The 1,153,433-nt window shown below is 46.8% G+C and overlaps 3 protein-coding genes and 1 non-coding gene across 10 annotated transcripts; 2 read left to right on the top strand and 2 right to left on the bottom strand.

Annotated features, from left to right (window-relative positions):
• Positions 1-179,276: 179,276 nt before the first annotated feature.
• Positions 179,277-266,018, top strand: ARPC5L (actin related protein 2/3 complex subunit 5 like). The gene is made up of 4 exons (XM_086920946.1): positions 179,277-179,536; positions 233,848-233,920; positions 241,027-241,203; positions 265,826-266,018. The coding sequence occupies exons 1-4, from the start codon at positions 179,382-179,384 to the stop codon at positions 265,886-265,888; spliced, it is 468 nt and encodes a 155-aa protein (XP_086777072.1). The 5' UTR covers positions 179,277-179,381; the 3' UTR covers positions 265,889-266,018.
• Positions 266,019-297,192: 31,174 nt separating this feature from the next.
• GOLGA1 (golgin A1) lies at positions 297,193-788,423 on the bottom strand. 2 transcript variants are annotated; one of them, XM_086920926.1, is made up of 24 exons: positions 788,302-788,423; positions 755,866-756,209; positions 695,933-696,023; positions 661,912-661,986; positions 641,988-642,085; positions 628,887-628,919; positions 619,316-619,444; positions 611,413-611,582; positions 583,039-583,150; positions 576,211-576,306; positions 533,655-533,780; positions 532,969-533,064; positions 529,720-529,815; positions 524,607-524,702; positions 491,279-491,431; positions 485,370-485,465; positions 447,622-447,711; positions 422,919-423,021; positions 380,233-380,393; positions 376,063-376,221; positions 371,520-371,579; positions 348,555-348,728; positions 305,785-305,871; positions 297,193-302,514 (listed from the first exon to the last, which is right to left on the bottom strand). In XM_086920926.1, the coding sequence occupies exons 2-24, from the start codon at positions 755,998-756,000 to the stop codon at positions 302,434-302,436; spliced, it is 2,517 nt and encodes an 838-aa protein (XP_086777052.1). In that variant the 5' UTR covers positions 756,001-756,209; positions 788,302-788,423; the 3' UTR covers positions 297,193-302,433. The 2 variants fall into 2 exon arrangements, with proteins under 2 accessions (XP_086777052.1, XP_086777053.1); XM_086920927.1 differs by lacking the exon at positions 661,912-661,986.
• On the bottom strand, positions 784,309-784,404 carry LOC147710256 (Z30 small nucleolar RNA). The gene has a single exon (XR_015296157.1). It is a non-coding gene; the product is annotated as a Z30 small nucleolar RNA (small nucleolar RNA).
• Positions 788,424-942,608: 154,185 nt separating the features above from the next.
• Positions 942,609-1,105,198, top strand: LOC147710254 (butyrophilin subfamily 2 member A1-like). 6 transcript variants are annotated; one of them, XM_086920939.1, is made up of 13 exons: positions 942,609-942,713; positions 971,743-971,819; positions 985,120-985,479; positions 1,006,267-1,006,299; positions 1,036,244-1,036,264; positions 1,051,430-1,051,450; positions 1,058,975-1,058,995; positions 1,059,083-1,059,103; positions 1,086,066-1,086,092; positions 1,086,181-1,086,207; positions 1,094,184-1,094,207; positions 1,094,295-1,094,315; positions 1,104,273-1,105,198. In XM_086920939.1, exons 2-13 carry the CDS (start codon positions 971,744-971,746, stop codon positions 1,104,785-1,104,787), a joined length of 1,167 nt encoding a protein of 388 aa, XP_086777065.1. In that variant the 5' UTR covers positions 942,609-942,713; position 971,743; the 3' UTR covers positions 1,104,788-1,105,198. The 6 variants fall into 6 exon arrangements, with proteins under 6 accessions (XP_086777065.1, XP_086777069.1, XP_086777066.1 ...); XM_086920943.1 differs by lacking the exon at positions 1,006,267-1,006,299; XM_086920940.1 differs by lacking the exon at positions 1,036,244-1,036,264.
• The last annotated feature ends 48,235 nt before the right edge of the window (positions 1,105,199-1,153,433 follow it).

Below are 1,153,433 nucleotides of genomic sequence, written 5' to 3'. Positions count from 1 at the left end.
GCCCGTCGTCAACTCACCGGCAGCAGCTCACGGAGGAGGCACTGGCAGCTCACGACGCGGAAGCACTTGGAGACAGGCACACCGCCACTACCGACACTCATACGGAGGTGTCTGGCTCAGTGGACAGCTTGCCGCTGTTCCCGAAAATTACAGCCCAAATGGCAGAGGAGTTCTGATCTGCTGAGAATATGATCCCCTCCGGGTGGTAATGTATAACTGAACTCCCACCCCCCCTCCTTTCGTATGTGGTGGGTTGCATGGGGGACCCACTTTGTTGAGGACTAACTAGCCCATGCAGACCGTTCAGTGACAGTCGACAGAGGCCTGTCACCCCCCGGTATGCAGACGGACTCCATTGACTTGTGCCCACGTTGGGCACCACGGTTTGGATCCCGGGCACGTTGGCTTGGGGACCTTTTTGTTCAGGGGTTATTTGTTTTCACGACACTCTCACCTTATCGCAACGCAGAACTGACATGGGGGCCCGAGCGTTTCACTGGGTCGCACCACACAGATGGATATGGGGCCACTTAATAATTACCAACTGTGCACCTGGAACGTGCGTGGCATGGGAGCAGTGCAGAAACGTCATAGAATATTGGCCCAGCTTAATCGCAGGGGGACTCAGATTGCATGCCTGCAAGAGACACATTTGAACGCTGCTGAAGCTGTAAAACTGCGCAAGAAATGGAGGGGACAACTATTTGCTACCTCCTATTCTGCGTTTTCGAGGGGAGCAGCGATTTGGTTCCGCGGCTCTGTCCCCTTCCAGATGTTAGAGCAAAGAATCGATAAGGAGGGCCGATATGTATTTGTGCGGGGGCTGTTAGACGGGGATGCTGTTGTATTTGGATGTGTTTACTCGCCGAACTCAAATCAATCGGAGTTCTTGTTAACAGTGAACGGGGTGCTGGCGGAATGGGCTGATCATCGTTGGTTTATTGGGGGTGATTTCAATGCTGTGCTTGATGTTACGTTGGATAGGTCACATCCCCCTTTACAGGCGACTGAGAGTAGGAAACAAGCGGATGCTCTTACTGGGTGGGCTGAGGGCTGGGACCTGACTGATGCATGGCGCAACACACATTCACAAGAGAGGGAATATACTTTTTTCTCCCCACCACACCAGCTTCATACCAGAATTGACCACATTTTCTGTTCCCGCTCCGTAGCAGATGCAATTGTCCAGGCCCAACACATGGGGAAAACTCTGTCCGATCATAGCTCCGTAGAACTCACCTGGCAATGGGGCAGGCGACTAGCCCCCATCCCCACTTGGAGACTGTCTCCAGATCTCCTTGAGGACTCGGTATTCCGGGCCTCTCTGTCCGATGCTATAGTAGCCTACTTCTCCACAAACATGGACATGGCCAGCACCCGTCAAGTGGAATGGGATGCATTTAAAGTCTGTCTGAGGGGGGCAGCAATGACCGCTGGAATGGGCAGGAAACGGGAGATAATTAATCAACTGAAGGAGGTGGAGGGCTCCCTAGCGTCCCTAGAGAATGAGGCTGCCGGCACCCGTGCACCCTTCACACCACTTCAGGAAGCTCACATTCGACACGCAGAGCTACTGGAAGACCTGAGGCTCCTAGACTATAGAGAATACACGAACAGGCAGCATACACAGGCGGATAGAGCTGGCCCCCTTCTGGCCCGCCTCTTGCGGGACTCCCCAGTGAACCACCACATTTTGAAAATCTTGGACCAAGCAGGCAGCCCAACTACCACCCAGGTCGGGATCAACACTGCGTTCAAGGAATACTACACAACGCTGTACAGCCCCCCACAGCCCCTTCCCGAGGTTGCATTCGAGGCCTTCACGAGGGACTTAGCCCTGCCTCAACTTACTGACGGGCAAATCAAAGACCTTAAGCGCACCATCACTATAACTGAAATCAGACAGGCAATACGCGCCCTTCCAAAGGGCAAGACCCCTGGAACAGATGGCCTACCGGCCGACTTTTACGCAACATACATAGACCTGCTGGCCCCACGGTTACACCCTATTTATTTAGAAGCTCTACGGACAACTACCCTACCGCAATCGTCTATGCAGGCGTTAATCACGTCCCTTTTGAAACCTGCTAAAGAAGGGCTTCAGATGGCTGACTATAGACCCCTGTCCCTTCTCAATACTGACTCCAAGATATTGAGCAAGGTGCTGGCATCGAGGCTCGTGCAATACGTACCTCAGCTGGTCCACTCGGACCAATGTGGTTTTGTCGCCGGCCGCAACACGGCCATGAACCTCAGGCGATTAGCCCAGCTCATGCTCGGTGACCGTGAGGACACGAGCTCCGAAGGCTGCATATCCCTAGATTTGAAACAAGCATTTGATTCCCTTAGATGGGACTATATGTTTGACACGCTGGCTAAATTTGGGATTCCACCCGAATTCCTCGCTTGGGTCAGATTGCTGTACACCGCCCCCACAGCTAGAGTGCGCACCTCAGGCCATATATCAGCCCCTATAGCTATAGCACGGGGCACCAGACAGGGCTGCCCACTTTCCCCCCTCCTCTTCGTCCTTGCCCTTGAGCCGATGCTCTGTAGGCTCCGCCAGATGGCCCGAAGATATGGCATTCTAAGACATGGGACGGCACATATAGTGTCCGCTTACGCGGATGATATTATCTTATATCTCCGGGACTTGAGGGGCGACTTGAGCCCTATTGCCCAGGTCTTTGAGGACTTTAGGTCGATCTCAGGCCTGACCACAAGCGAATCCAAATCCTATGGATTCACATTTGCTGCCGCAGGCCTGGCCACTCCCCTACCCTTCGCCCCCCACGAGTTCCAGATGGCTGAAACCACCTTCAGATACCTGGGGATGCAGATCTACAGGGAAGCCGACAAAATGCTTGACAGTAACCTTGGGAGGGCCATCAGAGCACTGAAATCGCAGATACAATTTTGGCTCACACTACCACTCTCTATACCCGGCAGGGTGGCGATATCCAAGATGGTGATGCTCCCCCGCCTTCTCTACCACTTCACTAACTTGCCATACCTGATCCCAGCAGCAACCTTTAAGACCCTAGACACTCTACTCACCGAACTTGTGTGGGGGCACGGCCGCAGGCGTATAGGTCTGTCCAAGCTGCAGCTCCCCTCTGACGCCGGTGGCATGGGCTTGCCTGACTTCTGGCCCTGTTGCTGGCGAAGCGTGCCATCACGATGAGGTGGAAGTCACCCAAACCTCCCAGCCCTGAACTGTGGAGGGCAGAAGTGGTGCGATGGGGTAAGGCAGAGGGAGATGCGCTGCAGCGGGAGGAATACAGAGGACTGAGGAAAACGCCAATCTCACTGGACTGGTTTACCACATTAGGTATGTTTGAAACTGGGGACGACGGAGAGGACGAGGATGCAGGTGCCTCTCCGAATGAAAGATAAATGTGTCCGTAGCCGGACTGACATGCACTGTCACTGACTGTGGTGCGCTATGGAGAGGTGCGAAGGGCCCCCCAATCACAATCACAATCACTGTACTTGTCTCGTTCCATCTATGTGTACAGACGGATGGAGCCATATGTTGTATTACCGTAAGTGCCCCAGTCTACTGATTGTTCAATCATATGTTTTCGTGAGAGTGTCGGGTGGGTTTGTTGAGGGTGGGGGGAGGGATAGCATTGACCGGGGTTTGTCTATAGTGTGACGGTTCTTGTCACCAACAAAATGAAAACTCAAGACAACTATGCAATTATATGTTCTAAGCAATCTTATGTATGTATTACCCTGTTTCCCTCCAGGACTGGAAATTTCTGTGACTGCTTTACCTACTATGCTAATAAACAGATTTTCAAAAAAAATAAAAAATACCAATAACTTTTATTAACCAATTCATTTTTATTTCATGGACAATTATTAATTAATTAAAAATTTTAATTAATTTACTTAATTAATTAATTATTTATTAAATTACTTCCCACCCTATCCCCCTAGAAATTCACAACCCACTACTGAAAATAATTCACTAAATATTAATTATTTATCAATTAATCAATTTTTATTAATTCCCATGTATAATTTATTTAATTACCAATTATTAATTATTTTACAATTATTATTAATTTACATAATTAATTATTTTTAATTAAATTACTTCCCACCCTATTCCCCTATAAACCCACAACCCGCTACTGAAACTAATTTACTATAAATTAATTATTTATCAATTAATCAATTATTATTAATTACCAATTATATTTTATTTAATTAGCAATTATTATTTATTTTACAATTATTATTAATTTACATAATTAATTAATTATATTTAAATTACTTCCCACCCTATTCCCCTATAAACCCACTACCCGCTACAGATTTATATTACACAATTATTACAAATTAGTAAAAACGTACCTTATTTTCGATTTTTTTTTGTCTATATTCTATCTAGTCGATATTATGCCTAGTCTATATTTTTGATTCGATATTTTGGCTATTAATATCGATATAACTCGATATTTTTGTAGTCTATATTATGTCTGGTCGATATTTTGTCTAGTCTATATTTTTTCCTCGATATTATGTCCTGTCTATATTTTGGATTCGATATTATGTCTGTTTACCACGCAAGTCGTTACAATGACTTGCGTTGTTGGGCGCGGATAGTAAATAGTATAATTTACTATTCTAACACCAGTCCCCGTGGATAGTAGGGAAGGTGTTGGAATAGTAAATATACTATTCTTTATCCTTTAGCGCCCTCCAGCGCAAGTCGTAGTTACAACTTGCGTTGTAAAGGACGCGTCGTAAAAGCACTGCGGGGTAACATCCGCATTGAAAAGGATGTTCCACTGCTGGGCATTCACCTGGCATGCTGGGATATATCGGATGTAAGATTTGAGGTGTAAGGTAAGCCCAATGTAATATGTTAAACTGGGTAAAGCGAAATCTGACATTACTAGATATTTTCTTGTGGAAAACCTGTATTTTTTTTTGTTGCTCTAATCCACTTAAGTGAACTGCGAACTGCTCTCATTCTCCTATCTTTCATAATCATCATAGAGACTTTTGGTTTATCTCGGAGGAGTGCTCCATGGAGGTGGGTGAGCCAGAAAATTACCAGGGAGAGCCAGGCCATAGCCTTGGCTCGGCTCTGGCTTGGCTCCAAGAGTCCTTGCACGAGCCAAGCCCTGCAAATATTTGCAGTGTTAAGCTTGCAACAAACATCCTTTAAAATTAAAGAATTTAAAACAGCACATTTCATCAAGACGAAGCAGCTTTGACGTGAAGAAGTCACACTCTAGGTTCATTCAGAGGTAATGAAGCAAAAGGTGTAATGGAGAAATGAAATATTTGCCTAAGATTACGCAGTTGGTTAAGCAGGGAAGCTGAGATAAATCACAGGTTTTCAGGTTCCACTTTGTACAAATCAGCCACTAAATGGATATCTATTTATCTGTTTTTATTAAATTACATGTTAATGCTTTGTTTTTAATACTGTGCAGGAGGGTAGAGCGAGGTGGCCGGCTGAAAGAAGCTCAGCTCGTTTTGGGCTCGAGATTCCAAGAGAACCTCGAGCTGAACTAGAGTCTGGCCTAGCTTGAGCTTTAAGTGGCTCGCCGCTCTCCCCCTTCTAGTGCTCATAGATGTTAGAGACGGGGCGACTCCTCCGTTAAGGTGGAGGAGCGTCACCCCACAAAATAATTGCTCCCAGAGATGGAAAAATAACAAGCATTGGAAATGCAATAGGGCTCGCATTAGGAAAGTTTGAGCTATTGGTCTTATAAAGTTATTTTTTTTATTTATGTTTTTTTTTTAAATAGCTAAATTAATAGCTTTGTCATTTACAATGCCAATAGTTATAACTTTCGCAAATGTGACACCTATAGCATTTTTAATGCAACATGTTTTGTATTTACGTGACTTAGATGTATTGATATTACAAATAACAATGGCTTTTAATTTTTTTAAATAATTAATACTTAAATAATTCATTTAATTTGTAATGGCAATAGCTTAAACTTTTGTAAATAACTTTTGTGAAGATTATGTTCAGTGTTTTTTATTGTGACAAAAATCCAAGAACAGAAGTGAAATATTAACATCTTTTTGTGATTTGTAATAAAGCATGAAAGCTTGAAAACTGCTTGAAACATTGAAAGAACATATTTGAACCAGTGATGCTGTGGTTGCGCTGAGTGATGCTGTGGTTGCGCTGAGTGATGCTGTGGTTGCGCTGAGTGATGCTGTGGTTGCGCTGAGTGATGCTGTGGTTGCGCTGAGTGATGCTGTGGTTGCGCTGAGTGATGTGTGCATCGGTGGAGCTTAGTGGGTGCATTGGTGGAGCTGTTTGGTGGGTGCATTGGTGGAGCTTAGTTGGAGCATCGGTGGAGCTGTGTGGTGGGTGCATCGGTGGAGCTGTGTGGTGGGTGCCTTGGCGGAGCTGTGTGGTGGGTGCATCGGCGGAGCTGTGTGGTGGGTGCATCTGTGGAGCTGTGTGGTGGGTGCCTCGGTGGAGCTGTGTGGTGGGTGCCTCTATGGAGCTGGGTGGTGGGTGCATCAGTGGAGCTGGGTGGTGGGTGCATCGGTGGAGCTGGGTGGTGGGTGCATCAGTGGAGCTGTGTGGTGGGTGCATCGGTGGAGCTGTGTGGTGGGTGCATTGGTGGAGCTGTGTGGTGGGTGCATCGGTGGAGCTTAGTTGGTGCATCTGTGGAGCTGTGTGGTGGGTGCATCGGTGGAGCTGTGTGGTGGGTGCCTCGGCGGAGCTGTGTGGTGGGTGCCTCGGCGGAGCTGTGTGGTGGGTGCCTCGGCGGAGCTGTGTGGTGGGTGCCTCGGCGGAGCTGTGTGGTGGGTGCTTCGGCGGAGCTGTGTGGTGGCTGCATCGGCGGAGCTGTGTGGTGGGTGCATCGGTGGAGCTGTGTGGTGGGTGCTTCTGTGGAGCTGTGTGGTGGGTGCATCTGTGGAGCTGTGTGGTGGGTGCATCTGTGGAGCTGTGTGGTGGGTGCCTCGGTGGAGCTGTGTGGTGGGTGCCTCGGTGGAGCTGTGTGGTGGGTGCATCGGTGGAGCTGTGTGGTGGGTGCATCGGTGGAGCTGTGTGGTGGGTGCATCGGTGGAGCTGTGTGGTGGGTGCATCGGTGGAGCTGTGTGGTGGGTGCCTCATTGGAGCTGTGTGGTGGGTGCATCGGTGGAGCTGTGTGGTGGGTGCATCGGTGGAGCTGGGTGGTGGGTGCATCGGTGGAGCTGTGTGGTGGGTGCATCGGTGGAGCTTAGTGGGTGCATTGGTGGAGCTGTGTGGTGGGTGCATTGGTGGAGCTGTGTGGTGGGTGCATCGGTGGAGCTTAGTTGGTGCATTGGTGGAGCTGTGTGGTGGGTGCATCGGTGGAGCTGTGTGGTGGGTGCCTCGGCGGAGCTGTGTGGTGGGTGCCTCGGCGGAGCTGTGTGGTGGGTGCATCGGTGGAGCTGTGTAGTGGGTGCATCGGTGGAGCTGTGTGGTGGGTGCTTCTGTGGAGCTGTGTGGTGGGTGCATCTGTGGAGCTGTGTGGTGGGTGCATCTGTGGAGCTGTGTGGTGGGTGCATCTGTGGAGCTGTGTGGTGGGTGCATCTGTGGAGCTGTGTGGTGGGTGCCTCGGCGGAGCTGTGTGGTGGGTGCTTCTGTGGAGCTGTGTGGTGGGTGCTTCTGTGGAGCTGTGTGGTGGGTGCATCTGTGGAGCTGCGTGGTGGGTGCATCTGTGGAGCTGCGTGGTGGGTGCATCTGTGGAGCTGTGTGGTGGGTGCATCTGTGGAGCTGTGTGGTGGGTGCATCTGTGGAGCTGTGTGGTGGGTGCCTCGGTGGAGCTGTGTGGTGGGTGCATCGGTGGAGCTGTGTGGTGGGTGCATCGGTGGAGCTGTGTGGTGGGTGCATCGGTGGAGCTGTGTGGTGGGTGCCTCGGTGGAGCTGTGTGGTGGGTGCCTCGGTGGAGCTGTGTGGTGGGTGCATCGGTACCCAGAGGTGGGCTGCGCCACTGCCTTGGTATATTGGTGCGAAAGCAAAAATGTTACTGACGACACATGCCAATTGATGAGGAGGTCCGAGTCAAAGCCTTTCTATGTGTGCATGCATTTTTTATAAGACTAGAATGATTGTCTAGGCCAATCCTAACAAATGCTCTGGACCCCGAGAACATGGAAACAACACTATGCACTCTGTTCAACTCACCCAATTTACCTTTCAGCAATAGGGACATGATTTTGATACCCTAGATATTACTTTTGAACCGATATAGCACTTTGCCAGCGGTAGTATAATGCCCTGCTCTAGGTTTCAATATGAAAACCAGACGAGGTAAGCTGCCTGGCAGACCTCCAACAATGTTTTTTAATTATTCACCGACTAACTTAAAAACACCTCTGTGGACCCAGATATTTGAAAATAACTATGATCAAAGGCAGCAGCACCGAGAGGAACTTTACTGTAAAAATGCAACCCGTTACCATCAAACATGGCCCTGCACGGCTATGCTGCTCATGCTTTCCTGAGCGGCCACGGGATGGCTATTCTATATGCGCTCTACCTCAGCATAGTCTGCAGCTCCAAGCCCCGCCCACTTCTAGGAAAGACAGGCCATCCCGCCTGCCGTAACCATGATAAGAATGTTAATTAATACCCCGCTCATGGACCCAGCAGAAGGGGAGGGGGGCCGAAGGGGGCGCATTCCTGAATCTAGCCAACTAACAGACATAAGGAAAATAAATGACTTTCACATGCGAACGCTAGTCATCAAATATTGTATCGCTTTCTAACTATGAATTAGGCAAACTAAGTAGTTGAGTTTTAAAAACGAATAAGTTATCTTAACATTTAAAAGTGCGGGAACATTTCTACACCATGCATAGGACATGTTTGAGTGAATATTGTGCTATTTCCACTGCCAGCTTCGCCGGTCTGCAAACAATACCAAGAAAAGAAAATTCGAGAGAGCAGTCCGAAACTGGTAAAACTGAAAACACACTCCTCCCGGCCCGTGCTCCCATTAAATGTATTACAAACAATAGCCGATTCATGTAAAGACTCAAATCTAGATAGAAAATGCTCAATGTTTTCCAATTGAGGGGCACAGCAAGCATCCATGGTAAAATTGCAAGCCGAAAATAAACCCTAAAAGCTTATTAGTGATCCAAATGTCAACGCTTCAGAGTGAGTTTTTTTAACCACTGTTGTGACCTCACTGCAAGCACTCGTAAGCATACCATGTCAGAAGTCCCAATGCAGACAGGCTGACTTCGCATTTCATCCTTTCAACGTCGAAAACGGAATTGTTTATAGCAGTACTGGTCGCCTTCAGTACATCGAATGTGACGTGCAGCGTCCCAGGTGATCAGTTCACACTTTGTATTCGTGTTAAATCCCTTCAGATGTAGCTACACCCGAGCTGTATATCGTGCACTAATAAGATACGGGTTTGAGATGGTGGAAGAGCTGCTTATCTCTTATGGAGATAGATTATCTGGGGGGAGGAAGGGCTCCTAATGGGAAGTGTAGACGGGGAGAAATTGAGAAAAAAAAGCTGAGCAGGGAGGGTGTTATTGCGGCTATCTGTTTGCCCGAGGGGAGGAGAAATGCCGGCCTGAGGCAGAGCACACGCTGAGAAGCTTGTGGGAGGGGGGCTGGGCTGCCTTTGATCTGGTAATGCGAGGCAGGCAGGCAGGCGGCTGGTGGCATTGTGCACGCGCTTTTTAGGGCTTGCGCTTGCGCAATGACCTAAAAAGCACATGCACTTGAAGGAATCGCCAGTGGAATCGCCAGTGGTGGTTAAACACTGGATAAGCCGTAATAGAGCTTCGCCAGCGATGCGCAGAAGCGCATCAGCAGGCGAGCCCTAAAAAGGTAATAAAGTTCATTTATCCAGAGCCGAAGGTCAGGCAGCAGCAGAAAGAAGTGATGGAGAGGGCACTTTAAAGTGCGCATGTCTTTTTGTTCGGCCGTTTTGCGATGGCCAGCCAGACATACGAATTTTAAATTACTTTAACAGCTGGGATAAAAACAGCACAGGGCTTCAGTGTCCTCGGGAGACATGAGAGCAGCGCCAGGATTGGCTACTGTAGTTTCCTGGGTCCTGCTGGAGCCTGCCTGTCTAGAGAAGATTAAAGAAAAGAGGACATTGCACCAGCAAGGTAAGTGGAATCATTAATTTTTTAGGTTTCGACCTGGCTGTAGCACCATAGGTGCTACGCCCAGGGCGAAAGCTTTTGTTTACACTATGGGGGACTTGAACACTCCCCTTCTTCCATTGGCTAGCTCCATAAATGGAGGCTAGCCATTGGAAGACGCGGTTCTCCATCACTCTTTCCCGGTCAGAACGCGAATCGTGGGCGTTTCTGACTCTTTTTTTAAGCCCCGCCCCTTTTTGCCGTGTGTCCCGGGCCGCGCTGTGATTGGCTGCCGGCCCGGGACACCCCCGTGACGTCATTCCCCGGGCCACGCTGTGATTGGCTGCCGGCTCGGGACCTGACTTGTTCTTCTGGTTTTTATAGTGACACTAAAGCCACCCAACGGAAATCAATGCAGACAGTAAGCAGACTGCACGATTTGGTAAACCCACAAAAGCCCTTTCTCACTTATACACTTTAGTGTTGCCTAGTAGGTGAGATATAAATATACAGAGTAGCTTTAATTTTCACTTTGTATTTACTTTCAGGTGTTAAAAGAGAAAACACGCACATAACATAGCGTCAGAGCAAGATCAAGTTTGCGCTATAATACAACTTTATAAATAAATAAACTGAATTGCAAAGAGACTACCAACGAGATAGCACGGATTCATACAAAACCACTTTTCAAAAACCTGCTAGAGGGAACAGTGTTAACCTAATCACAGCCGAAAGGAAAGGCGTTCACGGCCAAGCAAGTTTGCTTTTTTTCCTGTCCTTTATTTCCTTTCCTGGAATGCATCTCCCTTAAGTGATGGTAAAGGAAGTAAGGCTGATTTATTAGTTGAACTTGAAGGCCGTGGTAATTGGTGGTGATGGATCACCGTTTGGGTGAAATAGCTGTCCGGAAGTAGTGAGGACATTACGGTAAAACCTCGAGGCGCATGCAGTTTCACGAGAAAGGGGTGTTAGCGTCCAGTGGGACTAAAAGCAGCGCTGTGCCTGATATTTAATTGCGCGAGGGCTGTGAATGCCACATTCAGCACTTCTCAAGAGGAACCTTGCAGGTATTATATTTGTTATCTTTGCTTCTTTATATTTCATGTCAGGCATTTCGCAAAGACCTTCTGCAAATGAAATGAATTTAGAACTATTAGCTTGGCTTCTATTTTTTTGTTGTTGGTTGATTGCTTTATTTCGATATGCATATATCATAAAAGCGATACAAAAGATTAAAACAGCATGTCGAAAAGAATATGACTGTACAATAAGTAAAAAACATTAAGACACATTAGATCATCATAAATTAATTAAAAGGAGATTAAATTGATATGGACAGTCTTCTAAGTCTAATCAACCAGGCCCATTTTAAAAACTTGGCAACGGCACAAACAATCGGGGGGGCTGTGTCAGTTAAAAGAATCCGAAGGGCGACAGAGTGCTGGCGAGTACCCAGTTCTCTACAGATAGGTCCGAGCCAGCGTGTTCTTGGTCGGCCGTAATCAGGGCATTCAAAAAGAAAATGTGGCACAGTCTCTGGTTTATCGGGACAGAAAGCACAGTATCGTGAAGAGGGCTGGGATTTGTTCCACCTGGAACAAAGGTCAGCCAAGGGTAACAACCCCAGCCGAAATTTGATATACAGGGACCGGTCCATGGCAATTGTTATTAGGTCCATGTATGGCTCGTAGGCAACAACATCTTTTATCAGCAGAAAAGCTGCGGTGGCTTTGCAGTGGTGCTGATTACTGCTGCGCTTCACGCGGACCCACTCCCAAAACAGTTTTTTTAGGTTCTCCTTCGGGGGAGCGGAGTGACTATGCCAACAAGAGTCCAAGCCTAGATCCCCTAAAAGGTGTTTGATGTTCTTCAGCCATTTGATTCTGTGCCAGCCGTCAGAGTGCATCACCTCAGCAAGGCCGTCAGCGTAGGGTTTTAGCTCCGGTGCCCTCCACAGGCGGGCCCAGAGCAAGAGGGGTCGAAGGCGAGCCTGATCCCCTATTGCTTTGCAGCCAGCATCCATGAGCACTGGGATAGTCGGACTACTCGATGGTATGGCAAGGAGGTCTTTGATGAATTTATTTTCCGCCTTGCACAGTAGATCCACTTTACCCAGACCCCATAATTCGGCTCCATATAGTGACCCAGGGACCGCACGAGCTTTGTATATATCAAGTAGAGGGGCTACACAGTGTTTAGTTGAGTTGTTAAACTCTTTGAGGAGAGCCCCCCCCACCCTTTTATGGGTCAATACCATTTTGTTGATATGGGCGGTCCAGTTCATCACGTCGTTGAGTCGAATTCCCAAGTAATCGAATTCTGCCACTCTTTCTAGGGGTATAGAATTCAAAATAGGGGGGCGGCCAAGCTTGCGGGGCGGGTGCAAAACTAAATACTTGGTCTTTTCCACATTGATGACAAGGCCCCTGGAGGTACAAAAGTCCTGGAAGCGATTTAGTAATGTCTGGAGACCTTGGGGGGTTTTAGAGATGAGGAGGGTGTCGTCGGCGAACAGCAAGGTTGGAATTTTTACGCCTCCCAAAGTGGGAGCGTCTGCTGGTTCGCCGAGTAGATGATCTACCACCCCGTTGATATAGAGGGAAAATAAGGTAGGGGCCAGGACACAGCCCTGCCTTACTCCCCTCTCGACCCTGATCTTATCGGTCTTTTCCCCGTTCAACCCCCATCTAACCTGAGCATAGGTGTTATTGTGCAGTTTGATAAGGAGGTTTAATAGATACCGGGGCATCCCTAGATTGTGTAGCACCCTCCAAAGTTCCTCCCTGGGAACCAGGTCAAAGGCAGTCTTTAGGTCAATAAAGGCCAAATAGAGACTGCCTTTGCCTAGCTCCACCACCTTCCAGTGTAGTAGCAGGAGCCTAAATACCTGTTCAATGGTTCCGGTACCTGAGCGGAACCCGGCTTGCATGTCGGACAGGATGTGGTTTTCATCCACCCATTGCGAGATCCTCCCCAAAATCACTTTCCCCGCCAATTTCTGGGACGAGTCTATTAGGCTTATAGGCCTATAGTTCCCAGGTAGGTCCCTACTGCCCTTCTTATATATGGGGACCACCTCAGCACCTCTCCAGGAATCTGGCACCGGGCCTCCCGCGACAATTGCGTTGAGGAGTGCAGAAATTATTACCCCCCACTCTTCCGGGTATGCTCGAAGGATATCGCCTGGGAGGCCATCTGGGCCAGCTGCTTTAAGTGGGACCAGGGTTTTGATCTGTTTTGTAACCTCCAAAACTGAAAAGGGTTCCAGGTCTTGGGCCAGACTGGAGGGCGGGGGGACAAAGGGGTCATTTAGTGAGCCTTCGATGGCAGAATAGAGTTTTTGGAAGTGGGAGAACCAAGTTTGGGCGTTGATGGTACAGGGCCTCAAAGTATCGTCAGGACGGTTCCTAATGCCCACCAAATCCCAAAAGCGTTTTGCGTCTTTCCCTCGACTGGCGGTCAGAAGATCCTGCCAGAAGTTATCCTCCCACTCCATCTTGGCATTTTTTTGGCAGAGTGCGTAATGCCTCCTGGCCACCCTAGTCCTAGATGGTAATTTGGACTTGACTGCTTCAATGAGAAGTGACTTCGCCTCCCTGCACTTCTGATTGAACCAGCCCAATCTGCCTCGTGGGCTAGGTTTCCTTCTATTTGTGTTAACTGGCACTACGAAAAGATCGCCAATAGCCTGGGTTATAGTGCAGAACCTCAAGGCCACCTCCGACAACCCGTCCACCTGGTGGTCCAAGTTGGTTAGGGCTGAAGCAAGAAGCTGCCTGATGGCACAGGTTTTCTCCTCAGAGAGTGCTAGCTTTGCCCACTTTAGCCGCCGTCCACAGTTGGCGACTACTGACAGGTCCGGGGGGGGGTTACAGGGAGTTCTAGTCACAGGGCAAGATATCCACCTGTGAGACATGGTGAGAGAGAGAAGATTGTGATCACTCTCGACAGATGGTATAATCGCCATGTCCTCCACCATGCTCCACAGGTGAATGTCAAGGAGAAAGTAGTCAATCCGTGACGTGTGCCCTGGCCTATTGTAAGTGTGGGCCCCAGCTTTGTCAGACCTGGTCCTGCCATTGGCGGCCCTCAGGCCAAACTCCAAAGCTATCGAATTGATCTGGAGGGCCACTTCTGACCACCTCTTAATGGGATTCAGTTCAAGGGATGGGATCCCCCACCTGGCATCGAGTTCATCTTGATCAGATAAAATTTCAAGGTCCAGGGGCTCAAAAGTGCAGTTAAGATCGCCCCCCACCAGGGTGCAGGACCTATGAGGTGATAAGCGGAGCTGGGCTTCTAAGCAAGATATTATTGGAGATTCTCTGCCCCCCTTAGTGCCTCGGGCGTAAATGTTAAAAATATTTAAGATAACTCGGCCTTGGGAGTTTTTCAACACTATGTTCAGGAGATCAGGGCATTTAGTGTCCCGCTCCACCACCCTGCAGTTGAGTTCTGAAGCCACCCAAATTAGGAGGCCGCCCAAAGGGCGGCCCCTGCCGGTTGCACTAGGGGCTGCTGGCAGAAAGTGGGTGGAGTAACCTGCCTTATGCAGAGGCACCCCGCTCCAGGTTTCCTGGAACAGGCATATGGAGTATTGCTCCACCAGCGAGTTCCAGTCTGGGAGCGCTAACTTCCTCTCGAGGCCCGCCACATTCCAGCTGAAAACCCTAAACGAGGGGTCCGTCACAGCTGCAATGCTACGGTTCTCGACGGGGGGCAGCGTCTCCGCAGCCCCCACAACAGGAAGGCCAACCAGTAAGCCGGGAACTTCCCCAATTTCCCCTTGCTCTGAGACATACTTGGCGGTAACCTGGCTTTGTAGTGCAGTCGAGGGGCAGCAGGTTTTAGGGGAGGCGATGGGCTCAACAGCAGGATTTGGGACCTCAAGGTCATCCCCGGGAACGTCAAGGAGTCAGCAGCCCCAGAAGCCCCAGTTCTGCATCACTGGCGAAAGCTTTTGTTTACACTATGGGGGACTTGAACACTCCCCTTCTTCCATTGGCTAGCTCCATAAATGGAGGCTAGCCATTGGAAGACGCGGTTCTCCATCACTCTTTCCCGGTCAGAACGCGAATCGTGGGCGTTTCTGACTCTTTTTTTAAGCCCCCGCCCCTTTTTGCCGTGTGTCCCGGGCCGCGCTGTGATTGGCTGCCGGCCCGGGACACCCCCGTGACGTCATTCCCCGGGCCACGCTGTGATTGGCTGCCGGCTCGGGACCTGACTTGTTCTTCTGGTTTTTATAGTGACACTAAAGCCACCCAACGGAAATCAATGCAGACAGTAAGCAGACTGCACGATTTGGTAAACCCACAAAAGCCCTTTCTCACTTATACACTTTAGTGTTGCCTAGTAGGTGAGATATAAATATACAGAGTAGCTTTAATTTTCACTTTGTATTTACTTTCAGGTGTTAAAAGAGAAAACACGCACATAACATAGCGTCAGAGCAAGATCAAGTTTGCGCTATAATACAACTTTATAAATAAATAAACTGAATTGCAAAGAGACTACCAACGAGATAGCACGGATTCATACAAAACCACTTTTCAAAAACCTGCTAGAGGGAACAGTGTTAACCTAATCACAGCCGAAAGGAAAGGCGTTCACGGCCAAGCAAGTTTGCTTTTTTTCCTGTCCTTTATTTCCTTTCCTGGAATGCATCTCCCTTAAGTGATGGTAAAGGAAGTAAGGCTGATTTATTAGTTGAACTTGAAGGCCGTGGTAATTGGTGGTGATGGATCACCGTTTGGGTGAAATAGCTGTCCGGAAGTAGTGAGGACATTACGGTAAAACCTCGAGGCGCATGCAGTTTCACGAGAAAGGGGTGTTAGCGTCCAGTGGGACTAAAAGCAGCGCTGTGCCTGAGATTTAATTGCGCGAGGGCTGTGAATGCCACATTCAGCACTTCTCAAGAGGAACCTTGCAGGTATTATATTTGTTATCTTTGCTTCTTTATATTTCATGTCAGGCATTTCGCAAAGACCTTCTGCAAATGAAATGAATTTAGAACTATTAGCTTGGCTTCTATTTGGAAGCACGCTTTTGCTCATTGGAGCGTTTTTGAACTGAATATCAAATGTTTGTTGCTCTGTTTAAGGACACGCATTTTATCGACTTAGGAAGGAAGAAAGGCTAGGCGGAGCCTTTGGGATTCTCAGCACAGATTTCTGAGTAGATTCATTAGTCTAAGACGCAGCTGACAACAGAAGAAAAAGTTACACACCTGATGCGTGTAAATGTGCATACTTACGGTATGGTATGTATTATATTTACCAAACAAATTAACTAACAGTACATTCTTACGTTATGTTTTACAGTTACCCAAATCATTTTAAAGAACTAACAGTATAATTTACGGGGCACTAATGCAACATTAAATTGAGTTTCTAAAGAAGTAAATAAAGAGGAAGTCTGCGAATCGATGCCTTGTCGAATTGCAGGTGATCCAATCTAAGGATTACTAATTTGGCGGGAACGCATTTTTACTGTAGTGATGATTACATGTAGCTGAATGTTACTGATGTTTGATAAGTTTTCCACTTAGAGCTTCGAAGTCATATAAGCGTCCAGCGCCAAGAAGTCCCTCTGATCACATTATGTAAAAAGAACACATGTCCACCTCCTTCGACGTTCTGGCGCGCATATATAGCTATGTGGAAAGTATTCACATTTAAAAAAAAAAACCTCTGAGCCCAAACCCGCTTTCTTGAAAGGATAATGCATTATTGAGAGGGTACGGACGGGCTGCAGCAGCAAAGCCTCGGCACACAGATGCACTTAGCATGGTGTCACTTTACTGGAGACGTCCAATCTGGCACGCGGCACCCACCCTCGAGCTGCGGGAAACTAACATGGCACCCACAGAGGACGCGTTGTTTGTGTGAGCCACGTTTGTTCACATCCTGTTGAACTGGTACCAGCCCTGTCCTCGCCCGCAGCGTGCACCTCAGCCAGCTGAGGGCCTTACAGTCTTAATCATTTTATAATGTCGAGCCATGTTCTCAGGATGTCGTGATACAGCTGTTGTGTTCCACCAGCAAGCACGCCGTGTGCTCTGTGTCAGCGTGTGTTCGTGACGAAGAACAGCCCTGCGTATCCCACATGTATCCCCCCTCTCTCTACTCACGTGCGGGCAGTCCCCAAGGTAAGTGTTGCATAAATGAACATTTTCATTTTGTTTTCTCTGTATGTAAGATATTATTCCTTTCATTCAGAGATATTCATCCCCAGTAATTATGGGGGTTTTAGAGGACGCTCCCACCATTTCCTCCAATCCATTTTAGGAGCGAATTTAAGTGAGCAAACAAGGTCGAAAAGGCCGCGGCGAATGCCTGTGAATACCTCCTGTGTTGCAAACGTGTTGATGGTCGTCGCAGCCCAAGAAGGCTCTCCTCTGCCCTTCCGTGGACAGCATCCATTCCCCAGGGTCCCACCCTGCCTTAAAATAAAGACTGCAGGAACCCTGCCCCTCTTGTGGGTTTTCCGCATTTCTATATTGTAGAATGTAAAGCCTAATGATTAGTTATTCTCAATAACTCGAAGTATGTAAACATCGACTACAGCGTGCGTCGTTCAGCCGTGTCGAGGTGTAGCTGCACCACCCTCTCTCACACACCGAGGCTACTCTAATTATGTCTCCTCTGGACCCCTCACCCACACCGCTGTCAGTAGCACAACGTTTGAGCTGCTTCTGTTATAATATTACATCTTCTCTGCAACAGCCCACAAGGGCGCAGGCTTAGCATTAGTTATGTTGTGATTTTCTAGACATCACTATGAATTCTTTAAACATTATTAAGCTTCATTTGTTTTCCTGGGCTCAGACGGTCTTGGTTTTGGACATAGGCCTGCTTATGCAGAGCCAGGTAATGTTGGACCCGACTCCATAGCAGCTGCGTTCTTCAGTCTGCAGTTTTGCAACACACACGCTGAACATTTTCATGGGCTGAGTTGGTTGGGGATCCAGCCAGCCCGGCTCTTTCACATTTGAAGCATCTGTGCAGGTGCTGGCGTTGGTTGGATCTGTGAGGAGGCTGGGTGGGTGCTCAGCCCCTTCCTCCACAGTGTTTTCATCCTCATGAGTATTCAGAAGCCGGACGAACTAATAGACTATTAGTATTTCCAGGGGACCGTCCAGAACCTTAGCAGATGCAACAGCTGAACTGATGGTGGGATGTGAGTTGGCAGTCAGTGATATCTAGGGGGGAGTGTCTGCTGTGTGAGTGGTGCATGCCAGAGTAGCCTCGCGAGGAGGTGAATGTGTGCTTCCAGAGTCCCGAGTATCTTAACAGGAGCCAGTTGGACTGATCACCAGGAGGAGGATTGACCTGCATTATAACATCCGATGGGGCTCATAGAACTTACTGACGATTGTACTGGAACTTGTATGTGGTTAAACACAAGAATTGAGCTGGGCCTGCCTGTATGACAGTGAATACTGCACAGTTCTCAACATTTTCTGCACCGCGTTGAGATATTACTTCATGTCCATGTCTTCAGAAGTTAAGTAGCCGTACCTGTAACGTATTGGAGGATACTTTGAAGCACACAAGAGACCACGTCCAACTTTCTATACTATGCACTTTCACGAGTGCAAAGATAATACATATCCTCTTTCACAAGGTATGTGCTGCTATTAGGGTGTGCCACACTGATATTCCAGGCCCATTTTACCCAATGTGCCTGTTGGAGAGTAGGAACACAGCAACACTGTTTTGAAAAACAATGAACATTTTTACAGGTCGCCTTTATATTATATGTATATCCAAATGATGCATTGTGGGCTTGTGAGTCTCCCTAGAGAGTTAGAAAGTTCAGTCAGTGCGCAGCGCGGCGCGAAAATAGCGTTTTGAGCACCAATGAGGGCAGAGCAGGTCACATGAACATTATTTAAACGTAAAGAAAAAAATATGTGGCAAAGATATTGTTTCGAAAACGTGAGAATGTAGCGCTGAAAACTTTCTGAGCAGGTATGATAGCTAACAGTGATTCTAGTTTTGTCTTTTACTAAAATGAGACATTCATAACAGGTTTTGAGAACGCATTTGATAACACGGAAGGGAAAGGTCATGGAGGGTCAAGTGCGCGTTGCACTTTGAAAAGAGATCGGAGGTTTATGAAATGTTTGGGTGAATGTTGGGAGATAAATGGCTATCAGGGGTGAGTAGGTTAGAGGCTTTATGCCCAAAAAATATGCAGAGAGACGAGGAGTTGGAAACCGTGGGTTTTACATAGGTGGTTTGGTGTATTGTTCGTTATATTTACAACATGAGATCTTGTAATTACCAGTAGATAACATCGGTTACAATGCAAGGATATGGTTTTAAAGTATTTATGGCTTGTTAAGCAGTAAGGGAACATAGATGTATTGTATACACCAAGTTCTTGCTGAAATAATTTAAAGCATAAATATAGATAATTATGCTTACATGGATAAAAATGTTTCTTTAAAAATGCAAATTGTACTTTTTGAATGCGATCTTAATAGAAAGCAATGCAAGACAGTAATGGCTTTATTGTTACTTTACAGTGACCCCTGACGAAGGGCGTATTCCGCCCGAAATGCATTGGGCTATTAATAAACACTGCTTGGAACGAACCATGGCATCAGTCGTGTTTTTACAAGAGGCTCGGATGGGCACAGTTTTAACATGTGAAACTTGGAAAAAAGCCGTTTGAACTCCGCATGTAGAGCGCAAAACTAGTCACAAAGGATGATGTAAATGAAAAAGTTTTGGAGTAAATTGATAATAATGATTAATTGATGGTCGAACAGATGAATGAATTAGCCAAGGAGGCGGTTCGAAGCTGTGCAATTGGTTTGGGGCGAAAATTCGCCTCATTTCGTTACATGTTGGAGAGTAGGCACATGTCTCATGCGCTTAGTAAGGTGAGCTCTTTGCACACAGATATTTGACCACTTGTGCAGCTGCATAGATTTGCATGCTCATATATATATTGTAAAGTGACTCCAGCCTAGCGGTGCATTTTATTTAACTGAACTCCCAGTCATAAGGTTTCTCGGCACAAGAGTTGTAATTTTCTTCAGACACATGTTGTACCCCAGCAGCCAGATTCAACAGCTGTCATGTCATGTTAAAGGTTCTTATATAGCGCCGTATCACCGCAAGGTCTCAAGACGCTTGCTTTGGGAACCCGTCCTGGCTTTTCCCTGTGAGATAACCCGTACTGGGCATCCCCAAGGTGAAAGCCAGGCATCCCGCCGCAGGGGGGGGGGGGCCCGTAGTGGAGATTAAGGAAGCTATTGCCCAGAGTTGCAGAGTGTGAACCCGTGATTCGAGTAGGCACCGAAGCAAGAATTATCGAGTCCGTGGACATTTGGGCTCAAGACCCTGCTGCGTCGGGAATTGAACCCTGGTCCCGGGTCTGACCTCTGCTTCAGGGTCTGCCTCCTCTAACCAGTGAGCCACACTTCTCTACATACTTTGGAACTGGTAAGTCATCAAATGTTGCTATTCTTAAAGGAAACTGACTGCGATGTACTGATGAACTAGAAAATGAAGAAATTCATACTAAATATTGTGTCTTAGTCAAATTTCATAGAGGCACTTGCATTTAGTACCTTATTGGTATCAAATGCCCAGGCCCTGCTACCCACTTACCTGAAATGGTCCTCCGACCAGTCCAGTCCCTTTCTGGCCGAGTTCCACGCTACTGCTGCTGACCTCCTCACTCTCTCTCTGTGCTCTTCACCTCTCACTCATGCTTCATCACTCTTTTTTATTTTTTGCCCTTGTTTGCCTTTCACTTGTGCCTTTTTTTGCCCTTGTTTGCCTTTCACTTGTGCCTTTTTACTTCATTGCCCTTTCCCAGGTTTTGCATCTTTTTGCCTTCAGCCATGCCTCTTTGCTCCTCTCTGCTTTGCCACCTTTTGCAATCTTTTCTGTACCCCTTCCTTTACCCCTTCTGCTGCTACCAGCAGCCTTCACCCACTCCTCCCTCCCATCGGTCATTATCTGTACTCCTGCGCGTCTTCCCACCTTCACGAGCCCTTGACCACCACACACCTCCCAGGACCTACTTAATGGTGCCCGCACAGCAACCGTGCCATATGAGCGCCAAACGGCAAGTCCGTCTGCATCTAGCACACCCAGGACCACACCCATTGACCCCACCCCTCCTCCTCAGAGCTACACCTCTGTCACAGTTTGCTCCCTCAAGACCAGTTGATTACAGCAAACATTGCTGCTGTGCTGCCCCACTTACCACGGTAGGACATTTCACCTGCAGCACCTAACGTTTCATCTGCTGCTCTACTGCCACTCCTACACCCCCAAATCCCCTTCAAACCACTCCTTGCACCACACCTGCAACACAACATCGGATCATATACTCACTACTTAACAAGTCCTCTCTTAGCAAATACTCCACCGAGGTCTGGGACCTCAACTCACTTGCACCGGACATCCTTTTTAGGTTTCGCCTGGCGTCCGCTGCGCAGCAGCGTTCGCGCAGGCGAAATCTAATGTTAGAACAGTACTGGCTTTGGTCCCGCCTTCTCTTCCATTGGCTATCTCCATAAATGGAGGCTAGCCATTGGAAGAGCGATCTGTCCGTCATTACCGGAGCAGATTCGTGGGCGTTCCCGCGATTTTTACTCATCCCGCCCCATTGCGATCGTCATGCGGCGGTGGGCGGGTTTTCTTTCTTTCTTTATTTTTTTAGGTCATGTTTTTGTCTTTTTCGAAATGTCTTCTGTTGGAGTGGGCTGCGAGATTTAAGTTGCCGGGAAGTACTGTGTATTTGCGATCTGGTAAGCAGCATTTTGTTTCTAATATCTATTAACTTTGTACGTCTATCTCGCCTCATGTTGTCTCCCTGTCTGTGTCTCCGTGGGGTTGTCTCTGTTGCCCCCGTTTCATGTCCTTTCCAATGAAATGCTTTCGTCGGCATGTTTACGTTGTTTCTGTGCTACGTCTATCTCGCCTCATGTTGTCTCCGTGGTGTTGTCTTTGTTGCCCCGGAAGAAGTCCAGGTGAGTGCTCCCCTCCCCTCCTGCTGTCCGTGTGACCGTTCCCGCCCCCTCCCCCTCCCGCTGTCCGTGTGCCATTCCCGCCCCCCTCCCGCTGTCCGTGTGCGGTATGTTCGTGTTTGGTGCATCCAACCCCTATGGCTCTCCTGTTGGTAAGAAGCTCCATGCAGCTAGTAAACAGAGTCTACATGTGGCTGAGTTTGAGAGGGAATTCGGTGTTTTTCTGTCGTCGAGATAGTAATGGTCTGAATTTGGTGATTGCGATCAAGGGAAGGTTTGTGGTACAGCTAGTGCTATTGTGTAGTTGTCATGTGAAATGATTAGTCAAGCTAGTGTATTTCGTGCAGTTTTTGACAATGTACATACAAAAGTGCTTTTGATATCCACTGATACGACTACCTTTTTAAGAGTTAAGAATGCTTTCGTCAGCATGTTTACGTTGTTTCTGTGCTACGTCTATCTCGCCTCATGTTGTCTCCGTGGTGTTGTCTTTGTTGCCCCCGGAAGAAGTCCAGGTGAGTGCTCCCCTCCCCTCCCGCTGTCCGTGTGCCCGTTCTCGCCCCCCTCCCCTCCCGCTGTGGGTGTGCCCGTTTCCGCCCCCCTCCCTCCCACTGTCCGTGTGCCATTCCCGCCCCCCTCCCGCTTTCCGTGTGCGGTATGTTCGTGTTTGGTGCATACAACCAGATGGCTCTCCTGTTGGTAAGAAGCTCCATGCAGCTAGTAAACAGAGTCTACATGTGGCTGAGTTTGTTTGAGAGGGAATTCAGTGTTTTTCTGTCGTCGAGATAGTAATGGTCTGAATTTGGTGATTGCGATCAAGGGAAGGTTTGTGGTACAGCTAGTGCTATTGTGTAGTTGTCATGTGAAATGATTAGTCAAGCTAGTGTATTTCGTGCAGTTTTTGACAATATACATACAAAAGTGCTTTTGATATCCACTGATACGACTACCTTTTTAAGAAACAGCTAAAAACATGCCTTTTTACGAGTTAAGTCGTCCTTGGCTGCCGTCATTTGTGAACCTCTAGCGCCGGAACACTCCGGTTGGAGTAGCTGTTTACAAGGTTCGATCTAGAGATTAAACTATTGGCATTGTAAATGACAATGCCATTTATTTATCTGTTTTCAAAACCAACACATAAATACAAATTTTGTCATTTACAATGCCCATAGCTCAAACTTTTCAAAAGGCGAAACCATTGCATTGTAAATGCTTGTTTACTTATGTTTTACACCACCCTCCTTACATGCCAGCCACCGCTGCATCCCGGCGGTGAGGCTCACAGCGCTGCACAGGCACGGCTGCATTATATCCAGCTCTTGCAGGCTTACACCGCTTCCTGCTGCAGGTGACACGGTCCCCTATCAAGGAGGCTCAAATTACAGCTGAGCTTCCCATTGCTCTAGCACAGGTAAGTCTGTAAGGAACATATAAGCGAGGCCTTTTGTATTCATGACGTGTGCAGCGATTCTCTTACCGACTGCAAGCAGCATCTGTGACCCTAAGGAGAGCAGAATCTAAATAAATCTATGTGTACAAGTTTAGATCAATGGAGGAAATTCCAGTTGATGGCTTCCAAATGGTTTTAACTGGATACAGTTGTGGCATGTGACCTTTGAATAGTGAACTAAAATGTCCTGTGAAAAAACCGGGAATGGCAGTCTGACAAGCTAAGGAAATATCCTCACTGCAGCCAATAGGTATCTACAGCCCTTTCCAAGAGGCAAATAGATCCTGTAATCATATTTCTTCAGCCACTGAATGAGACGTACCGTGCCTTGTAGGGTGCTCTACTGCCTTTAATGTTTATTACTTGCTGTCTCATTGTGCCCAGTCCACAAAATCACAATAACTTGTATTTCCGCAGTAGATTTCATTTGGAAAGGTATAGCAACAAATAAAGAAATATGTGAGGTACTCAGCATTGTTATCTCAAAGTCTGCCATGAAGTTCTGTGGGTATACCGAATAAGCAGCTACCTACGTAATTATATGAAATCTGTTTATTGACGCCATAACTACGCTTTCCCAACTGCCTTATTAACCTTCTTGCTCTCCCAAATGAGCTCGAAAATGCACCATTTGCCCCCCCCACCCCCGCCCCCCGAACCCACACATGATGGTTGTGCTCACTCACTTTGCTTGCTCGCCAGAGAGCACACGTCCCAAACGATTCGTCCAACCACTTTCAAATGTCAGCAGGTGCCACTATTCTCACCTTCAAAAAACAAAACAAAATGCCAGTACAGCACTATTCTTTGACCATTGGTTTGATAGGCAGTGAATCAAACTGCTGCCCTGACAAAACCACTTTTTACGTTTGAGTTTAATCAAAAAACTTTATTTATATCTGTTTCATAACACTGTTTTCAATATTTTCACAATTTTTGTTCTGTAACTGCTCTAGATTGGAAACACTAACTATTAAGGTCAATGTCAATTACCGAATCGGTAAATACTGATTCTGTAAAATTACCGAATTGTCAAGGGGAACAGGGTGTCACTTTGACAACCTGTTGCACCCCTGATTTTGGCTTGTGTGCCATGTGGCACACATACATGCCCTAAGCGCATGTATGTGTGGACAGGTGTACATGCACAGATGTGCATGTACACAGGAATTCGTTATTTACCGGTCCATGCATTAGTATTACATGGTAAATAACGAATCGGTAATGGCCTGTGGCACTGTTTGAAGTGCCACCTACATCTGGATTTACCGATTCGGTAAATTTACCGATTCGGTATTTTACAGAATTGGTAAATTTACCGAATCGGTAAATATACCGATTCTGTAAATATAAGGCCCCCTACATGTCAAACACCAAATACCGGTCGGTAACGGCCGAAATCGTCCGTTACCGACCGGTATTTGGTGTCCTACATCTGGCCCTAGAGTGTGTGACGTGGAATATTGACATTGATTCCTATGGGCCTCAAGGCCCATAGGAATCAATGGCAATTACCGAATCCTACGGATTCAGTAAAAAATACCGAATTTTTTGCTACATCTCATTTACTGAATCTAGAATACCGAATCGGTAAAATTCGGTATTTTAGAGTCGGTAAATGAGGATTACCTACATCGGGCCCAAAGTTCCGGATATGAAATAATTCCGTAAGGAGAAGTTTGGCTTTATTCAAATTGAATCTGACTCCCTTGGGAGTGTAAATAATTCTACCTGTTAAATCTATGCCATCGGCACTCTCCTATAGGACACCTTGCATAGCAACATTTCTATTCTCCCAACAGGTCCTTCCTGCTCAGATACTTTTTCTGAGGCCAAGAAAGCAGAAATTCAACATTGTATTCACATCCCCCCAGTTTAGCATCAAGGACACTGTTGACCGGCCTCGTGGCATGGCCCGACCCCTCCCCGCATGGTTGGTCCCGGACTACTGCGACCCCTGTTCCCTGGACAAGAGCCGCACCTTCAGCCCTCCAGGTCACCCCCAGCTCTTCCCCGACGGACCTCAGGCTCGCATCCACAACCTTCTCGGCTGGCCCGGGCCCTTTCCCGAACCACCGTCCCCGGCCCAGCCGCCATTTTGGACCCTCTACGACCAGGCCTCGTGGCCTCGGGTCGACCTCCGCCTCCGCCTCAGGCCCAGCCAAGCCCCGACATCGAGGCACCACCATCCACCCAGGGGGTAAAGAGACCACTCGGCGAGTCAATGGGAGAAAGAGTGTCGATGGCTCCCCTCCGCCTGGTTTCGATCGCCCCCCAGCCTCCCTGGGCGCTGGCTCCACCCCCCTGCTGGGTGTCTGGACTCCCTCCTCCCGGACCCCCCGACCTCCAAGTGCGAGGGTCCGGACATCAAAGGGCGCCAGACCTATAACTGGGGCAGCTCCAGAGCAGGAAGGCAGTTGTATCCTGGAGTCGAGAGACACCGAGACAAACTCATCCTTTGAGGCCTGCTGGCGCTGCCGCGGCTCATCCTCTTCGTGAACCATCCTTGAAGGCCTGCTGGCGCTGCCGCAGCTCATCCTCTTCGTGAACCATCCTTGAAGGCCTGCTGGCGCTGCCGCGGCTCATCCTCTCGTAAACCATCCTAGAAGGCCTGCTGGCGCTGCCGCGGCTCATCCTCGTGAACTATCCTTGAAGGGCTGCTGGCGCTGCCGCGGCTCATCTTCGTGCACCATCCTTGAAGGCCTGCTGGCGCTGCCGCGGCTCATCTTCGTGAACCATCCTTGAAGGCCTGCTGGCGCTGCCGCGGCTCATCTTCATGAACCATCTTCGAAGGCCTGCTGGCGCTGCCGCGGCCCATACTTGAGAACCCTCCAGCCCGAGAATTAAGAGCTATACGCCAGATACCCCCTGTACCGGACCGGTACCAAGACTGTCCCGCTACCCCTTTTCCCCCCAGAGACTAGAATTGAAGGAATCACCGTATCCTGGTCCTACTGTATCGTCCAGTATAACCTGCTTAAGAATACCGATAAAAGTGTGCAGAACCTATCTTTGTGTGGCGTCTATCTGTGGGGGGGTAGTTGCTCGTTCGTACGATCTAAGGAGAGGGCCCTCGCAGGAGGCCTCTCCCCCTTGCTCGGCCGACCCTCAGGGTCCCTGTCTAACATTGGTGGCCAGCGGCGCGATCCGAGCCGACGCATAATCGTACGGAGAGTAACTCACCCCACGACACACAGCAACAATGTCGACAAAAGAGACCGGAACAACCGCAAAATTCCAGATGGAACGACTGGAAGAATACAGCCACAAGGAATTGAAACAATTCTGCATAGACTTGGGCATCGCTACCACGGGACTGAGCACCAAAGACGACCTCAAACACGCCTTGGAGTCTTGGGTGGAGACAGGAACGTTCCCACCCCAAAACGAAAGCATTGAGACCACAGAAACAATTGCAACCCCCGAAGAAGAAAGAAGAGCGGGCCTCTCTTCCGAAGAGGCCCGAGAACGGGAGAGGAGCCGGCTCCACGAGTTGGAACTGGCTCGACTCCGCTTAGATGGGGAACTGAAACTAGCGGAAAAAAAGATAGCCCTCGAACACTTACGGCTACGGGAAGAACGAGAAGAAAAAAAAAGCCAGAGGGAGCTAGAAGAGAAGAAGCTAGCTTACGAACACGAGCGCAGTTTAAAAGAACTAGAGATTCGAAGACAGAACAAGGACCTCGGCGTCCCCGAGAACCAGAGCTCCGCTCCCCCTGCGGACACCAAGGTCCACATTCCCAAAGACGTCGTCCGAGAATACTACCGGAACGACGACATCCAGCAGTTGTTCAAGGCCTACGAGGTAGCCATGATCTCCCACCGTATTCCGCGGAAAGACTGGGGAGCCGGGTTGTGGGGGAGATTCGTCAACGAAGGAAGAGATGCCCTGCTACAACTCCCCGACGCAGAGATGACCTCCTACGAGCACATGAAAGCCGCCCTTCTCACTCGCTATGGGCTCACCCCCGAGATGTACCGGCAGCGATTCCGAGACTGTAAAAGAATCCCCGGTACCACCTGGGTGGAATATGTGAACTTTTTTAGCCGAGCCTTAGAGGGGTGGATCAAGGGCAGCCAGGTCACCACCTACGAGCAATTGGTCGATCTCATCGTGTGGGAGCACCTCTCCAATAATTGTTTCGTTGAACTAAGGCAGCATCTCCTCGACAGCAAGCTGACCGAACCCCGGAAACTCGCCATCGAAGCGGATCGATGGAAGAGCACCCGGGTCCCCCGGAATTGGCCGGGCGAACAAAACAGAGCCTCCCAGGGGTCCCACCGTCCGCGAGGAGAAGGAGGAGGCCAGGGTCGGGGCAGGGACACCGCCACGGTGCCCCCCACTAGTAACCCCCCGTCTCCGTCGGGAAGAGGGAGTCCTCCGATGCGACCGGGGTTCCGCTCCAACATTGTCTGCCACAAATGCCAGCGGCCCGGCCATTACGCCAATGACCCCAACTGTCCGAGAAACCAGTCCAACAATACCCCGGGTCCAATGAACCGCCAGATCGCCGCCGTCGCCCTCGGAGAAGAGCAAGACGAAGAAGAAGCCGAAGATTGCGAACAATACCAGACAGGGTGGGAACCTGCAGCCATGTCCCTGGTATGTCTAGGAGAAAGGGACATGGTCCCGCGGGCCCCCATCCCAGCCAACACGCAGAAGTACAGCCAGTGGATCACCATTAATGGACACCGGGCCGAAGCCCTCCGCGACACGGGGGCCAGTGTGACCGCAGTCCGTTGCCATCTGGTCACCCCCGATCAAATCTTGCCCAACGTACTTTGTCCAGTACGGTCTGCGGACAACTCCGAAAGCCTGTGCCAGATAGCCCGCGTCCCCTTCGAGTGGGGGGAGTGTCGGGCATGCTGAAAGTAACCGTCCGAGACGATGCCCCCGTGGACTGCCTCCTGGGGAACGATCTCGAGAGCTCCCCCTGGGCCGCCGTTGAATTAAGAGAGCGCCTGGGGATGCTTGGTCTCCCTGAATGGGTCTGTGCGACGACCCGATCCATGGCCGCCCGCGCCATCCCATCCACTTAAGAACCCGAGTGGCCCGACCCTCCACCGCCGGTCATCACTGAGGAGACCACCCCTGAACCCGGTCCACCGGGGCCCGACAACAAAGAGCCTGACCCACTCCGAGACCTCCCGGAGCTGGCCCAGTGGCGCCAAGAAGGTGGCCCCACTCAGGAACAGTTTCCTTCAAGAACAAAGAACGTGTCCCTCCATCGAGGGGCTCCGACAGCAAGTCATAGCCCAGAGCGCAGGGGACGCCTCGGGGGCCCACTGGATCTACTGGGACAATGAGCTCCTCTACGGTGAGCAAAAGATTGCCGAACTGGGAGCCAGCCGGGTGCTGGTGGTCCCCCTCCGATTCAGAGACTTCCTCTTGAACCTGGCAAACGATGTGCCTCTCGCTGGGCACCTGGGGCAGGACAAGACTTACAGCCGCCTGGTGACCCATTTCTACTGGCCTAAGATGCGGAATGATGTGATAAACCACTGCCGGGCCTGCCCCGCCTGTCAGGCCAGCGGGAAGAGCGGCCGTAAACTAAAAGTCCCCCTGCAACCCTTTCCAATCGTCACCACTCCCTTTGAGCGGGTGGGGATCGACATCGTGGGGCCCCTGGAGCCCCGGACAGCACAAGGTCACCAGTTCATACTCGTCCTGGTGGACCAAGCCACCCGCTATCCCGAGGCCATACCTCTCCGGACCGTGACGGCGCCCGTAGTGGGCCGAGCCCTGATGGGGTTCTTCTCGCGGGTGGGCTTCCCCCGAGAGGTCGTCAGTGATCGGGGCACGAACTTCATCTCCAGATACATGAAGTCCCTATGGCAACAGTGTGGGGTCACCTACAAATTTACGACCCCCTACCACCCGCAAGGAAACGGACTAGTGGAACGATTCAATCGCACCCTCAAGGGTATGATCATGGGCCTGGCAGAGCCCCTACGCCGCCAATGGGACGTGCTGCTACCCTGCCTCCTGTTTGCCTATCGGGAGGTCCCACAGAAGTCCCTGGGATTCAGCCCCTTCGAGCTCCTGTATGGGCACCCCGTCCGGGGACCCCTCAGCCTGGTCAAGGAAGGGTGGGAGGTGACCCCCCAAAAGGCTCCCCCCGATGTCTACAGGTACCTCTTGACCCTCCGGAATCAGACTCAGAGGTTCCGAGAACTCGCCAAGACCAACCTCGAAGCCAGCCAAGAGGACATGAAACGCTGGTATGATCAAAACGCCTCGTCCATTGAATTCGAGCCGGGACAACAGGTCTGGGTCATGTCCCCGGTCGAACCTTGCGCCCTCCAGGACAAATGAACCGGACCCTTCAAAGTGGTGGAGCGCAAGGGCCCCGTCACATACCTGGTGGACCTGGAGTCCCCCAGGAACCCCCTCCGGGTCCTCCATGCCAACAGACTTAAGCCGCACTTTGTGCGATCAGAACTTAGCCTCCTGATGGCTACCGACAGTGGGGCTGAAGAGGACTCCGAGCCCCTCCCCGACCTCCTGAAGACTCTAGCACAAGACGGCTCCGTGGAAGGAGTCAACCTCTCTTCCACCCTGACCCCAGCACAACGCCACAGCTGCCAAGACTTGTTGCAACAATTCGCCGATCTATTCTCCCTCACACCCGGGGTCACCCCCTGGTGCCTCCACGATGTCGACACCGGGGATAGTCCCCCTATCCGGCACAGGGCCTACAGAGTTCGTGATCGGGTACGCGCCTGCATCCAATCGGAGGTCTCCAAGATGCTGGCTCTAGGAGTAATCGAGCCCTCCGACAGTCCCTGGGCCAGCCCGGTCGTGCTGGTCCCCAAGGCCGCTGCCCCTGGCATCGCCCCAGAACTCAGATTTTGTGTGGACTACCGGGGCCTGAACGCCGTCACCCGAACTGACGCTCACCCCATCCCCCGAGCTGATGAGTTGATCGACCGTCTGGGGGCCGCCCGCTACCTGAGCATCTTTGACCTGACCGCGGGCTATTGGCAGATCGGCCTCACCCCAGGCGCCCAGGAGCGATCCGCCTTCTCCACCCCGGATGGCCACTACCACTTCAAAGTGATGCCCTTCAGAATGAAAAACGCCCCCGCCACCTTCCAGAGACTCGTGAACAAGGTATTGGCGGGGCTCGAGGAGTTCAGCACCGCCTATCTGGACAATATTGCCGTGTACAGTCTCCACTGGGCGGAACACCTCCAACACCTCCGGGAGGTCTTGACCGCCCTCCGACGGGCAGGACTAACAATCAAGGCCAGCAAGTGCCAAATCGGCCAAGGGTCCGTGACCTACCTGGGGCACCAGGTGGGAAGTGGGCAGGTGGCCCCTCTCCAACCCAAGATCGCCGCCATCCGGGCCTGGGAGCCCCCGATCACCCAAACAGAAGTCTGAGCCTTCCTGGGGCTCACCGGGTACTACCGGCGCTTCGTGAAGGACTATGGCAGCATTGTGGGGCCCCTCACAGAACTCACGTCCAAGAAGAACCCACCGAAGGTCCACTGGACCCCTGAGTGTCAGGCCGCCTTTGAGACCCTCAAGACAGCAATGTGCACCGCCCCAGTGCTCCAAGCCCCCGACTACAGCCGGGAATTTATAGTACAAACCGATTCCTCCGATCACGGCGTTGGGGCCGTTCTCTCCCAAATCAATGCAGAGGGAGTTGACCAGCCAGTGGCCTTCATCAGCCGACGCCTGCTGGCCCGAGAACAGCGCTGGAGCACCATAGAGCGCGAGGCCTTCGCCGTGGTGTGGGCCCTCAAGAAGCTCCGGCCCTATCTCTTCGGTACCCACTTCCGGGTGCAAACAGACCACCGACCTCTGCAATGGCTGATGCAGATGCGGGGAGAGAATCCGAAGCTGTTGCGTTGGTCCATCTCCCTGCAAGGGATGGACTTCACTGTGGAGCATCGCCCAGGCCACGACCATGCCAACGCAGACGGCCTGTCCCGCTTCTTCCGCCTCGGCGAGGAGATTACCCAAGAGGATGGGTGACTCTCCCTGCCTTCAGCTGGGAGGACGCATGTTGGACCGGCCTCGTGGCATGGCCGGACCCCTCCCCGCATGGCGGGTCCCGGACTACTGTGACCCCTGTTCCCCGGACAAGAGCCACACCTTCAGCCCTCCGGGTCACCCCCAGCTCTTCCCCGACGGACCTCAGGCTCGCATCCACAACCTTCTCGGCTGGCCCGGGCCCTTTCCCGAACCACCGTCCCCGGCCCAGCCGCCATTTTGGACCCTCTACGACCAGGCCTCGTGGCCTCGGGTCGACCTCCGCCTCAGGCCCAGCCAAGCCCCGACATCGAGGCACCACCATCCACCCAGGGGGTAAAGAGACCACTCGGCGAGTCAATGGGAGAAAGAGTGTCGATGGCTCCCCTCCGCCTGGTTTCGATCGCCCCCAGCCTCCCTGGGCGCTGGCTCCACCCCCCTGCTGGGTGTCTGGACTCCCTCATCCCGGATCCCCCGACCTCCAAGTGCGAGGGTCCGGACATCAAAGGGCGCCAGACCTATAACTGGGGCAGCTCCAGAGCAGGAAGGCAGTTGTATCCTGGAGTCGAGAGACACCGAGACAAACTCATCCTTGGAGGCCTGCTGGCGCTGCCGCGGCTCATCCTCTTCGTGAACCATCCTTGAAGGCCTGCTGGTGCTGCCGCGGCTCATCCTCTTCATGAACCATCCTTGAAGGCCTGCTGGCGCTGCCGCGGCTCATCCTCTCGTGAACCATCCTAGAAGGCCTGCTGGCGCTGCCGCGGCTCATCCTCGTGAACTATCCTTGAAGGCCTGCTGGCGCTGCCGCGGCTCATCTTCGTGCACCATCCTTGAAGGCCTGCTGGCGCTGCCGCGGCTCATCTTCGTGAACCATCCTTGAAGGCCTGCTGGCGCTGCCGCGGCTCATCTTCGTGAACCATCCTCGAAGGCCTGCTGGCGCTGCCGCGGCCCCTACTTGAGAACCCTCCAGCCCGAGGATTAAGAGCTATACGCCTGATACCCCCTGTACCGGACCGGTACCAAGACTGTCCCGCTACCCCTTTTCCCCCCAGAGACTAGAATTGAAGGAATCACCGTATCCTGGTCCTACTGTATCGTCCAGTATAACCTGCTTAAGAATACCGATAAAAGTGTGCAGAACCTATCTTTGTGTGGCGTCTATCTGTGGGGGGGTAGTTGCTCGTCCGTACGATCTAAGGAGAGGGCCCTCGCAGGAGGCCTCTCCCCCTTGCTCGGCCGACCCTCAGGGTCCCCGTCTAACAGACACGGAGACGGATACTAATGGATTTTTCGCTTCATATGTACCACCCACCTGTGAACCATTTATACGAAGGTGAACTACTAATATTGCCAGTCGAAAAATGTTTACTCACTTTTAAGCAAGACCTTGTGAAGCCAGTTACTGCAAGAAATTAGTAGGTGAACCAATTCGGACCACACAGAATCCAGGTGTCTTCGCAGACACAAGCCAAGCCATCTTTTACAAGCTGATCTATAGCTCTCTAGACAGCGTTTTTCAGCTTTTCCTTCTGGACGAGTTCTACAAAAGCACAACAAATGATTCTGAAAGTAGCTACTTGTTCAATTCAATGAGTCAAAATACAGTTTAACTTACATTTTTCTTTACAAAAATAATTTGTTAGATAGAATAAAAAAAATGTACGCAGTTGGTCTGACTACATAATTTCAAAGCGAGAATTGGCCCCTAGGCACTTTGGCTCTTTGTGGTCCTTCATCAGGGGTAACGTCAACACACACCACAATCAAACAGTAAATTGTACATTAGAACAAAATAACTCTAAATTACTACACCACTTTAGAAGCACCATCATATACAGCATTAATAAGGAAGTCAGTTATTTCAAAGACATGCAAATTACCCAATGAAGGGTTGTTTCACATGAAAGTAAAAAATATTTTGCTTGTAGTTATGAGTATAACTGGGTTCTATGTTATATAGATGATTGTGGAGTTGTAAACTGTTTGAGGCCAGCTGTCTCATAAAGATGATCAAATGAGTATAAAAACTGAAGAAATTGTGAATAAAGCCATTTTGCTAAGCCTAATAACATCGACTGTACATGCAGTGGCGGCTGGCACGTATCGGAGGTGGAGGAGTGTAAGGGGGTTTAAAAAAGAGTTTTAAAAACATACCTGATGCAGCGTCTCTACTCCGTGTCTCCGTCTCTCCCCTGGGGTCAGAAAAAGAAGCACCTAGGCTCCCCTGAGCCAATTACAACGCTGCAAAAGAGTGTTAAGATTGGTCTGAGCACCATGGTTCGGCGCCCAGCCAGGTAATGGGAGCCTAGGCATGTTCGCCACGCAGGCTTCAGAACATGCAAAGTGTGCATGAATGCTTGGCTGGCTGAGAGGGCCGGCCAAACATTCATGCGCACTCAGAGTCGGCAAACCACTCCTCCTCCAGCTCTTCTGTCATTGTAGCAGCCCAGCCCGGCCTGCAAACCTGCTGCAGCAGAAAAACATAAAATGATAATAACCTCAAGTTATTATCATAGTAAGCTTCCTTTCTTTCAGTGCTTCAAAGCAGTGGGGCAATGCTCCTCCACCTCAGTGGAGGAGCCGGCGCTGTGTACATGAGTCATTTTGAAACAAGCTTGGGTCAGTTTAGACAATGCTTGCTTTTGTTAACCCCTCCCCTGCTGATGACGGAACCGCTCCGTCATCAGCTGCGGTGGCGCTGTGCTGATGACGGAGTGGTTCTGTCATGGCCCGCCCAACGCTCCTGCGCGGCGCGAATTCCGCGCCTGCGCAGAGCGTTCTATTGAGTGGGCGGGGCCATGACGGAATCGCTCCGTCAGAAGCACAGCGCAACCGAAGCTGGTGACGGAGCGGTTCCGTCACCAGCATGCGCCCGCCACATTTCCGCCCCGCCCCCTTAGCACTGCGGCGGAATAGCCGCCGCAGTGAAGGGGTTAAGAAAAGGGCTCAAGATACTTGCTGTGATGTAGTTCATCAGTAAGTGCTGTGCAGTGGGATCTTCACAAGACATCTCTTTGTATAAATAAAGTACTCGTTATGTTTTCACATCGGTATAAGGAGCCGGACACTGGCCGGATGCGTCACTGTACCTAGGTGCAAATCAACTAGATGCATGAAGTGTTATCGCTGGAGGTGGAAAAACAACCATTATGCCGAAAAATGTTAACTCTAACATCAATTGGTAATTTGTATGAGTGTGTGTTTGCTGTGCAACAACATGACTTAATGTGTACTGCACCAGGCTGATTCCCCTTCAAAGTGCCCATGTTCATGCAGCAGTAAATCGTGTTGACTCTAACACACTGCTTGCGAAATGAGGTGAGGTCAGTGAAGACAATGATTAATAAGAAAAGTGCCTGTGATTCCTGCTGTGATGTAGTTGATTGGTTTGTGCTGTGTGACGCAATTTTGACTAGGATTCCTTCCACATAAGCAGAATACCAGTTATGTTTTCAAATTGGTGTAAAAAGCCAGAGGAGGCACGTATGTGTTTGCGTCGTTGCATCTTAGGCATCTGTACAGTAGACCGCGTGATGAGTTATCGCTGAAGGTCTAAAACAGTCACCATGCTGAATAATGCTCATTTTAGCATCAATTCCAAATTGATTGCCAAAAGATCAAAAATAGTATTTTGCTAATGTGTAGCAGTGTGCGCTGTGTTACAATGTGAGTTAAAATGTATGCTGTACCAGATTGATTATACTTAACGGCGTACCTATGTTTACACAATTTCAGATCTGCTGTTTTACCATATGGAAGTGGTTCCCAAACTTTTTCGACCTGCGGTTCCCTTGACCTATTGCCTGTTGTCTGCGGCACTCCATCATGGTACTTATTTTCAGGAAGAAGCTCAAGACCTGGCTATTCGAGCAGTAGTAGCACTCCCCCCCCTAGCGCCTTGAGACCCTCCGGGTAAGTAGTGCGCTATATAAATGCCTGTGATTGATTGATTGATTATTTTGGCAGGTGAGGGTATGTAAGCCCGGCCTCAGGAGTACTTCCATTTTTATCCCTGAAAATAATTGGGATGAAGTTGATGAAGGTATTACAATCATAGATGTAATCCTTTCCTATCCACTGCAGAGCCCCATGAAGTGATTGGAGGGACACAGGGTTCTCAGAAAAGTGAACTGTGACTGCATTGTGATGTAGTGCTCTTTAGAGAGGTTTGTATAAAACATGCTGGAAAGCTTGGACACGGAGAAGACTTTTTCAAAATTGGTCAGTATAAAAGCACCAAATTGTTCAGTTCTGCTTATGGGAGGATCCCTTGCGGTGCCTCCCATCACATGTATTTGACTTGAACCGAGGAAGCGGAGACCTTGCTGTGGGTCTACACAAATATCCCATGATAAAAAATTGGTCTAACTAAGCATACCTGTCCTTTCAGTTGATCTTTTTGCTTACGAGAGAGGTGAGAGGACATTTCCATTGAGTGTTGACAAAAGGTCACTTGTTGGAACAAGAACATAATGGGCTATAATTATGTCTATCTGGAAAATCTGCACACTCATGCTAAAAGTGCACATCCTGAGGTGTGTTTTTGAATCTATCTGGTACATCTTTAACATGAAAAATATAGAATGAGATGCCACTTCGATTCCTTCTCTCACCATATTACTTAGAATTTATTTTTTCTTCATATTTTATTCTTATCTCACAAATATGCAAGAGTGACTTTTGTCAATTATTTAACTTTAAGCAGTGATGAATATTTCAATTTCGTTTCCATCTCCCTTCAAATATTTGAAAAGCAGGAAGTGTATAATCTTCCATTTCCTAGAAAAACAGCCCGCGTGCACCCAGGGAGACCCCCACGCAAGCCGAAGTCTTGTCACTGTGTATGCCTGCAACACTTACAGAAGAGATGGAGGCTGCAGAATGAATCAAGGCTCATGCGCTGTCTCCCCGGAATCCATGCTGGTGCTCTGATCGTGACTTCACCAAAATTCAGTTTGAAATAAGAACTGGCTCCTTTTCATCAGACTCCTCTGCATGGACTCCCTTGTGAGCGCGCCTGCCAAGGGTCACCATTAGAAAGCTACCTTCAAAAGACTCGACCTTCCTGTGGCACAGGGCTCTCTCTCTCTCCATTTGTTACTTTTAAAAATCATTATGTAAAAAATGCATGCATTTATTTGTTCAGATGTGAGGAGGCCTGAGCATAATAATGTAAAAGTGATATCAGGAAAAAATACAATCACATATCAATGACCCATAAAGGAAATATTCTGATTAGTTTTGGGGAAACAATATTCCTGTCGCAGATGACAAAAACATTGTAGGGATACTTTTACGAGCAAAAAAAATGTTACTTGTCAAAACTATACTGGTAACAAACAGGCGACAGTAAACCGGCAATTTTTTTTTCTTTCTGGACCAGGTTGGATGAATGCAGTCTGTTAAAAAACATGAGCAAGTCAGCTATTTGGCCACCAAATACCCAAGTGGCATGCTTATTCCACCCTTCCAAGTTATTACCATTACAAAGCAATCCCAGAAATATCTCCCCAAAGCCACCTTCCTCTTTCATCTCTTTATCTGCTCATTCCAAGGTTCAACCAGAGGTGCGTGTGTTGTGACCGATTCAAACGCTCCTTGCGTCTCTTTTTTGACATTGGAGAAAGAGGAGTTTATTAGCGACTTATACCTTTGTTTATGTGTCTTACAGAGGTTTGACGGCACACGTGGGTGCTGCGGCTCACAAATTGGGAACCACTGCTATATGGAAATGAGAATCTCACCCTGGGCATAGAAATGGGGAAAATGCATCTATTTATGCATTTTTATGCATTGCAATGTCATGATGGCATGCAAATGTACTGAAAGCGTGTAATAACTAGAGAGGCAGAAGAACAAGTACACTGAGGTCACTGTCATGTCGCCCTGCCTGACCCTGATGTTGGTACAGGGCAGGCGGAGGCAGAAGGGGAGGGGCAGGAAGTGACGGAGGAAAAGTTAGTATGGCGATTGCACCGTGATAATAAAGAAGGTGCCATCCAGAGCTCCAGAGTGTGAGTCTTCATTGGGGGGCCGGAGAACATTTCACTGGCGACGAGGGTGGGATGCTGGTAACTGACCGCTTCTGCCCCTCGCTGAGAACGAGCAGCCGAAGCCAAGCTTGTTTAGAGCGCCGATACAAAAGTGCGCGAAACGCGATCGAAATCGCGTGGAGGGTCGCGCGCTGCTCGAGCGCCGTGCCACAAAGACTGGAGCTTCACAAAAGGGTGAGTCTAAAGCAGCGACTACCCTTGTGAGAGGCAGTAAGGAAGACTGAAGCAGACACCAAAGATAAAGACCCACGTCCTCCCCGGTGGCCATTTTTGAGCCAGGCACCATGCACAGGATAACACTGTCTCTCACCACGGCGGCCATCTTGAAGTCAGGCAATTCCATAAAAACTTTTTAAAAACCTGTGAATTCCGGCGAATAAAGCCTCGCCCGGCCAGGGGAGCCTGCACCTCTGCTCAGGATGTCAGTAGAAGCTGACACTTCACGTCCAGCTGCCATGGGATCTGCCCAGCAAGCCCTGCAACCGCATCCAATGTTGCTAGGGGTGGCATATCTGCGCCCGTCAGAGCCTCTAGAGCTGAAGTCCGGGAACAGCAGGGGGCCCAAATGGAAGAGCTGGGCTGACAATTTCGACGACTTCATGATGGGGTCTCAGCTGCAAGACTCCAAACAGAAACTGATAGCACTGCAAAATTTGATAGGGAAAGACATTGCACAGATCATCAAAGAATTGACTGCTGCCAGCGCCGCCTCATACGAAGATGTGCAGGGAGCTCTAGATCAGAGGTTTCTACACAAACGAAACTTAGACTATAAGCATAATACGTTCAACCTTGCGTCGCAAGAAAAGAACAAATCAATGTGTGACTTCATTGCTCGCATTCAATGTCTAGCCTGGTATTGCAAATTCGACACGTTCAACACCGAAGACGCGCTGCGACTGCGCATTATCGAAGGGTGCCAGTCAGAATCACTATGCCGCCGATTGTTAAAGAAATACTACACGCTTGAAGAAATAGAGGAACTCACTCGCATCAATGATCAAGCGGAAGACCATGCCAAGAAGATGGAAGCCAGTAAGTCTGAAAAAAAGGAGCAAGCTTTCCGAATGCAGTCTCACACAGACTCGAAGCACCGTTCCGACCGCCGCAAGTCGGGAAGACCGACACAGACCTTCCGTGCGACGGAACCTGAAGCAGTCGGACAAGCAGACCAGCCTCAAAATGCTACAGATGCGGACAGGACTACCCACACTCAGGACAGTGTCCTGCCATAGCACAGCAGTCTCACCGCTGTGGAAGAGAAAACCATTTCGAAGTGGCCTGTCAAATGCGACGGTCGGAAATGAAGACAGCCAAGTCAAGCTCAGAAACCCGCCACCATGCAAGAGCAGTGAGGGGAAGGAAAATCCGCTCATCCAGTTCATCAAGGTCGAGCGCCCAGTCAGTTAACTCATACAGATCCCAGAGGTCGACGTCTCGGGAGTCGTTGTCTCCCACACCTGTCTCGCAGGACAACGATGAATACGTGTGCATGGTGTCAGACCCCGACAGACTGAAGAAATACCCAAGATTGAACATTCAAATAGGGAGTCACCTCTCCAAGTTTGTACTAGACTCAGGAGCGTCCTTGAACTACATATGTGCCATGGAATACCAAAGCATGAAACCCCAGCCAAAACTGGAACCAGCCGCTGTTCGAGTCTACACCTGGATGTCCAGGAAACCCCTACCATGCCTGGGACAGTTCAGCACGACTCTGACCTATACGGACCGACAGATCAAAGGTCACATCCATGTGATCGAGGGTCCTGACGCAGCGGATTGCCTTCTCAGTCTGCCGATAGCAGAACGACTAAAACTTGTCGAACTTTTATACACGGTGGATGACATTGTCAACAAGTTCCCAAACCTCTTCAAAGGCCTTGGGAAGCTCAACCAGTTCAAAGTCAAACTGCACATCAACGAGCAAATATCACCGATAGCGCAACATCACAGGAAGGTGCCGTTTCATCTGCAACAGGCAGTAGATGACGAGCAGGTCGGTGACATGCTTCATCATCGGGGTCCACCCGAGTGACCGAGTTCCACTCAGGTGTGCTTCGACGCCTGCAACTGCAGCGGAGCTGGATTTTTTGTGAGTTTGTGAAGAAGTTGTGAAGTTTAAAAGGTGTACTACGTGTACTCCTTGTAGACTTTATTCTGGAGTTAGTATGACACTAATAAAAACAAGTGGGATCCTTCTATTGGTGTAATTTGACCAGAGAGTATCAAATTGTGCGTATAAGTGTCATACTAACTCCAGAATAAAGTCTACAAGGAGTACACATAGTACACTTTTTAAACTTCACAACTTCTTCACAAACTCACAAAAAATCCAGCTCCGCTGCAGTTGCAGGCGTCGAAGCACACCTGAGTGGCACTCGGTCACTCGGGTGGACCCCGATGATGAAGCATGTCACCGACCAGGTCGGTGAGTGAGGGGTTTCCTAAGAAAGAAAGAATTCTTTCTTTCCATATTTCTCTTTCTCCACGCTAGATCACTAGGACTTTGGGTCCTGGGGATACTCCTTTCTTTTGTTTTGTTAAATTGGATTCTAGGGGACGAAGGAGTTGGAACCCATTAGAATACCCTCACTCTCTCTTTGTTGATTACGTAGTAGATGACGAGCTACAGGACTTGCTGAGGACAGATATCATTGAACGATCCACAGGACCCACTCCCTGGAGATCACCAGTGGTGGTAGTGCCCAAGAAAGGACAAGACAACAAGTACGCTTGTGTGTGGACATGCATGCCCCGAATACGGCTATTGAGAGGGAACGACATCCCGGACCTCAAATTAGTGATATGATTACTCGCCTCAATGGGGCATCTGTTTTCTCGAAGCTGGATCTCAACAAGGGATACCACCAGCTGGAACTGTATGAGAAATCCCGCTACATTACCACCTTTACCACCCATCAAGGCCCCACTGAGGACCCCGCCCAGCAGACCCGGCAGCAAGAAGGCCCCATGGTTCACCGACAAACTCAAGAGCTCCAAGAAGAACTGCCGAGCCCTCGAGAAAGCCTGGAGAAGGGAACCAACACCGGACAACATGACCACCCTCAAGCTTGCCACCCGGAAGCACCACCAACTGATCCGCGCCACCAAGAAAACTGCATTCAAGGACCGGCTGGACAACAACGCACACAACTGCAAGGAACTCTTCAACATCGTGAAAGAGCTCTCCAACCCCAACGCCGGAAACAACGACATCACTCCATCGCAAGACCTCGGCAACTCCCTCGCCTCCTAATTCCACAACAAGATCGCGGACATACACAACAGCTTCAGCACTCAACCGACGCACGCCACGACCGAACCACCGCCCCCCACCACCACCCTCCGCGCCTGGACTCCGATCAGCACCGAAGACACCGTCCGCATGATGAACTCCATCCACTCCGGATCTCCGACCGACCCCTGCCCTCACCACGTCTTCAACAAGGCCGGCGCTGTCATCGCACCCCACCTGCGGGACATCATCAACACCTCCTTCGACACCGCCACCTTCCCGGAGAGCTGGAAGCACGCCGAACTCAGCGCCCTACTAAAGAAACCTACAGCGGACCCCACCGAACTCAAGAATTACCGCCCCATCTCGCTCCTCCCGTTTCCAGCCAAAGTCATCGAGAAGACCGTCAACAAACAGCTGGCCTCCTTCCTCGAGACGAATGGATCCCTCGACCCCTCACAGTCTGGCTTCCGAGCCAACCACAGCACCGAGACCGCCCTCATCGCTGCCACCGATGACATCCGAGCCCTGATGGACAACGGAGAAACAGCGGCCCTCATCCTCCTAGACCTCTCCGCGGCATTCGACACTGTCTGCCACCGTACCCTAGTGCAGCGCCTCAGCAACGTCGGAATCCAGGAGAAGGCACTGGAATGGATCATCTCCTTCCTCGACGGAAGAACACAGAGAGTCCGTCTACCACCGTACAAGTCAGAGGCCACCGAAGTCATCTGTGGCGTCCCTCAAGGATCCTCGCTGAGCCCCACCCTCTTCAACGTCTACATGAGCCCCCTCGCGGCCATCGCACGCCAACACAACCTCAACATCATCTCCTACGCTGACGACACCCAGCTGATCCTCTCCCTGACCAACGACCCCGCCGCCGCCAGAGCCAACCTTCACGAAGGGATGAAAGACGTAGCCGAGTGGATGACGACCAGCCGCCTGAAACTGAACTCAGACAGACGGAAGTCCTCATCCTGGGCTCCTCGCCCTCCGCCTGGGACGACTCCTGGTGGCCCCTCGCCCTGGGCACCGCACCCAAACCGACAGACCACGCACGCAACCTGGGCTTCATCCTGGACTCCTCCCTCTCCATGACCAGACAAGTCAACGCCGTCTCCTCGTCGTGCTTCAACATCCTGCGCATGCTACGGAAGATCTTCCGTTGGATCCCCACCGAGACTAGGAAGACGGTCACCCAGGCCCTCGTCACCAGCCGACTGGACTACGGCAACGCCCTCTACGCCGGTACCACCGCCAAGCTCCAGAAGAGACTCCAGCGGATCCAGAACACCTCAGCCAGACTCATCCTCGACATCCCACGACACAGCCACATCTCCGGACATCTTAGAGACCTGCATTGGCTCCCCGTCAACAAAAGAATCACCTTCCGTCTCCTCACCCACGCACACAAAGCCCTACACGATCAAGGCCCGAGCTACCTCAACAACCGCATCAACTTCTACGCTCCCAAACGCCATCTCCGATCAGCCAGTCACGCCCTCGCCGCCGTCCCCCGCATCCGAAGAACGGCAACAGGAGGAAGGTCCTTCTCCTACCTGGCCGCCAAGACCTGGAACTCCCTCCCGACCGACCTGCGCCTGACCCAAGACCACCTCTCCTTCAGGAAGAAGCTCAAGACCTGGCTGTTCAAGCAGTAGCAGCACCCCCCCCCCCCCCCCCCAAGCGCCTTGAGACCCTCCGGGTAAGTAGTGCGCTCTATAAATGTATTTGATTGAATGTTCCGATATAAAAGCTTAAACTTTGGAATATCCTCAGCTGCTGAGATATTTCAGGAAGCCATCCGGCGGGTAATCCAAGGCATCCCAAATGCCTTTAACTACAGTGACGATATCCTGGTCTTTGGGGAAAATCAAGCGGAACATGACAAAGCCTTAGACCGAGTGTGTCACGCCTTACTCAATGCTAACCTCACACTCAACCCGGATAAATGTGAATTCCACAAGTCCACACTAAAATTCTATGGACATATCTTTTCCAAAGATGCCATGAAACCAGACCCTGAGAAAGTGTCTGCCCTTGCGGACACTCCACAGCCACAGGACATTAGTGACCTCCGCTCGTTCCTGGGGATGGCAAGCTATTGTGCCCGCTACATTAAGGACTGTGCTACCATCAGCTACCCGCTCAGAGAACTCACCCGCCAAGGTCAGCAATTCCTGTGGTCGTCTACGTGTGAACACGCGTTCAATAAAATCAAGAAGGCTGTGAGCACTGCTATCAATTTAGCATACTTAGACACCAAAAGAAAGACTGAAATCACTGTGGACACCAAGCCTGTCGGTTTGGGCGCATCCTGGCACAGTATAACAATGAAGCAGACCAACGTCATGTTGTTGCCTATGCCAGTAGCAGTCTCACTGACAGGGAGAAGGCTTACTCACAGCCCGAGAAAGAGAGCCTCGCAGTTGTGTGGGCCTGTGAACACTTTCACCTGTTTGTATATGGGAAACATTTCACGCTCATCACAGACCACCAAGCGCTTATCACCATCTTTGGCAACCCACGGGCGAAGATTCCCCCATGAATAGAAAGATCGGGTCTAAGCTTGCAAGACTACATTTACACCATCGTCCATAAACCTGGAAAGGCGGAAAACCCAGCGGACTACATGTCACGGCACCCACAGTCTCACACCCTAGAACGATGCTCTGTAGCAGAAGAGTACATTCACTTCATCATTGACAATACATGCCCACCGGCGGTGCCACTAGTAGCTATTTGTGAAGTATCTACTAAAGATACCACAATTCAGGCCATCATGGTCCGGATACACACCAACTCATGGACACATCTAGACAACAGTCACCAAGATGCAGCTGCTGATACTCAAGAACTCGTGGCGTTCAAAGACGTCCAATAAGATCTATCAATAAGCATGGATGGTTTATTGCTGAGAAGAGGGAGGATAGTCATTCCTCAGCGACTGCGACAAGGGGTCATCAACTTAGCTCACGAAGGGCACAGAGGAGTAGTAGCCACCAAGAAAGCACTCCGGGAACGCGTCTGGTTCCCCTTACTTGATCAAATGGTGGAGGCCACACTTAAGGACTGCGCCTCATGTCAGTTAGTGGGTCGAGACAAACCATCAGCCCCTTTACAGATGTCCGAACTACCAGATGGGGTGTGGCAACAAGTGGCTATTGACTTCTTTGGTCCGTTGAAATCAGGCAGATATATCATCGTCATTATGGATGAATACTCTCGCTTTCCCATTGCGCATCAAGTGTCCTCCACCAAAGCGACGGCTGTCATCCCCGCCATCGATGAAACATTTGCGGCATGGGGAATCCCCATAGGAGTAAAAACAGATAACGAACCACCGTTTAACGGTCATGAATTCGATGAGTTTGCAAAACATCTCAACTTTAAACATCTGAAGATTACTCCCCTATGGCCTTAAGCCAACGGTATGGTTGAACAATTCATGGGGACCCTCAAGAAGACGGTTCAGCAAGCAGAACTCGCTCATCGCGACATCCAGCAAGCGTTGAATGAAGTGCTGTGAGCATACCGGACCAAGCCGCACAGTACCACGAACCAATGCCCTGCCACCCTGATGCTTGGGCGAGTTCCCCGCACGCGGCTGCCCGCTTCAAACACCGTCATGCAATCTCAAACTGTGACCACTGATCATGATACCCTGGTGAAACTGGACCAGGAAAAGAAATCAAAGATGAAGGACTATGCTGATCAATGCAGGCATGCGAGACCGACGGACATTCTGGAAGGAGACTGGGTGCTGGTGAAACGCGACCGTAGACCAAAGGCAGACAGCCGATGCCTCGCACACCCGTTGCGAGTCTCCAATCGGAAAGGGACTATGATCACAGCTGAGTCTGAAGGCAAACGGATAACCCGAAACATATCCCATTTCAAAAGATGCAATCCCTCTGCTCACACTCGAGTCCAGGACTGTGGCTCCAGCATGGACTCGTCGAGCCAAGGAGGAAACAGTGATGGAGCGCGTCCCAGATCAGTAAGGCTTGAAGATGCCAGGGATTGCCATATTTCTGAACAGGCGTGAATCAGCCATCCAAGACGAACAGCCAAGCGACCTGTTCGACTCATTGAAGAACTCTGAGAGACAGTAAGCATTATTGTACAAAAGGGGGAGGTGTCATGTCGCCCTGCCTGACCCTGATGTTGGTACAGGGCAGGCGGAGGCGGAAGTGGAGGGGCCGGAAGTGACGGAGGAAAAGTTAGTATGGCGATTGCACCGTGATAATAAAGAAGGTGCCATCCAGAGCTCCAGAGTGTGAGTCTTCCTTGGGGGGGCCGCAAAACATTTCAGTCACCAACAACAGGGAGAATAGAGTCTAATGTGTCAAAAGTTTGCAAAGATAAAACTGAGCCCTCCTCTCGCACCTGCAGAGGCTCTGAAGGTTTGTGGAGGGAACCCCAAGACAGCCACCTCCATCTAGTAACCCCAGCCTCTCTGTGCCCTAAATAGCCGAGTGAGCAAAAGACAGAGAAGGTGGTAAGAACACAGACTTGTGTTATGTATTCTTGAAACTTTAAAACTGCTGTTTTTTTCTACCCATGACTGTTTAAATTGAACTCTTGGTTTTTGTGCAATTTGTACTTTTAAAACTGCTATTATTGTCTCCCCTAGACTGTCTGCATGTCTCTCCTTCGTTTACATGTGCTGTGCTAAGACCTGTAGGGGCAATCCCATTTTGTGTTGTTTTTAAAAGGTAAAAAGGCAAACTACAACTCAGAGGCTAAGCAGAGTGTGTTTAAGAGACTGCTTAATCTGCTTTATGGTTTAAACTGTGACTGGAAAGGGTATGTAGCACTCGTTTTTGGCTAGAAAAGGTGATTTGTTTAAGTGTGTGACAAGCAGTATGTTAAGTGGCTTCAGATTTGGGTCTTACCAGCAGGGTTAAACAAGCATTTACAATGCAATGGTCTCGGCATTATTAAAGGGAGAGCTATTGGCATTGCTAATTTTTTTTTTTTTTAAATCATAAATAAATGGCATTGTCATTTACATTGCCAATAGCTTAATCGCTCCCAAATGTATGAGCTATTGCATTTACACCCACACAGAGCCACACACACAAAGCCACCCACACAGAGCCACCCACACAGAGCGATTCACACAGTCATTCACACAGTCATTCACACAGAGCCACCCTCACACAGACAGAGCCACCCACACATAGAGCCACCTACAAAAAAAGTTAATCACACATAGAGCCACCTACATAAAAAGCTATCCACACCGAGCCCCACACAGAGCCACACACATATTAATAGTGTAAATAGTTATATTCACCCACGGCTATGCATTACGACATACATCATGGGAAATGTTTCATAAAATCCCCATCCAAACCAATTACATACGACTTAAACCATTAAGATGTCTTGGCAGCCAATTTAGCCTATTATGTAGAAACTGGATAAGAAAACCTGCATTGGCGATGTCGAATGGTCTGGCCTTGGCAAGCAAGCAACATTTTATTTTGTTTATGCATTTAACTGTATAGCAAACATTGGCACTTTATTTTGCATATTGCATAACATAAAAAAAAAGGAGTGACCTGAAGTGCACTACTTTAAGGGAGCTCTGCCATGTGATCAAGCAAAATGCTGTCACTCGCAGTGCAAGAGAGCAAATGGGTGAAATGTACTGACCCACTGCAACATGGGTACGATGAGGCGGGCAAAGTGAAATATGAAAGACACCTGAACAGACCAATGATTGAGAGCGCTGAAACACCTGTATTCATTCATATTAGTAGGTAATGGCAAAAAAGCTTTCAGGTTAAAAGGTTGAACACTGCATGCAAGGCAAATCTTGCACTAATATAACAGGAAAGCCATACTGCACCTTTTAAATGCCTCTGATGCATTCCTCTCACATTCCCCAGGTTGCAGGAGACTTTGAACGGCTGGGTCTTTTAGCTTCTCATCATAACCAGACATGAGCCCGCTTTTGCTGATCTGAGCTACCAGTCCTCGAATGAAGCCTCCAAGGCACAGTGTATCAGAGTCTTGGGCCCTGCAGAAATGGAAGCCAGCTGGTGAGCTAGGCCACAACAACTCCGTGATGAGCGCAGTCTTACCACTCCCAGGTCACCTAACCACAAGCACCCTCCAACCCGTCCCTTTCCCAGAAGGGGCGGTAGTAGCATTGTTCCCAGAAAGAGACCCAGGAGATGGATCCACACCCGAGCTGCTACAGCAGATGTTTTTTTCCTGGAGGCAGTGCTGAAGTTTGTGGAACATCCACTGTACAGTAAAAATGTTTTCCATGCAGCAAACGTGTTTGAGCCATTTTACCGAAATTCCTGAGCTTCTTCATCAGTAGCTGAAAGCACGGTCAGCACCTTTGATCAAAGCAGCTCCAACTGCAGGTCTCAAGGCCAGCCTCGATTTATCTCAGCGTGGAATCCGCCAAGTAAGCATCACTTTCGAGCAATCTGACACACATGTCAATTTTCCAGCTCCTTCCATGACTGGATCTGTGTTTCCACTCACAGGCAGGCTGCTGGCTCATCTGGTTAACCAGTTTGCCAAGGCGGGCTCAACTGACTCCTCTGGCAAGGACAATACGGCTACCATGTGATGCAGACTGCTACACAAGAAGTTAGGAACAGTTGAAACATATTCTAGATTACATCATCGGTAACTTCCACAATCTGATTGTTCCACATGTATAGTTATACATATGACCACGTTTAAAACAATGACTAGAGAATGTTCTTTTAATTTACGGGATGCATTGTAAATGTAACATGCCCATATATATTTTCAAAGTAGCCCTTGGCTGGTGTCTGTAGTGTTACACCTGGTCTGTAATATTTCACTGGCGCACAGGCAACATAAACAATATGATTTAAATGCATGTGGTCCAGGTTTCAGGACATGCAACGTATCAGAACAAAGCTGAGCACCAGATGAAACAAGTCCTGACCACCCCCTTTAACACTTGCTTCCCATACTGGCCCCGGCTTGCATTTCGTTTTAAGAACAAACAATGACGTATGGATTTACTATGGTTGCCCATTTAAGACAGATCAAACTCAGTACATTATGTTTAAATAACATTATAGAAAACCCTAACGCTAAACGGACCCGCTGTCCACTCTCACTTCATTATTCCTCCGCCCTCCCTGAGGCCCCCGTCGCCCCCGTACCTTCCAGCATGCTGACGTACATGAAGACACAAATATTCACACACAAACAGACGTGCACACTCAGACGTGCATGCGCAGGCACACAGCTACAGGAGTGTTCGCACAGCAGACAGGCACGGAGGCATGGGCACAGATACTGGCACACCACGCCGCAGGCACGCGCACACTGGCACACTTATGGATGGACTGGCGCAGCTGCACACACACGTGCACACGCAGATGCACTGTTACACGCACGTATGGGCACAGATACTGGCAAACATGCAGAGACTGGTACAACCACGCGCACACATTCAGCATACCTGTGTAGCACAGGTACATGTAAATACAGACGCACACATGCGGTGGGACATCTCAGGACCTAACAGTGTTGATACTCACGGCCCCCCCCCCCCCCCGCCCCCCCCCCTCCTCACATCTCACAGCACAGCTGCCCGCGGGGTCCCTCTGAGGTTGAAGGACGCGCAGGTCCGGGGCAGCGAGGATCGGAGTCAATGGAGATCCAGAATCGGACCGAGCATCCAGGGCTGTGTGCTACGGTCAGGCTTCTAAACGCCTGTCTGCCCACAGAAATCGAGACGGCGCGATGTGTACTGTTGGGCACACAGAGACTGCTAGGTGGAGGAGGCTAGGTGCCAGGGTGCCCTACGCTGCCCAACGAGACTGCTGCAGAGCGATGTTCTGAGCGTCATATATTGTTTGGATGCACATGGCAGAAGGTTGCGCATTTCATCTGCTGCACTTTTAGCACTAGACTACGGAGTGGAGAAAAGTGCAACGGCGCTGCTAATACCGAAGAGACCCCGCCAGCGTGCCTCAAATAAAATTTATTTCAACAAGGCAGAGGTTCAAGACAGCACATTTTACAAATAAAGAAGAACACAACTTCAGTTTGTCAGTAGAGCAGCAGAAGAGAGCTCGTTTAACACGACGAACAGCAGAGTTACCTGAAGCAACACAGTATACAAGTCACTTCACCTCTGCAGCGTTCAACTGCTTACATGAACCAAGGGCGTCAGCTTCATCAACACAGCAGCAGAAAGAGCTGATAACACCAAAATAGAAATACAATTCATTCCAAGAATCCTCCAATGAAAAGAAAGCTCGTTCGGCTAATGCACCAGTAGAGAATTGTCCCTCAAAGCAGCAGTAAAAAGAAACAATTTCAGCATAACGCTATAGTGTAAAGCTGTAAAGAAAACCCGATACATGTACGATATGAAGACCAGAGACAGTACCACCTACAGAAATTACAAGGGGCGAACCCTCAAAAGGCTGTTACTAGTAAGATTGAGCAGGACGTACTTGGATTTCACCCGCAACTCATGCAAGAAACCCAAGATGAAAGATACGATAAAAGATGAGCAGGAAGCGGGCGGCATCATGCCCTTATTGTGCCTACAACATGCCTCGACGATACAGCACTAGTGCTGCCTGGGAGAGACCTAAAGCCTATATCTTGCATGTATAAAACTAAGTATAACCAACTGATATAATATGCAGGAAACAAAACCTCAGTTTCGGTAATCACAAGAAAGAAATGATTAGTAATATGCGTAATCAAAACTATATTGGCAGTGATCCAACACAACGAATAACAAGTTTGGTAAACACACACCAAATGCAAGCAAACAATGCAGCTTTGAGTAACTAACTGGCTGGATCCGAGCACGGTAGGAGTGACTAAAGTAAGATTTTAATGCCGACAGGCCACCTAATCACTATAGTTCGCTTTTATCCATAATTGGGTCGTGGGATATATCCGATTTGGACCTCTGTGAACTCTGGCACCAAGGGGTCTTATGCCGGGAGCACCAATACCAGGGGGGCAGTTAGCTCACGCCACGGAATACTCCCTGTGCATCTTTTGCTAGCAAAACCTGGCATCCCAGTTCTTATTATCTAAGTTACATAAGACAATCAGGAAACAAGGTGTGATAATGCAATGCCTCCATAGCAGAGACAGTATATTATAAGCGTGTTAATGGGAAGCACAAACTCCAGACTTTGTAGATACAACAATGGTTGCGGTTGGCATTACTAATAGTGCATTTCTAACCCGACAAACCTTTTTTTTTTTTTTTTTTTTTTTTTTTTTTGGAACATTATGATAATGAGACTGGTGGGAACCTAAAATTCCGATCCTATAACTTGCAGTTCGCAGGCAACTATGTGATGACAGGTAATAACTCACAATACTACATTAGGATTGTAACTTATAAACGAAGTAACAAAATTATCTGTTACAAAAGCGGAAACTACTGACTTATCCAAATAGCCAGAAGAAATTATTTTTGCGGCATTTATGGCCCGAGCGAGGCGTGGAATAGACAACGCGGCGCAATACATAGATCCAGTATGTATTACTTGCCGCGTACATTTTGGCACGGAAGAAGTAGTTCCAACATGTATTACCTGCCGCTTACATTTTGGCACTGAAGAAATGCCGTGGCTCAAATCCGGGACCTAAAATCCACTCACGGGCACAGGATGGAAGCTACCCCGAGCCGAGCCCGCCCCCGCCGAGGCACACACCCGAGTCCCTGAAGTCCCCTCGCGGGCCCAGATTTAATGCATCCCCGAGCAGCAACCGACCCGGGCCGCAACCCCCCCATCGACCCGCAATGTTACAAACTTTATCTCTTGCAGATTGTCAGCCGGCCAGGGCCAAGCTAGCGAAAGACACCATGCTGCAGAAGGCATTCTTTCTAACCATAAAATAATATTCTGGCCTTGCGGAGCGTGCTGGCATTACTTCACTTCGCCGCACCTTAATCTGGGCATACTACACAGACTGCTGGGTGCTAAAATGGAGTACCACTGAACGAACCAGCAAGCAGTGCTAATAGAGGTCTGCTTCAAAACGGCCCGTACCTGCAACTGCGCATCCCTCAGATAGCTACACTGTACAGATCGCTAGAATGATATCCCGCTGTGCGAACTAGCAGGCAGTGCATATACAGGCTACTACATGAATAGCACGTACATTAGACTGCGCATATCTCAGATACTTTCACTATCATGGGCACTTTGCACGAAAGGCAACATAATTTGGTAAAGACCCGTACATTGTATCCCCCTTAAAACAATACTTTCCAAGGAAATGCCCATCAATGCCCGAACTTACCCACATGTGCAGTTATTTAAGGATCGTGCTCCCAAATTGCGGCAGATAAATGAAACAAGCCGCCCCCGAAAATGGCCGCACTGGACGCCATTACCCTGAGCGCCGAACACACCATGGTGTCCCCAAAATGGCCGCACCCGGCCACTATTAGACACGTGCACAAAAAGTCGAACACAACTGCCAGCGACCAGCATCATCTGCTCGCTTGCCCATCAATATATGCGTGCACTTAACAAACACTGCGTAAACGAAATCGCGCCGTCCTTGAATGTTGTGAGACTGACCAAAGTGTGTCAGCACAACAACCTACAACAATGATAACGGCTCAGGGATGTCGCCGAGTTTGAATGTAGGACCCGTCGCAGAAGAGAATTAGCGCCGCGGACAGAAACACACCAAAAGGGACCACCGCAGGCACCGCCGCATTACAACGCGAATAGCCCAGGGCTAGAGCAGTGGAGATGACCTCATGCCTCTAACATCCACCCCTACACGCCAAGTCCGGCACAGCAGCAAAACACACCACGGGACGGAGGGCAGCATAGAATTGGCGACGCTGCGCTCAGCACCATACCACCACCCCCGGGCTCCAGCCGAACACCCGACAACTTGCCCCAAAATCAAAAGGGCCGTAACCCACAAGCGCAACACTTACTGCCACCGGAAGGGCGAAACGGCCCGATGCACCCACTGCCCTACATAGGCTGCGCTTAAATCCGCTGAACCACGACGGAACAATGACGGAACAGTGACACCGGCAGCCGAGGCCTCAACGCCCGCCGGACGGGGCCCAGCATATTCCTCCCGAAAACTACCGCACCGCATATGCCCCCTGCTGCCATCATCCAACGCACACCCCGATACTCGTGGACAACACAGTCACTTAAGGAAGGGCCACAACTCCACAGAGTCCGGCTGAGCAGGAGAGGAGGGGGGGGGGAGCAGGAGAGGGGGGGCAGAAGGGACACGGTACGGCTGCGCCTGCAATGGCAGAAAACTGTCTCACGCACCCGGGTGCTGCTCCGTTCGCGCCGCCCTCGCAGGCTTTAAATTACGGGACCCGCCGCTGCACCGCTGCAGGTAATATCATATCTCACGACACACAACGTATGGCAAAACTCACCGCACACGGAAGAAACGGACCTCAGAGGGTACTCCACGTGGCCCATTCTTGCAAGGCTTTAGGACACATAGTACCCCACAGTGCCATGTCGCAGTTACCATATTACAATCATGAAGCAGGCGCCAATTTGAGAATTATCCCTGCCACGCCGCTACTTAAAGTCCGGACCGGGCCATTCTCTGTTTCGAAAACCGCAGCGCAAACCAGAGTACCATACTTCTCTGCAACCGCCGGGGGCACATGTCCCGAACAAATTCCTCCGTTCCCACTGCCACACACTCACTATGCTCCCCAGCATACGAGAAACCGGACGGGCCCCAAATGCCCCCAAGCTAAGTGAAGCACGACACGGCCGACATGAAAACAAAGAGCTCAAAACACCGACCCCCGCCACTCACCACGTGCACGAGACAAACCAGGGACCCGACGTCCTAGTCTCACAGCGACTCCTCGGCACGACCATCTAACCAGAGTGACGAGTCCGAAAAGAGTGTCCCAACATGGAACTGCGACGTCCGGGGCGGCAAAGAGGCCTCCCCAGCAGGGCAGAGGTCTGATGTACTCCAGACGGCTCCTCCCCACCGCCCCGGACGTGCATCACTACCAGTCTCCACCAACCAGGGGAGACTGCCTCAGGAGAGGAACTACTGCGTCATGCGGGGGCGGGACAGCCCTCCGTGACTAGGAGCCCGCCCTCCTGATGGCCACTGCGTGGCCTCGGGCAGGCGCATAGTCACATCAGGGCCACATGAACCCCCGCCCCACATGCCCAAACCCGCAAATAACACAAGGACACAAATGTTAGGTTTGGGTAAAAAATTGCTGCAGGTTTATTACATACAACATATGTAATGACGGTGGGTTAGCTTACGGGCGATCCTAGGGCAGGCCGCATTCTCGCCACCTGCCCGCCTGTTGAGCCAAACAACACAGTGGCGAACCACCCAACTGTTGTACAAATACCATAATTATACTGACACGCCCATTTGCTGGGCGTGACTAGGCAAACCCCCGGTTGCTCAGGCCCACAACCGCCCGAAGGACTACTGGGGCGCCGACACGGATTCCTGCACCTCCCATGAGGTTACAGGTTAGGCTCTGAGGTTATGCTCTGGCACCCCTATGTGCCCGCTGACGTCCAGCGTTTGCACCTCTCTTCTTCCGGATCGCCCAGTAACTCCGCCACAGCCCGTGAGGTGGTTCCCGCTGCCGCACGGGCCCCCCACCATTATTACTGCTCTTTACCTGCAACCTACACCTAGAATTGCTACCTCCAGTCAGAGGAGGAACAGGGCAACGCCCATAGGCGTGGGGTGCTACCATCAGGCACCAATAAAACCTCTCCTACAACCCCTCAGGGAAACCAAAGGGATAGGAAGGGGCCCCTACCACAGAGGCCCTCAGTAACATGAAATAGGCTGTCCAGCGCAAGCCGCTGGGACACCACCATATCCCTTCCCACAGGGCGTCAGAAAACTGCGCCATGGAGTCACTGATACATCTGACTTACTGTCTTCATAATCCAGCAGGGAGAGTAATTGTGCTCACTGACACGAGGGAATAGGAGGGCACCAGACATACTATAGAACTTGGACGAGTCCCAGTTCAGCAATAATCCGGGTTCCCAGGCCAAACAGCCGGCATCCCCTGCCTACTAGGTTATAGGCTGGAAGCGGCTTCAGACATACCGTTAAGTTAGCTCGACTGAAGGCCGACTTGGGTTTTGGGCTGGTAAGCAGCATCGGCCATGATACCATAAGTTAACTAGTCTGTAAGCCACCTTACAACCACCTCCCGGGGAGAACTGCGCCTTCAACGGAGAGCCCCCTAAGCTCCTGACCTGCGCAGGGATATGCCAGGCGAAATAAAAGCCACTCAGGCACCCATTGGCATAACCCCTACAGAATACAGAAGTCTATTGCAGTATGCAAATGCATGTATTGGAATAACTAGCGACGTGGTCTTATAAGTGAAAAACAGAAAACCACGGGGACAGCCGATAACACATGCCCCCCAGTCCGGCCTGCCGGCTGCCAGTCTATCCTACCCCAGTGACAGCATGTCCTAAGTTAACTAGGACCCCCCCCCCCATAGGGATAGGGAACCGACACCGGGGGGGGGCACCGGGTAAGATACCAGATAGAACATTCTCTAAGGACTTCTAGGGACCCACCTCAACGATTATTGACAGTCCGGGCTCGGGCTGTGGTAGCCACAGATGTTCTCCTTATACCTGAATTGATTGTTACACTGAGGCTGCAGACCGCGGGTGGGCTGCCAACAGGTACCCGAGCCTAAGATGAAAGATAGACAGCAGGACCAATGGAAGGAGGGAAATGACCATTGACATACGACCTACCCTATTCATGGAAGAGCAACACATGTGCTGTTATCGGGAGTGTACAGGTGGTATTTCTCTAATTTACGTGTTTGCCATTGTTGCAGTGCTCCCTATGTACCTGTGTGTGGTACTCTTTGTTGCCTGCCACGCCACTTCTCTGACCGAACTGTTTGCTATTTCTCACGTGTTTCTTTGCACTTACACTTTCTCACGTGTTTAGCTTGCACTTACACCAGCGCTATCATTGCCAACGTCCCGTATGTTCTTATGCCCTAGTGTCTATTGCGTGCTATACCTATTGCCTCCACACTGGGTGGCAAGTTTGCCGACCAGCATGGCGCAAGCGCTTGTGCTGCACCCCCTTCATCTGCCCAAAATACCAGGAGGGGTACTATCAACTCCCGGAGTTTTCAGCATTTATGATTACCCTAGTCAGAATACAACTCAGAAAATCGCTTTCAGGTTCTGGCCAGAATAAGCCCAAGAATGGCCACACCACTAAAATTGCCTGGCATAAGAGAAACATGTCTAACAGGGACGATTTAGTTGGGAGAAGGTTTATTCTGAATGAGATATCATAGCGGGGAGAGTCCAAAATGTAGAACCATTCAGAATTCTCCGGTGTGCCACAGCACTAAGCCTGGTGATGGCTACAGCAGATTTGAAAGTGTGAGGCGCACAATTCATACCCACCCACCCACTCACAAAGTACAGTCTGGGTAGCTGGGACATGCCAGGAGGAGGTGTCTGCCCACAATTTAGTGTATTATCGTAGCAAGAAATTGTTGGTTAGCATGTAAACAAAACATTTGGGAACAGTACACCTTTACTGGCGCAAACAGACTACAGGGCACGCCAAGGCAGTCCCATATGGCATTGGCTTGTTTAACATGAACGCTCACTCGTGTAACATGAAACTTAACTGACGCAGGGGAGTTAACGCCAATCCGCATCCTACCAAGTGCAGGCTGCTATGTGCGACATTTTATAATTTGAGTGTAATTATGAGTGACAATTCAATAGCTCACAGTGATGCTTTCTCGTGAGAACGAGGGGAAAAAACAGTTGCTCCACAGGGGCTCGAAATTATCGGCTCAAATGACTTGTGCCCTAGCGCATACACTGCTTGTAGGCTTGTATATTCACACCACATTCACACCCATACATAATATTTATCGTACCTGTAAAACAATTGAACCCCTAGTATTAAAATAATAGCAAGCCTCCTGTATAACTTCCTGGAGTAAATACGGGGACCTATACATAGCTGACAGTTAGAGACTAAGTATGTGTGGTATATCCATTCATTTTACGTGTGACATATAATGTCTAATATCTAGCACTTTGCCGCATGTTAGAAAAGGACTGAAAGGAGATCAGCCGTAGAGCCTATCAGTATGATGACCACCTCTTGTGTAGTGAATGGGACCAAGTTATAACGAAAGTGCTTCGAAAATAATAATAACATAAAACTATACTGGATTTCCTTTAAGATTACCTGCGGGTCAGATTCAAGGCAGAACTATCGAATTAAAGTAGTCGTGCCTTGCCAAAGCGTCAGGTTACTTTCCGAAACATGGCCCGGCGTGCAGCATTATCTATAACCGCAAATGCCTTGTTTTCTTTGAGCAGGCATCGCAAGGTGTGGGTGCGGGGAGCAAGCCTAATAGAGTAGTTGGTGTGTCATAGGCACTGTTACCGGAACGATATGGGTCCCAGGATAGAGATAGAATGAAAATTACAGCCATGATCAAATACAACAATAAGGAGGAGACAGGCGTCCTCGGTGCCACTGCACCCGCAGCAGCTACGCTCTTGTTTGCCTGTCTCAGTGAGGGAGTCTCTTCATATAAAAAACAGGAGTGGGATTATTCTCAAATCCTGTCCAGCGTCCAGTTATAATATTATCAAACCAGTTCTATCACATGCTATGCTGATGACATATTCCCACCCACACCAATGTAGATAACTACCTGCGAAGCTGATCTATAGCTTGATAAGGGGGTACCAAGCTACATAAGAGTAGAGTTATACGCTATAGTGTAAAGCTGTAAAGAAAACCCGATACATGTACGATATGAAGACCAGAGTCAGTACCACCTACAGAAATTACAAGGGGCGAACCCTCAAAAGGCTGTTACTAGTAAGCAGGACGTACTTGGATTTCACCCGCAACTCATGCAAGAAACCCAAGATGAAGATACGATGAAAGATGAGCAGGAAGCGGGCGGCATCATGCCCTTATTGTGCCTACAACATGCCTCGACGATACAGCACTAGTGCTGCCTGGGAGAGACCTAAAGCCTATATCTTGCATGTATAAAACTAAGTATAACCAACTGATATAATATGCAGGAAACAAAACTTCAGTTTCGGTAATCACAAGAAAGAAATGATTATTAATATGCGTAATCAAAACTATATTGGCAGTGATCCAACACAACGAATAACAAGTTTGGTAAACACACACCAAATGCAAGCAAACAATGCAGCTTTGAGTAACTAACTGGCTGGATCCGAGCACGGTAGGAGTGACTAAAGTAAGATTTTAATGCCGACAGGCCACCTAATCACTATAGTTCGCTTTTATCCATAATTGGGTCGAGGGATATATCCGATTTGGACCTCTGTGAACTCTGGCACCAAGGGGTCTTATGCCGGGAGCAACAATACCAGGGGGGCAGTTAGCTCACGCCACGGAATACTCCCTGTGCATCTTTTGCTAGCAAAACCTGGCATCCCAGTTCTTATTATCTAAGTTACATAAGACAATCAGGAAACAAGGTGTGATAATGCAATGCAGAGACAGTATATTATAAGCGTGTTAATGGGAAGCACAAACTCCAGACTTTGTAGATACAACAATGGTTGCGGTTGGCATTACTAATAGTGCATTTCTAACCCGACAAACCTTTTATTTTTTTTTTTTTTTTTTTTTTTTTTTTTTGGAACATTATGATAATGAGATTGGTGGAAACATAAAATTCCGATCCTATAACTTGCAGTTCGCAGGCACTATGTGATGACAGGTAATAACTCACAATACTACAGTAGGATTGTAACTTATAAACAAAGTAACAAAATTATCTGTTACAAAAGCGGAAACTACTGACTTATCCCAAATAGCCAGAAGAAATTATTTTTGCGGCATTTATGGCCCGAGCGAGGCGTGGAATAGACAACGCGGCGCAATACATAGATCCAGTATGTATTACTTGCCGCGTACATTTTGGCACGGAAGAAGTAGTTCCAACATGTATTACCTGCCGCTTACATTTTGGCACTGAAGAAATGCCGTGGCTCGAATCCGGGACCTAAAATCCACTCACGGGCACAGGATGGAAGCTACCCCGAGCCGAGCCTGCCCCCGCCGAGGCACACACCCGAGTCCCTGAAGTCCCCTCGCGGGCCCAGATTTAATGCATCCCCGAGCTGAAACCGACCTGGGCCGCAACCCCCCCATCGACCCGCAATGTTACAAACTTTATCTCCTGCAGACTGTCAGCCGGCCAGGGCCAAGCTAGCGAAAGACACCATGCTGCAGAAGGCATTCTTTCTATCCATAAAATAATATTCTGGCCTTGCGGAGCGTGCTGGCATTACTTCACTTCGCCGCACCTTAATCTGGGCATACTACACAGACTGCTGGGTGCTAAAATGGAGTACCACTGAACGAACCAGCAAGCAGTGCTAATAGAGGTCTGCTTCAAAAACGGCCCGTACCTGCAACTGCGCATCCCTCAGATAGCTACACTGTACAGATCGCTAGAATGATATCCCATTGTGCGAACTAGCAGGCAGTGCATATACAGGCTACTACATGAATAGCACGTACATTAGACTGCGCATATCTCAGATACTTTCACTATCATGGGCACTTTGCACGAAAGGCAACATAATTTGGTAAAGACCCGTACATTGAATCCCCCTTAAAACAATACATTCCAAGGAAATGCCCATCAATGCCCGAACTTACCCACATGTGCAGTTATTTAAGGATTGTGCTCCCAAATTGCGGCAGATAAATGAAACAAGCCGCCCCCGAAAATGGCCGCACTGGACGCCATTACCCTGAGCGCCGAACACACCATGGTGTCCCCAAAATGGCCGCACCCGGCCACTATTACACACGTGCACAAAAAAGTCGAACACAACTGCCAGCGACCAGCATCATCTGCACGCTTGCCCATCAATATATGTGTGCACTTAACAAACACTGCGTAAACGAAATCGCGCCGTCCTTGAATGTTGTGAGACTGACCAAAGTGTGTCAGCACAACAACCTACAACAATGATAACGGCTCAGGGATGTCGCCGAGTTTGAATGTAGGACCCGTCGCAGAAGAGAATTAGCGCCGCGGACAGAAACACACCAAAAGGGACCACCGCAGGCACCGCCGCATTACAACGCGAATAGCCCAGGGCTAGAGCAGGGAGATGACCTCATGCCTCTAACCTCCACCCCTACACGCCAAGTCCGGCACAGCAGCAAAACACACCACGGGACGGAGGGCAGCACAGAATTGGCGACGCTGCGCTCAGCACCATACCACCACCCCCGGGCTCCAGTCGAACACCCGACAACTTGCCCCAAAATCAAAAGGGCCGTAACCCACAAGCGCAACACTTACTGCCACCGGAAGGGCGAAACGGCCCGATGCACCCACTGCCCTACATAGGCTGCGCTTAAATCCGCTGAACCACGACGGAACAATGACGGAACAGTGACACCGGCAGCTGAGGCCTCAACGCCCGCCGGACGGGGCCCAGCATATTCCTCCCGAAAACTACCGCACCGCATATGCCCCCTGCTGCCATCATCCAACACACACCCCGATACTCGCGGGCAACACAGTCAATCAATCAATCAGTGACACTTATAAAGCGCGCTACATACCCGTGGGGTCTCAAGGCGCTGGGGGGGGGGGGGAGCCGCTACTGCTCGAACAGCCAGGTCTTCAGCTTCTTCCTGAAGGAGAGGTGGTCTTGGGTCAGGCGCAGGTCGGTCGGGAGGGAGTTCCAGGTCTTGGCGGCCAGGTGGGAGAAGGACCTTCCTCCTGTAGTCGCTCTTCGGATGCGGGGGACGGCGGCGAGGGCGTGGTTGGCTGATCGGAGGTGGCGTTTGGGAGCGTAGAAGTTGACTCGGCTGTTGAGGTAGCTCGGGCCTTGGTCGTGTAGGGCTTTGTGTGCGTGGGTGAGGAGGCGGAAGGTGATTCTTTTGTTGACGGGGAGCCAGTGAAGGTCTCGCAGATGTCCGGAGATGTGGCTGGTTCGTGGGATGTCGAGGATGAGTCTGGCTGAGGCGTTCTGGATCCGCTGGAGTCTCTTCTGGAGCTTGGCGGTGGTCCCGGCGTAGAGGGCGTTGCCGTAGTCCAGTCGGCTGGTGACGAGGGCCTGGGTGACGGTCTTCCTGGTCTCGGTGGGGATCCACCAGAAGATCTTCCGTAGCATGCGTAGGATGTTGAAGCATGCCGAGGAGACGTTGTTGACTTGCCTGGTCATGGAGAGGGAGGAGTCCAGGATGAAGCCCAGGTTGCGTGCATGGTCTGTCGGTTTGGGTGCGGTGCCCAGGGCGGGAGGCCACCAGGAGTCGTCCCAGGCGGAGGGAGAGGAGCCCAGGATGAGGACCTCCGTCTTGTCCGAGTTCAGTTTCAGGCGGCTGGTCGTCATCCACTCGGCTACCTCTTTCATCCCTTCGTGCAGGTTGGCTCTGGCGGCGGCGGGGTCGTTGGTCAGGGAGAGGATCAGCTGGGTGTCGTCGGCGTAGGAGATTATGCTGAGGTTGTGTTTGCGTACGATGGCCGCGAGGGGGCTCATGTAGATGTTGAAGAGGGTGGGGCTCAGAGATGATCCTTGGGGGACGCCGCAGATGACTTCGGTGGCCTCTGACTTGTACGGTGGTAGGCGGACTCTCTGTGTTCTCCCGTCGAGGAAGGAGGTGATCCACTCCAGCGCCTTGTCCTGGATTCCGACGTTGCTGAGGCGCCGTACTAGGGTGCGGTGGCAGACCGTGTCGAATGCCGCGGAGAGGTCTAGGAGGATGAGGGCCGCTGTTTCTCCATTGTCCATCAGGGCTCGGATGTCGTCGGTGGCGGCGATGAGGGCGGTCTCGGTGCTGTGGTTGGCTCGGAAGCCGGACTGTGAGGGGTCGAGGGATCCGTTCGTCTCGAGGAAAGCGGCCATCTGCTTGTTGACGGTCTTCTCGATGACTTTGGCTGGAAACGGGAGGAGCGAGATGGGGCGGTAATTCTTGAGGTCGGTGGGGTCCGCTGTTGGTTTCTTGAGTAGGGCGCTGAGTTCGGCGTGTTTCCAGCTCTCGGGGAAGATGGTGGTGTCGAGGGATGTGTTGATGATGTCTCGCAGGTGGGGTGCGATGACAGCGTCGGCTTTGTTGAAGACGTGGTGAGGGCAGGGGTCGGTCGGTGATCCGGAGTGGATGGAGTTCATCGTGCGGATGGTGTCTTCGGTGCTGATCGGGGTCCAGGCGCGGAGGGTGGTGGTGGGGGGTGGTTGTTCGGTCATGGTGTGCGTTGGTTGGTTGTTGAAGCTGTTGTGTATGTCCGCGATCTTGTTGTGGAAGTATGAAGCCAGGGAGTTGCAGAGGTCTTGCGATGGGGTGATGTCGTTGTTTCCTGCGCTGGGGTTGGAAAGCTCTTTGACGATGTTGAAGAGTTCCTTGCAGTTGTGTGCGTTGTTGTCCAACCGGTCCTTGAATGCTGTTTTCTTGGCGGCGCGGATCAGCTGGTGGTGTTTCCGGGTGGCAAGTTTGAAGGAGGTCCTGTTGTCCGGTGTCGGTTCCCTTCTCCAGACTTTCTCGAGGGCTCGGCAGTTCTTCTTGGAGCTCTTGAGTTCGTCGGTGAACCATGGGGCTTTCTTGCTGCCGGGTCTGCTGGGCGGGGTCCTCAGTGGGGCGAGTTCGTCCGCGCAGTTGCTGATCCACTTCGTGAGGTTGTCGGCGGCCTGGCTGGGGTTCGCTGAGCTGGCAGGAGGGTGCTGGCTCAGGGAGGTGGCGAGCTGGTCTGCTGTGATCTTGTTCCAGCTTCTGCGGGCGGTCTGTTGCTGGTGGTGGTGGGTCGTTGTTTTCTTGAAGGTGAAGTGGACGCAGCTGTGGTCCGTCCATTGAAGCTCTGTGGTGTGGCTGAAGTTGATGTCCTTGCTGGATGAGAAGACAGCGTCGAGTGTGTGTCCGGCGAGGTGGGTGGGGGTGGACACCAGTTGCTTGAGTCCCAGGTTGGTGAGGTTGTCGAGCAGGGTGCTGGTGTTGCGGTCGTTGTTGTTCTCCAGATGGAAGTTGAGGTCTCCCAGGAGGATGTAGTCAGCGGAGGGGAGGGCATGTGGGCTGACGAAGTCGGCGATGTCCTCGCTGAATTGTGTGCGTGGTCCAGGGGGTCGGTAGATCAGGGTGCCTCTGAGGGTGGTGTTCGGGTTGGTGTGGATCTGGAAATGCAGGTGTTCGGCGGTGGTCAGGGAGTTGTCGGTGCTGGTCGTGAGACGGATGGTGCTCCTGTGGATGATGGCGATGCCTCCTCCCATCTGGTTGGCGTTTCGGTCCCTCCGGACGATCTTGTAGCCCTCTGGGATGGCGATGGCGATGTCGGGAGCTGAAGAGGCGTTCATCCAGGTCTCCGTGAGGAAGGCAACGTCTGGAGCTGTGGTGTCGAGGAGGTTCCAGAGTTCGATGGCATGTCTGTGGATGGAGCGGGTGTTGAGCAGGATGCACTTGAGGTGGGTACTGCTGGTGTTCGGCTTGGTGGGTGCTGGTGCGAGGCAGGTCCGGATGCAGGTGAACTTGCAGGCGTGGCAGCTGAAGGGTCCGTGGGTACGTCGTGGAGAGGCTTGATGGCATTCTGGGAGTCGGCCGGTGTTGAGAGCGGTGAGGGTGGCGGCGGAGTACGTCAGGCGGGTCGGTCGGGGTCTTCGTGGGCCAGGGGTCCTGGCGCTGGTCGCGATCCGGTCGCGGACGGGCGTAGACGGGCTTACCTTTGGCGCGCCTTCGGCGCACAATCGGCGCGCCCGCTGCGCGTGACCGCTGCGCGTCCGCACGGTCGCCATTTAAGGCGAAGTGCGCGGGTGGGCGGAGCAGCTGGGAGGCGGGAGCGGGGAGGGAACAGAAGAGAAAAAGGGGCGGGGCCAATGTCGGTGGCGGGAAGCGAGAGCGGAGGGCGGCGAGGTAGGCGGCCAATCAGGAAGGAAACTGGACACGGCACAGGGGATACAAAGAAATTAACAGGCACAAATTTAGGGCAAAACAAATAAAAACGGCAAAATACGCGAGCAGACGGCAGAAACAGACAAGCACAAATTACGGGCAAAACGAGGAAAAACAGCAAAATACGCGAGCAGACGGCAGAAACAGACAAGCACAAATTACGGGCAAAACAAGGAAAAACAGCAAAATACGCGAGCAGACGGCAGAAACAGACAAGCACAAATTTAGGGCAAAACAACTGGGAAACCAGAGGGGAGCGACCACGGCGTCAGCGAGGCAGAAGGCAGGCAGAGGGGAACACACGCAGCAGCTGGTGGCCGTGCGTCACTTAAGGAAGGGCCACGACTCCACAGAGTCCGGCTGAGCAGGAGAGGAGGGGGGGGGGGGAGCAGGAGAGGGGGGCAGAAGGGACACGGTACGGCTGCGCCTGCAATGGCAGAAAACTGTCTCACGCACCCGGGTGCTGCTCCGTTCGCGCCGCCCTCGCAGGCTTTAAATTACGGGACCCGCCGCTGCACCGCTGCAGGTAATATCATATCTCACGACACACAACGCATGGCAAAACTCACCGCACACGGAAGAAACGGACCTCAGAGGGTACTCCACGTGGCCCATTCTTACAAGGCTTTAGGACACATAGTACCCCACAGTGCCATATCGCAGTTACCATATTACAATCATGAAGCAGGCGCCAATTTGAGAATTATCCCTGCCACGCCGCTACTTAAAGCCCGGACCGGGCCATTCTCTGTTTCGAAAACCGCCGCGCAAACCAGAGTACCATACTTCTCTGCAACCGCCGGGGGCACATGTCCCGAACAAATTCCTCCGTTCCCACTGCCACACACTCACTATGCTCCCCAGCATGCGAGAAACCGGACGGGCCCCAAATGCCCCCAAGCTAAGTGAAGCACGACACGGCCGACATGAAAACAAAGAGCTTAAAACACCGACCCCCGCCACTCACCACGTGCACGAGACAAACCAGGGACCCGACGTCCTAGTCTCACAGCGACTCCTCGGCACGACCATCTAACCAGAGTGACGAGTACGAAAAGAGTGTCCCAACATGGAACTGCGACGTCCGGGGCGGCAAAGAGGCCTCCCCAGCAGGGCAGAGGTCTGATGTACTCCAGACGGCTCCTCCCCACCGCCCCGGACGTGCATCACTACCAGTCTCCACCAACCAGGGGAGACTGCCTCAGGAGAGGAACTACTGCGTCATGCGGGGGCGGGACAGCCCTCCGTGACTAGGAGCCCGCCCTCCTGATGGCCACTGCGTGGCCTCGGGCAGGCGCAAGGCCAGCCTCGATTTATCTCAGCGTGGAATCCGCCAAGTAAGCATCACTTTCGAGCAATCTGACACACATGTCAATTTTCCAGCTCCTTCCATGACTGGATCTGTGTTTCCACTCACAGGCAGGCTGCTGGCTCATCTGGTTAACCAGTTTGCCAAGGCGGGCTCAACTGACTCCTCTGGCAAGGACAATACGGCTACCATGTGATGCAGACTGCTACACAAGAAGTTAGGAACAGTTGAAACATATTCTAGATTACATCATCGGTAACTTCCACAATCTGATTGTTCCACATGTATAGTTATACATATGACCACGTTTAAAACAATGACTAGAGAATGTTCTTTTAATTTACGGGATGCATTGTAAATGTAACATGCCCATATATATTTTCAAAGTAGCCCTTGGCTGGTGTCTGTAGTGTTACACCTGGTCTGTAATATTTCACTGGCGCACAGGCAACATAAACAATATGATTTAAATGCATGTGGTCCAGGTTTCAGGACATGCAACGTATCAGAACAAAGCTGAGCACCGGATGAAACAAGTCCTGACCACCCCCTTTAACACTTGCTTCCCATACTGGCCCCGGCTTGCATTTCGTTTTAAGAACAAACAATGACGTATGGATTTACTATGGTTGCCCATTTAAGACAGATCAAACTCAGTACATTATGTTTAAATAACATTATAGAAAACCCTAACGCTAAACGGACCCGCTGTCCACTCTCACTTCATTATTCCTCCGCCCTCCCTGAGGCCCCCGTCGCCCCCGTACCTTCCAGCATGCTGACGTACATGAAGACACAAATATTCACACACAAACAGACGTGCACACTCAGACGTGCATGCGCAGGCACACAGCTACAGGAGTGTTCGCACAGCAGACAGGCACGGAGGCATGGGCACAGATACTGGCACACCACGCCGCAGGCACGCGCACACTGGCACACTTATGGATGGACTGGCGCAGCTGCACACACACGTGCACACGCAGATGCACTGTTACACGCACGTATGGGCACAGATACTGGCATACATGCAGAGACTGGTACAACCACGCGCACACATTCAGCATACCTGTGTAGCACAGGTACATGTAAATACAGACGCACACATGCGGTGGGACATCTCAGGACCTAACAGTGTTGATACTCACGCCCCCCCCCCCCCGCCCCCCCCCCTCCTCACATCTCACAGCACAGCTGCCCGCGGGGTCCCTCTGAGGCTGAAGGACGCGCAGGTCCGGGGCAGCGAGGATCGGAGTCAATGGAGATCCAGAATCGGACCGAGCATCCAGGGCTGTGTGCTACGGTCAGGCTTCTAAACGCCTGTCTGCCCACAGAAATCGAGACGGCGCGATGTGTACTGTTGGGCACACAGAGACTGCTAGGTGGAGGAGGCTAGGTGCCAGGGTGCCCTACGCTGCCCAACGAGACTGCTGCAGAGCGATGTTCTGAGCGTCATATATTGTTTGGATGCACATGGCAGAAGGTTGCGCATTTCATCTGCTGCACTTTTAGCACTAGACTACGGAGTGGAGAAAAGTGCAACGGCGCTGCTAATACCGAAGAGACCCCCGCCAGCGTGCCTCAAATAAAATTTATTTCAACAAGGCAGAGGTTCAAGACAGCACATTTTACAAATAAAGAAGAACACAACTTCAGTTTGTCAGTAGAGCAGCAGAAGAGAGCTCGTTTAACACGACGAACAGCAGAGTTACCTGAAGCAACACAGTATACAAGTCACTTCACCTCTGCAGCGTTCAACTGCTTACATGAACCAAGGGCGTCAGCTTCATCAACACAGCAGCAGAAAGAGCTGATAACACCAAAATAGAAATACAATTCATTCCAAGAATCCTCCAATGAAAAGAAAGCTCGTTCGGCTAATGCACCAGTAGAGAATTGTCCCTCAAAGCAGCAGTAAAAAGAAACAATTTCAGCAACCCAGCAAAAAGACATTTACATTTTACCAATGCAACAGTAGAAACCGAATTTTATCAAATTAAATCGTGTCACCCCTGCCAAAGTGAAAATATTCTCCCCATCAATGCTGCCGCACCAGAATAAATATGTTTCGCCAAAGCATGCGTAAAAGGAGTCAGACGCGAGAGTGCAACTGGTTTAATACCACCAGTGCAGCCGTTTATCGTGAGCACAGAGGCATGCATCGGTAGAAAGATGCTGCAGGCCCTGGAGCCCCCGGCGCACTTGTGAGCTGCAGGGGCGCCCTCGTTCCCCGCCTGAGCCTGATGCGATGTGTCACCAGCCCTGACCCCGGGCCGGACCTAACGAGGGTTGCTTAGCATCCTGCGCCGCACCGGCCCGTTTGAACTCAGTGATCTAATTGAGTGTTCATGTCATAACATATCAGAGATTGTCTAGTCTCCCGTAACGAGGCGGCGCGGCCGAGGGGACACACATCCCGAGCACTTCCTCCCTCTGAAGTGCCAGCTTTTCACTGCCCGTCGCCCTGCGGGACCGGCGGCGAGGTAATTGCGGGCCTGGCGTGGTGCTGCTCCGGGAGGGAGCTGTCAGTTCCTTCGCATACAGTGCGGTCCCCGGCCCCTCCCCTGCCCGCCAAAAATGACCTAATTACACGGAGCCCCCTCCGGCCCCTCCCCTGCCCGCCAAAAATGACCTAATTACACGGAGCCCTCTCTGGCGGCAGCAGGGGCGAGGACTCTGCAACTTCTTGAGGAGGTCGTTGTAAAATGGCCTAAAGAAAAGCGCCGCCATTTTCAGATTCGGGGGCGTGTTTTTTGCGCTCTGAGTGACAGACGACGTCACAGGGCTAAAGAATGCAAAAAATCACGCCCCCGAATCCGAAAAAGACGGAGCTTCTTTGGAGGGACGGCTCTCTCCTCCAATGGTTGGCCTCCATTTAGGAAGCCAGCCAATGAAGGAGAGATAAAAAGAGAGGCGGGCTAAAGCAGCCACTCTAAGAAACATTAATTCTCGGACATCCGGTCTGCGACCGGATATTACCGAGACCTAAAAAGGACCTGCAAAGTGTGGATTGAGCCTGTCTATTTCCAAGGAGATTCTATCAATGTGCAGTAGTGATTATTGTTCAGGTTTTATATTTTTGGGACTAGTGAATTACTAGGCTCTCTCTTAGGTTTAGAAAGACGAGAGCACTATGTGCTTTTTAAAATACCCCTCACACACTAAAAAGTCCTTTAGTGTCATGCTTCATCATAGGGGTCTTCCCGTCCCTATAACGGGGCGGGGCGTGCTGCGACCAACGAACTACGCGGGAGCACTTATTTCGTGACAGAGGCTATGTGTTGGTGTAGGGGTGTCAGTGAAGTGTAGGGACCTAACCAGTGAGTGCAAAATTAAGAAAGTTTAAAAATTCCCTGGCTAGTAGAAAAAATACATTTTATTCACTTCTCTAGCTGGGAACGTTAAGAAGGGGATTTTGAGGTAGAGCAATAGCTTGCTACCAAGTCGACATGTTTCGTAAGCAGTCCCCTACTGCTTACTCATCAGGACCATATAGTGATCCCTACTACAGATAGCTCAGTCCTAAAGTAGTAAGCCTACTGTCCTACAAACAACCAGCAAAAATAAGCTGACTATTTGAGCTTCAGGGCATGAGCTGGCCCATGTGAAGCGTGGTAAATTTCAATGAATACCAAAAATATTGACCTATTGCGGTCTCTGTAAAGGAAAACGAGAAAAAGAGAGAGGGAGAAAAACACAACATAAATATGTATGTTTCACATCATATTGTGTAATGGAACAAACTATAAATTATAGTTAGAGAGCACAATAGTAGAGACTCGCCTCGTACTGATGAAGCGATTGTTATACCTTTCATAATAAAACAGGCAGGACTAATATACCTCTCGTGAATGGTTCATTTTACCAAACATGTCTTGTAAAGCCCTTCTGCTGTTGGGGCATAGGTTTTGTCTCATCAAACATACAATTGCGGCTCAACACATACAAACAAACAGTCCATCATAGGAGAAGTTAAAGAAACCCTTTTTTTTGCGTTTAAAAACAGTGATAGTTGACTTTGACCATAGTGATGGCGTTATACGTACTCTTTTTACAAGTGTTCAATGCCCCATGAGCTTGCAGGCGAAGGGTGTTCAACACGGTAGACTGTAAAATAAAACCGCACCCTTGTGTCATTTACGGCTTTTTTTTCGTAGTTTGTAGTTGCCCCCGTGACCAAGTTATTAAAGACTCGAGGTCAGAGTCTATTACTTACATCACCGGTACCAGAACATTGCCTTAATCCTACCCCCGTGCTGCTCCGAGGACTACTGGTGTCTTGAGCTAGGCATCGATTAAAAGACCCTTTCGGTATCGCGTTGTCATTTCCGTATGCCGAAGACAGCACAAAAGCTAGTGCGCTAACCTAAGATTGCCGCCGCTTGTGGCACGCTCGTGCTAAAAAACGGAAGTCTTTCTACTCTTTCTTTAAAAAGGTTTGGAAAAAAGGTTTATAATTAGCACGCGAATCGCTGCAGAAATACCAAAATTATCTCTAATTCACAAAAGGAAATCCTGCGAGGTTTTTTGCAAAATACTGGCCACATATCTGAATTTGTAGTTATGGATATTGGTAATTCATGTGGTTGGAGCATACTCAGGGGGCAGAACATATATACAGTTTTTACTGTTCAGTGTCAATATTAATGGTGGATTTTCTGGAAAAAGGGTAATGCACTGGTGATATTTTTAGGAGATATGCGACTGGACTCAGACAGGATTGTCAAGGGTCAGGAGTTCTTTATAACTGGCCCCAGGGTATTTCATCGTTCAGTCCAATTTTGTGGGATTGGATACGAAACACCCATCTTTGTTCTTTCTCCAGGAGATAAATCTTGTTGCCAACCTGTTCTATTACAGTCCAGGTAATGTCATCGGGTTTGTGATTCTTTTCCAGAAAATGATTTGTAAGTTTGGTACTTGATTTTTTACATTTTATCGTACTTTTATGTTCGCCTATCCTGATCTTTATCGCCCTGCTTGTCATGCCCACATACTCTAGTTTGCAGGGGCAGGTGATGAGATACACAACATTTGCACTATTGCAATTGCTGAAGCTTCTCTGCCCCCAAACAGTACCGTTGTTGAAGGTCAGTTTCTTACTCTTTTGTGTTAGACAGCAGACTTTGCATCCTCCACATGGATGGTGGCCCTGTACAAAGTTGGGGTTTCTCTGCATGTTGGTATTGTTAGATTTGGGTCTTGTGTGCACCAAAACGTCTCTTATGCTTTGAGCTTTTTTGTATGAAAAGATAGGTTTAGGTATCTGCAGACCACCACTGTTCAGAATCTTCCAATTTCTGTTGATGATTTTTATCACTTGGTTCGAACTAGTGTTGTAAGTGGTCACACAGATAGGTCTTTTCTCTTCCTCTTTTGGTACCTTCTCTTCAAGCAGACTCTCCCGACAGTTATTTTTGGCCCGCTTGTATGCTTGATCAATGATTTTGTTAGGATACATCCGGGCTTCCAATTTCCTTTTCAAGTCTTTGGACTGGAGTTTAAAATTCCCAATCTCTGTGCAGTTCCTGCGTAGACGCAGGAACTGACCATACGGGAGGTTGTCCCGTAGGTGTTTGGGATGGAAGCTATTGTACATTAATAGGCAACTTTTGGAGGTGCTAGTGTGTGGTGGTCATTAATCTTCCGTCTTTTGGAAAGATATTGAGGTCCAAAAAGACCAGGTTGCTGTTTGATGTGGTACTTGTAAATTTCAAGAAATCATCTTGTAGGTTCAACCAAGTCAGAAATTGTTCAGAGTTTCTTTCATCTCCATCCCAGATGATAAGGATATCATCGATGTATCTTTTCCACATCTTGATATTATTTCTGAAGGGATTGCACGGATTCAGTATCTTGGTCACCTCTAGGTGATGCACATAGAGACCAGCTATGCTGGGAGCAAATGTGCTCCCCATGCTGGTCCCATGTTTTTGCAGGTATGAGGTGCCATTATATTCAAAAAAGCTCTCTTTTAATGCTAGAGAACAACATTCCATGACCACATTGCATGGGGTCTGGTATTCCCAGTAATCCTCAAAGAGTACGTCCTCGATGATTTCCAGAGTTGCGTGTTGTGGCAAGCTGGTATAAAGACTCTCCACGTCACAGCTGATTAAGAGTTGAGTGTTGGGGTCGAAGGTTACTTCTTCGAGCAGATTCAACACATCTTTGGTGTCTCTCAGATATGTTGATGTCCTTTGAACCATGGGTCTGAGAAAGGCATCTGAAAATCTCGAGACCGGTTCCAGGATACTAAAGGACTTTTTAGTGTGTGAGGGGTATTTTAAAAAGCACATAGTGCTCTCGTCTTTCTAAACCTAAGAGAGAGCCTAGTAATTCACTAGTCCCAAAAATATAAAACCTGAAAAATAATCACTACTGCACATTGATAGAATCTTATTGTTTATATAATACTGTCAGGAGGGTGATTCTATCAACACCTCTATGCTTCCTCTTTTGTTTTGGTATTTCCAAGGAGATTCTGACTTCAGGAGCAGCTCCCTGCCCCCTGGCCATCAGCCTGTGCTTAGGGTCACATTATTGCAGGGATTCTGTTCAGGAACAGAACTATCCTTGGGACCATAGAACATCAGATTCAGGTCAACTTCGCGCTATATAAAACTCTGTAAAAATAAAATAAAATAAAAATAAATCAGTAGTTAGGGACTGAGTCACCATACCACCGAGTACCATGAGCCAGAGTCCGACTAGCTATAGAGTCTCCCTTGCCCTCGTACTCATAACCAGAGGAACAAGTGATTTGACACCCCAGAACAGAAAACTCCAGACCCTTTCAGGAATCGCGGTGACAGGACACTCCCTTTCGGTCACACACTCGTACTCATCCTCAATAAAATATGAAAGCGACACAAAAGAAGTTTGAAAAGTTTATTAAAACTATTGTGCTCTGAAATGCAGTATATGTGCCACAGCCAGAAAACAACTTCCTAGCAAAAATACCACCAGCATTGTCAACAAACCATATATTACGAAAAGCCCTGTCATATTCTAAGACAGAATAGCATAACCCCCTCCTCTTCTACAGAAGCAAACTGATTATACAGCAAAAATCTCTGGGATTAGTAGCGGACCCCATACCTTAGCATTCACAGATGAACGTTCTACATCTCAGATACAGCCGTGATCTTCTCAAAGGAAATATTCAAGCTAGCCTGGCTGATGAAAGGTGTTACTCCATAACCGGTCCCTGGATGCTTGTTTCTGGTTCAGGGAAGACCTGGCTTGGCAGTTCGGGCAGGACTGTTCCCATGAGGCACAGGGTCAAGGCTGATTTGCATATAGCTGGGTCTGAACTGAGGTGGCGAAGTGAGCTAAAGAACGATGATGGGTTCAACCCAGATCTGTGACTGGGGGTGAGTGTCTGAAAAGTTTCAGCGCTCCGTCCATCATCTCCTTGTGTTTGCTCTGATTAGTTCCTAGGACTAAGGTTTCAATTGGATTTACGGCTTAAGGGTAGAGTTCTGATTGGCTGATATATCTGGGGTTCTGATTGGTTCCGAGGGCTAGAGTACTGCTTGGCTGATAGATCTGGGGTTCTGATGGGTTCCAAGGGTTAGAGATCTGATTGTCTGATAAATCTGGGGTTCTGATTGATTGCTGGAGTTAGAGTTCTGATTGGCTGATAGATCAGGGGTTCTGATTTGTTACTAGGGTTAGAGTCCTGATTGGCTGATAGATCAGGGGATCTGATTGGTTCCTATATTTAGAGTTCTGATTTGCAAATAGATCTGGGGTTCTAATTGTTCCTATGACTAGGGTTTCTACTGGACTTAGGGCTTAGGGTTAGAATTCTGATTGGCTAATAGGGCTAGGGCCGTGATTGGTCAATAGGGCCAGGTCTCCCATTGCCTCTAGGGCTTAGGGCTAGGGTTCTCATTAGTGAGGGTTAGGCTATTGTTCTAATTGGTGAGGGTTAGGACTACGGTTATGATTGGCTAAAGGTCACCTGATCTACGGTACTTGACCTTAGGGCCCAGGAAGTTGAGGCTAGGAGCGGAGAGGACAAGGTCAGTTGCCTGTTTAGGCCTGTTCTGGATAGGTCGGGCCTAAGACCAGAGATGCTGCCCTTTTTGTAGTTTGTCAGCAAACACCTTAACTCATCGACAATTAATAACATAAAAAAACACTCTCAGCAAATGCACTCTACTCATTTACTACAAACAAACCCTAGCCACATTTCAGTGTCTCAACAACCATTACAAAACCCCTCAAGTCACATCCATACACCCTCCTATCCCAACTACCACACAATGGCAAAATTCACTCTCACACAAAACAGCCCTCTACACCACTTACAAATCCGCACATCACAAACACAACACAAAGCCACATTATACAAAACTTTAGTCCATCCAGACACACACTCCCTCTTCATACAAAACACCAGCTCTACACTCTACTTGCTCCCAACAGACCCCTTTCTGTCACCAATACACCCATACTCAGCCCTACATCATTTCATCCACTAACACTCTCCTCCACTTTTTACTAAAAACATACAACCAGACATTCCTTACACTCCAATACAACACATATTACCTATTCCAGCTATCAATTCTAACACACTAATAACTCTAGTCCATCCCATCTCACACACCCCATACACTATTTTCCTAAACAAGTTACCACCCCCTTTTACCATTCAGCTTCCACTCACTAAATCAACTTCTCCTCTCATTACCCCACAGAAACAAAACATAACACACACGCAAACACATCAAAAAGTCACACACACACTATTTCATAATACATGCTATCACAAATTAGAAACAAACGCCCACTCCTACCCTCCTGACTACCCAAATAATACACATCCTAAGCCCACATTTTCTCTCTTCATCCATACCTAACTCAAATACACCAGCACATCTCTCATCCATTGCACAATCACAATTCAGAACCTTACAACATGACTCACATGCCCCACCACCACCCCAACTCATCCACCTTCCACCCTAAACAGATGCAAACAAAATAAACAACATGCCACTCTTCACAACTTTGCATGTCCCTGTCTATTACACAACAGGACTACTCTATAAAAACAACACAACTGACTAACTCACTCTCAACCACCATCTTCACCACCTAAACACACAGGCCCATCAAAATGCCTTCTAAACCTGCTTGACGAGGAATACGACATAGAAAAACACTATTGCTATCCTCATACAGCTAGTAACAGCACTAATGACACACCTGCTACATGTTAATAAAATCCTGCTCACTTTTCTACAAAACAAAGTCACATCACCACCAAAACACAAGCTCTTAACTGCCTACTGATAAATACTCCCACCACATCTATGACCTACTCACCAACACACAACCTGCCGTACTCTTCATAACTGAATCATGGTTGGGAGATGACATGAATACTCGCCGAAAGTGCGTTGATGCCTTGTCAGGAGTAGTAAGCTCTACATAAATACAATTACAATTACAATATGTAGTTGCCCGACTTCGTCTGACTAGAGAATTACTCCTGCCTAAAATTGCCTCTGTTCCAAAATAGATGATGAAAATATAGTCCCCTGATTTTCCTTTTTTAATTCTCACACTTACCTGTACTAAAATGTTGGCATGTATGCATGAGGCTTCTGATATCCATTGTTATAAGTTTTCTTCAATAGCCTGCATTAGAGTGGTGGTGGCATTATAATGAATTGCCAGCTTTCTCAAAGAAAAATACCAGACATGAAATCATGTTTTCCATTCTGGAAGGGCTAGGAACTTGTCCCGGAGTAGCATGCTATGGAAAATCCTGTGTGTTCATTTTTTGAAAAGGCAATTTTATCTATTTGCTTTTGTTGTATTGTAGCATTTATAAACGCTTGCTACCCCTTTATTGGATACTGAAGCACAATTTATGAATACTTTGGCTAGCTCTAAAGTTTTGAAGGGATTTCATTTTCTATTTAGTATTTTAAGTTCATATTTTAAAGAAGGAATATACCATTGTTTAAACTTTTCCTAATATAAGACAGCCTGGCAGGTAAAATCCTGCCCAGGTGATTACCCTAGGTGTCAATCCTCCATGAACTTAGCTGCCTAGTTTCCCCGGTCCATGTGTGATTAGCTAGGCAGGGGACTTGTAATTCTATCTTTATACTGGGTTAATTATGACTTGAGTATTAGAATTTTAAGGGAAATTGGGTCTGGTCTAACAAGCTGCACGTGGACTTTGCCAGTTATGCATTAAGCATCTCAGTCATTTCACCTTTGCAAAGTCCATGGTCATGCTTGTTCTTAATTAATCCTCTAGGGAAGGAAACTCTGTTAGTTGAATGTTTGATGTTTATGTCAAAGCCTCCCAGACAGCCCAGCTGTCTGTTTTTCTAACAACATCTTGGGAACATTCAGAAAGCTTCCGTGGGAATGCATCCCACCCATTGCTTACCATTGGCTTTGTGGTTTGTAATTCACATTTGCTTGCTTTCTATTTGCCTGCTCTGTTTGTTTTAGGCTATCCAACTTAAGTTTGTCCCTTCCGTTGCCCAATCCTTATTTACTGTATTCTTGCACCAATGCTCGATTAATGTAAACGTGCTTTTAAATCTGGTTCTTATCTTTTCACATTTGCTGTGTATTCAACGACAGGGATCAAATGTCAGACTCTGTCTTCCCAGTAGCTTGGTGTTTACTTTTTTCTCTCTGACTTCAAAGTGAGAGGATTTATGTGATATCATGCAGGTTACTGAGGGTGTGCTTGAGGGAGGCTGTACAATGTTATTTTTTTTCCTAGCAGACAACAAAATGTTAACGTCTGTAAATGAACTATGCATATATTTCAGAATATGTCAGCATTAGAAAAAAACAAATGAAGCAATTTTTTGATAATACTGAAGTGTGGAGGAAACAGATATTTTAATAGGATCAAAGCCAATCAATTGACTAGTTAATGACATTTTCACACACAATTTTTGTGTGCTGTATACTTTTATCAGTAAAACTGTTTGTCTGTGCAAATGTAATGGTCATTTCAACTGAAGATGTGTTGTCTGTAATGGCAGTGCGCTACTACACCATGCATACTCCACTTCACCCCACTCCACTCTACTCTGCACCACTCCACGCCACTGTACTCTAGTCTGCACCACTCACACTACACCACTACACTCTCTACCACTCCTCACCACTCCACTCTCCGCCGATGCATATTGCATCACTGCACTCTACTTTCTGCCACTTCAGTCTACGCCGCTCTAACCTGCATCACTTTACGCCAAAGCACTCTATCCCACTCTACTCTAGTATGCACCACTGCACTCTTCACCTTAGCACTCTACACTACTCCACGCCACTCCACTCAATGCCACTGTACTCTGCAACCCTGCACTCTATGTCAATCCACTCTACGCCACTCTGATCTACTCTGCACTCTACACCACTCTACTCTATTCCACTGTACTCTACTGTGCACCACTCCACTCTACTCTGAAACAATCTACTCTACGCCACTCTACTCGGCGTCACTGTACTCAGCGCCCCTCCATTCTGTGCAAATCTACTCTGCATCGCTCCACTTTACTCTGCACCAATGCAGTCTACTTTGCACCCTGCACTCTACGCCAATGCGCTCTACTCCACTTTCCAAAAAACAGTGCACACTACACCAATCTACTCTGCACCACTGAACTCTATGTCACTATACTTTACAACACTTAATGCCACTGCACTATACACCTCTGCACTCTATGCTATTGTCCTCAACGTCACTGCACTCTACACCACTCTGTTCTACTCTGTACCACTGTACTCCACGCCACTGCTCTCCATGCCAATGCACTTGAAGACACTCTAATATGCACCACTGCATGCAATGACAGGCTATGCTGCAACACTGCACTCTCTGTCACTGATCTATACATTAGTCTATTCTATGCCACTGCACTCTACTCCAATGCACTCATTGCCATTGCACTCTACACCACTTTACTCAAAACCAATAATATTCTATTCCACTGCACTCTGCACCACTGCACTGCACACCACTACGCTCTACTCTGCAACACTCTACTCAACGCCACTGCACTGTAGCCACTCTACGCTACACCATTGCATTCTATATCACTTTATTCTGCACTACTCTATGCCACTACACTCTACCAATGCCCTCCACACCACTCTACTCTACACCACTGCACTCGACAACACTCTACTCTGCAACACTGCACTCTCCGCCACTGAACTCTATGCCACTCTACACTGCACCACTGTACTCTATGCCATTGCACTCTACGCCACTCAACTGCACTCTATGCCAATTTATGTTATGCCAATGTACTCTACGCCAATGCACTCTTCACCACTACATTCAATGCCACTCTAATCTACTGTGCACCACTGCAGTTTGACACTGCACTCTATGCCTCTTCACTCTATGCCAGTGCACTCTACCCCACTCTACTATGCACCACTGCCAGTCTCCACCCCTACACTCTACCCCACTCCACTCTATGCACTCTACTCTGCAACATTGCACTCTACTCCAGCGCACTCCACGCCACTACTCTATGCAACTCTACGCCACTGCACTCTATGCCACTCTACTACACTCTGCGCCAGTCCGCTCTACGTCACTGCACTCTATACAACTCTATGCCACTGTACCCTACCATGCACCACTCCACTCTACTCTGAAACAATCTACTCTATGTCACTGCACTCAGCAAAACTGCACTCAGCACCACTCCACTCAGAACCCCTCCATTCCGCGCCACTCCACTCTATTCTGCACCACTGCACTCTACACCACTTTACTAAAAACCAGTACACATTATGCTAATCTATTCTGTTTCACTGCACTATATGCCCCTATACTCTACTCTGCAACACTTAACACCACTGCACTATACACCACTGGACTCTACGCCATTGTACTCTACGTCATTGCACTTTACGCCACTCAATTCTTCTCTGCACCACTGTACTCTACTCCACTGATCTCTACGCCAGTCTACTCTACACCCCTCTATGCCTATGCACTCCACACTAATTCATTTGATGCCACTCTACTACACACCACTGCACGCTATGACATTCTACCCTGCAACACTGAACTCTCTGCCACTGAACTCTACACCAGTCTATTTTATGACGCTGCTCTCTACGCCACTGCACTCAATGCCATTGTACTCTACATCACTTTACTATAAACCAATACCCTCTAAGCCACTGCACTCTATGTCAATCTACTCTGAACGACTGCACTATACACCACTATAATCCACTCTGCAACAATCTACTTTATGCCACTGCACCCTAAGCTACTTTACTTTACACCAATATACTCTATGCCACTACACTTTTTGCCACTGCATTCAATGCCACTCTAATATACTTTGCACCACTGCAGTCTGACACTCCACTCTTTGCTACTTCACTCTATGCCTCTCTACTTAACACCACTCTACACTATGTCAGGGCTCTCTATCCCACTCTACTATGCACCGCTGCACTCTACGTCACTCCAGTCTAGGCAACTCCATTCTAGTCTGCTCTGCTCCACTCTATGCCACTTTCCTCTGCAACACTGCACTCTATGCCACTCCCCTCTATGCCTCTTTCCTCTGCAACACTGCACGCTGTGCCACTGCACTCTACCCTGCACCACTCCACTAGACCCTGCAACACCCCACTCTTTGCCACTGCACTCCACGCCATTCTACTCCACTGTGCACCAGTCCACTCTACGCCACTGCACTTTATTCCACTCTACTGTACGCCACTATTCTATGCCATTGCACTCTGCCATACACCACTCCACTCTACTCTGCACCACTTAATTCTATGCCACTTCACTCCCCTCTGAAACAATCTACTCTATGCCACTGCACTCTATGCCAATCTACTCCACTCTGTGCCACTCCATTCAATCAATCAGGATTTGTCAATCATGATTTGTATAGTGCAGCTAATCACCCAAGAGGCTATCCAGGGATTCGGAGTGTTGCTCCAGGGGGCTCAGTTGAACATCCAGGTCTTGAGTCCTATTCTGAATTCCAGCAGAGAGGGTGAAGTCTGTAGGTCTAACATTGCACTCTATGCTGCACCTCTCTATGCCACTCTACTCTACTAGGAACCACTTTACGCCACTGTGCTCTACACCACGTTACTCTAAACGACTGCACTCTACACCAATGCACACAGCACCACTTTACTCAAATCCAATGCACTCTATGCCAGTTACTCTGCACCACTACACTCTATGCCACTATAGTCTACTTTACCACATTCAACGCTACTGCACTCTATGCCACTGCACGCTATACCACTGCGCTCTGTCACTGCACTCTACGCCACTCTATTCTACTTTACACCGCTGTACTCTATGCCAATGCACACTACGCCACTCTACACCAGTGCTCTCACGTCAATGCACTCTACCCCACTCTATTCTACTCTGCACCACTGTACTCTATGGTACTGCCATATGCACCACTCTACTCTACCCCAATGCTAAGCAACTGCAATCTACGGCCCTGCACTCTACTGCATTATACGCCACTAAACTCTACACCACTACACTCTGCATCCCTCCACGTCACTCTAATCTATTCTGCACCACTGCAATCCACACCACTGCAAGCTCCACCATTCTACTCTACGCCACTGTACTCTACACCACTCTACTCTACACCTCTACACTCTATCCTGAACCACTACACTCTACCCTGCACCCCTCCACTCTACACCACTTCACTCTACTCTGAAACAATTTAATTTACGCAACTACACTCTATTCCACTGCAGTCTACTCTGCACCACTCTACTCTATGTTACTGCACTCTACGACAATGCACTCTACACCATTTTACTCAAAACCAATGCACTCTACGCCACTGAACTCGATGCCAATCTGCTCTGCACCACTTTACTTTATGCCACCTCACTTTAGGAAACTCTACTCCACTCTACTACACTACACAATATTCCACTCTCTGACGCTCTACTCCATTAAACTCTACTTCAATCTATGACACTCTACTCCGTTCTATGCCACTCCACTCTAATATAACGTGTTTTTGTAAATACAACACTCTATTCCACTCTACAACACTACTCCACACTATGTCGCTCTACGCAACTCCATCTATGCCACGTCATGACACTTTACTCCACTCTATTCTATGACCGACTACTCCACTAAATGCCACTATGTCACTTCACTCTACTCTACGCCACTCAACTCTATCACACTCTACTCCACTCCATGCCATTCCACTCACCTATACTACTCCACTTAATGCCACTAGGCCACTCCACACTACTTTACACCATCCAACTCTATAACACTCTACTCCACTCCATGCCATTCCACTTACCTACACTACTCCACTCTATGTCATTCCACTCTACGAGAATCTGCTTCACTCTACGCCCCCACTCTACAACACTCTACGCAACACCCTTAATGCCACTCTGCTCTACACCACTCCCCAACACTCTTTGCCACTCCCCTATGACACTCTACTCCACTCTAACACTCTACTCCACTCAACTTTACTCCACCTATGCCCTTCCACTCTGCTCCCTCCATGACACTCCACAAAACTCTATAGCACTCCATGGCACTCCCCTCTACGGCACTCCATCCTATTCAACACTACTCTGCGCTAAGTATGGGTGAAATTTGCGAATTCGCGGCCCGCAAATTCGTGCGAAATGGCAAAAAAAATCCGCAAGTTCACAAATTTTCACGCGAACTCGCAGATTTTTGTGCCATTTGCACAAATATGTGACAACGTGTGCCAGTAACTTTGCCAGCGCGCCAAAAGGCGCCGAGGTCCCTTGAGTGAGCTGCCCATTATAGTGGGGACGGGCGGGAAGACGTTTCATACCGCTAGTGTGTGGTGGACGGGGCCAAACGGCTTCTATGCGAGTTCACATGCATCTTGTTTATAAAGGGTCAGAGACCGAGCACAGCAGCAGATGAGGAGAAAGCAGCCTCCTGGTCACAGGAGCTACACGGGGGTGGCGCTCGGGAAACTCATGGATGCAAAAATACGTTTGGCACAGGACCCCAGAATCCTTCAGATGTCCAAGATAGCTCTGCTGCGCGTGTTGGTACAAAGCCATTCTGATCCTGCTCAGTGGGTTCAGGCGCAAGCAGCTGCTGCTTCTGGACAATGTCCCATCTCATGCTTTACTGCCCCGTACAGGCATATGCTGGCGCTGGGCAGTAGGGTGCAGTGGCATGCGGGTGCTCCACGTCTGGTACATGCGCATACGGGTGCCAGGGGGGACACGTGTTTATTGGTGCTGTGTAGCAAGTTATGACTTTACATTTTGACTGCACCAGACGGTGGTACCACCTACACGGGTCAGGAGCATCCAGGCACCAGACTTCATGGTGCAAGAGCATAATGGTGCTGTGCGGTACGGGTATATATGTACTCACACCCAGAGGGCTGCCAGGCAATTGAGCACAAATGATTTTCACACTGAGAGGGCTCCGGGGCAGTTCAGCAGCACGGGGGCTCAGACCCACTGGGCCCCGGGGCAGTTCAGTAGCGCATGGGCTCACAACCCCATGGCAGCTCAGCAGCGCGGGGGCTCACACCCACAGGACTCCCGGGCAGTTTAGCAGCGCCACCGTCTGGTTCATCACTGCCACCCTCTGGTTCATCACTGCCACCCTCTGGTACACCACTGCCGCCCTCTGGTTCATCACTGCCACCCTCTGGTTCACCACTGCCACCCTCTGGTTCACCACTGCCACCCTCTGGTTTATCACTGCCACCCTCTGGTTTATCACAGCACCCTCTGGTTCACCACTGCCACCCTCTGGTTCATCACTGCCACCCTCTAGTTCATCACTGCCACCCTCTGGTTCACCACTGCCACCCTCTGGTTCATCACTGTCACCCTCTGGTTCATCACTGCCACCCTCTGGTTCAGCACTGCCACCCTCTGGTTTATCACTGCCACCCTCTGGTTAATCACAGCACCCTCTGGTTCACCCCTGCCACCCTCTGGTTCATAATTGCCACTGTCTGCTTCATCACAGCACCCTCTGGTTCACCACTGCCACCCTCTGGTTCACCACTGTCACCCTCTGGTTCATCACTGTCACCCTCTGGTTCATCACTGCCACTCTCTGGTTCATCAGAGCACCCTAAGGTTCACCACTGCCACCCTCTGGTTCATCATAGCTCCCTCTGGTTCACCACTGCAACCCTCTGGTTCATCAGTGCCACCCTCTAGTTCATCACTGCCACCCTCTGGTTCACCACTGCCACCCTCTGGATCATCACTGTCACTCTCTCGTTCATCACTGCCACCCTCTGGTTCACCACTGCCACCCTCTGGTTCATCACTGCCACCCTCTGGTTCATCACAGCACCCTCTGGTTCACCACTGCCACACTCTGGTTCATCACTGCCACCCTCTGGTTCATCTCTGCCACCCTCTGGTTCACCACTGCCACCCTCTAGTTCATCACAGCACCCTCTGGTTCACCCAGGGGGGACACGTGTTTATTGGTGCTGTGTAGCAAGTTATGACTTTACATTTTGACTGCAGCAGACGGTGGTACCACCTACACGGGTCAGGAGCATCCAGGCACCAGACTTCATGGTGCAAGAGCATAATGGTGCTGTGCGTTACAGGTATATATGTACTGGGGGCAGGGGGGCACTTATCACAATCTGTGCTCACACCCAGAGGGCTGCCAGGCAATTGAGCACAAATGATTTTCACACTGAGAGGGCTCCGGGGCAGTTCAGCAGCACGGGGGCTCAGACCCACTGGGCCCCGGGGCAGTTCAGTAGCGCATGGGCTCACAACCCCATGGCAGCTCAGCAGCGCGGGGGCTCACACCCACAGGACTCCCGGGCAGTTTAGCAGCGCCACCGTCTGGTTCATCACTGCCACCCTCTGGTTCATCACTGCCACCCTCTGGTACACCACTGCCACCCTCTGGTTCATCACTGCCACCCTCTGGTTCACCACTGCCACCCTCTGGTTCACCACTGCCACCCTCTGGTTCATCACTGCCACCCTCTGGTTCATCACAGCACCCTCTGGTTCACCACTGCCACCCTCTGATTCATCACTGCCACCCTCTAGTTCATCACTGCCACCCTCTGGTTCACCACTGCCACCCTCTGGTTCACCACTGTCACCCTCTGGTTCATCACTGTCACCCTCTGGTTCATCACTGCCACTCTCTGGTTCATCAGAGCACCCTAAGGTTCACCACTGCCACCCTCTGGTTCATCACAGCTCCCTCTGGTTCACCACTGCCACCCTCTGGTTCATCACTGCCACCCTCTAGTTCATCACTGCCACCCTCTGGTTCACCACTGCCACCCTCTGGATCATCACTGTCACTCTCTCGTTCATCACTGCCACCCTCTGGTTCACCACTGCCACCCTCTGGTTCATCACTGCCACCCTCTGGTTCATCACAGCACCCTCTGGTTCACCACTGCCACACTCTGGTTCATCACTGCCACCCTCTGGTTCATCTCTGCCACCCTCTGGTTCACCACTGCCACCCTCTAGTTCATCACAGCACCCTCTGGTTCACCCAGGGGGGACATGTGTTTATTGGTGCTGTGTAGCAAGTTATGACTTTACATTTTGACTGCAGCAGACGGTGGTACCACCTACACGGGTCAGGAGCATCCAGGCACCAGACTTCATGGTGCAAGAGCATAATGGTGCTGTGCGTTACGGGTATATATGTACTGGGGGCAGGGGGGCACTTATCACAATCTGTGCTCACACCCAGAGGGCTGCCAGGCAATTGAGCACAAATGATTTTCACACTGAGAGGGCTCCGGGGCAGTTCAGCAGCACGGGGGCTCAGACCCACTGGGCCCCGGGGCAGTTCAGTAGCGCATGGGCTCACAACCCCATGGCAGCTCAGCAGCGCGGGGGCTCACACCCACAGGACTCCCGGGCAGTTTAGCAGCGCCACCGTCTGGTTCATCACTGCCTCCCTCTGGTTCATCACTGCCACCCTCTGGTACACCACTGCCACCCTCTGGTTCATCACTGCCACCCTCTGGTTCACCACTGCCACCCTCTGGTTCACCACTGCCACCCTCTGGTTCATCACTGCCACCCTCTGGTTCATCACAGCACCCTCTGGTTCACCACTGCCACCCTCTGGTTCATCACTGCCACCCTCTAGTTCATCACTGCCACCCTCTGGTTCACCACTGCCACCCTCATCACTGCCACCCTCTGGTTCACCACTGCCACCCTCTGGTTCATCACTGCCACCCTCTGGTTCAGCACTGCCACCCTCTGGTTCATCACTGCCACCCTCTGGTTCATCACAGCACCCTCTGGTTTACCCCTGCCACCCTCTGGTTCATCACTGCCACTGTCTGCTTCATCACAGCACCCTCTGGTTCACCACTGCCACCCTCTGGTTCACCACTGTCACCCTCTGGTTCATCACTGCCACCCTCTGGTTCATCACTGCCACTCTCTGGTTCATCACAGCACCCTAAGGTTCACCACTGCCACCCTCTGGTTCATCACAGCTCCCTCTGGTTCACCACTGCCACCCTCTGGTTCATCACTGCCACCCTCTAGTTCATCACTGCCACCCTCTGGTTCACCACTGCCACCCTCTGGATCATCACTGTCACTCTCTCGTTCATCACTGCCACCATCTGGTTCACCACTGCCACCCTCTGGTTCATCACTGCCACCCTCTGGTTCATCACAGCACCCTCTGGTTCACCACTGCCACACTCTGGCTCATCAATGCCACCCTCTGGTTCATCTCTGCCACCCTCTGGTTCACCACTGCCACCCTCTAGTTCATCACAGCACCCTCTGGTTCACCACTGCCACCCTCTGGTTCACCACTGCCACCCTCTGGTTCACCCCTGCCACCATCTGGTTCATCTCATTACCCTCTGGTTCACCACTGTCACCCTCTGATTCACCACTGTCACCCTCTGGTTCATCACTGCCACCCTCTGGGTCATCACTGCCACCCTCTGGTTCACCCCTGCCACCCTCTGGTTCATCACTGCCATCCTCTGGTTCATCACTGACACCCTCTGGTTCACCACTGCCGCCCTCTGGTTCACCACTGCCACCCTCTGGTTCACCACTGCCACCCTCTGGTTCATCACAGCACCCTTTGGTTCACCACTGCCACCCCCTGGATCACCCCTGCCACCATCTGGTTCACCCCTGCCACCATCTGGTTCATCACTGCCACCCTATGGTTCATCACTGCCACCCTCTGGTTCACCACTGTCACCCTCTGGTTCATCACTGTCACCCTCTGGTTCACCACTGCCACCCTCTGGTTCATCACTGCCACCCTCTGGTTCATCACTGCCACCCTCTGCTTCATCACTGCCACCCTCTGGTTCATCACTGTCACCCTCTGGGTCATCACTGCCAACCACTGGTTCATCACAGTACCCTCTGGTTCACCACTGACACCCTCTGGTTCACCACTGCCACCCTCTGGTTCATCACTGCCACCCTCTGGTTCACCACTGCCACCCTCTGGTTCACCACTGCCACCCTCTGGTTCATCACAGCACCCGCTGGTTCACCACTGCCACCCTCTGGTTCACCACTGCCACCCTCTGGTTCATCACAGCACCCTCTGGTTCACAGCTGCACCTTCTGGTTCATCACAGCACCCTCTGGTTCACCACTGTAGATTATGGGGAGAAAGCACACCTGCCCAGCCTCAACCGGGGGCTGGTTAATGTGTTACTGAATTTGAGCTTCAAGTCCGGCACCTGCTTCCTTATCTGTAAGTGCTTCCTGTTGTGGTTCAATTTTTGTGACAGCCTGGAGCATTGTGCCATACTTGTAACTATTCTCTGACCCTGCTTCGAGGGTCAGAGCAGGGTCAGAGAATAGTTGCAAGTAGGCAACAACTCTGGAGGCGCTGCTCAGGAAGCACTTACAGGGTTACAGCAGGTGTCCAAGTTGAAGTTAATTTCTTTGTAACCATTTTGTAAATGGTTACAAAGAAATTAGCTTCAACTTGGGCATTGCTCTAACCCTGTAAGTGCTTCATGTACTTCAGTTTTTGAAAATCCACCCGCACGCGATTTCGCTGGTTTTTCTGCAATTTCGCGAGATTCACGGACCGCGAAATTGCAGAAAATTCGCACATTCCGCGAACGGAACGGATTTTACGCCCATGCTTACTCTGCGCTACTACATGCCACTCCATAGCACTCCACTATACTCCACTTTACGACACTCCACTCTACACCATTCTACTTTACCCCACTAACCTTTAGCCATGATAAACAGCGGCTAGACTGGTGTACAACATGGCTAAAACATATTTGCAAAACTAGTATCTCTTGCATAGACGAGACCTATTGGCTTTGCCAGTGCTTGTTACATTAATAAGAGTAGTACAGACGACACACTGCTTTTGGATACATTTGGTAAATAGTTGTTGACAAGTGGCAGAGTGTTGAAGTTTATGGGTCCATACATTTTTTTTTGTGCAGATTTCTATTGCCGAACTTCACCCAAAGATTTTGGAGTGCTTTACATGAGCACCAGTTACATTACACATTGATGACTAGTTCATTCAGTCCGTGCTTTTCTTTGCATTCTTGGACTTCTAGTCCTAATTTTAGAATATGAGTGTTGGGTTGTCTTTCTATTCTCTGGATGCCTAGAATGTTTGCATGTGATGGAGCAAGGTGAAGAACAAAATTTTGTTCAGACTTGCAAAGTTAATCTCCCATAATGATTATTTAAGCTAATAAGCATGTGGTGAAATTATTAATCAACTTAGTTTAAAATTGCAAACATTACACGCTGGATTAACTAATGTGCTTTATGTTGCAAACGCAAAGAAGAAAATAATAAACCTTGTCTATTGTCTTTGTCAGTATAAAATGCGGCTGTTTTACTAATGGCATGTGCTTATTATATGTGCTTATTTATGTCTTTCTGTGACAAAAGCCTTTGGAGTTCGTGCAGTTCCTGAAGGAAAAGTAAATATAAAAAGCTGCCTGTATGTGCTTCTGCTAGGTAACATAATTAACCCTGTTAATTAGTAAAGGGGGAGGGTAACAGAGTGGGTCTCAATTCTTTAATTAATTGATGTCTTGTGTTTGTTTAATAATAGTTTCCAAAGTGAGGGCTGAAAAGTGGCTCGAGAAAATTATGGCTGACAGAGACACAGACGTGAAACCTTGTCCAGAGTGGAGCCTTGCATTTACGTTATGGAGATTTTTGTTGCACAAACATTATTATTTGAAAAGAACTGTCTTTTGCTTGAATAAAACGTGCTCATGGAGAGAAGGCCCAAGGACAGAAAGAGAAAGTCTCTGCCAAGATTAGGAAGTAATGTTCTGAGCTCGAAGAAAGTAACATTTCCGAGGAAACGGAGAAACGTGAAATTGTATGAACAATAGGGTTTGTATAAAGCCTGGTCTTGGTCAAAATATGAAGATGACCTAACGGTAGACTGACATGGCTCAGCCAATGAGAGGCTTGGATTTTGTTGAAAGAATGCAGAATGTAGAGAGTTTTAGTTAGAGAAAAGGTATAAAACCTGACATCATGAGCAGGGCAAAAACTCTTGCTTCCCGATTCCTGATTGACGTGCTGTTGGACTTTTGGCGCACGTAAGGACAGCAGACTTTAAATGATATTTTTCCTTTTCAGGTGGAATGAGAAATAGACAGGGAAATAGATTTAGGGAATGGAAACTGTTATTTGCTAATATTTCATGTTTCCGAATTTGCTTTAAATAAAGTCAGTTTATTAATACATTTCCTAAATAAAATGCTGCTTCCTTATTTGCTAATAAAATAAAGATTCTAAAACGTAAATGTTTTTTCCTTATGAACAATAAAGTTAATAAAAATTAGATTTGAAAAGACAAGCAGGTCTTGTTTATTCATGGTCTAGTTACTATCAGTTGATCCAATCGCCTAAAGTGGTTTGATTTAAATGGTAAGAGATTGATAAACTACAGTTGTATATAGAATTGTAAATATCATGTAAATAGTTTCATAAATCACACCACTAAATTCAGTTGCTCAAAAATTGTCTCATTGGTGTTATGGGCCTGCGTAAGTGTTTTATGATTAATGGTAAGTATTGAGGTGATAGGTAGCGTTTGTGAGACAGTTTTTCTACAGAAGCGGTGGATCAATAACTTGGTAGCAGAGTTCGGTTACTATGGTAACTGACATGTTACATGGTAATTATATAGGATTCATGTCTAAAACATGTTAGGTTTGTTCAGTTGTTACATGTAGTCGAAAGGTTTTATCCAGCAGTGTGAAAATTCCTAGTTGTACTGGCCAGAGTAGTGTGACAGGTGAAGTTACACAGTGCATTTGTTCTGTTTCAAAAAAGTGGTATCGCCGTATATCACAAGTGTTGTGGACGTACAGCACATGTTTAGGGATTTTAGGTGTGTAAGGTAGTATGTATAGTGAGGATTGTCTATGAAATTGTAGCTTTTGAATATAGGGACATCTGTCCTGTTCTAAAACTCACTGTGAAAAGAGTAGTAGAATTTATCTAAGCTTGAGTGAAGGGTAAGGAAGCGTCGTCTATCTTACTGGCAAATGAAGATTTCTGTCAGTAGGTTAAAGTCCTACTAAAGATTTATGTATGCATGGTTAGGGATTTTTTCCGTATGAATGTGCGTAAATGAATGGGTAGAGTAGCCTTACTTTATCGACGAATTTGAGTATTCTGTGAAAATAGCGTTGTCTATTTCACGCGAAAGAATATCTGAATGTTTGAGAAAGTTATCACTTTATTTTAGCGAAACAGACAAATGGTTTGTTTTTTGTGGTGTTACTAATTGAATTTAATTGAAAGGTTTTGTAAATATGGCGTTGTGAAAATTTTTTGTAAAGGAGGGGTCAGTTGCAGCTTCTCTGCAGCGGCAGTATACGTCACAAGAGTCGCGCTGTGATTGGCTAACATACGTCACAGTATTCGCGCACAGATTGGTTCACGTGACAAGACGAGCTTACAGCTGATTGGCTCATCCTGAAAAGCAGTAATTCTATTGGTTGAGCAGAACAATGACGTAGCTTAACCTGATTGGTTAGTTAGTGAGTTTCGCACACGGATTGGTTGGTGTTGCGGAATAACAATTTCCTTGTTATAAGTTATTACGATCTTTACCGAAGCAAAGAAAATTTGTTTAAAAGACATGGATTAATATTACAGGAAAGGGAAAAAGAAACTTACATGGTTTCAGAAGTTGAAAAACTAAATTAAACCTGACAAGAAAATTTCAACGCGAAATGGAAGACTAATTCATAAGTACAAAACACCTGCAGCTTATATGTTAGGTGAATATGGTTATCATACTTGTCTTTGGATTGAGAATTGGATGAAATATACTGAAAATGAGGGTATATTAGCATGGCCGGAAGATGGATCATTTAACATAGCGGTTTTGAGAAACTTAAGAGAAAGAATGATGAAACTTGTACCAAAGCATAGACCTACTCAATTTGAAGCTTTAGTTGAATGGGAGGATGAAATGTTTGAATTAGAAAGAGAGAGTAGAGGATTACCAAAGAGAATAGGATTAGGTCTGGATAGGGAAACACATGAAGATAGAATGCGTCGATGGAGAAAAGCAGACATGTGTGATGGCTTGTACCCAGTGAGACTAATTGATGAGGTAACTGGTAAAAAATGTTCCCAAAAGAAAAAACATGTTAGAGAAGAAAGTGATTCAGAAGATGCGGTGTTAGAAGAAATTTATACTAGAAAAACGTCACCATATCAACCAGTCTGGACTTCTCCAAGTGCCCCTCCAAGGGAAATAATTAATGAGACATCCCCTGAAACAAATTTGAATTATAAAAGAATACCTGAAAGAGTAGAAACATCTCCTGAGACAAACCAGAGCAATAGGAAAACACCCGAGAGAATAGAAACAAGATGTAATTCAAATACATCTGGAGAAAATAGTAATTATACTGAAACTCCAGTTCAAAGAAATGAAACCCCGAGATATGGAATTAGAACAGAAAGGTGTGAGGGATTGCCAGATACATCAGAATACATTCGTTCTGCGAATGAATTAATACAGCAGTTAACTAAAAGCATGGAAGCAGTAACAGTACCTGTAACGATTGGACCTGTTCTTCCAGTTTTTGATCAAAAAGAAATTAGACATTCAGCTTTAACTGTCCCATTAAATACAGAAATACAGAAAGTGACTGAAAATTTTTATTCAGATTTAACAGAAATACATCGAGAAAAAATGATGATGCCTGATTTAACTTTTAATCAAAGTTTGTCATGTAAAACCCCAACTGGTGCAGATTCTGATTCTGGATCTCCGGTAAAGAGTCTGAGTAAAATAGATTTACCGCAAACCCCAGAATGTAAATTACTTGATGTTGCAAAATTGAAAGCAGCCATAGAGGAATTAATAATTGGAACAATTGGAACTGACAGATTGAAAGCATATCAGGATGATGAATTATTATTCATTTGCAAAAGCATAACATGGAAAACGAAAAATCAATATGACCAAATAGAGGATATGGCTTTTGAATTAGAAGTAGATTTGAGCAAGCAGAAGGGTTTGCAGAAAAATTATACAGCGACACATAGTGAATCAGCAAAGTCAGATACCACAACCGCCACTTCCAAACTGTGTAAAGGTGCAGAGATACAATACAGAAACAGGATTCTGCGGAGGTGAACAGGTAAACAGATCACCAAGAGTGAATGTGTCAAATGTGTCTCAACAATTTTGGATGAAAGAAGATGGTGGGAGTGAATCAGAGGATTACTTCTGACGGTGCCTGAGAGAGGAGGAAGAGTGTGTGCTTGGAGCCACTCTTGAGGTAGATCAATCTGGTCCATTTTATAAATGGTAAAGTGAATGATGTAGAAATTACTTTCCTAGTGGATACAGGTGCTACCCGTTCTACTATTAGATCAGTGGAAATAGAAAACCTGCCTCTCTCTGGTGAGAAAATCCAAGTAGTAGGTGAAGCTAATCAGCAAATTAAAACAGATCTAACTGAACCAGTTGAAGTTGAAATAGGTAAATTTAAGGACATGCATAGACTTGTAGTTTGTGACAGCAGTCCTGTAAATCTTTTAGGTAGGGACATACTCTGTAAGATGAATTGCGCAATATATTGCTCACCGGATGGTATAGAGCTGATAACTCCAGAAGAAGATGGGCTCTACAAATTAACAATGTCAATGGTTGAGGCAGAGGAAAGCACATTATTTCCTGTGTTTGATAAAAATAATTTGCCTGAAGAATTAAAAGACACAGTGAATGTAAAAATCTGGGATTTCACTGGAGATGAAATGGGCCTGATGAAAAACGTAGATTCAGTACAAATAACAGTAAAACAAGGAGCAGATTATCCAAACATTCCTCAGTATAAAATGAAAGCAGAAGTGATTGAAGGAGTTACTCCTGTAATAGACAAATTCATAAAACAAGGAGTTCTAAGAGAAATCGAGAGTAGCCCATGTAATTCACCGATTATGGGAATTAAAAAACCAAACGGAACTTTCAGAATTGTTCAGGACCTGAGAAAAGTAAATAAAATTGTTGTTCCATGTTGCCCAGTCGTTCCAAACCCTGCGGTGATATTATATCAGATTCCGCATGAGGCAGAATGGTATACAGTTATTGATTTATGCAATGCATTCTTTACTGTTCCATTGCATCCAGAAAGTCAACAAAATTTTTTTGTGTTCCGGTTCAAAGAGCGAATATTAGCATGGTGTAGAATCCCTCAAGGGTACACTGAGAGTCCGTCCATTTTTAATCAGTTGCTAAAGAAATCCTTGAAAGATTTAGAGTTACCTGGAAGATCTACATTAGTGCAGTATATTGATGATCTTCTTGTAGCTGCAAAGACAAAAGATAACTGCATAACAGATTCCATTACTCTTTTAAATCATCTGGCAGATGAGGGACATAAAGTGTCACCTGCGAAATTACAGTTTTGCAAACAAGAAGTAAAATATCTTGGTCACAGAATTGCAAAGGGAATCAGACAAGTGACAACAGAGAGAATTAAAATGATTCAAGCAATGCAACCTCTAAAAACACAGAGACAAGTTAGAATGTTTCTAGGAATGGTAGGTTATTATCGCCAATGGATCAGTGGATTTTCGGTAATTGCAAAACCACTCCAGAGACTGACAAAAGCAGACATAAAAGACCCAATTAGATTAACAAAAACTTAATTTGAAGCTTTTGAGCAGTTAAAGAAAAGTTTATGTGAAGCTCCCGCATTGGGAATGCCTGATTATGAAAAAGAGTTTGAGCTGTATTGCAGTGAAAGAGAAGGTTGTGCATTATCAGTTCTGATTCAAAGACATGGAAGACTGAGAAAGCTAATAGCATATTTCTCAGCTGTTCTTGACCCTTTTGCAAAAGCATTACCAGGTTGCTTAAAAGCAGTAGCTGCAACAAGTGTGAGTTTGGAACAAAGTGAAGTAATAATAATGGGATTTCCAGTTAAGGTATGCGTGCCACATTCGGTTAAGATTCTTCTCACCAGAAGCAAAACACAGCATTTGACGAGCAACAGGTTGACAAAATATGAAAAGGTTATTCTGGGATCAGATAATGTTTCGATTTCGAGATGTGTGAATTTAAATCCTTCCACATTATTACCTGACACTACTGAAACAAAAGTCAGAGATGAGGTTGATCATGAATGCCTAGATGTATTGGAGTATTGTACAAAACCAAGGCAGGATATTAAAGATGTCCCGTTGCCTGAATCAGATTTTGTTTTGTTTGTTGATGGTTCATGCTTAAGAACAGATGATGGTGTTCTGAGTGCAGCATATTCTGTGTGCACTGTTGCGGATGTAATTGAAGCCTCCAGTCTCAAAGGAATTTGTTCAGCTCAAGTGGCAGAATTAATTGCTTTGATTCGTGCATGTGAATTGGGAAAAGATCAGAAAATTACCATAGTGACTGATAGTCAGTATGGATATGGCGTAGTCCATGACTATGGCCAGCTTTGGTCTCAAAGAGGTTATTTAACTTCTGCGGGATCACCAATAAGAAATGCTCAGTTAATTAAAAGACTGATCGATGGGATACAGCTACCTGAAAAAATTGCTGTACTATAATGCACAGCTCACAAGAAAGGCGAGGACTATATAACTTTGGGAAATGCATATGCTGATGCAATAGCGAAATTTTGCGCAAAACAAAATGTGTCCATAAATCGGGAGAAAAATAATGAACATGTTTTGAACTCACTTATGCTAATATCCGTAGTTGAAACTTGGCAAGGAGTAAAACAGTTACAAGATGAGGCAAGTGAAGAGGAGAAAGATACATGGCTAAAAGCAGGATTCAGGCAAAGAGAGGAAGATGAGATCTGGGTTTACAAAGATGACAGACCAGTAATGCCAGACAGCATGATTTCTGACATGGCACGCATGTACCATGGTCCGGGACATATTGGAAGAGACTCCATGATCAGATTGTTTAGGCAGATATGGTACAATCCAAAATTCAGAATAATTGCAGAGTCTTTTTGTCAGTTATGCCTCATATGCCAGCAGATTAACCCAAACAGAAAAACTGTTGTAAGCATGGGAACCAAAGGACGGGAGGGTGGTCAATTTACCAGAATACAGCTTGATTTCATTGACATGCCACCTCGAAACAGACTGAGATATGTTTTGGTGATAGTCTGTTTGTTTTCAAGATGGGTGGAAGCATTTCCAACATGTCACAATGATTCAATTACTGTGGCAAAATTACTTTTGAGAGAACTCATGCCAAGGTATGGTATTCCAGTGTCGATCGAAACAGATCGCAGCACACATTTTGAAAACAGACTGCTAAAACTGATTTGTGAAGCTCTAGGAATAAAGCAAAAATTGCATTGTGTCTACAGACCAGAAGCATCAGGTGTTGTTGAGCAAGTCAATGGTACAATTAAAAACAGGCTAGCTAAGATGTGTTTAGCAACAGGAATGAAGTGGACAGATGCCCTTCCACTTGTTTTGATGACTTTGAGAAACATTCCAGATAGAAAAACAGATTTGAGTCCCCACGAAATCTTAACGGGAAGGGTCATGAGACAAGCATTTGTTCCAGTTGATAAACTACTGAGCATAAATGATAGCGTCGTTATGGATTACTGCAAAAATCTATCTGACGTGGTGACTTCTGTGTTCCATCAGGTGGGAACTGAAGTACTTTCAAAAGTAAAAGAACAAGCTCATGATCTGTTACCAGGAGACTGGGTAAGGACAAAGGTTCATCGAAGAAGAAATTGCCTAGTACCCAGGTGGCAGAAGGCAAGACAGGTGATACTGGTCACAACAAATGCAGTAAAGTGTAGGGGTTTGAAAAGGTGGATTCATGCAAGTCATACCATATGTGTTACCCCACCTGAGAATCCTGACGAAGAAGGTGATACAACAACTGATTCAGATTCAGAAGAAGAACCTGAAAGAAATCCAGATGATTCGGAAGATCGACAAAGAAGTCGAGATCTGGAAGATTCAAATGCGAATGAGGCATTGAATGAAGAAGTTGTAATACAAGATTCTGAAGAAGAAAATGATAATGAACTGCTAAATCAAGTATCAGAATAGCAAACTGAACAAGAAGTGATTCAAGATCAAGATCAGGAGAGTATTGAAAAGCAGATTGGAAACTTTGGAAGAAGGAACGAAAGTTCTGAAACTGGTGGACTGGAAGTAATTGAAGAAGAAGAAGAAGAAATTCCAAGTACCAGCTATAAGGATGCTGTTCCTAACAAAGTGAAACTGCTGAGTAAAGAAGTACCTGAATCTGAAGAAGAATCTGATACAGAAAAATTGATAATAAATGAATCAGCTGATAACACAGAAAATGAAACAGATGACAGTGGAGATGGGTCAAAAGTGAAAAGATCAAGGAAAAGAGCTTAGAGAGTGGAATATAATTTTACAGAGCCAAAGAGAAGGTTAACAATAACAGGAGACAATTGGCCAAGTGAAAATGAAGGCCTAAAATTCAAATTAGTGAATAAAGCAAAAGAGCAGGTTAATGAGATTTCAAGTTAAAAAGAGGAAGACTTGAATAAGAAAAAGCAAACAGGAAAAAGAATAGAAGTGATCAGTAATAGGTCAAAGAGAACAATAACACCAAACCAGAAGTATAAGTCACCTGAGTGGTCCTACATAGTGATCCCATCAGTAATAGAAATTAGTAGTAGTGAGATTAATTTAGATGATGATAGTGAAAATGATTGATTTTATTGTTTAAAGTGACACAAGGTCGAAAAAATTGTGTTAGGAGACACAAGGTCGAAGAAATTGTGTTAGCTGGAGAACACATTTGATGTATGACATAAGGTCGAAGAAAAGCTGTTAGAAAACAAAGTTATCTGTTAAAAAAAAGGAGAGGGGAGTATATTTAGTAATTTTTCAATTTTTCAATTTTTATTTTTATTTTAAAGAAAAGATGCCTTCTTACAATAATAATTTGAGATGCTCAATTCTCAAAAGATGTTGCAAATTGTCTTTAATATGTGTAATTTTAATAATTGTAGTTTGGTTATGTTAGACCGGGACCCGGAGGGTCGGCCGAGCAAGGGGGAGAGGTCTCCTGGCGAGGGCCCTCTCCTGTAATCGTACGGACGAGCAACTCCCCCCCCCCCACAGATGGACACCACACCAAGATAGGTTACGTACACGTTTATAGGTATTCTTAAGCAGGTTAACTTGACAATACAGTGGGGACCAGGATACGAGGATCCCGTCAATTCTAGTCTCTTTGCGGAAAGGGGTAGCGGGACAGTCTTAGTACCGGTTCGGTACGGGGGTAGCAGGTGTGGAGCTCACAATCCTCGAGCTGAAGGGTTCGCAAGGAGGGGCCGCGGCAGCGCCAGCAGGCCTTCAAGATGGTTCACAACGAGGGTGAGCCGCGGCAGCGCCAGCAGGCCTTCAAGATGGGTTACGACGAGGATGAGCCGCGGCAGCGCCAGCAGGCCTTCAAGATGGTTCACGACGAGGATGAGCCGCGGCAGCGCCAGCAGGCCTTCAAGATGGTTTACGACGAGGATGAGCCGCGGCAGCGCCAGCAGGCCTTCAAGATGGTTCACGACGAGGATGAGCCGCGGCAGCGCCAGCAGGCCTTCAAGATGGTTTACGACGAGGATGAGCCGCGGCAGCGCCAGCAGGCCTTCAAGATGGTTCACGACGAGGATGAGCCGCGGCAGCGCCAGCAGGCCTTCAAGATGGTTTACGACGAGGATGAGCCGCGGCAGCGCCAGCAGGCCTTCAAGATGGTTCATGACGAGGATGAGCCACGGCAGCGCCAGCAGGCCTTCAAAGATAGTTCACGAAGAGGAGCCGCGGCAGCGCCAGCAGGCCTCCAAGGATGAGTTCGTCTCTGTGTCTCTCGACTCCAGGATACAACTGCCTTCCTGCTCTGGAGCTCCCCCAGTTATAGGTCTGGCGCCCTTTGATGTCCGGACCCTCGCACTTGAAGGTCGGGAGGTCCGGGATGAGGGAGTCCAGACACCCAGCAGGGGGGTGGAGCCAGCACCCGGGGAGGCTGGGGGCAATCGAAACCTGGCGGAGGGGAGCCATTGACACTGGTCTCTCTACCCCCTGGGTGGATGGTGGTGCCTCGATGTCGGGGCCTAGCTGGGCCTAAGGCTGAGGTCGACCCGAGGCCACGAGGCCTGGTCGTGGAGGGTCCAAGATGGCGGCTGGGCCGGAGACAGTGGTTCGGGAAGGGACCCGGGCCAGCCGAGACTGTTATGATCGTGAGCCAAGGTTCCATCGGGGAAGACCTGGGTGTTGACCCGGCGGGCTGCCGGTGTGGTTCTGGTCCGGGGAACAGGGGTAGCAGGGGTCCGTGACCCGCCATGCGGGGAGGGGTCGGGCATGCCATGAGGCCTGTCCAACATGCGTCCCCCCCAGCTGAAGGCAGGGAGAGTCACCCATCCTCTTGGGTAATCTCCTCGCCGAGGCGGAAGAAGCGGGACAGGCCATCTGCGTTGGCGTGATCTTGGCCTGGGCGATGCTCCACAGTGAAGTCCATCCCTTGCAGGGAGATTGACCAGCATAACAGCTTCGGATTCTCTCCCCGCATCTGCATCAGCCATTGCAGTGGCCGGTGGTCTGTTTGCACCCGGAAGTGGGTACCGAAGAGATAGGGCCGGAGCTTCTTGAGGGCCCACACCACGGCGAAGGCCTCTCGCTCTATGGTGCTCCAGCGCTGTTCTCGGGCCAACTGGCGTCGGCTGATGAAGGCCACTGGCTGGTCAACTCCCTCGGTGTTGAGTTGGGAGAGGACAGCCCCAACGCCATGATCGGAGGCGTCCGTCTGTACTATGAATTCTCGGCTGTAGTCGGGGGCTTGGAGCACGGGGGCGGTGCACATGGCAGATTTGAGTTTCTCAAAGGCAGCCTGACACTCAGGAGTCCAGTGTACTTTCTGGGGGTTCTTTTTGGACGTGAGTTCTGTGAGGGGCCCCACAATGCTGCCATAGTCTTTTACGAAGCGCCGGTAGTACCCGGTGAGCCCCAGGAAGGCTCGGACCTCTGTTTGTGTTACCGGGGGCTCCCACGCCTGAATGGCGGCGATCTTGAGTTGGAGGGGGGCCACCAGGCCACTTCCCACCTGGTGCCCCAGGTAGGTCACGAACCCTGGGCCGATTTGGCACTTGCTGGCCTTGATGGTTAGCCCTGCCTGCCGGAGGGCGTTCAGGACCTCCCGGAGGTGTTGGAGGTGTTCTGTCCATTGGCGGCTGTACACAGCAATATCGTCCAGATAGGCGGCGCTGAACTCTTCCAGTCCCACCAAGACTTTGTTTACGAGCCTCTGGAAGGTGGCGGGTGCGTTTTTCATTCCGAAGGGCATCACTCTGAAGTGGTAGTGGCCATCCGGGGTGGAGAAGGCGGATCGCTCCTGGGCACCGGGAGTGAGGCCGATCTGCCAATAGCCCGCTGTCAAATCGAAGATGCTCAGGTAGCGGGCGGCCCCCATGCGGTCGATCAGTTCATCTGCTCGGGGAATGGGGTGAGCGTCTGTCCTGGTGACGGCGTTCAGACCCCGATAGTCTACACAAAACCTGAGCTCTGGGGCGACGCCAGGAGCGGCGGCCTTGGGGACCAGCACGACTGGGCTGGCCCAGGGGCTGTCGGAGGGCTCGATCACTCCTAGAGCCAGCATCTTGGATACCTCCGACTGGATGCAGGCGCGTACTCGATCAGGTACCCTGTACGCCCTGTGCCGGATAGGGGGGCTATCCCCGGTGTCAACATCGTGGAGGCACCAGGGGGTGACCCCAGGGATGAGGGAGAATAGGTCGGCAAATTGTTGTAGCAAGTCTTGGCAGTCTTGGCGTTGCGCTGGGGACAAGGCATCGGAGAGGTGGACTCCTTCCACGGAGCCGTCTTTGTCGAGGTTCCTCAGGAGATCGGGGAGGGGCTCGGAGTCATCTTCAGCCCCACTGTCGGTAGCCATCAGGAGGCTAAGTTCAGAGCGTACAAAGTGTGGCTTAAGTCTGTTGGCGTGGAGGACACGGAGAGGGTTCCGGGGTGACTCCAGGTCCACCAAGTAGGTGACGGGGCCCTTGCGCTCCACCACCTTGAAGGGTCCCGTCCATTTGTCCTGGAGGGCGCAGGGTTCGACCGGGGACATCACCCATACCTGTTGTCCTGGCTCGAACTCGATGGACGAGGCATTTTGATTATACCAGCGCTTCATGTCTTCTTGGCTGGCTTCGAGGTTGGCCTTGGCGAGTTCCCTGAACCGCCGGGTCTGGTTCCGGAGGGTCAAGAGGTACTTGTACACATCAGGGGGAGTCTTCTGAGGGGTCACCTCCCACCCTTCTTTGACCAGGCTGAGGGGGCCCCGGACGGGGTGCCCATACAAGAGTTCGAACGGGCTGAAACCTAGGGATTTCTGGGGGACCTCCCGGTAGGCGAACAGGCGGCACGGGAGCAGCACGTCCCATTGGCGACGTAGGGGCTCTTCCAGGCCCATGATCATCCCCTTGAGGGTGCGGTTGAATCGTTCTACTAGTCCGTTCCCTTGCGGGTGATAGGGGGTCGTAAATTTGTAGGTGACCCTGCACTGTTGCCATAGGGACTTCATGTATCTGGAGATAAAGTTTGTGCCCCGATCACTGACGACTTCTCGGGGGAAGCCCACCCGCGAGAAGATCCCCATCAAGGCTCGGCCCACCACGGGTGCTGTCACGGTCCGGAGAGGTATTGCTTCGGGATAGCGGGTGGCATGGTCCACCAGGACAAGTATGAACCGGTGACCTTGCGCTGTCCGGGGCTCCAGGGGCCCCACAATGTCGATTCCCACCCGCTCAAAGGGAGTGGTGACGATGGGAAAGGGTTGCAGAGGGATTTTTAGTTTCCGGCCGCTCTTCCCACTGGCCTGGCTGGTGGGACAGGCCCGGCAGTGGTTCATTACGTTGTTTCGCATTTTCGGCCAGTAGAAATGGGTCACCAGGCGGCTGTACGTCTTGTCCTGCCCCAGGTGTCCGGCAAGAGGCACATCGTGTGCCAAGTTCAAGAGGAAGTCTCTGAATCGGAGGGGGACCACCAGCACCCGGCTGGCTCCCAGCTCGGCAATCTTTTGCTCACTGTAGAGCAGCTCATTGTCCCAATAGATCCAATGGGCCCCCGAGGCATCCCCTGCGCTCTGGGCTATGGCTTGTTGTCGGAGCCCCTCGAGGGAGGGACACGCTCTTTGTTCTTGGCTGAACTGTTCCTGAGTGGGGCCACCCTCTTGGCGCCACTGGGCCAGCTCCGGGAGGTCTTGGAGTTGGTCGGGTTCTTCGTTGTTGAGCCCCGGAGGACCAGGCTCAGGGGTGGTTTCTTCTGCGACGATCGGCGGAGGAGGTTCGGGCCACTCTGGTTCCTCCGTGCTGGGGATGGCGCGGGCGGCCATGGATCGGGTCGTTGCACAGACCCATTCAGGGAGACCAAGCATCCCCAGGTGCTCTCTCCGCTCAACTGTTGCCCAGGGGGAGCTCTCGAGATCGTTCCGCAGAAGGCAGTCCACAGGGGCATCGTCGCGGACGGTCACTTTCAGCATGCCTGACACCCCCCCCCACTCGAAGGGGACGCGGGCCATCTGGCACAGGCTTTCGGATTTGTCTGCCGACCGTACTGGACAAAGTACATTGGGTAGGATTTGGTCGGGGGTTACCAGATGGCAGCGGACTGCGGTCACACTGGCCCCTTTGTCACGGAGGGCTTCAGCCCGGCGTCCATTGATGGTGACCCACTGGCTGTATTTCTGCGTGTTGGCGGGGATGGGAGCCCGCGGGACCATGTCACTTTCCCCTAGACAGACCAGGGACATGGCGGCCGGTTCCCACTCGGGCTGGTATTGTTCGCACTCTTCGGCTTCTTCGTGGCCCTGCTCCTCTCCTAGGGCGACGGCGGTGATCTGGCAGTTCACGGGACTCTGGTTTTTCGGGCAGTTTGGATCATTGGAGTAGTGGCCGGGTCGCTGGCATTTGTGGCAGACAATGTTGGAGCGGAATCCTGGTCGCGTCGGAGGGCTTCCTCTTCCGGCCGGGGGCGGGGGGTTGCTAGTGGGGGGCACTGTGACGGTGTCCCGGCCCCGACCCTGGCCTCCTCCTCCCCCCCGTGGGCGGTGGGGCCCTTGGGAGGCTCTGTTCTGTTCGTTTGGCCAGCTCCGAGGGACCCGTGTGCTCTCCCATCGGTCTGCTTCGATGGCGAGTTTCCTAGGTTCGGTCAGCTTGCTATCGAGAAGGTGCTGCCTTAGTTCTACGAAACAATTATTGGAGAGGTGCTCCCACACAATAAGGTTGAATAATTGCTCGTAGGTGGTGACCTGGCTGCCTTTGATCCATCCCTCGAAGGCTCGGCTAAAAAAGTTCTCGTACTCTACCCAGGTGGTACCAGGGATTCTTTTACAGTCTCGAAATCGCTGCCGGTACATCTCGGGTGTGAGCTCATAGCGAGTGAGGAGGGCGGCTTTCATGTGGTCGTAGGATGTCATCTCGTGGTTGGGGAGTTGCAGCAGGGCATCTCTGCCTTCGTTGACGAACCTTCCCCATAACCCGGCTCCCCAGTCTCTTCGCGGGATTCGGTGGGAGGTCATGGCTACCTCGTAGGCCTTAAACCATTGCTGGATATCGTCGTTCCGGTAGTATTCTCGGACGACGTCCTTGGGGATGTGGACCTTGGGGTCCGTAGGGGGAGTGGAGCTCTGGTTCTCGGGGACGCCGAGGTCTTTGTTTTGTCGTCGAATTTCTAGCTCTTTTAAATTGCGCTCATGTTCGTATGCTAGTCTCTTTTCTTCCAGCTCCCTCTGGCTCTTTTTCTCTTCCCGTTCTTCCCGGAGCCGTAAGTGTTCGAGGGTTATCTTTTGTTCTGCCAGTTTTAGTTCTCCGTCTAAGCGGAGTCGAGCCAGCTCCAACTTGTGCAGCCGGCTTTTCTCCCGTTCTCGGGCCTCTTCGGACGAGAGGCCCGCTCTTCTTTCTTCTACGGGGGTGGTACTTGTTTCTGCGGTCTCAATGTTTTGATTTTGGGGTGGGGACGCTTCCGTCTCCACCCAAGATTCCAAGGCGTGCTTGAGGTCATCCTTCGTGCTCAGTCCCGTGGTAGCGATGCCCAAATCTATGCAGAATTGCTGTAGTGGCTGTATTCTTCCAGCCGTTCCATCTGAAATTTTTCGGTTGTTCCACTCTCTTTTGTCGTCATTGCTGCTGTGTGTCGTGGGGCGAGTTACTTTCTGTACGATTATGTGTCGGTTCGGATCGCGCCGCTGGCCACCAATGTTAGACCGGGACCCGGAGGGTCAGCCGAGCAAGGGGGAGAGGTCTCCTGGCGAGGGCCCTCTCCTGTAATCGTACGGACGAGCAACTTCCCCCCCCACAGATGGACACCACACCAAGATAGGTTACGTACACGTTTATAGGTATTCTTAAGCAGGTTAACTTGACGATGCAGTGGGGACCAGGATACGAGGATCCCGTCAATTCTAGTCTCTTTGGGGAAAGGGGTAGCGGGACAGTCTTAGTACCGGTTCGGTACGGGGGTAGCAGGTGTGGAGCTCACAATCCTCGAGCTGGAGGGTTCGCAAGGAGGGGCCGCGGCAGCACCAGCAGGCCTTCAAGATGGTTCACGACGAGGTTGAGCCGCGGCAGCGCCAGCAGGCCTTCAAGATGGTTCACGACGATGATGAGCCGCGGCAGTGCCAGCATGCCTTCAAGATGGTTTACGACGAGGATGAGCCGCGGCAGCGCCAGCAGGCCTTCAAGATGGTTCACGACGAGGATGAGCCGCGGCAGCGCCAGCAGGCCTTCAAAATGGTTCACGACGAGGATGAGCCGCGGCAGCGCCAGCAGGCCTTCAAAGATAGTTCACGAAGAGGAGCCGCGGCAGCGCCAGCAGGCCTCCAAGGATGAGTTTGTCTCGGTGTCTCTCTAATCCAGGATACAACTGCCTTCCTGCTCTGGAGCTCCCCCAGTTATAGGTCTGGCGCCCTTTGATGTCCGGACCCTCGCACTTGGAGGTCGGGAGGTCCGGGATGAGGGAGTCCAGACACCCAGCAGGGGGGTGGAGCCAGCGCCCGGGGAGGCTGGGGGCGATCGAAACCTGGCGGAGGGGAGCCATCGACACTCCTTCTCCCATTGACCCGCCAAGTGGTCTCTCTACCCCCTGGGTGGATGGTGGTGCCTCGATGTCGGGGCCTGGCTGGGCCTAAGGCTGAGGTCGACCCGAGGCCACGAGGCCTGGTCGTGGAGGGTCCAAGATGGCGGCTGGGCCAGAGACAGTGGTTCGGGAAGGGACCCGGGCCAGCCGAGACTGTTATTATCGTGAGCCAAGGTTCCATCGGGGAAGAGCTGGGTGTTGACCCGGCGGGCTGCCGGTGTGGTTCTGGTCCGGGGAACAGGGGTAGCAGGGGTCCGTGACCCGCCATGCGGGGAGGGGTCCGGCATACCATGAGGCCTGTCCAACAGGTTAATTCTAGCTGTCATTTTTCCTTTTGGAATAGATAAAGAGATGTATAAAGTTAACATGACTAGTAAAGTTGTGGTCAATCATGACAAAATGAATGACCCTGATAACGTTATTGTACATAAACCAGAGATTCATCAAGACAGATCTGTGGGAGATTTTTTTAGAAATACCTTTTCAAGAGTTTTCATCTGAATATGTTAAGGTGATGAACGCAAAAGATTGCTATGTTTGTGTGAAATTAGCAACTTCTGTGTCAGAGGACGTTACTTATAATATGCTTCCTCTTACTCACGGTGTGACATGTAGTGTAATAGCTAGTTTGTTTTATAAAACTGGACATCTGGAATACTATTATTGAGACTTTGATGAGATTTTTGCAAATTTAAAAATTGTAGAAAGCTTGAATAAAGTGAAATATGCTAGACAGATGAGGGAATTTTTCTTAGTGACTAGCGAACTTACATATAAGCATGCTTTTATAAATAACTTAACATGTAAATTAAGAACAGAAGAGAAAAAGTTTTTAAACATGGTGGAAGAGAGAAGGGCAATTTACAAGAGGAATGAGATGTCGAAGCAGACTAAGTCTAAATTCTGGCAGATGGAAGTTGAAAAGCTAAATGGTAGAAATGAAAATGTTGCAATACATATAGATAAACCTGTTAGTGGAAAATTTTATATAAGAAGAGATAATTCTTTGTTTGATAACTATTTTGTAGGTGCAAGTCAATGTGAAGACACGTATCGTATTACAGGGGGTTGGGGATTTAAAGGAGGCAAAGATCCAATTTTTCCTGGAATTTATTTTATTTGTGGGGATAAAGCCTATTACAGTCTCCCAGACCACTGGTATGGGACATGTTTCGTAGGTTTAGTTGTTCCAAAAAATTTTCATGCGGATAGAAATGCGAAGGGTTAATTTGAAATTGATAATCACTTGAGTAGATTTAGAAGGGAAAGCCTTTCAGAAATATTGGGAGATATATTTGGTGCGTTAATACCTATGGTAGGAATAACCTTGAATGCAAACAAAATCAGAAAAATGTCCACAATTGTTGATAGATTTTCAACAGACACTGCAAGTGGATTTCAATTAGTTGACACAGAACTTGTTGCCATGAGAAGCATGGTAATGCAGAATCGTCTTGCATTAGACATTCTGCTAGCAAAAGAGGGTGGAGTCTGTGGGATATTACATGTTCAACACTGCTGCACGTACATTCCTGATAAGAGCAGAGATATAGAAATGTATATAAAAAACATAACCGAATAACATGCTGAGGTTGAACCCTTAGAAGATGAAAGTGTTTCAGAATGTTTAAGTAAAAGATTTGCAACAATTAGACGCTGGTTTTAAGAGATTGGTAGTTCAATTATAGGTAAAATAGTTTTTCCTTTAATAATTATAGCTATAATAATACTTTTGTTGAAAATTAGTTGCATGATACACCAGAGAAGAAAACACTTAATAGAAAAGAAAAGAATTTACAAGATCAGAAAAGAAAAAGAAAAAGAAATAGAATTAGACGAGTTTCGGAGAACACAATATGAGAAATGCAGAAAAACAGATGAATCCAAAGTGTAGAAAAACTAATATTAAGTAAGTCCAAAACATGTTCAAGGGATAAAAATTTATAAAATTTTGGGTATTGTTTGGTGATTTTGAAATCACCAGATGAGGGAGTTGATGGAGCAAGGTGAAGAACAAAATTTTGTTCAGACTTGCAAAGTTAATCTCACATAATGATTAATTAAACTAATAAGCAGGTGGTGAAATTATTAATCAACTTAGTTTAAAATTGCAAACATTACACGCGGGATTAACTAATGTGCTTTATGTTGCAAACACAAAGAAGAAAGTAATAAACTAACCTTGTCTATTGTCTTTGTCAGTATTAAATGCGGCTGTTTTACTAGGGTGAATGTGTGACATTGATCCACATTCTGTCCATCACCTGTTTTGTTTGCAATACCGCCATAAGTGCGCTGGGGATGCTCAGACGTGGGTCCCAGGCACTCGACACCACTGGAGTCAAGCTAGCCGGGCTGATGAGAGGTGTTACCTCGAAACTGGTCCGGTCCTCGGATGCTTGATTCCGTTCTGGGAAGGACATGGCTTTTGTAGTTCGGACTGGACTGTTCCCATGGGACACAGGGTCAGAGCTGATTTGCATATCGCCATTGTCTAACCCAGGGTGGTGTGAAGTGCAAAAAAACCGATGGATTTGGGCCCAGATCTTTGGACTGGGGTGAATGTGTGACATTGATCCACATTCTGTCCATCACCTGTTTTGTTTGCAATACCGCCATAAGTGCGCTGGGGATGCTCAGACGTGGGTCCCAGGCACTCCACACCACTGGAGTCAAGCTAGCCGGGCTGATGAGAGGTGTTACCTCGAAACCGGTCCGGTCCTCGGATGCTTGATTCCGTTCTGGGAAGGACATGGCTTTTGTAGTTCAGACTGGACTGTTCCCATGGGGCACAGGGTCAGAGCTGATTTGCATATCGCCATTGTCTAACCCAGGGTGGTGTGGAGTGCAAAAAAAACGATGGATTTGGGCCCAGATCTTTGGACTGGGGTGAATGTGTGACATTGATCCACATTCTGTCCATCACCTGTTTTGTTTGCAATACCGCCATAAGTGCGCTGGGGATGCTCAGACGTGGGTCCCAGGCACTCCACACCACTGGAGTCAAGCTAGCCGGGCTGATGAGAGGTGTTACCTCGAAACCGGTCCGGTCCTCGGAAGCTTGATTCCGTTCTGGGAAGGACATGGCTTTTGTAGTTCGGACTGGACTGTTCCCATGGGGCACAGGGTCAGAGCTGATTTGCATATCGCCATTGTCTAACCCAGGGTGGTGTGGAGTGCAAAGAAAACGATGGATTTGGGCCCAGATCTTTGGACTGGGGTGAATGTGTGACATTGATCCACATTCTGTCCATCACCTGTTTTGTTTGCAATACCGCCATAAGTGCGCTGGGGATGCTCAGACGTGGGTCCCAGGCACTCCACACCACTGGAGTCAAGCTAGCCGGGCTGATGAGAGGTGTTACCTCGAAACCGGTCCGGTCCTCGGATGCTTGATTCCGTTCTGGGAAGGACATGGCTTTTGTAGTTCGGACTGGACTGTTCCCATGGGGCACAGGGTCAGAGCTGATTTGCATATCGCCATTGTCTAACCCAGGGTGGTGTGGAGTGCAAAAAAAACGATGGATTTGGGCCCAGATCTTTGGACTGGGATGAATGTGTGACATTGATCCACATTCTGTCCATCACCTGTTTTGTTTGCAATACCGCCATAAGTGCGCTGGGGATGCTCAGACGTGGGTCCCAGGCACTCCACACCACTGGAGTCAAGCTAGCCGGGCTGATGAGAGGTGTTACCTCAAAACCGGTCCGGTCCTCGGATGCTTGATTCCGTTCTGGGAAGGACATGGCTTTTGTAGTTCGGACTGGACTGTTCCCATGGGGCACAGGGTCAGAGCTGATTTGCATATCGCCATTGTCTAACCCAGGGTGGTGTGGAGTGCAAAAAAAATGATGGATTTGGGTCCAGATCTTTGGACTGGGATGAATGTGTGACATTGATCCACATTCAGTCCATCACCTGTTTTGTTTGCAATACCGCCATAAGTGCGCTGGGGATGCTCAGACGTGGGTCCCAGGCACTCCACACCACTGGAGTCAAGCTAGCCGGGCTGATGAGAGGTGTTACCTCGAAACCGGTCCGGTCCTCGGATGCTTGATTCCGTTCTGGGAAGGACATGGCTTTTGTAGTTCGGACTGGACTGTTCCCATGGTGCACAGGGTCAGAGCTGATTTGCATATCGCCATTGTCTAACCCAGGGTGGTGTGGAGTGCAAAAAAAACGATGGATTTGGGCCCAGATCTTTGGACTGGGGTGAATGTGTGACATTGATCCACATTCTGTCCATCACCTGTTTTGTTTGCAATACCGCTATAAGTGCGCTGGGGATGCTCAGACGTGGGTCCCAGGCACTCCACACCACTGGAGTCAAGCTAGCCGGGCTGATGAGAGGTGTTACCTCGAAACCGGTCCGGTCCTCGGATGCTTGATTCCGTTCTGGGAAGAACATGGCTTTTGTAGTTCGGACTGGACTGTTCCCATGGGGCACAGGGTCAGAGCTGATTTGCATATCGCCATTGTCTAACCCAGGGTGGTGTGGAGTGCAAAAAAAACGATGGATTTGGGCCCAGATCTTTGGACTGGGGTGAATGTGTGACATTGATCCACATTCTGTCCATCACCTGTTTTGTTTGCAATACCACCATAAGTGCGCTGGGGATGCTCAGACGTGGGTCCCAGGCACTCCACACCACTGGAGTCAAGCTAGCCGGGCTGATGAGAGGTGTTACCTCGAAATCGGTCCGGTCCTCGGATGCTTGATTCCGTTCTGGGAAGGACATGGCTTTTGTAGTTCGGACTGGACTGTTCCCATGGGGCACAGGGTCAGAGCTGATTTGCATATCGCCATTGTCTAACCCAGGGTGGTGTGGAGTGCAAAAAAAACGATGGATTTGGGCCCAGATCTTTGGACTGGGATGAATGTGTGACATTGATCCACATTCTGTCCATCACCTGTTTTGTTTGCAATACCGCCATAAGTGCGCTGGGGATGCTCAGACGTGGGTCCCAGGCACTCCACACCACTGGAGTCAAGCTAGCCGGGCTGATGAGAGGTGTTACCTCGAAACCGGTCCGGTCCTCGGATGCTTGATTCCGTTCTGGGAAGGACATGGCTTTTGTAGTTCGGACTGGACTGTTCCCATGGGGCACAGGGTCAGAGCTGATTTGCATATCGCCATTGTCTAACCCAGGGTGGTGTGGAGTGCAAAAAAAACGATGGATTTGGGCCCAGATCTTTGGACTGGGATGAATGTGTGACATTGATCCACATTCTGTCCATCACCTGTTTTGTTTGCAATACCGCCATAAGTGCGCTGGGGATGCTCAGACGTGGGTCCCAGGCACTCCACACCACTGGAGTCAAGCTAGCCGGGCTGATGAGAGGTGTTACCTCGAAACCGGTCCGGTCCTCGGATGCTTGATTCCGTTCTGGGAAGGACATGGCTTTTGTAGTTCGGACTGGACTGTTCCCATGGGGCACAGGGTCAGAGCTGATTTGCATATCGCCATTGTCTAACCCAGGGTGGTGTGGAGTGCAAAAAAAACGATGGATTTGGGCCCAGATCTTTGGACTGGGGTGAATGTGTGACATTGATCCACATTCTGTCCATCACCTGTTTTGTTTGCAATACCGCCATAAGTGCGCTGGGGATGCTCAGACGTGGGTCCCAGGCACTCCACACCACTGGAGTCAAGCTAGCCGGGCTGATGAGAGGTGTTACCTCGAAACCGGTCCGGTCCTCGGATGCTTGATTCCGTTCTGGGAAGGACATGGCTTTTGTAGTTCGGACTGGACTGTTCCCATGGGGCACAGGGTCAGAGCTGATTTGCATATCGCCATTGTCTAACCCAGGGTGGTGTGGAGTGCAAAAAAAACGATGGATTTGGGCCCAGATCTTTGGACTGGGATGAATGTGTGACATTGATCCACATTCTGTCCATCACCTGTTTTGTTTGCAATACCGCCATAAGTGCGCTGGGGATGCTCAGACGTGGGTCCCAGGCACTCCACACCACTGGAGTCAAGCTAGCCGGGCTGATGAGAGGTGTTACCTCAAAACCGGTCCGGTCCTCGGATGCTTGATTCCGTTCTGGGAAGGACATGGCTTTTGTAGTTCGGACTGGACTGTTCCCATGGGGCACAGGGTCAGAGCTGATTTGCATATCGCCATTGTCTAACCCAGGGTGGTGTGGAGTGCAAAAAAAATGATGGATTTGGGCCCAGATCTTTGGACTGGGATGAATGTGTGACATTGATCCACATTCTGTCCATCACCTGTTTTGTTTGCAATACCGCCATAAGTGCGCTGGGGATGCTCAGACGTGGGTCCCAGGCACTCCACACCAGTGGAGTCAAGCTAGCCGGGCTGATGAGAGGTGTTACCTCGAAACCGGTCCGGTCCTCGGATGCTTGATTCCGTTCTGGGAAGGACATGGCTTTTGTAGTTCGGACTGGACTGTTCCCATGGGGCACAGGGTCAGAGCTGATTTGCATATCGCCATTGTCTAACCCAGGGTGGTGTGGAGTGCAAAAAAAACGATGGATTTGGGCCCAGATCTTTGGACTGGGATGAATGTGTGACATTGATCCACATTCTGTCCATCACATGTTTTGTTTGCAATACCGCCATAAGTGCGCTGGGGATGCTCAGACGTGGGTCCCAGGCACTCCACACCACTGGAGTCAAGCTAGCCGGGCTGATGAGAGGTGTTACCTCGAAACCGGTCCGGTCCTCGGATGCTTGATTCCGTTCTGGGAAGGACATGGCTTTTGTAGTTCGGACTGGACTGTTCCCATGGGGCACAGGGTCAGAGCTGATTTGCATATCGCCATTGTCTAACCCAGGGTGGTGTGGAGTGCAAAAAAAACGATGGATTTGGGCCCAGATCTTTGGACTGGGGTGAATGTGTGACATTGATCCACATTCTGTCCATCACCTGTTTTGTTTGCAATACCGCCATAAGTGCGCTGGGGATGCTCAGACGTGGGTCCCAGGCACTCCACACCACTGGAGTCAAGCTAGCCGGGCTGATGAGAGGTGTTACCTCGAAACCGGTCCGGTCCTCGGATGCTTGATTCCGTTCTGGGAAGGACATGGCTTTTGTAGTTCGGACTGGACTGTTCCCATGGTGCACAGGGTCAGAGCTGATTTGCATATCGCCATTGTCTAACCCAGGGTGGTGTGGAGTGCAAAAAAACGATGGATTTGGGCCCAGATCTTTGGACTGGGGTGAATGTGTGACATTGATCCACATTCTGTCCATCACCTGTTTTGTTTGCAATACCGCTATAAGTGCGCTGGGGATGCTCAGACGTGGGTCCCAGGCACTCCACACCACTGGAGTCAAGCTAGCCGGGCTGATGAGAGGTGTTACCTCGAAACCGGTCCGGTCCTCGGATGCTTGATTCCGTTCTGGGAAGAACATGGCTTTTGTAGTTCGGACTGGACTGTTCCCATGGGGCACAGGGTCAGAGCTGATTTGCATATCGCCATTGTCTAACCCAGGGTGGTGTGGAGTGCAAAAAAAACGATGGATTTGGGCCCAGATCTTTGGACTGGGGTGAATGTGTGACATTGATCCACATTCTGTCCATCACCTGTTTTGTTTGCAATACCACCATAAGTGCGCTGGGGATGCTCAGACGTGGGTCCCAGGCACTCCACACCACTGGAGTCAAGCTAGCCGGGCTGATGAGAGGTGTTACCTCGAAATCGGTCCGGTCCTCGGATGCTTGATTCCGTTCTGGGAAGGACATGGCTTTTGTAGTTCGGACTGGACTGTTCCCATGGGGCACAGGGTCAGAGCTGATTTGCATATCGCCATTGTCTAACCCAGGGTGTTGTGGAGTGCAAAAAAAACGATGGATTTGGGCCCAGATCTTTGGACTGGGATGAATGTGTGACATTGATCCACATTCTGTCCATCACCTGTTTTGTTTGCAATACCGCCATAAGTGCGCTGGGGATGCTCAGACGTGGGTCCCAGGCACTCCACACCACTGGAGTCAAGCTAGCCGGGCTGATGAGAGGTGTTACCTCGAAACCGGTCCGGTCCTCGGATGCTTGATTCCGTTCTGGGAAGGACATGGCTTTTGTAGTTCGGACTGGACTGTTCCCATGGGGCACAGGGTCAGAGCTGATTTGCATATCGCCATTGTCTAACCCAGGGTGGTGTGGAGTGCAAAAAAAACGATGGATTTGGGCCCAGATCTTTGGACTGGGATGAATGTGTGACATTGATCCACATTCTGTCCATCACCTGTTTTGTTTGCAATACCGCCATAAGTGCGCTGGGGATGCTCAGACGTGGGTCCCAGGCACTCCACACCACTGGAGTCAAGCTAGCCGGGCTGATGAGAGGTGTTACCTCGAAACCGGTCCGGTCCTCGGATGCTTGATTCCGTTCTGGGAAGGACATGGCTTTTGTAGTTCGGACTGGACTGTTCCCATGGGGCACAGGGTCAGAGCTGATTTGCATATCGCCATTGTCTAACCCAGGGTGGTGTGGAGTGCAAAAAAAAACGATGGATTTGGGCCCAGATCTTTGGACTGGGGTGAATGTGTGACATTGATCCACATTCTGTCCATCACCTGTTTTGTTTGCAATACCGCCATAAGTGCGCTGGGGATGCTCAGACGTGGGTCCCAGGCACTCCACACCACTGGAGTCAAGCTAGCCGGGCTGATGAGAGGTGTTACCTCGAAACCGGTCCGGTCCTCGGATGCTTGATTCCGTTCTGGGAAGGACATGGCTTTTGTAGTTCGGACTGGACTGTTCCCATGGGGCACAGGGTCAGAGCTGATTTGCATATCGCCATTGTCTAACCCAGGGTGGTGTGGAGTGCAAAAAAAACGATGGATTTGGGCCCAGATCTTTGGACTGGGATGAATGTGTGACATTGATCCACATTCTGTCCATCACCTGTTTTGTTTGCAATACCGCCATAAGTGCGCTGGGGATGCTCAGACGTGGGTCCCAGGCACTCCACACCACTGGAGTCAAGCTAGCCGGGCTGATGAGAGGTGTTACCTCGAAACCGGTCCGGTCCTCGGATGCTTGATTCCGTTCTGGGAAGGACATGGCTTTTGTAGTTCGGACTGGACTGTTCCCATGGGGCACAGGGTCAGAGCTGATTTGCATATCGCCATTGTCTAACCCAGGGTGGTGTGGAGTGCAAAAAAAACGATGGATTTGGGCCCAGATCTTTGGACTGGGGTGAATGTGTGACATTGATCCACATTCTGTCCATCACCTGTTTTGTTTGCAATACCGCCATAAGTGCGCTGGGGATGCTCAGACGTGGGTCCCAGGCACTCCACGCCACTGGAGTCAAGCTAGCCGGGCTGATGAGAGGTGTTACCTCGAAACCGGTCCGGTCCTCGGATGCTTGATTCCGTTCTGGCAAGGACATGGCTTTTGTAGTTCGGACTGGACTGTTCCCATGGGGCACAGGGTCAGAGCTGATTTGCATATCGCCATTGTCTAACCCAGGGTGGTGTGGAGTGCAAAAAAAACGATGGATTTGGGCCCAGATCTTTGGACTGGGGTGAATGTGTGACATTGATCCACATTCTGTCCATCACCTGTTTTGTTTGCAATACCGCCATAAGTGCGCTGGGGATGCTCAGACGTGGGTTCCAGGCACTCCACACCACTGGAGTCAAGCTAGCCGGGCTGATGAGAGGTGTTACCTCGAAACCGGTCCGGTCCTCGGATGCTTGATTCCGTTCTGGGAAGGACATGGCTTTTGTAGTTCGGACTGGACTGTTCCCATGGGGCACAGGGTCAGAGCTGATTTGCATATCGCCATTGTCTAACCCAGGGTGGTGTGGAGTGCAAAAAAAACGATGGATTTGGGCCCAGATCTTTGGACTGGGGTGAATGTGTGACATTGATCCACATTCTGTCCATCACCTGTTTTGTTTGCAATACAGCCATAAGTGCGCTGGGGATGCTCAGACGTGGGTCCCAGGCACTCCACACCACTGGAGTCAAGCTAGCCGGGCTGATGAGAGGTGTTACCTCGAAACCGGTCCGGTCCTCGGATGCTTGATTCCGTTCTGGGAAGGACATGGCTTTTGTAGTTCGGACTGGACTGTTCCCATGGGGCACAGGGTCAGAGCTGATTTGCATATCGCCATTGTCTAACCCAGGGTGGTGTGGAGTGCAAAAAAAACGATGGATTTGGGCCCAGATCTTTGGACTGGGGTGAATGTGTGACATTGATCCACATTCTGTCCATCACCTGTTTTGTTTGCAATACCGCCATAAGTGCGCTGGGGATGCTCAGACGTGGGTCCCAGGCACTCCACACCACTGGAGTCAAGCTAGCCGGGCTGATGAGAGGTGTTACCTCGAAACCGGTCCGGTCCTCGGATGCTTGATTCCGTTCTGGGAAGGACATGGCTTTTGTAGTTCGGACTGGACTGTTCCCATGGGGCACAGGGTCAGAGCTGATTTGCATATCGCCATTGTCTAACCCAGGGTGGTGTGGAGTGCAAAAAAAACGATGGATTTGGGCCCAGATCTTTGGACTGGGGTGAATGTGTGACATTGATCCACATTCTGTCCATCACCTGTTTTGTTTGCAATACCGCCATAAGTGCGTTGGGGATGCTCAGACGTGGGTCCCAGGCACTCCACACCACTGGAGTCAAGCTAGCCGGGCTGATGAGAGGTGTTACCTCGAAACTGGTCCGGTCCTCGGATGCTTGATTCCGTTCTGGGAAGGACATGGCTTTTGTAGTTCGGACTGGACTGTTCCCATGGGGCACAGGGTCAGAGCTGATTTGCATATAGCCATTGTCTAACCCAGGGTGGTGTGGAGTGCAAAAAAACCGATGGATTTGGGCCCAGATCTTTGGACTGGGGTGAATGTGTGACATTGATCCACATTCTGTCCATCACCTGTTTTGTTTGCAATACCGCCATAAGTGCGCTGGGGATGCTCAGACGTGGGTCCCAGGCACTCCACACCACTGGAGTCAAGATAGCCGGGCTGATGAGAGGTGTTACCTCGAAACCGGTCCGGTCCTCGGATGCTTGATTCCGTTCTGGGAAGGACATGGCTTTTGTAGTTCGGACTGGACTGTTCCCATGGGGCACAGGGTCAGAGCTGATTTGCATATCGCCATTGTTTAACCCAGGGTGGTGTGGAGTGCAAAAAAAACGATGGATTTGGGCCCAGATCTTTGGACTGGGGTGAATGTGTGACATTGATCCACATTCTGTCCATCACCTGTTTTGTTTGCAATACCGCCATAAGTGCGCTGGGGATGCTCAGACGTGGGTCCCAGGCACTCCACACCACTGGAGTCAAGCTAGCCGGGCTGATGAGAGGTGTTACCTCCAAACCGGTCCGGTCCTCGGATGCTTGATTCCGTTCTGGGAAGGACATGGCTTTTGTAGTTTGGACTGGACTGTTCCCATGGGGCACAGGGTCAGAGCTGATTTGCATATCGCCATTGTCTAACCCAGGGTGGTGTGGAGTGCTAAAAAAAACCGATGGATTTGAGCCCAGATCTTTGGACTGGGGTGAATGTGTGACATTGATCCACATTCTGTCCATCACCTGTTTTGTTTGCAATACCGCCATAAGTGCGCTGGGGATGCTCAGACGTGGGTCCCAGGCACTCCACACCACTGGAGTCAAGCTAGCCGGGCTGATGAGAGGTGTTACCTCGAAACCGGTCCGGTCCTCGGATGCTTGATTCCGTTCTGGGAAGGACATGGCTTTTGTAGTTCAGACTGGACTGTTCCCATGGGGCACAGGGTCAGAGCTGATTTGCATATCGCCATTGTCTAACCCAGGGTGGTGTGGAGTGCAAAAAAAAACGATGGATTTGGGCCCAGATCTTTGGACTGGGGTGAATGTGTGACATTGATCCACATTCTGTCCATCACCTGTTTTGTTTGCAATACCGCCATAAGTGCGCTGGGGATGCTCAGACGTGGGTCCCAGGCACTCCACACCACTGGAGTCAAGCTAGCCGGGCTGATGAGAGGTGTTACCTCGAAACCGGTCCGGTCCTCGGATGCTTGATTCCGTTCTGGGAAGGACATGGCTTTTGTAGTTCGGACTGGACTGTTCCCATGGGGCACAGGGTCAGAGCTGATTTGCATATCGCCATTGTCTAACCCAGGGTGGTGTGGAGTGCAAAAAAAACGATGGATTTGGGCCCAGATCTTTGGACTGGGGTGAATGTGTGACATTGATCCACATTCTGTCCATCACCTGTTTTGTTTGCAATACCGCCATAAGTGCGCTGGGGATGCTCAGACGTGGGTCCCAGGCACTCCACACCACTGGAGTCAAGCTAGCCGGGCTGATGAGAGGTGTTACCTCGAAACTGGTCCGGTCCTCGGATGCTTGATTCCGTTCTGGGAAGGACATGGCTTTTGTAGTTCGGACTGGACTGTTCCCATGGGGCACAGGGTCAGAGCTGATTTGCATATAGCCATTGTCTAACCCAGGGTGGTGTGGAGTGCAAAAAAACCGATGGATTTGGGCCCAGATCTTTGGACTGGGGTGAATGTGTGACATTGATCCACATTCTGTCCATCACCTGTTTTGTTTGCAATACCGCCATAAGTGCGCTGGGGATGCTCAGACGTGGGTCCCAGGCACTCCACACCACTGGAGTCAAGATAGCCGGGCTGATGAGAGGTGTTACCTCGAAACCGGTCCGGTCCTCGGATGCTTGATTCCGTTCTGGGAAGGACATGGCTTTTGTAGTTCGGACTGGACTGTTCCCATGGGGCACAGGGTCAGAGCTGATTTGCATATCGCCATTGTTTAACCCAGGGTGGTGTGGAGTGCAAAAAAAACGATGGATTTGGGCCCAGATCTTTGGACTGGGGTGAATGTGTGACATTGATCCACATTCTGTCCATCACCTGTTTTGTTTGCAATACCGCCATAAGTGCGCTGGGGATGCTCAGACGTGGGTCCCAGGCACTCCACACCACTGGAGTCAAGCTAGCCGGGCTGATGAGAGGTGTTACCTCCAAACCGGTCCGGTCCTCGGATGCTTGATTCCGTTCTGGGAAGGACATGGCTTTTGTAGTTTGGACTGGACTGTTCCCATGGGGCACAGGGTCAGAGCTGATTTGCATATCGCCATTGTCTAACCCAGGGTGGTGTGGAGTGCTAAAAAAAACCGATGGATTTGGGCCCAGATCTTTGGACTGGGGTGAATGTGTGACATTGATCCACATTCTGTCCATCACCTGTTTTGTTTGCAATACCGCCATAAGTGCGCTGGGGATGCTCAGACGTGGGTCCCAGGCACTCCACACCACTGGAGTCAAGCTAGCCGGGCTGATGAGAGGTGTTACCTCGAAACCGGTCCGGTCCTCGGATGCTTGATTCCGTTCTGGGAAGGACATGGCTTTTGTAGTTCAGACTGGACTGTTCCCATGGGGCACAGGGTCAGAGCTGATTTGCATATCGCCATTGTCTAACCCAGGGTGGTGTGGAGTGCAAAAAAAAACGATGGATTTGGGCCCAGATCTTTGGACTGGGGTGAATGTGTGACATTGATCCACATTCTGTCCATCACCTGTTTTGTTTGCAATACCGCCATAAGTGCGCTGAGGATGCTCAGACGTGGGTCCCAGGCACTCCACACCACTGGAGTCAAGCTAGCCGGGCTGATGAGAGGTGTTACCTCGAAACCGGTCCGGTCCTCAGATGCTTGATTCCGTTCTGGGAAGGACATGGCTTTTGTAGTTCGGACTGGACTGTTCCCATGGGGCACAGGGTCAGAGCTGATTTGCATATCGCCATTGTCTAACCAGGGTGGTGTGGAGTGCAAAATAAACGATGGATTTGGGCCCAGATCTTTGGACTGGGGTGAATGTGTGACATTGATCCACATTCTGTCCATCACCTGTTTTGTTTGCAATACCGCCATAAGTGCGCTGGGGATGCTCAGACGTGGGTCCCAGGCACTCCACACCACTGGAGTCAAGCTAGCCGGGCTGATGAGAGGTGTTACCTCGAAACCGGTCCGGTCCTCGGATGCTTGATTCCGTTCTGGGAAGGACATGGCTTTTGTAGTTCGGACTGGACTGTTCCCATGGGGCACAGGGTCAGAGCTGATTTGCATATCGCCATTGTCTAACCCAGGGTGGTGTGGAGTGCAAAAAAAACGATGGATTTGGGCCCAGATCTTTGGACTGGGGTGAATGTGTGACATTGATCCACATTCTGTCCATCACCTGTTTTGTTTGCAATACCGCCATAAGTGCGCTGGGGATGCTCAGACGTGGGTCCCAGGCACTCCACACCACTGGAGTCAAGCTAGCCGGGCTGATGAGAGGTGTTACCTCGAAACTGGTCCGGTCCTCGGATGCTTGATTCCGTTATGGGAAGGACATGGCTTTTGTAGTTCGGACTGGACTGTTCCCATGGGGCACAGGGTCAGAGCTGATTTGCATATAGCCATTGTCTAACCCAGGGTGGTGTGGAGTGCAAAAAAAACGATGGATTTGGGCCCAGATCTTTGGACTGGGGTGAATGTGTGACATTGATCCACATTCTGTCCATCACCTGTTTTGTTTGCAATACCGCCATAAGTGCGCTGGGGATGCTCAGATGTGGGTCCCAGGCACTCCACACCACTGGAGTCAAGATAGCCGGGCTGATGAGAGGTGTTACCTCGAAACCGGTCCGGTCCTCGGATGCTTGATTCCGTTCTGGGAAGGACCTGGCTTTTGTTGTTCGGACTATACTGTTCCCATGGGGCACAGGGTCAGAGCTGATTTGCATATCGCCATTGTTTAACCCAGGGTGGTGTGGAGTGCAAAAAAAACGATGGATTTGGGCCCAGATCTTTGGACTGGGGTGAATGTGTGACATTGATCCACATTCTGTCCATCACCTGTTTTGTTTGCAATACCGCCATAAGTGCGCTGGGGATGCTCAGACGTGGGTCCCAGGCACTCCACACCACTGGAGTCAAGCTAGCCGGGCTGATGAGAGGTGTTACCTCGAAACCGGTCCGGTCCTCGGATGCTTGATTCCGTTCTGGGAAGGACATGGCTTTTGTAGTTTGGACTGGACTGTTCCCATGGGGCACAGGGTCAGAGCTGATTTGCATATCGCCATTGTCTAACCCAGGGTGGTGTGGAGTGCTAAAAAAAAACGATGGATTTGGGCCCAGATCTTTGGACTGGGGTGAATGTGTGACATTGATCCACATTCTGTCCATCACCTGTTTTGTTTGCAATACCGCCATAAGTGCGCTGGGGATGCTCAGACGTGGGTCCCAGGCACTCCACACCACTGGAGTCAAGCTAGCCGGGCTGATGAGAGGTGTTACCTCGAAACCGGTCCGGTCCTCGGATGCTTGATTCCGTTCTGGGAAGGACATGGCTTTTGTAGTTCAGACTGGACTGTTCCCATGGGGCACAGGGTCAGAGCTGATTTGCATATCGCCATTGTCTAACCTAGGGTGGTGTGGAGTGCAAAAAAAAACGATGGATTTGGGCCCAGATCTTTGGACTGGGGTGAATGTGTGACATTGATCCACATTCTGTCCATCACCTGTTTTGTTTGCAATACCGCCATAAGTGCGCTGAGGATGCTCAGACGTGGGTCCCAGGCACTCCACACCACTGGAGTCAAGCTAGCCGGGCTGATGAGAGGTGTTACCTCGAAACCGGTCCGGTCCTCAGATGCTTGATTCCGTTCTGGGAAGGACATGGCTTTTGTAGTTCGGACTGGACTGTTCCCATGGGGCACAGGGTCAGAGCTGATTTGCATATCGCCATTGTCTAACCCAGGGTGGTGTGGAGTGCAAAAAAAACGATGGATTTGGGCCCAGATCTTTGGACTGGGGTGAATGTGTGACATTGATCCACATTCTGTCCATCACCTGTTTTGTTTGCAATACCGCCATAAGTGCGCTGGGGATGCTCAGACGTGGGTCCCAGGCACTCCACACCACTGGAGTCAAGATAGCCGGGCTGATGAGAGGTGTTACCTCAAAACCGGTCCGGTCCTCGGATGCTTGATTCCGTTCTGGGAAGGACATGGCTTTTGTAGTTCGGACTGGACTGTTCCCATGGGGCACAGGGTCAGAGCTGATTTGCATATCGCCATTGTTTAACCCAGGGTGGTGTGGAGTGCAAAAAAAACGATGGATTTGGGCCCAGATCTTTGGACTGGGGTGAATGTGTGACATTGATCCACATTCTGTCCATCACCTGTTTTGTTTGCAATACCGCCATAAGTGCGCTGGGGATGCTCAGACGTGGGTCCCAGGCACTCCACACCACTGGAGTCAAGCTAGCCGGGCTGATGAGAGGTGTTACCTCGAAACCGGTGCGGTCCTCAGATGCTTGATTCCGTTCTGGGAAGGACATGGCTTTTGTAGTTTGGACTGGACTGTTCCCATGGGGCACAGGGTCAGAGCTGATTTGCATATCGCCATTGTCTAACCCAGGGTGGTGTGGAGTGCTAAAAAAAAACGATGGATTTGGGCCCAGATCTTTGGACTGGGGTGAATGTGTGACATTGATCCACATTCTGTCCATCACCTGTTTTGTTTGCAATACCGCCATAAGTGCGCTGGGGATGCTCAGACGTGGGTCCCAGGCACTCCACACCACTGGAGTCAAGCTAGCCGGGCTGATGAGAGGTGTTACCTCGAAACTGGTCCGGTCCTCGGATGCTTGATTCCGTTCTGGGAAGGACATGGCTTTTGTAGTTCGGACTGGACTGTTCCCATGGGGCACAGGGTCAGAGCTGATTTGCATATCGCCATTGTCTAACCCAGGGTGGTGTGGAGTGCAAAAAAAACGATGGATTTGGGCCCAGATCTTTGGACTGGGGTGAATGTGTGACATTGATCCACATTCTGTCCATCACCTGTTTTGTTTGCAATACCGCCATAAGTGCGCTGGGGATGCTCAGACGTGGGTCCCAGGCACTCCACACCACTGGAGTCGTGCTAGCCGGGCTGATGAGAGGTGTTACCTCGAAACCGGTCCGGTCCTCGGATGCTTGATTCCGTTCTGGCAAGGACATGGCTTTTGTAGTTCGGACTGGACTGTTCCCATGGGGCACAGGGTCAGAGCTGATTTGCATATCGCCATTGTCTAACCCAGGGTGGTGTGGAGTGCAAAAAAAACGATGGATTTGGGCCCAGTTCTTTGGACTGGGGTGAATGTGTGACATTGATCCACATTCTGTCCATCACCTGTTTTGTTTGCAATACCGCCATAAGTGCGCTAGGGATGCTCAGACGTGGGTCCCAGGCACTCCACACCACTGGAGTCAAGCTAGCCGGGCTGATGAGAGGTGTTACGTCGAAACCGGTCCGGTCCTCGGATGCTTGATTCCGTTCTGGGAAGGACATGGCTTTTGTAGTTTGGACTGGACTGTTCCCATGGGGCACAGGGTCAGAGCTGATTTGCATATCGCCATTGTCTAACCCAGGGTGGTGTGGAATGCTAAAAAAAAAACGATGGATTTGGGCCCAGATCTTTGGACTGGGGTGAATGTGTGACATTGATCCACATTCTGCCCATCACCTGTTTTGTTTGCAATACCGCCATAAGTGCGCTGGGGATGCTCAGACGTGGGTCCCAGGCACTCCACACCACTGGAGTCAAGCTAGCCGGGCTGATGAGAGGTGTTACCTCGAAACCGGTCCGGTCCTCGGATGCTTGATTCCGTTCTGGGAAGGACATGGCTTTTGTAGTTCGGACTGGACTGTTCCCCTGGGGCACAGGGTCAGAGCTGATTTGCATATCGCCATTGTCTAACCCAGGGTGGTGTGGAGTGCAAAAAAACCCGATGGATTTGGGCCCAGATCTTTGGACTGGGGTGAATGTGTGACATTGATCCACATTCTGTCCATCACCTGTTTTGTTTGCAATACCGCCATAAGTGCGCTGGGGATGCTCAGACGTGGGTCCCAGGCACTCCACACCACTGGAGTCAAGCTAGCCGGGCTGATGAGAGGTGTTACCTCAAAACCGGTCCGGTCCTCAGATGCTTGATTCCGTTCTGGGAAGGACATGGCTTTTGTAGTTCGGACTGGACTGTTCCCATGGGGCACAGGGTCAGAGCTGATTTGCATATCGCCATTGTCTAACCCAGGGTGGTGTGGAGTGCAAAAAAAACGATGGATTTGGGCCCAGATCTTTGGACTGGGGTGAATGTGTGACATTGATCCACATTCTGTCCATCACCTGTTTTGTTTGCAATACCGCCATAAGTGCGCTGGGGATGCTCAGACGTGGGTCCCAGGCACTCCACACCACTGGAGTCAAGCTAGCCGGGCTGATGAGAGGTGTTACCTCGAAACTGGTCCGGTCCTCGGATGCTTGATTCCGTTCTGGGAAGGACATGGCTTTTGTAGTTCGGACTGGACTGTTCCCATGGGGCACAGGGTCAGAGCTGATTTGCATATAGCCATTGTCTAACCCAGGGTGGTGTGGAGTGCAAAAAAAACGATGGATTTGGGCCCAGATCTTTGGACTGGGGTGAATGTGTGACATTGATCCACATTCTGTCCATCACCTGTTTTGTTTGCAATACCGCCATAAGTGCGCTGGGGATGCTCAGACGTGGGTCCCAGGCACTCCACACCACTGGAGTCAAGATAGCCGGGCTGATGAGAGGTGTTACCTCGAAACCGGTCCGGTCCTCGGATGCTTGATTCCGTTCTGGGAAGGACCTGGCTTTTGTTGTTCGGACTGGACTGTTCCCATGTAGCACAGGGTCAGAGCTGATTTGCATATCGCCATTGTTTAACCCAGGGTGGTGTGGAGTGCAAAAAAAACGATGGATTTGGGCCCAGATCTTTGGACTGGGGTGAATGTGTGACATTGATCCACATTCTGTCCATCACCTGTTTTGTTTGCAATACCGCCATAAGTGCGCTGGGGATGCTCAGACGTGGGTCCCAGGCACTCCACACCACTGGAGTCAAGCTAGCCGGGCTGATGAGAGGTGTTACCTCGAAACCGGTCCGGTCCTCGGATGCTTGATTCCGTTCTGGGAAGGACATGGCTTTTGTAGTTTGGACTGGACTGTTCCCATGGGGCACAGGGTCAGAGCTGATTTGCATATCGCCATTGTCTAACCCAGGGTGGTGTGGAGTGCTAAAAAAAAACGATGGATTTGGGCCCAGATCTTTGGACTGGGGTGAATGTGTGACATTGATCCACATTCTGTCCATCACCTGTTTTGTTTGCAATACCGCCATAAGTGCGCTGGGGATGCTCAGACGTGGGTCCCAGGCACTCCACACCACTGGAGTCAAGCTAGCCGGGCTGATGAGAGGTGTTACCTCGAAACTGGTCCGGTCCTCGGATGCTTGATTCCGTTCTGGGAAGGACATGGCTTTTGTAGTTCGGACTGGACTGTTCCCATGGGGCACAGGGTCAGAGCTGATTTGCATATAGCCATTGTCTAACCCAGGGTGGTGTGGAGTGCAAAAAAAACGATGGATTTGGGCCCAGATCTTTGGACTGGGGTGAATGTGTGACATTGATCCACATTCTGTCCATCACCTGTTTTGTTTGCAATACCGCCATAAGTGCGCTGGGGATGCTCAGACGTGGGTCCCAGGCACTCCACACCACTGGAGTCAAGCTAGCCGGGCTGATGAGAGGTGTTACCTCGAAACTGGTCCGGTCCTCGGATGCTTGATTCCGTTCTGGGAAGGACATGGCTTTTGTAGTTCGGACTGGACTGTTCCCATGGGGCACAGGGTCAGAGCTGATTTGCATATAGCCATTGTCTAACCCAGGGTGGTGTGGAGTGCAAAAAAAACGATGGATTTGGGCCCAGATCTTTGGACTGGGGTGAATGTGTGACATTGATCCACATTCTGTCCATCACCTGTTTTGTTTGCAATACCGCCATAAGTGCGCTGAGGATGCTCAGACGTGGGTCCCAGGCACTCCACACCACTGGAGTCAAGCTAGCCGGGCTGATGAGAGGTGTTACCTCGAAACCGGTCCGGTCCTCAGATGCTTGATTCCGTTCTGGGAAGGACATGGCTTTTGTAGTTCGGACTGGACTGTTCCCATGGGGCACAGGGTCAGAGCTGATTTGCATATCGCCATTGTCTAACCCAGGGTGGTGTGGAGTGCAAAAAAAACGATGGATTTGGGCCCAGATCTTTGGACTGGGGTGAATGTGTGACATTGATCCACATTCTGTCCATCACCTGTTTTGTTTGCAATACCGCCATAAGTGCGCTGGGGATGCTCAGACGTGGGTCCCAGGCACTCCACACCACTGGAGTCAAGCTAGCCGGGCTGATGAGAGGTGTTACCTCGAAACCGGTCCGGTCCTCGGATGCTTGATTCCGTTCTGGGAAGGACATGGCTTTTGTAGTTCGGACTGGACTGTTCCCATGGGGCACAGGGTCAGAGCTGATTTGCATATCGCCATTGTCTAACCCAGGGTGGTGTGGAGTGCAAAAAAAACGATGGATTTGGGCCCAGATCTTTGGACTGGGGTGAATGTGTGACATTGATCCACATTCTGTCCATCACCTGTTTTGTTTGCAATACCGCCATAAGTGCGCTGGGGATGCTCAGACGTGGGTCCCAGGCACTCCACACCACTGGAGTCAAGCTAGCCGGGCTGATGAGAGGTGTTACCTCAAAACCGGTCCGGTCCTCGGATGCTTGATTCCGTTCTGGGAAGGACATGGCTTTTGTAGTTCGGACTGGACTGTTCCCATGGGGCACAGGGTCAGAGCTGATTTGCATATCGCCATTGTCTAACCCAGGGTGGTGTGGAGTGCAAAAAAAACGATGGATTTGGGCCCAGATCTTTGGACTGGGGTGAATGTGTGACATTGATCCACATTCTGTCCATCACCTGTTTTGTTTGCAATACCGCCATAAGTGCGCTGGGGATGCTCAGACGTGGGTCCCAGGCACTCCACACCACTGGAGTCAAGCTAGCCGGGCTGATGAGAGGTGTTACCTCGAAACTGGTCCGGTCCTCGGATGCTTGATTCCGTTCTGGGAAGGACATGGCTTTTGTAGTTCGGACTGGACTGTTCCCATGGGGCACAGGGTCAGAGCTGATTTGCATATCGCCATTGTCTAACCCAGGGTGGTGTGGAGTGCAAAAAAAACGATGGATTTGGGCCCAGATCTTTGGACTGGGGTGAATGTGTGACATTGATCCACATTCTGTCCATCACCTGTTTTGTTTGCAATACCGCCATAAGTGCGCTGGGGATGCTCAGACGTGGGTCCCAGGCACTCCACACCACTGGAGTCTTGCTAGCCGGGCTGATGAGAGGTGTTACCTCGAAACCGGTCCGGTCCTCGGATGCTTGATTCCGTTCTGGCAAGGACATGGCTTTTGTAGTTCGGACTGGACTGTTCCCATGGGGCACAGGGTCAGAGCTGATTTGCATATCGCCATTGTCTAACCCAGGGTGGTGTGGAGTGCAAAAAAAACGATGGATTTGGGCCCAGTTCTTTGGACTGGGGTGAATGTGTGACATTGATCCACATTCTGTCCATCACCTGTTTTGTTTGCAATACCGCCATAAGTGCGCTGGGGATGCTCAGACGTGGGTCCCAGGCACTCCACACCACTGGAGTCAAGCTAGCCGGGCTGATGAGAGGTGTTACGTCGAAACCGGTCCGGTCCTCGGATGCTTGATTCCGTTCTGGGAAGGACATGGCTTTTGTAGTTTGGACTGGACTGTTCCCATGGGGCACAGGGTCAGAGCTGATTTGCATATCGCCATTGTCTAACCCAGGGTGGTGTGGAATGCTAAAAAAAAACCGATGGATTTGGGCCCAGATCTTTGGACTGGGGTGAATGTGTGACATTGATCCACATTCTGCCCATCACCTGTTTTGTTTGCAATACCGCCATAAGTGCGCTGGGGATGCTCAGACGTGGGTCCCAGGCACTCCACACCACTGGAGTCAAGCTAGCCGGGCTGATGAGAGGTGTTACCTCGAAACCGGTCCGGTCCTCGGATGCTTGATTCCGTTCTGGGAAGGACATGGCTTTTGTAGTTCGGACTGGACTGTTCCCCTGGGGCACAGGGTCAGAGCTGATTTGCATATCGCCATTGTCTAACCCAGGGTGGTGTGGAGTGCAAAAAAAAACGATGGATTTGGGCCCAGATCTTTGGACTGGGGTGAATGTGTGACATTGATCCACATTCTGTCCATCACCTGTTTTGTTTGCAATACCGCCATAAGTGCGCTGGGGATGCTCAGACGTGGGTCCCAGGCACTCCACACCACTGGAGTCAAGCTAGCCGGGCTGATGAGAGGTGTTACCTCAAAACCGGTCCGGTCCTCAGATGCTTGATTCCGTTCTGGGAAGGACATGGCTTTTGTAGTTCGGACTGGACTGTTCCCATGGGGCACAGGGTCAGAGTTGATTTGCATATCGCCATTGTCTAACCCAGGGTGGTGTGGAGTGCAAAAAAACCGATGGATTTGGGCCCAGATCTTTGGACTGGGGTGAATGTGTGACATTGATCCACATTCTGTCCATCACCTGTTTTGTTTGCAATACCGCCATAAGTGCGCTGGGGATGCTCAGACGTGGGTCCCAGGCACTCCACACCACTGGAGTCAAGATAGCCGGGCTGATGAGAGGTGTTACCTCAAAACCGGTCCGGTCCTCGGATGCTTGATTCCGTTCTGGGAAGGACATGGCTTTTGTAGTTCGGACTGGACTGTTCCCATGGGGCACAGGGTCAGAGCTGATTTGCATATCGCCATTGTTTAACCCAGGGTGGTGTGGAGTGCAAAAAAAACGATGGATTTGGGCCCAGATCTTTGGACTGGGGTGAATGTGTGACATTGATCCACATTCTGTCCATCACCTGTTTTGTTTGCAATACCGCCATAAGTGCGCTGGGGATGCTCAGACGTGGGTCCCAGGCACTCCACACCACTGGAGTCAAGCTAGCCGGGCTGATGAGAGGTGTTACCTCGAAACCGGTGCGGTCCTCGGATGCTTGATTCCGTTCTGGGAAGGACATGGCTTTTGTAGTTTGGACTGGACTGTTCCCATGGGGCACAGGGTCAGAGCTGATTTGCATATCGCCATTGTCTAACCCAGGGTGGTGTGGAGTGCTAAAAAAAAACGATGGATTTGGGCCCCGATCTTTGGACTGGGGTGAATGTGTGACATTGATCCACATTCTGTCCATCACCTGTTTTGTTTGCAATACCGCCATAAGTGCGCTGGGGATGCTCAGACGTGGGTCCCAGGCACTCCACACCACTGGAGTCAAGCTAGCCGGGCTGATGAGAGGTGTTACCTCGAAACTGGTCCGGTCCTCGGATGCTTGATTCCGTTCTGGGAAGGACATGGCTTTTGTAGTTCGGACTGGACTGTTCCCATGGGGCACAGGGTCAGAGCTGATTTGCATATCGCCATTGTCTAACCCAGGGTGGTGTGGAGTGCAAAAAAAACGATGGATTTGGGCCCAGATCTTTGGACTGGGGTGAATGTGTGACATTGATCCACATTCTGTCCATCACCTGTTTTGTTTGCAATACCGCCATAAGTGCGCTGGGGATGCTCAGACGTGGGTCCCAGGCACTCCACACCACTGGAGTCGTGCTAGCCGGGCCGATGAGAGGTGTTACCTCGAAACCGGTCCGGTCCTCGGATGCTTGATTCCGTTCTGGCAAGGACATGGCTTTTGTAGTTCGGACTGGACTGTTCCCATGGGGCACAGGGTCAGAGCTGATTTGCATATCGCCATTGTCTAACCCAGGGTGGTGTGGAGTGCAAAAAAAACGATGGATTTGGGCCCAGTTCTTTGGACTGGGGTGAATGTGTGCCATTGATCCACATTCTGTCCATCACCTGTTTTGTTTGCAATACCGCCATAAGTGCGCTGGGGATGCTCAGACGTGGGTCCCAGGCACTCCACACCACTGGAGTCAAGCTAGCCGGGCTGATGAGAGGTGTTACGTCGAAACCGGTCCGGTCCTCGGATGCTTGATTCCGTTCTGGGAAGGACATGGCTTTTGTAGTTTGGACTGGACTGTTCCCATGGGGCACAGGGTCAGAGCTGATTTGCATATCTCCATTGTCTAACCCAGGGTGGTGTGGAATGCTAAAAAAAAACCGATGGATTTGGGCCCAGATCTTTGGACTGGGGTGAATGTGTGACATTGATCCACATTCTGCCCATCACCTGTTTTGTTTGCAATACCGCCATAAGTGCGCTGGGGATGCTCAGACGTGGGTCCCAGGCACTCCACACCACTGGAGTCAAGCTAGCCGGGCTGATGAGAGGTGTTACCTCGAAACCGGTCCGGTCCTCGGATGCTTGATTCCGTTCTGGGAAGGACATGGCTTTTGTAGTTCAGACTGGACTGTTCCCATGGGGCACAGGGTCAGAGCTGATTTGCATATCGCCATTGTCTAACCCAGGGTGGTGTGGAGTGCAAAAAAAACGATGGATTTGGGCCCAGATCTTTGGACTGGGGTGAATGTGTGACATTGATCCACATTCTGTCCATCACCTGTTTTGTTTGCAATACCGCCATAAGTGCGCTGGGGATGCTCAGACGTGGGTCCCAGGCACTCCACACCACTGGAGTCAAGCTAGCCGGGCTGATGAGAGGTGTTACCTCGAAACCGGTCCGGTCCTCGGAAGCTTGATTCCGTTCTGGGAAGGACATGGCTTTTGTAGTTCGGACTGGACTGTTCCCATGGGGCACAGGGTCAGAGCTGATTTGCATATCGCCATTGTCTAACCCAGGGTGGTGTGGAGTGCAAAGAAAACGATGGATTTGGGCCCAGATCTTTGGACTGGGGTGAATGTGTGACATTGATCCACATTCTGTCCATCACCTGTTTTGTTTGCAATACCGCCATAAGTGCGCTGGGGATGCTCAGACGTGGGTCCCAGGCACTCCACACCACTGGAGTCAAGCTAGCCGGGCTGATGAGAGGTGTTACCTCGAAACCGGTCCGGTCCTCGGATGCTTGATTCCGTTCTGGGAAGGACATGGCTTTTGTAGTTCGGACTGGACTGTTCCCATGGGGCACAGGGTCAGAGCTGATTTGCATATCGCCATTGTCTAACCCAGGGTGGTGTGGAGTGCAAAAAAAACGATGGATTTGGGCCCAGATCTTTGGACTGGGATGAATGTGTGACATTGATCCACATTCTGTCCATCACCTGTTTTGTTTGCAATACCGCCATAAGTGCGCTGGGGATGCTCAGACGTGGGTCCCAGGCACTCCACACCACTGGAGTCAAGCTAGCCGGGCTGATGAGAGGTGTTACCTCAAAACCGGTCCGGTCCTCGGATGCTTGATTCCGTTCTGGGAAGGACATGGCTTTTGTAGTTCGGACTGGACTGTTCCCATGGGGCACAGGGTCAGAGCTGATTTGCATATCGCCATTGTCTAACCCAGGGTGGTGTGGAGTGCAAAAAAAATGATGGATTTGGGTCCAGATCTTTGGACTGGGATGAATGTGTGACATTGATCCACATTCAGTCCATCACCTGTTTTGTTTGCAATACCGCCATAAGTGCGCTGGGGATGCTCAGACGTGGGTCCCAGGCACTCCACACCACTGGAGTCAAGCTAGCCGGGCTGATGAGAGGTGTTACCTCGAAACCGGTCCGGTCCTCGGATGCTTGATTCCGTTCTGGGAAGGACATGGCTTTTGTAGTTCGGACTGGACTGTTCCCATGGTGCACAGGGTCAGAGCTGATTTGCATATCGCCATTGTCTAACCCAGGGTGGTGTGGAGTGCAAAAAAAACGATGGATTTGGGCCCAGATCTTTGGACTGGGGTGAATGTGTGACATTGATCCACATTCTGTCCATCACCTGTTTTGTTTGCAATACCGCTATAAGTGCGCTGGGGATGCTCAGACGTGGGTCCCAGGCACTCCACACCACTGGAGTCAAGCTAGCCGGGCTGATGAGAGGTGTTACCTCGAAACCGGTCCGGTCCTCGGATGCTTGATTCCGTTCTGGGAAGAACATGGCTTTTGTAGTTCGGACTGGACTGTTCCCATGGGGCACAGGGTCAGAGCTGATTTGCATATCGCCATTGTCTAACCCAGGGTGGTGTGGAGTGCAAAAAAAAACGATGGATTTGGGCCCAGATCTTTGGACTGGGGTGAATGTGTGACATTGATCCACATTCTGTCCATCACCTGTTTTGTTTGCAATACCACCATAAGTGAGCTGGGGATGCTCAGACGTGGGTCCCAGGCACTCCACACCACTGGAGTCAAGCTAGCCGGGCTGATGAGAGGTGTTACCTCGAAATCGGTCCGGTCCTCGGATGCTTGATTCCGTTCTGGGAAGGACATGGCTTTTGTAGTTCGGACTGGACTGTTCCCATGGGGCACAGGGTCAGAGCTGATTTGCATATCGCCATTGTCTAACCCAGGGTGGTGTGGAGTGCAAAAAAAACGATGGATTTGGGCCCAGATCTTTGGACTGGGATGAATGTGTGACATTGATCCACATTCTGTCCATCACCTGTTTTGTTTGCAATACCGCCATAAGTGCGCTGGGGATGCTCAGACGTGGGTCCCAGGCACTCCACACCACTGGAGTCAAGCTAGCCGGGCTGATGAGAGGTGTTACCTCGAAACCGGTCCGGTCCTCGGATGCTTGATTCCGTTCTGGGAAGGACATGGCTTTTGTAGTTCGGACTGGACTGTTCCCATGGGGCACAGGGTCAGAGCTGATTTGCATATCGCCATTGTCTAACCCAGGGTGGTGTGGAGTGCAAAAAAAACGATGGATTTGGGCCCAGATCTTTGGACTGGGATGAATGTGTGACATTGATCCACATTCTGTCCATCACCTGTTTTGTTTGCAATACCGCCATAAGTGCGCTGGGGATGCTCAGACGTGGGTCCCAGGCACTCCACACCACTGGAGTCAAGCTAGCCGGGCTGATGAGAGGTGTTACCTCGAAACCGGTCCGGTCCTCGGATGCTTGATTCCGTTCTGGGAAGGACATGGCTTTTGTAGTTCGGACTGGACTGTTCCCATGGGGCACAGGGTCAGAGCTGATTTGCATATCGCCATTGTCTAACCCAGGGTGGTGTGGAGTGCAAAAAAAACGATGGATTTGGGCCCAGATCTTTGGACTGGGGTGAATGTGTGACATTGATCCACATTCTGTCCATCACCTGTTTTGTTTGCAATACCGCCATAAGTGCGCTGGGGATGCTCAGACGTGGGTCCCAGGCACTCCACACCACTGGAGTCAAGCTAGCCGGGCTGATGAGAGGTGTTACCTCGAAACCGGTCCGGTCCTCGGATGCTTGATTCCGTTCTGGGAAGGACATGGCTTTTGTAGTTCGGACTGGACTGTTCCCATGGGGCACAGGGTCAGAGCTGATTTGCATATCGCCATTGTCTAACCCAGGGTGGTGTGGAGTGCAAAAAAAACGATGGATTTGGGCCCAGATCTTTGGACTGGGATGAATGTGTGACATTGATCCACATTCTGTCCATCACCTGTTTTGTTTGCAATACCGCCATAAGTGCGCTGGGGATGCTCAGACGTGGGTCCCAGGCACTCCACACCACTGGAGTCAAGCTAGCCGGGCTGATGAGAGGTGTTACCTCAAAACCGGTCCGGTCCTCGGATGCTTGATTCCGTTCTGGGAAGGACATGGCTTTTGTAGTTCGGACTGGACTGTTCCCATGGGGCACAGGGTCAGAGCTGATTTGCATATCGCCATTGTCTAACCCAGGGTGGTGTGGAGTGCAAAAAAAATGATGGATTTGGGCCCAGATCTTTGGACTGGGATGAATGTGTGACATTGATCCACATTCTGTCCATCACCTGTTTTGTTTGCAATACCGCCATAAGTGCGCTGGGGATGCTCAGACGTGGGTCCCAGGCACTCCACACCAGTGGAGTCAAGCTAGCCGGGCTGATGAGAGGTGTTACCTCGAAACCGGTCCGGTCCTCGGATGCTTGATTCCGTTCTGGGAAGGACATGGCTTTTGTAGTTCGGACTGGACTGTTCCCATGGGGCACAGGGTCAGAGCTGATTTGCATATCGCCATTGTCTAACCCAGGGTGGTGTGGAGTGCAAAAAAAACGATGGATTTGGGCCCAGATCTTTGGACTGGGGTGAATGTGTGACATTGATCCACATTCTGTCCATCACCTGTTTTGTTTGCAATACCGCTATAAGTGCGCTGGGGATGCTCAGACGTGGGTCCCAGGCACTCCACACCACTGGAGTCAAGCTAGCCGGGCTGATGAGAGGTGTTACCTCGAAACCGGTCCGGTCCTCGGATGCTTGATTCCGTTCTGGGAAGGACATGGCTTTTGTAGTTCGGACTGGACTGTTCCCATGGGGCACAGGGTCAGAGCTGATTTGCATATCGCCATTGTCTAACCCAGGGTGGTGTGGAGTGCAAAAAAAACGATGGATTTGGGCCCAGATCTTTGGACTGGGATGAATGTGTGACATTGATCCACATTCTGTCCATCACCTGTTTTGTTTGCAATACCGCCATAAGTGCGCTGGGGATGCTCAGACGTGGGTCCCAGGCACTCCACACCACTGGAGTCAAGCTAGCCGGGCTGATGAGAGGTGTTACCTCGAAACCGGTCCGGTCCTCGGATGCTTGATTCCGTTCTGGGAAGGACATGGCTTTTGTAGTTCGGACTGGACTGTTCCCATGGGGCACAGGGTCAGAGCTGATTTGCATATCGCCATTGTCTAACCCAGGGTGGTGTGGAGTGCAAAAAAAACGATGGATTTGGGCCCAGATCTTTGGACTGGGATGAATGTGTGACATTGATCCACATTCTGTCCATCACATGTTTTGTTTGCAATACCGCCATAAGTGCGCTGGGGATGCTCAGACGTGGGTCCCAGGCACTCCACACCACTGGAGTCAAGCTAGCCAGGCTGATGAGAGGTGTTACCTCGAAACCGGTCCGGTCCTCGGATGCTTGATTCCGTTCTGGGAAGGACATGGCTTTTGTAGTTCGGACTGGACTGTTCCCATGGGGCACAGGGTCAGAGCTGATTTGCATATCGCCATTGTCTAACCCAGGGTGGTGTGGAGTGCAAAAAAAACGATGGATTTGGGCCCAGATCTTTGGACTGGGGTGAATGTGTGACATTGATCCACATTCTGTCCATCACCTGTTTTGTTTGCAATACCGCCATAAGTGCGCTGGGGATGCTCAGACGTGGGTCCCAGGCACTCCACACCACTGGAGTCAAGCTAGCCGGGCTGATGAGAGGTGTTACCTCGAAACCGGTCCGGTCCTCGGATGCTTGATTCCGTTCTGGGAAGGACATGGCTTTTGTAGTTCGGACTGGACTGTTCCCATGGTGCACAGGGTCAGAGCTGATTTGCATATCGCCATTGTCTAACCCAGGGTGGTGTGGAGTGCAAAAAAACGATGGATTTGGGCCCAGATCTTTGGACTGGGGTGAATGTGTGACATTGATCCACATTCTGTCCATCACCTGTTTTGTTTGCAATACCGCTATAAGTGCGCTGGGGATGCTCAGACGTGGGTCCCAGGCACTCCACACCACTGGAGTCAAGCTAGCCGGGCTGATGAGAGGTGTTACCTCGAAACCGGTCCGGTCCTCGGATGCTTGATTCCGTTCTGGGAAGAACATGGCTTTTGTAGTTCGGACTGGACTGTTCCCATGGGGCACAGGGTCAGAGCTGATTTGCATATCGCCATTGTCTAACCCAGGGTGGTGTGGAGTGCAAAAAAAACGATGGATTTGGGCCCAGATCTTTGGACTGGGGTGAATGTGTGACATTGATCCACATTCTGTCCATCACCTGTTTTGTTTGCAATACCACCATAAGTGCGCTGGGGATGCTCAGACGTGGGTCCCAGGCACTCCACACCACTGGAGTCAAGCTAGCCGGGCTGATGAGAGGTGTTACCTCGAAATCGGTCCGGTCCTCGGATGCTTGATTCCGTTCTGGGAAGGACATGGCTTTTGTAGTTCGGACTGGACTGTTCCCATGGGGCACAGGGTCAGAGCTGATTTGCATATCGCCATTGTCTAACCCAGGGTGTTGTGGAGTGCAAAAAAAACGATGGATTTGGGCCCAGATCTTTGGACTGGGATGAATGTGTGACATTGATCCACATTCTGTCCATCACCTGTTTTGTTTGCAATACCGCCATAAGTGCGCTGGGGATGCTCAGACGTGGGTCCCAGGCACTCCACACCACTGGAGTCAAGCTAGCCGGGCTGATGAGAGGTGTTACCTCGAAACCGGTCCGGTCCTCGGATGCTTGATTCCGTTCTGGGAAGGACATGGCTTTTGTAGTTCGGACTGGACTGTTCCCATGGGGCACAGGGTCAGAGCTGATTTGCATATCGCCATTGTCTAACCCAGGGTGGTGTGGAGTGCAAAAAAAACGATGGATTTGGGCCCAGATCTTTGGACTGGGATGAATGTGTGACATTGATCCACATTCTGTCCATCACCTGTTTTGTTTGCAATACCGCCATAAGTGCGCTGGGGATGCTCAGACGTGGGTCCCAGGCACTCCACACCACTGGAGTCAAGCTAGCCGGGCTGATGAGAGGTGTTACCTCGAAACCGGTCCGGTCCTCGGATGCTTGATTCCGTTCTGGGAAGGACATGGCTTTTGTAGTTCGGACTGGACTGTTCCCATGGGGCACAGGGTCAGAGCTGATTTGCATATCGCCATTGTCTAACCCAGGGTGGTGTGGAGTGCAAAAAAAAACGATGGATTTGGGCCCAGATCTTTGGACTGGGGTGAATGTGTGACATTGATCCACATTCTGTCCATCACCTGTTTTGTTTGCAATACCGCCATAAGTGCGCTGGGGATGCTCAGACGTGGGTCCCAGGCACTCCACACCACTGGAGTCAAGCTAGCCGGGCTGATGAGAGGTGTTACCTCGAAACCGGTCCGGTCCTCGGATGCTTGATTCCGTTCTGGGAAGGACATGGCTTTTGTAGTTCGGACTGGACTGTTCCCATGGGGCACAGGGTCAGAGCTGATTTGCATATCGCCATTGTCTAACCCAGGGTGGTGTGGAGTGCAAAAAAAACGATGGATTTGGGCCCAGATCTTTGGACTGGGATGAATGTGTGACATTGATCCACATTCTGTCCATCACCTGTTTTGTTTGCAATACCGCCATAAGTGCGCTGGGGATGCTCAGACGTGGGTCCCAGGCACTCCACACCACTGGAGTCAAGCTAGCCGGGCTGATGAGAGGTGTTACCTCGAAACCGGTCCGGTCCTCGGATGCTTGATTCCGTTCTGGGAAGGACATGGCTTTTGTAGTTCGGACTGGACTGTTCCCATGGGGCACAGGGTCAGAGCTGATTTGCATATCGCCATTGTCTAACCCAGGGTGGTGTGGAGTGCAAAAAAAACGATGGATTTGGGCCCAGATCTTTGGACTGGGGTGAATGTGTGACATTGATCCACATTCTGTCCATCACCTGTTTTGTTTGCAATACCGCCATAAGTGCGCTGGGGATGCTCAGACGTGGGTCCCAGGCACTCCACGCCACTGGAGTCAAGCTAGCCGGGCTGATGAGAGGTGTTACCTCGAAACCGGTCCGGTCCTCGGATGCTTGATTCCGTTCTGGCAAGGACATGGCTTTTGTAGTTCGGACTGGACTGTTCCCATGGGGCACAGGGTCAGAGCTGATTTGCATATCGCCATTGTCTAACCCAGGGTGGTGTGGAGTGCAAAAAAAACGATGGATTTGGGCCCAGATCTTTGGACTGGGGTGAATGTGTGACATTGATCCACATTCTGTCCATCACCTGTTTTGTTTGCAATACCGCCATAAGTGCGCTGGGGATGCTCAGACGTGGGTTCCAGGCACTCCACACCACTGGAGTCAAGCTAGCCGGGCTGATGAGAGGTGTTACCTCGAAACCGGTCCGGTCCTCGGATGCTTGATTCCGTTCTGGGAAGGACATGGCTTTTGTAGTTCGGACTGGACTGTTCCCATGGGGCACAGGGTCAGAGCTGATTTGCATATCGCCATTGTCTAACCCAGGGTGGTGTGGAGTGCAAAAAAAACGATGGATTTGGGCCCAGATCTTTGGACTGGGGTGAATGTGTGACATTGATCCACATTCTGTCCATCACCTGTTTTGTTTGCAATACAGCCATAAGTGCGCTGGGGATGCTCAGACGTGGGTCCCAGGCACTCCACACCACTGGAGTCAAGCTAGCCGGGCTGATGAGAGGTGTTACCTCGAAACCGGTCCGGTCCTCGGATGCTTGATTCCGTTCTGGGAAGGACATGGCTTTTGTAGTTCGGACTGGACTGTTCCCATGGGGCACAGGGTCAGAGCTGATTTGCATATCGCCATTGTCTAACCCAGGGTGGTGTGGAGTGCAAAAAAAATGATGGATTTGGGCCCAGATCTTTGGACTGGGGTGAATGTGTGACATTGATCCACATTCTGTCCATCACCTGTTTTGTTTGCAATACCGCCATAAGTGCGCTGGGGATGCTCAGACGTGGGTCCCAGGCACTCCACACCACTGGAGTCAAGCTAGCCGGGCTGATGAGAGGTGTTACCTCGAAACCGGTCCGGTCCTCGGATGCTTGATTCCGTTCTGGGAAGGACATGGCTTTTGTAGTTCGGACTGGACTGTTCCCATGGGGCACAGGGTCAGAGCTGATTTGCATATCGCCATTGTCTAACCCAGGGTGGTGTGGAGTGCAAAAAAAACGATGGATTTGGGCCCAGATCTTTGGACTGGGGTGAATGTGTGACATTGATCCACATTCTGTCCATCACCTGTTTTGTTTGCAATACCGCCATAAGTGCATTGGGGATGCTCAGACGTGGGTCCCAGGCACTCCACACCACTGGAGTCAAGCTAGCCGGGCTGATGAGAGGTGTTACCTCGAAACTGGTCCGGTCCTCGGATGCTTGATTCCGTTCTGGGAAGGACATGGCTTTTGTAGTTCGGACTGGACTGTTCCCATGGGGCACAGGGTCAGAGCTGATTTGCATATAGCCATTGTCTAACCCAGGGTGGTGTGGAGTGCAAAAAAACCGATGGATTTGGGCCCAGATCTTTGGACTGGGGTGAATGTGTGACATTGATCCACATTCTGTCCATCACCTGTTTTGTTTGCAATACCGCCATAAGTGCGCTGGGGATGCTCAGACGTGGGTCCCAGGCACTCCACACCACTGGAGTCAAGATAGCCGGGCTGATGAGAGGTGTTACCTCGAAACCGGTCCGGTCCTCGGATGCTTGATTCCGTTCTGGGAAGGACATGGCTTTTGTAGTTCGGACTGGACTGTTCCCATGGGGCACAGGGTCAGAGCTGATTTGCATATCGCCATTGTTTAACCCAGGGTGGTGTGGAGTGCAAAAAAAACGATGGATTTGGGCCCAGATCTTTGGACTGGGGTGAATGTGTGACATTGATCCACATTCTGTCCATCACCTGTTTTGTTTGCAATACCGCCATAAGTGCGCTGGGGATGCTCAGACGTGGGTCCCAGGCACTCCACACCACTGGAGTCAAGCTAGCCGGGCTGATGAGAGGTGTTACCTCCAAACCGGTCCGGTCCTCGGATGCTTGATTCCGTTCTGGGAAGGACATGGCTTTTGTAGTTTGGACTGGACTGTTCCCATGGGGCACAGGGTCAGAGCTGATTTGCATATCGCCATTGTCTAACCCAGGGTGGTGTGGAGTGCTAAAAAAAAACGATGGATTTGAGCCCAGATCTTTGGACTGGGGTGAATGTGTGACATTGATCCACATTCTGTCCATCACCTGTTTTGTTTGCAATACCGCCATAAGTGCGCTGGGGATGCTCAGACGTGGGTCCCAGGCACTCCACACCACTGGAGTCAAGCTAGCCGGGCTGATGAGAGGTGTTACCTCGAAACCGGTCCGGTCCTCGGATGCTTGATTCCGTTCTGGGAAGGACATGGCTTTTGTAGTTCAGACTGGACTGTTCCCATGGGGCACAGGGTCAGAGCTGATTTGCATATCGCCATTGTCTAACCCAGGGTGGTGTGGAGTGCAAAAAAAAACGATGGATTTGGGCCCAGATCTTTGGACTGGGGTGAATGTGTGACATTGATCCACATTCTGTCCATCACCTGTTTTGTTTGCAATACCGCCATAAGTGCGCTGGGGATGCTCAGACGTGGGTCCCAGGCACTCCACACCACTGGAGTCAAGCTAGCCGGGCTGATGAGAGGTGTTACCTCGAAACCGGTCCGGTCCTCGGATGCTTGATTCCGTTCTGGGAAGGACATGGCTTTTGTAGTTCTGACTGGACTGTTCCCATGGGGCACAGGGTCAGAGCTGATTTGCATATCGCCATTGTCTAACCCAGGGTGGTGTGGAGTGCAAAAAAAACAATGGATTTGGGCCCAGATCTTTGGACTGGGGTGAATGTGTGACATTGATCCACATTCTGTCCATCACCTGTTTTGTTTGCAATACCGCCATAAGTGCGCTGGGGATGCTCAGACGTGGGTCCCAGGCACTCCACACCACTGGAGTCAAGCTAGCCGGGCTGATGAGAGGTGTTACCTCGAAACTGGTCCGGTCCTCGGATGCTTGATTCCGTTCTGGGAAGGACATGGCTTTTGTAGTTCGGACTGGACTGTTCCCATGGGGCACAGGGTCAGAGCTGATTTGCATATAGCCATTGTCTAACCCAGGGTGGTGTGGAGTGCAAAAAAACCGATGGATTTGGGCCCAGATCTTTGGACTGGGGTGAATGTGTGACATTGATCCACATTCTGTCCATCACCTGTTTTGTTTGCAATACCGCCATAAGTGCGCTGGGGATGCTCAGACGTGGGTCCCAGGCACTCCACACCACTGGAGTCAAGATAGCCGGGCTGATGAGAGGTGTTACCTCGAAACCGGTCCGGTCCTCGGATGCTTGATTCCGTTCTGGGAAGGACATGGCTTTTGTAGTTCGGACTGGACTGTTCCCATGGGGCACAGGGTCAGAGCTGATTTGCATATCGCCATTGTTTAACCCAGGGTGGTGTGGAGTGCAAAAAAAACGATGGATTTGGGCCCAGATCTTTGGACTGGGGTGAATGTGTGACATTGATCCACATTCTGTCCATCACCTGTTTTGTTTGCAATACCGCCATAAGTGCGCTGGGGATGCTCAGACGTGGGTCCCAGGCACTCCACACCACTGGAGTCAAGCTAGCCGGGCTGATGAGAGGTGTTACCTCCAAACCGGTCCGGTCCTCGGATGCTTGATTCCGTTCTGGGAAGGACATGGCTTTTGTAGTTTGGACTGGACTGTTCCCATGGGGCACAGGGTCAGAGCTGATTTGCATATCGCCATTGTCTAACCCAGGGTGGTGTGGAGTGCTAAAAAAAACCGATGGATTTGGGCCCAGATCTTTGGACTGGGGTGAATGTGTGACATTGATCCACATTCTGTCCATCACCTGTTTTGTTTGCAATACCGCCATAAGTGCGCTGGGGATGCTCAGACGTGGGTCCCAGGCACTCCACACCACTGGAGTCAAGCTAGCCGGGCTGATGAGAGGTGTTACCTCGAAACCGGTCCGGTCCTCGGATGCTTGATTCCGTTCTGGGAAGGACATGGCTTTTGTAGTTCAGACTGGACTGTTCCCATGGGGCACAGGGTCAGAGCTGATTTGCATATCGCCATTGTCTAACCCAGGGTGGTGTGGAGTGCAAAAAAAAACGATGGATTTGGGCCCAGATCTTTGGACTGGGGTGAATGTGTGACATTGATCCACATTCTGTCCATCACCTGTTTTGTTTGCAATACCGCCATAAGTGCGCTGAGGATGCTCAGACGTGGGTCCCAGGCACTCCACACCACTGGAGTCAAGCTAGCCGGGCTGATGAGAGGTGTTACCTCGAAACCGGTCCGGTCCTCAGATGCTTGATTCCGTTCTGGGAAGGACATGGCTTTTGTAGTTCGGACTGGACTGTTCCCATGGGGCACAGGGTCAGAGCTGATTTGCATATCGCCATTGTCTAACCAGGGTGGTGTGGAGTGCAAAATAAACGATGGATTTGGGCCCAGATCTTTGGACTGGGGTGAATGTGTGACATTGATCCACATTCTGTCCATCACCTGTTTTGTTTGCAATACCGCCATAAGTGCGCTGGGGATGCTCAGACGTGGGTCCCAGGCACTCCACACCACTGGAGTCAAGCTAGCCGGGCTGATGAGAGGTGTTACCTCGAAACCGGTCCGGTCCTCGGATGCTTGATTCCGTTCTGGGAAGGACATGGCTTTTGTAGTTCGGACTGGACTGTTCCCATGGGGCACAGGGTCAGAGCTGATTTGCATATCGCCATTGTCTAACCCAGGGTGGTGTGGAGTGCAAAAAAAACGATGGATTTGGGCCCAGATCTTTGGACTGGGGTGAATGTGTGACATTGATCCACATTCTGTCCATCACCTGTTTTGTTTGCAATACCGCCATAAGTGCGCTGGGGATGCTCAGACGTGGGTCCCAGGCACTCCACACCACTGGAGTCAAGCTAGCCGGGCTGATGAGAGGTGTTACCTCGAAACTGGTCCGGTCCTCGGATGCTTGATTCCGTTCTGGGAAGGACATGGCTTTTGTAGTTCGGACTGGACTGTTCCCATGGGGCACAGGGTCAGAGCTGATTTGCATATAGCCATTGTCTAACCCAGGGTGGTGTGGAGTGCAAAAAAAACGATGGATTTGGGCCCAGATCTTTGGACTGGGGTGAATGTGTGACATTGATCCACATTCTGTCCATCACCTGTTTTGTTTGCAATACCGCCATAAGTGCGCTGGGGATGCTCAGACGTGGGTCCCAGGCACTCCACACCACTGGAGTCAAGATAGCCGGGCTGATGAGAGGTGTTACCTCGAAACCGGTCCGGTCCTCGGATGCTTGATTCCGTTCTGGGAAGGACCTGGCTTTTGTTGTTCGGACTATACTGTTCCCATGGGGCACAGGGTCAGAGCTGATTTGCATATCGCCATTGTTTAACCCAGGGTGGTGTGGAGTGCAAAAAAAACGATGGATTTGGGCCCAGATCTTTGGACTGGGGTGAATGTGTGACATTGATCCACATTCTGTCCATCACCTGTTTTGTTTGCAATACCGCCATAAGTGCGCTGGGGATGCTCAGACGTGGGTCCCAGGCACTCCACACCACTGGAGTCAAGCTAGCCGGGCTGATGAGAGGTGTTACCTCGAAACCGGTCCGGTCCTCGGATGCTTGATTCCGTTCTGGGAAGGACATGGCTTTTGTAGTTTGGACCGGACTGTTCCCATGGGGCACAGGGTCAGAGCTGATTTGCATATCGCCATTGTCTAACCCAGGGTGGTGTGGAGTGCTAAAAAAAAACGATGGATTTGGGCCCAGATCTTTGGACTGGGGTGAATGTGTGACATTGATCCACATTCTGTCCATCACCTGTTTTGTTTGCAATACCGCCATAAGTGCGCTGGGGATGCTCAGACGTGGGTCCCAGGCACTCCACACCACTGGAGTCAAGCTAGCCGGGCTGATGAGAGGTGTTACCTCGAAACCGGTCCGGTCCTCGGATGCTTGATTCCGTTCTGGGAAGGACATGGCTTTTGTAGTTCAGACTGGACTGTTCCCATGGGGCACAGGGTCAGAGCTGATTTGCATATCGCCATTGTCTAACCTAGGGTGGTGTGGAGTGCAAAAAAAAACGATGGATTTGGGCCCAGATCTTTGGACTGGGGTGAATGTGTGACATTGATCCACATTCTGTCCATCACCTGTTTTGTTTGCAATACCGCCATAAGTGCGCTGAGGATGCTCAGACGTGGGTCCCAGGCACTCCACACCACTGGAGTCAAGCTAGCCGGGCTGATGAGAGGTGTTACCTCGAAACCGGTCCGGTCCTCAGATGCTTGATTCCGTTCTGGGAAGGACATGGCTTTTGTAGTTCGGACTGGACTGTTCCCATGGGGCACAGGGTCAGAGCTGATTTGCATATCGCCATTGTCTAACCCAGGGTGGTGTGGAGTGCAAAAAAAACGATGGATTTGGGCCCAGATCTTTGGACTGGGGTGAATGTGTGACATTGATCCACATTCTGTCCATCACCTGTTTTGTTTGCAATACCGCCATAAGTGCGCTGGGGATGCTCAGACGTGGGTCCCAGGCACTCCACACCACTGGAGTCAAGATAGCCGGGCTGATGAGAGGTGTTACCTCAAAACCGGTCCGGTCCTCGGATGCTTGATTCCGTTCTGGGAAGGACATGGCTTTTGTAGTTCGGACTGGACTGTTCCCATGGGGCACAGGGTCAGAGCTGATTTGCATATCGCCATTGTTTAACCCAGGGTGGTGTGGAGTGCAAAAAAAACGATGGATTTGGGCCCAGATCTTTGGACTGGGGTGAATGTGTGACATTGATCCACATTCTGTCCATCACCTGTTTTGTTTGCAATACCGCCATAAGTGCGCTGGGGATGCTCAGACGTGGGTCCCAGGCACTCCACACCACTGGAGTCAAGCTAGCCGGGCTGATGAGAGGTGTTACCTCGAAACCGGTGCGGTCCTCGGATGCTTGATTCCGTTCTGGGAAGGACATGGCTTTTGTAGTTTGGACTGGACTGTTCCCATGGGGCACAGGGTCAGAGCTGATTTGCATATCGCCATTGTCTAACCCAGGGTGGTGTGGAGTGCTAAAAAAAAACGATGGATTTGGGCCCAGATCTTTGGACTGGGGTGAATGTGTGACATTGATCCACATTCTGTCCATCACCTGTTTTGTTTGCAATACCGCCATAAGTGCGCTGGGGATGCTCAGACGTGGGTCCCAGGCACTCCACACCACTGGAGTCAAGCTAGCCGGGCTGATGAGAGGTGTTACCTCGAAACTGGTCCGGTCCTCGGATGCTTGATTCCGTTCTGGGAAGGACATGGCTTTTGTAGTTCGGACTGGACTGTTCCCATGGGGCACAGGGTCAGAGCTGATTTGCATATCGCCATTGTCTAACCCAGGGTGGTGTGGAGTGCAAAAAAAACGATGGATTTGGGCCCAGATCTTTGGACTGGGGTGAATGTGTGACATTGATCCACATTCTGTCCATCACCTGTTTTGTTTGCAATACCGCCATAAGTGCGCTGGGGATGCTCAGACGTGGGTCCCAGGCACTCCACACCACTGGAGTCGTGCTAGCCGGGCTGATGAGAGGTGTTACCTCGAAACCGGTCCGGTCCTCGGATGCTTGATTCCGTTCTGGCAAGGACATGGCTTTTGTAGTTCGGACTGGACTGTTCCCATGGGGCACAGGGTCAGAGCTGATTTGCATATCGCCATTGTCTAACCCAGGGTGGTGTGGAGTGCAAAAAAAACGATGGATTTGGGCCCAGTTCTTTGGACTGGGGTGAATGTGTGACATTGATCCACATTCTGTCCATCACCTGTTTTGTTTGCAATACCGCCATAAGTGCGCTAGGGATGCTCAGACGTGGGTCCCAGGCACTCCACACCACTGGAGTCAAGCTAGCCGGGCTGATGAGAGGTGTTACGTCGAAACCGGTCCGGTCCTCGGATGCTTGATTCCGTTCTGGGAAGGACATGGCTTTTGTAGTTTGGACTGGACTGTTCCCATGGGGCACAGGGTCAGAGCTGATTTGCATATCGCCATTGTCTAACCCAGGGTGGTGTGGAATGCTAAAAAAAAACCGATGGATTTGGGCCCAGATCTTTGGACTGGGGTGAATGTGTGACATTGATCCACATTCTGCCCATCACCTGTTTTGTTTGCAATACCGCCATAAGTGCGCTGGGGATGCTCAGACGTGGGTCCCAGGCACTCCACACCACTGGAGTCAAGCTAGCCGGGCTGATGAGAGGTGTTACCTCGAAACCGGTCCGGTCCTCGGATGCTTGATTCCGTTCTGGGAAGGACATGGCTTTTGTAGTTCGGACTGGACTGTTCCCCTGGGGCACAGGGTCAGAGCTGATTTGCATATCGCCATTGTCTAACCCAGGGTGGTGTGGAGTGCAAAAAAACCCGATGGATTTGGGCCCAGATCTTTGGACTGGGGTGAATGTGTGACATTGATCCACATTCTGTCCATCACCTGTTTTGTTTGCAATACCGCCATAAGTGCGCTGGGGATGCTCAGACGTGGGTCCCAGGCACTCCACACCACTGGAGTCAAGCTAGCCGGGCTGATGAGAGGTGTTACCTCAAAACCGGTCCGGTCCTCAGATGCTTGATTCCGTTCTGGGAAGGACATGGCTTTTGTAGTTCGGACTGGACTGTTCCCATGGGGCACAGGGTCAGAGCTGATTTGCATATCGCCATTGTCTAACCCAGGGTGGTGTGGAGTGCAAAAAAAACGATGGATTTGGGCCCAGATCTTTGGACTGGGGTGAATGTGTGACATTGATCCACATTCTGTCCATCACCTGTTTTGTTTGCAATACCGCCATAAGTGCGCTGGGGATGCTCAGACGTGGGTCCCAGGCACTCCACACCACTGGAGTCAAGCTAGCCGGGCTGATGAGAGGTGTTACCTCGAAACTGGTCCGGTCCTCGGATGCTTGATTCCGTTCTGGGAAGGACATGGCTTTTGTAGTTCGGACTGGACTGTTCCCATGGGGCACAGGGTCAGAGCTGATTTGCATATAGCCATTGTCTAACCCAGGGTGGTGTGGAGTGCAAAAAAAACGATGGATTTGGGCCCAGATCTTTGGACTGGGGTGAATGTGTGACATTGATCCACATTCTGTCCATCACCTGTTTTGTTTGCAATACCGCCATAAGTGCGCTGGGGATGCTCAGACGTGGGTCCCAGGCACTCCACACCACTGGAGTCAAGATAGCCGGGCTGATGAGAGGTGTTACCTCGAAACCGGTCCGGTCCTCGGATGCTTGATTCCGTTCTGGGAAGGACCTGGCTTTTGTTGTTCGGACTGGACTGTTCCCATGTAGCACAGGGTCAGAGCTGATTTGCATATCGCCATTGTTTAACCCAGGGTGGTGTGGAGTGCAAAAAAAACGATGGATTTGGGCCCAGATCTTTGGACTGGGGTGAATGTGTGACATTGATCCACATTCTGTCCATCACCTGTTTTGTTTGCAATACCGCCATAAGTGCGCTGGGGATGCTCAGACGTGGGTCCCAGGCACTCCACACCACTGGAGTCAAGCTAGCCGGGCTGATGAGAGGTGTTACCTCGAAACCGGTCCGGTCCTCGGATGCTTGATTCCGTTCTGGGAAGGACATGGCTTTTGTAGTTTGGACTGGACTGTTCCCATGGGGCACAGGGTCAGAGCTGATTTGCATATCGCCATTGTCTAACCCAGGGTGGTGTGGAGTGCTAAAAAAAAACGATGGATTTGGGCCCAGATCTTTGGACTGGGGTGAATGTGTGACATTGATCCACATTCTGTCCATCACCTGTTTTGTTTGCAATACCGCCATAAGTGCGCTGGGGATGCTCAGACGTGGGTCCCAGGCACTCCACACCACTGGAGTCAAGCTAGCCGGGCTGATGAGAGGTGTTACCTCGAAACTGGTCCGGTCCTCGGATGCTTGATTCCGTTCTGGGAAGGACATGGCTTTTGTAGTTCGGACTGGACTGTTCCCATGGGGCACAGGGTCAGAGCTGATTTGCATATAGCCATTGTCTAACCCAGGGTGGTGTGGAGTGCAAAAAAAACGATGGATTTGGGCCCAGATCTTTGGACTGGGGTGAATGTGTGACATTGATCCACATTCTGTCCATCACCTGTTTTGTTTGCAATACCGCCATAAGTGCGCTGGGGATGCTCAGACGTGGGTCCCAGGCACTCCACACCACTGGAGTCAAGCTAGCCGGGCTGATGAGAGGTGTTACCTCGAAACTGGTCCGGTCCTCGGATGCTTGATTCCGTTCTGGGAAGGACATGGCTTTTGTAGTTCGGACTGGACTGTTCCCATGGGGCACAGGGTCAGAGCTGATTTGCATATAGCCATTGTCTAACCCAGGGTGGTGTGGAGTGCAAAAAAAACGATGGATTTGGGCCCAGATCTTTGGACTGGGGTGAATGTGTGACATTGATCCACATTCTGTCCATCACCTGTTTTGTTTGCAATACCGCCATAAGTGCGCTGGGGATGCTCAGACGTGGGTCTCAGGCACTCCACACCACTGGAGTCAAGCTAGCCGGGCTGATGAGAGGTGTTACCTCGAAACCGGTCTGGTCCTCGGATGCTTGATTCCGTTCTGGGAAGGACATGGCTTTTGTAGTTCAGACTGGACTGTTCCCATGGGGCACAGGGTCAGAGCTGATTTGCATATCGCCATTGTCTAACCCAGGGTGGTGTGGAGTGCAAAAAAAAACGATGGATTTGGGCCCAGATCTTTGGACTGGGGTGAATGTGTGACATTGATCCACATTCTGTCCATCACCTGTTTTGTTTGCAATACCGCCATAAGTGCGCTGAGGATGCTCAGACGTGGGTCCCAGGCACTCCACACCACTGGAGTCAAGCTAGCCGGGCTGATGAGAGGTGTTACCTCGAAACCGGTCCGGTCCTCAGATGCTTGATTCCGTTCTGGGAAGGACATGGCTTTTGTAGTTCGGACTGGACTGTTCCCATGGGGCACAGGGTCAGAGCTGATTTGCATATCGCCATTGTCTAACCCAGGGTGGTGTGGAGTGCAAAAAAAACGATGGATTTGGGCCCAGATCTTTGGACTGGGGTGAATGTGTGACATTGATCCACATTCTGTCCATCACCTGTTTTGTTTGCAATACCGCCATAAGTGCGCTGGGGATGCTCAGACGTGGGTCCCAGGCACTCCACACCACTGGAGTCAAGCTAGCCGGGCTGATGAGAGGTGTTACCTCGAAACCGGTCCGGTCCTCGGATGCTTGATTCCGTTCTGGGAAGGACATGGCTTTTGTAGTTCGGACTGGACTGTTCCCATGGGGCACAGGGTCAGAGCTGATTTGCATATCGCCATTGTCTAACCCAGGGTGGTGTGGAGTGCAAAAAAAACGATGGATTTGGGCCCAGATCTTTGGACTGGGGTGAATGTGTGACATTGATCCACATTCTGTCCATCACCTGTTTTGTTTGCAATACCGCCATAAGTGCGCTGGGGATGCTCAGACGTGGGTCCCAGGCACTCCACACCACTGGAGTCAAGCTAGCCGGGCTGATGAGAGGTGTTACCTCAAAACCGGTCCGGTCCTCGGATGCTTGATTCCGTTCTGGGAAGGACATGGCTTTTGTAGTTCGGACTGGACTGTTCCCATGGGGCACAGGGTCAGAGCTGATTTGCATATCGCCATTGTCTAACCCAGGGTGGTGTGGAGTGCAAAAAAAACGATGGATTTGGGCCCAGATCTTTGGACTGGGGTGAATGTGTGACATTGATCCACATTCTGTCCATCACCTGTTTTGTTTGCAATACCGCCATAAGTGCGCTGGGGATGCTCAGACGTGGGTCCCAGGCACTCCACACCACTGGAGTCAAGCTAGCCGGGCTGATGAGAGGTGTTACCTCGAAACTGGTCCGGTCCTCGGATGCTTGATTCCGTTCTGGGAAGGACATGGCTTTTGTAGTTCGGACTGGACTGTTCCCATGGGGCACAGGGTCAGAGCTGATTTGCATATCGCCATTGTCTAACCCAGGGTGGTGTGGAGTGCAAAAAAAACGATGGATTTGGGCCCAGATCTTTGGACTGGGGTGAATGTGTGACATTGATCCACATTCTGTCCATCACCTGTTTTGTTTGCAATACCGCCATAAGTGCGCTGGGGATGCTCAGACGTGGGTCCCAGGCACTCCACACCACTGGAGTCGTGCTAGCCGGGCTGATGAGAGGTGTTACCTCGAAACCGGTCCGGTCCTCGGATGCTTGATTCCGTTCTGGCAAGGACATGGCTTTTGTAGTTCGGACTGGACTGTTCCCATGGGGCACAGGGTCAGAGCTGATTTGCATATCGCCATTGTCTAACCCAGGGTGGTGTGGAGTGCAAAAAAAACGATGGATTTGGGCCCAGTTCTTTGGACTGGGGTGAATGTGTGACATTGATCCACATTCTGTCCATCACCTGTTTTGTTTGCAATACCGCCATAAGTGCGCTGGGGATGCTCAGACGTGGGTCCCAGGCACTCCACACCACTGGAGTCAAGCTAGCCGGGCTGATGAGAGGTGTTACGTCGAAACCGGTCCGGTCCTCGGATGCTTGATTCCGTTCTGGGAAGGACATGGCTTTTGTAGTTTGGACTGGACTGTTCCCATGGGGCACAGGGTCAGAGCTGATTTGCATATCGCCATTGTCTAACCCAGGGTGGTGTGGAATGCTAAAAAAAAACCGATGGATTTGGGCCCAGATCTTTGGACTGGGGTGAATGTGTGACATTGATCCACATTCTGCCCATCACCTGTTTTGTTTGCAATACCGCCATAAGTGCGCTGGGGATGCTCAGACGTGGGTCCCAGGCACTCCACACCACTGGAGTCAAGCTAGCCGGGCTGATGAGAGGTGTTACCTCGAAACCGGTCCGGTCCTCGGATGCTTGATTCCGTTCTGGGAAGGACATGGCTTTTGTAGTTCGGACTGGACTGTTCCCCTGGGGCACAGGGTCAGAGCTGATTTGCATATCGCCATTGTCTAACCCAGGGTGGTGTGGAGTGCAAAAAAAAACGATGGATTTGGGCCCAGATCTTTGGACTGGGGTGAATGTGTGACATTGATCCACATTCTGTCCATCACCTGTTTTGTTTGCAATACCGCCATAAGTGCGCTGGGGATGCTCAGACGTGGGTCCCAGGCACTCCACACCACTGGAGTCAAGCTAGCCGGGCTGATGAGAGGTGTTACCTCAAAACCGGTCCGGTCCTCAGATGCTTGATTCCGTTCTGGGAAGGACATGGCTTTTGTAGTTCGGACTGAACTGTTCCCATGGGGCACAGGGTCAGAGCTGATTTGCATATCGCCATTGTCTAACCCAGGGTGGTGTGGAGTGCAAAAAAAACGATGGATTTGGGCCCAGATCTTTGGACTGGGGTGAATGTGTGACATTGATCCACATTCTGTCCATCACCTGTTTTGTTTGCAATACCGCCATAAGTGCGCTGGGGATGCTCAGACGTGGGTCCCAGGCACTCCACACCACTGGAGTCAAGATAGCCGGGCTGATGAGAGGTGTTACCTCAAAACCGGTCCGGTCCTCGGATGCTTGATTCCGTTCTGGGAAGGACATGGCTTTTGTAGTTCGGACTGGACTGTTCCCATGGGGCACAGGGTCAGAGCTGATTTGCATATCGCCATTGTTTAACCCAGGGTGGTGTGGAGTGCAAAAAAAACGATGGATTTGGGCCCAGATCTTTGGACTGGGGTGAATGTGTGACATTGATCCACATTCTGTCCATCACCTGTTTTGTTTGCAATACCGCCATAAGTGCGCTGGGGATGCTCAGACGTGGGTCCCAGGCACTCCACACCACTGGAGTCAAGCTAGCCGGGCTGATGAGAGGTGTTACCTCGAAACCGGTGCGGTCCTCGGATGCTTGATTCCGTTCTGGGAAGGACATGGCTTTTGTAGTTTGGACTGGACTGTTCCCATGGGGCACAGGGTCAGAGCTGATTTGCATATCGCCATTGTCTAACCCAGGGTGGTGTGGAGTGCTAAAAAAAAACGATGGATTTGGGCCCCGATCTTTGGACTGGGGTGAATGTGTGACATTGATCCACATTCTGTCCATCACCTGTTTTGTTTGCAATACCGCCATAAGTGCGCTGGGGATGCTCAGACGTGGGTCCCAGGCACTCCACACCACTGGAGTCAAGCTAGCCGGGCTGATGAGAGGTGTTACCTCGAAACTGGTCCGGTCCTCGGATGCTTGATTCCGTTCTGGGAAGGACATGGCTTTTGTAGTTCGGACTGGACTGTTCCCATGGGGCACAGGGTCAGAGCTGATTTGCATATCGCCATTGTCTAACCCAGGGTGGTGTGGAGTGCAAAAAAAACGATGGATTTGGGCCCAGATCTTTGGACTGGGGTGAATGTGTGACATTGATCCACATTCTGTCCATCACCTGTTTTGTTTGCAATACCGCCATAAGTGCGCTGGGGATGCTCAGACGTGGGTCCCAGGCACTCCACACCACTGGAGTCGTGCTAGCCGGGCCGATGAGAGGTGTTACCTCGAAACCGGTCCGGTCCTCGGATGCTTGATTCCGTTCTGGCAAGGACATGGCTTTTGTAGTTCGGACTGGACTGTTCCCATGGGGCACAGGGTCAGAGCTGATTTGCATATCGCCATTGTCTAACCCAGGGTGGTGTGGAGTGCAAAAAAAACGATGGATTTGGGCCCAGTTCTTTGGACTGGGGTGAATGTGTGCCATTGATCCACATTCTGTCCATCACCTGTTTTGTTTGCAATACCGCCATAAGTGCGCTGGGGATGCTCAGACGTGGGTCCCAGGCACTCCACACCACTGGAGTCAAGCTAGCCGGGCTGATGAGAGGTGTTACGTCGAAACCGGTCCGGTCCTCGGATGCTTGATTCCGTTCTGGGAAGGACATGGCTTTTGTAGTTTGGACTGGACTGTTCCCATGGGGCACAGGGTCAGAGCTGATTTGCATATCTCCATTGTCTAACCCAGGGTGGTGTGGAATGCTAAAAAAAAACCGATGGATTTGGGCCCAGATCTTTGGACTGGGGTGAATGTGTGACATTGATCCACATTCTGCCCATCACCTGTTTTGTTTGCAATACCGCCATAAGTGCGCTGGGGATGCTCAGACGTGGGTCCCAGGCACTCCACACCACTGGAGTCAAGCTAGCCGGGCTGATGAGAGGTGTTACCTCGAAACCGGTCCGGTCCTCGGATGCTTGATTCCGTTCTGGGAAGGACATGGCTTTTGTAGTTCGGACTGGACTGTTCCCCTGGGGCACAGGGTCAGAGCTGATTTGCATATCGCCATTGTCTAACCCAGGGTGGTGTGGAGTGCAAAAAAAACCGATGGATTTGGGCCCAGATCTTTGGACTGGGGTGAATGTGTGACATTGATCCACATTCTGTCCATCACCTGTTTTGTTTGCAATACCGCCATAAGTGCGCTGGGGATGCTCAGACGTGGGTCCCAGGCACTCCACACCACTGGAGTCAAGCTAGCCGGGCTGATGAGAGGTGTTACCTCAAAACCGGTCCGGTCCTCAGATGCTTGATTCCGTTCTGGGAAGGACATGGCTTTTGTAGTTTGGACTGGACTGTTCCCATGGGGCACAGGGTCAGAGCTGATTTGCATATCGCCATTGTCTAACCCAGGGTGGTGTGGAGTGCAAAAAAAACGATGGATTTGGGCCCAGATCTTTGGACTGGGGTGAATGTGTGACATTGATCCACATTCTGTCCATCACCTGTTTTGTTTGCAATACCGCCATAAGTGCGCTGGGGATGCTCAGACGTGGGTCCCAGGCACTCCACACCACTGGAGTCAAGCTAGCCGGGCTGATGAGAGGTGTTACCTCGAAACTGGTCCGGTCCTCGGATGCTTGATTCCGTTCTGGGAAGGACATGGCTTTTGTAGTTCGGACTGGACTGTTCCCATGGGGCACAGGGTCAGAGCTGATTTGCATATAGCCATTGTCTAACCCAGGGTGGTGTGGAGTGCAAAAAAAACGATGGATTTGGGCCCAGATCTTTGGACTGGGGTGAATGTGTGACATTGATCCACATTCTGTCCATCACCTGTTTTGTTTGCAATACCGCCATAAGTGCGCTGGGGATGCTCAGACGTGGGTCCCAGGCACTCCACACCACTGGAGTCAAGATAGCCGGGCTGATGAGAGGTGTTACCTCGAAACCGGTCCGGTCCTCGGATGCTTGATTCCGTTCTGGGAAGGACCTGGCTTTTGTTGTTCGGACTGGACTGTTCCCATGGGGCACAGGGTCAGAGCTGATTTGCATATCGCCATTGTTTAACCCAGGGTGGTGTGGAGTGCAAAAAAAACGATGGATTTGGGCCCAGATCTTTGGACTGGGGTGAATGTGTGACATTGATCCACATTCTGTCCATCACCTGTTTTGTTTGCAATACCGCCATAAGTGCGCTGGGGATGCTCAGACGTGGGTCCCAGGCACTCCACACCACTGGAGTCAAGCTAGCCGGGCTGATGAGAGGTGTTACCTCGAAACCGGTCCGGTCCTCGGATGCTTGATTCCGTTCTGGGAAGGACATGGCTTTTGTAGTTTGGACTGGACTGTTCCCATGGGGCACAGGGTCAGAGCTGATTTGCATATCGCCATTGTCTAACCCAGGGTGGTGTGGAGTGCTAAAAAAAACCGATGGATTTGGGCCCAGATCTTTGGACTGGGGTGAATGTGTGACATTGATCCACATTCTGTCCATCACCTGTTTTGTTTGCAATACCGCCATAAGTGCGCTGGGGATGCTCAGACGTGGGTCCCAGGCACTCCACACCACTGGAGTCAAGCTAGCCGGGCTGATGAGAGGTGTTACCTCGAAACCGGTCCGGTCCTCAGATGCTTGATTCCGTTCTGGGAAGGACATGGCTTTTGTAGTTCGGACTGGACTGTTCCCATGGGGCACAGGGTCAGAGCTGATTTGCATATCGCCATTGTCTAACCCAGGGTGGTGTGGAGTGCAAAAAAAACGATGGATTTGGGCCCAGATCTTTGGACTGGGGTGAATGTGTGACATTGATCCACATTCTGTCCATCACCTGTTTTGTTTGCAATACCGCCATAAGTGCGCTGGGGATGCTCAGACGTGGGTCCCAGGCACTCCACACCACTGGAGTCAAGCTAGCCGGGCTGATGAGAGGTGTTACCTCGAAACCGGTCCGGTCCTCGGATGCTTGATTCCGTTCTGGGAAGGACATGGCTTTTGTAGTTCGGACTGGACTGTTCCCATGGGGCACAGGGTCAGAGCTGATTTGCATATCGCCATTGTCTAACCCAGGGTGGTGTGGAGTGCAAAAAAAAACGATGGATTTGGGCCCAGATCTTTGGACTGGGGTGAATGTGTGACATTGATCCACATTCTGTCCATCACCTGTTTTGTTTGCAATACCGCCATAAGTGCGCTGGGGATGCTCAGACGTGGGTCCCAGGCACTCCACACCACTGGAGTCAAGCTAGCCGGGCTGATGAGAGGTGTTACCTCGAAACCGGTCCGGTCCTCAGATGCTTGATTCCGTTCTGGGAAGGACATGGCTTTTGTAGTTCGGACTGGACTGTTCCCATGGGGCACAGGGTCAGAGCTGATTTGCATATCGCCATTGTCTAACCCAGGGTGGTGTGGAGTGCAAAAAAAACGATGGATTTGGGCCCAGATCTTTGGACTGGGGTGAATGTGTGACATTGATCCACATTCTGTCCATCACCTGTTTTGTTTTCAATACCGCCATAAGTGCGCTGGGGATGCTCAGACGTGGGTCCCAGGCACTCCACACCACTGGAGTCAAGCTAGCCGGGCTGATGAGAGGTGTTACCTCGAAACCGGTCCGGTCCTCGGATGCTTGATTCCGTTCTGGGAAGGACATGGCTTTTGTAGTTCGGACTGGACTGTTCCCATGGGGCACAGGGTCAGAGCTGATTTGCATATCGCCATTGTCTAACCCAGGGTGGTGTGGAGTGCAAAAAAAACGATGGATTTGGGCCCAGATCTTTGGACTGGGGTGAATGTGTGACATTGATCCACATTCTGTCCATCACCTGTTTTGTTTGCAATACCACCATAAGTGCGCTGGGGATGCTCAGACGTGGGTCCCAGGCACTCCACCCCACTGGAGTCAAGCTAGCCGGGCTGATGAGAGGTGTTACCTCAAAACCGGTCCGGTCCTCAGATGCTTGATTCCGTTCTGGGAAGGACATGGCTTTTGTAGTTCGGACTGGACTGTTCCCATGGGGCACAGGGTCAGAGCTGATTTGCATATCGCCATTGTCTAACCCAGGGTGGTGTGGAGTGCAAAAAAAACGATGGATTTGGGCCCAGATCTTTGGACTGGGGTGAATGTGTGACATTGATCCACATTCTGTCCATCACCTGTTTTGTTTGCAATACCGCCATAAGTGCGCTGGGGATGCTCAGACGTGGGTCCCAGGCACTCCACACCACTGGAGTCAAGCTAGCCGGGCTGATGAGAGGTGTTACCTCGAAACTGGTCCGGTCCTCGGATGCTTGATTCCGTTCTGGGAAGGACATGGCTTTTGTAGTTCGGACTGGACTGTTCCCATGGGGCACAGGGTCAGAGCTGATTTGCATATAGCCATTGTCTAACCCAGGGTGGTGTGGAGTGCAAAAAAAACGATGGATTTGGGCCCAGATCTTTGGACTGGGGTGAATGTGTGACATTGATCCACATTCTGTCCATCACCTGTTTTGTTTGCAATACCGCCATAAGTGCGCTGGGGATGCTCAGACGTGGGTCCCAGGCACTCCACACCACTGGAGTCAAGATAGCCGGGCTGATGAGAGGTGTTACCTCGAAACCGGTCCGGTCCTCGGATGCTTGATTCCGTTCTGGGAAGGACCTGGCTTTTGTTGTTCGGACTGGACTGTTCCCATGGGGCACAGGGTCAGAGCTGATTTGCATATCGCCATTGTTTAACCCAGGGTGGTGTGGAGTGCAAAAAAAACGATGGATTTGGGCCCAGATCTTTGGACTGGGGTGAATGTGTGACATTGATCCACATTCTGTCCATCACCTGTTTTGTTTGCAATACCGCCATAAGTGCGCTGGGGATGCTCAGACGTGGGTCCCAGGCACTCCACACCACTGGAGTCAAGCTAGCCGGGCTGATGAGAGGTGTTACCTCGAAACCGGTCTGGTCCTCGGATGCTTGATTCCGTTCTGGGAAGGACATGGCTTTTGTAGTTCAGACTGGACTGTTCCCATGGGGCACAGGGTCAGAGCTGATTTGCATATCGCCATTGTCTAACCCAGGGTGGTGTGGAGTGCAAAAAAAAACGATGGATTTGGGCCCAGATCTTTGGACTGGGGTGAATGTTTGACATTGATCCACATTCTGTCCATCACCTGTTTTGTTTGCAATACCGCCATAAGTGCGCTGAGGATGCTCAGACGTGGGTCCCAGGCACTCCACACCACTGGAGTCAAGCTAGCCGGGCTGATGAGAGGTGTTACCTCGAAACCGGTCCGGTCCTCAGATGCTTGATTCCGTTCTGGGAAGGACATGGCTTTTGTAGTTCGGACTGGACTGTTCCCATGGGGCACAGGGTCAGAGCTGATTTGCATATCGCCATTGTCTAACCCAGGGTGGTGTGGAGTGCAAAAAAAACGATGGATTTGGGCCCAGATCTTTGGACTGGGGTGAATGTGTGACATTGATCCACATTCTGTCCATCACCTGTTTTGTTTGCAATACCGCCATAAGTGCGCTGGGGATGCTCAGACGTGGGTCCCAGGCACTCCACACCACTGGAGTCAAGCTAGCCGGGCTGATGAGAGGTGTTACCTCGAAACCGGTCCGGTCCTCGGATGCTTGATTCCGTTCTGGGAAGGACATGGCTTTTGTAGTTCGGACTGGACTGTTCCCATGGGGCACAGGGTCAGAGCTGATTTGCATATCGCCATTGTCTAACCCAGGGTGGTGTGGAGTGCAAAAAAAACGATGGATTTGGGCCCAGATCTTTGGACTGGGGTGAATGTGTGACATTGATCCACATTCTGTCCATCACCTGTTTTGTTTGCAATACCGCCATAAGTGCGCTGGGGATGCTCAGACGTGGGTCCCAGGCACTCCACACCACTGGAGTCAAGCTAGCCGGGCTGATGAGAGGTGTTACCTCAAAACCGGTCCGGTCCTCGGATGCTTGATTCCGTTCTGGGAAGGACATGGCTTTTGTAGTTCGGACTGGACTGTTCCCATGGGGCACAGGGTCAGAGCTGATTTGCATATCGCCATTGTCTAACCCAGGGTGGTGTGGAGTGCAAAAAAAACGATGGATTTGGGCCCAGATCTTTGGACTGGGGTGAATGTGTGACATTGATCCACATTCTGTCCATCACCTGTTTTGTTTGCAATACCGCCATAAGTGCGCTGGGGATGCTCAGACGTGGGTCCCAGGCACTCCACACCACTGGAGTCAAGCTAGCCGGGCTGATGAGAGGTGTTACCTCGAAACTGGTCCGGTCCTCGGATGCTTGATTCCGTTCTGGGAAGGACATGGCTTTTGTAGTTCGGACTGGACTGTTCCCATGGGGCACAGGGTCAGAGCTGATTTGCATATCGCCATTGTCTAACCCAGGGTGGTGTGGAGTGCAAAAAAAACGATGGATTTGGGCCCAGATCTTTGGACTGGGGTGAATGTGTGACATTGATCCACATTCTGTCCATCACCTGTTTTGTTTGCAATACCGCCATAAGTGCGCTGGGGATGCTCAGACGTGGGTCCCAGGCACTCCACACCACTGGAGTCGTGCTAGCCGGGCTGATGAGAGGTGTTACCTCGAAACCGGTCCGGTCCTCGGATGCTTGATTCCGTTCTGGCAAGGACATGGCTTTTGTAGTTCGGACTGGACTGTTCCCATGGGGCACAGGGTCAGAGCTGATTTGCATATCGCCATTGTCTAACCCAGGGTGGTGTGGAGTGCAAAAAAAACGATGGATTTGGGCCCAGTTCTTTGGACTGGGGTGAATGTGTGACATTGATCCACATTCTGTCCATCACCTGTTTTGTTTGCAATACCGCCATAAGTGCGCTGGGGATGCTCAGACGTGGGTCCCAGGCACTCCACACCACTGGAGTCAAGCTAGCCGGGCTGATGAGAGGTGTTACGTCGAAACCGGTCCGGTCCTCGGATGCTTGATTCCGTTCTGGGAAGGACATGGCTTTTGTAGTTTGGACTGGACTGTTCCCATGGGGCACAGGGTCAGAGCTGATTTGCATATCGCCATTGTCTAACCCAGGGTGGTGTGGAATGCTAAAAAAAAACCGATGGATTTGGGCCCAGATCTTTGGACTGGGGTGAATGTGTGACATTGATCCACATTCTGCCCATCACCTGTTTTGTTTGCAATACCGCCATAAGTGCGCTGGGGATGCTCAGACGTGGGTCCCAGGCACTCCACACCACTGGAGTCAAGCTAGCCGGGCTGATGAGAGGTGTTACCTCGAAACCGGTCCGGTCCTCGGATGCTTGATTCCGTTCTGGGAAGGACATGGCTTTTGTAGTTCGGACTGGACTGTTCCCCTGGGGCACAGGGTCAGAGCTGATTTGCATATCGCCATTGTCTAACCCAGGGTGGTGTGGAGTGCAAAAAAAAACGATGGATTTGGGCCCAGATCTTTGGACTGGGGTGAATGTGTGACATTGATCCACATTCTGTCCATCACCTGTTTTGTTTGCAATACCGCCATAAGTGCGCTGGGGATGCTCAGACGTGGGTCCCAGGCACTCCACACCACTGGAGTCAAGCTAGCCGGGCTGATGAGAGGTGTTACCTCAAAACCGGTCCGGTCCTCAGATGCTTGATTCCGTTCTGGGAAGGACATGGCTTTTGTAGTTCGGACTGGACTGTTCCCATGGGGCACAGGGTCAGAGCTGATTTGCATATCGCCATTGTCTAACCCAGGGTGGTGTGGAGTGCAAAAAAAACGATGGAGTTGGGCCCAGATCTTTGGACTGGGGTGAATGTGTGACATTGATCCACATTCTGTCCATCACCTGTTTTGTTTGCAATACCGCCATAAGTGCGCTGGGGATGCTCAGACGTGGGTCCCAGGCACTCCACACCACTGGAGTCAAGATAGCCGGGCTGATGAGAGGTGTTACCTCAAAACCGGTCCGGTCCTCGGATGCTTGATTCCGTTCTGGGAAGGACATGGCTTTTGTAGTTCGGACTGGACTGTTCCCATGGGGCACAGGGTCAGAGCTGATTTGCATATCGCCATTGTTTAACCCAGGGTGGTGTGGAGTGCAAAAAAAACGATGGATTTGGGCCCAGATCTTTGGACTGGGGTGAATGTGTGACATTGATCCACATTCTGTCCATCACCTGTTTTGTTTGCAATACCGCCATAAGTGCGCTGGGGATGCTCAGACGTGGGTCCCAGGCACTCCACACCACTGGAGTCAAGCTAGCCGGGCTGATGAGAGGTGTTACCTCGAAACCGGTGCGGTCCTCGGATGCTTGATTCCGTTCTGGGAAGGACATGGCTTTTGTAGTTTGGACTGGACTGTTCCCATGGGGCACAGGGTCAGAGCTGATTTGCATATCGCCATTGTCTAACCCAGGGTGGTGTGGAGTGCTAAAAAAAAACGATGGATTTGGGCCCCGATCTTTGGACTGGGGTGAATGTGTGACATTGATCCACATTCTGTCCATCACCTGTTTTGTTTGCAATACCGCCATAAGTGCGCTGGGGATGCTCAGACGTGGGTCCCAGGCACTCCACACCACTGGAGTCAAGCTAGCCGGGCTGATGAGAGGTGTTACCTCGAAACTGGTCCGGTCCTCGGATGCTTGATTCCGTTCTGGGAAGGACATGGCTTTTGTAGTTCGGACTGGACTGTTCCCATGGGGCACAGGGTCAGAGCTGATTTGCATATCGCCATTGTCTAACCCAGGGTGGTGTGGAGTGCAAAAAAAACGATGGATTTGGGCCCAGATCTTTGGACTGGGGTGAATGTGTGACATTGATCCACATTCTGTCCATCACCTGTTTTGTTTGCAATACCGCCATAAGTGCGCTGGGGATGCTCAGACGTGGGTCCCAGGCACTCCACACCACTGGAGTCGTGCTAGCCGGGCTGATGAGAGGTGTTACCTCGAAACCGGTCCGGTCCTCGGATGCTTGATTCCGTTCTGGCAAGGACATGGCTTTTGTAGTTCGGACTGGACTGTTCCCATGGGGCACAGGGTCAGAGCTGATTTGCATATCGCCATTGTCTAACCCAGGGTGGTGTGGAGTGCAAAAAAAACGATGGATTTGGGCCCAGTTCTTTGGACTGGGGTGAATGTGTGCCATTGATCCACATTCTGTCCATCACCTGTTTTGTTTGCAATACCGCCATAAGTGCGCTGGGGATGCTCAGACGTGGGTCCCAGGCACTCCACACCACTGGAGTCAAGCTAGCCGGGCTGATGAGAGGTGTTACGTCGAAACCGGTCCGGTCCTCGGATGCTTGATTCCGTTCTGGGAAGGACATGGCTTTTGTAGTTTGGACTGGACTGTTCCCATGGGGCACAGGGTCAGAGCTGATTTGCATATCGCCATTGTCTAACCCAGGGTGGTGTGGAATGCTAAAAAAAAACCGATGGATTTGGGCCCAGATCTTTGGACTGGGGTGAATGTGTGACATTGATCCACATTCTGCCCATCACCTGTTTTGTTTGCAATACCGCCATAAGTGCGCTGGGGATGCTCAGACGTGGGTCCCAGGCACTCCACACCACTGGAGTCAAGCTAGCCGGGCTGATGAGAGGTGTTACCTCGAAACCGGTCCGGTCCTCGGATGCTTGATTCCGTTCTGGGAAGGACATGGCTTTTGTAGTTCGGACTGGACTGTTCCCCTGGGGCACAGGGTCAGAGCTGATTTGCATATCGCCATTGTCTAACCCAGGGTGGTGTGGAGTGCAAAAAAAACCGATGGATTTGGGCCCAGATCTTTGGACTGGGGTGAATGTGTGACATTGATCCACATTCTGTCCATCACCTGTTTTGTTTGCAATACCGCCATAAGTGCGCTGGGGATGCTCAGACGTGGGTCCCAGGCACTCCACACCACTGGAGTCAAGCTAGCCGGGCTGATGAGAGGTGTTACCTCAAAACCGGTCCGGTCCTCAGATGCTTGATTCCGTTCTGGGAAGGACATGGCTTTTGTAGTTCGGACTGGACTGTTCCCATGGGGCACAGGGTCAGAGCTGATTTGCATATCGCCATTGTCTAACCCAGGGTGGTGTGGAGTGCAAAAAAAACGATGGATTTGGGCCCAGATCTTTGGACTGGGGTGAATGTGTGACATTGATCCACATTCTGTCCATCACCTGTTTTGTTTGCAATACCGCCATAAGTGCGCTGGGGATGCTCAGACGTGGGTCCCAGGCACTCCACACCACTGGAGTCAAGCTAGCCGGGCTGATGAGAGGTGTTACCTCGAAACTGGTCCGGTCCTCGGATGCTTGATTCCGTTCTGGGAAGGACATGGCTTTTGTAGTTCGGACTGGACTGTTCCCATGGGGCACAGGGTCAGAGCTGATTTGCATATAGCCATTGTCTAACCCAGGGTGGTGTGGAGTGCAAAAAAAACGATGGATTTGGGCCCAGATCTTTGGACTGGGGTGAATGTGTGACATTGATCCACATTCTGTCCATCACCTGTTTTGTTTGCAATACCGCCATAAGTGCGCTGGGGATGCTCAGACGTGGGTCCCAGGCACTCCACACCACTGGAGTCAAGATAGCCGGGCTGATGAGAGGTGTTACCTCGAAACCGGTCCGGTCCTCGGATGCTTGATTCCGTTCTGGGAAGGACCTGGCTTTTGTTGTTCGGACTGGACTGTTCCCATGGGGCACAGGGTCAGAGCTGATTTGCATATCGCCATTGTTTAACCCAGGGTGGTGTGGAGTGCAAAAAAAACGATGGATTTGGGCCCAGATCTTTGGACTGGGGTGAATGTGTGACATTGATCCACATTCTGTCCATCACCTGTTTTGTTTGCAATACCGCCATAAGTGCGCTGGGGATGCTCAGACGTGGGTCCCAGGCACTCCACACCACTGGAGTCAAGCTGGGCCGGGCTGATGAGAGGTGTTACCTCGAAACCGGTCCGGTCCTCGGATGCTTGATTCCGTTCTGGGAAGGACATGGCTTTTGTAGTTTGGACTGGACTGTTCCCATGGGGCACAGGGTCAGAGCTGATTTGCATATCGCCATTGTCTAACCCAGGGTGGTGTGGAGTGCTAAAAAAAACCGATGGATTTGGGCCCAGATCTTTGGACTGGGGTGAATGTGTGACATTGATCCACATTCTGTCCATCACCTGTTTTGTTTGCAATACCGCCATAAGTGCGCTGGGGATGCTCAGACGTGGGTCCCAGGCACTCCACACCACTGGAGTCAAGCTAGCCGGGCTGATGAGAGGTGTTACCTCGAAACCGGTCCGGTCCTCAGATGCTTGATTCCGTTCTGGGAAGGACATGGCTTTTGTAGTTCGGACTGGACTGTTCCCATGGGGCACAGGGTCAGAGCTGATTTGCATATCGCCATTGTCTAACCCAGGGTGGTGTGGAGTGCAAAAAAAACGATGGATTTGGGCCCAGATCTTTGGACTGGGGTGAATGTGTGACATTGATCCACATTCTGTCCATCACCTGTTTTGTTTGCAATACCGCCATAAGTGCGCTGGGGATGCTCAGACGTGGGTCCCAGGCACTCCACACCACTGGAGTCAAGCTAGCCGGGCTGATGAGAGGTGTTACCTCGAAACCGGTCCGGTCCTCGGATGCTTGATTCCGTTCTGGGAAGGACATGGCTTTTGTAGTTCGGACTGGACTGTTCCCATGGGGCACAGGGTCAGAGCTGATTTGCATATCGCCATTGTCTAACCCAGGGTGGTGTGGAGTGCAAAAAAAAACGATGGATTTGGGCCCAGATCTTTGGACTGGGGTGAATGTGTGACATTGATCCACATTCTGTCCATCACCTGTTTTGTTTGCAATACCGCCATAAGTGCGCTGGGGATGCTCAGACATGGGTCCCAGGCACTCCACACCACTGGAGTCAAGCTAGCCGGGCTGATGAGAGGTGTTACCTCGAAACCGGTCCGGTCCTCAGATGCTTGATTCCGTTCTGGGAAGGACATGGCTTTTGTAGTTCGGACTGGACTGTTCCCATGGGGCACAGGGTCAGAGCTGATTTGCATATCGCCATTGTCTAACCCAGGGTGGTGTGGAGTGCAAAAAAAACGATGGATTTGGGCCCAGATCTTTGGACTGGGGTGAATGTGTGACATTGATCCACATTCTGTCCATCACCTGTTTTGTTTTCAATACCGCCATAAGTGCGCTGGGGATGCTCAGACGTGGGTCCCAGGCACTCCACACCACTGGAGTCAAGCTAGCCGGGCTGATGAGAGGTGTTACCTCGAAACCGGTCCGGTCCTCGGATGCTTGATTCCGTTCTGGGAAGGACATGGCTTTTGTAGTTCGGACTGGACTGTTCCCATGGGGCACAGGGTCAGAGCTGATTTGCATATCGCCATTGTCTAACCCAGGGTGGTGTGGAGTGCAAAAAAAACGATGGATTTGGGCCCAGATCTTTGGACTGGGGTGAATGTGTGACATTGATCCACATTCTGTCCATCACCTGTTTTGTTTGCAATACCACCATAAGTGCGCTGGGGATGCTCAGACGTGGGTCCCAGGCACTCCACACCACTGGAGTCAAGCTAGCCGGGCTGATGAGAGGTGTTACCTCAAAACCGGTCCGGTCCTCAGATGCTTGATTCCGTTCTGGGAAGGACATGGCTTTTGTAGTTCGGACTGGACTGTTCCCATGGGGCACAGGGTCAGAGCTGATTTGCATATCGCCATTGTCTAACCCAGGGTGGTGTGGAGTGCAAAAAAAACGATGGATTTGGGCCCAGATCTTTGGACTGGGGTGAATGTGTGACATTGATCCACATTCTGTCCATCACCTGTTTTGTTTGCAATACCGCCATAAGTGCGCTGGGGATGCTCAGACGTGGGTCCCAGGCACTCCACACCACTGGAGTCAAGCTAGCCGGGCTGATGAGAGGTGTTACCTCGAAACTGGTCCGGTCCTCGGATGCTTGATTCCGTTCTGGGAAGGACATGGCTTTTGTAGTTCGGACTGGACTGTTCCCATGGGGCACAGGGTCAGAGCTGATTTGCATATAGCCATTGTCTAACCCAGGGTGGTGTGGAGTGCAAAAAAAACGATGGATTTGGGCCCAGATCTTTGGACTGGGGTGAATGTGTGACATTGATCCACATTCTGTCCATCACCTGTTTTGTTTGCAATACCGCCATAAGTGCGCTGGGGATGCTCAGACGTGGGTCCCAGGCACTCCACACCACTGGAGTCAAGATAGCCGGGCTGATGAGAGGTGTTACCTCGAAACCGGTCCGGTCCTCGGATGCTTGATTCCGTTCTGGGAAGGACCTGGCTTTTGTTGTTCGGACTGGACTGTTCCCATGGGGCACAGGGTCAGAGCTGATTTGCATATCGCCATTGTTTAACCCAGGGTGGTGTGGAGTGCAAAAAAAACGATGGATTTGGGCCCAGATCTTTGGACTGGGGTGAATGTGTGACATTGATCCACATTCTGTCCATCACCTGTTTTGTTTGCAATACCGCCATAAGTGCGCTGGGGATGCTCAGACGTGGGTCCCAGGCACTCCACACCACTGGAGTCAAGCTAGCCGGGCTGATGAGAGGTGTTACCTCGAAACCGGTCCGGTCCTCGGATGCTTGATTCCGTTCTGGGAAGGACATGGCTTTTGTAGTTTGGACTGGACTGTTCCCATGGGGCACAGGGTCAGAGCTGATTTGCATATCGCCATTGTCTAACCCAGGGTGGTGTGGAGTGCTAAAAAAAACCGATGGATTTGGGCCCAGATCTTTGGACTGGGGTGAATGTGTGACATTGATCCACATTCTGTCCATCACCTGTTTTGTTTGCAATACCGCCATAAGTGCGCTGGGGATGCTCAGACGTGGGTCCCAGGCACTCCACACCACTGGAGTCAAGCTAGCCGGGCTGATGAGAGGTGTTACCTCGAAACTGGTCCGGTCCTCGGATGCTTGATTCCGTTCTGGGAAGGACATGGCTTTTGTAGTTCGGACTGGACTGTTCCCATGGGGCACAGGGTCAGAGCTGATTTGCATATAGCCATTGTCTAACCCAGGGTGGTGTGGAGTGCAAAAAAAACGATGGATTTGGGCCCAGATCTTTGGACTGGGGTGAATGTGTGACATTGATCCACATTCTGTCCATCACCTGTTTTGTTTGCAATACCGCCATAAGTGCGCTGGGGATGCTCAGACGTGGGTCCCAGGCACTCCACACCACTGGAGTCAAGCTAGCCGGGCTGATGAGAGGTGTTACCTCGAAACTGGTCCGGTCCTCGGATGCTTGATTCCGTTCTGGGAAGGACATGGCTTTTGTAGTTCGGACTGGACTGTTCCCATGGGGCACAGGGTCAGAGCTGATTTGCATATAGCCATTGTCTAACCCAGGGTGGTGTGGAGTGCAAAAAAAACGATGGATTTGGGCCCAGATCTTTGGACTGGGGTGAATGTGTGACATTGATCCACATTCTGTCCATCACCTGTTTTGTTTGCAATACCGCCATAAGTGCGCTGGGGATGCTCAGACGTGGGTCTCAGGCACTCCACACCACTGGAGTCAAGCTAGCCGGGCTGATGAGAGGTGTTACCTCGAAACCGGTCTGGTCCTCGGATGCTTGATTCCGTTCTGGGAAGGACATGGCTTTTGTAGTTCAGACTGGACTGTTCCCATGGGGCACAGGGTCAGAGCTGATTTGCATATCGCCATTGTCTAACCCAGGGTGGTGTGGAGTGCAAAAAAAAACGATGGATTTGGGCCCAGATCTTTGGACTGGGGTGAATGTGTGACATTGATCCACATTCTGTCCATCACCTGTTTTGTTTGCAATACCGCCATAAGTGCGCTGAGGATGCTCAGACGTGGGTCCCAGGCACTCCACACCACTGGAGTCAAGCTAGCCGGGCTGATGAGAGGTGTTACCTCGAAACCGGTCCGGTCCTCAGATGCTTGATTCCGTTCTGGGAAGGACATGGCTTTTGTAGTTCGGACTGGACTGTTCCCATGGGGCACAGGGTCAGAGCTGATTTGCATATCGCCATTGTCTAACCCAGGGTGGTGTGGAGTGCAAAAAAAACGATGGATTTGGGCCCAGATCTTTGGACTGGGGTGAATGTGTGACATTGATCCACATTCTGTCCATCACCTGTTTTGTTTGCAATACCGCCATAAGTGCGCTGGGGATGCTCAGACGTGGGTCCCAGGCACTCCACACCACTGGAGTCAAGCTAGCCGGGCTGATGAGAGGTGTTACCTCGAAACCGGTCCGGTCCTCGGATGCTTGATTCCGTTCTGGGAAGGACATGGCTTTTGTAGTTCGGACTGGACTGTTCCCATGGGGCACAGGGTCAGAGCTGATTTGCATATCGCCATTGTCTAACCCAGGGTGGTGTGGAGTGCAAAAAAAACGATGGATTTGGGCCCAGATCTTTGGACTGGGGTGAATGTGTGACATTGATCCACATTCTGTCCATCACCTGTTTTGTTTGCAATACCACCATAAGTGCGCTGGGGATGCTCAGACGTGGGTCCCAGGCACTCCACACCACTGGAGTCAAGCTAGCCGGGCTGATGAGAGGTGTTACCTCAAAACCGGTCCGGTCCTCGGATGCTTGATTCCGTTCTGGGAAGGACATGGCTTTTGTAGTTCGGACTGGACTGTTCCCATGGGGCACAGGGTCAGAGCTGATTTGCATATCGCCATTGTCTAACCCAGGGTGGTGTGGAGTGCAAAAAAAACGATGGATTTGGGCCCAGATCTTTGGACTGGGGTGAATGTGTGACATTGATCCACATTCTGTCCATCACCTGTTTTGTTTGCAATACCGCCATAAGTGCGCTGGGGATGCTCAGACGTGGGTCCCAGGCACTCCACACCACTGGAGTCAAGCTAGCCGGGCTGATGAGAGGTGTTACCTCGAAACTGGTCCGGTCCTCGGATGCTTGATTCCGTTCTGGGAAGGACATGGCTTTTGTAGTTCGGACTGGACTGTTCCCATGGGGCACAGGGTCAGAGCTGATTTGCATATCGCCATTGTCTAACCCAGGGTGGTGTGGAGTGCAAAAAAAACGATGGATTTGGGCCCAGATCTTTGGACTGGGGTGAATGTGTGACATTGATCCACATTCTGTCCATCACCTGTTTTGTTTGCAATACCGCCATAAGTGCGCTGGGGATGCTCAGACGTGGGTCCCAGGCACTCCACACCACTGGAGTCGTGCTAGCCGGGCTGATGAGAGGTGTTACCTCGAAACCGGTCCGGTCCTCGGATGCTTGATTCCGTTCTGGCAAGGACATGGCTTTTGTAGTTCGGACTGGACTGTTCCCATGGGGCACAGGGTCAGAGCTGATTTGCATATCGCCATTGTCTAACCCAGGGTGGTGTGGAGTGCAAAAAAAACGATGGATTTGGGCCCAGTTCTTTGGACTGGGGTGAATGTGTGACATTGATCCACATTCTGTCCATCACCTGTTTTGTTTGCAATACCGCCATAAGTGCGCTGGGGATGCTCAGACGTGGGTCCCAGGCACTCCACACCACTGGAGTCAAGCTAGCCGGGCTGATGAGAGGTGTTACGTCGAAACCGGTCCGGTCCTCGGATGCTTGATTCCGTTCTGGGAAGGACATGGCTTTTGTAGTTTGGACTGGACTGTTCCCATGGGGCACAGGGTCAGAGCTGATTTGCATATCGCCATTGTCTAACCCAGGGTGGTGTGGAATGCTAAAAAAAAAACGATGGATTTGGGCCCAGATCTTTGGACTGGGGTGAATGTGTGACATTGATCCACATTCTGCCCATCACCTGTTTTGTTTGCAATACCGCCATAAGTGCGCTGGGGATGCTCAGACGTGGGTCCCAGGCACTCCACACCACTGGAGTCAAGCTAGCCGGGCTGATGAGAGGTGTTACCTCGAAACCGGTCCGGTCCTCGGATGCTTGATTCCGTTCTGGGAAGGACATGGCTTTTGTAGTTCGGACTGGACTGTTCCCCTGGGGCACAGGGTCAGAGCTGATTTGCATATCGCCATTGTCTAACCCAGGGTGGTGTGGAGTGCAAAAAAAAACGATGGATTTGGGCCCAGATCTTTGGACTGGGGTGAATGTGTGACATTGATCCACATTCTGTCCATCACCTGTTTTGTTTGCAATACCGCCATAAGTGCGCTGGGGATGCTCAGACGTGGGTCCCAGGCACTCCACACCACTGGAGTCAAGCTAGCCGGGCTGATGAGAGGTGTTACCTCAAAACCGGTCCGGTCCTCAGATGCTTGATTCCGTTCTGGGAAGGACATGGCTTTTGTAGTTCGGACTGGACTGTTCCCATGGGGCACAGGGTCAGAGCTGATTTGCATATCGCCATTGTCTAACCCAGGGTGGTGTGGAGTGCAAAAAAAACGATGGATTTGGGCCCAGATCTTTGGACTGGGGTGAATGTGTGACATTGATCCACATTCTGTCCATCACCTGTTTTGTTTGCAATACCGCCATAAGTGCGCTGGGGATGCTCAGACGTGGGTCCCAGGCACTCCACACCACTGGAGTCAAGCTAGCCGGGCTGATGAGAGGTGTTACCTCGAAACTGGTCCGGTCCTCGGATGCTTGATTCCGTTCTGGAAAGGACATGGCTTTTGTAGTTCGGACTGGACTGTTCCCATGGGGCACAGGGTCAGAGCTGATTTGCATATAGCCATTGTCTAACCCAGGGTGGTGTGGAGTGCAAAAAAAACGATGGATTTGGGCCCAGATCTTTGGACTGGGGTGAATGTGTGACATTGATCCACATTCTGTCCATCACCTGTTTTGTTTGCAATACCGCCATAAGTGCGCTGGGGATGCTCAGACGTGGGTCCCAGGCACTCCACACCACTGGAGTCAAGCTAGCCGGGCTGATGAGAGGTGTTACCTCGAAACTGGTCCGGTCCTCGGATGCTTGATTCCGTTCTGGGAAGGACATGGCTTTTGTAGTTCGGACTGGACTGTTCCCATGGGGCACAGGGTCAGAGCTGATTTGCATATAGCCATTGTCTAACCCAGGGTGGTGTGGAGTGCAAAAAAACCGATGGATTTGGGCCCAGATCTTTGGACTGGGGTGAATGTGTGACATTGATCCACATTCTGTCCATCACCTGTTTTGTTTGCAATACCGCCATAAGTGCGCTGGGGATGCTCAGACGTGGGTCTCAGGCACTCCACACCACTGGAGTCAAGCTAGCCGGGCTGATGAGAGGTGTTACCTCGAAACCGGTCTGGTCCTCGGATGCTTGATTCCGTTCTGGGAAGGACATGGCTTTTGTAGTTCAGACTGGACTGTTCCCATGGGGCACAGGGTCAGAGCTGATTTGCATATCGCCATTGTCTAACCCAGGGTGGTGTGGAGTGCAAAAAAAACGATGGATTTGGGCCCAGATCTTTGGACTCGGGTGAATGTGTGACATTGATCCACATTCTGTCCATCACCTGTTTTGTTTGCAATACCGCCATAAGTGCGCTGAGGATGCTCAGACGTGGGTCCCAGGCACTCCACACCACTGGAGTCAAGCTAGCCGGGCTGATGAGAGGTGTTACCTCGAAACCGGTCCGGTCCTCAGATGCTTGATTCCGTTCTGGGAAGGACATGGCTTTTGTAGTTCGGACTGGACTGTTCCCATGGGGCACAGGGTCAGAGCTGATTTGCATATCGCCATTGTCTAACCCAGGGTGGTGTGGAGTGCAAAAAAAACGATGGATTTGGGCCCAGATCTTTGGACTGGGGTGAATGTGTGACATTGATCCACATTCTGTCCATCACCTGTTTTGTTTGCAATACCGCCATAAGTGCGCTGGGGATGCTCAGACGTGGGTCCCAGGCACTCCACACCACTGGAGTCAAGCTAGCCGGGCTGATGAGAGGTGTTACCTCGAAACCGGTCCGGTCCTCGGATGCTTGATTCCGTTCTGGGAAGGACATGGCTTTTGTAGTTCGGACTGGACTGTTCCCATGGGGCACAGGGTCAGAGCTGATTTGCATATCGCCATTGTCTAACCCAGGGTGGTGTGGAGTGCAAAAAAAACGATGGATTTGGGCCCAGATCTTTGGACTGGGGTGAATGTGTGACATTGATCCACATTCTGTCCATCACCTGTTTTGTTTGCAATACCGCCATAAGTGCGCTGGGGATGCTCAGACGTGGGTCCCAGGCACTCCACACCACTGGAGTCAAGCTAGCCGGGCTGATGAGAGGTGTTACCTCAAAACCGGTCCGGTCCTCGGATGCTTGATTCCGTTCTGGGAAGGACATGGCTTTTGTAGTTCGGACTGGACTGTTCCCATGGGGCACAGGGTCAGAGCTGATTTGCATATCGCCATTGTCTAACCCAGGGTGGTGTGGAGTGCAAAAAAAACGATGGATTTGGGCCCAGATCTTTGGACTGGGGTGAATGTGTGACATTGATCCACATTCTGTCCATCACCTGTTTTGTTTGCAATACCGCCATAAGTGCGCTGGGGATGCTCAGACGTGGGTCCCAGGCACTCCACACCACTGGAGTCAAGCTAGCCGGGCTGATGAGAGGTGTTACCTCGAAACTGGTCCGGTCCTCGGATGCTTGATTCCGTTCTGGGAAGGACATGGCTTTTGTAGTTCGGACTGGACTGTTCCCATGGGGCACAGGGTCAGAGCTGATTTGCATATCGCCATTGTCTAACCCAGGGTGGTGTGGAGTGCAAAAAAAACGATGGATTTGGGCCCAGATCTTTGGACTGGGGTGAATGTGTGACATTGATCCACATTCTGTCCATCACCTGTTTTGTTTGCAATACCGCCATAAGTGCGCAGGGGATGCTCAGACGTGGGTCCCAGGCACTCCACACCACTGGAGTCGTGCTAGCCGGGCTGATGAGAGGTGTTACCTCGAAACCGGTCCGGTCCTCGGATGCTTGATTCCGTTCTGGCAAGGACATGGCTTTTGTAGTTCGGACTGGACTGTTCCCATGGGGCACAGGGTCAGAGCTGATTTGCATATCGCCATTGTCTAACCCAGGGTGGTGTGGAGTGCAAAAAAAACGATGGATTTGGGCCCAGTTCTTTGGACTGGGGTGAATGTGTGACATTGATCCACATTCTGTCCATCACCTGTTTTGTTTGCAATACCGCCATAAGTGCGCTGGGGATGCTCAGACGTGGGTCCCAGGCACTCCACACCACTGGAGTCAAGCTAGCCGGGCTGATGAGAGGTGTTACGTCGAAACCGGTCCGGTCCTCGGATGCTTGATTCCGTTCTGGGAAGGACATGGCTTTTGTAGTTTGGACTGGACTGTTCCCATGGGGCACAGGGTCAGAGCTGATTTGCATATCGCCATTGTCTAACCCAGGGTGGTGTGGAATGCTAAAAAAAAAACGATGGATTTGGGCCCAGATCTTTGGACTGGGGTGAATGTGTGACATTGATCCACATTCTGCCCATCACCTGTTTTGTTTGCAATACCGCCATAAGTGCGCTGGGGATGCTCAGACGTGGGTCCCAGGCACTCCACACCACTGGAGTCAAGCTAGCCGGGCTGATGAGAGGTGTTACCTCGAAACCGGTCCGGTCCTCGGATGCTTGATTCCGTTCTGGGAAGGACATGGCTTTTGTAGTTCGGACTGGACTGTTCCCCTGGGGCACAGGGTCAGAGCTGATTTGCATATCGCCATTGTCTAACCCAGGGTGGTGTGGAGTGCAAAAAAAAACGATGGATTTGGGCCCAGATCTTTGGACTGGGGTGAATGTGTGACATTGATCCACATTCTGTCCATCACCTGTTTTGTTTGCAATACCGCCATAAGTGCGCTGGGGATGCTCAGACGTGGGTCCCAGGCACTCCACACCACTGGAGTCAAGCTAGCCGGGCTGATGAGAGGTGTTACCTCAAAACCGGTCCGGTCCTCAGATGCTTGATTCCGTTCTGGGAAGGACATGGCTTTTGTAGTTCGGACTGGACTGTTCCCATGGGGCACAGGGTCAGAGCTGATTTGCATATCGCCATTGTCTAACCCAGGGTGGTGTGGAGTGCAAAAAAAACGATGGATTTGGGCCCAGATCTTTGGACTGGGGTGAATGTGTGACATTGATCCACATTCTGTCCATCACCTGTTTTGTTTGCAATACCGCCATAAGTGCGCTGGGGATGCTTAGACGTTGGTCCCAGGCACTCCACACCACTGGAGTCAAGCTAGCCGGGCTGATGAGAGGTGTTACCTCGAAACCGGTCCGGTCCTCGGATGCTTGATTCCGTTCTGGGAAGGACATGGCTTTTGTAGTTCGGACTGGACTGTTTCCATGGGGCACAGGGTCAGAACTGATTTGCATATCGCCATTGTCTAACCCAGGGTGGTGTGGAGTGCAAAAAAAACGATGGATTTGGGCCCAGATCTTTGGACTGGGGTGAATGTGTGACATTGATCCACATTCTGTCCATCACCTGTTTTGTTTGTTTTACTAATGGCATGTGCTTATTATATGTGCTTATGTTATGTCTTTCTGTGACAAAAGCCTTTGGAGTTCGTGCAGTTCCTGAAGGAAAAGTAAATATAAAAAGCTCCCTGTATGTGCTTGAGCTTCTGCTAGGTAACATAATTAACCCTGTTAATTAGTAAAGGGGGAGGATAACAGAATGGGTCTCAATTCTTTAATTAATTGATGTCTTGTGTTTGTTTAATAATAGTTTCCAAAGTGAGGCCTGAAAAGTGGCTCGAGAAAAATATGGCTGACAGAAACACAGACGTGAAACCTTGTCCAGAGTGGAGCCTTGCATTTACGTTATGGAGATTTTTGTTGCACAAACATTATTATTTGAAAAGAACTGTCTTTTGCTTGAATAAAACGTGCTCATGGAGAGAAGGCCCAAGGGCAGGAAGAGAAAGTCTCTGCCAAGATTAGGAAGTAATGTTCTGAGCTCGAAGAAAGTAACATTTCCGAGGAAACGGAGAAACGTGAAATTGTATGAACAATAGGGTTTGTATAAAGCCTGGTATTGGTCAAAATATGAAGATGACCTAACGGTGGACTGACATGGCTCAGCCAATGAGAGGCTTGGATTTTGTTGAAAGAATGCAGAATGTAGAGAGTTTTAGTTAGAGAAAAGGTATAAAACCTGACATCATGAGCAGGGCAAAAACTCTTGCTTCCCGATTCCTGATAGACATGCTGTTGGTCTTTTGGCGCACGTAAGCACAGCAGACTGTAAATGATATTTTTCCTTTTCAGGTGGAATGAGAAATAGACAGGGAAATAGATTTAGGGAATGGAAACTGTTATTTTCTAATATTTCATGTTTCCGAATTTGTTTTAAATAAAGTCCGTTTATTAATACATTTCCTAAATAAAATGCTGCTTCCTTATTTGCTAATAAAATAAAGATTCTAAAACGTAAATGCTTTTTCCTTATGAACAATAAAGTTAATAAAAATTAGATTTGAAAAGACAAGCTGGTCTTGTTTATTCATGGTCTAGTTACTATCAGTTGATCCAATCGCCTAAAGTGGTTTGATTTAAATGGTAAGAGATTGATAAACTGCAGTTGTATATAGAATTGTAAATATCATGTAAATAGTTTTATAAATCACACCACTAGATTCAGTTGCTCAAAAATTGTCTCATTGGTGTTATGGGCCTGTGTAAGTGTTTTATGATTAATGGTGAGTATTGAGGTGATAGGTAGCGTTTGTGAGACAGTTTTTCCCCAGGAGCGCTGGATCACACGTTATAAGAATGGAAAAAACATCGGAGAGCTGGGATTCTGGGACAGTTGATCGCTGCCTAGAAGATTATCTGTCATGCTTTTCTGTGTCCTGTTGACACAGATAGCTGTGTCCAAAACAGGTTTGAGTATTCAACCTGACAGAAATAGTAACAGAGACACAAATTCCACTTTCCGTTCTCCGTCTTCCAGGACCATCAAATTACCTTCTAAGCTTCATGATTATATTCTGCATTAAGTCTTATACAAATTCCTGCAGTGTATCTATATCATGTTCAATTTCCAATGTTATTTTTTTACTGGTGTTAATTTCCTTACTGCCTGTAATTGTTTTGTTTTATTGTTTTACATTTAATTGTAAGGAAAAAGATGTGTTGGGTTGTCTTTCCATTCTCTGGACGCCTAGAATGTTTGTTCGTCAAGAGAATGGAAAGAACATTGGAGAGCTGGGATTCTGGGACAGTTGATCGCTGCTTAGAAAATTATCTGTTGTGCTTTTCTGTGTCCTGTTGATCTTTACAATGAGCAATAAGACAACAAATCTCAGAAATGCAAAGAAAAAAGCTGATCTGGAAGAGCTACTCAGCCCTGCCAAGTTTCCTGTGTCCATGGCATGACCTGCTGCTCCAGTCCAGGTTTTTTCTCTGAATTCTATTACAGGACCGGAGACTTCGGATTATGCTTCTCTTTCTTTTATTTGCTACTCACAGCAGCCAATGAAAACGTTTTGTATGCAAATAAAATTACATTTCCCATGATGCTTGTCCATACATCACATCCGGTATAACCCTATAAGAGCCACTGTATCATGTTTCTCCTCCTTTTTCTTTGCTGCTCATGCAGAAAGTTAAGTGCTCACGAACTATACCATGCTGATTGTCTCATATTGCCTGTTTAATTGATTCATAACCCTTATTGTGGGTAGTGCTTATGCGTTTATCGCGCTGGGATATTGTTTAATGTTTTACTGTTTTTAATGTTTAACTGCTTTGGCGCGATATCGCGCTGTGTTCCGTCAGTGCTTGGCGCTGGGTTACGGAGTACTCTGACACCAGCGCTCGTATCTCGCTGTGTCTACAGAGGCTCCGGCTGTGTTGAAAGGCTCCTGCTAGGAGCGGTCTAAAAGGTATGGTGCGCTCCCCGCCAGGAGCAGATGGGCGCGATATCGCGCGGTGTACTGCACGTGATTGATGCTGGTTGCGGAGTGCTCTCACACCAGCGCGGTGTTTACCGAGCCTCCGGCAATGTTGGAACGCTCCCGCTGGGAGAGGTATAGAAATTTTTGCGCTCCCCGCTGGGAGCAGCGAATCTCTCTGACGCGGGCGGCCTGATCGGGCTTTAATTAAATCCCGCTGACCTCTCAGAGTGCGTGCTGAATTCAGCAGCATTTTCTATACGCCTTCACAGGCCAGGGTTCGAATCCCGCCAATACTGTAAAAGTATCCCCAGGTGGTAAATTTCGATAACATGCTGTCTAGGTTATGATGATTAATGTAGTATAGTGGTTAAGGTCTCTGCCCCTGTTCCAAAGGTTCAGGGTTCGAATATGGATTTTTCCTGTTTGTATTTCAAAGTTACATTATCCTTACATTTACCTTAATATTTAAATGTGAAATTATGTCGAATTTAAGGCCTGATTTTTCTAGGAGGAAGGTTGCCACTATTCAATGCTACACTTTCTGGTGTTGGCGCGTTAGCGCTAATTACTTTGGCCCACTCGGGCCTAGAATAAGGTCACTCCTGAGGAAACGGAGATGACGCGCTGCCACTTGCTTGCTGCGTAACTACTTGGGCATGCGCGCGATCAGCATAATTGACTTGGCCCGGGCGAGCACAGAATCAAAACGCTCCCTCAGGAGCGGAGATGCTGCGCTGTTGTTTGCAGCATTAATAGAGTCACTGTGGGACAGTGGTTAAGGTCTAGATTATTACTCAAAGGTTAGGTGTTCAAATAATGGTGTTTCAATGATTATGTTTTTTTCTGCATTACTCCTGTCACTTCCATAGGGTTGTTCTGTAACTGCGCAGTCTCGCGCTTCCACCGCCCCTGGCTTTCCCTAGTAGCCGAGTGCGGTTATGGTGTCATAAAGCTTCAGTGTGCGTAGCCCAATTGGGCTACATTTTGGTAGTTTTGGCCTACGCACGTCGCACGCGTCTCCTGTTTGCTTCGAGATTCATGGTGCCTCATGCTTTAAGTGGAGCAGTTTTTTTCCTGGTATGCCTTCCCGGCTGTAATAATAGGCTGACCTTTGGAGTGCGCACATGGTCCTGGTATTTCACTATGACTCTGACGCCCTTGGGGCTGGAATAATTTGACTTCAGCTTTGCTGAGGAGCCGATACATTATTAATTTTCAATTTTAGTGTGCACAGGGTTGGCTCCCCCTCTACTCCTCCATTACCCTGTGCTTTGCACTACAATATTGAATACGGATATCCCTTGACATGCATGGTTGGGATATATAAGGAGGATGTCACCTATTCGAAAGGAGCGCACAAGTCTCCTAAAATAACTATTGAGGCTCGAGTTCTCCATGTCTTTGAGTAGGTCAACCGGGCCCCAGATTTGACAGTCCCTATCTCAGGGTAGCAAGCCTTGATCGACGCCCATCATTCTTAAGTCACAAATCCTTGGGCATGATTTTTTCCCTATCTCACCAACACGACGGACATTGGGGCATCCGCGCGCTTTCGACGGGGCTTAGACAAGGGCACAGTAGTTTACAGTTAGAGGCGCTGCGGCCTGATATTCTTGCAACGGTTGAAGAATTGCCCAACGTCGACGCCAGTCTCCTTCTTTTCTACTGTCACAGAAACGTTTTACCCGGACCTGACAGGATGCCAAGACAAAATCATTGTCATAGTCGGCCACAAACAGTGATAGGCGTCTGTATGACGCCATATGCGCCAGCTCTTCCGAGAGTCGCAACTCCTTTCATAAGGACGGACAACTTTGACATCCTGACTGCGCTGGCCCTTTCCGACGGATCCCCTCTGGGACAGCTTCGTTATTGGTCGCATCTATATTATGCAGACATATTTTGCTTGTGGTCACAACCTCTGGAATTAGGAGGGTCTTTCACAATGTCGGTCCTTTACGGACTGTTTAGGGGTTCCTACTAGTTTTATCAATTCCTTTCCCATCATATTCCACATATAGCGTTCAGGAGGGCGTCTAGTTGTCGCCATTTTCCCTTCCCTTCATTCGCAGCTCTTCGGATGATGGACCTGATGGTTGATGATTTATTTTTCTTCCACGTCCCTTCCTCTCTCTAGTGCTCACCAAGTTCCTAAATAGGTGATTACTCCCCCAAGCGAACAAGGCATCTTCCCATTCGTGTTTAGCGGGATATATGTAGGTTTATCTAACACAGACATAGGGCTTGGTCTCACACCTTTCCTGACGGCAGCTTCCCTCTCCGGCTTCCAATTGCCCTCGGGGTTACAATATATACTGGCCTATTCCGGTTATAACTTAAATACACCTGTGTCTCTTGGATTAGATTTTCCAGGGTTATCTCGTTCCTACACAGCTCAGCTATATATTTCACATTCCAAATTAGGGAGCTACAAGCAGCCTTTTCCAATGTTATCTATGCAGAGGGTTCCATTTCGGGTGGTTGCCAAAGTAGTGGTGCGCTTAGCATCATCAATCAAACAGTTTTTCCTACCTTTCAGTCATTCTGGTCTTTTCCTGCACAGGCCTATTGACAGATACTACTCACAATGCGCAATATCTCAGCTGTGAGAGCTATAAACAAATATAAGAGTACAAGGTCATCTTCCTAGTGGAGTTGGTCAAGGACCTTGGGCATTCTGCCGGAATTCTCAGATTTAGGTCATTGCAGAATACAACCCATAGCAAAAGAGGACAGTGATGGACTGGTACTTCTGGTATCTCCAGATGGCAATGGGTGGCAACTTCACCCGAAAGACATTTAGTAGTTGTAAGCCTTTTCGGGTTCTTTTTTCACAGACCCTTTTAGTAGCAGTACTGAGTCGTCAGTTACAGACGTTCCAGTTGGAGGTCAGATCCATTGGGAAAAGGATGTAGGCCTTGTATCACGACAGTCGGTGGGACTGAATAATATTTCCATCCATTCCATCTATTTTCGGAGAATGGGGACGCACATTTCGCGCTGAATAAGCAGAAGCGATCTATGCAATTCTCGCATGGAAGTCTCCATTTTGTATTTCCAGTACTCCTTGAGATGGTGGCGTCCTGCTCAGAGTCCTCCGTGACCCTTTACAATATTCCAGGTTCCTCATGCAGAAGCGCTCATGTAAATTGGGGCAGCTGTTCTTTAAAATATACCAAGGAGCTACAGCTCGCAGGTTAGTCGTGTGCCTTTAGGTAGCACAGGGTCAGGGTTCGAAACATGTCAATGTGGTAAATACAGTTTTCCCCAGGTGGTATATTTCAAACATTGTTTTTTTGTTTACGATTTAAGTTTTTTCTGGCATCAATGGCAAATTGCCGGGTTTTTGGACACGCTGCTGGCGTTCATTTAGCAACCCTGAGTCCTTCCACTCACGCACAATACGCTTCGACATCAGAAGGTCGCAGTTGTTGGTATGTACACCACGCGTCAGCTCTGTGAGGACTGATTTTTCCTACTTTGTGAAGGTTTTATCAGATAATGTACTTGGATTTCAGTAGCGTTCACTTCACAGCGGCCATTTCGGGCGTTTCTGCGACTCATTCTCAGATTGAGGCAAGTTGTTGAACTTGCGCCAGTTTTTTCGGGTACTTTTTGGTAGCATAAAACCCCAGACCAGAATAATCCTCTCTGTGGGAGGTTCTCTCACTCTCCTTATTTGAAAAGTGGCTAAATAATAATATGTCGACAAGAAATCAAGTATTGTCAGGCTGTGTTACGAGGCCTTTCCACCTCTCGGTGTTCCTACGGCGTGACAAGCCCTCGATTTACAGGTATAGTATCTACTCCAGGAAGTTTGCACTAGAAAATTCTTGGCGCGTATGCTAGGTAATTTTTTATTCTGGACCATGTGTTCTTATTCAATTCTTAAACAGAGAATTGAAATCTCTGCTGAAAGCATCCACCTAAACCCCCCCGAGCACCCCCTCATAAGTACAATATCCCGATCACCCTTCAGAGCCCTAGTGCCCCCGTCACCAAAACAGTCCTGACAGAGCTGCGCTGCATGCTTCACAACTGCAGATCTGCAGTAAAACACAAACTTGAAATCTCCGATACCATCACCCTTCATAATATTGACATGCTCTTCCTCACAGAGACCTGGTTCAAAGATACATCTCACTCTATATTTGATCTCCTATTACCCACAGGCTACTCTTTACTTAGGAATGACAGAACTGGCAACACGGGGGGAGGTGTTGCAGTCATCTTTAGAAACACCCTCCAACTCAAGGCCTCTCCTAACAGCTCCTCCAAAACCTTTGAATGCCTTTCTCTTGAGCTTCAATTGCAACACCGTTCACCCCTCAGATTCCATGTCATTTACCGCCCGCCTCGTAGTGGCCCTTCGTTTATGGATGAACTCACCGACTTTATCAGCGACCAATACTCGCGAAGTGACAATCAGACCTTCGTGGGTGACTTCAATCTCCACTGGGGAGTACCGCAAGACTCCTCTGCGAACTCACTGGCCACTTTCCTATCTACTAACGATCTTATCCAACACTGCACGGAATCAACCCATTCTAAGGGCGCAATCCTGGACCTTGTTATATCTAAAGCAGGCATGCTTTCTACCACTACCCCAATTCATGTAGATTGGTCTGACCACCTCCTCATCCCATTCTCTCTTCAACTTTCACACTCTATAACTCTTGGCCAACCCAAGAGGGCCATCTCATGGTTCCGGGATGCTAAAAATATTGACGTCGGTCCCCTCTGTGAATCAGCTTTGCTATCCCTTCCAAGGCTCGACCCGAACCTAGATGTTGACGAACTCACCTCTCAAAGCCTCACAGTTCTTGCAGCTGAAATTAATAAAGTCGCTCCACTCAAAAGCAAAAGGTTAAGGCCCACTCCCTCAGCACCTTGGTTCAACAAATCCCTTTATGAGGAAAGGAAGCAGCTAAGATCCCTGGAGAAACAATGGAGGCAAGTGCCCTCCTCCGACAATCTGGCCAAGCTTCGCTCAGCAAGATCCAAGTACCACAAGCACATCTTCCATGGGAAAGCGACACACTTCAAAACCCTCCTTGATTCCGCCAAAAATAGACCCAAAAAACTATTTGATCTCATCAAAATGCCTAACTGCTCTCCCCCAACCTCCAAGGTGGATGATTCTACAAAGAGAGCTGCGGATTTTGCTATTTTCTTTGATGAAAAAGTGAAATCACTTGTGGATCAGGTCGCTCATCCTACCCCTCCAGAGGAGCGCAAATCCTTAGCCATTTGGCAGAGCTTTGACCCCATATCTGAAGATGCCCTTCTCAAGTGCATACGAGAAACGAAGCCATCCAACCATTCTCTTGACCCTATCCCCAGTGCCATTGCCATTGACTTCTATACCCATTCCCTCTCCTATTGGACCACTCTGATCAACCTCTCCCTCTGGCAAGGCTCCCTTCCTGCCTCCTTCAAAACTGGGCAGGTCACCCCTCTTCTGAAAAAACCCACTGCAGATGCGAATGACCTCAACAACTTCCGCCCCATCACTAACCTTCCCTTTCTGGCGAAGATCACAGAAAGATGTGTAGCAAAACAACTCTCCTGTCATATCAAGGACAATGACCTTCTAGACCACTGTCAGTCCGGCTTCATCCAAAACTGCAGCACTGAAACAGCCCTACTGCAAGTGGTTGATGACGCGTTGAGGATACTCGATTCTGGGGGGTCCTGTCTGCTAATTCTCCTTGACCTTTCCGCAGCCTTTGACACTGTCAATCATAACACCCTCCTCAATATTCTTCAACAGAGAATGGGCATGGAGGGCACTGTGCTTAAATGGTTTGCATCCTTCCTTTCTGGCAGATCCCAAATGATCAAAATAGCGAACAGTCTTTCACCTCCTGTGGCGGTAGGTCAAGGTGTTCCCCAAGGCTCGATACTTGCTCCCACACTGTTCAATCTCTATTTAGAACCACTGGGAAATCTCCTAAGTAAATCCGGGATTCACTATCATCTTTATGCTGACGACACTCAACTCTACCTCAAGATTGCCTCTACTCACGATCTTTCCATCCTAAGCTCCACTCTCGACTCCATTCAAAACTGGATGTCAACTCATCAACTGATTCTGAATCCCTCCAAAACTGAATTCCTCCTCTTCTCCTCCTCACTCTCTCCTCCCCCGGTTCAATCATGGATGGATCAGATGAATCTACTAAACAATAAACCCATCATTGTCGACAGCGCCAAATCCCTTGGTGTCATACTAGACAAAAAACTTAATCTAATTCCCCACATCAATTCCATTGCGAAATCAGCTCGATACCAACTGCGCCTTCTTTGGGGAATCCGTCGCTTCTTCGCGGAGCGGGACCTTATAACCCTGGTGCAAGCACTGGTCCTCTCCAGACTCGACTACTGCAATTCTCTTCTTACTGGCCTCCCCAAATCCCACGTGTCCCCACTTAAGTCTGTTTTCCACTCAGCAACTCGTTTCATTTATGGGGCCAAAAGAAGCGATCACATCACACCGATGTTATCTACCCTCCGCTGGCTTCCCTTGGAGGCTAGAGCTATCTACAAGACCGCTTGTATCACCCACAAAGCCCTGCACTCCTCTTCTCCTCTCTACCTGGCGAATAAACTGAAACTCTCTGGAGGTTCTAGACCTTCACGCAATGCGGAGAATCTACTGCTTGAACCTCCCACTTTCAAGAAGGAAAGAACGATGGCCCAATCATTTTCAGGCAACGCAGTGAGAATCTGGAACTCATTGCCGCCTCAGCTCCGGACCACAGCCTCCTCCCAGGCCTTTAAAAGGGACCTCAAAGCTCTCCTCCTCCAGAGACACCTCCAAAAGTAACTCTCTTCTGTCTGTAGGAAGATCTCCCACTACTGATAATTTCTACTTCTCATGTCCATGGAAGTGCCTTCCCAGTGTGTTCTTGCGGTTAGAGTGTTTGCCTTTTATTGCAGTATTATCCATGTACTTGTGTTTGGTACCCTCTTGCAACTTGCACTCACCACTTTGCCCCTGTAACACACGGTTTGCTTCCTCTCACAGGTTTTTTTGATACTTGCACAAGTGCTACTTTTGCCTACGTAATCGTTTGTTCTTGTGCTTGAGTGTGTAACATATACTGCAGTATTATACCACAAATTATACTCTATTATCTCTTGTAGCCTGCACACTTGTCACTTTTCCCTCCTGAGCACTTTTTACTACCTCATGTATTTTTGGTAGCCCACATTTTTACTACCTCATGTATTTTGTTTGCTCACAAGTGTCACAATTACCTTGTCTACCTCATGTATTTTTGGTTTCTCACAATTTTTACTACCTCATGTATTCTTGGTTGCTCACAATTATCACTTTACCGTATGTAACATAACGAATGCCTCTGCAATCTGTTGCTCGTGTAACGTTCTCAGTTTGTATCTTTTCTGTTCCTATTGTGAAGCGCTCTGACACCTTCGGGTAAAGTCCGCGCTATATAAAATTGCATAAATAAATAAATAAATAAATAAATAAAGACGGTGAAATTTACCTGTTCGACAAGTTGTATTAGAGTATCATTTTAACAGCAGACAAATAAAAGAATGAAAAAAAAACCTTTAACATTCGCTATGACGCACACAGTCGTCGTCAGGGATAGTAAGCGCTATATAAATAAAATAAAATACTTCAGAAAATTACATTTGTAGCCTCCACCTGTTGTTGAGGGATCGAGACATCGTTTGGACCTCTTTTCATAGGTGGTGGTTCGTGCTTTGCATCTGACAGTCTGGCGAGCGCATCGCCTCATCCCCTTGTTGTATGGACGGGGCTTGTTTCAGACCTCTTTCTGCGGCCGATGTGGCTCGCATGTCAGCCAGGCCTGCTGCTGACGCTGTGGTCCCGGACGCTGCCTCTCGCCCCATCGTTGTGTGGGCGTGGCTTGTTTCCAGCCTCTTCCCGCGGCCGGTGGCGCTGGCTCCGCAGGGCTGGCTTGACAGTGCGAGCCCCGGCGCAGGCTCCTTTCCCTCCGCCCGCCGCGGTGCCCCGCTCCCGGCTCGGCATGGCCAAGAACACGCTGTCCTCGCGCTTCCGCAAGCTGGACATTGACCAGTTCGACGAGAACAAGTTTGTGGAGGAGCCGCAGGAAGAGGCATCGGAGCAGCACCACCAGCAGCCGGGCCCGGACGAGGGGGCGGCGGAGAGCCTGCTGAGGGGATATCCTTCACTGACTGAGGGGAGTGAGCATGGGGGTGGGGGCTGCTGAGCGGTACCGCCAGTGCCTGGGCTGAATCTGGGGCGTGACCGGGTGGGAGACACGGGTGCGACCCATCATTGCCCAAGGTGGGCACTGGGCGGTGAGAGGTGCCCTCTGGGAGGGGCGGGGTGTGGAGGGGGCCACTCGGGGTAGAACGGGGTTCATGGGGAGAACTGCTGTTGGGAGGAGGCATGAGGAGGTGCAGTGAAAGATTGTGATCCCCGAGTGGGCGTGTGTGGCATTTTGGGGGTGGATATTGCCTCACAGATGGGCTGTGGGCAGTAGGCCCCTGCCGTGGGTTTATTTATCCTGCAGGAGCACTGAGGGAGGCTGGGTGCTTTGGGGGTTGTCTGCCTAGGGGATAGAAGGGGAAGTGCCATTAGGGGTGTGGTGGCAGGAGTGGGGTCATTAGTGGTTTTAATGGACTATAGAAGTGCTGGCACTCGCTATCCAGAGCACCTCTTGAGAAGTTCCGGTGCTCTCCCATTAAATGTATGGCAGCAGTCCTGAGAAGTGCATGTATGGTCCCATTAAATGTATTGCAGCAGTCCTGAGAAGTGCTCTCCCATTAAATGTATTGCAGCAGTCCTGAGAAGTGCAGGTATGGTCCCATTAAATGTATTGCAGCAGTCCTGCAAAGTGCAGGTATGGTCCCATTAAATGTATTGCAGCAGTCCTGCAAAGTGCAGGTATGCTCCTATTAAATGTTTTGCAGCAGTCCTGAGAAGTGCTCTCCCATTAAATGTTTTGCAGCAGTCCTGAGAAGTGCTCTCCCATTAAATGTATTGCAGTAGTCCTGAGAAGTGCAGGTATGCTCCCATTAAATGTTTTGCAGCAGTCCCTAGAAGTGCTCTCCATTAAATGTATTGCAGTAGTCCTGAGAAGTGCTCTCCCATTAACCCCTTAGCTGCGGTGGCTATGCCGCCGCAGTGCTAAGGGGGGGGCCCGCGCGGTGCTCCCGTGCTCGTGACTGAACTGCTCCGTCACGAGCCTCAGGTGGGCTGTGCTTGTGACGGAACGGTTCAGTCACGGCCCCGCCCGCTCAATAGAGTGCTCAGCGCAGGTGCGGCAAACTGGCCGTGACGGAACCGTTCCGTCACCAGCACAGCCCACCCGAGGCTCGTGACGGAACGGTTCCGTCACAAGCACGCAAGGGGTTACATATATTGCAGCAGTCCTGAGAAGTGCAGGTATGCTCTCATTAAATGAATTGCAGCAGTCCTGAGAAGAGCTCTCCCATTAAATGTATTGCAGCATTCCTGAGAAGTGCACTCCCATTAAATGTATTGCAGCAGTCCTGAGAAGAGCTCTCCCATTAAATGTATTGCAGCATTCCTGAGAAGTGCACTCCCATTAAATGTATTGCAGCAGTCCTGAGAAGTGCAGGTGCGCTCTCATTAAATGTATTGCAGCAGTCTTGAGAAGTGCAGGTGCGCTCTCATTAAATGTATTAAAGTAGTCCTGAGAAGTGCAGGGTGCTCCTATTAAATGTATTGCAGCAGTCTTGAGAAGTGCAGGTGCGCTCTCATTAAATGTATTGCAGCAGTCTTGAGAAGTGCAGGTGCGCTCTCATTAAATGTATTGCAGCAGTCTTGAGAAGTGCAGGTGCGCTCTCATTAAATGTATTGCAGCAGTCTTGAGAAGTGCAGGTATGCTCCCATTAAATGACTTGCAGCAGTGCTGAAGTGTTGATACACTCCCATTAAATGTATTGCAGCAGTCCTGAGAAGTGCAGGTATGCTCCTATTAAATGAATTGCAGCAGTGCTGAAAATTGTCGATACACTCCCATTAAATGTATTGCAGCAGTCCTGAGAAGTGCAGGTATGCTCCCATTAAATGAATTGCAGCAGTGCCGAGAAGTGTCGATACACTCCTAATAAATGTAGTGCAGCAGTGCTGAGAATTACAGCTACTCTACTTTTCAAAATAAAGAAGTGCAGGTATTCAGTACCAGACAGTACTTGCCCATTGGAAGCATTGGGCATCATTGACAAGATCATGATGGTTTGCTTATAGGAAACCTATTAGTATGGAAGGCACACTATAGAGTTTGGTGCATTTGAGCGGGGCTCTATCTTCACTAATGGTTGTGGCTTTACTGAAGGGGGCATGGGAGCCTGCTGAGAGGACATCATTCATTGAGTGTGGTGAGCTTGGTGATGGTGGATAGCGAATCCCGCTGAGGGCAGTATCTTTAATTGAACAAGGGACCACTGACATAGAGGGTGTAAGTGAGTCTGGTGAGGGGATATCATTTAGTGACCAAGGGCACATGTTGAGGGAATAATCTTTACCTTGATGGCAGGGTATACTGAAGGGGATTTGGCTGGAGTGTCCTGAGAGAATATACATTTGGTGGCCGGGCCTCTAAGAGGTGTGATGGTGTTTGGGGGGGTTAGGGCTTTGGTAAGGGAACCACTGAGGAGGAACATTGCACGTCCCCATAGGAGACATCCATTGTTGACACAGGGCGGTGGACTGATTTGTTGTGAGTGAGGCTGCGGAGGGTGTATATTTCACTGATTTTGGCACAGAGAGGAAAGGCTGGTGAGGGGAGAACCTTTGTCGACCGTGTAGCTTTATTAATATGAGCAGTATCTACGTGGAAATTAAATGTGTAGAACATGCTAAGGTTATTTAGCTTTATGAGCAGGACTGTGCATTCCCTGATAAGGGGATGTCCTTTGTTGATGTGTGGTACTGCGTGGAGTAGGCTGGAGCATAAAGGGTTTTTGGAGGACCTCTAGGGGATTTTCTGACATGACATTACTTTAAAAGAATGGGGTGGGTGGACTTTGAAGATGGCAATGGAGATGAATAAGTGTCATGTTAACTGTCTTTTATAGCGTGTTAACACGTTGAAGGGTTTCTTGGTGCTAGTAGACGGCCTACCAGCGTCTGATGACTTAGTGGATCCACTCCAGGAATCTTCTGTTTTACATCACAGTTTCAAATCCGGGTGGGTCAACTCGGCACTTCAATGTTGAGATGTTGATTAAAAAGGTACAGTTGAGCTGGAGAAACAGACACTGTACAAATCCAGGTTTGTTTTATATTTTTCAGTTTCTAGGGATGTGGGCATGAAAGCAAAGGTTGAGACTAGTATGGGTAAGGGAAGCTGGTTTAGAGACTCCTGAAAATATTTCCTATCCCTGTTGGGGAATGGCTTGTGGACACAGAAGGAGAGGGGTGGGACTGGAGAAAGCGCTCGTAGGTTATTCTTCACTGACCAGGGCAAGAATTAGTTTGGCAGTGGAAAGCTTTTTTTTAGGTGTAATGTGTTATGCTTTTCTGAAAATGGGATGGGGAATAACTATGGTCTCAGTTTTACTGACCAGAATTCCCCATGGAATGTACAATTCCATGTGATTTCATGTATACATTTACCATATACTATGAGCAGATGGTAGCTGTGGGCAAGAAAACAGGTGTAGATTGAGTTGAGCGTGGCAGAGGCAATAGGAGAATATTGCCTGACACAGGAGAGCATTTTAGGCTCCGTCCTCCCCTTGGTTGGGCGGGGATCGTGGCTCGGCTGACCTGCAGTCCATCTCTAAGGCAATTTTACTGACTGGATTTTCCAACTGGAAAAATCTGGTCTGGTGCTTCCAGGGATTCAAGGTGTGGAAACTCTAGGACACTTTTTTAATTTATTGTAATCCCAGCCTGGTAATCGACTTGACTCGTGGTCTGGCCTTGGGCATATGAGCAATGACTGTTGTAGCCATGCATTGTTTAAAATTGAGACTGTCAGTTACATTTTTTGAATGCTAGCAGTAACTTCAGTGGGCCTGCATTTTACGTTCACAAAGCGCAGAGCATAAAAGTAAAGCAAACATGCACTGTGTGTGCAGGGTGGTCAATTAACAGCTGTTAATGCTATGAGCAGACAGTAATAACATTTGAACTAAGCCTTTCTAGCTAAGTGAAAGTGGAGAGCACGGTGATGATGCAGACTGCGACAGTGGTGCAGGAGATGCCAATGTGAATGGATGTGATTAGTCCTCAGGCTGCTGGGCATTAACAGCTCTTTACTCCCGCACTCTTCAGCTTAGGCACATAATTGCAGGATACACAGCTAAATGCTGTTTACACCCACAGGAGGGTAATAACGCTTAATCTTATCAAAACACTTGAGTCATGCAAATCATGAAAATGTCAATCCTTCTAATTAGTTTTCTAAATTCGGTCTAGCCTCATTAGACTTGCCAAAAGCTTATGAAAACGTGCCTATAATAAATACATGGAGCTTGGGAATCAGTCGCCAACCGCGATGGTGTCTGAAAAGTTGTGTGGTTTTAGATTGCTTTTTCCATTGTAGCATGAGGTCAGAATTTTAAAAATGTTGCCACTATATGGCTGCTATGAAATGCACTGACCTATGTTCCATCTCCTTGACATGCTTGAAATAATTGTCTGCTGTGGCACCTTCCACGTGCCTCCGTGTCAGCGTTTCATCTCAACAGTTTCATATGACCTGTTGAGTGCATTGGTATTAGATTGATCTATCAGAAATAAGACATAGTGGCATGTCGATTTGCAGCAAGAGTAAGTCTTTTGTTTCTAAATATAGTTCTTATTGTAAAATGTGAAGTAATATTTCCTTCCGAACATAGTATTGTGATAGCAACTTTAGATGATCTGGAAGAAGTATGGCTAGTTAGCTATATATAAACTGATAAAAATGATTCTTTTGTGCTGTTAAGGGAGGTGCATCGTTGTGAGAAACCATGACAGAAATTTGGTGCATATAATCATGGCAGCATTTACTGTGTAAGTGTTTACAAGAATATCGGTGTATGATTCAGTAAATGCTTGGAATGACAAAGCAGAACTGTATGCTGGTCATAGTATACGATTGTAACTTTACTTTATGCAGCTTTTTTAGGGCTTTTAGAGGTGTTAGAGACTGAAGTGTTTAGTGCACCAAACCTAAAGTGCTGATCACCGTATGTCACATGTGGTATGCTGTCTTTATGTTCAACACATATGGCAACGTTTGGTGATGAACAATAATGGTTTATCTCATTGTGGTGTTCATTCGATTTCAGCTTGTTTAAAAATGATCATGTTAGATTTTATCTTACAAACTTTTTGGCAGAATTGGGTACCTTGTCTTGGCTGTAATTGACAGATTTTATAAAGACCATTATTTCAGAGCTGCATGTTACTTTAGCTCCCGAGTGTTGCTAAAGACACAGGAAACTGTCTTCGAGAGCAACTATTACCTGTTTCCGCTTTGATCTCACATTGGCTTGTGGTCTGTTGAACCAAGAAGGTTTGGTGGGAATTTCTTTCAAGCAATAGTGACATAAAGCTAACACACTAGTATGTATTTGTAACCAAGGACACGCTGCCCAAGTTCTCAACCATGCCAATAGCACATGGAGGGTCCAGGGTGGTGTTTGTGAGAGCCACTCATGAGACTGTATTGGTTCAACAAAATGATCACAAGTGTCACTTCTCTTTCCACTCTCGAATAGCAATGTTTAATAGCTATCTGAGAGTTGAATTGATTTGTTGAAGGGTTGCCCTTCATTCTCAGTACCTTAATTGAGCACCATGTTTTAAGCTTATACAGAGTAAATCCTGTAAACGCATGCTCTTGTTTTTACTATGCATTATTTTTTTGTGCATATAAGAAATATTTCTCTGTTATAGCAGTCTAAAAGTAGACACTTCCAAGTTTTTATCCCTGGGCTGAACGAATGCTGCAACTTGAAAGGGTACATTGCTTACAATTTAAAAGTCACCCAGTCTGCCTCCGATGACAATGACCGTCTCCTGGATGAAAAACTGCATTGGGACAGCACAGTATGTTTTTCATAATTCGATCCAATTCTATTGGTCCTGTTCAGCACATCCACCTGCAGAAGGTTGCATGACTTTGAAAAGTTATGCATCATACCACCGTATTATATTCTGTCCGTTCTCATGAACGTTTTGAGCCATTGCATATTTTTACACACACACACCTAAGTGACTGAATTTGTAAGTCTCAATGTGACAATAAGAACAGAAAACCTTGGTAATAGCATTATGAAACTAATGGGTATATTTCACCTTTAAGCCTGGAATTCTGTGTGCAGTAAGGGCCTTTCCATGCAGATTTATTTCAAGGCATGAACCCTTCTCCTTTTTTTTAATTTTATTTATTTTATTTTTTAATTGGAGCTGGGAATCCTGTGCATCACCGAATGGCTCACTGTAAGTTTCACTCAGGAACTCAGCCTTCTGTTATAGCTAAATTGATGGACGCCCTTCAGAGGCTGAACTCTAGCAGTATACCTGTTCGCATCCTGAGGAAGCAATATCAGTTGTAAGTGTTAAAAGTCTAAGCAAGATCACTTAGTGGTGTTGTCTGTGTGATAGTAGGCACTTGTGAATGTTGCGGTGTCATATTGAGTATGGTGTAGTATTTACAGTTACTCCAGAGTTAGTTTAAAGGGCCTGACGTGAAATAGTCGGGCACCATCTTCCCTATTCATAGCAACTCTGAATTCTTTCCTCTTGATTTATCACTATTATAAAAGAGGCATTCTCCTATGATAATATTACTGTCATTAAAACGAGATTTGAATATTGAAGTTGAATTCATATTAATTTGGTAGAATGTTATTTTGATGGTACTGTGCAAGGTAAAATGTGTCACAAATGGTATCTGGTGCATTGTTTTGGGGTTAGGCCACCACTGTCCTTTAGTTTGGTTTCAAACTTAAAGGTGACAGTAAAAAAACTCGTACTGCATGAACTTTTTGACATGCATTACTATTTTTGAGGGCCCCCTAACAAAGTATGAGCGTGTAAAAATGTGATACTTGTATTTGCAATACTACATTGATATTGTCCTGCTTTATTGGGTTTGACACTGGGTATTTGAAAAATATAATTTTTTTTCATTATTATTTTTTTTTTACCTGAATTATGGTTAGCTGTACATAAAGTTGCAGTGAGTGTACATTTTCTATTAAATCACAGAGCTCATCTGGTTTAGAAAAAGTCTTTAGTGTTGAGTAGAAGATATTAATCGCACCAGCACTTAATATTCAGCTTTCTCAAAAAGGTGTCAAGCTGGCCTTCCCAGTAATCTGCAAATAATTTCTACTGATTTATTTGTGAGAAAATCCCTCAAAACCTGTATTTTTTTCCCCATAATCGTTGCTTTCTACTTTTGCTTTTCGCTTTGTCACTGACAACGCCAGGAGACCGTGGGGGCGATAGAGCTGTCTTCCAAATCCTAAAACTAAAGTTAGCAAATTATGCTGATTGGTGAGCTTCATACACAGTTATGTTTCTGATTCACCTTGGCAGATACTGACTGGCCATAACCCTGTTGCATTACAGAAGTATGGTATTGCACAGCTAATTTACAACTTGTCTTCAGTGTATGACACATACTTTCTATTGAATAACAATACATTTTCCACTGATGCTGTTAGACATTTTAGTTAACCTCATAGATGCTCGGAAACATCCCTCCCCAGTGCTGCGCTGTCCATTGGAACTAGTGCTGAATGGACGTCCAATGGTCGTGCGCAGCACTGGGGAGGTAGTGCTGCCGTCGGCCAATGCACCGAGGCAGCACTTAAGGGGTTAAGGAGGGAGCCCGGTTGAACAGTAGCTGTGTACTTGTTTACATTTTTCAGTAGATTTTGATGAAGAGGGGGTGTTGGGTATTTAGCAAATATATAGTAGAATGTAGTTTCTTCATCGAAAAACTGGAAGCTAAAGATAGCGTTTGGATTACAGTGGATTTGGGTTCCGAATGCTAGTGGCACCATCACTTTAAATGTTACTGGGGTTTTCAGCTCTGAAATATGAGAATGTTTCTCTTTTAAATGGCACATTGTTTTGCTTCGTACAGTGAATTATGAAATACACTTGGACTTGCAAATGTATATTGGTGAGAATGTTTGTGCACCCTGAATTGCTAATGGGGATACTGTCATAGAAGTAATGTGTGCTTTCTGGTTTGTTGTTAAGGTTGTGCATGTGTGTGCTTGCCTGTGTAAGGCTTGTGTGGACAGTAACCAGCGGATTCAGTCTCTCAATCTGCCGAAGATTGAAGTTTGGGATACCCTCTCCTCTCAAATAGAATCTGTTATGGGCCAGCAGATAACAGAAAGAGTTGAAGTGTGGGTCCAGTTCATTCTTCATGCGTGACTCAATGTTCTTTTTCAGCCGTATGGCATTGATATGCTTTCCATGGTCCACCCACTTGATCAGTGGTCACAAAAAAATCTTGTATTAGCTCTGCCATTTAGAATAAGAAAACATTCAACATGAAAATCATTGTTTTCGAATGAATCTTGAATAATGTGTGGTGTTTATTTCAGCAAGGAGATAGTATTGGTTGGATTCAGGCTTGTACAGAAACCATCCATGGCAGTATCTGAGTTGACTTGAGTGGAGTTGGTGGGTGGTGGTAAAGGGTAGACTTTATTTGTAAGTTGATTTCCTTCAGTGTCGGGGCTGAGGGCAGCATGCTGTTCACAAAGATTTTCATCTGGGAGCCTGTATCTGATTCTTGGCCTATCACACAGGCTCCACAGAACCTCTGATCAAACTAGTTGTGGCCTGTTTATTGCAGGGAAGTGTTTCAAAGCTCATTAAACACATGGAATAATGAAGATGTTATTTTCTGTGGGCAACAGAGAACTAATCAGCATTCAGTTTTAACAAGTTGCAAGCACTGGGAGAGGATGTGAAACCGGCCTTCTTCTAGTGCAGGTTCGAGGAGACCAGGTAACACTGGTGGATGCCGATTTAGATATCATCTTCTAAAAGGGTGAAGGCCTTACAAATGTGCAGGTAGATCTTTGCAAATCATAGTTGCATTTCTGGGGTATGATTGTTTGAGAGAAAAGAACTATCTGAATCTGGCCTTTCCAGCTTGACCAGTGTGACTACTTTGTTACTCCTGGGGTTGCGGATCACACTTGATCGGAGGTTGACCACTTTGGATTCGTTACTCTTGGAGTGCTGAAACTTTGTGTTAAGTATTCTCCTTTTTTCATAGGATTCATCTTGTAGGTGTTGCTCGAAGTCTCAAAAGTAGAGTGGCATTCTTTGAGAACCCAGTGTAGTCGTGTAAGGACCAGTATGATGCACTGTAAACGTTTTGTATCGAAATATTTGTTTTATGTCGTACCAACGTTCCACCTTTCGGTTGATATCTTGGTGCACAACTTGACTTTATCTTTAAGAATACTAATTTGGATATTGAGAGAGTCTCAATTTTCCAAGAAGAAGGGATAATCCTGTCTCATTTTCGTTTGTTTTAGAAAGTGCAGTCTCTATGGCACGACCAGGGAAGTTTTTAGAAAGCAGAATCCATGAAAAGACGTATATTTGACCCTGTACATCTCTTTCAACTAGGTTTGCGCTATGCAATTCCCACTGTACAGCCATACATAGCTAGGTGCTGCCCGTTTAAGTGCATCAAAGAGAGTTCTGATAATTTGGTGAATTTCACTTTGGCTTTTCAGTATGGGAAGTGGACCTATTTTTGATACTCTTCTCAGCATCTTACTTTTGGAACCACATTGTTTGGCCTTTTCTAATTTTATTAATGCATATTTATTTAAATGATATTGTGTACTGAAGAGTGGCAGCCGGTCATTTCAATTATAGGTTCAGGCATTCAACTGCCCATATATTGCGTCGCCCGAAACTGCATTTAGGCATGGCTTTGGGTTTTAAAACGAGCCGTAGATTTTAAGGTTTGATTATTAGTTTAGAGTAACCACATTTTTTTATGTGGTGTAAAATGCTTGCACCAGTATGGTGGTACAAAAGGGGGTGGTGATGGACGGAGCATCTGAATCAATCAAACACTCACACCCAGTCAAAAGATCTGGGTTTAATCCATCACCGTTCTTTAGCCCACTCTGCCACCCCAGTTCAGACATGGCAATATGCAAATCAGTCTGACCCTGTGCCTCATGGGAACAGTCCAACCCGAACTGCCAAGCCATGCCTTCCCTGGATTGTTCCCATGAGGCACAGGGTCAGACTGATTTGCATATGGCCATGTCTGAACTGGGGTGGCAGAGTGGGCTAAAGAACGGTGATGGATTAAACCCCGATCTTTTGACTGGGTGTGAGTGTTTGATTCAGATGCTCCGTCCGTCACCACCCCCTTTTGTACCGCTTTTGGCCGCCATAAGTGTGGCAGGGTATGCTCAGACGTGAGTCCCTTGCTCACTTTGCAACTGGATTCAAGCAAGCCGGGCTGAAGACGGCTGGAATGCCAGAAACCGGTCCTCGGAAGCTTGTTTCCGTTCCAGGGAAGACATGGCTTGGCAGTTCGGGCTGGACTGTTCCCATGAGGCACAGGGTCAGACTGATTTGCATATAGCCATGTCTGAACTGGGGTGGCAGAGTGGGCTAAAGAACGGTGATGGATTCAACCCAGATCTTTTGACTGGGTGTGAGTGTTTGATTGATTCAGATGCTCCGTCCGTCACCGCCCCCTTTTGTGCACCAGTATGGTAACAACAAAGTAGGTACATTTAAAGAAAGGGCATATTTTAAAATCTTAGTGCTGATTTTATACAAATGATTGTCGTTAGGAAAAAAAATGCATTGAGTAAACATATGCAAATTGCAGGGCGTCACAGGCAGTTGCAAAAATTGGGAGCATTTTTTGAAGTTTGCAATATCGGAAACTCGGCCATCTAAATGTATAAATTCACTGGCATGTTTACTTGGCGCTCACACCCACTTTCATTATTCCCAAGCTAGTGCAATGTTCATAAGCTCAAAAGAAAACATGGTTACAGGAACTGTCTTGCAACACAAGTAAATTAAGAGGATGACATAATGCCGACAATAAGATGGGACAATTTTTTCCCGCATGACTTGAAGTTCTTCACATGTATGTAATTTGATATCCACTGTAGAAGAAATGCTGAAAAATCATCGGGTGCACTTTGTTTCCACGTGCTTTGGTGGCACCTGCCATATTATAGTGTTTCTGCCCCTGCCTTATAACGAAGTTCAGGTAATTAACTGTTGTTGGTGCCTATTGGTGTAGCAGAGAGATCATGGATGGCGAAAGCGATTGTCTTTTTTTCCCCACATTGTTTTTGCTTCTGTGCCTGTAGTCCTGTCTGTGGGTGTGCTTGCAGCCACCAGAGGTAGTTAACTTGTCAGCCAGATAGGCAGGGCAGTTGCTCGTGCTGGCTTTGTAAGTGGTGCAGGTGGTTTTGAAGAGCTAGCAAATGCAGACATAAGACGAGTAAACTAAACCGTGTATGTAGGCAGAACCAATCCCCATTCATCATTCTAACTTGTACCCACTGTAGAGATCAGTAAAGCACAGCATGTCCACTAGGAGGCATTTTTAATAAAATAGTTCCTCCGGACCTCTATTCAGACAGACCCACACACTACCAATATAGCATCCCCTCCTTGGCAACTCCCCACTTTGATGGGTAGTAGATTTCCCTGTCTTACCACGACGGATGCATGATGAAGTGCCTTATGGTGAAGCATGCCACCAGTGGGGTAGGTAAAGGACTCGCATCACTAGTACAAGACAGTGATCCGCCCATGGTGCCTTTTTCCTTTCCTCACATCCCCCTTTCTTCCCCTCCCATAAAATCAGCTGATCTTAATTACCAGTAGCATTTTATTGTGTCTTTGGATTATTGAGGCTGTGTTTCTGGGAGTGCCCCTTCTCTCCCTCTAGTGAAAGCATAAGACATGTGTAGCCCTGCCAGATCGCTGAATGTTAACAAGTACTTATGACCTTGCCACCTAGTTCTTTGGTGTATAAAAGCATGCACGGTTTCTATTACTGTACACTGTAATTGATCTTCAGTAGGCAATGTAGGTGAGACCTAAATTGAGTATCTTCATTTCAGTCCACCATCTGTGGCCCTCCTGCTTAGCTCCCTTGTTCTACAATGGTGTTTGGTTTATGTTAGAACCATTTTCAGAGGGCCGCATTGCATGCCCAGCAGGAGCTACTGGGCCCACCAGTCCTTTTACTTCTGATGTCCTGGGATCCGACCTGCTATTGCTCCTGAGTTAGCTGGGCCAAGTAGTAGCCCCTTTAGCACTTGACGCTACCAGTAGTAGCACAGCATGAGAGGTCCAGTATGCTTTGTCTCTTAACTCAAAAAAACCACTGTGACCCCGATAAGTTGATTGTCGTGTCCAATACTTATCTTCAGTGTGAAAAGAAGTATTTATTACGCACACTAAGCACAGCATACTAAATAATCTACAGAAGTAGTCTCTCAAGACAAACGCACTCGCCCTTGTTAGTGTTGTGAGGTTACACTAGAGCTGGACCTTTTCAGGAGAGTAAGGTAACGATTGTATAATTTTAAGAGACTGAAGTTGTTAATATTGACTAAGCCTTTTTATTGTTATTGAATATGTTGCCAATCTGCATGACTTCCAAATTTGTGAGAAGATACGAGTATTGAACTCCTTTTCTCTAGGCGTTTTAAGTGATCACCCTAGGACCCAGGAGTTCCTCATTGATTGACTCCTCCCCCTGACGATGCACTCGTGCCCTCCAAACGCGGAGAGAGGACCAGGAGGGGTGGCCTTGAACGGAATCAATGATCAGGAACTCGGTGGACTGAGACTCTCTGTAAGCCCTTTAGCTGCACTCTGTGGAACACGCTGGTGGTATTCAGTTTCCTTCTTTAACCATGATCTTGCCGTAAAGCTGTGAGTTGAGCCCCTTACCACAGCAACTGCTGATGCCATGGCTGCTACTGTTTCCGACCACCATCACTGTACCCTGCCTGCTCGAGGAGGCGGGCAGTGGCTGGTGTACAGCAGGGTGGTTTTGGGTGGTGAGCAGTGGGTGTAGGTGTGTGGCGTTGGTGTAGGTGCGACTCCATATTCTTGGGCTTATCATGGCAGCTTCTTGTTGCGTGGGGGCCCCGTAGTTCATGTGGTATCCGCTGCTGATAACTGAGTTGGCAACCTCAAAACAGGAGCCCAATTAAAGCAGCAGGTTGCCGCGAGCAAGCTAATAGTGTGGAGGTCAGTGACCTTTAGATTCCAGCTACGACTGCTGCCTCTAGTTCTACTGTCTATGTTCCTGGTGTGTGTGTGGTGGAGGTGGCAGCCTGCAAGACTAGGGGGAGGAGGTAAGTGGATAACCGTGGCTGGTGGTTGCTGTTCTACACTGATGGTTGTGCCGCCCTTCTACATGGCCCAATTGCCTCTATACTGTTTGTGGTTTAACTCTTGTCCTAACTCTTAAAGTACCAGCGCATCAGGACTTCGTGTCCCAGCCTGCCAAGAGGCTGGAGACAACTTCTTCCCACTTTATATGGAAGCCCGAGCAGAGGGGGAAAAAAAGCTACGGGCTGTTATTTCTACATCCCATACCAATACCACTATGGACGCATTCCAGCAATGTGCAGTCGGCGTCATTAATAAAGTGAACTGGCTGAACACCACTCGTCTCTCTCGTCTGGCATTTCACCATCTTTGGAGATTTTTGCCACCTAGGCCCTGGGGCACAGGGATGCATTGCCCCCTCTAAATGTTAAGTACATGGAGGGACATTCATCGATTTCACATCTTGCTTTTATGGTTGAACCTTCCTCGCTACCTAGGCCCCAAAAGACGTCCATTCCCCTAGAGTCCAAAGTCCTGGTGGGTACAATTTAAGGGCTGTGGGTAGCAGGAAAAAGGAAGAGACTTGAGATGGGTAGCAAATCTAAACCTAAACGCTCCAGGGTAATTACCATCCACTCCATAAGATTCAACAATATCATGCCTAGGACAAGGACAAGTTGGAGAGTTTAATGGACTCCTTGTACAATAACTTTTAGTAGTGTTTTGGAGGCTAAATTGGAATCAGTTTGTGTTCGTTTAGCTGCAATAGAATTAGCATTGACAAGCTGTAACAAGCTGACCCTTACTAAAGAAGTAGAAGGGTTGACTCCGGCCCCAGCACCTTCCTTCAACACCGTCACCTCACAGGTTGTTTGTGACAAGCTATTTGGGAGAGCCAGAGAGATATTAAGTGACCAGGTTAATAATCCTCCTACTATACCCCACACTCGACAGGCCTCTCATGAGAGGGCTTTTAACACTCGCTGATCTGAAATTATACCAGCCACTGGCATCTTAACTGGGGCAGGGGTGACCATTGGGGTTTGCAATCAGTCATCCTCTCCCACAGTGGTCTGAAGTGGCTCTAAATATTAGAACTGCTAGACGGGTGACACATTTTCACCCGTCAAACACGATCATACCTAACCTGCCACACCTTAAGTTATAGTGAGGGGAAATGTCCCTCCTCTTAAGGCCACTTCTACTGAAAGCTCCATCTGACTAAAGAACAAGGCTATCTACTGGTTAGATTCTAATTCCAAGCTGGGGGTCCATGTTGGAGGTTGGAGAAATATGGTACAAAGAGTAAACTGGATAGACAAAGAAGAGAAATCCCTGGATGGAGACTGTTGTTGTTCTAAATTTCAATAGGCCATCTGTGGCAGGGAGAATTCTTGCACCCTGATAAGTTTTCCCCATCTCATTCGGGCTCTCCCCTTTAGCTTCTTATACAGAGCTCCGCCCATGGTTCAGGCCCCCCAGCTAAATCAGTGGCGTCTACCTAGGTGCCCAGTCCCGGCTGGAAGTGGCCTGCACCCTGTCAAGTGAGCTGGATCTTTTTTTACCGATATGCCGTTTTGACTTTCCTTGATGATTGTGACTGACTGGATGGTTGCGATGAAAGGGACACAAGGGCATCAAAAGCTCAGCACCAACATGGTTCTTTTGACTCCATCGGGAAAGAGCTTAAACTCCCTAAACGGCAGGAGGGACCTTTTTGACTTTTTTTTGGAAAGGAGTTGAACTATATTAACCAAAACACCGCTGGCATTACTTTAACTGAAGGAATCGGCTGAGCCCACCGATGTGAGCGGGGATCCCCTAACCTGTACAGTTTGAGCACCAAAGTAAGAACTTGGGACATGGAATATTGCAGGTATAAAAAAAAACGAATTGGTAAATGAGGACTGGGTAAACTCAATTAAGTCATCCCAACTGATCTGCCTGCAAGAAACCTGGCAGATGGGGTATTTCCATCTAGATGGATAAAAGACCTTTAGTACCCAAGCCATCCCCGCCAATCATGGACGAGCCAAGGGGGGCTTAGCCTTACTAATTTCTACCATCTCTCCATTAACGGTAAAAAAATATTTTCCCAGCCACCCTTTTCCAGATATTTCACCCCCAGACCATCAAGAAATTACATTTTATTCTGATTAATTTTTATAATCACTTTTTTGAGAACATGAGGAATTGGGTTATTGATGACCTATGGAGAGATCAGAATCTTTTGAAACACGTGTTTCAGACAGCTGTACTTATGTATGGGTTGGGGACTTTAGCATTAAAATCTGTGATAAGCCCTATAGTAAGATGTGTGGTTCTACAAATATTCATGGGGGTAACCAAACACAATTTCCACAAACCCATATGGTGAGGCTCTTAATGAACTGGGTTTTAGATGTAATCTAGAGTTCATGGAACATACTCCGGATAGCGAGAGAAAATTAACTCCCTCCTTCCAGGGGAGCTGTTTTGGTTCTACCATTGTCCATATGTTGATCACTGAAGCCGTATTGGGATGGGTGGATTCCTTTAAATTTGACCAAAGTAATTTTAGCGTTTATCACCCTTTGTCGATGTCCCTCACTCAGTGGACTAAGATACCACAACATGTTGAACATATAGAAACCCAGGGCACAAATGGTATTGGCCTTAGGCGGACAGCTATCAATGGAACTGCCCTACTAAAAAAAGGTATTAAGGACAACCCCATTGAATTTTCTACCTGCATCAACCAAAATTCTCTGTCCCACCAAATTAGAAGCTTTTAGTAAAATATTAACAGCTATTGCGAGTAACCGCCCAGAAAAAGACTCGATAATGAAACTATTTCCTGGTTTAACCAGGATTACCCGAACCGGAACTTAAAGGAGACCCTCCAGACCCTTCCCAGAAATAGGGAGGAGATTTCAATCCAGAGACTCACTTATAAGCAAGCTTTAAGGAAAAGAAGGGAGAATTGGCAGGATGAAGCGTGGACAAATTTACAACAGGCAGCTGAAATAAGGGATGTTACTCTTTTTTGGAAAGCTATAAAAGTCTTCTTTTTTTAAAGATTCATCAACACCCAGGGTAGAGGCGCTAGTCCAACACGCTGATTGGAGAGGCCACTATGAAGGAGTTTTTGACCCAGAAAATCAACGTCTGGACCTTTACCCTGGGTCTATGCTATGTATCACACCTAAAACTCTTTAGTTTCGAAGAGGTTACTACCTCCCTGGAAAGGTTTGTTGCTGTGAAGGCACCAGCACCTCATTGACCCATTTAAATCATGAATTCACTTATGGGCCCCATACTGACAAAGGTGTGCAACACCACAGCCAGATGATATCTGCCCTTATTCTCGACAGAAAACATCATAGTTCCGATTTTCAAAAAAAGTGATGTGGGCTCCATGGAATAGTAAATCAATCTCCATCGCCTCATCAGTAAATACACCCTGGCTAAAGAGGGTCATATCTACCTATGTTTTGCTGATTTGAGCGGCACGTTTGATCTGGTTAATCACCCCAAGTTGTGCCAGTCACTGGTTAAGATGGGTGCCCTTTTTGAGATTGTGGCAATATTGTCACTGCTATATGCACAGCTAACATCAAGGATACGTTATGGGTCAAGGGGAGGAGTCCAGTCATACTTAAAATCACCTGAGAGACTGTCTAACCTTGGAATATTGAGCAAGAATACCATGGCTGGCTTATGTGAACAGCCTGCTAAAGGAAGCGGGTGGGAATTTGAAAATTGATAATCCCTTTGGAGTGTTACAATTTAGCAAGAAAGATTTAAAAACAATTCTGATTGGGAAAAGGATGGTGGCTGATAAGGAAAATAGAGTGTTTTAAATAGACTGTGACAATGTACCTCTCAGGTCCCATACATCCAAGTGCCCAGCGCTACCTTATTCTAGTATCGAACATCCAACATAGATTCTTCTTAACTAGACTTTGAATAGGCAAACTGCACTTTATAGTGGCTTTTCCTAAGATGGTATTTTATTCCCAAAAGTTACCTAAATGCCCATGCCCATGCGAGGGCAAGTCCAACCAGTCCACAATGCATTTTATTTAATTTGCAACTTTTATAGGGATCTGATAAAACCATCTAAAACCATCATTGCGGGCATTGTGTTTAAAAGATTTTATTTTTGTTATAAAGACGATTGAACTTTATCTGTAACCTTGACAATGTGAATTTATGCTATAGAGTTTCTGTTTTACATTTTTATGCCATCCATAGAAGAAAACAGCTTCTATACCTGGCTGTGTTAAGATATCAAAATGAGGAGCCAAGGATATTATACTATTATTAATTGGCAGATAGCTGTTACAATCCTAGATTTTTCTCTTTTCCTCTGTTGGACATTGATATGTCAATTATTTCTCCCTTATCCGATGCTTCTGATTACGTGTTGGCCATTGAGTTTTATTCCTTGCTCAGTGTTCTGTTTTCTATCTTTAATTTATGTCCCGAGATTATTTTCTATGAATTATAGTCCTCTATTTTTAAATAGGAATGTTTAATGAAGATATTTCTATGATTTGTATCTGTGTGACTCTTTTATGGATATTTATAGCCGAATGAAGATTTGTTGAGAATATATTGTCTGCATTTGATATTCTGTTGGGAGTTTAAGCTCCAAAGCTTAATCAAAAGCAGATTATCCCATTCGCCCATGTGAACATTCTGGAAGTGTAAGAAGTTGTAACCCAACAGCTATAGACCTGATAGGAGTGTTAGAGACATTGGTCAGCAGAGTCTGGAGAGCAAGGCAGATACAGCTGGTTATCTAAGTCCTTAAAAGAGTGTTAGCCACAAAATCAATATTGTCATCTTATGAAAAATCATATCCTTGTATTTTCCTTTAACCTGCTCACTCCTTTTTAAATTGCAAATAGTTTTCCCTCATATGCTCAAGCCTTTTGTAAAAGTTCTGCTTTACCACAACATAAAATATAGGTGTCCAACGTAGGTCCAGATACAAAGCATTTTTTCGTGACATCCATCTAAGATGAGTTTACATGGTGAAAATCAATAGAACATACTTAACATTAAATTACATTGTGATTATCTTAAATACCGCACAAATCCAGCCCACCTGGAATCAAGTTGGATGTGCCTGATTTAAAACCACATCATGTTGATGGTAAACAAGTTGCACCCTACCTCGTCGTGTGCATCCAAAAGTGGATGTAAATGAGCTAATTGCTTAAACGCCTTCAAGGTAGCGTGCCAGTGTTTAGTCCCGTCTTCCCCCAGCTATCTCTCCTACGGTTGCCCCCCAAAAATGAGTCTTCCTCCCATTTCACTAAAAAAGTGTACACCCTTAAGATGCTGTTTAACTCCAAACTTGCCTTTACCCATCGATCCCTCCCGTTCTGTAGGAGCATCACCTCCGAGTATGACAAGTACAGCGGTGGGGTCTCTGATCTTTCTATGCCCCCTCTACTCCCTGGTTGCAACATTTTGTATGGACGACTGCAGGATCATAAGCACAAGTCTTTCTGTGGGCTGTCAATCAAACTACATTACTGCAATCCTGAAATGTTTGTCCTGCATAACTATCACACTTGATCAAAATATGATCCCACTTAGACACTGTCTAATTCACACCTTGACATGCACCTGAGTACCTTACCTAGGCCCTTCGTCCGTACTGGCCCACTGGATACTTATGATCTACCTGCCTGAACTGGCCAGACATCACCCCCGCTATAGACAGTGTTTATCACTTGGAGTTCTACCTTTGGATGGAATGTGATTTCCTGAAATTCTTTCAATACTTAAAGACTGCTTATTCTCTGCCACGTACAACTTACCAAAGTAGAACTGGTCTAAGCAACCAGCAACTCAAACTTGAAAGTGCTTCGAAACTAGCCACACAATCCCTAAAATACACACAGAAAATATTATGTCCACCTATTTCATGTGCACCATTGCCAAATACCCTATTTCTGGAATTTTCACATTTTCGTTCACTCGGACACTTGTGCAGGTTGCATATCTTTCTCAACCTCTGAATTTCTCCATATAATGATCTGAGACCTAGTGTTTGGCATCCGTCAGGGAAAGTTTGGCAAGGAAGTATTGGTGCAAGGTGCAATAATGTGATGGAAGGGATTCTTAAATTAATTTTATCCACTGGCAGTCCCTCTCGCACGCCAGACCATTGTTTTTCACCCAATGTGCCACTCTAGACAAATACCTGCCCTACTCAAAGCAGGCTCGACCCTGCTCCAATAGGAATAGTCCAGCCTGAACTGCCGAGCCAGGTCCCCTCCAGATAGAAAAACAAACAACCTCAGACCGGTTTCTACCTACTTGGGTCTAGTCCGCGAGGTATACCTGAAGTGTTGTTGTACATTGAGCATGGAACCCATGTCTGGGTATACCTGTCACACTTTGGGCATCTGCTGTAACAAACAACAAGGTGATAGTAGTAATGCCTGAATTAATGTCAGCCGCTGGTGAAGACTTCAAGCTGCGCCAGAGGCTGAGAACTAACTATTCAAGCATTCCTCTCGTACTCGCTGTGCGGGAGGATTCAAGCTTACCTCCCTGACAAGGCGTACATATGCTGAAACCCGGCTCAGGTTGCCTATGTTATCGCCTGGAGACTACAAGCTAAATGGAAGCTGCAGGAGTTCCAGTTTCTTTTCCCTCTTGGACACTTATGTGCCAACGTGTGTAGAGCTGCTCGTCTCCTAGCTCATGTCTTAAGCTACAAACACCTTCCTCAAAGAAGCAGTTGCACTTCAATATTGGACGGTAAACACACCTCTCGCCCACCTGGTGAGCAGAGGTGCTTTAAAGAACCTTCTTTGAAATCCGAATTCTGGCAATTCGCAGTATGTTGTATTGTACAATTTATATAGTGCTTCATACCCCTATGTGGGGGATTGAAGCACATTTTTGGACCAGTTGTACGAAACACAGCAGGGGAGTGTGTGGTTGGCGGTTTTTGCATTTATTGTGATCCTATGTGGCGAGTCTTTTGGTGTCTTGAATTAGTTATTAGAGGTGCTTTTATCTTCCTTTGCTGGGGGACAGTGCCTACTGGTACTATGGTGGTGGTGTGAGCCGTAGGCATTTGAAAATGTGATTTATACTTGGGATTAAAACATACAGGCAGCTACACTCCCGTCACATCTCTTCTGCAGGACGAGTATCACGCTAGGAAGCTGTTCTAGCAGGTTCTTCACAGTTGAGCTCCTGACCTACTTGCTACAAGAGGTGTTTTTACCACTTAGTATCCATCAACTGATTTATAGTCTGCAGGACTGGGCACCCAAACAAGCCAGTCAAAATCCCTTTCCAAAATGCCTGTCCTAGAAGTGTGTGTGTGTGTGTGTGTGTGTGTGTGTGTGTGTGTGTGTGTGTGTGTGTGTGTGTGTGTGTGCGAAGCACACTTCCACTTTGCAACCAACTACGGGTCGGATCGACCTATAGAGCAATCAAGCAGTGACCATTGGGCTGGTCTGACACGTCTGTGTTCTCCAGTTTTTCATAGCTACCAATGTTTCAGGTTGCTTGTGTGTGACATTTCCATAATTTCAGTGTACTTATGAGTGACACTTTCTCGCAAGCAAAATCAAGCAATGAAGGCGAGGGAACATATCAATAACATTAATTATACCCATTTGAGCAACCAGAAACTCTAAGATCATCTTAAAAAGGCTGCAAAACACCAGAAATGGAAGGGCACTAACTTCACAGGAGTCCTCGTAGTGATAAATGAATGCCAAATTGCCAGTTTATTTAAGTTAAAGAGCTTGTGAAGAGTTGCACCACAACTGCATTCCCTAGACCCCCAACGCTCCTCATCAGCTGTGTGTTACAAAAACACTGTTGTGTGCTTGGCTAGGAGAGGAAAGCGAAACACCTGTAACACCCACCACACGGGCCACATATTTGCTGAGACGAGTAAAATGTTGTTGATGTTGGTGTCCACTAATTAATCTGGACGGTGTAATCTAGGGAGAGGCTGGGGACCGGGTGCATGTGGAAAGAGCAATGTGATTGGTCTCTCCAATGCTGGTAAATATCCTGGTTTAGTCTGGGCCTGCCAGTGTCTGATCTAATCAGGGAGTCTGTGTCCGGCCTGTGGCCTCTTTACTCCAGGCTGGCCAGCTGGCCTCACTGAGTCGGCCTGTCCAGTGAATGTCCAGTGACTGTCTGTGCTGGTGCCTGCGCCCACCCAGGTGAGTTGCACACCCAGGTGAGTCACTGACTCTTGACGTCCGCTCTCCCAGGCTCGCCATAATTGAATATGCGGCGGGCGGCAGCCATAAGTAAAGGCACTGAACGGGTGGGCCGAACTGGCCAGTGTGAGCATTAGGCAGCGCTGCGAGGCAGGTGCCACGATTGCGGCTGGCACTGCCACAAAGAAACCAGTAGCCAGCGCAGCCGCCTACCTTACAAACTACCCGCTGTGGCAGCAGGACCGGACATGACATCCCCCGTAGCGCCATTGCCAGACTTTGTATTACAACCTGACTCGGAACCGCGCACGCTGCGAGAATCACTAGATACATTGTAGCAGCACACACAGTGAGCCTGCCAACATCCTCTAGCCCAGCTGCGAGAACCCTAAGCCTGTGTGAGCAGTGCAAGCAGGCCACGGGCAGCGCGCTCCCAGATGCCACTCACTCCATAACAGTTTTAGCAGTTTCAGCTGAGAGACTATGCTGAATGCATCATATCCGTGGCAGTGCATTTCAGTGCGGTGATGATGAGCACCACCCTGAAATGCATTACTCTAACGCCTGATGCACGGTACTTGGCAGGACTGATTTTCTTTTTTTTTTTTTTTTTTTTTGTGGCAGTTTTGGGACGCTTTGGTGGTCAAGTGGGCTGGTTCTTACTCTTGATTTTCCTGATACTACCACTTTTTGTTAACTTTATGCTTTGCTAATGGGGGCCACTCTTTTTTTGGTGTTGGGGCCTTTTTTTTGTCCAACTTCGAGCCTGTCCCCCACTCATCACTCAAAAATGAGCATTGGCAAAGACAAAGGGTCTCGCCTTTTGGACCAATGTCTTTTAGGCGTGCTGTATAGCTTCCACGATGTATTACAGTTTGGTTAAAGAGTGAACCGACAAAAAAAATCCGTAGTTGCATTCAGCTACGCCATTTTAGATGTGCACCGTGCCATTTTAGATCTGCAAAATAGTACAGGTGCTTTCTTTTTTCTTTATATTTAGTGAACTTCTACTGTACCGAGTTGCATTAGTACGCTTTTCTTTTCAGTAGCAATATGGTGGGCAGGGCAGAAGCAACAATGTTTGCAAGAAAACAACACAGGCAAGAGAACGTGGAGCATGGGAGAAGTGAAGCACATGGGCTAGAGAGGAACATGGAGCTGTTGCGCAAAGCACACAAGAGAGAATGTGGGGGGGGGCACACAAGGGCAAGCACAACACAGGTGGGCGGACGAGAAGCACATGATTAAGAGAGCACATTACAAAGGGCTGCAGTTTGGGTAAGAGCAGTGCACGAAGGAGATAGTGGAGAAGTGTGGCTCACTGGTTAGAGGAGGCATACCCTGAAGCAGAGGTCAGACCAGGGACCAGAGTTCAATTCCCGACGCGGCAGGGTCTTGAGCCCAATTGTCCACGGACTCGATAATTCTCGCTTCGGTGCCCACTCTAATCACGGGTTCACACTCTGCAACTCTGGGCATTAGCTTGCTTAATCTCCACAATGCCCCCCTGCGGCGGGATGCCTGGCTTTCACCTTGGGGATGCCCAGTATGGGTTATCTTGCAGGGAAAAGCCAGGACGGGTTCCCAAGGCAAGCGCCGAGATGCCCTAGGGTAAGTCGAGCGCTATATAAGAACACACATACATACATACATACATACAGCAAAATATCATATACACTTTTGGGAATGCTTAACCAAAAAGAAGAAAATAGCGCTTTAAAAGTGAGCAGTGGAAGGACAGAAGTAATGCGTCCATTCTCCTGGAGAGTGATACGCCCAAGAAGAGGAAGCAAAGCCCACAACATCTGACAAAAAGCAAACACACGAGTGATCGTACAGGGTACCAATGGAATGCAGAGGGTGGACTCTAAGCTCACTCTAACCTCACAGTAGAGGTTTTCGCCAGCACACTGCACACTTTGCCTGGTAGGCAAGACCTAATTAGCTGTGCCTGCTGTCATTCCATGCAGTTACGGCAAGTTGGAAGGGAATATTTAAACCATCTTCAACAATAGAAAAAAAGACGTGCCGAAGCATCTGAATTAAAGACTCCTGCAATAGCAACATCTTGGCACATGATGAAAGGGCCTTATTCTTAAAATCTTTGCAACCGAAAGCCACTACCTGATATCCTTAGCAAATGTACAAAGCACTACACTGGAAAATCATCGCAGTGCAAAAGTACAATGGATGTTAATTATAGTTGCCACGTGAAATATTAAATTAATTTATTGCAGATCTATAGTAGAGCCACCTGCAATTTACTCTCTTCGAATCTCCTCCTTCTAAACTTTACAGTTCAGCATCTAAACATGCAAGAGTCAAAATGTCGCAGGACCGGCAGACAAACAAACACACACTGGAGTCTGCACTGAAAAGTAGTCTGCTAGCCATCACCTGTGGTTGAATTCTACATTTTAAATTCAATTTGTAGTATAAAGTTAACTCAAAGGGGTGATTTGCTGATCAGCGCATGGGTAGCAACACTGTTAAAATGTATATTATTGACGACATTGCAGTATGTCAGAGGTTCAAAGCATGATAGCCGTTTTTGATTGCAAAAGTCAAGGTTGTTACTTAAGTATCACAAATACGTCAAGGGAGGATTGTCTTCACTTTCTTTCTCACTGAACTTGTGTTAATAGTTCCACTGGATTCTTGAAAGCATGTAACGGAAGCGTCATCCCTGCAGTCCTTGTAAGTTAAGCTTTCTTTATCATTTACCCTTTACATATTAGTGATATCCCTGTCTTAGCTCATCTACTGTCCTCCTCCGCTGCTTCTCTAATCTTTTTGTCTGTTCACCAGTAATGCTGTATGAAACGAGTTCAAATTCCTCATCCTGTAACATTTCAAGTCAAAATATTGTAACACAGGCATCATGTTGTGCTTTGCATCGTCTTTTTGTCGAGACTGTTCTCCTTAAATAAAAAACTATACAAATATTTGAAAACCAAATAAGTTCCGTAGGATTAAAACACAGAAAACATGAAGTAGAGTGCATAGTTTACAGCTAGGTGTGCTTTGTACGTGCTGGAAAGCTGTCCAAGAAGCAGACCTGTAAAACACACTGTGTACAGGAAGTCGCTGCCAAAGCAAACAGCGAGTTTCTTGGACGGTGTCTGTAACAGACTGCTACGCCTCTCAAAGCACAAGGAAGTCTTCACCGATTGGCTTGTAGTCACCTTGAAATGGATCTGGTCATAGTCCATTCTGAGTACAGGTACAGCCAGGTCATCGTAAAATGCAAACAATGAATCAAAATGAGTTGTGTTCCGCGACTGATGCAAATGTGTGAGTTGGGCACCAACCCCTCCTTAAACGAACAACAAGGAGGTGGAAGGAATGGATTAATTAATCTCCGCAATTAGCGATCACCTAGTGCCGCCCTCCAGTTCCCTTCTGACTGAATCAGTCTCTTGTTACCAATCTTTATAGAAAGATCTTTCTCTTATTTGGCCTCAGAACTGTGGACTACCTTTTCATTATCACTTAGAGCCAAGACAACCTCTGGAGGTTTTGTAGGAATCTGAAGGCCTGGCTCTTTCAACAACTTTGAGTTTTTGTTTCAGTTATATAGTTGAGAATGAGAAGTACATTTCATCTTGGGGATCTCCTGCCTGGCTGAACTACCATCCTACGGTTGTTTTTGGGTCGAGGACCGTCGCACTGCGTAGTAGTGGGCGGAGCCCGAGATTTAATGTTTCTTAGAGGGGGCTTGAAACCCGCCCCTCTTCTCCATTGGCTGGCTTCCTAAACAGAGGCCAGCCATTGGAGGAGAGGGGCGTCACTCTGTTCAAGCCCCGTCTTTTTCGGATTCAGGGGCGTTTTTTTGAGCTTCTTTCTATTTACTTTCTCTCCTTCCCATTGGCTGGAATTTTACCTTCCAGCCAATGGGAAGAGGAGAAAAAGAAAACACGCCCCGAATGCGAAAATGAGGCTGCGTTTCGTGTGGAGCGCTCCTCTCTTGTGCCGCGATTAAGTGACACAAGGCTTTATTCATGCGTTATATTTGTATGCATTCATATATACACGGGCATATTAATACTTATCTCATAATGTATAGTACTGCAACGCTATAGATTTAACAGCTGCGAGAGGCTCGTTGAGGCTTTCATTGGGGTGTCACAGAAATGGCCGCTACCTGTCTGAGCGTATATGCATGACAATGCCCATACATTACCCCCGTGACGTTCATCATAAAAAAGCAATAAAGACTGACGGAGACTGCCAGCTTGAAAGATGGCAAACCGCCACTCCATCTATCAGTCCGCGGGGGGGGGGGGGGAGGGGGGGGGGGCGCTGTGTTTTCTTTTATCTCCCGGCCCCCCTCGCCGTCGTCATCCGTGCCCCAACCCGGTCATTAGCGGGTGTCAGAACCGCAGGTGCATACGGCGGGTATTAAACTGTCAAAGACTCTGAATGATGCTTCTGTCACGACTGTGCCACTCCATGACGCGCATGACAAGAGCTGTATGGCGCCCATATTCTTCGCCTTAGCGCGTTGTGGCCGAGGCGCCGCTGCGTGCGAAACCAGCAGATTTTACATGGCGGCCTTCGGAGAAATGTAACCCGGGAGTAGCCGGGAGGCTGAATGAGAGCGGTAATGTGGCAGAAGACTGCAGAGTAAAATGTTTATTGGTAACAGACTGGCCCGGAAAAATTGTCCGAAATTGGGGCATCACATCCGGTTAAGCACGTGTATAGGTGGCCGCCTTATGAGAAACCTCTAGGGGCCAAAAGAGAGATGCGTCACCTGACCCACATCTGGATTGCACCCCTACAAAGACTGGAGTGCTTGGTATACTTATAGCTTCAGTCAGGCCTTGCTTCTGTATAGGTATGCCCAGAGGTGCCATTTAATTTTTTCCCTCCAATTTTAAATAGCGCGAACTCGACCTGAAGGTATCAGGGCGCTTTACATGAGCACAGGTTGAAGTACAGACTGGCGAGATTAAGTGATTTGCCCAGGATCATGGGATCTTTGAGCCTCCTCCTGCCATAACCTTGGTTCCCCAGCTTCAAAGTCGGCCGCTCTAGCCGTTAAGCCACAGTCCATCTCGCAGTAGGGACGTAGTTTCATGGTAGTAAGCACACACCTGACATATCCGACCGCAGGGCCGCAAACCCAGCAAAGCTCTCCTGGAATTCCTACTTTGTCTCTGCATCTCCCTCTCCGCATGACGTCTTTACCCAGGTCGGCGGTGTGGTGATACTCTTGTCTGCCCCGAGCGCTCAGAAGCCTGTGTAGCGTTTCTACACACATGGTGTGATTCAACTACAAAAACGCTTGACAGTAAAGCATGGTTATGAAACTAGTGAAAATGGCTTTTTACCAAGGCACTTTGGAGGCAATCATGCACACTACACTCACATGACTATAATTATTATTACTCTCTAAAAAGATTATCGTGTGTTTCCTTTCCTAAGTTTGCACAATTCAATTGCCTTGTTGTGCTCGCTTTTCGGCCCCCCACCCCTTGTTCCTCGTTGTGCTTGCTTTTCTGCCCCCCACCCCCTGTTCCTCTTTGTGCTCGCTTTTCTACCGCCACCCCATGTTTCCTCGTTGTGCTCACTTTTCTGCCCCCACCCCCGGTTTCCTCGTTGGGCTCGCTTTTTTGCCCCCCCCCCGCCCCCCTCCCCCCCTGTTGCCTCATTGTGCTTGCTTTTCTGCCCCCCATCCCCTGTTCCTCGTTGTGCTCGCTTTTCTGCACCCCACTCCCCTGTTCCTCGTTGTGCTCGCTTTCCTGGCCCCCCACCACCTTGTTGCCTCGCTGTGCTCGCTTTTCTGCCCCCTCTGTTCCTCGTGTGTGGCTCTGTGTGTGTGTGGTGGGCTCTCTGTGTGTGTGGTGGGCTCTGTGTGTGTGGTGGGGGCTGTGTGTGTGTGTGTGTGGCTCAATGTGTGTGTGTGTCTGGGGGGGGGCTCTGTGTGTGTGTGTGTGGGGCTCCGTGTGTGTGTGGCTCTGCGTCCTACTCTGTACTACTCTCTAATGCTCACCTATTGCCATTGTAAATGACAATACCATTTATTTATGTTTTGAAAAAAAAAAAGTCATGAGCAATGCCAATATCTCTACCTTTAATAATGCCGAGACCATTGCATTGTAAATGCTTGTTTTTAAGATGAGCTTCCAGAAACTGGGATATAATGACACTTGTGAAAAGCATACAGATCACCGATAAATAAGTGAGTTACACCACTACTGAGTGAAGAGCACATGCAGTGTTTGTTACCCTCGCAGGATCCAGTGAAATGAGGGACCCAGGGTTCAAGGCGTTGATCCTTGTCCCATGATGGGACATAAGATGGTGCAGCAAATTTCACCCAATAGGGTCCATTCCCTGTTCCTGGACGGTGAAAGATCATGTGCTGTTGGCTTTGCTGCTATCACTATAGTTCCTTCACCTTGGGCGTCCAGTGCACTGCTCGCTCTCTCTTTAGTAATGAGTACAGACAGTGTTGTGTAGTAGAAAGCTACTTTATGGGTGAATATTCATAGTAAATGTATGTTCGAGAAGGTAAAGCTGTTCCTCTTGTTGAGTGGACACCTACGGCTGGCTTAAGGACCTTTCATCTGGGTAGATGGTATTTAGTCACTTCAAACAACCCCCTTCCCCCAACCAGGGTGCCTGACGGTCAATTACCCATATCCTAGGCCCTATCGGCTACCTCAGCCATTGGGCTGAGTTTTCTGGTGGGGGGAGCAGCGGCAATGTGTCCAACAAGGATGTCCGTCCTTTCTCACCTCTAAGTAGAATGAAATAATACAAGGACTTAAGTGCCAGGACACCGGGTCTAAGATATAACTTGACCTTGACTCTGCTGGACTGCACCGATGCCAGACAGAGGGTCTATGTGGCCAGAGCTTCTGTTCAATGTCTACATGTTGTAGAGAAGTGTGGCTCAATCGTTAGAGCGGCAGACCCTGATGCAGTAGTCTGGACGGGACCAGGGTCAATTCCCGCCTCAGCGGGTCTCTGGCTCAATTTCCTCGGACCTGATAATTCTCGCCTTGGTGCCTATTCTAATCATGAGTCCCACTCTGCACCTCTGGGCAATAGCTTGCTTAATCTCTACAACGGGCCCAACAACGCTGAGGATGCCTGACTTCACCTTGGGGGTGTCCAGGAGTGGGTTCCTCACAGGGAAAGGCCAGGAAGGGTTCCTCTGCGGTATTCGTACAAGCGCCGAGATGCCTACGGGTAGTCGTGCGCTATACAAGTGCGTAATCATTTCATCATTTCATTTCACAGTGTCGAATTATTTGATATGGGGCTTCAGGGCAGTGCCTGTAGCAAAGAGCCGATGATGGACAGGTGGTTTGGGGAGGGACTGTGTGGTGGGTAGGTGGTCACCAATGATGAATCACTTGTTAAAGTACCTTTAAAAATGGTATGTAGAATTTGAAGGTATGTGTGTTTGTGTTAAGTGTGCAAAGGCCACTTGTAGGTGGGGTGTTCAGGATGCAGGTGTCTAACGACTAAACCACACTGGCACTCGGCTTCCTCCCAGCCCTCCCCCCACATACCTTTAAATAGGCTATATTTTTGCGATTTAAGGCTTATGTTGCTAAGCAACGCTATTCAAACGGAGAGCAGTGGGAGTGAGAAGTGTTGTTGCGAGATGGGGTGAAAATGGACAGCTTGATCAGAGAATCATATGGATTTCTGTCAGTGGTTTCAGAATGGCTCCCGTGCGCGTGCAGGCTTTTACTTTAAAATAATGCCGCAAGCGAAGGGCACGCTTGGCTCTGCCATCTCCTTGAATGCTATTAAAAGCCTATTTTTTTCTAACTTGCTTTTAATGTCCTGCCTCTACACAAACCAACCACCATACAGATTACAGTCCTTCTCTGCAATGTGACTTAAAAACAATCCAGCCTACAGAGCCCCACAAACAACAATTAAAAACAAAACAAATTTCTGTCTCCCTGACGTGGTACATTTCCATCCGCCCTTTGCAAGGACCGTAACCTCCGTCACCCTCAAACATCACGACCCGAGATGAGATCTGAAAGTGTGATGGTTTCTGCAGATTTCACTGTATACTAAACAAAAGTTAAAACTTTTTAGTCAGTTGCACTACATTGACACTGGCCAAATAAGAGCAGTTAAATGCTATGTTTTTTCACCGAGGATTTCCTAAATCTTTTTGGTCTGATCTGAAGGCTGGCATCACGTCTTTGCCATAACTTGCCCGGGTGGAAAGGTTTTTGGGTTTTTCAGTGATCTGCTACAGTTTTACCTTTTTAATACTTATGTACAAGACCTTATTGTTTCCTGCTTTACACTTTTGTCTAATTGCATGCATTACGACTGTCTTTTTGTCAAGTACCCTGGTTTAGTTTCCAACCTTGTATGTAATCTTTGTTTTTTGTTTCACTGCATTGAACCACTATCCATACAACCGTATGGTTTTATTTAATCGCTGTACGATTTAGTAACAATTTGAACCGACAGGTGTGAACTGTTTAGAAGATGAACGTTTAATTTGTGTTCAGTGCCTAGAAGCAGAACCAAGACCATAATCATGCACACAGTAGGCTTGGATCAAATTGCCAACAGAGCTGAGTCTTTCTGCAGACTGCACTCTAACTATGCTGTTTGAGCAAGCAGTTGCGTTAGGGAGCTAGAACCCAGGAATACATATTTACCTGTTCCGTTTCTGTCTTTGATGGCACTGCCAACAAGTCCCTCTAAGGTCTACTCCTCCCTGCTACATTCAAAACCATGTCTGTTTATCCATAATTTTGTGCAGAACTGGCCCTTTTATCTCTTGGAGCGTTGAAGTTGCCTACCTGACATTTAACTCCCAGGAGAATACTGTTAACGAGCAGAATAATCTTCATGCAACTAACCTTTTTCATATCCAAACATTTCAGCTGGTCACGATTCACTTACACTAATCCAATTCGTAATCACCAGTCCGAAATGAAATGTGAAGTGACTTACTCTGTCTGTAACATTCTGATATTTTCATTTGGTAAGATGGAGTGTGTGTGCAGCTAACTGCTGAGAATTGTTTAAAAGCTTAGACATTGCTTGTCTCTTTCAAAATGTTGGGCTGATCGTGTTCAGATTTTGTCTGAGCATTTGTTCTGTATTTGTAAAATTGGATATCTACAATACTGTTAAGGAATATGTTACTCGGAAAATGTGACTATTTCCGTTATCTTTACGTACAAAGATCATTTTTAATTTCATAGTGCTTTGTGCTTCACCAAACGTTCCAAATCAGAGATCGAAAACAGCAGTGATATAATGAATAAAGCTCGCAGAAAAGTGAAGTCGAGGGTTCAGAAGTTTTTACTTTGGCTGTTGAAGGAGGATAGGCTGCTGCATGGTCTGAGACTGACCTGATCAGTGTTGCTTTAAATGGCAGATGCACTATACGTTTCTTGAAAAATCTGCCACATTTTGAATAAAGCCCAGCTGCTGCACAGGGTATGAATGTGTTCTTAGGGACTAAGTGGCACATGCATCAAAGGCTTTTGCAAGCACAAACAGTGCGATTTGCAAAAATCAGCAGTCTACGGTTGCAAAATGTCCTTTTGCGATGCATGCTAGTTGGGGACATTTTAGGTATTCGCAATTTTTTGTGATTTTCTAAATTGCAATTGGATTTAAGTAATCGCAATTCCTTAAATGCAATGCAAGAAGCACTTTGAAATAGTGATTTTGCTATTTGGAGCCTCAAATTACCGAGCAATTAAACTGGTCGGTAATTTGCAAAAACTTAGAAAAATGCACTAAAGTGCATTTTTCAACATTTCTTGTTGCGCACACACATATACCCTTGGGGCATATGTGCGCAACATGGGTGCACATCACATTGCAAATTTCACGCGCAGTCTGCGAGTACCTTTTGGTACAATTGGTGCAACTTCCCATTCATTCCTATGGGCCTACAGGCCCATAGGAATGAATGGGGAAAATGGGAAGCCATTCCTTAATTGCGACTCGTAATCTGTGGGTCGCAATTAAGGAATGTTTAGGAATCACTATTTTTATAGCGATTCCTACATGCATAGGCTTTTGCAATTAAGGACTCGCAAAATTCTACCCTGATGCATGTGCCCCTAAACTTGTGTTTATTATTGGACTTTCATTGGCAAGGAGTTTCGGTCCGGTCTGTGCCTTTAATTGCTGCATAGGTTTTGCTCATGTTAACCACTAGATCCATTGTTCCTCCTGTTGTACGTTGCAAATGTATGGTGCTCCGTTGGTGTTGTGGTTAGATCTTCACTACATCAATGCCAAAACACTGTATAAGGTTTAAAAACTTACATTCAAATACAAGATCACCTTTATAGTTAAACACATTTCCAAACACAATGTTTAATCATTACTTTGACACCGCAAATCATTGCTTTGACACGGCATATGATGTGGAGTACCTGGTTGTCCCACCTTTGAAATCTTATGATTTTCAGTAAAACAGCAATTCCTATTTTGAAGGAATGAAATGCAGTGGCAGTAACCACTGACGCAATTTGCCTTTTCAAACTAAAACTGCAAGTGAAACCAGACCAAAACGGATGGGTTGGTTAAAACCTTGAAACAAATGTTCCCCTCCCCACTACAACTGCACCTTCCCTAACAGCCCCTCTTACATTTGTGAAAAGGAAGGTAGCACCCATCTTTGGTCTACAGCTCGGTCATCCCTATAAACCCTTGGCCTCCACAGCATGTTGTGACGTACTATAGTATACCATTGCACACTTAGCCTGTTCATCAGCTGAAATGTTTTGGGCATTTTGTGTCGTTCTTGTTTCCGATTTTCATAGACATGTTCTTTGTGTTTAGTTTTTTTTCCAACACATCCCCTTAACATGGCAGCTGTTGTGAATTTCCCGGGGCATGAGTTGAGCTTAGCACTAAAGCAAATACCATGCCTGTATCTTACAGTGATATGTTACAGCCACTAGTGACTCCACGAAGAAGGAAGAGTTCCTATAGAGGCCCAGAAAGCAAGATATTTTATTTTTATTTAACATTACTTTAATAAGGCTTCTGTTCATTCTCAAGTGCAGCGTCTTTATTCATATGTGGATTGTAAGAACTTAATGTAGTTGTATTAACACATTAAGAAGAAGAGGGGAAATTGATGCATATACAATGCACACCTTTCCACCTGAAACGGGAATCCTTTCCAATAGGTTGAGTTAGGCCACGTGGTTATCTTTGCACTTTGTCCCACTTTTCCATTGCCTCTTCTGAGGTCAAGCATGACAAATGATGTTTACATTTATTTACATAACCCTAACGCCATATGAGAGCCAGTGCATGACTTTAGTTCAAGTGCTTGACTTTAAGAAGAATCCGCATAGCCCAATGGTAATACATGAGGCTTCAGCCCAGTTCTCGTTAGAATAACTTCCTGTTTTGATGGCTAATTTTCATCTTGCCGTTGTCTTCGTCCCATGGTCATTGGAAATCTTGGCATGACCACTGTGGTCCCGCTAACAGGTGTAGTTTTTCAGTTTGTTTGGCCTTGTGACACTAGTAGTGCATCCTAATGTGCAGTGGTACCACAGGTTGACATTTCTGTAGCATGGATTCCAAGGCACTAGTAGCGTTTGAAAAAAGCTTGAGTGCTCAATACTCTATCTGAAAGTTCATGAGACGTTTCAAAGTAATTTGCTAAGCAAGTGCCACAGACAAGAAATTCGTACTAAATGATTGTGTGCTTCAGGGCCGATTGAAAACGAACATAAGCCTTCGAAAAAACGATCAAACCAGCCCTAAACAGAAGGGGGCTGCAACTAGACGCGGGCCGTAGGGGCTTTTTTAATTGGTTCATGGCAACCCATTCAGGTCTGAAAGTAGACCCCTACCCTACAGCACATAGAGAAAAAGCATGAGTGGCAGAATGGCAAGACAGGCCCTGTGGTGCCGCCTTGGAGACGTGCAGGATTGTATGAGAGAAGGCATGAACTCCAATGTCCCCTCCATAAGAAAATCCAATAAAGAATAACTGAGAATAGATACCATGCGACAAATTCTAGCCGAAATTGTTTGCACATTAACTGGTGATTCAGAAAACCTTGGATCTATAAATAAAAATCGCAAAGGAGTCTTTTTTTATTATAGACTTTGTTTGTATGGTTAATATATCCTGTGTGGGAGCAGCACAATATTGTTGAAGTTTGCTATTAATTCACCTGGTCATTTCTGTGTAGCTTGGTATTAGTTCTAGCCCAGCATGTGTGTGAAAGTGTAGACACCGTCCCCAGGAGTTACTAGACCAAGAGTTTCCACATCGAGTTGCAGAACCATGACGGAGATGCAGAGCGGCTGGGGTGAAACGGATGTTCGCTTTTTGTCTTCACAAGCAAGCCAGCATACTCCTAGAGGTAGAAACTGCCCCGCAGGTCTTGCAGGTTCTTCCTGTTCTAGTTAGGGGACTGTTGCCCGTTTCACAACTTCTTTAAACAAATCCTTGGAGAGCTGGGGGCTGGTGAACTTCCTTATTTTGTTATGAGATCCGCGCATGCAAGACAATGCGCCTGTATGATGGTTGGAATACTTTGTGAAAGGTCACAGGAGAGCCCGCCCATCTTCCTCATCTTGAAGAACTTCCTTGAATGTAGGGGGGATAGGTAGGTGAGCGTTGTAGATCTCCTTCTCCATAGTGTCTGAAAATACAAATTTCAGTATCGCACATCTTGCAAATCAGTTTGCTGACATCATATTGGTGCTTTTTAATATCGCATTATTTGAGACCTTACAGTTTTAGTTGCAGCTTGCTCTCTGCTGAGGATCAAGGTAATCAAACCTATTTTGCAGAGACATGCTACCATTATTGTCTCTCCAATTCCTACGTGACAGGGAAACTGCTGTATGCCTCCTGGCACAGCATTGCAAAGTAGTGAGTGGCCGGTTGTTGATTTGGGTAACCTCTATTTGCCAATGGTAACAAAAATATGGGTTTTAATCAATCCAGAATTTGTAATGGGCGGCAAATCAACCAAGAGGGTCTCAAGGTTCTGGAGTTGCTGCTTCTTTCATGGTGAGCCGTTCATTCGAACAGCCAAGTCTTGAGTTCTTTCCTAAATTGCTGGAGCGATGAGGTGGTTCTGAGATGCAGAGGAAGGGCGATTCAAGCTTTGGCTGCCAGGTTGCCAGGTATTTGAGAGCACGTTCTCCGCTGTTGCTTCTGCAGATGCGGGTGGTTTCTGCAAGGAACAGGGATGAAGAAATGAAATGAAAAAACAGTTATATAGCGCAATAGCTACCCTGAGGCATCCCAGTGCTGCAAGGGATGCAGATCGTAGGTGTCTGGTTGGTGGAAGGTCAAGCGTTTGTTGATGTAGGCTGGTCCTTTGTTGTGCATGGCTTTGTAAATGTGGGTCAACATCTTAAACTGGCATCTCTTCTGGATCAGGAGCCAGTGTGGCTTCCTGAAATGGGGTGTAATGTTGGTATGTTGGGGGAGGTTGAGGATGAGTGTGGTCGCTGGGTTTTTTATTAGCTGTAGTCTCTTTAGGAGGAGTTTGGTGATTCCTACATAAAGTACGTTTCTGTAGTCCTGTGGTTTAACCACGTTCCTAATTTACACATGGGATGTGCTCCTTTGGGGGGTTGCTCATTTTGAAAGAGCAAAGATGAAGGAAAAAGAGTAAGTGGGGACCTAATATCTCAACCTGTTTTCTTTTGTCATCCACCCCAGCCCAAACATTTTATTCCTAAAATGCATGAATATGTTTAATGCTGTTCGTGTGAAAGAGCACTCTAGGCCAAAGGCTGTGTTGGTTACGTTCTCTCAAAATGTCCGCTAATGACAGGAAGGCTGAGGTTGTGGTATCTGGCTTAGGTGGAAAACTGCTTAAGATGTTTTCTTTCTCAGGCGGTTGTTCATCTGTTGCTTTTGTGACATCAGAAAGGGCTAGAATCAACTACTAAGGTATTAATGAAAATTAGTGACTGCCCAGGAAGTGTGCCTAAGAAATCTAAGCCTTATTCATGGTGTTAACTGTACTAAGGTTTAGCTTGTGCCATTAACATGACTTTTTCGGTTAGTCCTGAGAGGTTGACTTTATGCAACCTTGAAACCGCCTTGATGCTGACACTGTGAAGAGCACCGTATAGGAGCTGTGAAGGGCATATCCATGTACTGCATTCATGGATGATTCCACCTCAAAATAATGTATTGCCATTTGTTCTATCGAAAACACGCTCTGGTACACCAGGGAAATAAAGATTGTTTTCAAGATAGTAACAATGCTGAAGTGAATCATACCTTGATGAGCTGGTGTCCTTCTGCTGTTTCATTGGCAGCAGATTAGTATTTCAGTGTTGATAGCCATTGTGAGGAGCCTCCAAGGACAAGCAACCGCCTGTGGATTGAGTCATACCCATTTCTTCTGCTTAGTCCTTGCAGCTTTTAGTGGAGGGTAGTTTATTGGGAGATCTTTGAGACAGTGACTTTGTAGCACCTCAGTTTTTTAAAAAAAATACCACCCCCAAAATGTGTTAGAAGGGCTGCATGAACTCTGAAGGAGAAACAGTGGCTGAATTTGGACTTTTTGGGCTATTCTTGTGCTACCTCCAACCTGGCCTTCTTGACCAAAACTTTGTTAAAGGCAAGTGTCTTCAATTGGGTGCATGACCCTTCAACTCTGCCCTGTCCAGATCCAGACCGACCTAGTTTGCTTAGCAGATTTTCTTTAATGGTCGCTGTTACAGGGCGCATTCACTTTCCTTGTTATGTTGGACCTTTTAGCTACCTATGGCACAATTGGAATGGAGTTTTTCTCTAATGTCTGCAGGGTCTGGCAGCGAGCCAGCGTGAATGCATCCAGTTTCTTGAGCTCTGCAGGACAGTGCTTGTTGGCTGGTTTCCTTTTGTGTTTTCTATTTTTGGTACGGTGCCGGACTGTTCTCTCGCCCCTTTTGTTTGATGTGTATGTTTGGCCCGTTAGCGATGTTCTGTATTGTAATTTAAACTGCGACCAATAGCCACATGAGAGAAAATATGTGTTACCTAGTTGATTTTCTGTGTTAATGCAACTCGTTGAATCAAAAGTCCTGACAAAACGCGAATACATTTGATTTTTGAGGCACTCTGGATTGGACCACTGAGTTTCTGTGAATCAACACAATTCATTTTCTCTTTGTGGGCCAGGGTTCTTATGGCTCAAAGCCTTGAGGTGCTGTTTGATTAAAGACCAAATAGATCCTCCCAGATCACTCTTGATTGTCAAATCATGGTATCGTCTTTATGGACTATTAGTTGTAATTAATGTCTCAGAAAATATAGTGGAACCATGAACAGTGTGAGGTGATTGCAAAACCGCTACATAAACTGATGTTCCCCTCGGACTATACGAAGGGTGATGGTGTAGAAGGCAGCTGCCCAGGTATTGTCATGGATCTCTTCTTGAGTACATTACTTGGATTGACTTCTGTTGGCACCACCTGGCAGTGCTCTTCTTCCTCGAGTTGGTCATATTGAGCAATGTAGAGTATTTTGTGGACTGGACATATTAGGATAAGCACACTTGTGATTGGTTGAATGTTGGGGAGAAGCTATAAGCGCAGTAGTATTCAACTCAACAGTGGTCTGTCTTTATCCCCACTCTACTAGCACATCAAGCGACTGCCCCTGGTAGTTTGACACATGCTTGAGTCTTGTTTTCATTTAAGGGAGTTGCACTTGAAGCTTAGACACATCCTTTTATAAATATAAGACACACCCTGCTGATATTATGGCTAGCAACGACTGTGGACAGTGTGTGTTGACACATCAAACTAGATATTGTTACTATACAGCAGATTGGTTTCACATCCCCGCCTTCTGTCCAGACCTGTACTATATAATATGTATGTTCTGCATTGAACCATTTGCTTGGGTTTGCTATTAGGTGCGTTCAAAGTGCCTGTGTTAGTTATGTTTGTAGTGGTGAGATGATTATGCGTAAGTAGTTTCGTCTCCCAGAATGTTTAGAGGACACTTTTAAAAGAAAAGTCTGGGGTGGAGTTAAATGCACCCTGCAACGGAAAAAGGGTGATTAAGACTTCATCCAGTTTTATGCAGGATTCAAAGCACTGATCGCTTTTCACTTATGGAGAACAAATCCAACACATTCCCTCCTTATTGGAGATGGTTGTGTCTTCGGATTGATATCATCCAATGTTGAAACCTAGAGGAGCAAAGGATGACGCAGCAAATGGCAGCAACATTTTAGCGATGTTTAGTCAATTTCTGGTATTAGTTTATATCATTCTTACAGTGTTAATATTTGGTAAAGAGAAATTTGGACACTAAGGAAGCATTGTAGGCATTTATGATTTGTTTTCGCGACGTTTTTTTCCTGATGTTCCATTTAATTCTATTTGTTACTCTTTGCTTTTTTGTTTTTTAAAGGTATCTATTTCTCATTTTTTGTGCTTCTTGCCTTTAAGATACTTTTCCCCTTGTAATTTGTAAACTGCAGTTGTATGCTTTTTGGGTTACAGCCTCAATTCACCTCTCCAAGAGTATTGCCTGCTAACCTCCCCATCACTACTGCTTAGAAACTTCCCACTGTAACATCTCGTGTTCTGATAGCCCATGTTTTTGTATGTCCACTTCATTCATGCAGCATGGACTCGTCGTATCCCTGATAGTTACCATACTGTCCTTTTCCTTCTGCAACACTCTTTTTCTGACCAGTCTACTCTCATGCATATGAAAGTAAGGGTCCGTGCCTTTCACCTCGGTTACCGGTCCTCTTCCCTTCACACACAAACTAACTACGTAGGGCAAGCAAGCAATTCCCCTACATTCTACAACAAGCATTTACAATGCAACGGTCTCGCCTTTGCAAAAGTTAGCGCTTTTGGCATTGTAAATGACAAATGTTTTATTTATGTGTTGGTTTTGGAAACAGATAAATAAATGGCATTGTCATGAGCAGTAGAGAGTGAGTAGTAGAGAGTGAGTAGTAGAGAGTGAGTAGTAGAGAGTGAGTAGTAGAGAGTGAGTAGTAGAGAGTGAGTAGTAGAGAGTGAGTAGTAGAGAGTGAGTAGTAGAGAGAGTAGTAGAGAGAGTAGTAGTGAGTAGTAGAGAGAGTAGTAGTGAGTAGTAGAGAGTGAGTAGAGAGTAGTAAGTGAGTAGTAGAGTGTGTAGTAGAGAGTAGTGAGTGTGTAGTAGAGAGTAGTGTGTGTAGTAGAGAGTAGTGAGTGTGTAGTAGAGAGTAGTGAGTGTGTAGTAGAGAGTGTGTAGTAGAGAGTGTGTAGTAGAGAGTGTGTAGTAGAGAGTGTGTAGTAGAGAGTGTGTAGTAGAGAGTGTGTAGTAGAGAGTGTGTAGTAGAGAGTGAGCAGTAGAGACTAGTGAGTGTGTAGTAGAGTGGTGAGTGTGTAGTAGAGTGTGTAGGAGAATGTGTAGTAGGGAGTGTAGTAGAGTGTGTAGTAGAGAGTGTGTAGTAGAGAGTGTGTAGTAGAGAGTGTGTAGTAGAGAGTGTGTAGTAGAGAGTGTGTAGTAGAGAGTAGTGAGTGTGTAGTAGAGAGTGTGTAGTAGAGAGTAGTGAGTGTGTAGTAGAGAGTAGTGAGTGTGTAGTAGAGAGTGTGTAATACAGAATGTGAAGTAGAGAGATTGAAGTAGAGAGATTGAAGTAGAGAGATTGAAGTAGAGAGATTGAAGTAGAGAGATTGAGGTAGAGAGATTGAGGTAGAGAGATTGAAGTAGAGAGATTGAAGTAGAGAGTGTGGAGTAGAGAGTGGAGAGTCTGTAGTAGAGTGTAGTAGAAAGTAGTGAGTGTGTAGTAGAGTAGTAGAGAATGTGTAGTAGAGTAGTAGAGAGTAGTAGAGGGTGTGTAGTAGAGTGTGTAGTAGAGCGTGTGTGTAGCAGAGTGTGTAGTAGAGTGTGTAGTGTAGAGTGTGTAGTGTAGAGTGTGTAGTGTAGAGTGTGTAGTGTAGAGTGTGTAGTGTAGAGTGTGTAGTGTAGAGTGTGTAGTGTAGAGTGTGTAGTGTAGAGTGTGTAGTGTAGAGTGTGTAGTGTAGAGTGTGTAGTGTAGAGTGTGTAGTGTAGAGTGTGTAGTGTAGAGTGTGTAGTGTAGAGTGTGTAGTGTAGAGTGTGTAGTAGAGTGTGTAGTAAGTAGTGACTGTAGTAGATAGTGTGTAGTAGAAAGTGTCTAGTATAGAGTGTGTCGAAGAGAGTAGTGGCTGTAGTAGTGAGTGTGTAGTAGAGTGTGTAGTAGAGAGTAGTGACTGTAGTAGAGAGTGTGTAGTAGTGTGTAGTAGAGAGTAGTGACTGTAGTAGAGTGTGTAGCACAGTGTGTAGTAGAGAGTAGTGACTGTAGTAGATAGTGTGTAGTAGAGAGTGTCTAGTATAGAGTGTGTCGAAGAGAGTAGTGGCTGTAGTAGTGAGTGTGTAGTGAGTGTGTAGTAGAGAGTAGTGACTGTAGTAGAGAGTGTGTAGTAGTGTGTAGTAGAGAGTAGTGACTGTAGTAGAGTGTGTAGTACAGTGTGTAGTAGAGAGTAGCGACTGTAGTAGAGTGTGTAGTACAGTGTGTAGTAGAGAGTAGCGACTGTAGTAGAGAGTGTGTAGTAGAGTGTGTAGTAGAGTGTGTAGTAGAGAGTAGAGTGCGTAGCAGAGTAGTGACTGTAGTAGAGAGTGTAGTAGAGTGTGTGTAGTAGAGTGTAGTAGAGAGTAGAGTGCGTAGCAGAGAGTAGTGACTGTAGTAGAGAGTGTGTAGCAGAATGTGTAGTAGAGAGTAGTGACTGTAGTAGGGAGTGTGTAGTAGAGAGTAGTGACTGTAGTAGAGAGTGTGTAGTAGAGAGTGTGTAGTAGAGAGTGTGCAGTGATTTGAGTTTTACATCAAATTAAAAACGGGAACGGAACAAACTCATCCTATACATTATTGTGGTAGGTGCCCACGCATATAGGGTTAAATGATGCGTTAGATGCCACAGGTCCCACCAACACGCTTCCTTTATGATAGGAGAATGCCCAACATCGCGGAGATTTGCTCTCTGCTCTTCCCGGATATTTGTATTTTCAAATGTATAATGTTATCCTGCTAAACGAAGACGATGCTGAAACTATAAAAGAAGAGGGTTTCACAGATATGTTAGTCCTTCCGGGCAAACGAAATGACCCAAAGAAAGATCAAGTGACAGTTTAGAGCTCCAAGTGAGTCTTAATAAAATCAGTGTCTGGAACGCATAGCATCAAAAAACGAGCGGGGGCATCAAACTGCAGTGTCATTCAATCAAAGCTTCAAGGCTTCTGAGCGCTAGCCGAGAATTATTTTTTGTGAAGCACTAATCACTGTGGAAGGTGCCCCTGCTATCCCAGATGTGAGAAGTCAGTCTGATATGAAAATAAGCAGTATTTGGAATGAATGTATTTGGCAGGGGGAAGGTGGGGCGGCGCAAGACCGTACTGACGAGTGAACAGGAGCCATTTTGTACCGAGTGATTCTGCCTGTGTGCATGTAGACAAACCAGGCAGCAGCATGAGCATGTGATTCGGTAAAATAACAAGCATTTACAATGCAATGGTTTTGCCTTTGTTAAAGTTAGAGCTATTGGCATTGCTCTTGACACTCTGAAGCTCCACTCTGCACTCTGAAGCTCCACTCTGCACTCTGAAGCTCCACTCTGCACTCTGAAGCTCCACTCTGCACTCTGAAGCTCCACTCTGCACTCTGAAGCTCCACTCTGCACTCTGAAGCTCCACTCTGAAGCTCCACTCTGAAGCTCCACTCTGAAGCTCTAAAGCTCCACTCTGAATCTGCACTCTGAAGCTCCACTCTGCACTCTGAAGCTCCACTTTGAATCTGCACTCTGAAGCTCCACTCTGAAGCTCCACTCTGAAGCTCCACTCTGAAGCTCCACTCTGAAGCTCCACTCTGAATCTGCACTCTGAAGCTCCACTCTGAAGCTCCACTCTGCACTCTGAAGCTCCACTCTGCACTCTGAAGCTCCACTCTGAAGCTCCACTCTGAAGCTCTAAAGCTCCACTCTGAATCTGCACTCTGAAGCTCCACTCTGCACTCTGAAGCTCCACTCTGAATCTGCACTCTGAAGCTCCACTCTGCACTCTGAAGCTCCACTTTGAATCTGCACTCTGAAGCTCCACTCTGCACTCTGAAGCTCCACTCTGAATCTGCACTCTGAAGCTCCACTCTGCACTCTGAAGCTCCACTCTGAATCTGCACTCTGAAGCTCCACTCTGCACTCTGAAGCTCCACTCTGAATCTGCACTCTGAAGCTCCACTCTGCACTCTGAAGCTCCACTCTGAAGCTCCACTCTGAAGCTCCACTCTGAAGCTCCACTCTGCACTCTGAAGCTCCACTCTGAAGCTCCACTCTGCAGCTCCACTCTGCAGCTCCACTCTGCAGCTCCACTCTGCAGCTCCACTCTGCAGCTCCACTCTGCAGCTCCACTCTGCAGCTCCACTCTGCAGCTCCACTCTGCAGCTCCACTCTGCAGCTCCACTCTGCAGCTCCACTCTGCAGCTCCACTCTGCAGCTCCACTCTGCAGCTCCACTCTGCAGCTCCACTCTGAAGCTCCACTCTGAAGCTCCACTCTGAAGCTCCACTCTGCACTCTGAAGCTCCACTCTGCACTCTGAAGCTCCACTCTGCACTCTGAAGCTCCACTCTGCACTCTGAAGCTCCACTCTGAAGCTCCACTCTGCACTCTGAAGCTCCACTCTGAAGCTCCACTCTGAAGCTCCACTCTGAAGCTCTAAAGCTCCACTCTGAATCTGCACTCTGAAGCTCTAAAGCTCCACTCTGAATCTGCACTCTGAAGCTCCACTCTGCACTCTGAAGCTCCACTTTGAATCTGCACTCTGAAGCTCCACTCTGCACTCTGAAGCTCCACTTTGAATCTGCACTCTGAAGCTCCACTCTGCACTCTGAAGCTCCACTCTGCACTCTGAAGCTCCACTCTGCACTCTGAAGCTCCACTCTGCACTCTGAAGCTCCACTCTGCACTCTGAAGCTCCACTCTGAAGCTCCACTCTGCACTCTGAAGCTCCACTCTGCACTCTGAAGCTCCACTCTGAAGCTCCACTCTGCACTCTGAAGCTCCACTCTGCACTCTGAAGCTCCACTCTGCACTCTGAAGCTCCACTCTGCACTCTGAAGCTCCACTCTGCACTCTGAAGCTCCACTCTGAAGCTCCACTCTGAAGCTCCACTCTGAAGCTCCACTCTGAAGCTCCACTCTGAAGCTCCACTCTGAAGCTCCACTCTGAAGCTCCACTCTGCAGCTCCACTCTGCAGCTCCACTCTGCAGCTCCACTCTGCAGCTCCACTCTGCAGCTCCACTCTGCAGCTCCACTCTGCAGCTCCACTCTGCAGCTCCACTCTGCAGCTCCACTCTGCAGCTCCACTCTGCAGCTCCACTCTGCAGCTCCACTCTGCAGCTCCACTCTGAAGCTCCACTCTGAAGCTCCACTCTGAAGCTCCACTCTGAAGCTCCACTCTGAAGCTCCACTCTGAAGCTCCACTCTGAAGCTCCACTCTGAAGCTCCACTCTGAAGCTCCACTCTGAAGCTCCACTCTGAAGCTCCACTCTGCACTCTGAAGCTCCACTCTGCACTCTGAAGCTCCACTCTGAAGCTCCACTCTGAAGCTCCACTCTGAAGCTCCACTCTGCACTCTGAAGCTCCACTCTGAAGCTCCACTCTGAAGCTCCACTCTGAAGCTCCACTCTGAATCTGCACTCTGAAGCTCTAAAGCTCCACTCTGAATCTGCACTCTGAAGCTCCACTCTGCACTCTGAAGCTCCACTTTGAATCTGCACTCTGAAGCTCCACTCTGCACTCTGAAGCTCCACTTTGAATCTGCACTCTGAAGCTCCACTCTGCACTCTGAAGCTCCACTCTGCACTCTGAAGCTCCACTCTGCACTCTGAAGCTCCGCTCTGCACTCTGAAGCTCCGCTCTGCACTCTGAAGCTCCACTCTGCACTCTGAAGCTCCACTCTGCACTCTGAAGCTCCACTCTGCACTCTGAAGCTCCACTCTGCACTCTGAAGCTCCACTCTGAAGCTCCACTCTGAAGCTCCACTCTGAAGCTCCACTCTGAAGCTCCACTCTGAAGCTCCACTCTGCACTCTGAAGCTCCACTCTGAAGCTCTACTCTGAAGCTCCACTCTGCACTCTGAAGCTCCACTCTGAAGCTCCACTCTGAAGCTCCACTCTGAAGCTCCACTCTGAAGCTCCACTCTGAAGCTCCACTCTGAAGCTCCACTCTGAAGCTCCACTCGGAAGCTCCACTCGGAAGCTCCACTCGGAAGCTCCACTCGGAAGCTCCACTCTGCACTCTGAAGCTCCACTCTGAAGCTCCACTCTGAAGCTCCACTCTGCACTCTGAAGCTCCACTCTGAAGCTCCACTCTGCACTCTGAAGCTCCACTCTGAAGCTCCACTCTGAAGCTCCACTCTGCACTCTGAAGCTCCACTCTGAAGCTCTACTCTGCACTCTGAAGCTCTACTCTGCACTCTGAAGCTCCACTCTGAAGCTCCACTCTGAAGCTCCACTCTGAAGCTCCACTCTGAAGCTCCACTCTGAAGCTCCACTCTGAAGCTCCACTCTGAAGCTCCACTCTGAAGCTCCACTCTGAAGCTCCACTCTGAAGCTCCACTCTGCACTCTGAAGCTCCACTCTGAATCTGCACTCTGAAGCTCCACTCGGAAGCTCCACTCGGAAGCTCCACTCGGAAGCTCCACTCGGAAGCTCCACTCGGAAGCTCCACTCGGAAGCTCCACTCGGAAGCTCCACTCGGAAGCTCCACTCGGAAGCTCCACTCTGAAGCTCCACTCTGAAGCTCCACTCTGAAGCTCCACTCTGCACTCTGAAGCTCCACTCTGAAGCTCCACTCTGCACTCTGAAGCTCCACTCTGAAGCTCCACTCTGAAGCTCCACTCTGCACTCTGAAGCTCCACTCTGAAGCTCCACTCTGAAGCTCCACTCTGCACTCTGAAGCTCCACTCTGAAGGTCCACTCTGCACTCTGAAGCTCCACTCTGAAGCTCTACTCTGAAGCTCTACTCTGAAGCTCTACTCTGAAGCTCCACTCTGCACTCTGAAGCTCCACTCTGAAGCTCTACTCTGAAGCTCCACTCTGCACTCTGAAGCTCCACTCTGAAGCTCTACTCTGAAGCTCCACTCTGCACTCTGAAGCTCCACTCTGAAGCTCCACTCTGCACTCTGAAGCTCCACTCTGCACTCTGAAGCTCCACTCTGAAGCTCCACTCTGAAGCTCCACTCTGCACTCTGAAGCTCCACTCTGAAGCTCCACTCTGCACTCTGAAGCTCCACTCTGAAGCTCCACTCTGCACTCTGAAGCTCCACTCTGAAGCTCCACTCTGCACTCTGAAGCTCCACTCTGAAGCTCCACTCTGCACTCTGAAGCTCCACTCTGAAGCTCCACTCTGCACTCTGAAGCTCCACTCTGAAGCTCCACTCTGAAGCTCCACTCTGAAGCTCCACTCTGAAGCTCCACTCTGAAGCTCCACTCTGCACTCTGAAGCTCCACTCTGAAGCTCCACTCTGAAGCTCCACTCTGAAGCTCCACTCTGAAGCTCCACTCTGAAGCTCCACTCTGAAGCTCCACTCTGCACTCTGAAGCTCCACTCTGCACTCTGAAGCTCCACTCTGAAGCTCTACTCTGAAGCTCCACTCTGAATCTGCAATCTGAAGCTCCACTCTGAAGCTCCACTCTGAAGCTCCACTCTGAAGCTCCACTCTGAAGCTCCACTCTGAAGCTCCACTCTGAAGCTCCACTCTGCACTCTGAAGCTCCACTCTGAAGCTCCACTCTGAAGCTCCACTCTGAAGCTCCACTCTGAAGCTCCACTCTGAAGCTCCACTCTGAACGGTCAGACTCCAAAAATCGGCCCTAATCACAATAGTATTATTTCACCTGCGTGAATATAAGTCTTTGAAATTCTGGCCAGTGGTAATACACACAAGTAATATAAAATTGTTGTTCCAAAGAGCATTAAATGGAAATAAAACAAGTACCAGACCCATTGACGCCTGCACCTTAAAAGTGAAACTGACTGAAGCAAGCGCCAGGGCCACGTTGAAAAAAAAAGCCACACACATTAGATGCAGTCAAGGCGCGCTCACGAGGTCAGAAGGCACTCCACATGAACAACTACCAGACACATTGACGCCTGCACTTTCAAAGTGAAATGAAACAAAGTGAAACTGACTAAAGGAAGCGCACGGCCCATTAGATGCAGTCAAGGCGCGCTCACGAGGTCAAATCTCCAAAGGAGAAGCTCGTGACAGCCTGACTACAGCAGAAAAAGCTCGTAACAGTCTGATGTCCACAATATTCCCAGAAAAGTGGCAACATAAGTTGTCTCGCATAGACAGCAAAAGCTTCGCTTTTGCTTTCGTCTAGGCGAGACCTAAAAAGAACTGCTGGTATCTTATTGGCTTAGTGCCTAACCAGTCATATAAACGATCTTTGGTCTTCAGTCCACCTAAAAGTATTAATCCTTAGGATGTCTGGAGTTCTTATATGTCCCTTTGCTACCGTTCCCAACGACTTTCATTGTGTTTCTGGCCATCCCTGGACACTACAACCGTACTTCCCACCTTTGCCACTGCTCCACTGTGCACCTGGTGTAGCAGGCAGGAACTTGTGGTTCCGTCAATCCAGTATATCTACCTCACTGCCCCCTTGTTGAGAGCAGTACATGCTGTGAAGGAGTTTATGAGAGCTGCCTCTGCTTTTGGTGGCTGCATATTTTGTTCATGAAACTGCTGGGAACTGACCATTTTCTGCCCTTACTAGGGTTTGCTGGAAAGATCTCTTTTCTGCATCCCACCTGACAGCGAACAGCTGCTGCTGGGCACGCCAGGCTGAACTTTATTTCCAGATTGCGTGTGTGATGTGAGCAGAATTCTCTGAAAATAACCAACATCTTCATCCCACTCCATCGCAGCTTCCACCGCACAGCTTCTCCTAACCACATTTGTAAATGCAGCCCACAAGTACTTAACATCTCAGGCGTAACCCTTTTTTCACTGTTCGGCAACAGTCTACACCAACTACATCAGCTGTCTTTCCCTACCGACCTCCTCATTTTCCTCTTTAAACTATCTTTTTCTGCATGCGAGCCTCATTTGCAGCTTGTTTTCCAAGCAGCACTAGGCTTGCTATGTTTTTTTCCCCAACAATCGGTGTGGGGTTACCTGCTATTTTTTGTTGTTTACAAAGTCATGGCACTGACACCAAACTTTCTGGATTTCTTCTCTTACCTGGCCAGTGCATTTGGTCAGGATTTAGAGATCAGGATGTCCCATGCTCTTACTTGTAGTCAAATGCAAAAACCACAGTTGATGGACAGAATGCAGAACAATGTCATACATTCACCCCAGTACAGAGATCTGGGCCTAAATCCATCGTTTTTTTGCACTCCACACCACCCCAGTTCAGACATGGCCATATGCAAATCAGTCTGACCCTGTGCCTCATGGGAACAGTCCAGCCCTAACTGCCAAGCCATGCCTTCCCTGGCCTGGAAAGAAGCCTCCGAGGACCGGTTGCTGGCATTCCAGCCGTCTTCAGCCTGGCTTGCCAGTGGCAAAGTGAGCAAGGGACTCACGTCTGAGCATACCCTGCCAACTTATGGCGAACAAAGTGATACAAAAGGGGGTGGTGATGGACGGAGCATCTGAACCAATCAAACACTCACACCCAGTCAACAGATCTGGGTTTAATCCATCACCGTTCTTTAGCCCAGAAGACATGGCTTGGCAGTTCGGGCTGGACTGTTCCCATGATGCACAGGGTCAGACTGATTTGCATATGGCCATGTCTGAACTGAGGTGGTGTGGAGTGCAAAAAAAACGATTGATTTAGGCCAAGATCTCTGTACTGAGTGAATGTATGACATTGTTCTGCATTCTGTCCATCAACTGTGGTTTTTGCATTTGTCACCCCGAGTGTGATGGGTATGCTCAGACGTAAGTCCCATGCACTCCACACCACTGGATTCAAGCAAGCTGTGCTGAAGACGGCTGGAATGCCAGAAACACAGGGTCAGACTGATTCGCATATGGCCATGTCTGAACTGGGGTGGCAGAGTGGGCTAAAGAACGGTGATGGATTAAACCCAGATCTGTTGACTGGGTGTGAGTGTTTGATTGGTTCAGATTATCTGTCTATCACCACCCCCCTTTTGTATCACTTTGTTCGCCATAAGTTGGCAGGGTATGCTCAGACGTGAGTCCCTTGCTCACTTTGCCACTGGATTCAGGCAAGCCGGGCTGAAGACCTGTAGAAATGCCAGAAACTGGTCCTCGGAGGCTTGTTTCCGGTCCAGGGAAGGCATGGCTTGGCAGTTCGGACTGGACGGTTCCCATGAGGCACAGGGTCAGACTGATTTGCATATGGCCATGTCTGAACTGGGGTAACAGAGTGGGCTAAAGAACGGTGATTGATTAAACCCAGATCTGTTGACTGGGTGTGAGTGTTTGATTGGTTCAGATGCTCCGTCCATCACCACCCCCTTTTGTATCACTTACTTGAAGTCAGGCACATAGAGGTGTGTTGTTATGTTAAGGAATTTATTGAGCGCACGTACACCAAACGGTGTCATGGTGCAGAGGTCTAGGGGGAGGCTGCCGCGGTGAGAGGATTAACTTAGTCATACGCCTAGGAGAACAGTCAGGTCTTAAGCTGTTTCCTAAATTGTGCATAAGAAGTCACAGACCTCGACTCCACAGGGAGAGAGTTCCAAAATGACGGGGCCAAGACCACAAATCTTAATTCCCCCATGCTTCTTACGTTTAAAGTACTGAGTATCCAGCAGATTCAAATGGGAGGACCACAGCTCCCGAGAAGGAGCATAGCGCTGGATCTTAGAGGAGATACATGCTGGACTGTTACCGGAGAAGGCTTTGAAGGTAGTGCATCCCAGCTTACAAGCACAACGTTTGGTCACAGGAAGCCACTGTAGGCTTTTCATTAGCGTTCTGACGTGGTGCCATTTGGGCTGGTGGAAAATCAACCTGGCCGCTTGGTTCAGCACCAGCTGTAAGCGATGGAATTGATAAGCTGGGATACCTACATACAGTGAATTGGCGTAATCAACACCGGAGATTACCAGAGCTAGGATGACTAAAGTCAGGGCTTCCGTGGTCCGAAATCTACTGATCTTCCTAATTCTTCGCAATTGGAATTAGCAGGAGCAGATCACGAAGATCTTTGTCCCTTTACTTCCTCGCTCCAAACCGACATCTGTATTGCAAAGGCCATCATCCTGATCCTCCCTACTCTCATACACTTGTCGATATTTAAATAAATTCCTTCTTTCCAACAGTAAAACTGTCCAGCTTAAACCTGCAATCAATATCTATTTCTGAACAGTGACCTGAAGTATTGTCAACTGCATACCAATATCTTACCAACTGTGTAACAGCGATAACCGCCTTGCCTATGCTTCTAGAAATATATGGCCTACAACATGACTCTCAATCAGGTTCAGGCCTCACCATGAAACTCGAACGCAACAACCTAAAAAATAACCAAGAGCTGCTGACATGTTAACTCATCCGTGCCATTCAGCTTCTTCTAAGGGTCTGATCAGCTGTCTCTGATACCATAGATCAGTGTGTTTATAATTAAGCTAGTAAAGACTGCCGGAGTTGGGGGCAGAGGCCTCCTCAAAATACCCTCAACATAGTCTCGGCAAAGACGCTCAACATACTGTGATTCTGGGCAAATCACTTCATCTCCCTGTGCTTAGCAAAAATGAATGTGTCCTCATGTAACGAAACTGGTGCTATGTAAAGTGCTCTGATACCTAATGTCTTCGGGTCAAGAGAACTCTTAAAAAAAAATTTAAAAAAAATGGAGGAGAAATCTTGAACAGCACCGGGTGGCAGTCTCCTAGCAGCACTGTATTCTCTACTTTTGGACCGCTTTAAATGACATTGGAGTCTAAATCCTGCTCATGTGCCTGGTCGAGCCATCGACTCTTCCTTTCAATTGGCTAGACAATCTGCGCCTCTCCCATGTGCACTTTGAAGGCAGGCAGCCTGGATGTCCTAGTAGCATTCCTTTGTTAGTGCTCTTGATAATTGAAGCCACCATTTTTTGTCTTCTATTTACGTCTGCTAAAATGGGTTACCACTTAGCACCGCTTCTTTAAAAATGGGCTCCATTTTCATGGTGGGCATGTCCACCTTGAATTATTCTAATGCATCCTCAGTTGTCTGCTATATGAAGGCGCTTCCAAATTTCTGACTCTTATTCGGCCTCTAACCCTTTTACCACTTCACACTCGCTGAGAAGGCTGCCTTTAAATGCTGGTCAAAGAAAGGTCAACATTCAACCGTATAACCTTATACTGTGAGTACATAAGTTACTGGAAGTCAGCACCCTGTGCTACAGCTCAAGTTTTCTACCTTTACACAGTATTTCCCAGCCTTTGATCTTCTGCTTAAACCACCTTTCCAGAGCACAATCCGCTGCTAGTGTTCAGGACGTAGATGCCTACTTGTCCAGGATACAACCTTTAAAATTCCTACCAGAATCACACAAGACTTTGAGTTTTTCATGTTTTGACCAAGTTTGAAGAATCATCCCTTCCATGCCGCCAAGCCCGATCTGGCTTTATTTTACTCTGTAAATAACCCCACCAAGATCCTGGAGAGATGAATCCACTTTCTTTGAGTTTTCTCGAGCATTTACAGATTAGCTGTGCGGGACGTGTTCATGGCATCCCCCATCATACTCCAGGATACTTGATGGACCAGTTCATCTCAAAGCGCCCCAGGGGAGCTGCAGTGTCGGCATTTCCCGCTCCGCAGAAACCAGAAATACACACATTCTTCACAAATTGATTATTCATGACACCCGCATGTTGCACTTTTGTCACATGAAACGCATTTGCTTTCTCATCTCCACGAGCATTTGTAGTGAAAGGCAAACGGATGTAAATGCAAAAAATATTCACTATGGTAATGTGCTGCCAACGGCTTTGTCTTCGTTAATGCTGTTTTTTCTGTCACAAAATGTTGTCTCAGAAGGTCAGACTGTGATCACAGACGTGAATTCAATTAACAACCTTTTTAATTGGGATCATATCCGTGGTTTACTTAATATTCCCATGAAAAAATGGTACCCATCAGATGTGTTTACCAACTCCTCTGTGCTGCACTGATTTTATACGAGTTTTTATGTGATGCTGTAGAAAGCCTATAGTAATGACGCGCCGTGCTTCAGTGCTAAGCCCTTTGGCTCCTCTTTTGAGGATTTGTTGAAATTAGGTTCCAAAGGGTGTCCCCTCTGCCAAGGTTCTGACTGCATCCCCTCAGGAGTCCATTTTTACTTCACCCTTTCTTTGGAAAAGGAAACTTGTTTGCCAAGAGGCAGTATTGCAATAAATTGCAAAACAAGAAGCCCTTGCTAAACTTATTTTTCATCCATCTCACTGACCTCGGTGGATTAGTGCAGGCTCCACGGGAGAGAACGCAAGTTCTTTACCTCTGTCTTTTTTGGTTTGTTATATTCCTTCTGTAGTTCTTGCACCACAAGCTGTTACGGGATTGCCTAAAGTGAGAGATGATGTATTTATTCTTTATATTGGTAACTTGCTAGTTTTAATGGAACGCAATTCTTTTTTTTTTTTTTTTAAATTTTTTTAAATGTAGTATGAACGTTTTCTTACTTCTACACCTTTTGCACTAACAAAAGCCTTCCTTTCTTTCAGAATGTGTGGCCGATTTATGTTCAATTCCAAATAGACTTGCCTATTCATAAATGCACGTCTTTAAAATGTTTTAAATGAATCGAGTTAATGTCTAATTCGACTCAAACCCATTGATCACACATTTTCCAGCGAATTTGGTAGTCGCAGACTGCTGTAACTACTTCCAACAAGACCGAAGATATCCATGTTGAAACCTTCGATACTGATGACACACCCAACGATGTGAAATGTGCTATAAAAATACCCTTATTATACCCATCTTAGCCCTATCAAACGCGTAGCTGGGCAATTCACTTTTATTGCGCCGTCGCCTTCTTTTACTGTCTTGGGCAATTTTGACCCCTGTAGTAGTTTGCTGAAGGCTATGGATCGGCTGCTAATGAAATGGGATGACATTGCAACACTATTTGTGGGTAGTCGGGAGTGAGATGGCACCCAAGACTTCATTGCATGGTATCTTGCTCTGGCATCAATTCCTTTACTGATTCAGACTTTAAGATCATTTTCCATGCATCAGTTTTGTCCTGTGTTTTTTTATAGTCTTGCTAGAGTTCGGCTGCAAAAACTCACTACAGGTGGCTAAAATGAAGACGACCCATGCAAAATATGGAACAAAGTGTAACATTTTATCAAATTTAAGGTATTAGATGCGCAGCGCATCCCACAGCGCATCTAATACTTATGCAATCCCCATGTGCCTTTTGACCTCCTAATGCTCGAAATGTCTTAAGATTAATCCTTTGACTCTTCAGCAAGAATAGCAGTGCTTGGTATGGAGATGAAACACAACCTTTAGAAAAGCCCTTTCTACCACATGCATCGCGCAAGAGTTGTGAAGGGCATAACACATGTACAGCCCAAACAAAGAGTACAAAGCCTGTAAAGGCCTGTGTGCACAGAACAGGAATCTGAAAGAGGCCTGCCACTTGGTACCACAAAGACACCTCAACATCAGCAGACCACAGAGAGGGCAGCGAGGGTTTTCAGTTGCAGTATGGTGTGCTGGGACTTCTCTGCCAGTTTTGGGCACTCTAGAAAAACATTGGCAGGAAGGTATGTTTGGGTTGTAAAAACATGGCCCACTGCGCTTAGCGAGACCATAAAAAGAAATCTTTCATTCCCTCGTACATACTGGTGTCGGCAACAGGTGCACATCATCTGTTCTGACTCTACCATGATCTTATGTGAGTGGCTGTTTATTTCCAAAATGGGCCCTGTGGATTAAACCATAGCTGGTTTCCACAATACTAATGTGCCCTGGGCCTCTGTGAAGCGCAGAAGCCAAAGAGCAGGCTATTTTCTGCATCACACTGCAGACTTGAGTTTCTAAACTTAGATTTGAGTTTATGCGTCAGCCATGCTAGTGCGTCTGTAGAGCAGGCAGTACGAGAACAGGCGGAGAGCAGGTCTTTTTCATTCTGTGTGCGACTGCCCTCCGCGTTGGTCACCATTCTAGTAAAAAGATAACGTTTAAATCCCTAACGTGTGACTTGGGGGTTATCCAGCAATCTACTAAAACACAGACCTGATTACCAAAAAATCCACTAGATTTATTACAGAAGAATTACCCAGATTTTGGGAGATCGTGATTCCTTGGCTATTTCCAACCGGTCTATCTTAGTCTTGGACCAGTCTGTTTTTTTTTTTTTTTAAGCCTTTGCAAATGTAGGCCAGTTTCGGGAACAAATGGCAAACAGGCTTGCAGGTGACCCCCTGAGCCCCTTGGTGTTCCTGAGAAATAGAAGTGGTTTCCCTTTCTGAATGCTGAAGATCGAGATATACTAAAGAGCTGCTGGCCACAAGCCAATTTTGTGATGACTTGTTTTTTTTTAGACTTGGTGTTTGTGGAATTTATAGTTTCAATAATGCTAAAACAAAATGAATGCCTAACGCTCTTGCACAGATGTCCAAAGTACCGTTCGAGACTACATTCAAACTAGGGTTTGCGAATATCTGCATAAGATTAAAAGAAAGGCATACAGTGAATCTATATCGTTCACCTTCTCCATGGTAATCAGACCTCATGAGTTTACTGGTAAGGCACACGGTTAGACAAACTTCCAACATGGAACCACCTATCTGAGCTCTTCCAACACTGTGTTTATGGTGCCGAGAACCAGCCTGCTGTCCACACCATTCCTGATCGAATTCCAGCTTTGATCATTTTTGGTACTCTCGGGTGTCACTGCGGAACACAGCCTAGAGAACACGGTGCCCAGTATCAGGTAGTCGACCATAACTTGGTAGTCGAGCCTTTTTGTTCACCATGCACACTTTGTTCGAGAGGGGAATATACATTAGAAAGGAAGGAACATTGGGAAAGCCATACACACAATTATGTGCAGTACGGAATTTTGTTTTAAAATAAATTTGAGTCCAAAGTTTTTGGTCAGATCCCAGCTGCCAGATGTTGGGTTTGATGGATTCTGAGGCTGCCTTGTCTTGATTCTACCTCATGTCTTTCTTCAACTACCCTACATTGCCTGACTCTTTTTCACTTCTTAACATTTTTTCTCCCTTTGTCTCTGTTTTTCTATAATTTTCCCTCTTCTTTGTCCTTTTTTGACTGTTAATTCGTCAAAGTTTGTTGATGGAAAATATGTCCTGGTCCCAAAGATGTTAGCTGGGGCCCACCAGCCTCAACCACCGGCACAAATTATTCACTGATTATACACTAGTGTTTTGCAGCTTCGCCTTAGTTTATGGTCATTATTTGTCTCTACTAAAAACAATTTCAAATGTTGGTCATCTGCCACCTGCTTTGTTTTATCATCTCAGTTTTCACATGGCTTTGCATGTTTAGGTACCCGATGGAGCTCTTTCTGCGTCTGGCGAGGAGCAGAGCAATGGCAGTCCTTGCCACTGCATCTGCCTTTGGTTTAAAGACAACAAAACATGTTCTCCCTGTGATGTCGTCACTCTGATGGCGAACGATTGCCACTGACCATTTGTGTAGTGTCAGAGCAGTGTAGAACTGCGCACGTGCGAATTAAAGGAATCCAACCTGATGAATGTTTTTTGCACATTTCTCCGGGATGGGACCATAATGAAAACGAACTGCTGTCCCTGCGTTTGATGGCAAATATATAGAAGTCTTGGTAGCTCGAGCCTCAGCACATTTGTTCATGATGCACATATGCAGGAATTTACTTCATGGCTCTGAAGGCAGAGCCCGGTTTTTACAGCTCTCCCACTGGATGTGAAAAAATAACTGTCGCAAGAAGGGAGGGGGGGCTTTGCAATTACCACTAACTATTCAGTGTGTGCACTTGTTGGTGTCCTTGACTTGCTCTGATGAACGGGGGACGTGCTGCGAGCCTTTCACGCCGCCTTACAGAATTCTCCAGTAAACTCCAAGAACCCGGCAGCGAAGGTATGTGGTGCTCCATTCACGTGTGCGTGTGCTTTCTGCCTTCTCTTCTGAATGCCTCTATTTATAGCCTGCATTTTTTTCGGTTTGTTTCTGATAAATGAAGTGTTGCAACAAGAACGCGAGTGACGTTATTTTAAGGAAATATGCTATTTAAAATGCTTTACCAGTAGCTGCTGTTACTATGACCAAGAACCCGAAAAGTCAGGTACTCGCTTGCATACACTACACCTAGTTCCCATATAGTGCCAATATAACGCATTCTTGACAACGAAGCGCTCTCATAAGATTCAGCGAAGCCCTTTGAGTTGGCATGCAGGGGCCATCGCTTGTCTTCTGAATACCATGAGATTGTTTTACCTATGAATAAAGGCAGAATTTGCATGCCTACCATGCAAATATGTCTGCCATGAAGTTTCTGCTTTTTTTTTAATGTAAATACGTCATTTCTCTTGTAAACCATCATGCAAGCACAGATTAGCTGTCAAATTATGTAATCTAAAGTACCTTAAAATAATAATGGGTGGGATCATGCACTTTTTCATAACGGCTTTAACTCATTTTGGGGGTTCCCATATGTGACCGTGTAAGTTGTTTAAAGTAACTGTATCTTCTAATTTTTTTTGGTGATGTCTATTTTGATGTATACATCTTCCTGCAGATCCCTCACATTATTAATTAGCCTTTCAGGATTTTGACTGGTCCAGAAAATGTTTCTCACCAGTATCTCTCCAGTGCTGCCAGGTGGCACCTTGCTGCCTTAGTCGTGACCGTGCCGCCGTATATGGCAACCCCAGAGTAGGTATTGGTCAGTGCCCTGGAATCAGTGTCTGGTTTTCTGCACTTCATCGTCCTGGCCAGGAGACTGCTCTGTGTTCACCAATAAAATTCCTCGGCACGTCCACAGCTATACGGACCAATATCTCCTCCTAAGGCACTTAGAGAGCTACCAAAATACTCTCTCACTAGGAAGTACATCACCTGCCAGGAAACTATCTCCTAAAAGATCTTCCCACGATGAAAGATCACCATAGAAAGGAGAAGGCCTCTTCCACAAGGAAACTGCTCCTCCCTGGGACTGTTGAGTCTCAGCTCTGCTTTGGACGCTGGACTCCTTATCGTTGTCAGACATGAGCCTAACTTTCTAAAAGATGGCCTCAGAGTGTCTGGGTGAGTCTTGTGACGCCGTACAGATTGAGGAGTTTCGGCTACCTACTCTGACTTGATCAGGACTGTTCCGGTACTCTGTGCTGCCCCTCAGGATTGGAGCACATTCTTGCGGCTTGGTTAATCCGATGTCTCCGACACGGACAGCTTCTGATGCTGCACATCCACTGGCTGTGACCCAGAAAGAAGTTGATGCCTGCCCATCCCCGTTCAGTTGGAACAACCATCGGCACTGATGCATTCACAGAACAAAGGAGCCGAAGACTGAGCCACTCTCAAAGCCTTTGTGTGAGAAAATTATTTCTCTTGCAGGAACCAGTTAAGGCAAATTTAACTGATGCTCTTTCTTTTGAAAGAGCAATTTCCTAGGGCTCAGAGATGCGTGTAGATGGCGGAGTTGTTCAGCTGCAATTGCAAGACTCTCCAAAATACAGTTGTGTAGAATATGGTGATACCCTACTATAATGATGTTTACAAATTTAATGTGGCCTTAACACTTCATAGGAAGGAGAAATCTTGTAGCCCTTTAGGCATATCTCAGAAGACGTTTCCTCATTTAAGACTGGTTTCTGAGCGCAACTAAAGGCTTGGAATTGACCATACTGTCTGCCGAGGCAAAATCTAACATTTTGACTGGGACGTTGCAAGCCGCCTCCTCCATCACTGTGCCCTTGCTTCCATTCTATGATCCTGTCATGGATGCTTGAGAGAAACCGTTTTCTGGCACAGCGGGCCAAAGACCGAGATGGCATTGACCTGCTTCGGGCACCCCCCCCCCCCCATACAATACATTTCATACTCTCCCCGTAGTCTGTTGGTCCAAATGTCATCCTCAAAGCAAAATCCAAATGCCTTACCCATAATGCCCCCTTTTAGAGTTAAAGAAACAAATGTGCCCTTGAAAGTCTTTGCTTCTGGCAGTCTGGAGCTCTGTACTACTACGGACTCCTGAGCCGATATGTGCATGCTCAGTCAGTATTCGCGAACATGATGGTGATCTGTTTGCCAGACCACATGAAAAAGCTCTATCAGACCTGGTCAGTGTCTGACAGGATGCATCCAAAGAGATCTTGAAGAGCAGCATGGACCCCTTTTTTTGGGACATCTTAGCCTAATGCTTGGGCTCCGCTGTAATGCTACACTTGCAAGCTTGGATGCATTCCAGTGGCTTCTTCATGTACTTCCAAGCCACACATTAAAATGCCCTTCGATGGTGAGATGGCAGATGCCTCTCCGCAGTGCTTTAAAAAAACTGTAGAGCTGAGGGTTGTGTGCTGAGCTTAGCCTTCCCAGTAGGGCAATTCCACCACTAATGTAGAAGGTCTGTGGCTACTCCAGGGAAGTACAGTGCCAGCAGAGACGGCCTTCTCAGCCTGCCCCAACGCCACATGTGTGACTTGAGTCGTCACTAACCTGTATATTTGAAAGTTGCTGCAGTAACAATATGGAGCCCACCAGTCTCCTTCTCTGAGGCCTTTGAAGACCATGCTGAGAGAGGTAGAGTAATTCCAAAGATGTAAGGAAAGTCTTCGAGATGATGCTGCAATCAAATAAAAAAAATGCCCCAAACTGAAAACATTTTGGAAGATGTTCTTAACGTCTGACTTTAAAATGATTGACGCAAGATCGCGAGTATCGCAGGTGAAGAGCTGAGCCCAGCCGGAGGCTACCTCTCTTCAACAGAGATCTAAGCCATGCCTTGGATGTTGCGTTTATAGACTGTGGGATCATTGAATCCTTGAGTAGATTCTCGAATCCCAGGACCCTTTATTCCCTCTGTAGCCTACCGCTCAGATGGGGCAAAAGCTCACAGAGTTGGGCTGTCCACAGGGAGACAGGATTGACTGGGCTGGTGATTGGCAGGGACGGGGTGGTGATGCTTTCTTTGATAAACTGATAGATAATAGATTAAGCGTCTTCACAAGAACACAGCGGTGTTATCCTCAAGAATCGATGAGGTAATGTGCCCCTAAAAGAATTAAAATCCTTAGAAAGTAGGCAGTATTAAATAAGTGTTGAGACTCATGAAGGCACAAGATCCGGGAAAGCTAGAAACCATGGAGGTTTATTAAATAGGCTTTAAAAGCGCAGAACAGAAGGCAAAAATAACAGTGACATGCATGGTAAATCAATATAGGAAATAATCATAAGGCTTAATCAGAAGCAGTAAAGAGTCTGACTTGAAGTTGAATCGCAGAGCAAAAATATCCGAATTCCCAAGTAAGAGACAGACTAACACACGTCCGGTCTCCAAGTCTGGGCAAACCAAACTTGTCTCGCCTCTCCGAAGGAGCGCTTTTATGACAAAATACACAGTGAAATTGTCCCCATAAGATAATTGAATTGACAAATCAGAATACCAAAAATAATGCAGCATTATCCAACTGCATCCACCAAGTGAATATTAATACAACTTTTTTTTTTTTTTTTTACCGAATACCTGATAACTCAGTACAAATCAGGTAACAAAACAGTGACAGTCTTCTGAGATGAATAGGCTTAGAGTGGCTCCAGCGTAAGGTCCTTGAATTTGTTGCAGAGAAAGGAAAGCTTCCCCAGGAAGTCTTCAAGAACAACCTGTCAATGTATAAGTGCACGTTTTGCTATGTGTCATGAGCAGAGCAATGAAAGCACACATCATTGCTGTGTTAGAATTAAAGTTAAACATTAGGCCTAAATTGAACCTAATTTAGAAACACAGAAAAATACAGTAATGCAAAGTACATGGTTTAGTGTTTTTTTGAAATAATTTAGAATCGTCTCTATCCGGGGTAACATCGTGGCAATGCACATGACCGCCACAATCCTGGGTGGCAACACTCCAGTCTCACACCGTGGATGGCGTCCTGGCAAGCAGTGGCCTGAGCCATTGGTGGCCTGTATGGCCAGGAAAAGAGGCGAATATGAGTTTAGACGAGTACCTATCAAAAGTCATGAGACCACATTTATGATACACGCCAACAGCGGCATATGCCCTCTCCACCATCCAATGCTGGCTTTGCTGCTTAAAAAAACCTTTATTTTCCACCCCCCCTTTAATTCCTCATCCAGTGGGGAGAAGGTTGTCCATTTTTTCCATCTATAAGTTGGTGATCACAACAAATTGCTAAGTCATTAATCTATGGTCTACGGTTACTGCCCCTTTCTCAGGACCAATCGTCTTTCACTAGGACATGTTTTCTGTAGCACTCCTCAGTTTTAGAGGCAGCAGGTCTTGTCACGTTGACCAAAGGCACCATAGATGTGGTTCCTTAGGAAGATGGTGTACACTTTTCTATTGCCTCCACTTCTTTGTCCATAAGAAGGATGGAAGTCTAAACATTGCTCTTTGCCTTCTATACTTGTTCAGTCAACAGGACAGGTCCAAGGTGCGGTCCCTGAGCGTAGTACTGCTGTCCTTAAATTCAGGCATCCACTGGATCTTCTGATTGCCTATTTCCATCTTCCGATTCTTCCCACCCACAGAGACGTTAGCTGAGGTTCATGGTGGGATCCCTGTACTCATTTCACAATTCTACCATTTGGGCTGAAGACCACGCCAATATCTTTCAGAAACTAGTTGGCAGCGTCACTGTGATGGTCAGCAGCCCATGTACGTGTGTACTTGGACTTCAGGCCAAAGACAGTGGAGTCTCTGGCACTGGTGGTGTATCACCTTCAGGGAGCAGTGGCTGTACTTCACAACGACGGCATTACCACCAACTCCCAAAAGTGGCAACTCTCTTCCTTGCAAAGAATAGCACCTTTTTCCCTTCTTGGGGGATTGCATATATTTGTGAGATGATTCCAGGATTTCAGACTCCACCATGATTCGCTGGTCTTCCATCCACTTGGCATGTTTCCTGTTGGTGCCAGATTGCGGATGAGAGTCCTTCTGTGGTGTCTACTGTGAAGGTGGCTCTACCATCGGGGGAGTCTCATGACTCTGGTGCAGATCTCAATCTCTGTTCGTCTGAATCTGCACAGGTTGGTCATCCCTTCAACCCTACGCAAGCTCAGAGTACCGGGCCCATGAATGCCTTTTTACTGCACTGTTGTGCCTATCTGGGTGAGATGATTGCACAGGCCTTTGGCCAATGTTGGACCAGCACTTGTACATGAACCCAAGCTGTGGGTGGTTTGCCTAGCCTTTAAGGCAATGCTCACTTCCACCTCAAGGGGCAGCATTCAGAGTGTACTGGACCTCACACCCACTGTCCAATGGTGACGTGATTAAATTGTGAAAGAAAAATTGGGAAGATTAGGAAAACAAAAAAATCATCAAAAACCGTCGGGGAAAACCGGTAAGCATATGGCATGTATGCAGATAAAGAGTAAAATATGCTACTTATTACCAGTGTTGAGTATGCCCTTCCCTTCCCCAACTATTGTACAAAAATAGCTTATACTATGTGCGTTTGAATGTATGATTAATGCCATGGCATTTTTTCATATGTATTTGTTTTAACAAAAGATAAAACCTTCAGTACATGTGTAAAGTAACATGTAATCTGTGAGGCAATGGACATTAATTTTCTTATGCTAATTTCATGCTACTGTGACCTTTGCACTGTAATTGGTGTGTGTTTATTACTACAGTGGTGCTAAACAACATGAGTTATTGAGCCACATTTATTTTTAATGCCATGGCCTACACACACATACACACTCCCTCGCAAGTGGTGCATGATGGGGCACACGTTAAAGTTAGTTTACTAAACTAAAACTTGTGAATTTGAGTGTTTTCCGGTTTTTAAGCATTAGTTCGTATCCCATTTCAACACCAAATTATAACGTTACTGTAACCGGTGTGTATATTTCTGTGTATTCATTGAAAAAAACAAAGGTTAAAGTGGCGTAAAAGGTAAAAATAGAAGTTAAAAATACCATTTTAAACTAAAAAGGCACTGAAGTTCACCAGCTATAGTTGACTCAGACTATAACTCGTGCCCCCGCCTTGCACAGTGTTGTCATCAATGATATTTCAGTTGTCATTAGTGAAGTTTCAAATATGTAATGTTCCAGAAGGTGGGCCATATCCTACAAAAGACAACACTTTTGGCTCTTGAATCAGGCTTCCATCACTCCAAGGAAATACAACTTTTACTGTGACATTAGATCTGACAGCAGTTTAATACTTATAGCAGCGGAACACTCCACTTAATCCATAGGTTCGAACTGGGTAACTCAACTTTCCAATTTGCCTTGAACAGGTTACAAGATTTTGTGTTGGTGTGTGGTTTGGTTTGTATTTAAAGATGCAGGAAAGTTATGTGCCACTCCTAAGATGCAGTTGGATAGTCTGAAGATTAAAGATCCGAGGGCTGGCGATCTCTTGGGATAAACTGATCTTTGTACTTATTGTCACCTCTATTGGGGCTTCAGGGGTAGGGTCATCAACTACAGGTCACCCTGCAAAGTGAATTAAATCTGTTCATTCCTGTGAAACAATCCCCATCAATGTGTACATTGACCACGAAGGATTATCCCTGTTGCAATGTTTGGTATCCCGGCTCCTGAGTTGAAGCACAGTAGTCGTGAACAGGGTCCAGTATTCACTGCTTTTTACGTAAACCCGCTGGTTTTATTCCTCACTGTAAACCCCCTGCATGGGAGGTTAATAAATGAAGATAACACTGTCTTCCAAGTAGCCTTGATCATAGTGATGTTGGGTTTTGAAGTGATCCATCCTTTCAACATTGTGATGGAATCCCAATCCTGGATGCTTCATTTTAGAAGGTGCCTTCCCAGTCCGGAGCTTTGCAAGCGTCATGAAGCACACAGTTTTGTCTTGATCAAGAGCTCTTAGCACCTCCAACTCATTCTCAGCGCAAGCCAACTTGATAACCTTTTCTTCTCTAAGTGTTTATTTCTGTGAATTACAATCCTAATGTGTGCAACCAAACCAGGATTAGAATTTACTTGCTTGTTTCTTATATTTTCCTTCACTTTGTTTTTCCCAGGAGCATGCCCAGGCAGTCGTCCTACAAGTCCTCACAGCCTTCAAAAACAGTGAAATAGAACAAGCAGTACAAACGTTAGACAGGAACGGTATTGACTTATTAATGAAGTACATCTACAAAGGGTTTGAAAAACCAACAGAAAACAGCAGTGCTATTCTACTGCAGTGGCACGAAAAGGTAAGCCTCCCCTCCTTCCAGTCCTAAGTGATTCCCCAGTACATGGTGAACGTAAAATAAGTCTCCAAAGTTCAGAAGGGCCGCCTACTAAATCGCTTCCATAATCAGTTAATTTAGTGGTGTCCGCTACAAAAAGGGACTTTAAACTTTGGAGACCTCAATAAAGAAGTATATGTGTCTCCAAGAGCAGCACATGGCAGCCTTGACTTGGGAGCACTCTTGATTACAGTGCTGTGTAGGTCGTCCTTTGTTTAACAAGAACCACCACGTTTCTGTAAATACTGGAAAGTTTTCCATCCATTACATTTCCAAATATCCTAAAAATGTTATGCGCTTGGGAATAGAAAATTAAGTTTATGAGCAGAAATCCAGTTTGTTATGCTGTGCATATCTCTTGAACTGCCTCGGATTGTAGATTTTACATTAGTAGTTTTTTTTTTATTACACCTCTTACTTGGCAGCCACAAACGTTTAGATACGTCAGTCTGTTTTTGTAAGGAGCGGCATGCCGTTTGTAAAAGGAACTATTATTATTTGGGAGCTCTTTATAGAGAACATTTTTGTTGCAGCAGGAGCATCTCGAACATAAGGTGCTGTCCACGTGTGGGTGTGGAGGTTATGTGAGGCAGGAGGGACCGGAGAAACCAGTGTGGAACATGTAATTTACTATTACTCATACACATTACACAATTGCCCTTCATGCATATCATTAAACATAGATAATTTAAGGCACATGGAGATAACCATTTGCATGCATTATGTTTGGTCAAGTGGTAAAGCCAGAATGTAATGTGCGAAAAAGCCTCTGGTCCAGATAGCCTGCCAGATAATCTCAATTATACTTGAAACCGAATTAAATCCAACTCTTGTCTTGTAGCAGTTTATGAATAATTGCATAGGTAAAGGTATATACAAAATAGTAATCCGGCCTATTACCGTGTACATTCAGATATGGTTGTGAGATTTCACATCTTTCCATCTGGGCATCTGTAAAGCTATGTATTTCGTTTGAAGTCTACAATTCTCCATTTGGGCGCATGTTTCTCCTTTCTCAATTTTTAAGTGACCAGATCTATGCATTGAGGAAGTTAGTATTATTGTATAATGTAATAGCAAATATTTTATTCAAATACTGTACGCGGCAATGTGTTATGAAAATGTTAATGTTTGCTCAGAAACAATCAATCAATAGATTTTTTTTTTTGGTGAGAGCTCAGAGATTGAAACTATTTGTTTAGTCCTCACTTCTTTCGGAGTTGGGTGTGGACTTCGCTACCCGAGTTTTACCAAAGATATTAGTTTGTTTTCTGAGTGGTCTTTAAACCCCTGAGTACTCTGATATTTGGGGCGGTACATATTTAAACCTTCATAATCCTCCACTCCAAAAGGATATACAGGCCAGATTACCGTCCTTTTTTCCTCCACAAGTTGTATAATGGTATCTCATGTTTGTGGTTTTGTCATGTGAGTCTGTGAAAATAGCCAAAAATGTTGGGAAAAAAATTGTAATGAAAATGCTGAGCAAGAAAGTTTTTTTTCCCTTTTAAAATTGTCAATGAAAGGTTTGTTGTGCTGAGATGGCCCTCATCTCAGCCTTCAGATACTGACAGATTTGAAATAAAAATCATTTTCTCACTAGAGGTTTTCAGTATTCTTAGCAATGGTAAGTATTTTCTATTTTTGCAGTTTCTACCTACTTTCAGTTGGGGGCGCGGGCTGAGGGGATGGGGGAAGGGGGAACGAGGTGTGAACCAGAAAAGTTACACAATTCTGAAAGCTAACATGTATTCTCAATTCAGTAAGGAGTCAATAATGCAGATGCACGCAAAGGATTCCCAAACAAACTAATTGTTCAATTAAAAAAAACGTAAAATACTGAAAGTAAGTAAAAAACGAGCAATATAGGTGTCGGTGTTTTCTGTTATGGACCAGTATTTCAAAATATAATTATTAAATACATCTGACTATTTTCCCGGAGACCTGGTATTTGTTGGACGTTCAATGGCAGGTGATACTCTGAGCCATCAAGTGAGCTGCAGCTTATAGTGATTTTTCATTGTGCTTCGTCCATGCATAATTTCATAAACTGTAATAAATGGTATGAGAGAAGCTATGTATTTTTGAATTGTGCCAGAGAATCTGAGTTTAGGAATGAGTGTTATTTGTACACTTCTAAATTGGGAACTATTAACAACATAGGGTAATTCTCAAGGCGTGTTTTTTTCTAAATATGTTGGATCAACAAAGGACTAAAATTGGTACACAAAAATATAGGGAAATTCAATAAATAAAAAATATTGTACTATTCTGTGTTCCGACACTTCTAATAAAAACACTGACAATTGGGCAGGACTGGAAATGCCTGAAACGCTTAGTGAATTGTCCAGATTTATGCTCTTACAATCATTGCCATGTGGTTTGCTGCTGTTTGGGCCTGTGTACAGCCAGCACCCTTGTAAATTTGCCAGCCCCAGACATTTTTGAGAACTGGACATCCTGAGGAGTCCAGGATGAAGTGGCTTGCATGAATACCACTTTATTTTCTTACCCAGCATGCCCTACAAACGTCAGACTTCGGCTAAAATTACAGCATTTCATCACATTTCTTTGATGGAACTTTCAGAATCTGCATGGATTGACAAAAGTCTTATGATGCAGTATTTATTCGCAGGCCTCTGGTAAAAATGGTACCTTGCTTTGCTTGTGTGGTTAGGCTCATCCCCATGGACAACAAAAGACACTAAATTGGACAGTGGAAGTATGAAGATTTTTGTTACGAAATGCAATGATTTTAGGGATGTGTGTAGCTGCAGTATTAAGGCCTGGGGTTTGCCAGATCTGTGGGATACCACTCAGCCAAGACATTTCAGAAAAATAGGTAGGTGGGTTGGAATCAATGATGATATGGCCTGCATGTAAACTTCTTTTAATGATTTAGAATGTCCTGCAAGCATCATAACTATGCATTTAAATACCCAATTTCCCCTTTCATTTTGGATGGCTACATGATTTCAGTCACAGGGAACCATACCAAAATGAGGCATTTCTGAAACGTAGGAGAAGCCCAGGGTGGTGTTGCTTGTGTGGATCCCAGTACTTTTCATTGTCCAAAATGCCCATCAGACAAATCCATGCCGTTAAAAAAAAAAATTGGTTACCAGGTCGGCTGTCACTCAGAGAAACCTACCAACCTCGAGACATTTCTGAAAACTAGAAATCCAGAGCAATCTAGGTTGAAATGGTTTGTGTGGACCCTGGCACTCTTTTAGAGTGGTTGAAAAACTTATTTTTTCTTACATTTATCTGACAGAAAACCCATGAATGTACAGACAACAAAGTGGGACTTCTTCAACAGATAGGAGCGGATTAAAAAACTGATCAAGAGAAGTCCATGTATTAACGGTTTTGGCCTGTTCTTGTCACGTACAATAGACACAGCCAATGGGGGAACCGTTTTCTTCTGGAGAAATGTGGGAATTGAGGATGGCAGGTCTTTTGCTATTGGGTGTATGTGCCTGGGTTTCGTGTGACATAGTTGTGAAAAAATAGTTTTGCCTCACACAGATTGACATTTACAGGCTATTCTGGGTGAGAAAATGTTCTGGGATCCATGCATGTCATGCCACCCTGGATTCCCCTCAGTCTCTAGTCTTGAGAAACCTCTGGGATGATCTGGTCTTTTGGATGCTGGCTGAGCAGGGACCCACACTGTCACATCCCCCATAGCAATGATGAGGAAGTGAGTTTATTTGGATTTCATTTTTACTTTTACCAGGCATTATAGGTAAGATGTGCTACTATCGATCCAAGCAAGCGAAACCACCCTGGGCAGCTCTGGTTCTTAAGTTTCCAGAAATGCCCCAGGTTGGTTGGTTGGGCTGCCTAGCTGCCACCATACTCTGAAACCAAATTATGCAGCTATCCCAATGGAAACCAAATTGAAATAGTGTATTTTTAGGCATAGTTTTTGAGGGTGACTGGCATTCTGCATAAGAAAAAGTATAGTGGGATCCATGCCAACCATACCACCCAGAACTGCAGCAGGTGACTAGTTTTTAGAAATGTCAGTGGTTGATTAACTTCCCTTTACGCTGTCTGAGCTGCGTCCCAAATACTGTAGTCCCACCCCACAAAGTCAACATTGACTACGAATGGGTACAGTTTCAAACCTTTCCTCTCCAGTACAAAAGGCACACCCACACCTCTGGTATAATTCTAATCAACTGTGTGGAAAGGCTAATGGGTAAATAAAGTACTGTTAGCAGAGACACGAGTTGGAATTCACGTTGAGTCACGTCATTTTAAATAATAATTTAAGAAAATATAATGTTGATCTTTATGCCCTTATGGATGTTCTCCATGGGGCAGAGTGCATTGGAAAATGAACATTTATAGGCGATTGGAAAACAGAATGGTCATCATTCTGCAGTATCGAAGATAAATGTTTTTTATTGGAAACATAGTAATAGAAATATAATGCGTAACATGAACGGCCTAAATTTTTTTCGTTAAAAAGGAAATTGAAGAATTAATGTTGCTCCAAAATGCAGGATTGACGCCGGACATAATCTTAGTGTCACAAGTTACACTGAGATAAATATCCAGTTAGAAAGGATAAACAGTATGACATTCCTTATTCACATTTAACATAAGGGTCAGTACTGAGGAGCAGCAATTGTTGTGGCGGTATTGGCATCAAAGAGACCCACTTTATTGTGTGTTTTCTTATGTTGACTTTCTGATAAAAGATATATATATTCAAAAATAGACCCTCACTCCTAGTGTGGTGGTCTTCATCAGTGGGTCTTCCCATCTAGCACTGGGGAACCTCTTTCGTTGTGTTGTCTGCCATTTGTGCAGCACATAGCTGCCACTAGTGAGGAGTGATTACACGTGGACCAGTATGTGTGACTGTAGAGGTGTATGGTTGTAATTTGACCAATGTTAGTAGTGTTGGGTATAGTGGCGTGTCTCCCTCCTACTCTGACATGCTGCCTTTAACTTGCACATGAGAACCCTTTGTTAACAAGTCAAGGCTGTCCTGACAAGCTCCTCCAGCCTTTGTTGTACAACAAGACTAAAAATGTGCTGGTGAGCAAGTGAAATGTACTCATTGCCTCCCCTTGGTAGGCATAGGAGTACCAATTTTTTATCAGGATTTACTGTACCTGGCAGAATCCCTCTTGGGATCAAATTGGGCTCCTATCCTTTCAACATTACCAAAACCCATTTTTACGGCTCGCAAAGCGAAAAGCCCTTTTACTAGGGTTTCAAAAATAGACCATGAAATTCCACACAGCTCGTGCATGTGCATTTCAAGGTCCATTTTGGTTGGGCTTAAGGCGGTCACGTAGCTCCGCCTATGGCCTATTGGTGTCTGTTACGCGCACCAAAGCCCATATGTCTTCAATTATCGTGCAGACAGGGCGCGATAATTAAAGACATATGCCTGCAGTGGCTGCTTCTTTTTTGGATCCATTTCACAGGGAAGCAAGACCGTGTCTCCTGCAACCTGCCACTGCACACTGGGGAGTGCACATACAATGACAGCCTCGTTTTCTTTTAACAGCGCTGAGAGAGTGCATCATATATTTTGGGTGTAGAAAAATGTAGCTCACAGCGTGACCTACTAATGCAGATCCATAAATCTTGTGTATAAAACAAGCCAGGATAAAAAAACCTGACAAACTAAAATAAAGCAGGGCTGCTTTAATCTCCTCACTGTATATTTTCACACAGAGATGAAAACAGGCCTGCTTTATTTTACCTCAGAAGCACTGGCGGGAAAAGGCGAAAGCAATACTAGAGAAGAATAAAAAATCCTTTTCGAGCAGGGTGAAAATAACATGAGCCGGCAAGAAGGTCTCGCGCAGTTCCGTAGCTTGATTGGTGCAGAGGGTCGGAGGGACCCAATGAACCCTGATTATTACTGTAATTCACCGTTCAAACAGGGTCAGAGGGCCCAGGGCCCATGACACTGGTAACGCAACTGGAAGGGGTCTGAACGCAGTTCCTTTGGGAGTTAAATTGTACACTCAAGGCAGCTACTGCTTTACCAAAGTAATGACCATAACCCGTGCCTGGGAGATGGTACATTCCAGCAGTGCCGTAATACCAAATGCTATGGCCGCCTACTGAATTCAATGAGGGGGCCCCTGGATCTCCCTTATCTTCTTATTCATTGGCTTTGGCTGAATGGGGGCCCCTGAACGGATGGGGACTCCCTGAATAGGTGCTCCCTCCCACCCCACTGCAGGGGTTTCAGGGTCCTGTGTTACGCCTGCTGTTCCCCAGTGTAGTGTTGTGGGCCCTGGGCCTACATCCTACCAATAAGTGATAAGGACAGAGTGTGCTAGGGCGCTGAAACAGGGCATGGACCCCTGCCCTTTTTATTTTAACCCCTTCGCTGCTGATGACGAGCTCAGCTCGTCATCAGCCACGGTGGCCGTGTGCTGATGACGAGCTGAGCTCGTCATGTAACATTGGTGTTTGAATTTTGCCGCACAGCAGAAAAATAACCACCGCAGCGATACGGTTAAGGATCACCTGACCAGTGATGCCTGTGATGGGTGGGTGGATGGTGTGGGGTGCAAACACAGGCAGAACACTAAACGTGTCCTGCAGGACACTACACCCAGTACGTCTCAGCTTCATCATCCGCCATTGCTATAAAAATACATTTAATCGACCCAGCCGGAGCCGCCAGTTCACTGAAAGGAGACAGTAGATTGGCACTGACTACTACAGACACACACCAATGGCTGGAAACCCAGAAACACTCAACACCCGTATCCTCCCAAGGGCCAAAAGACAGCTCAGACCGTGCATGCTGCACTGCTCGGGAGTGTTGAATTGTGCCTCGCCCCTTGTGGCTGAGTCTGTATTCAGATTATTTGCTATGGCCTGTGACACTGGCACCCTTTGCAGCAAATCCCTTTTCTTATTCTGAACGGCCGTAGGGTTGTGACTTCCTTCTTACAGAATGCAAAGCATTTGGGACAGACGCTTGCGTGCAGCTGGTCTGACACAACTAAGACAGAGTGACATAGTTTTCATGGGTGCAATAGGTATAGCGTCACCGGGCCCAAGGGGCATATTGAACCCTGGTTATTGTTGTATTTCACAATTCAAACAGCGGCCAGGATCCCATTTCCTTCTTTGCACTAGGGCCCATTACATAATCACTCCTCCATTGTAAGACAACACTGAAGGACCTTTGAGGGGTTCAAGAACGCAGAAGAGGATAGTGATCACAGGTGCCAATATGCATTAGGGGGGGATTGTCAGTCTCAGATTGGGACAGAAAATATGCCCAGGCACCAACATAAAAGTCCCCACCGTTAGTGAACTCGCTAAAATAAAGTGGTTTATGTTTCCAACTGGGGCAGTTTTGAACTTGCAAATACAAGCTGCATGGGTGTATTGCAAGGTATGGGAGACTGCATGCAATTGTGCTTGCTGTGGGCAATATTTGTGTGTAATGCAACAAGATCTTGGCGGCTGGGCCTTAGGATATTTTACACGCCACTTTGAGGGAACTGGTCGGCACATGCACTAATGATCTGGACAGAAAGGTGCAAATTATACCTGGATGCACATCATCTGGTCTAAGAAAGCTAATATTTCGGAAATCATTATGAATCCAGAGGCCATTCTCAACTTGTCACACTACTGCCTCATACATGGGATACGAAGACAGAGATCGCATTGACACAAATGACTCACCATTGGGCATCACCCCTGCAAGTCCGGAACCCTTTTTTAAAATCTTTTCCTATACATTTTCTGATGCAGTAAAATAGTCCAACAACATTAAATGGCTCTGTATTTCACACCATTGCACACAAGTCACATTTCACATGTATGAAGAGAGGGTGCTGTTTGTCAGGCAACAGAAACATATGAGTTCACATCAAGATCAAAGATTTTGATCCAAGGGCCCCAGATTTTGGTATGTTTGTGTGGGTATCTCTTGCTACAGGTGCTGAATCTGTAGTGTGCCATTCAATCCATGCCCCTTGCATCCTCACACCATTGCTGCTGTCAGTGACAGCCAACACTTGGCTATATCTCCCCTGGTGATAGCCTTCCCAGCCCTATTATTGTTCTCATACGTATGGGGTTTCACTCATCCGTGTTCCCAGTAGCATCAGTTTAGGTCATAAGGTCTCTGGCAGGTGTTATATCTGACAGGATTCGTGTGATGGAGGTCTAGTATCTTTGTATTAACGCACATAACCAAGTCATGTGAAAGAAAATCCCCTTTTTTGTTTCTCATCCCAAGCATGGCAGGGAGGGGAATCAGCCCATCCTCTCTAGCCTTTCTGGTGTGCAGTGTAGTATGTGCATATATTTAAATGGGACGTTTCTAAGTGTGGCAGAGATTGCCACTGTTTGGGCCGCCATTTTTAGGTCTCGCTGAGCAATGCGTAAGCCTTGCGGCGAGATTCTAGTAAGCAGTCCGAAAAGTCTACCAAAACTGCAAAACTGCGGACAGTTCATGTGAGACAGGCTCATGCACGCCAGCCATGTCGCACACCACCATTTGTCTGTGCCTTGGCATCAGACTTCAAAGGCTGCCGCATCAGACTTTAAAGGAATGCGCCCCGCCCCCCCCGCCACAGCAATGCCGAGAGCTTGTTTCTGGACGAAAATGAAAGCCTACCGTGCTTGTTTACAGTAGCCTTGCTCCTCAAATGCTGTTGCTGTGTTGCCATCTCTCTAGGGACACTCAACTTGAAAACACTCGACTTGCTAGCCGCAATGCTACATGTTATGTTATGTTAAAGAAATGTGTTACCGCGCACGGACACCAATTGGTTTCATGGCGCTCAAGACAAAGTGGAAAAACAGAGCGGTCGGGTGTGAGCAGAGAGATTAATCATAAGCGAGCTGAAAAAGATAGGTTTTAAGAGATTTACGGAAAATTGTGTAGTCAGAAGAAAGCCGGATTGAAAGAGGGAGAGAATTCCAGGTAGAAGGAGCAAGAAAAGAGAAACAAGAGCCATGTTTTTTGCGTTTGAACCTGGGGGTGATTAAGAGGTTATGTGCGGAAGACCTAAGATGCCTCGAGGGGATGTGGCTTTTGAGACTGAGAGGTAAAGGCAGGGGCAAGAGCAAAAAGAGATTTGAAGACCGTACAATCCATTTTGAAAATACAGCGGGAAGCGACCGGAAGCCAATGCAGTCTTTTCAACAGGGGCATAACATGTTGGTGCTTTGGCTGTTGGAAAACCAATCTGGCCGCCTGGTTTTGTACCAGCTGAAGCCGATGGAGGTGGTACGCAGGAATCCCCACATACAAGCAGTTCGCATAGTCGATGCGAGAGGTGACAAGGGCCATAATGACAAGTATGAGAGCCTCTGTGGATAAGAACCTACGGATTTTGCCAATTCTGCGTAGATGGTAAAAGCAGGCCGAGGTAACAGAGTTGATTTGAGGTCTCATCGACAGGTCACTTGAGATGATGACACCAAGGCTCTTCACGGACTTGACAGGGCAAGGAGGAGGGCCAAGAGCTTGGGGCCAAAAGCTGGAACTCCAAGGATTTGAGGACCCTCCTATTAAGACCAACTCAGTCTTGCTGGGGTTGAGCTTCAGCTGACTGAAATTCATCCACTCCGAGATGGTGAGCATGGTGGATTGAAAGTTAGAGCAAGAGGAAGAAGAGGAATCAATAGGAAAGATTAGCTGTAGGTCGTCCGCGTAATTAAAGATGGTGACAGGGGTGTGACGGAGAGAGGCTAAAAGGGGTTGCATATAAAGATTAAACAGAAGGGGCGATAGAGCAGGACCCTGGGGGACACCACAGGAAAGTGAAGATTGGGGGGCAGAGAAGGTAGAAAGGTGAACCGATTGAGAACGTTGTTGAAGGAAGGACCCAATCCAAGTTAAGGCCAGGCCCTGGATACCCGCATTTCCGATCAAAATAGCATCATCGACCGTGTCGAAAGCGGCCGACAGATCTAATAGCACCCAGGCCTGGGCCAAGTTCTTGTCAGCCCCCTGTCTCAGCGCATCCATCACGGCCACAATGACAGCTTCCGTAGAATGGGCCGGTCTAAAACCAGCCTGCTGGTCATCTAGGAAGTGAGATTTTTCAATGAAGGCGCTCAGACAACGGGTGACATGAGTCTCCAACACCTTCCCCAGATAGGGGAGGAGGGAGATTGGTCGATAATTGCCCGAAACAGTTGGGTCCGAGCCTGGTTTTTTGAGAATGGGTATTACAACAGCTTTTTTGAAAGCATCGGGGACAGAGCCTGTAGCGAGAATAGTTAAGAAGGGTTAATGGGGGACCTGGACAGGCCAAGAAAGCATCTTTCAGGATTTGAGGGGGGCAACAGTCATTGGGGGAACCTGAACTTACTACATGTAATAAAGAAATGAATTCAGACTGAGAGATAGGGGGAAATTCGTGCAGGCGGCAGGGATTCTTGGGGGGTAGAACGCAGACATTAGGTGAGGAAGGGGAGGGAATATTATTTTTAATAGTTGTGATTTTGTCAATAAAAAATAAATTGAGGGAGTCGCAAAGAGCCTGTGAGGGTTGGGGCTGGACAGTAACACGATCAGGAAGAGAAAGTTCAGCTACAATGGAGAAAATGTACTTGGTTTTTGAAGCTGAACTGAGAATTTTCTGGGAATAGTAGGAAGATTTAGCCAATAGAATAGATTTCTTGTACAATTTTAATAGATCCATGCAAGTGGTTCTTAGTAAGGGGTCATAATTTCGTCTCCACCGACGCTCAGCTTGTTTGAGGACTAATTTGTCCAGTTTGAGTTGATCAGTAAACCAGCGCTGAGCGTCATGTGGGCGTTTAGTTCTGATAGTTTTCACAGGGGCGACCGCATCACTAGCTTGTGTCAACCATTGATCAAGGATAACGGTTTGTGTGTTGATATCAGTGGTGTCGCTAGGGAGTGTGGTAGACAGAATGTAATGAAAGTGAGAAGTATCAGCCTACTTCCAGTTTCGTGCCGTGAAATTAGACACCGGTGGAGGACGGGTAGACGGGGAAGATTTTAATAAAAAAGAAATAAAAAAGTGGTCAGACCAAGTGCAAGGATAAACTTAGGGGGGGGGGAAATGTCCAGGTTTGCCGTCCATACCTGGTCGAGAGTGTGGCCTTTATTATGGGTCGCTACTGAAATGTGCTGCTGACAGTTCAGGCCGCATAGTAAATCTGTGAATTCAACCGACAAGCCACTTTCCCGAGAGTCTGATGGCCAGTCGTTAAATTTCACCTATGCTTTGCCTCTGGACATGTTGATCCCTCACAGACTGTACTGACTCTGCCCCTCCTGATTCTGAAACTGACCAACGCAGTCTCTTCTCTCTGTCTTATGTCTGCCCTGCCACCATTTACTTCGGACCCTCACACCAACTCACCCTCACACCCCCTCACCCTCACACCCCCTCACACCCCCTCACACCCTCACACCCCCTCACCGTTACACACCCTCACTCACCCTCACATCCCTCAACCCTCTCACCCCCTCACACCCCCTCAAACTCACCCACCCCCACACCCCCTCACCCTCAACCCCCCTCACCCTCACACACCCACCCTTACAACCCTCACACCTCCTCACCTTCACCCCGTCACACTCACCCACCCTCACACCCCCTCACACCCCCTCACACCCACCCTCACACCCTCCCTCACTCACACCCCCCCTCACTCACACCCCCTCACTCACACCCCCTCACTCACACCCCCTCACTCACACCCCCTCACTCACACCCACTCACACTCACACCCCCTCACTCACACCCCCTCACTCACACCCCCTCACTCACACCCCCTCACTCACACCCCCTCACTCACACCCCCTCACACACACCCCCTCACACACACCCCCTCACACTCACACCCCCTCACACTCACACCCTCACACTCACACCCCCACACTCACACCCCCTCACCCTTACACCCCCTCACCCTTACACCCCCTCACCCTTACACCCCCTCACCCTTACACCCCCTCACCCTTACAACCCCTCACTCACACCTTCACACCTCCACCTTCACCCCCTCACACCCCCTCCCCTACACTCCCCCACACTCCCTCACACTCTCCCACACTCTCCCACACTCCCTCACACTCCCTCACACTCTCCCACACTCTCCCACACTCCCTCACACTCTCCCACACTCCCTCACACTCTCCCACACTCCCTCACACTCTCCCACACTCCCTCACTCTCCCCACACTCCCTCACACTCTCCCCACACTCCCTCACACTCTCCCCACACTCCCCCCACACTCCCTCACACTCCCCCACACTCCCTCACACTCCCCCACACTCACCCTCACACCCCCTCACCCTCCCTCACCCCCTCACCCACCCTCACAACCCTCCCCCTCCCCTCCCTCACCCTCACCTCCCCTCATACCTACTCACACCCCCTCACACACCCTCACCCTTGCACCCCCTCACCCTCACACACCCTCACCAGCATAGCATAACAAAACATAGCATAGCAAAACACAACCTAGCATAGCAAAACACAACCAAGCATAGCATAACAAAACATAGGATAGCAAAACTAAGCATAGCATAGGATAGCAAAACATAGGATAGCAAAACAAAACATTGCATAGCATAACACAACAAAACATAGCATAACAAAACATAGCATAACCAAACTTAGCATAGCATAACAAAACATAGCATAACAAAACATAGCATAGCATAACAAAACATAGGATAGCAAAACTAAGCATAGCATATGATAGCAAAACATAGGATAGCAAAACAAAACATTGCATAGCATAACAAAACAGCATAACACAACAAAACATCATAGCATAGCAAAACACAACAAAGCATAGCATAACAAAACATAGGATAGCAAATCTAAGCATACCATAGGATAGTAAAACAAAACATTGCATAGCATAAAAAACAGCACAACAAAACATAGCATAGCATAACAAAGCATAGCATAACAAAGCATAGCATAACAAAACATAGCATAACAAAACATAGCATAGCAAAACACAACAAAGCATAGCATAACAAAACATAGGATAGCAAAACTAAGCATAGGATAGCAAAACATAGGATAACAAAACATTGCATAGCATAACAAAACAGCATAACGCAACAAAGCATAGCATAGCATAACAAAGCATAACAAAACATAGCATAACATAACAAAACATTGCATAGCAAAGCATAAAGCATAGCATAACAAATCAAAGCATAGGATAGCAAAACAAAACAACGACATAGCATAGCAAAACATTGCATAGCATACAGCATCACTCAGGGGCACCACAGCATCACTCGGGGGCACCACAACATCACTATGCGCTACCACAGCATCACTGAAGACCACAGCATCACTCGTTCGTCATCACAACATCACTCAGCGCCACCACAGCATCAATCTGTGCAACCATTCAACAACACCTGGTTCACATATGTTCTCTCAATGTTTCAAGCTTTATTACAAATGTAACAAAACATTTTTAATATTTCACTCCTGTTCTTCTATTTTCGTCACAATAAAATACACTGAACATAATCTTCACAAAAGTTATTTACAAAACTTTAAGCTAGTGCCATTATAAATTACAATAACTTTCATTTAAGTATTAATTATTGAAAAAAAATTAAAAGCCATTGTTATTTGTAATATCAATACATGCAAGTCACGTAAATACAACACATATTGCATCACAATTGCTATAGGTGTCACGTTTGCGAAAGTTAGAACTATTGGCATTGTAAATGACAAAGCTATTCATTTTGCTATTTTCAAAAACAAAACATAAATTTAAAAAATGTGTTATTTACAATACCAATAGCTCAAACTTTCCTAATGCGAGTTCTATTGCATTGCAAATGCTTGTTTTCCATGGCGTAGTGGATAGTTCAGAAGACCGCTCTGGGACCCACTCCTTGGAAACATAATTGCATGTGAACACTTGAGACAGGTCAATAGTGTCATGAATGTGCGTTTTTAGTGGAGTCAGTACAAACCTGCTGATTGCAATATAATTAGTGAAGAAAAACATTTATGGAGTATGCGGATAACTTGGTGAAAACATGTTCTATGACTTTTCAAATCAGATGAAATTTTTTCAAAACTAACAGAGGCATTGCCATGGAATCCATGCAGGTCCATCTGATGGCTGATACGAAGTCTACAATGGAGTTATTTAACTTCAGTCAATTTTCAAGAATCTCGGCTTTGTGTGGTATGAAGTGAGCAAGATGGGATCCTCAAGCCTGGCTTAGATGGGCAGAGGGAACAGTACTACCAACTCTCCGGGCACCTTCCCTGCTGAATACAAAAGTCTTCACCTTTTCCACATCCCCAAAACAGAAGAAGTGGAGACTGAGGATGATAGCCTCCTCCAGAAGCTGAAAAGTGACTCGCCATCCCTCACGGGAGAAAAGACTGTGCATCCTAGGTATTATCAGACCTATTACTATAATATTACGTCCGAATTCCATATGGCATGGGTGGCACTGCCAGAGCAGGAGTGTAACCACCGTGTCAGAGGTGCAGGATGGTCCCTCATTCACCCATATTGTGATTGCGTGCAGGCATGCTAAAGAATGAATAGCAGTTCAGTGGCGTGCCCAGGACTTGAGTGGATCAGGATGTTTTGACCTTGAATCATCAAGCAATGTATCCCAGAGTCTAGGTTCAAAACAGCATAAAAAAATAGTCCTGTAAGAAAGGACTGATTCAAAAAGTGAGTTCTAGAGCGGAATTTAGGAAAACCAGGAAGGTTGATTACAACATTTTTTTTTTTTTTTTTTTCAATATTACAACATTTTTAAAGTATACGATACAGCAGATCGTGAATGTTTTACAGAATTGTAAAAGTGTACGATAAAAGTAAAGTGCAGATGTAGTGCATAGTATCATTGCCATGAAGGCTCTCAGTAATAGAGAATAATTAGAAAAGGCAAGAAAAAGTTAAGTTTCAAATGTGCAGTAAAATTGGGAAGCATCTATATCAGATTCCTAGAAAGATCCGTCTTACTGCCAAATTCATGGGTTAAAGTTGCCGTTTTCTCCATAAATGAGCATTAGGACTGCAAAGTCATAGTGGTGTGAGCAAAGAATTACATTTTCAACAAATCCATTTACAGAATTTAAAAAAAAACTTCACATAACCCTACCCTGTTAGCATTAACCCTGCATGAATATTGATTATGTCCCTCTGACCTAGTATGAATCAACTTTCTGTACTTTACACACTGTACCTGTAATTAAACACCTTTCTGTTACAACTGTAAAGCGCTCTGATACCTCTGGGTTCAGCAAGCGCTATATAAAACCTCTAAGATAAACATTAGCAGCAGTGAACCATTGTAAATTAATGCTATTCTGCTTGCATGCAGAAGAACCTTGAAAGTGTCTAGTAGGCCCACCAGCAGGCTTCCTCCGAGTACAGTGTCATTCAGAAATCAAAAAATCCACATCTTACTTGACTACGTTTAGCAGAAATATAAACAGACTCCCATTTTAAAGAAGATGGCATTGAGGCCTAGTTAGCATAAGCCAGGAAAACACTCTTTGACAGGTGGTAGCAAAATGGTTTTAGCTGCATTAGCTTCATGCTAGTGTAAACATTTGAATTCAAGTGTAGATCTGCACACTATTAATGCACATTCTGCATAACGCACAAAACGTGATCACTGCACACATCTGATGGGTTGTTACCCATGGACCATTGTATATTCAGTTTGTTTTTAGGTCTCGCCGAGTGTATTGCGTAAGCATTCGCTATGCGAGAGATATAGAGAGCTGCTCCGGAAGGGGTGCCCCACTACGTTCCGCCCAGAGCCAGAGGCCGACACAAGTTCGCCAACCTGATGCAAGTTCCCCAACCTTCACGCGGCTGTGGACGTGGGACCTACCGTCATGGTTCAGGGGGCCAGCGGGTGGGCCTGTCCACCAACCACCTCCCTGCAGCAGCCTCTAAGCCTTCCTAATCTGACACTTCAGGTCCATCAAACGGCAGTGGGCAGCAGTCTCCATCACCTCCCCCACTGGCACACCGTCACGTTGGACAGGTGGGTTTTGCAGATAGTCCAAAAGGGCTACCCCCTCTCCTTCAAGGCTACCCCTCCAGCCATGCTACCACAGTACCACCGTATGTCGGAGGATCACCTGGGCCTTCTCCAACAGGAAGTTATGGCTATCCTGGCCAAGGGAGCCATCAAGTGTGTTCCTGTCCCAGAAGTAGGTCATGGTTGTTAATCCCACTACTTTCTGGTGCCCAAGAAGGAAAATGGCCTGTGACCGGTCCTTGATCTCAGGAACATCAACCGTGTCCCCAGGAAGGAGCAGTTAAAGATGTTAACGCTTGCTCAGGTCTTTTCTGCCCTCTCCCGCAGGCTAGTTGATAGCGTTGGACTTGCAGGACGCTTATTTTCACATCCCCGTCCTGCCGGCCCATCGGCATTACCTGCGTTTCACGGTGGCCCACAAGCACTTTCAGTTTACTGTGCTCCCCTTTGGCTTTACCAGCGCCCCTTTGGTGTTAACAAAAGTGATGGTGGCGGTCGCAGCTCATCTGCACAAATCAGGGGTTCCAGTCGAATCCTATCTCAACGACTGGCTCTTGAAAGCGGGCTCGCCCCAGACTGTTGTCTCCCACCTCCAGACTACGACTGACCTCCTGCATTCGCTGGCGTTCTCCATCAATGTGCCGAAGTCACACCTGATCCCCCCCCGCCCCTCCCTCACCCCTCAGAAGCTCCTCTTTTTATTGGAGTCTTTCTGGACACAACTCTGTTTCGGTTTTATCCTCCCGAACAGCAAGTCCAGGATATTCGGGCTATGATTCCAATCTTTCAGCCCCTATTCCGGGTTTCGGTCAGGATGACTGAGGCTGCTGGGACTCATGGCCTCCTGCCTACTGCTGGTCGATCATGACAGGTGGCATATGCGGGCTCTGCAGTGGGACCTGATGTTCCAGTGGGCGCAGCATCAGGGGAATCTGTCTGATTCCGTCCATATCTTGGAGTGCACTGCACGACAACTGCAGTGGTGGTTCACGAACCAGGATTGGGTGAACGGCAGATCCCTCTCCCTTCCCCAGCCAGAGCACACAGTGGTGACAGACGCATCCCCTCTAGGAAGGGGCGGCCACATGGGAGAGGCGGAGATCAGAGGCCTCTGGTCTCTAGCGGAGTCCGGGCTCCATCAACCTTCTGGAGCTCCGGGCGATTCGTCTTGCACTGAAGCCATCCCTTCCCTCTGTCTGGAGAAGAGTACTGCAGGTGTTCACGGACAACACCACCGCCATGTGGTACTGTAACAAACAGGGCGGGGTGGGGTCGTGGACCCTATGTCAGGAGGCCCTTTTCCTCTAGACATAGCTGGAACAGGGCATTTCCCTGTTGGTTCAACACCTGGCAGGTTCCTTGAACGCCAGGGCGGACGAACTCAGCCACAGATGCATGATGGATCACGAATGGCGTCTTCACTCGGAGGTGGTGCAAGGAATCTTTCAACAGTGGGGATAGCCTTGGTTAGATCTATTCGCTACCACAGAGAACGTGCAATGTCTGCAATTCTGCGTATTGGAATTTCCAAGGTGGCACTCACTAGGCAACGCTTTTCGTCGCGAGTGGAGTTGCGGTCTGTTGTACACCTTTCCCCTATACCACCTCTGCCCAGAGTGCTGAAGAAGATCAAGCGTGACCGGACACAAGTCATTCTGGTGGCTCCGGATTGGGCACGAAGAGTCTGGTATCCTGAGCTGCTCAACATGGCTATCGATCCTCCGATCCGACTGCCTCTTCTGGAGGATCTTCTGTCGCAGCAGCAGGGGACTGTCCTCCACCAGAACCTGTCCAACCTCCACCTCCTTGCGTGGAGATTGATCGGCGACAGTTGACGTCCTTTGACTTGCCTCCCGAAGTTTGTGATGTAATCTTGGCAGCCAGGCGTCCCACACTAAGACTGTATATGCCTGTAGGTGGAACACATTTGTGGCATGGTGCACAGCAAAGGCTGTGGGTCTCCTCTCTGCCCCTCTTTCTGAGGTTCTCTTCTTCCTTCTCTCTTTGGCCCAGCAGGGCTCTACTTTGGGCAATATCGAGGGCTATCTTTCGGCCATCTCTGCCTTTCTGATCAGCCTCTCTCTTCAAGTCCCCAGTTGTAAATTGCTTCTTAAAAGGCATAACTCATCTCTTTTCCTTCTGTTCCCTTCGTTATGCCTCAGTGGGCCTTGAAACCGGTCTTAACCTATTTATAGGCTGTACGGATTTCGGTGTAAACCGACTCTGCTCGAAAATACACTACCGAATGAAAATCAGCTGACACTGTTTAAACCGAGTGTCACTGATTTTCATTGCTGTTGCACCACTTGGCCACTTGATGGAGCTACAGCATTGCAGACTAAACTGCAATTTAGGGCCGAGAATGAAAGCAACTCGGAACGTGCGTCACCCCCATTAAATTGGGGGAGACATACCTCTCGTTTCACTGGCGTAACACGGGCCCCCACAGTGCGGGGGGGGGGCCTGAGCTGCAGGGGGCCCCCTCGAGGGTGCAGCTCGGCAGAGAGCCGAGCAAGTTCTTGTGGATAATCTCTAAAAGTAACAAGGTAGGTTTGTAGATAATGTAAATATTTTTCCAAACAATATGTTATCCAGTATCTCAGGAAAATGCGTGAAAAACACTATTGCGGTTGAAGAGCGGCAGTTTCCTTTTTAGGCAGTCTCGCTACCAAAGAGGGTGTCACTAGCTTGTGGACCTGTATCTCACTGGTAAAGAGTGCACTCGCTGGCAGCCTTGTATTTTACTGGGGTCTCGCTCAAAAGTGAAGTTTGCACTGGACTGCAGCCTCGTAGAGTGGGTCTCACTGACAGCTCTAGAATGCACATCTCTCCGACAGTCACAAGGTGCATGGGCTCCCGGGGCACTTCAGCAGGTTGGTGGGTGGGCGGCCACTTCCATGACAAGCCTTCCCTGAGGCTGCAATTACTACGTTTAAATGAACACCGCTCGAAAGGGAGCGTGAGCGGGCCCTGTACAGAGCTGAGAGCCATTCACACCCCATCCCAGCACCTGCAAAGGTCAACAGTGACCACTGAAGGGCAAAAAGACGTGCCAACGTCAGAAAACTTCCCGAAGGGCACGTTAATAGCCTCTGGCCACGACACCTGCTGTGTGATGGGGCATGTCAGCCTGCCCAGAAAATAATTAAAAGAATAGCTCAGTGGGCTAACGTACTCCATTGCGTGGAGGAGGATAGTGTTTTCTTTTGGGGGGCGGGTTGAGGGGCAGGGGTAGCAAGCGTGGGCATTCTGTGTGGAGAATAAAACGTCTTTGCAAATGCTTTCCAAAACCTTTCTTCCATTGAAGGAATCCAGCGTGACGGGGACGCGTGTTTTGTGCACTAACACTTCATCGCTGTGTGTCAAATTACTTTTTTACAACTGGGGACACGCAGATACACAATCAATTGCTACAAACCAAGAAAAGACACGGCCATTCAGGCAGCACAAGAAGATATCATTAAACAACTAGGAGAAACAGACACCCGTGCAGGCCTCATGACCCACACGAATGTACAAAGCCCAACAGCCGCATAACATCAGATGCAGCAGACGCCGCCGTGCAATGTACAGGGCAAAGGGCAGCTTTAGAGAGCACCAGGCAGACCCATGTCCCCCCAGGTTATCTACCTAAAATCTTTTATTATCGGACACATGTATGGCGATTTCTCATTATCACCTCAATGGAGGATGGCTGTAATCCGCTCTGATGTGTGGCAAACAGCACAGCTGCCTACATCTAACCAATAAGATATTAAATATGCGATGGCATTCAGTAAAAGTTTTTTTCTTAATTTGGTATCATAACAAGTTTACCTCAAACGGTAACCATTTCTTTATGTTATTTACAAGTGGCCAAAGAACACTGATACAAAGATATTAGATGTAGGCGGTGCCCAGTTAAGTATGTGTTTTTTAAACACCTGGGTTAACATTTCTGACACAGTAAAGGAAATCTGGGACCTGTGTTCTACCCTGTTGTTCTCGTTTGTGAAGTTTGTGCTTAACGCGGTCTGACAGACAACAGCACCTATTTTTTGTTTATTGTATTTATAGTACTGTTTCCTATTGATATTTTGTAAATTATTTTCAGAATCCCTGCCTGCCCATTGTATTCAAACAAGAAAAGAGACAGATCACCTTCTACATGTGAGCAGCCAGGGCCGGCGCTAGGCATGGGCAGCATGATAGCAGCCTTGGGGCCACGCGCCTTTAAGGACTCCAGAGGCCCAGGGGGCTCCTTAAGAGATAAAATGTCTTTTTTTTATCACTCTCCCCTGCAGTTCTGTCTCTGTGGGCCTCTAATGGCTGCATCTGCATGTCGATGACAGTGATTAGAAAGTTAATTCAATTGCTCTTGCCTGGGAAGTGCGCCCTGCCCCTGTATGAATGAAAGGCAGAATATCCTGCTGGGCGCAGAGCAAAAGAATGGCGGCGCATCACAATGGAAACTCCTCACCTAGGACAAGTGGAAAGGGAGCAGGGAGTGAATAACAGGGGTACGATAAACAGAATAAGGGGGGGTGGGTGGAGCAGATAGGTGGTATGGCAACGAGACAAGAGGAGCAGTATCAGCATGCAAAAGTGGATGGAGCAGAGTTTAAAGTCTGCTGGGTTACTCGAGTCTTAGACCTGGTATTAAATTAATATGAACATTGAAAAGGGGCCTTAACTTTTCCAGCAAAAACATTAATCTAGTGTCTGCAAAACAAATGAAAGTTAAGAAAAGCAGGTGATGAGACGGGTCGCTCTCCATTTTTACAGTCACCCTCAGAGTGAAAACACAAATCTTAACTCTGCAGCAGCACAACTCTCTGCTGCCTTTAATGCAACTTCAACAACACTCGTTATAGTTCTTTCACAGTCTCATCATGTCAGAACTGGAGCATTTTTGATGTGTGTGAAAGAGCTACTTATTGGTCAACGCAACAAGGAAAATAATTTATTGTTGTTGCTCATTTAGCTTAAACAGCTAACAACCATTGACAAAACCCAGTCGAGGGTGTGCAGTTTGGTTTAATTTTAATTATATAAAAAAAAGCTTTCTTTAGCCGGCCCAAACCGATTCCGCCTGGTCTCTGCTTAGGGGCCTCACATGTTCCTATTCTGCCCGGGGCCCCACATATCCTAGGACCGGCCCTGTGAGCAGCACTATGTAATGGAGGCCGGTGTCACCATATGTTACTATGAAAACACCATCAGGACTTTTTGTTCCCGGTACATAAAGCCATTACATAGGTAAATTCGACTTACAGGGCTAGATTACAAGCACCATTTGTTTGCATGCGGCTGCACCCGATTCATTCACAGGTCTTTAAAAAGACCATTTACTTAATGAGGCTTTGTTGCTCTTGCACCCCTTCGTAGAGCCCCTGCAAAGGGCATTAAAGCACAACCATTGAAGTTGTTTAATGTTTGTATTTTAAAACATTAAGTTCCAGCAGCTGTCTTTCGCATTTGGGTCCAAATGTTATAATGCACTTTGAATCTCACAGTTTTATTGTTTTCTTGCAAGTTTTACTTGGAGCACATCATAGTAAATACTGGAATATGCAGTGCACAACCTTTAGAAGAAAGAGCAATTTAAGTAATGTAATGTAATTTAAGTGATCATTTATATCGCGCAGCAATCGCTCCAAGGAGCATCTAGGCGCCAGATACAGATCCAGAGATGTAGGAAACAGATTGGTGGTAGCTGAAAACTCATCCAACTGTTACACCAGTGCTCTAGCGCAGGTGTCCTGTAACTTAAAGACCCAGGTTTTCAATCCCTTTCTGAAATCTTTTTCCTTGTCTAGTGTACGTAGAAAAGGGGGGGGAGAGTATTCCAGGCTTTTGCTCCAAGGACTGGGAGTGATTTGCCGCCTCTAGTACTAAGCCTGAAGGTAGGGACCGACAATAAGTTCGCACTAGACGATCGAAGAGTGCGTGTTGGATGGTATCTGGCAAATGCATCAGAACAGTTTACTAATTAATTCTCATAATTTTCGTGCATGGACCTGAATCTGCTTATATGAAAATGTTCATCATATGGATTAAACGAGAAATGACCCCAGTAAACTAGGCTAGAAAATGTGATTGCTGAAATAGCAAACCAGTTATGGCATGGAAAGCTACGTCAGTGGCCAGAGTTGGCCAATTGTGTACTGGCTGTTTTGGCGTTGCCAGTCAAGTGCCAATGTCGAGAGGGCCTTTTCACAAGTAAAAGTGTACATGGGAAGGAAAGAGAGCGCGAATGACCAAAGAATCACTGAAGAAATATTGTACGGTCTACTACAATAAATTCGACTTGTAAAAACTTATTTGGAGGTCATATACACTGTACATACATTGTTTATATATACCATGCATCAATGAAGAAAGCAAGCAATAATAAAAACAAAGTGTTCCATAAACACCGGTAAAACACAGTTTCAGTTGTTTTTATGACGCGAAAATGAGTAATCACTGAAAAGCACTGTTTTTTTGAGGTATTGAAATCACTGGAAAACACTGAAAAAACACCACCAGAATTTACCAAAAATAGAAACTGGAAACAGGAAAGCCTACCTATTTAATATGCACTCCCTTTGAGCCGCTTCACAACTGTCCCGTGAAGCTTTTAACTCTTAAGATTGCATTCCTGGTGCCCATCACATCTGCCAGAAGAGTGAGTGAGCTCCAGGCCCTTTCATCAAAGCCTCCTTTTCTGTCTGTACATCCCGACAAAGTTGTCCTCAGGACTCGTCCATCTTTCCTTCCCAAGGTTGTCACCTCCTTTTAAATTGGGCAAACCATCACTTTGCCCTCCTTCTTTCCGCCTCTGAAACCTTCAAAAGAGGAGGCGAGGCTCCACCGTCTGGACCCAAAGCATACTCTTTCATTTTATTTAGATCGCACCAAACAGGTCCGGGTGGATGACCAGCTCTTTGTTGGCTACGTGGGCGCCAAGAAAGGTCGGGCCATACACAAGCGGACCATCTCCAGATGGGTCGTTTTGTGTATGAAAGTCTGCTATTCTCTAGGAAAGAAGGAGCCTCCAGTGGGGCTGTGCGCCCATTCTACCAGAGCGACGGCAGCCACTACTGCTTTGAGACGAGGAGTTCCTCTGAATGACATCTGTCAGGCAGCATTGTGGGCGTCGCTGCACACGTTTACGAGACACTTCTGCCTTGACAGCCAAGTCCGGAGAGACTTTGACTGTTCTGTTCTCCAGGACTTTCTGGTGTGAACTTGGTTTGCAGACCAGCCTCCGGGGTTGGTATTGCTGGGGTATCTGTTCTAAGGTAAGGAATCTATAACTAACTGTTTCTTTCAGATGAACAAGTTAATTACCTTCTGTAACGATATATCTGTAAGAAACATAGGTTAGTTATATATTCCTTACCGCCACACCCATCCTCCCCGTTCTGCGAACTAATTTCTAGGGTTAAGGATATCCTTTCAGTGCCCTAGTTTTGTGCACCAGTGGTCAGTGTCTTGCATGGCTCTGCGTTTCTGGTACGGAAAGTTGTGTACAGAACTGACGTCCGCGCACAAGGGCGGCGTCTAAGTAGCTACCGCAACATCATCCGGCGTCACGACGCCAACCACGGAGCTGACCGAAGCTACCTTCCGATGTGCAGAGGTACTGCTGACGAAAAAACTTTCCGGATCCAGTAAGGAATCTGTAACTGTTTCCTTCAGATTACCGTAGATGTACAAGAGGCGATATTCACTATCCTGTTCAATACTTCAGTGTTTGCCATAACATTTCTTGTGACAAACCGAAATCTATAGCTTATTGTTTTTAATTTTATTTTGTTGCATTTCTAGTCATCTATCTATCAATCTATAACTAACCTATGTTCCTTACAGATATAATGTTACCGAAGGGAAGTAACTTGTTCATGACTTATTTTACATGTTAACCAATCTAATCTAAATGTTTAAACCAAACAGCTCAGCTACCATTAATTGGTATGTACGTCCCCATTGAAAATGGTTTCTTTGTATGATTTTATTGTGATTTGTTTTTTCTGTCATTTATGCATTTAAAATATATATTTTTAGAATAGGAATGAGGCAACAAAGATGTTTACTCCCGCATATCAGCCTCCAAGGACCAGGTCTTATTTCACCTCATTAAGACTCTATTTCATACTAGTGTCGAAAAAATGGATTTAACAAGAGTTGTCTTTTTTTTCTGCTGGTAACTGTAGGAGAACCATTTTGAATGTATGTCAGACACAAGAAAGAATAACCTAATGAGCTAATTGTGGTGATGCAAATGCATGTTTTTGAAAAGCGAAAAAGTGCATTGAAATAAAGAATCGCACTGTACATTTTTGAAAATTATTTTTATGTCACAGATTATTAAATGAGACGTGAAGTGTGTCAGTAGGGTGCACCATGTATGGTTTGTTCTAGTCTTGCAACTGCTTCTGTCCTTAAATCAGTCAATTCAAGTCCTGTTTCCTACATGTTTACAAGGCACAGCATTCGACATCATGCTTGAGCGTTGATACTGCGCGTTGTTTTCCGCTTGGTCTTTCTGTTCACCTTGTATTGTTTATAGCGATAATAAATTAACACTTTCTTTTTTCTGTTTCTTGTAGGTATTAGCAGTAGGCGGTCTAGGTTCCATAGTAAGAGTTCTTACAGCACGAAAGACTGTTTAAAAGACTGTTAATACTTAGAACCGAAGAGAAGACGTTTTCGACGCGGAACATTGAAAAAAGAGATAGGATGGACTGACAATGACCAGCCTTTCTAGAGATTGCTATCTATTAAAATATTTTGGAAAATTCATTTATTGGAATGTTCTTTTTATTTAAAAAGGTTGTGGAGGGAACATTAATGTACACTATATATATGTTTGTTATATACAGGGTTTGATAAATTCCCACGCCCTCTTTTTATTTTTAAGTGAGAAAATAATTTTATTGATAGAGCAGGTGAATGATTAGCCTGACAATAGATTTACATTAAAGAGGTGTATAATGAACTGCTTTTTAAAAAGTTTTACGGAACATCCTGTATATATCACTTTTGAGTTGTTGGTAAGGGTCCGTTTTTGTTGTTGGCAGATACAGTAATAAAGACTGGCTTTTGGTGGAAGAGTTTTAATATTTAAAAGTTTTGTACAGTAATGCATAGTTTGAAACACTATTCCAGACTATGGAATGTTTTGTGTGAAGTGCCTGCTGAATAAATAAAGCCCTTGGATCCGTAATGTCAAATACTTTTTTCTTTTTGTTCTGCTCAGTCTTAAGTTGGAAAACCTAAACACATTCTCATGGTTTGAGACCACCACAGTCCCTCTTAAATAATCATATATTTTGTATTCTGTTGTATCGGGCAAGAGCCATGGAATGGAATATTTTAGCAACCAGTGAATAGTAAGCTCTCTGGTATTGAAATAAAGTATGTCTTGTCTGTAATATCTGTCAGTGCAAACATAAAAAAAAGGGTGGAAATATGGTCGAGGATATGAGTGCCCCCAACTTTTGTCCTTACATTTTGAGTAGTTGTAAATACTCCAAATTGGATCCCCTAAAACCATTATTCATAAATGCACCTCCAAGTTGAAGCGTTCTCCTTGTGTTTATGGTTATTCCCCAAGATTCTGTGCATCGATGTCCAGGAATAACACAAAAGCTAGGACATTTTACGTTCTCATTTATTGTGATTAAAGTTTGTTAATTTCATGGAGTTGAGAAATATACAACATTCTTCCTCACTCCAGCAACCTTTGTCCATCATAATACTCTGAAAGCAGACCAACAAGAAAAATTGATTTCCCAGAAGTAGACAAAGGTCGTTCAGATATATCCACCAATCACAGGCCCCAGTACACTATGCCTGGTCATTCTTGTGCCCCCCCCCCCCCCCAATTAGTGTTCCAAGAGGAGGGAATCCAGTTATGGTTGCATGTATTTTTTCAAAAAAGCATTTCTGAAGTGCTCCACAAAACCTCCTCAGGGCGTCTGCAACTACCTAAAAAATTAAATTACATTAACGGATTAATCGAGTGTATAATAATAAAGAAGCTAAATGTACAATTGACAATTCTAAAACTTACTGTAAATCTGAAGGAGTTTGAAATTGGAGGCTAATCAAATTCGTGTCTTAAGATTGATTTATGGGAGCAGTGCAGGTGCATCAAACAGAATATAGTATGGCCCATGAGTGGCCTCAATTGAATTTAGAAAAGCACCAACGTTTCTATTGAAATACATTTTTTATTTGTGTTTGCAAATTAAGTAAAATGTGTCATCATTTGTGTATTTGTTTGAATGCTTATTTCTGTATTTTTTTTATGTATTGTTTTGCGGTTTAAATCCCCGACAATGCTTAGGCCCGGGTCCCCAGCCTTCATTAATGACTCAGTGGGGAATCCCCAGATTCCAATAATGATTAAGTGGGGGTTCCCGAGTTCCAGTAATGACGCAGTGGGGGTCCCCAGAAATCAAAAGGATGAGAACCACTGCTCTAAAGCCTTACATTATCTAGGGTCATCACTCATTTTGCCTTAACTCCTCTTGGCATTTGGTAACTTTCAGCCCTTGGGGTTCAGGAGTCTCGGGAATGCTAGATGTCACTTCCCCTCTTAGGGCAGGGTGACAATCTACTAGGAGCAGTAATTGTCTTCCAGGTGTTGAAGTGTGCTTTCCAGGACGCTTGGGAGGATACACAGAGGGATGGAGCTCCTTTTCATCCTCTTCAAAAGACCCCGTCTCTCAGAACTCTGCCATTGGGCAATTAGTACTCCTCTTGGAGTGAGAAGTATATAGAAGCAGCTGCACTGGGAAGGTATGTTCTGAGTGAAACTTGTAACTTTGCATTTCTTAGTTTGTGACTTTCCCCAGATACTAGGCAGGATCCATAAAACTTCAAAGTAGTTCTCCTGTGTGTCGGTATGTGGTGCAGTGCGACTCTGGAAGTGACAAATGGAGCCACATATAAACGCCAACCTTGATTGTTGACGTCAGTTTCTGTGTTCTTGGACGCAGATCCGGAGTGTTTACTCTGAATAGATTTTCTCAGATCAGTATATCCAGTCTGCAAGCAATATAAATCCCCACAAAGTGTGCCTTTGATGCTTAGGGTCTTTGCATGACTCCCAGAGCCTTTAACAAATGTGCCCAGATGAACCCTAAAGCTATCTGACAGCATGAAATAAAGCTCTATGTGGCGAAACACCAGAAGGGTCTATACTTCCAAGTCTAAGTCGAAAGGGAGGGGATTAGATTTCACGTGGAGTCATTACAAAGGCAGATCTTCTTGTGTCGAAGTCTTCTGGTAAGTCGAAGAAGGAGGATATGAAGCCCAAGCAAGGCTGTGCCCTTTTCTGCCATTCTCTTTCTCCAGAGAAGGCACAAGGATATTATCTTGCCTCCAGGTTCCACTGAGAATCCGATTCCATCCCTGATATACTGAGTTCCTAGATCCATAATAGACTTTGCAATAGGTCAAGGCCTTTTGCGAAGCCATGCTGCATGCTTCTGGTTCCCTCTGGGCTTTAAAGATCCATGGGGACTTCCGGTCAGGCTATCACTGGCTGGTTTACCCTTGATGCTGTTTGGGCTCCTTGAACCCACTCTGGGTTCTATGCTGGAATCAGGACAAGCACTGAACTCTGTGACACCATCAGCAATCGAGGAAGTCCTGCAACCCATCATGGTGTCTGGCGGAGTCGAAGTCCTCTCAACTGAAGCCACATCCATCTTGATGTGCCGCACTGTCTACTGAATCCATCTGACTCAATAATAAAATGCCACTGCAGGATAATCGTGCACACCCATTAAACCAACCTTTTGCCAGAGCCGGCCAACAATGCTGGGGATGGGAAAGAGTTTGCCTCACCCTATGATAACTGGTACATGGACCTACAGGATGCCAATTGGCTATACAGGTCAGCCAGTATTGGGTTGGTTGCACATATGCCCCATTCACAAGCACTACTGTGCCTTAAAAAACAAAGCAATTGACAAATTAAGTGATAGGCAGTGTGCTCAACCTACATTGGAGTCTTATGACCTAACCGAAGTCAACATCATAGAACAAAGGAGGGCAGGAAGTCTTGAGTCCACAGTTAGATATAAGTATCTACCAGAAAGTGCATTACTGAAGTAACTCGTTTTTCTGATGCATACCTCTAACTGCTGATTCTTCGCTTTCAAAATTACTACCCAAACAGTACCAACACCCAGGAAGTCCTGCAGGACAGAACGGGCTGAATGCCTCTGAGAATCATTACTGGTGAAGGAAGTCCATGTGGGGACCTAACAGATGTCCAACACAGGAACGCGCCTAGACCAAAGTTGCTGCCTTCCGCGACCAAGGGCCATCAGGCGGCTCCTTCTTGGCCAAGGCATAGTACAGTTTGATCCAATGGATGATCCTACTAGACAAGGTTTGTTAATGGACAGCCCTTCTCGTCTTTGCACCGGCAAATCCCACAAAATGTTAGTCTTCATTCCATTGCTCCTTAGTTCTATCAATGAGGCCGCTTAGGATCCAGCCAGTGAAGCCTTTCTACCTCTTTAGAAGGCTGTGGGGAAGAGAAACAAGCAGTGCTTGTGACAGACTGTCCCCTTGTATGTTTGCTATACCGTTAGTTTTGATGTCCAAATTAACCCTTTGTATGCTGATGACGGAACCGCTCCGTCATCAGCTGCGGTGGCGCTGTGCTGATGACGGAGTGGTTCCGTCATGGCCCTGCCGCCGCGCCTGCGCTGGGCGTTATATTCAGCGGGCAGGGCCATGACGGAACTGCTCCGTTATGAGCACAGCCCAACCGCGGCTGATGACGGAGCGGTTCCGTCACCAGCATGCGGCTGCCCTGCCCCCTTAGGACTGCGGCGGAATAGCCGCCGCAGTGAAGGGGTTAAGATAAAAACACACTGTATTTTTATAAATTGATGTCGGATTTCTCAAGTCGTCCATTTTAGTACTCTGAAACGATTAACACACACAAGTTCCTCTAGTAAAGCCTGACTGTTCTTTGTCACGCTACAAGGACTGAGCTAAAGATTTATTAATGTGAATGTGAATCCAAGGATCCTCTTTGGGGTATCGTGATAGTATTACCCCCACACCACATACTACACTTTCCTACACTACAAGAAACCAGAAGAAACATCTGTGGGACTGAAAGATGGGTATATGGAACTATGTTCCTGGGCAGTCCAAGGACACCCTTCAATTTGTAGGGTCAGTGCAGAAAGGATGTTAACCAAAGTCAGCATCCTGAACTTATCCTTCAAGAGGAAGGTACTCGGAGGTCCAAGAAGCACCTCATTCCTCCGTCCTTCTTGGACACCAAGAAGTATTGGGTATAAAACCCTCTGCCCCTCCCCTCACATTTAGGATCGACTGGTATTGGGTAACTGCACACTAGACAGGCAGACCCAATCGGTTTCTACCCCCTACCAGCCCAAATAACTGAGGGGGAACTAAAGCCACACTGTGGAAACCACAACCGAGGCAGAGAGGAGGAGAAGGACTGTTACATTTGCAGACCGTCATGGTCTCTGCCACCACGTTTCCTTTTCGAGCCATGAAAGGGTGGGGCGGGGGTAGACTGCTGCAGAGGCTGGAGGGTTGACTTTGTCAATAGGAGGGTTGGCTTTGTCAATAGGCAAGCCTGAGAATAGCTCTAGAACTTCTAGTACTGCTGATGGAATTGGTGGGCAGGACAGCTCAAACTGAGCAAGCCGGCTGCGCCCTGGCTACTCTTAAAGCACTCCAGTGCAGAGTCTGCTTTCTCTCTTCAGACCCTAAAGAGGTCAAATGGCATGTCCATCTAGGAACCCTGAACGTCTCCAGAAAACTTATTGGCAGCATCTGAGCATCAAATCACATAACGACACTGGTAACCATGGCACGGCTGACAGTTTGTGGTGTCCAGATCATGTCATAGAATAAAAATTTCAGTCTTAAATGTCATGTACCATGTGTGCAAAAGTATTACAAACTTGAGGAAGGGTGGAAAAGATCATTGGCACCATGTGTGTATTGGTCCAAAACACATACAGCAATTTAGAACCTGTGGAGTAAAAAGGTTTGAGGTGGCCCCCTGCAATGTACACAGAGGGCCCCCCCTCCGGATTTAATCCGGAGCGCTAGAACCAAAGGGACATATTGGTGGAAGACCCTCTTGCCAAGAGCATCAATCCACTTTGATTTAATGTCAGGAGCAGCAGTAGGAAAGGCACTGGGATTCAACTTGCCTGTGGGCACCTTCACTACCAAACTCTCCTGTGTCCGGTATTGCGACTTGAAGGCTGAATACCCAGGATCTGGCATGTGGGGTAGAGCAACTGGAAGACTTACCAGCAGGGCTAAGCAAGGTTTGGCCTAGGCAGCCATAAGAGCTTCTCCGAAAAACAGAAGCAGCTCAGATTTGGGGAAATGTGGTTGCAACAATTCAAGAAGCAAATTTACCATAGTCACTACAGTAGAAATTTGTAACGCCAATATCTCCACATAACTACCACAAAAGAGGTACTCTCTTCGGTTGGGATACCCTAAGGAGAGTTCAGCCTCATCTCAGGTGAAGAATTCCGACCACTAGCCTTTTAGAGGGCAAGATACAATCCAGCATCATTATAGTGCAAGGGCTGGGGGCCAAATCGTCCAAAACCTTGTCTTATTTGTAGAGAATCTGCTCGAGTCCTCGGAGTCAGATCCCTAGTCCTGGATAATAGTCATCAAAGCAAGGGAGCCATTGGAGAGGTTGTTTGTAACCTCATGACATTACACATGCCGAGACCTACCTGAATTCGGGTTCAGATCTGTCATCGGAATCGGTGAAGAGTTTGGAACCAGCCAGAAATGGGATGGGCTACAGCAAAAATGTGGAGGTGTGGCTAGGCACAGGCCAAGTGTGGCCAGTCAGCGACGGGAGGACCCAACAGCAGAAGTGTGACAAAAGCCCCTGACATGGGGACCAAAGGCATTGAGAGACCTGAACAGTCCAAAACAGTCACAGCATCGCCTCCTTAAAAGCCTGGACCTGCGCCGGAGTTGACAATGGCATAGGGTATTTGGAGTACATCAATTCTAATCTCAGGACCAGTTTAGAGTCAGACAACACCAGCAGATTAAAGTTTGGAAATGTAGACTCCATTTTTTTTTTTTAACATAATTTTTATTGCATCACCAATATAAATGTACAGACAAGATATTCAGCAAAAATAGCACGACATGAGCTGATTCAATTGAAGACATTCGATCTTCATCCGGAGGGACCACCCCGCTCTTGACGCGGGTGGCTTCATCTCTGTCTTGGTCTCGTACTTCTTACATTGTCCGACCACTTCATTTTGCACATAACCCTGGAATGCTTTTGTGATTTACGCCCCTCCCCAAATTTCGGTGCCCCAACATCCCTCCAAACCAGCTTCCTACCCGCCCTCCCCCGTGGTCGCGCTGCGCTTGAGTAACCATGTATTGGTGCCCGGTGCGTTGTAGGAGGAAGCAAACAATCGCTAAGGTGTGTTCTCCTGTATAGTGTTAGGGTCTGCTCCAGCTAGTTCGCTCTCGCCATCCTGCCCCTCGTCTTCCACATCCCTGAACGCCTGCACCATCACCTCCCATGCAGTCGCCCTTTCCAGTGCTTTCTCGTCATTCGACCTCCAGGCCATCTGGTATCGTAGGGTACTATCACACGCGGCCCATCTCAAACACTCCCCATACCATCTTTTATACGTAGGCCCCACTCTGGACTTCCAATTTCGTGTGATCTCCCGCTTGGCCAAGATAAGCCCTAAATCTATAAATTTACTTGACATCGTATTTCTAGGTGTGTGTGGGAACCAGTGAAGGATGCCAACTGCTTTAGTATACTGGATATCCCTGTCCGTCGCGCCGTTAGGGGCCCGCCCAACTTCCTGCCAATAGTCGCCTAAAGAGGGGCAATCCCACAGCATATGACATAGATCCGCCCCCGCTGTGTTACATCTGGGGCAAGCAGCGTCGGTCGCCCCAAAGTACTGTTGGATTTTCCCGGGCGTGAGGTATGCCCTGTGGATAACATAAAAGTGGATCAATTGGAACCTGGCATTCCTCGAGCTCTTCCGCGCCCGCCTCAGCAGTTGACCCCAGGTCGTGTCCGGTATCTCCACCTGGAGGTCCAGCTCCCACTTGGCCTTCAGGGCTGCCAAAGGTTGCAAGGCCTCCCGCTGCATCCTCGAGTACAGGCACGTGACGGCCTTAAAGGTTCCCGCCGCCATCATGGCGTACTGGCAAGCCATCGATGTGCCTGGTTCCTGCAGCCCTTCCCCCCAGTGGGCTCGCATGGCGCCCGTGACTGCCGCGTGCAGCAGGTAGTCACCCCTCGGTAGGTCGAATCTCTCCTGCAGGTCCCGAAACGGCAGCAACACCCCATCTTCGTAGAGGTCACCCAGCACGTGTATTCCCGCCTCCTCCCACCCTAGCAAGCGTGACCAGTCACCTCCATGTGGGAGGGCAGTGACCATTCCCAGCGGTATTTCGGGGGCATACATAAGGCGGACACCCGCCCGCTTACGGGCCCGGTCCCAACATAGCCGGAAAGTCTGCTCCTCGACCGTCAGGTCTCCCACTCGGAGTTTCTGGTGCAGCGTAATATAGGCCAGAACGTGTCGCGGGGTGCCTTCGACTCTCGCGTCCTCGGGACCTCTATATACTCTCGCCACCTCCTGAGTAAAAGTCTGCAGCTGCGCGGCTAGGTAATATCCTTCGAAGTCCGGCACTGCCATACCTCCCTCATCCTTGGGGCGTAACAGCGTGTCGAGCGCTATGCGCCTCCTGCCCGTGCCCCACAGGAACGCTATGATCAGTGACCTCAGGCGTTTGAAAACTGAGCTCGGGATCCATACCGGCAGTGTCCTAAAATAATACAAAAGCCTGGGCAGGGCTATCATTTTAAGCAGGGAAATTCTACCAGCCAGGGAGAGCGGTAGAGTCGCCCAGAAGTCCATAGATCCACGCAGGGCGTTAATACAGCGAGTTATGTTGCCATCCAGCAGGTCGGACGGGGCGTGGTAAACATAAACCCCTAGATAATGTAGGCAGCGCGGCTCCCACCGGAGTTCCTGAGCAGTGAGTGGGCACGGTTCTCCCGGCCTCAGGGGAAACAGACAGGATTTAGGCCAGTTGACCCTCAGGCCCGATAACCTACCGAACTGCTCCAGTAGCCTCCGCGCCCCCTGAAGTTCGGCGCCGGCATCGGCCAAAAACATCAACAAGTCATCCGCATATAGGGAGATGAGGTGTGGCCTCCCCCTAAAAGGCAAACCTACGTAGTGGCGGCCCAGTCTGGCTACCGCAGCGAAGGGTTCCATTGCCAACGCAAACAGTAGCGGGGATAGGGAGCAACCCTGTCTAGTGCCACGCCTAATCGGGTATTGTCTTGAGATCAGTGCACCCACCCGGACCCTCGCTACCGCCTCAGTGTAGAGGACCTTGGTCCACTGTATATATCCGTCTCCCAACCCGAAGCGACGCATCACCTCATACAGGTATCCCCATTCGAGGCTGTCGAATGCCTTCTCAATGTCAATGGACAGGACAAATGGGGAGACGGTGTCCGGCCAGTCCGCACCCATCAGTCTCGTGAGTCTACGGATGTTATGAGTGGTATTGCGTGTCGGTATGAAACCGCACTGGTCACCATGAACCAGGCCCATCATGTGCACTAGCAATCTGTTGGCCAGAATTTTACTGAGGATCTTGTAGTCCGTCGTCAACATAGACAACGGACGATACGAGGACAGCGCCGCACCCTCTCTGCCCGGCTTCAAGAGTGGGATCATAAGGGCCTCGCACATAGAGCCCGGGAGTCGGCCCTTCTCCTGCGCCTCATTGCATACCTCGCGCAGCCGCGGAGCAAGATGCTCTAGGTATTTGCCATAAAATTAGATCGGTAGACCGTCAAGGCCCGGGGTCTTGTTTCTAGCCATCTGTTTTACAGCACAACCTATTTCTCCGAGGGAGATGGGTCGCCCTAACTCTTCTGCCTCCGAGTCCTCCATTCGCGGCAACTCTAGCCCGTCCAAGAACTCCTCAAGCTCCTCCGTCCCTCCCGTATCACCACTCAGATAGAGCCCCTCATAATAAGCTCGGAACTTGTTCAGGATCCCGGGTTGGGAGTGGCAAGGCTCCTCCCCTGGCTCCTGGATCCTCATGATCGGCCCTCCCCCCCGGATAGGGTTAGCCAGCCAAGCCAACATCGCCCCCGCCTTATCACCTTCCGCATGCGCCCTCGTCACGTACGCCTTATGGTCGAAGCTACGCAGCCGCTCTAGCTCTACCGCCAGCCCCTCCCGCGCCCCGCTAAGCCCCTCCTGCAGTTCAGGGTGATTCGGGCGCCTCTTCTCGAGATCCCTCAGCCGTGTCTCAGCCTTATCTAAGTCATCCAACAGTGTCTTCCGCGCCCCTGCCGTGTGCCCAATACAGTGTCCCCGCACCACCACCTTGAAAGCATCCCATTCAACCGCCCTCGTGGAAGCCGAGCCACTGTTCTCCTCAAAATACCTCTCAATACGTTCACTCAGGGCCTCCCTGAACAACAAGTCGTCCAGGGTGTCAGGTTGCAGGCGCCATGTTGGCACGCAGTTAACAGTCACCATCCATTCCAGAGACATCAACAAGGGGTTGTGGTCCGATATCGTCCTGGCCAAGTATTCCGCCCCTCCCACCGCGGGGAGCACACATTCCGAACAAAGAAACGCATCCAGCCTCACATGTAAATCATGCAGGTGCGAGTGAAAGGAGTAGTCCCTAGTGGTGGGGTGCAACGCCCTCCATGCATCCGTGAGGGCCCAGCTCTCCTGCCATTCTAATCTACGCTTGGCGATCCTATGTACTGGGGACGCGCGCAGCGGGGGATGGGACCTATCTAGCAGCACATCCTCAACTGAGTTGAAGTCCCCCCCCAAGAGGACCGGCCCTGCCAAATAACCCGCCAATTTGCCCGAGATGTTAGACAAGAAAGCGGGCAGGTCTACATTAGGAGCATACACATTACAGAGAGAAATCATCCTGCCTCTCAGCCTTCCTTCCACCGCCACATACCTGCCCTCTGGGTCTATCGACGACTTCGAGACTTGGAAGGGGACCCCCGCCCGTATCCAAATCAATGCCCCCCTCGCAAATGCTGAAAATGTCGTGTAGAATAACTGCCCCCTCCAGCGTCTTTGTAGAGCCGCCCCTTCCTGCTTATTTAGGTGCGTCTCCTGCAGAAACGCTATATGAACCCCCCTACGCTTGAGGTACGCCTGAACCTTATGTCTGCGCGTCATGGACTGCATACCCCGCACATTCCAGGTCACACATTTCAACGCTCCAGTACTAGCCATTCCCCCCTACACAACTGGACCATACAGCAAAGAACAGTGTTCGCATAAGTCCCGCGACCACGGCCCCCCCCCCCCCTCTCCAAACAGGAAGCCAAACTCCTCCAACAACTACAACCCCCTGAGCAACCCCAACTGCTCGGAACTCCCACCCCCCCAGGACAGGCCCCCCCGCAACTGGAAGTACCCCCATCCAAACCAACACTCCCGACCACCCCTCAAGGAAAGGTGGTAATAATCGCAGTCCCCACTGCGATGACCTTAGGGGCCAGTAAGGCACGGCTCAATGCTATAAGACCTCCAACAAATCAGCCCCGCGCGCTCCACCCCACAATCCCCACATTACAGCTCCCCAAAACCTCAATCAATATCGTTCCACTGCTGCGGGTCCATCGCCCCGGTGTCCAACCAGCGAGTCCATTCCGCCAAACCAGTTCAACACGCCTCCAGTATCTCTCCCGAGGTCTGCGGCGTCACAATAGGGCCCCGGGCTCCACCAAATTCCGATTGTCCTGTCTCTGAGCCCGTGCCCGGGTCCTCCGAATCCGTACCCTTCCCAGACTGAGTCCTGGCGGTTCTAGATAAGTCCACCACCGCCTGTAGGGCCGCCTGCCTCTCCGCCTCCGTCTGCGACATCGAAGGTTTCCCGGTCCTCTTGCGGTTCCTTCTGATCCGTTGGGACTGCCTGATCGGCTTCGCCACCTTAGCCTCTTCCTCCCTGGCCTTAGCACCGTCCGTTCCTGCCTTATAAGTGTCCCACCAGTCCCATGCGTCCGCGGAGGTCGTGAAGAATAAAGACTTCTCATCCACCACCACTCTTAGCTTGGCAGGAAACAACAGGGATTACTTGATGCCTTCCTGGCGGAGCTCCCGCTTGAGGGACAGGAAGTTTGCCCGGAGTCGCTGAGTCTCAGTCCGGGAACATGGTGACTCTGTTGTTTTCCACTTGAAAGGGCCCTGCCTCTCTCGCCCTCTGCAAAAGCCAGTCTCTGTCCCGGTAATGGAGCAACTTGAACACCACCGGGCGAGGAGGAAGGCCCAAGGCTGGCGGTCGCGCCGGAAATCTATGTGCCCGCTCCAGGGAGAAGAAGGGGGACAGACCTTCTGGTGCCACCTCCGTCCGCAGCCAGTTATCCAAGTAGCCCACCATGTCGTCGCCTTCAATTTTCTCCGGCAGGCCCACTAGGCGTACGTTGTTGCGCCTGTTCCTGTTTTCTGCATCCTCGGCCCTCCTTTCCAGCACCTTCAGACGGTCCATCACGTCGGCCATCTGGGCCTTCACCGTTGCCTGGGCCGGGGCTAAGTCCTTAACCGTGGTCTCCACGGATTTCACCCTGTCCTTAAGTTTGTCGTGGTCGGCCTTCAGGAGGCCCAAGCCCGTCGCCACCTGAGCTATATCTTGCTGCAGGGCATCCTTTGTGGTGGCGATGGCTTCCAGGATACGATCCTGCATCCGCTGTAACGCCGCTTGGTCTCTCTCCGCTCCTTCCGCCGCCTCAGTGTCGGTCGCGCCATCTCCCTTCCCCTTCGGCTTCCCCATCTGGGCCGGGATGGGCGGTGGTCCTCAAGTGTGTTCTTGGTCGCACTCCGAGCGTCGCCGGGCACCGTCCTCCGGCCGGGTTCTCAGGCCCAGAAATGTCACCAATAAGCAGGAAGCACCGAGCGGTCGCGGCCCGGCCAGCGCCAGATGCGCCAGAGGTCCGGGGTTCTCGTCTCCGGGTCACTGTCGCACCGTTGTCGCCCCAATCAGGAGACGGTCCTCAACCACCGCCCAAGGGCGCGCCCAAAGTCCATCCGGCACCTGGGGAGAGGCGCGACGCGGCCGCCAACACCTCTAGCGTGTCCGGGAGCGGTCTTCAGTGGGTCTCCGGGCAGATGTCTCCGTCACAAGCGATCTCATGCCATCGCCGCCATTTTGGGGTCCGCGACTTCTCTGCTGAGTTCAGCTTTTAAAGTTGAGATACTGCTGTGGGAAGGCTCGGTGTCGTCCTCCGTGGGTCCCGGACCCTCCGCAGTACCGTCCAGTACCGGATAGTGTCCTTTATCTCGGAGTTCGAATGAATTTTCAGGATATTTTCCGGGATCGGGCACGGAGCTCCGAGCTCACGCTGCCTACCTCCTCGGCATCCAAGCCACGCCCCCTGGAAATGTAGACTCCATGGAGTGAGAAAAGTGGGAAGGAGCAGAATCAAGCTTGGGTTGTCCTTACATGGCGACTTGTTCTGCAAACTCATCCAAGGCTTACTTAAGGACAGCAGGACCTTGAACGACTGTTGGACTTCAACTAGATCTGAGCAGACTTCTTGTGTACAGCGACGTATAGCTTCCTGATGAGCGTCAGATGTGTCAGGGAGCATTTACATAGGGCTTCAAGTCATGATTGGGGCGCAAGCACCAAAGACAAATGTGTAGCTCTGTAATCGACATTTGCTTCTAGCAGTTAAAACCAGTCATTTCTGGGACAGGAGTTCTCTTCACACTCTAAGATTTGAATTCTGGAAGTCGGTAAACACAGAAAGAAGTTTGGGAGCAGAGCTCCGGATCAGCATCGAAGGCCGTAGAAGAAATAATTGATGTCGGCATGCAGGGGTAACACCATATGTGGCTCTGTATCATCACCTCTGGAGAGATAGACATAGTAGAGCTTCATGGTGCCACCTACTGGTGTGCAGGAACAGCCCCATTAAAATTTCCAAATCCACTCCTGCGCCTGGGGGATTCAAAAGGGAGAAATCTGTGGTTGCAGATATGTCAAAATCACAGTCTTCAGAAGATACATGGATTCCAGTATTCATGGTGCATAAAAGGTTCAACTCCATTGCTAAAGGGGATCCCACTAGAAGGTTGTCACGTCTCATATTTTGGAACCCCTGTGTCAATCCCTCGTCCTAAGCACCACTTTGCTCACTCCCCCTGTGAGCAGAGGTGATGGCAACAAAGGAAAGCAGTCTCGAAGGAAGCACACATAAGAAGTTAGAACAAGATGCAAGTCAAGATTCAAGTCACACTGGAGCATTATGCAAGGAGATGGAGGAAAGAGATAAGTAATGCCCTTAAAGAATCTATTTACAATAGGGGACTTGAAAAAGGAGGGCTGGTTTGGCAGCCAAAGAAAAACAGAGATAGCAGCAAGATAGCCTTTGAGAGTGCTCAGGGCAGGGCCCTGCTGGGCCAAAGAAAGTATGTACAAGAGGGCCTCTGAAAGAGGGGCAGAAAGGGGATCCACAGCATTTGCTGTGCACCATGCCACAAACTTGTTCCATCTACAGGCATATACCAATTTAGTGGAGGGACGCCTGGCTACCAAGTTGACATTACAGACTTCGGGCAGGGTCAAAAGCTGTCAACTGTCGCCGCTCAATCTCGATGCAAGGTGGAGGCTGGACAGGTTCGGGTAAAGAACTGTCCCCTGCTGCTGTGACAGAAGATCCTCCAGAAGGGGAAGTCTGATCGGAGGATCGACGGCCATGCACAGGAGCTCGGGGTACCAGACTCTGTGTGCCCAGTCCGGAGCCACAAGAATAGCTTGCGCTCGGTCGTGCTTGATCTTCGTGAGCACTCGGGCAGAAGTGGTACAGGCAGAAAGGCGTAGAGGAGGCCGCATTTCCACTCATGTCGAAAAGAGTAGCTGAGGAAGTGCCGCCTTGGAAACTCCGACGTGCAGTACTGCAGACATTGCGTGTTCTCTTCGGTGGTGAACAGATCTAACCAAGGCTCTCCCCACCACTGAAAGAGACCTTGCACCACCACCACAGAGTAAGGATGTCATTCGTGAGCGACCAAGCACCGGCGGGTGAGTTTGCCCGCCCTGGCATTCAGAGAACCTGCCAGGTGTTAAACTACCAGGGTCATGCCCTGATGCTCCGGCCATGTCCAGAGGAGAAAAGCATCAACATAAGGTCCACGACCCCAACCGGCTTGTTTGTTGCAGTACCACATGGCGGTGGCATTGTCTGTGAACACCTGCACAATTTTCCCTTTGAGAGAGGGAAGGAATGCTTTCAGTACCAGTCAGATCGCCCAGAGCTCCAGCAGGTTGATATGGAGCCCGGACTCTGCCAGAAACCAGACGCCTCTGATCTCCGCCTCTCCCAGATGGCACCCCATCCCAGGAGTGACACATCTGTCACCACTGTTAGATCTGGTTGGGGAAGGGAGAGGGATCTGCCTCTGACACAAGCTTGGTTTGTTAACCACCACTGTTGGTGTTGTGCAATTCCCTCTGAGATCTGGACGTAGTCGGAAAGATTCCCCTGATACTGTGCACAAAGGAACTTCAGATCCCACTGCAGAGCCCGCCTATGCCACCTGGTATGATCCACCAGCAGGAGGCCATGAGGCCCAGCAGCCTCAGGGTCATTCTCACCGAAATCTAGGATAGAGGCTGAAACATCAGTATCATAGCCCGAATATACCAGACGCGCTGCTTGGGAGGATAGGCCCGAAACTGCACCCTGTCCAGAACAGCTCCAATGAAAGACCGCATCTGAGAGGGAGTCAGGTGCAACTTCGGCACATTGCTAGTGAACCCCAGTGAGTGCAGGAGGTCTGCCATAGTCTGGAGGTGGGAGTCGACAGCCTGGGGCGAGGCAGTCTTCGAGATAGGGGGGAAAACTGGAACCTCTGATCTGCACAGATGAGCTGCGAGCACCGCCATCACTTTTGTGAACACCCGAGGGGCACTGGTAAGGCCAAAGGGGAGCATGTTGATTTGAAAGTGCTTGTAGCCCACCGTGGATAGTATCTGTGGGCTGGCAGGACGGGAATATGGAAATAGGTGTCCTGCAAGTCCAGCGCCACCATCCAGTCTCCCGGGTCGAGGGCAGACAGGACCTGAGCCAACGTGAGCATTTTGAACTTCTCCTTCTGGAGGAAGTAGTTGAGGGCTCTGAGGTGTAGAGTAGGATGTAGGCCTTTGTCCTTCTTGGGCACCAGGAGGTAGCAGGAATAGCAACCACGACCTGCTTGTGGTGCAGGAACCCTCTGCTACCTTGGCCAAGAGAGATGAGACTTCCTGGTGGAGGGGCACTAAACGATCCTCCGACATGCGATCGAAAGACGGTGGCATTGAGGGATGGATATTCTCGAAGAAGAGGGAGTAGCCCCTTTGGACAATTTGCAAAACTCACCTGTCCAAAGTGATTGATTGCCAGTCGGGAAGGTGATAGCGTATCCTGCCTCCCACTGCCTGTTGATGGGCCTGAAACGTCAGACTAGAAAGGTTTGGAGGCTGTGGCAGGGGAGGGGAAAGGGTGACCTGACCCGCCTGCTGGCTCCCACATCCGCAGCCACACGGAGGCTTGACAGCTTGCATGAACCAGTGGCTTGGCTGTGCTCCTCTTCCGTAGCCACGAAAGAGACGAAAAGTAGTTTGGAGTGGGCGAGAAGGCTCTGCGAGGCCCAAAGATCTGGCCGTAGCCCTAGAATCTTTAAAGAGCTCCAGTTTAGAGTCTACTTTGTCACCAAAAAGACGACGGCCATCAAAAGGCATGTCCATCAAAGTTGACTGAACATCCCCCGAAAATCCAGATGTCCTCAATCAGGCATAGAGCCTATGGGCTACCGACGTAGCAATCATTCTTCCCAGTGAGTTGGTGGTATCGAGTCCACATCTTATTGTGAATTTGGTTGTCTCTCGCATCCGCCACTGCCTGGGAGAGAACGGCTTTGGCCTCCACTGCCTGGGAGAGAACGGCCCGGGCCTCCTCTGGGCACTGAGGCAGCACCTGTGCAACCGTATCCCAGATAGTATGGGAGTATCGTCCCAAGAGGCATGCAATATTCACGGACCGCCGTGCCAAGATGGAGGAAGAGAACATGCGCTTCCCAAGATGGTCCAGCTTCTTGGATTCCCTATCTGGAAAGGCAGAAGGTAATGCGCGCTTTGAAGAAGAGGCTTTGAACACCGAGCTCTCGGGGGAAGGGTGTTGAGTAACACTGGGTCGCCAGGGCCAGGCAGTGGTGGCAGGCAATCGTCCTTTCTACAGGAGCCCCTAGGCTGGGCTTGGACCAGGTGCCCAGGAGGACTTGTGAGGGCTTCATTAAAGGGCAATAGGGGCTCAGAAGTGGATGCCCGAGGCTGAAACACCTCCATTAGGAGGTTAGTCCTTACTGCCACTGAAGGTAGCTCCAGGCCCAAGACCTCAGCCGCCCTTCGCACCACCACAGCATATCAGGCTCCCTCCTCAGTAGCCACAGTAGGGGGAGAAAGAATGCTAAGGGCTGGGGAAGTATCCAGACTACTGCTGTCACCCTGGTCCTCTCCCCAGTACGGTTCCTCAAGCTGGTCTGTTAAAGGGTCAAGCGACCCCTCTTAGTCCTTATCACCACCACTTGGGTGGTTAGGAACACCAGGGATGAACAGGGGAACAAAAGTACCCTTCGGAGCTGGTTTCGCATTCAGCCGATGTCGGTCCGGCTCCAGGCCCATCTCGGGGATGAGGATGGGGACAGCGCCTGGGAAGGTAGAGTGAGATCGAGCAGTGCCGATCCAGATCTGGCGCCGGTATTGAAGGCCTAGGACCCCAGACCCGCCAGCTGGGCCCAAAGGCATGCCAGCTGAGTTGAGGTGTAAGGCCCCGTAAAATTGGCAGAGTGGGGCATCGGGCGTTCTAGCTCCCGGAAAAGGAGGGAAGACGTGGAGTCGCCCTGAATCAGGCACCGGAGATGGAGCCTTTGAGCAATGACGCTCCAAATCCGGAGTCGTGTCAGAAGACTGACTGGGAGAAGGTGAAGAGCACTTGTGCTTCTTCGCCTTCTTCTTGTGTTTTGTCAGCAGTACCCCTGCCCATCGGCAGGTGGCGTTGGTCGACTCCGTGTCCGTCTTTGGCGTTGTGGTTGCCGGGATGAGGTTGCGGAAGTTACTTAGACACCACCCTCGAGCGCTATCAGTTCTGTACACGACTTTCCGCGCCAGGAACGCAGAGCCATGCAACACTCTGACCACTGGTGCACAAAACTAGGGCCCTGAAAGGATGTTCTTAACCCTAGAAATCAGTTTGCAGAACAGGGAGGATAGGTGGGGCGGTAAGGAATCTATAACTAACCCATGTTTCTTACAGATATATTGTTACCGAACGTAAGTAACTTGTTCATCTGAAAGAAAGTTAGTTATAGACGCCTTACCCCTAGAATATATACCCCGGAGGTGGGTCTGCGAACCAAGGTCACACCAGAAAATCCTGCAGAACAGAACGGCCAAAGAAGCAGTCTCTCCGGGCTTGGCTGTCCAAGCAGTAGTGCTTGGTGAACATGTGCAGTGATGCCCACGTAGCTGCCTGACAGATATCATGTAGGGGAACTCCCTGTCCCAAAGTAGTAGGAGCTGCCGTCGCCCTGGTGGAACAAGCACGCCAAAGAATAGCAGGCCTTGCTGCACATAACGATCCACCTGGAGATGGTCAATTTGTGCATGGCCCGACCTTTCTTAGCGCCTGCGTAACCAACAAAGAGCTGGACGTCCACCCGGAATTGCTTGGTGCGATCCAAATAAAAGGAGAGTGCACGTTTTGGGTCTTGATGGTGGAGACTCTCTTCCTCTTTTGAAGAATGCGGAGGCGGAAAGAAGGTGGGCAAAGTGATGGTTTGGCCAATATAAAAAGAAGTGACTACCTTTGGAAGAAAGGAAGGTCGAGTTCTGAGGATGACCTTGTCCGGATGAACAGCCAGAAAAGGAGGCTTGGAAGACAGAGCTTGTAGCTCACTTAACCTGCGCTCAGATATGATGGCCACCAGACAAAGTTTTCAGAGTGAGGCGTCTGAGAGGACAGTTATGCAGTGGCTAAAAGGAAGCGCACATCAGAAAAGTAAGAACCAAGTTCAAGCCCCATTGAGGCTTTACGAAGGGAACAGGAGGAAAAAGATGAGTAATGTCTTTGAGAAATCTATTTACAACAGGGGATTTGAAAAGGGAAGGCTGATCAGGATGCCTGAGGAAGGCTGCCATGGCCGAGAGATAGCCCTTAAGAGTGCCCAGAGCAGAGCCCTGCTGGGCCAAACACAGAAGGAACAAGAGAACCTTAGAACGAGGGGCAGAAAGGGTATCCACTGCCTTTGTTGAGCACCATGCCACACATTTATTCCATCTGCAGGTGGAGTGGACGCCTGGCTGCCAAGTTTACATCACAGACTTCTGGAGGCAAGTCAAATGACATCAACTGCCGCTGCTCAATCTCCACGCAAGGAGTTGGATTCTGGACAGGTTTGGGTGGAGGACCGTCTCTTGCTGCTGCGACAGAAGATACTCCGAAGAGGCAGTCGGATCGGGGGATCGATGCCCATGTTGAGCAGCTCGGGATACCAGACTCTTCGTGCCCAAAGCAGAGCCACAAGAATGACCTGGGCCCAGTCGCGCTTGATCTTCGCGGAAAGGCGTATAGAAGACCACAACTCCACTTGCGTTGAAAATCGTCGCCAAGCCAGTGCCGCTTTGGAATTTCCAACACGCAGAATTGCTGACATTGTGCGTTCTCTTCGGTGGCGAATGGATCTATCCAAGGCTCTCCCCACTGTTGAAAGAGACCTTGCACCACCTCCAAGTGAAGACTCCATTCGTGATCCATCATGCACCTGCGGCTGAGTTAGTCCGCCCTGGCGTTCAGTGGCCCTGCCAAGGTGTTGAACCACCAGTGAAATGCCCTGATGTTCCAGCCATGTCCAGAGACAGGGCCTCTTGACATAGGGTACACAACCCCACCCGCCTTGTTTGTTGCAGTACCACATGGCGGTGGTGTTGTCCCTGAACACCTGCACTACTCTTCCCTGGACAGAGGGTGCTTTTAGTGCAAGATGGATCGCATGAAGTTCCGGATGGTTCATGTGGAGCTCTGACTCTGCCGGAGACCAGAGACCTCTGATCTTCGCCTCTCCCACGTGGCAGCCCCATCCCGGAAGGGAAGAGTCTGTCACCACTGTATGTTCTGGTTGGGGAAGGGAGAGGGATCTGCTGTTGATCCAATCCCGGTTTTGTGAACCACCACTGCAATTGTCGTGCAGTTCCCTCTGAGATCTGGACGCAATCGGACAGATTCCCCTGATGCTGCGCCCACTGGGACTTCAGGTTCCACTGCAGAGCCCACATATGCCATCTGGCATGATGGTCCAGCAGGATGCAGGAGTCCATGAGGCCCAGCAGCCTCAGGGTCATGCTGACCGAAACCCGGGATAGAGGCTGAAATATCAGAATCATAGCCCGAATATCCCGGACTCGCTGTTCGGGAGGATAAACCTGAAACTGAGTTGTGTTCAGAACCGCTCCGATGAAGAGGAGCTTCTGAGAGGGGGTCAGGTGTGACTTTGGCACATTGATGGAGAACCCCAGCGAATGCAGGAGGTCAACCGTAGACTAGAGGTGGGCGACGACTGCCTGGGGTGAGCTAGACTTTAACAATCAGTTGTCGAGATAGGGGGAGACTGGAAACCCTGATCTGCGCAGACGAGCTGCGACCACTGCCATCACTTTCGTGAATACCCGAGGGGTGCTGGTAAGGCCTTGGGGGAGCAAGGCAAACTGAAAGTGCTCGTGGCCTACTGTGAACCACAGGTAACGCCGTTGGGCTGGCAGGACGAGGATGGGAAAATAAGCGTCCTGCAAGTCCAACAGTACCATCCAGTCTCCAGGGTCGAGGGCAGACAAGACCTGAGCCAGGGCCAACATTTTGAACTTCTCCTTTCAGAGGAAGTGGTTGACGTCCCTGAGACCAAGATAGGACGCAGGCCCTTGTCCTTCTTTGGCACCAGAAATTAGTGGCAATAGCAACCACAACCTACATCTGGGGCAGGAACGCTCTTGATGGCTCCCTTGGCCAAGAGAGCCGTAAATTGCTAATCTCACATTACCATGACTAGAGAATCTGGATTTCATTAAAGACACAGAGGCTCACATTATGCATAATCTTTTAATGCAGTCTCTAAGCAGCCGCATACATCATAGTTAAGAGGTTCCATAAAAGAACATTCAGAATAAATAAAGGGCATGAGCCAACATGAATCTGCCTCTTTTAAAAGTGGAAATAAAGAGAAGTCCGTAAAATACAATAAACTTCAAAATATCCAAACAACTTCAGAAGAACTTCAGGTGAAAATATCCAAAGACGGTAAAACTGTAGAAGGATCCAATCATCTCGAGATTAAGAAGGAATATCTGAAAAGGGGAGAAAAACGTAAATTTGAGCAAACTAAATCAAATAAATAAGACAATAAAATTTATATCACCAAAATATACTTCAATATGTTAGAACTGTAAGCAAGATAGTTAAAAGGTAATACAGATTATTGACCAAAGCTGTAAATATAGTAAGTAAATACAAAGGAACATATCCCAAGGAGGGATGGGTGAGATAATGTGAGCCTCTGTTATGTTATGTTATGATGAATTTGTAGAGCGCACGTTCACCCTGGGGTTTCTTGGCGCTGCGTACCGCTGGGGAACCCCTCCTGGCTTTCCCTGTGAGATGGTCCCTATTGGGCATCCCCAAGGTGAAGCCAGGCAACCCCGGCAGCGAGGGGGCCGCTGTGGAGATTAAGCAAGCTATTGCCCAGAGTTGCAGCGTGGGACCCATGGTTAGAGAGGCACCGAGGCGAGATTTATCGAGCCCGCTGACATTGGTTCCGTACCCTGCCGCGTCGGGAATTGAACCCTGGTCCCGGGCCGACCTCTGCTTCTGGGTCTGCCGCCTCTAACCGGTGAGCCACACTTCTCCACTCTGTGTGTCTTTAATGAAATCCAGATTCTCTAGTCGTTGTAATAGGAGAATCGCAATTTCATTACAAGAACTGAGGCTACATTATGCATGTTGGTAGCTTTGTAAGACTACACCAGACATATGTTCTATAGGCTTACAGTAATGTTGAGCAAAGGTGCTAGCATTCGACCAATCAGCAGCTTTAATAATATCATCCAACTTACCACCAGACCAGAGGGACTTGCTGGCCATAGCACCTCTAAGAGAGTGGGCCTGATATTTACGTAAATCGATGCCTGCTAAGCTCAGCTGTTTTAACCAATCTAGCAATGGAAGTAGAGGAAATAGCTTTATGTGGTCTAACAAAGGAAATAACTGTTTGACATCAGGGGGTCGAAGAAGAGACATTCTGTTATCGTACTCTCTTAAATAATCAACCACACAAAGTTTAGGGCATGAGTCAAAGCGAGGATAGAAAATTGAATCTGATATAGTTTTAGTTCTTCTATAAATTTTCAAATTTCACCCCAAACATGTTATAGGACCTACGAGAAATCTCTAAAGCTTTGATGTCAGAAACTCTTTGACAGGAAATAAGACATAAAAGAGTAGCAAGTTTGATTGAGAGTCATTTTCTGTTAAGGAAAGTGTTATCTGACCAATTAGTAAAAAGGTCCAAAATTAATTTAACAACCCAAAGACAATCAGACTTTAGTTTAGGGGGTCTTAGGCGGATGCTCTTCATAACTCTACAGATGATAACATTTTTACCTACCGTTTTACCATTCACAAGAGTATGACCAGCAGATATGGCTGATCGATAGCAATTGATGATTCTATAGCTAAGATCTCTTATCAAATTGTCCACAGAGGAAATTAACTATGTCAACAATAGGTGCCTTAAGGGAATCCAGGTTCCTTTCCAAGCACCAACGAACGCAGGTTCTCCAAATGTTGTTGTATCTTTAGTTGGTGTCAGGAGACCATGACTCAGAGTAGGTCTGAAGCTGTAGAATGTCCTGAGATCTCGTTTGATCCCCTGACACTCTCTGTCTGGATCAGAGGGTGAGTTCTGCCATCTACGTCTGTTAGGAGATGATCCATGAAAGGAATTAGGAAGAGGTGGCGTAAGTCAGTTCCAGAGCCGTTGGGAACCAAGCCTGAGAAGGTCAGAAGAGAGTTACTAGAACAAGGGAGCATTTTTCGGTTCTCTCTTTTTGTAAAACCCTTTAGATCATGGCAAAGGGGGGAAAGGTATAGGCTTTCAGGTCTTTCCAGGATTGAAGAAAGGCGTTCACGGCTAGAGCTCCAGGATCAGGAATCCAGCTGAAGTATTTTTTTTGTTGAAATGTTAGTTTGCTTGCGTAAATATCTATTTCCAAGGGTCCCCAAACCTTGTTCAGGCAGTTGAAAATGGAAATGTCGAGTTTTAATCGCTGTGGTCCAAAAGAAATCTCGAGTTCCAATCCGCCGAGATGTTGGTTTTCCCTGGAAGGTATTCTGCTTTCAGAGCGATTTTTGTGTTCTAGACAGAACATCCCAAGTTTTTTGATGCCGCCTAGACGATTTTATATAGGCCACTGCAGACATGTTGTCTATCTTTAAGACAACCAACCTCCCTTGGAGAGAGTGTTTGAAACTCATCAAAGCGTGAAGGCCAGCTGTGAGCTCCAAGTAATTCATGTGTTGAGAGGATTCTTCTAGAGACCAGATTCCACCAGTGTTCTGATCGAGAAAGCAAGCTCCCCAGCCATGCAGGTTGGCATCTGACTCCAAAACGAATTTGGGTTTCAAACCAAAAATTGCTTTTTCGTTCCAAGCTTCCAGCCACCAATTCAGTACCAACTTAGCATCTAGGTCTAGAGAGACGTGATCTTTGTACCGAAGACTAGATCTTAGAGCTCTCGCTTTCAATCCTTTGGAGGGCTCGGTAATTCAGAGGCCCGGGAAAGATTGCTTAGATAGAGGAGGAGAGAAGACCAAGATGTCTGGCCAGTGTTCTGAGGGGAAGTCTTCTTGTTTCAGGACACAATACATTTCTTCTTGATTTTGGTAATCTTTTTGGAAGGAAGGAGGTGACATTTGGATGTGTCCACAGTGAAGACCAAATATTCCATAGATCTGGAAGGAGTCCAGACTGATTTCTCTTTGTTGATGACGAAGCCTACATTTTCGAGAAGGTTCATCACTGTTTTTAGATCTTGAGAAATTTGGGAAAGTTCTTGAGACATAATTAGAATGTTGTCTAGATAGATGATCAAACGGATTCCTCTTTCTCTTAAAAAGGAGGCGATTGGTCTCATAACCTTTGTCTTTTTTCTCTATCAGGAACAGGGTGCTTATGAATCTGAGTTCTTCTAGAGAGACTTTTATGAACGTACCTTTCTTGAGAATGGAGATCTCCTCTTCTATTATTTTTTGCTGTTCTGAGGGGATTGGAATTTTTTTTGGAAGAGAGGACTGAGTAGGAGTTTCTGTAAAGTCTATATTGAAACCCTTGACGGTGTTCCAAGACCCAAGGATCTTGAGTGACCATCTTCCAGTTCTGAAAAAAGAACTTGAGTCTCCCTCCCACCTCTAGGGGGGGAAAAAAGAGGGGAAGGAGTGGCAAGAATACTCACTTGGTGTGATGTCGGTGGAGTATTGACCGCGAGATCTAAACACATGCCTCGTCCTCTCTGGGGATAGAACTGCGAGTTGCTAAAAGCCTCTTCCAAAACCGTGTGATCTTGAGAAGGGTCTTTGGTTAAATCGGGCGGAAGAGAGGGCCCCTTCTTCCGGCCCAACAAAAAAGGTTATTATTAAAAACCTTGCGCATGTTTTGTTGGGCTTTATCCAAAGCTGTAAAGATTGAAACGTACTTACCGAGAGGTTTTATGAGATCCTCGCAAAACAGTACCCCCTTTGGGATTTTGAGAGGTCTCCTTGTCAGCGTTTAGGATTTATTTTGGTTAAGACAACTCTTTCTGCATTTAAGCTGGCATTAGCATTTCCAAGGAGGATTAAGGCTCTCTGGCTCCAGCCTCTGATTAGGTCAGTATTAAGGGGAGTGCCATTAATATGGCTCTCTTCAGCTGCGTCGATAATTCTAGCCAATGGGCCTAGGACGTCTAGAACACGGTCCTGACATCCTTTAAGGCATAGCTTTCCAAACTTTTCATGTGAGTGACACACCTTTTAGACAATCTTGATCGCGTGACACGCTAACGTGTGAGCAGCGCGCGAGCCCATACCAACTTAGGAAGGTTTGGGGGGGGGGGGGGGGGGGGGGTTCTCCCCCTGAGAAAATTTTGAAACAATAGTGGGCAAATGGTGCATTTTCAAGCAAATTTGAGAAAGCAGGATGGCTAATAAAGCACTTGTGAATCTCTTCTAACAAAGACAGTGACTTGCAAAACTGGGTGTAAGCAAGGTTATGTTTGTGCCTGAAACAAGAATATAATCATGCACACATTGACACATGCCCACAACCATTGTTCATGCATAATAACGTCCGTGCTGCTGATCTATTGCGGAACTGGTGGCCGATTGCCACCTGCGCCCTTAGTATCGCTATAATAAAATAAACATTAAAGATGAAAAAGTCAATCTTAGAAAACATGTTTCACCTGTAGCGCATATGAATTATTTTAATGCAAACCGTACCACAGAAGCGGGTATCTGGGTTATGTAAACGTGTCTCTCATACCTCCCCCTCATACTCTGCCACAAACATGCATAAATAAACAAAGGATGACCGACATGTTCAAAAACAATCACATGCATAGAAATATGTGACATTTCCAGACTCGAGCACACGCTCTCCCACACATATACACACACAGAGAGGACTCAAAGAAGCGCCGGCATGATGAACGCAAATTCTCAGACACTCGCATACACAAAAGCTTGCTCTCTCCTAGACACAAAGGGCAATTGACTAACAAACACACAATACTGAAACTAGACAAACTCTCCGGGAGCACCCCAAAACAAAAACGGAAGCACCTGCACTTTTGACAGTACACCCTCAAGTAACTGAAACCATATCTGCCCTGCTAGATGTTTCAAATACAACTGGCTTTAAACTTGCACACAGCTGTGAAAAGAATACGCAAAGCAAATGCAGAAACCATCGCAGGCAGACAAACGCACTCAACAACTCCTACACAAAGAAAAAGGTTCAGAAACAAAAAAAACAGGAAGGCAAATAAATGCAGGCTGGAAAGCCTAAACATGAATGTAAACAGACATGGACCCAGGAGCACACAATACAAACCGGTGCACACACACGCAGACAAACTCCGATAGGAAACACAAAAAGAAACACGACCAAATACCCCTACACAGAACAGAGGTACACGCAGAGAGAGAGAGTAAAAATACACAAATCAGTGCACGCACATGGGCAGATGCGCATACAAAAAACACACAATCACAGACACACATACAGAGGCCAATGCATCCGGGCAAGTGCAAGAAATATAGTACCCGACATAAAAATTATAGTCACAAACATGCTCAAAAACAGTCAAAGAAATGCCTGGATCAAACATACATGAATGAGCAAAAACGAAAAAGTGTGCCGCCTTGCTAACACAAACATACGACATTCTAACAACACAACATACTAACACAAAAAATCAGGTAGCGTAGGGACGTGCATGTTAAATACTACCACACCATGCAGAGAGGCAATTGGAAGCAAATCCAAAGGTACAAACTCATTGACTCACACACAAACACACAACAGTATGAAAGCACATATAGGGAAAGACACAGGGATGCGCGCACAGCCATTTATCCCGACCCCACCATCTGTGCGTGCAGCACGTGCCGGTAGACTGCAGGCAGGGTGGGGCTCCCAGAAGCCTGTCCTTGCGGTATCCTGCCACAAGGTAAGTAAATCCCCTGAAAGCAGTGCCACTTAAATTATGTAACTACGCCTCATTCCTTTCTCTTTCCTCCCTCCCACCTTTCCTTACTTTCTCTTTCCTCCCACCTTTCGTTGCTTGTTTCCTCCCTTCCTTCCACCTTTCCTTCCTTTCTTTCCTCCCTCCCTTCCACATTTTGTTACTTTCTGTTTCTTCTCCTCCTTCCATCTTTCGTTCCTTCCTTCCACCGCTCCTTCCAATATCCATTCCTTGACCCACATCCCCTATATGTTACATCATGTATGAGCAGCTATCAGAAAACCTGGTGATGGAAACTGCCCATAAACAACTCAGTGACATTTTAGTGGCACAAGGGCAATCTTTGTCTGTGGCTGATAAAGATAATAGGGGGGAGGGGGAGGGCGGGCTCATGATGCCACTGGCTGAGCAGAAGGTGCTTTATCTGCATATCGATTTAAAATGTCAGGTCTGACTCACAGAGCCAAATGGCTGGCATTTGTCATTTCAATTTTCACTTGCAAATAGCTCAATTTATGACGGCAAACTCGCTTTTGGGTTTCACAAGCGGCGAATTTGCATGCACGGATTCACTTATTCGGGCAAAATATTGCCCCTGTTTGCTGTACCAGTGTGCACAAGTAAATCCGTTCCAGGGTGGACATGCCCATGAAAATGTAGAAAATATAGAGTAATCAGGAAATCAGAGATTTATTTCTGGCAGGGGCAGGAGTTAACCAATTTAGGTGTGACAATGAGAGGAAAAATATTTTCCCAAAGGAGGAACAAAAATAATAAAATGCACTTGTGCTCACGTAAAGGCATTTTTGCTGCACAATTGAATAATGTGTACCATTACTCATGCAGCCCCCACTCACCCCCCCCCGTCGTGTGAGGCAGCCCGGGGCCGCACCCGAGAACTTCACACGTCTTTAAAGACCTTGCGCATGTTAATAGGGCTTTGTTGTTTTTCACCACTTCTAAGAGCCCCTGCAGCTCGACTCTGCCTATTGCCGGCAGAAGTCATCTCATCGCGCGACACACCTACGGCTGGGGCGGGACACAGTAATGTGTCGCGCCACACAGTTTGGAAAGCTGTGCTTTAAGGGATATCTCCATGCCTTTGCGTGGATCTCGGCCAAGCTTGAAAAGAAGAAATTCTATCAATTCTAGGTCTAAATTAGAAGTTTGGCATGCTTTTTCATCAATTGTAGATCGGGAGCATTCAGCTCTCAGAATATTGAGAGTATTACGCTCAAGTGGGTATCTCACGAGGCTTCTGCCCCCACTCCTAACATAGACAACGGAGGCCTGCAGCGGCACAAAACATCTGGGTGTCCCGAGCGGCACACAACATCTGGGTGTCCCGAGCGGCACACAACATCTGGGTGTCCCGAGCGGCACACAACATCTGGGTGTCACGAGCGGCACACAACATCTGGGTGTCCCGAGCGGCACACAACATCTGGGTGTCCCGAGCGGCACACAACATCTGGGTGTCCCGAGCGGCACACAACATCTGGGTGTCCCGAGCGGCACACAACATCTGGGTGTCCCGAGCGGCACACAACATCTGGGTGTCCCGAGCGGCACACAACATCTGGGTGTCCCGAGCGGCACACAACATCTGGGTGTCCCGAGCGGCACACAACATCTGGGTGTCCCGAGCGGCACACAACATCTGGGTGTCCCGAGCGGCACACAACATCTGGGTGTCCCGAGCGGCACACAACATCTGGGTGTCCCGAGCGGCACACAACATCTGGGTGTCCCGAGCGGCACACAACATCTGGGTGTCCCGAGCGGCACACAACATCTGGGTGTCCCGAGCGGCACACAACATCTGGGTGTCCCGAGCGGCACAAAACATCTGGGTGTCCCGAGCGGCACAAAACATCTGGGTGTCCCGAGCGGCACAAAACATCATAAATTCCTGTTGGAGAAGGACTAGATGAACGTGTTGGGGCCACCCCTTCCGTGGCCACGAAAGGAGCGAAAGGCAGACCGTGCAGGGTGTGTGGTGGAGAGACCCAAGGACTTGGCCATAGTCCGAGTCCTTGAAGCGCTCTGGCGCACTGTCTGCCTTGTAGAGAGCAGGAGACTGCCATCAAAGAGCATGTCCATGAAGGTGTTCTGGACATCTCCAGAAAAGCCAGTCGTTCTCAACCAGGTGTGACGGCGAAGCCCCACCGACATTGAAAGGGTCCATCCCAGTGCGTCGGCAGTGTTCAGTCCACAGCAGATGGCGAACTTTGCTGCGCCTCTCCCCTCGGCAACAGCACGGGAGAGCACGGCCCGGGCCTCCTCTGGACACTGAGGCAGCACTTGCGCTACCGTTTCCTACACGGAATGGGAATAACAGCCCAAGGGGCATGCAGTGTTCACCGACCGCAGCCCTAAGCTGGAGGAAGGGTGGTGCGGTAGGGAATGCGCTTTGGGACGCTGAGGCTCGGACTACCAAGCTCTCGGGGAGGGGTGTTAGGAGAGGAAAGTGGGGTCGTCCGGGGCCGTGCAGTGGTGTCGGGCAACCATCCTATTCATAGGGAGCCCCCAGTGTTGGACCTGGACCAAGTGCCCAAAAGGATGTCCGTGAGGGCTTCATTAAATGGCAGCAGAGGCTCCGAAGAGCTTGCTGCCGGTTGAAGCACCTCTGTCAGGAGGTTAGTCCTGACTGCCACAGTAGGTAGTTCGAGGTGTAGGGCCTCGGCCACCCCATGCAACACCGCTGCGTAAGATGCTCCCCTCTCCACAGCAGGAGGAGAAAACATGCCACGGTCTGGTGACGTGTCCAGATCACTGGCATCCCCCATGACCTCTCTCCCGTCCTGATTGTACTCCAGCTGAGCAGTGAGAGGGTCCTCAGACCCCTCCCAGTCTTCCTAACCCTCCTCTGGTTGAAAATGGCCAGGGTGGAATGCAGGCACAGAAGTACCCATCGGCGCCGGATCCGATGTCGGTCGACACTGGTACGGCTCCGTATCCACATCGGAGCTGAAACTGTGGTTGACGCTGGCTGGAGGTCCAGCCAGCACTGGATGGGGACGTGGTGCTGGTGGGATCGGCACCGGCGGAGGTGTTACGTCGACCAGATCCAGGCCTGGATCCAAGGGGGCCCTGTGGAGCCGATGGCGGTGCCGCTGGCTTTGAAGGCCTAGAGCCCCCAGCCAAGTCCCTGGGGCCCGAAGGCGCACCAGCGGAGTCAGGCTGCCCAAAGATGGCATGCACCGCTTCATAGAACTGATTAAGCTGGCCAGGGGTCGTTCCAGGGCCCGGGAAGGGAGGGAAGGCAGGAGTCAACCCTCAAGGCTCTGCATGCAGACCGCGGGAGGGGCACCACCCGCATCTTCATTGCATTGGCTGACGGACGAGGGGAAGTTGCAGAGCGACGATGCTTCTTCTACTTCTTCTGCTTCGATTTACCTGACCCGAGGGTGAAGACTTAGATGAGGAGTGATGATGGCTCCGTGATCGGTCCCTCAACCACCCACGCGACCGGGACCTTGAACGACGCGGAGCTGACTGCCTGGCCTCAAGTAGCTTTCGGGACCGCTCCCGCAAAGACTTTAGGCCATGGTTCGGCAGTCTGAGCACAACTTGGGGTCGTGGTCGCGCTCCAGGCCATATAGGCACACGCGGTGCGGAACCGCCACCGACATCAATCGAGAACAAAACAGCAGGCCTTGAAACCGGGCATCCCTCATGCACCAGGAGACGATGTAAGACTCGAAAAGAAGTCGACAAAAGTCGCAAAATAGCTCTCTCCGAATCTGCGCTTGCTGGCGCAGAAAAAAAAGAACTGACATCAGTGCTTGAGGGCGGCGCCCAAGTAACTTACGCAACGTCAACCACGATGCCAGCAACGGACGCAGAGTCGACCAACGCCACCTACCGAAGTGCAGGGGTACTGCTGACAAAAAACTTTCCAGATCCAGTCTGAAGCCTGGGGGTAATTCTGAGGTAAGGAGCCCATAACTAACTGTTTCTTTCAGATACAACAGACACACAAGGTGTGGGTCCGTCACAGACATCATCTAAGTAGGCACCGCAACATCATCCCAGCGACCACGACGCCGGTTTTGGAGTCGACGGACGGAGAGGGGTACTGCTAAGAAAATACTCCGGACCCAGTCGGATTCCTGGGTGGAATTCTAAGGTAAGGAATCTACAACTAATTGTCCTTTTCAGATACCACGTTTGTCTATAGCTTATTAGGACAATTGAAGTAATGCTTCTCTACTTCCCGGTAGAGCTCACTTTTAGATGTTTGTTGTGGACTGTTGGATTTCCTTGTCATTTTACAACAGTTACTTTCAGCTGTTCCTAGAGCTTACTTCATTAGTAAATATTCTAAATTGCTTCTGGACTGGTTCTTGCACTGTCCTTAGCCTATTTGGATTCCCACCATTTGTCTTCCCTAGACTCTTGATTGAGATTAAATTACAGTAGAAATGCTTTCTGAGACACTCTGTTGATTAACAGGTCATTTTGGATTGATTTATAAACTAGTACGGTTTTCGGATTACTTTCTCTCAATGTTTTAGGTCAGCTGTAGGACTCATTACTGAACTGATTATGTTTAAGAGGAAGTAGACTGAGATTATGCATGGCGGGTATAAACAGGGAGGAGAGAGCTTCAGGAGTACAGACACACTTTGTGAAATCATATAAACAAAGTCTAGTTCTTCTCCAAGACTTGATTTTCCAAAGCATTCGCTATTAGGAAAATATGCTCAAAGAGGGCATGCACTACTATGATGCACAAGGTTTATCATTGGATTGTCAACAGTATTGCATCTGAGCATAGAAAAAATTAAGATAAACCTGTGTTCTCCAGAAGGTCCTGATGCCAGCCACTAAAAGGCATTGACCACACATGAGGTACACACATATTTACTCAAGTGTTTTATCTAATAGAAAAAACTCTGTCTGAGTGGTGGCCGGTAGGCGAAAATATAAAAGACATCTTGCTCGATGCTCTTAGAGAACAGCAGTTAACAGACGCAAATGCCATTAGAATTCCCTCCCACCTTTACAGAAACATGTTACAATTCTTGCATCAAGCTAGCTTGAAAAGAAATACACAAGCCAAAGATTAAAATTTTAATCAAAAACATGTTGCACCACAAGGTAATTCTTAACATATTTTATATTGCTACATTACCCAATCTTATTTACATCTTGAAAGAAACCAATGTGAAATAATTTGTTTTTGTAAGTTACTGTACATACCATATTGTACAAACACACAGTAGAAGTCTTTATACAAGGAACAGTGAACACTCACTGTTTCACAATTTATATTTACACTGCACATGCCAAGATTGCATTAAAAATTAGTGACAAAAAAATTAAAAGATAAACTGCAAAATTCCCAAATCCAAAGTCACCGAAGGAAGCTTTACATCAAGTGTTGATTTACCAGAGGTGTCTTTGGTGCTGATTGACAGACAATTTGAATCACACCAGTTGTTTCTTTAAAATAAATGCTACATATGATTTTGACAGAGCTATTTAAATAAATATGTACAGCACTCAAAATGATAAACAGTAAGACTGATTTATAAAAGCAATGGGAGAAAATGAAGTACAACTTACATCCAGTATTCGGCTGTCTTTTGTTGAAAGAACAAAATGGTAGACAGTTATAGCATTTAGTTATAGCTGAACTTTACAACTCAAGGCTCCTCCATCTTGGCAGATGAATATGTTCTAACAGAATCTAAAAGCTACATCAGAAATTCAGTTTTTGGAATAACCTACCCCAAGGCAACAAATTCTGGGTATACTTAAAATTCTGCAGATTTGCTTAAAAAATTTGATAAAAATGTATTGCTGGATAGCACTGCGTGAAATACTGCATAAAAAGAGGTAAGATTGGAAACTGCCAATAGTAAAACACAAGGAGGGAATCGCTGCTCTGAGCTTACCTCCTTAAGAGAGGATGATTGCTGTAAAGACCATCATTTCAAAGGTGTCTTACTTTAGAAACTTCAAAAACTTTACTTTTTATTCTTATAAACATGTTTTTACACCATGCACTTTATTCTGGTCTTCAAATGTATTTTGGTAGGTTCAGTGTGCATGGTTTTAGCGACCCAGCAACAATGGTTAACAGGAACGTTTTACCAATAAAAAGAGCTTCTTAGAGCTCTAATGATAGAAATTCACCAGTAAAGTGCATGTTCTCTTTGCAAGAAATGGAACCAAATGTAAGTGATATTATTCTATTTTAGGTGGCACTACAACTAAGTGGTTTAAGAATACGGGACGTATATACTCAGTTTAGGTGAAACCATGAAATAACAAGCAATAGCTTAAACAATGCCCCATTACTGAATATAACTGCAGTCTTTTTATTATTAGCATTCCATTTTTAGTACCAACCTGCCACTTTTAAAATGCCTCATTATTTGCAGTGGGCAGCAGTACACCCTAAATAACACAAATTCAAACTTTTTCCAGGACACTGTGATCTATGTTGTATATCCTGTCCTACATTTTTAGCAGTCAATGGGCATGTGTTAATTTTTCAACTGCCAGACAAACTTCATATAAATAAATAGCGATATGCTAAAGATGAATGAAAACACTCATCCTAAAAAAGCAAATTAATGCTAGAGACAACAGTTTTATAAATTATATATACAAAGTTTTTTCTGATAAATAATATGGAATGAAAAGGAAAGGTCAACGAGCCACTGGGGAACTGCTGTTCTGCATTTTCATTACTTTGCTTCCGGTTTAGTAATTGGTTTTTCATTAGTGAACACAAAGAAAATCAATGTGAAATTTTCTTCCACCAAGGTCTTATACTAAGACTTTGCATAATAAAAGAGAACCTAAGTTAGCGCGTCATCTCCTCAAAAGCAAATTAAATATCAGGTTGAAAGATTAGTGCTATATGAATATACTTCTGGTAGAATATATGCTGGTTATGAAAAGCATTTCTTCTGCCACAAATCTTTGTAACTGGACCTATCCTAAATAATCTACATGTACTATAAATTGACCGCCTGTTACAGTGTTTTAAGAATAGGAATGATATTCTGTGTTAAAACACTACTAGGTTACAAAAGCCACTCAGCATTCGCCTCACATATGTTACACAAAAAGGAACCGAACTTGTGGTCAGAGGTAACTGAGGGCTTTTTGGTACAGTAATTAGGACCAATTAAATATTTTCTTTAAGAAAAGTAAAATCGGACAGCTTAAATCCATTTGAGATTCACACAATGTTACTTTGTAGCCATCAGAATGATGCTATACAAATACATTTCTCTTTTTAGATTTATTCTATACATTCCTAAACTACACAGTTTAAAAAGAAGCATGCTCCTTGGTCACTGGGGGTTACACAGTTAAATACTTTATAAAAAGGTGCAATTATACATCTTAAACCTCTCATTTCACTAGGTGTGCTTCCTCTATCATTCACCCCTACCAGATTGTTATTTTTTATAACAAGGAATATTCAAATCCACATACCATGCATAGCGTCCCAGATAACTCTATGGCAGTACCACAATGTCCGTAGGATTAAAGAAAGGATTACACTTTAGTTGAGGTGGAACTTAAAGACAGAGATCTATCACGTTGTTTAGTTTCAAAAGAAATCATGCCTGAAAATCGCGGTAAAATTACAAAAATGTGTTTTTGCATTTTTTCAAACTAGTACACATCTGTCTTTTTCCTGAGTAACAAAGAGAGCCCCATTTCCTTGTAGAGGGTTTTAGGAAGGCAACTTATGCGATGCTAACCATTTTTTTTATAACCTTCACCATTTAAGGTAACAAGTTTTAGAGTGTGCAAAAACTATGAAAAGTGCTTTGTTAGCTAAGTGGGATTATCAACAGAGGCAGTAAGTGAACAATTTTAGGTCTATTTGTAATCTAATTCTCCTCATATGCAATTCCACGATTACATTTTTCAGTATCCCAGTATGGATATAGCAAAAATATCTTTAAATATGTTACTTTTCTTCTGGACTGATCCAAGTATTTTAAGCCAGTATATATTTTCTCCCTTACTCAGTTTCCTTTAATAATAATAATAATTTTTAAAAGTGCCATCTCTGCTTATGCCAATAAACATTTGTCCAGATTCTTGGGGTGCTAAGAAATTATGTCGCGCAAAGAAAACACACCAGAAAACTAGTGAAACAATCTTTAGCGTCATTTCAATATACTCAATTCATTACAAATTCCCTATAAGCACACTCACTTCAAACGAAATTCCCTCTCAAAGGTGGCAGCCAAAGGAAGGACCTGCCTGAACAAGTAATTGAGAAATAATACCCTGGCTTTAGCATCAACATTGGCTTTGCAGTCAAGACATTACTATATACAGAAGATTGGTCAGAGTTATAAATTAATGTCTACCGGATTCCTGGGAATCAGACACAGCTCAAGTGAGGAATGCTGTAACTGGGTTGCTACCAGAATTAGTCACGACACTTCGTAAAAGCTATTTCTAAAAAATCCTTTAAAAGTGCTCCTCTGAGCAGCTGACCTAGGAGAGGTGTCATCTTGGATTTGTATCTTAACCAGCAGGCTCAAAGTTCGGAAACTAATTTATGTTATTAATAGTTGTTCTGCTAATATAAGAGCCAAACTTTCAGTTCATGCACACACTAACTGGGATTAAAGTTTACAATAAAAGCAACATAAATAAAGGATTAATTGAACAACCTGAATAAAAACGCTTTTAGACCTCTGTATACGAATTGTTTCCTGAAGAAAAACCCCCTAGGTAGCAGAGAATATAGACACATTCTGTAGAGTTGACAGTGCTTGTTATTGGACAACACAAATAATATAAAGTTGTTCCAAATTTGCATTGTACTTGTAGCATCCATATATTGCTGTTGTGGTGGGAAAAAAGTCAACTGCATCACACAACATTATAAAAAAGCACATCATAAAGTGGCTAAAACCTATCTGTTAGGCTTGCCCTTTTTGACAACCCCACTGAATGAAGAGGCTAACATTAAACTATTAGAATTAACAGGTACCTTTAAAGAAAAATCTCATGTCAGGAATTGAAGAGATCAAACCAAAAAGTGCTTGTGCTATTCATTGTAGTGGAGATTAAATCAAAGTAATAGTGTTTGCAGTGCTAAAACAGATCCTTTCTAAAATGAAAATTAAAGGTCAGTCAGACAGTCGATGAGTCACTCCGGAACAGTCAGTGTTTAGGGCCAGTTCTTAGACCCAAACCCCGATCACACATGACTTATCACACATGACTTTCAGTGAGGGAATACTTACATTCCTAAGAATACCTAAGAATAGACACAATGCAGACTAAAAACAAAGTAAGGGGAACATCTACCTGCTCACTTTCAGTTAAATGTTTGTATCCTTGTAGCAAAACTATAGGTTGTACCACAATGATCCACAGGGTTTGGTTGAAGGGCTTGGACCTTGATCTTTAATCATAATCTGAACTAACAACATGCTATCACACCTACAAGGTAAATCAGAACAGAAGATTTGGGGGCCCTATGGCAACACTTACTGGGGCCAAAGTCTTCAAGGTTCTGCTGGCATAATCACTATAGTGACCAAAATTATTCAATGTTACAAAGGGAATAATCCAGTTATATTAAGAGCTACTATCCAAATGAAAGGGGAAGTAATTTTTTTCAAAATCTTATCTTTGGTGACTTTACCTCTCGGAGGTAAGAATATAGTGCATGTGAGAATAGGTACATACAATACAGTTCAACAGTTAAATGTTCCTCAGTCCCACAACTAACTTTTCTATGTCCATTTTTTTACCGTTTTGTGAGAGCAGCAGGAAAATAAAGGGCAGAAATGTAAAGGTGTTGACCTCTATAGCAATCCTACAATGGTGGTGGATGAACACTAATACTGAAACTTGAATTGCCACAGTCCTTTACTTCCTGCTGGAACCAACACTTCTAAATTCCAGTTCTTGAATAAATGTGTAAAAATGTTATACATAATTCCCCAAGATGAAGTGGTGTGAACATAGCACAAGTGGTGACACACGGTTGCCTCTAAAGGAAATATTACATGCCCTAGATTCTGCTATGGTATGATATCCTCAGTCTGATGGGTTGTAAACCACTTGAAATTCCAATGTTCTACTGTCCAAGCGCATGCTTCTCCAAATCGAGGCTAAACAATTTAATTGTGGGGCTCCAGTAAGTATGCTTGTGCGATTGTAAACATTTTTTCAAAAGCTCATAGGTACAAAATACTGCAATAACAGTGATTACAGCACACAAACTTGTGTGTGCGCATAGTGTTCTTTTCACAGAAAACAGTGGCTATATTATGAACTGTCGTTATCAACGTTATGTTCAGGACCACGGTGTCCTGGGGCTGGATATTGAAGGGCGCACACTTCCTTTGGGGGCAGGCTTAGATCCAAACCAAGACATCTGAAGAAAAAAAAAATATATATATATATAAATGGAAAAAAACAACATTTTCCTACAAACTGATAAGACAAGAATGCGTTTCTTTCTGACCCACCTCTAACACTAAAGACTGTGACCAACAGTTAGTACTGAAATCCAATGAACATTTACACAACGTAACAGTTTGCTTTTTCTTACTAATTGTATAGGAATAATAGTGTTGTAGAGTAGCGTCAAATAGCAAATTACATACTGTACAATGGGTGCATGCATTCTGACAATTAATGGAACTGATTCATGTCTAAAACTCTACCACCACGCTACCTTCCACCCCGTGGCCAGGGTTAAGTGATAAAAGGTAAATATGCCCACTGACATCGGGGTTACCCCACCGAATATGCTCTATTTGCCCTTCTACGTCAAGCAAGGGATGTTCCCCGAAAATATTGGGAGTTTGGTCACAAGCTTGCTTCTGCATCCTCTGTTGTGCCCACTTTCTTGGCCATCGGTACTGAAGAATCTTCTTGGACCTAAAGGTTAAGAAGGTCTTACAAGTGGTCATGTCTTGTAAGGGAGAGAGGCAGAGGTTAAACACCTCTGTGGTCGGTCCACAGGAATTTAATGCGGCACTGTGGACAATACCAGAAGGGCATACTTTTCTATCAATCTGGATACATTCAACATGGAGAACTTCAGGAGGAGAGGGGTACGCAAACCCGAGAAGAGCCCTAGGCCCGGCCGGTTAGGTAGGTCAAAGGCAGGCTGGAGTCTGAGAAGCAACACCTAGAAACAGTGGGCATGTAGAGTTTCTTCTACGAAAACTGCAACAGCTGTTTGAGCCTGAATGAAAAGTGAGATAACTTGCCAACCTCGGAGCCCTGTTCGAACACTATTGAACCCGATGGTGGGAAAAAAACCCAATCTAACAGAGAGTTGGTACCCATGCGCACTGCTTGTTAAGGGAGGAATCACAATAACATTGCAAATCAACAGACTTTTTCGAAGAAAAGCAACTTGCAAATATCCGAGCTAACACTAGATGGAAGGAGTATGCAGAGCATGTGTATCCACACCAACACATGCTACTAACAGTTTTTCTTCTTGCTGTACCCAATTTTGGTTTGCAAAATTAATGAAGAACCGATAGTCTGACTGTGTGTCTTGGATCGCTCTGTGAAATCTGATGGATCTTCTGGGGTTCAATTATTTCCTCGGTCCTCAAGGAATATTGGACAGAGATAATACTGACAGTGATATCAGATGAGAATTATGAGATTCCGACACCAGAATATTGGGATTCCTAGTTAGATTTTTATCTACTGTGATTGGATAATATGGTGTGGATAGTAAAATACTTGCAAATCCCCCTCTCCTAACTGCTTTCCATAGAACTACAAATACATTGTTAATTGTTAGATGTTTCCCACAGCACAGATGTACATGGACAAAGGGAGATTCTATGAAGGGTTGCCAGTGGTCGAGCCTTAAGTAAGAATAACAAAAAGAGTGGTACAAAGTACCTCTAAAATTTCAGGGTTTTATTATCGCTAACTTAAACCACTCTTGCTGAGATAGAAGTCAAGTAGCTCTTTACTGAGTCAATGTGCACACCCTTGCCGACAGGACAGGAGTGATTGCTTATTACATAAAAGACAGATGTCTGCACCAGTGGATCTACTGAGCAATCTCAACATAATTTGAACAAGCCCCCATCTGGGGGATTATATCTGTTTTATGAAGGTTGGTGCAGCGACCAGCACAATGTCCTGGGGAAGAGAAGGTAAGGAGTATAAATCTAGTTTTCTTTTATGGAGTTCCTGATATGCAGGCTCAAATGTAGAATGGATGAAAGATTTTCTTGGAAGGAAACACAAAATTGAGGTTCAATAAGAACTCCTGGTTTAAAGTCAATTAACATTTTACCATATAATTGAAAATACCATTAAGTAGAATGGTAGCCATTTCTTGTTCATATGACACAAAGTGATACACGTCTGGAAATCTCCTCACCAGGAAGATAGCCTGGACCAAAATCAACAAGATCTACTTGTGATTTGCTGTAACATGCCACTGCAGTTTGTTCTAGGGTTATTCGACTTTTCTGTGATATAGCGTTCACTGACTGCAGTAAGTTTAGTAAGGTTTAGTCTTCCAAGGGATGTTTCTTGGGAATAGGAAAATCCTCATCAAGACATGTGTACTCCATTAGTGTTTAAAAATACAAGTGTAAAATCTCTCTAAGAACGTTCATCTGGGAAATGGATCTATGTCTCACTTTCAATTTTCTCGCCCCTTGAGGGATGCAGGATCAGCAATTTGCTTTACTGCCTCTTTAATGAGAAGTTCATTAAAGAGGTAGGAGACAACTCAGAATCCAGAATCGACAAGGCTTATGATAGAGGGTGATTCAGTGTGGCCAATAAGGAGCTTGAAACCACCAGCACAAAATCAGCTTAACTCTTGGATTTCTCCTAAGTCATCAGTGCTGGGGCTGCATGTTATGGCAGGGATGTGGGCATCACCTCAAATCCATCTAGCACCAGTGGAAGTAGTAGCAGCTTCAGAAGGCTGCTATAGAGTGCTGACCTTTTATATATTGAAAATAGCAATCATGGCCTTTGGGGCGGCCTGGGAATGTGTTCCAGGAGAAGAGAGGCTTAAATGGGGCTACGTCATCTCCAGATGAAGGCACCACTTCCAATGAGTAATCAGAGTGTTGTTTCTCAAACCTGTTCCTCCATCTCACCTTCTGCGTGTGGTGGAAGATGAAAGGATCTTTTACTCTTTTTATACTGCAGTTTTTCAGTGAGAGGAGCAAGATCTCTTTGAAGAAAGGGTCTTCCGGGTCAATCTATATTCCTACTTGGACCGGCAACCAAAGCCCTTTTGTGAATGAATGGATAATCTAAGCATCCGTTCCTATATAGCATTAAGGAGCAAAACCTATGTTTGCTGCTTTAATACCACAGAAACTCAATGCATGTCTGTAACAAACATCTGCTAGCAACAATTCCCACAGGGTTTAAACTTTAATTAGTTTGGGAAAGCTATTCCTCCTAAAATATACACTTAAGAAAAATGAAAAGAGTAAAGTGAGTATTCCGGATCACTCAACTGGAGATATAAAGTGCAACCTCAAACTGGTTGCATTTTCACAATTTTCTAAACATTTTCACAATTTTCCCCGAATGCTGGCTATAAGGCTCATATGAGAAATATACAGGAAGGAGTACACTTTACAGGAAGTAACTTCAGCTTACATCAATAGGGTGAAATAAACAAAAAACTTACCTTATATTCTAAGGTTTCTTTGAGCATATTTTCCTCCTCACGGGTAAAATTAAGTAGTACAGATACTGCTTTAATAAGATGAAATGCCTAAAAGATGAACAAAATCACAAAACTATTCGATTATCTGTGTAAAAAGAACAGAACAGCTTACTGCTAAGAAATGTACTACATTGCTAATATCTGTACAGCACTTTAGTTGTTCTAAATCTGAAATGAATAATATAGGACAATGCTCATAAGGCCCTAATATTATAACTGCTTCGCCTGAACCCAGGATGTGTTCTGGCCACTGAGTTGCACACACCTCTGCTTAACCTCTGTTATGTTAAAGCAATCTTTAGCTGAGGATGCTGTGTATGTAAACTGATGTTTCTGACTAGGAGCAGCCCCGCCAGGTAGCCTTTAGACACCGATGAACAAGTTACTTACCTTTTATCTAATTGCGGATCTCTTAACTTTGAATATTCCCCAGCAACAGACTGGATTCGGAAACTTCTGAGTATCTATGCATGCTGCTTGATGGCGTAGTGGGGCACTGCACTGACACCGTTCCTCTCTGGGAATTATGTGTGGGTCTAAATAAGCACACTCCTGCACACTGAAGTCCACTGATTTTAAGCCTGTCCATGCCCACAGACTCAGAGCCCCAACAACAAATAGGTTTTGATCAGTGTGCAGATCCCTAGACCTGGTATCTTATTAATGGGAAGAGCCCTATTCACAGAATGGGAGGGTTCGGTGAGGAATCTGCGGTTAGGTAGAGCCTTTACCAGAAAGAGTTACTGATGGTAGGTAACTTATTCTTCTGATAGAGACTTCTAATCACAGATTTCTCACCTTTTGAATAGATTCCAGAGCAGTACCTATTAGGAGGTGGGTCTGTTAATTGGCTCAAACCACAAAATCCAGTAGGACCAAGTGAGGTAAATGGTAAACCTGGTTCATGAACATATGGAGCAACACCCACATAGCTGCCTGGCAGATCCCAATAAAGTGGCAGCAGCTTTGACCTTGGTCGAATTGGCTAGCAGACCAGCTGCTTTTCGGCAATGCATGGCAGATCTTAATGCAGAGTACGATGCAATGGGAGATAGTCTTCTGAATGGCCTTGCCTTTTTTCACCCCAGTAAACCTCATAAAAAGCTAATCATCCACCCTGTGTTCTTTGGTATGATAGATGTAAAAGCTCAGCGCTCTTTTAGGGTCCAAAAGATGGAGTCGCTCCTCCTCCTCAGAGGGGTGAGGAGGCGCATACAACAACCTCAGGGTGATGGTCTGATCGATGTGGACATGTTTCAATTTCTGGTGGGAAGAATGCTCGCATCCGCAGAACCAGTTTGTCCAGAAAGAATGTGGAGTATGGCGGGTTAATACAGACAACCTTGAGCTCACTACTTCACGAAGGTGATGGTAACAAATAACACGGTATTGAGGGTGAGGAACCATAATGGACAGCTGCGAAACGCCTAAAAGGGAGTGCATATCAAATATGTAAGGACCAAGGTAAGATTCCACTGAGGCATGACAAAAGTTATTTTTTTTAAAACACATCACAACTGAGGACTTAAATGATAATGGTTGGTCTATAAAAAGGCTGACAGATATCCCTTAACAGTGTCCAAAGCCAAGCCTTGCCGGGCAGGAGACAAAACAAACAACAGAACATCAGACAACTTGGCCTGGAGGTGATCAAATCTGCTACAGATGAAGGTGTCGAGCTGTTGTAGTTCATTCTCCATGCATGAAGGAGGAGAATGGGAAGGCCTGGGTGCAGAGCCCTACTTGGTTGTCGGAACAGCAGCTTTTCCTAGAGGGGCAGCCTGATTGGAGACAAATGCTCAGGCCTAGGAATTCTGGATACCATTTACTCAGTTCCCAATCCAGGGCCACTAGAATGACTTGGGCTCGGTCATTGCTGATCTTCTTCAGAACTCAGAGCAGGAGTAGTAGGAAGGTGTGAAGGAGTTCCAAGTCCCACTCTAGAAGGATTGAGTTCCCTAGCAAGAGGCGCCTTGGGAACTCCAATATGTAGAACTTCTGACATTGCCAGTTCTCGCGGTGGAAGACAGATAAAGCCAAAGATATACCCATTAGTGAAGAGATCTGGTACCACCTCGGTGTAACTGGCTAAGAAAGTGTAGACTTGTATACAATTAGTGAAAATACATATCACATGCAAATTAAATGGTCCATAAAATGGATTGTATATTAAACCAATGATAAACAATACTGACAAAGAGGCATTTTGCAGCATGAATCATTTCCTGGAATCACATCCTGTGCATTATTCCACCATCTAGTGGGTGGGTCTGTAATTGTCTTTTTGTTTTATTCTCTGGATGTCATCGACAATGGCGGCGGGTGACTCTTGAAAGTAGTGAGGCGTAAAATTTGTTTTTGACTTTCCAGGTGCTCGCGACACTGACCAACACAAAAGGACTTGAAATTGGAGTGAGAAATTAATTTTAGTCAGGTTCCAATAAGTGCTTTTGATTTGTAATAATATATAAGTAGGACCAACAGATTAATGCTGAAGCATAATCTTTTGCATCCAAAAGGCAGGCAAATGTTTGCAGAGTGACTTTAAATTAGTATAAATCCAATAGATGAGAGATGAGTCTATATGTCAGAGGACTGTTGGACATGGGGGAGGGGAGATGGGGGGGGGTGTCAAGTTATCAGTGCTACATTAAACACTATTGATTAAATGATGGGATACATTAAGGCTTATTTGAACATTGGAATGTGGAACACTCCATTGAAGACAATGAAGTGCTCCGTGCTTCTACAGGCTGGTAAAGGCCCGCAAAGCAACATCCCAATGTTATTTTTACAAAGACCTCTCGGATCCCAAGTGGATTCAAACCCCCTCGGGCTCCGAGAGCCCTTTGTTTTATTTGGTAGGACATTCTGCCCTCTAGTGGCAGAATGTTCTAATAGCCTTATAGCCCTTCGTAGCTGGGCTATACCGGCTATTAAAGTCCTGCTCCCTTGCCTTTGGCTCGGGCCTTTAATAGCCGGTATAGCCCGCTACGGCGGGCTATAAGGCTATATACACTAATTTACCAAACTTCTACATGCTATACACTACATGCCATTTTCACAGTGATATTTATATTCCCATTTCACTTTATACGTTTCCCACCAGCATCATTTAAATTTTGGTATATTAATTTAAGCCTGTTCAACGTTTTCAGGCAGTGCACTTTCTTTTTTAATTCTTTATTTACATGTTGCTAAAGAACTTTTATGTAGATGATGGAGATTAGTGACATGGACAGTATAAATAAATGATTGTGAGGGCTCTGCAATCAAGAAACTCGGAGGCAGTTGGTCAATGGTGGGGTACACCATGTCAGCCGGTATAGTTATAAAAAAGAAATCAGTGCACTTTAAACCATCAGCATTGAATGCCAGCTCTAATGAAAAACATTTTGTTCTTTGGAGATGCTTATCCTTTGGTGGTTTAGGTATTCACGTTGTGCTGATATAGAACACAGTAGACATGACAGCTGCTTTTATGCAAAATTTGAGGAGGCCACAGAGGGTGACTGGGTGATTCAATGTATACCAGCTTCTCGCACATGAGCTTGTGTTTAACGCACTTGACTCATTGTTTAGCTCATGCCATGTACTTTGCATATATGAGGTAAGATAAATCTGAGTCTTTACCAGAAAGAGCCTTAACAAAAGTAAATAACTTGTTCTTCAGATACAGACTTCTAACCACAGAGCCATCACCTTTTGAATAGATATCAAAGCTGTACCTATTAGGAGGTGGATCTGTGAATTGACTTAAATCGAAAAGTCCAGCAGAACTGAGTGGGCGAAATGTCCGTGTCGGAGAACCTGGCTGAACTCACAGGAGTGCTTCGTGAACGTATATAGAAAAGCCCACATAGCTGCCTCGCAGATGTCTAGGACAGGAACTCTATGTGTCAACACAACATCGTGAAAGAGCTCTCCAACCCCAGCGCAGGAAACAACGACATCACCCCATCGCAAGACCTCTGCAACTCCCTCGCCTCATACTTCCACAACAAGATCGCGGACATACACAACAGCTTCAACAACCAACCAACGCACACCATGACCGAACAACCACCCCCCACCACCACCCTCCACGCCTGGACCCCGATCAGCACCGAAGACACCATCCGCACGATGAACTCCATCCACTCCGGATCACCGACCGACCCCTGCCCTCACCACGTCTTCAACAAGGCCGACGCTGTCATCGCACCCCACCTGCGAGACATCATCAACACATCCTTCGACACCACCATCTTCCCTGAGAGCTGGAAACACGCCGAACTCAGCGCTCTACTCAAGAAACCAACAGCGGACCCCACCGACCTCAAGAACTACCGCCCCATCTCGCTCCTCCCGTTTCCAGCCAAAGTCATTGAGAAGACCGTCAACAAGCAGATGGCCGCCTTCCTCGAGACGAACGGATCCCTCGACCCCTCACAGTCCGGCTTCCGAGCCAATCACAGCACCGAGACCGCCCTCATCACCGCCACCGATGACATCCGAGCCCTGATGGACAATGGAGAAACAGCGGCCCTCACCCTCCTAGACCTCTCCGCGGCATCGACACGGTCTGCCACCGCACCCTAGTACGGCGCCTCAGCAACATCGGAATCCAGGACAAGGCGCTGGAATGGATCATCTCCTTCCTCGACGGAAGAACACAGAGAGTCCGCCTACGACCGTACAAGTCAGAGGCCTCCGAAGTCATCTGCGGCGTCCCTCAAGGATCATCTCTGAGCCCCACCCTCTTCAACGTCTACATGAGCCCCCTCGCGGCCATCGTACGCAAACACAACCTCAGCATAATCTCCTACGCCGACGACACCCAGCTGATCCTCTCCCTGACCAACGACCCCGCCGCCGCCAGAGCCAACCTGCACGAAGGGATGAAGGAGGTAGCCGAGTGGATGACGACCAGCCGCCTAAAACTGAACTCGGACAAGACGGAGGTCCTCATCCTGGGCCCCTCACCCTCCGCCTGGGACGACTCCTGGTGGCCTCCCGCCCTGGGCACCGCACCCAAACCAACAGACCATGCACGCAACCTGGGCTTCATCCTGGACTCCTCCCTCTCCATGACCAGGCAAGTCAACAACGTCTCCTCGGCGTGCTTCAACATCCTACGCATGCTACGGAAGATCTTCTGGTGGATCCCCACCGAGACCAGGAGGACCGTCACCCAGGCCCTCGTCACCAGCCGACTGGACTACGGCAACGCCCTCTACGCCGGTACCACCGCCAAGCTCCAGAAGAGACTCCAGCGGATCCAGAACGCCTCAGCCAGACTCATCCTCGACATCCCACGAACCAGTCACATCTCCGGACATCTCAGAGACCTTCACTGGCTCCCCGTCAGCAAAAGAATCACCTTCCGCCTCCTCACCCACGCACACAAAGCCCTACACGACCAAGGCCCGAGCTACCTCAACAGCCGAGTCAACTTCTACGCTCCCAAACGCCACCTCCGATCAGCCAACCACGCCCTCGCCGCCGTCCCCCGCATCCGAAGAGCGACTACAGGAGGAAGGTCCTTCTCCTACCTGGCTGCCAAGACCTGGAACTCCCTCCCTCCCGACCTGCGCCTGACCCAAGACCACCTCTCCTTCAGGAGGAAGCTGAAGACCTGGCTGTTCGAGCAGTAGCGGCACCCCCCCCGTCCCCCCCCCCCCCCCCCAGCGCCTTGAGACCCTACGGGTATGTAGCGCGCTTTACAAGTGTCATTGATTGATTGATTGAACACAGTGGTAGCAGCCTTGGTCTTGGTGGAATAGGATCGCATTCCTTTTGGAGGCTGCTTTTGGGCCACTGTTTAGCTTATTTTGATGCAAATTATGATCAAGCGGGAGATTGTCCTTTTCTGCTTGGCCCTGTCTTTTTTCACTCCAGAGAACCCCACAAAGAGAAAAGAGATGATCGTCCACCCTGTGTTCTCTGGTATGATCGATGTAAAAGATCAGTGCCCTTTTGGTGTCCAACTGATTGAGTCACTCCTCCTCCTTATAGGGGTGAGATGAAGCTAAGAATGCCAGTAGGGTGATTTGTAGACTGATATGGAGCGGCATCACAACTAACAGCAAGAAGAATGCTTGCGCCTGCAGAACCAACTTGTTTGGGAAGACTGTGGTGTACACCAGATAGACACACAGAGCTTGAAGCTCACTAACTTGCCACAACATGGAACACCGTCTTGAGAGTGAGAAGTCACAAATGACAGCTGTGAAGTGGCTCAAAGGGAGTACACATCAATTATGCAGGGACCCAGTTAAGGTCCTACTGTGGCATGACAAAGGGAGAAGGAGGAAACTAATGTTGTTGGCACTTGAAAAATGCATCACAACAAGTGATTTAAATAAGGATGCTGGGTCCAGCAACTGTAAAAAGGCTGCAAAAGCCGACAGGTACCCTTTATCTGTGCCCAGAGCAAAGCCTTTGAGGGCGAGGGACAAAAAACAACAAAAAGTAAGATAACATTCACTGAAGGGCATCTATCTGTTGTGTGATGAACCAAGCCACAAATTTATCCCAACAGTAGGCATGTACAGTTTTCGTTGAGAGACACTTGGCTGCCAAGATAACATGAACCAACTCCAGGAGATTGAAGGTGTTCACCTTCGCAGCTAAATCTTCAAGCATGAAAATGAAGATTGCATAGGCCTCGGTGCAGAAACCCATTGCTGTGACAGCAGAATCTCCAGGAGGGTAGCCTGATCGGAGGATAGATGCTCATGCCCAAGAGTTCTGGATACCATACTCTCTATGCTCAATCAGGGGCCACTAGGAGGACTTGGCCCTGGCTGGTCCTGATCTTCTTCAGAACCCGAGACAAAAGAGGTATTCCTACAAAAGTCCAGAGTTCCAGCCTAGGCAGAATGTGTATTCTAGGAAACACAAACATGCAGAACGGTTGACATTGTACGTTCTCGTCAGTGGCAAATAGATCAACCCAACGCTTTCCCTATGCACGAAAGAGACCTTGCACCACTTCCTGATGTAAGGGCCACTTGTGGTCCGCTAGGAGTCGAAGGCTGAGCCTGCCTGCGATGCCATTTAAACATCCTGCAAGGGGGTTCACCACCAGGAAAATTCCTTTATGGTCAAGCCATTTCCAGAGGCACAATTCCTCCTGGCACAAGGTCCATGCCACTAGCTTGCCTTGCTCGTTACAATACCACATGGCAGTGGTGTTGTCTGTAAGCACCAGTACTAGCCTCCTGTAATAGTTGGAAGGAAGGCTCTCAACTCCAAGAGGACTGTCCTAAGCCCCAAAAGTTAATATGTAGCAGAGACTCTACCAGAGACCAGTAGAGGAGATCAGTAGAGGTGCACGGAGACAAAGGCAGGATCGCTAAGGGAAGGTCAGTAGCACCATGCAATTTGGCGATTGACTGGGGGGACAGAACAAATTTTGGCCCAGGTCCGAGTAGAGCATCAGTTAGTGCCTCATTAAAAGGTAGTAGGGGATCAGTTGTGAGTTACCCCGTCTGGAGTACTTTGATTAGGACATTGGTACTGGTCAGGACTGGGAACGGGACCAAGACTGACCCTCTGAAGTAAACGGATCATGACGCAGAGTCTTGCCGTGCTTAGCAAAGTAGAGTTTCACTTCTTCGTCCTGTATAGCCGTCTGGTTCATGGACACGCAGTCACTCCAGGTCTTGGAGTCATGACTCAACCCCAGGCAAACCTGATGAGGATCTGTCACAGACATTTGCTTGTGACAGTCCTTACAAGGTTTAAAACCTGGCTTTTAGTGAGATGTAATTTCTCTTCTTTCATAGTGTCAAATGTTTGAGGTAAGACGTATTGCAAAGAGACAAGAGGTAGCCCCGGATCAGCGTCTGGTGGCACACAAAGAAATAAACTGACATTAGCGCATGGAAGTGGCCTTTATATTGGCTACGCACGTCATTTAAGGAGCAGAACGGTGTCAGTGCAGAGCTGCATGGCACTACCTACCAGCGAACAAAGGCACTGCTTAAATGTTTCCAGATCCAGTCTGACGCCTGGGGAATATTCAAAGGGTGAGGAATCTGTGTTTTTAAGTCTTTTTCAGAAAAATGGTTATAGAGCAAGCAACATTTTCCGTTTATAGCAAGTGGGGGCGTAGATACACATACTCTCCGTATATTATAAAGCAGTCCTTCTCCAATGCGTTGGCTAGCAGGCAGATAATACAGCTATTTGAAAGAGCGGGTCTAAAACATCTATACAATAATGCTTGGTGAAGCTGTGTGGTGTTGACCTAGTAGCAGCTTTGCAGATCTCTTTTGAACAGGATATTACCTAAAAAAGCTTGGGTGGATCCCTTTTTGTGTGACGAGAGGAGTCTATGGGGCACGGCCTTAGAATATCAAGTCTGGATGCTCTTAACTATCCACCTCGGAATGCCAGCTGTAAAGATGGCACGGGCCCTGTCGGGTTTGGAGCAGGCTACAAAATGTAGAATGGACATCCAGAGTGTGAAACATGCTTTCCGCTACAAACTGTTGTTGTGGGATGAAGAGGGGCAGGCCAATGGTCTGTTTTGTGTAAAAAGGTGAAACAACTTTAGGCTGAATTTTGTGTCTTTTTGCTACAGACTGGTTGTGGGAAGACAAAGGCCAGTCCAATGGTCTGTTTTGTGTGAAAAAATGAAAATCTTCGGAATGGTTTCTGTAGTATAAGAGTCTGTATCTGCGGGAGGCGATTGCAATTAGAAAAGCCAGCTTCCAAGAAAGGAACTGCGGTCACGAGTGGAGGGGGTCAAAGGTAGGGCCCAGGAGTCATACGGCGACCACATTAAGGCCTGACATAAGTGCAGAGTGTGTCTATGGAGGTATTGTCCTCTTAACCCCTTCCATTCTCATGACGAGCTCAGCTCGTCATGCAGTACACTGGTCGTGTGCTCATGACGAGCTCAGCTCGTCATGAACAATGGGAGCCAAGGGAGGTCAGCATCCGGGAGGATTTGCTGTAGCATTCAAGGTGTTAAGACGCTCAATGAAGGCCTTAAAAAGAGATGCACTTTGTCTATTTTGTAGGTATGTTGTAACTGTGGTTTGGGGCAAGCGCATAGAAGTGTAGGCAAGGCCTGCTTTGTATAGGTTTAGGAAGTATTTAGTTGGGGATACGGCTTGTCCTCTAAGAATTCAGTTTCAGCGTGTGATATTTGGAATCCTAGATATTTACATTTATCTCTGACCTCTATTGCACTTCCAATGGGCGGCATTGTTGGCGTGTCTTCTGCCAGTAAGTGATTTATACCAGTTAATCTGGTATCCAGAATAGCCCCCAAACAATTGGAATATATGTAGTGTACGGTGTCTCATGGCTCAGGGCTTAGTGGTGTATAGGATAATGTCGTCGGCATATAGTGAGACTTTTTCCTCCCATCCGCCTCTCGTCGGTATGCCTCTTATCAGTGGATCCCTTCTGACCCATGCAGCTAGGGGCTTGCATGCTATTGCGAAGAGCATAGCTGATGAGTGGGCCTCCTTGCCTCGTGCCCTTGTGGAGCGTGACCTGCCTGGAAACCACCCCATTCACCCTTACCCTGGCTAGTCATCCCGCATATTGTAGTTGCACTAAGGTACAACATTTGGGGCTGATACATTCCAGTACCGTAAAGAGGTCTTGCCATTCTATACTATCAAACGCCATATGGGCATCCAGGGATAGTAGCAGGGCGTTAGTGTCAGGTTCATTTTTGGTCGCTTGGAGAACACCGTAAAGCCACTGCAGGTCCAATCTGGCGCTCCTGTGTTGCATGAAGCCTGACTGGTCCGGGTGGATTTAGGCGGCTATTACTTTAGTAAGCCTAGTTGCCAGGATCTTAGCGATCACCTTTGTTTCAATGTTTAATAACGAGATCAGCCTGTAGGAGGCGCAGTCCTCAGGTGGTTTGCCGTGTTTCGGGATCACTACTATCGTGGCCAATCTTTGGTCATCCGGTAATCCGCCTCGGTCCAGTGACTCTTCGAACATGTCTAACGTGTGGGGAGATATCAGCGATGCTGTCCCTTTATAAAGTTCGACCGGTATGCAATTTGGGGTTGCTGCCGTGCCTGACTGCAGGGCCGCAAGTACTCCACATATTTCTACGACAGTCAGTTCCTCATCAAGACTTTCTCTGTCCTCCTGTGACAGCATTGGAAGATTTGTGTCTCTGAGAAATTCTATAGAGTTCATTCTAGTTTCAGACGTGGAGGAATTATATAATGATCATAGTAGCCTGCAAAGGCTGCAGCAATTTAATCACTCTTCTCACAGGACTCTCTGAGTCCTTAACCTTTAGCGCACAGTTTCTCGACTTATCCTTATTTTCTAACCACTCCATGAACTTGGTGGCTTTATTGCATAATTTGTACAGTCTCCCATGAGATGCTCTGGCATTGTCCCTAGCCTTTCCTTCTGAGATATTACGCATCTCCTGCTGCTTAAGGCGGAGCAGGTGGTTGGTTTTGAGGTCTATTTCTCCAGCCGCTGGCTCCGGTTTAGTCAGTTCAACTTTGAGTGTTTCATATTGAAGTTGTCACTCTTTCCTCTGTCCCCCTGCCAATGCCTCTGCATGACCCTTATGACCGTTTTGTAGGCTTCCCATAGCACACAGAGTAAGTCCACAGACCCCAGATTGTGTTGGAAATATTGCGCAATCCGTTTTTGGATGTAAGTGATCATCTTCTTAACTTTCAGCAGCCACGGGTCTATGCGTGGTGGCAGAACCTTAGTTCTGATGGATCCTACCATACCCACCTCAACTGGGGAATGGTCAGATATCCCTCTTGCCCTATGTAGTGCCCCCCTGAACCTGCCAGCCATATTAGCGTTCGTTAGTATATAGTCGAGCCATGAGTACCCTCCGTGTGGGGCCGAAAGTGTATTGTTTGTGTAGGGGGTTGTGTTCCAGTCAGAGGTCCACCAGTCCTAGGGCTTCTACAAATGTCTTCAGGACGTTGTTTCCCACCTCTCTCCCTGTGCTTGACAGTCTATCTCTGGAGGGATCCATTAGTGCATTGAGATCACCTCCCAAAACTAATACTCCACAGGGGAGTTCCTGGAGTAGTGTGTTTGGGTGCATCTTGGTTGGCAGGTATACTGAACAGAGATTAATTATCTGGCCCTCCCACATTCCAGTGAGGGCCACGTATTTCTGCCTAGATGATCTTGCCAAGTTCTTGGAGGTGTAAATGGTAATGTCGTTCTAATCAATATCCCCCCCGAGACCCGGTAGTGAATCCGGCATGCGTTTCTAGTATCAGGACTATATGTCTGGGGAATGTCGTCAAACATATTGCATTACCATTGTGTGTTTGATTGTATTCCCCAGGCCGTTAACATTCCATGTCTTGATAACCGAGTTGCTTCCTATGGGGCTGGGTCTAGAGTAAGGTCACAGTGGGCCTGTGTCAGAGGCCTGTGAAGACATTGGGTTCTTTTGGTGGGTCTCGTATATGGGCTGCTATTATTGTGATAGTAGCAGATTGAGGTGTCGTATCAATGTCCCCTGACTCCCCCCACCTTCTCTCTTGCTGTGCTTAGAGTGTACACATCTGCTATGCTGAAAAATAAACATAGAAACTTATAACCCCCTACTATGCAACTCCCTGCTACCCTGCGTGATGGGCACTGAACCTGCCACCTCCCCAATCTGTAGAGTGCCTGTTGACCCAAAACTAAGCCTAGCTGCTTATGACCAGTCCCAACCCCCCCTTAAAAAGATAGTGTGGCTTTTTTGTTCATTGTACGCAGGTGAATCCCCATATCCTTACATAAAAACTGGAACATTTATAGTATCAAGATATATAAATGATGTGCTTTTCTGTATCATCATAGTCCAATTATAGATCCAGTCTTTGTACTTGTTCACCGACTCAATGAGATCCCAAGTGCTGTGCCACGGATCCCAAGTAGTAGGTACCATTCCTTTCATTTCATTTCCCTTAGTCGTCTGGGCCAGTCAGGGCATCACCCTGCCTTGTTCACTACCGCCCTGAGTCGAGTGGCATGTGCATCGCTGGAGTCATCTCCCCGTTGTTATATATGTGTATGCGCTGTTGCCTACCTACCCTTCGCCACATGTCAAGCCATTCATAGGCCTCTTCTGGGGTGGAGAATCTCCAGACCTTACCCTTCACTGTTACTCGGAGCGTCGATGGGTAGATCATAGGTATTTAATCTCCCTCGCTCTCAAAGCTTTAACGTCGAGGAAGGTTCGCAGCACCCATTGCACCTTTGTGGTGACGTCTGGGAAGAAGGCGAGAGCTGCACTGTCTATTTTGAGTGGTGGCGCACTGCGAGCATTCTGTAGGATCACGTCCCTGTCCCAGTAGTAGAAAATCCGGGAGATGATAATGGGAAGCGGTGGGACCCCAGGCCTCGGTGGGGTGCCCGGCACTCTGTGGGCTCTCTCCACTGAGAAGTACCTGGATAGACCCCTGGGCTTGAGCAATCTCAATACGAGGTCTTCTATGTATAGATCTACTGCCAGCCCTTCTGTTCTCTCAGAGACCCCATTGATGCATACATTATTGCAGCGGGAGTGGCCCTCTTGGTCTTCCAGCTTCGCCTCTAGGACTCTAGTTATGGCTGTGAGGTCTTGTACTTTTCCTTGTAGCACTTTCGTGTCAGCCACTAGCATTTTTGTAACGTCCTCCACTTCTTTTACTCTGGTGCACATGTTCCTTAATTCCATTGTGATCAATGGGACCTCTGTAGTCACTATCAATTTTCCCAGCTGGATCTGATCTCACTCCTGGTATTGCTGCCATTATATTTTGCAGTGTAGGTTTTGCCGCTGCTGCAAGCTAAGGTAATGTGGAATCTGGGTCCATCTCTGCCGACTGACTCCTTGGGCAGTGTTTATTTGCCCAGTTTCATTTGGTGACCACCTCGGTCCCTTTTCCTCCTGTCATGGTACCGTCTCCTGCAGTACAGGTGTATTCTTCTCACGGATATATTGGGGGGAGCCACCCAGGGACCCCGCCGGCAGTACTCTCCGTGGCCTACACAGGTCGGTCCAAAAACCACAGGCTGGCCCCACGTCACCTCCCACCCCACTTGCCTCAATACGACTGGATTATGTGTCACTCAGTGTAGGTCCCAGTCTCTGATCCAGTGATTTGCTGGGGGCCGCCAGATTTGATCAAGGGTTGTGTTCTAGGTAAGCTTCCGGCTCCCCCACCACCCCGCAGGTTTATGCCAGCTTCGCCCCCTCCAGCCGTTTTTACCTCGTGACTGTGGGGAGGTGTTAGGCTGGGTTCGCCAGTCTCCACTGTGCCTCTGGACTGGGCTCCAGCGCGCGGTCCGTCTCAGTCCCCTCGGACCCTGCTGCAGCCAGGTCTCCGCTCCCAAAACAGTATTGCTTACGTCCTGTCATGCCCGGTTGCTACGCCATGTGTCTCCTTCTATGGCGCTCACATTGGGCTGGTTGCGGCAGCTACCTGCTGGTTTCCGCCATGTGTTGCGGCTCCAGTCTTGCCGACTCCACCCCCGCGTCTAATGCGTGCAGCTGGGGCTCGCCACCAGAGTCTGCGGCTTCAGACCTATATTAGTGTGCCGGCAACCGACAGGCTCCTGCTCCTACACTAGATCCTGATGACGCCCACAATTACCCGCCCATTATTCACCTACCATTTATCAGCCAGCTCATTGTAAAAGCTGTCTATGTTCAACTCAAAGACCACATCAATGCTAACCATTTTCTGTCTGACTACCAGTTCGGCTTCAGATCATGCCTCCTGATATTGCTGGACCTCTTAGCTGCCTTCAACACCGTCGACCGACCATGCCAACCTCATACACAACCTGTAGTCTTGATTGGGATTCACCAGCAATATCCTTCACAGGTTCTCTTCCCACTTTTCTGACCAACACCAGTTTGTTCACACAGACCAGGTGACATAAGATGCATATCACCTGTGGTATCCCCCAGGGCTCCATACTGTCTTTTGTCATCTTCAACCTATACCTGGAGCTGCTAGCAGCTCTAAGCACAGATAAAATCAAGATTCCCCAATATGCCAATAATGGACAACTCTACTTGAAAGTCTCCTCTGCTTCAGACATCCAACGCCTCAAACACGGCTTATAGATCATCCAGACCTGGATGTCTAGAGCTTACCTGAAGCTCAATCAAAACAACCTTCCTGTTATTTGCAAAGAACAAACAAGATACAGTGGGAACCTGGCTCAATGACATGAACCTTGATGGATTCAAACCCCTACTTTCACCAACTGTCAAGTAACTTAGATTCACCTTGGACACCAACCTCACCCTCAAGGAACATACTGCGAAAAGAAAAAAAAGGTCTGCCTAGTACCACCTCTTTCTGATAAAGAAATTCAAATCATTTTTTCAAGAGAGCGACTACAGAACTGCTGTACAAATCCTCATACTCTCACATCTGGTTGGTGATAATGCCCAGCACCATGACCTCCAAGACTTCATACTCACACCCCTGGGGGGCACCCTACATGCTGCAGCACATCACATCCAGGTCCTTAAGAAATATGATCACATCACTTCCATCTTTATGGAACTCTATTGTCACCCCTTGCAGGTTTGCACCCCCTTCAAAACCAGCTGCTTCATTTACAAAGCTATTAAGACCATCAGCCCCACTTATTTTGTGGACAAGCTTACCATCTTTGGTGGACCTCAGCACATCCACAGGGAAGGCACTATCAGACTAAGTGTAATAAAATACAAATAAACAGCAACCCATTTTCATCTATGCACCCAGGATCTCGAACATTGCCATATCCAAAAAAAACACCCCAATGCTGCTCCGGTTTATGAAAGAGTTGAACACTCACTTCTTTAAAGGAAACATCTATGACAATGCATCATCCATAACACAGCTTTGTTGCCTCTTACTTGTTTAGTTTATGCATATCTTTGACCATGTACAGCGCACACTATAGAGATTTCATATACATACATATGAACCTACAACAGAGGCACTCCTCGCGGAGCCACTTTGCCCGTTATACGTCCATTTCCCTTAAAAGGTCTCTCTGGATCCTCTTAGTTTGCTGGGGGTCCTGAAAGGCTGTTGAAATGGGGGTACCTGAATGGAGTTGCATCTCCCCTGGTTTGCTGCTGATGAAAGGCTGATCTGAGACTGGAGGACAGCATGGCACCCATACACTTGCAGTGTGTGTGACCTTTTTGATTCTTTCGAACATCTGGTTCACCTAGGGCCTGAACAGACCGTTGCCATCAAACAGGTCATCCCCTAGGGTCTAAACCCTGACCCTCAGAGCCTGGCATGCCAAAGTAGAAGAATGAGGATGTTGATCCCTTTCGCAGCAGTATCGGTCTCATTGAGAGGGCACATCTAATGTTGGCATTGCTGGTGGCTTTACCCTCAGAAACTAGCTCCAATCCAGGTTTGTGGTGAGCCTCTGGAAGATGCTTTATTAACTCCTACGTCTCAACCTACTAGTTGCAGTCATATCCAGAGAAGGGATCCACCAAGTTTGCAATTGGTCAATGGACGGCTGCTCCAAGCGCTCCCCTCTTCCCTGCTGCGTCAATACGCTTGGAATCTTTATTAGGTGGCAGGATGTCCCCCGTTGTCTTTGCAGGTGCCCTCTTACAGGCAGCGTGGACAACTAGAGTGTCAGGGTGACTTGCCCACGAATATTAGCCAGGTCCTTGGGGGCAGGCACATAGAGGCTTCTTGAAAGTTGGCAGGAGTTGAAAAGAGCATTCAATTGAGCATTGAAAGATAATGCACAGTGCATTGTGTTTTGGACAGGGTCTCAATCAGCAAGTCGTCCTCTTTTTGCACTGTATGCAGCTTCACCTCTTGGTGTCATGTGGTCAGCATTATTAAACATCGGGTAAACAGTAGAGCTGTCGGGTGGTGATACTTTGGCAGAGTAGGGTTTGAGGTTGGAATCGTCTTGGATTCGACGATATACTCATGCTAGGAATGATCTCCATCCCAGTACTTGAAGGGCTCATGATAGCGGTCTTCTGGGGAATAGGGACGGCCCTACAGGTTACAGGAGCGGTGGCGTGCAGTGGGGGGGAAAGAGAGGGGTGGTAGAGTGAGTTTGTAGTAGTGGAGGTGTTGATGGAAAGGGTGGGAATAGTGTAGGGCTAGTGGAGGAGTCTCTCACCTTTTTGGGAGTGGTTGGCCTCAAAGGGTTGAGGCCTGGTTTGTCATCAAAGCCAGAATATTGCCCCTTGTTCGGGTGGATAAACAGTTTATTTGCCTTTGCATTCAGGACCTCTGCTAAATTCTTAAAGAACAACCCCTTAGTGGTGTTCAACTAAGGTGTCAAGGGGCGCTTCGACACTGGCTTTGAAGGTGATTGCAGAGGAGCTTTGTGTCTATTTACGCTCAGAGTGTGACCTTTTAAAGCCTAGGGTTTTTGCTGACGTCAACCCAGCCTCCCGAGAATGGGACATTCCGGGCAGAGGAACCTAATTCTAAGGTTTTCTCGGTTTGGTTTGACTCAAACCTCGAAACCCAACTCCATAAAAGTGCATTTCTGACTCGAGATTGACCATGTGGCTCTGTTGAGGTATGTAGAGTCAACATGGTCTTTGGTCTAAAGGCAGGCTCGAGGAACTCAACAACCGACATCAAAGCCCTTATAGGAGTTGGACCCCGGACTCTACTCTGCTTGTTTTGCTGGAATACTTGAGGGCCATCTTCCTCTTCTATGGTGCATGGTAAGTCTTCGGCTGCAAAAATGTCAGGGGTATCCAACAAAGCTGGTCTCTGCAGCCTATGGTAAGTCTACCTTCTTTCCCACCTAGACCGTAGGGTTTTCTTCCAGCAGAATGTGAAGATGGCCTCCTAGGTCTCTTCATGGTCTGGAGAGTAGCACAAGTTACTACTTGTGTAACGATATATCTGTAGGAGACATTAGTTAGTGATAGATTCCTTACCTTAGAATATCCCCAGGCGTCAGACTGGATCCAGAAATTTTTGCGTAGCAGTACTCTTGCGCATCGGTAAGCGTGGTCTGCGGCTCCGCGTCCGTCGTCGGCGTCGTGGGCGACGTGATGACGTCGTCGGAGTACTTAGATGCCGCCTCCGCGTGCTGACGTCAGTTCTTAGACACAGCTTTTCCGCGCCAGAAACGCAGAGCCATGCTAAAAACCAACTCTGGTGCCATTGAAACTAGTGCCCTGAAAGGGGATGACCTTAACCCTAGATATCGGTTCGCAGAACGGGGAGGATGGGTGGGTCGGTAAGGAATCTATTACTAACTAATGTCTCTTACAGATATATTGTTACACTAGTAATAACTTGTGCATCTGAAAGAGACACGTTAGTGATAGATTCCTTACCTTAGAATAGATACCCCAGCAATACCAACCCCGATGGTGGGTCTGCGAACCAATAATCACACCAGAAAGTCCTGGAGGATGGAACGGCCAAAGAAGCCATCCCACCGGACTTGGCTGTCCAGGCAGTAGTGTCTTGCGAATGTGTGCCGCGAGGCTCACGTAGCTGCCTGACATATGTCCTGCAAGGGGACTCCTCGGCCCAGGGCAGTAGTAGTCGCCGTGGCCCGAGTGGAATGGGTCCTCAGCCCAGCAGGAGGTTCCTTTTTAGCCAAGGAGTAGCACGCTTGGATGCACAACACGATCCACCGAGAGATGGTCCGTTTGTGCACCGTCCGTCCCTTCTTAGCGCCCACGTAACCAACAAAGAGTTGGTCATCTACCCGGAACTGGCGTGTGCGATGCAAATAGAATGAAAGCGCACGTTTTGGGTCCAGACGGTGGAGCCGCTCTTCCTCCTTTGAGGGATGCGGAGGCGGAAAGAAGGTGGGCAAGGTGATAGACTGCCCGATGTGGAAGGCTGTGACTGCCTTGGAAGGAAAGAGGGTTTTGTCCGCAACACAACCTTGTCCGGATGGACGGAAAGGAAAGGAGGTTTAGAAGATAGAGCCTGGAGCTCACTCACTCTCCTGGCAGAGGTGATGGCAACCAGGAAAGCAGTCTTCAGAGTAAGAAGGCGGATAGGACAGTTGTGAAGTGGCTCAAAGGGAGCGCACATCAGAAAAGTAAGAACCAGGTTCAAGTCCCACTGAGGCATCACGAAGGGAACAGGTGGAAACGTGTGTGTGATGCCTTTCAGGAATCGATTAGCAACAGGGGACTTGAACAAAGATGGTTGATCAGGCAGCCTTAGAAAGGCTGAAAGGGCAGAAAGGTAAGAAGAGAAGAACCTCAGAAAGAGGGGCAGAGAGAGGATCCACAGCCTTTGCTGTGCACCATGCCACAAATCTGTTCCACCTGCAGGCGTATACCGACTTTGTGGAGGGAGCCTGGCTGCCAGAATGATGTTACAGACTTCAGGAGGCAAGTCAAATGGCCTCAACTGTCGCCGCTCAATCTCCAAGCATGGAGGTGGAGACTGGACAGGTTCGGGTGGAGGACCAACCCCTGCTGCTGCGACAGATTGTCTTCCTGAAGAGGCAGACGAACCGGGGGATCGACTGACATCCTGAGTAGCTCGGGATACCAGTACCTTCGTGCCCAGTCGGGAGCCACAAGTATGACTTGTGCCCGGTCGCGCTTGATCTTCTTCAGCACTCTGGGCAGAAGTTGTATAGGCGTACAACAGACCGCAACTCCACTCGCGACGAAAAGCGTCTCCGAGCGAGTGCCGCCTTGGAAATTCTAACGCGCAGAACTGATGACATTGCGCATTCTCTTCGGTGGCGAATAGATCTAACCACTGCTGAAAGAGTCCTTGCGCCACATCCGAGTTCAGACACCATTCGTGATCCATCATGCACCGGCGGCTGAGTTTGTCGGCCCTGGCGTTTAGAGAACCTGCCAGGTGTTGAACCACCAGGGTCACACCCTGATGTTCCAGCCACTGCCAAAGGCGCAGAGCCTCCTGGCAGAGGGTCCACGACCCCACCCCGCCCTGTTTGTTGCACTACCACATGGCGGTGGTGTTGTCCGTGAACACCTGCACTACACTCCCCGGACAGAGGGGAGGAATGCCTTCAGTGCTAGACGAATCGCCCGCAGCTCCAAAAGGTTGATATGGAGCCGGGACTCTGCCGGAGACCAGAGGCCTCTGATCTCCGCCTCTCCCATGTGGCTTCCCCAGCCCTGGAGGGACGCGTCCGTCACAACTACGTGCTCCGGTTGGGGAAGGGAGAGGGATCTGCCGCTGACCCAATCGTGGTCCGTGAGCCACCACTGCAGCTGTCTCGCAGTGCCCTCCGAGATCAGGTCCCAACGGGCGTGATGCACCAGAAGGATGCAGGAAGCCATCAGCCCCAGAAGCCGCAGCGTCAACCTGACCGAGACTCAGGATAAAGGCTGAAAGATCGGAATCAGAGCCTGTATATCCCAAACCCGCTGTTCGGGTGGATAAACCCGAAACTGCGCCGAGTCGAGAACCGCTCCGATGAAAAGGAGCTTCTGAGAGGGGCACAGGTGTGACTTCGGCACATTGATGGAGAACCCCAGCTGGTGCAAGAGGTCTGCCGTCGTCTGGAGGTGGCCGACAACGCCGAGGTAGGGGAAGACTGAAACCCCTAACCTGCGCAGATGAGCTGCGACCACCGCCATCACTTTCGTGAACACCCGTGGGGCGGTGGTAAGGCCGAAGGGGAGCACGGTAAGCTGAAAGTGCTCGTGGCCTACCGAGAACCGCAGGTAGCGCCAGTGGGCCGGCAGGACGGGGATGTGGAAATAAGCGTCCTGCAAGTCCAACGCTACCATTCAGTCTCCTGGGTCCAGGGCAGCGAAGACCTGAGCCAGAGTCAGCATTTTGAACTTCTCCTTCCGGAGGAAGCCGTTGACGTTCCGTAGGTCCAAGATAGGGCGTAGGCCCCCTTTGCCCTTCTTGGGTACCAGAAAGTAGTGGGAGTAGCAACCACATCCTACTTCTGGCCCAGGAACGCACTCGATGGCCCCATGGCCAAGAGGGCCGAAACTTCCTCCTGCAGAAGCCGCATCTGATCCCCCGATACGCGGTGGTGTTGTGGTGGCATGACTTGAGGAGTCGTCTCGAAGGGGAGGGAGTAGCTCCTTCGGACGATTTGCAGCACCCACCTGTCCGATGTGACAGTGCGCCAGTGGGAGTGGTGATGGCGAACCCTGCCCCCCACTGGCGTCACATGGGCCGAAAAGCACGGACTAGGAGGGTTTTGAGGCGGATGCTGCGGGGGAGGGTGTGGACTGGCCTCGCCGTTGTTCCCGACCGCCTCCACGGCGATGTCAACAGCCGCCACCGCGCTGGATGATAGTCTGCGGTGCGTGGCTGGGGGCACCCCTTCCTTGGCCACGAAAGGGGCGAAAGGCACCCGTTTGCTGGCGCGGGGCCGAGAGGCCCAAGGACTTGGCCTTAGCCCTGGAGTCCTTAAAGAGCTCAAGCGCGTGGTCTGCCTTGTCGCCAAAAATGCGACGGCCATCAAACGGCATGTCCATCAGTGTATTCTGGACATCAGCCGAAAAGTTGGCGGACCTCAACCAAGGTGTGGCGACGAATCGCCACCGTCGTTGCCATCGCTCTGCCTAGTGAGTCGGTGGTATCCAGCCCACACCGGACAGAATATTTTGCTGCATCCCGGCCCTCCACAAGGGCTTGGCCAAGTTTGGCCCGTACCTCCAACGGTCACTCTGGCAACAGAGAGTGGGTGTAGCGGCCCAAGAGGCATGGGGTGTTGGAAGACCGCAGTCCCAGACTAAGGGATGAGAATACCTTTTTGCCGTACTGCTCATACCTCTTGGATTCCCTGTCCGGTGGAGCTGACGGGAATGGGGTCTGGGAATTGGAGGCCTGGATGACCAGACTCTCGGGGGTGGGGTGGGTGGACAGGAAACATGGGTCGCCTGGGGCCGGGCGGTGGCGTCTGGCCACGTTCCTATCTACGGGCGAACCCGTAGCGGGCCTGGACCAAGTGCCCAAAAGAACGTCGGTCAAGGCCTTATTAAACGGCAGCAGAGGCTCGGCTGAGCTTGACTGCGGTTTAAGGACCTCAGTGAGGAGGTTAGTCCTCACGGCCGCGACGGGGAGCTCAAGGCCCAAGGCCTTGGCTGCCCTCATCAACACCACACTGTAGGTTGCCCCCTCCTCCATAGCCACGGTAGGAGACGAGACAAACCCAGTGTCTGGTGATGTGTCCAGACCACTGGCATCCCCAAGTCCACCTGTCCAGTCCTCTTGAGACTGACACTCTCGGGTCAGAGGGTCCTCAGACCCCTCCCAATACTCCTCATCACCCATCCCCTGATAATCAGGGTTGTCAAACGACGGGGCCGGTTCATAGAAGGTTAACTCCCCAAGCGGCGTCGAAAGAGGCGCCCAGCGGCACCGTTCCGATGCCGGAACCGGAGCGAGGGAGGCATCAGGGACGGCGCCGCCCGAGGACGGCGCCGAAGGTGACACCTGAGGGACCGGCGCCGGTGAGGTCGTTAGGTCAACCGGCGACGACCTGGATCCCGAAGCGGATCCAGTGGGGCCCTGCGGTGCCGGGGCCGAAGCCCCTGACCCGCTAGGGGCCCCAGACGGGTCCGCTGGGCCCGAAGGCGCCGCGGAGCCCGTTGGGGAAGAGAGGGACATCATGGCCATGAGGAAACGCTCGATCTCCCCCGGCGTCGCGTTCTGCCCAGGGACCAGAGGGTGTGGAGCAGGCCGCCACGCCTGCGACTCCGACGTAGCCGCGTGGGCGGTGTCACCCGAACCCGTCGCGCGAGCGTCGGGGGGGAGTCAGAAGAGCGATGACTTCTCTTCGACTTCTTGTGCTTACCTGACGACGACTTCAACCCGGAGGAGTGATGCCTCCTACCCCGCGACCTGTCCTCGACCTCTCGCGGTGCGGGGCCGACTGACGGAGTTCGAGTCGCTTGCGGGACCGTTCCCCCGCCTAGCTTTCGAAGTCAGGGCCCGGCAGTCGGGGCAGGTCTTGTCGTCGTGGTCGACGCCGAGACAGTGGAGACACAGACGGTGAGGGTCGGTGACCGACATCAGTCGGTCACAATCCTCACAAGGCTTGAAACCTGGCATCTCTATCAGCACCGTCCGGAGTCGCAAGACTCAAGAAAAATGATCAAAAGGGATCAAAAAATCTAGTCAAAAAGTGACTAAAGTCCTGCTTTTTCCAGATCTGCGCTGCTGGCGTGGAAAAAAGAACTGACGTTCGCACGCGGAGGAGGCGTCTAAGTACTCCGACAACGTCATCACGGCGCCGACGACGGACGCGGAGCCGCAGACAACGCCTACCGACGCGCAAGGGTACAGCTACGCAAAAATTTCCGGATCCAGTCTGACGCCTGGGGATATTTTAAGGTAAGGAATCTATCATTAACGTGTCTCTTTCAGATTCAGAGATAACAGACTTTGGTGATGGGAAGGTGTACATTCCATATCCTTGCCCTAGGTGCATTCTCCAAGAAATGATGAAGACACAAGGTTGGCCCACCATTCAGGCCCAAAGGCACTCTGTGGCAAAGTGTAACTGTTGGTGGTCGTCTGTATAAAGTCCCAGCATTGTGGGACGATGCTCTTGGCAGCACCCTGTTTTCAGCGCAGGATTTGAAGGGCAGGCCTCTGGAAAAGAGACAACTGGTGTGGAGCAAGTCGATCCAAAACAGAGTTCTTTAGGTCCAAGCCTAATGGTGGAAGAAAACAATCAAAGGTGAAGCTAGTGTTCTGGTGCATTGTAGTCCAAAGGTGGGGTCACAAAAGGTCTAGAGATTCAAACGTCTTCGGAGAAAAACAAGTTGCACATGCCTAGGCCCAAAACTAGATAGCAGAAGTATGTAGAGCATGTTTATTTACAGCCACACACAAGATATAAAAATATGGATGTATGACGTTACAACGCATACTTCCAGAACGCATACCATCACAACGCAATTTTTACAACGCAGGATCCATTACCACAAATGCCATTACAACGCATGCCATTACAACGCAGATGCTATTACAATGCATGCCATTACAATGTAAGTATAGGCATGTATATAATTTTATTATTAATTTAATTTTAATTTACATATAATTTTTTAAATTATTTATTTAAAGAAATTTTAATTTATATTTAATATAATTTAATTTACTATTCTAAATCCGGGGGGGTGTAATAGTAGGGTAATTGCTGGATAGTGTAGGGGTAAAAATTACTATTCTAACTCCAGGGGGGTGTAATAGTAGGGTAAGTGCTGGATAGTGTAGGGGTAAAAATTACTATTCTAACTCCAGGAGGGTGTAATAGTAGGGTAAGTGTTGGATAGCGTAGGGCTAAAAATTACTATTCTAACTTCAGGGGGTGGAACAGTAGGGTAATTGCTGGATAGTGCAGGGGTAAAAATTACTATTCTAACTCCAGGGGGGTGTAATAGTAGGGTAAGTGCTGGATAGACTAGGGGTAAGAATTACTATTCTAACTCCAGGGGGTTTAATTAAAATGATTTTAATTTAATTAAATATAAATTTTAAGTACTTAATTTAAATAAAATTAAAATATTCCAATTATAAAAAAATTCATTATTATTTTAATAAAATTAATTAAAAAGTAATATTAATAAAATGATATACTTACCTATACTTACGTTGTAATGACATGCGTTGTAATAGCATCTGCATTGTAATGGAAGTTGCGTTGTGACGGTAGTGCGCCGTAAAAGTTGCGTTGTGATGGTTGTTCCCCCAAAAATATAGACTCCGACAGTGGAGGCTACTTGGTAGAAATCTTGCCCACGCAGGTCAATAGAGGCGTTTTTTCCTACTGTTTAACTCTTGTTGTAACCTCTCCAAGATTGGGGTCTCGACAACCTCCTCCTTGGACATTGTTGGAGACTTGTGTCCTTACCTTTCTTTGGGACCTAGGTGAGGTTTTGGAGCAGATTTTGGCTTTGGAGTCAAGGTGGCTTTTGGCGCCTAGGAAGGCTTTAATGCTGATGATAGCTTAGTTGCTGATGAAAGCTTCAGAGGGAGGAGTCTTTCTGCACTGAAGGTGGGGTGGGTGTGTCAAGAGCTTCAGAGTAAAGGAAGGCTTTGGCATTGATGCAGGCTTGTGGGGGGTCAACGGCCTTGGTTGAAGGCTTAGTAACCTCTGAAGTCTTTTTTGGTGCTGAACCGAGCCAGAAGGTGGACTAGCCTGGACTGCCATGATCAGGCCTCAATGTCAGACTCCCATAACATCAGTCCTCTACATCGGTATTAGGTGCATATGTTTTGGGTTTTACCTGAGTTGCTGGTATACTCATGAATCCCAGAATGGTTTTGACGTGAGGCTCACTCTTTGGCGCCTGATCGATGCGGTCTACGAATTTTCTAAGCAATAGCTGCGCCAGGTTGGGTGACTCCTGCAAGAGGAATAACCCGAGTGGCCAGCTTCCCCCTACTACTGGGAGCTGAATTAATCTTCCTCCCTGAAGATGTCCAGGATGCCGGACAGGTGCTGTTGCTGTGCGCCCAACAGCCTTTCCTTTTTAGTATCAGAAATTTTTTATCGATCAGACGCAGGGCGCAAGGGGCAGAATATATACATATATGGAAAATGCTACTTACCAGTATGCATTTGTTCTTGGCATGCAGACCTGCAGAGTTACACACTATGCATAGATCGCCACTTAGTGTTGGGCCCAGATGTTTTCAGTTGTTTTCGTCATGAAAAGTCTTTGGAAGTCATGAGATAAGTGACTACTCCTTTGGATTACACTGCGCATGGGCATCGGCTCTATCCTTAGATTGTTTTTCGCCAGCAGGGAAATGATGGAGCTTTGTAAGAAACAGGAAGGTTACTCATGTAAGCTGTATCTAATTAAGATAATACTGGAACAGATAAAAGTAGCCGGGGAGGCGGGTGGGCGTGTGTAACTCTGCAGCTCTACATGCCAAGAACAGATGCATACTGGTAAGTAGCATTTTCCGTTCGAGGCATATGAGCTGCAGATTACACACTATGCATAGATTGTATAGCAGTACCCACTCTTAGCGGCGACCACCTGTATCTGTTGCAGTAGTTTGAAACAGAGTTTTGAGTACAGCCTGGCCCACAGTAGCTTCTTGTTTAGTTTGCACATCTACACTATAGTGTTTCGTGAACGTGTGCGGTGTAGACCATGTACCTGCTTTACAGATATCATCTAAGGGAATATTTCCTAAAAATGCCATTGAAGTCCCTATTTTCCTTGTAGAATGGCTTTAGGAGGGACAGATATGTTCGTTTAGCTTTGTGTTGGCAGATTTGTATGCATTTTACGATCCACCTAGCTATTCCAGATTTTGATATGGGGTTGCCCTTGTGTGGTGGTGAAAAAGACACAAAAAGTTGTTTAGTTTTACGAAAGGGTTGTGTTTTTTCTATGTAGTAAAGCAATCTAAGGTATGAAAAGCTCTTTCTGCGACTGTGGCTGCGAGAAGAATACGGGTAGCTCGACAGTTTGATTGAGGTGGAAGGGCGCAATGACTTTAGAAAGGAATTTAGGATTGGTTCGGAGAACAACCTTATTATGATGCATTTGCAAAAAGGGTTCTTGAATAGTTAATGCTTGTAGCTCACTAACTCTTCTTAGAGAAGTCATAGCTACAAGGAAAGCAACTTTCCATGTTAAGAATTGTAGCTCACATTTATGTAAAGGTTCAAAGGGAGGCCCCATTAGCCGTGTGAGAACAATGTTTAAATTCCACACAGGTGAAGGTGGTGCTCTGGGAGGAATTATTCTTTTGAGGCCTTCCATAAAGGCTTTTAGGGCAGGTACTCTAAAAAGTGATAGATGTTGTCTATTTTGTAGATATGCTGCCATGGCAGCAGGATGTAGTCTAATAGATGTGTATGCTCAGTTACATCTTTGTAGGAGCAGTAAGTATCCTATGATGTGTTGAATAGACACACCTAGGGGACTGATGTCTTTCTTATGACAATTTATAACAAAACGTTTCCACTTGGCTGCATAACATGCTCTAGTGGTAGGACGTCTGGCTTCTTTTATAATGTTCATACAGTCAGGAGGAAGGTTAAGGTAACCGAATTCTAGGACCTCAGGTGCCAGATCACAAGGTTGAGCTGAGCTGGGTCCGGGTGTCTGATCTCTCAATGGTTCTGGGTTAATAGGCGTGGAGATAGGTATAACTTTTGATGTGGTACTACTGAGAGTTGCAGCAATGTGGTGTAGCACGGTTGTCTGGCCCAAGTTGGAGCAACTAGAATGAGAGTTAGGGAATGTTGCTGTATTTTGCGCACCAATAGTGGAAGCAGTGGGAGAGGTGGAAAAGCGTATGCAAATTTGCCCGACCACTTCATTCATATCGCATTGCCTTTGGACAGCGGGTGTGGATATCTGGTGGCGAAGCTTGGGCGTTTGGCGTTTTCGTGGGTGGCGAACAGGTCTATCTGAGGATGTCCCCACATTTGAAAGAATGGTTGAAGAACTTGTGGATGGAGTTACCACTCGTGAATCTGTTGTGTTTGACGGCTTAACAGATCACATACAGTGTTTTATACCCCTGGGACATGTTGGGCTAAGCGGAAAATGTTCTGAGGTATAGCTCATCTCCATATCTCCTGTGCTGAGAGAGTTGCAGAGACTGTTTCCCGCCTTGTTTGTTTATGTAGTACATGGCTGTCATGTTGTCCGTGCGGCCTAAGACCGCTTTGCCCGATATTTGCTTTTGGAATGCTTTTAAGGCTAGAAATATGGCTAGTAACTCAAGGTGGTTGATGTGGAGTAACTTTTGTTGCGGTGTCCACCTGCCCTGCATGTTGTGTTGCAGCAGGTAAGCTCCCCAGCCAGAGAGCGATGCATCCGCTGTCATGATTATTGAAGAACTAGCTCTAGGAACAGACGTCCTTTGGTGAGGTTTTTCGTGTTCAACCATTGCAGAGAGCGGTGAGTCCGACCGTCTACCAACACTTGGTCTGTTAGTTGACCTTGAGCCTGGTTCCACTGTCGTGCTAAGCACTCTTGAAGAGGACGCATTTGGAGTCTTGCATGAGGTACTATGAATATGCCAGAGGCCATCATTCCTATGAGTTGCATGAACACTCGAGCTGGAAGAGTGTGTTGCAGTTGGAATTTTGTTAGAAGAGCTTGCATATTTGTTATCCTGGCAGGAGAGGGATAAGCTAGAGCTGTTGAGGTGTTTATTGTGGCACAGAGATATTGTTGTATGTGGGACGGTTGCAGATGGGACTTGGTGTGGTTTACTGTAAACCCCAAATTGTGGAGTAATTGGATGGTAGTCTGAGTGTGTTGTACACACTGGATGTATGAGCTGGTTTTTATGAGCCAGTCGCCGAGATATGGGAAGACGTGAATGTGCGGTCTTCTTAAGTGTGCTGCTATTACCGCTAGGCACTTGGTAAACACCTGTGGTGCTGTTGTGACTCTGAATGGGAGTACTTAGAATTGATAGTGCTGACCGTCCAGTACGAATCTGAGATACTTTCTGTGAGCGGTGTACAGGTTTAGTGGACTGAGGTCTAGAATAGGCCTTAGATAGCCATCCTTCTTTGGGATAAGAAAGTACAGGGATTAAACTCCCTTGTTTTGTTGATGCAGTGGTACTGTTTCTATTGCACTTTTTTGTAGGAGGGATATTACCTACTGCCTTCGTAGTAGCAAATGTTCTTGTGACATTGGACGCTGTTTGGGTGGTATGTTTGGGGCGGTAGATGTTAGTTCTAGACAGTAGCCTGATTGAATAATTTTCTGCACCCACCTGTCTGATGTGATGTTGGTCCAGACCGGAAGGAATTGTTGCAGTCTTCCCCCGACGGGAGTGGAATGTTGCGGGGGAAGTGGAGGGAAGTCATTGGGCAGGGGTGGAGGCAGAGCGGGAGTTGTTAGTTTTGCCCCTGCATTTGTTATTGTTAACCCTGTAACCCCCTCCTTGGTAACCCCGACTGAAGGTGGATTGGGTAGGGGTTTTGTAAGAAGTGGAGGGACTATTTGAGGAGTAGCCTCTGGTGTTGCTTCTGTATGATGCGACTGCAAGGCTCCCATAGATTTTGCTGTGTCCGTATCCTTTTTCATTTTTTCAAGGGATATGTCTACATTAGGCCCAAATAGGTGTTGCTCATCAAATGGTTGATTGAGGATGGCACTTTGGACTACAGGTTTGAAACCTGAGATGCGTAGCCAGGTAATACTACGCAAAAGGACATTGGTGTTAATTGTCCTTGAAGCAGTATCTGCCGCGTCCAGGGCACAAAAAATAGAGGTATTGGTAATAGCTTTACCCTCATGTATAAGCTCATTATCCCTATTTTTATATTTATCGGGGACATGCTGCATTATGAATTCCAGCTCATCATAATGTGCCCTGTCGTACCTCGCTAATAGTGCCTGAGTATTGGTGATGCGCCATATGTTTGCTGCCTGTGACGCCGTTCGTTTGCCCGAGGCGTCTATGAGTTTAGACTCCTTATCTGGTGGAGGAGCCTCACCTGATGTTTGAGAATTAGCTCTTTTTCTCGCATTGGAGAGTACAAGGGACTCTAGTGGTGCAGGCCCTTTAATTTAGGCTGGATCTGAGGGGGCAGATTTATACTTTTTCTCAATTCGGGGGTTGATGACTCGAGCCCTGACTGGATCTTTGAATATCTCTGGGGCATGCTTAATGACCTCCTTAAGTATGGGTAGAATTGAGGTGGTCTTTTGTGTGGTGTCAATAGTATCTAAGAGGAAATCCTCTTCCACTGTGTCTGTATGTAGGTCAACCCCCTGGTATTGGGCAGCTCTATGGATAAGTTGGTTAAAACCCATAGTGTCCTCTGGTGGGGAAGGCCTGGAGGGGTAAATGCCATCTTGTGGCATGTTAGGGACGTCTGGGGTGCTATAATCATCCAAAGGGTCTGGTGAGCTAGGAGGACTAGGATTATCTAGTGGCTTATTATCTGCACCTCCCCCTGTGTCATCAGAGGTGTTATCCCTGTTGTCATCATCTTGTATTGGGGTAGAAGATGGTGTATGGGAATGATATGGTGGGGGAGGAGGAGGAGGAAGAGGTTGAGTAGGAGGAGAAGGAGAAAGTACTCTTAGAGGAAAGGTAGCAAAGTCCTTCTTCTTAGGATGAGGAGTTGGTGCAGGCGCATCCAGTGGCAGTATTTTAGAGAGAAGAGTAAATCGGCCGGTTTTGGGATCCTTTACAAGAGTTTTTTGGGTAGGATATGGATTAAATAGTCCCTTTGTGGGAGGTAGGTCCTACGGTGTCGAGGTCTTTGGTTCTGTAGGCTTCGTCAGCACCGATCCGGTAGCGTCTTTTGGTTTGGAAACGTGCCCTTTTACATTGTCTATGGCTGGTGGAACGTTAAGTTTTTTCGGTTCCGAGGCCTTTTTTGGCTCCGAAGCATGGGAGTCGGGGTTTTTTGGTGGCAGTTTCTTGCTCAAGTCCGAGTGTGTTTTGGGTGCTGAGGAGCCGCTGTCGGTCTTCGACGCCCAGTGCTTAGATGTGGAAGCAGCTGGCGTGGATGAAGAAGAGGATGGCTTATTTTTCGATGCCGGTAGGTGTGTGCTGGTACCGGGGGTAGGCTGACTCGAGCCAGAGTCGCCTAAAGGCTTAGGCTTCTTTACCGGGCCGGAGGCGAGGTATGGGCAGCAGTCTCTCTGTGTGCACCTGGGCCCGAAGGTGAAGGTGCGACCAAAGTCTTTTTGGAGGCAGTCGAGGAAGGGTTGGGGTGGATGTTTGTACTTACGACCCTCTGTGCCAGAGTGATGTCCTCGACGTCTGAGTCTTCGGCCTCGGAGTCACTGATGGTGCCGTGTTTGACTCTGTGCTGTTCTGGCACGTCAACGCCTTCTTGGAAGATGTCGTCTGGGATCGAAGATGACGAGCGAGCCATGGTTCTTCGAGCTCGTCTGTCTCGAATTGTCTTTTTGGAGCAGAAGGAGGCACAAGCGGAACCGTCTCTGGCCCGTGCTCCGGTGAGAGGCAAAGGTTGCACACCTCATGGAGATCGGTGTTGGGAAACTTCGACCCACATTGAGGACACTTTTTGAATGGCGTCCTTTCCAAGAGCCAGAAGATAAGGCCCAGGTAGGCCCGAAGACCTTCGTCGACGACCGGAATCGAAGACATCGAAGTTGTTAAGACTCGTGTCGATTGGGAGCGTGTTCGAGACAATACCTCCGAAAGGGGTGAGGATTGCGCGCCGAAGAAGAATTGGTTCCAAACTGGAAAGCAGGAAACACATCCGAGCCCAATGGCGGAAAAAACTATCTAAGGATGGAGCTGATGCCCATGCGCAGTGTAATCCAAAGGCGGAGTCACCTATCTTGTGACTTACAAAGACTTTCCAGGACAACAACAACTGCCAACATCCAGGCCCAACACTAGGTGGCGATCTATGCATAGTGTGTAATTTACAGCTCATATGCCACGAACATAAATATATTTTTTACTTACCTTGTAAACATCTATTCGTGGCATCATCAAGTGCTGTAGAGTCACATGCTCTGCAGTGCTTAATTTGTGCCGATGCTTTCAGGTGCTCAGCACCGGCACTTAATTGCCAGCACCGGGGCTTATGACTGTCTGCCACATGGTAGTGGTGTCTGCCAATTTAGGTACAAGCACAACAACTTCTGTTTGTTATTTAAATTTAAATTTCCAATTAGTAGTATTTGCCTCCAAAGCCATTCTTATCGCTTTGGGGGCCTGTAATAGTATGAATTGTCACACTTTTAAGAGGGTAATGATTAGTAGTGTGTTGGTGCGTTCATTGGCAGTGCTGCCAGGGGCAACGGATGGTGCAAGCTCTAGTATCCTCCGGTCTAGGGCCCAGGCACTACGTTTTTTAGAAATTAAGCACTGATGCTCTGCATACTCCTGCCATCTAGTGTTGGGTCCAGAGTTGTGCAAGTTGATTTTCTTCGAAGAAAACTTTCGAGTCACATGACCAAGTGATTCCTCCTCTCGGTGATACCACGCATGGGCATCAACTCCTTTGTTGGATTGTTTCCCTGCTGGCAGATGATAATGGAGTGTAAGAAGATTGTGAGAATAAGGATGTCCATGCTAAATGTAAATGTATAACATAAGTATGCAATGTAACTATACCAGCCATACGTGTTGGGGAAGGAGGGAGGGTGCATGTGAATCTACAGCACTACATGCCACGAACAGATAGGGTAAGTAATATAATCAGTTTGATGGCATGTGTGGCTATAGAATCTGATGTTCTGCATAGACTGTAACGCAGTTCCTCCTTGAAAATGATGGCTAGCCTGGGGTAGTTCCAGTAGTAAAAAAGGGTACTTAGCACTGCCTGACCTACACTGACTTGTTCGCGAGCTGAAACATCCACACAGTAGTGTTTGGTAAATGTGTGTGGGGTAGATTATGTAGCTGCCTTAGTAATGTTAGCTATGGGAATATTTCCTAAAAAGGCCATAGTAGCTATCTTTTTACGAGTGATATATGCTCTGGGAAAAACATGTAAAGGTCTTTGGCTTTAACGTAGCAAGTTTGAATACATTTGACTATACATTTGTCTATGTCTGATTTGGATATAGAGTTGCCCTTATGAGGTGGAGAAAAGGCAACAAAGATTTGCTTTGCTTTTCTCAACATTTTAGTTCTATCTATGAAGAACATGAGTTCTCTTTTTACATCTAGGGTATGAAGAGTTCTTTCTGCTACAGAATCAGGCTTAGAGAAAAAAAAACTGGGAGATCAATGGATGAAATGAAGTGAAACTGAGAGTCTACTTTTGGTAGCAAAGTTAGGATTAGTATAAAGAACCAGCTTGTCTTTATGTAGGTGAAAGAATGGTTCTTGTAAGGTTAAAGTCTGAAGCTCACTAACACGCCTGACTGAAGTTATGGCAACCTAGAATGCCACTTTCCATGAAAGAAATTGAAGGGGGCATGACTGAAGAGGCTCAGAAGGGCAACCCATGAGTCTGGTTAGAACAATGTTACGGTTCCAAGAGGGTACTGGAGGAATTACTTTCCAGACATTCCATAAATGATTACTGACTGGGATTTTGAATAATGAGAGATGCTGTCTATTTTGTAGATCGGCAGCGAGGTGTAACCTAATGGAAGTATAGGCTAAGTTAGCCTTCTGCAAATGGAGAAGGTAGCAGGTAATGCCTTGCACTGTGGCTTTAATAGGATCAATTTGTTTAGGTTAGCAGTAGCAAACAAAATGTTTCCCTTTTGCAGCATAACATGCTCTAGTTGTAGGTCTGCATGTTTGCTCGAGAATGTCCATGCATTCTTGTGGTAAGTTAAGATAGCCAAACTCTATGGAGCCAAACTGCTTGATTGAGGGTTTTGGGGTCCAGGTGTCTGATCTGTCCTTGATTTTGAGTGAGAAGGTCTGGCCTATTGGGGAGCTTCTCGTACGGCACTACTGAAAGATCTAGTAGTGTTGTGAGACTGGGCTGACGCGCCCAAGTGGGAGCTACCAGGATCAATGCGAGAGATGATGGCATGAGCCTTCAACCCAGAAGTGGAATGAGAATGATGGAAAAGCATAGGCAAATATCCCTGACCAACTCATCCATAGTGTGTTGCACTTGGATAATGGGTGTGGGTACATGGAGGTGAAGTTTGGGCATTTTGTGATTTCAGCTTAGGCGAAAAGGTCTATTTGAGGAAATCCCCACTTTTGGATATAGGGAAGGAGGACTTGCGGGTGGAGTTGCCACTTGTGGGTCTTTTACTGCATCCTGCTGAGCAGGTCGTTGTTGGCTCCTGGCAGATATTCCGCCAAGAGATGAATGTGGGGGTGAAGAGCCCAGTTCCATATGGTCTGTTTAAGTAGATAGTACATGCCCCTGGCAAAGGTTGTTGATGTTCCACCACTGCAGAGAACAGTGAGTGTGGCAGTCTATCAACACTAGATCTTCGAGGTAAGCCTGTGATTGAAGCCACTGGCAAGCTGGACATTACTGTAGGTGACGTATATGTCACCTGACATGGGGAACTACACCAATGCAGGAGGCCATCATCCCTAGTAGAGGCATCACAGTCCGAACTTATGGCACACCTTATGGGGCACTATCAACCTTGGTTAAAAAAACAGAGAATCATCACTCATTGATTGAGGACGAACCATTGCTTTTTTGTATATAATGCGTTTTTTGTCCCATTGCGTCCTCGCTGTATTCACCCACTTGACACTTGCGCCGTCACTCTTTGCTTCACTTACACTTAGTGCACAAAGCCCCCTTGGGTTGCCATCGCATTTTATGCCTACAGTGCTGCTTTAACTGTTTTTGTATAAAATGTGTCCTCAAATATATGATGCTACGTGCACTTTCTAAAAACTAAACCCAGAGTCTCTCTCTCTTTTTCTCCACGTTCTTGTAATGTTTTGTGCATATTCTTGAATACTCGCCCCTTTTACTGAATCCGATTGAGATATTGTTGTTGAGCAAGAGACAGCATTTTGCTCTCGCTTGCTCAATAGGAGCACAATTGCTTTGTCAGAGAGGGAGCTTCATGTTAGTAGCTCCCTCAGTGTCAAAGCAATGCCGTCTCCCACAGGAGACGGGGAGCTGGCAGGGTGTCTTGAGGTTCCCCCTTGGTCCCCAACATTGGTAAGTGGGTGCCCTGGGTAGGACCCCCATCCTAGAAGCCGGGTCCCCAGGTGATGGGGTTCCCGGGGCCAAAATACGACCTGTAAGGGGGCAAAGGGGGTGGGGGTGGTGGTTTTGAGGAGGTGCTCGGTGCCGCTCCCTTTAAAATTTATTAACATTGTTTTTTTTTAAAAGGCTAGGCTCCAGGGTATGAGGCTCCTGGGGTCAAATCAGCTAGGGGAATGGGGTTAGGGGATGAAGTCCTCTTGGAGCGAAGGGTTCTTGGGGGCCCAGAAGCTCTCCTGTTACCTCCAGTAAGTCCGACACAGCAGGTATCCTCAAAGTTGGTCATAGGCCCACCCCCTTTCTCCACAATTCTGCAAATGCGACTACTAGTTAAAAAGTCATAAACATTCACTTAAAAAACACAAAGGTTACATTATAGTTACGAAATAGATTTTGAAAAACCTTAGAAATTTACTTAAAAAAACCAAAGGTTACAGCGTCATTATAGTTAGGAAATAGAATTTGAAAAACCTTAGACATTTTTTGAAGAAAACAAAGGTTACAGGAACGTCATAGTCAGGCACAGATTGCACTCATACAAATGCAGTGAAATTCCGCAATTATAGTTACCTGAGCTAACTATAACGTATGTCCCTGCAATGCACTGCTTATGACCTCACATGTTACATCACTCATGACAAGGTCAGTGACAGCACTGATGACATCTCAAACGACATCAGTGATGACATCAATGATATCATCAACAGAACCACTCACACACTTACTCACACCCACATACAACCTCCCGTACCCCCACTCACACACCTACTCACTCTTCCATACAGCCACTCACACACCCACTTCCTTACTTGTACAGCCACTCACACAACCATTCACTCACCGATACAGCCACTCATACAACCAGTTACTCACCCATACAGCCAGTCACATAACCACAGGCTCACCCTTACAGCTACACACACACCCACTTATGTACCTACAAAGTCACTCACACACCCATTTCCTCACCCAATTAGCCTATCAACACAGCCAGTCACCCATACAAGCCCTCACACACTCACTCACAACCACTTACATACCCAGCCACACATCCATACAAGCACTCACATTCACACTCACCCATACAGCCATTCACACAGACACTCACTCTCCAATACAGCCCCTCACAAACCAACTCGCTTAACAAAACACCCACTCACTTATCCATACAGTCACTTAAACAGTCACTCACTCATACAGCCATTCAGACACCCACTTACCCACTCAGTCAATACACATCCACTTATCCCCTCATAGAGCCACTCACCCACCCATACAGCCACTGTCACACCCACTCATACAGCCACTGTCACACCCACTCACTCACCAATACAGCCACTCACACAGCTACTCACACACCCACTTATACACCTATACAAAATACACTCGCAATACACTGCTTAAGACCTCACATTTTACATCGCTCATGGCCTGTTCTATGACATAATTTATGGCATTACTGACATCTCAAATTACATCACTGATGACATCAAGGATGACATAATTAATGACATCATCCAAACTTCTATTGCACCTGTTGCTATATAAACGAGTATGGCATTAGAGTCTGAAAATAAGTAAAAAATAGATACTAATAATACGAAGCATCATTAATGTCATCATATATACACAACACTCTTAGGTGAACCAAGCTTGTGTTATGTGCAACAGTGACCCTCAACCATACACTTCATGTGTAGCAGAGTTCATATTAACTATCAACCATAGATAGAAGGATAACTCCTATTGTATATAGTGTTCAGAGAAAACCAAGTTCTTCCAGATACTCAACTTCTGTTACATAACTAATGCTCTACTACAAACAGGCTTTATCTGTAGCAACCCCCCGTCACCAAACCTTCATTAGGAATTTAAGTTGATGAGAATAGAAAAGTGGGTACTGTAAACAGTTTTTACTCTATGGAGAGAGTTTCCTCTGTTCCACACTGTTTGCAGACAGGGAAACCCATGAGAAATACACCACAAATATTTAAAAGTATCTACTAAGAACAGTGTAAACTCAATGCAAATATTAACCAAATAGAGACTATTCCCTTAAAGTAACCAAGGTCTGTAGGGGTTAACGATCATACTACTTTCACCCTTTATAATGTGGTGAAAACTTTACAGATAGTCCATCTGAGGAACATCAAGCTCACGTACAAAGGTTTGTACCTAGTGCACTCAGTTTTCTCTGTTATGTAGAAATTGTCATGCTGAGACGATTCTGTCTAATAAATCAAGGCTGTTTATATTACTTAGTATAAGCGACCTAGAATATTTCCGCTCTTGGAAACTTTTTCTGAAGAACCAAAACAGCCTGTGTGGAACACACTGAACACAAGTTGTCACCTGCACACAGAGTTACTCTTCAATACAAAGATTTATAAGGTGTTCACTCTCTATAGACATATGATGCATTAACAGCATCTGCCTTTGTAAACACTTATCTGGTCACAGGCTGTACAAAGTTAGGTGGAGAAGTAATAGTTACCAGCCACTACGTGAACTAGAAAACAAACTAACACTCATTGGATGATGTCATCAGTGATGTCATCAATTATGTCATTTGAGATGCCATCTGTGATGTCATAGAACATGTCATGAGTGACGAAATATATGTGAGGTCATAAGCAGTGCATGGCCGGGGCGCTAGTAATAGTTAGCTCTGCTACCTATACCTGCTGAATTTCTGTAGGTTTTTTTTGTTCAAAATGTTGCTGTTGTCGCTGAGATATTGACCTAACTAAATCATCACTTTAACCTTTGTTATTTTCAGTGAATTTCTTTTTTTGGTCAAAATTCTTTTGATCAAGATTTGTACAACTTTTACACCATTTATGCATGTGACAGAAACCAATCCTATAGTAATGTGGGCTAATTCCTGGTACAGTTTATTGGTGATAGACGCCAATCTGTCAATTAAATCATTACAGCTCTATCTGTTCACCCCTGTGGGCTTTTATTAAAAACAAAAAAAGTTATTTTTCTTTATCCATACTAATATTATAAAGAGAGAGCCCAAACCTTTGAGGCGGGTAATCTCAGTAACCACAGCACCAATCACAACACCCAATACAGCGTTGGAAAGGGCAGTTGCAGCAGAAGGACATAGGCTATGCAGACGGCCACCATATACATTTAAAAGGTAAAAGAACCGTGCCAGCAAGTAGTCCCTTGTGGGCGTGTCTCCGTTCTGCTGGGGGCGTGACAAACGCTGGGGGCGTGTGGTACGTTCGGCCCTTCATGCCATGTGAGTCGTACATACAAGCGCCAATTACGCAATTGCGCCGCATCAAGGGGCACGCTGGGGGCGTGACACGCTGGGACAGTGACTAACGCTGTGGGCATGATTATGGGGTGCAGGGGTATTTAAAGGGACCAGGGTGGGATTAGTTTTTAGGGTGTAAAAGGTAATAAAATTAAATAAATAAAAAATAATATAAATAATGCAATTTAAAAGAATAAATGTTTTAATTAAATTAAAAAAATGTATAATATATATATAACATATATTTAATGTTTTAATAATGTACTTTTACAATGAATATGACTTTACCACACATGCATGTGCGTTATAATGGCATGCATGATAAAGTCATATGCGTTGTAAAAGTTTTAGAAATTATGGCTTTGCGGAGTAATAGTCCTGCGTTATAAAAATTGCGGAGTGATGGTATGCGGTATGTTGGTTTGCGGAATATCATCACATATTCGTTTCCCGCTGATCTTATTTTTTTATGACCTACACCAACGCTCTTCGGCAAACCTAGCCCTGAACCCTAAAAATACCCCTGTACCCCAAAACCCAAACCTAGCCCTTAACCCTAAAATACCCCTGTACCCCAAAACCCAAACCTAGCCCTGAACCCTAAAAATACCCTTGTACCCCCAAACATCCCTGTACCCCCAAACCTACCCCTGAACCCTAAAATACCCCTGTACCCCAAAACCCAAACTTAGCCCATAACCATTAAAATACCCCTGCACCCCCAAACCTAGCCCTGAACCCTAAAAATACCCCTGTACCCCAAAACCCAAACCTAGCCCTGAACCCTAAAAAAATACCCCTGTACCCCAAACCTACCCCTGAACCCTAAAATACCCCTGTACCCTAAAATCCAAACCTAGCCCTGAACCCTAAAAATACCCCTGTACCCAATACCCAAACCTAGCCCTGAACCCTAAAAACACCCCTGTACCCCAAAAACCAGACCTACCCCTGAACCCTAAAAAAACTGTACCCCAAAACCCAAACCTATCCCTGAACCCTAAAATACCCCTGTACACCAAAACCAAAACCAACCCCTGAACCCTAAAAATACCCCTGTACCCCAAAACCCAAACCTAGCCCTGAACCCTAAAAATACCCCTGTACCCCAAAACCCAAACCTAACCCTGAACCCTAAAAATACCCCTGTACCCCAAAACCCACACATATCCCTAAACCCTAAAAAAAACCTGTACCCCGTAAACCAAAGCTATATCTGAACCCTTAAAATGCCCAAACACCCCAAAACATATACCTCCGTACCCCAAAACATATACCCCTATACCCATACTTACCTTATCCAAACATTAAAAAAAAAACATGCTTTTATCATTCATACATTTACAACAAATTTCGTTGTATATGTTATGTTATGTTATCGGGAGTTTTATTAACCCCCTTCCACGCTGATGACGAGCTGGGCTCGTCATGGCGTAGCCTCCGCGCACGCTGATGACGAGCCCAGCTCGTCACGTAACATGCGTTTTAAAAAATCTCAGAGCAGGAGCGGAATTCCGCTAGCGCGCATGAGGTTAAGCGCTCAGCTACTCAAGCAGAGTGTCCCGGCGCTGATAGACCTAACATAGCATAACCCCGGCATCGGAAGAGAGATTAGAGACAGAACAGCCACGTTTTTAGCTCTTTCCTGAAAGAGGCTAGGTCCTCGTTCTTTCTCAGAGCGAGTGGCAGAGCATTCCAGGCCCGCGGCGCCAGATATCTAAAGGACCGCCCCCCGGTCCGCGCACGCCTAATTGCCGGGACTGTGGCCAATGACAGGGCAGCCGATCTTAAGAATCTAGATGGATGGTGAAAGCCGACTCTCTTCCGCAAATAGATAGCCCCAATGCCATGAAGGGCTTTAAACGCAGTGGTGAGAGCCTTGGACCTAATGCGTTGCCGGATCGGCAGCCAGTGCAAGGATTTCTAAAGAGCAGTGACATGAGACCTGCGGCCAAGGCCGAAGATTGCACGAACTGCCGAGTTCTGCACTACCTGTAGGCGAGACAGAAGCTGTTCCGGCAGGCCAAGGTAGAGTACATTTGCATAATCCAACATTGATCCAACCAGAGCTTGCACCGTTGTTTTCCTATGGGCGATGGGAAGGAGAGGGAGGAATTTCCTTAACATTTTTAGTAACCCGAAGCACTGCCCAACCAGACCAAGAATTTGTGGTTTCAGTGAGAGAGAATTGTCCAACTTGATTCCAAGATTCTTAGCTACCGTAGAGTCAGTGGAGGGGGGATACATCCCAACAGGCCACCAGGCCTTCCAGCCAGGGTCAGGGGGGCACCCAAAGAATAGAAGCTCAGACTTGTCGGAGTTGCATTTCAGCTGATTAAGTTGAAACCAGGCAAATTCAGCTTCCAGGCAGTTCTTAATGGTCTTGCCATCAAAGTCAGAGTTTCTACAGCATGTGAAAAGAAGCTGAGTGTCATCGGCGTACGAGACAATCTGGGCACCGAAAGACTCCGCCAGTGCCGCGAGAGGGGACATATAGATATTAAAGAGAGTGGGGCTCAGGATCGACCCCTGAGGAACTCCCACCTCCAAAGGCGGCACTGCAGCAGAATACGGCGGGGCCCAGACTGTCTGTTGGATAGAAACGACTCAAACCATCTGAACACCGTTCCCCGAACACCGATCTCCAAGAGTCTTGATAGGAGGCGGTCATGGGGAACGGTGTCAAACGCCGCCGAAAGATCTAATAACACTAACTTTCCCTCCATTGTCAAGAACTTCCTCGATGGCCTCTGACACCTCCAACAGTGCCGATTCGGTGCTCAGATTAGCCCTGAAACCGGACTGGGTATAGTGCAGGATCTCATGGGACTCAACAAAGTTGGACAGGACAGAGTGCACACGTTTCTCAGCCACCTTGGCAAGGACTGGAAGCAACGAGATCGTCCGATAATTGGCATGGATACTGGGGTCCAGGGACGGCTTTTTTAGAAGGGGGAGAACCATCGCCTGTTTCCAAGCCAAAGGCACGATACCCGTTTCCAAAGACCGATTTAAGATTGGATTGACAATCGGGTTAACTACGTGTGCCATTTTGGCTAGAAATTCTGCGGGGCATGGATCGAGTGGGGAACCGGATTTCATTTTAGACAGCACTTCTAGGGAGGTTAGAAGGTCAATAGGGTGAAAGGTCACCAGAGTAGGCTGTCCAATGGCCGCTACAGGAATGCCGGGTCCTGGGTTAAGCATACCCCCAGCCACACCAGCTGAAAAAGTTTCCTGGATGCTCGTGATCTTATTCGCAAAAAAGCTTGCCAGTTGGAGCACCCAAGGTTTCGAAAAGGAGCATTTAGGTGTGATGGCAGCTGGAGAGGTAAATTCCTTCACCACCAGGAAAATCTCTTTGCTGGTGTTACTGGCCTCCTCAATTCGTCTGGCAAAGTATTCTTTTTTCCCCCCAGATAGATCTCCCTATGGTAGGCCCTGATACTGTTCTTATACGCCTCCTTCAGGGGTTCCAGATAGCTTACTCTCCATGCTCTTTCAGCTTTCTTACATAGCCTACGGCTGGAGTTAAGCGCTGGGGTGAACCATGGAGCAGAAGCACGGGACGAGATCTTAGAGGGCCGCTTAGGCGGCGCCAACTCCTTCAAACAGCGCGCAAGCTACATTTGAAAAAGATTATTATCTGCCTCAATATCACCCGACAACATGCAGGGGTTACTCAGCAGATATTGTTCGATCATGTCTGGCGAAACTCTATGGAAAGCACAGGGTGTCTGAGATGTACGCCCTTTATCCCTAGTGGAGGAGCCCGATCTGTGCCAAATATCAAAGGTCACCAGCATATGGTCAGACCAAAGTATAGGGAGAGGGAAGGAAACCCTAATAGGGTGGTAGAAAAAATTTGGTCCAGCGTGTGTCCCTTGCTGTGCGTAGGTGAAGCCAGATAGGGTGATAAGCCCAGAGGCTTAGTAGAGTCTAAGAGCTTGATCGTATCCACGCCTCTGCTTCATCAAAATGGATATTAAAATCGCCAAGGAGAATGCAATGTTTATACTGCACGCACAATGCCGAGATCACAGGAGAAAGTTCCTTGTGGAAAGATCCCAGAGGGCCCGGGGGTCTATAGACCAGCAATCCTGCACAGGATTGGGCTGGTGTCAGTGATAAACAAAAACCCAGCGTTTCGGCCCCTTGAATATCTTCTGTTGGTATAATGAAGCATTTAAAGCGCCTGTCTATCACTAGGGCAATGCCCCCACCTCTACCCAAACCCCGGTCTTTCCTTAACATAAAGTAGTTGGGGGGCAAAGCATTGGCGATGTCCGGCCCAGACGCCTCACCAAGCCAAGTTTCTGTCAAGAAAAGACAGACAGGTTTAGAGTCAGACAGTAAGTTGAACAGGTCCTGGGCATGTTTGCTCACTGACCGAGCATTCACGAGGGCGCAGCTGAAAACATGTTTAAAGTGATCCGACCCTGATGTGTGGCCACCTGCATACCCCAGCTTCCTGGTGTCTACCGGCAAGGCTTCACTAGGTGACCAGCCACAGCCGGAACAGAAAGGATTGCCCTCACAGTTGAGGCCCAGAGAAGTGCATTCACTGCTGCAGGAACTTCTTAAGCTCAGAAGTTGCTCTGACGAATACCCAAGTAGTGAATTGTATGCGTGGTAAAAGCATATAAATTGTAATGCCATGCGTTATAATGGCATTGCGGAGTTATGGTACTTTCGTAATGAAAGTATGCGGAGTGATGGTATGCGGAAAACAATCATTCAAGACTCACACAATTCTAATTGTTAGACGGTCGTCGATGGCCCTCAAGCGGGGGCACACGCGAATGAGCGTGTCACATTACACACATTCTATTTCATACCCGGACAACGTCGGGACGGGCTGCTAGTATATATATGTAGCGCTCTTGCTGCTGGTACAAGCATTTGGGTTATAAACACAATCCCACAAAAATATAACTGCAAACAATAAAGAGTAATGCTGCACTTCCAAGGGACTTCAGAATAACAGATTTTATTTGGCATCACCAAACTTCACCGCATGTCACCTAAGCATTTCGACCATTCTAGTCTTGATCATGGTGCCTTGATCTAAAATGCAATTACGTACTGTGCTCACCGGCCTTATATAGTCTACAGGCATTCTGGTAATCGAAGTCCAATGATTGTTAACCTTTGGCTTGTTGCCGGGTTCGGACAGTCATTGATATGACTAGGATTCTCATGTAATTATTTTAACAAATAGGTTAACAATTATTGGAATATAAGGTCGGTGAGCACAGGACGTAATTGCATGTTAGATCCAGCCACCGTGAACAAGACCGTAATGGTCGAAACACGCAGGTTACATGCTGATGAAGTTTGGTGATGCCAAATAAAATCTGTTCTTCTGAAGTCCCTTGGGAGTGCAGCAATACTCTGTTTGCAGTAAAAAAAAAGAAATATACATATATATATATATATATATATATATATATATACATACATACATATACGAATCATCAGACATTGGTACACAAGCACACAAAGGACTAGGCATTTTAACTGGAAGGGAATTCGTGAAATAAATACATGCAACTTTCGAGAGTTTACAGAGGATGGTATCATGTCTCTGGGTATGCTATGTCTACAGTAATGGTGTTCAGTTCAACTAGAAACCACAAAGTGTTTGTGAATATTAAAGGCATTCCATATATGCTTTATTAATTATTCGTGACAATAGGTCCCTAGTCCCTAACATGCTGTAATCATGTAAACAGTCCATCAAACAAAATCACAACCCTCCAATGAACATTTCCCAAATATTAAGAGTGTATCTTATACAAAATAAAAGATAAGTAGGTGGCAAAGCCATATCGGGGGATAAAAATACTTACTGTGTTAAACATTGCCTTAAGAAATAAAAAAAAGTATAACAAAGATTTAAACCATAAAAAAGGAATACATGATCTCAATGGAGGGGAATGTGCTTTACCTCAGTCTCCCGACAAGACATGAATTTTAAAACAACATGCTTCAGGTATTCAAAGTTGATCTCCCGGGAGTCATTTAAATCAGAATTATTTGTCACTGTAGTGGCGGGCGCACTAGTCATTTCAGTGCTTACTTTCTCCCTTGTTTCAGCAACCTCATTCTCCGGTTTTATTTTCTGAGGAACAAAAGAGAAAGCACTTTGATGCATAAAAACAAACTTGACCAAAATATTTGAAACACTAGCTTGGTATGTACATGTAGGAAATCATTATAAAACTCAATGGATTAAGTGAGTGCTGGGGGTTAAACTCTATCTTTCCACACACAGTAGCCTCTTTGGTCATTCTATAGAACACGGAAATGGCCTATAGCTCTTAAATTCCATAATGAGTTTTTTTTTTCAACTTCTGTTAGTAATGACCGCTTGATCCATACAAATTTTAAAGACAGAAATTGGCATCTCAAAAAGCATGCAAGAATAGGTACGCTCACACATGGATGAAGACAACGCTCTGCTAAAAGGCCTACTAGACTGCGTGTTGCAAAATTCAATGGCATCCTGTTCCAATAGTTGTCATCAAAATGCTGAATAAATTCTTTCATGTTACATGACACTAAAGGAATTACAATGGCTCCCTCTCTAGGTCTGCATCATCTTCATGATGATCAGCATCTACAGAGCCATCAGAAAAAATACCCTACATACATGGCCAAGAAACTGACTGCCTGCCTCAGGCGGAAGACGTCATAACAGAAGCCATAACATCTCCAAGTTGGAGAAGAAAATTTGTTAGAAAAGAAAACACACAATACAGGATTTCTCAGTCCATCCTTCCGGGATATGTAATAGTATCCTCATTGATATGTGAACTGCTCCAAGCCTCTTGCTATTCAAGAAGAAGCTTAAGACTTATATCTTCAACACTTTATCTGCCACATAACAGAAATTCACTCTCACCTGCCTCTCCGTTAATGACCCCCAGCTATACTATCATGCCTTGTCCATTTTTCAGGGCTCTGCTGCTTCCTAACCATGTTTTAGCCCTACAAATACCTTTACAGACCGACAGACAGCACAATGGATATCTGGGGCTTTCACTCTCTATCTGTTAAAGTTGCAAGGTTCCCAGATCATGAAGTTCAAACGTTCAATTAAGATGAATTTGCTCAACTAGATGAACATTTAGTAACAACATATTAATATTACTAAGTAAACATGTGGGTAAAATAAGGAATCTAATTCAGGATCACTTGTAGCAAGAAATTAAGTCTTTGTCAGTACAGTCTAGCTTCCCTAAGAAAGTCTCTCATGCATGACACACATCAAAAGGTGCAGTTGGGCTGGCTGAAAGGCCCATTGAACTCATCTCTCAACATGGGTGCTGCTATGTAATTAACTAGCTTTAAAGAAAATACCTCTAAAACCATAGATTGCTCAATGTTTTCCACACCGGAGATCCCTTAACTTTATCCCTGCAGGTGAACAGTTAATGAACCATGTTTATTTTTCAGCTTTTCGTATCATTTGTATAGCATTTTTCGCTCGTTAAAAAAAAATTTGGATGAACACATTATGTGGCTTGTACTTTTTTACTTATATGCCATATAAATTGGCTATCGCATCATTAAACCAGGAACAATAGGGTGACACATTAACATATTTACATAACAAGAAATAAAGACTTAATGTGTAATTAAAGACATACTAAAGTATAAATTAAACACATAAATCTATTATATTCAAGAAACAACGCACTTGAACGAAGACTTAATACACTCCTAGACGTAACAAATTCACTGAACATTACATACATATTTAACACATTACATATATTCGATATTGTAATTCTCCTATCAACGGGCCTCGTTCCATATATAAGATCTTCTATGCCCTATTTTACTTTTCTAGCTATCAGGACCTGAGAACTCTAACTCCTCGATAATGTGCTGAATTTATGGTCCTAAAAGAGGTCAGAGTGAAGATGTAAACACTCTAGTCTACGCACTCTTATTTGCGCTTAGACTGTCATTAGACACACTTTTTGTTATATGGTCACTCTTGGCCTGCTGATGGGTTTCGACCTTCAAGATGGGACCATGAACTATTTGGTGGAAGGTCTTTCTCAGGGCTGGGGAAACTTTGGTAGGACACTGGAATTCTATAATGTAAAATAGGAGGATGTTATATAGTATATTTTTTGATTATTCTGTTTATTAAACATAATTGGTACATTAAATAGTATTTTTAATAATCGCTTGATGTTAGTTTGAATCTTAATGTTCCTGAATATATATCTGTATATACCTAAAATATGCCTCAATCTGTCCTGGACATAAACAGGAGGAGGAAAACTATCCTTATATAGTTTGCGATGGTGTCTTCACACTCATTAGCACTGTGTTTCTTTCTTTTCATCTAATCTGTGGATTACATGAAATGTGCTGAATATTAAAACCTGCTGGAATATAAGCACTGAATATAGCTTTGCGTTTATGTCATGCACTAGTGGGACTCATGTGCAGGACTATTTCTCCTTTGTATTCATGCCTTTCTATAAGTGAATTGAACTGTTAAAAGTAATTATAAAGCATTAATCAAGCGTATAGGAGAAGTAGTGAGTTTTAAATTCAACATCCTTTATGGACTGCTTGTGTTATTGCTGCTGTGGCATGCAGGACTTAAATGCAGGTACCTGACACTACTAAAATGATGTTGCTTGATCTGGTATCCTATAACAGAGTGATTGCCATGCATGCGCACCAATGCCTAGAGTGCCAAGCAATGTGTGACTTTAGACATGCTTTTGTGCCTATGTTGGTGGTGGTGGGTTAGTGCCCTGTTAGTTTCTCTCTTTTTTGCCCTGTTGGGGCGGTCTCCGCGTCTCTGCGCAATTACCTTCGCTTTTAGGATTGTTTTTCTTCTCGACGGAAAGAACTCTTCAGTAGCTTTAACCACTCCATATACAGCTGCGGATCAAATGAGTTGTTTCGCGGAAACTCTTTGTTACTTGCTGTGAAGGTGCGGTGGCTTGTGTGCGTCTACGTTCGTAGCCTGACTTCCGCCTGGCTTCTCCCAGTAGTCTTGGAAACAAGCATGGGCTACTTTAGCCAGTCTTATTATTACTGATGTAGCAACTCCCTTTAACGTATCCTTGCTGAACATTGTCATCTCTTTGATTTTGAAGCATTTAAGAATGTATATTTTAGGAGAATGTATTGCTGTTGTGCAGTGTATTTGCCTCATTGTGCCTGGCTTCCTGTTAGAGGCGTGTTCCATGGTTGTCATAGAAACGGCAGAATAAATTGTCTGATGCCTTTATTTTAAGCTTTTTCATAAAATTAAAGGAACACCTGTGATGTTTCTGTTGTTAAGGGTGTCTCGTGGGGCTCATATTTTAACAATCTCTCATTTAAACCCATTGAGACACGGGTGATTGTACCTTATTGGTGTCCTATAGCCATGGGTCTGGTTAATTTATATGCAGTGCATTAGCTCGCTCATTTTGTTAAGTCCATTTTCTGTGGTCCCTAAGCATAGGGTGGCTTTGGCTTCAAATCTTGAGAGGAGAGTTTCTGTGCTACTGCCAGTGACATGATTCAAGACTGTCCATTTAATGTCTTGTGGGCTGCGGCCTTTCTCAATACAGTGTTGTACCATCAGTGCATTTGGTACTCAGCATTTTATACGAGATCTATGTTGGGTGATTCTCTTTTTGATAGGTTGTGTGGTTTTTCCAACGTACGCCTTTTGACACGGGCAGATCACACAATATATAACATTTGTTGTATTACAATTTGTAAACTCCTCGTGTAGGACGTACTTGTTCCCATATTCAAATTACGTTCCTTCTATAGTACTAGCGCATGAGGTACAATTCACACATCGTCGATGTCCCTTGATGAGGGGTAGGGCCAGCTTTGTTTGACTAGATACTTGTGTTCTTTTTGCTTGGGGGTTTGCTCGGACCAGCTTGTCTTTGATGTAATGGTTCCTTTTCAGGGTGAATACCGGTATTTGTTGGAATTCTTTGAGGCCTTTCACAGTGTGGCAGTTTTTTTGGATAATTTCCTTGACTTCGTTGGTGATCCCGGAGTAGGTGGTGACACAAATCAAAGGCATTTCTTTGACCTTTTCTTTAGATGTCAGGAGTGTTTGTCTGGGTGTGTGCCATGCCGTCTTCTTTGCTCTCTTCACAGGTTTGCATGGATAATTCCTTTCCACCAGTTTCTCTAGTAGGATATTAATTTTCCAAGAGGCCAAGAGTGACCATATAACAACAAATGTGTCAAATGACAGTCTAAGCGCAAATAAGAGGGCGTAGACTAGAGTGTTTACATCTTCACTCTGGTCTCTTTTAGGATCATAAATTCAACACATTATAGAGGACTTCGAGTTCTCAGGTCCCGATAGCTAGAAAAGTAAAGTAGGGCATAGAAGATCTTATATATGGGACGAGGCCAATAATAGGAGAATTACAATATCGAATATATGTAATGTGTTTAATAAGTATGTAATGTTCAGTGAATTTGTTACGTCTATTATGTATTATGTCTTCGTTCAAGTGTGTTGTTTCTTGAATATAATAGATTTATTTGTTTGATTTATTCTTTAGTATGTCTTTAATAACACATTAAGTCTTTATGTCTTGTAATATAAATATCTTAACGTGTCACCCTTTTGTTCCTAGTTTAATGATACACTGTTTGAGATAGTTGCAAAAACCACTTGGAGTCAAGCTAGCCGGGCTGATGAGAGGTGTTACCTCGAAACCGGTCCGGTCCTCGGATGCTTGATTCCGTTCTGGGAAGGACATGGCTTTTGTAGTTTGGACTGGACTGTTCCCATTGGGCAACAGGGTCAGATCTGATTTGCATATCGCCATTGTCTAACCCAGGGTGGTGTGGAGTGCAAAAAAACGATGGATTTGGGCCCAGATCTTTTGACTGGGGGAATGTGTGACATTGATCCACATTCGGTCCATCACTTGTTGTTTTTGCAATTGCCGCCCTAAGTGCGCTGGGGATGCCCAGACGTGGGTCCCAGGCACTCCACACCACTTGGAGTCAAGCTAGCCGGGCTGATGAGAGGTGTTACCTCGAAACCGGTCCGGTCCTCGGATGCTTGATTCCGTTCTGGGAAGGACATGGCTTTTGTAGTTTGGACTGGACTGTTCCCATGGGGCAACAGGGTCAGATATGATTTGCATATCGCCATTGTCTAACCCAGGGTGGTGTGGAGTGCAAAAAAACGATGGATTTGGGCCCAGATCTTTTGACTGGGGGAATGTGTGGCATTGATCCACATTCGGTCCATCACTTGTTGTTTTTACACTGTTTGAGATAGCCAATTTATATGGCATATAAGTAAAAAGGTTTTTCGGTATAAGCCACATAATGTGTCCATCTTAAATTTAAAAAAAGAAGGGGAAAATGCTATACAAATGATACGAAAAGCAGAAAAATTAACATGGTTCATTAACTGTTCACCCGCGGGGATAAAGTTAGGGAATCTCCGGTGTGGAACACATTGAGCAATCTATGGTCTGAGAGGTATTTTCTTTAAAGATAATTAGTTTTTGATTCCAGCCTCTTCAGCCCTTAACAGAATCACTCCCCTATGTGAGACTATGTAATTAACAGCATCACCAGCAGTTCTACGACTGGTTGGAAGCAGGAGCCAAAACAGAGGAAGATTCACAATCATGAGCCATTGATGAAAGATAAAAACAGAACACAGAAAAGGGGATGAAAGAGCAGAATAGATGAAGTGAGAAAAACAGGAGACTGAGGAAGAGAGCAGCTGCTAAGACTGGAGTGACAGGGAAGGATAGACCTGTTCTGTGTAATGGGATCATAGAATAAAAAAACAGGTAAAGGGAGAAAGACAAATACAGTAAAGCGGGAAAGGCCTGGGAACTGCTGCCTTTGGGTAGACATACAGGAGGTGATACTTTCTGGTGTGTGCATGGACCCAACTTGTTCAGTGGTTGGAGAAAGTGAGTCTCCCGAGATGAGCACCCCCTCCTCAACAGTGGTGCTTGAAAGTTAGGGACCTTGGCAGAGACCGAACGTCGTAGAGGAGTTGACCCTGCCTGAGCCTGAAAGGCTGGAGGTGCAGAAAAGACTGGAGTTCAGCTGAAGGTACTTCTACACTATCTAGCCAGTCAAAAAAGAAAGCAAGAGAATGCAACAATTTGGCCCAGTTCAGGTCGGCTGCAGCAAAGTTGATTGGGTAATTCCAATTTCTCTGTGAACCTTAATGGATTACTTTCCTCTACTCACTGGCAATGGTTCAAGTGGGGCCAAAGAGGTCAGCAGCTGATTGCATGCTAATTTGCTGGAGCCAGCAAATTGGTGGGCGACAGCATATGGGTAGAGGAGTACACAGGAACTATGTGATGTTCACCCTTAGCCATAGGCAAACCACAGAAGAGTGGCTCTTCTGGAGCACTGTCCACATGGGCAAAGATGACTAGGTCCACTTGAGGATTTCATTCAACAACGTCCATTGTCTCAAGTTGAAATGACAGAGGGTGATGGACCTGTACTGAAATGACTGAGGGCATGTCTAGAGCCAAAAACCTGCTGGAGACCTCTTTGGAAAGGCTTTACAAAAAATGGAAAGCCTTTGATGCTAGATTTGTGGAGTAGGCGGGACAATTAACAGTCTTGTGGCGCAACCAGTATCTTCTGAAGCATGTGTAGAGTCCTTGGAAAGGAAGATGGGAATGACTAAACCTCCGAGACCAACCACCATTCATGTGTTGTGGAACCCATTTCCTTTCTTGGTGCAAGAGTGAAGAGGCTAGAGAACGACAGGAGGTGGGCTGCTCAACGAGTTCGGGTGGGCTGCAATCCACCAAGAAGGAAAACCACATGGTTGAATATTTCCTGGTCAAGGTGGTATCAAGTCCATAGTGCCTCTGACAACTATGAAGGGCAAACAACAAATTACTTCTGGTACATAACAGTTCTTGCGTCTGATCCATCACATTGTGAAGTTTTCTTGAAATACGCAACTATAATGAAGAAGGTACATTACTTACGACAACAAATATTTGTTTTCCAGACATTTGTCCTAACACTTTACGGAAAAGGAACACCCTTCAAGTGCTCCCTTGTGATTCAAGATTTCTTTTTTAATTCTTTACCCCGAAAATAAGTTGCTTTAAAATATTTGATCAGCTTTATAACTGCTTCACAGATTATCATATGTGCATAATGCACAATATTTTGCTGTTGGTGAGCCTCATGTTCCTTTTTTTTTTTTTTTTTTTTTTTGGTAGACCTTTATTGCATATTATCACATTTACACAGCGGTGTGCCTACAACCCGCTTATAGGGCCGGCCGCAATCAGAGCACCACACATTAGGCAGGGCAAGCAACTCATCTCTTCATTCCAAACCCACATGCAGTGTACATTTAGCCCATGAAGGCACCACAAATGTTCCAGAAGCAATGTCCAATGTACCCTAACAATTCCGGCCGTATGCCCTTATGTGATCTCGGTCTTTTTCCATTTTTAACACAACCAGAGTCAACCATCAACTAACCCCAACTCCCTCCCAACCCCCTCTATCCTGGTCCTGATGAAGACTCCAAATCTGGCAAGTGTCTAAACCGTATGACAGCCGGTTCAGTAGGGAACAGAAAGCGTATAAATGAGTTAGGCCTCACCCCTCAGTGTTTCTCACAGCACCCACATTAATACAGAGCAGCACAGGGCAGTACAGTTTCATCTCCTCCCAGAGCAGGTGCAAGTGTCCCAGAGAGTATCAGTAGACACACACCTCGCTTAGCTAGAATGCCCCACACATATTGAGGCCGCATTCTCGCTGTCCCCTGTCCCCCCCGACAAATTTACTATCACACTCCTTTCGCTATCAGAATCGTCCAGAGACAGCACATATAGCGTAAACGGCTCCCATACATCCCGAGGGCGGGATTTCTCTGGTAGCCCCTCATAATAGCATTGCAGTTGGTCTCTACAGTAGGCCATGTCATTCAGCCACATCTGTACATTAGGCGCCCTCCTCCCCCCCCATCCAATAGCGACCCTCCTCTTAGCCAACTGCAGAGCCAGGACCACAAGTCGTCTTGATTGGGCAGGTACCCCAGATGCAATGCCCAAAAGGCAGAGACGTACGTCCAGTTTAACCTCACTGGAGACCATGACAGTCAGCCTCTCAGTCACCTCCTTCCAGAAATCATACACTCGTGGACAACCCCAGGCCATGTGTATAAAATCAGCTTCGTCAGCTCCACATCGGACACATTGGGCACTGGTCCGGAGCCCATATCTAACCAACTGGACCGGTGTGTAATACCATTGGTGCAGATATTTAAAGTGCAGGAGGCGAAAGTTGCCGTTGATCACACATCCCCCAGTCATGTTGCAGCATTCCTCCCATTCTTCATCACTCAGAGGTTCTGGCAAGCTCCTATCCCAGCGCGCCCTGGCCAAGACCGCCCCCCCTCCTTCATCCTCTTGCGCAGCCTTATAAAGTCTAGAGAGCAGTTTAGTTCTATCCTTGGCTGTGTAGAGCAGCTGTAATGCCCCAAGTGTTAACGGCTCCGCCGGATACGTCGGAAACAAATCTCGCACTGCTGCCCTCAAGCGGGCGTACACGAAAGTGGCCATAGCCGCATTAGTGGAGTTTTCCGTCATGGCCTGTAAAGAAAGAAAGGAGGTCCCCGGGAAAAGATCCCCCATGGTCAGAACCCCCGCCTGCCTCAAGACCTGCAAACCCCCGATCTCACTGGACACTGATATATCTGAGTGATATAGTAGCGGCATAGCCGGAGCATATAACGGCAATCTAGCAGCCCTTCTACCAAGGTCCTCCCAAGCAGATGCCGTGCGCTGTACCGTATCAATCTCCCCCTTCTCGAATACTGAATGTTTGTTGGTTATCATTGCCCTAAGCGGATACGGCAAGACTGCACTGGCCTCAAGCGCCACATGTGGGGTATATGGCGGAGCAGTGATCCAGTAACTAGCGAATTGAGCTTGCGCGCACAGGTAATAAAGCTTCATGTCCGGCAGGGCGTACCCGCCCAGTGCATGCGGTTTAGTCATGATATCCCAGGTCACTCGCGGTTTCTTGCCAGCCCAGGTGAGCGAGATCAAAAGGGATTTCAGCCGTGCGAAAAAATGCGATTTCAGCGAGACCGGAACATTCACAAAGAGATAAAGAAATTTCGGCAGCACCACCATTTTAATCAAAGAAGTACGATCAGCCAGCGTCAGAGGGAGCCGAGTCCATCTCGCCACCTGATCCTCCAGCTTAGAGATGGCTACTCCATAGTTAGCCCTTATAACTTCTTGGCAGTCCCTATGTACCCAGATGCCCAGATAGCGAACCGAGTCCGTCGCCCACTCCAGAGGGAACTCCAGCGGAACCCGACTGGTCGCATCCGTGAGTGGGAGTATCACCGATTTGTCCCAGTTTATAGTCAACCCGGAGTGTCGACCAAACCTAATAAATTCGCGAAGTATATTTTCAAGATGAAGCGACGGATCTCTGACATATAGGACCATGTCGTCCGCATACATCGACACAGCCAGAGATCTGAGGGGGAATTTCAACGCTGCCTCCGAGTACTTCTGCCGCAGAATACAGGCCAGAGGTTCCATCATGATGGCAAACAATAGCGGCGATAGAGGACACCCCTGTCGTGTTCCCCTCTGGATCGGGAATGACGAGGAGACATGCCCGTTGACCCTGACTCTTGCAGTCGGAGCGGTGTACAATAGAGCGATAAGGGAAGTGAAGAAAAATGGCACCCCCATCCGGTGCAAGACAGCCAGCATATATTTCCATGCCACTGAATCAAAGGCCTTGGCCGCATCAAGCATGACCGCAGCCGCAGGGAGATCTGGTTTGAGTAGGTGCAATACGGCGAAAAGCGTCCGCAGATTATGCGTCGTGGACCTGAGAGGGATGAAACCTGATTGGTCCGGCAGGACCATGACTGGCAAGAGGAGACGTAGTCTCGTAGCCAATACTTTGGCAATAATTTTGACATCAGTATTCATAAGTGAGAGGGGACGAAATGAATCACATTTATTTGGTGGTTTCCCAGGCTTAGGCAGCGCCACTAAGAGCGCCTCCCTCATGGACGCTGGGAGCCGTCCACGCTCAAACGCCTCTTCCAAGACTTGCGCCAGCTGTGGAATCAGGATATCCGCATATTTTTTATAAAATTCGGAGGGTAGACCATCCGTGCCGGCCGCCTTTCCATTCGGCAGTGCCGCAATGGCGTCCCTGAATTCAGCCTCCGTAATATGGTGCATTAGGAATTCCTGCTGACCTTTGGAGAGCCATACCAAGGCAACACCCTCCAGATATCGGTCCACCTCCTCCTCATCAGCCGTGTCCCTCCGCTCATAGAGTTGCGCATAATGCTTCGAGAAGCAGGCCAAGATACCCTCAGTGGTAGTCACCACTTCCCCCTGATCCTCAATCTCTTGCACCGTGCAGTGGCGCGCCCACGGCTCCTTGATGCGATCCGCCAGTCCCTTTCCTGGACGTCCCCCCTCGCCATAGTATCTAGCAGTAGCATGCTTAGCCAAGAATTTCACCTCTTGCTCCGCCAATTCATTGTATTCCGTGACCTTCACTCTGATGTCTGCAAGTGTTGTGCCCTGCTCGCCCTCTTCCAACCGTCTCTCGAGGGATAGTAACTCCCTTTCTAGTCTGGACATTGAACCCCTGATAGACGTGAGCACCCCTGATTTCAAGCCTATACATGCACCTCTCACCGTCACCTTGAAGGCCTCCCACACCGTGCTTATATCATCAACAGACCCCACATTATTAACAAAGAACTCCTCAACTATCTGTCCTAGGCGATCAGAGAGCACTTGGTCAGTCAGTATCCCCGGAGAGAGTCTCCAAGTGAAAGGGGCTGGGGCATGTGTCGGGATCTGCAACACCAGTGTAGCAGGAGCGTGATCTGAAATAGTGCGGGGCAAGTGTGCAGCATCTACCACCCAACCACACACATCCCTAGTCGTCAGCCAGAAGTCTAGTCTCGACCACGTATCATGTGCTGAAGTGTAGCAAGTACCCACTCGCACAGTTGGATTCCGCAGCCTCCATACATCCAGCAATTGCAGCCCAGTCATACCCTCACATACTGCTTCCGCCGCCCTCTTGCGCACAACAGGACTGTCATGTTTCTTGTCCAGCACTGAATCGAGCGTGACATTCCAATCTCCCCCGCATATGATAGCAGACGGTGCAAGCAAGTAAAGTTTGTTCCAGAGCATTACATAGAAATCAGGATCGTCAATATTTGGACCATACACATTGAGTAAAGTAACCAACATACCACACAACTTGCCCTGCACAATAATAAACCTTCCTTCCTGATCGATTTCCTCGTGCATCACTTCAAAGGGTAAATTTCTCTTGATCAAAATCATCACCCCCCGAGCATATGAAGAGTATTTAGTGGCCAGTCGCACCCCCGCCCACTGTCTGCCCACCATTTCAGCCGCCCTGCCCTGAAGATGCGTTTCCTGAAGAAACACCACCTGAGCGCCATGTCGATTTAAAAATGCCAGCATTTGTCTCGTCTTTTGTGGCCTATTAAGACCCCGCACATTCCACGTTATGCATGTGACCTTACCCCCCCTGTCCATAACTCTCATTCTGTAAGCCTCCCAAGCGCCAATAGGACCGCCCCCCTGCCCATCCCAGAAAGCTCACCCCTGCATCCCACCAGCCATATGCGACCTGAGCATCCTCGTAGAAGAAACGGACCCTCAACCGGAGGAATTTCAGCACCACAGTCCTCACATCCCGGACCAGGACAGTAAACAATCCCTCAACAACCCTCAATCCCCTTTCCCCCAACCCACCACCCACTTCAGCGCACCCAATTAGCCGAAGCCATCCCGAAACCCAACATTGCACAACCCCCAACATTTCAAACAACAGCGTGTGGGGATCTCCCTTATCAGGGGCGTAGCGGCACACTTCTCCCGCCAGGAGGTGACGGGAGCGTGGACCACACTCAATTAGTACATCTCCAACCTTACAACCCTAATCTCGTGAACAGGCACCCAATATTGTGCCAACAGTTTATCATACAATACCAGAAGAGCCCCAGAGGTGCCTACTTCCAAGAGCGCCTCAGTTTCTGCCAAGAGCCCCGGCTTCCACAGGGCAGGCCCAGTACGATCCCCCCAGAGCTCACCACCTTTCAATCGAGTGTGCCGAGTATAGAGTCAGCCAAACGTAAGTCGACAGCAGATATAGGGACGTTGCCCTCCATCTTCCCCCCCCCCTCCACAATATCCATGTTCTCATTCTCAAGTAACAGCAGCCCCAGTGTACTCCTCAGTTCGTTAAAGAGAAAGCGAAGGAGAGATCGATGGGGAGCAGACCGCAGGTCGCATCGCAGCAGCGCTTTCGTCGTAGGTAAACAGTCAGAACAGCTTATGCGGCGTCATCCTGCCCCTCATCCTCCGCCACATTTCTCCCGTCTGGCTCTTTGGCGCGTTTTTTCAATTTTTTGGCGTAGTCCATTGCCGCCTTGGGAGAAGAAAAAATCTTGTTATCCGCCGGTGACCCTATCCGTAGGCGTGCAGGATATAACATGGCGTACGCAACCTCATTAGCCCTCAGCATTTGTTTCACCGGAGCAAATTCTTTACGGGCTGTTTGTACTGCCATGGTGAAGTCTGGGTAGAACTCAAGCCTATTGCCTTGATAGTCAATGGAGCCCTTCTCCCTTGCGAGCCGAAGAATGGTGTCCCTGTCCCTGTAGTTCAGAATTCTGGCTACTATCGGCCGCGGCGGCGCTCCAGGCGGTGGTCGTTTGGCCAGCGAGCGATGAGCGCGCTCAACTATGAAGACCTTAGAGAGTTGGTCGGATCCAAATATGTCAATGAGCATTCTCTCCACATAGTCCTCCATGCGTCCCACGTTCGTGGATTCCGGCAGGCCTGTGACCCTTACGTTGTTCCTTCTGGACCTCCCTTCTAACTCCTCGTTCTTCGCCTGTATGACCGCCAGCACCCTTTCCATGCTGAATACTTTAGACGATACGGTGGCCAACCCGTCCTCCGTGGCAGACACCCTCTGCTCCACTTCCCCCAGTCGCTCGTTTTGGCGGTCAAATTGCGTCGCCATTTGGTCGAGTCGGTGATTGACCGATTCCATAGTGCCCTCGATGGATTGCAGGGTCTTCTGCATAGCTACTAACGTGGCTGCTAGGTTCGGGGCGCCCCCCACAGCCCCCTCCCGATCAGCATCATCCGGAGTCTGGGAATTCATAAGTACAGTCTTTTTTGCCTCGAAGTTAAGCTTCGGCTGATTCCTCTCCGCTCGGCCCATGGCGGCAGCACACTCAGCACAGCCAAATACCCAATTTAGCAGACCTGACTCGACCGTCTATGCCAGCCCAGTGGGTCCGATGCAGTAGTCTGGCGTCCCTCGCAGTCTCAGCGCTCTCCTGTACACCTGTATACAGCGCCGCCCAGGCCTCCACACCGGTCAGGATGCAGCACCTCAAAGCGATCCCAGACAGCCTCTGCGCTCCCCCCCCCGGATACTCTGGGCATGCCAGTCGGTAAGGCCGTGTTCAGCAAGGCCCCCTCAGCAAGTAAACCCCTCCAGCTCCGGGTTCCACTCTGATTCTGACAGCCACAAGTCCGCGGTAGGGGTTAGCTATTTGGCGGGACGCCGCAGACGTTTAGGCAATCAACACGTCCACCATTGGCAGCAGTGAAATAGCAGGCAGATTAGCGCGCAGACATCGGTTGAGGCTTAGGGCTGTAATCAACGTCTCCGTCTCCCCGCCGTGCCTCTCCCTGCCCCCCCCAGAGTCGGCTCGCGCAGCGCGGCCTCGGCAGGCCCAGCGCCACCTCCGCAGCCCCGGGCTTGCTTAACGCCCCGCCCCACTCACCAGCTCCGGCGGGTCCAGGCCGTTCCAATCTCCGGCGGCTCACTGGGGACACTGCACAGGGTTTCGTCGTGTCCGCCCCGCTACTGCCGGAGTCCGTCCTCCTCTCCGCAGGGTGAAAGCCGCAGGATCTAGCGGGCGTCCAAGTTGGCCAGCAGCGGTAGCCCCACGAGGCGCGGGCAGTGCAACCAGCAATCTCCCGTCACGGAGCTCTTCGTCCCAAAGTGTGCTCCGGACGGCCTCAGAATCCGGATAAGAGCTACGCGGCAGGCCCCCGATGTCAGCGGGGCTCTCTCAGCTCGATTGCAGGGTCCAGGCTGCAGAGATTTTAGGATAAATGAGCGAATTTTACGTGGTCCTGACAGAGCCTCACGCAAGTGCGGCCATCTTGTCCGGCGCCCTCTAGCGCCCCCCTCGAGCCTCATGTTCCTTTATTTTTTATTACTCATTACCAGTTCTGTAACTATATCATTAATTCTCAAAGCCCCCAGTGGTAAATGGGGCCATTTAAAATTATCAACAGTGTATTATAATTTGGCTTTCAGTACTGGCATGCTTTCTCTGTTTTTTCCCCTTAGAGGTGCAAACTATTTGAGACATTAATTTCAAATGGTCTTGAGCGCTCATGTTTTTTCTGCTTTGTAGCCTTGATTAAATCTTGCCTATTTTGACATTTTAATGCATCATTGCAAGCCATTTCTCATGCATTGTAAAATAACATTTTCTGAATTGCTCCTCAACATTTCTTTGCTTACCAAGGCGCATGCATTCTAACATGGAACATGTTGCAGTGCCAAAGTCACTAATGGTGTCGCCCAGCCTTCTCTCAAGGAGATGTTTCACATCTACACCAATTACGCTGAACACCTAGTAGACAAGGGTGTTTTCAGACTCTAATTTTTTGATTATGTCCATGACAGCAGTCATGTTTTCCTGTAAAAATCTAAGAATGCAGTAGAGTGTACTTTTTTCACACCAATATGTGACGTAAGGTCCTCACATTTTTTTTGCTTTGGAATTATCACTAAGAAAACAAGTTAGTTACCTGTAACTGTAGTTCTCCAGTATTGGAAGCTTTCATAGATTCACATACCTGAATCATTCCCCGTCATCGAGACGGGAGTCTCCAGTACATAAAAAAACAATGCTTAGCAGTATAGCAAACTGAAAAGAGGCCTAGGCGCATTTCCCTTTTGCAACCCATAACCCTTGTTATGTAAAAGAGACCAAACTTTTCCCTGAACTAATCAGAGCTCCTCACCCTCTGGAACCCTCCTGAGAGAACATTTTGCTACTCACATTTTTGCGCACTTGTGCATAAAACACTCTTCGTGTTAAATCCAAGGTGAGCCTCTCAGGAGAGGAGGGTGGGTCGCATGTGGATCTATGAACGTTTTCACTACTGGAGAACTAAAGTTACAGGTAAGTAACCTGTTTTCTTACTCCAGTATTGGAGCTTTCATAGATTCACATGCCTGAATCAGAATAGCAAGCAGTAGCATAAAGCACATTTTTTTTCCATAGTTACTTAATACAGCATTATCCTGTACATAGTTAGTTTAGAATTCTGCATATGAATATTGCAATTACAGTTACTAAACATAGCAATAGAAAAAATGTGCATTTGTAACCAAGAGAAAAGGACGGAGGGATGTAAAGAGGGCTCACCGTTACTGGATAATGTTTCTTAGCACTGCTTCTCCCAACGCCACATCTCTCTCCGCCGCTGCATCCAAGCAGTAATGCCTGGTATAGGTGGGCGTAGAACTACAGGTCGCTGCCCTGCGATATCCTGGATCGGCACTCCTGCAAATAAAGCAGTGGAGGGGGACACTGCTCTCGTTGAATGGGCACAAACTCGTGCGTTCGGAGGCTTTCCAGCACCTTGGTGACAATATCCTATGGCACTGGAAATCCATCTGGCAATCCCACATTTTGATAAAGGGAAACCTTTCCTGGGTGCACTGGAAGCGTCCAAAAGCTGTGAAGACTTGCTGAAGGGTTTTGTCTTTTGCAAATAGAATTTGAGACATCTCTGGACGTCCAGCCAATGTAGAATTCTTTCCGCCGCTGTTGTTGGTTGAAGAAAGAATCGTTTTAGAACCAATGGCTCATTCAAATGAAAGTCAGTTGGTATTTTTGGGATGAATTTCGGATTAGTTCTGAGAATCATTCTGCCTTCTTTAAATTGCAAGAAAGGTTTTGAGTTTGAGTTGTGAGAGCCTGCAATTCCCCCACTCTTCTGGCCAAAGTTAGTGCGATGAGAAGTGCCCCCTTCCACGATAGGAATTTGAGATCTGCCCTGTGTATAGGATCGAAGGACGGCTTCATTAATTGTGAAAGGACTATGTTCAAATGCCAAAGAGGTGGAGGAGGCTTTATTGGAAGAAAAACTCTGAACAAACCCTTCATAAATTGTTTAACAATTCTTGCCAACCATAAGGACGGTCCCGAGGCAGTCCTTCTGTAGCGTGATATTGCAGCTAGATGTACTTTTATGGATGCATGAGCCAAACCTGACTTAGCCAAAAGCAAGATGTATGGAATAATCTCATGAGGTGCCAAATTCAAAAGGATGAATTTTACTTCTTTGGCACCAGAGAATCTCTTCCATTTCATTCTGTAGGTTTTGTTCGTACTATCCGCTATGGCCTTTGAGAGGATGCCTATGCATTCCTCTGAGATGTTTAGATGCTGAAACTCACAGTGCTCAGGAGGGCCGCTAAGCGCAAGGATTTCGGGTCCGGATGGAGCACTTGTCCTTGGGAATCATCAAGTGTATTGTGTATTGGCATTTATATAGCGCACTACTTACCCATAGGGTCCCAAGGCGCTTCGACTGCTGCAAAACCCTTCCTGGCTTCCCTGAGAGATGGTCCCTTAATGGGTATCTCCATGGTGACACCAGGCATCCCCGGCGGTCTGGTGGGGCCGTTAGTGAAGATGAGGCAAGCTAATGCCCAGAGTTGCCGAGTGTGATCGCTGATCAGAGTGGGCACCGAGGCGAGAGAATTATCGAGTCCGCTGACCCTGGTCCAGAAACCTGCCGCGCCGGGAATCGAACCCTGGTCCCGGGCCGTCCTCTGCTCTCGGGTCTGCCACCTCTAACCAGTGAGCCACACTACTTCACATCAGAAGCGATGGTATTGGTTGGAGGCGCATCGGATGGACCTCAGACAGCAGAATAAACTCTGTGAACCAGTGTTGTCTGGGCCACTATGGGGCTATCAGGATCAGTCTGCATGGTTCTTTCTTGATCTTCACAAGCACTCGCGGCAGCAGGGGAATTGCCGGAAAAGCGAAGGCAAAGACGCCTGACCATGCCATCGAAAACGCATTCCCCCAAGATCCCCATTGGGCGAAGAACTGGCATTTCTTGTTCTCCGCTGTTGCGAAGAGGTCCACTGTCGGTTCCCTCCACCTTTGAAAAATGCTGTCCAGGACCCCTTGGTCTAACTTCCACTCGTGGCAAGCGGACTGGAGTCTGCTGAGAGTGTCTGCCTTGACGTTTTGGTCCCCTGGGAGAAGTTCTGCTGTTATGGATATCTCGTGTCGCAGCGCCCATTCCCATATCCTCTGGGCTTCCTGAGACAGGGAGAGTGATCTTGTTCCTCCCTGCTTGTTTAAGTAGTGCATTGCAGTTGTGTTGTCCATTCCTATCCACGCAGATGACCCTTTTATCCTTAGTAGGAAAGCTAGCAATGCCAAGCGGACTGCTCTGAGTTCTAGTAAGTTGATGTGCAGTCGTTGCTCGTGCAACTTCCAGCTGCCGCTGACTTGAAGGTCTTGAAGGAACGCTCCCCATCCTTCTAGGGATGCATCTGTAGTCACTATCAATGGGGTTGGCACTGTAAGGAATGAAAGACCCTGTGAGACATTCCGTTTTCGGGTCCACCATGTCGCCGATTGAACCATGACCGACGTCACTTGGACTATATCCTCGAAGGATCCCTCAGCTTGACGCCATTGTAGATCTAGTTGCTCTTGCAACGGACGCATTCTTAACCTGCAGTAAGGTACGAGGGGAATGCAAGATGACATTGTTCCCAGCAATGACTTGTACTTGCGTACTGAAAGACACTTTCTTTTTGTTAAGTCGCGGAAGAGAGATATTATTTTCAGTTGTCTTTCCTTGGAGGGGAACGCCTTGTTCCTCTCTGTATCCAGTATTGCCCCCAAAAAAGTTATGTTCTTTGCTGGTTGAAGGGATGATTTTTCCACGTTTAAAGTCAGACCTAACCTGGCAAACAACTCCTGGCAAGCCGCTGTTGAAGATCGAGCTAATGCTGCTGATGGTGCCTTGGCTAACCAGTCGTCGAGGTAAGGGAATACTTGGTGTTTCTGTTTCCTTAGAACAGCAGCCACTGGAGCCAGGCATTTTGTAAACATTATTGGGGCTGATTTCAGGCAGAACGGCAGTAATGTAATGTTCTCTGGCTACCATGAAACAAAGGAACTGCCTGTGTGAAGGATGGATGGGGATGTGAAAGTAAGCATCCTGTAGGTCTAAGGTGGTCATATGGTCTCCTAGTAGAAGGATGTCTTGAAGAGAAACCATTCTGAAAGATTGCTTCTTGAGATAGGTGTTCAGGGATCTGAGGTCGAGAATAGGATGCCATTGAAGAATGTTTTTCTTGACTAGAAAAAAATTGGGAGTAAAACCCCCTTTCCCTCTGGGAGTTCAGGACCGGTTCTATTGCTCCCTTTCGGAGCATTGTCCGAATCTCCTTTCACATTGGATGTAAATGTTTGACCTCTTGATGCTTTGGCAGTGTACGAGGGGGCGTCTGTAGAAGTTCTAGAGTGTGGCCGAATTGAATAATGTTGAGAACCCATTGGTCCGTAGTTATCTGTTGCCAATTTCGAAAATAATGAACAATCTTTCCACCCAGGAGAACATGTGATATCAGAGGAGTCGGTGTAGCCGGAATTTAAAGGTTGTCATCGGGTGTGGTCTTTCCCCTGACAACCTCCATTTACCTCTCTGAGTAGATTTTGTGTAGCCTCCTGACTGGCGCTGTGTATACTGCTGCCAGTAGGGATGAGATGAGGTGGAGTAAGAGGAATATCGTCCTTGTTGGTGTCCTCCTCTGTAAGACGACTGGCCTCTACCCTTAGAGCCTTGAAAAGGAACTTTTCTGTATTGTAGAGTTCCCAATGACTTAGCGGTATTCGTGTCTTTTTTGATACTCTGCAGTGCCTCATCTATATGCTTGCCAAACAAATCCTCATAGTTGAAAGGAAGGTCCAAGATCTTATTTTGGACCTCCGGTCTAAACGCTGTTGCTCTTAACCATCCTTGTCTGCATAGTACAGCTGCTCCCCCCAGAGATCTGAATGCTGTGGTCGCTATGTCCACAGCGCAATCTATGACTTCGGCCGAAGTCCTCTCCTCCTCTTGCAGAATGTTTCTGACTTCTTGCCTCTCCGCCTCCGGTACGCGGTCTATGTAAGGCAAAAGGTTGCACCACATTTGCCTATCGTACTCCCCAGAATGGCCAGGCTCTCAATAACAGGGCAGACATAGAGGAAAATCTCTTCCCTGCATTGTTCAATCTCCTACCCTCTCTGTCCGGAGGCACTGTAATAGGAGCTGACGGATTTCTTGACTTCTGCTGAGCCGCTTGGGTAATAACGGAGTCCGGCTTGGGATGACCTAAAAGACAAGCTGGAGCATCTGAATGCGCTTTATATTTTTCGTCCAGCCTGGAGAGTACTGGAGTCACTGTAGCTGGTGTTTCCATGACCTTCAGGCCTTCCTCTCAAAGATGACTGACAATCGGTAAGGGCCGAACTGTCCTACGGTAGGGTTCCTTGAAGTCATACAAGAAACATTGAGCTTTATCCTCTGCCATGGTAAGTGCAAATCTTTTTGTGGCTCTCTCCATCAGGTTATGAAAACCACCGATGTCCTTCGGTGGAGAATCAACAGGTTTCGGTGAAGTAGAAGAAGGTGACGAAATGAGATAATCGTTCCACTCTCTGCTAGGGTCTGTGATCTCTCCTTCCTCCTGGTCATTATCTGTGGTCCCTGGTTCTTGTTGAGATCTTGGTGGTGGAGATCTAGGAAGGGGCTCCGGTAAGATCTCCCGCCTACGCACTGGTGTACTTGGTACAGAGCGTGGTTGAGGCGTAGCCACAGGAACTTCCTTAGAGGCCTGAGGTACAGGATATCTCCTCTTACAATCCTCTAGCATGAACTGCAGATCTTTTAACAAAGAAGATGGCACACTCGTCATCTCCTCTTAATACTCCTGGCAGTATTGTTGCTGGCGACGATTTGGAAATTCTTCATATTCGTCCTGTAAGTCCTCCGTCTTGGTACTTCACCTGCAACTGCGACGGGCTACTAGCATAACCAAAAGGAACGCCATCATCTTTGTCTCCTTCCGAATCTTATTCCTCCAGAAGGTGAGATGGTACCAGAGGCGACACCTTACTTGGAGACGTAATTTCTGGTGTAATTGTCCTCTTCCAGGCCAAAAACCTCTTTTCTGGGGGTTTTTCCCTCGTCGACGAGCCCGTCGAGATCACCATCGAAACCAACATCATTGTCGTCGACGCTACCGTCGACGTTGGCGTTACCGTAGTTGCCGACGACGAGCCCGTGGTCACGGCCGTCGTCGACGATCCCGCCGACAATGTGGTTGTAGACGTAGTCGTCGTCTATGCCGCCGTCGTCTCAGGTCTCTGCGTCGACACCGTCGTCGTCGGTGGTACTGTTGACGTTGATAAAGCTTTTGAAGTAGCTTTTACCTCAGGTTTCGTCGTCGACGATGTTATTTTCTTCGTCGACGCTCCCGTCGATGATGCAGATCTTTCCACTTTTTACTCGGCAGGTGTGGAGGATGGGTTCTTGACCGTAATCTTGACCTTAGAGGGAGATTTTGAGGCCTCTGAACTAGTTTTTTTGGAATGTTTTGCCCCAGAAGCATGACCCTTCTTCTCCTTTTCTTTGCGTGAAGGCGATTGAGGGACTCAGCCCAGAAGACCATGGGGTTGACTTTTTAAGGGCCTTCTTAGGTCTCTCACCTGAGGTATGAGCCTGAGGAGATCTGCTCCTTTTCAGAGATCTCCTGGAAGAAGAAGACTCCTCCTCACTGTCACTAGATATGACTTCCTTACTGGCTTTTATCTTTTGAAGCCATAGTAAAAGTCTTCCTTTACGATCCCTCAAAGTTTTATTGTAAAAGGTACAATATACCTTGCAATCCTTTGACTGATGGCAGTTGATGCAGTCTATATGAGGGTCGTCTGTATAGAGCCTTTTCTTAGAGCAGGTGGCACAAGCTCTAAATAATCCTTTTTTCTCCTTGTCAGTCATGGTAGAAGAAGGAGAACTAGTATGAAGTACTTCAAATAATTAAATCTGGATAAGGAGAAATTCTCAGATTCAATCAGAATTGAGTAGAACTGAAGATTTTGAGCAGAGCTCAAAGGAGACTCCCTAGCACAACGTGCGGTAAAAAAGCTGAGGAGCAAAAGGTTCTCTCAGGAGGGTTCTAGAGGGTGAGGAGCTCTGATTGGTTCAGGGAAAAGTTTGGTCTCTTTTTCATTATGGGTTGCAAAAGGAAAATGGGCCTAGCCCTCTTTCCAGTTTGCTGTACTGCTAAGCATTGCTTTTTTATGTACCGGAGACTCCTGTCTCGACGACGGGGAATGATTCAGACATGTGAATCTATGAAAGCTCCAATACTGGAGTAAGCAGAAATTCTATAAATGGTTGCCACATAGATAATATAGCATTCACGACCACTAGGACTGAGAACTACCGGATAAAAGACAGTTTAGATGACTCTTTCTTTGATACCACAGAAAGAACAAAATGAAAAATATTTTTGTTTCTGTTACAGCACATAGCGAAATAGTGCACCAGAAGAGACTACAAAGTCAATAGCATTCTTCATTAACTCTGAAGATTGCAAAGATGCTTTCAGCATACCATCTAGCAAGTGGCAAGGATCTCTTACAGGGAAGTACTTCAGCTCAGGTATCGATTTTGACAGATCATAATACAACTCGTTTCATATACGTGTAGCTGAATCACTACAGATACAAACAATATCCCTTCAATCTTTGCAGAACTTGGTAAGAACTTTTTGCGACAGCATTCAAGTGACAAAGCGCTCCATGTTTTTCAAAAATCGAGTGTCATGTTTTCACCACTATGCCAGATGCTTGGTGACAGCACTCTTTTCACATATACCTGTCACTACACCTTGCATTGAATGTTTAAAGCCTGGGGTGTTAGGCAATTCACCTACTATCAATACTGACTTGCTAGAAAAGGGGGGTGATGTATCAAAGGGTTTCACCCATTCTCTGTCTGTGGGTAAATGAGATGGTACACATTGGAAAAGATTCTTATGAACCAGCCATTTTACCTATCAGTGAAAGAATCAAATGTAGACAAAAAACATCGAATTTGATTTTGATATTTCCTGATTCTCTAGAGTTTATAAAATAATTTGATACAACCTAAAACATGCTTCTAGACCCTGCATCTTTAGACCAAAGACCACAAAACTGAAAAAAGCAAAAGGAATAAACAATATTTTAGTGACATTCCTAAACAACAAAACCTAAGCAGAATAATGTTAGCCCAGTCTGTCTTGCAGCTACCTTGTATAACAAAGTTCAGGAAGGATTAAAAATGACTCTTTCACTCTCCTTTTCCTTTCTTTGAATAGCACTTAGTTTGTGGTTGTGCAGGTGTATATGTGTTTATACTGGTGAGGGTTTCCCTTTTGGTGGGGCTTTATCAATTATTATAGGTTTAAACCGAAAGCAGGATAACCTAAACATATTGTATGCTAAGACAGGGTTTAGAGGGATTCAGTAGAAACAGACAAACCATGGACATTGCTCAACGGCATAAAACATGTGCAAACAACGGCTCTCAGAGCTTCTAGATCGACACATCTTACTGATTGCTCAAAAAGCCCCAGGTTTCTCAATATTTCTGGGCAAAAATAGCTGCCAAGGAACACATTTTTTCAACATGGCAATAACCACACTTAGCATTTTAAGTAGTATCTAAACACTTACCAGCTCCTTTTGAAGAGTCTTCTTGAGCTCAGCCATACGCTGTTGCAATTGCTTAATGATCTGTAGAAGAAATATATTTTTTACTACTTATACATAATGCAAAGCCAGTATCATAGGATTTATATGAAATTAAAAATATTATTTCTAATTAGTGAGATTGAAATTTCCAAAAACAAAAACATTAATTTGCTTGTGAAGTTCTGCAGGAGGACCTAGTAGTCAAACCTTTAAGTTAGAATGACATTTTCAATTCACACTGTCCATTAAGGGAACTCAAAGAGTTTTCACTATTTGGCTGCCATGGAAAGGGCACCAACTTCGTGTTCAGTCGTATACCTGTAGAGCCCTTTTACCATACGCTTTCATTACAATATTCAAGACACTTTATAGTCAACTTTAAATACCTAGACCTCTATGTTTAATTAATTATGTGGTGAAACCATTGGTGGCCTCAGAAAGATCACGTGATGGGGATTGAGGCAGGAGTGTTTTTCACATCTTTTTTGCAATCTTTCCACAGTGTAAAATTGCTTACTCTTTCATAATAATTTGCAAACACAATTTAAACTGAAAATAATGTAAAAGGGGAGCACCTCTCTCAAACTGGTATGTTACATGTGTGAATCAACAATTAAAAAAAAAATAAACTTTGGGCAATGCTTCTAAAACATAGGACTTTTTCCAGGTAGAATTTCATTTTGTTTTTTTATTTATTTATTTAACTTATATAGCGCAACAGCTACCCAACAAAGGGTTTCCCGGCGCTAATGATTCAGTAGTATGTGACAGGACAAGGCATTTTCAGATGTTAAATAGCCAGGTTTTTAAGGCTTTCCTGAATTTCATATAGCTCACCTCAGTACGTAATGCATGTGGCATAGCATTCCAGAGTGAAGGTCCAAGAAATGCAAAGGATTTACCACCCATGCGTGATAATTTTATTTTAGGGATAACAAAATGATTGGCTGTTGCAGATCTAAAAGTCCGAGAGGGATGATAGAGGCGGACTAGTTTTTGTAGATACTTGGGGGCTGTTTTAGTGGAGATCTTATGCATGAAGCACAGGGATTTAAATTTGATCCGGTTCTCTATTCTCAACCAATGTAGCTCCCGGATATATTTGGAGGTGGATGAGGAAATAGGGATTTTCCATAACAGTCTCGCCGCTGCGTTTTGCACTGTTTGTAGTCTGTGGATCGTTGCCTTTTTTCCCCCAAATATAACACATTGCCGTAATCAAGCCTGGATGTTATTAAGGCATTGATGACCGTTTTCTTAGTGTGTTCGGGTAGCATCCAGCAGATCTTTTTAAGCCATTTTAAAATTGCAAAGCGGGTGGCCGATGTCTTCACAGCTTGCTGATGCATATTCAATGAGTCATCGACAATGACACCTAAATTTCGGGCCTGCGTAGTTGGAATCGGGCGAGTACCCATTTCGGATGGCCAATGTTGGGGTCCCCAAAGTTCTTTATTTTTTTCCAGGACAATTAACTCGGTCTTATCACCGTTCAGTTTGAGAAAGTTTTCTTGCATCCACCCTGCAATCTTTCCCAATCCTAGTTTTAAGGTAAAAGGATTATCACTTTCCGCAGAGGAAAGAGAGAAGAGAAGCTGAGAATCGTCAGCATAGGAAAATATTTGCAATCCAGTCTCTTCTACTACTTTAGCGAGCGGGCTCATGTATAAGTTAAAGAGTAGCGGCCTCAAAATCGAGCCCTGCGGTACTCCGTGTTTGAAAGTCAGGGTGTCTGAACAGGCAGATTGAGAGAAGACTTGAAATGTACGATTTTCTAACAATGATTTAATCCAGTTAATGGCTGCACCACGAATGCCTATAGAAAGGAGTGTCCGCGTAAGTACCGCATGTGACACCGTATCAAATGCGGCACTGAGGTCCAGAAGTACAAGTGCCACCGTTTCTCCTCTATCTATCAAGGCTCGGATGCTCTCTGTTACACCTAGCAAGGTAGTCTCAGTAGAGAAGCCTGAGCGAAAGCCGGATTGATGGAAGGGCAGCAAGTCGTGTGTAGTTATAAATTCCGTGAGAGACCGGTGAACGTGATTCTCCAGAATTTTTGCAAAAATGGGCAGGAGGGAAATTGGCCGGAAGTTGGAGGGCAGGTTTGGGTCCGCATCAGCTTTCTTTAACAGTGGATGAATCATTGCATGTTTCCATTCATCTGGCACATGTTCTTCCTGAAGGGATGCATTTAGAAGGTCGGTGATAATGGTCATAGCTCCCCTATTAAGTTGTTTTAAGACTGAGCATGGCAGAGGGTCTCTAGGTGAACCCGATTTGATTGTATTGAGTATATCAACGACGATATCGATGTTAAGCATAGGCCAGTTTTCTAATGTGACGATAGGAATTTCACAGACACTAGGGCCTAGTGTGTCAATATAATTGCTCAGTCTATCAGGAAAGGTATTAGGAACATCCATATTTGCCTTATTTTGTTCATTTTGTGCTTGTTCAATGCCCTGATATATTTTAACCACTTTATTTACAAAGAAAGTAGCTAGTTGGTCACACTATATTTTATTAAGGTCTGGCGGGGGTTGTGAGGTATTTGAGCCAGCCAGCTCTTTCACTATTTTAAAAAGTGTTTTAGATTGATTTAGGGCCTCTGTGATTTTGGTACATACAAATTCAGCTTTAGCTTTACTACACATCGTTTGATAGTTTGTTAATTTTATTTTATATTCTTTCTTAGCTTCTTAAGAATAAGTCTTCCTCCACTGGCGCTCAGCATTTTTACATTTGGTTTTTTCTTGCTTTAATATCTCGTTAAACCACGGAGCAGGGGGGCAATGATTATTACCTTTTAACTTTGTTTTAGGCAAACATGAATCAATGGCTGTCATGAGCCATTTTTGGACTGATGTCGGTAGATTTTGCACCCTTGACTTGGTGCAGGGTATATGATCTTCCAAAAAAGTGTTAAGAATGTTAATGTCTATTTTTTTCCACTTCCTAACAACATGGGTTGGAACCGATGTTTTGTCCTTATTCGACACTTGTACTTGAAATGAAAATTTGATGGGAAAGTTGGGTCTGACCAGGGAACGGGCAGGGCAGGGAAGGTGACAATGTCATTGATATTGGAAAAGATGGGATCCAATAAGTGGCAGGCCGTGTGTGTAGGTCCAGAGTTTTTCAAAGTCAGGTTAAGAGACGCTAGATCAGCTATAAATTCAGTGGCATTTATACAGTCCCCTTTATCCAAATGCAAATTCATATCACCAATGATTGTAAAGTTAGCAGTTTTCATTACTAAGGGGCCAATAAGTTCTGACATACTAGTCAACCAGTTTGACGCTGTGCCTGGCGGTCGATAAATAAGCGCTCCTGAAAAGGTAAAGTTTGGGGCAAGTATAAGTTTAAAAATAGCACCTTCACAACCAGAGCATGGGAGTTTGTTGAATACACAGTTGTACATTTTTTTAAAAATAATTGCTATTCCTCCACCTAACTTATTTTTCCGGTCAAGTCGCGTAATCGCGTATGAATCCGGGAGAGCCACAGCAATATCAGGTCCGGAGCTTTCTTGAAGCCACGTTTCAGTTATGAACATGGCGTCTGGTGCCTCATCTAATAGCAAATTAAATATCTCAGTCTTGTGCTTAGGTAGGGAACGGCAGTTCAGGCTGAGAAATGAGAATGATTTTGGTTCATAATTAGGATATTTCTTACTGGCTCTTTTTGGGATGAATTTGTCATTATATAGGGATCCACTAAAACATAAGAAACTAACAAGAGAATTTTCCAGTAGAGAATTTCCATAAAAAATAATGAACAATTTCTAATATCCTGGCTTAGGAATACCCTCTGTGTTGAAAATGTGAAAAATTAATAACTGTCAAGACACCACATCACCCTTCACTCCAGTGACTTATTATGAAACACATTGCGCTTTTGTGTGCAAATATAAAACATCAATACCAGTACAATGACCAGCCTTTGACACCCTCATAAAAATCCACTGATTTAACAGAAGAACGTGACAGACAAATTGTAGCATCCCCTCTCGTGGCACAAGGAGCAAAATCCTGGAACTCTCCTCACAACCAACTATCATACACATTTCAGGCAAAGATGTACACTACCCACACGTTTCTACCACCTGTCACCCACAGTCTTCTTCCTACCAAGCATCATAAAAGCTTGGAGAAAGTTTAACCAGTTGTAAAGGAAATGATGCAAACTAAGCCTGCGTGTTATACTTTAAAATATTAGATGATCAGGATGAATTAATCAGTCACAAGTGCCTTACATCACTTACACACTAGCAACATAAAATTTGGAATAAACTACTAACCCACAAATGCCTATACTAAATACAAATGAAGCAAAAAGTAGGTCACTAATAGTAATCATAAATACATTAATCTATTAACCAAGGACAATGGAACCCACTGCCTTCGAATATAAAGGCCAATCACTGTCCAAAAGAGGCACGAACATGTAAAGATACAAAACAGTTAATTGCCGTCAAGGAACATGAACTTTAAGGCTCCAAGATCAATAAATGGTTTCTCACTTTGTTCTTTTCTGATAATTGCAGCTCCAAATCCCGATTTTCTGTCTGAAGCTGTGCAACATCTGCAGTCGACACCTCTCCATTTTGTTGAGGTTCCTCATTTTCTGGGGGATACAAGCGTTCATTCAGGGCTCTCACCTGTTCTTCCAAGATAGTAACCTGGAGGAGAAAAACAATAATCTATTAAGTGAGTTGTAGTTTGGTAAGATATTAGGATTTTCCAAGACATCAGACAAACACAATTAGGATTGCGTTCAGAGCTAAAATAACTCAATGTTACAACAAAGCTGCTGATTAATGCATATATGAATTTAGGTAGGGGGATTCACATAAATGTACAGATTCTATGTAAGGTAAGATTAGCAAAAGTGCAAAGCAATCTGTACAATTATGAAGCAAGCACTTACATATGTAAATAAACAAAATTATAAATGCTTTTTATAGGCTATTACTTCGTAAGTTGAATGTAGCTTTTATTGATTTGTTGTTGAAACATTTGTGGTGTTCTCATCTTTGATGTGATAAGAAAAGGTTTCCTATTTTTGGTGTCAATATTTATGGTGTGAAATGTATCCTTGCACAATTTCCTCACCTTATGAATATCTCCCCCAAGCACCCAAAAGGTTCCAGAACACTTTTAACCTCAGGTGTATACCCCTCTAATGCCACCAGGTCTCATCACACAACTTCAATCGTGGCTTCATCAGACAGGGTGTCATCATATTGGCCTATACATGGTGCCGCCTGGCAAGCTAGTGTCCTTACATTTTTCCACAACCAAATGAGGCCTACACAGACGAACCAAATGTAACTTAATGATAACAGATAACACAATGGCATAGCAACAGTAACATACCTTAGAACTTTGTTATTAAGGATAGGTGGAGAAGTGTGGATTACTGGTTAGAAGCGGCAGACCCTGAAGCAGAGGTCTGACCCGGGACCAGGTTCAATTCCTGACACGGCAGGGTCTTTGGCTCAATGTCCACGGACTTGATAATTCTCGCCTCGGTGCCTACTCTAATCATGGGTCCCACTCTGCAACTCTGGGCAATAGCTTGCTTAATCTCCACAACGGCCTGAAAGCGCTGGGATGCCTGGCTTCACCTTGGGGGTGCCCAGTAGGGAGCATCTCACAGGGAAAGCCCAGAAGGGTTCCACAGCGGTATACAGCGTCAGGATGCCTGTCAGGTGATAGTGCGCTTTACAAGTATACACACATTAAAAGCACAATATCCGAAGGAGAGGTGGGAGTGAGGTTATTAATCAACACAAGATCTAACATACACCAGAAATATTGTCACCATAGCTAAGTAACTGTTTCTTCTGACCGATACTTCTTCACACAGAAGATTCCTCACAATATGAGTAAGTCCTTAAGCAGTAACCAGGGTGTGTCAGGGCTGATGAGTGCCAGTTTATTAAAGGCGATCCCGTACCATAAACCTTGAGAAATATGCATCACGCCACGCACGTTGACTGACACTAGTGTTCAGGCTCAGCAAGAGGCAAATCCTTGAAGGAAGCTTTTACTTTTTCTTTAACCACTCAATCATTTCTGTAGTTTTTGAGGGCTAAGACAGCATTGATAACGGATCATGAGTTAGGCATCAGTGCATACGTCGTAATCAGCAGATGATAATTGGACTGGCACCTTCACCAGCAATTCCATACTCAATCAGCACCAAGGCAGAAGCCAGTGATGCAGTGGAGTTAGTGTTGCTTGAGTGGCCAGAATTGCTTAGCCCACAGGATATGCCTTCCCTTAGGAATTAGACAAGAGGGATCAATATATCCAACATGTCAAAAGACCTCAATCAGTGATGGGACAGCAGATGAAGCCACAAACTCAGCTTTACATTTCGCAAGAACCAAATTATGTCTGGTAATGGCACCAATGAGCCCCAGAGCAATTAAGGGAACAATGCTCTCTCAAAGGTGTTTCTTACACTTTTTGGGGAAGTGCAAGAATCATAGGCTAAAGCTTTGTGAGCAGGCACTAGACATAGAGAAATATCAGAATTAAGCAAATTCATACTCTTCCAAAATGTGATAAATTCAGTCATAGATACTCGAAAAATCTGGGAAATATGAAGAGTTCCAGCCCGTTGTAAATAAAGCGTGTCTAACAGAAACTGATGACAGCGCACAAGGAACCATATACAGGTTGCTTTCATCACATTCTATGGGAACAAAACCATGACTGGAAGTATGGGACACCACCGGGAGTTGCTGGAGAGCTACTACTGAAGGAACAGTTTTCGGAATCCAGTTTGGGGGATATTGAAAACCTACGGAATCTGCAAGAAGAAGTGTCCATCAGATTCAATAGCTAGTGATGAAAATCAGGTACTGAATATACTCAATGCTGTCTATTAATGTGGTTACCGTGACCCAGCTTGTCACTGTGTGCTTGCTATGTATCAGCTGTTAAGATAATTGAGTAGGCTCTAGCACCCTCAGTATCCAGCAAGTCTCAGCATCCAATACTGGTAGCACCTCTGAGGTAGTCATGTTTCAATCCTGGCAAAATAGATCAGTTTTTAATCCACTGCAAAACCAGCACGTTAAACGTAGTGCATAAGTTTAAATCACACAAGGAAACTAACTTTCATTAGTCTGATGAAATTAGTTTAGTGCTTGATAGCTTTTATTTTAGTAATGTGCTGTAGGCTACATAAATGGCCATTCTTAGTACAATTAATCACCGTGAACTCTTGTGAATCCAGTGTGATCATTCTTAGTATAATTAATCAGCCAAACCTCCTCTGCACCCAGGAGACTTGCATTTTTCTTGCTCGCCATAAAGACAAGATGTAGCTCTTCTTTCTGTAAATCTTTTCTTTCCCTCATTGTGGAATTTAAAAATGCACAAAGTAATATAAACTCTACAAATGATTTTAACAAGCGAGTTCTGGCTGTTCTTTTAACCATAGCTTCTTGAGCTTTCTCTGGTTAGAAGAAATCATAAGCTGCTACATAAGACCAGCGAGAGGCGTCCTTTTGTTTCACTACAAAACGCTGTATACCAAGTTGTGATTGTTAGGGCTGAGGTTTGCCAGTGTGCACACTTGAAACTGGCATACTCAGTTCCACATGAGTCACTATCTTAAGATCTGAACAGTGCTACAGCTCATGTAATGTGGTGGTTATTATTTTGGAGCTTCCTGGCCTCCTACCGCTACTGCATTAGTTAATACAAATATCTCTTTCCACAAACATTGAGGAATCTAGAAGTGTAGCAAGTCTTCTGGTTCCTCTGCATTCTTGAACAGCCAATGACAGGAATTGTTGAAGGTTATACTTCTTCTTTACAGTTTGTATTATAGGAAAAGTAATGACCATGTTCATATAGCGCCCACCACAAACGGAGTGTAACACTACACAGTTTCCCAATGTAGCAGATATCACTGATTTCTTCAGACTAATAGGTAAAGACCAATGAAAATATAGTTTATAAACTAGCTACAACAGAAATATGCACATGGAATACTACAGTCTGTATTTTATACAAAATGTGCAGAGGCTAAACATGTATGTGGAATGTTAATCTGGCAGTGTTGCTCTTCCCCTTTTTCAAACGGAAGAGGTTTTAGGACTTATTTCTTTGGCTCAGGTGAATAGAGTTTCCTTTACAAATCTCGGTAACAGCTCTTTCTGAATCAAAGTCATCGATGGTTAACTGGCAAGTAGTCCTACGTCATAACTTCAGCCAGTCCTGCCTTGTTTAGGTCCACAAGATTGTTGCATACTGTGACTTAAAAATTAGTAAATAATATATAGCAGAGGTGTGTTTTGAAATTCCACACTTCCGAAGTATTGTAGGTTTGTGATTCATGTGAAACTTGGTGGTGTCAAGTGACCGGAAGGGTTTAAAAAAAAAATCTTTGTGCACAGCTTGCACTGTAATTATACTGTGCCTGTTACTGACTGTTAATGTTGGCTATTAATGACCTGCAAGTTAGGCCACAGAATAAAGAAAAAGTTAAAGAATAAGTGTAAAAAAAAGTCAAAGCACTTATTTCCCTGCCAAATAGTTTTACAGCTCTTTGAATTTCGAAATATTTCTTTTACAAAAATACACCAATTAGTATAACAGACTCCCCACAGTAAGTGTATATCTATGTTCAAATGTTTTGTCGCTAAAATCAAACACAGTAGTATGCTTACGTTGTCTTTACTAGCCCTTAGAAGTTCTTGCTGATCTAGTAGCTGTGCTCTCATCCCATCAAGCTGCTTCTCTGATGTTTCTGCTCCCTGTGCAGCCTTGGCTTTGCAAGCCTCTAGTTCAGACTGTAGCTGTATCACTTGTAGTAGGACAGCTTCATGACCTGCATCAAAACCAAATAGTTAAATGTGTCCAACTAATCAAAATTATACATTTTTGGCAATTACGTAAATTCTGCTGCACAGAGAAAATAAAAGCAACCATGCAACGCCACCGATGAAACATTAGGTCTTGTCTTCTGAAACTTCTACGTAAGATTTGCAATCCAAACCAATCTAGGTATGCACTTTATATTTCTTGGATTAATGAAAGAGTAGTTCCATTTGCAAACTGCAAAATACTGCACACAAACAAGTTGACATTATTATTTGCTTTTCAACTGGCTTAATTTATTTAAACCATCCTTCACCTCCACCTTTCACAGATCTTTATAGGAAAAAAACCTTGAAAAAACAAGCACAAGTTAGATTAACAATTAGAAAACATCAAGTGAGCTGAAAATTACGAAGCACAAAATAGTATGTTAAGGAGTGGGAATAAGTTGTCGCGCGAGTCTCTCCTAAACTGCCTTAATAGGTAACATCTACCTCTTCAGACATGCTACTGAGAACATAAAATACAAGGCTGCAATCCCATTTCAGCATGAGTCCCTACAAGCCCTTCTAGAATAGAGATAAGTCAAGGCATCAGCAGTCAATGAAATAGAGACTGTTAACCTTAGTTTGAGAACACTGATGATCTATTATAAAATGTTTCTTTATAGATTTTTGCTTCATATAATCACCCCTATGCACCAGCACTAGTCCGAACGAAGCCAGAGAAGTCTAGTCCACTGCAGTGGAAGTGGGCCCTTGTGATAAAACAGAGCTGGCTCTAAAAGGTATCAGCCACATTGTCAAAAGACAAGAAAACGTCTTTCCAGGTCAAAGGCACTCTCTGAATGCCATTATATTGTTCCTGTTATAAAAGTCAAATCCTGAAAGGTTTGACTCTGTGAGATTGCTAGTTCTATTTTTTGCACTCGTTCTTATAACTTAATGGTGTCTTATGCAGCACCTCCTTCTTTGTCTGAATTTGGGGATTAAGAGAGTGGACCTTCTCATAATACCACGGTTTGCTAGAGTGGCGTGCAGTAGAGGTCAAACATATTTCCCGTTTTTTTTTTAACTAAAACATATATTATTTGACAGGCAAAATCTAAAAAGAAATTGCCACTTGACAAATCAAGTAGTGTGGGGGAAGGATGGGTAATACATTTAAAGTCAACAGCAGCTAAGCATGAGGATACAAACTAGGTTGCTGAAGTGGCACAAAAACTAGAAGGGGAAGTAGAAAAGGAGAAGATGATGCCGGAGAAGGAAAAGTGGGGATCAGCGAACGAAAAAAGGGGATTGGAGAAGGAAAAGAGGCAATGGAGAAGGAATAGAGGGGATCAGAGATGGAAAATATAGTATCAGAGATGAGTGAATATGGTTAAGGGGAAATGTCAGGGTAAGTTGAGGCAACTCCAAGCTTAAAAAAAAAAAAATAACAGGCAAAAAAAAAACAATGCAACAGAAAATTTCTTAAGAATATAATATTAAAAATGATGAAATAATTAAGCTGAAGAACAAGTCACTCAACTTGGATAACCTTATTCAGGTGGATACACAATGTACCCACATATTCCTAACCTTTTGAATTCCCCCAGGTGGCTCACTAGACTGGGAAATCTTTATCAGGAATTGCTCTCTAGAGCTATTAGGTGGTATCATCAGACTGCACAGCAATCTCACCCTGATGGCACAGGCGTTATATAGGTGCCACCCCTGCGTGCTCATATTAATTTACTAAAAACCATTCTTCGCCATTACAAAGGGAATAACAGGTTCTGAACAGGGACAGTGCACAGGTTCTAGATTCTAGTGCAGACTTTGTGCTTTCCCATTTTGTCCCTGGAAGGAGAGTCAATTCCGTGCCCTGGACCCCGGGAGAAGCTTTTGCTGACTGTGGATTGTTTGGGGCGGGACTGCGAGTACCGGCAGGAACCGCGCCAGAGTCACCCGCGCACCTGCGTCTCTTCCCGCCCCCACCGCCCTCATTTGCATAAAGCGGCTCGCGGGAGCCGCTCGCAGCAGTAGTGCAGACTTTGTGCTTTCCCGTTTTGTCCCTGGAAGGAGAGTCAATTCCGTACCCTGGACACTGGGAGAAGCTTTTGCTGACTGTGGATTGTTTGGGGCGGGACTGCGAGTACCGGCAGGAACCGCGCCAGAGTCACCCGCGCACCTGCGTCTCTTCCCGCCCCCACCGCCCTCATTTGCATAAAGCGGCTCGCGGCCCACGCTTCGCGGGGGCCGCTCGCAGCCGTAGTGCAGACTTTGTGCTTTCCCGTTTTGTCCCTGGAAGGAGAGTCAATTCCGTGCCCTGGACCCTGGGAGAAGCTTTTGCTGACTGTGGATTGTTTGGGGCGGGACTGCGAGTACCGGCAGGAACCGCGCCAGAGTCACCCGCGCACCTGCGTCTCTTCCCGCCCCCACCGCCCTCATTTGCATAAAGCGGCTCGCGGCCCCCGCTTCGCGGGAGCCGCTCGCAGCCGTAGTGCAGACTTTGTGCTTTCCCGTTTTGTCCCTGGAAGGAGAGTCAATTCCGTGCCCTGGACCCTGGGAGAAGCTTTTGCTGACTGTGGATTGTTTGGGGCGGGACTGCGAGTACCGGCAGGAACCGCGCCAGAGTCACCCGCGCACCTGCGTCTCTTCCCGCCCCTACCGCCCTTTGACGTCACAGACCTCGAGTATATAACCCGCCCCAGTCCCGCGTGCGCGGGACGGAGCACGGGGCGAAGCCCGGGCAAAGGGCGGGCCGTTGTGTGGCCGTTAGGTGGCTGAGGGAGGCTGGGCTGGGCCCTGTCTCTTTCTCCCCTACATTGCTCCCCCTTAGACCTGAATTCATTACACTAATACCTGTGCTGTCAGTTACCCTGCCTGTAGTATTTCGCTTGGTGATATCACCTATTCTGGGCTATATTTGTTTCAGTACCACTGTTAGGACAGGTCTCTTTCTCTGCTATTACCCTTCCCCCTGTCTTTTACCCTTCATAGGGGCCAAAGTTTCTAACTATCCTGTGTTTCTGATTTGATATTCCTGTCTAGGTTCCAGCTCTTTCATAGTCGTGTAAACCTCTGCCAAAATGGACACTGCTTCTCCTAGTACCCCGGGGGGAAACCTCAATAAGGGCACCCTAGACAACTACTTTAAGAAATCTACTTCCGAAATAGACAGGGAAGAAGCCTTAGCTGAGAGAAGGGTGGAGTGCCGCCTTCCATCGAAGGTTATAAAGCTAGACTCTCTCTGACATCAACCCCGCTCATTTTAACATCTGGTTCAGGGGTGGCGCCTATTACTGAGGATTCTTTTGCAACCCAGGGAATTCCTGAACTCTTAAGGGACAATTCCCCTTTACCATCTTTACCTAGGGCCCTTAATAGTTCCCCTACTACCGTTCTCTCTCCATCCTGTAATTCTGGTGTAGGCCTGGAAGTTCCATCAGCTGCCCTCCACACTACTAAAAACATCGCTAAAATTCAAACAAGGAAGATAGAGGTCCCGAAAGCTCATGGTCCACCTCCTAATAAAAGAAGGAAAAAGGGGGGTTCTCTTCAAAAGGGCAGAATTAGCCACTCTGAATTTGGCAAGGGAAAAGGGAAAACCAATAGTGGACACAAGATCCGAAACTACCTTAGTGACCCCACAAGAAATTCCACCTACAGTTGTCACTGCCTCTACAAGTGCTAACATTATGGACACTCAGCCGACTGTCCCACTATGGAGCTTCTTGAGCAAATGCTCAGGACATTCACTTCTCCAATCTTAGACAGATTACTGGCTATCGAGCACAGGCGGGGGATATTGGAACTGGCTATTCTTAACAAACCGGATAAACAGAAGGCCCCTCCCATTTCTACTCCAGCATTGGCTGCGGTTGGTTTACCTAATACTCTAAAACCTACTTCAGCCAAGGCGGCTCACACTGTATCCACTACCACCACAACGGTCTTATTCCCACAGCCTAATGCTCCCACTAAAACAGTGACCCACAATCCCCAAGGGACTAAAACTTCTATTATTCCATCCCGACCAGCCACGCAAGCTGATGGTGCCATCCCGAAGGGTGGAAACAGTTCGCCTGCAAGACCATTGCGGCCGGCTGGAGAGAGGGATTCTCTAAGTAGAGCGTAGGAGCCCTCAGGTTGAACTTCCTCCTGAAGCACTACCCTACGTGGTGGTGCTCACGGGTGTTCCTACACTTGACCCAGACAAGCGAGAAGGTCCTCAACAGCTCAAAAATAAAACTATGTACTGGTTATCTAAGAATAGACCACTCCCGGGCAATGTTAGCGGGGACATTGTGCACGTGCGCCGACTCCCCTGGCTGGGGGGGCGGGAGAAAGACATTGAGGGCGACCTGATTGTGGTTAACTTTAGGGATCCTGAAGCTGTTAGGCATATTTTGAGTTGGATGCCTGGGAATCTAGGCAAATCAATTATGCCTTGTGACCTCACTTATTTTTATCCAAGAGCTTTAGTAGCTCCCATGTCATGCCCCTGGCCACCCATGCCCCAGCCAAGCACCCTAGGCCATAAACATAACAATCATTATTTCCCCCCATTGCCTGGCCCTATGGCCTCAAAGAATGTATCTGGGTGGGAAACCATTCCTCAAAGGGGCTATGGAATCAACTTTAGGAGGTCGGACTATGCTCTTGATACTGGGGGGATGGATCATCTGCTTCCTTTTACTCCCTTGGAAGTCAATAACAGATTCGAAGCTTTTTCTGGCTTGGATTCCTGTGATTGACGCCTGGGCACCTCCCCTAGCCTTCTTTCTCCAGAGAGGGGGTTATGGGTACAAGATGATAAATCTTATTTTTCTTGTGCACACTCCCCTCCACAGACTTCATGTGATTCCCCTGGCTCGACTCCAACTCCTCCAGCGCCATCTAACCAGAGTCCATCTCCTCTTCCTGCGATCTCTGTCTTGCACGTTAATAATGATAGTGGCATTACGGGGACGCAGGGACTTAAACCTAATATCCCATCTAAAGTCCTGAAGGTATTGTCATGGAATGTTGCGGGCATCGCCAATAAAATACACACTGAAGAATGGGATTCCCTAGTAATAAATAGTGACATCTGTCTTTTTCAAGAGACATGGGCAAGGGAACCCACGTCCAAAATTGGGTACGCAATTTTCGAAATCAAGGCTACCTGGAATGGTAAGGGGAGGCCCTCGGGTGGTCTGGCGGTGTGGGTAGCGTGTCACATTGGTTGCACAGCGGAAATTATAGCCACGTCCTCGCAAGACATTCAGTGTGTTGTACTGAACTGGCCAGGTGTCCCGAAAGTGGCAATCATAAATGTCTACTCCCGCCCTGTTGGCCCTTCGGCGGAGTCCACCACACTAGAAGATCTTTCGTCCTTTCTGAGACAGTTGCCGACTGATTATAAGGTGGTAATGGGTGGAGATTTCAACTGCCACTTCGAGCCCTTAGAGGGCTTGAGGGAAGGGGCTCTTAAGGCAGAAGACGATTTCTGGGGTATTCCAGTGTGTCAATCGCCCCACCCCAGATCCTGGTCCCCACTCGCGGTCCAAATCACGTCCCTGACCCTCAATTGTGCGCTAAGAGCTTGCAATGGACGAACGACCTCAGACACTCCCTCAATATGCACATTCAATAGGAAGAATCACGAGTCACGACTAGACTACATTTTTGTAGACATTAGTCTCTGGCCAAAGGTAGAGGATTTTAAAATAATCCCCCGGACAGATAGTGATCACAATGCTCTCCTACTCTCCTTGGTTCATCCCCCAGCAAATCCCGGACCTCTACCCCTTGAGGATAGAGATGATCTGGGTAATCTGGTATTAACCTCCAACAGGCGTCGGGTGAGATGGGAGAAATTTTCAAATTCCGAAGAAAACATTAGGAAAATCTATGAGCTTGTGCTGCCAAAATTTGAGGCCCTGGGTGAGCTAGTTAGCCAATCTAGTTCCCAGGATTTTGATAAAACTTTAGCTCTTATTCATGAAGACCTAGTGGGAGCTCTAGGTGAGGTTCTCTACCCTGAGGTGGTGAAACCCAAGCTAAAGACCCGAACCTCCTCCTGGTATAACTCTGAATGAAGAAAGGCCAAATCCGACCTAATCACCGCAGTTAAAGTAGGTGCTGCACGGACCATGGTGGCCGACTTGAGGCGCCAGTATAAGGCCACAATGGCCCGTGCTAGGTCGGATTGGGACTGGGATAGATGGCATGACCTTTCAACAGCCCTAAGAACCAAGGACTCCAGAAGATTCTGGTTACTGGTTAATACTGGCTCAGGAGAACCCAAAGCTGCAGTTGAGCCCAATATTGCAGCATCCATATGGGAAGATCACTTTAGTAAACTTTACGTAGATAGCTCAGAGAATACCGATGATGTTGTCGCAGCACTCCTATCCCTCCCTGGAGACATCTTGGAGTTCAGTCTGGGGGAAGTGGCCTGTGCTATAGACGGCCTAGCGTTGGGAAAGGCCCCGGGCCTTGATAAATTACCAGGTGACCTTTTCAGGTCCCAACCAGAGATCTGGGCGCCATACTTTCACATCCTTTCCAATTCTATTGCACGTGGAATGGCGATCCCCTGTACTTGGTTGGGGGCAGAGATAGTCCCTATCTTCAAGAAGGGCTGTCCTCTCCTCCCATCCAACTACAGGCCGATCAGCCTTATAGATGTGCCCCAAAAGCTTTATTCTCGACTTCTATTGGACCAACTCCTGGACTGGATGGAGGAGAATGATATTCTAAGCCCCCCCCCAGGCTGGCTTCAGTTCAGGAAGAATACGTCCACCATGGACCAAATCTTCCGCCTCGTCCTCCTTTTTTGGAAATCGGTGAGGATTTAGGGAGGGAGATTGTACATGGTGTTCGTAGACCTGAAGTCAGCATTTGACCTGGTACCACAGAAAAAACTCTGGGAGGTCCTTAAGGAGATGGGAGTCCCCACCCACCTACTACAGGCCATAATAAGACTCCATGAGGGTAATTTTGCCCAGGTACGATGTGGGAGGGGTGGAGTTCTGTCAAAAAGGTTTCCTGTGTCCAGGGGGGTTAGGCAGGGATGCGTCCTGGCGCCCACACTCTTTTGCCTTTACGTTAATAACGTCATCTCACATTTAGTTAACGTTAGGGACAACGACGCCCCGGTTTTGGCAGGCAGGAGGGTGCCGGCAATCATGTTTGCTGATGACACCCTCCTGCTCTCCAAATCCCCTATGGGAATTCAGCGAATCCTAGATGGATTTGATCTTTTCTGTAGGCAGTATGGTCTTGAGATCAACACAGGGAAGACCAAGTTCATGATCTTCAACCCCTCCCCCACAACTAGACCTAACCCTTTCCGGAATTTCACAGAACTGGAGAGGGTAAAAACATTCCAGTACCTGGGCGTAACCCTGCATGAGAACCTATCCTGGGGACCACAGATCTCAAGTTCGCGAATAAGGCTTTCTCAACTGTCCGGGGCTATTTTAAGGGTTACGAACACCTCAACTTTTAAACCCATAGCTCCTGCAGTTCAAATGTATAAAACACAAGCGAAGTCGGCTGCACTATACGGCAGCGAACTATGGGGTCATCAAGCTGCAAATGAGTTAATGTGTGTGGAAAATAATTTCCTGAGACGTCTTTTGGCCCTCCCAACAGCAACTCCTCTGTTTCCCTTACGTCTAGATCTGGGTCTACCGTCTATAAGGGAGGACCTCGAATCTAAACCATTAAGATTCTGGCACAGACTTTGGTCAACAAATGAGCTAAAACATTATAGGCAAGATCTTGTTCACGTCATGAACTTAAACCATAGTGATAAGATCCCTTGGCTATCCTTTGTTAACCAAGAACTGTACCGGCTGGGCTTCCACGAGTTGTGGGAGGCCCCGGAATTAGGCTGCAATAGGGTCCCTTGGAAAAGACTCGTAGAAGCTTATAAGGAACAAAGTCTTGCCTCTCATGTGCTTGCACCCCGCACTGGTATTTTAACTCAACGATTTATTGAATCCAAAAATTCGTACAAGTTTGAAACCTTTATGGACTTCATTTTCCCGACTTTGGCAAGGAAGCTATTTATCCAGTGGCGGTTTGGTACTCTACCTATTAAATCTTTTACTTGCAAATGGACCAATGGGGGAGATAAAATATGCCCTGGCTGTAATTCCTGCGATGAGGAGGAAATCCATGTTCTGTTCTTCTGCCCTTCCTACAAGACACCTAGGAAACATTGGCTTGTGCCCCTGTGTAGGAACATGGGTATAAGGAACTTTGTAACATCGTTTAGAATACTGAAAACTGATTCCTCCCCACACATTGTATTCGCAGTTGCAAAATATCTTTTGGCCATGTGGCGCATTAGGTCCAAGTTGCTCAAAGCAAGATCATCATAGGACAGTATTGCCTACCCCCCTCGCTGCCATCGCAACCTTTAGCTTTTGCGGTCAATCTCTCTCAATACATTCTGTTTTACTTTCACACCCAATGTCATCAAATGATTGTTGCTTGTATGTTTTTATGTATTTTATGTGCCTCAATTTTTAATGTTATCAAATGATTGTATGTTTGTATGTCTTTATGCATCTTTTATGGCCTAAATGGCCGAAATAAAGAATTTTTGGATTGGATTGGATTGGTTCTACCTTGTAACCTTATTAGCACCTAGAAAGCCACTTCAAAGAATAAGGAGGATGCATCATGAGTAAAATACAGTTAGATTGAATATCCACCAGAGAGAGAGTGCCCAAAGGTGAATAACTTCTCCTTTTCTTCTAACTGCAGATTCCTTGCCTTTTGAACAAATGCTAAAGCAGTGCCTCCTGAAACATTGAAGTTCAGAGAAGTGGACTTCACACCAGGAAATCCTACAGGAACAGGCAGGCAAAACGCCCCGTAGAAAGCTGGCTCTTTATATAGTGGACCAAAAAGAGGTACACTGTGTAAAGAGTCCAAGCAAACCCCAGAGGAATTACAGAGACACAAAGGAAACCCTAAATGCTCTCTTTTGTGGTAGTGTGGGTGAGCAGTAAAGCACATCAGAGAGTAGTGCTAAGCATTTATTACACACACATAAAGGCAGAAAAACTCAATAGACATCAACACCAATTTATAAAAATAACATACTTTTATATAAATTTAGGGCCAGATGTAGGTAAATCAGAAATATTGATTTCTTAATAGCGAATTTTACTGATTTGCTATTAAGAAATGGATATTTCCTATGTAGGTAAAGATTCAGTAAAAAATACAGAAACCTTAATATTCCTTATTACCGAATCGGTAATAAGGAATACCTACCCATTCATTTCTATGGGCTTGGAGGCTCATAGAAATGAATGTGAAGACATTCAGTATTAGCGATTCGGTATTGCCGAATCAGTAATACCAGGAGGTATTTCAAGGGTGCCAGGGTGTCCAAAGGACACCCTGTTGCACCCCTGAAATGTGCATGTGTGCACATGTGGCGCACATCCATGCCCTAAGGGCATGGATGTGTGCCACATGGCACTTTAAAAAAACAAAAAAAGTGCTTTTTTAAGGGAAATTGGTAATTACCACCAACTTGAAGTTGGTGGTAATTACCGATTTCTTAAGGCTCAAAAGCACTCTTTACTGTGCTTCCTACATTGCATTTAAGGAATCGGTATTACCGATTTCTTAAATGCAAGAGCAATAAGGAATCCGTATTAGGGAATCAGTATTTACTGATTCCTTATTTACCGATTCCTTACCTACATTAGGAATGGCTAAATACGGGTCGGTAAAGCTGAAATTTACAGAATTTCAGCGTTAGCGACCGGTATTTAGCCACCTACATCTGGCACTTAGATACCAAGATCATCGGAATCAGGTAAATACTTTCCAATTCATGAATTCCTACAGTTTTCATAAATGTACACATTTTCTGGACTGACAATATTATCCTTTGGAGGAAAAACATGCATTGCGTTTGAGCACTTGTCAGCGACTTACAGGACTTTTCTTCTGGACTGGAGGTGAGTATGGAGCAAGAACCAAGGTCACACCAACAGGTCACCTCGGGGAGCTCTGGGGCGGCCGGATGCAGAGGTGTGTCACAGTTTTGGGTGTCCGATTTACTCCAATAGGAGAACGTTCCGGTTACAAAGAGGCTGCAATCAGAGACCTGGGCGCCAGTTCGAGAGCACCCACAGGGAGGCTCGATCTTTAAGATCCTCAGGCATGCAGGGACACCTTAGGTCCACTTCTCCTCAGGCTGTGGGGCCTAGGTTCAGTGGTATCTTTTGGGGTCAGATTCCGGTGCAGGAGTGTCTTGTGGTTGAAGGGAGCCTGCAGAATGGAGCTGCAGGCAGCGACTGGAAGTCCAGTCTGGGCAGACACAAGCATGGGCTTCTCTCTTCTGGGTCTGGGGACCCCGTTGGCACCGTCACCTCCTGTGGACTCGGGCTCTGGAGCACAGGTGCATATATGCTTTGAGGCGCCAAGTGACAACGACTCACTTCTATGTCTTTGTTTTCTGCAGGAGGGGCAAACAGGACTACTGGGCCACTCACAAAGTGGGTCTAACGGTCGATGAAGTCTCTCAATATGCAGGATGGTCTTCCTTGGTGTTGGTGGTCTGGGCACAACAAGCATTGACTGCTTCAAGGTGTCCAAAACACCAGGGATTGGCACTGTGCGGCTACCATTGGCCCTGGCGTCCCCATACTGGGAGGGAGGACAGATCTGACCTGTAGGAGCACTGCTACCTCTTCTTGGGCGGCTGCTGCAATGGTAAACTCCGTAAGCGGCTGGTTGGTGTACCTGGTCTTGCTTCTTTAGCGCCCGCCGCTGGAGGGGAGTATCTCCTCTAGTCCAAGGGAGATTATTTGGCAATTTGCAAAGCACTGGCAGGCCCCTGTTTTTTTTTTAGGTCTACACAGCGATAGAACAAATCAGTTGCTATACGAGGGTTGGATGCAGCAGACACGCCGGCAGAGTTGGCTCCAAGTCAGTCGTACTACTCGGTTCTCAGTCAACAGTCTTCTTCTATCACTCCTCCTTTTGTGTCCAATGAAAATCTGGTATCCGGGGGTCCCCTAAATACTCAATTTAGGAGTGTTTAGGGGAATGAGGGGCCGCAGCCAAAGGGCTACATATCCCTGGGGTCACTATGCCCCCTTAATGACCACTTCACAGGGAAGTAGGTATGACCCTGTCCCAGAGTTCCTAAGTGTGCCAACACAAAGAGGGTAACTTCTGAAATGTCGCACCCACATCAGGTTAGGCCTCCTAGTGGTGATACTAGCCTGGGTGTTGGCACTCCTAACTGACTAGCTAATTGTCACGCCTATACAGGTGCGAAAGGCCTCTGGACAAAGGGAGGGTTGGCTTCCTCTCCTGTGAGGGGAGCCAGATTTGCATTTCAAAGATGGCAACTTCTTTGAAGCTTGCCGGCCTAAGACGGCTAATCAGCAGGTCATCCTGTGGGAGGGGGTGTGACACCCTCTTCCGAGATAGGCTTTGTTCGTGACCTCCTGAGAGCAATAGGCTAGGAGGTCAGAAACATATCTTGGGTGGCGGCTGGCAGAAACTAGTCAGCCAAAACAGCAGAAGCTGGTAGGCTTAAGTCTAGGTGCAAGTATTAATAAATCCGACACAGCAATCAGTGTGGGCCTATTAAGACAAGATGTTTGATACAAAACACCATATGTTTCAGTGAAGCCATTATGTAGCTGGGGAATTGGTTTTGACCGGTGCCCAGTATATACCTTAAGGTGGCCTCCCTGCTCACTTGCAATATATAGCAATAGAATTAGACATTACAGGTGCAGATCTTCTCATGCAGATATGTCTCCACACAAAGTATAATTCACCCTGCCTTAGGGCTCAAAGGCCTACCGTAGGGGTGACTTGCATATATTAGATGCAGTGGACTTTGGCATGACACACAGAGGTGTATCATGTCGTGTTTTCACTCATGGTTTGCACCAGGTCACGCAGCCTGCACTGGCAGTCTGGGTGGAATACATATGTGGTTCCCTTAGGGTGGCATACACTGTGCTGCAGCCCTTAAGGACCCTCTTTATCACCCCTGCCATAGGTACATTGAGTACCATTTACTAGGGACTTTACAGGGTGCCAAAGTCCTAAGCCAAATATAGCACAATTTGCCTTAATTTGATTTAGAGAAGGAGCACTGGCACTGAGGTCTGGTTAGCAGGCCTCAGTGCACTGTCAGAGTCGTAAAGTTGCACCTAGGAGCAAAAAGGGGGCAAAAAGTGTGTGTGTGTGGGGAGGGGGGGGGGGGGGGGGGGGTTTGTAGCTGTAACAAAAGTCCAGTTCTATACAACCCCTCTATGAGCCTGTGAATCAAGGTAATTATGCCTGTCAAAGGTGTGGAAGGACACTAGAGTAGCAGCCTGGCGAATCTCCAGCACTGGAACAGCCCTGGCTAAGGCTGTAGGGACTGCCTTAGCTCTAGCAGCACAAGCTCTATCTTAGTCAAAGCATAGCACATTTTCATACAAAGAACAATCCATTTGGATAAGGTCTATTTTTGGTCCTTCTTCCTTTTTTGCACATAGAAAACCCCACAAAGAGTTCATCAAAATAAATAAAAACAATGTCATTTTCTCATTATAATGCTACAAAAAATCAGCCTTGTTATTGTGCCGTGTATCGGCCCTCATTTCTGTCATCTGAAATTCCTGCTAGCCCATGGATTAATTGCCAAGGTGAAGCGCTAGTTCCTCCCCACTATTCAACCCTTTGGGGGCTCCTGTTTGCAGGTCAATAATATAATGGGAATGGCAGTCTGCGGCTGCCAGTTCTGCTGTCCCCTTCCAGACCAAAAACAGATCATCTATATATCTTATACAAATTTGCATAACTGGGGGAGAAGCAGGTGTCTGTGGCTGGTACAGAGACCTGTCTATAGTATTCTTCCTGAAATAAAAAGATGTTAGTTAGACAGAATTCAATACGTTTTATGAGCATGGAGTTGTGTTCTGCATCAGTTGATTACAATGGATATCACAACTTTGTATACTTGCATAAACCATCAAAATGGACTCAATGCTATTACATATTTTTAAAGAAAAAGACCATTGAAATTTGCAAAACACAACTGCATGCTTCGCCCCAGTTACGCAAATGTATTTGTGGGCTGGTGGGAGGAGCAGGTGGGATGGTCGTCTGAGAATGAGATTCCTAACTATAACATGCCTGAAACCTATGGTTTTTTCAGTGAATTTAGGTTTTTTAAATGACAATTTTTAAATGTATTGTTATATTTAGTTTTTTAAACTGATTTTCTACATTTTTTAAACTATTTATTTTTACATATTTTATTTTTTAAATTAAATTACATATTTTTAATATAAATTGAATTTTTTTAAAAAAAATATTGAAACTTTAATATTGTTTCTTTTTTATTTTTGAAAATCTATTTATATTATTTTCTTTATTGTTTTTTTTTTCCTTCAAATTTTTTCGATCAGCGGATACTGACTGGAGAATTGTAGGCCTGAAACACAAGTGTGTAGGTGGCGATGGGAGTACATGCATAGGAGTTTGAAGCAGTCGATGTGCTAAGGCCTGGCTCGCTGCACGAGTACTTGGATACGGTCTGAATGATTAGAGTACTACAAAGAGAGACACTGGGTGAATTTATAATTGGTTGTATTATACTGCAGTGAATGGATTAGTACATGGTGTTGAATGGGGCACTAGAGGAGTGCAAGAGGAGTAACAGGGTGTTTGCAGGAGTTATGTGTCAGCAAACAGATGAAGTAACCAAATGCTTCTCTCATAATGGTTGCCCAAATACAGACAGACTCACAGTGTGATTCTCGACAAGCAACACTATTCCTTGGACTTTAGCCAAACAGACTCACTAGTCTGGAAGGGGTAAGATGATAGCACACATTTAACATATTTCACTACTGCACTCTACTGTGAATGTCTGACTCATTCTGCAAATGCATAAGCAAAGACTGGCTTCTAATACTATTAAAACTTGACAACAGGATAGGTTTTAAGCAGTTATATGTCAGCAAATACATGAAGTACCCAAATGCTGCTCTCACAATGGTTGCCCAAATGCACACAGACTCACAGTGGGATTCGAGACAACAAACACTATCCCTTTGACTTTACCAAAACACATTCACTAGACTTGGAGGGGTAAGGTGGCTGCACACATTCTACATATTTCAATACTGCACTCTGCCATGAAAGCCTGATTCATTTTGAGATTGAAAAACCAATGACTGGCTTCTAATACTACTAAAACTTGACAACATGACAGGTTTTAAAGCAGTTATCTGTCAGCAAACACATGACGTTACCAAATGCTTCTTTCACAATGGTTGCCCAAATGCAGACAGACTCACAATGTGATTCTAGACAAGCAAGACTACTCCCTTGACTTTAGCAGGAGAAACACATTACTCTCATTAAAAACAAAGGCACAACATAGAACCCCTCACAAATTAATAACTCACCTTTCAAATTGATTTGTAGATTAAGAAGTATGTCAGTCATACAACAGATTTTCTTATACAGAATCTCTGCACTGCACTACTCTTAGCAAAACCAAAAAATGGCAAACTTAGAAACAGTTCATGGAACACTCAACTGAGCACACAGGTCACAAGTTCAGCACACAATGTTGCTAATCCAAACAACAAGTGTGTTTGACTTATGTAATGTTCCTTTCAAACTGTTTTTGTTAACCAATAAGAAACATGCTTTTAAAAAACAGAAACATGCACCCTACTTTTCAGTCTAGAATGTTCTCAAACAGCCAATAATTTCTTTTCTTTTGTCAAAACTGCATCTTATCCACCATTTTTGGAAAATCTTAGTTGTCAAACTGCCATTTCACATACAGACACCTTCTGAGTGTATCCAGACGTCCCTTCAAGATGCTTAGAGTGTGGATTGTGGGGCACAGCTATATTTTCTGGAGCCAAAGGTATGCAGAAAACAGAGGCATTGACAAAGACCTAGCTTTGCCAAATGTAGACATTAAATGGATTGGACAGAGAGGATTAAAGTGGCACCAATGGATGCCATTGGTTAAATCCTTTTTTGCATCTCCAACACCCTGACTCATAATTGTGCACTGTGGTGGCAATGACCTAGGCACTTTGACTGGGGTAGGTCTGGAAATGCTTATGAAGTACACCTTTGGAGAATTTATGTCACTTTTCCCCTTTGTCTATTCTAACATATGTCAAAGAAAGAAATGGAACTGGTCCAATCAATTTTGTCCACAGATTGTGAAAGCTAGAAAACATGTCAATAAAGTGGTTTCTGCTTTTCTCTGAGATTATAGGATGGGTCCATTTACCACAACAATCTGCGTTTCAATATGGATGGCATCTATAGGAGAGATGGTGTACATTTTACAGATGAGGATAACAGTCTTCCTCATCAACTTTAGACTCTGCATAGGTACTTACTTATAGGTATCAAAATCTCTCAATAAACACAACAGCTCTTTTTAGAGCCACCTTAGATCTAAACACATAACCTTGATGTATATCTAAAAAATATTACTTTTTTTTTGCTTGGAGTCGCGCACCCAATGCGTTCGGAGTCGTGCACCCAACGCGATAGGAGTCGTGCACCCAACGCGTTAGGAGTCGTGCACCCAACGCGTTAGGAGTCGTGCACCTAACGCGTTAGGAGTCGCAGGGTGCGCAAATCCTAATTTGACCGTAAAAAAAAGAATTAGCACCTATCTCTAATTTCTATTCTCCCGGGGGACCCCATCCCCCGGGGTCTATATACAACGTTGGGGACCGTGGGGGAGCCCCAATGCCCCCACGGTCCCAGCCGGGTCTCTGCGTCCTTCTGAGGAAATATAAATTTTTGGTCAAGTTATGTTCCCTATCGTGTACCCCACCGTCTCCATGTACCAGCTTAAAGTGCATGTAACTTCCCTCCTGTGCCAGCTATGAAGACACAAATACGTTGCGTCCAACGTTAACATGTCCTCTTTCAGACTCACCCTGAATGGGTTGAATATTCAGTTTCTAAGTATGCCATGCCAACGTCTTTTTGTAGTGTACTTTACACGTTTTTCAGCTCTGGCAAAGTAGGCCCTGAATTCTGCCATCGAGCCTTTTTTCCTGCCTTCTGACTCTGAAAGCCTCAGCCCAGGCTGCCTCTGTACCCGTGAACTCTGCCTTACTTCCAGCGCGGCACACCGCGCTTGGCTCAGCCTGCTGCCTGCCAAGACTGAATTCAACCTTCGCATTATCTGGTCCGCTCCTCGAAAAAGCATTCCTGCCTACTAGTTTGAGTAAACATCCCCCAGCTGCAGAACGAAAGGGCCCGGCCTCACTGTCTCTGTGCAAGTAATTCATAGCCTCTGTTACCATGCTACCATGGAAGGCCCATGCCCCCACGCTTCTCATGCAGACACTTAGGCGCTTATACACGCACTCTCAGCCAGTATAGAATCGCTTCTGCCCCAGAGACCTTTCCGCCCAGATAGCTCAGTTCCTAAACATCAGATATCAGATATGATAGAAGCATAAGTTGATCTGACATGCCAGACTTCTGTCTCTTTCCGTCAGTGTAAATGTCAAGTCCCCGTCACCCTCCAGCTTCACGTCAATCACACGTCATGCAGCAGCGCGCGCATCCAGGCCTCAGATTCTGCTTATTGTTGCCACCCACTTATGACACTTACATGTGACGTTTCTAGCACACACCTCTATGTTCACGCCTAGTTCACGCCTTCTAATTACGTATCAGTATCACGTGTGTGTTTTATCTTGTTTCTCTCAGCCGTTACGCCTACTGTATTGGTTTCTATGACACGTTTTAAGTATATAAGCTATGTATTGTCAATAAAGTATTGCTCTATCCCTTCTTACACCCCTGTGGTGGTAAGAATCCGATATCCGGTCATGACCATTCCTTTTTAAGGAATAAAACCCCTAAGAACTCTAACACCACGGACTCTGCATCTTTTTTTCCGATTGAGTTATTATTGATTAAGTACTTACCTGCATAGAAATTAAGACGGTAAATCAAATATTTACCACATTATTTTGGCGCCCGAATAGGGACCCCTCCCCCACCTTACGCGCCGGTTGGTGCGTTGCACGCTCTGTCCCCTGCCATCAGTTAGACGGAAACTACGCGTACCGGCAGGATTTCCTGTATCTCCCTCTGGCCCACGGAGGTGACGGAGACTGCAATCAGCACCCAGACGAGGCGGTGAGGAGTGCGGAGGATCCCGACCAGAGCCTAGCCGAAAGAAGCAAGGTCCGAGGTGTCAAGAGGCCCACCAGTTTCCGAAGTATCCACGTGTTGAGTCGAGTCCGGTCCAGTCCAGTCGAGTTTTCCGAGGCCTTCTGTTTTCCGTGCTTCCCGGTGAGTACCATTGCTGGGACGTATCTAGACGGGTTTGGGTACACAAGTCCGGTCTGCACTGTTTTAGACAGTGTATCTGTACTGTTTAGCAGTATATCCGATGATTCAAGTTCTTGCACTGTTCTCAGCAGTGTATCTGTGCTGTTTAGCAGTACATCAAGTATAGGGGGTAGTCATATATGTTTTAAATGTTTCTTCATGTGATTAATGTCGTTGTATGAGTGACTGTTTTAATGTGCATTATTGTGTTCTTGTGTAACTAGTTGTGTCTAGAGTTAAGCAGTAAGGATTGAGCATTCAGTACTAAGTAAGCAAAATGGCGTTTTTCAACAAGTTAAAGCAGATAGGAACTAGGAAAGGGATACTAGAGGAAGAAATTCCTATCCCCCCTAGGGACACGCCTGGTAATTTCATGTATCAGAAACATGGCATAGATGCCATATTGTATCTAGATCTGTGGGCCGATTATACTAAGCATCTAGACGAAAGACACAGATGGCCCGTTACCGGGACATGGGATGCCGAGTGCATCATGAAGGTAGAAGAAGCACTATGGAAAAAGAAAGCTAGACAATCTCAGAAAGACGCCATAGAATTCTGGCGTAAGGAATCACATAAACGTACAGAAAAAGCACTCCGTAGAGAAGACAGACTTAAAGAATCAGATAAAGCTCAAGAAAACGAATTAGTTACTGAAGGGATTCGAGTAAAATCAGAACAAATAGACCGCGCACGAAACAATCTCGTAAATGGCATGTATCTTGTGGCCGAGGGTTCGCCTGAAGCCACTTCAGAAATACCGAAAAATCTGCCGCCACCATTGGTTCCAACTAAAGTAACTCACAGGGCCACTAAAGACATATTTCTGAATTCCTATCTAGAGGATGTAGCTCCCGCTTACACCAATCTACCTGTCCGCGCCCCGCCTACCGACGGTGACGGAGGTGGTAATCCGCCCCAAGACCGTATTCCGCCAGTACCACAACAAGGTTCCCCCGCCCGACAGGTTCCCCCTGTTCCACCACCTCCACCACTTCCCGCACCTAAAATGAATATACCGAAACCGCTTCTACCTGATCCCACTAAAAGACAAATCCACATACCGATACAGACTCCACAAAGAGATAATGCTCGAGCTTCAGCCTCAGGAGGTGCGTCCGGGGGTTACCAGACCCCGCCACCAACACACAGATTACACTTGCAGAAGCCTTTTACGCTCCACTCACCCCGCCTCGACCCACTCAAAGAACAGCTTCAAGTTTGCAGATACGACCCAGTACCCGGTAAGGACGATAGGATGTTTATAGCATCACTACGCTTACGACAAGCTACAGATTACCTACTGTACTTCGCAGGAATGAAAGAGTACCTAGATAGAATATATAATTTTGTCCGGACTGGGGAAGACCCTGACAGTATTAAGGAAGCCATGGCACATCAGAAAGTTGACACTCAAGCATATATACTACGTTTTTTCATAAATTGCTTAATAAGAGAACGAGACAGGCCTGGGACAGAACAGGACGAACTGGACGGCCTAAATAAGTGGGGTCAGAATATATCCGAAGGAAGACATGATAAAGGGGGTTGCATAGCTAGTATGTACAAGAAAATAAGAAAAGCAGTAATAGAGATACACGAAAAAGAGAAAGAAAAGGAGAATGCCTCCTCCGAGGAGAATGTCTCCTCCGAGGAGGAGGAAGAACCTGAAGAACCAGAAAAGACTACCGAAACGATAGCGTATGTAGGTAAGGGAACTTACCTTAGGAAAGGCATTCGTCCAGAAAGCAAGAGAGTTTTCCTCTCTGGCATAACAAAACCGAATTCTCCTGAACATCAGTTTCAAGAGACTGACAAAATGCTCCGAGAACGAATGGGGTACCATGTACTCAATTCTATGGATGAACAAGAACTAGCCCGGTCAGCAGTATTGTGGGCTGACAATACTAATATATACAATGATGACACAGTAGTACAGACATTTCTGAACCTTTCCCCAGACGAGCAGAAGTTGGCAGGTGTATACATGATTCAGCACCTCCTCACGTTATTCAGACGTCAACATGCTGACCCAGGTCCCTTACACGATACATTAGAAGCATTACTCATGGATAGATGGAGAGGCTTAAGTACCAAATTAATTCAAATAATTCTAGAACAACGGCACAGATATAACACTTTCCTAAGTTCACAATATGTTCCCGCTCCACCCCCAGAAAGAAAAATGTATCATATGGAGCGCCTGCATGGCATTGAAAGCCAGAACCCCTTACGAGAAGTACATCCAGTCATGGGTACCGATCATACTCTGAAACGTGTGTATGTACACACACCTCTGACCAAGTTAGAACTATTGGAAATGAAGAAACTAGTACCCTGCCATGATACAGACCCTGCAGGTTTTCATAGAGAACTTAAAGACATGTTACTGATGGGGGATTACACATATGAAGATATCATGAAAATGTTAAAGGTATTGCTGCCCACGGGCATCTACGAGAAACTCAAGGAAAAAGAATGGGAAGTGGGAGACAAAAAGATTGTATGGACAGAAATAGAAGATGAGGAAGAAAAACGTACCCCAGGGCTAGGCCTTGGGGAAAAAACTAAAGCATTACCAGATTTGATAGTACAGGTTCTGCCAAGATTACTGACAACTAGAAAGGAAGATTGGGACGCCATCTCGTCCTGTAAACAGAAACACGATGAAGATACTAGTGACTTCATTCAAGATTCGAGAAATGTTTCATTATTAATAGTGGCCTTAAACCAAGTAGCGAGTCGTACCCGCATCTTTTTGTATCAAAATTAGTCGAGAATTCTCTGCCATTAGTTAAGAACCGCGTGTACAAAGTTGAAAGCACTTGGCAGGCAAATACGCCATCTCAGATGTTACAGATGTTACAATATCACCAGAACAGAATTAGAGAAGAACAGGATCAGGAACAGAAACGCATGAAAGACACGAAAATGAAAATGTTAGTAGCACAGTCGGTTCCAGCCGACGGCCAGAGAAAGGGTACGACCCAGACAGGTCACGCCACAGCTCCCGTTAAAGGGACATGCAACTATTGCAAGCAGCCAGGTCATTACGTACACGAATGCCCAGTTCTGAAACATAATATATCGACAGGTAAAACTAAAGAAAGACCGCATCCACCTAGACAAGATCATAGTCAGCATCAGTCTTCACAGAATATACAGCCCGTGCAGAATACACAGCCTATGCATGTTCCATCACATACAGTACAGACAGTAGCAGTACCTCAGAGACAGTCACAACCACAGCCCATTGCCGCGACTCAGCAAGTTTCACAACAGATGTACCAGTATGCCCAATCTGATTATCCCGATTATCCACGATACACATGAAACAGCCTAGAGAGGGAAGGTGGCTTGCCTCTTATTGAGATTCCTGTAGATCAAGAGGGTCCTCATGTACACAGTCAAGTATTGGGAAAAGACAGAAAGTTTTTAATTGACACAGGGGCAAGCCGCACCACAATTAGCCATGATGAAGTTCCAGGGGCACCCCTCTCAGGCTCACAGAATGTTTCCCTTGGTTTTTCAGGTCAGCCTATTGTAAATGAGGTATCGAAACCCGTCCCTCTGGCTGTGGGTCCATTATCACGTGTTACAGACCTGTTACTCACGAAATCATGTCCAGAAAACTTGTTAGGAATAAAAACATTGAAGGCTCTAGGAGCTGTTATATGTTGCTCTCCGGAAGGAGTTAGACTTTTCTTAAGAGACTTTAAGGGTCATTATGTGTTACGAGAGTTTGATGTCAGATTGAAAAATGTACCAGATCACTTGTGGGCAAAAGGCCCAGCTGACGTAGGTTGTATGCACATTACACCATACCGTGTCACACTCAAACAAGGCGTTGTTTTACCCCGAATCAGACAATACAAGTTACCGCCCGATGCTGTAGTGGCTTTACTGAAAATCATTGAAGAGCTCATTGCCCAAGGAGTGGTCGTAGAAACCGACTCCAATATCTGTAATTCACCCATCATTCCGATTCTTAAACGTACTGATCCCAATGCACCGCCAGTATATCGGCTGGTGATTGATTTAAGAGAGCTAAATAAATGTATTGTTCCACAGTACCCTGTGGTTCCCGACATCTCTTCCCTATTGACTGCTATTGATTCAGAAGCAACGTTCTTTACTGTAATTGACCTCAAGAACGCCTTCTTCAGTGTACCTATTGATCCGGAGAGCCAATATCTCTTCGGATTCAGTTTAAATGGACGAAGTTTCAAATTTTCACGCGCACCTCAAGGATTCACAGAAAGCCCCAGCATCTATAGTCAAGCACTGAAACGACAACTTGATTGTGTCATAATGCCAGTTAACACCGCCTTACTGCAATACGTCGATGATCTGCTGATCACCGCACGAAGCGAACCCGAATGTGAACGAGCATCACTGACAGTTTTACATTTCCTGGCCGACAAGGGACACAAGGTGTCTCCTTCGAAGCTACAATTCTGTGTTCAGCAAGTTGTGTACTTGGGTCACTTGCTGTCCAAAGTGGGGAGACAGCTCACTCCCGATCGCATTCAGTTAATTGTAAATATGCCGCAACCACAGACACAAAAGGAAGTGCGGGCCTTTATAGGCCTCACCTCGTACTGCAGACAATGGATTCCCCAGTATGCATTTCTAGCCAAACCACTCATTCAGTTAACAACGCAGGAGGCAGCGACTCCGACTGCCCTTCCTTGGACTCAGGAACATACACAGGCTTTTGAAGAATTAAAGAAAGCTTTATGTCAAGCACCAGTTCTAGCGACACCATGTTACAGCAAACCTTTTACACTTTTTGTTACAGAACGTGATGGTACAGCATTGTCTGTCCTCACTCAAGATCAAGCAGGTTCACATAAGCCTTGCGCTTATTTTTCTAGTACATTGGATTCAGTAGCCCAGGCACTCCCTGCGTGCTTGAAGTCAGTAGCAGCAACAGCGCTAGCAATCAGACAGAGCGACTCAATTGTTTTAGGACATCCATTAACAGTTCAAGTTCCACATTCTGTAGAGGTTCTTTTAAACAGAACCCAGACTCAGCACTTAACTATAGCACGACTGACAGGTTATGAATTGACGCTCTTCCAGCCACACATAGAAATCAGACGCTGTAGCATTCTGAACCCCGCAACATTGTTACCTACAAGTATGACAGATCCAGCCCCGCATGATTGCATAGAGATCATTAATGCAGTAACAAAACCTCGACGAGACTTAACAGATGTTCCACTGACAAATCCAGACCTGACACTTTATGTGGACGGTTCATGCATGAGAAAAAGTACAGGAGAATTAGTGGCCGCGTATGCAGTGACCACTGAAACTGAAGTCAAAGAAACACATCGTATTGACACACTGTCTGCTCAAGCGGCGGAGCTCATCGCTCTGACCCGAGCTTGTATACTAGCCAAGAACAGAAATGTTAACATATACACAGATTCCCGTTATGCATTCGGAGTTGTACACGACTTCGGAGTCCTCTGGCAAGAACGAGGTTTTTTAACTTCACATGGTGCCAAGATCCAACACGGTCCCCTCATCCAAGCACTGTTAGAAGCAATACATTTGCCCTCGGGCATATCGGTCATGAAGTGTAAAGCACATATTAAAGTTACAGATTCTGTTTCCCAGGGTAACGACCTGGCAGACCAGACAGCAAAACATACAGCATTGACTCACACCCAGACTACTGATATGACAAAGACAATAGTACCGACACAGTGTATGTCAGTCAGGGATCCCACCCTAGATGTAATCGATATCCAGGCGCATGCCACTTCAGATGAAATAAAGAAATGGGCTGAACTAGGAGGGATTCAGACAGATCAAGGATGGATGACGAAGGGAAAATCTACATGGTTTCTCCCCGACTCAATGGTTCAAATCATGATAAATACAGCACATAGTCCGGCACATCTAGGAGAAAAAGCTATGATAGACAGTTTACAAAATCTCTGGTACAACAAACACTTACGAGCAGCAGCAAAACAGAAAGTGCGTACTTGCATGATCTGTTGTCAGTTCAATCCAGGTAAAAGCGTTCCTGTAGAGCAAGGTGGATTCCATCCTCCTGATCACCCTTTTGAAGTCCTCCAGATGGATTATATCCAGATGGACCGTTGTCGGGGATTCAAATATGTCCTCGTAGTTGTTTGTGCACTTTCCCGTTGGACCGAAGCATACCCAGTCTCAGATTACACTGCCCCGACCACTGCCAGGCAGCTGGTTCGAGAATTCTTCCCACGATACGGCTTGCCTCGTGTCGTGTACTCAGATAACGGACAGCCGTTCTCATCCGAACTCATGAAGCATGTCTCCCTTCTGTTAGGATATCAGTGGAGATTCCATTGTGTCCGACACCCCGAAGCCGCAGGCCTTGTAGAAAGGCATAACCAGACACTAAAGACCCGCCTTGCAAAAGTTTGTAAAGAGAAAGGGGTCGACTGGATAGTCGCCCTTCCAGTTGCGTTATTCTATATGAGAATGGTTGCCCATTCGAGATCAGGACTATCCCCGTACGAAGTGATCTTTGGCAGACCACCGAATATGTGGGGGACGCCCATGCCTAAGAAAATTACTGATGTCGATTGTAATATGCTGACAGATTACCTTGCCTCCTTGATGTCTGCACTCCAATCATGTCGTTCACAGGTTGCCGCAGCCTTCCCTGACAACACTGATGTAAAGCCGCATGATGTCCGTCCTGGTGACACCGTTTTAATAAGGAACTTTGACAGGAAAGGTCCGCTGGAGCCCCGCTGGAAAGAGCCGAAGACCGTCCTTCTTACTACGAGGACAGCAATAAAGGTGGAAGGCAGAAAGGGGTGGATACATACGAGTCATGTTAAGAAATGCAACGAACTGAAACCAGACCCAGACTCGTCCACCCCCACCAAAGACTGTAATGAACCTAGTGACTTTAAAGTTCCCGAACGAGAGAAAACTCCCCAAGAGGAGTATAAAGTGAAACTCCGATCTAGCAAGTCAGACAGTTTAATTGTTTAAGTCCTCCCCTAGGTGAATCGGTTAAATAGTTTCTGACATGTATCCCCTAGATCGAGATAGAGAGAGAGAGAGACAATTCAAGAAACGTGCATATTGCAAATCACTCCGCAGTCACTGTATAGTGACATTATTGATTATGTTTTTTCTGATTATTGTAGCAAGTATATTGCTTCCTATATACTGCCCTATCTTCAAGCGTGAACAATCTGCTTACAATGTTTCTGCTGAACATTCTTTTAGTACATTACCGCCTCACGAACTGTCTTACAGACTTGCGCTGCGCAACAATACATTCATTAGTATGTTACATCACTCTCATCAGACTAGCAATGCTACCAACTGCTGGATATGTGGCCGACTCCCTCCCCATCAGAAATACAAGGGAGTTCTGCCCCTCTTTCCGTATTCGTTCTCTCACAATGGCTCCTGTGGTGCATGGAGTAGATTGATAAATTCTATAGATTCTGATATTGCTGTTACCCTCGAGGGGGGCTGGATTTGGGGAAACCTGAATTTAGTTCTGTTCGACGTCTGTTACCCTGACAGTGAGGGACGATCCGTTAGAATAGGAACTGATCTGGAAAACGAAGTATATGGATTAGGAAATTACACAGTTAACCTTATGATTCTTACTATTGAATCCGAAACTGCACCCGTCCTCCCCGCCATGTCAGTATTACCAGTCACTGGTCACCTTTGTGTTAGAAAGAAGGGTTCAGTACACTTAGGTCATAGTAAATGTACTATTGTGGTCGAATTCACTGATGAGGGTAGGTCCTCATTTCAAGCTAGACGTCATTCCTACTTTGTGTGTGGCCATACCGCATACATACGTTTACCTCCAGATTGGGATGGTACCTGTTACATTGCCTTCCTTCTGCCCCCTGTTTTTCTAGCTCCTCCTGATTATCATAGAAATACAAATATAGTAAAGGACAGACTCCGAAGAGACCTCCCGATTGTCGACTATACTGAAACGGCATGGGAGCAATACACAGATTTCAATAAAGGATTCTTTTTCTTCACAGGCCCCGTCCAAAACAGTAAATTAATACGTAGATTAACTAGAACACTTGAAGCAGTAGTACATGAAACTGCCTCCGCCCTAGGTAACTTAACAGAGGAACAGTCTGCTATGCGGATTGTTGTCCTTCAAAATCGTCTTGTTATTGACGTCATCTTGGCAGATAGAGGTGGAGCTTGTAAGGTCATCGGGTCAAGTTGCTGTGTTTTCATTCCAGAAAACGCGCCATCTGTATACAAAGCTATTACACGTCTTCATAAGATTGCAAGTTTGATACATCAGAATCCAGGCACCTGGACGTGGTCCGGTTGGTTCTGGACAACGTTAACCGCTTGGGGATGGAAGATCCTATCCTTCCTAGGCATTGCCCTTGTCATAGTATTCAGTTGTTGCCTGTGCCTACAGTGTGGGCCAGCGATTTGTGGACTGTGTGCCACATCATGCATCGAACATTCCAGTTTCCTCTCAAACCGTCAAAGAAAGAAAGATGAACACATAATGTTACAAGAACAGACTGATCGATTCATGAGGATCGAGATATCATGAAGGGTCCGTAGGGAACAAGGAGGGAATGAGGAAATATAAATTTTTGGTCAAGTTATGTTCCCTATCGTGTACCCCACCGTCTCCATGTACCAGCTTAAAGTGCATGTAACTTCCCTCCTGTGCCAGCTATGAAGACGCAAATACGTTTGCGTCCAACGTTAACATGTCCTCTTTCAGACTCACCCTGAATGGGTTGAATATTCAGTTTCTAAGTATGCCATGCCAACGTCTTTTTGTAGTGTACTTTACACGTTTTTCAGCTCTGGCAAAGTAGGCCCTGAATTCTGCCATCGAGCCTTTTTTCCTGCCTTCTGACTCTGAAAGCCTCAGCCCAGGCTGCCTCTGTACCCGTGAACTCTGCCTTACTTCCAGCGCGGCACACCGCGCTTGGCTCAGCCTGCTGCCTGCCAAGACTGAATTCAACCTTCGCATTATCTGGTCCGCTCCTCGAAAAAGCATTCCTGCCTACTAGTTTGAGTAAACATCCCCCAGCTGCAGAACGAAAGGGCCCGGCCTCACTGTCTCTGTGCAAGTAATTCATAGCCTCTGTTACCATGCTACCATGGAAGGCCCATGCCCCCACGCTTCTCATGCAGACACTTAGGCGCTTATACACGCACTCTCAGCCAGTATAGAATCGCTTCTGCCCCAGAGACCTTTCCGCCCAGATAGCTCAGTTCCTAAACATCAGATATCAGATATGATAGAAGCACAAGTTGATCTGACATGCCAGACTTCTGTCTCTTTCCGTCAGTGTAAATGTCAAGTCCCCGTCACCCTCCAGCTTCACGTCAATCACACGTCATGCAGCTGCGCGCGCATCCAGGCCTCAGATTTCTGCTGACATTGCAAGATTCTGCTTATTGTTGCCACCCACTTATGACACTTACATGTGACGTTTCTAGCACACACCTCTATGTTCACGCCTAGTTCACGCCTTCTAATTACGTATCAGTATCACGTGTGTGTTTTATCTTGTTTCTCTCAGCCGTTACGCCTACTGTATTGGTTTCTATGACACGTTTTAAGTATATAAGCTATGTATTGTCAATAAAGTATTGCTCTATCCCTTCTTACACCCCTGTGGTGGTAAGAATCCGATATCCGGTCATGACCATTCCTTTTTAAGGAATAAAACCCCTAAGAACTCTAACACCACGGACTCTGCATCTTTTTTTCCGATTGAGTTATTATTGATTAAGTACTTACCTGCATAGAAATTAAGACGGTAAATCAAATATTTACCACACTTCGGTAGCCGGCATTGCTTTGACACACGGGGAGCTGCTAATATGCAGCAATATGATTTGCATTTTGAAAGAGAAAGCAGGTTTCCCTGCTCTCTCTTTTAAAATCCAAACCAAGTTTGCTATGACAGGGCGGGAGCCTCGGCTCCCGCCCTGCCATAGCAAACAGCAGTGTCCCGGGGGTGGGCACCCCGAGACACTGCAGGAGCTGGCCCTGGGTGTTGGCGGGGGCGAATTATTAAAGAAGCGGAGGAATCCGCGCTTCGTTTTTTCTTTACCGCAGGATTCGCACACCCTACCTGCATTTTGCCGTTTAAAAAAAAAAATGTTGGGCACTGGGGATCCTTGTGTGACCCCCCCTAAGCAGGTCTAGAGGGTCAGGGTATTTCGACCCTACCCCTTTATACGTTTTGCACACTTGTTCCACTGATTTCTTGAGCCTTACTTCTACCGAGGCACAAAATGGCTGCCAACACTTCCTGATTTGTGTGTAGACAGCCAGTTGACAGCCAATTAGCATTCAGCTCGTGATCAGAAGTGTGCGCATAGGGTGCGCGGATCCACCGCTGCCATAGATACATCTTTGATTTTAATTTTGATTTTCTCAGCAACTACTGAACGGATTTACACCATTTCACCAAAAGGCACGAGTCTGACCCAAGAGCTACCTCTTTGCCAAATTTGGTGTAATCCCAGCGAGTATTGGTCATACTGCGGATGAAGTTGTCATGGATGTGGACTCTTTCCTGCCCAGACAGGATGGGGCCATGCGACCCCGGAAAGGTGATCATCCCGGCGGTTTTGTGAACAGTACTCTGAGTAGCATGCAGTACCACTCAGAGTACGAGCTTTGAAGGTGAGCCCTACAGGACCCAGGGCAAGCCGGAGAACAGACAAGATGTAGCCCCACTAGGTCTGAGAAGTTGGAGGTGCTCAGTTCTATACTCTTTCCTGCGGGTAGGATGGTTGCTCAGAATGGGAGCAGTCACATAGCGTCAGTCGAGCGGGTACACTTAACTGTAGCAGGGACTGTGTGGGCCAATACAGATCCATGAGAGGTAATCCGTGAGAGGCAAAATCCTGTTTACATTTCACCTTTAAATTAATATTACATTCCCTGGAATACTGGCAGCAGCATTCGCCATTCCATGAGTGGCCTGCCCGGGCTCTAGTATGACACTTAAATCCACAATATGCTTTTACAAAAGGAGTCTTCCTGCACATTCCCGGGCTGCAGTTATAATAAATGGCACTAAATTAAAAAACAAAGTTAAATGAAAACCTCCAAGCAAGTGTCAGTCGGGGGAGAGGGGGGTAGGGAGAGGGTGCAAAAAGATGGCAACACTGCTTTCTGAAGAGGGTAGTGATTGTTTGTTGCTACACCATATATGATTTACCCTAACAAAGCTTGAGTCAAGGAACTATGAATGATGCTGCTATTACACATAGGGTTGGCGTTTAACCATCCTTTTTGAGGTGCTTAAAGACTGTAGTGCAATAACCTTACACCAGTGCAAAAACAACATAGCACTTTCATTTGCACTACTTGTGTTTTCTTGTGTTGTGATGATCTGGCAAAAAGAATGTGCACAAGGGCTAACATGACACACAATACAGTGCAGATGGTTTTTGTATCACTTTTACCATTTTGGCGCTAGTGGAAAATGTTTTCTCCGATATAGACAAAAGCTAAATATTTTTTTTCTCCCTTTCTATCTCACAGAAGAACTAAAAATTATACCAGTGCCTTTGCACTTGTATGTTCTTTTTCCGACCAGTGTACATTTTCTGGGATATGGTTGACACTTTTATAAGTTAACTAAACGAACAAACAGCCTTGAGTAAATGTATTAGCTATTATTATGAGTTTTAAAACTGGTATTTCAGGCTGTGTAAAAGTGCAAACTCACAGCCAGGCAGGATGAGCAGCTGAGTCAGCCCACCCATTACAGGGCATAAGAAGGAAGAAACAGGAGGCATGGGATCAGGCAGCAGGTAATCTGCCTAGAAGAGTTTGTGGCTGCCCTGGAATGACTGGCATAGCTAGTGGCCGATTTTTGTCCTGGCTAGCCAATCGCATCTAGTGACTGTTGGAGGGGACGCTTGGTACATGTGCGAAAAGTACTAAGATCCAAGTATGACTGGCAGAGATGGCATCTTCTCTGGGGCTGCCTGGGACAGATATATTCCATGGGACTGCTTTGCACAGATTTGCCTTTCTGGTGGCAGAACTGCTGATTCTCCCACTATTTTTTGGCAGTGCTGCTGTCTCACCCATGGATTTCTGACAGAGCAAGTGTCTCTTCCAATACTGTCTGGCACAGTTTATGCCTCTCCAAACGATGCACCCAGAAGGGCTGCCATCTCTCACAGCTTTGTCTGGCGCAGTGAATTCCCATTCCCAAGAGCTGCCTGCACAAAACTGAGGCCTGTTGAGCTGAGACTCCTTACAGGTTAAAGATGGATTGATTAGGACAGACCTAGAGTGGCAATTTGCTTTTGTTCAACAGTGAGCTTCTGTAGTTTTATCTGAGGAAGTATGGAACTCATATAGAGCCAACTGGGCAGCGACTAATATCCCTGCTGCAAAGAACATGATCAACACATATTCGCAGAACAGTTATTATATGAGGATAGCTGTGAGTTACTTCTTTTCTCACACAGATGAGATCCGTTTTGCTTACTTGCGGAACTTCTTTCGCACACTGCTTGCAGCGGACTCGCACCCCTGTGACGTGGCATTTTCTCAAAAACTACTGAACGGATTTACACAATTTTTAGGGCGCAGCACTACTCGCGCAGGCGAGAGCCCTTTTGTCCGGGGTTTGAAAACGGACCCTGGAATCGCACACGCTCGTGCGTGTGCTTTTCCTTTTGGGTTCCGCTATTGGGCTTTGTTTGCGTGTTTTTTTTAAACAGAGCACGCAATAGGCCAAAGGTGGGCGCATTGCTCCGACCCTTGGCCTATTGGTGTGTTACGCGCACCAAAGCCCATATGTTTTCAATTATAGTGCCCAGACACGGGCGCGATAATTGAAAACATATGGCTCGCAGTGGCGCGCGCTCTCAACTCGTGGTTGTGTTTTTTTTTTTACAATAGCGTGGTCGCTTTCACAATCACTTTCAGTGCCGCTTATTTTACTTGTTATGATATTGAATTACCCTAGTCCCAGAAGGCATAAAGGGTAGTCCTTGTTTGGTTTATATATGGAACAGGAAATAGGCCCTCTGAAACAACATTTTCGTAAGAGATGAAAGACAGTGATAAGTTGGGATGACACTGAGTTTGCAAATGTAACCAACGAAGTCCGGTTCAATATTGTAAAATAGCAGCACTACTCTCGTTGAGCGTTATATAACCTTATTCATTCCTCCTCTTTCATCCATGAATATATGATCTGCAAGGGATATTTTGGGATAGTTGCTAGATCTTTTCCCTGGTATGAGAGAATTAGTGTTCAGCCTTCATACCTTTAAAAGAGCAAGTCCACCAGAGGATACAAAGAAACATTGAACTCACCCAGGAGGATTACAGGAGTTTGGGAATACAACATCTCTTTCCACTAGAATACTCCTAGCTGTATGTGTTGAGTGGCTTTTTGAGTTGGGTGGAAACCGAGCAAGGCTTGTGACTGTGATCTGAACTTAGATTTGTCGTGGCGGTGTTAGAATGATATCATAATGCTGCCTGCTGCTGAGATTTTGAGTTCAAAGAATGTTGCTGTTCATCAGTGTCTAAGGGTCCCCGGGGAACTCCTTTGAAATCTGTTAATGTAGATGGTGTACCTTTAATTGGCCTGAAACCCGACCGCCAGTTGCAGAGCTGAGCCATTCCCATTCTTGAGTTTGTTGAAAATCACAATTTTTGGAATTTTACCTTTAGTTGAGAGCTTTTATATGTGGCAGTGCTTAGTAGACTGGCTACTTGCACATTCATTTTTTTTAACAATGGGGTGACTAATACCTGTACAGAGGCTAGTACTGTATCGGCTCTAGCAATGCATCAGTGAAGAAAATTAATCTTACTCTGTATTGATAACAGGTGCACAGCGCCCATAGTGCTAAAAGGCTTTAGATGACTTTGCTTACTTTTGTAGTGACTGGGACATCACAATATGTAGAAATCCGATCAACTAGCAACCCTAAACAGGAGACTGACAGTTTGTTGCAGGATCAGCACATTATTTCCCCCACCCTCCATTCCTGATTGATACCATAATAGCAATAGTTTTACTTATATCTGTAACACTACTTCAGCTGTGAATACTATGCTGGGTTACTCCAGGTGTCTAGGAATACATGCATTCAGGCACCTTCCTCCTCATTCTCACTGCTCACCGTTCACTTTCAGGTTCACCCTGCACTCACCACGATTACACTGCACTCACATTGCTCACTATGCACTCACTACATTCAACCTACTCCTATCCTGCACTCACACAAGCACACCGCTCACCCTGCACACACATGACACTCCACTCACTTGTCATTTTCACCTCTCACCCTACACTCACAGCTAACACACTGCATTTATGCTGTTACCCTTCACTTCCGTGATCATCCTCCTTTTACCCTGTGCTCACATGAGCGCAACACTCACCCTGAACTCAAAGCGACCACCCTGCACTTATGCCCCTTGCCATGAACTCACATCGCTCTCCTTCCGCTTACCCTGCGGCCACATGAGCACACTGCTCACCATGTACTCCCAGTGAACACACTGCACTCACACCACTCATCATGCACTCATGCTTTTCATACTGCACTTACACAAGCACACCCTGCACTCTTGTGACACTTCACACACCTGTTACACTCACTACTCATTCTGCAATCTCATTCAAACAAGCACATCCCTCACAATGCATTACTTCCTCCCACAGTGGAAAAGTGTGGCTCAATGATTAGAGCGGCAGACCCTGATGCAGAGGTCTAGCCCGGGACCAGTGTTCAATTCCCTGCCTCGGCGGGTCTTGGGCTCAAAATTCCACGGACCTGATAATTCTCGCCTCGGTGCCTATTCCAATCATGGAGTCCCACTCTGCAACTCTGGGCAATAGCTTGCTTAATCTCCACAACGGCCCCCACAACGCTAAGGATTTCTGGCCTCCACCTTGGGGGTGCCCAGGAGTGGACGGCTCACAGGGAAAGCCAGGATGGGTTCCACAGCGGTATTCGTACAAGCGCCTTGAGACCCTTGCAGGTGAGTAGTGCACTATACAAGTATCAATTTACATTTACTCTGCACTTTCACCCGCACCCAGGTCATGTTACTCAACCTGCAGTCACTTCTCTCACCCTACTCTCACACTGTCATGTCACTCACTGTGCACTCGCAGAGGCATTCCTGTCACTCACATAGCTCATCCTTCACTCACATGGGCACAGCACTCATCCTGCACTCATACCATGCAAACAAACAGCACTCATCCTGGAGTCACACCACTCACTGTGCACTTCCTCCTCTGACCCTGCACTCACACAGACATACCTCTCAGTCTGCAATCTTACAGACAAGACACTCTGTTCATCTTGCTCACCTGCACACAGAGACAATAGTCTGCCGGAACTCACAGGGACACAACACTCACTCTGCACTAACTCCTCTTACTATGCACTCGCCAGTCACTCTCACAGTTCACTCATCACTTTCGCCGCTCACCCTACACCACACACAGGCACACCTCACCCTGCATTTACACCGCTCACATCACCCTGCACTCGCTTCTGTCACTCTGTACGTACTACTCTCAGCTGACACTCACATGGGCCCTCCTCTCATATTGCATTCCAGCAGCTCACCCGGCACTCACATTGGCACATTTTTCACGCTACACTCACGCTGCACCCAATCACACTATTAATCCGAACCCAGCAGTTACATGAGCACACCTCTTACTCTGCACATATACAAATTAGACAACTCTCATGAATATGCACATATTTCTACAAAAGCACCCACAAATTACCTGCTCTTTCCGTAGTACTAGATGCTTACTTAATTCCATCTGCAACAATGGGGCTGTTGCAAGAGGGGAGAGTGGACTGAGAATGTGAGATAACGCAAGGAGGGAGCCTAGGGCTGATGCTTTGGGGTATGGTGATAGATTGAGGATCGTGTGACAGCCATTCCTGGTTTTCCATGCAACACATTACTTCATTCCGGAACTTGTAGATTTTTTTTTACATTGTTAGTAGGGACTCGAAAACCCCAAAATGCAGAGTGTTACTGGATAAAATCCATGGTTATCAAAGAAATTACGCATTTCATAAGATCAGTTGGATGCTTTGAAATTACGAGTGAGAATGAGGATTAGCTCATTTCCAATACAGTAACTGCTTGATCCACTTGTGAAACCAAATATAAGCACCGTACAGCTATTTTAAGGAAGTGTACTTTTCTTTCACATCATGCTTGTAACAAACATTGACAAAGCAATATATTATTATTTTTGAATAGTGTATAGAGAATGTTTTTTATTAAGCTTCACAAGGTAATGCAGGTATAGCAGAAGCAGCAGGGCAAGCTTTACTAACACAATAAAAGCTGATTGACTAATGGAAATGAGAGTGGCAGTGTGTCTGTGTGTGAGTGTGACAAAGTACAAGTACGATAGAGTGCAAGAGATACAGTGAGAATGTGTGTTTGAGAAAATGTGTGTGTGTGTGTGTGTCAGTGTATGTGTGCTACGCGTACAAGTGTGCTGCTGGTCTGGCATACTGGAGGTTATTCTTGTATTATGGACAAGGGCACTAATAGAATATTTATTTATAAAGTTTTATATAGCGCGGACTAGATCCCGAAGGATATCAGAGCGCTTTACAGTTGTAGGGAAGGTAACAATCAGAGTCAAACATGAATAGTAAAATAATCATAAGATCAATAGTTCACGCATAGCAATTCAATTATAGTCCAGAGAGGACAAAGGGGGCTATATGAAGTAGCGTGGTGATAAAGGGTATTAAGTGAATAATCAAACATGAATAGTAGTCAGAACGATAGTAAAATCTAACCATGAGTTATATGGTGCTTATGCTAAACATTCAATCAAGTGGTAATGAGCTAATAAAACATGTACAATCCTAGGTGCACGCGCGCTGGGGAAAAAAATGTAACAATGATTTGAGGGGAGCAAAACACAAAATCCTGTACAGGAAAAAACACTACAAGGTAATCATAAACAGGGGTGAATCATACTATACAGAGACCGACGCCTTTCGGGGGGAAAATAAAGTACAAGAAAGGTATATATATTGTCCCTCCTATTAAGGTAAGAACTTCTTCATGAGGAATTTCTTTGCTTCCAATTTGAAAGCGGCCTTGGAAGAGATCCTCCGAATTTCGGGTGGAAGAGAGTTCCAGATTTTAGGAGCAGATCCCGAGAAAGCTCAGTGGCAAGTTCTTTTTTTGCAGAAGGTCAGTCGTTTCAGGAGGAGGGAATTAGCACTCCTTGACGATCTACCAGATAGCTCTAGTTTTTGTGTGAGGTAGGTAGGAGTTTTGAAGTGGAGGGCTTTGTGTGAGACCCAGGCAATCTTCAGATGAATTCTAGTTTCATAGGGTAGCCAATTTAGTGATTTTAGAACTGGAGGGATGTGTGTATTACGCTTGGTGCCCATGATCAATCTGGCCGCTGCATTCAGAGAGGCCTTTAGAGGGGCCAAAGCGTATTTTGGGAGTCCACAAAGCGAGGCACTGCCATAGTCAAGTCTCTGTAGGACAAGCGCTTGGACCACTTGCTTGAAAGCTGCTTGCAGTAGAAAAGGTTTCAGATTCCTGAGTGTTCTTAGAAGGTGGTTAGTTCCCTTGCACACGTTGCTGATGTGAGACTTCATATTCAGATGCTTGTCCAGAGTAATTCCTAGGAATTTAGCTGAATCGATGATGCAGGGGGAGCAGTTGAAGGCGGTTAGTTGGTTCATCCATAGATCGATATTAGGAGTATATTTTGGAGGAGAAATGAGGAGGAATTCTGTTTTGGAGGTGTTTAGCAGGAGGTGGTTCTTAGTCAACCAGTTTTGGGTAGTCAGGAGGGTAGAATTGAGTGAGGTGATGTCCTCCGGAAGGGAGATTTTCAAATAGAGTTAGGTATCGTCTGCATACATGTGGAACCTAGTGTCCAAAGAATTTAGAACGTTAGCTAATGGTTCCAGGAACAGATTGAAGAGAATGGGAGATAAAGAGGATCCTTGGGGAACCCCCATGATGACAGGGGATGGCTGGGAGAATGACCCAAACCAATGCAGCACTTGACCTGAGAGGCCCATCCTATGTTCCAGAATGAATAGGAGGTTGTCATGATTAACAGTGTCAAAAACGGAGGAGAGGTCAAGTAGGATAAGGAGGAAGGATTCATTTCGATCAAGCATTGTCAATACATCATCAATCACGTGAGTGAGGGCCGCTTCGGTGCTATGACCACTACGAAAGCCAGATTGATGTTGGTCCAGGAGGTGGTAATTTTCAATGTGAGCACATAGTTGTGATTGGACGCATTTCTCCAGGAGTTTGGCAAGGGTAGGAATACTGGAGATAGGTCGGAAGTTGTTAAGATCTGTACTATCAGCTGTGGGTTTTTTCAATATAGGCTTTACCTGTGCCTCTTTGAGGCATTCTCGGATCATACCTTGTGACAAGGAAGCATTGACTATCTTTGTCCAGAAGGGGGTGATTTCGTCCTTAACTAATTTGAAGATGTTACGTGGTAATGGGTCATTGAAGTGATTGGATGGGTTGATAATCTGCAGTACCTTTTTGATATCATTTTCGTTAAGGGGTTGAAGGTGTCCCAGGAAGCGTTGTTCTTTATACTCCAACTAGTTGGTGGTGTTGTTTTGTCAGGAGCAGCCGGTAGGAGTGCGGGCTTATTGGGTGGCAATAGTGACTTCCTGGTTTCCAGGTCAGTGATGATAAGCCTATTTTTTTCCGAAAAAAAGGCAGCCAAATCAACACAAGAGGGAGGTATGATGTCTGAAGCTGAGTGGTTAGGGGCTGCTACTGATTGTTGTTTCACCAGTTCGAATAGTTTCTTGGATCGATTCGCAGCTTGGTTAAGTTGGGTTCTGAAATAGTCTGCCTTGGCTGTCTTGATTTGTTTGTTATATACACTTCTTGCTGCTCTAAGGTTTTTTAGATTGTCAGCTGATGGGGTGGTTCTCCAGGACCGTTCAAAGGCCCTTAGGTTACGCCGTTCAGAATTTAGGTTGCCATTGAATCATGGTTTGGAAATTTTTGCTGGAACATTTTTTTGTTGGAGTGGGGCCATCAAATCCATGATACTGGAAATGGAAGAGTTGTAGAAATCGGTGAGAGCATGTACTTCAGATAAATCTGAATGCGGAGCGAGGGCTTGATTGCAGCAGGTAGCTAGTTAATCTGTATTGAAATCTCTGAGATCCCTTTTCCAGATCTTTGGTTTGGTTTTTTGTGTCTTACTCCGGTGAAGCTCTGAGTTGATATGGAAGGAAATGATGTGATGGTCTGACCAATCACAAGGTATAATGGAATCCAAATCGATGGATTGACCTTTGGAGATGAAGAGATCTAAGGTTTCCCCTTTAGTGTGAGTAGGCTGGTCACAGAATCAGATCGTGGTCGAGTAAAAAGGATTTTAGGCATGAGACTGCATGATCATTAGTGTTAGACCAGTGAAGATTAAAATCTCCCAGGTAGATGTGAGATTGGGTTGAGTCTACATTGCCCGAGATGATTTCCAATAATTGTTCAATGAAGGGGAGATTATCGCCTGGGGGATGGTAGAATGAGTGTAGTTTGCAGACCAGATGATTGTGAGAGGAGAGACTGAGACAAAGGAATGGAATGGAATTGGATTTATAGAGCGCATGGCTGCCCTTGAGCGTCCCAGCGCTAAAACAATTAATAACAGAGCGAAATGAGGAAGAAAAGTTTAGGGAGCTTTGGGGAAAAGGAAGGTTTTAAGTGACTTTCTAAACTTAAGGTATGAAGGTTCCTTCCGTAGGTCCCTAGGCAGGGCATTCCATTTTTTTGCTGCGTTCAGCGAGAAGCGACGACCTCCCATGCGGGCCTTCCTTACTCTAGGAGTAACGGCCAGGTTTTCTTCATCAGATCGGAGGGCACGAGTGGCTTTGTAAGGACGGATCAATCCCCTGAGGGCTGGGGGGCCGTTACCTTGGAGGGATTTATATGCAATACAAAGTGATTTGAAGGAAATTCGCTCCTGGATTGGAAGCCAATGCAAGGCTCTAAGCAGGGGCTTGGCTGAAACCCATCTCGGGACTCCCATAAGGAGCCTGGCTGCGGCGTTCTGGACCCGCTGTAAGATGTTAATCGTGGCCAGGGGTGCCGCCAGGAGGAGGGCATTGCCATAATCCAGTCTGGCCAGGATTAGGCCCTGAATCAGAAGTTTTCTTGATTCGAAGGGGAGCAGGGGGAGGACCTTCCTTACGGCCCGCAATGATCCAAAACATCCTCCAGCCACCTTCTGCGCATGGGTCATAAAGGTGAGTTGGGGTTCAAACCAGACCCCAAGACTCTTGACTTTCTCCTTTGGGGGTGGTGGGTCCCCCATACAGGGAGGCCAATGGTCGGAGGACAGAGATGGAAGTGGGTGACCCATGACCATGATCTCGGTCTTCGCTCCATTGAGTCTAAGTTTGGAGGCAGTCATCCAGGAGAAGATAGCTGACAAACAGCCTGACAAATCAGATGGGTGTCCCCTTTGTTGTGACAGCGAGACAATGAGTTGCGTATCGTCCGCATAGCTAACAGATTTGATCCCGAAGGGGGCTACTGCCTCCTCTAACGGGGCCATATAGACATTGAACAGTGTGGGGCTCAGGGAGGAGCCCTGCGGCACCCCACACTGCAAGGGGACAGGTTTGGACATTGAGCCATTCTCCCAAATCCTGAACGATCTTTTATCAAGGAAGGACTCGAGCCATCTAAGAGCCGACCCTGTAATGCCAACTTTGGCAAGACGCTGAACCAAGGTTGGGTGGTCGACGGTATCAAATGCAGCGCTTAGATCCAGGAGGATCAGGGCTGCAGATCCCCCTGAATCTAAGATGCATCTTGCTTCTTCAGTAGCCACCAGAAGGGCAGTGTCTGTACTCTGGCCCGGGCGAAAACCAGTTTGGGAGTCGCTCAGAAGACCATTCTTTTCCAAATAGTCTGAGAGCTGCCTATTCACCAACTTCTCAGCCACTTTACCCATTCCTGGAAGCAAGGAAATTGGGCGGTAATTGGCCAAGTCCAAGGGATCTAATCCAGGTTTCTTAAGAAGTGTTTTAATTTTAGCTTGTTTCCAGCTAGGGGGGACAATGCCTGTGGCGAATGAGGTGTTTAGGAGCTCTGTGGCCTTAGGTGAGATCGTCCCCACAATTTGTTTGAGGATGTGCATAGGGGCTGGGTCAGAAGGAGAGCCACTTTTTATAATTGTTAACGTGTTACTGAAGTCATCCCTGGTGATAGTTCTGAAGGCCTCGAGCTGAGGACTGGGAGAAACGGGGGTAGAGGCCTCTCTCGGGAGTAGGGTGGGCATTTGGGGCAGGCTGTCTAGGATTTTTTGAATTTTCCTGTCGAAAAACTCCGCTAACTGGTCGCATCTTAGTTCGGGGTCCCTGTGTATGGTTATAGGGGCAGGGATTTTGAGCAATTGATTAACAATTTTAAAAGTTTCCCTGGAGGAGTTAGCTGATGTTTCAATTTTCTCCTTAAAGAATTCTACTTTAGATTTCTGCCGAGCAGCTTTGTAGAGTCTAAGAGCGGCCTGGTAGGAGGTCTTACTAAGAGTTGACCAATCTTTCCTCCACTTCCTTTCTAATTTCTTACAGGATTTTCTAAGGTCTCTCAGTTCAGTTGTAAACCAGGGGGATTTAAAGGTACTGCTCTTTTTAGTTTTTAATTTAAGAGGAAGGACCGTGTCCAGGGAGCTAGTGAGCCAGTTAGTAAAGTTTTCATCCGCCAGGAGTGGATCAGGTTCTGTGTCCGGAGTCGATTGTTCAAGGGCCCGAGTGAGGTCTCCCACCGATAACCTTGGCCAGTCTCTCTGAAGTATACGAGGGCACGTGGGCCGATCTGTTTCAGGGTGGATTTCCCAAGAGAAAGGGACCAAAAAATGGTCGGACCACGGTAGGGGCAGAGGAGATTAAACTCTCAGCTTGGGAAGGTTGGAAAAAATAGGGTCTAACAGATGACCTTTATTGTGAGTAGATTCCGTATTTATGAGATCCAATTCAAAAGCTTTTAGATTTGAGATGACATCAACTGCTATTTTATCGTTAGGGTCGTCAAAATGCAAGTTCAGGTCTCCCAGAACCAAGAAATTGGAGGACCGAGCTGCAGCTGCTAAGGTGGATTCTAAAAGGGAATCTAAAAATTGTTTTAGGTTACCCGGCGGGCGGTAAATGAGTTATCCCGAGAGGGAGGATGTCGGAGTCAATTGGATGTTGAAACCCGTGCTCTCTGTGTCTAAAATTCCACTATCCTCCAATCTACAGGTCAGGGATTCCTTGTGAATTATAGCAAGACCCCCCCCTTTCCCCTTATCACGGTTCTGAGTCTGAATCCTAAAACCGCAAGGTAGGGCAGAGATGGTATCAAAATCAGTGAAAGGGGTTAACCATGTTTCCGTGAGGAAAAGCAGATCCAGGTTGCTGTCCTCGATCAACAAGTTGATTTCTACCGCATGTTTTGGCAAAGATCTACAGTTAAGAAGTGCCATCCTCAGGACTCGGCTGGTTTTCTTGCCGTTGGTCCCCACGGATCCAGGCTCAGGGCAGGACCGACAGCGGCAGAACGGAGCCATCGTCCAGTCCCGTTGAGAGCAACCTGAAGCCCCGTGGTTTTGTAATGCCAGCAATTGATCCCTAGTGAAAGCGACTGGATCTTGCCGAGAAATGGGCATAGAGGCTGGCCCTGGGCCCGATCTGGCCCGGACGGGCCCAGACGGGCTTGCCTCTGGCGCGCCTTCGGCGCGCCATCGGCGCGCCCGCCCGCTGCGCGGACGGGAAATGGGCTTCATTTTTAGGGCGCCCGGGCCGTGATTCAAAGGTATTCGCATGTTACCGGCAAAGATGACTCTGAAAGGGAGACCGCAAGCTTACTCGGGTGTATACAGGCTAGGCCACCACCCAACTTCTTGTCTCTGTCAAGACGAATTATGTCATGGGTGAGGGGTACCAAGAGGTCGAGAATTGGAGTGGATGAAGATTTGAGCAAAGTTTCTGTGAGGATAATGATTCAAACCAGTTGCTGGGGCACTCCAGCCCGCTCTGGTGCGAAAATGGACAATGGGAAAGGGGTGTAACCACCCCCTTCCCAGGTCCACCCATAGGAGGGACCTAGCAGGTAATCCAGCCCCTTAGCTTAGTATAAGTATAGGAGCTGTGTCCCCAGACTTTAGATTGTCCTGGAACAAAACTTTGATACAGAACTCTTGGACCTTCGACATTCTATTCTGACTAGAAGATGGAAGACATCTCCCTTGTGGTCAAGGAGTGACCACCCTGTTTAAACAGGCACCACCAGTAACTTGCCGGTCTGCTTTGTCAACGCTCCCACCGGACCTCGAAGACTTAGCGACACAGGAACTGGTCTTCCAGACTCCGACCCACATCCACAGCAAAGCTGAGACCTGTGGCGGACACCAGAGACATGGGACCGGACACCCTGGACATCCTGCATTTTGCTAACTGCATCGACTCCTGAGGTAACTCGCAGTTGTGCATTGGGGTACGAGAAGCCCCAGACCCGAGCACCATTTGCATTGAAGCTCAGCCCTCCTCACTCCATGAGTGCCGCGTGGGACCTGCTCTTGCATTTCAGCTCGACGCGTCTTCCCGGTTGCTAGCCTGTTGGCTAGTGAGCCCCCTGAAGACATTCCTTTGAAACCAAACTGATTTCCTGGTTGCTCCAGGCTTGCTTCAGCTTCCCTGCAAAGTAGAAGCTCCTCAGACCTTGCTAATCTGCACCAAAGCCCATCTTCACTTCCTGCGTGGATTGCGTTTGCCAAGGCTTGTTGGGTCCAATCCGGATACCGACACCGCAGTCAACTAGATCCTTCGAGGGACAGCTCGAATCCAGCTCCTGGTCATCGTCGACACCTCCTGGTCCTCGTGGCTGCAGAGACAAGCTTTGCCTCTTCACCTGAGATCATCGCGACATCGCCTGGTTCCTTCCTGGTCACTGGCTAGTGACCCAGACTCTGTCCCCTCTGCTTTCAGGTTTTTCAGATCTTCAATCCATCCTTGGATCCACCCGGACACTTTTCCTCTGGTCGCCTGCAGCACTTCTTTGCAGATCTCCATAGAAAACGACGACGAAACCCGACACCAAAAGGCACCTATGCACCCGGCTTCCCTGGGTGAGGTAACACGAGTACTCCGGTGCTCCTGTGGGTCTTGACTCTCGAAGTTTCCTAGTCTAAAGGGGTTTTGTCGTAGTCCATCCGGAAGTGCCCTTAAACAGTAACTTTGTAACTTCTTAGTTTCCCATTATAAGTCAATGGTAACTCGCGACTGTGTTTAGACACTGCATGCATCTTCTGTGGGCCTCCTACTTCCTAACCTTTGGTTGTTTAGTGTAGCCCCAGCGATTCCCCGGGCCCTAGGCCTACTCACTGTTTCAGACGTGGTTCTTATACCACTTTCTTAGTATATGGTTTATTAGGCCCCTAGGGCATAACCTTATTTGTGCAACTTATCGTATGCTAATTGAGTAACTTGTGATGTACTTTGACCTCTGACCTCATAAGGAGTGCAGAGGGTTTGTGTTAGAAATAAATACATATATATATATATATATATATATATATATATATATATATATATATATATATATATATATATATATATATATATATATATATATATATATATATATATATATTGATATATACCTTGTGTGGTGGTTTTTCATTTGGTATTCAAGGGATTATAATTGGTAAAACAGCTTGCGTCACATGCTCTCTGAAGTCATAGCCTATGACTGCTGGTCCATGCTACCACTGGGATAGCTTGTCTATAAGGGTGACTTTGCAACCACCATCAATAAGAGTCGATTAGACTGGTGCAAGGTGCCCACTAGAATAGTGGACATCATATGCCAGGCTTATCATCTCATTGTTAGTCGAAACAGAAAAAAGATAATACAAAAATACTGAATTAAATTCGTAGGGTCATTTTTTGCATCTCACACACTTGCCCCCATGAAACCTAAGATTAGTGAGTGTACTGTGTCATGCAGTGCATGCTTCTTCTCCAAACTGACAGGAGGATATCATAAAATAAGATTGACGGCTACCAACTTTGCAGGATGGAGATGTGCAATCAACAAGCAGTTGTAAAATCAGCAGTCTAAAACTATCTCTTACCCTGCCTCAGTTTGTCTATTTCCTCTTCATTTCCATTCACCACTTGCTGTTTTTCATGGAGAGCCTCATCTTTCTCCTGAATTGCATATTCCAGATTTGTCACCTAAAGAAGAAAAATATGCTATTTTTATGGTCTAACAAGGTTGTTATTTCTGGAAATACAGATATATATATCGCAGAGTTTGTACATTTTATTAGAAAACCATGGGGCCCGATTGAGAAAAGGGTAATGTTGCAGAATCTGCAAAGCTGAGAATGAATTGAAAAAATCCTAGCAGCATCAACCACAACATATTCACCGAAACCAATAATCAAGTGCATCCCAGTGCATTCATAAGACCCACATAACCAGCTAAAGAAAGACTGCAACCCAGCAGCTAACGCTTTGACACAAAATGCTCTACCACCTAAATTACATAACTACAAAGAACTGGACAGCTGCAAATTGTAAAATACATACAAAGCTTATTTTAAACTCTTTCCAGACCAAAACTATGACTTTCGTGTACCCAGACATCATTTAAAGGAATAGGGTACAAATTGTTTCTTTATTCGCAGCCAAGTGTTAAGAAAGATAAAACATGCCACAGGTAACCAGGAGCAAGTAAGGCGAGCTAAACTGTAATGATCATGACCAACAATTATGACATGCATCATCGCTGTCAATACACAGCAGATTACAGGGTGGTTATGCATCTGGTGACAACCATCTGCAAGAACTAAACAATTCAGACAGTGGAATCAACCACATACTGTCACCTAAGGTTCAAATCAATAAGTAATGTACCTACTTTTTTCACACAAGCAAACCCCACAATGAGCTGATCATACACCACAAGTGATCTTTGGCACGCTCTATGTAGAAGCTCAGCGCTGTGTTAGGGTCCAAAAGATGGAGTCTATCCTCCCTCTTAGAGGGGTGAGTGGAGCATAGAACACCGGCAGGGTGATGGTTTCATTGACGTGACTTAGCATCACAAATATTTGGCTTAAAAGATATCCATGTCACCAGAACCAGTTTGTCAGGGAAGAAGGTGGTATATGGTGGAGCTTATTGACACAATGTGTCGAGGCACTGGCAATGAGGAACAGTTTTGATAGAAAGGAGCTGTTATGGACAGCTGTAGAGCAGTTCGAACAGAGTGCATAGTAAGTAACCACTAGATTAAGGTCCCAAAGAACCATCACAAAAGGAGGAGGAGGAAACGTGTTTAAGCCCTTTCAATGGTAATGGTAAAAGTATTTCTAAAGCGCTAACATTCATTCTAAAAGGATATCATGGCGCTAAGATTAAACAATGTACAGAGAGCTGACACAGGTCGATGATACTTTTAATGAGTATTAGGGAACAGCGTGGTTTTAAGTTTTTTTCTTAAGGTAAGGTAACCATCAGTAAGTCTTAGGTCTGTCGGTAAGTTATTCCACAGGTTTGCAGCTAGATGTGAGAAGGCACGGCCACCCGTCCTAACCTTCTTTATTCGAGTGGTTACCGCTCTTGCAGTGAATTGGGAGCGAAGATTTCTATTTGGTACATAGAAGTTGATTCTGTTTTTTAGGATAGTCGGGCCGGTATTATGCAGTACTCTGTGGGTAATGCACAGCATTTTGAAAGAGGCTCTTTCTCTCATTGGCAGCCAGTGTAAGGCTCTCAAACAACTTGTAGCGGAGTCATATTTTCTTTTGTTACATACGGTTTTTGCAGCCGCATTCTGAACGAGCTGTAACTTTGAAAATAAATAATCCGCCATGCCAACGAATAGAGAATTCCCGTAGTCAAGTCTACTAATTAATAGTGACTGGACTAAGATCTTTCTACATTCCAGGGGAATCCAGGGAAACACTCTTCGTAGCATTTTCAATAGCGCGAAGCCTTTACCACAAACAGTTGTTACGTGGTTTTTCATTGACAATGCATTGTCAATATGGACTCCCAAATTCCTCGCCGTCTGAGTTGGTTTAGGGGGTGTACCAAGAATGTTAGGCCACCAGGTGTCATCCAAAAAGCTGTTGGGAACCGCCGAACAATAGAATCTCCGATTTATCGGCATTTAATTTCAGACAATGATTATGCATCCAACTGGATAATTCAGTAAGGCAGTTGAGCAGTCTGTTTTTGGAGTCTTCTTGACCATTTAAGACAATCATTAGTTGCGTATCATCTGCGTATGAGCAGATGTTAACGCCCCACTTCTTCCCTATAGTGGCTAACGATGATACATAAACATTAAATAATGTTGGGCTTAATGATGCCCCCTGTGGTACACCATACTTGATCTTTCGAGGTGTGGAAGTGTAACTGCCTAGTCGGACAGATTGCGATCTGTCGGACAAAAAAGAGTTCAACCAAGCCAATGAAAAAGGCTCTGCATCATCGTGATGCTCAGTCGTTTTCTGGTCATTATTGGAGAAGGATGAGTAGATTTTATCTATTTTTTCACAGAAGAAATTGCTGAAAAATCGCAGCTCACATGGTGACTTAAATAAGGGGGCCTGATCTGTCAACCATAAAAAGGAAAGCAGGCATTAACAATGCCCAAAGCAAAACGTTGCAGGCAAGAGCCAAAACAAACAAGAGAACGTCAGATAATTTGCACTTCGGGGGATAAATCTGGCTAGTGTCACACCAAAGTACAAATTCATCCCAACTAAAAGCCTATACAGTTTTTGTCTAGGGATGGTTGACTGCCAAGATGACATCAACTACCTCAGGAGGAAGATCAAAGTGGTTCAGCTGTCACTGCTCAATTTCCAAGCTTGCGAAGGCTCAGGTGCAGAATCTTGCCCTGAGGACTAGCCAGATTGAAGGACGGGTGATCAAGCCCAGGAGCTCTGGATACCAGATTATCTGTCCTCATTCCAGACCCTCTAGGATGACTTTGGCCCGATGGTTGCGGATCTTCTTGAGAACTTGGGGCAGGAGTGGTATCGGTGGAAAGGCATACAGGAGTCCAGAGATCCATGTGAGGTGGATTGTGTCTCTGAGCGAAAGCGTCCTTAGAAAAACGAATGCGCTTTAACAGATGACGTTGTGTGTTCTCTGCGGTGGCAAACAGCTCTAGCAAAGGTTTTCCCCATTCCTGGAAGAGACATCTCACTACCTCCAGGTTTACCTGCCACTTGTGATCCATGAGGCACCAATGTCTGAACCTATCCACCCTGGCAATCACAGTTCCTGCAATGTGGGAAATTTCTTGGTGGTCCAGCCACTTCCAGAGGGGTAACGCCTCCTGGAACTGGGACCGTGACCTCACCCCACCCAGTTTGTTGTATCCCATAGCAGTGGTGTCCTCTGTGAACACTTAAACCCACTGCCCCTGGATATATGGATGGACGGATAGGTACATGGAAATAAGCATCATGCAGAGGTCCAGAGGCAGAATGAGCGGCGCAATAACATTGGCCATGGGGGCACTGCAGCCTCCACTACAAAACTCCTCGATTTACCTGTGGAGGCTGGACAGGCTTGCAGTAAGGGGGCACCACATTCAAAGCTACTAAAGGAGAAGTGAAACTCTTGCAGGTGGCAAGGTGGTGCATAAAGGCCTGAAGAGCGTGCAGTCACCCTGATCTCCCTAAAATGCTTTAAAGCTGAATAAGCCATGTCCCCAAACAGGTGAGTCAATCGAAGAACATGCCCATCAGTGAGGACTGGACAATGCCTGAGAACCCAGTCGATTGCAGTCACGCATTGTGGTGAATGCAAATGATGGTGCCTATGGCCCGCCCATGGAATCAATGGAGTCCAAGCCACAATAAATCGTGAACTTGGCCACATCCCGGCCGTCTGAAATTACCTGAGTAAGAACAGGCCAAAGGTCTTTCGGAATACTACTAAAGACTTGTGCCACCAAATCCAAAAGTGTGTGGCAGTTGCGGCCCAATGAGCAGTTTTGGTGCCAACAGATCCAAGGGCTAAACTGGAGGATGAAAACACATGTCTGCCAAATATTTTTAACCATTTACTACTTGTGGTAGTGTAGGAAGCAGCTTTAGGCCAAACACAGAGGAGTTTAAGACATTTGTTATACACACAGGGACTAATAAATGACACAACACAAAAAGGAGATCCGCAACAATTATAGAAAATTAAGCTTCTTTCAAGATTTATTTTAAGATCAAGATGTTCGCAGAGGTAAGTATGTTTTCAGGAAAAGTCATGTATTCTTTAAAAAGTGGACACAATGCAATTTTCAAGCTTTGCAATTTCAACCTATGGGAGGAAAACAAGAATGTGTTTATTCAGGTAAGTACAGTTTTCCGGGTTCCAGGTGAACACTTGGCAAGGATCAGATTGGCACCAAAACTGCACCACCAGCGGCACAGGGGCGGCCGGGTGCAGAGGTCAGATTTAGGGTCAGTGCCCAATGTTATCCAATGGAGACTGAGGGAAATGTCATGTTTTGAGTGATTACCAATGTTTAAATGAAATAGGTCAGATAAGAGGTTTGTTTCAGGTTGTTTGCTTTTCCCCCCTCCTCTTGCACCTAAAAGTAAACAGGGGGCACCTTTTCCTTGTATACTATTTCACAGGGTATATTACACCAGAACACGGATACTGAAAATGTGTAGGACAGATATCTTCGGGGATGCAGGCAGCAAGGTACATTGCTGTATACCCTCGTAGGTTGCCTACAAATGTGGGAATACTGAGAAAATGTCATTAAGAAACTTTCACCAATTGTTGAGATTGACCTGGAGCTTACCACCCCCAACAGGGGAAGCTAGGCATATGTGGCTTTTCTGCAACGCAGCCCTAAGGGTGGCTTGACGAGACATAGTACTGGGGGGCAGCGTCAACACCAACAGTGGTTGAGTGGGAGTTGAATCTGAATTGGTGCATGAGCTCTGAAGAACAAGTATATTGGGCCCGGGGATTCTACACAAACATGATAAAGTGAGGGGCTCCAGCAGGAGTGAAGAGGAAGAATTGGAGTTAGTTAAGGTGCAGAATGGCAGATGCACCTGCATGGGGATTCTCGGGCAACTGAGAATAGTAAAAGCCAGGGGAGGTTGAGCAAGCGGGTAACACCATGTGGAAATGTGTGAGTGACATATAACACTAGAGATGGACAAATGTATGTAGGTGAACACTGTGTTAGGATTCTAGACCTCAATTTACAGTTAGCAAATAATGTGAAGGGTTTTGGTTGTAAATCTTAATAAACAAGAGTTTAAAAAAGAACACACTAAGTATCCGTCAGTGCCTGGTTAAATGGAAGAATGGGCTCAGAAGATGTTTGCCCTGGTTGTGGGACTTCTGTCAATACATTTGTCTTAATCTCCATAATGGGGAGTTGGAGGTTAAAGACTACAGCTGCCCTACACATCACCTTTGAATTTGATCATCATCACCATGGTGTAGGAAGCAGATTCCTCCGTGGAAAGTCTAATAGGTGAGGGAGACCCATTACAGAAGAGGTATCAAGAACACCAGCCTCCTGTAGGTCCTCGTACCAATTATCATCCTGGTAGGTTCGAGCAAAGTTATCACATGGATCATAGTACATGTCTGAACGTGCCCCACAAGGGAATTTAAAGAGTGTGGTTTCCCTTGTGGGGGTGGCAAATCAAGTGGGAGGAAGAGGCAACTTGGATGGAATCTGGCACAACATAAATTGAGGTTGAAGTGGTGGTGTCGTAGAGCCCGGGGCCTGCACAGGTTGTGGTACTGTAAGCAGGATCAGAAGTGGAGCTGGAGGCAAGATGCGCTCAAAAAGTCCAACTGGTGCCAGGGGTGCTCCCAGCAGCGGTACTACAGATGTAAAGCTTACTGACTCCTTGGGGATCAAAGGCGCACCAGAGGGAATGGGTAAGGATCCGAAGAGCCAGAGCATGGCTGTGTGGAACTCATATCTGTTGTGGTATGACTGATGGCCCCCGAAACTCAGGTTATGCCAGAACATATTGCAGGATCAGCTCCAAAGTCGCTGGACTTAGAGATCGAGAAGTGTGGCGCCACCCTGCACTTGCTCCAGCGAATGATAGTGAAGTGACCGAGCGGAATCACACTTCCATTTCTTGTTCTTGCTTCTTCTTAGACACACCTTATGATTTTGGTCGCAAAAAAGATCGACCAATTGAGCAGCTTTGAAATTGAAAATGAGACCGGGACTGAATTTTGGATATGGACAGCGACTTGGAGCAGTTCCATTGAAGAGTCTATGTGCTTGGCTATGTAGAGCTTCACCTCACGGTCCTTGATGGCCTTCGAGTTCATCAATGAGCATTCGATGCAGGCCTTGGAGTTGTTGCAAGACCCCACAGGCATACCTGGTGAGAATCTGTCACAGACATTTATTTGCGACAGTCCCTACAGGGCTTGAAACCTGTTGTTTTTAGGGGTAGTATCCCTTGCACACTGGAAACAATGTCAGAGACATGAAGGGAGTTCCAGATAAGGGTCTGTTGGCGCGTAAAGTTGGGAACTAACGTCAGCGTGCAGGGGTGGCTCCTACATGGGCCCACACAATTTGTGGAACGGAACTGCGTCAGTGTGCATCTTTCTGCGCACACAAGGTACTACTGAAATGTTTCCGGATCAAGTCTGATGCCTGGGGAATATTTAAAATGGTGAGTAATCGGAGGCTAGAAGTCTCTACATTCCCACCCAAAAACTTTGTAGGTGAACCTCTGTCTACTTCAACTGCTAAAAGTACAAAGTGGTAACATCTAGTGTGAAGATGATGCCAACATGCACTTGAGCTTATACTCCAAAAAACTCATTGCGTTCCGGGCATGGTGAAGTCACCCAAGATATCAGTAGGGTATTTGCTACAATGCAAAGACAGACACCATAACTATATCTTAGCGATTGATGGTGCGACCCAATTGAGTAAGGGCGATGGATGGGTCTCATTGATCAAGAGACATACCACCCCATTTTTGGATGACCAAATGAGAACACTTGATCTACATACCTATTTGATGGGAATCCAACACATCTCTGTACGGGTCTTACCAACAATCTCAGTAGGTCCTTCGACAGGTTTGTCCTGGCACACATTCTGATATAGAGACTTATATAGCTCTATTAGCGCCTAACTCACTTATGTAGGAGTTTTGCAGCAGCTCGGAGTACTTGAAGCTCCGTTATAGACCCCCGGATCTTTTGTTGTTAGAACCTCTGTCTACTTCAACTGCTAAAAGTACAAAGTGGTAACATCTAGTGTGAAGATGATGCCAACATGCACTTGAGCTTATACTCAAAAAAACTCATTGCGTTCCGGGCATGGTGAATTCACCCAAGATATCAGTAGGGTATTTGCTACAATGCAAAGACAGACACCATAACTATATCCTGCAAGGGAGTAATACCATACATCATACTGCATCTAAAAGCTCCTCCCAACATTCATGATTTTCACTTCTGCCATAGGTGACTGTGAATACCCTCTGAAGACAGGTCTTAGCAAAACACCCTGCACTTACATGGGATCACAGTTTTACAACAAACCACTAACCTCGTCTCATATTTCCGTTTTACAGTGTCTTGATCAGGATCCTTGCACATGCAGTTACTGCCTGAAGTTCCCCCGCTAGTCCAGGACATGAGTCATGCAATGCTGCCAACCCCTCCTGCCACCTCAAAAAACGTAGTTCAAGATTCTGGTTTCTGACTACACCCATCATCCTGATGTACTGAGACACCAGTCACCACAACACTCGTTACAGTGGGTTGTGACTCTTTCGAGGGCCTAGCAATATCATGCATGTCTTTACATCTTCGTACCTACCCTTGATGACTTTGATCAAGAACTCAATATGCTACAAATGCGTTATAAGTATCTATCACCACCTCATCTCTTGGTCAACCACATGCCCAGGAAAAATAAAACATACTTCTGATCCATATCCAGTGAGCATCCAACACATTATTTTCCCCTACTTACAGGGGAAGCTTTCCAACCTCCTCAGGTAATGTCAAAGTGACAGTTCTGCCCTCTTTCAGGGGTGTTTGTGCTCCCTTTTAGCACTTGTGGGGTCTGAGGATGCATGAGTCATCCACTGTGACAATGTCAAGCCTGAATCTAAACTCATGTTACAGAGATGCTGTACCAACATAAGGGAGAGACGAGAATGTTTGAGGCAAAGTGATGCATTAGCCTGTGACATATGGTTTGTGACCGCAGGAAAAAGTATAGAAATGGGAATGTTAGGAACTTGTTGCAGGACAATTATAGTCCCATTTATTTTCATGCATATGTGGTGCATGGGTTCATAAACCATATAGGATGTACTGTGTCCATGCTGTGTTGAGCAATGGGTGATGAGGTAGTCAAAGTTTATGCCAGCTGGAAAGAGCTCTGAAATACTCAAGCTTCTGTAAGAGCATGAAAAGGTGCATTCTTGGGGTGTAGATGTTGACTGACATGAGTCTTCCTTCCTATATTTTGGCACGGTTTGCACTAGACAAATGCAACATACATAAACATCCAGGTACCTCTCCTGTCACTCGTTGACTCTCTGCTTTTGTTTGACTGCATGTTTCCTTTTGGCTAGTTTTGAATATACAAAGGCCACATATACCTACACATCACAGCTTAACATACCTTTAAACAAATACTCAGGAAAACAGGAGTTCAGACTTCAATCCAGAAAGATCCGTCTCTTTCATTTCTCATACGCCACAGATTATTAAAGTCACACTTATTTCTAGCTTGGACCTATCAGTACTATTGTTTCAGACTTCATTGGTCTATGCAACTGCTTTTCAAAGCAGCACTGTTTGCATTTCCAAACCACTTCTCATTCAACGCCAGACAGAAATGCTCTTTTGGGGCAAGGTGTGACAGTCCAAAAGCAGTTTCCTAGTTTATGTACTCCTCATCTTGAAATAAGATATAAGATGATACTGCTGCACGTTACTATGGACTACACATCACTTCCCAAATATTGTCTAGAGGCCCTTCATCACAATCATTTTTCCATCTTCAACTCTGTGGTGTATGCCCATGAAGGTATCAGTAGAAGAACTGTTCAGCTACAATCTTCTACCTTCCTAATTTCTGCTTTAAAATTCTTGAACAAGTAAATCTATGGACAGGAGGTCAGCTAAGATCCATGATTCACAATGTGATGATAAATCACACCCTGCATTGGTGTATAAAGCACAAGGACCTCACCCTTATCCTCTAGAGCCGAAGCACTCTTTAAGATGGCCTCTATGGAAGGAGGTCCAGGTTAATATGCGGGTGTTGCTGGTGTGGTATTCTGGCACATTACTGTCTTACTTGCTCACCTTGAGAGTGGCTGAAATTCGTTCATGAATTTTAATCATCAAATTTGCTGTACTTATTTCTCCATCAACCGATCTCCCCACAAGGGCTGCCTTTATTCGTACCGCTGTCCCTCAATACTTTTTGTGCAACAACAGGGTCTCTGTCACACAACCACCTGTATTGCTTTCTCCCTCAGGAAAAATACCACAGCCCCAGCTCCTCTGGAGTAATCAATCCTGCATATGGCATAAAAATATTGCTAATTAAGATATGCATCCCAGTTATTTATGGTAATACTGGTCTTTGCAGTAAGCCAGGCCTCTTACACAGAAATCTAGTTTCTACTGAGGTTCCAGCCATGTTAGCAACACAGAGAGTCAGTAAGGAAGGAGGAACTGCTTATTGCCAAGCCAAAAGTACTTTAAGGATTTGGAGACAGTAGAGACATCTTTGAATATGACAGCTTTTCTGTGAGGATCTCTGTTCTAGCAGCATTAATCGTACTTCCTCTTAACATCTATGAACGGATACCTACCTAGAGACTAAAGATTACATCAACCAAATATTAGAGGCTTGTGAAGAGTACAAGTTGAAGTCTGGAGGCGTCTGAGTCAAAGGTTGGAAGATCTGAGGACAGACTGACACTTGGGCAACAGTCCTTTATTGGTATTGGGAAAAATTAGCTTCAGTTATTTATTTGGAAAGTTTTATAGAGCGCAAACATGACCCAAAAAAGGGTATCAGAGGGCTGTACAAAGGAGGGTACATGGCAAGAGTTTTAAAACAAGGGTACGGAACAAAATAGCACACAAGAAGTATCTAAAAAAGTTACAGCAGGTAATACATCAAGAAGGACCTGTGAAGAGAAACATGAATTTAGAGCGATCGGTAAAAAGATTGTCAAGCTGGCGATGGAGGTGGATTAATGATGGCATCAGGGCTATTGCTGTAGATGGACGTTCAGTATTAGCCACTTGACATGTTTTTTGAAAGACGTAGTTGATGGGTTGGATCTGATCTCGGGAGGAAGAGAATTCCAAATTCTAGGAGCAAGACCAGAGAAGGTACGGTTGTAAGTTCTTTTCTTATTGAATTTGGGTGGTTTCAAAAGTAGAGTATTAGAGCTTCTTATGTGCCGCCTCAAGCCAGATAGCTCAAGTCTTTTTGCTAGGTAGACGGGGGTGTTGCAGTGAATAGCTTTGTGCGTCAGGTAAGCAATCTTGAAGCGAATCCTTGCTTCAATGGATAGCCAGTTAAGCTGAATTAAGTCCAGCGTGATAAGATCATGCTTTCTGGAGCCTGTGACGAGTCTGGCCGATGCGTTAAGAGTGTCTCTCAGCGGAGCCAGATTAGCTTTAGGAAGGCCGGCAAGGGTCACCAAACCATATTCCAAGCGTGAGATAACTAGGGATTGGACAGCTGTCTGGACGTCCTCAGGAGGCAAGAATGGCTTGGCTTTCCTTAGGGAGTTCAGCTGATGATTGGCACCCCTAATAGGGGCACTAATGTGAGCTTGCATGTTTAGGTATTTGTCCAGGGTGATGTCTAAAGATCTAGCAGAGTCAACAACATGAGGGGTGCAGTTGAGTGCGGAGAGTTGTTTGATCCAGTCTTGGGTAGGAGCCGAGTGGTGGTAGGGGGAAATCAGAAGGAAGTCTGTTTTAAGGGAGTTTAACAACTGTTGCGTTTTCCAAAGCGTATCAATTAGAGTTTTTATGTCATTAAGAGACGAGGTCTTCAAATAAAGTTGCGTGTCATCAGCGTACATATGGTATTGAAATTTGGGAGTCGTTCAGAATATTGGAAAGAAGTTCCATAAAAAGGTTGAAGAGTGTGGGCGACAGTGCAGAACCTTGAGGTACTCCAATCGTGACCAGGGTACTGGCAGCAAGTGATTGGTTGACTTTGATTCTTTGGGTATGGCTATTCAAGAAAGAAGCCAACCAATTTAAGATAGGGCACGATAACCCCATCCTGTGTTGAAGAATAGCAATCAGGATTTCATGTTTAATAGTGTAACATGCTGAGGACAAGACAAAAAGGATCAGAAGACAAGGGACATTTTGATCAAGGGATCTCAAGGCTTAATCAACTATGTGGGTAAGTGCAGTTTCAGTATAGTGCCCTGCTATGAAATCAGACTGGTAAAGGTCAAGGAGCTGAAATTTCTTGACGTGGTTGCAGAGATGTGTGTGGATGCATTTCTCGAGTAATTTTGCTAAAGTCATTATGCTAGTGATCGGACAGAAATTAGTGGGATCAGCTAAGTCAACATTAGGCTTCTTAGGGATGGGAGTGACTTGCCCCATCATGAGGCAGTCAACAATTCTCCCCTGTACAAGAGATTCTTGAATGATCCGGGCCCACAGTGGGAGAATGGCTGAATTGAGATCTTTGAGAAGTTTAGAAGGCAGAGGATCGTTGAAGTGGTTAGAGGGTGTGAGAGACGCCAGGGAGAGTGCCAGCTCAGCATCATCCGGGAGCAGAAAAGAGTTCCCAGAAGCATTGTTGCTAGGAGAGCCTACAATGGGGTGTGAAAAAGCAATCTCTGCCTTAGGTACACCCACTGCAGGGGAACTCAAGGACCGCTGATTAGTTGCAGCACATTGCAGTTCAAGTTCAATTTTCCTTGTCTTCTCCGAGAAGTGAGCTGAGTTGTGCTTTCGTTATTCTTAATTCTGACTTTCCACCCTTTACAGCTTTTTAGGAAAGCCTGTATGGCAGCCATGATCAAGAAAAAAAGTTTCCTCAAAAGATGCTGTAATGTCAGACATTTTGGAAAGGTATTCTGCCTTGCACACCAGCCCTCACAATGTATTAAAAAACTATCCTTGCTCAGCCCCCACTGGCTAACTGCCATGTAATGTTGAAACACAACAAATACTTAACTAACAAGCTTTATAGGAAGCAGGGGCACTAATGGAACCAGGGGATCCCTGGGAGTCAGAGGACCAACCAGAGATAAAGGCAGATGGTATTTTAGGATTAGATGCTAACTGCACCTTTAATCAAGAATATCCCTAGCACCATCACAGCTCCAAAGATGGTTCAAATTGTCCTAAAATGAGGTCCAACTGAACCTGGCCCCACATGACTGGAGGTTTGAAGACCAACCATATTCCGGTCCTTCTGGAAAACATGATGAGTCAGGTTCCCCCCCTTGAGCAGACAGCAATTATATAGCTCCTCAATCCTGAGGATATCCATTGGGTTTTTGTTCTTTCCTGGGCAGCTACTCTTGGAGAACTTTGATCTTGACTAATCTTAGTTTGTTGAGATTATACCACATAGACCTTCAAGTCAGCTGTGAATGGTCCAAATATTCCCATAGATCATGTCAACAAGTGCAGTATGCTTTCCTTCAGGGACGTAAAAGGAGCAAGATACCTCTTCAAGTTTCACAGGCTTAAGACCAGTTAGGAGGGAGAACGGCAATCATGTAGAGGTTCCACTCCTGAACTGAAAGAAAACAAGTTGCTTACCAGTAACTTTAGTTCTCCAGTATTGGAAACTTTCATAGATTCAAATGCTTGAATCATTCCCAGTTGTCGAGATGGGAGTCCCCGATAAATATAAAAATAGTAGTACAAATCACAACAAATCGGAAACTAGGCCTAGGCCCATCCTAGTTTTGTAACATATCCACCTCTTTTTGTAAAAGAGACCAAATAAAATCATCAACCAATCAGATTAGCCTCACCCTGTAGAACCTTCCATAGAGAACCTCAGATTGTCGTAGCCGTAGTGCCACATTATAACCATAAAATGTAGAAGGTTGAGCTTTTCCAGGGGAGGAGGGCGGGTCGCATGTGAATCTATGAAAGACTCCAATACTGGAAAACTAAAGTTACAGGTAAGTAACTGTAGTATATGCCTTCCCTCGTGCTGTGCCCAGCACGAGGGATTGCCTCCTCTTGTTTATGTTCCACTCCTCCGTTCGGTTCTAGCGCTCTGGGCAACGCTAGTCAGTTGCCCGGAGTCCTGGAGTCGAGCGGCGGCTTCTCCCTGTGGGTGTTTCTTCTACCGAAATAAAGAAGATTTTTACCTGCAACTCTTGCCTAGAAATTCACTTATTTCATTTGGCGAAGAGCGGGTCCTGAACCTACCAACTCCAAACACCCACCAGGAAGTACTCGGCCTACTCCCTCGATGCCCGCCCTCCCACTCCTACCAGATGCTTCTCTACTCGTCAGGAACGTCTCATCTACCTGCTGTTCAAGCCGACGGTAGCTTGCTTTCCACCTGATTTTCTTCGATTTCCCAGCAGTTTACCTTTGATGGTGACGGTTGCCTTGAGAGCTCAAGCTTCAGCCAGTGAGTACCCGGCATTCTTCAGCGTCATTGTCCCTGCGCGTCATCAATTCCTACGCGCACTTGACGCTAGTACACTCGATGCTCCAGCGCTCTACCTCATCACGCCTCCACGTCATCACGCTTGCGCACGGCAGCCATTTTAGCTCGTTGCCTAGCTACAGCTGCCCACAACTACACGCTCCGCGCTGATCCTCACACGGAGTCAGTTTCCTGATGCCTGACGCTACAGCGCGACCTTCGCTTCGTTTCCTTGGCATTTATTCATACTGTGGAGTTAAATACTGGTATTTTTACAACATTCTTTATTATATTTGACAAATTTATTAATTCTTGTGTGTGCTCCTTCGGTGACAGGCACACCTCTGCCTGCATTTCAACTGTCATTATAAGCTTCAATTCATGCATATTATTTCTTGAGCACGTTTAACTACTTTTATTTTTTTTCATTTACAACCATAACTGTGATACTTTTCATTTTATTTAAATGGCTTCTTCTCAGCAATTTGCTCAACCCCCACCTTTTCTTCAACTCCCTGGAAAACCTACTATTCCTTGGCGTCAATGGGTTAGAGCTTTTGCCAACCATATTGTAGCAATTGATGCAGTCAAGTTCACTCCTGAGAGGAAAGTTGCTATTTTATATGGTTGCTTGGGAGTTGCTGCACAACATACTTTTGAAAACCTTCCAAGATCTTCTCCTCCCACTGGGGATGCTGGTGATAATTGGGATGAGTATAAGGAAGCCTTATCTCGCCTCGCAAGACATTATGGTGAAGAACCTAATGAAATGCTTGAGAGACATAACTTCTTTAAAAGGAGACAGCGAGAAGATGAATCCATTGAGGAGTACATTGCTCAGTTAAGAATCTTGGCGTCTACTTGCGAATTTGAATCTAATCCCGACATTTACATTCGAGATCAATTCGTTTTTGCTTGTTTCTCCAAAAAGATTCAACAACGCCTTTTGAGCTGCAAGAAGCCTACACTTCAAGAAACTATTGACATTGCCAAGAGCATCGAAAGATCCATCACTACTTCTAACGCGCTGCAAAAAGACCAAGCTCATTCTTCTCTTCATTCTTCTTCATATGACAATGCCACTTCTATTAGTTTAGTTAACACTAATAGGTCTGTTAGACCTTTTAAAAAAAAACCTAACCCTAACCCTTATTGTTACAGGTGTGGTTCTAAGTCCCATATTGGCAACAACCCCTCTTGTCCTGCTTCAGGAAAAAGGTGTGTTTTATGTAAAAAATTAGGACATTTCCAAGGTATGCGCAAATCTGTCAAAAGGTCGTCCAGACCTTCTGTAAATAGTATTGTATGTCCTGATTTGGATGATTGCATTGACGAATTTCAAGACATGGTTGTATCTATCCATTGCAATTTCATTGACACCTCTAATTTGGTCAAAGGTCCATACTGCTCTGCACTGTTTGGTAACATTGAAGTTACAGTCATGGCAGATTCTGGATCTCCGATAACCATTCTCAATGAAGCGTTCTTTCTTGAAAAATGGAACAATTCCATTTCTTTGCTCAAATCTGACCTTAGTCCTAAAGCATTTAATGAGTCTGATATTATTATGCTTGGCTACTTCAACTATAGGCTTGAGTGTTTTGGGAGATCTATCATTACAAAAATGTATATTGCAACCAAGGGTCCCAATATAGTTGGCTGGCAAGATCTCGCCAAAATGGGTATTTACCTAGTTCCTGGTTCGGATGATCCCATTAGAGTTGGTGATCCTACTGAAGGTTATTCCCCCGTTCCACCTTTTGTTTCAGTTTGTCTTCTCACTGATAATCATGAGTCAGACATCAAACAAATTTTGGACAGATTCCCCAATGTTTTTTCCAACCAACCAGGCACCGTCAAAGGTTTTAAACATGAGATCAAGCTTAAAGCCTCTGCCCAACCCATTGTTCATAAAGTCCGCCCTGTCCCCATCAGTGCCAGGGATGAGCTTAAATCTGTGCTCACCTCTCTCAAAAAGGATGGTATCATTGCATCTTCGGATTCTTCCGAATGGGTTTCACCCATTGTTATCGTTCGCAAAAAGAACGGTGAGGTTAGGCTATGTGCCGACCTTCGCACCCTAAACAAAAAAATTTTGGTTGATTGCCACCCCCTTCCCAAAATTCACGACCTACTTGCCAACCTAGGTGGTGCCAAATATTTTTCTCTTATTGATTTACGCTCCGCATACCATCAGGTACCCCTTACCGAATCTTCTCAGGACCTCACCACTTTTGTCACCCCATTTGGTGTTTTTAAATATTTGAAACTTCCATTTGGACTTGCTAGCGCAGCTAGTGTTTTCCAAAAAATTATGGATCATCTCTTCGAGTCTGTTCCTGGGGTGCAGGCCTATCAGGATGACATTTTGGTTTTTCTCCTGATTGGAATTCTCATTTATCTCATCTCTCTTCTGTTTTGAGCAAGCTTAATGAAACTGGCATGACTGTCAGGGCTGACAAATGCAAATTTGGTTCTCAATCCCTGGAATACTTAGGTCACACTTTGACTCCTGAAGGCATAAAACCCAAGTCCTCCCTCATTGAGGCTATTTCTCAGGCTTCTCCTCCCAAAGACAAGGATGCCCTCCGCTCCTTTTTGGGTTTAGCGGAGTATTACGCCCGTTTCGTAAAAGGCTATGCCCAAATTGTTGAACCCCTTCACTCTTTGCTTCGCAAAGGTTCCAAATATGCTTGGACTGAAGAGATCAATGCCTCTTTTTCACATGTCAAGGACATGATTGTTGGTGCTCCTGCTTTGCACCCCTTTCAAGACTCTGCCAAGTGTTTCATCATGGTTGACGCCAGTTTGACTGGTTTGGGTGCCGTCCTTGGTCAGTGGGTTTCTGGTAGGGAACACACTGTTGCTTTTTCTTCCAGAATACTTAAGGATTCTGAAACCCACTATAGCACCATTGAGCGGGAGTCATTGGCTTGCGTTTGGGCAATTGAAAAGTTCAAGAACTACATTTGGGGTAGAGAATTTGATTTATTCACCGATCACAAGCCTCTCACTCAACTTCTCAATGGTGATGGCCTAGGTAAAGCCTCCTCAAGACTTGTCAGACTCTTGTCCAAATTACATGAATTTCACTTCAATATTAAACACATTTCAGGTGGCAAAAATTTTCGTGCTGACTGTTTGTCTCGCATGTCACTCAATACTGCTTCTGATGTTCAAGAAATCGGTTATATTGAATGTGTAGTTGCCACTCTTGACGCCACCAAGTTGTGCCCTTTCATTACGGAGGATTCTTGGTCCAAAGCCTATGAAAATGATCACAATTTGAAATTGGTTGCACAATACATTTCTCAGGGCTGGCCTGAGAGTAGAAAATTGTCTAATGAGCTAAAGGCCTTCTCCATGATTTCTTCTGAACTCTCCCTTGTTGACAATCTAATTATGAGGCATGATGTTTTTGTTCCGCCTTCTGATGTCAGACCCGATATCATTAAGTTTGCACATCAAGGGCATCTAGGCATAACCAAAACATCTCAACTCATCAAATCGCATTATTGGTGGCCTTCTATTGAGTCCCAGGTAAAGTTTTACATTGATTCCTGCAATGAATGTTTGCTCTCGGATAAGAAATGGAAACTCATTAGTACGCCCCTCCATCCTGTCCCCTTTCCACTTAAACCTTGGGAAAAGGTTGGGTTGGATTTTTCTGGCCCTTTTGATGTCCTTCCCCATGACATGAAATATGTCATTCTTCTAATTGATTATCATTCGAAATGGTTGTACCACATGTTTTGTGACTCTCCCTCCTCTGCCAATGCCATCAAATTTTTGCGAAATTTGTTCATCATTGAAGGTTGTCCTTCTGTGGTGGTTCCCTGGGAGGAGCCTCAGTCCCTCAGATTTTCTACCGCACGTTGTGCTAGGGAGTCTCCAGCCTGAGCTCTCCTCAGGATTCCTTAAAAATCATCTGATTATCTATTCAAAAACAAAAGAGAGAGAAAAGGTGTTCTACATGAGTGTAGGGCGGGTACTCCTGGTCCCCTTCCGAGTATTTTAAACAACAAATGGAGGAGTGCCCCCTAGGTATAACAGAGAAAGACTCTGTAACCAAAACTTAAAGATCAATAATGCACAATGTGCCCAAACTTTTTACAGGACATAGCATGTCCTTTTAGAAGACCCCTCACTCACCAACCTAGTTGGTGACATGCTTCATCATCGGGGTCCCACCCCGCAGGCCGCGTGCCAGCAGGGTGTGCTTCGACACCTGACTACAGTGGAGCGGGTTTTTTTTCTTTTGTATATGTGCAATACAGTGTTAAACGAAGTGACCAAGGTGATAAACAAACATTGGTCAATTTTGAACTCAGGGAAAATGCAATGGGAGAAACCCCTTTTCTCGTTTCGGAAAGCGAGAAGCATCAAGGACTGTGTGGTCAACACCAGACCAGTCAGAAGAACCGTGGAAAGCGAATCAGTGCTGAAAGCATGGGGACTACCTAGGGTAACTGGCCATTACAGATGTGGTAACTGCAGTGTCTGTCCACTAACGACAAATACCAAAACACTCCAGCTCGAACCAGGGAAGACCTGGACCATTCGAGGACACACAAACTGTAATAACGAGAACGTGGTATGCAGGATAACGTGCCCCTGTAATTAACATTACATAGGTATGACCAGTAGGGAAATCAAACAACGAATCGGCGAGCACAGAAGCACCATCAGGTGCAAAAAGGCTATGACAAAATTGACTGAACATTATCTGTCGGCCGGGCATACCCCAGACGACTTACAATGGACCGTCATTGAACAAATCAGCCCCGGGAACAACATGAGACAACACCTGTTCGAAAAAGAACAGAGATGGGTTTACAGGCTGTCCACCTACAAGACCGGTTTAAATGATAACATTCCCTGGAATTCGGTCATGGGCTAGAGGTTGCGTTATAATCCCTGACCTTTGATCACCTCTCTGCAGAATTGCAGGGACGATGCATTAATTCATGATCATGATACCTCCCCCTAACAGATATACCACACGTATTATGTTTGGCTGCACTTTCCTTAACCTAGACCTTACTTTCCCCTAGTGTTCTGGGACAATACATCCATACCTGCAGTGAAGGAGCACCAAGTTGGCTCTTCACCTAGTTTCTTATACCAAATAAATTCAGTTTTTCTCCCTTCTTCACCCATTAATATACAGGTGTTATCAGTGTGCAAGGAATCCCTCGCCTTTTACATCCTGCATCTCGCTCCCGAACTGGAATGGAGCACTCTGGAAAATACGAGCTTGGCACTTCAATTCTGAAAGCTTTATTGGAACGCACACTTTAAACACGGGGCCCTGGCACCATGGCAACCGGTAAACGTGTTTCCCAAACGCTATACTCACTTTCTATTGGCCCAGGCAACCACGTGACCCGGGTCACGCCTAACCACGCCCACTCCGGAAAGCGAAGAGCTTCAGTATATCTCCGGCGCTGGAAAGGGCTGCTGGTTACATCCACGGGGCGTACCGCAATAGGAACCAAGTAGGTTACCTGATTGATGAGCAGAAGCCACAAGTAAGTCCCACAATACTTGATCGTCTCGGAGCTTTGCTGTGGCATTTGCAACTACGCTTCGGCACTCATTCGGTGTTCGCATATCTCATTTTTTACCTACCAGGTTACGTAAGCACACAGCTCTTGGAACCGGGAAGCCCATGAAGCGGTCAATTGCCGCTTTCTGAGTAAGCTGATAGTATTACACGTTTTACATGTATCTAGGTCTATAACCGCTACATTTGACAATATCAATGAGAAATCCGACCTTCAGGATTGAAAGATGTGGCGAGTCCTGGGTGTTTGTGAGACACGTGTGCTTCTTGTAACGCAATTGTTATCACGGCCATTCTTTGCTACCACTGCACTTACGAATACCCGCTGAGGCGATCTCCCGCCCATTCAGAAAACCCTTCATTTTAACGCCAGACGAGGAGTTAACAAACCCGTAGGGGGCCAATTACAGGTGTACAGTTGAATTAGAGCAGCACTGGCATGGCTCCCTATAAAAACGCCACCAGGTTTTGTTACACTCCCATTGTGGCGACCGGCACCCGTGATAGAGACACAGCTTCACGGCCACTGCCATTAGGAGCACATTTTATGTTTTATGTACAAAAAAATGTTTGCCTATTGTCTATGTGATCCCAACCCCCTTTTTTCCTCAATTCTTTTTTTCACAGGTTTTTCTTCCAGAACGGGGAGAAGACATCACAATTTTGTAAAGGGCCACAAGTTTGTGGTTCCGTTTTTCATGATCGAGGGCAGGGCGCACCTTAGCGTGTGCGCACCACCCAGGTCATCTACATTGGTCCTGACGAAAACCCACAATTGTAAGATGGTTGAAACATGTAGACCTGTATTTTAATCACATAGCACACGTCGCTATTTTAAAACACTACATGTCTTGAACACCGGAGTCTACCTAATTAGACATAGGTGTCACAGTTTTTCCTTTAGGGTGTCCAATCACTCAGGAATAAAGTCTTGGAGTGAGTAGTATTGGCCCCTTTTTAAATCACTAATCACCTTTTAGTATCACTGCACATATAAAAAAGAAAACATACCTGCTCCACTGTAGTCAGGTGTCGAAGCACACCCTGCTGGCACTCGGCCTGCGGGGTGGGACCCCAATGATGAAGCATGCCACCAACTAGGTTGGTGAGTGAGGGGTCTTCTAAAAGGACATGCTATGTCCTGTAAAAAGGTTGGGCACATTGTGCATTATTGAACTTTAAGTTTTGGTTACAGAGTCTTTCTCTTTATACCTAGGGGGCACTCCTCCATTTGTTGTTTAAAAAGCATCTGTTCGACCTCCAGCTGTAGAAGATGGAGATGTTGCGTTGCTGTGGCTCGAGGGGGCTTGGTAGGATGAGGAAGGACAAACTCCAATGTGTGGCCAAATTGGATGACATTGAGAACCCAACGATCCGATGTTATTCGTTGCCATTCCTGGAAGTTGGGCGATACCCTGCCCCCCACAGGGGTTACATGAGCGGGAGGAACAGTAGACAGAGCCAGGCAGCCCCTATTGGCGCCTAGAGGAATCCTTCCCCAGGGGTCCTGCTCTATCTTGATTTGTGGATCTTGAGTAAGAAGAGGACTGACCCAGCCGCTGGTTATATTGCAGACGGTAAGACTGCGAGGCAGGCGTATACTAGGATACCGGTATTGCTGGTATCCTCCTCTGTACGAGGGAAGACATCTACCTCTTGCACCCCGGTATTGCAGCATTCCTAACGAACAAGCAGTGTCTGTGTCTTTTTTAATGTCCTGCAGCACATAGTCTATATGTTTACCGAAGAGCACCTCACCATCAAAGGGAAGATCTAAAATCTTGTTTTGCACTTCCGGTCTGAACAAGGTGGCACAGAGCCATCCTTGGCGATGCAGGACTGCGGCTCCAGGCATGGAACGGAACACAGTAGGTGAAATATCCATTGCAAACTAGATTACCTCCGATGAGGCTCTCTCTCCTTCTTGGAGAATCTTCTGAGCTTCGGCCTTGCTGTCTTCAGGCAGTTGGTCTAAATAGGGGTCACACCACATCTGTAGGGCGTAGCGCCCTAAGATGGCCAAGGCATTAGCTGCTTTGACAAGAAGGCTGGACATTGAAGAGAACCTTTTGCCAGCATTGTCCCGGCGTCTGCCTTCTTTATCTGGGGGCGTTGTCAAAGGTGCCGCTGGATTTCTTGATTTCCTCAGTGCCGCCTGGGAAACAACTGAGACCGGTTCTGGCTGGCTCACCAGGCAAGCCGGGCTGTCCTCTGGAGCCTTGTATTTCTTTTCCAAACGAGGAAGCACCAGGACTACCTAGAAGTGGTCTTCATCACCTTGAGCCCCTCTTCCCAAACATGACCAAATATAGGGATTGACCTGACTGATCTTCTAAAAGGCTCTTTAAAATTGTACAGGAAACATTCGGACTGCACCGATGGCATAGGCAACTCAAACCTTTTTGCCGCTCTTTCCAACAAATTATGGAAACCCCCAATATCCCCAGGTGGAGAATCTACTGGCACCGAAGAAAGGGAAGCAGGAGTAGGGATAATGTAGCTACCCCATTCTCTATCCGGATCCGGAAGGTCAGCCTGACCCTGGTCCTCATCCGAGGTGCCATACTGGACTGGAGTAACTGAAGGTGGTTGATCCACTATTAACTGCAGTGGAAGTGGTGGTAGCCGAGGCTTGGAAGTGCCCGCTGGTGGAAGAGCAGGAACTGAAACAAGCTCCTAAACCGGAGATGGTGTTGGAAATCTCTTTTTCTAGTCAGAGAGCATGCATAATAGGTCCGAGATCAAGGAGGATGGCATACAGATCATTTCCTCCTGATAACCCCCATGATAGTCTTGAGGAGGATCATACTTCTGTTGGTCATCATAGCTTTCTTCAGAGTCCAAATCCTGGCACTTAATGTGTAGATCAGAATGGCTATGAGCATAGCCATACGGACCTTCATCATCCGAATCTTCCTCCTTTAGAAGGTGGGTGGGCGGAAGAGGAGTCTCTTTGCTTGGAGACGTGATCTCCGGAGTAATGTGCCGCTTTCTGATGGTAAAAGTAGAAATTATATCCGTCGTCCACAAGGTCATCGACAGTGTCGTCGACAATGTAGAAGCTGTCATCGACGGTCCCTTCCACGATACTATAGTCATGACTGTCGACGTTGAAGCCGACATAGTCGTCGGAATCACAGTCGTCGACATCCTCGTCGTCGTTGAAGTCGTCGACGATACCGTCGACGTCATTTTCCCCATGACTGATGCAACCGCATCAGAATTCAATACCGTCGACGATAAATATACGGAGACTTCCTTCGACGATCCTGCCGTCGAAGTCAAAGAAGGAGACTTTACCTTCTCACTACGTGTCGACGAAGATGATGATTTCTTCGTCAGCGCTCTCATCAGCTGCGTCGACGGTGCAGTTTTCTTCACAGATTTATCCTCAGATGGAACAGAAGAGGGCTTTTTAAAGTCCTTTTTTCTGTGAGAAGGGGAAGAAGGAGGAACAGAGCTCGATTTTCTCACTGCAGATTCCCCGGTAGGAAGTCCTTCCCTCTCCTTTACACCTTGGTGTGGAGATTTGACTGGACTTTGCCTGTCTGACCCCAGAGAGGTCTTTTTAGAGGCTTTCCCAGGACGGTCTTCAGAATAAGAGGGGTCTGATCTCACCCTTTTTAGAAATCTTCTCGAAGACGCAGCTGATGACCCATCACTGTCGTCACTGGAAACTGGCTCCCTCCTGGATTTCAACTTCTGGAGCCAAGTTAGAAGACAGCCCTCATGGTCCCTCAAGGTCTTCCTTGAAAAAAGTACGGCATATCTTGCAATCCTTTGCCTTATGATCTGGATATAGGCAATAGATGCAGTCCTTGTGAGGGTCATCTACATATAGCCTTTTTTTAGAGCAGGTGGCACAAGCTCTAAAAAGGCCTTTCTCCTCGTCAAACATGTTGAATGAAGATGAAGAACCAAGATGAAGAAAAGCTCTTGAAAAATCTCTCGTAAAAGAAGTAAGAGGAAAAAACAACTGAGCAGAGCTCAGTGGAGACTCCCTAGCACAATGTGTGGTAGAAAATCTGAGGGTCTGAGGTTCTCTCAAAAAGGTTCTACAGGGTGAGGGTAATCTGATTGGTTGTTGATTTTATTTGGTCTCTTTTACAAAAAGAGGTGGATATGTTACAAAACTAGGATGGGCCTAGGCCTAGTTTTTGATTTGATTTACCGGGGACTCCTATCTTGACGACGGGGAATGATTCAAGCATGGGGATCTATGAAAGTTCCAATACTGGAGTAAGCTTGTTCAACACCATTGTGCAGGCAACCCCTCTGTTCACAAGAAAAACAATGAATCAAATACACTTAGGCATCTAGTACTTACACCCCTCTGGTGGTGAAAGCTGGGCCCCAGTGCCAATAAGAAGTCTGAAACTTTTAAACTGTTTGTGGGGTTCTCCTATCTAGGAGGACCATTTGTTCTTGCTGAAGGTCAAATCGGCCTGATTTCATGAGCTTCTAAACTTGAGGTCACAGGTCTCACCAGTTATGACTTGTTCCAAGTGTGATGTGCATTGGTCTCAGCCCAGCATCTGTTCCCAGTTGCCAAGAGTGATGGCCAAAGCACAGCAAACTGAAAAGATGAGTTATGCCCAGGGCAAGGGAAAACCTACTTAGGACAAAGGGAAATGACTGGAAACCGCAACCAGCAATTAGGTTTCTGAGAGTGTGGCTAGGGGACAGGAAATATCTGTAACAAGAGGGGAGAGAGAGACTATAGTGGATTCATTCTCCCTGGGCAACGTAAATAAACAAAGTAGAATCCACTAGGGATCAGGAGAGTGGTCCCTACTATGGTGGGGAGCACACAGTGTTGTTTTAGTACCCCTCACACACCAAAATGACCCTTGGTGTCATTCTACCATCATTGGGGTCTTCGCACCCCTCTACGGAATGCGGCGTGCTGCGACCAAACGTTTATGCGGGAGCACTTTATAGTGTTGACTATGTGTGGTGGTGTGTGGGGTATAGAACGTGAGTGGTGGAGTGGTGAAAGTGATGTTAAAAAATACCTGGCTCATGGGGTTGAAAAAACTTTAATTAAGCCCCCTCTCCTGATCCCTAGTGGATTCTACTTTGTTTATTTACGTTGCCTAGGGGACAGGAAAGGCATCCATGCAAGCATGTATTATCTAGATCAGCATGGTACCCGTTCGGGAATGCAAATGCATATCGCCTCTCGTTGCAGATTTCCAAACATTCATTTGCAGCTAACCACTTAATTACTTATGCAGATCGTTTTGCGAACCCCCTCCCCAACAAATGAAGGGGGAAATTTGCTATGTGCCCTATTAATGCATAGGCACATAGCACTAATTCACAAACAAGTGGGTTTGCAACACATCACTGGTTTGCGAACGGGGATCATACATCATTTTCTTAGTTTCTCTGTACGATTACCTATTGTGTGTAAACGTATTCAGTTTTCAAGTACGGTTCCGCTATTATAAGTCTCAACATTAGGAGAAGGAGAAGAAGAAGAAAGTGCTTGAAATAATAAAGAATGAAACAACTTCTTTTTAGGGCTTGAAAATATTGCACAGGCTATCAAAATGCAACTTCAAATAAATTATATATGACAAACCTGCCGCTGCAATTCTTCCCTCCGTTTCCGAACTTCTTCAAGAGCTTTGGCAATTTCAACACTGACAGTTTCTCTGCTACTTAACTCCTCCTGAAAACCAGCAGAAGTAGCATAAGAATCATTTATAACAGTTGAAATACTGAAATAAATATACGGTTATCTACCCATAGGTATCACAAAATGCATGACAGCTTCAGAATAAAGCACTTGAAATTGTTCTGAAGGAATCAAATCACAGATTTGGAAACAAATCACAGATTTGATGCAGGGCATCCAAGAAATGTACCAACTTGAAATATTTGTTATTTCTGAAAGTTAGAAGCAAGTAGGTTTTGCAATCTATCGGTGAATGTTTCAGACAGTAAAAACTCTGACACATGTGGTGAGTCTAGCAGATGGGAGATGGGCCTCCTGAAGTGATTCAATACTGTTTCAGATTCTCCATCTTTCTTCCTGGGGAATTACAAAGCTATGCTCTCGCAACTACAATAAGGTATCACAGATAAAGTACAATGACTGATGAGAATCAATGAACAGAAGCAGATTCTTTTGTGTGTCTCTTGTCACAGCAAGATGATAGTTTATTGTCTCCAGACTTGAGGAATGTCACAGTTAGCCGACACGTGTTTCGTCGTGCACAGTTGAGTCAACACGACTCTTCAGGGCTTAAAGCTCAACTCAAAAGTTGTGGGTTGAGTCTAGTCTGGACCTCGTGGTTGCGTTATATGTGGGTAGATGAGAGAGAGACACTATGTTACTAAGAATCAGATTTGTGACTGATTTGGAAGGGTATATCCAGTAGAGTCACGTGCAAGAAGCACTTATTTTCGCTAAATTCCGCCTTATTATTTAGGTGAAAGTCTCCAAGTATTAGCACTCTGAGTACGGGTGCGTGTCAGGTGGTAGCCGGGAGGGGATCCATCTGTAGAAATGCTTTCAGAAAACGGGTACGTTTCCTCTGTAGCGGTGTGCCGTGGTATGGTATCCCTCCTCTGTTAGTTCCCGGTCATCGTCTCTCGTGTACACTTGCTTGCTGTGCTACCTTGTTTCCTGAGTTCCTGAGCTATAGCTATTCCTTGTACCTGAATTAGCACTGCCTGCAGTGCTCTTGCTTCCTGAGTTCCAGAGCTATAGTTATTCTTTGTTCCTGTTCCTGGGCTTCAGCTTTTTATTGTTCCTGTTTTGCACCGCTTGCAGTGCTCTCTTGACTCCTGAGCTGTAGCTATGTCCTGTTTCTTGAACTAGCACTCCAGTAGTGCTACCTTGACTCCTGAGCTAAAGTAATTTCCCTGTTCCTGAACCAGCACTGCCTGCAGTGCTACCTTGTCTCCTCAAGCTTTAGTACTTCCCTGTTCCTGAACCTGCACTGCCTGCAGTGCTACCTTGACTCCTCAAGCTTAAGTAATTCCCAGTTCCTGAACACGCACTGCCTGCAGGGCTACCTTGACTCTTGAGCCTTAGCTTACTTCTTGTTCCTGCCCTAGCACTTCCTTCTATGCTATTTTGTTTTCTTGATTCCTTAACCTGCACTATTCTAGTATACCCTTGTAGCCACCCCTTCTGAATATCCTTTTACAGACCCTGATTTTCTTCCCAATTCCTTGGTTCCAGTTCTGGTTTTCGGTCTTTCTATTCTGCTGCCTGACTTCTGTTACCTTGATGTTTGTTACCTGCTTTCTGCCAAGTGTGCCCAATGATTTCCTTTCTTTCCTGTTAAGCACTCCTCCTTACTACCTCCTTGTCTATTGTGCTTGTGTTTTGTTCTCCCCCTTTATTGTTAATGTTGTTTCATATATATGTCTTGCACATTCGTCCTGGGTGTAATTATTCTGAATGCTAAATTGCTTTGTGAGTGCCCTTCCTTTCTAAGTCTTACCCATCCTGTTCACTTGTACAAGCTTTCCCTTTGGATCCCTCTTTCTCCTCTGACTCCCTGTATGATCCTGGGCAGCGATGTACTCCTCTTCTTGTGTAAGTTTTCTACCCAGTGCCCAGTCCTTGCCTAAGTCCCTGACTGTGTTCCCCACATAGTCCCGGACAGTCCCTGACACCTGTATAGATTTCCCCCTGTCGGCACGCATATCACAGCACTACCCCGAGTTATTTCTGTAGGCCTCGTCCATTACTGAGTTCAGAACGCCATCTTATCCAGGTAAAACCCTAGATAATTACAATCAGGCACCTAGCAAGGGAATCCCTATGGAGAACTGGTTTGCACCTCTTTCGTGGTTAGAGACTTATGATTGACTACCCAGGAAGGAGCAATTGAGGAGAATTGCAGCTGCCCCTTTCTCCCATAGCTTGGGCAATTGCCCAATAATTCCGCCTGAAGCTGATTCCGTCGCTGCCTCTGGAATAAGTCTGAGGGTTGTACAGGGAAATACTAAAGACAGTATTTGTTGCGTCTTGTTTTGGAATATTGCTGCCCTAAAGTTAAAGATTGTGAATCCTCAGTGGGCAGAGTTTGTAGCAGGGTTTGACGTACTATATTTACAGGAGACCTGGGTAGAAGAACCGATCCATATTAACGGTTTTAAAACCTTTCACGTACGCGCAGTTGCATCATCGCACGGGAGAGCAATGGGGGGGGGGGGGGTGCATCTATATAGCACATTACTTAAACCTAGGAAATATTGTAACACTGGCAGCTGATCGTTGCTTTCAAATAATGGGGGTGGATTTGGATAGAACAATTGGTATAGTTGGAGTGAATTTTTATAATAATGCCCCACATGAAGGGCTGGCAGGAGTGTTGGGGGCTATATCCCTTCATATTACAAAGATCCAGGCGGCCTCCACTAAAGATTTGTTTATAATTTGGGGTGTAGACTTTAACATCAATGTATGCCACTACTGGGACACTGGTGCCTGTGGTTTGCGCTATAACAAAGAAATTAGATGCCCTCCTTTTAATCATTCAGGACCCGGGGATATTATAAATGATATTATATTTACTGGAGACATGGGCTTCGCAAATAATTTATGCAGCACCCCGGTCTCCTTCAGCCCAACATTTAATGGACGAGGGCTGTCTTCTACCATTCACTTTATCCTAATTTCGTCCAGACATGCCTCCAGAGTCACAAATTTCCAAACTCATGATATTTCCCTTAGCGATCATTTCCCGCAGAGTATTGGAGTCAAGGTTGGTCGTAGACTAGTTAAAGGGAAGGTTTTGTCCACTCATCTTGCTAATGATGTTACATTGGTTAGACAAAATGGCTGTGCACTGAGTTGGGAAAAAAAACGGATCCGGAGTGGTTTATGAGAAAGGTGACTTCTAACCGAGTTGATGCAAATAAAAAATGTCTAGGAGACGACCATCCTGCATCGGAAATAGTGGAGGGCTTTTCGGAAATAGACTTCATTGGTAAAACCCTTCATGTAAACTCAAGCAAGAAAACCCTTCAAAATAAAGGATGGTTTGATTCTAGTTGCTCTAAAGCCCCCTCCAAGCTCAAACTTGCCCTGCATAGAAAGGTTAAAAACTTATGAAGAAATAAAAGCCAGAAGAACTTATAGATGTACCTCAAAAGCAAGGAAACATTTTTTAAAGGAGGCATGGAATGCCCTGAGAGCTGCGTCAGAATTGAAAGATTCTTCAGCGTTTTGGAAAGTGTTCAATGCTCCCTTTTTAGCTGATTCAGGCAGGGCAACTATAGAGATAGCAGTTTCTCAGGGCGAATGGGTTGATCACTTTTCTAAATTATATTCTGTACCCTGTCCTGAAACAAGTAGTAATGACTTGGTGGGGGATAGGGTAGAATACCAGACTGTAAATTACCATTCACATCTCCAATTAGATCTTTATGAAATTGAGGAGGCAATTGCATTGAGCAAGAGTGGTAATGCCCCAGGCCCTGATGGCATTCTGTGGACATTTTCAAACATAATATTACTTTCTGGGGACCCATTTTAACAAAAGTCATTAATGCCAGTATATCGACCAGCCTTATTGAATCGATTCTGGTTCCGATTTCTAAAAAGGGGATAGGCACAACTCAGTGTGTTATCGGCCTATCTCGCTTTTAGACTCCACAGTCAAAATAATTGGAAGAGTACTCCTTTTTAGATTGCAGGACTGGGCAGATAATCTTTCTATCATCAGTAATATACAATATGTGTTCCGTAAGGGCTTGGGCACTATAGATCAGTGCCTACATTTAGAATTAACTATTGCCAAACATACTAAGGAGAAAAGGGGCCCTCTCTACCTGGTCTTTGTGGATTTGTCCACGGCCTTCAACTGTGTCATCCATAAGAAACTATGGCTGATTTTGGAGAGGTTGGGCATGGAACCATCCCTAGTCTCATTAATGAGACAACTTTATATCAGGCCAAGGTTCGATCGGGATAGGGGGTGAGTGCACTGATTCCTTTACTGTCGGAAGAGGTGTAAGTCAGGGCTGTGTCCCGACACCCTTTCTTTTTTCCTTGTACATTAATAACTTAGACCGGGTTCCGAGAGAAGAGTGCCAGGACCTCCCGGCAGTAGGGAAGCGCTCACTTCCTGTATGCGGATGACGCAGTGCTTATGGCCGGCACTCCGAATAGTCTCCAGAAGGTATTATCTAGTTTTGTGAACTTTATGTCGAACTTGGGCCTTACAGTCAACGCCTCCAAAACATGAATTTTAAAATGTGGCCCGGAGAGCAAAAAGTGTGGCCTGTTCTTCTTAGAGAAGAATCGTCTAGACTGAGCCAATCCCTTTTTATATTTGAGGGTCTTATTTGATCGGACTGGCACCTGGACACAGGCTGTTAATATAAGGAGACTTATTCTCAAAATCACTGGCAGCCCTGGTTAATTTGAGCAAGAATTTGGGCAGATGCCCTCCCTCAGAACTACTTCAAACTTAAAAGTCTAAATGTGTCGCAATAGCGACCTATGGAGCGGGTATTTGGGGACATGTAGATGTGACATCTTTACAGAGGGCCGAAAACAGATTTCTTAGATACCTGCCTTGCTGTCCCGGTTAGTGTCTCAACTTTCAATTGCCACACAGAGCTAGGTATACCTTATATAGCGGATGTCATTGGCATTCAACCAATTCGCCTCTTGCACCATATTTGGACTTCATAGAAGACCATTTTAAATCATCAAATGATTACTGATTACTGTGGGTTAGATGGGGTATCACATATAAATTGGGCAGGTATGTCAAGGAATTCTTTTGTAAATTAGGACATCAAGAATATTTTGATAATCCCAATACCTTGACTAAAGTAAATTGGAAAGTTTTTTAACTTAGCTGTTTGCAGTATCTAGAAAATATTAGATATTAGAAGAATAGATATTAAAAATCTCTGTTCTTCTCACCAAAATATTCCTACTACTTTTAGGATGCAGTCGTATTTAACTTTTGTATCCACTGACTTTAAAAGATTTTTATTAACACGTTTCAGGATGGGCATTGTCCATAGGTCGCTTAGTTTTCCAGCAATTAACGATTGGTCTAGGCAGCTGTCTAATTGCCCATGCGATGATTTGTCAGCACAATACACCATGCATGTTCTATTCTTTTGTAAATTTTTACAGTTCAGAGGAAAATGTGGGTTATCCCGCTACTTAGAACACTAGGCCTGCGACAATGCCGTCCTGCATTCAAAGCCATGCAATCCCTTAGGGAAGAATTTGTAATTTTTATCTGTTTCGTTGTTTTTAAAGTCTGTTTTCAAGTGTAGAAAAACTATCCTGCTGTAAGATTTTTCACTGTATAACTTATCCCATAATTTTGTGGATTTGCATCTTTCTGTAACATGCGGTTTTATTTTTTTATAAATACGCTTTTATGATTATTTTATAATCGAATAAAGCTTAACTGGCTGACACTGGTTTCCTTCCAAAACTGTCTTTGAAAGAAGGCAAGTAAGATGACTCATTTGTACGAAAAAGCAGCAGCGGACCTTAAATTGCCGCACCTAAACTCCAGTGCCAATGGGTCTATGATCAAGTCAGTTTGATATTGTGCTGCCAACCCCGACACCAGCTGCTGTTTGGCGTCGCTGTGCTCTCCAGATCAGTTAAACAGTTTTTAGATACTCAAGGGGGCGCACCAAAATGAGAGTCCAAATAGAATAAGTAGAGAAATGTTCTTTATTTATCTTTGTTCAGCAAGAAAGGGCACATCAATAAAATATGTAGTGAGATCAGCCAACGCGTTTCACTCCCTACCAAGGAGTTTCTTCAGGGCGCTGCGAGTATTTTCGGTAAGTTGTCTTATGTAAGATCCCTCTGTGATCGCACTGGTATTTTTCGGTCGTTTCTTTTTTCAGCCTATTTCTTTAAAAGTCTTTGGAGTATCTCTTCCCTTGTCTTTTCTTTATATCGTGGACTTTGTTGGTCTTGTCCGAAAAAGTAGTTCTGATATTTCAAAGAGCTACCCGTCCCTGGTTGTATTTGTTCTAGGTGGGTACAGTGCTGTGATGACCGTCGTCAGTTTCGGCGTCTCGGCATGGCTGGTTCCAAGATGACTCATTTCCATCATCCACCTGAACAGGAAGTAACATCACTCTTCTCCCCTCCAAGGAACTGCTTAATGTCGGCCTAAGTGTGGGGCGCAAAGGCAAGCCGGTCTCCCCCCCACTTCTGCCCCTGGACTGCGCTCAGCATCAGGAACCCTGGTCTGCACCCTTCCTGCCGCTACCACGCTGAGGGAGCATTCTCCTGCACTCCCTGCAAGTGGTTATGCACTTACCCACACTGAACACTTGCCACATTGACAGCACTCAATACCCCATTCTCTTGCACTCACACATGCCTACAACCTCCCACACAATACTCCACACTTGCATGCATGCTCCTCAACACCTGCTTACTCACCAAACATGGCACAGAGATCTGGGACTTGCTGCACAACAATGCCCCTGACCTACGACTCCTCATGGAAAATTGGCTGAAACCTGCATTGGCACCTGGCACTGTCCAAGCCATGCAGGATCCAAGATTACCAAGCAAGACAGACTTCCAAAAGCCCAGAGGCAGAATCGCCATCATCCACAAGAACACCATCAGCTGCACCACATCCATGGACACGCCATCTCCAACATGGAACACCTGTCATTCAAGCATCACCTCACAGCCAATTTCACCTTAAGCAGCATTTTGATCTACAGACAACCTAAAGCTGCACCAACTTCACAGCAATCATCACAGACTTTGTCGCACCACTCACCCCCGAAGATAGCATTTACATCCTACCCTGAGACCTGAACTTCAACCTGGAAAACCAAGCTGAACCCAAATCAAGTGCACTCTTCAGACAAATTGGAAGCCTTGGTCTCACCCAAAAAGTAAAGGGACATATACACATCGCGGATGCATTTTGGACCCTATTTTAACTAACTTTGTCAACTACAAAGTAGATGAGCCCACACCGGTCTCCTGGTCAGACCACGCCCTCGTCAAGTCCAATGCACACGCACCACCAGACCAGCCTGATGTAATTGGAGCAGCATCATTGACAAGGGGTGGAACACCGCTCTTAACATCCCTCCCCAAAGCCATCAAGAATTTCAAAAATTGATTCACTTCCTGCACCGACTCTGCCCCATCCCGCCCCCCAACCTAAACACTACAACAAGATCCAGACCCCAGGCAATACATGAGGGAACTCAAACTGATGAAATGCCATTGAAAACTACTGGAAAAACAACAGGTGATGGACCGAATGTGGATCAATGTCACACACTCACCCCAGTCCAAAGATCTGGGCCCAAATCCGTCGTTTTTTGCACTCCACACCACCCTAGGTTAGACAATGGCGATATGCAAATCAGCTCTGACCCTGTGCCCCATGGGAACAGTTCAGTCCGAACTACAAAAGCCATGTCCTTCCCAGAACGGAATCAAGCATCCGAGGACCGGACCGGTTTCGAGGTAACACCTCTCATCAGCCCGGCTAGCTTGACTCCAGTGGTGTGGAGTGCCTGGGACCCACGTCTGGGCATCCCCAGCGCACTTAGGGCGGAATATGCAAAAACAACAGGTGATGGACCCAAATCCATGGAAAACGATGGACTGGGGTGAGTGTGTGACATTGATCCACATTCGGTCCATCACCTGTTGTGTTTGCATATTCCGCCCTAAGTGCGCTGGGGATGCCCAGACGTGGGTCCCAGGCACTCCACACCACTGGAGTCAAGCTAGCCGGGCAACAATCTCTCTCAAATCTTGAGCAGCAAAATCACCGCCATTTACAGCAACTTTAACCCGCTAACGTACCTGACAGACATAGTCAAATGCCTCCCGTCCTTAGCCAAAAGAACCAATCACATGGCCCGTCATCACCCCAGAAGAGACTGCTGCCACCAAGAAGTCCATCCACTCAGGGGCCCCATAAGACCCCAGCCCCCACCACACCTACTCTAGAGGATGGCAACCCATCACCATGATCACGCACATTCTGATTGCCTCTGCAGCTTCCGCAACCTTCTCAGGTGCTTGGAAACATGCACCTGCCCTCCCATTACAGAAGAAACCTTCTGCAGACCCTTGAATGCTCGCTAATTACAGACCAATCTCCCTGCTGCACAAGTTACTTACCTTCGGTAACGATATATCTGTAAGAAACAGTAGTTAGTATTAGATTCCTTACCTTAGAATATCCCCAGGCGTCAGACTGGATCCGGAAAATTTTGCGTAGCAGTTCCCTTGCGCGTCGGTTGGCGTCGTCTGTGGCTCCTCGTCCGTCGTCGGTGATGACGTCGTCGAAGTACTTAGATGCCGCCTCCGCGCGCTGACGTCAGTTCTTAGACACAGCTGTTCCGCGCCAAAAACGCAGAGCCATGTTAAAAACCAACACTGGTGCCATTGAAACTAGGGTCCTGAAAGGGGATGACCTTAACCCTAGATATCGGTCCGCAGAACGGGGAGGATGGGTGGGGCGGTAAGGAATCTAATACTAACTACTGTTTCTTACAGATATATCGTTACCGAAGGTAAGTAACTTGTGCATCTGAAAGAAACAGGTTAGTATTAGATTCCTTACCTTAGAATAGATACCCCAGCAATACCAACCCCGGAGGTGGGTCTGCGAACCAATAATCACACCAGAAAGTCCTGGAGGACGGAACGGCCAAAGAAGCCATCCCTCCGGACTTGGCTGTCCAGGCAGTAGTGTCTCGCAAACGTGTGCAGCGATGTCCACATAGCTGCCTGACAGATGTCCTGCAAGAGGACACCCCGGCCCAGGGCAGTGGTAGCCGCCGTGGCCCGAGTGGAATGGGCCCTCAGCCCAACAGGAGGCTCCTTCTTCGCCAAGGAGTAACAAGCCTTGATACACAAGACGACCCACCGAGAGATGGTCCGCTTGTGCACGCCTATCCCTTCTTAGCGCCCACGTAACCAACAAAGAGTTGGTCATCCACCTGGAACTGGCGAGTGCGATCCAGATAAAACGAGAGCGCACGTTTTGGGTCCAGACGGTGGAGCCGCTCTTCCTCCTTCGAGGGATGCGGAGGCGGAAAGAAGGTGGGCAAGGTGATAGACTGCCCGATGTGGAAGGCCGTGACAACCTTGGGCAGGAAAGAGGGTCTAGTCCGCAACACAACCTTGTCCGGATGGACAGAAAGCAAAGGAGGTTTGGATGAAAGAGCCTGGAGCTCACTCACTCTCCTGGCAGAGGTGATGGCAACCAGGAAAGTAGTCTTCAGAGTAAGAAGGCGGATAGGACAGTTGTGAAGTGGCTCCAAGGGAGCGTACATCAGATAAGTAAGAACCAAGTTCAAGTCCCACTGAGGCATCAAAAATGGAACAGGTGGAAACGTGTGTGTGATGCCTTTCAGAAAACGAGTTACAATAGGGGACTTGAACAAAGATGGTTGACCAGGCAGCCTTAGAAAGACCGAAAGGGCAGAAAGGTAGCCCTTGATAGTGCCCAGAGCAGAGCCCTGCTGTGGAAGAAAAAGAAGGAAGAGAAGAACCTCAGAAAGAGGGACAGAGAGAGGATCCACAGCCTTTGCTGTGCACCATGCCACAAATCTGTTCCACCTGCAGGCGTATACCGACTTTGTGGAGGGACGCCTGGCTGCCAGAATGATATTACAGACTTCAGGAGGCAAGTCAAATGGCCTCAACTGTCGCCGCTCAATCTCCAAACATGGAGGTGGAGACTGGACAGGTTCGGGTGGAGGATCGTCCCCTGCTGCTGCGACAGAAGGTCCTCCTGAAGAGGCAGACGAACCGAGGGATCGACTGACATACTGAGTAGCTCAGGATACCAGTACCTTCGTGCCGAGTCCAGAGCCACAAGGATGACTTGGGCCCGGTCGCGTTTGATCTTCTTCAGCATTCTGGGCAGAAGTGGTATAGGCGGAAAGGCGTACAACAGACCGCAACTCCACTCGCGCCGAAAAGCGTCTCCGAGCGAGAGCCGCCTTGGAAATTCCAACGTGCAGAACTGATGACATTGCGCGTTCTCTTCGGTGGCGAATAGATCTAACCAAGGCTCTCCCCACTGCAGAAAGAAACCTTGCGCCACGTCCGAGTTCAGACGCCATTCGTGATCCATCATGCACCGGCGGCTGAGTTCGTCCGCCCTGGCGTTCAGAGAACCTGCCAGGTGTTGAACCACCAGGGTCACACCCTGATGTTCCAGCCACTGCTAGAGGTGCAGAGCCTCCTGGCAGAGGGTCCACGACCCCACCCCGCCCTGTTTGTTGCAGTACCACATGGCAGTGGTGTTGTCCGTGAACACCTGCACTACATTCCCCCGAGCAGAGAGGAGGAATGCCTTCAGTGCAAGACGAATCGCCCGCAGCTCCAAAAGGTTGATATGGAGCCAGGACTCCGCTGGAGACCAGAGGCCTCTGATCTCCACCTCTCCCATGTGGCCTCCCCAGCCCTGGAGGGACGCATCCGTCACAACAAAGTGCTCCGGTTGGGGAAGGGAGAGGGATCTGCCGCTGACCCAATCGCGGTCCGTGAGCCACCACTGAAGCCGTCTCGCAGTGCCCTCCGAGATCACGGCAGGTTACCCTGATGCTGGGCCCACTGAAACTTCAGGTCCCACTGCAGAGCACGCATCTGCCATCTGGCGTGATGCACAAAGAAGGATGCAGGAAGCCATCAGCCCCAGAAGCCGCAGCGTCAACCAGACCGAGACTCGGGATAAAGGCTGAAAGATCGGAATCAGAGCCTGAATATCCCGAACCTGCTGCTCGGGAGGATAAACCCGAAACTGCGCCGAGTCGAGAACCGCTCCGATGAAGAGGAGCTTTTGAGAGGGACACAGGTGTGACTTCGGCAAATTGATGGAGAACCCCAGCAGGTGCAGGAGGTCTGCCGTCATCTGGAGGTGGATGACGACTGTCTGGGGCGAGCCCGCCTTCAACAACCAGTCGTCGAGGTAGGGGAAGACTGAAACCCCTAACCTGCGCAGATGAGCTGCGATCACCGCCATCACTTTCGTGAACACCCGTGGAGCGCTGGTAAGGCCTAAGGGGAGCACGGTAAACTGAAAGTGCTCGTGGCCTACCGTGAACCGCAGATAGCGCCGGTGGGCCGGCAGGACGGGGATGTGGAAATAAGCGTCCTGCAAGTCCAACGTTACCATCCAGTCTCCTGGGTCCAGGGCAGCTAAGACCTAAGCCAGTCCCAGCATTTTGAACTTCTCCTTCCGGAGGAAACCGTTGACGTTCCGTAGGTCCAAGATAGGGCGTAGGCCCCCTTTGCCCTTCTTGGGTACCAGAAAGTAGTGGGAGTAGCAACCACACCCTACTTCTGGCCCAGGAGTGCGCTCGATGGCCCCCTTGGCCAAGAGGGCCGTTACTTCCTCCTGCAGAAGTCGCAAATGAATCCCCGACACGCGGTGGAATTGCGGTGGCATGGCTGGAGGGATCGTCTCCAAGGGGAGGGAGTAGCCCCTTCGGACGATCAAAAGCGAATGCAGATCATTCAGAATGCGGCCGTGCGACTTCTGTTCCATCTTCCACGAAGAACTAGTGCACGTGCCTATCTTCGAGAGCTCCACTGGCTCCCAGTGGCACATGGCATTATGTTCAAATCATTGGTTCTGGCCTTACTTGCACAAGAGGGTTACCTTTTACACTCCTCATCGTGCTCTTCGATCGGCCAATCTCCGTCTGATGTCTATGCCCAAAGTCAGATATGCGAGACTGGGTGGTCAGTCAATTTCTGTCCAAACAGCACGGTCCTGGAATGCCCTGCCGCTTTTGCTGAGATCATCAGCTTCATTAGCGGGATTTAAGAAAGGGCTAAAAACCCATCTTTTTAATCTCAGTATTTAGTTCTCTGTTTCTTTCTTTTTGGATTGGGTCAGCTTAGTGCTTACATATCGCGCCAGGATACTCTGTAGTAGACCGCGTAATAAAATGTTTTACAACATAACATAACTTGCAGCACCCACCTGTCCGATGTGACAGTGCGCCAGTGAAAGTGATGATGGCGAACCCTGCCCCCCAATGGTGTCACATGGGCCTGAAAGCACGTACTAGAAGGGTTTTGAGGCGGATGCTGCAGGGGTAGGTGTGGACTGGCCTCGCCGTTGTCCCCGACCGCCGCCACAGCGATTTCTATGGCCGCCACCGCGTGCGTGGCTGACAGCACGTGTGGGGGCGCCCTTCCTTGGCCACAAAAGGAGCGAAAGGCACCCGATTGCTGGCGCGGGGCCGAGAGGCCCAAGGACTTGGCCGTAGCCCTGGAGTCCGTAAAGCGCTCAAGCGCATGGTCTGCCTTGTCGCCAAACAGCCGACGACCATCATACGGCATGTCCATGAGGGTATTCTGGACATCGGCCGGAAAGTTGGCGGACCTAAACCAGGCGTGGCGATGAATCGCCACCGTTGTTGTCATCGCTCTGCCCAGTGAGTCAGTGGTATCCAGCCCACACCGGATGGAATAGCGTGCTGCATCTCGACCCTCCACAAGGGCTTGGGCGAGTTTAGCCTTGACCTCCGCCGGGCATTGTGGCAGCACGTCCGCGACCGTGTCCCACAGAGAGTGGGTGTAGCGGCCCAAGAGGCATGCGGTGTTGGAAGACCGCAGTCCCAAACTGAGGGAGGAGAATAGCTTCTTGCCGTATTGCTCATACCTCTTGGATTCCTGATCGGGTGGAGCCGACGGGAAAGCGTTCTGGGAGTTGGAGGCCTGGATGACCAGGCTCTCAGGGGTGGGATGGGTGGACAGGAAACAAGGGTCGCCCGGGGTCGGGCGGTGGCGTCTGGCCACGTTCCTATCTACAGGCGCACCTGTAGCGGGCCTGGACCAAGTGCCCAAAAGAACGTCAGTCAAGGCCTCATTAAACGGCAGCAGAGGCTCGGCCGAGCTTGACTGCAGTTTAAGGACCTCAGTGAGGAGGTTAGTCCTCACGGCCGCGACGGGGAGCTCAAGGCCCAAGGCCCAAGGCCTTGGCCGCCCGCTTCAACACCACACTGAAGGTTGCCCCCCCCTCCGTTGCCACGGTAGGGGGTGAGACAAAACCAATGTCTGGCGAAGTGTCCAGACAACTGGCATCCCCAAGTTCACCTGTCCAGTCCTCTTGGGACTGACACTCACGTGTCAGAGGGTCCTCAGACCCCTCCCAATACTCCTCATCACCCATGTCCTGAAATTCAGGGTTGTCAAAAGATGGGGCTGGTTCATTGAAGTAAAACTCTCCAAGCGGCGTAGAAAGCGGCGCCATTCCGACGTTGGAACCGGATCGAGGGAGGCATGAAGACGGCGCCGGTAAGGTCGTTAGGTCAACCGGCGCCGACCCGGATCCGGAAGCGGATCCAACAGGGCCCTGCGGCACCGGGTCGAAAGGCGTCCGGCCGAAGCACCCGACCCGCTAGGGCCACCAGACGGGTCCGCTGAGCCCGACGGCGTCGCGGAGCCCGTCGGAGAGAGGGACCTCATGGCCACGAGGAAGAGCTCGATCTCCTCCGGCGTCGCTTGCTGCCCAGGGACCGGAGGGTATGGGGCAGGTCGCGACACCCGCGACTCCGTCGGAGCCGCGTGGGCAGTGTCACCCGAACCCCCGGCCACGTCGCGCGAGCTTCGGGTGGAGTCGGAAGAGCGATGACATCTCTTCGACTTCTTGTGCTTACCTGACGACTTCGAGCCTGAAGAGTGATGTCGACTCCCGGAGCTATGATGGCTCCGACCCCGCGACCGGTCCCTCGACCTCTGACCGGACCGGGACCTCTCGCGGCGCGGGCCGACTGTCGGAGCTCGAGCCGCTTGCGGGACCGCTCCCGCCTAGCTTTCGAAGTCAGGGCTCGGCAGTCGGGGCTGGCCTTGTCGTCGTGGTCGACACCGAGACAGTGTAGACACCAGCGGTGAGGGTCGCAGTCCTCACAGGGCTTGAAACCTGGCATCCCTACCGGCACCGTTCGGAGTCAAAGACTTCGAAATGAGATCAAAAAGGATCGTAAAAAGTTTAGTCAAAAATTGACTGAGGTACCACTCTTTCCGGATCTGCGCTGCTGGCGCGGAATAAAGAAGAACTGACGTCAGCGCGCGGAGGTGGCGTCTAAGTACTCCGACGACGTCATCACGGCGCCCACGACGCCGACGACGGACGCGGAGCCGCAGATGATGCCTACTGACGCGCAATGGTACTGCTACGCAAAAATTTCCAGATCCAGTCTGACGCCTGGGGATATTCTAAGGTAAGGAATCTAATACTAACCTGTTTCTTTCAATTTTCGGCCAAGGTCTTAAAGAAAATCATCAACAGACACCTCACAAAATACCTCAACAACCACCAACTCAACACTACTCAGTCAGGTTTCAGACTCAACAACAGCACGGAAACTACCCTCGTCGCTGACATCCACATGACTCTGGAAAGAGGAGACATGGTGGCCATCATACTCCTGGAACTCTCTGCAGCATTTGACACAGTCTCCCACCCGTCCAACACCTACACAACATAGGAATCTGAGGACACGCACTCCAATGAATCTGCTCCTTTCTGACTGGAAAGACTAAATCACTTATCCTAGCACCTTGGGACACCCGGGACCTCATCTGCTGAGTTCTGAAAGGATCCTACCTGAGTCAGACTCTCTTCAATGCAAACATGATCCATCTAGCCAGCGTCATCTGATCTCACAACATCACAGAATTCTCTCACGCCGATGACCAAGACGCCCAGCACCCAGATCAATTTCAATGCCTGCAATACTGAAATCACCCACTAGATGAAGCTCAACTGCCTAAAGCTGAACATGACCGAATTGTGATCTTCGGGAACAGAGCCTCACTGTGGGAATAAAACCTGGCTGCTGACAGAGCTAGGACTGACACCCACCCCCACCACCCACGCCAAGACTCTTGGGATCACCACAAACAGAATACTTGACATGACAGTCTAAGTCAATGCTGCCACCACCTCATGCTTCCGTATCCTGAAGATGCTGAGGAAGATTTGCAAATGGCTCACAATCACCACCCGGGACACCATCACGTACGCCTTGGTCACAAGCAAGCTGGAATACTGTATTTATTGTCATAGCTATTTGAGAAAGGTCTATGTTACAGGACTAGGTAAGCAGAGGTGGCTGGTCACAGACTGGTGGAAGGAAGGTTAATAGGACAGGTTGTATTTGTTTGTATGTTTATGAAGGGTTTTAAAGTACATAGAATGCCTCAGCCCTTATAATTCGAAGTGGGATGTGAATTTGTTTTCCAATTTCTTTGTGAGTTGGCTTTCAAATAGATATTGAACATTATGCCAACTGTCTATTAAGATGGCAACCTTGTTCTGTCCGATTTCTTTCAGAAAGGTATTAGATGTGATGGCTCTTGAGGTTAGTATTAGGTTTTATAATCGTGATAGAGTTCTTTTTAATGTTATGTTACAAGAAGGACAAAAAACAAACTCAAAGATCTTTTATCCTAGTTTTGATGACAGTTGCTTCTATCGTATGTGAAACCTTATGGCCCTGTAGCACTAGCAACAACTGCAAATGGATGAGGTGGTAATTCGCAAGGCAGGCGGGGATTTCACTGTATTTAATGCTCAGTCTGTGAGGGGTGCTATAGCAAATAAGGATTTCTATTCAGATGGTTGGTTAGGAGAAATCTTGAAGGAGGCTGAATGGTTGAATGCTAGTGTCTCCACTGAGTTTTATCTCAGGCTGGTTGGGTACGAGGCAAAATGGTTTTTAAAATGGAGAATGCTAGGCAGGAAAGTGCCAAATTAGGTCATGGTCACCCCCACATTTTTTTGACACTGGTACTGATATTTTTTGGATGATGTGCACTGGGTCCTGCTAAGCAGGCCCCAGTGCCAGTGCTCATACCCTAACAACAAGGTCAAATAGTCTATTTGTCACAATTGGAAGACACTTTAGCACCCCTGTAAGTCCCTAGTAAGTGGTACCCTGGTCCTAAGGCATGGGTACTGAAAAGGGTCCCATGTTGACTGCCATTGCAGCCTGCATGACTTGGTGCAGACAAAAGTCAACATGGCACACTGTGTGTGCCCTGACCAAGCTGCACTGCATAAGTATAGGTAAGTCACCCCTCTAGTAGGCCTTAAAAGCCCTAGGGAAGGATGCACTATTTCTCAGGTGTGGGCATATCTGCATGAGCAGATGTGCCTCTACAATATCCAAGTCTGTTTTTAAATATTTGAAGTGCCACTGAAGCCATAGAGAGTACATGGACTGGGAACATGACAACTCTAGTTCCCCAGTATCATGGTGGTGTTACTGAACACAGGAGTGTTTGGTACCAAACAACTCCTCTCAGTAAACCCACACTGATACCAATGTGGGATTTATTGAAACAAGTACCCATAGGGCACCTCAGAAGTGCTCCATAAAACCTACCAACCCTGGTGTGGTCTCTGACCGGCTTTAAGTTTCTGGACTCCTAGGTCGAGAGTACCTGCTCTCTGAAATCAGAAACAGCACATCCTGGGCGGTGGTGTCACCCCTCCTCCCCCAGGATGAGCACGGTCCTCGAGAGGGGAACTTCAAAGGTCTGGCCGCCTTTGTAAGGCAACCTCAGCCTCTGCTGCTAGCAGCAAATGGTAGCCCCCTGTTCAAAGCCCCACTTTTGGTGGAAGAACCGGCAGGAAAACAAAGGTAAAATGGGAGGTGTGCCCCACTTCACCAACTTCACCCCTCAAGTGCTGGAGGCGAAGTTAAGCAAATCTTTCATTGCCCACCACCTTGAAGATGGTGAGACTTATCCATTCAGGGCTAGGGCTATCCCCCCTCCCACAGGAGGGTGGCATAATAGTGGATGTAAACACCCCAGGAACCCTGTTTCGGTGGCTCATCCAGATCCTAAGATCAGATTTCGATGACTTACAAAGAAGAGCCGTGTGTCAGCGAAAACTGAAGGCACCAACTGGCTTGGCCTAAGCTCTGCCAGCATGTCTGCAGCCATCAAAGAAGAAGGGTAACTCACCCTGCAGACCAGCAACATCCAGAACCGTGGGAGGACTGTCTGAATTCAAGAAAGACTCCTAATCTCCTGTAGACAGAGGACCTGTCCAGAAGAAACCATCTGCAAAGAAAAAGAACTCTGCCCTGAGGAATCGCTAGTTCGCCTCTCGATCCACCTCCTCCCCCGCCACCCACGACTCAAGTTCAAGTCGCTTACTGGTCCTGCGGAGGTCCCCAGCACTGCTGAGCCTGAGTCCACAGTAAGCTGACCACTGCCGGACTCCTCAACGTCTGCAGCTTCAACTTGAAGAGATTACCAAAGCGTAAGGACACCCCTGAGACCGAAGCCCCTGAGCCTTAGGTACCTTAACCATTGGTGTCCCTATGTCTCCTAGCATCTCTACTTAGCTGGGCAGCAGTGGTTTTTCTTCGCCTGGCCGCCTGTCCTGAGCCAGCAGCCTTTGTTCAAACCCCATCTCCTCCATTGAAAAGCATCGGGGCCCGACTCTGTGTTGGCACTCTGCACCCAGCTGCCCCTCTGCTACTGTGGGTGTAAGTTTGGTGCTGCCTGGTGGCCCCCGCTGTGCTTACCTTAAATCTAGGAGATCAACCCTAGACACCGCTTTACTCACCTGGGAACAGTGCATCTTCAGTGGAGGAGTGTGGCTCACTGATTAGAGCGGCAGACCCTGATGCAGAGGTCTGGCCCGGGACCAGGGTTCAATTCCCGACGCGGCAGGGTCCTGAGCCCAAAAATGTCCACGTACTCGATAATTCTCGCCTCGGTGCCTACTCTAATCATGGGGTCCCACGCTGCAACTCTGGGCAATAGCTTGCTTAATCTCCACTACGGCGGCCCACCCGCTGCGGGATGCCTGGCTTTCACCTTGGGGATGCCCAGTAGGGGTTATCTCACAGGGAAAAGCCAGGACGGGTTCCCAAGGCAAGCGCCTTGATGCCTTCGGGTGATACGTACGCTATATAAGTCGCAATACATTTACATACATTTACATACACCCCCAGGCTCCATTGGTTAACATTGAGCGTCCAACCTCGAGTGTGACCTCTGCACCCGGCCGCCCCAGTGTAGCTGGTGGTGCAGCTTTGGTCCCAACTTGAACCTTGCCCGGTGCTTACCTTAAACCCCGAAGACTGAATTCGTAAGTCATGTACTTACCTGTGAAACCGCATTTTTAAAAAAAAAAATTTTTGGAAACCTTTATTGTGCAACAAAAGCTTACTGGTACGGGCCCACAACCATGCAGGCCGACCGCGAAATCAAGTGGTAGCACACTAGGCAAAATCAAAACAGCTCAGCAGTCCCTGAGACGAGGAGCAGCAATTATCCGAAACATCACATACTGGAAAAAAGGGGGACCACTGAGTAAAGGATAAGTGAGGTTAATTTTTAAAGTTATAGGTAAGAAGGATCAGACGCAGTCACTTCATCGAGAACACATGGCGGGCAATGATCCCAGCGAATTTAGCAAACAAACTAGGCAATAATTAGAGGATCATCAGAAGAACTTGAGGATAATAACAAACAGTACAATACATACTGGTCAGTACCCGCCCCATGAACGTGGAACATCTTGACTAACGTTAGTGGAGAGACCAACAGCAGAAGAAATAAGCTGCGCTACACCTAACCACCAAACTGACCAAAGGAAAAAGGAAAGAGTAAGAAGAGTCAAGAGAGAAAGGAGAAAAATAAGGCCCATAGAACCAAGACGAAACAAAAGACCCACCCCCAAACCCCCCACCCAGCACGCATGCAGAGGCTACGGCCTACCCCCCCCTAGCAGTGTGCCTGTCGCCCAAAAACCGAGTCCCGAAATATAGACTCAGAAAAGAGAAAAAGGAAAGGAAAAAGAAGAAAGGGGAAGGGAGAAAAAAGAACTAAAAACTGATGGGAGAGGAGACATGCACTCAAAACGATCTGCTCCCACCACCCACCTGTGCACAATTGGAACCTACGAGAAGAGGAAGTCACTTCAAAGTCAAATACAGGAACATGATGAGGAATCGATCATACTTGTACAATCGAAAGTACGCCATTTATCCATGCACGAAGTAGTAGTCCGCCGATGCACGTTATCTCAACCCTGTCCCTGTCTGTCCAGGGCCATAGACACGAGTGCACATTGAGCCAGAAGCGGACGGGCCAGTAGTGAAACGCAAGAGCTCCAGGCCACGAATCACGGCACCAGTCATGATGGCCTCGGATCGGACCAGCAAGAAAAAGCAACAGCAACAGCAGGTAACACGTGCACCGCCCCGCTGACCAAGAAGGGGCACTCGCTCCGCTAGGACAGACATCGGATCCCGGCTCAGCAGGGCAAGGCGAACAATCGCCGGGAGTCACGGCAAGGCAGGCCCGGACGGACCCCGGCCGGAGTCCCTCCGTCATTTCCACTCCTTGGAATCGCTCCCGACAAAGCAGAGCAACGGGCATCCAGACCTCCAGACAAGCGACGGCCGTAGTCTCATCAACCTCCGGGAAGGTCCGTGCAGCACAGTTCAGCGGTTGGTCTGCACACGCGGGGGGCGGCTCAGCGAGCCCGTCAAGAAAATCATTATCCGGCCCAGCGGCATTCAACATCATGGACTCACGCCAGGTACTCAAGGCAGCGAGGACGTCGCCAATCGTAGGATCACCCCTACAGTATTCAGCAAACGTGCTGTGCGACAGGCCAGTGTTCCCGTCGACGACGGGTCTGAGATACAGGGCGCTGGCCGCCATCTTGTCAGCACGGCGAGGCCACTGTACACTCCAGCCCCGATCCGGTTGCCAGCGGAGTTCAACGAGAGCCAGCCGGGGACAGTCAACTTCACCAGTGGTGCAGGGAAGCGGGCCACCAAAACATTGGAGGTAGTCGGCGCCTCTGGCCCATGGGCGCCGCCCGCCGAGCCCGGGCGGAGGATTTCAAAATGGCCGGTTGGGAGACAAAGGGGAGACGCGTCTCCCATGCGGTCAACCCCCGTCCGTGGGATGCGGCACCCCGCCACCAGGTCCCACCAGGTCCCCGGACCACCAGTCCGGGCCCGGTCAGTCGCCACCGGTCCAACCGCACAGTGGCCTCTTCGGTCGACCCCTCTCCTCCACCAGGGGCCGGCGCAGGAACTTCGCTCCAGTCGGGAGCCGCAGGCAAGTCCAGGCCCGCCCGCCCGCCTCGCAGGCTCCGAAGCGAACAAAGGCACAGCTCAGGATCCTCCGCACCCAGGAGCATCCGGAGCAGGTGGTAAGTATCAGCAATCTGTCATGTTTCCATATTTCCTCGAATACGTCTTCTCGGGGCAGGATAAGGCACAGGATTAATAAAACAGGCGAGAAGGTTGACGGAGCCGAGCTACAACGCGGCCATCACGGTCGCGAGCTTGGCTCCTCCCCTGAAACCGCATTCTTCCTCCCATAGGTTAAAATTGCAAAGCTTGAAAATTGCATTGTGTCCACTTTTTAAAGTATATAGTATTTTGCCCGAAAAACGTACTTCCCTTTCTGCGAACATCTTGGTCTTAAAATAAATTTTGATAGAGGCTTATTTTTCTACAATTGGTGCAGATCTCCTTTTTGCGTTGTGTGGCATTTATTAGTCACTGTGCGCACAACACATGCCTTACACTCCTCTGTGTTAGGCCTAAGGCTGCTTGCCCACACTACCACAAATAGAGCACTTGGGTTTACATTGAGCCCTGTACACTTCTGGGGGAATCTCTGGACTCCGTGCACAATATAACCATTTAGTGGTATACTATATACAATACAGTATATGTAATTCACCCCAACCGCAGTCCTTCTAGCCCTACGGCATGGTGCATTATATTAAATGTGAGGGCATATCAGCATGAGCAAATATACTCCTATGCTGTCTAGTTCAATTACTAGATAGTACAAGTGAACAGGGAAGCCATCTTAAGTACATGTACTGGGCACTGGTCATTACGAGTTCCCCAGCTACATGATGACTTCACTGAAACCTATAGTGTTCGGTATCAAACAACTTGTCTTAATAAATCCATACTGATCTCAGTATTTGATTTATTATTACCTCTACCCAGAGGGCACCTTAGAGGTCCCCCCTGAATCCTACTAGGCCTTTAGTGTACTGGCTGACTGGTATTGTCCAGTCTGCTACCATAGACATATTTCTGACCCCCTGCAGGTGAAAGCCCACACTCTCTGAGGTGAGAAACTATGCCTGCTCCGGAGGAAGGTGTTCACACCTTCCACAGCAGGACTGCTAGTGATTTAGCATATCAAGGTCCCGCTGCCTTTGATATGTGACCCTGGCTTCTCCTTGACCTAGGACATGTCACCCCTTATCCTGAGGCCCATTTGGTAAGAGGACAGGCAGGACATCAGCTATGCAGTAGGCGTGTTCCACCACCAGGCTAGTCACATCCCTAACGTGGGCTCCACTAAAGACAGATTCCATAATCTTGTATTTGGTAGAATTAGGAACTCTGGGATAGGGTTATGCCTACTCCCCACAGGAAATGGTCATATAAGGGGACTAATGACCCCAAGGGTAAGTAGCCCATTGGTTACTATTCTTCAATACCCTAACACCCCTAGATTCAGTATTTAGGTCCCCCCCTGACACCAGGATCCCAGATTCGACTTACTAAAGTAGTAGAAGGACAAAGGGCTGAAGAACGCAAAAACTGTGGACTGGCTGAGGGCCAAATCTTGCATGCCTGCTCCTGTCTAGACAATTGCAAAGACCCAACTCGTCCTGCCGCTGTGTAATATCCTAATGCCTTGGAGGGCTGCCAGACCTTGGCCAACCAGTCAGCATCTCCCTTGAAGTAGAGGAACCACTTGCCTGCAGGCACTGACCGCATCGACATGCACGCCGATCTGATGACCCCCAGGTCTACTAAATAAGCAGCAAACTAGGAAGAGGTCTCAGTGCTCCAGTAGGTCAGATCCATCTTCCTCCCAAGTTTGCAGATGCCAGGACCAGCCCTGCACCATTACCCGGGGTACCGGATCCCTTGCAGCAGCCAAGGCTTCTTCAGTGTCCAGCCCGGACACCAACACCGCTAAGGGACATCAGCATCATCGAGGCAAGCACCGAGAGTGGACCAGTGGTCCTCTTTTGTTCCCATCTCCAGGTCAACCCAAAAAGTGAGAACCTCCAACGCAAGTGACCAAAACACATCTGCACCCGAGTCCCACAACCCAAGTCTGAGCCTAACCACGGTGCACCCTTGCTCCAGAGACCCCCAAGAACTGAGCCCCCTGCCCCCTTTGGGTCCTGTCGGACTGGTTCCACAGTCCCCACTGGCAGGCATTTTTTGTTACAGGCTTTCCCATTGACTTCAGCGGTAGCGTTCAAGGCTACTCTTGTGACAAGCACCTCTTCACCCCGACACACCAGGGCAGGTAAACCAAAACTGCTGGTGTTTCTAAGTACCTTGGCCACTACTTCCCTCAAGTCCAGAAGAACATCCCTGTAACTCGATTGCATGTACCCCATGGAGCATTTGTTTCTCTCACAGGATAACATTACTGCGTTTTGAGGCTCATGCCTCAAATCTGATAGCTGTATTTTCTATGTTTCTGAAAATCGCTAACTTGAAAAGAAATGACCTAATCTCATATGTCTTAATATCTAAATTAATGTAAATGTTATTTTTAGGTCGAGCCTAGTGCAGCGCGCATGCGCTGCTGTATGGGAGGCTTCTTGTAAGTACTCAAAACATCTCCGTGTGGTCTAACTTCTCCCACACATCGGATTGGCTTTTACGTGTGTCTTTCACTAATTAAAGCATGCAAATGGCTAAAGGTGGGTGCATGTCCCACCTCTTTTTGTAATGTAAACTTCCATGGCGTTTTTCTCTTCGGAGCGAGCAGTGGAGTGCAGGTCGGGCACTGCATTCCTGTGCCCGCCCCCACCACTCCTCTTGAGCTGCTTGTTTAAATTAGCAGCCTGAGCTCCATGTTTGCACCCTCTCCCACTCTTCTTTGTTTGTTATTTGTAGCATGGTCTGAGTCTCCGCTTCAGCTCAACATCCTGTGATCCTGGGCAACTCACTTAATTTCCCTGTGCCGGTCTTCCTCCGAAAAAATTACAGTGACCGTCGGAAATAGAACTGGAATTTATATAAACGACTCAGATACCATTGGGTAGAGTTAGCGATATATAAAAACTGCAAAAATGCAAATGCTACTTACCAGTATGCATCTGTTCTTGGCATGTAGGGCTGCTGACATTCATATCTGTGCATAGATCGCCGCCTAGTGTTGGGTCCGGATGATTGCACATTGTTGTCCTGGAAGAGTCTTCGAAGTATCACGAGATAGGTGGCTCCTCCCCTGGACTACAGTGCGCATGGGCATCGACTCCATCCCCAGATTGTTTTTAGCCATTGTGGCCGAGATGGAGTGAACTATGTGAGTGATGACCATGGCATGAAATGCATGTAAACACTGCAGCTGCTACAGGCGCCGGGGAGGAGGGCGGGCGATATGAATGTCAGCAGCCCTACATGCCAAGAACAGATGCATACTGGTAAGTAGCATTTGCAGTTCGAGGCATGTGGGCTGCTGAATTCATATCTGTGCATAGAATACATAGCAGTCCCCCCATTAGCGGCGGCCGCCCGTGCCAGCTGCAGCAGTTTGGAAAAGTGCCTTGAGAACAGCCTGCCCTACAGCTGCCTGCTGTTTAGAGTGCACGTCTACACAGTAATGTTTTGTAAATGTATGTGTGGTAGACCATGTGGCTGCTCTACATTTGTCCTCTAAGGGAATGTTTCCAAGGAAGGCCATAGAGGCCCCCAACTTTCTGGTGGAGTGGGCTCTTGGTGGAATTGTAAGAGTGCGTTTAGCTTTTGCATAACAGATCTGAATACATTTCACGATCCACCTAGCAATACCAGCCTTGGAAATAGCGTTACCTTTGTGGTGTGACGCAAAGGCAACAAAAAGCTGCTTAGTCTTTCTAAAATCCTTGGTCCTGTCAATGTAATACATTAGGGCCCTCTTGACGTCAAGGGTGTGGAGCATCCGCTCCGCCAGTGACTTTGGATTTTGAAAAAACACTGGCAACTCAATTGTTTGGTTTATGTGGAATTGAGACACAACCTTGGGTAGAAATTTGGGGTTAGTGCGGAGCACTACCCTGTTAGCATGAACCTGGAAGAATGGTTCCTGGATCGTGAGGGCTTGCAGCTCACTAACCCTCCGTAGCGAAGTAATTGCTACTAGGAACGCCACCTTCCAAGTCAAGAACTGAAGTTCGCAGGAATGTAGTGGCTCAAAGGGAGGACCCATCAGTCTTGTAAGAACCACATTGAGGTTCCATTCTGGAGCTGGAGGGGTCCGTGGTGGAATGACCCTTTTGAGTCCTTCCAGAAAAGCCTTGATAGCAGGCACCTTGAAAAGTGAAAGGTGCTGTCTATTTTGGAGATATGCGGCCATCGCAGACAGGTGAATGCGGATGGAAGTATATGCCAAATTACACTGGTACAGATGGAACAGGTAACAGATGATGTTCTGAATGGAAGCATCTAGTGGATTGATGTTGTGGTTTGCACAATAAACGACAAACCGCTTCCATTTGGCCGTATAACAGGCCCTAGTAGTGGGCTTTCTTGCCTCCCGAATGATGTCCATACAATTCGGAGGAAGGTTAAGGTAGCCAAACTCTAAGACTTCAGGAGCCAGATCGCCAGGTTGAGCTGTTGCGGATCTGGGTGCTGAATGTCGCCATGGCTCTGCGTCAGAAGGCTGGGTGTGAGACGAAGCCTTTGATGCGGTACCACGGACAGTTCCAGAAACGTGGTGTACCATGGTTGGCGAGCCCACGTTGGAGCAACCAGGATGAGGGTCATCGAGTGCTGCCTGAGCTTGCGTGCCACCAGCGGTATCAGGGGTGCTGGGGGAAAAGCGTACGCAAATTTGCCTGACCAGTTCATCCATATCGCATTGCCCTGCGATTGCGGGTGTGGGAACCTGGCGGCGAAGCTTTGGCATTTTGGGTTCTCCCTTGTGGCGAACAGGTCTATTTCTGGATGACCCCATGTCTGAAAGTACGGCTGGAGTACTGATGGATGTATCTCCCACTCGTGCATCTGGTGGCTGTGCCTGCTGAGCAGGTCCGCCATCTGGTTGTCCTTGCCTGGGAGGTGTTCCGCCATGAGGAAGATGTTCCTCTGAATGGCCCACTTCCACATGCTCTGAGCCAGATGAGACAGCTGTGGAGAGTGTGTCCCTCCCTGTTTCTGAATGTAGTACATGGCCGTCATGTTGTCCGTCCGGATCAACACGACCTTGTTGCACAGATGTACTTTGAACGCCTTTAAGGCCATGAAGATTGCCATCAGTTCCAATACATTGATGTGCATCTTCCTCTGCTGTAGTGTCCATAGTCCCTGCACTGTGTAGTGGAGTACATGCGCTCCCCAACCTTGGAGAGAAGCGTCCGTCGTCAGGATAATCTCTGGCACAGGCTCCTGGAACGGTCGGCCCTTGCAAAGGTTTCGTGGAGTCCACCAATGCAGAGAGTTGTATGCCCGACCGCTCACCAACACTAGGTCTTTCAACTGCCCGTGAGCCTGAGTCCACTGACGTGCCAAGCACTCCTGAAGCGGACGCATATGTAGTCTCGCGTGCGGGACAATGGAGATGCAGGAGGCCATCATGCCTATCAACTGCATGAACACTCGTGCTGGAAGTGAGTGCTGAGGTCTGAATTTCTGAATCAGCGATAGAATGCTGTTGATCCTCACTGAATTTGGCTGCGCTGTAGCTGCCAGAGTGTCTATGGTCGCGCCCAGATACTGCCGTATGTGAGCGGGCTGGAGATGTGACTTTGGGTAATTCAGTGAGAATCCCAGATCGTGCAGAAGGTGAATGGTTTGGGACACGTGGTCGCGCACTGTTCGTGCGACTTTGCTTGAATGAGCCAGTCGTCCAGATAGGGGTATACGTGGATGTTCTGACGTCTTAGATGCGCCGCCACTGTCGCCAGGCACTTGGTGAAGACCCTTGGCGCCGTGGTGACCCCAAAAGGCAGAACCTTGAACTGGTAGTGCTGGTTTTGAATGGTGAACCTTAGATACTTCCTGTGTGAAGGATGCAGGGGAATGTGAAAATATGCATCCTTGAGGTCCAGAGTTGCCAGGAAGTCCCCCTGCTGCAGCAGTGGGAGAACCTGTTGCAGAGTAAGCATATGAAAATGCTCTGATAGAATGTACATGTTGAGCGGTCTGAGGTCTAGGATGGGTCTGAGAGATCCGTCCTTCTTTGGGATTAGAAAGTACAGGGAGTAAACCCCTGTTCCCCTTTCTGGCAGTGGCACGAGCTCTATTGCCCCTTTTTGCAGCATGACTTGAACTTCCTGCTGCAACAAGTGCAAGTGCTCGCCGGACATAGGACGGTGTTTTGGAGGTATGTTTGGTGGGATGGAAGTGAGTTCCAGACAATAACCGTACTAAATGAGAGATTTGACCCACCTGTCCGTGGTGATGGACCTCCACACGGGCAGGAACTGCTGGAGTCTCCCCCCGACCGGTGTTGTGTGGTCGGGGGGCAGCGACAAGGCGTCACTGTTTGCTGGCGGTGGAGGACCTGGAGCTGTTATTTCCACGTCCTCTGCCCTTGACGTTGTTGCCACGGTATCCACCCCTACCCTTGTTGGTATATGAGGATTGGGTGTTAGTCTTATATAATTGTGTGGACTGTGACGCTTGCCCCCTTGAGGTGCCTCTGTTATTGGAGCGGCGAAAGGAACCACCCCGAAACTGCTGGGACTGAAGGGCACCCATAGATTTAGCAGTATCCGTGTCCTTTTTCATTTTTTCAAGTGTTGCATCCACTTCAGGTCCAAACAGGTGGTCTGGATTTACTGTTTGGTTGAGGATGGTAGTCTGAATGTCTGGTTTAAAGCCTGAGATTCTGAGCCATGCATGCCTGCGCAGCAGAACGCTAGTATTAATTGCTCGCGAGGCGGTATCAGCCACATCTAGAGCACACTTGATGGAGGCATTCGTAATAAGCTTTCTCTCCTGAATCAGCATTTCTGCGCCCTCCTTATACTGATCTGGCAAGTGCTGTAGCAGTGTTTCTAGGGTGTCATAGTGTGCCCTATCGGCGCGTGCAAGTAGCGCCTGCGTGTTTGATATGCGCCATATATTGGCTGCCTGCGCAGCAATACGTTTCCCTGATGCCTCAAACACTTTCGATTCTTTGTCAGGGGGAGGAGCACCACCCGTGGTCTGTGAGTTGGCTCGTTTACGTGCGTTGGAGACCACCAAAGAGTCCAGTGGCAACTGTCCCTTGATGTACGTCGGGTCAGTGGGCGCTGCCTTGTATTTTTTATCAATGCGAGGATTGATGACTCTTGCCCGGGTGGGCTCCTTGAAAACCTCTGGCGCATGCTTTAGCACACCTTTTAGCATTGGCAATGTTTTGACGGTCTTTTCAGCCACTGAGAAAGTGTCAAAAAGAAAATCGACATCCACTGGGTCAGCATGGAGTTCGACGTCATGATTGGCTGCAGCCCTTTCAATTAATGCGTTGAAGGCTGCAGAGTCCTCCGTTGGGGAAGTCTTTGTAGCAAAAAGCTGCGGCTCTTGTCCCGACTGAGGGTCCTCAGGGTCGCCCCCGACAGTCCATGGCTCATGCACATCCTCTGGGTCCGAGTATGCTGGGTAAGTATACTCGTCCTCCTCATCTGCGTCACCCTCCCCAGCGCTAGATTGAGTGGGTGAAAAGTCCAGACCTTGTGAGATGCCGGTTCCATAGGGGCAGATGCACCTGCAGAGTCCAACTTACGTTTAAGGGGAATGTGGAAGTGCTCCAGCGCAGGTTCCGGAGTGATCTTCCTCTTGAGGAGAGAGAGCTTGCCTGTGTTGGCGTCGATGATGACCTCTCGACGCTCTTCGTCTGCCAGTGGTTGAAGCCGTGGTTTCGGCACCACCAATGATGCCTTCGGCGTAGAAACCAGCTTTAAGGGCACCCCGGCCCCATGTTTCGGAGCGAAAGCCTTCGGCGCCGTCTTTGGCGGCAGCGTGAAGTGAATCGGCGTCTGCGCCTTTGCCGGCTTCTGCGGAGGCTTGTGCGGCACGGTGTCCTTCGGCTCGGGCGCCAAGGCCTCTTCTCGAATCCGCTGAAGGGACTCCGCGACCTTCTTAGTGAGGGATGGGGAGGGCCGGATCGGCTCGAGCGAGTCCTCCGAATCCGGAAGCGGTCGGCAACCAAAGCAGGCGTCTTCGGAGCCGGCGCGGCACCACCCTTCGCCTTCTCGACTGGGATCGGTGCCGCAACAGACTTGGGGTCGTCCTGACGCTTCTTGGAAGCCTTCTTATGGTCATCGACCTTCTTGGCGTCAACGCGACTCTTTAGAGCGTCGACCAGCTTCGGCGCCGACGCCGCAGCGTCGGGCGATTTCGCCTTAGGCTTCGACACCGTGGTCTTCGGATCGGCCATCTTGGCGTGGCTCTTGAGCTCGACGGCCATCTTGGATTTTTTCGGCGCCGAGGCCTCCGGCGCCTTTGATCCAGCCAGTGCGACTTGCACTTTCGGTTTCGATCCTGGTGGTGTTGACCCCTATGGCTTCACTTTCGGTTTCTGGACCGGGAGTGGCGCATCAACAATGTCCGAGGCCGGGCCAGGAGGCGGAGCCGTGGGACGAGTATTGAGGTCTTGGGTAAGGCCCGAAGGCGATCCCTCGACCTGGGCCTTATGATGGGGTTTGACCCCAGAGTCAGTCTGAGGGTGCTCCTCCTCTGAGCTATCCTCCACGGTGGCAATGGCCCCGTCGTCGTCCCCTACCTCCTCGACGACGTCCTCGAATTCCTCGTCTCCCGCGTCGTAGTCTTCCTCGCCCTCCGACGCTGGGTTAGAGTCCGAAACATCTAGGATGGTGTCGTTTTCAACATCCTCTTGAAAGATGTTAGCCAGTGGGGGTGCCGACCTCTGGGCCTGCAGTCTTGCGGCCCGGCGTAGCTTGAGAGTCTTCTTCGACCGGAACTTGGAGCAGGCCATACACTTGGCCTCGTCGTGGTCCGGCGACAAGCACTTGTTGCACACTGGGTGCACGTCGATGTGCGGGTACTTGGAGGCACACACTGGGCACCTCTTAAATGGACTTCGTTCCATGTTGAAGTAGTCTGGAGCGTCGTGTAGGCCCGTCCGCGCCGAGAGCACACGGGAGGGCAGCAGTAGATCGGAGCCGATGAATAACCAACCCGACCGATAACAATACCGACGCGAGATCCTAAAGACCTTTTGGTCTCAAGTAAAGAAACTTAAACAACTATCGATTCCGACAGAGGGAACCGAAACACATCCGAACCCAATGGCGGAAAAAAACAATCTGGGGATGGAGTCGATGCCCATGCGCACTGTAGTCCAGGGGAGGAGCCACCTATCTCGTGACACAATGTGCAATCATCCGGACCCAACACTAGGCGGCGATCTATGCACAGATATGAATTCAGCAGCCCACATGCCTCGAACCAAATAAATACATGAAAGCGTATTCTGATTCAGGATAAAGACTTTTGAAAGCCAAAACACAGCTTTATTGTAGATTTTCATAGAGCTTACTGCCTCTGACGAGGGGCTGAAATGTCAGTGATCGAAAAGCAACCCCACCCCCTTTTTTTAAAACAACTTTATTGAGAAGTTGACAAGAGATTACAGGACACCAACAAAATGTTTACAATAAAGTGAATCTCCTCAAAACGAGCGGGTGACAGTCCGGTGCATCTTATAGGTCAATTATTGGCTCGTAAGTAGAACGCGGTGTCAGTAGGAGTCAGCTGCCCCAACCCACCAGGACATATACCACCAACATACACACCAGCAAAACACACTACACACATACATCCCACCAACACACATCATTTCACAACTCACTGCTACATTCCACCCATGCCCTTATGTCACTAGACTAAGCACAACTTGCACACAAGCTTTACAGTACTGAGCACAGCAGATACATTGCTCTACAACATACCTTAAAACATTGTCAATATCTCTGACGAACAAGTTACTTACCTTCGGTAACGATATATCTGTAAGAAACATTAGTTAGTGTTAGATTCCTTACCTTAGAATATCCCCAGGCGTCAGTCTGGATCCGGAAACTTTTGCGTAGCAGTACCCCTGCGCGTCGGTAGGCGTCGTCTGCAGGCGTCCCCTGCGGCTCCGCGTCCGTCGTCGGCGTCGTGCGCCGTGATGACGTCGCTGGAGTACATAGACGCCGCCTCCGGCAGTTACCGTCAGTTCTTTGCACACAGCATTTCCGCGCCAGGAGACGCAGAGCCATGAGAGAACCAACACTGGTGCCATGTAAAAACTAGGGCCCTGAAAGGGATGACCTTAACCCTAGGTATCAGTTCGCAGAACGGGGAGGATGGGTGGGTTCGGTAAGGAATCTAACACTAACTAATGTTTCTTACAGATATATCGTTACCGAAGGTAAGTAACTTGTTCATCTGAAAGAAACACGTTAGTGTTAGATTCCTTACCTTAGAATACATACCCCAGCAATACCAACCCCGGTGGTGGGTCTGCGAACCAATACAATACTACACCAAAAAGTCCTGGAGGACAGAACGGCCAAAGAAGCCATCCCTCCGGACTTGACTGTCCAGGCAGTAGTGCCTCGCAAAGGTGTGCAGCGAGGCCCACGTAACCGCTTGGCAAATGTCCTGCAAGGGGACTCCCCGGCCCAGGGCAGTAGTAGCCGCCGTGGCCCGAGTGGAATGGGCCCTCAGCCCAACAGGAGGCTCCTTCCGAGCCAAAGAGTAGCACGCTTTGATGCAGAGGACGACCCATCGAGAGATGGTTCGTTTACAAACCGCCCGTCCCTTCTTCGCACCCACGTAGCCAACAAACAGTTGGTCATCCACCCGGAACTGGCGTGTGCGATCCATGTAGAATGAAAGCGCACGTTTTGGGTCCAGACGGTGGAGCCGCTCTTCATCCTTTGAAGGATGCGGAGGCGGGAAGAAGGAAGGGAGGGTGATGGACTGCCCGATGTGAAAGGCCGAAACAACCTTGGGCAGGAAAGAAGGTCTAGTCCTCAAAACCACCTTATCAGGATGAATGGACAGGAAAGGAGGTTGGACAGAAAGAGCCTGGAGCTCACTCACCCTCCTGGCAGAGGTGATGGCAACCAGGAAAGCCGTCTTTAAAGTCAGGAGACGGAGAGGACAAGAATGAAGGGGCTCAAAGGGAGCACACATCAGGAAAGTCAGAACCAGGTTCAAATCCCACTGAGGCATCACAAACGGAACAGGTGGAAACATGTGAGTGATGCCTTTCAAGAATCGAGTTACAATCGGGGATTTGAACAAAGAAGGCTGATCAGGAAGCCTCAAGAAGGCTGAAAGGGCAGAAAGGTAGCCCTTGATAGTGCCCAGAGCAGAGCCCTGCTGGGCAAGAGAAAGAAGAAACAGAAGAACCTCCGAAAGAGGGGCAGAAAGAGGGTCCACAGCCTTTGCTGTGCACCATGCCACAAATCTGTTCCACCGACAGGCGTATACCGACTTAGTGGAGGGACGCCTGGCTGCCAGAATAACATCACAGACTTCAGGAGGCAAGTCAAATGGCCTCAACTGCCGCCGCTCAATCTCCAAGCATGGAGGTGGAGACTGGACAGGTTCGGGTGGAGAACCGTCCCCTGCTGCTGCGACAGAAGGTCCTCCTGAAGGGGCAGGCGGATCGGGGGACCGACTGACATGCTGAGTAGCTCGGGATACCAGTACCTTCGAGCCCAGTCCGGAGCCACAAGGATAACTTGGGCCCGGTCGCGCCTGATCTTCTTCAGCACTCTGGGCAGAAGTGGTATAGGCGGAAAGGCGTATAACAGACCGCAACTCCACTCGCGCCGAAAGGCGTCGCCGTGCGAGTGCCGTCTTGGAAACTCCAACGCGCAGAACTGATGACATTGCGCGTTCTCTTCTGTGGCGAATAGATCTAACCAAGGCTCTCCCCATTGCAGAAAGATGCCTTGCGCCACGTCCGAGTTCAGACGCCATTCGTGATCCATCGAGCACCGACGGCTGAGTTCGTCCGCCCTGGCGTTCAGAGAACCTGCCAGGTGTTGAACCGTCAGAGTCACGCCCTGACGTTCCAGCCATTGCCAGAGGCGCAGAGCCTCCTGGCAAAGGGTCCACGACCCCACTCCGCCCTGTTTGTTGCAGTACCACATGGCGGTGGTGTTGTCGGTGAACACCTGCACTACACTCCCGTTGACAAAGGGGAGGAATGCCTTCAGTGCCAGACGAATCGCCCGCAGCTCCAACAGATTGATATGGAGCCGGGACTCCGCCGGAGACCAGATGCCTCTGATCTCCGCCTCTCCCAAGTGGCCACCCCAGCCCTGCAGGGACGCGTCCGTCACGACAACGTGCTCCGGCTGGGGAAGGGAGAGGGACTTGCCCCTGACCCAATCGCGGTCCGTAAGCCACCACTGCAGTTGTCTCGCAGTGCCCTCCGAGATCAAGACGTGGTCGGACAAGTTGCCCTGATGCTGGGCCCACTGAAACTTCAGGTCCCACTGCAGAGCCCGCATCCGCCACCTGGCGTGATGCACCAGCAGGATGCAGGAAGCCATCAGTCCCAGCAGCCGCAGCGTCAACCTGACCGAGACTCGGGATAGCGGCTGAAAGATGGGAATCAAAGCCTGAATATCCCGAACCCGCCGTTCCGGAGGATAAACCCGAAACTGCGCCGAGTCCAGAACCGCTCCGATGAAAAGGAGCTTCTGAGAGGGACACAGGTGTGATTTCGGCACGTTGATGGAGAACCCCAGGTCGTGCAAGAGGTCTGCCGTCATCTGAAGGTGGTGGACGACTGTTTGGGGCGAGCCCGCCTTCAACAACCAATCGTCTAGGTAGGGGAAGACTGAAACCCCCAACCTGCGCAGATGGGCTGCGACCACCGCCATCACCTTTGTGAACACCCGTGGGGCGCTGGTAAGGCCGAAGGGGAGCACGATAAACTGAAAGTGCTCCAGGCCTACCGTGAACCGCAGGTAACGCCGGTGGGCCGGCAGGACGGGGATGTGAAAATAGGCGTCCTGCAAGTCCAACGCTACCATCCAGTCTTGTGGGTCTAGAGCAGCCAAGACCTGAGCTAACGTCAACATCTTGAACTTCTCCTTCCGGAGGAAGCCGTTGACGTTCCTTAGATCCAAGATAGGACGTAGGCCCCCCTTGTCCTTCTTGGGCACCAGAAAGTAGTGGGAATAGCAACCACGCCCTACTTCTGGCCCAGGAACGCGCTCGATGGCCCCCTTGGCCAAGAGGGCCGTAACTTCCTCCTGCAGAAGTGTCAAGTGGTCCCCCGACACACGGTGGTTCTGCGGTGGCATGGCTGGAGGAGAGGTCTCGAAGGGGAGGGAGTAGCCCCTTCGGACGATTTGCAGCACCCACCTGTCCGAAGTGATCGTGCGCCAGTGAGCGTGGTGATGGCGAACCCTGCCACCCACTGGCGTCACATGGGGCCGAAAGCACGGACTAGGAGGATTTTGGGGTAGATGCTGCGGGGGAAGGTGTGGTCTGACCCCGCCGTTGTCCCCGACCGCCACCACGGCGGTTTCCACGGCCGCCACCGCGTTGGAAGGATTGTTGCGGCGCGTGGCTGGCAGCACGTGTGGGGGCGCCCCTTCCTTGGCCACGAAAGGGACGAAACGAACCCGGTTGCTGACGCTGGGTCGAGAGACCCAAGGACTTGGCCGTGACCCTGGAGTCCTTGAAGCGTTCCAGCGCGTGGTCCGCTTTGTCACCGAACAGGTGACAGCCATCAAACGGCATGTCCATCAGGGTATTCTGGACATCAGCCGAAAAATTGGCGGATCTCAGCCAGGCGTGGCGACGAATCGCCACCGTCGTAGACATAGCTCTGCCCAGCGAGTCGGTCGTATCTAGACCACACCGAATTGAATATTTCGCTGCGTCTCGGCCCTCAGCCACAGCCTGACCGAGCTTTGCCCGCACCTCCATGGGGCATTCTGGCAGCAGCTCCGCGACCGTATCCCACACAGAGTGGGTGTAGCGGCCCAAGAGGCAGGCGGTGTTGCAAGACCGCAGGCCCAAACTAATGGACGAGAAGACCTTTTTGCCAAACTGGTCATACCTCTTGGATTCCCGGTCGGGCGGGGCCGACGGGAATGCGGACTGGGAGGTCGAGGCCTGGATCACCAGACTCTCAGGAGTGGGGTGGGTAGACAGGTACTTGGGGTCGTCCGGACAAGGACGGTGGCGCCTGGCCACGTTCCGATCAACAGGCGCACCTGAAGCGGGCCTGGACCACGTGCCCAACAGAACGTCAGACAAGGCTTCATTAAACGGCAGCAGTGGCTCCAGTGGGCATGACTGCGGTTTGAAGACCTCGGTGAGGATGTTAGGCCTCACGGCCGCGACGGGGAGCTCAAGGTTTAAGGCCTTGGCAGCCCTCATCAGCACCACAGAATAGGCAGCTCCCTCCACCGATGCCACGGTTGGAGGAGAGATCAAACCAGGGTTAGGAGAGTCGTCCAAACCACTGGCATCCCCCAAGTCACCTGTCCAGTCCGGGTCATACTGGCACTCGCGAGCCAGAGGGTCCTCGGACCCCTCCCAACCTTCACCGTACTCCTCATCCTCTCCGTATTCGGAGTCAATGATGAAGACCGGCTCCTCGGGGTTCATGGGCCCCATCGGCGCCGGGACCGGCGTTGAGCGACGCCCGTCCGGCGCCGCGTCCGGCGTCGGAGAAGGTAAGGGGACGGCGCCGCCCGGAGCCGGCGTCGGAACCCCACTGCCGGCCGGAACCGGCAGCGGAGAACCGGCGCCGCGCGGGGGCGGCGTCGGGGGTAACCCCGATGGCAACGGCGCCGGGGAGGCCGGAAGACCAGCCGGCGCCGATCCCGAAGGCCCCTGCGTCGCCGGGGTCGGAGCCGTCGGCGGCGCCGGGGCCGGAGCACCCGACGGCGCCGAGGCAGGGACACCCGAACCGCCAGGGCCCCCAGACGGTAGCACTGGGCCCGAAGGCGCCGTAGGCCCCGTCGGAGAAGCGAGCGCCCTCATGGCCATGAGGAACGCCTCGATCTCCTCAGGCGTCGCGCCATGCCCAGGGACCGGAGGGTATGAGGCAGGCCGCGCCGGCGACTCTCGCGGAGCCGCGGGGTTGGGGTCACCCGAGCCCCCGGCCGCATTGCGCGAGCGTCGGGGGGAGTCGGGGGTACGATGACGACGCCCCGACTTCTTGTGCTTCCTACCTGACGAGCCTGACGAGTGGTGTCGACTTCCGGAGCGCCCGGCGCGGCTCCGCGACCGCTCCCTCGAACGCTCTCTCGACCTCCGGCCGGACCGGGACCGCTCCCGGTCCCGACGTGGGGCCGACACCCGGAGCTCCAGTAGCTTGCGGGACCGCTCCCGCCTAGCCTTGTTGGTAAGGGCCCGGCAGTCGACGCAGGAGTCCACGTCGTGGTCGGGGCCCAGACACCGGAGACAGAGGCGGTGATGGTCTGTGACCGACATCGTGCGCTCACAGTCATCGCAATTCTTAAACCCAGGCATCCTATCAGGCACAATAGAGAAAAAATCGAAAAACTTGGTCAAAGACCGGAGTACTGCTCTTCAGATCTGCGTCCACTGGCGCGGAAAAAAGAAGAACTGACGTCAGCGCGCGGAGGCGGCGTCTATGTACTCCAGCGACGTCATCACGGCGCACGACGCCGACGACGGACGCGGAGCCGCAGGGGACGCCTGCAGACGACGCCTACCGACGCGCAGGGGTACTGCTACGCAAAAGTTTCCGGATCCAGACTGACGCCTGGGGATATTCTAAGGTAAGGAATCTAACACTAACGTGTTTCTTTCAGATTAAACACTTATATGGTGCCAAAACTGAGACCTATTGGCTATGCCAATGTTTGTTCTAAATTGGTGTTGGATTTCCTTATTGAGTGTGAGTCTCATTTACTGACTCTGTGTGTGCAACAAATACCTAACACTCCCCTCTGATAAGCCTAAGTCTGTACGACAACACTACCACAAACAAAGCACTTTGGGATTGTAAAAGCAACCCTTGCACCTCATTTTGGCACACTATATAGAAAGCCGCATTCCTACAAGCATGTTGGAAGAATCAGCATGGTTTGCACATAGGCAGATGTAAAATGATACTGGTTTTGTAGGAGATCTTGGTAACTGTTTTTCATTTCTCTTTAGCACATGCACAGTAGATAAGATGTTGACCAGGAACTGTGGATCATTGGAAGGCGAGGCTGATTCTACAGTATTTCAGAGAGATTAGAAGAGTGCTGCGGAGCAGATTCAGAGGAAGGCTGCTTCTGTCAGGAGTCTTTTATGTACTGATTTAAGATTCTAATTCCGGAATGTTGATTTTAGCTGATGTTTGCTTTTAATAGCTGTTTTTGTTGAGGTTTGCTTTTAATAGCTGCTAAGCCGTAGCTAAAAGACTAGCATAATGCTAGCCTCATCTGTCATTAATGAGATTCAGACATACTTACTCTGAAGACCTACATTCTCTTTCAGCTAGGGGCGCATTTTCTGTTATTCAAGGTGTGCACCTTCCCTTTACTTTTTCAACCGTTGTGCTTAGACATCAAAGGTAGTGCTGTCAAGTTGACCGTTTTCAGCACTAAGCACTTATATTGAAGCACTGTCTGCTTCTGGTATTTTGACTTACGCGGCCTTGTATGGCCTTCGGGTTTATCGATGCACAGTCACTGCAGGCCTTAAAGTTGTGGCTCAGCCCCAGTCACCACAGGCAGACCTGACGAGGATCTATCAAAGACATTGTTGATAACAACCCCTAATATGGTTTCTATACTGTCTAGGAAGGTGACATTTCCCTTGCACACTGACATTTTTTTGGTTGAAGAGTTGTCTTAAAGAGACAACAGGATGGCTCTGGGTCTGTTTCTGGTGGCGTGGAAAGAAAGCAAATGACGTCAGCACACGAAAGGCGCCTATGTACGTCCCAAAAGTCATTTTCGGAGCAGAATGGGATCAGTGAGGAGCTGTATGGCGCTACCTACTGGCACACAGAGGTAATACTCAAAAGTTTCTAGCTATAGTCTGCCATCTAGGGAATTATCAAAAATATCAGGAATCTGTGGTTAAAAGTCACTATTAGAAATCGGTAAACTAGCTAAGTTCTAAGGATCAAATAGTTAATGAAATGGGACCATTGAATAAACAGGATTAAGGGAGAAGCTCATTCTTTCCAACGATACTGGGTCCAGTAAAAACTTTAAATTTGTATTCATGTGGAGAAATAGGAGCTAACATTTCCATAGTGTTTCTGGTCTTCCCTTGGTATTCTAAACTACGCACAATGTCCTAATTGGCTGAATCTCATGGAAGTGTTGCCCAATTTCCAATTTATTTATACAACTGATGGAAATATGGCAACGTAATAAATACCTTTAATCTGCTGTGTTCCGCCTCATGCTTTTTTAAAGAATTTTCACATTCATATTTCATTTCTTTAAGGTCCTCATTTTCCTGTTCCAGTTGGCTCTGGAAGGGAGGGCACAATTATATGAGCAATGTGTAACATGTTTACTGACAATTCCTCACATACACAAGTTTTCCAACATTTTTAATGCAGGTCATGGATTGATCTTGACATTATTATGATGCATGAAACCTTTCCCAAAACAATAAGTTCCATCAGAGTTTGAGTAAATGTATCACTAATGATGCAATTTCAGAGTTTGCATTACTTCAGACAGCTGTAAGGTCATAAGCCTTACAAATATCATTACAGAATTTTGAGTACTACAGCTGAAACAATGAGTGCATCAAACACAAGCAGTGGAAGGACACAATTAATGCATTCATGCCTCAGGGGAGGGACAGCCTATACAAGCGAAACAAATGAAAGTCATGCAAACAACAGTGTCAGTAAAGCTTAGCAATGGGAAAGCTCTAAACCCACTGTACGCGAAGCTGACAATTGGTCTTTTCACCAACAGGCAGTTTGCGCTGTCTGGTAGGCAAGACCAAGAAACCTCACAATTCATCACACATGACCTTGGGAAATTTAACAGCTATGCTGATATCTCCTGCCATAATCATCCCTCTCCCCTGTAACTAAAATATTGAGACCCAATTTAAACTCACGACCCTTGTCCCAGAAGCAGTCAATGCAATGGGTGAATGCAGGCAATTGTCACTGAAGCTCAACGAAACCCTCTCCGCCACAATCCCACCACATCTAGAAGGTATGGCATCCTCTGCCTACTTGGCCAACTTCGATTCTTCCAATACCGTTCCTGCTCATTCTGCTTTTAGGGTACGCTTCTCTGCAATGCCCTGCCCTGCCCTTGATATTAGAGATAGTTTACACCTTCCCCGTTTTAATAACAAGGTTTAAAAACCCCTCTCTTAAACCCAGACATTAACCAGCATAGCGTAATGTCTTATGTCCTTGATTCTACAAATAAACTCAATTCCTCCACACTGAGTCAGTGAAAATCAGCTGTATTCGTCGTATCTCTTATAACTTGATGGCATCCATGATCAATCCATCAATTTCTAATGCTGTCAATGAACCTCTGTAGGTATCCTATGTGCCAAAACAATGCTTCAGTTGAACATGGAGCCACATAAACAAAGTGAAATTAATTACACAACATTTTGCAATGCCGTTTTTTAGAGTAAGGTGGGGTAGTTTTTCTGTCATTGCATTTTTATGGCAAAGTTTTAAACCAGCAAGCTCCAGTTTCCAATGAATGTTCGATATTTCTCAGTTTTTTTTTTCTAATCAAAGCCTAGCCCAACAAAAAAAAACTACATTTCAGTTTTCAAGTCATGTTAAGTACTTTTTGTCTGATTTCAAACATTACTTGCTAAAACCACTGATGAAAGTATTCATAGTAAATTTTAGTAATGTAATTGTCAGGGTATTTTAATTAAACGTTGCAATGCTCTTCATAATCCAATGGCCCACTAATCACTTGCAAAACCAAGAACTAATACATCAATATACTGAAAGTGGCAAATGCGTTTTGATATAAGCTCTACATTAAAAAAATAAACCTCCTGTCATGACACTTTGATCATTCAATGATAATCTTTTGTATTACATACTTAGTTAATTTTAGCATAAAATAATATGCATATGATAAAAGAAGGATTTTGAGAAAAAAACAGATTCCCTACCTACCTGTATTCCTCCGCAAGTATCACCTCTGGAATAAAACTCTAGATATAAACATCTGGAAACAAAAAAACCTCCTGGCCACCCCAGTGGACATTTCTCTCCAGGACAAATGCAATACTAACTACACTCCGCTCCCTACAAGGATGCTGGAAACCAGAAAGAAGACAGAATCACTCAACAGAGTACACTTTCAGCCTACAACATTCCAAGCAAATAACCACCTCTTCTACTAAACTCGACGATCATAATGCAAAATTACCCACAGCTACCTTAGAAATATTTTAGGTCAGTAAAAGCTGAACAAGAGACCTAGCATTTGCTCCCCACGGTTGCCTGCTCAGTAAATCTAACCGGATTGGAGGGAGAGCTCTTTATGTACGAGGCTAGAGATTATGGAACATCTTCCTCATACTTCACAAAACTGTATGAGGCTCTGCAAGGAGGTGAGAAGTTACCTCTAGAATCTCACCTATTATCACCAATCCATAACACCTCAACTCCATTATGAGACAGAGCACATACTTATGGGAAAAGCAAGGAGAAGCCAATAGCAGTAGATACAACATAAGAAGATGTGTTATTATTAAAAGTAATGCATTATTGGCAAATCTGTGTAAGCTTGCAGTCTACGCCAAATCTCTAATGGATGTCAGAGCTCAGAAATACAGCCATAAAAACTAGCATAAATCCTTAGCTACCTTCTCCAAGGTTAATGAAATCACAAACACAAAACATATAATACTGTACATAAAGCATAAATATTTTATAGGGGTTGGGATAATTACGGACTACATATCGCATACCGCCAGCAAGAATCTCCTAGCCTCATCATGATGAAGCGATAATGAAATCTAGACTACTCTGCTGTGACAATGTACACAGCCATGCAGGATGACAAATATGGAGCAAACTATAGAGTGAGGAAAAAGGGCCATAAAGCACCTCACCGATATGCAGCAATACTAGATAGTCTGAAAGAGGATTAAGGATGCACATGTATGTTCCTTACAGAAAGCCAGAATATGAGTAAGCCCAAGTTGCCATAAACAACTGGCCCATTTGACACAGTGATCAAAGGTTATTTGTTACACTTACAAATAACACAGTTGATGGAAAGAATGCAGAACAATTACATTCACCCCAGTACAAAGATCTGGGCCTAAATTCATCGTTTTTTTGCACTCCACACCACCCTAGGTCAGACAATGGCTATATGCAAATCAGCCTTGACCCTGTGCCTCATGGGAACAGTCCAGCCCGAACTACCAAGCCATGTCTTTCCTAGACCGGAATCAAGCATCCAAGGACCGGTTTCTGGCTATCAGCCTTCTTCAGCCTTGATAGCTTGACTCCAGTGATGTGGAGAGCCTGGGACTCACGTCTGAGCATACCCAGCCCACTCGCGGTGAAAATTGCAAAAAACACAGTTGATGGACAGAATGCAGAACAATGTCTTACATCCTCGGATGCTTGATTCCGGTCTAGGAAAGACATGGCTTGGTAGTTCGGGCTGGACTGTTCCCATGAGGCACAGGGTCAAGGCTGATTTGCATATAGCCAGTGTCTGACCTAGGGTGGTGTGGAGTTCAAAAAAACCGATGGATTTAGGCACAGATCTTTGTACTGAGGTGAATGTAAGACATTGTTCTGCATTCTGTCCATCAACTGTGTTTTTTGCTATTTGTTACACTTATACATGAAGATTAATTACACAGCGTAAAACACCAACAGTTCAAATTAGTGGCAAAATATTACAAATGGTAAACTATCTGGCAAAACACCCTGTTAAATGTCTCCAACAAAGAACAAGCGCCTATACTGATACTTATTACAAGAGGGAATTACCACCAGAAAGGAGGGTTCTTCGAGACTGGGGTGTGCTTATAAATTGCTATTTTATTTTAAGGTCTGGGTCAACAGAAAGAAGGGGTCATATATGTTTTAGTCATATACAGTTGAACATAAAATACAGTTTTTTCACACCAAGAAAAAGTAATGCGGACAAAAACCAGTGAAAGATTTGTTAAAATCCAACAAGCATATCAAAATCAGTCGTATCACATTCATTCATCTTCATTCGTACAACACACAACGACAAATACTCAGTCCAGTTAGATACGAATAAATAACTGAGCGGAGTATTAGGTCTGCTAGAATATATACAATTGTTATATACAATATTTACAATTTATACCAAGGTTATGCATGTGAAAATCAAAATAAATCAATAATTTTTCAAATGGTATAATCAAAAGCAATATATCCAACAATTTGCAGTAAGTAGTATGACGATGTTTCCACACTACGGGGAGGATAATGAAAATAAGCAGACACTGGACATGAAGGGGCCTACGCGTTTCAAATCCCTATGAGTTGGAAGGGATTCTCATCAGGGCCAGGTAGCTCAATAGCGGAGATGATCCGAGAGAAAAGATGTATCACCTAAAGTGTGTGCGGCAGCCACATCGGTGAAACAATTCCGTGAAACAATTCCTGGTGGGAGAATGGACGGCGAGTAGGCTTCGGAAGGCCGGAGGATCGTGGACGGTCACGTCGCACTAGTGACCGATCGCACTAGTCCCTCGCACATGCGTGGAGTCCACTCCACGCATGTGCGAGGGACTAGTGCGATCGGAGACGCCGGCTACTTTGTCGATTAAATCTTTTCGTTTCTTCTGTGACTGGAAACTAACGAAGACTGAGCCTGAATATTCCACAACTTAGAGGTGGGACGTGACCGTCCACGATCCTCCGGCCTTCCGAAGCCTACTCGCCGTCCATTCTCCCACCAGGAATTGTTTCACGGAATTGTTTCACCGATGTGGCTGCCGCACACACTTTAGGTGATACATCTTTTCTCTCGGATCATCTCCGCTATTGAGCTACCTGGCCCTGATGAGAATCCCTTCCAACTCATAGGGATTTGAAACGCGTAGGCCCCTTCATGTCCAGTGTCTGCTTATTTTCATTATCCTCCCCGTAGTGTGGAAACATCGTCATACTACTTACTGCAAATTGTTGGATATATTGCTTTTGATTATACCATTTGAAAAATTATTGATTTATTTTGATTTTCACATGCATAACCTTGGTATAAATTGTAAATTTTGTATATAACAATTGTATATATTCTAGCAGACCTAATACTCCGCTCAGTTATTTATTCGTATCTAACTGGACTGAGTATTTGTCGTTGTGTGTTGTACGAATGAAGATGAATGAATGTGATACGACTGATTTTGATATGCTTGTTGGATTTTAACAAATCTTTCACTGGTTTTTGTCCGCATTACTTTTTCTTGGTGTGAAAAAACTGTATTTTATGTTCAACTGTATATGACTAAAACATATATGACCCCTTCTTTCTTTTGACCCAGACCTTAAAATAAAATAGCAATTTATAAGCACACCCCAGTCTCGAAGAACCCTCCTTTCTGGTGGTAATTCCCTCTTGTAATAAGTATCAGTATAGGCGCTTGTTCTTTGTTGGATATATATCGGCCCAGCCTTGCTGATTCAGGGCCAACCCCACTTGTTTTCAGCCTGTTAAATGTCAGCATGTACAAGTCCTTCATACTTCTGATGGAACACATGCCTTAAATAGAACATAGATGACCTTTCAGGGCTTTAATATATGTATGATGGAGCACATGCTACAAGTAGAAAGGACGATTAACTTTCAGTGTTTCATATGCCAATAATTTTATTTTGCACCTATTTGTGGTTTGAGTGTGCAGCAATCGTTTCTGCAATAGATACAGTATGTTTATTTGAGTTATTTATCATAACGCCACTGCACTAGTAGGAATTTGAAGTTTCACAAAGAACTGTTTCAGTGAAAGTAACCAGGGAGAAGAAGCCCATGGGCGAGGGCGAATCAGCATAAGTCCATGGTACCTAGAACGCAACTTCCCCTTCAGAAGGATTAATACTTCTAGGGTGCTCTTCACCTGGATGTCTTATGAACAAGTGGCACTTAAGCCCTTTTCAAAAGTCCATTTGGAAATAAATTGTTTGCTTTACTTTGGTTTCAGCCAACACAGGTATTCTTAATTGTTTTTACTACTAGAAAGGAAAACAAACTTTACGGTCTAAGTGCAACACAGCAGAGATTACAATTTGGCATCAGAGATATCAGATTCTGCCAAAGGCTTTCTTAACTTACGATTTTGTGTTGTGCAGTTGTTTTGTCAATCTCCCGGGCAGTTTCCAAAGCAGTTATCTGAGTTTCAAGCCGGTTAACTTTCTCAGCACACTGATGCTTGACTGTGGAGATCTGTTGCTGGAGTCTGCTGCTTTCCGATTCTAGATCAGATTTCTAAAAAAACATAAAAGACAAAACTGAAGGATTAGCTTATGAATGTAACTAGCCAGTCAGCAGCCTGCAATTAATATGGAGGTAAACTGCAAGCAGATGTTTCAAACCCACAAAAGACTAGCCTTCCACCCTCCATGAGACCAGTAAACAGAGTACTATTAAACAGAGTAACGAACAGAGTGATTAAGCACTATATAATAAAACATCATTAACATCTATGCATGAAATTCCCAGAGTTTACAGATATGTGCCATTCACACTAATTGTCATCATCCATACAGCTACAAATGTAAACGAGCCCTTTCAGTCAACCAAACAGAAAGCTACTATAGTTCCAAGTGCAAGACACCAAACTGATTCTTCTGAAAGATGCTGCACCTGAGAAAGATTTTGAACTTTTTTTTAGATTTAAGAATGTATTTATTATTTTGTTTATACGCAAACAAGTCATTACAAGCAGTGTACCAATAACGAGTTCGAACATTTAAGCCATCACCTCATATGTGCCATAATAAATAAACAGCCTGAATTCTGTTGAAAGGGGCCATTACATCTATAACTTCACAACAGGAATTATCAGCTGCCAATCCTGCTCTACCAGACAAATACATCCATATCCGAGGTTGCCCTCAGAGGTTAGTCCTCTGGCCCCCTTCAGCCCTATGCGCAACCCGCCTTGCGCTCCCTAAATTTATCAAGGGTCCCCAGCCACATTTGGAAATCCTCTGTGCAAGGTGATCTTTCCTACACTGACGGCGGGATTTTAAACTTTACACAGTAATTATCAACAAGGATGGATAAATATCAGATTGAGATGCATTGGAAATATATCAAATACATTCACAGCAAACACTAGCCTTTTAGGTTAGTGCGGGGCAAACTGATTCCTCAGTAGCAATTTTTAGACTTCCTAAAGTGGAGATCTCAGAGGGGATCAAAATTAGATTACTAATTAATCTAAACATGGAAAACAAAATAGGAACGAGGTGGCCAAGTTAGAGGGATCAAGTAGTGCTGGAGATCCAAGTGTAGTTGTAAAGCAGCTAAAGCCCTTGTAAACCCTTATCAACTTTTTGCCAACTTTAAACATGAAACCCGTCCCAAAATGGAGCCAGTGTAGAGGGTATACAATTGCAGGACGAAAAACAAAAATCATAACATTTTTACTAGACCTGCACGACTAGTAACTTTAATAACATCCTCAACCTAACTGTAATGTCTTTGCCCCCTAAACTGGTCTCATTATGTCATCCTAGGTAAATATTTTATTTTGCAAAGCCACCTTTTTCTTCAATATCACATGAGAACACCTTCCAGTATGTGAGTTGGGCATTCCTGCTGTACCAAAAAATCTAGTTTGTTGGTTTTAATAGACTAAACGTTTGCTCCATGCATAATAAGAATCTACCGCACATGTACGGTACACATGTCCCTGACTTGCCTCTTAGTTCACTGTAGGAAAGTGCCCCTTTTTAGGTCTCGCCTACGCAGCGCGCATGCGCTGCTTAGGAGAGGACCTCATGTAATTGATCAGCTTTTCCCCCCAAAAACGTGCAGGTGTTGCATTGCTTTCTATTGCAACGCGTGCACGCTTGGCGATTTCCTGGTGGGAGCCAGCACACCATATGTTGCGCTCGCTCCCGCAAGGTAAACGCTGGGGAGCTAGCAGGACGCACAGGGTCATCTGTCTGGTGTCAGGTTTCCTTTAGGAAGGGTAGGCTTGTCAAGACCAAAAGTTAAATTGCCATTGGAGTAGAAGTGCTCGTTAGATAGACAATCGTGCCTGCATGAGTGTGTCACACAAGACTGCTCACTCAGCTCGCAGAGCTTCCTTTTGTGGTTTCTGGAACCACAAACCACTGTAAAGCACTTTCTTCCTCTATAAGCGCATACTATCCCTTTTATCTAGCAGGGGCAGTGTACAGCGAGCCACACACACAGCAAGTTACCTGCGCTATACCGCTAGTTAAAGAACTGATGCATCTTCAGTTGAGGCTAAGAGCAGGGTCAAGGAGCTGAGCTGTCAGAGGATTCGAGAGCCCCGGATTGCTCGTGGTTGCCTGACTTCCGGAGATGGATGGAACTGTGATTGTTTAGGTGTCAGGAAAGGGAGCCAAGTGCTTGTCAGCTTATGAAACCTTAAAATGCACTTGAAAACGTAAGATTGATTGTTGGAATCTAGGTAAACACTTACATATCTGCAAATCTTTGGCAGCACTAGAACATGCCAATAAACAAATAGTGAATTGCATTGAGCAGAAACAGCTTTCTGGAAAAATAAAACAATTATCCCTCCTCGTATTAAAACGCCTTTTATGCCACCCACTAAGAACATATTCTTTGACGTGATTTCCATTACGTACAGAAGTGGGTGACACCCATATCCACATCTGTGCACCAACCCCGCTAGTGCTTTAAGTGAGTTGGTACTATCCGGTAACTTGGACGGGATAGGAACGACTCTTCTCAGCACTGCTCCGATGCTTTTATTGGGAGAGTTCTGGCCTTTCTTAGCGGAAATCGGTGCTTTAGGCCAAGGAGTACCCGCACTTCTATATTTCCATTCCAAGCACTCATCCTCAGATTTGTTGGCACTGTATTCCGTGCCACATGACTTCCAGAGAAGTGCAGGGAACCAATTTGCGTTAATTTTGCGCCCAGGTTGCGGGTCTAAAGTGACAGCTGCGCCCCGGCGGTGCTGTAACAGATCGCAGTCGACCCCAAGGGACGTGGGGGGTTCCTCTCGGGACCTCAGCTCAGACAAGTCCTCTCGCCCCTCCATGAAAAAGATACTCCCGGAAAGAGGCTGCGCCCAAACATCCTTGTCCTCCATCCAGTGTCAGGCTTTGGGATGGAAGGGCATGACATGTTGTACTTAAAGACAAGACACACACCTACAATTAAACAGCACAGCTGTGTTAAATAGCAGCCGAATAATGCTCCTTGAACAATTAACACCAGCCTGCCCCATTTCATGCTATTTAAATGTGATGTCAGCTCTTACCACCTCTGTGCCCAGCGTGTCATCGGCAGCACACACACACACACACGTGTTAGACAACTGCTAGTGACACTGATCCTCAGAATCACGTGAAAGTCTAGGAGGCCTATAAAATGCCCCCACCACACCTCGGCCATAGTTTTTTACAAAGCTGTTGAGGTAAATACGTAAATCCTCAAGAACAAGAAATACGGACACGAGGGACATGTCTGGGAGGAAGGCACACTCTAAACACGTCAGCTGCGGTCACTGTCAGATAATTCATGTGACATTCCTACGTGTGACTGCATTCGGCGATCTCCTTTCCCAAAGCCAGTCTCTGGGTAATTGGTTAATTAGAGGTCATAACGGTGAGGAAATGGCCTCCAGAGGGCATCTGATTGAATCTCTGAGTTAATAAGCAGCTAATAACCCAGGAACAGCGAAGCAAAGCAGGAAAACGGCCCCAGCGGTGATGCGAGGCGTTTAAAGAGTGCACTGGCAGCCGGGACAGGCGCTTGGGGAGTAGCCCGGCTTAGTAACAGCATCTCAAGTTGGTGATGGTGGGGGCATGGTTGTTAGCCACTCTGCTGCCTACAGTGCAGTCAGTCCGCTGTGAAGTAAAATGCCTGCAACCCATGGGCATACTTCTGACTAGCTTCATACATACATGCCCAGATGGTGCAGGGCAGGTGGGGTACACATTGCCATGTGCATCACTATTCCATGTTAAACGCTTCTTGCAAACTGTTTGTACCTCGATACAAACAATGTTTGCCATTGCCTTGTTTGTTTAGTTGATTGAAAGGAATCTGTAAGGGTGCAAATCTGAGGCAATAGTTAAGTGTACTTAAATGAAGCTGAGCTATGCCTTTTTAATATTGCTGTATGTATATATATATCTATATATATGTATATATATATATATATATATATATATATATATATATATATATATATATATATATAGTAATGAATTGAACTTGCTGTTACATCAATACTTTTTAGATAATGGATTTTTATAATGTAGTCAGATGAATTTGTCATGGTTTGTATTAACGATATGCAATAAAACATAATTAAAATATATATTGTAATTGGCATTTTATTTAGTGCCCATTTTGCACATGAGAGCAAGGAGGAAGGCCTACCAATGAGGCATGGTGTTATTTGATCTATTCTTTTCCATTTCTCTATAGCGCAACTCTACCAGAGTGAATGAATGAAGTGGTGTCAGTGCGCTTTAGAACGGAACAATCCGTGGAGACAGAAACAAACCTGTCTTGTATTAAAACACCTTCGGAGAAGGGAGATAGGTGAAAGGGTTAACTTTTTAAGTTGCTTGCAGCATATATTGAATTACAACTATGGTGAAGATAAAGACAGCAGGAGATATTGGGGGACATGAATGAACACAGAGCTTTGTGAGGCGAAGAGAAGGGAAGGGGGCGAGAGAAGAGAAGGGAGACGCACAGGGTGTGGGGAGGGGAAGATATGAACCCGACCGCTTACCACTCGGCCTCCTCTGGTAAATCCTCCAATAGCGACCCCATTTTCCACAGACCACATGTCGTTGCTGTTGTTGCTGTTTGGTGGAAAAATGAAGCAATCATTTGCTAAACATTTGTGCTCCTTATAGCATTTGCCCGTCTGCTTACACCCTTCAGAAATCAACCGACAGATAGTTAATTCACATACACAGGCTGTGAATTTACAGAGGGAGGCCACTTTGTAAGTCGAGGCCTGCCACCGATTATCGGCCCCTGGGTCGTGATGGTGCACCCCCGGCTGGGCGGAAGGTGCCCTGTTGATGTCACAGGCCCAGAGCCATTGGTGCTGGAACATTTTCAGAGTGGGGGTGCTTGCCTCGTGCCGGAGTAAGTAATGCAAAAGAACAATTGAAGGACAGAAGGCAGAGCAATGTCATACATTCACCCCAGTACAGAGATCTGGGCCTAAATCCATTGTTTCTTTGCTCACCATGCAATTCCAGTTTAGACCCAGCCATATACAAATCAGTATTGACCCTGTGCCCCATAGGAACAGTCCAGCCAGAGCTGCCAGGCCAGGTCCTCCCTGGTTACTTGTGGGGAAATGATTAACATAGGCAACTTTGTGTCACTAAGTGTGACAGCTAACCAAATCCATAGACTGTCAGCTCTAGCGTTAGTGCGGTAGTTGTATGCTTAGTAATGTTTTTCAACCTCACTTCTCTTCCCTACTACCTCCGCCCCTACTCTCCCATCCCAACGACAGAATATGGCATGGTTCATTTCAGTGTAGCCTAAGGAGCACACAAACCTATTCTTAATCATTGTTTTTTTTGTCTAAGTTTGCATGTACAATTTTTGTCTATTGGACGTCCACACTTTTCAAAGTCATTTGTTCTAATAAAAAAAATACCTTTCATTAAAAAGAACTCCATCATTGACATGTTGAGTTTGTAGACACTTCTCCAGCATATGCTAGCTAGATAAACCCAGCCTCTTGCAAGCTTCAACGCGTTATTAAGAGGGTGTAGAGTTGATTAGTGGAAATCGTGGTCTCCTTTGTTGTCCTTGATTAAGAGTTCAGAGCTACACTGGAGAGCACGGACTGTGTATGTATGCTTTGCATAGCGGGCCCATGTTAACAAATGCATTATCAGGTATTCTCTGGCAAAGCTGAGCGAGTTGCTTTGGTTTTCTCTTTCTGCCTCTTTCTATGTCCCTCAAACCTCATTTCCACATTCTCCTATTCTACCCCTCATTCCTCTCCCCGCTTTCTTCCTCTTTTTCCACACCCTCCAGCTCTCGAACTCCCCCCTCGCCCATTACACCCTCTGGGGGTCTAGCACCAGTATAGTTAAGGTTACATGCTCTTTCCACGGGTAATTGAATGTTTTGTTTGGTCTATAACTAGGCAGTTAAAAACCTCAACATTCTAATCCGTTTCCCAATTGGACATGTGAATTGCAGAGAATGTTGGTCAAGGATTTCAAAGAGTACAACCTTGTTTTTTTGAGGGATGACATGATGAACACAGCAGTTTTAGCACAGACCCTCTGTCAGAAATAAAGAGTAAAATAGGTATTCAAAGTTCACCAAATTTGCCCAATGAAACACCCACGTATAATTCAATATGTTATAAAGTGACACGTCCATTTTCAAGACAAAAAAACTCTAAGTACTGAACAACTGAATTCTTTCATTCTCTGTATTTGTGGGCATATGTGGATTTACCTCTAATTTGAGCATGTACAAAATCATCAGAGTTTTATTTTCTGGCCGTGTATGTTGGACAGGTGCAGTGTTTTCCGAATTAAAAGCAAACATGTATCCTGTCGTTTTAGAAAATTACACATGCAGCAAATCTTAAAAATGGCAATATTTGAATATGAAATTAAATTTCACTCTCTGTACACTTTTGCTTCCATTGAATATGACTTAAATCAACTGCATAGAATCAGTGTATACAACCGAATGTTCCACACGGACGATTGGTATGATGACAGTAGACATCGTAAGAACAAGCACTGGCATAGCCAATAGGTCTCGCCTTGGTACCTAGGGCATGGGCACTGAAGAGGGCACCACAGGGCTACAGCATGTATTGTGCCACCCTTAGGGATCCCTCACCACACTTGTGCAGACTGACATTGCAGGCCACGAGACATGGTGCAGACAAAAGTGAACACCTGAAATGGCATACCTCCTGTGTGCCATGCCTGCAGACACTGCATGCAATATATGTAAGTCACCCCTACAGCGGACCTTACAGCCCTCAGGCAGGGTGCATTATATTACAGGCGAGGACACATCTGCATGAGCAGATATGCCCCAGTGATGTTCCAGTCGATTCTTGGATATTACCAGTTAACAGGGAAGCCATCTAGAGCATATGTACTGGACACTGGTGATTACAAGTTCCCAGTTGGTATCAACCATCTCGTATTAATAAACCCACATTTATTCCAGTGCTGGATTTACATGCACCCAGAGGGTACCTTAAAGGTACTCATTGAAACCTACTAGCCCACTAGAGTGCTGGCTGGCTGACTAGTCCAGTTCAGCCAGCCACATTGCTCTTTTGACCCCCTAGGATGCGAGAGTCCTGCCCCCAGAGGCCAGGAACAATGCCTGCTCTGGCGGGAGGCATTTACAACTCTTCCAAACAGGATGGCTAGCAATCAGCATATCATGGTCGGAGGCTTCAAAGCAATGTCGCCTTTGATATGCTATCTGGGCATCTGCCAGACCTGGGAGATGCCTGGCCCTGCCCTGAAGCACTAGGACTGGCGGTAAATTAGTATGCGAAGTAGGGGTGGACCGTCAGTCGCACCCCTAAGGTGAAATTCTGGCATCTTGGTGATGGCAAAATTCAGGAAACTGGGACAGGGTTTTACCCACTTCCCTCAGGAAGTGGTCAAATAGGAGAGCGTAGAAACTCAAAGGGATAGGTAGCCCATTGGCTACTACTCTCCACTCCCCTCACGCCCTAAATTTAGTATTTAGCGGGCTTCCTGAATCCAGAACTTCAAATTCCACTGACTGAAAAAAGAAAAGGACACTGAAGAGCCGACCCCAGCAAGAACTGAAGACTGCTGTGAACGTTTGTTGGAAAACTCTGCCTGATGCACCGAGAATCGACAATTGCAAAGACCCAACTCGTCCTGCAGCTGTGCATCCTCCACAAGCCCCAGAGGGTGTCCAGCACTTCGCCCAGCAGCCAGTATTTCCCTTGGACTGGAGCAGCCTGCAGGAACCGACCGCAACATCAGAGGCTCTAGAAGCTGCTGTCCACCAGGTCCACAGAGGAGTAGCCACCCAGGAGAAGGTCATTGCACACAAGGAGATCAAATCAGTCTTCATGCCAAGCCTGAAGACCCCAACACCCCCACAAGCCCTCATGTACCAATACCAAGGGTCTGGATGCTTGCCAAAACCAATTTTGTTTAAAGTCCAGTCCGGAGTCCAACAACATCACCGATGACCAGCTGACAAGGGACGTCAGCACCGCAGAGGCCAGCACCAAGAGAGGCCCATCTATCCTGTTTTTGTCCTCTTTGCTGGTCCTGACCAACCAACGTGAAGGCCTTCACGCACGAGTATAAAAATATCGAACACTACTCTCTGATAAGCCTTAGGGTGATCGAGCACACTACCCTAAATAGAGCACTTTGGGATTTCTAGAACAATGCCCTCTCCACTCATAAGGGATACCTGCACGCTGAACACAGCATACATCTTTTTGGTATACTATAAACTCACTTTTAATAAATATATTACTAAAGCATGAGGTGGTAGTGCACTCTCATTTATAGACAGCACATTTTACATTGTAACAACTTTCCCACTAACATGCAGTTTTACTTATAAAACTACATAGTGCATAAACAATAATCTGTGGAAATTGGGTTTCAGAAAATATATTTATCATTTGCACATCACCAAGTAAAGTGTTCTGATATCTTTTTACCCTAATAAAAATAGTTTTTCCATCACACAGAATTACAAATTTAGGGATTTCATAACTACTGACATTTCAATGCTCCTTTACTTTGTGAGCGCACAGAATTTTCTTTTGTCAGCTCACCAGAAGGGTGAGTAGTCCATAAAAATAGCTCACCCTGATAAAATCTGACTCGCCATAGTGAGTGGGCGAGTGCAACTATCGAGGCCTGAATTGCAATCCGGTGTAATTTGTAAAGAACCAGTTTGAAGGCACTACAGGCCTTAATCAATAAGGATTCAAGAGGTAAGATGACATAAGAATATGTTTATTTTGGATTGCGTAATCTATCAGGATTTCATAAAAACAACATGTACAACATGAAATAAGAGTAGTTTCCACATGAATAGTACGTAGCAAACATTTAAAAATATAAATTATTCAACAATCTTTTAGAAACTGCGTCTTTTTTCCAAAAGATAAAAATTGACAATTTGAATATCACCTATTATTTTTGCTGCTCATACCAAAATGGCTCATGCTCCATATTTTACAAAGGTACTGCCTATGTTAGATACCCCAATGATCTACATTCTAATTCTAATGCAGACTATCTTTAATTTGTCTCACCTACATCATGCAAAATGCAATAATCTGCTGTGAACAAAACACTATCATTGAGTTATCTGAAGCCATTAAGGCATATTTGAATTCCTGTATTTTTTAGTACTTTAATCAGCCATTTCTTCCCAGGATATTGGTAAATTGGGCACAAAAAGAGAAAATGGGCTTCAATTCGACATCATCTTTAAATTATTACAATACACAGGTTTGCGTAATAGCCAATAATGGGAAAACATGACATCTAAATCTGATATATGAGGTTAAATGAGATCCAAAAAAGATTCAAGGACGTGGCCAAATGCCCATAATGGGGAACACCAGATCCCTGGGCTCCTCCTCTGCGACAAATTAGCCTGGTACAAATTTACAAATGTGTAATTTTTTGTACCACAAAATGGGCGTGAAAGCAGAAGAAACCATAATCACTAGTAATGAGCCCACAAAAAATGAAATAGAGAGCCTGAATAATTAACAAGAGGTTAACGATTAGCAGAAACTGTACCAAGCGATCTCCTGACACAACCCGAAACTATTGTTACAGGAAAAAAGTGGTCTGTTGAGGCATGTTGAAGAAGGAAATAGAGGCCAACGCTAGGGATAAAGTGGGAAAGCTACATTTTCACTTTTGATTTACTCTCAGAGTTCTTGGTCCTGCCATTCTCAGTGCATTATGAGAGATAATTGAACATAAATTACATTTTCAAAGCTAGACAATAAGTTTTCATATATTCACTGAAACTATTTTCTTATCTGTAATAAATTTGAAGTTGAGACTGTTTTAGATTCACATGCCATACATTATTCTGAGTTCCAGTAGGTGGGTTGGTAAAAACATGCTTGCTTTTTTTAGGTCTAGCTGGAGAAAGCAATGCGAAGCATTGCGTCCAGCGAAGTATCTATTGTTGCCCGTTTCGGGGAATCTGAGACAGGGGATGGGCACGAGCAAGCCTTCGTCGATTTCACTTCATGGGCGCGCACGCCCAGGCCGGCGCCGTGCACATCTCCTGTCTCACATGCTTCTGGGAGGTCGCGCAGGGCCGTTTCAGAATTCAGCGTGTGAGCGCTTTTGTCCTTTGCATCGCGTGTACAGGCGATCTGCCGCCTCTTTTTCGGGCACCCGACTCCCACGCACATGCACATTAAGTGCTTCCCGCACCCTTGTCCACTGACCGCGAAAATACCCAGATTTTAAGCTGCTTTTGCCACCAGTTACAGCGAAAGATGCGATGGCAGATGTAACAGCACAAGAATAAAAGCATACATATGTAGTTACAGACCACAGCCACGCACGCACACCCCCCCTCCACCCCTCTCACACGCTCACGCGCGCACACACAGCCATGCACGCACACACACGCAGGCACACAGGAAGTGTATAACTCATACATACAGACACACACACGCATGCGCGCACACACAGACACACACACACACAAACAGACATGCACACACACATTTCCCCCACTCACCTGGCTCTTCCGCGTGTCCCTCTCTCCCTGGGCAGGCAGCGGGTCAGTCTCGGCATGGTAGCCCCGCAGCGCTGGTCTTCACCTGGGCCGGGACTTCAGCTGCCGGACCTGGGAGGGCGGGGGCTGCCCGCGCATGCGCGGCATTTGTAACCGGTGCTCTTCAAAACAAAAGTTAGAAATGTTGCGCATGCGCGGGCAGCCCCCGCCCTCCCAGGTCTCCTCACAGCCCGGATACAGAGCTTGTTGCTTTTGCCTTCACTATTTGAAATTCTTTATTTCGATGTGGACAAAATAAAAGTGGACTCGAGAAAGCGGATTTTTAAAAACTATGCCATTTGCATAATTTGTAAAGCAGTGAGATAACGAGGATGATAAGTCAGTGGTAAGGTTATGGCAATACACTAAAGTCGCAAGTTCGGAGACATATGATTTGCTTTCACAATAACAAACATCGATTTATTTAGCACTTCCATTAAATCTTTCCATTTAAGTTAAGATAAGTCGTTAGCAAACACCCTCAAACTCCCAAATGTCCAACATAGTGCCCCAGTAGAGCTAGTGCACTAGCCACCAGTCTGTACCTGCACTACCACAAACATTCCGGCCCACATCCTGGCATTTGCTTTCTTTTCTGGGGGCACTGCCGGTTCGGAGACTGATGCATGGTACTTCCTAATTGCAGAAATTAGTCCGACCTTCCAACAGTCCAATTAAAAGCTGGATACAGCCAATAAGGTTCTTATTTTTTTTTGAGATATCACATGGGGTGGGGTGTGGTCTCTTTAGTGGTGCTAGAGTGTTTTTTTCCCCTCCATAAATTTGTTCAAACCCAGGAGCACATGACGTCTAGACTGCACCCATTGTTGGAGCACTTCTATAGTAACAGTCGGATGTTTGGGGTCTTACAAAACAACTGTTCTACTTCGCGGCCCCTTCTTATCAGAAAGTACCTAGTGAAAAGGGGTGACAGCCTGGAGGAAGACACAGGTGGTGTAGGTGTATACTAAGTGGACATGCCAGAGTAGGCCTTCATGCCAGCATGTGCAGGGGGAAGCCTCTAGGACCATTACTTGATTGTTAATGCGAGTCACCAGTTAGGAAGCAAGAGTATTCCGATGCTTCAAGTCTTGACGCTCAATCGTACAAAGAGCCATGCCTAGATGTCAATGCTGTTAGACCGTGTTTGGTGGGTCTTGGAATGGAATCCTTGGAGGTTAAGAGCTGTGTAGCTACTAAAGAAACTCATTCTCTGGCACTCTTGCGCTCCTTTGCATGTTTGTAACTCTGCCTCTTAAGGTAACCCTCCATTCTCCTGTTAGGTGATTAACTTCTTAGTCTTTGAGTGTCCCCCCCGCCCCCTCTCCCGGGTACTTTGTCAATATGGGAATTAGGTAAACAGATCACACAAAGCACGTGGGTTGTTGGCGGCTGTTTCTCCCACATGCAAGACATCTGACAAACAATATTGTAAGATTACTGTTGGCTAAGGTAAAAAAAATGTCTTTGTAAACAGTTAAAATGAAGGGATTTCGAATTTTGAGTCAAGTGTGCAGAGCAGTACTGTCCCTGTGCTCTCTGCGCAGATCCAACACCCGTCTTCTATCAAAACGGCAAACAATTGTAAGGCACACACACTCCACAAGTGACCTCTTAGTGTTCGGTTAGAAATAATAAAGCTTTATTACAAATGTCACAAAAAAAATGTTAATATTTTACTCTGTTCTTGGATTTTCATCACAATACAATACAATGAACATAATATTCACAAAAGTTATTTACAAAAGCTATTGCCATTATAAATTACAATAACTTTTTAAAGTATTAATTATTTAAAAAAATAAAAGCCATTTTTATTTGTATGTCAATACATCCAAGTCTCGTAAATACAACACATATTGCATTACAAATGCTATAGGTGTCACATTTGCAAAAGTTAAAACTATTGGCAATGAAAATGACAAAGCTATTAATTTCGCTATTTTCAAAACCAACACATAAAAAAAAATGTGTCATTTACAATACCAATAGCTCAAACTTTCCTAATGCGAGACCTATTGCATTGCAAATGCTTGTTAAAAGTGTGTTATGGGTGTTGACAGTTGAAGCATTCTATATGCTCATGATGACTTCAGACAACCCCACAATGACTGACTACATGACCAGTTATGAATGTTTGTTTCTGTTCTCCAAAGAGATAAGAGGGCTGCATGTTAATCCTGAATATCCTGAAGCTACAAAACTATTGTTACAAGTAAGTTTTCAGCTGTTTCAGCGTGATGCTGCTGTAGATTCCCATGCTGAGTATCAACTTTGTGGAAGTTCCCTCTTTGTGGCGGAGAGTAAGAAAATGAATACTTTTAACGCTGATTGGTCCACATTTGCCTCATTACTCAAAGGCACACTTCCACAGTAGTGTTCGGTGACCATGTACGTTGACAACCAAGTTGCTGCAGCACAAATGTCTGACAGAGAAATATTGATTAAGAAAACCGATGAGGAACCCATTTTTCATCTAGTGTGAGCACGCCGGTTTCCTCAAAAGCATATTTCCCCACTAGATAGTAAGCAGCCCAATGAAATTATTTCCATAATCCATATGGCCAAGGTTACCTTTGTGATCAGGCTAAAAGACTGAGGTGCATAACACTTGATGGAACTGCCTCGCAAGTATTTCTGCTGATGTAATATTTACTGCTCTTCTGACATTTAGTGTATGTGAAACCATATCGGCTTGTGATGCTCCGTGTTTAACAACACAGTTCGATTAATATGAAAAGCCAAGACCACCTTTGCTAAACATGTTTTGATTTCTTTGCATCACTACCTTAGTAAAATAAATAAGTAAGGATGGCCCCTGCAATCCAAGCGCTTACAGTTCAACCTCTTTACTGATGTGACTGCATCCAGGAATGCAGCAGTAATGTAGTTTAAACTTGCATAATGCGATGGTTCCAAAGTTCATTAACCTACCAAGTTAGGGGCAGTTTAGGGGTTAGCTGATACATCCTCATTACCCCTTCTAAAAGTTTTTATAACTGTTTGGCAAAACTTTGACTTTCTTTGAAAGGCCTTCAAACATGCAGGAATGGATGCCAAACGCTCTTCCGAACATGCATGGCTTAATCCACTGTTAATTAAGTGCAACATGTATTCTAGCACATTCATAACCATTTGAGTATATTTTAATTGTGAATTTGTCTGACAACATGTTTGTGTATAGGTACGTATTTATGCAGCATAATATTCTAGTTGTAGGCTTACCAGCATCGCTTGCTAGCTCCATTTGGCGTTATCATAATTTAGGGTGACCCAACCCCACAACCTCCCAAGCCATATTCGCAATTTGGGCGCAAAGGGGGTATGGGCAACATATTCTCCCTTCCTGCATTCTACGTAAACTGGGAAAGAGTCTGCACTTGTGATGGGGAGCTATGTATGACCTTTTTCATGAGATCAGAAATCCACGGTTGTCTCGCCCACACTGGAGTCACAAGAATGAGCGCATTGATAATTATATGTACATCAAATGAGACTGGTGAAAAACAGAAGCAAGCATTCATTTCCATTTAAACCGAATGTAGAAGCCTGAGCATGAAGTCTCCACATTTTCCTTGAGACAAAAACCTATTGACAAATATTTTGCAAATCCTATTTATTTTTAGAAGTGTTCACCAACTTATGGTCCTCTGATAGGAGATAGTAAGCAATGAAGTGAAAGTTGGGAATCAAACCCGAACCCCAAATCTCCTGTGCTTACATTGACCAGGGAAATGCCTTGCTCATCCCTTCTTGTTCACGTAAAACTTTGCAATGTGACATCTGTGAGCACTTGCGATAAACAGGCTAATTTTAATACTTGAATTTTAATACCAGGTGCGTCAGCTCAAGTTTGAACATTTTGATTTGTTGCACTGCCTCTTTTAGACACTATTAGCCCCCTTGCATATTCCAGGCTGGATATTAATCTACTATAATCGTTAATGCCAAGCCTGCATGAGTTTCACCAACTCCAGGCCTTCACCACTTTGCGAGTGATACACGTTGGATACTCCCAATCCCCACTTCCCTGTGATCACTTATTGTTAAGCCATTCCTCAATTTGTCTCATTTGTAAATTGATACTTGTATAGCGCACTACCCACCCGCAAGGGTCTCAAGGCGCTTGTACGAATACCGCTGTGGAACCCATCCTGGCTTTCCCTGTGAGGCGTCCACTCCTGGGCACCCCCAAGGTGGAGGCCAGGCATCCTTAGCGTTGTGGGGGCCGTTGTGGAGTTTAAGCAAGCTATTGCCCGGAGTTGCAGAGTGGGACTCCATGATTGGAATAGGCACCGAGGCGGGAATTATCAGGTCCGTGGAATTTTGAGCCCAAGACCCGCGGAGGCGGGGAATTAAATCCTGGTCCCGGGCTAGACCTCTGCATCAGGGTCTGCCGCTCTAGTCATTGAGCCACACTTCTCCACATTTGTAGGGGGGAATATGAAACCAGATGAACGGTGTTAAGGGAAGTGAAGGACAGCAGCCAATGGTTTGCTTACCCTTGGGATCACTACACTCCCTATATGATTACTTTCTGTGGGAGTGGGCGTAACCCTGTCAGAGAGTTACTAATTCCACCAAAAACAAGACAGTAAATCCTTCTTACGTGGAGCACATCAGGCCCACCTTAGTGGTGTGACTAGCCTGGTGATACAACACGCCTACTTGCATAGGTAATTTCCTACCTGTCCTGCTGCCAAATAGGACTCGGGCAGAGGGTGGCATCTTTATAGAGGAGTTAGAGATGCACTACCTTCAGTTGAGCTTGATGCTGATATGTTTGAAATGATTTAACTTGATATTTTCTATCTGTTTGGTTGGCGTGCTGCAAGGGTAACACGTTTGTCTAGACCGTGTCAAAACTATAAACTCCCTACATCGAGACCATAGGTCCCGACCCCTACGCACATTTTCCAATGGGATCTACCCAAATAGTATTAACAATTTTTCTCAATGATACAAAAAATAATATATTTCACCTTTTTGAACATTTATTTTGACACCATAAATATTCACATGAACTTTAAATCATAAACTTTCATTTAAATGTAGTGTAACACATGTTATAATCTAAAGAATACAGAAGAAGACTGTCATATTTTTGTGTTCTTTGAAAAGATTATAACATGTGTTACACTACATTTAAATGAAAGTTTATGATTTAAAGATCATGTGAATATTTATGGTGTCAAAATAAATGTTCAAAAAGGTGAAATATATTATTTTTTGTATCATTGAGAAAAATTGTTAATACTATTTGGGTAGATCCCATTGGAAAATGTGCGTAGGGGTCGGGACCTATGGTCTCGATGTAGGGAGAGGGTGGCATCTCCCAGGTCTGGGGGAAGCTGGGATTGCATATCAAAGGCAGCAGAGACTTTGATGCCCCTGGTCTTGATATACTAAATCACTAGCCATCCTGCTGGAGGAGGTGTAAACATCTCCTCTGGAGCAGGTGTTGTTTCTGGCCTCAGACAGGGGGGCTCTCACCTGCAGGGAGTCAGAAACATGTCTGTGGAGGAGGGCAAGCCGATACCAGTCAGCCAGCACACTAGATAGTTGTAGGTTTATCAGGGGGCACCTCTAAGGTGCCCTCTGGGTGCATGTCATAATAAATCTTCTACAAACCACAGTACAATTTTTTTAAGACAAGATGTTTGATACCAAACACCAACGTTTTCAGAAAAGCCATCATGTATCTGGGGAACTCATAATGACCAGTGCCCAGTAAATATACTTAGGATGGCTTACCCGTTCACTTGTACCTTTTAGGAATTGAACTAGATAGCACGTGTAGCATAATGCACCCTGCTTTTAGACTACAAGACCTGCTATAGGAATCACTTATATATATTACACATAGTGTTTTCACTCATGCTATGTGTCATGACATGAAGCAGGCTGCATGCAATTTGCATGGGGGGTTGTTAGGGTGGCATAACATGCATCCCTTAAGGACCCTCTTTGATACCTATGACCCTAGGTACGAGTGGTAAAACTTACTACGGACTTACATGTGTGCCAAAGTGTGTCCCAATTGTGTTACAATTAGACCCTTTTACCTTGTTTTAGGGAAAGAGCACTTGCACTAAGGCCTGGTTAAGAGGGACCCAGTGCACATAGGTTGAAAAACATCAGTACTAGTAGCAACAAGTGGAGGTGACCATGACAAAAAGGGGCACTTTTCTACAATGAGGAAAAATACAGAGTTCACTCCTAGAACCTTTTTGGTTGAGGCACGTTTTCGAAAGCGTCCTTTTCCAAGAAAGCATTTATCTATTTAGCAGCAATGGAATGTGGCCTTTCTTTACATGCCTAATTTTTGGCCTGAAGGCTGTTATTGTCACTGATTCCATGCAGTAAGATCTCTGTAGATTTCCATGGTTAATTTGTCTTAGATAACATTGGTCCATTCTTCACAAAAGAACCTCAGATGTCCCCCAATTATGTGTAATGTTGAGGGCAAATTGACTGTCACTTGGAGTAAGGGTAAGAACATCTAGTGTTCTATGCTTTTCTTCTTCAAGAACGTAAGGGTTGTTGTGTCAGTTAAACTTGTTGTCAGATGGTTTATGCAGACTGCTGCTGATATGTAAATCACTCTGACCCTGCTGAGTGTGCTCATCTTCATAAACAACTGGCCTGACCACAAATACACCTAATAATACAACTTGTCACCGGGGGGTATGGGAGGGTTCCAATACTTTGCAACTGCCTCATAGGTGTATTCCCTATCACTGGTCAGAGTGTTGCGTGGTGTATCAATTTTATACATTTTATAAAAACCGCTGTCATAAAACCATCATAGAGCTTATCCCACCAAAAAATAACAAAGAAAAAGTGTGGGAAAGGAGAGAAAGCACCTCACAGTCGTAACACCAAGGGGGTTGCTGGCTGGTACTCACCGGCATACTCACTTGTCGTCATAGGTTACTTTCTCTCCATGCTGCAAAAGAAAGGTGTGTGTACTATCGAGAAAATCTCAAACCCAATGAAGTAGAAAGAGACAGTGAAACCCAAGTGTAAATGAACTGTCAGTGCATAATGTCTTTGCAAGTGCCCATGGGACCCCTGTGAGAATACAAATGTATAATTTTCACTGTTAAAAACCGGTAAAGCTTACTGGCTCGACGTGACTTTATTAAGTGCTGCAAGCTTTCCTAATTAAAAATGGTTTTAATCAAACCACAGTCAATTTTCTTAAGCCAACATGTTTCGTTGCAAAACAATCATGCAACTTCTTCTGGGCTGTTGGGGTTCCAATTACAAACTTCATGCGAGGTTCACATCAAACCAATTGGTTGCGGAGACTCCTCATACCTACAACTGTCTTTTGGTGAAGCACGCGTCAGCCGATCACGTGCCCACAGGGTGACTTCCCAATGTCTAGTCCCCCTTGCCGCGTCCCGCCGGCGTCTGTAGTGCTCCGTCCTGACGGACGGAGCACATCATCATAAAGTGATACACCACGACACTCTGACCAGTGATAGGGAATACACCTATGAGGGAGTTGGAAAGTACTGGAAGTTGTAGTATTAGGTGTATTTTTAGTCAGGCCAGTTTATGATGTGATGTGTTGAGTGGGGGGCGGGGGGTGGAGCGGCCTGGCCTTTCTCCCCCTGTAGCTCCTATTGTGTTGATGAGTGTGCTCATCTTACCTGTGCCTGCTTTGAAGTGATAGCGCCAAACTTTTTTTTCTTTTTTAGCATTTTGTCAACTGGGCTGCCAAAAAATGCTTTTAATCTAACGGAATTTTTTGTACATATCTGTTTACCCAGGATTAAATCCTGCTATGCAAAGACATGCAAAGCTAGGTTTTCCTTCTGACAACTGAACACATGCTTAAGCAGGCAGCAGGTATTTTCCTCCAATACTCACTCAAGTCAGGTGTTGGAGATAGTTTTACTCTTCTGGACTAAACTACAGCTTATTAGATCAGTAGAGTGGAATTAGCAATTCTCCATAAATGACAAGCTATGAATCTCCCCAATTTCTTTCCAAATGCTTTCCATATCTTATCTTCTTTAAAGAGATGGACCAAAGGTTAACTTAAGGGGCCAATACTCTACAGCAGTTGAGATTATCAAGGAATCCAGCTCTGTTTTTTTGCGCGGATATCAGATCGATCTCTTGGTGATGTCTTATATTTGATTTTGAGAAAGGGTAGCACCGACACAGATAGTGTGTGCGTGTCTCCTGGGGCACTGACTTGAGTGCTGGGAACTACCAGCAGAAGTTTTTCAATAAAGTTATTCTTTGAAGACGTTTCTTGTTTATATCCAAAGTATTTTATTCATACTTCTCATAGGAATTCAATGTTTGTTCAAATTTTCTCAACAATATAATTCTTCATTTAAAATAAATCACAACAATCCTTCCAATGCATTTCGGCACTAGGCCTTCATCAGGGAAGTCTATAATGTAAAGAATATTTGTATAACTCCTCTGTGTCACACACAATGTATTGTATTCAACATAAACATGTATTTAACCAGATATTCAAAATTAAATTTCATAACCACATTTCAATGATAGTATGAACGATCTGCTGCACGATCGTGTGATCGTGCAGCAGGAATTAAAATTTACGTCACATGTAAGCCCTGAAAGAGTAGAATTCTTGGATATTGTGATAATAAATGACCTAGAGAAATTGAAAGTTGACTTATTTATAAAACCTACAGCAAGAAATACCTTGCTACATTATCAAAGTTTTCACCCTCGTAACCAAAAGGATAGTATTCCTTTTTCTCAATTTCTTAGGGTGAGATACAATTGTACAGATCTTGCTGACTTTGATAAACAGGCAAGTTTTATGAGAACCAAATTCATTAATAGAGGATACCCTCACAGGCTTGTGAGGGATTCCTATAAGAGGGGTCGCTATTATGACCGAGATTTCCTCTTAAGATCTAAAACTGCCAAGGAAACAAAACAAGTGGTTTGTATCATTAAGCATTCGACTCTCAATGCCAAGGTTAAGCAGATCATTAAGTCCAGTTGGCATATACTTAACAGTAATTGTTCGAATGATCAAAAATTGGCCAAACCCCTCTTTGCGCATCGACGCAATCGGAACATTAAAGATCATATAGTGCGCTCTCGTTTTGAGGATTCTTCTAGTCAAATGAAGTTCTTCCAAAAATCCATTGATACCAACCAACCTGTGAGAGGTACAGAACCCTGTTCCTCATGTAAATCTTGTGGACTGATCATTCAAGGTGAGCAGTTCACACATAATGGTTTCACCACTAATGCAAACCAGATGTGGAATTGCAAAACCTCTAATGTTATATATTATACCCAATGTCCTTGCCTCCTTGGATATGTGGGCGAAACATCTAGGACCATCCAAGTACGATTAACTGAGCATCGCTCAGCCATAAAAACCAAAAAGTTACTGGTGCCGATGGTGAAACACTTTTTAGAACATAACCATGGTCCAGATGAATTGAGGTGGCGCATATTGGAAAAAATATATACGCCAGAATGGAAAGAAGGCATGTCCATTAGGAAAAAACGTGAAGTCTATTGGATTTTTGTTTTAGATACCTTCAGAAAAAGGCTTAATAGTGATTGCCCGTGAGAAAATGCAATAGACACTTAATTGTTATCTCTATCTACCGATGGGTAAATATGTGACTATATATATATATAATTTTATTTGAGGCGCTTATTGAAATAAGAACTGCGCCCCTATACGGTCTTTGCAATATGATGTGTATGTCTATATAAAACTAGATTCCTTTTTTGTGAATCTTTATGACAATTATATGCCGCATTCCTAACTTTGAAATATGGCGTGTAACTTCATGTCTAGTCACATGTAATTGAAATGGTGATCCATTAAACTTAAAAATATTTTTTAGTATTTGTGCCAAGCGTTTGATCCCTGCATTGATTTCTCTATATATACATGCAGATAAGAAGTTTCCCTTGTTTTCTTGTTTTTAATAAAGATATTTAAAGTATATTTGCGTCTTTGAATTATATCTTCCATAATCATATTTTCCTATGCGTCTTTGGACTATATCTTCCATAATCATATTTTCCTATGTTTTGCAACATAGGAGGCACACGGATATTTGTCCGGGTTTGATATTCTAACCGGATTTGTGTTTCCACGATCATTGGTTATGTGAAAGTTCGCCTGAGTGCGGATAATTATTACGATATGACAATATAAATCACAATTTATCTTTGTTTATCTGTAACCTGGATTCATTCATTGCTATAGCCTCATTTTATCAGCTATCCCTAGAGAGTTTTAATCATACGGGGTCCCTGAGAGGTTATTAGAAACCCGTTCTTTGTTTAGATTGTTGCAGACCACTCTTTGTTTAGATCATTGAAGATTGGTTAGTTCGCCTCCTTTTTAAGTCTGCTGTCTATGTTGACTATTGCGGCCGAGTCGTGCTACTACGAATACACCACATGACCACATGGGCTTGGTCTATTCAATTGAATGACGGTTTATTAAGGGTGACAAGTTTGCAAACATTTGCTGATTATTTTTGAAAAGAGAAGCACGCTGCTACCTTCCCCTGGTCCGCGTTATTCATAAAGAAATCTTAAGGTAAGCGTCTACGCTTGGTGTAGATTGAGCCATTAAAATATATACGAATACTGGGTCTCATTAAAAGTAGTTCTTTTCTATTATATATCCTTTACAGCACTCTTAACATCCCCATATCGGGAGGATGGTCTATTATAAAATTTAGAAATGACTGCATAACCTGCGTTAATATCCTAAGGTAAGTGCCACTCTAGTGCTTAGATTAAAACCACTAGTATGGATATGAGGTTGCATTCTTTTGTAAGTGAAATTTTGTTATCTATTACGTTTTTTCAGTAATCTAAACATCCCATACCAAGCAGACCGCTTTTTTAGAGCCTTCACTGTTGTTTATTCACGAACCAGGAGGCAGACACCTAACTTATCACTCAGGTAGTGCTTAGATCAAAACCCCCAAGATATATACGAGGTTGCATTCTCTTTTAAGTGAAATTTCTTTTAAATTAAACATCTCCATATCAAGCGGATCGCTCTCCTAGAAGCTTTTGCAATTGGTTATTCACGGACCAGAAGGCACGCATTTAACTATTCATCATTCAGGTAGTGCAAGTATTAAGTCTTATCTCTACCTCTACCTGGCTGCCCACACCATGGATACAATTGCAAGACATCCTTTTTCTATTTCTTAGATTTGTGTCGTGCTTGATTACATCTACAAACTCGCCTGGGACGCCGCTTGACGGATTCGTTGATTTTATATCCAATTCAACATCCGCTGCCCAGTACGAGTGTTTTTAGGTAACTTATGATTATTGACGCATTTAACTTTTCATCATTCAGGTAGTGCAAGTATTAAGTCTTATTTCTACCTCTACCTCATCCTGGCTGCTCACACCATAGATAAAATTGCAAGACATCCTTTCTCTATTTCTTAGATTTGTGTCGGGCTGGATTACATCGACGAACTCGCCTGGGACGCCGCTTGATAGATTCTCCGATTTTATATCCAATTCAACATCGGCTGCCCAGTACGAGTGTTTTTAGGTAACTTACGATTATTGACAAGTATTAGATAGGATAGATTACATATTTTTAAAGAAACACAGTAATATCTCCTGGATGAGTAAATACCGGTGGTCCTTATTTTCAGCTTCATATCATCTGGATTGCCCATTACATATAGTGTGAAGGACCAATCAAGTCGAAATCATCGTTTTTGATATTTACCAATATATCAATATATCAGGTAATTAGTTTCTTCACTATTAATTGACGTATAACCTTATCAGAAACTTGAATAATTGTTAAGCTTCTCTCGGAGTGGTTCTTATTCAACACTTGTTTTTTACCTTTGGTGAAATGTGATAGCAACATAATTGATTGAAAAAGATTTAAAAGTTTGGATCCTTTGAACTGTTTGAACAGCTAGTCATACTCTTATTTATGTACTCCAGGTGATGATAATACTAAACAAATCTAAATTTAAATCTAAATACAATGTATTTATCTTCACAGAAATTATTTTCCAAATTAAATGACAAGTGGGAATCAAGGTATTTTGTGTGTTATGCATTTCGTGATTTAGTAAGTATTCTCACTAATGAACAAAACACATGAACTTCACTACTAATAGAATTGCTCTATATATTTATAGGCTCCATACATTTGGGAACCTATATAGAATAACCATATAAAGATGTCTATAAATTTACTAATTGAGGAATCTCTAACATAAATGTTATCATGACCGTGCGCAAATATTATTAACATGCCTTAGCCTTTTTTAATAAGAACGTGAATTCCTAATATGAAAATATACATTTTCAATCGTTTCTTCTATACCCAATATACTTGACTGTCTCTGAGAATATAAGCAATGAAATAATTGGATTAGTTCTTTGCTGCTTGTCAAAAATGAGAGGTTTATAAATGCTAATGTTTTTATAGAATAAATAAGGTTGTGCCTAATTGTTTATGTATTTTAATCATTGTAGCGTGTGTATAATATACTAAAAAGTATCTATTATGTATATTGCTTTGTATTTTTATAGGTAATACGTGGCTACTCCTGAAGAAGGCGCTCGTCGCCGAAACGCGCGTCGATAATATTGTTGTGCCACTGGATTGTCTTTTTATTTAAAATAAATTTTCTTCTTTTTAATACGGTTTGTAAAAATTTATGATATTTTCTGTTAACCTTTTATGTATTGGCTTTTGGCCACTGAGTCATACATCTTTTTAAATAACATGCTACTGACTGAATTAATAAAAAGCAGATGTGATCTGTGTCTTGGGGTGAATGTTTTGCCATTGTGCAACATTCCGTCCATCATCTTGTGAGTTTTGCTGTTCACCCTATGTGGGAAGGGTATGCCCAGACGTGGGTCCCGTGCTCATTACGCCACTTGAGTCAAGCTATCCTGGCTGATGAAGGCTGAAACCGGTCCTAGGATGCTCGATTCCGGTCCAGGGATCTGGTCCAGGGAAGACATGGCTTGGCAGTTCGGTCTGGACTGTTCCCATGAGGCACAGGGTCAAGACTGATTTGCATATGGCCATGTCTGAACTGGGGTGGTTTGGTGAGCAAAATAACAATGGATTAAACCCAGATCTGTGACTGGGGTGATTGTTTTTTGCAACATTCCGTCAAACACAAGTGAGGCACCATTTGTATCGGGAGACCTGGGGGAACACTGGGTGGTGGGAAATTTGTGTGAGCCCAGTGATGCCACACTTTCCCACACAAAAATGTGTGAAAAAAGTGATTTTTTTCAGCTAAAATTGAGGTTTGCAGGGGATTCTGGGTAAGGAAACATTGGGGGATCCACGCAAGCCATACCTCCCTGGAAGCCCCCGGGTGTCTAGTTTACCAAAATGTGTGGGTTTGGTAGTTTTCCCTAGATGGCCGCCGAGCACAGAGCCAAACACCTAGGTGACCCCCCTTGCAAAACCAGGTGGTTTTGAGATAGGCAATTTTGATGTCGCCTCACTACGTTTTGGGCCTTTGCCTGTCGCTGGTACTTGGGCCTCCCACACAAGTGAGGCACCTGGGAGAACGCTGGGTGGTGGGAAATTCGTGTGAGCCTGGTGATGCCACACTTTCCCACACAAAAATGTGTGAAAAAAGTGATTTATTCAGCTAAAATTGAGGTTTGCAGGGCATTCTGGGTAAGGAAACGTTGGGGGATCCATGCAAGCTATACCTCCCTGGGTTCCCCAGGGTGTCTAGTTTGAAGGAATGTGTGGGTTTGGTAGGTTTCTCTAGGTGCCAGCAGAGCTAGGGTTCACAAACTACAGCTAGGCACTTTACCAAAAAAGGGTCATTTTTCACTGTGAAATTGAGGTGTGTCCACATTGCGTTTTGGGCCGATTCCTGTCACGGTCACTAGGCAGACCCCCACAAGTGAGGTCTTTGAGGAACGTGGGGTGGGTGGAAATTTGTGGAACCACACAGATTCCAGAAGTTTCCATCACAGAAATGTGGGGAAGATGTATTTTGTTTTGCCAATTTTTTAGGTTTGCAAGGGATTCTGCGTAAAAGAACCTGGTGGGAGGCAGTCAAGTCACCCCATCATGGATTCCCCTGGGTGTCTAGTTTAAAAAATGTATAGGTTTGCTAGGTTTCCCTAGGTGCTGGCAGAGATATGGTTAAAAAATTCCAGCTAGGCACTTTGCCAAATAAGCATTGGCACAGCCATAGGTCTCGCCTTTAGGGCCTTGTAAGTGTTTAACCATGCAGCAATTAATGTTGTTGCTCCAAGGATATTGTGCTGAATAACTAAATACTTATAAGGTCCCAAAAGCGAGACCTATTGGCAATGCCAATGCTTTTTATTTTTTACTGGGGGACGGTTTTGCAGCTGTGCTGCTTTATCAGCTCCAGGTAACAAAATCAGCAGCTGGGTGGTCCGTCAAAATTGTAAGGGCAGCTTTAGGTTCCCAGTTTAGTCCTGTCTCATTTCATAGTGTCTGGCTCACTTATCTTGACAGCCACATTGGAGAGAGATCAATATGCATTTTATAGAGCAAAGGCAAGCACGCGCACAGCTATCCTAAGTGCAGCAGTTGCAGTGACACCAGGGCCCAGATGGATTTGGGCTGCATTGCAACCTTATGGCTACTGCTACTTAACTGGGAGGGGCAATTACCGGGAATGCATTAGAGTCACCCTGACTACGACAATGATGGCCTGATTACATCCTTGACAGAGATAAATTCAGGTATATTCGAAATTACTAAAATTCTATCATGGAATGATAAAACGCACACAAGGAACAGCTGGTATTTAGTTATTAGTGATAAACCCCAGAACTACTTGCAAACAGGGCTGCTCAGATGGATGTCTGTGTCCTGACATGTCTGTCTCAAAGCTGGTCTTACTATTCTGCACGGATACACGTCATTGATATGCAGCCAACAACAACCCGTGCGCCCATAATCCATATTATCCATTTTGCTTTTTCGCTCGGTGGGGAGTTTTGCTCCTGTTCTGTATTAACCCGAAGATGCTGCCCGCAGTTTAAATGCGCTGTCAAAACCACTGACATGCTGTGGCCACCCGAAGCCTGCTGTAAATGACTATGGTATGTTAATGAACATACATAAAGGGACTTAACATGAACTGAGTGTAGACAAACAACCTCTCTCTTCCCCGTATTTGACTCCAACTTGGGGTTGTCCTTTCTGCTGCAGAACGGTTTCAAATTAAATCGGTAAAGGGTTTCGCTGTGCATCTTCTGTAACCCCACAAAATCCCATACACAAAGCCAAAGGGAAATGAATTGGCTATCCGGGATTAGGGATATCATATGCAAAGTGAGTAGATGCCACTCCTGCTGCGCTAGCAGACATTAAGGGGTAGGCGAATTTCATTTGCAAAGCCTTTATTAAACAAACATTGGCCGCGCTGCCGTGGTCGCGGCTGTAAGGGTGCCCGTGAGATTGCGCCTGTGCTTGTAAGCGCGCGCCCGCTCGCATTACTGCTCGCTGGTTGCCGGAGAAAGCCTTTTGGTAGCACTTCAAAAAGCCAGCTACTAAATGTCTTGCCAGATTTGCGCATGCGCTGGCTCTAGCAAGACCTAAAAGGGGTAATTTTTCACAGCGGAATTGAGGTGTGTCCACTTTGCGTTTTGCACTGATTCCTGTCGCCGGCACTAGGCCGACCCACACAAGTGAGGTACCATTTTTCTCGGAAGACTTTGGGGAACACGGGGTGGGTGTAAATATGTGGATCCACGCAGATTCCAGAACTTTCCACCACAGAAATGAGGGGAAAATTTGTCTTTTTTGACAATGTTTTAGGTTAGCTAGGGATTCTGGGTAACAGAACCTGGTGGGAGGCAGTCAAGTAACCCTATCCTGGATTCCCCTGGGTGTCTAGTTTTCAATAATGTATAGGTTTGCTAGGTTTCCCTACGTCCCGGCAGAATTATGGTTTAAAAGCTACAGCTAGGGACTTTGCCAAAAAAGGGCAATTTTTCACTGTAAAATTGAGGTGTGTCCACGTTGTGTTTTGGGCCGTTTCCTGTTGCGGGTACTAGGCCTACCCACACAAGTGAGATACCATTTTTCTCTGAAGACTTTGAGGAACGCAAGGTGGGTGAGAATTTGTGGATCCACGCAAATTCCAGAACTTTACACTATAGAAATGTGAGGAAAATGTGTTTTTATTACAACATTTTAGGTTTGCAAGGAATTCTGGGTAACATAACATGGTGAGAGGCAGTCAAGTCACCCCATCCTCGATTCCCCTGTGTGTCTAGTTGTAAAAAATGTATAGGTTTGCTAGGTTTGCTAGGTTTACCTAGGTGCAGGTAGAGGTAGGGTTCAAAAACTACAGCTAGGCACTTTGCAAAAAAAGGGTAATTTTTCATTGTGAAAATGTGGTGTGTTCAAGTTGGGTTTTGAGCCATTTCCTGTTGTGGACACTATGCCTACCCACAAAAGTGAGGTACCATTTTTATCGGGAGACTTAGCGTAATTCAGATTTGTAAAGCAACTGTTAATACCTATTGACTTTCGATGCATTTCTGCCTTCCAAATGAAAGAGATTGTGTAAAAAAGAAGTCATTTTCAAAAATAATTCTCATGCTAGTATGAGTATTCCCAATTTTGGAAATGTGCAAATATCTACTGTTTCTAAACTCTATATTTTGTTCCTATCTCAGAAATACATAGGTGTCTTTCATACCGATTTTTCCATATATACATTTTCCCACAATAATTGCTATATGCCCGGCACATAATACAAAGCCAATCCAAATTGCTGCTCAGTTTTTGACTCTGGGTTCGTCAGGTTCTTGGTGAACCTACAAGTCCTATATATCCCCACAACCAGGAAGGTCCAGTGGATGTAACGGTATATTGCTTTCAAAGAGCTGTCATGATTAGAAGAAGTTACAGGTAAAACGTTGACACAAAAGGCTGTTTTTTCTATCAAATTTTCAATTTTTCCTAAACATAACTGTTAGTTTCTATAAAGAAACCTTGATGGAGCGACACAAATGACCCCTTGCTGAATTCAGAGTTTGGTCTACTTTTCTAAAATGTATAGCTTTCCAGGATCCATTATTGCTTTCATACCCATTTCTACCATTAACTGGAAGGAGGTTGAAAGCACAAAAAATAGCAAAAATAGGCTATGTCCCAGAAAAATGCAAAAACTGTGTAAAAAATGTTGGTTTTCTGACAAAAGTCTGTCATTTCCTAAAAGCTGGGAAAATGGTGATTTCAGCCCCACAAACCCTTTTTTGATAACATTTGCAGACGCTTTCTTTTACAGCCCTTTTTCCCATTTTTCATAAAAGAAATATCTTATGTGGTCAAAAAGTTAGAGGGGTCTAAGCGCGTACTACCCCAAATAGCCCAAAAAAGGTTTAGCACAGGGGGTGGGGGGTGGGGGGGTAAGCCTAGCAGCAAAGGGGTTAAGAAAGAATGAGATGTTGATACATCATCAGGAAATCAGCATGTGAGGTTTAGTTGGGTAACCCTCAAGCTCAAGAACCGGTGAATGTGTATTAATATATTTCAAGATCTTCTTTTCTCATCTCCCTATACCTCCACAGCCTCCTCTTCAAAAGGATTCTGAGAGTACACCTTCTCAACATCCACTTTCTCTCTCAAGCCTCATCATTAGGTCTGTAGCACTTTTTTGCCTGTCCTCCTTGGGGATTACTTACAATGCCATTGCACCCTTAAAGCTTTAGCTAAAAAAAAGGGATTAATTTTCGACTCCAAAAGTCTGTTTCAAATCTACTATTCTAAGCTGTGCTACCTTTGTCAAATTTATTTTGTTTTTTTTTCCAGGCAGACTCTGGTTGTCTAGTTTAAATATCAAGTCAGAACTCTTTTTCAGAATCATTTTGTTGTCTTTTTTCTTCAACTGAGTGGATACATTAATTTTAGCTTTGTCTTTAGGCCCCATTTATAACGTTTGATGCTATAAATGTCAAAAAACCTTTATGATGTTTTTGATTCATAGCTTTGACTTCAGAAGTCTTTGTTTGAGGCCTTGTTGGCTCAGGGGATTCCGGAACAAATAGCACCCTTTTTGGCACTTGAGCTGGTAAACTAACAATTTTAGTTTCCTTCTCAAGCTTGAAGTAAGGCAGTTGTTCTGCTTGTATTGCCTCTGTCTTTTTGCCACCTGAACCTCATTTGAGTTAAAGTAGTCATTGTACTGAGCTGCACAACTAGTATATCTCATCTAGATGCCACCAAGTGATGAGCCCACATCTGTCCCACTCACCTTTACATCACATTTGTCTTATAACCTTCACAAGCTTTGCACCCAATGTATTGTAGTCAAATGGAAGGTACAGATTGCATACTTAAAGTTTGTACTGCATGGGTCCCAATAGTTACACTTTGTGCAAAACCTAAACAGTACTCTTTCCAAGTCCAAAAACAATGAAGAGACAGAGAACGCAATAATAATATATCTATTACATTCTTAATCAAACCTTGGACCTCCTATGGTTAAAGCGCTTTCTGTGAAATGTTATGATTTCAAGTATTCAGATTCAACAATGTAGTCGGGTGTCAATGTGGAATTCTGTTATTACACGTGACACTTACATACAATAGATTAGTGTACTGTAACCTGCTATTGTGAATGACGCAGATGTGGTGGGTGTGGGGGTAAACGCGGCTCTCTTTCACTTCCTTCCTAACCTCCCTTCTTCCCTTTTGGTTATCCCCCATTAGTAAGAAGGTCATCAATTTAGGGTTACAGTCAAAATAACTTATCTGCTAGAAGAAGCCTCACGACAAGTTTGGAAGGAGGCATTAGAACAATGTTTAGGAGGATTCTTTTAAAGATTCATAACATACAGACATACTATGGAAATGTATTGATCCAGTGAATAGCTTTGAACTTTGATGTACAATGATGGTGGAAATTGTATATTATCTTGTTATATGATTATAGCGGATATAGACAATGTTTGTATATCCACTGACTTCGTACAATGTATAATATGTGATTCAACACCAACTGATTTTACTGATTATATTATATATATCTGTATCGTAACATATTTAAAAAATGACAATAAACAGTTTAAGCAAAAAAAAAAAATCCATGTGGAATTCGGTTAACTGATGTTCAACATTACTTCAATTAGAACTTGTATGATAACTTTCCTGATAACTTTAGTGACTCTCTCAGGCCCACCGATCTTCCATGTCCTAAATCCATCGGTGGACCGGCAAAAAATCTAGGAGTCTGGTTTAGTAACAACCTCAAATTTGAGGTCCATCTGAAAAAACTTACTGGAGTTTGCTTCTCCACACTTAAAACCCTGCGCAGATTTCTCCCTCTGCTTCCGAGAGAGGCCAAGGAGACGGTCATTCGTGCTCTTATATTATCCAGATTGGATTATGCGAATGCCCTCTTCTGCGGACTCCCGGCCTATCTGATCCACCGCCTCCAAGTCATTCAAAATGCTGCGGTCCGGCTGTTGTTTAATATACCCAGAAGTTCTAGTGTCCGCCAACCTCTAAGAACCCTTCACTGGCTCCCAGTTGCTCAAAGGATTTTATTTAAGATCCTTGTGCTGGCACACCGAGCAATCCATCAAACGGGTCCTGCTTATTTGAGGAAAAGATTCTCCCTTTATGTCCCCAACCGTCCTCTCAGGTCAATCAACCTCCACCAAATGAATGTTCCAAGGTTTAAATATAGCAGGCTCGGCGGCCAATCCATCTCTGTCAGAGCGGCGAGAGCTTGGAATACCCTGCCTCTTCATTTGAGAACATCCTCATCCATTATGGCGTTTAGGAAAGGCCTAAAAACCCATTTCTTTAACATCACTGCCTAACGGATGCTTTCTCTGATCTGGTTATAATGTGATCTGTTCTCCCCCTCTCTCGCGCCAGGATACTATTTTTTTAGTAACAGAGCGCGCTACAAAAGCCTCTATAATATAATATAATAGTATGCAACCGAACTTGACAGCAGAAACAGAATAGCAACAAGCATTAGCACAGCCAATAGGTCTTGCATTTGGGATCTTATAAGTACTTAGCCATGCAACACATTATCCTGGGTACTACAGCATCTACTGTTCTTTAACGTGAAAGCTTTGACACTGTTAGGCACATTATACCACTGCATCACGAAATACTTAGTTACATTGTTATTTTTGTGCAACTGGTAGTCTAAGCTCACATATCTGACAGTACTTTTATGTATGATAATGTAGAAAAATAAGAGTTATAGTGAAATAAATAATTTGCCTAATAATTTAAGCGAAGAAGCCAGCAAACAAGTAGCAAAAGATGTGGATTGGGTACAACACACAAACATAAGAAATGTCTCCAAAGTTATTGCAACTCTATGGAAATATATGAATTCACCCCCTATCAAACTAAAGACTAGTGTCAGCGCACCAGAGGTTTGGTATCAGAGGACACAACACAACCTGAGTTCAACGCCTAAACATCAAATGCACGAACATTAAAAACCATACTCTGGCAGGATGAATGACTGAGGGACAGCCTTACCCTCCATTAACGTCTGACCAGTAAAACAAATAACAAAAAGAAATTAAACCCATCAATAACATCAGTGACCGAGTAGCAGTATGACCTGAAATCAATAAGTGACCTGCAAAAGGAGTAACATTAACCACTAGCCATCCACATATATGTTGAATTACCATGTGAAAACAAGGAGTTTATTTGAAAAAATAAAATATTAAAAAACTATTGACATTGCTGAGATAGTAGGTTGAGAAGGAACAACATTTCAATTAAAATATGTATCACAATATCAATGCATAACCAACTACATTAAAAGCCCAAATCATTTAGTTACAAAGCCAGTTCAACTCTCAATTTGTGAAACCAAACAGGACCTAGGTGCGACCAGTGAAACCAATAACAACCAAAGACACCCAGGACCAGGCCAGAGGTTCGGCCGGAGACACTGGGTATAGCCAGAGATAAAGAGTGCCGAGCCCTGACCAATAACGGCCACAAAACCACTTTGTCCTGACTTGACCACTAACACTCTTGTGCCAGGACTCGTGCCGTGGCACGACCAGTGATATTCACAGACAAACTGCGCGGAGCCTGGCAGGTATCACCTACAGCCAGGCCCGTGGCAGTCTCCAATACCTTCTAGCTGGGTGCTACGTGCACACACACCACGTGCAGGAAAAACATTTTTAGCCTTAAAACAATTCATAAACATGATAAGAAAGTAAATACACTCCAAAGGTATCTGCGTGAACCGTCACCTATAGAGCATATAAGTTATAGTTTCTACCAGGGTGAGGATCACATACTACTACATAAGGGTTTGCAAACTCCCAAGAGTGGGAGCACGAACACTGTCGGGGGATAAAGGATCATACACCTTGTCCTCAGCACCCAAGCACCTATAGCCCTCAAACTCTGAGTGCATAAGTATATCAAGGCGTCCTGCAGCACTTTGATCTCCTGGGCCACCAGCTGCAACCCCAGAGTCATGTTGAGAGCAAAGATAAGACACGATTGAGCAGCAAATTTACAGTACCTGTAGTTCTAAATGGCTGCACTGTAATAAATTACAAGTGCCTCTGATCAGCTGGCTCAGTGAACCCGGGCTGCTATGGCAATAGAAGACGAGCTAGAATGTCCCTTCCTTTCCTTAAGCAACCATAAAAATCTGGTACTATCCACAATTCTGTTACTGTCCGTTGGCCAGAACGAAAACTATAAAATAAGTCCCTGAGAACAATCTGAAATAAAATGTCGCACACATTTACAATTTACTTAGTTTTAGCTAAAAAAATGAATGGTAATTTAATAAACACACATAAATAATTTTAATATTAACTGTTAATCACTAGAAATGCATGTATTAAATAATGAAAAACCCAACATAATGCGCCCACTGGTTGCTTGCTTTGCATCTGCAAATGAAACTCAAATGCAAGATCGCCGACATGTTTACACACAGTTCAACGTAAACTAGACTGGTTTTGCTGTGGTTCTGACATGTCCAGGTTTCCTCACAAACACACATTATGATGGGGATAAAATAATTCTAGCTATGGTATCAAGCATTTTCCTTTCTATTAAACACACAGAGGCAACGGGACCAATGGTGCAATAAAATGCAAGCAGCTATGGTGACAAAGCGGACCATGCATTCACCGAAACAAAGGAAAAAACAGTCCTCTAAAGAAAAGATAAACCAAAGCGTAATAATACAGTAATTGGTCCCTGCACCGTGGGAGGAATAAAAGAGAAAGGAGGCACCAAGTGGCAGGACTGAACACTAGCAAGCAAGGATTTTTAAAGGACATTGAAACAAACAAATGAAAAGCAGGGGATGGCTTTGCGCCCACAAGAAAAGTATATACAAGAGGTCTTGAATGCTCGACCTAAAAATAGTTGCCATTTAGTGGGGCACTGTGGGATTATTGTAGATGTCATCAGGAGCAAACACACTTCTCCAGTGTCTGCACCCAAAGGTTTAGCTAAAAGGTTTATTTAAAGAAGCATATCATTTTCGACCCAACCACTATATGGAAGTATTCACAGTACATGAATATACAATTCAAGCTGCAAAATCGGTATGTGTCACAGATTCATTTGCAATCCCCTAAAAAAATGCATCACGCTTACCAATTTTCTGATCTGTGCTTCTCTTTCGTTCACCTCTTCCTCTCGCATTTTCAGCTTCTCACTTGTGGACTTTAAGGTTTGCTCAAGCTCATTCAGCTGTGAAATCAAAATCAACATTTAAGTATGAAAACTGTGGGGATAAATGCCCCCAAACATTGTTGATGAAATGTTTGTGATATCAAAGACCTGAAAAAAACATACATAAACTAATAACAAGCATTTGCAATGCAATAGTTCTCGCACTAATTAAGTTTGAGCTATTGGCATTGCTAAATATTGCAACAAAAGTCTATCAATTGTAGGCCAAATAAATGTGTATTTATTTTTGTAGCAATGGTGGCATGCTGCGCTTTAATGAACATGTTTGAAAGTAAAGTTAGGTCCATAATGCAATTGCTACAATAGTTAATTGTGGACGCGTTAACAATTCATGTGTGCACTGATGGCTGGTGGTGTGTGTGACTGTAGAAATTGTGCACTGATGGCTGGTGGTGTGTGTGCCTGGTTGAAGTGAGCACTGCCGGCTGGTGGTGTGTGTGCCTGGTGGAAGCATGCACTGACGGCTGGTGGTGTGTGTGCCTGGTGAAAGCGTGCACTGATGGCTGGTGGTGTGTGCCTGGTTAAAGCGTGCACTGACAGCTGATGATGTGTGTGTGTGCCTGGTGAAAGCATGCACTGACAGCTGGTGGTGTGTGCCCGGTAGAAGTGTGCACTGACGTCTGGTTGTGTGCCTGGTGGAAGCGTGCAATGGCGGCCGGTGGTGTTTGTGCCCAGTGAAAGCGTGCACTGATGGCTGGTGGTGTTTGTGCCTGGTGAAAATGTGCACTGACGACTGATGGTGTCTGTTGAAAGTGTGCACTGGCAGTGTGATTGTTTGTGTGGTTGTGTGTGGGGGGTTGTGTGTGTGTGGGGGGGTGTGTGGGGTTGTGTGTGTGGGGTTGTGGTTGTGTGTGGGGGTTGTATTTGTGTGTGTGGGGGGGGTTGTGTGTGTGGGGCTGTGTGTGTGTGGGGTTGTGTGGTTGTGTGTGTGGGAATGTGTGTGTGGGAATGTGTGTGTGGGGTTGTGTGTTTGCGAGGTTGTGTGTGGGGTTGTGTGTGGTTGTGTGTGGGGTTGTGTGTGGTTGTGTGTGGGGTTGAGTGTGTGTGTGGGGTTGAGTGTGTGTGTGGGGTTGTGTGCGTGGGTTTGTGTGCGTGGGTTTGTGTGTGTGTGGGTGTGTGTGGGTTTGTGTGTGTGGGAGGTTGTGTGTGTGGGAGGTTGTGTGTGGGGGGTTGTGTGTGGGGGGGTTGTGTGTGGGGCGGTGTGTGTGTGTGTGTGTGGGATTGTGTGTGTGTGGGGCTGTGTTTGCGGGGTTGTGTGTTTGGGGTTGTGTGTTTGGGGTTGTGTGTGTGGGGTTGTGAGTGTGGGGTTGTGTGTGTGGGGTTGTGTGTGTGGGGTTGTGTGTGTGTGTGTGGGGTTGTGTGTGTGTGTGGGAGGGGGGTTTGTGTGTGTGGGAGGGGGGTTTGTGTGTGTGGGAGGGGGGTTTGTGTGAGTGGGGGGGTTGTGTGTGTGGGGGGTTGTGTGTGTGGGGCTGTGTGTGTGTGGGGTTGTGTGGTTGTGTGTGTGGGAATGTGTGTGTGTGCGAGGTTGTGTGTGTGTGGGGTTGTGTGTGTGTGTGGTTGTGTGTGTGTGGGGTTGAGTGTGTGTGTATGTGGGGTTGTGTGCGTGCGTTTGTGTGTGTGGGTTTGTGTGTGTGGGTTTGTGTGTGTGGGGGGTTGTGTGTGGGGGGTTGTGTGGGGGGGTTGTGTGCGGGGGGGTTGTGTGCGGGGGGTTGTGTGTGGGCTTGTGTGTGTGTGGGGGGGTTGTGTGTGGGGGGGTTGTGTGTGGGGGGGGTTGTGTGTGGGGGGGTTGTGTGTGGTGGGGGGGTTGTGTGTGGGGGGGTTGTGTGTGGTGGGGGTTGTGTGTGGTGGGGGTTGTGTGTGTGGGGTTGTGTGTGTGTGGGGTTGTGTGTGTGTGGGGTTGTGTGTGTGTGGGGTTGTGTGTGTGTGGGAGGTTGTGTGTGTGGGGTTGTGGTTGTGTGTGTGGGGTTGTGTGTGTGTGGGGTTGTGTGTGTGTGGGGGGTTGTGTGTGTGTGGGGGGTTGTGTGTGTGGGGGGGTTGTGTGTGTGGGGGGGTTGTGTGTGTGGGGGGTTATGTGTGTGGGGGTTATGTGTGTGGGGGGGTTGTGTATGTGGGGTTGTGTATTTGTTGGTGTGTGTGTGGGGGGGTGAGTGTGGGGTTGTGTGGGGGGTGTCTGGGGGATTGTGTGTGTGGGGCTGTGTGTGTGTGGGGTTGTGTGGTTGTGTGTGTGGGAATGTGTGTGTGTGGGGTTGTGTGTGTGCGAGGTTGTGTGTGTGTGGGGTTGTGTCTGTGTGTGCGGTTATGTGTGTGTGGGGTTGAGTGTGTGTGTGTGTGTGGGGTTGTGTGCGTGGGGGGTTGTGTGTGGGGGTTGTGTGTGAGGGGGTTGTGTGTGGGGGGGTTGTGTGTGTGGGCTTGTGTGTGTGTGTGTGGGGGGGGTTGTGTGTGGGGGGGTTGTGTGTGTGGGGTTGTGCGTGTGTGTGGGGTTGTGAGTGTGTGTGGGGTTGTGTGTGTGGGGTTGTGGTTGTGTGTGTGGGGTTGTGGTTGTGTGTGTGGGGTTGTGGTTGTGTGTGTGGGGTTGTGTGTGTGGGGGGGGTTGTGTGTGTGGGGGGGGGGTTGTGTGTGTGGGGGGTTATGTGTGTGGGGGGGGTTGTGTATGTGGAGTTGTGTATTTGTTGGTTTGTGTGTGTGGGGGTGTGTGGGGTTGTGTGGGGGGTTGTGTGTGTGTAGGGTTGTGTGTGGGGGGGAGTTGTGTGTGTGTGTGTGGGTTTGTGTGTGTTGGGTTGTGTGGGTGGGGGGGTTGTGTGTGTGGGGTGGCGTGTGTGTGTCGGGTTGTGTGTGTGGGGTTGTGTGTGTGTGTGGGGTTGTGTGTGGGGGGTTGTGTGTGTGGGGTTGTGGTTGTGTGTGTGGGGTTGTGGTTGTGTGTGTGGGGTTGTGAGTGTGTGGGGGGGTTGTGTGTATGGGGGTTATGTGTGTGGGGGGTTATGTGTGCGGGGGGGTTGTGTATGTGGGGTTGTGTATTTGTTGGTTTGTGTGTGTGGGGTTGTGTGGGGTGGTTGTGTGTGGGGGGCTGTGTGTGGGGGGGGGGTTGTGTGTGTGTGTAGGGTTGTGTGTGTAGGGGGGTTGTGTGTGTGTGTGGGTTTGTGTGTGGGGTTGTGTGGGTGGGGGGGTTGTGTGTGTGGGGTGTGTGTGTGTGTGTGGTGTGTGTGTGGGGTTGTGTGTGTGTGGGGTTGTGTGTGTGTGGGGTTGTGTGTGTGTGGGGTTGGGTTTGTGTGTGTGGAGTTGTGTGTGTGGGTTGTGTGTGTGGAGTTGTGTGTGTGGGTTGTGTGTGTGGGGTTGTGTGTGTGGGGTTGTGTGTGTGGGGTTGTGCGTGTGGGGTTGTGTGTGTGGGGGTTGTGTGTGTGGCACTGTGTGTGTGTGTGTGTGGAGGTATGTGTGAGGGGGTTGTGTGTGTGGGTTTGTGTGTGTGGTGTTGTGTGTGGTTGTGTGTGTGTGTGGGGGGGTTGTGTGTGTGTGGGTAGGTGTGTGTGGGTAGGTGTGTGTGTGTGGGGTGGTGTGTGTGTGAGGTGGTGTGTGTGGGGTTGTGGGTGGGGGGGTTGTGTGTGTGGGGTTTTGGGGTTGTGTGTAGGGGGTTGTGTGTGTGGGGTTGTGTAGTTGTGGGTTTGTGTGTGTGGGGGGGGGTTATCTGTGTGTGTATGTGGGGTTGTGTGTGTGTGTGAGGTTGTGTGTGGGGGGGTTGTGTGTGTGGGGTTGTTTGGTTGTGTGTGTGGGGGGTTGTGGTTGCGTGTGGGGATGTTTATGTGACATTAATACTAAAAGTACCTCAAAATAAAGGAACACAAACATCGAGTTTGTGGAAAGAGAAAGCACATTGTAAGTCAAAACAGGCACAGCAAATCATTAACACAACAACGTTCTTTTATGTTTGATGTTCTTTGAAGGAGAACATCAAAGGGGCGCTGCTAAAGTGATTGCTGGCGAAAGCAAGTGGTCAATGGTCAAACAGGAAGCGTATTACCTTTACCCTACAGCTGAATGAACAAGCCTTGGAGGTAGAGATGAGCTCATCTGAAGAGGTGGCCAAACACATCAGTGCAAGTTACCAGGCCATGCGTAAAATACAACGCAAATAAATAATTCAGTAAAACTATCCCTTGGTTTGGAAACAAAGCAACATGTTGGATATCACACGTTTTTCTCACCATTTCTTTCAGAATGCGATGCAAAACTGTTCATCACTGTTCCAATAAATAAAAGCCAAGAGTAGGGTGCAGCTGCAGAAACGGCGGGGGCGGGTAATGCATTCCTTTGAAGTGTTTGAAGTCTGATGCCGGCTGCAAGCAAACCAGCAGGAGTGCGGAGAGAGGCTGCTGCCAAATGGTGTGCGATGTGCACGCGCCGCCCGCACACATGCACTGTAGGCAATCCACCTGGAAAAGCCTTTGGCAGCATTTCTGAAAGTCCCTTACTTAAGTCTCGGAAACAACGCATGCGCGTTGGCTCACTAGACCTAAAAAGGCTTCAATTAAAACGATTATCTTCATTTCCACAGGATAATAGTATTTGTAAGTCTAGATTCAAAGGTCAGATGCAGTTCTAATAATTTTTCTCAGCTGCAACGTTTGGTCAAAAACAGTAGTGTTAGTTCAAGGACTCACATATTGGTGATAGTCAGCTGCAGAGATATGTGGATACTGTCAGATGTAATACTATCAGGTTAAAGTTTGATGATGTGCTGTATGGTTATGATGAGGTGCCACAATGACGGTCGGATGCAGTGGATGTTTGTCATGAGTAAAAGTATTAGGTCACAGATTCCTGCAACTGTAAGTTAACTTAAATTGCTGCAGGAGGGTCTGGTCAAGTGCTGTATATAGTGGGTGATGATTCCGGGTGAATTTGTGGGTTGTTTTGGTGAGTATTACAGTTAAGAACGAGAGCAGTGGGTGTTTAGGTTCCTGTGTACTGGCACAAGGCTGAAAACTGATCTGACAGGAAGTGGTTTATGTAAGAACATTACCTGAAAGAGACTACGTTCTTTGAAACTTTTTGCATCCTCTATTTGTTGACTGAGTAACGTCTGGGCTTCTGCTACTTTGGTGTTGAGTTGTTTAATCTGTAGACAAAAATAGACTTTTTATCACGCAATACTGTCCTCACTTGACTCGAACACATTAGTAGATTAACAACAACCAGTGAAACAAAACTATAACAAGCTATGTTTATGTTGAAAGTGCTCATTTATGCACCGATAGGAAGGACACCTGCAAATCTCACAACTGATGTAAATTGGATTTCAATTAGACCTGGTTTCCTGCAGAGACTAAGGTTTGCACTATCTAAAGAATCACAATTGTCATAGGGGGTCCAATGAATATGGTTTAGAGGAGTATATGGATGTACGAAGCATAATAAATGTATATTGGTGTATGTATTTGATCTGTGCTCTCCTTCAGAGTTGTGAATTACGTGGTATGAGACTTGTTATTAAAATTTTAATAAATTCATTTAAAAAAATGAAGTAAATTGGATAATAGATCGATCTTTAATTGTATAGTTCTTAATGTTAGCACGCTGGCACAAAGATACATGGGCTCGCCCTCGTGTGTATTACACAGACAAAATTCAAGGTCACCGGATTAACATCCTCAATAGGAAGAATGAGACATCCATGTCCTTTGCGAATGTGAATATTTCATTCTCGGGGGTGATCTGGGAAAACGTGATTTTACGTTTTTATTACAACTCTGCCTGTTCCTGAAAGCTGGGAAGAGGGTGATCTTAGTACAGCAAATGTTTAGTTGATGTTATTTTTAATTATAATTGCTTTATATAATGCTTACTTCCCCTGTCGAGGCATTAAAGTGCTTTAAGCCGTGCATCACGCTGCTCTGGAACCCAAGGTAAGCAATTGGTCCAGTGTTATTGGGTGGTTAAGGTTAGTTTTTTAATCTCATTAGTCTTGTGTGCTCCAGCAAAACATTCAACGCGGTCATTGCAGGTTTTGTTTATGGTGGACTAAATTAATAGCGATTAGTTGTGATCATCACTGGGGGTATGTGAGCTCATGCACATGGTCGGTTGATTAATTGATTAGTTAGAGGATATTATGTATTGTTGGGTTGTATAGGTATGATTTAGAGGCAGGAGGAGAAACTGATCTTGTAAATAAGTTATGGGCATTTGCAGAAATACAATAATAGAGAAAAAGGAAAACATTAATGTGCCAGAATAGATTGTGCACAGAGAGAGAAGGAATGCAGTGCAATCCATTTTACCCATGCACTTAATTCAAATACACATAAGAAAATACTACCAAAGTTCAACAACTGGGTCCGAGTGCATAAGTAGGAAGTAAGTGGACAGCACAGTCACTTATGTTTTTTGTAGGAATCTGGCTCTGTATATGGTAAGCCACTGGGTGTTTATACCGTGAGCAGAGTTCAGGGGTTCCCCAAAATTGCAGAGGGCTCAATGTAAAACCCAAAGTGCTCTATTAGTGGTAGTGTGGGCGAGCAGCCTTAAGCCAAACACAGGACATTTATTGCATAACATTGATCAATAATGGATACACAACTCAAAGAGGACATCCACACCAATGTTGGAAAATAAGCTTTGTTTGTACTTTATTTTAAGATCAAGATCTTCACAACAAGGTGAGTCCATTTTTAAATAAAAGATTTCAGTTTTTAAAGTTGACAGTTCAATGTTATCCTATGGGGGAAAATAATATTGTGGTTAGACAGGTAAGTATTGCACTTACAGTTGCAATCTTTGGGACCAAAGGTCAACAAGGAGCAAGGGCCAGGTGAGTACCAAAATTGCACCCCCAGTGGCACAGGGGCAGCCGGGAGCAGAGGTCAAAATAGGAGTTTGGCCCAATGCATTTCAATGGAGGCTGGGGATGCTCGAAGCCACACTGCTTGCAGGTAAGTAAATTGGTTGCAGGAGCCAAGCCATGGGGGTTTGGTTAGCAAAGGGAAGACAACAAAGCTGCACAAATCATACATCACCAGTACCAGTACTAGTAACAATGGGGCAGCCGGGTACAGGATTCAGATTTAGCATCAGCGCCCAATGCTCTTCAATGAGGGTTCTGTTAGCTATGCCCAGGGGCTTGGGGACTTCCTACCTTTCACAGACACCGCGCATCAGATCTCACCACTCTCCCTATTACTAATGTTTAGCAAGTCCGGGGGAGGGTGACGTCTGGTGGTGGTTGTGGCTCAGTCGGCACCCCTGTCTGCTGCTAGACATGCTGCTATGTGTCAGGGATGACTCGGTAATCGCTCTGGCTGCTCCACTAGCAGGCCGGCAGCGTTAATTCCTGAAAGTAGTCAGAGGGCACTCAGCACCCTCAAAAAATTATGTATACAACTCTTCCTCAAATTCATACACACCACAGCCCCACGGTGCCCAAAAGAGCAGCTGGCAGAATTCTGACTCTGCTCTTTAAGAACAAAAAACACATACTCTTTTGTATGGGGCTTTCTTCCCTCCCAAAAACTATATGTTGCTACATTTGGGTATTTTCTCTGTTCGCTCTAGGGGAATTAAAAAACGTGGGTACTTTTAGAATCCCTAAAACGTGGAAGAAACAGAAGCAAATTTGGTCTGCATACCTGTAGTGGAAATGAAATTATGAAGCTTTAAGTGTGAACTGTCCCAGACATTAATAACATGCCTCAGCACTTTCTGCGTGGTGTTAAAACAGTGGACATGGCCCTTAGTCACAGAAGGGTCATAAAGGTCTCATCAACAATGATGTTTCTAATCAAAGCACAACATAGATCAAGTCATGTGCCTGAGAAGATGGACATTTGTTGGTTGTGGAACTTGATGTGGCACATGCCTTTCCTCAAAGGAGTGCAATACCCACACCGCCACCAAAGGGGTGCAGCAACTGCATTAATGCATTTATGTTTTGGATAAAGGAGGCATGAAGGACAAACATCTCTGCGCCTTCTGGGTGCATACGTCTGGAATGGTTTAAAGAAGTATTTGGAAGTCTGATCCATGCACAAGTTTTAACATCAGTACAGAATATCAATTTAATCACCGCTTTCACCGAAAAGGAGCAGAGCCACAGTGAAGTCATTAGTTTCTTAACACTGCTCTTGTCAACTTCTAGACTATGGAATGTTGGCAAAAACAGTAGTAAAAGACCTATTTTTAAGTTGCCATACAAACAACATTCATGCATTTCTAAACTGTATGCAATGCACAATCACAGAAAGGTAGTCAGTCATCAAAGAGGACATGAGCTCACCCGTGTCTCCAGCTCGCTAACTGCTTCGGTATGATTAGTCCTGGACTCTGAAAGTTGTTGCCTACTGTCATCTAGCCTTTGCTCCAAAGTTGCTTTCTAGGAGAGACAATATTGATCAAGTGAAAGAGATTGTTAGACACAATAGAAAACTAGTATTTAACAGTACCGACTCATTCTATCCAGATTACATTAAGCCATATTGCTCTTAGGAAATCCAATTTTCACACCGCTTTTGGGAGCCGTGCTACAGAGTGTACAGCATTTGCAAGGAAAATAAAACGGTTAATTACTGCTGAATCACATTTCTAAAGCACTAGTTTAATACCTTCAATAGCCCCTAGTAAAAAGTGACTTTTGTGTTAACTTTGACCCTAGGAAGCATGAAGTGAACCCCGTTCTTTGACTATATACTTACATCAAACTTTGCAAATGTCAAAGTAACAAATTGAAATGAGGCTAAGAGATCCAACATTAAATATTTACTGCCATCATATATAGGTCTGCTCAAAAGATCGTCTGTGACCCCTTGAAACAAAAGTGGGAGTCACTTCATGGGATTTGGTCTACTGATACAGGCTGATGGCAGCATATAACAACTCAAATTCAAAAGTAATAAGCACTTTGTTTGCATTTTACAAAGTCGGCCTGCCTAGCACCTCTGTTGAAAGTTGTGATAAAACGATTACCTCCTTCAACAGTTCCTGCATATGTTCATCTCCTGTAAAGTTTCCTTCTAGCCTTTTCTCCAGAGACAACACTTTTTCCTGCAAATGCTGTATTTCTTTATCCTTTTCTTCAACTTCAACCGTAATCTGCAAGAAAGAACACAGCAACACTAACTCTTGCACTCCAGCATATTGCTTCCCTGGACTAGGAGAATCTAAATTCTTTGGGAATTAAAGGGCAGATGTGAAGCAGACAAACCTTTTTCTCGTTATTGTTCCTGCCAGATCATACATAGAATCTATTTTTTTTATATATATTTTTTATTGATTTTCTCTTAACAACAACATAGCAATTGTACATGTCATATACATTTGTCGATTCTGGTTCTCAGTTGGTTCCCCGCACATACACATTTTTCAGTATGTCTTACAATCACAAATTCCTCTTTCCACCCTCTGTCTGCATTGGTCCCCTTCATCTCGCTCTCCCCATTCGTGGAGGCTAGGTCACATTCTCGTTTGCTTCTTGTGTGGGTCCGTCCATATAATCTAGTCCATAGTGTTTCATCCAGTGTCCCCATACTTTACGGAACTTACCTGGGCACCCCCTACTTTTGTACGTCTCCCTCTCCACTGCCATACATTGTTCCATCCCTATTCTTCACTCCTGTAATGTTGGTGTACCTTGCACTCCCCAGTGTCGTGCTATATCTCTTTTTGCCACCACTAGTCGCAGGGCGCTGAATAGTAATTGCGGTCTCGGTATGTCCACTTCGCTGTTCAGTCCTAGTTTAAGAAATTTTGGGTCTGGGGGGAGGGATACTTGAAGTACCTCATTAAATTCTTTAATAATTGCGCCCCAGTATGTCTGTATTTTTTAACATGACCACAGTGTATGGTAGAAATCTTCCTTCTCTCCCTGGCACCTCCGCCAGCTTGGGTTTCCAGCTCTCACTATTTTACGGAGTTTATCCCATCATAATATACCTTATGTAATATTTTATATTGAATAAGTCGCAGTCTTGCCTTAATTGCCACCTCTCTGGGGTGCCTAAGAGCAGCTTCCCAATCTACATTCTCCATGTCCCCCATCTCCCCCTCCCACTTAGTTGCAAGGGTCGACCTTCGAATGGCGCATATTCCGGGAGGTTTTCTACCCGCAAGGATTCCGCGGACCAGGCATGTCTTAACTGTGCATATTTGAAGAGTTGGGTAATCTGAAGTTGGTATTCAGTACGAAGGGTGGTAAAGGATTTTAGTGTCTCCATCTCTACAAGATCTGCCACTAACTAAATCCCCACTAGGCCCCACTGCCCAAAGCCTTTCAGTTTTCCTATTTCTCACAGCCAGTTCCCTTTCAAGAGTGGCGTTGCCCTGGTCAACCTATGATCCCATCCCAGGGTCTTCGTAGCCCTTTCCCATGCTTCCAGCGTAATTTGTGTAGCTGTGAGGAGTTTGTGTTTCCCTGCTTCCCCAAACAGGTAGTGGATGAACGTGAGTTGTGTCAGTGTTTCTTTTTCTAGTCTATATGTAGGGTGGTCACCTGCTGTATGTGTCAAGTCGTTTAGGGTTACTAAATGTTTGTCCCAATAGTATGCATCTATGTCAGGTACTGCTAGGCCCCCATTGATCATACATAGACTCTTAACTTAAGAACCGTCAGTAAGCAGGTTTATGGGGATCATTTCTGAATATGGTCACCTGTTCCAAAGATACTGCACATACACAGAACTATAACCAGGAAAACAGGACCTCAGTGAATAGGGGTGTACCAACCTACCACATTAGTACCCAAAACCCCAAACCGACTAGCTATAGTGGCTCATTCGTTCTCCTCCAAAGATCACGGAGCTACAAATGTCTACACAACCCAGAACACAATACTTCAGACTCTCAGGAATCGCGGGAGCAAGACGTACTCTTTCGCTCACTCCCTCACACTTGTCCACAATGAGAGTAGGCAGAGCCACTGAAATGGTTCAAAATGTTTATTTTAAGTATCGTGAGACACTGAAATGGTTCAAAATATTTATTTTAACTATTGTGCTCTACAATAAAGTATATGTGCCACTACTAGCAGCAACATACATAAACATAGCACAGTTAGTATGGTTACAATTCCATAGAATACAAAGGGAAAAGGCATATTATAAAGACTGTGGAAATATGGGCTTTGAGGCCCAATCACCCTTGCCCTTGGTAAGAAGACGTTTATTTTATATAAAGAACGATCGCTGGGTTTTGACACCTTTGATACCTTAAAGCCTGGATGTAAGGTTTACATCATAAGAGCAGCAAAGCTCTTCTCCATGGAACAGCTTTCTCCAAGTGTGTTAAAACAACATGCAACAACGTAATATCTTCGGTACTGCAGCTGTGTGTAACATGTTATGTCTAGGTGCTAGGGACTGACCAAAAAAGAATAACAAGGGGCATTGTTGATCGACCTTACACATGGTGTTCAGACTAAACTCCAGGAAAGGCAGAGAACGCGAAAGCAGGCCGTTCTCTTGTGAAAGGCACAAACAGGATGTAGGAAGGTAGATCCTGACTATGGTTGCCCCCAACTTTTTGCCCTGTGTTTTAGCTGGTTTTTCGACATAGTTGGCCTGGGACCCTGCCAATCAGGACCCCAGGCCTACTGCTCTCTCTGTAAAATGGATTCCATGTACCCTAGGTACATATCCAATTGGTACTGGGCCACCTTATCAGACCCTGTAACTCAGGGCATAGGTGTACCCAGGGCCTACCAGGGGCTGCAGCATGTATTATGCCACCCCTGGCTGGCCATCTATATCTGACACAACTGGCTGCACGACAGCTGGGGCAAGGTGGTGTACTCACCCTTTGCTTTAGATATAGTATACCTATATCTAACCCTAAAATGGACACATAGATTCCTTGGCAGGCCTTGACAATCCTGAAGGCAGAGTGCGTGGAATTATGTGAGATGGTGCTCTGGCATGAGCTGAGCCCGTTTGCAGCTTGCGGAACCAAGTCCTAATAGCTGTTCCATGATAACGCATACCATATACTCTTAAGTGCATTATAATCCTCGCGGTTATATGCTAACTCTGGTATCGCTTTATCAAAACATGTCGAGTAAGGTGTCATAAGAATTGGAATACTAACCCCTCGCCAATTCTGGCGACGGGGTTAGCATTCCACCCTTCTAGAGGGACACAACATGTATGTAACTGTGAACCCCGGTTAAAGTTAACTCAAGCCTCAGCATCACAAAATGTATGCTGCCACCACAGACACAAGTCTGACCTCCTGCTGCTGGGAGTCCTTCCAGCGAGGGAGGCTTGGACAAAGGGTTTCCTGTCAGGGGCGGTGCTAGCACCATCCCAGACAGGGTTTTGTGTATCCTGGGTAGGCAGGGCTTTAGAGGAAGGTGACTGCAAGTGGCACCCCGGTGCTCACTATGCATAGGCCGGCTAGAACCAGTTCCAGGGGCACACCAGCCCCTGACCTGGGGAAAGTCCGGCATGGGAGAGGGGTGTAACCAACCCCCTTCCTGGTCCCACCCATGGGCAGGACCTAGTCGCGTGCCAGCCCCTTTTACTAGTATAAAGATAGGAGCGGGCCCCCTTCCAATTTAGATCAACTTTGAATCCTGAAACCACTTTCTACGAAAGGAACTCAAGACTTCTTCCTAAGATTTCTCCCTTGTGACTAAGGAGTAGTCACCCTGCACCCGCAGGCACCATCTAAGAACACTGCGGTTTGCTGCACGTCCTTCCTCCGGAATCCGACCGACCAGCACGACGAGACCCGGCTTCCCTGGCACCTCTGACCTCTACCTACATCGTCAGCTCAGCTGAGATCCGTGGGTGTGACTAGACCTCGAGGGACCGGCCATCTTCAGAACTGCACGACGCTTATCCAACACGACCGCCGAGGGATTCTCTGTACTTACCAGACTGTTGCTGTTGTCGCCGTTAGACTTTCTACCCTCGCCTTTTGCTGACACCCGGCCTCCCTGTGTCCTAGGAGGGATTGACCGCCCTCCCGCAACGCTACAACTTGCAGCACCCGCTTCGCGGTGAGTGGCGTGGGGTCGAGCATGGGAGAGCACTCGCGCTGTTGGGTCTGTCCCAGGAGGAGGAGCATCGAGATAACATCGAGGGAGCGCGCCGCAGGGACTCAAAAGACCAGGAGTCCCTGCGCTGCACAGGTGTGCACGGGCGCGCCCCCAGGAAGACACACCCCCTGCTTGTCCAGCCTACTTAAGCGGGAAACTGTGTAGCCTCTAGCGGGATTCTCTGTACTTACCAGACTGTTGCTGTTGTCGCCGTTAGGCTTTCCAGACTTTCTACCCTCGCCTTTTGCTGACACCCGGCCTCCCTGTGTCCCAGGAGGGATTGACCGCCCTCCCGCAACGCTACAACTTGCAGCACCCGCTTCGCGGGCGCTGCTGTGCGGTGAGTGGCGTGGGGTCGAGGCTGGGAGAGCACTCGCGCTGTTGGGTCTGTCCCAGGAGGAGGAGCATCGAGATAACATCGAGGGAGCGCGCCGCAGGGACTCAAAAGACCAGGAGTCCCTGCGCTGCACAGGTGTGCACGGGCGCGCCCCCAGGAAGACACGCCCCCTGCTTGTCCAGCCTACTTAAGCGGGAAACTGTGTAGCCTCTAGCGGGATTCTCTGTACTTACCAGACTGTTGCTGTTGTCGCCGTTAGGCTTTCCAGACTTTCTACCCTCGCCTTTTGCTGACACCCGGCCTCCCTGTGTCCCAGGAGGGATTGACCGCCCTCCCGCAACGCTACAACTTGCAGCACCCGCTTCGCGGGCGCTGCTGCGCGGTGAGTGGCGTGGGGTCGAGGCTGGGAGAGCACTCGCGCTGTTGGGTCTGTCCCAGGAGGAGGAGCATCGAGATAACATCGAGGGAGCGCGCCGCAGGGACTCAAAAGACCAGGAGTCCCTGTGCTGCACAGGTGTGCACGGGCGCGCCCCCAGGAAGACACGCCCCCTGCTTGCAAAACCTCCTTATATTTAGCAGTTTACCGCTTAGCGGGACGCCGAGCGAAGCCCGGGCAAAGGGCGGGCCCTCTGTGGCCCTCAGAGGCCAGAAGAGGCTGGGCTGGGCCACCCCCCTGAAAAATCGTACTTTACAACTCTTGAACCAGGCTTCTAGTCGGTTATACCTGCTCTAGTAAAATCTACCATCTGTATTTAGCACTACAGATTATGAGGAAGACCACCAAGAAGCCCAAGATGCCCACTTTAAGATCGAGCGCAAAAAATAAAACGGATCCTCCACCGCCATTACCAACACTGACTGCGATTGACAAAATGCTCAAACAAACAATAGGGGCAGTGTCAAATGCCATCGCAGATACTGAAAGAAGAATGTCACTACCACCCGTGACAATTATTCAGGAAACCCAGGAATCCCTCATCAACCTGACCGAGGCCTCTCGAGATTTGGTAGAGGAATTCGACACCAGCTTGCCCCTTTCTCCCTCTTCTTTTGCTGACCTACCTTGCGCAGGTCTCTGCAGATATTCGCAGCGAGAGATCTGTTGTACAAACACACAACCATATTAACGCTCCCTGCAGCATTGAGAAAAATCCGCACAAGGAAGGCCCTAAACGTGGGGGGAAAAAAGGATCCTCAAAAGGATCCTCTAAAACTAGAAATCACAACCTGGTTACACCAATAAACCCACCTGCCTCGGGAATACCGTGTTGGATCACCAATATGCTGGCTGACCTTAAAACGGACCTCGAACACTCCATTACTGTGCTGCTAAAACCCCTCATAGCTAAAATAGACAGACTAACCTCAATTGTAAACAACAGAGGGAATGGCACAAAAACCCAACCAGGGCAAGAAGGCGGTTTAAGAAAACAGACCGACGTTACATCCCTTAGCCAAACTAAGGACAAGGTCCCTACGATCCCTGATGCGCCCACAAAAACCCCAAACAGAGCCAGTCAAAAAAGTATTAAAGATAAGCAAAAGGTTTCCTCCACACCAGACAGAGGGAAAAGCAGTAAAAAAACAACTACTGAAAACAACAAATTAAACCCAGGACCTCCCCAAACGTTGGAAGTAAACAACGTCCAAACTCCCAACGTGAACCCAAAGCCTCCGCCCACTGCACCAACTAAAGAAAACAAAACATCTACTCGCTTTAGGTCAATTAACCTCCCGTCTGAAGCACTGCCCTATGTAGTGGTGTTAACAGGAGTTCCACCTCTAAGGGAAGGCCAACGGGAAACACAAATAGAACTGAAAAATAAATGCGCACAGTGGCTACAAATACACAGACCCCCTCCCCCCAATGTTTTTGGGGAAATCTTGTCTGTAAGAAGAGGGGAGTGGATCGGCAAAGGCACCAAGACCATAGCAGGGGATATAATTACGATAAACTTTAGAGATATGGATGCAGTTAATTTTATCTGTAATGCCCCCCCTAGCTATACCCGATCACAGATCCACCCGGTACACTTGTCTTATTTCTATCCCTTTGCACCCCAAAGAATCAGGCAGAACAACAGAACCTTCCCTAATAACTTACCATATCCTGGTACCCACTATGGTCCACCACAATGGCAAAGACCAAACTTTGCCATGCCAAACTACGACTCCTCCCTAATGCAATATGCACACTGGAACAGATTCGGTGCGCTGGAAGAGGTCGATTGACAGGGATGGGACAATCAGTCCCCCAAGACAGAGGTTGAAGTTGGAAAATCCACCACTAACAGGAAGGGAAAAAGGGATGGACAATGAAATAGTTGACGTGCCCGACAGAGGAGGATACACCAAAATTCCGAATACCAGCCTTGGAAGAGAAAAAGGGACAAACCCACCAAATATTCTTAGCGACACTCATTCCAACAATGCCACCCTAACAGAAACAAGCAAACAGGTTATGCCCCTGCCAGATGAACCAAAAAGAACCACTAAAGAAATGACGCCAGCAAATCTACTAATAGCATCCTGGAACATTGCAGGACTAGCGGCCAAGTTCGAATCACAGGAATGGCTGAGCTACATCAAAAAATTCCAAATCATTTGCCTGCAGGAAACTTGGGCTCTCGAATTAAATGACTACAGCCTGGAAGGATACAAAAGCTTTTGTGTCCCAGCCAAAAAAGTAACCTTTGGGAGAGCAAGTGGGGGTCTGGCCATATATGTCAACCTAGACATTAAGGGCACCTGGAGTAACATCAAATGGGCCTCACACAACCTACAAGTTCTAAGGTTCACCTCAGCAAGAATAACCCTTTTTCTAGTTAATTGGTACAACTCCCCAGCACTGATGGAGAGGGGAAAAGCCATTTCTGAATTAGAGGAATGCTTAAGAAACTTAAACCTTTTACACAAGACACCAAATGAACTGTGCGTAATACTAACGGGAGATTTTAACTGTCATTTATGCGACAAACTAAAACCTTTTAATAAAGACTGGTCAAGATGCACTTTAATGAAAGGCCCGCATTTTGCACATACAAAAGAGGGATGGGATTTGGAGAGATTAACGAAAAGGAACAACTTAACCCAAACGCTAGACCTTGTGGCATTGGGCGAACTAGGAGAACTGACACCAACGTACAAAGGAAGAGGGTGCCACTCCTACATTGATTTTATTCTAGTCTCGCCCATCCTAAAAAGAAACATTACCAACACTAAAATAGAGGCCAGCAGTTTTAGTGATCATAACCCGGTCTTTATTGCAACCGAAGGTTTTGATTTTAACACATGCCCAAAGAAACCTGACACCGTGGAAAAAGCTGTGGATCAGGGAAGAAGAATTAAATGGGCAAAAATTGATGGGGTCAGTTTTTATAAAAAATTACTAATAGATGCTTCAGATGCAATTGACAAATGCTTAGACCCAAGTGTATGCGGGGACCGGGTGGTCAAGGCTTTCGAAGAAATCGCACAACACGTAAATAATTCACTAACGACCACGGGATCTAATAAAATGAACTCAAATCCCCGCTGGTTCGATGCGAACTGCACCAAGGCGCTTAAAGAACTGAAGGATAGCCTCCACTGTAAACCAAGGGATAAGATAAGGGTGACAAAGAGCAGAGCGGAGTATAAAAAGGCCTTGAAAATCCGCAAGCAAAACCTACAAAACCAGGCCTGGGAGGACTTAAGGGACGCCGCCGAAAGAAAAGACATTGTTAGCTTCTGGAAAGTGATTAATTCCCCTTGCTTCCAGGACCAAGGGGCTCCAAAAATCACAAACATCATCTTACCGGAGCAATGGCAGACCCACTTCCAGAGCCTATATGACCACTCAAATCACCTAGCCCTGGAGGATACATCGAGGAAACATCAGCCGGCAAAGCTAGACTTCTCTTTGAAAGAAGTCAAAAGGGGAATAATTGGACTAAGTAAAAATAAGGCCCCGGGCCCGGACGGAATTCCACCAGACCTGTACCTGAGTCAACCTGACTTGTGGGCACCGTTACTCACCAGGGTTTTAAATGAGGCGGTGGTGGCAGGTCTACCCCAGTCCTGGTCAACGGCGACCATAGTCCCAATTTATAAGAAAGGGAACCGCGATGACCCCCAATGCTACCGACCCATATCGCTTATAGACGTGACCGCAAAAGTTCTAGGGCGAGTCATCCTACAGCGATTGCAAGATTGGGCCGAGGAACACCAAATCCTCTCAGAAATGCAATACGGCTTCAGGAAAGGCAGATCCACTACTGACCAATGTTTAAATCTTTACCTTCTGATAGCCAAATATACCATCGCTGGAAAGGGGTCCATTCACATGGGGTTTATGGACCTTTCAGCGGCTTTCGACCGTGTAAATAGGAGAAAACTCTGGAGCATGTTAGTAGAACTAGGAGTGGACCAACCGCTAGTGGACACCTTGCAAAATCTCCACCGGAACACCACTGCAAGTGTAAGGTACAGCCAAGAGGGTAAGAAGACCGACCCCTTCACTTGCACAAGTGGAGTAAGGCAAGGATGTATCCTTGCGCCCTTTTTGTTCTCCATTTACATTAATTCGCTGGAAAAAGACCTGCTTAATCTCAAGGTGGACTCACCCCAAATCGGTCATCGTGCGGTACCTGTGTTATTATACGCCGATGACGCGGTTTTGCTTGCTAGAACCCCCCTAGGCCTGCAAAAACTGATTGATGGGTTTGTCAGATTTATGGACAAACTAGACCTGGCAACTAATCTGGAAAAATCCTACATCATGTCCGTCGGAAAACCTACAAAAGGATCTTTTTCCTTTCACATTGGGTCACACAAAATCGACAAAGTCCAGACCTTTTCGTATTTGGGGGTACTATTTGATCATCACCTCACTTTTAAACCCTTGGTCGAAAAACATTCTACGAAACTTGCAGCTTCAGTAGGAGCTATCATGGGATACGGGCAAAGACTGGGAAAATGGTCCCCGGAACAAATCTTGAACCTTTACAGGGCAATTTGTTGCGCGAAAGTCTCCTATGGCGCAGAAGTGTGGGGCTTCTTGGATAGTAAAGCCCAGCAGATACAGACTGAAGAAAACAAATTCATGAGGAGAATTTTGAAGGTCCCTCAGAGTGTATCGGCCCACATAATCCATGAAGAACTAGGAGAACTCTTCATAGAAGATAAAATCAAAATTAAACCCCTCCTGGCATGGGTCAAAATATGGACTAACCCAGAGGCCGCCCTCACAAGACAAATCATCGAGGACTGCCTCAAAAAAGATAAAGGTGACATCATTCCTTGGCTGAACTATGTAAAGAAATCCCTAGCCGAAATCGATTGCACAAACTTTTTCACATCCCCAGACTCCATAACATCTGAGAGTAAATCATTGGTAAAGAACCTCTTCTTGGCACAGCTCAAGCTATTAAGAGCAGAAAAAGAAAATTGTAAACCCACAAATTCCACCTATAACGAACTCACAGCAAAGCATGGAATGGAACCTTATTTAAGAGTCATGTTTAACGCCCAGGACCGCTTTGTCATGACACGGTTCAGACTAAACATGCTACATCATATTCTTGCGGTCCCGGCAGGGTTTACTCACACACTGGCGGAGAAGGGTACCTGCGGCTGCGACCACAGGTCTCCGCAGGATACCCTTCATTTTGTCCTATTGTGTCCATTTTATACTATGCCTAGACGTAAGTTCCTGGTGGGGATTCTGAAAGACATAAAACCTAAACATGCAAGAACGGCTCTGAGATTCCTACAGGAAGCAGAGGACGCATATACCCTCTTTTGCACCATAAATTTTATTCGTGTAGCGATAAGACTAAGAAATATTAGAGAAAATTGACCATTGACATTTGCCTGTTCCCATGATGAGTTAAATTGCACGAGCATTTTAATCAAGGGCTCCCGTATTTAGTGATTTATTTATGTGTTACACTAAAAGCTTTTTATATGTGTATTTTGTATCTGTGCTTTTATGGTGTCTTTTTAAGAACCGAATAAAGATTATAAATTGAAATTGAGTGCTTTGGGGTTCGAGAAGCCCTAACCCTGAGCAGCTCCAGCACCGAAGTCCAGCCCCCCAGCATCCACCAGATCTGCGTGGGGCCCTTCTGCACTTTGCTGCTCATCGCGTTGTCCGGCTACTTGCCTGCTGGCTTGTGGCCCTCTTGACGACGCCCAACGACGACGACACCGCTGGTCTGGTTGCTCCAGACTGGCCCTTGCTCCCCTCCAACAGAGGAGCACCCCGGACCCTCCTGGTCCACTCCAGACGCCATTTTAAGTCCACCGCGTGGGCTTGCATTTGCAAAGACTTGTTGTTCCAATCCTGGGTCCAGCGACGTCGACAGCCGATACCATCGTGGGACAGCTCGCACCTCCATCCTGGTCGCCGACAACGCCTCCTGGTCCGTGAGACTGCAGAGCCCAGCGTCGCCCACTCACCTGGTCGAGGTGACTCCATCCGGTGCCATCCTGGTGCCCATCTAATCACTGGCTAGTGATTCAGAACTTGGTCCCCTCTGCTTACAGGTGTCTTCCATCTTCGATTCAGGCTTGGATCACTTCGAACTTCAACACTGGTCGCCTGCCAGCAACTTCTTCTTTCAGGCTCCATAGACTGCAACGAGGATTCCCGACGTCTTTCCAGACCTATGCATCCGCAGCCCCTGGGCTAGGTAACCTCAGCATTTCGGTGCTCCAGCATAGCCTCACTATCCAAGGGTCCAGATCCTTTTTCGTTTCAGCTCTACCTAGTCGGATTCGTCCGATAACACTAACTTTGTAATTTCTAGCAACCATAGACTTTGTCCCGCATCCCGCGTGAGAGTGCACACTCTGCACCCGATCCCCCTAGGCCTCCTGCTAGTAATCTGAAGGTTCAGTAGTCCAGTCCTAGCGATCCTAAAGTCTATTAGAGTAGTACTCACCTGCTAGTAATTTCGCATTCCACTTTTAGAGTATATGGTTTTTCGTGCCCCTCGGGCATTTGTGTAAATTGTGCAACTTTGAGTATTTTCTTAAGAGCTTTGTATTGTGCTTAGCACCCTGTCCTCATAAAGAGTCCAGGGTTGTTGTGTTCTAAATAAATATCCTTTTATTTTCATAACAACTTGTGTGGTGTCCTTTCACTTGGTGTTCAAGGGGTATATGTGATGGTATAACAGCTGGCTTAACACGCCCTCTAGAGTTTAGCCTAAAGACTGCTCTTGTCCATGCTACTAGGATAGCTGGTCTACGGTTGACTTACAACCAATCATCAATAAGGGTTGTTTGGACTGATACAAAGTGCTCACTAGAATAGTGAACATTATATCAGGCCAACTTCTCACATTGGTGAGCAGCGGTTGGGATTTGAGCTTGCTGTTGTTTAACCACACGTATCCTAAGAATATCATTGTGAAAGATCACATAAGTACCAAGGTACATATAACTTAGCTTAGAATACTCTGAGTTCTACTGAACCAGCTGTTGTAGTTCAACAGGGCCTAGCACACCCTGACTGCAACTCTTAGCAAGGGATCAGTAGGCAAACAAATAGTGTAGGTAGGTGCATCACTTACACCACACTAGAAGCATGTCAGACCAAGGAGGGAACTCAGAGGCCCCCCTTCTGTCAGTTGACCCTCCACAGGTCACTTCCAGATATGCTGCTCTTAGCTTCCAGGAGATGAGACAAATCTGTACATCCAGGAAGCTAAAACAGGGTTCTAACCCTACCATTCCCTTTCTGATTGGTCTCTTGGAGACTTATGATGCTAGGAGGACTGCCAACACAGATCCTTCTCATCCAGATGGGAACATGCCTCCCTTAGAGGGAACCACTGGTGACACTGACCTCCAACTCAATGGAACAGTTAGTGCAGGAGAGGAAGAGGATCAGGAGTTGTCAGAGGATGAGGCAGACAAAGGTCAGGTAGAAGTCAGTAGACTAACCAGGACCAACTTAAGTAGGCATGAGAATGGATTTGGGGGACCCTCAGGGCCACTCTCAGGCAGGCTTAACATTGGTAATGGACGAGTTAGGTCTCTATCTAGAGGCTCTAACAGATCCATTAGAACCAATGGCTCTCAGACCTCTTCTCACAGAGGGATGACATCCCCTCAGAGGAGAGAGCATGAGGCCAAGATGAGGGAAGTCAATCTGAGGATTGAAAGGGAAGAACTTGCCCTGGCCAAAGAGAGACTTGCCTTTGCTAGAGAGCAGAAATTGAGTGGGGTAGATCCCACTGGTGGCAGCATTTTACCTAGAGAAAAGGACAGGAGTTTAGACACTAGACACCTGAGTAAGATAGTGCCCCCCTTTAAACAAGGGGATGACATCCACACATGGATGACTGCTTTGGAGAGGACCTGCACTGTACAGTGTGTCCCCCAGAGTCAGTGGGCAGCTATCTTGTGGCTCTCCTTTGAAGGCAAAGGTAGAGATAAGCTCCTCACTACTAGAGTTGAGGATGCTAACAATTACCAAGTCCTGAAGAATACACTGGTTGATGGGTTTGGCGTAACAACTGAACAGTACAGGTTGATGTTCAGAGACACCCAGAAAACTCAGTCTCAGGATTGGACTGACTTTGTTGATTGTGCCACTAAGGCTTTTGAAGGATGGCTACTGGGAAGTAAGGTTACTGATTTCAAAGGATTGTACAATCTAATTATGAGAGAGCAAATCTTAAATATTTGTCAGAACCAGTTATTACACCAGCACCTGGTAGACTCTGATCTGACCTCTCCACAAGAATTGGGTAAGAGGGCAGACAAATGGGTCAGAACCAGGGTCAGGCCTAAGTACCAGGGTTGTGACCAAAAAAAGGAATCAACCAAGCCTCAAGAGAAGGGTGGGAATAAATCTTCTGATCAAACCACAGGGCCCCAAAAATCCTCTGAAAAGGGTGGGTCCCAGACTTCTCCCAACACCCAAAAGAAACCTTATTGTCATACCTGCAAACAGGTAGGCCACTATAAAAGTGACAGCAGTTGCCCCAAGGCCAACAACAATAAGGAGAATATACCCCCAGGTACTACTCCAAGACCTCCTGTTACCACTAGTGGTAATCCCCCAGGTGGTGGGAGTGCCCCCAAGAATGTGGTGGGCATTACTTTGGGAAACCAGGTGGACCATGGCCTAGCCAGGTCCCCTAACACAACTCTTGTCTGTGAGACTGGCATGGGGTTTGCCAACTTCACTACTGGTTCCCACATTTTGGGGAAGTATAGACAAGAGCCCCTTATCAATGGTCAGAAAGTTGAGGCATACAGAGACACAGGGGCCAGCATCACCATGGTGATTGACCATCTGGTCCCCTCTGCTCAACTGACCCCTGGTTTCATTTATCAGGTGACAGACGTTTATGGAGTGAAAAGAAGGCATCCCATGGCAGTAGTCGAGCTCAGCTGGGGTAATGTCACAGAGCCCATGAGAGTGGCAGTGACAGACACCCTACCTGTAGATTGCTTACTGGGGAATGACCTGGAACTCTCAGCATGGGCTGAGGTGGAGCAAGAAACCCACTCCAAGATGATAGGCCTACCCAGAAAGGTTAGTGGGGCAGTAATAGCTACAGCCCCAGTCCAAGCACCATTCCTCCCTGAAAAGGTTGGAAGAGCAATGGTAGCCACTGCCCAGGCTCAGACAGACTTTCCAGAACAGGATAGGAGGGCTGTGACAGTCACAGCCCAAACACAAACTGAGTGCCTTCCTGAAAAGGTTGGTAAGGCTGTAATGGTCTCAGCCTCTACTCAAACAGATAGTGGGGTTGTGAAGCCTGAAACAATGGATCACTCCACCCAAACTGAGAGCATTGAGGAGGAAGAAAAGTCTTCCCCCTCCCAGACACTAGGTGAGAGCCAGCCTCCTCAGGGAACTGACTCTACCCCTGGTGAAGGAACTGCCCCAGAGGTAGTCAGGCCTAGCCTGACAGAGCCCCTGATGGCAGTGGACCCTTCCCAGGTGGGACCCAGTCTGGAGCAGGTAGCCTGCACCTCTCCACCCTGCCTCAGTCAGCCCAGGGCTGAAGAGGCCAGGGAGGCCAGTGGTGGACCCCAAAGGGCCCCCTGCCCAAAAGAACTCCCCAATCAACAGATTAGGATCACTGAAGCTAGTAATCCTAGCCCAGTGAAAATAAAACAAACTCCTGAGGGATCCCCCTTAAAATTAGCTAGGGACCTCCCACAGCTGGACACTGTTGGGCACAGCCAAACTTGGGACCTGAGGGCCCCAGACCTGAACTGTCCCTCCGGTAAGCCAAACAGAGGGACCCAGCCTCCAGCTTTAGGTAGCCAGAGGCTTACCCTGAGAGCACAGTGCATCTCAGCTACAGAAAGAAAGGCACACATGATGGATGGGGATTGGAGGAAGTTGAGCCCAAAGGTAGAGGAGCCTCACTTCAGTACTCCATCCCAGCATCAGCCTTTTACTTTCCCAAGACACACCAGAGACAGAGATTCCCTATGGTGGAGACCCTCAGATACCCTTAGGGTGAGGGGTTGCTTAGTGGACCATGACACAGGGGGAAACCAAGCCAGAGCTGGTCCTTCCTTATATGGCCACTTAGGCAATAGAGGCTTACCTGGACAAGGATAGCCTTATCTCCTTTCGCTTGGGGGGGGGGTTATGTAGGAAGGTAGATCCTGACTATGGTTGCCCCCAACTTTTTGCCCTGTGTTTTAGCTGGTTTTTCGACATAGTTGGCCTGGGACCCTGCCAATCAGGACCCCAGGCCTACTGCTCTCTCTGTAAAATGGATTCCATGTACCCTAGGTACATATCCAATTGGTACTGGGCCACCTTATCAGACCCTGTAACTCAGGGCATAGGTGTACCCAGGGCCTACCAGGGGCTGCAGCATGTATTATGCCACCCCTGGCTGGCCATCTAAATCTGACACAACTGGCTGCACGACAGCTGGGGCAAGGTGGTGTACTCACCCTTTGCTTTAGATATAGTATACCTATATCTAACCCTAAAATGGACACATAGATTCCTATCAGTCACTCCTATGGCAGGCCTTGACAATCCTGAAGGCAGAGTGCGTGGAATTATGTGAGATGGTGCTCTGGCATGAGCTGAGCCCGTTTGCAGCTTGCGGAACCAAGTCCTAATAGCTGTTCCATGATAACGCATACCATATACTCTTAAGTGCATTATAATCCTCGCGGTTATATGCTAACTCTGGTATCGCTTTATCAAAACATGTCGAGTAAGGGGACATACGAATTGGAATACTAACCCCTCGCCAATTCTGGCGACGGGGTTAGCATTCCACCCTTCTAGAGGGACACAACATGTATGTAACTGTGAACCCCGGTTAAAGTTAACTCAAGCCTCAGCATCACAAAATGGATGCTGCCACCACAGACACAAGTCTGACCTCCTGCTGCTGGGAGTCCTTCCAGCGAGGGAGGCTTGGACAAAGGGTTTCCTGTCAGGGGCGGTGCTAGCACCATCCCAGACAGGGTTTTGTGTATCCTGGGTAGGCAGGGCTTTAGAGGAAGGTGACTGCAAGTGGCACCCCGGTGCTCACTATGCATAGGCCGGCTAGAACCAGTTCCAGGGGCACACCAGCCCCTGACCTGGGGAAAGTCCGGCATGGGAGAGGGGTGTAACCACCCCCCTTCCTGGTCCCACCCATGGGCAGGACCTAGTCGCGTGCCAGCCCCTTTTACTAGTATAAAGATAGGAGCGGGCCCCCTTCCAATTTAGATCATCTTTGAATCCTGAAACCACTTTCTACGAAAGGAACTCAAGACTTCTTCCTAAGATTTCTCCCTTGTGACTAAGGAGTAGTCACCCTGCACCCGCAGGCACCATCTAAGAACACTGCGGTTTGCTGCACGTCCTTCCTCCGGAATCCGACCGACCAGCACGACGAGACCCGGCTTCCCTGGCACCTCTGACCTCTACCTACATCGTCAGCTCAGCTGAGATCCGTGGGTGTGACGAGACCTCGAGGGACCGGCCATCTTCAGAACTGCACGACGCTTATCCAGCACGACCGCCGAGGGATCCTCGAGTGAGTGCTTTGGGGTTCGAGAAGCCCTAACCCGGAGCAGCTCCAGCACCGAAGTCCAGCCCCCCAGCATCCACCAGATCTGCGTGGGGACCTTCTGCTCTTTGCTGCTCACCGCGTTGTCCGGCTACTTGCCTGCTGGCTTGTGGCCCTCTTGACGACGCCCAACGACGACGACACCGCTGGTCTGGTTGCTCCAGACTGGCCCTTGCTCCCCTCCAACAGAGGAGCACCCCGGACCCTCCTGGTCCACTCCAGACGCCATTTTAAGTCCACCGCGTGGGCTTGCATTTGCCAAGACTTGTTGCCCCAATCCTGGGTCCAGCGACGTCGACAGCCGATACCATCGTGGGACAGCTCGCACCTCCATCCTGGTCGCCGACAACGCCTCCTGGTCCGTGAGACTGCAGAGCCCAGCGTCGCCCACTCACCTAGTCGAGGTGACTCCATCCGGTGCCATCCTGGTGCCCATCTAATCACTGGCTAGTGATTCAGAACTTGGTCCCCTCTGCTTACAGGTGTCTTCCATCTTCGATCCAGGCTTGGATCACTTCGAACTTCAACACTGGTCGCCTGCCAGCAACTTCTTCTTTCAGGCTCCATAGACTGCAACGAGGATTCCCAACGTCTTTCCAGACCTATGCATCCGCAGCCCCTGGGCTAGGTAACCTCAGCATTTCGGTGCTCCAGCATAGCCTCACTATCCAAGGGTCCAGATCCTTTTTCGTTTCAGCTCTACCTAGTCGGATTCGTCCGATAACACTAACTTTGTCATTTCTAGCAACCATAGACTTTGTCCCGCATCCCGCGTGAGAGTGCACACTCTGCACCCGATCCCCCTAGGCCTCCTGCTAGTATCCTGAAGGTTCAGTAGTCCAGTCCTAGCGATCCTAAAGTCTATTAGAGTAGTACTCACCTGCTAGTAATTTCACATTCCACTTTTAGAGTATATGGTTTTTCGTGCCCCTCGGGCATTTGTGTAAATTGTGCAACTTTGCGTATTTTCTTAAGAGCTTTGTATTGTGCTTAGCACCCTGTCCTCATAAAGAGTCCAGGGGTGTTGTGTTCTAAATAAATATCCTTTTATTTTCATAACAACTTGTGTGGTGTCCTTTCACTTGGTGTTCAAGGGGTATATGTGATGGTATAACAGCTGGCTTAACACGCCCTCTAGAGTTTAGCCTAAAGACTGCTCTTGTCCATGCTACTAGGATAGCTGGTCTACGGTTGACTTACAACCAATCATCAATAAGGGTTGTTTGGACTGATACAAAGTGCTCACTAGAATAGTGAACATTATATATCAGGCCAACTTCTCACACAGGGTATTGCAAAAACAAAGGCATGTAGTAACGTGCGCAAAAGCAGCATCATGGCAGCGAAGCTCATGCTAACTTAGCAATGTCGATAATGTACTTAGGCCCCATATAACACACCGATTAACAGATCAACTTTTCCTACCTCTACTTCAATGTTCAAATCAGCTTAGCTTGCCAATACTGAAGAGGCAGGTATCCACTTCATCAAGTGACCCCTATTAAAATGGGTATCAATTTCTAGTAATCTTGGCAGTGAAGGCAATGACAACAGGGGCACGTGGAGTGGTGTGGCTCACTGGTTAGAGGCGGCAGACCCGTAAACGGCCTGGGACCAGGGTTCAATCCCCGACGCGGCAGGGTTGTGGACCAGGGTCAAAACGGACTTGATAATTCTTGCCTCGGTGCCTACTCTAACCAGGGAACACACTTGGCAACTCTGGGCATTAAGCTTGCCTCATCTCTACAACTGCCCCCCACAGACGCCGGGGATGCCTGGTTTCACCTTAGAGATATCCAGAAAGGGACCATCTCACAGGAAAGACCAGGAGGGGTTCCCCCGTGGTCTTCAGCGCCAGGATACTCCTTGGAGTCACAGTGCGCTTTACAAATACACCCACATTCACATTTACAATTTACATGATATGACGTATCTTGTACAAAGTACCTTGAATTGTATGGCAGTGTCAGGGAGGCTGCAATGCCAATGCCCTATGTTTTCTCTGATTAAGTTATAGGATTTTAGTTTGCAGCAGTTTCAATGAGGGATCCCACAGTAGTGCTGAATTCAGACAAGCACCTATGAAAGGTTTAGTCATCTACTGAGGCTTAGCAACTAGCTATCGTCAGCCTCCGAATGGCACCGATAGGTAGAAGTTCTAAACAGAATAAATATTTCTGGACCATACTAGGCTTGATTAAGACTTTTTTTAAACTAACTATAACAACCTCTGTGACTTAGTTTTACGATAATAACATTTAAAAAAATGAACACCAAAATGCCACCAGAACGCCACCAGAACCGTGGTTTCAGGAATGTCCCTCAGCTGCACCAGGGTTCGGGAAACACACAGATACAAAATTACATAGTTTTGCAGAAAAGCTTCTTATTCAAAGCTGATGAAACGTAAAACTATGTAGAAAAGCTAATGTTCTGGGGTGAAAAGGGTAGTTGGAGAAACAGGACAATATCAAATTGCCCTCTTGACTATCCTTCTGTCCACCTCTGATATCCCTCTTTATCTACTGTGATCTACTTTCATCATTTAAGTTTTATTAATCCCACCAGTACAGCTGTAACATAATACTTCACTGCTGACTGCTCTCTTGCCTGTTTAGATGAGTGTTTCTAATGGATGTTGATATACAGAAGAAGAAGAATCAATGGAGTGGTCTGCAGGGTGTTGGTAGGGGAAAACGACCAATGGGGTGGGGATTAAACTCCAGGTATATTCACAGTGTCAAGAGGTGAGGTGAGGTGTGGTAACATAAAAGGTAAGCTGTCCGAAGTCAAAAGATACTGAAAGTAATAATAAGGGAGGTAGTCAAGGAGAGCCTGTAATCTCTGGAATACAATTTAATGCTAAAATTAGGGATACTAGTCAATTAGGAACAGAGGGAATAGATCTTAGCGTGCTACCTTGCACTTGAGTTCAAAAGCAGAACATTTCCTAGATATACTGTGCCCACTATAAAACGAGTCGCAAAAAGATATCCAGAATTCTTCAATGCAGAACAGAAACATTGTGTAGAGCAGCAGGAATTGAACAACAAGTTACTTACCTTTAGTAAAACCTCATCTGGTAAAGACCCTATTTAGCCTCAGATTCCTTACCTTAGAATTAACCCCAGACGTCAGCCTGGATTGAGTATTTTTTCGTGAGCAGTACTCCTGCATGCTAGTAGGTGCATCGATCATCTCCGCATGGTATCGTTCGCCACAGAAATTACGTTAGCGATGCCTACATAGGCGCAACCCAGGCATGCTGGCATCTGTTACTTTTTATGACTTTCCAAGCCAGAAATGTGGAGTCACAGAATACACTGACCACTGGAGTGGGAAACTAAAGACCTGACAGGGGAAAGCCCTGTCCCTAGAAATCAGTTTGCAGAGTATTCAGTAAGGAATCTGCAGCTAGACAGTCTTTCCCATATAAGGTGTTATCGAAGGTAAGTAACTTGTTTATCTGATAGAGACTTCTAGCTGCAGATTCCTTACCTTAGAATAGATACCCAAGCAATACCTCCCCAGAGGTGGGTCTGCGGACCAATTTTACACAAGGGAGTCCGGAAGGACCGAACGGGCAAAATGCCCATCCATGTGGACCTGACTGTCCATTCAGTAGTGTTAGATCTACGTGTGCAAGGAAGCCCATGTTGCCGCCTGGCAGATGTCCAGGACCGAGTCTTCGTCTACTAACAAAGTGGTGGCAGATCTGAGAAAGTGTCCTCTTTCTGCATGGTTGCCCCCACTTTTTGATGCATTGATGATGTACTTTACTGAGTGTGGCCTAGGCTTCAGCTAATCAGGTAACCCAGCTTTATGTTCTTCCCCTAAAACTGCATTGAAACTTAAACTAAATTGGCATCTCTGGCCACAGGTCAGCCCCTGTTAAATGGTACCACAGGTACCCAGGGCACTGTGACTAGAGAAGGGCTCTAAGGGCACTTATTGTGCCACCCTTAGAGGTCCTGCAGCCTGAAACACACACACTGCCTTTGCAGGCTGCGTGTCATGGTGCAGAATAAAGTGAATAGTCGAAATGGCACACATTCCTGTGTGCCATGCCCACAAACCACTGCCCTGGCATAGATCAGTCACTCCTCTAGCTGGGTGCACTATACCAGTGGTGAGCCTAACCCCAGAACCTCAACTCCCACTACCAAATACTTACCTAAAAACCGATAAACATATTTTCCTCCATAGGATAACATCAACACTTTTTCCTGAAAAAGTTTCCAAGTGTGGAGTTTTGAAACCTAAAGAACATCCTTAAAATTGTACGATTTAACAAAAACGCTTTTAATCACCTGTTTACAGGAAATATCCCAGTGCTGCATCCAGGCATACAGCACTGAGTAAGAAAAGTAATCCAAAAGTGACTTGCTATTTTACTGAAAATCCCTGTCTATGTACTGTATTTACAAGTGATTGCATTTCTCTGAAACAATATTGTAAGTCAAAGCAAAGTACATTTACAATTGAACTATTTCACAATCGGCATTTACTACTGTAAATAATTTATTGTTTACCTGTGCCAGGCATGCTTGGTTCTAGAAATAAAATATCTAAAAGAATATTTTAATACAAAAACAATTGGTCTGAAGTTCAGTCTTTGAGTGTGTGAATTCATTTGCTGACTGAGTGTGTACAACAAGTGCTTAACACGGTCCTCTGATACTGCCTTACTACTCGACCACACTACCGCAAATAGAGAGTAAGGTTCTAACTAACTTTACCTCTGCCTTACTTTGGGGTTCCACTGGAATCTGTGCACACTATACCTCACTTTGGTATAGTATATACAGAGCCAGCTTCATACAGCAGTTTTAGCTCAAGTGGAATGAGCACGCAAACCCTCTGGGGACTGCTTCTTGGCCAATGCATAGCAGATCTTTGTACAGAGCACGATCCATTGGGAGATGGTCCGCTCAAGCCCGTTCTTTCTTCGCTCTGACATACCTTACGAGCACTTGGTTATCCACCCGGAAATCTTGTGTGAGGTCAAGGTAAAAATGAAGTTGCTCCTCTTCCTTCGAGGTATGAGGCAGAGACCAAAAAGTAGGCAAAGTGATGGCATGGCCTATGTGAAATGGAGTGACCACTTTTGGAAAAAATGACCATCTACGAAGCACCAGTTTTTCAGGGTAGATGTTAAGGTAAGGAAGCTTGGATGACAAGGCCTGAAGCTAACTGACCCCCCGGGAAGATGTTATAGCCACCAGGAAGGCCGTCTTGATGGGAAGGAGCCTGAGAGGACAGTTGTGTGAGGGCTCAAACAGAGCACACATCAGTAACGCTAGGACCAGTTTATGGTCCCACCGAGGCACACCAAAGGGAGAAGGAGAAAACATGTGTTGCTAACCATTCAAAAATCTACGTAACAAAAGAAGCTTGGAAAAGGGAAGGTTGGTCAGGCAACCACAGGAATGCAGATACTGCAGAAAGAAAACTCTGCCCAGAGCAGAGCTATGTTTGTCAAGGGAAACAACAAACAGTAGATCCTGAATTAGGGGAGCGGAAAGAGGGTCAAACTGTTTCTCTGCAAATCATGCCACAAATTTGCCCCAACGGCAGGCGTACCCCATTTTGGTAGAGAGACACCTGGCTGCCAAAATAACATTGCACCCTTTGTGAGGAACATTGAAAGCTGTCAACTGTTGATGCTCATTCTTCAAGCAAGAAGGCAAGGTGTTCACAGGTTCGGGCGGAAACCCCTCCCCTACTGTTTCTGGAAGGATCTTCTGTCGCGAGGCAGCCTGAATAGCGGACTGATGGCCATGCTCGGAATAATAGACCCTCCATGCCCAATCCAGAGCCACAAGAATAACTTGGGCCTGGTAGTTTCTAATCTTCTTGAGAATTGCAGGCATGAGTGGCATGGACGGAAAGGTGTACAGAAGGGCTTAGTTCCACTTGCTATGAAAAGCATCCGGGAGCAAAAGTTGCCTTGGAAACTCCAGCACGCAAAACTTCTGACATTGAGCGTTCTCGTCGGTGGTGAATCGATCTAACCAATGCTCTGCCCCCTACTAAAAGAGACCTTGCACCAGCTCTGGACGGAGAAGTCATTCGAAATCGGCTGAGTTAGTCCACCTGATATAGAACCATCAGGGAAATGCCCTGCTGTTCCAGCCATGTCCAGAGAAGCAAGGCCTCTTGACAAAGGGTACAGGACCCTTTACACCGTCCTACTTGATGCGGTACCACATGGCAGTGGCGGTGTCCATGAACACCCGCACTAGCATGCCCTGAATGGAGGGTAGAAAAGCTTTCAATGCCAAACAGATTGCTCAAAGCACCATCAGGCTGATGTGGAGTCCAGACTCTGAAAGAGACCAGAGTCCTCTGATCTCCACCGCTTCGATATGGCCGACCCATTCCAGGAATGAGGCATCTGTCACTACTGTGAGATCTGGTTGGGGAAGGGAGAGGAGTCTGCTTTTGACTCAATTGAAGTTTGTTAACCACCACTGCAATCTTTCACAGTTCCATCTGAGATCTTGTCCATATCGAAGCGATTTCCCGGATGCTGCACCCATTGGAACTTCAGGTCCAATTGCAGATCCTACATATGCCAATGAGAATGTGTCACCAGCAGGATGCAGGAGGCCTTGAGGCCCAGCATTCTCAGTCAGGTTCACCGCAATAAAGCATAGAGGCTGAAACATCGGTATCATAGCCTGAACATCCTGAACTCACTGTTCAGGAGGATAGGCCCAAAACTGCACCATTCCAGAACAGCTTCAATAAAAGGGAGCATTTGAGAACGAGTCAGGTGTGACTTTGGCATGTTGATATTGAACTCTAGCAAATGCAGGAGGTCTGCTGTAAACTTCAGGTGGGAGACAAAAAGTCTCCTTTAACAACTAGCCGTTGAGATAGGGGTATCATGGCACCCTTGATATCTGCAGATGAGCTGCGACCACCAACATCACCGTGGTGAACACCAGAGGAGTGCTGCTATGACCTAAAGGAAGCACAGAGAATTGAAAGTGCTCGTGAACCACCGTGAACCACAGGTAACGCCTGGGGGCAGGCAAGACCGGAATGCAGTGATATGCGTCCTCCAAGTCAAACGCTACCATCCGGTCTCTTAGGTCCGGGACAGACCAGACCGGAGTTAGAGTGAGCATTCTGAACTGCTTCTTCTTGAGGAAGAAGTTGAAAGAGTGCAGGTCTAACATGGGACAAAGGAATCCATCCTTCTTTCCCACCAAAAAGTAACAGAAATAACCACGACCCACTTCTGGTGTTGGTACTCTCTCTATAGCTCCCTTGGCCAAAAGGGCTGTCAGAGATAGGTGGCCCTCCATCAGCCTGCCATAAGTAGCTATTTACAAAATTGATTTGATCCGCACACATTAATAGCAAAAAATCAGTTCCACCAAGTGAAATTGTTCACACGTTTCTTTATTCTTTATGCTTTATTCTTTTTCTTCACAGGGAGCCAATGCGTTTCGTCCTATTTAAGGACTTCTTCAGGGCTCATCAATAATCCGTTACACTACACAAATGTAGAGGGAGTGTCAGCCTCAGGACTGGCGACTGGAAATGTCTGGATGATACGATGGTGTCGGTACAGTATGGATCCTTGTGGCCCAGCTGATGCCGGAGCTAACAGTGTGAACACAGCAGGTGCCCCTCCTGAACCCACTGGGCACGACAGCGCGCCAGCGCAAATTGGCTGTCAAATAGGAGGTGCCTGGCCTCATAAAACTCTCCGACTGAAGCGGGGTCGCTCCCTCTAGCTCCCAGAAAATCGGAGAGGTGCTGAGTCAACCCATGCGCTAGCCCAACCACAGAGCCAGACCTCGAGTGGTGACGCTCCTTTGTCTCGTCAGCCGACAGATGGGACGAAGTCTGCTTCAACTTCTTGCTCTTCTTTTTATGTAATTTACCCAGATGGCTTGACAACTTTGAATGAGGCGATGACCACGGGCTCTGTGACTGCACCCAGGAGCATCCTCGTGACCAAGATCTCGAATGTCGTGGCGTCAGACGTCAAGGTGCCAGGTGCTTCCTCAAGGTTTTTGGGTGCACATCGCAACGGTCATAACTAACTTTCTGGTCATGGTCCAGCTCAAGGTACCACAGGCAAACAATGTGCGGGTCTGTCACTGACATCTGTCAGTGACAGGAGCTACAGAGCTTGAAGACGGCCTTTTTAAAGGACATCCTTGCCACATTAGGAAATAAGACCTCAAAAGATTTCCAAAAAACGAAGTAAAAAAACGACATCTGGGCTGACTGCTCTGAAAAAAAAACATGCATTTACAATGCAATAGGTCTCGCATTGGGAAAGTTTGAGCTATTGGTATTGTAAATTGACAATTTTTTTATTTATGTGTTGGTTTTGAAAATAGCTAAATTAATAGCTTTGTCATTTACAATGCCAATAGTTATAACTTTCGCAAATGTGACACCTATAGCATTTGTAATGCAATATGTGAACACCAAGATAAGAAGTTTTAAGATTGCTCTCTTCCTAACAGGCAGCCAGTGCAAGGACTGCAGCTGGGGACGGGACGGGGTACGTCTGGGCTTAATCAGAGCCATTCTTGCAGCAGTATTTTGCAATATCTGGAGCCTAGAGAAAAGTTCTTCATGGAACGTTTTGTTTTGCACCATATACCTATGTATCTACAATAGGGTGTTTACACTATCATTGACTAGCATTGAACTTTATGTTATTTACCTTGTACCTATGTATCTAAGACACTTATCTTATAAAGCGCTCTGATACCCGCAAGAGTCTTGTTCGCGCTATTTAAAACTTTCAAAATAAATAAATAAATAAATGTAGTGATACAGTTGCTAATATGATCCAAACTCATAGTTAACTTTAACATATATCTAAACAGTTCGCGCTGAATGGAAGCCATCCACTACTGCCATGAAGATGTGAAGTTCATTGGAGAGTTTGTCAGCAGCATATTTAAGTTACTGGCAGTGAAACTTCTCCAGAGTAGAATCTCTGGTCTCACAAAGGCAAACATTTTCAGTTGCACTTATTGGCAAGATCCATTACTTTTCAGCACGGCATAATTTTCAATAAAAATGGAAGTTAAGACACGATTCCATCTCTATCTATCTTGCCTATGCTTACTCTCCTCTTTCTCTTCCTCTTTTACCAGGCAGCTTCCATGGCTGTCTCTTGTGTGCCCTTTAGTTTCCACCATCTCATGTTTCCGGCTGTTTTACCTCCCACCGTGTGATAGCCGCTCCTCGCCGAGTGACCATGTGAGGGGAGCCAATATAGTGTGACACAGGCTGGTATCATGTGAGTTGGCAGGTCTGCCGCCTCTCTGCACATTCACTCTATCCTCCTGCTCATAACTGGTGTCTAGAAGGAGGCATAAACAGTTCACACTGTCATTTAAAACAGATTTTTCGAATAGTCACACCTCCCAGACAACATGAGAGCAGCCAAGAGGAAATGAGAGTGATAGCTCGGTGGGTTGGGAATACGAAGCAGAAAGTGGAAACCTTTCATGCACATCTCAACCTTTCATCCTTCCAAGGTTGTTGAAAGGAGTGTCACATAGCCAGTTGGATTTCAGTAACTTTTGCCTCATGAGTCAATCCCCTTTGTTGGATGGGCAATACATTACTATGTTGTGTGCTCACAAAAGGATATTCACAAAATCTCTACTGATTAAAACAAGCGCTCACGAAATACAGTGGGAAAATATGTTCACTGTGCAGATATGTTCACCAAGCACTTTTACTTTATGCTGAGAATATCCTGTCTCTCTGATCCGTTCACCGCACAGAAGGTTGAAGGTCCCAAGACAGTAGCCGGCGCTTGAGAAAAACAAAATCTAAAAGAAAGTTTACATTCCAGCAACAGGGTTGAGCCCTTTTCACTGCTCTTGGGAAGTTTAAAGTATGTGACATTCTATTAAGATAGATAAGTGGTCGCAGGTTACTGAGATGTGTCTACTACTACCCCGGCCCTAGAGGCCTTTTAATTCTGGAAATGAGGGGTGTTTCCCTGTACAGAGACACAGCCTTCCAGAGAGGACAGCTAGTTTGGAAGTAAGAGTCTGTCTCAGTACTTTCTGCCTCACAAAGGCAGTGACATGTGATAGGATGCATTCCCACTGCAACCTCTGCTTCACCAAGCACCCCTGACGTTTCAGCTCCAGCACTCTGTCCTTCCAGAGTTAGCAGCATGCGAGACGCATGCCTGCTTCCATGTAGGGCCACTTAAATCATGCAATTGTGCTGCGATTTTCGCACAATTATAGATTTGCCTCATTTGCCACATAATCTGTCATCTGTCGCATAATGTGCCGATTTAAAAAAAAAATGTTTTTAGCTCAAAGGATTCAAAATGTGTTAAAAAAACAGACACAAGTGTCACCTTTTGCTGGAAGGCCCTCTGCATAACTGGACTGGTCACCTTTCTGTTCTCTCTTGCTATACTTGAGTGTTAAACTGATACTAACGAGGTGCAATCAAAGCCCAAACAGTGTTACCAAGTTAAACAAGGATGGCGAGGGTGAGATAAGGAGATGTGTGGGGGGGTGGACGAAAGGCACGAGCAGAATCTAGACTGGGCAGCCCTGGTATTAATCAACCCTGGCATTGGACAGCACCGGATAGTGGGCACCCAAGCACTGCGATTATTACAAAGGTCACCCGTGCACCACTGCAGGGGCTCAGGAACACTCCCACCTTCCTGGGAGCGTCACTGCCACAGGCCATGGATTCTGTCGTTTTTGGGTCTAGCCCACAGTTGATAAGCGTCTCAATTACATTGTGTCTTTGTTCACAACATACATCGCGGGCATTACCATTGGCGCTGCAGGCCTGGCATTTTGTGATCACATCTACTTAAAAGGAGGGTGGGGAGGTTGTTTAGCATTCTTAATTTCCTGCTTTCAGACCTTTTGTTTCCGAGCAACAGGGCTACTATTTTAAAGCAACGTTTTCCCTACTTTAATTCTGCACATTTGCAACAGTAGATACAGTACAACTAACAGGTTAGCACGGCCAGGTAAACGCTTGTTGAAGTCTCAAGTAGGTGGGCCTTTACATTTAATCATTAAAAAAAACCACATAAAGGCAAGTTGAACAGCTCCCATGGTTTGAGGCTGTCTGAGCCTGTTCTGGGTTTCTACCATCAAGCACCTTGGGAGCAGTCTCATTATTAGGGCACTACAAGTAGCAGAATGCTTTGTGTTACATAAAAACACGCCTGCATGTATGACAGGGGGTTGGTCGATCGCTAGGACATTCTAAGATCAGACTGGCTCAGCGTACTCCTTACTGGAGATGCGGGGGGGGGTTCGTTAACAGGTACCAACAAAACACACACAATTACGTTAGGTTTTTAAAACCAACGGCATCCCCGGCAAAACCAGCCCTCAAATACGAGAAATATATCGTAATTCACCGTTATGTACAGATCAAAGTCAGTTTATAATGTGGACTTTAGGAGTTTCGTTTTCGTAACCCCGGGTATCATCATGCACGGTAGAGAGGTGCGTGGAGCACCACAGGCCGCCTTTTGACACCCCAGGCTTGAAGCTACGTGAATGGTCACCAGCAGCAGTATTTCCAACAATGTCGTACATACACCTTAGACTGAAAGCCAAGGCGGATTGCACTCTTGGAGAAACAAATTACACTTCTCAGCAACAAGCGCCAAATCTACAGCGCTATCAGAGCAGCTGAAGTGGGGCCCCGGAGAGGGGGGCAAAGGGAGCGGAGATAAAGTCGCCGACGTAGGCACAGGATTAAATCCATGAAGCTTCCAAGGATCTATCCACAGAAACCCTCCCTAACCCACAAAAGAGAGTTTGAGAGCGAGAGATTTCACCCCCACCCTCCATGAAAAACACTTACTCCAAGGGTTTTCATCCAGTGGGTAGATAGAGACACACTTTCCGGTGCTTAATTTGGACGGCGAACACCGAAGACAGCGAAACTGAAACCGGGCTGTGACTGAGAGGGCGGGGGCTGCCCGCACATGCGCGCTATTTCTTATGAAGAGGGAGCCCACGCCGGCAGCTGAAGTACCGGGTCCCAGGAGGGGGCCTGGGTGAAGACCAGCGCAGCGGGGCTACCATGCCGAGACTGACCCGCTGCCTGCCGAGGGAGAGAGGGACACGCGGAAGAGCCAGGTGAGTGGGGGAAATGTGTGCGTTCGTGTGTCCGTGTGTGCGTGTGTCTGTTTGTGTGTGTGTGTCTGTCTGTCTGTCTGTGTGCGCGTGTGTGTCTGTTTGTATGAGTTATACACTTCCTGTGTGCCTGCGTGTGTGTGTGTGCATGGCTGTGTGTGCGCACGTGGGCGTGTGAGTGGGGTGGATAGAGGGGGGGTGTGCATGTGTGGCTAAGGTCTGTAACTAAATATGTATGCTGTTATTCCTGTACTGTTTCATCTGCCATCGTATCTTTCACTGTAACTGGTGACAAAAGAAGCTTAAAATCTGGGTATTTTCGAGGTCAGTGGACAAGGGTGGGGGAAGCACTTAATGTGCACGTGTGTGGGAGTCGGGTGCCCGAAAAGGTGGCGGCAGATCGCCTGTACACGCGATGCATAGGACAAAAGCGCGCACACACGCTGAAATCTGAAATGGCCCTGCGCGACCTCCCAGCAGCATGTGAGACAGGAGCTGTGCGCGCCCACGAAGTGAAATCGCCGAAGGCTTGCTCGTGCCCATCCCCTGTCTCAGATTCCAAAGAAGGGAGTCAAAATAGATACTTCGCTGGACGCAGTGCTTCGCACTGCTTTCACTAGCTCAACCTAAAAAAGAACCGAAGCCAACATGCCTAGTTGGCATCTAAATAGGCATCGCAAATGTCATTTACGGCGCTGACGACACCAACGACGCCATGTGGAGCCAAAAAAACGCCACCTTCCTGCGTGCAGAAGTTCGGCTCATGAAAAATTTCCGGATCCAGTCTGACACCTGGGGATAATTTCAAGCTAAGGAATCCGCAGCTAGAAGTCTCTATCAGATAATCATTTCAGTCAGCTGCCAATTCAGATCCTATTTTTTTTTCTTGCTGTGGATGTCTTCATGATCCAGTCTATGGCAAGCAGGAAGAGAAAAGTTGGGAGGAATCAACACTGGCAGACCCCAGTCCTCACTTTGAAGGCTTCCACAAGTTGTTCTCCATGGACTATCTTGCAGGTCAATCCCTCATATGAGTTCCAGATGATTCTTACAAGTTCATCTGGCAAACCATAGTGGCAGAGGATTTTTCAAAGGGTCTCTCTGGCCACGCTGTTGAATACCTTCCCACAATAATAATAATAATAATTCTGAATTTATACAGCGCCTGGTTACACTAGCCAGTGTGTCCCCGCGCTATTCAGTGGCCTAAGCAACGCCCAGTACAGCTCACAAAGCTAATGCAACTATCATTTTGGGAACAAGTATGTTTTAAGTTCCATGCGGAAGACTTTTCTGAAGGCTCCGTACGAAGTCTAAGGGGAAGAGCATTCCAACTGCGGGCCGCCAGAAGGCGGAAGGATATGCCGCCCATCCTAGCCCTACTGGTCTTTGGGATGCACATTAAGCCAGTACCCTCAGACCGCAGAAGCCGTGTGGGCTTGTACGGAGTGAGCAGGTTCCGCAGGAAACCTGGGCCATTCCCATGCGCAGGGTTGATAGAGGACTTATCCCTCTGTAGTTTAGGCAGTTACTCAGGTCAGCTTTCTTGGGGCTCTTGATCAAATATCTCTCTTTCCAGTCTGAAGGCATCTTTTCCTCTTTCCGGATCCTTCCAAACATGGTAGCGCATGTCTACTGGTGTTTCAATATCTGCCTTCAATGCCTCTGCAGGAATGTGGTCAGGTCCGCTGCCTTCCCAATTCTCAGATGTCTTATAGCTTGCCGTATTTCTCCTTGGTTGGTCTGCTGCCGTCAAATGGTAAGTGAGTGGCAATGGAAATCTTTTTCAATTTAAATTTCCATGTTTAGTCAACAAGAAAAGCAGGCAATGTTCAAAACAGCAGAGGACCAGTACTGGCTTCAGTCACAGAAGCCTTTGAAACCTCTTAGCAGAGGCTGCTGCCTTTAAACCAAATGGTTGATTATCTCTATTAGGACTTAGACCCCTTCGGGAAAACGAACATCAATTAGGGGAAAAGTATCCAAGACTGATGTTACAAGCTATTTCATTTGGCACTGAATCAGCAGGACAGAGAAATGTTCCTTTAGAGATCAATAATCTGATTAGCTAGCCATCATGTCATGATTACTGATGTACAACCTGCAGGTGAAACTGAGACTACTACAGAAATCACCTTTGTGGCACTCTTGGAGATGAGAGGAGTAGAAAAGCGAGGCATGGGTCCTGGTAATGGTGACCCCTAAAAGGAATTATCAAGCACCAATATTTACTCCTCCTTCATGTGTATGTGGAAGCATACATCTTGGAAATCCACATGCAGCTCTTGATCTTCCTGAATTTGGTCCAGGTTCAACATGTGGAGGGATTCCACTCATAAAGAATACATCAGATCCTGTGGGTTAAATACAAGCAGATGCCCTTTGTCATCCTGGGAATAATGAAGCATCTGGAGAAAGAACCCTGAACTTTCTTCTTTTCTGAAACAAAACATTTAGTACTCATGAAGAGAAGATTTTAGAACTTCTGCCATACCTCTGACAATGTCTTGCAATTTGGCTGGATATTATAGTTGATTCCTACATTCCTAGGAATCCAAAATAGGGAACATTAATCTATTAAACCCATAATGCTATACCTCCAATTTTGACTAAATAGGGAACTCATAATGCTGAAACTCCATATATAATAAAATATAGCAATTTTACTTTATTTTTAAACCAAAGGACTTGTGGGGAAATAGTAGGTAACCCATAAGTATATGTAGCCAATACATGGGTATAATTATCATGACCCAGAAGAACAGGAGAACCCAAATTAGGCTTATTAGGTACAATGTGCCACAATAATAAAAGAAGCTAAGAGGGGATAAAGGGGTAAGACGCGCGGGGACATAGGCACCAGGGGTGACATTGTCTTGACAAACAGAGTGTGAAGCACATACAAAACAAAGGAGAAGGTGGCCAAACGAACAGTCTGAGAAGGAAAGAACAAGATGGGGTTCAGGAAGGGCAAGTGGCTCTGACTTTGCACTGTTCATAAGCAAAAATCCCTCTTTCAACCTGAAATGTCAGTTGGATTCTAACGTACACTTTGAATGTCCTTGACGTACGATTGGAAGATTACCTGGAAGTTCTGAAGAAGGACTATGAATAGCCTTCTGTAGATGCTGAAGAGGAGACACGAGAGGGAACATATTTGAGGAATGTCACAAGTAACTGTGCAAGTAGACGATTCGACCAAACCAATTATGACATTTTGGCTGTGGCAGGTGATACATGATTTGATCCACTGCAGCATGTGCCTGGATATTTCAGTGCCTCTCGCCAACTGGAATCCAGAATCGGGGTCCTGGAGATGGCTGAGTGCAACATATAATTAAAGCTGGTGTGTCGCTTGTGTCTCCATACTTGGCGATAGTTCACAGAAGGTTAGAAAGAAGCTGTTACATTTGGGTCAACAAATGTTTTTTCCAGGAGAGGTGCATTTATAGTCCTTGTCAGAAGGCTGCAACCCATTCCTGTCAGGAGAAAGGTGCTTGGTAGACCAACTGTGTTTGTAGTCAGAGATGCATAACTCCTTCATGCCTCAAACAGGCGTGTGGGAGCGCATAGGTGAGATGGTTTACTGGAGACTTGTTTTGAGGGCCAAGTAAAACTATTGATGTTATGTTATGTTATGTTATGTTATGTTATGTTAAAATAAACTTATATAGCGCACAGCTACTCCAAAAGAGTGTCCCGGCGCTTTCCACAGGCGGCTCCGTGTGTAATAACATAACAAGAAAAAACTAATAAAGAAAGGAGAGAAAGAACCCAGCAAAGAAAACAATTAAGCATTAAAAAGCCAAGTCTTCAGGCTCTTCCTGAATTGAAGCAGATTAGAGGTACTGCGTAGCGCCAGTGGCAGAGAGTTCCACAACTGGGGGGCCTTAAAGCTGAAAGAACGGCCCCCAGTCCGCGCCTTCCGCACGCGTGGCACCACGGCAGTGAAAAGAGATTCGGACCGCAGTGAGCGGGCAGGACGATAGAAGGTCAATCTACGCCGTAGATACCCAGCCCCTGAGCCAAACAGGGCTTTGTGCATCAACGTAAGGGATTTGAACATAATCCGCTTACGGATAGGTAGCCAATGCAGCTTCTGCAGCAGCCCCGAGGCTCGTGACCGCCTATGCAGGCCAAAGATGGCCCGGGCAGCAGAGTTTTGTGCCACCTGAAGACGTTGGACCAGATAGTCCGGGAGGCCAAGAAAGAGGGCATTGGCATAGTCGAGCCGGGACCCGATAAGCGCCTGCACTGTAATCCGCCTATGCTCCGCAGAAAGCAGTGGAAGAAACTTGCGGAGCATCTTCAGAATGCCAAAGCAGGTTCCGGCCAGACCCATGATGTGCGCTCTCAGTGATAACTTATTATCCAATTTGACGCCAAGATTTTTAGCCACCTCGGATGATTGAGCAGGAGGGCTCATATCAGGTGGCCACCATTGCCGCCACTCAGGGTCGGTGACACAGCCGAAGAATAGGACCTCCGACTTACTGGAGTTAGCCTTCAAGTTGTTATGCTGAAACCAGTCGAATACCCTGCCCAAACAACCCCGGATACTCTCTCCATCAAATGGTTGGTCTTTACCACAGGTGAAGAGGAGTTGCGTGTCGTCGGCGTAGGACACGATCTGGGCCCCGTAAGCCTCCACCGCCGCCGCCAGGGGGGACATGAAGATGTTGAACAGTGATGGGCTCAACACCGAGCCCTGTGGAACCCCAACCCCCAGAGGCGGCATCTCGGCGGAGCTCTGAGAGACCCAGATCGTCTGGCGATGTCAGTTGCTGTCACTTCATAGTGTCCAGAAACCTACTCAACTCTGCAGGCTGCAAAGTGTTTGGTTTAAAATCTTATGACTTTGTGTTTTAGGATCAGAGTGTTCTGAAATTCTAAACACAATATCGTCTTTATTGCTACTTGAAAGTAGAACAGACGTGCTGACTGAAATGGCCTTTCTAAATTAATATAAGTTTTGAATGTTCCCTACTATTCTCCTTTTCTCTCCAAGACAGAGTTTCCCAAACTGTGGGCCACCAGGGGATTTCTGGTGGGTCGCTAAAGAGCAACAAGGAAAATGCTACCTACCAGTATGCATCTGTTCTTGGCATGTAGAGCTGCAGAGTTACACACTATGCATAGATGGCCACCTAGTGTTGGGCCCGGATGTTTGCAGTTTGTTTTGTTGTAGAAAAGTCTTTGGAAGTCACGGGATAGGTGACTCCTCTTTTGGATGATACAGTGCATGGGCATCGGCTCCATCCCCAGATTGTTTTTCGCCATTAGGGAAGTGATGGAGCTGTACAAGAGGTAGTGATGTCCATGTGATTTGTATCTAATTAAGATAATACTGGAACAGATAAAGGTGGGCGTGTGTAACTCTGCAGCTCTACATGCCAAGAACAGATACATACTGGTAAGTAGCATTTTCCGTTCGAGGCATATGAGCTGCAGATTACACACTATGCATAGATTGTATAGCAGTACCCACACTTAGCAGCGACCACCAGAATCTGTTGCAGTTGTTTGAAACAGTGTTTTTAGTACAGCCTGGCCCACAGTGGCTTGTTGTTTAGTTTGCACATCTACACAGTAATGCTTTGTGAATGCGTGCGGTGTAAGCCATGTAGCTGCTTTGCAGATATCATCTAGGGGAATGTTCCCTAAGACTGCCATTGAAGCCCCTATTTTCCTTGTAGAATGGGCTTTTGGAGGAATTGTTAATGTACGTTTGGCTTTGTGGTAACATATTTGTATGCATTTAACAACCCACCTAGCGATCCCTGATTTTGATATAGGGTTGCCTTTATGTGGCGGTGAAAAAGACACAAAAAGTGGTTTTGTTTTACGAAAAGTTTGTGTCCTTTCGATATAGTACAGTAATGCTCTTTTGACATCTAAGGTGTGTAGAGCTCTTTCTGCAACTGTTTGAGGCTGTGAGGAAAATACGGGCAGCTCAACTGATTGATTTAGATGGAACGGTGAAATTACTTTAGGAAGGAATTTAGGATTAGTACGAAGAACCACTTTGTTATGCATTTGCAGAAAAGAATGGTAAATGCCTGTAGTTCACTAACCCTTCTGAGAGAAGTAACTGCTACTAGGAAAGCTACTTTCCAGGTTAGGAATTGCAATTCCCATTTATGTAATGGTTCAAAGGGAGGTCTCATTAACCTTGTGAGAACAATGTTTAAGTTCCACACTGGTGCAGGTGGCGTGCTGGGAGGAATTATTCTTTTGAGTCCTTCCATGAGAGCTTTTATAGCTGGTACTCTAAAAAGAGATAGATGTCTATTTTGTAAGTATGCTGCCATGGTAGCAAGGTGTAGCCTGATAGACGTATAGGCTAAATTACACTTTTGAAGGTGTACTAGATATCCTATGATGTGTTTAATAGACACGTCTAAGGGATTTATTTGGTTATTTTTACAGTATACGGCAAAGCGTTTCCACTTAGCAGCATAACATGCTCTAGTAGTGGGACGTCTAGCTTCTTTGATAACGTTCATACATTCTGGAGGAGGGTTGAGGTAAGCAGCAAACTATTATGACCTCAGGAGCCAGATCGCTAGATTGAGCTGGGCTGGGTCCGGGTGTCTGATCTCTCAATGGTTCTGTGTTAATAGGCGTGGAGATAGGTTTAGTTTTTGGTGTGGTACTACAGACATCTGCAATAGCATGGTGTACCACGGTTGTCTGGCCCAAGTTGGAGCGACTAGAATGAGCGTCAGGGATGTTGTTGTAGTTTGCGTACCACTAACGGAATTAGTGGGAGAGGAGGAAAAGCGTACGCAAATAGTTTTGACCAGTTCATCCATATCACATTGCCTTTGGACAATGGGTGTGGGTATCTGGCGGCGAAGCTTGGGCATTTTGCGTTTTCGTGGGTGGCGAAGAGGTCTATCTGAGGTTGTCCACACATTGAAAGAACAGATGAAGAACTTGTGGATGAAGTTCCCACTTGTGGATCTGCTGTGTTTGTCGACTTAGCAGATCTGCCATAGTGTTTTGTACTCCTGGGACGTGTTGGGCTAAGAGGAAGATCTTTAGTGGTATAGCCCATCTCCATATCTGCTGCTAACTGAGAGAGCTGCAGAGAGTGTGTTCCCCCTTGTTTGTTTATGTAGTACATAGCTGTCATATTGTCTGTGCGGACTAAGACAGCTTTGCCTGACACTTGCATTTGAAATGCTTTTAGGGCTAAAAACACAGTGAGCAACTCCAAATGATTGATGTGGAGTAACTTCTGTTGCGGTGTCCACCTGCCTTGCATTGTGTGATGTAGTAGGTGAGCTCCCCAGCCGGAGAGCGATGCGTCCGTTGTCATGATATTTGAGGAACTGGCTCTAGAAACGGTTGCCCTTTGGAAAGGTTTTTGGTGTTCCACCATTGCAACGAACGAGGAGTCCGACCGTCTACCAACACTAGGTCTGTTAGCTGACCTTGAGCCTGCGTCCATTGGCGTGCTAGGCACTCTTGAAGTGGACGCATTTGCAGTCTTGCGTGAGGTACTACAAATATGCAAGATGCCATCATTCCTATGAGCTGCATGAACACTCCAGCTGGTAACAAGTGTTGCGGTTTGAATTTTGTTAGGAGAGTTTGTACACTTGTTATCTTGGCTGGAGAGGGATAAGCTAGTGTTAGTTGGGTGTTTATTGTAGCGCCGAGATACTGTTGTATGTGCGAGGGTTGCAGATGCGATTTGGTGTGATTTACTGTGAATCCCAAGTCGTGAAGAAGTTGAATAGTAGCGTGAGTGTGTTGTACACACTGGTTGTATGAGTTGGCTTTTATGAGCCAGTCGTCTAGATATGGGAAGACATGAATATGTTGTCTTCTTAAGTGTGCTGCTACTACTGCTAGGCATTTGGTAAACACCCTTGGCGCTGTTGTGACTCCGAATGGGAGCACTTTGAAATGGTAGTGCTGCCCGTCTAGCACATAGCCAAGATATTGTCTGTGTGCTGTGTGGATGGGGATATGGAAGTAGGCGTCCTTGAGATCTAGGGTGACCAGGAAGTCGTTTAGTACCAGAAGTGGAAGGACTTGTTGGTGTGACCATGTGAAAATGGTCCAACTGTATGTAAATGTTTAGAGGTCTGAGGTCTAGGATGGGTCTTAAAGAGCCGTCCTTCTTTGGTATTAGGAAATATAGGGAGTATACTCCTTTGTTTTTCTGATGCTCTGGAACTATTTCTATTGCATTGTTCTGCAGGAGGGATTTTACCTCCTGTCTGAGCAGTGTTAAATGTTCTTGTGACATTGGACGTTGATTGGGTGGTATGTTTGGAGGGGTGGATGTTAGTTCTAGACAGTAACCTGACTGAATTATTTGGAGCACCCACCTGTCTGATGTGATGTTTTCCCAGGCTGGCAGGTATTTTTGAAGTCTTCCCCCGACAGGAGTGGAATGGGACGGGGGAAGGGAGTCATTGGGCAGGGGTAGAGGCAGAGCGGGAGTTGTTAATTTTACCTCTGCCTTTGTTATCCTTACCCCTGTAACCACCCCTTTGGTAGCCCTTGCTGTAAGTGGACTGTGTAGGGGCTTTGTACGAGGTAGAATCTGTGTCCGAAGAGTATCCCCTGGTGGCACCTCAATAGGATGAGCGACAAAATGAACGTCTGGGATCCTGCGACTGCAGGGCTCCCATAGATTTGGCGATATCTGTATCCTTTTTCATTTTTTGAAGTGATACATCTACGTTAGGTCCGAATAGGTTTTGCTCATCAAAGGGTTGATTAAGAATGGCACTTTGTACTTCAGGTTTGGACCCTGATATGCGTAGCCAGGCATGTCTACGTAATAGGACGCTGGTGTTAACTGCCCTAGAGGCAGTATCTGCTGCATCCAGTGCACACTGAATAGAGGTGTTTGTAATGTTTTTCCCCTCTTGGATAAGTTCATTTGCTCTATCCTTGTACTTATAGGGAGGTGCCTCATTAATGATTCTAGTTCGTCATAATGTGCCCTGTCAGATCTGGCTAATAATGCCTGTGTATTGGAGATACGCCATATGTTTGCTGGTTGAGACGGTGTTCTTTTCCCTGATGCGTCAAGTAGCTTAGACTCTTTATCTGGTGTTGGAGCTTCACCTGATGTTTGTGAGTTTGCTCTCTTGCGTGCAATGGAAACTACAAGTGAGTCTAGTGGTACAGGACCTTTAATATATGCTGGGTCTGAGCGAGGGGCGAGGGTTAATGACCAGAGTTCTGACTGGGTCTTTGAAGACTTCAGGAGCATGCTTAATCACTCCTTTAAGCATTGGTAAAATGGATGAGGACCTTTGTACACTATCAAAGGTATCCATTAAGAAGTCTTCATCTACAGGGTCTGTATGCATGTCTACCCCATGATATTGCGCAGCTCTGTGAATTAATTGATTGAAACCCATAGTGTCTTCTGGTGGGGAAGGCCTTGAGGGGTATATGTCATCATGAGGGACATTTGGGACATCTGGGGTGTTATAATCATCCCACGGGTCAGGTGATCCTGTAGGAGTAGTAGGAGTAGCTGGATCAGGCATGTTATCCCCCATGTCATCAGAGCCATTATCCCTGTTGTCATCGTCTGGTATGATAGAGGATGCTGGGGAATGTTGTGGTATGGGAGGATGTGGTGATGGTACAGGTGAAAGAGAAGGGGAAGGCAGTCTTAAGGGAGAGGTAGCCATGTCCTTCTTCTTTGAATGCGGAGCTGGAGCTAGTGTGTCCAGTGGTTGCTTTTTTGAAGCCAAAATCAGCTGTCCAGTGATTGGATCTTTAGCTAGAGTCTTTTGAGAAGGTTTGGATAAAGTAAGTCCTCTGCAGGAGACCGGTCTTTTGGTGTGGAGGAAGGTTTTGGCACCGAAGCGGTTTGTTTTGGTTTTTTGGCAATCTCTTTAACCGGAGAAGCAGGAGTCTTTTTCGGCTCCGAAGCTTTTTACGGTTCCGAGGGTTTTTTCGGCTCCGGTAGGTTTTTTCAAAGCCGAAGCAGGTTTGCTTGGTTCCGACCTGGGTTTCAGTGCCGAAGGAGTAGTGGTATGTTCGGCGCCGATGGTCTGGATGTTGGCGTGGCCGGTGAAGTTGTCTTTTTCGGTGACGGTAAGTGTGCGCCGGCACCCTGCGAAGGCAGACTCGAGCCCGAGTCGCCTGAAGGCTTTATTAGCTTCTTAGCCGGGCCCGAAGGTGGGGCAGTAGAAGCAGTGTGTCGGTGTGCACCCGAGGGCGAGGATGTGACCGGGGCCTTCTTTGGGTGTGTCGAGGAAGGGTCAAAGTCGAAGGTCTTACTTCCAACCCGCTGGGCTGGAGTAATGTCCTCGACTTTGGAGTCTTCTGCCTCGGAATTGCTGTCAACGTCGTGTTGTCCTGGAACGTTGACGCCTTCCTTGAAGCTGTCGTCCGGAATCGAAGCTGAAGATCGAGCCATTGTTCGCCTCGCTCTTTGGTCCCAGATAGTCTTCTTGGAGGGGAAAGAGGCACAAGCAGAACAGTCTTTGGCCTCGTGCTCCGGGGAGAGGCAAAGGTTACACACTTCATGAAGGTCGGTGTGGGGAAACTTCGACCCACATTGAGGACACTTTTTAAATGGCGTCCTTTCTATGAGCTGGAGTTGAGGCCTAGTTAGGCCTGAAGGCAGTCGACGACGACCGGAATCGAAGTTTTCTGGAAAAGCGTTTGAAACGTAATTTCTGTAAGTTTGTGAGAATTGCGCGCCGAAGGAAATCAGTTCCAACACAGAGCGCTGGAAACACATCCGAGCCCGGTGGCGGAAAAAAACAATCTGGGGATGAGCCGATGCCCATGCGCAGTGTCATCCAAAGGAGGAGTCACCTATCCCGTGACTTCCAAAGACTTTTCCACAACAAAACAAACTGCAAACATCCGGGCCCAACACTAGGCGGCCATCTATGCATAGTGTGTAATCTGAAGCTCATATACCTCGAACATAATATGCCTTTACACAGAGGCAAATGTGGGGCTATGTCTTCTGACAAATTTCTGCTTTTTCTTTTAACATGGAGATTAGTGTTTACCTTTCCCTTCCTGACTGCAAACTGAGAAAAGCTTTTAAAGTGAACAATTTGATAATCTTTCTTAGGTAAATGGAGGATAAAATAAAAGGCAGTAGGATTACATTTTTTTGTTAATACAACATGTTTTAAATACATATAAATGAACTGTACACATTTCAGAATACGTCAGCAGTTAGAAAAGCAAATATTAAGCATATTTTTATTGTAATTATGAAGTCTAATGGAAACAAAGATTTTAATAGATTCAAATTAAGATACTTTTACTCTGTGATTAACAAATGATAAATATTTGCTGAAACCCGATTTCGACGCATTATCATTTGCGTGCTATATAATTTTTATCAGTAAAAGTGTAGGTCTGTGTAAATTTAGTGGCCATTTCAATGGAAAGTGTACGGTCTGTAAATGAAAAGTAATAATATAAATTTGAAAATTGCGCCTTTTAGTCAGAGACTTAAAGCATAACATAACTCTAATAGTCAAAACTTAGCATATAAGAGTCTCTTACATGAACAACAAACATCTGGAGAACACAATGTGTAAGCTAGGCTGGAAAGCACAGAGTGATTCTATTTCAAACAAAGGTTAACCTGAGATTCTGAACTCTGGCTGACTGAGAGGTGATTGTTATCTGGCTGACTGAGAGGTGATTGTTATCATTCCATTTGATACACCACAGTGTTTCTTCCACTTAAACTCTCACTAAAGAAACCAACATTGATAAAAAAAACTAACAGACAGGGAGAATGAGGTGCAGAGGAAGGGAAGAGAGAAAATGTGAGACACATAAAGAGACTCAGCCACACTGAGTAGGTAAGACTAAGCTTGAGATACAAAAAGACACACACAATGCTTAGTACGGCGTAAGCAGAAGCAGCATCACAACCTTCACTCACACTGGACAAGTGCAGCATTGTCACCAGCAGCACAAGCTCATGTCAAGCAAAGCATAGATACAAACCTGTCAGAAGCAATGCAGACTGTCCAAACATGCACTGCGCACTAGGTGCAAGCACCCCTCTCTGTAACAATCCCCTGCTAAGGTACTGCAACAAAGCAAGAAAACCCTCATGCACAGAACATTACAGCACAGTGAATAGTATGCCAAGCTGCCCGTTATTGAAGATTCTGGTGCATGTGCAACCGAGAGGAAGTCATCGGGGACAGTGGTACCAAAGCAGCAGACACCAGGGAAAGGGAATGGCAGAGAAAATGCTAGCAGGAAGATAACTGTGAAGCCAGTCTTTCCATGTATTCAAGGCGGGACTGGCCGTACCAGGCATTTCCCCGGGGGGCTAGAAAGTGGGGGACACTTTTGTAGCTTGTAGCAGTTTTAAAAGCACTGCAGAATTCCTTGTATATCCAACAGTTTTTAGGCAACAGTCAAAGCGCCAAGATAACTGGTGATTAATATTCCTGCTGTAAAGAGTTCGGATTTTTGTCTAGTGGCAGTTTTGACTCATTTATGGCAGCAGGGAGAGTTAACATGCCTGCTGCAAAGAGCGTGCAGCATGCAGATCACAGAACAGTATTTTATGTGCACAGCTCAGTGGTTTACCGCTTTTGTCACAGAGATCCTTTTATTACTGTGCAGTTCATAAGTTACAATCGTAATCTAGCTGAGAAAGTTATGTTTTTTTCCCAGTCTTTTATCCTAATTTTGCAAAAAAAAGGGTTTGTTGGCGTATAAATAAATCCTTATTAGTAAAGTCAACCCTAGCCACTGTGTTACATTTTGAATCCTGAATTTGTGCTTCCCCAGACCAAGCACACTTAAAAAATGTCTACGAACAAGGATGACATGCAAATCGTACACCTTGTAGTCATCTTTGTCTTATGTAACATTTTCTTTACACTAATTTATAGAGGATTCATTGTGTGTGTGATGTAAAATGCTCAGGCACCACACACTGGTAGGACAGTGCCATAAAACACATTAAATATATGTGAGAAGGGGCTATGGAGAAAGGAGCAGCACTGTTGGAGGGTGATAGTGAAGGAATCATTGAGGAACCCCAATAAAGATTGTTGTATCTTAGTGTACTGTAAGGTCATCATTTACCATGCTCAAAAAACTATATAATTGAACTTAATGAAAAATGTGTTGTAGAATGCATAATTTTTGGCATTTTTCCCCGAATTTTCTTTGGGGAGAACCCCTCCAAGCCCTGTTGTAGTGGTCAGGCTTGCTCACGGTGCACGGTTTGGGGGCTGGTCTGATAAACATTTACCAGGGCAGCTTTGGATTCCCAGTCCAGTGCTGCATGTATGCTTATTTCATATTTATTTATTTGGCAGTTCTCATCAAATGTACTCTGGTTACCATAGCAGGATGCTTCAGTGTATTAAGTGTTAAGCTGAATTGTATTCACTTAGCGAGATAGTATAACCTGAAAGCCAGAGCAGCTAAGAAGGAGGTCTACATAGATTAGCAACAAAAGCATCAGCGACGATGACCAGGAAGTGGGGTGGCAGAGAGCCGCTGTTGAGGACAGCATCAGACTACATCAGCGGGAAACAGAAGCAAGATCAGCATTTCTGACTGGGAGACGGCCTACACTGGGGATCACAATGGAATCCGCTCCTGTGAAGATTTCTGCCCTTAAAATTAACATTTACATGTATTGAATATCCTGCGACAAAAGGACTTGGAATCATATATGGCAGACAGAAATGTAGACAACTGGGAGGAGAGCCCTGAATAATAACAAGGCTCCCCCAAAGACTCATGGCAGCCTTCATTTAATCTTTCGGTTTTTCTCAGGTGGGGTGTCTGTTGTAGGAGGGTTAGTAAAAGTGATAGTCCCGAGAAGGTCAGATGGATATGGTAAACCGTTGAAAGACTATTATAACATAATCATGGGTGAAAAGTCTAATGATAACATTGTGGCTCCAATCAAAGACTGAATAACATTAACATTTTAAAAGAAAGCTATTTTTATGTCCTTTATGAAGTAGAAATGCATTACCTTGTGCTTGTACTGGTCACTTTGCTGTTTGAGGGTGTCATATTCAAGCTGTAAGGCATCCATTCTCTTTTCACAAGAAGAGGCTGTGATTTGAGCCTAAAACAATATTTAAAAACATTATTATTGTATGTAAAAGGTAAGATGCCAAACAATGTGATTACACTAGTGAGAAAGCTGCACTTGCTTTCAAGTTGCTCCATGTGATCGAATTAAAACTATCTACAGTGGGATGACTATTTGTCTCACTATAACGTTGTCCAAAAACAAACTGCTCTTTACGGTAGAGTTATACAGCATCTAAACAACCACCATCTCAATCTACCCAGGCAAAATGCATTGTGGATTCATGCATAAAGTAGGGATGTTTGCTAAAGCCCTTTGAAAAGCACAATCACAAAGTAAGTGCCATTATGGTCACCGATTCAAACCAATAATGGCACAGAAATGTTGGATTTCTTTGCAATGTGCAACAATGGGGCTTATTATCGGTTGGACAGAGTCAATGTGGGATTTATATGGGGCCAAATAGGATTGAAATGGTTCTGTGCCGACATCCCTCATGCACCTCACACCTGGGATCTGTGTCAGACCTTACAGTGACCGGTCCAAAATCAGGGGGTGATGGGTCGATCTAGCCTTTTCTCCATCCAAGGTTTATAAATTGAGTACCAAAGAGTTGGGTATCAATAAGATTATTTTATTTTGGTGCCTAGATGCCCCAAGGCACAAAGGTGCACTTTATAAATACACGTTATGTTATGTGATACCACTTAGGTCCTTTGCGATAATCATACAGACAGAACAGCGAGTTATCGTAGAATTTACAGGTCATAGCAACACCGAAGCCCACACATCACAGATAATGTGAAATCTAGGAATTTCAAGCCATAGGTCATGCAAGAAGTTCACACAAAAATGATTACCGTTCATCCAACCTGATGACAGAACATAACAAGCATTTGCAATGCAATAGGTCTCGCATTAGGAAAGTTTGAGCTATTGGTATTGTAATTGACACATTTTTTATTTATGTTTTGTTTTTGAAAATAGCGAAATTAATAGCTTTGTCATTTACAATACCAATAGTTATAACTTTTGTAAATATGACACCTCTAGCATTTGTAATGCAATATGTGTTGTATTTACATGACTTACATGTATTGGTATTACAAATAACAATGGCTTTTAATTTTTTTTTAATACTTAAATAAAAGTTATTGTAATTTATAATGGCAATAGCTTAAACTTTTGTAAATAACTTTTGTGAAGATTATGTTCAGTGTATTTTATTGTGATGAAAATCCAAGAACAGAAGTGAAATATTAACAACTTTTTGTGACATTTGTAATAAAGCTTGAAACATTGAGAGAACATATTTGAACTAGTTTTTGTTGAATGGTTGCACAGATTGATGCTTTGGTGGCGCTGAGTGATGTTGTGATGGCGAACGAGTGATGTTGTGGCGTTCAGTGATGCTGTGGTAGCGCATAGTGATGTTGTGGTGCCCCTGAGTGATGCTGTGGTGCCCCTGAGTGATGCTGTGGTGTGCTGAGTGATGCTGTATGCTATGCTATGTTTTGCTATGCTATGTTTTGCTATCCTATGTTTTGATTTGTTATGCTATGCCATGCTGTGTTTTGTTATGCTATCTTTTGTTTTGCTATCCTATGCTTTGTTTTGTTATGCTATGCCCTGTTTTGCTATCCTATGCTTTTTTGTGTTATGCTATGCTATGTTTTGTTATGCTATGCTATGTTTTGTTATGCTATGCTGGTGAGGAAGTGTGAGGGTAAGTGAGGGTGTGGGGAGGTGAGGGTGGGTGAGGGTGTGTGAGGGTGAGGGTGCGTGAGAGTGTGTGAGGGTGAGGGGGTTGTGAGGGTGAGAGGGACTGGCTGAGACACTAGAATGTATCCAGCAGGACACTACATAGAGCAGCGCTTTGGGCACCAGAACTCATTACTTTACAAATTAACCACTGCTGTGCCCCAGCAATAATGCCACAACGACCAATGTAAATTAAACTCTTGCATAACACCAACACAGATGATCTCTGCTAAGAAGAGATGCATCTGGGAATTGGAATAGGCGCACCCCTTCAGTAGTATGTTCTGTAATCGTCCTCTCGCTAACAAACTTCCTTCCCAAACCCGCAGCGTTTCCACCATGTGAATAATGTGTGTGAATGAAGTCACACACACGAAGCAGCTCATGTGAGGGCCACCTCGGTGGGGGTGGACGATACCTAGGTAGCAACCCAGATCCCCCACACCTACACACAATGAAAATTAATCAAAATAAAGGGGAGAAAGCCACCCTGCTCCTTTAACATGTCCTTCTTTGCAATGAATAATGGTGGCAGGGGTTTCCAGAGAGACGAGGCATTGAAAAGTGGGCACGTGGGGGCAGAGGGCTGCAATAACAGGCCACACTCGATGACATAATGACGGCCTCCCGGAGGCGCCCTGTGCCCCTGAGCTCAATGTGCGGCATTGTGCGCAATGGGGCAGAAGGGCTTTCAGGGCCACGAGTGCGGCTGCACAGAGGCTTAGTTTTGTTTCTTTTTTACGTGCTGCTGCCTCATAAGTAGCCCGTGAGGTGGGGGGTGGTGGGGTGGCGAAGAGGGCGAGGGTGGGGGCTGAGAGTGGGAGACGCGCGCACCACATCCCTGACCCGTCGGTGCGCCTCGTAACGCTACCACAGGGGGTCAGTGCTGCGGCTCCTCCTCTCGCCTCTGCAGCGGGAGGGCACCCCTCAGGCCCTGACCCTTCCTCCTAGGCTGCTGCAGACGGCGCTGATCCCAGGACAGCAGCAGGCGCAGAGACATGTATGCACTGGCAGCACCGTGGGGGACTAAAATAGCCTTTTGGATTATTCACGGTTTTGCCTGAAAGAAAAAAATGCCTACGGGTGAGTGAGAGTGCGGACTATTTCTTTCTGCGCGCCTCTGTGGACTAAGGATACATCTTTGCATGCTCCGTTCTGTTAAAAAGTTGCTGGGTGGACCCCTCTGGTCAAACTGTTTTTTTAATGTTTCTATAAGTAATACCAATTCGAGCGCAGGAGCCGGAAGATGCGATAACAGGGCACCGAAAAATATGTGTCCTCTGTGGAGAATTCGTGCCCGGTCAGCCCAAGAGAGGCTGTGGTGGTGTTTGGATATGTAAATTCAACGGGGACTAGGTGGCTCTGGCTGGTTGTCTGGGTGCAGAGCCCACTTTACAGATGTAAAAGCTACTGTGCAGGGTTTGGGGTAGCAGGTAAGTGGCGCTCAGGCAGGTAGCTGGTAGAGATGAATATATGGTGGTTGTCAGTGAATGTATGGTGCCTCCAGGACAGGGGGAAACCCAAAACCCCTAAGTGAGTGAAGAGCTAAAAGCCCATCCCTCCGCACGAATACACAAAAACCTGGGCACACATATAGATATCAACAGTTAGACCAGCATTTGGTAGTAACAGTTGTCGACACCAGTGGTTTTCCTTAAAGGTTATTTATATGAAGAAGTTCATAGGAAAAACAACGCCAGCCGACACGTGTTTCGTCAACAGGTCAGTGCCTGTGACTCTTCAGGGCTGGGAACAAGGTGATAAAATGAAAATACAATTACGTATGTGAAAATAGTTAAAGCATTAATGCCAGCACAAGGTGGCATTTGAAGGAAACAAAATTGGCGTGACTATAAGGGCACCAAAGTGAGAAGAAAAAGCGTGAAACCTTAATGCATAAAACCTGTGTAACTAAAAAAAAAAAAGCAGTGGTGGCAACAAAGAGGTCCAGTAGAGACCCCATTAAGAATCAGGCAAACAAGTACATTATTAAGCGAAATTCGCTTGGAAGTCCTACAACGTAGTCGTTCTCAAGGAATAGGGAGCTGCAGAAAAACGATGCGGGATTCACTTGGAGAGCGAATTGGAACATAAGCCTCTCAAGGAATTGAAACAGACGGTAAAGCATGTGCACAACTTAATAAACGCAAAAAAGATGACAAAAATTAACATGAGGCGCAACATGTTGTGTAAAGCTGATCCACAGAGTATACAATGGGGAAGCAATGACTGTGCACCTGGGTAATAGCTAATGAAATAATAGAACAAACAACCGTGTAACCCCCGTGAGTCTATAACATCAGAACACAAAAGAGGCAATGTCTAAGGGTGGCACAATATGTTCCCTGATCACAGAGCCCTTGGTACCCATGGTATCTTTTACAAGAGACTTACATGTGGACGGAGGTGCCAATTGGGGGTACAAGGGTACAGTTTTGGGAAAGAACACAGGCCCTGTGAACCCGATTCAGAAAAGGGAGTGGTGATGAACAGAGTGTCTGAATTAAGCAGACCACTCTTACCCAGTCCAAAGATCAGGGCTTGATCCATCACCGTTATTTATCTCACTGCACCATCCCAGCTCAGAACCTGGCTATATGCAAATCAGTCTGTCCCTGGCCCAGTGCATCATGGGAACAGGGCAGACTAAACTACCAAGCCAATTCTTCACTAGAAAGGAGACAAGCTACCGGGGACCGGTTTCGGGCATTTCAGCCGTCTTCGGCCCGGCTTGCTTGAATCCTGATGGTGCAGTGAGAAAGGGACTCATGTCTGAGTATACCCTGCCACACCTATAGTGGCCAAAAACGATTCAGAAAAGGGGGTGGTGATGAACAGAGTGTCTGAATTAAGCAGGCCACTCTTACCCAGTCCAAAGATCAGGGCTTGATCCATCATCGTTATTTATCTCACTGCACCATCCCAGCTCAGAACCTGGCTACATGCAAATCAGTCTGTCCCTGGCCCAGTGCATCATGGGAACAGGGCAGACTAAACTACCAAGCCAATTCTTCACCAGAAAGGAGACAAGCTACCGGGGACTGGTTTCTGGCATTTCAGCCGTCTTCGGCCCGGCTTGCTTGAATCCTGATGGTGCAGTGAGAAAGGGATTCATGTCTGAGTATACCCTGCCACACCTATAGTGGCCAAAAACGATTCAGAAAAGGGGGTGGTGATGAACAGAGTGTCTGAATTAAGCAGACCACTCTTACCCAGTCCAAAGATCAGGGCTTGATCCATCACCGTTATTTATCTCACTGCACCATCCCAGCTCAGAACCAGGCTATATGCAAATCAGTCTGTCCCTGGCCCAGTGCATCATGGGAACAGGGCAGACTAAACTACCAAGCCAATTCTTCACCAGAAAGGAGACAAGCTACCGGGGACCGGTTTCTGGCATTTCAGCCGTCTTCGGCCCGGCTTGCTTGAATCCTGATGGTGCAGTGAGAAAAGGACTCATGTCTGAGTATACCCTGCCACACCTATAGTGGCCAAAAACGACTCAGAAAAGGGGGTGGTGATGAACAGAGTGTCTGAATTAAGCAGACCACTCTTACCCAGTCCAAAGATCAGGGCTTGATCCATCACCGTTATTTATCTCACTGCACCATCCCAGCTCAGAACCTGGCTATATGCAAATCAGTCTGTCCCTGGCCCAGTGCATCATGGGAACAGGGCAGACTAAACTACCAAGCCAATTCTTCACCAGAAAGGAGACAAGCTACCGGGGACCGGTTTCTGGCATTTCAGCCGTCTTCCGCCTGGCTTGCTTGAATCCTGATTGGCAGGGATCCAGGGCACATCAAGCCCACGTGCATCAGAAATCTGGCAAAAAGTGTGTGGGTGTGGGGGGGGGGGGGTTGCTGCAACAGAAACCCAGCTTCCTACTCCAATATTTCGCCATTTTTAAATATGCACTTGCAAATGGGGCCCATCTTACGAGAGGGTCTTTCAGTCAGCCCTTGTTGCAAATGGCCGCTACCCATTAGAGTGCAAATATCCATGCCAATAAGAGTGAACACGTTATGTCACACTTGGAGTTTACTTCGGCTTAAAAGGAGAACTTAAACCACGCACTCAGTACATACATACACACGGCACTGCACAGCCATCTCTCAAAAACAGTAACAGTACAAGGAGGGTCAGGAAATTAAACACTCGCTACTGACTTGGAGTGTCATGGGAAGACCATCCTTCAGATGTGTGTAAATTGAATTTCTTTACATCGAGCAACAGCTGTCATTTACAGCACTTAAAGGTGGTAGGAGTGGTGCTTTAAAAATGTTATTCTTCTTAATAGGGGTCTCAGTTGAAGGCAGTAACATTCACTTTACCAGCAGCCCGTACAAGATGGAACTAAGTGACTATTCAATAGCAGGAGTCTAGTTTGGAGACCATGCGAGGGAGGATAGCATGAGTGACCTGAGATGTGCTTTTTTTCCCTCTGCAGTGTGATTTATGTTTTTGTCCAAACATTGGGTTATTCATTTAAAAGCTTGTAGTTGTAGGGCTGATGATTTTCCTATGTGCTTCAAATCTTGATGAGCAAGGGAATAGAGTTAGAGAGATAAAGTGAATGCAGTGGACTACACAATGCAAAGAGCCAGAGGTCAGCTGTGATTAGAGAGTGGGTCGCCTGTCTGCACGTGTGACACTTGCGCAGCTCGGCCACAACTCCTCCCACAAATTTTAACACAAACAAAGGCAAATCCAATTGGTCTCACATAAGAAAGAGCTATTGGCTTGGCTTTGTCAGAGCTTCTTTTAGCCATGTTGTAAAGCAGTGTGGCTGCTTTGCAGCATGGCTGACGGCTAAAAAAAAAAGCATCATGCCGCTGCGCTGCTGCACAACAAAATGTACAACAAAATACATTAATAAAGCCAACAGCTTTCACATAGGTGAGACTTATTGGCTTTGCAAATGCTCGTTTACATAATGCTCAATAAATCATACTTGAAAAGATTCCACAAACACAGAAGCGGTTCACATGTACATCATCTTACTTTCTGCAAATCCAGGGAAAGATGCTGGATGAAGTGCTGCAGCTCCTGCTCTCTCTGCTCCAACTCTGTGATTTTCTCTTCTGCGCTCTCTTGTGTTGCCTCCAGCTCGTCCCTGTTTCCAAACAAAGGGAAACCTCAATTATAGCATATGTTGCTTTCAGCTAGTGAGTGACTGTTTCGAAATAGAACTTGAGTTAAATAGTAGATAATAGCATGCCATTTTATTATTAAAAACTTTATTTTTGTCGCAGACAATGATAGCATATAACAGTTGCGCCGACAGTTTCAATAAAGTAACGACCGTACATCAAATAACATACTTCTGTGCACACGGCCCATCAGCCCACAACCCGAAGGCCGGGCGGCGGTAGGTGGTAGCACGTAAACCAGGTCATAAACCTAGCAATGTATCTGCGCTGCAGGATATACTGATCCGCTTTTATTTTTCTTTCATACAGGTTACCCCCCAACTCCCCAATGGAACCCCCCCCCCCAAACTGCGGCATTAACGACTAAGACATGTGTATACAGTTCGTTCACCTCATTATGGCACTCCTAGCGGCAGAGAAGACAGCAATCGTTACCTAGATTAGGAATGAAACCTTCAGATACCAAAGCACAATCCCTCCCAATCATGTCCTACACGTACGTGTACGGCCAGGCACTCCCCCAACTCACTGCCCTCCCTCTCCCTCCCCTCCATCCTCATCCTCAGACCCTGTATCCCCAGGGGTGAACAACTCCGCACTCGTGCCATCCGAATCCTCGGCTGCCTCTCCCACCACCCGCATTATTCTCCACGCAAGCAGGTCGTCCTGTAGCTTGACATCTCTACGCACGGTTTGCATGAAGGTTTCCTCCGCCAGGGACCATTCCCCCACATCCCTAAGCCACTGCGACATCTCTGGGGCCCGCTGTCCCATCCATGTGATTGCAACCCTCCTCCTTGCCAGTACTAAAAGTAGTTGTAACATTTTGTAGGACAAATTACACTTCTTGGGCCTGGGGACCAAAGCTAACAAGCAATGAAGGGGGGTCAGCTCCATCCGGAGTTCAGTAACCGTGCGAATGTGGGCCACCACTGACTGCCAGAAGGCGTTAACTAACGGGCAGTCCCACGCCAGATGAAGGAAGGAGGCACCCGGCGCGCCACATCTAGGGCAGTCATCGCGCTTGTCCGGGGCGATACGTTTCAAGGCAACCGGAGTCACATATGTCCGGTGTAGAAAGTTAAAGTGTATCAGTTTGAACCGTGCATTGCACGACACCTTTCGGGTGAGGGCACCTATGCGTTTGCGCTGTGCCGGGTCCAAAACAATCCCCAGGTCAGCCTCCCAGGCCGCCCACGCCGGTGGAACCGGTGGGGTGGAGTCCTGCCGCATGGCTGAGTACAACAGGGTTATCAGCCTCTTGCCCCTACCACAGAAAAGGATAATATTGAGGGTATGGGACACAGGGGGCGCGTCAGGGAATTGCGGCCAAGTATCCCGCGCCATTGCATGGAGGCCCCTGTAGTGTAGGAACTGTCCCTCACCGAGTCCGAACGTCTCCGTCGCCCGTTCGATAGATAGAAACGTGTCATCCGGGTAAAGATCCGCTAATAACTCGCACCCACCCGCTCTCCAGTCATGGAATGGCATGTGTACCTCCATGTCCACCACTGGGGCCATGATCCATATTGGCAGCTCTCTGTGAAAGGGGGCCCTCCGTAGGACTTTTTCCACAACACGCTGCCAAATGGCTGCGGTGTGGCGCACTATGTACGGCAGAGCCGCATCTGCATCCCTGCCGCGCATCAGGGCCATCTGTACCGTTCTCTCATCCGCACTCCCCGCCATGGAGCTGTAGTTCCCAGGTGTCCGCGTCTGCGAACCACCTGGCAGCTGGCAACAGCTGAGCTGCATAGTAGTAAAGGTCAAACCTCGGCGCCTCCAACCCCCCTTCCTCCCAGCTCCGGACAATCGTGTGTAAGGCAACTCTACTACGCCCGCCCGCCCAAAGTAAGGACGTAAGAAGTGTATTAAGAGTGCGGAATATCCGCGGGGGAAGTGGGCACAGTGAATTCTATAGCATGCCATTTTAACAGGTTTTTGATAGAGCGCTTGTACACCAGAAGGTGTCTTGGCACACTCCAGATACTTAAACCCGATTATGGAGCAATCTTTTCTGAGACATCTCTACGATTCAGACAGTGTCAGAAGACTTATCTTAAAACTGGAAACCATCACAGGCCTAACAGTAATTTAACAAAAAAAAAAAATTGAGAATTATTCAACAAGTTGTTGGAATAATACACACAACTGCACGGATTATACACAAAGCTTCTACTTGTTTGGTCTCCGGTTTTACTTTTGCAATGCATGGTTGAAGAAGGTCTACAGTACTATTGGTCTGGTACCAAATACATCTACACGCCTTGATCATCCAGAGGCACTTTAGAGGTCCTAAGTTAGGGGTCTGCTTCTGACCCCCACCGCCGGGAGCCTCATTGGGGCGCCGGGGCATGGCGAAGCCCTAAAGAACACATAATAGTGATGGATGGAATGCTTGAATTCATCTCAGCCACTGCTAATTACTCAGGGCCCCATCTTTATTTTGCACTTCATGTCATCTCAGTTTGGAAACAGCTATATGCAAATCAGTCAGAAAAGTCCAGCTCGAACCGCCAAGCACTTCTAACCATTACACAAGCAACCCAGGACTGGTTTCGCCCTAGTTATGGGTACAGATCAATTCGAGTGACACCGAGTGCCCAAGGCTCATCTCTAGGCATATCCTTCCCTCTTAGAGCCACACACTGAAGCATACACAAAAGTGATGGATGGAATACTTGAATTAATCTCTGCCACTTGTAATGACACATCCCAAACCATTGATCTTCATATTCCCACCCGTGAGACCTCCAAGTCAGCTGGACCTTTCCTGGATTGTAATGACATAAGAGATCATCACGGTTTACGCCATGGGAAAGCAGGACCATAAACAGGCCAAACTGTCCTACGAGAATAAATGCCTCATGCACAATGCCGCGCCAGGGAAAGAATGCGGATCACTGATGGCATCCGCGGTAGAGTTCCCCAACCTGGATAAGGTTATCAAAGACATGCTAATCGACTTGAAAAACAGACTTTGTACCACTGACTCCAAAATCGACCTACTCACCCAACCGTAATGGAGGTCGATTTTCAAACCATCTCCATCAGTGGTCCAGAATAACATCTGATAAGTGGGTACCCAATGTGATCACCGAGGACACACCCTGGAGTTTCTCCAAAAACCTCCAAACACCCCACCAACAGGACCACCTCACCCTCACTTAAAACAACTCCTGGCCAGATCTCCATCATGCTAAAGAAAGGAGCAATAAAAGTTGCTTCAGAACTTCAAAAGGAATTGGTATTCTACTCTCATTTCATTCATTTAAACGCTCCAAAGTCTGGCATCCTATTCACGACCTGTGACTATTGAAAAAAATTCTAAAAAAGCAATCTTTTCACATGGTGATGCTTCAGGATATATTACACCTCCTCGACAAGGAGATCGTATTATGGCCCTAGACATCCAAGATGCATACTTCCACTTCGCGATACAGCCAAAACACCACAGATTCCTGCGCTTCGAGGTAGCCAGCACTCACTCACAATTCAAAGTCCTTCCATTACTTGAACGATTGGCTCATAAACGCTTCCACACACCAAGCAGTAGCAGCCACATCTACATGCCTCGTATTGTTCACCACACTCGGCCTCACCGCCAACCATCAGAAGTCTCACTTTAACCCCACAAGAACCTTGATATTATTGGGAGTATTCCTAGACACTATGCAAAACAAAACATTTCCCTCCCAAGACAGGCAGTAGACAACTGGCTCGCAGTCTGTCCACAAAAAAGTCAGTTTCCATCAGAATCTACAAATAGTTCATGGGAATGATTTCTTCCTGCATCCTTCTTGTTCTCAATTGCTGACTACAAATGCATCTACTTATTTATTTATTTGTGACATTTGTAGAGCGCACTGTTACATTACGGTGTCCTGGCGCTATCCTGATAACTCCTAAACTATATCCCCCGAACTAGTTTACAAAAAGCCACGTTTTTAGCTTTCTCCGAAAGGTCATCAGCTCAGGGCACAGTCTGAGTGCCACAGGAAGAGCATTCCAGGCCACCGCCGCCCCTCGGCTAAAACTCCTGCCTCCCCAACAAACTTTCCTGATGCGTGGGGTCTTGATCAATCCCAAATTGTCTGACCTCAAAAGTCTACCTGGTTTATACAGGGGAAAGTTTTGCCCCAGGAATGCTGGGCCTATACCATGGGTCGCCTTATAGACAATACACATGCTTTGAATAGGATCCGCTTCCTTACTGGCAACCAATGTAGTTTCACCAGTTCATGGGAGATGGATGCAAACTTAGGCAGGCCTGTAAGTAGGCGCGCTGCTGCATTCTGCAGTATCTGTAACTTGTCAAGTATTCCCTGCTGGGCTTCAAGGAGCAAACTGTTGCAATAATCCAATCGTGAGAGCACCAAGGCCGTCACAACTGTTTTTTTGCATTCCCCTGGGAGGAACGGAAGAACCTTCCGGAGGATTTTCAATGTCCAATGGATAGATGAAGCCAAGGCATTTACCTGAGGTCCATAGGAGAGTCTATCATCTATAATGACCCCCAGGTTCATGACCTTATTGACTGGAACGGGAAGACTCCCCATCTCTTCTGGCCACCAACTTGGGCCCCAAAAATTGACTGTAGAGCCAAACAGTATCCCTTCGGTTTTAGCCAAATTGAGTTTTAAACAGTTTCCGGCCATCCATTTGTTCACAGCCTTCATGCACTCCTGGAACTTGCTGGCCACATCAGTCTCCCTCCCTGGTAGCAGTGACACCACAATCTGTGTGTCATCTGCGTACGATGTAAGTTCGAACCCATGGGAGCGGATGACTGGGGCCAGGGAGGAGACATAGACATTGAACAAGGTAGGGCTAAGTGAGGAACCCTGAGGGACCCCACAAGATGGTTGGAAGGGTTTTGACTCAAAGTCCCCTTGCGCAACTACCTGGACCCTGTTAGTCAAGAAAGATCTCAAAATGTCTAAGGCCTTCCCCTGGACCCCACATTCTTCCAGCCGGTCCACCAAGATGGTATGGTGGACCGTATCAAAGGCCGCCGACATGTCCAGCATAACCAGGCCCATCACCTTCCGTTGACTTCATCTTCTGTTGACTTGATCAGGGCGGACTCCGTACTGTGGCCTGGTCTAAACCCATGCTGTGAGATGTCTAGCCCCTGAGTGGTTCCTAAGTGTGCACTGAGCTGGATGTTCATGATTCTTTCTATGATCTTCAAGAGGAACTGGACAAGCAATGGCTCCAGGCACAGGGGTCCTTCGAAGACCTATTCAAATAACTTCAACAATGAAAACAGCCATGTCTTGTTGGACACCCACCTAAAATCTGTCCAGGTCTCTCAAATCCAGCACAAATTACCGACTAGATCATAACAACAGTTGCCTCCTTGGGAGGTTGAGGCGCCAACCTACAGGACTTACACATAAGTGGCAAATGGAACCCAGACGAAACAGATCCACATTCATCAGCTGGAGCTCAAGGCTTTAGCCTTAGCACTAAAGTAGTTTCTCCAAAAGATAGCACAATCATTGGTGCTCATAGTAACAGACAATACCACCAGTATGCTTAATCTCAGCACACAGTGGGGGGGAGGGGGGAAGGGGGGGGGGGGGGGGGGAGGACATGCACTCCAGCACCAGCTCGTCGGGCGTAAGACATCTGGTGCTGGGCTCTTCAACATCAGATATTGCTCATAGCACAACATACACCAGGAGTTCTCAACGTCCTTGCAGATTCACTAACCAGAACCAGCATCCCTTACCATGAGTGGGAGATCGACCAGCACATTCTGGAAATCTCTTCCCACAGTGAGGCAAGCCAAACTTGGACCTATTTGCTACGAAGAAGAACAAAAACTACATATTCTTTGTAAGTTGGCATCACGAAGAGGTATCGTGGGGGAATGCGTTTTCGATAAGATGGTCAGGAAGGAATATGCTACTTACCAGTATGCATCTGTTCTTGGCATGTAGGGCTGCTGACATTCATATCTGTGCATAGATCGCCGCCTAGTGTTGGGTCCGGATGATTGCACAATGTTGTCCTGGAAGAGTCTTCGAAGTATCACGAGATAGGTGGCTCCTCCCTCGGACTACAGTGCGCATGGACATCCTCTCCATCCCCAGATAGTTTTTCGCCATTGTGGCAGAGATGGAGTATAGTACAGTAAGAGATGTCCATGCAAAGAATGAATGCTGCAGCTGCGACAGGCACCGGGGAGGCGTGGGGGCGATATGAATGTCAGCAGCCCTGCATGCCAAGAACAGATGCATACTGGTAAGTAGCATATTCCGTTCGAGGCATGTGGGCTGCTGAATTAATATCTGTGCATAGAATGTATAGCAGTATCTCCCTTAGCGGTGGCTACCTGTGTCAGCTGCAGCAGTCTGGAAAAGAGTTTTGAGAACAGCCTGTCCTACAGCAGCTTGCTGTTTTGAATGTACATCTACACAATAGTGTTTTGTAAATGTATGTGTGGTTGACCATGTAGCTGCTCTGCAAATTTCGTGTAAAGGAATATTTCCTAGGAAAGCCATGGATGCCCCTAGCTTGTGTGTGGAATGCGCTCTGGGGGGGACTTTTAAGGTGCGTTTTGCCTTTATATAACATATTTGTATGCACTTAACTATCCATCTGGCTATACCTGATTTTGAGATAGGGTTACTCTTGTGCTGTGGTGAGAAGGCAACAAACAATTGTTTTGTCTTTCGAAATGTTTTGGTTCTATCTATGTAATATAGCAGAGCTCTTTTGACATTAAGGGTATGCAAGGCCATCTCAGCTATTGTTTGTGGGTTCTGAAAGAACACTGGCAGTTCTATAGTTTGATTTATATGGAAATGGGATACCACCTTTGGCATGAACTTAGGGTTTGTTCTAAGAACTACTCTATTTGCATGTACTTGAATGAATGGCTCTTGAACAGTTAGGGCTTGCAGCTCGCTAACTCTTCGAAGTGAAGTAATGGCAATAAGGAAAGCCACCTTCCAAGTAAGAAATTGTAGTTCGCATGAGTGCAGTGGCTCAAAGGGTGGTCCCATTAGTCTGGTTAAAACAACGTTTAGATTCCAGACTGGTGATGGTGGGTGTCTTGGAGGAATTACGCGTTTAAGTCCTTCCATAAACGCTTTAATTGCTGGCACCCTGAATAGTGAAAGGTGTTGCCTGTTTTGCAAATATGCTGCTAACGCAGCTAGGTGTATTCGGATGGAAGAAAAAGCTAAATTGCATCGTTGGAGGAGCAATAGGTAGCAAATGATGTTTTGAGTAGACGCATCAAGCGGGTTAATGTCATTGTTATTACAGTAAATTACGAAACTTTTCCACTTTACTGCATAGCATGCTCTGGTAGTGGGTTTCCTTGCCTCTTTGATAATATTCATGCAGTCTGGAGGCAAGTTGAGGTACCCAAATTCTAGGATTTCAGGAGCCAGATCGCTAGGTTCAGCTGTTGGGGATCTGGGTGTTGGATTTCGCCATGGTTCTGCGTTAGAAGACTGGGTGTTAGTCGCAGTCTTTGATGAGGCACCACTGACAGTTCTAGGAACGTCGTGTACCATGGTTGCCTCGCCCACGTGGGAGCAACTAGGATTAGCGTCAGCGAATGTTGGCGCATTTTGCGTGCCACCAGCGGTATTAGTGGAGCTGGGGGAAAAGCGTACGCAAATTTGCCTGACCAGTTCATCCATATCGCATTGCCTTGCGACTGCGGATGTGGGAACCTGGCGGCAAAGTACTGGCATTTTGCGTTTTCGCTTGTGGCAAACAGATCTATTTCCGGATGTCCCCACTTCCGGAAGAATGGTTGGAGCACTTTGGGGTGAATTTCCCATTTGTGCATCTGTTGGCTGTGCCTGCTTAGGAGGTCGGCCACTTGGTTGTCCTTGCCTGGGAGGTGTTCTGCCATGAGAAAGATGTTCCTCTGAATGGCCCATTTCCACATTGCTTGAGCTAGGTGCGACAGCTGTGGCGAGTGTGTTCCTCCCTGTTTCTGAATGTAATACATAGCTGTCATGTTGTCCGTCCGGATCAACACAGCTTTGTTGCGTAAGTGTTTCGCGAAAGCTTTTAGGGCTAGAAAGATGGCCATCAATTCTAGGAGATTGATATGCATTTTCTTTTGCCGTATAGTCCAGAGTCCCTGTACTGTGTAGTGTAGGACATGGGCTCCCCATCCTAGTAGGGATGCGTCCGCTGTTAACACTATTTGTGGGACAGGCTCTTGGAACAGTCGACCTTTGCAAAGGTTTTGTGGATTCCACCAATGCAGAGAGTTGTATGTACGACTGGTCACCAACACTAGGTCTTTTAATTGCCCGTGAGCCTGGTTCCACTGACTTGCTAGGCATTCTTGTAGCGGACGCATATGTAGCCTGGCGTGAGGGACTATCAATATGCACAAGGCCATCATGCCTATTAGCTGCATAAGCACATGAGCTGGTAGTGAGTGTTGGTATCCGAACTTTTGTATCAGCGTCTGCATTCCCTGGACCCGTGCTGTGTTGGGATATGCTTTTGCTGACAGTGTATCTATTGTCGCTCCCAGGTACTGTTGGACGTGGGAGGGTTGTAGGTGTGACTTTGGGTAGTTTAGTGAGAATCCTAAACTGTGCAGTAGGTGTATGGTCTTTGACATGTTGTTGGCACATTGCTGGGCTGTTGGCGCGTGTATTAGCCAGTCGTCCAGATAAGGGTACACATGTATGTGTTGCCTTCTGAGATGTGCTGCTACTGTAGCTAGACATTTGGTGAACACTCTTGGAGCTGTTGTCCAAATGGCAGGACCTTGAATTGGTAGTGTTGCCCTTGAATGGTGAACCTCAAATACTTTCTGTGAGCAGGGTGTATTGGTATATGAAAGTATGCATCTTTGAGGTCCAAAGTTGCTAGGAAATCTCCCAGGCGAAGCAATGGTAAGACTTGCTGGAGAGTGAGCATGTGAAAATGCTCTAACAGAATGTACAGGTTTAGGGGCCTGAGGTCCAATATTGGTATGAGAGACCCGTCCTTCTTTGGAATTAGGAAGTATAGGGAGTATACTCCTGTCCCCTGATGTTGCAGTGGGACTGGTTCTATGGCCCCCTTTTGCAGCATACTGATGACCTCTTGCCGAAGTAACGTTATATGTTCTTGTGACATAGGACGGTGCACAGGTGGTATGTTGGGTGGAGTTGAGGTGAGCTCTAGGCAATAGCCATGTTGGATAATTTGCCTGACCCACTTGTCTGTGGTGATATTTAACCAGACTTGTTGAAATTGTTGTATTCTTCCCCCGACTGGTGTTATGTGGTCTGGGGGGAGTGTCAAGAAGTCACTGCTTTGTGTTAGTGGAGGATCTATTTGCATTGCCTCCACGACCTCTGCCTTTGGTATTGTTTCCTCTATAACCACCCCTGCTGGTGTTCTTGTTATATGTGGATTGTGTGTTAGATTTGTAGTTGGAGGATTGCTGTGATGTTCCTCGCGCTTCTCCTCTATAATTGGAGCGACAAAAGGAGCCATGGTGTTGTTGGGACTGAAGTGCTCCCATAGATTTGGCTGTTTCTGCATCCTTTTTCATTTTGTTCAGAATTGAATCAACAGCTGGACCAAATAAAAAGTCTGGGTTAAATAGCTGATTAAGAATTGTAGACTGGACTTCATTCTTAAAGCCTGATATACGAAGCTATGCGTGTCGCCTTATTAGCACGCTGGTATTAATGGATCTGGCAGCTGTGTCTGCCGCGTCTAGTGCACACTTAATGGATGCATTGGTGATGAGCTTTCCCTCTTGTATGAGTTCATCTGCCTGCTGTTTGTAGGGATCAGGCAAGTGTTGGAGAATTTCTTTCAAACTGTCGTAGTGCGCCCTATCATACCTGGCCAGCAAGGCCTGTGTATTGGTTATTCTCCAGGAGTTTGCTGCCTGAGCCGCCACTCTTTTGCCTGATGCCTCAAATATTTTAGATTCCTTGTCTGGAGGTGCAGCCTCACCAGTAGTTTGTGAGTTTGCACGCTTACGTGCGTTTGACACCACTAAGGAATCTAGAGGTAGCTGTCCTTTGATGTATGTAGGATCTATAGGTGCAGATCTGTATTTTTTCTCAATTCTAGGGTTTATAACCCGGGCTCTAGCAGTGTCCTTAAAAATGTCACCTGCGTGTTTTAACACCCCTTTTAGCATTGGGAGTGTTTTAGCGTGTCATTCAGATGTTGTGAGTGTATCAAAGAGGAAGTCTTCCTCAATAGCATCAGAGTGCATCTCTACATTGTGGTAGGTTGCTGCTATATCAAACAGAGAATTAAATGCAACTGTATCCTCTGTGGGTGATGGCTTAGTAGGGTATACTGTAGGGTCTGTAATGGGCAGAATCCCTTTATTGTCTGGTTCCCCTCCTGTACCCCATGGCTGTGTGTCTGGCTCTGTGTTTGGGTTTTGTGGATAACCAAAACCTACATCTGCGTCCTGATCTTCATCAGGGTTGTAGTCAGAGCGTGTTGGTGAGGTTGGGGTATAAGGAGTAGTAGGCATAGCAGGAGTGATAGGTTCAAAGAGGATAGGAGAGGTAGCACAGTCTCTCTTTTTCTTTAGGGGGATCCTGGAAAAGTCTTGAGTTGGTAGAGCCCTTTTCTTTTTAGTATAGACAGTCACTTTACCAGTTTTTGGATGAATGTAGATTTGTGACTGGTTGTCTGTGGAGGGGTCTGGGTGAAGAAGCTCCTCTTCCGCAGTTGTTGGTTTTGGTGTTCCAACCTTTGCTTTTTGTTTTTTCGGGTCGATGGTTTTTGGTACCTCAACCGTTTTAGGTGGTTGTATCGCTTTCGGTTGTTTTTCAACAGGTTTTGTTGGTTGAACGTCCTTTGGTGGCTTCACAACTTTTGTCGGACCGAGCGGTGTTTTCGGTTCGATAGTCTCTTTTTGTTGTTTTAGAGCCCAAAAAAATTAGACAAATTTTCGCTAGCCTAGACAGGAATCATGTGGATATTGCACTGTTGCAGGAAACACATATTGCCCCACACTCGTGCAGGAACATCGGGGCGAGATGGGCGGAATCCAGATACTCGGCTGATTACTCCTCTTATTCGAGGGGAGTTATGATTTTGATTAGGAAAGGGGTCAACTACAATATTGATCGTAGAATTGTTGACACACAAGGGAAATATGTGATTGTTTCAGGTATGCTTCGAAGGCAGAATGTGGTACAAAAGGGGGTGGTGATGGACGGAGCATCTGAATCTATCAAACACTCACACCCAGTCAAAAGATCTTGGTTCAATCCAACACCGTTCTTTAGCCCACTCTTCCACCCCAGTTAGGACATGGCTATATGCAAATCAGTCTGACCCTGTGCCTCATGGGAACAGTCCAGCCCGAACTGCCAAGCCATGTCTTCCCTGGACCGGAAACAAGCTTCCGAGGACCGGTTTCTGGCATTCCAGCCGTCTTCAGCCCGAAGTACAGTGGCAAAGTGAGCAAGGGACTCACGTCTGAGCATACCCTGCCACACTTATGGCGGCCAAAAGCGGTACAAAAGGGGGTGGTGATTATGGCGGCCAAAAGCGGTACAAAAGGGGGTGGTGATTAATCCATCACCGTTCTTTAGCCCACTCTTCCACCCCAGTTAGGACATGGCTATATGCAAATCAGTCTGACCCTGTGCCTCATGGGAACAGTCCAGCCTGAACTGCCAAGCCATGTCTACCCTGGACCGGAAACAAGCTTCCGAGGACCGGTTTCAGGCATTCCAGCCGTCTTCAGCCCGAAGTACAGTGGCAAAGTGAGCAAGGGACTCACGTCTGAGCATACCCTGCCACACTTATGGCAGCCAAAAGCGGTACAAAAGGGGGTGGTGATGGACGGAGCATCTGAATCAATCAAACACTCACACCCAGTCAAAAGATCTTGGTTTAATCCATCACCGGTCTTTAGCCCACTCCGCCACCCCAGTTAGGACATGGCTATATGCAAATCAAGTCTGACCCTGTGCGAAGGCAGAATGTAACCCTGGTAAATGTATATGGCCCGAATGTCGATTCCCGTGAGTTTTTCCAAGAAATATGGTCTCATCTGCTGGAATTTCTGGACACAAATATTATCTGGGGGGGATTTTAATATAGCACTGAATAATGCCTTAGATCGCTCCTCAGCGTCCTCAGAACCACACAGAAGGGCGAGAGGTAAAGTGAATGATATTATGGAGGAGTTGTCCCTTAAGGATATTTGGAGAGTGAAGTACCCAACTGTAACTGGTGCAACACACGTGAACATGGCACACAGAAGCTGGTCTAGAATAGACTTTTGGTTAGGTTCGGATAATGCTATGTTATGGACAACAACGATGAAAACCCTGCCTAGGACCCTGTCCGACCACAATCCGGTTCTATTAACTCTTCAGGTACCTCATTACACACCCCCTCCCTTCAGTTGGAGATTTAATGCGCAAGCCCTCTTAGATCCACTATATGTTGACACTATATCAACTGCGATCAAAGAGTTCTTCCAATTGAACATTAACACGGTTGAAGACCCAGGCACACTCTGGGAGGCATTCAAGGCCACATTGAGTGGTGTATGCATGAGCACAACAATAGGGATCCCAAGGGATATAAGGGAGCAAATAACTAAGCTTGAAAGCAGAATGAAGGCATTGGAAACAGAATACGACCGTACTAACAATGTCGAGCTGTTGGGTGAGATCAGGCAGCTATACACTGAACATCAGGTACATGCAGAGGATGAGTTGAAATATGTCACCAAAAGGCCGCTGGCTAGGCAATTTGGAGAGGGAGGGAGGCCTGGGAGAGTACTAGCACGGAAGATATGTGAAGGGAGGAGTCCTCAAATGGTACTGCAAGTGCGAGACGAAGCAGGCACATTATACTCAAGACCTGAGGGAATCTTAAGCAGTTTCGTACACAATTACACAACCCTCTATCAATCTCAACACACGACACCACAGCAGGAAACATTTCGATATTTACAGGATATTGCCATTGTGTGGTTATCCGATCACCAAAGGGAATATTTGTCACAACCTTTTACAGTAGAGGAGGTGACTGAGATCATACGCTCCCTCCCAAATGGGAAAGCGCCCGGACCCGATGGCTACACTTGTGAGTTCTACAAGGCATATGTGGACCTTTTGTCCCCTCATCTAGTAGCCAAGTATGGAGCTGCGTTTGATCAGGCAGTGTTACCCCCTTCTCTGCGCAAAGCAGTTCTGATCACACTCCTCAAACCAGGTAAAGATCCGGAAATGTGCGAGTTGTACAGGCCCCTGTCACTACTTAATGTAGACTCGAAGATACTGGCCAAACTCTTAGCAACTAGATTACAGCCACTGATACTAATTTGATTTTCCCTGACCAGGCGGGGTTCATTCCCACTAGAGCTACATCACACAACACGAGAACTCTATTTGCACTTTCCCATTATCTCGACCCAAACACCAAAGCAGCGGCAGTGATGCTTGATGCTGCCAAAGCATTCAACATGATTGAATGGTCCTATCTACAAACGATACTACACCTAATGGGGTTTCCTGTTAGATTTGTATCATGGATAACACTGCTGTACACCAACCTGACGGCAAGGGTCCGGGTCAATGGCTATATCTCTGAGCCTTTCCACATAGCAAGGGGCACCAGGCAGGGATGCCCATTGTCCCTGCTGCTCTTTGCCCTGGCCCTTGAGCCTCTGGCATGCATCATTCGGCAGAAGCACAACCACTCGGCTCTACACTTCCCCGGCTGTCCATTGCACATCTCATTATATGCGGACGATATGCTTTTATATGTACGCGACCCGAACAAACCCTGAGCCCACTGCTGAGGGAATAAGTTAAATTTGGTCATCACTCCGGATTGCAGATTAATTGGGACAAATCATTAATTATTCCTCTTACCGATTCCACGACGCCACATGTTCCTGACTTTCCACTAGATTGGCAAACGGACCCCACTAGGTATTTGGGGATTTGGTACAGCCGAGACCCTGAGGAGGTTATACGCACCAACTATGGCAAAGTGCTCACTAAGCTGGAGGAGAAGGCCAGGAGATGGATAAGGCTTCCATTATCACTGGCGGACCGCATTGCCATTGTAAAGATGAACATCCTCCCTAAATTCCTATATTTATTCAATAATATACCGATTCCACCACCAAAAGCGGTCTTCAAAAACATAACGTTCTTAAACTTGAAACTAATTTGGGCAGGTAAACAAGCATGCATTGAATTGCGCACATTCACATTGCCCTATGAGAAGGGAGGATTCGGTGTCCCTGACTTCTTCCTTTACTACATATGCGCACAAGCGCAGTAGGCTGCGCATTGGTATCATCCCACCCCCTACCTCACACATACAGCGGTCGAGGAGGGAGATGCCTTCCGATAACTCTGACGGCAATTATCGCACACACGCGTCCCCCATTGCATTCTGCGGATATTAATACTATAGATGCAACGACGCATGCATGGCGTACACTGGGGCGGTTGGCACATAAGCTACCTTTGTATGCACTAGAGCTTCCCCTTCACCACCATCCTGAGATACCTGTGACCACGGAAAAAGTGGGTATGGATCTCCTGAGGCAGATCGGGATAGACACGTTTGGGGATTTATACTGTGACGGATCCTTTCGTCAACCAGATGACTTCTCGTACATTAGTAACCCCACCATGATGTTTCGCTTTACTTATTATAGACTGCAAAGGGCAATCCGGGATTACTATCCAAATTACCCGGCAGAACCGCCTAGCCTGCATACCTTACAATTAATTTTAACGTCAGCGAACACGTCACATTTAGTATCAAGGTTGTACACGGTGGCTCCGAATGAAATCCCCCACAACTCACACAAAGCGATGCAACGTTGGAATGAGATCCTGCCAGAGGCGCTTACTGAGAAGGAATGGTATGCCGCATGCACACTTCTCAGATTGCTAACACCAAACGGTAATTTGCGAATCACGCACTTAAAATATCTACATCAAACATATCATACTCCGCATAGAATGCATAAGTATGGGTTATAGGAAGACGCTAATTGTAAAAGATGTAGGGCACAAGAGACTGACTTTGCTCATTTAGCATGGCACTGCGGAAAAATCCATGACTATTGGGTGAAAGTTACTGGTGCTCTAAGTGACATGGTGGGGGTTGAAATTGGCTGCTCGATGAAAGTGTGCTTATTAGGGCTGGTCTCAAACGTAAAAGCTGGGAGACGTAAGTTCTGTGCTGTTGCCCTCATGATTGCCAAACGGCAGGTTTCTAAATGTTGGGGGGGCAAACTGGCTCCGAATCTTAAGCAATGGCCGAAATACATGACTTATTGTAAAGATAGACTACTCACCTATGAGGAAGAAATGCCGGTCAAATCACACCCTAAGGATTATTGGTGCTACTTGACAGATTTCCTTAAAAACAGTGACGTAGACACGATGTCCTAAGATACTAGGCTTATCACGCCACAATAACGATACTCCCATATATGCATGTTTACATACTGATATTTTCTAACAGATGTGTCTTGATGATACAAATCGTACCATTAATCGTGACTTGCACTCATGGATGAAGAATGCAGAAATGTACTGCCACTGTTATTTGTGCTGTATTCTCATTAATGTTTTGTTTATTAAATATCATGAAAAAGAAGTTCTCAAAAAAAAAAAATACATGTTTAAAATTGGCCTTGGGTGCTGCGGACACATCCAGCAGACAAATGATGATCGGAGTGATCGAAAGAAGACACGCATGGCTTAGAATTTCAGGCTTCAAGCCAGAGGTGAAGAACAACATCCTGAACACACATTTTAACGGGGAGCAACTGTTTGGCACACCAGTTGATGACAAGTTAACACAGCTCAAAAAGGACAACGAGACAGAAAGGTCCATGGGAGCGTTGCAATTCAGAGTGATGAGAAGGGGTACCCCCACGAGAAGGCCAGGTGGTAGGGGAGGCAACATGCCTACTACATCGCGCCAAATGTTCCAACAAAGCTATCAAGGGAACAACCAAGGCCAGCAGCAGCAGAGACAGGAGCAGCAGAACTGGCAGTGCCAGGCCCGGGGACAGTCTTCGAGGGTGCTCAAACGGATGAGGGCAGACACGGAGAGGAGGCCAGCAGCCTACCCCAAGTGACTTTGCCATAAAGCGAACACACACCCTAGCAACACCTCGAGGTGGGCAAGAAGACAGAGAAAAACAAAAACCAGACGTTCCACAACAAACAGTACCTCGAACACACAACACCAGTGGAGGGAGAATAAGAGTCTTCCTCCAGGAGTGGAGGAAGATCACAACAGACAAATGGATACCAAACATCATACAATATGGATACTGTATAGAGCTAGAAAAACAGCCTCCAAACAGGAAATCAAGAAAAAAAGCACACTCAGCCAAAGGAACTTTTGCTCTTGAGACTAGAAGTGCAGGAACTGCTCAGCAAGGAGACAATAGAGGTAGTACAGCACAATCAAAGGAACAAGGGGGTTTACTCCACTTATTTCCTGGTGCCAAAGGTGGACGAAGCACTAAGACCTATCCTAGATCTAAGGGTCTTGAACAAACTCATAAGGACACAAAGATTCAAAAGGACTTTCCTACAAGAGGTAATATCACAAATACAACAAGGGGATTACATGGCAACTATAGATTTAAAGGGGGCGTACGTATACATCCCCATCAACCACAAACGTCTACTAAGGTTTGTGATCAACCAAAATCACTACCAGTTCACAGTACTGGCATTCGTCCTCAAATCCGCACCAAGGGTGTTTACAAAAAGTCTAGCAGCAGTAGCAGCGCACCTACGAAGGCAAGGAATACACGTATATCCCTACCTCAACGACTGGCTCGTAAAGGCAAGTTCGTACAGCCACTGCAAACAACACATATAGCAGGTCGTGCAAACACTGACCCAACTGGGTTTCTCAATCCATTGGAAAAAATCGTCAACCGAGCCGGAATAGCTCAAGATATTCTTAGGGACGGAGATGGACACTATACAGGCCAAAGTGTTCCCCAGCAGGAAGAGAACATTGGTGATAATGAAGGAAACATGTCTTTACCGCAAGGGGCAAGTTCTGACAGTGAGCAAGTTAATGGGAATGATGGAGTCATGCATCCACCTAGTCCAAAAAATTCGACTCTACATGAGACCTTTCCAGGAATGGAATCAGCAGCAATGGCCACAGGCAACAGGGAGTTGGGAAGATCTAGAGGTTGCCACACATGCAGTGCATCAGGAAATAGCATGGTGGAACAAGGAAAACATATCACAGGGGCAATCATTCACACAACCAACTCCAACAGTAACCATCACAACGGACGCCTCACAGCTGGGGTGGGGTGCACTCATGAACAAACTCAAGGTGAGGGGACTATGGTAGCAGCAAGATGTGGTCAGACACATCAACTACCTAGAACTAAAAACTGTGTTCCTTGCCTTAAAAGCCTTTCAGAAGCAGCTGTACGGAAACACAGTGTTGATCATCCAAACAGACAACACAACTACCATGTTCTACATCAACAAGCAAGGGGGAACACAAACAGTAGCACTATCAATTCTAGGGCCATTCCACTAGGGATAGACCTACTAGCAATACATCTCTCAGGGAAGGACAATGTGGAAGCAGACCGACTCAGCAAGCCGACGTCAGCATCCCACGAATGGGAGATCAACCAGAAGGAAATAGAAAAAGGTATTCCAAAGGTGGGGACACCGCAAATAGACCTATTTGCAACACACCAGAATGCAAAATGCCAACACTTAGCATCCGGACAATCGGTCACAAGGGAATGCGCTATGGGTAAGTTGGTCAAAGACATTTGCATACGCTTTTCCCCCCGATAACCCTGATACACAGGATACTCAATAAATGCAGGGTCAGCAACATGGCGCTGATACTAATAGCACCTCAGTGGGCCACACAGTCCTGGTTCTCACAAATAGTAGAAATGGCACAAGAACCAGCACACAGGTTCCCAAGAAGAAGGGACCTGTTAATAATGCAGAACGGAAGGGTGCTAAACCCGGAGCTAGAGAGCCTCAGCTCAGCGGCATGGCTCCTGAAGACCTAGAATTTGCACACCTCAAACTACCAGCAAGTACTATGGCAGTACACAGGGAGGCAAGGAGACCTACAACAAGAAAGTGCTAAATAGCAAAATGGAAAAGGTTCTCCCAATGGTGCATCAAGGAGAAACTACAACAGAAAATCACAAGGGAATCCACAGTACTAAGATACTTAACGCACATGCTTCAAAGCAAACTAAGCTGCACATCCCTAAGGGTGTACTTAGCTGCGGTAGTGGCTTACACAAGAGGGGAAACAGGGAAACGTTTCTTCACCTCCCAAGTTGTGAAAAGATTTCTGGAAGGAGCTAAAAGAATCGCAGCTCCAAAAAGAACGCCAGCACCAGCATGGAACCTCAGCGTAGTGCTAACTCAAATGATGAAGGCACCCTTTGAACCTATTCACAAGGTTACACTGCACATGCTCAAGTTAAAGACAGCCTTCTTAGTAGCTACAACGCTGCTACAAAGAGTAAGCGAGTTGCACGCGCTAACAATCTAAGAGCCTTACCTACAGATACACAATGGCCGGATTGTAATGAGATCGGACCTACACTTCATGCCGAAGGTGGTGTCTCAGTTCCACATTAACCAAACAATCCAAATACCTAGTTTTTTCCAAAAACCTAACACAAACACAGAAAGGGTGCTGCACACACTAGATGCCAGAAGGGATAAAATGCACTATATGGAAAGGACAAAACAGTGCAGAAAGACAAAGTAGTTAGTTGTTCTCCTTGCCAGCAGTTTCTTAGGACGACCAGTCACCAACAGTTACAAGGAGCAGCTGAGGCTCACTCAACAAGGAATAAAGGAGAAACAATTGTGTTTCTAGAGAACACAACTATTCAAGACATTTGCCAAGCTGCAACATGGTCTTAAGTGCATACATTCACTAAGCACTACTGTATGGATATTCAAATGAAGAAAGAAGCGCAAGTGGCACAGAAGGTCTTACAACACATTTTCAGAAATCAGTGCTCATCTTCCACCCAACCACCACAATAAGGACAAACCGCTACTAAGCTTGCATATGGCCATGTCTGAACTGGGGTGGTGTGGAGTGCAAAAAAACGATGGATTTAGGCCCAGATCTCTGTACTGGGGTGAATGTATGACATTGTTCTGCATTCTGTCCATCAACTGTGGTTTTTGCATTTGTCACCCCGAATGGGATGGGTATGCTCAGACGTGAGTCCCATGCTCTCCACACCACTGGATTCAAGCAAGCCGGGCTGAAGACAGCTGGAATGCCAGAAACCGGTCCTCGGAAGCTTGTTTCCGGTCCAGGGAAGGCATGGCTTGGCAGTTCGGGCTGGACTGTTCCCATGAGGCACAGGGTCAGACTGATTTGCATATGGCCATGTCTGAACTGGGGTGGTGTGGAGTGCCAAAAAACGATGGATTTAGACCCAGATCTCTGTACTGGGGTGAATGTATGACATTGTTCTGCATTCTGTTCATCAACTGTGGTTTTTGCATTTGTCACCCCGAGTGGGATGGGTATGCTCAGACGTGAGTCCGATGCTCTCCACACCACTGGATTCAAGCAAGCCGGGCTGAAGATGGCTGGAATGCCAGAAACCGGTCCTCGGAAGCTTGTTTCCGGTCCAGGGAAGGCATGGCATGGCAGTTCGGGCTGGACTGTTCCCATGAGGCACAGGGTCAGACTGATTTGCATATGGCCTTGTATGAACTGGGGTGGGGTGGAGTGCAAAAAAACGATGGATTTGGGCCCAGATCTCTGTACTAGGGTGAATGTATGACATTGTTTTGCATTCTGTCCATCAACTGTGGTTTTTGCATTTGTCACCCCGAGTGGGATGGGTATGCTCAGACGTGAGTCCCATGCTCTCCCCACCACTGGATTCAAGCAAGCCGGACTGAAGACGGCTGGAATGCCAGAAACCGGTCCTCGGAATCTTGTTTCCGGTCCAGGGAAGGCATGGCTTGGCAGTTCGGGCTGGACTGTTCCCATGAGGCACAGGGTCAGACGTATTTGCATATGGCCATGTCTGAACTGGGGTGGTGTGGAGTGCAAAAAAACGATGGATTTAGGCCCAGATCTCTGTACTGGGGTGAATGTATGACATTGTTCTGCATTCTGTCCATCAACTGTGGTTTTTGCACTAAGTCTATGCACAGCATAGTGAATCCAGAAAGATTCATGCTGTAAAAGAAATGCGTTACTTACCTGTAACTGCAGTTATCCAGTATTGGTGTCTTTTATAGATTCACATGCCTGAATCATTCCCCGTCGTCGAGACGGGAGCCTCCGGTATATAAAAAAGTAATATCGTATAGACATACATAGAGAAAAATAGGCCTAAGGATCCCACCTTAGCGGCCTATCCACGTCCTTTTGTAAAAAGGACCAAAGTAAAGAAACCAACCAATCAGCTACCACCTCCTTCTAGAACCTTCCTGTCAGGAGCCTAGGTCTCTCAGATTTTCTTACGCACCAAGCTAGGTAGGCGTAAACTTGTTAGAGAGATAGGTGAGTCCTTCCAGGGGAGGCGGGAGGGTGCATGTGAATCTATGAAAGACACCAATACTGGATAACTGCAGTTACAGGTAAGTAAAGCATTACTTATCCAGTATTTGGGTGTCTTTCATAGATTCACATGCCTGAATCAGAGTAGCAAGCAATATATTATGCACATTTTTGATGGAACATCATATATGAGTCTGTAGATAATACATATCACGCGACTTCAAACCACCAAAATGCATTGTCATATAAATATTAGTAAAAGAATGTGCATACCAGTAAAGGATGGAGGGATGTCGGAAGGCTCACCTCACTGGAATAGATGGCGAAGCACTGCTTGGCCCACTGCTGCATCCTTCATCAGCTCAGTATCCAGGCAGTAGTGCCTGGTGAAGGTATGCAGTGACTTCCAGGTCGCCGCTCTGCAGATGTCCAATACCGGCACTCCAGCAAACAGTGCCGCAGACGTGGACATGGGTCTTGTCGAATGAGCTTTGGCTCTTGAGTCCAGAGGTCGTCCGGCTTTGTCATGGCAAAAGGTGATCGCCGAGGAAATCCACCTTGAAATGCTTTGTTTTGACAGGGGCATGCCTTTCCGTGGTCTACTAAAGGCAACAAAGAGTTGAGATGATTTTCGGAAGTGTTTTGTCTTGTCAATTTAGAATTTAAGACATCTCTTCAGATCCAGCGAATGTAGAGTTTTCTCTGCCACAGTGGTAGGATTTGGAAAGAATGACCTGAGGACCACTGGTTCGTTGAGGTGGAAGTCCAAAGGGACTTTCAGAATAAACCGAGGATTAGTTCTTAAGATCACTCTGTCCTCTCTGAACTAAATAAATGGATCTTGAATTGAGAGAGCCTGCAACTCGCTGACCCTTCTAGCAGAAGTCAGAGCCAGGAGGAGGGCCGTTTTCCATGAGATAAATTTGATGTCTGCCCTATGGATGGGTTCAAAGGGGTGCTTCATTAATTGGTGAAGGACCACATTGAGGTGCCACGACGGGGGGGGGGGGGGGGGGGGGGGGGGGGGATCAGCCGTGGTCGTGGGAAGGATCTGTATAGACCTTTAAGGAATTGCTTTAGAAGTCTGTCTGCCCACAGGGATGGACCCTTAGGAGTCCTGGTGAATCTTGAGATCGCTGCTAGATGCACTTTAATGGATGCGTGTGCAAGGCCCGATTGTGCCAGATGTAGTAAGTAAGGTAGCAGCTGTTGTGGAGTGATGTGGAAAGGGTGCATGCCTTCGGCCACACACCAGGAGCAAAACCGTTTCTATTTTAATGAGTACGTTTTATTAGTGCTGTCCGCTCTAGCCTTTGCAAGGATGTCTCTGCACTCCTGCGGGATGTTCATGTGGCTGAATTACCGGTACTCAGGAGCCAAGCTGACAATTTTAGAGAGCTCAGATTCGGGTGGTGTACCTGTCCTTGGTGAATGTGGAGGTTAGAGAACTAGCCTCAAGACTTGGCACCAAATTTACAACGAAAAAGTCTTGAGGCTAGTTCTCTAACCTCCACATTCACTTGTTTACCAGGCACGTTTTTTGACTACGTGCGACGACTGAGGCACCAACCTCTAGAATATATAAATACGGATAAACTCTACAGAAACCGAGTGCTTAGGATAACAGTTCTGTTGGTACCTGTCCTTGGGACATTGTGAGTAGAGCTGGGTGTTGACGCAGGCGAATAGGTGGCTGGACAGAGAGGCGGTGAAGGTCCGTGAACCAGTGCTGCCTCTGCCAGAATGGGGCGATCAGAATCAGAGTGCAGGGCTCCGACTTCATCTTCCTGAGAACCCTGGGTATCAGTGGGAATGGCGGAAAGGCGTACGCAAAGATGTTGCACCATGCGATGGAAAAAGTATTTCCGAGGGTTCCTGGTTGGTGATGCCTGCTTGCGAAGCTTGGGCATTTGGCGTTGTTTCTCTTGGCAAAGAGGTCTATTCGCGGAGTTCCCCATTCCGCAAAGAGGTGTTCCAGCACTTCCATGTCTAGTTCCCATTTCGTGGGATGGAGATCCCTGTCTGCTCAGAGCATCCGCCAAGACGTTGTCCTTGCCCGGGACGTACTCTGCTTTTAGCGTTATCCCGTGTTCCACAAGCCAGTTCCAGACCCTTTGCGATTCTCGAGATAGTGAGAGCGATCGCGCCCCCCCTGCTTGTTTAGGTAGTGCATCGTCGTAGTGTTGCCTGTTCTGACGAGCACTGGGGAGTTTTGAATGCGTGGCAGGAAGGCTTGTAGAGCTAGGAAGACCGCTCTTAACTCCAATAGGTTGATGTGGAGCTGGGTTTCCTGTTCTGTCCACTTGCCATTGATCTGGGGTTCTTGGAGGACCGCTCCCCAGCCTTCTAGGGATGCGTCCGTTGTTATCACATGTGGCTCCGCGGGAAGCAGGAACGGCAGTCCCTTTGACAGGTGTTTGAACGATCTCCACCACTGTAAGTGGTTGACCATGTTTCGAGTGACTCGTATGCGGTCCTCGAATGATCCTGTACTTTGTGTCTATTGGTTCGTCAGCTCCTCCTGGAGTGGGTGCATCTTGAGGCGGCAGTGGGGTATGAGCATGATACATGAGGACATCATGCAGAGGAGAGACTTGAAGGTTCGGACCGGTAAAGTCTTCCTTGATGCCACGGACGTGGCCAGGGAGATGAGTTTGGCCTTCCTTTCCTGGGAAGGAAAAGCCTTGGCACTTTTCGTGTCCAGTGTCACCCCAAGAAATGCAATGATCTTGTTTGGCTCCAGTGCAGACTTCTCGCAGTTGAGGGTCAAATCTAGACGCTGGAAAATATCCAGACAGGCGCTGGAGGATTTGGCTGCGCCCATCGCGGATGGTGCCTTCACCAGCCAGTCGTCCAGGTATGGGAAGACCTGGTGTCCTTGTTGACGAAGGAAAGCCACCACGGGTGAGAGGCATTTGGTAAATATCCGTGGGGCAGATTTGAGGCCAAACGGGAGGACACAAAATTGGTAGTGCTGCCCGCTACAGCAAATCTGAGGATGGGAACGTGGTAGTAAGCGTCCTGCAGGTCTAAGGACGTCATATAGTCCCCTTCCTCCAATAGTCCCAGGATCTCTTGGAGCGTCACCATACGGAACAATTGTTTCCTTAGGAACACATTGAGTGCCCCGAGGTCCAGGATTGGTCTCCACTTTTTTACTTTGTGGATCAGGAAGAAGTGGGAGTAAAAACCTTTTCCTTTGTGGGTTGGTGGAACTCTCTCTATCGCTCCCTTCTGTAGCATGGAAGAGATTTCCTGCAGAAGCAATCGTAGGTGCCTGTGGGACCGTTTGCGAGGTGGTGTTGTCGGGGGAATCGTGACAAATTCTAGGGAATGTCCGAATTGAATGAGCTGGAGCACCCACCGATCTGTTATCAATTTCCAATTTTCGAGGAAGTGTGTGAGCTTTCCTCCAATTTTGAATAAGTTTGATGGTGGATGGACTGGCCATTGACACAAGTCATTGGCGGTTGCCAGCAGGTCTTTTCTGGTTCTTCCCTCTGTAATTAGACTTGCCGTAGGAAGTCTGCCGCCCTTGCTGCTGTTGTCGCGGTTGGTATTGCGTTTTATTTTAGCTGTATGAATAGGAGGACCTGTTCTGATAAGTGCCTCTATAAGAAGAGTGTCCTCTAGTTTTGTTTCCACGAAAGGACTGGTTCCGGAATTGCAGTGTTCCAAGGGCTTTGGCAGTGTCCGTGTCTTTCTTGATAGTAGTTAAGGCCTCATCAATCTTTTCCCCGAAGAGATGTTGGCCGTCATAGGGCATATCAATAATCTTCGTCTGCACCTCCTGGCGGAAAGAGGTGTCTTTGAGCCAGCCTTGTCTTCTGAGCACAGCAGCACCTGCCAGTTGCCTAAAACCGGTCATGCCAACGTCCATTGCGCAGTCAATGAGCTCGGAGGCAGATGTCCGGCCTTCTAAGAGGAGTGATTGAGCTTCCTCCTTAACATCCTCTGGCAGGTGAGATAGGTAAGGTGCAATATCTGCCCAGAGTTGCCGATTGTAGCGGCCCAGGAGTGCTATGGAATTTGCCACCTTTACTGTCATGGCCGACGTGGTGGAAAAACGCTTGCCAATAGCATCCAGTTTTCTGCCTTCCTTGTCAGGTGGTGTTGACAGAGGCGATGCTGGGTTACGTGAATTTTTCTGTGCCGCCTGGGTTACCACAGAATCTGCCTTGGGGTGACCTGTGAGGCATTCCGGCGCTGATGAAGTCGCCTTGTATTTCTTTTCAAGCCTGGGTACCACTACTTGGATTGACGCTGGTGTTTGCATCAGTAATTTCCCTTGCTTCCATATAAAGTCAATGAATTGACTTAGTTGTCTTTTTAGCTTGTTCCTTGAAGTCGTATAGGAAGCACTCGGTTTCCTGAGATTCCATAGTCATGTGGAATCGTTTGGCTGCGCGCTCTACAAGGTTATGGAATCCACCAATATCAGCGGGTGGTGATTCTGAGGACTGTGGTTCTGGGGAGGCCGGAGAGGGAGCAATATAGTCTTGATCTACGTCTGGGACAGACTCGTCGTCACGGACCTCGCCCTCTTCCTGATCCACTTCTTCGTCATCAGACGATTGAATAACTTGCAGTGGCTCTTGTTCCCCACTGATCGCCAGCGGTGGCGGCTTGTGTAGGGCCAATGGAGTGGGTGCGTGTACAGATGTAGGTACAAGCGTAGTGGGTTTTTCCGGAAACCGCTGTTTATAGTCCTGTATTAAGAATTGCAGGTCTGATACAATGGCCGCTCGTAGGCACACCATCGGTGTAACTTGTGTGCGGACTTGAGTGTGGACTGTATGTTCCACATGTTCCACCTCCTCCATTTCCTCATCCGTGCTTTGGCACTTGACCACAAGGTCTGATGGACTTGTGGCTTGTGTGTACAACTCTTCCTCCGACTCTTCACCTTGAAGCAGGCAGGTTGGAGGTAGCTCTTGCACCTTACTGGGTGACGTCAGGTCTGGTGTAATTGGTTTCCTCGAGCTTTTGGTGCCAATAAGGGCTGTCTGTGGCGGCAAGGTATCCATGGCTTGAGATAGCAGCCCAGACTCTTTCCATTTCCCTGTTGGCGTTGTCAGATGTGGTGCCGATGACGACTGTGCATTTCCAGGGGTCGTCGACGACTTCGACGACTGCGTCTTCGTCGACATTACCTTCGTCAACGGTATTTTCTCCATCGCCGACGGTGTCCCCGTCGACGGCGTCCTCGTCAACCGTGTCCCCGTCGACGGAATTCTTGTCGACGTGTCCTTCGTCGACGGGATGATCTTCGTCGACGGTACAATCGTCGACGACTTTGACTTCGTCGTCGACTTCATCGTCGACGATAAGGTCTTCGTCGTCGATGGTAAAAATGGAATGGTCGACGACACTGGCCTACTCGCCGTCAATGAAGGCATCGTCTTCGTCGTCGATGAGGAGGCCGACGATGCTGTCGTCGTCGACACTGTCGTCGTCTAATCAGTTTTTTGCGCTGAAGAGACAATCGACGCTGTCGTCGTCAAGGTCAGCGGTGGCTTCCTGGGGACAGGAAGGTCCTTGCCAGACACTGAGGTTTTGCCCTCTGAGGACTTCTTGAGAGTCTTCTTAGGAGGGGTGTCTGAGGGGCTAGGGGAAGTAACCCTGGCCTCTTCAAGGAAAATTGCGAGGTTCCAGAGATACTCTCACCTTCTTCTGACTCCAAGTCGTCTGTCCTCTTCTTAAGCCTGTCCAGCCAGAGCAGCAGGCGTCCTTCACGGTCTTTAAGGGTCTTATTTGAGAAGGTCCTACATATTTTACAGTCCTTGGCTTGATGGTGAGGGTAGAGGCAGTACAAGCAGGTTTGATGCTTGTCCTCTACATGGCGCCTTTTCTTTCCACACGAGGAACAGGCCCTGAAGAGACCCTTTTTCTGGGCATCAGCCCTAATGTAGTAAGATAAGATAAGTAAATTCGTTTTTTGAAGATACAAAATCTGAGAGACCTAGGCTCCTGACAGGAAGGTTCTAGAAGGAGGTGGTAGCTGATTGGTTGGTTTCTTTACTTTGGTCCTTTTTACAAACGGACATAGATAGGCCACTAAGGTGGGACCCTTGGGCCTACTCTAGTTTGGTCCTCTTTACAAAAGGAAGTGGATAGGCCACTAAGGTGGGATCCGTAGGCCTATTTTTCTCTATGTATGTCTATAGGACATTACTTTTTTATATACCGGAGGCTCCCGTCTCGACGACGGGGGATGATTCAGGCATGTGAATCTATGAAAGACACCCAAATACTGGATAACGTATAGTTTCTTACCAGTTGGTGTAGTTTTGCAGCTTGAAGACTTTCGGGATTCACTAGCGATCCCACCCTCCTCTACCAGAAAGATGAGACAGGAGGAAAGGGGGGGTTAAACTGCACACATAACTAAATGGATCAGCAAACGAAGATAACACAAGACAAGAAAAAAAAATCTTAAGATCACTACCAAATGTGGGAGTTTCTGCAGGAAGCGCGTCGATGTCACGAAGGACACCAAATGGTGGTGTGTCGACGCCCACCTTGGCCAGCCTGTGCTGTTTGAGAAGCAGATATAACTACCCCTTACTGAGACACAGTGGCATTACTGCTGTACGCAATCCGGTGCCCTTACACCAAATTACCGACTTACATGGACACATTTTAACTTCGTACAAAGTATGTTTTGCATACCAGTCCAATTATTCAGAATATGTATTGCAGAAGATGTACAATGCTTCAGGTGATCCACTCTAACAGCTACATTTTCCTCCATCTTGCCTGGGCATGCCCTGTAGTTAGCATCTTTTGGTCAGATATCTAGAACGTTATTGCAGTGATTTACAGGATATAACCCACTGCGATCCTTGCTAGTGGCTCTCCTAGGCTACGTGAAAGACATTCTGCCTGCGACTTGACAATTAACGGTTGTCTTCTCCTCCTGGCTAAGTGCAGAGTTGCCATACACTGGGGTAGATGCCCTGCCCCACGGCTGCAGTGTGGGCTGCTGGACATAGCCTACTGACAGGAACAGTTTGAACACTACTGGGAGCTATTACCAGGGCACCTACGACCTAAAGATTTCTGGGCCCGTTGACAGGTAGAAGGTGGGCCTTAGGAAGATATGTCCAGTTTAGCTGAACATGTTGGACCTGATGTTTTAGCCTCTCCCCAAAGTGTTCATGTAATGCCTTAGACATGGTGTGCAAGTGTGCACGCCCCCCTGTTCCCGCCTGTTGGGCAGGTTCCATACTGTATTGTGACCTGTGGGCCTGGCTTTACCTATGCACTCAAATGTCTAGCAACTGCTACCATCTTTCATCCTATCTTGTTTGTAATGGCTTGTTGTGCGCACACTGTGTAAGCTTGATGCACAATTTTCTTTATATTGTTTCTTAGTTAGGAAATTATTTTTAAATTATAACAGGCACAACTGGCCTTTTATCATAAGTATAGCTACTTTAAAAAGCAAACCAATGGCAACTTTGGTAGGTAAACTACTTTAGTATTCTCTTCGCAGAAACTAATGTTTGAAGTACAGGCCATCACATACTGGAAACGTAGGTGATCTACTCGCAACCTTCTGCAGCAATAACAAAATGCTAAGTTTATTTAATGGAAATAACATATCAGAGATCTGACCAGACTGGTATATCCTAGTTTTAGTCTTTCAGAAAAGAAACAACTCGTAAAAAATAGAAAAGAGGGAGACCAGTACCTGTACATCTCAAGCTGAGAGTGCTGCTGCTGTAACCGATTCAACTCTTCATTTAAACTGGTGGATAAGCAGCTGGAGACCTGCAGCTCCTCTATTGCCCGGCTGGCTTCTCGACGCTGCACCTCAAGTTCTTGCTCCGTTTTCATTACTAATTCTTCCTTCTTTATTAGCTAAAACATGTGAAACAAGCTTTTACTTGAAACAGTAATGCATGGTTGAGTATTGGAAACAAACTAATATTACCCCAGGGGAGTTAATAATTTCACATTGATGAGTGACTTCCCAAGAATGTTGGTTTAATTATTTATCAAATATTTGCAGTAATTTTTATATTCTTACAACCATTCCATGTAGTATGTATCAGAAGCATTACACATATTGTTTAAAACAGCAGTGTCTTCTAATACAGGTTGTAATAAGTAGATATACTTTTTGAGAACAGTCTATTACCTGCTTTTAGATTTCATTTGACTTATCATAAATTCTCTATTGTAAGCTACAGTTTGCTCAAACCATGGAAAAGGGAAACTTACCCAAGAATGTGCAAAGCATATAAGGTGACACCTTAGAGCATCTCTATTTGATGTTGGGCAAAGAAGCGTTTTTGTAACCCACTGACGAGAAGCCAGACCTCGCTAAAGTGCATTACGTGTTAGACACGTTACGCACCTTAGCGAGTGCGACACTTTTAATTACACCACAATTCACTTAAAATATTTATTGTCACCTTCACATACTCATTGGTCCTGAGGAACGCCAGTTTTAATCAAAAGGCCTGGCTGAAACATGTAGACCACACAGGACAAAGGAGGTCATAATTCACTCCAACGCGTCAGTTTGCCTTTTTAGTTGCTAACAGGGGCCCAGTAATTAAAGTTTATCCATACACCCTCGGGGACTGGGACCCACTGTATAGCTTTTTTAATATTTCACTTTAACATTCACCAACACTGCACACTCAGCAAGTATACCAGCTCCTTCTGGAGTCGAAGCATGCCCGGGACACATTCGGTGTCACTGTGGTTGGCCCGATGATGAAGCATGCCACCAACTAGGTTGGTGGGTGAGGGCTTCATGACCAAACCAAATGGTTTGCCAACATACATACCCATTGAGTCCTTTTACACAACTTAGCTAGTCTTTCTTGATAAACTACATATAACCCAGGGGATCCGGACTAGCTTATCTAGTCCTCTCTCTCTGTTTTGATTTGATGATGTGTCTATATAAAGCATAGGGTTAAGGACTATGTACTAAGCATCACAGCCTAGTAAGGGGAACTTCACCATCGACCCCAACACATTGTAAATCACCTTTTAGAATCTAAGGGCAAAGCCGGGCCATGCACGGGATGCTGGAACTCATCTATAGAAAGCCATTAAAGTATATAGGCTGTACCTGGCATCAATTCTTGAGACAAAGTTTACACAGCAGTGCCTAATAAAGGTGTTATGCTGAAACCTCACCGAACATCAACAAGCGAACTTGCTTCTGACACAGACACCTTTGAAGTAGTCAGGCTGAGGATGTTTTTTAAAATGATCAAAAACTGATAGTGAACAAACCACCTCGGTAATGTCCCTTTCGTCAAAACATAACATTGCCTTTAGACCTATTCTTTGAATGCTTTACTGACTTTTTCAGAAATGTAATATCATTCCATTATACACTTTGTGCAGTTCTATTCCCAGCTTTGGGACAGCAAGTGAAGGATGCACACATGGACGGAGAAAACCCCACAAGTGTCCCTGACTGGTATTCCATTCTTGATTTACCACTGTCTAATTGGGTTTGAGGGCATGTAGGGCTCTGATCAGAATAGGTTTCCTGCACATCTCAGCAAGTTTGTACTTACTATTGTTTGCTGGTGGGGAAAACCATGACATTCTTGATCTCAGTCCTAAAAATCTACTTAGTAGTTTCCAGTATTCTTACAAAATTGTTCACCGTACTGCTATACAAAACAAGACGGGATTAAAAACACAAGCAATGAAATCTATAATTTTAGGGGGATACCTCATTTGGATATATAAAACCAATTTATACTGGGAATCAAGCTCTTTTATTGCAACACAAAGCTCTGCGGCATCTACTCATGCCTCCACAATACGGCAGTTCACGCTGTGATATCAGTTATGATCACGCTGAGAGACTGGCACTTTTGTGGTCCCCCCAGGAACTAGTCTACTCAATCTAGTACCCTGCAAGAACACCAACTAGACCGCCCAAACTGTCTCCAGTGTCCAGGGAGGTCTCGCTCTCTTCTTTCTTAATTTTAAATCTGTATTTGACATTTTTACTTGGTGCTTCTCTGCGCTTGACTAAGAAGCGCCAGAGATATTTTAATGTTTGTGCTTCTCTGCGCTTGACTAATAGGCGCCAGAGACTTGGGACCTGAGACTTCCTTAGCGCTCCTTAGCGCTTCGTTGCTCCTTCCCTCCTCCCCTACCACCGGACCGCCCTCGGCCGAGCATCGACGCCGAGGGCTGGGATCTTGCTTTGGCGGCCATATTGGGTGTGGGCCAGGCCGTTCACGCGCTCTAGCAGCGCTAAAAAAAGAACATTCACGACTCCGCGCAGCAGACGCGCCAAATCTGCGCCGGAGTCGTGCCAGAGTCCTGCCCGTCTATGCCCGTCAGCGTCCCGGAGGCGCTCGGAGTGGCAGGCGGGGCTCGGCCTTTTTTTTGTTTTGTGAATACTCTCTCTGACGCTGCTATGATTTGCTATTCACCACTGGACCTCCGCTCTTTTCAAAAGGCCTTATGTGCCTGTCATAAGGTTTTCCCTGGTCGATATAGGGGCAAGAGGAAATGTCCGGGCTGCGGCTGGTCTCTGGTCAGTGCCCCTGCCCCTATTGAAGTGACGGCATTGCTGCCGGTGCTTTGGTCAGATCATCAGCTGGCCTATTTTTATGTACCATGCATTAAGAAACCATCGAGCACCGCTCTGAGACATCAGGGACCAGTATCCAGGGCGTACCATCGGGTGACCCCGGAGATGCTGGCTAAGGCCTCTCTGGACCATCCCTTCCCTTTTACGGGCGATCTGGACACAAATTTAGACTCTTTGCAGCTGTGGCTGATGGACAGGTTGAACGATCTAGCCCCTGTGATTCCCCCCCGATAAACATCTAAACGGGTTTCTGCCCCCTGGTTCACCGAATCACTGTCGCATTCCCGTAGGCAGTGCAAAGTGGCCGAAAGGGCCTGGCGGTCACAGTATGATGCCGATGCTAGGCTTGTCTACAGAACAACGGTTAAAGCCTACCACCGGGAAATCCTCCAGGAGAAAAAAGGCTATTTCGCCAGGAGAATTCAGGCGACAGCCAACTCCTGTAAGGAGATCTTTACGATCGTTAGAGAATTCACGACTCCCCGATCTACTTCAACTCAGGCCGCCCCCTCTGAGTCATGGGTGTCTGCCCTCGCCAATTTTTTCACCACTAAGATAAAGCTGATCCAGGACTCTTTTCCCACGAGGCTGGTTGATGTTTTTCCCAGCCTCGTGGATGGGCCAGTTCCATCGATTCCTTCAGGTCCAGTCTTGGCGGTGTTTCCGCTATTTTCGACATCCTCGTCTTTGGCACTTATGGCTAATCTTAAATCTGGATCGCCTCTTGATCCGTGCCCGGCCAAATTCTTGGCGAAAATGGCGGCTATCGTAAATCCTTTGGCAAACCCGCTCTTGAATCTTTCTCTGAGTCGAGGGGTGGTCCCGCAGGCGTGGAAGCAGGCAATGGTCATTCCCCTCCTTAAGAAGCCCGGCCTTGCCCCTGAGTATCTCGCCAATTACAGGCCTATCTCGCTCCTTCCCGCACTGGTAAAGATCTTGGAGAAACATGTAGATATCGTGCTCTCCAACTTTTTGGAGTCCCACGATCTGCTACATTCCTCCCAATCTGGTTTCCGTCCCAATTAAAGCACCGAGACGGCGCTGTTGGAGGTGTCTGAAGCCATTAAAGAGTCGCTGGATTCGGGAGGCAAAGCCATGCTCGTCATGCTTGATCTGTCGGCGGCTTTTGACACCATCCCCCATGAGGGTCTCCTCGCCAGACTTTATGAGATCGGTCTGAGGGGGACGGTGCTCAGCTGGTTTAGATCTTTCCTGGCTGACCGACGACAAACGGTCTGGGCCTCTCCTAGTTCTGCCGAGATGCCGCCATTGGGAGTCGGAGTCCCTCAGGGCTCCGTGTTAAGCCCGACTCTCTTTAACATCTTCATGACCCCTCTGGCGACATTGGTGGAGTCCTTTGGGGCCCAGATCGTATCCTATGCTGACGATACCCAGCTCCTCTTTACATGCCGGAAAGGAGAAGATTTCGACGGAGAGAGTATCCGAGAGTGCTTTGGGGCTGTTTTCAAATGGTTCCAGCTAAACAGCCTCAAGTGCAACTCGGATAAATCTGAGATACTCTTCTTCGGCTGCTCACTTGACCCAGAGTGGCATGAATGGTGGCCTGCCGACATGTTCCCTCCAGCACATTCGTCCCAGTTAGCTAAGAATCTGGGAATTAAGATTGACAACGGGCTGACATTAAGATCCCAGGTTCTGGCTCTCTCGGGAACCTGTTTTGGCCTTCTCAAGATGCTCCGGAAGTTCTTCCCTCTGCTCTCTGAAGAGCATAGGAGGACCACGGTTCAGGCCTTAATCGGCTCAAGATTAGATTACTCCAACATACCATATCATGGCCGGCCGGAGTATCTCCTGCAACGCCTGCAGGTGGTCCAGAACGCGGCCGCGCGGGCCATCTTTGGCCTCCACAGGTGGGCCAGAGTCTCTAGCCTATTGCAGTCGCTCCATTGGCTGCCTATTCGGAAACTGATAGTGTTTAAGGCCTTGACACTGGCCCACAAGGCCTTGCATGCCTTGTGAGCTCAATATCTCCAAAGGAGGCTTGCCTTTTACCACCCGGCCCGATCCCTGAGATCTGAGTCTCTGTTCCTGGCTGTGGTTCCCTGAGTAAAAAAGGCCCGCACTGGAGGCCGCTCTTTCAGGCTGCTAGCTCCGCAGCTCTGGAACTCTCTTCCATTGACACTACGCAGTACATCTAATCTACTGGCTTTTAGGAAGGGCCTTAAAACATGGCTCTTTGCCCGGTAGTGTGCTTCCTCTCCATTGCTGGATTTTCCTTATTTTTCTGTAGTGGTCTTGCTTGTGTTGTGTGCCGTTTGTCTTTTCCGGTCACTAATTAAAGCGCCGGGACACTCCTTTGGAGTAGCCGTGTGCTATAGAAGACCAACTTAACATTAACATTAACAAAACAGGGAATCCAGCTCAATGTAGCCTGCATAATACGCCAGAGCTGCTGCTCTCTTTTGTAGCTTTAAAAGACCGCCATGGTCCAGCAGCCGCAGAATGCAAATTTAGCAAATTTTGCAGTCTACAGGGTTAACTTTGTCCTCTTCACTGGTTTACACAGTTTCCATTGATTAGTATGGAATGCAACTACAGCATAAAAGTGGAGGAATGGAATAGATTAAGGTAAGAATAGGATGCTGAAAAAAGCCTAAGAAGGTTCCTCAGCAACTAAAACAAACAAGTCAGCGCCGTATCCTCTTCCTGCTTCAACATTCTTCGCATGCTCAGAAAAACATTTCGCTGGATCCCCTCCGACACAAGGAAAACAGTCACCCACGCTCTGGTCACGAGCCGACTGGACTACGGAAACACCCTCTACGCAGGTACTACCGCAAAATTCCAGAAGAAACTCCAACGAATCCAAAACGCCTCAGCCAGACTCATATTAGACATCCCACGCAACGAACACATCTCTGATCACCTTAAAGACCTCCACTGGCTACCCGTCAATAAGAGGATCACTTTCCGACTGCTTACCCACGCACACAAATCACTCTACGACATCGGACCAGAATGCCTCAACTCACGACTGTCCTTCTACACCCCCTCCCGCCAACTACGTTCTTCCAACCAAGCCCTCACCACTGTACCTCGCATCAACAAGACCACCATGGGAGGCAGATCCTTTTCATACCTGGCTGCTAAAACATGGAACTCACTCCCCGCTTACCTTCGCCTTACCCAGAACCACCTAGCATTCAGAAAGCAACTTAAAACGTGGATATTTGACAAGTAATCCCCCTCCCCTTCCTAAGCGCCTTGAAACCCTCTGGGTATGTAGTGCGCTATATAAATTCTATGACTTGACTTGACTTGACTTGACTTGACTATGACTTGACTAAGCAGTTGATCGAAATGAAATAGCAGTCATTACCTCACAGCGTTGCTGATGCTCCTGATAAAACAGGTTCTATGATTTATCAAAGTTTAAGCTTAATATATTTTCATATTTTCAATCCTAATCTCTAGCCCTTTATTAGTTTTTTCCCCCAGAATTAAGCTAATATACTTTTGTTTAATGTATTATTTAATAAACTAGTCCACTGCAATGTTTGCTTCGAGTTATGAGTTGCTGTTGAAGCGCAAAGACCCAGAATACCAACTGTCAGAGTGCTGTTTTGTAGCGCTGTCTACAGCACAAGTGATGTACATAAAAGGACATAAATGCCAAGGTAAAACGAAGGCAGATTTACAGGACAAAAACATTATCATACCATATGTGGTCTACATAATGGACACAACCAAGTTTGGACTCTGGAGATACATGGCGCAGTATCAATAAGAGTGAAATGCACCAAATAATCAGCAGTTCATGTTGAGGACAGTTGTCGACTTACTCGAAAAATGACTCACTATTATATGAATAACAAGACACAAGGATAACGAAGTCAACAGTTGCGATGAGGAAGAGTCCCAAAAGGAAAATGTGCTGGGACCACTTAGGGAGTTTCCCATTAAGTAAAAACTGGTCCGCACAATTTGAAATACACTAATAAAGCCCAAATCTGGAGATAAGAATGTTGTGTTTCTACTCACCCCTCGACTACCTACAATGGCAAAATAGCTAGGACTTTTCTCTAAAACAGGATTCAGAGGGGCTGCTAGTACCACGTGAAAGATGTACCTTTCAAAAAACTCCGACACAGGACCAGGTCCAAAAAACACAGTCGTAAAGGCAAGGGGTTTAACTTTTTGCTCAAATTTTAGGAACATCAAGCGTGATATATGCTGCTGTAGATGTTTCCCAGTATTTTTATTATCTCTGGACTTTCATTCGAAGTTCTCCATTGACTTTGCAGCTTGATATCATCACTGTTCATCTTTAATACCTTCTCTGCTCCTTTCCCTTTTCTTGAATCTCAGGTGTAAACCCAGGCATCCTTAAAAAAGAATTTCTAATTGGAAGCTTACTTGCCAATTGATACCTTGTCCTATGTACCGTATCCAATGAAACGTGCCGTTACACCGAGTCTACAGTCAAGTGCAGTTGAATTCACACTCCTCCAGGGCATTGCTTTCTCCAGCTTCACATTATTCTCATGACAGCACCTAGTTTCTTTATCAGGTGGTGGGAAAACTCTAATAGCAGTACTGACTGATTCATTCCTGGCTGGGGGCGCTTGACTGGGCTGTGGTGACATTGACTCAATCTCATTCTATTTTTTTCCGAATGTATGCAGGTCCCTGTGTTGCAGGCGTATATTTATCTACCATTGTAGAAGTTACCAATCTAAAAGTGGCGAAACTGATTCAGCCAATGTTCGCCGGAATTAAGACTCTTAAAATCGGGGCAAATATGAACAGACTATGCACTGCTATAAGTAGAAAGCCAAAAATACTATTTTGAAGGTGTTCAGGGCCTAAAACTGCAAGTCTTACAAAGAATTGCGAACAAACTCCCGTATCTCATTTGCCTTTTCCTTTCCAATCAGATCATAGAAAGCCAAACAAGCATACCTTAGAGAACACAAGATGAAAGGGTCATAAAGAGCTAACATCAACTTCTATACAACAAAATGTCACGCTTTCTGAAAACACTTCTTACCATGTGTTTAATTTTGGCCAGCTCTTGCTGCTGGAAGCCTTCCAGCTCATCAAAGTCATCCCTCTTAAGGAAAAGATTTACATTCTGGTCCCTCATTTCGCTCACTGTGGCTGACAAGGTCCTATTTTCCTTTAAAACAAAATAAAAAATATATAATTAGAGGCTAAGCTCGCAACATCGAGCAACTTTCTTGACAGCCGAAAGGCTGGACCACAAGCTTATGATAATACATTTCTTTGAAATGTGCTATCCTTCACAACTGAATTTTCCACAGAAGGCTGATGAAAAATGCCATCACCCTTTCACACCCTTGAAATGGAACACAGATAGGCATCCTAAACACACAAGAAAGGTGGCATGCCTGGACAGTCAATCAATTTGTATTTGTAGAGCGCGGCTAATCACCCACAAGGGTATCCAGGCACTAGGTTGCTTGGCTCAGTCGAAAAGCCAGGTCTTGAGGGTCTTCCTGAATTCTGCTAGAGAGGGTGCTGACCAAAGGTGGAGGGAAAGGACGTTCCCATTGGGGGCGAGATAGGAGAAGGAATGACCTCCAATGGGAGGTGTCTGTGCGAGGGCGATGCAGGCGAAGTGCATGTCTCTGGAGAGTTGGTGGAAATTCAGGCGGTGTTTGATGTATGCTGGTCCTTGGTCATGGAGGGCTTTGTAGGCGTGTCAGCATCTTGATTTGGCATCTTTTCTGGACGGGTAGCCAGTGAAGGTTACTGAGGTGGGGTGTTATGTGGTTTTGTTTGGGCAGGTTGAGGATGTCTGGCTGCTGAGTTCTGTATCTTCTGGAGTCTCTCCATAAGTTGGGTGGGGGGGTCCTGCATACAGTGCGTTGCCGTAGTCTAGTCAGCTGATGTCTAGGGCTTGAGTGATGGTTTTCCTTGTGCTGATGGGGAGCTATATGAAGATCCTTTGGAGCATGTGGAGAGTGTAGAAGCAGGCAGAAGAGACTGCGTGATCTGTGGTTTCATGGTGAGTTTTCTGTCCAGGATGATGCCAAGGTTGCGGGCGTGGTCTGTCGGTGTGGGAGCAGGTCTGTGTTCGGCAGGCCACCAGGTGTCATTCCATGCGGAGGCTTACTTCTCAAAGATGATCACTTTGATCTTGAAGGTGTTGAGCTACAGACAGCTGGTCTTCATCCAGTCCGAGATGTTTGTCATGCATTTGTGGAAGTTGGTCCTTGGGGTGGAGGGGTCTGCTGAGAGAGAGGATGAGCTGGGTGTCGTCGGCATAGGATATGATGTTGAGGTTGTGGGTTCGGACGATGATGTCAGGTGTGTCAAGTACGTTCTCGCAGAGAGATGAACTTTGAGGGATGCCGTAGATGGTGCTCTTTGGTTCCAAGGCGAAGGGTGGCTGACAGAGTCTCTGGGTTCGCACTGTGAAGAATGATGCAATCCATCGGAGGGTGTCACCCTGGATCCCATTGTGGATCCCATTGTGGTGAAGTCTCTTGATGAGTGTGTGGTGGAATATGTGTAATGCTGCTGAGAGGTTTCTTGAGGAGGGGTATGACTTCTGCGTGTTTCCATACATCGGGGAAAGTGGCTGTAGTGATGGATGCATTGAGAATGGTGGTGATTTCGCAGCTGATTCCCTTGCTTCTTAAGAGGCAGTGAGAGTGTTCCCGAGTGATTGGAGTTCAGGATGGTTGTGGAGTTCAGGATGGTTGTGGAGTTCTGGGTGGTGAGCTGTTCCCATTTGGTGATCAGATGGCCGGGGTGGCATCTGTTGGTGTGAGGAGGTTATTGAGGTCAGTGAGTTGGGGTTCAAAGTTCCTGTGGATGGTGGATATTTTGTTGTGGAAACAGTTTGCTAGTGTGTCTCAGATTTTCTGTGAAGGGGAGATCAGGGGCTGCAGGGCAAGAGAACTCTCTGATGATGCTGAAGGGTTCCTTAGTGTGGTTAGTGCTTGCTTCGATGTGGTAGGCTAGGGCATCTTTTTTCATGTCTTTGAGGCATTGATGGTATTTGTTGAGGGACGACTTGGGGGTCCCTGCTGGTGCGCCATCTTCTCTCAAGTCGTTAGCAACAGTGTTTCACTGTCCTGTGTACTGTTGTTAACCAGCTGGCTTGTTTGGTGGGTCTGCGGGTCTTGGCTGGCTTGATTGGGGAGACTATATCAGTGCAGTTGGTGATCAAGGTGGTGAAATTCTGGACGACCTATTCCAGGTTGGTTGTGGGGTCAGGCCGGGTGGTGTTGAGGGTGTTCATCCATTGGGTCTGTATCACTTTGTTTCAGTTGCGGAGGCAGGATCTGGGAAGCCTGGTGGCAGTGCCTGGGGATCCTGCGATGGTGAAGTGGACAATGGCGTGGTCAGTCCAGGTGGGTTCTGTGGCATGACTGTACTTGACTCTGCAGCTGGCTTTGAAAATCGAGTCAAGGGTGTGTCCTGCGCTGTGTAAATCGAGTCAAGGGTGTGTCCTGCGCTGTGTGTGTGGTCGGTAGGCAGCTGGGTTAGGCTGATGTTGCGCATGTGTTTCAGAAGGTTGGCTGAGTTGGTGTCTGTGGGGTCGTCAAGGAGGAAGTTGAGTTCACAGAAGAAGATCTAGTGCTTGGAGTTGATAGCTAGTAGGGTGATTAAGTTGGTGATGGCATCGCAGAAGCCGGTGTGAGGTCCGGGGGGTCTGATAGAGAGCATGCCTTTGATGGTCATTCTGCCATCGGTGTGAAGTTGGAAGTTGAGGTGTTTCATGATCGGTGTGGTACAAAAGGGGGTGGTGATGGACGGAGCATCTGAATCAATCAAACACTCACACCCAGTCAAAAGATCTGGGTTTAATCCATCACCGTTCTTTAGCCCACTCTGCTACCCCAGTTCAGACATGGCTATATGCAAATCAGTCTGACCCTGTGCCTCATGGGAACAGTCCAGCCCGAACTGCCAAGCCATGTCTTCTCTGGACCGGAAACAAGCTTCCGAAGAACGTTTTCTGGCATTCCAGCCGTCTTCAGCCCGGCTTGCTTGAATCCAGTGGCAAAGTGAGCAAGGGACTCACGTCGGAGCATACCCTGCCATACTTATGGCGGCCAAAAGCGGTACAAAAGGGGATGGTGATGGACGGAGCATCTGAATCAATCAAACACTCACACCCAGTCAAAAGATCTGGGTTTAATCCATCACCGTTCTTTAGCCCACTCTGCCACCCCAGTTCAGACATGGCTATATGCAAATCAGTCTGAACCTGTGCCTCATGGGATCAGTCCAGCCCGAACTGCCAAGCCATGTCTTCCCTGGACCGGAAACAAGCTTCCGAGGACCGGTTTCTGGCAGTCCGGGCTGGACTGTTCCCATGAGGCACAGGGTCAGACTGATTTGCATATATCCATGTCTGAACTGGGGTGGCAGAGTTCACCAGGTCCGAGGTCGAACACCCTAGCCATTAGGCCAACTCCCTTTGGTTCTATTTAACATTTGTGTTAGACCTTTAGCAATGAGGTCTGTTGTACTTTGGGCTATCTGCAATACATCATTGCTGGACCATGTCACAGTCAAGGCAAATACCTCTGGGCAGATCAAATGAATACCTTTAATGCTTGAATGCCTTAAGACAGTTCACTATTACCATGGAATCACTAAAGACATTGTGCTACTGTAACATAAATTCTATATTACCCAAACCTTTGAACAGTTAACTATGCTCAGCGTAGGGGGTCCTGGTCCTGCCCCTTTGACAATGGGAGTAAGCACAACCTCTGGATTTGTTTCTGCATGTTTCAGTGGAAAGGGGCTAAACAACCTTGCCACCTCCCGAAGCTCTGTGCCTACACAGAGGTAATCTTTCCCATGTAAGACATCTGCAGCCGAGACTATGCATCTTTACTCCACTATTTTGGTGGCAGAGATTACCATGGCTTTATATGGCTACATAAAAAAGAACACCAATAGAAGGCACTTTGAATTATCAAAATTATCTCAATAAACAACCAAGGCATCTTTACGGCTTCTCGATAGGTATAAAAAGGAAACTATGGCCTTGTAATCTAGCATCAAGACTGCAACTGAATAAACCTCCTGATTTTTGGGTGGTCTGCAAGCTGTCAGTGTCAACATTACTAGCGTTAAACCTTTCCTTAATACTAAGGCAACTAACTAATTAACAATCTTTACCTGAGGGAATACACAAACATTTTAAAAGACAAGTGCCCACCACAGATCTGACTGATGTAATTAACCATCACTACTGCTTTGCCCAAAGTAAAAGCTACCCCTGCGACCTCACTCAAGGAAACAAACACCATTGCAGCTTTAAAGGAGGTAATTCAATTGCAACTCTGCTTGAAAGTGTCTACTAAACAATTGCCTACGAAAGCACAAGGGAATGACAGTGCATCCCTCTCTTGCGGCTGCAATACCTGCGACCTATCAAACTATGTGTGAGTATCTTCATCAGCTGTGGATAATTCAGATGGCTATAAATTGCATGATTTAACATGTCTAATATTCAATAGGTAAAAACATCCATGCCATTCATTGGGGCAAACTTAACATCTGTCTGCCATTTCACACAGCATCTGTGAATATGAAGTATTTGCTTTTATTCATAAAACTGAAAATACATTTAATGTGCTAACTTGGACTATACGTTATCTTGTACACCATCATAGTGGTCAAAACAGCAATCGACTGCACTTCCAGAGGGCAACACAAGACATGCCCAACGTCCGAGCCTTCAGAGTATGAACAGTTTTTGTCAGATGCCAACAAACCCAAGATTCTGGACAAGTAAGCCTGACAAAGCCAATAGGTCCTAACCATGCAAGAACTATTGGCTTTGCCAATATGTTTTAGCAATTTTGTATACCAGAGTAGCCGCTGTTCTGCATGGTTAAAGCTGAGTGGCGCACAGTAGAGTTGAGTGGCGTGGAGAGGACTGAAGTGGAGTGTCATGGAGCAGCGTACAGTGTTGTGGAGGAGTAGTCTCTCGTAGAGTGGAAGGTAGTAAGGGCGAGTGGCCTAGAGTGGAGCATAGCGTTAGAGTTGAGTAGAGTGTTGTGTAGTGGAGTGGCACAGTGTGTCGTGGAGTAATGTAGAGCAGAATGGAGTGGTGTAGATAGTGTTGCATAGAGTGGAGTAGAGTGTTGCAACGTAGCGTGGCATACAATAGAGTAGATTATCAGACTGAAATGACATTGAGTGGAGTAGTGTGTCATAGAATAAAGTGGAGTAAAGTGGTATGGAGTGGCACAGAGGGAGATGCGTAGAGAGGCGTGGTGTCGTAGACTGGCACAGAGGTGAGTAGAGTACTGTAGAGTGGAGTGGTATAGAGTACCATTTGAGAAGAGTTTAATGGAGTAGAGTATCATGGAGTGGAGTGGCCAAGATTGAAGGGACATAAGTACAGACTAGACTGGAGTAGAGTGCTGTGACGGAGTGCATTGATCTTGAGTAAAGTGGTGTAGACTGCATAGGCATATAGTGCAGTGAGAGTAGTGTAGAGTGCAGTAGCATAGAGTGAAGTGGTGTAAAGTAGATTGCAGTGGCATTGAGTGCAATTGCATAGAGTGGTGTGGGGCAGAGTGGATTACAGTGGCGCAAAGTAAAGTGGCATAGACTGCAGTGGTGTAAAGTCGAGTGGTGCAAAGAGCAGTGAGAGTACACAGTGGTGTAAAGTAGAATAGAGTTGCGTAGAGTGGAGTGGCATAGAGTAGAGTGTTATAGAGTAGAATGGTACGCCATTGACTGCAATGACAGAGTGGGGTAGATTGGTGTAGCGTACAGTGGCGCAGAGTACAGTGAAGTGGTGTAGAGAGGAGAGGTGCAGGGTAGAGTAGAGCGGTAAAGAATAGTGGTGACTGTAGTGTTTCAGAGTAGTGTGGGCAGTGCAGAGTGAAGTGTCGCAGGACAGTGGTGAACAGCAGAAAAAAATTGGCGTAGAGTGCAGTAGAGTGGCTCAGAGTAGAGTGCCAGAGAGTGCCGTGACAGAGAGGGCAGTGCTCTACAGTAGAGTATCGTAGAGTGCAATGGTGTAGAGCGCAGTGTAGCAAAGTAGAGTATATTGGAGTGCAGTGAAGTGGTGTAGAGTAAATTGGTATAGAGTGCAGTGGCGTAGAGTGTATTCATTGAGTAAAGAGGCGTAGAGAGCATTGATGTATAGTGTAGAGGCATACCGTGCAGCAGTATAAAACAGAGGGGAGTGGATTGGCGCAGAGAGCAATAGAGTGTAATGGACTGCTTTGGCAGAGTAGTTTGATTCAGAGTAAAGTGAAGTGGCGTAGAGTGCAGTGGTACAGATTAGAGTGTCGCAGAGTGCAGCGATGAAGAGTAGATTAGAATGGTTTAGAGTGGATTGTCGTAGAGTACAGTGGCATAGAGTGGATCCATGCAGAGTAGAGTAGAGTAGCGTAAAGTTCAGTGGCAAGAGAGCAGTGTTGTAGAGTACAGTGCCGCAGAGTGCAGCGGTGAAGAGTAGATTACAATGGTTTAGAGTGGATTGTCGTAGAGTACAGTGGCATAGAGTGGATCAATGCAGAGTAGAGTAGCGTCGAGTTCAGTGGCAAGAGAGCAGTGTTGTAGAGTACAGTGACGTAGAGTGTAGTGATGCAGAGTAAAGTGTTGTAGAGTGCATTGGCGTAGAGCGCTGAAGTGGAGTACAGTGGTGAAGCAGGATAGAGTGCAGTAGAGTAGCATTCAGTGCAGTAGAGTAGCATTCAGTGCAGTGTCGTAGAGTGCAGTGTGAAAGCCTGGCGAAGAGTAGAGTGGGGAAGAGTAGGGTGGTGCAGAGGAGGGTGGTGCAGAGAGCAGTGAGGTAGAGTACAGTGGAGCAGAGTAGAGTGGCGTAGAGTGCAGTGACAGAGCACAATGGTGTAGAGTGACGTAGAGTGCAGTGGCATAGAGTAGAATGTTGTAGCATATAATGGCATCGGTACTGTGGCATAGGGTGCATTGTTTCTGAGTAAAGTGGTGTTCAGTGAATTGGCGCAGAGTGCAGTGATTTAGAGTAGAGTGGCATAGGGTAGAGTGCAGTGGTGAGTGGTGCAACATAGAGGGCAGTGGCATAGAGTGGAGCGGCGCAGAGTGGCATAGAGTGCAGTGGCGTAGAGTAGACTGTTTCAGAGTAGTGGAATGGTGCAGGGTAGAGTGCAGTGACAGTAGCGGCGTAGAGTGGCATCAAGTAGAGTGGTGCAACCTTGATTACAGTGGAGTGGCGCAAAGTGCAGTGGTATAGTGTGCAGCGGCGTAGAGTAGATTAAGTAGAGTGAAGTGTGTAGAGTGGAGTGGTGTAAGGTGGAGTGGTATAGAGTAGTGGCGCAGAGTGCAGGGTTGTAGAGTGGCGTGGAGTGTGTAGAGTGAAGTTGTGAAGCGTAAAGTGGGGTAGAGTGCACTGGCATACAGTAGAGTAGTGCAGAACAGAGAGGCGTGAAGTGGCATAGAGTGCAGTGTCAGAATGCAGGATATTACAGTGGCATAGAGGGCCATGTCAGAAAAAAGAAGAATAGTGTGGCGTAGAGTGCAGTAGCATAGAGTGCAGAAGAATGGCGTACAGTGACGAAGAACAGAGTGCAGTGGCGTAGAGTTGAGTGGCACAGAGTAGAGTAGAGTGGCACAGAGTAGAGTAGAGTGGCACAGAGTAGAATGTCCGAAAGCTCAGTGGCAGAGAGTGCAGTGGCCGAGAGTGCAGTTCTGTAGAGTAACATGTTGTACAGTACAGTGGTGTAGAGTCGTGTAGAGCACATTTGTGTAGAGTACAATGGGGATAAGCGATGTAAAGTGCAACAGTGGAGAGTAGACTAGCAGAGTGCAGTGGCGTAGCGTGTATTGGTTTTGAGCAAAGTGGTGTAGACTGCAGTGGTGTGGTGTGAAGTGGGGCAGAGTGCAATAGAGTGACGTTGACTGCATTGGCAGAGTAGACTCTTTCAGAGTAGAGTGAAGTAGTGCAGGTTGCAGTGGTATACTGTAGTGTGCAGCAGTGCAGAGTAGATTAACTTGGCTTACAGTGTAGTGGGATTGAGTGGCATACACTAGAGACACAGAGAGTGCAGTGTTCCAAAGTATACCGTCGTAGAGTGCAGTTGTGTATAGTAGAGTGGCCTGGAGTGCATTGGCATAGAGTGCAGTGGCGGTGAGTAGAGTGGCACAGAGTGCAGTGGCACAGAGTACAGTGGCATAGAGTGCAGTGGCCCAGAGTAGAGCGGCATAGAGAGAAGTGACGTAGAGAGCAGTGGCATATAGTACAGTGATACAGAGTATAATAGAGTAGCGTAGAGAGCAGTGTCGCAGAGTAGAATAGAATGGCACAGAGTAGAATAGAGTGGCGTAGAGTACAGTGGTGCAGAGCAGAACAGAGTGGTACAGAGTATAATAGAGTGGGTGAGAGTATAGAGACAGAGTGATTTGGTACAGTGTAGATTGGCGCAGAGTGCATTGGCTTTGAGTAAAGTGGTGTAGAGTACATTGGTGAAGAGTGCAGTGGCATAGACTGCAGTGTTGCAGAATAGGGTGGCATAGAATAGAGTGGCGAAGAGTGGTGTAGAGTGCAGTGGCAAAGAGTGCAGTGGTGCATAGTAGAGCAGTGTGGGATAGAGTACATTGGCACAGCGTGGAGTGGTGTAGAGTAAAGAGGCGTGGAGTGGTACAGAAAAGAGTGCAGTAAAGCAGCAAGGAGTGGCGTAGTGTGGAGTGTTGCAGAGTAGAGTACAGTGCGGTACAGTGGAGTAAACATAGTGTGGTAGCATACTGCCATTACAGGCAACACATCTTCAGGTGAAATGACCATTACATTTGCACTCACAGTTTAACTGATAAAAGTATACATTGCACAAACGTGTGGAAATGTTATCACCCAATGTATTGGTTTGATCGTCAGTACAGTTCAGTTACAGACATTTAAATGTTGTTTTGTGCTAGAAAAAATTAACATCTCTACAGCCTTCTTCATGCAGACCCCCACTAGCCAGCATAATTGTCACATAAATCCTCTAACTTTGAGGTCAAGAGAAAGAATAATAAACACTAAGCTCCCTGCAATACACAGCCTGACATTTGTCCTCCGTTTTGGAATGCAAAGCAAATGTGACAAGATGAGAACAAGACTTCAAGGCCTATTTACAGAAAGCAAGTTTGCGGAAAAATACAGTACACAAGGTTTGAGCAACAGGAGGAGACAACCTCAAGATAGACATCATAAAGGAAATAGAGCCAGCAAACAGAAAGCCAGAAAAGTTGAGTTATAAACCACAAAGCCAATGGTAAGCAACAGGCAGAATGCATTCCTAGGACAACTTTCTGAAAGTCCCAAGATGTCTTTAGCAAACCAGACAGCTGTGCGTTCTAGCAGGCTAAGACCTAAAAAGGTTCTGAGACATGAAGTCTCTTCTGCAACCCACAGTAAAGATGCACATTATCTACAGTTCACACTCATATTCACTAATCACACTTTCTTCTTTAACATTTTACAAGTTTATCCAAGGTGCAGAGTGCAAAAGAAAAAACCTTCTGGGGCTTGTGTTTGCAGTACTCCCCCACATTACATTTCTAAACCAAACTCTGCAGTGGAACCTACATTTTCACTTCTATGAACTTCACAGGAAAGGTAAAGAAGAATGCATATTGCTACTCACCTTTTCCAGTTCTGCCAACTTTTCTTGCCATTCCTGCCAAGATAAGAGCAAATAAATGAACAATCCAAATGTTTGATTTAATAGGAGACAGTGATCATCAAGAAGAAAAACCCGTATTATCAGTTTGAACTTCTGTTGGCAGGATTTTATTTACAACGGTAAGTGAAAGTGCGAGGAACATTAACAATGCACTGAATTCCTAGTGCATCATACTGAACCACTGCAACACAGCCCATCAATGCTTTTCAAATATTTTCATCCCTCCCAATCATAATTAAAAAAAAAATAATAATAATATTTATTTAGTTGTCTCATAACTAGTGAGCAAACACATTTAGATTAGACTCTACGTGGTGAATAGTAATCAGTTAAAAATGTTATTCTTGAAGAACACAACATGCCTGTAAAAGGAATAGTTATAGTGCGAAAGGAGACATATACAGCAAAAACTAAAAATTAGCTGCATGAAGTCCACTGCTGAGGAAATACTAAAAGTGTGAAACCTGGGCATTTTCTTCTTTCTTAAAGGTATTGTAGACTTTGTTGGTCTTAGTCGCAAAGGTAAAATCATTCGAAAACCTAGGTTTACTATCAACTTTCCCTTTCTACGGCTGGCAGGAAATCATAAAAGGTTACCTGGCAACTATACATTTATTTACTACTACAGTTTACTCCACCACAGGAGTAGAGTAATCCACAGTAGTAGATCCTTCTCATAGTTGTTTAGGTAGGTATTCCAAAAGCATGGTTTTCCTTCGACGTTTGGAAATGACCATAAATGTACATTAGTGGGCATTCCCAAACTCTGTTCTGACTCCTTTCCATACTGGAAATGCTCAGGGATTGTATCCAGGCCAGGATTGGGGTAACTTTTCTTCCAGGTTTGAAGGGGAAACTATCACCAAAGATTTGGTGGGCACGTACAGAAAGTACTTTCTACATGGGGACATATGTTTAAATTGCAGAGAAAAAAATGCATTTACACAGAAGACTCCTTTCACCTAGTGGTAAGTATTCTGCTAAAGAGAAATTTGCAGGGGAAAATTGGAGCCTTCACTAAAAACCAGATAACATTCCCAAAATATACCTGGAAAGCTGCACTTGGCAAAAGCTTTCAGCAATATGGCTGGAAATGTATGTGAACATAAAAAAACATTAATGTATGCTGAGGTATAAAAATACACGCACACTTTTCAGTTTTTTAGGTTTTGCCTACTACGCTCATTCACTGTCAATAAAAGCTATTGTTCTTCAAATGAACTTGGAGCCCAGCCATTACTTGCTTTTACTTATTACTGGTTGGCTCCCATGTCACTTCTTTCCTTGCTTCCTACTGGTCGGCGCTTCCTGCTCACCTTTGCTTTCCTACCCAATCAATCAGTAATCTTACAAAGCGGGACTACTCACCTGTGAGGGTCTCAAGGCGGTGGGGATGGCGACATCTGCAGTTCAGTCAAAGAGTCAGGTCTTGAGGTCCTTCATGAATTGCTGCAGCAATGGTCTTTTCGTAAGGTGCACAGGCAGGGAGTTCCAGGTCTTCACAGCAAGGTAGGAGAAGGATCTTCCTCCAGCCGCGGTCTTGCAGATCCGTGGGCCAGTTGGGCGGAGCAGAGGTCTGGTGGGAGTGTAGAAGGAGAGGCGGAGGTTGAAGTATGCTGGTACGGTGGGCTTGTAGGCATGTGTGAGAAGCTTGAAGGTCATTCTTTCGGCGACAGGTAGCCAGTGAAGGTCGCAGGTGGCCTGTGATGTGGTTGCGGCGTGGGATGGTCCGGATGCGTCTGACGAGGCGTTCTGAATAGAATGCAGTTTTTATATTTTAGCTTCTGGGTGGTACCGGGGTAGAGTGCGTTGATGTAGTCAAGTCTGCTGCAGACGAGAGCATGGGTGACCGTTTTCCTGAACTCGGTGGGGATCCACTTTAAGATCTTACGAAGGAGGTGGAGTGTGTGTGCAGGACGACGAAACAGTGTTGATTTGAGTTTGTGGCAGAGGTTTTGTGTGTGATCCGTGGTGTGTGGGGGGGGGGGCGGATTCCGAGAGCTGCAGGTCACCAAGAGTCATCCTATGCAGAGGGGGAGCAGCCCAGGATGAGGACTTTTGTCTTGTCTGAGTTAAGCTTGAGGAAGCTGCACTTCATCCAGGTGGCGACTGCCTTCATCCCATTGTGGAAGTTGCTCTTGGAGGCTGTGGCTTCATCTGTGAGGGAGACAATCAGCAGGGTGTTGTTGGCATACGATACGATGTTGAGTCTGTGGCTTCCAACAATGGCTGCAAGCAGGGCCCTGTAGATGTTGAAAAGAGGGTGGGTCTCAGGGAGGATCCCTGTGGTTTCTGAGTTGAACAGTGGAAGTCTGACTATGGCTTTGTTGCAGATGCCGGCGTCATGGAGTCTTTTGCAGAGGGTGTGGTGGGAGACGGTGTCAAAGGTGGCTGATAGGCCCAGGAGGATGAACTGGGGTGGCAGAGTGGGCTAAAGAACGGTGATAGATTAAACCCAGATCTTTTGACTGGGTGTGAGTGTTTGATTGATTCAGATGCTCTGTCCATCACCACCCCCTTTTGTACTGCTTTTGGCCGCCATAAGTGTGGCAGGGTATGCTCAGAGGTGAGTCCCTTGCTCACTTTGCCACTGGATTCAAGCAAGCCGGGCTGAAGACGGCTGGAATGCCAGAAACCGGTCCTCGGAAAGCTTGTTTCCGGTCCAGGGAAGACATGGCTTGGCAGTTCGGGCTGGACTGTTCCCATGAGGCACAGGGTCAGACTGATTTGCATAAGCCATGTCTGAACTGGGGTGGCAGAGTGGGCTAAAGAACGGTGATGGATTAAACCCAGATCTTTTGACTGGGTGTGAGTGTTTGATTGATTCAGATGCTCCGTCCATCACCACCCCCTTTTGGACCGCCCAGGAGGATGAGGGCAGCAGTTTCACCTTGGTCGAGGAGGGTGCGGATGTACGAGTTACCTACCTTTGGTAACGATGTATCTGGTAGAGACGATTCTAGCCGCAGATTCCTTAACGTAGAATTATCCCCAGGCGTGAGACTGGATCAGGAAATTTTTTGCCACAGCATCCCTGGACGCCGAGGGGACTGCATCACGTGACTCTGCCCAGGCGTCATACGCGAACTTGACGTCAACGAGGTCACATAAGTCCCACCGCGGCACGCCTACGTCAGTTTTTTTCGGAGAACTTTTCCGTTCCACAACGCGGAGCCATCAGACGAAACTGTGGGAGTATGGGAACAGTGGGCAAAAGAGCAGAAAATTGGAAAATGAATGGTGACAAACAACACCATAAGGAGCAGTGGCAACACTGCAGCAGCCAAAGAACAGGGAAAAGAAGAAAGAACAGAGCACAGCCCTGAGCAGCCACCCTGCCAGGATGTAGGCAGCCCCCTCTGGAGACAAGGAACACATGTAAAAATGTCACAACAAAATATAGCAGGATTACAAACCCAACCAGGAACAATGAAGGGGAACTGGTGTCAAGACAACAGGACGACAAACCTCCAGGATAACCCCAGCACAGAGTGCGACAACCCCCCCAAAAGAACAAAGGCACAGGCACAGTCAGATGACCCCAACCCAGAGGGTAGCAGAGGGACCAGAACCCTTAGAAACCGGAGAGGGAGGGGAGGGAATAAAATGAAGGCAAGCCCCGAACCTGGACCAGAGCAAGGGAGCACAGGAGTACATATAAACCCATCCTCCAATGTGTCAAGAGGAGGAAGGAACAATAAACAAAACAAATCATCCCGTTAAAAGAGCGAAAGAATGCACTCACAGAAGACATAGCCACCCACCGGGAGGCAAGTGCAGAAGACCAAGCCAAAGGTCCTCGCAGAACGGGGAGGAAGGGCGGGCCGTGAAGGAATCTGTGGCTAGAATCGTCTCTACCAGATTTATTTATTTATTTGATTTATATAGCGCATTATAACCCAGGGGTCTCTAAGCGCTTTATCAGGGTCCGCTAAGCGATTCAGAAGGATACAGCTGGTCACAGATTAAAGGCAGGCCCACGCTTGCTGGAAGAGCACAGTTTTTAATTTCTTTCGGAAAGGCAACAGCTTAGTTTCTTTCCGCAGTTCCAGTGGCAATTTAATCCAGAGAGCTGGGAGTGTGTGTGAGAAAGCACGACGTCCCACAGTAGCCAGTCTACAACGTGGCTGAACAAGGAGGGTAGCTTCTGCAGATCTGAGCGACCTCCCCGGCCTGTAAAGAGTCAAGCGTGATTTCATGTAGCTTGGTGCCCTACCATAAAGGGCCTTATGAACAATACATAGCCCCTTAAACATTAGCCTCTGCTTGACTGGCAGCCAATGTAGTTCATGCAAGAGGGGGGATGCATGAGTGTTCCTCGGCTTTTTAAAGATGAGTCTGGCAGCGTCGTTCATGACAACCTGCATTTTATTTAGAAGTCTTTGTGGTAGTCCTATATACAACGAGTTGCCATAATCCAGCCTGGCTAAAATCATAGCAGAGACCCCACTCCTCAGGGTGGAAAAGGACAACAACGAGGAGACTTTCCTGAGTTGTCGGAGGAGGCCAACGCAGGTGCCTACTACAGCCGTAACTTGTTTTTTCATGGACAGTTTACCGTCCACATGGATGCCCAGGCTTTTGACCACTGCCGCCGGTTCCGGGGGCATACCCAGCTCCCTAGGCCAAAATTGATCATTCCATGGGTTTCCAGCGATGGTAATTGGCAACACCTCGGTCTTATCCGGATTGATCTTTAGGGAGTTCCTGGACATCCAGTTAGCTGTGCTTCTCAAAATATTTTGCAATCTAGCGAAAGCATCCTGGCTATCATCCAATTGGATGATGATTTGGGTGTCGTCCGCATAGTTATACACCTGGCAGTCCATTTGGTTGAGCATTAGAATCAGAGGCTGTAGATATACATTGAAAAAAAGGGGTGACAGAGCAGACCCTTGCGGCACTCCGCAGGTGATCGATGTTGTGGTGGAAAGCAGGTCACCAAGTTGCACTCTCTGCATCCTCCCTTGAAGAAAGGATGTGAACCATGCAAGTGCTGTGCCCTGAATGCAGAACTCTCTCATCCGCGACAATAGTTGTTCATGACACACGGTATCAAATGCCGCGGAGAGGTCCAACAGCACCAGGGCACCCGGAGTTTTCTTGTCTGCTCTGTTCCTCAGTTCATCTACAATCGACAACATGACAAGCTCCGTGCTGTGATTCGCACGAAAACCTGCCTGATTCGGCTCTAACAGCATGTTACTTTCCAGGTGTTCCGACAGAGTAGTAAGAACGTGTTGCTCCAGTACTTTCGCCAGGAACGGCAACTGGGAGATTGGTCTGGAATTTTTCAGACATTTCACGTCCGCCCCCATTTATTTTAGCAAGGGGATCAGCCGGGCTTCCTTGAAGGAGGCAGGCACTTGTCCTACCTGTAAAGATAGATTTAGGAGGCTCAGCACATCTTCCTCTATGCCAGGGAGTGCTAGTTTGAACCGTTACCGAAGGTAAGTAACTCGTACATCTGATAGAGACTACTAGCTGCAGGTTCCTTAACGTAGAATAGATACCGTAGCCATAAGGAAGGAGGGTCTGCGAAAGGGCCCCACCGGCCTGGACATAATAGAGGGTCCCACAGGGGGCCAGTCCAACGGACAAGGTGAGGAGTCCCTTCCCCACAGGCAAGGGAAACCCCCACAGCAGAACGCCACCGATCCCACGGGGGCGTGGAAAGAAGAAAAGAAGAAGGGAGGAAGCCCCTTCACACTCAACAGAGGAAACAAGGCAAGGCAAGGGGAGGCCGAAGCACCCCACACCCTTACAGGGCAACAGAACCTCCATCCAAGGCCAAGGCAAGAAAGAGGAAGAAAATCAACCCAGAGGCTCCAAGGAGACAAGGGAAAAAGAAGGAGCCCACCACAACGGGGGTCAATAGACCAGATAGAATGGTACCAACAGCAATAAGCAGCCGAAAACAGGAAGAGCAACCCGGGGCACCCAGGAAAACTGAGCAGGCTACGCCCAAAAGAGGGAGGAACACAAGAACCATCCCAACCTCTCGAACAGCGAACATGAGGGCGAAGAAGGGCCCGGAAGCACCTCAGAGAGGGGTACACACACATGACCCAAAAAGAAGCAGAACCAGAGCCACGACGCCAGGCCGCAGGTCAGACCTGGCGAACAGCGCAGCAACCCCGGAAAAGGACACCCCGGGCGCCACCAAGGCATTCCAATTCAGCAGCAACGGAATTGCACCTACAATGTACATAAACACCACAGAGAGCAGAGACCCGAAGGCCACCACAACTCCCCAGCACATAACAAGCTATATACCAGCTACCATTACCCCACCTAGGGTATGTTAGTCCCAAAACATGGGAACCCTCTTAGGAAGAAACTTCCGCAGCAGAGGACAACAGAAAGAGCTGCGGGAGAAAAAACCCCGCAGAGGCTTGTCAAGCAGCCAAGAAAAAGAACAGAAGGCCTAATCTAAGTGCCAACCTGGTGTGAATAACCTATAACAATACACACAGTCAAGAAGGGCCGGCCAGCAGCCAACAGAGCCACAGTCCCAACAAAAGAGGACTCTCAGGCACATGAAGCACACATATCACACAACTGGGGCGACCCGCCCCAACTAAAGAATAGCTCCCAAAAACCAGACCAACTCACAGGTCATTGAGGAGGAGAAGAAGGAGAAGGAGGAGGAGGAGGAGGCCGAAGCCCCGCCAAGAACCTCTGGATGGCCGAGTCTGCCGGGGCGTGGAACAAAAGGGTGCCATCGAAGGGAAGATCCACCAGCCGCTCCCGCACATTTTCTGGAAAGACACTGTCCCGAAGCCAAACATGACAGCTAAGGCCAACCGAAGAAGCCATGGCACGACCAAGCACCTCCAAGATGTCCAGAGCGGAGCGAAGAATAAATGCCGCCAGCTCCCGGCCATCCAACGCATGATGCCGCAGGTGAACACCAGCACGCTCCTGGGAAGCTGCAGAACCAAGGGACTCCGCAGAGTCCCACAAGCAAGAGGTGGCCCTAGACAAAACATATAATGTGTTAAAGGCCCGCAGAGCCGCACTAGTCGACAAACCGGATCCGCGTTGCACGCGGAAAAGGAAAAAAACGGACGTAGGCACGCCGGGGTGGGACTTGTGACCTCGCTGACGTTACGTACGTGGACGACGCTGGGCGGAGTCGCATGATGCCATCCCCGCAGCGCGCAGGGATGCTGTGGCAAAAAAACTCCAAATCCAGTCTCACACCTGAGGATAATTCTACGTTAAGGAATCTGCGGCTAGTAGTCTCTATCAGATGTAATCTAGCAGTGAGGAGAGGGGTCTTGCTGCTGTGGTTGCTTCTTAAGCCCGATTGGGAGAGGTCCAGGATGTTGTTAGTTTTGATGAACTCTGAGAGTTCGGCGTTGATGGCTTTGCAAATGACTATGGTTGGGAAGGGGAGCAGAGAGATGGGTCTGTAGGCATTGAAGTTTGTTAGGTCGGCAGAGGGTTTCTTCAGCAGGGGGTTAATTTCTGCGTGCTTCCAGTTTTCCTGGAAGGTTGCGGACTTGATGGAGCAGTTGATGGTGTGGCAGAGTTCAGGTGCGATGGAGGTGCCGGCTCTGTTGAAGATGTTGTAAGGGCAGGGATCCGAGGGGGCTCCGGAGGGGATGCTCTTAATGATCATGAGGGTGTTGTCAGAAGCGAGGGTAGTCCAGCCAGTCACAGTCTGCCGGGAGCTGGAGCCATTTGGAGCGATGGTTGCACATGGGGTGCATGAGTCTTGAGTTGTGAAGCTGTCGTAGACCTCCTTGATATTGCTGTGGAAGAAGGTGGCGAGGTTATCGCAGAGGTCTTGAGACGGGGAAATGTATGCTGTCTCTGTGCTGGGTTTAGCGAATTCTTCGACCATGGTGTAGAGTTCTTTGCTGTTATGTGCGTTGGCGTTCCTCGATGGCTGCTTTCTTTGTTGTTCTGATGAGGCGGTTCTGTGCAGTGATGGTGGATTTGAAGGCTGCGTGGTCTGCCGTGATCTTGCTGCTCCTCCACCTTTTCTTGAGGTGTCTCCAGGTGCGGCTGAACTCTTGGAGGGCGGAGAAGAACCAACTGGCTTTCTTGGAGGGCTGTTTGCCTGGGAACTTCTAAGGGGGGGCCAGTGTATTGGCGCAGTCGGAGATCTAACGTTGGAGGTTGCATGCTGAGGTGCTGGCGTCCGTGGATGTCTGTGCTGGGATCTTGCTAAGGGAGGTGGTAAGTTGGCCTTCAGTGACCTTGTTCCAGCTTCTGCGAGGATTGTGGTGGTGTCGCGGCGCAGGGTTGGTTTGGTGAAGGAAAAGTGGATGAAGTGATGGACGGTCCAGTGTGGCTCGAAGGTGTGGCTGACGGAGATGTTGTTGCTTGCGGAGAAGATGGGGTCGAGCGTGTGTCCTGCTGAGTGGGCTGGCGTTGTGAGCAGTTTGAGACAGATGGTGGAGAGATTATCCAGTAGGGATGAGGTGTTGTGGTCTTCAAGGTTGTGCAGATGGACATTGAGTTCGCTGAAGAGGATCTAGAACATTGAGGCGAAAGAGAAGAGAGCAGTGACATTGGTTATGGCTTCGCTGAGGGCGGGATGGAGGGGATGGAGGGTGGGGGTAAGGTCCGGGAGGTCTGTAGGAGAAGGTGATGTAGAGGGTGGCGTTTGTGTATGTCTGAATCTGAAGTGGAGGTGCTCCATGTCGGGTGAGTGGTCGTCAGAGGTGGATGTGAGGCAGAGGGTGTCTGTGTACGATGGCGATGCCTCCTTCCAGTCGGTTGACGCAGTCCTTGTGGATGATTTTGTATCCGTCGGGGATAGTGGATGCGATGTCCAGAGCCGAGCAAGAGCTCATCCAGGTTCCTGTGAAGTGGACGACGTTGTGGGAGATGGAGCTGAGCAGGTCCCATGATCTCCACTCCACGGCGTGTCTTTTGAGGGAGTGGGTGTTGAGTAGGATGTATGTGAAGTGGCCAGGTCCGGTTTGTGACGGTCGTGTGGTCGATGGGTCTTGTGTGTGGAGGCCGGTGAAGGTGCAGTTGCGATAGGTGAATGGACCTTGGGAGTTCTTCGGCAACGCGCGGTGGCAGGCGGTGGAGCATCTGATGTTAAGCGTGGGGTGAGCCTTTATCCCTGCCATGGAGCATGCACTAAGTACTACTTTCTGTGGCCAGTGTCCTTCCACTGGCTGCAGGCTTCTCAATATTTTTTAAATGTCTCCAAAACCGCCGTCATTCTTATCTTTAACTAACCTGCCACCGTACTTCCACTACAATGTTTGGTTTTAGTTACGGTCACTATCCTATAGTTGCTGTTTCCCTTCCTCTTGGCTTTTTTATACCCTCTGTCCACTCTTACTTTGGTTATTTTCCGAGGACCAACCTGTCTTCAGCAACCCTAGAAGCACCTCCTTTGCGCTGCAACATTCACCCATCTGACACTGTGAAAGAGCTATATTTTTAAAACTCAGACATCACAGTAGAATGAGCGATACCCGCATGCCTGAGGGAGCCAGCCAACACACAGACTCTTTAATGTTAATTTGTGGGCATTAAAGATTCAGTGCAACTGAAATCAGGATGTTTGCATTCAAATGTACCCTTATGCATATTTTTATAATATTCGCTAGTAAGCAAAGAACAGTTTGATGTATACCACGTGCACCTTAGAGCCAACACGCATAATATTCTCCATTCGTACCACAGCTGTCATTTGTCCAGATTTCTTAAATAGAGACAAAATCAAAGTTTACGCAGTAGAAAGAAATACTGAAACAATAGTTTGTTTCATAAGATGAGGCATTATTCCTAGTTTTGATTTTTAGCTGTGCCTACGCTATAGAGAAACAATACTTATAATAGGGTGTCCCTGTATCATGCAGGATGTGGGGAATATCGACAATATATAGACAGGAGTTCTGCCACGGGGAAGGAATTTCTTCAAAGAAATTACTTAGTCCTCTCCAATGTAAGACTATCAATTAATGCTACACACAACACTGACATAAATATCAACTACAAATGACAAGGACTAAATGTATGAAGGTGGCTCTATATACTGGACCAAAGTAAGGTACAGTGTGCACAGAGTCCACGGTCCCTAGAGGTATGGCAGAGGCTAAAGTTAGATATAACCTTTCTCTCTAAAGTGGTAGCTTGGTCGAGCAGTAAGGCAGTACCAGAGAACAGTGTAAAGCAATTGTTGTACACACTCAGTCAGCAAATGGCCTCAGTTACTCAAGGATTGAACTCTAGGCCAATTGTTTTGTTTATAAAAATATATATTTACTTAGTTACTTTAGAACCACAGTAGGTATCATAAATACTTTCTCAGAATGAGATGTTGCAATTGAATACTTTCAAATACCAGTTGACTTTTAAAGGCAATGGTTACAGTTGTTGCAACATGCAACACAAGTTTAAACACAAAATAACATTGAGCTCAATGGGAGTTTTTAAGTAAATGCAGTAAAATTACTTTATGTATGTTTTTCTAACTCAGGGCTGGATCCTGGATTCTGCCCTGGTGCATTTCCTGTAAACAGTTGAAAGAAATCGTTTTTGTTATACAGGCGATTTTTAAGGAATATTTGCAAGTTTGGAAAATTGACACTTAGAAGATTTTCTGGCAAAAAACAGGCAATGTATTCCTATGGAGGAAAATTGAATTAACAGTAAATCATGGTTATAATTACTTTTCAGGTTCAGTACTGGGCTGAAAGGTACAGCACTGGGATCACTCCTGATTGCAGGTGAGTAAATTCGTTTTTGATGCTCGGACGATTTTTAAGGAATAATTGTTGAAAAGTTTGAAAAGTCAACGAAGATTTTCTGGGTGAAACCCAGCCAATGTTACCCTATGGAAGAAATCAAGTTATCGGTCTTTGGGTAAGTACTCGGCTGGCAAAGTTAAGGTTCTGGGGGTAGACTCAGGGGTCTCCCAGGATCCGGTAAGTACAGTTGTTACAGCCTCAGGGGCACAGGGGCAGCCGGGTGCAGAATGAGTAGGCCCAATGTTATCCTATGGCCGACGTACTCCTTTAAAAAGCCAATGAACAGCGTCTTGAGGTTCCCCAATACAAATAGCTGGTAGTCTGTATGGGTAGTTTTTCAATTGTATATAAACAGGACAAGGAAATCCTTTCATAAAGCCCCCCAACCCATAGTCGAAAATGGCAGTGTGCCCAGAGCAAGGGTGTGAAGTTTTGCTTCCAGCTTCTATGTTGGCACAGGGAAATTTCCATATCTAGGTATCAGAAGGGTCTCCCGACTTCTCTACAGGAGTTAAGCCCAGGGAAGAGGGATAATCTTTTAATAAATGAACAAATGTGAACTTTTCCCAGTTGACCAATAGGCCAGATGTGTCTTCATAGATGCAGAGTATATCCATGCTGCATGGTGTGATGCTGTTTGGGTGTCGCATGAAAAGCCTGTTGTCCGCATATAGGATACCAGATTTTCTGAACCATCACCGTTTGAAAACTTTTCTCTTGTGCCAATCCTCAGCCATTCAGCTAGCAGCTCCATAACTGAAGCAAAGAGCAAATGGGAGAGTGGGCATTCTTGGCGTGTACGTTTCTCAGTTAGGAACAGGGTTGAAAGTGATCTATTAACCCGTACTAGGTTGTATTCAGTTAAAGTCTCACAAGAGTATGATTATCATGTAAGGAGAAAGTAGGTTTGAAGATGGTGTCAAGTTCTTTAAAGAAATTATTTTGTGGGTCAGGCAGATGGTTCTCAGAGGAATCAAGGTTTGACAGCTTGGCTAGGTCCGTTTGGAAAGCTCTGAGTGAGGCTGCCATTTGGGCATATCAAGGTCTCTGATGTCAGGAAGGGTGTGGAGGCTTGTTGAGTCAGTAATGAAGTTTTATTACAGACTAATATAGCGTTAGAGAAACAAAGTGCGTTGGTTGAAAGCTGGTTGTTTGGTGTTTAGCTGTGGTGAGTAGCCTTTAAGGTTATATTGTTTACACAGATGATTGAAGTGGGGGACTCATTATCTACTCCCTACTTTTGCGATGATGCTGGTTTTGGGCGGCTTTCCACTTTGATTTTGCTTGCTGGAAGGAGGGGCCCTCCAATGTGCTATTGTATGAAAACAATCATTTTTTGGCTCAGCTGCAGATGGCAGCTTGTAAGACGTTGATGGAATGCCCCTGGCTTTCAAAGCAGGAAGTGTTCTTTGAGACTGCAGTAATCTGCTGTTAGTTGTTTAAGCTGTGTTTGAAAAGTGATTATAACACTTGTTTTTTTGGCTAGGAGAGTAAGTTGTTTAAGTGCGGGTAAAGCAGTACTGTTAGAGAGCAAAGTTTAGGCCCTTACCTGCAGAACTCTAGAGTGTGGATTCAGCCTCTCTGTCTCCTAGGAGATTCTGAATTGAGGAGCAGCTTCCAGACCCCCTGCCCAGCAGCCTGTGCTTGAGGTCACAGGCTCCTTATATAAGCGGCTTTTGGATGCTATATCTGTGCACTGATTGCTGACTGTATCTGGACTTTTTATTTATTAATAATTTGAGGGTACGGATTGCTTCCTGGGTTAGTGATTCTATTTGTATGTAGGGCTTAGGGTTAGTGATCTGACTGTTAGGTAGGTTTAGGGTTTCTGATTGTTTCCTGAGGTTAGAGTTTCTATTGGACAAAGGGCTTAGGGTTTCATGCCTGATTGGCTGCTGGAACTAGGGCTGTGATTGGCTGTAAGAGGCTGGTGTCCTATTGGTTGTTGGGCTTATGCCTAGAGATGTGATTGAAGTGTTATCAGCCAAATCAACTACAGCAATATCGTAACATTGGTAGAATGAAAAAATGAGGTACCCCAAAAGGATTCAGACTTGAGACATACAGGAAATCTCTATGCAGTACCAGACTTCAACAACTGAGATATCTTGAATAAGGCATTGAACAAGTATCCGACTGCCAATAAAATCACATACAAGTTTAACGACTTATTAGGGAAAAAGGTTACTTCAGACAGCTCAGTCAATTCTCACACCTGCTTTTATTTGCACCTGATGAAGACATGCAGCACAGTCCCACCGAGATAAATGGTTTCATTAAGTGACAGAACAGACAATGTCTCAAAGGAGAATGGAGAATCTGAACATTTTATTACCTGGTCTTTCTTTTCCAATGCTAATGCCATTCCTTCTGCCATCTTTGCTCGGTTGGCCTGGTACACTTCATTCTGTTCTTGAATCTTTCTCATGGAAGCTGGAAAAAATTTAGAATTTCATATTTTCGGATGTTTAAATGTCCACACACAATCATTTTCTTTTAATTAAGGCATATGTAAAACAAAATTGTGTTTTATGTATAATCACACAAACGGGTTCCAATTAATCATTAATGGATCTGCTTCATCATATTAGATGTTTCGCAACAAAGTTTTATGAATGAATGAAATTAGACTTGTAAAGCGTGCAACTTAGCTCAAGGGCGTCAAGGCGCTAGATGCGAAACATCCAAGGACAGAGACGGAGTGAGAAGAACCAGCTTAAATAGAGGAACGACAAAAAAGCCAGGTCTTTAAGGCCTTATGAAACAGTGGTAAAGAGACCAAGCAAAAGATTTCTACTGGAAGCGAGTTCCACAATTTGGGCGCAGCAGTGGAGAAGGCTCTGCCGCCCCATTTAACCCTCTTAAATCTCGGAATAATAAGCACAGTTTTATCCGCAGATCGAGGGGATCTTGTGGGAGCATAATGCTGGACAATTGCCTTGATGCCCTCAGACCAGAATCATAAAATGCTTCATGTGTCAAACATAAGATCTTGAACATGATCCTACAGTCCATCGGAAGCTAGTGCAGAAGCTTAATCGAGGCCGAGACTGAATGATGTCTAGGGAGGTTCAATACCAGTCTGGCTGCAGCATTCTGCACCATATGTAGGCGGTGGATAAGACCTTTATTAATGCCCAGATAAAGGGCATTACAATAGTCCAATCTGGACGTTACTAAGGCCAGAACAGCCTGTTTACGTGCTTCAGGAGAAAGATAATGAGAGATCTTTCTAAGGATTCTAATGATGCCTAAACAGGTGGAGACAGTCCTATTCAGGAGATCCAGTGAAAGGCCATTGTCCACGATGACCCCTAAGTTCTTCCCATGAGGAACTGGGCAGGGGCAGGCTCCCAGCAATGCTGGCCACTAATCACTAGACCAGATGTCCTGACTGCTCCCAAAAATCAAGACCTCGGTCTTCTCTCCATTCAGCTTCAAAAAGTTTTCCATCATCCAACAGGAAACTGCCTCCATACAGTTCCTGAAATTGCGGGCATAATCTTTTACAGCTTGCGTTATGGAGACCATTATTTGGGTGTCGTCAGCATAGGACAACACCTCCACCCCAAATGATCTCACCAATTTTGCTAGCGGGCCACATAGATATTAAAGAGCGTAGGGCTCAGAGAAGAGCCCTGAGAGACACCACACTGCAAAGATTTTGGGGCTGAGAAGAACTGACCCAGCTTCACCCTCTGCTCTCGTTCACCAAGAAAGGAGGCCAGGAGCCTAAAAGCAGTACCTCCGACCCCTATCTTACCTAGGCGAGCCACCAGCCTGTGAGGGGACAGAGTGTCAAAGGCTGAGGTGAGATCCAACAGTACCAAGAGAGTGGTATAACCAGCATTAACCTGAGTCCGGATGTTGTTAAAGACTGTTGTCAAGGCTGTCTCCGTACTATGGTGTGAGAAAGTGCCATCTTTCTTGCATTGGTATGCCCCCACTTTTTTTCTGAACTGCTGATGTGCTTTGACTGAGTGTACCCTAGGTTCCTGCCATCCAGGTACCCAGGGCTGGTGTTCCTTCCATAAAACTATGCTGAAACAAAAGACCCAATTGGCATCTCTGGCCACCTGTCAGCCCCTAGTAAATGATACCCTAGGTACCCAGGGCATGGTGACCAGAGAAGACCCCTGAGGGCTGTAGCACTTATCGTGCCCCCCTCAGGGGACCTGTACCCTGGCACCCATGTACGCCCTTTGCAGGCTGAGTGCCTAAGTACAGAATTAAAACAAGAGTCGACATGGCACAAATCCCTGTGTGCCATGCCCACAGAACCCACTGCCCTAGCATACTTCAGTCACCCCTCTAGCTGGGTGCCCTATGCCAGAGGTGAGGGCACAGGTGCATGAGCCCTGTGCCCCTACAGTACCCATGACCATTCCTGGGCACTGTAAGTGCAGTGAGGCCATTATGAGTATATGGTGCTGGGAGGTTGCCATTACGAACTTCACAGCACCATAATGGCTACACTGAAGACTGACAAGTTTGGTACCAAGCTTCTCAGCACATTAAACCTGCACTGATGCCAGTGTGGGATTTAATGTAAAATGCACCAGAGGGTATCTTAGAGATGCCCTCCAAAACAAGAACCTACAATCCACGTCTGGACTGAGTGGCTGCAGAGGCTGTCACACAACAGACATGTTGCTGGACCCCTGGGTGGAGAGCCCCCGCTCTTCTGGGCCTGCAACACTGAACATCCTGGGCGAGGTGCTATGTCTCCTCCCCCAGGATGGACAGGGGGAAGCTTCAAAGGCATGCTGCCTCTGAGAGCTCCTCCAGACCATTTGCTGTACCCAGCAACTGGCCCCCACCAGTTCTACCCCCACTCTGGCGGGAAGACTGGCGGGAAAACCTACGTCAGGAAGGGGGGGTGCCAACTCCATCCCTCAGGTGGAGGAGGCGAGGTGAAGCACGACCCTGGGCTTCGGCCATCTTGTAGATGGGGAACCCTGCCCAATCCCAGCTAGGCTCCTGTCCCCCTCCCACAGGAAAGGAGCAGGTTAGGGGGTGTACTCACCCCAGAACAGGGACCCATTGATCCCTGCCCTTGCCCTACCTGTAACACCCCTAAAGTTTGTATTTAGGTGCTCACTGAACCTTCCTTCCCCAGATCCTGTTACCAAAAAGAATAAAGAAGATCAAGAAGAAGAAGACCCGCCGTGCAGCTGCTAACAACAGGACAACAACAACTGACTTGGCCTCAGCCCTACCGGCCTGTTGATCCTGGAACCTGCTCCTGCCTAAACCCGGCGACCCCGCGGACAGAACCTTGGGGCACCCAGAGGACATGCATGCTTTGAAACTCTTGAAGATTGGGACTCCCATCAGCAGAGGCTCTGCTGAAACAACCCACCTGGTGCCGAAAAGGAAGCTCAGGACCAGCCCACTAGGCACCAGCCGAGCCCGTGCCGGGCCAACCCGAACCAAGACCAGGAGGACGTCCCCCCGGAGACTGGAACCCAAAGTTCAGTGCCCAAAGACCCTCCTCGACGTACCAGCCGACACCTGCAGACTCAGAACTAGGGGCCACCCCAACCACGACCAGCAGAGGGTAAGCTTTTCCGATACCCAAAGACACCCCTTCACCCGGCGCCCTAGAGCCCCCTGTGCCTCGCTTTGGGGTACCTACCTGTGCTCCAAGATCTTACCTCTCAAAGTGCTGGTCGCCCCTGGAGAGTCTCCGTCTGAGCCTGCAGCCTTTGTTCCCTTTTCAAGATCCTCATTGGATAACATTGAGCGCCCGATGGCTCAAAAGCACCCTGCACCCAGCCGCCCAAGTGCCGCTGGCTGTGACCCCTTTGTCCTATCCTACTTCCCCCCTTGCCCTGAGCAAGTGACCAGGAGCCCAGCTCCCAGAGCCGCGTGGCCTGCTAGCCAGCAGCCACCAACCGAAGGCCCCCTTTCCCTCATTGGATATCATTGGGCCTACCTACCTTTGCACCCGGCCTCCCTTGAACTAACTGTACTTACCTGACCCTGGGGGACCCCTGAGTCTATACCCAGAACCTTAACTTCACCAACCAAGTACTCACCTAGAAACCGGTAATTCACTTACCTGTCATTGGATAACATTGACCCATTTTGACTCGAATTTTTTTCAAGTGTGAAGTTTTGAAAACTGGAAATATTCACATAAAATCAGCCAGAGTCCGAATTCCGAAGTACTCACCTGTTACCAGGGGAGAAGCCAGTACTGTACCTTTTCAGCCCAGTACTGAACCGCAAAAGTAATCCCTAGCAGGTTTACTAATAATCTGTATTTTCTCCACAGGAACCCACTGTCTGCTTTTCTATGAAATTTCTTCTAAGTGTCTACTTTTGATAACAGAAAATATTCTTTAAAAATCATACGAAATACTGAAAAGCAATTACCTACCTGTTTGGGTTACAAAATAACGCGATCGTACTTTACCTGCAACCTGAATTTTCTCCCATTGAATAACATTGTCAGATTTACATTGAAAAGTTTCCAAGTGTGAACTTTTAAAACAGCTTTATATTCATGAAAATTTACTACAGTAACTAAAACGTTTTTGCTAATCTGGTTTCAGCTTAGACCCCAGGACTGAATCTAAGATCTAGTCCTGGAACTACCAAAGTAATCCATATAGGAATCAACTGTACTTATATGTAGAAAACCCATTGAGCTCAATGCTAAAGTGTGTTTTACGATTGTGTTGCTTACTACCAATTCTGTAATCATGGTGTTGACGAACTTTATTGCTCATTTGCAAAGTATTTACATGAGAGTACTCATAACCAGAAAAGTATATTTTTATAACTGTTGGTTATAAAAATAAAACAACTATATCTGTGGATATAAAAACAATTGGCCCGGAGTTCAGTCCTTGAGTGTGTGAAATCTTTTGCTGTCTGAGTGTGTACAACAAATGCTTTACACTGTCATCTGGTACTGCCTTATACTCGACCAAGCTACCACTTTGGAGAGTGAGGTCAGTTCTGACTTTAGCCTCTGTTATATCTCTGGGGTTGGTGGACTCTATACACAAGGTACTTCATTCTAGTCTAGTATATGTAGAGCCACTTTCACACATATGGCATCTCCTAAAACCATGTTGAGAACCATCCAGAAGATGGGGGTCTTTTAGAAAGGTGCTCAAATGGCAATTTAGGTAAGCCTCCAAAATCTTAGCAGGAACGGGGAGCAAAGAGATCGGTGGAAAGATGTTTCAACTCGCCAGGATCCAAAGAGGGTATCTTCAATAATAAATATAAAATGTTCCTGAGAGTTAGTGAATCCCTGGAACACTCATTTCCCTACTTCAACTAAGTGAATATATCCCTTGCCAATGAACCTCTCACACTTCACAAAATGACTTATATTGCCTACAGCTTCTCTTTAATGAGGTACTTCTTAAACGCCTATGAGCTTTCAAAATACTGTGCTATCACCCTTCCACCTAACGATAGTATAATAAGGAGAGGCATGCAACAAACAGCTCTATTGCTGCAAAAACTCTCAAACACGCAGCTTTGAAACCTAAAAAACATGCAGTGATCCAGCCAATCAACAACGCAACAGACAAGAGCAATCCCCGTCTAAATCAGCAAATGTTGTTTTTTAAATTACAGAAGGGACCTTCGAGGTTCAGCTTGCCAAACAGGATATTGCCATCCATCCAATTACACTCAGCTCCATCTCAGAGGGTCATCCACACAGAAAAGAGAGCAGGGCAGTTTAAAAACCTACTAATTCTATTCCGCACCCTGGAAAGATTTGGATTTTGCGACTGGTTTATTGCCAAGATAAGGGCTAACTAGACACGCCCTAGCGCCCAGGTCTTGGTTAACGGGGTGGGCTCTAACTTGTTTCACCTAGAAAGAGGAACGTGACAGGGGTGCCCCCTCTCGCCACGATTTGCTTTAAGTATTAAACCCCTAGTGGGGAAAATAAGAATGACACCCGCCATTCATGGCACCCCGTTCGGCGGATAAACACAAAATATCCCATTTTGCAGACAACATGCTGTTGTCAGAAGCCGATCCTGGGTCATCCTTAAGGCACTGTCGGTAGAGCTGGAACACTTTAAGTGAGTGGCAGTACTTCAGATCAATCTAACGGAATATTATCTTCTTAACCTCACAATGCCACAGTGGGAGATGGAACCCCTGGTCGCTTCCAACCCTTTCCAATGGGCTAAAAAGCGCATCACGTACCTAGGAATAAAGATCACTCCTAAACTCCAGGATCTTTTTTAGGTTAACTACCCCACTCTTCACCAAAGGATGAAGGCAGAATTCCGAGGGTGACCTCCCCTGTATCTCTCCTGAACAGGCTGCATTCATGCAGTTAAAACGATGGTCTTACCTAGACCTTTGTATTTTTTTCAACGTCTCCTGATCGAGCTGCATCTGGGGTTCCTACCTACATTAAAATCTATAATCATCCATTTTATATGGCAGGGCAATTACGGAGTGGTCGGCCCGGGAGTCCGACAAACATTGGCTACACATGGACAGGGTGGTGACTGGGAGGTGTATCTTGGACCTACTATGGAAGCCAAAAGCGGATCGCCCATCAAATGTCTACCCGAGGGTCTCTACAAAACCAACACTAATATTTTTGGATGATATCAACAGGACCTCCACTTTGACCACTTCTCCGTCCCCATTCACACATATCCACTGCAACCCTGCATTTAGGCCCACACAGATACCAGGTCCCTTTGGCGCACAGAGGGAGGGGGGATCGATTACAATTTCGTATCTTTTTCACAACTGGGATAATCTCACATTCAAACACTGCCAGGGGGAGTTTCACTTACCTGCTACTGGACACTACTTACACCCAATTCAGACACTATGTCCTAGGCGCAAATATGTGGGAGGCAGCGAACAGGGGCCTCACACCAGTGGAGCGACTGGCAAACACTGGGAGTGGTACAAAGGGTAGCATATCATGCTTCTATTCAATACTGCTCTCTACACTCCACATCACATAAACACGACAAGTCGTTCTGAGAGTGTACCATGGGGGTGGCAATCTTGGATAAGAAGTGGGATAAAGTATACATGGATATACATAAATTTAATCAGTCGATGGAGATGCGAGAGGCCCACTATAAAGTGTTAACGGATTGGTACTTTTACCCTACGCATGAAATCTCGGATCTGTGCTGGAGGGGTCACGGGCTCTGGGGAGATTTTAAACATATCTGGTGGGACTGCCCAACGATCAGGCCATTCTGGTCAGAAATACTGGCACAAATCAAAGATATCCTGGGCTACCCTACCAGAGGAACCGGATTCGACAATTCTCGGCCTGCGGGCGGATACCCTCAATCGTCAGACAAAAGGCGATAGATCTATTCCACAGCCTTGTTGTTGGGGAGTTTGGTTTGGGGGGCAGTGTGTTGGGAGTTTGAGGGAACATAATTCTGTATTGGGGCTGCGCAATGGTACTTTTGTATACTTTCAATTGCGGCCTGATCACTTCCTCGGGGCGAGGCAACTAATCTATCCTATAGATTTAATACTATGTGCTACAGGAAGTTGGCTTTATTGCATTATACTGTTGGAAGCACCGAACAAATTTTAATGAAGACAAGGTTGACAAAAAAAACAACCTATCTCAGTAGACATTTAGGTTGCTAGACTAAGGCCTGTAAAATTGCTAGGTATAAACGTAGTCTCCTTTGAAAAAAATCAAGCCATACTTAGAAGCGATACTTTCAGTGACAACACAAAGGCGCTGACCCACATACAAGAGGGGTATGAGAGAGGGCAACAAAATAAATGCTCCCCACCAGACAAACATCTGGCACCCCAAGTCTTCAAAGCGAGTGATCAAAACTAACACAGATGAAAAAAATATAATCACATTTCACTACTGCAGAATAAGACAGGGCAACATTTCTTTCCTACATCCACTTCAAAACCTAATATGTTAAGTTCGAAGCAATCAATCACAAGAAATTGGGCAACCAAGAAGCTAAATATTTCTAGCTGCCATTGCACTACCTGTACCCATAGGTTGGTAGAGCTAAAAGTCAAGAAGTAACAAGGACCAAATGTTCTCAGTGTTGACAGCCATGCCATTCCCAATGTTCAATGGCTCACAATGGAAATTTAAAAGCACCTTTTTAATACAATCGATGTCCTAACTTCTCCACATTAATTCTAGCCACTTCATGTCTTGTACTTCTACTCCACCGCCTATCAAAACATGACCAGTGTTTTATCCGTTATGCACAATATAATCCCCGCCAATCTGTTACTTTGGTTTTTAAAGTGCTTCATTGCACTTCTGCTAGTTCCACATTCTAAAAAGACCCTGTAGAAACACAAATAGGAAACAAGCCATTAAATGAAAGGGAGAGAGTGATGTAAAATCAAGCACAATATGTATGGCCACTAAATAAAACTTACCTGCTACCTCACTGATCTTTAAAAGGATAGTAAAAAGTCTAAACACTTTCAATGACTTCAGCAAAATCTGATGATACAGCGCTTCAAGCTGAGACTTACTGATGAGGCCCAACAAGGCCAAGTCAAGTCTGACATTCCCTCTGTTACTGTTCATATTGGTATAGGCTAGAAAAGCATAACCCACCAAAGTCTGCAATTACTCAGTATATTCTTAATCATATATCCAAGTTACACATGCAATTGCAAAACGTAGTGGCTCATATATGGCCGTTACACAAAAATAAATAAATGTTGACGATAATACCATTAATGAGCTGTACCCTTGGCCAACGAGCCTGAAAAATGTGCTATCAGCACAATCGGCGTTATTAAGTTGAGGTGATTAGATTGAAAAAACTGACATTTTTCCACTATCATTTTGCTTTGCACTGGGCTTTGATTTTTGTTGTTAGATTTATTTGTTCACGCTGTGTCACCTTGTCTCAAAATCACCTATTTATTTCTGTATAACAGACATATATCAGACTACATTTCTCATGTGTGTTTATAATTTGGAAATAATATTAAGAATAATATTTTGACTCCTCTGCAAGGACAGTATAGGGACAATGGACCAGGTGTTTTGCTTGCTTGGTGTTTTGCTTGCAAATGTTATATCGGAAACATGTGATCCAAGAAGGAAAAGACTATATGTCATCTTTGTGGATTTGAGGTCTGCCTTTGACCTAGTTACCAGAGATCTGTTGTGGAAGGTTTCGAGGGAGATGGGGCGCAGTGGTACCTTGTGGACATCATCAGCCGAGTACATCTGAATAATTATGTAAAAGTCAGATGTGGACTGCACAGTGAATTATTTGGCCTCATTCCGGTTGGTAGGGGAGTCAGGCAGGGGTGTTAGCTCCAACTCTTTCTTTTATATATCAAGGATTTGGTGTCGCAAAGGTAGCAATGTGAGAGAGATACCCCATGACTTCCGGGGTAAAGGTCCCAGCCCTCCTGTTTGCAGACAATACCCTTTTGCTATCCAAATCCTCCATGTCAGATTCAGATTCTCGGCGAAATGGTTTTTAACCCTTGCCCAACAAGTCGTGCCAACCCTCCCCTCAGTGTAGTGTAGCGGGCCTGGAACGAGTACAGGTGTATGAATGTCTTGGGGGTTACGAACTAAGAGAAATCTTTGACTGGTCATTCCCCATGAAGGTGCGTGGCCTTAAACTAGTGTTTGATTTGCTCTAACGCTCCGTCCATCATCCCCTTTGGTATCGCTTTGGTCTTAAACTAGAGCAGCTCTGTGGGGGGTTTTTGAGGGCACACCGTAGCTCTTCCTTTCGGCCAGTGACTCCCGTCCTTGAGATCTACAATAGTCAGGCTTTGATGGCTACCCGGTACGGCAGAAAACTATGGGGTTTTAAGGTCTCCCGTCCTCTAGTATTATTTGAAAACAGAACTGTGTTCTACCAGTGAGTACCATTATGGCCTTCGACAGTTTAAAGATGTTGTTGGGCTAAGGCCAATCTTGTACTGGACTATGGACGGTGACAAATGCCTATCATGGGATATATGGAGGAATCTAATTAGCGGTACACTTACCAGATTTAAATATCACATTTCAACATGGTGTAAGAACCAATAGTGGTACTCCCCAGAGGACAATTTAATGGAGGACGAGCTACAAGATCAGAACCCAAAAAAAAAGGAAGTAGGACAGTGGTACAATCATCTCCGTGCTGCAGCAGACAGAAAGCTGGAACATCCCTATTTGGTCAGAGAGAAATACTTGTCGAACGAGGAGCTGAAAAACCTATGGCAAGTATCTTTAGACATGCTTTACCCGTTGATCAAATCTGCTGCACTAAGGAGAAATCACTTTTTTACGCTTCACATGATACACTGGACCCCACTTTAACTTTCCAAAATAAAGGGCAGTGGAGAAGCAAAGTGTATGAGATGTGGTGCCCAGAAGGCAGATGACATCCACGTGTTCGCTTCCTGCCCCAAATAAAGGAGTTCTGGGGCAATGTGGGTAAGACCTTGTCGGACATCCTGGGCAAAGAAGTGGAGGTAAGCCCTTCTGTAATTTTGTTTGCCATTGGCCTGTTACCCAATGAGCTGCAAGGCCTTTCGGGATGCAAAATAAATTTGTGTTTTATTTGATCCTTGTGGCAATGCGGGTGATTTGTAAGAATTGGTGCCAGGCGGGACCTCCTACATGCAGAGGTTGGTGGAACTCAGTGAGATATTTTAGGGATTTAGATCAGAAGGTTAATGTCTAAAGAGAAAGAACTGAGGTTGGGTTATTTTGGAATCTCTTAGATCCAGATTAGCAGGGAATGGTTGCACTAATGTGCCCAATGATTATACTTCTTGGTCGGCTCATGATGTGTTGTGCGTGTTGGCTCTCGCGAGAAAATCAGCTGAAACTGGACCTCCAAGTTATGAGCAGCAGGGGTGGATTAGACGGAGAGGTTGCTTATGCTATGGAGGTTATATGAGGACAAAAAAAATGCTGTACTGGAGAATGCTGTGGGTTACTCCCAAACTCCATCCTTGTCCATGACCTTAGAAGATGTAATGAGGCAACCTGGGGATAATAAGATTCCTTGGCTGCAGTCTATGAAGTCTCTGTGGGTCGGATTGGGTACTGCAATTTGTGGTCTTCCCCTGAGATGCTGGGTTAATCCCCAAATCTGAACTAATCTGAACTAATATGCGCCTACTGGCAATTTATGGATAACCAGGTATTGTAATCGCTTACGGACACGTTTCTAGAATTTAAAGCGGATTATTGTAGCATATTTGAATGAGATCGAACCTCCACTGGCAAAGACCCTATATAGTACATTTCTTTTAGGGATTTTTCTCATTTGTGACTTTATTGCCAAATGGAAGCATAACCCCAAGTGTTGAGGATAGCTCCTTTTTTTTTTTTTTTAACTCTTGATTGAGAAACGGTTGAGCATGTAATTTTCTTTTGTCCTGGTTATCAAGCAATTAGAAAGAAGTGGATTTTACCTGTCGGCAAGAAGCGGGGGATAAGAAACTATAGGATGGCATCTAGAATTTTAAGTAGTAATACCAGTCAATGTACTGTGCTCTCTAGGGGGCGCTAGAGGGCGCACACGCGGAATGGCTGCCTAACGCCGCAGCTCCCGCACCTTGGCCACCAATCCTTTCATAATCCTTTACCACAGGCGACCTACATCGTTCATACGCCTACCGCCTGAAGCGGATTGCAGTCCCCTACACTCGTCCAAAAGCCTGACCTGCTGCTTGCTTCAGGGACGGAGTTATTGCCCGGTGAAGTTGGACCGGCGGTTCCCTGGTGACCACGGACTGCAGAGGCCGGCTGCCAGACGCTACGCTCGGTCGGGGCTTGCCATGTGGCGGTAGGCCCGGCCCGTCCCAACGCTTGCGGCTGCTGTGTGGCGCCAACCCGGGCTCTTGCCACCCAGGCTGACTGAGACTCCTCTGCCTGGCAGTTCGCCCCCAGCGCCGGGAGTGCCTGCATTTGACGAGCTCGCCGCTGGCCATCCCGGGGATCGGCGCTGTCGAGTGGAGAGACATCGCGCTGCCGGCGGCTGCTGGAGGCTGCCATTACGGACTGGACACAAGGTGGGTGGCCCTCCCCCATTGCGGCGACCCCACAGAGTTGCTCCAGCTGGCTGGTGCCGAGGGCCAGGGAGGTGCGTGGGCCCTCGCACCACTGTGGCGCCACACTGCTTCACCCCTGGCCCCTCCTCTGCCTGACTGCCTCCCGGCGTCCTCGCTCAACTACACGGCTCCTGCTGGCACTGCCGCTCAGACTCTGCCCTACTCGCTCCTGAGCTGCACCGCGGCAGGCCGGTATTCCCACTGCGGCCCCACAGACTCTGCGCATTGAGCCACCATTAACGCTGCCACTTCATCAGGCTGCCCACGCCATAACGATCTTACCTGTGCCTGCTGGCACCTGCGCGCCGCCCTGGTTGGGTTGCCGCTCGCTGGGGTTGTCGGCCTGAACCATTCTGGCAATACCCACAGTGGCACACATGTTTTTTTTGCGCAGCCTTCCTGGACCGCAGCTGGACACCCCAGTGGAAAAAGCACCTGGAATAAGAACCTACTGACGTGCGCTTCGCGTATTCCTCGACAGGATCCGGTGGGTGCCACACCAGTGGGGCCTTGGCGGACGGAGGCGCCGAGCTAGGAAGCCAGGATGGTGCGTCCTGAGAACCGCCAAACGAAGATCAGCTTCGACGGCGCCAGGAAATCTACGAAAGCGGTCCCTGCTGACCCCAGTTCCGGTGCCGCTACATCATCCGCTGTTTCTTCTCCAGCCAAGGAACTTGACCTACAGCACCTGTTCCAGGAAATGCGACAGGGTTTTACGACCGTGGTGGAGAAGGTGGATGGCGTGACCGCCAGACTAGATGCACTGGCCCACAAGGTAGACCGGCATGAGGAACGAATCACGGCCACTGAGCAACGTATCTCTGATGCGGACGACGTCGCCTCCACTCATACTACCCAATTGGCCCGTAAGGACAATCTACTCAGGATCATAGCGGCGAAGAACGAGGATTTGGAAGCCCGTAGTTGGCGCAACAACATCCGCGTCACGGGTATTCCGGAGTCCACCAACACGGGCAGGATGGAACTGTATGTCGAGAAGCTTCTCAAGGGGTCCATAGGTGAAGACGCCTTCTCTCCACAATTCATCATTGAGCGAGCGCACCGATCGCTAGCACCAGTCCCAAAACCTGGTCTACCGCCTAGGCCAATCATCGCCAAATTGTTGAACTATCGCGACCGGGATGTCGCACTGAGAGATGCCCGCACTCAACGATCCCTTCAATATGATGGCATCACTTTCTCCATCTATCCAGATTTTACCCCAATGGTGCAGGAGGAACGGCGTAAATTTATCCCTGTGAAAAAGAAACTGCGCGACGCACAACTGGACTATGCCTTACTCTACCCCGCGAAGCTATGGATCACGCACCAAGGGAAGCAACGTTTCTTCACGAACCCCCAAAAAGCCGAGGACTAGCTGAAATTACTTCGCAGGGCCAGAGGAGGCGACCATCCCGCTCGGCGGACCTGGGGGATGGTGATCCATCCGCCGCAGAGGATGAACACTGACTATGAACATTCACCTGCACTTTACCTTTGACTGCTCGGTGCTATCGCATTCCCTGCTCGGCCTGCGGGCTCCGAAGATGCTATCTACTCAACGAGGAACCTGCAGTGCCTGGTCGCTCCTGTGGTAACGTATGCCAAGATCCGCTTGCCCAGCCGCTTGCCCAGGCCTGGCCTCCACCGAGGGCGGTACAGTTCGGAGGCCATCGGCGGGTACAGTGGCTGTGCGCCCTTGATGTTGTTACCCTATCGGGTGTACCCTATGCTCATTGTTAACCTGTTAAAATCGGGTGTTGGGGGGGGGGTGGGGAGGGACTGAGGGTGGGATTGACTGGCTGCAGACATGATTGGGATGCTGTAGTGGGTGGGGGGGGGGGTTTGTTGGGGGGGTGAAGCCTACACGCTGGATGATGTTCTGGTTTTTGACGCACTTTGTTGCTTCGATTGTCATGTGCGATTTGAGAGCTACTGCCTTATCATGCTCAGAGAGAGATGTATTACTGTTCTATTCTCCATGGCGGTCTTAGGGTCTGATGTACAGTTACATTTTATGTCGTGGAATGTTCGTGGGCTTAATAACGCCAGGAAATGTCGTGATGTGCTAGCTTACCTCACCAGGCATAACGTGCATGTTGCCATGCTTCAAGAAACGCATCTGTCGCCACAAGTACAGACCACATTTGCATGTAAATGGGCTCGTACCCGCTTATTCTCATCCTATTCCACATATGCCAGGGGGGTTGCCATCCTGCTGCGGGGTACTGTACCGTTTCAGAAATGTGGGGAACTGTCGGATGGGGAGGGCCGTTACGCTCTATTGTGGGGGAGAATGGGGAGGGATACCGTCACCTTCGTAAACTGCTATGCACCTAATGTAGACACGCCCACTTTCTTCACTACACTCTGGGGCAAAATCATGGACGTTGGCTCCCGCCATGTGATCTGGGGTGGGGACTTCAACTTAGCATTGGTACCTAGCCTGGATAGAGCGGATGGGGCTTGCCCAGACCAGAGCAAGGGAGGCCCTAGAGGGCATCATCGCTGAGGGGACCCTGGTAGACATATGGCGATACTTACAACCGGTTAGACAGGAGGGCACCCACTTCACATCACAGACGGGCACATGGGCGCGGTTGGACTATTTCCTTGTCACCACTGGGGTTGCACCGGAGGTAATGTAAGTCACACATCTGCCAAGAACATATTCTGACCAAAGTCCTGTCCTGATGCATACTCGGATGCCCGGGTGGGAATGCCCTAGGCCCCAATGGCAGCTGCAGCCGGCTGCCTTGTTGGATGCCTTATTCCGGTCTGAGTTGGGTGAGGAAATAGCAGACTTCTTTCCAAGAAACAAGGGATCAGTTGACTCAGTGGAACATATATGGGAGGCATTTAAGGTCACTGTCAGGGGATATTGCATGGCTAAAAGTTTTGGGGTCCTTCGAGACATTCAAGCCACCATCCGTAGACTGCATGGAGAGCTGCGGGCATTAGAAATTCGGATGGTAGCAGAGGATAACCATACACTGCATGCCGAGTTCAGGGACACACTGACTAAATATGAAGAGGAAGCTGACAGGGAAGCTAAATTCAAGGGCAAGCACTGGCAGGCTAGAAGATAATGTGAGGGCGACCGACCGGAGAGGGCTCTTGCTGTGTTGACGCGACCTTCCCGTGATCGTAACACAGTCCTCGAACTCACTGACGACCAGGGGCACAGAATCAGGGATTCAGACGCACTATTGGCCACCTTTATTTCACACTGCCATACTCTTTACACTACCAGTGCTCCAGATGATAAACCTTATGCTGATTATTTGGGCGACGTAGCGCTCTGTTGGCTTAGCGACGGAGACAGGGCCTTCTTGGCGGCTCCGTTTGAACTGGACGAAATCCGTGAGGCCATCATGTCCCTTAAGAATGGCAAGGCGCCTGGGCTAGACGGCCTTCCGGCCGAGTTCTATAAAACATATATTGACATCATGGCCCCAGTCCTTCGCGAGGTCTATGAAGAATCGCTTGCTGATGGAATCCTTCCAGGCTCCATGCGAGAGGTGGTTATCACCTCCCTCCTTAAACCCGGTAAAGACCCCAGCTCCTGTAGTTCCTACCATCCTCTGTCCCTCCTGAATTGTGACGTGAAAATACTAGCTAAAGTCTTAGCCACCAATCTATCCCTACTCATGACCAGGATTGTGTTACCCGACCAGTCGGGGTTCGTCCCGGGCCGTTCCACCTCTTACAACCTGCGCACCTTATTTTCACTCCTCCGCACGGTTCATCCAGATCTCCCGGTGGCTGCTGTATTCTTAGATGCTACCAAAGCATTTGACTCTGTCGAATGGCCCTACTTGTTCTCAGTGCTGGCGAGCATGGGGTTCCCCAAACTTTTTCTCTCCTGGATACGACTCCTCTATACACAACCGACGGCGAGAGTCCTCATCAATGGCCGCCTGTCTCACCCAGTAGCCATCACAAGGGGCACGCGTCAGGGATGCCCTTTGTCCCCCCTCCTCTTCGCGATTGCAGTCGAGCCCCTGGCCTGTCGGCTCCGTCAGCTGCACCGCGAAGGTGCTGTGCAATGCCTGCAGCGCCAAATAGATGTATCACTGTATGCAGACGATATAACGCTTTATGTTAAGAAACCCGCACCTTTACCTCAACCCCTTATTGAGAGAATTTGTGGCCTTCGGGGGTATGTCGGGGATCCACATAAATTGGTCCAAATCACAGTTCTTCCCCCTCACCGACTCAGTAGTAGACTTCCCTCTCGACTACCCACTGGAGTGGTGTCGATCGGAACTCCGATATCTAGGCATACAAATCTCGCGGAATAGAGATGAGACCCTTCGCTCCAACTACGGGATGGCGATTACGACTCTTACAGCCTCGGTTGATCTTTGGATTACATTGCCGCTATCCATGGCTGGTAGGGCTTCCCTCATCAAGATGGTGGTGCTACCCCGCTTCCTATACCTATTTCTCAATATCCCGTATTACCCGGGAGCTTTTTTCTTCAAGACTTTGAGGTCGGAGCTCTGTCGCCTGTTCTGGGGGGGCAAGGCCTCACGACTGAAATGGTCCACTCTCATACTACCTTACGAATCTGGAGGCTTTGACGTTCCCGACCTTGAGGCATACTATCTATGCGCGCAGGCCCACTATGCTTTCCACTGGATGGTCCCCACGCCATTTATGCCACAGCTCGCTGTGGAAGACTGGATAGTACACCCTGTACCACTCAATGTGTTACTCCATTGTCCGGAGTCGGTCATCCAGACTCCAAACACGTCTGTCTCCTGCACTCTAGACGCATGGCGCCGCCTGGCTAAGAGACTGTCTTGTTCCTTCCCTTATTCCCCCCGCCTCCCCCTGACATACCACCCTACACTTGCATTATTGCAGGAACGTGGCTTTCGGCTGCTTTGCGAACGGTTGAATCTAGTCTCCTGGGGCGATCAAAACTTTCAAATCCATGGAGGTACTCTTTGCCACACACGATCGCTCACCGCTTGACGTGTTCTATTATCTTCGCCTCCGACAGGAGATGAAAGATATCCTGCCTGATTACCCAAATGAACCAGAGCTACTTCGTCCGCTGCACTTTCTGCTTAGTTCGCAAGACGGTACGCATTTGGTCTCTGGCCTCTATCGCCAACTTCGATCAGACACTGACCCTCCTGTGACGGGCGCTAGGCCGACCTGGGATACGGACCTGTCCTCCACGCTCACTGATGAGCAGTGGCAATACATGATGACAGATGTGAGCGATGCCGAGCTGAACATGCTGGTTTCCTGCACCTGGCCTGGGAGTGCCCTGCTGTTGAAACGTACTGGCAACAGGTAACCGTTGCTCTTACGGCGATGACCAAGGTCACCATTGAGGCGGAGCCGCTTCTCACACTCCTGGGACACACGCCGCACATCCCGAAAGCCAGCAGGAAATTCATTGATACTGCTCTGCTCTTAGCTAAGCGACGTGTGGCATGTCGCTGGGGCCGAGGCAGGGCACCGAAGTTTAAGGACTGAATCTCGGACATGACTTACTGTCAGGCCCAACACATCACCTATTCCGAATTGTTACCACTCCCTAACAGGCCGAAAGACATCTGGAGCCCGCTCGTTTCCTACCTGCTTGCTCAGGAGGATGATGACGCGGCCTCGGAGCAGCAGCTGGGAGATGACTAACCAGGCTATCGACCTCAGGAACTGGAAGGTGTCTGTCCCCGACACATGTGTACTCTGCGTCCTAGATCTGACACATTTCCCCCGCTAGTTCTACTATCGGTATTGACCTCACACTTGGCGCGTACACAAGCTACTTCACCATCCGATGCACATCACAGTCCTGCAATTCCACATACTACTATCCCCTTGAGACACAGCACACGAGGCTTCTCCTATTCCTATACATGACTGTCCGACACTACGGCCGCTATCGCGGGACCATGTAACTTCCTATGAGCTCTCTCGCATAAGCAACCATATAGATCCGTTTTTTCTCATTCTGAAGCGCGTATAAGGCCTATTTGTATTGTTCACTGTTGGGGATTGACAAAAATTGGGGGGGGAAAAAAACCATATAAAACCTGTTCTGCTGCAGTGAATCCAAGAATGTACGCATTTCCTCTCCCTCTCTTCCCCCCCCCCCCCTTCCCCCTTCCCCCTTTTTCTTCCCCTCTTTTTTTTCTGGTCTCCTACTCTGGTCCGCTCCCTGGCTTTCCTATTTTCATTTCCTCCTCCCTTCCTTCTTTACTGCTCGCCACCAGGCAACCCTTCACTGCTACGGTTAGTCGCCACCGGGCCTCCGGGATGCCGGTTTAAGGGCTGTGTATATCTCTACCTACTGTCATTTCATATTTTTTTTTTGCCTTGATGCTGCCGGCCTCCGGGTTGTAAGCGACAACAGCAGTGTACTCTCCGAATTATGCAATAAAGCAGTTTGAACACCAAAAAAAAATAAAAAAAAATTATTGTGCTCTCTGTCTCTCAATTTTTGATGCATATGTGGAGGTATAGTCAGGTAAATTCACTTAGTTAGTGGGTGTAGTTTTTATGCTGACCAATTCCTGTTCTTTTTAGGAGGAATGTGTTTTAAGGTTAAAGTGATTTTTATTTGTTTCTCGTGTTTTATGTATATGTGATTGTTAGATAGTATGGAATGGTGTATGTATGTAAGGCGCCTTGTCAAAGGTTGGCTTGACTAATCAATGAGTTGGAATTCTCTGCAAACTATTTTATTCTTCAATTTTATTGTATTATGTCTATTTATTCTTTTATGGCTTTGTGCCGAAATAAAGATTTATTGAAGATGATTAAGAATATTGCAGACTTTGATGTGTTGTATCTAATCATTAGTTGAGCTTGTTCACTTTCAATGTCAATTGACACCAGCCTGGACTCACAGTGTTATTTGAGCTTTGTTAGTTCTTATATGTAGGTGTACGACATGAGCACCATTATCACACAAGGAAACTGCACTTCCCCCACAGAACTAACTATAGGTCAACTGTGATTTTTGCATTTGTCACCCCGAGTGGGATGGGTATGCTCAGACGTGAGTCCCATGCTCTCCACACCACTGGAGTCAAGCTATCCTGGCTGAAGACGGTTGATAGCCAGAAACCAGTCCTAGGATGCTTGATTCCGGTCCAGGAAAGACATGGCTTGGCAGTTCGGGCTGGACTGTTCCCATGAGGCACAGGGTCAAGGCTGATTTGCATATGGCCATGTCTGAACTGGGGTGGTGTGGAGTGCAAAAAACGATGGATTTAGGCCCAGATCTCTGTACTGGAGTGAATGTATGACATTGTTCAGTATTCTGTCCATCAACTGTGGTTTTTGCATTTGTCACCGCGAGTGGGATGGGTATGCCCAGACGTGAGTCCCATGCTCTCCACACACTACTGGAGTCAAGCTATCCTGGCTGAAGTCGGCTGATAGCCAGAAACCGGTCCTCGGAAGCTTGTTTCCCGTCCAGGGATGGCATGGCTTGGCAGTTAGGGCTGGACTGTTCCCATGATGCACAGGGCCAAGGCTGATATATGGCCATGTCTCAACTGGGGTGGTGTGGAGTGCAAAAAAACGATGGATTTAGGCCCAGATATCTGTACTGGAGTGAATGTATGACATTTTTCTGTATTCTGTCCATCAACTGTGGTTTTTGCACTAACTTTAGGTCTATAAAATTGTATACCCAGGTTCTTACGACACAGGGCAACTCCATTATTATTAATAAGACTAGAAATGTAGACTGGAAATGCATCATAGCTTATTTGCATACTGTTGTTCCCAGAAATTACATCAACTACTAAGTAATAATAGACTGGAATGCACCCAGAATAACTGGAATTGGCTCAGATTGAATTAACATTTCTCCCCCATCAACTTTGTGCTGTCTATATATTTTTAATGACCAGTATGCAAACATCACCTAGAAACGAAGAGAGTTAAGTAAAAATAAATGTTTTGCTGTAATATATTTCAGTTTTCACCTTCTTCCTTAAAAGATCATTTTTATAGAAAGATATAGGTAGTGGGTTATATGCATTCTGTGAAGTGAAAAGAAGCAGATTAGAATGACCATCGAGGACTGACTTTTTTGTTATTTTTAAAGCCAAGAGACAATGCTGAAGGAATTAAACAAACCCCCTAAAAAATGTGTGAACCAATTAAATGGGCAAGGAAGAAAGGGCATCTTTACAACATATAAAAAGTTAGATAAGTGGAAAAGAAATACGTACAATCCTGGTGTTTCTCTAATGCAATTTCAAGCTTCTCTTTTATCTTCAGCAAGTTTCGGACCTGCTCCGCGTAATCTTGAAGAGGAAGGGGAGAACACAGACCAGGAACAGAGACGGGCAGACAACGGGGAAGGAAATTAAAAATAAATGAATAAACAATGAGTGGAAAATGACCATGATTTCCTGATGTAGAAAATCATCACTGTTAAGGAAACGTACGCTCACCGTCGCACCTTAACCACAAAAACAAAGGTCTGAAGAGCTACAACAATAATAACCAAAAAACAAGTCACAGGGAAAATGGATAAGACACAAAAAGGACCAAGTAACCTCAGGGAACAGGGAGGCTCTCTCTAAAAGCAAAGCATGGGGAACCAGTAAAAAATTAAACTTCTTGGAAGAAGTACATTCAGAGCTAGCCATGGATATAAGCTTATTTTATCAAAGGTTATTGTTTAAACTACAGATCAATAAAATGTGCACAGTTATTCATTAACCTTTATGCATATTCATCCCACAAGACAACAAGCATTTGCAATGCAATAGGTCGCACATCTGCGAGGGTTTAAGCTATTGGCATTGTAAATGGCAATGCCTTTCATTTATGTTATAAAAACCAACACATAAATAAAAGGCATTGTCATTTATTATGCCAATAGCTCAAACTCCTGCAAATGCGAGATCTATAGCATTGCAAATGCTTGTATTCGGTGGGCAGTGCAGCGTGCAATGCTTTAAAAAGAAGAACACCATTAAGTCAGTGCTTAATTTGAGCGGTGGTTTCCGGTGCTCGACACTGGGACTTCATTGTCAGCAATGGTACTAATGACAGTGTGACACATGGTGCCTAATTTAGAGATGTGGACAGCAATAGAGGTTTATTACTGTTAAAAATGACTAATACCTGCCACCCAAGAAATTCTTACATCTTTTGGGGGTCTGGTGTAGTCTGAATTGTGGCACCTTTAGTAGTGTGATGGTTAATCATTTTGTTTTGGCAACGCTGAAGGGGTAATGGGTGGTGCCAGGTCTATAGCCTCCTAACGAGGGCCCGGCACTTATTTTATTTCAAATTAAGCACTGCATTAAGTGGAACGCACTTCTAAATCACAGCCCTGAGAGGGGGTCGCTTTGCCAAAATATTGAGTCTGCGTGATTCTGGGTGAAAGCAGGCACAACTGGCAAGTCCAAAGTGTATACAATGTACACGCTTTTATGGACTTTGTTATGACTAACATTCAGTAGTGAACACTGTTCCCTCCAAAGTGTGCACATGCGCGGACGCGCAGCTATATCTCCTGGAGCACGCTTTGTAAATTACAAAGCGCGCACAGGCAACTGAGGACCTCTGCTCTGCCGCTTTTAAAATGCGTGTGGCGCGAAAACGGTCAGATTGTGCCTCTTTTTGTAAGTAATCATGTTAATTGCAGTGCCCGTCAAGCGTTGCGATTAACATGATTACTTTAACAAAAGCACACAAACTGCCCAGCTGTTCAGTGTTGTGCCCTATTAACAAATGAAAGACAGCATGTCTACAAGCACGTCGTGCTCCTTGCTATTTTGGTGTTCGAAAATGAAATCAGGCTAAGAAAAGACATTGCCATTTTACCTTGTAAAAAATAAAATTGGGCTTCTCACACAACCCTTGGATTTAGGGTCCACAACAATAGGACATTTGGATCGCTTGGATCTAGAATAAAATATTTGGTTTTTGGATTCGAACACGTCATTCCTCACAAGATTGAATATTGTGTTGTTGACTGATTTGTATTAATAATGCATAAAATGAAAAAGGAACTTTTAAAAAAAAATAATTGACAAATCGAATTTTTGTTTTGTTGTGTTTTTTCCTTATTTAATATATATTTATATATTTTTGTGCAATTGCTGATAGTAACCAGTGGATGAACGTTAATTAGATGATAGATATATATCATACAATTTATGGTGTGACAAGACAGTTAATTAATAGTTTTTGTCCTCATAATTAAGTTTCTTGAAGAAATCACCTTGGCATCACTTTTTCGTAATTTACTTATTTTACAAAGATGCCGTTTGGTTTACCGGGTAGCCCCTGTTATTAATAATGAAACCGGTGAAGAGGCAGCACCATGTGTGTGTGCTGCAAGTACAGTTTAATGTAGAGTGAGGGCTACCCCAATTTGGCAACAAAAAAAATGCAACCACCATTAAGTGGACACTGTGTATGTAAAAAGGGCATGGATAGGGGAGGGAGGAGGAGCGATGGTGGAAGCATCTGGAGACTTCTATAATTAACACATGGCACACTTCGTGTGACGTCCGTGCGGGGGGGGGGGGATTTAAAGATTAAGCCACCACCCATTAAGCGAAAGTGAAAGCATGCATAGCGCGCCACAGATACCATTAAAAGAAAACGTCTGCCATTGCTAAAGCTGGCGTCCCACTAGTGCTCTTTAAATTAATAAGGCAAATAGTTCTCCAGTAAGGCTAATGCAGGAAGTACAGGAAGGACGCACATAAAAGGTCCATTCCTGATGGGAGGCTACAAAATAAACAAGACGGTACTAAGGAGAGACTAACAAGCCTATTAACGAATCAGACGCCAGCATTTAGGAAAGACAATGACACAAGTCAATAAAAAATATGCGCGGAGAGTGGATGGTGCTTCAACTCCATACTGCAATACAGAATGCCGCGCAGAGCGGCGCATGCGCTGTCCAGGCTTCACCTAAACAGCCAGGAGAAGAAAAACAAGAGAGGGCGCTGGAGCACAGGATGGGCAGAGCTAAAGATGGACAGAGACAGTACAAGTCAAGGGCAGACTTACAGCATGTGTGATCTAAGGTAACGCTCTGGTGTGGCCTCGTTTGGACGCAGTGGGTCTCATCATGAGAATTCAAGTGACTGAGGTCACTTTATTGGTAATTCGCGTGAAATCTTTCAATGTGACCTGCACGCAGGCCGGGGCTGCACTGACAGCCCTGCAGGTTTCTTAGGTCCACGTATGATGTATTGTTTCAGTTCAAGGGGTGTTCTTTGAATTCTGGGACTTGTAGTTTTGCTTATTCCATTATAGAACTGTCCTGCAGGCCATGAAATTCAAAGGGAAGAAGTTGGAATGGAGCACATCACACAGGGATCCGGGAACCTTGGCAGCTGTGAAAAGTGGGTTCAAACAAATACTTTGACATATTACCACTCAGGTTACAACCAACATTGATAGCATTGGTTACAAAGTATCCGGAGGAGAAGTGAGTGCATACAAAGTATCACTGGGACAGAAAACAAGCAGTGCAGCCCACTAGGGAAAGGGGGCAAGGCCAGGGGGTAGGGGAGGGTCCTGCCTCCATCCCATCTACCTCCCAATATAAATTCCGACCACCTCAGGCTGCTGCAGCCGGAAGCCCCGGGCCCGCGGCTACACCTTCTCCCCTGTGCACAGTTAGCAGAAGCACCTCTTCTGGGCGGCCATCTTGGATAAGGGAGCAGTCTGATCCACCGGCACATACAACGTGCTTCAGTCCTACGGCACTGGAAGATGCTCAGTACCCCAGAGGCACCTACATCTCGCTTGAGGGGTACCATCTTAAAGTCAGTACCCCTGGGGTACATATATTTTTTTCTCTGGATACCATTATATAGCTAGGGTGAAGTGGATCCTCTTCTTACTGATACTAACAAAGCCCATCCAGGACTTGTGTTACCCTGGGATCTGAGGGAGGCACACCGCGGCATTCTGTATTGCAGTATGGTGTTGAAGCACCATCCACTCTCCGCGCATATTTTTTATTGACTTGTGTCATTGTCTTTCCTAAATGCTGGCGTCTGATTCGTTAATAGGCTTGTTAGTCTCTCCTTAGTACCGTCTTGTTTATTTTGTAGCCTCCCATCAGGAATGGACCTTTTATGTGCGTCCTTTCTGTACTTCCTGCATTAGCCTTACTGGAGAACTATTTGCCTTATTAATTTAAAGAGCACTGGTGGGAACATGTGTCCTAGAAGCACGACAACACGGGCCGTAAGTTCTCAGGAGACTGTTCGTTTTTACAGAACCAGACTTCTCCTTATATACACAATTAACAGCTGCAGGCAAGAATTCTTAAGTTTACGATATGGCAATACAAATATTTCCACAATAATACAAAGAGCGAAGTCATGCTGGTCAGCACATATTTCAGATGTCCAGTTAGTGATGGATTACTCCGCCAGATCCAGAACTCCCATCAGATATCGATGAAATGCCAATAAGGTCGAGCACCCTCCCATCATAAACGGGTCATAAACAAGAATCATGGACAGGTGTGTGTGTATGGGAAAACAGGGTCTGTATGCAGGGAAGGGTTTATGACATGTTGTGCCTTGATGATATCTGGCTCGGCTACTGGGTGAGGAGTTGCCCAAACAGGCTTGGCTGGAGGCAGTGGAGTCAGCTCGGCCAGGTCATGGGGAAGTCAGCTACGGTGGACGTGTCCTTTCGGATCAAAACTCGGCCTCAATCAATTGATTATATGAGGGCAAGTCGTAAGATGGATGCCGTTCACAAAATGGCGTCTGAGGGTTCGAGACGGAAACCACGATTTAAGGGTGTCAGCATCACTCGATCGTGACGCAAATGCATAGGGATGATGTCCTAATTATTACCGGTCCGTTGATACCAAATTCGTCATGTTACGACGACATTTGTGACACGAGTGTGCGGACCCCGAGGCTGGTGAAACGAAAGGGTCCAGAATTGCAGTACCACAGACCCTCCTTTTGCCCTAATATAAGGCAATAACTCTAATCTGAATCCAGATCTGTATTGACGAATTCGTGGAGATGCTGTTGGAGCATCATTTTGTTGCTCAGTGCGTCCCTCGATACAGGCTTCCTTACACATGAAGTGGTGCAGAGGCCACATATTGCAGGAGCGCACTGCACAAACAGGCAGAACATAAACAGAACGGCTAAAATCATACCAATGAAGATCAGAGTTTTCCATCCCCAGGCAGAGATCAGTTCCCAGAACCACCCTAGCAGAGACCAATCCCCTTTCTCCATGTGAAGGGAATCAGAGATTTTGTGTAGTTTGGAGATGGCCTGGTACACTGTCGGAGCATTATCGGGGATGAAAATGCAGCAACTAGATTGGATCACTCTACATACACCACCAGAATCTGCAAGTATGACATCTAGGGCAACCCGGTTCTGAAGGGTCATAAGTCGATCCGACTGAAGCTCTGCTGTCAGGTTGCTAAGGGCACCGGCCGTTTCAGTCACGGCGGACTCAACTATCCTCGTTAATTGTCGAATGTTCCTGCTGTTCACCATAGGCCCCCAAAATGGCAGAAAACCCTTTGCGAAGTCTCCAAATTCTTGACCCGCAGTGTCGTCTTGACTCACGACACCCCTAACTGTCCTTGTCCGATGGTAATCTGCCCCGGCCGTGTAGGTGGGTGGCAGCAGAAACCAGATGAAGCATGTGGCCGAGAAGTCGGCAGGCAACCAAGTGTATGCCTTGTCGTGGCAGATGAAGTATGTACCCTTAGCCGCCAAGAATGGAGGGGAAGTTCGGGAGGCAAACACGTATGTTTCCGTGCATATGCTCTTCCCCAGCTGTGCTTCGGGATCCCTGCCAATACCTTGCAGACATAAGTGACCACGGTGGGGTACTCCCCAGACTGAGGATGATTTCTTTGATTTCTGGCTCTCACTTAATGAAATCCCATACTTGGTGATGTTCCACCTACTGTATGGGGTAAACTCATCTTTGGGAGTGGCTCTGATCGTGTCTATATCTCTACTCATGTTCTTGATTCCTACTATTAGTGCCTTGTTGTTTGAGTTCTCCCCCCGAACGTATGGTTCAAGGGAAAACAGGAATATGGTCTGGAAAGCCCACAAAGAACCGTAATAACTGAAGGGCAGGACAAAGTAAGGGATACCCTTATCGGTTGTGTGCGGCATGAGTCCACATATCCAACAATTCGTGTTGTTCATAACAGATTGGTGCTGGTGTAGGAGTAGGACAAATGAATTATTTACAAATTCGAGTCTTCTGGCAGACTCGTGTTCAGGTAGGGGATGGAAGGAGTGTGTGGAAATGGTAGGAGAAGGTGTGAGCGGAGTGTGGTATATGAATGGAACTCGAAAGATAGATAGAGCATAGCCAGTTAAAAACATTATTATACTACACAACATTGAGATGCTCAACACTAGAAAACGTCTCTTTGCCATTATAGTACATATTTTCTTTTCAAAATTCATACGTCTAGCAGGTCTCTCAACCCCTGGAAACTCCATCCTCTGGTTGCTGCCCGCGGTGGGGGGTTGCTTCTGCCAAGATGTGCGCTCTGTCCAGTCCGGGGTGATTCCCTCAGACTGACCAGAACCGTTGACCTAGGCGTCCCCGGCTGCACTCCTCGGACTTCAACCGCGGCCTTAGCAGCAGAACCGGATGGCGGTTCGAAAATCAAAAATGAGCTAGTTCCCTGGGCGAGAGAGCTGTGGAATCAAAAATAGTTCATGGGAAAAGGGAAGATCGCACTAGTTCGAGTATGTCAGTTCTTTGGTCTTGACCTTAGATTATATCGTTCTTTTCCAGGCACGATGTGATCTTCAGACAGTGTTTCAGGTTTTGTAGTGTCCAACTGCATCGACGGGGGCACAGATCCTTGCAGAATGCAATCGCTCTCGTTGTTGGTACCAGTTCCTTTTAATCGTGCATCGCTGAAGGGGACAAAACGTGGTACGACTTCAGTCTCGGAGTCAGCGACTCCTTGCTGGACCCATCGGTCGTATGGAAGGGGCAACGGGACCCTTTTGCAATGGGCGCCGTGCACCCAATGTTTCTTGCCGTGGACACGTACTGCAGGGCGGGTCGACAGCAAAACCTGGAAAGGTCCGGTCCAGCGAGGCTCCTCGTTCTTCAATCGTCTGAAGTTGCGAATCAGGATTCAAGAGCCAGGTTCGATAGCATGGCCTGGATCGTCAGATGCCGGTGGAGAGGAGCTGTGGACCTGTTGATGTAAAGCATGCAGTTTAGTTGTCAAGTCGTGCAGGTAATTAAACAGTGCAGGGTACTCTATCTCACTGAGCTTTCTAGGCCTCGGTACTCCCCATATATTTGCGGGGCGCCCGAACACGATCTCGTGTGGGCTAAGTCCCAGTCGAGAATGGACAATCATCCTGGTAGACAGGAGTGCTAAAGGCAGGGCGTCTGGCCACTTGAGACCTGTGCTAGCTTGGATCTTGGCCAGTTTCAATTTAAGCGTGCCATTATAGCACTCTACCAATCCTGCCGATTGGGGGTGGTTTGCAGCGTGGAACTTCTGGCGGATGCCTAGACACTCACACACTCTCTTCATCACTCGTCCCACGAATTCACTTCCGTTATCACCCCAGACAATCCTAGGCATGCCAAATCTAGGGAAGAATTCTCTAACTAGGGCTTTGGCAGTTGACAAGGCAGTGTTGTCCTTAAGGGGGTACGCTTCTACCCATCTAGAGAAGGCGCAAACAACAACAAGTACATATTTCAGGTTGTTGCACCTCTCCATGTGGATGAAATCGAGCTGCAAGACCTCGAACGGATACGTTGGAGGTGCAAAGTGACCAGCTGGGGTCGGGGTTCCTCTACCGGGATTGTGTTTCAAACACACCATACAGTTTCTGACCAGATTCTCTGCACATTTTGGGATACCACTATTCTGCCATACTGGGGCCAACAGCTTACATATTCCTTTTACGCTAATGTGTGCCATTCCATGGGCCATTGTCACCACTGCGAGAACATAAGCGTCCGGTAACAACCATCGCTGGTGTTCTGACAGTTCGACCCAACAACCATTCACGTCTAATCTACCCTTGCTTTCTCTCCATTCATTCACCTCTTTCTCAGTCGCGTCAGCTTGTATAGATTTCACGCTTTCGATGGTGTCCTCGCACATACCCACATCAGGGGTCCATCTAGCAGGACCTACAACATACATCCGACTCATTGTGTTCCTTGCAGTCTCTTTCGCGACCTCGTCGGCAAATGCATTCCCTCGACCAACATCATCTCGGATCTTTCTATGCGCGCTACACTTCACGATTGCAACCTGTAGGGGCAAGGTCAGTGACTCGAGAAGGTCGTGTACTAGCTGTCCGTGTTGAATCTTTGCACCATGCGACGTCAGGAACCCACGTTCACGCCACAATCTTCCAAAACTGTGGGCTACGCCAAAGGCGTACTGACTATCAGTGTACACATTTACTCGTTTTCCTTTTGCCAACACACATGCTCTTGTGAGTGCGACTAACTCCGCTGCTTGTGCAGAATTCTGGGGTATGCGAGCTGTCTCTACAATCGTGTGTAATGTTGTCACGGCATATGCTGCAGTCGTATCACCATTCGGCAACTTGAAACATGAACCATCAACCCATAAATTATCATTACATTCAGGGAGAGGAGTGTCCTGCAAATCTACTCTCCCTTTTGTCTCTTCTTCTGTCCTAAAACAGCAATCATGTTTGTCGACCTCATCTGTCTCTGCTGGAATGGGTAATAATGTAGCAGGGTTGAGTGTATCACACCTCTTTATGTGAATGTGACTTGCAAACAGGGTCAATTCATAGCTGGATAGTCGAGCACTAGTTAGGTGCTGTGTTTTTGTCCTGTTCAGTAGGATATCTACTGCATGCGGGACCATAACGGTCAGAGTATTATTCATGACTAACTCAGGGGACTGTCGAATACAGACAGCTGCTGCGGCAGTGGCCCTCAAGCAACTCGGTAATGCTTTAGCTACGGGATCTAGAGTCGCGGAGAAATATGCGCATGGGCGTTGTTTGTCCCCAAAGTGCTGCGTCAAGACTGATAATGCGCAACCTTCCTTCTCGTGGACGTATAATGTAAACGGCTTGCTGTAGTCGGGGTTGCCCAATACAGGAGCCGAACATAATGCATCACGCAACTCATGGAAACTCGCCTGACAATCTTCAGACCAAGGCAAAGGATTGGGTGTGTCCTTACGCATTAATGTCAGCAAAGGTTTGGCCAACAGTGAGAAGTTCGGTATCGATTGCCTACAGTACGATGTAATGCCCAAGAAGGCACGCACTTCTCTTTGTGTCCTTGGGGCACTCAGTTCTGCAATTGCCTGTATTCTTTCTGGGGTCAGTCTCCTTCCCTCCTTCGATAAGATGTGACCTAAGTAGGTTACTTCTTGTCGGCAAAATTGTAGTTTGGAAAGCGAGACTTTGTGCTTCATGTCACATAAATGACGCAACAACGACAACGTGGCTTGCTTGCATATTTCTTCAGTATCTGCAGCGATCAGTAGATCGTCTACATACTGGATTAGAGTCGCGCCACCAGGTAGAACAATCGTGTCTAGTTGTGTTTTCAGGGCTTGACTGAATATTGATGGGCTCTCACAGTAGCCTTGAGGAGCGCGTTTAAAGCGGAAGCTTCGTCCTCCTAAATTGAAGCCGAAGATATCTCTGCTCTCCTCGGCAATCGGGATGCTGAAGAAAGCATTCTTCAGGTCAATCACTGAAAACCAATTGGCTGAAGCTGGAACCATTGTCAATAAGGCAGTGATGTCGGGAACGACTGGGAACTGCGGTACAATGATCTTATTCACTTCCCTTAGGTCGATCACAAATCGGTACACAGGGGGCTGTGAAGGATCGGTACGCTTTAAGACAGGCAAAACCGGACTGTTACAAATGTTGCCTGTAGTTTCTTCGATGACATCTTTCGCAATCAGATCATGGACGATCGCTAACAAAGCCTTTTCACCTTCGTTCGATATTCGATATTGGGGAATACGTGGCAACCTAACATTAGCTTTTAATGTTATGACATACGGTGCTATCTCTAAATGACCCACATCGTTAGAACCATTCGCCCAAAGTACATGTGGAAGAGATGACAACTCAGTCGGAATTCTTTCTCTTGACAAATACATCGGGGAAATCACTTTCTTACCAAGCGTAAGTTGTACTCCCGAAGGGGAGCAGTACAAAGTCGCATATAGTCTCTTCAGTAAATCCAAGCCTAACAAATTTTCGCCACAACCTGTGGTAAGAATGAGGGGTGCTTCTAATTCGCATGGGCCAACAGAAAGGGGCATGGGACTGGAGATCGGGTTTCTAACAGGGGCGCCAGAAAAACCTACTGAAACATTCATTTCGCCAGACAAAGGTGCGCCAGGAAGTTTTGAGTGCATAATCGAACTTTTTGTAGCACCAGTATCCAGCAGAAATGGCTCTGACACTCCGGATGTAATCACCTCAACGTAAGGTCCATTCTGGTCTACTGGAACTGAAACAACTCCCTCTCTTTGTCCATGGCTGTCCTAGCAATTATTGCCCTCATTCTCGTTTTCTGCGTAATAGTCATCAGCATAGTACTGAGCTGTCCTGGAAGACGCATTATTCTGTTGGTCAAAGCTATTCATGGAATTTTGAGGAGGAAAAGAAGTGGTGTTCTGGGAGAAATTTCCACGGCCCCTACCTCTAGGAACCTGTTGAACACCTCTACCTCTTGCACCGGAAACACCATTTAAGCGTCGCGCAAGAGCTTGACAATTACTTTTGAAATGACCCTCTTCTTTGCAATAGGCACATTGATTCGGGCCATACGGAGAACGCTGATGGGAAAACTCGTTCCCTTGCGCGTTTCTTGAGTACTGCTGTGGCTGTTGATAATTGGGCTGACTAGCCGTGCGAGGCGGATAGGCTTGCTGGAGAAGAACTTTAGTTTTTAACTCTTTAGTCTTCTTCTCTGTCTTATCTAGCTCGTCTTTGCGCCTATTTTCATAGTACTGGGCTGTGGCTAAAATCTGTGCTGACGTGGAGACAGCCCAAGCACTCTCTGAATCTTTCAATTTATTGCACAGTTCGGGAAGCAGATTATGTACAAATTTGTCTACAAACAATCTTTGACCACCCTCGGCAGCCATGTCCTGACCACTATGATCAGTGAAAGTCTCCTCAAATCTCGTGAAAAAGTCGGACACATTCTCATCGTTCTTCTGTTTGCATGCGGATAGCTTGTCCCAATTTACACGCAATTCAGGCATTAACGTTTTCATGTACGCAATAATCCTACCAGGAAGTTCTGTATTAAAGGCTTGGGTTTAGAACCACCAACTTGTCTAGCGTCAGTAGCGGTAATATTAGCCCATGAATCACCTAGTTCTTGATCATGATCTGCATGACGAATTTTACTCCATAAAGGATGCGGAACAACATTCCCAAACAACATGTCTATGTCTGCTAAATTCATTATACATGAGCTGGCAGTTTGTGATAACTCCTTGTAATACCCTGCGGGATTTTTACGCGGATCGGGTAATGTCTGTTTGAGTGCTAGAACTTCAGATCTTTTCCAGGGGACATGTACCCATACTCGCTGGAAATGCGGTGGAACAGGTGGTTGTGCATTCGCATCACCTTCCCTCCATACTGGAGGAACCTCTCTCATGGGGTACTCTCGCGCCTTTTTCCTATCTGACACATCATCTTCATACAATGATCTCGAAACGTTTCCCTTACTCCTGTAAGATAACACTACATCTATGGCTTTTTCGACATCGGAACCTACAATCATTCCTTTATAAAACCTAGCACGCATACGAAATAACTCATTCATCTTGCGTTTGGGATCGTTTGTCTCCAAATCGTCACAAAGATATACACACATCTCCTCAAAGACGTATCTTTGAGTGGGCGCATCCCATTGACTGAAAACTTCCATAACAGACTGAACATCATATTTAGCAGTGTCAGTAACCCATTTGCGTGCTAACTCATTTAGTACTTCTCTTTCCTCGTAATCAGGCAGTTGACTACGCAACTGTCTACGTTCTGTTTTAGGGGTCGTTTTGGGCGACCCGAAGAAAGGTGATAATAGACCAGTGACAGTACTTGTCACTCTCTGTCTGACAGAAGGAGAAGCTTGCGGCGAAGCAGATGCGCCAGAAAAGACAGGCTGATGTAAAGAGGAAGTCGAGGCAACAGCAGAGGAAGTTGAAGCAGTAGTAGACGTAGTATCATAGTGAATAGTCGGAGCGGTAGGCAAAGTCGTAGAAGTAGAAGGAGTATGTAGCAAAGGCGGCGGCCCTTGAGAAGGCTGCGCCGGAGAAGTAGGAACCAGCTGAAGAGAAGCTGGTGCTTGTGCAAGAGCTGCTTTTCGTGCGCCAGGGCGCGGTATAACAATACGTCTCGGGGGTCCCACAACACTCGATGTATATGGCGGTGGTGAATTCAATAAATGGGACATTAACGGATCTTTCTCTGATGTTCCCTTTGAGCCTTGTCCCTCATGTGGTAACATCGGGTAGCATTTATCTATTGCTAGTTTCTTGCTTCTGAGCATTTGTTCACTTTCCTGCTCTTCCTCATTATCCCTGTATGCGATGGCAGCTTGTACCATCGACATACCTCTTTTGTTTTTCTTCGCTAGTTTCATTTCTTTCTGTTTGGCTTCTTTGCGCCATAAGCGGAAAGAGTCAAACATCGCCGGCCGGGCTTTCTTCTTGAACAATTTGACCTCGAGGTTGTCTAATATTTCTGAGTCAAAACTACCATGTTGGGGCCATTTTAAAACACCATCCTTGCGGGTGTATTTTATCCATACCTCATTATACGTGATAGGACCTACTCTGTGCTTTATATATAACTCATATGTTGGAGTTCCAATCGGAGGAACCGGACACGAATCCTCTAATCGGGAGTCCTTACTACAACCAAGACAAAACAAGTTTCCAGTCTCACGAATCAAGAGACAACCAAGTTGCACAAGCACCCTCCACAAAGTCAGTTATCAGAGAACATTTCTGTAGGATAATAGTATTTTTTCAAGGTTGTTCCACCAACATCAACCATAGATTCAATAGGAGCTTCAAAGTATGGATCCAAAAACAAATGTTGTGCTTCAAGTTATTTATTAGTCAAACATATTAAAAGTTTTCCAGCTTTACACTGCCGACACGTGTTTCGCCCTCACCAGGGCTTTTTCAAGGCTAACTTAGTTAGTCTATACTGGTCTGGCGTCGGAGAGGTCTATGATTCAAAAGGATACAAGTATGAAGCGTCGATATTAAAAATCCTATTAGGTGTGGTGATCACAGCGAGCTATTCCAGATATGGGTTCCACCTTTGTGACTTCAGGATATTAGGCCCCACGTAGAGTATTATAAGACATAAGGACAGTCGTGGACATATGCCTTGGTAGGGTAGTACGACTCGCTGCTTGGAGATGAATCTTATCTTACTAAGGTAAAGGTTCTTGAAGACCTTGATAAGTCTTCCGTTCGTTCTCATCGGCGCCGAGTCTCCACTGCTGGGCTCTGAGTGAGGAACACTACCGCCAAGTTTGTTGTATAAAGTTTCCAAGTCTGCTAAGACCAGGCATCTTTGCTCACTAGTCTAGCTTCAAACTTCAAGGGATTATCTAATTATGATATTTTCGTGAATACACGAATCCCTCGGTTTTGGTGCTTGCAAGTACCAATATACAAACCGTATCTCTGGGATACCAAACTAAGAACCAAGAACCAATACAAATCGTATCTCTAGGATACCAAAGCTAAGAACCAAACTAAGGACTATACTAAGAACTGGGAGACGCTCCACTTATACTTGACTGAGTATTGAAGATCGGTGACGTCACTAGAAGACTCTTCTATCGTTTCGCTCTACCAAGGATCACTGGGTCCAAAACAGGGCGATAGTCAGGGCAGCAGTCCTTCGTAGCCGTCGGGACGCGGGGAACCTCGCAGCAAAGACCTTCGGAACCACGTCGACATGCAGGGGTCGCTGAAGTGGCTGGCCGTCCTCCGGAATTTTCAGACGAAGCTCCTCACGAACATCTGGCTTGGACCGTCACTGCTTGATATCGCCTCGAGTTGGGCGCCAACTGAGGTGCCGGGTTTTTAGAGACCCGGTGGTGCCAGGGGATCACACCCTAAGACCTCTAGGTTCTCCCTGTTCTGGACTTACAGAAACACAGAGTCTTCTAGGTGAAGTCAATGATCGAGTTTTATTGGCTGCAACCAAGTAACATGTGTCCTAGAAGCACGACAACACGGGCCGTAAGTTCTCAGGAGACTGTTCGTTTTTACAGAACCAGACTTCTCCTTATATACACAATTAACAGCTGCAGGCAAGAATTCTTAAGTTTACGATATGGCAATACAAATATTTCCACAATAATACAAAGAGCGAAGTCATGCTGGTCAGCACATATTTCAGATGTCCAGTTTGTGATGGATTACTCCGCCAGATCCAGAACTCCCATCAGATATCGATGAAATGCCAATAAGGTCGAGCACCCTCCCATCATAAACGGGTCATAAACAAGAATCATGGACAGGTGTGTGTGTATGGGAAAACAGGGTCTGTATGCAGGGAAGGGTTTATGACATGTTGTGCCTTGATGATATCTGGCTCGGCTACTGGGTGAGGAGTTGCCCAAACAGGCTTGGCTGGAGGCAGTGGAGTCAGCTCGGCCAGGTCATGGGGAAGTCAGCTACGGTGGACGTGTCCTTTCGGATCAAAACTCGGCCTCAATCAATTGATTATATGAGGGCAAGTCATAAGATGGATGCCGTTCACAAAATGGCGTCTGAGGGTTCGAGACGGAAACCACGATTTAAGGGTGTCAGCATCACTCGATCGTGACGCAAATGCATAGGGATGATGTCCTAATTATTACCGGTCCGTCGATACCAAATTCGTCATGTTACGACGACATTTGTGACACGAGTGTGCGGACCCCGAGGCTGGTGAAACGAAAGGGTCCAGAATTGCAGTACCACACTCTTTAAATTAATAAGGCAAATAGTTCTCCAGTAAGGCTAATGCAGGAAGTACAGAAAGGACGCACATAAAAGGTCCATTCCTGATGGGAGGCGACAAAATAAACAAGACGGTACTAAGGAGAGACTAACAAGCCTATTAACGAATCAGACGCCAGCATTTAGGAAAGACAATGACACAAGTCAATAAAAAATATGCGCGGATAGTGGATGGTGCTTCAACTCCATACTGCAATACAGAATGCCGCGCAGAGCGGCGCATGCGCTGTCCAGGCTTCACCTAAACAGCCAGGAGAAGAAAAACAAGAGAGGGCGCTGGAGCACAGGATGGGCAGAGCTAAAGATGGACAGAGACAGTACAAGTCAAGGGCAGACTTACAGCATGTGTGATCTAAGGCAACGCTCAGGTGTGGCCTCGTTTGGACGCAGTGGGTCTCATCATGAGAATTCAAGTGACTGAGGTCACTTTATTGGTAATTCGCGTGAAATCTTTCAATGTGACCTGCACGCAGGCCGGGGCTGCACTGACAGCCCTGCAGGTTTCTTAGGTCCACGTATGATGTATTGTTTCAGTTCAAGGGGTGTTCTTTGAATTCTGGGACTTGTAGTTTTGCTTATTCCATTATAGAACTGTCCTGCAGGCCATGAAATTCAAAGGGAAGAAGTTGGAATGGAGCACATCACACAGGGATCCGGGAACCTTGGCAGCTGTGAAAAGTGGGTTCAAACAAATACTTTGACATATTACCACTCAGGTTACAACTAACATTGATAGCATTGGTTACAAAGTATCCGGAGGAGAAGTGAGTGCATACAAAGTATCACTGGGACAGAAAACAAGCAGTGCAGCCCACTAGGGAAGGGGGGCAAGGCCAGGGGGGAGGGGAGGGTCCTGCCTCCATCCCATCTACCTCCCAATATAAATCCCGACCACCTCAGGCTGCTGCAGCCGGAAGCCCCGGGCCCACGGCTACACCTTCTCCCCTGTGCACAGTTGGCAGAAGCACCTCTTCAGGGCGGCCATCTTGGATAAGGGAGCAGTCTGATCCACCGGCACATACAACGTGCTTCAGTCCTACGGCACTGGAAGATGCTCAGTACCCCAGAGGCACCTACATCTCGCTTGAGGGGTACCATCTTAAAGTCAGTACCCCCGGGGTACATATATTTTTTCTCTGGATACCATTATATAGCTAGGGTGAAGTGGATCCTCTTCTTATTGATACTAACAAAACCCATCCAGGACTTGTGTTACCCTGGGATCTGAGGGAGGCACACCTCTTGTGCGAGACATGACTCTTGTGCGCGAAACATCCTGAATGCTCTCACGGAAATGCATTATTGTCACTACAGTCCTCTTTAAGATCTCAAAGAAAGTTTATTCAGGTCTCATAAATCACACACAGAACTAATAGGCTGTAGAAACTTCAGTGAGACATACACAGGCTTCTAGGACCGTCCATGCAAATTCAAAAAACTGTCGCCATTGCGCAAAGTCAGCAGGTTGTTTATATTTGCATTGTGCTTTCACTTTAACAATAGCTGCTGTCCCACACAGCACTCGCGGGGTTGAACGGCAACTATTGTTAAAGTGAAAGTGCAATGCAAAAATAAACACGCGGCTGTCATTGCCAAAGCCGACTCAAAAAAATAGTGCTTCCTGACTAATGAAGGAGACCATGTAAAGCCACAAGTAAAAAGATCCAGTCCTCAGGGGAGGTACCAAATAGCGACAGGCCGGTAACAAGGAGGGACTAACAAGCCTCATTATCAATCGGAAGCTGGCATTTACCATGGACAATGACACCAGCCGATGAAAAATATGGGCAGAGAGAAGGCGAGGCCTACACACCATACTATACTACAGCATGCCTCGCAGAGCGAGCAGCGCATGAGTGCTGCAACGCTAGGCTCGACCTAAAAAGGATTATTACCCATTGTAATAAGAGTTACTTAGAAAGTAATCAGCTACACATTTCTATGGATCAGTTTTGTTTGAATCTACTTTTTTTCCACTTCAGTTTTTTACCTAGATGCCTTCACATATATTTCAAAGTTACTGTGTTTTATGGAGTATATTTAATTCTTGAAGGCAAATACAAAATCCAAAAATGTGCAGGTTACTGATTTATCCCTACACAGGTGGCTTTATAACAGTTGTTGAGTAACAAATGAGCTTAACAAGCCTGATGGCAAATGATGTGCAGGGCAAGGAGGGAGATCAGTATTCAACACTACTGTTGACCACATCGGTTAAAAGGCCACTGGTGCAGCAGTAACAATATTCAAAGGTGGATTGAGTTAACTTTGCCGTCTCAGACCAAATTCTCACATCTTGCCCCCGATGGGGGGTTGGGGCGGGGAGCAAAACAATCAAAGAGGCATGACAGAGGGGGCAAAATGTACACTGATAAATACCTTTTTGTAGTAAGTAGGGCCTCAGACAATGATGATTTGTGGTTGTAGTTTATTAATAATACGCAGGTGCTGTGCAGCAGCAGGCTCGCCCAGGGAAACCAGGAGCCAACTGACTAAACTGTTTAAACTCAACACTCTAAATGGAATGCTATTACATAGTTCAAGCATTCCAGACCAAGTAAAGAGAATACTACATTTTCTCTAGATACAGGATTCCAAATTGTTTAGATAAGGCACCCTGTCGCTATGTCAGCAATTAACATAACTAGGGGATAAGAGTGTAAATATTTTTAAGCCCTCATTTCAACTAAACATTATTGACCAATTTTATTAACAGGTTTACAAAACAATACCATTTTCATTTGGCTGATGTTTTTATTAACAAAACATAGCTTGCCTGTTTCCTGGTCACACGCCACCATCATTCCAATCTTCAAGAAAGGCCAGAGGGGAGACCCGAGGTGCTACCGCCCCATCTCACTTATCGACTCGTCTTTCAAAATCCTAGGGAAAGTGATACTGGCAAGGATCGACGAGTGGGCTGGAAGCAATAACATCTTATCAAATGCCCAATACGGGTTTCGAAAGGGAAGAGGGACGGAGGACCAGTGCCTCAACTTACATCTGATCCTAGGCAAGTACACTATGGCAGCCAGCGGATCAATCTACCTAGGGTTCATGGACCTGTCCACAGCCTTCGACCTAGTGAATAGGTCCAGGCTGTGGGACATCCTCCTGGAACTGGGGATGGACCCTACCTTGGTTCATTTTCTGGCTGAGGCCCATCGGGACCTAGAAGCATCCATCAGGATGACGCAGGAAGGAGCCTGCACAGCAGGATTCAAGTCTACCAGAGGGGTGCGACAGGGGTGTATTCTCGCCCCAATGTTATTTACACTCTATATTAATCACCTTGAATCTACACTGGAGCTGGCAACACTCGACGTCCCGCGTTTTGGCGGACTGTCCACCCCGGTCCTCCTTTACGCGGATGACGCGGTGCTCGTGGCACGTACCCCCCTTGGGCTACAAAGACTATTGACATCCTTCGATGCTTTTATGACCTCCCTTGGTCTAAAAATCAATTCAGACAAGTCCCATGTTATGGCTGTAGGCGGCAGAAAAAATAAGGATTTGAAGACTTTCTACTGTGCTAACACTTCTATTTCCAAAGTGAGAACTTTTACCTACCTGGGGGTAGTATACGACGATAAGGGTACGTGGACACCCCAAATATCCGTCAAAACCAATGCCATGAAAAGAACAGCAGCAGCCATAGTCGGCTTCTCAAAACGTCTGGGTGGTAAGCCCACGGAAGCAATGCTGGCACTCTACAGAGCGAAATCAATATCAGTAGTAAGGTACGGGGCTTCCATCTGGGGTTACTCGAACAACATAGAAGCAATACAGACGGAAGAAAACAGATTTTTACGTATGCTTTTAGGATTACCTCAATCAACAGCCACTTTCTCTGTCCATATGGAACTAGGCCAGGGGTACATCAGTGACATCATCAAACAATCCCCTATCTTGATGTGGTTAAAAACATGGCTGAACTCCAACTTAACTCTGAACCACACAATCATGAGAGACTGCCTACTCCTGGACAATATGAAAAATATCCCGTGGCTAGCATATATTAATAAAACACTAACTTCCCTGGGCCGCCCAGATCTCTTCCACACACCAGATGGCATCGTTAAGAATGACCTGGAATGGTTCAAATCGACTTTTTTAAAAGTGAGAGAAATGGAGCGGGAGAGCTGTGAGCTTGCGAAACCCACAGTGAGGGAGCACTATATTTCTAAAACTACACCGGCCATTGAACCTTATTTAACAGTAGTGTCTATTCCATTACATCGCTGGTTATTAACCAAACTAAGACTTAACCAGATTCACTTTCTGTTAAATGACTCTAAGGTATGGGCCAAGCCAGAGGACTTAGCGGCCTGCAAATGTGACGGTTTTTCTTTGCAGGACACTGCTCATTTTATGTTCTTCTGTGGTATATATGATCTGCCCAGGAAAAAGTATATTGTCCCATTGCTTAAGAACAAGGGGTTCGTCCAAATCAAGCCTGCCCTATTTTACTTAAAAAAGTTAGACTCACCACTAAATATGTTTAATGTCGCTAACTTCTTGGTAGCTGCTTTCCGCATTAAAAAACGTTCTGGAAATAGATAATTTAATAGTCTTGACAACACCCTATGGAATTACTGAAAAATTGCTGTTTTTTTAAAAAACATTTTGTAAATATTTTAACTGCTCTATTTTAACTGTGACTGCAACCCGATGTAATTGCACCCCTTAATTATGTATTTTTGTCTATGTGCTTTTTATGATTCGTTATGAATCGAAATAAAGTTGTTTTGAACTTGAACTAACAAAACATGACAGCCTTAGGTGCACCAGATGAAATTTCAGTAAGCTAATTATAACTAATAAAAATTGCAAGCGAATAATAAATAGTGTTGAAGTGATGAATAAGATTATTTGCCATACAACATACATTTCTACAATTTAAGGGTTTAGCAACAAAAATGCAGTGGGAACAACAAAACATACAGATAAAGGAAGGAATCGGGAAGAAGAGTTGTGTCTCCCAATATTAAATAAATCAAATTAGGGAAACGCTTTTGGGAAGGCTGCCTCAATGGTAAAACCAAAACACAAAGGCAGTACTTTATAGTTCAGATTTTTAAGTCAAGGGTATAAAGCTCAAATTTGTGAAATATGTGGTAAATATGATAAACACAGAGTTTGCTTTAGGTAATAAGTTAAGAGCAATAGGGTTCTTACTCGTTACCATGGTAACTATTTAATAAGTGCTATAAATCTATAACAAAGTCTTGAATGAGGTTAAAACGCAACAGAACTTAAATTAGTATTGAACACTCTGATCTTCAAATCAGTGAGGTTTGATAAATCAGGAAATAAGTGCTAGCATGTTGGGTTCATGGGCCATATTGCATTTCTACTTCTTGGCACTTGTTTGTTACGTATACCCGTGTTTCCCGCCAAAGGTATATTTCATATACAAAAATGACAACTTTGAAAAAAGGTAAAAATTAAATCAAATGCAACTAGAAAGTGGAACCACTTTAGTTAGAGAGATGGCTCCTTTAGGGTGGTAATATAGAAAAAAGCAAGAGCATTAGGCAAACGTAAAGCAAGACACAGGTACTCCCAGAAAGTATTATCAGTGGCTGAAGATGAGACAGGGCTCGACAAATCCACTCGACCGCTCGCATATGCGAGCTAAATTTAACAAGGTCAAGCTGTTTTTAGGTCCTACTCGCCCTTTCTGTCGAGTAGGAAGACAAACTAACTTTTGTCCTCCGTCTGTGAAAACGGAGTAAAAATGACAAGATAACAAGATTTAAAGGTATTTTTATTGCTCACAAAGTTAATGAGCAATAAAGATGCCTTTAAATCTTGTTACCTTGTCACATTTGCCCCGCCTTCAGGGACGGAGGTCAAGTTGTTTGCAGTTAGGTCGAGGAGATTTTTCAAGGTACTAGTCCTGCAGGACTAGTACCATTTTTGGGATTTTGAGCCCTGTGAGATATTGCTAGAAAAGCTGACAAAATCCAGAACATGTTCAGAAAGAGAAGACGTCCTTTACGTGGGTGAGACTAAAAAACATTAATGGGGAAAAATCAACAACAGAGCAGGGTGGGATAGAGGAGCAAAATCAGTGTTTCAGAGCTGCGTCACGTAGAGGGACAGTGAACGAAAGGTCTAGCTCAGTGCTTCCAAAACATTTTGGAACCACTGCCCAATTTGTAGAAGAGCAAACTTTTGCGACCCACCTAGTTTTAATGGCCAGGAGGTGGGCAATTTTAATGCGATTAAAGCGTTGTGGGGTAGCGCACTGTCATTTACAGACAGCACATTTTTCATTGAAATGGACCCCCAAAATTAACACAGATATTTAGTTTTACTGATAAAACTATATTGCATACAAATTGTGCAATGAAATATTATTTCTACGTCACCAAGTAAAGTGTCTCGATTTGCTTTGATTCTGGTAAAATCTTTGTTTCCATCGCACATCAGATTGAGAAATAAATGTGCTTCATTTTCACTTTCCTCACTGCTGAATGACTACAGTTTATTTACAGATCTTTAAATTTTGTTGTGAGACAAAAAAATTACATTCTTCAGCTTTTCCTTTCACAATCTCTGCATCCCAGCAAAAGTGCCATAAAATTCCATTTACTTTTCTTTCTCTGACTGCAAAAGGAGAGGCGTTTGTAAATACCAATCCAATTTCTTTTTTAAAAACAACAAAAAAACAAGCTGCAACTTGACAGAAAACATAGCCTGACATTTGTCGTCTGTCTTTGAAGCAGCAAATGTACCAGGATAAATACAGAATTTAAAGGTTATCTTTATTTATTGCTTGGACTTTTGCGACTCACCAGAATTGGCTGACAACCCACAGTTTGGGAAAACACAGGTCTAGCGGAATATTTTATGGTAAGTGTATCTTGTGGTCAACAGCGTATGTATGTAAACTTTTCCAATTCCTTGTCAGGATACAATAACTTTAAGATTAAATTAGGGAGATTGCACATACAAGTACACAAGCATTTATTATCCTCATGCTTCTGTATGGAATGGATCAGGCTTACACATGTATTGTTGTCAATGAGATATTTAAATTACAATTGTCACGAGATCTCACTATGTCGATAGAGGAGTTTACAGCACCACATAAAACTGGCCGGCATACCTCAACAATCGCAAATTCTTTCACAAACCTTCCAGACACCTCCACGTGTCCAGATTCCTAGCTGCACACATCCCACGCATCTGGAAAACCAGGAACGAATGAAAAGACCTGCCGCTATACACAAGAGCCTCCTCCTCACTTCTTGAATTCTACAAGAAGCTGAACACCTGGCTTTCAAGTAGTCCCACTAGGCCCTAGGTTTGGCTCGACTCACGCCTGCTCAGCGCCAGGATACCCTCGCAGGTGATCGTGTGCTCTACAAATTTGTATAACATGTTGTGACACTTCGCTAGTCTAAGCTTTTCCTTGTGACTCTTCCACCAGCCTAAGCTTTTCCAGTTAACTGTTCCATGTTAATTTTGTCTTGTAAAAATATAATACAATTGTTTGGTTTCTTATATTAACCAGAGAGCACGTTGATTAAATATCTCAAGGTACTGAACTGTGCTGTGATACACGTTTAATAATTTGAAGACTACACATATGAACCTTGTATCCTTAGCAAAATCTCAAGCAACCCATGCAAAAGAGCACTGGGATACAAATCAGTGCTGGGTGGAAAAAACATGCACTCGGGAGAGGATGGAGAATGAAACACTGCAAGATGATTACAGCAGCTATGCCCACATCACAGATTACATTTTAGAATGTAAGGACTTTTCACAAAATGCCCTACAAAGAGAATTACATGAGATTAGGGCACAATGTGGATGATGCTTGGAATGGGTACAGCTTTTAGGGACGGAAAAAGAATACTCGAAGGATAAGATGCATGAGGCTGGCAGAGGGCAAACCGGACTTTATCACACCTGATTCCAGCCAATAACCTGGGAACTTTGGTGCCTACTGCCACCAAAATCTGCATTTCCAAGTAAATTCCTGGCTTTTCTCCTCTATTAAATTCAGGCCAGTTTCATCATCAGAAATGTATTGTGGTATGCAGACTTTATCGCACCCGGTAATAACGAAACCGTCTATCCAGTAGGCTCTCATAAAAAGCTAAAGTGAAATTCATTAGGAGAGTTCTGACCAGCATTATATTAATTTGCCACTGAAGCTTTGGAACAGGCACAAACCCTCCCCCAAATAAACTCACCACAAGAACCATATTCATTAAACTTTTCATTGTTTCTATTAAACACGTCACAGGATTCATTGGCCTTGTCTCTACTTGAGTTAAAGCCACTGACTTTCTTGCCTTGACCTTAGTTCTAAGTTGAAAACCTAACCCACGTGAAGACCCACCCTCATCCCCAGTAGAATTCTTCAGCACTGACACATTATTTGCAATGTCAAAGCTTGTGCTGGTCAGACTTACTGCACAGGAATCAAGATTTTCCTCTGCGCATTGATCTTCAAGTGAATCAGACTCATCACTAGATGTGGCCTTCTCCAATGCGGCAACGTCATAACAAAACACAGTATTTTCAGAAAAAGTACACAAAATACATTATCTAGTACACAAGATACTTGCCACCATTTGGATCACAAGTTTATCACCACCCTGAGGCAGCCTCTTCCTCTGTTCACCAGTTCGAAATATAATAGATGGAGTGTCACTGCGCTTTGAGAATGGAGAACAAAAAGGACGGGGTTCCTATCACCGTAATGCAGACACGTAAGTCCAGTGCAGCCTCGCAGGGGCCCCACCCCATCCCTCTCCAGGTGAATTTTTACCAGGCACTTTACACTCTTGGCCAGCTCTAGTGCTCGCTGCAAGGAAGCAACCTGGAGCCCTCACGACCAGGGGCCATTTTCAAGGATCAATAATTGAAAGCGCTTCCTTAACATAAAAGCACCATTAACCCACAGAAAAGACAGTCCAACTATTTACTCTAAACTTTACACCACAAGCCAGATTAGAGGAATTATTGGAATGCTGAAGAGATTCCAGAGTTAGAGTAGGAAACGTCCCTGCTGCCGGGTCCGACATTTCCACCTTTGAAAAGAGATTCTGACAGGAATTCACATGTCAGTCCGCCGCTACTTTGTGTCACGAATCCCAGGTAAGATCTAAAGGGATCTATCTACTCATCCTGACCTCTGACACGCACAATCATTTAGCTTCTTACCAAGAAAAGATGGTGTGAGAAGGGGGCCTGCTATATGCTGTCCACTAATTAAAGGGGGCACCATGCACCAGTCCACATCACCCTTATGATGCATGAGATCAAAGATAACCTGATTGAAAGCTATCCTAGTGGTAGCTATGGTGAGCAGCCTTCAGGCTAAATCTTGAAGGAATGTAAAGCAGCTTGTTATACCAGAATATCACTTCCTAAATGACTAAATGAAAGGAGAACCACACAGTAGTTATATAAAAATATGTATTTATTAATATAACACTCTCTACTAGTCTCTATGTGAGACTAGGGCACAAAGTACACAATACTGAATAAATAGAACATTTGTAAATAAAACAATACACAGCGGGCTCCAGGGGGAGACCAAACCATATACAAAAAAAATGGTATAACAGCAATGACTTGACTAGACACAGTGCCTAGGGCATGTAGATTCGCTGGGACCCCAAGGAACCACCCAGAAGAGTGACACAGGGAGCCCACGGAGGACAGGTGCAGTGAGGAAACACGGCCGCCTGCTCCGTACAAGTATATGGGAAAGTCACAGTTGCAAATTTACAGTTTAAGGACACTTCTAAGAGGACTTTGAGCAAACCTTTGGAACATAGGAGGTTCTAAGGCCAACCCACCAGTGAGTACCGAGGTACCCGTGTTACCTATCCCAGAGGAGCCTGGTGCCTAGGGGTCAAGTGGTGTCGGAATCCTTTGTCGTTTTCAATGGAGAGCTGCAAAGAAGTACTGCTGTCAGGAAGGCCAAGAGTGTCCGGTGGAATCCAAGCCTGGATTCAAGGTGAGAGGAACCTGAAAGCAGAGGGGACAGAGTCGGGGTTACTTCAGGTGACCCAGGGCTCGGTAGTCGAATGCCCACCGATGTCAGGTGCTTCAGGTGCAAAGAAGGGTTGCTTGATTCTGCAGCCACAGGGACCAGGAGACGTTGAAGACGACCAGGATCCGGAGGTGAGCTTTCTTACGAAGGATGTCGCGTGCTGAGGGGTCGATATCCGGCTGGAGCACCAACAAACCTTGGCAAATGCAACCCACGCGGTTAGAGGAAACAGGTTACGGTGTGGACCAGCAAGGTCCAGGGGACTCTCCAAGCAATGGAGAGTCAGGGCACGTCTGGAGCAACCAGGTAAGCCCAAGAACAAACAAGGTGACCCACACCAGGACCAACAGGCCAACGGACCAGGGATCGCGAGGAGACCTCAAGCCAGTTTTCAGAGTACTAGCCCACAGAACACTAGGAGAGTGGAGGCCGGAAATCTTTGGTGCAAATCCTGCTTGAGGTCAGGTCTACACGGAGCCCAATGCACAAGCTCGGGAAGCGTCGACAAGCATATGCAACTGCAAACGAACGCGGTGCACAGGGGTTCAGGTGGCAGGGTCCCCAAGAGGGATACTGGTCTAAGAATCGCTGAGAGGGCAGATCGACCTCAGGGATCTTCAGGAACCCACCTCCTGAGTTGCTGAAATCTTCTGAGTCCTCAGGAGCTCGGGAGAAGCAAACCGGTCAATCAATCAATCAATCAATCAATGACATTTATAGAGCGCGCTACATACCCGTAGGGTCTCAAGGCGCTGGGGGGGGGGGGGGGGGGGGGGGGGCTACTGCTCGAACAGCCAGGTCTTCAGCTTCTTCCTGAAGGAGAGGTGGTCTTGGGTCAGGCGCAGGTCGGTCGGGAGGGAGTTCCAGGTCTTGGCGGCCAGGTGGGAGAAGGACCTTCCTCCTGTTGTCGCTCTTCGGATGCGGGGGACGGCGGCGAGGGCGTGGTTGGCTGATCGGAGGTGGCGTTTGGGTGCGTAGAAGTTGATCCGGCTGTTGAGGTAGCGCGGGCCTTGGTCGTGTAGGGCTTTGTGTGCGTGGGTGAGGAGGCGGAAGGTGATTCTTTTGTTGACGGGGAGCCAGTGAAGGTCTCTCAGATGTCGGGTGATGTGGCTGGTTCGTGGGATGTCGAGGATGAGTCTGGCTGAGGCATTCTGGATCCGCTGGAGTCTCTTCTGGAGCTTGGCGGTGGTACCGGCGTAGAGGGCGTTGCCGTAGTCCAGTCGGCTAGTGACGAGGGCCTGGGTGACGGTCTTCCTGGTCTCGGTGGGGATCCACCGGAAGATCTTCCGTAGCATGCGTAGGATGTTGAAGCACGCCGAGGAGACGTTGTTGACCTGCCTGGTCATGGAGAGGGAGGAGTCCAGGATGAAGCCCAGGTTGCGTGCATGGTCTGTCGGTTTGGGTGCGGTGCCCAGGGCGGGAGGCCACCAGGAGTCGTCCCAGGCGGAGGGGGAAGAGCCCAGGATGAGGACCTCCGTCTTGTCTGAGTTCAGTTTCAGGCGGCTGGTCGTCATCCACTCGGCTACCTCTTTCATCCCTTCGTGCAGGTTGGCTCTGGCGGAGGCGGGGTCGTTGGTCAGGGAGAGGATCAGCTGGGTGTCGTTGGCGTAGGAGATTATGCTGAGGTTGTGTTTGCGTACGATGGCCGCGAGGGGGCTCATGTAGACGTTGAAGAGGGTGGGGCTCAGAGATGATCCTTGAGGGACGCCGCAGATGACTTCGGAGGCCTCTGACTTGTACGGTGGTAGGCGGACTCTCTGTGTTCTTCCGTCGAGGAAGGAGGTGATCCATTCCAGCGCCTTGTCCTGGATTCCGATGTTGCTGAGGCGCTGTACTAGGGTGCGGTGGCAGACCGTGTCGAATGCCGCGGAGAGGTCTAGGAGGATGAGGGCCGCTGTTTCTCCATTGTCCATCAGGGCTCGGATGTCATCGGTGGCGGCGATGAGGGCGGTCTCGGTGCTGTGATTGGCTCGGAAGCCGGACTGTGAGGGGTCGAGGGATCCGTTCGTCTCGAGGAAGGCGGCCATCTGCTTGTTGACGGTCTTCTCGATGACTTTGGCTGGAAACGGGAGGAGCGAGATGGGGCGGTAGTTCTTGAGTTCGGTGGGGTCCGCTGTTGGTTTCTTGAGTAGAGCGCTGAGTTCGGCGTGTTTCCAGCTCTCAGGGAAGGTGGCGGTGTCGAAGGATGTGTTGATGATGTCTCGCAGGTGGGGAGCGATGACAGCGTCGGCCTTGTTGAAGACGTGGTGAGGGCAGGGGTCGGTCGGTGATCCGGAGTGGATGGAGTTCATCGTGCGGATGGTGTCTTCGGTGCTGATCGGGGTCCAGGCGTGGAGGGTGGTGGTGGGGGGTGATTGTTCGGTCATGGTGTGCGTTGGTTGGTTGTTGAAGCTGTTGTGTATGTCCGCGATCTTGTTGTGGAAGTATGAAGCGAGTGAGTTGCAGAGGTCTTGCGATGGGGTGATGTCGTTGTTTCCTGCGCTGGGGTTGGAAAGCTCTTTCACGATGTTGAAGAGTTCCTTGCAGTTGTGTGCGTTGTTGTCCAGCCGTTCCTTGAATGCTGTTTTCTTGGCGGCGCGGATCAGCTGGTGGTGCTTCCGGGTGGCAAGCTTGAAGGAGGTCCTGTTGTCCGGTGTAGGTTCCCTTCTCCAGACTTTCTCGAGGTCAGATGCGTTTAGGTGCCTGCTTTTGCAGTGGAGTAACTCCTTTACTCCAAGGGAGAGTCTTCAGTCGCCCAGCGTTGTGCAGGCAGTCGAAGTACTTGGTTTCTTCTTAGCAGAATCTTGTCCAGGTAAAATTTAAAGTCCTGTATTCAGGTAACCCACTTTATACCCATGGGAAGGGGTTGGACGGATTCTGTGGACCCTCCTAGGGAAGGGGCAGGACAGAGGGGTGGCTACACCTACGTCCTTTGTCCAGTTTCATACCCAGAGCAGGAGCCAATGACTCCCAGAACTGGTTTGAGCTGAACTATGCACAGGGACACTAAATGTACCCCAAGTGCATTCTTTCTGGCACTCTCAAAGTGCACCCACCCAGCCCCAATACACTAAACCCTGTCTGTGAGGTGGTCATACCTCCCTGTGACAGGATGCCTACTGTCATGCCTTCCGCTGCTCGAGCTTGGCTCAGCAGCAGGAGACCAGAAATGTGTCTGGGGCAGGCAGCATCCATTTTGTGCCCCCTTCGACACTGTCTCCCATGTGATCCTTTTAAATCGTCTTCAGGAAATAGGTATTAGGGGGTGGGGTCTGCCCAGGCCTGGTTTCATTACTTTCTGGAGGGTAGATCTTTCCAGGTCCTGGTGCCACCTTTCAACTCTCTGGAGTACGCCCTGCAACAGGGGGTGCAGCAAGGCTCAATATTGAGCTCTTTACTTTTCAACATACATGTCCAATCCCTAGCAGCAGTAGCTAAAAGTAAAGCGTTGTCGTTGGTGTCGTACGCTGACACCCAATTGGTTATTGCCTTCTCAAAAAAATGTAACCATAACCTTGTGACATTTGGGAGGACTTGCTGGTGATCGCGGACTGCATGGCTTCAAACTATCTGCAGCTGAATGCCAGTAAGTCTGAAATTCTGCTGTTTGGGAGGGACCGTGATACGTTGTCTGAGCAATATTGGCCAGATCGATTGAAACCATCGCCCTTGCCTAAAGAGGCAGTTAAGAATCTCTGTGTTTAGATTGACAGTGGTCTCTCCTTTGACACCCAATCTAAACCAGTAGCAGGGACCTGCTTTGGGCTCTTGCGAGGATTAAAACCTTTACTTGGCTTCTTTGATTCGAAAACTCGTCAGACCATTGTTCATGCTACGATTTTATCTAGATTAGACTATGGCAACTCTCTTTATTTAGGCGCCAATGACGCGGACGTTTGCAAATAATTCAGATCGCAGCAGCCCGTATTCTCCTGGCGTTCCCGAAATCTTGCTCCGTGTCTAAATATCTACTTAAACTTCATTGGTTGCGATAGGAAACGAAAATTCTGTTTAAAACACTATGTGGAGCCCACAGAATTCTGACTCCGCAAGCACCACCGGGGCTGGCGGATCTACTAGCCTTCTATGGTCCTCTGCGTTCTTTCCTCTCAGCTGACCAAGGGCTGGATTGTATTCCCCGAATCTGAAGAGCCAAATATGGAGGCCGCTCTTTTAGAACGCTCGCGGCCAGACTTTGGAACTCGCTTCCAGCCTCCATCAGAGGGATTCAGAATCATCCTGCCTTTCGCAAAGCCATAAAGACATGGCTCTTCCTGGCATAACTCCTTTTAACCTTTACAGTCTCTAGACTTTGGTTGCGCTGGGACGCCCCGTCGCTAGGGCAGCCATGCGCATTACAAATCAGACTATATAATAATATTTTGTGCTGCCCAGGTCATGAAAGATAGTACCGGGTAGACCCGTGACCCACAGTAGTGGTTCTAGAAAGGTGGAATCAGTGGAGGTATGATTCCAAGGTGTTTGACACCAAACACAACATGTTTCTAAGCAGCCCTTTTAAAGTTAGCCTTTACCACGAGGTTATAATGCACTTAAACATATATGTCTGGCTGCATCTCAGACAACCCCGGAAAATGGTCTCCGAAGGCTGCAGAGGGGCTCTGCTCATGCAGGGACACCCTCTCACGTAAAGCCCAGCACCCTACCTTCAGGATTGATAAGACCTGCCATAGGGGTGACTGATAGGTTTTTAAGTGTAGTGATTTAGATAGATATAGTGAACCTATATCTCAGTAAGTGCTGCAAGACCCATCTTAAACAGTCTGCAGTAGCAGGCCTGTTGTGTCATTTTGCATGGCCTCTCATGGGTGGCATAATACATGCTGCAGCCCATGGGAGGCCTCTGGGGTACCAATGCCCCTGAGTACATGGCGTACCATATATTAGGGACTGATAAGGGTACCCCAGTATCCAATCTGGAGTGTACTTAAATTACATACATAACAATTTAAGGGAGAAAGCAGATAGACTGGGGTCCTGGATAGCACGATCCCAGTCAGACCAGGCTAAAAACAGTGTGACATCAGCAAAAAAGTGGGGGTAAAGATAATAATAATAATCCTGAGCTTATACAGCGCCTGGTTACACCACTAACCAGTGTGTCCTCGAGCTAATCATTGGCCCCCAGCCACCAACAGTTAAAGCCTCCCCCCGCCCGCCCCAGTGGATCTAGTCCCTAGGGAATAAATAGGTTTTTAGTTCTTTACGAAAAACCACCTCCGAGGCTTCCACACGAAACCTAAGGGGTAGGGCATTCCAGCGCCGGGCAGCCAAGAAACGGAAGGATCTTTCTCCCATTCTCGCCCTTCTGATTTTAGGAACCTGCATCATGCCAGCCCCTTGCAAACGTAGCAGCGGAGTCGGAGTGTAAGATGTTAACAGATTGCGGAGGCAGCAAGGACCTTTCCCCTGCGCAATCTTGTGACTAACACAGAGGGCTTTAAACAGGACACGCTCCCTAATGGGCAACCAGTGCAGCGATTTCAAGGCTTTTTTTGAGGTGGCTCTTTTAGGCAGCATCAACACCAGGCGGGCGGCAGCATTCTGGATATATTGTAATCGCTGGAGGCATTTCACATTAGCTCCCAGATAAAGGACATTCCCATAGTCCAGCCTGGAAGTAACCAAACCATGGACTAGGGTCTTCCTAGCTGTAATAGGGAGCAAATCCAGCGTCTTTCTGAAACTACGCAGTAAGCCGAATTAAGTTCCGGCCACACGTCTCGTGTGATGCTCATAAGATATTTTAGAATCGATCCAGATTCCAAGATTCTTAACTTGATCCTTAGGCACAGGTAGAGGACCCATTAACTGGGGCCACCAGGCCGAAGTCCAGACTGACCCACAATCAGCACCTCCGTTTTGTTGCCGTTCAGTCTGAGACAGTTATTGGCCATCCAGCCAGCAAGGTCTTGGAGACAAGATGCAAAATTGCTGGCTGCGCGCTCAGCAGGCTGTGCCAAAGCCACATCCAGCTGCGTATCGTCTGCGTAGGTCACCACTTCCACCCCGTAATGTTCAGTTATTAACGCCACAGGCGCCACAAAGATTAAAAAGGGTAGGGCTCAGGCTAGAGCCTAGTGGAACCCCTTGCTCCAGGTTAATAGCCTTAGACCTGTGGGACCCTTGCTCGACACGAAACTACGCTTGTGGAGAAATGATTCCAGCCAATCCCATGCCTTCCCTACCACTCCACCCTTCCTCAGACACTGCAGCAAGGTGCAATGCGTCACAGGGTCGAACGCGGCACTGAGATCAAGGAGAATCAGTGCTACCGTAGGACCCTCATCCACATTTCTCTGTAAGGTCTCTGTGGAGAAGAGCAAGGCTGACTCCGTAGAGTGGCAGGCTCGGAAACCCAACTGTGATGGGTGTAAGAGCTTATGGGTTTCAATGTGAGCTGTCAGTTGCTGATTAACCAACTTTTCAGCTACTTTAGCAAAGTATGGGAGGAGTGATAGGGGACGCAGATTACTCAGCTGATCCATACTAATCTGTGGCTTTTTCTTTAGTGGAAGAACCACCGCTTCTTTCCAGGTTATCGGCACCGTGCCAGACCAAAAGACAGCTCTAACAGGTATCTAATGTAAGGTGCTAAGATCTCAATATTTCCTCTCAGGATTTTAGCTGGAGCAGGGTCTTTAGGTGAACCGGATTTCACACCCCTAGCTAATTTATGCAGCATATCATCATCAGGAACCCTGACCCCCTTCAGGCATTCTTCTTCCGTTAACCCACCCATGGGGGTCTCCTCACTACCAAGATCGAACCCTAGCCTCCCTCGGGAAGGTAGAGTAAATATCCTTCACTTTGTTGGCAAAAAATTCTGCTATCAGATTACAAGATTCGGCAGAGCCGGCCTCAGGTTCCCCAATAGAGGCCAGCGATAACTCTTGATATACCTGGAACAGTTCTTTGGCAGAACAATCCGCCTTATCAATCCGCTCTGCATAATAGGCGAGCGAGTTTTCCTTATCAAGGCTTGGTACCCTCTTCAGGCTCGATTTATATACCCTCTCTGGGGCTGGCAGGTAACCGTTTCTCCAGCTTCTCTTAAGTCGCTTACAGGCAGTCTTAGCCTCCCTTAATTCAGCATTGTACCAAGCGGCAGATTTAGTTCGCCGTGTGGGGCCCATACTAGACCAAGGCGCAGTCCTGTCCAAAGCGAGCTGAATGCGATGGTCCAGAGCCTCACAGGCACCATCAATCTCAGAGCCTAATCCTCCCGGAGGCCCACCCTGAACCAGGGCGGTGCGAAAGTTCTCAGAGGAGAACTTGGCCCATTTTCTCTGCCTTTTGTTAGAGCCCCCCGATTTCCCAGAGGTATTACCAGGGATATAATTAATTTGGAACTGAACCAAAAAATGGTCCGTCCAAACCATCGGTATTGGAGGTTCAGTTTTAAGAGCTTCCCAATTACAAAAGATTGGGTCCAAAAGATGTCCCAACCGATGAGTAGGAAGCTCAGATTTTAGAGATAATTGCAAGGTTAACAAGTCCTGTCGAAGCTCTTGGGCAGGTGCATTAGAGGCATCCTCAAAATACAGATTCAGATCCCCTAACAAAATGAACTTCTCATATAGCATAGCGGCGGGCATCAAATTATGCATGAGGCTCGCTGTGAATTGAGTGCTTCCTCTCGGCGGTCCATAGACTAAGAGACCCTTGATTATATATTTATTCGACACTGTTATAGAAAAGGCGCCTGCTTCACTGTCAGATATTATCACTGGCTCTAGAGTACACTTTATGTTACCCTTGTGGATGACAGCGATCCCTCCCCCCCTTCCGCAGGGTCTATCCAACCTACATATCCCGTACCCAAGAGGCAGTGCATCCAATATTTCTGGAGCTGAATCCTCATCCAGCCAGGTTTCAGTAATAAAAAATATATCCAACTGACTATCAACCAGGTAGTCTCGTATTTCCACACTATGCTTCTTAAGAGACCTGCAGTTGATCAAGGTGCAACTGAGCTCCTTATTAGTCCTTCTCCTCCCTAAAAAAGGATTAGTAGAAAACCAGCAGTACCTACAACCCTTAGTTTGGTCAGCCCCGTTAGGGTCCAACCTATGTCTGCAATTGACCATCGCACCAGTGCGGAGAGCCAGCAACTCCTGTTGCGTATAGGTTTGGCCTACCTGAACTCCTCCAGGGGTTCTGGCCCCGAGCCCCGACCTGGCACGGATGGGCGCAGACGGGCTTGCCTTTGGCGCGCCATAAGAAGCAGATACTACTTTCCTGCAGACGAGTAAGATGGAGAAATCACTGTATCATCTAAATCCGCTCCAGGCAACAAAAGCAGCGTGTCCTTTAGCTTTGCAGGGATGTAAATTACACAGGGCTCCATCTGTCAGGACATCCAGAGCACAATGCAGTTTTACAAATAAAAACGTTTCTCTATTGCCAATTAAATACACCATTGATATAGTGGGTATGAAAGGGCCAGAGTGGCCATTGGCAAAGGGCTGGTTTAGATTCAACAGGTTTTCCACCCTCATTATGCAGAAAAGTGAACAATGAGAATCACTAATTCGATCGTCCATCTTTCAGGAAACAGAGAATCACCCGGGAAAGAATATCGCTGTATTATCCTTTAAAGGAAATGAATATTTATTTGAAGACAGCTCACTATTCAATTGCCTCTTTCTCAACCGACTAATCGTTGAGATGTTGGTTGACATAATTTCCTGCCTCTGAGGTCACAGCAATCCACAATTGATCACAAACCAAAACAAACTAACGTATGGTACATTTGTGTGTATATGTAGTGCTTGCTACTGAAATGGGATGTTAGCACTGCTGTGGTGTCGTTGAAAACTATCTCATGGAGCTGCTGGTCTCAAAGTAAAACCCTGCGTGGTAAGGCATTGCTAGTTGCACAGTAGCTTGTAATAGTATTGCAGTAAGGGATGTCTCACATTGCATTTAATAACAATATTTCTCAAAGAAAAGAAAATGTTGGAAATAAACACACAGACACAATAGTCGTAATGAAAAAATGATTTCGACTGGCTACATTACAGGTTAGTCTCTCTATTACAAAAATACATAACAAAAAAAATAAGAAGAAAAGTGATTAAGATCAAAATAATAAAAAGCCTGTAATTTCCTACTTACCCCTACAGAGAATGCTCCCTTATTTTGGTAGAATATTATAAAACAAAAATTATGGACTTACCTGAAAGCTTAGCTTCTAGTTTTCGGATCTGGTCATTTCTCCTGAACAGCTGGGAGGATATGTCTTCTCTTGAGCTGCTTCCATCAGAGGCCTTTAAGTATATATTTAAAAAAAATATACAAACTTAGAAAAATCACAATTCTCAGAATAATTCATAGGAGCCTTATGTAACTTAACTCTTTACCTTTTGTAATATTTAGTCTTATACGGCAGCTACTATGAAGAATTTAGCATGAAATGTTTTCCCACATTTACAGGAATCTTGGCGAATGTCACAAATAGGCTAGGGAATTTATACATTATATGAATGCGTTTTTCCGAATGGAAACATTGGAATTATATTGTTTGCAACCAGTAGAACGTAGAATGTTTAGTACACGTGTGAGCAGGACAGCCCAAGCAATCTTTAAAAAGACTGAATATATGTAGATACAAGTTTGTACTATTGAACCCAATGTTGTGTCAGTATATGCTGATCCTCGTTTTACGAGAATGACATTTCTTCCTACAATACTGAGGAAGAAGAGATTGCAACTTGCAGCCAACTAACCACCATAGCCACAAACTAAATCACATGACTATACCACTGAGTGGCAGCTCTATGCAGAACACATGCAACTCTACATTAACTACTAGGTCCTGGCAAATGCTTCACTTTACTCCAATGGTGTCCTCTTGACGTTAAAGAATGAATGAGGCAGATAAATAGAGATAAACTGTAGGTTGAGGAGACAAACGTATACGCCCTTGGTGGAATTAGACTGTACGCAATTAGGTCTGAACATGCTAGAGAAAAAAAAAGTTATGTTTCATCTTTGGCACGAATATACTTGTGAATGCCCTAATTTGTGCCGAAGTATGGGGAATGCATGTTCCAGTTATTCACCTTGAAGAAAATACTTCTGTACCTCTCTTTCCACCATAAGGTCACACCACTTGAGACCAGGACAATGCCTTATAAGGAGGTCCGCCTAACATAGACCTCCATACGCTTCAGACTTTTCAGAACCTTGCCATCTGGTTAACTTTCATTCTTTGCAGAAAAAAACATCTGAAGGAAGGAATTTTTGCACTGGTTTCCTGTTTAAGTATGAATCATTTAAGAACGCCTTAAGACATATAGATCCGTCTAAGTGTTAGCCACTCATGACTTAAAAGCTGAGATTATTCTTGCACCCTATGTCTATAGCACAGCTTTCCAAACTTTTCATGTTGGGGACACACTTTGTGAAGATGCATCCTTTTGGGACACAGTAAGGCAGTGTAGCGAGCGAGCGTAGCATAGCAAGCCCAAACCACCTAGGGGTGATTTGGGGGGGGTTTCACTTACTCTGTCTGTCTCCCTCTCTCTCTCTAACTGTCTCGCTCCCTTTGTCTCCCTCCCTCTGACGCCCTCCTCCCTCTGTCTGACTCCATCTGTCTCCGTTCCTCTGTCTCCCTCCCTCAGTCTGTCACCCTCTGTCTCCCTCCCTCCCTGTCTCCCTCCCTCCCTCCCTCTGTCTCCCTCCCTGTCTGTCTCCCTCCCTGTCAGTCTCCCTCTCCTTCCCTCTGTCTCCCTCCCTCTGTCTCTGTCTCCCTCTCTTTTGGTCTCCCTCTCTGTCTGTCCCTATCTCTGCCTCTCTCTGTCTCCGTCTGTCTGTCTGTTCCTGTCTGTCCCTGTCCCTGTCTCTGTCTCTGTCTGTCTCTGTCTGTCCCTGTCCCTGTCTCTGTCTGTCTCTGTCTGTCCCTGTCTCCCTCCCTCTTTCTGTCTCCCTCCCTCTTTCTGTCTCCCTCACTCTATCTGTCTCCCTCGCTCCATCTCCCTCGCTCTCTGTCCACCTCTCTGTCTCCCTCCGTCTCCCTCCCTCTGTCTCCATCCCGCTCACTCACTCTGTCTGTCTACCTCTCTCTACCTCTCTGTCTCCCTCCCTCCCTCGTCTCCCTCCCTTTTGTCTGTCTCCCTCTTGTCTGTCGCCCTCCTCCCTCTGTCGCCCTCCTCCCTCTGTCGCCCTCCTCCCTCTGTCGCCCTCCTCCCTCTGTCGCCCTCCTCCCTCTGTCTGTCTAATACAATTGTCATGGGACCGCTTCAGAACTTCTCAGCATGGCGGCAATGTTTTTAAACTCAGTGTGAGCGCTTCTCCGCAGTTATGCTATCATTTTAAGCACCAGATTTTCTCAGCTTCACTGCTATTTAAAAAAAAAAGGTTCCCATCAAAACGTCTGAAATGTAGGTTTCCATTAGTGCAGTACTCGGGGATGTTTGCGGACACAGATCCATATTTGAATGGAGAGTGGATGCCGCTTGTACACTCCAGAGCAGGTTGGAAGGCTAATGGTGCAGGTGGTAACTCAGTTAGTTAAATACTCGCCTCTGGCGATTGATAGGTCACAAGTTTGAATATTAACAATACTGATTCAGTGTTCCATCCTCCAGAAAGTCCGTATATCGAGTATCATAAACTGGGCAATAGTACTATTTTGTTATTTACAGCGCTTAGAAACAGCAGAACTTTGGTAAGAAGTGCTATATAGAAAACAATCTATGTACAGCTGGCAGCATCAGAGCAAGCTTTTCTTTCAAACACAACAGGTACAGAAGAGATACAGTACAAGCAACAGACTACAAATGTATGCTTTATGTAATAAGTCCTACAAATGTGATTCACCTGCCCTTAACTTGTGCCTATCGGAGAATAATGCATGGGTAGGGCACGGAGATAAAAGGCATGAGAAGGCGATTAAGGCGCAGGCCACAGTGAAGTCACAGGGACACAAAAGCAGTTCTGTCTGCCTGACAGCTGGTGTCTGAGAAGGCTCTCGTGTCTGCAGCTCTGCGCGCTGCTCTCTGCCAGGTACCCTGCTCGCCCACATACACGCCAGCCCCCCTTTCACTCTTTGACTTGTTAATGGGGCTTTGTGTGAATCGTCCTGCCCCTATAGAGCAGAGTGTTTCGGAGTACGCGCTGCTGCGGCAGACTCTGAGACACTCTTTCAAAGGAATGCCTCTTAATTAGCAGCAGTTATGTGCTAAGTGCCCTTAATACTGGTGACATCCCGCGACACACCCACCATTTACAGGCGACACAGTACTGTGTCGGGACACACAGTTTGGAAAGCTCGGATATAAAGAGTTGCACAAGCAATTACATTTAGACGATCAGATAGTCCTCTAAATCCAAACACCAGTTCTCCATTGAACTACCTGCTCAAGGCATACTTTTTATGACACAACTTAGGTCATCAAAGCCTACAAACTCTTCTAGGTATTAATAGTAGTACTTTCCGATATTGAAGGGATGTTGGAATTTTTTTCTCACAACTGGAAATTCATCAAAAATGTCCCTTGTGCAAGTGCAAATGGAACGCTTCTGGGTTATGCTACCCTCTGCTTGTGAACATAGTTCCACATCCCACAGAAAGAAAGGACTGGATCAAATCTAGAAATGTCAATGCTTATTCACAAAGCAGCAGTGATTTGAGGTAACATGCGATCCCTCTTTCTTTTCTTTTGCTTGTTGAGAAAATTAAACAACTGGGCTCAGACACTAAGACTTTCCAGATTCTAGAGTGGAGAGGAGTTTCAAGTGGAACACCATTCTGAAAATACCCAGTCCTGCCTTGGTTCGTATCTCCCTCGATTCAGTGAGGGTCACCATGGGAATTCTATGCATGGTAGCAGATTAGAAATCAATTTGAAACGTCCTTAACCACATGCGTGCGGCGGCTTTTTTTGCGCTGTGCGGCTTTTTTCAAAAAGCTGCGTTACATGACGAACTGAGCTCGTCATGAGCATGCGAGCGGCACAACTCATGACGAGCTCAGCTCGTCATGAGCACGGAAGGGGTTAATATTTACTTTTATCTTCAGCCTCTGTGGGTCCTTTCTTAATACAGCAAGACAACACACATGTTACAGTGGTTTACAGGTGGAAGCAAGATGTTCTTGTTCTAGCTCAATATGCTTTTCTCTAGCAATGAACTTGTCATTGGAGTTTTTTAGGTCTCACCTGAACCAGCGCATTCACCGCTCTGGCGAGACGTTTAGTAAGGGGGCTTCAAAAAGCTCACCACACGCTTTTGCTTGTGGCCTAAAGCTTGCAGTTACGCACACAGGCGCCATCTGGCTTTCCTCTCTCGTCATGACTCATTAAGCACATCGCTTGCGGGCACCCTTACAGTGCGCAATCGCGATCAATTTCATGGCCGCGTCACTTTCACTCCTCCTCAAACTTGTTTTTTTAACCCCTTCGCTGCGGCGGCTATTCCGCCGCAGCGCTAAGGGGCGGGCGGCCGTGCGGCGGGTCCATGCTGGCGACGGAACCGCTCCGTCACCAGCCGCGGTTGAGCTGTGCTGATGATAGACGGTTCCGTCATGGCCCCGCCCGCTCAAAAGAACGCCAAGTGCAGGCGCGGAATCCGCGCAGGCGCGTCGGGCGGGCCATGACGGAACTGCTCAGTCAACAGCACAGCGCCACCGCGGCTGATGACGGAGCGGTTCCGTCATCAGCACGGAAAAGGTTAGAGTTTTAGCGCGAGGCGCCCGCACTTGTTTTTTTAACTTTCAGCGCGAGGCGCTTTGCTTTTAGCACTCCACGGCAGCGCATGTGTTTATTTCTTCTCTCCACTCGCCAGACGTGCATCCTTGTTTTTTCTTGTTTTACCTTTCAGCACAAGGCACTTTGCTTTTAGCACTCCACAGCACTCTCTCTGTTCTCCTTTGTGAGCTGCTTCCACTTACACACCTCCACCACTCAGTGCTCTCCTTGTTGTTCTCCAACCCCCCTAGATCATCTGTTTTTCCACCCATCTACAACCTACTCCACTTTTTATCTATTTAATATCTACTCCCCTGTTCCTCTGTTGCTTCAAACCACTCCGCACATGGCATCCTGTTTTCATCGTCACTCCTTCCTCTGCTGCATTACAATGCTGGATGTTTTTACAATGCCCTGGTCTATAGCGGCGACTGGCTAAGCTAAAAGTATTCTTTTAAGACCTCCACCACGTTCCTTGATGCAACGTTATAAAGTAACACAGTGGCCATCAGAAAAGTGTTAGAAATGCTCTTTTCTATCATTTCTATGCTCCAAATAGGTCTGACACGTTGCATCATGCAACATCATAACAAGCGCCATCACATTGCATCACCTAATGTAGCGCCTTCTTGAGAATACAGATGAAAGTCCAGAAAGAACAAGTTACTTACCTTCGGTAACGCTTTTCTGGTGGATACAGTATCTGTCTGTGGATTCCTCGCCTTGTGAATATCTCCTGTGCCAGCAGCATTCAGATTTTTTTTGTAGCTCTCCACGCAGACGAGGACAACGTCACAGAAGCCTGACTCCGCTCGCGAGTCCGCTGACGTCAATGGAGCCATAAGAGAGCCTCGTCGACGTGATGACATCAGTTCCGCCCTTTTTTCCATCCTTTCGTGGCACACGGACGGACCGACACAAATATGTACAGTATACATAGTACACAGTATTCAAACCAACACACACAGTGTGAAAACAATTCAGTAAAACACGTCCATTGAAAGCAAAAGTAGACCATTTCAACATTGTAGGTATACAAGGGTGGACAACGGGGAGGCGGGTGGGCCAGTGAGGAATCCACAGGCAGATACTTTATCCACCAGAAAAAGCGTTACCGAAGGTAAGTAACTTGTTCTTCGGATGGATACATCTGCCAGTGGATTCCTCACCTTGTGAATAGAGTCCCACAGCAGTCCCCACTACCGGAGGAGGGTGTACACCCTTCTATACCAGGAAATCTTGGGAGGACAGAACGCGCAAAGTGTCCGACCCTCCTCACTTCAGAATCTAAGCACTAATGCTTCACGAAAGTGTGGTGGGAGGCCCAAGTTGCCAGTCTACAAATTTCCTCTACAGAAACACCCCTAGATAAGGCAGATGTAGTAGATTTTGCTCTAGTAGAATGAGCTCTTAAACCTTCTGGACGTTCCTTACCAGCCAAAGAGGAACAGATCTTGATGCACAATATAATCTATCTGGAAAGGGTGCGCTTGTGCACCGCCCTGCCTTTCCTGCTGCCAGCAAAACCCAAGAAGAGCTGGTCATCCACACGATAGTCTTTAGTCCTATTGAGGTAAAAACTCACTGCCCTCTTAGGGTCCAAACGGTGAAGCTGCTCCTCCTCCTTGGAAGGGTGAGGGGGAGGATAGAAGGTAGGAAGGATAATGCACTGCTCAAGATGGAAGGGACTTACCACCTTAGGCAGAAAAGCAGCCCTGGTCCTGAGTACTATTCTATCAGCATGAATGGTCAAGAACGGGGTTTTGAACTCAGAGCTTGAAGCTTACTTGCCCTCCTTGTAGAGGTAATGGCAACAAGAAATACTGTTTTAAAGGACAACAGTCTCAAAGGACACTTGTGCAAGGGCTCAAAATGAGAACCCATCAAGTAGGTTCAGACAAGATTTAAGTCCCAGCACGTCTCTGGAACTCACTCCCCCGCGACCTGAGACTCGAATCACATTATCTTCGCTTCAGGAAGCGGCTCAAAACCCACCTTTTTCCCTAAAGAATCATACTTGCCCTCAACCCCGATCTTCTGTTCCCCCCTCCCCTCCGTCCCCTCCCCTTCCTCCCTTGTCCCACTGACCCGAAGAGATAGGGATCTTTAGCGCTGGGATACCTCCGGGTGACTACGCGCTCTATAAAATTTATAATAATAATAATAATAATAATAATAATAATAATAAATGGAGTGGGCGGAAATAGGTGATTTAAACAACGACTGCTGATCCGGAAAACAAAGGAACGCCGACAAAGCCGATAAATAGCCCTTCACAGTAGCCACAGCAAAACCCTGCTGGGCTAAAGAAAGAGCAAACTGAAGGATGTTGGATAAACAAGCCCTCAAGGGGTCAATAAACTTCTCTCCACACCACAAGACAAATTTGGACCACCTATAAGAATAACTCTAGGTGGAGTGTCACTTGGCCGAAAGAATAACATCCACCACGTCAGGCGGGAGAGAGAAAGAATTCAGATTGCCCTGTTCAATCTTCAATTGGGAACAAAAGGGGTTAGGTTCTTTATGTGGTGAGGGCTAGACCTAATATCAATGATAAACAACACAAAGTGCCCAAACCACAGTGACTCGATACGTTTTTTTGATACAGGGCAGGGTAAGAAACCAATTTATTGTCGCTTCCCTAGACACCATTATTTTGTGTCAATCATTTTGTATTTTTTATATTTTCAAAGAATTCATGACAGAAAAAACATTGATTACGAATATTTACAAGGCTAAACAAGCTTTAAACAAACATTGAAGGCAAAGACTATTTACACATTTAGAAACCATTATGTCACACATTAGAAAGTATTCTCACATCAGACATTGAATAAAACAGTTATTAAAAAAATATTCGTAATCAATGTTTTTTCTGTCATGAATTCTTTGAAAATATAAAAAATACAAAATGATTGACACAAAATAATGGTGTCTAGGGAAGCGACAATAAATTGGTTTCTTACCCTGTATCAAAAAAACGTATCTAGTCACTGTGGTTTGGGCACTTTGTGTTGTTTATCACTGTTCAATCTTCAGGCATGAAGGTGCATGCTCTGGAGGGGGGGTGTAGAACTTGCCCCTGCGACTGCAAGTGGAGGTCTGCCCTGACGGAGTGGAGGGCACAAGGAGAGGTGGAGAAGATCTGTGTACCACACCCTTCTTGGCCAATCCGGGTCGATCAATAGGACTTGGGCCCGGTCTTGGCGAATCTTCCTCTGAACTCGAGAAATCAAGGTTATGGGAGGAAACGCGTAAAGGAGTTGGGAGCTCCAACTCAACTGAAAGGCGTCCCCCAAAACCCCCAGCATCGGATACTGGAGACTGCAGAATGACGGGCAGTGAGCGTTCTCGCGAGTGGCAAACAGGTCCACCTGAGGAGTTCCCCACGTCCGAAAGACGTGATGAACCATCTCTGGATGAAGCATCCACTCGTGGTCGGCAGAGAACTGCTGACTGAGACTGTCTGCACGCACGTTCAGAACTCCGGCCAGATGATTTGCCATCAGACAAATCTGATGGTCCTGAACCCAGGACCAGAGACGCAGAGCCTCTCTGCAGAGACAATGCGACCCCACTCCTCCCTGCTTGTTGACATACCACATTGCGGTAGTGTTGCGGAGGTACCACTGGAGCACCCTCATGTGCCAGCGTGCATGGTTGACCAACAGAAAGCAGGAAGAAAACAGACCGCGCAGGCGAAGGACCTTCAGAACTGGGACGACCGCTCCATTGTAAAACAAGGGAATAATTTCCTGAATGTCGAGAATCCTTTGTGGAGGTGGGAATGCTCGACAGACAGTGGTGTCCAGTACCGCCCCTATGAACAGGTTGCGCTGAGAGGACACCGGGTGAGACTTGGGCACGTTTATCGAAAAACACAATTTGTACAACAACTGGGTTGTCACTTGCAGATGATGAAGTACCTTCTCTGGCGACTCTGCTTTGATCAACCAGTCGTCCAGATAGGGGAAAACTGGAATCCCTGATCTCCTGAGATGGGCTGCCACCACTGCCATCACTTTGGTGAAGACTCGAGGTGCCGTAGTAAGTCCAAACGGGAAAACCGCAAACTGATAAAGTTGCGCCCCACCGTAAAACGGAGATACTTCCTGTGTGACTTCACGATCGGGATATAAAACTACGCGTCCTGCAAGTCGATCGACACCATCCAGTCCTCCTGTTGGAGCGCTTGAAGAACCTGCGCAAGGGTGAGCATCTTAACCTTCTCTTGCTTCAGAAAAAGGTTCAAGATCCTGAGATCCAGGATTGGACGTAGCCTGCCATCCTTCTTGGGTATCAGGAAATACTGGGAGTAGCATCTCTGACCCCTTTCCCGCTCTGGCACCACCTCTCTCGCACCTTTTTTTCAGTTAAGTTAGGACTTCCTCCTGTAGGAGAAGAAGGTGGTCCTCTGAGCAAGCCCCTTGGCAAGGAGGGTAATTTGGAGGGAATTCCCGAAAGGGAAGAGCATACCCATTCTCCACAAAATTGAGAACCCAAAAGGTCTGTAGTGACCGATTCTCAATCTTGCAGAAAATGAGTAAGCCGACCCCCCCACAGGACCAACATGATCCAGAATGGTGGATCTAGGGCTGCTTGCTGTGGTAAGAGGAGGGGAGGTAGAGGAGGAGGAGGAGGAGGAGGAGGAGGGCTGAAGACCTTGTGGACAACCACTGTTTTTGCCCCTGTAGGTCTTACACAAGGTGTTTTGCTGCAGCTGTTGCTGCTGCAGCTGAGGATGTCTGTAGGTCGGAAAGGATGACCTTCCAAAACATCTGTACCTCCTGAACGAGGAACCTCTAGGCTGAGCCTGAAGACCCAGAGACTTGGCTGTTGCTTTACTGACTTTAAACCTTTCTAAGGCTGCATCTGCTTTTTTACCAAAAAGACCAGAACCATCAAAAGGGAGGTCCAAAAGCGTTGCCTGTACATCTGGGGAGAACTCTGATGATTTAAGCCAGGCACTTATTCTTGCCACAGAAGATCCCATGATCCTGGCGACAGAGTCAGCAGTGTCTAAACAACTTTGTATCACCCGACGAGCAGCCGCTTGAGTGTCTTGCAAAACCTCATTAAAATTTTGCCTGTCTTCCTCAGACAATTTTGGGGCAAGTTGTTTCGCCGAGTCCATTAGGGCATGGATATAGCGACCCAAAAGACAGGTGGCATTAGTGGACTTTAGGGCCATGCTTGCCGAGGAAAACACTTTTAGCAGACTGGTCAAGTTTCTTCGACTCCCTATGACCTGGAACTTGTGGAAAGGCACCAGAAGGTCCTTTGGAACAGGCAGCTTGAACCAATAGGCTCTCAGGAGAAGGATGGGATGTTAAAAAGTCTGGATCCCCTGGAGCCGCCCTATATCTCCTGGTAACAGATTTAGAAATAACCGGAGCCGAAAATGGCTTACGCCAAAACCTCCATTACAGGCTCAGTGATTGCCTCATTAAAAGGCAGTAGAGGATCTATTACAGAAGAAGGCGAATGAAGAACTTCTGTCAAGATGTTTGATTTAAATTCAGCTGTGGGGAGCTGAAGATCTAAAAGTTCTGCTGCTTTCTTTATTACTGTGTGGTAGGTAACCACATCCTTTGAAGGAGTATCAGATGTAGGCGAAAGTTCCCACTCTGGAGACACATCAAGGCCACTTGCCTCCCTCAATTCTCCAAAACAGTCATCCGATTCTTGAATCTCACCTTCTTCCATTTCTTCCAAACGAAACCTCTGCTCCTCTAGAACCCTCTGAGCTTCTCTCCTAGATCTCATTCAGGGTACCGGCATCGGTGGAGTCAATCACGACTCCGATGGATCCGGAGCCGGCGGCGTACACGGATCCGGAGGCACAGCCTGCGCCGACCGATGTCGAGCTGATGGCGCCAGAGATTAGGGAAACTGCATCGACGTAGTCTGCGCCGGGAAATGCCAAGGTGGCGCAGCTGGAAGAAATGGCATGAAGGGGGCCTCGGCATAGGCCTGAGGAACCCCCAGATTAAACGCCAATGGACCCATGAGATCCGAAGGTGCTCCAGAGGAGTACATAGCCCTTTGGAAGACTCCATACATAGCATTAAGGTAATGCGAAGGATCTTTACCCGGGCCAGGGAAAGGTGGATAGGCCCCCGGGACAGACTCCGGAGTAGGCATTACCGTGTTCGGGCCAGCCGACAGCGGGCCAATGGAGTCGACTGCTCATCTGGCACAGGAACATCTTCTACTGGAGCCGGAGAATGTTCCGAAGTCGGTGAGTGATCCAGCGTCGGAGATCGAGCTGGAGAAGCGGCAGGCAAAGCCGATCGCACAGGAGAAGCCTGATTCGAGGGAGAAGGTGACACGAAGTCTTTACGGTGTCAACGAGCTGGAGAGTTCGACTTCAGCGCCGCATCTCTATCTGTTTCTTTGCTCTTGAAGCATGTCCAGACGTTGACTTTGAACCCGACCTGGAGTGTGACCTCGACCTTCTTCTACCTCTCTTTTCCTTCCTCATCTTGGCCATGAAGAGTTTAGCTTCTCTTTCTTTTCACGCCTTCGGGTTCATTTTTCTACAGCAGGCGCATCCCTCGACGTCGTGATCCGATGACAGGCACCAGACACAATCTTCATGGGGATCTGTAATGAACATGTGTCCTCCGCACTCTTTGCAGGGCTTGAATCCAGACTTCCTTCAGGACATCCTTGAAACGAACAAGAGGAAAACCAGAAATACAAGCAGAAACACAAATTATCAAGTGAAACTATGGAGAGTCTAAGAAAACCGTTAGTGTCGACAGCGTAGAAAAAAAGGGAATTGACGTCATCATGCCAACGAGGCTCTCTTATGGTTCCAGTGACGTCAGCGGAGTCGCGGGTGGAGCTAGGCTGCTGTGATGTTGTCCTAGTTGCGTGGAGAGCTACACAAAATTTCTGAATGCTGCTGGTGCAGGGGATATTCACAAGGTGAGGAATCCACTGGCAGATGTATCCATCAGAAACAATGCTTTTGATACATTCAAGACAGCCGCCATGGTGTATTGTCTGGAGATAGGAGATCTAGTGGACAACTTGTAAGACTAGAAAACAATGTGTGTTCTACTTTTAGCACAGCTGGTCTCCTGTGTTGAATTTGCCAATGACAGAACATTATAGAAGAATCTGGCATAAACAAAGGCACTAATCGGCGGCCACAAAGCTTTCACTTATTGGGTTTGTCAATGCGTGTTCACTTTAGGCAACAGCAACAGGCACACCGGACTGGCGTTCATGGTTTGATATAGCAGATAAGGTATGAGTTTTTTTCCTCATAAACAAGCACTGACAATCCCAATGGGTCTCGCCTTTGGGGCCAATTAGCTTTGGCAAGTTCTTTCTGCTGGACTGTTCGGGATCGGGTGACACTGGCCAGCATCTTTGAAATAAGCAAGCATTTTCAATGCAATAGGTCTCGCATTTCAACCTTTCTCTTGACTCTCAGGTCAACGCCATTGGCACATGGCTTTCCTCTTCTTGCGACCTTGTCGCTCCGCTCAGAAAGATCAAGGCGATTCGTCCACATGACGCGCACAAATGGTTCTCTCCAGAACTCAAAACTTTCAAACTCGACCTAAGGCGGTCGGAACGTCACTGGAGACGGAACTATTGCCCCTTGCTGCGCGCCAAATACAAATCACTCCTTGCTGAATATAAAAAAGCGATCCTGGCGGCTAAAACCGCCTATTTCTCTGAGAGAGTAGCTCTCGCGGCTAACAAACCCCGTGAAATCTTCTCTCTGGTCCACAATCTTGCCACCTCTGATCGCTCTACCCCCAGCCTGGTTCCCTCACAGTCCCTCTGTTCTTCACTTAACGATTTTTTTATCGACAAGATCGTAAAGATCAAAGCCAACATTCCCACACTGCCTCAACCCCGCCCCACCTGTCCTCCCATCTGTCCTTCCTTTTCTTTTTCCTCCTTCCCTCCTCTTTCCACTGAACTATTTCTAAAACTTCTGATCAAAATCAAGTCTGGCTCCCCCATGGATTGCGCGCCAGCACGCATTCTTAAAACCCTCTTCACCAATTGCTCTGGACCTCCCCTTGCCCTCCTCAACTCCTCTTTGGCTCTCGGATCCGTCCCCTCCTCTTTCAAATCTGCCATAGTCCTTCCGATTCTAAAGAAAACTGGTCTAGATCCCTCTCTTTCCTCTAATTTCCGTCCCATCTCTCTCCTTCCCTACCTCGGCAAGATCCTCGAGGCTCATGTCACTTCCTGCCTCTCCTCTTATATTGAGGAGAATGGCCTCCTTGCATCCCACCAGGCAGGATTCCGCCCTGGCCACTCCACGGAGATGGTGGTCCTCGCAGTCTTGGACGAGCTTAAGGGAAAGGCCGACTCCAATCTCCCCCGAGCCCAGGTCCTTCTCGACTTGTCCGCTGCGTTTGACACGGTTGACCATGCCATCCTCCTCGACCGTGTCAGCGCAGCGGGCATTCGGGGCGTGGCCTTTTCCTGGCTGGCGTCCTTCCTTCAGGATAGGTCCCAGGCAGTCCATCTCTCCGGTTTTTCCGCTCCTCCCCGTCCTGTCACTTGTGGTGTTCCCCAAGGCTCTTCTCTTTCCCCTCTCCTTTTCAATCTTTATATTCACCCCCTCATCACTTCTCTTCTTGAGCTGGGGGTCTCTGTGTACAATTACGCAGATGACCTTCAGCTCGTTTTCGATCTTTCTTCCACCCCTGATTCTCTTCCCAAGTTCTGTTCCACCTTAGTTTTCATTTCTGACTGGATGTGCGCTAACCAACTGAAGCTCAATCCAGATAAAACGGAACTTGTTCTCACTGGTGGCCCTTCTAACCCCGGGACCCCCGCACATTGGCCCCTTTCTTTTGGTCCCCCCCCTGTTCCCTCTTCTTCTGTCCGCACTCTCGGCATCAAAGTCAGCCATGACTTATCCATGCACAGTCAGATCAGCTCTGTTGTGTCCTCCTGTTTTCTTTCCCTCCGTTTCATTCGGAAAATCTCCCGTTTCTTCTCCACTGATGCTCTTAAATCCATAGTCATGGCCCTCGTCACCTCCCGCCTGGACTATGGGAATGGCCTGTACGTGGGCATACCTGCTTACGAATCTCGCCGCCTACAGGCCATTCAAAACCTAGCTGCTCGTCTCATTCTCTCCCTCCCTAAATCCTCTCATATCACCCCGGCTCTTAAATCACTTCACTGGCTCCCTGTTCGTTTCAGATCCTTCTTCAAACTGGCCTGTCTAGCATTCCTGGCTCACTCTCGATCCGCACCCTTGTTCATCAACACTCTTGTCTCTTCTCATGCCCCTGTTCGCACCCTTCGTTCTTCCTCTCTCTCTCTTCTTCACACCCCTCGCTTCCGCAAATCCAGAACGGGGGGAACCCGATTCTCAGTCCTTGCCCCCCAGTTCTGGAATAGCCTTCCTCTTTCTATTCGCTCCATTCCCATCTACTCTCACTTCCGCAAAGCCCTTAAAACCTTCCTCTTTCTTCAGGCATTCCCCTCTTAAACTCCCCTGGGTCCCCTCTGCTGAGTTCTTGATCAGGTCCCTAGCGCCAGGAAGCCGCTTGGCCATTGTGCGCTCTATTAAATATTTTATTCATTCTTTCATTCATGCATTTACGCATGTTTCAGCTAATGGCATTGTAAATGACAATGCCTTTTTTATGATTTGGTTTTTAAAACATTAACCAAAGGCATTGTCATTTACAATGCCAATAGCTTAAACTTGCGTAAATGAGAGACCTATTGCATTGCAAATGCTTGTTCTTCTTTTGGCAGTGGTCGAGGAGTTATCTTTGAGTCTGGCATGACACTGGTACACTTACCTTTAATGAAGTCAGTTTGAGAAATTAAACTTGGTTTCACGATCTCAAACTTTCTAGAGAAAACCCTTGAATTTTAAATCCGGATTAGTTTCCGGTCCATGGAAGAACTGGGATGGCAGTTCGGGCTGGACTGTTCCCATGGGGAGCAGGGTCAAAATTGATTTGCATATGGCTGGGTTTAAACTGGAATGACAGGGGGAGCAAAACAAACGATGGATTTAGGCCCAGATCTCTGTAATGGGGTGAATGTTTGACATTGTTCAAAATTCTGTCCATCAATTGTTCTTTTTGCATTTGTCACCCCAGGTGGGAACGGTAATGCCCAGCCATGCTCGCCATCCCCCTAGAGTCAAGCTAACCTGGCTGAGGAGGGTGAAACCAGTACCGGGATGCTGGTTACCGGTCCACAGAGGACCTGGCCAGTCAGTTCGGGTTGGACTGTTCCCATGGGGAGCAGGGTCAAGACTGATTTGCATATGGCTGGGTTTAAACTAGAATGGCATGGGGAGCAAAACAAAATTGATTTAGGCCCAGATCTCTGTACTGGGGTGTATGTTTGAAATTGTTCAACATTCTGTCTGTCAATTGTTCTTTTTGCAACCTCTAACTTAAACATGGCACTGGATTCCACTAGCTTCAGATCCCCTCTTTCAATAAATTGCCCACAACACTAATGCAGGTAGTCAATCAAAGCCTTACTTGGCTAGATACTCACTTTCTTCTACTTGAACAAAGATAATGCTGCAGATACGAGTGTGTACTACAAGGTATGTGACCCTGCTCAAATGCATCTCCATGTCTATCACATCATATATTGCCAGATCCTCTGGAGTGCCTCGAATTGTTTGTGCAAAAAAAAATCCATGCTTTAGTCAGTAGATTTACATTAACATTGGCATAGAGAAGAGCCATGGAAAAAACATAACGTGTGATATAAAATGTCATGTTCAAAAGTATAATATCTAATATAATACAGCCACTGGACCTTTCAGGAGGTGCTGATGGTTCTTTATCAATAATGGTTTATGGCTTAGCCATGTGCCTTTACCTCTTGTGAATGTCAATGGCTGGTCTTACCGTGGGTCCCATTCCTTATGGTTTGGTGAGAACATCATGGATCCCTTGCCTTGTGTTTGGAGAGAAATAATCTTGTGTGTTTCAGCCACGGTTATTCTCTTGATAAAACGTTAAAGTGACTGGGAGAATGGGGCCTTCACATGGACCAGATCTCGAATGAGAAAAGTCTTAAGAGGATTGGTGAAGTTTATTAGCCCTACATAAACCCAGAAGTATGAGAGAAGGAGTCTCAGGAACCAGCCATAGACAACATAGGGTGGAAGGAGCCATGGGAGCCCTCAAAGATTTGGGTAAGTTGTGACAAGGGTAAACATGGGAAGGCCTACGTAAGAGAAGAGGGTGTAGCATTATTTATGCACCCGGGTTGCCCCTACCACACTGCCTGATAATGCCAGCAACACAAGAATCTAAGGCCTCCTGCTCACAGATGGACAAATTGGGTATTGTGTGGTGGGGTGATCTATAGCAGCATTTCAGTGGAGTGCCCTAGCCGCAAACCCTGGGCATATTGCTGGAACAGCCTGCAAGGGACCCGTTGATCGATGGACCCGGGATTCCCATCTGAGCAACTATCATTACTGCCACAAAATGCATTACTCAATACCTTCTCTACCAGACATCTAGTCTCGAGGCTCCCACGGGGGACGCTAGAGGCACTGCCGGAGACTGCACAGATGGTGAGGACTGAGTGGGAAACAGACATCGGTATGGAAATCACACAGAGAACATAGAAATTCTGCAGCACTCAAACAAACCTGGCATCTGAAGCAGGTATCATACACTTTAAAAGCCTCAGCAGGGCATGTTACACCCTAAAGACCGTGCACCGCTTTGTGCTCCCTGCAACCTTGGAGTGCGTGCGACGCGGAGCACCTGAGGCAACCTTCCTGCATCTAGCCGTTTCCTGCCCCCAGGTGCTGGCATACTGGGCCGACATAATAGACCACTGAAGCAAATGTTGGTCTGCAACATCCCTATGGACCATGGAGTTGCAGTCTTGGGCTGGATCAAACAGATTAACACAACTCCCCAAAAGATTCTGGAGTTGGCGCTGCTCCTTGCTAATCACCAGGTGGTATTCCATTGAGGGTGCAGCCAATGTCCAAAGCTCAAGGACTATATGACATGTTTACTGTAAGGAGCAGCTTGAAATTTGTTCAGAACTACTCCCTCAGTCCTCTAGGTCCAAAGACAAATGGAGTCAGTTGAGATGCTACAATGCACAGCAAGCGGAGGCGCACATGTAGTGAACGAGACTACTGAGCGGGAACAGACTGATGTGGGACTAAGAAAGAAGACAAAACAGGCCCAATAGTGGAGGACATATAGACAGGACGTGGCTTATGCGGTAGGAAAATTGCCGAGACCCGCGTAACGCAAAGGAAAGTCACTGGCAGAAACTTAACCTGATAATGAACTCCCACCATAAGGCTGGTGGTGTAGGCGCATGACCTCTTGCCGATCCCCTCTTTAATAAACTGCTTGAATATCGTCAATGTGCCTGTATGCTGTCTTGAGCCTATTAGTGGTTAACGTTTACTGATATGTAAGCTGAACGAAAAAAAATGCTACATTAAAAAAAGTTGTGACATAAGTAGCAAGTTAGCGTGTACCTTATCATACCAGCCAGCCTACATCATAAAGTCGATGAATTCCCATTTAGACATGCCCATAGAAAAACCAAGTGCAGCAGTCTTGGAAAGAACTAGCGGTTGCTTCCTGTCTGACTTCCTGTGTGAGCACCCTGTTTTCAAGTATAGTGACAGAATCTCAGTGTGACTGGACCAGGATTGCCAAGTCAGTAGAATGGAAAAGATAAAAGAAAAGATCCTCCAGCATGTCTCAATGCTGTTGGAGTAGGGCATCAGCCATTGATTTAAACCACTAGAGAGCTAGCTAATGGCCAATCAACTGGAGCCATACCTGTCATAACTTGGACTACAAATTCCAGAAGCCTGCTCTCAATAAGCTACGCACGCATGGAGCCGGGAAACGGGAGTGCTGCCCCAGCAGTCTTCCACCTTCCAAGGCTTAAGTAGAAAAAGAAACTGCCATGCACCTCAAAGTGCAGTCAGAGAGTACACTGCCTCCGTATGTATAAAAAGTCTTTATGTACAGTAAAAAACAAAGAGCCCCGCACCTCAACTAGTTCTTTTGCGCTATGAGCATGTGCCGCATTTGCCACATAATCCATCAGATGTTGTAAAATCAGCAGATTTCACTCCTAATTTTTTTCTAACTCAAACAGTTCAAAAGTTAATAAAAACGCAGCTACATCTGTTCCCACGCAGCGACAGGGCCTTTGCAACGGTTAACCGTTCATGTTTCTATTGCTTTTTGCTGTTTATGGGCATTAAGCGAGGAGCAACCATTGTACAGATCATTTTAACGAGTGTAAACATGACAAAACAATGAAGTTATTTTATCACAAAATGTGCTGCATCCTTTGTTTTTCGGACCTTAGTTAGAAAAGTGCCTCGCTGATTTCAGGGTGCTCTCCATCAAACCATGGTTTTGGGGGTTTTGGGGGTTAGGGGTTATCAATGATGAAGCAGGACACCCGGCAGGTGTGTTCAACTTTACTAGTGACTAGTTGCACAAGAAACAAGCATTGGAAATGCAATAGGTCTCGCAGCATTAGAGTTAGTGCTTTTAGAATTGTTTATGGGTTTTTTTGTAAATCTTTAGCATTTTTGTTTCCTGTAGCCAATGCTAAGGAATTAAAAAAAAAAAAAGCCATAAACATTTCTAAAAGCTCTAACTCAAATGCTCCGAGACCTATTGCACTGTGTGAGGGTGAGGGGTTGAGGGTGAGTGAGGGTGAGGGTGGGTGAGGGTGAGTGAGGGGTTGAGGGTGAGTGAGGGTGAGGGGGTGAGTGTGAGTGAGGGTGAGTGAGGGTGAGTGAGGGTGAGGTATTGAGGGTGAGTGAGGGTAGAGGGTGAGAGAGGGTGAGGGTGAGTGAGTGTGAGGTGTTGAGGGTGAGTGAGGGTGAGGCGTTGAGGGTGAGTGAGGGTGAGTGTGGGTGAGGGTAAATAAGCAACTGCAAGATGACCAGTACACCTTTGAAAAGTATCTTCCAATGCGGGTAAACACTTATCAACACATTTATTTGTAACTTTTGATCCATTTGAGCTAGAGACAATTTCTTTTTTGTTAAACTGTGCAGAAAATGCACCAGATGATAGATTATGACTGAGGCAACTGCGGCGAATCCTTAACTATGTGAAAAATCTGCAGCCACAGAACCACATAATTCTAGTGCCCCTGCCTACAGTGAAGTTAGCCAAAGGTTGACTTATTGCTTGATACTGTAATAGAGAAAAGAAAACGTCAAAGATGCAACAACAAATCAGTGAATGATGAGGGATGACTGAAAGACCCTCTGAGGAAGTACACTGAGTATATCATTTTATATATTGGTTAATACCAAACCTAAAAATAAAAATAAAATACTGTGACTCTTAACTGCACCCTGTTGCATGCTGGTGAGATTTTCTTTCATCAGTATACAAAGTCCATATGTTTACATGTTCAATTCCTTGCTCAATAGCAGTTTTGTGTTTTAGTGGGTGAGTTATTTTCAGTGCAGCAAAATGTAAATGCGCCCTGAAATTTTAACTAGCCCCCGAACTTCATCTGCCCACCGAACACCAAGTTCACAACGTTAATGTCCTTTTAATAAGAAGAATGAAGAGGTTATTAATTGTGGAATGTGCTGTTTCGTTTCCAGATTAACGCAAACTAATAAACAAAGAGGTCAATCCGAAAACAGGCCCAGGATTCCACTGGGAGCACCCGTATGTTTTTTTTTTTTAAATCTCTTTATTCCCATCAGGTTGGTACATAGGAGCAAACAGTCACTTAGCGTGTAGAGAAAATCAGTGACACTATTAACAGGAATGCAAAATGAAACATGGTTAGATGTGACCAACAATATGATGAGCGGAGCAACACATTCTAGAAACTCCATTTTTCCGTTTTCTAGTTTGCCAATAATACGTACATGTACACATGCGATGCAAAGAGATAAATAAGATGCAAAAAAAAAAAAAAATACAACAACTAGAGAGATGCCTACAAGGGAGAGAAAGCGGACAACAACACATCGATCAGGACAAGATGGTAATATCGGTTGCATGGGTGACCATAGGATGTCGGGGTAACCAAGAATTGAGTGCAAGCAGAACAGGCACGGCAAACAGTAACCAATTGCAGCATAGTAGACAATGCAGACTAGCCGGGGGAAGAACAGCTAGCCCACCCCCTCCGGAACCAGAGAGCTCGCCGCCTGGGACTGTGCCGCCTGTGTTAGCTTGCTAATGTACTGTCTGTAGGGGCCCCATATGTCGACTGGGCGCGAAGCGGTTGGAAGCTGTGCGGAGTATTCTGCATTATTTATGTTACACTGGGCCAGACTGCGGAGCCATGTCTTCGAGGTGGGAATGCGCTTAGAACCCCAGAGCATAGCAATTTCCCTTTTTGCGAGCAGAAAACCAATGGCAGCCAGTTTCCTCGTGGAGTGGGGAAACTCAACAACATACCCCATCAATGCAATCTCGGGCAGGGGACTCAGGACACACTCTAAAATGTTACCCAGTATGTGGTGTACCTGCAACCAGTAGTCCTGCAGTTTGGGACACGTCCATGCAAGGTGGGCAAAGTCGGCGTGTGGGGCATTGCATTTGGGACAGTGATGCGGCCTTGACGGGTCGAGTCTGTGAGCCAAGGCAGGTGTGAAGTACAGCCTCCGTAAAAACTTGAAGTGAATTAGTTTGTGTCTGGTGTTGATGGAGACGTCTTTGGTGGCCCGGCAGCAAGCGGACCATTGGTCGTCAGTAATAGGTCCGCCCAGATCCGCCTCCCACGCTGCACGTACCCGTGTGTCTGGGGCAGGAAGTGCGGCCACACATATTTTGTACAATTTTGACACAACGTGCGCACCATTGGGGGACTGTATCAAGAAGGTCAGGGCCTCCAAGTCGTCGGGAGGGAGCGGGAAAGAAGGAAACTGTTCTGAGCATGGACCTCAACCGGGTAAGAACGAATGAGTCCATGAACGTTCGATCGGAAAAACGGAGGTCCTCTGAGACCGAAAAGACGTGACCATCCGGGAACAAATCTCCCACGGTGTTAAGCTGGTATTTGGAAAGAGTACGACAGACCACCGCTTCAGAAGTGATAGGGAGCCAGTGGGGGTTCGGGAGTGGGAGGGCCGGCGAGTATAACACATCCTTCCGGAGCAGTCGACGCAGCTGCATCCAAGCCCAGGAAGTAGTGGAGGCAGTCTGAATATCCTGAGGGTCACGGGGCAGGCCCTTGGGCAATAGCCTCCCGAGGGCAACAGGCCACGCCATGTCCGCCTCCGGACGCAAATGGGGTATCCGGGCATCCGGGTGAAACCAGGGGTGTGCGTAAGCGCACTGGGCAATAAGATAGTAAAGGTGAAAGTCCGGGACTCCAAAACCGCCCCGTTCATAGGGCAGGGACAGGGTTCGCCAGGAGACTCTCGGGTTCTTGTCCCCCCAAACTAGCCGCAGCAACAATGAGCGCAGCTGGGTGAAGAAAATCTTGGTCAGTGGGATCGGCAAATTGTGGAGCAGGTATAGGAAACGGGGAAGCACCACCATCTTAATGATAGCTACGCGTCCTGCCATGGAAAGAGGAAGGCGAAGCCAGTGGGCGAGGCTATCTTCCAGAAAGTCCAAGGCCCGACCGTAGTTCAGGCGGACCATGGAGACTGTATCCAGGTGTATGTGGATACCGAGATACTTCACCGAGTCCGTGTTCCAGTCGAGTGGGAATGGACTGTCCCAACGAACTGTGGCGGGCGTAAGGGGGAAGATGTCAGACTTGCGCCAGTTGATACGAAGGCCAGAGTACTCCCCAAACCGGGTTATCTCGAGGAGAAGGGGTTCCAGGTTCGTTTCAGGGAACCGGACATAAAGTATGGTATCGTCCGCATATAAAGAGACGAGGAGCGGACCAGTACGAAACTGGAGGCCACGATGTAAATGCCGCTCCTGAAGGTGCCTAACCAAGGGGTCCATGGCTAGGATATACAACAGCGGGGAGAGAGGGCAGCCCTGTCGGGTGCCCCTCGAGAGGGGGAAGCTATCGGAGATGGTGCCATTAAGGCGTAGTCTCGCCCGAGGGGCGGTGTAGAGCAGTTATACAGTGGCAATGAACATTGCGGGCATGCCCATCCGCCGCATGACGGACAGAAAGAAAGGCCACTCCAGGGAGTCAAAGGCCTTCTCGGCGTCCAAAAACACAGCCGCCGCCGGGGTGTCAGGGTCTATTCTGTGCAGGACAGAAAAGAGAGTTCTAAGGTTAAGGGAGGTGGAGCGGTGGGGGACGAACCCGGACTGGGCAGGGGAAATAATCTGTTCCATCAGGAGCGACAAGCGAATTGCGAGAACCTTGGCCAAGATCTTGTAGTCAAGATTGAGCAGCGATAGGGGCCTGTAAGAGCCACAGAGGGACGGGTCACGACCAGGCTTGGGCAGCAGCACGATCACCGCCTCTCGAAGTGTGGGAGGCAAGACGCCGGTCTCTAATGCCTCTGAGTACATTTCCACAAGGTGGGGCACCAGTTCGTCTTTGAACTCCTTCTAGAAGTCGGCCGAAAAGCCGTCCAGCCCAGGAGCCGAGGAGCCCTTCAAGGCGTCGATAGCCTCAACAATGTACTCGGGCGTGATGGGATCGGCAAGGAAATCCTGCATGCCCTTCTCCAAAAACACCATGGCGATCTCATCAATGTACGGGCCAGGATCACGACGGTCATCAGGCAAGGAGGAGGTGTATAACGTTTTATAGTAGGACAGGAAAGTAGCACATATGGAAGGAGTGGTCTGGTGGCGAACGCCAGAGTCATCGAGCAAGTCGGTAATATAGGAGGCCTGCCGGGGGGGGCGTAGTAGCTGTGCTAGGAGTCTACCAGGTCTGTCACCCTCTCCGTGTTGTCTAGCTGCGTGTTGAGTATGCAAGTAGTGCAATTCCCCCTCTGCGGCGTCCCTGAAATCCTGCAGCAATCCCAGACGTTTGGTCTCCAAGGCGCCATCAGGGTCCGGGAGGCCAGAACTATCCAACGCCGCAATGTCATCTTCGATACGAGACATTGTGGCGCGGATCTCGCGCAATGACCCAAAGTATTTCGTGATGCATACACCCCGGATGGTGGCCTTGAAACCCTCCCACAGTGTGGCCCATGTGTCGACAGTGCCTGAGTTAAGCTCAAAATAGTCCTCAATCGCCTTGCGAATGTCCTCTTTAAAAACCGGGTCAGCCAATGCCATGCCAGGGAAGCGCCACTGTCTCTCGTACCCTCCCAGTCTAGGAACCAGTAAAGTCAAAAGTAGAGGAGAGTGGTCTGAAAAGGTACGTGGGAGCGTAGAGTGCGTGTCCACCCAACCAACCACACCCGGGGAGAGGAGCCAATAGTCGATCCTGGTGCTAGTGTTATGATACCCAGAATGATGTGTGTAAGCGGGCGAGTGGGGATGAAGCCGGGCCTCGATATCAATTAGGGGATAGTGTGCACACATGGTTGAGAGTACAGCACGGGAGCGAGGTTTGCAGTCCGGTGATGTAGAGGTGCTATCCCGTGCAGGGTCCATCAACAAATTAAAATCTCCACCCACCACCAACATGTCAGTGTCGATGCGTAGCAAATCGTCATGAAGACACTGGAGCGTGGTAGGGGAGTCAGTATTGGGCCCATACACTCCAACAAAAGTAATCTTAAAGCCGAGAAGAGTCCCAGTGGCCACCACATATCTACCTTCTTTATCAAGAATGCTATCAGAGTGCACGTAAGGGACCCGCAGGTGAACTAAAATGGCCACCCCTCTCGCATACCTGCTGTAATTGGCGAAGAACCTGTGCGCGCCCCAACCCCTGGCAACCATAGCGGAATCAGCCTGTCCCAGGTGTGTTTCCTGGAGGAACAACACATCCACCCCATGCCGAGCTGCATAGTTCAGGATTTGCTTCCGTTTTCTAGTGTCGCTGAGTCCCCGAACATTCCACGACATCAGAACCAGTTTGGAAGGACCAGGTTGCTGACCTACCCTAGCCATGCAAAACCGTACAGGATATCAGTGAACAATCTTGTGCGTACCCGCCGCCACCCTCCCGCAAAACAGACATCTCTCGAAACAAAAAACAAAGCATGCACAGAAACATTCCAACTAATGCGTGAAACACCCCCCCCTACCCACCCACCACCCAGCCTCACGTAAACCCCACGGAGGCACCACCCGGCCCAAAGAACAACACCAAGAATAGCAGAAAGAAGCAAGAGTCCAATGCAAATCCTGCGAAAGAAAAACATTCTCAGAAATGAGCACCATACGGCTCGCGCCATGGGGGGAGGCAACGCCCCGCCGGGCAGACGCAACAATCAGGTCGACATTCAAATCGTATCAACGTGTGAGAGCCCTGCCAGGGGAGTCGAGCAGTTAGCAGTGCAGTGTAGTGTATTAATGAGAGGCCTAGCGAAGAATAGGCAAAAGTCAGCCCTGCCCGCTCTCAGCAAAAAGGTCAGCGCTAGCCTGCGAGTCCATGTTCGTAGGGGATTGCTGCGCCCTGTCCGAGGACCGCGGAGATCCTCTATTTTTATAGGCTAGGCAGAACTCCTGTGCTTCGGTGGGGGAGTCAAAGATGCGAAACTTGCCATTGACGTCAACCCTCAGTCTGGCAGGGTACAGCATGCCATAGCGCAGTCCCAGCTTGCGCAGCGAGGCCTTAACACCAGTGTATTTGCGACGGGCGTCCTGTACCATCATCGTGAAGTCAGGAAAGAAAGAAAGTACCCCACCCTGCCATTTCACCTCGCCCGCCTCACGAGCGGCCCTCAGGGCAGCATCCCTATCTCTAAAATTCATGAGTCTGGCAATGATGGGGCGAGGTGGCAGGCCCGGGGCAGGACGAGGGCCCAATGACCTATGTGCCCGCTCCACCACGAAGCCAGCTGTAAAGGTGTCCCTGCCAAACAATTCGATCAGGAGCTGTTCCACAAAAGTGTCAAAGCGGCCAGTGGCCGTCGTCTCCGCCACACCAAGAATTCGAATGTTATTGCGCCTACTGCGCGCCTCCAAATCCTCGTTCTTAATGGCCACCTCCTTGAGGATCTTCTCCACTCGCTCCAGTCGTTTCAGCGTGGAAGTAGCGCCATCTTCAAGATCAGAGACTCGGGACTCAGCCACATCCAGACGCCTGTCGTGAGACTGAATTTTCGCGCCCATCTCGGCCATCTTCTGATCGAGGGCGTCAAAGCGGGAGTCAATGGCCTTGAACCCCGCTCGCATCTCACCAAGCATTTCAGCCACCATCCCCGCCATGTCCGGTGGCGCAGGGCTAGCCGAAGCAGCAGTTCTGGCAGTCTGATTGTCGGCCGAGCAGATGGGTGGTTTATCGAAGCGGAGCTTCTTCTGAGTGGGGTCCTTCCGTCGCGTTGTGGCTGGTGGGCCCATCACCCCTCTAGCCGTTCGTGAGGATGAGGGAGCAGCAACAGGAGCAAAGGAATGGGCAGCGCTGGGAACAGGCGTGTGTCGATGGCAAAAGACAACGGTGGGGGCGAGAATGTAGAGCCCCCACCAGATGGAGATATGCGGGGCCGCCCGAGAGACCCCCGAGAGACCCCCCCGCGTGCCCCCCGCCACCCCCCGAACGCACCCCGGACCAGCTGCCCGCCGCCCCCCGCCCGTCACCACCCAGCCCAGGCAGGCCCAGAAACGAGGCCCCGGCTCCCGAGGCCGGACCAGGCCCGAAGGTCTGAAGCAGCACCGGGGGCCAAAAACCCCCACCAAAGGAGCCCGCCCGGGACCAGCAACGGACCGGGGGGGGCACGACAGCGACCCGGAAGCCAAGGGGGGGGGGCGCGGGAACCCGAGGGAGACTCACCAGGCGCTCCGGCGCGTTAGGGTGCACGTCCGGCGGGACCCGACAGGCCCCACCACCCTTCCGCAATCCTCAACGTCCACGCCGTCCCCCAGTCTCAGGCAGCGACCATCAGCATCCCACGGCCCCCGGGGAAAGAGGCGGGCATTTGCAGACCCCTGGCAGCGCCGGATCACATGGGAACGTCGCCTTCTTCCAGGCCGTCCGGCGGAGCTCTACAGTCAGGCAGCCATTACGATCCCCTGCGTAGCCACGCCCCCGGAGCACCCGTATGTTTCATGGTAAAACTTCATGCGAGGAAATAGAATAAAGACGGATTCATCGCGGATCTGTCGGCGCCAGCCTGACAGGAATGAGTCAGGCCTTCCCAGACAAAACAAGAGGCGGGCAGCACGATTCACACAGAAACACAGCCACGCTCGAGTTGGCCAGCACATTTTCTGACTTGGACTAAAATATATATATATTATAACACTCGCCAAAACAGGTGCCAATAGTGTCGGAATTTTTGAAACCATTTCATTATTTACCTTTCACTGGTCCTTTTTGCCTTGATTTTAATTAAAAATGCTTTACCGAGGCAGTGAATAAAGTTACAAAAAACACTTTCCGGCCTTCCCCCTTCATTTCTCTATACTGACGTTTACCTTGTGCCTGGGCACGCCCTTCTCGACATATGTTCACGGGCACATCTATGCTTGGTTAATCAGATATAAGTTGTATGGTCTACTGGTCGACCCAACAACTCAGAAACAATAAACGCATAAGGAGTGGGGAACAGGAAAGACACACATGATCGCGACACAACAAACAGAAATAGGTCTCTGAAGACAGGGCCTGCAAACACACAAGAAAACCGGTCTGCTAGCAAACACCATTACCCAGAAAAAGCAAACACACATGGACTCGAGCACACGAAGCAAAGTTAAACTCAAGCACAGCAAAGACGAAGGGTCCAACGAACACACGCACACACCACCCACACACACGCACACTCACTCACTCACTCAGAAACACGGAAAACGGCACAAATTAACCCAGGCATGGAAAATACAAACACATAGGAACGGTAAATAGACACAGACCCGAAGAACAGCAAAAAACATGTTCCGGCACAGCAACACCGAGGGACATGGGCAAAGCAAACATGCAGGGACATGTATAAATGAAGAACTCTGGGGAAAGCAAAAAACGCGAACCACAACATAACAAGCCTTGCTATACGCACAGGAAAGACATGTTAACACAAGCACAGTAAACAAGTCCCAGTCCATGGTGGAATGTGGTTGAAAAAAAGCGAAAGAGAAAGCAGGGTAACCTGACCCGGGAGGGGGGAGGGGGGAGGAGAAATGCGACATGGCGGGGAGGGGGCGGAGCGGGGGAGAGGGTGTGTGTGTTGTTAGGAGGGCATTGCTGTGGGGAGGGGGGAGGAGAAATGCGACATGGCGGGGAGGGGGCGGAGCGGGGGAGAGGGTGTTAAGCAGCAGGGTACAGACGGCTGAGGGAACAGACGGCGGGCAGGGGAGGGGGCGGAGCGGGGAGGGGGTGTGAAAGCAGCAGGGGCCTGGAGTGCGGCTGAGGGAACTGATGTGCACGCGCTTTTAAGCTCAATGCGCATGCGCATTGAGCTTAAAAGTCACGGGCACTGCAAGGAATCGCCACGATTCCTTGCAAGTTGGGGAAAGAGTGGATAAGTCCCAATACTCTCGCTTGCTCGATGCGCATGCGCATCGACAGGCGAGACCTAAAAATGAATAGAATACAACTGTGAAACATCTCGGTTTGAGTGTTCTGGGAATATGTTCATAGTGGACACGGGTGGCCTTTTTGTGAAAAGGATTGTGTTTGAGACTGGCTCACCTTTGAGGCCTTAAGCCTCTAGTTCCCCACTTCGGAGATTTTCCTTTGGTTTTGTGTTTTGGCATATTTAAGCAGCTCATCCACTGCAGGTATATTTGCTTGCCATTCGCGGATTCATTGTCCTGATTTAATAATGTAATAAACAGGACAAACGTTTTTGAATACTAAGAAAATAAAACCTGGACTGGATTCAAGTAGGAAAATGATCTTTGCACCTCACCTTTCCACACCCACCCACTCGAGCTAGGACTAGGACACCCCCAGAAATCGAGCAATCAGAAATCGGGCCAGGGTTGGATTGGTAACGCGGGCACTCGGGCAATGCCCGAGGGGCCGGTGTCCAGTTCCAGCTGTGGGCTGCTGGTTTTTTTTTATATAAGCCTGGGGGCCGATTTGGGTAGTTTCGACGATATTACGACACCGCCAGCAGCCCAGTGGGGGCCTGAGTGGCCTTTCTGGAGGCAGATGGGCGTCCATTACCTCCCTTTTATCAACGGCAGAGGTGTCACTCCCTTTCTCTTGCTGGGCCGGACAAATACCATGTGCATACTGAGCGGGTCATGGGGCCTGAGCAGAAGTGGCTTGACTTGTTTTCATGTGTATTTCACCAGTGTAAATTAATCGGTGCATTTCTTTTTACACATACCCCCACCCGCTTTTAAAATAACATTTAGCTGAAGCAGTGTTTTGCGAAAGTCAACATGCAAATGTGGGCCACTTTTTTTTAGCGTGCCCGGGCAGATTTCTAAACCCAATCCAACCCTTAATCGGGCCCATCAATACAAGCCCTCTGTGGAGATGGGACTTTAGTATGGCATACTCTACCCTGCGCATCTGCGCATGGATGTCCATGAAAAATCATGTATGATTGACATTCCAGCGGAGGCCCAGGAGATCTGCCGGAAGGGGGTCAGAGATCTTGGACACAACCCTGGGGGCTCGCTGGAACAATCCCCTGTGATTTACATGCCACAAGTAGCCCGGATCTCTTCCCGCCAGAGTAGACTGGCCGAGCCCTGTTTCTTGGCCGCTCCGGTGAAGAAGCCCTGCCTGCCTGTTCTGAACTTTTTTTTTTTTTTTTCTTCATAATTTATATATCGCGAACTCGACCCAAAGGTATTGGAGCGCTTTACATGAGCACCATATTTACATGACACATTCAGGCACGGGGAGATTAAGTGATTTGCCCAAAATCACAGGATGTGGACGCGACCTTGAGGCTCGAACCCTGGTTTCCAGCACCAACTATTAACCGTTGTCTGTTCCTGGTGACATTGTCCCGATGGCGGAGCTGTATTGTACTCACCTTACAGTGACTACCTTGGAGTGGTGGGTTTGCCTGCTCCGCTGCACCAGCTGGCGGACTGTGTCCCGCTGTGATGCTAGACCAGCGACTTTGTTATGCCCCCTCATTAATTTTTCTTTTTTTTTTTTTTTAAATATATTTTTATTGCAGGAATTAGCAAAATGTTACATATACGACCAGCATTATAAATCCAATAAAATCAATGAACTGCATCCCACCTACCCCCCGCAGCATGGTTTCATATACAATCATTCAGCCCACAGCCCAAAGGTCAGGCGACAAAATCCAGTGGGGGCTCAGCAGGAAAGCAAAGCTGGTCCGGATAATCCACTGTCCGTCATCTGCTTTTCTAAACAAGCCCATAAAACCCAAAAGAAAATCCCTCCCACAAAACACTAAATTCCAAAGTAATCCCTCCCCAACCCAACCCCGCCATCAGTGTATGGTAGCAGCCGCAGTAGGATTCATGAGAGGACCCAAGAGGAGAGTATCAGAGACAGAAATCGCAATCGCCTATCGGGACTCGGGGCGCGCCGCACTCTCGCTATCAGAGTCGCTGGGGGCGCAATAGTCCCTGAGGGCCTGCACTAGCGTCTCCCATTCTAGCGCTGCCTCCTGTGCCTTTTCGTTATGTTGTCTCCCAGCTAGTTGGTATCTCAGCGTGCTTTCTCCCGCCGCCCACTTCAAGAGTTCGCTGTGCCACCTGCTCCCAGTCGGACCAGCTCGTGCCTTCCAGTTCCTGGTCACCTCTCGTTTAGCCAGGAGAAGCCCCAAATCAATGAATTTACTGGAGATTTTGTTTTTGGGGGTATGTGGAAACCAATGCAAGAGTCCCACCGCCGCATCGATCGATAGGGGTCTCCCCGTCACCTCCGTCAGGGTCTTCCCCACTTCCACCCAGTAGGAGGACAATCCCGGGCAGGCCCACAACATATGGAGGAGGTCTGCCTCCGGCGCCGGGCATCTGGGGCAGGTCGCCGAGCCCGTGGCGAAGTACTGTTGGATTTTCGCCGGGGTCAAGTATGCCCGATGGAGTACATAATAGTGGACCAACTGAAAACGGGCGTGGCGCGTCCCCTTCCAAGCCCGCCGCACGAGTTGAGCCCAGGTCGTCTCCGGGATCTCCTTGCCTATGTCTGCCTCCCAACGGGCTCTCAAGGTCGTAAGGGGGGTCAGCCCTTCATTGATCAGTCTACCGTAGAGGCAAGTGACCGCCTTCACCGTGCCCGCAGACATCATGACGTATTGGCACACCGGAGACGTAGGAGGTTCCTCCTGTCCGCCTTTCCAGTGCGCCTGGATCGCTCGGACCAGGGCCGAGTGCAATAGGAAGTCTCCGCGGGGAATCCCGAAGCGGTCAATGAGCTCCTGAAAGGGCAAGAGCACCCCAGCCTCATAAAGATCCCCCACCAACTGCAGCCCGCGTCCTCCCAGTCCGCCAACCGTGACCAATCACCGCCATGGGGCAAGGCCGTCAACATCCCTAAAGGTATTTCAGGCGCATACGGTGTTCGCAATTGGCCCCGGGCGTGGGCTCGGTTCCAACACAGGCGAATGGTCTTCTCCTCCAGCGTCAGGTCCTGCAAGGCCAAACGTTGGCGTAGAGCTATGAAGGAGAGAACATGCCTGGCCATCCCCATACCTCTCCTGTCCTCCGGGCCCCGGAATTCCCTGGCAATCTCCTGGGTGAGGGTCTGGAGCTGCGCCGCCAGATAGTATTTCTCAAAGTCCGGCACCGCGAGCCCACCCTCGGCTTTCGGCCTCATCAGGGTTTTAAGGGCCACTCTTCGGCGGCCCGAGCCCCAGAGGAATCCGACTATCATTGACCGTAGGAGCCTAAATGTGGCCGGCGGGATCCAAATCGGTAGCGCCCGGAAATAATACAGCAACCGGGGAAGAGCTACCATTTTGAGGAGAGCGACCCGCCCCGCCAGCGAAAGCGGCAGCGTAGCCCAGAAGTCCATATTACCCCGTAGCGCTCGACTGCATCTGGTAATGTTCCCGTCCAGGAGGTCAGATGGTTCATGATAGATATACACTCCCAGGTACCTGAAGCAGTCAGGTTCCCATCTAATCTCTCTATTGAGGACTGGGCTAGGGGTGCCTCTGCGAACCGGGAAAAGGCATGTCTTAGCCCAATTCACCCGGAGGCCCGAGACCTCCCCAAACGCCGTGAGCGCCGTCGCAGCTCCATGTAGGGCTACAACTGGGTCCTCAAGGAAGAGCAACAGGTCGTCGGCATATAACGAAATGTAGTGCGGGCCCGAAGGTGTCCAGAAGCCATTGTAATGAGCCCCCGATCGGAGTAGCAGTGCGAGAGGCTCCACCGCCAGCGCGAAGAGAAGCGGGGATAACGAGCAGCCCTGTCTCGTGCCTCTTTCCACCGGGTACTGTGAGGAAATTAACGGACCCGCCCGAACCCTGGCCGATACGGAGGTATACAAGACCGCGGTCCATCTGATGAAACCCTCGCCGAGGCCGAACCGCCGCAACACAGTGTGCAGGTAGTCCCATTCCAGGCTATCAAACGCCTTCTCTAAATCTACCGATAGGACCACCGGGCACGGAGCGTCCACGAGCGGTTCACCCAGCAAGCGGAACAACCTACGGATGTTCATGGTCGTGTTGCGCTTGGGGATGAACCCAGCCTGGTCTTCATGTACCAGGGAGCTCATGTGGCCCAGCAGTCTCGAGGCCAAGATGCTGCTCAGAATCTTATAATCGACCGTCAGCATCGATAAGGGACGGTAGGACGCCGGATCGGCCGAGTCCCATCCCGGCTTGAGGAGGGGAACCACCAGGGCCTCGCGCATCGAGCCGGGGAGTCGGTCAAGCCTCTTCGCCTCTCTATATACGATCACCAGTCTCGGAGCTAGGAGGTCGGCATAGGCCGCGTAAAATTCCACAGGAAGACCGTCTAGACCCGGGGTCTTATTCCGCGCCATCTTTTTAATGGCGCTGCGGATCTCCCCAAGTTCAATATCGGACCCCAGGGCTTTCCCACGTCAGGCTCCACCGCTGGGAGCTCCAGGGGCCTCAGATAGTCCTCGAGAAGGTCAGGGTCTTTGACAGCACGACTGCGATATAGCTGATCGTAGTAGTGCCGGTAGCAGCTTAGAATCTCCGGTTGGGTGTGCACCATGGTCCCGTCCGCCATGCGCATGGACGTCGTCAGTGAGGTCTGGCGCGTAGGGTTAGCCAGCCATGCCAGCAATGCGCTCGATCTATCCCCTTCTGCGAGGGACCGAACCGTATAGGCCTTGTAGTCGAAGCAGCGCAGCCGCTCGACCTCTGCCACCACCGCCTCCTTCGCCTCTGCCGTGCGTCCCTGAAGTTCAGGGTGCCCGGGGCGGCGGAGTTCCAACTCACGAAGCCTCCGATCAGCCACATCTAAGTCATCAAGGATAACCCGCCTCATACCTACCTTCTTGGTGATGCAATAACCCCTCACCACCACCTTAAAAGCGTCCCATTCCAGCGCTCTCGAGCTCGCAGTGCCCCTGTTGGACGCGAAATACTCCTCGATCTTATCTCCTAAGTCCGCTTTGAATACAGTGTCCTCGAGGATCTCAGGACGTAACTTCCAGGTGGGCACCGCCGGCGCCCCCGGAAACCAGCGAAGGGCCAGCAGGAGGGGGTTATGGTCCGAGATGGTCCTAGTCAAGTATTCGGAACGGATCGCCGCTGAAACCAGTTCAGTCGAGCCAAGAAACCCGTCCAACCTAACGTGCAACTCGTGTAGGCCCGAAAAGTAGGAGTAGTCTCTAGCGTCGGGGTGTTGCGCTCTCCAAATATCCGTCAGACCCCAACGTATCTGCCAGTCCCTACGACCTTTAGCCACCCGGCGGACCGGGGAGTCAGGGAGGGGCGGATGCGAGCGATCGGTCTCCACATCCACTACCGAATTGAAATCCCCACCGAGCAGGAGGGGCCCCGTGAAAAAGTGGGCCAACGAGCCCGATAACCTAGAAAGGAAGGCAATCTGGTCCATGTTAGGTGCGTATACACAGCAAACGTTCAGGTCCCTCCCCCCCAGAGTGCCCGAGATGGCCACGTAGCGCCCCTCTGGATCTACCACTGAGTTTGTGACCTGGAAGGGAACCCCAGCTCTAATCCAAATTAGCGCCCCCCTGGCATACGCGGAGTACGACGTGTAGAAGACCTGCCCCCTCCACCTACGCTGTAGCGCCGCCCCTTCCGCCTTGTTCAGATGGGTCTCCTGCAGCAGCGCCATTTGTATTCCCCTACGCACTAAATAAGCATGGACTTTGTACCGCCTAGACATGGTATGAAGCCCCCGCACGTTCCAAGTAATACATTTCACATTAGCAACGTCAGCCATTGTCCCATACTGTTTGTGCAAAGTCTCCCCATCTGGGTCCCAACAAAGAGCGAACAACAATCAACCCAGCACTGATGGCGGCCATTTCCCCCAACCAAAACTCAACAACTCTTATTCTAACCAAACCCCTGCCCACCCTCCCCAGAACAGGACCCAAATAGCTCCATCTAGTTCCCATCCAAACCATGCCCTCAGAAAACCCCTCGTCCCCAACTAATCCTACGGTCGCCACCGTAGGAAGGCCTTAAGGGCCAGGTGCGGGCTGGGTGGTGGCAGTGGGCCCTCGATGCCCTGGCTACCAGGACTAAAGCAAGCCCAAAACAGTATCGGAAACCCTTGGGGCAAAAGCAAGGCACCCCACCCCCGCTTCTCCGGAGATCATGCTGAACCATCGGCTCCCGCCACCCCCGCTACGGGCCCCCACCCAAAAGGATGCAGCTCACCCAGTCAACCCTGTCCATCCAGAAGGTCCTCAACCGACTTCGGCGTGATCACCGGTGTGTTGATGCTATCTGTCACCGAGTCCTCCGAGTCCGTCGATGCCCCCTCGTCACCAGGGTTCTCTTCTTCTGCAATGGTATCATCTCGTGAACCAGACAGCGCAGACAACACCTCTAGTACTCCCTTCCGCTCCGTCGATGTCTCCGCAGTTGAAGGGCCGCCCGACCGGCCCCGGCGACTCCGTATCCTCTTAGATCGCCGTCGCTGTCCCGGCTCCACCGCTGGCTGAGATGCGGAGGCGAAACCATCTTTCCCAGCTCTATAGAGTTCAAGCCAGTTACAGACATCCTCCGGGGTATCAAAAAATTGAGTCTTGTCATCGACAATGATGCGGAGCTTTGCAGGAAATAGGAGCGAGTATTGGATGCCCTCGCTCCGGAGCTCGCGCTTGACCGCCAAGAATGAAAACCGCCTGCGTTGGGTTTCATAGGTGTAATCCGGGAAGATGTTCACCTGGCTGTTCTCCACCTTGAAGGGGCCATTATGTCTAGCGGCATTGAGGATGAGGTCCCTGTCGCGAAAATGCAGTAGGCGCGCCACCACCTGACGCGGTGCACGGCCCTGTTGCGGTGGCCTTGCTGGGACTCTATGAGCTCGTTCAAGGGTGTAGAAAGAGGATAAGCCCTCCGGGGCCACCGTGTCTCGGAGCCAGACTTCCAAGTAGGCCACCATGTCGCCATCTTCGATCTTCTCCGGCAGGCCTACCACTCGGATGTTGTTGCGCCTGTTACGGCCTTCCGCATCCTCCGCTCGCTGCTCCAGGGCAGAAATCCGGGATAGGGCATCTTTCATTGTCGCGGCCAAGGATCGCTGCGCCGGCTCCAAGGTTTTCACCGAGCCTTCCACTTCTTTGACCCTGTCCGACAGCTTGCCGTGATCCGCCCTAAGGAGGCCCAGGCTCGTCGCCACCTGGGCAATGTCCTGCTGAAGGGCCGAGCGTGTAGTCGCAATCGCCTCTAGGACGCGGTCAAACTGTTGCTGCAACGGCGCACCACCAGCACTTCCCGGGTCTCCATGGCCCTCCTTGTCCGGGGTCTCCGAGTCAGAGGCGGCCGGGGTAGTCCCCTTGGCTCCTCTCGGCTTCCCCATGTCGCGGGAAGCGCACAGTGTGGACTCAGGTAAAGGCGCCACCGAGTGCGGGCGTCGGCTATAACTCTCCCGATTGCTGGCCCTCAGGTTGAGGGCTGGTGATCCTCTTCTCCAGGGCCAGGTGGACCTCCACAGTTTCGGCTCGCGCCACCACCGCGTCGTCGGAGAGCACTGAGGAGGAGGCGGAGACACTCGGCGCCAGGCCGGGCAGGCCCGTCTGGTTAACGAGGACCCGGAGCGAGGGCCACCCACACCACCAGAGACTTTGTGGCGCCAGGGGGTTGTGCTTCCCATGGGATCGGGTCGATCGGGGGGATGCAGCCAAGTGCTGCGTCGGGGGTCGGCACCACCGTCAGGACCTCCAGGCGTCCGTGTGCCGGGGTTCACTATGGTAGGGGCATCCGACCATCCAGGCGCAATCACCAATGCCAGAGTCTCATCAGGTCAAAGCCCAGTTCCTCACTTTCCAGGAAGACAAAAGAGCGGAGGGCACGCTGTAACCAGCGACGTTCCTTCAGTCTAATGGTCCCGTCCGAGGGGACAATGGGGTCCGGGCGCCATGTTGGGTCGCTCTCCTCGGGACCACAAACTTAGAGTTTCGGGCGGATCACCACCCGTCCAGGCTGCGCCAGGTGCCTCAGTAGGGTCCAGTCGAGCCGAACAACGATTTGCGGGGGCTAGGGTGCCCCGCGGCCTCCGATTAACAGGAGAATCCCGGGCTCAGTCCCGGAGCCGAGCTCTCAGGCGACCATCGCCATCGGCGCCCAAGCCACGCCCCCTATGCCCCCTCATTAATGTCTTCTATCCCATTTTATGATGTATGTTTACAGCAGAAACCAGCAGTCGGTGTGTTGCCCGCTTTTCATGGTGTATGTACATCAATATGTCACGTGCACTAGTTGGGGAATGTTTTTGGTTCTGCTCTTTGCTAGAATTTTTCCAGGCACTTTTTTGCCTGGGATGTGCAGGGGGAGGAGATATAGGACAGATTATTTTGTTTGTTTGTATGCATACCACCTTATGAGAAAGTTTGAGATATTGCTACCAGAAGAGCTTACCTAACTAATTTCGTACATGACTGTGGCTGACTGCATGATGACCCGAGACCTCGAGGTACCCCTTATGACTTGGAACATCAGAGGCATCAAAAACCCCGTAAAGGCAAGTTAGTACTACGGTACCTGGTCAGGCATGGGGTTAAAATTGCCTTTCTACAGGAAACTCCTCTATCCCAGTTGTAGAAGTGGGCGGGAACGGAGGGGCACGGCGTGCCCCTACTTCTAAAAATGATTTCAGTCCGTTCCCCTACTTCTTACTTTCAAAAAAGCATGACGGCAAGAATAGTCCGACTTAAAAACAATAACTTTTTAGGTCGAGCTGACGTTAGCATTCATGCGAAGCATGAATGCTGTCAGCTCGACAACTAATGCTATCCGTATTTAGGAGAGTGGACACCAAAGTGTCACGAGCTTTCCCAGTGTCGGATTTCACCGCGGGAGCGCGCAGCATTGTCTGCAGTGGCAGTGTCAGTTTCGCTTTTTTTATTACTTTCGTTTTCCCCCGAGGCTGGCTTGGAATGAACAGGCTTGCTGTGAACATCATGAGTAATTATTTGCAAGGTGGCTCATAATGAACATGCACGCTGGTATCCCTTTGAAAACACTTCTTTGTAAAGGCACATTTATCATTATTGGAAGCATGACAGTGAATAAATGGGTCAAGCTGCTGGTTTATTATTTTGGCGTCATATTTTTTGCTGTTCGTTTTCCCCGAGGCTAGCATGGAATAAGCAGGCTTGCTGTGAACATCATGTGTAATTATTTGCAAGCTGTTTCGTAATGAACATGCACGCTCGTATCCCTTTCAAAACACTTCTTTGTAAGGGCACATTTAGCGTTCTATCTCGTATTGGAAACATGACAGTGAATAAATGGGTCAAGCTGCTGGTTTTATTATTGTGGCGTCAATATTCTGCTGAGCACTATGCATAGATTATGTTTTTTGCTCTTACTCCTTTCGAAATACTTCTTTGTTGTGCTCTCTTTTAAAGTACAAATGGCTCATTATGAAGCTGTGTTTTTATTAATCTTTTCAAGCTGTGTGGTTAGCGTTCCAACCATTCTCGGAAGCCTGACGGCAGCGTTAGCTGTTAATGCAATGATTTCGAAGCTGTGTTTTTATTAATCTTTTGAAGCTGTGTTTTTATTAATCTGGCGCCATGGTTAGCGTTCTAACTATTTTCGGAAGCCTGACGGCAGCGTTAGCTGTCAATGCAATGCTTACATTTAAATAATGTTGTCCCTGTTTGCGTGCACTGCGTGTGTGTTTTCATTATGAAGTAGGCGGGTATCGTTTACAGTAAAGGCACATTTAGCGTTTTTTTATTCCGTATTGAGAGCATGACAGTGACTCCTTTAAATAATGTCATGCCTCTTTCTGTGCAATGCCTTTGCGTCCTAAGCACTTGCTAGTCGGATAATCTTCTGCTATACTCAGTTGGCGCCACTCATTTAAATAATGTTATTCCCGTTTGCGAGCAGTGCGTGTGTGTTATCATTATGAAGTAGGCTGCTAGGCTTTTACAGTAAAGGCACAATTATGTTTTTTATTCCGTATTGAGAGCATCACAGTGACTCCTTTAAATAATGTCATGCCTCTAGCAATGTGTATGCGTCCTCTTGTTACTTTCGTTTTCCCCGAGGCTGGCTTTGAATGAACACGCTACATGGTTTGCTTCTGGTTTTGCCTGTAAATCAACAGGTGTTACTGTGACATACTCAATTTAAGAAGCTCTGAAAGATGAAGGTTGATTCTACACAGCCAGGATTCAAACCTATGAAGTGAACATTTACATATTTCAGCAATTATTGTTTACCTCTTCAGGCTATTTTACCTGCACCCCAATCGTACCCTTGATATGCAGCTTTTAGGCTACTATAAGAGTATTTTTCAAAACTAAAGGATCAGGCAAATAGGCCAATTTCAAATCTTTAAAAAAAATAGTGTTCAAATAGTGATATCTCCTGGCTAAACAGAATTACCAAAGGTAAAGTGAGAATATCAGGAGTTCTGTAGGTTTCAAGTGAATGTGTGCGCTTAGGTATACAGCTCACCGGCCTCATCCACCTTCCCTTTCTCTCTTTTCTTCTCTTTTTCACTTCTATTTTCTGCTGTATGAATTCCAGAGGATGTATTGTTTTATGCCTTCTTTATTATACTTAATTAATGTATGGTTTCCTCATCTATATTATGTTTCATTTTTTCCTCTGCATTTGTATCTATCTTTGCAATTTATTTATAATTTTCTTAATAAAAAATTTCAACACAAAAGAGCGTGGGGGAACAATGAAGCCCTAAACTTAGGCCATTTTTGCTCATCATAGATTACACTAAACTTTATTCAATCTAATCTTTGTAGAAGCAACTAGATAACAACTGGCATTCAAAGAAAACAGAAAATGTGATTAACAAAGCACTACTGTATCTCTTGGAAATAAGAATGCTGTTCGAGCTCAGCTGCAGACTCAACGATACTGTGCTGGCATGCTACCATACATCCAGTCAAATGTCAGACAACAAGAAACAACTGCCTGCTGAACAAGCTAATTGCTGCGGCAAGAACACTACATTAAATACCGTATGAAAATCAATTATAATTGCACTCATGCGTAACATTTTTTTTAATTTCATACAAATTTATATAAATAACAGTGGAAATAATTAATACCGAATCAACCAAATCAATTTTCTATACATAAATATTGTTGCGTAGCTTGGTAAGTAAGATTAGGGTGATGGGGGTAGGTTTCAGATTTTCAAAGCAAGGGGAGAGTGTGCTTTTGTGTTTTTGTAACAATGCCTTGTAAAAGCCGACATTCACCTAAGCATACCAGACTGAAAACCTCTGTTCCCAACCATTTTCCAGAAAATGTATTTATTAGGGGTGTAACTCTCCCAACTCCCGGAAGCTACGCCCCTGCTAACTGGCGACGTTAACATAAGAGAAAGTTTTGAAGAAGACTATGTTAATACACAAGTGAACGTAAATGACCAGCATGTTTCGCTAGGATGTAACTCTGTTCGATGTGGCACTTTTGTAGGTGTAGGAGTGACCAGCACCTTTGTGAGGAGATAATGGGGCAGCACTTACAAAACATATCTTAAGCGTGAACAACATCGAGGCATGCTACTGTGCGCCTAGAGTGCACGGGCAGCCGCTGAATAAGCATGTCAGTGCAGTGACAGCTCACGTGTTGAGCCGCTCACCGACCAGTGGTTGGTGGTAGTAGTCACAGGGCAGTAACGGCTCCCAGCAAGCACAGCAGGCCACTCTGCGGCGGCGTCCCTCAATCACTGCACCCAGGATGACAGCTCAGCCCCCCTCCGCACCTTCTAGTGCTGCCTGCGGCGGGGCGCCGCCCTCGTCCTCCTCCTGCTCCCTCTGGCGGCAGCGTTCCGGGAAGCTCCGGCGCACCCACTCCCACAGCTCCCGGTCCACCAGGGTCTCTTACCCCATATTTTGTGCGGAATGTGGCTGACGATGCTCAGTTTGCAGCCAGCACTTTACATTGTATTGTGGCTGTCTCGTTCCTGCACCGGCTGGATGCCACGTTTTGGGACACGTCTGACTTCAGACTAGTGAGTTCCGGACCGCTGCCTGTTAAAATAAATACATTTATGTATTTTATTGCGGTTTTATATAGCGCGAACTCGACCCGAAGGTGTTAGAGCGCTTATGCATGAGCAACAGTTATGTTACACAAGGCCACATTTATTTTATTTTGGTAGGAGATTCATTTGCCTAGAATCACAGGCTGTTGATTGCACAATCCACAAATAATACATGTAACGAATACGTTCTTGCTTTTTAAGTTCGGTTGAGTCGTTTAGAAAGCAATGGTGATAGAAACGATTATTTTTAAAATTAGAGAATTTATTTTACGTAATTGACACACTCATGGCACATTATTAATCCCAACAGAAATTGTTTTATTAGTGCGTTCTTAAAACTGAGAAACTGCCCAGTCCCCCACTTCGTTGACACAGGTCGGTGTTCTAAACGTTCTGTCAATATAGGATTGAACACGACAAGGGTTCCAATTTCCATAAAAAGACAGGGTTGTCCTTTTCGTGTGTGTATTCCCCTCGAAAGTAAACGTGATCTTCATATAAGGTACGTATCCAATATCAACCGAGCATACTGCTAAAAATATTCAGGTAAACAACCTACTACACCCTTTTCTAAGAAAAGTTGAAATGCTTTTTTCTCGATTGGCCTCCCTGGCCCGACGAAAACTCCTTTGAATGGTTGCTGAGCTTCAGCCAATCGCAGAGGTGAGGGATCATTTCAAAGAGACTAACAGTGAAAACGGACAGAGGCCTGGCACGATCAGCCGCCATCTTTGTAAATGAAACCGAGCCCATGGGTTGAAAGGAAAAATTGTTCAGCTATCAATAGAGCGCGATACCATACGCTCGTATTGCGCACATCTGATCCGTCAGCCATTATATCAAAAACACATCTTTATATGTCAAGTATATATGAACAATTAGCATCATAACATTGCATTTTTTTCCTTTATAATCACTCTTAAAACAAAAATAAAGATTTTTTCACTATAGATTATTAAATTTCTTCGACAAATAACGGGTGTTAGGTGCTAAATATTTTGCCTTATCTCGTGCAAACAGCATAGCGAAACAAAACATAGCATAGCATAGCATAGCATACAGCATCACTCCGCACCACCACAGCATCACTCAGGGGCACCACAGCATCACTGAGGCCACAGCATCACTCGTTCGCCATCACAACATTACTCAGCGCCACCACAGCATCAATCTGTGCAACCATTCAACAAAACCCGGTTCAAATATGTTCTCTCAATGTTTCAAGCTTTATTACAAATGTAACAAATAGATGTTAAAATTTCACTTCTGTTCTTGGGTTTTCTTCATAATAAAAAACTCTGAGCATAATCTTCACAAAAGTTATTTACAAAAGTTTAAGCTATTGCCATTATAAATTACAATAACTTTTATTTAAGTACTATTATTGAAAAAAATTAAAAGGCATTGTTATTTGTAATATCAATACATGTAAGTCGCGTAAATACAACATATTGCATTTACAATAACTTTTATTTAAGTACTATTATTGAAAAAAATTAAAAGCCATTGTTATTTGTAATATCAATACATGTAAGTCACGTAAATACAACACATATTGCATTACAAATGCTATAGGTGTCACGTTTGCGAAAGTTATAACTATTGGCATTGTAAATGACAAAGCTATTTTCAAAAACAAAACATAAATAAAAAATGTGTCATTTACAATACCAATTGCTCAAACTTTCCTAATGCGAGACCTATTGCATTGCAAATGCTTGTTTTTAATTAGATTCCAGGGGCTGCTCGCACCTCTCTGTGAACTCCGGAGGCTGCAGCAGCCCCTTCCCCCCATGAGCTCGCACAGACCGAGGGCAGGCCAATTGTCATTCCGATTGAGGCCAATTACCCCCTTTCGAATGACAATGTGCCCGCCCTCTGCCTTTAGCATATCAAGTGCCAGTGAGATCGGAGTTGGTGATAACAGAGGAGCTTTTCCCAGACAGAGTACGTGGGGAACTTGACACCTTGTGTAATTTGTTAATGTTGTACACAGAGTGAATTGGGCAGGAGCAGTGACAGGACAGTAGAGGCGACAGGAGCGACAGGAAAGGAGAGTTACTAGGGCAGGAGAGGTGACCGGGCAGGAGAAGTAACGGATAGGAGGAGTGACGGGGCAGGAGAGTTGACGTGTCAGGGGCAATGACGGGACTGGAGAGGTGACAGGAAAGGAGAGGTGACGGGGCAGGAGAAGTGATGGGGCAGGAGAAGTGATGGGGCAGGAGAAGTGAAGGAGCAGGAGCGGTGAGAAGGCATAGGCTATTTTAAATGAATAGACTATGAGGCTATCCAAGAATAATGCACTTCACGGAGTATAGCGTACAAATTATAACTATAAGGAGGCATGGAATCGCAAGTGTATATGCGACACGCAGACGTGGGAGTAAAAACTACATTTCCCATCGGGCATAGTCGTGACTCTCGCAAGACCTCCCAGGTGCCGTCGGCACACAGATGGCGTTTACTCTTCCCGCGGTACCTCCCCAAATGGCACAGAGGACGCCAGGAGTACCGACGGAAAGGTAAGCACCGTCACAAGCAGGTCGACATTGCCGAATAAATTACGCATTTAGCACTCATTTTCTCTCACTTGGTTTAATATCGCCTACATAGTAGAGCGAGAGAGCCGGTGGAGTTGGTCTGTTTATCTGTTTATACCACACTATAGGAGATGGATACTAACCGAGTCCCCTCAAGCTATATTCTAACAGGCGGGTCATTTAATAGATGAGAACTGACAGACTATAGTGGGTGGCTATACTGAGCAGTCATTGCGCTCGCCCATGAGTAAACTATAGATACTGGTTGAAAATGTTTAAATCTTTGAGCAATCATTGGGCTCGTCTTATTTCTACACCGAACACACAGTTGGAGTTAGTGAGCTGGTAGCATGTAGTTGCCATCATGCTAGCTCTACACGATAAAGGTGTAATTACATACTATAACATCTAAGAGAATGAGCGCACAAAACTGATGCACTTCCAAACCCGAATAAGACAATGTTAAACAACTTTTAAATAAACTGGTTATGTGGCTGGATTTGACACTCTTATGTGTTTGTATGTGCTTTTAATTTTCAGCGCGGGGCTCCACTTACCTGAGCCGATGCCAGGTGAGGCGCAGAGCGTACCTCCGTCCCAGAAGGTAAGCCGAGGTGACCAGAAATTCCTTTTGGGAGTTAGCAGCTTGGCGCACTCTATTGGGATATGTACTTGACATACCCGTACTTTGCTTCAAAACATTAGTATATGTTCTGAGCCTGAACAATTGTTACTTAATGTGGTGTCTGTCTGTGTATGTTATATACATGTTTCAGCAAGGAGTACCTACACCTGTCAAGGTGACACCTGGTTCACTTACAGGAACGTAATGTAAAACGTAATGTAAAACAATTTTTCTCTTTTAAACATTTGATTGTAAAACATCCCCTTTCACTTTTCACATTGGGGTGCACGAGCAGTGGCTAGATTCGGTCCTGAGGAATGCAGCTGGGCACCAGCGGGCCCGCAGTCTGCAAGAAACATGTCGACCATACTACACTTATTACAATAGTAGATATTTGTGTCTCTACTATTCTCTAGCACTTTTTAGCGTTGGAAATATAGGGGACACCTAATAAAGCTTTTTTCTCCTATTTCCTCCAATTTTATATCCCTTCACTACGATCACATTTTCAGCACTGCTTTTTGCAGTCTTCACGGTTACTAGTAACACACCTTATTACATTCTAGGGCTACCACTACTCTGAACATCGAGTTGTGGCAGGATTATTCTCCTTGGTGTGAGGAGTTCCAAATGATGAACAGGGTGGAACCGATCGAAGACTGATGGGTATTTTCTCAACCGTAGAGATATCCCTTTCTGTATGATTGAATAGTTTATTTTCTTATTTGCTTTTATTTTGGTCAGTCAGGCACCACCCATTAGTTTTCATTAGACCCACAATCATTTATTTGTGTATTCATAGTCTTGCGTGGGGAGCATGATTGTAGGCGGTCTCTAAACTTTCCCTTGGACCCTCTTTTTGAAATGCTTGTGATAGGGACTGGAGAGGTGACAGGAAAGGAGGTGACGGGGGCAGGAGAAGTGATGGGGCAGGAGAAGTGATGGGGCAGGAGAAGTGATGGGGCAGGAGAAGTGATGGGGCAGGAGAAGTGAAGGGGCAGGAGAAGTGAAGGGGCAGGAGGGGTGAAAAGGCATAGACAGGAGCAGTAACCGGCAGGAGCAGTGAATGGATTGGGGCAATGAACAGATAAGAGCAGTGAACGGGGCAGGAGAAGTGATGGGACAGGAGCGGTGATCGGGCAGAAGTGCTGACCGGGCAGGAGCAGTGAACGAACGGGCAGGAGCAGTGAACGAACGGGCAGGACCAGGGAACGGGGCAGGACCAGGGAACGGGGCAGGACCAGGGAACGGGGCAGGACCAGGGAACGGGGCAGGACCAGGGAACGGGGCAGGACCAGGGAACGGGGCAGGACCAGGGAACGGGGCAGGACCAGAGAACGGGGCAGGACCAGAGAACGGGGCAGGAAATATGACAAGGCAGGAAAAGTGCCGGTCAGGAGCAGTGACGGGGCAGGAGAGGCAACAAGAAAGGAGAGGTGACTGGGCAGGAGAGGTAACTGGACAGGAGAGGTAACCGGGCAGGAGAAACTACGGAGAGTCTAAGAAAACCAGGGCAGGAGAAGTGAAGCACCTCTCCGACCTTTGCCTCGGCCAGTGGCACACACAGATTTTTCTCTAGCTACAGTACATATTTCCTCAGAGTCTGTATATTGATCCACTGCTCAATCCCTTTCAGCCTCACAGACACCAAAGGGAGGTATGTGCCGTAGTTGGCCACCTAACGGGCCAGTCGGTGCTCCTTTTGAATGTTTATGGGGCGCTAGAGGGCGCACACGCTAATGGCCGCACTTCCGTCAGGCTCTGGCTGCCTGGCCAGTAAAATCCTGAAATTATCCGCTTCCCCTGCGTGCTGAAGCCTACAAACCGCACCGAGTGCGAGGCTGAGGGTCCTGCCGGTCCTGTCCGACTTTGGAGGGAATTGGAGACGCTGGGCCCGAGTTATGGAGCGGTGAGCGGCCACCGGATCAGGGCGACGCGGAGAGCAGCGGAGGTGCACCGGGAGCTGACCTACGCGAGGCCGCGGCTTCCCACGAGGCAGGTGGGCCTCGAAACCCCTGACGGCGGCCTGCGGAGAGGGCGGCCGAAGGAAGATCTGAAGGCGGCTGACGGAGGTGAGTCTTGCCGCCCCCTGTGAGCACCGGGGCGGGGGACGGACGGGACGCCCCCTTTTTTTCTGCCACCGGGTGGCGATCCCGTTCACCTCGGAGCGCAGCGCCTGGCTCTGCCGGAGGGAAGAGGGACGCACCCGGCCAGTGTACCTGCCCCTCCAACTGCATCCTTGACTGGCCTGCTGGACACTGCTGGCGTCAGGCACAGGGGCTAGAAGCCCGGAGGATCACCCGGCAGATCGAGCTGGCGATCGCACACTGGACCGGAGCTGTACTGGCGACATTGCGCTACCCTCCACTGCCGGTGGGCCTGCACCTTTCAATCCTGCACGGCGCTGCTGAAACGGGCTGAGCGCTTGATCCCCAGGGCGCCCTGGTCACTGCATCTGGGACGGGGATTCACTACCCCACCTCCTACTTTAACCTACCCTGATAGAACTCGGCGCAGTGAGGGCGACTGGCTGGAGGGCCCTGAACTGGTGGGGAGACGTCTACTAACCACGCGTCAGTGTCCAGCCCCGGACGGCGTCACCGGACTGAACACCATGGGCAAAAACGACGCCAAACAGGCGAAACTGTCCTTTGAGGCCGCGCCCACCATGAAGCCATTGCGAGGCGCTACGGCCTCTAATGGGGCCCCAGGACCATCGGCTGCTGATACATCTCCTGCGTCGACCGCTCCAGAGCTGCGTCTGCTTTTTGACGAGATGCGTCAGGGCTTCGCAACGATCGTAGATAAGGTAGACCGCTTATCTTCCAGGATGGACGGAGTTGCACAAAAGTTGGAAGTCCACGAGGAGCGGCTCACGGAAGCGGAGCGGCGCATCTCAACTGCGGAGGACGTATCCAACACTCATGACACACGGCTCACCCGGATGGATAATATCCTTAGGGTAATCGCAGCTAAGAACGAGGAATTGGAAGCCAGGAGTAGACGCAATAACATCCGCGTCACGGGGGTTCCAGAATCCACCAACACAGGTCGGATGGAAGACTACGTGGAGCGTATCCTGACCACCGCCATAGGTAAAGAGGCCTTCTCCAGCCAGTTCATTGTGGAGCGGGCGCACCGCTCTCTGGGTCCAGTCCCTAAGCCAGGGGCACAGCCTCGACCTATTATAGCCCGCTTACTCAATTACCGCGACAGGGATGCGGCGCGGAGGGCGGCCCGGACTACTCGGAACTTGGCCTGTGACGGGGTACAGTTCTCAATATACCCAGACTTTACGCCCATGGTACAGGACCAGCGTAGAAAATTCCTGGATGTAAAGAAGAAACTTAGGGATATGCAGATTGACTACGCCCTCCTGTATCCTGCACGCCTCAGGGTGACCCATCAGGGCAAACAGCATTTCTTTTCGAACCCGCAACAGGCCGAAGACTACGTAAAAAGGCTCCGGGCGGCCAGGAGGGAAAGGCGCAATGATGAGGAGGAGGAAGCCGCGGAACATCAAGCCGAACAAGGAGACTAGTAGTGGGGAGACTTCTGCTCGACTGCTAGAGAACTACTCAATGCACTATGGGTACAGCTTTCGGAAGTTGTGGGTCCTAGAGGATGAACCTGGCCTGCACTACATATGGTGATGTCACTGAGAACTATCTGGCCTCATGAGGGGACTGCTGCCGAGTGACTGACAGCTGCTCATCGCATTTTACTGTTCTTTTTTTCTTTTGCCGAAGCCGTGTAGAGGCAGGTCATGGTGGGAGGACATATGGATTGTGGAAAGATTTACGAATGACGAGGGCTTCTTCCCTTCTTGTTTTTTATTCCTTTTTTTGGATGTGTACATTGCTGGCCCTGGCGGTGGCCGGGAGACGGAGATTTGCACGAGAGATGAGATCCTTTGCCACCGACACGTTGCTGGTCGTTGCCCAAGCACATTTGCCCGACCTCCGGATGGAGGAGCACATTTGAGTTGCATTGAGGTGTCGGGGGGGGCTTTGGCCTGCACGGGCGATACAAACCAGGCACCACCCCACCTTCTCTGTCTTTCCCGTATGCTGCATGCGGATGGGGAGGGGAGTGTTGGGGTGTTTCAGTGTGGACCTCTTTTGCTCCCGATAGGGAATTCCCCACATGGTTTTTCTAATGTTCTGGGACACATGGGTTGGGGCGGGGGGGAGGGACAAGGTACTGGCAAGTTTGAGTTGCTTCAGTGGGAGGGGGGAGGGGACGGACAGTCAGGGTTGGGTGACTGTGCGCGTGAAGGGGAGTATAGTTCTTTTGTTAAGCTGCTAGTTGTTCGAAGTGGCGAGTTTGATGCGTATGGCAATTGTGGCGAGAATGCAGGTGGTACGGATGACATGTATGGGAGTATGGTTGATTGGGGGGGGTTGCACTTGACGGCGGAGTTGGCGACGAATGGTACTGGTCGATTCAGAGCTGGGGCATTGGCTACCGGCTTCATACTGGGATTGAAAGACATCTATAGGCGATAATGTGTTGGATAAAGTTGTCATATTGTCTTGGAATGTCCGCGGACTCAATGATCCCCGTAAATGCAGAAATGTGCTTGCATATCTAGATCGGCACCAGGTGCAAATAGCTATGCTCCAGGAAACCCACCTTAGGCCGAGTGGTACTCCCAAGTTTGCGAGTCGGTGGGCGTGTGAAAGAGTTTTCCTCTTATTCTACATATTCTAGGGGGACGGTAATACTGGTCAATAAGAAACTTCCATTCCAAAAGCTGGGTGTGCGACTGGATAAGGAGGGGAGGTATGTCATCCTTTGGGGGAGACTAGGATCTGATGTAATAATGCTTGTGAACTGCTATGCACCAAATGTCGACACTCCTGGATTTTTCTTGTCATTGTGGGGCCACATGTTGGAGATTGAGGCTGCGCACATTGTCTGGGGGGGGACTTTAACTTATCATTACATGACACGATGGATAGATCCGACGGTAGTGGACATTACAACATGAACGCCACAAACACGCTTCAGGGGATACTTACGGAGGCGGCACTGGTAGACAGTTGGAGGCACACGCACCCGGCACTCAGAGAAGGCACTCACTTTACAGCACATGCGCGTTCATGGGCAAGGATTGATTATTGCTTCATCTCACGGGGACTTGCTGGGGGACTAGTGCAAGCGAAACATTTGCCTCGCACCTATTCGGACCACTGTCCAGTATTGACCGTTCTTGAGGTACCCGGGCACACTAGGGTGAGACCGCCATGGCGGCTCTTCCCCTCGGCCTTGCTAGATCCCGTCTTTAAGCACGAACTTGGAGAAGAGATCGAAGCCTTTTTCCCTAGAAACAAGGGTTCTGTGGAGAAAGTCGAAACCATCTGGGAGGCGTTTAAAGTTACCGTCAGGGGCGTCACAATCTCTAAAAGCTGCGGGATATTGCGGAGCATAGTGCGCACTCTACACACACTCGAGGGGGAACTTAGGGCGTTAAGAGGTGGAAATGGCGGGAAATACCAGTCCTGAGTTGGCAGCAAGATTCAGAGCTAAACTGTCGACTTATGAGGAGGAGGCGGCCAGGGAGGTAAAATTCCGAGGCAAATATTGGACAGCTAGACGGTACTGCGAGGGGGACCGACCGGGGAAGGTATTGGCGGCGCTCACGAGGCACCAACGCTTTGCCTCTCATATCCTAGAGATCTCTGATAAGGAGGGGAAGATCCATCAGGATTCTGAGGGGATTCGGTACACCTTCCTGCAACACTACAGTCGCCTATACTCCACACAACAGGAGGGAGAAGTAGAGTTCGGTAATTACCTGGACGATATAGCGCTCTGCTGGTTGAGTGACGGGGACAGGGGGTTCTTAGGGTGCCCTTTCGAACTGGACGAGGTCCGGGAAGCGATCATGTCCCTCAGTAATGGCAAAGCGGCTGGGTTGGACGGCCTACCGGCCGAATTCTATAAATGTTATATCGACATAATGGCGCCGGTATTGAAAGAGGTCTTCGAGGAATCGCTGGAGGTGGGGATTTTGCCAGGGTCCATGAGGGAGGTGGCGATCACCTCACTGTTGAAGCCGGGTAAGGATCCGAAGGACACTGATGCCTATAGACCCCTGTCCTTACTGAACTGCGACGCGAAGATACTTGCGAAAATTTTGGCTACTAGGTTATCCCTGTTGATGACTAAACTTGTACTTCCGGACCAATCTGGATTTGTTCCAGGGAGGGCCATGTCCCACAATCTGCGCACGTTGTTCTCGTTAATCCCCACCATCACTCCCGAATTGCCGGTTGCTGCTGTGTTTCTGGACGCCACCAAGGCGTTCGACTCGGTGGAATGGGGATACCTGCTGGCCATCCTGGGTAGGATGGGGTTCCCCCGGATATTCATCGCTTGGGTGACATTGCTATACACTTCCCCAGTCGCTAGAATCGTCATCAATGGGGCGCTGTCGGAACAGATGCCGATAACGAGAGGCACTAGGCAGGGATGCCCTTTGTCGCCCTTACTATTCGCCCTGGCGATAGAACCGCTGGCCTGCAGGATACGACAACTGCACAAAGACAGGGCCTTTTACTGCAACCAGCGGCAGATAGGCATCTCCCTCTATGCAGATGATGTCACACTGTATGTGCGCCACCCGCAAGATAACCTCAATCCACTTTTGAGAGAATTTGTAGCGTTTGGAGGCATATCTGGAGTACATATTAATTGGCAAAAGTCACAACTCTTCCCCCTCACGGCATCGGTCACCCAATTTCCGCTGGACTACCCCTTGGAGTGGTGCAGCTCTGACTTGAAGTATCTGGGGATTACAATATCGCTGGACAAGGCTGACACCATCCGATTAAACTACGGCGTAGCCATCACACGACTGACTGACAATATCACGCGTTGGCTGGCACTTCCCCTTTCGATGGCGGGTAGGGCCTCCCTGATCAAGATGGTCGTCCTCCCGCGATTCTTATATTTATTCCAAAATATACCGTATTACCCAGGCGCCTATTTTTTCAAAAGACTTCGCTCTGAACTGCTTCGCCTGTTTTGGGGTGGTAAACAACCGCGCATCAGGTGGTCGGTCCTTACGCAGCCGTATGACAGAGGCGGCTTTGATGTGCCCGACCTGGAAATGTATTACCTGAGCGCACAGGCGCAACATGCTTACTACTGGATACGGCCCGTTCCTTTTATGCCGCAGGTCGCCGCGGAGGACTGGGTAGTGCACCCACTGCCTCTTGAGGGCATGCTAATGGGAGAGGTTGGAGATGTTGAGACGCCCGCCACTACTGTGACTTGCACGATCGATGCCTGGCGGAGGGTGACCAAAATGCTGGACGCCCCCCTACTGTATTCGCCGGCACTGCCACTGGCGTATCATCCGAGACTATCACTCCTGCTGGAGGGAGGTTTCCGTTCGATGTGCCGCCGCATAAATCTTACCACGTGGGGTGACCTCTTTCAGGATGGCCTATTCCGCACCAAGGACCAGCTGTTCCAGATTACCCCCCCCCGACGCCTATGGAGGTGTTCTATTACATCCGGCTACGTCAGGGTATGCGAGATATTCTCCCTAACTTCCCGGAGGAACCAGGGACGGTACTGCCGTTACATGTTATGCTCGTATCAGATGGGAGACACTTGGTGTCTAAACTCTATGCTGCCGTTCGAGAACACCGACCGATCTCTCTGGCTAAGGCTCGGACTGACTGGGATTCGGAACTACCAGCCGCCCTCACAGACGACCAGTGGAAATATTGCTGCTCGGTCACGGCTAGAATATCCCCCAGCTCTCGAATGAAAATTATTCATTATAAGTTTGTGCAAAGGTGCCATTACACGCCGGTCAGAAAATTGAGATTTGGCCTCTCAACGGATGATAGATGTGCTAGATGTCGCATGGAAGGCGCAGGGTTCCTGCATCTGGCTTGGGATTGCGGGGCAATACAGGCCTACTGGGGCCAGGTGCACGCTGCCCTTCAGGTGATGATAGCCGGCCCTCTCCCGTTGGACCCGATAGTGATGATCTTGGGTCATACCAGGGATGTGCCCAGAGCGGATCGCACGTTCGTTGACATCGCGCTATTACTCGCTAAACGGAGGGTTGCTTGCAGATGGGGGAGGGGTAGAGCGCCAAAGTTCAAGGAATGGCTGGATGACCTCCAACACTGTCAGGAACAGTATGGCGTCTATACGGAACTGATGCCAGCCCGATGTGCTCCCAGTGACATCTGGTCCCCTTTACGGGTATACTGGTTGGCTCAGGAGATGCACAACGACTCCTCTGGGGATGATGACCTGGACCCTGGCCCATGAGCGCATTGACACTGTACATTACAATTGCCTCACTACATCCGCACTACATGCTACATATGGGGACACCTACATTGAGAAACGTCGATAGACCCGGGGATGAAGAGCGGTGGAGGGGATGGGTCATGAGACACAACGCCTGAGTCAATTGTCCCACACCTCACTCTTGGAAGTGACGCTGCGGGGCGGAGGGGATATACACGCATCATTTAATGTAGTGGCAAGGGACGGCTGATGACGAATTGGTGGAAAGGCATGGCGCGCCGCCCTTAGTCGACATTCATGGGGTCCAGGCACAAACACGTCACACGCTGAGATGCAGTGCTGAGCTGCGCACGCTAGGTACACATAGCTAACGACACTGAGTGGGTTCACGTAGCTAGCTATCAGGTATAGACAGAGATGATGCGGGGCTGGGATGGACAGTGCCACTGTACCTGTGTTGCTCGGGCCCCATGATAGCGCAAAGGGATGTAGTCTCCCGGCCTGAACTACTCCTTGTTCCTCCCCCGCTTCCTCCCCCCCCCCGTACCCCGGATGAATGAGACGTGATGCCCATACTCGACTAGCAGCCTAATGTGACACATTGGGAACTGTATATGTAAAGTGCTGTTTGCAATGTTAAAATGGAACTTGTACACGTGCTCGTCTTTCTCTCGACTACTGGTCCCATACTGTCATACGAAATTGTACATGCTGTGATGGTCATGCCTTTGTGTTGTATGCATCTAATAAAGGTTTAAAAAAAAAAATGTTTATGCACCCAACGTAGACTCTCCCGAGTTTTTTTCACACACGGACGGCACTCCTTGACAGGACGATTTCAACTTTTGTCTCAATCGAGATCTGGATTCCTCTGTGATGGCGCCGACTGGTAAGCTCAGGGCCGTACGCATCTTGCGGGACGTGGCACCTCCAGTTCCTTTAGAGATGCCTGGTGCCACAGACATACTAAGCTCCCAGGCTGCACGTTTTAGTCTCCCTCCCCCACAACACCGGGTCACATTTGGACTATTGGTCCCTCACGCACTTGGCCCTCCCTTGGCTAGGAAAGGTGACGTGCCAACCCCACAAGTTATCAGACCACGGTCCGGTGTGCATGGTCCTGAACATCCCGCTCCCTGGTGGCCCTTACCCAGGCAGTCCCTCACGGATTCGGCTTTTCGTGAAGAACTTCGTTCTGCCATTACGGAGTACTTTGCTTTGCGCGAGGGCACAGTGCCTACACAGGCCACTCTTTGGGAGGTCTTCAAGGAACACATCTGTGAAATGGCGCTCACTGGAGGCTACCCTTTGGAGGGTGGGCTCTTCAGCCTGAGGAGGGAGGGGTCAGGGGGTGGTAAGTGTTGGTGGATGGGGGTTGTGGCCCGAGCTGAGGTGATGCGGATTGCGACGTGCAATTCCCGTGAAAGTATGCACTGGCCCGCCGATACGGCGAGGGTGAGAGCCAGGGCCATACCCTGGTGAAACGGCTTCGCCCACAATGAGGGACTGATTATATATTAGAACTCGTTCTTGTGGATGGTACACAGTCCACAAGGGGGGTTGGGGAGTTCCTGGCGGAACTGCTGTGCTAATATACTCCAGTATATGCCTCTAGATTTGAGGAGGAGGGTAGCAGACTGGTAGGCTATCTTTCTGAGGTCGCAATGGTCTGGCGGTCCTCCCCGCAGCAGAGGTCCCTCAGCAGGCCGATCTCGGCGAAGGAGATAGTAGCTGTAATTGACGCCCCGGATGGGTCTAAGGCCCCTGGATCTGACAAGGTTATGGGCGCATTCTGTAAGTCTTACAAACATTTGCTTGCCCCACAGCTGTTGGAAATTTATCCTGAGTGCCTGGAAAAGGGAGAGACCCACACAAGGCGATTGTGGTCCTGCTATTGAAACCTAGCAAAGAACCACAATATTGCCAGACTTCCAGAAAATTGTCCTTACTGAACTTTGATGCAACAATACTAACAAAAGGTCTGGCGGGTAGATTGTCGCTGCTTCTTGAAACCATCATCTCCCCACTCCAATCGAGGTTCGATCCCCACCGCTCTACTTCTATAAACTTGCGCATGTTGTTCTCTGTGGTCAACAGAATCTCTCCTGAGGTGCTGGCAGCTGTGGGCCCTGTTTGACGCGGAGAGGGAGATTGACTCCCTTGAGTGGCCTTTTCTATGGGCAGCGCTGCAAAAGCTCGGTCTCCCTCGCAGCTTTACATCTTTGATTCAGCTTCTCAACTTTCGCCCAATGGTCCGTGTCCATGCCAATGGCTTGTTGACTGCTCCTCTCACTGTGGTGAGGAGCACGAGACAGGGATGCCCACTCTGCCCACTTCTCTTTATAGTGGCAATGGACCCGCTAGTCCACCACCTCCGCAGGTTGTAGTTTAACACCGACCCTCTGCTACTGCTGCTCTATGCGGATGACATCCTGCTTTTCCTTCGGCACCCAGTCTCAAACCCAAGCCCATTGTTGCGGGAGATTCAGACATTTGGGCTATACTCTGGGTTTCAGATCAACTGGAGTAAGTCTGAATTGTTTTCACAGACTGAGGCTGCCCAACAGTTTCACAGCGACTTTCCACTGCGTTGGTGTGCTTACACAGTGAAATATTTGGGTATCCATGTCCACAGAGATATGGAACAGGTTCTGCACCTTAACTACGGCCCCACTATAGACAAATTAACATCGCAAATAGAACAATAGATTAGTTTGCCGTTGTCATTTGCTGGGTGCATCGTGATAATTACAATGGTAGTACTGCCTAGATATCTTTATCTGTTTAACATAGCCATCCCTCTTTCCTAAGTTTTCATTGACATTTTGCGAGGGCTTTTGTGAGATTTGTCTGGGAAGGTCGCAGGCCACGTGTTAGCTGGCACGCGCGGACACTACCTTGTGCACGGGAGGCTTCGGTGTACCCAATTCTCATCTTTACTACTTAGTAGCCCAGTGCGAGAATGCGTACCATATATATATCAGAATCCCATACAGCCGAATCGACAGAGGCCTGGTGGGCTCCACGCCCCTCAATGCCATTCTCCCCATTGGCCTTTTCTGGACACTAGGAACATTTAACCCCTCTCCATCACCTGCTGGGTATGTCGTAGATTGCAGCGGTTCCTAGGGAAGGAGCAATTGCACCCCCGGGTAATCGGTAGCTCCCACGATGGTTGATCTCACTGTCAAGTACAAGCTTGGTAGACTTCCATTGCATAGTACTAATGATCTATTCCCCGAGGGCCATGTGATCTCATGGTTGGAGGATACCTGCTTCACAGACAACGTCACACTGCTGGACAGATTTGTTATGTACTGTATGCAGAGTTCCCCGAGGTGTCACGTTCCAACCTATCTTATCGTCCCAGACAACTTTACTCCCCTCACTGCCCTTATCGAGGATGACACAGGTGAACACCTGCTTTCCAAACTGTACCATACTTGCCTAGAACTATTGCCCACCGTGGATGGTTGATTGAGAGCAGCTTAGTTGAAGGACTTTCAGCGCCCCATAACAGATTACATATAGAATTATTGTTGCGCCCAGACCAAGCTGGTCTCCCATAACCATAGACACAAACTGTTCCATTTCAATTTTTTGACACACATACATGCCACCTAGCCTCCAGGCCGGGATTGACCGCAACGCCCATCATCCTGTCTCAAATGTCATGCCTCTGATGCGGATTTCCTTCATATTGCCTGGCTGTGCCTTCCGATAAGCAGTTACAGATCCATCATTTTTGTACATATTTCCCGGATGATGGACATGGCATGGACATCCGACCCCTTGCTAGCACTGTTGGGTGAGATGGTCCGAGGGGAACCAGATAGTTTGTCGCCATTACACTCCTTCCCACAAAACATGAAGTGGCCAGGTGCTGGGGAAATACACGACACCCAGCTGTAGTAAAATGGATTAAGAGCCTTATGTTTTGCGACAAGACCAGTGAGATATATGCCAAGATGCAACCACCAATATTCTGTCCCTGAGATATCTGGCAGCCTATACGCACGTACGTCCTACACACTACCACGACTCACAGAGACTGATATCAGGGTATATGGGCTTTGTACACATACTAATATCACTGGTACCATCACTATGCACTCATGCGACCGGCAATGTACCAGGAACACTTCCCCTCAAGGTGCAATATGGTCGTTGCTGCCCTCTGATGCTTCATCAGACTGCACCCAAGCTCAGCCTACTGGCCTTCCTTTCTCCCGCAGTTGGGTTCGGACCATGTTGCTTGATGTGAATTTTCATTACATTGTTTACATGTACAAATATCTTTGTCCTTTTCCAGTCATATTCGCAAAATGTACTTATAAATATGTGGTATGTATACTATATTGAAAATGATAAAGATTTAAAATTGTGGGATGCCAGGAGATGTCCACTTTGAGCCACATAACATATGGAAGAGGAGGCTAGGTTTTCTCCTGCAGAACAGTCATTAAGTATGACCATGCTAGTTGTCTTTTTGATGCCTACAGCAGCACTCACTACTGCTTATTTGTAAAGAAGCACAAGATAGGGGCGGCTAGGATGCTAAGTCTTTCTTCTTTATGCCACACTGGGAATCATATGCTCTTGATGGCTATGTACAGTGAATAGGAGACAATTAGTGCTCGATGCTAGAATTTTACCAGGATGAAATGAATGTTGTGACCTTCAACAAATAACATTGTACATGCACTAATTCAATGGTTCTGCACTTGGCCATTTGAGAAAACCAGAAGCACTGATGTCAACCAGTCCATCACAGTAAATCAGCGTGCATCTTTAATGCTCTAATATTGTATGGCCATTTTGCATTCACCTTTCAATTCTTCATAAGGTCATGAACCTTATTAAATTAATTCACGCTTTGATTCATGGTTTGTTTTTCACCAATGAAAGAGATGCTCTTTTTGCGACTTTTGTCTGTGGATATATTTGTTAGTTATTGATTTAGATGACTTACTACCAGCAGTGTTAGTGACACCAAAGTGATACACCTGAGAAAATATAATTTGACATGCAATTGCCACACTGCTTGCAGTAATGTGCCCAATATAGAGAACATTGGCAAGACAGAGATCAGATGTTTCTGGTTGTGGGCACTTTTGACAATGTATTACCAATGAAGGAGAAAATATACACACTATGCCTAGTTCTGATCAGCTAGAAAAGCATTTCTCTGTTTCATCAAACTTCGAAGCTGGGCACTGAAATGTTGGTAGTACATTGATTTATATATGCCAGCCGGTTAGCCAGGCCTGCTGAAATTTTGCGATTGTGCGGCCGCAACGTTTTTCACAAAATATAGATTTGTCACATTTGCCACTTAATCCAGCATCTGCTGCATAATCTGCAGATTTTAATTTAAAAAATCCTTTTGAGCTCAATTGGTTCACAACTTACAAAAAACACATCAACGTGTTGCTGCGCAGTGGAAGGCTATTTGCAAAGGTTGACTAGTCACCTTTCTGTTGCTTATTGCTATAATTGGGAGCTTACCTGGTACTAATAAGGGGGCAAACAATGCACAGACAAGTGTCAAAATGACAAAATAAATAAGTATAACTATCACAAAATGTGCTGCATTATGACCCAGAATATGACTATATTTGCCACATATTTGCTCAACCCCGCCTCATAATTTGGCCGTCCCTTGCCACATAATTCTAGTGGCCCTGATGTTAACTACCAACTTCTAAAAGTACCATATTGTAAAAAATAATCTAAATTATAAATGTAGAGACATACTTTTCTGTATCCAACTTCACAGATTTTTACCCTTCTACGGCCTGCTGTTAATCAGTCTTAAACATACCTCAGCTGTTTTAGTTCTTGTTAGAGTTTAAATGTAAAACACCTATGCGCACATGGGGACTAGTGCCCTATATAAGTATTCTTAACCCTTTCCCTGCTGCCGTCGGCCAAAGGCCGACGGCAGCACTACCTCCCCAGTGCTGCCGTCGGCCATTGACAGCATTCCACCCGCTCACGAAAACGCCCGCACTCCGCCGCGGTTAACGGGTTAAATAGAAAATACGGTTCTGATTTCCACATTACACAGTTTATATACATATGACAACAGAGACAAATAGAAAAACTAAATAACAATGGGAGAGAAGAGAGGAGGAGCTACGCGAGCATCCGAGATGGCCGAGTGAGCACAGAGCTCCCCGGACCTTCGCTCGGGTGCATGCTGTAATGGAGTGTGTTACCGGGGTTGCTCTGTTGCCTGAGGCCCGGAGATGTTTGTTGAATGTGTGGGAGCCGAATGATTACAACGTCGCCCAGGCCCGGTGGGCGGCCCTTGGGAACATGATCGCAAAGAGATATTGCGCAGTTGTGGGGTTCCCAACGGCCCCCCACCGTGTCAGTATGGAAGGAGAATATGGACTGGTGTATGTTTAGAGAGAAGACCGTGTATGTGGCTAGGGGCAAGCCTGGGGCGTGGAATAAAATCTGGGGCCAATGGAATGCCTATCGTGGAAACATCTGTACGCCCCCGTTTGAGGAGAATCCTTCCCTATCCCCCTGATCCGACATTCCCTGTATAGTCTACTCTCTTTCCTGATTTTGACTTCCCCACTGACTCCCCCCACCCCCCGACCATCTCCATTGCTCATCTAGTTGTTCATTTTGTATTGAGGGTCCCCCATTGGAGCACGACTTCGTCCATAATGTTTTCCGCCTTGAGACTTGTTTTGTTTTTCTCTGTTCTTTTATAAAAAATAAAATAACTTTATCCTGATTCCATCCTGTGTTGCCGAAACTTGTATCCTGTGTTATTGCCAGACCTCTAGGGGATCAGCCGCAGCTTTGTGATATTCAATGATTGCTTTTCTGTGCTCTAGCGGCCGGCCCCTGTGGTTGTAGGCCCATACTTGTAAACATACTTGAATTGCACAATAAAATAAAAAATAAAACAATGGGAGTGAAGCTAGGAACTGAACACATGTCAACAATTGGACCTTGCAGCTATCTGTGGGCAGTTAGTTCAAACTATCTGGCATAAATAACATAAGGAATCTGGTGGGTAATTTTATCTGAAATGTGCATTTGTCAATGATCAAAACAGGGAAATTCTTCTACTGTGCGAAACTTTTCATGAGGATGGCTGCACTGTTCACAGGGGGATTACATGCGATAGGGCAGTAGTTAGTTTCAAAAGCGTATCTGTGTCTGCAATCCAACATATGGATAAAAGGTAACCCCGCACAATCTACAGTGAACAAATTGTAAAGTGTATCCCATTACTTAAATAATTAATTGAAATTCAAAAGGAGTGGAACAAAAGATTAAAAATAATACATGTCTAATCCTGAAGCATTTGAGATTGATAAAAATCACGCTGCTTCTCAATCAAAACAAATGAGAAATTTCTTCAAAATAGAAAATGACATTTGTCAGTCTGACCAAAATTCATATGCGATATTCAGTGCTAATTCTTTTGAATTAAGTCCATTTTACTGTCCCACTAATAAAAAAGGGTGCCATCTTCATCTAAAACATGCACTTTAAGCTCTTCAAAAATGCAAATTAAAGTACACTTTTAAGAAACTGACAAAAAATACTGTCTGCTCATCCCCGCAATTTCAAGGCACCAATAAAGGTGTCAGAGATAGCTAAAAAAAAACACCAAAATATCATATAATCAGGTTTTATTACTAAACTAGATTTTTATATAGACACAATTTTAAGTTCTAATTCAGCAGTGCAGTAAGGTGATTCACAAACGAAGAACTAAGCAATGGACACATGACCATGGGCGCTTGCATTCAAAGAACTGTTAAGCGGCACTACTTAGTTTGGTCTCTGATTAGGTTTATCTGCTAACCAACAATCTCATATCTTCAACTTATATTCCTGAGCTCCAATAATATTGCATGAATGTAATATTTTTCTTTGGTTTTATTAGTTTGAAAGATGAAAAATTTAAAACTAGAGAAACGGCAAAAACTAACTTTATGTCATGGGGCCATAACATACACCCTAAAATTATTATAGGGTATAGAATTTTAGATATTTTACAAAATTTCTGCTCAACAGGGAGCAATGCAATATATATACTTTTAAAAACATGCTGAAACCTCCTTTGGTCAGCCAAATAAAAAGCTGAGCTCTCAATTAAAAATGTAAAATTCCATTAAAAAGCAACTGTTCCTACTTTCCCAATTAATAGGAGTACCTCCTAATTTCTATATTCTATTAGTCCAAACACTGGTTAGTTAGGGAGTAGAAGGATGGGCAACTAATAAGAAACAACGTTCATACCTTCTCACAAAGTGTGAAAAACAATGTTCCCTACATCTGAATCTTTGAAAATTATGAAGAAATTTTGACATGTTGAAAATAACAAAACAATTACAATTGACAATTATGTTTTCGAGGTGCGGGTGAACAAACACATTCATACCTCAACAAATAACCAAAAACATAATTTTATTCAGCAAATTTTGAATGCATATAAACTATCTACAAACAAGTTCTTGAAAAAGTTACAGTTAAGAAACTGTTTAAACCACGTTACGCAAAAGTATCCAGCCAATTCCCAAACGGAAGGCATATCATGAAAAAACCACTGTTTTAATTTCCATGACTACTGTTTGCGATTTTAGCATTCAAAATGTACAAATTTCTACTCTAAAATAGTCAATTTTCTATGCAAACATAATAGAACCTGGGAAGAATATCTTAAGTGTAGAGTTGAACAATAGAATTCACTTGATAATGTGCTATGTAAACTATTTACAAACATGTGGTGTGACTCTAAACCGTGTTCATATAAGAAAAAAAATATTCAAAGAGCATATTTGACCTGAGAATTACAAACCATGTTAATAAGAAAACAGTAATTACTAAAGGTGCCAAACTAACTAAACTGGTTTTTACTGAACAGTTATAGACTTTGCCAAAATATCAGACTGACGGGAAAAGGAGCAAACAAATAAAATACAAATACATTGACAAATGTACGACTATCAGCTAAGCCCATTTTGTTCAGTGACAGTGCCCTGTAAATATTATTTTTGCATCAAAATCAATGGACTCTACAGAGCTCAATCGTACCACAAACAATTATTGTCACATGTACTAAGTTTTAAAGTTTAAATGATGCACAGAATTTTTAAAAGGTTTCCATTATGCTCTTAAAAGGTCAATATAGTGCCTGTAGGCCTACTTGATTTCCAACAGTAGCTTAGGAGTGATGAAACTGCAATGCTTATTCTCAATTAATAAAAACGAAAACAAAGAGTCCTAATAAAACATACTATGTGTTCAAAAAAATTGGTAATTCGGGGAAAAAACTGCATTCATTTGATGATTAACAAATTCTTAAAAATAATAATTATGCTTTACATATTTTTAGTTAAATGTTTGCTATAATCAAACAATGACAGTAAGAAAATAGTACATACAAAATCATCTCCTGAGTCGGCACCCGCTGATGTTATAGACTCCTTGCTGACTGATCTTGGAATCCGTGCTGCCCCTCCAGGTCGGGGAGCAATAGCGGCTTCCTCTGCAATTTTCTTTTTTAGCTTTGCAAACATGGTGTTTTAGTGCATCAACTGTCACAGTCCAAAGATGATTCTAGCTTGAGGTGAGACTTCCTGTCCAACGGCAGACTATGAACTTACAAATAATATTTAGGGAAAGACATTCAAAACCCAGTTAAGAAAGGGAAACCAAAATAAATCTGCCCATGATGCATCCTCAAAATAAGTCAATCTTCTTTGGTGTTTTCATGGCGTCTTTGAACCTGCACAAAATGAAAAAAGATATTTTAGAGAAATTACCCAAATATGAAAAAATATATACTTAAAGCCACCACAACAGAAGGTCTATACACTGCGTGTCCCCTTTTTGTCAAAGCTTTTCAGCTATTTTGCATATTTAGGTGCATGTATAAAGCTTACATTCATGCATATCATTTACATATATAGCTAGGATGGGGAACAAAACAAAAAAAAATTACTATCCTAAAAGACCAACCATATCTGACCTAAAATTCAAAAATATTATCCTGCACAAGAACAAATGCTTTAATCTACTGGTTGCCACCACATGAAGTCAGCTTTCATAACACCAACTCAGCCCGTTCCTGCTTCAGGAAACCCTTTAAAAAGACCCCAAAAGACCCCAGCGTAATGAACACACTCACCACTCTTATAGTAAGATTAATTGACATAGAGCCAATTAATTTCCCATTGAGTCTGGTAGAGCCACACATGAAATAAAGGTTCTGGTAAAGAAAAAAAAAAAAAAAACACGAACATGAGCTCCAGCCATGTGCTGGTACACATCCTTTATTAACTGGGCCAGAGCAGAGGGCACGGCACTGCGCGGAGAGGAGATAGCAGGTTTGAGACAGTTCCCGATCGCACACGTCTGGGATGACATCCTGGGGTCCCTGCGGGGGGAGGGCGAGGCCAGGGGGCTCACGCAGAGACAGCTGAGAAGGGTAGGCGCCCCGCGAGCGGCGACACCATAGACAGGGCTACGCTCCTCCATGTGAGCAACACCGACCCCCGGCACACAAGCCGCGACCACAATTGGCCACACACACGGGGGCTCTCCACCACACAATGGCCCGACCACTGCACTTAGCACCATAGCCTTGACAACCCCCACGAGTACACTCCCCCCCCCCCCCCTATTCCCGACGCCCCCTACACACCCCCATGTTACAGGTTTCGCACTCCTATTCTTACTAGCTGCGTGTATACCCACCATCACACAGCGGCGGACAGGTGCCGCTGACTGAACACTCGGCAGGGAACACGGGAGCGGGTGACACCCACCGATAGTGCAACAGGGGCGACACATATGTCTTGCCACACACGCCGTACACTGAACCGACAGTTGGGGGGACACTACCGCTCACCGGGCCTGTTCCCCACCAGCTTTACAGCTAACCATACAAGCGAGCCATAGATCCCACATTTCACTGACGCGCCACCAGCGCATGCCTAACAAGTTGATGGGACATTGGTGCCGTTCGCGCCGTTGATACGTGGTGCAGCACTGGCACCACAGACACACCGAAGTGAACAGCCCTGTTTTATGCTGAGGAGTTAATGGTTGAATTATAGAAAAATGTAAAATGAGACGTCAATTATAGAAATGATCGTGTGCAACATGCGAAGAATATGCATAATCTACTTGTGACAAGGCACGCCAGACAACGTACGAGACGCTGCATAATGCCTTCCCCTGTACCCTATGTCCCAACAATGCACGGACTTCTTGCAGCCGGCCCGCAGGGTTGTAGGCTTTGCTATATGTACTGCATTTTTTTCACAATAATAAACGTCTTCAAAAAAAAAAAAAAAAAAATGAGCTCCAGCCATGTGATAATCCCTCTAGTCATAAACAGAGAAAACAGGGAATAGTAGTATAACAGGAGAAGAAATACTTCAAAATCTGTGCAAGTTTGCCTTTCACATGGAACCATTAAACAAGTAAAGCCAGCTTACAGAAATGTTTCCAGATAACCAATGACAAGAATTATATCAGATGTGCTTTTGACTCTTAAAAATTCAAAGACAGATTAAGTACTCCAGAGTCAGTAAACTCCTCTACTGTACATATGCACAATAAAACCACCAGAAATCAAATGCTGTCAGACACATTACTGACAGCATAAACTGAATTATTAAAATCAGCGCTACTGAGCTGGGCATGAATGACAGATGGAGCACAGTGGAGCCATAAGAGTCCAGCATTTCTATAAAATTTCAAATAAGATTTCAGGTTGATATCATCGGAATTCTAAAAAGTATACTATGGATTCACAGCATTTTGCACAGTACAAAGAGATCTCAATTCACTTGATTCGGAAAATCCTACTTTGCTTTGGAGCCCGCAAAACCGGGGCTCTGTTAAAGCTCAAACTTAGGGCTTTTGCTACTAATCCTTACTTCAAGAAACACCTGTTTCAACAGTTCCTTAGCCAACTCCTCAAGGGCTACAATCTTCCACCATCCCTCCTCTGGCCAACTGTGCCTGGAGACGGTGCCATTGATAAAATATGGAAATGCAAAACTAACAAGACCTATTGCAACAACAGAGTGCAGATAGTATGGTTCCATGGCAGTCACCTCAGCCATTGGATCATCATGTTGTACACACAAGCAAAACCTGGAGGCAAACTGGCCATATGAGGTAAACAGGGCTTTGGAGAAAGATAAATTCACTCTTAAATTAATATGATCTGCAGTTGTTACTGTATTAAACAAGCATTTGCAACAGGTCTCGCATTTGCAAGAGTTGGAGCTATTGGCACTGTAAATGACAATGCCTTTTATTCATTTGTTTTGAAAACCTGCAAGCAGTGCATAAACTCGCACTTTGTACGTATAGTCCTTGCTTACAAGAAGCAAGGCTGGCAGTAAAAGAGACTGCCAGCCTAGATTCTTATAAGCAAGGACTATACGTACAAAGTACGAGTTTATGCACCGCTTGCAGGTTTTCAAACGCATAAATAAAAGGCATTGTCGGAATCTGGCACAATAGCAAGATTGTAGGCAGGACACTTCTTCCTTAAAACTATTAATTGCTCTTATACCCGATACTTTACATTCATTTGTTGAATATTTTTGAAAAGCTCATTGTCATTTTTTTCACTTTTCTTTCAATTTTTTTAAAACATTTTTTAATGCATTTCATTTGAGAAATAGAGAAATGCCTAGATAGCATGATTTCCGATGGATGAATGATGGATGGGTAGATGGAAAGATGGATGTATGTATGGAAGGATGGATGAATGGTTGATAAATGAATGATGAATAGATGAATAGATGGAGGGATGGACAGAAGGATGGACTGGAAGGACAGAAAGGTGGGATGATTCATACAGTGATGGATGAAACGTGGAACAGACAGACAGGCAGAAAGATGGAAAGATTCATGGTTGGATGGATACATGATTAGATAGATGCGTGAATAGCTGGACGTATGTTCATTCAGTCAATTTCTCCACAAATGTTGTGTGGTCTGGTTTGAGGGGGGGAATGTACCGCCCTCGGTTGTGACATGACACGCTTTGTCATCCCTTTTCCTTTTGGGGTACTCTGTTGATTTTCCGTGGTCGGCAAATGCTGCGCGGTTTAAAAAAATAATTCGTCCAGCACGACACTAAGACAAAAGTCGACTGCTCGTGCAGCTATTGTGCGTATAGAACGTGTAGCCCAGGGACTCTGTGCTCTTCCACTACTTTTCTGTGTGCCACACTGAGGGGGTTTAGCCTCACCACAGCTAAAACTAGCTATTGTAAAGTGCGGGTATACCAGCGGAACTTGCGCACTTCACTGGGAGAGAAGTAACCTTCCGCTGTGTAATGTTCTTGACGTGAAGCACTGCGCTTAACTGTACAGTAGTAAGCAGCGTGCTGGGCTTGGCGATGGAATGGAAAGCATGCATATGCACCGAGCTATTGTGTACAGCCTCCGCATGTACTGGAGATTCAGTATTAAGTATTAGTATACCGCAGCACGCAACCCGTGGCTATGAACAATTATGTACCTGGTTTTTAAACACAGCCACAGCATTTACCTGGGATCCGTTATGGACTAAAGTAAAAATGCACACTAGTAAAGATTGTGGGGATGTCTATACAATACTGAAGTGTAAATGTGTGCGCGTGTGGTTGTGTGGTTGTGTGATACTGGGTAGTTCCTATACTATGGAGAGCATGTTTGTACGTATAAGGATGAATGTTTACAAACAGTGTTCAGACAATTGTGCATGCTCTTTTTTCACACCCTTTGTGAGTCTTATTGCATCCTTATGAAGAAAAGCGTTTCAAGTCTGTATGTATAGCCATCCGAGTGTGTATGTTTGTTTCGGAGTATATTTTCTTGTATATGGCACTCACTCCAAACTGGCATGCTTTTGGGCGCTGTGGACACTTCCAGGTTTGAATATGCAGCTTGTGAAAGGCACTGCCACGAGAGCACTGGAGCTCAAGGTGGAAATATTTGACTGCCAGAAGTCTGACGGTAGTGTTCGCTTTTGCGAGTACCGAGTTGACATGAGTGTTCGGGGGTTCTCGGTTTTTGTAGGCTGTGATGCAGTGGGTTGTTGGTTGTCAGGAGTCTGACGCTGTGAAGGGTGAAGATATAAAATGTCCTGAGGTGGTAAGTGCTGTGAGTGGCTGGTCTTTTATGCATCTTGTTTGTGATTATTTTGAGTGGTTAGTTGTGTCCAGATTTCGAATGCTCAGAGTGTCCTGGTGGTGAAAGGCCACAACCCATCCTGTACTGCATGAGTAGTGTGTTCTCAAGGTCCAAAGAGCTGGAATAACAAAGAGGGGCGGGGAGGGCCTGGGGAGGAGGTTGAGCTGTGTGCGCGAGTCTCTCCGGCACCCCACACAGGGGTAGTAAGCGCTAGATAGATGGTACAATACAAATTTGCTATGGCAGGTGCGGCCGCACGTCGGGGTGGGTGTGCTTTGCCGGAGCTGGCTGTGTGTAGATTGGGTTTCCCAGGAGACCGCGAGGCCTTGGTCAAAGGGGCCCGTGCAAGGCTCACGCCTTGTTCGCTCATAGCAAAGCATAGGCTCTGATTTCCATCATGTCCGCATCCCTGTGGCCGAGGGCCCTGTGGGCAGCCGTCCATCACTGGCTGCCCACCCTATCCGTCCCTGCCCCCCCTTCCCTCACCCCGGCATGATGCTTCCTGCGTTCACCTTACCTCGGCCTACTGGAGGGGGCCGGTCCCTGCACATTGTGTTCGTGCCCTCGGTTTCAGCCAGTGTGTGGCACCGCTTGTTGCCATGGAGAAACCATCACAGTGCTCCGGGCTGCAGCGGCCTGTGTGTCCTAATAGAGGCTCCCCAAACTGGACACTAACATGGACAATGAAAAATAATTCCCAAAGCCATTCATATCGGCGGTAAAATGAATATTGAGCGGATATAAACCTAATGGGTTCCCACTACACTCACACTTTTCACTAAATTCCAGTAATTGTGTAGGTTCCTCCATTAAATCTGCAATCTTCACAAAAATACATCCCGTAAATGCAATGTTTGGACAGGGAGGGAAGCCTTCCTTTCACACTAATTTAAATGTAATGTGTCACGATGTACTTCAGTGACAGAGAGGCTAATTTTATATTGTAAAAGTAAGAAAGAATGCAATTTCAGTAATACTGCCCTTTTTGCCTCCTGGTGAAAATAGATAGTAAACAAGCATTGCGGCATCCGTGTTCCACATCCGGGCCGGGGAGGAGACCTGTGGCTAGGGGGCGCGAGGGCTTCTCGCCCATGCGCTGTCCCTGGAACTTTCGCGTGTTCTGCGACTCGTGCTCAGTGGCTGCGCCTGCAGACTTTAAATGCCGCCGTACTTTAGGGAATGCTGCGCGACTCAGAGAGAGGGCGGGGTAGACTAGGGAGGGGGGCGCCAAAGCGCCCAAGGAAAAAATAAAGCAGCACTCCGCCTTCGTGAATGTCGCGCGGCCAAAGCAGGATTTCAGGCGGGGCTCCTGTGATCAAGACGGAGCCCCGCGTGGTGCTGCAGTATGCCGATGAAGACACAAGACCAGCGCAAAGTCCCCACAAGAGCTGGTATGTGGGGAATGCTGTACATTTAAAGCACTCGTCCACATTTAAAAAAAAAAAAATCAAAAAGACTTACATGTGCAATAAAAGCCTGCTCTAAATGCAATATCTACTCAAACGATAGGTCGAAAGTGAAACTGCATGCTTTTGCCTGGTAAGCGGGACAGGAGATGTGTGCGTGCCTGTACGTGCGCGTCCACAGACCCCAATCGCCTGCGCGTGCCCCGGTCTGTACCACTTAAGAGGCAAGTCGCTGACAACAGGTCTCGCTGGCGACAGCGCTTCGCGCTGCGTCGCCAGGTGCGAGACCTAAAAAAGGACACTAAAACTACTTATTGACTGAACATGGGGAAAATCACTTTCCCCAGTACACAGTGGATGCAAAAAAAAAAATTCACATTCAAAACAGAAACAGAGTTGGCAAACATTGTCACACAATGTTACAACAGGAACATGTACCCGTGTTACATGTAGTCCAGGCTCGATCTAAGTGAGCTCCTCCCATCCCAACGATTACAACCCACCATTGTCAAAAGGACAAAGCCCATGTTTTTCAGAGCAGTGTTTGTATTGCACTGCCATCTGCAGTAAAATTACGTAAAACTGCTAAATATTAAAATCAGTACCCAGCTCCCTCAGTCATCAGTTTCTCAGCATTATCTGAGCTTCCAGAATCCAGCAATCTTCGAAAGACACCGGACAGCAGTTTCATTTTTCAACAATTTACAAACACGATTTTACCCTGGTCTTCAGGCACATCTATGAAAAATAAAACGACCACCATTTTGTTGTAGCAGCAAAAACTAAATATGAACAAACTACCCCACTTATCCTTCGAGGTGTAAAGTGAACAGGATGCATTTTATGGACAGATTAACTCCAAAATCAAGGCAAAGTGAGAACCTTTGTGTAAAAAAAAAAGACAAGAAAGAATGTCCAACTCTTAGCTTTACTTGTTCCTCGGTAAAGAGAAATAATTATGTGATGTAAATCTCATATCACTTTACGGTGGATTTGACACTCGTAACAAAAACAAACTTATTGCGATCCTTTAATCAATCCTAGCTAATTTTAGATCACCTCGAGTTTCTCTCTCAAAATGGTGAGCCTGGAAAACAATGTGAACCGCCAACCCCAACACTAAAAAAACAAATGAATTAAAAATACTAACAAAATAACCACGCAGTAAGTCCCTGAAGCATGCCTGACTGCTCTGTTTAGCACTGCCTTAGACAAACAAATGAGAAAGAGCCAAACCTACTGCCAAAAGAGGCCACCTGATCTATGCCACGTACAAGCAATACCAGGTCTTTCCTCATTAACGTGGAAAGTGTGACGCTTACTGTATCGGGTAGGAAATTTTACACCCACATTTTCACATGAAAGAGAAAGAATGTATAGACACACACACTTTTAAATAGAGCAAGAACAAAACAAAAAAACTTCTGTATCAGAAGTACAACCTTTTTTACACCGTGGATTTTTGTACAGTAAAGTTATGCTAACTTTATGCACTCAATTATTTCCAGAATGCTGCAATACTGATTATGGTTTATCCCAATGGAGGGGTGCCCGTGGGAAGTCTGTCTTGCAACAGTCGACCAAACGTGCAGAAGTGTCAATGTTTTAGCTGCAGTGCACATGTCAATGTCTCCCAGTGCCTGCTGGCAGAGGGAAGGAACTTGACACTAATCAGGATTTAATTTCTGACCTGATTGTTTGAAGTATGCCTGCCTTTTTGATACTGAAGTATGCCTGCCTTTTTGATACGTCTTTGGTGTTGGGGCTGACTTTCTATACCAGAATGGTATTAAACTGCAATGTATTTAATTATACTGCCGTTCTTATTCATTTATGCACTCAGCAATACATGTTCATTCCTTTCAGTTTTCCATATGTATGCACAATTTGTCCTTTACTGCATTTTTCAAGCACCGGCCAACTATGGGTATCACAATACCAGTAAATATAGTGTTTAGAGAACTACAGCTTGGCTGGTAAATAGGAAGTGCTGCAGGCTCCTGAATGACACTATTGGCAACAGCAGAGTGGTTACAGCACTCCTCCAGCAGCTCCTGACTCATCACAACACTGCTGCTTTCGGGGGCTCAAGACCCACAAAAATGTTCATCTAGATTGCGATCAATGCACTGGTAATTTTACATATTGTCAGCTTACTTAAAGAGGTATCAATTCATTTAAACAAGCTTCTAAGGAAAATCACATAATGTGTTCCTTCTCGTGTAGATTCAGTAGCAAAGCAAATGGACAGGATCAGGTCATCGTATCGGCTACCCCTTCAACTTTGTCCTTCAGGTGACAAAGCCAGCATCCAGACCTGCTTGCATCTGCGCATGTGTGAGCAGCAAGCCAAGTTCACACGAGCAAGATAAAATACCAAGCCTTGGTTGGAATGGAACAAGTCCATTGAAAGTAGAACTCGCTCCCCATACTTGTTTGTCCATTATGGGACAATGTTGGATGCTCACTCCATGAAATGATGTCTTTAAAATTGGTATGAATAGCTTTGTCTTTAACCGGATGAAGTTAGTGCAATCAGTCACGACTCTGCTCTTCCACACCTTGTGCATGACTGGGATCAGAAATCCAGGTTGTCTCCTCTGTTCAGACTTCACATAACTGGCACCATCTTCCCAACTCTCACCCCTAGCAGATACCCTGCTTCTATCTGCGTGCAAGGCCGTCTAGGTATTTATTTTACAACCATGCTATTTACAGCCATCTTTTCATGGAGCAGAGTCCCCAAAGCACCAAGACTTATTAAGACTGACGGAGTATGTGGGGAGCTCGGTGGATGGTTCCACAAAGGGGGTGATATTTCGAATCACTAGACCTAGACTGCTACCTGCCACATGGTGCATAACCAATACTTTATAACGGTGTCCAACACACACAAAATCAGCACCACCCCTCTAATAATCAACCCAATTACTACTGAAGGTTTACGATTTCACATATGCTGCCTTCCTAATAAGCCAGCTATCAGCTAAACAGCTGGTTTCAGGGACTCTCATTCCAAAAGACTGTAATCACTCCTGAAAAGAACAACTAGGCGTCAGATAACCAAGCTGCAGAAACCCATCAAGTATAAGGAACGCTTTCAAAGTGCAGTAATTAGCACAACTGAGAGCTGGGAAAAGCCTAAAAAGCTCCAAGCAATGTGTTCCAGTCGCCTCAAGAAGGCTGCTATCCAGGCATTCTGTCAGATCACACCTCATCTCCAAAGCACAGTTAAGAACAAAATTGCTTATCAGCCACAAAAGAGGATCTGGAATATATTGCATTACTACTTCGAAACAGTGAACTGAGCTCTGTGATTATACCCTTCGCTTAAAAGAAGACACCTAGCAAGCTATCCTGAAACAAGCATTTACAATGCAATGGTTTTGCCTTTGTTAAAGTTAGAGCTATTGGCATTGCTCTTGACATTTTTATTTATGTTTTTTTTTAAACATAAATAAATGGCATTGTCATTTACAATGCCAATAGCTTATTCTCTCGCAAATGACACACACCAACACCCACAGAGAGCCCCCACACACACAGAGCCCCCCCACACCCACACACCGCCCCAAACACACACACCCACACAGAGCCCCCCACACACACAGCCACACAGAGCCCCCCACACACACCCACCCAGAGCCCCCCACACACACCCACCCAGAGCCACACACACACCCAGAGCCACACACACACCCAGAGCCACACACACACCCAGAGCCACACACACACCCAGAGCCACACACCCAGAGCCACACACACACCCAGAGCCACACACACACCCAGAGCCACACACACACCCAGAGCCACACACACACCCAGAGCCACACACACACCCAGAGCCACACACACACCCAGAGCCACACACACACCCAGAGCCACACACACACCCAGAGCCACACACACATCCAGAGCCACACACACACCCAGAGCCACACACACACCCAGAGCCACACACACACCCAGAGCCACACACACACCCAGAGCCACACACACACCCAGAGCCACACACACACCCAGAGCCACACACACCCAGAATAACCAAGGTCAGCCTCTGGTGCTAAAGAAATTGCCAGGAAGGACACAATTTCAGATTCTCGAGTTTGTAACTCATTTACAGAGGTCCCAGCACTTCTAGACATCTGCGTGCTTCGTGCCATGACTTTAAGTGGCCTTCTGGTTTCTGTTTTCTATACCATCTGTGCAGGTTACACACACAGAATGAGCACAATCCTATCAGAAGTAGAGCAAGTTTCCGGTACTGATACTTAACTTCTAAAGCAAATGCAACACCACTACGTCCCACAAATACAGAGAAAAGCCTTTCCGAGCAGGGTACGATGAAGCACTTGAGCGTGCCCTTCAGCCTTCCTAGCTACAATGAACAGTGTCCACCCCTCCCAGAAGTGTGTCCTGAAGCACCTTCACCCTTCCCCAGAAATGACAATGCGTGGCATTCACCCTGTTCCCAGCAGGACACAATGAGGTGCCTTCACTCTTCCCAGCACCATCGAAGGGAGCAGAAGGAGGCAGCTCGCAGTATGAGCACGTCCACTGGAGAAGCATCTCAATAGAAAGGCCACAGTGCGGTTCAATCCTCACGGGAGGAGCACTGAGCTCCCACACCAATCAGGACGAACAGCGACTTCTTTCAGCCCCTCATCCAAAAGCAGCTTTGAGTTCATTCTTCCTCAATAATCTGCGAGACGGAACTACCCTTTAGCTCCCACTCCCACTCTCTTCTACGGGAAATGTGTGCTGATTTACTTATCCCTTGCTCGCTTCCCCCTCGGATCAGCTTTTCATCACAGTTTAAGTGGTAGCTGCTGAAAATCAATTTGTATTTTTTCAAAACTCACAAAGAATTTCAGTCCATTTCAATGGAATTATCTGGCTTTCCTGTTGCGGATGAAAACCAGATGTCCCACTGCGGGCTGGTTACGTCAGGCCACGGAACTGCAACTAAAAAAGCTGAGACTGCCACGTCACACCCAGACTGAATATGTAAATACCCGCCTCAACAAACCACACTGCTATTCATACAGTGCAAAGGCTTGGCAGGCGGCCACTCCCAACATGACACTCGAGTAACTAGTATAAAAGCAGCAAGGACACCCGAGATTCGAAACTGACGGCTGCATGTCCGAGTCAGATGAAGATTATTCAGAAGCTATGTCAGTGAGACTCATCACAGGGTTAACTAGTCGTGTGCTGCTGAGATCCGCGTGCAGCTGGCCAGCAATATTCTATCCCTGGCAGGTACTAATTGCGGACAAAGCCGGCTCCCAGCTAATTACAGTGTCACGAAGGCTGGATAAAAAAAATTAAGTTAGCTTGGACAAGAGCACGTCACTTCGATTCTATTCTGGGATTGATGTGAGGGAGGGAGGATTTTCTACAGGAGAGAGGACTGCAAGTCTCTAAATATTTGGTGAGGCAGCTGGGATGGGGATTTTTGAGATCTGATTGCCAGACAAGGGTAAGCTCTACGATGACCAACAATCGAAGAAAAGGCCGTCCTAACATGAAACATAACTCCTAGTGCTTGCACCAGCCGATCCTTAAACAAATCACAGATAATGCCCCTGCAGAGGAATGGGAAGTGCCATGAGAACTAGAAGAAGCGGATTTGGACACAGACATTAATGAACTCTGCCCGTCAAGCCCCAAGAGGATAAACAAGCATTTACAATGCAACGGAGGGGGGGGCGGAAAGGCACGGAGAGCGGGAGGGGGGCGGGAACGGCCACACACTGACAGCGGAGGGGGAGGGAGGGGGGGCCGCGAACAGACACACGGACATAAGGCAAAAAAAAAAAAAAACACTCACCTGGACTTCTTCCGGCGGCCGTGGTCGGCATGGAAGAGGAGCGGGAGAGGGGGCGGGAAAGGCGACCACGCCCACGCGAGCAGGAAGGCGGGTGCCGGCTCAATGCCGGACCAGATTCGAGGGCGTTCCCGAGGGCTTTTGGCTGACGTAGCGTGACGTCGCCAAAAGCCAAAAATTCTCGGGAACGCCCCCGAATCTGGTCCGAGATTGACGGACAGAGCCCTCTCCCAATGGCTAGCCTCTATTTATGGAGCTAGCCAATGGGAGGAGGGGGCTGTTACCTGACTCCACACACAGATCATAAGATTTTTCCTAGTGCATGCGTATTTCGTACGCATGCATTTGCTAGTCAAAACCTAAAAAATTAAGTAGTCACCACGGCTACTCTGAAAACGTGGGATTGCCGGACCTTCTGTCTGGTGGTCAGCTATTATGAACTGCATAAAGAATAGTCAGATAACACAGTAAAATAAAAACAATAAATTAAGAGGTCAGATTGCTGGAGGGGCGTCTGCAAAGAGATACGTTGTGAGCTGAATAATCTCTATGCAGGAACACTGGAATTATGCTGCAGTTGAAAACCAAACTATGCAGCAAGAAATGGCAGATTATGCAGTGTAGTGTGGCAAATTCTGTGGAAGAGTCATTACGCTATTTTGTCATTTTAACAATACTAATACAGTCTCAGCTAGGTTTCACCTCATTAGCACCTGCTTATCACCCGAATACAGCAATTATCACCTGAAAGGTTTCAACAGCTGCACTGGAATGATAAATCATCAATATGAGGCATAGGACTACGATAGTATGTGAATCAAGTGGAAAACAGTCTGGCTCTTGGCATGGTCAAGGTACATTGCATGACAGGAGTTTCTGGGTGGTTTCCAAGCACAAATATCATCGATTATCAAAGTACTTCTGACAGGTACTGTTTTCTTGGTGTGCAGCCCTCGAGAGACACCCGTCCATCCCACCCAGCATTGTTGGTACCACCTCCTGGTGCTCCACATGGAATAGCTCACCTGGAGAAACAATTCCACCATCTCCACCCAAACAGCTGTGGGGCTGGAAAAGGCTGAGGCCAGTGACAAAGTGATGTCTGTTACAGGGATCAAGTGACATAGGGGTCCAAGCCCACTAAACTGCAGCAACAGACTGAGTGAAGCGTGGCAAAGCAGTGTCCTGCTGTAGCCACCCGTGGCTCTACATGAACTCAGCTATAATATGAGACAGCAAGTGTGGTTGGTGTGTGCACTCACGCAAAATAAAAATGTGCCATGACTCTTTCAAAGCACTGTTTTTTTTCTATTTTAGACAATTGTTACTATAAAACTGTCTTTTTTTATTATACTTTAAGAAGTCTGCCTTTTAATAATAATTGTATGTGTTTCAATGTGATCAAGCATTGCCAAAAGTAATTATGAATGCCTTTAATATGTTCGAACACTTTCTGATTGTAAAAGAAAATCAACGGTGTACTTCTAAATGAACACACTAAATTACTATTCACGTTCATGCATGTCAGATGCAATGAAGAGTTAGATCTTGAACCTGTCATTAAATTCTTCTAGCAGTAATCACAAACACAAAAGAAAAGGCCTGCCTAGAACTTCCTCACCTAAATAATAGAAGCTGCAATTCACTTACCATATAATGAACCTGTAGTGGTCAGGAAGAAAAAAAATAAGCAGCCCCTTCCCAAAAAGGCCCTCATTGAATTTCTAAAGGGGCAGTGACTACATTCTCTCTCACCTCAGAGCCTGGTCTCCACCCTCAAGCCATAGGAATGCAAGCAATACACTTTTACTGACTGGGGACGTAGTCCTCACACCTCCATCCTTGTATACAGTGCCAGACTTTAAGGGTGAACATAAGCCATCCACTCCAGCATCTGCAGAATCTTCTTTTCGATGTTGCATTATTTAGCCTGCATGTAATGTCATGTTGAGATGATCATGAGGTTACTGCTTCCTTTGAGCACAGTCAAACATTCTTGATATTTCTCTATATATGCAGTCAGCCATTACTTTACACTTTCAACCCCTGAGCTAATCTTTTGTCCAGGCTGAAGCGGTGGCATAGCAGTGGACAGACAGTTCACCATATTCTAGTGCCAATCAAAAGTACAAAACATAGCACTCTCTCACAGACAGAAAATTTGCATGCAAATGTTTCTTTTTGCAGTTTTGCATTTTATTTCAAAACCTCTTACACAATAGGCCCAAAAAAACCAGCATGAAAAACAAACTTTTCACCTAAAACCTCAGCCTGTCGACTTCCTTTTTAGGTCTCGGCCTGCGTCACACTGCGTAAGCAGTGGGCAGAGTCCGAGATTTTATGTTTTGTCTACAGTGGGGCTTGAACCCGCCCCTCTTCTCCATTGGCTGGCTTCCTAAACGGAGGCCAGCCATTGGAGGAGAGGGGCATCACTCTGTTCAAGCCCGTCTTTTTGCGACTCGGGCGTGTTTTTTTACAGTTTTTAAGCCGTGACTTCATTCGTTACTCAACTGCTAAAAACACGCCCCCGAATCGCAAAAATGGCGCACTTTTGTGACGTCATTTCTGGACGACCGCCGCCGGAGAAAGTCCAGAAGCTGCCGGTGGTGAACTTCGGGACTAAACGGCGCACATGGCCACTCATGGACGCATTACCATGTAAACCTCTGCCTCGCGCTCTCAGGTAGGCACCCGGGTCCCAGAGGTGCTGGCCGGCTCCATCATGTTTAAGGCAGTGTTCTCCCTTATTTCGCCACAGTTTTGCCCAGTGCTGGATCCCAGTGCACTCTCATGGCCGTGTTTATTTCGGAGCTCAGAGTCTGCCACCCCACCCCTCCCTCCTCTTTCCGCGGTACCCGCAGCCCTTGTGGTGTGTAATGCGGTCTCTGACATAGCCATGTATGCTTTTCGTTGTTTGTTACTCTCGGAGCTCAGAGTCTGCCCCCCACCCCTCCCTCCCTCCTCTTTCCGCGGTATCCGCAGCCCTTGTTGTGTGTAATGCGGTCTCTGACATAGCCACTGAAAATTAGAACACGCATCTTGAAGAAAAAAAAAAGCTCGCTGCATTCTTTACATTTGCAAATGTATGCTTTTCGTTGTTTGTTACGGAGTTTATTAGAGGTGGCTCTGTGTTTGATGCACGTGCGTTTGTACATTCTCAGTGAATAAAACCATGGCGGGTGAAAGACTTGCTCGATGAGTTCAGTGCAGAGTGTGTTTAACAAATGCAGTGCCCGCGTATTTGAGTGCAAGGTTTGCTCAGAGCAACAACTGCTCAGTGAGCACAGTGCCTACTGAGGTGGGGGTGGCAGTACTTGTGCAATGAGCAGTGCCTGCTCAGCCAGAACAGCATGTACTCACTGAGTTGAACATCTGAGTGCAGTATCGTGGTAACACGGGTATCACACTAAGGGCAAAGATTCAATTGAGGAAGACAGAGGCCAGAATCAAGTATCCAGTAACAACAAATTTGCCTCTGACACCATAAATCATACAATGTTTTTATCTGTCACAGAAGTCCCTTTAATAGACTGCAAATTCTTTTTATTTAGTTGTATACTTCATTAATCAACTTTGTATCGTTTTGTGTTTCCCTTCACCTACTACAATTAGAAAACATTTTTATCTTACAAAACATCACACATAGAATGTATTTACATAGCCACAAATTATTTCATAGTGAATATATTTCATAGTGAATAAACAAACATCAATCGAACATACTAGACATTTATCGAAAAATTACATTAGTACAAAAACCACATTCAATTGTAAGCACAGTTCTTCCCACTAAAATGGCTTCTAATCTTTAAGGAATGTCCTGCTTTTAACCGTGCCAGAACTAGATCCCATTATGTTCTGTGCATCAATCTATGGTTGAGGTCCTGATGGGGGCCCGAGGCTGTTTTGCATTTTTGTCTCTGCGAGTCCAAATAATTGGGCTCTACTTGCGGAGTTCAAACAGCGTTCCTTATGAAGCTTCTTGTACTCTGGGACCCTAAATAGTACCAATTACTTTTACTAATGGTACTATTTAGGAGCCCAGAGTGCAAGATTCTTGTACCCTGGGACCCTAAATAGTACCAGTTACTTTTACTAATGGTACTATTTAGGGGGTTGATGCACAGAACATAATGGGATCTAGTTCTGGCACGGTTAAAAGCAGGACATTCCTTAAAGATTAGAAGCCATTTTAGTGGGAAGAACTGTACTTACAATTGAATGTGGTTTTTGTACTAATGTAATTTTTCGATAAATGTCTAGTATGTACGATTGATGTTTATTGTTTATTCACTATGAAATAATTTGTGGCTATGTAAATACATTCTATGTGGGATGTTTTGTAAGATAAAAATGTTTTCTAACTGTACTAGGTGAAGGGAAACCCAAAACGATACAAAGTTGATTGATGAAGTATACAACTAAATAAAAAGAATTTGCAGAGTCAATTAAAGGGACTTCTGTGACAGATAAAACAAGCATTTGCAATGCAATAGGTCTCGCATTATGAAAGTTTGAGCTATTGGTCTTGTAAATTACAATTTGTTTATTTGTGTTGGTTTTGAAAATAGCTAAATTAATAGCTTTGTCATTTACAATGCTAATAGTTATAGCGATCGCAAATGTGACACCTATAGCATTTGTAATGCAACATGTTTTGTATTTACGTGACTTAGATGTATTGATACTACATATAACAATGGCTTGTAATTTTTTTTAAATAATTAATACTTAAATAAAAGTGATTGTAATTTATAATGGCAATAGCTTAAACTTTTGTAAATAACTTTAGGGAAGATTATGTTCAGTGCATTTTATTGTGATGAAAATCCAAGAACAGAAGTGAAATATTAACATCTTTTTGTGACATTTGTAATAAAGATTGAAACATTGAGAGAACCTATTTGAACCAGTTGTTGAATGGTTGCACAGATTGATGCTGTGATGGCGCGGAGTGGTGCTGTGGTGGTGGTGCCGAGTGGTGCTGTGGTGGTGGTGCCGAGTGGTGCTGTGGTGGTGGTGCCGAGTGGTGCTGTGGTGGTGGTGCCGAGTGGTGCTGTGGTGGTGGTGCCGAGTGGTGCTGTGGTGGTGGTGCCGAGTGGTGCTGTGGTGGTGTGGTGGTGCCGAGTGGTGCTGTGGTGGTGTGGTGGTGCCGAGTGGTGCTGTGGTGGTGTGGTGGTGCCGAGTGGTGCTGTGGTGGTGTGGTGGTGCCGAGTGGTGCTGTGGTGGTGTGGTGGTGCCGAGTGATGCTGTGGTGGTGTGGTGGTGCCGAGTGGTGCTGTGGTGGTGTGGTGGTGCCGAGTGGTGCTGTGGTGGTGTGGTGGTGCCGAGTGGTGCTGTGGTGGTGTGGTGGTGCCGAGTGGTGCTGTGGTGGTGGTGGTGCCGAGTGGTGCTGTGGTGGTGGTGCCGAGTGGTGCTGTGGTGGTGGTGCCGCCGAGTGGTGCTGTGGTGGTGGTGCCGAGTGGTGCTGTGGTGGTGGTGCCGAGTGGTGCTGTGGTGGTGGTGCCGAGTGGTGCTGTGGTGGTGGTGCCGAGTGGTGCTGTGGTGGTGGTGCCGAGTGGTGCTGTGGTGGTGGTGCCGAGTGGTGCTGTGGTGATGGTGCCGAGTGGTGCTGTGGTGGTGGTGCCGAGTGGTGCTGTGGTGGTGGTGCCGAGTGGTGCTGTGGTGGTGGTGCCGAGTGGTGCTGTGGTGGTGGTGCCGAGTGGTGCTGTGGTGGTTGTGCCGAGTGGTGCTGTGGTGGTGGTGCCGAGTGGTGCTGTGGTGGTGGTGCCGAGTGGTGCTGTGGTGGTGGTGCCGAGTGGTGCTGTGGTGGTGGTGCCGAGTGGTGCTGTGGTGGAGGTGCCGAGGGATGCTGTGGAGGTGCCGAGGGATGCTGTGGAGGTGCCGAGGGATGCTGTGGAGGTGCCGAGGGATGCTGTGGAGGTGCCGAGTGATGCTGTGGAGGTGCCGAGTGATGCTGTGGAGGTGCCGAGTGATGCTGTGGAGGTGCCGAGTGATGCTGTGGAGGTGCCGAGTGATGCTGTGGAGGTGCCGAGTGATGCTGTGGAGGTGCCGAGTGATGCTGTGGAGGTGCCGAGTGATGCTGTGGAGGTGCCGAGTGATAATGTGGTGGTGCCGAGTGATAATGTGGTGGTGCCGAGTGATAATGTGGTGGTGCTGAGTGATAATGTTTTGGTGCTGAGTGATAATGTGGTGGTGCTGAGTGATAATGTGGTGGTGCTGAGTGATAATGTGGTGGTGCTGAGTGATAATGTGGTGGTGCTGAGTGATAATGTGGTGGTGCTGAGTGATAATGTGGTGGTGCTGAGTGATAATGTGGTGGTGCTGAGTGATAATGTGGTGGTGCTGAGTGATAATGTGGATGAACCGCATGAATGACGCAGTGTCATTTCTGATAAGGGTTTGTCCATTTGGTCAGGTGACGGTCTTGTTTGGTGGTGGGTAGGTTAGCAAGGAGTAATCTTCTGTTTGGTCCGTTTGGACAGTTGCGGTAGAGGTTTGCGATTTTGCTGTTAAAAAAACCTGGATAGACTTGTATACAGAATGTGAGGGTTCTTTACAACGGATACACTAATTTAATTGTGAAGTATGGGGGTTTATGTGACCAGATAAAGTAGCTTCTACAAGAATAAACATTTAGTTGAAAATAAAAAACAAAGCAGTAGTAAAGTGTGCATGTGGCCTGATTTGGAACTCGGTAAACCCTAATTACCAGAACTATGCCACAGCAGACTCAGTTCTTCCCTCATACATTTTCACAGAGGCAGCTGCAGATTGTGTGTCAAACACCAGAAAGACACTACTACTGAAAAGTTTGTGCATGCACACCGGTTGTTGATTGTGCCTGGAAAGAGTTTAACCGCAGTCAAATGATAGATTCAGCAGGGTCCTTGAGTAAACGCTGCCGTGCACGATACAATTGTATACATACACATCGCTATCTCCCCTATTAAATCGGGTCTTTCTCTAGCTACACCACAAAGACACTAATATCTTTCTAGAGACTTAAACTCCTGTTCTTATTATATATTTGTTGTTGTTGACTTATAACTTTGTCAGGCTCTTGTTAGGCATTCTGCCACTCTGTGCTTAAGGTCCAGACATGCTAAGTCAAGAGGTTAAAATCAATAAATGATGCCCCATCTGTGTTTAAGAATGAAATAACTAGATGTATAGCACTCCAGGGTTCACACTTAGCATCTCAAAGTGTATTCGTCTCACCTGAAGCTCTCTCGATCTAAGCCACCCTCAAAGCCCCCGCTGACTGATTCAAACTTCCACCCTGGAAGAAACATTTATGTCTTTTAAATAGTTAGCCTGTGTTCCAAAAAGCGTCAAACCTCACTCGGATGGATAATTAATAAAGAACCATGATTCCGCCCCCTGTGTGTTACAATTGTGGTGTAACCCTTCTAGCCTGTGGACCGCTATTGTCCGCATTGAAATTCTTAGACTTCCTCAGAGGGAGAGTACCGGCACTTCTCAGAAGCAAGCAGGTTCTATGGTACAAGGTATCAGCACTTCTGAAATCCTTTTCTAGCACTGTCATGGCATCTGAACCTTCCAGTGAAATGGAGCTATGTGACTGTCAGCTTCCTAGGAAACATCCCCGCCTCCTGTAGGCTCACCTGGCATCAGTTACAAAAGACAAGTATTCCCTGGGAATAAAAGAACCCTTTGTGGGCTGAACGGGCACGGAGTCACTCGAATGGACTAACGCACTGTGAGGATGTCAGGAAGCATGCTTCTTGAAAAGGTGCTCGACGTGTCTCGAACTGGGGCAGAGCGACCAGGGCAAGCAGGGGTAAGGATGATTTGCTACAACGCAGACCAAAGAAGACCATGGCAGCACTACTCCCAACAGAAACACGCGAAAAGAGCAGTTTTAGATGGGAGCACGTTACCGCTCTATATTTAAGCACCTAAACGTAGGCTATTTTAATACAGTGAGCCAGCCATATAATAAACTTATTTGGCTATGGCACTACTAGGGGGTGCGGGGCGCGCAGGCAGTGATGATGCTGCAGATCTGCGGCCGGAGTCTGTGCGGAGGGGAGAGCGCGCGCTCCAGCAGTGAATAATAATTAGGGGAGAGAGAGGGGAACAGATGGCCGTGAAGCAGGGGGCGGGGCAGCGGAACCCTTTGAAGTCACGGCCTGCGGACGTGAATAAGTGACGGCGGGGGGCGGGGTAGCGGAACCCTTTGATGTGGCAAACGCTGCTGGGAGGGGGAAGCCTGTGGGGAAATGCAAGCTCGTGCACGAAGGAGCTTGTGGTCACGTGATTTCACATGAACTGTTGAGAATCCTCCTCATAAAAAGTCAGCTTTTGGATGGACAGCAAAAGGTTCGAGTAAACTCGACCTAAACATTGTATGATTTATGGTGTCAGAGGCAAATTTGTTGTTGTTACTGTATCGTGGTATCACAGCACCTTCCCTAAGGGTGCTGTACTGATTGCGGACCGCAGCACTGGCCGACTAAGTAGAGCACCCACCGAAGGAGCACAATACCGTGCCTACTCTCACATCGCACTGCATGCACTGCCTGTGTAGTGCCCGCCTACCGGTGCAGCGCCGCCTGTGTTAACGCAGTGCCTGCTCCCGCGCCCGGCAGCACTCGCGCTTCAGCAAAATGTGCTATTTCTGCACAGTCTACTTTCAATACAAACACGGAAATTCCCAAGATGAAAGTGGCCGAAGAGATCCTGAGAGGGGGGGCTGTAACAAGGAGGGAGCTACGAGAGGGATTGAGATGTGCTTACCCATTACAGTTTTTTAAAACAACTCCGGCGTCTTAAATAAAGAAAATTAATGCCAATGTCTGCTGCATGATCGAGCTGATTAAACCCCTCTCCACCACAAGCGACGCCACCTGAAACAACATTTACAGAAGAGCCCTCTGCAGACACACGGTCACGACCCCAGCCCCAAAGCAAACACCCGCCTTCAATGGGGCACAGACGGAAAGACTTCCTCGGGCCTTAGAGAGGGTCTGCAGCGAACTCCACCTCAGCCACAAGCTTCTCCTCAGTCTCACCCCAAACTCACCCTACGAGTTCTTCATCCCTACACCCTCCATCCTCCCCTCCCTTCCCTTCCCTGCCCCAAGACAAGCACCCATCACCCTCAATGGGGCAAAGATAGAAAGACTTCGGCCAGTGAGAGAGTCTGTACCGAACTCTCACTCCGTCATGAGGTTCTTCTCTGTCTCTGACCCCCCCACCCCAACACTCAACCTACCAGCTCTTTATCCCCACACCTTCCCACCTCACACTCCCTCCCCACCCCAACACTAGCACCCGCCATCAATGGGGCACAGATGGAAAGACTGCCTAGGGCCTGGGAGAGGGTCTGCTGCGAGCTCCCCTTCAGCCACAAACATTTCAGCAGTCTCACCCCAAACTCACCCTACGAGTTCTTCTTCTCCACACCCTCTCCTACAAATGCTTATTATAAGTTGAAAGTGGTGTGTTTTACCTGAGTGAACAGCTAAAAATGTGCATTGTTTATGAATGTGTATGGTTTTATTTGGTCTTATTTTAACCAAAAACGTAAAGTCTACTTTTATAAAGTACAATAAAGAGGGCGTTTGTGTCTACTGGGGCCGGGGGAGACACACAGATGTCTCTCAGGGACTCCTGGTGACACAGACAGATCATTGCCTACTGTGTTTCAGTGCCTGCTGGGGGACACACACTCCTCTGAGTTGACTGTGTATCTGCACCTACTGAGGGACACACATAGCTCTGAGCAAGACTGTATTTTTGTGCCTCCTGGAGACACACTGCTCTGGACAGGATGGGCCCCGGCCTGGTATCTTGTATGGGGCGTATAGAGCACTGGGTACATTGCCCTAAACAGATTGTGTTTTAGTTCCTTCTGGGGGGGGGGGGGGGGGGGGGGGGGGGGGGAAGGGACACACTCCTCCGAGTAGAGTGTGTATTGGCCTGAAAAAGAATGACGTCTTAAGTCAGCTTTCCTAGCCTTGGCCTTGGAATATCTCTAGGAAAATGAAAGGATTCATCCTTTTCTTTAAACCTACATTGTTTGTGCAGCGCGCGCTGGAGTGTTTAAGATATAGCAGCCACAGTACAGCGCCTCCGGCGCTAATTCTGGGCGCTCTATGGGTCACTTTGTCCTCATTTCACACCCCCGGGTCTCCCACAGGGCTCATAATAAATTAGGGTTTGAATTCTAACAATTTTCTTATTTTGTCACCTTTGTGCAGCTCTGCATACTGGGGCTGGAAGTAGCATTAAGCACTAGTTCCAGGGTTGGAATTTCTTTAGAATCTGTGCAAACATACTAAATTACATGTTTTGGGGACTTTAGTCAGTTCTTCTATCTTTTCCCATACTGAGAACGGATGGAAATGTACTGACAATGGCAGAATTAAAACTTCTTCCAGGGTTGGACAAAAAGTGGCTGGAGGGAAAGTGAACGTGTAAAGCTCAACAGATTTTCGCATGAGCAAATCTACACCTGAATATTACAAAAGGTGTGGATTTTAATAAAATATCTACTTGTCCATGGGACAGGTTGTTTCATAAATCTACTTGTCCTGTAACAAAAGCCACTTGTCCCTTTTGTGCCATGTAATGCGGCAACGAATTATGGCAGCAATCTCGTTATATAAGAGCTCTGATATAGCCCCTCTGATTATGCCAGTACTCCTACCATAGTAGGATCAGAATACTAGCAATTCCCTTGTGTTACCACTTTTCCGCAGATCTACATACTGGGGCTGAAGGTAATGGTAAGCAATAGTTCCAGAGTTGGAATGCCCCTTTGAATCTGTGCAAACCTACTAATTTGCATGTTTTAAGGCTTTTTACCAACTCTTCTTTAAATCTTTTCCCATACTGGGGAAGGTTGGAAATTTACACCTGACAATGGCAGATGTAAAACGTCTTCCGAGGTTTGTAAAAAAGTGGTTGGAGGAAAAGTGAACTCGAAAAACTCTCAGATCTTCACATGATCAAATCTACACCTCCATATTTGCACATGATAAAATGCAGTTCAAATAGTTTTTAGGAGTACCTTTTCTTGGCCCACTTCTGTAAATTCTTGTTAATTCACGAAAGCTATATATCTGCACTTAATGCAAATACATGTATCATGGGTGCACTTTTGAGACTTTCTTTATTAATTGGGCCCCTAATTAGGTCTGGCATTAACCATGACATTTTGGGCCAGATGTACGACCATGTTATTTTGTGGGGGTCGCAAATTGCATGCCTCATCAATATTCATGAGGCACTCACAATTTACAACCCCATTGAGAATGGTTGGCCCTCCCAGGCAAGGTGGCCTGCTGGGCTCAGAAGACTTCCATGTCTGGGACTGCTTTTAAATAAAGCAGTTTTTAGGTTTCGCCTCGCCGAAAGCTAAGCAGCAGACTTTCACGCAGGGCGAAATCTTATGTCTAGAGATGTGTGCTCATGTCCCGCCCCTCTGTTCCATTGGCTTGCTCCATAAATGGAGGCTAGCCATTGGAACAGACATCTGTCCGTCATGGCCGGAGCACATTCGTGGGCGTTTCCCACGATTTTTACTCATCCCGCCCCTTTGCGATCGTAATGCGGCGGTGGGCGGTAGTTTTTTAAAGTTTTGTTTTCGCCATTTTGGAAGTGTCGTTTTCAGGGGTGGGTTGCGCGATGTCCCGCTCTCTGTTCCCGCCCCCCTCCCGCTGTTCGTGTGCCCGTTCCCGCCCCCCTCCTGCTGTCCGTTCCCGCCCCCCCTCCCGCTGTCCGTTCCCGCCCCCCTCCCGCTGTCCGCGTGCCCGTAGGTGCTTGTTTAAATTAGGGACTAGCCAACATTTATGCCCTCTCTGAAGAGTCACGGTTTAGTAATTACATCGGTTTTGTGTAATTCAGACCGCGCAGTAACATTTCGTCTCTGCCGCTCCTCTCCTTCCCATACCGGGCCTCTTGGCTCACTTTGGCGGTCAGACATGCTGCTCTAAATGTGACGGTGCCAAGTGACCTGAGTTCTGGTGTCTATACATACTGGTACAGCCGTCCCGTTCTTTTCTCCTCTGATATCAAGTGACGCGGGGCCCAAAGAACGTGTCACTGGCCTGTGGCATTTGTATGACAAAGCCAGAAAGAAGGCGGCTGGCGACAACAACAAGTATTGTCTGCTGTGCCCCCCCAAAGCATATTGTGGTGTAAAAACCACTAAAACAGCCACTCTACAGCACTGTTCAAAATAATTTACAAGTTGGAGCAGGGAATGACCCTTGGGTCTAAACCTTTGCCTTGCGTTGTTGTCAGTGCGTTTTTCTAACAGCTGTGCTTAAAAAGTGTCCTGACCCTTATTTATAATAAAGTATGAGTCTGAAAGTGGATATACATTATCTTAAGCTTGAAACTTTTTCTGGCATACAACTTTATTTTTTTTAATTCTCGCAGTTTGTCTGTCACCCGTCATATCATGTTCTTTCTTTCGCCCCAGTTCTCCGAGCAATAAGTGGCTTTGCTGATGAGCGCAAAAGAGTCAAAGGAATGTGAGCCAGTGAGGTGGCAGGGCCAGGTTAATTTTTAAATATATTAAACATCAGTCCTGCCATTGTGCTGCAGAGACTGCAACAATTGGCGCTGGTGATTATTTTTCTTAGCGCTCATTACTCAAGTACCTTTGTAGCATGGCATGTGGTATCTGCACAGAAATCTTTGTGGCAAGGCCTGCCATAGATTGTACAGAATTTCAAAATAAATGTGGACAGAATACCCACATATTTTTATAGTACTGGATATTTCAGTCAGAAAATCAAAAATGTATTAAAAGTCTAGTCCACTAACCAGAGCACGCAAATTATCTATATAACGTACTATTTGTATTCCTGCTTCATTTCAGACTTCACACTCTCAAAATAAATCATTAAAATCGTCCTTCTTGTTTCTAGTTTCGCCTTATATATATATTTTTTCAATTCGGTATCGCACATACAATATCTTGAGCTAGCACGGGTTTATCTAAAGAAACTTTCGTTTTTAAGAGGCAGAATTCTGAGCCTAAACATATACAGTTTCCTAGAAACGAGAGCCTGGCTTTAATCCCGCAGCCACTGAAGCTCAAGGCACCTCTTCCAGGAGGAAACCATATGTTCACTACATCTGAAGAATGCATCGTGTAGGGCCCTCTTAGTGGATGTATCTGATGTTATAGGTACAGGGTTACCAAAGGAGGTTTACCAAGGATATTGCTGTTCTGCAGTAACTTACATATTTTTAAATTTCATTCATTGAGCAATAATATTTGACTACTGATAACATCTTTTATGAATGCTTGTTTTTAAATGCAGCCCGTTTCAATAAAAATGAAACGTTTCAGTTTCATTTTTAAGGGCGGAAACTGGTCCCTGGGACCACTGCCTGCACCTAAAAAAAATAATTCCCCTGCATTTGCAAAGGGGTAGGGGTCCCCTGGGGACCCCTTCCCATTTGCGAGGGCATTACCATCCTCTTGAAGAGGGCGGTAAATTGCGAGTGTTTTGCAAATGTGGTTGCAAAACATTCTTACATAGGGTAGTGAGGCGCAATTAGGAAGGGATGCCCTTGGAACGCCCCTTCCTAATTGAGAGTCGCAAATCCTATTTAGCGAGTCGCAAATAAATTGTGACTCGCTAAATCGGGTTTGTACATGGCCCTTTAGGTTTTTGCATGCGGAAAAGGGTCGCAACCCTGTTTGCTCATGCAAAAACAGGTCGTACAGCTGGCCTATAGTGTTTATAAAAATTAGGTCTCTCTCTGTCTATTGGCTAGCTTCGCTGTGAGTGACAGCCTTCTGATCTTTCACAAGGAGCATATCGGCACACAAAGTAGGGCGCTCACCCCAATAAAGGCTTTGCATCAATGAACCATAAATACAAGTTTGAACAGCATTAACACATGGACACAAAAATTACCTTAACTTCAGACAATGCCCTTCCCTGATCCATAATGTGGTACTGTAAACAGTCAGCCAAAGGGTTTGTGCTGCAGGGTTTGGGCCTAAATGTCCCAAGGAAAAAATAAACATAAAAACTTTTTGTCCTTGACCCCAAACAATATATCCAGGTGTAGGGCTATAGGTATTCCACATCCCTAATATTAGCTCCTGCTAAAAAGCAGTTCAAATATTTTCTAGGAGCACAATTTCCTGAAAATTCTTGTGAAATCATGAAAGTCGTAAATCTGCACTAATGGCAAGGACATATATCAAGGGTACAATTGTGTGACTTTTTTTTTAACGAGTTGGGCCCTTAATTTGGTCTGAAGTTAACCAAGACCTTTTGCTTCTATTAACATTCTCTCTATAAATCAACTAACTTCCAATCTTTCAGAAGGAAAATATCGGAATACGAGACAAAAAAAATATGATTGCTTTTTACCAATGTTCGATATAATGATCAGAGCCTGGCAGCTCCCAGAATGTTTTACAAAAGCCATATCAAAAGAAGACCCAAATATACAAAATCAAAAGGCTGATCACTAATATCAGAACTATAGGCTTTTCTGCAGTTTGTTTATTTTCATGCTTCCCATTATCTTGTGGAAACAGGTTACACTGATTTTCCATTATGAATAACTTTTGGAAATACTAGCATGTATCAACACATTTTACTAAATGATGCTTCTAAGAAATGTAACCTACAATTAAACAGTAGTTTAGCAAAACGGTTTTTTTCTAGTTGCATTTTTGTGAGCATTTTATTTTGAAAGCAAAAGATCATCGGTCTTGCTTTCAAGCTTCTGTAGATATTTGAATCTAATTCAAGAGCATTCTGGGAATAATGAATGTAGCCTCACATTGTTAAACTATACAAATGTGAATACACCTTTTAACACTGAAAGCGCCACCTGATAAGAAAGGCTTTGTATCAATGACACATAAATACAAGTTCGAACAGCATTAAGATATACAACGCAAATATTACCTTACCTGCAACCAACGCCCTTTCTCGATCCATAATATGGTACTGTAAACTGGCAGCCAAACAGTTTGTGCTGCAGGGGGTTCAGCCAACCAGTTCCAAGGACAAAATATAAATGAAAACTTGTTGTTCTTGACCCCAAACAATATGGCCTGGGAGTCTGGCTGTAGGAATTCCATAATCCTGCTACATAACAAGCCCCTTAAACTGCTTTACACTCTTACACTCACATATGGCAAAACTGTTTAAGGTCATGTCCACCACTCAGTACTGTACCAGTCTACAGCATAAGCCACTCATTACCAACTTAACATGCAGGGATTAACTGAAGAGATCTGCCACATACTACTGGCCAATGGAGGACATTAATTTAGTGAACCACTGCAGGTTCCAACAAGCTATGTAGTACGACCTCTTCTTGACATCTCGCACTGACACACAACAATAATCGGATATAGGATGATATTAACAAAGTCCATTCAAGCAGATCTCTCCCAAATGTCTCCTTCTAACCAATGCTTGTTCAGGACCATAAACTTTAAACAGAATATCTCAGAATGGACAACCCAGTGTAAGTAACCAGCTATGTGACTGAATAGGATGGTAAGAAGTACCACGGGGACCGGCAGAGCGGCTAGCTCTCTGAAAACCATAAGTTGCACACCTCTCACTTCTTTATCAATCACACTGCTAACCGCTGCGTTCCAAAACACAATAACTGCACCTGTGGTCAGTGAACACAACATGGAAACACTTTCACACAGGAACAAAACAAAGACAACACACTTCAAACCAGACACTCAACATGCTGTAGTGTGCTAACCATGTAGGCAAGCGCTTCAGCACTCCACACAGTAGTAAGAGCTATATGAATATTGGAATACAATACATATTATGCTATTGACTTAATATTAAGGTTTTATTGCGACAGTACTGGAACATTTCTACATACATGTAATGTCATCACTATGTAGCAAACTGTGTGTATTGCAGACATATTCAAAATGCAAACCAGACGTGTTACATTTGCTAACGGAAAATAACAAAACAATCTGATCAGGAAAGTATTCAAAAAGTTTAATGCAGAAAAGGTTTCTGCAAGATAAGGTCAGCAGAGTGTCCACAAATTGGGAAAGAACTACTGAAATCGTAGAACTGCTAAATCGTAAAAGCAGAGCAGCCCAATGATCTTTTGGGGGGTGGCGGGATAAAAATAAAATGTAAAAAATCGGTCAAATAGTCAAATATAAGCAAAGAATGGAAATGACACAATATAGGTAATGAGAATGTAATGAGAATGTAATGAGAATGTGCTCCTGTGAGATGATGACCCATCATAAAAGAAATCTCTTAGGACGCTGTTTGAAGATGTCCAGAAAAGCGAAATAAGTGGCATACATTCTCACGGGTTACCCTTCTGGCAGCGGGTGTGAGACATCAGCACACAAGACAGGGCACTTAAATAATAGCAGAAGGGGCTAGCACTGGTAAACAGTGTTGCAACTCTGGGAGACCACATAAGCCATATCAGCTCAGAGAGAAGATTAAGTGCTCACATCCTGGTCAAAGCCTAGTTAAAGTAACCAGCAATACCAGGTCAGGCATATCTAACTCATCATTGCCTCCAGGCACATTTCCAGCTCCCAAACACTACACTCAGGTCTTTAATTATCCTGGGAAGAAGTGAGAGATTTTTTTTAGAGGCTATAGGATACTTCCTCTCATTATATAGTTGTCCCCTCCAAGGTACCTACAACCAGATTGTTACATCACATACCACGTTTTTGCCCATGTCTACACAACCCTGTGTTGTTATTGTTGACCCACATACACCTTATTGGTGTTATGCTTCATCATCGAGTCTCATATTGATTGCTATAAACCAGGACATGCTCAACCAATCGTTTTGGAGCATGTTGATACACAAGTCTAAACATGGTGATAAAGTAAAAATACCTAGAAGTCACCAAGTTATTTCTTTACTATGGTGCCTCAGGTAAGGTTAAAATCAAACAATTCTTTGGGTGTTAGAATAAAGTATAACAATATATTTCACACTACTTTATTGGTTTCGGAATAAAAGTGTCACGATTTATCACACCTTACTTAGCAAGTCAACATGTTTCAGCCCTCCGTGGTTAGGCCACCATGGTTACAGGGCTTTTGTCAGGACCACTATGTAGATGCCCTGTGATGGGTCTTTATTTCATCAGAGCCAGGAAGCAAAGACATGTAACACTGAACATTCATGTCGGGCCTCCTTGCCTGTTTTCCCTATAAGGGCACTTTTTGATGTCTGAATCAAGAAAACGAAATGGCATATAGAACAAACAGCATAATAGTATGTATGCAATTTGATTTTCATTTGGTGACATACAGCCCAACATGCGTATTGCGTACTCACAAGGAGATATTATGTGAACTGATCATAATGCCATTTTGAACTCATTCACACACAAGTATCATCAAATATAGTTTGTGTGATTGCAGGTGACTGCACTGCAATACTCAGTGGTAGTGAGAAATCAGGCATAACACAAACGTAGGGAGACCATTCTTAACCATGTTGATATATCTCATACACCAACGGGACAGGCGGGGCACACCCCTATAGTCAAACACTATAGAAGAAATCCAGATATTACTTTCACAGTCAGTATTTGCACGCCAGTTTATATTACCTGTGCTCCCCAATCCAAGGGTGCTGTGCCACTGAGAAACCTACTTTCTTCTCTGCTCTCGAGGCTGTAGGTATCGACAAACTGTCTGTGTTCATATAGTTTGTCGTCTCCTTTCCCCTCTTTCATTGTCACAATAGTTACATACATATTACAAATAATAAACATTAAGTAACATAATGCCCAAAAACAGTCACACTGATTGACTTGTGGTAGACAAGCACGCTTCAAGTTTTGATATATGCCATTTACTGGGCAAACACTCAAACATATTTGGTAAATTTCAAATGTCTTCCATTTTATTGCTACATAAGACCCTTAACACTGAGGCAATTAATGAGAATAATGAATACAGTGAAATGTAAAGATTACCAGGGCTGAGAATGGAATGGACAGTCCCTGCCCCCTTCTATCTAGCCGTGTTGCACGCCCCTCTTCCTAGCAAACGCAGTTCTAGCTAGTGCATCCTCATACATTCCCTACTCTCAATTTTTGCCAGCAATTAAGACCATTCTGTGGAACAGCCCCAGGGATCTGTGGATTACCACATTTGCAGCCCACTTAAAGTGTTTAGTCCATACCTGTTCCACGGACATCCCCTGGAAATCTTGCCTAAAGCGGAGCAAACATCTCTAAAGGAGACCACAAGCTTCAAACACAACCCTTCCCCAACACCCTTGAAACAGCTGCATTGAGGAACCAAAGCAAGAGCATCAAAAAAAGTTACAACCCAATAAAAAAAAAAACAAGCAAAGCATCCAAGCTTCAGGATCTAGGTCCTATTTACAACAGGCACGAGTGATTGCACTACACCTTATAATAAACCTAAGTTTCCATACACTGAAGCTGCACAAATTAAAAAGAAACGGAAAACATTATGTTAAAATCCCCGATTTGTAAGTACAATGATAAAACTGTGTGTGTGAGGAGGAGTGGATTGAGGAGTTCTCTGAAGGAGCCATGGCCAAAGAAGAGTTACAATGAATCCTTTAAAAGAGGTGTGGTGTATGCAATTAAGCGCCTATCCTAAAACTTGTGATCTACAGTCATGTGCTACAGAAAGTGTGACACCTGCCTAGTATTTCAGTGGCCATCAACACAGAAGGAGCATAAGGGGGAAATAAACAGTCAGGCTGCCCCCCACTGAGCAATCTTTCAACAGAAAAAGACCTGACATATATTGAACAAAACCCCTTATCTTTAAGAGACCAGAGGGGTCTGTCACTTTTTTCAAGAACTCCCCCAAAGGTAGGGCTCACTGTCACTAATCCAAGTGTCTATATGTTCAATTTGAACAAAAATGTCAATACACCTCAAGAAAAGGATAACCCGCCAGAGAAGTGCGTGAAAAAATGAGAGAAAGGGAAGAAAGCACCTCAGGATAGTAACATCAACGGGGGATAGCTGGTTGGTACTCACTAGCACACCCACTTATCACCGGTTGCTTTCTTCCCATAAAGAAAGTGTGTGTTTTCATCATTTCAAATGGGTTGTTCAATCGCTGGTCCTCTCCAAACTGGACTACGGGAATGCTATCCTCACAGGGACCCCGAAAACTCACCTCGCCCCCCTCAGATCAGAACTAAATATCACACCCCGGCTCATAACAGACATTAAACGGTATGAACACATCACGCCTGCCCTCAAGTCTCTAAAGTGACTTCCCATCGAAGGAAGATTCATTTACAAGACTTCCTGCATCCCCCACAAAGCACTTCACTCACATTCCCCCCGACTATCTAGACAACAAACTCACAAAAGCAGGAAGAACCAGACCTCTGAGAAGCTCTGCCACACTTCTTCTCGTTCCTCCCAAAATATAAAGTTAAACAACATAGTATCGCTCTTTTTCAGGTAATGCTCCTAGCATTAGGAACTCCCTCGCGAGGGACCTACAATGCAACCCCTCCTTCACTGGCTTCAAAAGGGACCTGAAATGCCATCTCAACAAATACTGGTACTCACGAGGAACTAAAAACTCTGTTTCAAATAGGATCCCTTGCTCAGTCCAGACTCAGTTGACTGTTTTTTTCCGTCTTTTTTTTGTGTTTGCCTCTATTGTCTTGGATGTCTTTTTCGCCATGGACGCTAAATGTTCAAATTGACCACAATTCAGTAATTCCACCTCATGATCAAATGATTTTCTATGAATATATTTTTGTGTACTCCTCCCGCTCTGCCTAAACATTTTTCCCGTGTATATATGTTATGTCTACTTGAACCCATGATTGTTGCAAGTCATATACTCTGTGACTGATTATTGCCTTGCTCCAGACTCTGTACAGGGCTCTGATACCTCCAGGTCTTGCTAGTGATATATAAAACCTTTAAAATAAATAAATAAAAATAGTATCCACTATACAAGAACAACACAAACACAAACAATCAAATACTCCTGGAGAATGCCAGAATAAGTGAAACGTGAAAAATAACAAACCCAGCATCACTAATTATTTTAAGGCGGTTATATCTTGTTGAGAAATCAAACAACGTTTTGCCTGTAAAGTTGATAAATATACGTCTCATTTTAAAGGCTATGAGAGAGTACTCCTTCCTAATATAAAGAAAATTGACAGAATGACGGTACCCCCTCACGGAGAGAGGGTGATAACAACCTTCATCTCAAGAGTAGAAAGAGCTCAACCAGAGAGGGGGTACCAAAGATCCAAATGAACTCCCGGTCCGAAGCAGAGCATCAGCTACAACACTCCATAAGGCAGCTGAAGACCATCCCTCTCCCTCCAAGCCAGAGCGCTCCCACGGTCAGGTCAGAAGGTGTAAACACCCGCCGCCTCTTTCCCTTCATTTCTACCATCCACCCTCCCTCATTCAGTAATACTCACCGATATCCGGCTCGTATTCCACCAACTTCTCTCAATATCTGTCGGTGGATGTGGCTGCTGACGTCGCCAACAGCGCCACCGGCACCTCGCAAACCGCACGCCATTGGCTGCGGCTGGGAAAAGGGGCTAGAACCTTCTTCCCCATTGGAAGACAGCCGTGTCAGCTGAGCAAGAACCCCCAGCTGATTCTTGCGCTCGCGCAGTCCAGTCTGGCACCACCGACCCATTGAGAATTTCGTCATGAAAAGAAGACTAAAGCGAGGCATGGTCACGCCCACAGAGTGAGAACCGGGCAGCCATTTTGTAACGGTGCTGTTTAACAAGAGTAATATGGAGCAGGGATCTGGAACTCCATGCCTCCCTGCCTCTGCCTAACCCCCTACCTAGTCACATTCAAAAAGGACAAGCTCCTTCTATTTGACAGATCTTATGGCATAATCAATCACACAGGCAAGACTCATGGAAAACTTTGATTGGAAATGCAACCAGTCTCGCATTTGTTTGAGTAGGAGCTATTGCCATTTGGCAATGTATTTTTCTTATGTATTATGGAGTGTATGTATTTGGTGTGTAGTGGAACTATTTGGGTTGGATTGGATTAGTTAGTTGTGCAATTGTGTGGTGTGGAATGGTGTGGAATGGATTTGTGTAGTGGCATTGACATGGTGTGCTGTGGAAATATATTGTTGTCAAGTCAAGTCAAGTCAAAGAATTTATATAGCGCACTACATACCCAGAGGGTCTCAAGGCGAGCTGGAGCGAGGCTTTTCCTTGAGTTTATTTTATTTCCAGGAGAACCCTGAACATACCCCACCAGACGCAGCTGGCTAAACTGTCACTGTCCCCACAAGATCATGACATCACACATAGAATACTAAGTGCATCACGAGTGACATCACCCAGCCTAGCATAAAACATTCCAATACATTATAACATATCTCCCCATCTTACATTACAATAGCATAAAACATTCCAATATATTATAACATATATGGTTAGTAAATATGTGGCAATAAGTGTAGTGGTATTATGTGGAGTGGGATTGTGTGCTGTGGAGTGGTAAGTAGTTCTGTTTAATTATGTGTTGTGCTGTTAAATTCTGCTGCACAATGTGAAATTGAATGGTGTGGATTGGATGTATGTGATGTGTTGTGTAATTGTGTTGTTGAGTTGTATTATGTGATTTGGTGTTAAATTATGTGGTGTGAGCTGGAAATGTGTGGAGCTGAATTGTGTGGCATTCAACTGTGTGTATAGCTTTGCGTTTTTGGTGACGGAAAATAACAAATATGTAGGAGCTAAGCATCAGATCTGTGTGTTTAAAAAAAAGGAAAGAGTTGGATCTATTGGCATTGTAAATGACTCTTACCTATGTGTTAAGGTTTGGAGTGGATATATGTCATGTGTACCAACTATGTGGGTTGGATTGGACTTGTTAGTTGTGGTATTGAGTGGTGTGAAACTAACTGTGGTGTGGATTTGTGTAGTGGAATTAAGTTGTATTATTTGGATAGTAATTATGTGTTTTTGAGTGTATTGGAATTATGTGGAGTGGGACTGTGTATAATGGAGTATACGTGTGTGGAATGGAATCTCGCTGGCCCCTTCCTCTCTCCCCTCCCCCTGCTGCCAATCGAAGGCGTGCACGCTTGTTAAACAAGGAATTAAACGTTTCATGCATTAAAGTACTGAGCAGGCGGAAATACATATTTTTCCAAACCAAAGTCTGAATTCTATTGCTTTTGGGAAGAGTAGAATTTGAGTTTTATTCACAAATTTGTATCTCTTAGTATAAATGTATTGTAATGCACTGCCGCTATTGGTGAGGAGTAACTGGGGACAGAGCAGTCGGTAAATATCCATGCTGGAGGTACCTTCCAGTAACATATGTTCTTGGTGCTAGGAGCCCCTCTTGACACACTCTTCCATTCGCCCACCGGCCCACCCCCATTTTTACCTGTCATTTGCCGGGGCTTCATCTGACCGGGGTAGGAGCTGACTCCTAATACGGTCCTTCCTCAATGCCAGATTCTCTCTTTCACTCCTGCTTTTACTCGGTGTAGGAGATTCCTTGTGCTAACCATTTTATGTTCCCTGTCCTATTTACAAGATACCCCTTCAGATAACTCTTCACATTCGACAGGTTTCTACTGTTGTTACTAAACTTCCTAGGCACGTCATCTCTGCTGTTCTGTGCAGTACGAGTGTGGTGCCTGGGAGCACAGAATAGATCATAACACAGCGGTGAGAATGCCAGGCTGCCCCGGGTCACCGAAGGGAGCCACCTAAGAGGGAGGCCGCCCTTAGTGCCACAGGATGGCCCTGACCCCTGTGGTTCCGTGGTTCGCGAACTGGGTTCGATGGTTCCGAACCCGTTCAATAAAGATCGTCGGAAATGGACGATTTTGGTGTCAGCAGATCGCAAATGGCGAGTGTAGCGTGTCTGAGTGTTTTCGTATGAATCGATATAGGAGAACACTCCGTATTCAAGGATTTAGTTTTAATCTCCGGGTTCCATTTTGTATATGGCAGCCATTTTGTGTGGTTGCCCTAACATAGGCCCGATGACTGTGGCCGAACGAGTCCTTGAGACACGTACGCCTTAGCTGACTTCTGGGTGACCTGGCCGAACTGACTCCTTGCCCGAGGCTGACCTCGCTGAGCCAGTTCCTTGTTCAGCAGCTGGTCTGATAAAGATCAAAGAGCAGGACGTGCCCAAGTTTATGGTACACTGCTCCCACCTTTCTATCTCCTTTCTAATCTGTTTCTGCCTTTCCTTTACGACATAATCATTGATTTGGGTTGAAGGTTTTATGATGGGTTTGTCCGGCCTGATCGAACAGGAAACTTGGAATTTGCTTGGTCATTTCTGGTGGGCTGGACAACGGAATATGGGATTGTCTGAGATTGTCGTCATACGCTACTTTTGAAAGGTTACACTGTCATTGGTCAGTTTGTATGCACCGAATGTTAATTTGAAATGTTGCCTGAGGCTTGGTTTTTGGCATAAAAGACCATGCTCCGCTTACTGAATTTGTGCAGTCTCTGACGAACCACCCGTGTGTGCTTCGTAGATCTCTGTTGGTTGCAGCCAATAAACTTTGGTCTTTGACGTCATCAAGAAGTATCCCGTGTCTCTGTTTACCAAGACAGGGGAACTCGAAGGTTTCAGGCGTTCTCCCTGACGCCGCTGGGTTCTAAAACCCAGTCCTTCAGTTGGCGCCCAACGTAGGGCGACTTCAGCGGTACCGGGCCAAGCCAGAGGTTCGTGAGAAGCTTCGTGTGAAAATTCTGGAGGAAGGCCAGCCACTTCATCGACCCCTGTATGTCGTCGTGGTCCGAAAGTCTTTGCTGCGAGGTTTCCCGCTTTCCGACGGCTACGAGGGACTGCTGCCCTGACTGTCGCCCTGTTTTGGAGCCTTAGACGTTTGTAGACCGAGACGATTGACGGGTCTTCTGGTGACGCCATCGACATTTCAGTTAAGTATAAGCGGAGCGTCTCCTAGTCCTTAGTTTGTTTGGTATCCTTTAGTGGATCGCTTTGATTTGGTACCTGCAGGCCCCAAAGCCAAGGGATTCGTGTATTCACGAGACTATCGTTTCAAGATTCCCCTTGTTGTTTGAAGCTAGACTAGTGAGCAAGATGCCTGGTTTTAGAAGTTTTAGAAACTTGTTTAGTTGTGGTATATCGAGGGATTCCCGGTTAGAGGATTCGTGTCCGGTTCCTCCGATCGGAACTCCTACATACGATTTGTATGTGAAACATGGTGTGGGCCCTATTAGTTATAATGAGATCTGGGTAAAATATACGAAGAGTGACGGTGTCCTACAGTGGCCCCGTTACGGTAGTTTTGAAACTGAAATTCTAGATAACCTTGAGGTGAAGTTGTTCAAAAAGAAAGCGAAGCCGGCGATGTTTGACTCTTTCCGCATATGGCGCAAAAAAGCCAAACAGAAAGAGATTAAATTAGCGAAAAAGAATAAGCGAGAAAGAGGTATGTCAATGGTGCAAGCTGCCATTGCGTATAGAGATAATGAAAAAGAACAAGAAAGTGAACAGATGCTTAGAGTGAGGAAGTTAGCAGTAGATAGATGCTACCCAGTCTTGCCGCCTAAAGAGCAGAAAGACGAGAGAGATCTTGCGAAAGATCCTTTAATGTTGCATCTGTTAAATTCACCACCACCCTATGTGCAGAATGCTACGGCACCACCGCCACCAGTGGTGGCTGTGCAACTGCCGGTTATTTTGCCTCCGGCGATTCCTCTACAGCCAGCTCCTCCGTTGGCTACTGTTCCTTTGGCGCAGCCTCCTCAGGGGCCGCCAACTTTGCCCTTTTCTACAACTGCTACTTCTATGCCTGTTCTGATTTTGGATTCTTCTACTACTGTCCCATCTTCCCTTATTCTTCCGACTACTCCTTCTCCTAGACAGCGGATGACTGCTGCTTTTTCTGGTTTTCTGACTCCTTGGTTGGGACAATTGGGTATGTCTCCTGTGAGTGGGCGTAGACAGTCGCGTAGTCAGTTGCCTGGTACGGATGAACAAGTGGTTTTGGATCACATGGCACGTAGATGGGTTACGTACACGTCTCAGTACAATCTCGAGGGTATCATGGATGTTTTTCGGCAATGGGAAGCACCAAAGAAACTGTATGTTTTTGAGATCATGTGTGCGTTCCTCCATGATCAATGGATGGACAAAGTGGGTAAACCTCCTGAAGAGTTGTTTCGACTGCGTTCTGAGTTTGTGAAAGGGACGATTGTGAGTCTCCTTGACATCGAGAGAGCGGTGTCGACACTATTGTCGTTTCGAAATAATGCTTCTTCTGAACGGCTGTTTGAGCCCGATTCGTCAGTTAGGAGAAAAGCGCATCAGTATCTGATGCGAGAGGTTCCTCCGGTTTGGAGACCTGCTGATGCGACTGCTGTTCCGCCTGTTGTTGCGCACTTTCAGCGAGTGTGGGTACATGTTCCATGGAAGCGTGCGGAAGTTCTAGCGCTTAAGCAGACTTTGCCTGATCCGCGGAAAAATCCAGCCGGATATTATAAAGAGCTTACGCATACTGTGAGTTTGTGCGTTATGAATTTGGCGGACATAGATATGTTGTTTGGGAATGTTCATCAGCAGCCCATCTGGAATGTCATTCGACATACGGATCATGATAATGAATTGGGTGATTCGTGGGTTAATCTTGTTGCTGCGAATGAAAGACAAGTTTGAGGTGCTAAGCCTGAAAATATTATTACAGAACTTCCTGGTAGGATTATTAATCTTATGAAGACTTTGATGCCCGAAGTACATGTTAATTGGGACAAGTTGTCTGCATGTAAGCAGAAGAAAGATGAGACTGTGTCAGATTTTGTCACGCGTTTCGAAGAAACTTTTGTCGATCATAGTGGGCAGGATATGGCTACCAAGGGTGGCCAGAGATTGTTCGTCGACAAGTTTGTGCACAATCTTCTTCCCGAGTTATGCACTAAGTTGAAGGATTCTGAGAGCACTAGGCCTGTTTCTACATCAGCGCAGATTTTAGCTACGGCTCAGTACTATGAGAATAGACGTAAGGATGAGTTAGAGAAAGCGGATAAGAAGACTAAGGAATTGAAGACTAAAGTTCTTCTACAACAAGCTTATCCACCCCGTGTTAATAATCAGCGTGATTATCAACAACCTCAACAGTATTCGAGAAACTCGCAAAGGGACAAGACTTCTCAACAGCGTTTTCCGTATGGCCCTAATCAGTGTGCATATTGTAAAGAAGAAGGTCACTATAAGAATAGTTGTCCGGTCTTGCTACAACGAGCGAATAGTGCTCCTGGTGTGAGAGGTAGAGGTGCTCAGCAAGTGCCTAGAGGTAGAGGTCGCGGACAGAACGTGCGTCCTTTGCCTCCGCAAAATTTGATGAATAGTTTTGATCAACAGCAGAATTCGTCTGGTAGGACAGCACAGTACTACGTAGATGATTATTATGTTGAAGGTGACGAAGCAAATGGTAGTAATTGTTAGGACAGCCATGGACAAAGAGAGGGAGTTGTTTCAGTTCCAGTAGATCAGAGTGGACCTTATGTTGAAGTGATTGCATCAGGTGTGTCAGAGCCTTTTCTGCTAGACACTGGTGTAACGAAGAGTTCTATTATGCATTCTAAACTCCCTGGCGCACCTTTGTCTGGCTTTAATAATGTTTCTGTAGGTTTTTCTGGCGCCCCCGTTACAAATCCGATTTCTGCTCCATTGCCCATTTCTGTTGGTCCTCATAGGTTTGAAGCACCCCTTCTTTTGACTACAGGTTGTAATGAGAATTTGTTGGGATTGGACTTGTTGAAGAGATTGTATGCGACTTTGTATTGTTCTCCGTCAGGAGTACATCTTACCTTGGGTGAGAGTGTGATCTCTCCGATGTATGTATCGAAAGATTGTCTTCCATCGAAATTGTCTCTGTTACCGGATTCACTGTGGGCTACGGGTCCAAATGATGTGGGCCTGTTAGATATTCCCCCATATGTTGTGACATTGAAGGCGAATGCTAAGTTACCGCGCATTCCGCAATATCGTATCTCGAGTGATGGTGAGCGTGCACTTTTAGCGATCATTTATGATCTGATCGACAAGGGTGTTATCGAAGAAACGCGAGGTAATGTGTGCAATAGTCCTGTTTTGCCTGTCCTAAAGAGAACTGATCCTTCACAGCCTCCTGTATATAGATTTGTCATCGATCTTCGTGAAGTGAACAAAATTGTTGTTCCGCAATTTCCCGTTGTGCCTGACATTACTGCGTTATTGACTTTGATTCCGGCTTCTGCCACCTGGTTTTCGGTGATCGACTTGAAGAATGCTTTCTTCAGCATCCCGATTGCCATGGAGAGTAGGGACATCTTTGGATTCTCTTTAGGAGGACGAAGTTTCCACTTTAAGCGTGCTCCTCAAGGCTATTGTGAGAGTCCATCGATTTACAGTCAAGTTTTAAAGACACAACTTGATTTGTTGGTTTTACCTGAAGGTGCAGCCCTTATTCAGTATGTTGATGATTTGTTAGTTGCCGCCGATACTGAGGATATTTGTAAGGATGCCACCTTGTCCTTATTACATCATTTATCTGATTGTCATCACAAAGTTTCTCTCTCAAAGCTACAATTCTGTCGACAAGAAGTTACCTACCTAGGTCACCTCTTATCGAAGGAGGGAAGGAAACTGACCCCAGAAAGAATGCAGGCTATTGCGAAAATGAGTGTTCCTACGACACAGAGAGAAGTACGTGCATTTTGGGGTATCACGTCGTAATGTAGACAGTGGATCCCTAATTTTTCCTTGCTAGCGAAGCCTTTGATAGCTCTTACTGTTAAGGATACTCCAAATCCTATTCCTTGGACTGACGAATGTCAAAAGAGCTTTTCCGAATTACACAATGCGTTGTGTTCGGCTCCTGTGTTGGGTACTCCCGACTACAGTAAGCCTTTCACATTGTATGTCCACGAGAGAGAGGGATGTGCATTGTTGGTTCTGACTCAGCAGTTTGGCGATAAGCAACGCCCATGTGCATACTTTTCGTCGACTTTAAATCCTGTAGCTAGAGCGTTGCCGAGTTGCTTGAGAGCTACGGCGGCAGCGGCTGTGTCAATTCGACAATCTGCTTGTTTGGTTATGGATAACACGTTAGTGGTCATGGTTCCGCATGCAGTGGATACCTTGTTGAATCGTACCAAGACACAGCACTTAACTAGTGCTCGGTTGTCAGGGTATTAGCTTACATTGTTAGCGAGTCATGTGCACATAAAAAGGTGTAATACCTTAAACCGAGCTACATTGTTGCCGATTTCGCTTGAGACAGATGATGATAGTGAAGAACAGCACAATTGTTTTCTAAGAACCGAAGAAGAGACGAAAGGGAGAGTAGATCTCCGAGATACTCCTCTTCCTGACTGTGATGATGCTTTGTGGGTTGATGGTTCGTGTTTTAAGTTGCCGAATGGTGATACGACTGCAGCATATGCTGTGACGACTTTGCATATGATTGTTGAAGCTGCACGTATCCCACATAACTCGGCACAAGCAGCGGAATTGATTGCACTTACGAGAGCGTTTGTGTTGGCGAAAGGAAAGCGAGTGAATGTGTACATGGATAGTCAGTATGCGTTTGGTGTGGCTCATAGTTTTGGACGTTTGTGGCGTGAACGTGGATTTTTGACATCGCATGGGACGAAGATCCAACATGGACAACTGGTGAATGAACTTCTCAAATCTCTTACGTTACCATTGCAAGTAGCGATTGTGAAATGCAGTGCCCATAAAAAGGTTACGGATGATGTTGGTTGTGGTAATGCGTCTGCGGATGAAGTTGCGAAAGAAACTGCTAGAAACGTGATGAGTCGAATGTATGTTGCGGGTCCGGCGAGATGGGTTCCAGAGAAGAGTATGTGTGAAGATACCATTGAGAGCGTGAAATCCATTCAAGGTGAAGCCACAGAGAAAGAGTTGAATGAATGGAGAGAAAGTAAGGGTAGATTGGATTCGAATGGTTGTTGGACTGATTTGTCAGAGCATCAGAGATGGGTGTTGCCTAACGCGTATGTGCTTCCAGTTGTTACAATGGCTCATAGAATGGCACACATTAGTGTGAAAGGGATTTGCAAGTTGTTGGCCCCGGTTTGGCAGAATGCAGGAATTCCCAAATGCGCAGAGAATTTGGTCAAGAACTGTATGGTGTGTTTGATGCATAATCCTGGTAAGGGAACTCCAATACCAGCTGGTCATTTTGCTCCTCCTACGTATCCGTTTGAGGCTTTGCAGCTAGATTTCATCCATATGGAGAGATGCAACAACTTGAAATATGTGTTAGTGGTTGTTTGCTCCTTTTCTAGATGGGTAGAAGCCTACCCCCTTAAGGACAATACTGCCTTGTCCACAGCGAAGGCCTTGATAAAAGAGTTTTTCCCGAGGTTTGGAATGCCGAGAATTATCTGGAGTGATAATGGGAGTGAATTTGTGGGTCAAGTCATGAAGAGAGTGTGTGAGGGTCTCAGAATTAGGCAGAAATTCCACGCTGCAAATCACCCCCAATCAGCTGGTTTAGTCGAGTGCTATAATGGCACTCTTAAGTTAAAATTGGCCAAAATCCAAGAGAGCACTGGTTTACAATGGCCAGATGCCTTGCCATTAGCACTTTTGTCCACAAGAATGACTGTGCACTCGCAAATGGGTTTGAGTCCGTATGAGGTTGTGTTTGGTCGCCCGGCAAATATTTGGGGCGTACCAAGACCAACGAGGTTCAGTGACCTCGAGCATCCTGTGTTGCTTGACTACTTGCGTGAACTGACAACTAAAATGAGTGTTTTACGACAACAGGTGCATGACAGCCTTCCACAAGCTGCAGAAGATCCAGGCCATTCTATTGAACCTGGATCGTGGGTTTTTGTAGGTAACTTCCAGCGGACCAAGAACGAACAGCCCCGTTGGACGGGGCCTTACCAAGTGCTCCTGTCAACAAGATCTGCGGTCCGAGTGCGAGGCAAGCGAAACTGGATCCACGGATCCCACACCAAAAGGGCACCTCTGCCCTTGCCTTACGATAAGTGGGTCCAGGAGGGACTTGCAGACTCTGAAACGGAAGTTGTCCCACGGTTTATACCGTTCAGCGATGCTCGACTGATTGGAACAAACTCAGAGAAAGAGAGCGACAGGATTTTGCAAGAATCAGTACCTCCTGCAGATCAATTGGACACTACAGAGCCTCACCTTTTGTTCGCTGATCAAGAATTAGCTGGAAAGAGCCGCTATAATCTGAGACCGAGAGTTACGGACAAATAATAAAGACTAATAAAGTTTGATGATTTTTTCTGCTTGCAGGTTAACTCTCCACCAAGGTTCTACTCATTTTTGTTTTTCTTGAACCGCCATCCGGTTCTTGCTGCTAGGGTCGCGGTTGCCGTCAGTCTTTGGAGTGCAAGCCTGAGACACTAGGTCGAGGGTTCTGTTGGCCCAAGGCAGCCTTCCTGGGTTAGCAGAGGCATTCCTGAGCAGAATCAACCTACCACCGCGGGCAGCACATTTAGTTTAGGATGGATTTCTTTGAGTTGGAGAGATCTGTACAGACACTGACTTTTAGAAAACGAATATGTAAAATAATATCGAAGAAAAGTTTTTTGATACCATGTTTATTTTTACTATTGAGCTTTATGATATTTATAGCTGGTTATGTAACATTTTCTTTTAAAATGACGTTTAATCCCTCTGTGCAACCTACACCTTCACCTACTATTTCTTCTCATTCTTTTCATCCTTTGCCTGAGCATGAGGTAGTTAGACGATTGGAATTTGCTAACAATTCCTTCATCCAACTTTTGCACCAACACCAGTTAGTGATGAACACGACAAACTGTTGGATTTGTGGTTTGATGCCTCATACAACCGATAGGGGTATTCCTTATTTAGTTTTGCCCTTTAGTTTAAATGGTTCGATTTGGGCTTATAGAACGATGTTTATCTATGCCCATAGTGTCTACCCCCAACGTTCACTGAAAGACAACCCAAAGAATAGCGCTATAGTTAAATGCATTGTCGACATGATTAGAGGGATTAGCTCGTATGAGACTATTCCGAGAGATGAGACACTAGCCTACATTGGTTGGAACGTTACTGGATATGTAGTTAGTCTGAGTGTTAACCAGCGAGCGAAAAGTTCTCCACCGATTTGGATAGTGCCCCATCAGGGCCACTATTGTCTGCAGGGCAATGGCAAGAATCCGAAGGCTTAGTTAGGGAAGAGTGTTTGCGCTGAGACTTATGTATTTGCGTCTCAGTCTTCCCCAGCGTTCTTAGTTGCTAAGGGTACCTACTTTGTTTGCTACGACAAAGCGTATACATGGTTTCCCCCTGACTTCTCAGGCACATGTTTTGTTTCCTTTCTGTTACCTCCCACTTTTACAGCTGCAGCAGATTACCATAAGACGAGAGTTGCTAGAGGTGTCTTTAGTCAAGAAGACACTGCAGGACAAGAACTGGGAGATTTCTTTAAGGGTTTTCTGCCGTTCTGGGGACCTATGGCTAACAGTAGGAATATTCGCCAGTTGACGAGACTGGTTGAATCCACCATAGTCGAAACTGCCGGTGCCCTTGGTAACCTGACTGCTGAGCTCCAGTCGGATAGACTCATGACACTTCAAAATAGAGTTGCCCTTGATGTTATTCTAGCAGATCGAGGTGGAGTTTGTAAGCTGATTCAATCGAGCTGCTGCGTTTTCATTCCAGACAACGCTCCATCAGTCTTCCAGGCCATTTCCAAATTGCATAAAATCTCCGATTCTGTCCATCTGGACAAAGGAGATTGGTCTTTGATGGGATGGTTATGGGGATTGATATCCACTTGGGGTTGGAAGATTTTGATGGTCATTGGGATGGTCTTAGCAATCCTTTTTATGTTCTGTCTCTGTGTACAGTGTGCTCCTGCTATTTGTGGCCTCTATGCTACTTCGTGTGCAAGGATACCTGTCCAGAGAGAGGTACTAAGTAATAGGATGATGCTACAGCAACATATCGATGATCTGATGAATATAGATACAGATTCAGATTAACATGGGTTTGGGTCTGTTTCCTATGTAAGGGCAAAAGGAGGGTCTGTGGTTCTGTGGTTCCCGAACTGGGTTCGATGGTTCCGAACCCGTTCAATAAAGATCGTCGGAAATGGACGATTTTGGTGTCAGCAGACCGCAAATGGCGAGTGTAGCGTGTCTGAGTGTTTTTGTATGAATCGATATAGGAGAACACTCCGTATTCAAGGATTTAGTTTGAACCTCCGGGTTCCATTTTGTATACGGCAGCCATTTTGTGTGGTTGCCCTAACATAGGCCAGATGACTGTGGCCGAACGAGTCCTTGAGACACGTACGCCTTAGCTGACTTCTGGGTGACCTGGCCGAACTGACTCCTTGCCCGAGGCTGACCTCGCTGAGCCAGTTCCTTGTTCAGCAGCTGGTCTGATAAAGATCAAAGAGCAGGACGTGCCCGAGTTTAGGGTACACTGCTCCCAACTTTCTATCTCCTTTCTAATCTGTTTCTGCCTTTCCTTTACGACATAATCATTGATTTGGGTTGAAGGTTTTATGATGGGTTTGTCCGGCCTGATCGAACAGGAAACTTGGAATTTGCTTGGTCATTTCTGGTGGGCTGGACAACGGAGTATGGGATTGTCTGAGATTGTCGTCATACGCTACTTTTGAAATGTTACACTGTCATTGGTCAGTTTGTATGCACCGAATGTTAATTTGAAATGTTGCCTGAGGCTTGATTTTTGGCATAAAAGACCATGCTCCGCTTACTGAATTTGTGCAGTCTCTGACGAACCACCCGTGTGTGCTTCGTAGATCTCTGTTCCTGGTTGCAGCCAATAAACTTTGGTCTTTGATGTCATCATAGAAGTATCCTGTGTCTCTGTTTGCCAAGACAGGGGAACTCGAAGGTTTCAGGCGTTCTCCCTGACGCCGCTGGGTTCTAAAACCCAGTCCTTCACCCCTTTGAGCGGTCTAGTGTGGGGACCAGGGGTCCCTAGTGACGTACTTCCGGCGGGGGGGAGGGGGGGGGGGCTGTGCCGAGGCTATATGGCTTGGGGTCGCGGGTCTGGCGCCCTATTTTCCCCTTGATCGGCCATGCGGACAGGACTCTCTCCCCCGTTGACAAGACAGTCGTTGCTGCCCGTACGCTGTTTTACAAGGTGAGTGAGGGGGTATGCTATGCGGGATCCCTGCCCGTTCCCGTTCGATTTTAGGCGCGGTGGAGGGTTGTGTGGTCCATGTGCGCTTGTTCCCCCCCTCACCCTCCTCCGGGGCCATGCGGCGCTTGCTGGCTGCCTTGTGCCCCCACCCCCTAGCAGTCTCGGTGCAGCCTGTCTCCGGGTTAGGTCACCAGCAGACCGGGCAAGTTGGCATCGTGCCTTTCCGCCTGGCTGGGTGTTGCATTTAGTGGTGGCCCCTTGTGTGGCGTAGGGGGGGATCGCTCCGCTTGCCTCTTGGGCCGCGTGCTCGTGGTGCTCGGCCTTGCCCCCCGGGGCCCTGCGACACTTGTTGTATGCCTGTTGTCCCCCCCCCCCCCTTCTTGCTTATATGGGGTGTTTAGTCTCTGTGCTTGTCCCTCATGCCTGGCTATTTTTCTGCTGGGTAGGCCTTTTGGTGATGTTGGCGGCGGAGAGTGAGGCCCGCGCCCCGCTTGCTTGTGCCGCTATGGCGGGTGGGCAGTGGTAGGGCCGCGCTGCGCGGCACGGTGCTACTGCCTGCTTTTGGAGGGGTTCCCTTAGCGCCTGGTAAGACAGTGGGTCCGGCGCAAGTATTGACCTTTTTAGGTATTGAAATCAACACTGTGGAGGGCTTGTCTAGGCTACCAGCAGACAAGGTGCAGGACTTGGCGCAGAACATTCAGGCTGCATTGGGACAGGAAAAAGTGATGCTAAGCTTCTTACATGGTCTGCTGGGCAAGCTTAACTTCGCAGCCAGAATCATACCAGCAGGAAGGCTCTTTGCTCGCAGGCTGGCGGAGGCATCAGCGAAAGTCAGCAGAAGCTACCACCTAGTGAGACTTAGTAGAGGCATGAAGGAGGACCTGAAGATGTGGGCGAACTTCCTGGTAGATTTCAATGGCTCTGTGGTTTGGAGGGCGCCTTTGGCAGGGTCTCCTGAACTCGCCCTGTTCATGGACGCATCTGGGAGAGAGGGCTTTGGTGTCATCTTGGACACAAAGTGGTGCGCGCAGGGCTTGCCAAATGTATGGCGAAAGAAAAAGGTAACGGCAAACATCACGGTGCTAGAGCTATTTCCCATTGTAGTGGCTTTTCACCTTTGGCCTGTGGCGCTGGCGGCAAGAAGGGTCTTGTTCTGGTCTGACAATTTGGCAGTAGTACAGGCCATCAACTCACATTCTGCGTCCTGCCCGCTGGTCTTGTGCCTACTCAGGGAATTGATTAAACAACAGGGGGTGGTGATGGACAGAGTTTCTGAATTAAGCAGAATACTCTCACCCAGTCAAGAGATCAGGGCTTGATCCAACATCGTTTTTTAGCTCACTGCACCATCCCAGCTCAGAACCTGGCTATATGCAAATTAGTCTGTCCCTGGCCCAGTGCATCATGGGAACAGGGCAGACCAAACTACCAAGCCAATTCTTTCACTGGGAAGGAAACAAGCTTCCGGTGGACCGGTTTCTGGCATTACAGCCTTCTTCGGCCCAGAGTATTCTGCTTAATTCAGAAACTCTGTCCATCACCACCCCCTGTTTTTAATTATTTTGTCCACCATAAGCGTGGAAGGGTATACTCAGACGTGAGTCCCTTGCTCATTGCACCATCAGGATTCAAGCAAGCCGGGCCGAAGACGGCTGAAATGCCAGAAACCGGTCCCCGGAAGCTTGTTTCCTTCCCAGTGAAAGAATTGGCTTGGTAGTTTGGTGTAGCGATCACCCTAGGCAGAACGGCAGGTTGCTGCAGACAGCGTCATGTAAGACATCTCAGGAAAAACTACCAGTCCCAGAAGGCCAAGCGACGCCGGGATCAGGCAAAATGGGAAGATCTTATTTAAGCTCCACCCCTTGATCAAAACGGGGCTTGTCAATCCTGTTCCTGGTTCGTTCCCTGTGTGTTAGTGCATCTAGAGTTCTGCCGTGGAGATTCTTGTTCAAGCCATTTCCTTCTTTATGTCCATACCCGCCACGACGACGAAGTGCCTGCGAGGCCAGTGATCAAACACCCGCCGCGACGACGAAGTGCCAGCGAGGTCAGATCGCGGAGACCCAGCGCATCCCTGTGAGTTAAACAGAACCGCGCTTGTTGTACAGATCGAGGAGAGCGGGCTCGCTCTCTTCCGTTACCTTTGTGTTTCTTCTAGTTTTCCGTTTAACCCTAGTGGGAGATTGCAGATTGCATTGTTCCTTTTTTGTATCGTTGGAATCCTTGGATATCAGGCGGCATTGCGCCTGCGGAGCCGTTGCTGCGAGTTCACCACCCAAAAGGAGTATTTTGGGTTCTTCTAGCAGTACCTTGTCCAGAATATTATTGGGGAAAGTCTCTTCCGTGAGTGATCCTGGAGCAGAGAGTGAGTTAACTCTTCGCAACCTGTTGACAGCTACAAAGACTTCCATAGAAGCGGTAGCCTTCATCCACGGAGTCTCCATTCTTACCAGTGGTAAGTCCCGGAACACAGGGGAAGTGGGGCTGTTCAAAGCAGGACAGAGTCCCATTATTCTCTCTCTCTCTCTTCTCACCCACCTCCAGGGAGGTCTTCCCAGTAAAGCCGCTGACCTAGAGATTGAACTGAAGAGATTAGAGAAACCCACATTCCTCCACCTTGTCATTTTCCCCTTGCGGCCTCCGGCTGTGCGTGCTCTAACAGCGGTGTCTGTCCCATTGTTGGGTGCAGTGGGAGGTGGCAAGGACAGTCATCCCATCGTTCCTGCTGGGCATTGCATTAAGGTTAGTGGCGCATGCGAGTTCTTGCGCTGCTTTCAATCATTACAGATTGACAAGCCTATGCATTGCAAATGGGTATCCCTTGCGAGATGAAAACAACGCCCGAGACGGTCAAGGCAGTAGACGGATCAGTCCTGTCATCAGGACCTGTAACACAACATACCCTGGCATTGTTAATGGAATACGGAGCCAACCATTACGAATACATCCAATTCGACCTGATTGACGCACCTCAATTCCGGCTCATTCTAGGAATGCCTTGGCTTACCCTACATGACCCCTCAGTATGCTGGTCGACTCGCACGGTAAGGATGACGTCCACATACTGTCACGAACATTGTCAAAACCCGGACCTTCTCCTTAGTTCCTTCGAACCCTCGCCTGCTTCTTACATAGCTGGGGCCTGCTCCGTTGACAAGTTTTGCTGTGCCACGGTCTTACCCTCTGAGTACCATGAATTCGCTTCCTTGTTTGACAAGAAAAAAGCTACTCATTTGCCTCCACATAGGGCATATGATTGCCGTGTGGACCTCGTTCCAGGGGCAGATCTCCCCTGCAGCAGAGTATATGCCTTAACCGAAAAGGAGACACAGTACTTAAAAACCTATATCGACGACAACTTGGCCACTGGGTTCATCAGACATTCCACTTCCCCTGTGTCCTCTCCTATGTTTTTCATTGCCAAGAAGGATTGCGAAGAGTTGCGTCCATGCATCGATTATCGAGCTATCAACAGGGTGACAATTAAAAATCGTTATCCTTTGCCCTTGATTCCCGTTTTAATGGACCAGCTTAAGGGAGCTCAGTACTTCACCAAACTTGACCTTCGGGGTGCCTACCATCTGGTGCGAGTAAAAACCGGGGATGAGTGGAAAACGGCATTTAGAACCAAATTCGGCCTATATGAATATAGAGTAATGCCGTTTGGACTATGCAACGCCCCTGCCGCCTTCCAATTTTTTATGGATGAGGTGTTGCGGGGGTGTTTGGAGACCTTTTGCATAGTCTACATCGATGACATTCTGGTTTACTCTGCCACTCTCCCAGAGCACATCACCCATGTCAAGGAAGTATTGGAGAGGCTTCAACGCAATTCTTTATATGCAAAGTTAGAGAAATGCCTTTTCCATGTCCGACAAGTGGCGTTTCTGGGCTATGTGATTGATGCTCAAGGATTTCAGATGGACATGAAAAAGGTTGAGGCTATTCTCACTTGGAAAACACCACAGAATGTCAAATCCGTTCAGAGCTTTCTTGGCTTTGCCAATTATTACCGGCGCTTTGTTCAGGATTTTTCCAAAATAATACATCCGATCACAGCTCTGTTGCGGAAAAACGTTTTGTTCCAATGGGGGGAAGAAGCAGACAAGGCTTTTCAAACCCTCAAGGAGAAGTTCACGCAAGCTCCTATCCTTCGGCATCCAGACCCACAGCTGCCTTTCATTCTCGAAACGGATGCCTCCCAATATGCGCTAAGTGGAATACTGTCACAACGCCACCCTACCACCGGGCAGCTTCATCCAGTGGCGTTCTATTCAATGAAACTCACACCTTGTGAAATAAACTATACCATCACTGACAAGGAGCTCCTGGCCATTAAAAGAGCATGTGAGGAGTGGAGACATTACCTCCTGGGGGGCGTGCATACCGTGGAAATCATTACGGATCACCGCAATCTTCTGTTTTTAAAAACAGCAAAGGCCTTGACACCTCGGCAGTTGAGGTGGACCCTTTTCTTCTCTGACTTCGACTTTGTTATCCGTTATAGACCTGGAACGCGGAATGGCAAGGCAGATGCTCTCTCTCGATTGGGGGAGGAAGAGACCGTGCGACCAGTGGAAACCCCTTCCATCCTCCAAGGTATTGAGAACGCCGAGGCATCCATTGCCTTGATCACCTCTGATGACTTCTTGGAGGACGTCAAAATAGCCCTCACTGATCTTGATATCCCCACATGGGTCCTTGAAGAGCCAGATCATCGTTGTGAAAAGGAACAATTGGCGTATCATCACCATGCATTATACATTCCTCGACTTGAGTTGCAAAAGACAGTGATGGAATGGGCCCATGACTCAGTATTGGGAGGACACATGGGTGAGTACAAAACGATCGCTAACGTGGAACGCTCCTTTTGGTGGCCCAGTCTCCAAAAGGATGTGAAGGATTATGTAAAGAACTGTGCGGTTTGTGCGCAAGGAAAATCTAGCCATGCTAAACCAACAGGATTGTTGCACCCCTTACCTATTCCGCCCAAACCCTGGCATACCTTGTCCATGGATTTTATAGTAGAAATGCCTCCCTGTGAGAAACAAACTGTCATTTTAGTGGTGGTCGATCATCTCACCAAAATGGGACACTTCATCTCCCTACCCGGTTTGCCTACCTCCGGAGAGTTAGCGAAGGTATTTTTGCAGAACATCGTACGTTTACATGGACTACCAAGTGTAGTGATAACAGATCGAGGTACACAATTCACCTCCCATTTCTGGAAAGCTCTTTGTAACACTCTGCAGATAGACGCACGCCTATCTTCCAGTTATCATCCGCAAACGGATGGTAAGACGGAGCGGTTGAACCAAACCCTAGAACAATATCTTCGCTGTTTCACCCTACAAAACACCACTGATTGGACCACTCTTCTATGGTTGGCGGAATTCGCATACAATAATGCGGTACACTCCACCTTGGGATGTTCTCCTTTCTTCTGTCTGCACGGATACCATCCGAACATGCTTCCCTTTGAGTGGCCGGTTCATTCCCTCGTACCCGCTATTCAGGAACACCATGCTCATCTTCGAGCGATCTTGATAGAGGCAAGGACCAGTTTGAGAACGGCTCAGAATGGCCAGAAAACATTCGCAGACAAACGAAGGTCTCAGGAACCCGAGTATAAGGTGGGCGACAAGGTTTGGCTCTCTACTCGTAACCTGCACTTGAAAGGTGCGAACAAATTGAAACCCAAATATGTCGGTCCGTATGGTATCTGTGAGGTGATAAACACTGTGGCCATGAAACTCTCTTTGCCTGTGTCTTGGTCCATACATCCAGTCTTCCATGTATCACTTCTACGGCCTTGTCTTCCTAGTGTCCGGTTGCCAGAGCGCCCTGGCCCTGTGGAAGTGGAAGGGCAAGAAGAGTATGAAGTAGGAGCCATCTTGGACTCCCGTGTAGTACGGGGTCGGGTTCAGTATCTAGTTGAATGGAAAGGCTACGGCCCCGAAGATCGCTCCTGGGAACCTACGGATCACCTACATTGTCCCGATTTGGTGGGCCTTTTTCACGAACGTTACCCTGGGAAGCCAGGACGACCGCCGGGACGGCAGTCCTCGAGAGGGGGTTCTGTAGCGATCACCCTAGGCAGAACGGCAGGTTGCTGCAGACAGCGTCATGTAAGACATCTCAGGAAAAACTACCAGTCCCAGAAGGCCAAGCGACGCCGGGATCAGGCAAAATGGGAAGATCTTATTTAAGCTCCACCCCTTGATCAAAACGGGGCTTGTCAATCCTGTTCCTGGTTCGTTCCCTGTGTGTTAGTGCATCTAGAGTTCTGCCGTGGAGATTCTTGTTCAAGCCATTTCCTTCTTTATGTCCATACCCGCCACGACGACGAAGTGCCTGCGAGGCCAGTGATCAAACACCCGCCGCGACGACGAAGTGCCAGCGAGGTCAGATCGCGGAGACCCAGCGCATCCCTGTGAGTTAAACAGAACCGTGCTTGTTGTACAGATCGAGGAGAGCGGGCTCGCTCTCTTCCGTTACCTTTGTGTTTCTTCTAGTTTTCCGTTTAACCCTAGTGGGAGATTGCAGATTGCATTGTTCCTTTTTTGTATCGTTGGAATCCTTGGATATCAGGCGGCATTGCGCCTGCGGAGCCGTTGCTGCGAGTTCACCACCCAAAAGGAGTATTTTGGGTTCTTCTAGCAGTATCTTGTCCAGAATATTATTGGGGAAAGTCTCTTCCGTGAGTGATCCTGGAGCAGAGAGTGAGTTAACTCTTCGCAACCTGTTGACAGCTACAAAGACTTCCATAGAAGCGGTAGCCTTCATCCACGGAGTCTCCATTCTTACCAGTGGTAAGTCCCGGAACACAGGGGAAGTGGGGCTGTTCAAAGCAGGACAGAGTCCCATTATTCTCTCTCTCTCTCTTCTCACCCACCTCCAGGGAGGTCTTCCCAGTAAAGCCGCTGACCTAGAGATTGAACTGAAGAGATTAGAGAAACCCACATTCCTCCACCTTGTCATTTTCCCCTTGCGGCCTCCGGCTGTGCGTGCTCTAACAGCGGTGTCTGTCCCATTGTTGGGTGACGTGCAGTGGGAGGTGGCAAGGACAGTCATCCCATCGTTCCTGCTGGGCATTGCATTAAGGTTAGTGGCGCATGCGAGTTCTTGCGCTGCTTTCAATCATTACATTTGGTTTGCCCTGTTCCCATGATGCACTGGGCCAGGGACAGACTAATTTGCATATAGCCAGGTTCTGAGCTGGGATGGTGCAGTGAGCTAAAAAACGGTGTTGGATTAAGCCCTGATCTCTTGACTGGATGAGAGTATTCTGCTTAATTCAGAAACTCTGTCCATCACCACCCCCTGTTGTTTAATTACTCAGGGAATTGGTGAGGGTGTGTCTGATGAACAATGTTGAATGTAGAGCGCGGCATATTCAGGGGGTGCAGAACATAGCGGCTGACGCTCTTTCTCGCTTTCAGTGGCACAGGTTTCGGGAGGCATGGCCGCGAGCGAAGGAGCAAAGGAGGAGATGACCCCATTCCCAGCACATCTGTGGTTCCTTCTGAATCTGAAAGGCGTTTGAGGAGTCTTGGGGAACTGGCCATCCACAGATGATCAAGCGTTACTGGGCGGCTGTGGAAACGTTCTGCGCAGTCACCGGGGCGTGAGAACAGGAGAGGCCCCCTCTGGAGTCTCGGACTCAAGATTTCATCTTGTGGGCTAAAGATCAGGGGAAGTCCCAATCTTGGATTGCGGATCATTTGTCAGCGATCAGTCACCACGCTAAGTTGAAGGGGCAGGTGGATCCCTCCAAGTCTTTCCTGATTAGGTCAGCGCTCAAGGGCTGGGCCAGAAGTGAGCCTCGCGCTCCGGACAGCAGGTCAGCAGTAGACTTTGCGACTCTGAAAGGGATGCTGAATTGGGTTGATAGGGCCACCCACTCCGTTTTTGAAACAGTTCTCTTTTCTGCTACTTTTGCGCTGGCTTTCTTTGGTGCATTTAGAATGGGAGAGCTAATGGCAAGTTCCAAACAGGACACATCAGGAGCAGCCTTGGGCAGACAAGATGTGGTCATGACAGGCGAAGGCCTCACTCTAAGGTTGAGGAGATCTAAAACGGACCAGGAAGGGGCCGGCAAGGTTATATTGTTGAACAGGTTGGATGTGGTCAGATGCTGCCCAGTGCGCTTGCTGGAGAGATACCTGGCACTGCGCCCGCCTGGCGAGGGTTACCACCTGATGCACGCTGATGGGACACCTTTGACAAAATACCAAGTACAGCGCATCATGGATGTTTGTTTGGAATTATTTGGCAATATGATACGGGGCAAACGTTTTTGTAGCCACTCCTTTAGGATAGGGGCGACAACCACAGCGGTACAGGCAGGATTGCCTCTGGAACACATAAAACAAGTGGGGCGCTGGGAGTAAGTTGCTACAAAAGATATATACGTTCATAGCAAGGCAGGGCAGGCACGGACTGCGATTTCCGATGTGCCTTTTTTGTGCGACCTTGAGTCGGTGTAAGAATGTTTGCAGTGTTTGTAAATAATTTTGGTTTGTGTGCTTAATAAACAATGTGCAAAACATCTGCATCTTTATTTACCAGGTAAAACGGTCAGGGTGACGGGACAAACGGGAGTCCAAAGGGTAGCCCAGTGGGCGGATAACGGAAACTGGAAGCACGGCTTCACAGCGACAAGGATACGGTGGCTAGGAACTCCCGACACGCACTGGAATAGCTTGAAGCAAAAAATTCTTCTAAAACTGAAAGGGGGGAGTCGCCACCTGACTTGGTAATAATACACCTAGGAGGTGACGAGTTGGTTAACCGGGGTCGCAGGGGCCTGCTCCACTTGATGAGGGGCACTTTGTGCGAAATGAGCAACTTGCTGGGGACCTGTGAGTTATGGTGGTCCGAAATTACCTCAAGGCCTTATTGGCGGGCGCAAGGTCAGGGGAGGCGATGGAGACCTCACGCCGGTGGGTCAACTACGCAATGCGCAAATTCACTGAGCAATGGGGATTTGGTTTTGTAAGGCATGGTTTATTAAACGCCAAAAGCACTGGGTGCTTTTATAAAGAAGGCATACACTTATCAGAAGTAGGGTTGGCCCTCTTCCTGCTGGATTTAGCGGAAGCAATGGTAGCAGCAGGTTGCAAATGACAGAACGCTAGAAGGTTGGGGGGGCTCTGGGGCGGCGGCGGCCACACCCAGAGCCATGGTGAAGTTACAGGGCGATCCAACTATGCCAGGCTGCCCCGGGCCACCGAAGGGGGCCACCTAAGGGGGCGGCCGCCTTTAGTGCCACAGGATGGCCCAGACCCCTTTGAGCGGTCTAGTGTGGGGACCAGGGCTCCCCAGTACTTCCGGCGGGGGGAGGGGCTGTGCCGAGGCTATATGGCCTGGGGTCGCGGGTCTGGTGCCCTCTTTTCCCCTTGATCGGCCACGCGGACAGGACCCTCTCCCCCCGTGACCAGACGGTCACTGCTGCCCGTACGCTGTTTTCCTTCCATACCGCTAACCCGGCTGGCGGGCAGCGGGGGGGGCGGTACTTATCTAATACTATTTTGCTTTGTGTTGCAGGCGGAGTTAAAGGGCGATCCAACGCTGGAAGGTACAGAAGGGCACCCTCTACAGGAGCACAGTAAAGGTGCGAGAGCCAATTATCCCCAGGGAGATCCTCAGTGGGATCCTGGAGGAGTGACGGTGCCCCGTTAGTCCTTCGGGCGGTTGTGGACCTGAGCAACCGGGGGTTGCCTGCAACGCTTCGCCCCCCCACCCTAGTGGGGAGGGGTGGAAGTAAGGGGTGGACTGGAGGTCCGCCGGTGGGAGGGGCTAGCCCTTCCCCCAAATTGACAACAACCCCGCTGTTGACACCACAGGGGGTTTATGGCTCATCAGGTGGGCAGGTTGCGAGGGGCGACCTGACCCTGGATCGCCCGTAAGATAACCCAACATGTTGGCATATTGTTTATGCAAATAAAGCTGCAACAACTTTCTCCAACAAAACATTGTGTGGTGTCTGTTATTTGGGAAGTTGTTGTGTGCGGTCTGGGTTATGGGCTGATGTTGGCACTATGAGATGGGCGGGCAGTGAGGCCTGCAAAAAGAGGCGATTGCGCTGAAGCGTCTTCTGTTTCCCAGATCCAGCCCCTGGTTTGTGTTCTGCACTCTTGGGTTCAACCTGTCGGCCCTAATGTTCAGCACGTGGCCATAGACACAGAGTGGGTAACCGTAAACCCGTTCTTACATCCGGCCCTTCGTCACTTTAGCTATCTTTAGAGACCGTCCTTTGACGTATGGATGTGGTCTCTGGACATTGCCTGTCGGGATGGACCTTGTAACTGACAAATGATGCTTCTGCACAACTTTAACTTTCACCTCATACTGTCAATTGTTTTACCCACCCACGCACCCTCCCTCATGTCCCTTCCCTCCTCCCTCGTGTCCTGCATTGCGGTGGTTCACTGCATGTAACGCCCTTGATAGAGCGCGCGGGTCACCCGGCTCACCAAACTGTTCCACGCACTGGGCCCTTTGCGTGATTATTTCCAATGTTAACGTTTTACCGGGGTGAACCAGGCGATTTCACGCACGCTCTTATGAGTAATCGGTTGGGTGACTCTTACACCACATACTATTCATGTACCTGACTTACCACAGGCACATTACTCCTGACAGATCAGGAGCTAGCAGTGGATAGGTGATAAGGGTTTTCCTAAAAGGGAGAAGATTCAACTTTACACATTTGATACCTTTAATATTATTTTAATGACCAATGACCACAGACACCTTGATGGTTTTAACTCCATGGCTGCTAAGGCAATTCCCCTCCTGTGCTGGGAATTCGCTATTTATATTGTTTTATGACGAGCTGGGCTCGTCATCAGTGTATGAGGAGGCTACACCATGACGAGCCCAGCTCGTCATGAGTGTGGAAGGGGTTAAAGGTTTTATATAGTAAAAGTTTTAGGACGAAAATGCCATTACAAGCAGGCAAATGCAAAGTAATACATCAATGATCAGTATTAAGACCAGAATGTAGCTCTGGATCAAAGTGAGTATCATAGAGTAAAAGGGAACACTATAAAATCATATGGACATTGATCTAATACAGTTTAATCTAGGGCAAGGACGTGAGGAAAAACCTAATGTGTGACCTAATAATTTTATACTATTTCCTAAACCTTATGCTATCTTTCTAACTTCACGGCAACCATACTAAGGGAAAGGGAATAAGTGGAACAATCTAGATAAACAGTCGGGTTTAGCAATGTCCTATAGGAAAGGTAAAAGTGGAGCATTTACTAATAATCAATTGCATAAAATTACATTCAAAGGAGATATGGAGAATATCACAGGCAAGATTTGCTTTAATCAGAGGAGGAAAAGTTGAGAGAATAGTATAGACAGACACCTATGTCAATAGTTACCTAGGTGAGAATGAGGACTAACCCTGGCCACGGGTCAGTTGGGAAAGAACGGGACAAGGACCCTCAAGGATTCAGGAATACCAGAAGGTGAGCAGGTACAGCTCATGGACAGTCAGGACAGGATACCCCTCAGGTCTGGGTCAGGACTGGGTTCACCAAGGCACGACCAACCCCTTACAGCATCGGATGCAACGCCAGCGTTACCCCCTCTTCTGCACGGAATCCGCCAATAACCCCGATTGGGTTTTCGAATCTCCCAGCAAAGTGCTTCGCTTAGCACTTAGGACTAATTTCCACCCCTTGGAGTTTGTGGAAAGTTTCAGGCAGAATGCTCCGCAGCACTCTGTATCAGGCACCTATAGAGTTCGTAGGGTCAGTGACAGGTCTGCTAGTCGGACAAGTCGGACAATTTCTCTAAGCTAAGCTAGGCTATTTATACAAGTTTAGATCCCCAAGACCACCCATAAATGTTGTAAAATGACAAAGTCACATCTTCTGATTGGTCAAGGGAGGTGGTTTGGTCATAGGTACCACCTATACTGCACGTGACATTATCCCTCCCCCTAACACCTGGTTCCCAGGCCTACATGTGGGAAAGTACAATAGTGAAGAAAAGGTTTGCAACATTGTTGCGCATTTCAGAATAAAAATAGAAAGTCTTCAAGGGCAAAGGTGCGCCTGGAAAGGACAGTCCCCTTTTCAATGGCCAATCTGGTCAGGTTCCATTGCTGCACGTCCCAGATCTTAGGTCATGTGATGTGTGATACGTCAGCATCAAGATGGATCCCATCCCTAGTTCAAGGCCCTCATTTACGCGGTACATGAAAGGTAAGCGAAAACAAATTAATAACACAGAATAAAATGAATACACTGTACACCATGACCAACTACTCTTAATCCCTTATTTTATAATACTTATAGCATTAAGAGTTAGTGCAGAAAAGATGCATAGACAAAAGCGGCTTAAGATAGCATGAAGCATGATTAGTGACAAGCGGCCATTTTAACACCACTGCGCATGTGCGAACTTTTCCCTCCAGATTGCGAGTGCGTCACGTCACATGGGTATGACCGACGCATGCGCAGACTGAATTTCTGCAAAGCGGCCATTTTATTAATGTGCAAGCTTGATTATGATGAAAAACACATAGGCAAGCCTCCTAGGGACACCCGTGTGTTGGGGAAATACAAATAAATGACAAACAATCAGAGTTAGTACAGTTATGATTTAAGCCGAGGTTCATGAAGAGAGCAAGTCGCGTTACGTGCGAATCCTTGCTCCATCAATCCCCTCTTTGATGATATTTACTATCATCACTACACATGAAAACAGATGCCAACTTCATTCATCAAATTCATCCATCTCAACCTCCATGAACTTATTGTTGAGCTTTCTCTCCGCCTCTCTGTGTGTATGATTGTTCTTTATTTTCTTATATATCTGGTTTCTTAATTCTTCTAATTCTAAGTCTTCAGCCTTTCGCTTTCCTCTTTTATTCACTACATATTTTCTGCATTTCTGGCATTTGCAACAGATGAATATGATCAGAACAATCACACCTATTCCAACTATTGGCATCAGTATTTTCCATAAAAGGCTCTTACCTAAGTTAGAGAACCAACTACCTACAGAGGAGAGACCATCAGTCAGTCTCTTCCAGGCACTGTCAACCTCTAATGGTTTGAGCTCTTTTTCCAAATTAGTAATGTTTCTTATATACTTCTTAATTTCGACACTTTTATCAGGAATGTAAGTGCAACAATGTTGTGCCCTCAGCATCCTGCAGACTCCGCCCTCTTTTGCCAATAAGGTATCAAGAGCAAGGCGATTCTGTAAAACCATTGATCTGATCGCAACCATTTCGGTATTGATCATCAGAAATCCAGCAGCAGTGTCAGTTGATAACCGATCCACTACTGTAGATAATTTGCAGATTCTATGAGTATTCAGAGCTACCCCCATTCCAGGTATCAGTGCGCTAAAAATATCACCTATAATTTCTCCTACACTTTCACGTTTTCTACGTACTAAGCCATTAGTAATCTCATCGCTTCCAGCTGCATTGTTCACATGGTATATTTTCGGAAAGACAATGCCAAAGTAGCAGCTTCCATACCAGTGATCCGGCAATTTGAAATAAGCCTTGTTTCCACATATATAATAAATTCCTGGAAACACAGGTTCTGACCCATTTTTGAAACCCCAACCTCCAATTACCTTAAAATTATGTTCACACTCGCTGGAACCAATGAATACATTGTTATAATAACTAGTCTTTTCTCTATGAAGACAGAGTTTCCCTTTCCGTTCAAAATCCAGCAACAGAGCAGGAGTAACTTCGCTTTGTGAGGTGTTATCCATGTTTTCTGCCCATCTAGGGGTTCTGTTCTGTTCGTCATTTGCCTTTTTCTGAAACTTTTCCCTTCTCTTCTCTGCCATTTTCAAGAACATTTTCTCTTGTGCATGTAAGGAACATGTCAAGTTGTCTCTACGAGCTTCATTCAGATCTATGTCACCTATAGTCAGGAAATATTCCCCCATGTAGCGAGTCACTCCACCAAGGGTATGTACAAGGTTCAGATTCCCTCTAATAGGAAGTTCTGAAAAGATAACGTCAGTGTTGGAGTAATAGTACTGTAAAGTGCTTCTATAGAACAAACTAGCTAGAATACTACAGGAAATTCCATAGGTCAGGGGTAAATGGTGATATGTCACGCCTTCAGCTACTGAAGTAGGTAGCATCATGCAGACATAGCAATCTTCTATTTCCATAGCTTCTACATAGTGCACTAAAAGGTTTGCGAAAACATTTAAGTGTGTCCTGTTCTTCATTTGGGGATAATGTAGTTCTCCCTCATCTGATGCTTCTAAGTCGGGTCGTGTATGTCTCAGACTCATTGCATTGTCATGTCTTTCTACACTTCGTGGTGTTTCTTCAGTATGTACAACTTCTGCGTCTTGTGTCGTCAAGTCTGTAGGATACATGTTAGGGTCTTTGCTTATCATAAAAGGTATAAACACTGTTAATCCTATCCATATTATTGCTAGTACCACTACACTACAGATGCATATTTTACAGCATGTCTTGCAACAGCTAAATCTGGACCTTCCAGTGACATTTGAATCAGACATTTTATCTTACAGGTGGCTTTCTCAACCCCTCTTCGTTTCTTCTCAGCTGAGGTTTTTACTTCGCTTCACCTCAGGGAGGGTCTTCGTCCGAACTCCGATCAGCAATGGACCCTTCGTCGCTTTTGCCACAAGCTTCGGGCTCATCAATTTCTTCCAACACCAGATAGGTCCACTCAGGGCTCCGATACAGTTTGTTCTGTTTCTTTACTCTGCCGCCCTTTCGGATGGACTTTCCTCGGGCTTCTTTTCTTTCACTTTCAGCCCGTTGTTGGTCCTTTAGTTTTTCTTCGACTGTTTTTATTCTTATTCTTAGTCTTTTTACATATCGGGGTTCATCCTTCTTTTCGATCCTGTTTGTAGTCGAGGAAACTTGCTCTTCCTCGTGAACCCTTTTGCTTTTTCTTCTTTGTCGCACTATTGCTTCAGCAGTGTCCTTTTCCCTACCTGTCTGACTAGTTCCAGGTCTTTTATCTATTTCTTCTGCCTGGTCCTTAATCTGACCTAGTTCAGGGGTAGACTGTATTTGATCTTCGTTTGTGAGTGATTCACTGGACTCTTCTTCCTGAACACGTTCATCTATTACTAACTGGCCTGGTTCATGCTCTTCGATCTCTTGATTTTCTTCTGCATGAACTTCTGCTTTGACTACTATCTGTCCCTTTCCAGTCTCCTCTGGCTCAGGAGGAGGATTGTCGATGACTTGTTCTGTCCCTACTTGGCCTATTCCCTGATCAGATGTTATGATGGCTTTGATGATCTGACCTTCTCCTTCTTGTTCTGACTCACCTGCACTGTCCCACTCACTACCTAGGTAAGAGTATTTTCGGGTTCTTATTGGATCAAGAACCTGGTCATCAACAGGAAACCATTCAACTTCTTGACTTGTGCCTGGTAGTTCGATGTCAGCGGGATCCGGACCCTCTTCTGGAGTCTCCTCAGCTGGACTACCTTCGGCTTCAGTCGCGTTTTCTCCAGTCACCTTCTTCGTGTGACTTGCATGGATCCACTTTGGTACACCAGCACACTTCACAGCAGTTGTGGTGACAAGGATCACTTGTCGAGGCTTGCCCCACTTCGGTTTCAGGCAACTCTTCCGGGTATGCTTCTTCAGTACCACCCAGTCACCTGGTTTCAGCTTGTGTGTTGGGGTTGTAGGCCATTCGACAGCAGTCTCTCCAATCTGGTGAGAGATAGAACGCACTTGGTCACCCAACTGCCTGCAGTATTCTAGCACCATATCATCAGAAATACTTAGCAGTTTGTGTCCAGGTACCCATGCTTGTCGCATCATTCTTCCCATCAGCACTTCATGGGGGCTCAAGCCTGTCTTTCTGTTTGGAATACTTCTCAAGCTCATCAGCACCATGGGCAAAGCTTCTATCCAGTTCATTTTTGTGGAGTCACATAGTTTTGCCAACCTGGACTTGAGAGTGCCGTTTATCTGCTCGACTATTCCAGAAGCCTCTGGATGATAGGCACAGTGCAGCCTTTGCTCCATTTTGAATGCTTTGCAGAGTTCTTTTAGGACTTCGTTTGAAAAATGTCCACCTTGGTCTGTTTCAATTGTCTCTGGAATTCCAAAGCGTGGTATCAGTTCCCTAAGCAATAATTTAGCTACAGTCAGGGCATCATTCTTCTTTGTTGGATAAGCCTCCACCCACCGGGAAAACAAGCACACTATGACCAGGACATATTGATATCCTTTGCACAGGGGCAGTTTTATGAAGTCTGCCTGCATCCTTATGAAGGGACCTTCTGCTCTCCCAATGGTACTTTGTTCCACTACTGTCTTCTTTCCTGCATTGAACTGTTGACACACTAAACATCTCTGACAAAGTTTGTCCGCTGTGCTCCTGAATTTTGAACTGTAGAACACCTTTTCAAACATACGGCACATGGCATCCCTCCCAATATGTGTTGGTTCATGTATTATCCGTGCCATTGCGGTAACCAGTCGTTCAGGTAGTACAGGCCTACCAGTCACGTGGACCACAACACCATCTCCTTTCCTGGGTTGACATTCATCCTGCCTCCACATGTCCCTTTCTTTCTTGTCTGATGTCTGTTGTAATTCTCTCAATTCATCCCATGTTCCCAATCTCTCAAACAACATCAGTTGGCAGCTGCTTTCACCTCCCCATAATTTAATTAGGAGGGACATTTTGTGTCGGGCGCAGTACTGGGCAATTTGGTCTGCATATCTGTTCCCGGCTGTCACCTCGTCATTTCCAGATCGGTGAGCCGCACACTTGACCACAGCCAATTCTTTGGGCAATTGGATGGCTTCTAGTAAGTTTTGTACTGGTTTTCCATTACGGATAGGAGAACCTGAGGAAGTCATGAATTCTCTTTGCAACCAGAGCTGGCCGAAGTCATGAACAACCCCGTAACAGTACTGACTGTCAGTATATACAGTTATCCTTTTGTTTTTCCCAATTTTACAGGCTCTGGTTAGAGCAATGAGCTCCGCTACTTGAGCAGATTTAACTTCGAACAGATAGGAAGCTTCCAGGGTTCTTTCCAGTGTGACTACAGCATAGGCAGCACTCAAACCTCCATTCTCATGTCTCAAGCATGAACCATCCACAAACATTTTGAGTTCTTCATCAACCAAGGCCACTTCTCTGATATCAGGACGGGGTTTTGTGCTAAATTCAGTCAAGTCTATGCAGCTATGGTCAATTTCACCTCCTGCCTCTACATCAATGGGAAGGGGCAATAGAGTGGCAGGGTTCAGAATGTTACATCGGGAAATTACTACATTTTCTGCACCAATGAGAATTCTCTCATACTTGGTCAGCCGACTAGGGGTGAGATACTGTGTCTTGGTTCGGGTGAGCAAGATCACAACTGAATGTGGAACAAATACAGTGACAGGATGTCCCATCACAATGTTCTCACTCTGCTCTAGGCTTGTACAGGTAGCAGCTACTGCTTTCAGGCACCCAGGTAATCCAGCAGCCACTGGATCTAGGGCGGCTGAAAAGTAGGCCACGGGACGTCTAATCAGAACATGTTCCTGGGTTAGGACCGAGAGCGCACAATTGTCTCTCGTGTCACAGAACAATTCAAAGTTCTTAGAATAGTCAGGCATTCCTAAGGCTGGAGCTGTGCACAGACAGTTCCGCAGTGTTACCCAAGCAGTCATGCATTCATCATTCCAACAAACTGGGTCTTCCGCTCCTTTCTTTGTCATGTTAATCAAGGGTTTAGCTATAGCCGCGAAACCCACGATCCATTGTCTGCAGTACCCAACAACTCCTAGGAACATTCTTACTTCTTTCTGGGTTACTGGTAGTGACATTTCTCGAATTATTTTAATTCTTTCTGTAGTGACTTTCCTGATCCCTTTCTCTATCTGGTGTCCCAGATATTTTACTGAGGTTTTGCAGAACTGTAATTTGTCTGGTGAGACCTTATGTCCTCCTTTTCCTAGGTGATTCAGCAAGGCAATGGTATCAGTGACACAGTCGTCTTGACTTCTAGATGCCACCAGTAGGTCATCTATGTACTGTACCAGGACAGACTCTTTAGGCAGTACTAAGGATTCAAGACATTTCTTTAGGATCTGGTTGAAAATCGATGGACTTTCGGTGTACCCCTGGGGGACACGATTCCAGACATAGACCTGGCTGTTGAATTCAAAACTGAAAAGGAATTTGCTTTCGGGATGCAATGGGATGGAAAAGAACGCATGGCACAAGTCTATGACAGTGAACCATTCCGCCTCCCAAGGAATTTGATACAGTATTACTGCGGGGTTAGGCACTATGGGACAGCAAGGTACTACAATTTGGTTTACCTTGCGCAGGTCCTGCACTACCCTATACTTTCCACTAGGCTTCTTAATTCCAAGTATGGGTGAATTACAGGGACTACTCATCACTTCCTGCATGATGTTTGCTTTGAGCAATCTGTTTAATTCCTTTGCGACTCCTTCTTTCACTTCTGCACTCATTTTATACTGTTTGGTATTAGGGTATACAGCATTTGCTTTTATAGTTATTTTAACTGGGTCTACATTTGCCATTAAGCCTACATCTTTCCCAGTGAAATCCCAAACTTCAGGTATTACGCTTGATTGCAGTTCTTCAGGTAGACTTTCAATGGACATGGGCTTAATGTCGGTGTCAGGCCTTAACAACATTAATTTATACAGGCCATCTTCATCTGGGGTCTGGATTTCAACACCATTTGGTGAGCAAAAAATGGTGCAACGCATTTTGCACAACAGATCTCGTCCCAATAGGTTTACGGGACTAGAATCACAGACCACAAATCTGTGCATTTCCTTGAAATTTCCTATGGAAATTTCCATAGGTTCTGTTACCGGAGTACTGATTATCTGATTTGAAACTCCCACTACTTGGATAGCTTCTCCCGAGAGGGGTAGGTTAGGAACGTCCGCTGTTCTCACAGTGGAACGGGTAGCACCAGTGTCCAAAAGAAAGGTGACATCTGTCCCTTCAACCTTTCCTTCAATGTATGGTCCAGTCTGGTCTACCGGTAAGGAGGCACCAAGCACGCACTCCTTGTCCTCCCCTCTCAGGCCCCGTCAGTATTGATCATCGCAGAGAAAAGTATCATTTAACAGGTACTGTGGAATGAGTGCATTTCTTTCATTCTCTCCTTCCCACACTTCGACCCTTTCATTCTGTTGACCCTGATTCCTATAATTCTGTCTAGGTGCGCGTGGCACCGGGGGTTGATTTACCTGCTGTTGGGTCTTTCGGATCCCCTCTTTCTGCACCTGTGGATTTAAACCATTTACGGGGGCATTACCAGCCTGCAATTGCGGACATTTATCTCTCCAATGTCCCATGTGACCACATCCGTGACAGGGGAATTTATCCATAGCCTCTTCCCTACTCATTTTTACCCGGGGCCTGCCTCCACCCCCAGCATTCGGATTTGGAGCATTATTACTGTTAGTCATTTTACTTAACTGTTTTTCTTGTTGTTCAGCTAATTTCACCTGAGCCCACATAACTTTCTCCTTTAGGGCTTTCTTTTTGTTCTCGATTTCATCTTCGCAGTATTTGGCATATTTGAGAACATCATCAATGGGTTTTCCTTGCCAACTGATTTTGTTATCCCTAATCCACTGGGATATTTCAGGTCTCAATCCTAACACGAATCGATAACAGAAATGTGTCATATCCTTCAGGTCCACATTATCGATTCCACTGTAAGTTTTGAAGACCTGCAGTAACCTTTCATAATAGGAGTGGACTGATTCATCACGCTCTTGGGTAGTTCTATCTATACGGGTCCAATCAGTTTCTTTTGCGGGCACCTTTTTCTTGAGGTACTGTATGACTTGCTCATACTTCCTCATTACTTCAGGTGCGGGAGCTCCTGTTATCTCATCTCTCGCATATTCTTCGCTAGGCCAATCAATTTCAATTTTGCAGTCGGTCCACAAATCTACAGGGACCACAATGTCGAAAAAACCATCCAGGTCTTTCAGAAGACATTTCTGAACTTTTATGAAGCGTTCGACCTGTCGGTACCAATCGACTGGTTTCTCCCGTAATTTTGGAAAGTCATTGGTAAATGATACTATATCTTGTCTAGACCAAGGGACATGGACATATTTTCCCCCTGGGACTTCCCTCATGGGACACAATTTTTCTGGTTTGTCAGCTTCTTGTAAGACGTACTCAACAGTCCGGGGTCTCTCCTTGCTATCCTCCTTTTTCTTTGCCCACCTGGCTTTCCACTTGTCTAGATCTCCCCATTTCTGTGCTAAGTTTATCAGTTCTTTAATCTGCGTCTTCTTCCCTGCAGTATTCAGGTTTTCTAGATCTTTGTCTGAAAATTCTACTCTGTAGGATTTCTGTAGTACTTTGGATCTGCTGATATCTATTCCCATACATACTGCTGTGTCCATTAATTTGTCATAGTATATTTTTGCGTTCCGAGTAAGGTGTTTGCACATGAACAACAACTCATCTTCCTCCCGGACATTCAATCGTTCTAAACCCACATTGCCTGCGCTTAGTTCCTCTAGCTCTATTCTTAGCTTATAAATATCTAGTGGTTTCGGATGAGGGGTTCCTTTTTCTAATTCTCGGGTCCACCTTTCTATTTCCTCGGGAGTTACCACTGTTGCCCTCTGAATTCCTGATGAAGACTCTATTAGTACGTCTTGGTTCCCAGTCTGAGTTCTAGTTCGAGACATACTAGGTCCCTGTTCCCTATTAGGTAGATCCATCAAGGAAACCATGGACTCACATTCACTTGTCTGGTCATCAATAATGAGTGGTTCCTTTCTGGGCGGGGGCATCATCGGGGTTATGACTGGAGTTTTAGGAGTATTCATTCTGTCCCCATATAGAGGAAAAACTGGACCAATAGTTACTGGAATCGTCAGGGCTTCAGGATTTGGATTTATCTGAGCTATGGCATGTATGAGATCATTCCGCTGTCCTCTCAGGGCATCCCTTTCCTGCTCGTGTAATACTCGATTCATGGGGGGATCCTGTATCATTTGGGGTACTAGAGAAGGATATAGATTCGGAGCAGATGGAGTGGATAAAACTGATCTTTCCTCACCAAAGGGGTTGTAATTCGGGACCACGGGGTCGGGTCTACCAAATCCCTCTCCTCCCGCTCTTTTTTGTTCTATCCCTGTGGAATCGGCTTCACTAGTACTTCTTCTTCCTGAGGGTCTCAATGGAGTAGTTAAGCTTTGAGATCTGGTTTCTTCATTATAAGGCGGGGGACCTTTCATAAATAAGTCCTCTAAAAATTCATCTTCTGATTCACCCAGGGGCATCATGTGTCTGGTTTTCTCAGTACATTTCTTCCCTCCCGCCATTTCATTAGCTCCGAACATGGGGAATAACCCTTCTACCATCATATTTTGTCTCCACTGTTTCAATTTCTGCTCCTTGGTTTCTTTTACCATTTTTGGATACCATCGGGTCACTCCTTTGTCCATCCGGGGTCTGTCTCGCTCTAGAGCCTCAATTTCCCATTCCTCTAAAGCTTCATACTGAGTTAATCTAGGTCTGGGATGTAATTCATTCATTCGGGTCCTCAGGTTAAATAGGACTCTCCCGTTAAAAGTACCATCAATGGGAAATGCTAAAACTCCATCCTCCGCAGTGTACTTTACCCAGTTCTCTAACCATACACAGGTATGATACCCTTTCTCTAACATCATGAAAGAGGCTGGAGTATTTGGCGGAGGAATGATCACACCTTCCCTAGTTCGTACGGGTTTGTCAGTTTTGAAGAAATTCTTTATTTTGCTGACAAATGACATTTTTCTCTTTCCTCCGTACATGTTGTGAGGTCTGCCTCTGCTCATCAACTCTTTATGACACCCTAGATTTCGTGGATCAGGCAGAAAATCAGGGTACCACATACACCGCTCGTAACAACCTATAAGCTCGGTGCGGAAAATGTTTACTTCGTTTGTGCTTCCAATGCTAGCGCGACTCCAATTTCTCAACAACCAATCAGTGCAGAGGTTGCAAAAGTTTTCGACCAATGGGTTTGCGGCCTTTTCGCGAGACGCGTTCTCACGCTCAGGCACTCACCCCTCCCTTACAATTTCGGCTTCACTACACACCCGCTGGTTTAACCAATCCCAGCGCGGCACGGAGTGACGTCAGAGCAGCCCTTCGGCTGACTCCCTCCTTCACAAGGTAACGGAAACTTTGTATTTTCTCTAAGGTACTATGGTAAATTTTAGTCAACAACGTATAACATTCGCCATTGTGTAGGAGTGTTCTAAAGAGATAGAAAGTTCTTCTTTTACTGCAAGTAAACCACTTCTGTCTACTTTTCATACACTTCGGATAGACTTCTCTTGCCTACCCTCACGCAAGCATTAGAAAACCTGCTATTACCCAGTCTCATCCACTTCTTTCCGGGATATATACTAAGCCTGGGGTTCGTCAGCGTCTCCCTTTGCTATCATACAAGCTCCGATGACTCTATTACTCCCTTAGTGTGACCCTTACTAGGTGATATCAGACCAAGGTTTCTATCAGAAGTCCGTCACTTTCATTCATACAGTTTTCTGAAAAAGACCTAATTAGCGCTTCCAGTTCCACTTGAACCATGCACTAACCTTTCCTCCCTACAAATGACCTCAGAACGCGATGGATTCTACTCACCATCCGTTATACAATTCCCCGGGGATTTCAGACAACACTCAACAATCACACATAATTGGTTAATAAAACATATAATATTTAGCAGCAATACATATATAAAATTATTTAAAACAATTTTGAAATCGATTTCTTTTGCAAAAATTATTAAGTAACACAGTCACTATTAAAAAACAATTTTAGCAGCACATTTATTTTTCACGGTTTATTTTCTAACTATCTTATCTACCTATCTTACTAGTCCTAACCATTCCTCTGCTTACCAGAAATTACTGATAGAGCGCGCGGGTCACCCGGCTCACCAAACTGTTCCACGCACTGGGCCCTTTGCGTGATTATTTCCAATGTTAACGTTTTACCGGGGTGAACCAGGCGATTTCACGCACGCTCTTATGAGTAATCGGTTGGGTGACTCTTACACCACATACTATTCATGTACCTGACTTACCACAGGCACATTACTCCTGACAGATCAGGAGCTAGCAGTGGATAGGTGATAAGGGTTTTCCTAAAAGGGAGAAGATTCAACTTTACACATTTGATACCTTTAATATTATTTTAATGACCAATGACCACAGACACCTTGATGGTTTTAAAGGTTTTATATAGTAAAAGTTTTAGGACGAAAATGCCATTACAAGCAGGCAAATGCAAAGTAATACATCAATGATCAGTATTAAGACCAGAATGTAGCTCTGGATCAAAGTGAGTATCATAGAGTAAAAGGGAACACTATAAAATCATATGGACATTGATCTAATACAGTTTAATCTAGGGCAAGGACGTGAGGAAAAACCTAATGTGTGACCTAATAATTTTATACTATTTCCTAAACCTTATGCTATCTTTCTAACTTCACGGCAACCATACTAAGGGAAAGGGAATAAGTGGAACAATCTAGATAAACAGTCGGGTTTAGCAATGTCCTATAGGAAAGGTAAAAGTGGAGCATTTACTAATAATCAATTGCATAAAATTACATTCAAAGGAGATATGGAGAATATCACAGGCAAGATTTGCTTTAATCAGAGGAGGAAAAGTTGAGAGAATAGTATAGACAGACACCTATGTCAATAGTTACCTAGGTGAGAATGAGGACTAACCCTGGCCACGGGTCAGTTGGGAAAGAACGGGACAAGGACCCTCAAGGATTCAGGAATACCAGAAGGTGAGCAGGTACAGCTCATGGACAGTCAGGACAGGATACCCCTCAGGTCTGGGTCAGGACTGGGTTCACCAAGGCACGACCAACCCCTTACAGCATCGGATGCAACGCCAGCGTTACCCCCTCTTCTGCACGGAATCCGCCAATAACCCCGATTGGGTTTTCGAATCTCCCAGCAAAGTGCTTCGCTTAGCACTTAGGACTAATTTCCACCCCTTGGAGTTTGTGGAAAGTTTCAGGCAGAATGCTCCGCAGCACTCTGTATCAGGCACCTATAGAGTTCGTAGGGTCAGTGACAGGTCTGCTAGTCGGACAAGTCGGACAATTTCTCTAAGCTAAGCTAGGCTATTTATACAAGTTTAGATCCCCAAGACCACCCATAAATGTTGTAAAATGACAAAGTCCCATCTTCTGATTGGTCAAGGGAGGTGGTTTGGTCATAGGTACCACCTATACTGCACGTGACATTATCCCTCCCCCTAACACCTGGTTCCCAGGCCTACATGTGGGAAAGTACAATAGTGAAGAAAAGGTTTGCAACATTGTTGCGCATTTCAGAATAAAAATAGAAAGTCTTCAAGGGCAAAGGTGCGCCTGGAAAGGACAGTCCCCTTTTCAATGGCCAACTGGCCAGGTTCCATTGCTGCACGTCCCAGATCTTAGGTCATGTGATGTGTGATACGTCAGCATCAAGATGGATCCCATCCCTAGTTCAAGGCCCTCATTTACGCGGTACATGAAAGGTAAGCGAAAACAAATTAATAACACAGAATAAAATGAATACACTGTACACCATGACCAACTACTCTTAATCCCTTATTTTATAATACTTATAGCATTAAGAGTTAGTGCAGAAAAGATGCATAGACAAAAGCGGCTTAAGATAGCATGAAGCATGATTAGTGACAAGCGGCCATTTTAACACCACTGCGCATGTGCGAACTTTTCCCTCCAGATTGCGAGTGCGTCACGTCACATGGGTATGACCGACGCATGCGCAGACTGAATTTCTGCAAAGCGGCCATTTTATTAATGTGCAAGCTTGATTATGATGAAAAACACATAGGCAAGCCTCCTAGGGACACCCGTGTGTTGGGGAAATACAAATAAATGACAAACAATCAGAGTTAGTACAGTTATGATTTAAGCCGAGGTTCATGAAGAGAGCAAGTCGCGTTACGTGCGAATCCTTGCTCCATCACCCTCGCACACATCCTGTAAAGTGGGACACCAAACACAAGGCTCAACAACAAAGGCTCGGACGTGCACGGCAATCTCAGCTTCGTCACAGGTTTATGCACATTTATCACAGTGCACATCTACGTGCACCGTTATACAACAGTGCACAACCCCATGCACAACTTTCACTTTCAATTGTTTTACCCACCCACACAACCTCCCTCATGTCCCCTCCCTCCTCCCTCGTGTCCTCCACCAGTTCAAAAGGTTCACTGGAGTGAAGCATGTCTGCTTTGTAATGAACTGGGTCAGTGTAAGTACAACTTGCCTCAAGGTCTTTTTTTTTTTTTTTGCCTCAAGGTCAATTTAAGAAAGGGTGGATATCAAGTGATGATTTATTTTTATTTTTATAAATGTGGACACGTGACATACTGATCATGTTTTCCTAAAGGCCCCGTGAGACCTCAGCACCAACGCCTTTAAAGTTGATAATTCTCCCAGCATTCTTCTAGCATCAGCAGTATCCAGAGTATCCCATCTGGACCGACACATGCGTCTTCATTTTCTCACAATAGGTGAAAAATGCACAGTTGACGGGCGCTTCTTGTGGTCTTTTGTCAATTAATAGGTGTTGGCTCCTCCGTCCAGACAGCCAGACAGCGCCCACCTCTACTAGCAATGGGTAATGCCTAATTAAAAGTTTTTTTTGGGAGCAGGCCATAACGGCTCTTTTTTACTGTAAATCCTTCTCAGAGTAGTCAAGCACATGTAACTCCCCAGGGATAGTTAATCCCTGCCTCTGGTTCCGATTTAATGTGTCTCATTGTGTGCTGTACACAACTTGAAAACCATTTTCAGGCCAAAGCCAGCGCGATTAAAGTGCGTGTAATACACACCAGAGAGAGGGTTTTTTTGTACACAACTCGAGTTTTAGGGATATAATGTGTGGCCCTTTCTCATGAGTGGAAAGATTTGCGCACGTTAATAACGAAGCCTCTCAAAGCTCTAAAACCATTTTTTTTTGTGGAATAGAAATTTAGGGGGCAAATGCGGAATCCTATCTATGCAAAGCTCACATCCTGTGGTGTTGGTGTTGCCCCCAGAAATCACGCTGCACTCTGCTATTAGTTGTATGCTTTATTTACAATAATGCTCCCTATAGAGCGCCGAGCCTGTCCTGCTCGTACCGACTCTTTCGCGCCAATACAGCGCGGGTGCGCGCGCAGCCCAACATGGCCGCCGGCACGTCACGTCGGAGCGTGACGTGCAACCACTAGACTGCGTCTCTACATATCTCCCCTTTTTTATCAATACAACAATTATTTACTTACAGTCCACTGTTCATATCGTAGTCTCTGAATCTGGCTGGCCTGATCACCGCTCTACCCCTTTGAGTCAGTCTTACCGGGGTCTTGGGGGGGCCTTCTTCACTACTTCCTTTACTCACTGGTACAGCGGGGCCTCTTTCCTCCTCGCTCAAACTTTCTCCCGCCGTCTGCTCCTGATCACCATTTCCGTTAGCTTCTGGGTCTGTCTCTGACTGGCCTTGCAGGTCACTTCCCTGTCCCTCTTCTCCTAGGTCCATTCCACCATGGTCCCAGTTCAAGACCTTGTTGCATCTCGCCATGCGGTCCTGCGACCATACATTTCCATCGCTTAGTAGGGCCGCTCTGCCCATTACTTCCTGTACCTGCATGGGCTCGCTATATTTGCTTTCTCCTTTTTTCTGCAATGTGGGCAGCTTTACTCGTACCCATTCTCCCTTTTTTAATCCGGTATTCTTCACATTTCTCCTGTTATCATAGTGTTTGGTGTAGATTGCTTGTACCTTTTCCAAGTTCGCTCTCACCACCGCCGGGGACCACTCACTTGTTATCGTTTTCTCCTTCCACACTCTGTTGTCTTGAGTGAATGGTTCGCGTCCTCTCAGTATCTGGAAGGGACTGTATCCTGTGCTCATTGGGGTGATTCTGTATGCCCACACCATGTGCCATATTTCCACTTCCCAATCCTTGTTATCCGATATTGCCGCTTGTACCGCCCCCATCACCACTCTGTTAAAACGCTCTACTAGTCCGTTCCCAGCACGGTGGTATATGGATGTGTGTCTCGCCAGGATGCCATTCCTTTGCATGAAGTTGTTCCATTTCTCTGATCGGAATTGAGGCCCATTGTCACTAAGAATGGCCTTTGGAATTCCTTCCCTCACGAAAGTATCCGCCAGGAACTTTATGACAGTCTCTGCATCCATGGTTTCTTCTATTTTCAGTTCCGGCCACTTCGAATACCTGTCCACCAAGACACACACGTACTTCTGGACCCCTCGGGTGTCCAGAATCGGGCCCAATATGTCCACTGACAGCTCTTCCCATGGGTTTTTTGGGTGGTCGAAAGTTCCCATTGCAGGGCGCAGGGGTTTGAGAACTTTGTCAGCGCCTTGGCATCGAGTGCAGCTTCTGACGTGCCTCTCAGCTCTCAGATCCATTCCTGGCCACCAGTAGTCTTGCCTGGCCCTCAGTCTCAGTTTGCTTATACCTAGGTGTCCATCGTGGAGCAGGTCCAAAAGTTTACCAATGATGTTAGTCGGGGGAATCACCTTTTCCCCCCTGTGCACGAATATGCCCCTGTCGTCCATCGACAGCTCTTCTCTGATCTCGAAGTAAGGTCTCAGGTCTCCATTGATCAACCTCTTGTCGGGCCATCCTTGGGTGATGTGCGCCTTTACTTCCTCGTACGCTTGTTTTCACTCTTGGAGGCTGATGGTGGTCTCTTGGTTGGCTGTGAGCGCCACCCATTCTTCTGTTCCTGTCCTGTCCTCCTCACTCGGCTCCATGGCTGCCGCCCTGCTCAAAAAGTCTGCCACTCTGTTCTTGCTTCCGGGGATGTATTCCACATCGTACCTAAATTCCAGGAGTTTCAGCGACATCTTGGAGATCCGGGGCGTTGCCTCTGCGTGTCCTCTCGACGTCAGCACCTTTAGTAAGGGCTTGTGGTCCGTTCTTAGTTGGAACCGGGTGCCCCACAGGAACTGCCTGAACCTGGTGGTGGCCCACACCACCGCCAACATCTCCTTTTCTATCACACTGTACTTCTTTTCCGTGTCGCTCAGCGTGCGGGATGCGAAACTAATCGTGTCCATCTGCCCTTGTCCTCGGTCTTGCATGAGGACGGCGCCTAGCCCTTTGTCGCTGGCATCCGTGGTTAGCACTGTCTTCCCTTGCGGGTCGTATCCTTGGAGCGGGATGGCCTCCACTATCTACTTCTTGATTACCTCAAACTCTCCTTGTGCCTCCTCTAACCAGTGGAACTCTGTGTTTTCTCGTGTCAGTTGCCTCATATGGTGAGTTTTGGAGGCGAAGTGCTGGACGAATTTGCCGTAGTATTCTGCCATGCCGATGAAAGACCTGACTTCGTCTTTGGTGGTCGGGGGGGGCGCCTCACATATCGCTCTCACGTTGTCTGCCTTTGGGGTCACTCCTCGTACTCCGATCTCGTGCCCCAGATATGTCACTGACTCCATCTCTATCCGGCACTTGGACCACTCCGCCGTGAGGCCTTTCCGTTCCAGGATGCGCAGCACCTCTCCCAGCTTCACATCGTGGTCGTGTTTGTCCCGCCCCATCACTAAGATGTCGTCCTGGAAGTATTGGACTCCCGTGGTGTTCTGGAAGAGTTGATGCATCAATTTTTGAAATACCGCTGCCGCAGAGGCCAGCCCAAATGGCATGCGGCGGAATTGATAGCATCCGAATGGGGTGATGAACGACGTGAGGCGGAGGCTTTCCGGGTGCAGTGCAATTTGGTGGTATGCGGAGGTCAAGTCGATGGTGGAGTACCATTTGATGCCCCTGGTGCTAGCTAGCATCTCCTCTATCCTGGGTAGGGGGAATCTTTCCACCACAATGTTCTTGTTGAGCTCACGCAGGTCGACACACAGCCTGACCTTGCCACTGGGTTTCTTAACCACTACCAAGGGCGCGAGCCACTCGGCACACGTGATGGGCTCGATGATTCCCTTCCTTTCCAGGTCCTGGAGTTCCTCCCGTACTGCGTCACGCACTGCTAATGGAACGTTGCTTGCTTTATGGGCAACTGGTACTGCGTTTTCCTTTAGAATGATCTTGTGTGCAAATTTTTCCAGTTTGCCCGCTGTCCCCCCAAATACCTTGGGGAATTCATTCTTCCACTTGTCTGTGTCCGGCCAATTTTCGGGTTCCGTCAGCAGTATTTGTTCTTTGCCTCCTGGGTCCAGCTTGATCCCAAGGTCCCCTTGGTCTAACCATCCCAGAACTGAGGGACCTTTCTCCGACACATAGAGTTTGCAGAAGGCGGCTCGGCCGCGGAATTCAAAGTTTAGCGGTCTGAACCCTGCCATGGGAATGCGGTCCCCATTGTAGGTGACTGGGCGGATGTCGAGCTTTTCCAGTTCTGGGCCTAAGTGTGGTGCAAATTTTTTTTCCCATACAGCCCTCTGGACGATGGTGTAAGGTGATCCGGTGTCTGCCACCACGCTGATTGTGATGCCTCCTATCGTCAGTTCCAGGACGGGCTTCATTGTTCTCTTGCCGTCAATGCTTAGGACTTGCCCGTTTATACCCAGCATTTGATCGTATATACAAAGTACCGTGACGACCTCCTCTTCCTCTGCTGTTTCTTCATGGTCGTCCTAGTTTTGGCCTACGTATTTTACCATGCTCTTGGAGGCCTTTTTTCTGCACACCTTCTCGTAGTGTCCGATGATGCCACAGTACAAGCATTTGGCGCGAAATGCCGGGCACTTCCTGTCGTGTGCCTCGTGCGACCAGCTTCCGCATCTGTAACATGATTTCTTGTTGCCTCCTCCTTGCTTCCCTTGGTGACTCGCGTTGCCGTACCCCTTGCCTTGCCCCTTGTCCACTGTCTTCTTGGTTTGGAATTCTTTGCGGGGCTCTTCTATACCAATTCTATTCACCATGGTGCTAGGCGCGGCCTCTTTCTTCGTCGCATCTGCGCACCTTCTTGCCAACTCTGCCCTTTTGACGATGACCATTACGTCTTTCAAGGTGGTGTCTCCGCTGGCCCATAGTTTGTCTTGCACGGACGTGCACGTGGTGTGCATTATCACCGGGTCCTTGATGAACTCTTCCTCCCAGTTGTCGTATTTGCACGTGGCCGCGAGGCGCCTCAGTGCCGCCACATACTCCTCTATCGTCTCTCCCTGGCGCTGCTTCCTTTGTTGGAAGTTGAACCTATCCACTGACACGCACACTGCCGGCCTGAAGTGTTCATTGAGGTCATCTATTGCATGTGCGTATACGTCGTCGTCTGTGCTTGCCCTTTGCTTTGGTACCAGGCTTTTATATACTCGCAGCCCTTCGGGGCCTAGGTTCAACAGCAGGATGCGTTTCTTTCTCGAGGGTTTGAAAACTTCTTCATTTTCGTCTTCTAAGGCTCCAATGAAATTGTCAATGTATTCCCTCCAGTCCTCCCATTTCATTAGTGGTTCTCCCGGTCTGGGTAGGAACTGCACCGGCGCCGTCGCGTATCCTGCCTGCGCACTCATCCTCTCGCTCTTAATCTGGGATTGCGCACTTGTTTGGCCTTGAGGGCTCCCTGGTGTGCTGTCTTGCTCTTCCTTGCTGATGTGGGTCTGGGGACTACCTGCGTCAGCCCCCTCGCGCTTTGGTGAGGTATCCAGCATACTCTTCTAGACTTCAAGGTTGTGCTTGGTCCTGGCACGCTTTTCCTGCCACCCCGGGGTCTGTCCCTTACTGTGGTGACCTTCCTGTGCCTCAGGGCGTTCTTGGGCTCTGCCGCGCTCTATCGGGTACCTGCTGAGTAAGCGTTGTCTTCCTCGGCCCTCTGGTTCTCTGGGCGCTGTGTTTCTGCTTGGCATGCGCTGCACCTGCCCACCGGTGTCTTGCTGGTACCCTCGGTGTGGTTTCTCACTGTGGGGGGTAGGGGGTCTTGCATCCCACCCTCGTCGCCATTGTGGTGTTGGTGTTGCCCCCAGAAATCACGCTGCACTCTGCTATTAGTTGTATGCTTTATTTACAATAATGCTCCCTATAGAGCGCCGAGCTTGTCCTGCTCGTACCGACTCTTTCGCGCCAATGCAGCGCGGGTGCGCGCGCAGCCCAACATGGCCGCCGGCATGTCACGTCGGAGCGTGACGTGCAACCACTAGACTGCGTCTCTACACATCCGACTGTCTGCAGAGCTCAGGGGCGGCCATCTTTCCTTTCCATCGTGTTTGCTATTTGCGTACATCTGTGTCTTGCTGCCTCCGAGCCTCCACAACTTACCTTTGGCTCTGTAATATTGTTAAAGGCTAATACACTTGTGAAATCAACAACTCTGATTTTAAAAACGTAATTGTGTTTGTGTGTCAGTTTTAAACTGCATTTAATTCAACAAAACTGCTGAATCTGAACCAATCTTCATTTGAAGTGGAGGAAAGAAATGGTGCATAGCTACACACGCATAAGGTCCCAAAGACGAGACCTATTGGCTATGCCAATGCTTCTGCTGCCTCCTCCGTTACCTATTTTGCATTGCTTTTACTGCTAACACCCCACACTCACCACCTTAAACAGCAGACATTATCTTAAACCACAGGTCGCGATACCCTGCAGATCGATTCCAACTAGGGCCACTTACATTTACATATTAAAGTGGAGGAAAGGACGCAACAATTCACGGAATCAATTGTCGCTGCCTTCCCCTCGCCTGCAGCCACGAGTACCAGCCGCCCAGTGACTGCCACGAGCAGGATTTGTGAACCCGAAATCTGTATGAGGGAAGTGTGCAGTGCCGCTAGCCACTTCACTATGTGTGTGGCCTTACTTATTGCTCCTACCAGCGCTCACACAGTTATTCAGGGGCTTTATTTGTACCGGTGCCACACCGTTTCTAACAAATGCAGACTCCAATTTTTTTAATGAATACCTTCAATAAATGTATTGCTATGATAATATCCGTTACACCTACTTAATGCATATGGAACTGCCTCTTACTAATGACTAAAAGCAGAAGTGTCTTCATCTTTTACAATTCTTGGCGCGCTTGTTTGTTTTCTTTGATGGCGTTCTAAGAAACACAAACTGTCTTCAGGTTTCACAGTTCTTTGTGCACAGTTATCCTGGGCCTTTGTTTGTACCGGTACCGCACCGTTTAAAAAAAATGTAGACTACAAATTTTAAATGAAGACCTTCAATACATGTTTTTATTTGTAGAGCGCAACCTCGAACATGAAGGTAGCTTTGTGAAATATTTTAATAAGGCAATACGTGCACTCCACATGTAGAAGACGCCCGCTGATTGGCACCTGCAGGATTTGTGATCCGAAAATATGCACAGTGGCACAACAAAGTAGGCTGGCAGAAATAAAGAGCTTCAGTCACATGGCTTTATTTACCTCTTCTATTTAGAAAAGACATGTGCTGATGCCAGGCTTTCTGCACAGCTCAGCCACCACCAGAAAAGGCAGGGCATGATTTCGATGTACATAAATTGAAAATATGTTTCAGTGAGCTCTGCATTGTGGGGCGGTACTGCCCGCCTACATGCACATTTATTGGTACCTACAACTACCTACATGTTCGCACCTACACCTACCTACACATCCATCCGTAAATACTTGAAGTATTTCTGTTCTCTGCACTGGGTGACCCCTCTCCAGGGGCAGCACTGATGGATGGCCAGTTTGGGAAAATTTCATTCTAGCTGTCCAGAGGAGCCAACACTGTTTGGTGGCATGTCTTTTAATAACATGCACGGATTTACATTTGTAAATGCTTACATACAAAAAATAGCTTTGGCATAGCCAATAGGTCTCACCTTTGGGACCTTATAAGTGTTTAGCCATGCAACAGTTGATGTTGTTGCACCAAGGATGTTGTGCTGCATAACTAAATGCTTATAAGGTCCCAAAAGTGAGACCTATTGGTTATGCCAATGCTTGTTTTGTCCTTGCAATGCTGGCAACCTCTCCCTGCCTGTTGTAATGCTAGTTTATTATAGCTTTTTTTGTTGTTATGAATGAAGGGACATAAACAATGGGGAGGGTGGGGTGGAGATTGAGAAATAGAGCCTGAATGACAACACGAGCACTGGATGGGCACTATGAATGAATGAATTAATGAAATGAGTTTTATCATGCGCATACTTTACCCAATGGGCGTCAAGGCGCCTAATTCAAATAGTACAGCTCGCAGATCAGACCAGCATTCTCTTATTGGTAGGCTTTGGTAAAGCACCACGTCTTAAGGGCCTTTTTAAACAAATCAATTGAGGGTAAGGTTTTAACCTCAATTGGGAGAGAGTTCCAGAGCTTAGGAGCGGCGACAGAAAAAGCTCTCGCTCCCCATCTGGCTAGCCTTGTGCGGGGCACTACCAGTTGAAATAACCCAGCAGATCGAAGAGATCTGGTTGGGATATAACGGGTGAGCAGGGACCCAAGTGCGTCGTCCGTGCCAGCCGCAAGAGCTCTGTAAGTAAGGCATAGAATCTTAAAAAAGACTCTATGCTGAACAGCGAGCCAATGTAGATCTCTCCTGGCAGTCGTGGCTGAAGATGCCAAAGGAAGGGCCAGAACAAAACGTGCTGCAGCGTTCTGCACGATTTGCAGTCGATGGATAAGGCCCTTGTTGGACTCCACATAAAGGGAGTTGCAATAATCAAGCCTGGAGCCAACAAGAGCGACTGCAATCTTCTTCCGAGCCTGGAAAGAGAGGTAGTTACGGATCCTATTTAGAATCCTGATAACACCCCAGCATGTGGCCACAGTCCTATTTACTTGGAGCGTCATAGACAGTGAGGTGTCAAAGACCATGCCGAGATTTCTGGCTGATTGGGAGGGAGTGGGGCAGGTGCCAAGAGACGAAGGCCACCACTCGCTCGACCAAACATCTTGGCTTCTCCCAAAGACCAAGACCTCTGTCTTGCCGCCATTTAGCTTCAGGGAAGAGAATCAACAGATGCCAGATTTCAAGGGCACACTGAGGTGGTGCTAAGTAATGCGGAAGTGGGGCTGAGGTGGTGGTGTGCTGGTGCAGATGTGATGCTGAATGATACACAGGTGGTGCTGAGTGATGATGAGGTACTGTTGTGCTGGTGTGGAGGTGGTGCTGGGTGATGCGGAGGTGGTGCTAAGTGATGCAGAGGTGGTGCTGAGTGATGCTGTGCCGCTGAGTTATGCTGAGGTGATTATGCGGTGGTGCTGAGTTGGTGCTGTGTTGAGGTGATGCTCTGCTGATGCTGAGGTGGTGTTGTGTTGGTAGTGGTGCACTGTTGCGTAAATGGTCCTGATGTTTATGTTGTGCTGCGTTGGTGCTGCGCTGATGCTGAGTTGGTAGTGAACTAATGAGGAGGTGATGCTGAGGTGATAGTAAGGTGGTGATGCGTGATGCCGAAGAGCTGGTTCGTGCTAAGGTAGTGGTGCTGCACAGGTGCTGAGGTGGTGATGAGAGATGTTGAATTGGTGCTGTGTTGATGCTGCGCTGATGTTGAAGTGGTGCGGTATTGGTGCTGAATTCCTGCTGAGGTGGTGCTGAGTCATGCTAAGGTGGTGCTGCACTGATGAGGAGGTACTGCTGTGCTGGGATGGGTCTGTGCTGATGCTCAGGTGGTGGTGTTCAGGTGGTTTCTGTGCTAATGGGAAGATAGTGATGTGCTGGTGCTGCACTGATGCTGAGGTGGTGCTGCACTGGTGGTGGTTCACTGATGAGGAGGTGGTGCTGTGCCGAGTGATGCTGAGGTGGTGCTGTGCTGAGTGATGCGGTGGTGGTGCTGAGTGATGCTGTGGCGGGGCGCTGGTTCTGAGGTGGTGCTCAGGTGGTGCTGAGTGATGTTGAGTTGGTCCTGTGCTGTGGTGGTGGTGCGCTGATGCTGTAGTGGTGCTGCGTTGGTGCTGAGTGGCTGCTGAGGTGGGGCTGCGTTGGTGGTGGTGCACTGATGCTGAGATAATGCTGTGCTAAAGCTAAGATAGTGCAGTGCTGATGTTAAGGAGGTGCTGAGCTGGTACTGTGCTGATGCTGAATTGGTGAAAGTTTTAGAATATGAACTGAGAAACATTCCTGCCCCTACTGTGATGACAATGCTATTAGTGAACAAAGAGGCAAGTCAGGGATCATGTGTACCCTATAGGTAGGTGAGCTAGTTTTTTACCATATGTGGAGTAACGGTTTAGTCTATCTATTAAACCAAACCAAAGTGTTTTTTGTACAGCAGACATGCTGAACTCCCATGTTTAAAGGTACGCTTGCATGTGATAACGAAGAAAACACAATTCTGTGGAATAAAATATTTGCTTAAGATCACACAATTTGAGGAGGAATTTATTGGTCAATTACATTACAGTTAGGTCGAGTAGATTATTCAAGACACTAGACCTGCAGGTTCCAGTAAAATGTTTCTGATTTCTTGAGATCTGCTATGATATTATCCTAGGGAAGCATATTAGCAACTGTAGAAACTGGCATGGAAAGGGTGCTCTACATACTGAAGAAAAACTGGTTTGACTATTCCACTTGCAAAGTAGGAAACAATGGTGCTTTACACACTGGAGCAATAAGAGATTGACTCTTGTACTTCAGGTTCTGGAAAAGCAAAAAGGGCTCTCCTAGGGTGCTTTACAAACAGGGGCACTAATGCAACTGGCCTATCTACAGAGCTTCATATACTGCAGGATTGTAGGAAATTGCCTACAAATAGTAGATTACATACTGGAAACTGGTTAGAATCTGTATTTTACATATTGGAACTCTGAAAAGTGACAAGGTAATGGCGCTTTAGATACTGCAGAAATACAAAATGTTGGTCTGGCTATGGTGTGCAATATCTTGGTCTAATACTGGCTTTACTATTCTGCTTTACATACCAAGGAATTGTGAAACAGCTCTGGCTATGGTATTTTACAGGAGGGCACACTGAAAGAAACCCTGGCTATGGGGATGTATATAGACAAAGCTAAAATTCTTTGGCCATGTCTCTTCTGATGGGGGTATGACACACGATCTTGCTAAAGCGCTGTCAAGTGCCGATCCCACACAAGATGTTTTCAAGGTACATTACTTTATTGGCATGGATGATACTGTTTCAGAGATATACATGACTTAGCCACTGTGAGTGCTCCTTTAGGAGACTTGACGAAAAAGAATGTTACATTTAATTGGTCAGATGAATGTGAGAAATGTTTTTAAAGAATCAAACAAGCCATTCAGAATTCTACAGAAATGACATTCTTCAAACTGAAGCTTTATACTGAGGTTCTTGTTGATGCTAGCCCCGTTGGGTTCACTGGCGTAACAAAAACTGAGGGGGCCTCCCTGCACGGTACGTAGAGGGGCCCCCTCCCAGCTCATTCATGAGCTCTCTGGCCAGAGTGCAGTGCTGAGGGGGCCGCTTGGAGCTTGTGGCCCCCCCGCACCGCGTGGGCTGCAGGAGCCTGTGTTAGGCCCCTGGTTGGGTTAGGCGCTATCCGTGCACAGCACAGCGGACACCTGAATGCTCGAAGACATATTGTAGCATATGCCAATAGAAGTTTGTACCAAACAGAATGTGCTTATTCACAAACTGAGAAAGAAAGTTTAGCCATGATGTGAGCTTGTGAACATTTCCCTGTATTCCTGTATAGTACACCTTTTACGCTGGTGACATATTACCAGGCCCTAATGACCATATTTAGCAATCCAAAGGGCAAGATGACTGCTTGCATTGAACGATGAGGACTACGATTACAAGCGTACAATTATCCCATTGGGCATCATTCAGGGAAGGATCAGAACCCTGCTGACTACTTTTCCAGTCTGCCTATACAAGGTAATGGTACTCCATCCAAGACGGTTGAAACCTATATTAACTTTATTGTAAGGTTAAACACACCAGCTACCATTTCTTTAGCCCAGATTGTTACTGCCATGAACTATGATAGTGTCATATTAAAGTTGAAGGATATTATCACACATCAGTCATGGAATCAACATACTCGACCTCTCAGCAGTGATGGTGAATACCAAAAATACAAAAATGACAAATATGAACTGTCTATAACTGAAGAAGAAGTTATACTGAGAGGTTCAAAGATCGTGATTCCAGAGTCTGTGACAGAAAATAATTGATAGACATCATGGAATCGTTGCCACAAGCCAAGCTCTACAAGACCCAGTGTGGTTTCCTTATCTCGATGGGAGGGTTGAAAAAGAATTAAAGGCCTGTCATCTATGCAACTGCCTTTCTAGGTGAATTAATCAACACAACTTAAACATGTCAGAGCTTCTGAAGCATGCATGGAAGAAATAGCCATTGACTTTATCAGTCCACTCAACAACGGGCATCACCTGATGGTGATTGTGGACAAATATTCACAATTCCCATTAGTTGAAGATATCTCATCTAGCACTCTTCTTGCAAACATTGTGCATGTATGCTAGTGTGAACCCTGAAGGCGTGCTCTATAGACAGAAGGGGCGATACATATATGGACACATACGGGCGCAGTAAACTTTCATATGGGCGATTACGTGATGAAGGTCTAGTAAAAGCAGTGCTGTAAATAAACCATGTAGGAAGAGCCAGCAAAGCGTGTCTAACGCAAGGCAGGGCATAAACACCCCCTAGATGCAAGCAAAGCAGTGGCTTGACTGTCAGCACATTCCAGAAGCGCTCTGTTGACTAACGTTAAAACCAGCAGGGGCTGTGTCTGCACTAGTCCACAATCCGGTGCTTGCCCAGATGTACACCTCTCTCTCCCCAGTAGGAGAGGGATGTGCAGACACTACACAACGCCGGAGAACACAGTTGCAATAAACAGCTGCAGCTCGTCTGTCAGCGTCTCAGCCCCAGCCCGGGAAGACCCATTCAGTCCACAGTGAGGCCTGCCGACACATGGCCTGAAGCAGCCATCAGGCTGCAAGCAAGCATGCCTGAAAACAAGGGGAAGAGTTTGTCTTCAGCAGCACCGCGCCTGCGCAAACAATATCACTCTCCACTGTATCCCATTTATTGTGGGCATAAAATACCAAAACGACAAAATAAAACAAAATCTCACAGCGTCTGGATCAATCTGAGCCTGTCGCTGCCTGGCATGGATGTGGGTGCAGGGCATGTAATCTGAAGGGACTTCTTGTTCGCTTGAATGTAGGAATGGTCACAGTGCCATCTATTGACCACATATCGAAATGGCAACACAATGTTAGCACTGTGAAGTTGAAACAAGACTAAACAAGCATTGGAAGTGCAATAGGACTCGCATTTACGCAAGACCTATTGCATTGAAAACGGGCATGCGGACGCGAGAAGGAACGAGCACGACCTGGAGGGTGCGGGAGGGGGGCGTGGGGCCCCAAGAAGTCACGACTGCGGTAGGGAGGGACGGGAAGAAAGTAGTCTGTGCAGTAAAGGGGCCAGTAGCCATGGAAGTATACAAATGACTGACATGACTGTCATGGGGAGGGACTATCAAGTAAAAAATCAATCAGAAGGCAGCATTTATAACCTAAGCCAAAGAATAAGATGGGCCGGAGAGTGGGCGGAGCTTCCACGAAGCTTCCACACTACAGTGTATACTGCATGCCTCGCAAAACGACGGCAGCGCATTCGCACTGCAACGCTAGGCGAGACCTAAAAAGGCAAGGTTTATTCAAGATCAGTATCTCCCTGCAGCTGGATAGCTGCTCCTCCTTTACCAGCCAGTATTCAACTGTTTTTCTTGGAACGCCACTTCCACACAGGAATGTGGAACCCGAGCAGAGACCGTAACGTGATAGATGATGGCAGGAACCAAGTTCAACACATCCCCTCTCCTTAGCACACCAAACAACAACTGGTTACAGAACAAACAAGAAAAAAAAAGAAAATAGAACAACAAGGCAATACATCAAAAATTGCATAAATTATCATTGGAAATTTGTTACAGAACAAAATTGGAATAAGACAATTAATGATTCGAGGCGTGAATGGTGAGTTAACATGGGAGGTTTTTTAAGATCTCATGTAATCATCAAATACCCTGGCGGATGACCAGTTCTGATACTCCTCGTCCTTTCACCAATGGCATCACCATAGCTGCCAAGGTTTCAGATTGCTTATGTGTGACATTTTCATAATTTAAGTGTAATTATAAGTGACATTCAATGACAATGAGTGACACTTTTCGCGAGCAGAATAAAGCAACAAAGTGTATGGAAAGAAATATCAGAAATGCCACTTGAGCAACAAGAAGCTTTAAAGAGATCTTGTAATTGCTACAAAATATCTGGAATGGAATGTCTCTAATCGTCTCGAAAACGCTTCCATACACTTGCACAATCTGTTTACATCCTAAATTTGACACCTGCTTTCACTACTATGGACAAATCGCAATGCCTGACCATGTTTGACTCTATACACTTTATCATAAGGCAGATCATTAAATCCAAATCTTCCTTTTCATAGGTGAATACCAAAGTACACCTCTCCAACGAGACATCACTCTATAACCAGTGTATGCCCCTTCTGGACTGGCTACTTACCCATTGATGGAAAATGCTGCAGCTCAGCTGAAGCGTTTTCTAGTAGTGGTGGACTACTGTTCTCTGCTACATTGCATTTGCCACAATCATACATGCCAATAGACCCGATTCCGATGGGAGACTTCAGAATTTTCTCCCGCCTGTATTGCTTTTTCTTCAATAGATGTCAATGGGGAAGTTGGATTCTCCTGATTTCTGTTTCACAATCTCCCACTCCCCTGTCCTAAAATGTTGGCATGAATGCTCAATGGTGCGCAGTGCTTGACTCCAGCATGCACAGGTGGGCAAGCTCTGAGCCACCTTCTCTGGACTCGGGGTGGTTCAGATGGTGCTGCTGCAGTCAACGGTTAGTTGACTCTGTTAAACTGGTCAGCTATGCTTTTTAAAGACAGCAGCAGTGCAGTGCCCATCGCCAGGCACAAGCCTGTGCCCCACTGCCCTCCAAACACAGGGGGAGAATAGATGAGTTGTTTATAATCGTAAACCCCGCCCAGACAGCATGGATGTCTGCCTGGGGGCCTTGGCTGCTGATGCGGAGGGGGAGGGTGGCTGCAGGCGCCTCATCTCTTCCTCTGCTTCTGATGTAAATCTGTTTCTTCTATTTTATCTTCTCCGGTACCTCCTCCTGCATCAGCATTTAGGGGTCACCTTTCCCTTAGAATCCTGGAACCTGGCCTGTTGTCAGCTCTCCTGCTTCCCGCCCCTGCACCCTGATTCCATACATTTCAACATGAACCACTTAGGCCCTCTTGCTGTCTCTCTCTCACTCTCCTTGTCTGGCATTTTACCTCTTTTCACCATGCTATTTATTCCAAGATAGTCACACACTGCTCTAAATGCCCCTCATTCCTGACTATTACACAAGAGTTTCGAAAGCACCTCAACTTCTACCTGCAGCACCCGCTGCAATAACGTTTGCGGGGCTCATATGATGCAGCAAACTAAACAGTACTGGAGCCCATATAAATGAAATTCGTTCATTAATTAAGTAGTGTGTTTCTTGGATCTGCCTGATTTCTGATTGCAGAATGTAAGGCAGCCCAGTAATGGGCTGCATCAGCTGTACTGGCACCGAGCTTCGTGCTTACTTTTCACCTTTTTTTTTTTTGTTGCATATTTTATATAGCGCGAACTCGACCCGAAGGTATTGGAGCGCTTTACATGAGCACCGTATTTACATTACACATTCAGGCACGGAGAGATTACGTGATTTGCCCCCAAGAGGTGTGGGATGCAGCCCCCAACAATGGCTGCCGAGGAGGTTTCAGATTGCTGGCCCCTACTTTAATTTTCAATGCTGCAGAAGCCCTTAATTCTTTTCTAATTGGCATCCTCTAGCCCTAGGCCTCAAGTTTACATCCAAATAAAAAGTCCTTCACCTGCGCTGCCTACGCGGAGTTCTTCATGGCAGCGGACCCAGTGACGGCTCTGGCAGGGTTCCACAGCTGCATGCAGCGCGCATCGTGCGTGAGTGTCACGCTTATGTCACACGACTGACAGGCGACCTGTGTACCTCGCCTTTGGGGAACATGGGCTACACGGTGGCCAAGGCCGGAGCCATAGGGTCCATCATCGGCACAGTCTCATCTCTCATCTCTCTGCACCTGACACTTCCCTACCTCCCCAACCTCTACTCCCCCCACACGTAATTCTGAGAGTGTCAGCCGTTGTACAGGTTCTGTGCAGCTGGCAGTGCTGAGCAGTGGCTGTGTTTGATACGCTTAAATTGCATTTATATAGCACATACTTACCTTCATCGTTGTGGAGTTATGGACACTGTTCGCTACGTGCTACCAAAGGTCATCACCCATCCCTCGGTTAGTTGACTTGACTCTCAGTCCCCATTGGGGAAAGTGGTGGGGGGAGGTCGATACACCAGGTTAACCTACAGAGCCAAACAATACAGTGCTAGAGCATGAGGCCAGCTCATGAGCATTTTGCAATGGCTCGGGTCTTGGGGATATGCTCAGTTCGCTAGTAGAAGGGCGGCTAATGAAGCAATACACTATTTATAGGGCTATAATAGGGGTGGTGAGAGCGTCGAAGCGGGCAGTGCTGGGGAGAAGGCTAGAAGCGCCCTCCGCTGAGGTGGAATATAGCATGTTACAAAGCATGCCATCCCATCGCGTTCTATTGCAACACAGTCATTTCAATGACCACGTTGTTAGAACGCGATACCTTGAAATCGCAAGTCATTAGATCGACTTGCTGTAGGAGGCGCGCTAGACTTAGCATAATGTACTATTCCAACTCCAGCCTGCCCAACAGGAGGCAAGGTGATGGAATAGTAAATTATACGATTCCTTATGTTAGAGCATCGCATACAGCAAGTCAATCTAAGTAAAAGTAAAGGTATTGCGTTCTAACAACGCAGTGGTTGTAACGACTGCATTGTAAAAGTAACGCAAAGTGATGGCAGCATTGCAAAAGCTGTTTCCCACTGAGGTGAAATGGTAATGCAAACAGAGAGCAGGCTGCAAATTCCAGGGCTCACAGACAGGCCCCTGTTCTAGAGCCCCACAGTGCAGGAGTGGCTATACAGCCCCTTCATGGCTCTGCTCCAGCCCTCATTCAGTGAGCACTTGGATGCCTCCCTCACCGCTGCTGTAAATGCAGCTCCGATGACACTATCAGTCACTAACTGCTGCACCTAGGCTGAGATGCAGGTGCCGTCATGGCGCTAAAATGCGTGATTAATGCATTCTAATGCGATGATGGGGACCACCACATTAAAATGTGTTAGTCTAACGCCTGATGCGTGGTACTTGGCAGGGCTGCATCACTGAGCCCAACATAGACATCAGCATCACCTCTGTCATGGGAAGACATTCTCATATTTGTACTAACATGTGAAGGAAGGGTTACGTCATCATCCGTCTTTAACATTAAGGCACTGTTGGATGGTGACACTTTCTGATTCACCTTGATATCACACTTCCCTCCCTTTTGGTACAAGGCAACATGCCTATATTTCCATCTCTCACCATTCTCCAACACCACAGAATGAAGTAAGGTTTATACCAGTCTAAACAGCCCTTTGAACTTGAATAAGCCAGTCCCGCACGGTCCAGACCTAAGTTTCACCCAATCTCCCTGAGAGATGCGATGAAGCGATTTGCAACACCATAGGTCTATCACCAGAACACTGTACAATTTCCTTGATCCAAATGGGGACTAATTCAGTTCCCGGCAATCACCCACACATAACATCAAAAGGTGTTTTACCAGTCACTTGAGCATTACGCCCATAACATTTCTGAAACCATAGAACTCGCACCTCTTCCTCCATCTATTGCCATCTGAATGGTACCCTTGAGCAACTCATTCGCCCTCTCAACCATTCTATTCTCTTGGGAGCTATAAAGTAACGTACGATTGTGCTGAATCTCAGAAGCCTCCAGAAATTCTCGCATTTCCTGAAATGTCAACTGCATGCCATTATCAGTAACAACTACAGAAGGTATACCTTCCTCACACCACACCTCTCTCAACACGTTCACAGTCGCCTTGGTGGTGATTTCTATCATGAACCTCACAATCAACCATTTGGAATACAAGTCAATCAGCACTATAGAAAATCTCAAATCACCTCTTTGTTCGTTCATGGGACTAATAAAATCTTAACAGACGGTGTGCCAAGATCACCCCCGATCAACTTTATGTCTTGAATCAATCTGTGACCCTACTTTCCAACGTTTATTACTCTCGTTGCACGTGATAAAGCGAGTTTTTGAAATTAATTACGTTTTCACTCGCTAAGTTAAATTTCCATAACGAAATAATAATATTAATGAGTTTTGCATGATTTGTATTAATTCAACCTAGAATAATGTGCATTTACATGAACATGTGGAAATTAACATTATGTGCTCTTGTTGCATTTGCCAGTTTGTTTAAAAATAATAAACTAACTTTGTCTTTTTGTTTTGTCAACATTAATTGCGGCTGTTTAAATAATAGCATGTGCTTATTTTTAAAAGTGCTTTCGTCTATGTTGTGTCTTTTATGTGGCATAAGCTCGTGGAGAATCTTGAGGCTCGTGTGAAGAAGGTCTTTACATTTGCAGCTTTTTCGTCCTTAAAGCTAGGTAACTTAAACTAATGGGTTAACATTAGTGAAGGAGGTTATGTTATGTTATGTTAATTATTCATTTCTATAGCGCTCGGCTACTCAAAAAGAGTGTCCCGGCGCTTTATTGGAGAAAGAGAAAAACTGCGACATACTAACATAACACCAGATAAAAGAATAAAAGAAGTGTGAGCCAAAGATTCACGAGAGACCGGCTACTGAGTGAACAGCCAAGTTTTAAGGCCTTTCCTAAAGGCCAGCAAGCTAGAGGCTCCCCGCAGAGCCAGTGGCAAAGAGTTCCACAGCTGTGATGCCAACAATCCAAAAGAGCGGCCTCCGAGGCGTGCTTTCTTTACCCGAGGGACAACAGCAAGGTGCAGGGATTCCGACCTCAGAGACCTGGTTGGTTGATAAAAGACCAGTCTCTTTTGGAGGTACTTAGCTCCCCCCTTGTGAAGAGCTTTATAGGCCAAGGTCAGCGCCTTAAAGGCGATCCTCTTGCGGATGGGAAGCCAATGCAAAGTTGCCAACAGGCCCGAGGCACTGGAGCGCCTACTAAGACCGAAAATTGCCCTGGCAGCGGCATTCTGCACCACTTGAAGCCGCTGCAGCAAGTACTCTGGAAGGCCCAGGTAAAGAATGTTGGAATAATCCAACCTGGACCCAATCAGAGCCTGGACTGTCAGTGTCCTATGTTCCACGGATAGCAGAGGAAGAAATCTCCGCAGCATCCTAAGGATGCCGAAGCAGATGCCCGACACCCCCAGGATCTGGGATTTCAAGGTTAGCCTGTTATCCATCTTCACCCCCAGATTCTTAGCAACCTGAGAGGAGCAAGACGGAGGGAACATAATCATTGGCCACCAAGTCTGCCAATCTGGCTCTGTGTCACACCCAAAGAAAAGTTTGAGGTGGGTAACAGAATGACTTTCATTACTCAAATTAATTGATGTTTTGTGTTTCCTTGCATACTAGTGCTTCGAGAAAGAGGCCTGAGGCCTAGCTTTAAAATGGGTGTTTTGGAGTCCTGTCATGATGAGCCGAGCACAGCAAAGAATGAAAAAAGAGTTTGACGTTCATAATCATCAGTAAACAAAATACGAGGAACTGTGCAGGATGTGCTCCGTGTTGTATAATTTTCCAAGGACAGGATATGGCAGAAAAGCCAAGCTGAGGAAGCAACGAACTGTTATTTAATAAAATGTTGCAAAGGACCTCGGAAGCTAATGTCGTTTGTAGACAATGGACAAAGATGTTATAGAAGAGCACGATTTCGGAATGAAGAGGCAATGACTTCATGTGGACTGACGGCTGTCAGCCAATCAAATCACAGGATGGCTTTTAAAAAAGTATTCTTTTAGCTAGTTTTAGATAGAGAAAAGGTATAAAACTTGGCCCCTTGGGAGGAGCTTTGCTGGCTCGTTCCTGAATCCTGCAGAGCGTGAGATGCTGACGGACTTTTGACTCACGTAAGAAAAATAGAACTTATGCTTTTCCTTTTAGGTTCCATTTAGTTTAGTCAGGGAAATAGGGTTTAGGGAATGAGATTCTTTCTGCTATAATCCTTTTCATGCCGATTTTGTTTTGAAACTGACAGTCTAATGTGCCTTTACTTAATAAAATGATGCTTATTAAATGTTAATAAAAAGATTTATTAATTGAAAATGCTCTTTACTTGATAAATAAAGTAAATAAAATAGATTTTGAAATGACAAGCTGGTCTTGTTTGTTTAAAGTCTAGTTACCATTAGTTAATCCATTGCCTAGGTGACTTAATTAAATGTACACTTTTATAAAAATGATTATGATATACTGCAGTTGTATATAAATATAAATAGTCTTGAATAGCTCTGATTAATTAGGTCACATGATTCAGTTGGCCAATTCTTGTCTCAGACGTTTATGGGCCTTGTGATGAATTTATGAATGATGGTGAGTATTGTGGTGTAGGCTAGCGCTTATGAGACAGAATTTCTTTAGGCCCGCCAGATCAATTTTCTGGTAGCAGAATTTGATGGTTACTATGGTAACTGACATGCTACATGTAAGATACATAGGATATATGTGATTTATGTTTAACACATGTTTAGTTTGTTCAATTGTTAGATGTAGTCGAAAGGTTTTTTCCAGCAGTGTGAAAATTCCTGGTTAAGTTGCCGGCAGAGTAGTGTGACAGGTGAAGTTACATAGTTCATTTGTTCTGTTTCAAATTAGTGATATTTATATATCACAAGTGTTGTGGACGTACAGCACAAGTTTAGGGATTTTTTAGGTATGACAGGTGGTATGTATAGTGAGGGTTACCTATGAAATCGTAGTTTTGAGTATAGGGACTAGGAGCCCGTTTTAAAACTCGCTGTGAAAAGAGTAATGGGATTTTTCCAAGCTTGAGTGAAGGGTAATGAAGCGTCGTCTATTCTTACTGGCGATTGAGGATTTCTATTGGTTGGTTAAAGTCCTGCCAAAGATTTCATGTATACATGGTCAGTGTTTTTCTGTTTGAAAGTGTAAAAATGATTTTGTGAAAATAGCGTTGTCTATTTCATGAGAGTGAGAACTTGAATGATTCATAAAAACTATTACTTTGTTTAGGGAAACAGACAGATGGTTTGTTTTTCTGTAGTTATTAACTGAATTTCATTGAAAAGAGTTGTTTTAAAATGTCGCTGTGAAAATATTTTGTAAAGGAGGGGTGGGTTTGCGGAGCGGAGACAGCGAAGCTGCAGCGGCAGTATACGTCACAGGGTACGCTCTGCGATTGGTTGACATACGTCACAGCAAGTGTACTGATTGGTTCACGTGACAGAAACGAGCTGTTAGCTGATTGGTCCTTTCTGAAAGCAGTACTTCTATTGATTGAGCAAGGTAGTGACGTGGCTTAACCTGATTGGCTTGTTGGTGAGTTTCGCGCACGGATTGGCTAGAGTAAAGGAACAATAAAGAAATACTTACGATCTTTTCTAAATTAAACGGAATAGTTTTAAAACATGAGGTATTGGTACGGAAAGGAGGAAAAGAAGCCTTCATGTTTTCAGAAATTTAAAAATGTATTCAACCCTGATAAGAAAATTGAAACGCGTGGTGGAAAATTACTTCATAAGTACAAAACATCCGCAGCATATATGGAAGGTGAGTATGGTTATCATAATGTCCTTTGGTTTGAAATTTGGATGCAATATACCAAAGATGATGGTGTATTAGCGTGGCCAGAAGACGGATCATTTAATATGAAAGTTTTGAAAAACCTGAGAGAAAAAATTATGGCTCTTACGCCAAAGCCTAGACCTATTCAATTTGAAGCTAATGTTCCTTTACTTAATAAAATGATGCTTATTAAATGTTAATAAAAAGATTTATTAATTGAAAATGCTCTTTACTTGATAAATAAAGTAAATAAAATAGATTTTGAAATGACAAGCTGGTCTTGTTTGTTTAAAGTCTAGTTACCATTAGTTAATCCATTGCCCAGGTGACTTAATTAAATGTACACTTTTATAAAAATGATTATGATAAACTGCAGTTGTATATTATAAATTTAAATAGTCTTGAATAGATCTGATTAATTAGGTCACATAATTCAGTTGGCCAATTCTTGTCTCAGACGTTTACTGCCTTGTGATGAATTTATGAATGATGGTGAGTATTGTGGTGTAGGGTAGCGCTTATGAGACAGAATTTCTTTAGGCCCTCTGGATCACACGCAATACATCTCTCTACCCACAGTTCAACTTCCATGTCCATTCCAGGCCACCACCCACCAATCCACTCTCAATCCCTTCTTTGTTCTGGTTTGGCCCAAATGTCCTGCATGTGCTAGCTCAATAATTTTGCTTCTCAAACTCTGAGGTGGGATAAACCGCTCACCCCTCATCACTTAAGCACCCTCATGTAGAAATACTTCATCCAGGACCTTGAAGTAAGGCCTGACAGAGGGAGGCACAGCACTCTCTCTCCTACTCCCGTGTAATACCAAACTCTTCATCTCTCACAGGGCCACTCCTGTTTCGTGATGGCATGCACTCCTACCACATTCATCACATCATGAACAGAAGCAACAACTCCTCTTTCTTTCTTTAGTACGGAAGGTCCATCCACCTTTTGCCATTCCAAGGATAGCCTTGATAAACAGTCTGCTTGAATGTTTAGCCAACCTTGGATGTGTTCCACCTTATAGCAATACTGTTGTAAATGGGCAGGCAAACTGGCAAGTCTGGCCTGACATGTGCTTGTTCCACCTGGCAACAACACCTTTACTAGGGGCTTGTGGTCAGACTGTAAGAGAAACTCGGCCCCCCCTTAAGTATGTTCTGAAATATTCGCAACCCCAAGCTACTTCTAGGGTTTCCCGTTCAATAATGGAATAATTTCTCTCAGAGTTGGTTAATGTCCTGGAAGCGAATGCTACTGTTTTCCCCTGCCCTCCATGCTCCAAGACCAGTAGCACTAGCATTCACAGTGAGGATGGACTTAGCTTGGTATCAAAAGGCGTGAGGATGCCCGCTCCACAAACCTCCTCCTTAATGAGATCAGAAAATCATTGATGTTGTCCTTACCAATCAAAAATAGAGCCTTTTTACAAAAACAACCTCAACACCTCAGTTTTCTCAGAGAACCTTTACACAACTTTTGAGTAGTGCTCAGTGAGGCCCAAAAAATACCTCAACTTATCTTTATTATAAGGTCTGGTGCTAACTTAACGGTATCCAAAAGAGTTTGCTTAGGTCTAACCCCTTCAGCAGAAATGTCATAACCCAAATACTACACCTTGTCAACCAGAAACCTGCACTTCTCACGCCTGAGGGATAACCCCCCTTCTTTCATCCTGTGCAAGGTTTGTCTGAGTACTAGGTTGTGCTGATCAACAGTACTACCAAAGACAAGAATGTTGTCTTTAAAATAAACAATATTGGACATGTCTTTGAAAACCTCACTCATCATGCGTTTAAAAATGCTTGCAGCTGAACATAGCTCAAATGGCAACCATGTGCATTGAAAGACTCCCTCAACAGGTTCCATGACCCTAGACAAAACCATATCCTTGAGCATTTTTTGACAGCTGCTTGAGCTTCTAAAAGAATACTACGTAATTTGTGTCGTACAGGCACTTCATCAGGCCTAAAAATTATTTTTTGCACATGCCCCTCCAGGCATCCTGTACCCCCTTTAAAAACCTCCTTGGCTTCTTAAAATATGTCTTTCAAACATAAGTCTTCAACAACCATAACCTGAATTGGAGCTCTGGGATTAACAACAATGCAGAGGTCATATTGGTGCATCCAGCCTAAAATAGGTGGCCCATCTTCTGCCACATAAACATTCCCTTGTATAGTTCTTCAACTAAACTTTATAGTGGCTGCCATATAACCCAACAAGTCTAAAACTTCACCTTCCCAGGATTAATATCTTTTGGGAACAAACTCACTCCTCACCACAATTTCTGAAGCACCACCCTGGGATTATTAGTGTACATGGATCCAGAATTTACCATGAGTTGAAATTCCCTCCAATTGACAACAAAATCAGCCTTGGGTCTAGTTTTCTTACCCATTTCTTTTTCAGTTTCAGTTACCCTCAAAACCCTATCCTCTTGGCCTACAACGCTATGTGTCTTCTACCATAATTACTCTAGGTTTGCCCACTTGTGTAAATACTGCTGCAAAGTGCCCTTTACTCCCACACTTCCTGCTAATTTTATCCATAGGCACACATCTACGATAATCAGCAGTATGAAAGGTGCTACCACACCTATAATAAGACTTAGTAAGTTGTTTGGGTCTTGACACATTGCAACCAGACTTCAACTCAGCAGCTACCTCAGAATCATCCTTGACTACTGTAGAAACGACATTATTGTTACTTCTCCCTTTCTGATCCATTGCTTGCATACAGCATTGTGATTCTTCAACCACTTTAGCAATGTCAATAGCATCTTTGAGTGAAGGATTTTGTGCTGCCCAATTTCCTTCTTGTGTTTTCTTGCACCTACAATGGACAATCAATTGGTCACATATTAGTACATCAGTCATGCCTGCAAATTTGCATTTAAGAGAAAGCTCCCCCAGCTTAGCAACAAACTCCTCTATTGATTGACCTCCTTCTTCTTGATGAGTGTAGAACTTGTAGAGATTCCTAACTGAATTGACTTCCTTGGCAAATTTAGCTTTCAACCTTGTTTTCGCTTCAAGACATACATTTTCGATAGGGCCTCCATTGGGCTGAGTTGCTGGGGGTAAATATTTAAATATATACTGTTCCTCTTTGCCCAAGTTATTTGAGAGTAGGGTCTTCTTCCGGGATGCGCTAAAACGTATACCATCTAAAGCTTCTATGTAGGTTTCAAACATAGTTATCCAATCTTCCCATTCTATAGAAAGAGGACCTGGAGAAGCAACAAATAATGGAGGAGACACACATAGCCCCATGAGATTGCATGACGAGGTTATGGATATATATTTTTCCCTTTTTAAAAAAAAAACTTTGAGCTGTTTAATCTGCAAACTGCAGTGAACTGTTTAATTAAAGAATGCAGAGTTAAAGGTGCGTGAATCACCAAAAAGGTGACTCAACCGGGTATTTAGCAGTGAGCTCCTTAAATAATGAATGCAGAGGCAAAGGTGTGTGTATCACCGAATGGATGACTCACCCTGGTGTTGATTTCTTCCTTGTAAATATTATTATAACTAGAGAATGGTGTGCGAGTCACTGATGAATGACTCGCTGGGCCCATACAAAGTACTACTCCCAAACCGATTGAAGATGGCGACAGCTGTATAAATATTGTTTCCAACGTTGGGAACAGAGGCAAGTGCGGGAAAAAATGGCCGCTCACAACATGCTAGGCTACGTGCAGACTGTGGGTGATAGGGCTTGTCTTAAATGAAATGACACAAAACATTAACCAGAGGGTGTCAAGGTGCTTGCTTATCAGACAGGATTACACTAGGCAGTTCGAAAGCACCTTAGAGACTGAACAACCATGTCTTCAAAGCCTTCCTGAAGGGCAACAGATGGGTTTCTTGTTTCAGCCTCATTGGGAGAGAGTTCCATAATTTGGTCGTATTTACCAGAAAACTTCTTCCACCCCAGGAACATTTTTTGACCCTGGGAACAATCAGATCATTGGCAAGGGATGAACAAAGATGACGGACTGGAATATAAGGTTGTAGATTCCGTTTTAGGAAACCAGGCCCTATGTCATGCTTGGCCTTAAAAGCAATACACAGAGCCTTAAATTCAATTTGTCTCTTAACTGGAAGCCAGTGTAGATATTTGAGCGCCCTAGAAACAGATTGATGTCTTGGGATGTTAAGCAAGAGCCGTGCCACAACAGGGACGGCCTTAGCACTGGTGGCGCCCTGTGTGACAATGTCTTTTGGCGCCCCAATGACCACCTCTGCCACGGATTCCCTCTCTAACACCCTTTAACAGTGCCCCTTGAAGTCTCCATAACCACTGCCTCTCTGATTCTTTTAGTTTTATAGCACCACTCATATCAGTGTAAGGTGTCAGAACACTTTACACCACACACACATTGCACAGAGACAATCATATGCGTGTAAATCAGTGTATAGGAAATGATACATCAGACAGTAATGCAAGGTGTAGTGTGGGAGTGACATGTCATTGATAGTGGTAGGCAATATAGCTTAAAAGTTCTTATTCTTGTAAAGCGCAAATTCCGAATATAAAAGATAACATCATTGTTAGGGGTTCTCTATAAGAATAAGAATAGTTTTCTAACCAAATGAACCCTTTTAGCAAGATAAGGATAATGAAAGACTGGGCAAAAAAACATATAGCTTTCACATATAGCTTGCAGTTTACATGCAGCTCTTTGATGACAGTTAATAGCTCAATGCAGAGACGTTTTAAGGCATGGGCAAAGTAGGCACTAGCCCAGGGCCCCAGGCTTTTAGGTGGCCCCTGATAGAGGCAGCTCAGTTCTGCAGAGAGGCTTACCCTGATGACCTCTTCGCTGCGGCGTCCTCAGCGGTACTGAAAAAAATGACGCATGCGCGGTTCGGACGGCCCCTGCCCATCGTCCGCACACGCCCACTGTGACATCGGGCGGCTGGGGGCCGTCCGACGTATTGAAGAGGTTAATAATTTGTGGCTTATTTTAAATACTGTTTTAGTTAATTTATTTGTAATGTGTGTGATGTGTAAGAGGCTGCTGCAGACAGTTTGCATAAAATATTGTGTTTACGTTTCTTGTAACATCCATGAAACAAGTTTCTTTGAGATTAAAACAGAACCTCACATATTAGAAATGGGAGGAAGTCACAGATTTTATTTTACATAAACTATTTGAAGTAATATTAGTGAGCTGCTGGTGTATCTCAGTAACTTAGATGTAAGTGCATTTACAATTTGGATGAGTGCTACTGTGCACTGGCCTGGCCAGAGAGGCAGCAAAAGAGCTGCAATTGGTTAATAAATTTAAACCTAATCCAAACAAGGGCCCCCAAAATCCTCAAGATGTCCGTGGCTCAATGTTCGATATTAGAATTTTGACTTATAAACAAGTAACACAATTAGCTCTCTTACAAAAGCAGTATCCCACTGACCTATTTACATTATATGCACTTTGTTATCTGCATGGTAGACGTTCTTAGCAGCAGGCACATTAACCCATCTGCACTACCTTAGGAGGAGTCAAAACTTCCACTAGACAAACCTCCGGTCTCTTTCCAGGAAAAACTATTAATCACTGGAGTTCCCTTGGCATTTTAATTAATGCCTGAAAATTGCTGGAGGCCAGGATGCGGCAGCAGGTGCTCTTAAATGATAATATACTTGGGAAGATGACGCCCCCAACCCAAGTCGGCGCCCGGTGCGGTGGCACCGATTGCACCGCCCTAGAACCGGTCCTGTGCCGCAGCATTCGGCACCACCAGTAATTTGGACAGGCACTTTTTTCGAAGATTGATAAAAAGCCCATTACAATAGTCTGCTCTAGATAGAACAAGTGCTGAGACCACTAGTTTACGTAGCTCAGCTGGAATGAATGGGAGAATCTTTCCCAGAAACTTTAGCGCGTAAAAGGAAAGGGAAGTAACCTGACATTACTTTCAAATGAGAGTTTAGAGTTAAATATGACTCCCAGATTCTTCACCTTGATTACTGGCGTTGGTAGCGGACCCAATTCCAAAGGTCAAAGATTGGGGGACCAGAAATTGGTGTGGGCACCGAAGAGTAAGACCTCCGTTTTACTCGTATTAAGTTTTAAACAGTTGGCGGAAATCCAGTCACCAACCTGACGAAGGCAGGTATGAAACTGTGCCATGGTGTCAGTGGGTGAGCCTGTTATTGATACAATAATCTGCGTATCATCGGCATAGGAAATAGCCGAGAAACCCAGGGACCTGATCATCCTAGCCAGCGGTGCAGCATAGATATTAAAAAGGGTCGGGCTCAGAGATGACCCCTGTAGCACCCCGCATGGTAAAGTAAATTTCGGTGACTTAAACTCATCGAGGGCCACAAATTGCTCCCTGCCGGACAAGAATGATTCAAGTAGAGTAAATGCTTTACCTTTGATACCGATCCCCCTCAGAATTTCCAACAGTTTCTGGTGGTTCCCCGTATCAAATGCAGCGGAGAGATCAAGCAGCACAAGTGCTGCATTGCCACCAGCGTTAACTGTCTGCCTAATCAGTTCCGATGATGTAATCAGGGCTAGTTCGGTACTATGATGTTTTCGAAATCCGAACTGGGTATCATCCAGAAAACCATGCCTCTCGATATATATTCTGATAGAATGTGCCATTCATGGCCTTCTTCACCATCTTTGCCGGCAGAGGAAGTCTGGAGATCCGGCAGTAGTTGTTAGGGGCTGCCCCATCCAAATTAGACTTCTTCAGAAGAGGGAGCACAGACGCCAGCTTCCAGCTAGGAGGGAAAATCCTAGAGGAGAACATTTGATCAAAAATGGGAGTCAAATGGAAGGCAAAAAGCTCTGGTAAAAGATGGACATTTTTTGTGGGGCAGGTGTCCAATAGGGAACCCGATTTCATAGACTGCAGAAGGTTTATTGCAGCATGCTGACACTCCGCGCTCCACTGCGGTTGCGCGCGATGGCCCTGAATGTTGCAATATCGTTTGCGTGTGCAGATGCTCCATGCTCGACTGAGCGGTGCACAATGTCGCTGTCTTGCTCGCACTCCCTCTTGCGCTTGGCTTTGCCAGTGCCTATGCATCATCGCCCAAAAGAAAAGAAAGCAGCAGAACTCACCCACCAGACTGTGGATTGGAGGATGCCGTCAAGCGTTCCAAACTCAGACTCACAACTGCTCCAGTACTCCTGGTCGCCGGCTGGGTTCACAGCTTCCGCTTCGCTGCAGAGTCGGCTGGCTCAGCTCGTCACCACATTCTTGTGGCTTAATCGATCACACAGTCAATACTCGTGGAAAGAAAGGTAAGGTTTATTTAGGATCAGTATCTCCCTGCAGCAGGATAGCTGCTTCTCCTTTGCCAGCCAGTATTCAATAGTTTTTCTTGGAACACCACTACCACACAGGAATGTGGAACCCAAGCAGAGACTGTGTTCCACATTCCCAACGTGATAGATGATGGCAGAGACCAAGTACAACAACAGACACCTTGGTTAATCACTCTTGATCAGACTTAAGTATTCTATCCACCAGGATCTGAACTACTTTGGTTATGTGACTTCTCTATCTACATCGATGCTTTAACTGGGTATGACCTTTGACCAACTGCTGTAACTGTCTCCTGTGGTAACTCCTGCACACTTCTACAGATTTAAACGTCCAAGTTTAAATACTGGATCTGGAACTCCATGTAACCCATGTATCCTGCTACTGTTGTAAAGCGCTCTGATGCCTTTGGGCCATGTCCACGCTATATAAAGTTGCAAATAAATGGCTACTAAAATGATAACTGTTTTATTGAATTACTAAGAACCTGGCACGCCTGCTGGCAGGTGCCTTCTCAGGATTCATCAGAGGTTTTTGTGGAAGGTTAATTTACTTATCTTAAATCCAAAATATTGGAAAATTAAATTTACCCATCAAATAGTCTTTGGTGGTTATTTTCTATTCTAATTCCAGTCCTGGAACATGATGATGAAAGTTTGAAATTCTCCAATATTTCAAAAGAGGTTCGAAATGTTGTTACATAGTAATGCAGAGCTCTGACCACTCATGTCCACAATTCAGGGAAGTGCCTGTGTTTCAAAGCTTCCCCCTGAAATTTCAAGGAAAGTCTTTTACTCCAAATATTGGCAGAGTAGATGATTTACTATTCAAACTCTATTCTAACTGTAGTCCTCCAATATTAGGGAAACGTTTTTGTGTATTTCGTAGTTTCTTTTTTTTTAAACATATTTTAAAAGTTTTAGATGTATTTGTAAACCACATCAGACCATTTGTGTGTCAGTTAATCAGGACAATCAATAAGTGCCTTTAACAAGTGCATAATCCGTCCCATCTAATATCACAGATACATTACAGTCCAAACCTCTTTTTGCACCATGTTCACTAATGTCTTGTAATTTCAGGAGACATGTACTTGCCAACTTTTTTTGATCAAAAAGAGGTAGGAATTTCTAGATTTCAAAACCACTAATAATCATAATGAAAACATCACCAGGACGGACAACTGTATAACAGAAATGTTCTTAATATTCAGAAAGTTCATTTGTGACAATAATTTCAGAACAGAAAATAAAATTAGCATTTAAAAATAAGATCATATAGGAAAAGAAAGCATGTAAACAAACACAAAATTGCAATTCTGTTGCTCTGAATGTGTGACTTCCCTGCCCAAGTGTCTATCACTGTATCTTTTATTGACTGCTAACCAGTAACCAATGTCCTGCAGCATTAACGAATGTCTGGTTGAAGGGACACCCTGTAATGAGATACCCCCAGCTTTCCTCATCCCCAGGAACATGGTGGACTGACTCTTGTGTCATCATGATGGGTCCGGGTTCGGCCTATCTAAGAAAAAAAACGAGTACCTTACACTCCGGCGCGCCAACTGAGATCGAGCAGGCGAAATCTGCTCTGCACCCCGAGAATTAGGAAAGCCAGAATGGGCGGGTGCGCTTTTTCTCATCTAGCCCCCGCCCACAGGAACAGTCTGCAGAGGACATCCAAGCGTGTTCCAGTTTGGTACCATTTAAGAAACTGCTGAAAACCTGGCTGCTTTCAGGAGCACTCTCTAATTTGCTGTCTGCTACCCAGGTGTCGAGAGATCCCCTTGGGGATCATTCACTGCGCCCTACAAATAATAATAATAATAATAATAATAATAAATAATAATAATCATCCTCATTCCCTGACTTCGATTCTTCACGGAGCTCTCACGAATTGTTGAAAGGAAAGCACTAAGAATCCCCCCAATGCCGCTGGCCTCTAATTAGCTGTGAGCTCTGTTCAGCTGCTGTACCATGCTGATGATGGCTATTGTTGTATTTTAAATGCAATTCACAAGGGGGGAAATTCCTGGTTTTGCATGAACCTAAATAAAGCTGTTGGAAGCCTGTAACAAATCAATAGGCTGTAAAAGTAAAAGCCTACTTCCTAAATCGGCAGGTATGAGACCTGGAGAGCAAAAATACTGGTAGGAAAGTTCACAAGCAGGAAATGATCTCCCCAGAAATTGAGAGGCATTGATAAATTGGAAGCTCGAACAGATGGAACACCACCTGCGACTCTCTTTTGGGCATCACATATAACGCAGAAAACTAGAAACACCATAATTGTTTATTTCCTGATCACATACACCTGAGTGTATGATATAGTCTGATATGGGGATTTATAAAGCAATTAAAACCCCTAACAATGCTTTCTGCGGACAATAGCATGCTACTCTGAGGGAATCAAGGGGCATATGTCATCCTGGACTCCTCACTCTCGATGACCAGACAAGTCAACGCCGTATCGTCATCATGCTTCAACACTCTCCGCATGCTCCGTAAGATCTTCCAATGGATCCCCACCGAAACCAGGAAAACGGTCACCCAGGCACTCGTCACCAGCCGACTGGACTACGGGAACACGCTCTGCGCAGGAACCACCGCCAAACTACAGAAAAGACTCCAGCGCATACAGAACACCTCTGCACGACTCATCCTGGACATCCCTCGCCACAGCCACATCTCGACCCACCTGAGAGACCTACACTGGCTCCCCGTCAACAAGAGGATCACGTTTAGACTCCTCACCCACGCACACAAGGCTCTCCACGACATGGGCCCAAGGTACCTCAACAGCCGCCTCACTTTCTACACACCCACTCGCCAGCTACAATCGGCCAGCCTCGCCCTCGCCGCCGTACCACGCATTTGCAGAACCACCGCTGGAGGAAGATCCTTCTCCTACCTGGCGGCCAAGACATGGAACTCCCTCCCCATCCACCTACGACTGACACAGGACCACCTCTCCTTCAGGAAACAACTCAAGACCTGGCTTTTCGAACATTAGCGGACCCCTCCCCCCGAGCGTCTTGAGACACTGAAATGAAATGAAATGAAAACAATATTTAATAAAGCGCACTGCTGCCAAGCGGCTTCCTGGCGCTGGGGGACCTGGGTCAGAACTCACAGAGGGGGACACAAGGGAACCTAAGAAGGGAAAGCCAAAGAAAGAAGAAAAGTTTTTAAGGCTTTACGGAAGTGGCTGAAAATAGGAATGGAGCGAAGATGGAGTGGGAGACTATTCCAGAACTGGGGAGCCAAGACGGAAAGACGAGTGCCCCCGGATCTGGATTTGCGGAAGCGGGGAATGTGAAGAAGGGAGAGAGAGGAAGACCGGAGGGTGCGACTGGGAACATAGGAAGAAATGAGGGAAGTGATGTAAGCAGGGGCAGAGCGAGAGTGGGCACGAAAGGCAAAGCAAGCAAGTTTGAAAAGGGATCTGAAGTGGATGGGGAGCCAGTGAAGGGATTTCAAAGCCGGGGTGATGTGAGAGGATGAGACGGGCAGCTTGGTTTTGAACGGCCTGTAAACGTCGGGATTCGTGGGAGGGGATGCCCACGTACAGGCCATTGCCGTAGTCGACTATGGTTTTAAGCGCGTCGATGGTGACAAAGCGAGATATTTTCCGAATAAGACGGAGGGAAAAGAAACATGAAGACACAACAGAGCTGATCTGGCTGTGCATGGTTAAGTCAGAGCTGACTTTAATGCCAAGGGTACGAACAGAGGAAGAGGGCGTGGGGGGGGGCCAAAAGAAGGGGGCCAATGTGCAGGGGACCAAGGGTTAGAAGGGCCACCCGTGAGGACAAGTTCCGTCTTATCGGGGTTGAGCTTAAGATGGTTGGCGGCGCTCATCCACTCAGAGATAAAGATAAGGGTGGAACTAAACTTGGGAATAGAATCGGGAGAAGAAGACAGATCAAAGACAAGCTGGAGGTCATCTGTGTAATTATATACAGAGACCCCCAGCTTGAGAAGAGAAGAAACAAGGGGACAGATGTACAGATTAAAGAGGAGAGGGGAAAGAGAGGAGCCCTGAGGAACACCACAGGTGACCGGACAGGAAGGAGCAGAGAAACCAGAGAGATGAACAGCCTGATGCCTATCCTGAAGAAAGGATGCTAGCCAGGAGAAGGCCGCGCCCCGAATGCCCGCTGCACAGACACGGTTGAGAAGAATGGAATGGTCGACCGTGTCAAACGCAGCGGACAAGTCGAGAAGCACCAAGGCTTGGGGAAGGTTAACATCTGCCTTGCCCTTGAGTTCATCCAAGACCGCGAGAACCACCGCTTCTGTAGAATGGCCAGGGCGGAAGCCCGCCTGGTGGGAAGCTAAAAGGCCATTGTCCTCGAGAGGAGGAGAGTCGGAAGAGAAAAGAGTCGGGTGAAGTAGGGGAGAAGAGAGAATACCAAGTGATTGTAGGTGATGAAGGGGGAGAGGGGCAAGAGAGGGAGAGGCAGATAGTGCAGTAAGTTGGGCAGCAGTGTAAAACAAGCGAGAGGCAGAGTGTGTGGCCCCTGGTCCCGGCCCGTCGCGGACGGGCGCAGACGGGCTTAACTTAGGCGCAACTTCGGCGCGACACTACTGGGTGAGTACGCGCTATACAAATTGCTGATTGATTGATTGATTGATATGTACAAGAAAGTGGTGGAAAAGTGTGTGTGCTCCAAAATTAATAACGCTGCGCTACATCACTTTAGAAACGCAGGAATGCTTTGTAGTTACAATAATACAGCACACCCCCTGCTTTTCTCCCTTCACTAAAGGTAAATTCCGCTGCCTAGCACCAGTGCAGGCACCCTTGCATCATAGTGCAAGGGTGCCTATGTTGAGGGAATGATTGTTTATGTGCAGAAAGGTGTCCCTTCATGCACATAACCAATCCAGAATGACGATATGCAACTTCTATGTGTGCAGCACACATAGAAGTTGGAAATCGCCATTTCTTAAATTATTGTTTATGTGCAGGAAGGGACACGTGCCTGCACATAAACAATCATTCATGGCAATTTTCTGTTTCTATATGTGCTGCACATGCCAAACACATAGAAACAGCCAAATCGAGGAGAAATAAAGTATTTCTCCTCGTTTTGCCATGTTAAGACCAGGTTTTTAATTTTGGCCCTGCCTCCTATTTATGCCACCTTGTAAATAGGGGGCCGCGCCAATGGGTGTTGCGACGGAACACCCACCGCAACACCCATTGTCCACCCCTTTCACGTTAAGTCCAGCGCGAAAGGGGGCCTTATTTACAAGGCATCATTAGTGGCTTAAGGCCTCCTTGTAAATAAGGCAAAGCTGCTATTGCCACAGGAACGTCGCAAAAAGTGATGTTCCTGTGGTGATAGGGGCTTGTAAAAATGCCCCAAGTATTAGTGTGTGGTCAAGAATAAGGGTTTTAATTAGTCGTGCTGTTACTATTTGTTGACATAGGGCAACCCATTACAAGCACTGTTAAACCACCAGGGTAACTGATTCAGTCCCCTAAAACACAGCTGGCAATAAGCAGCGTATTTTTATTTTATTTTTTTCATTTCAAAGAATTTTATTATCATGAAAAAGCAAATGAAGATACACAATACAAGTGTCAGTGATACAATTGATATAGGATAAAACAAACAAAATATAGTAGGCAAGCATACGTTGTAAAAGAGACATCTGTAACAAAGGTAGCCCGCCAGAATCAGATAAATAAATTAAGTATGGTAAAAACAATTAATATATATCAGAAACAAGAATCAAGAGAATCACTATCAGTTAGAGTACCCAAGGAAAAGAAAGGAAGGGAAAGAAGGGAGAAGAAAGAAGAAAAGAGAGAAAAGAAGAGAAGAAAGAGAAAGAGAGAAAAAGCAAGAAAAGAAAGAAAGTGGAGGACGGCAATAAGCAGCGTATTAACCACTGGGGAGTGAAGCAGTAAAAGGAGGGAGTGGGCGGAAGATTCTGAGACTGACACTCAGAGATTGGGTGAAAAACACAGGCCTTCGGACAGTATATGGTTACTGTGGCTAGGGAGTAAGAACAAAACTTTTACCCTGAAAGGCAGAAGTTTTACGCAAACAACAGCAACAATGATTTATGCATAGTCTAGAACTTTTACTGAGATGCCATACACTACAACGTTACTTTTAAATAAAAAACTGTTGTACTGGGGTTGTAAGGAAATACTTCTGTCAGCAAGCGGTTTTTAGTATGTATTAATGTAAAAGAAGAAATTAAATTAAGAGAGGTGTGGTCCTGGAGGTCCCATTCTTATGAAGCAATAGGCTGCTCCTCTTAACAAAATAAAAGCAAAAGATTGGAACTCCTATTATGACATTAATAGGCTGATAGTACTGATTTATAAATGTGATAAGAAGTGAACCGCCCAAAAAAAGACATACTCCTGCATTCAGGCTGGGAATCTAATTTGTTAGCTGGCTACAGACACATTGGTTTGTTTGTGATAGGGACACTACAGGAGTCACAGAGCACCCTGATAAACATGTGTTCCAAAATGTAGGCTCAGCACAATTTTTTGAAGGGGTGATTGCAGTTTGCAGACAGCACAGGGCACACAATATACTATGGGGAGGTGATTTTTAATTAACCCTGCAGCAATCACTGGACAGCAGTAACCCATGAAGGACCGACCACCCTGGATCCACCAAGGACTGAGGCATGGGATAGACATGGACAGACTAAGGGGTGTCTGGCGGGAGATTATATTGTATTGTATTGTAATTGCATTTATATAGCGCTTACTACCCCTGACGAGGCGTCAAAGCGCTTTTTCGGCAAGTAGCAGGCTACTCCGGGACCCATAGAGGATTAGTGTTGAATTAGTATAGTGAAACATGCAAGTATATTTTAAGTGGTGGAAAGGTTAGTCAGTTATTTAGATGAGAGGTATAGACAGAGTATATTCTTATATTCACACACTGACCTCAGGTTCTTCTCAGTTGAGACAGTCCAGTGGATAGTGGGCATGGAATATCTCTCTCAAACAATATTTGACCACTCCATGAAAGATCGCCGAACCAATGAGTCGACAATATGGGTGGAGACGTCCCTCCAGCTTTCTCAGAGACTCTATTTAGAAGTGAGATGCAGTTTCCCATCAATTAGATTTTTGACAGCAATAAAGGGTCTGTTCAACAGTTTCTACTGGTCTGGGAGATGTTCATACCATATATTAGGGACTATGCAATAGACAACGAACCGCAGTGCTCCAATCAATATGACCGCAAGTGGAAAAATTAGAACAAGCCCTAGCAGTGCTTGACGCAAGATATGAGACAGACACTGCACCATACGAGGTATAGGGGCTCAGTTATGGAGAAGGAAAGAGACTAAGAAGGATATGGTCATGGCTACTGTGGAAATCCCATCAGCAAAATATTGTTCACTCACTAAGAATAGCCCTGGGAGAGACAGTAGATTGAAACAGTTATATTGAGGAATTTAAGATGCATTCCAAGAATGTATATGCGCTTTGGACAAATGTAGACCTCTCCCACATTGCGGAATATTTAGAGGTAATAGTGCTTACTTGGCTTGGAGATGTACTCGATCCTACTTTCAGGAACTCTTAGTATTGTAGGGGATTATAAATGCCATTGAGGGGAGGTGGTGGGTGGAGACTCTGAGGTCCTATAGTCTGAAACCAGAGTTCCATAGGGAATTAAAGGAACTACGGCCCCCACGACGTGCTGCTTTATATCAGGAAGCACAGGAACAGTATAGTCTACCATCCACAATGTGAGGGGCTGGTTTCAAGGAGAACTGGTCTTGCAGTTTGAAAGCCCAAACTTATCCAGGTTTACACAAACAACCCGTTGTACAACCTAGTCAATATGGTCCATGGTCAAAGTGGCTGTAATGTGGCAGATCCACTTTTTTGCAGTTTTATATAGCACAAACTCGACCTGAAGGTATCAGTGCACTTTACATATACACCAGTTGCATTACAGACACATTTGATGGAGCAGAAGTCTAATTTCATTTGTAGGGGTGAATCATAATCGCGTATAGAGAGAACTCATATGTAATCTTCCAATTATATTAAAGTGACGAGTTAGAATTGTGAACGTATTAACAAAACTAGGTGACATGTTTTAGGTTACTGACAAGTAGTATAGACAATTAACATAGGAAATGAATGTAAACTAGCAGAAAATGTTAACATGAAGAACTTGTGTCGTGAAGTTAATGCCACTCATGTGTTAGTTGAGATGCAATAGAGTTATGCCAGTCTGTAATGCTTAAAGTGATACGTTCTCATGCTAGCTAAAGTGGTAGCCTGAAATTCAATTCCCTGACAACTCTTGCTTTAGAATTAATAACTGAATTTCATGTGCAATGTGGAATCTGTTCTTTCTCATGTTTGCATTGCAGGTGGAGAAGCATTCATTGGGGAAAAAGCCATGTCTTTATTTTAGTAACTAGGCAAGGAGAGAAGAAGTTACAGTTACATGGTTTGGAGGTGATAAAGACGGAGACAAATTCACACGGGGGAAGGCATGGGAACCAAGGACAAATTGTTGCAAAGGAGCTACATGGAGAACATCATGGAAAAGTACTCGCATGACTGTACTCATTGTGGTCTATGCGCATGCTGTGCATTATGGGAAAGCTACCTGTGGATGGCTAACTGTTGGAATTAAGGAAAGAGCCCACTTCTTCTCAGAACAATCTTTTTCCTTGTCATAGTGGCTTTATGCTACTTGACCCATTGATGGTGGAGAGGCTTCTTTGGAAGACTCCATGCACTGACACCTTTCCTTGCCACTAGAAAATGCTTATGTAGGGATGTCATCTTAGCGCCAGAGTAGGGATAGATTTAATGATTTTCACTCACCAACCCTCGATGCAGGGAATTTGGAATCATGTTTCTTGATTCTCTGTATCCTTCTTGAACTAATAGTTTTGCATGCTGCGACATTTAAATTGGATGCGTAGATTGAGCTTCATGCTAATTCCTTTGTATTTCTATACCCTCGTATTGAGGTGTCTCTATGTCCAGTTATTTTTGGCATTGTAATAAATCGACTAACCTTATATAGTTGTCCGTGGATTATTATATTTCAAAGAGAGTTATTGGCTAATTAACTGGGTATTAATGCTTTTCTCCCCTTCACACTTCAATGCGGCGACGAAGAACCAACTGATTGTGTCTCTAGAGAAGGTCTAGAACTAATGAACCCAGCCCTTTCACACTCATTTTAGGCACGGGGAGATTAAGGGCCAGATGTAGGTAAATCCCATTTACCGATTTTGAAATACCGAATTTTACCGATTCGGTATTTCAAAATCGGTAAATGGGATGTAGGTCCCAACATCTGGATTCGTTACCGAATCCTTAACAATTCATTAATTACCGATTCGGTAAATACCGAATCGGTAATGCCCATTCATTCCTATGGGCTTTGAAGCCCATAGGAATGATTAGGCATTACCGATTCGGTATTTACCGAATCGGTAATTAATGAATTCACAAGGGTGCAGGGGGTGTCACTTTGACACCCTCTGGCACCCCCAAAACAGGCACAGGTGCCATGTGGTAGGCATACCTGCCCTAAGGGCAGGTCTGCCTGTCACATGACATAGGTGTGCATGCACACATGTGCATGCACACCGGAATCGGTATTTTACCATCAAATTGGTTTTGATGGTAAAATACCGATTCGTTAAGGCTCCTGGGACTCTGAAGAGTCCCACCTACATATGGGTGGCTTCAAATCGGTAAATTTACCGATTTTTTATTTTACTGAATCGGTAAAATTACCGAATCGGTAATTTTACCGATTCGGTAAAATATTGCCCCCTACATGCCAAATCTTGTATACCGGTCGGTAACGGCCGAAAATACCGATTTTCGGCCGTTACCGACCGACCTACATCTGGCCCTAAGTGACTGCCCTGAATCACAGGATGGTTGAGCCTCCTGCCAGACTCGAACCTGGTCCCCGAGCTTGAAAGTCAGCTGCTCTAGCTTTTAATCCTCATGCTCTCCCTTCTGGCGCTGTGGAGCTCTGATAATCCTGCCCTTCCATTGGCAAGAGACAATTCAGAACCTAATAAAGGACAGTCTGGCAGCATTGGGCCTCCAATATGTGAACAGTAGCTTTCAGTCCATGGAGCAATTCCGGGCATATAGGTTTATAGGTTCTCTTTTTACTGATTTGTACAGATAAATACAGAGAGAAAACAATTTATTCTCCTGTCTGCATTTGTTATTAAATGTGGATAAAAACAGAAATTAAATTGTCTTTTGAGTGATTATAAATATTGTCACTCTTGGCTGCTAGCCCCACAGCTGTCTGAAATGAAAGGTTGAAGAGCTAAAAAAGTGATACGTGTTAGGAATGAGACTCAAACAGCTGCAGCTGTGCACAAGCTTGATACTAAAATGTTCATGTTTTCATAAAAGTATATTACATTTATTATCTAATGGTGTTCATTGCATTAAAATCTGTCAGGTGTTCAAGTACAGTGTACTTCTATCGGTTCAGTAAATGTGGAAATATACTAGTTTCAGCTTCAATTTGTTTTACAAAAATCTAAATTAATTTGAATAAACATTGATAAAATGAGCAAAAAGTAAATATGGATAAATACAGATGGAAATGTCAAAAAAATAAATACCATAAAAGCAGGAGCCCTACTTATAAATGCTCTGCACATATTTACTTATTACACAGTGCGGCACGCAATATCGGTGAAGCGGCGACTGAGGGGGGAGGACTGCTCATTTCTTTCCCTTGATCGATGCTCTTTGCAGTACTTATGCCTCCAGAGTGGTCTTCTTCACAATGGGGTAACCACAGACTGCTCTGGAGTTCATCTTGCCTTTTATTAGTCAGGTTTTGTTGCAGTGGGTTTACTGGAGAGGGAAGAAGCTATTAAACCAGGCAAGAAAGTATAAGGAGCTCTTCAGGGCTGTGGAGCGGGGCTGCTCCAACGCAGTTTTCATCAGAAGCTCTGAGGTGGAAAATGGCCTGTTTAAATATTTATGGGCCTTGACTGCTCCAAAGCTGCCTGCAGCATCAAGGCAGGCCTTGGGGCCTGCAGGCTTGCCGCTGTGCAGGCTAGCGGTCTGCAGACAAAACGCTGACCTCAGTGCTTTTCTTCAGCCTTGTGATTACAACCTCGGTACAGGAAAAGCCTTAAATGTGCTTACAGCCATGTCCATACCATCTCTCACACACCCTCACCCATCACACCGCCAGGTGCGGCATACCATATCACAGTAGACACACTGTGTTGTTTATTACGCATGACATGGCAACACTTCCCATATAGGTTCAAAACAAAAACAAGACCCCCCTGACCATACACCCTACATGGTGAGTGAGGGGCTCACCCTTAGCAGGTGAGTGAGGGGCTCACCCTGAGCAGGTGAGTGAGGGGGCCTGCCCTTAGCAGGTGAGTAAGGGGCTCACCCTTAGCAGGTGAGTGAGGGGCCCACCCTGAGCAGGTGAGTGAGGGGCTCACCCTTAGCAGGTGAGTGAGGGGCTCACCCTGAGCAGGTGAGTGAGGGGGCCCTCCCTGAGCAGGTGAGTGAGGGGCTCACCCTTAGCAGGTGAGTGAGGGGCTCACCCTTAGCAGGTGAGTGAGGGGCCCACCCTGAGCAGGTGAGTGAGGGGCTCACCCTTAGCAGGTGAGTGAGGGGCTCACCCTTAGCAGGTGAGTGAGGGGCTCACCCTGAGCAGGTGAGTGAGGGGCTCACCCTTAGCAGGTGAGTGAGGGGCTCACCCTGAGCAGGTGAGTGAGGGGGCCTGCCCTTAGCAGGTGAGTAAGGGGCTCACCCTTAGCAGGTGAGTGAGGGGCCCACCCTGAGCAGGTGAGTGAGGGGCTCACCCTTAGCAGGTGAGTGAGGAGCTCACCCTTAGCAGGTGAGTGAGGGGCTCACCCTGAGCAGGTGAGTGAGGGGCTCACCCTGAGCAGGTGAGTGAGGGGGCCTGCCCTTAGCAGGTGAGTAAGGGGCTCACCCTTAGCAGGTGAGTGAGGGGCCCACCCTGAGCAGGTGAGTGAGGGGCTCACCCTTAGCAGGTGAGTGAGGGGCTCACCCTGAGCAGGTGAGTGAGGGGGCCTGCCCTTAGCAGGTAAGGGGCTCACCCTTAGCAGGTGAGTGAGGGGCCCACCCTGAGCAGGTGAGTGAGGGGCTCACCCTTAGCAGGTGAGTGAGGGGCTCACCCTGAGCAGGAGAGTGAGGGGGCCTGCCCTTAGCTGGTGAGTAAGGGGCTCACCCTTAGCAGGTGAGTGAGGGGCCCACCCTGAGCAGGTGAGTGAGGGGCTCACCCTTAGCAGGTGAGTGAGGGCCTCACCCTTAGCAGGTGAGTGAGGGCCTCACCTTTAGCAAGTGAGTGAGGGCCTCACCCTGAGCAGGTGAGTGAGGGCCTCACCCTTAGCAGGTGAGTGAGGGCCTCACCCTGAGCAGGTGAGTGAGGGCTTCACCCTGAGCAGGTGAGTGAGGGGCCCACCCTGAGCAGGTGAGTGAGGGGCTCACCCTTAGCAAGTGAGTGAGGGCCTCACCCTGAGCAGGTGAGTGAGGGCCTCACCCTTAGCAGGTGAGTGAGGGCCTCACCCTGAGCAGGTGAGTGAGGGGCTCACCCTGAGCAGGTGAGTGAGGGGTAAGCGCTTCAGCACCCTACATAGGGGTAGTAAGCGCTATAAACATACTACAGTACATTATGATGCTATCAGAGCCAAGGGGTTTCTAATTGGCAGTCTTAAGTAGCAAAGTCCGGGCGACTACACCGACTGATGCCACTGCCACGGATAATACTGGTGCAAATGAGGGGTCAGTTACACTACCAGTGGACAGGGCTCCTTGTACTTCCACTTCAAATGCTGATAATGGCAAATTGTGGGCAACATCTCTGCAATGTTGTCGGGCAGGAGGATGGGACCAAGTGCTCAGGAATCAGGCAGGCGAGCCCAAGACCCCTTACAGGGGTAGGGGGTACTTTGATTTTCCTGGCTGGCAGGGCTCGGCACACCTTCATCTACTAATACCGCTAGAAGCAGAGTCATACCAGAGTCAGACCCAGAGCTGGGTCTGGTGGCTCACTGGAAGCTGGGTCTGGTGGCTCAGTGGACTAATGCATCCACTGCAGGGGCCTGTGTTTGACCTCATGGTCACAGGTTCAAACCCCAGCAGGTCCACTCAGCATTTCATTCATCTGAGGTCGATAAAATGAGTGCCATTGAGCTGGGTAACAAAAAACATCTGTTATTCAGCGCCAAGAGACCTATGGCTTTACAAATACACGTTATGTTATCTTCACAAAGGGAAGAGTTAGCAAGATGGGACAACTTGCATAGGCTAGCCCAAGACATTGTTGCGACCAGCTTCAATGAGGTAGGTGGGTAGTTTGGCAATTTCTTTTGGCTGTCAAGGCTCAGTATATTTTCCTCTTCTAATACCGATAAAGCAGATTGTCGGTAAAATCTTCATAATGGGAGGGTCAGCTACCAGCCTTAAAGTGATAGGATTTTTTTGCCTGGACGGCAGGGTTCAGCATACCTTCATCTTCTCATGTCAATAAAGGCAGATTGCGGGGTATATCTTTTTTTTCCCCAACGCATTTCAATCATTTTTTAAATCGAATACGAAACATAAAACAATGCCTTTGCTACCAAGGAAACGCACATACAAATCCCTGTTATTGTGCAGAAGTTGCTCACAGATTCAAAGGTTAACTACAATCGACCACTATAGATTATATCAGTGGCAATGCAAAGATAGGCCCGTTTTATTCGCTCCACCTAGAACCGCCACTTCAAATTAAGCACAGCTTCCCACACCATTGATGCAGGTGAGTGAGGGGCCTGCCCTGAGCAGGTGAGTGAGGGGCTCACCCCTAGTAGGTGAGTGAGGGGGCCCAACATTAGCAAGTGAGTGAGGGGGCCCTCCCTGAGCAGGTGAGTGAGGGGCTCACCCTTAGCAGGTGAGTGAGGGGGCCCACCATTAGCAAGTGAGTGAGGGGGCCCTCCCTGAGCAGGTGAGTGAGGGGCCCGCCCATAGCAGGTGAGTGAGGGGGCCAGCCCTGGTGAGTGAGGGGGCCCGTCCTTAGCAGGTGAGTGAGGGGGTCCACCATTAGCAAGTGAGTGAGGGGGTCCACCATTAGCAAGTGAGTGAGGGGGCCCGTCTTTAGCAGGTGAGTGAGGGGGCTTTTGCGCGATGCTGATCCATTGTCAATATGTAACATCCTTTTCTTAGGGGTCCTCTCTGTAGGCTGACCCACCAGGTCATCTGTGTGGCTCAGTACTTCTTTCACAAGAATATCTAGATCTTAACCCAATCCCACCATACGTGTAAAAGTGTGCCTATCTTGGTTCTACGCCTCCAGCACCTATCTGAGGTGTGTGGGTATGTCGTATGCAATCTGTGTGGTATGAGGTACCACCACATCCTCAGTTTACATTCGATCTCTCTAGGGCTACACCCTGAAGCGTTCGATGCCTGTAGACATCAAGCTAAAGCAGGGCAGAGTATCCGGGCTTCACACCATAAGGGTTGCATAGATCTACTGCAGAAAGAAACCTGCATGTACACTGCATGCACCCGGCATCGCCCGCGATTCTAAGCATGAACATCTAGCACTGCGAAGCGACTTTTGGCGTTGTCAGTGAAGAGCTATATAGATACACGGTTTACAAAATACACACGTGTTGAGTTAGCATCTCTGCTGCTTCATGCATGTATCCATGCCTCGGCTCAGACATGCATCACAGGTGAATAGCTCGCCTGGAAACGCGGAGACGTGTTTGTGTCATGACAAATACATTCCAATGACGTCTTTTAAAACCTCGATTGCTGCTTTGTTGTCTTTGTGCACATTCAGTGTTTCTGCGAGAGTCTGTTAAGGGACTGAGTTTATGGGATTACTTTTGTTCTGTCAGCCCCAGGCAGGGGCTCACTGGTAACGGTTTGTAAATGAGGGAGACTTTGAGAATTCACACAGCAGCAAAGTTTGTCACCTTCACATAATTCTCCGATGCCAGGGGACAGGCTGCACAGGATGCAGGGCCAGCAGGAGCAGGGCCGGTCCTAGAACTCCTGGGGCCCCGGGCAAAAGAGAAGATGTGAGGCCCCTCTAATTTGCATATATCTTCCAGTCGCAGCCGGCATGACTCGCGGGTGGAGGATCTTGCAGGAGTTGGGAATGGGGGGGTGGAGAACAGGAAGCAGGCATCCTCCCTCCCCTCCCCTAAGCCAATCATAATGCTGCAATGGCAGCGTTGTGATTGATCAGGACGCCGACCAGCCAGTCGCCTATGGGGAGGCCATTTTCCCCATGTAGGCTGCATTGCAGCCTACATAGAGAAAGGCCAGAGTGCGCATGACTGGTTTGGCCGAACAGTCAGCGCCCTTAGCAGTCGGCAAGGCAATCCTCTCCTGCCCTAAAACAGACCTGCCCGGCCCCAACGAAACACTTCTGCTTTCTCACAGTGCTAGAAGCAGAAACACAAAATGGTCGTTTTAGCATTTTGTGTTTCTGCTTTTGCGAGAAAGTAGTGGGGCGTCGCTCCTCCGCCCTAATGAAGGAGCCGCCCTTGATAACATCACAAGAAGTGACATCATAGAAAGTGACATTGCAGGACTATTGATCTTATTTGGCATCCCTGAAGAGACCTAACGTGGATATCAGTAACATGGACAAAAAGATATATATACAAATGAAATAAGTCCATATATTTTAAAACTGTTAAATGGATTACATTTGTCTCATTAGATGGAAAAGCTAGGTGCAGGTCTCACAAAGATGTATATTATTGATCACCGGAGTTTCATGACATTTTTGTTGTTGCCGAAAATTCCTGGAGACCAGGAAGGAGGCAGCAAGTGCTTTTAGAAACATAATATATTCGCAAACATGACCCAAAGTCAGCGCTTAATGCGATCTCGCCGTTTGCACCGCCCTAGAGCCTCCCTGCTCAAGGGTCCTGTGACCTCAATGACAGAGTCACTGTTGCTCTAGGGTGTGCTGCTTCGTAGGCCTGCCCAAAAGACTTGCGGTGGGCTTCAATAGGGGTTGTGGTAGACAGGCCTTCAAGGTTAACCCACACTTGCCACTGCTAGGGTTCACCTGCTGGTGCTAAGACACCAGGGCTTCTAAGGTCGTGCGGGTCCTTCCAAGGTCTAGCATGGAAATGTGCTCCCTCAGGGAGATTGGTCTGGTGGACTGGTCATGAAGGCTGAACATAGCTCCCCAGTTCCAAATTCGGCAGCTCTGACCATAGTGCCACATCCTCTCTCCACTGAACACAATACTACCCCACTGAGAGAAACTCGCACTGCCTTCAACTACAACCCAATTGTGCACCGCTACTAACACCTAGAGGCGACTCATTTCAAATTACGCACTAGACAAGAGCAATATGCTGCCTAAAAAAAAAAAGTGACAACATCCTGGAAAAAGCAAACACTCATAAGGAATGTAAGATTAATTAAAGCAGGAACAACATGGTTACCTTAACGCTTTAGCACTTATTCAGAAATGAATGAGTGCTTTTGCATGAAAAGTTAAGGCCATGACTACAGGGCCGGAACGGACCTGCTTCAATGCCCATTGAATATATCCTTACAAAACAAAAGCAATTTGGTTTAAAAAGACCACATTTGTGAATACAGAGCAGCGGTATGCACTTTATTTTCCAGTCCGCCCATCAATGAGGTATTGCAGGGCATCCAGAAATGGTGCACTTCCCCACCTGGGGAAAACAATGCTGTTTAGAGAAAGACAAGAAAACAACAGTAGCGCTTCACTGGTAAACTCTGTGTAGTGGCACTAATGGGATTTGGGTATGAATAAAATCAATCTGGCCCCTTTTCGACCCACTCTGTCTTGCTTTAGTTATTTTTTACAGTTTGAATTTTTTATTTCTCTATTTCCCAAGGCTGCACTTCGGAAGTGAAAAATGTCACAAAAAAGATGACCTTTCCAGCAAAAAAGTTTTTCTTTTTTGGATTCATTTCACAGGGGAACAAATAAAGGAAAGGAAAAGAAAGAGGGAGTAGTGGCTACAAGGCGCTGGGAAGGGAGCCCCCACACCCTGACCTTGCAGATTTCTATAGTGCTTAGAGGCCCAAGGAAAGGGGGCCCCACACCTGGATCTTGCAGCTTGCTCTAGTGCTTCGAGGCCCAGGGAAAGGGAGCCCACTCCCCTGGGCCTGAAGCAGTAACAAGGCCTTTCTTAAAACACTGCCCCAGCACCAGTTTCTCTGGCTGCTCCCTCCTCCCCTCACCCACTGCTCCTTACCTGTGTCCGTCTGGTTCTGGAAACAAAGGGGCCTTCTGTCACCTACCAACAAAATGCAGACAGGGAATGGCTGGTACTTAAGAGAGGTGTTGCCTCGCCCCTGACACTCTGAGCCCTAATTGCTGGCCCTGCTGCTTTGACTTCCCCACTCTGTTTGCTTGTCCCTCCCCCCCACCCCTGCACCCCCAGGAATGCCACCACGCGGTCGTCGACACCAGACATCTCTGATGTGTATTGTAATGTGTGGGGAGGGGGCCCTCAGGGGGGCCCCCCTGCCTCTCACCTGAGCGTGAGGCCCTGGGCGGCTGCCCATACTGCCCATGCCTAGCGCCGGCCCTGAGCAGGAGGGTGAGGTGTGACCTCATTTCTCCGGGATGCACCGGCCATTAAATGTAAACTGCTCTGACCGTTCCTGCCTGTGAGGGAGCTCCCACTAGGGAAAGGGAAGAAAGCCAGCCAGAAATATCTGCCACTTGCCAGGTTGGAGGGCATATGCTCGGTTCAACAAAAGGCCACAAGCGGATGGGGGAGAAACAAGCAAAAGCGAAAGCACGGATCGTTGTGTGGTACCTGACCCATGAGGAATGCAGCTGCCCCCCTGCGTGCTGCTGCTCGCTCCCGAGAGCAAAACGCTGTGGGAGTGAACATTAAAAACAAAGGTGGGACATGCACCCACCTTTAGACATTTGCGTGCTTTTATTAGTGAAAGACACACGCAAAAGCCAATCCTATGTGTGGGAGGAGTCAGACCCACACAGAGTATTTGAGAGTGCTTACAAGAAACCTCTCAGAGCAGCGCATGCGCACTGGCTTAGGCTCGACCTAAAAATTTGCGATTTCGCTTTTAAGTAACACAAATTACCATCAACTTAAAGTTGATGGTAACTTGCGAAAACTTTGATAAAAGTAACAATAGTGCATTTTTCAAAGTTCTATGTTGCACACAAACATGCCCTTGGGGGATGTGTGTGTGCAACATCTTTTTTAATTGCAATTCCAGGGGTGCATCAGTGTGTCCTTTTGGTACCCTTGCAACCTTGAAATTGCATGCGCAATATGGGAGTACCTATTTGGCATTCGTGCAGGCTCAGGCTCGACCTAAAAATGTGCAATTTTGCTTTGAAGAAACGCAAATTACCATCAACTTAAAGTTGATGGCAATTTGCAAATTCTTTGAAAAATGAACAATAGTGCATTTTTAAAAAAAGTTCTATGTTGCACACTAACATGCCCTTGAGGCATATGTGTGTGCAATATGTTTTTAATTGCACTTCCAGGGGTGCATCAGGGTGTCCTTTTGGCACCTTTGCACCCTTAAAATTGCATGCACAATTTGCGAGTACCTATTTGGTACTCGCAAATTGCGCATGCAATTTCCATTAACTCCTATGGGCCTTAAGGCCCATAGGAATCAATGGGAAGCCATTCCTTATTTGCAATTCGCAACTTACGAGTCGCAAATAAGAATGTGTGGGAATCACAGTTTTTTGTGCGATTCCTACATGCATAAGGAATTGCGATTCCTAAAGTGCGATTTCTTAAAAATTGCAATCTAGGAATCGCAATTCCTAAGTTTGATGCATGTGGCCCTTTGAGAGGGCCAGTTAAGCTCCAGCCAATTTGCAATTGTGCTTGAGATGTTAATGCCCAAGTGTGTTCTAGTAGATTTGTTCCATCGTAAGGGACTCTACGGCTACTTTTCCTACCGGAAGGCTAATGTTGAGGATTTCTGATTGATCCTCACTGATTCAGAACCCTAATATTTTCTGAAATACCTTTAAGGCTTTACTGATCTCTGGAGGGTAGATTCAGGGTCTGTGAACATTGTAAGCAGTACATCGGCTGCAAATATACCTGTCATCAGGGCCACTGGAATTATGCCCCAGGGCTGAGTAAATTGTGGCAAGAAAATGCAAATTATGCGGCATATTTTGGGAAGAAACTACTTCATTATTTTGTTATTTATAAGCTTGTTAACAGTGTGTGAGCATTAGGTGTGTCTTATTAGCACCAGTTTAACACTCAAATATAACAATAAGCTACATAAAGGTGGCCAGTCAATCTTTGCAAAGGGCTTTCCACTGTGCAGCAACATACGTTGCTGTGTTTTTACTAACATTGGAACCGTTTGATCCAGAAACAAATCTGCAGATTGTACAGGAGATTATAGATTATGTGCAAATGCAGAAAAACTACAATTATGCAAAAATCACAGAGGTCAAACAAGTGCATAATTCCGTTGACCATGTTGTATGCTCAGTATGCTCAGAGATTATCACCATAATCTCTGGAGATTTTCGTATATGCGCTGCCAGTGGCTCAATGGCCAGGGCAAAGAACGTAAGCAATAGGGGACACCCCAGTCCCCCAGAAAAAATGTAAAGGATGACTCATCTGGCGCCTAAAATAGTATAATGTTTCTTTCTAGCCACACAGTGATGCCGGCTTCTATGCCGCTGCAGGAGGAGAGTCAGTTAAAGGGAGAGAAGCAGCGGCAGGGACGGACATTGGTAAGTCACATAATTACTTGCTTATTGACAATTACTAATATACTTAATTGCTAGAACCAGGGCGTCATCAACAAGTGACCATGAATCCCTCAGCTTTACCAACTGCAGCGGTCATTGAGTTATTATGTCCTCTTCTATCTGCAACTCACCAAAAGTTCACATAATGAACGTTAATGGCTTGGAAGAAACATGAAAGCACGGAAGGTAAAAGAAAGGAAAATTGTATATGAGTGAAAGGGTGGATGAGTGAAAGGGTGATTGGGTGGGTAAAGGGATGGATGGGCAAAAGGGATGCTTGGAAGCAAGGGTGAATATTGTATGGATGGATAATGGATTGGAAATTTCGGTGAAAGACTGGATGAGAGAAAGTAAAGCTTAATCATGATGGATATTGCTGAATTAGAATGAAAGGTTGAATGAATACTTGGATTGTTTGGATGAATAAGCATGGCAGCTCTTCTCATGGGGAGCATGCTGCTCACCTACTTCATTTACGTTGTTTATGTAGGGTTATCAAAGTGGAGGGTATTTTTCATTTTTTGTTATACTCCCTAGACTTGCTGCATTTGTTAAGTGAGCCAGATGTAGCCCAACCATCATTCATCAACTCCATGGCATTTTCCCACCTATGACCGAAGTGCAGTATGGTTAAATTGATGACTGCAGTGCTGGCTGTACAATGTGCATCCGCTTCAGTTAATGCCGCATTTACGACGTTTTCAATTTATTGCAAACCCAACACACAAGGTGTGTTATTTCCCTTCGCCCACTCAGTTACCTCTTAGTACTTTACTCCTTTATTTTTTCCCAAATTCGTTGGTCCTAGCCTACCAAAAAATTGGAAAATCCATTCTTGTCATGTGCCACAGTTGATTTTATAACCCGATGAAGTGAAGTGATTCCAGAATATATGATTTCCCATATCAGATTTCTTTTACACCTGTTCAAATCTTTCCCTTTCAACTTCATCAGTATAGTGGACCCTTTATTCTATATTAGAACATTGGAATGTTGGGAGCATCATTGAAAACAACGGCGTGCTCCGGGCTTATAATGGCTGGTATAAGCCTGGAGCTCCAACATTCCAATGTTTCTTTGTTCACAGCTCTGGCTGTGAACAAAGGCTTCGGGGAGCCTGAGGGGATTCCAATCCCCTCACGCCCCCATAAGGCTTTGTTCTTTTATGTTAGAACATTATGCCCTCTAGTGGCAGAATGTTCTAATAGTCGTATAGCCCTTCGTAGCTGGGATATACCGGCTATTAAAGTCCCTCGCCCTCGGCTCGGGCCTTTAACACTGGAGAGGGCCTTTAATAGCCAGTATAGCCTTCTACGGCGGGCTATAAGGCTATATTAAAAAGGATCTACCCTACCCACCTAATCCCTCAACCTTACCCTGCAGAAGAGTCAAGTTTCCTTTTCTTACCTCCTGCCCAGCGAATGAGTTTATTGGAAATAATATGTGGAGGTGGGCGAGGCCAGTGAGTAAGGTCGGAGTAAGTGCATGATTTGATGTCAAGTTTGGCGTATTGGATGCATTGAGACGAATCTGCCCAATACAACCTAGGTTGCCCGTTCCTTTCCCAGTAGTGTAGTGCATTATTTTTACTAATGTCTACTTATGGCATACAGGATAATATCCACATTTCATCTGTGAGGTGTGTGAGGTTGCATCTTATTTATTATTCATCTGCCTCTCTAGAGTGAGGGAAGAAAGAGAAATGCATTTTGAGAAGTGCAGGGCAATTAGAATTTGAAATAGATAATTGTCAACTACTGCTGCCCCAGCTGCAGACAGTAGCAAAATACCCGGCGCACTGGGTAGCAATGAGCATGGCTCCATTAATTTAGCACCCCACACAACTTGTACTACACAGTGCATAATGCCGTAGTCATTAATGAGAGGTAATTTATTTTCCACTCAAAGTGTCTGTTTATAGGTACTTGGAAAGCCTGTAGAAGAAAAAAAATCACAGTTTTTTAAGCTAGTGTTACTCTGCCTTAATACTTTTCTGCCACACAGTCAGTGCTTTTTATGAAAGGCATGTGTGGGTAAAACAAAACTGGCCTTGTGACTCTCCTAATCATAATCACATCAAACCCCAGAGGCCCTAGGGGACCAGCAATGTCCTGCTACTGTGACAACCACTAATTTAAAACAATTGTTTGCACAGAGCATTATCTAAAATGTGTCTGTTTTCCCTTTTGTTTTTATCAATATAGCTACTCCTGCAGGTCCACCCTTAGGACTCAACAGGCAGGAGATAGTGGCCAGTCTGTGGTGGCAGAGGCTGGAGTGCACCCAGCAAGAATACCTGTGGCTGGTGGTCCTGGAAGAGGAGGAGGAGGAAACAAATGCCTCTAAGCTGGGCCCCAGTGCAGCTTGTGCCCCTCAGCCTCCAGCCTCCCAGCCATCCCATCACCTCTGCTAGCTGACATCAACTGCTGCCACCACCCACACACTGGCAACCGCAGGCTATTGCTGTGCCGAATCCTACAGCTCACCACGATGGAGCAGAGCCTGCACCAGCTCCGGACGGACAGACCAGAATGCCCTCTTTTAGTCCTTTTTTAAATATTTTTTGATTTGGTGGGACTGACTTGTTGTGGTTGGGTGGAGAGATTGAGAAGGGATTTGGGACTGGGTTGAACATTTCAGATTTTATTATTATTATTGCATTTATTGAGCGCACAGCTACCCGGAGGTTTCCCGGCGCTTGCATTGGGAACCCGTCCTGGCTTTTCCCTGTGAGATAGCCCCTACAGGGCATCCCCAAGGTGAAAGTCAGGCAGGGGGACCGTTGTGGAGATTAAGCAAGCTTAATGCCCAGAGTTGCAGAGTGAGAACCCATGATTAGGTCAGGCACTGAAGCGAGAATTATCGAGTCCGTGGACATTTGAGCTCAAGACCCTGCCGCGTCGGGAATTGAACCCTGGTCCCGGGTCTGACCTCAGCTTCCGGGTCTGCCTGCTCTACACCGTGAGCCACACTTCTCCACATTTTGGTACATTGGGGGTTGGGTCAGTTTGTTTGGGGAAAGGGGTGGGCATGTTGTGTGGGTGGAGAGGGTGGGTTTCTTAGTAAAAACATACAGTAGAAACTATATTTTATTGAAATTTATGCCTGAAGTATATTGTTTACTTTTACTTTGCACTACTGCCTTTTGTTTGTACACAACCTGTTTATATACTTGTTAGAGAGAGTGTACCGCTTAGTTAAGTTTAACTATCTTGTCCATAAGGCGGATGCTGCAATGACCTATATTGTCTACCGCAACCCAGATATATGATAGTAGCAGTTAGTTACTTTCTTACTAAGTTAACTAGTTTACTTCACTTCATAGTTGTCTTACCCAAAAACAGATGAAGCAGTTACAGGGAAGGCATCACAACTTAATGGAAATAAAAAGAATTAGTGGGTTATATCAAAGCTTTACAAAGAATTGACACCAGAGTACTACATGATGACACAGCAAGAATTCCTGATAGTTATAACAGTATAAACAAGCATTTGCAATCCAATAGGTCTCACATTTACGGGAGTTTCCGCTATTGACATTGCAAATGATAATGTCTTGTATATTTGTTTTCGTTTTTAAAACATAAATAAAAGGCATTCTCATTTATAAATGCCAATAGCTTAAACTTGCATAAATGTGAGACCTATTGCATTGCAAATGCTTATTTTAAATAAGGTCCATGAATTTTAGTGCTAGGTGTTGTTGATCAACATGTCAATGTGTCTTCAAATATTGTCTCTCCCCCTAACCACCTGGCATGGTGATAATTTTTATCACACTTTTTCTTTTCGTAGGTATTTTGGAAATTAAAATTTGCATTCGTTTCGTGCCGGAATGGCGAGCGTTCCACACTACAAGATTATACTATTTTAACAATTTCAGCTCTGACCCTCAGTGCAAAAGGTATTACATTATAGTTTGTTTGTATGCGCTAACCAAGGGTAGTATCAGAACTATTCAAATGTGTGGGCACACTCAACTTGCTAGCTGGATCTAGCAACCTATAACTGTAAACAAGAAAATGATCAACTTCATAAAGACCCATTTCTACACTGTAGCCACTACCAGAAAGCGTTGTACAGCAGAGTCACCGGTAACTTCCTGAAGTACAGCGAGACCTGGTTTCAAGTGAAAAGCATATTCCTAAACATTTTTCTGCCTCACCACAGTTCAATCATAAAATGTTTTCACTTCCGGAGTATTGCTTAAGGATTGGAAATTGGTGGGCAGCAGTGCAAAGGTTAAACGCTAGCCCTGGCACCGAAAAACAAAACACCCAAAAAATAAGTGGTGCCTGAGAAAGGGGCACCCACCTAACCTAGCTCACACAGTGCAAAAACATCAATGGGCATCTGAGTAACCAAGCTTCCAAGCAGGTGTAGTATGGTGATGGGGCCACTTAATAAAGGCTGCTTCAGTATTTGCCAGGTATAATGATACAGGTTGAAATAAGGCTTGTACTGGTATCACAAGCAGAAGTAGTTACAAATATGATGAACCAGGTAAACAAAAAGCAGAGATTAGTCTCATTGGTCGGAGGATGTTGGTACATTCAGCCCAGCTACAGGATCATTTCACTGCACAGTTTGCACACCACTAGACACAAAAACTTTTCTTGTAAAAGGTTATGTAACCTGAAAGCCGGAACCTATTCGAAAGGGGTGCCATGGTTTCCCCGTTTTAATGCCTGCCCCTGATACCCTTTGGATAGTGTTGGAGAATGTACCCCACTCACCACAGGCATGCAAGGAGCTTAAGAGTTAATTTAACCCCTCCCATGCTCGTGACGGAACCGTTCCGTCACGAGCCTCGGGTGGGCTATGCTGGTGACGGAACGGTTCCGTCACAGCCCTCTCGCCGCGCCTGCGTGGCACGAATTCCGCGCCTGCGCTAACGTTCTGAAGCGCGGGCGGGGCCATGATGGAACCGTTCCGTCACAAGCACAGCTCACCCGCATGCCGCGACGGAGCGGTTCCATCACGAGCACGGGACCGCCGCGCCCCCCCCCTCACCCCTTAGCACTGCGGCGGAATAGCCGCCGCAGTGAAGGGGTTAAAGTTCAGCCTGTATATTTCAACTGCAGCAACATTTGCATCCACATGCTGTTTTAGGTCTATACCCAAACCTGGAAGATGCACTATTCTTGGGAGGGGGAATACTAAGATATAGCTGTTATAGTAAAGCTTCGCAGAGTTAAACTCACTGCTCCTTTTTTTCACACAGCATCCTTCCTATAGGAAGTGGTGCTGAAATCAAGGTGCTTTCTGTCAGCACTAACTTTGTTTATATGCCCTAAATTGTGAGCCTCAGTTGAGGAGGGTAGCTCGAGGGTAAACATGAACACTATTCCAATATAATAGTGGGAGCAGGCGACTCAAGTCAAGTCAAGTTTTTTTTTTTTTCAAGTCAAAACCACTTTATTCGATTAGTTAAAATCATAAAAGTATTCTAGACATATTTAAAACAATTAACACATGTTAAAATCAATTAATACAGTATTAAACATTGCATAGATTTAAGAGACAGTTTAAAAAAGAGTAATTACACAAAGTTCATTTCAGTTTGCGCTCAACAGTACAGTAGACAGGAATTAATTATCTTTTGTCATTGGGAATCCAATCTTGACCTTAGTCTCTTACATCTTACAGATGCAGCCAGGAAACTAGCAGTACAATACATAATTACAGGAGAATCCATCATCTGTAAATATAACAGTGCAGGCTTGTACTGCGCAAAACCCATCTCCTTCAAAATTGGTTTTAGGTATCGAATCCGAGGTTCACAATAAAAAGAGCAAAAAAACAAGAAGTGCGCATTATCCTGGGAGGAGAAACCATCACATTTACGTGGGGACGACTCCTCAAGCTTACACCAGTCTTTCTCGTCCCACAGGACCATATAAATTTGATTGAAGCGGAACTTGGTCAATAGCCACCTATGAAAAAAATTTGTGACCACTGCCAAGTAAGGAGCCAACTCAAGAGATGTAGTTATCAGTACATGAGCCCTCACAGAGGGTTTGCAAAGCTCAACCGCTTCACGCTCGGCAACACATAGCCTAATAAAGTTAGTCTTAACCCACGTTAGATCTGCTTTACACAGGGATTCTGGGCTGTCAAAGATCTCAGGGCGTCCCAGCTTCGCAGCCAAGGACTCAACATAGGACAGCCACTGAATATCCCTCCTGTGGTCTAGATTAAGACAGTCTTTAATAATCCTATGGTTAAGGCTAAGGTTCGGATTTAGCCAGAGCTTGATCCACATCAGGAGCGGAGCCAGATTTATTGTGTCTAAAATGTAGCCCAGGCCTAGCTCAAGGTGTAGGGGATAGGTAGCAGTTGACTGAGGTAGGCCCAGCAGAGATCAAAGGAATTTATTTTCCTCTGTTTGGATACGGTCAGATTTTGCATACCCCCAGATTGCAGCCCCGTATCTAGCAATAGCGGCAGTCTTGGCTTTATAAATAGCCAAGATTGCCTCAGTAGGTTTTCCCCCTAATCTCTTTGCGAACCCCAGGATTTCAGAGGATGAGCTTCTCACCGCGTTTGCTTTAGATGTTAACTGCGGTGACCAAGTACCCCTTCGATCAAAAATAACCCCCAAGTAGGTAAAAACTTTGACACTTTTGATAACCTCACCGTCACAGAAGAAGGTTTTTTCTTTAATTTTACTACGACCTGCTGACATAGTGTGGGATTTACTCTTGTTAACCACCAAGTCGAGACTAGACATGAAATTTCCAAATGAATCAAGTAGCTTTTGTAGGGCAATTGGGGTCCTGGCTATTAGCACCGCATCATCGGCGTAGAGGAGCACCGGAATTGGTGCACCCCCCATGCTCGGGATATCCTGCGTGACTGCCGTTAGGTCGTCCTCCAATGAATTCACATATAACGTGAATAACATTGGGGCCAGTATACAGCCTTGACGGACCCCTCTGGTTGATCTGAAGCTTGCCGTACATTTCCCATCTGTTGTCATTCTGATGCAGGCTCTCAGATCTTTGTGGAGCTCCGCCAGAAAATGTACCAAGGAGCTATCAAGGCCCAACTTCAGGAGCATTTCCCACAGCCTAGATCTATTGACAAGATCAAAGGCTGTGGACAAGTCCATGAAGCCTAGGAATATCATTCCCTTTTTTGCCCTTGTATATTTGGAGATTATAAGGTGGAGGTTGAGGCATTGATCCTCTGTACTCCTCCCTGACCTGAATCCATATTGTGCCTCGGACAGAATATTATTCCCTTTGGCCCAAGATGCTATTCTCGCCAGGACAACCTTCCCTAAAATTTTGACCGAGGAGTCCAGCAAAGATATTGGTCTGTAGCATCTAGGGTCTCCTCTCTGCCCTTTTTTGAATATTGGTATTATCGTGGCTAAGGACCAGGTGTAGGGGAATCCAACTACTGCAGAAGCATTAAAAACTTTGGTCAAGATATTAGCCCAAAACAGCGGATTTGCCTTAAACATATCCGCTGGTACACCATCGGGACCCGGGGCCTTTCGTCCCGCAGTGACCTCTATTGCTCTGAGCACCTCGGTTATGTCAAAACTCACAGGCTCCGGGGGAATATCAGAAGTAGGGACTACAAAGGGTTCCAGCACCATGTTGCTACCATAAATTATTTCAAAGTGACTAAGCCAATCTGCCTCGGATATATTAAGTTCCAGCACAGAATTTTGGTCACCTGAAAACAGAGGAGTATTAATAATTGACCAAAACTTTGCGCTGTTTTTTAGGCATCGGTCTTTAATTTATTTTTACGCGTTTTAATTGCCATAGAATAATCCTTTCTTAGTTGCGCAACTAGAGCTTTGTCCCTTGGGCGTGAATTGAGTGCTTTCTTAAGGCGGTTATGGGCTTTACTGCAGTTGTTATCAAACCAGCCCTTCACCGATTTCTGTTTACCCCCCTGACATTTAGCTGTTAAGCTTATAGCCGCTGACCGACAAATACCTTCAAAAGAGGATATAACCTCCTCGCTCCTAGCGAGGGGATTTACACAAACATTCAAATCTTCAGCAGCCAAAGAGGTTAGGTTTAAGAAAAAGTCATCAGGAACTACCTTTTCCCATTTAATTCTTCTCCCCTGATCCTTAACCTTTAGTGACGATATAGCCTGGGGGGTAACAAACGATTTTAGCAGCAAAGAGCTGTTTGCTAGCTCCATCCCCACAGGATTATGATCACTCATTGGCATAGCAATCGCATTATAGGAGAACACATACTTAAGAAAACCTGAAGAGACAAAGATAAAATCAATTATCGAGTCACTGGCCCTTCCTGTGTATGTAGCAACCCGTGTACTGTTATCATAAAACTCTGCCTCATACAATTCATTTTCCATTAATAGATTTTCGAGGACCAATCCCTTCTGGGTATGTTCTAGATGAGGGGGGGAAACACTATCGGGCCCATCTTCATCCGTTAGAGCACAATTTAAACATAAATGTACATTAAAATCACCCAACAAAATAAAATGACAATAAGTGGTTTGCTTTTCCTTGTAAAAGGTTAAAAAGTCTGCTAACCATGTAAGGTGCACAGTTTCTGGATATCCGTTCGGTGCATTATAACAGTTTACAAGAAGCAGTTTACAGCCATCATCCAAAGTTATCTCTAAAACAAGAAAATTGTGAGTGGCACAGTCAAACATAGTAATTTTGCCCTTGATATTCACTGATATCAACGTCAAAAGACCTCCTCTATTCCGGCCTGCTGGGGAGGGCAAGGCAGGTACAAAAAAGGAAGTAAAGCCATCCAACCAATAATCACACTCCGTGTCCCAAGTCTCTTGGATAGCAATAATATCATACAGCTTTACAAAGTTCGACCAGTTTGGGTCACCCTTCTTTGACCGTAAGCCAGCGATATTCCAAGATAGCAGCCTAACCATGTCCTCTTTTACAGTGCTAGCCTCAGTTGGAATGCTACTATTCTCTCCGGAAGAAGGTACAGGAGCCGTGGGGCTAAATTCCACTACAACTTCATCCACTGTACCCTCTCCGGCACCCCGTCAGTCGCAAAGATCGAGTCCTGAAAGAGCATCAAATCTATTGTGGGTTGCAATGGGGGGTCCAAAAATAAAGTGATTATCACTTCCCTGTCTCTGGTTTTGACATACCGACCTGGGCCCAACCGGAGTAAAGGGACTTAGTCCTTGTCTAAGGGTAGAGGCTATACTGAGGCGGTTGTAAAAATACCCCAACGGGCGCACTTGAATACCGTTGCCGTCATTCATCAATGATGCTGCCCGCAAAAGAACTGTGGCCACGTGTTGTGGGTATTTAAAGTTTACCACCACACAATCCCCTCTACATGTTTTTCTCGAGGGACCGATCCAATTTACCCTCCTGGTCGTGATGATTTCTCCGGCAAATTTTGTGGGAAACCCACAGTTTGAACTTAACCAAGCTACTACTTTGTTTTTAAGAGAGTCATGTGATTCCTCGTGGGGCTCGGGTATAGCTGGATTATAGGCCGGGACATTTGCCAGCACAACTACATAGGGAGTACAGTCCGGGGGTAAGTTGATAAAATTACTTCGCCTAGATGGTATGGCATTAGGGGTTTGTATGATGCCTGGCTTAGGATGTATAACAGAGGTATCTACTGGCGAGAGACAAGAAGCCGAGGGGGCAATGGAATCATTATCGGCTCTGCTGACCTGTCGGGATGTATGGGATGGTTTGGAGACCTTTACAGCATTTTCCCCCACAGCCTCTGAGTTCACTGTACTAGGTAAAGGGAGTGGGGGATTAGCCTTATCAGGATGGGCCTTCTGTAGCTCTAACAGCCCTCCTAATCTTTTTATCTCGGCATTAGCATTATCCAGTTTGACCGTTAAGGAATTAAGGGATTCCTCAAGTTTTAATTCAATTTTGGCTTCTATAGTTTTAATTAGCAAGCCAAACTGCTCAGGGCTCAAGGTAAAACTTGTCTCTTTTTTACCCTCCAAGTTCGGGGACACCTTTGGGGAGATGTGGCTATCAGGCAAGTAAATGTCTCCCCTTCTCTTATGGGTGATCCTACCCCCCCTTTTACTTTGCTGCTTTCTGCAGGTTCTGACCGGTCTCGTGCTTTTATTCTCTACTACCACCTCTTCCTCAGAGTCCGAAGATAAATTATCGAGCATTACTGTATCGGGGGCCTGATGGATCAGTGCTTCTACTGCGCTAGCTACACTGACTACACCTGGCCCGCATTCAGTGCTGTTTTCGATCTCTGGAGGAGCCTCCATTGGAGTTACACCTACTAAAGTAAGATCATGGTCCGATGAACCACTTTTACCCAATGAGGCCCTTCTATCATTGTTGATTTTATTCACCATTTTTACTAAGAAGTTGTCCATGGTACCTGCCCCCGTGACAACCTTATCTTTCTTTGAGCCCGACATGAGATTGGTTAATACAATGCTTTTTAGTCCTGAATGTAGAAGTCACAAAGCACTCAGCGCCCAGTATTTCAAAGTCTGAACGAGAAGACCCTCAGCCTTATCCGTCACTTTATCCTATAAAGGAAGGGCACAGTGATGTGCTCACAGGGTCTCTGGGCCAGCCCAGCCTCCAACGGCCTCAGACTCCAGCCGTGGGCCACGAGATGGAACTATGCAGCGCGGGGAGACTGCAGCGTTAGGGCCCCAGGAGTCGTTATCCGCCAGGTGGTAAGTCTCCTCTGCTCCTCAGTGCCTTGGAATTACTCTCCCCCAAAATACACAAACTACAAACTGAATAGTAATCAGAAATCGAAATACTTTTAGAATAGATCGTGCAGGGATTCAAAAGCATTAAAGGTTTTCACCAGAACCACTGATTTCGGATACTTTCACTTTTTATTTCTTGCAGATTCAAGATTCAGGTCTAGATGACAAAGTTATTGCAGGTAGAGAAATAGCGCTGTTCACCTCTCCACCTCTCCACTTAATAAGCAAGTAGATCAAGTAGCATGTGGCATGCACAGACGTCGAAAAAAAACCCAGAAGAAGCTGTTTTTCCCTCCTTTCTGATATGTGACAGCGTTTTAACTCATGCCTCACCCTCCAAGCATAATTCAATTATAGCAGGGCTCGGTCGCCTCTTGCTTTAAAAGTACGGGAGTCTCCGAGTCTTCAACAAACAATGTGCAGCCGGTCCGATATCCGTGCTCCCCAGCTCACCTCACCTCGTCTTGCACAAATGAGCCACGAGCCGCAGCAGTGTTCTCTTTCCAGAGCCCTTGTCCACGGGGGCAGAAAAGTTACTGCAGCGTCCTTTTCTCAGCTCCGTTTTCCAAATCGAGGGCCATAGCAAACATCAAGGCAGGAGCAACAAGACGCCAGCGAAACGCCGGCCACCGCCATCGTCGACCTCGAGGGAGGGGGGAGGAGCCACAGCAACCAGGCGACTCATTGAGTACTGGCAAGTTTTCCAGGGTTCCAATTGATTTCTAGAATGTGCCACAGGAACGAAGATATGTCCAGGATTAGGCTTCTGAATCCAACTCGATCCTGTAGGGTCTGCTAATTCTCGGTCAATATCTCAAAAGGCAGATTTGCACTGGGGACAGGTTTGCAATGATAGACGGGCAGAAAATGTCAAAACAGGTCGGTGCTGCTTCCCAGAAAACGGAAGTGACATATTGCATGGCCTGCCAATAATGAGCCAGCTAAGTAGAGCAAAGCCAGAGTGAACCAATGTCAAGAGGCAGCCAGGATTACCCTCCATTTTCCGTTTACTTCAGGTCTTGCGACTGCGCATGCGCTATCTAGGCTCGACCAAAAAATAGCAGTAGTAGTAATTTGGCTAATGGGAAGGTACTAGTAACTAGTAAAAATGGGCTCAAAGTCTGGAGTGGACAAGCTTAGTTTAGATGTTTTTAGTTATGCAACACAAGGTCTGAATGATGCTGACGAAAGCTGTTCTTAGTTTTATATCTAACATATGGATACATTTTCATGCACGAGTAGGTGAATGGGCCAGTGTGGACCATTGCTTAGAAAATCCTGCAGTAAGTTGGTGTTGCTTTCAACACATCCTCCCCACCAAGTGTGTGATCCATTGATGGTGTAAATCAGGGGTCTCCAAACCGGTCCTGGAGGGCCGGATCCATGCCAGATTTTTTGGATATCCCCATTGAGATACATGTAGTTATTTTAAAAATCTGGCATGGATCCGGCCCTCCAGGACCGTTTGGAGACCCCTGGTGTAAATTAAGCCACACCTCAATAAATCATACAGCCCTGGGGGAAGAGGGTGAGGGGTTTGATGATTGGATGGGAAAGGGGATTTGGGGAAAGGTTTGACAAAGACAAACACTACACAAGGACAACATTCATCTGGGCAACGAGCAGCACATTATTCAGCATAAATCTCCTGTTGAAGGAAACAAAGGCATGAGTATGACAGAGTACAGTTAAATGCTTTGAAAACAGTCCCTTTGCCCCCGAGACCCAAGTTATCAGAGATCTAAATATTCTGTCTTCTAGGTTGGGAATTAACCCACCCTCCTAGTTCACCAAATATGAATGTTAAATGAATAATGATACTGTACTTCAAAATTAGGTGGTGCATCTACATTTTCCTCTGGAATGTACATCACTCTTAGGTGCCTGTCCGGACTGGTCTGGTACGTAAGCAGGAGTGTTGAGCTCATCTTTTGCCTTTCATTCATGAGGAGACTAGAAGGCCTGTGGATTGTGAAACAGAAACTGTATTTTAGAGTCAAGGAGAAGGAAAGATGGGAGGTAAGCTTCATGAGGAGTGTATCAAGAAGACTCAGAGGCAGAGCAAAAAAAAACAAGAGGGGGGACTCAGAATTTCACTTTTTCCACACATACAAAGCAGTATTTCACACATTTACGCATCTCTCTCCATTCCAGATATCTAAGTACTAGGCCTCAGACTCTTGGTTTACCTTTGAACTAAAGTCAATAACTACTTGCTTCTAGCTGTTGGTGAGGTACTCACACAGCTCACACCCTGAGTTCTTCCATCTTCTGCCTGACTCTTAGTAACTCCATCCCAGACCAGTTATCATGACCCAAGCAAGATAGACATGTAGTGCACTACGGTTGAAGAACACGTAGAGAAACAGAATTGCAGAAGTTTGCATAGGTTTTTGTTTGTTAACTAAAGTGACTGTTCTGGTCTCTCAAGAACCAGACAAAAGGAGAGGCCATTTATGTATAACTGGATAAGTTTGAAAGGGCCAATCACCTCCAAGGAAAAAACAATCACCCATCACTCAGGCCCCAAACATTGCAATTCAATCATCTCAAGACAGTTCACTTATTACAGTTCAATACACTCTCCCTCACTGTCAGCCACCACATGAATTATCAATCATCACTCACAATCACTCGATAATCAGGTCTCTCATTGGTGCAATAGTTACCAGTTCCTATCCAAGCATGGTGGTAGGTGTTTGTCAGGCTTGTAAATCAGATGATTGTCTGTGGCAGTCATCCTAGATGATGAAAAAATAGAAGGACCATAGGAGTGGACTGTGTAGGTTAATTAATTTTCACTAAGTTTGTAAAGGCCAATCACCTTCAGGGAAAAGATTATTGTCATCACTCAGGCCTAACACATTGCAAATTCATCATCTCAAGCAAGCTCCCACATTATAGCTCAATAACCTCCCTCACTGTCTGCCCCCACACGATGAATCATCATCACTCGCGCAATCACCTTCTCACCATTGCAATAGTTGCAATAGTTGTACGGTAGTTTAGGGAATAGGTATTCATCTTTGACACAGGTAACACATTGAAATTTAGTATTGCATTCTTGTAAATCACAAGATCTGCTAGTGCCAAGTGAAGTAAAAAGGGATAGGCAATAGGCATGCAATGGGAGCCGGCATTGTTTTCAAAGCCATGAAGGAATTTTGGAGGCTTCTTCAATGCACACTGGTCCAACTACAATTTGACAACATGTGTGAATACAAAATGGTGAGGAAGCATCATTCTGACATAAAAATAATAATTTTCTACTAGCTGCTTTTGTTCTGGTTGCAAAAATAGAAGTTCAACGAGAAATAATTCAAATGTTTTATAGGGTCACTGGTATACTTAGTCCATGAGTTAGAGTTTGTCTTCAAACTGAGGTGGTTCACCCAAAAGTTGATCATGTAACACACTTGGTTTTGACCAATCCTCCACCTCCTTTGCTGTGTCAGGAATGGTATGATTGTGTGATATGAAATATTGCTTCATTTAGATCATAGTCAATCTCTCTGTGTTTTGAGGTGAGAGACTGGTCCTTCTCACTGTAGCAACCATGCCAGCTGCACTGAACACATGCTCAACAGACACACTGGCTACAGGAGAAGCCAGATACGTTATTGTCAGCCTGCCGAGCTCTGGCCATTGGCACATCTTCCCTTACCAGTACATCAATGGATTTTGGTCCACAAAGACCTCTTTTGGATCATTCAGACACTCCTGGAACATCCTGTGGATGGTCATTGGTGCTGCCACTTGCTCAACCTGTTTTGCCATCGCCTCTACATTGGACTTAAGCCCTGCTGATTGAAACCAATACAATACAGAGGCTGGGTCTGGTCCTTCTGTTGCTGTTGATGCCGATGTTCTAGTTGATGATGTTGTTGGCTGCTGTAAGACAACACTGCCCTCTCTGGAAGTTTAAGGTGGCACACCAAAACTACAGGGTGAAACTCTAAGCTCCAATTGTTCTTCTTTTAGGTCTCTGGATTCCTTTACAATCCACCTTTTCTATTTTGAAACATCCCATTCAGTAAAAAAAAATTAATGAAAGTGGACATAAATGTATTGTACTGTGGCTCAAGTAGTGTGGGACAGATGAACTCTTTTGACACAATGATGACATGTTGCAGCCTTGTGTTAGAAGCCACATTAAGGATTAAGCGCACAACCAAGAAATGCACATCTGTGTTTTCATTCACACCTGTGGGGGCAAAGCTTTCAGACTCCTTCTTTACCTGTTCCTGTAGCTTGACCCATCCTACTGTCCTCCTTGCTGACTTTTCGTGTGATAACCTCAAAAGGGAGTAGCATGTGTCAGGCATTTGACTGTGCCCCATTTACCCACATTCATAGTCATAGCTTTCCCAACTTCATCCCCTCCTCTTTGAATAACATAGTCATTGATCTGTTTGTACTGCTCAGTCGTTGCAACATGTAATAGGTCAACTTCCAGCCTGTTGGTACCTCCCATGTCAGGGCTTTAATTGGTGCTCTATTATTATGCAGAAAAATTCGCAACTGCTTCCGGGCTTTAAAAGAATGGCTGAAATGAGTGCAGATTCTTCTGTAGGTGGTCAGTATGTTGCTGGCTATGTCTTCTTTTTTTTAGAGAGTCTTGCATTACCAGGTTGATGCAATGGGCCAAACACAGTACCCTGAAAGAGCCTTGGTCTGACATGGCCTTGACTATGCATGTAATCAGTCCCCTTTGAACAGGACCACCTGTCTATCATCAGGTGGATGGTATAAGCAACACTTTGCTGTAAAGTTTGCCCAGCCAACTGCTGCACATCGTGATGCAGCGCTCGAACAGCAACTCTGGTAAAATAACCTTAGTACCTTCCATTTCGGGCAGATGGCTGCCATACAATCTAAGAATGCCACTCCCTCCACAAAAGAAAAAGAGAGGAGGTCCTCTGCTACCATTTTCCCATGTTGCTATTGTACAAATGTGCAGTTGGGCGGTTCTGCTTGCAGGGCGCCTCCTGCCTAAACATGCCTGTAATAGCAGCCTGGAATTTCTTCTTTTCTGGGGCCACTGATACAAGCGTCTTTCAAGAAGTAGATGGTGGTAGTAGACTCAATGTGCTTTGTGGTGGTAGTAGACTCAATGTGCTTCGTGGTGGGACAGTCACTGCATGCTGTGGTGTCTCCATCTCACTCCAAGTCTTGTGCCATTGTGAAGTTGCAGAGATGGGGGATTCTGCTGGCTCGTTGCTGGGTACATGGTTATGTGCATAAAGATGTCCCCTCTTTTTCCTCATCATCACCTCCCACTGTGATTGGACGTGTAGCTGATGTTCTCTAGCTCTCCTCACCACCACAACAGTGTTCCGCAAATTTTTTAAGGTGCTCCTCCCGCTTGCTTGTGCTGTGCTTTTTCGTATGGGTCTTGTGGCCTCCAGTACCATAATGTGTACTAAGCTTACCCAAATGAACATTTGTGTTGCAAATGTTGCATACGACAATTTGCTACCCCTCTTTGCTAACAGTAAAAAAAGACCAAAACTGGGAAGAAGTACTTTTTTGCAGTGCCACTACAAATGCCTGGAGAAGAACTGGAGGTAGGGGGGCTTGTTGTCGTTTGCCTCTCTGCTTCTCTTCAGATAGGGGTGGGTGCAGGTCTCAGCTGGGGCTTTGCAAATATGGGAGCTGGTGGTGTTACCTTTACCACATCCCTTGGAGCAGTTTGAATAGTAATGTCGGATTCCTCTGTTCAGCCTTCCACTATGACTGCCTCGTCGTTGTCACCCTCCTTATCACCCCCTTCCATAAGTCTAAGTCTTTTGGAAACTTTTTTTCTTTTTCCTTGCCTCTCCTGTTGTCTCCTGGACTCTGTCGGGGTACACTCCATGTCCCTATTATCATCATCTTCAGACGTGTTTTGTTCACTTTGCTCTATTTCCTGAAACGATTGTGTACTACTTTGCTAAAGGAACAAATCCAATTCAACATCAATACTCGTCGGTGTAGGGGGTGGTGCTGTTGATGAAGGAGTGCTGCTCTAAGGCTGCTCCACGGAGACCGGTGTGGCAGGCGCACAATGTGGTGGTCCAAACGAGATTTGGGACGACATGCCACCGGTGGGAAGCTGCTTCTTCTCACTCATTTTCCTTTGGGGTCATCTTAAAGCTCTCAAATGGCAATTCCACCAAGCTGCATAAGTGGAAGTGATTGGAGGACTGGCGAGTGACTGCACTGGTCTTCTGTTTGGCAGTACTGCGGGTGCACCTTATGGACTGCAGAGGTGCACCTTATTGAATGATCTTTGTCAGGTGATTGTAGCCGAAGTCGGAGCTGGGAGTCTAGCGGCAGAGCACCAGGAGCACGGATTACAGAGGAGCCGGCCGAGTTTCCTGAGCGCTGTGCCGGAGGGGTGAACCTGAAGCCGGTGGTTGTCCGGATTTGCACCCACCGCTCCAGCAGATGCCCTGGAGCGCTGGTGATTCTTTGGCGCTTTGTTGCTCCGCTGTTAAGATTGCAGTGCTTCCGCTGCTCTAAAGCGGTCTTGTTCAACGTGTGCTGCGGCCGTTGGTGGCGTAGGGTCAGCGCGGCTGATGGCTTCGTGGAGAGCCCGGGAGCGGGCCCAGGAGGCTAGGCTGCCGATCAACGGTGCTCATGTGTGAGGGGAGCTGCACTTGGAATGTGCTGCAGGGGGGCCCGGTCCTGTCCCCGCTCTGTTGCTCGCTGTATGACCTTTCCCATGGTCTAGCCCCCTACACTGTTGCTTGTTCTGGCCTGCCCTGAGTAGCTCCCTGCGATGTGATCACTATTTTCCAGAGATTCTACAACAGCTGTGCCTGGTGTCCTCCACTCCTGCCTGACTAATTTGTACCTGAGAGGCGTTCCTGCAACAGCTGAGATCCCGCGGCTGTGCTCCTGTGACACGAAGCAGAGAATACCGCTGCTGCCTGAGCTCGCCGCGAAGCCGGGGAGTACGTTTTCCAGCTCAAAGCCGGGCACTGTCTGGGGGTCAACCGTAAGAGCTGGGGGCCAGGTGCTGGAGGAGGAAGCGGCTTGGCTCGGAGCTGAGGGGAGGAGAGTCGAGCTGGGCTGAGCTGCATTGGAGTAGCAGCGCGTTGAGCGGTTGCCGTCCACCTGGCTCCTGTGACCTGCTCGTGGCTCTCCTTGTTGCTCCTCGTTTCTCTCCGCTCCTTGCCCCCCCCTCACCCTCCTTGTGCTGGTACTTCGATCCATTTCCCAGGATCGTCTCTGAGTGAACGGAGCTGCCGGAGGAGGAGCGTTCGCTCAGCCTGGAGCCGCGACCGTGAAGGAACAGCCAATTCAGCAGCCTCTACAGGTAAATGCCGTTGGCATGTGAATCCTGGTGGGAAGGAAGCCTTCCACCCACAGAGAGGATTGGAGGTGAACTGAGAGCGGGTAGGCACCGGAGCTTATGCGGGGCGCACCACCGATACTGGCAAGCGCCTGCTCTTTCGGCAACAAACATCCCCACCAGCCAGACCCTAGCCTTTTGCCAGCATAAGCTGCCTTAGTAGAAGGTGACAACCGTGGTGTGACGTGCACTCTCATAAAGCCCCAGGACTAACCACTCAGTACCGCCATCACAGGCTCAAGAAGTGGAGGAGGGAGGAATTAGGAGTGGGGTGAGGCGGCTGCTGCAGACAGCCACGAGAGGAACACCGCGGGTACCCAAGGCGGCGGGAAGGAGCCCACGACATAGAGGGCAGTGTGGAGGTGGGAGTTGTGAGGAGTACCTCCCCCCTAACAGAGGGAAGAGCACCGGTGGGAGCCGCAAGGATCAGTCCCCCCCCCCCCCCCCCCCACAGAGAGTTGCACGGTGGAGGAAGCCGTAAGGAGCACAACGGTCCCATTGATAAGCTGATAATCCCCACAGAAGAATGACAAATAGTAGGAAAAAACACTCAGCAACAAGAAAACGGCCACGCAGAGCCACCACATCAGTCCAAAGTATCACCCAGAATTTTAAGGAGTGCATGTATTGCAGAACATGACAAAAAGTTATTTTTAAAGTCGCCGCCGGGAGGCCTTATAATACAATTCTTATATAAACTTCTGCCCAAAACAGAGAGCACCTCAGCCATGGTAGATCAATCAAGAGCCAAGATTAGCGCCGGGTCGGATTACAGCTTAGGGAGCCTGCCCCGTCTTATGCTCTTCGCTATACAAGCACAAAGTGCAAACATAGGAAGTACAAGCACTGAAAGGCAACGTTCTCAATCCTGCTCGGGCTGGTACGCTCATCCGGAAAGAAACTCAGACATACAAGTGACCCAGTAGGTGACAGCACTGCATTAACTTGCAGAAACCCAGTGCAAGTTGTGACTGCCCAAATACACTGCCAGGAACAACCTAATCTTTTCTCCCCGGTGCAGATACCACCGCGGGCACCTAAAGGATCTGATCTAATAAAATCAGGTGTGTCAGAGCGCCTGCAAAACTCAGGATACCTATCCCCTACATTCCTCCTAAATTTGGAATCTAAGATACAAGGCACTGGAGCTGACTCCAAATCTCCTCAGAAGCTCTAACGACAACCGGTGATCTCCTTCCCCCACTCTAAGCTCCCAAAACCAGAATCTTTATGAGAGCAGTGCCATTCACGATCTAGGAGCATCCCCTTCCGGGGAAACAATGCAAAACATGGCCAGGTCACTGCTCTGGCAATCGAAGAAAATGGAGTTACAAATTGACCATTTATCTACCATCGCGCAACGACTAGCGGAGCTGAACAATAAGGTGGACTTCTTAGAGAACAAACTTAGCGAGATCCAGAATAATAGCATTGGCATCTGCTCGTGCGCTGCTCTCATGGACACATGGGCAACCCTGCCTTGAAATTCTTAAAAGTCTGGTAGAATCATTATAAAATCAAACCGGAAGCAAGATGGGCTCAAGTAATAAGAGCAGCTCCATACCTGCTTTAAATCCAGAAAGCCAGCTGGGTATTGCAGTAAGAGGTAATACGGGGAAATTGACAACAAATCCCGAGACACAAGATCCTTTGGTATCTACCAAACCTTTCAGTAGTCCACTCAGCTGTAACTCCAGCGCTAGTATTTCTTCCCCAGGGAGGCAAACTGAGGGCAACTATTCCAACCAGAAAAGGAAGGAGGAACCTCTTTCAAGGAGGGCTAAGAAAAAGTTAAAGAAACAGGAAAAAAAGTTAAGGCATCACTAAAACGTGTTCTCCTATTACCAACACATCCTCAAAATTCACAAATTGTTACAGAGAAAAGACGTCTCTTCCCGATTTTTACAAAAAATCATTCTTCAATTAACTCAATATGCACAGTTCCAGCCGCTTCCGTCAACACAAAAGGGAGGGATAGTCCCACACTGCCAAACTCCCACAGGGAGATCCGTCAAAGCCCAACAGGCCCAGCAATAAAAGTCCATTTACCGCATATACTAAACAATAAGAAGGCAGAGCAAAGTAATCCAGCGGGATCAGTTAAGGATCAAGAACCCGACATCAGGGCTAACATACTTAAGGGTCAGACAGCCCCGGGCTGGCAGAAAATCAGTGATCAAGCAATGCAGACAACCCAAAGTCTGGACCAGCATTCAGAACCTTGCCAAGGGACTTCGGGTTCTAATCACAACGCAAGCATCCTGGAAGGAGATCAAAACAAACAGCGTAGAGAAAACAAAGTCAGCAAAACAACGCACAAGGTGATTCTCACACCTAGATATTTCATTAAAGGCAAACATGATATCTTAAACAGGGGCAATTTACTCAGACTTTTCAAGCACATCCCGTCTCTTACAGAAATACAGCCAAATGACCTTATCTGGGTTAAGTTTCTGAGTCTAACCAGCAACTCCCATGGTGAATCAACCTCGATCGGGCTGAGTCACCACGCCCAGGTGGGACTCACAACAGACGAAATAGCAAAAATGGCGGCTTGGGGCATCGACATAGCATTCCCCATACCCGAGAAATACCCATATGTATTGGCAGTAACTTCGCCAACAAAGGAGGTTTATTCGGTGTTAAGGGGGACTGCAGTTACTCAAACAGGTAAAATCTCTGCCATGGAACCCAGACTTTATAACGCCTACAAGATAATAAGCTCAGCTGACCAAAGGGCTGTGTACCATAAGAAGCCAAAGCTCAACGCAATGCAAAACACACCGAACGGTCCTGGAGGCCAGTCTCCTCGACGGCACATCAAACAGTATAAAGGCAGTCAGCTATCCGAACAGGAATAGAAGAGCGGGAAACAACACTCCTCTGTCCATCCTATTGAGGAATTTTGCAGGGTTAAAAAGACTGCTTAGCTGCAAAGCAGCATGCACATATCTCAGGGAAAATTACATACTGTGCCTACAGGAGACATGGGCCATTGAACCCCTAATTCTCTCAGGCTATTATGAGATTCACACCCCAGCAATAAAAAGCAACATCTTTGGGAGAGCAGCAGGCAGGCTCTCAATTTTTATCAATCACACGCGCAAAATTGAGGTAAAATCACTAGCAACCAACTCCCCCAACCTCCAGGCAGTACTGATCGGCGGATTTAAAAACAACAATATCTCAAAGCGACTGTTGATAATCAATTGTTATATAAATCCAGCTACAGGGCAAAAAAAGGAAGCACTAAAAGCATTAACTATAAAATTGGACATTCTTATAAACAAATATGCCTCTCATCTTTCAATCAGAGTAGGGGACATGAACACCAGGGACCTGGGAGATGGTACAAGGAATCCTCTAAACATAATAGATGCGGCACCTCTACAACAGCTCCTTTTCGACCACAACATGGTTTCCACCAACTCCTGCATGAAAGAAGTGGTCCCTCTATGGTTTCCCTTGCGCACCTTCAGGGATTAGTCAACAATTCATTACATCTTTATCTCTGAAAAAGTGCGAACACACTTTAATGCCTTCGAGGTGGGAAACAGGGACGAAAGGGATCACAGGCCATTGCAGGTCACCCTAGAGATAAACGGGAAAACTGCACACATCCCGGAACACTGGGCACTTCAACAGGTGAAGACAGAAGGTTGGCACCTCCCCCGGAGCTCTGGAAGGAACATCTCGAGGAACTAAAATCTGTGTTAGAACAGGTCGGAGGCATCCCCAAAGCTCAGGTCTTCCATCCGCAAAACCACTCACTACAACCAAACTCTAAGGCCTTAGAGCAAACCAAATGGAGTCTCTCAAAGGCCTTGAAGGTGAAAAGAAAAGGTGCCACAAAGCACCTCGCATTGGAAATAAAAGCGCCGCGCAGGGAACACAGGATGAAAATATGGGAAACTCGTACAAAGAAAATAGAGGCAGAGTGGCTGAAAATATTTAAACTGCTGAAAGAAAAGGGTCAGATGCGACTTAGACACATCAGACCATTGCCACACCGGTCAAAGCAAAGAAAACGGGGTGGCAGCCGCCGAGTGGGTTAAATATGTAAAGCTACTGTACACAACAGACCAGGAAAAGATGGACACCCAAGAACAACAAATCCCTCCAGCAATCGAGGAAGAGGTCAAAACACCAGCCATTGACATGGCAGAGATAGCCAACCCGATTAAGAAAATGAAGACAGGCGGTGCACCGGGTCCTAACGGAGCACCAGCGGCATTTTTCAAAGGATTCTGGGCGGCCCAGCTAACCCCAATCTTCAAGTATGCCTTTGAAATGGCCACCGTTCCATAATCATGGAAAGGTTCAATACTTTTCCTGTTTCATTAAAAAGGTGACCGCACAAAACCTTAAAATTATCGTCTTGTGGCTGTACTAGACATTGAAGCAAAGGCATACGCCAGAGTGTTGCTGAAGGAAATAGAAACCTGAGCAAAGGATCACAATATCCTTCCATTCTTCCAAACCAGATTTAGACCTCAATGCTCTACCATAGACCACATCTTAGCACTGGGTCATCTGTCCCGACGTGCGACGCAGCCCTCTCAACCCTCTATGTTTTGATGCTCCGTAGATTATAGTGCAGCATTTAACCGAGTGGACCGTGGCAAGCTATGGAGAAAAAACTCACCAACTGGGGCATGCCTTAAAAGTTGTTAAAGGTGATATTTGCTCTATATGAAGGGACCTGGGTGCGCATTAAAACCAGCCAATCTTCGATAACAACCAAGGTCCCAACTAATAACGGTCTCAAACAAGGGTGCGTCCTTGCCCTTTTACTTTTTAACATTTACACCTCCGACTTGGGTCAAGCCCTGGAGGGGGCAAACCTAGTTATACCAAAGTTAGGGAATGAGCAGCTACAAATCCTCCAATACGCGGACGACCTTGTAATCTTGGACCATATAAGGTCAGGACTACAGAAAGCCTAAGAATCGCTACACAGATTCAATCAAAAGAATAATCTACTGGTAAACCAGGAGAAGACCAAGATCCTTATCTTTGGGAAATACCATCTAAAGAAGAAAGATCAATGGCGCCTAGGTGACCTGCAAATCAGAACTTGTAAAAGCTATAACTATTTGGGTCTCAGGCTAACGGAAGGGGCAAAACCATCAGCTCACTTGAAGTATCTAAGAAACAAAGGGGCCGGAATCATCTGTAGCTTGAGAAGTCTCAACCGAAGACTACACAGCCCTTCCATTGAACCCATTCTGAAAGTCCTAAGAGCAAAAGTAGTGCCCTCAGTCAACTACAGCCATTTAATCTTTCCCGGCACCCTCACTAACTTTTTCATGAGCTACCAAATATCTGTATACAAGAAAGTATTAGGCATCTCTCGACAGGCAAGGAGAGCCAGAGTAAGGCTGGAGCTGGGTCTAATTTGCCCAGACATCTCCTGTCTTGGCGACATCATAAAATACTATATTAGTACCCTGCGAGCTCCAGCAACAGCCTTGAAAGCGCAAATTAAAACAATCTTTGAAGAAGGTGGTTCTTCTTGGCATGCACAATTGACAGAGGCCACAAAGTTGCTAGAAATAGAGGTGCAAAACTTTGACAACTCAAACATCCCAATAGCTGCATGGAAAAGAGCGGTGAACAGACAGGTCAAGAATATTTCATACGCAAGAGACCTGGAAAGTTTACATTATCATCTAAATCTCTCTTCATTAGACGCCTCCAATATAGTGGGAAAACCACAGTCTTATCTTGAGCAAGCACTATCAGTTCAAACTCGTAAAAAATCACTTACATGAGGCTACTCACTTTGCCCATTGTGGATTTTAACCAAAGCTGGGCTCCCACTGAGAAGTTAGCTGCATGTAGACTTTGCAACTACCATCAGGAATCCTGGCTCCATTTGTTGTGCTGTTGCCCAAAGTTAGCTAGGGAAAGGCATCATTTGGTCACCCCTATCTGCAGAGCTCAGGGCCTCACAGGTGGCAGCGAAGTCTCGGACTTGTGCTTTTTTTCGATCTCAACCCAGACAGTAGCACGGCTGGGGAAATTCATAGAACTAATTTGAGCCGCACTGTCCGCGAAAATAGAGCCTCATAAAGAAAACAGTCGGCCCAGAAGTATGGGAGCTGCGGACATACTTCCAGCTTAAAAAATAATGCACTTTGCACTCATACTGTTTATCTAGAATGTGATACTGTTTTTAAGGTTTTTATTTTAATGCTCAACTAGGTTGTAGGAACAAGTAGGGAATGTAACTTTTTTGTTTTTAAATAATTATTTTATACTGTTAGTATATCGTAATGATTTTAAGTAATCAAACAGGAAAAGGCTTTTCACTTTCAGGACTGCGGTTGATGCCTCTTCTCTTGTCTTGTGCACCTAAAAGCAAACAAGCAGGAAAAACATTTAGTGTGACACGTGGCATTGTTTGCAGTTTGAATTAGTACAGACAAAGGCAATATTATTGTGGTTGTTTTCTTAACTTAGGTAACTTCCTTAAAGTCAAACCACACCACCATCCCATAATTACCCATCAGAATTCAACACACAACATACAGAATAATAGAGTTCTTTCCTTTATGTTCATTTAATCTAAAATACACACCTGTGACACTCAGGGAACTAAATGGGTAAATGGAATATTAATCTATTAAAAAATGGAGGTTAGTGTGTGCCTATGGCAGGCACTGTGGTCCAGAGGGAAATGGAATAATAATAATCACCTACACAAATGAATGATGCAAGTCTAAAGTACACCGCAGCCATGGTGTCCACCAGGAGGAAATTCAAATATATACCTAAAAAAGAGAATGATGTTCCACAGCTGTGCACCTATGGTTAATGGGTGAATGGATGATGGATCGACTGAGGCAAAACCGGAAACAATATTTGTAATATAACAAAATTGATAAAAACCATTAAAATAAATGTTTAAAAAAAAAATTAAATGTAAAAAAATAAAATTAAAAAAATTAAAGTACAAAAAATTACTTTAAAAAATTGTGAACAGTACAAAAAAATAAAAGGTAAAAAACAATCCGCAAGCATATTATTAAGCTGATATCTCATCCTTCTATGCATGCCTATGGCAAAGTCACTCTGGCTGGCCGCAAAAAACGGCTGCCAGCCAGTGTCACATGGTCAAAAACAACACTAAGCAAGAAGGCATGGGGAACAAAGAAGACATGCAGGCCTATGGCAAAAGCACACAGGCTGCCTTCACAAAATAGCCGCCAGCTATAGGGTCCCAACAGCAAGCAGGAGGCCTGAAAAACAAAGAACACTTGCAGGCCTATGGCAAAAGCACACTGGCTGCCTAAACAAAATAGCCGCCAGCCACATGGTCACAACAACCAGCAAGGAGACATGCCCACAACAAAGAACATATGCAGACCATGGCAATAGCACACTGGCTCCCTACACAAAATGGCCGCCAGCCACAAGGTCAAACAACAACCAGCAGGAGGCATGGGAAACAAAGAACACATACATGCCTATGGACACTGTCTATACAAACAAGCATTGGCAAATCCAATAGTTTACGACTTTGTGAGATCTGTTGACTTTGTCAATGTTTTTAGACATATTGGACAGCAGCGTGGGCTGCTGTGCAACTTGACTGAAGGTAAAGAAAGTAACAGGGGTATGAGGTTGCCATTGTTGGCCTCATCACAGCTCTTATTTCTTTACTTTCAGCCATGTTGCACAGCAGCCGACACAACTGTACAATATGTCTCAAAACAATAGATCTCGCTTTGCCAATGCTTTTTGAGTTTGTTCTTTGCCATTACTCAAGTTGTGCATGCACTGAAAGGACCATTGTCGTCAAAATACAGCAACGTGGCACTACACCGAATTTTAAGGTATAACCAAAGTACTCTAGGTTTTCACTGCTGTGGTGTAAACCTGGGGAAGTGGCAGCATTAGAGTAAGGAACCCGCAAGTTGCACAGCTTAATTAAGAACCAGTGTCGAGGACCAAGGTAGCGCACTCAAAAATACGTAATTGGTAAAAAATTACCTGTGCACATGAGTGCCCAGTGACACCGAACTTCAGGGCCCTCTTCAAACCCTCCACAAATCACCAAAATGATCACGGTTCACATTCAAACCATGAATAGTTCAACCTGCATCAGACTTCAAAGCTCCTCACAAACAGCAAAAGTAACAGGTCCCAGGTGCCTGATATGTTATTTCACATGAATAAATAAATAATGAAGATTGCACGGAGGGAAATCATTTGGACTGAAAACAAAAGGTGTCATCCAAAATTGAATAGAAATGCCGGTGGCTCATAAAAAACTGTCTAGCTAGACAGGTACAATGTGATAGCATTTCTGGAATACTTCGGACTGTTGCCAGCTATGGTGCACTGCCTATTGTCACCTGATCTAGTCAAAACTCCAAGCATCCAGGCCAGTTTCGAACAAGGTCCTAATGATTTCACTCAAAACACAAGCATACCTTTCTGAACTGTATATTCAGAGCTCAATTAGTGTGACACAAAATGGAAGACTTCCAAGGTCACTTTAAAATAAAACCAGGAAACAGGATCCACAATTTTAACAAACTAGAAGAGGCCAAAGGTCATAATTCTGGATACAAATGCAATCCGTTCTGTGAAAATCACCTGTATTTACCACCAGGTAGGACGCTGAATTCTCCTGGTTGTGTTATGCTTGGGCGTGCCATTCATTTGCTTTGTGTGTGCTATATATATGCCACGTGAGCCATTACCTCGTCCTAGGTGTGACAGGAATACATGAAGGTTTTTCCTACAAGAAACAAACCAGAGGGCTAGTGGCCATTCCTAAGTTAGAGCCCACAGGACTACGTATATAGTGGCTGACAATAAAGCTTACCGTGGTGCACCATGTGAGAACAGGGTGAGCGAGCATTCAACTGATGTGAGGGTGACGTGCATATAGAAAGCTATGGAAATTGACGAGGGACCAGAAAGTGAAGACCCCCAAGGCTATCCCAGTTATGTAGAGACAATATTGGAGATAGGTGATAATAGGGCAAAGTGGATATTTCAAAGGGGAAACTATATGAAGAAATTCTGGTATTGCTGTAAAAAACAAATAGGAATGAGGTAGAACTTAATGCATTTACCAATCTTGTGGAAAAAGCACACAGACCATTTAGAATAAAGCAAATTATTGAGCATTGCAATAAAAAAGATGTAAAAAAAGGCACACAAAACAAGTTGTAACACGCTGCACCTGTGTGTAAACAGTACGCAGTGTTAACAAAAAAAAGTAGTTTGAAGCACCAGTGCATAATCGGGCATTTCAATAAGAAATATGTAAACAAATGCCGGATATTTCTTATCATAGTTTGCTCAACCTTCAAAGAGGGAAAAATAGGTATACATCCAACAAACAATTGAGAAGGGTCTAAGGGCAGGTTTACCGACCAACCAGGTATGTGCCCCAAACACAATATACAACAACAATTGATACCTGGGGGTCTGAGAACATATAAGTGAGTCAGACAAATTGGATCACTATACCAAGACTACGCAAAATAACACCAGTGAGAGAAAGTTGGTAACTACAGGCCTAGTCGAGGCTCAAGAGTACATGGAGAAAAATAGTTCCCATCAGAAGCCACACTGTACCGCCCTCATTATCATCATTTGGGTTCTCCTTACCCAGGAGACAAAACGGCCAGTAAGTTGTTACCGTGACCGATAAATGTGATAGGTGGGAAGTACAGAAAAGAATGTAAGTGGCTAATGAAAAAGCAGTGTATAGTGGTTAGAGTGAAAAGTGAGGGGTAATAGTAAAATTAGGTGAACTGGGTAGAAAAAAGAAATTTATTAATATCTCCCAATCCCTAAGATTAAAAGGCAGGTGTGAGTGCGGGTTTTAAGTAATAACCACACTTTATAATGGTCAACATGTTTCTGCATTACATAGAACCGAGTTTCTAATGCATTCTTCAGGACCTAGTTGGAAATACACTACTGCTTTGTGAATAATAATGAAAAAATATCACCTGGGTATCCCAGGCGTGCTCAACCGTATACTGTTAATGCATAGTGGCATTGGATCCAAAACGAAAGACAAACAAACAAATAAACAAAGAAACAAATGAGCATGAATAATTACTCAAGTAGTTCCTATTTCAAAACATACTGTGATTGCAATATGTTTACTTATACCAGGACACAGGCTCTAATAAACACTCACCCATGTATGTTGGTTGAGAGGCTTCACCCCACCTGGCTGCAGCGCAGGTAAAAGGAGCACCGCTCTAAAGATAATCATAAATCATTTTTAGCGCGATTTATCACAGTGCTAACTCGATTCTGAGTTTCATCGCTAAGCCACACATCTCTTGTTTAACCAAACGCATTGGTCACTATATAATCGGCGGACCTACACATGCGCTAACATCTGGTATTAGCCTTCTCTGAGATTGCTATATCACGGCGGGGCACCTACAATTTAACCATCTCACGATGCAATGGAGGTTTCCATTACCTCCTGTCTCCAAGTAAACTCTATTTCCTTTCTCTTAATGTAATCGCGCTAAAAATGATTTATGATTATCTTTAGAGCGGTGCTCCTTTTACCTGCGCTGCAGCCAGGTGGGGTGAAGCCTCTCAACCAACATACATGGGTGAGTGTTTATTAGAGCCTGTGTCCTGGTATAAGTAAACATATTGCAATCACAGTATGTTTTGAAATAGGAACTACTTGAGTAATTATTCATGCTCATTTGTTTCTTTGTTTATTTGTTTGTTTGTCTTTCGTTTTGGATCCAATGCCACTATGCATTAACAGTATACGGTTGAGCACGCCTGGGATACCCAGGTGATATTTTTTCATTATTATTCACAAAGCAGTAGTGTATTTCCAACTAGGTCCTGAAGAATACATTAGAAACTCGGTTCAATGTAATGCAGAAACATGTTGACCATTATAAAGTGTGGTTATTATTTAAAACCCGCACTCACACCTGCCTTTTAATCTTAGGGATTGGGAGATATTAATAAATTTCTTTTTTCTACCCAGTTCACCTAATTTTACTATTACCCCTCACTTTTCACTCTAACCACTATACACTGCTTTTTCATTAGCCACTTACATTCTTTTCTGTACTTCCCACCTATCACATTTATCGGTCACGGTAACAACTTACTGGCCGTTTTGTCTCCTGGGTAAGGAGAACCCAAATGATGATAATGAGGGCGGTACAGTGTGGCTTCTGATGGGAACTATTTTTCTCCATGTACTCTTGAGCCTCGACTAGGCCTGTAGTTACCAACTTTCTCTCACTGGTGTTATTTTGCGTAGTCTTGGTATAGTGATCCAATTTGTCTGACTCACTTATATGTTCTCAGACCCCCAGGTATCAATTGTTGTTGGAAAAATAGGTATCCCAGGAGTGGAGAGGACCTGAAAAAATAGTTCCACAAAAGCGGATGTTAAGTATTTCGGCGATGGGAAACTGATAAGAGAAGCAGATGAAGAACAAGCATTAGTAAATGCAGGCAAATATGCTACAGCCAATAGAAACTGAGGAAAAAGAGTAGCACGCACAGAAATCAAAGAAATGCCAGGAAAGAAAGGGGGCAGGATGTAAGTCCCTTTTAAGTTTATATTAAAAACAATAGATTTCTCAAGCACAGCACAAGCGCTGTGCAGGTGAAACCTAAAAAAAGGCCCACAGCCACATGGCATAGGGAGCAAAGACAAATAGTGGCCTATGACAAACACACACTGGCCAGACAAAGGAGGCATGTTGACATAGGAAAAACAGCATTAATTCAGCAATGCAAGAAACGAAAATTAACTGGAATAAGAAATTTTACAACACAAATTTTCCAAAGGCATCAAATATAACTACCCCACCTATACACTGTCTGCAGCAAAAAAGTGAAATAATCACAAAAAAACACATTTTGTAATTTAATACAATGCCATCCATGGTGTAAATGATGTTTCAATTCAACAGACACCATAGAAACAGTTGTTTCATGCACCCATGACTTCTAATGGGCTTACTGGCTGGAAGGCCCATTGGGCAGACTAGGCTACACAGTCAATCAATCAATCAATCAGAGCATTTATAAAGTGCACTACTCACCCGTGAGGGTCTCAAGGCGCTAGGGGGGGGGTCAGTTGTTGGTGAGTGGGCAGGGAGTTCCAGATCTTCGCTGCCAGGTAGCAGAATGATCTTCCTCCGGAGGTGGTTCTGCGTATTCGTGGGATGATGGCGAGGGCGAGGCTGGTGGAGCGAAGCTGGCGGGTGGGGGTGTAGAGCGAGAGTCGGCTGTTGAGGTAGTCGGGGCCCATATTGTGGAGTGCTTTGTGTGCGTGGGTTAGCATTCTGAACGTGATCCTTTTGTTGACGGGGAGCCAGTGGAGGTTTCTCAGGTGGGTGGTTATGTGGCTGTGGTGAGGGATGTTGAGGATGAGTCGTGCGGCGGCGTTTTGTATGCGCTGGAGCCTCGTCTGAAGTTTGGCGGTGGTTCCTGCGTTAAGGGCATTCCCGTAGTCCAGTCGGCTGATGACGAGGGCCTGGGTGACTGTTCTTCTGTTTTTTGTGGGAATCCACCGGAAGATCTTTCGAAGCATTCTCAGGGTGTTGAAGCATGAGGATGGGACGGCGTTGACTTGTTTGGTCATTGTGAGGGATGAGTCCAGCGCCGATGGCCACCAGGAGTTATCCCAGGCAGATGGGGATTTTCCGATGATGAGGACTTCCGTCTTCTCCGAGTTGAGTTTGAGACGGCTGTGCTTCATCCAGTCTGCTACTTCTTTCATCCCTTCTTGGAAGTTGGTTTTGGCGGTGGCTGGGTCCTTGGTGAGGGATAGTATCAGCTGGGTGTCGTCGGCGTAGGAGATGATGTTGATGTTGTGTTTTCGTGCGATGGTGGCGAGGGGGCTCATGTAGATATTGAAGAGTTTTGGGCTGAGTGAGGATCCTTGAGGGACGCCGCAGATGATCTCGGTGGCCTCGGAGCAGAAGGGGTGGAGGCGGACTCTCTGGGTTCTTCCGGAGAGGAACGAGATGATCCATTCCAGGGCCTTTCCCTGGATTCCAGTGTTGCTGAGGCGGTGTATTAGAGTGCGGTGGCATACGGTGTCAAAGGCTGCTGGGAGGTCCAGGAGGATGAGGGCAGCTGTTTCCCCATTGTCTATCAGGGTTTTGATGTCATCTGTGGCTGCGATGAGGGCGGTCTCGGTGCTGTGGTTGGCTCGGAATCCAGACTGGGAGGGGTCGAGCGAGTTGTTGCTCTCGAGGAAAGCAGTCAGCTGTTTGTTGACGGTCTTCTCGATGACTTTAGCCGGGAAGGGGAGGAGCGAGATGGGTCTGAAATTCTTGAGGTCCTTGGGGTCTGCTGTGGGTTTCTTCAGGAGGGCATTGATCTCCGCGTGTTTCCAGCTTTCAGGGAAGGTCGCTGATGTGAAGGAGCTGTTTATGGCGTTCCGCAGGTGGGGTGCGTTGGTGGTGCCGGCTTTGCTGAAGATGTGGTGGGGGCATGGGTCGGACGGGGAGCCGGAGGGGATGGTGCTCATGACGTGGGTGGTGTCTTCAATGCGGATGGGGGTCCAGGAGTCCATGGTGTTGCCGGGGGTCATAGGTTTGGTGTCCTGGAGTGGAGTTTGGGGTCCGAAGCTGTCGTGTATGTCTGCAATTTTGCGGTGGAAGAATGTGGCGAGGGAGTTGCAGATGTCTTGCGAAGGGGTGATGTCGTTGTTGCTGGCGTTGGGGTCGGAGATCTCTTTGACGATGCTGAAGAGTTCCTTGCTGTTGTGGGTGTTGTTGTCCAGTCGCTCTTTGAACGATGTTCTCTTGGTGTTCCGGATCTGCTGATGGTATTCGCGGGTGGCGGCCTTGCGGGCTGTCATGTTTTCTGTCGTCCGTTCTTGGCCCCAGGTATTTTCAAGTGATCGGCAGGTTCTCTTTGCGGTTTTGAGGGCGTCTGTGAACCAAGAGGGTTTTGTGGTGGTGGTCTTGCTGTTGGGGTTTTTCAGTGGAGCGAGGTCGTCGGCGCAGTTGGTGATCCACTGTGCGAAGTTGAGAGCTGCGTCGTTGGTTTTGGGTATGTTGGTGTCAACAGGTGGGTTCTGGCTCAGTGACGTGGTAAGTTGGTCTGTGGTGACTTTGCTCCAGCATCTGCGGGGGATCCGATGCGTGTGCTGGTGAGATGTAGGCTTCTTGAATGTGAAATGTATGCAGCTGTGGTCGGTCCAGTGTAGTCCTGTGGAGTGGTTGAAGGCAAGGTGGTTACTGGCGGTGAAGATGGCGTCGAGGGTGTGGCCAGTGAGGTGGGCCGGGGTGTCCACCAGTTGCTTGAGTCCGAGGTTGGGGAGATTGTCGAGCAGGGTGGTGGTGTTGTTGTTGTTGTTCTCCAGGTGAAAGTTCAGGTATCCTAGGAGGATGTATTCTGGTGAGGCTAGGGCGGGCGGGCTGATGGCGTCGGCGATGGTTTCGCTGAATTGTGTGCATGGGTCCGTGGGTCTATAGATGAGTGTTCCTCTGAGGGTGGTCTGGGGGTCGGTGTGGATCTGGAAATGTAGGTGTTCGGCGGAGGAGATGGTGTCTTCGGCGTTGGTCGTGATGCTGATGGTGTTCCTCTAGATGATGGCGATCCCTCCTCCTGTTTTGTTGATGCGATCCTTCCGGGTGATTTTGTAGCCGTCCGGGATGGCTAAGGCAATGTCGGGGGCTGAGGAGGCGTTCATCCAGGTTTCCGTGAGGAAGGCGACGTCAGGTGTTGTTGAGTCGAGGAGGCCCCAGAGTTTGATGGCGTGCTTGTGAACGGAGCGGGTATTGAGAAGGGTGCACTTGAGGTGGTTGTTGTTGCTGTTTGCTTTGTCTGGCGGGGGACGGGGTTTGAGGCAGGTGAATTTGCAGGCTTGACAGGTGAAGGGTCCGTGGGTGCGTCTGGGGGTGGCTTGATAGCAGGCGGGCGTTCGTCCGGTGTTGAGTGCGTTGATGGTGGCGGTGTTGTATTTCAGTCGGTTGGTCTGGGTCCGACGAGGTCCAGGGGTTCTGGTGCTGAGAGCGGTCCAGGCGCGGACGGGCGCAGACGGGCTTGCCTTTTGCAGGACTGTGGCGCGCCCGCTGCGCGCGTCTGATGCGCTTCCGCGCGGCGTCCTCCATAAATGGCGAAGTGGGAGGGAGGAGCAGCTGGGAGGCGGGAGCGGGGCGACCAATGGGCGTCGGGAGGGCGTGGTACAGAAGAAAAAGGGGAGGGGCCGCAGGGGAGCAGCGGCGGGAAGCGGGGAGCGGGGAGCACGGAAACGGGGAAACAGTTAAGGAGAGACCTAAAAAACAAACCTGAAATAAACAGAAAATAAACAGACAGTGGCAAAAACAGGGCACAATGCAGATGCAAAAACAAAGAGAAGATACTTCAGAAACACAAGAGCGGCAGCGAACTTGCGGCAGCAGCGGTGATGGGGCAGAAGTCCTGGTCACCTATGGGGAGCCGTGTGGTGCGTGGAGCGACCGGCCCTGCGAATGTATTAAAAAACATGGAGAACATGTACTAAACCGTGCAACATTTTTCCTTTACAAAAAAAGAAAAATTACATGCAAAAAAATAACTATCCCCCAACTGAAACTGTAGGCCACCTACCACAATAAATGTAAAAAATCAAATAAAAGTACAAATAAATCCTGGTGATGCCCCCAATCAAACAAACAACACCAACAATGGGCAACAAGGTCATAGTTATGGATGCCACTCCATATTTAGAGGATAGCTATTGCCACTACATTTCCCTGCTCGGGAGAGTCATGGGATGGGAGGCATCACAGTCCACAATGTATAAATCAATAAATGACTCAGTACATAGGGACAAAACTCCCTGTGCCTTATAGTGAGGGATTTCTCATTAACAAACTTCCACTTTTGGAAGTGTTTATTTAAATGGTAACATCTTTCAAGAGCAGGCTAAACAAATACACTGCAGCTCTGTAGAGTTCTCTATCTTCAGTTTAACAAGCGCTCTGGAGCTTTACTGATGGATTAAGTTGGGAATTTCCAATTAGGAACAGCTGTCCTCCACCAAGGGAGCCTATTCCATAGACTCTGCTGAGTTATGAGGCTGGTATGCCACATGTCAACCTCATAAATTAAGTGGTGCACATAGACATTGTAGAGTAGTCATTCAATGTATACAAGGATAGTCTTAGATTACTTTATGTCTGTGTGTTATATGGAGACAGGGGACTTATAGACAATGTTACAGCAATGCCAGAAGCTCCAGCTCAACTATGTCTGAGTCTGTGAAGCACAACTTCAGGTATTGGTCTGTGAACTCGAATAGAATGAGAACCCAACATGAGAATCAACTAGATCTCACTCTCTGCTGTGGCACAAAGATTGACTTTGTCTGGCAAGAACAGCCCAAGAGGTAAAGGTTGTTGATCCTATAACTCCTTCCAGTATTGAAAACTCTTTATTTTTACCTAAAGTCAGCCTGCAGTGATATCCGGATAGGTCCATCAGGAGCTGCCCAGTGGCTCATAGCTGTTTAAGGATGTGTCAGGAACACTCTGACAATTCCCTTCAGATTTTTCAGTTTCCATCATTTTGTCTTTTTAGACTCTATGAGTTGTTTTTTTGGCTTTTTCAGTCTTTGTTACTTAGTTCTTAGAAAGCGTGAAGTTGTAGAGTTGCATAGAATACTAGAAATATATGCACCAAATGCACCTGCTAGCTAGGATTATATCACAATGTTAATAATATCTTCTCACTGTGATTGTATTGTATTGTATTGTATTGTATTGTAATTGCATTTATATAGCGCTTACTACCCCTGATGAGGCGTCAAAGCGATGTTTCGGCGAGTAGCACGCTACTCCGGGACCCATAGAGGATTAGTGTTGAATTAGTATAGTGAAACATGCAAGTACATTCTAAGTGGTGGATAGGTTAGTCAGTTATTTGAATTTAGAATGATAGCAGAAGGATAGAGGAGGAAAAAAAGGTTTGTATTTATATAGCGCGTGTTGTATTCAGGAAGCCTACAAAGGATTAGTGGTGAATTAATAAGTTGAAATATGAAGTAATTTCAGTGGTGGATATTAGTCAGTTACTTGGAGTGAGAAGGATATCTGAGGGATAAAAGGGGAAGAAAGATTTGCATAGCACTTGTTACCCCTGATGGGTGTTGAATCGCTTTTCTGGCGAGTAGCACGCCACTCCGGAACGCATAAGGGATTACTGTTGAAAATTAGTATAGTAAAAAAATATAAAGTAATTTGAGTAGTGGATATGTTATTCAGTTATTTGGGTAGTATATTAGTATAGTTTAATATGGAATTTGAGAAGTGAACATGTTAGTCTGTTAATTTCGATTGAAAAGGATAGTGGAGGGATAAAAGAGTGAAAGATTTTTTATTTATTTATTTATTTATTTATTTTAGGTCTTAGCAATAGGAGGAGGCTTTGGATGAGTAAAAAGGAGTTTTGGAGGGGAGGACTCAGAGGAAAGAGTTTAGAAAGGTTTGTTTTAGGGGATCGGTATAGTAAAAGAGATGTCAGATGATACAAGGAGGGGTAGAGTAGGAGAGAGTCTAGAAAGAGTTATTTTGGCAATCATAGTAGTGGTATGAGGATAAATGGGAGAGTGGATGGAGAGGATATATTGATAGATGTATAGGATGAGAGATAGGGTAGTGTATTGGAAGGAGTAGTAGAAGAAGTTTGATATGAGTCAGAAGGTTGGGCTAGAAGATATATTGAGCGAAGTATAGGCTGAGAAATAGGGTATTGCATTGGAAATGCTAAATTAGAAGAAAGTGATAAATATGTAGATCCATAATTACATTGAAAGTATATAGATACATAAAGGAGGTAAGTATATGTAGATTAAAGATATTGATAGAGGCACAGGATGAGAAATAGGGTAGTGCATTGGATATGCTTTTTCAGGAGAAAAGTAACAGACACACATATCCAAGTACATGGAAGGTACATAGATGCACAATGGAAGTATGTACATGTAGACCAAAGATGATTTTTATTTATTCATTATTATTTTTTCTCTCAACAACATCATTATTTTACATGTTTATACAAAGTAATACACAAAGATAGGTACATATCTATAGTGAAAAAAATGCTTGTATACAGAGAGATATGCTGTAAATTTCTGTTTGCATATGGTGCTTCTGTGGGGAAGAGCCAAATCTTGAGTAGTTTTCTGAAGAGAAGGTGGTTGTAGGTGGACCTTATGTTGGGGGCAAAGAGTTCCATAGTTTGGCTGCTTGAACAGAGAAGGATGTGCCACTCATGGTTTTTTTCTTGTATGGTGGGATTTTGAGGCGAGATGCTCCTTTACAGCGGAGGTTCCTTTGTTGAATGTGTTTGGTGATTTTATTCCTGATGAAGAGCAGTCCCATTCCATGTATTGCTTTGTGGGTGATACAAAGCAGCTTGAACGTGGATCTTCTGGCAACCGGTAACCAATGCAGGGCTTTCAAGGCAGGCAAGATGTGGTCTCGCGGTTTGATATGCAAGAGTAGTCTGGCAGCCGAGTTCTGAATCCGTTGTAGTCTTTTCATGGTCGTTAAAGGTGATCCGTGGTAGAGGCTATTGGCGTAATCGAGTTTGGACAGAACAAGGGAGATGGTAGCTTGGACCTTGAGTGGAAATCCCAAATGAGCGAAAATCTGTCGCAGTGTTTTTATAGTAGCAAAGCTTGATCTTGCTAGTTTATCCACTTGGGCATTCATCGACAGGTTGGAGTCCATGGTCATTCCGAGGTTTCTTACTTCCTTCGATACTTTAGGCAGTGATCCCAGTTTATCAGGTCATGCGGCAAGTGGATTGTAATGTTTCCAATCGCCACACGTGAATATTTCAGTTTTTGAAGCATTCAATTTGAGATGGCTCCAAGTCATCCACTGATCCACTGCTCTGAGACAGCTGAAAATTGGTGATTTTCCAATGTCTTTGGGGCATTCCAGTTGAAGGAGTATTTGCGTGTCATCTGCATAGTTATAGCACGTGAGGTGAACTTTATTGATCGGTACTGGTAATGACTTTATGTAGATGTTGAAAAGCATGGGCGAGATGATAGAACCTTTAGGGACCCCTGCTTTTGTGAAGTATGGTTTGGATGAGAAAGGTGGGGTATGGATGACATTAGTTCTGTTTCGAAGGTAGGACGCTATCCAGTCTAAAGCAGTTCCCTCTATGCCGGCTTCATAGAGTCTTTGTTTCAGAGTATCATGGTCAACCGTGTCAAAGGCAGCTGAGAGGTCAAAGAGGAGTAGCACAGCAACCCCGTTGCGGTCAACTGTATTCTTTAGGTCCTCCCAGATGGCAAGGAGGGCAGATTCAGTGCCTCTTCCCGGACGGAATCCTGTTTGGAAGTCTGAAAGTATGTCATTCTCTTCAATGAATTGTGACATCTGGGTGAACGCTGCTCTTAATATCAGTTTGCCCAGGAACGGTCCATTTGTAATAGGTCTGTAGTTGTCAGGGTTCAGCGGGTCCAAGTTGTTTTTCTTCAGTAAAGGGCGTAGTATGACTTCTTGAGTTCTGAAAATATTTCAGTAGTTAAGGAATCGTTGATGATTCTTCTTACTGGAGTGGCAGCAGAGGTTGTTAAAAGAATTGTCTTGAAAGTTTGTGGCGGATAGGGATCAGAAGGGCTGCCGGCAGGCCTGCTTGCTTTGACCAGGTCTATAAATTCATCGTGTAAGATGTGTTGGAAGGAATGGAGTGGCTTGATTAGAGCATTCTTGGATTGTTGTTTTGTACAAGGGTTAGTGCTGGTGCTTTGTTTCTATTTTAAGTATGAATCCAATGTGTCTGCTTTGTCCATGTAATGATTTGCCAGTTTGTCTGTGAAATCTTGAGTAACAGGATGAGTTCCTTCTAGGCAATTTGGTTTGCGAAATTCATTGAGTATTTGATAGAATTCTTTATTTGCACAGGTATGTTGCAGCTTTCTAATTTGTTGTTTTATGTCTTTTATTTCTATGTTTCTCCAAGGCGCTTTTTTCTTTTGTTCTGTTGTGTGGTTTTGAGTGGTATCAGGATGTCAAAAACTTCCTGTAGCCACTCATATAGATTTTGAACAGAATTTATGCTTTCTAGATTTGTACTGGATGTTAGTTGAGTTTCCAAGTGTTCCAAATTGAGTTTGTTCCACGGCCGATAGGTGGATGGATGTAAGATAGTTTTAGGTGAGTCGCTTAGCGTTGTTTTATGTTGGAAGGCAAGCAAGTGGTGGTCTGACCATGTGACTGGAGTTATAGTTTGAAAGGTAACTAGTTCAGTATTAGCAAAAATGACATCTAGAATATGTCCAGCGGTGTGAGTCGGATTGTGGACAATGTGACGCAGGTTCAATGCGTCTAGACCGGTGATTATAGTTTTTGGATGGGTCATATTGGGTTTATCAAACCAAATGTTAAGGTCACCCAGAACGCATAGGTTGGAGTGTATTGTTATCAGGTTTGAAACTGTGTCTAGAAATGCTTTGGGAATGTTGCCTTGCTAGGTGGAGGTCTGTAAAGGAGCAGGAAGTTACAGGAGAAAGACGATGTAGGATTGCATTTTGTTAGAAGAGCCTCACAATTCTTTATGGAGATGTTGTCAATTTTAGTGATATGTATTGTTTGCCTGAATACAACAGCTAGACCGCCTCCTTTTTTGGCTATACGATTTTGGGTGATTATTTGATAGCCTAGAGGAATGGCTTTATGCAGGACTGGAGCCAGATCTTCTACCAACCATGATTCGGTTCTGAATAGTATGTCTGGTTTTGCATCGGTGAGAAGGTCGTAGATGTGATGCTTGTTTTTAGAGAAGGATCGAGCATTTATTAGTAGACAGTTTAGTGAGTGGCCTTTGGTGATAGTGGGACTTTGTTTGGTAGAAGAGTGATCAGTATTGTGTGGGTATGTAGCAGGTTTGTTTTTAGTGCTGGTATTAGCTGTATTAGGATAGCAATCGTGTAGCTGTTCTGTATCGTGTTCCTCATCCAGCATGCTAAGAAGGCATTTTGATGGGTCTGCATGTGTATGTGTTGGAGATGGTGTTTGAGAGTGAGTTGGAGTGCTGTGTTCCTTTTGTGGTGTAACATTGTTGTGAAGTAGACATGGGGAAGCAAAGTTGTGACGTGTGGCATGTTGCTTATATTTTTTGTGTGTGTTTAAGGTGGAAGGTGTATGAGTCAGGGGAGGTGGTGCAGCATGTGGGTCATGTAGTAATGTTCTAAATTGTCCAATGGATAAGAGGCGGTTAGAAGAGAGGTGCTGTATTGCTGTATCTGTGTTAGGTGTGGTGGAAGAGAGAAAGCTTGGCATTGGAGTTTGTTCCTTTGTGTGGTTTGAAAGGTGGGTATATGTTTGTATTTTGTGATGGTAAGTATTATGAGGCGTTGCGCTTTGAAGATCTTGTTGTGCTGGTGTGTGTGATATGTTTTGCTTTTGAGGAGTAGTGAAAAAGGGTACTGATGTATATGTTTCATGCAATGGATTTGTTGGTGTAGTATTGTTTGTGAGAGGAGGATGTGACGTAGAGGGGGTGGTGATGTGTTTATGAGTAGAGTGCATGTTGTGTGTAGGAGGGAGTGAAGTAGAGGTGAGAGTGTTTATCTTAGACTGGTTTGTTGCAAGAGTTACAAAGTGTGGTGGTGTGCAGTGTGTGTGTTGTGCGTTAGTGTTATTATGCTAGAAGGGAGAGAAGGGTGTTGGACAACTGATGGAAGGATGATTATACGTAGGCTTTCCTGTTTTCAGTTTCTATTTTTGGTAAATTCTGGTGGTGTTTTTTCAGTGTTTTCCAGTGATTTCAATACCTCAAAAAACAGTGCTTTTCAGTGGTTACTCATTTTTGCACCATAAAAAACAACTGAAACGGTGTTTTACCGGTGTTTATGGAACGCTTTGCTTTTATTATTGCTTGCTTTCTTCATTGATGCATGGTGTATAGACAGTCTATGTACAGTGTATAAGAGGTCCAAATACATTTTTACAAGTCGAAGGTTAAGTCAGCACTTTCGGAAATTTGCCTGAAAAGGGAGACTCTGAGCAAGGCACACCTCTTGAACTGAGGGGTACAGAGAGAACTTTTCGGAAATGAGAGATTTCTGGGGGTGTTGGGCGTTGTAGGCAAGGCAGGCAGTTCTCATAGTTCATTTAGAATCAATGTGTTGTCATTTGAAGAAAGTGAGAGCTGGGTGACATGTTCATGATTTTGGACACTCCTCACAAATCACGTTGCATGATGGCATGGCTCTGAGTAAAGCTAGGCTGGTTTTCACTGCTATCTTTTCCCCCTCAGATTTATATAGTGCTACCTAGACCTGAAGGTATTGAAGCGCATCACATGAGCACCTGTTGCGTTACACAAGGGCACATTCATTTTTGTTAGAGATTGGTGGATTACGTGATTTGCCCAGAATCACAAGATGTTGAGCGTCATTGCCGAGACTCGAACCCCGTTCGCCAGATTTGAAGTCCACTGCCCTAATCATTAGACTACATCCTCTCCTGCTGTTATTTTCAAGGTTTATGGAAGAGTCTATGTGTTAAGTTTTTGAGTTTGTGAAGTTGAAATCTTGTCATTGCAGCATCACACTGATTACAAAAACATGTTTTGTAAAAGAATGATAACTGGTTTGCTATTTCAGCCGTAGGTGCCTATCAATATGATCAGTTAAATACAACCGAAGAGTGCCAACAAAGTGCGAGCAGAAAGAAGCACTACCATAAATCAAAATCCTGCTCCCCTCATCTACCTCAACCTCCGCCTGCTAAACATCAGCACCACTCTCCGCGTGAAGGATGGCCGGATGCTCTGCAATAAGCCCATAGAAAGACAATTTCAGCTTTATTAGTGTGAGATTTCTCCTTAGTAAAAAGCACACATCAAATAATTAGTGTGCTGTACGTAATAAAGTCACCTTTACCAAATTTTAAACTAGATAGACCTGTGGTTTTGGAGCCGTGGGAGAATGCCTTCCTGAACTAACAACATACTTTGAATGGATACAAGTGAATTAGCTTAAGTAGTAAATAAAGATGGAAACGTACCCCTGTACTTGTTATATAGACACAAGGCTCAAAGAAAAGATGCTCTCAAAGAGAGAGTAAGCGGTCAGCTATTTGAAGGGGAGGGTGTCTTGACAGATTCTACCAAGGAACAAGACTTAGTTTACAGTTTTATCGCATCTAGATGTCCTGCGTCTGTCGTTGCACCACTTACAGACACCAAACTGGTCTTGGGGGGTCAAAATATTGTCTTTTTTGTTTGGTTTTAACAAAACAATCTTTTTTGTTTTTTTAGCAAAACAATCATTTTCATAATAAAGTTGGTGACGAATATTCTGTAGCTTTTGGATTTGACTGAGTGTGTTATTGACAGTTACGCGGACGTTTTTGTGTAGGGACTTTTAATTGACTAATATTGGCTCTGTGTTCTTTACATGGAGAGGCGCCTGGGGGCAAAAGAAAATGACGCGAGAGGGAGAAAATATGTTGTCTTATTTCTTAATGAAATGTCACGGTCATTTTAGTTTAGTATGTCTATCGCAGAAAGTCTTGTTGTTTCAAAGAGGAATTATTTCTTTTTATGGGCCTGCATATTAAATGCAACTCTTTTCAACTAGGTGAAGTTTTAAGGGTTTATTTTTGAGTTCCATTTACTCTTATTATCAAAAATAGTTGATTCTTCCTGCAAAAACGGAAAGAGGGTGTGGGTAAAGTACAGACTCAACATATACATCACATTGTTATTCTTCCTATGGCTTTAACCCTCCCTCCCACCAGAAACAAAATAAAACTACCGAACCACATTCACAGAAAGGACACCAGGGTATACTACAAAACAGAAGGTAGTGCCATACCATCTGTATCCTAATATTCCACCTGCAGTTTATAGAGGACACTAGTACCCATCCATGTACATGCTGGGTGCTAAATCAAAACACTGTTAAGTTTTCAGTGTTCCTGGGCACAGGGAAACAAGTCATTTTTAAAGAGAAAGGGTGGGGGTGCACAGACTGACACATTTTGGGTTCTTAGGTCAGGCGCACTAGAGATCCCAAAAACACTGTCAACTGCACTTCGAATGATTGAGGCATAGGCACTTATCTTTGGGCATTTGAGAAACTGACCGCTTCCAAATGAATGCATCAAGCATGGAAACTACGGCTGCATGGTGCGCCGCCACTCGGGCTGCCCTCAGGGCCCGGTGCTTTCCGCCTGACTGCATTTCTTCTTCCCCTGGATTCCCTCGGTGCCGCGGCGTCTGCAATGAACCCAGTGAAAGCCACTGCTCTCTACATTTCAGTGAGCCGCCTGGTGCTCCATTATCAGCCCGGGGACCTGCAGCACTTTTCTGACATCAACAAACTACTGCCCTTCTTCCGCCAGTCTCTAGCCTGCTGTTTGTAGTAGTGCTGGAGATGATATCAAAACCGAAGAGCTTTCTGGCATGCAAAGTGTCTGTGATGCAGTCTCAGCCAGTGACCTTTGCACAGAGGATATGGACATTTGTGCTTTTGATGATGATATAAAATCTGGCGACTCTTGATTAGTGTGGAGGAAGTGCTCTGTAGTTTGGAAAACGTTTTAAGGGTTTCTTTTAACTTTCTAAAGAAACAAAGTTTTCTTCTCTTTGGGGTTTACCGGCAGCCAGGTCACGGGGGGTTTCTGTTGCCCTGCCACTTATTTTGGCACACATGCAGAGTTTTCTGCTCCGCATATCATATACAATCCCACTCCAGAGTGTGTAGGAGACCTGCCAGGGACCTGTAAAAGAATGCTAGGGGTCCGTAAAGACAACCGTGGTGACTGCGCATTGCCACTCATGTAGGGAGGAGTCAAATGGGAATAACACCACCACTTCGAGACTGTGTGGAGAAAATAAAGGGATTGAAGCCAGATTAGTATGCGGTCACGAGGGCCAATGGCGTGAAGCCCTTGCTATGGACACTGACACATCCTTACGAATTAGGGCTTTGGCATGCCCCCAGCCACCTCTTGTGGAAAGTCACTGGAGGCTGCGGACAAAGCCTCATTAACAAGTCAATGGTCTTTTAAAGACCTGCAAATTACTCGGGTGCGGCTGGCAGATTAAAAACTTGTCTTTGTGTGTGCCCTGGAGCTGCTCAGCCCGGGCTGACACACACAAAGGGGGGGGGGGGAGAAGGTGGGACAGGGGGACGGGAGTGTAGCCCCCTGAGCCAAATAAGTGTCTGCTTCCAAGATCCCTGGTGGAGGGTCGGCTGCCAGACATGACACAAAACCGCAAGCAATGAAGATTGTTTGTGCGATCGGTCCCGCCCCCAGGGAAGCCAGACGAGGGGTGGCACTATTGACTGCACCCGAGCATGGGACACAATAGTGGATAGCTTTACCAGTCCTGACTCTGACACTCCCACATTACCAGCGAGGTAAGTAATAAACCCTCAGAGAGACTGTAGTATATGGTTATTGTTTGAAATGATGCGCGTGAACGCACGCGCGTCATTCGCAAACAATAAATATCGTGTAATGGTTTGAATGTGTGTATGTCGCGTGTTGTGTTCGCGTGCGGTGTGTATGTAGATTTGTGCCGCGTGTCTGTATGTTGTTCTTTGAATGTTGCGGCGTGCATGCAGGTTTGAGTCGCGTGTCTGTGTTGTTGCTTGAATGTAAAGGCCTTCCTTAAATAGTGTTGCCGTGCGGTTAAACGGCATTCAAATTGTACGCTGATGCTTTTGGCTGCACATTAAAGGATCTGCTTACCGATTTAATCTGGATTCCGTTTTCATTGTTTCCTGGAGAGTTTCTTTGGCTTTCATTACACTGGCGACGATCAGGAACACGTTTCCATGCGTGCAACAAGTATATTTTCAGAAGCTTTTTCACATTTTTCAACAAATCGTTTTCATTGGCTGTTTCACTTGGAAATTTTTACATTGGCATTTTCTATTGGATGCTTCACAATGTTTCTCATTGGATAATACAAAGAAGGATTTATAAGAGCTTCTTCGATTGGTTGCTGTTTGGTATCATCATTTAAAAAAAAAAAAAAAAGGGGAAACACTTTATTTCTTCAGTTGACTTGAGGATTGTGAACAAGTAGAATATATCTGCCTAGAGGAGTATTTACAAGAAGGAAATTAACAGTAAGTGACATCTGTGATTCGCACACACTGTTGTGAGTCACAAACATTTCAATTGTAAAATATTTATTTATATTCATTGATTAGATCGTTTTTTCGTTAACTATGACTGGGATTCAACCCAGTAAGGGTGATCCTCCTATTGAGTGGGACATTTGGGAACCTATGTTTTTAGCATACGTTGAAGTTTTAGAGGAAGAAGAATGTGGAGCAGAAAGGAAATTAGCTCTATTAAAGCACTGTCTTGGTGGAATAGCACTTAAAGAATTTAAAAGTCTACCTCCTTTAAGTGACACTTCTAATTTGGATGTATATCAGATTGCTACTAAGCAATTAGCTATTAGATATGGGAAAAAAATTAATATGGTCATGGAAAGATTTAAATTTTACTCAAGAAAACAACAAACAGATGAGTCCATTGATAACTATGTATCTACATTGAGAGCACTAGCAGTCACATGTGATTTCGAACATATTAATTATGATCAAGTTTTAAGAGATCAAATTCTTATGTGTAGTAATAACAAAAAGATACAACAAAGACTATGGACAACTTCTGATATGACCTTGAATGCAGCGATTGAAATTGCAAAGTCAATAGAACACTCTGAAAAATTTGTAGATGAAATACGTTCGCAGAGCAACAGTAAACCTGATATTCTAATTATAAATAAAGAAAATGAGAAATTTAAAGATTCAGGAAAATATGGGAAAATATTAATACAAGGAATGATAACCAGTATAAAAATGAATACAGAAATAGATGGCAAAAACCTGATCAGAGAACAAATATGTGGCAAAGATCTGATCAAAGGATGAATACGTGGCAAAGAGCAGACTCAAGAACATACAATATGTACTGTTTTAGATGTGGTAGTAGTTACCATCTAGGGAATTCAAAATTATGTCCAGCACTGGACAAAGTATGTTCAAGATGTGAAAAAAGGGCATTTTTCAAAAGTTTGCAGATCAGCACCAAGGAGAGTCAGTTTAGTTCAAGATCAAGAACATGAAGGTTCAAGTGATTGTGAATTTGATGTGAATACCATCATGTGCATAACTAAGGAACCAAAAGTAAGGACATTTCCTTCATGTAATATCACCGTTAATGGAGTTTCTACCAAAGTATTTGTTGACTCTTTTTCATGGTACACAATCCTACCTGACACCTTATTTAAATCTAATTGGCCTAATGTTAATTTGATACAACCAGATATCACGCCAAGTGGATATACAGGCCATAAATTGCAACTTATTGGTTACTTCATTGCTGAACTCAAATTTAAAAACCACTCTACACATGGGAAGGTGTATATTACAAAATCTGGTGATTCATTATTAGGTTGGCCACATGCAGAACAATTGGGAATGAAACTTGATCCTAATGCTGATCCTCCTGTTTATTCTATTGACTCTGAACCAGGCAAATCGGTACAAAGTAAAACTGGAGAAGATTTGATTTCCGAAATTAAAGAGAAATTTCCAAAATTATTCTGTGATGTTCTAGGAAAATATAAAGGATTCGAACATCGGATAAAAGTACATGCGAATGCCTTGCCTGTCCGTCATAAAGTAAGGAATGTGCCTCTTTCTTATAGAGAAAAATTAAAAGAAATTCTAAATGACATGTGTCAAAAGAAAATAATAGAACCCATTGAATCATCTCCATGGGTTTCACCCATTGTAATTTCGATCAAATCTGGGGGAGATCTTCGTGTATGCATAGATTTACGCAGTTTGAACAATGCAATTTGTGTGGACTCACATCCTCTGCCCAATCTATACAAAATGGTTTCCACTTTAGATAATGCCAAGATATTCTCATGCCTAGATCTAGCAAGTGCGTATCATCAAGTGGTCCTGCATGAGGATTCAAAAGACTTAACTGCTTTTATTACACCTGAAGGGCTATACAGGTTTTGCAGGATGCCTTTTGGGTTGGCATGTGCAGCTGCAGTTTTTCAGAGGCTGATGAAAGAGACACTAAGTGGATTGACTGGGGCAATTGCATTCCAAGATGACATTTTGGTCTTTGGGAAAGACATAATTGAACATGACAAGCATTTATTTAAAGTATTGAACGCCTTATCGGAGAAGGGTTTAACTCTACGTGCATCCAAGTGCAGATTCAGGAGAGAAGAAGTGGAGTATCTTGGACATTGTATTAGTGCAAATGGCATTAGACCTAAAAATTCACATTTGGAAAACATTAGCAAAGCTCCTGTTCCTCAGAACAAAGAACAGTTAATTGCCTTTTTAGGTCTTGTTGAATTCTATGCAAAATTTATCCAGAACTATGCAAGTGTGATTGAACCTTTCAGGATGCTCCTGAAGAAGAATGCAAAATTTGAATGGACAGAAACTATGACGGAAACCTTCAATGCTGTAAAGTCAATGATTATTAAGGCACCCTGTCTCAAACCATTTGTGATTGGCAAGAAATGTATTGTGACGGTTGATGCAAGTAATTGTGGTTTGGGTGCTGTGCTGATCCAAGAGGAATGGGGTAAAGAATGGATCGTATCATATGCCTCAAGAACGTTGAGAGAGTCTGAACGTCATTATTCTGTGATTGAAAGAGAACTTTTGGCATGTGTTTGGGGTGCTGAACATTTTCAACCTTTTTTGTGGGGAACGAAATTCACCATTAAAACTGATCACAAGCCTTTGGTACATATATTATCACCAGGTGGAGGACGTACACTTTCTTCTAGGTTAGCTAGGCTTTCATCTAGGTTACAAAATTTTCATTATTCTTTGGAATACATTCCTGGGAAATCAAATGTTCATGCTGATTGCATGTCAAGGCTTCCATTGGCATGCAGAGATTCTGATGTGGTTGACAAAGATGAATGCAAAGTGGCACATGTTTATAATGATGTTAATTTAGTGTTTGGAGAAAATTCAATAGTAGAAGAAGAGACATGGAATGAAGAAATGAACAAAGACTTAGAACTCAAAGAAGTTAAGGAATATGTGTTGAAAGGTTGGCCTGAAGGAAGGAACTTTACAGGAGGTTTAATGAGTTATCACAAAATTAAGGATGAACTGGCAATAGAAAATGGCATCCTATTAAGGAATGATAAATTTATTCCACCCTTTGGTCTTAGGAAAAGATTTCTGGATTTGGCTCATGTGGGGCATTTTGGAATATCAGTCACTAGAAGACATTTAAAGAACAATTTCTGGTGGCCGGGTATTGATTATTTTGTTGAGCAACAGGTAAAACTGTGTGAACTGTGTGCTAAAAGTGATAAAATAGCTAAGGCTTTACCCAGTGTACCACAACCTGTTGGATTACCTGCATCACCATGGAATAAGATTGGCATTGATATTATTGGACCATTTGGTGTTTTACCACAACAACATTCCTTTGGTATAGTACTTATAGATTATTTCTCAAAATGGCCAGAGATAAAGACAGTCAAGGAAGTTACTAGTGATGTTATTATACAGTTTATGGATGAAGTTTTCTGCAGAGAGGGTATTCCTCAAGAAGTAGTAACGGATAATGGTCCACAGTTTGTCAGTAAGCAAATGGAAAAGTATTTTAGTAGATGTTATTATTTTTCACAGAAGAATAGCAGTATTCCATCCCGAAGCCAATGGTCAAATAGAGAGATTCAATAGAGTGGTCAAGGAGGCTATCCAATTAGCTGTCAAAGGTGGGTTGTGCTGGAACAAAGCATTACAGTCCATGCTGTTATCATATAGGACTGCTCCCAATGCCATTACTTTGCTATCTCCTTTTGAGATGTTGAGAGGGCGTAAACCCAGTACTAATTTGGTTTCTTGGTGGTTAAAGAACAAGGATAGTAGTCGTATTGATTTTGCAGAAGTTGATTTTGGAGAAATTCGCAGGAAAGTTGATGTTTATAAGGAAAAAATGAAGAAGGATCTGTCAAAAGTGGAAACAAGGAGTTGTGTGCCTGTTCGTGTAGGTGATTTTGTGAGATTAAAAAAAGGCAGTTATGTACATAAAGGACTAGCGAAGTGGTCTGATCCTGTTAAGGTTGTTGAAGTATTTAAGAATGCTGTAAGGGTATTTGATGGAAGTGTTTGGCATTTTAGCAGAGTTTCAAAATATAATATCAGCAAAGAATTTTCTGAAGATGATTCATCTAATGTGGTTTCGGATGAGGATGACTCATTTAATGTATTTTTGGATGTTGACGCAAATGATTCAAAGTCATCTGAATCACCTACTGCTTCCACCAATTGTGATTCCAACACGCAAGAGTTACTAAGAAGTTCAAGGTATCGCAGAATTCCATCAAGGTTCAATGACTTTGTTCTTTCATTCACAAACAATAAATATTGTGTAATGGTTTGAATGTGTGTATGTCGCGTGTTGTGTTCGCGTGCGGTGTGTTATTAGATTTGTGCCGCGTGTCTGTATGTTGTTCTTTGAATGTTGCGGCGTGCATGCAGGTTTGAGTCGCGTGTCTGTGTTGTTGCTTGAATGTAAATGCCTTCCTTAAATAGTGTTGCTGTGCGGTTAAACGGCATTCAAATTGTACGTTGATGCTTTTGGCTGCACATTAAAGGATCTGCTTACCGATTTAATCTGGATTACGTTTTCATTGTTTCCTGGAGAGTTTCTTTGGCTTTCATTACAGAGACCCTCGGAAAACTAAGCCTGCTCCGACGCTACCGTAACCTAGAGGGACTCAGTCCCTGTAAGGAAACTACACGATTCCGTCTGGTCTCACCTGACAGTAGCACACCCAAACAGGGTGCGAGAGGCATCACACACAAGACAAAGAAGGGGCTCAGGGAGGGAGGGGGCTGGGATTGTTTTGTTAGCAGGGGGTGACTGCAAATGACTGTAACTAAATGTTGAACCTTAAACCTTGCTAAAGCAGTAGACCGCTAGTATCTCACTCATCTGTAGTGTGTAAAATCCCATTCTGAAACTCTAGTACAATGGGTGCTAGGGAAGATTCATGACTGGTCAGCATTTGTAAGGCTGAACACCCGTCCCCTCTTTGCCGATTTTATAGCCTCTGAGCCAAGACAATGGCTCTGATATGTGCTCCGGTTTTTATTCTGAAGTATTTGAAAATGCATATGCATCACGTTATGCACGTACAGTACAAATACTTTGGACTTTGATAAAAAAATTAAAAAGTATTCTGGGCTTTCCTATACTGAAGGTGGTTTACAATCTTTTAGAGCAGAATATTGTCCCAGTCCAGCAGCCCGCTGACGTAAAACACCCCAGGCGGATCTTCAAGGGTGTGCGGGGGTGGAGAAGGTTAAAATGTGCCCTGGCAGCCAATAAAGTAAACGGGCAGGAGGGGGAGGAAACAGCTAAAGATCTACCTTCGAAAATACTCGGCAAATGAACAGCGAAGTCCTTTACCATAATTTCTCACAATTAGTGGAGAAGTGTGGCTCACTGGTTAGAGGAGGCAGACCCGGACGCTGAGATCAGACCCAGGACCAGGGTTCAATTCCCGACGCAGCAGGGTCTTGAGCCCAAAATGTCCACGGACTCTGTAATTCTCGTTTCGGTGCCTACTCGAATCACAGGTTCACACTCTGCAACTCCGGGCAATAGCTTGCTTAATCTCCACTACGGCCCCCCGCGGCGGGATGCCTGGCTTTCACCTTGGGGATACCCAGTAGGGGCTATCTCACAGGGAAAAACCAGGACGGGTTCCCAATGCAAAGCGCTTTGAGACCTGGCGGTGATATTGCGCTATATAAAAACCCATCCATCCAGCGGGAGAGGGCGCAGTGGGAGAAAAAAAAAGTGTAAGCATTGCTGTGGGCCGTGTCAGTGATAGGGTAGCCAGAAATAAAAACAAATATGCTGAAGACAGGTCCGATTGCATATTCAAATGTGGCTCTGGCATCCAAAGACAATTATTTGCACTGCAATAGGGGAGTTTAAGCTATTGTCATTTATAATGGCCATACATCCAACTCTCGTAAATGAGAGACAAAGAGGTCGCCATTGTCCCGAGCTGCCATCCAACAACAAAGCCTCGTTATGTACATAATCGCTACTTCCAATTAAAGGTCTAACCCTAGCCCTAGTGCCACCCTACTCCCAACAACCAATAACATAGGAAGCCCTAGTCCCTACTTCCAATAGATATCCTAACCCTAGACCTAGTCCCAACCCAACATTGTATCACAGACCCAGAAACGAATCAGAACCCTCAAATACCCAACCAATGAGGACATTAACCCTAATCCAATAGACACACCAGATACAACCACCAATCAGTGAAGACATGTACCAACCACTAGCAGATCATATAAGGTCCCAGCGACCTTAGACAAGGTTTGCTGGCCAGGGAGTTGGAAGCTGCTCCTCCTGTTCAGAATCTCCTAGGAGACAGACAGGCTCAATCCCTACTTTGGACTTCAGCAGGTAACTTTAAATCGAACAATATTGTTTGAATAAAACTTTACTCCCCCTGCTGGCCAAAAAACGAAGTGCACAGGCCCTAGTAAAACAAAGTTTAAACAGCTCACAGAGGCACCCTCTGATGTAGAAAAATCCATGTTGCTGTGGGGGAGGGGAAGCAGGGGGGATGGTTTCACTGGCTTGTAAACGCAAAATGGTGGCTGGGAGTGCACTGTTTTAACATACAGGTCTTAGCACAGAGCATAGGAGAAATTTGGAGGGAAAACAGAATTGTCACCAAGGAATGAGAGGGACAAACTACAGAGGTTGAACTGCAAATCCCACAATTCAACACACTAAATGGAGGCAATCATGGGCAGGGAAAACCACAAATTCAAAACACAACACAGGTGATGAAATATGCAATTACAGGCAGGCTAAAACTACAATTTTTAACTGTAACAACTTTGTGTCTTGGGAAGAGACAGCACTAGTCTGTCTCCTTACCACTTCATGGACTCTGCTCACTGCAATCTGGGGCACAGGTAGGCTGCTGCTCACAAGATGGAGGAGAATGATTTGGGGTGCACCCAGCAAGGCCTTAAGGGGCCTGGGCAGGTGTGAGAGGAGGGCTCAGACTTGCCTGGTAGCTGGATAGCCAATGGTCTGCTGGCCTGGGGGTGAGGGCTGGGCAGCTGCTTCTCCTGTTCAGTATCTCCTAGGAGACAGACAGGCTCAATCCACACTTTGGACTTCAGCAGGTAAGGGCCTCACTAATTTGAAATATAACAATACTGCTTGAAAAAACCTTTACTCCCCCTGCTGGCCAAAAAACGAAGTGCAAAGGCCCTAGTAAAACACAGTTTAAATAGCTCACAGAAACACCCTCTGATGTAGAAAATTCCCTGTTGTGGGGGGTGGGGAGGGGGGGCAGGGGGGCTGGTTTCACTGGCTTGTGAACACAAAATGGTGGCTGGGAGTGCACTGTTTTAACATACAGGTCTTAGCACAGAGCAAAGGAGAAATTTGGAGGGAAAACAGAATTGTCACCAAGGAATGAGAGGGGAAAGCTAAAGAGGTTGGACTGCAAATCCCACAATTCAACACACTAAATGGAGGCAATCATGGGCAGGGAAAACCACACATTTAAAACACAACACAGGTGATAAAATATGCAATTACAGGCAGGCTAAAACTACAATTTTTAACTGTAACAACCACAGGCATAGACAGTAAACGCAGAAAGTGAAAATCGTTTTTTAAACAACTTTTTGTCTTGGGAAGAGACAGCACTAGTCTGTCTCCTTACCACTTTCTGGACTCTGCTCACTGCAATCTGGGGAACAGGTGGGCTGCAACTCACAAGATGGAGGAGAATTATTTGGATTACACCCAGCAAGGCCTTAATGGGCCTGGGCAGGTGTGAGAGGAGGGCTCATACTTGCCTAGTAGCTGACTAGCCAATGGTCTGCTGGCCTGGGGGTGTGTGCAAGTCCTGTCAATGTTTACAAAATTAAAAACTAGAATAAGATATACTCATCAGACAGATACCATAAAAATCCAGGTATCAGACTTTAGCTAAATAGATGCTTCACTCCAGGGATATTGAAGCAGAGGTCATGCAGGCTGGGAGCAGAAACATCAGTCGGAGGTGACAGCAGTGAGAAGTGGGCTTCTGCCAGTCACTGTTTATGTTCTAGCTTCCCCTGCAACTCTGAGGGAGGCAGTGCAGACAATGTACATTTATAGCACAAATGGCAGGGCTCAGAACATCTGGATCTTTGAGCAGTTATTGATGACACACTCAAATAAACAATGATTACAGTTTAAGGGAAACTTCTGATGTAATATCTGGTACCTCCTTCATATGAGATGGGTAGCCCTTGTTTACTGTAGGTCTTTGGAGCTTGACCCCATCCCTGCCAAGTACAACGCATCAGGCGCCAGACTAACAATTTCAGTGTGGTGGTCCGCATCACTGCACTAAATGCATTGTCACACATTTATTGCACCTCTACTGTCTGCCTGAGCACTGCTATTTAGCACCCCCACTGAATGAGCAAAGCTCTTAACTGACAGAGCACTGTCCCACTGCGCTCTGCTTGCGGCGGGCTTTGGGGTTGATTGAACTTGCAGTTGGCTACAATGTTTCACTGACTTCATGTCACAAGAGTCTTCAGTCTCATAATATCATTTTGACCATAGTTACTGCCAAGACAGCCAGGAAAGACAGTGACTCAGTGTCACACACACCTAAAGGTGGGCTCGGCTGCCCACGGTCCCAGTGGGTGGGAGTGGCACAGTTTACGTTGTTTGGCTGGCAGCACAGCTGGGAGCCTGCTGCTGCAGCTCGCAATGCGGAGCCTGGTGTACATTAAGACCCTGACCGACCCTTGGACTGCAGGTGCCGCCGGAGAGTGGTGGTGCATGCCTAAGCAGGTGGCCTGGCCACCCTGCAGCCATGAAGCAATACTGCTCGGGTAGGAGTGTCCTGGACCGCGGCGCTGCCCGGACCGCAAAGGGACAGTGCAGGGGTAGACCAGAGAAAGGGCCACCCACTGTACTACTTTTATTCTCCTTGGCTTCCAAATTTAATTTAAATTTAGGTGTGCATAATTCAGCTTAAAGTTACATCTGAGGGGGGTATGGTCCCACTCAGCAGGAAGATGGCCACTCTCTAGGGGTCTCTGCCAGCGGTACAAACAATCCGCTCAATAGCTGGCTATATTAGGGCCACCCAACACCGAAAGATTTCTGCACAGAATTAATTTACACTCAGGATCCGACTGTTGCAGTCTGGGGGTCAAGAATAGCTTCTGGGGTCCGCAGTGGGGGCCTACATGTGGCCTGGTGTAGCCTATTCAGAGCTGTGCATTCGACTGGGTCTGCTGTCCCGGGCCAATCTATCCTGAATCATCAGGTGATGTGACTGTGGCTTCATTCCCTTACTGATTCCTGCCACACTACCACAATTTCTAGAGCCACAATTGCTCACTACTCTTCATGTGACACAAGTCACACACAGATCCACAATATGCATCCCCCAGTAGATAGTATAGCCACCATCACATGTATCACCTAGAACATTCGTGGACTCAATAACCACAGAAAGGTATGCCTTGTCCATATGCCGGGCTCATCGGTCCCAGGCTATGCTCCCGGCGGTGGGGGAAAACCTACTCTTCAGCTACAATACTTCCAATCCAACAGCACTGACACCCTGGACAGGGTCCAGGATAATCTATCGGAATTCCAGGAGAAAGCCATCTGCAACACTCAGTACCTACACAGCAACACTCAAGCTAGACGCTGTGGGGAAGGTGACTGTCTGAGCAAACCACTTACAAATCTACTATACCCTCCAAAGGAATCTAATTATGTTGCTGAGCTCCTAGACCCAGAGTTCAATCTCATGTTTTACATGACAAAATGATTAGATGTCTTGACATCCTTTTATACTCAACTATATTCTGCAACCCCAACTCTTGGCCCAGCTGCACTGACTGACAATTTGCAACTGCTCTAGCTTGATTGTGCAGACCGCGAATATCTAGACTCACCCATTTCCACTGAGGTGTTGTGTGGTTCCTATAAATTTATATAAGATCTTTGCGTTTAGACAACATAAACTGTGGGATTGGTGTCCAGACTAATTCTGGATGCCCCCCACCGGATATGTTTGTCGGTATACCACCTAGCTCACAGTGCCACTGTAAACTCCTCTTACCAAGGAGAGAATAGTTCCTGGCAACTACTGAACATGACAACCCTGTCCCATCAGGGATCGTGGAAACAGTATAGAACTTTTCGCTCAGTCTCTCGTGCTCACTTTGTCTCAGGAAAATACACAGAATAAATGGTGGGGACGTTTTCAATTAGCATTTATTGAACCAGCATCATTCTAGTTTAAAATAGCTGTGCTGAAACAACCATAAGACAGAAACAGATATAAATGATTATAAGCACCAACAGAGTAAATGGATGGTAGATTTCTACCATAGTGCAAAAACAATGACTATAGGCAGGTATATAACTACATGACAATATAATGTGTACCCCTACAATGCAACCCTAACTAGATGTACCTAAATGTACCTATCATGTATGTAGGTGTAGAGCCAAGAATCCCCCTAGGATGAAGCCAACCCCATTACCTGGTGTGAGAGAAGGAAGGACCCCGTCTTGGTCTTGGGATGGAAACCCTGCAAGGGATGTCAGACTACTGCGTGCTGGAGTGTCTGCATGCAGGAACCTCAGTGTCTCGTCTCAGTGTGTCAGCATGGAAGTCGTTCTTCTCTGCCTGCCCCAGCAAAGATATGGTATATATACCCAAAAGGTGCCCTCAGGGGTTCTACTTTGCTGTGTCATGTCGGCCGAGGATTACGGAACGGATGACCCTTATACATAGTTATTATGCAGAGATGGTAACCCTGCTGTGATTGAAAGAATCCTTATGCATAATTAATGAGGCTAGTTTTCAGGGAAAGCCACACAACATTTATGCAGTGCTTAACAAGGTAAAAGGTTAATACAAAAAACCTGTTATGCAGTACAATGGTACAGTAAATGTAGGTGAAGGGTCAGGTGACTACTCAAGCCTATATTGGGATACTGTACGAAAAATAACACCCACTCCTCTTCCGACCAGACAACATATTAAAAAAGGAAATGTCCTTCTAATTAAGCATTAAACATTGTTAAAAATATGTTTAAAAATGTTCTAGAAGTTCATAAAATCTCTAAAAAATAAATTCTAAGATTCCCTTAAAATATGTTCATACATATATAGTCTGAGCAATTGAGTTCGTTTGAAAGCCATGGTGCTCAGCAAGAGTAGATAAGAGAGGGGGACATCCAATTTCTGTTGCTTTTGGAAAAACAGACAAATGTTTATGTGTCCTGTGTGGGAGACACAACATCATTGCTGCTTGCCTTAGCAGACGAAGGTCCCTGTAACACCTCATAGATCAGATCAATCTAGCAAAGATGATCTTCCTCAGTTCCCACAGCCGATGCTGGGGAAGCATTTGAAACCTCCAAAGCCTGTAGTAGAGCCGGTATCTAATCCAACAGGAGCTGAAGCATCTCATGGTGGCTCCAAGAATGCCAACCTCATCATGTTAAATTATATTAAAAAAACAGACACATAGGGTTGATATATCGTCAGGGCACAAAACCAGAGTGCAATGCTTGTGGGGTCCATCTTATTGACACAATAGAACGCAACTGTGATTGTCCGTGTTGTAAGATGGACAGATCCTGTTCCATTATATCTATAGGAGAAGATACAATGGTGCTCAGTGAATAAATTCTGGATGGTAGTGTCCTCATACCATTGTCAACCACAGCCAAAGCTTTTTCTAGGTTAATTATGTCAATTTCACGTAATCTCTACGCAGCTTCTTGTCGAGAGATTTTCTAAATTTCATTATAAACAGCATAAAGGAAGCATTTCTGACTTGGCTTTCAGGGACCTGACAAAAATCCCTAAGATCCATGTCATCTGAGAGTAAGGATAAGTATTGTTTCACAGTGTTGAGGTTCTTAGCTAATCTAGGCATAACTTCTCAACACTGTGTGATGTCACCACCCTGGATTTTCTAGTTATACATAACATACGTCAGGCCTATGGATACTACCCTTTTGGCGGTACCCCTGAATATTGAATGACACCTATTTGTGTTGATAGGCCAAACTAGCAATCCCTTTTAATTGGTATCTGTTGAATTGAATGAAATGCCGTGCATGATGTCATTGAGTGTACCCTCACCATTTTCTGCATAGTTTTGCCATCCCTCCAAGTTTGAAAGGGAGGGAATACGAGGTGTGTTCAAGTCCTTAATCTTGGCTAGCCCAAGACAGGAAGTCTGTTGCACAGTGTTATTCAGGAAAATTATCTGTTGTGTAATGAGGCATGCTCTAAATAGTGCCTCTGTTTCCTGAACCCCCCTTAGTACCCCAGACTAATTTTTGTGTCTATAGTGTCTTTCCATACATCGAAACCCTGTTCAAACAGTTGAGCATTAAAGGATGCAGAGTATATCTGTTTCAGTTAGTAAGCATAATTAAATATACAGATATAGGTGCACACTTATAATAATATGAGCATGGATCAGATGTATTAAACCCAGAAAAGTAAGCAAACGTTTGTGCAAGTGTTTATGATCTACCTTTCGGTGTGTTGGGCAATGTTCCCATTGGTGATATGTGAGAACATTACATGGGGCACTTGCTTCATGCAGAAAATGATGACCATAATGTTGGTAACAGTATATTGTGTCAAAATCAGACGGGTCATCAAACATTTCATTTTTTGTAAATGCTGCAGGCAGTTCTAAATCAGACAACATATTATTAACAGTTTCAAGATCCTAATCATCAGAGTATGTACTGAAGGTGATAATATAATTTCAAGAAATTTTGAATACATGTAGTATTTTTAAAAGTTAAGTGGGACCAAATACATCATATGAAACTCTGATCCAAACTATACCGTCAGGGACTGTAACTGCTGTAATATTCACATAGTACAGGACTCTCTGTTCACGATGAGATGACACATGAGGTTTGAGTACCAAGTTCACATGTGATACTTCAGAGCGTTCTGGGAGATAGTGTCCATTCACGATCAAGGAAAAAATAGTCACTAAACCTATCCAGAAGAGATGGAACAGTATTCCAGTGATTATCCAGAGCTGTAGCAATGGTGATACTAGTTATGTCTTTTCAGAATTTTTTTTAAATCATGTTGTTTTTTGCGGGAAACTGAAGCTGGCGGTGACTTAGGTTTACTTGGATCCAGAGAAAATGTTTCAAAATGAATGAAGTAGCCAGATGCAGTTCGATCTATCTTTGGTAGCTCAGTAGGTTTTGTTGAACTTGCAGATGTCTCCTGTAGAGGCATATTGATATAGATAAGCCAAATTGATATCTGTTGTTCATTTGTGTTTTGATGATCAATTTCCGTAAAAACGAGTTCCATTTCATTTTTGGTGACTCCATTACTACGTATAGAGGATTCTTCAAATGTTATCAGTCTTTCTGTCTGAAACTCCTGTATGGTAGTGAGAGGAGAGCGGCAGCTACCCAGGAGCCCACATGGTCTGCTATTCGGAATCTGCCACATAGTGTGGTTTGATCAGATCAATGGAGACAAATCTCTTTTCTTTCTTGCAGGCAAGAGGCGGAAGAAGTACTGTTCTTGTTCCTTTGACAGCCAGGACAGGTACAGGCTTATGATGGCCCAAATTGATGGCCCAAATTCTTTCTTGTCCACAATCATTTCTCTCACCAGATCCCTGACTTTTGGCATCCAGGCAGGTCTTGCTGTGACTGTTTTTACTTCCCCAGTGGTGGTGCGTTTTACTTGGACGTTGCTTTGTAGTGCCCAGAATTCATTGAGTTCCAGTAAAACTGGCAAATGTTTATTGATGTCTAATGCTTTTTCATCCGCCACTGTGCTGCAACAATCGAGGTCAGGTACCCACATTCTCATCCCAAATAGGACTTCGTAAGGGGTGATACCTTTGAGGGAACTTCTTGGCATGTTATTAAGTACCCTCTGAACCCCATATAGGTCATTTGCCCAACTAACACCCAAACCTAATACCCAAGCTGTTAAAGATTGCATTAAGTCCCGGTTTTTCCTCTTCACTACCAAGTTTCCCTTATGATGGTACGGAGAGGAGTCCCGCAATGCAACATCCAAACTTCCCATTGCTTCCTTGCAAGCACTAGAGCTAAATGCAGACCAACGGTCAGAATGTAATGTGCCAACTGCGCATGTCCCCATGAAGACTCACATATCTTTTATAACAGTTAGAGCGTAAGCCGAGCGCTGAGCCCAAACCCACAGGAATCTAGACATGAATCCACTGCAACCAAGATGTACTTGTAAGCACCATCAGATTGTAAGGGGCCGCAGTGGTCCAAATAGACACATGCGAGAGGTCTGTCTGAAATTAGTAGTGGTGTTTGTGCCGGACGTGCTACAGTGGAACTCTTCATCTGCTGACAGATGTCACACTTAAGGACAAAAGCTTTTGTCTGTTTTGTTAAGCCTGGCCACCAATAGCGTTGCTTCAGTAAATAAACTGTTGCGCTAATCCCTGCGTGTGCAGAACCCAGACCCTCGTGTGCAGCTAGAATTAAACCTAATCTGCGATCCATGTTTGGCAATACTCTGTCCCCCACTGGAATTTGAGCATACGGAATATTTTTTGCATCTAACTTGTAGGAGTACTTATGTGGAAAGACTTTTGGCAAGGCTGTGCTGTTTTTGCGTGAAGCAATGACAGCTATCATTGTGCTTCCGTCTATTCTCATGCTCGAATGAGTGACTGCTGCTACGCCAGCAGTTCGCAATGTCGCCTTGGTAGCTTCATCAGCCAATGAATTGCCCTCAACTTGAACGCCATCATGTTGATGACTCAATGTGTATATCACGTGAGCTCTTGGCAAGTCTTTTTTCAGCTCTGCTAATTGTTCCCAATTCAATGTATGCTTTATTGTGCATCCTTTTGAGTCTTTAAACCCATTCTGACCCTAGTGGTGAAGATATTCATAGTAAGACTGGATACAGTAAAACGAATTGCACACTATAAGAGTAGGGAATTCCCTATCCATTCATATTAGTGCCAGTAATAGGGCATATAATTCTGCCAGCTGTGCTGTGCAGTCTCCCAGAGACTGCGTCTTCGTACTGCTAGGACGGAACTTGCCTTCCTGCCTACGTCCTTTTACAATTGCACAAGCTGCACTGTATTGCTATGTATTTCCTATGGCAGACCGAGCAGAACCGTCAGTGTAAATAATGTATTCATACTGATCTAGAGGCCTTATTTTATTCAGAAAAGGATTTGCTTGTTTGTTTGCAGAAAGGTTTGTGTTATTTTATGTGGAATCAAATTTGTAGTCTGCATCTGTTGCAGTGAGAGAATTCGCCCATTGTGTCTATTGCGGATGTAAGGCTTTTGCATTTGGAACGCTTGCCTTTGTAACAGCCTCTAATGCCGGTACTGGAGTTATGACAATTATTCGTTTTCCCTGTGCAAGTGCTCTTTCTCTCACTGCAGCAGTCTGTACTTCAGTCAGAATTTCTTCCTTAGAAGCAAAGCGTATTTGAGCATTTGTGTACAAGTGTGATTTGTATGCTCTGGCTACTGTTTCGTCTTCATTGAAGGTTAGGTCAGTGTACCCTGATTGACCCGCAATTATATGGATCACCAGATTTGTGGTATTTACACATGTGTGTAGGTGTTTGGAAGCTATCATGTCAGCTTATAAGGAACAAAGGATATTCTTGTGTTCCTGTGTGCAATGTCTAATTGAAAAATCAGGTCTGATTAGATCGTAGAAAGGTTTTACTTTTTCTGCGTGATCCAAAATGTATGTTCTGCCAAAATTTAGGAATCCGAAAATGGATTGTACATTTTCTTGAGTTTTTGGAGGTTGGAGCAGAATACACTTTTCCAAAAAGTTAGCTGCTAGGCTTTTCCCTTCACTTGATAACTTGTATCCCAAAAATTGATCATTGAGATGGGCTATTTTTGGTTTTTAAAGTTGAATTTTGTAGCTCTCAGAGGCGAACCCCAAAATTATATTGCTCCCCCTGGTCAAGTGGTCCATTAAATCAGTGGTTCCCAAACTTTTTTAACCCACGGCTCCCTTGACCTATTGCCCATTGGCCCGGCCTCTGGAGTACTTCAATTTTTCTCCCTGAAATAATTGGGATGAAGCCAATGACTGTAGTACAATCATAGATGTAATCAAAAAAATATATAACCGTTGTTTAGTATAAAAAACTTTAATTACTTAAGTCAGAAACAATACAAGGGAAACTCTTCAGCACTGGGGTCTGCATATGGAATCATGGGTGTACAAAATACTAAACAATACTACAGGAATCTGAGAGATAGGTCTGCGCCTTTAAGGCTATTGTCCTTGGAAATACACTGTTGTATATATGTATCACAGAGCACCTTGGACGACATGGAACTTCATCAGTAACAGATTCTGCTGAGACTCCAACACGAAAATCATCTGTGCCCTCTACTAGTGTGTGTTAAAGGAAGTCTGAGGACCTGCTGGAGGGAAACACCAGATTGGTGTTTGATGAGCTGTTAAATGACCCTGAGGTGAAGACGTGATTACCTCTAAACCCCTCTGACCAGATCACACCTCTAAGGAGCACATTTTAGACGTCACGAGGAAACACCCAGTCATTACATTTTGTTGATACTGTGACCAAGAGAAGGGCAACACAGGTCATCACTCCTTTCTTTAATGAGGAAGATGTACCTTACAGATTGTGTTTTTCCTACAAGTTACTTTAGTTATGCGGAGCCTAATAACATGTGTTGGGCACTTCCCTGAGATAAGCTAAGAAGGAACTAAGACTGAATGATATTGGGAATGGTGGTCCGAGGGTCCCTGGCCTGTAATCTGAGGATTCCTGACCTACTAAACACTGTCCATCCGCTTTAAATCCTTTTGCTCTTCTTCTGAGCTTGTTTTCAGTTCAGGCAGAAATAGCCATGTTCTGGCACAAGCGCACCATCTGAAGACATGAGCACACCACGCCAAGCACAGTGCAGTCTCCTGCCTTCCGCCGGTCTAAGAGGCTACTTTAGCTTCCTTAATATCTTCCTTGCATACCCAACGACCTATGCCTCATTGTATGTCCTTCATACTCGGGGAACATCCTTTACGACGCAACTATTACCCCGCACTACCATTACAACGTGGGGATTACAACGAAAGTCGTTACAACGACTTGCGCTGGAGGGCTCTGTTGGATAGGGAATAGTTTAATTTTCTATCCAACATCTTCCCTACTATCCATGGGGACTGGAGTTGGAAAAGAAAATTAAACTATTCCACTATCCAGCGCCCCCAACGCAAGTCGTTGTAACGACTTGCGTTGTAATCCCCGCGCTGTAATGGCATGCGGGGTAAAAGCATGCGTTGTACTGACATACAACCTTCATGCTCTCTAGCGAGGCCTCTAGTCCAGAAGGGGCAGATTGGTTTCCTTTTCTATTGCTTATTATGCTACCAGGCTCTTATTAGAAAAGCGGGTGCTTTCTTCCCACCTCGCATGTCTCCGAGCTGTCATGGTGCCGAAGTGAGTCTGGTGTGTGTAGGGTTCACTTTGCTTGCAGCTTTGTTTTGTGGTGTCGGAGGTTCAAAAACATACAAACAAATACCCAGTTGGAAAGCGTGTGAACGCTATGTTGGAATACCAATAACATAGAAAGAACATAGCTCCCTTCCCTGCCCAAGGGCTTTTATGCCTGTGGACTCTGCAAATGCACTAACTGGCACACAATTATGCAAAATATTTTGGAAAGAGGGAAAAAGAAATCGTGTAATTACCATATTCATTTATTTTTTAAACTGTTTAACGTCTTTTTGATGTTCATTATAAAATGCCTTTGCGGTAAGCACCACATTGGGAGCTGACCAGAAGTCTGAAAATAGACACTGCGTGACACAACAGAGCCACAGAAAATAAAAATATCAATTGTGCTGCAGCAGAATTTTTTAAAGAAAAATAAGAGTGTAACGGGGATGGCGTTATATTTTTGGAACCAATAAGAGTACTACAAAATATAAAGAGAGGTGAAAAATGTACGTAAAACTAAAAGAAGAATGTTTACTTTAACCTATTGCCACAAAACCTTTTGTTTCTGTGCTTCCGATGAATGAACATTGCTTTAAAGGTTATTGATCTTGTTGGACGATGTTGAAAGCTTTAAGGCTGTTATAGTAATGAATGTTCTAAAATTATTCCAGTAGATGGCGATAAAGATAAAAAGATACCTTTCGTCTTGGAACTATTATGTATGGTTAAGCTCGGGATTGAAGTGCACTGTTGAAGCGTGATTTAATATTGCTCTATCTTGCTTGCAGTGTGCTCGGTGCGCATCTGTTTGCGGCATCCCAGGCTAGTTTTGACGGCACACTAGGGTCTAAACTCAGACTTCAGATCTAAACTTAAACTTTTGGTCTAAGTTTACTCTTGTGAATCAGGCGAGTAGACATTTGGTCTAACTTTAACTTTATGAATCGGGCGCTTAGACATTAGGTGAAAAGTTAGACTTCAGGTGTAAAGTTAGACTTCAGGTGTAAAGTTAGACTTCAGGTGTAAAGTTAGACTTCAGGTGTAAAGTTAGACTTCAGGTGTAAAGTTAGACTTCAGGTGTAATGTTAGACTTCAGGTGTAAAGTTAGACTTCAGGTGTAATGTTAGACTTCAGGTGTAAGGTTAGACTTCAGGTGTAAGGTTAGACTTCAGGTGTAAAGTTAGACTTCAGGTGTAATGTTAGACTTCAGGTGTAAAGTTAGACTTCAGGTGTAATGTTAGACTTCAGGTGTAATGTTAGACTTCAGGTGTAAGGTTAGACTTCAGGTGTAAGGTTAGACTTCAGGTGTAATGTTAGACTTCAGGTGTAAGGTTAGACTTCAGGTGTAAAGTTAGACTTCAGGTGTAAAGTTAGACTTCAGGTGTAAGGTTAGACTTCAGGTGTAATGTTAGACTTCAGGTGTAAGGTTAGACTTCAGGTGTAATGTTAGACTTCAGGTGTAAGGTTAGACTTCAGGTGTAAGGTTAGACTTCAGGTGTAAAGTTAGACTTCAGGTGTAATGTTAGACTTCAGGTGTAAGGTTAGACTTCAGGTGTAAGGTTAGACTTCAGGTGTAAGGTTAGACTTCAGGTGTAAAGTTAGACTTCAGGTGTAAGGTTAGACTTCAGGTGTAAAGTTAGACTTTAGGTGTAAGGTTAGACTTCAGGTGTAAAGTTAGACTTCAGGTGTAATGTTAGACTTCAGGTGTAAGGTTAGACTTCAGGTGTAAGGTTAGACTTCAGGTGTAAAGTTAGACTTTAGGTGTAAGGTTAGACTTCAGGTGTAAAGTTAGACTTCAGGTGTAATGTTAGACTTCAGGTGTAAGGTTAGACTTCAGGTGTAAGGTTAGACTTCAGGTGTAAAGTTAGACTTCAGGTGTAAGGTTAGACTTCAGGTGTAAAGTTAGACTTCAGGTGTAAAGTTAGACTTCAGGTGTAAGGTTAGACTTCAGGTGTAAGGTTAGACTTCAGGTGTAATGTTAGACTTCAGGTGTAAGGTTAGACTTCAGGTGTAAGGTTAGACTTCAGGTGTAAAGTTAGACTTCAGGTGTAAGGTTAGACTTCAGGTGTAAGGTTAGACTTCAGGTGTAAAGTTAGACTTCAGGTGTAAAGTTAGACTTCAGGTGTAAGGTTAGACTTCAGGTGTAAGGTTAGACTTCAGTTGTAAGGTTAGGCTTCAGGTGTAAGGTTAGACTTCAGGTATAAAGTTCAGGTGTAAGGTTAGACTTCAGGTGTAAGGTTAGACTTCTGGGCCCTTATTTATGAGGCCTTGCGTCAGTTTTGCGCCGCCGGTGCGTCACTTTTTGTGACGCACCAGCGGCGTACAAAATGCGCCTTGTTGCGCCATATTTAAAAAGTGACGCATCTAGGTAGATGCGTCACTTTTTAAACCCCTGCGCCACATTATACCTGCGTCAGGTATAATGTATGCAGAGTGGGCCTTCCCCCGCAAAAAGCCTCGTAATAGTGACGCAGTAAAATCTATGAGATTTCACTGCGTCACTTTTAGGATGCTGTTGCGTCAAAATCTTGCGCCTGCCTCACAGCAGGCGTAAGACTGACACAAGCCCTTTCACATGTGGCTTTTCCCATGTGAAAGGACGCATTGCTGGAGTTGCGTCACTTTTGTGACACACTCCAGCAATGCGTCACTTTTGCGCTTACAGATGCGTCAGAAATACTGACGTATCTGTAAGTCCTTGCGACATGATGCGTCATACATTAAATATGACGCATCATTGGTGTCGCAAGGAGTGCGCAGTGAAAAGTGACGCATCGCTGTTTTCACGCAGCGATGCGTCACTTTTCATAAATGAGGCCCCAGGTGTAAAGTTCAGGTGTAAGGTTAGACTTCAGGTGTAAAGTTAGACTTCAGGTGTAAGGTTAGACTTCAGGTGTAAGGTTAGACTTCAGGTGTAAAGTTCAGGTGTAAGGTTAGACTTCAGGTGTAAAGTTAGACTTCAGGTGTAAGGTTAGACTTCAGGTGTAAGGTTAGACTTCAGGTGTAAAGTTCAGGTGTAAAGTTCAGGTGTAAAGTTAGACTTCAGGTGTAAAGTTAGACTTCAGGTGTAAGGTTAGACTTTAGGTGTAAGGTTAGGCTTCAGGTGTAAGGTTAGACTTCAGGTGTAAAGTTAGACTTCAGGTGTAAGGTTAGACTTCAGGTGTAAGGTTAGACTTCAGGTGTAAAGTTAGACTTCAGGTGTAAGGTTAGACTTCAGGTGTAAGGTTAGACTTTAGACCTAAACTTAGACTTCAGGTCTAAAGGTAGTTTTCAAGTCCAAACTTAGGGCTCGGTTCACAAAGGTAAATTTTGACCAAAAGTTTAAATTAGACCAAAATTATAATGTTACATCTTTTTAGCATTCAGAAAGGTACGTTTGTACTAGAACCTTTACTACTAGTAAAAGTATTAGTAGTAAAGAAACAAGCAGTGAAATTACTAGTAGTAAAGTTACTTTGTAGTAACTTACCTTTGTGAATACAGAAAAGTAGCATAGTTAGACTTTTGGTCTATCGATACCTTTGTGAATCGGTCCCTGAATCTCTGAAGGTGGGATCCTCAAAAAGGGAGGGTTGGAGTCGTCAAGTGGGGATGGGGAGGAGACTCTTCTGCAGTCTATGTTTGCTATCAGAGGCCTAGGATCCAATAGTTCTTGGCCCAGGTAGTCTAGTGAGGAGATAGAGGGACACAGCTCCAAGGAGCCAACCAACCTATCCTGGCGATCGTATACATCATGGACTGGTGTACAGAAGAGATAGAGTTGGATGCCTGGGGTGTGATGGTGCAAGAAGTCTGCCAGGGACCACCGCCACACTGCTAGGCTCCATGTGTTTGTAATCAGAGGGGCATTGTGGGAAGGAGGCTATGGTAGGGTCCAGCACACAATTAAAGTCCAACCCTATCAGTCATTGGTAAATGGGTTCGGTAGGCAGGTGTGAGGACAACCGGTGGAGGAATTGTGGTTGATCTGAGTTTGGGAGAAAAAAGCTTCCCGGAGTAAATGAGACTGATCTAGGTCTCCCTCCAGATCCATATCCTGGAAAATCACCTGGAGAGGGACCCCCGCAACCAGATGAGCAAGAAGACCTGGCCTCACCAGCATTTTTGAGCCTAAACTCTTCAAACCCAGTAGTATGCGCCTCTTCTAAGAGGCCTATCTGAACTTCCGGGTGCTAGAGATAAATGTGGCTCTTGTAAAGCATGGTGGGAGTATGCATGCCCCTTATATACCAAGAGGAGATGTAGAAGGATTGTCTGCTGGTTATTCCATGTGGGGTGTACCTCGCAGTCACTTCCATAAGTCAGTGGGCGCATTTCATAGTGGTAATTATTGGGTAGTGCCCAGTAGGGGCCCAGGTGATTAGGAAGGAAGAAGACCAAAGTTGGGGGAGTAGGAAACATTATTAACAGTAAAGCTGCGAACAAAAAGAATTCCGCAGACAAGATGCCCGGGCCATCAAAGGGGCGAAGGCTAGTGAGCTGAGTACATGAAGGCGGGCCAGGCTCTGCAATGGAAGGATATCTTGTTGAGGCGACCTGTGCTCAGCCACTCCAGGAGGATGTCCTGTCATTGAATCAATGAGAAAAAGGGTCCCAGGCCCAAGGCAAGGTCCCCCAGAGCCCACCGCCAACCAGGATGGAGGAAGGGTCCCCCGAAGAATCCAATTCTGGACCAATGGGCCAGGAGGGTGATAGTTTGTTCGAAAGGTGGACCTTACAGTAACTGATCTGGTGTTGCGGAGTCACCCTGGGGAGCAATTCAAGGTCCTGTAGGGGGGTTGAGGCAGAGGTGCCAGCGTCTGAATCTTCTGATGAGCAAGAGGAGAGCCCAGAGGGGTACCAGAAGGCAGCCGCTGTGTCAAGGTCAGATTGGCATCTTCTTTGAATTGTTACCGCTACTGGACAAGGGGGTGCCCCCAACAGAGGGCATTTTGCATGCACTTTATGGGCCCTTTCAATTGAGAAGAATGGAGTGAGGTCCTGAAGGGGCAGTAGGTCTCTGAACCAGGCCTCCAAGTAATTCTCAATGTTGGTGCCTTCACTACCCTTGAAGTCCCACTATCCTTATGTTGCTGTGCCAGGTTCGCCTCTCAGTGTTCTCTGCACAATTCTCAGTGATCTGCTTTTCAGATAGTGCGACCCTTTCTGCGAGCTTATGCTGGTCATCCACCGGAGGTTGATGTCTTCTGTCATGACATCTACCATCCAGCATAGCCTCCAGGTAAGCCCCCAAAGCTTCAATTGCCTGCAAGATTGCCGATTTCTCTGAACAGGCACCTGGTGAGGCAGGTCCAACCGCACCTGATGAAGGCAGTCGTTTCCATCCGCGTTTGCTTTGTGGGCCCCATTCTGCCAAGCACATTCTTCATACTCTTCCTTTGCTATAGCACCCACTCCCTACCAGGACTCCGACAGGGTACCCTACTATGAATTCTTTGAGTTGACAAATGCAGTTGCCACAGCAACTCCACCACCATCTGGGAAAGCATCACTTCCTCCTACAAACTCTCCATCTGCGATTCTGCCGGGGTGGGCTCAGGATGAACATATTTCTGTCTCTGATAGACAAGGCCTCCTTCTCACCAAGGGTCATGGTGTCTCAGCAGGACAACTACAGCCAGGTCCTTCATTCTGACCATATAGACCCTTCTCACAAGTGGCCAGGAAAATAGGCTGGTATTTTTACATTCCTGGTGTGACCAGTACTGGGGGCAACTGAAAATTCGGGGGTGAAAGAAAAATCTGGTCCTTTATTAGTTGGAACCTTGGACTCCACAACGAAATGGGGAATTACAGGAGAAATCAATATTTCAGGGTCCGATTCCCACAGTAATTCTCTTTTTACCCCAGGATTTGAAACTGCGATTGCGACTGGTTTTGACAGCCAGAACCCTCTTAAAGTAAGTAGGTGGTGGGTGTTCGTGCGGGTATCACAACTCCAATGAGGCAGTGCCCATTCTCTTATCAGCAGGGTGGCAGAAAGAAGGCAAAGTGGAGATACACATAAATGTGCCTCATCCTTTGTGCAGTGCTGGAGGAGCCCTTGAATACACCAAGGGTACAGTCACAGGATAGAAAAGCTGTAATGACCTTTCGGCGAGCCTGGCCATGCTCTCCTGTGGACTTAGCTCCGATTTCTCTGAATTGCACTGTTTACATTTCCACATGTGAACATCACGTCCAAGGTCTGGCTTCAGACTTTGGCCCTCTGTCACTAACTGCCTTTTTATACCAAAGCTCCTGCCCGGCCTCTCTTGTGAGAGGGTTCTTCGCTGTGGCTGTTGATCTGAGAGCCAGAGAGGTGCTTGTCCAGCAGGAGGTGAGTTTTGCTACCACGTGTTACATGTTTTGCTTATTTTTAAGAATCTCATGCGTCCTCTTTCCTGTGTAATCTCAAAAGTGAATATAGCCAATTCTGAGCACTGTTCGCCCTCCCAGGCCACTCTCCTCTCTCTCGTGAAACATGGTATAGCGCCAAGTGCAGCCTGGCTGCGCAGCAGCGCTTGAAATGTGAAAACAAATGGTAGTTACAATCTGAAGGGAAGCAGGCTGACAGGAGACACCTGGACCTGGCAGCCATTAGAGTGACCTATGGACCTCTTCTAACAAGCATCGGAAAAGTCAACTGGTATAGATCACAGACATGTGCACATATATGAAGATAGCAACCCACATACAGACATCCAAATACATCTTTAGCAAAACACCTGCAGACATCCATGCACACACAAACCACTATAGAGACAGAAACCGACTCTGGAACCGATGAACCTGCTTCGGTCCGATGTTGGCTCAGCATCTGACAAGTCTCTCTGTGATGTGGTACCAGGCCCAGCTCCAGGAATTTCTACTTGGGTAGGCCAAGGGTGCTTTTGGGGGGGCCACTGCAGTAGTCACGGCCGGCATGATGGGTGAGGGGTTGGGGGGGTCGCGCTGGGGTTTAATTTAATAATATTAATTTTAACTATTCAGCATGGAGAAGGACAGAGTGTGCATGACTGGTTTGGGCTGCCCCAGAGCGCCAACCAAATAGTCTTTACGCACTCAGGAGTGGGCACACTACTCATCTCTTGTCCTGCTCGCAGAACAGCCCCGTCCACCCGCTACCAAACATAACATGGTAATAACTGAAAGTTATTACCATTTTATGTTTGTGCTTCTCGCACTGCGAGAAAGTAGTGGGGCAACGCTCCTCCGCCCTAGTGTAGGAGCCGCCCCTGCACTGCGGGCCCAATTTTTTGCTTCTGAAGGTAGCCTACAAGCCCTAGTTTACATCATATCTACTTGCAAACAGTCGTCATGATACTATGGATTGATTCTGTGTGTATACAGAGCATGTGGAGAGTTATTTGAAAGTAAGAGCAAAGTCTGGCCCTAACTGCAAACCCTCGTATTCCATCAAGCCAGGATTCAACACAAGTACTTGAATACCAAGCATATTATAATAGTTCAAGATTGAGGCAGTCCCTATTACCACACGAAAGCCTTGACATCATTGTATTAGAAAAGATGGCTTTTTACTTGTTGCAATTTGTCCAACGCTTATTTCTCTGCACACATTTAACTTGATCATTTTACTTTCTTGTCATTCTTCTGTGATGAACTTTCAAAGATATAAATTCTTGAAAAACAGTAACACATTTGAAAAAAGAGAAATGAGTATTTTATGAAAACTGCCAGCAGTTTTCACACCGACCATTTCAAAACTAGCAGTCCAGTCATAGAGTAACCTTCTATTATTCTTTGAAAACTCCCTTATAAACTAATGCATACATAGGTTTCAGTGAGCTCCTTTTTTATGTGCTAAGATAATCAAATTATGAAAGATAAAGCATCAATCTGTAATGCAATACAGGAGAATGAGACACCCATCTAGTTGCTGAATTACACAATGTGAAACTAGAAATCCTGGGATCAATCCTGGCTTCCATGCTTGACCAAATTGTGTGATCTTAGCCAAACCTTTATTTCCCTGAGCCTCTTTTATTCATCATCACGTAAGAGGGCACTTTCAAATGCATGTGTTCTAGATGTGCACTGTACAAAACACATTTTCTGTGAGAACAAGCCCGGGCACTCATACATCATTTGATGTCTGAGTGCTCGGGCTTGTTTTAATGTGTAAGGTAGATCCCTAGGGGTCACATATCGGGGGTGTGGGTGATTTCCTCCTCCCTTGAGAACCATAGCAACAATTTGAGAATTAGGATGATACCCCTAAGAGTGAGCGCCAACACCACCCGGGCCCTATCACCCAACACGGAGTTTATTTCAAAACACATTTTCTGTGGGATTTAGTCTACTATAGTAGTGTTTCATCTGCACTAAGAATCTAAGCCACAAGTAAGGCACACATAACAACAGACCTGCGTTTTAGTTTACGAAGAGCCAGATGTACAACCTTTTTTTGCGTATGTATGACGTTACAACGCATACTTTTACCACACATGCCTTTACAACGCGGTTTTTACATCGCATGCCTTTACAACGCATAGTGCTTTGGGGCGCTGGATAGTGAATAGTTTAATTTACTATTCCAACTCCAGTCCCCGTGGATAGTAGGGAAGGTGTTGGATAGTAATTTAAACCTATTCCCTATCCTAGAGCGCCCCCCAGTGCAATGCGTTGTAATGGTTTGCGTTGTAAAAGTTGCGTCGTAAAGGCACTGCGTTGTAAAAGTTGCGTTGTAAAGGTTGTTTACCTTTTTTGCAGTCGCAAATGGGCAATGGGCCCATTTGCGACTGCAAAAAAGGGTATTGGTATGTGCAAACGCTATTGTGCAAGACTGTATTAGGAAGGGGCATTCCAAGGGCATCCCTTCCTAATAGCGAGACACATTTGTATGTATCAGTACTTCAAGTAGGTGGTAAGCCACTTGGAAAGAGGATGGAGTCACCAGGGGATCCCTTCCTCTTTGTGAATGGATGCAAAAAAATTTGGTAAGAGCAGGCAGGGATCCCACGGACCTCTGCCTGCTCTTAGAAAATGAAACAAACGTTTCATTTTTCTTTTTGAAATGTATCCCATGTAAGGTCCCTTTGATGGGAAGAGGAGGTTTCTGAGGTGGGAGTATGAGGCAAGTAACACTACTCAGCCTCCCTCATTGCCAGTCTTCAGAGAGAATCTCTCTTCATTACTACCTGCAGAGACCCCGGACTCTACAGCACACTCCCTTCCTGGCCTGATTATCCATTTTCTACCATCCATCTCCCATGCACCTTAGCCCATAGCTGACCTTGGGCCCCAGCCCCATATCAGCCACCATCCGACTCCATTTTTATTATTCCCGGTAAAAAACATTAGGAAAATTACCCTCAAACTTAAACCATTGCATATGACGGGTGAAAAAATATGAACACACACTTTAAAATATATTCCACAGAGGCCCTAATGACCCGACTTCTAATTAAATACACAAATACAGAAAGGCCATGACAGGGCCGGCTTTAGCGCTGGTGCAAAAGTCTTTATTGGTACCCCACCAATGACCTCTTTCTCCTCGGATCCCTTTACTACCACCCTCCAACAGTGCCCTTCAACTCTCCATAGACCCTCCCTTCATGCCTTCCTCCTTGGATGTCCTCACTGCTACCCTCCAACAGTGCCCCACATCTCTACGTAGCCTCTCCCCCTCATGACCTCCTCCTCAGACTCCCTCACTACCACCCTCCACCAGTGTCCCTCATCTCTCTGTATCCCCCCTACACCCCATGACCCCCTCCTCGGATGCCCTCACTGCCATGCTCCACCAGTGCCCCTCATCTCTCCTTAGCCTCTACCTCTCATGACCTCCTCTTCAGACTCCCTCACTACCACCCTCCATCAGTGCCCCTCATATCTACGTAGCCCCTCTCTCACATGCACTTCATTCGTTGCATAGCGCTACTCATAGTGTAAGGTGTCACAGTACTTACATCATGCACACATTATGCAGAGACAATCAATCATACAAGTATGTATATCAGCATATAGGGAATGTCACATAAGCCAATGAGGATTACAAGGTGTAGGAATCACATGTCATCCATACTGCTGGGCAGTATGTTTTAAGAGAGTTTGGTCTGGAGAAGCACAAACACAGGATTTAAAGCAAACCCCAGTGGTGGTGTGGGCTTTACTGATTAAAATGTATGTCTGCCCTAGCAAACTTTTTATAGCAACATTAGAATAATGAAAGGCTGGAGAAATATTAACTACAGTAAATAGTTCTAATTATTTCTTTCAGGTTTGTATGTGGCTCTTTGATGATAGTTCATAGATCACTGTCCTGTTAGGATTGTAACTTCTGAACTGCAAGTAACAAAAGGATCTCTGTAAACAAGGCAGTAACCCACTGAGCTGTCTACATAAACTACAGTTTACCTGCGTTTCAAAACTACCAACAAAGAATTGCTCTCCAGCAGGATCATTAATCACCAGAGTCATCTAGATTTTTTTTACTGTTTTCTTGCATTTCTGTCAAAGAAAGGATTTGTCCATTTCGCCATGCCCCTATTCTACCTGCGCGACTGGGCGGGGGCCCAGCCCATCTTACTAAAAGGAAGTGCATGATTGGGGGGGGGCTGTGAGAAAGAGCCCAGGCCCAATCACGCAACTCCTAGAAGAAGAAAAATAAAGTTCAGAGGAAGGTTTTAAATTTCAGTGCCCATTTTCTGTTGGCCTTCTTAATGTCGCTGCCAGTGGCAGCTAGTGACATTTGAAAGTGGTGAGGGTGTAAAGTTAGGGATGACTTAAGTAGCAAGCGAGCACTACATTTTGTTTTACTCTACTTTAACCTTATTATTTTGAAGACTGTGTAGCCCCATCAAAAGGGATTCATCACACCTATTTCAACAGAATCACAATTACAACAGGAGTATGTGACCACTTTGTGCTCTCTGCCGAGAGGCCAAGAATGGATGGCCATGTATTCTGAACATGGTTTTGACTGACTGCAGGCACTATGAGAAACGTGCAGTGCCCTCAGTCTCAATTGTGGCATAGACACAAAGCGCTGCTGGTGCAAACTCTATCTAAAGAACAGGTGCCTGGAATCTTGTATGATCTGATTCATAAGGCGCTGTCTGCCACATTTCACATTTAATGTAGCCATATTATTGGAGTGCTTTGCCTGAGCACCAGTCCAGTTACTTTACACAAGGAGAACACACTCAGTTTTGGTTTCCACACGCAGATCACAGACTATTCCACTTTTCACCCAGTGAATGGCTGTAATTAAATAAAGCAAGTCTGTTTGAACGTCATTAAGAGCTGAGCATTTGCTACAGCAGAGTGAGAACAAACCACGGTTCTTAATTAAAAGAAAATCCCCGAGAAGATCTTAAGTATATTCTGAAAATATGCCACTTCCCACCTTGAGGAAAATCCCCTCACCGAATGCGGGTAAATAACTGCCACCCACATTTTAAACAGCAGAAGATCTCTGCGACAGAGGCGCAACTAGAGCCAAATTTCTTCTAAGAAAACATTTGGGGGGGGGGGGGGGGGGGAGTGAGTGATTCTTCCAGCAATATGCAGAGTAAAGCTGCAGGGGCTCTAAGAAGAAGGGGTGAAAAACAACAAGGCCTCATTAACATGCAAATGGTCTTTTAAAGACCTGTGAAGTGCTCGGGTGTGGCTGTCTGTGTGCCCAGGAAGCTGTCTCAGCTGCGAGGGCCAAGGTTCATGTTTGGGTGGGCCTGGCCCAACCGCTAGAACCGGGCCTGTGTGGTGCTCATGTAAAGCACTCCGAGGCCCTTGGACCGAGTTTATAATGTATAAAAGTGAAGAAAACAGCACAAAACAGGGCCTCAAGGCGCTGAAATACATCATGTCAATGCGCACATGACCTAAAGACATGAATGCGCATGAACCACCACCACCAGACATGCCGTCACTGATGCACAGAGAGACAGTGAGGCTCACATAGACAACACTGTCAAGAAACACGCAGATTCACAACACACATGGGCAGTCACAAATCACACACAGACTCACGTAGGTAGGCAAGGTGCCTGACGGAAGGAGGAACGGACAAACAGATGTGTTCTGGCTTCACCCCCATGTAATCTTTAACTCCTCTGTACATCAACATAACCTCGTTAATGCCCAGTGAGCTCTTGGCCTCTCCTTCTGTGGTGGGTATTCTTGCATGTAAGCATACTGTGTTTTCAAAACCCTTCCCAAAAGGCAGTGGAGCACCGCACTTAATCAAAGGCAGGGAGGTGGTTCCGAGATGGGAGGTGACTGTGTTTGTAAGTGTGTGGCGTTTGTGTGATCCTATCCAAAAGGCAGTCGAGTGCTGTCCATGATGGAAGGGAGGGAGGCAGTTCTGAGATGAGAGGTGGCTGTGTGTGGTATTTGTGCAGTAGCAGCCGACATGGCTCGTGTGTGGCGGGGTGGTAGTGAGGGGTCGTGAGGGGGATCCGCAAGCGGTGTCGCCGGAAAATAAAAATAAATAAATAAAATGAAGCCTACCTTTCCACCGAGTCCCGCGTCTTCTCTGCTCCTGCTCTCCTGCACCCCTGCCTCCAACAGGAACAGGAAGCAGGCAGCCAGGCTCCCTCCCCTAAGCCAATCACAACGCTGTAATGCAGCATTGTGATTGGTTGGGATTGTGCCCAGCCAGGGGGTTGGGCATGTCCTCCAAGAGGCTGCAATGCAGCCTGCATGGAGAAGGGCAGAGTGCGCATAACTGGATTGGGCGACCCAAGAGGGCCGACCAAACAGTCTTGTGCACTTAGGAGTGGGCAAACTACTCCTCCCCTGTCCACCTCAAAGAGCAGAGCTACCCTGCCCACCCGCCCACTTGCAATGCGCAAAGCAAACATAAAACGGTAATAACTAAAAGTATTTTTAAGGAAAGTTTTTGGGTTCACAAGTTTGTGGTCGTGTGGCTATGTGGGTGGGTGAATGTGCGGTTGAGTTACATTTAGATGGAGGTGTGCATGAGTCACAACAACGGGGTCAGTCACCGGAAGTCGCCGGTCTGGTCTCGTGCCCCATCCGGGCTAACCAACAATGCTCTTCAGAATCGGACGTGTCTCACGTTCGCACGTTTGGTGGCATTGTAGGCCGCACTGATCCTGAGGCCCCACGACTTTGAAGATCGGTTGATCGTTGTGTGGACCCCGGATATTCCCTTGTTGACTCTGGGATTGAGTATTCCCACCGCTTAGCTAAACTGCCGAGAAGGGCTGAAAGAGACCGTGCAAGTGCTGAAACCCACCTAGTAGGCACTGAGGATTGCTCTCCCTGTGGTTGGGTGATCCGTCGAAACCCGAAAGAGATATGGCGACCAAACCGGAGACTGATAAGCAGTAGTCCTAGGTCACCAGGGGATCCCGACTTGTGCATTTGAATAAACTGAACCGCTACACACAGCCACTGGTTCTCCGGTGGGGACTGGGAAGACACATGACGGCGGTGGAGAGGCCTCGGGCCCGGCAGTGGAACCTACTTTGATGGACGTGATGGCCGCCATAGCGGGGGTTCAGTCCTCCCTTGGGACCAAGATTGAGTCGTTGGAACACAAGATTGACACAGTCTCAATCCAGGTGAACTTGATTCGGGCCGATCTTACTAAAACCAGTGAGAAGGTAAAATCACCTGACATCAAAACTGCGAGCCTGACTGACGATGTGGTCGAACTACAGCATGAGGACCGTAACCTCAAAACCGCCAGTGAAATAGCAAGTCGCAAGCTGGATGAGTACGAAGGATGGGCCCGGCGGAATAACGTGCGCATCATTCGGGTCCCGGAGAGGGCCGAGAGCCAAGCCTCTGATCTGCTTGTGGAGGACTTGATACTTAACCATCTGAAGCCAAAGGGATTGAGTAACCTCTTTACGGTGGAACGAGCGCACAGGGTCCCGTGTGGTAGACCGCGCCCGGGGGCCCCACCTAGACCGATGATCGCCAGAGTCCTCAACTTTCGAGACAGAGACGCTATCCTGCAGGCCTCCAGAACCGGGGGACCCCTACAATATGAGAACTCCACCCTCAATTTTTTACCAGACTTCATTCAGGCGGTTCAGCGTCAGAGACAGAGCTTTATAGGAGTCAAGAGGAGGCTCCGGGATAAAGGTTACAAGTATGCCATGATGTACCCAGCTAAGCTGCGTGTTGAGATGGAGGAGAAAGTCTATTTTTTTGATAATCCTGAAATCGCATCAGATTGGGTGGAGAACTTGCTGTCGCGGGGAGGCCCTTTGAGACAGAGCGGTGAAGAAGACGGGGGTTCACAAGAACAGTAATCATGCGAGCGATTGACGTTAGTGCGATGGGACGTTCCGGGTGGGGGGTCGATTGTTAGTTGCTCCAGTCAGAATATGGTAGGAATTATTGTCAAGGCTGAATCAAGCATCCTAGGGGTGTGTGGGGCAGCGAAGAGCCAAACTCCTCCTCAGATCTACAATTAGATAGTTTTAGTTAGATGAAGGGGCGACAGGCACACTGTGAGTTGGGGTTTGGCGATAGCCACGTGCAGGGGTGCAGGGTGGGGGAGGGAAGGGGGGATTGAGGTTTGATTTGTTTGTGAGTGTATTTGTTTTTGTTGGTTATTGTTTATTTATCTCAGGTGACGTTACAGTATTGATCATTTCTGCACATGGGTTCTGCGGCACGTAGAAAATCGAGGGTCGGGGATGAGAGTGCTGAGTTGGAACGTAAATGGCTTGGGAGACAAGATCAAGAGGGGGATGATTTGTCAACTTTTCAAGCGACACTCCCCTGATGTTGTGTTACTCCAGGAAACACACCTAGTTGGCAATAAATGCATGGCCCTCCACAAGGGGGGATATAAAATGGTGGTGCATGCGGGCTTCACATCCGGTTCCAGGGGAGTGGGGATCCTAGTTAAGAATTCCTTCCTATTTTCCGTGCAAATGACCTGGATTGATCAGAGGGGTAGATACGCCGGTGTCACTGGCCAGTTGGGGAGCCAGACGATCACTCTCCTGTCTATTTATGTGCCGCCGGGCCTTCAGACTGAGACGTTTCGGGACCTGAGTACCATTTTCCTTGCGCTTCCTAAGAGGTCTGGTAATGGGTGGAGATTTTAACTCAGTGTTAGATGGTGAGATAGACCGTTGCCCGCCCCGGGTGCTTACGCAGTCACAGAGATGGCTGTCTGAATTTTTGGGGGTGTTGGGGTTGGTTGATAGCTGGCGTGTGCGTAATCCGACGTCCACACAATACACCCATGTTTCGGCCGCGCATGGATCACTGTCGCGAATTGATTATGTACTACTCCCGGCGGCTATGGCGCCCTCGATTCAGGAGGTCAAATATCTGGGGAGAGGTATATCGGACCACTCCCCGTTGTGGCTTAGTCTTGCTCTTGAATTGCCGGCAGTCGGCAGAGTGGCTCCCATAGAGGCCTGGCGGTTGAAGGACCCCACGATTAAGAAGGAAGTCCTTAAGATGGCGGATAGGTATTTTCTGGAGAATGAGGGGTCAGTACATTCCGCCGGGTCACTCTGGGAGGCGTATAAAACTGTTGCGAGGGGCGAGGTGTTGTCCATAGTCTCGAGGAAAAAGAAAGAGTGGCTGGCGGCAGTGACCTGCAAGGAGGCGGAGGTCTCGCGTCTGGAAAAGCGAGTGGCTGGGTCTCATACGATGGCAGACCTCCATCTGTTGAGGCTCCGAGAGGAGGAGTATAGGAACTTAGCCAGAGAGTGTGCGGTGGCACAACACAACGCAACTCAGAGCCGTATATATGAGCACGGGGACAAGGCCGGTAAATTGATTGCATGGTTAGAGAGGGGTGAGCGAGCGTCCCGGTTGGTCCCTGAATTTGATGGGCAGGAGCGGGGTGTGATCAAGGACCCGCAGGCTGTAGCGGATGAGTTTGCTGAGTACTATCGAGGAGTCTATGAGGCTGGGAATGACTTTACGGAAGAGGAGAACAGTGAAATGATCAAAGATATTATCATGCCACGTCTTTCAGAAGATGATAGGAGTTATCTTGACTCTGCCATGACAGATGACGAGATCGCCCAGGCGACACAGCAGGTCAATTCTGGTAAGGCCACTGGCCCAAATGGAATACATATCGAGTTGTATAAATTGAATGCCAATAAACTAGCGCCCTATATCCGTGCCATGTTTATGGAAAGCAGAGAAAGAGGAGAGTTCCTGTATGACCAGCGCGTGGCCAATATAGTTGTTATACATAAACCTGGCAAACCTAGGACGCTATGCTCCTCCTATACGCCCATATCGCTTCTTAACATGGAGCCTAAAATATTGGCTAAACTCCTGGCTACCAGATTAGTGAAAGTGATAACAACCTTGATACATCGGGATCAATCCGGGTTCATGCTGCGCCGCAGCACAGCATTGAATCTGCGTAGGCTCCATGGTGTTCTCGGAATGTCCGCTAGGCTGCAGGAGCAGGCAGTGTTGGTATCGCTAGACGCCACAATGGCCTTTGATAGAGTGGAATGGCCATATTTATTTGCGGTATTGGCGAAGATGGGTTTTGGAGGCGAATTTATCAGTTGGGTACGCTTGTTATACACTAATCCCTTGTGAGAGTAGTTGTCAACAACTGCAAATCGGGTGATCTTTCCCTCGGGAGAGGCACCAGATAGGCAGACCCTCCAGCTTATCGCGATTTCGCGATTTGCAAAAAAATCGCGAAATCGGCCGATCTGTTGAAATGCCGCGATATTTGGGCAAAAGCCCGCGAAATTTGCAGTTTCCGCCGTTTCCGCCGTGAAGTGCTAATAAATAAATAAATAAAACAGCTGAGGAAATCTTCTGGTGACAGGGCGCTTTCACAAATCAAAGTCATGTTTCTAGAGGCCCCGATGCTCGCACTAATTCTTACATTTATAAAGCAAGCATCGAGACGTGCTTTTGGCGCGTTCAAGGTTGCTATGTTCTTTTTAAATAGACCTCTGCTTAAATGTAACCAAATTCGTCACTCAAACATGTATACTTGACCATGTCCGAGGGACATCAATCAGTGTTTCCTTTTTATCACGACACAGGGGCGCATATTGGGCTTACGGGCGCCATTATTTCAGCCTTCCTCCCTTGCACTTTCACCCCTGCCCCGAAATTGTGACTTTTAAACTCAGAAATGCATTGCGAGCGCCGGGTTTGGTCTCGGGTAAAAGCTTCTTCCCGTCCCAGAACTTGCCTCCCTTTGTGCCGAGACCACGAATGGGCCGGGCCAGCTCTCAAGCTCCCCCCGGAGGTCCACTCGGCATAAGCATCATTGTGCCACTGTCCCAGTTATTGAAATATGTCTCGGACCCCAGACCCTAGCAGCATATGTCCGTGCTCGGCAGTGTGTGGCCTTGGAGCGGCCTCTGTTGTGGGGCCGGCGTGTGCCGGGTCACGGGGGCCGCAGATGTCTGGGAGGGGCCTGGAGCGTACCCGGGGGCTGACAATCTAATCATGAAAGATTGACAAATTCAATTTCCAACCGGGCGATGCTCGGCCGCGCGCTCCGCGTCCATTTCTGGGGTCTCTGCTTTCGGGATTTGGGATTTTTTATAAGAGGAAGACCACAGCACATTTGGTAAGAGCACAACTTGTATACTGTAACATTTTACGTGGAAAAATAGTATTAAATAAGTCCGTCTTGCATGTTTAATAAGTAATTTGCAAGCGCACGAGCGTTAGTTTGACCGTGTTCTGACTTGTCGTCCTTGTGAAATGCCATGTGCACATTTTGCACATTAGCGGTAAAACTGTGCAAATTATCAATTTATTTTCTGTCGCATTTAAGAATGGATTGGTGTCTATATTGAGACTAGACCGTAAAATATGTAGAGTTTGAAAGGCCATATACCAGACAATTGGTATGAGGTATCCTTAAGTTTTAATTTTCAATGTGCTCGAGCAGAAGCGAATTCCAATGCGAAGAGAAACCGAAATCCATGGCTAGGGGGCTGTCTGTTAATAGTAATCGTGTTTATTCAATGTCTTTTCAGTCATTCCGACATCTATGGGGTGTATTATTTACAGCATGTAGCTCTGTGATGCTCACCTTCTGTGTTCAGCGGCCATACACTTTAGGACAAGCCTTTACAATGCAATGGTCTCGGCATCATTAAAGGTAGAGCTATTGGCTTTGCTCATGACATTTCTTTTTTTTTCTTTAAATCATAAATAAATGGCATTGTCATTTACATTGCCAATACACAGCACTCTGCACTCAACAGCACACACCACTCTGCACCTGCACTCACTGCTCTGCACCTGCACTCACTCTGCACTCACTACTCTGCACTCACTACTCTGCACTCTGCACTCACTACTCTGCACTCACTACTCTGAACTCACTACTGAAGTAGTGTGGCTCACTGGTTAGAGGCGGCAGACCCGAGAGCAGAGGACGGCCCGGGACCAGGGTTCGATTCCCGGCGCGGCAGGTTTCTGGACCAGGGTCAGCGGACTCGATAATTCTCTCGCCTCGGTGCCCACTCTGATCAGCGATCACACTCGGCAACTCTGGGCACTAGCTTGCCTCATCTTCACTAACGGCCCCACCAGACCGCCGGGGATGCCTGGTCTCACCCTGGAGATACCCATTAAGGGACCATCTCTCAGGGAAGCCAGGAAGGGTTTCGCAGCGGTCGAAGCGCCTTGGGACCCTACGGGTAAGTAGTGCGCTATATAAATGCCTATACATACATACATACTCTGACAACTTAGGGATAAAAGTACGTCAAAGATGACTTTTTCCAGACACAACACCAGTTTGGGTTCAAATAAATAGGGTACCTTTGTGAAATAAGGATCAATGATATTCGTTGCACAAGGCAATTCTCCGAGGTTTAAAAGATGCTGAGAGCATAATGACCCATCCACCTAAGAAAATCAGACCCTCCAGCTTATCGCGATTTGCAAAAAAATCGCGAAATCCGCCAAACTGAACGTACATGGCCAAGATTAACATGCCTTTTAACTAAAACAATTGGGGTGAATTGTAAATAAACAAAATGTACATAGCTCCATGTTGTCAAATAACTCAAAAAGTAAGATATCTGTGTTTGGTGTTGCAAAAAAGCCAAAATAAAATGCCGCTAAATGCCGCTAAATTTCCATTTTTGTGCCGCTAAATTTTCATTTTTGTGCCGCTAAATTTGCCAATCCATGCCGCTATATCCTGGGGGGTCTGGATAGGGATGCTCATTGTCTCCGCTACTCTTTGCGTTGTATTGTATTGTATTGTATTGTATGTTGGATTTATGTAGCGCTTATCACCCAGGGGTCTCTAAGCGCTTGCCTTGGGAACCCGTCCTAGCTTTTCCCTGTGAGATAGCCCCTACAGGGCATCCCCAAGGTGAAAGCCAGGCATCCCGCCGCGGGGGCCGTTGTGGAGATTAAGCAAGCTTAATGCCCAGAGTTGCAGAGTGTGAACCCATGATTAGGTCAGGCACCGAAGCGAGAATTATCGAGTCCATGGACATTTGAGCTCAAGACCCTGCCGCGTCGGGAATTGAACCCTGGTCCCGGGTCTGACCTCTGCTTCAGGGTCTGCCTGCTCTAACCAGTGAGCCACACTTCTCCACATCGCGTTAGCGATGGAGCCATTGGCGGCTTGGGTGAGATGAGACATAAAAATACGCGGATTGCGCTGGACACCAGAATGGCAAGATAAGATCTCGTTGTATGCTGACGATGTTCTGCTCTATCTCACGAAGCCTAAGGCCTCCTTCCATTATTTTCTTGATGTGCTTGCTACCTTTGGGAGATATTCAGGGTTAGCCATAAACTGGAGCAAGTCGATGATCTTTGTCCTTGCTGGGGATGCCCCGGAAATCCCGCTGTCCTGCCCCATATGCACAGAGAATGTCGGATTTAAATATCTGGGTATCTTTATTTCCCTTGATCCAAAGCAGCAATATGATAACACTTTGGCATCTTCCTTGGCCCGGTGCCGAGGGGATGTGGAGCGCTGGAAGGCCCTGCCGCTGTCTCTGATCGGCAGAGCCACCCTCTTCAAAATGATTGCACTGCCGTGATTTCTATATGTTTTACAAAACTCAATGGACCCCGTACCTGCAGCTTACTTTAAGGAGATAGAGGCCCTTCAAAGGCAGCTTTTGTGGGTCGGGGGGCTCGCATCTCCTTCAATAAGTTGACTCTCTCCTGGTACGATGGTGGGATAGGACTTCCTTATTTGCGGAAGTATTATTGAGCCTCACACTTGGCCGCATTGAACCACATTGTCTACGGAATCCCCAGAGATCCGGGTTACGCCATGGATCGGAGTCAGGCCCCGGGTGGTATGATAGACAGAGCGCTATATTCTAGAAGGGGAAGGTTCCCATTGACGGGCCCGACGGCACACTCGGTACAGGTATGGCATGCAGCCACCAAAGGTCTGGGTTGGGAGGGTAGGCTCACGCTGGCTACTCCCTTGTTTAATTCGGAGAAGCTGGGTAGTTTGTGGAAGACTAAAGGGTTTGAGAAGTGGGACCTCATTGGAATTACCCAGGTCAAGGATGTATGGGGGAAAGAATCGGTGCTCACGTTTGACTCACTGGCAAAACAATATAGTTTACACCAAAATGAATATTTCCGATATTTGCAAGTGAGGCATGCTCTGGTTACTCATGTCCCTAAGGGCTTGGAACTCCCGGAGGCTTCCCCTCTTGAGGACCGAGTCTTGGACGGACATATTCCAAATAAGACCATCTCTCTGATTTATCGCAAATTGATCAATAACATAGAGGATCCGTTGGTGAGGATCAGGGCTCAGTGGAGCACAGATGGCTTAGAACTGGATGACGAGGACTGGATGGAGGCAGTGTCCTCCCCAAGGTCGTCGCTATCCAGATGAGGCTCCGTTTGGTGCAGCTGAAAATACTCCACAGAACCTACATAACCGGGCCACGTCTGGTGCGAATGGGCCGAGCGACGAGTGCAGAGTGTAGAAGAGAGTGTGGGGAGGAGGGCACCCTGATGCATATCCTTTGGCATTGTGCAATAATACAAGACTATTGGATAAAGATCCATGAGGAATTGAGAGAGGTGTTGGGCTGGAGGTGCGCATGGAGGCCCGGAGATGCCTGTTGAACGTGTGGGAGCCGACTGATTTGAATGATTATCAGAAGCAGTGGGTGACGTTAGCATGTATGGTGGCCAAACGTAATATTGCACAATTGTGGGGTGCTCGCCAGTCGCCCCAAGTCAATAAATGGGCGGAAGACTTTGATTGGTGTATGTTTAGAGAACGGGCGGTGTATGTTGCCTGGGACTGTCCGCGGAAGTGGGGGAAGATATGGGGAGCCTGGAATGAACATCGTGGAGGCCTCTGCGAACCACCTAGGCAGGGCCCAGATTTGGCAGCGCAGGAATCCCCTTGATACAAGTGTTAATTCTTGTTTGTTTGATCCTGTACCGTGCCATATGAACTAAAGTGATGTAATTGACTGCATTCACCTGAGAGTTATTTTATTTGTTGTATTGTATTTGTTTTTATAATAAAAAGAGTTAAAAAAAACAAAAATAATCCTACCAGTCGAAAGTGGCTATAAGAGGTTTATGATCACTAATAATGTTCCATACGACACTGAACTTAATGAGGGAGAGGCCAATTCAAGAAGACACAAAACTAAAATCAAAAGTTGTTACTTCTACCCTTAAATGTAAGTACTAAGTCAGAGGAGACACAGTCGTCTTTAGTCAAGAGATTATTAAGATCGAATTTGGATAGCATATCATTTAAAATATCTCTTTGTATGGGAAAAGTGAACATGTTTAGACACCATGGATTGAGTATCTGCTCTCCGCTTGGAACTACATGAAGCACAAGGATGTATATTAACGTCACCTGCCACTATAATAAAAGGGGAAAATGTCCAGGCTAAAAGGGTCTCATCTCAAAAATGTCTTAACTTTTCTTCCAGCTGTACTTCGAATGAGGGAGAATTGTAAATAGTAATCACCTGAACTCTAACCCTATGTGTGAAGGAAAAAAGTACCCCCAACCATTCCTTGAATCTGGAATACTGTATACCCATCTATAAAAGGGATCCCTCGGTATCCCAAGTCTCCTGGAGACAGACTACCCCACACTACCCCACGCTATATAAAAACCTATTCCATTCTATTCACCTCGACCCGCTTCACCCACCTGTATTCTTCTAAAGCGCTAGGACGCCTGCGGGTAGCTATCGCGCTATATAAAAACCTATTCCATTCCATTCACCTCGACCCGCTTAACCCACCTGTATTCTGCTAAAGCGCTAGGACGCCTGCGGGTAGCTATCGCGCTATATAAAAACCTATTCCATTCCATTCACCTCGACCCGCTTCACCCACCTGTCTTCTGCTAAAGCGCTAAGACGCCTGCGGGTAGCTATTGCGCTATATAAAAACTTATTCCATTCCATTCACCTCGACCCGCTTCACCCACCTGTATTCTGCTAAAGCGCTAGGACGCCTGTGGGTAGCTGTCGCGCTATATAAAAACCTATTCCATTCCATTCCATTCCACATGACATACATAGATCAACACCCTGATCATTAACCATAAGTGATCTAATCCCTGCTACATTCCAACTAAGTGCCCCCAAAATGGTCTTGGGTGTTACGGGAACTCCCCATGGGGCCTGAAGCCCCATTGGAAGCCTCTTCTCTTGTCCCTTCTACCATCCTATCTCTGTCACCTACAATCCCCTTAAAGGGACTAACCCTCCGCCTGTTATGTCAATCTATACCTGATAAAGCCTCAAACCGGTTATTGGGAGAGATTCCATAATGAGTAATTCTGTCAAAATTCGTGTTAACTAGTGCCAGAACCAAACCTCCATTCAACTGGGCCTGCATCTGGGTGAGAATCCTGGCACATCCGAGTACTGGTTTATAAAAGTATCCCAAGGGCAGTAAAGCAATATTACTAAATTCCAGCTGCATGCTTAAATGCCAAAAAGGTCAACTTTTTGCCAAATGTGGAGTGCTAAAGTTGACAATAAAGCAATCCCCAGACGTGTCCACCAGACCTGCCCCTATCTATTCCACCCACCTTGTCAACACGATATGAGTAGCCAGTGAAGCTGAAACATTTCTGTAACGACCCTACCAGTTCACAGTATTAATAAGTAACTCTAAGTATGTCTCCTTTTGATCTTTCTTCAAGGGGGGAACCCCCGCCAAGATAATTACATAAGGGTGAGAGGCGTGTGGCAGCCTAATATTGGCTGCTTTTATACTTCAAATCCCCCTTCTTTATTGCTTATTCCCGGGCCTCTCCATTGTTTGACACTGGAAAAGAGCCCCTTATTTTGGGCATTAGCGATACCAGCAACATAAGATTGAACAGTATCCAAGATGGCCGCCAGGTGAGGAGCTCCGGCCAGGAGCTCTCCTAATGGGGACTGCCTTTGGCATTTTTCCCGGGAATTTTCCCCCCCTTCTACCACCTACACCTCCGGGTATATATTGACTGCATTCCGGCATTTCCTCCCACCTGCAAGTGAATTTTAATGTCCGGCTACATCACCCTCCGAGTTTCCTGATGGACGCTAGTGGAGCCAATTCAACATGGCTGATGCTTCGGATGAGCTGCCTTCGTAGCTGAGAGGAGATGAGCTGGGGATCACCCCTCTGGCCGTCACCTACCTTCCATGCTCGACCACGGATGCTCGGCATCCCATTAAGCCTTCCAGGACTGCTGCTGGGACGCACAAGTCTTGTTCCCCCGACAAAGCAGCAATGAGAATGCCGCAACGCTGCTGCCCTGTGCCCCAAGCTTGTTTTCCCTTGCGAATCCGAGGGAGCGTGCCCTCCTGACCCCGTGGCTGCCTCCCTCTTCTGGGGCTGCTGCCTGTGCTCCCATACTTATTTCCCCTGACAATTATAGCATGTTGGGTCGGGCCACTGCTGCCCCTGTGGCCCGAGTGTTTTGCGTGACAACCCGAGAGAGATCAGCGATTTCCAGCCTTCCTCCCTTCCGATCCTGTGGCTGCTTCCCCCGCTCCATGGGGTTGGTTTCCTTACGGATTTTAGATTGGGTTTTTGTGGATCGGCGGTCCCGCCATTTTGTGCTGAGGTTGTTGGGGACTGTGGCATGGGTCCTCCATCTTGACGGCTTCGACCGATTCTTTGATCACTGCATGCCGCTGGTCTATGTCTTGTGTTGCCAGCATGTCAATTGCTTCAAGTAGACCCCCGTTGGGCTGCCAACACCCCTCTCATCATGAATGGTCACTGCTAGGCACCCTTTCGCCTCCTCCTTCGGTCCCACTCCATATCCAAGGTGATCCGACACAGTGAGTGAGTCCGGCACTGGATGTTATGATTATGTGACCCCAACAGATTTGTGGGCTAGTTAACTCTGACTTTTGTGGGCCCCCTGATGTACTATCTTCCATTGCCGGTCTGCCAGGCTGATCTGTTTTCCAGCCCCTTGACTCTACCCCCCTCCCCGACTACCTTCTATGCTCTACGGTACTTGTTTCTGTGTTATGCTATGCTCTAGTAACTGATGTAATTTATGTAAAACTATTTTTCTTACGCCACATTCATGTAAAGCGCTCTGATACCTCCGGGTCTAGCCAGCGTTTTATAAAACTCTTCAAATAAATAAATAAATTGGCGATGGTTGACCCTGTACTCAAATCTTTGTAAGAAAAACCCAAAAATGACTCAAAAGGTGGGATAGGCATTGGGTTAGGTGATGGGCTCAGTAGGTTAGGAGGCAACACACCTCGATTCCCAGTGGCAACTGTCTCTGCCATAGCTGGGCGATGACTGACCTGTTCTGATGCATCCCACCACTCTTTAAAATCCATTATAGCTTGGTCTATTCTGTCCAAGCGCTTACATATTGGGAACAATTCTGCCCATGAGAGACCCTTCATCTTGGCCAGAACCACTTCAGCATCATTGCTTGGGCCCCCAGACTCCTGACACCCCTTATCCACATGGTACTCCACTGATACTATAGTGGGGGCCACCCCCGTAATAGCTATATACACCTTCAGACACAGAGTCGACTGGACGTGGCACGCAGTCCTTTTGTTCCCAATTGGCCTAGAAGAACCCTTGAGATGTGTGGCCTCCATCCGGATGTGTGGGCTCCTTCCGGATGTGTGGGCTCCTTCCGGATGTGTGGGCTCCTTCCGGATATGTGGGCTCTCAGACGCTCTGGAACACAAGTCCAAAGAGCGAGCCCCCATAATAGAGGCAGAAGAACCTGGGAGAAAATGTCCTTTGGAGGCAAACAATAGACCAGGGGCTTTATGGGGCTAAGAAGTTGCTACTTCCTCCTACCCCTCCCCCTGCAGTAAAGACAACCTCCCTTCTGTGTTATCAATTTCATTACTCCTCATCACCATCAACTTTATTCGGTCACAGACCATAAAAGTACTATGTACACGTTCACTCAAACAATCCAATTCCCATGATTGGATGGACATAAAGTGCAATTGCAGTTTTAATAAATACATTTATCCAGTTGGGTTCGTACAGTTTAAAATGATATAAAAGATAGAAAGATGAAAACATGACCTATGCATGGTGCCAATTAAACCTTGATCATTATTCACGAATTAGAATCCCTCTAGCAAATTCTCCTTAGACCACGGGTTCCGCGCTGTTAAAAATCATGTGAGCCGTGCTGCTCATTAAGCCTCAGGACTTGAGGGCACCAGCATCGAGGGTTACCAGTGATGGGTACTGTGCGGCTATTTCATACAAAGAGTTTATACAATAGGATGTTAAATTATCAATCTCCACCTTCAGTGGTTTCCACCTTAAGCCTCAAGTGTGGCCCAAAAACCTTGCGACTGAGCAAGCCATAACTTGTCTAGAATCCGTCCTTAGTATGCCAAGGCTTCGGTGTGGACTCTAATCCCCAGCTGTTTGCATTGGGGTGTAAGCCACTTAGATCTGGGGCGAGAGTAGGCGGGGCAGGCAAAGAAAACGTGCGCTATGGATTCAGGAGATGCAGTACAGAGAGGGCAGGACTATGTGGCTGCTCTAGTGTTGCGCCATGAACCAGCGTGAACATTAAATGGGAGCGTTCCAAACCTGAACTGCATATACAGCTTCCTATCTAACGGGGTTTTGATAATATGTAGAAAGGGTTCTAGGAGGGTGCTGGACTTGAAGTCTATAGATTCAGTGCATAACTGACCCTCACTAGGCTTAACAACGGCTTGATGGGAAACCCAACACCAGTTCTACAATTTTATTTGGTTTTTAGAGGGGAATAATGCAGGGTCCCAATATTCCCACAGATCCCCAAACCCTATATCAGCTAACAAGTGCTTTAAGTTATTTAGCCACCCTAGTTTGTGCTGTTTATCTAAGGAAATAACTTCTCCAGAGCCTTGGCATATGAGCTTAACTCAGGATTCATCATATTCTCCGCCAAAATAGCACAGGGCACAACTTTGCGTTATTGACAATCAATTTCTTCCTCAGTCTAGCCTTAAAGGATAGAGAGGGGCACTCTTGGGGAATTGAACTAAGTTCCTTAGAAATTTGTTCTCTGTCCTATAAAAAACATCCATCCTATCTACACCCCACAGCTCTGCTCCTTAAAGGGCGGCGCTCACCAATTTCATTTTGTGGATTTGTAAAGGTGCCACCACTGGTTTACTGTGGGAGGATTGCTGCTCTTTACTTATAACCCCTGCTATTTGAGAAAGTTTCAAAGTGGATTTAGCCACTTGGGGCTTCAAAGACATGGTTTCAGAAAGAGTGATTCCCACGTATTCGAAGGTGGTTGCCCTCTCCAGCAAGGTACCACCCAGGAAAGGTCTGCCCTTATAAGATTTATGGGTTGGATCATTTAAAACTCAGTTTTAGAGGTATTGATCTCAAGACCACGCATGTTGCAGAAATCTTTAAAGCGGGAGAGTAGTTTTTGTAATCCCCCAGGAGTTTTTGACACCACCAGGGTGTCATCCACGAACAGAAGTGTCACGATTTTGTCACCCCCCAGCATTGGAGCATCTAAGAGATTCTGCTACAAGGATTCATCGACGTTAATCATATTTAGTGAAAAAAGTGTGGGAACTAGCACACAACCTTGACAGGCGCCCCCATTAATGGCTACGAGGTTAATGAGCTGCACTTGATCGCCCCAGCAGATTTTTGCATAATTTGCATTGTGGAGGTTTATTATCATGGACAAAATCTCCAGCGACATCTCCATGTTGGCTAGAAATTTCCCCAATTTGTGTCTGGGGGCAAGATCGAACGCTGTTTTAAGGTCGATAAACGCCACATATAGACTTCCCCGGCCAATGCCCATGGTCTTCAATGAGAGTAAAGTTAAGCGTAAGACCTGATCAAATGTTCTCATTTTGGCTCTAATGCCAGCTTGAAAGGGGCATAAGATGTTATTCTCATTAATCCAAGTCTGTATCTTATTCAGAAGTGTTCGGCTGACCACTTTCTGAATAGAATCAATAAGGCTTATCGGTCTATAACTACTTGGTGATGATCTATCACCTTTTTTAAAGATTGGTATCACCTCAGCACCTTTCCATGATGGGGGAACTGGAGCTCCAGTTGCAATAGCATTTGACAAGATCATGATGTAGGTCGACCAGTCCTCCTTATCATATAAAAACAAGTCATTAGGAAGGCCATCAAGACCGGAGGCCTGTTCCTGATCAATTGTATTAATAGAGGTCAGTGTTTCTGCATTAATAAATAGCTCCTTTGGTGTAGGTCGAGTGCGGAGCAGATTGGGCCAGGTCTATGTCAGCGGAGGCGGGGTCGGTGTACAAGGGTTTAAAATGATCTTGCCAGTCAGAGATTGCCATATTGATGGCTGGTTGAAGGGGTCTCTGGGCAACCCCACACAAGAGACTATCTGTCAAAACAATTTAGAATCTTTAGCGGCACATGCCTCACTGCTGTCCCTCCAACTGTTATTATCCCACTCCAGTTTTGCTCTATCTTAGGCTATTTTATAAGCCCTCCTCTGATCTCTTACAGTCTTGAGCGAATGGGAAATGCTAGTTATCGTTTGAGGTGTCTACACTCATGGATGAACCAGGCGTCTGCGGTGGTGCCCAGAGGCTATGCCGTTGGTTTGCTAAAATGGGAATTTTGAAAAGGATTTTAAGAGAGACCCCTTGTTGCCAGGGGAATAGGGTACTGTTCCACAGTATGATCACGTTTTCCCTTGGCTGAGTTAGATGAGAACTAAAGCCCAAATACTAGTCTTGGACACAAGCAAATAAAAGTACAATCATAAACATAACAACTTTCTTTGTATAAAACTATATAGTATTTTATTAAAACAATAATCAATTCAGGGCCACATGTACAATTTTTTTTTTAAAATAGAGTTATGAAAAAACTTTACACATAACTCATGAAAACATCACCACATAATTATACTAAAATTCATGCGCAAAACATATGTAAACAGCATTAATAAAACAATTTTTCGTCAAAGGAAGACCTACTCAAATTAATATGGAAATGAAAAATGGGGGAGAGAAGAGAAACAAATACAGACATTCACAATTTGTCATTCAATATTGCACATTAATTTCCGCATTTAACTCAAACCCAGACTCGACTTGTTTTTGTTGTTCTTGGGGCGAGTTCGGTTGTTTAATTGTGCACAAGTATGCGTCGACGCGTTTCGATGGACTTGTTAGATGTGTGCCATCTTTGTCAAGACTTCTATATATTGTTTTGTACTCTCCTATGTTGGCACTGGATGGTTGCCTTTGTACAGAAATCCTGTTGGCAAATATATTTGAATAAATGTATGGCATGGAATTACATATTGTCTTCATTTAGTACACTTTGTTCGTCATGCTACTCATTTTTCTTGCTATTATTGTGGGCGTATACCAATATACTACACATTTACAGCTACAAGGTTTTAAAACATTTGTCCGCCCAACCTTATAGTCTAACAGCATTCCATGATATGTGCACATGATTCGGTTTAGATGTTCATTTTAGTCACACCCTCCGGTCCTACCAATATGTGGGCTTCTGTTCTTAAATTTCCTTGTTATTCCACACAAATGCCGCCATGATTATGCAAAGAGGGGGGATAGTGGGGGGGGGGGGGCGGAAAGGAAAACCCCACCTTGGTAGTGTCCCACCCTTTTCTCCCACCTAGTAAAGCGTTAAGGGGAGCGGTAGTTTACCTTAGAACATGCTTATTTTATAGTTCACTGCTTTGTGCATCTTGATTTGAGAGATTTTGCTCATATTCTTCACTCAGTCTTTTGCCTGGTCTAGAATAAATAGTATAAGAAGGATGTGAGCCATAATATTATCCTATTATCCCATGGCTAATTTTGAACTGATTAAGGTCTATTATTACCTGTCAATTGTATCTCCCCCGATATTAGTCGATAACCGTATATTCTTTGTATTTGGTCAGGGGATGTAAAGAAGTTGAGGCGGGTGTCTCTCACCTACGAAATAGACAGAAGTAAAATTCACGTGGGTTGTATTAGGTCCAAGTGTCTTGTGCAGTAAACCTATCACATGAACAAATCAGAGGATCAGAAGGCTTGTGCCATCCTGTCAATAATTGTGAAAACAAATTCAAATGGAAATAGGATAAAAGACTTCTATTCTGGACCGCCATATCCAGTGTTAAATATAGTTCCATATTACTCGAGAGTTTCAGCAACGTATAATGGGCACATATGTTTTTAGACACTGGGGGCATCTTCACAAGCCCCTATTGCCATCACAACATCACTTTCAGTGACTTTGTGGTGACGATAGGGGCATTGCCTTATTCACAAGGCAGCGTTAAGCCATTTAAAGTGATGTTTACGCTGCCCCCTATTCACAAGGGCAGCGTAAATAGAAGCTAACACCAAACTTAAGACCAGGAAAACCCTGGTCCTAAGTTGGCGATATGAGGAGAAATGCTTTACTTCTCCTCGTTTTTGCATTTTCCATGTGTGCTGCCTTGTGCAGCACACATGGAAAATGCAAAATGCCATGGTTTGTTTATGTACAGGAAGGTGTCCCTTCCTGTACATAAACAAACCTTTTTTTTTAAAAAAAAATGCCATTCTGTAACTTACATGTGTGCCGCATGACGCAGCACACATGTAAGATACAAACTGTCTTTTCAGGTTTGTTTATGTGCAGGAAGGGACACCTTCCTGTACATAAATAAACCTCCATGCTTGCAGACACCCTTGCACTCTGGTGCAAGGGTGCCTGCGTTGGCGCTTAGTTGAAAAACTGAGCACCATCACAGGGGGAAAAGCAAGGCTGCACCATGTCCTTGTGAATATGGTGGAGCCTTGCTTTTCCGAAGTGGCGGAGAGAGGCTTTAAGCCAAGAAGACTAACGATTCTCTCCGCCACTTCCTTCTGTATAGCCCCATGGGACTCTAGCTCTTTCCTCTTGCCTAAGCCCCAAAAAGGCCCCCTTAGCCCAGGCAATATCTGCTTTAGAGATTAACTCAGGGTAGCTAAAGAATTGTGCTTCACCCAGTTCTCCCAAAGTGGTTTTTATATACTGCAGCTGAGCTATAAGTACAGAATCATCTAAGCTCAAGCACTCCCCTAAGATCTTTCTCTTCAGTTCGCGATTCCAGACTGAAAACCATAAAAGTACAAGGCGGATTCGAATAAAATCTTCTTTAAAACCTACGCGCAAGTCATCATGTGCAAACTCTGAGGGAATACTCTGATTTAACTGGAATATTCTCCTAAAAAATTTACTTTCAGCAATTTGTATCTGGGAACAAAGCTTATACTGCCCTATATGTCACTGGAGGGACACATTTCGCTTTACAAAGTTGTAACACAGACTTCCAATGACTATGAACTAAAGGTCTAGTAAAAGCAACAATGCTCTGCCCAAAGCATTTTTATAGCAATCAGAATGCCAAGGTAACAACATTGATCCACTTTAGTTATGAGATGGTCCTTTATACAAGATTTTGCATTTTTGGGGCCAATAATCATAGAGTAAGATTTTATGTAGTTGATTTTTAAAGCCAGAGAGTTCATAAAATCATAAAATCTATCTATTAAAAACTGTAAAATATTAGATGTACGCATGATTAGGACAGAATCAACCACACACATCAAAGCCAGAACCAGTTTGTAACCTACCTTCAGCAAATCTAAACAGGAGCCTTTAAATAAAAACAGCTTTAAATGATAAATATAAAGAATAAAAGTATCGGTCCAGTATACTGCCCTGCTGGACCCCTCTCCCTAATTGAAAGTGCATGGTACATTCACTCGAAGGACTGTATCTAACAGAAGCTTCTAACCCCGTGTGCAAATCATGCAAAAAGTCAATGAGAGCAACACCCACCCCCATGTCCCACCGCACAGCCCACAGTGTTGATCGAACCACAGTATCAAAGGCTGTGCTGAGGTCCATAAAGGCCAGATGTATGCTCTCTCCTTTATTGGCTGTATATTTAGCTGTTAATAGGCACAGATTCAAGTATTGTTTCACTGTTCCTCTGCCTTCTCTAAAACCGTAAACCGAAACAGAATTTCGAAAAGTATTACTATCAGCCCAGTCCACTCGCCGATTGAGCAAAACCCAACCTAATACTTTTCACTTTCTGCATCTATCAACGAAATTGGGGGCATATTATCAAGGGCTGGCGATATAATTAACGCTGCTTTAGCGTCCGTTTTTGGGCGAAAAGCGGCGATAATTATATTGCACTATCAGCAAGGACACGCTAGTGCGTGTTTCCATGCCTCCGCGCCCTTTCCCTTAACGCCCAGCTTTGCATCTCTAATGATATGTTTCTCCTATCAGCAATCTTCTCGCTAACCTACGTAGTGATTATAAAAGTAGCGCTAACGGCGCTTATCGCAGGTTTCATTACGCCTGCTTTTAATCTTACCATCCATTATATCCTATGGGAGGTGGATTCTTTGGATAAGCACACCCTGCCCTATTAACAAGGTTTGCCATTGCGCTGTGCTTTTATCGCTGGATTTCCAGCAATAATTGCACATTTGCCCGCTATCGCAGGATTTTTTATCACTGTTGAGATATGTGTTGATAATAACGTGTTATCTCAGCAATTACATCTGGCGATAGCCGGCGTTAAGCAAATTTGCGCTAAGCGCGCACTGCGATGTTTATCACAGTTTTTTGTAGATATGCCCCTTGGTTGGCAGCTCGCTGGGCCTGCTCAATTCTCTTTTTTTGGAAACGGGAATAATTACTGATTGCTTCCACGAATTTGGAATAAAACCTCGTTCATCGGTATTCAGATGCACAGTGATTATTGCGGCCCACCGGTCAATACATGATTTAAAGAGAGCCCCAGGCACCACATCCAGGCAATGGTGCATTACCGGCCGAAAGGACCATTATTCCTTCCCTCACCTGAGCCAAATTAAACTGTAATTTAGGCTCAGATTTCTGAAATTCAATATGAGGTGAATCACCAGCACTTACATAAATGAATGAGAAATGATCTAGCCATTTCTGGGCTGGGATCGTGTGGCCCATACCTGGGGCCGCCACCTCATTAAAAAGTGGCAGGTTGATAACTTGCCAAAAAAATTGAACTATCTCTTGCAGTGCAGGCCTCCGTAAGCTCTTCCCATGCTTCTCTTTTAAGTGCACTTATTCTGTTCCTATGTGCCAGCTTAAAAGATCCTTCTCGCCTCCTTAAAAGATTCATTGGACCTTGGTTTCTGTTGGAGGGCCAACTTTAGAGCTATGTGTGTCTTGGTGCAGTGCTTGTCAGATCATTTAGGGCCACAGCTGACTGATTTTTTACTCTTCCTTGTTAGGGCAATCTTCAACTCTTTATATTTCCACTATAACTTGATCAGGGGAATCAATTTGTAGGCACACTTAAAAATCCGAACTACACCACCTTACTAAATTCTTCAAAAAGTCTTGGGGGATGATCTTACCCGGTCCTATTCGTCTATCCATCTTATCCATAATCCTTAGTTAAAAGAGTTTCTTAATATACATTTTGGTTAATCTTTTCCTTAAAATCATACCAGTCGAAATTGGCTATAAGAGGTTTATGATCACTAATAATGTTCCATACGGCCCTGAACTTAATGAGGGAGAGGCCAAGGCAAAAAGACACAAAAATAAAATCAAAAGTTGTTACTTCTACCCTTAAATGTAAGTACTAAGTCAGAGAAGACACAGGGCCCGATTCACAGAATTATCTTAAGACAAAATCCTAAACTTACTACTTTTGGTATTCACAGAATGCACTTAGGGCCAGATGCAGCAAGCGAAATGCGCTCGCAAAAGGGCCAGATTCTCAGAATCTGGCCCTTTGCGAGTGCAATTTTTGCATTTGGGATGCATCATCCCAAATGCAAAAATCGCAAATAGAGAATTCGCTAAATTGCAATTGTTTGCATTTAAGGAATCTCAAATTGAGATTCCTTAAATGCAATGCATGAAAGTATCAAAAATAGCGAATTCGCTAATAGGGCACGCAAATTACCACGAAGTACAACTTCATGGTAATTTGCAAAAACTTTGAAAAATGCACTTTTTTTAAGGGCATGTGTGTGCGCAACATATGTGCACAGATCACATTCAGGGGTGTAACAGGGTGTCCTTTGGACACCCCTGCACCCTTGAACTCGCAATCTTAATTTGCGAATCGCTAATTGCGAATCGCAAATTGAGATTGTCTTCCCATTCATTCCTAGGGGCCTCTAGGCCCATAGGAATTAATGGGGAGGTATTCATTAATTGCGACTCGCAAATTGCGAGTCCCGATTAAGGAATTCTAAGGAATCGCTATTTTTATAGTGATTGCTTGATGCATTCCATTTTGCTATTCCTTATTAGCGATTCCTTATTTTTCGCTAATAAGGAATCGCAAAATGGATGCTTGATGCATCTGGCCCTTACTACTTTTGGTATTCACAGAATGCACTTACTACTTTTGGTATTCACAGAATGCACTTACACTTTTGGTATTCACACAATGGATTTACGACTTCTAACTTTACGTCCGCACTAGGGCCGGAGATTCCGACCCGGAGGCGGATTTTCAGGCATGGAGGTAGGACTCAGGTGTGATTCAGGCCCGGAGGTGGGACTTCCGGCCCGGAGGTGGAGATTTCGGCCATGGCTAAACCTCCGCCCCTGGCTGGAATCCCCACCTCCCCACCTGGCCGGAATCCCCACCTAACAATGTGTTGACGTTTCTACCCCTATAATCATAAAGGTGACTTCATCCTTATTGGGGGATCTTCATCAGGACTCTGAGGGACTAGTGAAGGGGGGGACGGGAGCACCAATAAAATGCAGCCCAAAGAATCCAGCTGTGTGTCTAAAAGGAAGGGCCCATAAGCTCTGTAAATGGAAGTGTGACCACAGTCCAATGTAGGAAAATGGTGGGTACCCAAAGTACACCGTGGTAGGGTTGATTAGTAACTCGACGTCTTCTCGAAAGTATATGAACCACATTACCTTTCTTTTCTTTTACACCATCACACAACCCTCCCTAAACACTCACCCCTCCTCTTTTTTCTGAACACCAAATCTCATGATTATTGACTCATACTATGTTGATTTGGTTGATTAATTCAACATTTTGTGATGCAAATCAAACCACAAGCACTCATCGACTTCTCGTGGTGACGTTTAATTGTGTATATGTTTCTGTTTACTTGGATTGGAAGAATTTCTCCACTGTTATGAGAATGGGTGGTAGCTCTCTGGCCTACAAGGCAGTGGTGGCCTGGAACTCACTTCCTCTGGACCTCTGCGGCATCCAGGACCCAAAGCTCTTCAAGAAACGGCTGAAAACTTTGCTTTTATTTTAATTATCCATTGATTCTCAGCTCCCATTTAGGTGTCGCACCGGGACACTCTTGAGTATCTGTGTGCTCTATAAATATCAATATCAATAACATAACATAACCTAACATAACATAACATAGAGAGCTGAACATAGGCTCGTTGGAGAGGACCTTTACCTTGTACGTGTTGTTATTGTTGAACTGTAACCACTGTACCAATCAATACACAGTTTAGACCATAGTTAATGCTAGGAGTCACAGTGAAATTATATCTGTTCAAGCAAAATAGTGGAAATGCAGTTAGTAGCTCATTGAGGAGCTGTGTACTAGGCACACGATTATTCTATTCTGAGCTAATTGAATGAATTTCTTTCTATGTTAATTTTGTTACATTTTTTAGACATTCCATACAATAATATGTCACATTTTGTTTCATTTTTAGTTTTGTAAATTTCATGAAGTAATGAACATATATTTTAAAGATTAGTTTGGAAATGCACACTTGCCTCCCGTGGTCAAGTAGAAGCATGACAACTTGTAGCAAATATTGCAGTCTTCTGCACACACAGCCTTAGTGAGAAGTATAGTTATTTCAGTCACTGCATTGTTTTGTTCCTCACTGTTATCTCTATGAGTAACTTGTGGGCTTTGTTCTCCTATTCACAGAATGATGGCTTTCCTGTGCCTCTCAGCACTCCTCCCATTACTACAGCTGTGCATGTACCATCAAACATCTGTTTCAGGTAGTAGAACAACTCTGTTTTCTTATTTTATAATGTTGGGCCTTATTTAAATTTACAACGACAGACTTTCAATGCTCTAGTCTAGCAGGATCCCTGAACCCACCACATCGGTGGTGTAAAGTCCCTCATATTCAAAGATGCAGCCAACTGTGGAGGGGGATTTTCTCAAAACGTGGCTTCTGGAGCAAAGGCTTGAAACCACCTTGGGGGAAAACACTGTCAGACTCTTCACCAAGAGATAAATGACAAAATATTGCGGTAAACAATATAGTTGTCAAAAATATTGTATCAAAAATAATGTTTACCAAACTATTGTGTCCCTATACTTATAATGGTAAGTACAGAAATATCAGACATAAAATATCACTTTACACTAGTATTGTTATATATATATATGATGTGAGTAAGGCAAAGGCCGAAATGCCTCTGGGAAGCCAATAAATGATTGTTTTTTCACACTGGTGGAGTCTGAGCAAGTCTTCTTAGTAGCAGTGAGAATCTAATCGTAACGGGCCCCTGGAAGAAAACTGCATGCCTTTCAGTGGCGGCAATGCTCTTCAGAAGTAGTGTGAGCAGGGATTAGGCTCCTCAGAAGTGCTGTGTGCATGGATCACGCTCCTCAGAAGTGCTGTGTGCATGGATCACGCTCCTCAGAAGTGCTGTGTGCATGGATCACGCTCCTCAGAAGTGGTGTGTGCATGAATCAGGCTCCTCAGAAGTGGTGTGTGCTTGGATCAGGCTCCTTAAACGTGGTGTGCCCATGCAAAAGCTTGCAGCAGAAAGAAATGTATGGAATATCCTCTAAGATAGATATTTATTTTTTAATTTAAGTTTTTAAGAGTACTTGTAGATCATACGTATGCTTTAATTGCACTAACAGTTGAAACAACCCAGTAACCCGAGAAAAGTTGCTATGGATTTTCATCAAAGTTTTTGTGCAATATTAACAAATGCAATTTTACACTCGACTACACAGGTATGAACTCATTTAGTGTTGTGCTGTCTCCCTCTGACGGTAGGAACTGTGTTCTTTTGAACAACATAAAGATTGCCTGGTGCCAGACTGATTCTATGCACCACCGCAGGATATGCTGGCCAGCAGTCTAGACAGCTCACAGTGCCCCCATAGTTCCCCCACACGCAAGCAAGGTTACAAACCTTCTAGGCAACCGCAAAACATGACAGCCTGACCCCCTCAGGAATCGTGATAACAGATATAAAACACTTTCGCTCAGTCAATTCAATGCAATTCAGTTTATTAAAGTTTTGGAACTCCAATGAGGTCCACTTTAAAAGATACATACCAAATAATACATAAAGTGCAATAAAACCATGTGATAATGCAGTAATGACAAGCCAGCCCGAATAATTTTTTTTTCAACATATAGCAGTTTCAAGGGATAACATTTTGGAATTTAGCAACCAATAATAGGGAAACAGGGCATATCCTGAGTTGTGCAAATAACAATTAGAAAGCAACCGGGACAACATAGTGCACTTTCAAGGAGCAAAGTTTGGAATTAGCAGCCAACAATGAGAGAACAGGGCATATCCTGAATTGTGCAAATAACAAATAGAAAGCAACCGGATCATGTGCAAATTTATAATTTAGGGTTAAAAATTAAATAAGCAAAAGCCTTTAAAATGGAAGACAGAACAATGCAAAATACATTCATAATTAAGAGAGGATAATAGACTACAAAAAGGGTCAATGGCTCAGAAAATTATATCCCACTTGGAAAACATACAATTAAAATATGTACATAAATTCCTTAAACAGTTAAACAATTTTACACACACTGCTTAATTTTTTAGATGAATAAGAAAGTTGCGAGCTGAAGCTACATCCTTAACACCATTTGGTAAAAACATCAGCCTAAGCCATCGCCGACGATGAAAGGCCAGTGCCGGACAAACAAACAAAACATGATCCAGGTTCTGGATGTTCAGTTCACAAAAATTACAATTGTTTCCATTTTTCGAATTCTGGGACCAATATGCTATTAAATCATTTATTTTGCTCAGCGACTCAGCTCTCTTGGGCATAGATGCATCAAGGTAAAATCCACTCGTAACGGGGCAGATTCTCAGAATCTGCCCCTTTGAGACCGGTATTTTTGCATTTGGGATGCATCATCCCAAATGCAAAAATGGCAATTTAAGAAATAGCTTAATTGCGATTACTTGCATTTAAGGAATCTCAAATTGAGATTCCTTAAATGCAATGCATTAAAGTTAAAAAAATAGCGATTTCGCGAATAGGGGTCGCAAATTACCATGAAGTTGAACTTCATGGTAATTTGCAAAAACTTTGAAAAATGCACTTTTGTGCATTTTTCAAAGTTTCATGTTGCGCACACACATGCCCTAAGGGCATGTGTGTGCGCAACATATGTGCACAGATCAATTTCAGGGGTGCAACAGGGTGTCCTTTGGACACCCCTGCACCATTGAAATTGCATTCTCAACTTGGGATTCGCAAATTGCGATTCGCAAATTGAGAATGTCCTCCCATTCATTCCTATGGGCCTCTAGGCCCATAGGAATGAATGGGGAGGTATTCCTTAATTGCGAGTCGCAATTTGCGAGTCGCAATTAAGGAATTTTGAGAAATCGCTTTTTTTAGTGATTTCTCCATGCATAGCATTTTGCTATTCCTTATTAGCGAATCACTATTTTTCGCTATTAAGGAATAGCAAAATGGGTTCTTGATGCATCTGGGGGCTAGAGAAGTATACAAATAACACACAAATAGGTGTTTTCAATGTAAGCAGACAAATGTAATGATTAGTACGAGGACAGTAAATAAAATGAACAGTTGCACCATTGTGCTAATACAATGAATATATGCAAGCATATCATTCAGTATAGCGTACTCCTACGATGCGTCCCTAACTTAGGTGTCTAGGGTGCATCAGTGGTCTGCCATGAATCCCCTTATTGGATGATCTCACCCCAGTTACCTGAAGGCAAAGTATGTAGGTCCCCGTTGTGGTCATGAAGTGTACATCCCCTTATGGAGGATGCAACAGGAAGCAGCTGGGATGAACAGCCAACGTAATGATCATCTTGAAGTGTCAGCCGAGTCTTCCACAGCCAAAATGCAGAAGTGACGCTGTGTGTCCTGTGCCCCGCTTGGCCTTAGGGTGCCTAATCCTGTGCCCATGATCTTTGGTGATTGTTCACCCATTTTGCTCGCGGTGACCCATGGGTAACAAGACACTCCAGCCTTCACATACACATGTCACTTTGTGCCCTGCTAGAATCCTTGGTTTTGTGTGCTTGTTTAGCATGTTGTCTCACCCCTTCTGCCATCATGTGTTCACTCATTCCTGCTGCTGCATCCCCAGCCACAACGCAGCACCGAGTGGCCAGATCCTGTACCACACACGCCTACAAGATACTCCTCCATCCATCTATTCTTAAAGCATGCCGCAGCTTGTCTGTGCCACTGTTGCACAACCTCCATGACAAAGGCAGGTCCATCAGCACCGGCAGCAAGCACACTGCAAGACACTCAGCTCATTTGCTGACTCATGTGACACAACAGACTCTTGCTCCAGCCACCCTCCACACAGTGAACACCAGACAATCACCCACCCACCCACCCACCAAGCTACCACAAACACACCCATGACAGCTTCTCAGCCTGTGTTTGCAACTCATACTGGCAACACGATGCAGCCCCACATAACAGTGCGTCTACGTACAACCAGGTCATGTGCCTCGTACAGCACACACACAACTTCCAGCAGCCCCACATTGTACTGTGTTACCTCATCAACACAACAGCACCACACATCGCCTTTATTACTGTAACGTGGTAGTAAGCAACATCAGCACACCACTTCTACATAGCCATCACAGACGGATAGTCCAAAACCCACAGGGTCCACAAAACCAGGATTATGATTGGTCCAACTTAACGAGGTACACCCTCAGAGTCACATACAACACCAAGGACACACTCCGCATTGTCAAACATCTGCACATCCGGTATCACACCAACAGCCTGACCGCCCTCATTGTAACTATCATCTACAGCTCTCCAATCCTACACACACAATTTGGCTAAGCCATCTATCAAACAGTCAATCTATTCATTTTTTGAGTGCCCTACCTACCCGTGAGGGTCTCAATGCGCTTGGGGGGGGGGCTGCTACAGAGCGATAATCCAGGTCTTGAGAAGTCTTCTGAAGGCCAGCAGGTCCTGGGTCTGTTGTAGCCATGTAGGGAGGGTGTTCCAGGTCTTTGAGGCAAGGTAGGAGAAGGATCTGTCACTGACGGTGGTTTTCCAGATGTGAGGGACTGTGGCAAGTGCGTGGTTTGTAGAGCGGAGGCTGTGGGTGGGTGTGTAGAAGCTGAGTCGGTTGTTATGGTATGCTGGTCCGGCATGGTTAGGAGCTTTGTGTGCGTGGATGATGAGTTTGGAGGTGATCCTGTTGTTGACAGGGAGCCAGTGGAGGCCTCTCAGGTGTGGTGTGATGTGGCCGTGCTGGGGAAATAGACGATCATACGTGACGAGGCGTTCTGGATGCGTTTCAGCCGTCTCATGAGTTTGGTTGTTGTAGCTGCATAGGGGGCGTTCCCGTAATCCAGTGAGTTCGTGGAGAGGGCCCAGATGACTGTTTCTCACGTGTTTGAGGTGATCCATTTGAAGATCCTGCAGGGCATTCAGAGGGTGTTGAAGCAGGAATCTGAGATGGCGTTGTCCTTCTTGGTCATGGAGAGGGAGGATTTGAGGATGACCCACAGGTTGCATGCGTGGTTGGTGGGTTCTGGGGCTGTTCCTAGTGATGTTGGCCAACAGGAGTCGTCACAGGCTGAGGTGGTGGGGCCGGGGATGAGGTCCTCCATTTAGTCAGAATTGTGCTTCAGCCTGCTGTCCTTCATCCATTTGGCAACGGCCTTCATTCCTCTGTGGAGGTTTCCTTTGGCAGTGTGTGGTTCTTTGGTGAGGGATATGATCAGCTGTGTATAATTGGCGTAGGAGATGATGTTGAGGCTATGTTGTAGTGCAACATGGGTGAGTGGTGCCATATGGATATTGATCAATGTCGGGCTGAGGGATGATCCCTGTGAGATGCTGCAGATGGCCTCAGTGGTCTTGGAATGGAAGTGTGGGAGGCAGACGCTCTGGGCTCTGCCGGAGAGGAATGATGTGGCCCAGGCCAGGGCAATCTCTTGGATTCCGGCATCATGGATGCGTGCTGTTAGGGTGTCTTGGCAGACCGTGTGGAAGGCTGGTGATAGGTCCAGAAGGATGAGGGTGGCTGTTTCTCCTTTGCCCATGAGGATGCTGATGTCGGTGTTGGCGGTGATGAGGGCGGTGTCCGTGCTGTGGCTGCTGCGGAATCCAGACTGGGATGGTTCCATGATGTTGTTGTCTTCGAGGTAGCGGGTCAGCAGTCTGTTGACGATCTTCTATGTGACCTTTTCTGTGAAGGGGAGATGGCCCTGAAGTTCTTGAGGTATTTGTGGTCCGCATTTTGTATATTCACTAAGACGTTGATCTCAGCATTCTCCCAGCTCCCACTGAAGGTAGCTGTCTCAAAGGAGATGGTGATTGTTTTTGGGAGAAGGGGTGCGCTGGCTTAGCTGGATTTGTTGAAAATGTTGAGAAACCATGTGTCAGATGGGGATCCGGAGTAGATGGAGTCCATGGTCCTGATGGTGTCTTCGTCGCTGACATTGTACCAGGCGGTCAGGTTATTTTTGTGGGTGTTGGTCTAAGGAGGGGTGGACTCGTTTGTGTGGGGGGCGTAGCCGAGTGGAAGCTGTTGTGGATGTCGATGATCTTACGGTGTAAGAAGGTGGACAGTGAGTCACACAGGTCTTGTGATGGTGCTATGTCATTGCTGTTGTAGGTGGGAGTTGTGAGTTCAATCACGATGTTGATGTGCTGTTAGCTGTTGTGTGCGTTGCTGTCTAGGCTGTCCTGTTGGTGGTCCTGATGAGTTGGTGGTGTCTGCATGTGGCGCTCTTGTGTGCGGTGTAGCTGTATGTTGTTTGGTTGCAGAGCCAGCTCCTCTATTGCTTCTGACAGGTGTACTTGGAAGTCCTGAGGTCTTTGGTGAACCATGCGGCTATCTTGTTGTTGTGATAGGTGGCGGAGGTCTTGAGTGTGGCGAGGGTGTCGGCGCAGTCGTTGATCCACTGTTTGAGGTTGATGGCAGCGGAGTCAGGGTAGGTCCAGTCGGCGGGTGGTCCAAGGGCGAGGGTGGCGGTCAGTTAGTCCACGGTGGCCTTGCAGCACCAGCGGCGTGACATGTGCTGTGTGCGGGGTGGTGTGGTGGGTTTACTGAAGATGAAGTGGAGGCATCTGTGGTCTGTCCAGTGGTGTTCGGTGGTGTGGTTGAAGGAGACACGTGGAGTGGCGGAGAAGATGGGCTCCAGTGTGTGTCCAGCGGTGTGGGTGGGTGTTGTCACGAGTAGTTTAAAACCGAGTTTGACGAGGTTGTGGATCAGGGCAGTTGAGTTTGCGTTGTTATTGTTCTCAAGCTGGAAGTTCATGTCCCCAAGGAGGATGTAATCCGTGTAGCCGAGGGCGTGCATGCTGATGAGGTCAGCAAGGGAGTTGATGGATTGTGGTTGGGGTCCAAGTGGTCTATCGATGAGTGTTCCTCTGAGGGTGTTCTTGGCGTCAGTGTGGATCTGTAAGTGCATGTGGTAGGCAGAGGGGAGCGTGTCGTTGGTGTTGGTAGTGACTCTGGGAGTGTTCATGTGGATGATGGCGATTCCTCCTCCCACTCTGTTGGTGCGGAGTCTGCAGGAGATCTTATAGCCTTCTGGGATGGCTATGGCGACGTCTGTTTACGAGGTGGTGTTCAGCCCGGTCGCCGTCACCGACACCAGCCAGCCCAACTACAGCAACAACCTCTACACAGGTACAAGAACCAGACTCCAGGAGTACTTGTGAAAATCCAGGGTGCATGCACACACCTCATCCTCAACATCCCCTGCTACTGCCACATGACCATCCACCTGAGATCCCTACAATAGTCCCACAGTCAACTGCAGGTTCACCTTCATACTCCTCAGCCACACTCAGTAGGCAATCCACAGGCCCAGGCCAATAAAGTAATATGGACATCTACCATCCAACACCCCATTTTGCCCACAGTCCGGCCGGCCACCCTTGGCCTGGGCACCATTCATCACATCCACAGTACAACTGCATGGGAATGATAGTTCTCATACCTCCGAACACAGATCCTGGTACTCCCTCCGTGGACACCTACATATTACCCATGATCTGTACACCTCCAAGTGACTCTTCTGTACCTGTCTGTAATAGCAGTATTGCAAGCCAACACCCTTCAACATTTTGTAGCCATCACGGGTGTGTATTGCCATCCATGTATGTAGTTGTTGGAATATTGTGACCTATGTGAGTCCTCAACCGGACTCCGATCCCAGTGTGTGGATGGCTGCAGTTTGTTCAACACTCTGGCATTTTATACATGTCCCCACACATATCTTTTGGTTTCTGGGTACAAAACGTCTCCAACAATGCGTATTATGTTATTTAGATTTATTTTGTGATCTTGTGCGTGAAACGTGAGTAGGTGCTGTACAAAAAGGGGGGGAGTCCAAAGTTCACAGCTGGAGATGTGATGCCTTACAGTTTGAGTCAACAGAGTCCAGGCCACAGTGCTTGGCATCATTGGGCACACTGCTACCAGCAAGTCCATGTGGGAGAGTCAATTAGGTGATGCTGTTGCACACAAAGGCAAGATACCATACCAGGTGACCTGGGAGTTGTGCATAGCCCACTGCCTCTCAACGTCTTAGCCGTGGACGACCCACCTTCCTTGTGGGACCCTCACGTGCAGGCCTTGACGATGCCTGGGACGCTTCGTCAGACAATTCCTCCTCCTCCTCCCTCCCTGTGGCTGGTGTTGGTCTTTGCCTTGATGTTTCTGGCCTGGTGACACAGGGAGGGTGCTGCATGTTGACAGCAATCTGACGGAGTGATTGGCTTATTTCCCTATGCACCGTCAAGAGCTCACCCAGTCTTGCCTCCATCCGTCCCTGGTGTCATTCTTGACTGGCATGTTGCTCGACCTGATGACTTTTAGTTTGGTTGAGGGCCTCCACTACCTGACTGAACTCCCTGGTGTCCCACCGGTATGTCTCCATGATGTTTCGGAGTTCTGACATACCGGGCCCTGCAGTTTGCTGGTCAGGTTCTCACCTCCGCCTTGCGCCTCTCCCACCACCCCTGCCAAAACGAGCCTGGCCGGCGCTTGTGGGCACATCGGATAGACGGGACCCATGAGTGATGGCAGTGGTGGTGTTGTCTGCCACCTCCTAGGTGCCCGGCGAACCTTGTCCCTCATTATCAGACTGGCTCTGTTGTGGATTATGGTCAGGGCTCCGAGCTGTCTGCTGGGATGTGGCGGGAATGGGTGTGGTGGTTGGCACAGATGTGTCTGATCCAGCTGCTGCATGGGTTTTGGATCCACAGGGGCCAGGTTGGTTGGGGTCAACCACGGTGTGTTGAGAGGCATCGCTGTCAGTGGGGTCAGGGTCCTGCTGAGCCTGGGACTGGGATCCATCTCCCCCCTGGTTGGGGGTAGTTTCCACACGTTGCCCTGTGGGTGTGAGAGACAGACCCTGTTAATGCACTATCATGCAACATCCAATTTTGTTATCCATTTTCGTTAGCACTGTTCCACCTGCTTTGGATTGTTGTCATGGTTCACTTGTGTATGGGTATGTTGTGGAATCAGATTGACATGTGCTCAGGGGTCAATGACATGTTCTCGCTGAGGTCTCCTAGCGCTGCGGCTGAATTTCAACCCACAATGCGTCACATTCAGCATTGGATGGAGGTGAATCAGTTGAAGCTCAACCCTGGCAAGACAGAGCTGGTGCTACCTGGGAAGAGCTCCTCACATTGGGGATCTCATTTCTGGCCGGCCGAATTAGGCTCACCCCCAGTCCCCTCACTATCTGTAAAGAGCCTTGGAGTAACTATAGACTCCGATCTTACTCTGACAGGTGGGCAGCGTGGTTTCAACCTGCTTTTTCCAGCTGGGTAAAATTAGGAAAATCTCACACTTTTTATCCTACTCAGCATTGGTTCAAGTGATCATTGCCGTGGTTCTTTCACGCCTAGACTTTTCTAACTCCCTGTACACTGGCCTCCCTCAGGGCCTGCTTAACCGCCTCCAAATGGTACAGAATCAGGCGGCAAGACTGATCTATAAACAGCTGAAATGGCAATCGGCCTGGTCAAACTAAACTGGCTGCCTATAGTACATTGTGCCACTTTTAAGACAGGCTGCATAGTCTTCAAAACTTTGCACGGTACGAGCCCTAAATTTCTTAACAATCGGATCACCAAGCATGCCCCTATATGTAACCTCCGATCTGCACACCTGCAGCTTCTTATCATCACCACCATCAAACTAAAAAGGCAGGGTGGTCGTAGGTTTTCCTACTTGGCACCCAGGCTTTGGAATTCACTCCCACTCCCAGGTAGGAACTGCAACAACCTGCTGATCTTCAGAAAGGCCTTGAAGACATGGCTTTTTGTGCAACCCTATTAATTCTGGACTGGGCTCTCAACATTCATTCAATTAGCGCCATGAAACCTTTGGTGTCAGTGCGCTTTATAAATTCTTCCTAACATGTTCGGTACTGTTTACGATGATTGACTCAGCCATTGCTGTGGCTTGTGTCGCCAGCATGACAGATCCAGCTGTGCTCTGTGTGCCCCAATCTGCACAATGCAGCGTCAATCCTTATGCCTGGTTCAAGCATGCACAGGGTTTAAATGTAGCATGTTTATGATAGAGATAGAGGGGACGTTTTTCTGATTTCAGTCAGTAACTTTTGTGAGCTGTTGCTGTGGCGTGACGGTCACCCACTGCCAACCCTCCTGGACCAGTACACCTACTTCTGGCACAGGGCTTTAGAACGTGGCACTTCTCCAAGATGCATAACCTTGTCCATACCCAGGTCCATGGTGCTACTTAAGTGCATCCACAGCGTCCCAAAGCTGTGGCAACAGCATTGTGTGAGAGGCACAGTGGACTTGTGATTCAGCACAGCATTTTTAGCTTGGATGCGTCATCAGATCAGTATTTGTTTTGTTGTGTTACATGACGATTGTGACAGTGGAGACCTCCATTGCCTGTCCCCAGAGGCTCTGTTTCTGTAAGGGGTGTGTGTGACAGGCCATGCTAGTAGTTTGAGTGTGATTTGCAAGTGGACGTCCCTCGTGGTGTGTCTGTCCCCCCATGAAGCATGCTGCCATGATGGTGGTTGTGAGTTCCTGTGCAGGATATCTGACCTTGTTCTGGTGTTAGTGTTTGCACTGGTCACAGGAGGGCCTTGTGCTGCCTACACCAGGGCCCAGTGTTAGCTATCTTGTCAGTACTTTCACACTCCCTGTGCATTGGCATGGTGCATGGGTGTGTACCTGGGCCATATGGGATGAGTGCAGCCTCCTACCCTACACCTTGCACCCTCTCACCCTCCGCCTTCCAGCCTTCTGGTACTCCCCTTGCACCCACCCCCATACTGTTAGGCACAGCTGGGAGTCATGTTAGGCACTGCTGGAAGTCCTTTGCACCCACCCACATACCACCTCCATACTGTTAGGCACTGCTGGGAGTCATGTTAGGCACTGCTGGGAGTCCTCTGCACCCACCCACATACCACCCTCATACTGTTAGGCACTGCTGGGAGTCCTCTGCACCCACCCACATACCACTCCCATACTGTTAGGCACTGCTGGGAGTCATGTTAGGCACTGCTGGGAGTCCTCTGCACCCACCCACATACCACCCCCATACTGTTAGGCACTGCTGGGAGTCATGACCACCCACCCCCATACTGTTAGGCACTGCTGGGAGTCCCCCCATGTTACACGAGTTGTTTGGATACTCACCAGGCTCCACGGCTCCTTCGATTCCGTGAACTCCCACCGGTGGTAGCAGGGCCATGACTTTCTCCTCCCAGGGATGGTATTGGGCAGGTCTGCGGGGACCACCACCTCCAGTGTGGTGTGCATTGGCATGGTCTTCGTCCATCTTCCTCTTGACCATCCTCCGCAGATCGTACCATCTGGCCTGGCAATCCCTTCTTTTGCGCCTAATGGGTGCAACAGCATTGACCTTATCGACGATCCTCTCCCACAGGCGTGTTTTTTCTGCAATGCTGGTCTGTCTGACCAATGCACCAAACAGCTGTGGCTCAACTCTGATGACTTCATCTGTAAGGATCTCCATCTCCGGGTTAATGAACTTTGGATTCTTTGGTGTGGTCATGGTGTGGGGTGTATGTGATTGAGGGGGTGATGGTGTGTATGGATGAGGGTGTGTGGGTCTGATTGTGTAGGGGGTGGTGTGGGTGTATGTGTGAAGGTGTATGGGTGCAGTTGTTGGTGACCTGTCAGTGTCTTTGCGCAAATAGGTATGTTGCAATGGATGATGGGTTGTATGTGTGGGCCCTTTTATTGGTCCATTTGTGGGTGTGGCTTATTTTGAATTTTTGGTGGGAGTGTTATAAGGGGTGGGTGTGACTTGGGCCCTCTGTTTGCCTTTTTTGGATATGGCCAGGACATTGTTTTAAAATGGTGTGTACACAGGAGACATGTTTTGTGGTGTTGTGCGACTCGTTTGCACCCTCCTTGTGCTGGATTAGGGGTTTGCGTGCTTTATTAGTGGGGGGGTGTGCGTTTCGTATTTGTTGGTGCTGCTGGCTCATACGGGACGTTTTTGGGGTGTTCGCGTAAGCTTCATTGAGTGGTGTGCGGTTCGTATTTGTTGGTGCGGCTGGCTGATACGTGCCGTTTTCGGGGTGGGGGTTCATGTACGCTTTATTGATTGGTGTGCGGTTCGTATTTGTTGGTGCGGCTCGCTCATACGTGCCGTTTTCGGGGTGGGGGTTCGTGTACGCTTTATTGATTGGTGTGTGGTTCGTATTTGTTGGTGCGGCTTGCTCATGCGCTTCCATTATGGTTCGTACGGTTCGCTGATATTCGGACGTAATTTCGGGATACGGATCGTACTACTCAGTTCGGACGGTCTTTTTCCATTCGTACGGAGACGGCTACGAATACGAGTTGTACGACGTTTTTTTCTCCCAAATCGGAATCAGCCCCAAAATGTTGTTGTTGCAAGTAACATATTCTAGACCCAAACTCAGAACACAAAGCTCTATTAATGCCAGTTCAAGACTTCTTTTGCTACTTTTTGACTGGCAGACACCAGTTAGGTCGATTTGTTTGCTGTGTAGTATGTCCCAGTTTCGAAATTTTTAACAAATCATATACATTTAATGTATTAAATTCAAAATTGTTCAAAACAGGGGGCACCAAAATATTCATTGCCCAGACCCCACAAATCCTTAAGATGTCGCTGGTTATGCTGCACAAAAAATGTGGACGATAGAATGAGCTCTCTCTTCATAGACAAGGGTTGAGGCCTTTTGCCGGTGCATGGCCAGCTGGATGCCTAGAATCACCTCTGCACATGAACATCACTGAAAATAAAACCGAATGCATGCAAACGTTCACGCAGTGCACAGCAGCAAGCAGAGCTGCTGCACTCATTACATGAACAGGAGATAGCTGAAAAGTGGCGCTTCTACTAAGATCTGACGCCTTTAAGCTCTCTTCTAGTGCTAGCACACTTGTGGCTGCTCGGCGCCAATGCAGGCACCCTTGCACTATGGTACATGTGTTCCTGTCTAACGGGCAGGATTTACTCTGTACAGGAAGAAATACCTTCCTGCACAGAAACAATCCACAGGGGCTTTTTCCTCTTTCTATGCATGCTGCAGAATGCATCACACATAGAAAGAGGAAGTAACAAGGAGAAATAAACATGTCTGACTGTCACGTTGTGCATTGAAACGCACACCTTGCATTTGTGGCATTGCGGCAGGCAGTGCTTTCAGCACCGCCCGCCGCAATGTTACAAATGCGGTATGCACCCACCAGTGTGGCAGGCGCATCCTAATTGTAGGTGCGGGACCGCCGAATGCATTGTGGGCGATCCTGTTTTCCGGGCTATGGCGGGCGGACAAAGTCCACCTGCCATACTAATGAGCCCCAAAGTGTTGAGTTCAGTGACACAATGGGCAAGTAGCTCTCTGCTTATAACATGACCTAATAACATGAAAGAAAATATAAATTTAGCTCAGATTTGTAAGGGTAGAAAATAAAACCCTTACGGAATAAAACAGGTCTGGGCTGCTTCCTTTTAGTGTGCCCCCTATGAGCAGAACCACATCTGCACTATCATCTTTGCTAAAAGCTGTTCTCTTCTGTTGTTCTTTACAGGTGCAGCTCCGCAGCCTGTGGAGGCGGTTGGACCTAGCCAGCCCATTTGTGCCACTGTTGGTGGCGAGACCATGTTTTCCTGCCATCTCAACCCCCCTATTAGTGCAGTGGAAATGGAAGTCTTCTGGGAAACAGAACATCAAATCTACCTTGTGCATCTCTATGACAATGGGACGGAATACGATGATAAGGCAGACGAGCAGTATCAAGGGAGGACCAAAATGATCAAAAAAGACATTGCACAAGGAGGCGTGGCCGTGTCATTGACCAATCTCACCCGCTCCGATGCCGGGAGGTACATGTGCGCCTTCAGAACTCGGGATATGGACACCTATGCGGAATTTGAGCTACAGGTAGCAGGTCAGTGCCCATGTGGAGTCATTTGTAGTTTTGGAATACTATAGGATCTGAAAATCATATGTACAGAATTGAATTCACTGATAGAAAAGTGTTGTGCTAATTTGCACATTCAATATTGGCAAGAATGTCACCCCTCCACTCCTTTATTATGTTTTGTCAAGGGTTTTGTTTTAGTTCAATGTGACAATTCGGAGTACCTCTCTTGATTCCACCATAACCTTCCGTGGACATATCTGTGTTAAAGTGTGATTGTTGCACTTCATATGAACCCCTTCTAAGTGGCAGAGCTGCTCTGAATAATACCCTTGGATGGGCCACTTCTTGCTGCTTCATTCTTATTCCATATGGAATGTTAATGTATGTATGTATGTATGTATGTACGTATGTATGTATGTGGTCTAGTTTCACTGTGATGGAGCCTTGTGTCTGCATTAGATTCACTTTCTGCCCAAATGGAGTGATTGCTAGTGGTAGGGGCAGGGTACGACTGGGACAAGAACAATAGGCCTGGGACCCAAAATAAAAGCGTACGTTAGAAAAATCAGATAGCAGAAACAGTGACCCACATTTTGAATCAAGACAATCTAGAAATTCTGTACACATCCTGTATGGGGATGTTGCAAGGTATGGGAGACTGCATGCATTTGTGTTTGCTGCAGGCAATGTTTGTTTTAATATTGTGGAAATCATCGGTCAAAACTACCCCCGCCATATAACCGATCCACAAACTACAAAAAACAGTCCTTACCATAGAGGTGCTTCGTGAACTACACTTGACATCACCCTTTGCCACTTACGTGCGTAGTTTTGTAGAAGCATTGTTACGGAGTGAGTATTTGCTAAACAAGTGCTGTCTGGAGAGCCTTTCTTAGTGACTGATTCTTTCTATTTATCCAACGCTCATATGGTGTGACTGTGACCAGTAGAAATCTTTATGAATGTACCTTTCGCAGATCCCCTTTTTCCCAATTTAATCTTGTGCCTTCATGTAGTTGTTATGATTGGTAGAAGTACTTCCCATGCTTTCTGGGCCAGGGCATATTATGCATTTCCTAATTTTCTAGAGGGATCACTGACAAAATATCGATGGACCGAATATCGATCTACAAGAATATCGAGTACAGAATATCGATGGACAGAATATCTACATCCTACCTCTATAAAGGTAAGTACAAAAATATCGAAACCAAATATCGTTGTTTAAAATATCGTTTTTTTAAATGTCTTAAAAATAATATAAAATGTAATAAATAATAAATATAATGGAAAAAAACAAAGGGGCCCATTAGGATGTAGGGCGGATAGCCACCGCCCGCATGGCGGTGGCGATGCACCCTACATTCTTCCCCGCCCGCCACCCATTTACCCCTGCCATATTAGTATGTTGGGGGTTAAGGCGGTGGACGGGAAGACCGTCCGCCGCTTTTCCGCAGGGTCGATGGAGAGACGTAGACTGCTAGACATCGCCATCCATATTAGCATGGGGCGGAAACATGCCTTTCAGTGGCGGCGTTGCCGCCACAGAAAGGCATGCAGACTTTGCTTTCAGGGGCCCTTTGCGGGCCCCCACGATATTGGGGGGGTGCACATGGGGATACCTATGGTACCCCCTGCATTGTCATGAACATGGTGGCAGGCCCCTCGCAGTGCCTGTCATCTTGTGCATGACAATGCACAAAGGCATTGTGGCGGGCGGTGCTGTGAGCACTGCCTGCCACAATGCTGGGAATGGAGGATGCCACTGCCATGGTGGGGGTGGCATCCTGATTGCCGGGGCGGGACCTCCGCACTAATGGCGGCCGGTCCCAGCACCGCTAGGGTCCGTCCGCCCGCCCGCCATCCTATTGGGCCCCATAGTTAGAATTATTTAGAAAGTTAAAAATGATAAATATTAAGCGTAATATACAAAAATTAAACATAAATATTAAAACAAATGTGTATATATATATATAAACTTAAAAATATTAATAAATAATTATTTTATTTAATTATAAAATGTTAGAAAATAATAAAAATTATAAATACATATATATATACATAAACCTGTAATATAAAAATATTATATATATAATAAATTAAAATATTAAAATGAATATTTAATTGTAAAAAAATATTTTACACTACATGAACTATAACAGTAGGCAAAAAGTTGGATAGCGTAGGGAATAAAATTACTATTCCCACTCCAGAGAGTGCAACAGTAGGGAAAGTGTTGGATAGTGGAGGGGAATAATTTACTATTCCCACTCCAGCAAGTGCAACAGTAGGGAAAGTGATAGACAGCGGAGGGCAATAATGTATTATTCCCACTCCACAGAGTGTAACAGTAGAGAAAGTGTTGGATAGTAGAGGGGTTAAAATTACTATTCCCACACCAGTAATTGCAACAGTAGGGAAAGTGTTGAATAGCGGGAGGGTAGAAATTACTCTTCCCACTACAGTGAGTGCACCGGTAAGGAAAGTGTTGGATAGCAGGTGGGTAAAAATTACTATTCCTACTCCAGCAAATGCAACCGTAGGGAAAGTGTTGGATAGCGGGGGGGGGTAAAAACTACTATTCCCTCTCCAGTGAGTGCAACAGTAGGTAAAGCTTTGGATAGCAGGTGGGTAAAAATTACTATTCCCACTCCAGTGAGTGCACCAGTAGGGAAAGTGTTGGATGGCGGGTGGGTAAACATTACTATTCCCCCTCCAGTAAATGCAACAGTAGGGAAAGTGTTGGATAATGGGTTGGTAAAAATTACTATTCCCACTCTAGTGAGTGCAACAGTAGGGAAAGTGTTGGATAGCTGGTGGGTAAAAATGACTATTCCCACTGCAGCCAGTGCAACAGTAGGGACAGTGTTGGATACCGGAGGGGAATAATTTATTATTCCCACTCCACTGAGTGTAACAGTAGGGAAAGTGTTGGATAACGAAGGGGTTAAAATAACTATTCCCAACTCCAGTAAGTGCAACAGTGGGTAAAGTGTTGGATAGCGGGGGTAAAAATTAATATCCCCCCTCCAGTGAGTGCACCAGTAGGGAAAGTGTTGGATAGCGGGTGGGTAAAAATTACCATTCCCACTCCAGTCAGTGCAAAAGTAGGGAAAGAGTTGGATAGCGGTTGGGTAAAAATTACTATTCCCACTCCAGCAAATGCAACAGTAGGGAAAGTGTTGGATAGCGTGTGGGTAAAAATGACTATTCCCACTTCAGTGAGTGCAACAGTAGGGAAAGTGTTGCATAGTGTAGAGGCATAAATTAATATTCCCACTCCAACAAGTGTAACAATAGGGAAATTGTTGGATAGTGGAGGGGTAGAATTTACTATTCATACTCCAGTGAGTACAACAGTAGGGAAAGTGTTGGATAGCGGGTGGGTAAAAATAATTATTCCCACTCCACAAAATGCAACAGTAGGAAAAGTGTTGGATAGTGGGTGGGTAAAAATTACTATTCCATCTCCAGTGAGTGCAACAGTAGGGAAAGTGTTGGATTGCGGGTGGGAATAATTTACTATTCCCACTCCAGCAAATGCAACAGTAGGGAAAGTGTTGGATAGCAGAGGGGAATAATTTAGTATTCCCACTCCTGAAAAATAATTAACATTAATTAAGAAATAATTAATTAGTAAAAATATTTTACCTCCCACCATATCTCCCTATCAACAACATCTCCAATATTGTAAAATAATACACAATTAACAAAATTAATTAACAATAAATTAATTAATTTATAACACTTTACAAGCAATTTGAAAACCATCAACAATAAACTATATCACCCAATCAACACTATAAAATAACTTTAAATAAATATTATATAAAAAAATGAATAAAGCTTTAATTAAAATTAAATTACTTCCCACCCTACACGCCTATCAACCCACAACCCAATCCTAAAAAACACACACAATTAACATCTCTACCAATTAATGAGGAATGATTACTATCCAATTAATAACTAATTAATAACATTTTTTACCACAATTAACAATATAAAATATTAACGACATGCATATTAATTAATAAAATAATTAATTAATTCATTATAATTAAATTACTTCCAACCATACTCCCTATAAAACCACTACCCGCTCCTAAAAAAATTACACAATTAACATATCTCCCAATTAATAATTAATAACCAATTAATAACTAATTAATAAGACATTAACACAGTTAATAATATAGATTATTAAATACACAAATATTAATGAATACAATTATTAATTAATTAAGTATAAATAAATTACTTCCCACCTACTCCCCTATAAACCCAGACGACGCTCCTAAAAAAAGAACACAATTAACATATTTACCAATTAAAAATGAATAATTATTAACCAATTCATAACTAATTAATAACTAATTAATTAACGCAATCAACAATATAAATTATTAAATAAGAAAAAATTAATAAATTAAAATGTTAATGAATTAATTATAATTCAATTACTTCCTACCCTACTCCACTATAAACCCACAACCCGCTCCTAAAAAATGACACAATTAACATATTTACCAAATAATAATTATTAAACAATTAATAACTCATCAACAACAAATTAATTAACACAATTAACTATACAAATTATTAAATACAAAAATATTAAGAAATTAAAGTGATTAATTATTATAATTAAATTACTTCCCACCCTATTCCCCTATAAACCCACAACCCACTAAAGCATAAAACGGAATATTTAATTTTTATAAAATTAATAACTTCTGAAAATTAATAATAAATATATTATGATTAAATTACTTCCCACCCTATTCCCCTATAAACCCTCAACCTGCTACAGAACTAAAATACACAAAAACAAGTTAACATAAAATTTAATTTCAAATATACATTAGAAAAATAAATTATACTTTTAACACAAACACTAAAATAAATGTCGATAATATTAGCAACGATATTTTGACTAACGATATTACTAACTTCGATATTAACAAAAACTATATTTCTTCCCTGCATGTCGATATTCTGGTCGACGATATTCTCGCAGGTCGATATTGTGTCACATCGATATTTAAACATCGATATTATGGCATATCGATATTTAAATATCGATATTATGACTCCATACCTTTCTAGAGCACTTCTGGAATCAAATTGGTATTAGCGTGCTTTACAGAAAACAAAGCCATATAACACCATGGAGTAGTTATGAGTTGCAGAAGTGTTTCCCACACTTCTTGTGCTAGTAACCTCTTGTTCCCTCTTCATCCAGTACCACTGTGGATGTTGCTTGTTCCTGATGCATTTGATACTTTTTTTTCCTGGGTGTACAGTGATTTCCTATGAGTAGTAGAAAGTGTTTCCTATAGTTCCAGTGTCTGCTGCCCAATGGTTTTTGCTTCATCCTCTGTTCGGATAGCTATTTACACAGTGGATACCTTGTGCTTCCGGTGTTGCTTATTTGTTGATGAGGATGCCTGTGTCTTTAAGAATGTGTGAGTAACATGCTGTGTGTCCTGACTTGCTCATTCTTTTGGCACACCTAATTCTTTGCCTATCTGCCCTTCCCAATGAAAATGTCAGATCTGTTCCCTCTCCTGGGAGACACACTTAGCCCATAAACAAGTCTCTCTAAATCACAGCAGGTCTTTAGTCAGTCCCAGTGTTCTGCACTTCTAGACTCTTCGTAGATATGACACTGGGGAAATAGCAGGGTAGCCAGAGAGCTCAACGCCGAAGGATCCATGCATGGGTTGAGGTCAACAGAGGAGTAAAGCTTAATTTTCAACAGATCTGCACTGCATTTGCTCTTGGTGACATTTGATCTTTATCACGCACTATCGCAGGCAGGAAGGGCCTTCAAAGTCAATATCTTACCCAGATAGAGTTAGAAGATTTTGCAAACGGTCTTGTTTATTTTTACTCTATTCTTTGCCAACATTGCACAGACTTCCTATTCTGTGAATGAATCTTAATGTTTGTGTTTTAATGCAGTTTGTTGTGCAGCCTTGTCTTCATCCACTCTCTGTTATAGAGGGCTACTCTTTAGCTCTGCCAGGACCACCACAAAGGGAAGTTCTAGGGAAAGATGTTGCCCTGATAGGATTTTTCCTCTTGCAGTAAATTATGCCTGGATAGTTGAATTGCTTATAAATATAACTATAATGGAATGGAAGTTACATAGCTGCTAGGTTTTTAGATTGCTCATGTGTGATATTTTCATGATTTCAGTGTAGTTAAGAGTGTCATTCAGGGACTAAATGTGTGACCCTTTGGGGTGACCCTTTTTCGCCTGCAAAACCAAGCAATGAAGTCCATAGAAACAAATAAATGCCAGAAACCACATTATTTGGAGCAACAAGAAACTAAGGGGCCCATTAGGATGGCGGGCGGACTTTGCCCGCCCGCCATCCTCACGGTACTAGGGACCACCAGCCATAAGAGCGGGGGTCCGTGCACTCAGCACCGCCCGCCACAATCGCAGGAAGGCATGCAGTGCACTTCCATGCACAGCATGGCAGGCACCGCGCGGTGCATGACATGCTGTGCATGGAACTGCTAGGGGGTACCGTAGGTACCCCTCATGTGCACCCCCCACCCCCCCCGGAGTCCATGGGGGCCCGCATCGGGCCCCAAATGCAGACTCCGCATGCGGAAAGGCATTTAAAAAGCCTCACCCTAATATGGCAGGCGGTGTCTGATAGACACCGCCACCATAGAAACCCTTTTCCGCCCTGTTCGCAAGGCGACTGGGGCAGAAAATCGGCGGACGGTCTTTCCGTCTGCCGCGGACCCCCCAGCCATACTAATATGGCGGGTGGTCATTCCGGGACGGATGGCGGGCGGAGTGCCCCCACCAGGCCGGCGGTGGCTATCGCCGCCCTGGCGGGGGCAATCCGCCCGCCATCCTAATGGGCCCCTAAGTGCTTTCAGTCTCAGGCTGGGACTTCATAGCACTGCATATATACACATGCCACTATTTCCCTTGTGCCAACTGGTATTCAGTTCATTTTCTCTCTGATTACACAGGCATCATCTGAAGTGATTGGGATGCACTCTGACCTCTCACTTGACTCCCCCTCAAAAGGAGCCATCGCCAGAACCCTGCTCTTCTTCAGCTTCTTGCCCTGCACATATTACAACAACACCCTTCTCTAAGAGTGAAAACATTCCCACCAACTTGCACAACCTCTTCGCATCTTGCATGATTTATCACCATTTCTGAGCACTGCAGCTGAGCTGCCTGGAATACCGTGGACAAATGATGTCTTTCATTGGTGTCTCTGAACAGTCAGTAGGGCATTGACAGGCCTTTGTAACTTGGCAATATGAACACCTTTTATCACAACTTAGGGGTCGATTCCGATCCCGCTCGGAATGGCTCCGAATGCGATACGGCCGGGAAAAGTACCAGCCGGACGCGGGTTTTCTGACCAATTCGTACAACTGTAAGAGCGAGCAAGTATGATGCGGGAAATGTGAAATCGGCACTGAGATGTTTCCGGGTCAGGATCTCTCCATACTTGTCGGCCGTAAGCGAACATTGCCGTGCAATAGAGGCAATTTCCGATGAGCCAGTACGATGCAGGATTCGGACAACCTGATCGAGACAGAGTTTCTGACTCGTAAAAGCTCTGGGAAGCGGACTTTGGGGGTCTGCGCCGGACCCCCCTTTACCCGTAGCCCTTCACCCGTAGCCGTGCATGTATGGTGCGGGTGGCACAGACGCGTCCCCACTACAGGAGGCGCCCTTTTGTGCAACTACCTTTTTCGTCAATCGGAGCCTATGTACACGTCGTACAACAGGCTCCCATTGACTTCAATAGGGCTCCGAGCGGCCCGTGTCCATAAGTGCGTGTTTGAATCGTACTTAGCCTTTCGGAGCCCCGGAGTGCAAGTCGGTCGGAAAGCACTCCGGATCCGACTCTGACGGAGGGCTTTCCCAACGAGATCGGAATTGGCCCCTAAGAAGTTAGAAATCCAATTCCTTTCATCTGTCTGTAAAGTACTTCCACATTAGAATGATATCAGTCTCAAAAAGCAGAGTGACGGACATCACTGATTCACTCTCCCATTGTCTGCTTTAGAGTTAGGTCCCCTAGTGCAGCAATCGTTTAAGCCCCCCCATAACCTCTTTCTCCACAGATTCCCTCACTACCACTCTCCATCAGTGCCCGTCATCTCTCCATCATTCCAATGCCTCTCTCTGACATCCATTTCATTTGTTTTATAGAGCTAATCATACCAGTGTAGGGTGTCAGAGCACATTACATCACACACACATTATAGAGAAGCAATCAATCATTCATGTGCAAATCAGTCTGTGAGAAATGTTCATTAGACAATCAGGATTTGTAATTTTCTAAATCAAGTCATCAATAGTGGTAGGCAGTATATTTAAAAACTGTTTGGTCTGGAGAAGCACAACTATGGATTTAAAATGTACTACAGTACTTGAAGTTACTACTAAGAATGTATTTCTACCCAAACTAACCCTTTTTAGCAGCATTAGGATAATGAACGTCCAGGGGGAAAAACATAATCTTCTAACCCTTACCATCCAGTTTTCATGCAGCTTTTTTATGACTTCATAGCTCACTGTGCTAATTAGGATTGCAATTTATAAACTGTAAGTAACAAAAGGAGCTCTGTGACAAAAGAAGTAACCCAGTGAGCTATACAACATTTTTATTTTTACCTGAAAACCGTCTTGTGATAGCATTATTTTAAGAGGGATTGTGCTTGCTTAGTATTTCAAACCTGGCCACGCAGCAGCAGTTGATAAAGAGCAGCACAACAGTAATGCAGACAAATAGGCGATATATGGAACTTAAAGGGAATGGAAGGTACCATAGGAAAGTGGTGCTTGGGGGCACAGTGCTTTGGAACACTTGCAGGAGGTGCATCAAGTAATGAGGCTTTTGTGGAATGGGGATGTAAAAGCAGGGGACAGAAAAGTAATGTCCCATGGTATTTCACAGGAGAAGTTCACCCTGCTGTTATAAATAAACACACATCTTAATAATATTCACCCAGCGGAGTGGGTTACAGGCATAGAGGCTGATTAGTCCCATGTCATGAGCCACCCCTTCAACCACCCTGACCTTTTTTTAGACACCTGCACAATATATCTTGTGAATGGTAGGTTTTATTTTTAACATGCAAAGTAGTGTTTTAGTTGGGCAAGATCTGGTCTCTGCTGATCCCTTGACATTGCTGTCTCAGCAAAAGAAATCTTTAAGCCACAGAGAAAAAATACATGATCTTGGTGGCAGAATTGGAGCTTGTACCTAAGGACAGTGGGGAGGAGGCCTGAGGGAGGAATGAGTATGACCCGTAGGAGCAGGATGATGATAAGTAGGAGAAGAAAAGCCAGAAGGTGGACAACCAGGGGGGCTAGGGCGACCAGAGTCACAAGGGCTAGGACAAGAAAAACCAGGCCTAGTGATATCTGATCCTCAAGGACCAGTATTACCAATGCCAGAGAGGACCTCGAAGAAATAGATGATAGGGAACAGGACAAGGGAAAAACAGGAATAGGGGCACCTGGACTAGAGTAAAAAGAATCAGGTGTGCCAGGAGGTTGTGGAACAGGGGGATCTTGACCTAGTGGACTAGGGCCCAAAAAGCATCAACCAGGGCTAGAGGAATGAGGATGACCAGGGCCGGGAGTGGCAGACCCAGATAGAAAGATCAAGGAGGACCAGTACCAGGAGACCAATAGAAAGAAGGACCAGAGACAGGAGGCAACTACTAAAAAGATCAGATCAAGGAGGACGATGGGGCCAGAATCGAAGTGACTGTATCAGAAATTCGATGACCAGAAAGGACCTGGGATAGCAGGACCTGGAGACCCTAGATTAAATGACCAGTGAGATATAAAGGACCAGGAATTCTAGGCCCATTGGGTTTAGGATCAAAAGGTCCATTAGGGTCAGACTCGAGAGGATCCTATAACAGGATGACAAGGACTGCATGAATCAGGATGACCCGCACCATGGAAACTAGAAGACCAGTGCCAGAGGGATGAGAAAGACCATTACTTCAAGTACCATGATAGAAAGGACCAGGGTCAGATTGACAAGAACAAAGTGGAACAGGCAAGACGTGAGATAAGGAAGACTATTAGGGCTAGGACTGGTCAGTAGGACCAGGGGACTGGGTGTACTAGGGAACCCAAGGCCAGTGAACCAACATCAGAAGATCCAATACATGAGGATCCAGGCCAGACAAAAATACCAAAACTAAGACCAAGAGTGCTAGAATACAAGAGGTCAAATGGACATGAACCTGCTGTCTGAAGGCTAGGAGGTTCAGAGTGAGAAGAACTAAGACAAGGTGAGCCAAGCCAAGAGGGCCAGAATGGAAAAGAGGCAGATGTGCCAAGACTGGGGAAACCAAAAAAGGCCAAGATGGACAAAATGCAAGGTGCATGATAGCAAGCAAAACAGGATAAGAAGTATCAAGATGACCAGGACCATGGAGACCATGGCAAGGATAGTTGGTGAACCAGATCCATGAGAATTAAGCCCAGAAGAAACCAAACTATAAGTACGAGGACCAAGGGGATCAGGGCAAATGAACACATAATCTCTAGAAGGACAAGGACTATTAAAAGCAAAGATAGCACTACTATGGCTAGGAGAGCCATGGAGGAGAGTCCAGGGATGCAGGCAACCAGAGCCAGAAGGGAAAGTTCTAAGAGGACCAGGAAACGAAGAACTAGAGACAAAAAGGAAGATTAGTGCAAAAAGGATCAGGACCTTGAGTACCAGGGTTAGGAGGATCAGTACCAGGGACGTCAGGGCTTGGATAATCACAGCCTGAAGGTCCAGGCCACAGGGCTAGGAATAGGAGGGAAAGGAAGATAAGTAACAGGACGGCCAGGACCTGGAGAACCAGGTGAAGGAGGGCCATGATCAGGAGCAGATCCAAGAAGACAGATCAAGGCTAATAGGACAAGGGGGCCAGAATAAGCAAGTAAGACGAGAATGGCAGTACCAAAAAGACCAGGACTAGAGCAAGGAGGATTAGAAGGATCAGCACCAAGAGGACAAGGAGCAAGCCTAGGAGTCCTAATGTGACAAAAACCAAAGGACCTTGGCTGATAGTACGAAGTGGAGCAGAAAGACCAGAACCTGGGGGAAGCAAGAAGAGGGTGAGGAATATCAGGAGGACCAATCAATCAATCAATCAATCAGTACATTTGTTGAGTGCGCTACTCACCCGTGAGGGTCTCAAGGCGCTGAGGAGTAAGGGGGGGTTGCTGCTACTGCTCGAACAGCCAGGTCTTGAGGTGTTTCCTGAAGGTAAGATGGTCCTGGGTCTGTCGTAGGTGTGCGGGGAGGGAATTCCATGTCTTCGCTGCAAGGTAGGAGAATGATCTTCCTCCGGTGGTGGCTCTGCAAATCCGTGGGACGGTGGCGAGGGCGAGGCTGGAGGAGCGGAGTTGGCGGGTGGGGGTGTGGAACGAGATGCGGTTGTTGAGGTATTCGGGGCCCATGTTGTGGAGCGCTTTGTGTGCGTGGGTGAGCAGCCTGAACGTGATCCTCTTGCTGACTGGGAGCCAGTGCAGGTTTCTCAGGTGGGCGGATATGTGGCTGTGGTGGGGGATGCCGAGGATGAGTCGTGCGGAGGCGTTCTGTATGCGCTGAAGGCGTTTCTGAAGTTTGGCTGTGGTTCCTGCGTATAGGGCGTTTCCGTAGTCCAGTCGGCTGGTGACTAGGGCCTGGGTGACCATCTTTCTGGTTTCGGTGGGGATCCGCCGGAAGATCTTTTGGAGCATGCGCAGGGTGTTGAAACACAAGGACAAGACTGCGTTGACTTGCTTGGTCATCGTGAGAGAGGAGTCGAGGATGAATCCCAGGTTGCGTGCGTGGTCAGTGGGTGTCGGTGGGGTGCCCAGCGACGTGGGCCACCAGGAGTCATCCCAGGCGGAAGGGGATTGTCCGAGGATGAGGACCTCCATCTTGTCTGAGTTGAGCTTCAGGCGGCTGTGCCTCATCCATTCTGCGACCTCTTTCATTCCGTCTTGGAAGTTGGCTTTGGCGGTGAGAGGGTCTTTAGTGAGGGAGAGTATGAGTTGGGTGTCGTCGGCGTAGGAGATGATGTTGATGTTGTGTTTGCGGGCGATGGTGTCGAGGGGGCTCATGTAGATATTGAAGAGAGTTGGGCTGAGTGAGGAGCCCTGGGGTACGCCGCAGATGATCTTGGTGGCCTCGGAGCGGAAGGGAGGGAGGCAGACTCTCTGGGTTCTGTCAGAGAGGAACGATGTGATCCAGTCCAGGGCCTTTCCTTGCATCCTAGTGTTGTAGAGGCGGGTTATTAGGGTACGGTGACAGACGGTGTTGAAGGTAGCTGAGAGGTCCAGGAGGATGAGAGCGGCTGTCTCTCCGTTGTCCATCAGAGTCCTAATGTCATCGGTGGCTGCGATGAGGGCGGTCTCGGTGCTGTGGTTGGCTCAAAATCCAGACTGGGATGGGTCGAGCGAGCTGTTTTCTTCGAGGAATGCAGTCAGCTGTTTGTTGACGTCTTCTCGATGACTTTCGCCGGGAAGGGGAGAAGAGAGATGGGGCGGAAGTTCTTGAGGTCTTTGGGGTCCGCTGTTGTTTTTTTTAGAAGGGCGTTGATTTCTGTGTGTTTCCAGCCTCCCGGGAAGTTGGCTGATGTGAAGGAGCTGTTAATGACGTTCCGGAGGTGGGGTGCGATGATGGTGTCGGCTTTGTTGAAGATATGATGAGGGTGTGGGTCGGAGGGGGAGCCGGAGTGGATGGTGGTCATGACGCGGGTGGTGTCTTCAGTGCTGACGGGGGTTCATGCGCTGAGGCTGGTGGTGGGGGTCATTGGTTGGGTGGTTGGAGGCGGAGTCTGGGGTCCGAAGCTGTCATGTATATCTGCGATCTTGCAGTGGAAGAATGTGGCGAGGGAGTTTCAGAGGTCTTGCGACGGTGTGATGTCGTTGTTGCTGGCGTTGGGGTTGGAGAGCTCTTTGACGAAGCTGAAGAGTTCCTTGCTGTTGTGGGCATTGTTGTCCAGCCGCTCTTTGAATGATGTCCTTTTGGTGGTGCGGATCATCTGGTGGTATTCGCGGGTGGCGTTCTTGAGGGCTGTCATGTTTTCTGATGTCCGTTTGTGGCCCCAAGCTTTTTCGAGGGTTCAGCATGATTTCTTTGCGATTTTGAGGATGTCTGTGAACCAGGAGGTTTTTTTGTTGCTCGTCTTGCCTGGGGGTTTCTTCAGAGGAGCGAGGTCATCGGCGCAGTTGGTGATCCACTGTGCGAGATTGTGTGCTGCGCCGTTGGCGTCGGGGTGTTGACAGGTGGGTTCTGGCTCAGCGATGTGGTCAGCTGGTCTGTGGTGACTTTGCTCCAGCATCTGCAGGGGATCTGTAGTGTCTGTTGGTGGAAGGTGGTCTTCTTGAAGGTGAAGTGGATGCAGCTGTGGTCTGTCCAGTGTGGTCTGGTGGAATGGCTGAAGGAGACGAGGTTGCTGGCGTAGAAGATGGGGGTCGAGCGTGTAGCCGGCGAGGTGGGTGGGCGTGTCCACTAGTTGCTTGAGTCTTAGGTTGGCGAGGTTGTCAAGCAGGGTGGTGGTGTTGTTGTTGTTGTTTTTCTCCAGGTGGAAGTTCAGGTCCCCTAGAAGGATGTAGTCTGGTGAGGCTAGTGGGTGCGGGCTGATGAAGTCGGCGATGGTTTCGCTGAATTGTGTTCGTGGGCCCGGAGGTCTGTAGATGAGTGTTCCTCTGAGGATGGTTTGGGGGTCGGTGTGGATCTGGAAGTGTAGGTGTTTGGCAGCGGAGAGTGTGTCATCGGTGTTGGTCGTGACGCTGATGGTGTTCCTGTAGATGATGGCGATTCCTCCTCCAGGATTGTTGACGCGGTCCTTCCGGGTGATTTTGGAGCTGTCCGGGATGGCTATGGTGATGTCGGGGGCCGAGAAGGCGTTCATCCAGGTTTCTGTGAGGAAGGCGACGTCTGGTGCTGTGGTATCAAGGAGTTCCCAGAGTTCGACGGCGTGTTTGTGGACGGAGCGGGTGTTGAGGAGGATGCACTTGATGTGGTTGTTGTTGTCGTTGCTGTGTTTGGTGGGCGGCGTGCAGGTTCGGAGGCAGGTGAATTTGCAGGCCTGGCAGGTGAATGGCCCGTGGGTGCGCCTTGGGGTGGCTCGGTGGCAGGCGGCAAGTCGTCCGGTGTTGAGTGTGATGAGGGTGGCGGTGTCGTATCTCAGTCGGGTGCCCTGGCATCGGCTTGGACCAGGGGTTCTAGCACTGGGCACGGGCACAGACGAGCCGCAGCAGCCATATAAGGGTATCCAGGGAGGAGGGGTCAGCTGGGAGGCGGGAGGTCAGGGCGTCGAATGGGCGCGGGGGCGGGGTCGCACGGGAGTCAGCGGTGGGAAAAAACGGGAGGGCAGCGACGAAGGCGAGAAACTTAGGAGAAAGGAGGGAGGGAGGGACACAGGTCAGGATAGCGCACACACACAGGGGTCCAAAAAGGAAGAGGGCACGCAGGCACACGGGGGCACACAGGGGCACAGGCAATCAAGTGAAGGTCCCCCAGGTGAGACCACGAGCGGGGCAATGCGAGGCGACAGGAATCAGCGGCTCAGCAGGAGACAGGCAGGCAGGGCGGACACAGGCACAGGTGGAGCTGCAGCGGTGGGGAAGCGACCTACCTAGGAGGGACCAGAGAAGTGGAAGACTAAGGGGATTGGTCCTGAATGTCCAGGAAAAGCAGGATTTAAATGACAAGCTTCCAAAGGACCCAAAAAAACAGAACCAGGACCAAGAATGCTCAGACCATTAGGTGTAATGAGGACCATGTGACAAGGTTGAGGGCCAGGAATGCAGGGGGCCAAGTGGGCAAGGGCTAATAGGGCCAAAACACAAGAGGACAGAGAGACTGGGGATTAGTTATACCAGGAACTGATGTACTAGGATTCAGATGAGCAGGGTGTGAAAGATCAGAAGAACCAGGTCAAATGGACGAGGGTCTAGAGGATCACGAGATAAAAGAAAGATCACAAAGAAGGGGGCCTGAAAGAACTCGGATGACCGGAAGGACAAGAACCAAGAGCGTTAGGCCTACAAAGACTCAAACAAGGAGGGCCACAAACAAAAGGATCATGTCTAGTGGGCACAAATACAGGAAGAGAACACAGACTGTGAGGACCAGGACTAGCAAACTCATTGCTACGTAAGTCATACTGAGTGGGAGAAAAATTAGCGGAACAGAATTAATGAATTAATAGGAGATGGGCAGGCAACCAAAGCTAGCAGCACAAGAGCCAAGAGGACCGGGCAAGAATGACCAGTGGGGCCCCCATCAAAAGGAAAAGGAAGCTCAAATCACAGAGGCCCAAGAGTATTATGTCCTGCTGTATCAGGACAACCATCACCTGGGTGAGGAGGAAAGGGGGGAGACAAGGACATTCGAATTTTAGGAGCCATAATGACTGAGTCCGGTGGCTAAGAACGGAATGGCCTGAACAAGGAGGATGTGGAAAAAGTAGACAAGTTATTCTAGGATGACAATGAGCAGGAGGACCAGAGCCAGGAGTATCATGGCATGATGGAGAAGGACCCGGAGAATTAGTCAAGTGAGGAGCAGGTGGACTAGGGCCAATAAGACCACAGATCAGATTGGGGAGGATTAGGTGGAAAAGAAGCAGTAACAGGGTTAGGAGGACCAGAAAGGTCAGAGCGAAGGGCACCAGGACCTGAAGTTCCAAGTGGAGCTGGAGGACTATGAACTGGGGTATTAGGACCAGGCTCGAGATGATCAGGAGAACCAGAACAACCAGAGTCACGAGGACTAATGGGATCAGATGAGTGACCAAGTCCAGCCGAAGAGGACCTACTAAGGATGACCAGTACCTCTGGATGCAGTACCAGGTGAACCACAATGACCAGGGCAAGGACAATCAAGATGACCCAAACCAGGAACATTAGGAGTGGCAGGTAATAGGGCTAGGTAGATAAGTACCCAGCAGACCAGCAGGATTAGGGTGAGACTCAGTAGTACCAGAATGAAGAGGTCCAGGAAGGGCTAATACAAGGATCAGCCAGGAGCAGGGCCAAGCAGAACCCAGGACAGGTAGGACTGACTACAACCAGTAGCAATAGATCCATGAAACCTGTTTCAAGGTGACCAGAACTAGTAAGACGAGGGTCAGGGTGATGATCAGGAGGACTAAAGGGCTAAGAGGAGGACAAATGTCTAAAGGCACAGAATGACATGAATGAGAAGGTAGATGACCGAGAGCAAGAGGACACCAATGTGATTCTTGGCCACATGCATTAGATATTTCTTTTGTAAATTGTTCTTATTCATGCTTCTTATGGTGCCAACCATTAGAATCCCTCACCTCTTTAGCCCACAAATAAAACTGGCAAGAATTGTCTGAAAAATCAGAGCACGCAAAGTGAATAAAAAGCTTGGAGTGTTACACTATGACCTCTGAGTGATAGAAGACACTGTTTGCCACTGGTACAGTATTGTGAGGATGTATCTGAGGGCATAGGGACTGAAACTTGGCAGAGGAGTTTAATGGTGGGTGGATGAAAATGAGTGTTGTCTGTGAAGGATGGCAGAAAAGGTTTGAGAAACTCAGATGGCTGAAGTCAGGAAAAATGGTTAATGGCTAACAAATAAATCAACAGGCTGGGGAAGTCTGCAAACGGGAGCTCAGGATCATAATAAGGTTATGATGAGCAGAGGGATGGAGGCTCCAGATAGATCATCTCAGATGGCCCACAGAGAGATTTTGTGTGACACACAGATCTTTGCACTTACATTCTTATTGTGTGTATATGTTTGCTAGGTGTGTAGCAAGTGTGTAGTAGTAAGAACTCTTGTGTGATGAAAGTCTAAGTGCAGAGAACATCACCACCAGATTAGACCATATGGAAGAGGAAGCATGGCGGGAGCCTAGATCCGCTAGAAACGCGTATGTCTGTGGTTGAAGATGCTCATAAAGCCACTAATGAACATCTTTTCAAAATGGGAAAAGTTTTGGAGCTCATCAAAAACTAAGACTTGGAAGCTGAATGCAGGCGGAACAACATCTGCATAGTTGGACTCACTGAAAGCACCGCCATGGACAGAATGGACACCTTGTGGAAACAATGCTGCATTCTTTGTTCGGAGAACACCTCTCCTCATTGTTTGCAGCAGAATCAGGGCACCCATCCTTAGGCCCATGCCCTTCTCCCAGAGCCCCGGTACAGAGAATAGTGGCCTGCATTCAGCAACTACACCCTGATGGGAGACCTCAACTTCCACCTCGACAACCAACTGGACCCCAACACCACATCCCTCCTGGACAACCTCCACAACATAGGACTTCGCCAGATCGTGACCGAACCCATGCACTCAGCAGGACACACCCTCGACCCCCTCTTCACAACAGGAAACTCCATCACTTTCAACCACACCTCGAACTCCCATGGACAGACCACCAATGCGTCCATTTCACCTTCAGAACATCCACCATCCACAGACACCAGCACCTGCTCCCACAATGAAACTGGACAAAAATCACAGATGACCAGCTCGCCCCCTCAGTCAGCAACTCCACCCCAGCCATCATGGAAGACGACGACCCAAACACCGCACCCTGAACTCTACACAGATGAATCTCCGACAGCGCCAACACCATAGCCCCCTTCAAGAAAAACAACATCACTCCTGCCAGGAAAGCCAGATGGTTTACCACTGAACTTCAAGAGTCCAGACACACGTGCTGCCACTTCGAAAAGGTCTGGAGGAACTCCAAATCCACAGAGGCCCACAACGACTTCAGAGCCGCCACCAATGCTCATCACCAACTCTTCAGAAAAACAAGAAAAAAAGCAATTGATGACTGAAGCTCAACACAGGCTCACAACAGCAAAGAACTCTTGAGCATCCTCAAGGAGTTCGCCCAACCCACCACAGAGTCTACTGACAAACTCAGCACCTTATTCCACCTCAAAATCAAGAACATTTACGACAACTTTAACGAAGACAACCAACACACTGAACCCTCACCAGCCACCCCGACACCCGGAAGCCAATGATTGACAACTGGACAGCCCTCACCACCGAAGACACACTGAAGATAATGAAGTCAATCCACTCTGGGGCACCCACGGACCCCTGCCCCCACCACATCTTCAACAGAGCCGCCGACACCATTGCACCCATGCTCCGCCACACCATCAACTACTCCTTGATGAACGCCTCATTCCCCGAAACACGCTGAGATCAACCCCCTCCTGAAAAAGCCCTCGGTGGACCCCACCGACCTCAAGAACTACAGACCCATCTCCCTGCTCCAGTTCCCAGCGAACGTCATTGAGAAAGCCATCAACAACCAACTCGCCACCTTTATCAAATAGCACAACATCCTCGACTACTCCCAATCCGGCTTCAGAAAAAACCACAGCACAGAAACCGCCCTCCTTGCCGCAACAGACGACATCCACTCCCTATTGGACAGAGGAGAAACAGTAGCTCTTATACTCCTCGACCTCTCAGCAGCACTCAACACTGTCTCTCACCGCACCCTAATTCGGAGACTCCACTATGCAGGGATGCAGGACAAGGCCCTCAACTGGATCCACTCGTTCCTCTCCAGCAGATTGCAGGGGGTCAGCCTCCCCCTTTCCACTCAGACCCTACATCTACAGGGGTCCTCCCTCAGCCCCACGCTCTTCAACGTCTACATGGCTCCACTAGCCCCCATTGTCAGAACCTACGGACTCAACATTGTGTCATACGCAGACAACACCCAACTCATCCTCTCCTTATCCAACTAACCAACACCGCCAGACACAACTTTCAAGAAGGCATGGAAGCCGTTGCCAAATGGATGAAAAGCAGCTGCCTACAACTCAACACCGACAAAACAGAAGTACTCATCTTGTGTCCAAACCCCGACACCTGGAGCAACACCTGGTGGCCCCCTGCCCATGGAAGCCCACCCACCCCCACGGACCACACACGCAACCTTGGAATCATCCTGGACTCCGACCTCAAAATGGACCGCCAGATCAACTCTGTCGCATCCTCCTGCTTCCACAACCTCTGCCTCCTACATAAGACCTTCAAATGGATCCCCCTCGAGCACAGAAAGACCGTCACTTATGCCCTCGTCACCAGCAGACTCGACTACGGCAATGCACTCTATGCCGGAATAAACAAAAACCTCACCAGCAAGCTACAAAACATCCAGAACGCTGCTGCAAGACTGGTCCTCAACCTGCCAAGACACTGCCACATCTCTCAGCACCTGCGCACACCACTGGCTCCACATCGAGGCTAGAATCACCATCAACTTTCTCACCTACACACACAAGGCACTCCAAGACACCGGACCAGCATACCTGAACAGCCGACTGAAATTCCACGCACCCCAAAGGATCCTACGATCAGCCCAGCTCTCTTACAACGTCCCCCGCACCAGAAAGACCAGATCGGGAGGCCACTCCTTCTCTTTCCTCACGGCCAGAGCCTGGAAAGCCCTTCCACTCTATCGCAGACAGACAACATTGCTCCCCAACTTCGCGAGAAACCTCAAAACCTGGCTCTTCGACAGACCCCCTCCTTCATGGACTGGAACCTGCAATACAGAGGTGACCAGAAATGCAGACCAACTGCTGCATCGTGCCATTCCCTTCTCATCCTTAGTCAGCCAGGACGAAACTAAGTCAGTGATGCCCCTGCAGCAGGCCTGCTATGTATCTTCTGCAGCATCCCCAGGCTGCATCTCTGGCTGTGATTCCCAATACCGGCACGCAATCATGTGATTACCAGATATAAATCGACCCGTTGGTACGAAACTGGTATTAATGAGGTGGCATATTGCCCAGACCGTAGAAATAGCTGGTAAAATGGTAAAATGAAATAAAAAAATACTGAAAATTTCCCTTTTTTACTGTATAATTTTGTCAGCACTCTCACATTATTTAGTCGTCCACCGCCACATAATTCTAGTAGTCCTGGATATATTCTGATAAATATAATTTCAGCCACACTCTCCACTGTTTGTGGTTTTTACTTACTGGGGTGGATTCAATGTTACATTCTGTAAACTGAATTTCAGTGTAAACTCTATATCATCTCTGGTTCTCATTTATTGGCTGGGGGAGCGGAAGGTAAAGCTGTTTTCGTATGAACACTATTTCACTGTAAGTAAAAACATTCTACAGAGTGCTTTACGGTATGTGTAGGCAGGCAAAGTCCCATGGTACTCATAACTACTTTAAAAGGATCGAAGCACATACAAATATCAATGAAAACAATACAAGCAGTTGAATGGAAATTACTACTTAGATTACTCTTGCCAGCCTTCTAGTTCATCACTTGGTGTTCATTATATCATTATAGATAGCAACCAACCATATGCTAATCCTTATTAATTCCTAACCCCCCCCCCCCCGACACACTTTGATGGATCTATCTGTTGAGGTGAAGCATGATTCTGGGGCACAGCTACATGGCTAATATCTGCCACACCAGTACTACATAGGAATATGCTGCAGTGATACTTTCAATAGTCCTTTGTTCTGATTTGCTGATGGGGAAACTGTGAGCTTAACTCTTTGGAATTATATCTTAAAGTATTGTGTCGTTGTCCATGGTTCTCTTTTCGCTATGGGGAATGAGGAGGGTGATGATGACTCATATAAGTGTGAATTCAGTGTATGCTCCTAGTGTTCATCCCCAAATGGGAAACGTGGCAATACTACTAATGTGAATTTTATTTTTGACATGTTCTTGTGTACGGTCACACCTTCATCATGAGATATACACATTGCTGAATAGATTGTGTTTGATATTTATTTTCTCCCCTCAGGAGCGTCTGCCTGTGACCTGGAGAAGGAAAGAGGTAAATTAGATATAAATGAATTAGGATATTTTTTGCCTAAAGATAAAAACTGTGGATATGGGAACATGGTTCTAGAATTGTGAAATGTAAACACAAACATTTTAATATGCTTTACATTGAAGGAGTACCTTTTAGAGGTGTGGGAAAATCAAGTAGTTTCCTTTTGTGTAAATATGTGAAATTTCAGATAATGCAAGATTATGCATAACTAAACAAAAAACAAATCTGCCAATCTGCACTGAATGTTATCACAAAATGAGTCATTGCTGCACTTTCTACATGAGGGCGCTACAATAATAGAGCAAAAAAAGCAACATGAACAACACCCATTGTGTTCTGTTGTTCCTCTGTGTTCGCTGTATACTTTTACAAGGAATAGTAAGACAAGTTACATGAAGTGGCATCAAAAACAAACTGATGGATGGAATGGTTGAATTAATTTCATCCATTGGCAATCGCTCTGAGTTACATCTGGCATCACTTAGGATGTCATTGTGTGATTTGTTAGTAAATCTGGGTCTAAATGAATATAAGCTAGGGATAGGAAAAGAAACCTAGTAATTATAATTGTTCCCAGTTTCTCAGGCTACACATGCACAGATTATAATGAGGGACAGCCGAATCCCAGAATTTCAAATATCTATTTGTATACAAAAGCCAAAGCCCGTTTCACTCTCATAGAGTAAAATCTTTGCTGGAGTGCACATGGCTATATTGAAGGAGTGCCCATTAACGCAGGGAAAGCTAAATATCATAGAATCCCCCATTCCTACACTGAAGGCAATGATAAAAGCATGTATAACTAATCTGTGCACTTTATACCTGCAATAGGCTGTAGGGCTATTCATGTAGGAGCAGTCTCTACCCATGCTGGAATGGGTGCCACATTAACTGTGCTACACCAAAAATGCTGATGCCAATATTGACCTAAAGAGTCTTAAATTATGTGCAGCAACATAATATTGCAAACAAACAAATGTTGCCAATAAATATCTCTACCTTTTCAAGGCCAGCATAGAGACCCCCTACTGGCTATGATCGACCTTTTAGAATAATTTGCCTTGATCCTATCATACCAATCATAACAATAAACCAATATATTAGTTGCTGCTAAATCATGCTCTATATTTGTGTGTGTTTGACCACAAAGAAATGTTGATGTCTGAGGAGTCATAAAAGACTGGCAATGCCTTATAGCAATGGGAGCTGTTCATGCATTTCATTCAGACAAATGTCCTGCATTCACCGCTAAAGCATTCAGGGATTTCATGGGCCTTAGTCACAAAGATAAATATACACTTTTGGTGTAAAGTTACTATTTTCTGCTATTTACAGACTACAAGTGCAGTTTTGCATGTAGTGTCTCTACAACTACTAAGATTGTCCAATCTAAATGTAAAGCTGCACTCATAGTTTGTCAAAGAAAACTGTTAGAAGTGGGGGTCTATAGTTAGCAGAGGTAGGCACATTTGTACAAATAGGGACTCTTGCTTCTAGTCAGGGCAAGGGGGATACACTTCTAAAATAACCCCTGCTCACCCCCTTGGTAGCTTGGCACAAGCAAACAGGCTTATCACAGAGGCAGTATGTAAAGCATTTGTTAACACATACAGTAATAAAGTGAAAACACTACAATTGGACACCACACCAGTTTAGAAAAAAAAGTCATCTTTATCTAAACCAAAACAAGACCAAATGATAAAAAAACACAAAACAGTAATGCAAATATGACTTTCAGATGGTAGAAATAGTTCACTTCAAAGCAAATTGTAGATGCAAAACTTTTCTCACAAAGTACCTGGGATGCATCACTCAAACAATCAAAACGGGCTGCAGGGAAGGTGATGTGTAGCTTCCTTACACTCAGGGAAGGTGATGAGTCGGTTCCTTGCTCTGGGGGAGGTGATGCATCGGTTCCTTACTGCAGCACAGGTGAGGTGATGCGTCGGTTCCTTACAGGAGAGGAGGTGATGCGTCAGTTTCTTACTGCAGGGGGAAGTGATGCATTGGTTTCTTACTGCATCCCCCAACGATGCGACAAACTTCGCGCCTCAATGCAATGCGACGATCCGGAACAATGTGTGAACTCTTGCAGCTGCACAGCAGGCCTTGCGTTGAACTCGATGCTGTGATCTCAGACTTTGGAGATCAGTGCATTCGACGCAGCGAGCGGAGATTTCTCAAGCCACGGCAAGCGCTGTGACAGTTTCTTTGGTGATTCATCGGAAACAGGTGCGGATGTGCCTCGCTTCTTCGAAGTCGTATTGATATTCCAGCTCCCAGCGGAAAACAGTTCTCTAGAGGTCCAAAACAGCAGGCCCCTCTTTGCAGGTCAGAACTCCCAGCAAGGCACTTCAGGGGAACTGGTGGCCAAGTCTTTGTGTCCCTGAGAATTCAGAACAGGAGGCAAGCTCAGTTTCAAGCCCTTTGAGATCTTTACCTCAAGCAGGTGACAAAGCAAACAGCAAAGTCATTTACTCCTTTCCTTGGCAGCAAGTAGACACTGCAGGCCAACCCCGGACAGCAAACTGCACAGGGGCAGTATTTCTCATCAGCTTGTTCAGGTCTTCTCCTTGGCAAAGGTTCCTCTTGATTCTGGCTCCAATATGTATGTCACAAACTCCTTTGTTCTCTGGTGGCAGTGAAGCCCTGTGTCTATTCAACCCAGCCCTCACTCATCAGGTTCTCTGAAGCCACTTCCCCTCCCCACCCCCTGTTATCCAAAAGCCAGACAGGCAATACACAAACCAAGCAGAGGCACACTGGATTTCTAATTAAGAAAATACCTACTTTCTAAAAATTGTATTTTCAAACACAGAATGTAAAAATCCCCTTCACTAAAAGATGCATTTTAACATTCTGAGTTCAGGCACACTAAACTTTATTTTCCTACCAGGTTCCTAGGGGCAGTTATGTTTATAAGATGTTATAAACAAACTCCCCACTTTTTCTTATGGGAGCAGGTAGCCTTGCAATAATGAAAAACAAAATTAGCAGTAATTCACTATCAGGTCTTGCCACACACACCAGGGCATGTCCTACGTTTCACATACACTGCACCCTGCCCACAGGGGTACCTTGGGCCTCCCTTAGGGGTGTCTGACATGTAAGAAAAGGGAAGGCTAGGGCCTGGCAAGTGGGTGCATTTGCCAGGTCGACATGGCAGTAGCAGACTCCACACAGGCTCTGCAATGTCAAGCCATACCTACATTTATTGTGTGCTTATGTGGGTGGCACAATCAGTGCTGCAAGTCCACTAGCAGCATTTGATTTACCATCCCCGGGCACACACAGGGCACTATACTAGGGACTGAATAGTAAATCAAATCAGCCAATCATGATAACACCAATCCATAACAACAATTTACAAAGGGAGCACTTGCACTTTGGCACTAAACAGCAGTGGCAAATTGCCCAAAGCATCTAGACTAGCAAAACGGAGTCCAACACACAGCAAAACACAGGAGTCAAAGGCAACAAATGCAGGAGAGACCCATGCCAGTGGTGCCAGGTCTAACAAAAACCAATTGTGAACTCATATCAAAAGTGTTAGTTTACCTTTGTGAATAAGCTTCTGTGTATGCATACATGCACCTGTTCCACTTGGAAAGTAACAGTGTAATAGAGTATTAGAGCATGCCAATGGTATTCCTAAAGAGGCCTTCACTTCTATGGTAATAAGTACAGCACTGAGTTGACGACATAATATTTGTGAACTTCAGAGAGCATTAACTAATGTGCCTAAAGGAGTATTAGGTGGTCACAGTCTATGCAAGATGGTATTTGGCGTGTCTTTGCATGTTCTTGATCTTGATAGCCTTGGAAAGGTGGCAGATGAGAAAATGTTCAACCTGTACACTCGCTTTAATGGTTTACAAAATGTCGGAGAAGTCAGACCAACGTATCTCATGTAAGGCATTCCACATCAACCGCTGGTGAAGATAAGGTTTCTAAATCTGCTGACAGGTCGCTCACCAAAGTGGAAGTGCTAGCTCAAGAAAAGATCCCTGATAAAGAAGTTTTCAAGTTTCAAGACCACCCTTTCCAGTTCTTGAGGTAAAGACACAAACAGTAATCCTGGTCTGATTGGCTGGTTTGAAGTAAAATAGGAAGGTTCCGTTGACCATATCAAATAGCATTATGTGGCCGATTCGATTCAGCAGACCCCTATTGACACCAAAGTGCCTTCAGAGTGGAACTGCACAACCTCTCCCTACTGCCTAGAAAAGGAGGACAGCCATGTTGAAATTCTGAGTCTCATTCTGGTGACTGCAAAGCCTTCTATGTCTCCAGCTTGGCGCCAAGTTCCAGTTTCCATGGAGGAACCTGATGCCACAAGTTCATCAATATGAATGATTTTAGCAAAAGCTGTAGTTTATTGTGAAAGCTTTACAAGAAACTATATATGAAATTTTCAATAAAACAATAACACACGCCAATCTGAGTGCACATAGATTGATTGACTGAGGAGACATTGCCAAATGACTATCACAAGTCATTCTTATATTGAGTGAACAATACTATTCTCTGTATGTCTGTCTAATGGTTTGTGCATTTAAGTTATGCATTTATTTAATTTGGACATTTCATGTATTTATGTGAATTGATAATTCAGTTTTTATTTGAAGATGTCCTTTATGCATGTCTAAGATCTGGGTATATTCATGTTAGCAATAATATATGTTATGTCCTATTCTCTATCAAAAAAGTATTAGAATAAGTAAAGAGCAATTGCAATCAAACTGAATTGTTTCTTTCTGCTTTTTTACAATGGTTAAAGGGGGATTTGCTTTTCACAATGTTGTTATTGATACTTCCCCACAGTGCCTTAAGATTAACACACCCCATTTCTTGTTTAGGTAGTGTATTATGAGCCATCCACTTAGCCAACACCATTTTAAATTATGGCATTTCAAGAAATGTCACTGTATGAGAATGGGATTCATACAGATTTTGAATTTAACATCATATACACACTCCACGGTTACTCAACACCATTGAAGGTTTCTTGTTTGCTACTGGTTTCGTGACAGGTTTGTCATACCACGTGGTCCTATTTCTGGATTGCTACTGGAGTACTTTTCCTCTTAGTTTGGATTATCTTGCTGATTGCAATGTTGCTGCTAATGAATGGAAATTATATTCCTGATAAAACTGCTGTTTATTGTGGTTCTTCTCAGATAGCAATTTGGGATCACAATGCTGTGAGCTTTGCTGAAAATCCTGTGCTGGATGATGTAGTTTGAGTCTGATCCAGGGATCCACCAAGTTTTTCCCCGATTCCAATATGTTTCAATACCTCTTGGGGCATATTTGCAAGCCCCCATTGCCACTGGAGAGTCACTTTTAATGATGTTGCTGTGGTGATAGGGGCTTCGCCTTATTTACAAAGCAGTGTTAAGCCACTTAACGTGGCTCAACGCCGCTTTGTAAGTAAGGAAACACTCTTTCATACTATAGTTAGCATGAAAGGGACGGGCAGTTGGTGTTGTGGTGGGAATTCCGCCGCAACACCCCTTGATTTTGACAGTGCCCCCTATTTACAAGGGTGGCGTAAATAGGAGGCAGAGCAAAAATTAAGACCAGGGAAAATCTGGTCTGAACATGGTGACGTGAGGAGAAATGTTTTATTTCTCCTTGTTTTTGCTGTTTCTATCTGTGCTGCATTGTGCAGCACAGATAGAAACAGTAAACTGCCATGAATGATTGCTTATGTGCAGGAAGGTGTTCCTTGCTGCACATAAATAATCATTAGAAAGATGACGATTTGCAATTTCTATGTGTGCTGCACAATGCAGCACAAATAGAAGTTACAAATCGCCATTCTGGATTGTTTATTTTGCAGGAGGGGACATCTTCCTGCACATAAACAATCATCCCATCAATGCAGGCACCCTTGCACCATAGTGCAAGGGTGCATGCGTTGGTGCAAGGCAGCTTAATTAGTGCCAGAGCAGGGAGAAGTGCAGGGCTGTGCCATATTATTGTAAATACAACACATCCCAGTGTTTCTAAAGTGATGGAGAGCAGCAGTAGCAATTACTTGTGAATATGCCTCTTGGTTTTTCTTTCAGAGCAATGGGACACTAAAGCAGTTAAACAAATGCTCAAAAAGTTGTAATGTATTGTTTTCATCATTATGGTCATCATGATATTCACAGAACCAGTAGCCCCAGAGATATATTCTTTTTTATACACAACTAGGTGTACCCGGCCACGCATTGCTGTGGCTCAGTCTGGTTAAATGGAAGAGAAAGAAAAGAGTAAGCGCACGTTTCTAATATGTTAAATTTCACAATGCTTGTGGGTATACAATATGTTTTTGTCCATCCTAATATATGTAGACTATTGTCTATATGCGTCCCTTGTATTTGTTGCGGGTTGCAAAGTGATCCAACTCCTCCCCCCTCCCTCCACCCACTTCCCGGTCTGCCATCCTGACACCAACTGTCCATCCTAATATATGTGGACTATTGTCTATATGCGTCCCTTGTATTTATTGCGCATCAACCAAATCGATGGATCTATTCCGCCTTTCGATTAAAAACATGCCCGTATTGGACACGCGCGTATTCGAATCCAATGTTGTGTATATATAAACACGCGCTAATGTTGCAAAGTGAACCAACTCCTCCCCCCTCCCTCCACCCACTTCCCGGTCTGACGCGTTAATGTTGTAAAGTGAACCAACTCCTCCCCCTTCCCTCCACCCACCTCCCGGTCTGCCATCCTGACACCAACTGTCCATCCTAATCTATTTAGACTATTGTCTCTATGCGTATTTTCTTAATGTTGCAAAGTGACCCAACTCCTCCCCCCTCCCTCCACCCACTTCCCGGTCTGCCATCCTGACACCAACTGTCCATCCTAATCTATGTAGAATATTGTCTCTGTGCGTCCTTTCTTAATGTTGCAAAGTGAACTAACTCCTCCCCCCTCCGTCCACCCACTCCCCGGTCTGCCATCCTGACACCAACTGTCCATCCTAATATAAGTAGTCTATTGGCTCTATGCATTCATTTTAGTTGTTGCGCAGCAACCGAATCAATAGGGTCTGTTCGTCCTTTAGATTAAAAATACGTGCGTATTCAAATCCAACGTTGTGTATATAAAAACACGCGCGTATTCGAATGCAACGTTGTGTCAAAATTTCAAAGCAATTGGTGAAGAACTTTCGGAGATTTGAGATTTTGAACAAACCAACAGTTACATTTTTATTTATATAGATGGGAGAAGGTAACTTGGGATTTGTGAATAGGAGCACTGCTGGCTTCCATCCATAAAAAGCCATCAACATTTCTCAAGAAAGATTTCTTATTCAGTACTGCTGACAGGTCAGACTCATGAGCTTGTATTATTCAGAGAAACCTTCAAAAAGTCTTCAAAATCCCAAACATATATTTTACCCAGTTTCTTGACAATCTTGCTATAAAGATTTATGGGAATTGAAAAGAAAACATTATTGAGAGAAAGTATTTAGGAAACAATTAATGTGTGGAGGCTTATTTAGATCATGAATAATACCCCAGATAATGATTTGACTGAAAAAAACAGTTCAGCAACTACTTGCTTGGGATTGGGGTTTATTAGAGGTTTGAAAACACTCTCTATTCCAAATGTCAATTCAACTCAGTTTTTCAATTCAGGGGAAAAGATATGGATAAAGATTTAAAGTAATCGAGGCAAAATAGTACTTATAACTTGGCTGCGTCCCAGTGTGAAGGAATAGCTCTGTGCCTAATTGATTCTGATATACTTATGACTCGATTTCTTTGGAAGACTCCTAGTCCCTGAGGTAATCATCTATCACCAGAGATAATAAATACACTCCTGCTATAAATACAGTATGGGTAAGCAGTGCCATTGATGACAAGTACACTAATGGTTCTGAAGCAGCATCAGACCACAACTGGGGAATACATTAATTTTAATGATTTTCTTCAGGGTCCACATCTCTTACAATAACACGTTTTGTGCTGTTGTTAGGTTTTGCCATATATATAAGTGTGGAGTTATTCAGAAATAGAAGCAGCAGAAAGCATTAGAGAAACTGATAGAGCAATATTGCAAACCAGATTTAAAGGTACTGAAAACACTTCTAAACACTGTCAAAATGTGTGTATACTATCAGCACTACAATGCCATTAGCCCTTAATTTTGTAAAAGAAGACTTAAGACTTTTACAACCTGGGCAGGCTCAGATGTGAGCTATTACACAGCTAACTTGGGCCTTGCAAACATTAAAATCTGCCAAGTGACATGGCAGCTGATGAATAGGAGTGCTGTGTCTGAACCTTATCATGTAACTTTTGTCCAAAGGACAATGGCTAAGAAAGAACCTACCTACACCCTTTAAAGTATTACAGCAGAAGAATTCCATATTACATGACTACAACATTGAATAATCTCCTTAACCATTACTGTGTTACACTATTAGTGTGAAAAACATAGGTTCTTCGCTTTATAAAAAATACACAACAATTTCCTTCCTCACACATGGAAGTTTCTATTCGAATTCCACTGTCTCACCCATGGCAATGCGGCGTTCATAAATAAAGCTACACATAGACCAATCCTTTAGGTCACTCATTCCTCCGCAGTTCCATCACTCTGCATGGAGCCTGTAACCCTTTGACCAGGTTAATTTGTTAACTGTTAGTCTCACCTGTTCCTTAAATCCCTTCATGCACTCCTCAGTAATGGTGCTTATTTGATAAGGACAAATGGAACACGCTGCAGCGTGGCTGCCGGGTCCTCCTATGTGTTAACTGTGATAACACATTTTGTGGTATAACCTTGTATTTTCACCTATGCAGGATATTTGCTCCTTAGCCTGAAATAAATAGGAATGCTATGCACCTGATTAGTGCAGCAAACTTGCATTGTGTTGTATTTCAGCAGTCATTTAGCTCTAACTACTCATATATGGCACGTTGAAGTGCTTGCCTACATGAGCAGCATTCTGCACTGTGTAGGGTGTGTTGGTGGAAGGATGCTGTATTGTGTGGATCCTATGTGGAAAGTGTTTCCATGTCATGCATGATGACCGCCAAGGTGCAGTTATTGTGTTATGGGACACAGCACGCAGCAGTGAGTTGGTAGCTGAAGTGTGAGTGACAGACTCCAGTTTTATTGTTTTCAGAGTGCTGGGAGCTTTAAACAGCTCTGTAGATCCCTTTATGGTATTTCATATGATATAGTCTGCTTAGCTGGTCACTGCACTGGGTCGTCCAATCTGAGATTTTGTGCACAGTTGTGGTCCTGAGCTGGCATGGTTGGAGAAAGAGAGAAGTGGAGAGATCTGCTGGGTTAAGCATTTTAATTATCATTTGATATCTGAGTGTCTTTGTGAGATATAAAGAAGAGGCCAGATTATATTGATATTTGGGACATGCAGTGGTGGCATATACCTCTAAATTGTCCAGCAGTCTGAGACAGATCGCTTCAGGTATTCCACGCTTATTTATTTGGCTGTGCAATGCTGGTCATGGACAACTCTCATAGCAGATCTGTCCTATGTGAATGTTTGAGGAATAAGTTACACTTTGTTGCTGACAGCTGCACTTTATGGTTTTAGTATTATTGTGAGTATTAACTGGTATATATGGAAGTACAGAAGTGTATATAGAACGCCACAGGAAATGATAGGTCATTCCGTCTTAGTTTACCGGCATTTCATCATCAGTTTGCTGGTTGAGTTGTTTAAAATTTGTGGGTTGTAATCTGAGGATTGTGCTTGAGGGTGCAGCTCGTTTCTTGGCTCTTTTTCTGGGATCTAGGTGGTGCAGTTATCTAGGAAATAGCTGTGGCTATATACCTCATGGGTAGCCAGTGGAGTGATTGCAGGTCTACAGTCATGAGTTTTCTTGGGCGAGGGCAGTGAATAAGCCTGGCAGCAGCATTATGGGTGAGATTTATTTTGTGAATTTATTTTGTGAATTTATTTTGTGGGTGCACCAAAGTAAAGACATTTAGCATAAGCAAAATAAGATATTATGTGTGTGAGGATAGCTTGCAGTTTATGTTGGTGTGCAAGATATGGGAAATGGCAAAGTCACATTTTCATTATGTAAGAGGCTTTCTTTGAGACATTGTTAGCATGCGGGATCAAGGATCGGTCCGAATCCTTGGTTGCTCCTAGGTTTCTAAATTCTCTTGATGTTGGTAGAGGGGCTTCAAGCACCTTAAGCTATATGATTGCAGACTGGTTGTTTTGCCATTGTCCACCGGTCATATTTACTTGACTGAGGTTTCGATGGTTATTCATCAGCCATGTGTTTATGGCATGAAGCCAGTCGTTGAGTTGTGAATTGTAGAGTTCTTTAGGGCTATCTATTTTTTAAATGATTTAGGTGTCATCTGCATAGTTGTAATAGGTGAGCTTGTATGATTTAATCAGATTTGGTTAAGGGGGTAGGTTGATATTGAATATTAGAGGGGATATGATGGACCCCTGAGGAACACCAGTGTTGTGTGCGAGGAGGTAAAGTGAAGGTGGTAGATAGACTACACTTTGCCCGAGATAAGAAGCAAACCATTTTAAAGCATTTTCACAGATTCTGATATTGTGAAGTCTTTGCAGTGCCATCTGGTGGTGGACAGTGTCAAATGCAGCTGCTAAATCCAGAACAAATAAGGCACTACATTATCGTTCACTGCGATTTTCAGATCATCTCAGTTGGATATGATGTCTAATTCTGTCCCTCTGCCTGATCTGAAACCAGGCTGTTGGTCTGGCAGTAAGACAAAATGTTTGATAAAGATAGACTGGAGCAAACAATTTTCTTTTAAAATCTTTTCCTAAGAATGGTCCATTTGATATTGGCCTGTAGTTTGCTGGGTAAGATAGGTCAAGGTTTTTCTTTTTTATGAGGCGTCTGACGTAGGATGTTTGGAGCTCATGGCGTAATTAACCTAATTCCAGGGTTCTGTTGGGTTTGTGAATAGGATTAGAGGTGTTCTGTGGGAAGTGTTTTTTATAGTATGTAAGCAATATCACCCCTTTTGGCCAGGGCCTCCAGTTATCATGCATTGTTGTTTTAAAGAAAAAGTTGAAAACATTGATTTCCAATTGCAGTTATTTTAATGCTTCACAGTTGATTGACCTCAGAACGTGAAGGCCAACGATGGCCATGCAAGTGTTGAAACTTGTCACCGGTGAGTTTCACACAAATGCTAGAGGCAATCACTAAACTTAAGCCGCCATCTTACATGTTTCCTAGACAGTGGAATAATCTCCAAGATTTAAAGATGTTGCAGGCATAAACTACCTCATGCAGTCGTCTCATTCCCCAGATTAAAAGCAATGCTTATGGCAAAACCTTATTCTCCAGATGTGCCACTCAGCTTGCATTAATCTTATTGATATACCCATAGAGAGCCACGCTATAATTATGGCTGAAGTAGCAGATGAAGTCAGAGACCCAGGCTTCTAAGCTGTGCAAAACATCAGTGTGCAGCTGGCAGTTGGGATTACTTACCTTGAAAGAGTGATCTACTGGTTGATAGCATTTTTTCAAACACAGGAGAATGATGGCACTTCATCAGACACCCTAAGCATTCTGCAGGAGCAGCACCATCTCTTGTGAGGCCCCAGTTACTGAACTGTGACTTGTGAGTGCCAGTAAGTGGAACCTTTCTATACCATAATGTAGGTGAATACCTCACCAGGGGCTCTTTCCGGAGCTGTCTTGGCCTGTGGCCCAGGCAACATGGCGGAAGGGAGGGTGTGAGGAAGGACAAAGTGAGGGAGCGCAGAAGATAAGGATGAAGTTAGGGAGGAGAGTTGTCCTTAACCTCAGCAGTAGAAACATTTTCCTTAGAAACAGCCCATTTTGTGCCGGAGATTCAAATCTCCTACAAACCCAGTTGCCATCTCTTTTTTTGTAGATTTTATTCACACTATTGTTGATTTACCAAACATGGCTGGCATAGCACACTTTTTCAAAAGTATTCAATCTGGCTTGTTAAGTGGTGTTCAGACTACCCTTTGGTTCATTGTTCTAAAGGGTGTTTGGTTGATTTTCAGCAACTCTTTTCCTCATTTTTTTTTTTGTAAATCTTTTTATTGTTTTGAAACACAAACAGCACACAAAGGGACTCATATAAATATAGAGCATTCCACATTTCTTATCGATTGATTTTCAATACATATGCGCCCAACCTCACAATATGGAGTCTCTCTTCATCCTGACATCTCGCCGTCTACTCCCGCAATCCTCAACAAACAGGCTATAGATCTGGCTCTGAATTCCGACCAAGCACCCTTCATGTCCCCTGCAATGAACCTCAACCCCCATCCCCCCACCCCTGCTGCTGGCGCTGCTACCACAGGGAAAAAATATATAAATAATTTCGCTAACGTACTACTCTCGTGCCATAGTTGTAAGGGTCATCAGATTATCTACACTAAAAGACCTCAAAACCTTCCATGTTGCAGGGATCCCCCCCACGCCAACTCCTCTCAACCCTGGAAGCACCAGTTACGCCTGCTCCTCCCCCACTGATGCTCCCGAATCCGACTCAGCATCCGCATCCACCATCCGGAGTCCCTCTACCAGGACCTCCCATTCCCTTGCCGCTTCTAACGCTCTATCACTATGGGATCTATGCGCCTGTTGCATCCTGAGTGAGCTCTCGCTGCCCGCCCACAGTGTCAGCGCAGCCTTCCACCTTACATAACTAGGGCCAGCTGCAGCCTTCCAATGGGATGTTATTTCCCTCTTGGCCAAAATGAGGCCTAAGTCCAGGATCTTGCTAGTTATCTTATTCTTACTAGTATGTGGGAACCAGTGTAAAAGGCACACCCCCTTGTCCATATCGATCTGCCGCTCCGTTATCCTGCAGAGTGCCCCGGTCACCTCCGCCCAGTATGCGTCCAGCCGTGGGCAAGTCCATAGCATGTGGACTAGGTCCGCTCCCTCAGTCCGGCATCGGGGGCAGGCCGCTGCAGCACAGCAGAAATATTGATGAATTTTTGCCGGGGTGAGATATGCCCTATGTAACATGAAGAATTGGATCAGCTGGAACCTGGCATTCCGAGTTTCCTTCCATGCCCTTCGAAGAATTTGGGACCAGGCTACATCCGGGATATCCTTCCCTAAGTCCGCCATCCACTGTTCCCGCAATCTCTGCAGCGGGGCAACTCTGTCCCCTGGCATTCTTTTGTACAAGCATGTAATCGCCTTATGCGTGCCCGCCGCCATCACCACATATTGACAGGTTTCGCTGACTGGGGGTTCAGAGAGACCCACCCCCCAATATTTCTGCAGGGCAGCACTCAAAGCCGCATGCAATAGAAAGTGGCCACGCGGAAGCCCAAATGATTCTTGTTGCGCATTATACGGCAGCAGTGCTCCATCAGCATACAGGTCGCCCACCATCTGCAAACCCAGCTCCTCCCAGTCCGCCAGGCCAGACCAGTCGCCACCGTGCGGCAACGCTGTACACATACCCAGTTGTATCTCGGGTGCATAAGGTTTCAGCACCCCAATCCTGCTGTGGTACCGCTTCCAACAGTATCGCAGGGTACTCTCCGCCATGACCAAGTCAGCTATTCTCAGTTTCTGCTGCAATATTATAAAGGACAAGACGTGCCTCGGCACGTCCGGCACGGTCTCCCTCCCCGGTCCCCGAAAGTCCAGAGCCACCGCTTGGGTGAGGACCTGGAACTGCGCAGCCAAATAGTATCATTCAAAATCTGGAGATGCAAGGTCCCCCTCCTCTTGCGACCTCATCAACGTTTCCAAGGCTACTCTACGCCTACCGGTCCCCCATATAAAACTACTCACTGCCGAGCGGAGTTGTCGGAAGAACGCCGCCGGTATCCGTATCGGTAAAGTCCTGAAGAAATACAATAGGCGAGGAAGCGCCACCATTTTCAGGAGCGCGACCCGTCCCATCGCCGACAAAGGCAGAGATCCCCAGAACCGCATGCTACCTCTCAGGCCCCTCATTGCTCTCTCAATATTACCCTCAAGGAGATCCACCTGTGTATGATACACCCGCGTTCCTAAATAAGGAAGGCACCGTGGTTCCCACGCCAGGCCGGACGATAACGTCGGCGGGCCGCACGTGGTAGACACTGGGAAAAGACAGGTCTTGGCCCAGTTAACCCGCAGGCCCGAAATGTTCCCGAAACGATCAAGAAGCTTCCGTGCCCTGCTCAGGGCGTCCCCGGCATCCTCCAAAAACATAAGGAGGTCATCCGCATAAAGCGAAATATGGTGGTCGCGGCCTCTGAGTCGAAGGCCCTGGTACGCATCCCCTAGTCTCGCTCGTGCAGCTAACGGCTTTATCGCAAGAGTGAACAACAACGGGGAGAGCGGGCAGCCCTGTCTAGTGCCCGGTCCCACTGGATAGGAGGAAGAATCAGCTCTCCCCACTCGTACCCTAGCAGTAGCCGACGAATACAATATTTAATCCAACCAATATACCCGGCTCCCAGCCCAAACGCCGCCATCACCGAGAACAGGTAGGGCCATTCCAGGCTATCAAATGCCTTAGCGATGTCGACCGAGAGAACATGTGCTCCACCCCTCGCCCCGCCTACCTCATCAAGGATCCCAAGCAGCCTACGAACGCTACAGGCGGTATTACGCGTCGGGATAAAGCCCGCCTGGTCTGCATGCACCAGCCGCGTCATCAACGGAAGGAGCCTGGTGGCGAGCACCCGGCTCAATATTTTATAATCCGTAGTAAGCATGGAGAGAGGCCTATACGCAGCAGGATCAGTTGGTGCTTTCCCAGGCTTAAGAAGTGGTACAATGATGGCCTCCCTAGTCGACCCTGGTAATTTCCCCGTCTTCTGAGCCTCCCGGTATACCATCAATAGTCTTGGCGCTAATAGGTCCACGTATGCCGAATAGAATTCGATAGGTAAGCCGTCGCTCCCAGGTGTTTTATTGCGCTCCAATTGCTTAATTGCGCAGCGGATTTCGGCCAATGTAATTTCCTGCCCCAGAACCTCAGCCTCTTCCTCCTCTTTTGTAGGTAACTCCAAATCCTCCAAGAATGCTTTGGACCCCGTCTCATCAGGTTGTAGGCGGCTGGTGTAAAGGTCAGCATAGAAGGAGCGGAACAACTGATTGATCCGCTGCTGATCATACTCCAACCGACCAGCGGGGGAGGCCAGTGCCAGGATAGGCACACACCGAGGGGCGGGGTCCACAAGCCAAGCCAACAAGGTGCCCACCTTGTCCCACTTCGCATGCGCTTGGGCTACGAACGCCTTATAAACAAAACATCGGAGCCGCTCCACTCCCTCTGCCACCACCTCCCGTCGAGCTAGTATGCCATCACGCGTCCCAGTGCCATCAGAATGAGCCTTCTCAGCCTCACGCAAGGCCAGCTCAGCCTGTTCGATCTCCTGCAGGAGCAGCCTCCTAACTCCCACCCATCTGGCGATACAAACTCCGCGGGTCACCACCTTGAAGGCGTCCCATTCCATGGCCGTCGTCGAGGCAGTGCCTGCGTTTTCGGCAAAGTAGTGTTCCATCCCCTCAGCAAGTTCCGCCCGGAACACCGGGCCTTCCAACATCTCGGGGCGCAACTTCCAGTGTGGAATTTTGGGTCGTTCCACCATCCAGCAGAAATTCACCAAAAGGGGATTATGGTCCGATATGGTGCGCGTCAAATACTCACTGTTGGTCGCCAGAAGGGTCAGGCCAGCACCGCAAAAGATAACATCGAGCCGGACATAGAGGTCGTGTAGGGGCAAATAATAGGAATAATCCCTATCTGTCGGGTGCTGCGCGCGCCAAACGTCAACAAGCCCCCAATTGTCCTGCCAGTGGTCACGAACCCTGGCCAGTTTATTAATCGGAGCCGAGGGCAGTGCGGATGCGATCTATCTATGGTCACAACAGCAACAGAATTAAAGTCTCCCCCCATCAGGACCGGTACCGTGAGATAATCGGCGAGGGCGGAGGAAAATGTCTCCAAGAAGGCTGCCTGCTCCACGTTAGGAGCATAGACGCTACAAAGGGTCACCTTGCGGACATACAAGCAGCTGCGTACCGCTACATACCGGCTTCCAGGGTCCGCTAAGAAGTCTATCATTTGGAACGGGACCCCGGCCCTGACCCAAATCAGCACTCCCCGCGCAAAGGCCGAATACAGCTGCCCGCGTCATCTACGCTGCAGAGCTCGCCCCTCAGGTTTGGTAAGGTGTGTCTCCTGCAGGAAAGCGATCTGTATCCCCCTGCGAACCAAGTGGGAGTGGATCTTTTTACCTACGCTGCATAGAGTGCAATCCCTGAACATTCCAGGTTATACATTTCACGTCAGGAGCCAGACCCATAACAACAGTGCAAAATCCTGCTCAAAGCAGCCCACCTCCCCCAGCCGCCAAGCAGTGTCCTCCACAATCAAAAAGGCAACATTTGGTAGTACTTTTATAGTAATTAGGCGCAACAGCAGACAACAACCCCAAAACAGACAAACCCCAATCCCAAATAGTCTCCCTCCGCCCCTTGCACTACCCACCCCCCCAAGAACAGGCACTAACATAGTGAAACCCATCCAAACCACCCCAACTGCACGCACCATGCAAAGTCAAGGCAAACTAAACAATAGCCCGCCATCAAGCGAAACAGACATATCAGCACCACAGCCCAAAGCCGATATCCCATCCCCACAACCAGTCCCGCAACTACTCATCCAGCAGTCCATCAGCTGTCCCAGGGGTGATCGGTGGCAGCCTCTGGTCATCAGAGATCGAAGATTCCCCCTCCGATTGTCCCTTTCCACTGCCCTGCTTGGACGTCTCCGACGTGGCCTGCAGCAGTTCACCAGGGCTCCCCTTCGTTCCACGGCCGTCTGTGGGGTCGATGGTTTCCGCAAGCTGCTCTTATGGCGCCGCAGATGCTGTGACCTGCGAGGTTGAGAATCCCCGGCCAGTTCACACGCCTCCGCCTCCCGTCCGTCCTTCCCCGCTCTGTAGAACTCCAGCCACTCCCAGGCCTCCTCCGCCGTATTGCGAAAATGGGACTTGCCATCCAGTATTATGCGTAGCTTAGCCGGTAAGAATAGGGAATACTGGATCTCCTCCGTGCGCAGTTCCTTCTTCACAGCTTGGAAGGACATGCGACGCCGCTGCATCTCAAACGAGTAGTCCGGAAACAGAGTGACGTTGCTATTGTCCACCTGGAAGAGACCATCGCTGCGGGCCTTTCGCAGAAGTAAGTCTCGATCCCGGAAGTGTAGCAACCGCGCCACCACCGGACGCGGAAGGCGGCCCTGCAGTGGCGGCCTAGCCGGGACCCGGTGTGCTCTCTCCAGGGTGTAGAAATTCGAAAGGCCCTGAGGGGCCACAACTGTTCGAAGCCAATCCTCCAAATACGCCACCATGCCCGATCCCTCAATTTTCTCCGGCAGCCCCACCACGCGGATGTTATTGCATCTATTCCTGCCTTCCGCCTCTTCAGCTCGCCGTTCCAGCACTGTGACACGGTTCAAGATCCCAGCCAGGGAGGCGGTCAGCGCTTTCTGAGCAGGGCCTACCTCCTGAAGCGTGGTTTCAGTCTGCTTTACGCGGTCCGCTAGTTTTGAGTGGTCTGCTCTCAGTAGGCCTAGTCCTGTGGTGACCTGCGCAATGTCTTGCTGAAGGCCAGCGCGAGTGTCTGTGATGGCCGCCAGTATTTTATCCAACTGCAGCTGAAGTCCCGAGCTCAGTGGTAGCTCCTGCTCCATCTTGGTCTCCTGGGGTGGGGACTCAGCATCCGATTGGGCCGGATAGCCCTCCCTCCGACCCCGAGGCTTGCCCATGGCCACAGCCAGTGATGCACTCCAGGCACGCACCGCCGCTCCTTTGCCCCCTCTATTCAGCACTGGCAGACTCACCTCCCATGCGTCGCAGTCAGGCGATCCAGTCCCAGGGCTGCAGGGCGCCCTCTCCGCCATCTGTCCAATTGTGCCCACGTCAGTGGCGCCCTCTCCACTGCTCCCCTGTCGCAGGCAACGCACACAGCAGCCAGTCCAGGTGTACACCCAGCGCCTCCCCCCCAAGGGGTGGTGTATGCCAGTTCGCCACCACCAGGGAACCCCTCTTCCTCCAGGGAGCCCCACGCCTCTCCTCAGGGTCGTCGCTGCTTCCTCCACACTTATGCTCCTTTGCAGCAGCCACCCAGCTCACACGTTATGACAAAGGCCAGCATAGGGGCACCTCCAGCTCACCCCGCGCCTCACCACCAGCGCAGAGCCACTCGGCGCAAAGTTCCTGCGGAGCGGGGGGTAAGACAGCAGCACCTCCAGTGTCCCTCACTCGCTGCCCCGCACCGCGTGATCACCGATTCGCTAGGGTCAGGGGGGTCCTCCGCCAGCACGCTCCCCGGCACCCAGCCCGGCTGTACCTGGCAAAGTCCGCAAGCCAGAACAGTCCAGCTGCCTCGTCCAAGTGTTGTGGGGCAGGGCGGGGCCGCCGGCAGTCCACAGCAGGCTCACAGCACCCAGCTCGCTACGGTGCTCCGCAGGGCAATCTCGGGGCATCCCCTCAAGCCCGAAGGGCGAGGCCAGGGGGCTCCAAGCAGCTTGCCGTCCTGCCAGGTCAACACCCTCCGGCTCGCCTTCAATGCCCATGCCGGGGTCCCTGCGCAGCACCAGCGGGACCCCCGCGGCGCCTCCCAGACGTATATGGGCTGAGCGCGGGCAGAGCAGGGGGGTCTCGCCCAGTGCCCCCATCCACTCCCGACACTCCCCCCAGCCTAGCCACGCGCTATGGGCGCAACAGCTCGGCTGGCGGTACGACTGCCGATCAGCGGCTCGTCACAGGGCCCCGCCTCCAATTCCCAGCCAGGCGGCGGCCCACACCCCATGAGTTGGGGTTCTCCTGGTCCTGTTATTCGGGCAACACGGCCACCGCCCTAGCCGCCACGGGCCCAGCGCTCCGTCTCTGGTCGCAGCCTCCTTCGGTGGGGCCCAGCCTTTAGGGTCCCGGGGCCGGCGTCATTTTAGTTCGCCAGTGTGCAGCGGCTCCGAATCCTCCGGCCGCCCACTCAAGCAGCTCTCGCCCCTCCGCAGGATGCCACGGCGCCCCCATGCTCTAGGATGGTTCCCGCCGCCGCTGGGTAGCTCGGGGGGCCCGGGAGGCAACGAGAGCAGGATAAACACGGGGGACCGGGCGCGGAGCTCCGAGCTCACCCTGCCTGCCCATCAGCTCCCTAGCAACGCCCCCTGCAACTCTTTACCTCATTGGTGGTGGTGTTTTGGTCTTTTTGTTAGTCTATACTACTATTATAAAGAGAGAACTTGCACCTTTAGGCAAGGTAAACTCGGGAACCACAGCGCCAAACACAACACCCAATACAGCGTTGGAAAGGGCAGATGCCGCAGAAGGACATGGGCTATACAGACGCCCACCATATACATTTAAAAGGTAAAAGAACCGTGCCAGCAAAGTAGTCCCTTGTGGGCGTGTCTGCGTTGTGCTGGAGGCGTGTGCTGGGGGCGTGACAAACACTGGGGGCGTGTGGCAATGCCTCATATTGTGTGCTAATCCCACCCTGCTCCCTTTAAATACCCCTGCACCCCATGATCATAACCCACCCTTACGCTTAAAATACCCCAACACCCTTAAACACTAACCCATCTTAACCCTATAAATACACAGTGTACCCCAAAACCCAAACCTATCCCTAAACCCTAGAAATACCCCATACCCCAAAACCCAAACCTAGCCCTGAACCCTATAAATACCCTTGTACCTCAAAACCCAAACCTACCCCTGAATCCTAAAAATACCCCTGTACCCCAAAACCCAAACCTAGCCCTGAACCCTAAAAATACTACTGTACCCCAAAACCCAAACCTACCCCTGAACCCTAAAATACCCCTGTACCCCAAAACACAAACCTAGCCCTGAACCCTTAAAATACCCCTGTACCCCAAAACCCAAACCTACCACTGAACGCTAAAAATACCCCTGTACCCCAAAACCCAAACCTAGCCCTGAACCCTAAAAATACCACTGTACCCCAAAACCCAAACCTAGCCCTGAACCCTAAAAATGCCCCTGTACCCCAAAACCCAAACCCACCCCTGAACCCTGAAATACCTCTGTACCCCAAAACTCAAACCTAGCCCTGAACCCTACAATACCTCTGTACCCCAAAACTCAAACCTAGCCCTGAACCCTAAAAATACCCCTGTACCCCAAAACCCAAACCTACCCCTGAACCCTAAAAATACCCCTGTACCCCAAACCCCAAACCTAGCCCTGAACCCTAAAAATACCCCTGTACCCCAAAACCCAAACCTAGCCCTGAACCCTAAAAATGCCCCTGTACCCCAAAACCCAAACCTACCCCTGAACCCTAAAATACCTCTGTACTAAGCATGGGCGGAAAATCCGTTTCGCTCACAGATTTTGCGGATTTTCGGTAAATTCGCAATCCGCGAGATTCGCGAATCTCCCGCAAAATCCGCAAATCCGCGAGCAGCGGATTTTGCTCGCACTGCTCGCACTGTTCGCGTGAGTTCGCGGCTTCCCAGTACAACTTCGCGCCCCGCGAATAAGTGCAAAATTGCAGAAATACGATCTTAGCAAAACTGAAACTACTTACCAGGTTCAAAAGTTCAGGCTCATCATTAGTAGCCATTTCCTGTAGTGCTTCCTGAGGGGCCCCTCCAGAGTTCAGTTGCCAGTTGCAACTATTATGTGACCCTGCTCGGAACCTCAGAATAGTTGCACATATGCCACAAAGGTCCTGAATTACAGCTAAGGGAGACAAGCAGGAGCCAGGCTGGAAGTTCAAATCCATTAATCAGCCCCTAATTCATTATTGTCAGTTGGGGCAGGGCAGGTAATGTAACTAATTTTGCAACAATGAAAGCACTTAGCAAGTGCAAAAGATCACTAATCAGGAAGCACTAAGGAAGCAGGTGCCAGCTAAAAAAATATTCTATGACACATTAATCAGCCCCAAATTAATTCAGGTCACTTGAGGCAGGGAAGGTGTGCTTGCGTTGCCACAATAATGTACACTGACTGGACAACCAGAGGGTGCTGTGATGAAACAGAGGGTGGCATGGGTGGGCCAGAGGGTGGCATGAGTAGTCAGAGAGTGGCAGTGGTGACAGAGAGTGGCAGTGATGAAGAAGAGTGTCCCAAACAGGCTGGACACGTAGAAACAACAAGTTCGCGAAACTTGCGACCCGACAGGTAAGTTCGCAATTTGCGAAATTGTACAAAACCGCCGCGAAATGGCAGAAACCCGCGCAAACACAAAAAAAATCCGCAAATTCGCGAGAATTCGATGATTTTGCGGATTGCGAGTTCGCAAATCCGCAAAATTCGCGAACGCGAGATTCGCAAAATTCGCCCATGCTTACTCTGTACCCCAAAACTCAAACCTAGCCCTGGGCCCTAAAATACCTCTGTACCCCAAAACTCAAACCTAGCCCTGAACCCTAAAAATACCCCTGTACCCCAAAACCCAAACCTACCCCTGAACCCTAAAAATACCCCTGTACCCTAAAAACCCAAACCTAGCCCTAAACCCTAAAAATACCCCTGTACCCCAAAACCCAAACCTACCCCTGAACCCTAAAAATACCCCTATACCCCAAAACTAGCCCTGAACCCTATAAATACCCCTGTACCTCAAAACCCAAACGTACCCCTGAATCCTAAAAATACCCCTGTACCCCAAAACCTAAACCTAGCCCTGAACCCTAAAAATACTACTGTACCCCAAAACCCAAACCTACCCCTGAACCCTAAAATACCCCATAACCCTAAAATACCCCTGTACCCCAAAACCCAAACCTAGCCCTGAACCCTTAAAATACCCCTGTACCCCAAAACCCAAAACTACCCCTGAACCCTAAAATACCTCTGTACCCCAAAACCCAAACCTAGCCCTGAACCCTAAAAATACCCCTGTGCCCCAAAACCCAAACCTAGCCCTGAACCCTTAAAATACCCCTGTACCCGAAAACCCAAACCTAGCCCTGAACCCTAAAAATACCCCTGTACCCCAAAACCCAAACCTAGCCCTGAACCCTAAAAATACCCCTATACCCCAAAACCCAAACCTACCCCTGAACCCTAAAATACCTCTGTACCCCAAACCTAGCCCTGAACCCTAAAAATACCCCAGTACCCCAAACCCCAAACCTAGCCCTGAACCCTTAAAATGCCCCTGTACCCCAAAACCCAAACCTACCCCTGAACTCTTAAAATACCCCTGTACCCCAAAACCCAAACCTACCCCTGAACCCTAAAAATACCCCTATACCCCAAAACTATATCTGAACCCTTAAAATACCCCTGTACCCCAAAACCCAAACCTACCCCTGAACCCCAAAATACCCCTAAACCCTAAAATACCCCTGTACCCCAAAACCCAAACCTAGCCCTGAACCCTTAAAATACCCCTGTACCCCAAAACCCAAAACTACCCCTGAACCCTAAAATACCTCTGTACCCCAAACCTAGCCCTGAACCCTAAAAATACCCCAGTACCCCAAAACCCAAACCTAGCCCTGAACCCTTAAAATACCCCTGTACCCTAAAACCCAAACCTACCCCTGAACCCTTAAAATACCCCTGTACCCCAAAACCCAAACCTACCCCTGAACCCTAAAAATACCCCTATACCCCAAAACTATATCTGAAACCCTAAAATACCCCTGTACCCCAAAACCCAAACCTACCCCTGAACCCCAAAATACCCCTAAACCCTAAAATACCCCTGTACCCCAAAACCCAAACCTAGCCCTGAACCCTTAAAATACCCCTGTACCCGAAAACCCAAACCTAGCCCTGAACCCTAAAAATACCCCTGTACCCCAAAACCCAAACCTAGCCCTGAACCCTAAAAATACCCCTATACCCCAAAACCCAAACCTACCCCTGAACCCTAAAATACCTCTGTACCCCAAACCTAGCCCTGAACCCTAAAAATACCCCAGTACCCCAAAACCCAAACCTAGCCCTGAACCCTTAAAATACCCCTGTACCCCAAAACCCAAACCTACCCCTGAACCCTTAAAATACCCCTGTACCCCAAAACCCAAACCTACCCCTGAACCCTAAAAATACCCCTATACCCCAAAACTATATCTGAACCCTTAAAATACCCCTGTACCCCAAAACCCAAACCTACGCCTGAACCCTAAAAATACCCCTATACCCCAAAACGATATCTGAACCCTTAAAATACCCCTGTACCCCAAAACCCAAACCTAGCCCTGAACCCTAAAATACCCCTATACCCCAAAACCCAAACCTACCCCTGAACCCTAAAATACCTCTGTACCCCAAACCTAGCCCTGAACCCTAAAAATACCCCAGTACCCCAAACCCCAAACCTAGCCCTGAACCCTTAAAATGCCCCTGTACCCCAAAACCCAAACCTACCCCTGAACTCTTAAAATACCCCTGTACCCCAAAACCCAAACCTACCCCTGAACCCTAAAAATACCCCTATACCCCAAAACTATATCTGAACCCTCAAAATACCCCTGTACCCCAAAACCCAAACCTACCCCTGAACCCCAAAATACCCCTAAACCCTAAAATACCCCTGTACCCCAAAACCCAAACCTAGCCCTGAACCCTTAAAATACCCCTGTACCCCAAAACCCAAAACTACCCCTGAACCCTAAAATACCTCTGTACCCCAAACCTAGCCCTGAACCCTAAAAATACCCCAGTACCCCAAAACCCAAACCTAGCCCTGAACCCTTAAAATACCCCTGTACCCTAAAACCCAAACCTACCCCTGAACCCTTAAAATACCCCTGTACCCCAAAACCCAAACCTACCCCTGAACCCTAAAAATACCCCTATACCCCAAAACTATATCTGAAACCCTAAAATACCCCTGTACCCCAAAACCCAAACCTACCCCTGAACCCCAAAATACCCCTAAACCCTAAAATACCCCTGTACCCCAAAACCCAAACCTAGCCCTGAACCCTTAAAATACCCCTGTACCCGAAAACCCAAACCTAGCCCTGAACCCTAAAAATACCCCTGTACCCCAAAACCCAAACCTAGCCCTGAACCCTAAAAATACCCCTATACCCCAAAACCCAAACCTACCCCTGAACCCTAAAATACCTCTGTACCCCAAACCTAGCCCTGAACCCTAAAAATACCCCAGTACCCCAAAACCCAAACCTAGCCCTGAACCCTTAAAATACCCCTGTACCCCAAAACCCAAACCTACCCCTGAACCCTTAAAATACCCCTGTACCCCAAAACCCAAACCTACCCCTGAACCCTAAAAATACCCCTATACCCCAAAACTATATCTGAACCCCTAAAATACCCCTGTACCCCAAAACCCAAACCTACGCCTGAACCCTAAAAATACCCCTACACCCCAAAACGATATCTGAACCCTTAAAATACCCCTGTACCCCAAAACCCAAACCTAGCCCTGAACCCTAAAAATACCCCTGTACCCCAAAACCTAGCCCTGAACCCTTAAAATACCCCTGTACCCCAAAACCCAAACCTACCCCTGAACCCTAAAAATACCCCTATACCCCAAAACCCAAACCTAGCCCTGAACCCTAAAAATACCCCTGTACCCCAAAACCCATACCTATCCGTAAACCCTAAAACTACCCCTGTACCCCATAACCCAAAACTATATCTGAACCCTTAAAATACCCAAACACCCCAAAAGATATACCTCAGTACCCCTAAACATATACCCCTACACCCATACTTACCTTATCCAAACCTACCCCTGAACCCTAAAATACCTCTGTACCCCAAAACTCAAACCTAGCCCTGAACCCTAAAATACCTCTGTACCCCAAAACTCAAACATAGCCCTGAACCCTAAAAATACCCCTGTACCCCAAAACCCAAACTTACCCCTGAACCCTAAAAATACCCCTGTACCCCAAAACCCAAACCTAGCCCTAAACCCTAAAAATACCCCTATACCCCAAAACCAGCACTGAACCCTATAAATACCCCTGTACCTCAAAACCCAAACCTACCCCTGAACCCTAAAAATACCCCTGTACCCCAAAACCCAAACCTACCCCTGAACCCTAAAAATACCCCTGTACCCCAAAACCCAAACCTACCCCTGAACCCTAAAATACACCATAACCCTAAAATACCCCTGTACCTCAAAACCCAAACCTATCCCTGAACCCTTAAAATACCCCTGTACCCAAAAACCCAAACCTAGCCATGAACCTTAAAAATACCCCTGTAACCCAAAACCCAAACCTAGCCCTGAACCCTAAAAATACCCTTGTACCCCAAAACCCAAACCTACCCCTGAACCCTAAAATACCTCTGTACCCCAAACCTAGCCCTGAACCCTAAAAATACCCCTGTACCCCAAAACCCAAACCTAGCCCTGAACCCTTAAAATACCCCTGTACCCCAAAAACCCAAACCTACCCCTGAACCCTTAAAATACCCCTGTACCCCAAAACCCAAACCTACCCCTGAACCCTAAAAATACCTCTATACCCCAAAACTATATCTGAACACTTAAAATACCCCTGTACCCCAAAACCCAAACCTACCCCTGAACCCTAAAAATACCCCTATACCCCAAAACTATATCTGAACCCTTAAAATACCCCTGTACCCCAAAACCCAATTCTAGCCCTGAACCCTAAAAATACCCCTGTACCCCAAAACCTAGCCCTGAACCCTTAAAATACCCCTGTACCCCAAAACCCAAACCTACCCCTGATCCCTAAAAATACCCCTGTGCCCAAACCTAGCCCTGAACCCTAAAAATACCCCTGTACCCCAAAACCCATACCTATTCCTAAACCCTAAAACTACCCCAGTACCCCATAACCCAAAACTATATCTGAACCCTTAAAATACCCAAACACCCCAAAACATATACCTCAGTACCCCAAAACATATACCCCTATACCCATACTTACCTTATCCAAACATTTAAAAAAAACATGCTTTTACCATTCATGCATTTACAACAAATTTTATTGTAAATGTATGCGTAGAAAAAGCATATAAAATGTAATGCCATGCGTTATAATGGCATTGCGGAGTCATGGTACTTTCGTAATGAAAGTATGCGGAGTGATGGTATGCGGAAAGAAAGTTGCAGAATAATCGGTGTTTACCCCCCCCCCCCCCGGTAAGTACATTGGTGGCACGGCGGCCCACATCTCCAGCAACACACTCATATTTTTTCACCACCCATTTGAAAAATGCACAGGTTTCTCTCATTGATGGCCAGCACCAACATACACTTTTAGACACACCTCCCGCCACAAGTTCTAGAATTGCGAACTTTAGAGCTGGGGAGCTACGTTCGAATCTCGGCATCAGCTCAACATCCTGTGATTCCAGGCAAATCGCTTTGTCTCCCCGTGCCTACCACAAATGAATGTGTTCTTCTGTAATGTAAATTGTGCTCATGCCATGTTGTCGAGTTTGCGCTATATAATATTGCAAAGAAATATAAAGTAGGGAAACTCGAGTTCACACACTACTGAACGCGCACTCATAAGTGCATCAGCAGTGCACTGTGAATCGAAGCGTTTCACAGGCCTGTCACAGATAAGAAATGCTATCAAAACGAAATCCTACAAAACAATATACTACTGGCCGGCAACAATTCATACCCGGACAACATCGGCACGGGCTGCTATCAACAATGAAATCATAAACCAAGGACTTATAGAAATTGAAGACTCACTGTATCTATTAAGCGAGAAGTCCTTACAAGATTTCAGCCTGCCGCCAGCGGTCCGAACTAACCTAACTGGATACCACAATATCGCTACCGCACACAATATTCCAGAGCTAAATGACTACCTTGCTCAACACTTGCCTAACTTAGTTCCCGATCAACAACTCGCCTACAACACCATAGTTGATAGTGTTGAAAAGAAGCAAGGCAAACTATTGTTCATAGACACCCCCAGTGGCACAGGAAAGACTTACCTAATCAACCTCATACTTGCCAAAGTTCGATCTTCTAGGAATTTGGCTCTAGCTGTTGCTTCATCTGGAATAGCTGCCACTTTGCTAACAGCTGGGAAAAGAGCACATTCTACCTTTGAACTGCCTCTAACAGTTTCCCTTGAAAGGGATTCAATATGCTCTATTCGGAAAAACGGACCTTTGGGGACACTGCTTCAAAATGTTTCTCTTATCATGTGGGACGAATGTACAATAATACTAAAACCATTGCTGCCTAGCCTTTTTTTACCCGGACAACGTCGGGACGGGCTGCTAGTTAAGATATAAAAGCAGTTCAACCAACAACATGGATTACGACTAACCAACCAAAAAGCAGTGCCAGGGAAATATGCCATTTTATCTTGGAATCGAACGGCTGATTGATCTAAGTGAGCCTTGGACTTTATCCTTTCACAAGTTAAATGCTCCACAAGTGGGACACGTCTTTTGGTGCATGAACTATTTCAGGAAACACTCTTAGAAATACTGCTAGAGATGCCTCTGATGGCATCAATCAAGGTGAAAGAACTTCTTCCACTTCTGAGCCTCCACCAAATCTACTGTTGTACACTGAAATTAGCAATACTAAAATATGCTTAGTAGGATAGACCACCTATTTTTCCAGTGTGTCGAGCACATGGGCCACCTGTTCTGACAAGAATTGAGTCACAAGCAATGGCTCCATCACTGGATTTTCTGGACATTGATGATCTGTTCCAATGCATATGCTCATCCACCCCATTGTGGATTACTGAATCGAGGGTAAAAGATCAATGTATGGACCATTCCTATGTCATGCAACAAAGTACTTACTCTTCTCTGGCAGCAACCCTAGATTTCATGAAAAATTCATGACATCACCATCATTAATTGGGAAAAAGTAGAAATGAATAAATTGCCTTCTAGTGCAAAAATAAAAAAGACTGTTCCCTACATTTTGGAGTTAAAAGGAAGAAAATTGCACTGAAGGAAAGTGTTTACCTTTTATATTTTTTAAACATTTCTTTTTTACTTAACGTCAATAGTGAATAACAAACTAATTTGCTTTACTTGCGTTTTTAATTTAAAATGTTCGTAGAGTCTATTTTGATCATATATTCCATATCATGAATATCTTAAATTCACCTATTGGCTATCGAGGCAAACGTTATGCCGGTTTGCAGCACAAACCTCCATTGGAGGTCTCAGTGGAAAGAAGTGGCCTTCATCTGGTAACTGTTTATGTTCCAGCCTAGCACACGGTGCTAGGCTGTGATAGGAAATAGCTAATTTGCTATTCCATAAGAAACTATGTTATGCAAACCATCTTAGAAACTCAAGAAGAAAATGACTTATCACCTCAAAAAAGCATGGAGGAGTTAGGACGATAAGGACTCAATATCAATGTTAGAATTTTTCTTGCTGTTTTCTCTTACCATGACAATATTCACTACATTTCTTTTTTTATTCTGTGTTGTTAACATTTAGATTTCATGTACTGAATTAGCAGTTGCAAATAAATTTCTTTTAAAACGTCCTGTTTCTTAGTGGTTTTGTGAGTGTTATTCATCAATGAAGAGGGGTGGGAGTTCCACGGTTTCCCATAGCATATCAGATATTGTAATGATTTGGCACTCCCCCCACCTCAAGGATGGCATCATCAGAAACCCTAATCTGATTTCTTCTTTTGGATATTGGATAACACGGCTGTGTTTATTAGCTAGCCTCTAGCCTAGTAGCTGAGGATTTGCATTTTTATCCTAGTGGTAATGTTAGCATTTTCTTTCAGTTCAAGTAAGCTTATTAACATCTTAGGGGCCGTATCCGATCTTGGTCGGTAGGGCACAGAATCGGGTTTGGGATTAGCGGATCAGATTTGGAGGCAGAATTTACGTCCGGGTCATACACGGGTCCGGACGACGAAGTACGATGCGAACAAGCGTGAAATCTCCGTCCGAATCGTTTCCGGGTCCGAACGACTCGGCCACAAGCAAACCGTGGCACGCAATGGAGACGATTTACGACCGAGCTTGTATGATGCTCGATTCGTACAGGCGGATCGAGTCAGAGCCTCCGGCTCGCAATAGCTTCCGGAGTTGGGATTTGGGGGTCCGCATCAGACCCCCTGTTACCCTTAGCCTTATGACTTGGACACAGGGGGAGACCCATGGGTCTCCCCAACATAGGCATGTACGGTGCGGATGGCACCAACACGTATCCACTGTAGGGGGCGCACTTGTCCGCGACGTACCCATTAAGTTAATTGGAGCCCATGTAAGCGTTGCACGACCGGCTCCCATTGACTTCAATGGGAGTCCGACCGAACCGAGTCCGACTGCATACGGCCGCATTGTACTCATTGTACGGTCGGACTGCAGGATCAGAATCGACCCCTAGGTCTGGGATTTGTACAAGGGTAGGTGGTTGAACAGCATCCATTTACTTTTCCTTATCGAGAAGCATCTAATATGTTCCAGGATTTCCCAACTGAACCATCTAAGGAATATAGGCTTGGCCTACAATTTATACTTTATTGATGCTGATGTGAGTGGACATAAGTATCATCTATGGCTATGGCATACATAAGAAACAAATAGAAGAATGAAAAAGACACATATCTATGTTGAAGGGGTGGCCTGTGGTTATGATTTAAAGTAGTATTATGGAACTTTATTTAAAAATATGTTTTATGCATCATAATATGAAGGTTTCATGTAAGCTGAATGTGAGCACAGACGCAATGTTTTTATACAGCTGCTCAGATGGTGCACATGGTTCTTGTCTTATAATGTTGCAAATGCAGATTAATTTGCTCTGTTCAATCCTGACTTTCACATTTTCATTGTGGTGTGACATTTTCAATCTCATCAAATCTAATATCATGCCCCTAATTTTTGTGTATAGCTTGAATTTAGAGAAATTCACCCGACCACAGTTGCCATAATATTGTTTATGGAATAACTCTTGAAAGTTTGCCTTTTAAATTTGGAGCAATGGTGTATTGAATCTGCACAAGTAACACATTTGTTGTTACTATTTCAGACACTCTTCAAAAGGAAAAAGGTATGTGAAATTGCATAGAAACAAAGGTGAGAGCAAGGACAAATCTATTCAAGATAGAGTATGTCTGTTATACAACTTGTCTGAAGATTGTTACTGCCTTTCTTGCATCATTTGCTTTTGATGAAGTTGGGAACTATAATTTGCCCTGTAGAGGGACTATTAGCTACACAGTGAGCAAAGCAATGGCCACCCTGCACCGCGACACTAAACATCAAGACATGCACCTAGGAATTTTATTCAATTTAGACTCTTCGACTCCAGCTTGAAAATATAAAAAAATTATCATCTTCCAATTCATAAATCATTTGTTGGCTATCTGAGCAGACAAATCTAAAGAAAGAATTTCCAAATGATAGTAGTTAAAAACAAATTTTTTTGAGGTGTACAAAATCTTAAAACTGTGTTTGTTACATATCTTTCAAGCCTTTGTATAAACTGCATTACATTTATTACTATTTTACAGACCCCTAATCATTATTTTACAAGGCAGCTTTATTGAAGAGTTCTAGAAAAATATAATAATTGTAAATGTGATAGGTCAGTTTGAAACACATAAACTATCAATACCTATATGAACAGAAATATCTTATGAATATCACATTTTCATACGTTTTACAAAAAGTAAAAAGAATATATAAATAGTCCTCCTAGATAGATAATACCACTCTTTTTGAGTTTCCTGTATGTGTCTAGTTTCACCAGCAGGCAATGTAGAAATAAATTGCACATACCTCAAAACAAAATTAAATTAGTCTTCTCTATATCTTCTCTGAAAGGTGATTTACGTAAAGCAAGAGGTAAATTTATAAATTGAGCAATAATATATGGATCTTATGGAAAAGAAAAGTAAATGATGCACCTAGCCTGGGTGACCGCAAAATCACTCTCCTGATCTGTAAGACCCCAAGTGGACTACAATGTTTGGTGAATAATTTTTAAGACTTTTGCACTGAACGAGGGGTAGTAATAATAAACCATTCTAAGACCAAGTTTATGGCCCTTTGCCCTCACAAAAATCTAGGGGTTCTATAATGCTGGAGGTCGTCCTCTGAATAGGGTATGTGAGTTGGAGTGTTTCGGGGTTAGGTTAACCAGATCTATGTCATGGGCACCACAGCTTGAGAAGAGCAGCCCAAATTTAACTCAGCACTCTGCTATAATTCTAAGACGTTATAAGATATCCCGGACCAAGTGTATTTCTCCTGCACTCTAGGTGCACAGGGAGGGTAGTACCCTATATGGGGGCGAAGTATAGGGCATTTTTAATCTGACTAAACTTGGGGGTGGCCGAGAATAGCTGCCTGAGAGCATAAACTAACGTCCCTAATAATACTCTGCTAAAACCCTTAAAACAAAATATGGGTCTCAATTCAATGAGACATGAGGTCCAATTGAGGCTGTTTCTTTATCAGAGAAGGTTGAAATACTCTGCAGATCTGGATGACCACCACGAAGACTTGGAGGAGATAGTATCACTGGTGAGTTGTAGTAAAATTAAGTGGTTATCTTATATTCAAATGTTGATAGTACACATCCGTTTATGGGTCTATTGGTCTTTCTGGGCATTAACAACCTTCTACCCAAGCTACACTTAAGGATGCATTCTGGGACCAGGTCAATTCCATTAAATTCCAGAATATGTCTGAGGAGTCGCTTACTTCCCTTTTTTTACATTTTAATCTTGACTAGCAGCCCGTCCCGACGTTGTCCGGGTATGAATTGCTGCCGACCAGTAGTATATTGTTTTGTAGGATTTCGTTTTGATAGCATTTCTTATCTGTGACAGGCCTGTGAAATGTTCCGATTCACAGTGCACTGCTGATGCACTTAAGAGTGCGCGTTCAGTAGTGTGTGAACTCGAGTTTCCCTACTTTATTTTTCCTTGCAATATTATATAGCGCGAACTTGACAACATGGCATGAGCACAATTTACCTTACAGAAGGACACATTCATTTTTGGTAGGCACGGGGAGACAAAGCGATTTGACAGGATGTTGAGCTGATGCCGAGATTCGAACGTAGCTCCCCAGCTCTAAAGTTCGCAATTCTAGAACTTGTGGCTGGAGGTGTGTCTAAAAGTGTTTGTCAGTGCTGGCCATCAATGAGAGAGACCTGTGCATTCTTCAAATCGGTGGTGAAAAAATATGAGTATGTTGCTGGAGATGTGGGCTGCCGTGCCACCAATGTACTTACCGGGGAGGGTAAACACCCATTATTCTGCAACTTTCTTTCCGCATACCATCACTCCGCATACTTTCATTACGAAAGTACCATGACTCCGCAATGCCATTATAACGCATGGCATTACATTTTATATGCTTTTCCACGCATACATTTACAAGGAATGAATGGTAAAAGCATGGGTTTTTCTATGTTTGGATAAGGTAAGTATGGGTATATGGGTATATGTTTTGGGGTACTGAGGTATATGTTTTGGGTTGTTTGGGTATTTTAAGGGTTCAGATAAAGTTATGGGTTATGGGGTACAGGGGTAGTTTTAGGGTTTAGGGATAGGTATGCGTTTTGGGGTACAGGTGTATTTTTAGGGTTCAGAGCTAGGTTTGGGTTTTGGGGTATAGGGGTATTTTTAGGGTTCGGGGTAGGTTTAGGTTTTGGGGTACAGGGGTATTTTAAGGGTTCGGGGCTAGGTTTGGGTTTTGGGGTACAGGGGTAGTTTTAGGGTTCAGGGCTAGGTTTGGGTTTTGGGGTACATGGGTATTTGTCGGTTCAGGGGTAGGTTTGGGTTTTGGGGTACAGGGGTATTTATAGGGTTCAGAGCTAAGTTTGGGTTTTGGGGTACAGGGGTATTTTTAGGGTTTAGGGATAGGTTTGGGTTTTGGGGTACAGGGTATATTTATAGGGTTAAGATGGGTTAGTCTTTAAGGGTGTTGGGGTATTTTAAGGAGTAAGGGTGGGTTATGATTATGGGGTGCAGGGGTATTTAAAGGTAGCAGGGTGGACAGGGTGGGAAGAAAAAACAATGAAATATTGGGCACAACGCTCGCTTTTTTTTCCCGTAATCCCGCCCACGCCCACAGCACACGATATGAGACATGACATGAAGGGGGGAACGTACCACATGCCCACAGCGTTTGTCACGCCCACAGCACAACGCAGATACGCCCACAAGGGACTACTTTGCTGGCACGGTTCTTTTACATTTTAAATCTATATGGTGGGCGTCTGCATAGCCTATGTCCTTCTGCTGCAACTGCCCTTTCCAACGCTGTATTGGGTGTTGTGATTGGTGCTGTGGTTCCTGAGATTACCCGCCTCAAAGGTTTGGGCTCTTTCTTTATTATATTAGTATGGGCAGGGCACAAGTCCTAAAAAAAGAAGTGGGGGGACTCTCCAAGTTAGGCGTGGTCACAGGAAGTGACATCATGACAGGAAGTGACATCACAACAGGAAGTGACATCACAACAGGAAGTGACATCGCAACAGGAAGTGACATCATGACAGGTGTAAGCAGGACAAATGCAAGGCAGGGAGATCTGTTGAATAGGATGACTCCCATCTCTCCCTCTGTCCACACCATCTCTCCCTCTGCCTGCACCATCTCTCCCTCCGCCTGCACCATCTCTCCCTCCGCCTGCACCATCTCTCCCTCTGCCTGCACCATTTCTCCCTCTGCCTGCACCATCTCTCCCTCTGCCTGCACCATCTCCCCCTCCCACTCCGCCTGCACCAGCTCTCCCTCTGCCTGCACCAGCTCTCCCTCTGCCTGCACCATCTCTCCCTCTGCCTGCACCATCTCTCCCTCTGTCTCCACCATCTCTCCCTCTGCCTGCACCATTTCCACTCTACCTGCACCAGTTCCACTCTGCCTGCACCATCTCTCCCTCTGTCTGCACCATCTCTCCCTCTGTCCACACCATCTCCCCTCTGCCTGCACCATCTCCCCTCTGCCTGCACCATATCCCCTATGCCTGCACCATCTCCCCTCTGCCTGCACCATCTCCCCTCTGCCTGCACCATCTCCCCTCTGCCTGCAACATCTGCCCTCTGCCTGCTCCGTCTCCCCTCCGCCTGCACCGTCTCACCCCCTGCCTGCACCATCTCATCCAATGCCTGCACCATCTCATCCCCTGCCTGCACCATCTCTCCCTCTGTCTGCACCATCTCTCCTTCTGTCCACACCATCTCCCCTCTGCCTGCACCATCTCCCCTCTGCCTGCACCATCTCCCCTCTGCCTGCACCATCTCCCCTCTGCCTGCAACATCTGCCCTCTGCCTGTTCCGTCTCCCCTCCGCCTGCACCATCTCACCCCCTGCCTGCACCATCTCATCCCATGCCTGCACCATCTCTCCCTCTGCCTGCACCATCTCTCCCTCTGCCTGCACCATTTCCACTCTGCCTGCACCATTTCCACTCTGCCTGCACCATTTCCACTCTGCCTGCACCATCTCTCCCTCTGTCTGCACCATCTCTCCCTCTGTCCGCACCATCTCCCCTCTGCCTCCACCATCTCCCCTCTGCCTGCACCATCTCCCCTCTGCCTGCAACATCTGCCCTCTGCCTGCTCCGTCTTCCCTCTGCCTGCACCGTCTCACCCCCTGCCTGCACCATCTCATCCCATGCCTGCACCATCTCATCCCCTGCCTGCACCATCTCTCCCTCTGGCTGCACCGTCTCCCTCTCAGCCTGCAACATCTCCTTCTCTGCTTGCACCATCCACCCCTTCCGCCTGCACCTCCCTCCCCTGCCTGCTGCTCTTTTAACCCTTTCCTCGTCGCCTTCTCCCCCCCCATGGTTTCTCCCACAGTTTTTGGCTCTTCTCAAAGTGACTGAAATAAACTCATGAAATGCGCTTTGAATTTGTGCACGCAAATTTGCGCCTACCCCGCTCCTATCCCGCTTCGATGTGCTGAGTATCGGAGCCTTTTTTTTAATACTTTCGTATGATTCAACTGAACCTCCATTGTCTAGGGCAGGAGTGGCAAACAGGGTGAGGCCTTTTTTCGTTCCTCCTGCCATCCTGCACACTCTGTGACCTACCTGCGTTTGGCCCATCATAGCGCTGTCCAAAGAAATCAAATGGTCTTTTCAGTGCTTCTCATATTAACATCTGCAATAATGCAGGACAAGCCTCGCAACATGTATACACGGATGATTCAAAAGGTTCAAAAAATTAACTGCAAATGTGACTTTTTACGAAACTCTGAAAGTTCTTACCATTAGAGATTGGGCCAATCTTGACTTTGTGTTCACTGAATGTGGTGTTCCCCAAACGCCCACATGCACTCGGAACATGAACACGACCAAGATCGCATCTCCGAGCAAAAAGAATAGCGAGCAGAAGGTCAAGGGCGGAGCTCATTTAATACTCAAGCCCCTCCCGACAAAGCCGCTGCGCTCGCAGAACTGGGAAAAGGAAGATTCTGGCATCCGTCCATTTCCCTGCACTATAAACAGCATGGGACAATACGGACGGTGTTACATGAACAGTAAATAAATAGCGAGGAGTTCATTTTGGTGTCAGCCCTCTGCTGGTGACACCCGGTGCGGCCCGCACCTCCCGCACCCCCCTTATGACGCCACTGATCACAACCATCCCCAGAAGAGCTCTCTTGTCCAATGATCTAACCATTCATCCTTCCATCAAACCCCTGATATCCACCATTCCAAATGTACATTGTCATCTATTAATTCTTTTATCCATCATGCAGTCTTTCACCATTCATTCTGTCCTTCCATCTGTGTGCCCATCCATATCCAAACCTTTTCAACTATTTGAAAACCTATCCATCGTCTATCTTTCCATTCATCCTTTCAGTCATCCATCCCTTCATCCATCCATTCATTCACTCATCCATCCAACTGTGTACCATTTCACCCAAGCATCCTTTCACTCATCCATCCACTCTTCCACCCACCCACCCATCCATTCACTCATCCATCCAACCATTTACCCTTTCACCCATCCAGCCTGTAAGACAATAAGAAATGTACATTTGTCAGGTGTCATACCTGATATGTATTGTTAGACAAATTAATTATCATAATGTTATCGATCTAGTGAAGATGGAAGGCTGATACAGCAGCATGAGATTAGGGTACCCAACACTTTTACACTCGTTCACTGAAAAACGATTGCATCATATTATGGTGAATATTGTGTTGAATATACCGAAGTGCACAAACATGTTTAAAAAAGCAGTCACAAAAGAAACATTTCCGGGGTGTCTGTGGATTCTTGTGCAAGGGCTATGAATCCCAAAAGTTACAGTGGAGTGGTGCATGCTTCCTCACCTTTCCAGTAATTAAGCGGGTGGTTCTTGCCTTTTATGCACAGCCAGTTGCGGGGTGTTCGCCTCTGATTTGAGCAAGCAGGCTGGAGAGAAGGGACTAACATACCTCTTGGGAACTCGACTCACCGATTAACAGCCCTGCAAGAGCCTTCGCTGCTCAGATTTTTTTTTATTTTAGACAATACTGTGTGAAAAAACAGTCTTAAAATAATCGAACTTTTATTTGAAACACATTACACCCTCCGTTTATTTTCTCAAATGTTGCACATCGTGTTAGCTTTCAACGTATGCCAAAAGAAGAGAGAGAGAGACTCCTGACCCTGTGGCAAGCAGCATACTTCTGGTGAGATTTTTGGGAATGCCCTTGACCAGCTGTTAATTTTGACGGCGGCGCTACCCGCAGGAAGCGGCTCACCACATGCTGTAACACCCCAAACTGGCCCATTGACATTCTGTATGTGGCAATCAGCCCCATACAAAGTGACAATGGGCGGGGTGGGTCTGCTCTTGCGCTTCTAGCAGCCTGTCATTGCAGGAATGGAGGCGGGCAGGTGGAGAGAGGGCGCTCTGTGCCAATGTTTTGAAGCATGTGCGATGCAGCAGAAGGTGGCATTTCTTTCAAGCTCCCCTACATCCTGCTCGGTGCCGCGGCGCTCCTGGCTTCTCATCACAGCGCACCGGGGTGCCGCGGCGCACTCTTTGGGAACCACAGCATTAGGGGATGATGGGCTAATAAAGCTGGCAGTGAGGTGCAATATTGGGAGAGTCTGTTTTCGTACATATCCGGATGAGGCGGGCAGGCAGCAGGCGAGGCCGGGGACGAAGGAAAGTCTGAAGCGGGACGGCGTTTTGATTGAGCAGGGTGGACGGCGTCCACCCTGGAAAACCCTGGAAAATAAGTGGGGGGATGCCGTCCACCCGCGTGGTACCCCGACTCGTGCCCTGAGTATGGATATGGATGGACCTGGGGGTCTATAGATTAGTAGCCCTGAGAATGTGTGTGTTACCGAAAGGGTGATGGAAAATTGGCAGCTTTCGCACACACTTATATTCATTTTTTAACAGACCGGCAAGTCCGCCCCCACCTTTCCTATGCGATCCTCTTTAAAAATGTGACACCATGGGGGAAAGGCCATTAAAATATCTGGAATAGAGCTATCTTTTCAGTAATGAATAAGACATCCAGATCTGCCTCCTCCAGCAACAGACAGATTTCAATTTTATGTTTTGGGAAGGAACGGCTATTAATTGGGCCCTATTCCCAGGTCATGTTCCAGCGCACGACAGCTGTGGGCGTATTTAACGAGTTTACCTCAAATGTGCAGTGCTTGCATACCTGGGCCAATCAAGTTACTCAAAAATGTTAAACCACCAATAAGAAGCCCCGTGCCATCATTCAAGTTTAAATCAAGTATTGCTTCTGGACCAGAGAGAGCTCGGTGTAGGTGCCCTCGTTGGACATAAAATGCCTTGAAATAGCTCGCTATTCTAAGGTGTGTCAAAACTCGTTATTTTCAGCTTGAAAAAAAGCTAGCCTACTCATTGGCCAAGAGCCACCTCTAACCAAAAACGTTTATTTGTCATCAAAGTTGTGAGCATAAAAAAAAATCATTAATTGTAGTGAGCGCTCTAGCGTTGCACGTCACGTAGCTACGTGACGTGCGGTGACGTAGGAAGGCGGCGTGCGCAGCGAGGCATTAGCGCGCGAGCAGGCTGGGCAGAGGACATGCTCGGCGCTCCTTGTACGATATAACCTGAATAAATAGAGTGTACAGCAACCTGACTCCGAGAGTTATTGGGGGAAGAAAGTGCATCATTACAGTGGCGAGGAGGGTGGGATCAGCGACCCACGACCCCCCACGGCACGGATCACGCGACGAACAGCGGAAACGGAGCGGAGTCGCGGAGCGGAGAGCAAGGAGGGCCCGAGGGAACGCACAGGGACCACACCCTGACCGGGCACCACAAGGAGCGCAACAGAGCCAATAAGCACGCGGAACAGTGCACCGCAGGCGCGCAGTGAGCAACCTGCTGGGAGCCGCGACGCAACCTGAGTCGGAAGCTAGTCACGACCACGGCCCACAGGGAACCGCACTGGCTACCCCACCTGAGCGGGAAGGGGCTGAAAGGAGCAGCCCTCCACCCTTACTCAGTGAGGAGGAACAAAACAGCACGCCAGGGAGCCCGAGAAGCCTGGAGAGTGCGCCGCCCACATCTAAGGGCGAGAAGATGAGCGCGCAAGCGGGGTTCGCAATGGCGCCAGTCCAGTTCCTTCCCAGACCAGGGGAACCGCTCATGAAATGGGCGGACTGGAAGGAGTACATAGATAATTTTATAGAAGTACTGGAAGACGAAAGTGAGGAGAAATTCAAGCCACCGAGAAAGAAACGCATCCTACTGTTAAACCTGGGCCCGGAAGGCCTGAGGATCTACAAAAGCCTGGTTCCTAAGAAGAGAGAGGCGACGGATGACGACGTGTACGCACACGCAATGGAAGACCTGGATGAACACTTCAAACCATCAGTATGTGTCTCAGTGGACAGGTTTAACTTCCAACAAAGGAAACAACAACCAGGGGAAACGGTGGAAGAGTGCGTGGCGGCGCTGAGGAAACTGGCGTCCTCATGCAGGTACGCCAACTGGGAAAGTGAATTCATAAAAGACCAAGTGGTGATGCACACCACGTGCACGAATGTGCAGGACAAGCTATGGGCTGCAGGGGACACCTCACTCAAGGACGTACTAGTGATAGTCAAGAGGGCCGAACTGGCGCGAAGGTGCGCAGCGGCCACGAAGAAAGAAAGTGTGCCCAGCGGCGTAGTGAACAAAGTGGACAACGAAGAGCACCACAGAGACCACCAAACACGGAAACCACCAGAAAAGGGTCCGAGCAGATGGCAAAGCAACCCTGGCCCCTCTGGTAAATCGACCGGAAGTAACAAAAGGTCTTGCTACAGGTGCGGAAGTTGGTCGCACGAGGCGCACGACCGGAAGTGCCCCGCGTTTCGCGCCAAGTGCATGTTTTGCGGAATTGTCGGCCATTATGAGAAAGTGTGCAGGAAGAAAGCTTCCAAGAATGCAGTGAATGCAGTGAAGTACGTGGGCCAGGAAGCGGAGGAACCTGACGAAGTGGCTGAAGAAGAAGTGGTGACGGTCCTCTGCATCTACGACGAGATCCTGAGCGTGGATGGCCAAGTCCGAGGCGCCGATGGAAGGAGAACGATGAAGCCAATTATGGACATGACGATAGGAGGTGTTGGAATCCAAGTGGTGGCAGACACAGGATCACCCTACACCATAATTCCGAGAACCGTATGGGAGGAGAAGTTCGCTCCACAACTGGGCCCCGAATTGGATAGACTGGACATACGTCCCGTCACTTTGGAGAAGTGTGGCTCAGTGGTTAGAGGCGGCAGACCCGGAGGCTGAGAGCGGCCGCGGACCAGGGTTCGATTCCCGACGCGGCAGGGTCTCGGGCTCAAAATTCCACGGACTCGTTAATTCTCGCGCCGGTGCCTACTCAACTCACGGGGTCACACTCTGCGACTCTGGGCAATAGCTTGCTTAATCTCCACTACGGCCCCTCGCGGCGGGATGCCTGGCTTTCACCTTGTGGATACCCTGCCGGGGGTATCTCACAAGGGAATACCAGGACGGGTTCCCTAAGCAAGCGCCCTGAGACCTTCGGGTGATTTGTGCGCTATATAAGTCAAATTACATTACATTTTACATTACACTTACAATGGAGACCGAATCCCCATGGCCGGATGCAGGAAGCTGAACTTCGAGTTCAGGGGCAGATCCGCCTCGTGCAAGCTGTACGTCTCCGAGAAAGGCCCTTCTGTCCTAGGGTGGCTCGACCAAGGAGACCTAGGGATCAAATTGGACCCAGGAGGCAAGGAGCAAATCCTGCTGACGGAGCAAGAAGAGGGGCCGGACACGGACAGATGGAAGAAGGGGTTTCCAACGGTCTTTGGGGGCACAGTGGGGAAACTCGACAGATTTGCGCACAAGATCATCCTCACAGAGGGAGCGGTACCGGTGGCCCACAAGGTGAGAAACATCCCGTTGGCTGTGAGGGACGACGTAAAGGAGGAGCTACGGCAGCTAGAAAAAAGAGGGATCATCGAGCCGATTACCTGTGCTGAATGGTTGGCGCCATTGGTGGTGGTGAAGAAACCCAATGGCAAGGTCCGCCTATGCGTTGACCTGCGCGAGTTGAACAAAAACATAGTGGTGGAGAAGTTCCCCCTTCCCTGAATAGAGGAGATGTTGGCCAGCACGAGGGGTGTCCAGTGGTATTCCACCATAGACTTAACATCAGCTTATCACCAGATTGCATTACACCCGGAGAGCCGCAAATTGACCTCGTTCATAACTCCCTTTGGGTGCTATCAATTCCGCCGCATGCCGTTCGGGCTAGCCTCAGCGGCTGCGGTGTTCCAAAGACTCATGCACCAGTTGTTCAAGGACAGACCAGGGGTCCAATACTTCCAGGACGATATCTTGGTGATGGGACGAGACAAAGCCGACCATGACAAAAAACTGAACGAGGTATTGGGAATCCTGGAAAGGAAGGGCCTCACTGCAGAATGGGCCAAGTGCCGCATAGGAATGGAAAAGGTGACGTACTTGGGCCATGAGATAAGTGCACGAGGAGTAACCCCCAAAGCTGAAAATGTGAAAGCAATCTGCGATGCACCCCCACCGGCCAGCAAGGAGGAAGTCCGATCATTCTTGGGGATGGCAGAGTACTACGGAAAGTTCATAGAACATTTCGCCTCAAAGACCCATCATATGAGACTGCTTACAAGAGAAAACAGCGAATTCCGGTGGTCGGAAGAGGCCCAGCAAGAATTCGATAAGGTAAAAAGAGAGGTGGCAGGAGCTGTTCCGCTACAAGGATTCGACCCTCAAGGAAGCACAATACTCACAACGGATGCCAGCGACAAAGGACTGGGAGCAGTCCTCATGCAAGACCGCGGCCAAGGGAGAGTGGAAACGATATGCTTTGCGTCCCGCACCCTGAACGACACCGAGAAGAAGTATAGCGTGGTCGAGAAGGAAATGTTGGCGGTAGTGTGGGCCATGTCTCGGTTCAGGCAATTTCTGTGGGGCACCAGGTTCCGGTTGAGGACTGATCACAAGCCACTGCTCAAGGTACTCACATCCAGCGGACATGCAGACGCAACGCCGAGGATCTCCAAGATGTCACTCAAACTAATGGAGTTTCGATATGATGTGGAACATATCCCAGGGAATAAGAACAAAGTGGCAGATTACCTAAGCAGGGCGGCAGCAATGGAGCCCAGCACAGAATGCAGCGAGGGGGCGGAAGAGTGGGTCGCACTCACTGAAGACCAAGAAACGACCATAAGCAGACAAGAATGGAAACTAGCATACGAAGAAGACCCCGTCCTAAAAGAAGTGAAAGCCCATATAGTAAGGGGTTGGCCAGACAAAAACAAGACAGGGCGAGACCTCATTCCGTACTTCGAAGTTAGGGAGGAACTATCAACTGATGACCAAGGCATATTCATATTCAGAGGAGAGAGAGTCATACCACCGGCAAAAATGATTCCCCTGTTGATGGACATGTTGCACGAAGGCCACCTGGGAGCTGGGAAGTTGAAACTGAGGGCCAAGCAGAATTATTGGTGGCCGGGAATGGACATAAAAGCGGAGAGACACGTTAGGGAGTGCCCGAGGTGCCAAGGCGCAGACAAAACACTCAAACCTTTGCGCCCAGCCCTGGGGAAATTTGATCCTCCGAAGAATCAGTGGGAGGAACTGTCTATAGACATCTTGGGTCCAGTACTAAATGCACAAGGAATACAGAAATACATCTGCGTAATGGTGGACCGATATTCCAAATGGCCGGAATTGAGAATTGAAGAAACCATGGACACGGAGATGATAGTGAGTTTCATGGCCGAAACTTTTGTGAGAGAGGGCATCCCAAAGTGTGTCCTCAGTGACAACGGGCCCCAATTCCGATCTGAAAAATGGTCCCAATTCATGAGGAGAAACGGCATCACTACAAAACACACGTCCATATACCATCCTGCAGGGAATGGCTTGGTGGAACGTTTTAATAGAGTAGTGATGGGATCGATACAAGCGGCAATCTCAGACAACAAAGACTGGGAAGCAGAGATTTGGCACATGGTATGGGCATATAGGATAACACCCACGAACACTGGCTATAGTCCCTTCCAGATTCTCAGAGGCCGTGAGCCTTTCACTCAGGACAACAGAATATGGAAGGAAAGAGTCATCAAGAGCGAGTGGTCGCCGGCGGTGGTGCAGGCCAACCTGGAGAGAGCCCAATCGGTGTACACCAAACACTATGATGCGTGGAGGAATGTAAAGAACACCGCTCTAGAGAAAGGAGAATGGGTGAGAGTAAGACTGGCCACCTTGCAGAAAAAGGGAGAAAGCAAGTACAGCAAGCCCCTACAAGTAGTGGAAGTAAAAGGCAGGGCGGCCTTGCTGAGTGACGGTAACGTATGGTCCCAGGACCGCATGGCCAGGTGCAACAAAATACTCTGCTGGAGGGACAACAGAACAGATAGAGACAGTGAGTACAGCAGCGATAACCCCTGTGAATATGGGGGAGAGGATCTAGACGTCGGAGAGACACGTCCAGAGGACAACGGAGTGAGTGGCGAGCAGCTGAATGAAGAGGATAGGAGCAGGAGTGAGCCTAGTGCGGCTGCGCTAGGGAGTGGTAACGAAAGCAAAGCGACAACTGCCACGACCCCGGTAAGACTGACGAGAAGGGGAAGGGCGGTGGTCCAGCCTGCGAGATTCAGAGACTATGACATGAGTCAGGACTTGTACATATAGTTCGTTGGGAAAAAGGGGAGATATGTAGTGAGCGCTCTAGCGTTGCACGTCACGTAGCTACGTGACGTGCGGTGACGTAGGAAGGCTGCGTGCGCAGCGAGGCATTAGCGCGCGAGCAGGCTGGGCAGAGGACATGCTCGGCGCTCCTTGTACGATATAACCTGAATAAATAGAGTGTACAGCAACCTGACTCCGAGAGTTATTGGGGGAAGAAAGTGCATCATTACATTAATGTGGACCAGTGGGAAACCGGACCATTCTCCTTTGGCAAGAGACACAGACCAGAGAGGAAACTGCCCGATGTGTGCGTTCATTGGGCTAAAAAATCCTCCAGTAGCAAGCCTTGGTGTCATCCGTACTTCCTGAAACGCCCATGGTGGTGACCACAGAGGCGCCCTCATTGGATAAAAATATCATCCTATAGCTCCCTTCTCTAAAGTGTCTAAGTATATCAACTCTGTAAATACAACGCGAAAATGCAGACGGAAGCGAATCTATTCATTGGCCAAGAGCCGCCTCCAATCACAGACCTTTATGTTCATTGAAAGTTGCAATCGAGGGGGGCAGTCTTAGTTGAGTATGTAAACATTATTATAAAGCAACGGCAGAACCGTGCAGCTCGGCTTTTACGACCAGAAAGGAAACTGCCAAACTCGCCCGCTCATTGGACCAGGGGGACTTCTAATAACTAACCTTTGTGTCTTCCACCGTACATTCAATAACATGTGAAGGACCAGAGAGGAGACTGCTACACACCGTCTCTCATTGGTTGGTCACTTTCCAAACACTAATCACGTATTCCAACGAAAGGCTACGTGCATGTTAAAACCACAGTAAAAACCTAATAATCAGGCATTTTTTTTGTTTTTCAGTTTAATAAGCGCAAACACCATCCTGAGGTATCAGAGCGCTTTAAATGAACATCAGTATTGTTACAGACGGACACATTCATTGTGTTGCGCACTGGAAGATTTAGTGATTTCATTTTTTTTTACCAGAAGTCCTGTGTGTGTTTTTCTTTGTGCATTCTGATTGGTGTACTCTGCGATTAACCCTTCCCCTTGTGTGACGTCATTTGAGAGTCCTCGTCGATGGAAGGCACGGCCGCTTTTTGATGTAATGTGAGGAAGGCGTCAAAGTTGTCTGCGTAACTGCAACTAATCTATGTGTGTATATTTGTTATAGCGCGCACCTCTGTTGTTTTACTATATTTTTCATACCGCGCTCAATGTGTGTATATAAATTCATTGAAAGGGCATTTCCGCTGTATGTGTTGTGATTTGCCAACTAAATTCCGTGTAAGTGCATTTCCGCTCTATGTGTGCATATTGTGCGTTCTAAATTCCGTGCGTTCTAAATTCTGTGAAAGCGCATTTCAGCTGTCTCTGTGCTTATGTAAGTGTGTTGTGAATTAGCTTTGCAGATGCTTGTTTTTTCAGTTGGCATGGCCCTGTAAACGCCCACATTTGTTGTTTGAGACGCCCACGGCCACGTTCTTACAGTCGACCACGCCCCCAAGGGACTACTTTAACACTTTTCGCGTTTTTGCTTTTTTAATGTATATGGTGTAGACATGTATGGCCTATGTCCTTCTGCAACATCTCCCCTTTCAAATGGTGTATTGGGTGTAGTGATTGGTACATTACTTTTGTAGTTTACCTGGCTCAAAGGTTTGTGTTCTCTCTTTATAATAGTAGTATAGATATGTTTTATGCATCATAATATGAAGGTTCCATGTAAGCTGAATGTGAGCACATACGCAATGTTTTTATACAGCTGCTCAGATGGTGCACATGGTTCTTGTCTTATAATGTTGCAAATGCAGATTAATTTGCTCTGTTCAATCCTGACTTTCACATTTTCATTGTGGTGTGACATTTTCAATCTCATCAAATCTAATATCATGCCCCTAATTTTTGTGTATAGCTTGAATTTAGAGAAATTCACCCGACCACAGTTGCCATAATATTGTTTATGGAATAACTCTTGAAAGTTTGCCTTTTAAATTTGGAGCAATGGTGTATTGAATCTGCACAAGTAACACATTTGTTGTTACTATTTCAGACACTCTTCAAAAGGAAAAAGGTATGTGAAATTGCATAGAAACAAAGGTGAGAGCAAGGACAAATCTATTCAAGATAGAGTATGTCTGTTATACAACTTGTCTGAAGATTGTTACTGCCTTTCTTGCATCATTTGCTTTTGATGAAGTTGGGAACTATAATTTGCCCTGTAGAGGGACTATTAGCTACACAGTGAGCAAAGCAATGGCCACCCTGCACCGCGACACTAAACATCAAGACATGCACCTAGGAATTTTATTCAATTTAGACTCTTCGACTCCAGCTTGAAAATATAAAAAAATTATCATCTTCCAATTCATAAATCATTTGTTGGCTATCTGAGCAGACAAATCTAAAGAAAGAATTTCCAAATGATAGTAGTTAAAAACAAATTTTTTTGAGGTGTACAAAATCTTAAAACTGTGTTTGTTACATATCTTTCAAGCCTTTGTATAAACTGCATTACATTTATTACTATTTTACAGACCCCTAATCATTATTTTACAAGGCAGCTTTATTGAAGAGTTCTAGAAAAATATAATAATTGTAAATGTGATAGGTCAGTTTGAAACACATAAACTATCAATACCTATATGAACAGAAATATCTTATGAATATCACATTTTCATACGTTTTACAAAAAGTAAAAAGAATATATAAATAGTCCTCCTAGATAGATAATACCACTCTTTTTGAGTTTCCTGTATGTGTCTAGTTTCACCAGCAGGCAATGTAGAAATAAATTGCACATACCTCAAAACAAAATTAAATTAGTCTTCTCTATATCTTCTCTGAAAGGTGATTTACGTAAAGCAAGAGGTAAATTTATAAATTGAGCAATAATATATGGATCTTATGGAAAAGAAAAGTAAATGATGCACCTAGCCTGGGTGACCGCAAAATCACTCTCCTGATCTGTAAGACCCCAAGTGGACTACAATGTTTGGTGAATAATTTTTAAGACTTTTGCACTGAACGAGGGGTAGTAATAATAAACCATTCTAAGACCAAGTTTATGGCCCTTTGCCCTCACAAAAATCTAGGGGTTCTATAATGCTGGAGGTCGTCCTCTGAATAGGGTATGTGAGTTGGAGTGTTTCGGGGTTAGGTTAACCAGATCTATGTCATGGGCACCACAGCTTAAGAAGAGCAGCCTAAATTTAACTCAGCACTCTGCTACAATTCTAAGACGTTATAAGATATCCCGGACCAAGTGTATTTCTCCTGCACTCTAGGTGCACAGGGAGGGTTGTACCCTATATGGGGGCAAAGTATAGGGCATTTTGAATCTGACTAAACTTGGGGGTAGCCGAGAATAGCTGCTTGAGAGCATAAACTAAAGTCCCTAATAATACTCTGTTAAAACCCTTAAAACAAAATATGGGTCCCAATTCAATGATACATGAGGTCCAATTGAGGCTGTTTCTTTATCAGAGAAGGTTTAAATACTCTGCAGACCTGGATGACCACCAGTAAGACTTGGAGGAGATAGTATCACTGGTCAGTTGTAGTAAAATTAAGTGGTTATCTTATGTTCAAACGTTGATAGTACACATCCGTTTATGGGTGTGTTGGTCTTTCTGGGCATTAACAACCTTGTACCCAAGCTGGTAGACAGTCAAAATATCGAGTTGGAAATATCGACCTACCATAATATCGAGTCTGAAATATCGAAGGAGCATAATATCGAAGGCAAGAATATCGTAGGACAGAATATCGACCCAAGGTAAGTAATATCGAAATACTTAATATCGATGTAAGTAATATCGAAGTTAGTAATATCGATAGCATATATATCGATGTTAATAATTTCGATGACACTAATATCGATATTTGTATTATTTTATAGTTTTTTATTATGTATGTGTTATATGTTTAATTTAAGTATTTAAAATAATTACTATTATATGTGTATACATTTTCTATAATAATATAGAAATTTATAAGGAAATTTGATCTTTTAGTACCGGAGCGGGTTGTGGGTTTATAGGGGAATAGGGTGGGAAGTAATTTAATTATGGTAAGTTGATTAATAATTAGTAGGATTAATTAATTAATTATAATTATTTGCTAATTAATATTGATTAATTGGGAAATAATTAATTGATTAATTGATATATATTTTCTGTAGCGGGATGTGGGTTTATAGGGGAATAGGGTGGGGAGTAATTTAATAATAATTAATTAATTAATATATGTTTTTAAATATTTATAACTAATTAATTGGCAAATAATTAATATTAATTAGTTAATTAATTAATATAATTTGGTACATATTTTAAATTAGTAATTAATTGGTAATTAAATAATATTAGTCAGTTAATTACATTATTAGAGTAATTTATTTATATATATAATTTTTAGTTACTGTTAATTAATTAATTGGGGAAAAATGATATTAATTATTAAATTATATTAATTACAGCTTATGTGCTAATATATTTACTTTATTGTTATTGTTAATTAATTATTAATTGCTAATTAAATAATATTATTTAACTTTGGGTTAAGGAGTATTTTTAGGGTTCAGGGTCATTTTTGGGTTTTTGGGTAAAGGGGTATTTTGAGTGTTTAGGGGCAGTTTTCAGTTTTTGGGTAAAGGGGTATTTTTAGAGTTCAGGGTCAGTTTTCAGTTTTTGGGTAAAGGGGTATTTTTAGGGTTCAGGGTCAGTTTTCAGTTCATGGGTAAAGGGGTATTTTTAGTGTTCAGGGTCAGTTTTCAGTTCATGGGTAAAGGGGTATTTTTAGGGTTCAGGGTCAGTTTTCTGTTTTTGGGTAAAGGGGTATTTTTAGGGTTCAGGGTCAGTTTTCAGTTCATGGGTAAAGGGGTATTTTTAGTGTTCAGGGTCAGTTTTCAGTTCATGGGTAAAGGGGTATTTTTAGGGTTCAGGGTCAGTTTTCAGTTCATGGGTAAAGGGATATTTTTAGGGTTCAGGGTCAGTTTTCAGTTTTTGGGTAAAGGGGTATTTTTAGGGTTCAGGGTCAGTTTTCAGTTCATGGGTAAAGGGGTATTTTTAGGGTTCAGGGTCAGTTTTCAGTTCATGGGGAAAGGGGTATTTTTAGGGTTCAGGGTCAGTTTTCAGTTCATGGGGAAAGGGGTATTTTTAGGGTTCAGGGTCAGTTTTCAGTTCTTGGGTAAAGGGGTATTTTTAGGGTTCAGGGTCAGTTTTCAGTTTTTGGGTAAAGGGGTATTTTTAGGGTTCAGGGTCAGTTTTCAGTTTTTGGGTAAAGGGGTATTTTTAGGGTTCAGGGTCAGTTTTCAGTTTTTGGGTAAAGGGGTATTTTTAGGGTTCAGGGTCAGTTTTCAGTTCGTGGGTAAAGGGGTGGTTTTTGGGTTCAGGGTCAGTTTTCTCGACTGTTGCACTCTCTGGAGTGGGAATAGTAATTTTATCCCTATGCTATCAAACGCTTTATTTATTTATTTATTTTTTTAAATATTTTTATTCCTCATATACCAATTTGGGTGCTCTAGACGGAGATCCTCTCCCCTCCCCCTGGCATTACGATGTTACGACCACAAAATTTGACGCCAGAGAGAGCCGGAAAAAGGTACTCCCCTCTAGTATTTACTGTTTGCTTTATCCACCTCAGCCTCTGTAGCTTGGCGACCCTCGGGTTGGTTGAGGACTAAGCACCAACAGTACCCAGGTGAAATCATCGGAATACTCTCATCTGTTCCGCCATGCCACCAGGGGCTCCCAGATCTTAGACTCAGAGGTAACATCGCATGCTATATCAGACTCACTAATATAGATGATATACCTTAAGCAACCAGAGAAAGTGGGAGCATCTTCAGATTTCCATGCTTTACATATTTCTCGCCTAGCCAATAACATCACGTAGAAAATAAATTTAGTCTGCTGATTTGCAAGCTGGTAACCCGTCCCCAGACCAAACAGAATCATTGCCGGAGAGACCACTATCTGTGTTCCTAGTACATCCATCAAAAAACCCTCAATTTGTTTCCAAAACAAGTTAAGGCTAGGACATTCTACGAACATATGCATGTCATCTGCCTCTAACAAATTACACCTTGGGCAGCTATATTGTAAGTTTGTGATCCTTGTCAGTCTTTTTGGGGAAAAATACACCCTGTACAGTGTAAACAGATGGTTTCGTTTAAGTGGAGCGGATTTTACTATTCCGTTCACCAGACTAAAAGAGTCCCCCCACAGGTCTACCAGTTTGTTGCTATCCAGCCCCAGACCATTTCCCCAGAGATTTTGAAGTTCCAGATCCGTAACTCCCTCTTTTTCCATCAAAGTCTCGTACCAAAAAGCGAGTTCTTTATCCCAACGCCCCTTTCTATTTACAAAATCAAATTTCGGGTTAGATGCACAATCCCATATTTCCGTAGACCACCAGCTTGACAGCTGGTAATATTTAAATCTTGTAAGGGTACCTCCCGTCAATCTAGAGAAGGAGTCCCACCCCAATAGCTGCTGATCGTTTTGTAGATCTTTCCACTGCATTAACCCTGCTAATTTAAGAGGAGTTGACAATTGGTCTCTAAGGCATTCTGGGGTCCCTGGAGAGTCCCATATTGGGGCCTGAGAGGCGTAGTATGGAATTTGTAATTTTCTCCTGAAGAAAACCCAATTCTTCAGAGCCGTAAGTAGAACCTTTAGCCTAACCTTTTTGGTTATATCGAGTCTGAAATATCGAAGGAGCATAATATCGAAGGCAAGAATATCGTAGGACAGAATATCGACCCAAGGTAAGTAATATCGAAATACTTAATATCGATGTAAGTAATATCGAAGTTAGTAATATCGATAGCATATATATCGATGTTAATAATTTCGATGACACTAATATCGATATTTGTATTATTTTATAGTTTTTTATTATGTATGTGTTATATGTTTAATTTAAGTATTTAAAATAATTACTATTATATGTGTATACATTTTCTATAATAATATAGAAATTTATAAGGAAATTTGATGTTTTAGTACCGGAGCGGGTTGTGGGTTTATAGGGGAATAGGGTGGGAAGTAATTTAATTATGGGAAGTTGATTAATAATTAGTAGGATTAATTAATTAATTATAATTATTTGCTAATTAATATTGATTAATTGGGAAATAATTAATTGATTAATTGATATATATTTTCTGTAGCGGGATGTGGGTTTATAGGGGAATAGGGTGGGGAGTAATTTAATAATAATTAATTAATTAATATATGTTTTTAAATATTTATAACTAATTAATTGGCAAATAATTAATATTAATTAGTTAATTAATTAATATAATTTGGTACATATTTTAAATTAGTAATTAATTGGTAATTAAATAATATTAGTTAGTTAAGTACATTATTAGAGTAATTTATTTATATATATAATTTTTAGTTACTGTTAATTAATTAATTGGGGAAAAATGATATTAATTATTAAATTATATTAATTACAGCTTATGTGCTAATATATTTACTTTATTGTTATTGTTAATTAATTATTAATTGCTAATTAAATAATATTATTTAACTTTGGGTTAAGGAGTATTTTTAGGGTTCAGGGTCATTTTTGGGTTTTTGGGTAAAGGGGTATTTTGAGTGTTTAGGGGCAGTTTTCAGTTTTTGGGTAAAGGGGTATTTTTAGAGTTCAGGGTCAGTTTTCAGTTTTTGGGTAAAGGGGTATTTTTAGGGTTCAGGGTCAGTTTTCAGTTCATGGGTAAAGGGGTATTTTTAGTGTTCAGGGTCAGTTTTCAGTTCATGGGTAAAGGGGTATTTTTAGGGTTCAGGGTCAGTTTTCTGTTTTTGGGTAAAGGGGTATTTTTAGGGTTCAGGGTCAGTTTTCAGTTCATGGGTAAAGGGGTATTTTTAGTGTTCAGGGTCAGTTTTCAGTTCATGGGTAAAGGGGTATTTTTAGGGTTCAGGGTCAGTTTTCAGTTCATGGGTAAAGGGATATTTTTAGGGTTCAGGGTCAGTTTTCAGTTCATGGGTAAAGGGGTATTTTTAGGGTTCAGGGTCAGTTTTCAGTTCATGGGTAAAGGGGTATTTTTAGGGTTCAGGGTCAGTTTTCAGTTCATGGGGAAAGGGGTATTTTTAGGGTTCAGGGTCAGTTTTCAGTTTTTGGGTAAAGGGGTATTTTTAGGGTTCAGGGTCAGTTTTCAGTTCGTGGGTAAAGGGGTGGTTTTTGGGTTCAGGGTCAGTTTTCTCGACTGTTGCACTCTCTGGAGTGGGAATAGTAATTTTATCCCTATGCTATCAAACGCTTTATATAATTAATTGTTAAAATATCACGTTTATTTTATTTTTTATATTACTTACATTTTATGTATGTTATTGTTTTATGTTTGTACATGTATTAGTAAATTAGAATATATTTCATTAATTTAGAAATTAGTAAATTAATTATTAATACTTATTGTTCAGTACATATATATTATATCTTTACTGTATATATTTAATTAATGTATTAATATATATGTTTTATTTATTAATTTTAAACATTATTAGATACTTTTAAATATGTATATTTTATTTATTAGTGTTATATACTTACTTTTACATTTATATATATTAAAAAAAAAATCGATATTTTTAACATCGATATTTTTTACAACGATGTTATTTTTTCGATATTTTTGTACTTACCATGTTGTAGATAGGATGTCGATATTTTTGCCCTCGATATTGTTGACTCGATATTCTTGTAGGTCGATATTTTTGTAGTCGAAATTCTGTCATAGATCCACCCAAGCTACCCTTAAGGATGCATTCTGGGACCAGGTCAATTCCATTAAATTCCAGAATATGTCTGAGGGGTCGCTTACTTCCCTTTTTTTACATTTTAATCTTGATTTTCAATTTGAGCCCTTAACCTTAAATTCTGCTATAGCACTTTACCATTAATGTTTTTCCTAGCAAAGTGGAACCACTTAACTCCAATAAGCACTGTATGTCCATTTTGCCAACAGTCAAAGGAAGGACTACTGCACTTTATTTTTTCTGCGCTGGTTATACTTGCCCAAGAAAAACATGGGTCATCCCTTTGTGTAAGCAATTTGGATGCTGCTAGAGGTTGTCATATGGCTCCTCCATACAGAATCCTCTCAGTTAGTTGTCGGTGTGGTATCCAAGTACCTTCATCGTAGCTGGTCCATTAGGTGCAGGGCTTTGGAATGATTAGCAAGACTGGCTCACATATTGTGCCCTCTCTTTGTCTCAGTCTCCCAGTACCAATGTATTTGTTATATGGCACTTACCTTCGGTGTTCTTTATTTGTTGTATTTGAACTATATCTCTTTTTTATTGCCAATTTTAACTAATCATAAAGTATTTATTGACAAGTTCTTATGGGGTTTTTGACACTGTGATTTATTACAATTTAAACTCTCATCGATCTATGAAAGTTTGTAATGGCATGACACAACGCTGTGTTCTGAAATTGAGTTTGTGTGGCTTTAATTTTACATATATACTGTATATGTTTATGCACTTCTATAGTTGAAAAAAACAAATAAAATATTTGATGATTAAATAAATTGCACTTCCTGAAAACAAGATTAAGTTAGTCTTCTCTATATTTTATTTGATAGGTGACTTAATTAAAGAAAGAGGTAAGTGTATAAATTGAGCAAAAATAAATTGATCTTGCGTAAAAAGTTATTCTAGTGAGCTCATATTAATGTGTTTTTTGTACACAGACTATCTCCTAAAAGAAAAAGGTGAGTGTGATGGTCTTTCTATTAATATAGCAGCATTTCATGCTTTATGAACTCTTTGACTGGTACTTTGCTTTCACTATAAACAGTAGATCATCTATCCCCGTTAAACATTTAAACAGTTTTTGTGGCATCATAATCAGGAACCATAATGGATTCTTGTCTAAATCTCTCTCTATTCCTAAATGCTTTGATTCTGGAATACTGTCTAGAAAGACGTTAACAGTTTCTGAAATTATGAGATATAAGAGCTAGAGTAATACAATACACATGTTCCATTCTTTTGATTGATAATATATGAAAAGTGAAGAGTATCAATGCTAAATTGCTTTCCTCTCCCAGATAATTGAGATGTACTGACCAGGAGCAGCTTATATCAGATTAAAGAGGCAGGATAGGGGAGGGGGTGAGGGGGGGTATGGGGGACAATGGAGACAAACAGAAAAAAAGTACCTGCTGCCCTCCAGTATTGCTCTCCTCTGCTCCTCTTCACTGCAGGCAGGCACATGCTCCAAGCCTGCCCTGTGGCCAATCCTGAAGCTGCTCTCATGCGAGAGCAGCTTCAAGATTGGCCTGAGCGGCAATGATTTGCAGTCCAGTACAGACTGGGAGTCTGTGTATGCTCTCTCTCCAACCCAGCAATGCAGCAGGGTTAGAGAGAGCTTCACTGTGGATGTGGGTTTGGTCGACCTGAGATGGCCGGCCACACCTACATGTGCAGTGAAGGCAGCGCAAAATACTCCCCCTCCAGCCTGTCACCACCCTGGCCCTGGCCCCAAGCCCCGGCACCAGCAAAACAAAACGATAATAAAACTGGTTTTAAACCCATTTTACTATTATTTTATTTTTCGTATTTTTAGTGCTGGTAGGGTGGGGGGCGACGCCCTAGCGGAGGAGCCGTCCCTAATACTGACTCTACTAAATGTGCTCTACTTTTTTCAGCTACTAGATGTATACCAACTTTTCTTATGAAAACTTCCAATCCTGCTTCTGACTATATGGGCCCCTTCCACTGCGATGATGCATTTTCTATTTGACATCTGACAGGGTCTGATCCTTGTTTGTCTTAGGCCTGCCTTGCCTATATATCTAAGAATAAGCATCTTCATAAGATGAGATGTACTGACAAGGAGCAGAAGGAAGCTGAGAAGATGAGAAGGAGCTTTTTGGTCAGGGGTGGGAAAAGGAGGAGAGAGTTTGTACTTCTCAATGATCGAGAGCAGCCTGCCTTGTAAGTTCACAAGTGAGATATCGCAGGGTCTCTTGATGAAGGGCTTTGTGCTCAATGAATGCAGTCTTGTAGGTGGATGGGCCTTCTATGGGTAGCCATTTAAAGGTCTAAAGGGCAGGGGAGATGTGATCGAAGCATTTGCAGTCGGTGATTGGTCTGGCTGCTATGTTGAGCACCAATTTGATTGGTGCTAGGTGAACTTTTGGAGTTCCGGAGACGATAGCGTTACCATAGTCAATTCTTGAGAGGACTAGAGATTGGACAACCGATTTGAAGTCGTTGGCTGTAATGAAGGGTTTCATTTTCTTGAGGGGATGGAGCTTGAAGAGCGCTCCTTTCGCCAAGTTTTTTTATGTGGGTCTGAAGGGTTAGAATGTTGTCAATGGAGATACCGAGGGATTTTACTGAGTTAGTTAAGGAGAGCGGACAGTTGAGGGCATTAAGGCCGGAGATCCAAGTTTGGATAGGCAGAGGGTTGTTTTTAGGAGAGAATAGAATAATTTCAGTTTTTTGGGGGTTAAGTTTGAGATGATTGGTGTGGAACCAGGATTGGATTTTGGTCAGGGTGTTGTTGAGGTGCAGAATATCAGAGTGGGATTTGATCTTATAGTAGAGTTGGGTGTCATCGGCATAGAGTTGGTAATTGATTCCAGCTTGTTTTAGGATGAGGGTAAGGAGTTCCATAAAGAGGTTAAAGAGAGCAGGGGAGAGAATAGATCCCCGAGGGACACCAAGGGAGACAGGTGTAGGGTTTGAGATGCAGTTAAGGATTTTGATTTGTTGTCTTCTGTGTTGGAGGTAGGATGAGTACCAATTGAGAACAGGACCATTAATGCCAAAACAAACTTTGAGTAAGGCCGGGTGGTTATCAAACACGGGAGAGAGGTCGAGGAGAATAAGTAGGCAAGTCTCACAATTGTCAAGGGAGTGGCAGATGTCATCCACAATTTTAAGCATGGCCGTTTCAGTACTGTAGCATTTTCGGAAGCCAGATTGTAAGGGACCCAGTAGGTTAAAAGTGTCAATGTGTTTATCTAGTAGGAGCAGGGCACACTTTTCCAGGGCTTTAGAGAGTAGGGGGAGGTTGGAGATTGGGCAGAGATTGTTAGGGTCGGCATGGGGGGTGTTGAGTATAGGAGTGATTTGTCCAAGTTTGAGGGAGGCAGGGACCCAACCCGTGGAAAGGGAAGAGTTGATGATAGTAGCCCAAAAAGGCGCGATGATGTGCTTAACTTTGAGGAAAAGGTTGGAAGGAAGAGGGCCATTAGTATGTGAGGATGGTTTGCGATTAGATATGATGTTAGAGACATCAAGCTCCATTACGGGGTTGAAGTTATGCCAGGAGGCATTGTTTTTAAGTTGTAGATTGGGCAGGCAGTAATCAAGGGGTAAAGTTGCATGAAGGGGGGAGTGGGAATCGGGGGGGGAGCTGACAAGGAGGGAGAGTTGGTAGTGGAGATAGCGTTAAGGTTGGGGCTGGGAGAGATCTGAAATGCTGGGAAGGATTGATCTAATTAGGCGATTTTTTTCAGAGAAAAAGTTTGCAATTTCTTCGCATCTGTCGGTAGTGGCTGTCAGCATGGGTTAGGCAGAGGATGTTTGGGTTCGAACAATGTTGAATAGCTCTCTGGGTCTATTTTTGGCCCAATCAATTTGAGTACTGAAGAAGGAGGCTTTTTCAACGAAAATGTGTTTCTTGTATGTTGACCTAGCAGATCTGAGGAGGGCAAGATGGGCGGGAGTTGAGAGTTGTCTCCATGTTCTTTCCGCAAGTCTAAGTGTGAGTCTTTCGTTATTAAGATTGGAATTGTACCAAGATTTCGATGGCATGTTTCTTATGGTTTTTAGTTTGGATGGGGCAATTTTGTCTAAGATATCAGTGACGGATGTGTATAATATTAGGTAAGTTCATTGGCATTTTGTGAGAGAGAGGAGAGAAGATGTTTTACTTGGAGTTTAGACTCCAGTTTGCCAGGAAGGATACAGTTGAGATTTATAGTCCATTTCTTAGTTTTGGTGAGTTTAGTGAGGAAGGGAGGAGCTGAGGTGGTGATTGAGAACAGAATGAGGTGGTGGTCGGATCAGTTGATGGGGATGATGTTAGAAAGGGAGGCCAAGTCATTGTTAGCAATGATGACATCAAGAGTGGCCCCCTTAGTGTAGCTTGGAGAGTGGCAAAGTTGTCGGAGGTCACTGATCTCAAAGAGATTAGTGAGGAGGTTGATTGTGTGTCATTGGGCTTATTCCAGTGAAGGTTAAAATCACAGAGGAAGAGATTTTTTGAGTTAGAAAGTCAGGAGTGGGTAAGAAGTTCAGATAATTCCTCAGTGAAGGGAAGGGGATCGCCAGGAGGATGGTAGATATTATGAAGTCAAATTAAGAGGGACCACTGAAGCTTAAGTTCGGCTTCAAGGTATTCAAAGGTATCAACGTCAGAGTACATGACGAGGGAAAGTTGAATTACATTTTTAAAGATTATAGCTAGTCCACCCCCTATTCCCTTAGAGCTGTCTTTTCTGATGATAGAGTAACCGGGGTGAGCGAGTAAGTCTAGACTGGCAGTTGAGTGGTCATTGAGCCAGGTTTCCGTGGGGAAGGCAATGTCAATGGCTTCACTAAGGATAGTCTCTGAAATTTCGATTGCGTGTCGGACAGCCAAACGGCAGTTCACTAGCATGCAGGAGAGGGGTTTAGAATTGTTTTTTGGGGCAGAGCACAAACGGATGGTGGGAAGGTGGAGTGGGGGTCTAGGTGATGTGGGACAGGTTAGGATTCTGCAAGTCCCCACGATAACGGAATGTTGTGGTAGGGAGAGGGAGGATCGTTAATCAATGAGTTAGGAAGGTAGGAGTTGCAAATGTCGAGGAGGTCGGAGGATGAGAGATTGTTGAAAGCACAGAGGGGTCTGTGGGTATGACAGTCGCGGGGCGTAGTGCTCCACAGTTTAGGATTTGAGATGCGTTGTGGGCCAGGGGTGGGTGGTTGGGACGGTTAATGAGGAGTCTGGAGTTGAGGGAGTTGAAGTCTTTTCTCAGTCGTGTGAGTTCATCCGTCAGTGTTGAGAGATTGCACTCAATGTTGGACAGAGACTGGATTTAGAGAGTGAGAGGTGATATGGTGGAGAGAGGGGTGGATGATGGGAAACGTTCAGTGTTGGATGGAGGAGGAGAGGGTATGGGAGATAGCATTAGCAGTTGGGGTGTCTCGGGGGAGGGAAGGAATTGAGGGGGAGGGAGAGAGCAACTGGGTATCGAGAGGTTGGGAAGATGGGGAAATATTGGATAGTAGCAAGGACAAGGTATTGAAATGGTGCTCAAAGATGGCAAGGTGGTGTTCAGAGGCTTGGATGAGAATATTGCCCGTTTTAAATATGGAGATGTCAATTTCGCCAGGGAAGGATGGGCAGGGGGTAGTAGACAGTTTAAATCCATATGGGATTTTACTTAATTTGGATACCGTTAGGTGGCGGAGGAAAGTGCTTTTCCGTTTGGAGGGGGCGTTTGGAGTAGAAGATGTAATTAATTTTAATAGGGGAGGAGAGGCTGAGGTAATTGTCGACAATTAAGGTTTTCCGGGTGTCGAATCAGTAATCGTGTTTAAAATTTTTCTTTGCATTTTTGTAGAGGTGGGGGGTAGAGAATGGTCCATGAATTGGGGCCATGTCTGCTGAGGGTAGTGTCATGTATACTGGGAGGGTGATTGAGGGGTGGCATGTTGTTACTGTAAGGTTGTAGAGGGGGAAGAGAGAGGGAGGAGGCAGGATGTGGAGGGGGAGGAACCTCCCGGGGAGAGGGGCTAAATTGGGTCATCTGTATTAAGGGGGCAGAGAGCGGATGAGGTGTGGAAAGGGGGAGGTGAGGGATCCAAGGGGGAGGATTGGGGAGGGAGGATAATGTTGACTAGGGTAGTCGATGGGGTGTTAGGGAGAAAATAACAAAAAAGTGAGAGGTAAGAGGGGGTGAGGAATCCATGGGAGAGGGGTAGGAGAGGGAGGACAGGTAAGATAAAAAGGAGAATGTAAACAATCAGAGCAGACACCAGAATAGAGGGAGGACAGAGCTGGACAGATGGGAGAGTCCGGTAAGAGACTAAGTGAAAGATAAACAATCTGTGAACGTATAGGAAGAGAGGGAGGTCCATTCTAGGGGGAGGAGAAGGAGGTCAGTGTTTGGGGTAGGGGATGTGAGAGTGTCAGTGTAGATACATAAAGAAAGAAGGTTGAACAATTTGATTCAGCGCAGGCCGACAAAAATTACAGGAACAATCACAGGCAGAAATTACAATAAAAAATGAACACTGGGTGAGGGTTAAACAAAAGCAAGCACAGGAATCGGTAACAATCAAGTAACAGTCAAGGAATAAACAGCCTGGAATGAAGAAGAAAAATAGTATGATCTATAACAAAAGCAAGCACAGGCATGTGAAACAGTCAAGGAATAAACTGTGAAGAAATTGTGATGGCTTCTTCAACGCACACTGGTCCAACTGCAATTTGACAACATGTGTTAATACAACATGGTGGACTAGCATAATTCTGAAACAAATATAATAATGTTCTACTAGCTGCTTTTTGTTGCTGTTGCAAAGATAGACGTTCAACGAGAAATAATTAAAAAGTTCTATGGGGGCACTGGCATACTTAGTCCGTGAGTTAGAGTTTGTCTTAAAACTAAGGTCATTTGCCCAGAAGTTGATCATGTAACACACTTGATTTTGACCAATCCTCCTCCTCCTCCTGTGCTGTTTCAGGAATGGTGTAATTGTGTGGCATGAAATGTTGGTTCATTTTAATCATAGTCAATGTCTTCATGTTTTGAGGTGAGAGACTGGTCCTTCTCACTGTAACAACCATGCCAGCTGCACTGAACACATGCTCAACAGACACACTGGCTACAGGAAAAGCCAGATACTTTATTGCTAACCGTAAAAAAGATCAAAACTGGGGAGAAGTACTTTTTTACTGTGCCACTACAAATGCGTGGAGAATAACTGGAGGTAGGTGGGCGTGTCGTCGATTGCCTGTCTGCTTCTCCTCAGGTAGGGGTTGGTTCAGGTCTCAATTGGGGATTTGCAAATATGGGAGCTGGTGCTGTTACCTGTACCAAATCCCTTGGAGCATGTTGAATAGTAATGTTGGATTCCTCTGTGTGACCTTCCACAATGACTGCCTCGTCTTCCTCCTCCTTATCATCCCCTTCAATAAGTCTAAGTTTTTCAGGAATTTTTCTTTTCCCTTGCCTCTCCTGTTGTCTTCTGAACTCTGCTGGGGTCGACTCCATGTCCATATCATCATCATCATCTTCAGAAGTGTTTCTTTGCTGGAGATCTGGGAGCCAATGATTCTAAAAGAGGAGATTCTTGCTCTGAATGATGCTCAACATCCTGTTCTGCTCCAGCATCAGGAAAATGTACTATTGCTGGCTGCGACTGCTGTCCACTTTGCTCTGTTTCCTGAAACAATTGTGTACTACTTTGTAAAAGGGACACATCCAATTCAACATCAATACTCATCAGCATAGGGGGTGGTGCTGTTGATGCAGGAGTGCTGCTCTAATGCTGCTCCACCGAGACCGGCGTGGTAGGCACACAATGTGGTGGTTCAAGAAAGATTTGGGACAAAATGCCACCGGTGGGAAGCTGCTACTTCTCACTGACCATTTTTTTGGAAGCATTTTTCTTTAGGGCCATTTTAAATCTCTCAAATGGCAGTTCCACCAAGCTGCATAAGCAGAAGTGATTAGAGGACTGATGAGTGGCTGCACTGGCCTTCTGTTTGGCAGTACTGCAGGTGATGTCTCTTCTCTTGTCTTGTGCACCTAACAGCAAACAAGCAAGAAAAACATTTAGTGTGATACATAGCATTGTTTGCAGTTTAAATTAGTACATACAAAGGCAATATTATTGTGGTTTATAGGAAAGTGGGTTTCGGTTGCAGTAACCCCCCCCCACTTTTTGCCAGACTACTGATGCACTTTTCTTTGGTGTGCCCTGGGTCCCTGCCAATCAGGTTTCCAGGGTCTGTGTTCTATCCCGAAAAACTACCCCAATTGGCATCTTTGGCCACAGGTCAGCCCCTGGTAAATGGTACCACAGGCACCCAGAACACTGTGACCAGGGAAGACCTCTAAGGGCTGCAGCACCTAGTATGCCACACTTAGAGGCCCTGTACCCTGACACTCACTCACTGCCTTGGCAGGCTGCGTGTCTTGGCGCAACACAAAGTGAAGAGTCAATACGGCAGACATCCCTGTGTGCCATGCCCACAAAACACTGTCCTGGCATACATCAGTCACCCCTCTATCTGGGTGCCCTATGCCAGTGGTGAGGGTACATGTGTATGAACCCTGTACCCCTACAGTACCCAGGTTCATTCCTGGGCACTGTAAGTGCAGTGCTGCCATTAAGAGTATATGGTGCTGGGAGTTTGTCATTACTAACTCCACAGCACCATAATAGCTGCACTGAAGACTGGGAAGTTTGGTATCAAGCTTCTCAGCACATTAAACTCACACTGATGCTAGTGTGGGATTTAATGTAAAATACACAGCAGAAGGCATCTTAGAGATGCCCCTTGAAACTCGAGCAACTCCTAGTGACCTGACTGAGTGGCTGCCTAGGCTGCCACCACCAGACATGATCTGGAACCCTAAATCGAGAGCTCACTGCTCTCAGGGGCCTGAAACAAAGCGCTTCCTGGGACGAGGTGTCAAGCCTCCTCCCAAGGATGGCCAGGGTTCACGAAGGAGAAGCTTCATAGGCATGCCGCCTTTGTGAGCCTCTCCAGACCACTTGCTGGGACATCTCTAGGGCATTGACTCCAACTTGCACGCCATGAGGGGAACGGCCAGACATCTGTGAGCGCCGTGAGGGCAACGGCCGTAGTTCCATTGGGAACTACATTTCCCAGCTACCCCGAGGCCGACGCACACCTGCCACGAGAGCAGCGCGCCTGGAGGCGCTAGAAAAGGCAGAGGCTGCACGAGCCTTGCGGGGGACATCTCTGGGGCATTGACTCCAACTTGCACGCCGTGAGGGGAACGGCCAGACATCTGTGAGCGCCGTGAGGGCAACGACCGTAGTTCCATCGGGAACTACATTTCCCAGCTACCCCGGGGCTGACGCACACCTGCCACGAGAGCAGCGCGCCTGGAGGCGCTAGAAAAGGCAGAGGCTGCACGAGCCTTGCGGGGGACATCTCTGGGGCATTGACTCCAACTTGCACGCCGTGAGGGGAACGGCCGGACATCTGTGAGCGCCATGAGGGCAACGACCGTAGTTCCATCGGGAACTACATTTCCCAGCTACCCCGGGGCCGACGCACACCTGCCACGAGAGCAGCGCGCCTGGAGGCGCTAGAAAAGGCAGAGGCTGCACGAGCCTTGCGGGGGACATCTCTGGGGCATTGACTCAAACTTGCATGCCGTGAGGGGAACGGCCAGACATCTGTGAGCGCCGTGAGGGCAACGGCCGTAGTTCCATCGGGAACTACATTTCCCAGCTACCCCGGGGCCGACGAACACCTGCCACGAGAGCAGCGCGCCTGGAGGCGCTAGAAAAGGCAGAGGCTGCAAGAGCCTTGCGGGGGACATCTCTGGGGCATTGACTCCAACGTGCACGCCGTGAGGGGAACGGCCAGACATCTGTGAGCGCCGTGAGGGCAACGGCCGTAGTTCCATCTGGAAATACATTTCCCAGCTACCCCGGGGCCGACGCACACCAGCCACGAGAGCAGCGCGCCTGGAGGCGCTAGAAAAGGCAGAGGCTACTCTCGCCCCGCGAGTCGCGCGCGGGAGAAGCCCGGGACAAGGGCGGGACAGTCTACGGCAGTCCAAGGCAGGAACAGGCAGGGCTGGGCCGCCCCCATTACATCTACCAACAAGATGGGTAAGCGTAAAAATGTTGCCACTGTGGATGATGGGGGGAAAAAAGCCAAAGTGGCGAAACAGTCAGACTCTATCATGTCCTACCTAACAAGCGCCGTCGGGGCTTTATCTAAAGAAATTGCAACTGCACAACAAGAACTGGGCCTACTAACCACCTCTCCCGTGACAACACTACCGATCCCAGAGCAAGGCATTCCCCTAGAGCCTGATGTTATTATCGTGAAACCTACTTCTGCCCCTGGCGTGACACAAGCTTGTGCCCCTACAGTTTTGCTACCCAATTTGCCTCAGGCCCCTGTCGTGAAAACAAAACTTATATCGAAAAAGAGGAAAAAGGGAGAGGGGGACATCGACGCTAGAAAAGTGGCTGCGGATACTCTGGAGGATCATCTTGACGCCCTTTTTGAGGAACGGATTGAACCTTTGTTAGTGGGTATTGCCAAGGACATCAATCAATCAATCAATCAGTGACACTTATAAAGCGCGCTACATACCCGTAGGGTCTCAAGGCGCTGGGGGGGGGGGGTGCCGCTACTGCTCGAACAGCCAGGTCTTCAGCTTCTTTCTGAAGGAGAGGTGGTCTTGGGTCAGGCGCAGGTCGGACGGGAGGGAGTTCCAGGTCTTGGCGGCCAGGTAGGAGAAGGACCTTCCTCCTGTAGTCGCTCTTCGGATGCGGGGGACGGCAGCGAGGGCGTGGTTGGCTGATCGGAGGTGGCGTCTGGGAGCGTAGAAGTTGACTCGGCTGTTGAGGTAGCTCGGGCCTTGGTCGTGCAGGGCTTTGTGTGCGTGGGTGAGGAGGCGGGAGGTGATTCTCTTGTTGACGGGGAGCCAGTGAAGGTCTCTCAGATGTCCGGAGATGTGGCTGGATCGTGGGATGTCGAGGATGAGTCTGGCTGAGGCGTTTTGGATCCGCTGGAGTCTCTTCTGGAGCTTGGCGGTGGTACCGGCGTAGAGGGCGTTACCGTAGTCCAGTGGGCTGGTGACGAGGGCCTGGGTGACGGTCTTCCTGGTCTCTGTGGGGATCCACCAGAAGATCTTCCGTAGCATGCGTAGGATGTTGAAGCACGCCGAGGAGACGGTGTTGACTTGCCTGGTCATGGAGAGGGAGGAGTCCAGGATGAAGCCCAGGTTTCGTGCATGGTCTGTCGGTTTGGGTGCGGTGCCCAGGGCGGGAGGCCACCAGGAGTCGTCCCAGGCGGAGGGTGAGGAGCCCAGGATGAGGACCTCCGTCTTGTCCGAGTTCAGTTTCAGGCGGCTGGTCGTCATCCACTCAGCTACCTCTTTCATCCCTTCGTGCAGGTTGGCTCTGGCGGCGGTGGGGTCGTTGGTCAGGGAGAGGATCAGCTGGGTGTCGTCGGCGTAGGAGATTATGCTGAGGTGGTGTTTGCGTACGATGGCCGCGAGGGGGCTCATGTAGACGTTGAAGAGGGTGGGGCTCAGGGATGATCCTTGGGGGACGCCGCAGATGACTTCGGAGGCCTCTGACTTGTACGGTGGTAGGCGGACTCTCTGTGTTCTTCCGTCGAGGAAGGAGATGATCCATTCCAGCGCCTTGTCCTGGATTCCGATGTTGCTGAGGCGCCGTACTAGGGTGCGGTGGCAGACCGTGTCGAAGGCCGCGGAGAGGTCTAGGAGGATGAGGGCCGCTGTTTCTCCATTGTCCATCAGGGCTCGGATGTCATCGGTGGCGGCGATGAGGGCGGTCTCGGTGCTGTGTTTGGCTCGGAAGCCGGACTGTGAGGGGTCGAGGGATCCGTTCGTCTCGAGGAAGGCGGCCATCTGCTTGTTGACGGTCTTCTCGATGACTTTGGCTGGAAACGGGAGAAGCGAGATGGGGCGGTAATTCTTGAGGTCGGTGGGGTCCGCTGTTGGTTTCTTGAGTAGAGCGCTGAGTTCGGCGTGTTTCCAGCTCTCAGGGAAGATGGCGGTGTCGAAGGAGGTGTTGATGATGTCTTGCAGGTGGGGTGCGATGACAGCGTCGGCCCTGTTGAAGACGTGGTGAGGGCAGGGGTCGGTCGGTGATCCGGAGTGGATGGAGTTCATCGTGCGGATGGTGTCTTCGGTGCTGATCGGGGTCCAGGCGTGGAGGGTGGTGGTGGGGGGGGGTGGTTGGTCGGTCATGGTGTGCGTTGGTTGGTTGTTGAAACTGCTGTGTATGTCCGTGATCTTGTTGTGGAAGTATGAGGCGAGGGAGTTGCAGAGGTCTTGCGATGGGGTGATGTCGTTGTTTCCTGCGCTGGGGTTGGAAAGCTCTTTCACGATGTTGAAGAGTTCCTTGCAGTTGTGTGCGTTGTTGTCCAACCGGTCCTTGAATGCTGTTTTCTTGGCGGCGCGGATCAGCTGGTGGTGTTTCCGGGTGGCAAGTTTGTAGGAGGTCCTGTTGTCCGGTGTCGGTTCCCTTTTCCAGACTTTCTCGAGGGCTCGGCAGTTCTTCTTGGAGCTCTTGAGTTCGTCGGTGAACCATGGGGCCTTCTTGCTGCCGGGTCTGCTAGGCGGGGTCATCAGCGGGGCGAGTTCGTCCGCGCAGTTGCTGATCCACTTCGTGAGGTTGTCGGCGGCCTGGCTGGGGTTCGCTGAGCTGGCAGTAGGGTGCTGGCTCAGGGAGGTGGCGAGCTGGTCTGCTGTGATCTTGTTCCAGCTTCTGCGGGCGGTCTGTTGCTGGTGATGGTGGGACGTCGTTCTCTTGAAGGTGAAGTGGACGCAGCTGTGGTCCGTCCATTGAAGCTCTGTGGCGTGGCTGAAGTCGATGTCTGTGCTGGATGAGAAGACGGCGTCGAGTGTGTGTCCGGCGAGGTGGGTGGGGGTGGACACCAGTTGCTTGAGTCCCAGGTTGGCGAGGTTGTCGAGCAGGGTGCTGGTGTTGTGGTCGTTGTTGTTCTCCAGATGGAAGTTGAGGTCTCCCAGGAGGATGTAGTCGGCGGAGGGGAGGGCATGCGGGCTGATAAAGTCGGCGATGTCCTCGCTGAATTGCGTGCGTGGTCCAGGGGGTCGGTAGATCAGGGTGCCTCTGAGGGTGGTGTTCGGGTTGGTGTGGATCTGGAAATGTAAGTGTTCGGCGCTGGTCAGGGTGTTGTCGGTGCTGGTCGTGAGACGGATGGTGCTCCTGTGGATGATGGCGATGCCTCCTCCCATCTGGTTGGCGTTTCGGTCCCTCCGGACGATCTTGTAGCCCTCTGGGATGGCGATGGCGATGTCGGGAGCTGAAGAGGCGTTCATCCAGGTCTCCGTGAGGAAGGCAACGTCTGGAGCTGTGGTGTCGAGGAGGTTCCAGAGTTCGATGGCGTGTCTGTGGACGGAGCGGGTGTTGATCAGGATGCACTTGAGGTGGGTGCTGCTGGTGTTCGGCTTGGCGGGTGCTGGTGCGAGGCAGGTCCGGATGCAGGTGAACTTGCAGGCGTGGCAGCTGAAGGGTCCGTGGGTGCGTCTTGGAGTGGCTTGGTGGCATTCTGAGAGTCGGCCGGTGTTGAGAGCGAGGAGGGTGGCGGCAGAGTACGTCAGGCGGGTAGGTCGGGGTCTTCGAGGTCGAGGTCCAGGGGTCCTGGCGCTGGGCGCGGTCCGGTCGCGGACGGGCGCAGACGGGCTTACCTTTGGCGCACAATCGGCGCGCCCGCTGCGCGTTACCGCTGCGCGTTCGCACGGTCGCCATTTAAGGCGAAGTGCGCGGGTGGGCGGGGCAGCTGGGAGGCGGGGAGGGTTACAGAAGACAAAAGGGGCGGGGACAAGCGGCGGTGGCGGGAAGGGAGGGCGGGGGGCGACGAGGTAGGCGGACAACAAGGAAGGAGAGCAAACACGGAGAATACAATAAAACAGGCACAAAATAAGCGTAAAACAGGGGAAAAAGAAGGTTAAACTAAGCAAGCACAATATACCGTCAAAACAAGGCAAAAGACACTCGCAGCGGCGGCAGCCGGCAAACGAGGCAGCAGCGAGGCAGAGGGCAGGCAGGGGGCACACACAGCAGCTGGTGGCCGTGCGGCGCGGGGGTGTCCCACAAGTGGGTCACACTCACCTGCGTCGCACGGTCGCCATTTAAGGCCAAGTGCGCGGGTGGGCGGGGCAGCTGGGAGGCGGGAGCGGGGAGGGTTACAGAAGACAAAAGGGGCGGGGACAAGCGGCGGTGGCGGGAAGGGAGGGCGGGGGGCGACGAGGTAGGCGGACAACAAGGAAGGAGAGCAAACACGGAGAATACAATAAAACAGGCACAAAATAAGCGTAAAACAGGGGAAAAAGAAGGTTAAACTAAGCAAGCACAATATACCGTCAAAACAAGGCAAAAGACACTCGCAGCGGCGGCAGCCGGCAAACGAGGCAGCAGCGAGGCAGAGGGCAGGCAGGGGGCACACACAGCAGCTGGTGGCCGTGCGGCGCGGGGGTGTCCTACAAGTGGGTCACACTCACCTGCGTCGCACGGTCGCCATTTAAGGCCAAGTGCGCGGGTGGGCGGGGCAGCTGGGAGGCGGGAGCGGGGAGGGTTACAGAAGACAAAAGGGGCGGGGACAAGCGGCGGTGGCGGGAAGGGAGGGCGGGGGGCGACGAGGTAGGCGGACAACAAGGAAGGAGAGCAAACACGGAGAATACAATAAAACAGGCACAAAATAAGCGTAAAACAGGGGAAAAAGAAGGTTAAACTAAGCAAGCACAATATACCGTCAAAACAAGGCAAAAGACACTCGCAGCGGCGGCAGCCGGCAAACGAGGCAGCAGCGAGGCAGAGGGCAGGCAGGGGGCACACACAGCAGCTGGTGGCCTTGCGGCGCGGGGGTGTCCCACAAGTGGGTCACACTCACCTGCGTCGCACGGTCGCCATTTAAGGCCAAGTGCGCGGGTGGGCGGGGCAGCTGGGAGGCGGGAGCGGGGAGGGTTACAGAAGACAAAAGGGGCGGGGACAAGCGGCGGTGGCGGGAAGGGAGGGCGGGGGGCGACGAGGTAGGCGGACAACAAGGAAGGAGAGCAAACACGGAGAATACAATAAAACAGGCACAAAATAAGCGTAAAACAGGGGAAAAAGAAGGTTAAACTAAGCAAGCACAATATACCGTCAAAACAAGGCAAAAGACACTCGCAGCGGCGGCAGCCGGCAAACGAGGCAGCAGCGAGGCAGAGGGCAGGCAGGGGGCACACACAGCAGCTGGTGGCCGTGCGGCGCGGGGGTGTCCCACAAGTGGGTCACACTCACCTGCGTCGCACGGTCGCCATTTAAGGCCAAGTGCGCGGGTGGGCGGGGCAGCTGACACTATGAACACATGCCTTGAAGGATTGTTAAAAAAATGTGTTTTGATCGATGAATTAGTTAAAAAACTTGATACCACTCTCTCTCCCCAGAAAGGGCCCATATTGGGAACTGAAGGACTCTCCCAACCTCGGGCGAAGCCGTTGTTACCATCACCGATAAGTAATACAACGGTTGTAAATAGTGTAGGGGCAGGTATGAATGGGAAGCCACAGCGCAACATAGGGAACATCCAGAACCACCCAGGGACATCCAATATTCCACAGGGGGGTCCAACTATAGCAGGGGAGCATACGCACTTAGAATTCAAGATTCACCTAAATCTACTCCCAGCAGTAGTACCTTTTGTGGCAGTTTTCATAGGGGTCCCCTTGTTAAGAGAAGGAGAAGTTGAATCCACTGCTACACTTATGAGGAAGGTTAAAAAATGGTGTGACGATACCAGCAGTGGAGAAACAAAAACCTCCACCAGGATTATTTTTGCTAGAAGGGTGGGTTGGGTGGGGCACCGAGCCAAAATTGTGAAAGGTGACTGTGTGGTGGTAGACTTTGACAACGCATATTGCCCAAATAGTTTGTTCTGGGATGGGTCTGAGATACGAGAAAATGATACTCTTAGAGCGGTCCCCTTAGGGTTTTTTTATCCTTCATCAAGGGGGAAGTTTCAACCCAAAATACACCCGAACACACTTTCTAAGACAGGGATAGCGGGAAATGAGTGGCAAATAGCATCTAGTAAAGTAAAGCAGAGTAGACCTGCTCCCAATAGTGAAGGCCCAAATCTGGATTTAGCAAACAGATTCGCCCCATTAACTGATTTAAACACCAATGACTGACAACCAGCCCCAACATTGACTCCAACGCTAGTACCCCTTGAGGTGGCGGCCTCATCCCTATGTACATTTTTGACCTGGAATGTTGCAGGGACGAGAGCCAAAAGAGCAGACCCCACTTGGGTTAATTATATCTCCAGACGCCAGGTGATAGCTATCCAAGAAACCTGGAACACTTCACCAAGCTTTCTGCTAGATGGCTTCTCAAGTTTCACAATATCAGCAACCCCAAGCAGTGCAGGGAGAGCGAAAGGGGGGCTTACCTTACTCTTCTCTCTAGAGTTAGCGGGGTCATTTAAGCAGTTGGATTCAGGTTCACTGAATATTTTAATAATAGAATGGATTGTTTCCCCAGGGTGTACCCTACTTGTAATTAATTTTTATAATTCATGGGTACGAAAAACAGAAACGGACCATGTGGACCTCCTGGAGAACTTCCTGAATAATTATAGACAAAATACACATATTCCTTTTGAGCTCCTTTTGATGGGAGATTTTAATATTCATCAATGTAAACTATTGTGCCACGCAGGTGTTTTAGAGGGCTTGAATGGAGCTGATACCCCGCATTTTGAACACACTAAAACGGGGGAAGCGCTCGAACTACTGCTAGCTAGTTTTAATATGTATGAACCAACCAATACGGGGGAAATGAGACGGTACCCACTTACAAAGGCTCGACCAATGGGTCGGTTATTGATTATATATTTACCTCCCCAGGCCTTATTCCTAAGGTTAAAGAATATAAGGCAAGTGCCTCACCCCATAGCGACCATAATCCTCTGTCGATGGAGTTACACTGGAGTGACTTATGGCGCAAACAACTGGGACAATCCCGGGTTTGCACCATGGCGGTGCCCAGTGACAAGGGCAGACGGCTTAAATGGGGCAGGGCTGTGCAGGAAACGTTTATGGATACCTTATTGCCTAAAATTGAGGGGTCACTTGAAATTTGTATGGACCTAACCACTCCTAACCCGGAAATTATAGTAGCTTTTGACTCTATTTGTGCACAAACTGCCAGGGACCTCATGACCCCCCCATCACGATTCCCTCCGAAGCCTCATGAATGGTTTTATACAAATTGTTCACGGTCCTATAGATCCTTGAAACGAGCCTTAAAGGCTAATGTAAGGGACAAGGTCCTAATTTCTAACTTGAGGCGGGAATACAAAGCAAATATTAAGGCGAGGAAAAAGGCGATCAAAAATAATGCATGGAACGATCTCCTCACTATAGATGTCCTAAGAGATAGTAAGCGATTTTGGGACATTATAAATCATTCTTTCTTTTCGGGGGACGATAACACTGTCTCAGACTGTGTGATCCCTGATGAGAAGTGGGTCCAGCATTTTAGTAATATATATGGCGGTAAGTGCAGTGTAACAGCTAGAACTACAGAGGGGGGCCACTAATCACCCGCAGTGGAGTTTACTGAGGAGGAGGTCCACAAAGCAATAATGGAGTCTACTAAAAATAAGGCGCCTGGCCCCGATGGTGTGCCGGCGGACTTTTTTAAATACTCCCCGACACTTTGGTCTAAAGTATTAACTAGAGTCTTTAGGGCAATAAATGAAGGGACCTTCCCTGATACATGGGCAACATCTATCATAGTACCCATGTTTAAAAAGGGAAACCGGGAGGATCCTGGGTGTTATCGCCCTATTTCCCTCATCGATTCTGCCTTTAAGATCTTGGGCAGAGTCTTATTAGCCAAACTGAGGGAAAATCTAGAGCTGTGCGGGGGGCTCTCGAACATCCAATATGGGTTTCGAGAGAAGCGGGGCACCCTGGAACAATGTTAAAACCTGCATCTGTTGGTCTCTAAATATACGGTGGCCGGGGAGGGGTCAGTATATTTGGCCTTTATGGACCTCTCCTCGGCCTTCGACCTGGTGAACAGGTCTAAGCTATGGTCCCTTTTACCTGAGATTGGGATAGAGGCACATTTAGTAGCTCTCATTGCTAGTTTGCATCAGGACCTCTCAGCTAAAATAAGGGTCTCTAGGGATGGCAGGTGCACAGACAGTTTTAGGTCTGAGAAAGGGGTGCACCAGGGCTGCATCCTGGCCCCCCTTCTCTTTACCATCTATATAAATGGGCTGGGGAAATACCTGGAAGCCGGGATGGCTGACGTGCCGCGTATAGGAGGAGAGCAGGTTCCGGCACTCCTATACGCGGACGATGCTGTGTTAATTGCCCGTACGGGCATTGGTCTACAGGCCCTGTTGGACCAATTTGGCTCCTTTATGGAGAATCTTGACTTAATAGTTAACGTAATGAAGTCACACACTATGATTGTAGGCCGCAAAGGAAATAAGTTGCATGCAAAATCTTTTATTTGTAAGGGTGAGGTTCTTTCCAGGGTCCCTGTCTTCCCATACCTGGGGGTTCTTTTTGACCAGAGAGGTTCCTGGGTCCCCCAGATCAAGGCAAAGAGCATAAGCTTAGCCCGATCAACATCAGCCCTGTTGGCTTTTACAAAAAGACTAGGGGCCAAACCAATGGAGGCAGTGATAAAGGTTTACAATAGCAAGTGTCCCCCAATTGCCATGTATGGGTCCGCCTTGTGGGGATATGTAAATCTGGATAAAATCCAGAGGGTGGAAAATGGGCTTATTAGACAATTTTTATCTGTCCCTAAATCCACCCCTACTTTCACGATTCATGAGGAAATGAGTTTGACCTATATTACTGATAAACTGAAATTAGCCCCACTTCTTTTTTGGGCTAAAACATGGTTGAACCCCGAGTTAACACTCAACCATGCTATCCTCAAAGATGTAACTTCCAGGGACCAGGCCATGAGAATACCTTGGTTGAAATACATCAGATCTGCATTTGCTACGCTTGGGAGACCGGAGCTTTTTACTGTACCAATTAACATCAGAAGGGAAGACATCAGGTGGATTAAGCAGGAATTTCTGGAGAGGGCTTGCCTGGAGAGAGAGGAGTTGGAACTAAGGAAACCCTCTGTAAGAGTTTACATGGTTTTAACCACTACCCCATCTCTGGAACCATATTTAAAAATTGTTTCCAACCCACTCCACAGATTCTTGTTAACAAAATTTAGGATGAACTTAATTCACTATTCACTTGGTAGTTTCCCCGTGTGGACAAAACCAGAAGACGGTCCGCCCTGTGATTGTGACCAGTTTTCGAACCAGGATACCCTCCATTTTACATTTTTTTGTGGTCTGTATACCACTGAGAGGGCAAAATATTTATTACCTGTCCTGAAGGCTGCTGGCTTTACTCAAGTAAGGCCAGCGCTAATTTTCCTCCAATCACTAGCGGACATCCATGCCATTTTTAGTGTTGCATGCTTCCTAACATCTGCCTTCAGACTAAGGAACAAAAAAATTCCCCGGAGTGCTTTATTTTAATTTTATTTTAAATATGGTTTTATCAGTAACCAATTTTTATTATTTGTAAACATTAGGAAACAATGAGATTAATAATTTATTGTCAAAATTGGTAACCAAATTCACTGATGTTTTTTAAAAATTGTTTTGTATTGTATCTTGCCTTTTATGATTTTAACAAAAATCGAATAAAGTGTATTTTGACTGACTGACTGACACTTGCTGTACTCAGAAACTGGCACCCACTGGTTCTACCCCCCACTTTGGGTGGGAGAACCAGCAAGAAAAACAAGTGAGGAAGAGAGGGGTGCCCACCTCTGCCAACTCCACCCCTAAGTTGGGGGAGGCGAGGTGAAGCACAACATCGAGTCCCCGCCATCTTGAGGATGGGGGACCCAGCCAACCAGGGACAGGCTCCTGCCCCCTGTCACTAGCGAGTGGCATAATAGGGGGTATACCCACCCCAGGGAAGGGACCCATTGGCCCCTGCCCTTGACCTACCTTTAATGCCCCTAAATTTAGTATTTAGGGGCACACTGATCCTTCCTTCCTTAGATCCAGCAACAACGGGAAAATAAGGACAAGAAGCCGTGCAGAGCTAACAAGAGGACGATGCCCACTGACTTGGCCCCAGCCCTACAGACATGTCTCCCCTCAAACCTGCTCCTGGGAAACCCCGGCATGTCCAGCGTCCAGCAACCTCAAAAACCCCAGAGGACCTGCCTGTTTATTCACTTTCCAAGCTGTGGTGCCAGCCAGAAACCGCAAATCCAGCACACTGTGCACCCGCCGAGCCCGGCCCGTGTTTGAGTGAACAAACAACATGAGGAGGTCCCCCGCCGATTCTGACTCAAGATCAGGCGACCCCTGACCTGCCTCAAGCCTCCAGACGACGCCTGCAGCCTCAATCCAGAGGACCCCCCACCACGACCAGAGCGGGTAAGAAAATCCGACGTCCTAAGGCACCCATGCACCCGATGCCCCTCGGCCTTGTGTGCCCAACCCAGCGGAGCCTAACCATCCCTCTACATCCCAACTTACCCCTCGAAGTGGTAGTCACTCCTGAAAGATCCTCGTCCCCGAGCCTGCAGTGTTTCTTTGTCCCAGAGAATCTCCATTGAAAGCAACAGGGCACCCGACCTCAACACATCACCCAGCACCCGGCCGCCCTAGTGCCTCTGAGGGTGCCCTTTTTGTGCTAACCTGGTCCCCAACTTACCCTGAACTTAAGCCTAGGAGCTTTGCTCCCACAACTTCGTGGCCCGGACCAGAGACCCCCTATCCTCCATAGGATAACATTGGGCTTCAAAACTCTGCACCCGGCCACCCGAGTGCCGCTGAGGGTGCAACAACAGTGCATCACTGACCCCGGGAGACCCTGAGTCTAACCCCAGGACCCTAACTCCAAAGATTGATTACCTACCTGGAAACCGATAACCTCTTTTTCCTCATAGAATAAGATTGACACTTTTTCTCCCAAAAAGTTTCTAAGCAATGACTTTTGAAAACTACAAATATTCCTTAAAAATCAGTCGAATAACAAAAATGCATTTTTTCAACTGTTTTCAAAAAATGTTCCAGTGCTGAATCTAGGATCCAGCACTGAGTCATACAAAGTATCGATAACCTAACTTACCTGCTAAGTGAATTTCCTCCAATAGGATAACATTGGCGATTCTATGTGAAAAAGTTTCTGTGTCAACTTTTGAAATGCAATAATATTCTTTAAAAATCGTACCTTTAACCAAAGCACATTTACTCACCTCTTTTCAGGAAATGTCCCAGGGCTGAGGCTAGGATCCAGTCCTGTGTTAGCAAAAGTAATCTGAAAAGTAATAACTGCATTTTACTTAAAAAGCCCATTCAATTGAATGTACTATACCTTCAATGTGTTGCAAACTGCTTACGTAAAACTGTAACCAAAACCAGTACAAGTTACACTGCAATTTTGAACTGTGTTCATACAAGTAATTTACTACTGAAAAGTATTTTTATGCTTACCTGTACCAGGCTTGCTTGGTTATAGAAATAAACCAACAGTATGTTTTTTATACAAAACAATTGGCCTAGAGTTCAGTTCTTGGGTGTGTGAATTCATTTGCTGACTGAGTGTATGCATCAAATGCTTAACACTGTCCTCTGATACTGCCTTACTGCTCGACCAAGCTACCACTTTAGAGAGTAAGGTTCTATATAACTTTAACCTCTGCCAAACCTCTAGAGACTCTTGGACTCTATACACACTGTACCTCACTTTGGTGCAGTATATGTAGAGTCAGTTTTTAACAGTTGTTTTGTTAACTTAGGTAGCCACTTTAAAGTCAAACCACATCACCATTCCATAATTACCCATCAGAATATAACATACAATCTACAGAATGGTAGAGCTCTTTCCTTTATGTTCATATATTCTATTTAATGTGTGCAACTCCTGTCAGTGTTTACAAAATTAAAACTAGGATTAGATATAATCATAAAACAGATACTATAAAAACCCAGGTATCAGACTTTAGCTAAATAGAAGCTTCACTCCAGGGATAATGAGGTAGAGGTCATGCAGGCTGGGAGCAGAAACCTGAGTCAGAGGCGACAGCAGTGAGTAGTGGCCTTCAGCCAGTTGCTGTTTATGTTCTAGCTTCCCCTGCAACTCTGAGAGGGGCAGCTCCAGACAACGTATCATTTTGGTACACATAGCAGGACTCAGAATATCTAGAACTTTGCGTAGGTGTTGATGGCACGCTCAAATAAACAACGATTGCAGGATGAGGAAAACTTCTGTTGTATTATTGGGTACCTTCTTTGTGTGAGATGGGTATCCCCTGTTACTGTAGGCCTTTGAAGATTGACTTATAAAAGGGTCAAAAAAGTATTCGCCCTTCTGTGATTTCTAAATTTTGAATCTCATGTTTGTTTAACCTGTTCAAAATGACACAACCTCTTGTAATATATATAAATGAAGGGTCACCAGTTACAAAACACCTTCTTAACAGTGAACAGTAACATTTGTTGTAATTGCACATGCTGCATAAGCCTTTCACATTTTTCACTCATGGAAGGAGTTGATGGTGGAGATGACAACTGTATGAAATTAGGCTATTTGCCAAAAGGGGCTGATTGCAGTTGGGCCTTTTTAGCTTGCATTTTTATTTTATTTACATATATGCAAATAGTCTTTTTTATCTTATATATGATATCAAGAACATCTCAAATACATATATGTGAATTATATTTACGGGATGTCATGATTACTGTGGTGGGACCCACTCAGGCTTTTCTATTTCCATCGTATCTTCCTTTCAGACCTTCAGTCTTTTCCATTCTTTGTCTTTTTTAAGGCTCTTCTATTTCTGTCATAGAAAGAGAGAAGTTTTAGACGTGCGTAGGAATACTAGAAATGACTGTACAATACTCACCTGCTGTCCAGGATTGTATATAAATGTTAACAGTATCCCCTCACTATGATACATGAGTTGGCACATTTGCATCATGCTTGTCTTGTCCTATTCTTGCTTTAATATCTTAAAATCCTGTTATTGTTTTCAAAATAAAAAGTAGGATAAGATCAAATCGGAAATCAGATACTATAGAAACTCCGATATTGGATCATAGATAGAGAGGGCCTTCGAGCCATGGCTATTAAGGCAAAAGTTATGCTGGTTTGCAGCAGAAACCACTGTTGGAGGAGACAGTGTGAAGAAGTGGCCTTCAGCTGGTCACAGTTTATGTTCCTGCCTCGCACGCGCTACTAAGCTGTGATAGGAAATAGCTAACTTGCTATTCCATATCGAAACCACAAGTATGTTGTGTGAACCATTTCAGAAACTCAAGAACAGTCTTGCTATGTATTGCTTTAGCAAAGTTAGCATAACACCTCCAAAAAGCATGAGGAACTCAATATGGAAGTTAGTGATTTTCTTGCAGTTTTCTCTGACCATGGCATAGTTCACTATATTTCTTTTTATATTCTGTGTTTTACATACTAGGTAAGTAGTTTAACATAAATATTTTAAAATATATGTCCTCTTTCTTAATAGTTTTGAGTGTTATTCATCAATGGAAGAGGGGTTGTACTTCATCTGTGTCCCTGAACTCATCTTGTCTGACTACATAGTCTTGCTCACTGGGTTATGTATGGGCTACAGTCCAACTGGGCATATAGTTCATACTGGCACATTGACTAAGTCCTTACACCTTCGGGTGATAAACCTGAACCCTGTGACTCTGGGGCTGAGGAGAGACTGTGGAGAATGTGTATCGGATATTGTAACGATCTGGCACTCCTCCACATCGTGGAAAAGTGTGGCTCAGGGGTTAGAGGCGGCAGACCCGGAAGCTGAGATCGGCCCTGGACCAGGGTTCAATTCCCCGCCTCGGCGGGTCTTGGGCTCATAAAAATTCCACGGACTCGATAATTCTCGCTCCGGTGCCTTCTCGACTCACAGGTTCACACTCTGCGACTCTGGGCAATAGCTTGCTTAATCTCCACAACGGCCCCTCGCGGCGGGATGCCTGGCTTTCACCTTGTGGATACCCTGCCGGGGTTATATCACAGGGGAATACCAGGACGGGTTCCCTAAGTAAGCGCTTAGATACCGACCTCAGTCAGTAATTTGCACTATATAAATACATGCACTTTTACATTTACATTTAATCAGAATTCCAAATCTGACTTCTTCCTTTGGGTATTGGTTAATGTTTGCGGAGCTGATTTACAAAGGACCTCTGCATTTGTGGCGGGGACCCCACACTCGTGACAGGGGTATTACACTCATGGCGGGGGCCCTATGCTTGTGGCGGAACCTCTACAATCAGTGACTGCAGTGCAAAATTCCTGCTATGACCGCAAGGCCTCGGCCACAAGAGCGGACGCCCTCTGTAAATCATGGCCTGTGTGATTATTAGCTAACCCGATGCCTAGTAGCACAGGATTTACCGTTTTATCCCAGCTGTAGCATTTTTTTTCATTTCCAGTCAACACAATAGCATCTTAGGCCCAGATTTACAAACATTTCTCGCTGTGTTTGCATTATGAAAGTGACGCAGACCAGAGCAAAATGTTTGTTTGTGCTATTTACTTTCCAGCACAAAATATGTATTGCAATGTAAAGTTGCTATAAGTAACACAAAGTAGCAGTGAGTGCTGTTTTTTATTAATTACTTTCAAGGGGCCGTTAAATGGGTGGTACATGGGCATTTCCATGAAATGACTGATGTATATTCAAGCAAAACCCTATGTACTAACATTAGAAGACCAGGTTTTGCGCAAAAAAGTACACCACTTTGAAGCAGGTGTTAACAGGAGAAACGCTCTAATTTCTTCTAATGCTTTCCACTTTGCATGTGTGTTGTACTGTGCAGCATACGTCCAATCAGTGGCAACATTTAAAATCAGCATAGTATTTTGTACTGGAATGGTACCTTTCCAGTTCAAAAGAACCTATGTTAGATTCATGCACTTGGCACAAAGTTGTGTGAATGGCGGTCAGCACCCTGATTGTGCACCATTGGTAAAGAGAGGGGTAGAGAGTGCCATATCTCTGTTGATATGGTGCTGTCCTTCTCTCGCCCTCGCATGCAACGCAGCATTTGTGCGTTCTGCTCTGATTTTGAGCGTGTTTTGTAAATCCGAGCCTTAGTGTGGGATTTCCACAAGGGTAGGCAGCTGAGCAGCATCTCTATACTTTTATTTATCGAGAAGCCTCTGGAATCTTACAGAACTTCCCAACAGACACATCTGAGAAATATAGGCACATCGAGGAATATAGGTTTAAGCTAAAAGTAAAACCTTATTGCTGATGGGAGTGAACACAAGTATCATCTTTGGCTAGGAGATACAGACAGAGAGAGATCTATGAGGAATGGATGGTCTCCTGGCTATGGATTAAAGTGGTAATATGGGACTTATATTAACATTAGATCCATCAGAGACTGTGTCTGATAGTGATTCTGTAAGAGACCTCAGAGGTAACACAGACAGTGTGGACCATACAGATAAAAATAAAATTCTTCTTCCTGTCTTAGCCTAGAATATTCATAGACATTAATCGCTTTGTTGTTCTGGTTGGATTAGCCCAGGATGCTGAAATGCTTCAAGACATCAATAGAATGTTCTGAGTAGTTACCTGCATGACATTATGAGAAATGAAACTCTCCACAGTAACACAACTGAAAAAAGGCAACTATTGTTTTTCTAATGTGTGGGCTTTGGTGACCCGATTTAGAATCAACAGAGTGAGAATGCCAGCGATGTTCGCATTTCTGACTATCATTGTCTGTGTTATTTATGTCATGTAAAGCTCTTTTCTCATTTTGATATTTAATAATGTTGTGAAAAATATGTTTCTAGGTGTAATTTTTTGCATGCATCATGTAAGTTGAGTCTGCACACAGACACAATGGGCAATGATCCCCTGAGATAGTTCACACTGTTTAGGTCTTGTAATGTTCCAAATGCAGATTTGTTTGTTCTTTGAAATTGTGAGCAACCGAGTATTAAATCTGCACAAGTAACACATTTGTTGTCCCTATTGCAGGACAAAGGTATGTGAAATTGCATGAAAGAAGGGTGAGGGCAACCACCAATCTAGTCAAGATAGACTATTTTTTTTTTTAAACAATTTTTATTATTTTCAGTGTAACAAACTTGTAATGTAATGTAATGTAATGTAATTGCCCATTTATACCGCGCTACAATCGCTCCAGAGAGCATCTCGGCGCCAACTTACACGTTGACAATCAATACGACAATAGTTCTGCGAAGATTTAGATACACAATTACATAGAATCAGAATTTCAAAAGTACAGTGCCACATGAGGTAGTCCGTTATGCTTTCCACTGTGTTTAGTAGTTCAGTTGTCACAGTCCCATTCCCCCTCTTCCTCTTCATCTGAGCTATCTCCACCTTCTTCTGGCAACGGTTCACACAGTTCCCCCCTATATATATTCCAACTAGCCCAAACCTTGTTCCATTTACGAGGGCAAGCCCTGGTTACATACACCACCCTTTCTGTAAACATCAATAAATCCAAGTTCCTGCTCCATTGCGCCAGTGTGGGTAATTCTGTAGCACCCCATTTCTGTGCGATAAGATAGACTATTTCTGTTAAACAACTTGTCAGAAGATTGTTACTGCCTATCATGCATCATCTGTTAAAGAAGATGTTAGGAACCATATTTTGCTCTAAAGAGGGGCTATCAGCTGGCCTATGTCTACTTTAAACGAACACAGAAGTCCCCTACACAATGAACAAGGCAATGCCCACTCAAACACCAATACACAAAAAGAGATTTTATTCAAATTAGATTCTTGTACTTCGTCTTGAAAATCTTCAAAAATGCCAGTTTTGAAAATCATAACCTATTGTTGGCTATCAGAGCAGACATATCAACAAAAAATAATTTGCAATTGATCGTAGGTTTACAAATGTCTGAATGTATTGTTTGTTAAATATCTTTGAAGCCTTTTTATAATCTGCATTGAAATTGAATGTATTACTATTTTACAGACCTCTAACAGTTACAGTTAACCCAGGGCATAGTTCGCGTAGTAGTGCTACGCGTAGCTACGCGAAGTGCACTTCGCACTACGCAAGCTACGTGAACTGCGTAGTGCGGTAGGGAAAATGCTGTTCGCACTGATTGCACAGTGTCGGATGCTTGTCCGCACTGTGCAATCATTGCAAACTGCATCTTGCACAGTGTAAGCGGTCGTTTTCTGCCGCTCGAGTAGATTTTTACTCGAGCGGCAGCTTTCTCAACACGGACTGGTAGTATCTCATCGCGAGCGGTCGTGAGCAAACGCTACCACTCGCAATGAGAAACCTAACCTCACCGCATTGAAAATCTCACCGGGAGGTTTATTTTCCACGCTCGCGATCAGCAACTTGATGTTGCTGATCGCGAACGAGGAAAAAGTCTCGCCGGGATGTTATTTTGCTCGCTCGCAGTCGCCAACTTGACGTTGAGGGCCGCGAGCAAGCAAAAAATGCCCGCTACGCGACGCGTTTTTGCACTGTGCTACGTGCACTTCACGTAGCGTGTAGTTGCACAAACTACGCACGCTCCGCGAGTGTAGCGTAGTACTAAGCCCCGGGTTAGTTATAGTGCATGGCAACTTGATGTTGTATACTTCAAAATACCATGCCAATGATTGAGGCATTTTAGAAAGGTGTAGTGAAAGAGATAGGTCAGTTTGAAACACGGTAAAATATCTATGACTTCATTAACAGAAATAGTTTATGAATATCACATTTCAGACATTTTGTTTGGCAAAAAGTAATAAATATATTTAGGAATCCTCCCAGGTAGCTAATGCTACTCTTTCTGAGTTTTCCTTTATCTGTCGCGTTTCACCAGTATGCAATGTAGAAATTAATGTCACATCCTCAAAACAAGATTACATTATTCTTTTCTATCTTTTCAGTGATAGGTGATTTAATTAACACAATAGGTAAGTTTATAAATTCAGCAATAATAGATGCATCATATATAAAAACGAATTCTAGTGACCTTGTATTAATTTGTTTTTGTGTACTCAGACAAACTACAGAAACAAAAAGGAAAAGGTGAGTGTGATGGTCTTTCTATTAATATAGCGTCTTTGGATGCTTTATGATCTCTTTATATGGTATTTTGCAGCCCCTGTAAACAGTAAAACATATATCCCAGTTCAAGTTTTCAAGCTTATGTGCCATCAGGAACCTTAGTCGTTTCTTCACAGAAGCTCTCAGATTTTAAAATCCTTAACTTCCTACATGCAAGGCCCATTGTCAGAAGTATAATTTTAGAGGGACATGGTCCTCATCTATGAGCAAGCATTAAAGCTGTGCGCTATTGGTATGTTCTTTCCCAAATATTCGAAGAGAGAAAAGCATAGTATGCGATTTTTTAATGCAAACAATGCTTTTTGGTCATTTTTGATGTGATTACATTAGCATAAATAAATGGATTTTTTTAAGGTACATTTCAAAGGACACTCGATCAACTTTCCGTTCTCCACCACTTCCCTGCAGACAATGTGTTTTTAGCCTTGAGAAAGCCTCAGGCTTGTGTGCCAAAAAACGCAAAACATGTTGACTGCCATTCGTGTGAAGCTCCCAAAAATATTTTGGTTAGGACTATGAATGTAAAATGTACAAATAAACAACTGTAAGAATATAAAATTGTGCATAATTCAAAGAAACTTACTAGCAGAAACTTTAGCACTAGTAACTAGTAGTGAAGTTACTAGTAGTAACTTACCTGTGTGAATACCGAAAAGTAATAAAGTTAGACTTTTGGTCCTACTTTAACTTTGTGAAGTGTGCGTTGGTCGCAAGTCGGAGCAGCTCCAGGTCTTGATAGGTTTTTTGGCAAGCCCTCAGATGTCGGTCCGAGGTCCCATTGACTACTTCAGATGCCATCACACCATCTGCACCGATGGTGCGGAGGGAATTGGAGATGGAACTAAGCACATCCCTCAATCTCCGCCTTTGCTGCTCCTCTTTCGGCAGTGGAAGATGGCAGCCGCTGGAGGCTGTTCGGTATCCATGCTGCGGGCCTAACCGTGGTGGTTTCAGTGTTTTTGGTGGCTTTGACAACGCAGCCTCAGTGCTTTGGCATCATCAGGAGGCAACATCAGAGGGCAAGTTGCCATATTAGAGAGCTCGCTGAAGCTGGTCCTGGAGCACCGAGCAGAGGGGCGTATATCTTGTGAATCAGGAAGGCGAGGCCCTTGGGGACACCGTATAGCAATGCCATTTAGCGAGCATTGCTTCTTGTTGGCTTTGAATCCGGGGCCGCTGCTGTATTTCGATTCATCACAACTTTCGGGAGAACGCTCTCTCCGCTGAGCATGGCACTGGAACTGTGTCATTATTAGTAACATTTACAGACTTTTTTTGGGTCTAGTAGTAAAAGAGTCCCCTCTCTCTGCTCATACGCAGCCAACATACCTGCGTTCTCAGTGACCGCTGCCTTGTTGCTGATTTCTTCCCTTCTGTTTGGAGAATGCCCTCTCTTCTGAACCGGCCTTTCGAACTGTGTCTTTATTAACTATTTTACAGACTTTTTAGGGTCAAGTAAACAAAAGAGTCTCCTCTTCACCTCTTATGTGTCCAGAATATTTGTGATCTCAGCCATTAGGGAGCTCCAAGATAATGCAGGCGAAACAAGACAAGTCATTGAAGACATCAAAGCACGCTAATGAGAAAAAGAAAACCTCACTGGGCAAGTTATTGGATGCCCAGAAGCATGCTGCCCGGGCTATAGCTGCTGCATGTGTGCCATGCACCTCTCTGGGAGAAGACTAGGGAATACCTGCTAATACGCTAAGCCATACACCTGCCATGGACACTGAGGCTGTTGGGGCCCGGTGCACTCCAGAAAGTGAGCCAGGGTCAGAGTCCCAGAGATCAGGGGATACCATTGTTGTACCTACTTGCTCAGTGAGGAAATACAGACATTGCAAGATCAGGTAAAGCATTGGGAGCAAATAGAGCGGGCTACTTAGTGTAGAGAGGTGGATCTAGGAATTCTGTGCAATGATTGTTTGTAAAATAGCCCGGAGGGAGTATCATCCTCTGATAATGCTGAAGGAGGGGCCTTGCTATACTCACAGTTCCGGGTCCGGGTCAGTAGGAATAGTATCAAAAGCGGAATTAATACTGCTGGGAGAAGCCAGAAAGAGTCTCCTCGAGGTCCTGGCCCAGGTGCTGAATCCCCACCTAAGCGAAATGTTCAAGTGACTAAACTCTCAGTTTCTGACAATCTCTACACAAGAAGAATAGGCACACTGAAACATTCTGCAGGGCATGCCAAGAAGAAGAAGAGCGGCTGAGACAAGCACAGTGTGAGAGATGCTCTCTCACTATACCAGCTGGGGGAGAAGGAGAGGCCTCACGTCTACTGAGTATGTTAGGGGAGGTGTTAAGAGACGTCAAATCAATTAAACCAATACAGTCAAAAATGGCAGATGAATTAAAAGAGCAGTTAGACTCAGTGTGTGTACAGCTGAGGAGCCTCTCTAACAGGCTAAATGAGATGGAGCAGAGAGTGTCTGAATGTGAGGATAAGGTTCACTCACTTGAAGAAGGCAAAGGAAATCTCAAGAAAGAGCCATGTTGGTTCAAGGAAAAGCAGGAGCAAATGGAGAATCTTGCAAGGAAGTCCAATTTATGGATAACTAGAATTACAGAACATAGCGATGACGCCATTGGGTGTATACCCTGGGTAAAAAAATTAATAAAGGCTCCTGTGATTCCAGATTATAATCAGACTAGACATTCATGCAGACTCACACAGTCCCAGCTCAGGTTGCTGAACAAGCTAACTATCCTAGGACTATGTTGGTGAACAGTGAAGACAAAAGAATCAAAGAGTGAAACCTGGCCAAGGCAATGACGGAGAAGTCATTTAGGACGCCTGATAACTTTGTGTTTCTAATCTTTTCGGATATGACTTCAGAATCCGCTCGAAGGCAAAAAGAGTTTAAGAGCATGATCCTAAGGTTTCAAGCAGCTGAGGCGCAGACCTAAGCACTTTTTGAAGGAAATGGGAAATAGCGTACCTCATACAGAGATGTGTGAGTTGTCGACATTCACTGAGCATCAGGTGCACTTCAGCAAGGTGATTTATTTATTTATTTTATTTTAAAAGTTTTATATAGCACTGGCTAGACCCGGAGGTATCAGAGCGCTTTACATGAGCATCAGATCATAGTTACAGGTTACATCGTTACAAAGGTTACACAGTTCTTAGAGCATGGCCACATAGTTACTGGTAAGGTCGAGATAAACAATAAGCACAAATACGTAAGGGGAAAAGAAGGCAAGGGGAGAGATTCAGGGGGGGTTGGAGTAGGGGAAATAGACAGATAATGAAGGTGGGAAAGAGGAGGGGAGGGGAGGGTGAGAGTCACAGCAAGGGGAGAAGAGGGGAAATGTATGTTTTAGCACTTTAAGCAGTTTTATGCTGTATGTTTGCTTGCAGAAATCGGAGGGAGGCAGAGATTAAAAGGAATATATTGAAGTTTATTTCATAAAATAGCAATGGGCTAAATATTAAACCGAAAATGTGTGCCATTGAAGCCTGTATAGAGGAGAGTAATCCGTGCCTTGTGTTATTACAGGAAACCCATATTCCGTCATACAGGCTAGCGAAGTTCACAGTGTTTAAGAAATGGTCTGGTCATTGAGCCTTCTCGCCCACCTTGGCAAACCATAGTGAAGTCAACATTTTTATAGCTCAGAATTTGATTGTGGAAGTTAATGACTGGGTGAGCAGCATGGTGGGCAGTTGGTGTTGCGTTAACTGCTCAGTCTCATCGGTCCAATTTTCTTCTATTAACTGTTATGCCTCTGAGGAGGATAACACTAGGCCATATGAGGAGTTATTCCAATCTTTATTGCAAGTTCTGGATGCGATTTTTATAGGTGAGATTTTTATTTTCTGCAAAACCCTGAAGTGGACTCCTCTTCAGGTTGTAAAAGATAGCAGAAACCCAAGGTAGCTAAAAACATGCACAACTATCAAAGGGTCCTGTTTTGTGTTGGAGTGAACCCTTCTCAGAAAAGATGGAATTTACATGCTTTTCAGGCAGATTTCGAACTGCCGCTCAGATTGATTTCTACTTGTCTCAAAGAACCTGGGGCCCTATTTATGAAGGCCTTGCGTCAGTTTTGCGCCGCCGGTGCGTCACTTTTTGTGACGCACCAGTGGTGTAAAAAATGCGCCTCGTAGCGCCATATTTGAAAAGTGACGCATCTAGGTAGATGCGTCACTTTTTAAACCCCTGCGCCACATTATACCTGCGTCAGGTATAATGTATGCAGAGGGGGCGTTCCCCCGCAAAAAGCCTCGTAATAGTGACGCAGTGAAATCTATGAGATTTCACTGCGTCACTTTTAGGACGCTGTTGCGTCAAAATCTTGCGCCTGCGTCACAGCAGGCGTAAGACTGACGCAAGCCCTTTCACATGGGGCTTTCCCCATGTGAAAGGACGCATTGCTGGAGTTGCGTCACTTTTGTGACAAACTCCAGCAATGCGTCACTTTTGCGCATACAGATACGTCAAAAATACTGACGTATCTGTAACTCCTTGCGACATGATGCGTCATACATTAAATATGACGCATCAGGAATGTCATAAGGAGTGCGCAGTGAAAAGTGACGCATCACTGTTTTCACGCAGCAATGCGTCACTTTTCATAAATGAGGCCCCTGGTTTTTAAATGTCATCAGATATTCCCCAATAGATTTCCGGATCACGCTACTCTTGAGTTTCAGATTTGGGTAAGTGGCAGAAGGCCCAAGTTAAGAGTTGGGTTTTTAATAAACAATGTCTGCAGGAGGGGATATGGGTTAAAGTTTGTAAGGCGGAGATATGCGAGATTTCAAGGTTTGGCTCCACCAAACACCGTGTGGCATGTTTTAAAAGCTTATCTGTGGGGACAGCTGATATACAAATGTTTTACTATTAATAGAAATGCTAAAGAGCAAAAACTGTCCCTGGAGAAACTTGTGCAAGAAACACACGATAAACTTTCCCAGCAATATTCTGAGATGAACAGAAAAGGGATCGGTAAAGCTAAGTGCCCATTGAATGACTATTAATATGCATATTGTTGTATAACTAATGTGGTTTACAGGCAGAAGATTAACAAGTACAGTAATTATGTCAGGAAGTTTATGGCTAGGCAAGCCATTAGGCAAGCAGCCAAGAATTCTAGACATATTTGAACCCCTCCCACGCTCATGACGAGCTGAGGTCGTCATGAGCCACGGTTCTCGTGTGCTGAGCTCGTCATGACCTTTAGAACGCTCGCATGCTGGGCAAATTCCCCTGCTGTGCGAGCGTTCTAAAGAAACGGGTGTGGTCATGACGAGCTCAGCTCGTCATGAGCACACGAGCACTGTGTTGCATGAGGAGCTGAGCTCGTCATGAGCACGGGGGCGCAGTGTGCCCGCCCCCCCCCCCCCCCCAGCACAGCGGGTGAATGTGCCCAGCAGGGAAGTTAAAATGTTCCACAATGTGGTTACTCAGTACAAAACAGGGACATATAAATGAAATCTTTCTGGAACATTAAAACAGGATTTACAACTGTACTCAGGTATTTGATACAGTGGTACTAGAGATATTCCTGGGTGGGGCAAGATGTGCCTACAGTTTTAAAGGAAGATAGGCAAGAAATGATCAGCCCCTTTTCCAAGGAAGAGATGTTTGAGGTAGTTAATAGCTTTCTAAATGGACAATGGTTTTCTACCGTAATTCTATAAACGGATGCAACGTATTCAGAACGCTGCAGCTAGAGCCCTGGTGGGACTACCGAGGTTCTGCTCTGCTGAGAGCACCATCCGTTCTCTACATTGGCTGCCTATGGCACAGAGGATTCACTTCAAGACCTTGTGCCTCTCTTTTAAGATCCTCAAGATGGCCTCTCCCCAGATCCTTGACAATCTTCTGAGGCCTTATGTGCCCTCGCGCCCTCTGAGATCTCTGGGCCAAAACTTGGTTATGGTCCCATGGTTTAGACTATGTAGAGCGGGAGGTCGCTCCTTCCGGATCTTGGCCGCAAAATTGTGGAACTCTCTTCCCTCTCACATTCGTGAAATTGATGGGTTGCTGAAATTTAGGAGGGCCATCAAAACGCATTTGTTCCCTCATAGTTCTTAGGTTTCTGTTCTTTGTGCTTCCATCCTGCTTTGCTGTGTTGTGTCTGGGTACTCTTCCTGAAGCGCCGGGACGCCCCTTGGCTGGGGCAGCCGTGCGCTATAGAAGTGTTATTAACATAACATAACATAACAACATAACATAGAGCCTCTGCTTTTAGCTGCTAACTCCATATTAGAAAGAGGTCTCATTCCACCCTCTTTTAATTCAGATTTTGTGGTCAGCTTTTTGAAAAAAGGAAAGGATGCAGAGGATCTAAATTCATATCGACCAATAACATTATTGAATTCAGACAACCAATTACTTATTAAATTGCCGGGAAACAGATTTAATGGGATTGGTGCTTAATTAATCAACTAGTATCTGAATTACTTTATTGCTGGGCATCAGTTTGGTTATTTATATGTTAATCAAGCTCCTGCTGCAATCCTTCTACTGGATGTTGAAAAGAATTCAACCTCATGGTCTGGGAGACTCTTTTTCATATTCTGGAGGAATTTAATATACACTCCTAGATTGCGAGGTTGATAGAGAAAATGCATTAGAGAGCAGAGGTAGGGATTACCATTAATGCGCCAGAGGCCGGAACGGTTCAAATATTATGAGGATCTAGGCAGTGCTGTTGCTGGTCCTTTATGCCTTCTTTAACGAACCATTGACGATCACAATACGGAAAGATGCTGAGGTTCGCCCTTCTATACCATAGATGGATGAAAGCTATATGAGGATGCTATAATGTTGCTTCTAGATACTAGGAAGAGTACGCAGGAAAGAGAGTTTGAGATTTTTTTTATGCATCAGGGGTTTAGGGGTAATAGAACTAATGAAAAGTGAAGTCATTTTATGTAATAGTGAGGCTGAAATTCTGCTTTCATATATTGCTACCTGTGCGAATGAGCAAATGAAGCATTGTTGGGTATTAGATACACATCCAAAATTGAAGATTTGTTTGAACTAAATTTTGTCCCAGTAGTATTGAAAGTTAAAGTGTTGTTTGCACAATGGAATTCGATCCCATTTACCGTTTTAGGGAGGGTGGCTTTCAGGGCTGGACTGGCCGTAGCGGGCACCGGGCGTTTCCCCGGTGGGCCGCCAGGATGGGGGCTGGTTTTGGTGCCCTGTGGCCCTTTTTGTTACCAGGGGTCAAAAAAATCGTCCCCCTGTAACAAAATAGTCCAAAGCCGGCCCTAGCAAACCGCTCAGCTGCACCCCCCTCCCCTCTAGGGAGGCTCTGCCGAGCAGTTTGCCAGGGCCGGTTTTGGTGCCCAGTCTGGCCCTGGTGCCATTGATATATTTGGTACATTCATTTGCTTTTAAGTTTCTAGTATATGGTACCACCTGTAGCCATGGCCTGCAAATTAAATGCTACTAGTGGGCTGTAGCACACATTGTGCCACCCACTTCAGTAGGAGTGCAAAACATGTCTCTAGGCCTGACACTGCAACCTGGCTGTGCAGTGTTAAACTTCCATTTCAACCTGGCAGAATGAACCTTTGCCAGGCCTACACCTTCCATTTTAATACTTATAAGTCACCCCTAAGGTAGGCAGGGAAAGCCCTTATAGTGGAAAGTAACTTGATGTCATATACTTCAAAATAAAATGCCAATGATTTAGAGATTTTAGAAAAGTATAATGAATGTGAATGTGATTGGTCAGTTTGAAACATGTAACATATCTACGAGTATATAAACAGAAATATTTTATGAGTATGACATTACAGACATTTTGTTTTGCAAAAACTAATAAAATATTTAGAAAATCCTCATTGGTAGCTGGTACTACCCGTTCTTAGTTTTCCTTTATCTGTCTATTTTCACCAGCAAGCAGTGCAGAAATAAATTCACATCCTCAAAACAAAATTAAAGTATTTTTCTCTATCTTTTTTCTAATAGGGGATTTAATTAAAGCAGCAAGAGGTAAGTTTATAAACTGAGCAATAATAGATGGATCTTATATAAAAACAAATTCTAGTGAGCTTATATTAATTTTTTTTGTGTACACAGACAAACTCCAAAAAGAAAAAGGTGAGTGTGATGGTCTTTCTATTAATATAGCGGCACTGGATGCTTTATTGTCTCTTCAAGTGGTATTTTGCTGTCACTGTACACAGTAGTGTATAAAGACAGGTGCCTCTGAAAACCATAAATTACAACTCTTCTTTTTAGCCTGCAAAAGTCTTTTTTATTGACTTTGGGCAACCATTTCTTTTTTATTTTTACTTCAAGCCTTTTTTTTTTGTTTGACGTTTCATGCATCTGAAGGCTTTTTGTTTCTTTTTTTTCTTTTCAATACATGAAAACAGTTATATCACAATACACTTATGTATACAAAAAATACATCATTATTACAATTGCACATACACCGCAAGTGATTAAACCAAAAAGTATCTTTACAAAGGGATATTTACAAGTAGATCCCACTCTTTTTACCCATATAGGGATACATTTCAAGAGTCCTATAGTTTTCAATGATGTTTCCTGGGACCAAAGCTGCCTAAGTCCTTAACGTGTCCTAATTTTGTGTGGTCCTATATAGGGTCGGAGGTTTCGTTTTACAGTCTCTTGCAAAGGAACGTGAACGTTTTCCACTCAACTGCCCTGACGGGGTCAGTGTTTCTTTTTCTTGGTTTCCTCCAAACCTCTATCTGTTTCCTGCCGACGCGTTTCGACCTTATGTGTATGGGATAATCCTGACTCTTCAATGAATAGACATAGATGACGGGCTATGTGGTACTTGAGTAATTTAGCAAAATAGGATAAAAGAGAGATAGGCCGGAAATTTTTCATATCCGTAGGATCAGCACCAACTTTCTTTATAATTGGATCAATATTTGCTTTTTTAAAGGACCTAGGGACCACCCCTAAATTGACAGTTTGACTAAGAACTTATAGTATACGTTCAGACAAACAAATACATACTGCTTTCAAGACCTTCGGGGCAGATGTCAGTTGGTGAACCAGACTTTAACTTTGTCAAAAAGAGTGTTAGGTCTTCTTGCATTAAGTTGGGGAAGCAGGTAAGCATTTGATTATTCACCACATCCGCGGATAGATTATTAAGTGGTGGACAGGGAGGAATACTGTTCATAATGATCTTAATCTTATTTACAAAAAAGGCATTCAGAGAATCGCACAAATCTTGAGTGGGTAAAATCGGCAGAGTAACTCGGTCTGGGTTAGAAAGATCAGAGACAATCTTGAAAATCTCTTTAGATTTATTAGAGGCTTTCATGATTCTGCCTATGAAAAAGCTTACTTTAGTTTGCCGCAAAAGATTTTTGTAATTTTTAAGTTGTTGAGTGTACTCTTTTTTCAAGTCTGGCCCGTATCTCGACCACCATTTTATTTTCTGCTTGCCTGAGGTTCAGTTTGGAAATTTTCAGGTTGTCGGAGAACCATTTATTGGCCTCATGGCGCCTGGGAGCTCTAGTTCTATGGGGGAGTGCATGATCATTACTGGCCACTGTCAGCCAGCTCATAATGTCCTGCGCATAGGCATCTATATCTTCGAAACGGGAGGAGGGTTTCTCAAGTCCTCACAGAAGGCTGTGAGTTTAGCCCGAACCCAATTCCTAGAACAGAGAGTGGGGCCAACAGGGGAGATTCCATTTAAGGCAGAGACACTACAAAGGCCATCACGTGATGAACGGGCCATCCACATGGAGCTATACTCAAATTCTGCACAGGGAATTTTGTGGTCCATATCTGGTCCAAGGTGTGCCCTTTGATGTGAGTTGGACAATTCAATAAGGGACAGATTTACAAGCCCCTTGCGCCACTTTTGTGTCACTTTTCCCATGTTGAAAGTGACGCAAAAGTGGCGCAAGGGGCTGGTAAATCTGCCCCTTAGTGTTCCAGATTTAAGTCAGTCAGGACAGCTGTCAAGTCCTTGGCTTGCTGTCCCCCTTCTGCCTCATTTCCCCAATAGTTAAAAACTCGAACCATAAGAACATTAGCATGATCAACAAAGAGATGTTTAAAGATTCGGTCAGGGCCTGAGGGCAGTCTGGCATGTATATGGGGGTTTGATATGACAGCACACAAGTAAAAAAACAGGGATGAAGACTTCCAGTGGATAACAAGATTCTCCACCGAGAGGAGCTCTAAAGGGGTCACTTTTCACAAGACTGTTCTCTTTCTTGATGATAGCCGCCACCCCTCCTTCCTTTTTCCCCATGTTCCTATTGATTTGCAGGATATAATAGTTGTTGGGGGTGAGCCGCAAGTATGTCTGGAGAGGACACCTTCGTGAGCCAGGTCTCTGTTTATAACAAGATGTCCGGGGATTCGGACTCCAGGAGATAGAAGACTTCATCCTGGTGCTTCATTAGAGAGCGTATGTTCAAATACACTACCCGGAGGTCAGTATGGTTAGGCTGAGAGATTCTAGGGGTAGTGTTTGGTGCTGACAATATTTGTTGAGGGTTAAAATGCCACCTTGCCTCCTGGGCCCCATGTTGTGGGGATACTAGGATCCTTATTGACTTTACTACCTTTGTGATTCAGGGGGAGATAGCATGCCTCCCATGAATGTAGACCAGCAATTAATTCCTGGAGTGAGTGATTACCGGGGCATAGTAACTGGCCCTTGGACCCGTCCGGATAGGTGCAGACAGGCTTTCCATTGGCCTGCGCGCCTGCTTCACGCGCCCACCGCACACACCCGCCATACTGCTTCTTAAGTAGGCATTGTGAAAACCCCTCCACTGCCTACGACCAACTGAGAAACTGATTGGTTCTCCCCTAGTCAATCGCCTTAGGGCATGTATGTGTGCCACATGTGCACATAAGCACTATTCAGGGGTGCAACAGGGTGTCAAAGTGGCACCCTGCCACCCTTGACTCTTTCCCTATTTTACCGAATCAGTAATTACTGATTCGGTAATTGACATCCGTTCCTATGGGCCTCCAGGCCCATAGGAATGAATGGCAAATACCGAATCTTAATGATTCGGTATTTTTTACCGAAGTTTTACCCACATAGCATTTACCGATTCGAAAATACCGAATCAGTAAAATTCGGTATCAAATCAGTAAATCACAATTACCTACATCTAGCCCATAATTGGCCTTAGACGATATCCGTGGCTTGCATGCCATGCCTAAACATCTTCGGCACACAGGCCCTTCTTATCCCATGGTGCCTCTGCATCGGCGGACAGCTTTTCTGATAACCGAACTGTTAAGTGGCAAGGTAATTAAGTATTTTTACTGTGTTGATATTTACACACATCTGCCTATATTTCTCTCATTAATAGACACTTTCGATAGGAAATTAAAGGTACTATCTTACCTTCTAGATATGTTCTGCCTATAGATATATTACACTAATAATCGTCATCCACTTGCATAGGTTTCTATACCGTTCCAGTTTATTTATGCTGCTGATTCAAAGAGAACAGTATTCACTATTAAGCTCAGCTTATGCAGCATGCAACAGGAGTAACTTTTGATCCCTATTTTCTCAAAAATTCTTTATATACTCAGTTGACCCACTGAATATATTCTCACCTTAGCAGCTGGGCGACCTTGGCTTCATCTCTTTACAGCCTAGATTGGAAGCAGGCGGTCATACTTAAGACGGTCTTGGGCCCTCGAATTTTCAGTCTTATTAGTGAGCACAAATTACCCCCCCAACTTACTCTACATGATATGTAAACTTAACTAACTAGTTAGTTGATTCGGCATCACCTTATGTTAAGTAATATACCTATTTATCCTCATAATTTTGGGTTTCTATTCACTAGTGTCTCTGGACAGCAAAATCAGACCATTACAAAATGTATTTTCAGTCAATAACTGACTACATATTTAAGGGTAAGTATTTTGACCGTACTCCCATTTGTTCATTACTGGGTCCCACTGTTCATAACATTGGTCATTATGTTTGGTCATGCATGATGATCAGCTAATGGCACAGGCGCAGTACTAAGAAACTTTATAGCATGTTACTATCACATGCATGTAAACGTACGTATACATCATTTTCACAACATTGGGCTTCTTGATTCTTTCTGTGTCTTCTTTTTAGATTTTCTTCATTTTTCTTTTCTTCTTTTTTGAGCGCACCTGACAAGGCTTTTCTTTTTGAGATGCATTTCAATTATAAATATATATTTATTTAAATGGCCATTAAGAACATCATATACATTGCAGGTTTTCATTGCACATGTGGTGGCTTTTTACTGAAGAAGGGGGGGTTAGCTCGTGAAAAATGCGTTGAAAAGTCATCGTCATCATGTATATATACTCTTGTTGGCCATTTTATTCATTGGCTGTATATGTTGCAATTCGATCCGTAATGATGTATCATGATGTTATTATTTTTGTAGCCTTTTTATTTGTATATACCACATGGTTTTAAATGTTGATGTATGTGATATTCGGATGCCTACGGTGGTGTCTCATTCTGTTATCTGGTGGACATGGAACATACATTATTTTGTAATGTGTTTGCGCAATGAAATATTTATCTAATTGTATAGAGCAGGTATTGATTACCCCATGTAAAAGAATATGATTGGATCTGCTTTGTGATAATATATATATATTTTTGGGATACATTTAATAAAGTATACTGTTTGGCCTAAATCAATTTCTGTAATTAAATATAATATTGTTTTTTTTGTTGCTTTTCTCGTAATATAGTGGTTTGAAATGTTGGTTCATTTTAATCATAGTCAGACTTTCCATGTTTTGTGACAAGAGACTGGTCCTTCTCACTGTAATAACCGCCCTAGCTGCACTGAACAGACACTAAGATGAAACACTGGCCACAGGACTTTATTGCCAGCCAGTTGAACTCTGGCCATTGGCCATCTTCACATTCCACTACATCAATGGCTTTTGGTCCACATTGACCTCTTTTGAGTCATCCAGATATTCCTGGAACATGTTGTGGATGGTCATTGGTATTGCCACTTGCTTAACCTCTTTTGCCATCGCCTCTGCACTTGACTTAAGCCCTGCCGATTGAAACCAATACAATGTAGAGGTTGTGCCCAGTCCTACTGTAGCTGTTGTTGATGATGTTGTTGGCTGCTGTGAGATAAGACTGCCCTATCTGGAAGTTGAAGGTGGCACCCCAGAACTGAGGGGTGGGACTCAAAGTTCCAGCCGTTCTTCTTCTAGGTCTACAGCTTGCTCAACAATTCCTCTCTTGTATTTTGAAACATTGCCTTCAGAAAAGGAATGAAAGTGGTCAGATTATTTGTTGTACCATGAATCAAGTAGTGTGCAACAGATGTACTCTTTGGATCAGCGTTTCCCAAACTGTGGTCCTCGAACCCCCAGGGGACCGTGAGACATTCCCAAGGGGTCCGCAGGACTCGAGTACGGGTCGTCGTAGTGAAAAATGAAACGCCCATATGTCCTCAAATGCACACTAGAGGTGTGAATGTTGGCGCAGGGGCAGCAAGACCACAACAATACAATCGGGAGGCGGGGGCAGCGAATGGGCAGTGGGCAGTCAGGGGGGCGGGGCCGCAGGGGGCACAGCGGTGGGGGAAACGAGTGGAACAGAAGGCAAAAGGGGCAAATAAACAAGGAAAATACGAGTGGCGCAGAATGGCACAAAAAACGACTGGAACAGAGGGCAGAAGGGCACAAAAACGAGGGAAAAACGAGTGGAACAGAGGGCAGAAAGGCACAAAAAACGAGGGAAAAACGAGTGGCGCTGAGGGCAGAAAGGCACAAAAAACGAGTGGAACAGAGGGCAGAAGGGCACAAAAAACGAGGGAAAAACGAGTGGAACAGAGGGCAGAAAGGCACAGAAAAACGAGGGAAAAACGAGTGGAACAGAGGGCAGAAAGGCACAAACAACGAGTGGAACAGAGGGCAGAAAGGCACAAAAAAACGAGGGAAAAACAAGTGGAACAGAGGGCAGAAAGGCACACAAAACGAGTGGAACAAAGGGCAGAATGGCACAAAAATGAGGGAAACACGAGTGGAACAGAAGGCAAAAGGGCCACAAAAAAGAGGGAAAAACGAGTGGCACAGAGGGCAGACAGGCACAAAAAACGAGTGGCACAGAGGCAAAATACAGAATACAGAAATATAGGGGCAGCTAAGAACAGAAGGAAGAACGGGCAGAGAGGCACGGGGGCAGCGAGGGGAACAGAAGGGAAAACCAGGCAGAGAGGGGTACAGAAGGAAAGACCGTGCAGAGAGAGCACAAGGACAGCGAGGGGAACAGAGGGAAGAAAAAGGGCACCGACCACGTACAGGCAGCGGGGGGAAGACAAACAACAGCAGTCACAGACACAACAATGAAAATGCAGGCAATACAATAAAAGCAATAAAGCATTGAAAGGCACATGTGTATAGGTTACCGTTACTTGGCAGGCAGGTAAAAATAAATGGAGCCAGGATCAGCAGTAGGATTTTCGTGCTGCTGTCTGATTGCTCACTTTCCACAAGCCCTTGGGTGAATTATGTGTGCTGTCAAGCTTTCATATTCAGACATATCAAGCTCTTATTCTGTGTAGCCTTTGCAGTTTGTTGTTGGCAATGGACCGGGCAGTGGACATCCTAACAGGAGAGAGTCATGTCAGGTGCCAAGCGAGGCCTCTCTGAAATATGCCTTAACCCCTTCCATGCTCATGACGAGCTCAGCTCGTCATGCAGTACACTGGTCATGTGCTTATGACGAGCTGAGCTCGTCATGAACAATGGTATTCATAGTAGGTCAGCACCCAGCGGGAATTGCCTTAGCAGTCAAGGTATTAACTGCACTGCTCACCCATTGGTGGTAAAATGTTGTTCTGCTGTCTGTGACTAAAGATTATGTCTAACCGGGGTTTATGGTAATTGGCATAGCCTTGTTCCATGATCTCGCTGAAACAATATGCCTCCTGTGCAGATACCTTCCTGTCATCTCTTGCACTTCCATGATGAACTCCTAACATAGACCTTGATTTTGTTCTGTACACTGGACTCATCGCATTGTGCACTATCTTGTTAGAATTTTCACAATATTCGTTGCTCCTTGGGGCATGTCTTTATTATAAAATGCTTCATAATTGTATAATATTTTAGACCTTCTTAAACTGTGAATAGGTCAAAATGCCAATAATTCACAATCATTCAACCTGTTGATGTAAGGAAGGGTCACCACTCCAAGGCTCTGGAATGAGAATGTAAAGGTGCTGCTATGGCTGAGAGCAGAAGATTTGTACCACTAAATAATACACTGCTGTATGCATACATGTCCATGCCAATAGGCCCAATTCAGGCTGTCTCCCTCTTGAAAATTGCCCCTGCTTCAAAAGGTGTTTTTAAAAAGAAATTTAAATTGTACAAATTGCTTGGGGGTCCCTGGCTTCCAGGAGTGATTAAGTGGGGGTCCTCAGGAGTCAAAAGTTTGGGAACTACTGCTTTGGATGCAAATATGTAATGTTGCAACTTTATATTACAAGGCAAGCTACGGATTAAGCCTCAACCAAGGCATGCGCTTCTGTTTTTTTCATTCACACTAGCGGGGTCGAACCTTTCAGACACCTTCTTTACCGGGTTCTGTAGCAGATGGAACAATGGGATAGTTTGGCCCGTTGTACTGTCTTCCATGCTAACTTCCTGTGTAAAAACCTCAAAAGAGAGTAGCATCTGTGTCAGGCATTTGACTAGGCCCCATTTGACCACATCCATGGTCATAGCCTTCCAAACTGCATCCCCTTCTCTTAGAATGAAATATTAATTGATCTGTTTGTACTGCTCAAACAGAAGTTGCAGCATGTAATAGTTCAAGTTCCAACATGTTGGCACCTCCTGTATCAGGGCTTTAACTTCTGCTCTATTAGTACGCTGATTAATCCGCAACTGCTTTTGGGCTTTAAAAGAATTGCTGAAATGAGTGCAGATTCTTCTGCAGGTGGTCAGTATGTTGCTGACTATGTCTTCTTTTTTGAGAAACTCTTGCACCACCAGGTTGATGCAATGGGCCAAGCACAGGACCCTGAAATAACCTCCATCTGATGTGGCCTTCCCTATGTTACTGCCATTGTCAGCAAGAACACAATCAGGTTGGTCCCGGGTCTTTCCCTTTGCTCCTCGTCACCACTATGTTCGGTGCTTGATCTTCCCAATGTACTCTAGCCTGTTGTCTTGAGTGTTTTTGTTTCCTCTTCCCCTGCCTCTGTATAAAGAAGAAGGAGGACCGTGTTCAAATGGAAATCCTTGAGGGTATTAGGGTTGTTGCCAGTAGCCAAATTGGTGCATTGGTGGATGCATAGGCGGTTGCTGGTGGGGATCCTAGTAATATTGTTTTTGAGGACGTCTTGTCCCCACGTCGCTGCTGTTGTCGCTACTGCTCCTTTCATCTCCTGAGCTGAAGGTCCAGTCCAATGGTGTCGGTCTGAATCTCTGTTGTCTTCTCCCAGCAGTTTGTGTTTGAGGTTTCTCATAATGTTCTACTGTAACGCATGGGTAGGTTTTCTCATGGCTGAACTTCTGGACATCCTTCTTAAGTTTGTTTAGTTTTCATTGTGTCAAGTACTCTTTGTATTGGGAGTGATCATTGTTAATCTCTTCCAGCTTCTTTTTTAAAACGGAAATGTGCAATGTTGTCCTTAATTTACTCTCACTGTTTTATTTCTATGAGTAGTAAGTTGCCCAATTTCCTTGCTGTATTGATTATTAATACCAGCCAGTCTTTCATGCATTTCCTTGCAATAATTGACCAGTTCTTTCGGAACTCCTTGTTGTTCAAGAAAATCCTTGGTTTGTTTGTGACTATCTGGGAGATGTGTTCTTTCGAAGGAATTCAGTCATGAAAGCGCCATGTAGGGCCATACAGATTTGGTCTTTTTTGTTTGTAGAAAGAGCTGGTAAAGAGAGCGCTTTCAGTATTTCTGCTATTGTGGTCTCATTGAATGTGAGTTTGTTGTTTACCTCCATAGTAACTACAGGGTGAAAATATATACTAAGGACAAAGGGCACCCTACACAGTGGTAATTTTGGACCAATTTTGGTAAGATAGGAGCCCACAGTTTTTTCCGTCCTGATGAATGTCATGGATCCTGAGGGCCACTTTGGCAGAAACATGTCGACGACTACAATCACAGTGGTGATGAGGTACTAATTCCCCCATTCCCCAAATTTACTTTTAATACCAAGTGATTGCCCAGTGAATAAAGTTATATCGGCTTTTACATTGGCTTTTAAATCATTCTATTGCACAGGCCCCCACTTAGATTTTAGAAGTGCCTCCCAATCTCCAGGTGTAGGCTGCTCTCTACCAAACACAGTTTCTAGAGAACGAGGACTGCCGTGGATGAAGCATGACACCTGGTGGTGTGTGAGGACAGTCCTTCACTTTTTTTAGATGCCTGGTACTCCATTTAGTACATTGCAATTTCCCGGTCGCTTATTTTCAGGGTAGCTTCTTTTTGTGTACATGTTACGGTTGTAGTGCAGCATGCTCCATGTGTGGTAATGCGGTGTAATGTAGATGCGTTATGTGTGGCAGGTAGGTGTAGTGTCATTTGGGTCATGTGTGGTGTAGTGTGGTATGTGTCATGTGTGGTAGTGTGTTGTAGGGCACTATGTTCTCATGTCTAGTAGTGTGATGTAGTGTATGCTTCATGTGTGGTAGCGCGGTGTAGTTCAGTATGCGTCTTATGTGGATTATGGTGTAGTATATTTTGAATCATGTGTGGTAGTGTAGTATGTGTCATGTATGGTAGTGTGGTGTAGCAAGTGTAGGGTAGCATGCTTCATGTATGGAAGTTTGAAGTAGTGTAGTTTGATGTGTGGTGCAGTGTAGTGTGTAGTAGAATGTCTATGTAGTGCAGTGTGATGTTTGGTGTAGTGTGTGCTCTAGATGAATGCACGCTCTAGTGTACTGCACAGTCTACTGCTGTGTGCTCTCTAGCACAGCGCGCCCCTTCCAGATGTGGTGTATATTAACCAAATGAAAAACAGAAGCAGTAATTACAGCCTTTATTTGTGTCATTAAATCTCTAATTCTGAAACTCTTCTCTGCAGTGATGGTGACTCTGGATCCTGACACGGCTCATCCACAGCTCATCCTGTCTGAGGGGGGGAGACGAGTGAGACAGACAGACACAGCACAGTCCCTGCCGGACACACCCAGGAGATTCACCTTCCGCTTCCCCTGTGTGCTGGGGAGTGAGGGGTTCACATCCGGCAGACATTACTGGGAGGTGCAGCCGCTGCAGGAGGGAGTAGTGTGGTTTGTGGGGGTCGCACAAGAGTCTGTGAACAGGACAACACTCGTCACAGTGTCACCTGAGGAGGGATTCTGGGCTGTGCAAGTTGGGGGGGGTCAGTACTTGGCTCTCACCTCCCCTCTGACCTATCTGCCTCCTCGTGAGACGCTCCTAAAGCTGGGTGTATATCTGGACTACGAGGGGGGGCGGCTGTCCCTGTACAATGCTGACTCCATGGAGCTTCTCTACACCTTCCCGCAGGCCTCCTTCACAGAGAGGCTCTTCCCGTTCTTCTATCTCTGGGGAGGAGTGGACCTGAGGCTGGTGTGAGAGCTGCAGGGAGCTTCAGCCCCTCATCCTTCCCTCACACCCCCTCCAGGATTGTTCTCATGGTAACAGAGATGGTGTCTCCCAGTAAACAGGCAGCCCTGTGAATTGCCCTTATTGATAAATCACTTTCCTTGTATACCTTACTGACTTATATCCCACATTTCCAAGCCCCTGCACTCTGCCGCAGTCTCTTATGATTCATGCAATGTATGCATTGTTTGGCAATGGGGTCTGTTTACTGTGTGCTGGGTCAGATTCAGGGCCGGCTTTAGGACAGTGCGACCGGTGCAGCCACACCTGCACTGACCTGGGAGAGGGGCTGTGTTCAGAAATAACCATTGGCTTGAAGCACCTGTTGTTTCTTTGTGTCCAGCAGTTTTCAGCAAACAATAAAAATGTCAATAAATTGCATGCAATTAATGTTTCTTCTGGAGAGAGATCGAAGTTTTATGGCAGTTTTGATTCTTCATAAAGTAGCATAGAGGGTTAATATGCCTGCTGCAGAGAACCCGTACATGCACATCACAGAACGGTAATCCTCATTTGTTTTTGTAACATGTCCTGTACACTGATTTACACATATAAGATTCATTGACTCTCGATAAGGTGTGTGTGATGTAAAGTACTCTGTCACCCTAAGGTTGGCATGAGTAGCGCTATAAAACTAAAGATTTGAATATGAGAGAGGAGCTGTGGAGACATGAGTGGCACTGTTAGAAGGCATTAGGTGCATATCAGCAACAACCGGCGATAATTATCGCTAAGCGCACTTAGCGCTAGGATAATTATCGCCAGCTATCGCCGAATTTTATCGCTGAGTAAGCATGCTATTAGCAACGCTTATCTCAAAAGCGATAAAATTACAGGCGCAAGCTGGCAATTGTGCGATTATCGCTGGAAATACAGCGATAATCGCACAACGTTTGGCGATAGCTTGCTGATAGAGCAGGGCAGACTCAGCCATGATATCCACCTTCCATTGGATATCATGGCTAAGTCAAACTAAAAGCAGGCGTAAGGAAAGTAGCGATAACCAAGGTTAGCACTACTTTTCTTATCGCACTGCTTGTTAGCGTACCCATTGATAATTTGAGAAATGTCGGTTAGCGACATTTCTCCAGTTATTTTGAGCTGGAACACCCACTTTGCATCTCATTAGAGATGCAAAGATGGGAGTTACGGGAAAGGGTGCTAAGGCAAGGATTCACGCGGTAGCGTGACCTTGCTGATATAGCGATAAAATTATCGCTGCTTTTTGGCCGAAAACGGCAGCATAGCGGCGATAATTTTTTATCGCCACCTTGTTGATATGCCCCATAGTTAGGGAATCTATGGAGAAGGAGGTAATGCAGGTGTGGAGGTCACCAAAAGGATGGTCACACCAGACGCCTCTAACTCTAAATCTGCCCTTGCCCAGGTTCTAATAAAGATAAAGGGTAGACCATTAAATGAAACACATTTGTACCACTGTTATTCTAAAGTCACAAATTTGAAGGTGCTTTCATATGCAATAGTAAAGAAAATGGAGGATCACTGAAGTCAAATATTTGGCTAAAGTCACACAATTTTGTTAGGCAGAGAAGCTGCGAATAATCCAGTTTTTCCGGTTTCACTTTATGCAAATCAACCCCTAAATGGGTTTCTATCTGTCTCTCCTTTTTACCTTAAATGTTAATGCTTTTGTGTTGCATCACCAGTGAATTATGCTGGTATTTTTTGCCAGGGTTTAAAACGTCTTTCTGTGAACAGTGTTTTTGTATGGCGAGGCCAGTGAAGATATATCACAATACAAAACAATTTTTTATATATTGCAGTCCCTAAACTGTAAAGATTCCATCACAATTGCAGGCTGCCATGTATACTTTGTTGGCTTGTGAAACAGCTGCACAAGCCACTATTGCAATTTACAAAATGTGCACTGTGCAAGGACATGCAGACTCAGGTATTTTGAAATACCAAAGTCTACATGTGACCAATGTGCACTAATGTTATATTCCAGCACAAATACAACCTCCTTCAGTGCTTTTGTGACCTCACAAACATTTCCAGGTTGTGCAGACATATTTGATAGAATTGCCTTCTTGTGTCTAAACATTTATTCCAGATGTCATTGTGATTGTGTATATGCAGCCATCCTGTATTAAAAGCAGAATCTATTGTTGTCATGAAACTTTAAGAACAGCAGCCAGATGTGTGACACTCGGAGGCAAATCTGCCTTTCAACCAAACATCAAGTGCATGCTGCGACTGAGATGACAAGGTACTTTATAAAAAACAAAAAAAACTACATGGCCCATAATGCAAAGATATATTGATGTAAAAAAATCAGGAGCGGAGAATCACTTGGAGTGACGCTCTGACTCCAGTGTAAACAAACCAGAATGATTTTGTAATCCTGCTTGAAATCCTGCCCTAGGAAGAGCGAAATGATGTATAACACTCGTATTTAATGTGCGAGTCTCTGCTTGATGGACGTTGGTTGTAATTCTGGTCTCTTGAGTAAGACCTGGGCTGAGTATGTTCTCTTTCAGCTTTAGAGTCATGACATCCATTTATAAGGTAGCTCAGTAGGTTGAGGCACATCTGCAGGACCCATAATCCAGACGTCACAGGTTAAAATCCTGACAGGGACTCCTCCAACATTGAAATGATTGCACTGTATTGTATCATTTATATTCACCTTCCTGCTGTTACCAATGGCTGCAGCTGACGTCACTGAGAAATGGACCACCAAACCATAGACATTCATTTAAGATCCTTATGACTTCTATGATTGTAGTTTTAGTTTACTTCAATACAAATATTAAAATTACAAGGATAAAATGGTTTCACTTCTGATAAATTAATAGTACAGGTGGAACATTTTACAAAATCATATTAAACAGATCAATTTACAATACTTGTAATTGTCAAACTTTTTTCAGGAGTGCCGTCGCAAACTATAGCGAAGAGAGTCTGTTGCCGCTGGTGTCCTGGGGTTTCACCTTACTGTGGGGTTCAAGACTGAGCTCCAAGTGAGCCCCTCACTTCTCGACCCGCAGATTACAGTCAAGACGGCCAAGGCTTATTCAAGTTGAAGGTGTGGGGTTAGAATTCAAGAATTCAGAAAAGCATAAAACAGGTCAATGAGTGTCCATCCAGGGCAATTATTTGAAAAATAAACAAAAATTAGAGGGGGCAGAAAGATGCATCGAGGGTGGTGGGGGATTGGGGGGAGAATAAGTCCTTGGGAGGAATCATCAATGAGACCTACGGCTCTTCTTGACTTCTCTCAGTAAAGAGTATTGTATGGATGCAGTAAAGTGCAGTGGGGCAGTTGTGAACAAGGACAGTTATGCATTAGGACAAAAGGTTGAACAGAACTTGGTCCTCAGGCTCTCACTGCTCTCTCTCGCGTTCCTTCTGGAATGGGCGGGGCCAGTGATGGAGCTGTAATGGTGCCAATGTCAGTGGTGGTCCCTTCCTGCAGGGTCTCAGTTCACAATGGACCTTAAATCTAGTTCACTAGAGGGTGTTCTCACTGGACTCGTCAGGGGGGGCCGCTCCACTATTGCACGCGCTTACACAGAGCTCCTGTGGGCAGCCAGGCTGACTGCCTCGGCACTACCTTGAGCACTTACCTCCGGTGGTGCCCAGAGGCATGTCTCCAGTCCAGGTGAGGGGGCGAGGGAGAGAGAGTTGTAGAAGTGGAGGGGGTGAGAGAGAGAGAGAGAGAAAGTGGGTGAGAGAGAAGGGGTGAGAGATACACTGTGAAGGGAGAAAGAAAAAGAAATGGGTGGAAAGGAGGGAGGTGGAGCAGAGAGGGAAAGAGAGAGATTAGGTGAGACTGGGAAGTGGTGTGAGTGGGAGAGAAAAGGAGGGAGGGATGGAGAGTGAATGTGGGAGACAGAGAGAGAGAGAGAGAAAGACTGCCAGCGTAAGTTTACAGGATGAGGGACAACTCAAATGAAGGAGCTTCACGCCTGAGGGTTGTCCGGCTCCCCCCACCTGCGAAGGACTGAGGTGACCTGGGCCTTTGGGATCTGCTTTAAGTGGACATCATGCATATAACCCGCCCCGCTAGAACCCAGCCATGTGTGTAATCTAGCCCTTTTGTGCCCCGTCTTGAGGATCAAGGCTGCCCAGATAAATTGCACCAAAGCACTGAAGGGTACCCACAGGTCCTGGCCGGGGGCCCAAAAGCTTCCTCGATACTTAAAATATCTTCTAGTTCTCGGTGGCTCTAGAATAAGAATCCTAGGGTTAGCACTTCGTCCTGTGAGGAGAACCTCTAACTTGTTCCCGTAGAGGGGTGACAAAAGGGAAAGAGCTGCGTGTTTATGTTGGTGAACTTTGACTTTCAGTGACAATATGAATAAGAGACTTAAGGGGATATGTACAAGGAAGTGGAAGAGAGAGGTGTTAGCCTTCCTGGCTTAACGCCTATCTCTTCCACTTCTGCAACGCATGGCTGCACCATATTTACAAGAATGTGGTGCAGCCTTGCGTTCCTCCCTGAGATGGCGCTAAGTTTAGCAACTTAGCGCCAACCCAGGCACCCATGCACCAGAGTGCAAGGGTGTCTGCGTGCAGGGGAGGATTGGTTATGTGTAGGAAGGTATCCCTTCTGCTTCATGCAGCACACATGAAAGTGACAAAATTGCATTTTGTTTAAAGTTTGTTTATGTACAGGAAGGGACACCATCCTGTACATTAACCTCTTCCGTGCGTTGGACAGCCCCCGGCCGTCTGATGTCACAGTGGGCGTGTGCAGAGGACGTCCGGGGGCTGTCTGAACCACGCACGTGCCAATTCTTCAGCACCGCGGAGGAATTCCGGCCACAGGCGAAGACGTTAAGAAACCACTGCATTTTGCTTTTTCCAGGTGTGCTGCACATGGCAGGCCACATGTAAAAAGCAAAAACGAGGAGAAATAATGAATTTCTCCTTGTTTCGCCAACTTAAGACCAGTTTTTTACCTGGTCTTAGTTTTGGCACTGCCTCCTATGCACGCCACCCATGTACATAGGGGGCAGCGTCAAAATCAATCGGTTTTGCGGTGGATCGCCCACTGCAACACCCACTGCCCACCCCTTTCACGCTAACCATAGCGCGAAAGGGGGCCTTATGTACAAGGCAGCGTTAAGCCACCTTAAGTGGCTTGAAGCTGCCTTGTTCATAAGGTGCAGCCCCTATCGCCACCTCAACATCAATATAGGTGAAGTTGTGGTGGTGATAGGGGCTTGTACATATGCCCCTTGGACTCTGAGGGCTGCAGTGGGACTAATTCACCACAATAAACCCCTTATAATAATGCGGACGTACCCAGGTCCACTAATTCTCTGTAAAAAATGGGCTTGTTTGGTACTCAGATTCTTCAGTAAGTTATGATTTTCCTCTTTAATGTTTTCTTAATTCATTCATAATAACCCCACATATTATTTCGAATATTAACAAGATAATAATGCATTTTACTGGGAACAACCAGAGTTGAGGCTGTTGAAGGGGCTACACCCCCCACAAACACACAGCAGCATAGCTGAGACTGGTGCAGGGGCTGTGCCTCGCACTCTTTCAGTTATTGAAAATGAATAAAGAGCATTTCGAATTCAACCAGTCTATTGGCATTTTATTTTCCAGTTCTTTTTGTGATTTCTTACCTAAATGTTTAATATAGGATGCTGATGCTCTCATTTAAAAAACAAGTGTTACATCAAACCTCCAAAACGTGAAGGTGAGAGATAAATACATTTTCTAATGCAGCTTCCAATTCACTGTGAGACCCTCAGAGCCTCAGAGAGGCACAGAAAGGCACAGAGAGAAACAGAGAGACACAGAGAGGCACAGAGAGGCACAGAGAGGAACAGAGAGACACAGAGAGGAACAGAGAGACAGAGCAGTACAAAGAGGCACAGAGAGGCACAGAGAGACACAGAGAGGCCCAGAGAGGCACAGAGAGACACAGAGAGACACGGAGAGGCACAGAGAGGCAGAGCAGTACAAAGAGGCACAGAGAGGCACAGAGAGGCACAGAGAGGCACAGAGAGACACAGAGAGGCACAGAGAGGCACAGAGAGACACAGAGAAGCACAGAGAGGCACAGAGAGACACGGAGAGACACGGAGAGACACAGAGGCATGGATAGGTACACAAAGGCATAGCGAGGCACAGAAAGACACAGAGAGGCACAGAGAGGCACAGAAAGACACAGAGGGGCACAGAGAGACACAGAGAGGCACGGAGAGACACAGAGAGGCACGGAGAGGTACACAAAGGCATAGAGAGGCACAGAAAGACACAGAGAGGCACATAGAGACACAGAGAGGCACAGAGAGACACAGAGAGACACAGAGAGGCACAGAGAGGCACAGAGAGGTACACAAAGGCATAGAGAGGCACAGAAAGATACAGAGAGGCACAGAGAGACACAGAGAGGCACAGAGAGACACAGGGAGGCACAGAGAGACACAGAGAGGCACAGAGAGACACAGAGAGGCACGGAGAGGTACACAAAGGCATAGAGAGGCACAGAAAGACACAGAGAGGCACAGAGAGACACAGAGAGGCACAGAGAGACACAGAGAGGCACAGAGAGACACAGAGAAACACAGAGAGGCACAGAGAGACACAGAGAGGCATAGAGAGGCACAGAAAGACACAGAGAGGCACGGAGAGACACAGAGAGACACAGAGAGGCACGGAGAGGTACACAAAGGCATAGAGAGGCACAGAAAGACACAGAGAGGCACAGAGAGACACAGCGAGGCACAGAGAGGCACAGAGGGACACAGAGAGGCACAGAGAGACACAGAGAGGCACGGATAGGTATACAAAGGCATAGAGAGGCACAGAAAGACACAGAGAGGCACAGAGAGACACAGACAGGCACAGAGAGACACAGAGAGGCACAGAGAGACAGAGAGGCACAGAGAGACACAGCGAGGCACAGAGAGACACAACAGAGAGACACAGAGAGGCACGGATAGACACAGAGAGGCACAGAGAGACACAGAGAGGCACAGAGAGACACAGAGAGGCACAGAGAGACACAGAGAGGCACGGAGAGGTACACAAAGGCATAGAGAGACACAGAAAGACACAGAGAGGCACAGAGAGACACAGAGAGGCACAGAGAGATACAGAGAGGCACAACGAGGCACAGAGAGGTACAGAGAGACACAGAGAGGCACAGAGAGGTACACAAAGGCATAGAGAGGCACAGAAAGACATAGAGAGGCACAGAGAGACACAGAGAGACACAGAGAGGCACAGAGAGACACAGAGAGACACAGAGAGGCACAGAGAGACACAGAGAGGCACAGAGAGACACAGAGAGGCACAGGGAGACACAGAGAGACACAGAGAGGCACGGAGAGGTACACAAAGGAATAGAGAGGCACAGAAAGACACAGAGAGGCACAGAGAGACACCGAGAGACACAGAGAGACACAGAGAGGCAAAGAGAGACACAGAAAGGCACAGAGAGGCACAGAGAGACACAGAGAGGCATGGAGAGACACAGAGAGGCACAGAGAGGTACAGAGAGGCACAGAGAGGCACAGAGAGGCACGGAGAGACACAGAGAGGCACAGAGAGCTACAGAGAGGCACAGAGAGACACAGAGAGGCACGGAGAGGCACAGAGAGGCACAGAGAGGTACACAAAGGCATAGAGAGGCTCATCGAGGCACAGAGAGGCAGAGCAGTACAAAGAGGCACAGTGAGGCGCAGAGTTGCACAGTGAGACTCAAATAGGAGGCACAGAAAGGGATAGGGAGGCAAGGAGAGGTGCAGAGAGAAGCAGTGAAGCACAGGAAGGCACGGGGAGGCACAGAGAGGCACCGAGAAGCACAGAGAAGCACAGTGAAGGATTTCAGGACTTTCTGGGTATGGACAGGCAGACGGGATGCGAAAGGGATGGCTTCTCCCCGGAATCAGTGTCGGGGAGCCACTGTGCATTGTAACTTTTTATTCCAGGTTTCTCAGTAAAAGATGATATTGCCGCAGCCATGACTGGAGTTACTTGAGATGGTCTGGTGAGGACTGTAGGGCTCTAGACTGAACTCATTCAGATACAGGTGTGTGTGGAGAGGTGTGACCTTGTGCACACTCTCCTCCCTATCTCCAGCATTGCTAGTGAAGGCAGAGAACAGCCTTTCGTTGATACCATAAGCTCACTGAGGAGGTACTCACCATCACAAGAGTGCACAGTGATTGAATGGGATGCTGCAGTGTATAGTCAGGCACCGTTCACTACTATCTTCATTATCACAAGAGTGCACAGTGATTGAATGGGAAGCCGCAGTACACAGTGAGACTCATGAGGATGTCAAAGTGATTGATTATGGAGCAGTAGTGGAAAATTAGACTCTTGAGGAGGCGTTCACCATCCTCCTCCTTATCACAAGAGTGCAAAGTGATTGAATATCAAGCTGCAGTGCAGTGAGTTTCATGAGGAATGGTTCACCATCCTTCTCTTTGTCACAAGACTGCAAAGGGATTGAGTGGGATACTGCATGTCCTCCTCATGACCTCATCACATGTGAGAAGTGACAATGTGATGCTGCCTCTCTTCCTTCTTATCACAAGAGTACAAAGGGATTGAGTGGGATACCGCATGTCCTCCTTGTTGGAAGTGGGGGTTCTTATCCCTCACCACCACCACTAAATGCTGGAGGCCGGAGTCCCTGTTCCACACCGCTGTCGCCAGGTGTGAGATCGGGACCCCTCGTTTCAACGTTAGGCTAAGTAAGGACACTGTCTGAGATAGCCCTGCCCACCCCATTAGCAGCATGGCACGAGCAGCCAGGCTAATATCCAAGGCACAAGTGTACAGTATGTGCCACCACACTCAAAGCAACCCAATGATGTCACCACAAATAGACTCCACACGGGTTTTTATAAAACAAGTATAATCTTTATATAAGAGGATATACAATATGACCACACAATACAAAACCAACATATAGTAATGGGTAGTCTTAGTCCCGGTGGATTGGTAGGTTCTAACCCGAACCAAGGCTTCTAACCAACAGTTAAGCTTACGTCTAACCGTTTCCAAAAGGTTAGGCAGGTCGTATTGCTAGACTCACACACGTTGCAAAAGGAGACTAGGCACTCTCACACTGAGGAGACAAGGCACTCTCACACTGAGGAGACAAGGCACTCTCACACTGAGGAGACAAGGCACTCTCACACTGAGGAGACAAGGCGCTCTCACACTGAGAAGACAAGGCGCTCTCACACTGAGGAGACAAGGCGCTCTCACACTGAGGAGACAAGGCGCTCTCACACTGAGGAGACAAGGCGCTCTCACACTGAGAAGACAAGGCACTCACACACTGAGGATACAAGGCACTCTCACACTGAGGAGATGGTACTCGCACAATGAGGAGACAAGGCACTCGCACACTGAGGAGACAAGGCACTCGCACACTGAGGAGACCAGGCACTCGCACACTGAGGAGACCAGGCACTCGCACACTGAGGAGACCAGGCACTCGCACACTGAGGAGACCAGGCACTCGCACACTGAGGAGACCAGGCACACGCACACTGAGGAGACCAGGCACTCGCACACTGAGGAGACCAGGCACTCGCACACTGGGGAGACCAGGCACTCGCACACTGAGGAGACCAGGCACTCGCGCACTGAGGAGACAAGGCACTCGCGCACTGAGGAGACAAGGCACTCATGTACTGGGGAGACAAGGCACTCGCACTAAGGAGACAAGGCACTCAATTCAAATTATCTTTATTCAGTACTTAAAAAGATACCATTAAAGAACATGAAAAATACATACATACAATGTTTAAAAACAGTTAAAAAAATATTTTAAGAATTTTCAATTAAAAAGTTAATGTATAAATACAGTACATCGTTCATTCATTGACGGTCTCAGACTGGGTTCAGATCTGAATGTACAGTTATTTCCCTGGTGTTCCTCAGTCTTATGGCAACTTTGATAAAAACTTATGACACATAACAGGGTATATGGGTCTGGTGCTTTTTGCAAAAAAAGGAGGGCTACTTTGGCATGCTTCAGTTCTTGGTTTTTCAGAATCCTAACTAAAAACTTCCTTCTTGGCTCTGAGTAGAGAGAGCATAATAAAACAAAGTGAAGGGTGTCCTGCGGAGACCTAGTGTCGCAGCCGCAGGTACCCTTCAACTCTACCGTAAGTGTGAAACCTGCTGGAACTGCCAATAGATGGTGAAGTAGATTTAAACGGAACCTGGTCATGTAAAATCTTTCCTGCGCATTGTGCATTACCGCTAGGTATGGTTCCATTTTAAAATTTGTAGATACCACTGAGCCATGTGCCACCACCGAGGGTTTTTTGTTTTCAGTGAGGGCCCTCCTTGTTGATGCCCATGCACTGAATGAGTTTTTGGCCAGTGCTTTATTCTGTGTGGTCATCAGCTCTGGGTTAGAGAACAGGTCTTTACAGCCGATACGTTCCAAGGTGTCCTTTACATATTTAAGCCATGGAATTTGTTCCCCTTTGTCCCGGCTCAAGCAGTCCATGATAATCTGTCTGCTAAGGCAAGCCTCTGGGTTTGTCCAAATCTTGATCCAGGCCATAATAGGTCGGTTCGTGATTTTGTCCTCAATATAGGGCTCGCCCAGTTCCAAGTGAGTTATATGTGTGGGGGTGCACTGAGGAACCTTAAGTAGTTTTTTGAAGAATTTGTTTTCCTCAGCTTGTATCTGCTGTACATGGTTAGTTTTGCAGCCCCACACTTCTGCTCCATATGACACCTTAGCACAGGATACTGCTCTGTATAGATTTAATATCTGTTCCGGGGACCACCTACCTAGCCTCCTTCCAAACGCCATTATAGCACCCGTTGAGGCCACCAGTTTGGATGCGTGTTTTTCCGCCAGGTTCTTGAATTCCAATTTCTCGTCGAAGAGAACGCCTTGGTAGGAAAATGACTTAACTCTTCCCATCTTATGTCCACCTATGCTGTACGAGAAAGTATTTTTTGGGTTCAAGCCAGTAGTCATAACAAAAGACTTTTCCAGATTTGCTGAAAGGTCCAACGAGTTCATGAAGTTTACAAACCCATCAATTAGCTTTTGTAGCCCAAGTGCGGTGCGGGCTAGCAGCACCACGTCGTCCGCATATAGGAGGACGGGTACCGGATGTTGGCCAATCTTGGGGCAATCCACTCCCAGCTTCATAAGTTCTTTATCCAGGTTGTTTATATACAAAGAGAATAGGAAGGGCGCTAAGATGCAGCCCTGCCGCACCCCACTTGTGCAGGGAAATGGTTCCGTCTTCATCCCTTCATTGTTGTAGCGAACTGTAGCCGTGGTCTCCCAGTGTAATGCCTTCAGGGTATCTACTAGCTCGTAATCCACCCCCAAAGAGATCATCAGGGCCCATAGTTTCTGTCTATTAACACGATCAAAGGCCGCTGAGAGATCCATAAACCCCATATGGATAGTCCCCTTAGCTGCAATAGTGTATTTGGCTGTGAGGAGATATAGGTTTAAACATTGATCAGTTGTGGATCTCCCTTCTCTGAATCCGTACTGTACGTCAGTTAAAATTTGCTCATCCTCTGCCCAAGCTTGTAGGCGGTTTAAAATTACACGTCCTAGAACTTTGGCCGTAACATCTATCAGGGAAATGGGACGATAACATTGGGGGTCGTCCCGGCTGCCCTTCTTATAGATTGGAACAATGGTTGCGGAGGACCAAGAGCGAGGCAGTCCTGCCACTACTGCCTCGTTCAGAACCCTGGTGAGAACGGGTGCCCATAAATCAATGTTACTCAAATAAAGGTCGGGAGGAATGCCGTCGAGCCGGGCGCTTTATTTTTTGATAGCCCTTGAATAGCTGATTTTGTTTCTCCTAGCGAGAACTTTAAACCTACAGGTGATGCTGGTTTTGCCCCTTTTTCTTGTAGTGTGGTCCCCGTATGGTTGTAGAGACCACAATAGTGATTACGCCATTGTTCAGGGAGAATGGTGTTCACTATGTCTGGCCCTTTTGGATCTTTAAAACATGGGTCGTTTATGATTTTCCAGAAAGCAGACATGTCACCCCGCTCTGCAGCTTTCCTTAGGTCCTCCCATGCTCGGTTTTGCAGCGATTTCTTGCGCATTTTCAGGGCTATTTTATAATTGGATCTGCACCGTGTTATCTTGGCTTTATCCTTCGGTTGGTCAGTAAGGCTTTTTTTTTTTAGATCTTTCGATGCCTTGGTACAGTTGTGGTCAAACCAACGTTTGGTCAGGGGCTGTTTGGGTCCTGTTCGGGGAGAAGATTTCAGCAAAGTGTCTACAAGTTTGGTAATTTCCTCGAAAGCCCTAACCACGATTGGACCACCCATGTTTTCGTCCAGGCATATTTGCAATTGTTTTTGACCCATCGTCACAAGGTCAAGATAGAACTTGTCTCCATTTATCTTAGCCCATTACAGCCTTCTCCCTTGTGATGTGACCTGTTCTATGGCCTCCGGTACACCCACTGCTATTCTAAGGTTCATGCATCTAAAGTCCAGCCTCAGTGGATTGTGATCACTAAAGGGGCTGAAAATGATATCAAAGTTTGTGATCCATTTTTTGAGTGTTGGGGACACCATGATAAAGTCTATATAAGAGTGACAACCTCTTCCTTTGTACGTTGGGTTGGGTTCCCTCTTGTTATCTATCTTTATAAGATCCATTACGGGCAATAAGTTATGCCTCTTAGAAAAGCTCTCCATCTCCTTTCCTTCGATGGTATGGGCAAAGTGGGGCCCCTTTTCCTCCGTGCAGCGTGACCAATCCTTGTTTATAGGTCTTAGTTTTTCACAAGATGGCAATTGAAATCCCCTGCTAAAATGGTGTATGGTGAACCCTTGGCATGATTAGCTGATGACAAGTTTTTAAAATAGTCATCCAGTTCTTTCACAGTTTTATTTCTGCCTCGTGTACCCACTGAGTTATACCAGTTTATCAGTGTGATTTTTAGACCTTTGTGCGAAAAGCCAACCGCTTGCATATTTATAGAGTCACAGTTTAGGTTTGACCAGTGCCCCTGGATGCGAAGGTCCACATATGTAGTTAGTCCGCCAATGGCTCTTCCAGATGGTGCTTTTGTTGCAGGGACCCCAAAGCTTTTGAACCCTTCCAATGAAAATTGACTGGGGTCGACAGTCAAGGTCTCCTGGAGACAAATAATATGAAAACTAGTTACAAACTCTCTCCACTCCTTCATGTTATATTTAGCTGCTATCCCTGCCATGTTCCATGACAAAATTCTTATGCCATGCTCAGACTCCGCTTTATGTGTGCCAGCAGCCATGAGGCAGTTGGCTGGTGCCTCTCCCGATGCCACTGAGGTGTCCACTTTATTTGGTAAAGATCCTCCCCTTGGCACAGTTTCCTGCCCAGGATTTAGATTGTCATTAGTATTCACTACTAGGGGTTCAGGGGTAAATACAATAGGAGCACTGCTTAGCTCTACTAGGGTAGTAGAAGGCGAGCGACCTGATTTTCGCGTTCTTTTCATAGAGCTGCCCTCAGTCAGACAGAGATTACATTCCCTATTCTGTTGGAGTCAGTCAACATTGTCCAAGGTACAGAACCTATTCCAGTGTGCGTGCATTGCAACTATGGGATCATAGAAGGGGGATGCCTGCCAGGGGGTCTGCCAGTTATCTACTCTATGGAACTGCATGGGATGTAGGGCGCTATTTGCTCGTGCCCTGTTTGAATATGTTAGTCCATGTTTCGGAGGCAAGGGGTAGAAGTAAGATAAAGGTAAAGGGTGTATGTTTGTTTGTGGTCCCAGCGAGGGAGAATTGCATGTATGGGTAACTACCGAGGTGTCCCTGAAGTTAATTGCAATAACATCCCCCGCCACAGTTTTAGCACCATTTCCTATCCATTGCCCCCTTCTTACAGACAATATTTCCCCGGACATGTGTAAGGGTAATGATTTGTTGGACCGTAGCCAGTGAACACATTTGTTCCTTAGCTCCCCTTCATGTTCTCTTTTGCCTTCCTTTCGGGGAGGTACTCCTGTTAGCACCACTACATAAGGTAGTGCTTCTGGTGGTAGGTTAATGGAGTGGAACCGCACTCCAGTTTTTACTCTAGGTGCGGCTATAGGGGAGGTAGTTTTTGGTTGGGTTGAATTCCCTATTTTGGCATTGCTTTCACTGGCCTTATCTAATATTGTAGAGCTTTTTCCTTGATTTTTCCTTTCCTGTGGTACAACGCCCTTTGTATTAGTTGTTGGGTGAGTATTAGTTTTCACCGGCGTTTTGTTTTGTGGGACTGCATTATTTATTGATTTGCCGGGATTCGTATAAGATGCTGTCTTTCCCTTGTTTGTGGGCTCTTCAACCCCTAATCCAGTATTATTAGGGTTACCTAAGACTTTTGATGATGCTTGGGGCGCTTGTCTAGTTGGTCCTATCACTCTGTTGTTTATCACAGATGTTAATCTATCCAGTTTAGCCATTAGAGGCTTAAGCTGCACCCTGATGGTGTCTTCTAGTTCTGCCTTTAGGTCTGACACCATATTGGCTACCCAGCAGGGTATGCCAGATACGGTGTTAGCCATCGGGGTTATCAAATTATGATTGGCCTTTGAGTTCTCTTTGCCCCCCTTTTTACTATTCAGCTTGCAAACACTTTTCTTCCTAGTCTTTTGGGCAGGTTTGCCTGGATTTCTAATTTGTGGAGTTGCCCGAGGTGACTGCTCTAAGTTTACAGGATCTGTGACTCCAGCTATGTTATTTGGCGTATTTGGGATTGGCTGTGCACAGGGGAGCTCTACATATGAAGAGGTTAGGGAAAAGCTTACGTCTGGGTTTTCTATTAAAGATATCACCAGGCCCTCCTCTGTATCATGGATAGTTACTGTGGGTGCTAACGAGAGTCGCCTTTCTGTGTTCTCAATGGCTGTTGCCACAACCCCAATAGTTTGTTGCAGCATTTTATCTATCGCAGTTAGAGTTGGAAGAGGCTGCGGTAGTGAATTGTCGACTTTCTGTCTAGTATTAGACCTTAACGTGGGCATTTTGCTTGTTTTGGATCCTCTCTTCATGTTTTAGTGTGACGTCCTCTTTACGGTATGAGCCTGGTGATGACTTGTAGGATTATAACGGGAAAGGGTAAAGTGTGTAAATCCAAGACCAAACCAATGGGCCCGACAGTACCTTAGATACAGCAGGTCGATGCAGGCCGGCAGATGTTAATAATGTGGCCCAGCCCAGCCTTGTCTGGCCTTGGAGGGCTGTAGAGGGCCCGCCCTTTGCCCGGGCTTTGCCCGGCGTCCCGCGAGACGGTGATAGCGCCGTTTATATGCGCCTCCTGTCGCTCAGGGATGACGATGCCGATGACGCGGACCCCAGAAGGGCTGCTGGGATTTGTAGTCCCGCCCCTCGCCGGTCTCCTCTCGGCGGCTCCCGCTCCAGATGGAAAACGAGCAGGGGAGCAGCTGGAGACTGGCGGGCGGGTCCGCAGGGCGTGCTGTTACTTCTGGCAGGGTTTGTCACTGTGGCTTTGCAGGAGTTCGTGACCCTCAGCATTCACTCGGGCATTTCAAAGGAGTTCTCACTCCCAATGGTGATGGCGCCGTTTATATGCGCCTCCTGTCGCTCAGGGATGACGATGCCGACGACGCGGACCCCAGTAGGGCTGCTGGGATTTGTAGTCCCGCCCCTCGCCGGTCTCCTCTCGGCAGCTCCCGCTCCAGATGGAAAACGAGCAGGGGAGCAGCTGGAGACTGGCGGGCGGGTCCGCGGGGCGTGCTGTTACTTCTGGCAGGGTTTGTCACTGTGGCTTTGCAGGAGTTCGTGACCCTCAGCATTCACACGGGCATTTCGGAGGAGTTCACACACTGAGGAGACAAGGCACTCACACACTGAGGAGACAAGGCACTCACACACTGGGGAGACAAGGCACTCACACACTGGGGAGACAAGGCATTCACGCACTGGGGAGACAAGGCATTCACGCACTGGGGAGACAAGGCATTCATGCACTGGGGAGACAAGGCACTCACACTAAGGAGACAAGGCACTCACACTAAGGAGACAAGGCACTCACACTAAGGAGACAAGGCACTCACACTAAGGAGACAAGGCACTCACACTAAGGAGACAAGGCACTCACACTAAGGAGACAAGGCACCCACACTGAGGAGACAAGGCACTCGCACACTGAGGAGACCAGGCGCTTGAACACTGAGGAGACAAGGCACTCACACACTGAGGAGACAAGGCACTCACACACTGAGGAGACCAGGCACTCACACACTGAGGAGACAAGGCACTCGCACACTGAGGAGACAAGGCACTCGCACACTGAGGAGACAAGGCACTCGCACACTGAGGAGACAAGGCACTCGCACACTGAGGAGACAAGGCACTCGCACACTGAGGAGACAAGGCACTCGCACACTGAGGAGACAAGGCACTCGCACACTGAGGAGACAATGCACTCGCACACTGAGGAGACAAGGCACTCGCACACTGAGGAGACAAGGCACTCGCACACTGAGGAGACAAGGCACTCGCACACTGAGGAGACAAGGCACTCACGCACTGGGGAGACAAGGCACTCACGCACTGAGGAGACAAGGCACTCACGCACTGAGGAGACAAGGCACTCGCACTAAGGAGACAAGGCACTCGCACTGAGGAGACAAGGCACTCGCACTGAGGAGACAAGGCACTCGCACACTGAGGAAACAAGGCACTCACACACTCGGGAGATGGCGGTAGTCCAATGCAGAACACACATATTACTAAATGAGAAGAATCAAATGCAGATTAGATGTTCAAAATGCTACAGGACATTTGATTAGACTGTTGCCACAGCAAGACCTTGTTGGGCAAAAAAGAATCAAAACAAGACAAGAGAACTTCAGATGACTTTGATTTAAAGGACTGAATGGTACAGGAGGAACACCGTTCACTAACCTTTCCCAGTGTATTGCATAAGCGGTTTTGGGCACTGGACTCCTGGCTGCCAAGATGACAACAACCACTTTGACTGTTTGGCTGTTTAATCTCCATACATGAAGATACGTATTGTGAAGGCTTGGGTGCAGAACTCAGCTCTGCTGCTATGACCGAAGGTCCTCCCAAAGGGCAGTAGAGGTAGGGGCAGAAATGCGTACAGGGGTCTCAAAGACCTAGTTCAGGTGAACCGCGTCTCTGAAAAAGTACCACATTGGGCAATACAAAGCACAAAGATTTTGACACTGCATGTTCTCTGTGCTCGAAAATAGATTGAGACCGGGTTCTCCCCACTGTTGGAAGGCACCCAGTGCCACCTCTGAGGGCAACTGACATTCGTGATCCTCTCAGCACCATCGGCTGAGTTTGTCCACCCTGATGTTTATAGATACTACCACGTGCTGGGCGACGAGGGAGATGCCCTGAGCTTTCTGCCATTTCCAGAGATGTAGAGGCTCCTGGCACAGGAACCACAAATCCATGCTCCTGTATTAGTTGCAGTACTGAAGGACTGGGTTATTTAAGACCCAGCGGTGCCAGGGGACAACACCTGAAACCTTTGTGGGTAACCTGCTCCGGCGTACGAATGACAGAGACACGGGACACTTCCTTCGGCATCAAAGATTCAAGGTTTATTTACTGCAGGGAACACAGAAGTCACAGGAAGTACAACGAATGTAGGTTCGAGGAGACTGCTTCAAATTGGTACTGTGGATCGCTCCTTTTATACAATTTTCTCCCATAAGGTTGCATGGTACACAAAGGTTTTACAACTCGGTTCCCATAATTATCCCCGAGAGGGGTCACTTTGGTCGCTTTGATACATCCAAGGTCCGGGGCATAAGTGCGGAAACATTTGGCGGTTCCCAACTGTAAAAACCCATCTTCCCACCATTAGTACATTCCAATCGGCAGTAAAACAGATCGAAGAAGGAACAAGGACAGGTGCAGAGGAAGATGGTAACAGTGGGGAGATCGAAAAGGGTGTAAAAGGGGAGGTATCAGGAAACACGAGCTACAGGCATCAAAGGGACGTGCCTAATGAGATGCACGACTGAAACAATAGACCGGCACGGCAAGATGAGCCTCGAGCGGGGCCATCTGCCTTACAGCATCATCCCCCTCGTCATAAAGACACTTTCAAAGAACATGTGTCTTCCGCGAATGTCTTGGGAATCCCAGGGTCGCGAAACGGACAACGTCCGTTCGCTGGCTACTTGAGGGCAAGAGACAAAATGGATGCCGTATCTAAGATGGAATCCGTGGGTACAGATGAATAACCCACGTAACAAACGAACGGTTTAAGTTAGCACAACGAAACTGCGCACACTTACTAAACTCGTCATTTGCGGTTCGTAGATACCAGACTCGACCATATTCGTGCGAGTCGAAAGCACCACTTATAATTGTCACGGAACCTCAGACGCTCCTTTTGCCCTCATGTAGGCAAGCACTAGTCGGAATCATACTCGATATTCATCAAACCATCTAGATGTTGCTGTAACATAGCTCTGTCCAACAGAGTCCCCTTGGTAACAGGTGGCTGTCTTATACACGTTGTAGCGCAAAGGCCACATAAGGCAGGACCACACTGCACACAAAGGCAACACGTGAACAGGAATGCCACAACGACTCCGATGATCATCAGAAGCTTCCAACCCCAAGTCGACATCAGGCCCCAAAACCACCCAAGTAGCGTCCAATCCCCTACATCCACGTGTATGGATTCGGAGATCTTATGCAACTTTGAGATGGCTTGATAGACGGTCGGAGCATTATCTGGAATGAAAATACAGCAGCTCGAATGGATCACCTTACATACCCCACCTCGATCTGCTAAGATCACGTCTAAAACCATACGGTTTTGTAACGTCATTAGTCTATCCGCCTGAAGTTCTGTGGTGATATTACCAAGGGCACTGGCAGTAATATTAGCTGTCGATTCTACCACTCGAGTCAACTGTCTCAGGTTCCTACTATTAACCATAGGCCCCCAAAACGGGGGGAAACCCTTGAAAAAGTCTCCTGCCTCTTGACCGGCAGTATCCTCTTCGCTAATTACGCCTCTCACAACTCTAGTTTTGTGATAGTCTGCGTCTACAGTGAATGTCGGAGGCAACAGATTTGCGATAAAACATGAGCCCATAAAGTCAGAGGGCAACCATGCATACGCACGATCATGGCAAACAAAGTATGTACCCTTGGCAGCCAGAAACACAGGGGACGAGACCATCGGCAGAATGTAATTCTCGGTGCAAGCACTCTCTCCAAGTCGGGCTTTCGATCTTCGGCCACGACCCATTAGACAAAAATTACCAATGTGGGGTACGACCCATATCGGAGGCGAGCTTTTAAGCTGTTTTTCACTTGCGAGCGCACCGTACTCAACCTTACTCAGGACCCTATAGGCTTGTACCTCTTCCTCTGGGATGAGCGACGGCTCGTAGATATCTCTATCTAAATCTTCTATCGCTATGGACAAAGGCTTATAATACGAGCCAAGGCCAAAGTAGGGAGAACGTGTCTCTCGACTGGGGTAAGAATCTAGTGCGCTTCGAAACATTGTTTGGAATGCTCGAGCTGAACCCTGGGAACTATACGGTAAGACCAGATATGGAAATCCCTTATCCGTGGTATGTGGCATTAGTCCACACACCCAACAATTAGTAGTATTAACCACTAACTGGTGCTGATGAAGGAGCTGAATAAAAGAATTATTTCGAAATTCTGCACGTCTAGCCTGCTCGTGTTCAGGTAGGATATGGAAAGAATGAGGGGATGCAGTGGAGATAAGTTTAGGGTCAGAAGTAGGAGTTGGTATGGCAGAAGGTAAGAAGTACGACATCATGTAATACACCCCACCCGCCAATAGTGCAGAAACAATCAGGAGCAATACAGACATTTGAAACATAAAACATTTGGTACGAGTAAGTTGTTGTAGCTTGAACCTTTGCGCCTGAGCTTCTTCCAAGTCCATCAGCTTTGAAAACGCCATCCCCTATGACCGTCCGCAACGTTTCTTGACGCACTTCGTTCTGTGTAGCAGTAGTCAATCCCTAGGAGTTCCCATGAACCGACGGTCTTTTAACCTAGCGTCAAGACCTGCTAACCAGAAGGAAGTACACGCGCGGCCCTACGGCCTTTATTTATAATGTATACGTAAAATGTCTTTCAGCTGTGGGAGCAAAAATACATATGGAACGAAACTCAATATATATAAAATAATTACAATGATACAGGTGTTCAGACTGATCGTGGAAAACGGGATAATGCAATTGTCAAGGGACAGAACAGAATCTTTTATTTGTCCTTAGAGCTAGAACGCAAAAAGTATCGAGTTTTCCCAGGACGTGTATGTTCCTCAAACAAAGGATCCGATGAGGGAACAGAATCCTGCTGATCAGTCGAATGTTCTAGTCTCGAGTCTTTTGATGACAAATGTTCAACAGTGTCTTTCTGCTGCACTGAGGATTCTCCGACAGGTTGTGCGTCGCTAAAAGGTACAAACGCCGGCAATCCTTCGGATTCAGCTGAAGCAATGCCCCTCCTCACCCACGAGTCTGCCGGTAAAGGAATAGGAACTTTCTTCGTATGGGTGGCATGCACCCAATTTTTCCGGCCCTCTAAACGGACGGCAGTTCTCGTGGCAAGGAGGACCTGGTAGGGTCCAGTAAACCGGGGTTCCAAGTTCTTCTTGCGGGCAAAATTTCTGGTTACCACCCAGTCTCCGGGCTGGAGCTGGTGGCCTGGACCCTCCGTCTGCGTCGGCAATGCTTCGTAAACCTGTTGGTGAATTAACCTCAGTTTAGCAGTCAGATCATGAAGATAGTCAATCAACATTGGGTATTCAAGACTGGAGAACACACCCGGTCTAGGGACCCCCCACACATTCGCAGGACGACCGAACACTATTTCATAGGGACTAAGCCCTACTCGGGAGTGTACGGTTGCCCTAGTTGACAATAAAGCTAAGGGTAAAGCATCAGGCCACGAAAGACCAGTCGTAGCCTGAATTTTCGCTAGTTTCAGTTTAAGGGTGCCATTATACCCTTCAACCAAACCAGCTGACTGGGGATGATTGGCGCTATGGAATTTTTGATTAATTCCAAGGCCCTTACACACACTCTTCATCACACTCCCCACAAACTCACTTCCGTTATCCGACCATACAATCCGAGGCATTCCGTACCGAGGAAAATATTCCTTCAGTAGGATCTTCGCAGTCGACAGGGCAGTATTGTCTTTAAGAGGATAGGCTTCGATCCATCGGGAGAACGCGCAAACCAAAACTAAAACGTATTTCAGGTTGTTGGATCTCTCCATATGGATGAAGTCTAATTGGATCACCTCAAAAGGACATGAAGGGGGAGCAAAGTGTCCAGGAGGAGTTGGGGTTCCCTTACCAGGATTGTACAACATACATACCATACAATTCTTAACCAATCGTTCAGCACATTTCGTGATACCATCATTCTTCCACACCTGGGACAGCAACTTACAGATACCTTTCACACTAATATGTGCTAGCCCATGCGCCATTGTCACAACAGCTAGCACATACGCATCCGGTAACATCCATCTCTTATGTTCCGACAAATCAATCCAACAACCATTCGCATCCAACTTTCCCGTACTTTCTTTCCACTTCGTCTTTTCAGTCTCGGTGGCCTCATCTTGAATCGCTTTCACACTCTCGATAGTGTCCTCACACATACTAGTCTCTGTAGGCCACCTAACCGAACTCGTCACATACATTCTAGTGCTAAGGTTCCGGGCAGTCTCCTTAGCAATCTCATCCGCAAATGCATTACCACGACCAACATCATCCGTCACCTTACGATGTGCACTACATTTAACAATCGCTACCTGCTTAGGCAATGTAAGTGCATCCAAAAGATCATTCACAAGTTGTCCATGCTGAATCTTCGTGCCATGCGATGTCATAAAACCTCTCTCTCTCCACAACCGTCCAAAGTTATGAGCGACGCCAAACGCATATTGGCTGTCGGTAAACACATTCACACGTTTCCCTTTCGCCAACACACACGCTCTAGTTAGAGCGATCAGCTCTGCAGCCTGGGCAGAGTTCTGATTCAATCTCGCAGTTTCCACAACAGTATTCAAAGTCACAACAGCATACGCAGTAGTCACATCACCATTCGGCAATTTAAAACATGAACCATCCACATACAAAGTTCCGTCTGGATTTTCCAAAGGAGTGTTTTTAAGGTCCACTCAACCTTTTGTTTCCTCTTCAGTCCTCAGATAGCAGTCATGGGCTGCTATTTCATCTGACTCTGTGCTGATTGGTAACAAAGTCGCCGGATTCAGAACATTACATCGTTTTATCTGAATGTGACTTGCCAACAGCGTCAACTCGTACCCAGACAACCTCGCACTCGTCAAGTGCTGAGTTTTCGTACGATTCAAAAGAGTGTCGACTGCATGCGGAACCATCACCGTAAGCATATTATCCATGACCAATCCTGCTGATTGTCGGATGGACACCGCAGCTGCCGCTGTTGCTCTCAAGCAACTCGGCAATGCTCTAGCTACCGGGTCCAAGGTCGAGGAAAAATATGCACATGGACGTTGCTTACCCCCAAAAGGTTGCGTTAAGACACTCAAAGCACAACCTTCCCTCTCGTGAACATATAGTGTAAACGGCTTGCTGTAGTCAGGAGTACCTAACACAGGAGCCGAACACAATGAGTCACGTAATTCAGAAAAACTTTTCTGACATTCTTCCGTCCATGGTAAAGGAGTTGAAACATCCTTGCACGTAAGAGCCACCAATGGTTTCGCTAGCAATGAAAAATTTGGAATCCATTGCCTGCAATACGACGTGATACCTAGAAAGGCACGCACATCTCTTTGGGTTGTTGGCACAGTCATTCGCGCAATTTCTGCAATTCTCTCTGGGGTCAACCGTCTTCCCTCCTTTGACAATAAGAGACCTAGATAGGTTACTTCTTGACAACAATATTGGAGTTTAGAAGGTGACACCTTGTGATGTAAGTCACAGAGATGTTGCAGCAACGACACCGTAGCAATTTTGCAAATGTCCTGAGTATCTGCAGCCACCAATAAGTCATCGACATATTGGATTAAGGCCGCACCAGCCGGCAACGAAAATGCATCCAGTTGACCCTTCAGGGCTTGACTGTAAATCGATGGACTCTCACAGTAGCCCTGAGGAGCGCGTTTAAACCGGAAGCTGCGACCACCAAGAGAGAAACCGAAAAGGTCTCTGCTTTCCTCGGCAATCGGAATGCTAAAGAAAGCATTCTTCAGATCGATCACCGAAAACCAAGATGCAGAAGCTGGAATCAGAGTCAGTAGCGCCGTGATGTCAGGCACAACAGGGAACTGAGGAATCACAATTTTATTTACCTCCCGTAAATCGATAACAAAACGATAGACAGGTGGTTTTGAAGGATCAGTACGTTTTAAAATAGGCAGTACAGGACTGTTGCACACGTTTCCCCGCGTCTCTTCAATAACGTCTTTCTCGATTAGATCATAAATGATCGCTAACAGTGCTCGTTCACCATCAAGGGATATGCGGTACTGGGGAATACGTGGCAACCGTACATTAGATTTCAGCTGAACAACATAAGGGGAGATGTCAAGCAGGCCCACGTCGTTGGGACCTGTTGCCCACAAAGATGCAGGAAGAGAACTCAATTCCGGTGGAAGCTTATCGAGAGACAAGTACATAGGAGAGACAACCCTCTCTCCTAACGTAAGCTTTACACCCGCAGGAGAACAGTACAAAGTTGCATACAAACGTTTTAGCAAATCCAGGCCCAAAAGATTTTCACCACAACCAGTAGTTAAGATCAACGGAGCTTGCAGCTCACAAGGCCCAATTGTAAGGGGCAAAGGGCGTGAAACTGGATTGCTAACAGGGGCGCCAGAGAATCCAACGGAAACATTTGTTAAGCCAGACAAAGGTGCGCCAGGGAGTTTCGAATGCATTATGGAACTTTTCGCTGCACCAGTGTCCAACAGAAAAGGCTCAACGACGCCCGATGTAGCAACTGCGACGTAAGGCCCTCTCTGATCAACCGGAACTGATACCACTCCCTCTCCTTGTCTATGGCTGTCCTAGTAATTACTGTCGTCATTTTCCTGATCGACGTAATAATCGTCTACATTGTACTGCGCAGATCGTCCTTGCGTTGATCCACGTTGATCAAAACAGTTATTGGAATTTGATGAATTATCTGAACGATCAGTTTGAACACCACGACCTCTACCGCGTGATGTCTGCTGAGAACTACCACGACCTCCTCTAGATGAGTTACCACTGTTACGATCGTTTAGAACGGGACAGTTGAATTTTAAATGACCCTCCTGTCTACAATAGGCACACTGATTGTACCCTAACGAAGATCTTTGGGAAGAGGAGTCATTTCGAGGTTGTGACCTATTTGATTGCAACTGCGATCTATTTTGTTGAGGAGCGTTCTGATTGGAACGCGGAGGATAGGCCTGCTGCAACAACACTTTTGTTTTAAGTTCTTTCGTTTTTTTATCAGCACGATCGTTCTCCTCTTTTTCTCTGTTCTCATAATACTGTGCCGTAGCCAATATTTGAGCCGAGGTAGAAACGGCCCACGCACTCTCAGAATTTTTTAATTTATTGCTCAAATCGGGCAATAAGTTAGAGACAAATTTGTCCACGAACAACCGTTGACCACCCTCAGTGCCCATATCCTGACCACTATGATCGATGAATGCCTCCTCAAATCTCGTAAAGAAATCAGAGACACTCTCGTCCTTTTTCTGTCTACAAGCTGACAATTTGTCCCAGTTCACCCTCATAGCTGGCATAAGAGTTTTCATTAGCGTAATTATTCTCTGAGGGAGAGCAGCAATCAACTGTTCGGGTTTAGCACCACCAGTTTGCAACCCATCCGCCGCTACAATGGCAGCCCAATCACCACCTAATTCGTTTGGATGATTCTCCTGACGAATCTTAGCCCATACCAGTTGAGGTACGACATTGCCGAACAGCATGTCGATATCGGCAAGATTCATTATCGTAGCATCTACGAGCTGCTACAATTCTTTATAATACCCTGCAGGATTTTTGCGAGGGTCAGGCAAAGATTGCTTCACCTCTAACACTTCAGAGCGTTTCCATGGGAGATGTATCCATACTCTCTGGAAATGCGGCAAGGTCGGTGGAGCAGTAGTAGCGTCGCCTGGCATCCACACTGGTGGAACTTCACGCATGGGAAACTGACCGGACGCATCTAACTGACTTTCAACATCCTCAACGAACAAGGCTTGAGGTATAGGAGTGGGACAAAAAGATAGCAACCGCTCAACAGCACGTCGAACGTTAGTATCCACTATCAGTCCGTTCGAGAACTGAAGCTGTAGATCGGACAAAGCGGTCAGCACATCATCAGGTGCATCGGCTGATATCTGATCACGCAGTACCTTGCACATTTCTTCGAACACGTACCTCTGTGTCGGTACATTGAATTGGCAGAACGTATCAAGTACAGCACGTGGAGGATTTCTAAGAGGGTGCGTCATCCAACCCATCGCCATATTATATAGCGCAGCACGTTCCCTGTTACCGGAAAGCTGACTACGTCTTTGAGGACCATCCGAACCAGCGGACCCAAGAACAGGACCAAGAGAATGGAAAAAACTAGCCGCAACCGGAGGAGTACGACTTCGAGTAGACGGAGAAGTATAGCACAAAGGACTAACAAGAGAAGGGGTAGAAACAGAAGAAGCAACAGGAGTAAGTAAAACAGGAGCAGTAGCGGGAGCAGGAGTATGTGGAAGCGGAGGAGCAGTAGGAATAGCAATAGGCAAAGGAGCGGGAACAGTCGGAAGAACGGGTGCAGGTTGAGGAACAGGTTGAGGAACAGGTACAGGGGGGACCACAGGAAGCGCGGTACCCTGTATGTACGGAGGTGGCGACTTCATGAGATAAGACATTAAAGGATCCTCAACTGATTCTTCCTTCTTATCCGACTCCGTCGGCAAAGCAGGATAGCATTTGTCTATGGACATACGTTGTAACCTATCAAACACTTCCTTTTCCTTATCCTCCTTATCACGCTGAAACTGCTCTGCTTTCTTTACAATGGTAGCAACACCATCTCTTTGATTACGTTTAGTCTGTCTGATCTCTTTCTGTCGGGCTTCTTTACGCCACAACCGAAAGGCATCAAACATGGCCGGCCTTGACTTTTTCTCGAACAATTTAGCCTCAAGATTATCTAGTCTCAAAACTACCATGAGGTGGCCAACTAAGGGCACCATCTTTTTTAGTATAACAAATCCAGTAATCATTAAAAGTAATCGGGCCTAGCCCGTGTTTGCTGTAGAGCTCATAAGTGGGAGTTCCAACCGGAGGTATCGGACACGAGTCCTCCAGTCGGGAATCCGTACCACAACGTCTGAAACAACTAAACAAAGTACTGCGACCAGGCATCTTGCACACTAGCCGAGTTTCACAAACGTCAAGGGTTACGGGATTTACCAAGTCCCTGCAAAGAGCAACAACCCTCGGTCTTTGGCGGCTGCAGTCGTCAAATATCACAACAAAGTACCAAAAACCACAAATGCAATGGAACCATGCAACAACTAAGCAACCACAACCAAGAACTCTGGGAGCGACCCACAAATACTTAACTCAAAGATCGATGGCGTCACCAGGAAGGCCCGTCAGTCGTCTCGCTATACCGAGGTCTACGCCAGGTGCCAAAACAGGTCTACAGTCAGGGCAGCAGTCCGTCGCAGCCGTCAGGAGGCGGGAATCTTCGCGGGAAAAGTCTTCGGGCCACTTGTTTCGACAACAGGATCGATGAAGCGGAGTGCACCTTCCCTCGGAGATTTCACACGAAGTTCCTCACGATCGTCGGGCTTGGACCGGTACCACTGATGCAGCCCCACGTTGGGCGCCAACTGAAGGACTGGGTTATTTAAGACCCAGCGGTGCCAGGGGACAACACCTGAAACCTTCGTGGGTAACCTGCTCCGGCGTACGAATGACAGAGACACGGGACACTTCCTTCGGCGTCAAAGATTCAAGGTTTATTTACTGCAGGGAACACAGAAGTCACAGGAAGTACACCGAATGTAGGTTCGAGGAGACTGCTTCAAATTGGTACTGTGGATCGCTCCTTTTATACAATTTTCTCCCATAAGGTTGCATGGTACACAAAGGTTTTACAACTCGGTTCCCATAATTATCCCCGAGAGGGGTCACTTTGGTCGCTTTGATACATCCAAGGTCCGGGGCATAAGTGCGGAAACATTTGGCGGTTCCCAACTGTAAAAACCCATCTTCCCACCATTAGTACATTCCAATCGGCAGTAAAACAGATCAAAGAAGGAACAAGGACAGATGCAGAGGAAGATGGTAACAGTGGGGAGATCGAAAAGGGTGTAAAAGGGGAGGTATCAGGAAACACGAGCTACAGGCATCAAAGGGACGTGCCTAATGAGATGCACGACTGAAACAATAGACCGGCACGGCAAGATGAGCCTCGAGCGGGGCCATCTGCCTTACAGCATCATCCCCCTCGTCATAAAGACACTTTCAAAGAACATGTGTCTTCCGCGAATGTCTTGGGAATCCCAGGGTCGCGAAACGGACAACGTCCGTTCGCTGGCTACTTGAGGGCAAGAGACAAAATGGATGCTGTATCTAAGATGGAATCCGTGGGTACAGATGAATAACCCACGTAACAAACGAACGGTTTAAGTTAGCACAACGAAACTGCGCACACTTACTAAACTCGTCATTTGCGGTTCGTAGATACCAGACTCGACCATATTCGTGCGAGTCGAAAGCACCACTTATAATTGTCACGGAACCTCAGTACCACATAGCAGTCATGGCATTTGGTTGTACCCTTCCCCCTTGAGGGTCTTGAGGAAATCTTTCAGCACTAAGCAAATCACTCTCAACTCCACTAGAGACCAGAATCCCCTGATCACCACCTCTACCAGATAACCTCCCTAAACATGTAACGATGCATTTGTCACAAACATTAGCGTTGGGAGGGTTAGGGGGTGGAGTCTGCATAGGTTCACTTGCGGTTGAGAAACCACCACAGCAGGATCACATTGGATTCTGATAAGTCTCCCTGGTGCTGATCCAACTGAGACTTCAGATCCTACTTAGCAGTGGGCGAAGAATTCCGCTCCGCCATTTGAGTTCCAAAAGTTTTGCCCACTCCGCGCTACGTGAGGAGTGCAGAATTCTGAAAAGCTCCGCGAAGTGATGCGGATTGAAGTTTTGTTTCTCGAGCAGCTCGATAACGGTAAGTTGTCAAGCACTGGCAAGAAAAAATAACACGGTTGGGAAAGGTCTATAGCCAAGTGACAAACAATGATTAGTTAATTTAGTTTGTTTTTTTTTAAAATAAAAACCTGAAATGAACGGTATATTAAGTCCACCTGTGTACAAAAACCAATAAGCATAAATTATTTCTGATAAAGCTTTATTGTTTATTGTTATTGATTATTTTTTCTCTGTTTTCTACTGTTTTTTATATAGTTTTTATAAGTGATTATGTGTTTTAGTTTATATAGTATTGAATTAAAAATACAAAAGGGAAAATACAAAATCAATAGACATGAAACGTATATAAAGTGATGAAGGCAAAGCGGTAGACACCACTACGCGCGTTTCGGCTCTTGAGCCTTCTTCAGGTGACCGTCTATTGTTGGAATTTCAAAGAGACCGGGACTTAAATTTTGGTGTAGCGTTGATTATATAGGTCAGTCGGTAAAAGCAGCTTCTCAAAGTCTTAAGATGTAAAAGGATGTAGTCCTATAAAGTGTCATATGATATTATGACATCAGAAAAGGGAATATATTGGAAGTAGCTCTAATTCAGATCGTTGCTTATATTGACATCTCCACAAGGATGACTTCCTGCGAATTGATGGTGAGGTGATGAGAAAGATAAAGCAGGAGATGAGTATTTTATCTCCACAAGTAGATAAAATATCCGGAGGTGAACAATAGTGATATCTGATTGTCAGCGCGAATATTTTATATCCATCTAAAAGTAAAGTAGAAAAGATGTCCCAGGAGCAGGAGAATCTGTGAAGGATGATCTGGTCATAACATTGTCCGTGGGTTTTGTTAAAGATGATTATGCTCCTGGTATGAAAGGACTCGCAACGGGAGCCGACCGCCAAAAAACCGCACACCGGTATGCTGGACTTTTAGATGTGAATTTTTATGTGGCCCTCTTTGAGAGCCAAAACATAATAAAATAAATTGAATTGAATCATTGTTTGTCACTTGGCTATAGACCTTTCCCAACCCTGTTTCTTCCCTATGTATAGCAAGTGCAACTGTATTATATAGGGGTCCCCTTTTTCCAAATATTTAAGAAAAAATAACACGCCAGACCTCCTCCTGATGAGATTTCTCAACACTAGCATTCGCAGCAGGTCGCAACCACTCGCGTTGAGAAATCTGCCATTTGCGCTGAGGAAGCGGCTGCTCGAGTAACATGTCTACTCGAGCTGCAGAAAGCAGCAGCACCCTCTGGCGTGACGCGTAGTGCTGTTCGTGCTGATTTTACAGTGGAAGACAAACATTTGGCACTAAATATCATTGTGAGCAGCACGATTTAAAAGACTCCACAAACTCTGCCAAGGCTTAATACTACTGCAGAGCCCACATGTGCCACCTGGAGTTATCCACATGCAGGAGGCCAATAGGCCCATACGCCAAAGGGGTGCTCTCACTGAGATGCAGGTCAAGGATTGTACCATCTGGAAGATAACATGAATATTCTGGACATATAGAGACAGAGGGAAGAGTCGGAAGATCACCTAATCCAGGATGGCCCCAAAGAAGAGAGGTGCCTTGGTTTAGGAGTCTGGTGTGACTTTGGTATAGTGGAGATACCCAATGATGTCAACAGGTCATCTGTCTTCTGGAGATGGCTTATGACTGCTTGAAGTGAGTCTGTCTGAATTAGCCAGTCATCAAGATGTGGGAAGACTTGTATTCCCAATACTGCAACCTCCACCTTCACCTCCATGTACACCAGACGTGCACTGGTCAAGCCAAAGAGGAGCAAGAGAAATGACAGTGTTCAAGGCCTACCTGAAACCGCAGGCAGTCCCAGTGGATTTGCATGGCAGAGAATGGAAATGGGTGTCCTGCAGATTCGACACCATTATCCAGTCTCCTGGATCTAGAGCAGACAGAACTTTGGCTAGGGTGAGTATCTTGAACTTGTCCTTCCAGAGGTTGATGGTCTGAGACCATAGAGCAATAATGGGGTAAAGGCCTCTGTCCTTTTTTTGGCACTAGGAAATTAAGGGCTTAACAGTCAATCCCGATCTCTGATGCCAGCACCCACTCTATTGCTTTCTTGTCCAAGAGAGCTTGAATTTCTCCCTGGAGTATGGACAAGTGCTTCTCATTGAGGTGTTACAGTGTGGGTCTCATATCCAGTGGATGAGAAAGGAAGGATAGGGAGTAACCGTGTTCCGCGATCTGGAGCTCCCATTGATCTGATGTGATGCTCTTCCACCCAGGAAGGTATACATAGGGTGATCATGCACTGCAGAGGGCGGTCTAAAACAGTTTTGTGGCAGCTGTGTGGGTGAAGGGGTTGATGTTTAGGTAGAACTTTGCCCCAGGGGGCGCGGATGCTGTTAGCTTCATCACCAGCCTCTGCCTCAAAATAATTGAGGTTTGTTGCTGTTGAGATACAAATTGCCACTGGCTATGTTGATACCCCTGACAAAGCCTCTAAAGGGATAGGGTTGTTGTGTGGTCTGTCAAACAGGTGCAGCTAAGCCCAGCGAGCAAGGAGTGACCAATTCCGCGTTCTCTCCGAGCAGCTTCCATTGAAAGGTATGTCCATGAGGGACAGTTTCACGTCAGACGAGATGTGCAAGTGTGAAACCAAGCATAGCGCCTTAGCACCACACTGGTACCGACTACCCTCCCCAGGCTGTCGGTCATGTTCATGCTCAAACATATAGAAAATGTTGCTGCGTCCCGGCACTCTGTGATAAGGCATTGGTTGATGGGCCGGAAGTCCTCTGTGACAACTAGCAAGATGTCCAACACTTTGTCCAGAAATGCATGCAAATATCTGCTCAGGAGGTAAGATGTGTTGAGAGACCTGAGAGCAAGACTGGTAGAGGAGAATACGAGTTTGGCGAATGTCGAATGTCTATATTCATTGGAAAATCATTGGAGTTCAGGTGACCAGTGGATCCTTGTACCGCTGAGCTCTCCAGGGTGGGATGATGTGGTACTGAAAATTCTGGACCCATGTTATAAACATTGTCATATCATGACGATTTTGGTATCAGCAGACCGGAAATGACAAGTACGCTACACGTGCGCATTTTCGGTGTATTCGAGCATTGGGATCACCCATAAACCAGAGTTTCCGTCTCGAACCCTCGGGTTCCATTTTGTGAACGGCAGCCATTTTGTGATTGCCCTCACATAGCCAAATAAGTGAAGGCCAAACCCGAGTCCGAAGGACACGTACGCCTTTGCTGACTCCTCTGTGACCTGGGCAAGCTGACTCCACTGCCCGAAGCCGAACCTGTTCGGTCAGCTCCTTCCCAGCGGCCGAGCGAGATTAGTATCAAGGCGCAACATGTCATAAACCTTTCATCGCGCACAAACCTTGCCCAATCTCACACACACACACATACACACACCTGTCCCTGTTCTCTTCTTTATGACTCGTTTTACAAGGGGGAGGTTCCTGGTTTTATTGGGAGTCCGCCGATATCTGATGGAAATACTAGACCTTGCCGGGTAATTGAAAATGGGTTGGAATTACTAAAATGTGGGCTTGTCATCATGACTCTGCTTTTCTTTTGTAGTGAAAATATTCGAATGGTCTAAACTGTAAAACAAGGAATTTGTGCCTAAAGCATAATATTTTGTATAAAAAGGGAAGGTTGGATCGAATGTTTGAGCAGTCTCCTGAGAACATACATGCTGTTGTACTTCTAGGATACCTTTTACTGGCTGCAGCCAATAAATACGATCTTTGACTTCACCTAGAAGACTCTGTGTTTCTGTAGTCTGAAACAGGAAGGACTCGAAGTCTTTGGGCGTTCTCCCTGGTACCGCTGGGTTCTTAAAAACCCGGTACTTCAATGATGAAGCAAGAAATCTGGATCCCCAAGGGCGGGTCTAAGTTGTCTTGTCATTTGTCTATTTAACTGAGGACAAGATCCCCGCTTTGCTGAGGTATCCACTATAATATCTTTGACCGCCTCATTGAAAAGTAGCAAAGGTTCTTAGGGCCAGATGTACGAACGCTAGAAATAGTGATTGGCAATTTGGGAGAAACATCGACTTGCAAATTATGAGTCATTAGTTCCTATCAATCTAGCCACCAAATTGCGACTCACAAACAAGTCATATGGCATTTACCAAACTCTCATTTTGAGAGTAGATATGGAGTGCAAATTGCGACTGCGGTCACTAATAGCGATTGCAGTTGGGCATTAGTGTGAAAAATACCCAATCACTTCCTGCAGCTGCTGAAGGACCCCAAAACAGGAAATGCTGGCCAGTGAGATTACCGTTGAACATTAGGAGCACATTGTGAAGCCTGCAGCACACTCCAGGGCTGCATCCAGGGACAAACCAAGCCCTGAAATGGCCAGCCAGTAAAGCGAGAAGGGGGTAAGAGAGCGCCTGCGTAAAATCAAGTTCTCGGAAAGGAAACTATAAATACTCACCAATGTTTGCTGCAACAACCATGAGCAGATTTTTGGGCATGCTTCCCGGAATCTGCGAAGAGTAAAATATGAAAAGAAATGCAGCTCCAAATCAATGCCCTCGGTGTGGCAGAGAGGTCCATTAAGGACCTGAAGAAAAGATGGTATGACCTGCGCTCTCGGCCCAAGGAGAGGATTGCTGCATTGCTGGGAGATTACTAAGGTTCTGTAGCCCAACCGTCTGTGCCCCCCTCGTCTGCGTTGCCACTGCGGAAGCTGACGCTGGAAACAGAGGCAGCGTGTGCTTCAGGGACCCTCCACACCTTGGCACCCCTCCAACCCATGGTAAGTGCAATGTTCCGACTATTCCAACATCCCTGCCAGAACCCTGCAGTGCACAGGCATACACCACACCCTCATTTAGATACCCCTAGAGGCGCCATTTACATGCACAACAAGTCACAGCTGGTGCACTATGGGATATATAGTCAAGTACATAAACAGTGAAGTAACTGTCTGACCTTAGCTGAATAACATGATACAACCACTGGGATAGTGTATCACATGTATGTTATTCAACTGCCCATTTGTCACACAGATCTGTAGGAGGACAGGACAGGCTAGGTGATGCAGGTTATGACTAGGACCAGGCCCAGATGGGGGAAGGGAAGGGTATGCAGAAAGAAGGTCACCCAGGTCCATCCAATGTGCAGGCCAGTGCTACATCTGTGACCCCCTCAGTGAAGTGATGATCAAGCCACAGCATTCCTGCAGCCAGCCACACCAACACAAAGTCCTGTCATAAGGGTCCGGCAGCTTCGTTGAAAGCAGCGCTCAACGAGGCGGCATGGTACGAGGCTTTATGCCCACCCCCAGCCAGGAACTGGCAACAAGGCGGTGTTTGGTGGCCTAGAACAGCCCATGCTGCAGATTCAGCACCTACAGCAAAGACAATTGAGGGTCATTAATACCTAGCAGGCCCAGGGCTTTTCTAACATTTGCCACCAATTGGCCAACAATCATGCCCCTCACTGGGGAAATTGGCCAACTTTGCACTGAGCTGATGGAGGAGAGAAGCCAACAGAGGCATAATGAACAGGGCAGGCAGAATGGGTGCTACGACCATGGCAATTAGCAGGCTAGCACAGGCAGCCACCCTCTACTCACGTCTCACACTGGCGCTGCAGGTGGAAGTGGACCATTATAGTGGAGATGTGTTCAGAGGTCTGCAACAGATCACTGCTGCTGCTGAGGCAATACAGGCCTCCAGGATCGTGACTGGGGCAATGAGAGATGCTCTCGATAGTGAGTACTCCAGCTGCAGCAGTGTCTCTACTGCGGACACACACATGCTTCGTAGGAGCAGCTGCAGGCACACATTGCTACCTGCAAGATCCTCCCCTGCCGGACATAGGGGGAGGAAGTGACTGCACATTGACAGTGAACCATGCAGTTGCCCCCATGTTACAATTGTTGGCGGTGGAGTAACCGCCCTATTAACACACACACATACATATGATGTTGTCCATGATGGTCAGGTTGACAAGTACATCTTGATCGCAGTGGATTCATACTCCAGATTTTTGTGGGTTTGGCTGCAGTTCACAGCTGACCCTCAAACTATTATAAAGGATTTGTGAGTCTTCATCGGTACATACACAATTGGCACACTACATTCCAACCAGGGCCTGGCGTTTAACTCTTGGGCTTACAAAGAAGCCATGGGAAGTTTGCAGTGGCGGCAGAAGCACCATTTGATATCAATGAACGTTTGGCTGTTTCCAGGACTAAATGAATTCTGGGGCGTTCAAAGCAATATCCAAGTAAAACGCACAGCCACTGGAGAAGTGAAGGTCATACTGGCAAGAACTGGCTGGGTCCAGAAGATTGGGGGCCTGGTCAGCGAAAATATTGTGTTCAAGAAAGAATTTGGGCCATCCTACAGAGCACATGTACCTGTCCTGACTGTCGAAGGTACCAGAATTGTACGTCTTCTGCCTCTTGCCAGCCGCCGAGACAAAAGGTTTGTCTCAATTGATCTGATCAAACCATACTATGTGGCCAATTCTCAACAGTAGGCGTGTGGGCTCCTGGGTAGCTGCCACACCCCTCTCACTACCGTTCAGGAAGTTCAGATGGAAGCTTTAAAAACTACAGAAGATTTCCATTTCCAAAGAGAAACTGTAAACAACAATGAAGTATTACATCTTCCTGTTGAAACCACTACAACTGTACAGTCAATGAGTCTAGAAAGATATCTCGATTTGAAAATTTGATGACATCTACATGAATATTATTCAGAAAAGGGGGTGGTGATGAACAGAGTGTCTGAATTAAGCAGACCACTCTTACCCAGTCCAAAGATCAGGGCTTGATCCATCACCGTTATTTATCTCACTGCACCATCCCAGCTCAGAACCTGGCTATATGCAAATCAGTCTGTCCCTGGCCCAGTGCATCATGGGAACAGGGCAGACTAAACTACCAAGCCAATTCTTCACCAGAAAGGAGACAAGCTACCGGGGACCGGTTTCTGGCATTTCAGCCTTCTTCGGCCACAGTTCGAGTTATCTCCCTGATCTACAAAACCTGCAGATCTGCCAAAATAGACCAGGTAGATCTGGTTACTTCATGCATTACGACAACTTCTCATCAGATTCAAGTGACCCTGAGATACCACCACCTCTCCCCTTCAAGCTACAAGTGAATGCTCTCAGCCATTGGGTGGAAAGACATATTTTGTTACTTCTTGGTTACATCTCTGGACTACCATTGGGTAACGTTTCCTGGTCCTTTGGATTGGTTTGGTGACTGTCTTTTTCTGTGAAGTAGTGTGGTGAAGTAGTGTGGCTCACTGGTTAGAGGCGGCAGACCCGAAAGCAGAGGACGGCCCGGGACCAGGGTTCGATTCCCGGCGCGGCAGGTTTCTGGACCAGGGTCAGCGGACTCGATAATTCTCTCGCCTCGGTGCCCACTCTGATCAGCGATCACACTCGGCAACTCTGGGCATTAGCTTGCCTCATCTTCACTAACGGCCCCACCAGACTGCCGGGGATGCCTGGTCTCACCCTGGAGATACCCATTAAGGGACCATCTCTCAGGGAAGCCAGGAAGGGTTTCGCAGCAGTCGAAGCGCCTTGGGACCCTACGGGTAAGTAGTGCGCTATATAAATGCCTATACATTTACATTTACATTTACATTTTTCTGCAATACACCTTGTGAACTTGGTTCTGAAACCGCATGCATCATCGCACCATGAACTAAGGGACCTGTCCCTGGTGAACATTACAGCCGTTCCAGTTCCGGAAGCAATAGTGTGGTACAGGGTATCGTATGATGTGTATTGTCCTAATGAACTTTTAGAAATATCATATTTGTTTCAGGTTTTGTTAAATTATATCATCACCTCTAGTACTTTCTCTTATGATTTGGACATTAAGACTGTGCACAATTTTCTTGCAGATTAATAGCAATCTGCTGCATTTTCGTCTGATGAATTGTATAGTGTTACTTCTAATTTTGGTTATATGATTTGCTATCAACATTAAGGTCACCACTTCTTACACAAAGCTAGTATCCCACCTGCTGCTTATAATTGCAATCTATGGGAACACTGTCCAACGCCACCAAATGGTATTTCAAAAACATTTGCAGAAAAATGTGCTAATTTTTCTGGTTTTGACACATCAGTTCCAGCCTCTTATTATTAAAGGCTTGCACCTACACCTGCAAAAAAATATCAAGCTGATTTACTCTGCTTCCTTTCTTTCCCATGTGTCTGTACAGGGTGGTGACTTTTGGAAGGACACCATAGACACAAAACCTGTCTGGGGACAGAAGATTGGCAGGTTAAGGGAACAGAGGCCTTATTTAGATCATGCCTCATACCACATCAAATAATTTTCCGAAGAAAACAGTGCAACAAACTTTTTGAATTCTTGTATTCTCATACTTTGAGAACTGGCAGCATTTCACACAATACTTTCAGGCTACACTAGATACCATGATATGAAAGGGTTTAACACCTTGGGTGCTACAGGCAATTCCTGCTGGGTGCTGTTACTCCAGATTTCCCATTGTTTGTGACAAGGTCAACTCGTCATAAGCACAGCCCAGGTAAAACCCATGAAGAGTTGACCTTGTCATGATCACTGAAGAGGTTAAGATCAATAGCCTGATCAGCGATATGTATAGTCAGAACACTCGGGTGGTGGCCTCATATAGTGTTAGGAAGTTGTGCCTTGATTGGCTAAAAACCTCAACACTTTCTCAGGTGAAGCAATACTTGTCCCTTCTTTCTGATGACATGGATCTCAGGGATTTCTTTTAGGTCCCTCAAACCCACGTCAAAAGCACTTCTTGTATGCACTATACAACGAGCTGTGGAAAGTTTCTCAATAGGAAGCTTCTGAGAGACTGCATGAGATTGATAGGGTTAGTTTAGAAAAGGCTTTGGCTGTGGTTGACAATGGTGTGACCACACTACCATACAGAATTTATTCACTGGGCAACATAGTATCTTCTGCAATTGCAACAAATACAAAAAGATATGTCTATATTACAGCATGGATGATCACAATTACGGTCCATTGAATTTTTAAGCTGGATCTTGCAAAAATGACATTCTGGCCACGTGCTGTGCAGATATATAAACAGCACCAGTCTTTTTTCTGCAAAAGATCTACCGGAAAGACAGATAGTAATGGCATGAAGAGATGCAAAATATACCATGTTGCCAATGAAAAGTTAGACTAATTACCTTTCACCATGGTTGAGACACCATCCACAGACTGGATAATCCATGGTTACATCACCCTACCGGTCATTACTTTCCAATTCCAATATTGTCTACAATACCACCAAGTAAGCAGATATGAAGCACTAGGGAAAGGTTATGTGCACGAATACTGGGAATTACCATTCAGGTTTAGATGCAGGAATGGGGCACAAATGTTTTCCTTAGTGGTTCCGACTGTGAGGATGCTTTAAGTGGGTCCTTGGTTTGCAAGGACATTTTACCCCATGGGGCATGCAATGATTCAGTAGCGAACTTGTCATGTTATGCAAAGGGTTCTCCAGCTGCCGTGAATCATCCGGTTTTCAAGATGTTCTCAAATGGGAGCTATTTGATCCTGAATGATCAAGGTTGCTAAAGAATGGAACCAGGCATCGCTTATCTAGTAACGGTTAATTGCGTAATCACTTGTTGCACATAAGTACTGTTTTCACCTGCCCGTAGAGTTAGGGAGGCAATACTATGACCTTTGATAAATGTTTCTGGCATACGCTTTGATTCTCTGAGCAGACTGAAGCCATGCTTTTTCAAAAAGATGTGGCCTTAACATCAGCCAGAGAGACATTTGATCTCCATGTTGCAGGGTCCTCATCCAAATACAGATGCTACTCCATACTAATTTTCCGCTGCACCTTGGGGAGCTTGTCCACCATATCTTTAATATGTCTGATACGAAGGAGATAGTGCACTTTTAAAAATGTATTGGCTTAGGACTGGTTAGCACCTTTCAGACAATTTACGGAGTTATACCATCTTTTATACACTCCACGTTGGGAAGCATTTCTGAAAGTCTCCTGCTTATCCTGCTTCTTGTCGCAAGAATCCTGATTTCAATTTAAAAAAATTCTGCTCCACAATGGACCTTCCAGTTTAACCCGGAATGGAGATAGCACTGTTTGTGCTGCGATGCCGTGAGCGCATGATACAATGCTTCGGCACACCATCAAGAACTAAATGAGCACTGGCTCTTGTCTTTGAGGCCTGTTTGGCTTCACTGCATACAACCTGTATTCCGCTGTCTGCTTTTCAGCCATGAATGCGTATTGGATTTATGCCTAGGATCACAATAGATTACTGGATATTGAAGTACTAATGGGCCCCTTAAAGGGCCATGAATATTGTTGTCCCCAGCATATTCCATTGCTAATGAATGCATTATTCGAGCCACCCTGAGATGTTTTGCCTCCTAGTGAAATGGATACCAGCTCTGCGATACGCTTACAGGATGCAGTCCCTCCTTCAGCAGCTCCGGTGGGAACTGGATGGAATCACCTTTGCTCCATAAACATGCTTTGTGGTTCTCCTCTGGGAACGTCGCCTGTGGTTGCTTGCGGCAGCAGTGTTGCTACAATCACCCGGAACACTTAAACAATTGGCTTTCCTATGTGGGGGGAACGATTTGACTTGCTTTTTAAACAATTTCTGCTTTCGTTTTTTTAGGCACAATGGCTTTCTCAGTGCGTGGGATTTCATAATGACTTTTAAAGGCTTCTATGAATATTTTAAAAGGAAGCTTGCTTTTAGAAGTGGTTTTAGATCTTTTTCGTTTTACTCTCATTATGGCCTGCTGGCTTTTAGATAGATTTTATATATCGACCTTTAGTATGTGGAGTGGGTGTTTGGGCCCGGGCTAGGCCAAAGTAACAAAGCTACACATTTTCTTACATTGTCCAAATTCTGCATAATAACATTTCTGCTGTGACCTTTTGTACATATTTGCATGTGTGACAATGTTGGATTAGTTTTGTCTGAAACTACCTCTGTTTACACATCCTACTTCACATAACATTATCACGATGCCTCGATGTACAAAAGTCGTTCTATCTTCATCCACAGGGCGACAGGGCTATCTACATATCCATAACATTGTTAATCTATATGTACATCGCAAGGATGCTTTCTATCATAAATAATGAGAATCCCAAAAGATTAGCAGAGGAGGCACTTCAGCAGACACCGAGGGGCCCTCCATGCCGAGACGTCACCTCGCAGCGGTCTGACATCTCCGTGAGGGGTGTCCAGTTCATGACCAAGATGGGTTTTTACATTCTTTCCTGCCAGGTAATGGGGTTGGATCTTCCCATGGAAACATTCTTGGCTTCACACCTACACACACTCTAGGTACACACAGAGCAGGGTTAGCATAGTAGGAGTATGCCCGATTACTGCCTGGTTTATTTGCCTGCATATATACACACAGTTTTTAGCATCATGGTAGAACTATATCTACTATTTACTCTTTTGGTGCTTGTAAGCACTTTCACCTGTTTCTAGCTACTGATTATCACAGCACATGTATTCTATACAAGAATAGCGTTGATTCAATAAATATATTGAAAATGTTCCATTGTGAATTTTCTGTATATTTCTCTGAACACAAGCAAGCATGAGTGGCAGAGCGAAAGGTCTTGATCTGTTACCATGATACCTGAGGTTTCAAGGTTCTCATGTTCAGTGGTTGCCAGAAACCATTCGCTCCCTGGTAAGGTTAGGGAGATTTATGGCGGCACGGTGAGCTATTTGGTCTCTAGACCAACATATCCTGCAGGGTGCCCGGAATCAATCTAGGCACCTCACCCAAAGTTTATGTTGTTCAACAAATGCGCAGATCCTGCGGATTAGTGGGAATTACACAACAGTGTACAGGCTCTAAGATTTAAGCAAGCCTCTCGCTTGGCTCTGCCTGATAATTCGCTGACTCGCCCACCTCTACAAATTTATCGCCAGCACCGAGGCCAAAACAGGCCGCCTTTCATGAATTTCTCTTCTACTGACCTTGCAGTCTGTGGTTTGCTTGTGGACTGAACACTAGTCTGAGAATCAGGACCGCCAGCACCGGCAGGCATCGGGCCTGCTGTGTGAAGCTAAGCGGTGCGACGTGCAGTGCCCTCAGGTTGCCATGCAGGCAGCAGCTCAGTGACGGTCGTCCCGTGCGTCGGTGAGACCAGGACTGTGGTGTGAAGTGGGGCAATGCTTGTTGCAGTGCTAGTTGCAGCGCTGACAGGCCATGGTGCAGGCAGGTTCATCGTCATTGTTGAAGCGCTTTCATCTGTAGATCCAAGGCTCCATTGCAAGACATGCCAATGCAGAGTGAGGGGCCCACAGGTCGCGGTGCAAGCAGCGTTGTCAGTTGGCGATCTGGAGACAATGGCACTGGTGTCGCTGGGCCAAGGCTGCGGTGTGGGATGGGATGATGCGCCGAGTAACCTTTGAGCGGTGCCCCCACACCACAGTGCAGGCAGTGGCATCAATGTCAGCTTGGAGCGGCGGCGGTGAGACCAGGGTTGCGAACAGAAGTAGGACGGTGATACGTGTTCTCCACGTGTGGTGTCTACAGGTCACGGTACATGCAGTGGCATTGGTGATGGCATTGCGGCATCCTCAGGGATTCCAGGGCAGTGGTGTGAAGCAAGGCGGTATGGAGTACGGTGCTCGCAGGTTACGTTGCAAACAGCGGCTTGCAGTGTGGAGCCAACAGCGGCGTCGTTCATGGTGTCAGGTTACCTTTTTCTCCTCTGTGGCAGCTGAAACATCCAGTTTCAGAAGCCGGTACACAGAAGATGTTGAAGGCTTTGATTTCTCTGAGACTTCCAACAAGAGGCAAGCTCTACATCAAGCCCTTGGAGATACTTAGAATGCAGAAAGCACAGCCCAGTCTTTTCCCTACCCAAGACAGAAGCAGTGACCGCAGGACAACCCAGCAAAGCACACATCAAAGTGGCAGTCTCTACTCACAGCTCTTCTTCCTGACAGGTTGCTTAGCCCAGCAGTAATCTAAAGTTCTGGGGTCTAGTCCCAATATGTATGCAACATTTCTCTTTGAAGTTGGCGCAAACAAAGTTCCACTCCCATACATAATCCATTTCTGCCTGGCTCAGGCGAAGCTCACTCCAGGGGGTGGTGACAGCATTGTGGAAGACAGACACAGTCCATTTAGGTGCAAGCAACAACTCCTCACACTACTCTAAATGCAGCAAGGCCTATTCGGCCTGGCTAGGAGTCACCCAGGAAAGGTAGAACACACTCAACCCCCCCTTGTGTATGTCTAGTGTGAATGTACATCCCCTTCTCCTGTCACTCTAAACACAGACAGGGAATACACAAAAGGTAGAGGCACACAGGATGGTTAGACAAGAAAATACTAAATCGGGGTGGTAAACTCTGCTCCGCCGGTGGAGTTCACAGATTTTTTTTTTGTAACTCTGCACTCCACTTTGAGGGCGGAGTTTGACAAAAACTCCACCTACGCCACTTACAAGAGTTTACCGGCACCCACAACTAGCTTTTATACAGTTTTTGCTTTGTGGATTTGCAGGGATTAGATATAGCACATCCCGTAGACAGACACAACAGAATATTCCACTTCAGAGCAGCAGAAGGTGTTGATCTGTGATCGATAAAAGCTCAATACAGTAGTTCTCACCCGGTATTTAACACAGCGCCAGAGATGAAAACACTGGAAAGCTGTCTGCAAAGAGTAGTCGTAAACAATTATAAAATGTAATTGTTTTTAGCTGAACTCCTGAATATATTATCTACAGGTAACCAAAATGTCAATGTTTGTTAAATTGTTATTTTTCCCGGGTTCGAGCTTCTGTCGAGAAATACAGCATTTCACTGTATGCTATGGCCGCATGTAAAGAGGTCTGTGATTCTTAAAAGAAGAGTTGTGATCCAATACTTTAGACTATAGAAAAACATGTAACTGAATAAACTGACGTAGTCTCTCTAAGACAGGTCAATTTTGCGAGCCAATGCGCCTGGCTGTGTAGTCACCCATGGAGCCAGGTCCAGACTCCATATGTCCCCTGGCCGAAGTCATGTCACGCCGTTGGGGGGAGCTACTGGATACAGGAGAGGTTGGGTTGGACGGGTGGGGGGCAATGGCTTCAGCTGTGGTGGAAGATGGCAGCGCGAAGTCAATGCTGCGTGTCAAGACTTGATCTAGACAAATATCACTAATGTGATACTTGTCTTAGTCGAGGCTTGACACGCAGCATTCACTTCCTCTTAGAGTGGCCCATGAGTGGGCAGAGTTAACTACCAAGGTGGCGACAACTGGCTACGCTTGCTGACTGATGCAGCAGCAGATGAGACGTAGCTCCAGTAGGAAAGCAAAATGTTCATGAGAGAAATCTCACCCCATCTCGAACCCCCAGGCTCTGTTCCGCTAACATGGGGCCCAGAACTGAGGCGTGAATGCACCGAAGGAGGCTTTACAGGCGGTCTGCTGGGTAAGTCTTCAACTTTTGGTTAAAAAAAGTTGGCTATTGGAACCATGATGTAATATTCTCCATTCCTTTTCAATAATCAACAGTGTACCTCCTCTAAAGATTGAGTTACCCTCTTGAAAGTCATGCGCTGGGTAAGATTTTGAGCATTTTTAGGCGTGGACGTCGCAAGTGGGGAAACTCCTCCAGCTTGCGGAACTCAGAAAAGAAAAGGGAAGGAAAGGGCCTGGCAAGTGGGTGCACTTGCCTGGCAGACATGGAAGTTAAACACGGCATGCAGACACTGCAGGGGCAGGTCTGAGACACCTTTGAAAAGCTACTTGTGTGGGTGGCACAACCAGTGCTGCAGGCCTACTAGTAGCATTTGATTTATGGGTCCTTGGCACATATAGTGCACAGTACTAGGGATTTAGTAGTAAATCAAATAAGCCATTTATGGAAATACCAATCCATAAACACAATTTACATGGAGAGCATATGCACCTTAGCACTGACTACCAGTGGTAAAGTGCCCAGAGTCCTAAAACCAACAACAACAAGGTCAAAAACAGGCGGCCAAAAAGCAAATGTCTGGGGGTGAACCGGCTGAAAAGCCAAGTCCAACAGCTTCACATAAAGTTCGAGATATTTCACAATCCTAGTCCCCCTAATACTTTCACCCCAACAGCGAAATGTATTACCTATACTCTTAGATTTTGGGGTTACTGGAAACTTCCTAGACCTAGCGTTAAATATATCACGCGTTAAGAAACGTGAACCTGAATTGGTTAGAGCTGTGGATGGCTCCAATCTCACTTCTGGGATGATCATACATGAAACTGCCCCAATGACTCTAGTATGTGAGAATGGGCATACTGAGACCTTCTCCTTTGATCTGATTGATACACCCACCTTTGGCACAATATTAGGGGTGCCTTGGCTTCAACTACACAATCCCTTCATTGATTGCTCTGCCTTGTCACTCTTGGTTCCCACTATTGTCAAACTCATTGTTATAAAGTACCACAGGAAATTGTATCTCCTTGGACACGTGCGGCCCTAAAAACAGAAATTATGACACAACTTCTTTTAAAGTACCTGGATTTTCGAGATGTCTTTAATGAAGAAAAATCTATGCACTTACCTCCCTATAGGGAATAGGATTGCCGTATTGATTTAATTCTGGGCGCAACTCTCCCCTATAGTCGTCTAGGCTCTCTCTGAACCCGAGTTACAACACCTTAAAAATACCATTATGAGTTGCTAGCCCCGGGATTTATGCCATTCAACCTCTCTTGTGTATTCATTGTTATTCTTCATTTTAAAGAAGAATTACAACTTACGGGCATGCATTGACTATAGGGCACTAAATAAAGTCACTATATAAAACAAATATCTATTTCCTCTGATTAAAATCTTACTCAATCAGTTCCGGAAGTCCACTGTGTACACTAAAGTAGTTCTGCATTGTGCATACCATCTCATTTGTGTAACAGAAGGCAATGAGTGGAAAACAGCCTTGCGGACAAAGTTTGATTATTTGAATACATAGTCATGCCATTTGGGCTATGTGATGCCCCCGCAGCATTCAAATATTTTATTAGTGAGGTTCTACGAGATCTACTGGATGTTTGTGTGGTTATATATATTGAAGACATACTCATTTATTCACAAAACATGACAGAACCCATAGATCATGCCAGAAAGGTCCCACAAAGACTCTGAGAACATGCTCTTTTTGTAAAAATCTGGAAACATGTACTTTCTATTCTCAGTCTGCTGAATATCCCCAGACGGCTTAACTATGGACTAGCCAGTCCAATATTGCCTGAACCTACCACGTTTAAAGAGATACAAAGTTTCAAGGGGTTCGCAAACTTTTATAGACTATTTATCACTCATTTTTCTGGCATTGTAAGCATATTCACATAACCTTTACGAAAAAAACTGTCTTTTGTGTGGTCTTAGGAGGCCAATAATGCATTTAATATACTTAAGGAGAAATTTCCAATGGCCCCCTGGGCTCAGACATCCTGACCCCACATTGCCTTACTTTGTAGAGGCAGATGCCTCTTAGGTAGCAGTAGGAGGTATTCTGACACAACACGACAGCACAACAGGTTACATGCAGCTAGTTGCTTTCTTTTCACAAAAATTGTTGCCAGCAGAACAGAATTAATCAGTTCTCGAGCGGGAATTATTTGCCATTGTGCAGCATTCCGTCCATCATCTTGTGTGTTTTGCTGTTCGCACTATGTGGGAAGGGTGTGCCCAGACGTGGGTCCCGTGCTCACTACACCACTGGAGTCAAGCTATCCTGGTTGAAGACGACTGATAGCCAGATACTGGTCCTAGGATGCTTGATTCCGGTCCAGGAAAGACATGGCTTGGCTGTTCGGGCTGGACTGTTCCCAAGAGGCACAGGGTCAAGACTGATTTGCATATGGCCATGTCTGCACTGGGGTGGCTTGGTGAGCAAAATAACGATGGATTAAACCTAGATCTGTGACTGGGGGTGAATGTTTTGCCATTGTGCAACATTCTGTCCATCATCTTGTGTGTTTTGCTGTTCACCCTATGTGGGAAGGGTATGCCCAGACGTGGGTCCCGTGCTCACTACGCCACTGGAGTCAAGCTATCCTGGCTGAAGACGGCTGATATATTTCAAAATAAAGACCCAGTCCAATCGCGTGGCACTGGCAGTAGGTAATGGTATGCATGATTAGCTACCAGCCTTTTTAGCATTTAAGAGCACACTATCACCGCCCTATGAATAAAATTGGTTAAGGGACTGGTGTGCAGTGTGTGTTTTTAAGCACTCCGTTATTTGTGTTTGTTTGTCACCAGCAGAATTTTCTGCACTTCACCATTTGTCACTTTATATGTTGTTTGTTTTGGACACTTCTTTTCTTTCCTCTCACGTTTCTTTGAGAAGCAAGTGATCACCGATGATGAGACAGGGGCCTGTCTGGAAATTTCATACCAGTTACCCCGATGGTGGTGTTTCCGTGAGGGGTCACTTGCTTCTCGCACATATTTTCTCACGATTATGAGGAACGTCTAATTTTTGTAGTGGACGTGTGTGACCAACCTTCTGTTGGCTTATTGTGAGTGGATGTTCTGAGGTGTTGCCCGGGAGAACAGGTGTTTTAATTTGAGCGTAGCAATAGTGCAGTACCTCCTTATAAAGTTTATGAGAGTGTAGTGGGGAGCAGGTTTCCATTATAAACCCCCCTTGTTGTCACTATCATATTAGCACGCGATTGGACTGGGTCTTTATTATGAAATATAGTTTATGAGTGGAGGGCGACCCTTTCCATTTTTCCCTCTTAGCTCCTTTGTGTTTTGAAGACGGCTGATAGCCAGAAACTGGTCCTAGGATGCTTGATTCCGGTGCAGGAAAGACATTGCTTGGCAGTTCGGGCTGGACTGTTCCCATGAGGCACAGGGTCAAGACTGATTTGCATATGGCCATTTCTGAACTGGGGTGGCTTGGTGAGCAAAATAATGATGGATTAAACCCAGATCTGTGACTGGGGGTGAATGTTTTGCCATTGTGCAACATTCCGTCCATCATCTTGTGTGTTTTGCTGAGCGGGAATTATTAGCCATAAAATTATGCTTCCAGGAGTGGTGGAAATATCTGTTAGGGGCTCAAAACACCATCGCTATATACACTGATCATAAGTAACTTCAGTTCCTATGGTCATTAAAGGCATTGACTCCAAGACAAGTACGGTGGCTACTGTTATTCAGCTAATACAATTTAACCATCACCTATCGTCCAGGTACACAACAGACTACGGGCAATATGTTAACTAGGTGGGGTTATACAGGTTAGAACCCTCAGGACTGGACACCTCAAAACAACCTAGTTCCCAAACATATCATAGGTCTTTGCGAACAAGAATCATTCCTGAGCAGAATTAGGCAGAGCATGAGCCAGGAAGTCTTAGCCTCTTCGGTAGTTGGCAAGGATAACCATATTGATAACGTTCTTCTTTACCATGGAACCACCTTATATATACCCACAAAGGAATTAAGACAAGAAGTGTTGACTTGGTGTCATGACACTCCACTAGATGGACACCCTAGTTTTCACAAGACTTTGGCTAAATGTCAGCGAGGGTTTTGGTGGCCAACAAAGTCTAAGGATGTGCATGATTATGTCCAGACCTTTCCCATTTGTTCAGAGAACAAGGCATCTTATTCTGCCCCTGCGGGTTTCTTATGAACTCTGCTACTACCCCCACATCCCTGGCATACTATCAATTTAGACTTAATCACAGATTTACCCAACTCCAATGGTTATAATACTATTTGGGTGATAGTTGACCTCTTTTCTAAAATGGGGCATTTTGTGCCCCTAAGACAGATACCCAATGCCAAGACTGTCTTCACTTTATTTGCTCAGCAAATAATGTGACTGCATGGTCTCCTTTCTGTTATTATTTCTGACAGAGTCCCGCAATTTATTTACCACTTTTGGCGTAGCCTTTGCACATATTTGGACATCGACGCTCTCTTCCCATCTACTTATTATCCACAAACCGATGGGCAAACAGAATGTGAAGTGAATCAGGTACTGGAACAGACTGCGTTGTTTTTCAACAATGACTCCCAAAGAATGTGAATCCCTATTAACATATGCAGAGTTTGTATAAAACTCAAAGCATTCTGCCACTGGGGTATCCCCTTTTTATTTTGTAACGGGCACCAATTCTCGTATTTTGCCTGACAATGTTGTTATACCATCTGAAAGCGTACCCGCCATACGGGATTTTGTGCAACGTTCATCTAAATGAAAACAGGAGGTGTTAACACACTTACAGCAGGCCAGAACTAGTATGGAGAAAAATGCTAACAAACTCTTCCATCAACAACCAGATTACAAGAAGGGGATCAGGCTTGGCTGTCCACAAAACATCTGTGATTAAAGGGTCCAAATAAATGGTAACTCAGATATGTGATAGACCATCAACCCAGTAGCAGTAAGACTCCAACTTCCAGAAGATTTATCCATTCACCGAATGTTTCATGTATCCCTCCTAAAACCCTATCATGGCCAAAAACGTCCTGCGGCTGCACCTCCCCTTCTACCTATACACCTGGATGGTCAACCTGACTTTGAGGTACAGAGAATCCTTGACGCAAAACATGTTAATGGCCGTTTGTTTTACCTAGTAGGTTGGAAAGGGTATGATCCTGAAGGGCAGTCTTGGGAACCAGCCAGCAGGGAGGAACTGTCACAACCCACTCTTGTGCCCTCTGTTCTGTAGGTTTTGCGCACAGATCTCATGTTGATTTTCCCCTGTGGTGCCTCACAGTTTCCTGAAAACCTCTGTATCCCCCCCCCCCCCCCCCCCCCCAGAGCTCTTCACCCCCTTGACCCTCCTGTACCATTGCTTCCTTCTGGTTGTACTTTTGTAAGAACATCACATGTTTCCTACTTAATTAGCTCCATCTGCCATTACCTATTGCATGTAACCATTTTGGCGTATTTTTCCACCTGCCTTGGTTATTGGTGCAACTGGTATGACCTCTTCTTGACTCTTAAATCTAATGCTCTTTGGTGCCGGCTTTTTGGTTAATGGATTCCAACTGTTACTTGCACCCATCCTCAGCAACAGTCACATCTGTTAGGTTAACACATGGTTTCTCCCAGGTTCCCTTTGGAACTTTCTGGCCTTCCATGTGTGCCACGTGCCCTTCTGGCACAGTCTTGGTATGCATACCCCTTCTAAACCAGAGCCGGTGCTTGGCCTCGTTCCAGTCTTGCGCAAGCATCTTCCCTGCACTCACCTGCGGTGCCACTCAGAACCTCCAGCGCTCTAGTCTTCCAAGCCTTCCTGCTGATCACGTGATCAGGACTTCATCCACGTCTCTTGAGCTACGATTCGACCTCCCCTTTGGCTTCTTGCTACTCGGCCTTCAGCCTTCCTTTGGATTCCTGTTGAGAATCATATTCTAGGCTGAGTAC

This window comes from Lissotriton vulgaris, chromosome 5 (genome assembly GCF_964263255.1).
Source record: "Lissotriton vulgaris chromosome 5, aLisVul1.2, whole genome shotgun sequence".
Lineage (NCBI taxonomy): Eukaryota > Metazoa > Chordata > Amphibia > Caudata > Salamandridae > Lissotriton > Lissotriton vulgaris.
Note: the sequence above shows the minus strand (reverse complement) of the source record. Positions and strands in the feature narration are given on the sequence as shown.

Coding starts and splice junctions, on each gene's coding strand:
- ARPC5L (XM_086920946.1), top strand. CDS start 179,382: ATGGCCAAGAACACGCTGTCCTCGCGCTTCCGCAAGCTGGACATTGAC. Junction 179,537..233,847: donor GCGGAGAGCCTGCTGAGGGG/ATATCCTTCACT, acceptor GCTCTGATGAAC/GGGGGACGTGCTGCGAGCCT. Junction 241,204..265,825: donor TACTGCAGTGGCACGAAAAG/GTAAGCCTCCCC, acceptor TGTTTCTTGTAG/GTATTAGCAGTAGGCGGTCT.
- LOC147710254 (XM_086920939.1), top strand. CDS start 971,744: ATGATGGCTTTCCTGTGCCTCTCAGCACTCCTCCCATTACTACAGCTG. Junction 985,480..1,006,266: donor ATTTGAGCTACAGGTAGCAG/GTCAGTGCCCAT, acceptor TTCTCCCCTCAG/GAGCGTCTGCCTGTGACCTG. Junction 1,094,208..1,094,294: donor TTTAATTAAAGCAGCAAGAG/GTAAGTTTATAA, acceptor TTGTGTACACAG/ACAAACTCCAAAAAGAAAAA.
- GOLGA1 (XM_086920926.1), bottom strand. CDS start 756,000: ATGTTTGCAAAGCTAAAAAAGAAAATTGCAGAGGAAGCCGCTATTGCT. Junction 619,445..628,886: donor AGTTGGCAGAACTGGAAAAG/GTGAGTAGCAAT, acceptor TTTGTTTTAAAG/GAAAATAGGACCTTGTCAGC. Junction 376,222..380,232: donor TAAGGGCTAGTAAAGACAAC/GTAAGCATACTA, acceptor TTTCTCCTCCAG/GTTACTATCTTGGAAGAACA.